Source organism: Ambystoma mexicanum, chromosome 6q (assembly GCF_040938575.1).
Source record: "Ambystoma mexicanum isolate Mex_15411 chromosome 6q, UKY_AmexF1_1, whole genome shotgun sequence".
In the NCBI taxonomy this organism is placed as follows: Eukaryota; Metazoa; Chordata; class Amphibia; order Caudata; family Ambystomatidae; genus Ambystoma; species Ambystoma mexicanum.
The window spans coordinates 579,837,918-580,991,350 of NC_090937.1; positions in this window are offsets into that span (position 1 = coordinate 579,837,918).

A 1,153,433-nucleotide genomic window follows, 5' to 3' on the forward strand; every position below is an offset into this window, starting at 1 on the left:
CAAAAGTGTGATCAGTTAATTATAATATTGCAGTTATTTCTATAGTGTTGTGTCAGAAGCTGCAACTAAAAGACAGGTGGTACGCCTACTTGTGATATGAGTACACGTGCGAGGTGGCATAGGCTGGACGCATTCACAGCAGATTTTCAATTTAAATGGTTTAACACGGGAGCAGTGGGCGTGGTCCAAAGGCATCCCCTTCTCTTTCTATGTGCTATGTGCAAACAAAAGAGAACTGATACAAAACGCTCAGTGTGAAATTATGATGTGTCATAGTTAGCTGAAAACGTTTAGGCTTATTGGTGATGTAAAGACTAATGCACTTATCAGGGCCCACAAGATTCATATCCTAACATTTGACCTTTCCTTATTTAAATATTGAAAAAAAACAAGGGAATTAAAACAAGCTGCAATTAACAGCACACTTAGCTGTCATTGAGCTAATTTTTTGAAAATTAAATTGTGCTTCTATGAAACATAGAATGTTACGCATTTTGTAAGATAGGTGTGAACTCGGAAGTAAAAAATATAACAAATACAAATAAAAATCTTTTGCCTGGGGGTAATGCAACATTGATTAAAACATGCAAAAGACCACTCAGTCGCTACCAGCTAGTTTCGGTGAATAGGCACAGGTCTGGTTTGGCTTGGACCACTGGCATTTATTTATCTGCAGTGCTGGCTCCCTCGTTATCTACCACCTGTGCAGTGTATCACTATCACTACTTCCCTGCTTTGTATGCATGTATTTGTTTGCCTTCCTCTATCTTGTGACACTCGACCACAAAAGGCAAAAGGAACCGATGGGTGTCTTTGCTCCTCAGCCGCCTAGCTTATGTGTCCTCACGCAGTGGCCATCTTGGAGTAAGGTTACTTCTTTTCCTTTGAGCCATTTCCTGCATTCAGAGAAGTACCTAAATCTGTCACTCAGCCCTTCGGTTCAGTTCTAATAGAGGCGACGCACACAGCCGCTGGCAATGCCAGGAATTCGCGTTCCCAAGGCAATAAGTCATCTTCCGAGTCCGTAAGGCATAGCACTGCTTATGGCCTCAGGCATTACTGCTTGTTTAAAGACTTTTGATTTGGGGGTGAGGTGGAGTGATATTTTAGATGGCATCCCAATCAAGAGTGGGATTACCAGACGGTGCAAAAGAAGAGAGTGTGATTTGCCTTGCAAAATCTGCTCGTTCCCCTTTCCCCCATGCACGCTCCACACAACCTTGTTCTTTTTTCATTCCCTCATTTCCACGCCCTCTCTTTTCCCTCTCTCCTTACCCATCTTTTACTCCACTCTTTTCTCTCTTTACTACCTATTCTCATTTGTTTTTCCTGATAAGTTTAGTCCATGCTTGACCTTCCACGGTGCCTTTTACTGCTCGTCTTTTGCATTGTGTCGCTCTCCCTTGTTTTCTTCTGCTATTCTACCCCCTCACTCATCCTTCCTCCCACACTCTCGCTTTATTTCTTACCCTCCCACTCTCAACCCTTCTCGCTCATATTGTCTCTTGCTCATCATGGATGGCACCCTCTCTCAAACATTTCCTCCTTGCTCTATTCTCCTTCCTTTGCATTCTCTTGCACACCTGCGTCCCGTATCGCATCGTCCTTTGATAGGTTGCGCTCTCCTGCTTACACCAGGGTGCCTATAAATTAAAAATGTATAAATGCATCTGCTCCATGTTTAGCACAAGTGCACATGTTAGATAATCTGGATATACTACCCCCAAGCATTTCCCTTTTCACTTTCCACAATTCTCTCACTGCCATTTTGTGGCTCTCATATTGTCCCATTTTCCTCTCCATCAACGCTCTTCTTGACGCCTTTTCTTTTCTTTCCTTTGTCACATTGCAGAATCTTCACGGGTTTCTGACAAAATACACACCACTTTTCTGTTCTGGACAGGTTTGCCGTATTTCTTGCCCCTCTCTCCCTCGGTCTTCCTTTCTCCCGATCACCTCTCTTTTCTTCTTACTCTGCCATTTTCCCACTTGCATCTTGCGTACATGAAACGCTCCACTCACTCTATTTTCTACGGCTTTCACGCTCCTCAATCTATGCCTTTCTCTTCGTATCACTGCTTCCCTTATTCCTTACTTGACTCTCAGAATAGAGCTTGCAATTAGATTTATATTGTAATATCCTTTTAAAAGTGCCTGTCAGTTTAAATGTAATGGAAACATCTAAATCAATTTAATTTTTTCCCTGAAAGACGTGACTGAAGGTTTTATTGTAACTGATGTGAGTTAATTAAGGTAATTCTTTAACTTAATTATATTAATTGTACTAGGTGAATATGTATGAAAGAAAATGAGGCTCTTTAATATCAGATGTTTTCCACCTGAGAAGACATTGAGGAATCTGTTGGCGGTCTCCCAGACAGCACCTCTGCATGATCTCTGCCTTAAGTGCATATGCCTCCTCTCGCATTTTAACACCACAGATCTGCTATTTTACAGAGCCTTTCTCCACTAGAAAAGGCACAACAGCAGCATGTTCTGTGCAAAGAGCAGAGCAATCAAAGCACCCCATATTTAAGATGATCTGCTCTATAGTGCCACCCTTCCCCATTGCACCTTCACCCTTTGATCTGAAATGCCCTTAACCTACTCAAGCAGATTTATTCCCCAGCCGCCCCAGCCCCCATCACTTTTCATTTTAGTTTTTTTCCAATCTCCATTTTTTCCAGTGCCATCGTTATACGCTGTGCATTGTTTTAGATCCGATGTCTGCCCTTTGTCAGTAGATCATCGGGTGCCATCACCTGAGGGCCTTCCACATCAGTTAATGACCCTTCTATGCACGATGCAACGAAAGGCGTGTGCATGTATGCGCAGGAGATCCCAGTAACATCTCTCTCTCTGGGACCCCCATGCAGAATGTAGTTCTTGCATGGAAGTGACATCCGAGCACAGAGAGCTTTCATCTTTGTGGAAGGTTGAAACATGTTTTACATGCGGATTTCCAGCCTGGCTGATAATCGTGGTATTTACCACATGCTGTATATCACATGCATGAGTCACTTCTTGTGATGTACTTGACAACTGCAAAGTCAATGGTTTCATTCTTCATAACTGTGAGGTTATCAGACTCATGATAGCATCTCCCCATGGTCTTCCATTACATGTATAATGGTAACCCAGCTGTCCTGAAATGTCTGTGAGGGGGTGGCAGCTGATATATCTCTATACGTTAACTTTAATCATTTCTAATGCCTACACTGCAAGGTTAGTCAATTCTATCTACAATTATGTATCCACCCATGTATTAGGTTTTGTGTATTGAAACCTTTTTGACCAAGAGGATACAGCAACAGGACACACTATTTTGGATGCAATTAAAAGACTAGTGCATTATAGGGACCATTGGAAGGATACTATCAGAGGGGCTACGGAGGTTACACAGGCAGATTATGCAGGAAAAGGGGGTACAGTTGGACTCAGTCTGGGTTGAAAGGTCCCCAGATAACATCCATAGAGAAACTCTGTGTAGCACAAAGGACACACATCTCTTGTGTGCTCCGCAGAATACTTGATATTAGGCCATCAGAAAGTGTTAAGTGGAGCGGAGTTTTAGCCTGTGGTGCTCTGCCTATAACTGTACTTTCACCAAAAAGCCATAGCAAAAGGAGGTTCACTGAATGAAATGAACCACTAAAAAGGTAGTGTTACGTTTGTCTGCAAGATAACATCTGGCCCGACTCGTCAAACGTTTGTAAATCGAGTACAATAATGTGAACACAGCCCTGGTTAAGCAGGAAGGCACTGTGCTGACCAATAGAGCAGCATTTTTGGTTGTTTTTCAAAGCAAGACGGCATTGAATTCTGAATGCATTGGAGGCACTGAGCCTGGGAAGCAGAGAGTGTTGCACGGACGATATTTGCATAATCCAGCAACCATCTTTGAGTTTATCAACCAGCCCAATGGTTGCATGCTGCTATGCTGGTATTAACCGAGGCACTGTTCAGCACTGCTCACATGCATGCAAATCCCTATTAACAGCAGGCCCGGTGTGGGAATTCTTACCGAGGTCCGCCAAACATTATGCCCATGTGATTAGTACTAGTCTGGCTGCTAGTTTTATACAAAATACAGTATTTATAATGGAAGCAAATATGAAGCCGTCTGTTGTTCATTTTTTAAATTTATTTTTTTAATTGTATTTAGGTAAATTATTAGCTTTTTACAAAAGTAAAACAGATACAATTAAAACATTAAAACAAACAAAATCATTACATGCCAATTACATTAGAACTCAAAATATTTCAAATTCAAATACATAAAGAAGAAAAGGAAGAGAAGTGGACAAAGGAAAGAAGCAAGAGCCCCGATATACAACAGATATCTATTGACCACACACATCCGCTAAGCAGGGAAGCACATTTCAGCAGGTTAATTCCCCCTGTGGTTTATTTATTATTATGACCACAGGAGGCCCGTTCCCAGAAAGCAGAGGGCAGATATCACTCTTTGCCATGAACAAAATGTGAGAGGAATCTAACTGTCACGTCGTTAATTGCTGAGCAATCAGTTACAATATGCCTGAGAGTTTGAACCTTTCCTATGCCACACTTTGGACACAGACCATCCTCTAAACCAGAGTTATCTCTGGCGGCCTTCACCTCACCAGTCCGAATGACGTTAAGGCGGAACCTCAGGAAGTTAGATCTATCACTAGAATCTGGGAATTTGATCATATAGCCTGGAAGAGAACCCCTGGATTTGTCAAGGAACGAGAATGGCTTAGCCAATTTCAAATCTCTGACCTTATCAATTGTTTTAATTCAGTCTTGGTCCAATAGTGCTCTTTTGACACGCTGTGGGTTTCCCACCAAATCCTCAGGGGTTTTATCCAGCTGTGTCAAACAATTCATAGCAATCGCTTTCATTTTCATCAATTTGAGAGACTTTCCCTGGCTGATGTGGGCTGCAACGTCTTCATAGAGCGAACCTCTCTTGGGTGCCATGATAGAGCGAAAAAGTGAGAGTATTCTCTGCTACAACAAGCCCTCAAAGATGGCAGGCCTAGCACATATCTTATACTGGAAACTTGGGAGAGACTGTGGTAAGTTTAACACCCTCTTTCATTTTCTCCCCTCCAGTCTCTCCCAGTTAACCTCCCATGCCTGGAAGTTCAAGTCCAGTCCATACAGCAATTTAGGGATCACTTTCCCCCTATAGTATCTTACGAAGGGGACCAAAGAGAATTTGCAATATTTTGAAAGCTGTATTTTCATCTGACAAATCAGTTGGTCAGTCACTGATTCCAGGCGTGCCGTTACTTTCAGGACTGAGGGGTTAGCAAAAAGGATCAGTCCCAGATATTTAATCTCCATCTTTACTGAAATGTCAAGCCCATTTAACATCCATTTATACTTGGGAATTTTTTCCCCTGCATTTGAAAAGTATACGAAACTCGTCTTTGAGAGATTCATTGTTAAATAATGAATCGCTGCATAGCGCTCAAACCCTCTATCAAACGTTGCAGACCTATTGGGCTGTGATCTACGAGCACCACGTCATCAGCGTATGCCAACCAACTCAAAGGTTGGTTCCCAATCTTAGGGGCTGCAAGGGCACAGAAGATTAACGCTTTGCCCAGATCTGAGATTTACAGAGAGGATAGCTCAGCGGCAACGTGCGTGCCTTGGAAGCAAGACGACACGAAGCAACACAGGTTCGATCCCCTGGTCCGTGCTTAGAAACCTCTGGGTGTTTAAGCGTGTTATAAATACGCAACTAGACAAAAACAATTACGCAACTAAAAAAAAAAACAATTCCTGTAACAGCGCCTCGATGCCCGTGGGCTGTGTGAGCACTTTAAAAATGTAAAATAAAAAATATATAATACAAAGGTTAAATAGGCAGGGAGCCAAAATGCATCCCTGACTAACTCCTCTGCTGCTAAAGACCGGAAATGTTACCATTGGCGTCCAATCTCACTTGAATCTTTGTGGCAACATGAAGATGCCTATTAATAGCCGCCAACATCCCTGGCGGAATGCCCCATGCATCCAATTCAGCCCACAACCTGTTTCTGTTAATTGTGTCAAAAGCCAGGGACAGGTAGATGCAAACTCCATAGAGGACCAGATTGCCCCTGGACCAAGATTTGATCATCAGAGTGTGAACTAATACCCCATTTATGAGGTATAAAGGCCCCTTCCGAACCCTGTTTCACATCCCTCCACCCAAGCTTCCAATTCTGGCAAGATCAATGAAGCAAAAATCTTGCTGTCGGCGTCAAGAAGGGCGATCAGGTGGTAGTTAACTGCTAGCGTCCAGTTGCCCCCCTTGAAAATTGGAATAACAATTGATGAGCTCCACGAAGGGGAAATTTCCTCGTACCTCATGATATTTTCAAAGAGATTATACAGTATGACTGACCAGGCTGGTGCGTTGGATTTCAAAATCGAATTAGAAAGGACAATTGGCCCAGGGGCTCTCGAGGGTGAAGCCCTCACTATCAAGTCTTGGATACATTCCCTCGAGAAGGACACATTCCACCTGTACACTATTGGGCTTGATAAACTTTCCTCTGCAGAGAGCCATATAACTTCTCAAAATGAGAGCACAACACCTCCTCCGAAACCACGTTTCCCTGGAGACTCAATTGGGTTTTCTTACCTTGATTCATAATCTCCCAGAAATGTATCGAGTTATTTTTAGTCAGGGCGCTTAGCCTGGACTCCTGCTCCCTCTGTAATCTTAAAGCCTGTTTGCCTTTGGACCAGTTTTTATAGTCATTCAGGAGAGATTTACGTTTCAGAGCTACAGCCTCCAGATTACCTTTGCAATAATTTAATGCTCGAATTTCTCTTCTGAGTTCTTTTTTTTCTGATGAGTCATTTAATCAAAATCATTCTGATGACAAACACCGGGCTTTATACTCATCATTTGGGGGCTTCTGGCCCCCAAATGATGTTGGTGTAGTGAAACAAATTACTGGCCCTGAATAAATCAGCCGAGTCCGTTTGATCTAGGTAACGATTTAGGCTGAGGTTAAGGGATTCTCCACCTCTTTGGAACTCAACCACCCTATTTCCGTTCTGATTAACTTCCAGGGGTATCTCGTACCTGTCCCGGACCAAAATAGTACTAAGACTAAAGCTACATGTCAGTACATTATGATCACTTCTATCTGTCTCAACAATGTTAAATTCATCGCAGCTATCCCACAGAAACTTGGACAGGAACAGGTGATTCCTCTCCCCCGATACTTCCGTTCACTAGGTACAAATTCCAATCAGACAAAAATTCCACCCATTTCTCACCATTCATCACCGAGTTCTTATTTACATTGCCATTGATCTCAACTGGGAGGCAAAACTAATTCAGGTCCCCCCCAGTATTTTTTTAGTGGGCTGGCCTTCACTCGAGTCCAGAGAAAGCAATGACGATAGGTCATGAAAAAAATCAGACATTGAGACTGCGGGGTTCCAGTAAACGTTGATCACAATTACACAAAGTGTCTGCCCGCTCACCCTAATGAGAGTGCGTGCAGCGCAAATGCCCAGGTTTTTCACCTGAATTTCCTCAACACTCACTACCACTGAATTCCCAATGGCTATCAGCAAACCACAGGATGGGCGGCCCCCATTCCAATGGAGTGTTTTCTGTTCTGCAATGGTAAAGCCATAAAGATTAATGGAAATCAGTAGCCAGGTCTCCTGAAACAATACTATGTCAAAACCTCCAAATATATTTTGTAGCTTAGTAGAATTCTTAAAGGTACTGGAACCCCACGTATTCCAACTCAAGATCTTAGTTCAATTCTTCACTAAAGTCGCTCCTCAGTCAGCCCAAGTAGGTGAAACAATTTGGCGAGAATAATAGGTGGAGTGGCCAAGAGGTTGTCCTTTTTTAGACAGGCTGACAACCTTCGCCGCCCCCCATCCCCGTCTTCTGCAGATTTGGTACTACAATGTTGGTATTAATATTTAAGGGTAAAGAGTTTGCAGCTACAAATCCATGCTTCTCCAAGTCAGCCGCCGCTGCCCAGAGCGCTTCGACCCCCAATCGTGATTTTAAGCCCAGTTTCACCAAATCAGTTCTTGAAGCATAAGGAAAAGATACATAGTCAAAATCATACGTAGAGAGCAGACAAAGCAATGGGATTCTTTTGGTAATGGCCAAGATGGATCTCCTATTCAGAGCCTACCCGGACTGTTTGGATCCTTTAGATCCCAACCAAATTTTGGGAATCCCAAAGGGAAGAGATGCACTTTCATTGGCTACCGAAGCAGGCCGATCACTCACAGAAGGCACTTCTTCTGCAATAACTGATGGTAAAGAGGCATCATTTATCAAGACAGCACTTCTGCTGGAGCCGGTAAAAGAAGAAACTTCTGATTGCTGTATAGATACTGCAGGTGGGATAGTACCAGGAACTAAAGAACCCCTGGTTGGCTTCCTACCCCTGCAGAAGATTGGTGCCAATTTGAGTGTCTTTTCCAGAATCTGAGAAGTGGATATATTCACAGTCGAAGCAGAAAGAGGATGTTCATCTGTCTGTGCTGCAGAATCCACGCGGATTACAACAGCCTGGGAATCTGGCGTATTAGCTCCATAATTTGGCTCCGGACCTTTCCTCAACTCCAACATGCCAGGGACAATTCAAGACATCGGTGACTTTGGCAGCCTTAATCCGCAACATTAAGAATGAGACGATTCCCAGCACTCTTGATTTATTTCCATTTCTGATTCTTTGGTTCCTTCGGATCGAGCCGATTGCCTCCATTTTCCTTATTCACTTTCCGATTAGATTTTTTCTGTTGAATCTCTTCTAAAACAGCTTCCTCATAGGGGGTTAGAGATTGAGCTGAGGATTGATTCTCCTTAGGCACGCTCAAAAACTTAATTCAACAGGATCTATTCCAGGGGGGATTCTGAGCGAGCCTGATGAACTCTTCCATTGTGGAGAGGGAGAGCGATGAGTCATCCATTGGATCAAAAGGAGTTGCTGAGAGAGGAGCAGATTCAATCGACTTCAAGATGGTTAAAAAGACAAACTTTTGATCCGTTTTCTGATTTGAATACATCATTTGCTGGTTCAATGAGAGTACCAATTCCAGGAGAGTAGAAAGAGAAGAAGACTGCACAGCAGCCTCTCTTTTGATTGCAGCAACATTCTCCACTACTACCAAATTCACAGCTTACTTTAATCCAACCATCGAAGATTCGCAGTCCCCCACTTCCTTTGTAAGTTCCATGTGGGTGCTTGCTTGTACATGCACTTCTCCTTTTAGTAGCTCGGAAACTTTCAACAGAAAGGTTAGTACAAAATTAAGAGCCACCAAAGCCGGTTGAGGAGGAAAGGGGATCCGAGTGTACAAAGGAATCAACCATAATTTCAGGAGAATTGACCACCTGTGGGACATTTAAAGTTTCAGAAACCCCAGGGTCTTGCCCGGTCGAAACATTTAATACTGGACTCAGTAGGGGAAGTTCGCTTAAGTCCAGAGAGGCAATTCCCTGGGCCCTGCTTCCATCCTGACGAGGAGGTAAAGGCTCTGAAAACATCCTTGCTGTTGAAGCAATTAAACCCGGGCCCTCTAAGGCTTCATTGTCAAAATGCAAGGGAGGCTGTTCTTGTAAGCGCAGCACTTCAGATTGCAGCACAGTTTTTCCTGGGAGCAAACAGTTGTCAATTTTACTTTTGATAGATGAAGAGGATAAAGTATAGTCCAGGAATTCCCAAAATGACAATTACCTCCATGTTTCGTCAAAGACGGGGAGTAAAGGGAGGAAAGCGATGGACTGGCAGCAGGCAATTCAGCGATTCCTGGAGTAGGCAGCAGAGCATCAGTCAACATAGGTGCTTCAAGTGCATCACGGTCCATCTCTATAGCCAGCCTATCGTCCCTATAAACAACACTTCTGAAATTGTACATGGGCACTTCTAAATATGCCCAATCCAGGTATAAATTAGTTTGGGGAGTGTTTCCAGTCTCACTGCGCCAGCACAAAATGAAATAGACACTGCTTGGGTTGCAGATTTATTTGATTGAAAATAGTACAGCCTGACACGTGTTTCGAGCAGTCCTTGCTCTTCCTCTGAGGCTAGTACAGAAAATGAAAGTAAAGTTCCATAGAGGACAACCATAGTGTTGATCAGTTAATTTATTTGTAATAAATGTAAAGTTAACAGAAAGGAATATAAACAAAAATAAGAAAATATATTTTTCGGTTTGAGTGAAGCATTAGAGATGAAACAGATAATATACACAATCATGACGTCCACAGGGGCATGCGACTGATACAATATGGGTACATGTTGGATGAGAAAAGCAGACATCCAAACTCCTTCCAAATAGGACCCTTACAAACTGGTAGCTATACCAAGTGATAGACCGCTCCTTCTCTGTCATTTGGTGAACACACAACATCAGATTTACAAGCTGGGTTTATTGCCTAATCAAGTAATAGACATTATATTGATAGTCAATTAATTTGTTCTTCATTTAATTATTGATTCGAGTTGGTATTCACACATGTTTTACTCATCAACTTTAGGAAGCCATATTGCTCTTTCAAATATTCTGGGCAATTGGCCCAAAATCGGGTCTCTTTAATTGCCAATTATATATAACATATTAGTTTACATGTAAGGCACATTTTGTACATAATCATATTTTAGCGCAAATCCTATGCCATGTCCCTTCACAATACCCAATGGTGAACAAACACCTTCCAAGATGGCCGATCCAAGGCAGCCGCGGTCGGCCATTACACTTTCAACAATTTCAACCGCTATTAAAATGAAACAGGTTGCTCGGCACATGCGTGGGGAACAGACACGTTCGTTGTGGACCACCAGGGTAAGTAAATCTCCCCGGTCCCATGGTTCTCCTCCAATGCATCGCCGCATGTTATAATTAGTTCATTATAGTGACAGAAGACAAGCAGTCAGTGCACCAGGGTCTAAATGCATTTGTTTACTTTCTTTCCTTCATGCTTCTGTCCCGCCGGAACGCCTATTTGAAAACACAACCTACGTTACATCTCCAGTCAGATAATTAACTTGTTACTTTCCGCAAATGCCAGGATATATAAACAGGTATGCTTCCAACATATGTTAAACTCTTGTAATGGTGATTTGTAAGCAATACAATGCTGTCATTTGTTACGATCACCAGCAAAGACCATTTTCTAACCCAATATTGTACCTTACAGTACAATTCAAGCACGCATGATCTCATGCACCAGAATATATTCAATCCAAGGTATTTCAATTTATCTTACTATTGATCAGTGCATCTCTATGTATAACACAATCACAATACAATCGAATTGCTACTGTGTGACTAACGTTTTATTGCCGGTTTGTCTTTCTCTCTTGCCTTCCTTTCCTTTTCAATTTCCCTCCCCCCTTACATTATATTTCCCTTTTGAACCTTGAATCCACCGCATGGCCCCCAGGGCTCCTTTTGAAACTACTATGTAACACGATCGGTACCATTTTCAATTTAAAATGCTTTTTCTGTGCTAATACTAATCTATGTTATGACATGCAATGAGCTCACATGTACGCGTTTTATCAAACTGATTTACCTGATTTATTCTAACATGTTGGCAAAACATAAATGTGTCTTTACCTAAATTGTGCTACCAATATGGAACCCACCCCTAATCGGGTTGGCATACCGCCCGCATTGCCTCTGTGGACATCATGATTGTGTATATTATCTGTTTCATCTCTAACGCTTCACTCAAACCAAAAAATATCTTTTCCTATTTTTGTTTATATTCCTTTCTGTTAATTTTCAGTTTATTACAAATACTTTAACTCTTTAATTGATCAACACTATGGTTATCATTTATGGAATTTTACTTTAATTTTCTGTACTAGCCTCAGAGGAAGAGCAATGACTGCTAGAAACATGTGTCAGGCTGTATTATCTTCAATCAAATAAATCTGCAACCCAAGCAGTGTCTATTTCATTTTGTGCTGGCGCAGTGAGACTGGAAACACACCCCAAACAACCGTAACCTTACAATGGTGTATTTGGGCAACTTATCCACAACTTCCAGTCACCTGCTGCTTCCCTCTTTCCCTTAGACTTAATGGCCCGCGCAGTGTCCCACTTGGCTTACTTGCCCAGTACCCCCTTGTTTTCTGGTATAAATTAGCACCTTCCAGGTTTGCTCTGATCAAGGAAGAAAAAGCCAGTGGATTTACTCGAAATGCTCCCAGAAACCATCCTTATTCAACTGAGAGACTAGCAACCATCGGAAGCGATGTGTCCAGAAAGCAGAAGTTGAAGTGTTGGATAAGCCCACTAAGGAGCCAAACAGGAGAACTTAAGGTACAAAGGCACTATTTCATGCCAATATGCACTCTATAGTGTTTAAATTGGAAATTGAAAATAAACTCGGACACCAGAGTTTTACCAGGCAACAGGGTCCAAAGGCAACCAGTGCCAGCAGTCACCCCAGTGCCATATATTAAAAGAGAAAGAAACACTGTTCCACACGTAGCAGCCTCACCCAAGACGTAGGGAATTAGAACCAGCAAGACAGCGTTTGTGGAGGAAGAGAGAAGAAGAAGCACTTACTGCAAGTGACACCCTCCCAGGCCTTCCCTACCGCAGACTACCAGAGGCTGCAGGGATCCTCAGCAATGCTTGGTCTACACTAGGACTTACAAAGTTTACCGCCGTACTGCCAAGCAGGGGGATTCTGTCCCAACTTCCAGACCCCAAGACCAGTACGGAGGTCTCCTCAGAGATTTCAGCTCGGCGGGCCAAAGACAAAAAAGACACCAGCGTTAGGCTTTTGCAGAGCACATCTCGTTTCGTCTATCCTCTGCGGTTCTGCTGTTCCTCCTCGAAAAAACTTGAGGAAAGCACCTACACGAGGAAACACGTCAAGACGCACTGTGCATTGTGTACGAGCCTCACACAGCCGCTTCCGACGTTCTCACAGTAATTACGTGTCTGTTGTTCATACTATTTGCACAAACGTGGTGCTATATAGAACGGATACGGTCTCATGTCCTTTTCAGGATGGTAACCACTCAGGGGGCTCTATAACCACATTTGAGCTCACTGTGCCTTTCACAGAGGAGGCATAGCCACCCTCATCTTAGCCTTCTAGCATTATTATCCACCATGGACGGCTAGACATTTAATCTCTCAATAAGAGAACCATGAGAAATGCCAGACACTTATTTCTGCCTTGTTGGGTGTCATCAGTGAAGGGTGACTCGGATACCTTGTGTGTCTAAGTGCAGTGAGCACGGGGTCCACGCCTGAATTACCCTTACTGACTCAAGGTGCTGTTTTGTATACTATGTACAAAACATGGCATGTAAAGAAACACATTTTGCCCAGCATCTTTCACAATGGAAAGGGGAGCAGCATTTGCTTTTTTTCACTGTTGCATAAACAAAAACAAAAAACAAAAATGATATGTGCTCAATTTTCTTTCCTTCATTCAAAATGTTATATAAGGACATATTATTTAACTGTGTAGAAAGCCGTATTTGCACTATTCCTTATCATGTTGGCAGAAAAACTGCCAAAGCTATTTTGATCAATTGCATTTATGCAATATGGCTTGGGGCAAAACCTGTTTGTTTCACTCCGTATTTCACAGGCAGCAAGCATGGTGCTAAGTGCTCTTTCTAAATGTTTAACACCTCTGCACATTAGATAATCCGGCTCCAGTTTAGCTTCTCGATAAATAGGACATTTTGCATTGATAGTCCCAATTTTGCTACTTGTTTAACACAGGATTTTTCATGGATATCCACAGCATGATGGCAGCGAATGGAGGTGATCAGGATTCATTGAAGTTTGTACACTGTAAGGGTAGCAATGTTGAATATCTTGTCCAGTTCATTAAAGCAGTAGGATGAGTCCCAGGAAGAGTCTGAAGTAATAATGCAGCCGGATGGGGGTCAAGGTGTGATTCATATTTTGATGGAGTGAAACACACATGGCCTTCCGCAAGCGTCAAGATGCTACTCTTCATCTAATCACCATCATATGCTCCATATATACCACACTTTCAAAATTACTTGCCTGCCACATATATAGCCTGCGTAAAATTTATAATGCATGCAACTAATCTGTATTCCTCAAAAGGTGTCTCTGATGCCCCATGTAACTAAGCTCATCACGTGTAACAGCGCCTCGATGCCCACGGGCTGTTTGCGTGCTATAACAATCTAAATAAATAAATAAATAAAAACAGATGAAGATGGATTTTTTTAGATTTTGAGGAGGTTTAGCCTTGCAACCGTAGCAGTGGGTGTAATGAAGTGCTGAAGATGTAGGTCTCAGTCAAAGAACAAAAATCAAGAATATCGAGCTTTGGGGCAGCAGTAAAGAATATGAGAGAAGGCATAACAGCATGACATTGGAGTCTGGGGGGATAACTTCAGTTTCAGAGGATTTGAGCATCTAACAGTCCAACGCCTTCCAGTAATAAACAGCAGATAGGCAGTTATTGATGTGAAAGGAAATCTCAAGCGTGAAGGAGTGGAAGGAGAAAAACATTTGTTCCATGTGTTAATATCCCCACAAAAATATTGCCATACAAAAATCTCGCCATATCTTTGCAGCAATATTGATATGATATGATATGATATGATGATTTATTTATATAGCGCCTATACACAATGTGTTTCAAGACATGGAACCTGCCAGTGACACCCCTGCAACCCCCATATTTTTTTTCATGAAGCAGGGGACACCCCCGCAACTCCCGGTCCCAATAACCCCATAAATTATCCCCACTAATAATATTGGTTATGGCCTTACCCCACAACCATATATATGGCGATATTATTGGTGGGGATAATATTACCTGATACCAAAAGATTAGAGTATCATTGACAAATAGATGCTAGGACAATTCAAAGAAGGTGATACGTTTGCTGAGGGGGGTATGTACAGTGTGAATATTAGGGGGCCAAGACTATAACCTTTATTTATTTATTTATTTGTTTATTTGTTTATTGTATTTGTTCGTAGCGCCCAGACCCACAGGTATCCTGGGGCTAAAGTACAGTGTTTGGACTCAACGGTCACAGTAAGGTACCTTATGACACCATCGCCACAAGGGTATGAAAGAACATGCTTCACTTGTCCTGGAAATAAAAAAGATAGTGAACAACCAGGTCAGAGGATACTCAACAAAGGACAGTGCCTTAAATGCCAACATGCGAGAGAGTCTGTACGAGATAGAGATTGTCAACTGTGTCATATATGGCAAAGAGATCAAGAAACATGAGTATAGATGATGACTGAGTGAGGTGAGCCCTAAAGTGGAAGGTAAAGACTTGGGTAAGCATGGTATCTGTGAGGTTTCTGTTGTGGAACAAAGATTGGAGGGGGTAACTGAGTGTGTTGGGCTGCTTAAAGTTAGTGATGTGATTGAAGTCTACAGTTTCAAGAAATTGGAAATTGATTTATTGTCAGCATTGGGTTGCTTGCACATTTGTTTGATGGTGACCTGTCAGTCAAGTCTTAAAGTGAAAACCCTCAGGAACTACGGAAGATAGAGACACTCCTACCCTCAATGGAAGCCCCCCCCTTCACTTATAGACTGATACAAACAGGAGCCCTTCCAAGGAGACAGGAGTGATACTTGACACACCCCCTTCCTCAGAACAATCTAATAAGGGCACAGGAGCTGCAAGAGGGGGACAAAAGGTAAATCTTTAAAGGCAAAAATAATAGGAAATACGAGAGATCTTTACCTGGGCTACTCTGGGCATAGGATTACCTTCAGATAGACTGCAACCAGCCTTGGACCTAGACTGATGAGTAGAAATCGTGGCCTTGATAGGCAGAAGTAAAGGAAATATAGAAACACTAAATATCTAAGGCTAATTACCTAGAGAAACATAATTACAAGCAAGTTTAGAAACCTGGATTCCTTTAACTGAGCTTAAGTATGTAGGAACGTTGAGAGAACAGTGCCTGTAAGAACAGTCGTCTTCTTTATACTGAGGACCTGGGCAGCAGTAATCCAGTGGGATTTGCGCAACACACACCTGTAATTTTATAGGAAAGGACCTCACAGCGTTGGCATGTGTTGCAGTGAATCTGGGCATCCGGGCCCTCCCTGGAAGAGAGAGCCCCACCCCGACAGGGGTACTATGTAACCGTGCACCAATCTCCATGGCAAAGGTGAGTACGGCGGGCGGCGAGTGGGAATCCCATTCGCCATCACTGAATCCTAACAGCATTCTCCCTCAAGAACCCACCCACTCAGTACCTGTAGAACCCGGCTTGGAGGGATATCTGGCGTGAAATAGTTTGACAAGGTGAGGGGCCATAAGGTTCCATACCGAAACCCATGACTGCTCCTCCATGCCAATCCTTTCCAATGAACAAAATACTAGAGGGAGCAGCGATACCAACATGAATAAACAAGACGTTGCACCTCGTATTCATCCTGGGGACCACTGCTGGGGGACCAAGTGATCGAGTCCTGGGATAGAAGAGAGAATTACCAATGGGTTTTAGCAAGGATACATGGAATACAGGGTGACTTCCATAGGATTTGGGTTGTTTAAGCTCCATAGCAGAGGGGTTGATTATCCTCGATGTTTGAAAAGGACCTATTAACCTGGGCTTGAATTTCTGGGTACATAATCATGCTAAGACTTCTTTGATAAGGTTAAAATGTTCTTGGTAAGATTTAGAGAAGATTAGGATATCATCCAGTTATATTACAACAAATATTTCAAGACTAAAGATGTCGTTTAAGAAGTAATGGAAAACAGCAGTGGCATTACAAAGTTCAAAATGCATTAAAAGGTACTCAAAATGACCATATCTGGTTTACAATGAGGTTTTCTGTTCTTTACCAATAGCCAATCGAACCAGATTGTAGGCCCCTTTGAGGTCTAGTTTTGAATTGAAGGCACTGTTACAGGCAAAATACAGTCAAATGGGTATGATCAGGACAATTGGTTTGGGCTACTAATCCTTTGAAATGGGCAATGTTAGTGAGAAGGTCCCGCCAACCTTGTCTGATATCTAACAGTTCAAGTAAGAGCTATCATTTTGAGGTTAAACAAAAGGCAGCACACCTTGGCCTGATCAGTTGTATAGATCTGTGGTCTGTTCAGAAAATGAATCCTGCATTAGGTCATGAAGGACCTGAATTCCCTAGGGTCTCCATTATATTTGGAGGTCATGGGAGGGGTTAGAATGCCTTTTAACACGTTAGGTGGGGTCAAGGTAACAGGAGAGAGAATGGGGTGTGAATCAGAGCAGGTTGGGTTAGTGTTAGTAGGACTAGAATTCCCCAAACTCCAAGGATTACTGGAAGTAAGCTTGGTCTTGGCTAATTGTTATACCGTCCCTTGTAGGGACATCATGGACTTATATAAAATAGCATTTTATTGCAGAGAGGTCACCATCTCTGTTAGGAGTTTAAGCACAGAGGCAGCTAATTCTTTCAGGATTGTTCCCACGGCTCAGGAGGTAGGCTAGGGTCTTTCAATCTATCAGTCAAGACTTAAATGGAAAATCCTCAGGAGCAACAGAAGATAGAGACACTCCTACCCTTAAGGGAAGGCCCACCATTCACTTATAGGCTGATACAAATGAGGAGGGCCTTCCAAGGGGACAGCACTGCTTCTTGACACACACCCTTCCTCAGAAGTTTCAAATAAGGGTACAGGAGCTGCAAAAGGAAGACAAAAGTTAGATCTTTAAAGGCAATAATAATAGGAAGGACATATTTTATGTTTAGGTACAATATTAGTTGAGCTTAGTTACAGATTTAACTCTGAGAGTTCTACAGTATATCCTTAGTAGGAGTAACTCTGCAATCATAGCGAGGCATCCCATATATGGGTTTAGCATCAAATAGTTGCGGCTAATACTTCTTGTTAGTGAGGATGCCCTTACAAGGATGTGTCCATTCGACAGCGTCCTTAATGTAGCCTCACAACAATATGATTGTACCGTTCTAGTTCACTTGTGTGCTCCAAAAAGCATTTGGCACAAATTGCTGTTTTCAATGTGTGTTTTTCTTTGCAAACATGCTTCTCTATGCATTGTGAATATATGATAATCCGTAATTTCTTTGTTTGATATTCTTATAGTGATTGAATTATGAATTATTTTGTTGTTCATTGACATAATCATTAAATGCTGATCTGAAATTATTTTGCCTAGTATCATTTTTGTAGGTAGGATAACCCTTTGTTGTTAATATAGAGTATGTACTGCACAACAGTGGTTACATGTGATTTTAATTAATGAATAAATAAAGAATGCATTTTTTAACAAACCTAAAACAATGAAAAACTATACATTTTTTGTATTTTTTGTTATCTGGGGCCTCTGCTCAGCTCCCGTTTCCCTATGTTTAAAACCCCACCACAACACCTCTCCACCCATTTTAACCAATTGGCCCACCCCCACATATATATTGTTTTTAAGTTTTATAGACAATATTATTTTCTTTGTTTTATGTTCATTAAGAATTGCATTCATTATTTTTAATTCATTTAAATCACTGCCTACCCACAACAGCTTAATCTGAGAGGCTCTCAGGTCCAAATCTATGTTACAGAAACACCTCTTCCAGCATCCGCGTCTCAGTATTCTATGTAGGTGCAGTCTTGCAAACCATGTCGTTCACACAGTTGGGTATAAGGGATCCATCTATCATCTTCGAGCACATCTTTAATATAAAATTGAATACCAATTTGGGCAAAATTATTTTTCTACATTCATTGTAAAGATGGGGTATTGTCATATTGACTCCAATAGGGTTGGATTGGCATTAGAGCCTGCTCTATGTGATATCATACACCACAATCACGTAAGAATTATGTAAGAGGGTTTCTGTTTTGTCTGTTCTTAGACATTATGGTTATCACTGCCTAGTGTTCCAGATGTGTTCTTTGGTTTGATTCAGATTCTGTTCACAGGTCGGCGGTTTGATATCCTATCATCCTGTGTTTATGCCTCACAGAAAATGGCAGGTGATAATTAGAAACGTTCAGTACGTTTATGCCTCCCAATCTCATTGGTCTCTGTACCTTTAAAGTGCTAATCTAGGTGATTTACCATCTCATAGGAATCTTTGCATCAAGGCATCTATTCCTTTGGAAAGATTTTTCGGCATTCTGAGATGGAGCATAGAAAGGATACAATTGATCCTGAGTGTCGCATTCATTTTGATGCAGTTAATCTTACCCATAAAGATAGTTTAAAAGGGAACCTCTGTCTAAGTCTGTCTTCATCTTGGAAAACATTATGAAAACATTTATCTGCTTCAGTTCATCCACCTCTGAGGAGATCCAGATTCCCAGGTATTTCATATTAGTGGGACACCATGCAAAGTCCATTGATCAAACATGTGTTTTCATGCAGGAAGAGGAGACAGACACATTCTCAGATTAATTCCATTTTACTTTATAACACGTGATCTTGAGAAGTCTTCAATCATAATCATTATGTAAGCAATGCTCCATTCAGGATTTTGCAAAACTGCCAAGAGATTGTCTGCATATAGCCAGATCACGTCCGAACCCTCACTGTATCCAACTTCTTGAGTTGAGTTGGCATGAACTGAAAAGAGAGCCTGAAGGTAAATCCTGACTTTGTCTTGGAAGTAAACCACAGCGTAAGGTTTGATTTATTAGTTTGCATTGTAAGGAGGAGGCAGGGTGAGAGTGGAGGAGGCACTGTGAAATATAGACGGTCATGGTCAGAGGATGATTGGTCACGAGAGGTGCAGATAAAATAAGAGAAGAGGCCAAGGAGATAAGGTTGCATCAGATGCCACAATGCAGGTCAGATGGGTAATGGAGGGCAACCTGAAAATGGTAAATAATGTTTAGAGTATCTGGATTGTTTGGGCTTTGCTTTTGGTGTGGAAGTTGAGGTAACCCATCAGTATGTCTAAGACTTCAGTGGGAAGAGATTCAAGGAGGCATTATGATCAAACAAGCAACCTAGGGTGCCAGTGAGCTATGAGAGAAGGATGCTAGAAAGAGGGGTTTTGTGCAAGAACTTAAACAGTAAAATGTTCAAAAGAAGAGGTGAAGGAACAAGAATGGGGTAGTGCTATATGATTGGCTGGCTCTGTTGCTGATGAAGCAAACAATGAGTAAAGCTCACTGTATACAGTCCATTGTGAAAGGCAGCAAAATTGCAAGTATCATGTGGAGTGATCCATGTTTTAGCCATCAGGGTTAATCAAAGTGACCAATAAGAACGTTACAGAGGAATTGGGCATTGCATAGCCCAAGGGTGGGCACAGCAGGGGCATTCTCTGAAATGTATTGCAGAAATAATTTCTAGCAAAGAGTATCAAACTTTCAGCAAGCAGAATCACTGCACTTTGGCTGAAAAGAAGTTGTTAGCTCCATTCACACCGAAGAACACCTGAAGGGTGTTGATGTCACTGTTCATATTCTTAGAAACCATTGTCTTTTTTTGTGCCTTAAATTTCTACTTTATGACAAAAACTCCACCTCAATAGCTGATATGGAAAGTATTTCAGTTGGGCAAATAAGGAACAGTGTTTCTCTCCGATTTAATTTCTAGGAGTTGGTAACTGCTTGTGAACCTTGTGTGCTCAGTGTGAAAGGTTGGATTTCTCCTTTCCAGGGTGTTCCAGAGTTTGTTTGTCACGTTTGTCACTTGAGCAAAACACTTTGAATATTTCCTCACAGGAGGTTTATATTATTGTGATATAATCAACCTTCCATTTAATAAACGCTCAGTTGCACCGAGAGCAGGTTTTCCTTACATTCACAAACAGATTGCTTCAAAATATCTGACAGGTTTTATATGTATCGGTTAAAAAGCAGAAAAGTAAGGAAGAAAAAAAGGATTATGAATCAGAAAATAATCTTTCATCTGACTAAGAACCACACTAGACAACAAAACAAGATATTGGAACTGATTGTAAGATCCAATGAAGCAAGAGAAGAAAGCACACAAATTAAAAACTGTAACTGGAAAACTGATAGGTAATGCAGCTGTGAACTCGCATGCAAGTTCTCAGAGAATGGAGAACTTCCTAAAGCTGTCCACAGTAGACAATTTATTAAATACCAGGATGTTCACAGGAGCACAGTGGTCAAACATCAGCGGCCACAGCCTCCCTCCTACCTCTACTCAAACTCTTTCTCCTTACAACCCTACTGAATCTTGCCCCCCCCCCCCCCCCCAGGTTATAACAATTCTAGAGTTCCCCGAGGCAGGAGGGTTAATGGGCTAAGGGCACACAGTAAGAAGTCTGGAGATATATAGCCACAGTTCAAATTCTAGACCGCGTGTGGGAGGGATGGGTACTAGAACCTCTAGCACTTGCCAGGATTGGGAATATTGCAAGACCCCAGACAATGTGCTAACATGCTGATGCAGCTCTCCAAACCAGACTCTGTGGTGTGTGTTCTGCACACCCCAGAAGAATTGATTTATTGGCACTGTACCCAGTCTCTCCTAACAAAGAGGGAAGAAGAGTAAATGCCTTTGTAAAAAAATAACATTGTGTATTCATGCAAATTGCACAGTGCCTTTTAGTGTGAATGAGTGAGCGAGGGATTTAGGACACCTGTGTAGTGCAAATACACACATAATTGTCTCAGGGTGGTCTGAATGAATACCCCTATAGGAGGGTTCACTCTACTAGTGCGCATCATTGTTTTATTTGAATTTAGAAAGCACAATCGCCAATGCAACTTGCATGATTTAGGAAACAGTTACAAGTAAAGAATACATTTAAATAGCACAAGCGTAGTGATTAAGAGCAGGAAGAAGAAAGTGAATAAGTCCTATTACGGAAACGAAAAGTTGCAAGAGTGGGAGGAGAGCACTGAAGGGGAAGAGCATTCCAGGACGTAATGGGGTAGAAGCTAAAAAAGGACAAACGCCATTCAGCCCAAATAGGAAGAGAAGAAGACTGAAGCGAATATGAAGGACTATAAAGGGCAGCAAGAGAAGATGGGCAGGATGTAGCAAGACATTGGGCAGATTTGAATGCATGAGTATGTTGTGAGAAGGTGTATGTGGTTGGCGGCCGCCGACCTCCTTGAACAGGATTACATGTATCCTTTTGCACAGTGTGCCGTAGCACAAGGACTGGCAGCAGTTTACAATCAAACATTGTGGATTTGTATGTAAATGTAATCTATGCTTAAAGTAGCAAGACATGTATTTGTTGTTGCAATGTTCTCCACTTGCTTGGCTATAATGCCAACATGCACTGTGCGTATGTTCTATCATCAGAGGGGGCATAGCTGTTCTAACTGAGAGCCTCCACTGAGAGACTCCAAAGGGGCCCCATTGTGACCCATGACAAAGCAGAGTTAATGACACCCTCTAGCTTTAGAATTGCCTTTGAATGTCCGATAGTGGTGGAGGCACAGAAGTATCATTAAAAAAAGACAGGACCCCCCCACCCCTTGTACCACTAAGTGTACACATGTTGATAGAAGACAGGTGTCGTCTCTCTACCCTTGCTCTGCACTGCTCAGAAAGCAATTATCAAACTTCAGGCAGACAATGTGTTTGTGGTCCAAGAGGACACTTAACGACCACTCACTTAGCCACCCGCCGCTCCCCAGGAGGAGTGGTAAACTGTACAACAAATCCCTCTCCATGTTATTGATGGTAAATAGAGGGCCCCTATCCAAAGGATTAGCATTACCTTACAAGAAGGGTTTGAATCCTGGAGACATTATGAAATATGTTTCAGTAGTGCAATTCGGATAGCACTCTTAAATTGTACCTTATCGGCCAGGGGAGCCAAAAGCCTTCTAGCCCACACCGCTGCTGGCAGAGTCCTCGGTATGAGATCTTAACATTACCTGGAAGTGGACTTCTGTCCAAGGAGGGGCAGGGTGCAGTCCTGAGACTTTGTCCCACATGCAAATGAGAATTCCACTAGTTGTCCCACCTTGCAGACCATGTTTTCCCTTTTTGGTACTGTCCCTGACTCCCCCACTCTTTAGTATGAGCCCTTAAACTATTGGCAACAGTGGTCTGTTCTGCAAAAAATGCAAAGCATTAGCATCTAAAAGATGCCCAAAATGACACATGCCACTTTTGAACAATCAAAACTGTTGTGGCTCCCCCTAATCCTTTGCTAGCACACCTCCTACCAGCTAGTAAAATGCTGACAACAACCTAGATGTACCTCCAAATCTTGAGTAAGTCATCGCATAAGTTTCTCCTCTCAGCTCTCCTCCGGTCAACTGGGAGTCTTTGAGTAAAATAATGTCACTCAGCCCATATGAATTTCTGCACGGTTGAGTTCCCTATAGATGGACAAAAAGAACACCTGAAAGTCTTCCACTGCATGCATGGGTGTTTTCAAGTATCCCGAGTCATTCAGCAACTTCACAAGCCAAAGCAGCCACCAAAGAAATGTATCTGTGTTCTAGACTGTTTAACATGATTTTGAACATTAGAGCCTAAGCAAACCATCAAAACCCAGTCATCACAGACTCTTGATCACTATTGCCTATAGTCCTCCCTGAATGTGACTGCCACCCAACCCAAAGATGTTTACCTTTATTGGAGCCCAGTTATCCTAGAAGTGTATTTCTAAGGTAGGCTTGGTAATGTCCTTTGAGCTATGCATTTCTGAAAGGGCACACTATTGGCTGTCCTTCTTCCGGTCTGATCAATTGCAAACTTCTCTGCCTTTCTATTTCAAGTCACAACCTGTGACATTTGGAATGCCAGAGGTGTCCTCCCGCTTGCACTGGGTGTCCTCCCGCTTTATATACATCAGCCAACATATGACTCGTATTGCAGATGGTGCACTCAATTGAAACTATGATCTGCCAAGTCCCAGAATGCTTTTATCTAATACCATGTCTCCAGACAATAAACAACTGGGAGACTCTAAACCGTCTATTATTGAACCCAGGCAAGGCTGACTGAAGCCTACTCTATGGCTCACTTTCTACCTTGGCCTGCCTTGATACTGTCTCCTCCCACTTCCCATGCGTTGTAAAACATCTTCCCAGGCCAATAGCAGTCAGGCCTCTTGTTTTTTTACAAGCAAACACTGTGGTTGAGTCCTCCTTTTTCTATCTGAAAATCATGAAGCCCAAATTCTTTCCCTAGATAGTGACCGCTGCCTTAGTCAACATTCTATTGTGACTGGACTACAATCATGTCCCCTCTCTGGCATCCCAAAGCCTATTAGGACAACATGATTAATGCTCCGAAAGAGTACAGGGACGGGTAGTGATTTCTAACCTCCTACTCAGCTGCACAGCTACTAACAAAGCATTTTACATTAATTACATCTACCGAAGGAGCTCAGAAAAAGTTATTGTTTGTCATCTGGACAGTGTGGATGGTGATTGGGGGTCAATGCGTTCAGCTGCCTCAAGTTTAGGCTTCAGCCTAAACAAGGCATTTGAATATTGTTGACCTATCCCTTTAACATTGTGGGAGGTCTGATGGCTCATGGCTAACGAAGTCTCCAATACATACTTTCAGGCACCTAAAGTGGACCAGCCCCCACCAAATGATATAAAGTGCACATTGTTTATATAACCTAGACATTATGTTGTTGTAGTTATTAATTATTCATCTTTTTACAACGTGCTTGATACCAGAGACCAGTCTTTGAGCACAGGACTGGGATTTGAATCCATGTGTCTTGTTTCCAAGACACACCCATTGACCCTGAGCTATCCTGCCAGCCTTGGAGTTATGAAACTGAATATCACAAACATTGAAATTGAATATATCATTGGTTAAGATAAATGTACATTGGAAATGTAATGCAATCATAAAACCTCACAAAATTATAAATAATTAATCATAGCAATATTTGGATTAGATAGCAGAGCAGGGCTCTTCAAATCTAACAACTAAGTTGTATTACAGGGTCATTTTGTATCACATTTTTAAGGTTGAATATGACATGTTGGAGTACGATTTTGGCATGGAGGGTGACATGTTCTTAAATTAGTAAGTTGCAAGCAGGAGGTGTAAGCGATATTCAATCAACACTACAGCTAAGTCAATGCCTAGTCTGGGATGCTGAGGAAAACCCTTATTGATGTATTTTTATATCCAGTTCAGTACTCTGGATGACACCCCTTGTATAACACCCCCCTCTTAGAATCCCCCTGACCCCACTGAGCCAAGAAGTAGGTTTGTTTTGCAAATTAAAAGGTTTATTTGAAAATTTAAACAATATATATGTATATATATCACACTTCTATAAATAAATTGATAATGGATATTACACTTGTGAATATGAGCAGTAGTCAGCAAGAGGTAACTTATGAATAGGAACAGAAGAATAAGGTGGGAAAGAATGCTTTATATGGTTCAAGGAAACGCAAGGTGGAATAAAATGCAGTACAGAAATAACTTATGATTTTAGCAAAAGGTAATATGATCACTTTTTCTTTTGACAATTCACACCCCCCTAGAAGGAGAGCACACAGTCTTCAAGAATCCCCACAAATCACACTTTATAATGCAATACACAGTTCCAGTTCTCCCAGCAAGCTTAGGGAAAACAGGGATGAGTTTTAAACACAGGCGAATTACTTTAATGTGGTTTGCAAGGAAGTGAAAAGGTGCTAAAATTGCTTTTAATTCCCTGTAGAGGTTCAGGGTAGGTGATGGCTACTTTATATTAGTTCAGGCTCACTTTAACAATACTCTATGAATGATTAGCAGATTGCAAACGAATTTTAGCAAAGAGAAGCAAAAAGCTGCTGATTTCTACAGATGAAGAAATTGGGCCAAATCGCAAATCGCGGTAAATTTCGCGAGTGCGTGTCTCGCGATTACGGAACAAGTATAGGGAGTAGGAAGCCGGTTCTAGGTTTGTTGGAAATCTCGTTCCTAGCACAAACTGTTCCAGAGATACAGATGATTTAATAAAGGTAGATTTTCGGATTTAAAGTAAAACTGAAAATGACAGGTGACAGCTTGCAGCTGCAGAATTGCCAGGTGACAGTTGTGCAGCTATAAAAATGACAGATGACACGATTTCTAGGAGGATGTTCTAATTAGGTTAAAATAGCTTGAATTAGATTATTTTAACTAAGAGATTGGGTTCTGCACAGTTCTTGTGGATACTCACTCCTAATTTTGAAATGAATGGGCCTCGTCACGGATCTGGTGTGGAGGGTTTTGACCCATGTGGAATCATTAGACGGGGTAAATATGGGGATTAAGCTGTCGCTGCCCATCATTTTACCCCAGAACAAAAATAAATCATTGGAGTGCGTAAAGATGGGGATGCGCTGTCGCCGCCCATCATTTCATCCCAGAATCCAGGAGAGCTGCGCAGTTGTGCGCACACCAAAATGGTTATCTAACTTGCCACCCACCAGTGTAAAGAAAGGTCTTTGTTAACAAAATCCACTGTTACTGATGTCAAAAAGTTGCTGAAATCGTGACTCATTGGACCACTTTAAAGATTCAACCCTTTTGTGGGGTTCCACATAACCATTTTACTGTAAGGAGCCCCATCAAAACAATGTTAAGCAAGGATTTACTACCATGTAAGAACCATTCCTGTTTAGAATGCATTAATCCAAGAAAATCCCAAAATTGCATGCAGTACCAACAAAATCCTCAAGGGGGCGCTGGCGGTCTAAACTCTGACAGGAGAACTGAGTGCAGTAGCTGACAAAGGGATTTGACTTAGCTGACTTCAAAGGCTGCATTTTAATTAAAAATTAGCCACATGCTGTTCCCAGAGGCCTGAAGCCTGGGAAACCCTCACCTCCAGAGCTTCACACCAGGAGTTAGAATCTCACATGACCTCTTGATTGATAGAAGGCAGACTGGCTGGGAGCTTCCCAGAGACCACACAATGGCCCCTTTCCTCTGAAAGGAATATGTTGATTTTGACTGTTTAATGTCAACAAAGCCCTGCCTGCCCAGAGGACTGACCCACCCAAGTCTTGGAGGCGGACTCCAACACTCTGAGAACTGAATTGAAAGAAAAATATATATTTTACAAAAACACTGATAACTCTTTGTAATCAAATGACAGAAATGTATAACTTTGAGAGCTTTAATTTAAAAAATGTACCTTTAATTCAAGCCCAAACTCCAATTTGTGTGATGTTCTGGGGCAAAACCCCATTGTTTATTAATATTACAGACTCCCTGTTTCAGCTAGACAAACGAAAATGCATTGGTATGTGGGTAGATATGTGAGGAACAGTTGTATAAAATTTAATGAAGATCCAATGTTGTTTAGCACATGAAAAAGTGCTAGAAGTTGCCATTTCTGAATGCAAGCTCTTAGAAACAACAGATTTGGACAGAGACATGGCTAAATTCAGCCACACCATGTATATGTAATTTCAAGCAACTGTGTAACTGTGAAATATGTCTTTTATTATCAAATATAGAATGTGTGCAATCTGACAGAGGAGTGGACTTTCTGCAGGCTGTAAAATGACATCACTCTGACTCACAGTTCATTCCCCAATCAAATGATAAATGGAAGTTTGACCAATTAGAAGCTGAGAGAGAGGTAGGGTCAGTGATGCTAGAACACACCCACATTCTAAACACATAAAAGCAGACAGACAGGACAGATAGAGACCTTCCAAATCCATCTGCAGCGGGACGCTCTGCCGGAAAAATCCATACTTACCTCCATCAACCTCCAGAAAGCCAAACTAGAGACTTCAATCTATCCAGAACTAAGAGACCAGACCAGAGAGAAAGCAGTGCTGTACCCAGAGAGACCCAGACCAGCAGAGAGAGCTGACCCAGATCACTGTGAAGTGCAGAGGCCAGACCAGACCAGAGTCCAGTCTAAAACCCTGACCAGATCCGTGGCGAGGCCCATTTCACTCAAGAATATAGTGTGAGTACCTATAAAACTGTGCAGAACCAATCTCTTAGTTAAAATAATATAATTCAATCTATTTAATCTAAGTAGAACTGCCTCCTAACTGTCACCTGTCATTTGTAAAGCTGTCACTTGTCATTTTCTAGTCGCAAGCTGCACTTGTCTTTTTGAACTTTAAAATTTCAAATCTGAAGAACGACCTTCACAAAATCGCTCATATCTCCGCAACCGTTTGTGCTAGAGACTTGCAATAACTTTTATTTGAAAGCTTAGAATCTTAGCTTTGAATCGCACCTAGAACCGCATTCCTTCACATGTAAAAACTGCTGCTGCTTGCCTTCCAATTGCCAGAAATTCGTTTAACCTGCTAACTATCCCTGCCTCATTGCTAGTGTGAGCCTGGACTAATATTAACTAGATACCACTCACCCTGAACCTCTGAAAGGGAATTAAAAAGCATTTCCAGCATATTTCTCATCCATTGCTAGCACATATCAAAGCATTTGGGCCTGTGTTTTCAAAACTCCTATCTGTGTTTTAAACTTCTGTTGTCTAAGCTTGGGGGGGATTGAACTGAATTACAGTTGATTGCATTTCTGAGAACTGTGTGCTTCCTTCCATTTCCTTGCATTGCATCAAGGGGGGGAGGGGATTGCCAGAGAAAAGTGATTACATTGTTTTGTTGAAATCATATTGAGTATTTTCTATACTGCATTTCATTCATTCAACCTTGCATTTCCTTGAACCCTATAAAGCATTCTCTACCACATTATACTTCTGTACCTATTTACCAGTGTGCTACCTTATCCATTTCATCTCAACTCCTTAGTAATTATAAAGAAGCGTGCTAGTGCCAGATTCTCCGTTGTTGATCTTTATCATATCAGATTAAGTGTGCTATTCAATTATTAATTTATTATAAAGTGTGATATATATATATTTTAAATTATCAAATAAACCTTTTAAACTTGCAAAACAGAACTACTTCTTGGCTCAGTGGGGTCAGAGGGATTCCAAGAGAGGGGTGTTATATAGGGGTAGTCATCCAGAACGCATGAACTGGACCTAAAGATATATCAATAAGGGTTTTCATTCAGTATTCTAGACTAGGCGTTAACTTAGCTGTAGTGCTGAATTGAATCCTCTTACACTGGTCAACTGGACTGGACTTCGGTTCTCTCTGCTCGGCGGGTCAATCAGGCACCGGTTCTGCTCACAGTGGTCTGGATCTCTCTGGATCTCTGGTTTGGTCTCTGGCAATTGTTCTTGGCAAAGAATTCAAACAGCTCGCCCGGTTGTGGAATAGTTTGCAAATGATTTTAAGGATGCTGAGGCCTGCTGAGAAGAGTTCTCAGTTTGTGGGTTAAGGCCCTTGCTTTAAGTTCTGAAGTAAAGTTCTGGTCTTTGGAGATTGATGGATGTGAGGTCTGGAGTCTCCCGGCAGAGCGTCCCGCAGAAAAGGGAATTGAATGTCTCTACCTGTCCCAGCAGTCTCTTTTTATGTGTTTTGGAAGTGTGTGTGTGCGTGGCATAACTGAGCCTGCCCCTCTCTTGATTTGATAGGTCAATAGATTCTTTGGTCCCTGATTTGGGAAGGGATAGTGTATAAGAGTGATGTCATTTTTATGACCTGCAGAAATGACACTCCCCTGGTCAATGTGCACACAAATCTATTCCTGATCCAAATACATATTTCCCAGGTACACAGTTGTTTGACATCACTTACACACATCATATATTACTAAAGATAGTCCCTGTCCCGACTCTGGTGTTTCTAGCAGCTTGCATTCAAAAATGGCAACTTATTTTCGATTTTAGTGGGTTTTGCAATATTGGTTTTTCATCAAAAATTATACAAAGGTACATTTCCCTTCCACATATATCCCAGTAACTTACCATGTCTCTAGCTTAAACACATTGTCTATAATAATCATAATTAGAGGGGTTTTTCCCCAGAACAAGGTACAAATTGGAGTTTGGACTCAAATCGTGAGGGCATTTTTCAAACTAAGACTCTCAAAGTTGTACATTCCTGTCATTTGGTTACAATAAATTATCACTGTTTCTATAAAATATATATTTGTTGCAATTCAACTCCCCAAAGTGTTTGGGTCCGCCTCCAGGAGTCTGGGTGGGTCAGTGATCACATGTCTCTCCTTGCTGGCAGAGGGCTGTTCACAGGAAACACTCAAAATTAACATACCCCATTCAACAGAAAGAGCCTTTTGTGTGGGCTCCAGCAGGCTGCCTGGAAGTCACTCCTCAATCAATCAACAGGGTCATGTGATATCCTGCCTCCTGGTGTGGAATCTCTGAGGTGTTAAGGTTTCCCAGCCTCTTGGCCTCTGGGAACAGCAGGTGGCTAAGATTTCCAATTAACCAACAAACTTTGAAGTCGCTGCCCCTCTTGCAACTCCTAAATACAGTTTCCCTGTCAGAGTTTAGACCGCTAGCGCCACCTTGGGGAATTTGTCAGTACTGCATCCATTTTTGAGTTGTCTTGAATTACTGCATTTCAATAGAGGGGTCTTTTTCTTGATAGTATAGGACCCTTGCTTAACATTGTTTTGATGGCATCCTTACAGTAGAGTGGTGATGTGGAACCCCACACAAGAAGGTTGTATCTTTGGAGTGGTCTCGTGCCAACTGCGCAGTTCTCCTATTCTGTCGTGAATGTGGGCGGCGATAGCTCATCCCCACATCCACCCAGTCTATTGATTCAACATGGGTCAAAACCCTTGACAAATCCCCCCGCCCGACTGCGCTTTGATTCAAGTCGAGGGGAAGTCAGGTGCAAAGGAGGTTTTGAGCCCTTGCGCTGGTATGTCCCCATTATCTTCTTCCAATTCTGTGGATGGCACAGTTCAGCATCTTTTCCTCGACCCAGTTGGATCGATCGGTTCTCCTCGCCAGTCCTGATGGGAATATTGGGCGGTACCACGGGCCCCTCGGGTCTCTGCTCCCAGTCCCCGGATCGTCCTCCTTGGCCAGTCTCCAGGTTTTCTTTCTCCTAGGATGACAATGGAAAGCGGCAATACCTATTCGTAGACATTTCTCCCCCACCATTGATATAGTGGGGTGGCATATACATTTTATAGTCAAAACATTTGGTTCTTATTTTAACAAAAAACAAGATACAATTATAAGACATTTTTTTCTCCCAAATCATAATATTTTAGAGACTATATGTGGGTTATTTTAGGGTTGGAATTGAATTACTCTGGAGCGGTCCCCTCTGGTATTGTAGAGGACTCCTCCAGTTGTTGCAGAGTGTGCCTGGGATAGCAACACTTTAGCTGATTTATATGTACCCACTTGTCTTCCCCCTCTGCTGAACTGCCTTTGGGGGTGCAGATCTTATAGGCAACAGGGGAGATCTTGTCTATAATTTCAAACGGTCCCTTCCATGTAGGCAAGAATTTTCACTGTTTGGTCTGGTTCCTTTGGAAATTGTATAGATAGACCCAATCACCCACCTTATATTCCTTTCGGGTAGTTTTTAAATCATAGTGGGTCTTCATGCTCTCGGCTGATCTTTCTAGATTCCGCTGAGCATAGGCAAAAGCATGCTGAAGGTGTTTCCTTAAATTCTCCACATACTCATGAGTTGTGGAGGCATTTATCAACGTTTGCTCTTGGGTTCTGTAGAGCAAATGCTGGGGAAGCACCATCTTGCGTCCAGTCATCAACTCAAATGGTGACATTTTAGTTGCAGATGAAGGGGTAGATCTGATGGCCATTAGGACCAGAGGTAATCGGATATCCCAACTTGGCCCAGAATCCACCACACACTTTTTTAATATGCTCACAATGGTTCGGTTGTATCTCTCCACTGCTCTAGAAGAAGCTGGCCTGTAAGCAATGTGTAGCTTCCTTTTAACCCCCAGTATCTCCCACATCTTTGTCATTACTTCACTGGTGAAGTGGCTACCTCTGTCTGACTCAATCCTTTGAGGTAGACCAAAATGGGAAAAGATGTGGTTAATCATCAGGGCAGCTGCTGTTTCTGCTTTGCAGTTTGGGGCCGGGAGACATTCCACCCACTTGGTAAACAAGCATGTAACGGTCAACATGTACTTGTTTCCTCTAGACGAGCAAATTACAGGGCCTACAAAGTCGATTTGCAAATCTGACCATGGCAGTGTCATCCCCCTCTTTTGGAGAGGCGCACGGTGTGTGAGGGATGATGGCTGAAATTGTGCACACACAAGACACCCCTTCAAGTATTGGTCGAGGTCCTGCCCCATGTGTGGCCAGTATGCAACCTCTCTTAAGATTTCCAGTGTTGTGTGAAACCCCCTATGACTTGCGGTGGCTGCATCATGGGCGTGACTTAACATCAGGCTTCGGAATGAGGTAGGGACCACCCACTGATCATGGCCAGCTTGGGATTTCCTTACCAACAACCCGTCTTGGATTCGGTACCTTTTTGGACATTTCATCAACACTCTAAGGTGCTCTTTCCCAATGTAATCGGTATCCGTCAGGGGAAAGTTCTCAGGGTCCTCAATGTGTTGGTAAGACTTAGCAATTATTGGATCCCCCTTCTGAGCTGTAATCAAATCAGCATCAGGGGTCTCCTTACTCCATTGTGCAGTTGAAAGATCATTGTGAGCATTTGTCTGGGACCTAGTGATAGCAGTGATCTGGATTTCCCCCAATAGGGACTCTATTTCTATTTGATCAGCTAAGTCATTTCCAGTTTTGTCTGGTCCCTCTACTTTGGAATGACCCTTGATCTTTTTCCAGTAGATGGTCATCCCATTCGATGTGACCGGATCATCTATGTTTTGGATTAACTTCCCATGTTTCAGGGGTTTGTTATTAGCACATAACATGCCTCTGGTTTTCCAATTAACCAGGTGCTCCACGAACCCGTTCCGTACATAATCCGAATCTGTGATTATGACCAGTTTGTGGAGTTGATGTTGGACAGCAGTGAGGATGGCCTGATGCACAGCCATCAATTCTGCCACCTGACTACTTCGGGGACCAATTTTGTATCCAGCGGAGGGTTCTTGTGACTCATTCACCCATGCATTCCCTACGCTGGCCACCAGTTCTTTCTCCCCGTTGTTGTCAACATGGTATGAGCATCCATCCACATAGACAGTGGGAATTCCCTCACACTTGTTTTCTTCAAAGACTTTGTGTGGGGAATTAAGGTATGCCTCCATGTTGTCCTTGATTTTTAGACTTTCGTCCTCGAGACAGTTTTCTCTGGCACAATCATGCAAGTCAGCCAGACCTTGCGCGAGGGGACTCTTCTTGTTTTGGCCATATCTGACCTCCACAGGAAAGCCTTGCATTGACAGAATCCAGGAAGTAATCCATGAATTACTCACATTTCCGGCCCGGATTCTGTCACTTTGGAGATATTGCAGAGGCTGGTGTGGAGTCTCCACTATGATGTGTTCCCCCTGGATAAACGGGCGGTAATTCTTCAATGCCCACACCGTTGCCAGGAGTGCCTTCTCACAATCGTTGAATTTTTCCTCCACAGAGGATAAAGTTTTGCTCGCATAGGAGATTACTTTATTGACCTTGTCATGCTTTTGGTATAATACTGCCGTCAAGCACGTATTAGAGAACCCTGTCTCCAGGAAGAACTCCTTGTTTCTGACAGGGTAAGCTAGGCAAGGCGCTTGTGAGAAGATTCTCTTGAGTTGTCTTACTGCCTCGGATTGTTCTGGACCCCATTCCCACTTGCCCCCCCCCCCTTCAAGAGATGAATCAGGGGTCTAGTGATCTCTGCGTAGCCTTCAATGAACTTTCTGCTGTAATTAGTCAGTCCAGGGAGGCTCCTTAGTTCCCGCAGAGTTGTGGGATCCTTCAGTTTCTGTAGTGCTTCCACTTTCTTTTCCTGGGGACAGAGACCCTGAGGAGTGATCTCATGCCCTAAGAAATTAACACGGATTCTACACCACTGTGCTTTCTGAAAGGAAAGTTTTGCTCCGGCGGCCCTCAACTGTGTCAGAACATAACGGATCTCTGCTATGTGTTCCTCCACAGATGAACTTTTGATGAGGACATCATCTACATAAGCCAGGTTACCCCTCGCACCCAGGTCGGGCATGGCCTTATGTAGGAAAATGTTGAATTAATTGCCGGAGTTGAGGTCTCCGAAGGGAGTCCGGGTCCATGTGTACTGCTGGCCCTCAAAGGTAAAAGCCAGTTTGTATTGGTCCTCCCTACTGACAGGCATGGTCCAGTATCCATTGGTCAGGTCTATTGCTGTGAATACCTGTGACCCCTGAATCTGGGCCAGCCCTTGGTCAATGTAGGGCAGAGGCCATCGAGAAGTATGGACCCGTTTGTTGAGCTCCCTAAGGTCGGCGCAGATTCTCCACTGGCCGTTTGGCTTCAATATTCCCAGCACCGGATTATTGAAGGTGCTGTGTACTGGACGGATTATTCCCCGGGACTCAAGGTTCTTAATTATTTCAGTAAGGGACTCCATGGATGCGAGAGGCAAACAATATCGCTTCACAAACACTGGAGTCATTCCAGGGTCCGTGGGAATTGTTATGGTGTGGATGTCGGTGCGACCACAGTCATATGAGTCTACCGCAAAGAGATCTTGGAAATCCAAGAAAACTTGTTTCAACTTTTGCTTCTGTTCCAGAGTCACACAGGAATCAGCTACGTTGACTCTCGCTTCCACCATCTGCCTGAAGCCTGGAAAGACTTCTAGTTTGGCTATCTCAGCGGCCTACTCCAGCTGGGTGGAGAAGTCCCTGGTCAGAGTGCTGATTTTGACCGGAGGCTTCAGGTGGGAAAGGCAGCCCTCATGGACCTGGAAAATCACCTCATCCCCTCTGCAGTCACAAGTCACATCTTCCTTACCATAAGGGCAAGAAGTGTACACCGGGAAGTTCCCCCCATGCCGGGTGAAAATCCTGTCGGGTGTTGTATTGTCATCACTGTCACTGTCAAAACAGTCCTTGGGGATCGGTCCTAACAGTTCATTTCCTAGATCAATGGAGAAATGTCGGTCATCAACTGCCATTCCAATAATGGTGCCTGCGGCTAGAGTAATACTCTTTAAGTCACTGTTATCCACCTCTACTGGAATGGTGTCATGTTCTATGTTGACTAATGGAGTTGGGTTTACCCCCAACCCTTGCTGTTGGAGAGAAGCATTTAGATGTATGCAAGCAACAGGGTTTTTCAATTTTTGTCCTCTTTTAACTTTCACTTCCAGGGAGAATTGTCGGGTCCTTTCTGGGATGGTGACTTCCTCTTTAATCTGAATTTCAACTGCATAAGGTAGCAGTTGAGCTGACCTAAATGCTTTTTCTGGATCATCAAAGCCCACGGGATTATCCGCTAATCGGGACCAAGCTTTGAAATTTATTAGGTCCAAACTAATGGCAAAGCGATTCAGAATGTCACTGCCTAAGTAAAAGGCGGCAGTGACGTCTCGCACGACCCAACAATTATGGACTATGCTCTTGTTGCCAATGGAGATTTTGAGTATACACCTGCTTGGCAGAAGATGTTTGGAATTAGGTGCTTCCAGGTCTATTTCCCATTTGTCTATCAGTTTGAATGTGGGAATGGCTGGATCTTTTGGGAGTTGGCGGAACATGGCTTCGCTGATGAAGCCCTTACTGTTGTTCACACACACTCGAGCGAGAACAGAGTCCTTCCCATCATTTAACTGAACAGGGATGAACAACTGCTCTCCAATTTTCTGAATATCAGCCAGCCTCTGAGCTGATTTCACATCTTCCTGGACTATAGGAGTGGGAGTTTCTGGTTGTGGATTCGTAAAGAATTTCAGAGTGTTTCCTTCCAGTGTGGAATACCACCTTAAACTGGAAGGAAGGTTGATTTTCAGAAATAGAGAGGACCTCCCATCACCAGTCTGCTGTCCTACTGCTATTACTGTCACGTCTGGAATTTGGTTGTTCTGGAAGTGAAATTCTACTTGGTCAGATTTTTGTTCAACCATGTGGCAAGTGCCGTTTAAACTAACATGGTTGACAATCTGTTTTAATTTTATTGGTCGGCTAGTCTGGGTCCAGAGGACCTTGTTTACGCAATCTATTAGGGGTGACAACCTTCTCAGGAGGTCATTCCCTAGTAAACAAGGGGTGCCCTCTGGAGTCACTACTATGACCGGGTGTTTCACCTTGTGTCGCTCAATTTTGATGTCCAAATCTGCAGTCCCCTCGACAGGAATTTCCTTCCCGTCAAAGTTCTGCAGTTGTCTAGGATGAGAGGTGAGAGGAATACGGTAATTCTCCCCCCTTCCTGTATTTAGTTCCTCAAAGGCCCTTTTGGACAGAAGGGTAGCTTGGGATCCAGTGTCCACCAGTGCCAAAATTGTACCCTGCCCCTGTACTTGTACCGGGGCATAGTATCTTCCCTCCTTCTCCTCAAGGGGGCACAGATAATGCACATTTTTGGACAACTGGTGGGCTAACTTTCTGGTTTTGGACATTGCTAGCGAAGAGATTTGGGCAGAATTCTGTGGAGATCCTTGGGAATCTGAAAGAAAAAGTTGGCAACTGGAGATCAGAGCCATTGTGGGTTCCCCTGGTTCCGGTTCTGGGCAGCCCCCCCCCCCTTTTTGGAGGCAGTCACCAGGGTGGGTTTGAAGCAGGGGATTTTGGTATTGTCGGTTCTGGGATGAGATGATGGGCGGCGGTAGCTCAGTCTCCACATCTCCCCAGTCTGAATTGACATCCCTTGGGACCCATTTTTCCTTGGGAGGAGTTCCCCCATCTCTGAAGGAGAAGATCCTTTTCCCAGGATCTTCTGAGGATCCCTCTCCCTCAAATTGGAAGACCTGTACCTCCTCCACAAAGTGGGTCTGTTTGGGTCCTTTGTTTCTCCTACCCCCCTCTGCTCCTTGGGAGGCAGGCTTTCCGGGTCAAGAGATTTTGTTTCCGGTTCCTGGTTTTCCAGGGGCTGTTTACAAGTTGGGAAGGAAGCTTCCTCCAAGGCTTTACACCCCCCTTCCCCTTGTGCCTCCTCCCTGGGAACCGGTGGGTTATCGGGGTGCTGCCCCCGTCATTATTCTGGAGCACCAGGTCCAGAGTTTGGGGTATTCTGCGGTGGCATGCTCATCTGAGGGTTCTGTTGAGCCCTCAGTATGTGACCCAAATCCCGTGCCATATTTTGGACCTGGCGCTCAAGTTGTGAAACCCGCTCAGGCTGATACGGAGCTCTATTTTCTCCCCTGGGCTGATCCCGGGAAGGGTAGCTATCCCTTCTCTGGTAGTACCCCTGGTTGGGAAGATTTTGGTACCCCTCCACCCTTGGCCTCCCCTCTCCCGGATTAGGTTGTGTGGGCTCAGGGAATTGGGGAAAGAAGGATGGATGATTTTTGGACTGGAAATTGGGTGGATACCTGGGGAAAAAGTTCTGCCCAGGATTTGGTGAATTTCTGCCCTCCTGGGGGAAGTTAGGAGGGAAGTTCCCCGGGTCAGGTGCTTGGCTGGATCCCCCCCCCTTGGGCTGGAGGAGTCCACACTTAACCCAGGATTGGTCGGTTTCCCTTGTAGCGGGGACCTACATAGTCAGGGGGGCGGGGGACCCCATTTGTGGGACTACCTCCTCGACTCCCTGTCTGTGACTGGCCCGAGGGCCTTCTGAACTGTGAATTATTTGGTGCAGGCAGGTTTTTAGGCCCCCCATCTCCAAATCTAAAACGGGGGCAACCCTTACCTCTGCCACCTTGGCAGCAGCAGGGGTGCTGTTGGTTTTGGGGTTTTTCGGCGCATTATTTTTATTTTCGATGGGCTTCTGCACCTCATAGATCCGGGTAGCCTGTTCAATGACCCAGTCTAAAGATCTTTTCTCATGAAAATCTCTCACGAGCTGGGTCATTATGTATTTGGGTAAGGCATGGAAACACGTATTGAGAAATTCTCTGCTATTCGTGCGCACCCTTCTGGTGGTCTGCGCAAAAGCACACTTTAATTCTTGCACAAACTTTTCTGGGGCCTGATCCTCCCCACATTGCAAATTGTAGGCTGCCTTGCGAGCCTCTTGAGGATTTCTGTGCACAGAAAAATGTTTCAAGATGGCCAACCTGTATGTGGACCACCTTGAATGGTTTTGATCCTCCAGCCCCGCAAAGAAACTGGAGTATTCTGGTGAGAAGGTCCACTTTACATATTGAATAAGCTTTGGCTGTCCTTCAAATGGAAAGTGTCCATCATTTGCTCATAGAGCTCCAAGTAGCTGTCTGGTTTTGGGGTGGGAGGCACAGAGTCTCTGGATCTCATTAATCCAGTCTCAAAACTTTCCAAAACCAACAGCACCTAGCCTCTCAATCCTTCAACCAGCAAAGGATAGGTCCAGTTTGCACACTTCTCTCAAGGCGAGGGTGTTACGCATTGCTGCCACATCGGCTGATATGTATGTGAAGACATTTTTCAGGTTGCTTGAGAACGTGTTGCCACTGAAGAAGGGATGCACACCACGTGTTCATATGGAAAGAGAACCACATGACCTGCAAGCCGCCCATTCACACTGGATCCAACAGGAGTGGTCCTCTACTGTTAAAATGTGAGCTGTGCAGCTCCCATCTGTTTGATTCTGATCCATCACACTATTTCCCCACACACTTCCCCACACACCTAGGAGAAGCAGAGGATATTTATTGTCACTGAAAAAAAAGTGTGCTCACTTCCGAGCATGCAACGTTGTGTAGTAAAAGCTTAAAGTCATTGGTAACTAACCCAACATATTTGTTGAACACATAAAACAACACGCCGAGCATGAGATGCATTTGTCCATGAATCACTTAGGCCCCGTGTAAAGGATTATTCATTCTTGTAAATGTCACTCTAACATGAGTTTGCCGGTGGGGGGGGGGCGCAGGGCGGGGGGGTTTCGGGGGAAGTTTATATTTAGATGTTCTTAGCTGACTCGCGTAAAAATGTAAACAAGAGGGCTTTAAGGACAGATGTTTGCCCGTTAAGAAAAACCTCTTTTTCAGGGAGATATGAAGTAAAACATTTATATCTTGAGAAATCGGTAAGAGGCCCACACTGGATCTTTCAAGAAATCCAATATATCTGGCATTCTGAGCATGGCTGAAAGGTGCCAGGTTTCCCTCTCTCGGGGCAGTCTTGGGAAGGACTGCCATATGTGCCTTCTGATCCTGATGACGGAGTGCAATTGATTATTACAAAAACACACATATGCTGAACCGACTGGATCTTTGGCCATTACTATTGCCTCAACCATCTCCTTTCGATTTGCATTTCAGCATAACTGTTTTTCAATGAATTGTTGGTTTAAATTTTCATGGGAAAATGTCCCTTTCCTTATTTTCCATCATTTCTTTCTCCCCATTCGTCTTCATACTTAATTTAAACATCTTCAAATGCCTCTTGTAAGGCATTTTTAAAACATTTCTGTGACAATAAAGCTGGTTGTATGATTGCTTTGATTATATTCTACTGTAAATTGTGTGGTGATATGCATTATCCATAGTGCAGTACTTTCTTTGTTGCTAAACAATATTAACTGTTTTACTTAGTTCTACATTTCAGTCGATACATTGGGGGCCTAAAATTGCTTTTGATATTTAGAAAAATAATTTAATGTTTATTGCGTTTGACTTTATACAATAGTAAAACGAACCAATACCTTCAGATGAAGATAGCATACATAACAAAAATGATTTTAAAAGTTTTCCCTAACAGTTTGTGCAGTTCAATATTTTTCTTTGATGTAGATTGGGTGATGTGAAGGTGACTTTTCCAACTTCCTTTAGCTTTCAGGATATAATTGCCTCACCAGTCTCAATGGTGAGTGGCTAGTGAAGTCACAACAGATGCTGTTAGAGTCGGTGTGGTCACAAAGGAAGCCTAAGGGCCTCATTCCGAGGTTGGAGGTAGCCATGGCGTTATTAGCGCCATGGCTACCCCCTTACCGCATACCAGGTCTGGGTTCCCTGAATGAGGAATTACCGGGCCATTCCAATCTTGGAGGATCCGGTATTTCCCCATTCAGGTACCCCATCCCCATTCCCATTCGAGCCCCCATAGGGCCCAATGGGAATGGGGACATGCTAACAACGGGCCCATTAATAACGGGCCCATTGTTAGCATGTTGGTCCTTTAGCGGCTCCCACTAAGGGTGCCTGGTAAAATCAGCCGCCCTTAGCGGGAACCACTAAAGGACCTCGTAATGCGGCGGTAAGGGGTTAATGACACCGGCACCCTTACCAGCGCTGTTAACCTCTTACCGCCCACCTCGGAATGAGGTTCTAAGAGTATGTAGTGCAAGCTGAAGAGTGCACATTTCAGGTACCAACAAAACATTTCTGAACACTGTGTCAGCCTTCCACAATTCTTGACCTCATAACATGAAACTATTTTACATCTCAGTAACTACTCAAATAACAGTGGTAGCAACCAACAACACTGGTGGACCAGTACTCAATTAGAAGGAGGACTTGGATAGGGGTGCATCTGGAATACTTTGGCTGATTGCTGAGTTTCTGTAAAAGGAAGAAAGCACCAGATGAGCTGTGTGAACGGAGATGTTCCTGCATAAACAGTTCACAGCCAGTGACCGTGTTTCCCCGTTTCACTGACGCTTCATGGGTTTTGTTGCTGTTTTTTCAATTTTTCAGACATTGATCAAGTCCGTTGGAGTCCTTTGCGTCCTTGGGACCCTGCTTGTAAGAGACGAGCTGTGGAGCTGTGAAGGGGTTAACATTTGGATCGAGGCTGGAGGCGGGCTCTGAGGATTTATAATCCCCTGTCAGCGCGGAGCGCGCAGAGTCCGTCGGAGTCCTTTGCGTCCTTGGCGTTCGGCGTGTTGCGTGCGTCGTGTGTGTTGTGGAGGCGTGGAGGAGGATCAGAGCATACTGCCTCCGCGGATATACCCAGGCACTTTCCGTGTTATCCAGTCAGCCAGCCAGCGTGGGACGCCTACCGGCAGTAAGGTACTTTATTTTCTTTGCCGGGCAGCTCGGCAACTCTTAAGGCAACACTCTTAAGGCAACACTTAAGGAACGCTAGAGGGCGGGGGGGGAGTCGGACTTTGGCAGCTCCTCAAGCTGTCGGGCGTTCCCGCCCTCTAGCCTTTGGCCCAGCTTGACTTAGCCTGGCACAGCTTGGCCCTTTGCTGGAACCTGTTGTTGGACTGTTGTTGGACCATTGTTGTCGTACAGTTGTTTTTTTTTTTTTCTCTTTTCCTATGGACATTTGACCTACTTGTGGACACGAACTTCTGCGATATTTAATATCTGATTAACCTGCAATAATTTTAAAATATCCGCATAACCATCACTTTTTTTACTTCTTTTAAACATGTTAATATTTTTTAACACAGTGCTAGCAGGCAAATAGCCAGTCAGTCAGTAAAGTTGAGCAAAGGAGGGGGCTGTGAGGGGGCTGCGAGATATTTCTCTCCCCCTTTCCTCCCCCCAAAAGGTCTCTTCTCTTCTGGAGAGCCATCCACTGTGCCTTGGGCCACCACACTGATGGTGCAGGGTATCTAATTAACAGTTTTATATTGTGAGTCTTCTGCCACGTTTTGTGATTTCCGACCTCCAATTAGTCCTAGCTATTCTGGTCAAGTCGGCCAAGTTGGAGTCTGGGCCTCCAAGTATAACCCCCACAACCCGCATATGGGGAAGAGAAAAGCAGGGGAAACGGGTGGGGGGGTTGCTGGTAAACGGGCGAAGAAACCCAAGAATGCCCTAACTACAAAAACTGCCAAACCCACAAAAACTGTAAAATTATCTCCCAATTCTGGTCCTAAATTAGCTAAACCATCCCCCAATTTATCACAAAGATCCCTGGACTCTTACATGGATGTTATGGCCAACAAAATAGTAAACTGCATGAATGCAGCCGAGGCAGCCTCTAGAGAGGTTATTCCTCGGACAGAGGGATCGGGTATTGAGTGTGTGGGGGAAAAAGACAAAGGTCTTGGCCTCTCGTTGGCTGGCGGTGTTGAACTTGGGGTTAAAAAGGGAGGGAGGATAACCCAGGCGTCACTGCATCCCCAGCATCCCAGGGAGGGGGCGCACGGGATAAATACCTCAGGTCACAAGGTCAGGGAGGCTACGCCATTGAATAGCTCCACGGCCAGTGAGGGGGATAAAGAATGGCTGGAGGCTTTAATGGACGATAAACTGAGACCCCTGCAGCTGCTGCTGACCTCCCTGAGAGGGCTAAAAGAGGGGGTTCTAAACACCCTGGCAATTATGGATGATTCAATTAGGGCAGTCTCCCTTAAAATGTGTGATTTGGTCAGTATTGTTGAGGAAAGGGGAGCAGCTGATAGGCACTGTCAGTGCCCCTCAATTGTATCCCCAACTGGTGGCGATTCCTGTAGTGCTAAGGCCGCTGACACAAAAGACAGTCAAGTTGATGTTGTTGTTTTAGTGGAACAGGAGGTAGTCCCAGTAGAACAAGAGGGGGTGAGTGGGTTTGGAAGGGACACGATGGCAAGTAATCAGACAGAAAGTACACCTGCACAGGGGTTTGGGAGTGGACAGGGGAATGCTATAACCCTGAATTTACCACCGGAAGCGGTCCCCTTTGTGGGGATTATCACCGGAATACCTGGGCTCCCTATGGGGAGTTTTGAATCAACACTTTCCCTGATTAATAAGGCATCCCACTGGATAAATTCAAACTTGATGGGGCCCAAGATAGACCCCAAAATCATCCATATGGCAAGGCGAGTGGGTTGGGTAGGGAATAGGCCCAAGCACCTGAATGGGGATTGCGTGGTGGTAACCTTTTCTGATTCACAGATAACTGACTACCTTTTGAACACCAATTTAGCCCGGGGCCTTAAGCCCAATGGTAATAAATTGATCAGTAAACTTTTACCCCTGGACTACTTTTATGTCCAGAATGTGGGGTAGGGGGCGCGTAACCAGTCAATGGCCAATAGGACTGGTAGGGGTCATGTAGAGAGGAATACTGCCCCAGGTCGGCCGCGTGCAACCAATTTACCATTGGCCGGCTGGAGTACCATCCCCATGAATAAGAGACAGCGCAATGCCACGGAGAGTAACGACGTGGCCTCCCTGCCACTAGACAATCCCTATGAGATCCTAACGTCCTGTGAGGATGTAGATTGACAAGAGGCTATGGTTGAGGGCAGTGCAGCCTTGCAAACGCTATTTGTACCCGGTGGAGACTCCCCAAGTAAGAGCTCAGAGTTCCATCTGCTCTCGTGGAACATTGCGGGGTCAATCAGGAAGATGAACCTGGGGCCAGTCATAGAGCTTTTGCAACCAAACTCAGTGATCCTACTCCAAGAAACCTGGGCCATAGAACCCCCACACCTTGATGGTTTTATTTCTTTTGGCATCCCGGCAAAGAAAAATCTGAGAGGGAGACATTATGGTGGTTTGTGCATTCTGATTAAGGCTTCCATCGAGTGTAGGTTTGAGGTGATTCCGACAGGGCTGGACTTTGTGCAGGCGGTGCTGTTATCAGCTGAAAAGGGGGTAGAAGTATGTATTATCAACTTTTATAATGGCCCCCATATCTCTGATCTTGACAGATTAACCAAGGTCAAGAGGTTCATAGAGGACCTACTGCACAAGGGCATTAATAAACCAATTTCCTATATTTGGGGGGGGGGACTTCAACCTCAAAATGGGTGGGGGAGCAATCAGGGATATTCTGGACCCTCAGGAGGACATGGTGGAGAATATCCCGCCTAGGTGTATGAGGGATGAGAGAACGTGCCAAAAAGGCCTACAGCTTGGCCTATGGTTGTTGGAATGGGGCTTTCGCATAGTTAATGGCCGCTTAGCACCAGATATTCCAGGTTAGGTGACCTTCAATAATCATCAAGGCAGCTCAACAATAGATTATTTTTGCATTTCGGTGAATCTATGGGAATATACTGTAAGCTTTGAGGTGATGGCAGATTTCAATAGTGACCATTTTCCCATCTGTCTGTCACTTAAGGGCTTGTTGGGGGAAGGGGTTTCAAAGGATATAGCCCCTAGCCCATTTCTGGGAGTACCCACTGGCTCGAGAAGAATTAAATGGGGGACAATCCTAGAAGAAGAGCTACACTTTAAAACAATTAGTGAGAACAAGCCCCTCGTGATGGACATTTTGGGTGACCACCTACCTGCAAGGAGTATAGTTGAGAAATTTGTAGAATTGTCAGATGCTTTCTCAACCAAATTCACTATAGCCGTAAGGGTTACGGGGAAGGTATTGAAGAGAGGGTGGTTTGATGAGGCCTGTAAAAGGGCAAAGAAAACTTTGCTGCTGACACTTAAGGATGCTTCGAGCAGCAGATCTGTGATTGCCCTAGCTAGGAAGGCATACAACCACAAGCTAAAGAGAAGGAAACTGGAGATCGAAAGGTCAGCTTGGGAAGGCTTTCTGAGTGCTGCTGTGAGAGGGGACCAGAAGGCCTTTTGGGCCTTTGTAAAAAGTGGGCCGGAGAGCTGTTGGTCCAATGTGGGCAGTGGCACCCACGTGGAAGATGGAGCCTGGTTAACTCATTTTGGGAGCCTGTTTGGGTCAACAAGTATACAGGCCCATATAGACTTTCTTGGGCCTTGCCTGAAATTTGAGGTGGAGGAGATAGAAAAAGCCATTAAGCTTCAAGCACATAATAGAGCCCGGGCCCTGATATGATTCCCTCTGATCTATTTCAACATCCGGTAGATTTGTGGGCCCCACTTTTAACGGTGGTGTTTAACGCTTGCTTACAATCAGGGAAGTATCCTCCCTCTTGGAAAAAGGCTATAATCTTCCCTATCTTCAAAAAGGGGGACATGTCCAGCCCTGGCGCATATAGGCCAATATCTTTGTTGGACTCCTTCTTTGGAAGAATTTTGTTGGCCCGATTAGAAACCTGGATTGGTGAACAGTCTATTCTCTCTGACATTCAATTTGGGTTTCGCCCTGGAGTGGGCACGATGGAACAGAGCCTAAACCTATATCTTCTAGTGGCTAACTCAGTCTTTAGCCGGGGTGAGGCTGTTTATCTGGCCTTCATGGACCCAAGCACAGCTTTTGACAAAGTGGACAGAGCTAAACTCTGGGCTGTGCTCGGGTCCTTAGGCTGCCCTGGGGATATCCTGTGGGTGTTGGTCGACTTACACACAGATAATCAGGCATGTGTGCGTAGTGGTCCAGGGGGGCATTGTACGGCCTGCTTTCTGGTGGCGTGTGGTGTAAGACAGGGCTGTGTGTTGGCCCCCATTTGCTTCTGTCTCTACATCAATGGCCTTTCCCAGGACCTTATCGACATTCTCGCGGATTTATTGGTTCTGAGGGGTAGGGGTTTCCCGGTACCGGCTTACGCGGATGATACAGTCCTCCTTGCGAGAACGCCTAGGGCTCTACAGGCCCTGATTAATGCTTATGCAAATTTTATGAATAATCTGGGCCCAAAAATAAACACTAAGAAATCAGCAGTAATGGCCTGTGTAGGTAGAAAACGCTCAGCCCCCATGAAACCAATGCTCTGTGTTGGGGAAATTATACCCAGAGTTAAGGTTTTTGACTACTTGGGAATTAGTTTCTCAGAAGCACTAAATGGTGGGGCCCACGTGGCCAAACAATCCGCGAAGATGAGCCAACAACTAGGAGGTATTTATAGATTTATGTCCAAGTGCAAGGGACAAACACTAGACGTGATCATTAAGATTTATGGAGTACAAACCGTAGCTACCACTATGTACGGTGCACCCATTTGGGGACTCCAGAATGCAGTTGAGATTCAAAGGAAGGAGACCAAATTTTTCAAAAACTTGCTGGGGCTCCCATCCAGTGCCTCTGGAACAGCAACGCACAGAGGATCAGTGGGCATTGGCTCCACTTTTATTCTGGGTCCGGTTATGAGCCAATGAACATGCCTCTCTTTGCCACTTCATCATTCATGCTGTGTTGGATAGAGTTGGATGGAAAACAATTCCCTGGCTTGCATATGTTTCGAAAACTTTAGGGGAAGTTAACCTAAGCTCCCTCTTCCCGCCAGTTACATGAATTACCAAGAGGGAGGGGGCGCAATATAAATTAGCATTGGGAGGGATTACAGTGAGGAAAAGAATCCTCGAGGAGCATGGCCACAGATCTGGCAAATTTTACACTAGTATCAGTAGACTCACAGGAATACAACCCTACCTGACCTGGAGTCCGCATAAAAAAGACAGGTGGCTGATTACGAGGGCACGGTTTGACTCCCTTTGGCTACAAGGGAACACTTACAAATGGAAAGGTTTTCCAGACTCGGCGGGTTGCCCGATCTGTGGCCACCATCTCGAGGATCTATCCCACCTATTGTTTTTTTTGTGCAGGTTATGCCGGCAATCGTAGAGCGACCCTGATTCCCGCCCTTAAGAAGACAGTGATACGTTCGCACAGGGCAGCTCTCGTGTTTCTTTTGAGTGCCGACACGCCCTACACAGTGTGGGCACTGCTCATGTTTTTGAAGAGAGCGATGTTCTTCAGAAAGGGTATATTAAAATTGCAAGGTGATGCTAGCTAGTACTATGAATGTATAACACCTTTTATCAATCTGCATTTAACGTTTATTCTGTGCTTTTAACTTATGTTGTTCGTGCTGTTATGGGGCCATTGCATATGAAACTACACGAGCAACAATTTTATTGCAGGTTACCCATTTTGAATGTTCATGGTTTTTAATTATCTTGAAGTTTTGAAGAAACTGTAATTTTAAACGTGCATAACAGTGTTTTTGTCGTTGAATGGATTTTTTATTAATCCGAATAAACTTGTTTGACCTTGATAAACATCTCACTCAGGAGGTGGTTCAATATCATTCCTTAGAATACACAAGGGTGACCTAAGTCAACTTTGTTTTTAATGATTGGATTGAATCACCAAAACTAGTTAATTTGGCTCTATGCCTCAATGAAAGACTAAGATATCCCTAGAGGGGTCAAATGCCCTTAGGGGAAGGTGTTGCGCTGCCTATCTCAGATAGATAGGATAAGAGAAAAAACAGTCCCTCCACTTAACTCAAACCTTTCATTCTTTCAAGCATCCTTAAAACATAATCACTAGTGCGTGCTAGTTGTTATCTGCCTCTGTGCTAATATTGCACCAGCTACTTTACCAGTGAGGAAACCCCATCTTCTGTTCGCTTAGTGCCGCCAAACAACGTACCAGACAAACTGACACTCATAATACATCAGTTACAGTAAAAACACACATAAAAGGATTATTGTCGCTGAGTACATCCGTCTGCATTTATGGAGGGGATTTATTCTACATATCCACAGTGTGTGTCAGTACAATGTGTACCCAAGTCAACTGTTCATTGTTCTTGTACAATGAGCAACAATACTTCTAAAAGGGATATTTGATATAGTATTCCTATGGATTGAATAAGAAAAGGGTATCCAAAAGAACAAGGGCTCTCTTAATTCACAATGGAACATTAACCCATCTAATCAAAGCATAGATCACCAATAAAATACCACATTCTCTATTTATGGTTCACATCTAGCTAAACACCTGAAATGGGCCAATGCCAATCACAATGCAATACACCTGAAATGATGCAAATTCTGCATTAATACATTTCAAAGCAATCAACCATGTCAAATGCAAATTGCCTTGAAAAACCTTCCAAGGTCCTACCCCATGCAATCTGCAAATATGTGTCCAACTCAGGCATTGCTAAAAACTGCATTTACAAAGTTTAAATGTTTCAATCAGCAACAATCATATATTTAATAATATAATTTTCCTTTAACACAATTTTTGAGGGCATAGAAATATAAACATCATACTTTCAAGTGATAAATACTTGTCAACATTTCTCACATTTCCAATTGTCTGCGATCATTCACTTTTTTCACCAACCTCTTAAAACATTGGATAATTATGAATATACAGTATTCTGATCATCTTTCTTCCTATGAAACGGAGTCACTGAGATGCCTCTACACCTTATGAGCAAATACTCTTCTACAGGAGGGTGCCTCATATTCATTAATCTAGGAAATATATATAATTCCATTTAGTCATTGATCAATTGGTACTAACTGGTACGAATTCTATACTTATCATAACTGATTATTGTATACCTTAATTCATACCATATACAAATTCATCGTACCTGAACATGCATAAACAACAAGTCATTTACATTGCTTAAAAATGTACGATTCAGTGATAAAAATATATATCACAACATGCTTGGCCTCAAACATTTGTTCATATAGTCAATATATTTCAAATCAAATATAATATTTCATAAAGACACATTTTTCTATCAGGTCTACTATACCTAATAGTTTTAATAAGTCAGGGATACTTCATGTCTGCTTACTTCCCTGTTCCAGAAATCTTTCGTCATTAACCATGACATATCAACCATGACATATCAAGCATTTATTTATTTATTCACATTTGTTTAGCGCACAGGCAGCCCAGAGGGCATCGTGGCGCTTGTTACAGATATGAAAATGACTTGTTGTACATACAGTGAAGTCATTACTTAGTTGCAAGAGAAGAATAGTAGTTACAGGAGAGGAGAAGAGAGGAGAGGAGGAGGAGAGAGTAAACGACACGAAGGAAGAGGAATTAGTTAAACAAGGTGGTTTTCAGTTTTTTTCGGAAGGCAGTGAGAGAGGTTTCTGCTCTGAGCGTGCTAGGTAGTGCGTTCCATAGCTTAGGGGCAATGCATGGGAAGCTTATTCCACCTGCTCTAGCTCGTTTGATGCGTGGGACCCTAAGTTGGTTGGTGTGGCATTGCCTACTTGGTCTGGTGGAGTGAGATCTGGCTAGCGTATCAGACAGGTATGAGGGTGCAGACAGGTTGATACATTTGTGTGCAGTGGTAAGTATTTTGAATGTAATGCGTTCTTTGACAGGTAGCCAGTGTGCTGCCTTTCTGGCTTGCGCGATGTGGTCCCTTTTTGGTATATTGAGAGCTGCTCTTAGTGCATTATTCTGTGTTGTTTGGAGTTTATTGAGATTGGAGTTGGAGGTGCCAGCCAATAGCACATTACAATAATCTAGTTTGGCTCCAATGGTGGCTCTGGCAATAGAGAGGCAATTATCTTTGGTTTGGAAAGGTTTGATGGCATTAATGAGCTTAGTGCTCAGGGCGGAGGCAGAAACAATGGAGTTGACTTGCTTGTCCATGGAGAGTGAGGCGTCAATGTGGACTCCTAGTGTTTTAACAGAAGGTAGAACTGGGATGACACAATTGTCTATGCAGAAGTTGGTGTAGAGTGGGTTGAGGTTCGTGAGAGTGGATTTTTGACCAAGGATGAGAATTTCGGTCTTATCTCCGTTAAGACATATGGCGTTCATGGCCATCCATGCTTGGATGGTGGCGTATATATTCTGGAGGGTGGTTGCGTCCTGATGGTAGAGTCCTGTGAGCGGGAGGAGTACTTGGGTATCGTCAGCGTAGTTGGTGTATGTGATCCCAAGTGCGTCCAGTTTATCAAAGAGAGGTTTGGTAAAACAATTATAGAGGGTAGGAGCCGTACATGAACCCTAGGGACTACATACCTGATGGTAGTAGGCTCTGCAATAGCTATATTGGAAAACACTTTCGTCACTCTTCCTTCGAGGAAGGAGGTGATCCAGTTTGTGGCTTGTTTGGAGAAATGTGCGGCCTGAGTGAGATGGTTCGTGAGGATGGCATGATCGACTAAATCAAATGCCGCCGAGAGGTCTAGGAGGAGCAGAAGGGCCGGCTTGCCTTTATCTAAAATTAGGGTAATTTGGTTCTTCAGATCTAGTAAAGCGGTTTCAGTGCCATGACCTTTGCGGAATCCGGACTGCCTTTTACCTAGGACAGCGTTGTTTTCCAGGTAGGACTGTATCTGCATGTGTGCGGCTTTATCTAACCATGGCATAGTATTCATCGCTTAACAAGGTTTTGTTAGAGCAAATGTAGGCAATTTCTCCTGTAAGGATTACATTCAACCTAAACTGAAGAAATTGTGACGGCCAGTATGGGTTAGGGACTGTAACCAGATCTTTTTGGTAAAAAAGCTAGTGGCTTCACCAAATTATTTTAGCCATAAAGTGATATTTCCAAGTGCATTTATTTATAAGTTATCTGCCACCTTTTGTGGGGCGGATCTGTAACTAAACATAATAAGTCCTTAGTAAGCCACAGTCTAAATATTCTGTAATTGATATACAAACAATATAACAGAACAATGTAACCTGACAGTACAAAGAATTCTCATCACTTGATACAGATTCCCATATATAAAGTGTGAGGTCAATCTTCCAGATGCTACACTTAAGCACATATCGTCTGTGTTCGATCACTTGTAGAAACACACTATGAAAATATGAGTACAGACCTTCTTTCTTCAATCCTGCAATCCAATATAGTAATTAGTTCCTACACTCCTTTCATATCCCTTGTCACTGTTATTAACAATCATGAAGAGAAACTTACTTTAGGAGATCAAAGCGTAGTGCTGTAACAAGTTATTCGTTCAAACATGAACTGTTCTAATGCCCATCCATTTTTAGCACTAAAAGTGTATGGATAAAGGAAAGAAAATGGCAGAAGTACCCATCCTATATGTCAAGGCACACTATAACCACTTCCTTACCCTACCTTCTCATAGGTGGCTGAGGCAAAATCATGAATCGCATGCCTGGCAATAATAGAGAAACATAAACGTCTTGCAGTGCCTGTCTGTTTTACTAAAGCTAACCCATAAACCAGCCATTAAGAAAAGCTCTCAGACCATAAAGGTATGACCAATCAAAGCACACACTTCTGTGAGAGGGACCCCCTGATGCATATCATCAGAACCTGATACTCTGGATTTGCAGTACACCCTGGCAACATGTATGTCCATCTGCAATCAACACCAGCCTTGTTCTGCTGATAAGCAGGGCTTTTATGGAATTCTATCTAATGGGCGTCTATGGTTGTGCTCAAAGCCACTCAGAAATGTAAAGAAAAAACGATGACGCCCCCCAAATAAGCAAATCATGATCTCCTAGCTCCTGCTGTGAGCTTCTCCATAATGTAAATAAAGTTGACAAAATCAAGCCCCTTATACTGCAGCCATTTCACTGTCATCACACATACTTCTAGGTGACTCTATATGAACAAATATGGACTATACCTCAAGAAGATCTGATCAGCATCATTGCAGTCCACATAGCAACATTGACAGAAATGCCACCATATTGGCCACTTTTGTGAAGACAATTGCAGTGAAAATACTAACTCAAAACTTGGACATCATTGCTGCTTTCATCACCCAAGGCAGCTGTTGCATTGAAGACTAGCTTATCACTTTTACTACTTAAGAAATAGAACCCGAGCATCGGGGGCATTACCGTCAGTAATGCCCCAGACGCGAGGGTTCTATTGCTATTAGTACCCTGGCCCGCAAAAATTGCGTGACCGGGTCACTTTTTTTTTTGTTGTTCCGAAACGCTGTGGTGTTTCCGGCGCTGCAGCGTTTCGGAAAAAAAAGAGAAGAAAATGGCCCCTGCCATGGAAAGGGAAAACGGAGTCCGTTTTCCCTTTCCATGGCGGCCATCGGGAGCGGATGCGCTGGGAACGTCCGCTCCCGAAAAAGGATCCAAATGAAGGTAAGTGGGGTTGGGTGGGTGGGAGTGGGACCGGGTGAAGAGGGAAAAAAAATAAAAAAAATAAAACATACCTGCGTCCACGGCAGGGGACGAGGGAAGCCCCCAGCCATGTGGAGGCACACAGCGGGGATGGCCCTGCTCTGAGTCTGCACATGGCTGGAGGCTTCCCTCGTCCCCCGCCGGGAACGCAGGACCAAGAAGGTAAGTTGGGGGGGCGGGTGGGAGGGAGGGAAGGGAATAAAATAAAAAAAAAAAAGACTTACCCGAGTCCCCGGCGGGGGGCAAAGGCAGCCTCTCAGCCACGGGGATGCTCAGAGCGGGGATGGCCCCGCTTCAAGCCTCCTCATTGGCTGAGGGGCTGCCATGCCCCCCGCCGCGGACAAAGGCCGTGCAATCCCGACGGAGGGATTCCCGGTCAGGTAGGGATCTTGCGAGAGCCAATCAGAATGCTTGTTGCATTCAGATTGTCTCTTGCCGGGTTACTAATAAAAAATAAGGACTTTGACCAGATGTCATAATCATCTTTAAATCCACCACTCGGCTTTGCTCAATAAAACAATCATCAAAAATGACCTGCCTCTATTTACACAAGATGATTTAAAAGTACAAACTTCATAGAGGGTATCAGTCCGACTTCAGACAGAGATGCAACAAAAAAACCTCCATTCCAGATCATCAGCCATGCCCTCCACATGATGGACGAGAAGGACTCTTGTGTACTGGTCTTGCTTGACAGCTCGATGCCTCCCACATGGTACACCACCTCATTGACATCCCATGTCCTTGTTTTTAATCTTGCAGGTAAAAATCAGCTTGCCCAAATGGCGAACCCCAGATCACAACACCACTCCATCCCCTGTGGGATACTACATGGCTGCATACTATTGACAGTCATTTCTGATCTCAACAAGGGAGCCACTGTTGGACTCCTAAATGCAGACACAATACACAACTATGCCTAATGATGAACTGTTTGATTCACATAAACAGACTATTTTATTTATTTATGTATTTATTTATTTACATTTATAAAGCGCACAGCGGCCCTGGGGCATCGTGGCGCTGTTACAGAGTTCTTACTTGGTTGTGCAGTTGAATAACATGACATGGTATTAGTGGAACAACAGTGGCAGGAATAAAATTGTGGTTCCGTGGTTACAGTGGAACAAGGTGAAAGCAGAAACATTAGTAGCACGTTACAGGTCAGTGGAGGCTGCACAGTAGGCAGGCTAAATGAAGAGTTTGGTTTTCAGAACTTTCTGGAATACTGAGTATGATGTTTCATTTCTGAGAGCTGAGGGGAGAGCTTTGGAGTTTTTTGGTGCTAGGTGTTGGAAGCTTGCACCCCCTGCTTTGGCTCGTTTGTAGGATGGCACGTAGATCTGGTTGTTGAGGTGTGACCTCGTGGGTCTGTAAGAAGTGACGGGAGTGGCCCTGTTAGATAAGTATGGGGGGGCATTGTGTGAGAGGCATTTGTGTGTGATTGCAAGGGTTTTGAATAAGATGCACTCTTTAACCAACAACCAATGTGCCTCTCTACTGGCCTGAGAAATGTGTTCCCTTTTAGAGATGCTCAGAGCTGCTCAGAGGGTGTTGTTCTGTGTGACTTGTAGCTTTGTAATGCTTTTGGCAGAGGTACCAAAGAAAAGGGCATTGCAGTATTCGAGTTTGATGCCCACTGTGTCCCTGGTAATGTTAAGGAATTTGTTGGTCGATAGGAAAGGTTTAACAGCGTTGATGATTTTAGTGGTGAGTGCAGCCGAAGAGGCAATGGCACTGACCTTGCGTGTCATGGATAGCGAGGATTTGAGGAATACTCCTAGCGTTTTGACTGAAGGTGATACTGCAATAGGTGTGTTGTCAAAATTGAAGGTAGCGTATTGAGGGGAGAGTTTGCTGAGGGTCTCATTGGTGCCTACCAGGAGGATCTCTGTTTTGTCTCCATTAAGACATAGACCATTTTCAGCCCTCCATGTCTGGATGGCTGCATATATGTAAGTTAGGACTTCTGAGTCTTTTTCATAGGATCCTGTGAGTGGGAGAAGGACTTGCATATTGTCAGCATAGTTAGTGTAAGCTATGCTGCGATGATCCAGGTCTTTGAAGAGGGGGAGGGTGAAGATGTTACCTAGTGTTGGTGCTGTGCATGAGCCCTGCGGGACTCCACAGTGAATGGTGGTGGGAGCAGCACATGCAGAGTCTGAGAAGACCCTCATGAGTCTTCCTTTGAGGAAGGACTCAATCCAGACTATGGCTTGAGGCGAGAAGTGGGCAGCATTTTTAAGTTGTTTGCAAAGGATGTCGTGTTTGACAAGATCAAAGACAGACGATAAGTCTAACAGTAGGAGAAGTGCCCGTTTGCCTTTGTCCATAATGTCGCCAAGTTGTATTTTTAGATCCAGTAGCTTAGATTCCATGCCATGGCCCGGGCGGAATCCGGACTGTCTTTTACCTAGGATACAATTATCCTCTGGGAATTACTGGATTTAAGCAACCTTGTCCAGGATTTTGAGCAGGAAAGGGACCATAATGATTGGTCTGTAGTTGTTGGCTATCTCGGGTCTAGCAAGTGTTTTTTCAAGAGTGGGCGTACCCACGCCTCTTTTAGACTAACAGGGACTGAATTGGATTTGAAGGAGGCATTGATGAAGATTTTGAGGAAAGGCACAAGGTTGTCTGCACACTATTTTACCATCTTGGCTGGACAAGCATCGCCTATGCAATTGGAGTTTAATATTCCTCATGATGTCCATTATTTCAGATTCGGTTACTTCTCTGAATGAGAAGAGTTTTATGTCTTTATTGTCTTTGCTTGCAATGTGGGGTTCTGTCTGGATGTGTTTATAGAGGTTGTTGTGGTAGGCATGGATCTTTGAATGCAGGAGTTCAATTTTGTTAATCAAGGCTGTTTGACCATTATTACACTTACCTTCGTCTTTAACTACCTCTTGCGCATTGGTAATGGTAATCTTTGAAGATGGAAAAGAGTTCTCTGGATTCAGAGGTGGCATTGGTAATCCTATCATTATAGGAGAAGGATTTAGCTTTAACTGTAGCTTGCTTGTATTGTTTGGCTGGGTTTTATAAGTGATGAGCGTGGCGTCCTGTGGGGATACTTGCCATTTGTACAAGGCTTTGCACTTTAGGGTACGTAGTTCTTTCAGTTCTGAGGAGAACCATCAGTTGGAGTGTTTTAGTTTCTTAACTTTCGAAAACTTTGGGGGAAGTTAACCTAAGCTCCCTCTTCCCGCCCGTTACATTAATTACCAAGAGGGAGGGGGCACAATATAAATTAGCATTGGGAGGGATTACAGTGAGGAAAAGAATCCTCGAGGAGCATGGCCATAGATCTGGCCAATTTTACACTTGTATCAGTAGACTCACAGGAATACAACCGTACCTGACCTGGAGTCCGCATAAAAAAGACAGGTGGCTGATTACGAGGGCACGGTTTGACTCCCTTCGGCTACAAGGGAACACTTACAAATGGAAAGGTTTTCCGGACTCGGCGGGTTGCCCGATCTGTGGCCACCATCTCGAGTGTCTATCCCACCTATTGTTTTTTTGTGCAGGTTATGCCGGCATTCGTAGAGCGACCCTGATTCCCGCCCTTAAGAAGACAGCGATACGTTCGCACAGGGCAGCTCTCGTGTTTCTTTTGAGTGCCGACACGCCCTACACAGTGTGGGCACTGCTCATGTTTTTGAAGAGAGCGATGTTCTTCAGAAAGGGTATATTAAAATTGCAAGGTGATCCTAGCTAGTACTATGAATGTATAACACCTTTTATCAATCTGCATTTAACGTTTATTCTGTGCTTTTAACTAATGTTGTTCGTGCTGTTATGGGGCCATTACATATGAAACTACACGAGCAACAATTTTATTGCAGGTTACCCATTTTGAATTTTCATGGTTTTTAATTATCTTGAAGTTTTGAAGAAACTGTCATTTTAAACGTGCATAACAGTGTTTTTGTCGTTGAATGGATATTTTATTAATCCAAATAAACTTGTTTGACCTTGATAAACATCTCACTCAGGAGGTGGTTCAATATCATTCCTTAGAATACACAAGGGTGACCTAAGTCAACTTTGTTTTTAATGATTGGATTGAATCACCAAAACTAGTTAATTTGTCTCTAGGCCTCAATGAAAGACTACGATATCCCTTGAGGGGTCAAATGCCCTTAGGGGAAGGTGTTGCGCTGCCTATCTCAGATAGATAGGAAAAGAGAAAAAACAGTCCCTCCACTTAACTCAAACCTTTCATTCTTTCAAGCATCCTTAAAACATAATCACTAGTGCGTGCTAGTTGTTATCTGCCTCTGTGCTAATATTGCACCAGCTGCTTTACCAGTGGGGAAACCCCATCTTCTGTTCGCTTAGTGCCGCCAAACAACGTACCAGGCAAACTGACACTCATAACACATCAGTTACAGTAAAAACACAAATAAAAGGATTATTGTCGCTGAGTACATCCGTCTGCATTTATGGAGGGGATTTATTCTACATATCCACAGTGTGTGTCAGTACAATGTATACCCAAGTCAACTGTTCATTGTTCTTGTGCAATGAGCAACAATACTTCTAAAAGGGATATTTGATATAGTATTCCTATGGATTGAATAAGAAAAGGGTATCCAAAAGAACAAGGGCTCTCTTAATTCACAATGGAACATTAACCCATCTAATCAAAGCATAGATCACCAATAAAATACCACATTCTCTATTTATGGTTCACATCTAGCTAAACACCTGAAATGGGCCAATGCCAATCACAATGCAATACACCTGAAATGATGCAAATTCTGCATTAATACATTTCAAAGCAATCAACCATGTCAAATGCAAATTACCCTGAAAAACCTTCCAAGGTCCTACCCCATGCAATCTGCAAATATGTGTCCAACTCAGGCATTGCTAAAAACTGCATTTACAAAGTTTAAATGTTTCAATCAGCAACAATCATATATTTAATAATATCATAATTTTCCTTTAACACAATTTTTGAGGGCATAGAAATATAAACATCATACTTTCAAGTGATAAATACTTGTCAACATTTCTCACATTTCCAATTGTCTGCGATCATTCACTTTTTTCACCAACCTCTTAAAACATTGGATAATTATGAATATACAGTATTCTGATCATCTTTCTTCCTATGAAACGGAGTCACTGAGATGCCTCTACACCTTATGAGCAAATACTCTTCTCCAGGAGGGTGCCTCATATTCATTAATCTAGGAAATATATATAATTCCATTTAGTCATTGATCAATTGGTACTAATTGGTACGAATTCTATACTTATCATAACTGATTATTGTATACCTTAATTCATACCATATACAAATTCATCGTACCTGAACATGCGTAAACAACAAGTCATTTACATTGCTTAAAAATGTACGATTCAGCGATAAAAATATATATAACAACATGCTTGGCCTCAAACATTTGTTCATATAGTCAATATATTTCAAATCAAATATAATATTTCATAAAGACACTTTTTTCTATCAGGTCTACTATACCTAATAGTTTTAATAAGTCAGGGATACTTCATGTCTGCTTACTTCCCTGTTCCAGAAATCTTTCGTCATTAACCATGACATATCAACCATGACATATCAACCATTTATTTATTTATTCACATTTGTTTAGCGCACAGGCAGCCCAGAGGGCATCGTGGCGCTTGTTACAGATATGAAAATGACTTGTTGTACATACAGTGAAGTCATTACTTAGTTGCAAGAGAAGAATAGTAGTTACAGGAGAGGAGAAGAGAGGAGAGGAGGAGGAGAGAGTAAACGACACGAAGGAAGAGGAATTAGTTAAACAAGGTGGTTTTCAGTTTTTTTCGGAAGGCAGTGAGAGAGGTTTCTGCTCTGAGCGTGCTAGGTAGTGCGTTCCATAGCTTAGGGGCAATGTAAGGGAAGCTTATTCCACCTGCTCTAGCTCGTTTGATTCGTGGGACCCTAAATTGGTTGGTGTGGCATTGCCTAGTTGGTCTGGTGGAGTGAGATCTGGCTAGCGTTGCAGACAGGTATGAGTGTGCAGACAGGTTGATACATTTGTGTGCAGTGGTAAGTATTTTGAATGTAATGCGCTCTTTGACAGGTAGCCAGTGTGCTGCCGTTCTGGCTTGCGCGATGTGGTCCCTTTTTGGTATATTGAGAGCTGCTTTTAGTGCATTATTCTGTGTTGTTTGGAGTTTATTGAGATTGGAGTTGGAGGTGCCAGCCAATAGCACATTACAATAATCTAGTTTGGCTCCAATGGTGGCTCTGGCAATAGAAAGGCAATTATCTTTGGTTAGGAAAGGTTTGATGGCATTAATGAGCTTAGTGCTCAGGGCGGAGGCAGAAACAATGGAGTTGACTTGCTTGTCCATGGAGAGTGAGGCGTCAATGTGGACTCCTAGTGTTTTAACAGAAGGTAGAACTGGGATGACACAATTGTCTATGCAGAAGTTGGTGTAGAGTGGGTCGAGGTTCGTGAGAGTGGATTTTTGACCAAGGATGAGAATTTCGGTCTTATCTCCGTTAAGACATAGGCCGTTCATGCTTGGATGGTGGCGTATATATTCTGGAGGGTGGCTGCGTCCTGATGGTAGAGTCCTGTGAGCGGGAGGAGTACTTGGGTATCGTCAGCGTAGTTGGTGTATGTGATCCCAAGTGCGTCCAGTTTATCAAAGAGAGGTTTGGTAAAACGATTATAGAGGGTAGGAGCCGTACATGAACCCTGAGGGACTCCATACCTGATGGTAGTAGGCTCTGCATTAGCTATATTGGAAAACACTTTCATCACTCTTCCTTCGAGGAAGGAGGTGATCCAGTTTGTGGCTTGTTTGGAGAAATGTGCGGCCTGAGTGAGATGGTTCGTGAGGATGGCATGATCGACTAAATCAAATGCCGCCGAGAGGTCTAGGAGGAGCAGAAGGGCCGGCTTGCCTTTATCTAAAATTAGGGTAATTTGGTTCTTCAGATCTAGTAAAGCGGTTTCAGTGCCATGACCTTTGCGGAATCCGGACTGCCTTTTACCTAGGACAGCGTTGTTTTCCAGGTAGGACTGTATCTGCATGTGTGCGGCTTTATCTAACCATGACATAGTATTCATCGCTTAACAAGGTCTTGTTAGAGCAAATGTAGGCAATTTCTCCTGTAAGGATTACATTCAACCTAAACTGAAGAAATTGTGACGGCCAGTATGGGTTAGGGACTGTAACCAGATCTTTTTGGTAAAAAAGCCAGTGGCTTAACCAAATTATTTTAGCCATAAAGTGAGATTTCCAAGTGCATTTATTTATAAGTTATCTGCCACCTTTTGTGGGGCGGATCTGTAACTAAATATAATAAGTCCTTAGTAAGCCACAGTCTAAATATTCTGTAATTGATATACAAACAATATACCAGAACAATGTAATCTGACAGTACAAAGAATTCACATCACTTGATACAGATTCCCATATATAAAGTGTGAGGTCAATCTTCCAGATACTACACTTAAGCACATATCGTCTGTGTTCGATCACTTGTAGGAACACACTATGAAAATATGAGTACAGATCTTCTTTCTTCAATCCTGCAATCCAATATAGTAATTAGTTCCTACACTCCTTTCATATCCCTTGTCACTGTTATTAACAATCATGAAGAGAAACTTACTTTAGGAGATCAAAGCGTAGTGCTGTAACAAGTTATTCGTTCAAACATGAACTGTTCTAATGCCCATCCATTTTTAGCCCTAAAAGTGTATGGATAAAGGAAAGAAAATGGCAGAAGTACCCATCCTATATGTCAAGGCACACTATAACCACTTGTTTACCCTACCTTCTCATAGGTGGCTGAGGCAAAATCATGAATCGCATGCCTGGCAATAATAGAGAAACATAAACGTCTTGCAGTGCCTGTCTGTTTTACTAAAGCTAACCCATAAACCAGCCATTAGGAAAAGCTCTCAGACCCTAAAGGTATGACCAATCAAAGCACACACTTCTGTGGGAGGGACCCCCTGATGCATATCATCAGAACCTGATACTCTGGATTTGCAGTACACCCTGGCAACATGTATGTCCATCTGCAATCAACACCAGCCTTGTTCTGCTGATAAGCAGGGCTTTTATGGAATTCTATCTAATGGGCGTCTATGGTTGTGCTCAAAGCCACTCAGAAATGTAAAGAAAAAACGATGACGCCCACAAATAAGCAAATCATGATCTCCTAGCTCCTGCTGTGAGCTTCTCCATAATGTAAATAAAGTTGACAAAATCAAGCCCCTTATATACAGCTGCAGCCATTTCACTGTCATCACACATACTTCTAGGTGACTATATATGAACAAATATGGACTATACCTCAAGAAGATCTGATCAGCATCATTGCAGTCCACATAGCAACATTGACAGAAATGCCACCATAATGGCCACTTTTGTGAAGACAATTGCAGTGAAAATACTAACTCAAAACTTGGACATCATTGCTGCTTTCATCACCCAAGGCAGCTGTTGCATTGAAGACTAGCTTATCACTTTTACTACTTAAGAAATAGAACCCGAGCATCGGGGGCATTACCGTCAGTAATGCCCCAGACGCGAGGGTTCTATTGCTATTAGTACCCTGGCCCGCAAAAATTGCATGACCGGGTCACTTTTTTTTTTGTTGTTCCAAAACGCTGTGGCGTTTCGGGCGCTGCAGCGTTTCGGAAAAAAAAAAAAGAAGAAAATGGCCCCTGCCATGGAAAGGGAAAACGGAGTCCGTTTTCCCTTTCCATGGCGGCCATCGGGAGCGGATGCGCTGGGAACGTCCGCCCCCGAAAAAGGATCCAAATGAAGGTAAGTGGGGTTGGGAGGGTGGGAGTGGGACGGGGGGAAGAGGGAAAAAAAATAAAAAAATAAAACATACCTGCGTCCCCGGCGGGGGACGAGGGAAGCCCCCAGCCATGTGGAGGCACACAGCGGGGATGGCCCTGCTCTGAGTCTGCACATGGCTGGAGGCTTCCCTCGTCCCCCGCCGGGAACGCAGGACCAAGAAGGTAAGTTGGGGGGGCGGGTGGGAGGGAGGGAAGGGAATAAAAAAAAAAAAAAAAAAGACTTACCCGAGTCCCCGGCGGGGGGCAAAGGCAGCCTCTCAGCCACGGGGAAGCTCAGAGCGGGGATAGCCCCGCTTCGAGCCTCCTCATTGGCTGAGGTGCTGCCATTCCCCCCGCCGCGGACAAAGGCCGTGCAATCCCAACGGAGGGATTCCCGGTCAGGTAGGGATCTTGCGAGAGCCAATCAGAATGCTTGTTGCATTCAGATTGTCTCTTGCCGGGTTACTAATAAAAAATAAGGACTTTGACCAGATGTCATAATCATCTTTAAATCCACCACTCGGCTTTGCTCAATAAAACAATCATCAAAAATGACCTGCCTCTATTTACACAAGATGATTTAAAAGTACAAACTTCATAGAGGGTATCAGTCCGACTTCAGACAGAGATGTGCAACAAAAAAAACCTCCATTCCAGATCACCAGCCATGCCCTCCACATGATGGACGAGAAGGACTCTTGTGTACTGGTCTTGCTTGACAGCTCGATGCCTCCCACATGGTACACCACCTCATTGACATCCCATGTCCTTGTTTTTAATCTTGCAGGTAAAAATCAGCTTGCCCAAATGGCGAACCCCAGAGCACAACACCACTCCATCCCCTATGGGATGCTACATGGCTGCATACTATTGACAGTCATTTCTGATCTCAACAAGGGAGCCACTGTTGGACTCCTAAATGCAGACACAATACACAACTATGCCTAATGATGAACTGTTTGATTCACATAAACAGACTTTTTTATTTATTTATTTATGTATTTATTTATTTACATTTATAAAGCACACAGCGGCCCTGGGGCATCGTGGCGCTGTTACAGAGTTCTTACTTGGTTGTACAGTTGAATAACATGACATGGTATAAGTGGAACAACAGTGGCAGGAATAAAATTGTGGTTCCGTGGTTACAGTGGAACAAGGTGAAAGCAGAAACATTAGTAGCACGTTACAGGTCAGTGGAGGCTGCACAGTAGGCAGGCTAAATGAAGAGTTTGGTTTTCAGAACTTTCTGGAATACTGAGTATGATGTTTCATTTCTGAGAGCTGAGGGGAGAGCTTTGGACTGTTTTGGTGCTAGGTGTTGGAAGCTTGCACCCCCTGCTTTGGCTCGTTTGTAGGATGGCACATAGATCTGGTTGTTGAAGTGTGACCTCGTGGGTCTGTAAGAAGTGACGGGAGTAGCCCTGTTAGATAAGTATGGGGGGCATTGTGTGAGAGGCATTTGTGTGTGATTGCAAGGGTTTTGAATAAGATGCACTCTTTAACCAACAACCAATGTGCCTCTCTACTGGCCTGAGAAATGTGTTCCCTTTTAGAGATGCTCAGAGCTGCTCAGAGGGTGTTGTTCTCTGTGACTTGTAGCTTTGTAATGCTTTTGGCAGAGGTACCAAAGAAAAGGGCATTGCAGTATTCGAGTTTGATGCCTACTGTGCCCCTGGCAATGTTAAGGAAATTGTTGGTCGATAGGAAAGGTTTAACAGCGTTGATGATTTTAGTGGTGAGTGCAACCGAAGAGGCAATGGCACTGACCTTGCGTTTCATGGATAGCGAGGATTTGAGGAATACTCCTAGCGTTTTGACTGAAGGTGATACTGCAATAGGTGTGTTGTCAAAATTGAAGGTAGCGTATTGAGGGGAGAGTTTGCTGAGGGTCTCATTGGTGCCTACCAGGAGGATCTCTGTTTTGTCTCCATTAAGACATAGACCGTTTTCAGCCCTCCATGTCTGGATGGCTGCATATATGTAAGTTAGGACTTCTGAGTCTTGTTCATAGGATCCTGTGAGTGGGAGAAGGACTTGCATATTGTCAGCATAGTTAGTGTAAGCTATGCTGCGATGATCCAGGTCATTGAAGAGGGGGAGGGTGAAGATGTTACATAGTGTTGGTGCTGTGCATGAGCCCTGCGGGACTCCACAGTGAATGGTGGTGGGAGCAGCACATGCAGAGTCTGAGAAGACCCTCATGAGTCTTCCTTTGAGGAAGGACTCAATCCAGACTATGGCTTGAGGCGAGAAGTGGGCAGCATTTTTAAGTTGTTTGCAAAGGATGTCGTGTTTGACAAGATCAAAGACAGACGATAAGTCTAACAGTAGGAGAAGTGCCCGTTTGCCTTTGTCCATAATGTCGCCAAGTTGTATTTTTAGATCCAGTAGCTTAGATTCCATGCCATGGCCCGGGCGGAATCCGGACTGTCTTTTACCTAGGATACAATTTTCCTCTGGGAATTACTGGATTTGGGTATAAGCAACCTTGTCCAGGATTTTGAGCAGGAAAGGGACCATAATGATTGGTCTGTAGTTGTTGGCTATCTCGGGTCTAGCAAGTGTTTTTTCAAGAGTGGGCGTACCCACGCCTCTTTTAGACTAACAGGGACTGAATTGGATTTGAAGAAGGCATTGATGAAGATTTTGAGGAAGGCAACAAGGTTGTCTGCACACTATTTTACCATCTTGGCTGGAAAAGCATCGCCTATGCAATTGGAGTTTAATATTCCTCATGATGTCCATTATTTCAGATTCGGTTACTGGTAATCTTTGAAGATGGAAAAGAGTTCTCTGGATTCAGAGGTGGCATTGGTAATCCTATCATTATAGGAGAAGGATTTAGCTTTAACTGTAGCTTGCTTGTATTGTTTGGCTGGGGTTTTATAAGTGATGAGCGTTGCGTCCTGTGGGGATCCTTGCCATTTGTACAAGGCTTTGCACTTTAGGGTACGTAGTTCTTTCAGTTCTGAGGAGAACCATCAGTTGGAGTGTTTTAGTTTCTTAGCTTTTTTGCTCTCTAGCGGGGGTGATAGTGTCCACTCCTGTTTTGAGGGTTGTGTTGTAGATGCTAGCCAAGACTGTGGGGCCTGATGAGGCATGATGAGTGACGGCTGGAGTGTCTATGAAGGAGAGAATCCTTTCTTTAGTGAGATTACGTGCAATTCTAGCTAATGCTGGTTGGTCCGAGCTGGAGTTATTAGGGGGGTTTGTGGTGGTGTTCATGAAGAATTGTATGAGGTGGTGGTCGTATCAGGGGGTAGGGGTGTTGGTGCTGATGTCGATATTGCAATTATGGTCTGCTGCCCAATCCAGGGAGCACCCTTTACAGTGAGTGGGGGTGAGGATTTTTTGATGGAAGCCGAGTTCCTGCAGTGCCTTTGATAGGGCTTTGGCTGGTCTATCTTTATGGTAATTGAGGCGGCACGTGAAATCCCCCAAGAGAATGGATTTGGAGGTGGTTTTCAAATTTTCAACAAGGAGGTGGATAAGGTTGTCGTGGAAATCTGCTATGGGTCCTGGAGGGCGGTATGCTATGTGAACTGCAATGGTGGTGGTGGGAGGGATGGCGATCTTGATTGTGAGGAAGTCTACATTCTCACCGAGGGTAGAGGTTATTTGTCTAGCTGCTAGGCTCTCTTTTACTATGAGGGCTACTCCCCCACCTCTGGCTGCAGGTCTATCTTGCCGAAAGATGGTGTAGCCTGGTGTCAGGGCTAGCGATAGGGCTGGGCCTGAGGATTCATGGAGCCAACTCTCCGTAATAGCAAGGACATCCAGGTCAAGATTGGAGATGATGTCAAAGATCTCATTAGCGTGTGCCGGGAGGGATCTAGCATTAATCAGGGCACATTGTAGCAGTGTTATGTTGAGTTTGATGAAGCCTTTGTTGGATTGTGTGGTGGTGTTTACTTTGGTAGCCTTGGATGGAGCATGAGTAGAGTCCATGAGAGAGTCAGGTGAGTGAGTTTCTTGAGTCTTTGCGTGGGGTGTGTGTAGTGGCTTGAGGAGGGTAGATGGTAGATATGGGTGCATGCGCATAACGTGAGCATTGGCCTAGGAGTATATTTCTAGAGCTCACGGATCTATGGCGAAAGATGTGGTTCTGAAGCGATGGTTGTGTTAGGTGATCCTGTTGCCTGATGGGTTGTGGCCGGGCATCCGGGGTTTGCGGAGAGTGGCAGTTGGGTATGTGGGTTTAGAGAAGATGGAGGGTAGGAAAGGGGTAGGCAGGATGCCGGTATGAGGTGGGAGTGCAGGGGGTAACATGATGTGCTCTATGACACTGTCCCTCCCTTATAAAAGCTTATAAAAGCTTGGATGCCAACTGTATACTTAAAAATAAACTCATCCTCTGTGAGAACCACCCCTGTCCAACACAGGCTGTTTGAATGAACCTCAATGGATTACACCATACACTCAATTATTTGGATTCGCTATTGACTGCAAACCTCTTCTTCCAGGCCAACATCCTTGACAAGACATAGCTTTCCTAAAACAAACTCTTACTCCTCTTCACACTCATGTACGGTTTCAGAACGACTGTCTAGGCTTAATGGCATACCCTTCCTCCAGTCTGGCCCCTGTAAAAGCATCACTGGCATATAATATTAAATAGGAATAATCAGGTTATGGGGCTCTGACACTAATATTTGTATTTTCCAAGAATCTCAACCTATGGGTGTGCCCACTACTTCTGTTGACACAATCCTAATTCTTTGCAATTAAAGGGACGACCTTATTAATTTGGAAATGTTCAGAGGCTTGTGTTAAGATGGGTTTCTGAACTCTGACCTGGTTGGCAGAGGTTCAGAAGGCCAGCCCAGATTCTTGGAACAGGGTAACCTTCTGGACAAGCCAGAACAATCAAGGTAGCATTGGCAGTGGTCAAGATTAGGTCTCAGGGGGAGTGAGGGTGATTGTAAACCCACAATGAGCACACACAGCAACGACACTACACATTACTCTCAGTCAGGTGTATATCAAAGGCCTTTTTAATCAAACACAAGCAATGATCAGTAGCAATACATAAACCCACACAACACAACTATAAACATATGTACAGTTACAATTGGCCTAAAGGAATGGCACACAGTAAGGGTCCACAACCTGTAAAGGAAAGGGGTATACAGTGCAAATATCTTTTAGGCAGTCCTTTACTTTATCAACCCTATCTGAGAGGCAGTCCAATCCCTAAGAAGAGTGGAGCATTATGCTCAAATGTAATTTTGGATGCAGATGCATGCGATCGTGCGGTTGGGTAAAAACAGGGTCTCTTGCAGGGGCTGTAGCAGCTCAGGAGGCAGGTGAGGCAGTGGAAAATAAGTTTCCACTAATCAAGTAGGGTCTCCCCAAGAGGGCAGAATAGGTTCAAAGAGTTGGGAACAAAATGGTAACACAGGCTACCTTGAGAAAAGTGAGTTGCCCTCAGGGAACACTCGTGTGTAAAAATTGATGGATGTGCCAAGGGCCACCGGTAAGGGTTGCAAGTACTCAAGCACTCCGGACCAAACTTCAGCAGTCGAGTCCACTTCAGTTGCGGGTTCAAATGCTGCAATTGTGCAGCTCTATGGCTTTCAGCGGCTACGTTCCAGGAATGATTCTGTGGCGGGACAGTAACAATTTCTACTCTCCTGGTGAAGGGATCAACTCGATTTCACTGCAGAAAGTATCAGGGCAAAGGGGGGCACAGCAGCAGCGCATCCTCGAAGTTCGTCACCACGGCTGGGCGACACGGTGACTGCGTGCACTCGGCGTTCAGGCGTACTCTCCTAATTCCAGACCTAGGGTGCCTAGGTGTATGAAACTCAGCAGAAGAATGCCTTGGACCCGTGCTTACGATCTCCAAAGACTCAAGGGTTAACTCGAGATGCTGGCGGTTCCAGAGCAAAGGTCCTGCGCAGGCTGGTCAGATCACTGGTTGGCCCAGGATCACGTCAGAGAAGGCTCACTTGCAGGTTAAGTTGGAGGTGCCGTAAATACATGTTCCCACTATTCAAATGGGTTGAAGCGCCTTTGCAGACCTTCTGAGTTGGATCAGAGGCAGAGGAGTCCTGCGGGAGAACAGCGGGTTTAGGGTGCCAAATATTTCAATGGGTCACCAGTGGTTCCTAGACTCGGCTTCTTGGCTTTAAGATTGACCTGGTATGGGTGTTTGGAGCTTTCTCTTATCCAGAATCTCCTTCATGCCAAAATGAAGATGACTCAATGGGAGACCTGCTCACATACAGGCACACCAGACGTGGACCAATCACGACCATGGTGCTCCCAGTCATTCCCATCACATTAGTCTCTCTGGCACCCGGGATGTGTATTGGAATTAGACAGTCCAACCCACATTCTAGAGGCATACACACAAGGCATGCAGAAGCCTGCGAAAGCTTGGTGTATCGCAGGAGAATGCATGACCGAATAAGGACTGCTCGAGCTGGGGAAGGCAAAGGGGCAAGATTGCCAAAGGACAGGACAAAGAACCTCATGGCATGGCCATTTTGGAGCCAGGCCACCTTCCTGTGCCAACCGAAGTAAACACAGTTTTCCTGTCAAGAAAGAGTTAAAAATATGTGAAAGTAAAAGCTGCCACCAGCCCTGTCTAAGGCACATCTGTACGACTACCAAAAAATCCTTTGAGGGAGTCTATGGCCTCTGTAAAACAAAAGGAAGACCCCACAACACTGTTTTGTAAGGTACGCTGTGCACTTGTAACATGTTGCAGAAAAGTTGCAACATTGGAAACGACTAAGGGAAACAAAGTCTCCCAGTACTGACTGTCTTTAAGGGCATGTCAGTTTCCCCAGAACAAAGTGAGCGAAAACCTAGCGGAGTACAACAGAAGGCTGTGCTCCACTGGCAAAAGTCACACTAGGAAAAAAGTTGGGGGTACACAACTGGAGGGAAAATTACACAGAAATGGAAATCTTTCCTAACAGCTTGTTGGTTAAATATAAAGGGGATCAGTGCAGTCAATGGAATATTGTTAAGTTAAACTAGTGAATGAAGATCGCCCTCCCACCATCACACAAAAAAATCCAAGTCAAGGAAAGCACATTGTCAAACTCACTATAAACCACATGTGAATGAAATACACCCTGCCATGCACAGAACAGAAGGCTGACAGTATTACATGCCTCAACATGCATTGTGCCTCACGGTGTAGATAAACTCCAGGTGGATGATGTGCTAAAATGCACATCCTCTCAATCCTCATGGAACCCGCACACATTCCCACTTTATTTTCCAAGAAAGCACCCTATCAAACTCAGTGCTGGAGACTCTACAGTTTCACAAGACTCTTAAGGTGATGTTCTCCACTTGGACTGACGACCCACTGAGCAGTACACCTGGCTGAATGCGCTCTTTCTCACTCAAGAGATAAGCCCTCAGATGTCTGCATGTCACAGAATGCACTTTTACTCATCAGTAGCAGAAAAGGGTACTTGCAAAATGGTCAAGTGGCATGCAATAAAGCACAATGAGGTCCCTAAAAGATCTATGTGACACTAAATGCATTATCTATCTCAATGCATAGGCACCAAGCAGGGTGCATGTTCCAGAAATCACACTGTCTCCTAAGTCAGAGGTCCCTTTGGATTGCATTTGCAAAAAACAATGAGTCTTAATTGCTGTGGAGTCTATACAGCACTAGTTGTCCCAGAATGGAATAAACCCAAACCCACTCATCAAAGAGGTCTTCGTGGCCCCAAATCTAGTATGCCTCACACAGTAGAACAAATCTCCACATGCCTACATGTCTCTGTAACTACTTATCCAAGAGTGGAGGATTCTGAAGTTCCACTCATGGCCTTCTAGTCATGCCACTCGGTGCAATATCCCTACATCCACAAGAGTGAAGGAGCGATTGGATAAGGGACAGGGCTGTGGACATGACTGCATGTAATCCTTTTCAGCAGGATGTATGCTGAGCTACTTATGAAATGGTTCAGGGCACTGAACCACTGCCACAAATGTTCAGCTCAGATGTGGCAATTGCAGAAACTCATTTGCAAACTATGGCTGCATTTTGCTCAAGCCAATTTGCCGAGGCACGCAGGTCCTTGGTTCAACAACTCTCATTTCAATGATTTCCTGGAATGGTAGGATGAGCACGGGAAGAGCTAGGACATTGCTGTAACCTACCACTTCTGGTGCATTCAGATTGCTAGTGCACAGGATAGGAGCATTGCATCCTTGATCCCTCTTCAGTGAGACACCATGCATTACCATCCCCTCATAGAAAAGCTGCATGATTTGGAGGTGGAAAACATGAGCTGTATGTCATAGGGGACGGGATTATGCACTCATCTCGCATGCAACCGCCCTGAAATTCTGTACACTACCTGTACATATATTGATTACACAGGGCATTTACTATCTAGATATTTGATGACAATAACTTCCCTTTTTTGTTAGTATAAAGGCATATGGTAGGAAGCTGTTTCAAGTGAATGGACCACTTGCCATATGGTAGGAGGAATTGGCACAATGATGGTAATATCTTACACATGGTCTAAGGAGCTGGTTATTTGATGGAAAAGTCTGTCTTATGTTGTGAGAACTTGACCATTTGTTAACATAACCTAGAATATGTCAAAAAAGGTGGACTGCCCATGTGGGTGGGGCAAAGACTGATACGCAAATGGATATTTCCCATTTGTGAAAGGTACAGTCAGCAAAAAGCGTGTGCTGCAAACTCTCATCTCAGAACCGGTTATCATGCCATGTTCTTTCTGGAGAGGAGCGCCAGCTACCTTTTTTGAAATATTTGCGAGGATATTGGGGTTGGTCACCCTGGGTTACCTGGGGCAACCAGACGTGGACTCCCTGCTCACTGTGCTCAGAGAGGCACAGCTCCACCTCACTGATGAGGCCCAACAAGGCTGAAACACGTGTATGGGGTTGCTGTTGATACTCTTGTTCAGAGGCGAATTGCCATAGCATTTCGGTGCTGGACTGCCCAAGTGGGCTGGACAAAGACTGATATGCAAATGGATATTTCGCATCTGTGAAAGGTAGAGTGAGCAAAAAGCGTGTGCTCCAAACTCTCATCTCAGAAAAGGTTATCATGCCATGTTCTTTCTGGAGAGGAGTGCCTGCTACCTTTGGGACTGGGTAGCTGGGGATTGTGTTGCAAAAAATGCGATAAACCTGATATGTCATTACAACATCTTGAAACCACTGCCCCAGTGCTTATAATTGTAGGACCTTGCAATAGACAGGGTACTTTGGGCATGTGATAGTAATGTCCAACATTAGATGTCGCATAGCAATACCAGGCATATTATGGCAATACCTGGCAAATGGTGCATGTACATGGTCATTTGATGACAATGCATGACAACACACATAACATTTTCACTGTACCACAGAAACATTGACATCACCTGCCCTCTGGCTAGGCCCCCAGTTAAAGTGCCTAGGACTGCCTTGATACCTCTCTGTGCATGACATAATATCTGCACATTTTTACATCTAGAAAATCACCTTTCTTTCCTTCAGTTCAGGTGTGTCCCACCACTTTCTGTGGTGGATCACTCCACTGCAGATATCTCTCGACCATTCCTCAGGAAAGAAATAGATTGATTTGACTTTGAAACATCATTGACAATATTCCTGTTCTCACCCACCAATCGCCTCTAGCATGATGCTCTTGCAAATTAAATATCAAGAAGTTCCCCTCAACCAAGGCCACCGAGATCCTGCTTTCACCCCTCCCCTTCAAATTACATGCACAATCTGAAGAACACCTTTAAGAAGCATGTTGTGAAACCCCATAAATCAAACGACAATACAAAAATAGGGACACCACTTAAAAATGAAAATTTGGATTCCATCATTTTGACAAAATAAACCCAGAACCCATTTACTCCTATTTTCTATTTAATTCTCCATATTCAAAAACATTTTTGACACCATTTTGGCATAGTAGAGAGTGCCCAAACCTTCATTGCATGTGCCATGCTTCGTAAGGGAACACAGAACACAGACAAAGTTCCCATGATGGCTGACGTCTCGCCGACCTTTTGTTCAATACATTTTGTTCGCATTTTAATGACAATTTGAGTGTGGTTGATTGAGTGTAAGGATTGATTCAGCCATTATGTGGGATAGGCTCATTCGCATGGATATATAAAGCTTTTGTAGAGTCCTTAACATTCCAGTTTGAAAGTAATGTTCCACCTAATGTTTAATTATATCCATACAAGGTCCTAGACATGTTTTCCTCACTGATTGCTTCATCCACAAGTTGCTTCAAAGTTGTGCTTATCAGTAAGGGCGGGTAAGACAAAGTCCCCTGTCAGACCATTGGGGTGGAGGGTGCGGTAGCCATGGAGTCTGGGTGCTGCTGCTTTCTATGTGATGCTAGGCCCGGGACCAGTATGTGGGGTATCCCTTGCCTGACCGCACAATGCCACAATTTTTAGAAGGGGCTTGTTCAGAAGGAACACAGGAGGTTGTAGTAGTAGAGAACCAAATAGGCGCAGAGAGGAGCAGCCACATACTTTGATTTAGGGTTCTATCAATGAAGGAGAGGAGGCTGAAGTTGGATAAAGACAGGGGTACAAAGCAGGAGGAACAGGAAATACCACCTTAGGTGTGAGGCCATTGCAACCTGTCGAGGAGGTACATGAGAATGGTGTCTAGGGGAATGGAATCAGGTCCCTAAGGTATGGAGGTAGAGAAAACACCCAGACCCAGATTTTAGAGATGCTCACATGGCCTGCTTTCTGTTGGAAATTCTGGGGTGCAACTCGTCACAAACTGGCCCTATCTTCTGCCATTGCCCAGGCCGAATGTTCACACGAGCAAGGAACCTTTATACCCAGACAAAGGGATCTCCCTCAATTCCAGGATGAGAATAAGAGGATGTGAATCTTTGAACAACGAACCAAGAAAAAAGTGTTGGGATACTCAAAACCTGAGAATACGACTGACTGAAAAGTAATGATTTGTTCCGAGATGGTATCCCCAGATTGAGGCTCATGAAGCACAGATACTTTAATCTTTGACCCCCCATAAAAATATATGGTTTTGTTAGGTTATATGTTTATAAGTTGGCCCAGTTGTGTAACAATTCCTAATAAATCAGTATGCTTAGAAACCTAAATTTCATGTTTCGCTTATCTTGACACTTCTCTGCTTCATGACAGCAGATGCAGCCTTGAAATTACCCCTGAAGCAGAGTTTAATTTCCACGGCAAGTCTCTACAACCTCACAGTTCACAGTTTGCCCCCACACCTATTGCACTGCAACACTCACACTGCTTGTGTATCAGCACACTGCTTATGCAGCAATACAGTGTACATACAGCGCATGATGAGCCTGCACATCCACACTCCATGAGCACACTCTCATTACACATCCACACTCATGCTGTACATACCCACACACAATGATAATGCATCCACACGTTGGACACGGGCCCTCACACTTCACATGCCCCCTCAGACTGCACATGCACACTCACACAGCACATACACTCAACCACAGAACATACATGTTTGCATTGCATGTCCACCCTCGTACTATGGATACAGCTAACACTGCACATATATTCACAATACACATACCCTGACACCACACATATATCTGCACAATGCCTATAAAAGAAGCCCAAACAATGTTGACATAATAACCACGAGCACTGGAAGAAAGGACCATATACAATGGAACAAGTCAAACTTTACAAAAGCAAACAGCATAAGAAGGGGGAAGCTTCTGTTACTGGAAGGAAGATTGAGGGAACTGGTACTAAAACTGTGCCACACTTCTCCCTAAAATCCCTGTAGTGGCACGCCCTCACACTGCACGTCTCTCTAACTACACATAATGCAACACACACGCTCTACACTACATGTAGCCACATGCTGCCTATTAGAAAGCGTTATTGCATGTGGGAAGCTCAAAACAATGCTTTATGTAATAACAGAGTGTATGTCAACATATTGCTTCCAATAGATATGTGCTTAATCAAGCTAGAACATGGATTTTCAGATCTGAGATGTTTTTGAGATGATGTCTTGCTATTGAACATTGGCCTTGAGTATCTGCATTATGTCAGTAAGCCATTCATGAGGAACCATGGATGCAAACGGGCTAGTCCGGGTGCAACAATGACCAGGTTATAGCTGCAAAATACGGGATACTTGTACCTGTAAAATCACTTTGAAACTTGGATGCGGAGCTCGTGTGCCGGCGGCAGGGTACCATGACAGTAGCCTTCTCATCGCTTCCCTTCCCACGATTCTCTGTCAAGGGATGCGAATCAATAGCAGCGCATTGATGGAACGCAGCTTGGTTCAGAGCTTTACAGCACATAGTAACCAAGCAGTCAGCTGTGATGTATTTAATTCATGCAGCACTTATTACTTTCAAGCTTTGCTTGTCAACAGGGAAAAATATGGATCCGAAAAGCAATCAAGCAGCTCCGAAAAGAACAGACACATCTTTCAGATTTTGCTTTAGGTCACCTCGGCGTGCCCTTATTCCTCCTTACTGTCCATATAATGCACATTGCAGATAAGCAGCACCTGCTGCTGCCTCATATTCGGAAACATTTTCTCATGCTAATTCGCCGGGGGTTCAAAAACCGGGAGAAACTGTTCTGTTGTTGAATCAATTTTCTCGCTAGGTTCACCTTGGTTCACCTCTACTGCGATTGAGAGGTAGTGCTTCACCATAACATCACGAGCTCACTCTTGAATATTTTCCAACTGTTAAGGTATGTTCAGTAAATAACAGACAACTAATAACAAAACAAATCTGAACATTTAGGGCCTGATTCACACAATTTGGCCCTTCATTTGCACCAGAGAATGATGGCCTGAATTCATAAAGGGCATCCAAATGTACACATCATGAATACAGACATTAAGATTTCCTGTGTGTGTGTGTGTCTCTGTGCAATTGCACAAACCAGTGGCCATTTCTCGGCATTTTAAAGTGTCTGCTGAATTTAGATACGGGATACACTCTAAAATGTTCCAGAAACAGAGGCATTTCCCAGCGCGTGTTTCGAACAAGTGTTGGGTGAAGTGCAATGCATGACACATGGGCCCGATTCATGGATTTGGGCGCAGAAAATGTGTAAGGGCCGCACGCAGCGAAGGACGCTGCGCGAGCCGTGGCACAGAGATATACTTGCACGGCACGTGTATTCATGGATTCCTCGAGGCATCACTAGCCATCACGCAAGTAACAGCAAGCTTTGTGCAGAACGCCCCAACATGCCTCCACGCACACCAAAATGCAAGTGAAATGCCTAACACAGTGCACCCCTCCATGCCAACCTTGGCCCAGCATACAGCACCCCTAGCTAAATTGCGCGGAAACATCCTACTATCCCTGGGCGCACCCCAGAGAAAAAGCGTGCCCTCCCATGCAAGGCCTGCCCCTCCATCAGCCAAATCGCATGCCAACATCTCACAATCCCCGGCCACACCCCAGCGTAATTATGCCAAAACACCCTGTGATACCCGGGCGTACCCCATAAAAAATGTATGCCCTCCCATGCAAGGCCTGACCCTGCACCAGCCAAATCGTGCACCCACACCTCGCAATCCCCACTCGCACCCCAGTGTAATCATACGAAAACACCCCACGATCCCTGGGCACACGCCATAGAAAACGCGTACCCTCCCACGCAAGGCCTGCCCTTCCACCAGCCAAATCGCACGCTGACACCGTGCATTCCTCGGCCACACCCCAACCAAAATGTGCATCTGCACCTCACAATCTGTGGCATGCAGCCCCCTCCGGACGGGACACCCACACCCCAACCCCCAACACTCTTAACCCACCCTTCCGGCAGCCCCCTCTACATGAGATACCCCAGGCCCCCTCACCCGTGACCCCACCCTGCAGGCAGCCCCCTCCAGATTGGACACCACAGTCCCCATTACCCATGACCCCACCCTGCAGGCAGCCCCCTCACATGGGATACCCCAGCCCCCTTCACTCATGACCAAACTCTACAGGCAGCCTCCTCCAGATGGGACACCCCAGCCCTCACCACCCGTGACCACACCCTGCAGGCAGCCCCCTCTAGATGGGACACCCCAGCCCCCTTCACCTGTGACCCCACCCTGCAGGCAGCCCCCTCCACATGGGATACCCCAGCCCCCTTCAGTCATGACCCCACCCTTCAGGCAGCCCCCTCCAGATGGGACACCCCAGCCCCATCACCCGTGATCACACCCTGCAGGCAGCCCCCTCCAGACAGGACACCACAGCCCCCATCACCTGTGACCCCAACCTTCAGGCAGACCCCTCCACATGTGATACCCCAGGTCCCTTCACCCGTGACCCCACCCTACAGGCAGCCACCTCCATACGGGACACCCCACCACCCATCACCCATGACCCCACCCTGCAGGCAGTCCCCTCCACATGGAAAATCATCTGCATGCTGTACCCTGATATAGTGACACATCATCACTCCATTGATTGTGTGTGCACCTTGACTGCTGTGTTGTGACCACAGGAACATGCATCCTGCAAACCAAAATGAATGCATTCATCTGGCCACATCTATGAGTGTGGCATCTGCTCAAATACAATTGCTGTCCGCAACCATCTCCCAACACACAAATGTAACAAGTGAATGTTAAAGTGAGACCCTGCTGGCCATGCGACAATGTCATGTCATCAATCCCCAGGGTCAAATTGTTCACCAATGACAGAATCAAAACCACCCTCAAAGTATGCCACATGAACAAACACGGGCCATGTGTCTCACAGCCTGAGCCTCATTGAGCTGCTATTTCTAGAAGAGATTTCCTACAAAAACACATCACTGGTCAGCCCATGTGTGAAGGACATGGCAATCAGACAGTGCACCATGCTCAGAGACAGCTGCATTGGGCAGCCAATGTGTAAATACAAAGAAATTCCACTAGTGTATTCCAGTGCAAGACGTTGACCAACACCAGCGATAATGATAACTGTAAAAACACATGCTAGTGAATGGGAAAACACTACATGTGTGTTACATAGCATCAAGCAAATCATGTGCCAATATCCTGAACCTGTAACACTCCCAAAGTCATCCCACTCACCACCCTTTCAAACACAGTGAGGGCTAATACACAGTGATGCTGCACATGTGAAAGGAAATGCCATTTGACAGTGCACACCCAAACCCCCACTTCACACACACCATTGGCCAACAAACTCTGGCCATGTGTCTCACAGCCTGAGCCTCATTGAGCTGCTATTTCTAGAAGGGATTTCCTAAAAAAAACACATCGCTGGTCCGCCCATGTGTGAAGGACATGGCAATCAGACAGTGCACCATGCTCAGAGACAGCTGCATTGGGCAGCCAATGTGTAAATACAAAGAAATTCCACTAGTGTATTCCAGTGCAAGAGGTTGACCAACACCAGCGATAATGATAACTGTACAAACACATGCTAGTGAAGGGGAAAACACTACATGTGTGTTACACAGCATCAAGCAAATCATGTGCCAATATCCTGAACCTGTAACACTCCCAAAGTCATCCCACTGACCACCCTCTCAAACACAGTGAGGGCTAATACACAGTGATGCTGCACATGTGAAAGAAAATGCCATTTGACAGTGCACACCCAAACTCCCACTTCACACACACCATTGGCCAGCCACATGTGTATACTCACCCCTCAAATAAACCCCAAACATTACACATGCATGTAAGCAACCACACACATGACTAACAATGGTCAGAATCAGGGCTGCTAAATGGACTACCAAACAGGCCTACTGCAAAGATAACTGTGACAAACAATGACTGTGAGTGAAAGAAATAAATATATTGAACAGTTGTATTATTTGCATAAAGACTGTAAATAAAAGTTTGAAGGATTTCCATGTAAACATTCAAAAAATAAACATTTACATATGCATACAAATATCTACAATAAAAAATAATAATAAATACCAATAAAGCATGGTTAACAGGATCCCTCAAACACACACTAAAAACCAATGTACAAAATAAACATGGAGGACAATCCAAATAGTCCACTCCAAAGAAAAACATAAATAATAAATAAACACTTTATTGTGATGTAATCCAAATTATTAGGATTTTACACAAGTTAACACATAAACACAATATAAACCATATGAACCATATCAAAATTTAAGATAAAATACATAATACATTTACATAAGTAAATAGTTTCTAAAAGTATACATGAGCAATACGATATTAACCACTAAGTAAATCAGAGGGGGAAGGCCAACATATTACAGTCCTGATTCTCCTAGCCAAAGAGACTTTACTTGGGACCATATCCTAAAAAGGGCCAATTGGAGTCCTAGGTCCTCAGAGTTTAAGCAACTAATCCAGAAGTCTTCCTCCATTATGAACTCATAATTGTGGACCCATTTTGCAAAAGCACACATGTACAACGGGCCAAGTTTAGGACAGAGAGTTAAGACATGTCTGGTAGTTTCCAGCACTCTTGCAATCTGGCAGATCCGGCAATTTCTTGCTTCAATCGGAATCTTCAAACGGCCCCCAGTAATGGCTAATACCGGCAGCTGATTAGTCCTAAGTCTCAATGTGAAGTATCTCACATCTGGTGCCAGGCACAGGAGCAAATAAGGCTGAGGTTTTCGGTATCTGTGTGTTACCTGAGCTAGTGCCTCATACCCACTTAGCTTAGCCAGATGGGTGGTATTTTTATTTTTTTTATTTTTTATTTTTTTGATTTAGCTGAAATCAATCAACTTTTCAAACTTACATGTTAATACAAAATGAAATCAATAAACAATTCAAACTTCAATAAACAATTCAAACTTCACATTGGGACCAACAATATTGAAGGACAAAGAGGGACATGAGAGCAACTTAAAATTACATATATGCATAAGATACACAAAAACACATGTGCATATAAAATCTTCTCAGGGGAAACCAAAAAACGATTCATCCATGTTAAATAAAAGCTCATATCAAGTGGGAAACAAACATACATATATGGACTTGTAATATAACAATAACACATTTTAAAAATGAATTTCCGTTGGTAAAATGGTTTCCAAGAAGTGTACCATGGACTTTAAGATCAAGAATCTAGGACTATTTACTAAAATGCTCCATGTCTCACCTTCGTCCCGTGCCAAATGCAAATTTGTTAGATTGGTGAATTGTTTGAAGCGTAAGGCATTTAAATAAGGACATGTTACTATCAAGTGCTGCAGTGTTTCTATGACAGTGGCAGATTCACAAAATCGACAGTATTTTTGATCAGCGGGTATGATTTTTCGCCTCACCAGGACTTCCCTCGTGGGCCATAAATTCAATCTTACACGTAAAAACTGATTCCTAATTTTTGCCGAAGGACACTTTACAAGATAGCCGGCCATTCGCCCCAGACGTTTAGTGCCAAAAATCTTTATATTGAAGTCTCTGTACAGTTTTCATAGTTGTGGATCCACGCCCATTGATAGTATTTAATTTTGGCTCTAGCTGGGTTCTCTATTAAATACTGTAGAGAAATATCAGCTTCTAACAGAGTGTTCAAAACTGAACTACGCCATTTGACGGGAAAGTACAGATTGGAGGAGATCAGATAGCTGGCAACCGTGCTTAATATGTTGTTATTGGTGACCCCAAGCAGACACTTACGAAAGAATGCACACATGCTCCATTTGACTCTGCTGGATAAAGGTTTAATACCTAGTTCGAGACGTAGGAGCAGCATGGGCACACAGTTTGGCAAATGGAGCAACTTTCTCCAAAAAGTCGCCTCTAGCTTGTCCCACATCTGATCATTAATGTATAATTTTGATTCAGCACCATACGTAAGTATGGGAATGACTTTTTGCCCGTAAAACAGGAGCAGATGATTTAGAGAAAATTTGCCGTACTTGTAAACTAGGATTTTGGCCTGAGATGTGAGAGACATAAGTTTTATTCGCAGTTTGTTTGGGTAACATGAATCACCCGCACTATTTTGGATGAACAAACCCAAATACTTGTATTCTGAGACTATGGCCCTCATTAGGACCCAGGCGTTAAGGGGTTTACGGCGCCGTAAACGGCGCCGACCCTTAACGCCTGATTCCAAGGTCCCTTTGCGGGATGGTGATTTTAACGCCTGCTTATTGCAGGCGTTAAAACCCATGCCGCAAAGGGACCTTGGTGCTAATTACGCCACCGTAATTTACGGTGGCGTAATTAGCGCCTTTCCCCATTCCCATTATGCCCTATGGGGCAAAAATGGGAATGGGGAAGGGTAAAATGGGAAATGGGGATTTACCCCCCCACTCACCTAGGAATGGGGCGGTAAATCCACCATCCACCATGGTGTAAACATAGTTTACACCATGGTGGTAAGGGTACGACCCAGGCGGTAATTTAATGAGGCCCTATGTCCATCGGTTTTTGTTGCAGGTGCCATACAGCATTTTGTAATTTGGCTCTCCCTGGGGGCCTACAGACCATAATTTGCGACCTCTCAGTGTTTATAGTTAAATGATTCTCCGAGGCATATTTGGATAGAGCAGATAACAAATTCTGCAGGCCCATAGGGGTTTGAGAAATTAATACCAAGTCGTCAGCGTAAAGCAGCCACGGAATATGCTGACCACCTATTTCAGGGGCGTCTGAAAGTATTTGAAGGAAAGAGAAACCCTTGTCAAAAATAAACAAATTAAACAGAAACGATGCCAAGATGCAACCCCGTTTTAATCCAAGAAAGGTAGTAAATGCTGCAGAGAGAAGACCCTCAATAGAGAGTCTTACACGCATAGAGGTCTCAGTGTGTAGCTGGATAATAATTGCCAACAAGGAGGAGGGACAACCAAGAATCTTTAACTTATGAAATAATAAGTTACGATTTATGGAGTCAAACGCTGAACGGAAATCAATAAAAGCAAAGTATAAGACTTGATTCCTGATAGCATATTTAGACTTAAGCATATTTAGTGTTATGATGTTAGGAAGGGTGCCTAAGCCACTGACAAAGCCTGATTGCAGGGGATCTACTTTGGAGTCTCGGAGTGCCCAATCTTTCAACTTCTTTAATATTATTCGAGAGTAAATCTTCCCAGGCACGTCAAGGAGTGAGATGGGGCGATAGCTTGCTGGATTAGCTCGGTCACCCTTTTTGTAGATGGGAACAACAATCGACTGTTTCCAGGACAAAGGAATCTTCTGTGTGACATTAATGGTTTCAAATACGAGGAAAAGAATGTCTGCCCAAATGTCCGGGAAGCATTTAAGATGTTTGTTCGAAAGACCATCTGGGCCAGGGGCTCCAGACTTACTTGCTTTCGATATACATAGGAGCATGTCATCTCTATCAAATGCAATGTGAAAAGGTAATAAAGGACCAGGGCTAGCTATATCCAACCGATCAGGCGGAGCAGCGAATGAGTATTAGTATTGAATCCACCTGACCTCCGTTACATCATTCATCTGAATAGCCACTTGATGTCCTGTTGTGGCTTGATTTATGATGTTCCATGCCTGCGCAGAGTTCTTAGTAGCCAGTGCTTTCAGCATGTTGTTCCCATCAATTTGGTAAAGCTTGGCTCTTAAACCTCTTACCCAATTTGTGTATTTGGTTTTAATGTTGGTTAGGGCAAGGGTGTGCAAAGATGGTGGAAGCTTGGCAATAATTCTTTTGTCAGCCCGGAATTTGGCTTTTCTTGTTCTTATTTCATGGTCATAAGTGTGAAAGTGAGGAGTCTGCCTGTGCTTATGTGCAGTTGACCCAGGTTGAAAAAGTTGCATTAGATCATAATAGACTAGATTATCATGGCCAAAGCCTGCATTTCTAGTTCTCAACTCGGATTGATAATGATTTCTAAAGGCTGCCAGGGAAGACTCAGTCCATGTCAATCTATTCCAAGTCGAATTTACATTACAGAAGCCCGGAAAGAATACAGAAGTGGACTGATTTGTATCAGAAGTTGAAGTCCAAATCATATGTAGAATATTATGATCACTTACTTCTGTTTGAATGACTTGAAAGGCTGTAACATTATTTAGCATGCGAGCAGTGGCATACATAAAGTCTATGATTCCCATGGACCCGTCTCGATGCCAAGTTGGCCTCGGAGGAACATCCTGTGGCAGAACTCCATTCAGCATAAGCAAACTCCTTGACTTCACAAAGGAAGACCATTTATCAAGTCGAGCCCTTTCAGATTTGCATGGAGGACCCAAACAATGAAGATTTAGGTCACCAGCAACAAGTATTTGTTCCGTGAGTCCTTCAAGTGTGACAATATCAAGGGCCTTAGCCATACAATCCAAAAAGCAGTCATCCAAGATACCCGCGGGGTTCCAATAAACATTTATAATGGCACATGAGAACATTCACCCACAAATTCTTGTCATTTGTAAGAACGGATTAGGAGAATACCATGGTTCAATTTTTAATGCTGAGGACTGCTTAACCGCTGTCAACAAACCCGATGTGGGCCGACCCCACAGACCTTTTACTGCTGGATTTAAAAGAACATCAAAATTGTTCCATGAGGGCACATTAGTGAACCATGTTTCTTGCAACATGATGACATCGTGATCGATCAAACACACATTCTTATTATTTAACAAGTGACTATAACCTCTAGAATTCCAACTAATGCAAGACACAGCCGATTTTCCCAAAACCTTATTCTAACATTGATTTGTTTTGGTATTACACTTACATGTTTTAGGAGTTAATAGTTGGTTTTGTTTTGAAGTATGATTCGAATTAGAAGTCTGGATACAATTTGGTTGAGAGTCTGTGGGGTCCGCCATGGTCTGGAGCTTAAAGCCCAACTCAAACAATTGAGTTTTCACAGCCCATATGGCGTTCACCACTATCCTCAAATTAAACCAAAGATTGACAGATGTGCGGTTTGATTGATTAACAAATTCAACAAGTTCGATGTCAATCGTTCCAATGTCATCTAACTCTGGAATTTCCCCAAAGATTGCGAGGACAGAGGCTCGATTAAGATTGTATTGTTTTGCTGGTGCGGGCAAACAGGTAAGTGTTGTCAAAGCATGAACCGCCGGACGCTTAAATTCTACGGTTGTTTTCTTCTTATTTCCTGTTGGTGGCAAAGATTTAGGGTTTTGTTGATTTTCTGGACAAGCTTTGGTTTGGGAAAAGCCGAAGTTCTCAAAGAACTTAACCAAAGAAGACTGAATCAGCAAATCCATGTCACCCGCAACAACAGGTTCACGAGGGGATGTAGTTGGAATGGTTAGAGAAGGCACTTGTGCGGGCACTTGGGGGTCAGGTTTTCCAGATACAGTGTTCGGGGCATTCTGTGAGACTGTTTGCGGTCGATATACATCAGATGCAGCAGTTTTTGGAGCTGTGGTTATGTCATTTGTGCTAAAGGCCAAGCTTCTAGGAGCTGCTTTAAGTGCCATATACTCATCAATGGCGTGCCTCAATTCCTTGAGTCGTGTTTCTTTGTTCACGCAAGACATCGATGGTGCCGCATTAAGTGGAGATGTGTTGGAAACCTGTTTTTGTTGAACATTTTTAGACATGTCAGAAGCAACACGAATCAAGTCATTTAATGGACTATGATCAGGAGCTGGAGTTGCCGACACCGGGAGGGCACTAGCTTTCCGGCTTTGCGATTGAGAAGAATATTTTTTAGCAATCGCTTTGGCCGCAACTACAGAGTTAACAGCCGGAATGGAAATGTTTTTAACAAAGAGTTTAGTTTGCGAGGGCCGTTTGGCCATAGCTTTGATGTTTTTAGATTTTTTAACAGAAGGAGGCTTTTTGAATCCCGATTTGCTGTTATCCACGGGGTTTGGATTTGAGTCAAACAAGGGATATATAGCTTTTTGAGGATATTCCACAGCAGTGTCAATTGGGCCAAATGAATGATCAGTTATGGGATTCAAGAAACAAGGAATAGTCTGGTAAACGTGTGAAGAAGCAGGAGTTGGAAAATAGATCTGGGATGCTATTGACCTTCTGCTATTCGAAAGAGTATCGGCTTTCGACAAGTTTTCCAATTTGTTGGCAAGTGTGAGATGCTCTCCCAGTAGTTTATTCAATTGAGTGGAATGCAAATCTGCCTTTGCTACTAGAGCCTCAAACAACTTAGCTAAGGCTAAAATGGCCGTGTTCATAGACATGAGGGCAATTCCTGTGTTTACACTAGGAGGATCAATCAGCCCTGCTTCTTTGATGTTCTGGGTGGGGATTTTGCGCGGGGTAGGGGCTATAAAGCACAGATTAGCAACCGACTGAGCCACACTGACATTTGTAAACAAGATAGGAGATTTGGACACATTTTCTGAACGGGTGTAAGAAGAAAAAGCTGTAGCATTATAGTCCAAATCAATGACAGGCACAGCCCGATATTTGGAGTGGAATTTGGACTATGAAATGTTTTTGACTTCGAACAATCGCTTATGGACAAGATAGCAGGCTCAGATGTTTCAACAGGTGGAGCAATGGTGCCTGTCAACACATTTTTTAACAAAATGCTATCTGTGAGGGACACGTTTTCTTTGGCAAAGGTCACAGAGCCAACTGCAACAAAGGCGGCTTCCACCGCCTTTTTTGTTGTGCCTTCCTCCGCTACCATCTTGATTCCAGGTGCCATTGAGTCAATTTTATGATCCAACGAAAGAACAGACATAGGGTCGGGAAACGGGGGTTCGTTGTTAACTTTAACATGTAGTAACAGGGTTGACAATGTTGAGTCACAACAGAAGGGGTGAATGTCCATGCCTGCCAATATCTCCGCTTTTGTTTTAAATTTTGAACTCACGTTACTCACACGAGGAGTGGAACTCAAACATGGTTTCTTGGGTTTTGCGGCTGACAATTTTTCAGCAGGGTTTTCATCATTTGAGAAATGTGAGACTGATGCTGGGGGTATACCTGCTTTCAAGGAAGCAATGCTGCATTTCATTTTAATTCCAAAGTAACAGTGCTAAACAAGATAAATAATCCTCACCGAAATAATCAAATTAAATAATTTCGCCAGACGCTACGACAAGCGCGGCAAAGCGGGTAAGCAGGACTTGACCGGGACTTTGCTCCGGTGCACGCGCGCGGTGCGCGCGCTCAACGTGCTTTATAGCACCGCCCACACAAAGAGAAACAAAGCCTAAAAAAGGAAAGGCGTATTAATTAAAGTCCAAAATATGCTCGTGTATGCTCGTGTTGAAGATGATAGGTTCAGCAGTTATTCACCTTCTGGGCGTTGTAGTATACGCCGTCCGAAATTTGAAAGTTCATCAAGGAAAGTCCAGAGCAATCAGCAAGGAGCTGCGGGTAACGGGACTTGACCGGGACTTTGCTCCGGTGCGGTATTCATTCTCCAGTCCCACCTGTTCAGTTTCTCCTCAAACTATCTTTTTTGGTGGATGTAAGGGAGGTGTGTCTTATTCTCATATGTCCAATCGATCTCCTTGTAGAGGGCCTCGTTTAGTTCTTTAAAATTTAGGCCCCCAGGATGTCTCTCAGCCTCATAGTTTTCCCCAACCAGCCAAAGGAGTCTGCAAGCAGGCTCAGAGCGCGCTTTAAGGTAAAAAACTCCTCTAGCGTGTAGTGCCATACCTCTCAACGATATAAGGCCCAACTCCAGGCATAGGTACTGAATTGATCTAGATGGACCCATCCCCAGGACCGCCCCCCAATAGTGGCCCTCCAATATGTTAAGCCACTTCAGGTCTTGCATGGCCAGAGCCTCCCGGCCATAAAGAATGGCAGGAACAAAGCACTGCTGGTATAGTTTTAATGCTTCTGCGATGCTAAACATTGCCGTTCCCCTACCAAATTTGCATAACTGGAGTGTGATCAATTTAGCTCTGTGTTTTTTAGTTGTGATTATTTCTTCATAATTGGTGGGTGCTTTAAAGTCCAACCCCAAGTAGGGATAGGAGTCTACCACTGCGATGGTCCCCGGTTTTGTATTAATGCCAGTGCGGTTGGGACCTTTGCGGGCTATTACAATTACTTTGGTCTTATCCAGGTTAATGATCAGCCCAAGCTGGAAGGCATAGTCTGCCAGCTCATTTAGCATGTTCTTAATGCCGGATAAAGTCCGATCAAAAAGTATAAGACTGTCGGCATCGAGCATGCCAGTAGTAGGTGTGTCACCTAGCTTTGGGGGGCAATTTGATTTTAAAGCATGCGTTCTAGAAGATCTGTGATGTTGACATTATATAGCATAGGCGCCGTCACACAGCCCTGCTTCACCCCCATATTAATAGGAATCAAAGTGGATAGTTCACCATTATCATTAAGGCTACTTTGGTAGAGATGTCGCTATGGAGTGCAATTAGGATATGTAGGAGCTAAAGCGGGCAATTCATATTTCTGAGTTTTGACCAAAGAGTATCACAAGCCCCCAAGTAAAAAGCACTACTGAAGTCTATGAAGACGATATATAGGGTTCACTCCCGGCTGCTGGAGGTGTTGTTGATCAACTAATCGTGCACCCGAATGTTGTGGGTGGTGCTAGCCCCAGGTCTAAATCCCGTTTGAGCATAATTGAGAATCTGATTTTCAGTGACCCAAGCTTCTACTTCTTTTCAAAACCAGTGTCATAAAGATTTTGCGTGTAGCATCTAATATAGACAATTGTCTATAATTTGTGGGTGAACTCCTGTCGCCCATTTTATGTACAGGAATGTACAGGAATCAATAAAGATTTTTTCCACGAGGATGGGACTAGACGTGACCTGCAAATGGGAGAGTATAAAGTGAGCAGTACCTGGGCCCAGTGGTTAGGATCTTTTTTCAGGACTGCGTTTGCCAGCCCATTCGGGCCCGGAGCATTGGAAGAATTTAATTTCAGAATTGTTTGTTTTATTATGTTGCGGCTAAGTTGAAGTGGCCACATTTTATCACTCACAGGCAACCTAGTGGTTGTCACCCCGTCCTTGTGAAATTTATTAGCAATTAAATTAGTCCAAATATCCCCTGAAATAGGATTGAGTACTTTTAACTTCTGGTCACCACTTGCCTTAGCTAAGAAGTGCCATATATTGTGGGTGTTTCTGCTGCAGAGTATTGCAGTGAATTTTATAGTTTAATAAGGTTAGGTGATAAGCTTGTAACCAGGAGTGGATCTTCGCTTTATCACCAAAATTTGGTCCTTTAATGGACCATAATCGTCCACAGTTGCCATTGGCCTTCTTAGTGCTCGAATAGAGTGGCGCATCTCCTGTTTCTTGTCACGTATATCGACATCAAAGGCAGCGTTTCCTCCCGCCTTCCATCCTATCCCTGGGACAGTGGCTCCCTTAAACAGTGACTGAGTAATTTGCGTTATCCACTGTTCAATCTCCTCTGGGTTTTTTCCCCAGAGCAACTGTTTAATTTCTATTTGAGGCGGGAAAGTAATGGTGTTGATTTTTCCAATTTTGCGCTGGGTCCACCAGATCCTGGTTTTCAGCATGGTTAGGTGTTAGCCCTCGTCAAGCCCCCGCGTATGTGATCTTTGTTCTTCCCTCCATGCTTAGTTTTAAGGTTGCATGGTCACTGTAATTAATCAGGGAGATGTTTAATTGCAAAACAACTCTGTCACTGCCATGTAGTCTAGCACTGAATGCTTTGCCCCAACAGCCCAAGTGCAATTGCTCGGGGAATCACCCAGGGTGCGACCATTAAGCAAATTTAGATCTCCACAAAGTAATACAGGTGCTGGGGCTTTTCTCATGGACCATGAGGTCAGTATTGAGCCTGGGAGATCATACACATTGGCTACCAATATGTCATTGTATCCTCCCCAGCCACCGGTCGGCAATATCTGTATTACCAGTACATTTCCCCCCGGGTAACCCCCATGGATCAGCCTGGGGTTATAAGAGAATTTGACACTAGTCAGTAGGCCACCCCTTGGTCTGCCCATGTCACCCTTTATTGCCAGAGACTGGAAAGTGACATAGCCATCGAATTCCAAGTCAAATATGACCCATGATTCTTGCAATAAAAAAAGTTCTGATGGCAAAAGCCAATCATGAGAGTCCCCCGTGTTTAACCAATGGCTAGAGACCCTAGTGTTCCAACTTGTTACTGTGGAAATTCACCCTCCTTTCCTTTGCGCAAACATTTCTTGAAGCCTCTCCCAGCCTTGTTTATCTGTGAGTTTGGTTCTTTCTCTTCCTGAATTCGGGACAGCTGACGTAGCAACACAGATAGATTTCCGGCATTCTTCTCTGGTTGGGGCTTTAGGAAAAGGTAGATCCTAAGTAGCCCAAAGGACGCCTGGTTTGCCCTTATCATTGATTCAGTTTCCGGCAGGCAGCAATGAATTGTGGTGAATTTTACTCCAGGTATCCGTAGGGGTTCCACAAAGTCGACGTCACTGGATTTAAGTATGTGGAGGGATGGAATTTTGGCAAACAGAGCAAACAAAGTGGGCCGATTCAATTGGGCCCCAAGCTTGCTGCTGTCCCCCGCAAAATTGTCAACTTTCTTATGTCAACATTGCTAACTGACACACCCTGCTCCTCTCTCCCCGCTGATGATTGAGATAAAGTTGAACTGTTCCTCGGGGACTGAGGGTTGCACCACAGCAGATTGCGGTGGTGGACACGGGGTATGGTGAGCTGGAGGTATATGATTAAGTCTCTTGTCCCCCTGCGGCTGGCCCGTGGGTAGTGGGCCTTCTTGATTTGGCTCTTCTAGCAGCCAGCTTGTTAAAGTGCCAACAGTCTGCGCTGACCTTCTCTTTCTCCTAGCTTCCCGCTTGCATTGTTTTTTTGATATGTTGTTTCCCATGGGGCGAGGAGTTGAGTTTTGCGGTGGAAGTGGAGGCACCACCTGCACGCTTTCTTTCAAGCTCGACAGAGTCGACTTTGGTTAGTGCAGCCATTTGTCAGGCGTTTATTCACCAGTCGGGTTTGCTTCCTAGATGCGGCGGGCGCAGCAGTTTTTTCTCCTTTTTCTCCCACTGCCGTTCTCCCTACACCCAGGCTAGGGTTGCACACTTTATCCACAGCTGGTGCGGCTTTTTCGTCTCCATTGCTACTCGTTGGTTTAGTAGGATGTGTATCACTCCTCACGTCAATGATGGGCGGGCTTGTGCTCCTATTTTCCCTTCCCAGATGGGAATAGAGGGTGGCAATCACCCTCCCCTGATCTTTCAGGTCTTCATGGATAGTGCCACATACTTTCAGTAGAATTTTCACCACAAAGCTGAGCACCGCCTGGCTTGTGTACGAGGTGTTATGTGTGCTAAATTCTGTTTGCGTAGAATCATGGGTTGGGTTTGCAGAATCAAATAACATATGTGGGCTTGCAGAGAGCCTAGGTCCCCCAGCAGGGGACAATGTCTGCAGTGACCCATTGTGCAATTCCAATGGGGCCACTTTGGCATATCCTGCTTTCCATTTTTCTCTGCAGGTTGCTCCTCTCCTTGCGTCTTGTCTCCAGGACTAGGTGTGCTCTCCACCTCTCTTATTTGTGGTGGTGGGCATTCTGCTGCAGACATATTGGGTATAGCTTCGTCTTTGTGTACTACTGCTTGCGTGGTCACTCGGTCCTGCAAGGCGTAGCACAATTGTAGGAGGGAGTCGTTATCCAAGTCCAGAGGAGCATAACTACCCTCACCCTCCAGTTGTGGTATACTGCAGTCCTGATTTGCATCAACAGTTTAAATTTCAGGTGTTTTTGCAGGGAAGTAGGCTTCTAATGGGCCTTTTTTTGGTGCCTGGAATCTTTCACCAAGCTCCTTTGCCCCTACATTGTCCTTAGGTGTGGTCTGTTTATTGTTGGATCGCAGGCCATAGGGTTTTTTACCCCGTGTTCTTGCTGTTTTGTTATGGCTTGATGCTTTACCAGGCATAATGAGTCCATGTCCCTACTGAGATATTTTCAGAGAAGGGGCGGGGGAAGCGGGATGGAAAGGGAGGGAGGAATGGGAAATAAGCTAAATTTAGCACGTAATGCGTGTTGAGCTGGAAAATGCAATAAAATGCAAACGCTCTCCCTCCTAGGTTTTTGCCTTTCTACCACTTCTAGACCGTAAGCAGAGGGGGAGTCCACAGCCAAGGTACGCCTTAGCCCGCACTTACACTAGGAAAGGGCCAAATAGGTAGGGAAGGACAGAGGGCTCCTTCTTCAGGGCAGATTCACCCAGTCTCTTTGCCACGTTAGTGGAATGTACCTGTAAATGGAGGGGTCAAGGTTAATCTGGTTGTTCTTTGTTCCTCTGCTCCAACGAGTGACGCACTGTGCACTAAAGTGAAGTGCATACACTGCTAGGTGCAGCCGTGGAGGCAGGTGCCTCACACGAGGCCACACACAGAGCCACACACGGAGCGAAGCTTAGTCAGCTGCTCCGCCGAGTTTGGATATAATACAGATGTCTGCAAAGAAGAGGTGTGGGCCAGGAGCCGCTGACGGGCCTCCGAGTGGAGGAAACCTAAGCAACCAGGGGGGACTAGTGGGTAGGGGGGAGCGTCCTTACCCCTGTCTGTGTGGTTATGGCCGCACTGGTCAGCTCAGGGTCAGCATTCCACGGCTCCTGTAGCTCGCAAGCTCAATCCTCAGGCCTCTCTTGCAGGGGTTGCAGGGCTTGGAGAGCTCACAGGGTTAGAGAAAAGGACCTACACGCTACGATTCAGGAATCAAACTGAGTCAAGCCGCACCTCTCTTTCACATTCAGAGTAGAACGAGGCCGCTTCCGACACCAGGTAATTGTCAGAATGTTACAATTGGGAATCATATTGTATTGAATATGTATTGAATGTATTGAATTGAAACATAAATAAAAGGAAACTTGCACAGAAATAACTATGTATAACTAATGTCCGAAATTCAAGCTCCAAGCTCCAAATAATTAAAAAAAATCAAAGGAAATTTCCATCTACAAACTATATACACAGGCAGCAGGCTAGTCCTTCTTGTCACCAATCTCACTCAATGTTTGCACCAGGGCATCATCAAGCACTGTGTCCACTACCCCCAGGCGGGCCTCCGTTGTCTCCTCAACGGCTTGCAGGGCCACCGGCAGACTCCTCTCCATCCCCTCCACCTCCCTGCAAGTTGCCTCCAGGATGGCAGCCCGCCTCCTTGCCTGATGCAGTGCAACCTCTGCCCTGGTCATTGTGATTCTCGCCTCCTGAGCCCGCTGCCTCTCTGCCCCGATTTTCTACCCATATCGCACGAACACAGAAGACATCCTGGTTCTCAGGTCCACATTTGCAACCTGCCTGATGCCAGATACCTGCTCCATTGAGATGGTATGCCCTGAGTACAATAGCCTCCTCCTCAGAGCCTGCTGCTGTCATAGCGCCCGATGCCTGCTTTGTGTGGACACCCTCCAGGCTGATGACATTACCCAAGGGTATCTTGCCCATGTCCTGCTCCTGGTTTCCTGCTCTCCCTCCAATGCCACAGCTCCTGTCGTAGCCTGGATCGGCATGGTGGCCACCTCAGCTGACCCACTGTCAACTCTCATGCAGGGATGTTTGCTCCAGCAGATGGGCCAACATGGGTGGGATTTGTGCACAGGGGGCCCTGATGGTATCTTGTCCGGAAGGTGCCCAGGAGGATGACTGGAGCACAGAGGAGCAAGACGAGGAGAGGGTCGCAGTAGTGGCCAGCCCATGCAGCACACTTGAGACCAGGAATGCTGCTAGGCAGTTGAGTAGACGCCAGACGGCGTTGTGATGATGTGCAAGCACCTGACTGGAAGCCCGCACCTCATCATGTATGTCGCCGGTACGCCTACCAATACTGACCAGCAGGGGTACCACTTTGTCCCGAATGGCAACACTCACCGGCATTGGGGTGTCGGTCTGGATGGAAGCATCTGACACCTGGGGCTGGGTCGGGAAGAGGCATGCTGACAGGTGCATACAGCTGTAGGCGCTCTTCCAGGGACAGGATTTTGCACAGGTACCTCCACAGTGGCCTGCACAGCCTCTTTCCCCAGGGGCAGGACTACAGTAGTCACTGCCCAACTCACCACCCCCGTCTCACCCCATGAACTGGCTTACTACGGCCATTTCCTCCCCCTCCTCCCCTACCATCCTGGATGCTTCCCAAGCATCTTCTGTACTGGATGGCCCCTGTGTTTTCTCACCTGTCACCCCTGGTGCCAAGGAGTCCATGTCCACCTTCACACTCTTGGACTTGCCCTCAGCAGCTTTGGCCAAAGGTCCAGACGCGGCACCAGCCGCCTCACTCCCCGATGATGTTGTGTCCAGGGAGTGTAGCTGGCCCTTGCGCCTATGCCTGGTGGAAGCATCCCTGTTGCCTTGCTCCACAGCACTGTCTCCACCCTCTTCTTCCAATGCAACTGGATATAAGGAAACAGAACACAAACATCAAGGTATGGCACCAATGTGTGCTTGCCACCAACATTTTTCTCATGATATACACTGCTAAAGGGTACAACCATTATCACCCTCCACAACACACAGGTACATGCAATGTACATACGTACACATACATGTGTGTCCTTCACAACATACAATCACGTCCGGGGACATGGCACTGTCACAACCTATCAATTGCGCATGCTACACACAAATGCATCATGTGCTCATACACATGTCATGCACACACATCACCTGACAGTCCTCAAGCAGTGCACTGAGCAATCACATCAGAGTGCCCTCAACAGCAATCACGCAATATGATTAGGTCACACATTGAAATGCACCTGTTACATCCACCCAGGAGTGATGGTCAGTCACAGAGTCACATATTAGACACATACACATGAACACCATACATGCACATGAGGTTGAAAACACCACCTCATCTGTCACACTTCTCACATGGGCATGTCTCAGACACATGTAACAAACCACATGCACGTTGTGAAATGCTGCAGTACAACACACAATGCAAATATAAGACCATTGAAATCACACATGGTTCACTGAACACATGTCGAGCACTGTCTGGGACATTCACACAGAAATCCGTACAAGAGGCATACTTGCTGTAAGCCCAAGGTGCACACTCCCACTGTACATGAACATGCGAAGGCTCTGTGGAGCCCAGCAAAGCATGGACACTCCACATGGCTGCAAATCACTGACCTGGGTGTGCAGCGCTGGGGAGAACTTCTCCAGGACCCGCATGTCAGTGGTGTTTATCCAGACCCTGAGCCCCCCTCATTTGGCACCAGCCAGGAGGAAGCGCAGGGCCTTGATGTGGGTCCTGAATTTCAGGTCTTCCCAGTGCTTGTGCACATGTCGGAAGTCACGGATGCCACCTCCTCCATGTTGATGGCATCCACAATCCGGTCCCACATCAGCTTCTGTCCTTCCTTGTCGACTTGCATTGGGGCATTGAAGAGGGCATCATAATGCCCCAGGACATGCTACACGAGGATGTCAACTTCCCTGCCAGTGAAGTTGAAAGCCCTCTGCCTCGCTGCCGTGGGGTTGCTATTCACCTCAGATGATGTTGCTTGAGACATGGCAACCCTGGAGGCAGGTGTGGGTGGGCAAGGTGGTCCTGGGGCTGGGCAGTGGAGCGATGGTGATGGAATGGGACGTTGGGAGTCTTCAAATCAGCCGGGGTGGTCACAGGGCAAACACTCAAATTGCAGGGCAGGTGGGCAGTAGGCACGCACAGTGGGCAGGTTGCAGCAGATGGCTTGTAGGAAGCAGCTCAGGGCAGTAGGAGGCAGGTAAAAAGGCTTGTAGGCAGGAGCGTGGGTCTTCCTTGTCACTCACATGGGCAGTCGGAAACAGATTGACGGTTACTCTGTGCGTTCGAAATTAGCACAGGCACGTGAAATCATTGCGTAAGTTACGTGACACACGCTGGGCATGACGTTCAGATTCAGGATAAAGGAGTGCGTAGGAGAAAATTAAACTGCACGCGAATTGGAGTGGACGGACAAGTGCATTGCAGAGATTTTTGGGGTGCCACACAATACGTTCACTACTGTGACAGTGCAAACTTCTTATTTTGGAGGGGGATTTGCCTCCACAAACACGCGCATGTACTTTTCTTTTTCAAAAAGCTAACGGAGAATCGCATACGCATAATTCCTACTCTGGGTGCCCCTGTGTATCATGTACCTCCATTATTACCATTACAGTAGCTTTCCTGGGCTTGACATATGCATTTTTTGTGTTGCTGGGTGCCACAGCGTATCGTGTCCCGCTTATACTTTTTACACAAGCTACCAAAGTGTCACATACACGCATTTTTTTATTTTTTGGGTGCCTGTGCATTAAGTGTCCTCATTTATTTTTCACCAGGGGTAATATTGAGCCTTGCTGGAGGACACAAGTACGTTTTCCATCACATACACTGCCCCCTCACTCCAATTGCCCAGGACAATTGCTTGCTGTGCCTCCCATTGTACAAGTCCATCTGTGCCATGAGTGGGAAGGCCTCAAGAGGGAGAGGAGGCAGGGGTGGCCGGGGTTGGAGACGTGCAGCAGAAGCTGCTGGCACCACCTCAAGGTGCAGGAGATGCGCAGAGAGAGCTGTGGTCACCCCCCAACTGGGTCAGGGAGCTGCAGGCGCAGCTGCTGTCCCCATCACCCGGGGTTATGGACCTGCAGGGGCAGCTGGTGTTGTCCAACCCCAGGTTCATGGACCTGCAAGGTCAAATGCTGTCCTCATCACCCTGGGTCAGGGACCTGCAGGGACATCTGTTGTCCATGCCTCAAAGGGGAAGGGACATCTGGATAAAGCCCCTGTCTCCAGCTCCCATGTTGAGGGACCTCCAGGGGCAGCTGCAGTCCCCAAAACCCAGGGTCAGGGAGCTGCAGCAGCGTCTGTTGTTGCCTCCCTAGTACACGGACACGCAGGGGCAGCTATTGTCCATGCCTCAAAGGGGAAGGGATGTCCGCGTAAAGCCCCTGTCTCCAGCTCCCATGTTGAGGAACCTGCAGGGGCAGAGAGTGACCCAACATCAGTGGGTGATGGCATGGCCCAGGCCACGGGTGGTCCAGCATCTGGTGCCCTGCATGGTCCCAGCCACACAGGATCTGCACCACATTTATTTATTTATTTATGTATTTATATAGTGCTGCAACCCGCAGGCATCAGAGTACTTACACGAAGGACTTAGTGACAGGACGACAGAGATGAAGGTTAAAGTTGGTAGCCTAAGCTAGAAAGTTTGATTTTATTTGAAGAGCTGTGTCATGAGTTTCTTCTGAAAAGCTAGGTAATTTGTTTCAGTTCTTAAGTTCAGGGATAGTTCGTTCCATTTGGTGGTAGCCTTATTTGCAAAAGATCTACCTAGGCAATTTGTTCTTTTTACGGAGTGTAAACATAGGCGTCCTTTATTGCTAGATCTCAGATTACAGGTTGGTTCATACCAGGAGAATTGTTTCTTTAGATATTCAGGAGCCTTGCCGTAGAGACAGCGGTGGAGCAAAGTTAAAGATTTGAAGAGTATTCGCTCTTCTATGGCGAGCCAATGGAGGTCCCTCCTCTCACCTGAAATGTGAAACATGCCAAGAAGCAAAAGTGTGCACACTAGGAAGAGGCTCAATTCCAATGCATGGCACAGGAAACCCGATAGTCAAGGAAGAGGAGCTTCAATGATGATGAACTCCAGATCCTCATGGACTACATGCACAAGCAGCATTGTGACATGTGCATGCATCCAGGGAGCAGAAATACGCCCACAGAGCGTATAGTGCACTGGCAGCGAGTCACAGATGACATCAACGCCTTGGGGAATTAGAGGCACACCCCTGGTCAGGTCATGATGCAGTGGAATGACCTCCACCTTCACACAAAATCCAAGCTGGGTACGAACCTCGCCTCTGCTCTGGCAGCTGGAGGGGGGTCGCCACAGGAGCAGGAGCTCACACCACATGAAGAGGCCACTGTAATTCATGTGGATCAGGTGCAAGGTGTGTGAGGCCTGCCAAATTATGAGGACACGTCCAATGAGTGATTAAACATGTGCAATCAGAAGATGTGTATGTAGATGAAATCAAATTGGTATGATTGTGTGGCACTTCTGTCTGCATTTGTATGACTGCCCTGGGTGAACTATGTCATGGTGTTCTGACTCGTGCTCAGTGTACTGCACAGTGCATACAACACATGTGCTGTACATCTGTTGAACATGGCTTTGGGACAGTAGTCATCACCAACCGTCAGTCAGAAAATGACATTTCCTGCATGCCAACACAACATGCCAACTTGTTATTTGCATCAGTGATGTTACTGACTCAGAGATGCCAGACATGTGCTTGTGCCTGAAGCATTTGCTACACATCATGCACTGCTTTTTGTCCAAAGTCAAGCCACACATGTCCGTAGGCAGTTCAATGCTACCGATGCCTTCCATGAACACTGGCAGCGGGTGTGACAATGTGCCATGAGTGACATTGCATTTTACTACACTGTGCACATCCCCACTGCATCCCTGTTAACCCCCAAACTCAACACACACTACATGGGTCCATGGCCTTGTTCCTCTAATGTGTCACATTTCCCTCTTCCTATCTGCCAGTGCATTTCCTTATTCCCTCCACATCAAACAATGGTGACACCAAACTCAGGCCATCTCCACATTGAGTGCACTCCCTGTGCCAGTGGTACACTGGTGTTACATGTAATTGTAGTGGAGCTGGCTGTGATTATGTGTACACATATTCACTTGTACTGTGATGCCATGTTGCTGATCCATTTGACGAGTCCAAATTAGCAGTTTTTCTGCCAACTATTTGTTGTGTCATGGGACAGAATATGCTTCCAGAGGTCCATGTCTGTTGGCAATGTGTCCTGTGGCTACATGGTCAGGGACATCGGATGTGGTGGCAAGTCTGCATGTGTCATGATCTTGAGGATTTATGTATATAGTGTGTATGCTTTTCATGACATGGTGACATGCATGCCAATGTGTTGCCTGACAGCATTGTGATACCAATGTATGTTGTCGATGCAATTAACACTATTCTTCTTGTCTTTATGTGTCCATTTGCAGGTGATGATGCACTAGATGCAGTGGATGAGGTTGAGGAGGAATGGGAGCCTGAGCCTGAACAAACCACCAGTGGAGGATGTGGTGTGGCAGCCCATGAAAATCCACTGGTGTTCCAGGCCATCCGGGGTATGTCTCAGTATGAATCAAACTCTGATGAAACCAGTAGCTCAGGTGCTGAACCGGATGTCCATTCCTCTATGCTGTCGGAGGTGAGTGCATCAAGTGTTTGAGCTGTTGTAGCCCATGCATCGGCAGGGGGACAGGCCCCCTCACAAGGCTAGTCAGTGTTGTCACATTCGTCTCTGGTGGTTATGGCTGCAAAGCCACGCTCCACACCATTGGCCCCTGGTCCTGGGCCAGATAGCCAAGGGAGGAATGCAGTTCTGGAGCCACAGACAGTGATATCACACCAAGGGTCATGCTCCCCTGGGTCTGGCAGATGTAGGGCCCGCACACATGGTGAACGTGTACCGGCTGGGGAGACAGTGTGGGAGCAGTCCATGTATAATATTGCATGACAACAGGGTACTGCCTGTGAGTTGTTGTCTGAGGGTACGGATACGGTGGCCAATTCCATGATCCCACCAGAAACCCAGGTAGAGCACCAGCTGCAGGCATTGCGGTCCACATGACGCTCACAAAGGCTGCACATGGAGGCCAACAGCAGGAGCCGACATGCTGATCTAATGGCTCTAAAGGCATCCCTGCATACAGAGGTTGTGGCCCACAGGGAAGCCCTGAAGCAAGAGTTTTTGGCCCTCCGAGCTTCAAAGGAAGTGCAAGAGGCGGCCTGCAGTACACAGTACCAACACAAAATGTGACTATTGAGTGGGACTGTCTCTGAGGAAATCTGTGCATCCCGTGAGGTGTTGCATGAGGACCTCTGAGGCATTATGTTGCAGATGCACTCATCTGTGTCCCACCTGGCTGCTGCCAGTGAGGACCAGGCCAGGGCACTACGTGGTCAACCTCCCTTACCATGACCACCTTCTGATTCTACCAAGGAAGGTGGCACAGCATAGACATGCCTCCCAATTCTAGATAGCCATGCGGTCGTGAGCCCATGGAGTTTTATTTTACAGCATCCACCCATGTGGGAGTTGACGTGCACCCTGCCCCTCCCCCCTCATGGGTGGCCCCCACTCATGTGTGGGCCCCCCCAGTTCAAGATGGACATTTGTATTCTTAGTCTTTATTTTTACCTTTGCACCACCTGGCCAGTTGTTGGCATAGCATGTTTTGTTTTGCTATTTCCTGTTGTACTTTTTCATTTTTTGGTTACCTTATTCACCTTGAGGTGTTCCATTAACTCCTCAAGGAATACCCATGTGCTGTGGTGTACATGCAGGAATGCCTAGTGAAGTCTACTGTCATGTTTGCATGGGGGTGCACAGGATGGCATGTGAAGGTAATTATTGGTTCTGTGTTCCGCAGCACGTGTGTGCCTTGGCAAAGTGAAATCACAATGGCTGTTTTATTGTGCCCGCCCATGTCGTTTCAGTAATCCGTGATGTGGTGGTGACTGCTAACCCGGGGGAGAGACCAACAGCATTTGAACTCCATGCTCCCCTCGACTTCCTGTACTAAATTAGGAAACACGTTTCCTGGTGAAGGTGATGTGGGATTAACACCATGCAGGCCCAAAGTGTGGGTAAGGTTTAGCACTCTCCTGCATGTTGAGCATGCATCATTGGTTTGCATGTTTGCTTCATATGTTTGTTCTCTTACATGTCCCCTGCATGCTGGCATGCCTTTATGTTAATTGAAGTACTGCTCATGTCACTGTGTAAGCTACCAAGGTGTGTCCTCTATGTGAGCACACACTGTAATGTGCACCATTTCATTGTACAGCAGAAGAGCAGGCCCTGGAGTCCTATTGCACTGTGTGTTGTATGCACATTTTCTTTCAGTGATCACCTACAATCAGGTATGCGCATGTTGTTTGTGCTGTTACTCTGCATTGTATTTAATTTAGGTGAAGCGTCTCCCAATGGTGTGTGTCGTATGCAAGGCAGGTGAGTTATATGGACAGGTAAGTACATGGAATTTGTAGACACTTCAGCAGTGCTTGCATGGGAGTGTGTCACTGTGTGCTTTCATTTTGGAATTACTTACAATGGGCTCATACACTGTTGCTTGCAGGCTGCATGATTGACACAACAGTGATTTTGATGTTGGATATGATAATGTTCATCCAATGGATTGCTGGGGGCACGGTTCACTGATCATGATCACTGTGCTTTTGAACTGTGGCATGGGATGTGATGGTTGTTTGCAAGTGTGTGGCATGTTCAACATTTTTTGGACTGTGTCAGGTGCAGTAGTTTCAGCTCTTGGTTGCCTCATTGAACTTTAATCATGTCTAATGAGGGACACATCCAAATCCTGGCACGGTTTGTGGGGTTAGGTCTGTTTCTCGCATCTAACATGTCCAAAATATGGTTGAAACATTCAGGTGTGCTACAGAATTGGGAATCCACAAATAAGTTGCTATGTGTGATGTTATGTGGGATACTTGGTGTGATGGCACATCTGATTCAGTGATTTTTGTGCCATGGCCTTCTTTTCTCATGCATGCGGAACCATGGTGGATGCATCTTCTACTTCAACGTGACTGGGTGCATGGTGGTCCTGCATTGGATATGATGCAGTATTACACCAATCATTAGGGGTGACGATGATGTCTGCATTGACCACGGTGGGGTGGTCAACAGTGGACTTTTGGCATTCAGTTGTTGTTGATATTTTTTTTTTCATTTTGATTAGTGCTGTCTGCTTATGTCTTCTAATGAGGATCCATCAGTGTGCCGAAGTACTGTGTGACATCAAGCATGGTTTGGGCAGAGGTGCAAGAGGTGAGTGGCTCAATGGATGGCAATACATCCACTGTATATTCTGCTAGTACTCCTTCATAGTACCTTGTATATGCACTCACAACACATATGTATGGCAGATACACATGACTGCCTGAACTGACTAGTGACAGGGTCTTCAAACCCTCTACCCTCCACCTCACTGAAACACCTAACAACCTCTTCATTATTTATTCTCCTCAGTCACTCATGTTTCACCTAAAGTAGGTGACAGAGTTGAGAAGTCCATGTGGTTGTAATCCCTATTGGTGTACCGCAGCTCGTACAGAACCATCATTGTCGATATCTCCTCTCGTACAAATCCATCATTGTCAATATCTCCTCTCTGTCAAATGGTGTTGGTGATCTTTCCACACTCTCCTTTCCTGGTGTTTAGTTTCCATTCTCCATCAGCCACTCACTTGTGCACAACATCCTTACTATGATATATGCACTGCCTCCGTGACCAACAACATTCTGTGGAATTGCTAAGTATACTTCATGGGAAGGACTGCTAGCCAAGTTGGGCCGCACACAAAGTTATGGCCATAAGGGCATTCTTGGGGATGTACATGGACACCAGTTTGGATTGAAGTTGTTCAGAGCAACACACACTGCTCTACAGGGGTCACATGAATGAAAGGTAGCATCCCTGAATTCATATTGCCATGCAGTCCTCATCATCGTTGATGGCTCATACGCTTTTGACACAGTGATGCACTCCATCCTCACTGTGATGCTCCATGAAAGGACAGTGGACTTGCTTATATCATTGCAACTAGATTCATTCCATGGATAACCCATTATATGTGTCTCTTCCACAAGCCTACTTCATCCGCCACCTGTGGGATCATGCACGTGCCCATTCCTTAGCCATACATCTTTGACAAATATTTGTCCTTGCTGCAATGCATACTTGAACCATTGGCAAACTGATTCATGTGGTATGATGAGGACATAATACTCTTCAGAGGTGTTCGTAGTGACACACTTGCACCCTTGTTCACCATGTTTGTCTCACAGCCATCCAGGACTGGAGCACTACAAATGACCTTGGCATGTGACGCATTAACAAAATTGTGGGTCCCAATTACCTCACTGCAGCCTACGTCTGCCATTGACTCAGTATTTCCTACATGGGCTCAACCCCTGCACACTCATCCCAAGTAGGAATCTTTGACTAATCTCTGACTACCCACACCCCTTACTGTCACAAATTTGTTACATTGTGAAGGAGTCTGAGATGCAGCTCTTAATGCACTCAGTTAATGTACAGTTACACAATATCACGCAGAGGTCCAATGTCACACGTGCTGTGTTTCTCTCCATGCTACAGTACAGCTAGATTCGACACTGGAGTGTTCCTTGTTCTGCACTGCCAACCCTCCATGTTAGCCAGATTGTGTATGAGTGAGTGGCCATTGACTCATGTCCAGGGCCATGGTCTCTGCTGCACTATGAATGCTTCTTAGGATCACAGACCCGGCATGTATTACTTTGTTATTGCGCTATTACACCCATAAAGAGGTATGTGTTCTGGTACTGTCTTCAATGCTTCCTGGTGATTTACTGTCCTTCTGTACTCATGTATTCTTCAGGCTACTTATCCCAGTGTGTGAAGCACTTAGGTATTGTAAGGGATGGTGGTCAGCACATTTTCTATGCGTGATGCCTTTTGTGTAATAGACTCACCCTCACCTGTACATTCGGCAAGTACTCCTTAGTGTCATGATGATAATGTAGTCCTTTCTCCTCTACACTTCTTTCTACAACTGTATTCTGTGCTTCTGATACAGTAGCATGCATCATGTCCATGTGCATTATGTGTCCTCAGTGCCCTGACCATACACATGTATCCTGTGAAGCAGTGTGTATGTGGTGTACTTGTTCACAATCTGCATTGACAAGTGACTATTGACTTCCATTAGTGTGCTCATTTCCTTCCTTTCTTGGCCATGATGGTATACATGCACTAATTGCATTCTTTTGCCTTAACTACATCACCTGTGCACTTGCACATTGTATACAAGTACATGGCATTGTGGCCTTGTCTCCCCTTCCAGTGATTTTCATCATATAGTTGTAGTTCACATTGTCTGAATGATCCGTGTTAGTTGTTAGTGAATGATTGTGTACAATCACCTCTCCCCAACCTGTTGTCCTGTGTGCCATTGCAACTGTTTTTGGATATTGTATGCACGCTTGTGAAATGCACAACACATCTATTAATTGGTCATGTGCTTCCATGACTGTGTGTAGTGCAATGTCCTGATAATACACATGTGATGGTCTGCCTTATCCAGACATTGGTGAAACATGTTTTGGTTTGAGTCCCTTTTTGTCTTATCTGCTATCCTCATGGTTTCATGCAGTATGTGGAGTGCAGTGTGCATTGTGTATGTGACAATGTGTAATGATTGTGGGTGTGTTGTTTACAAATTTGCTGTATGTGATTGATGGTTGCAGGCAGTGTGTGAGGAATTCTGGGGTTTGAGTGTGTGTGTGTATTGTGGGTTTCAATTGCATGCAGTGTACTGATTTGACTGCATGTGTGCAGAGACACATGTTACTGGCTGAATTGGGACTTGTGGTTTGCATGTGATTCAGTTTAATGAAGGGTGTCTGTGTGTATTGCATTATTTAGATGTGTTTATGTGTGACATGTCAATTTATCTTTTATTAAATACTTGTCAGATCCTTACGTCTGCTGATTATGGATATGTAATGTCCCAACAATTAAGGCTACACTGCATGACAAGGGTACAGGTTAGATGTTCCTTTACATTGATTGTTATGTAAGCTTACACTTGTAGACAGCTTTGTCATCATTCAATGCAGCTTGTGTACACTATTGTGTGTATGGTGAACATGTTTCAAGGGTCGGGCAATGTTGTTAACCTCATTACTTTCTGACCACCCATCCCACGTGGACATCTAAAGCATTCACTCTTCTATGGCTAATTGAAACTGTGGCAATGAACAGGGAAGTGAGGTATCCAGCTAGTGATTCAATGTGTACATGGATGCCTTGGCATGTGTGATTAGCACTTTCACCCCTATCTTACAGTGTAATGTGGTTGACACCGGACTTTCTTTCAAGCTACCCTCATCCGCATCCTCTTCATCACTCATATTTGACTGTCAATCCACAATTCAGTCATGGTGTGCTGCAGATACCCTCTGCCGTTACGCCAGCAGGACAGAGATGGTTTGCATTGGGAACCCTGCTCCAGCTTTGACACTTTCACTGTGGCCAGACTCCATTGGCCCTGCAGCGACACCCACATACATCTCTGATATTGGGAGGAAGATCTGTCTCCTCAGCCAGGGCCTACCACTGGGTAGGCATCCCTGCCGCACTCTGTATGTAGTATGATCACCTTGAATTCATGCTTGTCCTCTACGGTTTACTCTTATACTGTTCCTTTCTCTCCCTCTTCCCTGCTAACATATCCCTCAGCTGTATCCATCTCTCCCTCATTTTCTCAATTGAGCTCGATGACTGGCTGCCTAATGTAGCTCAGGGTCTCACGGGTCCATGGCACACAAAGCAGTATTTGGCACACTTGCTTCAGTGACCTGCACTGGCCTCAGCCTCACTGCACTTGAGGAATGGGCCTAGTGAGTAGCATCTCTGTGCATTTCCCCACACCTCCACACACTGGATGCACTTGGAGAACCCCACAAACTCGTTCACACATTCCATGAGCCACTCCCCTGTAAACATCTATGCATTTGCCAGTTCTGATTGCACCATGGCTGTGGACCATCTGTCTGTTTCATCGTGTCCTCGCTACCTGCACTATGGCACATTGAGGCACTTGTGAAAATATGCTGAATCACTGTCCGACCGATTCACTGTTACATCCACTGTTAATAGTATAGTATAGTATGTAATTACTGTTCCTGTCCAGAATATTATGGATCTCTATGAACCAGTGTTATTTATGTACTTGTTCATACATCGTTGAGCGCTTTAAGACACTTGTATTATGTATTGGCCATTTATCAATCTCATTTTTACATCACATACCATATCACAGTCCTGTGATAATTTTACATGACAAATGGGATGGTTTATGTGAGACACAGGCGATTTGATGTCTAGTTTGGCATGCTGGCAGTGGCATACTCCCTCTTCTATGTGTTTCTTTTGGAAACACAAAATGAAATTAGTTTCAATTACAAGGGATGCACACAATGTTGCACTTCCAAAGACACATTCTCCAGGTTGTTTGGTGGGCACAGATGATTGGCCCTTTGTTATCATTGATTGGCACCTGGAATGTGCCAGGGCTGTGTGCACTCCAAAGGGGTTGGATTTTAGGTGACAAATGTAGCCACAAGCTGGGTACGGGAAGCCTCGCCACGTGCCCTTTGACCTGCCATTCGCAAGCAGCGTGCATGTGGTTGGGGATGTGGGGGCACCACCACGTCCACCAGTACGCCACACTGTGTTGCAACATTATGCAGGACACATGCTGCTACAATGATCCTGCACACTACTTGTGGTGCATATAGCAACTCACCACCAGAGTGGTCAAGGGAGCTCCATTATGGCCTGAATTGAAACATGCGCTGTGTTGTATCTTACATGGGGCGGTGTGGCATGGTTCTATATTGGTGTCATTATGTAGGTGCTCAGAGGTTATGCACTGTCCCCTGTAGAGGTGAACATGTTTGTCATTGGTGTGTATTTGCCTGTATGTGACATGCACGCATGTGCAAAGGCATGTATACTCACCAATGAGTCATATGTTTCCATGCCTCCGAGTTTCCAGGGCCCGGTGTAGGGGTGACATTCTGAATATGAAACTATCATGGGTGGACCCTGGATAGTTTGCATATACAGAAGTAATGATGCCCTTGGCATCACATACAACCTGCACGCTGATGGAATGCCAGTGCTTGCAATTGCAATATATGTGCTCTGTAGCCCTAGGTAGACGTAGAGCCACATGGGTGCAATTGATTACACCAAGCACTTTAGGGAAGTGTGCCACCCCATAAAGGTCCTTGACCATTGCCTGCCTTTCTGCAGTGGTTCTGGGCATGTAGGTGTGGCTGCGGACTGAGGGGCGTGCAGTCATTATTGCCAACACCTGGTGTAGGCAGCGTGACTGCATGGGCTCTGAAAGGCCCCCAACAATGGCCGTTGTCTGCTGAAATGACCCAGTGGCCAAATAATGCACTACATTGAGCACATTTTTCAAAGGGCTCAGTGCTTGGGAGCACAGGGTGGTTGATCTTAGGTCATCTTCCCACTCTGCGAACAGGTCTAATATGATATGAGGTGGAAACCTATACCTGACATAGACCTGGTCATCAGGCATCCCTAAAAGGTTGGTCCTAGGTAGAAATATCCAGGCCAGGCTCTGGCCATCCTCCTCCTCCTGCGGTGTCCCATGATCACTGCTGCGAGAAATAGTCCATTAATCGCAGCTGTATACACACGTTTGTTGATCGCACAGGCTTTCTATGCATTTGTTTGTGTGCACGTTGACGTTTACGCCAGCTATTGCATGGCATACGTGTTTCAGGATTTGAACGTATTTTTCCTCGCCCCGCCGTACCCTGTTGAATTATTACGATTATTTGACTGTGGGAATTCCCTCATAACGCCCACATTTTCTATTATTGTTTCCCATTCCACGTGTTCCGCCCCTTTTTTGGGTGACTGTGCAGACCCTTTGCTAGCAGTCTGGCTCAAGGCGTTTGTGGTATCGCAGTCACGTGTTGGACCGGCGCGGATTCCTCGCAAGTCCCTGGTAAGCCCTGCGCATTGTGTTCCATAAATCGATGAACGGCGCTTTCTTGCGATTTTGCACGCAAGTCCCCTATTTTTTGCGCGCATAATTCCATGAATCGTTCTTTTCTGACACTGTGATGCATTTATTTTCAGTCGTTCAGCAGCTGTATGAACCGCTACTGTTCCACCTGCATTTTGATTTAATAATTTAGGGATTGGAATGCTTTTTACTTGTTTCGATCTTCAAAATGGCAGCCCTACAAGGGCTTTCACTGTGACATTTGGCCCCATGAAGGCTGGGAGCCTGTAATACATCAGTATTGGGAGCAAATATTAATTTATGCTAGCTAGCACGTAATTTGCACTGCTGCACCCCCTAGAAATGCAAAGGTCACCTTTGTGTATAAGGTGGTCTGTGCGTTTCTGAAAATTTGGAATTCAAAGGATCCACTGCTGAACTATTTTTAGAATATGACCCTTTACCTCTTATCTTATTAACAAAGAGCAAACTATATTTTAACACTTTTGGGTGCTCTTTAGGAAATTAGAGGTATTTGTTTAAACATTGCCTCAAATGATATTCTCAGTAGCACGGTGGAGTATCTTTCAAATCATGCATGCTGAATTTAAGAAACACCACAATCTGCTTGCAAATGTTTTTCTATCCTTGTTTGATGTGTAAGGAACATCACTAATAGCCAAAAGAAAACATTTCAAAATAGTGACCATTCTCTGCATTGTTGATTCCCATGGGCATAAAAGGTGAGTGCTTGTATCAAATGTGAAAGGGACACTCAAACATCTCCCCTTCACATACGTGACAACATGTTTCCCTGTGAAATGCGGCATCCAGGCCATCTGTGATTGTTAGCCATATCTGGTGTCTAGGCCATCTGTGTTAGTTAGCCATATCTGGAATTTAGGCCCTATATGGCATGTAAGCCACCTGTATTATTAGCCATAACTGGCATTAAGGCCATCTGTGTAAATTAGCCATATCTGCCATTTAGACCATCTGTGTTAGTTTGCCATATCTGACAAATAGGCCAAATGTGTAAGTTAGCCATATGTGGCATTTAGGCCAACAGTGTTTGGTAGCCATATCTGGCATTGGTGTTGTGTTCTCATTCTGGGCTTTCCTCCCACTTGACAGGTGTTATCACTTCTACTGGTGTGTCCTCAATATAGGCCTCACTCACACTTGCCAAGTATCCCAAATCTAGGTGTTACTGCTTTTACTGTTTCATCCTCAAGCTATCCAATTGCACGGGATCGCAAATCTCTCTGTTAGCGCTTTTACTGTTGCAACCTCAATATAGGCCCCTCTCCCACTTGGCAGGTATTCCAAATCTAGGTGTCACCACTTCCACTGTTGTGTCCTCAAGTTACACAATTGTCAGGTATCCTAAATCTAGGTGTAACCTTGTTTACTGTTGTGTCCTCAATATAGGCCTCTCTCCCGCTTGCCAGGTAACCCAAACCTTGGTGCTACCACTTCTATTGATATGTCCTCAATATAGGAGTTTGTGCCACTTGCCAGGTATCCAAAATCTAGGTGTTAACACTTTACTGTTGTATCCTCAAGATACCTAATTGCCAGGTATCCCAAATTTAGGTGCTACTGCTTTAAATGTTGTGTCCTCAATATAGGCCTCTCTCCCACTTACCAGGTATCCCAAATCTAGGTGTTACCACTTTTACTGTTGTGTCCTCAAGCTACCCAATTGCCAGGTATCCCTAATCTAGGTGTTATCATTTTACTGCTTTATCCTCAATATAGGCCACTCTCCCAATTGCTAGTTGTCCCAAATCTAGGTGTTACCATGTTATTGTTGTGTCCTCAACCAAGGCCTCTCTCCCACTTGCCCGGTGTCCCAAATCCAGGTGTTACCGCTTTTATCATTGTGTCCTCTATCTAGGCCGTTTTCCCACTTTTCAGGTGTACCAAATGTAGGTGTTACTGTTTTGTCCCGTATTTAGGCCTTTCTCCCACTTGCCAGGTATACCAAATCTAGGTGTTACCACTTTTACTATTGTGTCCTCAAGCTACCCAATTGCCAGGTATCCCTAATCTGGGTGTTATAATTCAGCACTGCTGTATCCTCAACATAGGCCTCTCTCCCACTTGCCAGGTGTCCAAAATCCAGGTGTTATCTCGTTATTGTTGTGTCCTCAACCTAGTCCTCTCTACTACTTTCCAGGTGTCCCAGATCTAGGTGTTGCCACTTTTATCATTGTGTCCTCTAACTAGGCCTTTCTGCCACTTGCCAGGTGTCCCAAATTGTAGGTATCATAGGTGTTACTGTCGTGTCCTCAATTTACCGACTTGCCAGGTATCCCAAATTTAGGTGTTACCACTTGTATTGTTGTGTCCTCTATCTAGGCCTTTCTCTCACTTGCCAGGTGTCTCAAATCTAGGTGTCACCACTGTTACTGTTGTGTCCTTAATGTACTCACTTGTCAGGTATCCCAAATCTAGGTGGTGGCAATGTTATTGTTTTGTCCTCAATCTAGTCCTTTCTCCTACTTGCCGGGCATCCCAAATCTAGGTGAACACTAGATGCCCCTTTAATCAAGGTAACACATCATACTATGGATGGGACGGAGAAAACATTCTCAAACTAAGCAATAAGACTGGCTCAGGAAGTTGGCAAATAACTCTGTCATATTTTCACTTGTCTAAAACAGGGAGTACAACGGACACCAACGGATGTCGCGCAGCATAATCTCCATGCATTTCATTAAAAAAGCATTCTTATATGGCAAAAATGTGTCATACGCAACGTCATACTACATGGCAAACTAAAAAAACCTACTTGGGTTTGTGGTTAGCTCAAGGGGAACATCTAATTATAGCTTCTATATGGGATAGGATTGTGATTGGATCTCTACGGTCAGGCGGACAACTTAAGCCAGTCTCTAGTGGAAGTCATCCTCAACACTTATTAAGTACACATAATACTATTGGTTCTTTAACTATAAGGCCCTTCATTATATGGCCTTCGACAATTGGTTGGCATGGTTCTACCCTTCTGGAACATTCGATTCTCTTGCAGCACGTAAGCTGGTGCCCCAAGTGCTGGTGGGTGAATTGACTGTGTCTTCCCACCCAATTAGCCCATCATCTCTCATTACTCATGACGTCTGCCATTCACATTGTCTTTGAACTCGGCCTTGTAGTAGCTTCTCATCTCTGGGAATAGAAGAGAGTGTGAGCACTCACTATCTTCAATCTGTTGCACCATGCTCGTCATCTATTTTCACCCTCAGCTCACATGATCAGAGACTGTGAATCGGCCCGTGTTATAGCATTTAATTGTTTTTAATAAAGAAACTTGGCACTAGTGATGTTCTCCCTTTGCAATTTAACAAGGAATGCCTCTGCTTCTCACGTTTACTGTTCTTCGCAGGCTGATATGCAGTTCTTGGCTGCTTCCAGTCTTTGAAATGAAGCCAGACAGCCTCTTTAGTTTTGCTTCAAATTCAAGCCTATTCTTTGCTGCGACACACGCATAGCTCTCAATCCGTCTTCCTTCATAGACTCACTTACTAAAATTGTATCATCGAATGTCCAGAAATCCATAAACATATATGTTGGAGGCACCGCCTACAGTCTATATACTAGAATAGCCAGCCTTATGAATACTTAGTCTACTTTTGTTGCAGTATCTGTACAATTATAAGACAGCTTGTGTTTTCTGCAGTGTTCTTCATATGTGCAAACTTTGGTCCGCACATCAAGTTTTCTTCATTCTTTACTCGCCATCAAATTCCATATCATCTATGCATTCTCTTCTCTGGTCATCCTTTTCAGTACATCACACATTCCTCGTGACGTCACCAGCTTCTTCTTTTCATGTCTTCACACTTCTTCATGTGCTTCCCTCAGAAGACCACCAGTCTTTTGGGGATAATTCATGTAGGGTCTTCTCAACAGATACCTTGTCTCAAGGACTCTTCGTGGTATATGTATCATTACTGGGGTTGCACATGTCACAATTGCCATGGGCGCCAGGCTCATAACAGAAAACTTACCTGATGCAGACCATGCTGCATACCTACCTGATGCAGGCCATGCTGCACGAAGCCACAAGCCAAATGAGGCTTAGAGGGACTATTTTACCTCAGGGACTCCTTTCCTCTAGGGTGGGGCTGTGGAAGAATACTTACCTGGGACTTCTTCCAAGGCTATTTAAGCCACACCCGGACAGCCACACATGCTTCGCGTTATTCTGCGTGCTGCAGCGTAACGCTCACCGTGTCTTCAGCAGCTCCAGTCTTCAGCCACGCCCGCTTCAGCCCTGGAACACCTGGAACAAGAAAAGGAGAAGGAGAAGAGATCAGAACAAAACCCTTACCTGAATCATTGATCCAGCACATCGTCAATCTGGAAGAGAGAAGCCTTCACAGGTGCGTTGCTACGCACCTCGCAGCGCCGCGCTGAACTCACCATCCGGGGCTGCATTCCTTTACTCCATCGCAAACCCAGCATCTCCAGGCCATTCTTCAACACCTGGGGGAGACAAGAACAAATAGGTGAGCAAGGGCAATGCAAACCACCCCCAAAGACTTACCTGATTACCACAGGGGGGTACTCACCTCATCTCGGGTCGGCACAGTCAATCCTGCATCACCGCCGCACCCCGGCACCAAAGGGGAAAACAAGGACAATACAACCTACCCCCAAAGACTTACCTGATTACCACAGGGGGGTACTCACCTCATCTTGGGTCGGCATAGTCAATTCTGCATCACCGCCGCACCCCGGCCCCTAAGGGGAAAACAAGGACAATACAACCTAACCCCAAAGACTTACCTGATTTACCACATGGGGGTACTCACCTCATTTCGGGTCGGCGCAGTTAATTCTGCATCATCGCTGTACCCGGCCCCAAAGGGGAGAACCACAATAGACTTACCAGGATCTTACCAATTGCCACTTGGAACTCTTCTAGTGGTTTAAATCTGCAACCTGCAAGGAATCTGGCAGAGTGAAGATCAGACTTTTGAACTCTTACGAACGATTGGACTTTAGAGTCAATACTGGAACTCGCCAATTCCTCCACACCAGTGAAGTAACTGGTCGTCTACGCGTCCCTGTGCTCGACGCAGGATGGAGAGCTCATCTTTCCAAATCATCAGGTGAGATTAAGAGGGGACTTCAGGAGTGTTCTGTGGGCAGACAAGGGGAGTGGGAAGGCGGGTTAATGCTAAGATTACGGGAGGTTAATTCCCCTTCTCCATTGCACAAAGATATTCGTACGAGTCCAACAAACGAAGCTAAGTGGGTCTGTCCAGTCTGTCATCTCGGCTCTACGTGTTACTCTGGTGGAAGCAACAGCGGGCCAGTCCAGATCGACGCCCCCATGGGAATCAGGTGATCGTAACAGAACATGAAGCCTACCCACAAATACCCACCTGGGCGTCATGGAGACCTCGGAAACTGATCAGTTGGCCCAATTATTAGGGGAACTAAGGGCCGAAGTGCATTCCGCCCGCCAGGAAACCTGTGACCTCAGGAGGGAATTGATAGTATCAAAAGAACGAACAGATGATTTGGCCAGACAGCTATTACAAAGCCAGGCTGGACAAACACCTCTACCTGGACTCGGGGCCAGCCCAGCTCCGGTGCCACCGAGTAACCCGGTGCAGATAAACCTTCCTGGAGCCATTCCCTTGGCTCCGCCTGAACGCTTTGCCAGAGACCCAAAAAGGTTTGCTATATTCATGAATCAATGTCGCTTACACTTTTTATGTAGACCTGGAGCTTTCCCAAACGATCAAGCCAAGGTAGCTTTTGTACTGTCAGATCTCAGCGGCAGTGCAGCGGACTGGTCCATTCCGCTTGTAAATCAGGATGACCCGATTCTTCGAGATTTCCAAGGTTTTCGAACAAGCATGGAAAGACTGTTCGCCCGACATTCCCAAGGACAGGCTTTGTATAACGAACTTTTATCCTTACGGCAAGGTAATCAGGATCTTTTATCTTACATTGCAACTTTCAATAGATTAGTTGTGGAAACCGAATGGCCTAAAGCCAAGCGAATTACATTATTCCATCGAGGGCTTCGGGGAGAACTCAAGGATGTTTTAGCCCAAGTCTTGAACCCGCCTCTAGACTGTGCTGAATATATAGATTTTGTGGTCCAGTTAGATCACAGACTTCAAACCAGAAAGGCTGATCGAACCAAGTTTGAAAACAGGGTCTTGGTTAAAACCTACGTGAGCTCTAAGGGGGTAGATGCCTCAGAACCCATGCAAATCGGGGGGGGGGGGTTAGAGGACCCTTAACCCAAAGGGAAAGAGAAAGAAGACGGCAACAGCAATTATGTCTATATTGCGGAGCTACTGGTCATTTCCTTCGGAACTGCCCTGTAAAACCACCCAAGAAAACTATAGGAGCAGCAGACGAAAACCACTTGAAACCTGACTCGGGAAATGACCACGCCCGGCAAGCGTAGAGGTCAGCTTGCCAAGCTTAAAGAAGGACACTCTGACCTCGCATTTCACCATACCCATGGTCCTTATAGATCCAGAGCAGCCATCACGCATGCACGCGGTAAAAGCGTATGTAGATAGTGGAGCCATAGGAAACTATTTGGACTACGGATTGGCTTCCAGGATGAATCTATATCTCACCCGAAAGACCACTGCCGATGTTGTCACCACTGTAGATGGAACTGAAATTGCCTCTGGGCCCGTAACTCATTCCACTGCAGAGATGACATTGCTGGGTCAGGATGGACACCGAGAGGTGATGGTGTTTGATTTAATCAAGGCTCCACAGTTTCAACTGATACTGGGAATCCCTTGGTTGGAAAAACACAATCCCTGTATTGATTGGCGAGAGAAGAGACTAACCTTCCCAGAATGTGCTAACACCTGTTACCCAAAGAGAACTTTAAATTCAGTACTGGCCCCAATAATCCCAGCTGCCATACAATTACCTGCTGAATACCAAGACTTTCAGGATGTCTTTCAAAAGGAGCAGGGAAACACCTTACCACCGCACAGATCGTATGATTGTCAAATAGATCTCATACCAGGAGCACAACCACCTTGCAGCAGAATCTATGCCCTCACAGAACCTGAAAATCTCCACTTGCGCCAGTACCTAGACCAGTATCTTGCTAATGGCTTCATCCGCCTGACCAAATCCCCTGCATCTTCCGCTTTGTTCTTCGTGCTTAAAAAGGAAGGCGACCTTAGAACATGCATTGACTACCGCGCGCTGAATCAGATAACTATCAAGAATCGATACCCATTGCCTTTGATCCCTGAACTACTAGACCAGGTAAAGAACGCTTGTATATACACAAAACTAGACCTTCAGGGGGCATATCATCTGGTACGCGTCAAAGAGGGTGATGAATGGAAGACTGCTTTTCGCACCAAGTACGGATTATTTGAGTACCAGGTGATGCCTTTCGGACTGTGTAACGCACCAGCCGCCTTCCAGTTCTTCATGAACGATGTCTTCCGAGAGCTCATCGATGTTTGTGTAGTCGTTTACATCGACGATATCTTAGTATACTCCCTATCAGAATCCGATCATGTAAAGCACATCTGAGCAGTCCTAGAGAAGTTACGCCAGTATAAGTTATATGCTAAACTGGAAAAGTGCATCTTTCACACTACAGAAGTAGAGTTCCTTGGATTTATTCTGACCCCGAAAGGAATCCGGATGGATACACGTAAGGTGGACGCAATTCTTAATTGGCCTTCGCCAAGCTCAGTCAAAGGAGTTCAAAGCATGCTCGGCTTTGCCAATTTCTACCGCAGGTTTATCCCGGACTTCTCACACATTGTACATCCCATTACAACACTATTGCGAAAGAATAAACGCTTTGCATGGACAGAAGAAGCCGAGAATGCCTTCCAAGAGTGAAAAAAGAATTTTACGTCCGCTCCTGTATTACGACACCCGCGCCCAGAGCTTCCCTACATAGTGGAAACAGACGCATCCAGTTCAGCTATGGGAGCAGTGCTCGTCCAAAAGGAACCCGAACCTAACCGGCTGCACCCAGTGGCGTTTTGGTCAAGAAAGTTTTCGGCTCCCGAATTAAATTATGCCATAACCGACAAGGAGCTAGCTGTTGGCCATCAAGTCCGCCTTCAAGGCTTGGCGGCACTATCTGCTGGGCACCAGACAAACCATTACGGTCATCACTGATCACCGCAACTTACAATACCTAAAGGTAGCCAAGGCCCAATCTTCACGCCAACTCCGTTGGGCATTGTTCTTCGCCGAGTTTGATTTTGTAATAACATATCGACCAGGTTGTAAAAATGGAAAAGCTGACGCCCTGTCCCGAATTGGAATGGGAGAAACAGAAAGAGCTTTAGAACCTGTACCCATAATTCCCGAACAGAGGATCCTTTGTCTGACATCCATACACTTTCTGGAGGACATTCAAGAAAGGGTCCATCAACTCTTTGATTCCGATGCCTTACAGGGCTGGGCAAGGAAAGGTCCAGAGTATTCTATCACCAACAATCTACCTTATTACCAAGGCCGGCTATTTCTGCCACTAGAGGAACTACAGAAACTTGTCATTTCTCATTACCACGACACCTTGATGGAAGGGCATCCTGGCATTGCAAAAACTGAAGCCAAAATCAAGAAACAGTTTTGGTGGCCCACCTGGCGAAAAGATGTCAAGTTGTTTGTCATGTCTTGTGGCATTTGCGCTCAAAATAAAGGGGAAAAGAAAAAACCTGCTGGATTATTACAACCATTAGACATACCACCTACTCCTTGGCATACCTTGTCATTAGACTTTATCACGGATTTACCCACGTGCAACTGTTATAACACCATTCTAGTTATTGTAGATCTTTTTTCTAAAATGGCCCATTTCATTCCTTTAAATGGAATACCTTCAGCTTCAATCCTGGCCAAGGAGTTCCTTGAAAATGTTGTCCGCCTGCATGGCTTTCCTTCCGTGTTAATTTCAGACCGGGGAAGTCAATTTATTTCACATTTTTGGAGGAAGTGCTGCCAGCTGGCACAAATTGATGTTAGGCTTTCAACCAGCCACCATCCCCAGACCGACGGTCAAACAGAGAGAACCAACCAGACTCTTGAGCAATACCTACGTTGTATGCTACATCAATCTGAGGGGGATTGGAAAGACATTCTTTGGATCACCGAGTATGCATACAATAATTCTGTACACTCAGGAACTAAACAAAGCCATTTTTTTACCATATATGGTCACCATCCTCGAACCTCAGATTTAGATTCTCCCCAGCATTTAGAGATGCCCGCGGTGGACCATCTCCATGCTGTTATCACACAAGCCTTTAAAGAGGCGACTGCACATTTACAAAAGGCTAAGGATAAATACAAGAAGGATGCTGAGCAACACAGGAGTGAAGCACTGCAATACCAAGTAGGGGACTAAGTATGGTTAGCCACCAAGTACTTACCACTCAAGGGAACACAGACTTTTAACCCCAGGTATTTGGGACCTTATTCTATTAAGGCTATAATTAATCCAGTGGCCGTCAAGTTGGACCTGCCTGGTCATATGCGTGTTCATCCTGTTTTTCACGTGTCTCTTTTGAAGCCTGTGCAACCAGGAACTAGGCTAACCACCCCACCTGAACCTATCCTCATAGACGGAGAACCCAAATTCGAAGTCAAGAATATCTTGGACTCTAAAAGGGTGAGATCAAAACTCTTCTATCTCATTGATTGGAAAGGTTATGGTCCGCAAGAAAGATCTTGGGAGCCTAGTGACCATGTGCATGCACCTCAATTAGTGAAAAGGTTCCACCAAGAATTTCCAGACAAACCTAGGCCGAGAGGGAGAAAAGCTTTAGGAGGGGCCTTGAGGGGGAGTGCTGTCACGATGCCTGCCCCCGGAAAGCCAGACCAGGCCCAGCAACCCCGGAAGCAGGCATCATGCCACTTGAAGCATGCCCAAAAACCCCAGTTAGGGGCTATTTGGCTACAGTCCTGGCGCCTATGGCGCCAGGCTCATAAGAATAAAGTCAGTCCTGGCGCCATGGGCGCCAGGCTCATTACAGAAAACTTACCTGATGCAGACCATGCTGCATACCTACCTGATGCAGACCATGCTGCACGAAGCCACAAGCCAAATGAGGCTTAGAGGGACTATTTTACCTCAGGGACTCCTTTCCTCTCGGGTGGGGCTGTGGAAGAATACTTACCTGGGACTTCTTCCAAGGCTATTTAAGCCACACCCGGACAGCCACATGTGCTTCGCGTTATTCTGTGTGCTGCAGCGTAACGCTCACCGTGTCTTCAGCAGCTCCAGTCTTCAGCCATGCCCACTTCAGCCCTGGAACACCTGGAACAAGAAAAGGAGAAGGAGAAGAGATCAGAACAAAACCCTTACCTGAATCCTTGATCCAGCACATAGTCAATCTGGAAGAGAGAAGCCTTCACAGGTGCGTTGCCACGCACCTTGCAGCGTCGCGCTGAACTCACCATCCGGGGCTGCATTCCTTTACTCCATGGCGAACCCAGCATCTCCAGGCCATTCTGCAACACCTGGGGTCGGAGTAGTCAATTCTGCATCACTGCCGAACCCGGCCCCTAAGGGGAAAACAAGGACAATACAACCTAACCCCAAAGACTTACCTGATTTACCACAGGGGGGTACTCACCTCATTTCGGATTGGCGCAGTTAATTCTGCATCATCGCTGTACCCCAGCCCCAAAGGGGAGAACCACAATAGACTTACCAGGATCTTACCAATTGCCACTTGGAACTCTTCTAGTGGTTTAAATCTGCAACCTGCAAGGAATCTGGCAGAGTGAGGATCAGACTTTTGAACTCTTACGAACGATTGGACTTTAGAGTCAATACTGGAACTCGCCAATTCCTCCACGCCAGTGAAGTAACTGGTCGTCTACGCGCCCCTGCGCTCGACGCAGGATGGAGAGCTCATCTTTCCAAATCATCAGGTGAGATTAAGAGGGGACTTCAGGAGTGTTCTGTGGGCAGACAAGGGGAGTGGGAAGGCGGGTTAACGCTCAGATTACGGGAGGTTAATTCCCCTTCTTCATTGCAGAAAGATATTCGTACGAGTCCAACAAACGAAGCTAAGTGGGTCTGTCCAGTCTGTCATCTCGGCTCTACGTGTTACTCTGGTGGAAGCAACAGCGGGCCATTCCAGATCGACGCCCCCTTGGGAATCAGGTGAGCGTAACATTAACATCTATCATGATCTTCATTCCTACTGTTTTCTTTGCTGTCTTCTTGCGCTGTGTAATTATTTTCGTGATTGCACAGATCCAAACATCACCATCACCAATATTGCTCCCAAGAGCTTGAAGATATTCACCATTTATTGTGGAACCCATGAGAAGATGGATGCAAACCAGCTGTCATCTCCAATATGTTCTGTCTCGTCTTCCATTTTGTTGTGCAGGTTTGTCATCATCGCTATGGCCTCCATCAAGGTTCCCTTCTCATTATTATGAGAATGTATGAATGTGAAAATGATTGTCCAATTTTGTCGCAAACACCTCCACCCATTGCTGTGCTCATGTCAAGGACATATATATTCTGGAGAGTCATCAGTCTTATGTCTCTCAATTCTTCCTTGATCACATTGAATCCTTTTATAGTAGTGTCAATTGTCTTCAGGTGTTCCCATCGGGTAATCTGTAGCCATTTAGCATTGGCCATTGTCTGGATCCCTGGCATAAAGATAGTCGTGAACATCGAGGCAATCTTACTGAACAGTCTATGCTCATAAGGAATAGCATCAAAGGCTTCTATCGATTTAGCAGAAAAATAATTCTCCCTCTGTGTCTGGTTAAGGAACTCAAATTATCTTCTTTTCCTCAAATGGGCATCTGCCTTTGGAAATTCTCCACTATTCAGGTCACTTTTCGGAATCACCAATACTGCAATGTGAATAAGCACTACGGACCACATCCGTCCCCAATCCCTGGGCAGCTTCATGTAAGCTCTGGACCCACAGGCCTAGTAGTGATCCATTAGGACTACTGTTCCATCCTTCATTCCTGGTACGTCGAAGATTAAGCCACACTGATGATTTATTCCAACCTTCCTTGTACCATTATTTCTGAAACATAGGGCTGCACTGTCCAGAGGCACGGTCTGCAAAGGTCCTCCATTATCGTTGACCCATGTCAACAGCTTCACAATCTTAGACCAGTGGTGCTTGCATTCATTCTCTGCTGCATCTATAACTGGCTCATAATATCCTGTTATTGCTGCTGCTTTGCACAGAATCAGGCCTTCTGCCCATCCTTTGGAGTCAACACGGTTCTCTTAATTTGTAACTGGCCTCTTTCCTTGCATCTCCTTATCTTTTCCAGGTGTTTACATTGATAATCTAGCATTTGTTTTCTTCTCGTCTGATACCTGCTCCATTTATTTGAAACTTTTCATATTGTATCACTAGAGTTTGTGTTTCTGGCTTTTTTCTAGTCTTCAGATCCTGTACATAGTTGTCTTCTCTTGGAGATATCTTCTCAGTCACCCATATCAAGGATGCTGTTCAACCCTGGAATTGTCATCATGTCTGGCAGAGTGCAAGATGTGTTAGATATGAGCTTTCAATACTACTACTTCTGCAGCTATGAAGATCTTAGAGGTCCACACGGCATATGGTATTAGAGCACAAACATAGCAACTCTCCCATATTTTTCATGTGCTGATACCACATGTTGTTACCCAAATGTGTTGCACTGTCTAAATATGTGTCAATCCCAGTATCATCTTCCTCTGTACTCCTTCTGCATCTTCCCAACAGAATGGTTGCTGCCCATGGAAACAGTTCTAAAGCAGCTCTGCTCTGGGCAGAAAAAATGTGAGACCTAGGTTTGTTAGTAATAGGCAAAACCTACATGAGTTACTGGAGTGGGGAGAATCAAAGGAATCTCTGCTTTCTTTGGATCAATAAAATAACCATCTTATAAGACCCCACCACTTGTGTCATTCTGGAATCTCCTGAATTTGCTCATTCTCTAAAATCGTACCATTTTCAATATTCCTCATTTTGTCCGTAAAACTGCTTTAAGGAAGGAAAAACCCTTTTTAATCAGGGAATTCTGGTAAATCAGGTAACTGCAGGATTTCTTCAACTATTGCCATAAACAGCCTCCTTATCACAGGTCCATTTTTAGGATTGTGCACAAAAGTAAGTATGTCAACATTACGCAACGCAAGAACAGGGTAGGCTTGAAGAATAAATATGAAAACAGTGAGTAAAAGCCTATGGACATTGTTATTTGTCAGAACCAGAGACTCAATCGAACAAATGCTCAATAAGGAATGAATCGGGATACTTCTCCCTTTTCCAGTTATCAAAGTTACATTGACAATCTAGTTCAGGCATTTTGGTGATGCATTAACAATTTTCTAAAGTTCATTTTTAAAGAACTCTGTGGCTCAAGAATTGGATTTGCATGCCTTATATAATATCTATAAGGAGTGTTCAAAAGAGCCACAGTCCAAGTGCAAATTTGCACCCTCAATTAATTTGTTGATCGTCCTTCTTCCTTGTCATCGATCGAGTCTGCACATGCTGAAATTCTTCTTCTTGTTTTGCTTCCTAATCGATCATTAGGGGTGTGTCGGCCTCTCCAATGCAGATTTAAACATTGTTAAGATGGATCAAGGCTCTCGTGCCTTGAACTTTTACTTCATTGGGAGTAATGTCCTCCATGATGTATGATCCAGCAAATCTAGGTTTGTGCAACTTTCTAGTAGGATTGCGAATCAGAACTGTATCTCCAACAAACAATCCAGGTGCTGATAATAATTTAGAACCTCCAGTTGCTGAATGGTTCTCATCTGTGTTCTGAGACTGACCCCCCTGGCGCTTGATTTGATATGAAATGAAAGAGATACTAGCGGTCATACATGTTAAGTAATCATTTAATTCATTTCCTAACAATTTTTCAGTACTCCGGGCATCAGTTCTACTCCTCGATGGAGGAGTTAAAGGCCTTCTCATTCATCTTCATGTCACTAACTTGTGGGGTGTGAGGTGATGGCCCGAACCAGGCTGATTCCATAGGGCATATAATGCTAAGGGAAGGCAGTATAGCCATCCCTTTTTTAGTGTCAATTTGAGCTTGCCAACTCTCTCCTTTAGAAGGCCATTGAGTCCCTCAAATATTCTGTTCATTTGCAGGTGATAAGCTGAAGAAAATGAGTGTTTAATATTTTACTGACCCTAGTTGTTCAAATACTTCATTAACAAAATGAGGCCCATTATCAGATCTCAGCACTTCACACACTCCCAATCTTGAAAAACTTCACATACCAAAAGCTTTGCTGTGCAAGTGGCATCAGCGTGTGTACAAGGACCTGCTTTGATCCACCTGGAGAAGGGACACACCACCACTATCAGATACCTGTATCCATTACATACTTGCAGCATATCAACATAGGCAATATGTAAATGCTGAAATTGACCATTTGGTCGAGGAATTACTCCTCTCATTGACATACAATGCAAATTTACTACATAAAATGCAACGTGTTCTAACAGGATTTGTACAAACCAGTCTTCTGCAATAGCCACAGCAAGACTCTCCCTAGTTACATGCACAGGTTAGTGCAGCTGTTCAAGTGCTACCTTTAATAATGCTACTGGAATCACCAGCTTTCTGGTACTGTACTGCGGCCACTACGCTTCTATGGTGGACAGAGAACACCCCCTTAGTTTACATAATTCTTACTCTTCATGTGTTGTGCTGCTTTGGATTTCCATTAACTTCGATCTGGATAAATGGTTAAATCCTTCATTTACCACCATCATCTTAACCACTTTTTCGTTAACTTCTGGAACATAAAAACTTGAAATATCTGGTGTGTAAGCAACCCTTTTGGCTTTTGCTTCCGCGGCTTTGTTCCTGCAAGAAATAAAGTCATTTTGCTTAGTATGCAATGCGCATTTAACTATCGCTATGGCTACTGGGAGTTTTAATGCCTTAATAAGCCTATCAATAGTGATGCGTGCTGCACTGGAGTGCCATCCTCTCGGAGGTAACCCTTCCTTTTCAATCATGCTAACCCTGCATTCACAGTCAACATCACATAGGCGGACTCACTGTATATATTCACTTCCTGTCTTTTATGTTTTTCAAGCACAGCAATGAGCGCTACCAATTCTGCTGCTTGTGCAGAAAAGTGAGATGTAATCTTGCACTTGCTACAGCCTCAAATTCACTGTTTGCTCTCTGCCCTACTAGAGCTGCGCCAGAATGCCTTTCCCCACTTGTCTGATCTATTTTCAAAGAACCATCAATGAAGAGAATCTCCCTTCCTGACAGTGCATTTTCTTTAACTTGTGGTATGTCATCATAAAACTCCTCATAATTGGTGCAATCATGCACATACTCACCCTCTGCCACTGGCTCAGCTACAAATGTGACAGGGTTTACTATCTTACATCTGACAATTTTAATCGCTGGATTAGAAACAATAACTTCGTACACAGAAGCCCTCTGTGTAATGTCAATGTACCCCTAGGTTTCTCCAAAATGGCAAATAAAGCATGCTCTATGAAAAGTGTCATAGGACAACCCATTACAATACTTGTAGACTTCTCAATTTTGAACGCGGTAGCTGCCAATGACTGTTTACGCAGAAAATGTCCTTTCATAACTGTGTCTAACATCCCACTGTAATATGCCATAGTCTGTACCCTAATGTGGTTCTCTGTGTTAATATTGCTGTCATAACTGTGAAAAATAAGAAAAATTCAAATCCTTCCTCTTTTTCCTCAGTCCATTCTATTTTCTCCTTGTTTACTTGTGCTTTATTTAAAGCCTGCAACAGGTGGTGTTGTGTATGAGCTATAGTCAAATACCCATGCTCTTATATAATTACATAATCCCACGGACCGTTGCATCTGCTTTACTGTGTGCAGTTTTGCAGTTTCCATAATTGCTTCAGCTCATTCAGGTGTCACCTTCTTTCCCTCATGTGAGATCAACTGGCCTATGTACAACACTTCTTCTTGACAATACTGTAACTTCTCTTTATCTAGTTTGTATCCATTGTCTGCAAGGATAGTCATTCATTGAAACAAACCTTGTCTACACTCATCTTCTGTTATGCAACAATTCAGAATGTCATCTATGCACTGTATCACGGGAATGTTCAAATCAATATTGCCAAGGTCTATCTGCAGAACTCTATTAAAGATTGAGGGAGACTCACAATACCCTTGAGACAAACAAGTATGTTTCAGTTGAATTTGGCGAAACATAAAGGAGGTTAAACCTTGTGAGTCTTTTCGCAAAGGAATTGAGAAAACGCATTTTTCAAGGCAATCACCATGAAATATAACACATCTACTGCGATACTACATAGTATTTTTGCTGGGTTTGGAACTAAAGGAAACTCGGGTTAATCGGTCTCATATCTTGTATGAAGCTCCAAGATCCTCTGTTTATTTTTTTCACAGGGTACACCACAGTATTACACAATTACTCTGATGGTACCAGAATACCTTGCTTCATTAATGCTTCATTAATGCTGAGATAGTCTCAAAAATGCCCTCAGTTGCCTCTCGAGACATTGGGTATTGTCTCACTCGTGGTAAAATTGCTCTGGGTTTTAGATTAATTTGAACCTCTCCCACTCCTGTTAATAGGCCTACATCATAAGGGCCTGCAGTCCATAAAACACTTAGCAATTTCTCCAAGTCTTCGTCAAAAAATGCTGGATGCTGTCTCATTATCTTCATACGCTGTGGGATCTCCCTTTCCTCTATTCAGATCCAATACACCATGCTCATAAAGAAAACCACTTCATCATCTAATGGATCATCTCTAAACAATTCATAATCAGGGATGTCAGTCAATCTGCATGTTTCAAAAATGGCTATTACTGTTCTCCATGGCCTACCCTCAACATCTGTTCCTTCGAGCATTGCCATTTTCCCTCGTACAATGGCTGCATTTAATTCTAAGGGGAAAGTCTGTCCCCCCTCTTCGTCCATAGGTACCTGTGGTCTAAACAGAAATTCATCAGGTTTCCTCATAGTCCTTCCCAGTAAGCCAGGTAGCCATGTGACAGAATGTTCACCCCATACAGGAAAGCTTCTGGCTCTTTCTGCACAGCTCGCAGAACCATTTGTCCTGTAAATGCCAATATAAATTCACCCAAATTCATATAGTGTGTCCCAGGTGTGGAGCACACCATACCTTCATCAGTAAAAGAAATCATCATGTTAAGTCTTGTCGTTAAGTCTCTTCCCAAAATATTAACTGGTGTCTGTCGTAAATATAACAAAGGAACAGACATGTCACATTCTCCTATAGAGACTTGGAATTCGTCAGTAAAAGGAACTCAACTTAAAGCTCCAGAGAATCCTTGGGCATTCATGGCATTCCCCACATTGGGTATTTTCCCTCTCGTACACATGAATGAGTTCCCCAAGTGTCAACTGAAAATGAAAAGATTTGTCTCCTATCATCACATCAACCCTTGGTTCCTCTTGGGGGTCTCGTGTCACGGATAGTACTGAACACATCAAGGTGCTCTGTGAACTGTCCTATTGTGGATACATACATACCCCTGTACCTGTGAAAGGATTCCATCCTACCACTTTGACACCGCTTATTCTAGGAGTCAGTAACTGTCCTGTGCATTCTGCTGTATCTGCATGGGGCGCGCTGTGATTGCCCTTGCAGTAGATTCAATTGTGCTTGCTGTGGTTTCTGTGCTTGTTGAACTTGTGATGCTTTTGCCCGATACACTGTCTGATCCTGGATGAATCCTTCCCCAGTTTGTGAACTATATGTTGGAGGATAAGCTGTCCCCCCTCTTAAGTATTGACCATTTTGTATACACCCTTGGCTCCCACATGTGAGCACAATGTGCCCTGTCATTCCACATGTTCAACACATAGGAGGCTTTCGTCTGATTAGCCATCCTTGGTTAAATCCTCCTTGCACATTCTGATTCCCATTCTGTCCATTCTGAAACCCATTTTGAGTGTTTTGAAATCCACCCCTTCCTCTGTAACCCATGCCTCTATCTGGTGGTATAAACCCATCTCCTCCTTGATTCATCGGGTGCTGATTATTCACCTGCGATGTATTCACTGCTTGCTGTACTCCTAGCCCTTCTCCGCTTGTCAATATAGCCCCTTTTATGGCATATTTTGACAGTTTTTTCTGGACTAACTTGGCTTCCTTATTTTTTCTAGCATCATCTTTCATCTTTTGATTCTTCTCCTGTAGCAGCCGACAATTATGCACTATAGTCAACTGCATTTCAGGCCATGGTTTTGCTTCCATTCCCACTAAATTCTTAAATTGTCTTTGTACCAGCTCACTCGGTCCGAGACACAAAATATGGTAAAATACCACCACTGTTTTTCCTGACAGCTCACGCTTTTCAAGAGACCAGCGCTCTTGTATATCTTGAATGTAAGCCATCGGATTGTCTTCTTTTATCTTTCGCTTCATAATCGCACCCATATCTGACATGTTGGGGCATTGTACACTAAGGGCTCTCTAGACATCTGCCCAACAGTTATTAAATGGCGCTCCATCGTGCACTGTAATTTGTGCCGTGACACTTGAATAACCTGCTCTCGTCCAAATGTCATCTGCTCTTTCCCCAAGGACAGCTGCTAGGAGACAATTATTATCCCCTATTGCTAAGCTATTTCCTCCGTTCATTTTCTCTAACTCATAAATTAATTGTCCCGCACCCACCATTAAGCTGGGAAGTTTAGACCTTACCTTATTCTTCTCCATATGTGGCCATGGAATATACTGTGGTCTTGTCCCTTCCTTTTCCAGTAGGGGAAGCCTTGTAAATCCTATTCCGCAATCTGCTCCCATCGTCTGCCTATTCATAGTGGGAACAATAGTTCCTGATCACCTTCATCCTTGCAGGTCCTACCCGGTTTACATATGATGGTGACTCCCGCCCTCGCTATACGATCATCCTTTAGGGTGCTCTGGACATGCTATAGGATCTGCCGTCCTATTCTTAGGTTGTTCTACATCAGACCATCTTACTCCCTTGTCTGCCTGTAAGCCTCCCTCGGGGGCACACACGCTCCTTCCCTCCTCACTGAAGGATTCTCTCTCTTCATCTGATATGTGTAGTCACCAACTAGTATGGCTCGCCTCTCTTTCACCCTTGTCTAAGGTTAGCCTACTTAAAGACAAGGCAATATGCTCAGAATCGAGTGGGTTTCCCTCTTCACCTCATGATTGGGAGATTACAAATCAATCTCCTTTTCCTCAGCTTTCCAATTTACCTCCTTCCCTTAACTAGTGATAGACTTTATCGAACCTATCTCCGATGCTCCCTGTATCAAAATACTAATCTAGTATAACCTTAGATGGCCCTGACGTTGCTCCCTGTAATGGAAGGAACTCTTCTATGTCACTCCATTGTATTCAGAATGCGATCAATCTCGCGTTCCCGCTGTCTCCTTTTCGTTCTAATTCTTCATCTATTTCTCTCGGCTTTCTTGCTTCCTATCTAACTCTTTTCTCTTCCATTCTCATTTCTTCTCTCCTTACCCCGGCTCTCCATTCTTCCTCTTCCTTACCTCTCTGTATACTCTTATCTATTAATTTCTGTGCATCCTCTTCTTCTCTCTTTCTGTCCTGTTTGTCCCATTCTTCCATTGCCCCTGTCTGTTAATCATACTTCCTTTGTTCCTCTGCCCTTTCTTCTTTCTTTTGTTGCTCCTCGTGATACAGCTTTTCTCACCGCTGTCAGCTCTTCCTTTTCTGCTCATCTTCTTTTAATCTTTTTTCCCGTTCCCTGTCTTTCCTATCTTGCTCATCTCGATCTTCCCTTTTCCCAACTTCCTCGATGCTTGCTCCATCTAGTTTAAGGAATATCTGTCTTCCCATCCATTCATTCTGTACGAGCGTTACCTCGTCAGCGTTATCCTTTTCTCCTTTCCATCTCTTAATTTCCCGTTCTATGTCTGTCGATACATTCGATCACTCACTTTTCTCATCCCTATTTTGTAATACCTTAAAGATCTCCTCTTTTCTCTTTGTCTCCTCTGGATTATTGTCAGTGTTATAAGCAGGTAGTTCGTATATTGGATTAATATACCTAGTCGCTGCTTTCAGTTCCTTAATGGATACAATCCTTCTCTTTCTGTACTAACACGTTTTACCTCAAGCAATACAAGGGGAGCAGAAGGTTCCTCACCTTCCTTTTTACACTTTTTAAGCATCCAATCCTCAGGTGGCGGATCCCTTCTCTCTTCTTGGTACATTTTCCAAAGCTCTTAAATAGCTAACCTCTTCTCCAATTTTCTTTCCCATGTATGCAGCATACAATTACGTGGTCATGTGTTGGAATACTGCTTTTGACAAGGATCCCCCTTGTAGCCATGGCATGAATATTTTATCTGCCGTGCCCTTCACCCATTCTGCACTATACTGTTGTGTTATTTTGGCAAAGTGTTGGCAAAGTTTTACACAAAGGCATCAAAGGAGTAACATCTTCCATTGTGACAAGTCTCAACTGACTCTCAACACTTACCAGTGCTTTACAAAAATACTTTATACAACAAATATGAGTGCGCTTCAACAATCGCTGCTCAAAACCTATGTATTCCAATAATCTCAATCTATCTTTAAATCAGTACCATCAACTTCTCTAGATAGATGCTATGTCTTCTCAGCCTTCTCATTATTTTCTATACACAATTGTTGCTCTTCAACACCTTAATACACAGAAATGCACAGACAGACTGGTCGACTCTTCAAATTAGTCCTCAGCACTTTATACCTTATCTCAGCCCATAGATATAGCCTGAATAACAGGATTTAAGTCATCATCTTACAGGGACCTGTCCTCTGCATAGCCTAAATTACATACGACTGAATTGTATGATGACTTCTTCTGAAATCCCTTGGCTCAGGACTTAGCTCCTTATCTCTTATCTACATACTCAAAAAACACCACTCATTACTTTTTATGCACCACTTCCTAGGTCACCCGTTACTTTCTAAACTACCACAATCCCATCCCCTCATGTGATAGGTTGAGACTCTTGCGAGAATACTTGTGTGGTGTCCGTTGATGTCCGTTGTACTCCCTGTTTTAACAAAGTGTAATTAAAACAGTCGTGTTTTTGCCAACTTCCTGAGTCGGTCTGACTCTTGATGTAGGAGTAAGATCTGCATCCAGTCCATCTCAGATACTGTTACCTCATCTTAAAGGGCCCACGGGTTCACTTGGTAGCAGAGGATGGTTCAGATCCGTCAGTTAGTAGGCTTTTAGAATTTTCAGAAAATTGGATGTCCTCCACCATTTAGCCGGAGGATCGTGAGGATTTCTGTAGAGAGCGACCAATATAGAACTCTTGCTAGAAAATTCATACAGGTGGGATGGGTCCCTCTTTCACAAAATCCTTCCTGGTTTCATGAGGTGCTGAACTGACCAAAGACGAAGGTGGCTGGTTGGAGGAGGAGACGATCCCGAGGGTCTGAAGCTGAAAGGCGAATGGTGTGTAGATTGAGGGGACTGGCAAAATAAGGGAATGGGGATTGTGGTAAAAGAATAAAGTAACAGGGGGTTGATTCATGTATGACGAGGAGCGTTAGAGATATATGACAAGGAGCATCAAAAGGAGCCCAGAGTCCTAGCTCAAGGAGCTTTTAGAAGGAGTCATTTCAAAATGGAAGTGGGTACTTAGGCAGCACATAAACAAGGTTTATGATAAGGAATGATTCAAACTCCAGTTGGAGCATTTAAGGGGCTGAGGGAAAAGCAGTGTCATGACGAGGTACATGTAAGGTCGACTTGTCTGTCTGTTTGTGTATTTTGAAGTGGAAGAAAGGTGTCAAGGAGCGACAAAAGTAAGATTTTAAGGTTAAAGAAGAGGGAAAAGTTGTTATCTATATTTTTAGTCATTGTCGGTGCCAACTGAACAGGTAGTTTGAAATAAATTGAGAAGTAGAAGCCCCAACATTGCGTAAAGGGAAATGTAAGGCTCTTCAGCGCTGGTGCTTCCGCAACGAAGCTGGTCTACTCTGGTCCGCGGTGGACATCGGCATATCAGCACACCACTTTATTCACTCTGCTTCCCGTATCAGCACATTCTGGTAAGAAATGGTTTACTTAAGGATGCTACAGCTGTTAGCACATGCAAACCAGATTCACAACCAACGCGTAGTGCAAAGATGTATTCACTCCAAAAGCAACTCGCTCAGCCTACATGCACCAGAGGACACACCCGGTGCGGCAACCGTGACACAGCTCAAACAAAACCCCCTCACGGCTTCCAGCACAGTGCTTATAAAACATCCACACCCAATGGAAAGTATCCAAGATACCTCACCCACCATATCAGTTACAACTGCAAGCGACGTAGGTAGCCAAAAAGTGAGCACAACCTCGCAATCTTTCTCAGACACTGATAATCATCATATACACGCTAAAATCGCACTGCTTAACACAAGATCTCTTAACAAACACGCTCAGGACATCTAAGATTACATCATAGAGGGCAAGTTAGATATGTTATCCCTCACTGAGACTTGGTTACAAGAACCAACAGGACCTACCACCAATACCGCAGTTCCCCCAGATTATAATATCTATTTTGCAAACAGGGAGTCTGGGAAGGGAGGTGGGGTGGCCATAATAGCCAGACATAACCTCAAGCTTTTTCCCTCCACCATCCAATGTACAGGATGTGAGATCCTACACTGAAACATGACTCCCACCCAAAATCACTGTATCAATTAATTGTCATCTATAGGCCCCCATCGATAATGCAAGACTTTAATGATGAGCTCTGTCATATTTTGAACAACCTAAAAGAACCTAATACAGGGACCCTGCTCCTATAGGCAATATAAACATATGGAGAGGAACTGTCTCAGACAAGGAAGCCATGCATTTGGAAAGGGATCTACAAAACATTGACTTTATTGTAGCAAATAAAGTTCCCACCTGCAAATCAGGAAATCAACTGGACCTGATTATAGCAAATAAGGTGGAATGATTAGTGACAAACACCCTACCCTGTATCTGGACAGACCACCACAAAGTTGAAGCTAATCTCTCCCTAACAAAAAGGAATAACACATTCCACAACACTCCTAAAACAATCCAAGGCAGAAATCTAAAAATAAAAATCACATCAGCCATTCTATCACAGGGAATCACCCAAATTATGAATATCACGAGGGATGAAGATCCTTGTGATTTAATCACATCTACCTATAGTAACGATTTTCAAGAAATACTAAACCAACATGCTCCTCTAAAAAAATAAACAAGTTCGCCCCAATCCCACCCATCAAGGCCGGTTTACAGCAGAAACTGCCAAACTTAGAAAAGCCAAAAGAAAACTTGAAAGAAAATGGCACAAAGACCCTTCTGAGACAAACAAAGAAAATGGGAAAGATACTGATTGCATTTACAGAACTAAACTAACTGAACTAAAAAGAAACTAATATAATGACCAGATATCCTCCTCCACAAAGAACACTGGGAAATTATTCCAAATCTTAAAATCTATTGAGAAACCACCCACACTTTCTCCCCTGTTCCAGCCCACCTCTGAAGACTGTGAACATGTGCAAACAGCTTTTCAAAACAAGATTAAAAAAGCCAGAGAAACAATGATAAATTGTATAGTTAAAAATCCACCACGCTCATCCCCAACATTACATGATCCCATCGAGCACAATGAACCGAGGTTCCTATTCTCTTCAATCTCACTGGAACACATGATGATCGTTCTTTCTTCCATAAACTGCACTTCTTGCCCAGAGAACATTTTACCCTCAAAACCCATGCTAGAAAATGCAGAAATATTCGCCCCTTATCTCTGCCATTTAATAAACACCTCTTTTAGGGACTGTAAAGTCGGGTGGAAATAAAGACTGTTACAGTTACCCCTCTAGTATAAAAAACACAGGTTTAGATCAACAGGACCCATCCAATCTCAGATCAATTACAAATTGTAATTGTATACTAAAAATACTTGACAAAATAGCTACAAATCAACTTCAGGACTTCATCAACAAAAACAATCTTCTTCACTCACAACAATCCAGGTTTAGAAGTGCACACAGCACGGAATCGGCACTACTGGATTTGCAAACCAAGATGCTTGCCATCTTGGACAAAGGAAAGACAGGCCTCCTGATCCTTCTGGACCTCTCGGCCGCTTTCGATTTGTTTGACCATCGGAAACTCTGAGAGGCCCTGTATACAGCAGGAAACTGTTCTAAAGAAGCTATTGACTGGGTTGCTTCTTTCCTTGAAAGCAGAAGCTCAAAAATCACCTGGGGAGGACCTCCTCCACATCTAGGCCTGTGGACTGTGGCATTCCACAAGGGGCCAGCTTCTCGCTGCTGCTTTTTAATCTTTATCTTCATTGTCTCTGCTCCCTACTGACAAAACTGGGGCTCTATTTTTTGAACTTTGCAGATGACACACAACTGGTCATGGAACTGTGCGGAAATCACACCATTGATAACGACAGACTTTCAGCCATCTACAACTACATCGAATTATGGATGAAGTCAAACTGGGTGTGCCTGAATGGCTCAAAAACAGAGCTCATGACATTCGGCTCGACTCAAGCCATAAGCAAACTAGACCCTGCATAATCCTCCTTTCTGATAAAAGACTCTGCCATCAAAGTATCAGACAAGGTTAAGACACTCGGGATCTACCCACAATCAATATTAGGAGCAGAAGCCCAAATATCCTATCTTAAGCATAACTGCCAATATTACCAAAGGCTATTGTGCCGCTTCAGGCCCCTGATTAATAAACGGAATAGTGCCATGATAGCTCGGGCTACTATTCTGTCACGTCTCGACTATGGAAACACATTGCTCCTGGGAGCCTGTATGCAATATATTAAACAATGTCAAACAATACAAAACAACGCTGTTAGATCGATTACAGCAAAATCTAGAAGAGAACACATTACGAATGACAGAAAGGACCTCCACTGGTTAGCAATGGAAGAACGCATCACGTTCAAATCTCTGACACTGATCCACCGTTGCCTATATGGAACGGCCCCTGCTTACCTAAAACAGGGATTCGAACTGTACGAACCCAGTCACAGCCTCAGATCAGAAAACTAAGGACTGCTGGAAGTCGGCCCCCCAAAAAAAGCTATGGGCTTAGGCATAGCCTTCTCCCCCAAAGCTATATCAAAATGGAATGAGCTACCTCGCCATCTCAGACTTGAAAGCAACTTCCTAAAATTCAGGAAGCAGCTTAAAACTGCCCTCTTCAAATAGCACTTGATCTTGTGACTCTCTTCTCTTCGTGCATAAGCGTCCTCCATTCTTGTTGTCCGGTGTCCCAATCAGTCCTTGTGTTGTTGTTCGGCCCTGATGCTTATGAGCTTCGGCACCTTATAAATATATATAATTAAAAAATATATATATTTGAGCAGTGAGGATGGTGCACGCTCATATTTGTTATTTTTCTGAAACTAATTCTGTGAAAATCAACGGTAAGTATTAACAGTCCATTTAGACTTGTCACAATGGGGATGTTACAGCACTGATGCACTTGTGCAAAACAATGCCAAAACACGCACCCAAGCTCAAACAGTATAGTGTGCAATGCGTAAAGGGTACAGCAGACAAAATGTTCATGCCATGGCCACAAGGGGGATTGCTGTCAAAAGTGGTTTTTACAAAACATGACCACATACTTGCATACTGCGTACACAGGGAAGACATTGGAGAAAAGATTAGCTAGATTAGAGCTCTGGGACGATGTACCAGGAAGAACGGGAAGATCCGCCTCCTGAGGACTGGATGCTTAATCAGTGTAGGGAGGAATGTGCTGAAGTAAATGGCGATAGTACAACAGATGGAGGATTGTATTCATTAAGGGAATTAAAAGCAGCCACATGATATAGTAATCCAATACATGAACTGCTTGCTTACAGCAGTGATGATAGTTCAGAAAAGGCTAAAGGAAAAGAGGAGATCTTTAAGGTCTTATAAGACAAAGATTAGAAAAGCGAACAACCAAATGTGCTCTTAGATATAGAACGAGAGATTAGAGATGGAAAGGAGAAAAGGATGAAGCTGAGGAGGTAACACTCGAACAGAACAAATGGATGGGTGGACAGATATTGCTCAACCTCGATGGGAAAAGTTTTGAGGAAGTTAGGCAAAGGGAAGATCAATATGAACAGGATAGAAAAGACTGGGAATGAGAGAAATGATTGAAAGAGGATGAACACAAGAGAAAAGATAGACAAAGGCGAGAACAAATATACCAAGTGGATCAGCAAAAGAAAGAAGAAAATGCAGAGGACCAAAGAAAGTATGACAAAAGGCGGGGAGCAATTGAAGAGCGAGATAGGCTAGAAAAGAAAAGAGAAGAGACATTTGGACGAGAGCAGGTTACTCAAGTTTCACGGCACAGAACACAGCTCATGACAGAGCATCATTTAATAATTGCAGAGCAGATGTTTGGAGAGCACTCAGGGTACAGTATCCTGATACGTCAGATATGGGTGCAGTTATGGCACGTAAAATGGAAGATTATGAAGATCTGCTCGCTAACATTCAAAGTGTTTAGGAACACTGGACTTTGGAAACCGGGGAGCCATGGGGGAAATCAGTGCCAGTACTTTACCACATTCTGTGTCAGGGATTGCCAGAGCAGGTAGAGAGACAGCTCAAGAAATTAGTGGGAATGGAAGCAAAGTCATGGGCAGAGATACAGTTTACTATAGTGCATCATTGCTGATTGCTACAAGAGAAAAATAAGATGAAGGAAGATGCTAGGAAACTTGAGGAGGCTAAGTTAGTTCAGAAGGAATTGTGAAAGTATGCCATAGAAGGGGCGGTACTGACAAGCAGAAAAGGGCTGGGAACGCAGCAAGCAGTGGGTACATTGCAGGTGAATAATCATCGTCAGATGGATCAAGGAGGGAATGGGATCAAACCGGAAGGTAGAGGAATGGGATAGAGAGGAATGGGTGGTTTCCAGAATAATCAGGGTGGTTTTCAACATAACCAAGGGCTGGTTTCAGAATGTGCAGAATGATAATCAAAATGTGCAAGGGGGGCTAGTTAGAAGAGCTCCTCCTATATGTTGGACATGTGGAAGCCAAGGGTATGTACAACAGTGACAATTCTCGAGAGGGGAGACAGCTTATCCTCCAGCATATAGCTCACAAAATAAGGATGGGTTTGCCCAAGATCAAATGTTGTATCAAGCACAAGCGCCGCAAATGCAACAGGCATTGCAACCAGAGAAGGCACGATTGAATCCGGAACAAGGGCAGTCACAGCATGCACCCATGCAGATACATTAGAATGCAAACACGGGACAGTTATTGACACCTAGAGTAAGAGGTGTCAGTTTGGTGGGAGGAAGTCCTTTTACAGGGATAAGCATGTATCCACAATAGGACAGCTCACAGGGTGACTTGATATGTTCAGTACTATCGGTGACACCAAACCCCCAAGAGGAATCAATGGTTGATGTTACCATAGGAGGCACATATTTTTCTTTTTTAGTAGACACTGGGGCAACTCGCTCATGTATATGAGAGGGAAAATATCCATTATCGGAAATGCCATGACTGCTCAGGGCTTCTCTGGAGCTACAAGTATAGTTACTTTTACTAATGAATTGCCAGGCTATATAGGAGAGTGTGACAAGCCTGTTCCATTATTGTATTCAAGGCAGACACTAGTTAACAATTTGGGCCGAGATTTAATGACAAAGTTAAATATGATGATTTCTTTTACTGATTAAGGCATAGTGTGTTCCACTTCAGGGATACATTATCTAAACATGGTAGAATTTTAAATGGCATTTACAGGGCAAATAGCTCTGCAAGGGATGCCATTAGAGCCAGAAGTCTATCTTTATGGGGTATGCATTTTGTTGACATGGCTTCCCGGTCTAGTGTGGAAAATGATGAGAATACCTGATGAGTTCTTGTTCAGGCCACAGATACCTATGACAGAAGAGGGGGCAGACTATTCCCCTAGAGTAACATTCTGCCATATTGTGAGGGGAATTGGTCATGCTCGAAGGAACCGATGATGAGGGTAGGCCATGGAGAATGGTAATTGCCATTGCTGACGGGTATAGATTGACGGATGTCACAGACGAAGATATTTTCAGAGATGATCCATCACATGATGAAGTAGTATTTGAGATGAGTATTACATATTGGATCAGAATAGAGATAAGGGAAATTCCACAGCGAATGGTGATAGTGCGGCAGCACCCAGCATTTGTTGATGAGGACATGGAAAAAGTGCCAATCTCTTTAAGGACTACAGTCCCTATGATGAAGGCCTATTGAAGGGAGTGATAGAAGTTAAGATTAAGCTGAAAGCAGGAGCAATTTTACCTGAAGAAGACAGTACTCGATGTCTCGAGAGGCGGATGAGGGTATTTTTAAGACTATATCATCTATGATGGAACAGGGAATATTGGTGACATCAGAGTCACTGTGAAATACTGCTGTGTATCCTGTGAAGAAATCGAAAGGGGGTCGTAGAGACTAATTCAGGATATGAAGCCAATTAACTAGATTGTAGAGGCAGAGTTTCCTTTAGTTCCGAATCCTGCGAAACCTATAGGTATATATACTTTATGTAGTATTCCAAAAGAGGCACAATATTTCATGGTGATTGACTTGAAAAATGTGTTTTTCTCTATCCCATTGCATAAGGACTCCCAAGACCTTACATCTTTAATGTTTTGTCAGACTAAGATGAAGAGCACTTGTTTGCCCCAAATGTACTGTGAATCTCCATTGACCTTTAATAGGGTCCTGCAGATGGGCGTAAGCAATACAAATTTGCAAAGTGATGTGCTGCTGTACGTAGACGACATTTTAGTTTGTAGCACACAGATGAGTGCAGGCAAGATTTGGTTCAGTTATTGAGTATCCTAGCAGACAAGGGATATCAAGTGGACAAGGAGAAATTGCAATATTGCCAGGAAGAGGTGTTGTATATTGGTCAGTTAATCTCACATGAGGAACAGAAAATCATGCCTGAAAGAGCTGAGGCGATGATAAAAACAGCAATACCACACTCGATAAAGTAAATGCAGAACTTTCTAGGATTGTGTAGCTATGTTAGAGCATGGGTATTTGATTATAGCTCAAATACGAGACCCATTTTGCAGGCTCTGAAGAAAGCCCAGGTGAACAAGGAAAAGATAGAATGGACCGAGGAAATGGAGGGTGGGTTTGAGGAATTAAAGGAAGCAATTTGTACAGCTCCAGTTTTAGGTAGTCCCAATTCTTCAGAGTAGTTTTTCTTATTTTCGCACACAAAAAGGGACAGTTATGACAGCAGTACTTACCCAGAGGACTACACTGGGGTGCAAACCTCTGGCATATTATAGTAGGATTCTAGATTCAGTTATGAGAGGACACTTTCCTTACGAACAATCGCTGGCAGCAGCCGCGTTTGCCATTGGGAAGTCTACAAGCATTGTGATGGGGTGTTCCATGAGGTTTGTTGAGCATGCATTGTTTGCTGTTTTGGAGAAATCTAAGGGTACATTGGCATCTCAGAGGGCTTCTGCATATGAGGAAGTTATATTGAATCCAATGATCAAAATAGTCAGGTGTAAAATAGTGAACCCTTCCACGTTCCTAGCAGAACCTGTAACAGAGGATGAGCAAGTGCATGATTGCTCAAACTACGAAGAGTTCTATGCTGCTATTCCAAGAGTGAAGGAGAATGCTCTGGCAGGGGTTGGGGGGTTCTCTATATTGACAGGTCTTCAGAAATAGATCAAACTGATGGGGAAAGGCATTCAAGTTCATCTGTGGTAAGGCACATAGCTAATGGGGAATTTAAAGTGGTAGCAGGTGCAAGACTACCGTCTCACTGTTCAGCACAAGCTGCAGAATTGGTGGCACTTATTGTCAAGCTCAAGAAACACGCTGGGCAGGAAGTAACGGTGTACAGTCTTGCAGCTTATGTGACCTCAACCATGCATGCAGAGATAGCATGTTGGAAAAGGAGGGGCTACCTCCGAGCGGATGAACTCCAGTGCAGCAGGTAGCATTATTGGACAGGCGTATTCAAGCATACAACTCTCACTAGCCATTGCAATAGTTAAAAGTGCAGCACACACCAAGAGAACTGATTTTATCTCACGATGTAATGAAGCTGCAGACAAAGAGGCCAAAAGGGTTGCATATTCACCAAATATATCAGTTTTGATACTCTAGATGTAAAGGAAAAAGTGGTTTTAATTATGATTGTAAATGAAGGGTTTAATCCTTTGTCCAGAACACAGTTAATAAAGGTTAAAGGCAATGCACCGTAGGAAAAGAAAGAGTTATGGACACACAGGGGAAAATCCAACAAACTACACAGCAGCTTTTTCAATGTTAGATCCATAGTAAAACACTCAGTAGAATCCATGACCTTCTAAGCGAAGGAGGCACAAATGTGCTCCTTCTTAGAGAAACATGGTTATCGGACAACTAGAAAGCCATCGTGAACAAAGCCATAGCAGACAACTTTAAATTATGACACACCAACAGAGGAAACAGAAGAGAAGGTAGAATTGTAATCATACACAAAGAACACATCCAAGTGTCTCAACTCATCCCAACCGAAGTAGAAGACTGTGAATCGCTCCTCATGAAGACCGAACTCAACGGCGAAACCAACAAAGTGTTCCTCCAGATCTACAGACCACAATCTTACAACCCCAACTTTGTAACAAAATTAGAGAACACTGTCACCATCTAATCAACCTATAATGACAACCTACTCATACTGGGTAACTACAAAATCTGGTTCGAAAAAAAAAGAAAACACAGCAAACTCACTCTGCACACTCATGGAAATTTTGAATTTCAAGTAAATAGTAAATGGAACCACCCACAACACCGGACACACCATGGACGCAATTATCTGCAGGGAAGGACTATGCACATCCACGCCACCTGCAGCAATGGTATGGAGTGACGATTATTTTATATAATTCTACATCACATTACAAACCCACCTACTGGCCGGAAAGGATGCACTTCATGCAAGCAACAAAATAAACTGGAAGAACCTAGACCTGGGGGCCTTAACAAACCTTCTAGACTTGACCCTTCCAAGCAGAACAGAACCCACTGAAACAACCATAGACAAAGCAGAAAACACTCTCAACAGCTGGATCACAAAGGCCCTAGACCAGCTGGCACCAGCAAAACCTTTCAAAGGGACACCAAAAACGCTGGCAGCAAAATGGTTCACAGAAGAACTGAAAGAACTAAAAAAACTATTCTTAAATAAGCAATGGCAATGCCAACAGTGTTGGCTTTTGTGTAGGCATGGCAAAGGCATTTGCTAGGCACTGGTATAGTGGTATTAACTGGATTGTAGCACCTGCAAAGTTGTCGGAGTACCTGGGCATATAATATCAGTGTCTGGTGAATGCCTAATATTGATACACAAGCTAAAACTGTTGGCTTTGCCGATGCTTATAAATAGAGTGGCTGAAGGCAGTCCTGGCATTTTTATCACCCCAGTAGTTCTTTTACAGTTCCAATTAAGTAAATAACTCTCATAAGACTGCTTTGAGAAAACACTGACAGGCACTTGAGCACACAGCTTGATGGTAAGGCTTGATGAAGCTAGCTCAAAGAGATCCCAGGAGCACATGTTTTGGGTGGAGAGGGGTAGAAAACAGGTGGAAATGGCCATAGGATTAGCATGGCAATTGACAGTCAATGGGTGGGTAAATAACCAAACAAGACCTACTAGCTTTGTGTCCCACATCATATGATATTTCTTTCTGGCTGTACTCTAATGCGATAGTTTCTGCTTATAAGTGGCACATTAGCCACAACTAACAAAAAGGATGAGTTGGTATGAGATCAGTGAGTCATGCTAATGAAACACTGGCAGTGTCACTACAACATGGCAAACTATCAGATGTTAATGATGGCAGAGAAGGTGACATTAGGCAAGGACTGCTGACTGATGGTGAGAGAAGGTGTGGATGAGCGCAGGAAAGCAATGGGGTAAGTCGCAGTGACATATTGGAAATGTATGAATGTGGATGAGAGGCACGTGTGGATGTGGAAGGACAGGAATACAGCTGTCCATACAACTGTGATCTCAACAGTCCATGTGACAGCAGCCTCAAAAGCCCATGAGACTGCAAAATTGGGAGCTCTCTCAACAGCAATCCAAGACAATCAGGGACCCCAATAGCCAGTAAGCCTGATCTCTGGAGCCAATGTGACAGCAATTATAAAAGCCAATGTGACTGCAAGCTCAGGAGCCCATGGGGCAGAAGGGTCATCAATTATGTGACGGAGAGCTAAGTTATCCATCCCTATTATGGCGTGCAGGCTAAGACCCCATGCATGCAGCTAGCTATGAGTTCCATGCAAGGTTCAGCTTCCAGGTCATGGGCAGCAGAACCAACAATGTATTTCAACTGATTACAACACATATACCTTCTTACTGGGGGATAATATTCTAGATATTGTCCCTCTGCTTCATTTACCACGGGCACGTTTAGAAACGCTCATTTCAGAATCACTTCAAATGTCCCCAGCACACAGTGCTTGGCCAGCTCTTCCCTCTTCTTTCTTTAATGTACCTACAGTGGAGATGTTGTGTAAAGTGAACGACACAGATTAACATCCCTGTGTCCTGTTCAGAGACATGACTGTGACCAGATGAGTGTGACATACAGGTCACAGGATGCAGTCCCAGTAAAATAACTCAGTGAGTTAATCAATTTGATGCAGCGGCTGGTCTGGAAAATGAGTATCAAAGGCAGCTGCGGTATGATCATTTGATGAGTTAAGGCACCTGCTGGGTCTAAAATGAAATTCTGTGACTATATGCCAGCAAGGCACCAAACACAGAAATCTCTTTGTGACATGCAAAGCACAGTGTGCTATTCCACAGAGCTACATCGGAGGGTCAATGACGTGCAGCAAAAGAAGTTGATAGAATGCCTACAGTTGGAAAATAGAACCCCCTACCATGGCGCAGTTCAGTAGCGTGTGTTATTTTGCACCACTCATTCCTCTTCATGATACTTGTTGTGCTAGCTAGTTGGCGAATGTGCGCCTGAAGCAGAAATCTACGTTGCAACTCGCAGATTGATAATTGTGCTGACTGGATTTAATTAAAATCTGGAGATTTCGCGACAAGCGCATGTATTTGAAAGTCTGGCAGTGTTGGGGCTGTGTCAGATCTTAATGCTGCTTCATTCCTATGTGATATTATGACCTTCGTCACTAGAGTACCAGCGTGACCCTGCGGTTTTCAGTTGTCTCCCTCCTTCCTTACACTCTGTACAGGTTAGGGCAGCTACAGGTGGTCGTGCGATTTCTGACCTGCCTCTAAGTTTCCCTCACCCCCTGGGGAGTCGGGACCTTGTGCAGAGAGAGCCGACAGATGCTGCTTCCCCCTTTCTCGCTGACAGGACAACTTCCAGTAACTCCAGGAAATCAGGGAACAAAGCATCCCTTCAGCCACAACCTCACACACCCACCGGACACGCACACCCACACTGGTGCCTCTGCACCAAAGTGAAAGTGGCCGGCGGGCTGGATTTCTGCTACAGGATGAGGCTGGTGTCCAGGTGTCTGTGCGTCTGTGGAGGAGGGAGGGCTGAGTGGAGTTATCAGCTGTCAAAGAGGGCCAGGTCAGGTGCTGCCTGTTAGGTGGGACCCTCCTTTGTGTGTGTTGCCCCTTTAAGGGGGGTGTGCTTTCCTCACGTGTATGGCCCCTTTAAGATGGGCCATGACTGTGTCATGGCCCAAGCTAATAAAAGGAGCCCCTGCAGGCACGTGAGACAGAGCGGCTGCAGACTCCCAAAGAGGAACGACTGAGTCCGTGTCTCATTATCCATGTAGGCCCCAGGCCTACACGTGGAGGCGCAGGCCTGCACGCCCAGACACTGAGGGACTCGCCTGCCAGGATGGCAGTCGAGGTCCCCTCGGTCAGAGGCCTGGCAGGCTGTGACCCCACGCCAGGGTACCAGAGGCCCTGGCACCCGGGGCCATGCCGGATGTCCATGGCAGGCCCCCACCCCCACACATAGTGGGACTGCAAGGCGCTAGCATAGATAGCGCCCGGGGCCGCCCGCCGGATGACCATGGCCGGCGACCCCCAACACTGCCCTTCCCCCCTACTTGCTGACACGGGATAGCGTGGCCAGCAGCGGTGAGTAACAAATACTCTTAAAAGATAACACCTTCATTAATTAATACATATTTGTGCTTTATCTAGATTATAGGTGAAAATAAAGGGAAGTGTGACCTATTTACATTTGACAGTATGGAAAACAAAAAATCTATTTGCTAAAAACCAAGGTGGAAGTTCATTTGTAAGTGTTATTTTACCTGCAGTGGAAGAAACTAGAAATCTATCATACCTAAAAAAGCATAAGGATTTCTGTGCATTGTGAAATGACCATGCGCGCTCTAGCCCCAGCGTAGACATTCTTAGGAAAGAGACAAAGGGAGAGAGGGAGATTGAAAGGTGGTTAGTGAAAGACAGAGGGTGAGATCTGAGGGGATGGGAAAGAGAGAAATAGATAAAGCGAGAGAGAGGAGAGGCAGGGAAAGGGAAAGGGGAAGTGGAAGGGAGAGAGAGATTGAAAGGTGGTTAGAGGAAGACAGAGGGGAGACAGAGGGGATAGAGTGGAGGTGGGGTGAGGTGGACAGAATGAGAGTGCATGATTGAGGCAGAGAGGGAGAGAGAGGCAGAGAGAGAGAAAGAGGGACAGATGAGAGGGGAAGATTGAGAGAGCGTGAGAGGGGGGTGATGAGAGAGAGAGAGAGAGAGAGAGAGAGAGAGAGAGAGGGAGAAAGAGGGAAAGATAGAGTGCACCAGCACCGCCAACAAATAACGTGGATCTCACCTACTGACAAAGTCGACACTGAATCTTGGTGTTTTCTCATTTAAACACTCAATGCCACCCTGACCCCCCACCACCTCCCACACACCGTTACATCCCACATACCATCACTACAAGCATTAAGGACTTTGAAGATGACATCAATGGGGTACACTGCCGGTTGGGTCACATAAAGGGGGGCACAGGCAGCTTCATAAACTGTTTTGTTCTACAAGGAAGCAAAGATACTGGAATTGGTTTGAAACCTTGTGCCACCTTTCCCTGGATTTAACCACGTTTTCTTGACAAGCTGTCCACTTCCCATTCCTGCCCCCACTCTACCCTCTTACTCCTTGGCTTCCACCACCAAGGACATCCCACATAGACCCGTTCTGATCATCTCTAGCTATCCTTCCCTATGAGAAGAGGACACGCATTGACTAGGTTTGGGGAGATACACGTGGACCAAGTTGCTGCTTCTAGTGATCCACCTCCCTGGAATCAGTTCTCTCTTAGCCCTCAGAGACGCTCCACATGATATGTTAGAGTTTGAGCAATCATTATCCATTCCAGAATGTCATTCTTCTCCACCGAAGCCAGCCCACACACCTCCCCTCCTTCACACCTGAATATCAGTATGCTGCTGGCAGCTGCCCTTATCGCTGCTCTCCTCGGCCTCGCCACTCGTCATTGTCAGAACAGCACTCAGAGAAGGCCAGTGCAGCGTGGTTGCCCGCTGTCCCTATGCACCAGCCCTGCACCTGGGCAATGTGTCACATGCAGACAGAAAGAGAACATCATGTGATAACACACATGCACCACAGTAGCCTACTGTAGGTCAGGGCACGTACAAATCCCTGGGCAGTGCCCATGCCAAATGTGCAGGCACAAACCTAGCCTGAGCTTTCGTCAGACAGCCCTGTGAGAAAAGAAATGCGCAGCCAAAGCCGACGGCAGCCAATTTGACGTGAACCACCCAGGCTGGCTGGGTGTGGTTGATTGTTTTCATTCCGTATTCTTCCCCTACTCAAAGAGGCCTTATGCCTCAGGGCCTACCGGGGAATGTCCTGGTGGAGTAGTCCAGCCCTGTCCGCAACTGCCAAACAACAGATCCTGAGTGATACACAGACTACAGCAAAACACACCTGCCTAGAACCAATCACAGAAGAAATCTTTACCACGCTGATCAAGGAGACCAACCTTGCATGTCCCCCAAGGGACCCCTGCCCCCCTGACATCTTCAAAGAAATCCTCAACCACAGAACCCTGGCGACTCACTTCCAAAACCTAATGAATCTATCACTCAAATGAGGAATAGTACCGTCCTCCTTCAAATTAGCATACAATGATAAAAAAGAATCAGAATGCACAGAGAGCCCGAGCAACTACAAACCGATATCCAACCTGCCCGACCCAAAAAAGATGCTGGAGAACCATGTGCACAAGATCTGACTTAAATACATCGAAACAAATGGAATACTTTTTCAGAAGTTCGCTTCAGACCAATAAGAGGAACAGAATCAGCACTCCTATCGGTTTGGGACAACCTGAAAATAAAGGCAGACAACGACACCCAATCGGCTCTCATACTACTGGATATATCAGCAGCATTTGACACAATCACCCATGTAACACTAATAAAAAGACTCTTGGAATGCTGTATACCGGAACCCACACTAAAGTGGCTTACCCCATTCCTAACAAACTGAACCAAAAGAACCTACCTACTACTGTTCACCTCAAACACCAAAAATATATCCTGCAGGGTCCCACAGGGATCCAGCCTCTCTCCTCTGCTTTTCAACATCTACATGTGCCCACTGAGAAAAATAATTCAAACACACAGACTAACTGCTTACAACTACGCACACAACACACAACTGATTGTGAAAACAAACACAAAGCAGGAACAAAATAACTGTCTCAACAACTGCCTCCCAGACATCTACAATTGGATGACAATGAACAACCTTAAACTGAACCCAGCAAAAACGGAAATAATGCTCTCACCCGCAGGATTCGACACAGGTAACCCACAACTGGACTGGCCGGCCAGCATGGGAATGCAACCAGAGACTAGTGACATAGTAAATACCCTAGGCATACAAATGGACAATGGACTATCCCTGGAACCGCAAGTCAACGTAATCACCAAAAAATGCTTCTTCCTCCTAAGACTACTCAAAGGATTACCCCCTAACTTTCCTTCACTCACAGAACCCTCACAATCATGTCCCTGATACTCACAAGAATTGACTCTGCAAACAGCCTCTACATAGGAATGCCAGAAAGACTCACCAAGAAACTCCAAATGGTGCAAAATACAGCAGCCATGATCCTAGTAAATCTAAAAAGAAGATACCATATCACTCCAGTACTGAAAAGCCTGCACTGGTTACCAGTAAATAAACCACCCACAAAGCCTTGCACAGACAAGGAGCTGAATTCCTCCAAGACAAGATCAGCTGGTACCGCCCAAGTAGCGACCTCAGATCCAGCAACAACCTACAAATAGAGGCAAAACAGAATGAAAAAAGGAAATTCTGGAGAACAGCATTCGTGTGTCTAATTGCAAACCTCTGAAAGACCATTCCCCAAGAAATTAGAACCACAGAAGACAACATCAACTTCAGGACATGACTCAAAGCCTTGTTATTCAACAGGCATAGACAACCACAAAGGGACACTGCAGCAAAAACATCACAGACAAACAACTAGAGAGGAGGCGGGATGGGCCGACGAACCACAAACAAGGATGTGGGTAGATACCATTAAGCGGCAAACAAAGAGTCACACCAGAGGCTCCAATAAACCAACCGACTTACTAACCCACTTAACCCCTCCTTATCCTCCAACATAACTAATACCACTACACCAGACCCTGGGGTAGCCACACTACACATAATTACACCAAGAATCAATTCTATGTTCACACCCGCCATCTCTGAGATGCTGGAAGCACACCTAGAGTGAACCACCTGTTCCACCAAGACACCAGATAGTCATACAGCAAGTGCCACACACAGCTCTAGATCCCTTACGGACACAATTTAACCAGTGAACACAACCACAACCCACCCCAACATCACACAATACACTAACATCAGCACAAACACTAGCACACACCTGAGGGACTGAGTCTTACTCATACAGTTACAACACACAGGGCCTCCCGCACCAACACCCACATGCAAAGCAACGCTCACAGATGCCAGTTACTCCTGGTTCTGAACCTATCCTCTCATCCTATCCTCACTAATTCCCCACCCCCCCTCTCTTGCAGAGCCACGTGAGCGCCTCGAGACTGCCAGTTGGGTGGTAGTGGTGCACGGTATAACTCAGCATAACATGCCAAAAATATGTATCTCAGAGGAAATGTTATGCAGAATAACCTTTAATTTTTGGGAAGTATTCCAACTCAAAATCATGAAGTATTTGTATTTGTATTTTATTTATTTATATAGAGTGCCTGGCCCAAAGGCATCTGGGCGCATGTCCTAAGATACATGTTACAAAAAGGTAGTTTACATACATGGCATACATGAAAGTACAGTGCAGTAAGGTCGTTTATCAGTTGCATACAAGTGGATCAAGGTAAAGTCCTGATGCGGGTCAGACATAAGAAGCAACATGGTACAGAGACAGAATGTCTGAAATGTCTTGAGCTGTGAGCCACAGTTTTGTTTTGCGCTTGAAAGTGTGGAAAGATGGCTCAGCTCTGATATGGTTAGGTAGGGTATTCCATAGTTTAGTAGCTAGGACTGGGAAGCTCACCCCACCAGCTTTCTGCAGCTCAAATCTAGGAATGGAGAGGCTATAAGCTTGGGCAGATTTAAGAGGACTGGTAGCAGTGTGAGGGGTAAATCGGTTAGCCAAGTAGGGTGGGTCTTGATTAGCTAGGCACTTGTGCATAAGGGCAAGCATTTTCAGTGAGATTCTTTGTGCAACAGAGAGCCAACGCAGGTTGCGTGTATGGTCAGAAATGTGCTGATTTCGAGGAATATTTACCGCGGCTCTAATGGCGTTGTTCTGAATGACTTGTAATTTGTTTAGATTGCACTGGCTGGTCCCTAGATACAGGGTGCTACAGTAGTCAATCTTAGACATGATAAGAGTTCTGGCTAAGGTGATGCAATTTGCCATGGTTAGGAAGGGTCTGCAAGCTGTGATAAGTTTGCAGGTATAGGCAGATGCTGATCTGACAGCATTGGTTTGTCTGGACAGAGATAGCGTAGAATCAAGGTATATCCTACTGTGTTAGTATCCTTGGAGACCTTGATGGTGTTGCCGTCAATGGTAAATGACTTGAAGGATGGGTCAAGTTTGTTGAGATGTTGGTCAGAACCTAAGATGAGGAGTTCCGTCTTGTCATCATTTAGGCATAGTTTGTGTTGCACCATCCATGCTTGAATAACAGTATAGACATCATTCAGAGGTTTGGAATCCACTGTGTGGTCACCGGTGATGGGGATGAGTATCTGGGTGTCGTCCGCGTAGTTAGTGTACGTGAAACCTAGATAGTCAAGGACATCAAAGAGTGGTTTGGTGAACACATTGTAAAGTGTCAGTGACATGCAAGAGCATTGAGAGACACCACAATGGATAGGACAGGGCTCGGCAGAGGCTGACTGGGAGAAAACCCTCATAGATCTGTTATCTAAAAAGGATCTAATCCAGGAAGTGGCAGAGTATGAGAAGTAGGCAGCTGATTTTAGGTGGTTGCAGAGAATTTGGTGGTTCATTTAAATCAAAGGCTGCTGAGAGATCTAATAAGAGTAGCAGGGCCAGTTTCCCGTTATCTTTCATCACCTCAATCTGAGTTTTAAGATCAATGAGGGCAGTTTCAGTCCTGTGCCTCGGTCGGAAACTGGATTGCCTGATGCCAAGGAGTTTATTGACTTCCAGATAGTTCTGAATCTCTAAGTAGGCAGCGCGGTCAAGTATTTTCAGCATAAAAGGGACCATGGTGATGTAATTAGTTGGTATGCTGGGATCGAGTGGCGGTTTTTTTGAGTAAGGGGATGACCCAGGCGTCTTTTAAGTTGTCAGGGACTATGCCCGATTTGAATGATGCGTTTATAAAGGCAGTAATGAATGGAGCTAGCTCGTGGGATGCCTCCGTATTAATAAGGGCTAGGCAAGTGTTGCCTTGATAGTTGGAAGGTTTGAGTTTGTTGATAATGTTTTCAACTTCGGCGATGGTAAGTGGAGAGAAACTGAATGGTTTGTGATTAGGAATGGCACTTGTCGAGGCAGTCGGTTGCCGGTCAGTCTGCAGGCAATTTTGCTTAGCTTTAATTTTCATTTGGAGGGTGCCAAATTTGTCTAGAAGTGCTTTTTGTATGTTAGAGCACCATGTGCTATCTTTTATGCAAGAGTCAGGTGTGTGTGCAGGGGATTCAAGTTCTTTTAAAATCTTGAACAATTCTTTAGTGTTGGAGTCTGCCTGCACAATGTGCATCTTGTAGGTATCTTTTTTTGCTTAGAAAATTGCCTCTCTGTAGTTAAGGAAAGCTAAGAATAGGCTATCCTTGTGAGTGTCAGAATGGTGACTTTTCCATTGAGCTTCAGCAATGCTTTTTTCTTTGCGTAGCAGTCTCAAATGCAGTGTAAACCATGAGTTGAGATGTGCACGTGGTTTAGATTTCCTAAGTGTAATAGGAGCAATGGAGTTCAATGCTGTAAGTATAGTATGGTTATAGGTCTCAATTAGAGTAGTAGTATCAGAGCAAGATACAGAGGCTTTGTTGAGAGAGGGAAGGATAAGTGGAAGTAATTTATCACTAGTGATGTCCTTTTTATTTCTAGTATGTAGCACAGGAGCAGTAACCTGTTTAGGACTTTGGATAGCTTTTATGTTGAAGGTGATAATTTGATGGTCTGACCAGGCGCAGGGTGAATTGGACTGTAGGCTGATGTTACAGTTGGATTCAGCTAATCAGTCAAGTGTTCTCCCCTTAATATGGGTGGGTTTTTGAATGTGTTGAGTGAAGCCCAGGTCTGTTAAGGTGTTGGCAAAGTCAGCTGTGGTGGGGTTGCTAGGGTCTTTCAAACCCAAGTTGAGATCCCCGAGTAAGATCATTTGCGATTTAGTTTTAGATTTGTCTAATAATAAGGATGTAATGTCATCAGTGATGCTAGTGATAGGGCTAGGTGGTCTGTATATAAGGTGCATAGTGGCCGTTTGGTTAGGAGAGATGGGAAGTTTAACTGAGAGTAACTCAGCGGAGGGGATATGTTGGTTAGGCATCGTTCTGAGGCCAAGTGAGTTTTTATGGATAAAAGCGACACCGCTGCCTCTCGATTGAGTGGTGTTACGGTCGCACCTGGAGATGGCATAACCTGAGGGTATGGCGAGGAAGAGAAGTGGGCCAGAGGCTGATTGTAGCTATGTCTCAGATATGGCGAGGAGATCTAGATAGATCTTGAGTGATGATAAGGTCTGCAATGTCCAGCACATGGGCAGGAAGTGACCTAGCATTGACCATGGCGCCTCTAATCACCCTATCTTCAGGTGTGTTGATTGAGCGGTCGGGTGTGGATTTAGAAGAAAGGGTGGTAAGCACATGATGTTTCTGACTAAGTTTAGGTGGAAGTTTTGCAGTGGAGCAAGGTTTCTGTGTGTGGTAGGCTGCGCGAGGATTTCTTGAGCCCAATCTATAGTTTCTTAGGTGCAACGCACAAGGTTGGTTGGGTGTAGATTTCGTGGTGAAGTGTTCCAGCCATAAGGCAGGAGAGTTTAAGTAGGGGTTGGTGAGGGAGGTTGTGGCGCTAGTCAGTGGATTGCTGTTAATATACCTTCCTATGGTGTGGTCTAGGGACACATGTAGCTGGTGTGAAGGGCAGTTACCGGAGGTACTGCTAGCTAGGTTTGACATTATGAGGATAAATATTGCTAAGAAACTCAAGGAGTTGCTAGTACAGTGATGCGGAAAGGTACTATGGTTGACCAGGCAAGTGAGGTTGGTACTATAATTAACATTGGTGTGAGTAGAGCTTGGTGGTACACAGGCATATTATATGAGGCCCAACAAGGCTGAAAACATGTTTATGGGGTTGCTGTTGGTACTCTTGTTCAGAGAGGAATTGCCATAGCATTTCGGTGCTGGAGTGCCCACGTGGGAGGGACAAAGACTGATATGCAAATGGATATTTCCCATCAGTGAAAGGTACAGTGAGCAAAAAGCAGATTGCTGCAAACTCTCAAAGTGGTTAGTAACCACTGAACAGGTTATCATGGCGTGTTCTTTCGAGAGAGGGGCGCCTGCTAGCTTTTTTGCATACACAGGCATATTAGGAGGTGGTATGGTCCGGGATGAGAGAGATGTTGTGGCGTGCTAAGGGGTTGTAGTGAGTCGGTGCCGATCACAATAGGGGTGGGTGGCAAGTGGCTACAAATATAATCAATTATCAAACAACTTACATAAACAATCAACTGTTTGGTGGGTCTAACAGGTTGCTGATACAAAATGTGAGTCAGCCAAAGTAAAAGGCAGCAGTGCTATGCAAAGCATTTCATAATAACATCTGAAACGACAACATAACGCTGATCGTGAATCAATACATGGTAGCGCATTTCATGACGTCAAGTGAGGCAGGCAGAATCAAAGCGATTATAAATACAGTACCTATTCATGCATGTGTTGATAAGACGGGCATAGAGTGCTGCGCGAGATGCAAGGTAACACTAGCAAGGAATTTGCATTAGTTAGCATTAATAATGACAGATCGTAAATAGTCACAGTATCGAGTTACAACTGTTCATATGCATTGTAGGCAGACGATGTGAAGCACAATAGAGTGACTCTCGTGAAGTTACAGCGATGAGACGAAGGCACTGTTGCATGTAGTGAGATGACGAAATTACAGATATTCACAGTAGATTTACAGTGTGTGGTAGGTAGGTGGGTATCGCCTGGAAGACAGTCTGGCTGAGTAAGGCACTTGCAGTTACATGTTGGGCAGACACTGGAGGGGCCCGATTAGTACATGAGAAAGAGGCGGAGAAAGCAGACTCTGATGGTGTCTAATGGGAATGCTGTAGCTAGGGAGGTTGAATTTGTGCGGATGATGATAAAAGGTGGGACAAGTGTAGCATATACAAGTTTGGCGAGCCAGCGTTTAAGTAGCTTACCGGGTGTAGATGTTGGACGGCGGGAGTTGCACGGTTGTGCAGGAGGAGTAAGACCAGATTTTCGGGCTCACGGCTCTTGAGGGGCACAGGACAGGTACGAGGAGCCTTTGTGGAGATGCCTTCGTGGAAATGGCCGGTGTGCGCCTGCTGGCACGGGATTGGGCAATATGAGGGAACGTGTAGCCAATCTGGTGCCTGGAAGCATTGAAAACAAGGAAATTGCTTCCAATTCCTATCTGGTGATCGGGGCAGCCATCTTTGTAGGTGGTTGGCCGCGTGGTATCAAATGGCTGCACTGCAATCAAGTACTTACCAGTATTTAGGTGGTGGACCTATTTTACCTCCACTTATCACGCTACCCGTGGAAGCAGTTCTCACAGTTCTAGTAACAGGGAACGAAAGATATGGAACTGCTGAGCTGAAACCAACTGAACATGTGAGGAATCACTCAAATAGTGTTCTATCTGTATTCTGCACAGTTGTGGAGTGGAGTAGGCAGGTCAGGAATGTTGGTAGCAGTAGAGGGCACTTGACAAAGGGCCAGGTGAAAGCATAAGGAGCCCAATAGTTGTTGGCAGGTGAAAAGTGGAGGTAAATTAGGTCCACCACTGTTGCAAATGGCGTGTTTCCTCATGTGCACCGCCTTCTCTTTGGGATAGTGCTGGTGGTCATTATCCCATCGGCTACTTACATCATTCTCACTGCATTTGTACACACCGTTTTATTGTGCTTGGAATTAACCGATTCAATTGGGGGTACAAAATAAATACAACTCCCAAGGTGAATATTGTCTTCCAGATAAAAGCATGGCAATTCGAAAAAACAGGTATTCTCTGGATTTTGTGCAATCTGCACCTAACACCTCATGCAAATGCAATACTTCATTTCAACCGAACAGTTCTTCTTAAGATGAGGTAGTAACTCTAGTGTCCTTCTTGTGGCACTGCTTTTTTGTTACTAATCCGCCGACCACATTTGCTGAGCTGTGTCAGATGGAGCGGGGCGAGGTGGGGGGAGCAGCTTCAAAGTCACAGTGGTATCCTCTTTCTCATAACATCTATGTGGTTTGTCTGGAGTATATGTCTGTTTTTTAGGCAGTTACATTGATGGGTGCACCACCCAAATTAAATTTACATCAGATTTCTAACGAATGACCTTATGGAAACACCCTTTGTTCACAAACATTGCCTCACAAGAAGAAATGGCGGTTGACACCTCTGAAGACGTGCCACAACTTGAGGAAGGTGGTGGTGGTGGCAGAGGAGAGTGGTACAACTGTGCAAGTTGTAAAATAAGTGGGCAGTGATGATGTGCATGAATACTCCCTGGAAGAGGCTATGACTAAAAAGACCAATAGATGGCAAACCCTTAGATCCCCATGCCCTTGATGACAACGTGTGATATCACCAGGCCCGTTCCAAAGGGTTTTAATGGTTCTGTACCAACCATGAACACAACATAATTGGGGGAAGAAAATGCGTCTACACGAGGTCAGCAACACAACTCAGATGGCATAAATCAGGTACACATTTAAGGAAGGATTGCTGGGCCTCTCGAACAAAGGTAACAGGTGGACCCAAGTACAGAGATTTCCATTCCTGGAACCAGATGAACCATCTATGATAGGATAACAAAAGCAGGCGTGCCATCACTATCTATATGGCAGTAAACAAATGTGCCATAACTCCAGAGAGGGCAGAAACCAGGCGTGTGCAACAGCATAATGTCATGCGGGCACATCCACATGAAGACCCTACAAAATGACGCTACAAAATGACTGGGCTAAAGAAGCCACTAACCAGATTGCATGAGTCCTTGAAGCATGGATTGCTGCACCAATAGCTTTATCAAGTCACATTAGCACATCCAGTGTGGGTCCTGAAGAGTGTGCTGGGCAATTAAATGCTGATATGACACGCAGCTTGTTGACGAAACCTTATAATACCCCAGTGGATCGAAAAGGTGCCTCCCTAGAGTACCTGCTGTATAATGCAACCAGAGAAATGGCATCCTGTTATACATGTAAATTGGCAGTGAACATTAACGTTGATGTTTGTTTAGAACATTGTGAGCTACTGTTTGGTGGTTAGGGAGCACCTATCTAATTTTCATAACACATACAGGATTTAAATTCTTCTTTCAATTATACCTCGAATGCAGATGAACATGCTCCTTTCCTATATGGGCACAGCCCATTACACTGTAATGGCATGTCAAAATCCAGAACTCTCACACAAAACTTGTACTTTGCCGGTGAGGTAGGTCCCAGTAAACTGAATTACCCCCAATGTGTTAATGCATGTACCGCACGCATGACATTTTAGGTGGATTAGCTTGCAACCAGATCTCCCTGAGGCCCACTCTCACATCCCACAGTCAAGCAACATTATCATTTGAGAAAACTGGCTGTGGGCATAGATCACAAGGCAGTTCAATTTGCAGTCCATACTGCAGTGCAATGTTGTGAAGCACGTTGAAGGAAACTCTATTCTTGCACCCCATCACAGGGTCATATAAGTAAACTACCCCAGAATGATCAAGGTATCTGACACAGGTGTCCACTCAACGAATTATTGTCGGTCACGTCCATTATACCATTGCTGCCCTCAGCCTACTTGGTTCCAGAAAGAGTACAACAGATGCCTCCCCATGGTTTTCCCACTGTCATTAGCTGTGGGTGTAGGCTTAAATGTCACAAACATGTTTGGAGACAGAGGTGACAGAAGTATGCATTTTTCACTAACAAAGCAATCAAGTGGCCCAGTTGCAGCGTCCCTCAAATTGGCATGAACGTGGCCAGTGATAGTAGAGACAACTATTGTTCACGATGATGTTGCCAGCATGAAAATATGATCTGGGTATTCAGTGAATTCCAGAACCCCCTTGTTGTGTAAACATGTTTTGTTGCAAGGGTGGTCTGTGTGACACATGGGGGCAACTAGTAGCTCAACCATGTATCAGATGTAACTGCGATGTAATAGAAACTTTGTCGAAGTGCTGTACTTAAATGGGCATATGTGGTATAGAGATGTGTTGTCAGATGAGAGGGTCAAGTTGAGAACCTATTTTAGTGCCTGCAACTGTGCCGTCTGTGATATCCCTGTTTTGATGCCATAGGTCCTCTTCAATTAGCAAGTGGGGAAGAAATGAAAGGCTGCTATGCCCTTCACTAGTGGCGGTACAGAGTGTCCTTGCATGGTAGGAGCAGTCAGCCACTGCCTTCGAGTGTGTTAGCATATCAGGTATTACCTGAAAGGGGGCACCGTGCATAAAGACCTCATCAACTGCCAACTCAAACATTGACACTCACCTCCTGTAGATTATTTTCCTTCACATTAGTCTAGGCAGTAAAACATTGTGCATGACTTTTATTTACCTGCAAGAGGTGCTTCAGTTCACCTTGAGTTTTGCTAACTTAACATTGGCTGGCCTGGCTCCCTGAATGACTCTTCTCTCCTCTGCTTATGTGTTTTGCCTTCCTTCCAGGAAAGGGTTAACTGACTTTACATTAGGGTTTTTTAAGGTACTTACCTGGTTAAGAATAATTGTGTATATACTTGTCTTATTCTGAAACCACATTTGTTTGACACTCCTCTCAAATACATTCTACATGCAACAGTGATATATTAATGTCCACAACACCCTAGCTATTGAAGTCACCTGAGGCTGTAGGTAGAGTCTGTGGGTCATCCCAAATGGGTATTTGCTGATTTAGAAAACTAAGGGCCTCTATTTTTTAAGTGTATTTGTGTTTTGCTTTATATTGCTCCCTTCTGAAGAAGGCTTATTCGAACTGACTGTTAAATAAATGAATAATTGTTTTATCAAGAAATCTTGTGTGCAAGAGTTTATTGGAATACTTGTCACTGTGAAACTCTGTGTAACCCCCCTACATCTCACATTGACCCCTCTTGAGATAGGACTGGCTGCTCGACCACATTATCAAACTGTGTAGTATTGACATATACCAAAGGTTGGGTTCCTATTGCCAGGAGGTCAGGGTTATTGTGGTGCACCCAAAGGGTACTGCATACAATCTTGCCTAACAAGCCTTCCTTCAATGCATGGTGCGGATTGCCTTGAACTGTATTCATAACTCTGCTGGAAGAGGGTAGGGTATATTCAGGGGAGGGTTCACGTGATCCCATCTCCAGAGGATCAGTCATATTTTACCAGCCTGATTTTTTAACCTTTAACTTTTTTTGGTGAATTCCTTTGGTAGCACAGTCTAGAAAATATCAGAGTATTCCAGGCGTGCCATCACTGTGGCTCTCATCTGTTCAACGCGGAGGTCGGCTTGTACAAAAGTGGGGAGTTTTCTGAGCAGGGGAAGTTGGAAGTTGATGCTTTTAGCTAGTGCTTTGATTTGAGGGCTAAAAGATAACGACATAGAGTCTCATTCTGATCCACCTAGTATCAGAATATGTGTTTCACTGCCTTAGAGTAAAAAATTACTTTGAGTGTGCAGGTCTTCTGAATGCATACCTTGGAGAATTTTGTTCATACCTTTGTAGCTCAAATGAAGGATTTCCTGTGCATTTTGTGTGCATCCTTCACTTGTGTGTATAGAACAGTTTTAGAAATCGGGTCCACAATCTGGTATCACAAATTAAGAAGTTGAAACATTTTTGTTCTTATTTTGAATTTACTCGGTTGCAAATGGATTTCAAGGGACCAAAAGGAATTGGCCATTTATGAACTCTCAAAGCAAGGGTTGATCCATGATTCACCACTACTTAGCCCAGTTCAATACCTAAGCCTAAACCATCTTTGCTCTTGTGGGGTGAGGAATCATCTGCACAGTAAAAGCCATGTGATGCCAGTCTTCATCAGCCAGGTGGCGCGGGCAGGAGCCCCCACCTTCAGCTCTTCATCAGCCAGGTGGCGCGGGCAGGAGCCCCCACCTTCAGCTCTTCATCAGCCAGGTGGCGCGGGCAGGAGCCCCCACCTTCAGCTCCTCATCAGCCAGGTGGCGCGGGCAGGAGCCCCCACCTTCCACAGGCCAGCTCATCAGAGCTGCAGCACCGTGCTACAAGGCACGTAGAGGATCGCAGTGCAGCCAGGCCCCCACGAGCCCCCACCTGCACCTTGTGCTGCCCCCCCCTCCCAGAGGAACTTTTCACCCCCCTACCAGCCACCCCTCACCCAGAAGCGGCCCGGGTTGCGCTCCAGCAACACGCCGATTCGGAAAAAAGAAAAAAAAAAAAAAGAAAAACCAAAACAAAATGTCGGGCGCGATGCGGCGCCAGAGCGAGGCTCGGCATCCTGGTTGCTAAGCAACCGTGCTTCTTAGCACTCAACATCCGCCGGCAGGCGGAAGAGCCGGCCACACTCAAAGGCCACTCTAAGGCCCTGTTTGCCCCTCTGCACCCAGTCTTCATCAGCCAGGTGGCGCGGGCAGGAGCCCCCACCTTCAGCTCTTCATCAGCCAGGTGGCGCGGGCAGGAGCCCCCACCTTCAGCTCTTCATCAGCCAGGTGGCACGGGCAGGAGCCCCCCACCTTCCACAGGCCAGCTCATCAGAGCTGCAGCACCGTGCTACGAGGCACGTAGAGGATCGCAGTGCAGCCAGGCCCCCACGAGCCCCCACCTGCACCTTGTGCTGCCCCCCCCTCCCAGAGGAACTTTTCACCCCCCTACCAGCCACCCCTCACCCAGAAGCGGCCCGGGTTGCGCTCCAGCAACACGCCGATTCGGAAAAAAGAAAAAAAAAAAAAAGAAAAACCAAAACAAAATGTCGGGCGCGATGCGGCGCCAGAGCGAGGCTCGGCATCCTGGTTGCTAAGCAACCGTGCTTCTTAGCACTCAACATCCGCCGGCAGGCGGAAGAGCCGGCCACACTCAAAGGCCACTCTAAGGCCCTGTTTGCCCCTGTTCGCCGCTAACGGCGCGTGGCGAGTTCCCCTACTATACACTCACGACCCTCTGATGCCCCATGACAACACATGGGCTTACACCGGGGAACGCAGCGGCTGAGCAGGAGTTCACGACACGGCAGAAGCAGCGGACCTGGCTAGGAAACCCTCCGGGATCAAACACCTGGTAAGCGCGGCCACATTGCGCTACTTTTAACTCTGTTTTTGTGTTGGTCAGCCAGCCTCGAATTTGCTTCACTTGGTATAAAGGCACACAAGTGCTCCGAGTTGCCCCATAAAGGCCTAGGCAACGTGCACATGCATGCGCCTTATACTTGCCTGTAACAATCAAGGCCCGTCAGCCTCTGTATCACTCTCATGCTCATTGCCTTACTCTGCACCCACCTTGCCACCCTCTTGCCCTCCACATCCAGCCTCGTACTCAAATACTTTGACGCACTCCAGCCAACATACAACACTATTGTATTTGAGTTGTGTTGTGCCCTATGGTCGCCCCCAGACTACATTTGAACTGTGTTGTGCCCTATGGTCGCCCCCAGACTACATTTGAACTGTGTTGTGCCCTATGGTCGCCCCCAGACTACATTTGAACTGTGTTGTGCCCTATGGTCGCCCCAGACCACATTTGAACTGTGCTGTGCCCTATGGTCGCCCCAGACTACATTTGAACTATGTTGTGCCCTATGGTCGCCCCAGACTACATTTGAACTATGTTGTGCCCTATGGTCACCCTAGACCATATCTGAACTGTGTTGTGCCCTATGGTCGCCCCAGACTACATCTGAACTGTGTTGTGCCATATGGTCGCCCTAGACCACATTTGATCTGTGTTGTGCCCTATGGTCGCCCCAGACCACATCTGAACTGTGTTGTGCCTTATGGTCGCCCTAGACCACATTTGAACTGTGTTGTGCCTTATGGTCGCCCCAGACTACATTTGAACTGTGTTGTGCCTTATGGTCGCCCCAGACCATATCTGAACTGTGTTGTGCCCTATGGTCGTCCCAGACTACATCTGAACTGTGTTGTGCCTTATGGTCGCCCTAGACCACATTTGATCTGTGTTGTGCCCTATGGTCGCCCCAGACTACATTTGAACTGTGTTGTGCCCTATGTGTTGTGCCCTATGGTCGCCCCAGACCATATCTGAACTGTGTTGTGCCCTATGGTCGCCCCAGACTACATTTGAACTGTGTTGTGCCCTATGGTCGCCCCAGACTACATTTGAACTGTGTTGTGCCTTATGGTCGCCCCAGACCATATCTGAACTGTGTTGTGCCCTATGGTCGCCCCAGACTACATTTGAACTGTGTTGTGCCTTATGGTCGCCCCAGACCACATTTGAACTGTGTTGTGCACTATGGTCGCACCAGACCACATTTGAACTGTGTTATGCCCTATGGTCGCCCCAGACCACACTCAAACTGTGTTGTGCCTTATGGTCGCCCCCAGACCACAGTGCACTTAGCCTGTCCCTGACGGCATTTAACCTGTCTCTGATTGCATCTAGCCTACATATGATTGCTCCGTCTAGCCTAGAGGTACCCGACTCTTGCAAACCAACTGCTCGAGCCTAAAACCAGGCCACAATGATACTAACCTTTATTTACCTGTCAGCCTTTTGGACCACAATGCCTAAAGTAAACTACTATCCGAGGCCCACACTACAGGGCTTACCGCCTGTGGATGAAGGACTCTTAACTCCCCCCCTAGAACCCAGCCATCAACTTTCACACTCACTTATTACCCACCAATCACTAACATACCTTCCCTGTGACATTGCAAATAGAAACGCAAAACTACGTTCAAGACTACCTAAAATTTACGAACCATTAGCTAGACTCAATACCTCTTGCAATAGAAGTAACGCTAACATCCGAAACACTCCTCCTGTAAAAATTGACCTCCATCGCAACAACCGCCTAAATAAGCAGCCCAACGCTAATAATAGCATACCAAAAAAGAAAAGTAATGCCACCCAGGCCACAGCAAAGCCGAACATCCAACTGAAGTGCGCCCTTATTAATGCCAGATCACTAATAGCACACGCTACCGAAATTGCGGATCTCATTCAAATAGGAGACTATGACATCTTCGCCATAACAGAAACTTGGCTGCACCAATCTGCAGGACCTGCCCTAATGCTTGCCTTACCCCATAATTACACCATACTTAGAGAAGACAGAGTCAACTCTCGAGGAGGTGGCCTAGCTATTATTGCTAAAAATAATCTCACCCTAAAAATTGAATCAAGTTCAATGACTAACTCCTGCGAATCATTAACTGCTAAACTCCTCGCATCTCCCTCTCAAACTATTACTATTCACCTTATCTATAGACCACCAGGCCCTATTGGCACATTCGAGGAGGACATTTCCACAATCCTCTCAAACAACCTAAAAACTTCATCCCAAGCTATCCTTCTGGGAGACCTAAACCTAGGCTACAATGACCCTAAAGACCTGCAAGCAACTAATATCACTAATGTCATCTCAGAACTAGGCTTCTCCCAAAAAATCCTACAACCCACACACGAAAAAGGCCGTATACTTGACTGGGTTGCTGACTATAACTGCAATACAACGATTGTCGATATCACCTCACAAATCTGGACTGATCATGCACTGATAACTTTCCTCCTAAATGTTAACCTGGCCCTACCTATTGAAAATGCTCTGGCTCCCCCCTTGCCAACCAGAAACAAAAAACTTATAACCACAGAAAAACTGCTACCACTCATCCTCCCCAGATTAAACTCTCTACCTGACTTATTGGACACCTCATCACTAGTAAATGAATTCAACTCTTCCATGGCTACAGCTCTAGATACTATTGCCCCACTGAAACTGAGAAAGAGCAAGCCCAGAGCCCACCTAAACACCTGGTTTACTCCTCACCTCAAATCTCTAAGACTTGAAAAACGTAAATGCGAATCTGCTTGGCGACTAACCCCAACAGAGACAAATAAAATTACACTCATCAATGCCTCCAAGATTTACAAAAATGAAATAAAGAAAGCAAAAAGAGATAATTTCAACAACAGAATACTGCAGGCCAAATCTGGAACGAAAGAACTATTCCTTATACTAAAGGAACTAGAAAACCCTATTCCTGTCCAAGATAACTGTGACAAAAATAAAATATGGTGCTCGAACATCCAAAAAGCACTAAATGACAAAATTGCCACACTCCAAACAAAAATTGAGACAAAGAAACAGAATATTCCACCCTCAACTAACCCAAGAGGCAAACCACCAATCAGCACTAAACTAGACCATAAATTTAACTTCTCGAAAGTAACTATACTCGAAACTGAAAAGATAATACTTTCACTCAAGCCATCCAATTGCCGAGGCGACCTATGCCCAGCCCAACTAATAAAGGACGCGGCCAGAGACCTCTCCCCATTCATCTCTAAGCTTATTAATGCCTCCTTTGCTTCAGGCACTATACCAGATAACCTCAAGCAATCCTGGGTCCTCCCCTTCCTAAAAAAACAAACAGTGGACCGGTCCATCCCGACTAACTACAGGCCTATCACAATGGTACCCTTCCTGTTAAAAATCCTTGACAGGGTAGCCTACCTGCAGATCCAAAAACATCTGGAGCTGCACCACCTTTTAGGCACAAGACAATCAGGCTTCAGACCCCAGCACGGAACTGAAACCACGCTCATCGATCTTAAAACTCAGGTTGATGAGCTGAGAGACTCTGGAAAGATGGCCCTACTCCTCTTACTGGACCTCTCTGCAGCCTTCGACCTAGTGGATCATGATGTGCTCTGCACCCACCTAGAAACAGCTGCCCATTTCTCCACACATGCCATCGCATGGATCAAATCATTCCTAACCGGTAGAACTATGAGAGTCTTCTCTACTTCTGCTGCTGCTGACCCTGTATCCATCACATGTGGAGTCCCACAAGGTTCTTGTGTCTCCCCCACTATGTACAACATCTTCACGAAGCCCTTGTTCGATGATCTAGATGATCTGGGTGTTACCTACACTAACTATGCGGATGACACTCAGATTCTCATACCACTTTCAGGGGATTATGAACAAGATTTGGCATTGGTGAACAAGACCTATCTCATCATTCAGGCATGGATGGCCACCCACGGGCTATGCCTGAATGATGACAAAACGGAACTTATCATACTGGGGAACAAACAAAACATCAATAGACTAAATGAAGAATACTCCTCCTTCGTCATAGACGGCAACACTATCAAGGTGGCAAAAGAGGTAAAGACATTAGGGTTTTACCTTGATTCCCACCTTTCCCTAACCAAACAGGTGAGCGCAATGGCATCCAGCACCGCATATACCTGCAAGCTGATTAGAGCCGCAAAACCATACCTATCCACTGCCAATTGCCTAACCCTTGCTCGAGCATTAGTGCTGTCGAAATTGGACTATTGCAACGCACTATACTTAGGGGCCAATAAACATACGCTGCAAAAGATTCAAACACTACAGAACAATGCTCTTAGAGCTGCCTTAGGAATTCCAAGAAGGGAGCATATCTCAGAGGCTAGAAGACAATCCAACTGGCTCTCCACAGCGGACAAAATCAAACTCAAGACAGCTTCTCTAACTTTAAAAAAAGTATCAACCATCTAGCACCCAAATACCTAACTGCTAAATTCAACAGAAAAATCTCCACTAGACCCACCAGAGAAGTATACTCCAACCAATTAGTGATACCCCCATTTAAACTAAGTACGGCCGGAGGAAACAGCTTCCCGGTCAAAGCTGCCCAGCTTTGGAACTCCCTCCCACCCGGCCTGAGATCTACCCAATCCTACGCTCTCTTCAGATCTAACTGTATCAACTGGATCAAAGAAAATGACCGATAGTCCCGCCCTACACTAACATAACTACTGTCCTACAGACGTACTATGCACATAATTATATACTCTCTATCTTCCTACTGCATATTTCCTGTACATATTATGTTATATGTTTATTTTATGCACAATGTATATTCTCCCTACTGTCCTGCATTATGTAATTTCTACGATGTATAACCACCACTTGTAAGCATGCGTAACCTGTAAAGTTTAAAGTATCCTTGAACAACGCGCCCGGTTACCCTCGGGTTTGGTGCGCGCTATAAATAATAAACAAACAAACAAACAAACGCCATGTCAAAAGATTGAAGTTACTGTATATGAAGAAAATACACTCAAACCTTCTCTAGATCATGGCTTTTCACTATTTAACATTAGCATCATTACCCCATCCAATGAAGGGGCTTAGAACACTGGCATGAATCACTGGTAAAATCCTGAAAGCCCTTCCCCACTACAGCACCACTACTCCGTTCCCACCATTTTTGCCACCCTAAGCTCCTTTTCCCCTGCTTGCCCCACACCCAGTTAACTCAGGAACCGCTGCATCCCACCTGTTCTCCTCATCATCCGCCCCCTCATTTTCCCAATCTTTCCCCTTGTCCCCTTAGCTTGCCACCTATCAGTGGAAATCAAGTTGAGAAAGATTTCCAAAATTGCCTGTTATTAATATTACATCATCAGCTCAAAAATCATGCAGAAAAAGTCAACCGTCTGCACCCTTCACAGGCATGTGCTTCTTTGCAGTATGGGTACAAATGATGTGGTGACAATTATTAATAATGTTATTATTATTATGTTATTTATTGAGCAGTGGCCTAGCTTTGAGTAGCAACAGAGCACTTTAGTATTCAGAGGGGGAAGGACATTGGTGAGGGAAGCAGAGATAAAAATGGTGGGGACCTAACAATGGGGGCAGGGGGTTGGACAATTAACCAGCAAGGGATTTACAAGCAACCAGTGGAAAAAAAACAAGAAGAAGCAAATCACCCAGTCACAGGATAGGTGTGATGGGGACAGATTGTGGAGCCAGGTGTTTGGGAGGAGCCATTGAGTTAAGAGGATGGCCGTGTGCTTCTTCTTGAAATGTAGAAGTGAGGGAGCGAGTCAGGTGTTGATGGGTAGCAGGATTGGAGTCTGGAGCAGGGCAATACACATATAGAGAAACATATTACCAATCAATACGGTTGGGGCATAATTTAAGCAGGGTTTAAAGAAATTAATTCTCTAGTTTCTGAAAAACCAGTTTGATAGACTGACTGTCGAAAAATTGGTACTTAAACTAACAAAAATTACAGACAATGAACTGTCATCATTCTCACAGATAGTCATGGGTTAGCAAATTCCTTAGAACATGCAATCAGAGACATTTTGGGTGATTTGAATCACCCAGCATTTTACATAATTCAGCCTAAGTGATCTCTCCACAAATGCTTAGGCTAGGGAAGGCCCATACTCTCCAATGGCATGCACGGTTCATCTGTGCTTTTGGACTTTCTCTTGGCATACCCTAAGTTCTAGAATTATTCAAGGATGCACGTATTGATGCACACTCACATGTCCTTGTGTCCTCAAGGGAGGAATTACCCCATGTGTAGAGTCTTTTCCCCAGGTGTCCAGTCTTAACTCTCTGGCTTTTTGGAGTTCAACAGGCTGTTGGTGGGTTTACCTGTTTCATGTCATACTGCATAGAGCTTACTGGCAGTCCTTATTCACGTCCATTATTGAGAATTTGAAGGCATTTACTGTTCTTATAGAAAATGTGTATGTGTGTGTGCGCTTGTGTGCCCATGTGTGTGTGTGTGAGAAACATGGATGTGAGCATATATGGTCATGACCTGATCATTTAGGATTTCTAGTCAGAGGCAGCAAAGGTCAATGCCCCACATTTTCAGTGCTACTTGACCTTTTGGAGCAGAGAGCAAATCTACATTTTGAGTGTTTTCCTTGGGCGGAAGATCAAGGAAGTTGAATGTGGTAACAACTAATGTTTGGTGGCCTGTAAATGTTTTAATGCATGGCATACATGCATTGTGATTGGTATCCCTTATCATTTCACAATTCCACATAAATATGCAAAGTTTCCTAGCTTGTTTGTTTGTTTGTTTGTTTTATTATTTGTAATGCGCGGATGTATGTACACAGGGGTATCAGAGCGCAGCATTTACAAGAATATGCAACGCTTAGTTACAAAATATAAAATGTACATATTGACAATTGGAATATATACAAAGCATAATGAGGGAAACAGGCAATATATATAGTATATACAAGAGTACAAAGTAGGCACACGTGGTTACAATGAGTGCGGATAGCCTGAAGGGATAGCCTTGGCACTTAGCTATCTTGGTGGTCCTTCGATTTCAGCCATGAAACTACCTTGGATCGGAAATTCAGGTAGGGCATGTCTACTCTAAGGTTGGGAGGCAAGGAGTTCCACGGTTTGGCTGCTTTTACTGGGAAGCTGTTACCCCCTATGGTGGCAAGTTTGAAGTTTGGGACAGAGAGGCAGTCTTTGTATGCAGTTCTGAGTGGTCTCAAGGAAGCTTGTCTATGGAATTTGTTAATCAAGTAGATCGGGCGGCATTGTTAAGAGGTTTGCAGGTAAGTGATGCCGTTTTTAGGAGAATTTTGTCTCTAGTGGAGAGCCAATTGTTCTGTTGGCTAAATCCTGAGATTTGCTCTCTTCTGGGGATGCCTAGGCCTGCTCTCAGGGCATTATTCTGGAGGGTTTTTTGCTTGCTGGTGGTAGCCTTTGAGGTTCCCAGGTAAAGGGCGTTACAATGATCAAGGTGGGATAGTATAAGGGCTCTAGCGAGTGTGAGGCAGCTAGTGTCTGACAGAAATGGTTTGACTGCGCGGATTAATTTGCACGTCTATGCAGATGAGGATGCCAGGGAACTCAGTTGTCTTTTGAAGGAAAAGGTAGAGTCCAAGTAGAATCCCAGTGTTTTGACCTCCTGTCCAACTTTGATGTTGTTCCCATCTATCATGAAGGAGTTTTAGGCCGGGCTAAGTTTCTTTAAACTGGAGGTGGTACCCAGGACGATAAGCTCCGTTTTCTCATCATTCAGGCTTGAAGTCATTTGAAAGAACACTTCTGAACTAAAGACAAAATGAGGAATATGACAGCAGGCTTTGAAGATACCTTTGATGGCGAAGATAGTATTGTTATTAGGATGACCCTTCCACCAGACCAAGACCAAGGACCAGTGTTCACTGCTCTAACGTTGGCATAACCATAACCAGCTTTTACAAACGCCTACACCATTGGGACCACAAAGACAGCCCAAGTCAATGTTGCTGCCCTGCTGCTAAGCAAATAATCCAAGTAATTCAACACAATGGCCTGCACTATTGGAAGAACATTCTAACTGGTTATTTGGCCCTGTGACCCCTTGTCCTGTACCCCTGGCACTGGAGATGTGGCTCCACTTGGCGGTGTCAGCCTGTAAGGTTCCCAACCTCACTGAGCAGTTCTCAGAGACTCCTCTACTGTGCTAAGCTTACAGGGTCTTCTTGCAGGACTGCCAATGCCTTCGACTTGAAGGAGGCGTGGAGGAGGGATAGCAGAAGTCCCTGAACTGATGCGAACTGAGCTGAGTGTTTGACAGCTTTGATGGGATACAGTCAAGGACACTTAACTACAAAGTGTTGAACACAGTACATGACAGCTGGATCCAAGGAAAGTTCAAAGTTTCAGACCATGAGAACTGTTTCTATTGCTGTGTTACTTTCAGACTCAAACTCATGTTCTTTTTTCCCAAAATATGGCTTTGGACAGCATATCATCATCATTACACAGGAATTATAGGGAATTGGACTCTTAGTCTGCAGCATACTAGAATCACACAGTAGCTGGAAATCCCAGTCACACTCTTCGCCGAACCTCTCATGTTAAACTAATGCTTTGGAGAACAAGCAGATTCAACCTCGGGAGGATAGCTAAGGGGTAACGTGCTCGCCTTGCAAGCACGACGACACAGAGTAACACAGGTTTGATCCTTGGTCCGTGTTTAGAAACCTCTGGGTATTAAGTATGTTATAAATAACCTATCATATCATATCATAACCTCACACTGTTAATAGGATGCTACATGAGTCCATCTATCTGTATGTCACAGGAACCCATAGGGCTATCCAAAAGAGTAAATAATTTCAACAGTCTCATGTCACACCTTTACCATGGGGAGATGGGAGCTTTCCTTGTAATTTCAAATAAGAGGGAAACAGTAGGCCCCTCCCTGACCGGCTTCAAGAAGCACCAACTGATAGTCCAAGAAAAGGAGTCATCTTCTCCTGCGTACTGACATCTAGGCAGCAGGAAGACAGTCAGACTTCACTTTGTCAGATTTTCCAGATCACCACCAGACTCTGAATATGCACACTGTTGTTTAAGCATGGCGGCAAGTGTACACATGTGCATTCACCTCTCTAAAGTATGATTTACAGAATGTCAGGCAAGGTCAGAGACTGAATCAAGGCTCAAATCACAAAGATGCTTCATATAGGGCTTGTTGTTCCTTCCCAAGGCAATGACAATCTTTCAAACTGGTACTAGAATCAGGGAACACTGTTTTGCGTGTTACGTGGAATACATGGGGCATATGACTGCATTGAGGACAGACATCCATTCCATTCCATAGGCTAGTGGATGTATTGGGGGCAGTTCAATACCTTTGACTTGACTGCAGGGTATTGGCAAGTCACCTCGACTCATGTTCCAAGAGGGAAACTAATTTCCACCTCAAAGGTGTTGTAACAACTCAAAATCACCTTTGGTCTAACGAAGGTCCATACTATGTTGCATGTGCAGATCTATCATGCTCTTATGGGGCTGAATGGCTGTGGTTCATATATTATAGAAATGTGGTAGTATGCTCATGAAGATGCTATAACCATTCAAATGAACAAAGCTGAGCATTTCGACATCCAACTGTCAAGTGGGGCAAGATCTGGCAGGGTTTCTTGTAAACCAAGAGGGTAGCTTCAGCAGGTCAAGATCAAGTTCATGTTTACCTCAGGATCCCCCAGCACCAAGGCACAGGTGAGAGCCTTTGTGTGCCTCAGCAGGATCCTCCAAAGAAAGTTACAGGGACAGTGTTGTGGCAAAAGGATTCAAGAAAGTGAAGTAATTCTCTTTGAAGCTCCAGTTTTGTATGCATCAGACACCAGCAATCATTTAATTGCACAAGCAGCTACACCCGACTGAGTGGCGTGTACTTTTCAGGCAAAATTCTAGAGAAGAAGGAACACCCAATGGTGTTTATCAGCCACCAGTTGCACTGTTGTCCACCTGCTCCTCATCCACTTCAAATGCCACTGGCCTCAGGAGGCACCAAATGCAGCAACACAGAGGCCGTTGAGTCCTCAGGGGCATGCAAGGAAAAACCTCAAAATGTCTCTACCTTAATGGAACCGACAGGCACATAATTCACATAGATCAGTTGACATCCAAATTAACAGTACAAGCCTCAGTATTTCATACATAGGGCCAAGGAAAGAACAGGCATCATTTGGGGAACAGATAATCACAGGAGGTCTTTTTAGAATTGGACTAGAGCCATGCCATTGCTGGCAATCACCTCCACTGATTTCCCCGAATATTAACTGCTGTTCAGACAATGTGCTTGACTGCCTCCCTGAAAAGAAACGTTGCCACACAACTCAATTTGTACAAAATAGCAGTGGTTTGGACAGGGTCCGGAAGGATGGCCAAATCCCACTTTTATTGCCCCGGGACCCAGGATGCAGTTATGATCATAGCAGAGCTATTCAGAGCTTTTCCTGACAGCTGTTCAAGGAGGATTTTTTCCTGTTTAGTGTGAAAACAATGTTTTGGTCTTTTTTGTAGAAATGGAAATGGTATGCATAAACGATGCATGCCTATACCAAGTAATAACTACACGCATGTAACGTTTACCACACAATCTTCTGGGTAGCATTGTGCATTCAAAGTAGTACAGGGTGGGTTCCCAAGTTGTTGCATGCCAGGTGTGAAATAATCAACCAGTCTTGATTTTAGGTGCAAACGTAATTGGATTCTGGTACTTGTACTCCTGAATTTCTAAAACTATAGAGGAATGCAAAATGACAAGTGCTAACAATGACAGGATTCACAAAATATGATTTGAGAGTTCTGCTTCAGCAAAGTTATACAAAACACGATTGTGTGATTGAGGAAGTTTGCACATGCATCAGCATCATTTTACAGAGCAAGAAGGTGAATAAAGCAGTTGGTGTGAGAAAAGGTGTCATGAAATGTCTGCATTAGTAACTATAGACGTTTACACTCAACTGTTATTTACTGCAGATTAGTGTTGTGTTACAGAGTAGGACTACAAAACACAAAAGGACTGTTCGGGGTTACCATCTGTGGGTTGCCCAAATCGGTTGTCACACCAAGAGACCACACAGGTTAATAATGTCCATGTGCTGCCCTTATCTCAAACTTGCCTTTACTAACAAAGTTCTGTTAAGTCCTCGTCAGGAAGTGACGGGACAAACGGAGAAGACTTGCCCTATCAATAGTCATGGACTGCCATGTCTATTGCTAAAAAAAGGATGAATTTTTTTTTGGCTAAAAGGCACATGCAAAACCAAAAAATAGGCATGTGTGTCTGCTATTCAAATGAATTATTTAGAATTTTATTTTGAATTCTATGTCTAGCAGAAGCAGGTTAAAAACAAAAAGAAACAAGACTTGCAAAAAAGTTTTCTAAAAAAGGATGGTAAAAGTCGTCCTCTTATCTGGTGTTAGATGTGACTTTGTGTGTACACCATTGAGGAGGACTCATTGCTGTAAGAATTACTTGCAGTTTATGTGATTTATTTCAATTAATAGAGTAAAGACCCCACTTAACCACCAGGGAATCCTACAGATCGTTAGGTCACTCTGTCTAATGTTCGTGATGTTTCTCCATCAGTTTCTTAGAGAGAGGTGAGAAAGCAACCCTCAGCTGCAATGTTATTTGTATTTCACTAGACTGGGTTGTTTATAAGCCAACCGGTTTCAGTGGACTGATGTCGACGTGACACTTTCTTTAGGGCTATGAAAAGGCACCAGGCTGCATGCCTTATCTTATTTCAATACAGCGTTATCTGTAGTTATTGGTAAAGTGCCCACCGGATCCATGGTTTCACAAGGTTCCTAAGCTTGGAATGGAGTTAGTAGGGGTCATAGTCGTAGGATACCTGGATACTTGACATACCCTGTTACCTGCTGCATTATTATATTCTATATAATAATGGTTGTGCACACAGTAAAAGGAACTGGCGATGTCTTTTTACATATAATTGGCTAACATATTGTGAATACAATATAATGCCTTTGTATGCATGTTAATGAGTGAATGCAAATATAGTGGATCAGATTGCTCTGTGGGTGTGCCATGCTACTTACTGAGGCAATCAATTTGTGTATGCAAGAGTACTGTTTTGTGCTCTGCTTTTCTCTAAATCAGTAGCTAGGATCAGTAGCTTGCGAATACTGCAATGAAGTCTTAGTGTGAGTGAAAAGTCGGCATATGCCTTGGGTTGATCGACCACATGCCCGCCTTTTTCAAAACAGTGAGTGCCACACATTTTCACATCAGAAAATAACACATATCATGATTAGTTACACAGCAATGCTGAGGCTATTAACTCTGCGATTGGGGTGTGTCTCTTTTTGGCAAGTACATTTCGATCTGATCCACTTAGCCCGCGTTGTTCTCTGTGTTGGCAGTAGTAATGCCACAACTCTAGACGATTCACTGTGTTAATGAGAGAACAAACACAACACGTATGAACAGAGATTTGCAGAGATGAGAACTGTATGCTATTGGGGTGTGCTACATGCTTCGCTGATTTGGGATAGAATTTTTCTAGGCACAGGGAAATGGTCTTTACGGCTCTTGGCCTGGTTTTGACCTTCTTATCGTAGAGGCTTGGTCTAAACAAGCAGATCCTTGTTTATGGGCACATATGCCAAATTGAAATCTGAGTTCACAACCATTTGAATACCTGCAGAATATTTGTATTTGACCTAAAAAGAATAAAATATGGATGGGAGCAATATTAAGCACAAACTTATAGGATAGATAAAGCTTGGATGACAATAGAGAATGTGTTGCCCCTGCTTTCTGTAATAATTCACTGACACAGTGTAGACATGGCCTCGTTGAAAAACATTTTCAGGCATACTTTTATTTCACTGACCACTCCTGCCTGCAACTTGTAGCCCATATTTTTGTTCAATTATTACTATACTTTATTTGGTTTGATTAAAAACATTTCAACCTTTTTAAAATAATGACATTGTTCCATTATAAATATACAAGTCATTATATTCCGCTTATAGTCAATCAAATTTAAACCAATATAATACATTTTAAACTCACAAAAGGTTCAAATTATTTAAAAAAAAGACACAGCGGCTATATGTAGGGATATATGTTCTGCACTTAATATCCTAGTCAACATTTCAGCTTGGGAAAATAATTTAAAAATGCCCAAAAATGTATAGACAATATCCTTAAGTTGTAACAGAGCCAGGCATTCGGTAGACAGGTGCTCTAGCGTTTCATTCACCAAAACATGACTAAAAAAGGGTCATATATTATTCTGTTCATGGACCTCTGACCTTATTGCCAGAACTGTCTTAGTAGGCCATAAGTCAGTTGAATTTGTAGCAGGGCGTTCCGGTAATTGGGATCAGGAAACGTCAGGAGATATTTTGGGACTTGTTTCCTTGCATTTAGAGTAAAACAACCAATCTTCATTATTATATAATTTTGGATTGGCGCCCAATTGAGTAATCCATTCTGATTGGTATAGTTTTCTCTTTGCGCCATCTGGATTCTCTAACAATAGTTTTTCCTCAATATCAGGTTTAGACATTATTGATACACAGTGATATTTCCAGAGGCTAAAAAAAAATCTTTCCAGAAGTGATAGCACCTGCTATTATTGGAATAAGAGTGTTTTTGTGATCTTCTTGCAAAAGGCATTGGGCCTCGTTATAAGGTTGCTGGTCCGGGAACTCTGCTCTGCTACCGGCACCCGCGAGCAGAGCATGTCAGATGCACCGGGACTGTTTATAACGGTGCCGGTGCATCCGCTTCCCATTCCCATTGAGCCCTATGGATCTGAAATGGGAATGGGGATGAATATTTTCCGGCGCCCAGAAATGGGCAAATACCGGGTCCGGCAAGGCCGTAATGACCCGGTAAATGCCCACTCCTGGGCACGGAAACAAATATAAATACTGGTGGCCCATTGCCTGTATAGGGACAGTGTCTGCCAACCTACCACTGTTTACAGTGATGATAAGCTAACTTCACACCTGAGCACCTGAATTGTTGTACTCCCTGGAAGACCCAACACAGATTTCAAGAATTTCCCCTCTAAATAGTCCCATTTTTGTTGATCAGATGTCTTTTTAGAGTGCACACCATAGATGACAACTGTTATTACTTTTTGAACATAGAAGATCAACATTGGTTTACATGAGAATTTGCAGTATTCTCAATGTAAGACTTTTGCTTGAGATGTTAAGTTCAGCATCTTATTTAACACATCATTTTTATAAGGTGTTTCTGCCAAAGTGGTGGTAATATTTACTCCCAAATATTTATATTCTTGAACAACTTCCAACTTGCCATTTCCAACCCACCATTTATGGTTTACAAATTGTGTTTTTAAAAAATATTTGGGAATACTATGATGTTTGACTTAGTGGTATTAATTGAAAGTTGATTTTTCGCTGCATAATCTCCTAGATCTACCAGCTGCCTCTGCAACCCTATTGGTGTTTGGTCAATGACCACTAAATCATCAGCAAAAAGTAGGTGTGAGATTTTTATATTGCGTATCTTAGGGGGGCATGAACGTGTAGATTCAAGAACTTTACCTATATCATGGATATAACAGTTGAAAAGCATCGCTCTGAGGGCAGAGCCTTGTTTTAGGCCCCTAGCGGTTGGGTTATCTTCCATCAGCATTCCCTCTTGATTGAGTCTGACTCTAACTGAAGTCTTAGTATGTAGTTGTTGAATCAAGTATAAGAGGGCTGGGGGACAATTTGCACTCTTCAATTTCTGCCATAATACATTTCTAGATATTAGGTCAAATGCCTGACTGAAGTCGACAAATGATAACTAGATCTTCTGGTTGCACTTCAGAGCCGGGCATTTTAATGCTGATAATATTATAAGTTTTACAGCTCTACCCAAACCTGATACAAAACCCAATTGACAGAAGTCCATTACCTCACTATCTTTCAACCATTCTGTCAGTTTTGTCAGGATCAACCGAGTAAATATTTTTCACTGAATGTCAAGAAGGGCAATAGGTCGATAGTTGGTAGGATCATTCCTATTGCTCTTCTTGAACAATGGGATGATGACTGAAGTCATCCATGAAGGAGGGATAAAACCTGTCAAAACTAGCTTGTGAAAGATCAAGCAAACAATCCTTGCCCATTCTTCAGGGTACATTTTTTACGCAAAAGAGGTTAGCCCATCTGGGCCTGGGGCCCTCGATGAGCTAAGTCACTTGATTAGTGTGAGAATATCATTATTATGATCAAAGGTAATTATATTCAAGTTTACATCATCCTTTGCCAACAAAACCCCATTATCATCGCCATCATTTTATGCAAACATCTTCAAAAGGTGGGTTCTCCAGGTAGTTTCATTGATGGTATTCAAGATAGTAGAAGCCGTGGCATCGGAGGGAACTGATTTCAGCAACCTCCATATTTCAGAGTTGTATTTAGTGATTAGAGCCTTCAGTATTTTTTCACCTGCTGCTTGTTTTAATCGCTCTCTATGGGAACGTAGATTATTCTTAAACCTAATGCACAAGTTAATTATCAACTCTCATATTGTCAGGTCTGGTACGCATAATCTTTCTTAGAGCTCTTCTTTTTTCATTTTTTAAGTTTCTAACGATTGGGTCATATCAAGATTTGTCTGTTATCTTTATTCAACTTCCCTTTTTTTGAGTTTGCTCAAATACCTGCAGGGCATCAATATATGTTTGTTGTTGATTTTGAACAGGACTCTGCATATCATCAGTCAGAAGTACATTCAACTTCATCAAATTGAATAGTAAGCATGTGACTCTATTCTTCCGCTGTAGTTCTATGGGATAGTTATAAGACTTGTTCTTTTTGTTTAAAACTAATGACCACGAGATCTCTAACATATTGTGGTCACTAGCTATAGTGGGATGTATCCCAAAATCTTTCACTCTAGGCAACACCTCTTCTGATACAAAGGCATAATCAAGAATTGCTCTTGAGGAGTCTCTCGACCATGTAGGTCTTGGTGGAGTGTCGCTTTCTGTTGAACCATTGGACATTTTAAACCCTCTCATCTTCATTAAATCTAGTCATGATTTAGCCCGGGTTGAAAGACTGGAATTTATAAACCCAATACATTTCAGGTTTAGATCTCCTACAATCAAGGCCATGCCTATATCATTATCCAGAGCTATCCGATCGAGCATATCTATGGCGAGTTGCAGGAAGTTTATATGCAATATCATCGTAGGATTCCAATATATATTTAGAATCGCTATTTGAAATGTTATAATATTTTCTTGATCTCTAAATACTAGTCTTGATAATTGGAAACACAGATGAGGGGAAGCCCAGGCTGTCACCTTGCTGTTCGTATCCAACTTTACCACTGTCAATAGACCTGCTGAGGGTCTTCCCTTTCCATGATAAACTGCTGGGACCCATATTAGTTCATAACCAGGCAGTGTAGGTTCTGTCAGCCACCAGGTTTCTTGTATTGCGAGGATTTTGATATTTTTAAAGGGACTTACATTAGATTTATCAAATAAATGCTTGTGGCGTTGTGTATTCCAACTCACTAGTTTAATGGTACATGCATGATCATGCTTTTGGCATTAATATTTGTTTTGGGTATACATTCTATGAATTGCCTTCACTAACCATATCCAATCCGACTTGTTAGCTAACTGATAACCTGATTCGAAATGTACAGTTCTCGCTAACCGGCCTGATTTCCCACTACAATTTATATATATGTCCTCTCTGTTGTGGTAACTATACTTGCTATTTGGCTTTCACTCTCTCGCCTAGCCACTGATAATTGTTTTACATATAACTGGAATCCTGGTTCTCCTAGACTTTTCTTTTCTTTCCATATTAGTTCCTTGATAATAATAGGTGGAATTGTTAGAAAAACGGTGTCCATAGCTTGGTTCTTTTGGAAACACAGAGTTTCAATATCACAGGATCTAATTAGCTGGAGCTTTGGGAAAGTTTTAAATATAGTCATAGATTGGTTCTGTTTGGGAAAGAATCTCTTCTGTGACGATTGCTCATTGTTACAATCAATAGATCTGAAGGCTTCAAATGGGTATCTCTTGAAGATTTTTCAATAGATTGGTTAGATGACTCAATATTCACTTTCGTTTGTTTTTCTATTGGTTTTGTTGGTTTAGCGACTTTTAATGCTTTCCGTCTCTCTTCTAACGTGAGAAAGTGGGATTCATCATAGTCACTCAATGCATTAAGCCTGAGGTCCTCTAATGCATAGTTATTAATTTCTATCAATTTTCACCAATTTGAGGTGGATAAGACCAGCCGGAGTATGTTGATAAATTCATTAAGGCCTCCTCATCTGGTGTAACACTTGCAAAATGTTCCTGATTTGCTTCATTATTTTTCAGATCCAGCACTTTAATGGATTCAACAAAATGCTGCCCTTACTTGGTTTTGCATTTGTTTTTTTTACTCTGGTGATGTACAGGAGTTGTCAGTTGCTCTATAAATTTTATGGCATTATTTGATTTATTTTGTTTGGTTGCTTGTTGTCTTTCAGTTTGTTTGGGGTATTCAAAGCTCGGCCACTTTAGATGTCTTCCTGCGCCTTTTGTGCATTCTACAAACTTCATACAATGGTTCTTCTCTTTGTGTAGAAGGTGGCGCAATTATATCACTTGAATCCGGTATAATCTCTTCGGATTCAAGTAACACTTGGTGGGTGGTTGAGTTTTGATTCGATTATTGACTCACTTCATCTATTATAGTCATATAGGGACTAATTTGAGATTCCGTCATCATCCATGCTTCATCTGTTTGCATATCCACATCATTTAAGCATTTGGGATAATGTTCCATAGCTCTAGTAGTGTTTATTATGTTTTTTAAATTTAACTTGAGAAGATTTCTATCCTGCTTCATTTCTTGAGCTATTTTATCAATTTTGAAACATAGCAATCGGCAGGTATCTTCTTGTATCAATATTTTGGAGACCAAAGTTTCATATAGCTTTGTTTTTGTGAATAAGCCATTAAGGGTGACCTCCTGAGATAATAAAGTAGGAGGCCTTATCCCAAAGGTTGGCCTTGTGGATTTTGCAAAACATTTTGGCGAGGATGTCAATGTATCTATTGAGGGTTTTCTCTGATTTGGATAAAGAATTGGGGATTGTGAGAGATTTAATTCATTCCTCGTTGGCTGCATTTCAATTTGGGTTTCAAATATTATACTAGTTTAATTTCCTTGATGGATATGGTTTACACTTTCATTTTGTTCGCTAGGTGGATGTGGATCACTAGGCGTTGCCCTCTTTGTTTGGTTATGATTATAATTTTGGGATACTGCCTGCGAGTACAACATGGGGCAATCTGAGGTATCAACGGCGTGAAATATGGCCTTTGTTAAAGAGGGAGTTTAATTCAAGCCAGGTTCTAAGTCCTTGCACATTCCATTTGTTGCTTGTGCCTTCAAGTCCATTAAACCATTACCACAGACTTCTGTTATTATGGAAGCATTATTAGGTCCACTTTGAGAATTCACAGTCAGAAAATCAGAATCAGAAATAGTGGCATTTATAACATGGACCTGGACATTCACAGACACTCCAACAGAATTTTTCACAAGATTCGATGGAGATTCATGTCCACTACTAGCAGCATGACGTATTTGACGCTGTTTTAAAGAAGCATTTACACTCCATAATCGTCTAACGTCCATTGTTAAAGATTCTTTAGTTCATCTAGCTCAGTAATTTAGTGATGTTTCGTTTGGCCAATTCATTAAGTCCACTTGCCACAGGTTTTGTTAATTTTGCTGCATACAGCGGCATAGTGGCTGTCAATTTGTACACTGCCATTCAGGCACTGCAGAACTCCACTGATGGAAGTACAAGTAGGAGTCTTTCTATCCACAGGCTAAAATAATGGCTTCCAGGCATAACACAAGAAGCACTCTCATCTAGGCAGAGTGTGTGCGGTAAGAGGTTATGCTGCTGGCTGTGCCGTGACACCCAACCAGCATATAGTCAGCAGCACTATTCAAGAGCACACACTCACTCCCATGGATATCAAAGAAAGTTGAATACGGCAGTCTTGTGCTTACCAAGCTCACTTTCTTACAAAAGGAAAAGCAAGTGAATCGCAATAACAATAGCAGATGAGGTTCAAAGGCAAATATGCCCACAGTTGCCTCAGCTGTAGGATATCTAGCAGAGAAAATATTTGCTATAATGCTACAACAGCTGAGAAACGAAGAATAGTATCATGCTGTCATAATATCTCTTCACATGTCACACTTCAGCATACCTCAGCATTCCTCAGCTTACTCAATAATTCATAAGCAGCTGATCTTCCAACGTTGCTACTGCTGCTGCAAGAAGCACTGATGGCAGCTAACAGCGACAATCGGCTGCTTACATTGATGGTCACTGGGCCTTGCACCAAGCATCAGGACCGGTGCCGGGATCACCAAACACCATGAAACTCCTGAGGAACACCTTTTTCCACTGACAAACAGAAGCACAGGATGTGGGGGGGGAACCAAACAATGCCACAGCGGCACACCAGCACCTGATCGAGGAAAGGACCTCAAGGTATGAGCGTGTAAATGTGATCAAACCGCACCTACTATCCAGTGTTACAGAGGCAGCTTCTGACAAATGTTTCACTCCTTTTCACGTGTTAGCTTCCTAATAAAACACACATAATTTCGAATGTATTGTAACATTACTGCATAGAAGGTCTAGAGCTATGTAACTCCATTGGATTGTTTTATATAATTTCATTCACTGCCAATAAGTCCATGAACTGTTATTATGTAATTGTGATGAAGTAGTTATTTTTGGGACAGTACCAACATAGTTGAAACTCACACGAAAACATTGCTAATAGCCCAAATTTGCACACGTAATCTTCAACAATCAAATTCTAAATCTTCCTCATCACAGTCATAGACATCACTTCATCCTGTGCCTCCTTGTGCTTTTTAACCTCTTGGTAATTAAACCGGAATTCTCTGTGAGTCTGAGGTCATTATATACCCAGGAGGAGCATAAAAACAATGGGAAGTGAAAAGCTTATTTTAATTGTGGGTTGTGAAACACCTGCCTTCTGGTGAGCACTCACCACATGTGGTAAGTACTCTGATGAGAACAAGAGTTGAGAGGCAATGGATAAGTCAGTTAACATGCTAAAATCTTCTTATCTCACTGTCTAGTACTGTGCTGTCTTCTGCAAAAAGGTCTGTCCACTCACGTGTTGACTGAATTTTTAAAAATTGTACCTTCTTTTTCTTTTCATGTAGGCCGTTTGTGGGGGAGGGGTGTTAAGTAAGGGAAAACCAAGACAATCTAACAGGCCTTGGGCATTTCTACATATTTTACGCAAGCAACCCTTTGCATTGTGTCCATTTTTTTTTATTTTCTTCTGCTCATAACGTTACACAAGCATGTGTGTCAAGTATATTTTAAACTTAGAAGCAATGCTAATATTCAGATTAGATATTTGTAGCTCAAAAAGATATTTGTTTGGGCAGTGTCATACAGTATTTTATTAGATTGACAAGGAGGTACGGATAACATCATTTTCCTTTAACTATGTCTGTGAAAAAAACAATAATATCAACATTGTTTATTACATGATATGTATAGATAACAATTCTAATATAGCATACAGGTAACTATTGAAGTACAGCATTGCCAAATTTCACTGTGAAGTTATAAATGATGGGAGACTAATACGGTCACCTGACCAAAGCTGAAATGCAATATTTACCTCAGAATGATGATGTATTTGAATATCTCAAAATGGTCACTGCCTATGAGTGAAAATGTTACATTGGTAAGCAAATCACGAAGCAATAACCTATGAAGTTGCTTCATATGTATTAGTAACTATGAATGAGCTGCAAACCACAAACTAAGAGGTCCTTAGAACTATTTATTATGAAAATACCAGTTCAAAATCATGTCCCTCTCATGGGGGTTGTCTGTGTGTGTGCTAGAGAGAGAGAGAGAGAGAGAGAGAGAGAGAGAGAGAGAGAGAGAGAGAGAGAGAGAGAGAGAGAGAGAGAGAAAGAGAGAGAAAGAGAGAGAGAGAGAGAGAGAGAGAGAGAGAGAGAGAGAGTGTGTCTGTGATTTCAAAATGATTACTACAAGGTTTCTTGACTCTCAATGGAGTTGAAAGAAGCACCAGTGCACCTTAAGGCTTTTGCCCAAGGGAAGGTGTTTTGAATTTTTGTGATTTACAAGATGTTTGAAGAACAAAGGCATTGAAAACTCTCAATGGCTCTTTTAGCAATGGGAGCAAGCGGGGCTAAAGCCATGCCAGTAAAGCCAGAAATGAAGTAGTCTTCTGGTTTGAACCTGGCGATAGCATCATCAATTTTTCTCTTGCAAATGAATTTGGTAAATACCAGTATTCTATGCCCACTTTTGTTATGTTTCAAGAATAAATTAATGAAATGCAATTAAGTTACTTTTTAAATAGGATTCAGGTGGTAACAGCAGAAATGCATGCAGTGTTCTTCTAATCTCTCGACGGTCAATAGCAGGTGTTGACATTTGTAGTTGCAAGATGTTACATAGGAGAAAAATAGAAGCTCTTTACATCTGAAATGTCCCTAGAATTCCAAATGACATCCTACCTAAATTCGAAAGATGTAAGTGAGGGTAGAACAATTTCATATTAGACTAAACATTTGACAACTAATGCGATTCAGAATAATTTACTTTAGGCAGAAGTGTATGAGAACTAAAACATATTTATTTCAATTCTTTAGTTTTAATCTTGAGTGCCACTGGGCACCAGAGAGGAACTACAGAACAGAAAGGGTACTTGCAAATGCAATTTAGTTTTTTTTTTTATATTGCAAGTATTGACCCACAAGTCCCAGCATTCAATCGTAGAACCAGTACTGGCATGAGGTGTCAACGTTGATACAGGGCTTCCTGTGCAGGTACTAATTAGTCAAAAGTCATGTGCATATTCTGTTATGGAAGTGGAGCGAGCAGAGGTTCTATGCACTAACTGCTCTTGTTATTCTCTTTGACAGATTCTGTCTGCAAACCCGGATGTGCCATGGTTTTACTCTACCGCCCAACGGGTTCTTCAAAAAACATTTGGTGATAATCCTTCCTAATGGCCAACTGCTGCTCGTGATGAAAATGGACCCCCAAATGCCTGTTTGACCACACATAGTTACTGTCATTTACAACAACACAAGTCTAAATCCACTGTGAAATATAGATGAGGAATTGGCCATTGTTAGAAGAAAATGATTGTCACACATATCATCAGAGTTGCAGTACTAAAGAATGAACATATGTTGTCATCCCTTTCTTTTGTAGAAACCCTAATTTTGATCTTGCTACAAAGTTCCACGAAGTGTACCACCATGGCAGCCATATGTCGCTCAGAAACATTGCCACAAACACACCACGGATCATTTTCCAGTTAGACTTTGCTGTCCAGACAGCGTTTTAATAACAGTGATGTATATTTACAATGAAATGTTAATACAAACCCATTAATTAAATCACTGTGTTGACTGCTCTCTATATTTTAGAAATCACATTGAATTGAAGAAAGGCTCAGAAATGAATGGACATTGAAAGGCATTACTATGGTGACTGACTTCGGCATTTGTGTGGCAAAACATGCTTGTGTAAATATGTTTAGAGTTCATTCTTCTCTATTGGGCGCAGGCATCACCATCAGGGGCAATTGCTCTGGTTTGTGCCACCAGAGCAGATGATGTTATCTTGCCAGTGTGTGACTGACTGTTAGTACAAGATGGCCATCGCAAAACAGGGTTTACTTACAGTGGTAAGCACATTGAAATAGAAGTGATGCTCCCTAGAAAACACACTTATAACATATCACTGTGGGGGGATAAGCAACTGTATTTATGATTCATGGAGAAACTGTGCATGGGGGACCATTCCTTTAATGTGGGCGATGTTGATATCACCATCAAAGGTAAATAAATAAGATCTCTGGAAGATATAAGTCGGGCTGTGATGATGCAAATTGGTAACAATATCAGTCAGCACTGAATTCTGCTACCTCTTCTGAAAGTAATGGCAGTTGGGTGGGACACATGGTCATTCATAACCTTCCATGGGTCTACACTGGTGTTTAGCTTACATTTAGGCCACTGCAAACAGCCATTTTCATGAGAACATGGCATAATGCGTGGATTGCTGCAACAACCATTCTTCTAAAGGCAGTGTTGTTTGACAGTCTATGGCCTTAATTGTGGTGTGGGCTGGATTAGTGGTGTGGGCTGGATTTTCCAGTCAATGGCCCTCATTACGACCCTGGCGGAAATCGAAAAACGATGGCGGAAATGCAATACCGCCATCGAATAGCGCTCGGTGCGACTATGACCCGTCACCGCAAAGTACGATGCCATTAGCGACACCGTAGTGAACGCCAACGCTAACTGCACCAAGCACGCGCGCGCGCGCCATGCCAAACCGCAAACACCACCATGGTGCAACGGTACGCCAATTCCGACCCTAGCGGACATGTACCTAACGCCATCAGGCATGGCGGAATGGACCATACCGCCATGGCGAGAAGTACGGCATCGCGAATCAACCGTAAACGGCCCCACTGAGTGCCTGTACACCGCTCCCTGCCCACAAAGTACAACTCCCCGTAGGTGCAATGAAGCCACAATGCAACCATTGAAATGTACAAGTCACCCATGCATGCCAACGAACAAAAGAAACACAACAGGGGCCAATGGGAGCTGCAGGGCACAGATGGCACGAATACACAAGCCATCCCAATGGACATGACCACAGTCCCCCACCAAGAAACGCACGCAAACACAGGCACCTGTGACCAGCAATATACCGAAAACCACATCATTCAACCAGTCCACCTGGCTGACCGGCATCTGTTACACAAAACCCAATCCCCCGCCCCTGAGCATGACAACATTCAAACTGGCATATTGGCAGCCCCCATCCCTGACCTCACTGGGCTTCGTAGGCAAACGCGCACAGCACAGTACCACGCAACTAAACCCCGAAGCTGGAACCCAATGCAGATCTCCTCACAATACATCGCCCCCCAAATAGGCATATGCCACATCACTTGCAAAGAAAAACGCTACACGGGCCAAATCAGAATAGACATTTATGCACATCAAAATCACCAAGCACATACAGCCATCAGGCCATGAAATCCAAAACACCAACCACCATTGTGGGCTGCTTCCGCAAGAAACGACCAGCCACTACCTGTGTGTCGCCCTGTTCCCCCATGGTACACAGAGCCACATTCACGTCCGAAAAGGCAACATGGAAGCGCACAGAACCGCAGGGCCGTCCCAATGGGGAGGCACTAGTCCAGCTGAAAGGCCGAAATGTTGCTCCGAGCCACCAGTACTGCGTAAGGGCATGTGGGCCATTGGCGATCGTCCCATAAGATCGTAATGCTGCTCCACTGATTAACACGAAGCAGCAGGTGTCGGGAGTAAAATCCATCTGCAGGAGTGGCATACAGATGGCAGTGGCAAAAGGGGAGGAGATACCTGTCAACAAAAAGAAAAGAAAAAGAACAGAATGGCCATCAGAACTACATACCAACAACTCACTTCAATGATCACACGAAATCCACAGCCATATGCATGCTAGCCCACTCCAAAGGAACATCACCACCCCAAAACCACTTGCGACTCACAACCATCTATATCGAGGTGCAAACACCATCACAAACGAGTGTCTGAGGGCGCCTCGAGACAGGGAGGGCTCAACGAGGCCAGATGGACGATGGTCCCACTATGGCAGCCCTGCATCACATAGCGTAGGGGAGGCGGATAGATCCCAAGAAGCCCTGTACATGGCAAACTCTGTACCAAATCACCTGCCCATGCATCCATCCATCATTCCCTCATCCCGGGATCAAAATGCCTGAATAATTACTCACATGACATTAGAAACATCCATTGAGTCTGTGCGTTATGCAGCCTGCTAAATCCACAGTGCCCCAGCCCGTAATTCCAGTGTTCTGAAGTAACATGTATTTGGGAACGGACGGCCTCATCGCCCACGTAGCTATTGCGCATCCCAAACTATTCATATCAATCATTGCTCCCTCGCCATGGGCCTTGTCTCAAGGACATAGAACAATAGAACGTTACATTTGCAGTCAGACCTGTGGGCATCTCCTCGCCGCTAGCTGGAAACCGAAAGCGCCGCCCTTCGAATTCCTCATTTGCAACATCACGTCGAAAAGGCATCTGTGGCCGTTTGAAATCACTAATTATCCCATCGAGTGCGGCTGTGTGTGAAAATGGCAACTGCCTTCACTCACAAATGGGACGCCCCGCCCGTCGGTGAAGCTCGGTACAGTGATGCATGAGGGCCCACCGTTAACCGAGTACTACGTCCCACTGACCCCTCACAAGTCTGTTCGCGACTGCACAGATAGTACGTGAAACAATGGGACCACAGCGGAATGAACATATCAACCAATCTTACACGGCCATCGGGTACAAATACATGATTGCAATAGCAAGATGCCATTCCCCGAATTGCAGCGTTGTGCGCGGGACGTGCTCGGCCAAAGGGGAGAGCAGTTTGCACAGGTGGAATTAATCACCACAGGTGGAGGCCATACAGCCTGAAAACACATAAATTGCACAGCCAGTCCCCTCCCACAACCACACCGAAATGCTACCGGCAGGACTCGCGATGTTGGCCCTGGGGGACCTGATAGCACTGCAAGTGCTCCGACTCCAAGAAGTAGACGAACACCAACTACAACCAGCCGCACGGAGGAGGAGGAGGCCAAGGCAGGGCCAGCAAGGCCCACCAGCACAGCCACTACCACCACGCAGGCAGCCCGCAATTCAACGCCTCCGAGCACATCCGTTCAACCTCACTGATGAGCAGATCCACACCCTCTACCGTCTGGACCGGGACACCATAGCCGCCATTGTGGACATGACACAGGCTGACCTTGTCAGCATGATAGACAGCCCAACCGCCATCCCACCCCTACTGAAGGTGGTGTCTGTACTCCACTTCCTGGCCACAGGCACCTACCAGCACACAGTCGGACAGTTGCATGGCATTTCTCAGCCACTGTTCTCACGGACACTATTGCTAGTGCTCGATGCCCTCCTGAAGCACGCAGACGACTACATCTCTCTACCACGCTCGGAGCAGGAAATAACCAACACAAAAGTGGGATTCCATGCACTTGCCGGCATACCGGGTTGCATTGGTGCCATCGACTGCACCCATGTTGAATTGGTCGTCCCACATGCCATGGAGGCCCAGTACCGCAACCGAAAACAATTTCATTCCCTGAATGTACAGATGGTGTGTGACTCCAACAGGATCATTACACATTGTTGTGCCCGATTCCCTGGATCAACCCATGATTCTATGGTCTTGAGGAACTCGACAATACCACGCTACATGGAGCGACACGCAGGGAACAGATCCTGGCTACTCGGTGAGTCTCATTACATGCATGATGATGTGGGGTATGTGAATTGCCAATGACCTGCCAGGAAGGGGGGGGGGGGGTGTGCGTACGTATCAATGGCATTCCACATCATACGTTTCTCGTCCACATACAGGTGATGCTGGATATCCACTGAAGAGATGGCTCCTCACACCAGTCCGGAACCCACGGGACCAGCATGAGGAGGACTACAACCATGCCCACTCACGTACCCGTGTAGTCATTGAACAGGCATTCGGCCTACTGAAGGGTCGTTTCCGCTGCCTCAGCAGGTCTGGCGGGGCACTCCTGTACCGCCATGAGAAGGTTGCAAAGATGGTCATGGCATGTGTCATGCTCCACAACATGTGCGTACGTAGAAATGTGCCCATGCCCCCTGACGCAGAACTGCAAGCACCTGAAGATGGTCATGATGAGGGTGGGGATGTGGCAGCACCTCATGGAGTCTGCGAGGCACCGGAGGGCCGTGACATTCGTCAGCATCTCATTGATGTATGCTTCTAGCACTCACGCCTGGTGGCTGATGCATGGACACGGGACTCGTGGCACTGCGTGTGTCTGGGACATGCACAATATGGACTGTACGCCTATGATGGCCTAGTACACAAAGATCAATGTCCACACTTCTCATTGGTTGATCGTGCACTTTTTATGGCATATGTGATATCATGTTGAACACCCTATCGACCCGCCACCCAAGTGAGCCCAACACACCCCCTCCACCCTCCTACCTCCCCCCCGAACACCAGTGTCCAAAGATGCTCATTGTCAGTGGGCTGTCGCTATTGCATGCCCCCTCTGCGGGTATCAGGGGCACCCCTGCCTGTGGAGCGCAGGTTCCTTCCAGATCTACGTTGGGGGCTGCCCTGGACGGAACTTGCAACGGATGATGTGTCTGCCTGCTCACGTCCATGCATGTCCCTAAGGGTTTGCGAGAGCTCAGTGAGCACACGGCGCACTGCGGCAAGTTCGGCACATACGTCTTTGGACGTCGCATGCAGTTCCCCCCTCAGGCTCTCGGTGCTACTCTCCATTTGGACTCTCAGGCTCTCGGTGCTACTCTCCATTTGGACTCTCAGGCTCTCGGTGCTACTCTCAATTTGTGCCCTTAGCGTCTCTGTACCTCTCTCCATTTCTGCCCTAAGTGTCTCTGTTGATGTTTCTATGTCTGCCTTGGTGCCCCCACATTCATCGGCATGGCCCTTGAGGAGTGTGGCCATTTGCTGCTGTTGGACGATTAACTTGTCGAGGGACTGTTGCCTCTGCTGGGCCATGGCCATTTGCGGTGGTGTCACAGAGGGGCTGTTGTCCTCATGTTGCCTTGCCACAGGGCTTGTGGGGGATGGCCAGTCGTCGTCTTGTGGGTGCCCCTGCGTGGTATCCTCATGTTGTACGGGAGGGGACAGACAGGGGGATTGGGACAGGTCATGGATGGATCTGACCTCGACATCCCCGTCTTCTGTGTCGGAGCATGCTGCCATCAATGGGGTGTCACCTATGGTGCTGCTGCCACCAGAGGCAGTGCCTTCTGTGGCATCCGTTGGGGGGACCTGTGGTGGTGGTGTTGTGGGCATGCTAGCTGCTGGGGTGCCTGTTGATGTTCCCTCCTGTGTGCTGCCACCTGATTTGTGCTGCTGCCGTGTCTTGATGCGTGCAGCTGAGGTGGAGGGTCTCTGGCCGTTGGTCTTGGCCCTCTTTGCAGGTGTGCTGGTAGGGGTGTCCTGTAGCTCGTCGTTTGGATCGGACCCTGTGGTGGAGTAAAGGAGGGCGAGGGTTATTGATGGGTCAGTGGGAATTGGAATGGCATTGTATCACATGCATTGGGGTGGTGCCTGAGGGTGATTTGGGTCGGGGTCTTGGGGGTGGTTTCATTTGTGTGTGGAGTGAGGGTGCAGTTGTTTGGCAGCCTGCAGTTAGGGTGTGCCTGCTGCACGTGTAGTGCGTGTTTTAGGGGTTTTTAATTAATTATGTATTTATTGTGGGTTTTAACGTGCGCTATCAGGCCGATGTGTGTGGACGTTCTCCTGGACATGTGTTTCTGTTGCACTATGGGGACACATGGTACTTCACATGAATGGATTTTGTGGATTTGGCATTGTTTTATCTGGGCCACCTACCTGAATCTTCGGATGTCTGCACTCCTTTCTCCATCCCTCCGACTCCCTCTATGCTCTCCATTCCGATGGTGGAGGCACAGATTTCTTCCCAGGGGGTCAACTTGATGGGTGATTCAGGACCTCCCCCGGTGGCTGTGGCAATGTTGCGGTTGGCAGAGAGTATGCTGCGGACGCGTATCCGCAGGTCGTCCCATCGCTTGCGGCATTGCTGTGGGGTGCGGGGTGCGGTCCCCACCGCACTTACCCGCTGTGCCACCAGAGCCCATATGGCCTTCTTGTTTGCAAGTGCCGTCCTGGTCATTTGCGTGGAGAAGACGACGGCAGCATTCTCCTGGAGGGTCTCTGTTAGCACGGTGAGTTCCTCACGGGAGAAGTGGACCTGCCGCTTGCGGTCGCACGCTTTCTTCGCTGCTTTTCCCATTATTCTTGGTTTCGCTAGGGTGGTTGGCGGGTTGGGGTGTGTTTCGGGGTAGTGATTTTAGTGGTTGTGTGGTTTTAGTGTATTTATAGGTGTACGCCGGGATGTTTCCCGTTCCGGGCCCATGTTTTAGCTTCCGTTTCCGTATATTTCCGGCCACCGTACTTTCCGGTAGGCGCACACTGCGGTGACCGCTAAGAGGGGTGGCGGTATTGCACCTAGGGCGCCGTACGGCGGCGGTGTGGGCCGTTTTGGGGTCATTTCCGCCATCGCGGACTTTGCACTTCCGCCATGCCGTGGTGCTCGTGCCCGATGGGTCGGAATGGGCCGCACTTTGCTCCTTCGTGCAATGGCGGAAACGCTATTTACGCTGTGGCGCTCCGGTCAGTCGCTTTCCGCCAGGGTCGTAATGAGGGCCAATATCTTTCCTAGAGTTCTTTAGGAAAGTAATACAATTGAAGTTATACAGGTTGTGTGATTCCTTGTTAATTAAATCCATCTCTCTGAATTAATACACTATTTCATCATGGTAATTATACTTAGCAAAATATGGTTTAACAAGTAACTCCACAGTGTAAGCATGCCAAATAGAGCACCATTTCATTGAAAAGTGATTAAGAACCGTTGCACTGCAGTTTCTTGGTACTCATGCTGTTTTTCTTCATATGCTGGGCCTGTACAACTGAATCTCTGCTGCCAGTGGCAGTCTCAAGCTACAACACTAAAAATAGAAAATTATCCTTATCGACAAAGTTGTAGTATATGTTTATTGTGTGCATCTACAGAGAATAGAGTCAAAAGATACCGAATATTTCGAAGACAGTTGCAGAATACCGACACAGTTCACTGTTTTTACTCTAGAACATTGTCAGTAATGTACAGTGCAAACATGAGTAGAATACCCGTGCACACTGTGATGTGATGTGTTGGATGGTGCAGAGAAAACAATGGCCGGACTGATTCCCCTTATGGAAAAGAAATAAAATGGTCCTTGAAGAAAAAAAAACAGTACTGTTATGGTCCATGCACATGAATGGTTGGAACACATTCCACTAGCTCTAGACAATACAAGCACCAATATAAATGATATTCTTGCTCTCTGTTGTAACCCCACAGACAGACCTCCCTAATGTAAAAAACAACTGTTAGTGGCATCCTTCCTCTGCATGTGAAGCACACGTGGGTACTCGAAAAGTGCTGTCTGTCCCACGTATCTCCTGTGGCAAAGAAATCAAATGTGGCAAGAGCAAAACACATAGTTATGACACCAGCAAATGCCATGGGGCTTTACATTTCACTTGGTGTAGGCACTACATACAGATAATGATGACATTGCTGCTGGGAGAAGTAAGGCAAAAGACTGTCCTACCAAATGAACATAGGAACAGTAAGTGGCAAACTTGCCACCCTGTGATGTTTTCATGTTGCACAGTAAAAGCACTTGCTGTCGTCTCCCTTCCTGCAGACAAGAAATGCAATGGGCCAAGAGCAAAAGGCACAGTTAAGTCACAATTGAATGAGCTGGAGCAATACATGGCACTCAGACCAAACCCTACACAGGTATTAGTGACCTGCCTGTTCACAGCTGCACCAGACTCAAACAATTAATATTAGGGCATGAAGCAACCATGATAGGCAGACATGCATTGAATACAATATTTCAGAGGGTAGCAAAACAGCACTGGCCAAACTCATATGTTCCTGTCGACAAGGAATTAAATGAGTCATGTGGCAAAGGCAGTGTTATGAAAAAGTTGGTTCCTGGGTTGGGTAACCAGGAAATTAAAAAGGATTGCGTGTGTAAGATCATGTTCAGTTATCTATTCATATTTCATGTACAGTTCAAAAGCATGTTCCATAAAGTTCAACGTTAAAACTTTTCTTATTTGTACAAACATCTCTGATCATCAATGTATAGTCCATAAAAAGGTGTTTATTTCAAAGACACAGGCAGTCATTAATATCCAATGCATTTCGGTCCAAGGACCATCTTCAGTGACCAAATTCTGCATTCTCTGACATATTTTGTACACATTAAAACTTCTCGAATTTCCTGTAAGCCACTGGCTTATTTCTTCGATTGCCAGACCTTCGCAGGCACTTGAACTGACTGCAGCATTTTTCGCATCGCTCCGACGACTGTAAGGCTTATGGTTTTTATTACCGCCTAAGGAACCAACTAGCGTTCGTATATGGGACATCTTCTGTTACTTCAACTAACTACTCATGGCATCCATCCTTTCCTTTGAAGATGTTGAAGATCTTTCAAAAAATTGCCACTACTAGATGACTTAGGCCTCCATTAATTCAGGACTTCTGCTGCATTCGGAGTTAAATACAAACTTTTATACTCAGATACCGCTGCCCATACTTTACACCGAGGTGAAATTGACGTCTCGAAACCCTGCCCTGAAGAATTTCCCCCCACATTTATTTTGGGGATTATTACTACTCACTCTGCCCCAAGGAAGGCGGTTCCTTAACATCAGTGGCCTTACAGGCGGCCTTCCGAAACGTAAATGTGGTCTCTCCTTTTTTTGCTGGAACTCATTTTTGTTCCCAACTACATTATCTCTCTCTGAGACCCTTCCTTTTCAACCTGAATAATGGGAAAAGCTTACGTTGGCAGATCTGTATAAACGTATTTATTTCCGCACAACTAACTGAATAGCTATGGCAAACAGGACAAATTTATCATTGGATATTTTGTTTCACTTGTACTGAAAAGATCTCATTGATGTGTTGTCTTTTCGCATAATCTGTTGTTCATCAAAGAAATTGAATTTTGTTGTTTTCATGTATTTGTTAAAAGCACTTGATTCCATGTATTTGTTAAATGCACCCATCTTTGTGAAATAAAAGTTTGTGAAAAAAACTTTGGAAAAAGGACATTTTTAGTGTGGCTACACACTGCGCTATACTTCTCATGGTCACCTTGGTTTGCTTAAAGTAAGAATAATTAGGATATCCCGCTTTGGATACCATGTTAATTAAAATGATTGTTCAGTAAATTTATTTTCTTACAGCTTTTGAAATTTTGTGCGTGACTATTTGAGACCCCCTCAATAGCTGTACCACGTTTGGGGCAATCCCCTATTATGTATATGTAGTGGCATCCTTCCTCTGCATGTGGTGTACACGTGGATACTCGAAAAGTGCTGTCTGGCCCACGTGTCTCCTGTGGCAAAGAAATCAAATGTGGCAAGAGCAAAACACATAGTTATGACACCAGCAAATGCCATGGGGCTTTACATTTCGCTTGGTGTAGGCACTACATATAGATAATGATGACATTGCTGCTGGGAGAAGTAAGGCAAAAGACCGTCCTACCAAATGAACATAGGAACAGTAAGTGGCAAACTTGCCACCCTGTGATGTTTTTCATGTTGCACAGTAAAAGCACTTGCTGTCGTCTCCCTTCCTGCAGACAAGAAATGCAATGGGCCAAGAGCAAAAGGCACAGTTAAGTCACAATTGAATGAGCTGGAGCAATACATGGCACTCAGACCAAGCCCTACACAGGTATTAGTAAGCTGCCTGTTCACAGCTGCACCAGACTCGAACAATTAATATTAGTGCCTGAAGCAACCATGATAGGCAGACATGCATTGAATACAATATTTCAGAGGGCAGCAAAACAGCACTGGCCAAACTCATATGTTCCTGTCGACAAGGAATTAAATGAGTCATGTGGCAAAGGCAGTGTTATGAAAAAGGTGGTTCCTGGGTTGGGTAACCAGGAAATTAAAAAGGATTGCGTGTGTAAGATCATGTTCAGTTATCTATTCATCTTTCATATGCAGTTCAAAAGCATGTTCCATAAAGTTCAACGTTAAACCCTTTCTTCGTTGTACAAACATCTCTGATCATCAATGTACAGTCCATAAAAAGGTGTTTTTTTCAAAGACACAGGCAGTCATTCATATCAAATGCATTTCGGTCCATGGACCATCTTCAGTAACCAAATTCTGCATTCTCTGACATATTTGGACACATTAAAACTTCTCGAATTTCCTTTAAGCCACTGGCTTATTTCTCAAGGATCTATCTTCAGGACCACAGATACCATTTACATATATAATGTAACCAAATTTCTAAAGACACAGGTGGTGCCCACTCACCCAGGCCACTTGCACACAGTGAAGCGCAAGCAAATGGAATGGGACAAAACATTGTACTCAGCCTAGACACTAAGGGGGTAATTCATAGAATTCAGCGCACAAGTGGCGCACGCGGCTGGCGCACAGTGTGCGCGTGCAAATATCTGCACCAGCCGCGTGCGCTAAAATCCATTTCCGCGCACAGCGTATTCATGGATTCCAGCCACCAAAACCAGCCGTGGCGCACAGTGGTGCAGCGACCCTGCAGCAGCGCCAGTTACGCCCCCAAGAACGCCTCTCGTGCAGGGAAAAGCCATCAATATACCCAATACAGCGCAAAGGGCTGCGCTAACCCTGTACCAGCACGGCAAGCGGGCTACGTGTATCACTGGGGTGCGCGGGAAGTACCTCACGTGATTGGCCCTGTGCGAGCAGGATACGCGTATTTCAGGGGTGCGCGGGAAGTTCCACACGCGATTTCCGCAGGGTACACGTATCTCAGGGGTGCGCGGGAAGTGCCACACACGATTTCAGCACGGTACATGTATTTCAGGGGTGCGCGGGAATTTCCACACGCGATTGGGCCCGTGCGAGCAGGGTACGCGTATCTCAGGGGTGCGCGGGAAGTGCCACACGCGATTTCAGCAGGGTGCGTGTATTTCAGGGGTGCGCGGGAAATTCCACATGCGATTTCATCATGGTACGTGTATATTGGGGTGCGGGGGAAGTTTCACACGCGACATCAGCATGGCACGTGTATTTCAGGGGTGCGCAGGAAGTTCCACACGCGATCTCATAAGGGTACATGTATTCCGTGCTGCGGGGGAAGTTTCACACGCGACATCAGCAGGGTACGTGTATTCCAGGGGTGCGCTGGAAGTTCCACACGCGATTCCATCAGGGTATGAGTATTCCAGGGGTGCGCTGGAAGTTCCACACATGATTGGGCCCGTGCGAGCAGGGTACGCGCATTTCAGGGGTGTGCGGGAAGTTCCACACGCGATTCCATCAGGGTATGTGTATTACAGGCGTGCGCGGGGAGCACCACACGTGAATTGCTCATGTGGGTCCTCCCAGGTGTTCCCTCTACACCCTCCACGGCCCCTGCAGGTGGTTCACACCACAGGGGCCTACCCTGCACATGTCCTGCAGGCACACCATCCACCATGGCCATGACCCCCAGCCAACCCACATGTCAACTTGCACTACTGCCCACCAACGCATGTCCCCCTGCACCCCCAGTCACCAGGGGCACCCTCCACCAGGCCCCCACCCATGTCTCCCAGCACCCCCACCCCCCAGCAGTGCAGGGGCACCCACCACTAGGCCCCCACCCATGTCTCCCAGCACCCCCACCCCCCAGCCACCAGGGGCACCCACCACCAGGCCCCCACCCATGTCTCCCAGCACCCCCACCCCCCAGCAGTGCAGGGGCAGCCTCCACCAGGCCCCCACCCATGTCCAACTCATGTCTCCCACCACCCCCACCCCCCAGCACTGTGGGGCACCTGCCAGCAGGCCCAAACCCATGTCCAACTCATGTTCACCCAGCACTGTGGGGCACCTGCCAGCAGGCCCCCACCCATGTCCAACTCATGTTCCCCACCACCCCCACCCCCCAGCACTGTGGGGCACCTGACAGCAGGCCCCCACCCATGTCCAACTCATGTTCCCCACCACCCCCACCCCCCAGCAGTGCAGGGGCACCCACGACCAGGCCCCCACCCATGTCTCCCACCACCCCCACCCACCGGCCACCAGGGGCACCCACCACCAGGCCCCCACCCATGTCTCCCAACACCCCCACCCCCAGTCACCAGGGGCAGCCTCCACCAGGCCCCCACCCATGTCTCCCAGCACCCCCACCCCGCAGCCACCAGGGGCAGCCTCCACCAGGCCCCCACCCATGTCTCCCACCACCCCCACCCCCCCAGTCACCATCGGCAGCCTCCACCAGGCCCCCACCCATGTCTCCCAGCACCCCCACCCCCCAGCACTGTGGGGCACCCTCCACCAGGCCCCCACCCATGTCTCCCACCACCCCCACCCAGCAGCAGTGCAGGGGCACCCACCACCAGGCCCCCACCCATGTCTCCCACCACCCTAACCCCCCCAGCAGTGCAGGGGCAGCCTCCACCAGGCCCCCACCCATGTCTCCCACCACCCCCACCCCCCAGCCACCAGGGGCAGCCTCCACCAGGCCCCCACCCATGTCTCCCACCACCCCCACCCCCCAGCACTGTGGGGCACCCACCACCAGGCCCCCACCCATGTCTCCCAGCACCCCCACCCCCCCAGCAGTGCAGGGGCACCCACCACCAGGCCCCCACCCATGTCTCCCACCACCCCCACCCCCCCAGTCACCAGGGGCAGCCTCCACCAGGCCCCCACCCATGTCTCCCAGCACCCCCACCCTCCAGCCACCAGGGGCAGCCTCCACCAGGCCCCCACCCATGTCTCCCACCACCCCACCCCCCCAGTCACCAGGGGCAGCCTCCACCAGGCCCCCACCCATGTCTCCAAGCACCCCCACCCCCAAGCACTGTGGGGCAGCCTCCACCAGGCCCCCACCCATGTCTCCCACCACCCCCACCCCCCAGCAGTGCAGGGGCACCCACCACCAGGCCCCCACCCATGTCTCCCACCACCCCCACCCCCCAGCAGTGCAGGGGCAGCCTCCACCAGGCCCCACCCATGTCTCCCAGCACCCCCACCCCCCAGCCACCAGGGGCAGCCTCCACCAGGCCCCCACCCATGTCTCCCACCGCCCCCAGCCCCCCAGTCACCAGGGGCAACCTCCACCAGGCCCCCCACCCATGTCTCCCAGTACCCCCACCCCCCAGCACTGTGGGGCACCCTCAACCAGGCCCCCACCCATGTCTCCCACCACCCCCACCCCCCAGCAGTGCAGGGGCACCCACCACCAGGCCCCCACCCATGTCTCCCACCACCCCCACCCCCAGCAGTGCAGGGGCAGCCTCCACCAGGCCCCCACCCATGTCTCCCAGCACCACCACCCCCCAGCCACCAGGGGCAGCCTCCACCAGGCCCCCACCCATGTCTCCCACCACCCCCACCCCCCAGTCACCAGGGGCAGCCTCCACCAGGCCCCCACCCATGTCTCCCAGCACCCCCACCCCCCAGCCACCAGGGGAAGCCTCCACCAGGCCCCCACCCATGTCTCCCACCACTCCCACCCCCCAGTAGTGCAGGGGCACCCACCACCAGGCCCCCACCCATGTCCAACTCATGTTCACCACCACCCCCACCCCCCAGAACTGTGGGGCACCTGCCAGCAGGCCCCCACCCATGTCCAACTCATGTGCCCCACCACCCCCACCCCCCAGCACTGTGGGGCAGCCTCCACCAGGCCCCCACCCATGTCTCCCACCACCCCCACCCCCCAGCAGTGCAGAGGCACCCACCACCAGGCCCCCACCCATGTCTTCCACCACCCCCACCCCCCAGCAGTGCAGGGGCAGCCTCCACCAGGCCCCCACCCATGCACCCCCACCCCCCAGCCACCAGGGGCAGCCTCCACCAGGCCCCCACCCATGTCTCCCACCACCCCCAGCCCCCAGCAGTGCAGGGGCAGCCTCCACCAGGCCCCCACCCATGTCTCCCAGCACCCCCACCCCCCAGCCACCAGGGGCAGCCTCCACCAGGCCCCCACCCATGTCTCCCACCACCCCCAGCCCCCCAGTCACCAGGGGCAACCTCCACCAGGCCCCCACCCATGTCTCCCAGTACCCCCACCCCCCAGCACTGTGGGGCACCCTCGACCAGGCCCCCACCCATGTCTCCCACCACCCCCACCCCCCAGCAGTGCAGGGGCACCCACCACCAGGCCCCCACCCATGTCTCCCACCACCCCCACCCCCAGCAGTGCAGGGGCAGCCTCCACAAGGCCCCCACCCATGTCTCCCAGCACCCCCACCCCCCAGCCACCAGGGGCAGCCTCCACCAGGCCCCCACCCATGTCTCCCACCCCCCCACCCCCCCCAGTCACCAGGGGCAGCCTCCACCAGGCCCCCACCCATGTCTCCCAGCACCCCCACCCCCCAGCACTGTGGTGCACCCTCCACCAGGCCCCCACCCATGTCTCCCACCACCCTGACCCCCCAGCAGTGCAGGGGCACCCACCACGTCCCCACCCATGTCTCCCACCACCCCCACCCCCCAGCAGTGCAGAGGCAGCCTCCACCAGGCCCCCACCCATGTCTCCCACCACCCCCACCCCCCAGCCACCAGGGGCAGCCTCCACCAGGCCCCCACCCATGACTCCCACCACCCCCACCCCCCCAGCACTGTGGGGCACCCACCACCAGGCCCCCACCCATGTCTCCCAGCACCCCCATCCCCCAGCAGTGCAGGGTCACCCACCACCAGGCCCCCACCCATGTCTCCCACCACCCCCACCCCCCAGTCACCAGGGGCAGCCTCCACCAGGCCCCCACCCATGTCTCCCAGCACCCCCACCCCCCAGCCACCGGGGGCAGCCTCCACCAGGCCCCCACCCATGTCTCCCAGCACCCCCAGACCCCAGCACTGTGGGGCACCCTCCACCAGGCCCCCACCCATGTCTCCCACCACCCCCACCCCCCAGCAGTGCAGGGGCACCCACCACCAGGCCCCCACCCATGTTTCCCACCACCCCCACCACCCAACAGTGTAGGGGCAGCCTCCACCAGGCCCCCACCCATGTCTTCCACCACCCCCACCCCCCAGCCACCAGGGGCAGCCTCCACCAGGCCCCCACCCATGTCTCCCACCACCCCCACCCCCGCAGTCACCAGGGGCAGCCTTCACCAGGCCCCCACCCATGTCTCCCAGCACCCCCACCCCCCAGCCACCAGGGGCAGCCTCCACCAGGCCCCCACCCATGTCTCCCACCACCCCCACCCAGCAGCAGTGCAGGGGCACCCACCACCAGGCCCCCACCCATGTCTCCCACCACCCTAACCCCCCCAGCAGTGCAGGGGCAGCCTCCACCAGGCCCCCACCCATGTCTCCCACCACCCCCACCCCCCAGCCACCAGGGGCAGCCTCCACCAGGCCCCCACCCATGTCTCCCACCACCCCCACCCCCCAGCACTGTGGGGCACCCACCACCAGGCCCCCACCCATGTCTCCCAGCACCCCCACCCCCCCAGCAGTGCAGGGGCACCCACCACCAGGCCCCCACCCATGTCTCCCACCACCCCCACCCCCCAGTCACCAGGGGCAGCCTCCACCAGGCCCCCACCCATGTCTCCCAGCACCCCCACCCTCCAGCCACCAGGGGCAGCCTCCACCAGGCCCCCACCCATGTCTCCCACCACCCCACCCCCCCAGTCACCAGGGGCAGCCTCCACCAGGCCCCCACCCATGTCTCCAAGCACCCCCACCCCCAAGCACTGTGGGGCAGCCTCCACCAGGCCCCCACCCATGTCTCCCACCACCCCCACCCCCCAGCAGTGCAGGGGCACCCACCACCAGGCCCCCACCCATGTCTCCCACCACCCCCACCCCCCAGCAGTGCAGGGGCAGCCTCCACCAGGCCCCCACCCATGTCTCCCAGCACCCCCACCCCCCAGCCACCAGGGGCAGCCTCCACCAGGCCCCCACCCATGTCTCCCACCGCCCCCAGCCCCCCAGTCACCAGGGGCAACCTCCACCAGGCCCCCCACCCATGTCTCCCAGTACCCCCACCCCCCAGCACTGTGGGGCACCCTCAACCAGGCCCCCACCCATGTCTCCCACCACCCCCACCCCCCAGCAGTGCAGGGGCACCCACCACCAGGCCCCCACCCATGTCTCCCACCACCCCCACCCCCAACAGTGCAGGGGCAGCCTCCACCAGGCCCCCACCCATGTCTCCCAGCACCACCACCCCCCAGCCACCAGGGGCAGCCTCCACCAGGCCCCCACCCATGTCTCCCACCACCCCCACCCCCCAGTCACCAGGGGCAGCCTCCACCAGGCCCCCACCCATGTCTCCCAGCACCCCCACCCCCCAGCCACCAGGGGAAGCCTCCACCAGGCCCCCACCCATGTCTCCCACCACTCCCACCCCCCAGTAGTGCAGGGGCACCCACCACCAGGCCCCCACCCATGTCCAACTCATGTTCACCACCACCCCCACCCCCCAGAACTGTGGGCCACCTGCCAGCAGGCCCCCACCCATGTCCAACTCATGTGCCCCACCACCCCCACCCCCCAGCACTGTGGGGCAGCCTCCACCAGGCCCCCACCCATGTCTCCCACCACCCCCACCCCCCAGCAGTGCAGAGGCACCCACCACCAGGCCCCCACCCATGTCTTCCACCACCCCCACCCCCCAGCAGTGCAGGGGCAGCCTCCACCAGGCCCCCACCCATGCACCCCCACCCCCCAGCCACCAGGGGCAGCCTCCACCAGGCCCCCACCCATGTCTCCCACCACCCCCAGCTCCCAGCAGTGCAGGGGCAGCCTCCACCAGGCCCCCACCCATGTCTCCCAGCACCCCCACCCCCCAGCCACCAGGGGCAGCCTCCACCAGGCCCCCACCCATGTCTCCCACCACCCCCAGCCCCCCAGTCACCAGGGGCAACCTCCACCAGGCCCCCACCCATGTCTCCCAGTACCCCCACCCCCCAGCACTGTGGGGCACCCTCGACCAGGCCCCCACCCATGTCTCCCACCACCCCCACCCCCCAGCAGTGCAGGGGCACCCACCACCAGGCCCCCACCCATGTCTCCCACCACCCCCACCCCCAGCAGTGCAGGGGCAGCCTCCACAAGGCCCCCACCCATGTCTCCCAGCACCCCCACCCCCCAGCCACCAGGGGCAGCCTCCACCAGGCCCCCACCCATGTCTCCCACCCCCCCACCCCCCCCAGTCACCAGGGGCAGCCTCCACCAGGCCCCCACCCATGTCTCCCAGCACCCCACCCCCCAGCACTGTGGTGCACCCTCCACCAGGCCCCCACCCATGTCTCCCACCACCCTGACCCCCCAGCAGTGCAGGGGCACCCACCACGTCCCCACCCATGTCTCCCACCACCCCCACCCCCCAGCAGTGCAGAGGCAGCCTCCACCAGGCCCCCACCCATGTCTCCCACCACCCCCACCCCCCAGCCACCAGGGGCAGCCTCCACCAGGCCCCCACCCATGACTCCCACCACCCCCACCCCCCCAGCACTGTGGGGCACCCACCACCAGGCCCCCACCCATGTCTCCCAGCACCCCCATCCCCCAGCAGTGCAGGGTCACCCACCACCAGGCCCCCACCCATGTCTCCCACCACCCCCACCCCCCAGTCACCAGGGGCAGCCTCCACTAGGCCCCCACCCATGTCTCCCAGCACCCCCACCCCCCAGCCACCAGGGGCAGCCTCCACCAGGCCCCCACCCATGTCTCCCAGCACCCCCAGACCCCAGCACTGTGGGGCACCCTCCACCAGGCCCCCACCCATGTCTCCCACCACCCCCACCCCCCAGCAGTGCAGGGGCACCCACCACCAGGCCCCCACCCATGTTTCCCACCACCCCCACCACCCAACAGTGTAGGGGCAGCCTCCACCAGGCCCCCACCCATGTCTCCCACCACCCCCACCCCCCAGCCACCAGGGGCAGCCTCCACCAGGCCCCCACCCATGTCTCCCACCACCCCCACCCCCGCAGTCACCAGGGGCAGCCTTCACCAGGCCCCCACCCATGTCTCCCAGCACCCCCACCCCCCAGCCACCAGGGGCAGCCTCCACCAGGCCCCCACCCATGTCTCCCACCACCCCCACCCCCCAGCAGTGCAGGGGCACCCACCACCAGGCCCCCACCCATGTCCAACTCATGTTCACCACCACCCCCACGCCCCATCACTGTGGGGCACCTGCCAGCAGGCCCCCACCCATGTCCAACTCATGTTCCCCACCACCCCCACCCCCCAGCACTGTGGGGCACCTGCCAGCAGGCCCCCACCCATGTGCAACTCATGTTCCCCAGCCAACATGTCATCACAATCTAGATCCCTGGTCCCTATGGTCAGCCTCCAAATGCAAAACACCCACCCGAGTATTGCATCCACCCACTCATAATTTGCAATTACATCACAGAACACCAATTGCAAGGTCCAAAACAAACACATTTCCCTCACATACACCCAATGGGTGTCAGTGAATCTCAAAACACATATCATGAAATGCATGAAACCAATGAGATACCACACATTGAAGTTCACCAAAAAAAATATGTATTAAAGGAAACATAAATAGAATAAAAAATGAAGAAACAGAAATGTGAATGTACAAAAATTAAAAGAAGCATGTCCGTGAAAAAAAGCAAAACCAAAAATAAAATTCCAAAGTAATGTTGTCCAAAGTCATTGTCCACAAAAGAAAATCCAATGAGAAATAAAAAAGAAAGCCATTGCTCCATGGTTAAAAAGTGAAAAAAAAAATACAATCCAACAGTGAACTATGTACATGGGAACAAGCCAGGGTCCATTATCCCAACAAAATAAAGGAAACCTATCTAACTACACTAACTAATAAAATCAACTATATACAAAAATGTGGCCAATGTCCGAAAGGTCCAAATAAAATCAAAACAAAAATGAAACCTAACACTACCTACATAACTATGTACAAGGGCAGCGGGCTAGTTTCACGGCTCACTTGTTGATGTCCCGGGCCAGGGCATCATCGAACTCCTCCTCAATGTCCCGTTGACGTCCCCACCTCCAAACCCCTGCGGATTGCCTCGAGGCACTCGGCCCGCCTCAGGGTCCTCCGCATGGAGTTCTCCGCCCTGACCATTGTGAGCCGTGCCTCTTCTGCCCGCTGCCGCTCCGCATCTATGGCGTGGCCCAACCGCTGCCCTGGGTCCTCCTGCCCTCCGGCCGATGCCTGCACCTCCGATGTTGAAGGCCCCGAGCCTTCATGGCTCCCACCACGTTGCTGCTGCTGCTGTGCCTCTGCCCGTGCACTGCCTCCTGCTGCCTGCACATCCTCCGCTGGCTGGGGTGCAGTCGTAGATGTGGCCACCCCTGCTGGACGTCCGACTCCCGACTGTGGCAGGGATGCCTCCTCCACCAGCCTGGCCGCACCGTCAGAGGCAGCTCCACAGGGCACCCAGGTGACTGATGGGTGGGAAGATGGCACAGAGGACGACTGGCGAGTAGGGGGGCCAGTTGAGGAGGGGGTCGTAGCAAGCCCCATCAGACGGAGGAATCCGGCCTGGGTGACCTGTTCCAGCAGGCTGACGTGGTCAACGAGCCATTCGAGATGACGTGCAGTCTCTTCATGAAAAGACTGCAGGTCACGTCGCATGGCCCGTTGACGCAACGCCACACCAGCCAGGACAGGCTCAACTCGGACCTGAATAGCCACGTCCGCAGGCAGAGGAAGGCCAATTGACGTGAGCTCATCCCCTGCCTGAAAACGGGTCTGGACGTAGGCATCCCTGCTGGTGCAAGATGATGCAGGGACAGGATCAGGGACAGGATTGCACACAGGCACCTCCGCGTCGGCCTGTGCTGCCTCCTGTCCCTGGTCCTGCACTGCACCACCAGCACCAGTGGGATCCCCACCTCCAGACCCTGTCTCTGGTGCTTGCACGGCCTCCTCCTCCACCAAACCCCCCACCAACCTGGATGACTCCGTGCCATCTTCCTCTGTTGGGCCCTGTGGAGTCCCAGCTGCCCCTTCTGCTGCCGAGGAGTCCAACTCCAACCTCCGCCTCTTGGACCTCCCCCCGGCAGCTGCGGCCTGGGACGCGGCACCGGACTCCTCACTCCCCGACGAGATCACAACATGGGAGGGGAGCTGGGCCTTACGTCTCCGGCTGGCGGTGGGATCCCCGCTGCTGTGCTCCACAGCACCTTCTCCGCCCTCTTCATCAGTTGACGCTGCAGACAGGGAGAAACAAAACACAGGCATCAGGGCACTGTACAATGGACACATACACACATGACAGTTGTACATGAGTGGCATTGGCAAACCTCAGACATGTCATCACAATCCCCAACACACATGTCATTACAACTCGCACGCATGAGCCATACCACAACCATATCGCAACTGCCACCACCATCCATACACATACAACAGCATGAGCAGCCAAAGGTGAGCCAGACATCACATGCAACACAGGAGGTGCACCACACATGTACACACACCACCACACTTGCATGCATGTGTACACCTCTGCCAAGTGTCGCAGTGTTCAGACGGGCATCCATGTCACATCTGCCAATCAGGCTTCCACATACCGCTGTCACATGCATCCATGTTGCATCACTGTTGCACTTTGTCAAATACACACACATGCACATGTACACAGTGCTGATACATGCAGCCAAAAACAACATAAATGCGTGACATCACGGACTTGTCTACTTACATACACATTCATCCAAACATGTGTGCCCACACAACTGCATTTGGCATGCAAGCCTACACACACAAGCACCATCCATGTCTCACACATTCCAGCCCTCGCATGTGTCAGCCCCACGGCCCTGTACACCCCCACCCATACTCGACCCCATACAAACAGATGTGCAACCTGCACACTACTGAATAATCACCACACGCACTGCTCACAATCAGGATGCATGTACACTCACCGCTCGACTCCAGACGGGTCTGCCTCTCATGGACCTGGACGTGGAGCGCTGGGGATATGCGTTCCAGGACCCTCATCTGTTCTTCCGACAAGTGGCCCCTGCGCCCCTTGGCATCCGCTACCTTCAAGAGGCGCCGGGCCTTGTTCAGGGTCCTGGACCTGAAGTCCTCCCAGCGCTTCTTGACATGTTGTAAGTCGCGGACTGCCACCCCCTCCGCGTTGATGGCAGTCACGATGTCAGTCCAGATCCGTGTCCGTCCTTCCTTGTCGGCGCGGGAACTTCCGAAGAGGGCATCATACTGCCCCACGACTTGCTCCACCAGGACACCAACTTCGGTGGCACTGAAGCTGGTGCCCCTCTGCCTCTCTGGCCGGGGGTTGTCAGTGGTCCCAGATGGTGTTTGCCCCGACATTACAACCCCAGAGGCAGGAGTGGGTGGGCAACTGGGTCCTGGGGCTGGGCTGTGGAGCGATGGAATCCCAGTTGGGAGTCTTCGGTTCCAGCAGCCCTGGCTGATGTGCAGGCAGCAAATGGCAGGGCACGTGGGCAGCAGGCAGTCAGGCAGCAGCAGATGGCAGGTGGGAGCGTGCTCGGGGTTCTGGGGGGCAGTAGTTCGGCCTTCTGGGCAGGAGCGTGGTCTTCCATGTGCTTACGCGTGGCCAGCTTGATACGGAGTGATTTGGCACGTGAAAAATCTGCACGTCAGCGTGTAATTTGAGGAAAGGCCCTTAGCGCGTCTGCACGCATACGCATTTTCATTGGACAGAAGGCCCCTCAAGCGCAAGCGCCCCTGTGACATGACGCGTACAGACGTGCATGGGCATTTCAGCGCGCGTGAAAAACTGCACGTCCGCGTGTAATACGAGGAAAGGGCCCCTGCGCGTAAGCGCGCGTGGAAAACTGCACGTCCGCGTGTAATACGAGGAAAGGCCCTTAGCGCGTATGCACGGCAGCACCCATATGCGATTTCATTGGACCAAAGGCCCTTAGCGCGTGAGCGCGTCTGTGAAGTGATGCGCGCGGGTGTTTCCCTCATTGCACGTGATGACAGAACACACGTGGATTTCCACCAATCGCGTCTGAAAGTTCCCGGCACCCCAGAACACACGTACCCAGGCTAATCGCGTGTGGAACTTCCCGCGCACCCCGAAACACACATACCCAGGCCAATCGCGTGTACGCTCACTCCCCTCCGATCACACGCAATGACACTCGGACCTACACTCTTACCACGTATCCGAATACGGGAAACCCGCGCACGGCAAAAGACGTGCACAGGCGTCAACGCGTCCGCCCACACGAAGGCAGGCGGAGGCGTCCCCGCGCACAGCATAAAAGTGCGCGCAAACAACAAATGCATATATACAGCTACGATGAATGCCCCATTTGTCGCTGCACTGATCGTGGGACACCGCAGGAGGAGAAGAATAGCCAGGGCATGCATTTTCGCACCACGGACAAGCCTTTTTGGGATGCCTGACGACCAGGTCTACGGCAGGTATAGGTTTCCACCCCATATCATCCTAGACCTGGTCAGGGAGTGGGAAGATGACCTCACATCCACCACCCTTTGCTCCCAAGCATTGAGCCCCTTGGAGAAGCTGCTCAATGTCCTGCATTTTTTGGCCACTGGGTCATTTCAGCGGACCACTGCCATAGTGGGGGGGGTCTCACAGGCCACGCAGTCACGCTGCCTACACCAGGTACTGGCAATCATGACAGCGCGCCCCTCAGTCTGCAGGCACATATACATGCCCAGAACACCCGAAGAAAGGCAGGCCGTTGTCCTGGATTTTTTCAGGGTGGCACACTTCCCCAAAGTGCTCGGTGCCATAGATTGCACCCATGTGGCCCTACGTCCACCTAGAGCCATTGAGCACATCTACCGAAACCGCAAGCACTGGCATTCCATCAATGTACAGATGGTATGTGATGCAAAGGAAATCATCACCTCTGTCTATGAAAACTACCCTGGCTCCACCCATGACAGTTTCATATACAGAATGTCCGCCCTGTGCCGGGCCCTGGAAGCTGGGCAGCATGGCGACACATGGCTCCTAGGTCAGTACAAATGCCCTTGCACATGCATGCAAGTCACACACAGACAAATATCCAAACCCTAATAATCTCAACTATTATCACCTCCCCAGGGGACAGTGCCTACCCTCTGAGCAACCACATGATGACGCAAATCCGAAACCCCACCACACCACCCCAGGTAAGATACAACGCCGCCCATATTGCAACCAGGGGCATAGTGGAGCGCACATTCGGAGTGCTCAAGTCACGTTTCCGCTTCCTTGACCGCTCTGGTGGGCAACTACTCTATGCACCACCAGTAGTGTGCAGGATCATTGTGGCAGCATGTGTCCTGCACAATGTTGCAACACGGCAGGGCGTCCCGGTGGACATGGTGGTGCCCCCACATCCCCAACCACAGGCACAGGCGCTGCCCATGGGAGGGGACAGGGCACGTGGCGAGGAAGCCCGGACCCCGCTTGTGGCCACATTTTTCACCTAAACTCCCACCCCTGCGGAGTGCACACAGGCCTGGCACATACCAGGTGACAATCGATGATGACAAAGAGACAGTCAACTGTCACAACCCTACCACCCTGAGATAGTTGCCATGGAAGTGCCACATCGTCTGCATCCCTAGCTACTTAAAAACAAGCTATCCTGTGTGACCAAAAGGCACACATATGACATATGACATGATATGGGCCATACACAAGTATTCCAAGGTGCAATGAGGCAGGGAGGGGGGAACAAGGGAACACAGAGAACGGTACTACTAGGCCAGGTGTCATTGAGATCGTGCAAGTGCAGGGGTAGGCGGAATGGGAAAAGTGCAAGGGGAAGGGTGGTGGGGAGTCCAGTACAGGGGAAGTAGCCCAAAAAAATAATACATAGGTCGCCTGGTGGCAACTACAAAGGTAAGTGCAGACAAGTGCTGGGAAGGGAGGGCTGTAGGGATAGAGAGACAGTACTGCAGTGCAGGGGTTGCCAGGGAGGCAGTGCAAGTGGAGAGTGGCTGGGCCAGGGACCGAGGTCGGTGAGAGTGGCCCAGTTGCAGCTCCTGTGCAGTTCCAGTGAAGAATTCTGCAGGGGAGAGGCATAGAGTAAGCAGAAGCAAAGAGGAAGGTCTTGAGGTGCTTCCAGAACTGGAGATGGTTCCCCTCAAGTTCAAGTCAGGCCGGAAGTCTGTTCCAGGGGGAGGGCCCTGCTGCGGAGAGAAATCTACCCCCAGATAGTTGCTCTGAGAAGCGGATGACCTAGACATGCAAGGTGTGCATCACACACACCTGCAAAACAGGCCATGGCCATCACTGTCATGTCACTCAAACCCTCCCAAACATCAACATGACATGGCAAGCAATACCCATACACCAACACAGTAACGATAAGGTACACATTCCCATGTCCTAAATGTACAGTGGCATCGGACACTGCTGCCTGACCCGGAACCAGATGAAATGACAGACCAACAAAATCTCCCACCCAAAATAAGTCATTTCCAAATGCATTACAACAGTCGTAGACGTAACATCACAATGAATGCCTGTCTACATGCACATTATGCATTGCAAAATCAACACTGCAGCTCATGTGTGCAGTGTCCTACTCCTGCATCACACTGCTCAGCGCACAGCACAGTGAACAGCCATTGTGTGTGATGCACACCCTGAACATCACATCTAAGTGACAGACCACGTCAAACATCAAATTAGGCATGTACTGGATCCATAATCGGTCACAGAACATGTGCTGCCGGGACACAGTGGGCACCAGAAGGCAAACAGTGTACACGTGGATATGCAAGGGTGGGAGTACATGTAGTGCATCAGAGTGCAAGTGTGTGGTTCTGCAAGGACACGCACTCCACATATGCATGTGCACTCAAGTGACCATCAGTGTTCCCTACACATCACATGTGAACATCCACCATGTGTACACCCCAGCATGTCAAACCACAACTATCCCCTCGCACCTGAAAGGCAAACACAACACATGAACAGGCATTGATCAGCAGAACACAACATATACATAGGATACCACCATTACTATGTCAGAGTTCCCATCACACTGCAGGGCAAGGCAACTATCAACAACAACCCCCCCTCCCTCACAAATGACTATGACCCACTGAAAACTGCACCTGGGTCATGGAGCCTCCAAACCTCAATTCCACCTGGCCATAGGATCACCTTTACCCTTCGTCACCATCTCCCACCTTGTGTGTAAAAAGATGCCTGAACCCTCAGAATCCACACTCATTTCCAAAATCACAAAATCCAAGGCATAAAAACGAACCCGAACACCCTCCAGTAGATGACTTGACGTAGCAGTATCTCACAAAGGCCAGGTACTACCACAATGATGCAACAACCAAGGTAGCACAGCAAAACAATGTCACGACAGGATGTGAGACATGTGTGGTACATGACATAGGATGATGCACCATGAATGGATGTGTACTGTCACAGGTCCCCTGTACAGGCGCGGGAGTGTCACGAAACAACCACCCCCACCATGTCCCGGGTGTCTGCAAGGTCAAACTCACACAGGCCCCTGAGACCCTGGTGGGGAATGAGGTTCAGGGATATGCAGTCGGGACAGGTGTTGACACACTGGATGACTGGAATGAGTGGCAGGAGAGGGGAGGAGGAATGACACATGAAACTAGGGAATGCACGAAAATGTACAACCTGCATGAACACATACACAATCCAAACAAACGTGGACATCATTGTCATGGCCTTCTGTAGTCCAGGCTCAGGAGTGGTACGAACCAACCACCCCCTCTTGGGTTTTGGCGCCTGCAAGTTCGGGGCTTACACAGGCATCCGCAAATCCAGTGGGGAAAGAGGGTCAGGGAACGTTGCTTGGATAGGCACGGGAAGCAGGAACACCGGGTAGAGGGTACAGGTTTCAAAATTGCATAGGATCATGGGTGATTAGGGAGAAAAAAACATACCAAATTGAACCACACATACATCCATACATCAGTGCACTCCCCAGCAAGCCTATGCAGAGCAGTTCGTAAGAAAAACAACAAGACACTTAGCTCTGGTTTTGAGTGCTGGCCTCCTGCCTGCGCACTCTCAGGTCCGGTTACAGGAGCACTGCAATGCTGCAAAGAGAGCCACAGTCAACAACCTGTACTTGCCAATTACACAAAAACACAACACCAAACATGCCCCATAGTAACAAACTACTCTACAAACAGACAATCTGTGCTCGATGCTTCATACCCATATATAACATCACCCCTGTGACGGGTCATACACAGTCAATGCAGTAAGTCAGCCGCTGGTGGGTGCGTGGCAAATGGAACACCAATGTGTCACAATTCACACAACATGCAATGTTCCCTGGGTAAGCAGACAGACCCATATAGCAAGCCATGACTACAGAGCAAGTTGCGTACCACCATGACCGAAACAAAGTTGGCAGTGCATTTATCATGAAGTACGTGGAAAAGACATGCACTGCACCCGAGTATGTCCCTTGCTGTATGTCCCTGTGAGCTGCCCCTTTCCATGTCTCGGAAGGCTACATGATTGATACAAGTGCCTCAATGGACCTTGGTGTACCGGAGGGTATGTGCCACTGCCCCTGCATGTGTCCCAGACAACCCTACTATCAACAGCCATCAGTCCACAAACACATCTGAGTTGCATTGTGTGCTTCAACACCAATATTTGTCTAAGCTCACCCTCAGTGTTGTGACTAAGCCTGCCTGTGCAACTCGCCTGGTGCAAGCTTTGCTGTGTCGTGGCCCCCCTGTGATGCTCACCTTGCCTGGAGTTCCTTGGAACATGTCAGCAGTTCTAGGATGTGGGTCTGCAATCACTGTGCCTCTGCTTGTGCACACATGTGCATGTGGGCACCAACAAACGGGTCCAGAATTCCGTCATCCAATGGGCCATGTCTGCTGGCAAAAGTGCTCTGGAGGCTCATCCCCCTGCAGAAAGGGCATGAAACACATGATTAATGCTTCAAAGTCATCTGTGTGTGTCTCATCAGGGATCTCATTACTTGACCATGTCAGAGAGTCACATCACGAATCACACCATCAGTCCGTCTTTTACCTCCAAAGTGTGGAACACTATCTACAGCATGAATTGCAACAAGCACATGTACAGGAAAGATATGAAACATACTACACAATGCATAGCAATCAATATCCACATTAATCATGACACACCCCATCTAGCAAAAGCTGAACAGTGGACAATGACACCTAAATCATCCCCACTAGGGGTGTCAACACAAGTCACACAGCACCAGACATGCCACAGATATGACAGTCCAAAGCACTTGTGTAAAATGCTGTAACACCGAGCCATCCTTGCGAGCCCATGGATAAGGGAGGCAGGAGTGGCATATGTGAGTCAAGGACCCCAAGCAGCAAACACATACACAAGACAACCATGAAGGGCCCAGCTGGAACAGACAGTGGATGCCTTCAAAAGCCACAAAGCACCGCACCGTTACATGAAAGCACAATAGACTAGCAATTTTAAACTAACTCAACTATTAACTAATTACACTTACTATGGAAAACCTACATTACCTATTTAAACTAACTATCAAACAGAAACTTAACTAACTAAACTAAAAGAAAAATCAAAAATGGCCACATACGACCCGGGGGGAGGGGAGGCACCCAGGAGGGGGAGGTACGGGGTGCTGCTCAACATCCACATGCGATGATGCTGAGCCAAAAAAAAAATCCTCAATGGGCTCAACGCCTGCACAGCACGACCTATGTGGGAGATAGATGGTCGTCCGAGTCTGGCTCATCTTGGAAAGGAGGACCTGGCACAGTAACCTGGCCACGCCTAGCCGCAGCTTGCCTCTCGTCGGCAGTAAGACTGCCGGATGGGTGAGCCTGGTTCTGTGCGGCGATGTGACGTAGGTCTGCATGCAGAACCTAACGTGATACACGTGCTTCCTCTTGCAAGGTAGCACGTGTAACACGGAGTTCCTCCTGCAAGGCCTGGCTGGACAACCGCTGCACCTCCCGGCAAGCCTGTAGCTAAGCCGAGATGGTACGCTCAAGCTGTGCAAACCTCTCCTCTGCCTGCTGCCTCTGGGACATCATAAGGACACCCAGAGTGGATCTGAGGGAAGCATACTCCTCCCTTAGGGCATCCATGTGTGCCTCTGCGTGAGCAGCAATTGCTTGACCCAGAGACGGCATTTCAGCCTGGCGTGCCCTGTCTGAGGCCGCCATGCCCAGCCTGAGCGAGCGAGCCGTGGACCATGCCGCCTGCTGCTGGAGAAGCACCTGCCTAGCAGGGGGAGCACAGATCGGGCCACACGCTCCATGCTCTCAGCGATGTTCTCCATTGCTGCCCCCTGCCGTTCGGAATTGGCAGTCATGTCCTGCTCCCACTCAGTATACAGCGGTTGCGCGCGGCGACCGCGTTGCCGGGCTTGACCCCTGCGGGACCCAAGGACCGGGGATCCTCGCTGTGTTGGCACCGCCTGCGGCTGCACGACTACATGCCCCCGTCGACGTGATGTCCCAGGCACATCAGTGACTGGTGTGGAGGGTGACCCTGCGTCCCGATCCACCACGGGCGGAGGAACCAAGACTGTCTGATCCCTCAGTGCAGGTGTCGCAGACAGAGGAGTGTCCACATCAGAATCACTCACCCCTGACACATGGACTTGATGCTCATCCAACTCAACATGAACGTCAGAGTCGTCATCAAGGCTGGACTCATAGGCAGCCAGAGACAAGATGGACTGCAGCACTTGGGGGTTTTCGTGGCCTACCACCCCACGACCCCCACTAGTGCCGGGTTGATGTGGTGTTACCAACCCTGTGTCTGGCATGACAACACCATCCTCCGCCTCCATTGCGTCATCACCTGAAAAATAGAGAGAAAAAGTTCAATACACATGTCAGAAGCACACGACACACACACACACCGACAGCAAAGGCATCCGGCAGACATGTGACACACAACATATGACCTGGCATGCATGCTGGGTCTACTTTGAATAGCTTCTGTGATCAGACCTGTTGAAAGGAGGCAGTTTCCATGGAAGTGGGTCTATGCAGTGCAGAAAATGTGTACGCCACTCACTAACTACATGTACAAGCACTACATGGTGTGTGCCAGGAAATGTGAAGGCAGTGCAATGTCAAATTCAGACATCACGTGCATTGTGCATTCAATGTGTACCATGTCTAGAAGCCAAGCACCCCTCCACCCCAGTACCAAAGCAGGGATGCCTAGCATGGTATCAAAAGGCTAACCATACACCTTTGTATTGACAGGCAGTGTTGACTGGCATCAACAGCTTAATGTGATTCAAATTACAACACTGCAAATGATGCTGGGACAGTGGGCAGGACACATGATGAAAACTCCGGAGGCCACCCACGTGTGAAGAAGACACAAGAGTTGGACAGAGTCATTGGCCATTGAACAGGCTGAGGCCTGTGAGCCACACAGATTGTCAGGGCCTAAACATGTGTGCAACGCAGGACTGAGCCACAGTTGACATGGGGAGGCCGATGAGATGGCAGGCAATGTATGTAACCAAGGACTCATATTACAGTGATCAGCCAGTCAAGGACACATAGGGGCATGCGTGCAATGCACATGGAGCATGAATGGACACTCATGTCCCTGCGGGACATCTGACCCATGCACAGTACAAGTGAGATACCCTGCATCGAGTACTAAGGCTGTACCACACGGCATATGTCTGGCAGTTTCTACGCTGGAAGTTAGCATCTACACAGGACACATGAACAAGAAACTACACATTGGCAAGATTGGAGCAGACCAGTGCAATGGTGGAACTGGAGTGCAGAGTGGCGGAGGAGGGGCAAGGGAGCATGCCCACATGGAGTCCCGCATGCAGGCAGAGGAGACATGCATGACGGTAGCATTGCATTACTTACACATCAGAACCATGTACACGTCACATGTAGCAGCAACCAGGCACACTGGCAACATCAGGCACACCGGCTGCAGCAGGCACACCGGAAACATCAGGCACACTGGCTGCATCAGGCACACCAGCAGACAACACCATCCCCATGCAGCCACCCACCCTGGCCCCGGATGATGATTCGCAACCCATCTGCACAGCTGAGGAGGCTGCATCAAGTGATGGGAGTGCCCCGGCCATGCAGGCCAAAGCAGTACAACAGGGTGAGGGGGACAACATGGATAGCCTGTCACCCATCCATGGCCTACAGTTCAGCCCCCCAGAACTGCACAGCCCCATGCGCTCCCCAACTCCATCCATGGCCGAGCTCTGTACACGATTGCAGCACATCGAGCAACAACAGGCCACCCTGAAGCAGCTGGTGGAAAGACAGCTGGAGGAGGCCAGGCTGCAGCGTGAGGAGGCCATGCATCAGCGGTAGGAGGTCAGGCTGCACCGGGAGAGCAATGCCACATCAGTGCGTCAGCTCACCAGGTCGATTGGACGATTTGCGGCCACATTTCTCACTCTGGCAAGCCATGTCGGGAAGGGAACAGTGTGCAGTCCAGCATTGCCGAGTCAATGTTGGTAGCCCAGCAGGCGTTTCAAGGATGCTTGCCCATAGTTACACCGACAGTCACCTCAGCCAGCACCGCCCCATCCAGCTCTGCCACTGGCAGCCCACTGAGGCGTTCAAGTCGGTTGAATGGATCCGCCAGCAAGGAAACACCTGTGCACAATCGCCCCCGCAAATAGTGGCATGTGGGGATGCCAGTCAACATGACATTTGGAGGCACCATGGGTGTTGGAGGGGTGGGAATGTTTGGGTGGTGGCGGTGGTGGGGGTTGCCCATTAGGGGGTTAGTTGTTAGGGGCCTGGTTGGGGGTGGCAACGTTTGGGTGGTTTGGGTGGTGGGTGGGCAAGGGTGTACAGCTTCCCTCCCCAATGCACTTTCTTCTCTGGTTAATTGATAATACAAAACCTTTGAAAACTACCATAATGAGTGGACATCTGTCATTTCATTAGCAGACAAAAATCATTTATTCACCAGCATCGTCATATCCATGCTTTGCTGTCAATGTGCAGTCTCTCAAAAGTAAATGCAAATGAGTGCATCCCGTGGTTGTTGGCCATCTTGCGCACCCCTGGGAGGTTGTGGTGCCACCCCATCCCCATCTCCATACCCATCTTCATCTTCTGCGTCTGGGGGCAGCGGAATGTTCCTGCGCAAGCACAGATTGTGCAGCATGGCACACACAAGCACAATTTTACCCGTCTTCACTGGGTTTAGAGCAGTGAACCTCCAGATCTGCTCAAGCAGCAGAATCTGGCCATCAGTAGGCCAAATGTCCTCTCAATCATGCCACGTGTGCGGACGTGTACCCTGTTGTACACCTCCTCATGCCTGTTCCTTGGCCACCGTACATGTGTCATCAGCCATGGCGTGAGCGCATATCCAACATCACCTACATGAGATGTAAATGTGTGGGAAATGTCAGTGTTTGTGGTTCATCTCACGATCTGATGCAATGCAATATTGTGTCATCATACATTCATCCATATGGGCCTAGCCGTGGTCGGAAGGGCAGGTGATTGCTATCCATGGGTAATTGTTGTAGATGGTGGCATTTGGACATGGTACTATTACTTGCTGTGCATATGAAGTGGACCTTATACACAATAGTGGTTGGTAAGTAAGGCATCGTGCAATGACAAGCACACATGGGGGAGTCATTCCATGGCCTGTGATGATTTGGCTGTTGCAGGATGTCTCATGTGCAGCCGTCATGTGCATTGGGGGGGGGAGTGGTCCTAAGTGTGGGTGGCTGGATTGAGTGGATCAATTTGTATGGCCTGTTTGTAGCATTGGTTGTATGTCTCCTTAGGCAGGGTGTGTAATGTGGCAACCTGTCATGTGTAGATATGTGATGTGTGGGTTATGCTGACCATCCATTACATGGGCCAGGGGGTGATGCATGTGTAGTTGTAGCAGCCCACTTACACAGGTCATTGTCCTGGGCACTCAACACACTTCCACAGGGCCTATGCATTGGCATTGTACTCACCCAATAGCCATGTGCTTTGTCCAGCATAGCGTTTCATGTAGCGTGGCAATGTGGAATTCCGCAGGACCATTGACTCATGTGTTGACCCCGGAAAACGTGCACAGCAATGTGTAATCAGCAGTCCGGCATCACATACCAGCTGTACATTCAGTGAGTGGTACTGTTTCCTATTGCGGTACACCATCTCCATTGCACGTGGTACTGTCAGCTCTATGTGGGTGAAGTCTAATGCACCTATGCAATTTGGCATGGCTGCAAAGGCATGGAATGCCAACTTGGTTGCAATGACCTCTGCAAGTGTACGGGGTAGGGTGATGTGTTCCGACACATGGCGCAGCAGAGCGCCCAGTACCTGTACCAATATTTTTGAAAAACAGGGTTGTGAGAGCCCGTACAGCTCACCAACTGTGTGCTGATAAGTTCCGTTGCCTAGGAAATGCAGTACTGACACCACCTTCAGGAGGGGGGGATTGCGTTCGAGATGGCAATGTGGCTGCTGATGTCGTCCTCAATCATGGTGGTGATGTACATGATTGTTGGACGGTCCAGCCGGTATAATGTGTGGATCTGTCCTGGGGTCAGGTTCCAGGGTAAGGCCCTGATGTGGGGTATTGCAGGCTGCCTGCGGGGTTGTGCCGGCTGCGCAATTGGGTTTAGCATGGGTGCAGGGTTTGCTCACTGACACCTCTGCCTCCTCCGCCTCCGCCTCATCCTCCTCTGCGCCATTGCTGTCACCATGTGCACTGCTGCCTGTAGGTTCAATAGTCCGAGTCCCAATGCTGCTGCTACCTGCATTGTTGGGTCTGGAGTTGGCCTGGGTGGGGTGTGGCCCTTTTGTAGCCTCCCAGAGACCTGCTGGGTCCGGCTGGCCTCATTTGGGGCACCTGTGGCCTGATTCACCTCACCTGGTAATGTTTAACGTCATGTTCGCGGTGGCGTCGATACCGCCTCCGTGCCCACGGGTTTTCCACCATTTTTGTGGCAGTGTATCCATGTCTGTGGTACCCGTGATGCCCATGGTGTTTCGTGTTGCCGGTAACTGGGTGGTTTCGCCACCGTCGCATTCTACGGATCCCTTAACTCCGCTGCAGCAGTTTGTGGTGGTGGTTTTTCCGGGTCCGTGGGTCGTGATTGTACGGTCATGGAAACGACGCCGGTATGGTTTTACTGGTGGCGTTAAGTCTGGGTCGGCGGACTCGTAATGAGGCCCATACGTTTTGCTCTGGCAGTCACAGGTGTCACCCAGAGGTGTCTATGCCAAGGTTTGTACTGTAAGAGCATTCACACCTAACTCGTCCATGTCTGACTTTACATTACCACAAGATAACATGGCAAACAAGGGTGTGTTGCAGTGATACGTGCATTGGAATGTAAGTGCTGCTCTGTAAAATACACATTTATAATATGCACATTGCACAGAGGTGTAGAGTAAGTGTAATGTCAATTCATGGAGAAAACGTGCAAGAGATGACCATTCTTTTAAAGGCTGCTTGCTTCACTCGAGTCACATAATTTGGGTGATGCTCCACTACCAGCAGATTTTGGCCACTGCCAGAGGTTAAATCCCCTTAATATAATCACGTTTCTGTGTTTCTAGGATCCCCTAGAAACAGATCATACTTATAAACCTCGCCTCGTATCGCTTTGTCAGATCATCACCTTCAACAAGTGCATCTGTACTCTTACTTGATACACCATTTCACCCGCATGCGCAACTCATTGGCGTGGCCTTGGGTGGCACGTGCTACCGCCGGAATCTGATTGGCCACTTCAGGTGGCCATTATCCTAAACTACGATCATTATGTGTGTGCATGCCACCCCTGCATAAACCAGTGTCACGCTGGGGCCCCCAAGTCAAAAGAGTCTGGCCACGCCATTCGTACAACCCCAAGTCAAATGTGTAAAAATACAGAATTCCTCATTTCATTGAAATAGAAATATGTTTTTAGACGCGGATTTCTGGATGTTGCCACTAAATGCTTTCAAGTCTACACACCAAACATGAATACCCAGTGTTCAAACATGTCATCAGTGACTGCCTCGCTGGTGCCCATATACAAAACCTAATGTATTCAGGTACCAAGTGACAATTTACTTTTTGATGTGAGCTACATAAACTATCAATATTACTGCCCCAATTCTCAAAGACAGTGCATTCACCAAGCAGACAGTCTCCTCCACTCAGGTGTGTGTATTCACCAGCCACAGTGCTCTCTATAACATTGAAGGCCCGCACTTGAATCCTACTCAGAAAGATCTGTCGCTCTTGTGCCTGGTGAAACGATATGCTTGTTACTGTTACACCTCCAAACAAAATGGCAGAGTTTCATCTCTGGAAGTCTGTTGGACCACTTAGAACCAAAGACTGAATCCACCAAAAGAACTTGCCAACTTCTTCCAAAAAGTGCTTTATTATCCACCCATATAACTGTGATCATACATATTCATCCAAATACTTCTACTCTCTGATCCATCCATCCATAGAACCTTGTGTAGCCATTGATCCAACCACCAATGCTACATATGCACCCGCTCATGTGTGCATCCTTTTATCCATCATATTCACCTTCTCACTGACAAAAGAAGCCAGACATGTTGGCTTTGCCAATGCTTGTTTATATGTTTACACAGCACGTTTTCCTATGAGATTGAGACATTGTAAAACGGGTCTGTGAATCAGGACCTGTGACAAAACAGCTAATGTAATGAGAGAGACAGTGCAAAGTATATGTTAAAGTAATGTTAATGTTAAAGGTCTTTGTAGCGCGCGCTATATAGATATATGCAACATCGAGGGGTCACAGAATAGGAATTATAAGGGGGTTGGGCCTGGTTAGATGAAAGGGTTCGATCTAATAAAAGACCTAGAGGGTGGCCATAGCAACTCACCCGAAGGCGCTTTGGCAAATCGCCTCTCCTCTTTGACCGCATTCAAGGATAATGCTTGCATTCTGCCTAGGAACCATGGCAGCGTCTTTTTTCCCTTTTGGGGAATAGAAGATGTCAAGACTCTCTTTCATAATGGCTCTAATAAATAATGGAGCGTTTATGTCCTGTGGACAACTAGCTGGGAAATGCGCCCTGCCAGGAACACATTTTCACGCTTGTGGACTATTCACGCCTTATGCTCTTATCTTTTGTGCCCCCCTAGGGAGGCAGCAGCATGCTTCGCAAGAATGGGGGGAACACACTTTCGATTAACCTAGTACGTTTCTTAGGAGATGCTAAATTCCGCACTGAGTCGCGCTACAAAAAGACGAGTGTGAAGGAAAGGCAAGCTTGCTGTAAATTGCCCAGCTGACCCTGCACAGTGTGCTGTTCCCGCCTTTTAAAATGAAATAATGCTTCAAACTGTTACTGTGTGCGGGACTCCATCTAAAGCTCAGCCCATGAAATATGCACACCCCCCTGACTCCTGCCCTCATGCGCTGCCTTTTAAAGCTGCCTTTCTTAGCAAAATGGATGTATCCCAGTAGGGCACAATCGTCTGTGAGTGGCGGACTGTATTTTTAGTTCTGGAAAGGGAAACTTGTTTAGAAAAAACGTAGTTGCGCCTTACTGTCGATTGTTTCAGTCTGATAATAAATGGAAGGAGCGATCCTAACTATTCACAACACGATATTTGGAGCTGGTCCTAAACGTGTTGCATGCAGGTTAAGAATGGCTAGTGGTTAAGGAACCTTTGAAAGATGTGTGGCCTATGTAACTAAAGGTGTGGCTTAACAGAAGCTGCCACATTTTCATTCTAGGTATGACAGTAATCAAAATCAATTTAAAAAGGTACATTAGCTAAATTGTAATGATTCAACTATCAAAAAATATCGACTACAATTAAACATTTATATTTAAAAATGAAATCAAAATAGGTCCAAGCAGGTTCTAATCCCTCATGTGTTTTGAAGGAAATATATGACTTGTATGTATTACACAGCCCACGGTAGTGGCTGTTTAGTTATGGTTAAGTTGCTGTTTCCATAGGAAGAGCACTTTTTGGGTGGCCTATAACTCCGCTCTCCCTGGACGAATCCTCACCAAACTTTGTAAAAAAAAAAAGTATATGGGCCACTCTGAATTTTTTTGCAAAGTTTGATGAGGTTTGATTTGGGGGGGGCAAAGTTATAGGGGGAGTCCCAAAATGTATTTTTTTCCCATAGACTGAATAGGGGAAAATCTTTGCTCACGCCTACAGTCCAAACCGCTAGACGGATTTTCACCAAATTGGCGGCAGGGGCAGCAGCTTGGTCCCAAAAGCATGCTTTTGTAAATTTGGTGAAAATCCGCCGAGTAGTTTTTTTAAATGACCAAAAAGTAGGTAAAAAAAAATGTGTGATATGTATGTTCGGCGATGTGTCCGCTGATTGGATGGTGAAGAGCGTGAAGTGCGTCAGATTTCTGGAAACCTGCGGGGACAGCGCAGTGTCAACTGGTGGGGAAGTACAATTTTGGCAAGTGTGTTGGTCTGTAAGATTGTTTGGGGATTGTGGGGGGTAAGAGATGGTTCAAATATTATATCTATTTAGGTGGTAGGCACCGCTGTTGTGTTTGTTGTGTCCGTGGACAGTAGCGCTGTCCTTGATGTCCGCAATCGTCCCATATGGGGATGTTGTAAGGACACTACACCTGTCTGTGCTGCTCGTAGGCAAGTTGAACTGTTCTAAGAATAGACACGGTGTCCGGGATGTCCACAATGAAACGAAAATGGGGGTGTCCTAACAACAGTATACCTGTCTGTATTGTTCGCAGGCAAGTTGAAACTGTTCTAAGAACACACGCCTTGTCCGGGATGTCCGCAAATAAATGAAAATGGAGATGTCCTGAGGACACCTTACCTGTCCGTATTGTTCAGAGGCAAGTTGAAACTGTTCTAAGAACACACGCCGTGTCCGGGATGTCCGCAAATAAATGAAAATGGAGGTGTCCTGAGGACACTTTACCTGTCCGTATTGTTCACAGGCAAGTTGAAACTGTTCTAAGAACACACGCGTGTCCGGGATGTCCGCAAATAAATGAAAATGGAGGTGTCTGGAGGACACTATACCTGTCCGTATTGTTCGCAGGCAAGTTAAAACTGCTCTAAGAACACACGCGGTGTCCGGGATGTCCGCAAATAAATGAAAATGGAGGTGGTCCTGAGGACACTATACCTGTCTGTATTGTTCGCAGGCAAGTAGAAACTGTTCTAAGGACACCCAAGGTGTCCGCAGACATAAAAAATGCCACGAGGCCTAGTTAAAAATGTTTGATTCTATGGGTGTGATCATAATTAAAAATGTTTGATTCTATGGGTGTGATCATAGTTAAAAATGTTTGATGTTTGATGTTCACACATGGGTGTGATGTATGGGTGTGATATGTTTTGGAGTTGTGGCCAGAGTGTACCCAAGACCGAAGTTATAAGTACTGAAGTTACTATGGGTGTGATATGTTGTGGTGGTTGTGGCAGGCTGCATGGGTGAAAGCTGTAGGCTGTAGGCTGGATACTCAATACTCTAGGTCCTGACCACAGCGACTGCACCATATCACAGCCACAGATCACACCTATAGATTTGATTATCTTTCAAATGGTTTCAATTATATTTACTGCATGATTTGTTGACATTCAATACATTTTTTACATGAGTTTGGTACCTGGAGGAAGTATTCTTTTTCAAGTTCTGTGATAAAAGAAAAGAGCATGCTAGTGTATGTATTCCATAAAGAGTTATTACATTTCATAATAGATATTTCAGCTTTTATTTTTACCCTCATATTTGGTTTACAAACCAGTGTACTGTGCATTTTGCTTAGTTTCTGTGTTTGTTTTTGAAATCATTGGGTCTGTGGGAAAATAAAATCCTTGTCAGATTAAAAAAAAACTTTTTTGTTATGCTACAGTCTATTTGTTTGTTTCCTTTCAGTGTTTACTTTTTGTTTTTGGTTAATGTTCTATCAGTTGGATTGTAGCAGATTTCTGAAGCAGTTAGATACCTGTTGGCATATTCTAACTGTCTATTTTTTGTTACAATGTATTGTATTCATTTATCTCTTTGGTTGTTATACAATCTTGGGCTAGTTAGATACCTGTTGGTGTATTCTAACTGTTTATAGTTTTTTCATTGATTTTTTTTAATGTTAAAGTACAGATTAATTATGAAATATTGGTTTTAAGAAGATTAAAAAAAGTGTTTGTAAGATTTGCTGGTAATCTCTGCTTTAGAGTAACCATCCACATTTTTGTTGCAGATTTCTGAAGCAGTTAGATACCTGTTGGTATATTCTAACTGTAATTATTATTATTTTTTTAATTTAGTGATATTCATTTATCTGTTTGGTTGTTGTAGGCCATGCACCCAAGACTCTAGGGCCTGGCTGCAACCACCGCAGCATATCACACCCATAGATCTTGTTGCAGATTTTTGAAGCAGTTACATATCTGTTGGGGAATTCTAACTGTCTATTTTCTGTTATAATTTAGTGGTATTTATTTATCTGTTTGGTTGTTGCAAAATCTTGGGGCAGTTAGATACCTGTTGGCGTATTCTAACTGTCTAGTTTTTGTTATAATGTAGTGGTACTGATTTATTTATTTGGTTGTTGCAAAATCTTGGGGCAGCTAGATACCTGTTGGCGTATTCTAACCGTTTTTTTTTGTTATAATTTAGTGGTATTCATTTATCTGTTTGGTTGTTATAGAATCTTGAGGCAGTAGGATACCTGTTGGCATATTCTAACAGTTTATAGTTTTCTAATTGAAGTTTTGTTAATGTTTAAATTCAGATTAGTTATTAAATTTTGGTTTTAAGAAGATTAAATAAGCGTTTGTAAGATTTGCTGGTAATCTCTGCTTTAGAGTAACCATCCACATTTTTGTTGCAGATTTCTGAAGCAGTTAGATACCTGTTGGTATATTCTAACTGTAATTATTATTATTTTTTTAATTTAGTGATATTCATTTATCTGTTTGGTTGTTGTAGGCCATGCACCCAAGACTCTAGGGCCTGGCTGCAACCACCGCAGCATATCACACCCATAGATCTTGTTGCAGATTTTTGAAGCAGTTACATATCTGTTGGGGAATTCTAACTGTCTATTTTCTGTTATAATTTAGTGGTATTTATTTATCTGTTCGGTTGTTGCAAAATCTTGGGGCAGTTACATACCTGTTGGCGTATTCTAACTGTCTATTTTTTGTTATAATTTAGTGGTACTGATTTATTTATTTGGTTGTTGCAAAATCTTGGGGCAGTTAGATACCTGTTGGCGTATTCTAACAGTTTTTTTTTGTTATAATTTAGTGGTATTCATTTATCTGTTTGGTTGTTATAGAATCTTGGGGCAGTAGGATTCCTGTTGTCGTATTCTAACAGTTGATAGTTTTCTAATTGAAGTTTTGTTAATGTTTAAATTCAGATTAGTTATTAAATTTTGGTTTTAAGAAGATTAAATAAGCGTTTGTAAGATTTGCTGGTAATCTCTGCTTTAGAGTAATGGTACTATCATTACATTCAAACCATCCACATTTCTTTTATACATATGCAGTGTAGTGACATGCATTGGTTGTGGCTCCTGCGTGGTAGATTATACCTATTGTTGTGAAGGTTTTTTTTACCAAGTGATACTTGACTATGTGTGAATCCAGTCAGCCTGCAGTTGTTTTTGGTAACATCTGCATTGTAACATAGGAGCATTAGTATTAAGTATTTACTATGTGTTTGTATTAGTAAGGTGGAGCGATTATCTGAATTGCAGGTAGTATGTGATCTGCCATGGTTTGCATGTTGTACAAGTTGCTGAAATGGAATGGATTCACAATTTGGTATGGATACATACACGATGCGCTCGTTAGGGATTTCTTCTTGTGTCACATTGCAGAGAGAGCGGGTATGTTTCCACATGTATGAAATCTGGAAGATTTCATTTATAGATATATTTTTGTTTTCCAATACTTGTAGTAAGTACATTAGAAATTCTTGTGGATCTTCTTGTGAGGTTATAGTGATTTTCACCATTCCAGCACAGTAGTCCAATTTTTGTCTTATTCCGTGAACACTATACATGTTGTCAGGATTGTTTGTTGCGTTTCTATGAAGGACTAACATTTGCAAACATAATTGGTCTGTACTGTGTAAGTAAATGTTGTCAACAATTGGTGGCAATTGAAATAGTATATTCATTGCTACATTTGCATAACAACTTACACCAGTTACATTTGAAAATTTGAATGGACCAGGTAGTTCTGTGTCCAAGGCATTTTTTTTGGAGTGTATGTTGCCTCTCTGAAGAGTACCTGAGTTACTTTGACTATTTGACGAATAGGTTCTTCTTTAATTATGGTAAATGATGAAGTATTAGCTTCTTTTACTCTATTTCGAGGATTTGCAGTAAGATTCAGTTGTATTTCTGTTTGAATTAGTTTTCTTTTACAACATTTTCTTTTTTGTGGAACAGGATATGCTTTTAGATTGGGGTGTGTAGTGAACGTAGTCTATTGTATTCTAGAATGCAAGGAATATCAGTGTTGACTTTATTTGCATCAAAGTTGATTAGAAATAGACGTCAAATGTACGTAAGCGTGATACTGCTACATAGCTCATGCCTTCTTTAAAGACTGTGTTACCAATATCTATCAATGCTTTGTCTAGGGTAAGACCTTGGGATTTATGAATGGTGACTGCATATGCAAGATTTAGAGAAAATTGTACTCTGCGTACATGCATGTCTTTGAAGAGAAGGAATCGAGCTGTTGAGCGTGCTATCCTTTTTACTTCTGAAAGTGTGTCAAAGAGTATATTGACAAAATGAATGTTGTTGTCATGTTGGTATGTTTGAAAGTCAACAACTGTACCCAGTGCCCCATTAACTAGTCCTTGCTCCAAGTCCCGGTTACGTTTAAGCATTTCTCTACAGTTTAAGGATAATTTTAATATTTTTTTCCAAGCCAGCTGTGTTGGAGAATTTTCTAAGGTATTTAGTCTTGTTGTGGCTTGTTGACACATTGGTAGTGTAATACCATGTATGTCCAGTTTGTCTGTGGATCCAATTTCAATTATGGGTTGCATTTCTTTTTTTAACACTGTTTCTCTGAATTTGGAACAGCTTGCAAGAGTTGGCATTAAGGCCATACAATTGACATTTTTCTGCGCTAATTGTTCCATAACATCAGTAGCACATGAGTTATCGGCATAAAGTGCATGGATGCGCTGGGTTTTTAATATTGTTTGTGCTTCTTGAGATAGTACACCAACTCTAATACTTTTTAAAATGTTGGCGTAGGTGAGGTCTGTAGATTGCTGCATGTTTTCTGTTAATTCTTTGTATTGGAAATGTTGCCAAAGGTTGACATTTCCTATGCTGCCAATAGTTTTACAGCAGAGTTTGTGTCCTAAGGTTTCAAAAATAGGTTCACCTTTCACTGGTGTCAATTGAAGAGGATTTCCGAAAACAATAATGTGTTTTCCTCCAAAGAGTTCTTCGTAGTTTGTTTTAAGTACTTCTTGCAATCTGAGATGAATGAAAGACAACATTAGGTTGGAGACCATGCTCACTTCATCTATTAGTAGCATTTTCATTTGTTTTAACACTCTGCGTAGTTCCATTGCAGCTTCTGTAGAAAGTTTGTAATAATCTAATTTGTTTTGGTGTTCTACTGGAAGGAGTAGTAATCAGTGTAAAGTGACACTGACTATGTTGTAGGCAGCTAAACCTGTGGGGACAGTTACAACAGCTGACAGTTTGTTGTTTGTCAGTTGTTGAAGGAACTTGCTGATGATTTTGATTAAGAATATTTTGCCTGAACCAGCTTCACCACTGACGTATAGTAGTATAGGTTTGTAATTTTGGCAGGTACATTCTTTATTTTCATGTTGTACACCATGTGCAATTTCTTTTGTTACTTATTCAAAAATGGTGCGCTGCTCTTTGTTTAGTTTTGATTGTAGTGCAGTTAAGTCTTCCCTATCTTCTTCATAGTGACACATGGTGTTTTCTACTTCTGTCATAGCTAATTCTGCTTCATTTGCTATTAGTGGCTGTCCCAGTGGTTCTTGGCTTACTGTTACAGAAGGTTGACTACTGTCGGGCGTGTCCTTATCTAGTTGGGCCTGGAGTTCTTCTTCATGTTGCTGTTCATTTTGCAACATTGTTTTGTACTGCATAAAGTTTACATCAGTGATAGTGCTTTCATTTGCTTTGAAATTGTCTTCGTAGCAGTCATAGTTATCTAGTAACTCTTCTTCTTTTCTCCATGGTTTAAAAAGTTGTAAGGGGGACATGTAATATAGTTCTTTCTGTTGAGGAGTTTGTAATGACAATTTGATATGATTAATTAAACTTGGTTTGGTAAGTTTTACTAAGCTTCCTTCACAATCTGTCACTGTATATCTGCCTTTGTTTTCATCGGGTTTTATGTTATTTTTGTATGCAAAGTTTTGGGCTATGTGGTATAGACACATGTTTTCCAAAGTGGTACTCCTGTTCGAGTAGTATGTGTCTAGTAAATTGTTTTTCAAAATGTCTTGGCTCTTTGGATCATTTTTGGCTATTGTTTCTATGTCGTCATATGATTTGAGAACTCTTTTTCTAGATTTAGCAGGACCAAGACTTAGCCATACTATATTTTCAGATTTTCCATACAAAGCAATACTGGTTAAACAATCTGCAGACATATTTTTGGATGAACTGCAAAACAGTGGCATCACCGTCCTGATCAAATTTAGGAGCATCTTTAATCCATAAAAGCATGTGGATATGTGGTGTTCCTCTGGCTTGATATTCTTTTCTCCAAAAGAAGTGTTGCACTTCTCCGAGTGGAGGAACAGTTTTATTACAAATAAAGTTTAGCATTGCAATGAAACGATGATGGAAATATCTTGAAACATTAACAGGATCTAGAGAGCAAAGTTCTCCAGGTGTTAGTATATCTGTTTGTTTTGTTTTTGTTTGATATGCGTAGGAAATCATGCAAATCTTCCCATGCATATTCTGCACAAACACTATTTGTTTGTACCACGCATGTTTGCAAACAGATTTGTAATACTTGATTGTAAAACCTCATCTTTTTCTTGCACTTTTTATATTAATTGCGTAGCTGACATATTTTGAAACTGTGTTCCCGATTTCAATATGTGTGCAACTGCTTAACATAGAGTTGCTAGTTCACTTTCAAAGAGTAGGTGGAATATGTATTCCACATTTTGTCTAAATCTGGGATCTTCAGAATACATTCGTAATGAACGGTATTCTGATGCTGTTATTTGAGTGGGTCTGTCATCGTATCTTCCTCCTTTGCCAGTAGGAAATAGTAGAGGAAAAGCATGTGCTTTTAACTTTTTTCCCATATGCTCATTGGTGATCCTTTGGTTTGTCACATTTGGTACATTTCTAGTGCATCATCTATGCTGTCTCGAGAGTGCAATGGATGAATTGTATAATGGTCTAAAATATTGGATACTGCAGCTGGATCCAGGAGTTCAAATTGACCATTTTCCCATGACTCTTGAATTATTTCAGTTGTTCCCCTTAAGTTTTCTTCAATATGTATTTCTTTGTAGTACTCATTATTGTCTTTTAGATATTGCAAGGCTTTTCTAACTTTATGTAAGTCGATGAGTTGTTGCCACATTTTTTTGTCTTTTGTTGGTACACCATTTACTAAGATAATTAAAGATTGTTCTATTGGACGTTGCACTCCTAGAGTGTGCACATTTTCTATCAGATTTAATGGTAAATAAACTACTTTGCCACGAATGCCTTTCACCAATTCAGAGGGAGGTAATTGTGCTGTTTTTGGTTGAAGATGTATTATTGCTTGTAATGGGTGTACTGTTTGAATTATGTTTTTGTGATAGCACGTGAAGGAGTTTGGTTGTTGTCAAGTTTTGTAGTGCAGTAACTGCAAAGTATTAAAGGGTCAGTTATTTCATATTTCTTTTCTGCTATAAAGTAGAGAGCTAATTCAAACCATTTAGAATCTTCATTGTCGTCTATTTTGTATGCTATGTCAATAGTTTTTGTATTTGTATTATAAAAAGTTCTGTGGCAACACACACACACATGGTTTGGTATTTCAGCGGATGTACTTTTAAATTTTAGTATTTCTTTTTTGTCTGTGTGTAGTAGAAGGTTGCCATGTGTACAATTGTTGCTAGATTGTTATAAAGGTATTGCATTTTGTAAATGGTTTCACTTCCAAAATATTTTTTCTGGATATGGTCAAATTATTCAAGTAGTTCTTTGGCTGTACCATGTAGAAGATTGTTATTTAAATTGGCTAGTGCTAATGCAGGACTTTTAGCATAGTACAGTTTATAGACTAGATTTATTATAGCTGGATGAAGTGTTGATATCATTTTGATATGATGAAAGGTGCTTTTGCAAATTGGTCCTGAAATGCAAGCTAACAAATCTCCTTGTAACCCTGTGTATTTACGCACTGGACAGATATCCATACTTTGCAGCAGTTTCATTTTGATGTTGTCTTTTTTTCGTCTAGTCGAATGGAGAGGTAATTCTGAGTTTTCAGGGGATATTTTTGTAAGCAGTATTTCTTGTTCCATTATGGTATTATTAAGTTTTTCATAACCTCGTCCACTGCTATGTATAGCAATTGTATTTGTTTGCTTTTGTTTGTATGCTTCTTCATTTAAATATGGTTCAGTGTTTGTGGTGTGACTCCATTCAGCTCCACAGATATTTAAGAAGTTATTTTTGTTGACTTTTCCGTTTATTGAGAAGTCTTTTTTGTAATTTACTAATTCGTTTTGTTAGTGGTTTCATTCTTTTTAACACTAAAATAAATAATTTTCTTTTGAGTAGGATGCACTGTCTATCAAAGCTTCTAATATTAATTTTCTATGGTAGGTTTTAAGGGTTGTGTATAATTTCTCTCCTGTTTTTATAAGATTTTGAAGGACTCAGTGGCAGAACATTTTTGCTAAAATATTTTTTTGGTATGTTTACTTGCCATTATATCAAGATTTATAGGAGCAGTTTTAGCAGTAGTGGTAGCTGAATTCTTGATAATCGTTTTCTGTTTCGTTTTACATTTCGATAGAGGAGGCAAAGTTTCTGTACTTGAAGCATTATTTGTTTTGCTAAATGACTGTACTAGCTGTTTTGTTTGAACTTTTTGTACAAATTCTGCTAGAGATGGATGCTTATTTTGGATACTTCTTTTTTCATTTGCTCTACTTCTACGTTGTTTTCTATGGACTTGCTTTTTGGTAGGCATTCTTTGGGGTCTGTAGAAAAAAATAAAGAAGGTATGGGTTGGGTTGTTCTGTGATGCATGTGTGCTGTGTGCATGAGTGTCTGAGTATGATGGTAGAGATGTATGTGATGGTGTGTGATTGTGTATTGGGTAGCTACAACTAGTTGGGAAGGCTATTCTTCTATTTGTGTGTTACTATACTGGGGTTCAGATGACAGTAGAAAGTAAGCTAACGGTGAGGAGAAGCACAAATACCAAATCTAATGGTATAGAATGAAATCAGTTCTTTGTTCTGCAATACTAACATTCTAGAGGCTGAGTTATGTCATTTGTGCGCCGAAAAACGTGGTTTTGTGCGGCACTCTGCCTGCACATCCCTGTTTAACAAATGGGGATTTGTGGGCAGAATGGTGCACTAATCTTTTTTTTGGTGCACAAATACCATGAATAAAGCGCACAGTGTGTTTGAGTAACAGTAAGAATATTGTTGTCGGTACTTCGGATTCTGCTGCTTTTCAGGAGAGTGTCCTTCACTGTAATTGTAAAGGAAAGAAGTTAGTAATTTTGTGTGTATATAGTATGTAGTTTCCTTTAACTATGTGCAGCCTTTATATTTTATTTACATTTTGTTATTTCAACATGCTATGCAAATGAGTAGAATAGAAAGTGTATGAAACACGCTTGGTTTCTTAAGGCTGTGTTATTGGAAGTTAGGAGACAGAAGAAATAATGATATACTTATTTTGAAATTTTTATAAGGTAAATGGCAGATACCGTATAGAAAATCATGGAATGAATGCATTTGTGAAGGTGTGGGTAATAAATCAGAAGGATGTGATTTACAGGGAGTGGTGTTATTGCAGTCGGGAGTTTTTCAATGTTAGTGTCTATCTGTGTGAGTGTATGAAGGTGCATGACCTTATCCTGGCTGTGTGTGATTTTATAATACACTACTTAGTGTTTTTCTACAATTATGTTGTTATTTCTCCCATCTTCTAATATTATAATGTTTTAGATAGCTGTGTGTGTAAAAATTTGTTTAAATAGCAGACCGGTTTGGAAGTGACAGTTGATTATAGCAGACGGGAAAAATGACAGTAAGTTCATTTTATAGGTTATACAGATTAAGTGACAGTTACTCTGTTAATATGCATTCATAAGAGTTGTACTTGTACTGTGCAGAAAATATGCATACCAGTAGTTTGTATTCATGCATGTGGATATGCATGCAGCTTCAAGTAGAAATCTTGGAGACTTGTACAGTAGTTTTTGTAGTAGGTGCTTTCCAATGATATGAGACTTGTACTCAGAGTAATCTACAGTACATTTGAAGTGCTGAACTCTGTTGATGCAGTTAGATGTAGAGGTATTGAATGTGATTGGTGGATGGTTGTGTGACTGTTTAGCTGATTCCAATGAGGGATTGGCACACAGAGTGAAGTGGAAATGGTAGAAGGGCTGTCTAGGTTATGATATGTCCGCGGACATAAAGGAAGTCCGTGGACTCCACATATTACATACAGGGATTTTAGGGTGGAGAGGCATGCAAATGAGAATGAGCAGAGGAATTGATTGGTCAGTAAAGTTTGGTGTGTGTGTTGTGTAAGAAGACAGTTTGTCAGAAGATCTTTTTCCTGAGAGAAGAAGTTAGCTAGATTGTCTGGATTTTGGGAGACTCATGGATACATTGGTTGGAGGTGTATGCACAAAGCTGTGGAGTAGTTGCAGATCTTGGATTCCCTCATGTGGAAGTGCACTGGCATGGAGTGCTCGTTGCAAGGTACAACCTTACGAACGGCCCCACCGTGGAACGACTTTAGGTGACGATTAATAAGTAGTCGTACCAAAGCTGTTCGAACCAAGCCTCCCGTGACTCAGTACCATTTTGCACTCATTGCAGGTGACTTTGTTTGCACGTGCCTTGGATACGTTACCATGAATGTTAAATAACCACCACACCCAAGACTCACGGCGAGTGCTGGTAGTAGGGACTTCCACTACCTCGTCCTCCTCGTCATCCTCTTCCTACTCCTCTGCATCCTCATGCCTGTTCCCCTCTTCAGGCCCTTGAGGAGGTGGTGGTGGTGGAGGGGGTGGGTGTGGTGCTGAGGTAGATGTAGCACAAGGTGGCAGTAGAGGAGCCATAGATGCCATCAGGATTCAGAAGAAAATCTGGAAAATTGGCAGCAAAATGCACCGTGTTCTGTAAGGTAGCCAGAAACACAATGAGGATGAGCTCTGGGGTGTGGCCTTTTATAGGGGTGCTGGTGTGCGGTTTGCGGACAACTGCACTGTCCGCGGATGGGACGAACCCCCCAAAAGTTCTCAAAAAATTCAAAAAATATGTAGAAAGTCAGGGTTATTTTCCGGGACATGTGTTATGGTGCATTTCTAGTATAAAATACTGTGGATTGCCCAAAAAGGTACTTTAAAAATGTTCGGGGACCTGGACAGTGTCTGCAATTCAGGACACATGCTCAGCATGGGTGCGGTCACATGATGGCGTCGCGAACATGTCCGCGAACGGAAGAGGTGTTTGCAGGACATCAAATGCACGGGAACGGTTGTGCGCATGTGAGCGGGTGTTCTACGGACAGTGTTCGGGTCCTGAAATTAATTAAAAGTGCAACACAAGCGACGCGAACACTAACGGACAGGCGCAATGTTCGGAGAACTTACGGGTGCGGTGTGCATGTGCGTAGATGTTCTTTATCCAGTACGGACAGGTATAGTGTCCTTAGAACACCTACATTGTGGTTAATTGGACATCCCGGACACCAAGTGTGTCCTTAGAACAGTTTAAACTTGCCTGCGAACAGTACGGACAGGTATAGTGTGATTAGGACAACTCCATTTTAATTAATTACGGACATCGCGGACACTGAGTGTGTTCTTAGAACAGTTTCAACTTGCCAGCGAACAGTACGGACAGGTATAATGTTCTTAGGACACCTCCATTTTGATTAATTATGGACATCACGGGCACCGAGTGTGTTCTTAGAACAGTTTCAGTTTGCCAGCAAACAGTACGGACAGGTATAGTGTCCTTAGGACACCTCCATTTTGATTAATTACGGACATCGCGGACACCGAGTGTGTTCTTAGAACAGTTTCAACTTGCCAGCGAAAAGTATGGACAGGTATAGTGTCCTTAGGACACCTCCATTTTGATTAATTATGGACATCGCAGGCATCGAGTGTGTTCTTAGAACAGTTTTGACTTGCTTGCGAACATTACGGACAGGCATATTGTTCTTAGAACACCTCCATTTTGGTTAATTGCAGACATCCCGGACACCTTGTGTGTTCTTAGAACAGTTCCAACTTGCCTGTGAACAGTACGGACAGGTATAGTGTCCTTAGGATGCCCCCATTTTCATTTGATTGCGGACATCCCAGACACCGAATTTGTTCTTAGAACAGTTTGGACTTGCTTGCGAACATTATGGACAGGCATAATGTTCTTAGAACATCTCCATTTTGGTTAATTGCAGACATCCTGGACACCTCGTTTGTCCTTAGAACAGTTTCAACTTGCCTGCGAACAGTACGGACAGGTATAGTGTCCTCGGACGCCCCCATTTCTGTTTGATTACGGACATTCTGGACACCCGTGCTGTCCGTGGACACCTCAACTGCTTTTAAAAAAAAAAAAAACAAGAACTTAATTATGACACATATAATAATTTTTCTTTATTATATTTATGAAAGAGAAGGGGAAGCAGAAACTGAGACAAACACAGGAGAATTGGGGGTTTCAAGACGATTGATAGGAGGTGAAGAAGGGATGGAAGTCTCATCAAAACGTTTTTGCTCATGGAGAGGGTTTGGGGTTAATTGACTGGGATATGGAGAGTGGGGACAGGTACATGTAGGACAATGGCATCTATTTTTTCTTTCAAGTGATCCTCCACAGTTTTTCAAATTGTTGAAAAATGCCATGAGCAGGTCCATTTTTTCTTCCACGCGCTCGAGAGTCTTATGCAATATATCTTTTGGTGTACTATTTTCAATGTTTGTATGGTCTGTACAAAAAAAAAAGATGTATATGTTAAGTGTATATAAAGTAATACTTATTAATTGGTTTATATAGAGAAGTGTCTACCATTAGGCTCACTATCTTCAGACATTTCCTCACGTGGGAAATTCTCCTCAAGCCACTCTAAAGTACTGGACATTTCTGTGAGAAAAGAAAATGATATCACTTTTTTTGTATCTAATACAGAAATTTTACAAATATATAATAAAAATGAAGTACACTTACTAACTTCTGGTAAGTTGTGTTCTTACTGGTTTGTAGCTCTGCTGTTGCTCCTAGTTGTGCAGTTTCTGTTCGAAGCCTATCTTTCTTCCTTTGGTATATTCCATTTTAGTGCATATTGTATTTAAATGAATGGTTGATGTGTTACATATATAGGTTACACTTCTTATTTATTACTACATATAATGTGTATGTGTGCTGGTTTGTGAACTTGTGCAGTGTTCATATGGCATGATATAACAATTTAAGATGCCCCCTAACTTTTTGGGTACTGTTGCTGTTGTCCGCTTCTGTGCGCGGACATACGAAGAGTCCACTGACATCAAATTCAGTAGCAGGGGTTCAGTATGTTCCATGTTACATGTATATAAAGTAGTCAAGGATATTATGGTTAAGCTGTGCTACTAAAAACCTATGTAATTCAGTAAAAAAACTTTGTTAAAGGGATGTTATTGTTAAGTTGCGCTACTAAAAACCTATGAAATTCAGTAAAAAAACTTTGTTAAAGGGACGCTATGGTTAAGTTGTGTTAAGTCTGAATTCAAAGTGGTTTGTAATAGTGCATAGAACTGGTGGAAAACTTAGGCGCCAAAACACTACAGGACTGTCTGCCCCAACACTGACATTTCAACTTCTGCAATTTCAGCAAATTGGCAGCCGCTGATCTTAATTGTCCGTACAAAGCAGTTACAAAAAAGGTTGGTCCTTCATGGTGAAATGCTTTGTGTACCGTGCAGACCGAATTGAGAGTTTTTAATACAAACCAAGCCTCTCGCAACAGACCAAATATGATCCCCCCTATTTAACTGGAATACAAATATGGCGGTGGCATTCCGAATTCGTTGAAGATAAGAAAAAAACAAAAAACGTTTTCTTGGGCACGTGACACTGACGTTGGCAGGGACAGAATGTGATACCATATTCTGAAGGCAGACCCAGGGCCCACTATCTATGGGCGGTGGACAAGAGTCCCACAGACAGCAAGGAATGTGGTCCTGTCAGTGAAGTATGTGAAAATGTATTTCTAATAATGCAGCTCAGGAAATATTTAAGTTGTAGAGCATCTTTTTAAAAACACACACAATGAAAGTTGAGGAATATATTATGACAGGCAATAACAAAAATACACCAAAAATAAACAAAATAAACAAGTCTTAAAAAATGAATAAAAATTAAACAGGAGTAAAAAACAAAATTAAATCCAAATGTAATTAATTATACCTATGAATGAAATTATTGGAAAAGCAATGCACAACATACAAAATATATATATATATATATATATATATATATATATATATATATATATATATATATATATATATATATATATATTATTCAGAGAGAAATTGAGAGATTACAATTGAAAAAAAAATGTATTTTGATAAATGAAATAATCACAATGATCCGCATAGCTAGAGTTTCCGTACTAGGAGTGCTCTTCTGAAGAGAACAAACCAATGGGTTCTATTCTGTCAAAAGAGCAAAGTCAGTGGCAAATAAAGCAACATTGGAGGTCTGCCTAACGTCAAATTCACAAATAGCCACTGATTATGATCCTGCCAGAAAGCGGAGTAATGTGCGATCTTCAAAGGGATTCATAATGGAGGAGAGTTGGGGTGTTCATAACATTTTACAGCCTAGTAGTGGTGATCACCATATTTACAAATTACCAGGAGCGAATTGATCCTGCAACAGTAGCGACAATTAAAATAGATCTGGAAATATTTGACATATAACTTCAGCTGGCATGATGCACACATTAGTGTACTGCACCATCAAACATCTCAAAACAGCATTAAGTGTCACAAATATGCAATATTTATGAACAATTTATTTAAGTATTTATTTTGGCATGTGTAGAGCGCCCTACCCCTGAGGCATCTAGGCGCTGATATCTTAGAAAGGTACATACATGGTATCCATAGCAGTTGGAGTAAACCACATGTTATACATAAGCGAAACAGTTTAGGTTACATCTTTGTGGTACAGCCAACGAAAATGCTTAGTTGTTAGGGTATAACTTGGCAATAACGGTTGGCTAAGTGCCTTTATGTTTTGTGGTGCAACAGGTGATAGACCATGCCTATAGGGTGTCAGTAAGCATTACAGGTGGGTTATATGCATAAAGCTGGGGTGGTGTGGTGAGGCATATAAATACTGGGAGCTGATATGTGGTTGGGTTAATTATGTTGCTCTTGAGTAAATAGTTGGGTTTTCAGATTTTTGCGGAAGGTCCCGAAAGAGGATTCGGATCTCAGTGAGGCTGGTAGTGCGTTCCAGAGTTGAGCAGCTATCACTAGGATGTTTGTTATCTCTGGGCAATTACATTTTATAATGGGAAAATAGAGACACCATTGCTTTTCCACATTGAATTATTACCCAGCTGGCTTGTGTGTGGATTGGAATACTATGAATCATTGATAAGGAAAAATGTTCCGTATTTTTGGCAAATTGTATACCGATGGTCATTATCCGGCGTGAGCTGGGCCTCCAAACTTTAAGGAGTAGAGCTACATGGAAGCAATTGTCTCTTTTGCATACATTGTTATGCTCTACAGGGGGCACAATGTATTATTACATTGGTAAAGAGATGATTAAAAAAGATGGGTACTCTAGGGATGATTTCGAAGTCTATTGTATTGAACAGGCTGCCCTAGATTTGACTTTGGACACTCTGGTTCATGATCCATTAAGAGTGAAACGTTCACTCGTCTTGAATGATTGGATTGAAACTAGAGAAATGGTGGGGACATTGTATTCTCAATTCAGCAAGATATATAAAAGAGCTGGGGTGACGGAAGCTTATTTGCTAAAATTTCCTTGTGTGGCTTTTAGAAATGATTTTATGCAATGTTGTTTTAATGTTTTAGAAATTAATTAATGTGTATGCATACATAGCAAATGTCCAAAAGGAATTAGCGTACTGTAGATTTGGCAAACATGTGCTAGTAAAAGAGGGTTTAAAGCACCTTCTTCTAGAATGCCCACAATTATTGACGCTTCGGATAGATTGCTTGCAAAAATGTGTACACAATTTTGCATCGATAGACGAGGAAAATCTTTGGCTAAACATGTAGGGAGGGAAAACAGTCTCTCTAATTCTTGCAGCTGTTCATTTTTTCAGAATATGCCAAATGTGCTAATTTTGCTTTTTTCTTCCTTCCCTTCTTTTATTCTTTTTTCCTTGTATATACCATTGGGCCTTCGAGAGCTTCTATATTTTAAGTAAACCCAGGAGACAGTGTTTTTAGGAGGTCTGTATATTTGTTTTAATAGTCTGATTCATTGAAGTGATTTGTATTTCTTTTGGAGAAATTGTAAGGAATTACAATTACTGGAGAATTACAGGCTGCTGTCAATGCTGGATTTATCACAGAATATCTTTGTGTTCAGGGTCAGACTGGGACAAGAAATAGTCCCTGACACCCAAATAAAAGTGGCCACTATAGCATCACTATTACATCATACCCAGTGGTGGCTGGTGAAATTTGCAACGAGGTGGGGCGTAATTATTTATCCCTGATATGCCATAGCGACCGATTGTAGCGAGGGAGCCCGAACCAATGAAGAGGTGGTTTGGGGGGGGGGAGGGTTCTCCACCTGATAATTATTTTAAAATAATTGGCTTAAATGTTGCATTTTAGAGCATACTTATTATAAGCAGGGCCTGCCTGACCCTATCCACACAAAGTGCCTGACTTGCCCATGCCAGGCGCTTCGCGGCACGAAATCGAGGCTGAACCTCGATTTCACTAGGAAGAACTGCCGGCAGGCGGATCGCCGGCCAGTCCGAAGGCCATACTAAGGCCTGTTGTGTGCCCCAGGTCCCCCACTTCTACCATTCACCTAGAGGGGTGAGGGCAGGAGCCCCCCCAGCCCCCCAGCCCAGCAGAGGATCGAGCTGAGGACCCATGCACGGAGCGTGCTATCGGAGCAGGGTCTGCCTGAACCTGTCCACACAAAGTGCCTGACTTGCCCATGCCGGGCACTTCGCGGCACGAAATCGAGGCTGAACCTCGATTTCACTAGGAAGAACCGCCGGCAGGCAGATCGCCGGCCAGTCCGAAGGCCATACTAAGGCCTGTTGTGCGCCTGTTTGGAGCCACAGGAGCCAGGGGCCAGGAACTCTGCCCGTTCTCCTCCAGGTAAGCCAGTGCTGCCACATGCATAACACCATCTCTTGACTAGAAGCGCCTAATTCACAGCGCATTTCTCACGTTCCTGTCCAATTAACGTTGCCACCCCGCACGGCTGCATACGTCTATGCTGTCCTTGCCTATAACGTGCCACTCGGATACCTCGCATTTCATCTTCCGACTCAGACTGTAATGCCCGCCTAATGCCATGTTGTATCTAGATGACTTTTATACTGTGCCTAGTAAATTGTGTTGCACTGCTGCTGGCTGCCTAATTGTGCCATTTTGAATCTAGATGTCCATGTACTGCGCCTATTGACCTGATTTGCACTGCTGCTGGCTGCCTAATTGTGCCATTTCGCATCTAGATGTCCCTGTAGTGCGCCTATTGACCTTATTTGCACTGCTGCTGGCTGCCTAGTCGTGCCACCTCTACTCCTTTATACCCTTTGTCCTGAACCCATATAATTATATCCTCAGTCCCCTGAGAAATACAAGCTGCGACATGCAGCTAAGAACCTGTGCCAGCATTGACCTTGTACTCATAGTCTTCCTAGGACTATCCGCCTGCACTGCTGCCAGCCAACGTGCAAGTAAAATTAAGACCTTACTTATTCGCCCATCAACCATGCTCTACCATCCCGAGCCTCTATCGAACCCTTACCTCAATGACCCAGCCCTCTGGCTCAAGCACTTTGCTACCAAACCCACTCCAAACATCCCATGTACTCTACAACAAAGGAATAGCAGACTTGGAACTAAACTGCCTAGACCACCTTGTATTTTGCGCAATCGCTCTGCCCTTCCACTGCCCAACTCTACCGCAACGCCTAGTCCTCCACCATCCACCTTACCCATAGCAGCACTCAAAGGAGCCCTTATCAATGCTAGATCCCTCAAGGCGCACGCCCTTGACATCGCTGACCTCATCACGGTCCAGAACCTTGACTTCCTAGCTATCACCGAAACCTGGTTACATGACGCCTCTGGCCCACTCCTCGCTCTATCCCTACCCAAGGGTTATACCATTATCAGAAACGACCGCCATTCCAACTTGTCAAAAGGAGGTGGAGTCGCTTTTATTCACAGCAACAAAATCGTTATGAGAGCTGCTCCCCACATACAACTTAGTTCTGCAGAATCTCTCTCAGTGAAACTATCGCTCTCTCCTACCAATACAGCAACACTCCACCTTATATACAGACCTCCAGGCCCATTGGGTTCATTCTCAGATGAGGTTGCATCCACCTTGTCGACTAACACCAAGCCCAACTCTCAGATACTGCTACTAGGAGACCTCAACCTAGGTCTCTCAGATCCCAAGGACCACATGGCCACTGAAGTAGACACCACCCTCTCCAACCTAGGCTTCCAGCAGCATATTCGTGATCCTACACACATCAAAGGAAGAACGCTCGACTGGCTAGCCGACCTTAACTGTAACACCAATGTCACTTCTAATGATGCATGCGCCTGGTCTGACCATCATGTTATCACCTTCCTCCTGCCAGCCACCAACCCCCAGCCCATACCTACCATAGCCCCCGCTATACCTACCAGAAATAAAAAAGATATCACCAGGGAGAAACTGCTTCCTCTTATCCTCCCTAGCTTGAACACTCTTGCTGCACAGCAGAGGGATAAGGACCCCACTGTCCTAGTAGACACCTATAACAGCCTAATGACCAATGCCATTGAGAGCCTAGCTCCACTAAAAATCCGTAAAGCCAAACAACAATCCCACCTGAACACCTGGTTCACCCCGCAGCTCAACGCGCTGCGCAAAGAAAAGCGCAAGGCTGAAGCCCTTTGGAAAAGCCACCCCAGTGCTGCCAATAAAGCCTCCCTTCTAATCACCTCTCTTAATTACAAGGAGGCCATATTACAAGCCAAAAAGGAGACATACAATACACGAATATCCCAGGCAGAATCGAACACTAGAGAATTATTCAAAATCCTCAAAGAGCGAGAATCTCCCTCACTTGCCCCGGACACGTGCACCAAGGACAGCACCTGGTGCAACAATATACAAAATGCCCTTCTCAACAAAATATCCACCTTGCAATCCAAAATCAACGCCAAACAAAATACCCTCCACACCCCTACATTTAGCAATACCAGGCCACCTAAAATAACAACCCCTGACTCCCCGGTGCCGTGCGGCTTCACACCACTCACCGTTCTGGAGGTTGAAAAAATCATCTGCAATTTAAAACCCTCAAACTGCCAAGGGGACACCTGTCCAGCCCCGATCATTAAGGAGTCGACACATGACCTCGCTCCTTTTATCACCTCTTTTATCAACGCCTCCTTTCAATCGGGAGTGGTCCCCAATAACCTAAAGGATGCTTGGGTTATCCCTCTCCTAAAAAAACCCACCTTAGACCCGGAGGTTCCAACCAATTATAGACCCATCACAACGGTCCCATTTCTGCTAATGATCTTAGATAGAGCAGCCTATCTTCAGATACAGAACTATCTGGAATCAAACAACCTACTAGGCACGAGACAGTCCGGCTTCAGACCAATATATGGCAGAACCCCTGTTAGGGAGAATTCTCATAAATGGTTGATTTCCCTTACCTGCTGAGTCCCTCAGCAGCTTTGCTGGATTTCTAGGATTTTATTTTTTCACCTGGTAAGAGTGTGAGCCTTTCTTCCCACTCTTACATGTCTTTTGCTATGTGTGTTTCTACTTTTTGTGTGATCTTGGGCACTGGAGCCTCACCTACTCCAGGGCTCCAGGGCACCATATTTTTCATGTGTGTTACACAGCACCTTCAGTGCAGTGACACAGGGTTGTATTTTAGACTTCCCACCAACTCCATTTTCAGGGGCTGACTACAGTCCCCCAGAAAAGGGTAAAGTTGCCATTAACTTTACCTTAGTCACTTTAAACCACAGACTCGGTACACCCCCATCTTCCATGGAGTATTGGAAAGGGTTAATTCTTATCCCTTTTTGTCTGTGCCTCTTGGGGCATTGTTTCGCTCCCTTTACATTGAGACTTGGCTGGTGACAGTGGTATCTAATCTAACTTTTCTACAGTGATTATCTTATATAAACGTGGTAATGTTTTAGGCTATTATATTAGCCTCAAGCATAAACCCGCTTGACCAAATACATTTTATTTTGGCTCTGGCTGGGTTTATTCGCCATTTATTTTTGTTAAAGTCTTTCTCATGTTTTACTCTGCGCGCCAAACCAGATTTGGTCCCTTTGTTCTTTGCTTTTTCGCGGGCTTCCACACAGAAGCCCTCCTTTAGGCACCTGAGAGTCTGGGTAGGCAGGCTGTGAGGTAGGGGTTTTAGGACCCCTGCCATGGGTTCCCTTGGTAACCCAAGTCGCACTCCTGTCTGATCGGCTAAGGGGACTGGCCTTGCCGGGCCAGCCACCCTGCTGTGTGATTGACAGCCAGGCTGTATGAATGGTGGAAAACTGCATAAAAAGCAGGTCTCTGGGACTGGAAGAGCAGATTCGCCACTGCAACGAAAGAACCAACGAGGAACTGGAAGTAGAGGACCCCTACAAAAACTGAACTGCCCAGTGAAGCCCTGCTGCAGGTCCGAATCTCCAGAATCCGACGACAGAGAAGATCCTCCAAGAAACTTCTTCCCTTGAGCTGGTGGGACTAACCAGTTCACCCAAACTGCAAGCCAGGACCCCTCCTATGGTTGAATTGTCTGTACAGAGCTACAGTGGGCTGGATAACCAGGAAGGTCAGACCCTGCTTGGGTTTTAATTAGCTCACCTTTTATTGTTTGCTTGCCTCTGCTGCTGGTTTTTACCCTGGGTAGTGCAGGACCCTCCAGTCTTCCTACTTCTGATCAGTCCGACAGACACTTCAGGATCTGTGAGCCTGCAGGAACTACCAGGAACGTCTGCCTCAGCTACAGCTCCCTCTCCATTTTAAGGTACTGTGCAAATCCGGTTGTGCGTTTCGTTCAACCGCGGTGAAAGTGTTTGAAATCTTTCTTCAATCTGAGGGCTTGTCCTTCTCCTCTCTTTGAACTAACTTTTCTCCCAACCAACCTTGTCCTCCAACCGTGCCACGAACTTTACCGCAAACTACCCTGAACTATATTATCTTTAGCAAAAGACTTTTGAACCATTGACCTTTGCCCTAAGCCTTTTGTATCTGATTTTATCATTGTAGTCTCTCTTGTTCACTTGCCCTGAGTACTTACCTGTTGGCGTGGATCCATTTATGTTAACTTTTGTCTTTCCCTCCCTTTTAAATTGCTGGAGTGCCATTTTGCTCCCACTTCATTTTGTGAGCTTAACTTGTCTGGAATTTAAGGGAAGTGGTGAGGTGTATTAAGAGAGGGATTTTTAGACTGCTTATGATAGTGTAATGCTATACAACTGAAGAGTGAAATAAATCTATATTCTTTTACTTGAAAACCTTGAGTCAGTGTTTGCCTGAATCATAGTAATTGCTGTCCTTTGTGTAACTATTTGATACTGCTCACTTACTCGTGAGATAAGTCTGGCTGCACAGCCATCGCTACCATTTTAACTGTGTAGTACAGGATTGTGCCAAAGGTGAAATTGTACTTTCACTTGTAGTCTTAAATGTGTGTCGTGTTCCCAAAGGGTACTGCATATAATTCTGCCTAACAACCCCCACAAAAGAACATACTGCAGTTGGCTTTATATGGAGTAAACAACATTATAAAAGCCATCAAATAAACTATGGCGCGGAACAAAGCAAACCATACTGTTTTAGGGACATCTACAGGGCAAATACGACACTGCTAAGGAAGGTTGTGACAGTGAAGTCCAGCACTGTTTATGCAAGCAGACTACGAAAAGCCATACATTGAATAATTAATCCCAAGCGCACTCCTGGCCAGGCTAGTTGTTTCTTTCAAGGAGCTGTTTCGCAAGCCCAAAATATCACATTCACCATGGAAACCAGACATCTGATCGGTTTGTGCAGACCAGCCTAAGAATGCAATACCATTCCTGCACGTGATTGCTCAATGAAAATGAGTATAAAAATAATACTGCATCAGATGCCTAGAGTTCAAGGATAGAAAGCTCGTGGCAGGCATGCAGTAGCACTCTAGGCAGTAGGGATCACAATGGGGGTTGTGTGACTTTCTGTAAAACTGCCGAAAAATATCCAAACATGTCCATATTCCTTCATTGCTTTTATTTCAATAAGGGCAAAGCAACATGCAGTGCTAAATAAAAAAAACAGATGTGAACAATGTGCTACAGCCCTGAAAGATTCCTAATCAGATAAACAAAACAATCTGGAGGGCTTCTGTTTCAGGAAGTCAAGGCATGGAGCAGTGGGGTGGGTGGGGGGGCACTAGTAGCAATGCCAAGTAGGTAGATGTTACCATTTTGCAGTTTTTTCATATAATGGAGGTCGATAGGTGTGCAGATATTTGTGCATTACAAAGGCCATTCATCAACACCTCTGTTCCCAAGCCTCTTACCCGCCGTCAGGTCTCTTGCCTCTCTACAGCTTGCTCCAGTCCCCCTCTTTGACTGAGTCGGCTCCCACATTGTGTGTGGTGGGAGAGCGATACCCTATGTTATCAGGTCGACGAGGTTAGGAAAGCCTGCCAGAGGGACGGATGAAAGAATCCAAATGAAGGAATCCTTCCTCTTCGTGCAGTAGTAGTAGTACCACGGACCAGCAGGGGCCCCTTCAGGCAAGTCCTCTTTTGACTCCACACCCGAGTCCTGTGAGTGACTGTGTCAGTCCAGTCCAGTCCTGGCTGACTGGACTAGACAGATACAGTCAAAAACACAGAGCATGGCAGCAGACTTGAATGAGAGTCCGGCCAGGCTACAAGACTTCAGTTTGCCAGCAACGCTCTCCATCTGTCTCCCGACCATGACCATGCTGTCACAGGAAAAAGACGGATATATATCGCCACCTCCAAAAACTGGGTCCAGGCAGGGAATGAGTACTCTCTCTCTCTCTGGCTCAAGCTGCTGGGCTGACATGCTACTCCACAACAACTGACTCAGCTAATTGGGAAGGTGGTGCATGCCAGCCCGCCCACCTGTCCCTCATCATAACGAATTTCATTGGCTGACAGCTAATGAAATTCAGTACATTCTGTTGCTATCCTTACACTGCACTGTTTGCACTTACATTAATACTGGACGGGCCATATCATTAGCGCCCCACCAGCCTACTATATAATAATGGATTACGCTAACTGCGTGGAGCCTACGAGCTCCATGCAGTATATACAGTACAAAAACTGTGTAAAATGGGATGCACCCATTTGTGCGTTCCAGCCATGCAACGCAAGATAATAATGTATTTATTTAGTAAATATTGCTGCCACGCCGCTGCGCTTAGCAATATGAATGCACACACACAGAACACTGTTTTCGCTGAACTCCTGGGGGCCCAGGGAGTGGGGGCGGTACCCCTCTGCCCTAAGTAAGCAGTTGCCACTAACATAACATACACTATTACGGGACACTCCAACTGCCCATCAGACCCTGCACACTCGACGGCCCTGTGCTGTGTTGAGCCATTAATACAAACAACCTGAAACAATCCTTCCTGCATGACACCACAGGCCGGTGATTGACTATATATGGACGCCACCAGTGCAACCAGCCCACACCCACTTAAACCGCATTCAAGAGTCCTAGCACACAGTTTCTTATACCAAGAACAGTGGACCACCGGGTGGAAACTCTAGTATGGAAGGGCACAACAGATCAAATTTAAAATAGTGCTGCGTAAGTGCCTGCAGTCAATTTACCTCGCCACCTGCTGCTCTTTACCTGGCACCCCAACACAAAAGCTCCTGCTAACTCAGGTTCACCACCGAGCTGAGATATCTGGAGTCCCACCACCCCGGTTGCAGGCTGGGCTGCCCTGCACTACTCTGCCCTTTGCAGTCGATATGAGAATGAAATAGGCTGCACCGGAGGCTGTGATTTGCCAATGCAGATAAAAAAGAAAATCACGTTTTTTTCAAAAACATTAATTGACAATCTACAAACATGGTCATAATGTGAAAAGCAAAACTAAAGTACCCAGATGCCACAATCACTGCTAGTAGGCTAAACCATCCCTGTTGGAAGGTTCACTCCTGACAGGACACGTGTATTGGCCATGGAGAATCAAAGTGAGCACAATGCTGCATCACGACTGCCTCTGTTTGCATCAATAGACCTAGACCACAATGTCCATACATATGTTGGCTGGCATATTTTTACTAAACAGTGTTAAACTCTATGGCTATTGCTAATGGCTAATATCTTCCACAGCATTTTGAACTGTCCCTGCGATGACCCGGCCCAGCCCCGTGTTTTTTTTTATTTTCTATTTTTACTAACCTGTTTGCACTGCGCTGACTTCACTGAGCATGCCACCACCGACCTGGGCTGTGTCCACTAGTCCTCTCCTCCTCGACTCGGGCCATGCACAGGCTGCCTCCTCCTGCCTGCCCTGCACTGCACTGTCTGGTGGGCAGGAGCCCAGCACCCAGTAGGCAGACAGCTCCAGTCAGCACTCAGCGTTTCAGCGATATGGGTGAATAATAGCCCTGGTTGCACGCATCAGCGCACACGTGTTTTCTTTTGGCCAGGGCACAGGCCAAGAGAGTGGGAGCAGGTCCAAGTCCATGACCGTCCACCTGCTCTGAGGAGTCCTCCTGTGCTGTGTCCTGCCTGATGCCGGTGCAAGGGCCCGCTGCACCCAGACCCAGCAGCCAGGCTCACACACACGTCATCACTAGCCCACCCACCCCAGAACAAATTGTACAAATTGTTGCCACTTGCAAATGCAACGTGTCAATTTCACTACAATTTGAGGAGCGAGCAAGTGTGGACCCGGGGCCGGCTGCCTCTGCCCCACAGACTGCCAGTCGCCACACCGGCGGATGGCTTGGCTGATTTGGCTGTAGGGAAGGGGAAGCTGCCAGGGCCTGGGCACTCTCTGCCAGTCCAGCACAGCCTGCGAGCTGGCTCCTGGAAGGCCACAGCAGCCCAGAGGCAACTCAGCAAGCAATGTTAGTAACTTACGTTACTTAAAGTAATGGAAGTTACAAAAATGAATTTCTACATTTGACATTTGTACACCTCAAAACCAGCCCAAAGTGGGTGGCTTACGAAACCGGCCCGGCCTGTGACCGAATGTTTGATAGCCCAGTCCGCCCCTGTTTGCGTTCCTTTTGTTAAGGGAGTTGCAAGCTTGGGTAGATAAAAGTAACATCTCGTACCCCTTTCAGACCGGCTTTGGAGCCGGCTCCTCCTTGACTCACAACAAGAGTGTTGATGCTTTAATTATACCGGCAGAACAGAGACACAGAATTTCCCTCTACATAACATACGTTGACTTTAGCTCAGCGTTCAATCAGGTCAACCGTGAGATACGGTGGAGGAAACTGAGAAATTGGGGGTAACTGCCTTGGTTACTGCAAATCTTTATATCGCTACATATGAACACAGGGGATAAGGTGCATCTGGACAGCAATGATAAATTGTCTGGGAGTTTATTTGTACATGGGGGAGTTAAACAGGGATGCGTATTGGTTCACCTGCTCTTCAACTTGTACATAGCCGACCTTCCGGTGCGGCTGGAGACAAACGCTAACTGTCCTCCAGAAATAGGAAATACTCAGATCGTAGCAATGTTATACACTGATCATCTAGCCATGTTTGATCAGGTATACACAGGTGTGAAGTCTACGTTGAACGAATTGAAATCATTCATTGGAGAGAACGATCTAACCATCAAATGTTGGGAAAACCAGAATAATGTTAGAAAGTAAATAGACTGGCCATGAACACTGACTTGGGTATGATTGAGTATGTAGATGTTTATTCTTACGTGGGTCTTGATATGTCAAATCGCTCAAATCATGATGCTGTAAAAGACACAAAGTGCCTCATTACGACCCTGGCGCTAATGGGTTAACGGTGCCGTAAAAGGCTGCGGCTCGTTAACCCATTAGCGCCTTACTAGAGGTCCCTTTGCGGGACCCGACCTGAACGGCTAGTCTAGACCAGCCGTTAAAGTAGGGACCCGCAAAGGGACCTTGGTGCTAAGTACGGTACCGCAATTTGCGGTACCGTACTTAGCGCCTTCCCCAGTCCCATTGAGCCCTATGGGGCAAAAATGGGAATGGGGAAGGGCCAATGTTCAATGGGGAATTACCGCCCCGCCAACCTTGGAATGGGATGTTAATTCCCCATTGAACATTGGCAGACTCGTTACGATACCGGCACCAACCATGGTGCTAATAGCGCCATGGTTTAGTGCCAGTATCGTAATGAGGGCCAAAGACCTGAAAAGACAAACAACTGTGGGGTAAAAATGGACCCCAGAGTGACAGAGATGGAGAGGCCATGCTAGGCCCTGTTGTGAGAGTGAAGCTGGCTGATGTTGAGACCCATTGGTAAATGCAGGCCTGTTCAAAACATTGTTTTTTGATATAAGGCCTAGTGAATGAACAAAAATGGGCCTATTTCAACTTTAGTAAAATACAAAGACACTGAGTTGAAGGATAGTGTGCCTTAGAAGTGTACTATTGCTAACTGTGTCCAATGGAGTCAAACAAATAGAAACAGGTGGTGCTGCAGATGTTGACTTTGTGTAAATTGGGAAAAGGCACCTTTGACAAATTTAAAACCGCATCAGTGCACATGGAAAGAAAAGATACATTTTAAATACGGCACATTTGGAAGATAAAAAGGAGGAATGATGCCTGACACTTAATGAATAAAGTCAAGTGACAGATTGCCTTATGAGAGATAAAAAGATGTAATTTTCATCATATAGAATCACAGCATGTAAAAAGAAAGGCCTATTTTGTTTTTGTAAAAGTGAACATTGGTTTCCTATGTTAACTGTGCCCTATCTGTGTGCATAAGATTAAAAATCAATCTACCTCTGTTCTAATATAGTAGTCAAAGAAAGATTGCATTTATGAACAGCAGGCCTAGGTGTAATACAAAATGTTACATGTTTAACACATTGGCCCTGATTCATGGAATATTTGCCCAGTTCAACGTGAATTTGCATTGCTAAAAAGTGACTTTGCACTGCCGACACAAACAGTGAAGAGTGTATTTTTGCAGTGCAAAATCGGGGGAAAGTTAGCGCATATTCATTTTTGCAGTATAAAATGACATTGCCCGGACTTTGCATGGCAAAAATACACTTTGCGCGGTTCCATGAATCAGGGTTTGTGTCGGCAGTACAAAGTCACTTTTCAGCAGTGCAAATTCACTTTGAACCTGGCAAATATTCCATGAATCGGGCCCATTGTGTCAATGTAAAATGGTATTATTTTACAATTATGTATGTAGCTGGAACTGGAAGGTCTGGGCCTCTGAAACTTTGACCTCAACACCTTTAGCTGAAGACCTCTAGGAGAAGAAGGTCTGGTTTTCAGTTTAAATGCTAAAAAATACAAAGGAGTAGATCGGAATTCTGGAGGTGGCAGATAAGCCAGACAGCAGAAGTGACCTTAAGTTTAGGTCTCCCCATTAACTGTGCATTATCTTTGAACAAAAAACCTTTGAAGCCCAGAAGAGGAGGGCATGATCACATGGGCCAGCTAGATGTCCTAATCAGGTCACAGGAGAGAAATGAAACCAAAGAGATGGTGTGGGCTCGTGTGAAACTCGGGGACACTTGGGTTGCCTTGCCATTGACTAACATTGAATACATTTTCTTGAATAAAAAGCACATTGTGTGGTCCACTGAGCTCATGCCGAGCTCATATTAAACAGGATAAGAAGCCCGTCGGACCTAAAATGAATTTTGTGTGATGTATAGAACGTAAGTTATGAAGACAATTATGATTCCAGCTTTCTCATAATTCTAAGGGAATGGGAAGTTGATGTGATGATAGGTTATGGAAGAAAGGTTTGAATCAGGAAGGAGCAGATTTGTGACTATAAGGAGTAAAGTTCAGGAGTAAATTGATAGAAATGGTAGCTCATTAGCTCATTCCAGGAAGGGCATGCTTAGATATGAAAATATAGAACAAAATATATATATATATATATGTATATACATATATATATTCAGTAAAAAAACTTTATTAAAGGGACGTTATGGTTAAGTTGCGCTACTAAAAACCTATGAAATTCAGTAAAAAAAACTTTGTTAAACGGACGTTATGGTTCAAAGTAAAAACGAAAAACCCCTGAAATTCACCAGTTATGGTAAGCTAAGCAACCATAACTCGCGCCACCGTGCACTGCTAACATTAACACCCAGGACATCAAAGATGACATCACAAATGTCATTGATGACATCATATTTTTATTTACTTTTCATGAAAACTATGTTCAAGGGATTCTTATAATGTTGACCAAAAAGTGTCAAGGATCATTGGTATTAATATCATGGGCTAATTAGTGCACTAAGCAATGCATTGATGTAAATAGCATTCTATTATGAAGTTCAATCCATTATACTAAGCTACTCATGTAGAAATATAAGCAGTGTGTGCAGCATACATGATGAAGGTGCAATATTCATAATCTTGCCATGTTGAATAGTGAAATGAATATCTGATTTTTTATTAGAGTTTTGTGTACTGTGAAATATGTAATAAATAGCTAATAAAACCCACTTAATACATAATTGCATTATTACGGACAAAACACAAAGAGACAACAACACATACAAATATGAGTATATGCAGAGCAATGATTGCTCTGTTTCAAAGGTGCTACTTACTGTATGTATGTGTACCACATGATGTGACTGGACTCAAAGGAAAGTAGTGTGAGTACAATGTATACAAATATGGTTATATACAGGAAAGTACAGTATGAGAAAGTGCTGATAATCCTAATGAGTATCTTCATGCACAGAAAGGATTACTTTCTTTCAAACGTGTGTCTTCCGCTATATATATGTTTCATATGATGTGACTTGAACCTAAGGGAATTATTGTAAGAACTTAATTGAAGGATAAGTCTACAAATATAGTATATTTTCAATTTTTAGTTCTTGACTGTTACTGAACAGAACCATGTGGTCTAGATATGTCAGTAAAGGAAAAAAAGGGGGAGCCACATGGATGTCACCAGTGATGTCATCAATGACATTTGTGATGTCATCTTAGATGTCTTGGGTGTTAGTCTTAGCAGTGCACGGTGGTGGTGCGAGTTATGGTTGCTTAGCTTACCATAACTGGCGAATTTCAAGGGTTTTCGGTTTTACTTGGAACCATAACGTCCCTTTAACAAAGTTTTTTCACTGAATTTCATAGGTTTTTAGTAGTGCAACTTAACCATAACGTCCCTTTAACAACGTTTTTTTCACTGAATTTCATAGGTTTTTAGTAGCACAACTTAACCATAATGTCCCTTTAACAAAGTTTTTTCACTGAATTTCATAGTTTTTTAGTAGCACAACTTAACAATAATGACTTTGACTTTATATACATGTCATATGGAACTGACTAGATCTCTTCTTATGAACTTGATGTCCGCGAACTTATTTAATGTTCGCGGACATGTTCGGAGAACAGTACCACTACCTAAAAACTGTGGGGGGGGGGTGGTGGGGTATGTTTGATTGTTATATCATAATATCGGAACATTTAACAAATTCAAAAAGCACCACACAAACACATTATATATAGTAATACATAAGAAATGTAACCCATATGTGTAACAAACTAACCATTCATTTAAATACAATATGTTCTGAAATGGAATATACCACAAGAAGATAAATTGGCTTCCAACATAATTACCTCACAGACACAACAGAACTGAGAACAAGAACAGACCCACTGAATACATAGGACTTATCTTACCAGAAATAGTAAGTGTACTTCATTTTACTCATATATTTATAAACTTTCTGCATTAGATTAAAAAATATATTATCTTTTTTTTTTCTCACAGAAATGTCTAGCACTCTGGAATGGCTAGAGGACAATTTCCCACATGAAGAAATGTCACAAGATAGTGAAACTAATGGTAAACACTTTATAATATAAACCATTTATTTATTATTTTTTTTATATACATTTAACATATATATAATTTTTTTGTACAGAGCATACCAAAATAGAAAAAACTTCAGAAAACCCTGTTATGGATTACAGTCTTCACAATATAGAAGAAAAAATTGACGTATTGTTGGATAATTTTAATAATTTAAAAACTTTTGTAGAAAATCATTTCAAACCAAAAACCTCGTACCATTGCCCCACATGTACTTGTCCCTCCTCACCATATCCCAGTCAATTATCCCCAAACCCTCTCCATAATCCAAAACGTTTTGATGAGATTGCCATCCCTTCTTCACCTAATACCAATCATGTTGAAACCCCAAATTCTCCTGTTTTTGTTTCTGTTTCTGCCTCACCTTCTCTGTCATAAATTATTAATATATGTTAAATAAAGTTTAATTTTTATATTGTATTGTGAATAGTTTCCGTTTTTTTTTTTAAACAATAAAAGTGTCCGCGGACAGTGCGAGTGTTCTGAAATATTCGTACATAAACGAAAATGGAGGTGTCCTGAAGAACACCACACCTGTTCGTACTGTTCGCTAGCAAGTTGAAACTGTTCTAAGAACACACGTGGTGTCCTGAAATGTTCGTAAAGAAACAAAAATTAAAGTGTTCTAAAGAACACTATATCTGTCCGTAATTTTCGCTATCAACTTAAAACTGTCCTAAGAACACAATTGGTGTCCTGAAATGTTCGTAAATAAACGAAAATTATGTGTCCTGAACAACAGTACAACTGTTCGTAGTGTTCGCTAGCAACATGAAACTGTACTAAGAACACACGAGGTGTCCTGAATTGTTCGTAAACAAACAAAAATTAAAGTGTCCTAAAGAACACTATACCTGTCCGGTACTGTTCGCTAGCAAGTTCAAACTGTTCTAAGAACGCTATTGGTGTCCTGAAATGTTCGTACGTAAACGAAAATGGAGGTGTCCTGAAGAACACTATACCTGTTCGTAGTGTTCGCTACCCAATTGAAACTGTTCTAAGAACACAATTGGTGTCCTGAAATGTTCGTACATAAACTAAATTACACGTGTCCTGAAGAACACTATATCTGTCCTTACTGTTCGCTACCAAGTTTAAACTATTCTAAGAACACACGCGGTGTCCTGAAATGTTCGTTTCACGTGTGACGCACTTTTAATTACTTCAGAACCTGAACAGTGTCCGTAGGACATCAATGCGCATGCGCTAACCAATCTCCGTGCACTTGGTGTCCTGCGGACAGGCGCTTCCTTCGCGGACTAGTTCGCGAATGGATCATATGACCGCGCCCACGCTCATCGTGTGTCCTGAAATGCGGACACTGTTCGTGTCCCTGAACAATTTATAAGTACATTTTCAGTTAATCCATAATATTTTTCAATAAAATCTCACCATGGCACAAGTCCCACATAGCAATCTTGAGTTTCTATATACCTTTTGAAACTTTCCGATCCTTTTTTTGTGTTCGATATGTCCGCGGACAGTGCGCATGTCCGCGAACCGCGCACAAGCATCCCTATAAAAGACCACGCCCAAGAGCTTATTCCCATTGTGTTTCTGGCTATTCTTCAGAACACAGTGATTTTTGCTGCCACCTGCAGACTACACCATCATCGAGATGGCATCCTTTGCTGCTGAACTGCCACTTGGTGCTGCACCTGCTTCAGCACCACCCTCACCCCCTCCACCACCTCCCCAAGGGCCTGAAGAGGGGAACAGGAGTGAGGATGCGGAGGAGGAAGAAGAGGATGATGAGAATGAGGTAGAGGAAAACCCTACTACCCGCACTAGGCATGAGTCTTGGGTGTGGCGGTTATTTACCATTCATGGTAATGTTCCTAAGGCTCGTGCGAACCGTGTTACCTGCAATGAGTGCAAAATGATACTCAGTCGTGGGAAGCACGGTAAGTACAGCTTTGGGACCACTACTATGAAGCGACACCTGAGGTCATTTCACTCTGGGGCTATTCGCAGGGTTGTACCTTACAAAGAACGTAGCAGGTTGATTTCCTCTACTTCATCCTCTGTTTCTGATCCTGTCACCACAAGGACCACCTGTGTGGGACAGCGTCTTCCTCAAGCTGCCTCACAGGCCATACAGAATGCTGATGACCCTTACCTTTCGAGGGTCACAGTTGTATGTGTGTACTGTGACACAGTACTCTGCAGGGGGAGCGACTTCGGGGTGCTTTTGAGGCTATCGTCTCAGAGCACGAGAATACCTGCTCACTACCCAAATAAAACCCACTCTAGATCTTCCTCTCTCAGCTCGCCCTTTCTTATCCCTGTGGTTGGTGTCCCCCCTTTACCCTCCTTTACCCTCCTCTCCTAGTGTGTCGTGTCTGAAAAACCAAAAAAAATACAAAATTACAAAAATCAAAAAAAAATAAGGCTCTTTTCAGAGCCGCCTTTCCCAGTTAAAAAATAGAAGTGAAAATAAATGAAGCAGGGCTCTTTTTTTTTTTTAGAAGTCCGTGGACAGTTCGCGGACATTAAAAAAATTGGGTTGCTACTCCATCACAAACATTGTAATTTTCTCTGGAAAGAAGTGGTGGCTCTGAAAAGAGCCTTTGGGTGGTGTTTGTAAGTCAAAAATTGTAAATGCTTAACTTCTACTTCAAAATCGTTGTTGTAATTCCAAAAAAGGTTGCAATGCATTTTGTACATTTCTCAGAAAAATCTGATTGCCAGCATAAGTAAGATGGACTCCATCTCTGCGAAAAATGTATGTACTACAAAACATAATATTTTCATTGTGAAAAGAAGACATGCCAAAATCTAATAGAAAGGCACAAACAGCCTTATTAACATTGCGCCTTGCTTTTTCCATTTGTGGACCAAATGAAGAAGAACAAAGCCACATTTGTCTCTGCGCAATCCGTGAAAATATCACTTGAGAATTAGGAAACATGTCGATAACCTTCCTAAGTCCTTCTTTCATAGCAAATTGCAAAAAAATTCCAGTCACATGTCCTAAACTGTTCCCTCCACAATGAATTACAATTATGTCTGGATGTTGCTCTGTCTCCAAAGTAGCACAGAAGGGTAGCAAGTCCAACCACTTCATTCCACGTACTCCATGCCAGTGTACTTCCACATGTGGGAATACAAGATCTACAGCTACTCCACAGCTTTCTGCATGCACCTTCAACCAATGTATCCACGAATCTCCTAAAATCCAAACAATCTGTTTTCTGAAACACACAGCCATAGCTATCTTTTGTTCTCTCAGCAAAAAGAGTATCTGAGAAAATCTCTCCTGGCACAACACACCCACCAAACTTTTCCTGACCAATCCCTTTCAGTGCTTATTCTCATTTGCATGACTTCTGAACCCAGAAATCCCCGGATGTAACTCCCGATGTCCGCGAACTACCGCCATGTCCGCGGACATATCGTAACATGAACAGCCCTTCTACCATTTCCACTACACTCTCTCTGCCATTCCCTCATTTGATGTACCTCAAAAATCACATGACCATGCACCAATCACATTCAAGACCTCTACATCTAACTGCATCATCATACATCAGCACTGCAAATGTACTCTGAATCTCTCTGAGTACAAGTGTCATATCATTGGCAAGCACCATCTACCAGAAATACTGTACAAGTCTTCAAGATTTCTACTTGCAGCTCCATGCATATCCATATGCATGAACACAAACTTCAGGTATGCATATTTTCTGTATAGTAGATGAACACATTTTCAAACAGACTTTTACCTTGTAAAATCTGTAAAATGAATTTACTGTACTTTTTTCAATTTCCTAAAATCAACTATCACTTATAAACCTTTATATTATTTACTTTCTTTATACACACACACTCAAATCATGTTAAACTAACATTTTTTAAATGAAATATATAGACTACATATATTCAAACAAGCATGCAAACACAATCTATGTTTAAACCTTTATAAAAATACTTATACAATTTCATATTTTTTGTTTTTATTTATTTACTTACTTAATTACTTTAAATTGGACATGACATTGAGGCGCTATTACCTAGAACAGTTTACTTACAGAAATAGTGGTATTCACTAATATATTATAAATTTCACAAGACATAGTAAAGATATTTTATTTTGTTGCTACAGTTAGTCATTCAATACAATTTGTTCATTAAGAACATATCATATGTACTGAACTGATGCAATGTATCTTATGTAAATCAATTAGTTTAATGGTTTTACAGAAGGCACTGAGGATTTCAATTTAAAAAATCAATATCTAAATTAAAAACAGTGCTATGTACAAACAAGGTTACTAATCTGAAGCTTTTACAATTGCAGTGAAGACCAGTTTCCTGAAAAGAAGCAGCCGCATTTAAAGAAGAAAGAAAAACTAAGAAGTTACTTGTTCATTTAAAAAAAAAGTAAGTAAAATATCACCATAATATTTGTATTATTAATCAAATATACTATAACATTAATACAAGCTATTTTGGTTTCTAAAAATAGAGATTTTGTGCCATTTTGTCCAAAAATATCCATGTCTTAAACAGCGGTTTACAGCCAGAATGGCCCACAAATTTCTATTTTTGGACACACAAATTGCCCAACTGAACCACTACAATTTTCATATTATAGAACAAACAACTGTTAATTGTATACATTAGATTTACTATTTGTACTTTTCCACACCACTAGCTTACTTTTTTTTTGTCATCTGAACCCCAGTTTAGTAACACATAAATTCAAGAATACCTACCCCTACTAGTTTTAGTTCCCAATGCACAATCACACACCATTACATACATCTTTATCATCTTACTCAAACACTCATGCACACAGCACACATACATTCCAGAACACCCCAACCCATATCTTCTTTATTTTTTTCAACAGACCCTAAAGAATGCCTACCAAAAGTCAAGTCCGTAGAAAGCAACGCAAAGGTAAAGCAAATGAAAATAAAGGTGTCCAACATAAGCATCCATCTCTAGCAGAATTTGTAAAAAAAGTTGAAACAAAACAGCTAATACAATCATTTAGTGAAACACAAGAAGTTTCAAGTACAACAACTTCGCTTCCTCAATCAAAATGTAAAACAAACCAAAAAACAATTAACAGAAACAGAAAATCAGCTATCAGTACAGATAAAACTACTTCCTCAAATTTTAATATAGTGCAAAGTAAGCATACCAAGAAAAGTATTTTAGTCAAAATATACCGTCACAAAGTCCTTCAAAATCTTATAAAAACAGGAGAGAAATCAGGTTCAAAGCTTAAAACCTATCTTAGGAAATTAATCTTAGAAGCATTGATGGACAGTGCAATTCTTCTCAAAAGAAATGTATTTATTTTACTGTTAATCAAAATGAAACCACTAACAAAACTAATAACTAAATTACAAAAAAGACTTCTCAATAAGCGAAATGTCAACAGAAAGAACTTCTTAAGTATCTGCGGAGGTGAATGGAATCACACTACGAGCACAGAACCATATTTTAATGAAGAAGCGTACAAACAAAAGCAAACAAATACAATTGCCATAAATAGCAGTGGTCGAGGTTATGAAAAAGTGAATAATACCATAATGGAACAAGAAGTACTCCTTACAAAAATATGCCCTGAAAACTTAGAATTACCCCTCCATTCAACTGAATCAGAACGTCTAGTGTACAAATGGCCATGCACGTCAATGTGTAACATTCCCAAACAATGTTTCAAATCTTTACGCCAATTCCTCAATAAATATGTAAAAAGCAAAGACAAAATCAAAATTAAATTACTGCAAAATATAGATACCTGTCCAGTGCGCAAGTACACAGGACTACAAGGACATTCATTGGCCTGCATTACAGGACCTACTTGTAAAACCACTTTCCATGATATCAAAAGGATATCAACACATCATTCAACTATAAGAAATCTAGTCTATAAATTGTACTATGCTAAAAGTCCTGCTTTAGCACTAGCAAAGTTAAATAACATCCTTCTACATGGTACAGCAAAAGACCTACTTGAAGAAATTCACTATATCCAGAAAAAATATTTTGGAAGTGAAAGCCATTTACAGAATGAAATAGCTTTAAACCAATTAAGCAACAATTCTACACATGGCAACCTTTTGCCAAACACATACAAAAAAGAAATACTAAAATTTAAAAGTACATCAGCTGAAGTACCAAACCATGTATGTGTATGTTGCCGTAGAATTTTTTATAAAAGTAACACATAACTGTGGACCTATCATACAAAATAGAAGAAACTGAAGATTCTAAATGGTTTGAATTAGCTCTCTACCTTGTAGCAGAAAACAAATATGAAATAACTGAGCCCTTAATACTTTGCAGTTATTGCACTACAAAACTTGACAACAACCAAACTCCTTCACGTTCTATCACAAATAATTTGGAATTATACCCAGTACCAAAACCTCTACAACAACTTAATTTATGTGAGAGCATCATAATTCAAACAGTACACCCATTTCAAGCAATAATACGCCTTCAACCAAAAACAGCAAAATTACCTCCCTCTGAATTGGTAAAAGGCATTCGTGGAAAAGTAGTTTATTTACCATTAAATCTAAAAGAAAATGTGCATACTCTAGGAGTGCAACGTCCAATGCAGCAATCTTTAATTATATTAGTAACAACTGAAATAATTCAGGAAATACAAGAAGCTGGTCAATTTGAGCTACTAGATCCTGCTACAATATCAAATACTTTAGACCATTATACAATTCATCCTTTGCACTGTAATGACACCGTACAAGATGTACTGGAAACTTACCAAATGCGTCAAACAAAAGGATCGCCAATCAGTATATGGGAAAAAAGTATAGAAGCACGTGCTTTTCCTCTACTCTTTCCTACTGGCAAAGGAGGAAGGTATGATGATAGGCCTATTCAAATATCAGCTTCAGAATACCGCTCATTACGGATGTATTCTGAAGATCCCAGATTTAGCAAAATGTGGAATACATATTCCACCTACTCTTTGAAAGTGAACTAGCAACTTTATGTTACGGAGTTGCACACATATTAAAATCAGGATCACACTTTCAAAATATGACAGCTACACAAATAATAGAGAAAGTGCAACAAAAGGATGAGGTTTTACAATCAAATATTACAAATCTATTAGCAAATATGCGTGGTACTAAAGAGTACTGGTTTCGACGTCATGGAGATGTACGTTGTATGATCATAAACCTTGGCCCACCCACTTGGTTTGTTACATTAAGTTGTGCAGAATATGCATGAGAAGATTTACATGATTTCCTACGCATATCAAATAAAAACAAAACAAACATAGATATTCTAACACCTGGAGAACTTTGTTCTCTAGATCCTGTTAATGTTTCATGATATTTTCATCATCGCTTCATTGCTATGCTATACTTTATTTGTAATAAAACTGTTCCTCCCCTCCCAGAAGTGCAACATTTCTTTTGGAGAAAAGAATACCAAGCCAGAGGAGCACCACATATACACATGCTTTTATGGATTAAAGATGCTCCTGAATTTGGTCAAGACAATGATGCCACTGTGTTACAGTTTATCGAAAAATATGTCACTTGTGAAATTCCATCGGAAGCAACAAATACTGATCTTCATACACACATTTTACAATTTCAAAGACACAAATGTGGCAAATATTGTCATTGCAAATACAAAAACAAAGGGAAATACTACAACCAAATGCTGCTTTGGTTTCCCTAGACAAGTTACAAAAACAGGTCAAGTAAACAACTTCATGTCTTCAGTTAGACATAGTGTTAAGGGTAAATCACCTAATAATACATATTACATAAAAAGAACAGAAGAAGAAAAATATATGGAATGCAAACATAGATGTGCAGTACACTGCAGACAATTTCACTGTAGTTGCACGATATGTTACAGCATACTTAACCAAAGCAGAAAAAACAGAGCTTTAAGACCTTTGGAATGACCTGTCATCAGACAAAACACTGTCTCAGAAATTGTACACCTTGGGCATACAAATGCTCTCCCATAGAGAATGTGGCTCCTATGAAGCAACAGATTGTTTAACCAGTACTGCTTTGTATGGAAAATCTGAAAATAAAGTATGGCTGAGTCTTGGTTCTGCTAAATCTAGAAAAAGAGTTCTCAAATCATACGACGACATAGAAACAGTAGCCAAAAATGATCCCAACAGCCAAGACATTTTGAAAAAACAATTTGCTGGACACATACTACCCAAACAGAAGTACCACTTTGGAAAACATGTGTCTATACCAAATAGCCCAAAACTACACATACAAAAATAATATGAAACCTGAAGAAAACAAAGGTAAATATAGAGTGATAGACTGTGAAGGCAGCTTAGTTAAACTCACTAAACCAAATGTAATTAATCATATCAAATTGTCATTGAAGACTCCTCAACATAAAGAAGTATATTACATGTCCCTGCTAAAACTCTTCAAACCATGGAGAAAAGAAGAACAATTACTAGATAACTATGACTCATATGAGGATGCTTTCAAAGCAAATGAAAGCACTATAACTGATGTAAACTTTACACAGTACAAAACAATGTTGCACAATGAACAGCAACATGAAGAAGAACTCCAAGCCCAACTAGATAAGGATACTCCTGACAGTAGTCAACCTTCTGTAACAGGAAGCCAAGAACCACTGGGAGAACCACTAATATCAAATGAGGCAGAATTAGCTATGATAGAAGTAGAAAACACCATGTGTCAGTATGAAGATAAGGAAGACTTAACTATACTACAATCAAAACTAAACAATGAGCAAAGTAGCATTTTTCAAGAAGTAACAAAACAAATTGCACATGGTGTAAAACATGAAAATAAAGAATGTTCCTGCCATAATTATAAACCTATACTACTGTACGTCAGTGGTGAAGCTGGTTCTGGCAAAACATTCCTAATCAAAATCATTAGTAAGTTCCTTCAACAATTGAAAAACAACAAACTGTCAGCTGTTGTCACTGCCCCCACAGGTTTAGCGGCCTACAACATAGGTGGTGTTACATTACACTGATTACTACTATTACCAGTAGAACACCAGAACAAATTAGACTATTACAAACTTTCTGCAGAAGCTGCAATGGAATTATGCAGAGTATTGAAACAAATGAAAGTGCTACTAATAGATGAAGTGAGCATGGTCTCCAACCTGATGTTAGCTTTGATTCACCTCAGATTACAAGAAGTACTCAAAACAGACTATGAAGAGCTCTTTGCAGGAAAACACATTATTGTTTTTGGAGATCTGCTTCAATTAACACCAGTAAAAGGTGAACCTATTTTTAAAACCTTAGGGCACAAACTCTGCCGTAAAACTGTTGGCAGCATTGGAAATGTCAACCTTTGGCAACATTTCCAATACAGAGAATTAACAGAAAACATGCGCCAATCTGCAGATCTAACTTATCCCCACATTTTAAAAAGTTTGAGAGTTGGTATACTTTCTAAAGAAGCAGAAGCAACATTGAAAACCCGGCACATTAATGCACTTTATGGCAATAATGCATGTGCTACAGATGTTATGGAACAATTAGCCCACAAAAATGTCAATTGTATGGCCTTAATGCCAACTCTTGCAAGCTGTCTCAAATTCAATGAAATAATGTTAAGTAAAGAAATGCAAACAATAATGGAAATTAGCGCCACAGACAAACTAGATGTACATGGTATGACACTACCCATGTGTGACCAAGCCACAACAAGACTAAATAATTTAGAAAAATCAATCTCAAACACAGCAGGCTTAGAAAAGATGTTAAAATTATCCTTAAATTGCAGAGTAATGCTTAAACGTAACCTTGACGTGGACCAAGGACTAGTTAATGGAGCACTGGGTAAAGTTGTTGGCTTTCAAACATACCCACGTGACAACAAAATTCAGTTTGTCAATATACTCTTTGACAAACTTTCAGAAGTAAAACGGATAGGACGCTCAACAGCTAGATTCCTTCTCTTCAAAAATATGTATGTACGCAGAGAACAATTTTCTCTAACTCTTGCATATGCAGTCACGATTCATAAATCACAAGGTCTTACCCTAGACAAAGCGATGATAGATATTGGTAACACAGTCTTTAAAGAAGGCATGAGCTACGTAGCACTATCACGCTTACGTACACTTGACAGTCTATTTCTAATCAACTTTGATGCAAGTAAAGTAAACGCTGATATTCCTTGCAGTTTAGAATATAATAGACTTCGCTAACTATACACTCCCCATCTAAACACATATTCTGTTCCACAAAAACTAAAACGTTATAAAAGAAAACTAAATCAAACAGAAATGCAACAGGACGTCACTGCAAATCCTCCAAAGAGAGTAAAAGAAACTAATACTTCATCAAGTACCACAAACAAAAAAGAATCAATTAGAGAAAGTAAACCAGGTACTTCTTTAAATAAGGAAGACAAACTCCAAAAAAAGCAGTTAGATACAGAACTACCTGGACCATTTAAATTCTCAAATATAGTTGGTGTAAGTTGCTATGCAAATGTAGCAATGAATATTCTATTTCAATTACCACCAATTGTTGACAACATTTACTTACACAGTACAGACCCTTTGTGTTTGCAAATGTTAGTACTTCACAGAAATGCAGCAAACAATCCTGACAACACATGTTTTTGGAATAAGACGACAATTGGACTACTGTGCTGGAATGGTGAAAGTCACTATAAACTCACACAAAGATCCACAAGAATTTCTAATGTACTTACTATTAGTACTGGAAAACAAAAACATACCTATGAATGAAATCTTCCAGATTTCATACATGTGGAAACATACATGCACTCTGTGCAACAATGTGACACAAGAAGAAATTCCCAATGAACGCTTCATATAAATATCAATACCAAATTGTGAATCCATTCCATTTCAGCAACTTGTACAAAATGCAAACCATGGTAGATTATGCTCTACCTTCAATTCAGATAATCGCTTCACATTAGTAATACAAACACATAGTAAATACGTAATACTAATGCTTCTACGTTACAATGCAGATGGTACCAAAAACAACTGCAAGCTGACTGGATTCACACATAGTCAAATATCACTTGGTAAGAAAACCTTCACAACAATAGGTATAATCTACCACGCAGGAGCCACAACCAATTCAGGGCACTACACGGCATATATAAAAAACAAATGTGGATGGTTTGAATGTAATGATAGTACCATTTCTCTAAAGCAGAGATTACCAGCAAATCTTACAAACGCTTATTTGATGTTCTTAAAACCAAAACTTGATAAATAAACTGTATTTAAACCTTTAAGTAAATGTGTGTTAAAAAAATATAAACTGTTAGAATACTCCAAAAGCTATCTAACTGCTCAAAGATTCTACAACAACTAATCAGATAAATGAATACCACTACATTAGACCAAAAAATACACAGTTAGAATACGCCAATTGGTATCTAACTGTCCCAAAATTATAAATTTGTGTTAAAATAATATAAACTGTTAGAATACTCCAAAAGCTATCTAACAGCTCAAAGATTCTACAACAACTAATCAGATAAATGAATACCACTAAATTAGGCCAGAAAAATACACAGTTAGAATACGCCAATTGGTATCTAACTGTCTCAAAATTTAACAATATCCAAATAGATAAATCAAAACCACTAAAATATATTAAAAAAATAGACAGTTAGAATACGCCAATTGGTATCTAACTGCTCCAAAATTTTATAATATCAAAACAAATGAAGAATCTGTTAGTGCTCCAAAAGAAATACAACAAAGCAAAGTATAAAGCATTAGCCAGAAACAAAAAGTGAACATTGAAAACAAACAAACAAATAAACTGTAGCATAACAGAAAAAGGTTTTTTTTTTTAATCCAACATGGATTTTTCTTTTCTCCCACAGACCCAATGATTTTAGCAACAAATACAGAAACTGAGCAAATTGCACAGTACTCTGATTTGTACTCTACTAAATATGAGGGTCGAAAAAAAATAAAAGTATATTGCTTATACAATGTAATAAGTCATTACAAAATACTAATACTAACATGCTATTTTCATTTATCACATAAATGAAGAAGAAAAACATGGACTCCCATTACTAGACCAAACAGTAAGTATACAATAATAAGGACAACCATAGCAGCATATCACATCCATAGTATCTAATACCTTTGTGCTTTATACATTTGTTTTTCACCCAAAGTTGTAAGCAAATATGAATGTGATATGCTGCGGTGGTTGTTGCCAGGGCATAGAGTCTTGGGTGCATGGCCATTTGGCATGCCCATTTGGCATGGCCATGGCCAGGGCATAGAGTCTTGGGTGCATGGCCAAATGGCCATGCACCCAAGACTCTATGCCCTGGCAACAACCACCGCAGCATATCACATCCATAAAGTCAAACATTTCAACTATGATCTATGGGAAACTTTTAATGTCCGCGAACAATGTGAGTGTTCTTAGAACACTTTGAACTTGCCAGCGAACAATACGGACACCGTTTTCAGGACACCCCCTACGAACATTTCAGAACAACGCGATAGTTCTTAGAACACTTTCAATTTAACAACGAACAATACGGACAGCGTCCTAAGGACACCCCCTACGAACATTCTAGGACACCGGGAGTGTTCTCAAAAACGTCTTCAGAACACCCCCATTTTGTTTATTTGCAAACATTTCAGGACACCGCGGGTGTTCTTAGAACACATTCAACTTGACAGAGAACAATACGGACAGCGTCCTCAGGACACCCCCTACGAACACTCCCCGGACACCGCGAGTGTTCTTAGAAGCGTCTTCAGAACACCACCATCTTGTTTATTTGTGAACATTTCAGGACACCGCGAATGTTCTTAGGACACATTCAACTTGACAGAGAACAATACGGACAGCGTCCTCAGGACACCCCCTACGAACATTCCAGGACACCGGGAGTGTTCTTAGAAGCTTCTTCAGAACACCACCATCTTGTTTATTTGCGAATATTTCAGGACACCGCGAGTGTTCTTAGGACACATTCCACTTGACAGAGAACAATACGGACAGCGTCCTCAGGACACCCCCTACGAACACTCCCCGGACACCGCGAGTGTTCTTAGAAGCGTCTTCAGAACAGCCCCATTTTGTTTATTTGCGAACATTTCAGGACACCGCGAGTGTTCTTAGGACCCATTCAACTTGACAGAGAACAATACGGACAGCGTCCTCAGGACACCCCCTACGAACACTCCCCGGACACCGCGAGTGTTCTTAGAAGCGTCTTCAGAACACCCCCATTTTGTTTATTTGCGAACATTTCAGGACACCCCGGGTGTTCTTAGAACACATTCAACTTGACAGAGAACAATACGGACAGCCTCCTCAGGACACCCCCTACTAACATTCCAGGACACCGGGAGTGTTCTTAGAAGCGTCTTCAGAACACCACCATCTTGTTTATTTGCGAACATTTCAGGACACCGCGAGTGTTCTTAGGACACATTCAACTTGACAGAGAACAATACGGACAGCGTCCTCAGGACACCCCCTACGAACACTCCCCGGACACCGCGAGTGTTCTTTGAAGCGTCTTCAGAACACCCCCATTTTGTTTATTTGCGAACATTTCCGGACACTGCTGGTGTTCTTAGAACACATTCAACTTGACAGATAACAATACGGACAGCGTCCTCAGGACACCCCCTAGGAACATTTCAGGACACCGGGAGTGTTCTCAAAAACGTCTTCAGAACACCCCCATTTTGTTTGTTTGCGAACATTTCAGGACACCGCGGGTGTTCTTAGAACACATTCAACTTGACAGAGAACAATACGGACAGCGTCCTCAGGATACCCCCTACGAACACTCCCCGGACATTGCGAGTGTTCTTAGAACAGTTTCACTTTGCTTGCGAACAAAACGGACACATATTGAGTCCTTAGAACACCCCCCAGTCAGTTTATTTAGAACATTTCAGAACACCCGTGATGTCCGCAAACAAATCGAACACAAAAAGAACATCTAACACATAAAAAACACAACTTTCATCCTATCTCATACACTCCCACCCTCCCCAAACACTCCTACACACCAATACACTCTACAAAATACACATTTTGAACAAAGTTTCACCGCGTTGTCCGCGGACATCCGCGAATCCAAGATGGCGGGCGCTACCGAAAAATCTTACGCGCTTCACGCTCCACGCCGTCCAATCAGCGAACACGTTGCATGTCCGCGAACATCACGCAAGACGATTGGCCAATCAGGTCACTGTCCGCGGAGTGAACAGGGAAGTGTGTCCGCGAACCGAACACAGATATCACTAATTTTTTTTACCTACTTTTTGGTCATTTTAAAAAAAACTACTGGACGGATTTTCACCAAATTTGCAAATGCACGCTTTCGGGACCAAGCCGCTGCTCCTGGTCCAAGTTTGGTGGAAATCCGTCCAGCGGTTTGGGCTGTAGGCACGAGCAAAAATGTTTTCCCATTCAGTCTATGGGAAAAAAAAAAGTTTTGGGACCCCCCGTATAACTTTGCTCCCCCTGGACCAATCCTCACCAAACTTTGCAAAACAATTCAGAGTGACCCAAATACTTTTTTTGCAACGTTTGGTGAGGATCCGTCCAGGGAGAGCGAAGTTATAAGCCACCCAAAAAGTGCTCTTCCTATGGAAACAGCAACTTAACCATAACTACATGGCCACTACCGTGGCCATGTAATATATATATATATATATATATTTAACAGACCATACAAACAATGAAAACAATACACAACAAGATACTTTAGAACAAACTCTCCAGCGCATGGAAGTAAAAATGAACAAGCTCATGACAAATTTCCACCTTTTGAAAGATTTTGTGGAGGACCATATAAAAGAAAGAAATTGATACCATTGTGCAACATGTGCCCATCCCCCTTCTCCATATCCCAGACAATTATTCCCAAACCCTCACCACATATAAAAAAGTTTTAATGGGATTCCCATCCCTTCCTATCAATCCTCTTGAAAACCCCATTTCCCCTGTGTTTGTGTCCATTTCTTCTACCCATTCTCTATCATATATTTTACATATATATGATATAATGAAACTTCGTAGGCAGGTTGAAACTGTTCTAAGAACACATCAAATGTCCCGGGATGTTTGTAAATAAACAAAATGGGGGTGTCCTCAGGGCGCTATGCCTGTCCGTATTGTTCGCAAGCGAGTTGAAACTGTTCTAAGAACACACGATGTGTTCTGAAATGTTCATAAATAAACAAAATGGGGGTGTTCTGAGGATGCTATGCCTGTCTGTATTGTTCGCAAGCAAGTTGAAACTGTCCTAAGAACACACGCGGTGTCCTGAAATGTTCGTAAACAAACAAAATGGGGGTGTCCTGAGGACGCTGTCTGTATTGTTCATGGGCAAGTTGAAATTGTTCTAATAACTCATCAAGTGTCCTGGGATGTTCGTACATAAACAAAACGGGGGTGTCCTGAGGACGCTATACCTGTCCGTATTATCCATAGGCAAGTTGAAACTGTTCTAAGACCACACGCAGTGTTCTGAAATATCCGTAAATAAACAAAATGGGGGTGTCCTGAGGACACTATGCCTGTCCGTATTGTTCGAAGGCAAGTTGAAACTGTTCTTAGAACACAGGCGGTGTCCTGAAATGTTCGTAAATAAACAAAATGGGGGTGTCCTGAGGACACAATACATGTCTGTACTTTTCGTAAGCAGGTTGAAACTGTTCTAAGAACACATCAAGTGTCCCGGGATGTTCATAAATAAACAAAATGGGGGTGTCCTGAGGACACTATACCTGTCCGTACTGTTCGTAGGCGGGTTGAAACTGTTCTAAGAACAAACGCCTGTCCGTAACTGTTTGTTTCACTTGTGTCACCCTTTTAATTAGTTTCAGGACCCGAACAGTGTCCGTAGAACACCAACGGGCATGCGCAAAACAGTTTCAGTGCATTTGGTGTCCTGCGGACACCCTTTCCCTTCGTGGACATGTTCGCGATGCCATCATGTGACCGCGCCCATGATGAGCGTGTGTTCTGACTGCGGACACTGTTCGTGCCCCCGAACAATTTAAAACTACCTTTTCAGGCAATCCACAATATTTTATAATAATAAATCACCATAGCACACGTTCCAGACAATAATCCTGACTTTCTACATACTTTTTGGGACTTTCTGAGCCTTTTTTTGGTGTTCGATCTGTCCGCAGACAGCGCGGGTGTCCGCAAAGTGTGCACCAGCACCCCTATAAAAGGCCACACCCCAGAGCTCATCCTCATTGTGTTTCTGGGTACCTGACAGAACACTGTACTTTGGCTGCCAATCTTCCTGATTTTTCAGACACCTGATGGCAACCATGGCTCCTCTGCTTCAACCTGGTGCTACATCTGCCTCAGCACCACCCCCACCCCCTCCACCATCACAACCTCCCCAATGGCCTGAAGAGGGGAACAGGAGAGAGGATGTAGAGGAGGATGAAGAGGATGAAGAGGATGAGGTAGTGGAAGTCCCTACTACCAGCACTCGCCGTGACTCTTGGGTGTGGTGGTTATTTACCATTCATGGTGAACAAAGTCACCTGCAACGGGTGCAAAATGGTGCTCAGTCGCAGGAGGCTTGGTTCATACAGCTTTGGTACGACAACTATGAAGCGACAGCTAAGGTCATACCACGGTCCGGCCATTCTCAAGGTTGTACCTTGCGAATAGCGTAGTAGGTTGAGATCCTCTACTACATCCTCCGTTTCGGATCCTGTCACCACAAGGAACACTCCTGTGGGAGAGCGTATCCCTCCAGCTGCCTCACAGGCCATTCGCAATGCTGATGACCCTTACCTTTTGAGGGTCACAGATGTGTGTATGTACTGTGACACAGTACTCTGCAGGGGGGAGAGACTTCGTAGTGCTTTTGAGACTACGGTCTCAGAGCAAGAGAAGACCTGCCATCTACCTTAGTAAGTCCCACCCTACATCTTCCTCTCTCCACCCACCCTTTCTTATCCTCGTGGTTGCTGTCCCCCTTGCCCTAATTTCCCCTCCTCTCCTTGTGTGTCGTGTGTAAAAAACCAAAAAAAATATACAACAAAAATAAAAAAATAAAGGCTCTTTTCAGAGTCTCCTTTCACAGTTTAAAAATAGAAGTGGCAAATAAATGGAGCAGTTCGCTGCCATCTAAAATTTTGGGGTTCTGCCCTATCATAACCATTGCACTTTTCTCTGGGAGGAAGTGGTGGCTATGAAGAGAGCCTTTTGGTGGTGTTTGTTTGTGTTTTAAAATCTTGAAATGGTCAACACCTACTGCAAAATGGATGGCTGAAATTCCAAAAAAGGTCGCAATGCATTTTGTACATTTCTCAGAAAAATCTGATTGCCAGCATGAGTAAGATGGCCTCCATCTCTGCGAAAAATGTATGTCCTACGAAACATAATATTTTCATTGTGAAAAGAGGACATGCCAACATCTCATAGAAAGGCACAAACAGCCTTATTGACCTTCTGCCTCGCTTTCTCCATTTGTGGACCAAATGAAGAAGAACAGAGCCACATTTGTCTCTGCGCAATCCGAGAAAAAATTACTTGAGAATTCGGAAACATGTCCATGACCTTCCCAAGTCCTTCTTTCATTGCAAATTGCAAAATTGCAAAAAAATTCCAGACACATGTCCTAAACTATTCCCTCCACAATGAATTATCATTATGGCTGGATGAAGCTTTGTCTCCAAAGTAGCACAGAGAGGTAGCAAGTCCAGCCACTTCATTCCACACACTCCATGCCAGTGCACTTCCACATGTGGGAATCCAAGATCTACAGCTACTCTACAGCTTTCTGCATGCACCGTCAACCAATGTATCCATGAGTATCCCAAAATCCAGACAATCTGTTTTCTGAAACACACAGCCATAGCTATCTGTTCTTCTCTCAGAAAAATATTTTCTGACAAACTCTCTCCTGAGACAACACACCCACTAAACTTTACTGACCAATCCCTTGCTCTGCTCATTCTCATTTGCATGCCTCCCCACCCCAAAATTCCTGTATGTAACACGCAATGTCCACGGACTACCGCCATGTCCGCGGACATATCGTAACATGGACATCCCTTCTACCATTTCCACTTCACACTCTGTGTCATTCCCTCATTGGATACAGCTAAGCAGTCACACAACCATCCACCAATCACATCCAAGACCTCTACATCTAACTCCATCATCATAGATCAGCACTTCAAATGTACTGTTAATCACTCTGAGGACAAGTGTCATATCATTGGAAAGCACCTACTACAAGAACTACTGTACAAGTCTCCAAGATTTCTACTTGCAGCTGCATGCATATCCATATGCATGAACACAAACTACAGGTGTGCATATTTTCTATATAGTACATGCAGAATTCTTATAAATGCATATAACCAGATTAACTGTCTTTTAACCTGTATAACCTATAAAATGAATTTACTGTCATTTTTCCCATCTGCTATAATCAACTGTCACTTCCAAACCTATCTGCTATTTAATTTCTTTTTACACACACCTATACAAAGCATGTTAAACTAACTTATTTAAAGTAAAATATAAAGACTGCACATAGTCAAACGAAATTGCATGCACACACTATGTTCAGATATCAAACAAGAATACTTGTACAGAAACATAAAAATCAATGTCTAAATTAACATCAGTGCTATAAACACACAAAATTACTAATTTATTTCCTTTACAATTGCAGTGAAGACCACTCTCCTGAAAAGCAGCAGCAGAATCTGAAGTACAAACTACAACTCAGAAGAAACCTGGTCATTCCATTAAAAAGTAAGTTAAATACCACCATAATATTTTTACTATTACTCAAACACATTGAGGGGTTCATTCATGGTATTTCTGCACCTAAAAACAGAGATTGTGCACCATTCTGTCCACAAATCCCCATTTTTTAAACAGGGATTTGCAGGCAGAATGGCACAAAAAACCCCATTTTTCGGCGCACAAATTACATAACTCAGCCCCTAGATTTTTGATATTATAGAACAAAGAACTGTTTTAATTACATACAATTAGATTTACTTTTTGTGCTTCTCCTCATCACTAGCTTACTTTCTACTGTCATCTGAACCCCAGTTTAGTAGCACATAAATTCAAGAATACCCATCCCAACTAGTTGTAGTTGCCAATGCACAATCACACACCATCACATGCATCTTTATCATCATACTCAAACACTCATGCACACAGCACACATACATTGCAGAACACCCCAACCCATACCTTCTTTATTTCTTTCAACAGACCCTAAAGAATGCCTTCCAAAAATCAAGTCTGGAGAAAGCAATGCAGAAGTAGAGCAAATGAAAATAGAAGTGTCCAAAATAAGCATCCATCTCTAGCAGAATGTGTACCAGAAGTTCAAACAAAACAGCTAATACAGTCATTTAGCGAAACAAAAAAAGCTTCAAGTACAGAAACTTTGCCTCCTCTATCAAAATGTAAAACAAAACAGAAAACGATTAACAAGAATTCAGCTATCACTACTGGTAAAACTGTTCCTATAAATCTTGATATAGTGCCAAGTAAGCATACAAAAAAAAGTATTTTAGTAAAAATGTTCTGCCACAGAGTCCTTCAAAATCTTATAAAAACAGGAGAGAAATCATGCACAACCCTTAAAACCTACCATAGAAAATTAATGTTAGAAGCTTTGATAGACAGTGCAATCCTTCTCAAAAGAAAGTTATTTATTTTAGTGTTAAACAAAATGGAACCACTAACAAAACTAATGACTAAATTACAAAAAGACTTCTCAATAAACTAAATGTCAACAAAAATAACTTCTTAAATATCTGTGGAGGTAAGTGGAGTCACACCACAAGCAGAGAACCATATTTCAATGAAGAAGCATACAAACAAAAGCAAACAAATACAATTGCCATACATAGCAGTGGACGAGGTTATGAAAAAGTTAATAATACCATAATGGATCAAGAAATACTGCTTACAGAAATATCCCAAAAAACCTAAAATTACCTCTCCATTCAACTGAACCAGAATGTCTAGTAAACAAATGGCCATGCACGTCAATGTGTAACATTCCCAAAAAATCTTTCAAGTCTTTATGCCAATTCCTCAATCAATATGTGAAAGGCAAAGACAAAATCAAAATGAAACTACTGCAAAATATGGATACCTGTCCAGTACGCAAGTACACAGGACTACAAGGACATTCATTGGCCTGCATTTCAGGACCTATCTGCAAAACCACCTTCCATCATATCAAAATGATATCAACACATCATTCAACTATAAGAAATCTAGTCTTTAAACTGTACTATGCTAAAAGTCCTGCTTTAGCACAAACCAATTTAAATAACATTCTTCTACATGGTACAGCCAAAGACCTATTTGAAGAAATCAACTATATCCAGAAAAAATATTTTGGAAGTGAAAGCCACTTACAAAATGCAATAGCTGTACAACAGACTAGCAACATTTCTATGCATGGCAATCTTCTACTACACACATACAAAAAAGAAATACTGAAATTTAAAAGTACATCTGCTGAAGTACCAAACCATGTGTGTGTATGTTGCCGCAGAACTTTTTATAAAAGTAACACAGAAACTGTAGACCTAACATACAAAATAGAAGACAATGAAGATTCTAAATGGTTTGAATTAGCTCTCTACCTTATAGCAGAAACTAAATACGAAATAAGTGACCCCTTAATACTTTGCAGTTACTGCACTATAAAACTTGACAACAACCAAACTCCTTCACGTGCTATCACAAATCATTTGGAATTATTCCCACTAACAAAACCCCTACAACAACTCAATTTATATGAGAGCATCATAATTCAAACAGTGCACCCCTTTCAAGCAATAATATGCCTTCAACCAAAAAAAGCAAAATTACCTCCCTCTGAATTGGTGAAAGGCATTTGTGGCAAAGTAGTGTATTTACCATTAGATCTAAAACAAAATGTGCACACTCTGGGAGTGCAACATCCAATGGAGCAATCTTTAATTATCTTAGTAAATGGTGTACCTACAAAAGACAAAAAAATTGGCAACAACTGGTAGACTTACATAAAGTTAGACAAGCCTTGCAATATCTAAAAGACAATAATGAATACTACAAAGAAATGAATATTGAAGAAAACCTGAAGGAAACCACTGAAATAATTCAAGAGTCACCAGAAACTGGTCAATTTGAGCTTCTAGATCCTGCTGCAGTATCCAATACTTTAGACCATTATACAATTCATCCATTGCACTCTAATGACACCGTAGAAGATGCACTAGAAACATACCAAATGTGACAAACAAAAGGATCACCAATCATCATATGGGAAAAAAGTATAGAAGCACATGCTTTTCCTCTACTCTTTCCTACTGGCAAAGGAGGAAGGTACGACAATAGACCTATTCAAATAATAGCTTCAGCATACCGCTCATTACGGATGTATTCAGAAGATCCCAGATTTAGACAAAATGTGGAATTCATATTCCACCTACTCTTTGAAAGTGAACTAGCAACTCTATGTTACGGAGTTACACACACATTAAAATCAGGAACCCACTTTCAAAATATGTCAGCTACACAATTATTACAAAAAGTGCAAGAAAAAGATGAGGTTTTGCAATCAAGCATTACAAATCTATTAGCAAACATGCGTGGTACTAAAGAGTACTGGTTCCGACGTCATGGAGATGTACGTTGTATGATAAGAAACCTTGGCCCACCCACTTGGTTTGTTAAATTAAGTTGTGCAGAATATGCATGGGAAGATTTACATGATTTCCTATACATATGAAACAAAAACAAAACAAACATAGATATACTAACACCTGGAGAACTTTGTTCTCTAGATCCTGTTAATGTTTCATGATATTTTCATCATCGCTTCATTGCTATGCTATACTTTATTTGTAATAAAACTGTTCCTCCCCTCCCAGAAGTGCAACATTTCTTTTGGAGAAAAGAATACCAAGCCAGAGGAGCACCACATATACACATGCTTTTATGGATTAAAGATGCTCCTGAATTTGGTCAAGACAATGATGCCACTGTGTTACAGTTTATCGAAAAATATGTCACTTGTGAAATTCCATCGGAAGCAACAAATACTGATCTTCATACACACATTTTACAATTTCAAAGACACAAATGTGGCAAATATTGTCATTGCAAATACAAAAACAAAGGGAAATACTACAACCAAATGCTGCTTTGGTTTCCCTAGACAAGTTACAAAAACAGGTCAAGTAAACAACTTCATGTCTTCAGTTAGACATAGTGTTAAGGGTAAATCACCTAATAATACATATTACATAAAAAGAACAGAAGAAGAAAAATATATGGAATGCAAACATAGATGTGCAGTACACTGCAGACAATTTCACTGTAGTTGCACGATATGTTACAGCATACTTAACCAAAGCAGAAAAAACAGAGCTTTAAGACCTTTGGAATGACCTGTCATCAGACAAAACACTGTCTCAGAAATTGTACACCTTGGGCATACAAATGCTCTCCCATAGAGAATGTGGCTCCTATGAAGCAACAGATTGTTTAACCAGTACTGCTTTGTATGGAAAATCTGAAAATAAAGTATGGCTGAGTCTTGGTCCTGCTAAATCTAGAAAAAGAGTTCTCAAATCATACGACGACATAGAAACAGTAGCCAAAAATGATCCCAACAGCCAAGACATTTTGAAAAAACAATTTGCTGGACACATACTACCCAAACAGAAGTACCACTTTGGAAACCATGTGTCTATACCACATAGCCCAAAACTTCACATACAAAAAAAATATAAAAAACAGTGAAAAAAAGGTAGATACAGAGTGACAAATTGTGAAGGCAGCTTAGTAAAACTCACCAAACCAAGTTTAAGTAATCATATGAAATTGTCATTAAAGACTCCTCAACATAATGAACTATATTACATGTCCCTGCTACAACTGTTTAAACCATTGAGAAAAGAAGAAGAAATACTAGATAACTATGACTCCTACGAAGATGCTTTCAAAGCAAATGAAAGCACTATAACCGATGTAAACTTTATACACTACAAAACAATATTGTACAATGAACAGCAACATGAAGAAGAAATCCAGGCCCAACTAGATAAGTACACTCCTAACAGTAGTCAACCTTCTGTAACAGGAAGTCAAGAACCACTGGGACAGCCATGTGTAAGTATGAAGATAAAGAAGACTTAACTATATTACAATCAAAACTAAACAATGAGCAGCGTAGCATTTTTCAAGAAGTAACAAAAGAAATTGCACATGGTGTACAACATGAAAATAAAGAATGCACCTGCCAAAATTACAAACTTATACTACTGTACGTCATTGGTGAAGCTGGTTGTGGCAAAACATTCTTAATCAAAATCATCAGCAAATTCCTTCAACAATTGACAAACAACAAACTGTCAGCTGCTGTCACTTCCCATACAGGTTTAGCTGCCTAAAACATAGGCGGTGTCACTTTACACCAATTACTACTCCTGCCAGTAGAGCACCAAAACAAATTAGACTAATACAAACTTTCTACAGAAGCTGTAATGGAACTACGCAGAGTATTAAAACAAATGAAAATGCTACTAATAGATGAAGTGAGCATGGTCTCCAACCTAATGTTGGCTTTGATTCACCTCAGATTACAAGAAGTACTCAAACCAAACTACGAAGAGCTCTTTGGAGGAAAACAAATTATTGTTTTCGGAGATCTTCTTCAATTGACACCAGTGAAAGGTGAGCCTATTTTTAAAACCTTAGGACACAAACTCTGCCGTAAAACTGTTGGCAGCATAGGAAATGTCAACCTTTTGCAACATTTCCAATACAGAGAATTAACAGAAAACATGCAGCAATCTGCAGATCTCACTTATGCCAACATCTTAAAAAGTATTAGAATTGGTATACTCTCTCAAGAAGCACAAAGAATATTGAAAACCCGGCACATTCATGCACTTTATGACGATAATGCATGTGCTACGGATGTTATGGAACAATTAGCACACAAACATATCAATTGTATGGCTTTAATGCCAACTCTTGCAAGCTTTTCCAAATTCAATGAAACAATGTTGAAAAAAGAAATGCAACCAATAATTGAAATTGCGCCACAGACAAACTAGACGTACATGGTATGACACTACCTATGTGTGAGCAAGCCACAACAAGACTAAATAGTTTAGAAAATTCAATCTCCAACTCAGCTGGGTTGGAAAAAATATTAAAATTATCCTTAAACTGCAGAGTAATGCTTAAACATAACCTTGAAGTGGATCAAGGACTAGTTAATGGAGCACTGGGTACAGGTGTTGGCTTTCAGACATACCCACGTGACAACAACATTCAGTTTGTCAATATTCTCTTTGAGAAACTTTCAGAAGTGAAAAGGATAGGACGCTCAACAGCTCGATTCCTTCTCTTCAAAGATATGTATGTACGCAGAGAACAATTTTCTCTAACTCTTGCATACGCAGTCACCATTCATAAATCACAAGGTCTTACCTTAGACAAAGCATTGATAGATATTGGTAACACAGTCTTTAAAGAAGGCATGGGCTACGTAGCACTATCACGCTTACATACACTTGATGGTCTATTTCTAATCAACTTTGATGCAAGTAAAGTAAACGCTGATATTCCTTGTATTTTAGAATACAATAGACTTTGTTCACTATAGACCCCCATCTAAAAACATATCCTGTTCCACAAAAAGTAAAACATTGTAAAAGAAAACCAAATCAAACAGAAATGCAACAGGATGTCACTGCAAATCCTCCAAAGAGGGTAAAAGAAACTAATACTTCATCAATTACTACAACCAAAGAAGAACCTATTACTCAAAGTAACTCAAGTACTTCTTCAAAGAAACAACACACATTCGGAAAAAATGACTTGGACACAGACTTATCTGGGCCATTTAAATTTTCAAATATAACTGGTGTAAGTTGCTACGCAAATGTAGCAATGAATATTCTATTTCAATTACCACCAATTGTTGACAACATTTACTTACACAGTACAGACCAATTGTGTTTGCAAATGTTAGTACTTCATAGAAATGCAACAAAGAATTCCACGTATAGTGTTCATGGAATAAGACAACAATTGGACTACTGTGCTGGAATGGTGAAATTCACTATAAACTCACAGGAAGATCCACAAGATTTTCTAATGTATCTACTACAAGTACTGGAAAACAAAAACATACCTATAAATGAAATCTTCCAGATTTCATACATGTGGACACATACATGCACTCTCTGCAACAATGTGACACAGGAACAAACCCCCAATGAGCGCTTTGTGTATGTATCCATACCCAATTGTGAATCCGTTCTATTTCAGCAACTTGTACAAAACGAAAACCATGGTAGATTAAGTACTACCTGCAATTCGGTTAATCGCTCCACCTTACTAATACAAACACATAGTAAATACGTAATACTAATGCTTCTACGCTACAATGCAGATGGTAACAAAAACAACTGCAAGCTGACTGGATTCACACATGGTGAAGTATCACTTGGTAAGAAAACCTTCATAACAATAGGTATAATCTACCACACAGGAGCCACAACCAATGCAGGTCACTATACTGCATATATTAAAAAAATGTGGATGGTTCGAATGTAATGATAGTACCATTCCTCTAAAGCAGAGATTACCAGCAAATCTTCCAAACTCTTATTTAATCTTCTTAAAACCAAAATTTATTAACTAATCTTTACATAAACATTAACAAAACTTCAATTAAAAAACTATAACTGTTAGAATATGCCAACAAGTATCTAACTGCCCCAAGATTCTTCAACAACTAAACAGATAAATGAATAGCACTAAATTATATAAAACATAAACAGTTAGAATACACCAACTGGTATCTAACTGCCCCAAGATTTTACAATATCCAAACAGATAAATCAATACCACTTTATTATAACAAAGAATAGACTGTTAGAATATGCCAACATGTATCTAATAGCCCCAAGATTTTCAATAACCAAACAGATAAATCAATACTACTTCATTATACCAAACAATACACAGTTAGAATATGCCAACAGGTATCTAACTGCTCCAAAAATCTGCAACAAGCCAATATATAGAACATTAGCCAGAAACAACAAGTGAACACTGAAAACAAACAAACAAATAGACTGTAGCATAATAAAAAAAAGTTTTTTTTTAATCCAACATGGATTTTTTTTTTCCCACAGACCCAATGATTTTAGCAACAAACACAGAAACTGAGCAAATTGCACAGTACACTGGTTTGTAATCTCCTAAATATGAGGGTAAAAAAAATACAAAAATTTCGATTATTCAAAGTTATAAGTCGTTACAAACTACCAATACTATCATGATCTTTTCTTTTATCACAGAAATTAACAAGGAATATATGTACTCCAGTTACTAAAGCAAACAGTAAGTATATTGTAATAAGTACAACCATCGCAGCAAATCACACCCATAGTGGCTGATAACTTCGATGCTTATAAATGTGGTCTTGGCCATGCACCCAAGACTCTAGGCCCTGGCCACAACTACTACAGCATATCACTCCCATAGTGGCTTATAACTTCAGTGCTTATAAATTAAGTCTTGGGTGCATGGCCTTGACTATAGGCCCTGCCCACAACCACCACAGCATATCACACCCATAGACCACACCCATAGAATCAAACATTTTAACTATGCCATATAGGCACTTTTAATGTCTGCGAACAATATGAGTGTTCTTAGAACAATTTCAACTTGCTCACGAACAATACGGACAGCGTCCTCAGGACACCGCCATTTGATTTATTTATGAACATTTCAGGACACTTGATGTGTTCTTAGAACAATTTCAACGTGCCCACGTACAATACGGACAGCGTCCCCAGGACACCCCCATTTTGATTATTTACAAACATTTCAGGACACCGCGTGTGTTCTTAGGACAGTTTCAACTTGCTTGCGAACAATACAGACAGGCACAGCATCCTCAGAACACCCCCATTTTGTTTATTTACGAACATACTTGGACACTTGATGTGTTCTTAGAACAATTTCAACTTGCCCACAGACAATACGGACAGCGTCCTCAGGACACCCCCATTTCGTTTATTTACAAACATTTCAGGACACTGCGTGTGTTCTTAGGACAGTTTCAACTTGCTTGCGAACAATACGGACAGGCATAGCGTCCTCAGAACACACCCATTTTGTTTATTTACGAACATCCCAGGACACTTGATGTGTTCTTTGAATAGTTTCAACGTGCCCATGAACAATACGGACAGCGTCCTCAGGACACCCCCATTTCATTTATTTATTAACATTTCAGGACACCGCGTGTGTTCTTAGGACAGTTTCAACTTGCTTGCAACCAATACGGACAGGCATAGCGCCCTCAGGACACCCACATTTTGTTTATTGACGAACATCCCAGGACACTTGATGTGTTCTTAGAACAGTTTCAACTTGTCTACGAACCATACGGACACACGTAGTGTCCTCAGGACACCCCCATTTTGTTTATTTACGAACATTTCAGGACACCTGTATTGTCCGCGGTCAGAACAAACACAACAGGGGTGCCTGCCACCTAAATTAATACAACATTTAACCAATCTCTTACTCCCTCACCCTCCCCAAACAGTCTTACACGCCAACACACTTGACTAAATAATATTTTTCCACCAGGTTTCACTGCACTGTCTGCGGATGTCTGCGAATACAAGATGGCGGGCGTGCCCAGAAAACCTGATGCACCACACGCTCTCAACCACCCAATCAGCGAACACGACCAATGTCCGTGGACACGACGTGCATCGCCCAGCCAATCGGGACCCTGTCCGTGGAACGAACAGGGAAGTGTGTCCGCGGTCCAAACATAGATATCACTAATTTGTTGTGACCTACTTTTTGATCATTTTAAAATAAACTACTGGACGGATTTTCACCAAATTTGCAAAAGCACACTTTCGGGACCAAGCCACTGCTCCTGGTCCAAATTTGGTGAAAATCCGTCCAGCGGTTTGGGCTGTAAGCGTGAGCAAAGTTTTTTCCACATTCAGTCTATGGGAAAAAAAAAAGTTTTGGAACCCCCCTTATAACTTTGCCCCCCCTGGACCAAACCTCACCAAACAAAAAAATTCAGAGGGACCCATATACTTTTTTTGCAAAGTTTGGTGAGGATTCGTCCAGGGAGAGCGAAGTTATAAGCCACCCAAAAAGGGATCTTCTATGGAAACAGCAACTTCACCATAACAACACGGCCACTGCCGTGGCCGTGTAATATATATGCCTCCAGTTATCTGAAAAATTAGGGTAGCTGCCATGTTGCCAGATTTTAAGGTCACTGAAAAAGTTAAACCCACTTGTCATTTTGGGATGATGAATCTTTCTCCTCTGTCAGCCTCCATCATTCACACCCCCTAACTCCTTAGGCTATTAGCAGGCAGTGGGCATATTGGGGGAGAGAGAGCTGGCTAATCCATAGTGTGGTAAGCTTGATAATAATGAAGTGTCACCAGTCCTATAAGAGATCAGTTTTCCATCTGAGAGGGATCTTTCTTTTACTTTTCGACTCTTGGGACCTTCCATTGGACTTTTGATTTTTCCCTTGACTTTCCCACTCTATTGCTGGGCCTTAAACATTGTGAGTTTATGGCCCTGGAATGTGCATCTTTTACCGGATGGGATTACACCAGAATAATTCTGAGTCCAAATAACCGGACAAACTCAAGAAGATGGCAAATTGCTGTTTTATTAACAATTATCCAAAACAGGGAACTTACAATGAACATCAACGGACGTACGCTCATTCTCTTAATGATTTCCGCAAAAAATACAAGTATAAACTGCTTTATGCATCAGAGTGACGTCTTACTACGTGGCAATAGTGAAAAAACTTATCAAGGGTTGTGATTGGTTAAGGGACACATCTAGATAAACAATCATATAGGAGCAAAGTTTGTTATTGGTTGTCCGATATCAGGTGGACAACTCATGACTACCTCTTTGAACGTGTCATTTTATGACAAATCAGTTACACAGTATTTCATTGGTGTCTCAAGCTACTGGGTGATTCATTATACAGACTCTGCCATGTCTGTAACATTCAGAAAATGTAGTATGTAAACCAAGACCCAGGTGCAAGTAGATAGGATATGAGACTGCCCTATCACCGAATTAGCCCAGAATATCTCATCACCAATGCCTTCTGAATTGTAATTCTCTTTGTAGTTGGCCTTGCAGAATAGTCTTGTCCTGGGAATCTATAGGAGTGATGGCACTCGCTATTGTGTCTGGAACTTCAAGTTCAGACCCTATTTCCATCCTCGACTCATGTGACAAGAGATCATGATTCTGTTCATTCTGCAAGCTTGTAAATGTTTCAATGAATTCAAACTTGGCACCTTCTGTGTTCTTTCCTTCACCTTAACGTGAGAGGATTCATCCTCCGCATACACGTTCTTCTTCAGAGCAGATAACTGACCTCGACTTCACAGTTCTTTACTTCAGGCCAGACAGCCTCTCCACGCAGCTCCAGTAACCTGCTATTCTACTGCAAAACAGCCTCCCATTCTTTCTTAGTGATTTTCTGACTTATTATTTCATGATACCAGTGTCCAGTTTCTATATAATGGTGGCTCTGCCTGCATTCTATGCACTACTTATAACTAGCCTATACGATGACTTTATCTATCCTGCATTTCAGTGTCTGTACATGTAGTAAACTTCTGTTTTCTGCAGCACTTCGTAAGCATGTAATCTTCTTTTATACCTTACTTGATTATTTACTTCGTCATTTGTCCTCTAGGATTCATACATCGTCTTCATTTAGTGTTTCAGGACATTTTGCACACTTTCTTATGACGTTATTATTTTGTTTTCTTAGCCCTTTTTCATCATCCTTCAAGAAATTCCTCCTGTAAGCTGTTATCAATTTGAGGATACATTCGATATGTTTGTCTCAATAGATACTGTCTTCCATATGCTCGCTCCGGCATTGGTTCAGTAGTTGATGTTACACCGGGCACGGTCTCATGGCTCCAATACATGAGAGGCAGGGGGGCAGGGTCTCCTGCAGATACATACGTCTACTCCTCTACAATTGCATGGGAGACAGATTGGGAAATCTAGAAGCTAGCTGGGCCTGCCATTTGAGGAGCAAGAGGAAGTCTGTGTGCTGGGGACTACCCTTGCCCGATGCATTTGACCACATAGACACCCTGGCTCCAGCCTTAGCCGATTTCTGCTATCACTCTTTTGCCACTGGAAACTTCCCCTCCCCCTTAAGCACTTCCTTTTGTAGCCCCTTCTTAAGAAGCCCTCTGCCGATCCTTCCTCTCCCGCTAACTTTTGCCCGATCTCCATCACTCCTTTCCTGGCAAAACTACTAAAAAAGCTGGCTATCTCCCAGCTGAATCTGTGTATTGAATCTGTTGGTTGCCTCCACGACCACCAGTCTTGCTTCAGAGCTGCCAGAAGCATGGAAACAGCTCTCCTGAACACATGTGAAGACTTGCTCCCTAATCTTGACTCTAATCATCCTTCTGTCTTCATTCTCCTCGATCTGTCCTCTGTTTTTGACACTGTCAGTCATGCCGTCATGCTCCATTGCCTCTGTGAATACCTGGGTATCACTGGTCAGGCCTTGTCCTGGTTGACCTCCTTTCCCACTGACTGACCCTTCCAGGTTCAACTGGGGTCTTTCCCCTCTTCTATTTCTTTCTCTACTTGTGGTGTTCCCCAGGGGTCTTACCTTTCTCCCTTTCAACCACTACCTGGCACCTATGGCCCACCGCATCGCTACATTCTCTTCTAACTTTCATTGTTATGCGGATGACACTCAGCTCTCCTTCAGGCTCCCCTCAACCACCTATACCCCTTCTCTCACACCAGACTGTTTTGCCACAATTCAGGAATGGTGTGTTGCCAATAATCTCTGCCTTAATGCGAGTAAGAATGAGATCCTCCTCATTGGGACAATTTGTTAAGGATTTCAATCAGGTGATGCACACCTTAGTCCCAGCCCAGTATGCAGCGCGCAATTGAAATGCTTAGGTTGGATTGGATTCAATATTGAGACGATACATCACTCATATCCCACCCTCTTTTCAAATACCCTGGGTCCCAATGGACCATGAACCAGGCTGGTTGATAAATATAATATTTATTTATTCATTTGAAAATTAAAAGAAATCATATACATTTGTATATGGAGCAGCGATCACCAATGGGGTGATAAGAACAATATGAATGTAAGCAATGCACTTAGTTTAAGCTTCTATTGACACAACTACAAAACACCAGGGAATAGGAGCATTTTTTTATTTTAGGTAAGATAGCACTGGAGTTATAATTTCCCCTTGCAATGTTCCCTCAACCCACAAATAATCAATTTTAAGTCGATAAACAGAATCAGCAGGTAATCAGGAATGACAGACAAGAGACGGAATTTCAATCCGACCTTCCCTCCCCAAACAAGAGAGAAAAACAAATTTGAAACCCTGGCAATGCTAAACCGACACTCGGAAATGGATGAATAAATGAATGAATGGATATAACTCTTGAAACAAAAACAATTATTTAATTGAGCAACACTGGAAAGATACTAGTAATCACAAGCAATGGATCAAGCAAAAGCATACAATTTGAAATTGAATGGAAGATTGAAAACAGTCTATAATCAAAATGACACGCTGTAAAATTAACACACTCCTGAATTTACCAACACGGTTTTTAATAAAAACGGGTGAATAATTGTAAATCGTGATGCATTCAGGCTGGACTACCAGATTGAGACACAGTAAGCTCCAGGGTTGACTCACAAGTTCAACCCTAGCACCTTCGTGCCTGCCCTGGCAGAACCAGTCCGATCACTTGAGAGAGAACTAGGGGCTTAGGATTTCACAAGACAAAATTATTAAATAAAATGGCACTAGCACACGAAATCAAAGCAGGGTAGCAAGAATGAATGTGACAATATTATAAGTAATTGGGGTCAGAATAGGATAGTTTAGGGATTGGAACTAAGGACAAGGCACAAATAAGGTATACTATGTTTCTATGAAAAATGACATCAGGGCTTCTGTCTAAATGTATAACTAAGCAAAGCGAACTACTGACAGCAAAGCAGAAAAAACGATCTACAAATAGCACGCACACAATCGGGTTCTACTATTCAGTATCTCTTATTAGTTTCCCTTTCTGATCAGCCTCAGAACCAGAACCCAAGTGCAGTTGCTTTACAAGTACAACAATCTCTAATATCTTAACATCAATAACTGTTAAAACCTTCAGAGTTCGCCATATGTTGTAAAAAGGCTGTTTTTGGTCTTTCATTTTTCTATTGTAGTATGTGGTAAATGCAAAGACCGTTCGAGTGTTATTTATAGCCATGATTTTGGCCTCAGGAATTATTTGTGAACTTTCCCGCGCACGGAAGCCCCAATGCGAGGTACACAGTGCCTAATGGGAACCCAAAATACATTTTCAGTTAAGGAGTATTTTACAGAATGGATTACAGGCAACATGTGGCCGTCGTGCGGCGTAAAAGGATGACGCAGATATTAATCCTCCTTGAAGAGAATCGGGAATCCCATTTGCTGATGTGGAATGTAGGTGTGCTTGTTTTTAGTTTTTCAGTGGTGCATCTACTCTGTGTTTCTGCGCAGGAGCAGCGGAAGGCCTGCACGATCTGTAACTTTTAAACCGATGGCTTTGCAGAAAAGCACACGGATGCACAGTGATCGCATTTGGCTGCGCTTATCTTCGTGCGCTAATAGGGACAAATAGAGAAAACACGCAACGCAAGGAGGAAACGATGGCGTTTCGAAGACTGCGCCTTTGATAAAGTGGTCGGCGCTGCAAGCATGCTCTATTAAGCAATCAGACAAAACGATGGCTTAGTCATGAAGGATTGCTACCCGCCAGAGGTGAACGAGGTCAACTGTGTGCAGTCATGCAAAAGCACTTGGGACTTTGCACTGTGATTTTTTTGAGTAATCTAATAAACGAGTGCAAAGCAAAGGAATAGCAGCATTTGGCTGGTATAGGTCAATGCGAGCAGATGCCATGTCTAGTAGATCATAGGGGTGGCAGAGGCCCTGAAACACTGACATCTATGTTTTAGTTTATAATTGGCGGCATTACGAGTCTAGTGGTGGGAGTAGAAATATATGGGACTCCATTACAGAAAGTGGGGTATGCTGCTGGTAAATGGTGTCACCCCCACCCCTTTCTCGTCCTTTTCAAAAATGTTCTTTCCTTCCCTGGGCTATGCCCCTATTGTGTAGGGCATACAACTCCACAACTCCCATCATGCCACAGTTACATATTTCCATCAGCTACGGAGTCCAAGAGGGGTGCACAGATGTACAAGTACACCCAACCCAAAACGATTTTAGAAATGGAGGCACAGATGCAAAGCAAGTGTGCCCCTCAATTTCTAAAAATAATTTTGGGTTGTGTGTATTTTTACATCTTTGCACCCCTCTTGGCAAAGGGTGCACAATTTCTAAAAATGTTTTTGGGTTGGATGTATTTGTACATCTGTGCATCCCTCTTGGGAAGAGGGGTGCACAGATGTAGAGGTACACCCAACCCAAAACGATTTTTAGAAATGGAGGCACAGATGCAAAACAAGTGTGTCCCTCAATTTTTAAAAATCTTTTTGTGTTGGATGTATTTGTACATCTGTGCACCCCTCTTGGTAAGAGGGGTGCACAGATTTAGAGGAACACCCCTCTTGCATTGCATCTGCGAATGGACGTGGCAGGGAGCGGGCAAATTAAATTGTTTGCATGTGTCTGAGTGTGTACATGGTGAGGGTGAATGGTATGCTATGGGCGGGCAACGGAGGCGTTGAGGGAGGTAACTCCCCTGAATTCTAAGGAAGGTAACAGCGTGGGAGAGGGTGGGAGTGTGGGGTGAGGTGGGATCCCCTTCTTCGGGGGATTTAGCGGGTTGGGGGGCAGTGGAATGTTATAATTCGGCCTTTTGAAGACCACACAAATTGGCCGAAATAAATCGTCATTTTTGTATTTGTTCTTCAAAATGCAGAATTATCACACAGAACCCAGTATGGACCTTGCCAAACTGTTGACCTTGTTCAGTGTAATAGCATTCAATGGGACAGTACTTGCAGGGCGTAATGGTGCAGAGCTAATGGGCTTCTATACGTTTAAAGAGACAGTAATAGCACTTCTAAGCAGGGCTGTGTAATCTATTTTCTACTAGAGCTGCCATATTTGAAATGGGGCAATGCTGGCACTCCTCAGTTAGCTCGCTAAACAGGGCTTCTATAATTGTAATGCTATGCTTTTGTTGAGGCAATGATGGTTCAATTTAGTGGGGCTGCTATACTTTTGACTGGACAACATCTGCACTTCTCACTTGAGCTGCTACACACTTATTGACAAGGCCCCAGCACTTCTCACCAGATTTATTTATTTTTATTGGTTATTTATAATGTGCGTACAACCCAGAGGTTTCTAAGCGTGGACTGAGGGATCGAACCTGTCTTGCGTGGCCCGAGGGATCAAACCTGTGTTGCGCGGACAGAGGGATCGAACCTGTGTTGCTCTGTGTCGTCTTGCTTCCAAGGCGAGCACGTTGCCCTTGAGCTTTCCTCCAGAGACTCTGAAGATCTGAAGTACATTTAATGATACAGAACCAGAACTATTGAGCAAGTTTAACATCATCTTCCTCATCATCAGAATCACTCAACACTGTTGTGGTTATACAAGAGCTAAAATATTTAAAGGGATGGAATTACTCAGTATGTAGCAGCACTATTCAATAACCCAAAGTGCTTAAGCACAGTTAATGTGAACATACTACACTTCTCACTGTTGGGACAGTACTGCCACTTCTCACAGAGGCTTCTACATCTTTTATGGGGCAGCACTGATCCAGCCCACTGGACAGCTTGGGCCTCATTACGAGGAGGGTGGTAAGGGGCTGGAGCCGTTAACCCCTTACCACCCTATTACGAGATCCGCTCGCGGGACCCGCTCAGGGCACCTGGTTTTACCAGACATCCTTAGCGGGTCCCGCGAGCGGCCCAGCATGCTAACAACGGGCCCGTCATTAACAGGCCAGTTGTTAGCATGTTCCCCTTTCCCATTGAGCCCTATGGGGGCTCAAATGGGGATGGACCAGGTCCGGGTTCCCTGAATGGGGAAATACCGGACCCTCCAAGGTCAGAATGGTCTGGTATTTCCCCATTCAGGGAACACTGACCCGAGTTTGGCGGTAGCCATGCCCTTATTAAGGACATGCCTACCTCCAAACTCGTAATGAGGCCCCTTGACTTTTAATGGCACTTCTCAATAGGGCTGCTATACTTCAACAGGAAATGACCAACACTACCCCGCAGAGAATTGCATACTGTTGATGCCACCGAAGCAGCACTTCCACCCACCACAGCTGCTTTATTTTTAATGGCACAGTGCGTGTACTTCTCAGCCACTCTGATTTACATTTAAACAGACCGAATTGTCATTTCTCAGCAGGACTGCAACACTATACCATTGTGTTCTGTATGTTGAGTGCTTCTTCGCCACTAATGTGGGTTCATGGCACTCTCCCAGTGTCTAAATAGTAGATCTGGCTACATTCAATTGGCAACAGGCATGTCCCGAGCTGCCTGCTGCACATAAGCTGCCGCTCAAAATGTTGGAAGCCGTGATGGGCCATGGGATAGAAGACTCGAGCTTGTAGGATAGCAGAATCAGCAGGGCTTTAAAACCTGCTCACTCATTCTGGAGTGAGGGGCCATGGGGCAGAATGAGCCTGATCCCACATACACGGGGTTATTACTCCTTTATCTCTCCTGAATGAAAGAAAGATCTCTCTCAGACACAAGTTGTCACCCTGCACACACAATGAATGAATATGGTATGGATCTATAGAGCGAGAAAACTTGAGTGAGAATTCTGAGTGTTTTAACAGCAATATAATTGTCTTCCCAGATGGGAGATTGACTCCATTAATATACATGGGGTCACTGAGATGACCAAGAGTGAAACTGTCCATTTAGTTGTGGGATTACCAGCAATGGTTGATACTATGCTCCAAAGAGTGAGGTGCCCACTCAATGTAGCACACTGTTTAAAGGTGTGAGACCCATCCTGAATACTTGCCCAAAGAGCCTTGGCCAGAGTTTCATACTGAAGAAGTGGGCATGTGATCCGGGGTCTGCAGCCCCCACACACGCATGGGATTCCCATGCACCCACCTGTGAGATTTGCTCAAAGGTAGGAGGAACATGCACAGTCTTTGCTCTGATGTTTGACACACTCACAGGATGGGATAGCATTTCTTTCTCCCATCCTAGTTTTGTAGCTCTGCCTTTTGAGGGCTACTACAACCTGGATGATTATAGAGGGGTGGAGCAGGGATAGTGTTGGCCTACTGGAATGCAACTGGAAGGCTTAAACATCCTTCTTACTTGACTTTAGTATATGCAGTACATGCTAGCCAATGTTTCCACTGTTCTGCTCCCACCCCCTCGCACTCCAAGTTGGTGACTACATGCAAATGTGGTCATATAACTGCTGGTGTTGTCACTTCCTATATTTGGGCACCCCCTGGGAAATTCATAAGTTGGCTCCCCTGCTATGGACCCAGACATTCTCATTGGGTGGGAGGAGCAGGTCGCAAGCACTGCGATTACGAAGAGAAGTATTAAGGGTAGTAAAGATTACCAGTAATTAATCTGAGTATTTACTGCCAAAGGTCAAATGCTTTCCACCTTGTCAAAGCAACACCTTCAACATAAAATGTTGGACTTACCTTAAAATGTCTTTGATAAAGTAGCAGCTGAGATTTAAAGCTATTAATAAGCACTTTACAAGATTTCATAAAATTAGCAGACCCATCTAACGTTTCTGAAGTCCAACTGCTATTCTCCAAGCTGTAGGCCTATACACCACTCTAGGGATTGCTAACACCAATGAGGTGAGGGTGTAGTATACCTAATTTAATAAATGGCAGTCTTTCTACTGTGCTTATTACAAGGAGGCGTGCCATTCTACTCAAAACTTCCTCCTTCAGCAAAGCACAGCGAAGTGCTACAAGAGTGTTTACTGTGGCATCACTATTTTCTTCCTGGAAGTCTTTCTACTGTGCTAATTACAATGAGGAGTGCCATTCTACTCAAAATCGCATCTTTCAGCAAATTGCAGAGGTGTGCTACAAGAGTGTTTACTGTGGCATCACTATTTTCTCCCTGGAAGTCTTTCTACTGTGCTAATTACAAGGAGGCATGCCATTCTACTCAAAACTTCCTCCTTCAGCGAAGTGTAGCGGAGTGCTGCAAGAGTGTTTACTGTGGCATCACTATTTTCATCCTGGAAGTCTTTCTACCTTGCTAATTACATGGAGGAGTGCCATTCTACTCAAACCTCCTCCTTCAGCGAAGTGCTGCAAAAGTGTTTACTGTGGCATCAATATTTTCTTCCTGGAAGTCTTTCTACTGTGCTAATTACAAGGAGGCTTGTCATTCTACTCAAAACCTCCTTCATCAGCGAAGCGCAGTGGAGTGTTGCAAGAGTGTTTTCTGTGGCATCACTATTTTCTTCCTGGAAGTCTTGCTACTGTGCTAATTACAAGGAGGCGTGTCATTCTACTGAAAACCTCCTTCATCAGCGAAGCGCAGCAAAGTGCTGCAAGAGTGTTTACTGTGGCATCACTATTTACTTCCTGGAAGTCTTTCTACTGTGCTAATTACAATTGGGCATGTCATTCCACTCAAAACCTCCTCCTTCAGCGAAGCGCAGTGGAGTGTTGCAAAAGTGCTTACTGTGGCATCACTATTTTCTTCCTGGAAGTCTTTCTACTGTGCTAATTACAAGGAGGCGTGTCATTCTACTCAAAACCTCCTCCTTCAGCGAAGTGCAGCAGAGCACTGCAGGTGTGTTTACTGTGTTCACTGTGGAAAATGAACACTGAAAACACCCACTCCTACCGGTATAGAACAAATATACTGCATGGTTTACTGCCTGTATGAGGCTGTCACCACCAACTGCTCAGGTATATTTAACGTTTGTCTGTTCTGTCTGATGTGACTAAACATCGGTGCACTGTGTTTTGCCTGCCAGTAAGCCGCCTCTGCTTATCTAAGCCAGTTTGGTCTTCCCAGGAAAGCCTCCTACTCACATACCCCATTTACCCCAAAAGCCTTCTGTACCCTCTTAGAACTTTGTATGCAGAGTGGTTACATCTTATTGCTCTAAAAGGATTCAGAACTTCTAAACATTTGATCTTCCGACTTAGCACTTACTACTGGTACAGACTTACGATCTTTCCTGTTGTTTTTATAATATGCACTGTATCAGTATTTAAAATTGCATTGGGAAACCTAGGCCTTTTATCCCTCCTTCAGGATTCTCAAACTATGTTTGTTTTCTCTCCTGTCTTATAAATTTGCATTTTGTGAGTTCTACAATCCTGAGTTCGTCGTCCTGTTGTATTACTAAACCTGCTTGCCTCTCGCTGTCTTGTCTGCCTACTCTAGTGTCCTTCTCTAGTGTCTCCACCTCTCCCTTTCCACCTACTCTATGGTGCTCTCTGTCTCCCCTATCTTTTCTAACTGCTTCTCTATTGACTATCCTGCTCCCCTCACTAAATCTGGTAGGAAGAAATTTAAAAATGACATCCTGGTCTCCAACCCAGGCCTCCCTATCGCGGATACCTACACCAGTGCCTCCGCCAAGGAAACTCTCACCGACATCCTCTTTGTCATTCGGTAGCCAGACCTATGGACCCCTCATATGGTCTCTGTGCTCTCTCCTTTCTCCACTTCTCCCATTAATGGTGGGACCCGTTGGGATGCCCTCCTGGCCTCTTTCCACTCCTCCAAGGTCGTCATTAATGTACACTCTAATGGGACCGTCTTGGTCCAAGGTCCTCAGGGCAACCTTCTTCTCCTGCTGTCTGCTCTCCCCTTCCTCTTCTGCCTTGCCTCCCCCTTCTGCCCCTCTGGGGCTACCTTACCTTCTCCCACCCTCTCTGCCCCCTCATGGGCTCCCTCTACACCTCCGAAGGGTGTACCTCTGATCTGTACCCCTCCCCGGAATTCCTTCAAGGATGGCAACCTTCTCCATATTGCCACTCTTAACTCTCGCTCTGCTGTCAAACACTCCTCTGACATCTGCCGCCTTCTGGAAGATCTTGACCTTGATGTCCTCAGTCTCACCGAGACATGGTTCACGGCCAGCTCAGTCACTAGCTTTGGCACACTCCTCCCTGACGGCTACAAGATCCTTTCAGCGCCCAGGTCCAACCGCACTGGAGGGGGTGTAGCTCTGATCTTCCCAGAGTGGATTCCTGCCTCTGTCACCCCTACACAGGCCTACTCCTCTTTTGAATGCCTCGTCTGCAGACTCTCTATCTCCCATAGCCATTCCCTTCCTGTGGCTACTATCTATCGGCCACCTGGTCAGATCTCCTCCTTCCTTTCTGAGTGGGCAGACATCTCCTCCTCACTCCTGGCCTTGACTACTCAACTCCTCCTTCTTGGTGACTTCAACATCCACCTGGATGCCTCCTGTCCTCCCTCTGGACTCTTTCGTGACCTATGCAACTCTCTCTCACTCACTATTCTCCACTCTGGCCCGACTCACTCTGCAGGGCACACTCTGGATGTTCTTATATCCTCTGACCTTCCCCTCTCTGACCCCCTCTCCACTCCGCTCTCCGGAAGTGATCACTTTCTCCTATCCTCCCACCTCACCCTCCCTACCCCCCAGGCCAAGCCACCTCCATCACTGCCACCCACCTTCTCAGTCATCCGTCTCATGAAGCGCATTTCAGTTGAAGCTTTCGCCACCACCTTCTCACCCCCTCTTCCCCCTTTGGCTGACTCTCACCCTGACACAGCCCTCTGCATGCTCCACTCTTCTATATCTGATACTCTTGATATCCTTGCCCCTGTCATGAGAATCCAAATGAAGCCCAAAGCCAAGTGTAACTCCTGGTATGACTCAGATCTCGTCACCCTAAAACGCAAGTGCAGGGTGGTCGAGAGGAAATGGCGTGCTTGATGTTCATCCTCTGACAAACTGGCCTGTGTCCTGCTGCAAAGGCAATACCGGCTCTCCCTCCTCACCAAGAAGAGAGCTCATATCCAAGCCCGCATCTCTGTGGCATCTAACAACTCGGATGAACTCTTTAAAATCTGCAAGGAACTGGCCAATCCTGCCGCAGTCTATACCTCTCCTGTACCTTCCCAGGCCCTCTGCACAGCACTGGCTTCTCACTTAATTTCTAAAACTCAGGACACCCTGTCCTCAATCTCCTCCTATCACCCCCTTCCCTCCATTCCCTGCTCCTCCTCTGGCCCTTCTGCAGCCACCCTCCTTCTCTGCCTTTCCCCTTTTCTCTGCAGACAAGGTTTCTAGACAAGTCTGATCTATGAAATTCTTGTCGAAAAAGGTTCACCCCTGTTCCTCCAAAACTATCAAGGACCACATTGACTCCCTGGCTTCTGCCCTGGCTGATTTCTGTAATCACTCCTTCGCCACTGGAGTCTTCCCATCTCCCCTGAAGCACTCCCTTGTGCACCCTCTTCTTAAGAAACCTGCTGCCGACCCCTCTTGCCCGGCTAACTATCGCCCAATCCAGTGGCGTAACACAAAATGTGGGGGCCCCCCTGCGAGCCATTCTGAGGGGGACCCCCCCCAACTCAGCAACAAATCACAGTTCGTGCTACACACTTGGCAGGCCTAGATTACCACGCTTGCACAATACGCATGAACGTGCTGCTGAAGGGATATGCCACACACTGCACTAGGAGAAAGATATAAATATGTGTTTTAATGCATTATACAGCACACATTCTGAGAAAAATTGGCTAAAAAGCCAGAGTATTTGCAATGGTTTTGGAGGGTAACACCAATCCAATACACGCAAGTCACCAACAATGCACAGGAACATGAATGCTTTGCTATTAAAAATGTCATGCCACATTGAAAACAGGTCCCACTGGCTGCACAATATAGACCAGTGTAGACAAAGTCCTAACACTACAGTAAAGCATGCCAGGCCACATTTAGACATACCTAGACTGGTTGCACAAAAATGCCAGTCGAAGCAATAACGCTCATCAAGAAGAGAGCACACACTGAAGCCCGGATCTCTGCTGCCTCTAACAACATGGCCAAACTCTTTAAAATCTGCACAGAACTGGTCTATCCTGTTGTGGTCTCCATCTCTCCTGTTCCCTCCCAGGCCCTCTGCATGGCTCTGGCCTCTCACTTCTGTGCTAAAACTCAGAACATCCTGTCAACTATCTCCACTCCCTCTTCCTCTCTCGGCCTCCCTTTGGCCATCTCTACCTCTCCTCCTCCTTTCTCCTCTTTCTCTCTGACAACACCTAACAAGGTTTCTAGACAAGTCTGATCCATGAAAGTGTCATCCAAACAGCTGCTCCCCTGCTCCTCCAGAACCATCAAGGACCATATTGACACCCTTGCTGCATCTTGGCTGATTTCTGTAATCAGTTTTTCATCACTGGAACGTTCCCCTCTCCCATTAAGCACTCCCTTGTGCACCCACTCCTCAAGAAGTCATCTGCTGATCCTACCTGTCCGGCAAACTATCGCCCAATCTCCATCACCCCTTTCCTGGGCAAACTCTTGGAAAAAAAGCTGTCCATCTCCCAGCTCACTCTCCACATTGAATCTGTTGGTTGTCTCCATGACCATCAGTCTGGCTTCAGAGCTGCCAGAGGCACAGAAACTTTTCTCCTGAACACTCGTGAATATCTGCTCTCTAACCTTGATTCCAGCCTTCCTTCTGTCCTAATCCTCCTTGATCTTCCCTCTACTTTCGACACAGTCAACCACGCCATCCTGATCAATCCACTATGTGAGAACCTGGATATCAAGGATCAGGCCCTGGAGTGGCTGACCTCCTTCCTCTTAGACTGCCCCTCCCAGGTCCAACTTGGTCCCTTTCTCTCTGCCACCTCTTACTCTGCCTGTGACATTCCCCAGGGCTCTATCCTCTCACCCTGGTTTTTCAACCTCTACTTGGCCCCTTTGGCCCACCTGATCTCTTCCTTCTCCTCTAACTTTCAGTGTTAAGCGGATGGCACTCAGCTTTCCTTCAGACTCCTTTCATCTCTTGCTCATTTCTGACTGTCTATCCCTGATTCAGAATTGGTGCACCTCCAATAATTTCTACCTTAGTGCCATTAAGATGGCGATCCTTCTCATTGGTACCCCTGCCCCTGCGTTCCCTCTCTCACTCTGGCCGCCCACCTTGGGCCCTCTTCCTTCGCCATCCTGCAAAGCCTAAAAAAACCTTTTGTCATCATCGACTCCACTCTGTCTTTCTCTCCTCGCATTTCGGACGTCGCCAAGAAGTCTCGCTACCTACCAGCTGCTCCTCCTCAAAGGGACTTTTCCCTTTCTCACTTTCCCCCAGAAGCTCACTGTCTCCAGAGCCCTGTTTCTCTCTAGGCTGGACTGCTGCAACAGCCTCTTTCTCAAGCTGCCTTCCTCTACTCTCCACCCTCTGCAACAAATCCAGAACAGGACAGCAAGACTTATCCTTCGCCACAAGCCCAGGGATCATATGTCTACAGCCCTGAAATCTCTCCACTGGCTCCCAGTTGCTGCAAGAATCAAGTTCAAGACCCTTTGCATTGTCCACAAGGCTTTCTGGGGTCGGGCCCACACTACATCCAACGCTCTCTTCTAAAATACCATTTTTTTCTAGCCCTTCCCCCGGCTACCTCCAACTCTCTACAGGCTAGACGCTTCTTCAGGCAGAGAGCGGGGGGTAGATCTCTCTCCTCTGCAGATGCCTCCCTCTGGAATGGCCTCCCTGCCCCTCTCAAACTTTAGCAGACCACCTGATGTTCCGGAAGCAGCTCAAAACTTTCCTCTTCTCTGCTTTCGCTCTCTCCCTTACTGGCTGACCTACCTGACCTACCTGTCTGCTGTACTTACTAGTTGCTTGGCGAGTCTCACTGAGTCCAGGCTCTTTCTTGATCAGTCACCCTTGCACTGCCTCCAGCCTACCACGGACTTAGGGCCTGTAACTTTAACCCTAGAGTCCCTTGTTATCCTTGCACTACCCAGAGCCGCACTGTCCTGGCTGCACTTACTAGGAGCCTTGCAGCCCTGTTTCCCCCTCCCTTCTTCCTTGCACTTCCCCCCTCCCTTTCCCCTTGCATTTCTCATTCTCAAACTTGCACGATTTGAATGACACAAGACCTAGTAAGATCATTTGTCTTTTTCACCCTCTATCTTCACTCCATTGCTTTTCACGCCAAGAAATACTTTTATAGAGGCGTGTTATAATAGACTTATCTTGATGGAGCAACCTAAGATAATATAACAAACCTGTAGGACAGCCCAGCACTTCTAGCTTGTTCCAGAGCCTCGCTCTCGGAATAGAATCAAAAGCGATTGGTTTTGTCGGAAGCGGCCTCAGAGACGAGGAAGAGGTGCGGCTTGACACGTCAAAGTGAGAACAGAGTGAGGTCCTTTACTCTAGCACGCTGGGCTAGGCTGTGCCGAGCGGTCGCGAGTGGCCGCGAGTGGCCCGTGAGCACTGTTGGCTTCCCCGGTGCCTTATTGCTGTTTCGAGGAGGTGGGCCGCAAGGAAGCCACATCCACAGTGCTCCACAGCGCTTCTCTGGCGTTCGGTGCGGCGGCCCTGTGAGGCTCCTTGGAGGACGAATGCACCCCCAAGGATAGGCGGAGGAGCGGAAAGCCGACGGTGCAACGGCTGCGCCGGGCTGCACCAAGTGTGGTAGAACGCCGGATTAAACCGGTGGTAAGTAGAGGGGACTCGGGGCACAGGGTTAGGGCACTGCCCTGGCTATCACCCTACAGCTGGCTGGTTTGCTTTGCTTTGCTCAGGTCGCCCCTTGTCGTCTTTTTTCTGGGGCTCCTTACCAAGTAGGGCTTGGAAGCCCAAGGAGCATTGGGAGCTCACCTAAGAGAAGGGTTGGCCAAGGACTAGTCTGTGGCGGACTTGGAGGTCCCTTAAACAGCGAAATTGCCCTGAGTCCTAAGGGAGAAGGTAACTAAGAAGATAATAGACTTATATCATATCATTTTATCACAGATGCTCCAAAAAATATACAATGCTGCAGTACGAAATGGCAAGACTGGCAGCACCCAAATACCAATCTAGCCATGTAATTACACTTAGCAGGACTGCGCAGTAAAAAGAAAAGTCATACCAAACTGAGGGATAACTAGACTGGCTGCACCAAAATGCCTCTCTAGCCACTAATACCACATATCATGCCTGCTTAGCCTGGACATGGACAACTATTATGATTTATCGCACAATCCCACCGCCCACAGATCCCCTCTCCCTTTTATGCCCTACCCCAACCTCCATAATCAGCTGCTTGGCCCATAATTACCTTCATGTCCCTCTTCCTTGTCCCAGAACTCACGTTTGAGGCTCCTTGCCTCATAGGTAAGTACTGGGATGATGAAGCGTGGCATTAGGAGCAATGAAAGTCAGGGATTACCTCCATGTACCTCTACCTCATCCCAGTGCTTGTGGACTGCTTCATACACAAGTACTGCCTCATACACAAGTACAGGGACAAGGAAGAATAGGGCTAGGAGTAATGACGATTACCAATAAGTAATTAAGGCATCAAACACAAGTAGCGGCTTAACAATATTCAGTTGATTGGGCTGCAGCACTCACCCCCAGAAATGTTGGGCTATGTTGACTCAACCTGGCTGACTTTCAGAGAAGTTGCCGGACAGAACAGGAGACAGATGTTAAACGGCACCTGGGTTTCGCTGTTAACAAGGGTCCATCAGTTACTAACGTAAAGCATTTCACTGTTAGTACCTGCATTCAAATGCCAAATTTTTTAGGCAATTGAAATTGTGATGTGGACTTAGCACTTTCATGCCAGGGAAGTGTAGAAAGGGAAAAGGGGACGTTCATTTTCACAACAGTTCATAAGAGGGTGCTTTCACACTTAAAGTAGAGAGTTAACTACTTGTAACATTGAAGCTGCACTAAAATAGTCTAATTAAAATGCGTAAAGAAGTTAGATGCCCCCACATAAATAAGTTTGCCTCCCCACCACCCGTGAAGTTAGCGCCTCTCCCAACATTTGAAGGATCAGCCCCCCGAATTGTAGGTTTTGTTGCGCCCCTGAACACAAGCACAAACACCATTCACCAAATACACGCATGCACACCAAAGCCATCCTTACATTTAAGTGTGCACTCTTTCAACATACAGGCACACCCAGGCAGCCATTCATACATTTAAGTGTGCACCCTTTCTCCCTGCAGGCACACCCAGACAGCCACCCATACATTTAAGTGTGCACCCTTTCACTGTACACGCCCACACGCACACCCAGTTACCCATACATTTGCGTGCACCCTTTCACCATACACTCACACAGGCAGCCACCTCCACATTTAAGTGTTCACTCTTTCCCAATACACTCACACACGTCATGGGGTTGAGGGGAGCCCTATTACTACAAAAAGAAATTGAGCCTCAGTATAAGTTTGTCGGTCCGGTAACAACAGTACCGGTAAGCTTGCCGGTACCATTGTTACCAGACCAGCAAACTACGAGTTCTGCTCGCGGGTGCCTTCCCACCCGCCAGGTCTGATTTGGGGGGCGCACCGGCACCCACGAGCCGAGCATGTTGGATACACCGGCAGCATTCTGAATGGTGCCGGTGCATCCAAGCTCCCCATTCCCATTGGAATATGGGGATCAAATGGGAATGGGGAGCATTTTTTCCTGGTTCCTGTGAATGGGCAATTACCGGGTCCGGTGGAGCCGTAATGACCCGGTAATTGCCCATTCGCGGGTGCTGGAAAAAAGCGCAAGTTCTTTTTGTAGTCATAGGGCTCCCCCACCCCATGACATGGAGGCCTCCAGCCTGGGGTCTTCCATGTCATAGGGCAGGGGGAGCCCAAGGACTTCAAAAAGAATGTTTCTTTTTGTTTCAGAAATAATTTCTTTATGCAGGCAAAGTGATTTAAAAAAGAAATTAAAAAAAAAATGGCTGACCTCTTTCCTCTCCAACTGACCCTCCCAGGTCCAACTCGGGTTCTTCCTCTCCGATATCTTTTTCTCTTCCTGTGGTGTCCCCCAGGGATCTAACCTCTCTCCCTAGCTGTTCAACCAATACCTGGCACTCCTTGCCCACCACATCGCTGCTCTCTGTCCCAACTTTCAGTGCTATGCGGATGATACCCAGCTCATCTTCAGGCTTCCCTTGGCCTCCTCCTCTCCTTACCTCATCTCTGACTGTCTGTCTGCTATCCAGGAGTGGTGTGCTGCAAATGACCTCGGCCTTAATGTGAGTAAGACTGAGATTTTACTCATTGGCAAACCCACTCCCTCCTTCCCTGCAGCTCTCTGGCCTGCCTCTCTTGGCATCTTCCTGCACCCACCTGCAAGGCTAAAAACCTTGGGGTTATCTTCGACTCCACACTCTCCTTCTCTCTTCACATCTCTGATGTCCCTAAGAAGTCACACTACCATCTGCACCTCCTCAGAGGTATTCCTCCTTTCCTCTCCTTCCACCATAAGCTCACCGTCTCCAGAGCCCTGGTTCTCTCTAGGCTGGACTATTGCAACAGCCTCTATCTAAATCTGCCTGCCTCTACTCTCTGCCATCTGCAATTTATCCAGAACAGGACTGCGAGACCTGTCCTTGGCCTCAAGCACAGGGTTTGTATCTCTCCAGGACTGAAATCTCTGCACTGGCTCCCAGTGGCTGCAAGGATTAAGTTCAAAACCCTCTGCATTGTCCTGAAGGCTTTCTGGGGCCTGGGGCCGCAATACCTTCAACTCTCTCTTCCCAAATATCTTCCTTCTCAAGCTCTTTGCTCATTCGCCTCCAACTCCCTTAGGGTCAGTCGCTTCTCCAAGCAACAAGTTGGTGGATGAATCTCTCACCTTGGCTGGGGCCTCCCTCTGGAAGAGCCTCCCTGCCTCCCTGAAACTTGAGGAGAACCATCTCCAGTTCCGGAAGCACCTCAAACCCTTCCTCTTTGCTTCTGCTTTCTCTCCCCCTCTCCCCTGCTGAATTCCGGGCTAAAACTGCACTGGCTACATGGCCACCCTTTGTGACCTTGGGCCCAGGCCCCACCATTTGCACACCTGCACTGCCTCCCTGTCAACCCCGCACCTGGGGACTGTTTTCTGTATCTCTACAGTCCACCACTAGCACTTATGTCGTCTCTTACCATGCACTTGCCACCATCATGCCGTTTATTTATCTTATTTATTCTACTATCCCATGTACTGCACTTTCCCCTCTCCCGTCCCGCTCGCACTTTTTCCTTTCCCCCTTCCCATGCACTGAATGACACTTGGCCTAGTAAGATCATTGCCTGTCTTCCCTCTGTTCCCCCTTCCTTGCCTCGTCGCGCCTCGAAACACTTGTGTATAGGTGCGTTATGAATGCCATATCAAATCATACGATCATCGGACATCACCAGAGCTACGCTGTTGTCTTGTCTCTAAATATTGTTTATCCACTTAATTTTGGTAATAGCTAGACGTTTACAACATTCTTTGACTTATGAACAGGCAATTGTTGTGACTAAAAAAGACCTCGGGAACTCTGTCTCCTTGCCTTTTTAATCCAGTGCACACTACCATTACGGTTTCTATTTTTGCCAGTGACTGTCGAGCTCAACAGCGACTGTTGAGCTGGGAACAGTAAATTGACTATTGGCAGTGCCTTTCTTCTTTTGTTTTGAACTGTGCTTGGTGAGGTGATTGCACAGTCTTTTTGTGCTTGGTATTTTGACCCTGTGATCCTTACAGTCTTTATAGACCCTCAGAATCCAATTTGATGGTGCACGATGCACCATGTTATGTGACTCTTTGTTGCTAAAAGTGAAATAATCCTGCCAGTGACTGAGTGGGGTCTCGTACTCCCTTTGAGCCATGTTTGCTTCATTTTACAACGTGTCAACACCTTGAACTACTCACCTGATACTCTTGTGATTTTAAAGTTTACATCTGTATTGGTGACTGTGGGGTCTATTGTGTTTGCAACCCTGCCCCTTTGAACCATACAGACATCTGTGATACTAACTTGTTGGTGGATGGACCACTGTGTCTGGCGACTGTATGCGGGGGGTCTGATATTCCCTTTGAGATGCGCTTGCTGCATTTTTACAACACTCTAACACCTTTAACTACTCACCTGATCCTCTGTGATTTTTAACGTTTATTTCTGTATTAGTGATGGTGTGGTATTTTCGTGTTTGAAATTCTGACCCTTTGAACTATACAGATTTCACGGGGGAGGGGTGGGGTTGTTATTCCCTTTGAACCATGCTAGGTGCCTTGTGGGGAGCCTTATTGCTCTTCCTTATTTTCCCTTTGTCTCCTTTTAGCATTTTAACATTCCAGGTACTCACGTGTTACTTTGTGATTTCTAAAGCTTGCATCTCTATAGATCTACAATGATGTCTCTTCGCACAGGGCTATGTAGCCAACCCCCAGTGCCCATAATAACGCCACGAGCCTCTCTGTAGAAATTAATACATGCGCAATCCAAATATTGAATGGCTCCTTTGGAACCCAACTGGTGCATGAAATACAAAGGGATGACAATAATGAAGCTGATTTAGTTGCAGAGCTGAACCACAATTTAAGGGTATCCAATCCCTCTGTCTCAGTAAATTCACCCAGAAAAGGTTGCCCTGAAAACCCTAAGCAGAAGGGTCACATCAAACGTGGCCCGATACTCTATTCAGCTGGTCGGGCAGCCACCCCTCCTGCTAGATCTCTATTGGCGACCAATGTATCCTGGACTACTTCCCGAAATTAACTGGACTAGCACTGAAATTAAAATTTTAGTGCCAATTAGGCAAACTGCTATAATTGATCGAACCCAGATGCACAATTTGAATGATCTAAGTAACATCGAATACGCAGATTTTATAAATTCACCCGAAGGTTTGTCAAACGCTGGAAAATGGGACTCAGCAAATTTGCGATGCGTCTCGTATTGGTTCTCCCACAGAACTGACTGATTTCATTTCACAAGAAAAGCACAGAGCACGCTCAATCTCCTCTCCTGATTACTCTACCCAACCCATTGATGGGTGAAATCCATCACACACTTAGAGAAGCTGATGACTGCATTACGCTGTCTTCTCCTAATATCTCTGCTCTTAACATGGTCCTTAGCTCCTTTGTTAAACTTTATGACAACATCTGGGATGAGGTAAAAGTTCACTCTTCCATGCTCACTTCTATTTACACCAAGGTTGAAGATCTTGAAGCATGTGTTGGCCGTTAAGCCTCCCATAATCTACATGTTGACAAGCTATCAAATTTTGGCCTTGAAAAAAAAAGCAATTTGGTTGCCACTGTTACAACTAATTTTCCCATTAGAGATATCTCTGTTGTCCCTGATGCTCCAATTGTACCAACGCATAATGTTACTAAGAATGATCCCTCTGACAGTTCTGTTCTAAAAGCAGACTCTAACAATACCAGGCTGTACAGCAATGGGAAAGGTTGAAACTAATAAGTCAGTAATTGAATGATTGATTGATTGACAGCATATTCTCCCAATAAGATACAGGTCTAGAGTCGTAGGGACCTTTCCTCTAATCCGATGCATGTTTTCTGTCTGTTGCTAGGAGACAGAGGAAATTGAGCCTCAAAACGTCCGTTACGAGTGGGCGTATTAGAGATATACGAGAAACAAGATATATATGCTGTGTTGCAGTAAATATTGCGCCGTTGTGCTTGAGGAGCTGTTAAAATATATAGAGGAACTGTTCATTTATTGATGTGCCGTGTTTGAAAAGGAGTATAAAACGTCCGTAGCAGGATGGGCCCAGTGCGCAACGTCTCTGAGAGGGTGTGTCCGACTCCCGGCATTGGAGAAGATGGGATCCATCAGCTGGGAACCAGCTGAGTTCACACGAACCAATTGGAGCGTAATCAACACCCGGAAGAGGAAGTAGAAGCTCCAACAACAAGGGAAAGGCAGACCCCGAGGAAACCAATCACATGAGGCTGATGCCCACAACGGGAGGAGTCACTAATGAAGGTACGGCCGTGTCAGAAGTATAACGTTGCTCATAAGCGCTGCCTTGAATGGGACGTCCAAGAGTGAATCCACTCTTAGAAACGTAAGTGAATTGCACCCGTTAGCCAGAGAGAACAGTGCACCTATTTGAAAGTATTGGATATTCAGAAAGAAGGACTGAGTTAGCAAAAACGAGTGTAAAAGAGACTTTCACCTCCAAACTATTTGAAGTGTGGGCAATGATTACAGTGGATGAGGTAAACTTTAGGTGAAGTATTTATTAGTATAAATATAACTTATATTAGTTAAATGGGAAAAGGAGATGTTATGCTGAGCCCCACCAACTGGCAGCTGTTGTTACTTGAATGGCTCGCATTCCCCAGTCACGAGCACGTCTCCTGCATTCCAGAGCTGACTCTCGTGCAGCCTCATCCCGTGACTGGCTTGTTGGCCGCACAGAGAAGTATTCACATTTTGTGCAAACTACACATCTCCCCTCCTTAAACTCCTTCGAACAATAAGTAATCTACATTGCAGTCTTTCTGCATGTTCCACGTTCCCACACAAAGTCCTTCATGAGGTGAGGATTGTAAATAATTCTTCCTCTCTTTGATATGCGCGAAGAATCTGATTTGGGTTTTGGCAAGGAAATCTTTGACAAGCTTTTCCCATGCATCACATCTCTGCCACGCTCTTCACCATCTCCAACAGCCTCACCGCTACCCATCTCTTTGGGATCTCCATGACCATGATGTTTTAACATACTCACTCCAAGTGGTTTCACCACACATACTCTCTCCATATTCCAGATTCTTCCATCCTCAACCCTCACTGCATGTCTAAAGACTTCAACCACGCCAACAGGTTTGGACCATTTGCACGGACCATCCCTCAAAACAGTTGGAAGTTTGATCCTCACAAATCCTCCAACTGTTGGTTGTACTCCCTTAACGTTACCATTTGTAGATTTGTCGTAAACTCTATTGTTCTTAAACTGCATTGCCCTAATGTTCTCACAAGCATCCCCAAAATCTTTCTTTACAACAGTCATTCTCTTCATCCACGAAGGAGTTGCGACCTCTGCTCATTTCAAAAGGGGATAACCCTGTTGTGCAATGTGTTGTGAAACGGTGAGCATTTATTTTCTGCTTGACTGCTTCTTCCCATTTCAACCCATTTGCCCATGCCCATCTTATGGCATCTTTCAGTAGACTGTTGAAACGCTCAACCATCCCATTGGTCTGTGGGTGATATATGGCACTTTTCTTATGTATAATAGAATTCTCTGCGCAGAATTTCTGCATTTCCTTTGAACGGAATTGATCCCCATTATCCGTCAATATACTCTTCGGTAAACCTTCCCTTCCACAAATTTCAGATAGAAATTCAACAACCATTTTAGCAGTCATACATGGTTTAATCATAACCTCCATCCACCTTGTTAAAAGATCAATAATTACCAAGCAATAGTGTTGCTTACCATCACTGTAAATCGGACCTAATATATCCATACCAAGATCATCCCATATATTTCCTGGAATATCTGTGACCACCATAGGATATTTCACATTCACACAACCTCTATCACTCTCCTTGCAAAGGATACAATCTCGTATAACTCTCTTGATCTGCAGATCACATCCTGGCCACCAGAATTCGTCATGTATCCGTTGCTTCGTCTTCACTATTCCTTGGTGGCCCTCATGGCCCAATTCGATGATTCTTTGGCGCAGACTTGCAGGTGGAATAATTCTGTCGCTCCTCATAACTCTATTGTTTTCTACTTTGAGTTCATTAGCAACCTTCCAATATTCTGTATGTTCATTCTCCTCATATTTGATCTTCATTAGGGAACTTCCATTCAGAATGAACTGTTTCAAACGTGTTAACATGCAGTCCGACTCTTCTGCTTCCTCCCATTCTTTCTCCGATATGGAAAAGGCATCAATATTCAGCACAACTTCAGACTCTATTTCATCATCATCATCTATCTCGGAGACATTGGTAAGTCGTGAAAGACAGTCAGCAGCTCGATTCCTTGTACCTGGAACATATCTCATTACACAGTTATATTCTTGCAGGAGTATGACCCATCTTTTTATACGATTTGAGACATTATCTAGACCTTTGTTCATAATGACATGGACCAACGGTTTATGGTCCGTACGAAATTCTACTTCCGCACCCCAGATAAAGTTTCGGAACTTCTGTGCGGCCCACTTGATGGCCAATGTCTCTTTTTCGATGGCAGCATATGATTTTTCTGCCCCTTTCAAAAGTCTAGATGCAAAGGCGATCAGCCTCTCGTTGCCATCAATCTCCTGCGTGACTACTGCTCCAAGACCCACATTACTGGCATCTGTCGTGACCACGGTTTTCTCGCCACTCTTGAAATTTCTCAAAGATGGTGCCTTATTCAATTCACGCTTTATCCACATAAATTCTTCTTCACATTCCATGTCCCATGCAAATGTTTTCCTTTTTAACAGTTCCCGTAGGGGAATAGTGTGCGTGGCAAAGTCTTGCATGAATTTTGAGTAATATTCAGCCATGCCAATGAAGGTACGCACTTCTTCTTTAGATTTAGGTCTTGGCATATTCTCTATAGTATCCAGTAGTTGTTTCTTTGGCCGTACACCTTCAGCTGATATTGTATGTCCCAGGTACTCAATTTCACGACAATCAATTTTGCATTTCTCTCTACTTAAAGTCATGCCTGCCGCATATAATTTGCCGCACACATATTGCAGTCTTTCATCATGTGTTCTCTGATCAACGGCATGCACCAAGATGTCATCTTGGAAACAGATGATGCCCTGGTCCCCTTCAAACAACGTATGCATAATCTTCTGAAAGACGGAGGCAGCAGATATAAGTCCAAAAGGTAATCTTTTATATTGGTACAGCCCATCTGGCGTAATGAACGCCGTCATAATCCTAGATTCCTTATGTAACTTCACTTGGTGGTACGCTGAGGTTAAATCGAGGGTGGAGAAATGTTTAGAAGGACCAATAGTAGACACTACCTCCTGGATGTTAGGGAGCGGGTGTCTGTCTGGGATCACACACTTATTGAGCTCCCGCATGTCAACACATATTCTTAATTTCCCAGATTTCTTCCTTAGGACAACTAGAGGAGATACCATTCACTGGCGTCAATACTCTCTATGACACCCCGTTCTTCTAAATTCTTTATCTTCTTTTTTACTTCCTCCCTCATAGAGAGGGAAATATTTCGCAATTTCTGTGCCACTGGAACATATCCAGGTTTCATTTTGATTTTATGTGCAAAACCACGCAGACACCCAATTTCATCCTTGAAAACGCCTTTCATTATTTCCTCGATTTTCTCTGTGCCTTTTTTTTCCATCTGGGGTCTTGTGTTATTACTTTCAATATTCATTACTGACTCATCGGCACTGGCATCCAATTTTACCTTAAGCTTACTTTGATGCGTCCAACTCAACAAAGGAGTCCTTCCAGCTCTCGTGATGTATATTTTACCATTTGCCCTCCTATCTTTGAAGTGCCCCAAAACAGCCGATGACATCTATTTTAACTCCACCATAGGCCCTGGGCCTTATGTCGGGTTCATGTAGGTACTCATGTTTTTTTTTGTCCCACATATTTTGCGTACAAGAGTGTATTTGGCACCTGAGTCAATCATCATGCGTATATTGACTCCATCTACACATACCGTAGCTTTCGGACTCTCCATTTCTTCTTCATGTTCCTCATCAGATATTACAAATACACATTCGTCCTCATCACCATTACTGTGGTTGTCATCGCCAATCCAATTTGCAGAGGTAGTCTTCACTCTACAACATCTGGCGTAGTGTCCCTTGCCCTTGCATTTGCTACATATAATTTTCAAAGCCAGACATTCAGGATTATGCGCCCAATGGTCTGTGCCGTCACACCTAAAGCATCTGCCAGTGTTCCTCCTTCTTGGACTGTTTCTTTGCTTGCGTGGGCTCCTCTTCCTTACATATGTCCTGGGTACTCCTCTGCCTCTCCTGTCTTCAATCCATGTCGATCTGCGAGTTTTCTCCAACTTGTTCTTGCCGCCCATCATATCTGTCACTTGGGCTATTGATTCATTACTCTTGTTTGCATTCATAATGGCGTTGCTTTTCGGGAATTCATGTTTAATTTCAACGGATTTCACTCTGTTCTCCAATTCTTGGACACATTTTTCAGTGTGTTCGACCTCTTTGGCTATCCGCAAGACTGTGTCAAGGGGCGGATCATCCTCTGTCCACAATTTCTCTCTCACCTTGCTGCTCCTGCATTCTAACATGAATTAGTTGCGCAGTCTCTCATCCAACTGTGCATTAAAATTACAGGTTCTGGCCAATTTCCTCAAAACAGTTATGTACTGTTCAACACTCTCGTCTTCTTCCTGAACTCTTTTCCCAAATTTATAACGTTCAAGGATAGTGCTTAGCTTCTTCTCATAATGTTTGCTCATCTTCTTTACTGAGCATTCATATTCATTCAAGTCTGCACTCTCCTCAGGAGATAATTCAGGTAAATCTTCAAATTTCTCTTGCCCGGCTGGGCCAAGACAGTGCAATAAAAGTGATTTTCTCTTTTCCACACTACAATTTTGACCACATACCACTCCTGAATAATGTTCAAAGGCTTTAATCCACCTCTTCCACGGGATAGCTGGCTCCCCCACATCTGACAGGAAAAACATGTGAGGTGGAACGCCACTAAAAGACATGATGGATATGTCGTTGTTGATTTTTATTCACCGTGCCAAAACACTTATGCAGATTGATTTACAATGTGAAGTTATCTGATTCCGCTGGTCACACCCTCATGCATATGTGTGCATTGAAAAGCATTGGTAATGGCATTGAAGATGATGATACGGCACAACAGTCATTAATGTGTGTTAGATTGCTGTGTTTGATTGGCCTGCTGCACTTCCCAGCGTTATTTTCGCTCATACGTTATTATATAGTCCTTGTTAGTGTATGAATATCGCAGCATATTACTCTTTAAAGTGCATGAGTCCTTTCACATTTCAATATATAATTATAATTGCCTCCTCTAAACTGCACGTTCCTGTTGCTGCACATATAATATTATAACATCATTTTTTTTTTTCACTGTTGGAAAGTCTTTCTCCCTTTCCACTTTCAATATGTTATAATTGCCTCCTCTAAATTGCACGTTCCTGTTGCTGCGCATATAATATCATAACATCACTTTTTTTTTCCACTGCTGGAAAGCCTTTCTCCCTTTCCACTGACATACGGTAGACTGTGTGCATCTATACCATATTATACGGTACTCAGGAAGACTGTAATTTGCTGGGGCCGCGGCAAGACTGAAAGCCGGAAGACAGAGTCAACAATAATCAATACGGCTCTGACTTACTTTACTTTACATCCGTTACGGCCGCTGCTACGTTCGCATGAACGGAGCCGCCAGGTGCTCCCAAACCATTGAGGGAACAACTCGGAGCAGAGGAGCAGCGTAAGGTCAGCTTGCCGGAGAACCGATGGAAGGAGCATTAAGGAGGCGGTGGGGCTCGAAACTATACTCGTCTCCTCTTGAAGTGTGGGCAATGATTACAGTGGATGAGGTAAACTTTGGGTGAAGTATTTATTAGTATAAATATAACTTATAAAGTAGTTAAATGGGAAAAGGAGATGTTATGCTGAGCCCCACCAACTGGCAGCTCTTGTTATTTGAATGGCTCGCATTCCCCAGTCACGAGCACGTCTACTGCATTCCAGAGCTGACTCTCGTGCAGCCTCATCCCGTGACTGGCTTGTTGGCAGCACAGCGAAGTATTCACATTTTGTGCATACTACACTATTATAAAGCTCCAAACGAAAATAACGTTCATTGTGTACAAAATATACGGCATTTTTCCTGAAGGCTACACAAATAATTTGTCAGTTCAGCAAGGGATGAGGAAAACAATCACAAGAAAGAGTACAGATAGGATGTGCATCATATAATATAAAGCTTCATTAAAGAAAGAAGACTGTACCGGGAAGATAGACTATATATTAAAAAAGAAAGAGAAAGAAGGAAAACAGAAGACATAAACTCACAACTTAATAATGTTATTTTGGTTGAAAACATGCCACTATTTTAGCATCTTACTCTTATCCTCACCATATAAACAGTGACAATCCCCCAGTCATCATAGAAATCTATGATAGTCCACCACTACAACTTGCCATATCCCACACGCAACAAAGTGCTTTAACTGACTGTCCTCCGGAGGAAAAAAGAAAAGACCTAAGAATCAAAAATTGTTAAAGAGACGGAATACACACACCACACAAACCAAATGTAAAATATTTACCCTGGTGTCTGTGTCTTTATTTCTAGGGACCCTTAGGAGACAAGCATTTTGCCCCTACTAGTTGGGCTCTGTGGGGCCATGGCTACATCTCGAGAGCAGACTCAAAACACACAGAGCCATCTCTTGACAGCAATTTGATGCTGTCTTGCCACTGGATCAATGCAACTTGCATCATCTGGAGCCCAGTTGGGCCACTGAAACATGCCAAGTAGTCCAGGTAAATACTGTTGAGACTCCCAAGACAAGAATACAGTATGTTTGAGGGGCCTTGCCCCTCCCTGGTTCAATTTCTGGGATAAAAGTGAAAAGAATGTGGTACTGCTGAGTGGCCCCGTCCCGCTGGATCACTCTTTTGGGACCTTAGAGACTTGGTCACATCCCTTTTGCACGAGAGTACACGCCTCCCCAGACATGTTTCTGCCTTTTTGGGCCTTGATGAGAGCAAGCATTCTGGGCTGTTCTGCCCCTTTTGGGGTGGGAAGAAGCCCGATTTGCATATGTTCTTTCCCCTTTTGTAATGGCTTGGCAGGTGAAGAATGATTTTCTGGAGGGTTGCTTAGATCAATGCCCGAGCTACAGATTAATTTTAAACCTTCCAGCTATCACCTCTTTTGGTTTACTATTGTCACCCGAGTGGGACGAGTATGTCTAGACGTGGATCACATTCCTGTTAAGCATATAGACCCAAGCGGCTCCTCACTGATAAGGCCCAGTAAGGCCAAAACATAACTGGGAATGCTTGTGGTCCTGTGCAGAAGGGATGTGACCAAGCAGTTTGGGCTGGACTGCCCATTTCAGGGTGAGACCAATCCTGATTTTCATACAGTTTTTCCCTTTTCGTAATGGCTTGGCAGGCAAAGAACGATGGTCTGGAGGATTGCCTAGAGCAATGCCAGAGTCTCAGATGAATTTTAAACCTTCAAGCCATCACCGCTTTTTTTTGCTATAGTCATCCTGAGTGGGACTGGTATTCTGTGAGGAAATGGGGAGTGGGGGTGTATCATGGAGAGTTTTGTGGCAGGAGGCACAATGCACAGGCATTGTGCATTGTGCCCAAGAGACTTCATCATGAGCAGTGTGGAGTGCACGCATGTGCACAGTTCTGATTCCTATAAAACTCCTCCTCGGCCTGTGCTGTGTTTTGGTGATTTTGGCATCTGCAGGCACAGGCCGGACGAGGAGCATAGAGGAGCATTTGGTGGTTTGCTGCTGAGGGAGGAACGAGGTTGGCTTGTTGGCGACACTGCGAGGAATGATGGACGATAAGACTTGACTGTCTATCCCACCCTCGCCATGGCTCCTTTGTTTCTGCTGAGGCCGCAGATTTAGCCTGCTTACAACGCCAATCAATCTATGCCTGGGGTGGTGCCATCCGCCTTCCCCAGGCCTCAGTTAAGTGCCTCAATTGTGGTTTGGGGAAAACAGGAGAACGGAAGGGGGAGAGTGCAGAGGTGCATGGACACTACTGGGGAAGACGTTGCTGGAGGTGCAGAGGCGCATGAATGGTTTTGGGAAAACGTTGCTTGAGTACATGTATTTAGGGCATGCTTATGTTTGTTAGTCGCTGCTTGCTATTTACGCATATATGGTGACAAATAGGCAGCATGCTGTGCTTTTGGGAGGAGTATTGAACTGTGGAAATAACTCCTTTGGCAAGCACATTCAGGATCCATTGGGTCAAGCTTCCCATCAACTATCCATGTGCTAAGTGTCATGCTGAAGTGCTTGTTTCTGTCTGTGCCATTGCTCTATGTCTAGTTTTCTGGATGCCATGTGATTATGTTAGTTGCTTGCAAACTATGGTATGATCTGTTGGATGTAAGAATGTTATGAGGGCATATTTCTAAATAAGAAGGAGTGTGTTCTGCTGAATAAGAGAGTGTGTTCAGGCGTAAGGAACCCAAGGATTAAGAAGAGTATTATTGTTTTTCATGGTTTTATGTTATGTGTGTTTCTTCCCTTTCAAACCCCACTACAATTCCATTTCAAGAACCGTAATCCTCAATCCGGTTTCCCTAACAGGCCTTCCCTATCCACAGCGTCTCCCTAACCCTCTTCCCCCCCACTGGCTGCCTCGAGGTTACCTGTTAGCAAGAATCAGGAACCCATGCCACCCAAGAAGGGAGGGGTCAACTACCATTTGGCTTCCATGATCCAGGGATGTGGCATATACCCAGTCATGGGGCCTGTGCATGCTGGACCTAGTGACCCAAGCTACTCCTCACTGATGAATCCGAACAAGGCTGAAACATGTCTGGGGATGCTTGTGGTACGGTGCAGAAGGGATGTGACCAAGCAGTTCAGGCTGGGCTGCCCTTTCGGAGTGGGACCCAGCCTGATTTGCATTTGGTGTATCCCGTAATTGCTTGGCAGGTGAAAAACTATGGTCTGGAACGTTGAGATGTTCATGCTAGTGTAAAACCAATGATTTCCTACGAAATCCACTTGCTTTTTAAATCATCAAAATCAATGTAAATGGCTTCTGTCACCTCGATACACTTGTCGTTTGCACTCTATAGTGCACATTACGTAAATTACCTAGAGGGGACCTGTTTGAGCATAAATGCAAACATAAACGCCCCCTTACGGGCAATTACGCTCATTTAGAAAATAAACTCCTATGAGGCATTTCCAGTGAAAATCGTGGAAATCAAATTCTTGGAGTATTTTACGCCTTGCACGCATAATTGACTTATTTTACACACACAAAACAAGTGGACAACATTCTACATACATACCACAGAAGATAGCTGCGTATGTGCATCAAATATTTCGGTCCGAAAAAAAGGTGCTCAAAAATGGGTTGTGGGAAGCCTGCAAATCAGCCAATGAACCAATTTCTGAGAACGGAACCCCCGATCATGCCAGGGGATGCAGTGAGCAGCATGTTTGCGGGCTTGCACACATGTGTTAATCCTGCATCATACATAAATGCACACTGGTAGTTTATCTCTGAGTGCTAAATTGTACTTTGTGCGCCCATTTGAGATCATAATAATATAATACAAAAGCTTATCAGTGTGGTGCCATGTAACAAATCGCATACCTTCTTGGCGCATGCATTTCCTGTGAATGTTAGAGAAGTGTAATATTACATCTAACACTTTTGCATTAGGGTTTCATTTGTACATTTCTGTTTTCCCTTTAACATCTGGTAGCATGACCCCGACAGAACATATGTTGGACTGTATACCCACTGAATCAATATAGACGCGTCATTTACTCTCAAGCCACCCTGCCTCCCTTTTGATAGTTTGCTCTTTGCGATGGTTGTAATTCTCCAGTGTTTGAAATCCTAGGCTGAGGCAATGTCCTCGCAGCTTGCTGGCGTCGGTACATGTCAGCAATAATTCTCAAATGGTGATTTCCTCTCCCTCCTATCCCCACCTGCGAGTCTGCGCGGTCACTTATTCATTCTCCACTCTGCCCTGTCTGCGGACTTGCTACACACCAGAACTGTATCTTGTTTTGCAGCAAGGACACAGCTTGCTTTCTTGGCCGGATTTCAAAATCACAGGGCAAGAGCATCCAGGAAAGGGACGTTCAGATTTGTCTTTCCTTGCTCGGGCTGGGGGGAGGACAGTGTTTGGCTGTCTTATCTGCACGTGGTAGCAAGCCTGCGTTGCCCAGTAGTACTATTTTCAAGCTTCATTTCCCACAATATCGACGCTCGATGCTATATTGCGTTAATATATATTTATTTTCAATTACTTTGTAATAAAATTAAAACACTTGAGAGAATCACAATAACATCCACACATTATTCTATTCTAACACAAAATTGCCAGAGAATAAAGAAAAACAAAAACATCTGTTTAGCCTAAAGAGTATCTTTGTCAAAATGTTTGCTTGCACACACACACTCGTGTGCACCCACAAACACACAATGTATAATGTCCTTGTAGACGTATAAAGTGTATGCTCTAGTCATACATACGTAAGTACTCCATGTTAATGATGTAATGTCCTTCTTAACTAAATATTTTAATTAGTTGGTCTTGATGTTATATTATTTTGTGCGTGTTTATACAGCAATGTCCAACTATGGCAAACACATTTAGTATTGTAGTTTGTTGGTGTTAATATTAAACAAGCATTGGCAAAGCCAATAGTTTTGGCGTTTGCTGCTGTTCTTGCTGTAGTGAGTGGGGCAAGATGGGTGGGGTTGAGAGTGGGAGTTTGGTGGATGGGTGTGGGTAGAGAGAGTGGGATACAGTATATGGGGGTATAGAGGGGGTGGTATGGTGGGTTACTCTGGCATAGAGGGTGGGGGTAGGGTGAGTGGACGTAGAGAGAATGGGGATTGGATTTGTGGAGGTAGAGAGGATGGGGTAGTGTGGGTGGGGGTAGAGAGAATGGGGTAGGGTGGGTGGCTGGGTAAAGAGAGGGGGAGTAAGGTGGGTGGGGTAGAAAGTGGGGGTAGGGTGGGCGGTGATTGGGGTAGTAAGAGTGGAGGTAGAGAGGATGGGCTGGATGTGTGCTGGTAGACAGGGTGGGGTTAGGTTGGGTGGTTGGGGGTAGAGAGAGAGTGGGGATTGGGTGGGTGGAGGTAGAGAGGAAGCGGGTGGGGTTGGAGGGTATGGTTAGGGTGGGTGAGCGGGTGGGGATAGAGAGAGTGTGGGTGGTTTGGGTTGTTGATGGAAGTTGGTTGGGGCAAAAACATGGAGACCAGAGCAGTCTTGGGAGGACTTGCCGAAAGTAGCCCAAAATAGCCCAACTTAAAAACCCAACAATAACACGTAACGAGGATGGGGTGGGTAGGGGTAGAGAGTGGGGCAAGATGGGTGGGGGTAGAGAGTGGGGGTATGGTGGATGAGTGGGGGTAGAGAGAGTGGGGTGGACTGGGTGGAGGTAGAGAGGGGGTGGTAGGGTGGGTGTATTGTGGGAGAGAGGGTGGTGGTAGGTTGAGTGGGGATAGAGAGAGTGGGGATTTGATAGGTGGTGGTAGAGAGGGTGTGGGCAGTGTGGGTGGGGTTAGAGAGAATGGGGGCAGGTTGGGTAACTGGGTAGAGAGACGAGGTAGGGTAGGATGGGTGGGGTAGAGTGGGGGTAGGGTGTGTGGGTTGGAGTTGTGAGAGTGGAGATAGAGAGGGTGGGGCTTGATGGGTGGTGGAAGACAGGATGGGGCTATTTTGGGTGATTGGGGTAGAGAGAGAGTGTGGGGATTGGGTGGGTGAGGGTAGAGAGGCTGGGAAAGGGCAGATGGAGGTAGAGAGGGAGGTAGTTGGTTGAGAGTGTGGGGTTAGGGTGGGTGAGTGGGTGGGGATAGAGTGTGGGTGGGTTGGGTTGGTGATGGTAGTTAGTTGGGGGAAAAATGAAGAACATAGCAGTCTTGGGAGGACTTGTCAAACGTAGCCCAAACAAAAAACCCAACCAGCACACGGAATGGGGATGGGGTGGGTAGGTGGGTGGTGGTAGAGAGAGTGGGGTAAAATGGGTGGCGGTAGAGAGTGGGGGTATGGTGGATGGCTGAGGGTAGAGAGAGTGGGGAAGAGTCGGTGGGAGTAGAGAGGGTTGGCAGGGTGGGTGTATTGTGGGAGGAAGGGTGGGTCTAATGAGAGTGGGGGTTGATTGAGAGGGGATTGGATAGGTGGGAGTAGAGAGGGTTGGTAGGGTGGGTGGGGTAGATAGAATTGGGGTAGGGAGAGTGGCTGGGTAGAGAGAGGGGGTAAGGTGGGCGGGGTAGATAGCGGGTGTAGGGTGGGCGGGTTGGGGTAGTGAGAGTGGAGGTAGAGAGGGTGGGGCTTGATGGGTGGTGGAAGACAGGGTGGGGCTATTTTGGGTGATTGGGGTAGAGAGAGAGTGGGGATTGGGTGGGTGAGGGTAGAGAGGCTGGGAAAGGGCAGATGGAGGTAGAGAGGGAGGTAGTTGGGTGAGAGGGTGGGTGAGTGGGTGGGGTTAGAGTGTGGGTGGGTTGGGTTGGTGATGGTAGTTAGTTGGGGGAAACATGAAGAACATAGCAGTCTTGGGAGGCCATGCCAAAAGTAGCCCAAAATAGTCCAAACAAAAATCCCAACCAGCACACGTAATGGGGATGGGATGGGTAGGTGGGTGGTGGTAGAGTGAGTGGAAATGTGGTGGGTGGGTGTAGAGAGAGTGAGGGTGGGGCGTACAGAGAGTTGTTTTGGGTGGGTGGGTTGCTGTAGAAAGGCAGCCTCGGGCGGACAGAAAAACTGATCTGCCATCAAAAGTGCCCCAAATATACCTCCATTTTCAGGAATGGTAGGGTGGTGGCGGTTACTGGGGGTCACTGGGGCCAGAACCATGAAACGTTGTCTAAGAAGCCTTGGCGTTATATCTGTCTGGGGCCCGGACCATGCTTGACAACTACATTTTCCATGGGAAGATGCGAGGCGCATCACATTGCGCACATGCACAGTGCAGGCAGAGAAACTAACACACCGTTAAAAGGCTCTGCCCTCGCCCGTGCTCGATTCTGATAATTAACGGCACGGGCAGGGAAATGGAACAGACTGAAGCAGAGGAGGTTCCAGGGAGATGGTTCTTGCTGCATTGTGACCGAGGCTAATCCGAATGCTGACTTTGAGACAGGAAGGCATCAGGAGACGGCGCTTGCCCATGGACTGTTTGAGCTCACTAATTTCACGAGGGTTGTACTGGAGTATTCCCACTAGCATTGGCATGCTCGAGGAGACCTCATGACGCTCCCCAAGCTTGAGAACAGTAGTCAGGAAAGATTGTCAGGGTAATTCATAGAATTTCGCAGAAAAGTGTCGCAAGCGGCTGGCGCAGAGTGTCCGCGTGCGATTGTCTGCGCCAGGCACGTGCGCTAAAACCGATTTCCGCACACAGCGTATTCATGGATTTTAGGCTCCCAAACCAGCCGTGGCGCAGAGTATCGCAGCGACCCTGCAGCAGCGCCAGTAACGCCCCCAAGAACGCCCTCGCGCAAGGAAAAGCCATCAAAATCGCTAAATCATCGCAAAGGGCTGTGCTAACCCTGGACCAGTCTACAGGGCTGCCAAACAAGGAACGCAAAGCGGGTAACGTGCATATCAGGGGTACGCGTGAAGTTATACACGCGATTAGCCAGGGTACGTGTATTACAGGGGTACGCGTGAAGTTTTACACGCGATTAGCCAGGGCACGTGTATCACAGGGGTACGCAGGAATTATCACACGCGATTTGGCTGGGTATGTGTATTACAGGGGTACACGGGAAGTTCTACACGCGATTCGGCTGGGTACGTGTATTACAGGGGTGCGCGGGAATTCTCACATGCGATTTGGCCAGGTACGTGTATTACAGGGGTGCGCGGGAATTATCACACGCGATTTGGCTTGGTACGTGTATTACAGGGGTGCGTGGGAAGTTCTACACGCGATTGGCCAGGGTACATGTATTACAGGGGTACGTGAGAATTATCACACGCGATTTGGCTGGGTACGTGTATTACAGGGGTACACGGGAAGTTCTACACGCGATTCGGCTGGGTACGTGTATTACAGGGGTGCGCGGGAATTCTTACATGCGATTTGGCCAGGTACGTGTATTACAGGGATGTGCGGGAATTATCACACGCAATTAGGCTGGGTGGGTCCTCACAGGTGTTCCCTGTACACCCTCCACGGCCCCTGCAGGCAGCCCACAAAACAGGGGACTACCCTGCACACCTGCTCATGTCCCCCTGCACCCCCCAGCAGTGCAGGGGCAGCCTCCACCAGGCCCCCACTCATGTCTCCCACCACCCCCACCCCCCAGCATCCAGGGGCACCCTCCACCAGGCCCCCACCCATGTCTCCCACCACCCCCAACCCCCAGCCACCAGGGGCACCCTCCACCAGGCCCCCACTCATGTCTCCCACCACGCCCACCCCCCAGCATCCAGGGGCACCCTCCACCAGGCCCCCACCCATGTCTCCCACCACCCCCACCCCCCAGCATCCAGGGGCACCCTCCACCAGGCTCCCACCCATGTCTCCCACCACCCCCACCCCCCAGCCACCAGGGGCACCCTCCACCAGGCCCCCACTCATGTCTCCCACCACCCCCACCCCCCAGCATCCAGGGGCACCCTCCACCAGGCCCCCACCCATGTCTCCCACCACCCCCACCCCCCAGCCACCAGGGGCACCCTCCACCAGGCCCCCACTCATGTCCCCTATCACCCACACCCCCCCGCCACCAGGGGCACCCTCCACCAGGCCCCCACCCATGTCTCCCACCACCCCCACCCCCCAGCCACCAGGGGCACCCTCCACCAGGCCCCCACTCATGTCTCCCACCACCCCCACCCCCCACCATCCAGGGGCACCCTCCACCAGGCCCCTACCCATGTCTCCCACCACCCCCACCCCCCAGCCACCAGGGGCACCCTCCACCAGGCCCCCACTCATGTCTCCTACCACCCCCACCCCCCAGCGCTGTGGGGCACCTGCCAGCAGGCCCCCACCCATGTCCAACCCATGTCTCCCACCACCCCCACCCCCCAGCCACCAGGGGCATCCTCCACCAGGACACCAACTTCCCTGGCACTGAAGCTGGTGCCCCTCTGCCTCCTTGGCCGGGGGTTGCCACTGGTGCCAGATGTTGTAGTGCCCGACATGGCAACCCCAGAGGCAGGAGTGGGTGGGCAACTGGGTCCTAGGGCTGGGCTGTGGGGCGACGGAAAAGCAGTCGGGAGCCTTTGGTTCCAGCAGGGGTGGTCACAGCAACAGCACCCCTGGCTGATGTGCAGGCAGCAAATGGCAGGGCACGTGGGCAGCAGGCAGTCAGGCAGCAGCAGATGGCAGGTGGGAGCGTGCTCAGGGCTCTGGGGGGCAGTAATTTGGCCTCCTGGGCAGGAGCGTGGTCTTTCGTGTGTGAACGCGTGGACAGCTTGATACGTAGTGAGTGATTTTGCACGTGAAAATCCCACACGTCTGCGTGTAAATCGATGAAAGGCCCTTAGCGCGTAAACGCGTATGCACGTCTATGAAGTCACGTGCACGCGTAGGAAAAAGTTGCGTGACACGTCCGAGTGTCAAAGCGTGTTATTGGTGGAAATAGCCCTACATGCAGAAGTGTCAAAGTGTGTAATTGGTGCAAATGGACATACACGCAGAAGTGACAAAGCGTGTAATTGGTGCAAATGGACCTACACGCAGAAGTGACAAAGCGTGTAATTGGTGGGAATGGGCCTAGCACGTACACGCCGCGTAAGTAACGCTGTACGTGTGGGCCTGCATATAAGGTACGTGTAGAACACCAATTCCTTGTACTGCTTTTCGTGGAGAGCGAGTGGGTGAATTCTGTACTTCTTGTCGTTTCACACGCGATTTACTTCACGGCGTTTCAAGTTCGTACTCCCTGTTACCTCTGACAGCTTTTTCTATTTTTTCTCTTGTACTGGTTTACCTGGGCCTGTTCCCTCAAACAGTGTTCCCTTCTACTGTTGTCCTGTCTCCTCAGACAGCGTACATATCTTCTTTTGGCGGGGGTGTTGCCAACCAAACGCGCTCATTTTTCACGCTCTTTTACCTGGCAGACGGTGAGTCACGCACGTACCTAACATCTGTGCTTGCCCCGTGTGTAGCCTACCCCTTCAGAGGTCATTCTAGGCTGCGTGTGACACGCATACGTTCATTCTTGTGTTACTGGGTGCCACAGCGTAGTGCAGGTTTTTCTTTCTGCACACGTGGTCTAGGAGGGGTTGCGTGCACGTCATCTCCCTTTTTTGGGCCTCCTGTGCGTTGCGTGACCCGTCATCTTTCCCCAGGGGTTACATTCAGCCTTGCTAGAGCACTAGGGTACAATTACCATCTGGTACCCAACCCCTTTGACCCCCAATTGCCCAGGACAATAGTCTACATCCACTCCCATACGCACATTAACATCAGTGCCATGGCTGGGAGGCGAGGATTCCGTAAGGGTGGCAAAGGTGGAAGAGCCACAAGTGGTGGCCGTGGTGGATCCGGTAGGGGACGTGGTCGTAACTTGCAGGGTGAGCCTGTCCCCCCATGTGTGGAGGACCAGTCACGGGCACCCATAATCCCCCCCTCCCCCCCTCCCGTTGAGGCTGATGTGGCTGACACCATCCATGCTCAGCCCTTGTTGGACCAGCCCATTGTGGCACCAGACCTGGCTGACTCCATGGCTGACTTCCAGGTCAGCAGGGCTACGACACGTGCGCTGGTGCACGTTGATGCCATCATGCCACGTGGATCTGGGGCAGCAAGGTCATCTGCTGCACCAAGGAGGCAGGGCGGAGAGGCTGCAGGGGCAGCTGCGGCTCCATCCACCCCAGCCCTCACACACCCAGCCAGGACAGTGTCGGTCCTAGTCCATGCTGCTGACATTCCCCCTGACACCATCACACTAGAGCCAATGCCTGCACCAACTCCCATGCTGAGTGTGCAATCCCACACTCCTGATACAGAGTCCACCAGGGCTCCTGCCCCTAGTGTCCAGAGCGGCGCAGGACACTCAGGATCACCACCACCTTCCAAGCGGAAGAGGAAGAGTGCTCGTCCGGCACAGGCTGATGCCCCAGACACGGCTACACAGTCCGGCCCGTCCAGGAAGCCCAGCTTCACGGATGACGAACTGAATGCACTTGTCGAGTATGTGTCCGGACATGACAACGAGATGGTCATTGTTGCAGGATCCAAGACCACACCTGCACAACGCCAGGCACACTGGCAGACCATTGCGGACATCGTAAGTGCCCTTGGAATCGTGAGGCGCACAGCCAATGATTGCTATAAGCGCTGGAATGACCTAAAGCGCAGGGCAAAGAGTAAGCTGGCCTCAAGTCATGCCGCAACTCTAGTGACTGGAGGTGGGTCTCCAGTAGTAGACATGGAACTCACTCCACATGAGTCAGTCGCTGGGACCTACGTCACGGAGGAACAGATCCAAGGCGTGGGAGATCTGGCTGATTACGAGGCATTGTCCGGTGAGTGCACATGCATGTGTGTGTCATCCATGTGCATGGTGTGTGTGTGAGGGCTTCTGTTTGTGTGCCAGGTAAGAGTGTGTGCGCCTGAGTCGTATGGGTCAGCCATGTGCTTCATGCAATACTTCCTGCGCAGCTGCATTTGGCCATAGCAGTATCCCTTCTGCCAACAGTAGACATCTAGCACAACTGCACGCCAGTTGCCCTTGAAGTGTCACCTTGCCACAACATAGTTGCTTATTTTTCACTGTTCATTCAGTCAGATTGTTTGCATTCCCCCACTTTTACTAGCCATGTCGCTGTCCACTAGTCACATGTCTGACATGGCTATGGTAAAGTGGAGTGACTTTGTTACCTGGATATCATTTGTACACACATGTCCCTGTGCAATTGGACCATTTCAGACTGGCAGCTCCAGGTGAAAAATCTGACCTGTTAGAATTAGAAAAGCAATTACATGCGGGAACTGGACTGAATGAAGAGGTGCTGCCCTCCTCTCCATCTTCACTCAATAGCAATGGTACATGCCATCTGTGTGATGGCATGTGTGTTTCACCTGGCAATCACAGGCCAATGTGTGATGCCACTGCCAGGCAGCATGCAGAAAATGTGTTCATCTTCCATCTTGGTGTCATCAGTGTGTGCCATTTGCCTGCACTTCATACGCAGTGAGGGTGCATGCATGGGAGGGTTTTAGTCATGTGGGACATGTGTCAATCAAGTACTGGTTCTCTTGCTTCTCAGCCCTCATTGTGTGCCATGGTGCTAATGCCTGTTTCCATTTCTTTGTTTACATGTCTTTGCAGGGGAAGACGCACCTGATACTGCTGGGGTTGTGGAGATGGTGCAGACCCAGGAGGGGTCCGAGGGCCGACCAACCACCAGTGAGGGACGTGGTGTGGTGGTGGGGGAGAACCCACAAGTGCTGCAGGTCGTGCTCTCAAGGGGTGTCTCTGGCTGCACCTCCCCCGAGCTGTACTCAGGTGTTGATTCGGATGAGACCTACGTGCCGTCGCAGGTGAGTGTTCCAGGGAGGGATTCTGTTCTGTCTCACCCACCTGCACCAGGGTCAGAACCCTCCATGCGGATGTCAGTGTTGGCAGCTACGCCTTTGGTGGTTACGGATGCAGGGTCACACTCCGCGACATCTGATCCTGTTCCTGGGCCAGCAGATCAGAGGGGGAATGCAGTCCTGCAGCCTCAGGCAGTGCCGGCACAGCAAGGCGCAGTTCGCCTTGCCCCAGACAGGTGTGGTGCCCACCGACGTGGTGGCCGTACGCCACCTGGCAATACCTCATGGGAGCAATCCATTAACGGTATGGCAACCCAACAGGCTGCATCATCCGAGATGATGGCTCAGGCCATGGATAGGGTGGGCACTTCCATTGTCCCCCCAGAAAGGCTGATGGAGCGACTAGAGCAGGCAACCGACTCCATCTGCCAGTCACACAGGGAGGACATGTTGGGGTCCAACAGGGACAGGCGGGCGGCACTGGCGACTCTGCAGGAGGCCATCTCCATTGAGTCCCAGGGCCACAGGGAAGCCCTGAGGCAGGAGCTCCTTCACCTCAGGACGACTCTTGTTGAGCTTGAGGCTTCAACACACCAAAGGACAGAACAGCAGCTGGAGCGTCTCACCCGTACGCTCTCAGCTGAGATGCAGGAAACGAGGGCGGAGGTCCGGGCATCCCGTGAGTTGTTGCATGGGGACCTCCGCACACTCATCCTCCAGAACCAGACCTACCACACCCGCATGCTTGCAGCCATGGAGGAGCAGACTAGGGCCTTGCGTGGGCTGCCTCCCATAGTGCAACCACCTCCGGATGCAGCTGCACAGGGTGATAATAGCGACAGCAGTGATACTCCCACAATAGGGTAGCCGTGTGGGCCATGAGCCCATGGAGGTGTTTTATTTTCCCAGGATCCACGCAGGTGGGTTCTGGTGTGCATCCTGTCCTCGGACCTCCTGGGTGGCCTCCCCAACCCCCCCGGGCCCATCAATGGCCATTTTTGATTGTTTGTTATTTTTATTTTTATTTTTATTTATTTTATTCCCTATTTTTTTGGGACGATTTGTTGGCTTCCGTGGTTCCTGTGGGCATACGCTGCATTGTGGCTGGGCACATGCAGGCTTGTAATGTATTTGGTTCAGATGCTTGGGTTTGAGTCACACACACCCCTCCTGCTTCCCGTTTCCATGGGCTTGCAAAGGGTGTGCCCAAGTGACAGTGAATTACACAGTGACGTTGGACTCCCATGAGCTGTGTGGGCAGTCTGTAGTCAATACTGTGTATACATTCCTAGTGCATATTGCTGTTGTGTTGTACACTGCATGTTGCATTGATGTGTAACTCATCTTCTGTGTCTACCTCCCAATTTGCAGGTCCCTTCCTCATGTCTACACAAGGACCTCTAGTCTGGAGATGGGGTCCATGTTGGCAGCAGTGCACCTACAACTCTACATGGCGCCAACACTGCACAGTTGGTAGTGGTGGGAGTGCAGGCATTTCCAGGTGGTGAGACTACTAATATGTAACATTTGTGATGTCATGTTAATGGTAGTACGTGCTCAAGTATGTTGTTGGTCCGGCATTGCTGTGAGCATTTCAGGTGTTGCAGGTTTCTAATAGGGACACTGTACATAGTGACACTAGTGTCATGTTGTGGGGATTACTTTGTTTACCTGCAAATAGCATGACATGGCACGGTGTGTCGTGTGGCGGTGCTGGGGTTGGGTTGGCTGACATGGCACTGTCCTCTTGTTGCATTTTGCAAGTGGGTATTCTTTTTAGCTGCTTGAATGTGTAACTCCACAAAACTGCATTGGTGGTGTCTGTGTGGGTAGGGATGCACACATTGTGACACTTCCAGGTGAACAATCTCAGGCTGATATGGTATTCACGGTTCATTCTCCAGACATTCAGGATCAGTGTCAGGTTGAGTCATCATTGATTGTCAGATGGAATGTGCCAGGGCAGTGTGCACTCCACAGGGGTGTGATTTCTATGTGAAGTAATTAGCCACTAGCTGTGTACGGGCTGCCTCCCCCCGTGCCCTTTCCCCTCCCATGCGCAGCGGCTGTGCATGTGGTTGGGGATGTGGGGCCACCACCATGTCCACGGCCAGGCCCCGGCATGTTGCAACGTTGTGCAGGACACATGCTGCCACTATGATCCTGCACACTACTGGGGGAGCGTATAACAGCTGGCCGCCAGAACGGTCAAGGGAGCGAAAGCGTGACTTTAGCACTCCGAATGTGCGCTCCACTATGCCCCGGGTCGTAATGTGGGCTGTGTTATATCTTACCTCGGGTGGCGTGGTGGGGTTCCGAATTGGCGTCATCATGTGGGGGCTGAGAGGGTAGGCACTGTCCCCTGTGGAGGTGGTGATTGGTATCATTGGTGGGGTTGTGACCTTGCTCAGTATCCAACATGCATGCATGTGCAGTGGCATACATACTCACCAAGCAGCCATGTATCGCCATGCCGCCCAGCTTCTAGGTCCCGGCTTAGGGTGGACATTCGGTAAATGAAGCTGTCGTGGGTGGACCCGGCATAGTTGGCATATACTGAGGTGATGATTCCCTTGGCATTACATGCTACCTGCACGTTGATGGAATGCCAGTGCTTGCGGTTCCTATAGATGTGCTCAGATGCCCTGGGGGGACGTAGAGCCACATGGGTGCAGTCGATGGCACCTAGCACTTTGGGGAATCGTGCCACACCGTAAAAATCCAGGGCAGCAGCATGCCTTTCTGCAGGTGTTCTGGGCAGGTATATGTGCCTGCGGACTGATGGGCGTGCAGTGATGATGTTCAAGACCTGGTGTAGGCAGCGTGACTGGGTGGCCTGTGACACCCCACCCACTATGGCACTTGTCCGCTGAAATGATCCAGTGGCTAAGAAGTGCAGTACATTGAGGACCTTCTCCAGGGGGCTGAGTGCTTGGGAGCACAGGGTGGGTGATGTGAGGTCATCCTCCCACTCACTCACCAGGTCCAGTATTATGTGTGGTGGAAACCTGTACCTCCCATACACCTGGTCATCAGGCATCCCGAAAAGGCTGGTTCTGGGTGTGAATATTCTGGCCCTGACTATCCTCCTCCTCCTCCTTTGGTAGCCCACTGCCACTGCTGCTAGGAACGGTATGTTCATCCTGGCGTCTGAGCTTGTTACTGTTAAAGTGCGCAAATTTATGCTTTGCGCGTGTTCTAGGCGAGCGTGTGACCCGCGCACCCCTGGAATCCAGTTCCCAGTCCAATAGCGTGTGGAAATTCCCACGCACCACGGGATACAGGTGCGCTGACGTACTTGCGTGTGTAAGTGCCCGCGCACCCATGAAATACACGTACATAGGCCAATCGCGTGTATGCGCACTTTTGTCCAATTACACGCTGACGTGCAGTATTTCCACGTGTGCTCCGTCATCACGTGCTGAGTGGGGAACACCCGTGCGGGTCACGTCACAGACGCGCTTACGCGCTGAGGGACTCTGGTCCAATAGAATCGCGTATGCGTGCTGACGCGCTTACGCGCTGAGGGCCTTTCCCCGGATTTCACGCTGACATGCAGGATTTTCACGTGCCAAATCACTCCGTATCAAGCTGGCCACGCGAAAACACACGGAAGACCACGCTCCTGCCCAGAAGGCTGAGTTACTGCCCCCCAGTGCCCCGAGCAGCCTCCCACGTGCCATCTGCTGCTGCCTGCCTGCCTGCCTGCCTGCTGCCACCGTGCCCTGCCATTTGGTGCCTGCACATCAGCCATCTGCAGGGGTCCAGTTGCTGTGTCCACCCCTGCTGGAACTGAAGACTCCCGACTGGGATTACATCGCTCCACAGCCCAGCCCCAGGACCCAGTTGCCCACCCACACCTGCCTCTGGGGTTGCCAAGTCGGGCACTTCCACATCTGGCACCAGTGGCAACCCCAGGCCAGAGGGGCAGAGGGGCACCAGCTTCACTGCCACCGAAGTTGGTGTCCTGGTGGAGCATGTCCTGGGGCAGTATGATGCCCTCTTTGGATCGTCCCGCGCCAGCAAGGAAGGACGGGAGAGGATCTGGGCCGACTGTGTGGTTGCCATCAACGCGGAGGTGGGTGGCAACCCGCAACGTCCTGAAGATCAAGAAGCGCTGGGAGGACTTGAGGTCCAGGACCCTTGTGAAGGCCCGGCGCCTCGTGGAGGGGGGCCGGGGCCGCATGAGTTCCATCCAGATGAGGGTCCTGGAACGCGTACGCCCAGCGCTCCACGCCCAGATCCTTGAGAGGGAGGCCCGTCTGGAGTTGAGCGGTAAGTGTCCAAGCATTACTGTGTGAGACAGGGCATGTTGCGGTGTGCTGGTTCTATGATACTTGCCTGTATGTGTGCCATAGGCCATGTATGCATGTATGTGTGCAGGGACATCATAGTAATGCATGTGCGACCAGTGATGTGTGACCCACATGGTTGTTGCATGTGTTCAAATGCCGCATGGGGAGCCCTATGCAGATTTTGAACATGAGAGCATGCCAGTCTCTGTACCTGGACATGGGTGGGGGTGAGGGATGGGTGCTGATGCCAGGTACATATATGGTAGCCATGTCTGTGTGCCTGACCTGCGTGTCTGTGACTTGTGCATGCCATGGATGCATGACACATGTGTGTGACAATGCACAGATTCAGTGAAGCAGCCAAATTACCCTTGTATCCGCTGTGTTTGGTGTGTTTGGGGCCAGATGGATGTGACTGAGGTGAAGTGTGTGCATGTGATAGGCATGAGCCATGATGCATGTGAGTTACATATATCATTGAATGTTTCAAGAGTCCATTGGACATGCATGGAAATGTCCATGGCATGCACCATGCCTGTTACTGTGTGTGTTTTGCCTGGACTGACCCATGTGTTGTGGAGGGACATGATGGAAGTGTACTTTGACAGTGGTGCTCATCTGCTATTGCTTCCTGTCTAGGGGACCATTGTACAGTACCCTGATGCTTGTGTTCTTTGTCTCCCTCTACGCAGCGGCTAGTGAAGAAGAGGGCGGAGACGGCACTGTGGAGCAAGGCGGCGGGGATGCCCCCACGGCTGCAGCGGAAGGGGTGGGTGAGCCCCCACAGGGGCCTGCTACGGTGGGAGACGGTGAGGAGCCATCCAGGTTGGTGGTTTGCACAGAGGAGGAGGAGGCCGCCACTGGGGCACACATGGGGCCTGGTGGGGGCATCCCTGCTGGTGCAAGTGGTGCAGTCCAGGGCCAGGGGCAGGAGGCAGCACAGGTCACCGTGGAGGGGCCTGTGCATGTCGCTGTCCCTGACCCTGTGAGTGCACCACCATGCACCAGCAGGGATGCCCCGTCCCAGGCCCGTCCGCAGGTAGAGGGGATGTCCATGTCACCTGACTCCCCTCCACCTGCGGACGTGGGAACCCCTGGCCGTGTGGAGAAGGTCCTGATTGGGGTCGCGATGCGCACGGCTGTGATTCGTGATGCCGTGCATGCTTCCCGGGAGGAGCACGCACGTCATCACGAAGTGCACCGTGCCGACGTGGCCCAATTGGGATCAGCCATGTTCGGGGGTTTGCTGCATGTGTTGGCCAATCTGGCGGCCCTCTCCTCCTCTGTGCAGGCTATACACCAGTCGTTCTGCTTACCGTCTTCCGGCCCAGATGCCACCAGGGCCCCCTGTGGACCTGCCCCGACCAATGCAGCCAGCTCGGTGGGGATCCCATCCCTGCCACAGTTGGGAGTCGGAGGTCCAGCAGGGGTGGACAACACAGCAACTGGACCCCAGCAGATGGAAGATGTGACAGCATCATCGGGCAGGGCACGTGCACGACGGCGTCGGTGGTTTCCATCAGCCTGGATGCCGTCGTGCTGGCAGAGGCAGTGGCGTCGGAGGCAGCAGCAGGCTCGACGTGGGAGGCATCATGGCTCGGGGCCATCAAGATCAGAGGGGCAGGCATCGGCCGGAGGGCAGGGCAACCCTGGGATGGTGGTGTCTTCCGTGTGGGAGCAGTTGGTCCAGCGGATAGGTGCGGAGTGGCAGCGGGCGGAAGAGGAGCGGCTCACCATGGTCAGGGTGGAGATCTCCATGCGTCGGGCGTTGAGGCGGGCTGAGTGCCTCGAGGAAGCTCGCAGGGAGTTTGAGCTGAACATGGGGTTATCCCTGCGAGACCTCGGGGCCAGGACAGAGTCCCGCCTCCAGGACATCGACATGGAGTTCGATGATGCCCTGGCCAGCAACATCACCGAGTGAGCCGCAGGACTTGCCCGCTGCCTTTGTATATAGTTATTTAGTTAGTTAGTGTTATGTTTCCTTTATTCATTTTTATTTTTTTGGACCGCTCGGACAATGGCCACTTTTTTGTAGATATTTTTTTCATTAGGTAGTAGTAGGTTTCATTTATGGTGTTGGGCTAATGGACCCTGGAATATTCGTGTATATAGTTTGCTTTTTGAAGAAACATTTTTTTTATTGATTATTGTGTTCACCATGAGGAAATGGTTTTTCATTATTTTCCTTCCACATGACATTGCTTTGGACAACATTTGTTTTTGGATTACTTTGTTTTTTTTATTTTTACATTTGTTCTCGGACAATGACCATTTATTTTGTTATCCCCATTGCTGTATGTTTGATTTGTTTACTTATTTTTCATCTTTAATAGATGTTTTTTTAACTTTCACATTGGTTTCATACATGTCATGATATGGGTTTTGACATTCACTTGCACCCGTTGTGTATGTGTGTGTGACGGACATGTGTTCATTTACATACTTGCCATTGGGGTTGTATCATGTAATTGCATTCACTATGTGGGTGGATGCAATCCTTGCCTGGGTGTTTGTGCTGGGTATGCTGCCCATTACTGCCATGATTGAGTATCGTCAGGACCTGGGGGCAGGGGGACATGTGTGGGTGCCTGGTGGAGGCTGCCCCTGCACTGCTGGGGGGTGGGGGTGGTGGGAGACAAGGGTGGGGGCCTGGTGGAGGGTGCCTCTGGTGGCGGGGGGGTGGGGGTGATAGGGGACATGAGTGGGGGCCTGGTGGGGGCTGCCCCTGCACTGCTGGGGGGTGGGGGTGGTGGACGACATGGGTGGGGGCCTGGTGGAGGCTGCCCCTGCACTGCTGGGGGGTGGGGGTGGTGGGAGACATGAGTGGGGGCCTGGTGGAGGGTGCCCATGGTGGCAGGGGGGTGGGGGTGGTGGGAGACATGAGTGGGGCCCTGGTGGAGGCTGCCCCTGCACTGCTGGGGGGTGGGGGTGGTGGGAGACATGAGTGGGGGCCTGGTGGAGGCTGCCCCTGCACTGCTGGGGGGTGGGGGTGGTGGGAGACATGGGTGGGGGCCTGGTGGAGGCTGCCCCTGCACTGCTGGGGGGTGGGGGTGGTGGGAGACATGAGTGGAGGCCTGGTGGAGGGTGCCCCTGCACTGCTGGGGGGTGGGGGTGGTGGGAGACATGAGTGGGGGCCTGGTGGAGGCTGCCCCTGCACTGCTGGGGGGTGGGGGTGGTGGGAGATATGAGTGGGGGCCTGGTGGAGGGTGCCCATGGTGGCAGGGGGTGGGGGGGGTGGGAGACATGAGTGGGGGCCTGGTGGAGGCTGCCCCTGGTGACTGGGGGGGTGGGGGTGGGGGTGGTGGGAGACATGAGTGGGGGCCTGGTGGAGGGTGCCCCTGGATGGTGGGGGGTGGGGGTGGTGGGAGACATGAGTGGGGGCCTGGTGGAGGCTGCCCCTGGATGGTGGGGGGTGGGGGTGGTGGGAGACATGAGTGGGGGCCTGGTGGAGGGTGCCCCTGGTGACTGGCGGGGTGGGGGTGGTGGGAGACATGAGTGGGGGCCTGGTGGAGGGTGCCCCTGGTGGCGGGGGGGTGGGGGTGATAGGGGACATGAGTGGGGGTCTGGTGGAGGGTGCCCCTGGTGGCGGGGGGGTGGGGGTGATAGGGGACATGAGTGGGGGCCTGGTGGGGGCTGCCCCTGCACTGCTGGGGGGTGGAGGTGGTGGGAGACATGAGTGGGGGCCTGGTGGAGGGTGCCCATGGTGGCAGGGGGGTGGGGGTGGTGGGAGACATGAGTGGGGGCCTGGTGGAGGCTGCCCCTGGATGGTGGGGGGTGGGGGTGGTGGGAGACATGAGTGGGGGCCTGGTGGAGGGTGCCCATGGTGGCAGGGGGGTGGGGGTGGTGGGAGACATGAGTGGGGGCCTGGTGGAGGCTGCCCCTGGATGGTGGGGAGTGGGGGTGGTGGGAGACATGAGTGGGGGCCTGGTGGAGGCTGCCCCTGGTGACTGGGGGGGTGGGGGTGGTGGGAGACATGGGTGGGGGCCTGGTGGAGGCTGCCCCTGCACTGCTGGGGGGTGGGGGTGGTGGGAGACATGAGTGGGGGGCCTGGTGGAGGCTGCCCCTGCACTGCTGGGGGGTGGGGGTGGTGGGAGACATGGGTGGGGGCCTGGTGGAGGCTGCCCCTGCACTGCTGGGGGTGGGGGTGGTGGGAGACATGGGTGGGGGCCTGGTGGAGGGTGTGCCTGGTGGCGGGGGGTGGGGGTGATAGGGGACATGAGCGGGGGCCTGGTGGGGGCTGCCCCTGCACTGCTGGGGGGTGGGGGTGGTGGGAGACATGGGTGGGGGCCTGGTGGAGGCTGCCCCTGCACTGCTGGGGGGTGGGGGTGGTGGGAGACATGAGTGGGGGCCTGGTGGAGGGTGCCCATGGTGGCAGGGGGTGGGGGTGGTGGGAGACATGAGTGGGGGCCTGGTGGAGGCTGCCCCTGCACTGCTGGGGGGTGGGGGGGTGGGAGACATGAGTGGGGGCCTGGTGGAGGCTGCCCCTGCACTGCTGGGGGGTGGGGGTGGTGGGAGACATGGGTGGGGGCCTGGTGGAGGCTGCCCCTGCACTGCTGGGGGGTGGGGGTGGTGGGAGACATGAGTGGGGGCCTGGTGGAGGGTGCCCCTGCACTGCTGGGGGGTGGGGGTGGTGGGAGACATGAGTGGGGGCCTGGTGGAGGCTGCCCCTGCACTGCTGGGGGGTGGGGGTGGTGGGAGACATGAGTGGGGGCCTGGTGGAGGGTGCCCATGGTGGCAGGGGGGTGGGGGTGGTGGGAGACATGAGTGGGGGCCTGGTGGAGGCTGCCCCTGGTGACTGGGGGGGTGGGGGTGGTGGGAGACATGAGTGGGGGCCTGGTGGAGGGTGCCCCTGGATGGTGGGGGGTGGGGGTGGTGGGAGACATGAGTGGGGGCCTGTTGGAGGCTGCCCCTGGATGGTGGGGGGTGGGGGTGGTGGGAGACATGAGTGGGGGCCTGGTGGAGGGTGCCCCTGGTGACTGGGGGGGTGGGGGTGGTGGGAGACATGAGTGGGGGCCTGGTGGAGGGTGCCCCTGGTGGCGGGGGGGTGGGGGGATAGGGAAAATGAGTGGGGGCCTCGTGGAGGGTGCCCCTGGTGGCGGGGGGGTGGGGGTGATAGGGGACATGAGTGGGGGCCTGGTGGGGGCTGCCCCTGCACTGCTGGGGGGTGGAGGTGGTGGGAGACATGAGTGGGGGCCTGGTGGAGGGTGCCCATTGTGGCAGGGGGGTGGGGGTGGTGGGAGACATGAGTGGGGGCCTGGTGGAGGCTGCCCCTGGATCTTGGGGGGTGGGGGTGGTGGGAGACATGAGTGGGGGCCTGGTGGAGGCTGCCCCTGGTGACTGGGGGGGTGGGGGTGGTGGGAGACATGGGTGGGGGCCTGGTGGAGGCTGCCCCTGCACTGCTGGGGGGTGGGGGTGGTGGGAGACATGAGTGGGGGCCTGGTGGAGGCTGCCCCTGCACTGCTGGGGGGTGGGGGTGGTGGGAGACATGGGTGGGGGCCTGGTGGAGGCTGCTCCTGCACTGCTGGGGGGTGGGGGTGGTGGGAGACATGGGTGGGGGCCTGGTGGAGGGTGCCCCTGGTGGCGGGGGGTGGGGGTGATAGGGGACATGAGTGGGGGCCTGGTGGGGGCTGCCCCTGCACTGCTGGGGGGTAGGGGTGGTGGGAGACATGGGTGGGGGCCTGGTGGAGGCTGCCCCTGCACTGCTGGGCGGTGGGGGTGGTGGGAGACATGAGTGGGGGCCTGGTGGAGGGTGCCCCTGGATGGTGGGGGGTGGGGGGGTGGGAGACATGAGTGGGGGCCTGGTGGAGGGTGCCCCTGGTGACTGGGGGGGTGGGGGTGGTGGGAGACATGAGTGGGGGCCTGGTGGAGGGTGCCCCTGGTGGCGGGGGGGTGGGGGTGATAGGGGACATGAGTGGGGGCCTGGTGGGGGCTGCCCCTGCACTGCTGGGGGGTGGGGGTGGTGGGAGACATGGGTGGGGGCCTGGTGGAGGCTGCCCCTGCACTGCTGGGGGGTGGGGGTGGTGGGAGACATGAGTGGGGGCCTGGTGGAGGGTGCCCATGGTGGCAGGGGGTGGGGGTGGTGGGAGACATGAGTGGGGGCCTGGTGGAGGCTGCCCCTGCACTGCTGGGGGGTGGGGGTGGTGGGAGACATGAGTGGGGGCCTAGTGGAGGCTGCCCCTGCACTGCTGGGGGGTGGGGGTGGTGGGAGACATGGGTGGGGGCCTGGTGGAGGCTGCCCCTGCACTGCTGGGGGGTGGGGGTGGTGGGAGACATGAGTAGGGGCCTGGTGGAGGCTGCCCCTGGTTACTGGGGGGGTGGGGGTGGTGGGAGACATGAGTGGGGGCCTGGTGGAGGGTGCCCCTGGTGGCGGGGGGTGGGGGTGATAGGGGACATGAGTGGGGGCCTGGTGGGGGCTGCCCCTGCACTGCTGGGGGGTGGGGGTGGTGGGAGACATGAGTGGGGGCCTGGTGGAGGGTGCCCATGGTGGCAGGGGGGTGGGGGTGGTGGGAGACATGAGTGGGGGCCTGGTGGAGGGTGCCCCTGGTGGCGGGGGGGTGGGGGTGATAGGGGACATGAGTGGGGGCCTGGTGGGGGCTGCCCCTCCACTGCTGGGGGGTAGGGGTGGTGGGAGACATGATTGGGGGCCTGGTGGAGGGTGCCCATGGTGGCAGGGGGGTGGGGTGGTGGGAGACATGAGTGGGAGCCTGGTGGAGGCTGCCCCTGGATGGTGGGGGGTGGGGGTGGTGGGAGACATGAGTGGGGGCCTGGTGGAGGGTGCCCCTGGTGACTGGGGGGGTGGGGGTGGTGGGAGACATGAGTGGGGGCCTGGTGGAGGGTGCCCCTGGATGGTGGGGGGTGGGGGTGGTGGGAGACATGAGTGGGGGCCTGGTGGAGGGTGCCCCTGGTGACTGGGGGGGTGGGGGTGGTGGGAGACATGAGTGGGGGCCTGGTGGAGGGTGCCCCTGGTGGCGGGGGGGTGGGGGTGATAGGGGACATGAGTGGGGGCCTGGTGGAGGCTGCCCCTGCACTGCTGGGGGGTGGGGGTGGTGGGAGACATGAGTGGGGGCCTGGTGGAGGGTGCCCCTGGATGGTGGGGGGTGGGGGTGGTGGGAGACATGAGTGGGGGCCTGGTGGAGGCTGCACCTGGATGGTGGGGGGTGGGGGTGGTGGGAGACATGAGTGGGGGCCTGGTGGAGGGTGCCCAAGGTGACTGGGGGGGTGGGGGTGGTGGGAGACATGAGTGGGGGCCTGGTGGAGGGTGCCCCTGGATGGTGGGGGGTGGGGGTGGTGGGAGACATGAGTGGGGGCCTGGTGGAGGGTGCCCCTGGTGACTGGGGGGGTGGGGGTGGTGGGAGACATGAGTGGGGGCCTGGTGGAGGGTGCCCCTGGTGGCGGGGGGGTGGGGGTGATAGGGGACATGAGTGGGGGCCTGGTGGGGGCTGCCCCTGCACTGCTGGGGGGTGGGGGTGGTGGGAGACATGGGTGGGGGCCTGGTGGAGGCTGCCCCTGCACTGCTGGGGGGTGGGGGTGGTGGGAGACATGAGTGGGGGCCTGGTGGAGGGTGCCCATGGTGGCAGGGGGTGGGGGTGGTGGGAGACATGAGTGGGGCCCTGGTGGAGGCTGCCCCTGCACTGCTGGGGGGTGGGGGTGGTGGGAGACATGGGTGGGGGCCTGGTGGAGGCTGCCCCTGCACTGCTGGGGGTGGGGGTGGTGGGAGACATGGGTGGGGGCCTGGTGGAGGGTGTGCCTGGTGGCGGGGGGTGGGGGTGATAGGGGACATGAGCGGGGGCCTGGTGGGGGCTGCCCCTGCACTGCTGGGGGGTGGGGGTGGTGGGAGACATGGGTGGGGGCCTGGTGGAGGCTGCCCCTGCACTGCTGGGGGGTGGGGGTGGTGGGAGACATGAGTGGGGGCCTGGTGGAGGGTGCCCATGGTGGCAGGGGGTGGGGGTGGTGGGAGACATGAGTGGGGGCCTGGTGGAGGCTGCCCCTGCACTGCTGGGGGGTGGGGGGGTGGGAGACATGAGTGGGGGCCTGGTGGAGGCTGCCCCTGCACTGCTGGGGGGTGGGGGTGGTGGGAGACATGGGTGGGGGCCTGGTGGAGGCTGCCCCTGCACTGCTGGGGGGTGGGGGTGGTGGGAGACATGAGTGGGGGCCTGGTGGAGGGTGCCCCTGCACTGCTGGGGGGTGGGGGTGGTGGGAGACATGAGTGGGGGCCTGGTGGAGGCTGCCCCTGCACTGCTGGGGGGTGGGGGTGGTGGGAGACATGAGTGGGGGCCTGGTGGAGGGTGCCCATGGTGGCAGGGGGGTGGGGGTGGTGGGAGACATGAGTGGGGGCCTGGTGGAGGCTGCCCCTGGTGACTGGGGGGGTGGGGGTGGTGGGAGACATGAGTGGGGGCCTGGTGGAGGGTGCCCCTGGATGGTGGGGGGTGGGGGTGGTGGGAGACATGAGTGGGGGCCTGTTGGAGGCTGCCCCTGGATGGTGGGGGGTGGGGGTGGTGGGAGACATGAGTGGGGGCCTGGTGGAGGGTGCCCCTGGTGACTGGGGGGGTGGGGGTGGTGGGAGACATGAGTGGGGGCCTGGTGGAGGGTGCCCCTGGTGGCGGGGGGGTGGGGGGATAGGGGAAATGAGTGGGGGCCTCGTGGAGGGTGCCCCTGGTGGCGGGGGGGTGGGGGTGATAGGGGACATGAGTGGGGGCCTGGTGGGGGCTGCCCCTGCACTGCTGGGGGGTGGAGGTGGTGGGAGACATGAGTGGGGGCCTGGTGGAGGGTGCCCATTGTGGCAGGGGGGTGGGGGTGGTGGGAGACATGAGTGGGGGCCTGGTGGAGGCTGCCCCTGGATCTTGGGGGGTGGGGGTGGTGGGAGACATGAGTGGGGGCCTGGTGGAGGCTGCCCCTGGTGACTGGGGGGGTGGGGGTGGTGGGAGACATGGGTGGGGGCCTGGTGGAGGCTGCCCCTGCACTGCTGGGGGGTGGGGGTGGTGGGAGACATGAGTGGGGGCCTGGTGGAGGCTGCCCCTGCACTGCTGGGGGGTGGGGGTGGTGGGAGACATGGGTGGGGGCCTGGTGGAGGCTGCTCCTGCACTGCTGGGGGGTGGGGGTGGTGGGAGACATGGGTGGGGGCCTGGTGGAGGGTGCCCCTGGTGGCGGGGGGTGGGGGTGATAGGGGACATGAGTGGGGGCCTGGTGGGGGCTGCCCCTGCACTGCTGGGGGGTAGGGGTGGTGGGAGACATGGGTGGGGGCCTGGTGGAGGCTGCCCCTGCACTGCTGGGCGGTGGGGGTGGTGGGAGACATGAGTGGGGGCCTGGTGGAGGGTGCCCCTGGATGGTGGGGGGTGGGGGGGGTGGGAGACATGAGTGGGGGCCTGGTGGAGGGTGCCCCTGGTGACTGGGGGGGTGGGGGTGGTGGGAGACATGAGTGGGGGCCTGGTGGAGGGTGCCCCTGGTGGCGGGGGGGTGGGGGTGATAGGGGACATGAGTGGGGGCCTGGTGGGGGCTGCCCCTGCACTGCTGGGGGGTGGGGGTGGTGGGAGACATGGGTGGGGGCCTGGTGGAGGCTGCCCCTGCACTGCTGGGGGGTGGGGGTGGTGGGAGACATGAGTGGGGGCCTGGTGGAGGGTGCCCATGGTGGCAGGGGGTGGGGGTGGTGGGAGACATGAGTGGGGGCCTGGTGGAGGCTGCCCCTGCACTGCTGGGGGGTGGGGGTGGTGGGAGACATGAGTGGGGGCCTGGTGGAGGCTGCCCCTGCACTGCTGGGGGGTGGGGGTGGTGGGAGACATGGGTGGGGGCCTGGTGGAGGCTGCCCCTGCACTGCTGGGGGGTGGGGGTGGTGGGAGACATGAGTAGGGGCCTGGTGGAGGCTGCCCCTGGTTACTGGGGGGGTGGGGGTGGTGGGAGACATGAGTGGGGGCCTGGTGGAGGGTGCCCCTGGTGGCGGGGGGTGGGGGTGATAGGGGACATGAGTGGGGGCCTGGTGGGGGCTGCCCCTGCACTGCTGGGGGGTGGGGGTGGTGGGAGACATGAGTGGGGGCCTGGTGGAGGGTGCCCATGGTGGCAGGGGGGTGGGGGTGGTGGGAGACATGAGTGGGGGCCTGGTGGAGGGTGCTCCTGGTGGCGGGGGGGTGGGGGTGATAGGGGACATGAGTGGGGGCCTGGTGGGGGCTGCCCCTCCACTGCTGGGGGGTAGGGGTGGTGGGAGACATGATTGGGGGCCTGGTGGAGGGTGCCCATGGTGGCAGGGGGGTGGGGTGGTGGGAGACATGAGTGGGAGCCTGGTGGAGGCTGCCCCTGGATGGTGGGGGGTGGGGGTGGTGGGAGACATGAGTGGGGGCCTGGTGGAGGGTGCCCCTGGTGACTGGGGGGGTGGGGGTGGTGGGAGACATGAGTGGGGGCCTGGTGGAGGGTGCCCCTGGATGGTGGGGGGTGGGGGTGGTGGGAGACATGAGTGGGGGCCTGGTGGAGGGTGCCCCTGGTGACTGGGGGGGTGGGGGTGGTGGGAGACATGAGTGGGGGCCTGGTGGAGGGTGCCCCTGGTGGCGGGGGGGTGGGGGTGATAGGGGACATGAGTGGGGGCCTGGTGGAGGCTGCCCCTGCACTGCTGGGGGGTGGGGGTGGTGGGAGACATGAGTGGGGGCCTGGTGGAGGGTGCCCCTGGATGGTGGGGGGTGGGGGTGGTGGGAGACATGAGTGGGGGCCTGGTGGAGGCTGCACCTGGATGGTGGGGGGTGGGGGTGGTGGGAGACATGAGTGGGGGCCTGGTGGAGGGTGCCCCTGGTGGCTGGGGGGGTGGGGGTGGTGGGAGACATGAGTGGGGGCCTGGTGGAGGGTGCCCCTGGATGGTGGGGGGTGGGGGTGGTGGGAGACATGAGTGGGGGCCTGGTGGAGGGTGCCCCTGGTGACTGGGGGGGTGGGGGTGGTGGGAGACATGAGTGGGGGCCTGGTGGAGGGTGCCCCTGGTGGCGGGGGGGTGGGGGTGATAGGGGACATGAGTGGGGGCCTGGTGGGGGCTGCCCCTGCACTGCTGGGGGGTGGGGGTGGTGGGAGACATGGGTGGGGGCCTGGTGGAGGCTGCCCCTGCACTGCTGGGGGGTGGGGGTGGTGGGAGACATGAGTGGGGGCCTGGTGGAGGGTGCCCATGGTGGCAGGGGGTGGGGGTGGTGGGAGACATGAGTGGGGCCCTGGTGGAGGCTGCCCCTGCACTGCTGGGGGGTGGGGGTGGTGGGAGACATGAGTGGGGGCCTGGTGGAGGCTTCCCCTGCACTGCTGGGGGGTGGGGGTGGTGGGAGACATGGGTGGGGGCCTGGTGGAGGCTGCCCCTGCACTGCTGGGGGGTGGGGGTGGTGGGAGACATGAGTGGGGGCCTGGTGGAGGGTGCCCCTGCACTGCTGGGGGGTGGGGGTGGTGGGAGACATGAGTAGGGGCCTGGTGGAGGCTGCCCCTGCACTGCTGGGGGGTGGGGGTGGTGGGAGATATGAGTGGGGGCCTGGTGGAGGGTGCCCATGGTGGCAGGGGGGTGGGGGGGGTGGGAGACATGAGTGGGGGCCTGGTGGAGGCTGCCCCTGGTGACTGGGGGGGTGGGGGTGGTGGGAGACATGAGTGGGGGCCTGGTGGAGGGTGCCCCTGGATGGTGGGGGGTGGGGGTGGTGGGAGACATGAGTGGGGGCCTGGTGGAGGCTGCCCCTGGATGGTGGGGGGTGGGGGTGGTGGGAGACATGAGTGGGGGCCTGGTGGAGGGTGCCCCTGGTGACTGGCGGGGTGGGGGTGGTGGGAGACATGAGTGGGGGCCTGGTGGAGGGTGCCCCTGGTGGCGGGGGGGTGGGGGTGATAGGGGACATGAGTGGGGGCCTGGTGGAGGGTGCCCCTGGTGGCGGGGGGGTGGGGGTGATAGGGGACATGAGTGGGGGCCTGGTGGGGGCTGCCCCTGCACTGCTGGGGGGTGGAGGTGGTGGGAGACATGAGTGGGGGCCTGGTGGAGGGTGCCCATGGTGGCAGGGGGGTGGGGGTGGTGGGAGACATGAGTGGGGGCCTGGTGGAGGCTGCCCCTGGATGGTGGGGGGTGGGGGTGGTGGGAGACATGAGTGGGGGCCTGGTGGAGGGTGCCCATGGTGGCAGGGGGGTGGGGGTGGTGGGAGACATGAGTGGGGGCCTGGTGGAGGCTGCCCCTGGATGGTGGGGAGTGGGGGTGGTGGGAGACATGAGTGGGGGCCTGGTGGAGGCTGCCCCTGGTGACTGGGGGGGTGGGGGTGGTGGGAGACATGCGTGGGGGCCTGGTGGAGGCTGCCCCTGCACTGCTGGGGGGTGGGGGTGGTGGGAGACATGAGTGGGGGGCCTGGTGGAGGCTGCCCCTGCACTGCTGGGGGGTGGGGGTGGTGGGAGACATGGGTGGGGGCCTGGTGGAGGCTGCCCCTGCACTGCTGGGGGTGGGGTGGTGGGAGACATGGGTGGGGGCCTGGTGGAGGGTGTCCCTGGTGGCGGGGGGTGGGGGTGATAGGGGACATGAGTGGGGGCCTGGTGGGGGCTGCCCCTGCACTGCTGGGGGGTGGGGGTGGTGGGAGACATGGGTGGGGGCCTGGTGGAGGCTGCCCCTGCACTGCTGGGGGGTGGGGGTGGTGGGAGACATGAGTGGGGGCCTGGTGGAGGGTGCCCATGGTGGCAGGGGGTGGGGGTGGTGGGAGACATGAGTGGGGGCCTGGTGGAGGCTGCCCCTGCACTGCTGGGGGGTGGGGGGGTGGTCGACATGAGTGGGGGCCTGGTGGAGGCTGCCCCTGCACTGCTGGGGGGTGGGGGTGGTGGGAGACATGGGTGGGGGCCTGGTGGAGGCTGCCCCTGCACTGCTGGGGGGTGGGGGTGGTGGGAGACATGAGTGGGGGCCTGGTGGAGGGTGCCCCTGCACTGCTGGGGGGTGGGGGTGGTGGGAGACATGAGTGGGGGCCTGGTGGAGGCTGCCCCTGCACTGCTGGGGGGTGGGGGTGGTGGGAGACATGAGTGGGGGCCTGGTGGAGGGTGCCCATGGTGGCAGGGGGGTGGGGGTGGTGGGAGACATGAGTGGGGGCCTGTTGGAGGCTGCCCCTGGATGGTGGGGGGTGGGGGTGGTGGGAGACATGAGTGGGGGCCTGGTGGAGGGTGCCCCTGGTGACTGGGGGGGTGGGGGTGGTGGGAGACATGAGTGGGGGCCTGGTGGAGGGTGCCCCTGGTGGCGGGGGGTGGGGGGATAGGGGAAATGAGTGGGGGCCTCGTGGAGGGTGCCCCTGGTGGCGGGGGGGTGGGGGTGATAGGGGACATGAGTGGGGGCCTGGTGGGGGCTGCCCCTGCACTGCTGGGGGGTGGAGGTGGTGGGAGACATGAGTGGGGGCCTGGTGGAGGGTGCCCATGGTGGCAGGGGGGTGGGGGTGGTGGGAGACATGAGTGGGGGCCTGGTGGAGGCTGCCCCTGGATCTTGGGGGGTGGGGGTGGTGGGAGACATGAGTGGGGGCCTGGTGGAGGCTGCCCCTGGTGACTGGGGGGGTGGGGGTGGTGGGAGACATGGGTGGGGGCCTGGTGGAGGCTGCCCCTGCACTGCTTGGGGGTGGGGGTGGTGGGAGACATGAGTGGGGGCCTGGTGGAGGCTGCCCCTGCACTGCTGGGGGGTGGGGGTGGTGGGAGACATGGGTGGGGGCCTGGTGGAGGCTGCCCCTGCACTGCTGGGGGGTGGGGGTGGTGGGAGACATGGGTGGGGGCCTGGTGGAGGGTGCCCCTGGTGGCGGGGGGGTGGGGGTGATAGGGGACATGAGTGGGGGCCTGGTGGGGGCTGCCCCTGCACTGCTGGGGGGTAGGGGTGGTGGGAGACATGGGTGGGGGCCTGGTGGAGGCTGCCCCTGCACTGCTGGGGGGTGGGGGTGGTGGGAGACATGAGTGGGGGCCTGGTGGAGGGTGCCCCTGGATGGTGGGGGGCGGGGGGGGGGTGGGAGACATGAGTGGGGGCCTGGTGGAGGGTGCCCCTGGTGACTGGGGGGGTGGGGGTGGTGGGAGACATGAGTGGGGGCCTGGTGGAGGGTGCCCCTGGTGGCGGGGGGGTGGGGGTGATAGGGGACATGAGTGGGGGCCTGGTGGGGGCTGCCCCTGCACTGCTGGGGGGTGGGGGTGGTGGGAGACATGGGTGGGGGCCTGGTGGAGGCTGCCCCTGCACTGCTGGGGGGTGGGGGTGGTGGGAGACATGAGTGGGGGCCTGGTGGAGGGTGCCCATGGTGGCAGGGGGGTGGGGGTGGTGGGAGACATGAGTGGGGGCCTGGTGGAGGCTGCCCCTGCACTGCTGGGGGGTGGGGGTGGTGGGAGACATGAGTGGGGGCCTGGTGGAGGCTGCCCCTGCACTGCTGGGGGGTGGGGGTGGTGGGAGACATGGGTGGGGGCCTGGTGGAGGCTGCCCCTGCACTGCTGGGGGGTGGGGGTGGTGGGAGACATGAGTAGGGGCCTGGTGGAGGCTGCCCCTGGTGACTGGGGGGGTGGGGGTGGTGGGAGACATGAGTGGGGGCCTGGTGGAGGGTGCCCCTGGTGGCGGGGGGTGGGGGTGATAGGGGACATGAGTGGGGGCCTGGTGGGGGCTGCCCCTGCACTGCTGGGGGGTGGGGGTGGTGGGAGACATGAGTGGGGGCCTGGTGGAGGGTGCCCATGGTGGCAGGGGGGTGGGGGTGGTGGGAGACATGAGTGGGGGCCTGGTGGAGGGTGCCCCTGGTGGCGGGGGGTGGGGGTGATAGGGGACATGAGTGTGGGCCTGGTGGGGGCTGCCCCTGCACTGCTGGGGGGTAGGGGTGGTGGGAGACATGATTGGGGGCCTGGTGGAGGGTGCCCATGGTGGCAGGGGGGTGGGGTGGTGGGAGACATGAGTGGAGCCTGGTGGAGGCTGCCCCTGGATGGTGGGGGGTGGGGGTGGTGGGAGACATGAGTGGGGGCCTGGTGGAGGGTGCCCCTGGTGACTGGGGGGGTGGGGGTGGTGGGAGACATGAGTGGGGGCCTGGTGGAGGGTGCCCCTGGATGGTGTGGGGTGGGGGTGGTGGGAGACACGAGTGGGGGCCTGGTGGAGGGTGCCCCTGGTGACTGGGGGGGTGGGGGTGGTGGGAGACATGAGTGGGGGCCTGGTGGAGGGTGCCCCTGGTGGCGGGGGGGTGGGGGTGATAGGGGACATGAGTGGGGGCCTGGTGGAGGCTGCCCCTGCACTGCTGGGGGGTGGGGGTGGTGGGAGACATGAGTGGGGGCCTGGTGGAGGGTGCCCCTGGATGGTGGGGGGTGGGGGTGGTGGGAGACATGAGTGGGGGCCTGGTGGAGGCTGCACCTGGATGGTGGGGGGTGGGGGTGGTGGGAGACATGAGTGGGGGCCTGGTGGAGGGTGCCCCTGGTGACTGGGGGGGTGGGGGTGGTGGGAGACATGAGTGGGGGCCTGGTGGAGGGTGCCCCTGGATGGTGGGGGGTGGGAGTGGTGGGAGACATGAGTGGGGGCCTGGTGGAGGGTGCCCCTGGTGACTGGGGGGGTGGGGGTGGTGGGAGACATGAGTGGGGGCCTGGTGGAGGGTGCCCCTGGTGGCGGGGGGGTGGGGGTGATAGGGGACATGAGTGGGGGCCTGGTGGAGGCTGCCCCTGCACTGCTGGGGGGTGGGGGTGGTGGGAGACATGAGTGGGGGCCTGGTGGAGGGTGCCCCTGGATGGTGGGGGGTGGGGGTGGTGGGAGACATGAGCAGGTGTGCAGGGTAGTCCCCTGTTTTGTGGGCTGCCTGCAGGGGCCGTCGAGGGTGTACAGGAAACACCTGTGAGGACCCACCCAGCCTAATCGCGTGTATAACTTCCCACGCACCCCTGTAATACATGTACCCTGCTGAAATTGCGTGTTAAACTTCCCGCACACCCCTGAAATACACGCGCCCAGGCTATTCGCGTGTGGAACTTCCCGCGCACCCCTGAAATACACGCGCCCAGACTATTCGCGTGTGGAACTTCCCGCGCACCCCTGAAATACACGTACCCTGCTGTAATCGCGTGTGGGACTTCCCGCGCACCCCTGAAATACACGCGCCCAGGCTATTCGCGTGTGGAACTTCCCGCGCACCCCTGAAATACACGTACCCTGCTGTAATCGCGTGTGGGACTTCCCGCGCACCCCTGAAATACACGCGCCCAGGCTATTCGCGTGTGGAACTTCCCGCGCACCCCTGAAATACACACGCCCAGGCTATTCGCGTGTGGAACTTCCCGCGCACCCCTGAAATACACGCGCCCAGGCTATTCGCGTGTGGAACTTCCCGCGCACCCCTGAAATACACGTACCCTGCTGTAATCGCGTGTGGGACTTCCCGCGCACCCCTGAAATACACGCGCCCAGGCTATTCGCGTGTGGAACTTCCCGCGCACCCCTGAAATACACGCGCCCAGACTATTCGCGTGTGGAACTTCCCGCGCACCCCTGAAATACATGCGCCCAGGCTATTCGCGTGTGGAACTTCCCGCGCACCCCTGAAATACACGCGCCCAGGCTATTCACGTGTGGAACTTCCCGCGCACCCCTGAAATACACGTACCCTGCTGTAATCGCGTGTGGGACTTCCCGCGCACCCCTGAAATACACGCGCCCAGGCTATTCGCGTGTGGAACTTCCCGCGCACCCCTGAAATACACGTACCCTGCTGTAATCGCGTGTGGGACTTCCCGCGCACCCCTGAAATACACGCGCCCAGGCTATTCGCGTGTGGAACTTCCCGCGCACCCCCGAAATACACGCGCCCAGGCTATTCGCGTGTGGAACTTCCCGCGCACCCCTGAAAAACACGCGCCCAGGCTATTCGCGTGTGGAACTTCCCGCGCACCCCTGAAATACACGTACCCTGCTGTAATCGCGTGTGGTACTTCCCGCGCACCCCTGAAATACACGCGCCCAAGCTATTCGCGTGTGGAACTTCCCGCGCACCCCTGAAATACACGTACCCTGCTGTAATCGCGTGTGGGACTTCCCGCGCACCCCTGAAATACACGCGCCCAGGCTATTCGCGTGTGGAACTTCCCGCACACCCCTGAAATACACACGCCCAGGCTATTCGCGTGTGGAACTTCCCGCGCACCCCTGAAATACACGCGCCCAGGCTATTCGCGTGTGGAACTTCCCGCGCACCCCTGAAATACACCTACCCTGATGGAATCGCGTGTGGAACTTCCCGCGCACCCCTGAAATCCACGTACCCGGCCAAATCGCGTGTGAGACTTCCCGCGCACCCCGGTATACACGCACACATATTTTTTGTCAGCGTGTCCGTGTTTGTGGGTACCCCTTTGCACGTCATTTGTCCTGGAGGGCCACAGTATAGGACATTCATCATGGCAGTATATGGGTGCTATTTGTTGGCGCACCTTTTGGCGCACATTTCTTACAGCCGCAGAGACGCTACCGCCTGCTTTCTTGTGGCGGTCGTGTTTGTGCCTGTGCGCTGGTTTGAGCGTGCGCTTTTTTGCCCTATTCTATTCCATGAATACGTGTTGTAGGCGAGCGTGTGGGCGTTCCGCGCACTTGTGCCCTGTACTTCCCCCGTGACGCCCACGTTTTTGCAAGTTGTTCCCCATTCCGAGTGTTACGCCCGTGTTCCGCCTACTTTTGTTGCGTGCGCCGCGCTATGTGCGAATTTCGCTGTGGCCTGTGCGATTTTCGCTGTGACCTGGCGCACGCTGTTAGATGGCCTGTGCGCCAACGTGCGCGGCGCACTTTTTATCGCACATCCGCTGGTTTTCTCGCGCACGGACTTCCATGAATCGACGTGCGCTGCTTTTCGTGCGATTTTCGCACTTGCACTGCGATTTTCGCTATTCCACTGCGAATCGCACGTTTTTGCCCACTTGCGCCGCGCTAATTATTCCATGAATCGGCCTGTGTGTGTTTCTGGCAGTAGGTGTGGATATTCCTGTGAAGTAACAGGGTTAACAACAGCGTGGACTGCGTTACGTTCCTCTGAAGTTCAGAGTCAGGACAGCTATTGTATTTTCTGTTGAGTTAATTGCCATGTTGTCTGTTCTTCACTTGCTTGCTTTGTAATGTAGCTGTCTACAGCATTCACGCAATTCATCTGTGAATGTGGCGTATGTCCTTTAAGTTACACCAAGGGAGAACTGCCAACATTTAACCTGGGGGGAAAGATGCATTTTCTGGCCCATGGTGTAATTGCCCCAACCCACAGTGCAGCTGTCCTAATCTCTAGAAAAAATTTAACTCAACACCAGCCTCCCCCAAACACATTATTAAGTATATATAGAAGACATTATTGACATCGCTTTGCTTTTATGCAACATATTATTCAGTTATGTTTGTGGTTTCTTAGGGACCTGAACCTGGACCTCCAGAAACTCTCCAACTTATGATATGATATGATATGATATGGCATTTGTAACGCGCCTATACACAAGTGTTTCAAGGCGCGACGAGGCAGGGAGGGGGGAAACAAGGGGAAGACAGACAGCGATCCTACTAGGCCAGGTGTCATTCAGATTGCGCAAGTGCAGGGGTAGGGGGAAGGGAAAAGTGCAAGGGGAAGGGGAGGGGGGAAGTGCAGTACAAGTAAGTAGAATAAAATAAATAAATAAATAGGGCCAGCTGGTGGCAAGTGCAGACAAGTGCTGGGAAGGGGGGGGCTGTAGGGATACAGAGACAGTCCCGCAGTGCAGAGGTTTCCAGGGAGGCAGTGCGAGTGGAGAGTGGCTGGGCCCAGGACCGAGGTCGGTGAGAGTGGCCCATTTGCAGATTCAGTGCAGTTTCAGTGAAGGATTTAGCAGGGGAGAGGGAGAGAGAAAGCAGAGGCAAAGAGGAAGGTTTTGAGGTGCTTCCGGAACCGGAGATGTTTCTCCTCAAGTTTCAGGGAGGCAGGAAGGCTGTTCCAGAGGGAGGCCCCTGCCGCGGAGAGAGATCTACCCCCAGCTTGTTGCTTCGAGAAGCGGCTAACCCTGAGGGAGTTGGAGACGGATGAGCGAAGGGCTCGGGAAGGAAGATATTTAGGAAGAGAGAGTTGAAGGTATTTAGGCCCCAGGCCCCAGAAGGCCTTGTGGACAATGCAGAGGGTTTTGAACTTAATCCTCGCAGCCACTGGGAGCCAGTGTAGAGATTTCAGTCCTGGAGAGATACGGTCCCTGGGCTTGAGGCCAAGGACAAGTTTCGCAGTTCTGTTCTGGATGAGTTGCAGAGGGCGGAGAGTGGAAGCAGGCAGATTAAGATAGAGGCTGTTACAGTAGTCCAGCTTCGAGAGAACCAGGGCTCGGGGGACAGTGAGCTTCTGGGGGAAGGAGAGGAAGGGAAGAATACCTCTGAGGAGGTGCAGCTGGTAGTGTGACTTCTTAGAGGCGTCAGATATATGAGGAGAGAAGGAGAGTGTGGAGTCGAAGATGACCCCAAGGTTTTTAGCCTTGCAGGTAGGAGCAGGAAGAGGGCCAAGAGAGGCTGGCCAGAGAGCTGCAGGGAAGGAGGGAGTGGGTGTGCCGATGACTAGAATCTCAGTCTTACTGGCATTAAGGCAGAGGTCATTGGCGGCACACCATTCCTGGATAGCAGATAGACAGAGATGAGGGAAGGAGAGGAGGAGGCCGAGGGTAGCCTGAAAATGAGCTGGGTATCGTCCGCATAGCACTGAAAGTTGGGGCAGAGAGCGGCGATGCGGTGGGCAAGGAGTGCCAGATACTGGTTGAACAGCCAGGGAGAGAGATTAGATCCCTGGAGGACACCACAGGTGGAGAAAAAGATGTCAGAGAGGAAGGACCCCAGTTGGACCTGGGAGGGTCGATTGGAAAGGAAAGAGGTCAGCCATGCCAGAGCCTGACCAGTGATACCCAGGTTATCACGGAGACGGTTGAGCAGTATGGCATGGTTGACAGTGTCAAAGGCAGAAGAGCGATCGAGCAGAATGAGAACACACGGAGTGTTGGAGTCGAGGTGCAAGAGCAGGTCCTCACGGATGTTCAGGAGAGCAGTTTCCATGCTTCTGGCAGCTCTGAAGCCAGATTGATGGTCGTGGAGACTACCAACAGATTCATCATATAGGTTAAGCTGGGAGATGGCCAGTTTCTCCAGGAGCTTGTCCAGGAAGGGAGTGATGGCGATTGGGCTATAGTTAGCCGGGCAGGAGGGGTCGGAAGAGGGTTTCTTAAGAAGAGGGTGCACAAGGAAGTGCTTGAGGGGGGATGGGAAAACTCCAGAGGCGAAGGAGTGGTTGCAAAAGTCAGCCAGGGCAGGAGCCATGGAGTCGATGTGGTCCTTGATAGTTTTGGAGGAACAGGAGTGAACCTGTTTAGACGAGACTTTCATAGATCGGACTTGTCTGGAAACCTTGTCAGCAGAAAAAAGGGGAAAGGCAGAGAAGGAGGGAGGAGGGGTGGCTGCAGAAGGGCCAGAGGAAGAGCCGAGAAGAGAGAGAGGGAGGTGATAGGAGGAGACTGAGGACAGGATGCCTGAGTTTTAGAGATGAAGTGAGAGGCCAGTGCAGTGGAGAGGGCCTGGGAGGGGACAGGAGAGGTAGAGACTGCAGCAGGGTTGGCAAGCTCCTTGTAGATTTTAAAGAGTTCGGCCGAGTTGTTAGATGCCAAACATAGTACAATTATTTCACCAGGATTATACAATTGGTGAAATGGGAGAGCTGGGATTTGAGCCTGAATTTCAATGTGTTACAGTTTGTAATTTGACAGGAGGCAACATCTCCTACCATCCCATCCCATCTTTAGTTTTAGAACAATGTAAATAGATGGCGATGCTGGAGAATTCGTTGTTAGAGCAGAGCCATTGCTGAACCAGGCAGTCTGGGTTTGCTCTCAGAGCTAAGCATGAGCTGGCATTGCAAAATAACCAGGACTGGCTTCTTGCCTCCCCATCCCACAGCACAAAACCCATACCTGCACCCTGGGTAGCCACCCCCACAACATAAGATCCTCACTTGTCATCCTGCGTCCTCACCAATATGCTTAACGTAAATTGTTAAAATTATTATTATTTCATAGAGTAACACTGTAGAGTATAAACCCATATGAGTGATGGTTTCTATACAGATAGTTAAGGAAAATAAGGCACAGTGATGAAAAGGGATTTGATCAGGATCCAACGATGTATGAAGTGTGGAAGGTGGGGATTTAAGCCCTGTATTCCTGGCGCAACAGTTTCCAATTCAGAAAGCAGGTTTGGCTTCATCTTTTCCTTTTTGTATTCGAAACAAAAAAATACTTTCTGCAAAGTTGTTATTGAAGGGCTCAACTAGTATACTGTTCAATAGTCTGGTTTTAAAAGCACCAATGTTTCTACAAAAGGGAAGACTATTAATTGTCTGTACCCTGAGGCAAATATATCCAAGAAACAGACTCAGATTATAGTCATAATGAAAATGTACTATAATTATAATCTTAGTCTGTATAATTGTGCGTACTTTCAAAGCACCAAGTCACATGATAAAGCCACTGGAAAAAATATAACAGAAGTAGTCAGGCCTCCAGATAAGGTGCGTACGAGGCCTTTTTACGCATGAACATTTTGTAAATACGACAGCTTTATTATTTTCCTGTGTACATTTACACACAGGTTTGGAGCAGAGGGCAATGTAAAGGTCAGGTTACTTGACAGAAACCTGAAGGCTTCTTTTGATTTTTATCTACTTGGATGTAATTACAAGCCACCTCTGAAACAGAATGCATTTCTCTGAAGCCTTTCAAAAAATGAAACTGCACACTGATAAAAGGAATGTTTTATTTTCCATTCAGCTTCAGAAGCACTGTCCATATATTCCTAGAATCTTAGGATTGTATAATTGTTAAGATGGAAAACTAAGTTGCAATTGAGAATTCATATTTTGTAACAAATTATGATTTTGTTTCCAGTGAAAGCAAACCATTATTGCACAATTGTATTTTGTTCCAGTGCTGTGTCATAATCATGCAGAGGTACATTCTTTTTACACTTATAATTTAATTTAACATCTAATTATAAAAAACAGTGTATAAAATGATGACTATGCACAATCTAGTTTACATCCATTCAACCTTGCAGTCAATGGGGTACATTACAATAAATGATCAGTGGCAGCAGAGTCTTTGCTCAAGGGTGATTGATTGTCATTTCACCAATCACAGGTGTTATAGCCTCTCAAACCTTCAAGAGTACAATTAAAACATCCAAAATCTGACTCCAGGAAATGCAAGCACTGTTTAAAAGACAAATGAAATTTACATTGGTAATTGAAATAGAAACTCAGCAAAACCTGTCCCTGTGATAATCCAGATAGGTATTTAACTATGTAGCGCTTCAAAAATGGTTTGTCCAACATCTAGGTACTGTGATTATTATACCTCAGTCGATACTCAGTTAACCGACCTCTAAAGGATGTTAGCCAATAAGATAGCTCAGTCGGTTGAGCACTCGTTGCAATCTGTGCATGATCTGTAGGTTGCAGGTTCGAATCCCGGCAAGACCAACTCAGACTTTCACCCTTTCGAGAAAGGAGTACTGACTTTGGTTTGGTGATAATTGTGATAAATATATTCTATGTACAGCGCTTTAACAAAAGCGCTATGTAAATTACCATTTGACCATTAGATTAGATATAGAATTCAGCATGGAGTCCTTGCCTCTCTGCACTGTTGTATGATAACATTGGCATACCATTTGGTAGTAATAGCTCCAGGAAATGAGGACTTTCATTAAACATCAAAAGACAATTCTGCAATTGAACCTCAAAACACACAATACTATTCATGTTTGCTTTATTATGTACTTGCCTAGTTTTTTGTGATTTCAACATTTAAATATATACAGGAGAGATCAAATGGCCAGACCTTAGAGAAATAATGAAAGTTGTTTTCTGCGACAATGCTGAAAGCTGCCCCATAGTAATGATTTCCATAGAGTTTTTGCACATGTTGGCCGGATGTCACATACATTTTACTCTCTTATAAAAGACAAAAGTCATTTTTACTCTCTTAAAATCACATTTACTCTCAAAGTTTAAAAATAGGGAGTAAAATACTCCCACCTCAAAATCTTATCTGGAGCACTTGAAGTAGTAATCAAAACATATGTTCAAAAAGCAAATATGCATCCATTAGTCAGAAAAAATAAAGGATGTTCAGCCAGTCCCACAATCGGGTGCAGTGACTTTCAGGTTGGACATAGATCTCAACAACAGTCAGCCTACTGACCTACTGTTCCAGATGAATACCTCTGTCTCATTTCCCTATTTTCCTTACCCATCAACCTCAGGTGTCTTTCCCTTGCACTACCTTCTCAATGACCCCCTGTTTCTTACTATTTACTTTCACACCTCTGTTCCCCTTCTGCTCCATACTTTAACTATTAACTCAGTCCCCTTCCCTTACCTTGCATGCACCTCCTTCCCCTACCCATATTGATCAGTCACCAATTTCTTGCCACTTACGTCATTAAATTGCCCATCACATCAAGCCCAATACTTCCTCCTCACCACCTTCTGTTGCCCTGGCTGGCAATTAGACTGTAGACCACCTTGATTTGCCAATCAGCTTCTGCCAGGCAGAGCAATGCAGCGGTGAGGATCTTGCTGGCAATTGTGGCTTTGGGGCCTGCTTATGGACAATGCAAAGTGAAAGATGGGGAGGGGGCGTGGGCTTTTTTGTGCTCCCAAGTTGCACTTTCTTGGAAAGTCGGTTGCATATTTCAACTCAAGGAAGCAGAGAAAACTGCTAAGGAAATATGCCTTTGACCTGGTGATGGAGAGGGAGCAAGAGCAGCCTAGCATATTTATATGCATTTTCAAATAAATCAATTTCTCCCTTCACATTGATGCTGAAAGTGACTGACAAAAATGCTAAAAGAAACTTTTTACATTAACTCCACTGGAGGTGGTATTTCTGAAATAGCACTGAAGGTATTCCAGAAATACCACATCTGTTGGTGCTAAACTTTGAGAAGGGCAGATTTTCAGAAATACCACAAGAGGGGCTGGTAACTTTATTACATTACCTCCTTAGTTTGTAGTCTTCTAATATTTAATTCCTTAATATTAGATCTTTCTATGTGTGTTTGTCAATCGTGTCCATAAGTAACTACCACAAACAGTCCAAAGACCATTTCTATAACCACTATATACGTTAAAAAGTATATAAGTAACACCCATGGGTGATATTCAGGGTACTATTAAACTCTTTTGTATGAACACACTGGTGATCAAGAAATTTGTCAGAACAAAGGAGAAACATTCGTACAGAATCAAACCGAGGACGCACTATAATAAAATATGGACCCTTGGTTCCTGGCAAGTATGAGTTGTAATAAACTGCTGTGGATTATAACAGACCAATGGTGTCTGGGGAGCAGTGGTACCAACATGACCATCCATGGTCACATAATATGTTATATAATGCATGCATTTCCACTAGGTGGTATGAACATGCCCCTGCTGCCAAGACTCCCCTTTCTACACTTTGGAGGCCCATGTATGGGGGCCATCCAAGCACCTAGACAACACTGTTGAAATCAAAACAAATGCCTTGCCCCATTTACACATAATTTGATCAGGGTTTGCAGCACTCAAGTCCTTTGTGACAGGGTAGATTCTAAAGTATTTCGTCTTTTTTAATTATGTGTTTACATTTTGGGAGTCTGGCTGTTTGGGCAACAGCCCAGTCAGCGTGGTGGCAATTGTCCCTCTGCCCTCCTTGAGAGTCCGCCCGTGGTGCATGGCAACGTAATCATTAATGGTTGCGTAGAGTGTCCTTTATTTGGTTACTCTTTAACTATTTAAAGTTTTGTACCCCCTAAAAGCAAAATACTTCATAGGAAAGATACACAGAGAAAGTGAGTGCCATTCACAACAGGCAATTAAGCTGAATTCCTCGTATCGATGTAAAATGACTAGAGATAGCCTTACAAGTCAAATCAGATTGAAACAAGTAGGCGGGACATGGAGGCTTTTCTGAACAGGAATGCTTTTAGTGTATTCTTTAATTTCAAGCTCTTTTTTCATGACTAAGATTAGGCAGCAGCCTGGTCATAAATCAGAAATTGTGATGGCAATTGTTTTTCCCGAAGTTCTCTTTCTCTGATTTTAAGACATGCAGGTTGTCCTTCTGTTGAAGTTGTCACTATATTTAAGGCAAAGCCAGTTTGCGTGTTATTAAATAGTTGTCACTGTATTTATCTGCATAGCCAGGTTTTGTGTTATTAACTAGTCCTCTGCAGCGCTGTCGATCATTTGAACAAAGCATACTGTTATTGTATCTCCTCGGTTACTGCAATTTTTCATTTTCTTTTGTTTTCACATTGTGTCCAATTCCATTGAATAATGGTGGTATCACTAATACCATGTCTGCTGAATTATTTATTGAAATGGTATGAACATTTCTCAAACATGAATGGAAGACACCTAACATAGAGAGGGAACCCAAAACATCCTAGTCGGTTTGTTGGGTTCTCCCTATAAGAATGTTTTTAAATGATGGGTTAAAATTGTGCATTGTACTGCACACTTTATTTGAAAAAATGGATACAATTCTACTAGCTTACAATGGGTTTTGCAAGGTAATAAATAAAAAAATCAATGCCGATCAATGCCAAAAATCGTGCAGAGCCTGTTAACGCAGGTTCGAATCCCGGCGGGGCCAAACTCAGCCTTTGTTCCTTCCGAGGTCGATAAATGAGCACCACACACCGTGGGTAATAATAACCAGCGCTCAGATACCTGAGGGTTCGTAGCGCTATATAAATGCCTAATTATTATTATTATTATTATTATTATTATAGATGCCAGGTCATCAATAATACAAAGAGCATTTTAGAACACATTTTCACACTAACTTTATCCCCAATGTATGCCAATATTCGGCCTGTGTAAAAAGCATTTTCATGAAGGCTATGTCCAAACATGTCCATGCGGGCTGCACCAATATGCCAGTATCCCATGTAAGAACATACTCATGTTTGCTTTGCCCACAATGCAAGTCATTATATTATAAAAAACATGTCCAAATCCCTTAATACAATGCCTATGAATCCGTTGTATGTTGAATCCTGGGATACATTGTGGCAGACTTGGGAGGGAGAATTGGGATGTGACATTTCAGATTGGGAATGGGTGCAAAAGGCTGGTTTTAGGAGTAAATTGGATGTAAACTTGAGACTTACCCAAAAGAAGATTTTAAGACGCCTCTATTGGACCCCTGTGCAAATGTATAGGTTGAGTCTGTTGGACGATGATGCGTGTTTGGGTTGTGGTAAGGAGCGGGACACCGTGTTGCACATGTTGTGGCGTTGCTTCAGGGTATGCAAGTTTTGGGAGGGTGTATTGGACAGGAGGGACACAATTATATCTATGAGAATTCCTAGGATGCCTCTGCAAATTCATGTGTTGCCTGCAAGAGGGAGATGTGAGGTTGCTAGACAGTATGGGCTGTTCATAGACACAGCCTTGGTTGTGCTGGTGAAGCACATTTTGGAGGTGTGGAAAACCAGGAAAAAGCAACAAGTAGATAGTTGGTTGAATGATTTTCAGGTTTTCTCTGACTTTGAGAGAGTTATGTTCCGTATGCAGGATCAGGAGGATCTTCATCTGGAACTTTGGGTGACCTTTAACGATTTGTATGATTAGTGTTGACTTCTTTGTATTGTGCTATGTTCAGGTCGTTGGTGGGGGGCCTGGGTATGCTGTATGGATGCGTGTGTGAGTGGATGTGTGTCTGTGGTGTGTTTTATTGCTTTCTGTGTTTGGTTATGTTCAATTTTGGGGAAGGTATGTTTTGAATGACGTATATTATGTTTTTTGCTGTTAGACTGCGTTCTTGATGCTTTAGGGAATGTCGTATAAGTTGGCAGAATATTCTGCTACTGCTGGTGGGGCTTTATCCCTGATGTTACATTGTATTTCGTATGTATTGTTAGGTTTGTGTAAAAGTGTACAATCTGTAAGAGATTTTAAAAAGAAAACATGTTCATGATGTCTGCACCACTGTATGCAAGTATGCCCATGTGCAAACACTGGTCATGTTGGCCTTGCCTGTAATTCCATTAAAACTCCCATTCCACTGTGAGAAAACATGCCCACATTGGCTACACCTATGTAGGCGAGTATACCCACATAAGAACACTTATCATGCTGGCTCTTGCACTCCCCCCCAACCCTGTAGATACGGATTACCGCTTATGGGGTGGTCATAGGAAACTCATCCCTACCCCATTGCTTATACTTACAGCCCCACTGTCCTTAACACTATCAGAAACCACCATAAGAAAAGGTGGTGCCAATGACTCTTAGGGAGACTTGCTCCACTGGGATGAACACACTCACAGAGCCCTTTAAGCTTCATAGCCAGACCAAGATCATTGTCATAGGAATGGGAGCCTCTTCTTTTAATTGACCAGCATTGACACATGTACGGGACCCTGACAGCAAAGAAATACATTCATGTTTCTAGGGCTTACATGTAGGAACCATGTCATTCCACGAACGATGCACACCCTGGCCACGGAAACTCCGCAGGTACTAAGCCATGATTAGACATGGAAAACCTGCTCTGCAGAGAACTCGCAGACCAGAAAACAAACTCATTTCATTCTCCCAGTTACAAACTCTCAAGCCAAGAACAATGAAAGGAAAGAAGTTGAAAAATACCAAACTGCTTACTAGGCTTATCAAGTCCGTCCTCAATGTGAGATTCACATTATAGGAAAGTACAGAGACCCTAACTAATGCAAACAAGGATCGCAAGACAGAGGGAGAGAAAGACTCCACACCTGTCCATAACATTTGTAAAGTCCACAATCATGGTAAGCCCTAATAATCTCAGGCCATCCCCTTCTATGTCACATGACTGCCAAACCCATCAATCAATTACCTAACAGCATGGCCCTCTGTACCCAGGTCTACCCAATAGCACTAAACCCTAACCCCCCCTAAGGGAGGGGAGAAACTGCTATATAAGATAATGAGCCTCATTACGACCCAGGCGCTAATGGGTTAACGGCGCCGTAAAAGGTTGCAGCGCCGTTATCCTATTAGAGCCTAATTACGAGGTCCCTTTGCGGGACCCGACCTTAACGGCTGGTGTAGACCAGCCGTTAAAGTAGGGTGCCGCAAAGGACCTCGGTGCTAATTACGGTGCCGCAATTTGCGGCACCGTACTTAGTGCCTTCCCCATTCCCATTGAGCCCTATCGGGCAAAAATGGGATTGGGGAAGGGCCATGGCGGCATGGGGAATTACCGCCCCGCCAACCTCGGAATGGGGTGGTAATTCCCCATTCCGCCATGGCGGACACCAGAATGGACCATGGTGCTAATGGAACCATGGTCCTCCGCCTGGATCGTAATGAGGCCCAATGTGTTCTGCCTTGCAGAGCAGGGGTTCAAGTATGACCACCTCATAGCCTGAGCAGGTGGGAGTAGAACATGTACCCCTTCTATAGAGAGAAAAAAGGGAGCTTCTGGAAGATCTGTCCAGTTCAAGGCAGAATACAGAATCAGTAGGGGACATGTAAAGGTGAATTCTCACTTGGGGTCAGGTAGTGTATCATATGAGGGGTCTGAGACAGTGTGCCCAGGAACCAAGACCGTAGAGCAGAGAGCAGCCCAATCGATAGGGAAAATCCTGAGCCTGACTGTGAGAACTATGACAAAAAGTCTTCAGTCAAAGTGATACAACTACCAACTCAGACATTTGGTGGCCTTTTTCCAGGCCTTGGACTTGTATGCCACAGAGGCCCTGAGCACCGTACCCAATTGGCAATGATTCAGGAACCCCCAAAACCTGCTACCTGAAGACAAAGATCAGGGTTATGGAATGAACATTCAAGAAAGATCAGCCCAAGGTCAACTACTGGTACTTTTAAGAGACTAGCACCATGGCTGCCTCCAAACCCGTGTCTGGGTCCGGGTAGTCGGAATGGGGACTTACCGGGTCATTCCAACATTGGAGGACCCGGTAATTCCTCCTTGAAGGAACCATTCCCCATTTCCATTTGAGCCCCCATAGGGCTCAATGGGAATGGGGAGGGAGGTAATAACGGGAACATTACAAATGGCCCGTTATTACCTCCCTCTTCCCCTCGCAGGACCAGGAAAGGACGTCTGGTTTTACCAGACATCTGTTCCCGGTCCCGCAAAGGGAACCTCGTAATAAGCGCTCCCGTAATGAAGGGTGCCGGTCCCTTACCGGCACCCTTCATTACAGGACCGCAAGGGTCGTGATGAGGCCCTTTGTCTTTCCCTGAGAGACTGTCACAAATGCCCAATATGTCTCAGAAAGGGGGTCCTACTGAAGCAAGTTTCCAGTTTCTTAGTTTGCCCCTTTTCACTTTTGAGTAATCACTAACACGTACCTTACCTAACATACTATATTCCCTGTAAAAAACTTAATAATTTGACATGAGCTTAGTTGTGCCTTAGCACCCTCTGTGACAACATACACAACGTTTTCTTTTTCCCTTCTGGTACAATGCCTCAGCTCCATTTCAGGATTCCCACTGCAGCCACAAATGCTGCTACAGCTGTGTCCACAGCCCCTGTGCACACTGCAGAGAGGAACCAGGTTGCAGGGGGTTTTGGGGGGGTTTCAACTAAACACCTCTCAATTGCTGGTTCCTGACATGCATGGCAATGACTGAGTGCCTTCAAAAGAATCCCGTCTGAGTACTCCAGTCTGCATGTAAAATGTGACATGCAAGTTCGGCAATCAAAATACCTACAAGTTGTCAATGGCGCTTGGGGATTATGGGATTTGGGTAGACCGATCCAAGAGAAATCCATTTCTCCATTACAAAGCGAACACAGGAGTGGATCCCCATCTGATTAGTGGAGCTGAGAAAGCACTCAGAGGTTTCGCTGGGCTGGCTTGGCTTCTCATATTTAGGGCAGGGTCTGCGCCCCTTGCTCTTTATGGACAGACCAGGGCTGGACTGCACCACTGGGGCACTGGGATATCCCCGGTAGGCCTCGGAATATAGTGGGGGTCATTACAACCCGGGCGCAAAGGGATACCGGGCACCGGTAATGACACCGGTGCCGGTAATCCCTTTGCACCCTATTCCGAGGTCCCTTTGCGGGTCCCTCCTAAACGCCTGTTTTTCGCGGGCGGTAATGGACGGGACCCGCAAACGGATACCGGGGGCAATACCGGTACCATAATTTACGGTACCGTTATTGCCGCCTTCCCATTGAGCCCTATGGGGCTCGAATGGGAATGGAGAATGGCTTTTCAAATGGGGACTTACCGGTCCCGCAATGGTCGGAATAGACTGGTAAGACTCCATACCACCAAATCGGCGGCGGTACTGGTATTGGTGCTAGTCATGGCGCTAATAGCACCATGACTAGCACCAACCTCGGAATGAGGTTTCTCTTTGGTTCATAGCAGAAGGATACAAAAGTTTGGGGGACGAAAATGATTGCGTTGCGAGCCAGCCTGGGAGTTTTGCTTTGAATTGGCTGCCCTCCCTGTAAAGACTGGAGGGGGGGTGTCTGTACTTCCGCTCTCTATATGGTAGAGGAGAGGCACAGAGGACCCCAGCCAAGAGTCTCTATTGTGGTAGCAATGGACAAGCAATCAAGGCCTAGCTTCTCAGGTGGTGATGCAGGCTGGTTCTTAAGTACAGTGTAGTCCTCAAGCACCCACAAAGGAATGTCCGCACACTGTATCAGTTAAAACGCAGTCTTTATATAATTAATATTCAAAGGTATATACAATATCACGATAACGCACTTTGTGCTTGGAAAATCAACAATGGTAAGTATATACAGTCCTAAAGTGGTACCACAACGATTATTAGATCTCATTAAAGTACATCAACTATACGGTCAACATGTCACACAGATCAATAAAGTGGAAACCAGCAGTAGAGAGAGGAAGGAAAACAAGATGGTTGAACAATTGGCAGAATACTGGTCACTACCGTTAAACACAGTTCTGTGTGGAGATCCCCCCACCTGGGCAACCTGTAGAATAAAGATACAAGCCCAGTCCATATATTGTTCCCACTATACTTCCCAATAGTTCTGCAACCCCAAAGTACCTGGCGTTGTAGCATTCCTCGTCGGGGAATCGACGGCCCTTCTTGAGTGCCCTCCCTTTAAGGCAGGAGTCACGGGTCATCGAACGTCCGACGGAGAACAGGTTGAGCTACGACGATGAAGTGGCAGCTTCGTTCCTAGCGGTGCTCATTGAAGGGGAAGCGTAAATGTCCTGCAAAGAAGAGGCGTGCGGGGCACCTCAGTGTCGATAGTTCTGGACCGCAAAGTGTTTGAAGAACTATGGCCCAGCAAGGGCGTCGAGTCTTCAGAGTCTCTGTGGTCTTTGGGTGGCGGGAAACCCACCGGCGGATGCTCCTTGGTGCGTCGACGGTCAGGCCTTCTCCAGCAGGATATAGCGGCGACGATGCGGACGAGAGCGTCCTTGGATTCGAAAGTTCTTAGGCAAACGGGAGCACGGCAGCTCCAGTAGGCGACGGCGGTCCTCGACAGTGGCGGACAACAGTCCGGGCGCTTGTCTTTGTGATTCCGCTGCAGTCCCTGTCTCGGGTCGGCAGCCTGTCGAAGGTCTGTCTACCAGGGGGCTTTGACAAAGATCAGCTGGTGCACGATGGTCCCTCATAGTTCGGGAAGAGGGCGCCTTACCAGGTCCTCTCTGGGTCAGTCCTTGGAGACACAGCAGCTTTTAGATTGTGAAGGAGAGCAACAGCAATTCTTCTCTTCCGGCAGGGCTTCAAGGTCAAGCTTCAGTTATTCCAGTTGCTCATCATAGTGGACTTCAGCTTCTGAACATGATTCCTAGCAGTCAGAGGTCCCCAGACATACTTTTGATCTCCCATTCATTCACCTGGGTCATACTCAAGCCTCCAATCACGGTGAAGGGCATTCATGCAGGCCGTCAGCCAATCAGACACACAGTGCATTCAGGCCATTCACTTCTCTCCAGACACTCACAACAAGTTACGTGTATTGGGACAAGTACCAAGCCATTCAACACTCCACACTGCATTCATACCGGTTTCGTGCATGGCTGTCTCAGTCATTGTGTCAAACACCAGATACTAGACACCCACAACATAGAATGCGTATTTGTCACACACTCCATTCACCCAGGTCCCACCCACAGGCATACCCACAACAGACGGTCGCTGGGAATGCTCCAGCCAGTCTGGTCAGCACTTCCCCACACTACCATACATGGAACTTCCACCCAACAACCAGTCAGGGGCAAGGGACAGAGTCAGGGCTTCCTGGGACTTCAGGAAGATCAAGGTAACAGGCGATGGAAGGCAAGGGGCCATGGGGGCCATTTTGTCTCCATCAGGAATCTACCGATTCCAATGACAGGGCCTGGGCATCCCAAAATGGAGGACGCTCAGGGCACCAGTCAATTCAGCACAGAGCTGCCACCAGCCTATACCCTGCTTTGTGGGCCACACGCAGGTGCCCAAAAACATACACTAAGGCACAGCGTTGTACCCCCACCCATGGGTGCCATAAGGGTACCCCATGGGTCTGTTCACCAAAACCAAAGGAGAGAGCTGCATTGCCAGGAGTCCCACATGAACTCCTGTGCAGAAAACACAACAGAACACACGATAAAAAGCAGTAAAGGACAAGGATACGGAGGCCCTGTCCCTCCGATATATTTCCAGCATCACAGTCGCCCCCCCCCAGACTGAGGTTAGGGTGCCTAATCTCCCACGAGGTAGACACCCTCATCCAGACGGTCAACATACCTTCTGGAAAGGCCATCTGCATTATCGTGACTCTTCCCTGGTCTGTGCTCTTTGGTGAAATCTAGCCCTCGCAGGCTAATGGACCACCTGAGCAGTTTCGGGTTTTCACCCTTCATCTGCATAGGCCACTTCAGGGGCTTATGATCTGTTTGGACCTTGAAGGTAGACCCGGTAAGGTAGGGTCTAAAACGCCTAAGGCTCCAAACTATACTAAAACATTCCTTTTCAACAGTAGCCCACCTTGTCAAAAATGATATAATATTGTTTCGTCCTCATTGTATATGTTGGCCTATGTCCAGTCACTTTGCGATGAAATCCACATCACAAGGTCATGACCTTATGTTAATCAAGCCTCCATTTTAGGTTAAAGCCGCCATTTTGGCTTGTCGTGCAAAGTCACCCTGTGGCCTAAAATGGCCGACCTGTGTTCTCTTGTTCTTACTTTAACCTCTTCAACCTCTGTAGGCGAGTTAATGTCCAACCTGCCTGCAGGCTACATGTTAGGGTCATGTAGACCTTGTCCTTTGTTGACCTTGGGATCAGGGGATTATTTGGATTGACGATGTTAACTTACAAGTATACAAGAACGATAATGCTATTTAAGACATCATACGCGAAACATCTGTTTGACCTGCATTGAAGCAAATGTGTAAATAGTGTAAAGTTAAATCCAGAGAATAATAGGATTTGTTAGCAAATGTATTAAGAAGTAAACCACATGCACGAGATATGTAAATTAGGAATGAACCTGGCGCGAACCCTAGCCCAGTACATGATTAACTCGTAAGAGGCTGGACATCATTACGAAGAAACTGTATAAATATGCTGATGTCCAGCTAGCAATTCCTGTTCACTGCTCACATTGAACCTGCTGGTGGTCTCTGTGAAGTACTGACGGCCAAATAGCTATTTGTGTACTTTGTTTTGTAAACTGCTCAGTTTTGCAATAAAGATTCTGGGAATCTTTACAAGCCTGTGTTGGTGTATTTCTCTTTGGTGTAAAAGCCTTAATATTGTATTTTCTGGTTCCATAGATGGTGCCCGAATAGGGATCCTCAAGATTGACTTTGTCTCGTTGAAGGTTGGCTCAGCTATCGGACCGGGATTGGACGGTGTCGACAAAAAGGCCCCTCTGGACGAGAAGCAAATTCCTCGACAGAACAGCACGATCCGATCCCTGAACGGTGAGCTGTAGCCCGAGACGACGTCTTGACGAGGGTCCATATATCGAGGTGGGTAAATTTGCCGAAATTACCAGACACGTGGGTCCTTAGAATGTCCTTAGTAACCCGATCGGGCGTCCTAGTCCTTTGGTCAGGTGAATCGTGACCCGATTCTTAATTTAACCCTGACAATTTGAATTTGCCGCATTGTACTCGCGAACACAATTATTTGACCAGGTAACACCAGAATTCTGATATGCTTGGGAAATTGTCTGCCTGCTTCAGGGCATTGTTCCGCAGCGACAGACAATCTTTGGAAGTTAGCCGTCCCGCACCACAGGAGGGGTCGCCGGCATGTATTATGTACTGTAAGAAAGGCTTTGGTAGTATAGCATTTAATGATATTGGGCACAGACAGACCAGACATAACTCTAATCTTTGGTGGCCAACCAATGGTAGCTTTGAAATTCCTCGTATAAAATATTTAGAGTCTGTATTGGTAAAGGAAAAGGCTAGACCTGCAGCATTTCATGCATTGCACAGTTGCAAAACAGAAGCTTTGCAGCCACAAAAGAGTAGAGAGAAACATATACGTCGACATATGACGAATGCCGAAAAAGCACTGTTATATGATCAAAATAAACAATTGGAATCAGTTAGGAACACGGACAGAGCGTTTCAATTAAGCATTCAGAAAATGTATCCTTCGGAAGATTTTCATACGTCCGATGAATTGATTAACAAACTTTTGCATGAACGAAAGCCCGATGCCTCTGCGCCACCCCCGTACGTCCCTCCTCCTGGTGCTTTGCCTCTTCCTGTCATTATTCCTCCTCCTATAGTCCCCCGGTCCTTCCTATTGTTCTTCCTGTTGTTCCTCCAGCCGACGCTCCTTTGCCTGCTCCCTTGCCTCCACTTGTTGATATTCAGAATGTGCCTATTCTCCCTCTTCCAAGTGTTTCCGCATCGCTTGTAGTAGACCAGGGAACGGGATCAAGGGTTGTGACTCGTAATACTGTGTCCCCAGATAAAAAGAATGGATTAATTGCTTGGGCTAAACATTGTATGGAGAAAGGTGAACAAGCTGATGTTTTTTCCACACTTGAAAATCTAAAAAGTATTCCTGAGAAAAATGTTTTTATTGAAGGGTTAGGAATTCATTTGAGCATAATGTGGAATAGATTAAACAATATAGATCTCCCACAAGGGTTACGGGATTTGAATACCTTAGCGTTGTCTAGGGATACTGCGGAGAAAGTATTTGAGCATGTCAAGAGGATTTTTGTGTATAGGAAGGAGTTGGAAGAGTTACAGAATGAAGAAACTAATGGTGATAGTTTAGGTACTATATTTTTACAGAAACGGTTTTCTCCTCGCCGTGAATTGATAGGTGAGGAAGCGTGAATTTGTACGAAGGATGCGGTAAGATGGATTTCGGATATGTCGACAACTCCAGACGAAGAATATGACACATATAGTCAGTATACGTTAGAAATGCAAAAGAAAGTGATACAGGTTATGGTAGAATACCTGCAAGATGAGTGTGTAAAAAGAAAGATTTGTTGTCCCGCAGAATTATTGGGTGTTTATAAGAGAGCCTTTTCGATTGATACTTCTTCGACTGCCTTAGCGCTTGATTTGGCTCTGTTGCTTAGTAAGTGGTCAGAGCTACCTACTTCTCAGTTGCCTATGAGAGAGGTCCCTCCGACATTTGTCCCAAAAGTTGAGATTGCGGCCGATGCTGCACGTGGTATAGTCGCTGTGGACATTGCTGCACATTATGTATCGCAGTTTGTTCATGTCCCATTCTCGAGACAGGAAGTGAACACCATAAAGCAATCTATGCCTGATATAAGAAAGAATACGACGACGTTCTATAAAGAAATAGAGTCGGTCTTACAATCATCGGTATTCACCTTAAGTGATATTGATTTATTATTTCCTGTACTCCTGCCAGTTGATTTGTGGAAACAGATTAGGACTGTAGATGATGTACCTGGGTTAGGAGGTACATGGGATAATATGGTTAGGCTCGACAGAGAAAGACCAGCTGGCGAGAGACCGCCTCAAGTGATATTAACTTTGCCTGATAGGATTATTGTAAAATTAAAAACTATACTTCCTGAAAAAAGAATCATTTGGAACTAGCTTACGGCCTGTGTCCAAGGAAAGTCTGAAGGTGTTACCGAGTTCTTCAATCGGTTCGAACAGGTATTTTCAGATTTCAGTGGACAAGACTTAGGCACAGAGTCAGGGAAAAGGCTGTTTGTCGACAAATTTGTGCATGGATTGCTGCCTGACATCCAGTTACAGATTATGTCCTCCAAAAGCGCTTGGCAGGCGATGTCGCAATCTGAAGTACTGCACATGGCTCAGTACTATGAAAATCGTGTGAATAATGAAAAGGAAAAACTTGAGAAAAGAAAGGGTGACCTAAAAACAAAAGTACTATTACAACAGATTGTCAGAAGCCCTAGAGGGGGTAATACGCAATTTAGAGGTCAATACTTTCCACAGGGAAGTATGCCCCTGGCTCCGGTAACCATTAACCAGTGTGCCTATTGTCGACAGGAAGGTCACTGGCGCGCACAATGTCCGACCTTGCAGCAAAGGTCATTTGGGAACATGGGTAGAAGATCCAGAGATCGTTCTGGTGTAGGGGGCCCTGGTAGAGGCCAGTTTGCACCAGAATCACAGCAACCTTCTTCACAGGATAAACAAGTTTCGAGTGTGGATAATAGAAACATTTTTGATCATCCTTCTGCCGCGTACCTCTCTGAAGAACTTCCTTTTGATGATATTTTGTTTCGTTAGGATTGCCCGAAGCAGAATTTGGAACCAACACCTATTCCCGTTCATCAGAAAGGTCCCTACGTTGAGATGACGGTCGGAAACAGGAAGCATCTATTTTTAGTAGATACGGGAGCACAAAAGTGTTCCATTGACCATTCACGGGTTCCAAACATTCCCCTGTCAGGGCAATCCAACGTTTCCGTAGGTTTTTCAGGCACACCTGTAGTTTGTCCAGTCTCTTTGCTGGTACCGATAACAGTGGGTCCCTTCACAGAGCAGTGTCAATTTCTACTTACTACAAACTGTGGGGAGAATTTGCTGGGGTTAAATTTGTTGAAGGAATTGAATGCAGTAATACATTGCTCCTCGGACGGAGTTCGGTTAACAATTTCACCTCAGCAATCACTCGCCTCTCAGTTTTTGACTCAACCTTTACCGCCAGAATTCAGTAACATTCCGGAATGCTTATGGGCAATTGCTGATAATGATGTGGGCATTCTTCAAATTGAACCTGTTAAAATTATTCTGAAACATGGAGTAAAACTGCATCGCATTCCATAATATAAGATCTCAGTTGAAGGCGAACAGGCTTTTAAATGTATAGTTTCTGATTTTGCACATCGTGGACTAATTGAGGAAATTACAGGTAGTTTGTATAACAGCCCGATTTTGCCAGTATACAAAAAAGATGATAATGCGATTCCTTTTCGGTTTATAATTGATTTGCGTGCTATTAACAAAATTGTGGCTCCTCAATTTCCCATTGTACCTGATGTAACAACAATACTAACTATGATTTCGGCTTCTGCCACTCACTTTAGCGTTGTGGACCTCAAAAATGCGTTTTTCAGTATTCCTATACACAAGGATAGTAGGTATTTGTTCGCGTTTACCCTAGGTGGACGCTCGTTCACATTCACTCGTGCACCACAAGGGTACACTGAGAGTCCAAGTATTTATAGTAGAGCATTGAAAGAGCAACTCGATACTCTTGAGTTGCCTACTACTTGCACGTTACTACAGTATGTAGATGATCTCCTCTTGGCTGCTGATTCTGAAAGTGCCTGTAAAGAAGGCACCATGTTGTTACTTTGTCATCTAGCAAAACCTGGCTATAAAGCTTCACTCAAAAAATTCAAATATTGTTGTCAGGAGGTCGCCTATTTAGGCTATCTCCTGTCAAATTAGGGAAGAAGGTTGACACCTGAACGAATACAACTATTTCTGGCATGTCTGTCCCAAATAAGCAGAAGGAAGTTAGAGCCCTGATAGGTATGGCTTCTTACTGTAGATTGTGGATCCCTAACTTTTCGTTAACGATTAAACCAATGCTGGCTTTGACAAAGAAGGGCATTTCTTTGCCATTGCCATGGACTTTGGAACACCAGAGAGCATTTGATTTACTCAAAACCGCTCTGTGTTCGGCGCCGGTTTTAGGAACTCCAAATTATGAAAAGGCCTTTGTGTTGTATGTGCATGAACGTGATGGATGTGCTTTGGCTGTGTTAATGCAGGAACATGGAGGGAAGAATAGGCCATGCGGCTATTTCTCATCCGCCCTTGATCCTGTTGCATGCGCTTTGCCGAGATGTTTGAGAGCTGTCGCTGCTGCTGCTGCGTCTGTAAAACAGAGCTAGGGAATGGTCCTGGGTCATGCGTTAACCCTAATGATACCTCACTCTGTAGGTGTTCTATTAAATAGAACTCAAACGCAACACCTTGCTTCCGCACAATTGACAAGATACGAATTGATCGTGTTTGCTCCCCACATTCAAATTCAGAGGTGTTGTGTATTAAATCCGGCTGAACTTTTACCTGTCTCGCAAGATATTGTTGATAGTGACGAAACATCACACGATTGCCTCTACACTACAGAACAAGAGACTAAAGGTAGAATCGATTTGAAAGATACGCCTTTGAATAGCCCACAAGAAGAGCTATTTTGTGATGGCTCCTGTTTCAAACTTCCGAATGGTACATCCACGGCTGCTTATGCCGTCACTACCTTGAGCACGATTGTAGAAACCAAAAGAATTATGCATAATTCCGCGCAGGCCACAGAAATTATAGCATTACCTCGAGCCTGTGAACTTTCTGAAGGGCTTACAGTAAATATATATACCAACAGTCAGTATGCCTTTGGGGTAGTTCACAACTTCAGTAGACTCTGGAAAGAAAGAGGTTTCTTGACCTCACATGTCACAAAAATACAGCATGGCACTTTAATAATGCGATTACTTTCAGCGCTCGCACTCCCTGTTCAGTTAGCCATTGTAAAATGTACAGCACATCAGAAGGTTACAGATGATATAGGAAAAGGGAATGCTTTCGCTGATCAGATAGCTAAACAAACTGCCACTGATTTTAGTTCAGAAATGTATGCCGTAAGGGAAACTGTAAATGTTTGCACTTTTGGTGAAAGTATTGATTCTGTAAAAGACATTCAAGCAGATGCTACTGTAGAGGAGACCAAGAAATGGGTCGAGGGTGCAGGAGATCGGATGGTGATGGGTGTTGGGTGGACAATGTTGAAGGAAAATGGTTACTCCCTGACGCCTATATTACAATGATGGTCATTATGGCTCATTGTCCGACCCATGTCTGTGTGCATAAATGTTACACAGTGTATGGGCCTATGATAAAATCTTCAAAATTGCGGAGCGCTTTGTCCAAGGGTGCATGGTCTGCTTGCTTCACAATGTAGGAAAAGGTACCTCGACTCCTAGAGGAAGTTTCGCTCCACCTTCTGTTCCGTTTGAGGTCATCCACTTTGATTTTATTGAGATGGAACGTTGCAACAATCTTAAATACGTGTTGGTTGCCATTTGTGCATTTAGTAAGTGGGTTGAGGCCTTCCCTGCTAGAGATGCAACGGCCATAACCACGGCAAAGACTCTGTTGAAAGAGTTCTTTCTTAGGTTCGGGCTGCCGAGAGTCATCTTTTCGGATAATGGGCCACACTTTATCGCTGCTGTAATCCTACAAATATGTGAAGGATTACAGATTGATAAACGGTTCCATTCGGCCAGACATGCCCAAAGTGCCGGATTAGTGGAAAGGCATAACGGCATTATAAAGAACAAGCTCGCTAAGACGTGTGCTGGCACCAAGTTAAAATGGCCGGAAGCCTTACCGATCGTGTTGCTGTCGATGAGAACAACCCCTCAAACTAGGACTGGTCTCTCCCTTCGAGGTGGTGATGGGGAGGCCTGCTAATATTTTGGGTATGCCAAAGAGTCGCTCATTGCGGGATGTAGAGAATGTGCTTCTTTCAGATTACTGTAACCAGTTGACTAAAAATCTATTTTCAATGTATCACCAGGTGCGAGAGGCATTACCTGTACGGTACGAGGGTCCCGGTCACAGTCTACGACCGGGGTACTGGATCCTCACGAAAGTTTTCGAAAGGTTGTCTTGCCTTGCACCTCGGTGGAGGGGTCCCTACCAGGTCCTGCTAGTCACCCAGAGTGGGGTGCGGCTGGCAGGGCGGAAGAACTGGATACACGCAACGCACACCAAACGGATCCCGCCGCCCGTGCCATACGATACAGAAGACACGGAATCCCTTTCCAATGCTGTAACCAACATGCCCGAAACAGCAACAACCGACAAGAGAGTATCAGAGACCGTTCCAGAATTCGTAAGGCCAGACAAAACAGCCATCTTGTCTCTGCACTCTCCAACAGTGGTACTTCCGGATCATCCATTTTCTGATCCTGTTTCCGTTCACTCGCCACCTCCAGTGTGAAGTGACGACATCTTGCTTTCTGATCCTTCAGCACTGGAAATTGTGAAATATAATTTACGTCCTAAAAAATAGACGTACGGCACGGTTTTTCTGTGCGATTGGAGAAATCATTTGAGGGCTTGCCTTTTGGCCCAACTATACGAAAGGATTCTGTTGGCTAAGGGTTGTGGGAAAGACATTAAGAAGACGCGCGACTGGAGTCGCCAGCAAACGAACAATTGGTATTTTTCGATTGAAGACTACGATGCTTGCACCCGCTACCGCTCGTACTGAACTTTTAGATAAATATGTGATTAGCAGAGACAATGAGCAAATGTCTAAGGGGACCCCGAAAACGTATTGTTGCCTTTTTGTAATAATAACTGGGTTTTTAGTAAGTACTGGTTTTGGGTTGTGGTACCTGGAGGAAGCATATCCGCTAGAGGACTTTTTACCTGTTGAAAATGTATCTGTTATACCCACTCCTTCCGTGCAATTGCATACCTTGTCACCTAGAGATTCTTCGCATAGACGGAACTATCGGAATAATACTCTTTTGTTAATAATGAATGCCACTCATGCAATTTTTAATAGGACCAACTGCTTGATCTGCTCGCATTTACCGCAACATGGGGATAAGGGGCTAGCTTGGTACATTCATCCTTTACCTTTGACAACTGCTTGTTATGCTTCTCTTAGAGCACTATTCTTTGGCTGTTGGAATGACAGCATCTCAGGGAACTTTGATGGTACAAATTTGAATAATTTTGAAAAACGTGTTTTGATGCCCCTGGGATGGTCGCTTTTTGCAAATAGGAGTAAGCCAAATGTTGCTTCTGTTAGGCCCTCTGATAGATTGTCTCGTCCTTTTCAGTCTTTGATCTCTTTCAAAATGGCTCCTATAGGCAATAAGGATGCCACACCTCCATTTTATTCTGTTAACCATAGCCCCGATTCAGTTTCCTTCTGCGTACAGAGGAATGGAACACGGTCAATGGGTGATTTTAGAAGTTGCGCCAACGTTGCGAATTTGACTAATGAGAACAGACCTCTGTATGTAGGTGAACCTGTCTATGTTGTTTGCGGTAATGTGGCATTTCCATGGTTGCCTAGGGATTGGCCAGGAACTTGTTATTTAGGGATTCTATTACCTGGGGTATTTATTGCCAGTACTGCAGAAATTTCGAAGACTCGTCCACAACGAGATGTGAAGGGGGATACTCCAGCGCAAACTCTAGGAGACATAATGAAATCCTTTGTGCCATTTTTTGGGCAAATTATGAATTTAGAAGATATCAGGGGACTAGCGAAGGTACTGGAAAGAACCATCAACCGGACCACTGCCATACTCTATATTATGACGTAGATTAGTAGCTCTTCAGAACCGGATGGCATTAGATGTCATTCTGGCTGAGCGTGGAGGAGTATGTAAATTAGTGGGGTCCGCTTGCTGCGTTTACGTACCAGACTCCTCTCCAGCGATCTTTAGAGCGATCCAAAATCTACATGTTCTTAGTTCGGAAGTGTACGTTTCTGAGGGAAACTGGGAACTTAGTGCATGGTTTTGGGACCTCCTACGGTCGTGGGGATGGAAGCTGCTTTCGGCCTTGCTGATTATCTTGGGTAGTTTACTCTTCCTTTGTTGTTGTATACAGTGTCTTCCTGGTATATGTTCGGTATTAGGGGGATGTTGCGCGCAAGCAACAAATGTATTAGGGCATAAAATATACGCCCCAGATAAGGTTTCCAAAGAGTACGTGACGAAAGAAACTCTAGTGTCTGACCTAATGGCAATAGATATGTCTGATAATGATTCGGGGTGTATAGACGTTGAAATGTGGAGTTAGTCGTAAAGTGATTGGAAGTAGTTTAGAGCTTGGCATAGGCCAAAAGGAGGGTTTGTCAAAACTGATATAATATTGTTTCGTCCTCATTGTATATGTTGGCCTATGCCCAGTCGCTTTGCGAGGAAATCCGCATTGCAAGGTCATGAGCTTACGTTAATCAAGCCTCCATTTTAGGTTAAAGCCGCCATTTTGCTTGTCGTGCTAAGTCACCCTGTGGCCTAAAATGGCCGACCTGTGTTCTCTTGTTCTTACTTTAACCTCTTCAACCTCTGTAGGCGAGTTAATGTCCAACCTGCCTGCAGGCTACATGTTAGGGTCATGTAGACCTTGTCCTTTGTTGACCTTGGGATCAGGGGATTATTTGGATCGAAGATGTTATCTTACAAGTATACAAGAACAATAATGCTATTTAAGACATCATACGCGAAACATCTGTTTGACCTGCATTGAAGCAAATGTGTAAATAGTGTAAAGTTAAACCCAAAGAATAATAGTATTTGTTAGTAAATGTATTAAGAAGTAAACCACATGCACGAGATATGTAAATTAGGAATTAACCTGGCGCGAACCCTAGCCCAGTACATGATTAACTCGTAATAGGCTGGACATCATTACGGAGAAACTGTATAAATATGCTGATGTCCAGCTAGCAATTCCTGTTCACTGCTCACATTGAACCTGCTGGTGGTCTCTGTGAAGTACTGACGGTCAAATAGCTATTTGTGTACTTTGTTTTGTAAACTTCTAGTGTTGCAATAAATATTCTGGGAATCTTTACAAGCCTGTGTTGGTGTATTTCTCTTTGCATGGTGTAAAAGCCTTAATATTGTATTTTCTGATTCCACAACCTAAGTTCCCTACCCTTAAGTTGTCTACTGATGAATATGATCGGATGTTCTCTTCCTTTGTCATCTAACTGGGACAAGACAGCTCCAATTCCGGTGTCGCAGGCGTCAGTTTGAACGATAAAGGGCTTGCTGTAGTCAGGTGCACACAACACAGGTGCCCTACACAGACTTTCTTTCAAGCCATCAAAGGCCCTCTGACAGTCTTCAGTCAAATTAACCTTCCTAGGTTGTTTGGGTGAAGTCAGAGCTGTCAGGGGTGCAGCTATGGTTCCATAGTCTGCCATGAAATTGGGATTATACCCAGTGAGGCCCAAAAAGGCTCTCACCTGGGTTTGAGTAGTGGGAGTCTCCCAGTCATGTACATCCTGTACCTTACTGGGGAGAGGTTGGATTTGACCCCCTGCTACCTCATGACCAAGATACGTGACTTTCCCCTGAGCTATCTGGCACTTGGTGGCCTTGATAGTGAGGTTAGCCCTTTTCAAGGACTGCAACACCTTATCCAGGTGTGTCAAATGCTCTTCCAAGGTGGATCTGTAGACGGCAATGTCTTCTAGGTAGGCCACACAAAATACCTCCAGCCCGCTGAGTGCATGATTGCCCAATCTCTGGAAGGTGGCAGGGGCATTCTTCAACCCAAATGGCATGACCCTAAACTGGTAGAGTCCCTCTGGTGTTGAGAACGCCGTCTTTTCCTTGGCATGGTCCGTCAGAGCTATTTGCCAATAGCCTGAGGTAAGGTCAAAGGTGCTCACAAATTTGGCAGCACCTATGGTGTCCACAAGCTCATCAGCCCTGGGCAATGGGTGCGCGTCACTTTTGGTGATGGCATTGACTCCTCGGTAGTCCACACAGGACCTCCAATCCTTGGTACCTGCCTGGGAACTTGCCTTGGGGACAAGGACCACTGGACTGGACCAGGGACTGGTTGAGGGTTCAATAACACCCATATCCAACATCTGGGCAACCTCAGTCTGGATGTGGTTCTTAACTGTATCTGACATACGGTAGCACCTGCTTTTGACAGGCACACTGTCGCCAGTGTCAATCTTGTGCCTACACCACAGTGTAAGGCCTGGTGTCAGTGAGAACAGAGAGGCATACTGCCGGAGCAAAGTCCTGCAGGCCTTCTGCTGCTCTGTTGTCAGATCTGGAGAGAGATGCACTCCCTCCACTGAGCCATCCTGAGGGTTGCTATGCAGCAAATCAGGAAGGGGCTCACTCTCATCCCGTTCTTGCTCTGAAGCTAGCAAGAGACATGAGACTTTGGCTCGCCTGTGGAAAGGTTTGAGCCTGTTAACATGGAATACCTGAGGCGCTACCCCCGAGGCTCCCATGTCAACCAGATAATTGACCTCGCCCATCTTGGAGATTATCCTGAAGGGTCCAGTCCATTTATCTGCCAAAGCCCGAGGCTTGGTAGGCTCCATCACGAGGACCTCCTGTCCCGGAGTCCAATCCACTTGCGATGTTTTAAGGTCATGCCAGTACTTATTCAGTTCCTGGCTGGCCTTGGGATTCGCTGTTGCCTGACCCATCATCTGTGCCATCCTCTGTCTGAGGCCTAACACATAGTCCCCCACTTGCTTGGCAGGACCTGGAGGGGTGGCCTCCAAACCTTCTCTGATAAGGCAAGGGGCCCCCTCATGGGATGTCCAAAGAGTAACTCAAAGGGGCTGAAACCAACACCCTCTTGAGGCACCTCTCTGTAAGCAAACAGCAGGCATGGCAGGAGGAGATCCCATTTCCTCCTTAGGGGCTCTTCCAAAGCGCCTAGCATGCCCTTGAGAGTTTTATTAAATCTCTCAACCAGACCATTGGTCTGGTGATGGTAAGAGGTGGAGAACTTGTAGGTTATCCCGCACTCTTTCCACATGGTTTTCATGTAACTAGACATGAAGTTGGATCCTCTGTCAGAGACAACCTCCTTAGGGAATCCAACATGGGTGAAAATGCCCAGGAGAGCCCTAGCAACCACCTAGGCAGTTACAGCACGAAGGGGTATAGCCTCAGGGTACCGGTGGCATGATCTACCAAGACCAGGATGAACCGATGTCCACCTGAAGTGCGAGGGTCAAGGGGACTGACAATGTCGATGCCCACCCTCTCAAACGGTGTGCCAACCACTGGCAATGGCTGCAGTGGGGCAATGACACTGCCTCCAGTCTTGCCAGACAACTGACAAGTTGGGCAGGTCCTGCAGTGGGACTCCACTTCTACTCCAATCTGGGGCCAATCGAAATGGGCAGAGAGCCTCGGCTTAGTCTGCTTGGTACCAAGATGACCAGCCAAAGGCACCTCATGCGCCAACTGCAGCAGGAACGGCCTGTAAACCTGGGGTACCACCACCCTCTTGAGGGCACCAGGTTCAGGCTTAGTGGGCTCACTAACAAGGAGCTCACCCTCCCAATAAATCCGGAATGTCCTAGGCACTTCTCCTTGTGCCTGGGACAGGGCCTGTCTCCTCAGACCCTCGAGAGAGTGGCACTCTCTCTGTCCCTTACAGAAGTCTGCCTGGGAGGGCCCCCCTTCAGCTAACAAGCATTGAAGGTCGGGATGATCCTCTCCCACAGGACAGTCTTCTGGCATGGATCCCAATGGGTGTTGTCGGAACAGCAGGAAGGGCAAGGGTTCCCTCCACAGAGGTGGCCTTCTTACTCTTCCGTTTCCGTTGCGCCTTGGGTTTCCCCATTGGCAAGGGTAGACAGCAATCCCAACAAGTGCCGGGTACTGGAACCACTGGGACCCTGCTTTGCAGCAGACGGACCACTACTCTTACTCCCACCCAATAGGTTTTTGGGTCTTCGGAGAGGAAGGTTTTGGTTTACCCAACTGTGACTGCTTTTGGGACTCCTCAGCTTTCTGAGAGGCCCCCTTTTCTTTGTCCTTGTGCTTCCCACTGGAGTCCTTAGGGGACACCCAGTCAGAGACCCACTTGTCAGCCAACCTAGCCAGCTTAAAGGGGTCCAAAATGTTCTGGTCAGCAACATACTGACGCAGCTTTGGTGAATAGGTTTCCGAAAAATGCTCAAAAAATAAGAGGTGGGACAATTCAACAAACGTTTTCACTTTGTAACCATCAATCCACCCCATCATGTTCTTGTGCGCAGCACTCACCCAGTCAATCCAAGAAACATTCTCTCGTTTCTTAAAATCCCTGAACCGTTTAAGGTATTGGGTAGGTGTCTTGCCAAACTTGGCAATTTAAGCAGACTTCATGCACTCATACTGACCCCTTTCTTCCACACTCAGTTTCAGAATACAGTCATATCCAGTTTGAGGCACTCTGCTTAACAAACACTTAGCCCAATCTCTCTTGTCAACATCGTGAATTGCACAAGCCATTTCAAACGCTTCAATCCATTGGAGGATATCAGAACCCTCTGCATACACACCAACCAAATCATTCATAAACTTGGTTGCTGGGGACCTGACACTCTCAACTGGTTTCGCTGAAGTCTCCACTCAAGCTTTTTCTAACTGGATTCGCTGACATTCAGTGTCCTTGTCTTTGAGCTCAAGATCCCTATTTTTGAGTTCAAGATCTCGATTCTTGAGCTCTACTTGTTGTGCCAACTCCTCTTTCTTAAGCTCAGCATCTATTTCCAACTTGCAATATTCAAAGGCCAATGTCATCCTTAATATCTCAAGCTCCAAGGAAGTGCTGGGGTTCGGAACAGAGGCCGCAGGAATGGTGGCATTCCAAGAATCAGATTCAGCAACAACCCCCGGGGTAGAGTCCTCATTGGTTGCATCCCCCCGTTCAAGAGTTTCACAATCGATCTGGTAGTCCACCAGGGCAGCTATCAGCTCAGCCCTATGCTTATCCACAAAGTCTAACTCCCTGGCTTCGCAAGCACTCTGGAGAGCCTCTAAGCTCATCCGAGTCAATTTGCCATTCGCAATAGATTTCATTGCTTATAATGCAGTTATCTTGTACACAACTAAACCTTAATTTATCAAAGTGCAGATATCCTTCGTAAGTGGCACGGTTATACACTGATTCTTAAAACCATAATGACACTGTGCCTCCCTTGGCCCACCCATATATATATATATATATATGGGTGGGCCAAGGGAGACTGCAGGCTGGTCCTGCCTGTGGATGAGCACAGTGTCATTATGGTTTTAAGAATCAGTGTATAACCGTGCCACTTACGAAGGATATCTGCACTTTGTTAAATTAAGGTTTAGGTATATATATATATATAACCACAAAAAATCACCTCTGTGGAATGAAAAACATGGCACAGTGCAGGTCCACCTCAAACCATCCATGGCCTCTGCCACTGAAACTCTGCTAGCTCACCTATGGGGCAGCCCATCCTAGCATTAATACAAAACAGGTAGCTTCCAGGCAGCCATCAATAAATGACAGCTTGCAAGCAAGCTATCACCCTGCAACCTAGAGTGACACAACCTTTATAAGACACAGCCCCAGCACAACCCTATCTCTATGCACATAGCATCAGGTCATTACACTATGCCTATCCCAGCTCACACCATTCAGCACCTTTGGCCCAAGGAGAAGCAATAATGTTCCGATGCCAGGAAGGTACCTCTATTGCTTTTGAGGTCAGCATGTATGTGACAGGTCCTGGGCAGTGATATCCCCTGGCCTTACCTCGTGCAGGTAAGGCTGTGAAGGGCGTTTGCAAATACTCTAAATATGTTTAGAATCTGTGCAGCAGCAAAGCTTTTTTTGGTTCTTGAGCCAGAGAAAGTCACTTGCTCCATGGCGCACATTAAAACGTCTTTTTTATTTGTTACTGTCTCGCCACGATAGTTTACAGGACCCAGAAGGTTCTGTAAATAGTAAGGGTAGTTCCATAGTGCCCCTTACTTGTGAGCCTCCACCGAAGAGAGGACTTACTCACAGCTCAAAGCATCCAGACATCTCACCATGGAATCATGTTTACAGTTGGATTACACCACACCCTAGAGCTTAGCTGAAAATACTCATATGTTCACTCTGGGTTGCAATATGGGAGCTGTGTGTAGTGCCTCTGAAAATAGGGTGTGCTGTTACATTCATTTTTGAAAACTCAATGGCATCAGCACACTCATTAGTGCAAAGAGAACATGTATATGGCAGCAGAGCCCAGAAAATAACATGTCATAAAATAACATAACATGGGTATGCTGAAATAAAGATGTCTGCAGTGGCAATGGCCTCTTCCAGTACAATGATGCCCACAGAGGTTGTTAAGAATCCGCAGAAAGCCACTATAAGGGGTGAACTGGGAACCAAAAGAGGCCCTGGACATTATTTTCATAGTGGCCCCATATTACTCATTTTCAGCAAGCCCGACCCTTTTTGGGCAACGTTGCAGGCACCAAGCGAGGAGCGGGGGCGTGCCCCATGGCAGCCTGGCAGGTGAAAGGGGCGAGCAACAGTCCAACAAATTGGGCATTGGCTCCCCCCTCTCTCCCTCTACAGCTACAAGGCGAAAAGCAGTCACAGGCCCGGGAAGAGAAGAAGGAAGGGAAGGGTGTTAAACAACACCTTGCCCTTCCTTCCAAAAGAGGTGCTAGACGGGAAGGAAACAAGCAGGGCTCCAACAAAGGAAGCACCCCGTGGAGCTGAGGCCGTCGGCACCAGCCGGCCGGGGGGGTGCTGGCAGCAAAGCCCCCCATACAGGCACAACAAGGACACAGGGCCAGCCCCCGGGTCCAATATAAGGAGCTGCGTTCAGCAGACAAACCACAATCAGTTTGGGACCCTGCACCAGGACCCAAACCAACGACTTCACTGCGTACACAAAGTCTCACTTTTTCTTTTCCCAAGAAACCCTCCCACCCTAGAAAAAGGGAGAGAAGAAGGAGAAAGAAGACAGGACACCGTACGGGGAGCACACTGTTGTTGGACAAGGAAGGCGGCATGGGCCAGAGGGGGTAATCTCAGGACCCGGTGCCCAAAAGTACAGCATATTATGGTTATGTAATTATCATTATGTTTGTTATGACCATATCTGTACAAATAAAAATTCCACAGCCTTTTTATTTGCCAACACCAAAGCAATATGTTGTGTGCTTCTTGGGGTGGGGGAGAAAGCCCGGGACACCCAAGGTAGGCTTGCGTATGTTATTCTGCCTGCATATGGGTCGACTGGTTACCTCTGAGAACATTTGGAAATAAAATAGGTCACCACACAAAAGAGGCCCAGGGTGCAGAGCCCTACCGGGAAATCTCCAGAGATCCCTATAGGCCAGTCCTCCCCTGGCCATTATATTTCAGTAGTAATTCTTGTAAAAGCATATGCACAGAATGATTGGACTGGCCTCCTGCAGCCTTTGCAAGCACGCTGTGGCAACACGCAGCCCAATGACAAAGCTCCCGGGGCTGCCGGTGTAGCCAACACCTTCCACATGACGGATCTGATACTCTCCTCCCCAAGTGGCAGCTGTCACCACTTGAAGGTCAAGACCACCACATCACTTGACTCAGTTACTTCCTGAAGGGCAACCGAAAATTCCGACGGGCACATCCAACATCATTCCCAAACTCGTGCCTCCTCATTACACAAAAAGTCGATTAATTATTAATGACTTTATCACTCAGTGCACAACATCTGCTCCGCGCGCAGCCTATGTTAATTAAGTGTTGTAAGTGAAATAAATGACATTAGCATTATTTACCTATTTTGTTCAATGCCTCCAACAATTGATCATATATATTTGTAGTTTAACATCTCGTTCGGAAGAGCTTTTAAAAGTCTGTTTTCCTGCCTCTAATTTTTTGCCAGCAATCTTTTTTTTCGGATCCGATTAATTACCTTCATTCTTAATGAGAGCATATTATCTTGGAATTCAATCCATCATGTAAATATAATGATGTATGGATAACTAAGCATTCGAAATGGCCTCATACTGCTCACATTCCTTATTTGGCACTGCACTTAATAAAATTCCACTTTGAATATTTTCATTTACACGCTAATAAGCCGTACCTTTGAAGCACCCTTTTGTTTTATTTCTTTTTTTTACAACGTGTTGGTTTCTGTTATTGTTTGCGGGTGTGACAGGTGAGTTTTCATGTACATATTTTCAGTAAGGATCATATTACTAATTTCGTGCTGAAATACAGATGTGATAGTGAAGCGTCTACAGTTATCATTTTGCTGTGGTAAGTCCACTGAGTGTTTTGCTGTTGGCTCAACACAAAGGTCGTGTTTTCCTGCTGTGCCCACTGGAAACGTGTTATTAGCACACGCCTATGCACACCAGGGTGGCATAACAGAAAGTTTGCACCGGTGGAACCGCAGTTAGCTATTGTGCAAAACACATACTTGTTCCATGCATTCTAAACCAAAGCAATGTTTGCCCTCGCCCTGGTACTTTGCCCGGTCGCAAAAATGCATTCAAAGAATAAGGAGGAGTTTACAGAAATGTTGAAACAATGGAAGTACAATTACGCCTTGTTTTGCACCTCACGTTTATGCCTTACGTTTATGACTCACAAATGCTCCCTGCAAATACACCTCATTCCAAAAAGGAATGAAGCCTCATTTAGCAACAACTTTGGTCCTTCAAATTGCACCTGCTTCAGAGCAGGTACAGGTTGAAGGAGTAGAAGGGCCTCGAGCACAGTGGCCTGCATCACATCAGCAAGCCCTCCCAACATCTACCACAAGGCACACAGGTGAGTGGTGGCAGCACATAATAGGAGAAAAAAATACATAATCAAATATAAAGAGCAGCACGCATGCTGCACAGGCACCGATTGCATGTCTGTAACAAGAGCGGCCAACACCCCCCTCCCCACCCCACTCAAGACAACTCACCAGCCTGTGTTCCCCAGCCCCCACCCCCGTCGAGGAAGCTTATCAGCCAGGGCCCCAGAACTCTTGCAGCAAACTCATCCGCCTGTGCCATAGATCCCCCCCCCCCTCAGCCCCCCATCAGCACCTTGTTCAGGTGCTGCTTTCATGTTCCGTTCAGAGATGGTCTGACTCATAGTGGACATGTTTTGCATGCCCCACAAAATTGCCATCTGCTTGATAATCCTGAAGAACAACCTGACTCTGAAGGTGGTGGTGGTGTTGAGCAACCAACAGGGCCTCATCGTGCTCAGTATTTGGGAGGAAATCATCAACACCTTGTTCCTATAGACGTAAGTACATCTCTATGCACCAGAGCACGGCCCGACTCCCCACTGCTCCTTCCTATGTACCCAAAAGACAAAAGAAAATAACAACTGACATTGCAAACAAACATTTCCTCAGCAGAGATGGGCTTGAAGGATGCTACTGCCCCGTTGGTGTCAGAGTGAAATATCGGAACGAAAATATCCTGACCATTGTCCATCGACGGCAGTATACAGGGAGAGTCCATTCCATGTGTAGTCCATGATGAGAAAGCACACGGAATAGCCGGAGAAATAGGAGACTACGTTGTGGGAAACACCATGCAGGATGCGGTCAATCACGCATCGCCTGGCATGACTAATTGCCCACGGGGCCCTGTTGGATTGGGGAATGTGGTTGATCTATCTACACACATTTGAAGTGGTGTGCCTGAATGGAATGAGTATGGGACTGCTGTACAGAGACAAATGAAGGGGGGAATTGAGGTCAAGGCGAGCAAATATATCTCCCCACCTACTCTTGTATATGGACAAGGTAGTGCTCCTGGTGGGACAGCAGTCTAGTCAAGGCAATTTGTGATTCTGAATGGCACAGGCTGGTCTCCACCCTTTGGCAGCTTCGGGCAATATTGATGTTGGCCATTAGCTGGACAGTAGCATAGAAGGTGCAGACAGCATTGCAAGTGACCTGGTTGTGCTTGGAGGCCTGATTCAAGACAAATCGGGTAACTTCAGCGTCCTGAACACAGGCTGTTTAAGATGCAGCTATTGTCCACGGCTATTGTATAGCCGTGGACATGTTCCATTTAATGCAGCAGGGTGTGGTGAGGTATTGCCATGTGTGGCTTAGCATGCAGTCACGTGGACCCTCCATCATGTCTCAGATGCCAAAACCCTAATTTGTCTTCTTTTCTCAAGGTAATGGGAATCATAGTTGATGTGTAGGTTGCCTGCCTCTGTGACCATGTGATGACATTGCACACGATGAATGGCAGGTACTGAGCATTGCTTCACATGTTTAGTGGGTGTCATACATTACCAGTCTGCCTGAAGTCAGAACATGCTGGGCATGGCATTGCCATCTACCTTTTCCTTGATGCCATGTGTATCTGCCGACATGTTGCAGGAATGCAGATGGGCAATATTTACCTTTCTTTACCTAGCTGCCCACCCAAGCTCTGTGGCATCAACCAGGCTGCTGGTTTGATAGAGTTGAGATGGTTGTGAGGGAATATCTACATCTTGCTGATTGGATAATGGAAAGACACTGCTTGATGATAGTTACTGCGGACTCTGAGTCACAAAAAGGGCATGTATGTGCCAGGTAAGCGATTGCATGCTACTGCATGCAATCAAATGGCCATTCCAAGGGGGGTGCTGTTGCACGCCGGCGAAAATGGCCGCCTAGTCTGAGTGCTCCGCATCCTGCAATCTCCTGAATGTAGAATCATGCAGTATATCTCTTCCGGATGTGGCGTTCTCCCCAGATCTGAGGAGTGGAGACCTGGGGGCACAACTGGGCTGCCCCCCGGTGGTTGAAGCGGCCCCATTCTGCAAAAATCGGCCTGGTGCGGGCGGCCGGCTGCGTCGGTGCTTTTACGACCCACGCTGCTCCATGCACTAGTCGAGCTGTAATACGGAGAGGGAGCACCGCCCGTATTGAACATATCAGCCCCCCTGCGGCCCTTCGGACCGGAACACCAGAGCGGGTGCCGGCAGAACTGGTGCACATCCACTCCTGAAGCTGTCGAGCCCTGACCCGGGTAGAAGCGGGCACTGAAGGCGCACGGAACGAGGGACAAAGAAAGCAACTGTGCAGGCCCGCTCCCCAGCAACTTCAAAGCCGCAGGGCTCTCTAGAGGGCCGCGCAACAAGCAGCTCCACAGCTGCAGCCCTCAAGCGGGACGCACCGGCCCCTTCCAGAAGATACACGCTGGTGTGGGGCTCTGGGGACACACATTCCTCGTGGGGGCGGGCAGCCACCACGACATGCGCCCATAGCCTTCTCCGCTGGACCCGCAGACAATACCCAGCCATAACACGGCCACGCAGGAACTGACAGGCCCGTGCCCCCGAACCCAAACTACTGCTGCGAAAGGAGGGCATCATCCGTAACGTACCAGGCAAGAAGACGACATTCAGACAGCCACACCACACTGCAATAACTTCAAAGCTGCGGGGCCTTCTGGGGGCAAACTCGACAAGCAGCTTCACGACTACAGCCCTCCAGTGGGACGCACCGGTGCCTTCCAGAAGGTACACACTGGTGCAGGGCTCTGGGGACACACCCTCCTGATCTGAGCAGGCAGCCATCACAATCTAAACCTATAGCCTGCACCGCTGGACCTGCTGAACGATACCCGGCCACTACACGGCCACGTAGAAACCAATATGCCCGAACCCCCGGTCCCAAACTGCTGCCACGAAAGGGGGGCACCATTTATACTATACCAGGCAAGTAAGCAACATTCAGACAGCCACATGGCACCTCAACAACTCGCAGCTTTGGCCCCGCACCTCGAGTTGGGGACCCCGCTCCAGCTGTCCACCCTACTGCACAGAGGCAGTACATGTGGGGGAATATGTAAGCAACAAGAGCCCCACTACAGATAAAAAACAGTGACCCTCTACTCAGAACTTCAAACGAGGGGCAGTGCCTACATCACTCAGCCATCACCGATCAGGCCAGCACCAAGACAACAAGTAGAGAGTGCGATCATATATTGGTTCTGAAGACACTGCGGGGCGTCCAGTCGGAAAACCCCCATGATGGGCGGAGGATCCAAAAACAAAAAGAAAGGACCCATGGATACATTTACATCTACCCTCTCCCCGGAACCAACTCAGTCCTTACCCCAAGAGAACCCCCCGATGGAACCACCCGAGCAAAACATGGCCCCATACATGGCGGCGATGGAGAAGGGGTTTGCAGCGATCATCAACAAGCTGGACGATATCGGGGAGAATATAGCTTCCATACGGTGAGACAAACGACAGGTCAACGCCAGAGTCTCGGAGGCGGAGGAAAGAGTGAGTCCCCTGGAAGATGTGACCACCTCACACAACAAAGACATAGAGAACATTCACAAAGACATCAAGATCCTGCAGGCAAAATGCAACGACTTAGAATCGCGATCACAGCGCAATAAGATTTGCATGGTCGGGGTGGCTGAAACGAGACACATTTCCTGGAGGAGTTGCTCCGCACATTGTTTCCATATAACCAGTTCTCAAGTCAATAACTGGTGGAAAGAGCTCACAGGGTGATGTCCACCCCCCCCGAAATCAGGAGCCACACCCAAACCATTATATCATGCTTACTGAATTATAGAGACCCGGACTTGATCCTGAAACTAGCACGAGAAAAAGCCCTGCTGATATATGACTCTACTCCTGTAGACATATACCCAGACTTCTCGACCGCAGTACAATCAGCCAGACGTACCTTCGATGGTGTGAAGAAGGTGTTGAGAGAAAGGAAGATTATCTATGCTATGAATGTATGTGGCAAAAATTTGCATCCAACTTGAAGGCAAGTCCTACTTTTTCAAGACACCAGAAGAAGCCCTGAGATATGTGGAATCGAAGGTCCCCAACACGGCCAAGAACAGCTGAATGCCTTCCTACGCGATGTAGAATCCGCCTCCTGGATAGCCCTTCACAAATACTACACAGGAGGAGCCATACCATAGGGGAGACAACACTTTTGAAGGCTGCGGCTCCGGACCTGGCGATGAAGCATGCAGCCTCCATTGCTGCAGTACTGCAAGTAGTTATAGGGACACGCCGCCCGATTGGGGGGTTGCTGAGGGAGTGGGAAGGAGGAGGGATGGGAAATCTACCCCATGTTGGGGGAAATTTTGAACTATGTTATGTTATATATAAAACCTGGCATGGCGAAACATGAGAGACTTGTATTTGGATGTTGCATACGTTGCACACATTTAACAGGGCAGAAAGAATGGCATTGCAAGATAAGATGGTGAGCACTAGGTTTTTATCCTGGAATATAAAAGGTCTGTCTAACCCAATCAAAGCTAGAAAAGTTATGATTTATGCCACAATACACCATATTGACATCCTGATTTTGCAAGGGACTAATACAACTGAAAAGGTAGTAGCTTCCCTAAACCGCCCCTGTGGTGAACATGTGATCACTACTGACTAATCCTCACAATGCAGAGGGGTGGTGATAATTATTCACCAAAGAACAGGCTTTGTTATAACCAAAACTAAATGTGATCCTGAGGGCAGATATGTAATCATATGGGGAATGCTTCGGGGGCAGGATACAATACTCCTCAACATGTATGGCCCTAACGTTGATACCCGGAGTTCTACCACCAGATACTTTCGTTGATATTGCCTATAGGAGAGGTGAAGGTAATTTGGGGCTGGGACTTCAATACCACCCTAGACCCCGAGATGGACAGAACAACCACATGCAGTGGAAAGGAGACGAATGCGGCTTCAACCGTTAAACATGCCATGCGTTTACTACCATTGGCCGATGCATGGAGGGAACATCACCCGCATCAAAAGGAGTTTACATTTCATTCATACGTTCATGGTTCGAGCTCCCGAATAGACTACTGGCTTTGCTCCACAGAATGTATTTAGGAGACTAAGGAGTGTACCACTCCCCGGTCATACTAGACAGCCAATTAGGCTTTACACCCCGAAGCCCTCGAATGTGGAAGATGCCGCCACAACTCCTGCGTGATGAGGTGCTGGTGGAGTCACTCCACATAGAAGTGACCGACTTTTTTGAACGCAACAAGGGCTCCATGTCATCGTACACCACAAAAAGGGAAACTTTCAAGGTATGGTTGAGAGGGCAGCTGATTGCCATGGTGCATGGTAGACTGCAAGAGATCCACTCTAATTTGACCCAGACAGAAGCCCACATAAAAGAGGCAGATGAAGCGTATACCAGAACGCCTGGGCAAAACACCCTAGGCCCCCTACAGGAAGCCACCGAAACATTCAACACACTGGCAGACCAGGAAGTCCACTATATGATACGACCCATGAGAGCCAAGAGATATGGAGAGGGAAATAAATCAGGAAAGCTCCTGGCCAACCTTGTCAGGTCGGAATAAGGCCAAGGGCAAATCACCAGCATCACGGATGAACAAGGAATAACTCTTACGAATCAGAGAGGGATGAATGAGGTGTTTCTACGATATTACTCTGAGTCATACCAAAACAGGGACCAGAAGTCACCCGAAGAGCTTCAGCAACCCTTAGATTCATGCTCACTTCCAAGGCTCACAGATGAGGACAGGGTCATTTTGGACACCCCGCTATCGGAAGAGCACATAACTCAAGCAATTAAAGACTTAAAGATGGACAAAGCATCAGGGGCTGACAGCATTACAACAGACCTATACAAAGCATTTGTCACAGAGCTGGCCCCTTGACTTCTGAGAGTATGGGAGGAGTCCCTGGAGAGAGGAACCTTACCACCATCTTTACGCAAGGCCATAATCACTGTCTTGTTGAAACCGCATAAACCACCTCACGTCCCCTCCTCTTACAGGCTTCTATCTCTCATCAATGTAGATGCGAAAATCATAGCCAAAGCCATCGCCAATAAACTGAATCCATACATGAATAAACTGACCCATCCGGATCAATCTGGCTTCATACCATCCCGCTCCACAGCCCTAAACCTATGCAGATTTTTTGCAATCTCATCTCAAGTATATCCTGAGAACAAAACTATTGCAGTTACAATGGACGCCGAAAAGGCGTTCGATTCCATCTCTTGGAGGTTCATGCACTCCATCCTCCAAAAGATGAGATTCGGCCCGGGATTCATCAGAAGCATACAGACATTATATCATAACCCCACAGTCAGAGTCAGGACTAACGCGACCATCTCTGCTAGCTTTGGATTTCAAAGAGGTACGAGGCAGGGCTGCCCCCTCTCTCCGCTGATATTTGCGCTCACCATAGACGGAATGGCAGCATTATTACAGACCAAGCATGCATGGAGAGGGATACGCATCATGGGTAGACCTCAAATCATCTCACTCTACACCGACGACACTATGCTGTACATCAGAGACCCAGATATACATCTCCCCCCGATAATGCAAGACATTGCAGAATTTACAAAATATTCCAGGTATAAGATCAACCAACTCAAATCCGAAATAATACCTCTAACCAAAGCTGCCTCCCAATCAGAGTCAACCGCCCAGTTCCGCAGGTCACCTACTTCTGCCAGGGACCTGGGGATTATTCTGGCAACAGACAAGAACATGTTGTATTCCAACAACTATGGCCCATTCCTAACACAGCTGGAAACCAAGCTCAACCTCTGGGTGAAACTACCGCTATCCATGTCTGGCCGGATATCCCTACTAAAAATGGTGATCATCCCCAAATTGTTATACTTCTTCAGCGGCATTCCCATTTGGCCGGGTCATAGATTCTTTGAGACTTTACAGAGCCGTAGCACACATTATGTGTGCGGAAGAAGTACACCCAGGATCAGTTGGACCAAGATGTGCGAACATTACGATACAGGGGGCCTGGTGGTGCCGGACTACTTGTTATATTATTATGTGGCCCAAGCCCAGTTTGCCAGATATTGGTCCCAAGACACGGAACAGTATGCACACATACACGCTGAAGAGTTTGGAGCGGCCCCGAAGGACCTGCGAGGTATGATGTTTAGCAAAGTAAAGGAAGAGAGGGTACACACCCCCTCGACCACCACGATGCGCTCCAAATGGGAAAAAGATCTTAACATTGAAATCGACGAGCAACAATGGATGCACTACTGTAGATACACTAAAACCATCTCTCATAATGCCAATTTCTGCCTCATTCAGTTCAAAATCCTAAATCAGTTGCATATTACTCCAAAAAAGATGGCCAAATTACACTCCTCCAAACAATCAGCGTGTCCCAAATGCGGAACAATTGAGGCAGATGCAGATCATATGTACTGGTACTGCCCACTGATCCGTCAGTTTTGGTAAGACGTGGCAGAGAAGATGAGTGACATACTGGACATCCATATCCCGGCGACCCCGCTCAAATACTTACTAGGGGACATTGGAAAGGCCTCAATAGAAGTCTGTAGACTGTTCGCTGTGGCGGGAGCAGTAGCCAAGAGACATATACTCCTGAAATGGAAGTCTAGATCACCCCCCACAGTCCAAACATGGCTCTGAAACCTGGCTCTCACGCAGGAAAGCGAGGAGATTTATGTGCAGGGTATACAAACCCATTCTAGACCCAAGGACATATGGGCCCCACTGAGAGCACACCTACACGCCCCGACGGTCAGTTCGGATGAAAAAGATAGACGGAGACAATTAGTGATAAACTGTGTGCAACATGAAAAAAATGGTGTAGTTTACACGTTGTAAATGGATAAGAATGCATTTCTCCCTAATGCTTGAAACGACATGTTTGTCTTTTGCCAAATGCCATGCCAGAATTAATTAAAGGTTTTTAAAAAAATGGCAATTCCAAGTGTCAGTTGTGGGTTCAAAGCGCATGCATGCATGAGTTAGGGTTTCTGATGAGAGTGGTACAGTGCCAGCTTACATCACATCCCTTCCATGGACACATGGGAGATACGATTCCAGGTGCGATGGGCAGCACACAGAGGAGTCATTTTAGAAAGAAAAAATGGTAATTGCACGCAGGGGGCCAGCATGTTAGCACTTTCCTAGAACCTGGTCCTCCACATTCATGTTTGCCATCTTCGAAACAGAGTAAAGAAGAGACGGGTGTAACCAGGTCTACTTTTATTTACTCTCCTATGTTATGATCTGTTTTTGCAAATGCAACTACTGCCTGCACAATATAATTTGTAGGCATCATTTGCATTCCTATGCAATCTGCCTGCACTTAGGTGCTACATTGATGTGGATTCCATAGGGGAGCAATTCATTTCACATCTGTTTGACCGCCACGTGCAGGCATACATGCAGGCATACAACATGTGCCCTGCAAGATGAAGGTCAGCATAGCAAGCTTGAGTACACGTCATGGCATTCCTCTGCCATGTCACTGCAGGAAGGGGGGCAGGAAGGGGGGGCTGAGTGTGAAACACATGTAGAGCAAGCCGCCTTGCTCATACATCGATTTCCCACTCTGATACCTGTGAAATGGGGATGCATATCTTCAGTTGCATGCGTTCCCTTTACTCACCTTCAACTCCAGTCTTGAATTCTCCGATTTCCTCCGGGCCAATAAGGTATGATATGATATGATATGATAGGTTATTTATAACGCGCTTAATACCCAGAGGACAGGAGTCAGAGGCTGCCCAGCATGCTGGGTGCAGAAATGAGTGTATGCATAGTATAGTCATGGCAGGTGCAATGAACAGTCATGCCACCAAGGCTGGCAGGAATCAAAATGAATGTAATTTCAGCTACACATTATTGGCCTTCTGGGCCACCTGTGAGTAGTTGTATGCATATTTACCAGTAGATTTCTCCTCGCCATTCAATGAGACAGTGACCATATCTCTTTCTCGCATTTGGTGGGTCTCGGCGGAACCTTTTTTTATTACAAATAGTAGAACACACATGTTCTCCTGCATCCATTCTGATTATTATGGAACACATTTTATGATCTATTCAGAATTGTTAAGCTACATACAGTAACCCTCCCGCCTAATGAACCCTGACATTTGCAAAGCATAAACTGGGGTCTGAGCCCTCGAAGGACCTGATTCTGAACACTGTTCAAAATAAGAAAAGCGTTGTTGGATGGCGGGATGACACGTCACTTATTTTCACATAATTCTGAAATAACTCAAATCTGGTGGGGTTTCCTCAATCCGCCACTTTTATGAAAAGTGCTGTGTCCTTTCCCTATGGTGTGCTTGTTACATTTGTTGCTGGAAACATGCAAGAGTATTGTCCTCATGTCATGCCATTTTGACTTCAATGTATTGATTCACAAAAGTACACCACACTTTCAGGTGTGGAACCGGTGACCACTCGTGATGGGTGCTGCTGTCAGACTCATCATCCTTCTCCTTCCACACCTCATGTGTGGATATGCTGCTCCTAGCAGCTCTGGGTAGTTATCCTCCTACACGTCCACCCACTGCAGCATGATGACTTCTGCCTAATCGATCCTCTACTTAGAAATGTCTCATTATGTTCTGTGATGTAATTTACTGTAACGTCATCTTTTGCAGGGCGCTTCTGTCACTTTTGGTGGCCGTGCTGTGCATAGTCTGGCAGGAAAAAAAAATAGGGGGCAGTGTAAGTGGGATAGAGAGGACAGCAGATACAAAGCTTGTGGTGTTGATGTTCACAATTCAGAAATACCTGATCCTCAATGCAGTTCTAGTTCTATGAACTTGACAATATGTCTATCCGGGGGAGAGGCCAGGTTCTGCTAAATGAAAGAACTCTAGGTATGGGTTAGCTGTTGATGTGGGGGATGAGGTTGACCTAAATTTCCACCATTCCCTGGCCCAAGGTGAGTCGCCCTGCAAGCCCCGGCACCCAGCACCCCATTTTGGGCCCCAAAGGTGTTCGTAGAACACGTGGAGTACTGCTTCCCAGAGCGCCACAGCCGGACTCAGGCTCCTGCCTTATCCCGCCTCCAGGACGTTCCCTGGCCGTAATTGGTGCTCGCAGTCACCCACAACAGTGGGCCTACGGCGCCAATCCCCCTTGCACTCTGCCTCATTTCCACCATTCCCTGGCCTAAGGTGAGTCGCCCTGCAAGCCCCGGCACCCCATTTTGGGCCCCAAAGGTGTTCGTAGAACACGTGGAGCGCGGCCTCCCAGAGCGCCACAGCCAGACTCAGGCTCCTGCCTTATCCCGCCTCCAGGACGTTCCCTGGCCGTGATTGGTGCTCGCAGTCACCCACAACAGTGGGACTACAGCGCCAATCCCCCTTGCACTCTGCCTCATTTCCACCATTCCCTGGCCTAAGGTGAGTCGCCCTGCAAGCCCCGGCACCCAGCACCCCATTTTGGGCCCCAAAGGTGTTCGTAGAACACGTGGAGCACTGCTTCCCAGAGCGCCACAGCCGGACTCAGGCTCCTGCCTTATCCCGCCTCCAGGACGTTCCCTGGCCGTAATTGGTGCTCGCAGTCACCCACAACAGTGGGCCTACGGCGCCAATCCCCCTTGCACTCTGCCTCATTTCCACCATTCCCTGGCCTAAGGTGAGTCGCCCTGCAAGCCCCGGCACCCCATTTTGGGCCCCAAAGGTGTTCGTAGAACACGTGGAGCGCGGCCTCCCAGAGCGCCACAGCCAGACTCAGGCTCCTGCCTTATCCCGCCTCCAGGACGTTCCCTGGCCGTGATTGGTGCTCGCAGTCACCCACAACAGTGGGACTACGGCGCCAATCCCCCTTGCACTCTGCCTCATTTCCACCATTCCCTGGCCTAAGGTGAGTCGCCCTGCAAGCCCCGGCACCCAGCACCCCATTTTGGGCCCCAAAGGTGTTTGTAGAACACGTGGAGCATGGCCTCCCAGAGCGCCACAGCCGGACTCAGGCTCCTGCCTTATCCCACCTCCAGGACGTTCCCTGGCCGTGATTGGTGCTCGCAGTCACCCACAGCAGTGGGCCTACGGCGCCAATCCCCCTTGCACTCTGCCTCATTTCCACCATTCCCTGGGCTAAGGTGAGTCGCCCTGCAAGCCCCGGCACCCAGCACCCCATTTTGGGCCCCAAAGGTGTTCGTAGAACATGTGGAGCGCGGCCTCCCAGAGCGCCACAGCCGGACTCAGGCTCCTGCCTTATCCCGCCTCCAGGATGTTCCCTGGCCGTGATTGGTGCTCGCAGTCACCCACAACAGTGGGCCTACGGCGCCAATCCCCCTTGCACCCTGCCTCATTTCCACCATTCCCTGGCCTAAGGTGAGTCGCCCTGCAAGCCCCGGCACCCAGCACCCCATTTTGGGCCCCAAAGGTGTTCGTAGAACACGTGGAGTGCGGCCTCCCAGAGCGCCACAGCCGGACTCAGGCTCCTGCCTTATCCCTCCTCCAGGACGTTCCCTGGCCTTGATTGGTGCTCGCAGTCACCCACAACAGTGGGCCTACGGCGCCAATCCCCCTTGCACTCTGCCTCATTTCCACCATTCCCTGGCCTAAGGTGAGTCGCCCTGCAAACCCCGGCACCCAGCACCCCAGGTGAGTTAGGCCCCGCACAAGACCTTCCAGGGCTCCTTTATTTACGAACCAGAGGCCCGGTGTGCCTCCTGGTACCGGCGCCCGCATGGCCCCACCTCCCTGTTCCCATCCTCTTCCCCTATTCCTCTCCTCCCGCCTCCCAGACCGCCCCTCACCCTGATTGGCTCATTCTACACCATTAAAGCCATCTCCCCAGGGCAGCCCTCTGCCCGGCAGCCCCCTCGGCGAAGGACCCCGAGGCAAAGGGCGGCTCCTACATTGGCGGCTCCAAGATGTGTCTGCATGTGTCAGCAGGGGACGCCAAGGAAGCCAGCAGCCAACAGACACCAACAAAAACCATGAGTGTGTCATGGGTGGGGAGTAGAGCAATCACTCTACTCCAGAAAACCACTGCCGCTCTATCTTACCTAACAATAACATAGAGTGCCATAATACTAGCATGTCCACACTTAGGTAGAATTGTGAATGTTGACATGTACACACTTGGATGGAGTTGTGAGTGTTAGCATGTCCACACTTAGATAGAATTGTGAATGTTAGCATGTCCACACTTAGATAGAATTGTGAATATTGGCATGTCCACACTTAGATAGAATTATGAATGTTAGCATGTCCACACTTAGATAGAATTGTGATTGTTAGCATGTCCACACTTGCATAGAATTGTGAATGTTGGCATGTCTACACTTAGATAGAATTATGAATGTTAGCATGTCCACACTTGGATAGAATTGTGAATGTTAGCATGTCCACACTTGGATAGAACTATTAATGTTAGCATGTCCACACTTGGATAGAATTGTGAATGTTAGCATGTCCACACTTGGATAGAATTGTGAAGATTGGCCTGCGTCGCATCTAGATGGAATTGTGATTGTTAGCATGTCCACACTTGGATAGAGTTGTGAATGTTAGCATGTCCACGCTTGGATAGAATTGTGAATATTGGCCTGCGTCGCATCTAGATGGAATTGTAATTGTTAGCATGTTCACACTTAGATAGAATTGTGAATGTTAGCATGTCCACACTTAGATAGAATTCTGAAGATTGGCCTGCGTCGCATCTAGATGGAATTGTGATTGTTAGCATGTCCACACTTGGATAGAGTTGTGAATGTTAGCATGTCCACGCTTGGATAGAATTGTGAACATTGGCCTGCGTCGCATCTAGATGGAATTGTAATTGTTAGCATGTTCACACTTAGATAGAATTGTGAATGTTAGCATGTCCACACTTAGATAGAATTCTGAACATTGGCCTGCGTCGCATCTAGATGGAATTGTGATTGTTAGCATACGCCACACTTAGATGGAATCTCAGAATGTGACTGTTAGCATATATGATTCTCAGCACGCACCACACTTAGAATTCTTAACCTAGCTTGTGTTGCATCTGGATAGAAATGTGACTGTTAGTATGTGCCACACTTAGAATTCTTAACCTAACTTGCATCGTAGCATGTGCCACACTTAGAATTATGAACCTAGCTCGTGTCAAATCTAGATAGAAAGATTACTGTCAGCAGGTGCCGCACCTAGATGGAATCCCAAAATTGCAAGGACAGCAATGCCAACCAACCAACCAACTAACAATTCCATCCCTCTGCATACACCTCTCAAACTCTAACCAAACACAACCACAAACCTAAAATGCAGCAATCCGCACAAACTTCACAACAATGCAACAACAAAACAAACTACACATAGACTTGCACAACAGCACACAACGACTACGGACCATATAACACCCCAAGCCCAGCCAACGGACCCACCGGGCTGAGGCTGTCAACAGCACATCACTGCTCTCTTGCACTTTTCCTGCTTCCTCCCACTAACTCAACCTCCCCTCCTCTTTCAGAGCAGCCAGAGCGCCAAGGGACCACTACGGTGGTGAAAGTGCACGGTACAAATGTCCTTTAACATTTAACATTAAAGTGGTATGCTTCAGCATAGCTCCATCAGTTTTGATGTGATAATTGAGAGGCCTGAGGTGGTAATGTGGGGGGATATGTGTGCAGTGTAAGATGGTAGATTTTAGAGGGCATTGTTATTGGATTTCTTGTCAATTTCGTGAAGCTGTGCAAATGACACTGTAACTTTTAACAAATAATAAAAACCAACAAAAAATCAAAGAACAGTACACAAACTAGTCATGCATGTAATGGGGGAAACACTTTGGGTGCCATCTGGAAGTAAGAAAAATTACACCATCAGGGAAATGAGGTGGTATTAATTCAATTACATTTTTGTTTCATTGGATCCAATTCGAATGAGTCCTTTTCTCAATTGTCTTCTTTTTGTAGGCGTTTTCTTGAGGGTCCCTGGTACGTTCACAATATTTTAGGGGCACTTTCCTTTGGGTCCAAATTCCTGTGAGCAGTTATGCGTGCATGTATGGGATTTACAAAGCGTGAATTTAGCTGGAAAGCAACGTAGTGCTGTACACAGGGGATGCACCCCAGGGTTGTGATGGGGTGAAAGTGAATAGATTGTTGAGGTTTTGGTGCTGGCCTTGTAGTAGTGTTAGCTGAATAGGTCTCATGCTATTGTCAATTGAATAGCCAGGTTGTCAGCTGTTTTCTGAAGGTCAGGTGTTTATCGATTGTGTGGAGGTGTTGGGTTGGAGAATTCCAGTATTGGGTTGAAAGGAAGGAGAAGGAAGATGTTCTCTGCCTTTTCTGGATGAAACCTGGCACAGTAACTAATGTATCATCACTGTAAAGAATTGCTCTCAATGATTGGTAGTGGATGAATTCCCCCTTTGTGGACTCAAAACCCTGTCTTTGAGGGCACACTGGGTGATGATCAAAGCTTTGAAGATAATAATCCATTTGATCCGGAGTCAGTAAAGCATTTTGGAGCCGTCTTTGCTGTCTGTTGAGCAGATATTCTGGGAGTCCAAGGTAGAGGCTGTTGGTATAGTCTTCTCTTGGGGAGCTTGTGGGAAAACCTCAATGTCCCTGTGAGAGAAGGTCATGCAGGGCATGATGCATTGAGTGGTACAGAGCTTGAAGAAGTGGTTACTCGTGATGGCTTTAATCTGCGGTTTCAGCGCAAGCCCCCTGCGTGGACTGGCACCCCTATTATCCAACAAGGAGATTGGTGTGGGGTTTGAGGGTTGTCTACCAAAGATATGGGTTTGACTGGATGAGGTTAAGTCTGTTTCTAGTCATACACAAGTCTCTGCATGCAAGGCATGCTCTGATGTCTCGTGTGTTAGTTGTAGTCAATTTGTGAGAGTGTATACGATTTGTAGTTCATCAGTATACTTGAAGTATGTGTGGCAGAGTTGTTAATATGATCCAAAAACGGGGATATCTAGATGTTAACGATTGTAGGTGAGAATCTGGGTACTTGTAAACTTGCGAGGACAATTCCTAAAAGGAGCAATGTGTGTTGTTTAGTCCTCTTGGTCGAGAACAAGGCAACCCAGCACAGGGTGATTCCACTTACTCCAATGTGCTCCAGTCTTTATATGGTATTGCATGACTAATAGTGTCAAAGATGGCAGAAATATCCATCCAAATGAGTGTACTGGGTCTATTGGTATCTGTAATATTTCCGTTTGTCCCATACCAAGCACAGTGTGAATTCTGTTACTCTCATTGGCCTAAATCCTTGCTGTGACTCATGGAGGAGGATTTTCAGCCTCATCACGAGTTTGGCGGTAACCTTTAAATGCGGCGGTAATGCTATTACTGCCGCATTTGAGGGTCTGCCAAATAATGGGTTTGGCTGCATTTACCCCCAGCTCTGAGTTTTTTTCCAGACCACAAGAATTATAATGACCCCCATAGAAGTAGCAGTGTCATATTAGTGGTCGACACAAGAACTAACTTTAGAAGTGAATTAAAACAAGGCCATCACAAATCTACATAACTACTTGGCTGTTAATTATGTGGTTTACCAATTTATTAATGTAGTAGATCATATTGTAATCATCATTACAGAGAAAAGGCGATTTATAATAGTTTACTGAAACAATACTCTATATTTTCATATACTGAATAACGTTGATCACATTCTACATTTGAATACATAAGCATTTATAGAGATTTTGACTTTTCTTTCCATTTGCTTGTCCATAGTAAACTTTACATCACCTCCTGTTCCCTGGTTAAGCAGGGTTGCACCTTGGCGCCCTTATTGTTTATACTATTTATATCTAACTTTGATCCTCCCAGTGCTGGTAGAAAGTTGTATCCGCCAATTCTTAATTAAAGATCTTATGACACACTCCTATATGCTGACAATACTATTATTATAGAAATAACAAGGAAGTGGCTTGAACAGGGTCTCTAATATGCTTACAATTATTTGGTGACAGAGGGCCTCACTAGGACCCTGGTGGCCGCGGAATGAACAGTGCCGATAAGGGACCGGCACCGTTCATTCCGGGCCGCCCTATTACGAGGTCTGCAGCGGGTCCCGCTCTGGAACGCCTGGTCAGACCAGGCATCTTTAGCGGGACCTGCTAGCAGACCAGGATGCTAACAACGGGCCCATCATTAACGGGCACGTTGTTAGCGTCCTCCCCATTCGCATTGAGCCCTATGGGGGCTCAAATGGGAATTGGGATGTACCGGGTCCGGGTCCCGCGAAAGGGATTTACCGGGCCCTCCAAGGTCGGAATGGTCCAGTAAGTCCCTTTTTGCGGGACCCGGACCTGGTACCCGTATTGAGGCCCAGATAGTTTCAAACTTAATAAAAATGAATCCAAAGTGGTAGTCTTTAGCAAGCCAGGTAAACCTACAAGGTAGTCATTGAATGGGGTCCCAATTAAGGAGTTGGACGCTTATTGGTACCTTGTGCTTCTCTTCTGCAGAAATGGATCCTGGGCCAGTTGTATAAAGCAGTTAGTAGAGAGAGCTTTACTTAGAATTAAGGGGATGTATAGATTGTATCATTTGTATGGATCCCAGAGATGAGATAAATGTCTGCAGGTCTTCAAAGCCAACGTTTCTTCTGCAATACTTTACAGCAACGACATCTGGGTATACCATAATTGCTAACAATTTGAGAAGGTTGAGAGTATGTTGGTATGTAAGCTAACAGGGAATCCACTTGGAACCCCATGATGCACCCTTAGAATGAGCTAGGGCTGTCAAAGGAGGAATTCATGACCCAGTCAAGATATGTAAACTATCTTGCAAACATACTTTTAGGGTTCGGATGGGTTATCAGGGGGTGTGTGTCTTTTATTGACCTGAGTTGTTCCATCATATTTTACTGTAGGTCTCCTTTTCAACTTCCACTATAGATATTATCACAAACACACATGACTAGGTAGATGATAAAAGTTCTGAGTCAAGTGATTAGCATTCATTTTGAACTTTGGAGGGTTGTTGAAACATAATTTAGTTATGGAGTTTTTTGCTCAGAGAATGGTGTGGCATGTCTATATTTGAAAATATTATTTTACGGAAAAAGATGCAGCAGAGTTGTGTGGTCACTGTTTATTGTAAAATAGATTCATTGTTTCGAATACTTTTTGAAAGTTCTCTGCTGTGGTCCTTTTATGTCGGAATAATAATTTGAAGCTCATGTTTTTTTTTTATTTCCTTTTTGCTTTTAGGAGGAATGATCTTTAAATATTCAAAGATGTGTCCAATTTTATTTTCAACAGTATCGGGAGCCTACCCTGCTTCTTATAATCTTTCCATAATTCCAAAGAAGCTTTTTTAAATGCATCTTTTGAGCAGTTCTGTTCGAGTCTTAGGTGTTCTCCACATGGTACATCCCTTTGAAATTCACTGGAGGACACTGTTCTCTTGAAAGGCTCAATTCTCTATTGCTGAATTCTTGTATCTGCAGTTTGTATTTCATTGTTCATTGCAGGTATTTCTAAATCTAATGTAAAATCTACAAATGTGATATATACTTCGCTACTGACAACTGTTTGATATGCATTGTGTTGGTACTGGGAAATATGAAGTAATTATGGGGATCTTGTCTTCTTCACCTTAGGAACACCTCTTGCAGTTTGTGGATTTCTTTCGATGAGGCCATGTCACCTAAATGCGGTCCTACATAAAAAGACACTGGAACAGACCTTAATGTACGAAAGACTATTAAATACAATGCTGCCATTGACACGTGAGTTACTCTTAAAGTGCAGGAGCGCTACATGAGAATCCCCTAGATGCTACTTATTATTTGGGCAGAATACATTGTGCACTGCGGTGTGCACCACCCATATCATGCAATTTGCAGAAATTGTGCTAACAAAGAACTATTTTGCAGATACACATCGGTTCTTTCTCTGCACATCGGTTCTTTCCCTGCATTGCAAGTTACCTTTGCTCAGTCCCAGGCCAAACTCTACATTGTCCACCTTTTGCAAAAATCTGTTTATGCAAGTGGCAGTCCATTATATCACAATATAATCAAGTGGGTACTATATATTGATGTTAAATGTGTAATTTAGAGCGCATAAGAAGAGGAATTTTGTACATGTCTTGAATGGTTAAACAAACAGAATTGCTTCTATTGCTTGACTCACATAACGCACTATCTATTCTTTTTGTTGACATTCATATTCATGCAGAATATAACATTCTAACTTTGATTCTATACCGGAAATAGACAGATCCCAACTGACTTCTATTACATGGGCAGCATCGCCCAAAAGCACTGAGAACGGATCTGCCTTTTGGAATGTTTTGAAGGTTCTGAAATAATTGGTTCTCCTTCAAGGAATTAGACAAAGACCCCTGCTCTCGGGCAGCACTTACAAAAGTGAGGCTATTCCCGCAAATTGATTAACTGAACATGGAACATTCCAAGAGAGTCCACATTGAAATACCATGGGATTAAAATTGGAACACATTACCCTGTGTATGTTTATATCTACCTCTGACAGACTAAATCAAAAAGTAAATTAGAAAAATCGGAAACATCCCAAATGTTGGGCAAACACAGCTGAACCCCCTGAGATTTGCATTCACCGAGGCTCGCTGCATCAAAGATAAGCTTGTTAAAACCTTAACCCTGAATGAACCCACCCTCACAAGCTGTGCTATTGAATACTGAAGGCCCAACTGGCCGCACTCCATGTGGAGTGTGCTCAGTATGTCCACCCACATCGAGAACCAAAACTGTTGACTTGCGCCTCCACACTGTCTGGCTATTAAAATAATTCACCACCTGCAATTTGTGAAATGTAATCAATGTGATCAAACGGCCTTGTGAATTGTGTTATATCGCATGACTTGTGAAAAATGTCCTACCTGCGCGTTATTGCACACATTACTAATATTGAAACATAAATGAGAATGCCAAATTTTGCAACCTGAGGTGGTGAGAGAATCCTACTATTCAAAGAGCAGCAATGAGTATATCATTTAAGTACAGACATGAGAAGCCTTACATGAGGTGGCGGAGTGGTATCAGATGATGGTTGGTTAAAAAGATGCAATAATATCAACCACCCTTGTTTGTTGCTAAATTGGAATATTTGTGCATACTTTGATGAACAGCATTCAGATTCTGGCACAGAGTAGTAATCAGCATCAGATCTTGCACAGTAGGGTCGTTATTATCATGTGAGTTGGAGCAATCTGAACTCAGAGGATGGTGGCCCCTCCATTACTTTGCAAGAACTATGCAAAAATATTCCCCACATCCAAGGGGTGGTTGACTAATTCTATCATTTACTGAAGACACATCCTATTATTCAGTACAGCAAATATAAATAACTGCAAATCAATTTATATCAACCCAATCAACATTTTTTCAAAGTATGCATAATTGCATAAATTACACCATTAGACAAGTAAGTGAATTAACAGAAACAGATGTACCCACATCCAAGGTGGCAGCTGTAACTCCCAGCACATAGATTCTCGGCACTGTCTAGCATCGGATGCGCAGCTGAGCATGTGGAGAATGAATACACACAAGATGCTAAAGGCATCAGAAACAGCAATCACCACATGTAGGATGCCTCTGGCAGCGATAATGAGCACACCGTTGGTAGTGACCCACAGGAATGCTAGTTTCATTCTCTATTGCTGTGTCAAAATACCTGTGGCTTATCAGGTCTTTCCAGTGTCCCTGTTCTATTCTTTCATTTGGGAATAAGCGGCATACATCACAATTATTTTCCAGGCATCACAATCAATGATATCTCCACACCAGAGAATATTAAAGATACTTGAGCTAAACACATGCATTTACTGTAACAACTAGACTACAGGGCCACAGTTAACCAGGAAATTAAACATTCAATTACTGAGAATTTGATGGGTTACATGGTCCAACTAATAACGTAGGACAGACTGACTTCTTTTCATTGTATTACTGCCTGCTTAAACAAATTGAATACGGTTATCCATAAAGTCCTGCCCATGCCAGTAATGGCTCAGGTCTAGCTAGTAGAAACACATACCTAGAGAGAGGCACATAAGGCTTGCAGTAATTCTAATTGTATTTTCTCTATTGCAGATCAATAATTTGGAGCGTCGAATTTGACAAGAGATGAAAGTTGCAACCACAAAACAGTGTTTTGCAGACATGAATAATGGCGTGAATAATCAGTTGATCATTCCTTTCTTTATCTCACTACCTCACAGGAGGATGTAAGAACTCCTGGTCAGGCTGACCTTTGGTCCTGAAGAAATCCGTAGTTTGTGAGCCGGCAGAAACCAGTCGACTGCCTTCTAAACTTTAGTGTTGTAACTATGATGCAGTGCTGAAAGTGATGTATGTTATTCAGTGACCTCTCTTTCAAGGAAGGATATTTATATGCAACCATTTTATTCAACTACTAAGGACACAATTACTAAATTGTTGGGGAGCGCTGAGTGACAACATTCTTTAACGTTTTGAAAGTAGGTGCATAATCTACTTGACCATTTTGAATTTGGGTCTAATTGGCTACCTATATAGTCATTTATTATGATTAAGAGATGGATTAGAGGTACCACAGTATAAAAGAACAGAGAGGGCACACCATTGCACTGTACAAAGGCAAAACAGTTTTTCTTCACTAAAAGGGCTAGGTGTAGTTCCCCTTATTGTATTTAAAACTGGACAAGCAACATTATCTACATTGGAATGCTGAAGAATACCCTTTGGGATTGGCAACAAACGAGCGTGAAATATTGAGGGGCTGGTGGGTTGTCAGAAGCATGGCTCCTTTGCTGTCAGTCAGCATGGTTATGTTGCAGAAAGTGAGCCAGTACCTGTGGTGGTGCGACATGTGTGGGGGCTAACAGCATGTAAGGTACGTTTTTAAAAAAAAACGTGATGTGAATGTATATGTATATGTGCATCCATGTATAGGTGGGTGTGTTTGTGTGTATATATCTATGTTGGTGTGTTTGTTTTTAGGAATTTGTGCATGCTAAGAGTTATTTGAATGATGTTTTAATGCACAGGTGAAAGTCGTGTAAGTGTTTCTGTGTGTGTCAGCACCCACCCCTACATTTAGCAGCCCCAATCAGCAGGGCAACTAAATGTAGAGGTGTTAGGGCTACTGGGGGGACCATTATTTTTTGCATTTTCCTTGATGCACAGTTCTGTGCATTATGGATGATGCAAACATGATAAGCGAAGAGTTATGACTGACGTGGCTATAATGACCTACATTGAAGGAAGGCCAATCTAGGGATCTAATATCCATATATCATGTCTGATTTACTCTTGATGCACATTAATTGTAAATCGAGAGTAAAGCGAACATACGTGTTATTACATGGAATGTAGACCAGGCTAGCCATGTATTAAAACTCATCATGTTTGCTTTACCCTTGATTCACAGTTACTGTGCATCAATGATAATGCACACATGATAGATGAAGTGTTATCGCGTGGCTATGTTGGCCTAGATTAGTCATGTCAGTTAGCATTTAGTAACTTAATGTGGCATTACATTTGTACTTGGCATCGGGAATAAAGCAGACATGATAAGTGTTATTACTTGGCTAAACGGGTCTACATTAGTAGTGCCAGTCTGCATTACGTTCTCACTGTGTCATGGCATTTTTTGTATTGCCCTCAATGGTAAAAAAAGCCAATAAGTCTTATTGCATGGCTAGCCAGGCCTTTTGCATCATTGTACATTGACTTTCTTACTGTGGCATGTGTTACATTTTAAATCACATCAAGGGTAAAGCAAACATGATGAGTATTATTGCATAGCTAGACTTGCTTACATTGGTGGCTCCAGTCTGGCCATATATTCATTGTGTGTCATGGTATTTTTGTACTCTGCATCAATGGTAAAATCAAACATAAGTGTGATTATGTTGTAAACTGAACTATGTCGATATAGCTTGTCTGGATAGTCTTTCTTTCTGTGGCATGGCATTCAATTCTGGCCAGGATGGAAAAAATATATTGGTGGGGCCTGTGTGGACATGCATGGGCACAGCCAGCATGAACATGTTTTATATACTGTCATATGTTGCGGGTAAAGGCATCATGAAATATGCTGCTCAAATGGTCCTGGCCACTGTTGGTGACTTGCATCTATTAGTTTATTTTTTCATGTGCTTCCATACAAAACAGACTGCAATTTGTGTGGATATTTTAACCCAATTTTTCACTGGATGTTCGGTAGAATGTGCCCTTTTAACCCATTATTTTTAAATTGTTCCTCCTTGTTTGGGTCAGAATCCTTCACTGCACTCAGTCATTCCTAGATATTACAAGCAAGCGTTTAGACCCCTACAGTTAAACAAATTCCCAGCCCCCACTGGTTGTGAGGTAGTGCATGTGACCACGGGCTGTGTCCTAAGGTGTGACGTAGGTTCCAGAACCATTGGAGCCATTCATCCAGTATCCAGATTGCCTTCTATACAAGTGATAACTAGATGTTTGGACTCAAGGCCCTCAAGGATGTTAAGTCAATGTACTTATCTGAGAAGAGGCATTGTTGAAGACCCTGACCACTAGGTTGTCATGGTGATATCCTCAATGAGTAGGTTTGCAAAACATATAAGAGCCTGGGAGACATCCCTCATTCAGTAAAGCCTGACTCACTGTACACTAATAACATGCCCAATAAATAACAAAGATGTGACAGAGGCACATTTTCAATATGTTTATGAAATTCCGTGTGGCAATGTTACCTGATGTACTTATATTGGAGTTGAAAATAACATTAATAAACACCTTGTCCAAAGTACCTAGATTTCTGAATATTTATAGTGTTCCTTTAAATTGATGATTCCTGAAGTCTCAGACTGTAAGAATCATATTGTAAATAATTTATTTTGAACCATTGATAAGTCTGTGTGGAAGGAGAAAGCATGCACAAGTCCAAGAGCAGAGATGTGCAACCATTAGTTCTCCAGATGTTTTGGACTACAACTGCCATAACTCCTACCCAGCATTGCCAATAGTGAGAGATCAGGGAAGTCACAGTAAGACAACATCTGGAGAGACACAGGTTGCGACCTAAGTCTATTGCTAGATTTTTTCTCAAATAATGTTATCTTTATTTATAGAAAACCGGGGGAGAACCCCTAACCCCCCCCCCCTATCCTCCAACTGACAATACATGTGTCCTAGGCCCCCAAACAGATATTGGCTAACCCCAACTCACCATATACATTTTTGGAGGAAATGTAATCATAAAGATTTGAGACAAAATGATTTGAGCATAAAAAAAAACAATAAATAGACCTACCTCCATCAAGAGGGCATGGGATCCCATCTCAACCTAGATTGGGAGGCCGACCAGCGAGGAAACCGTGAGCCAATCCTACCATAGAAAGGGATGGTGGCAGCTGGGTGGGCCCCCTTTTCTGTTCCCTTCCCAAGTGCCAGCCTATGAATGAGCAGTACCACTTTGCATAATACCATGCCTCGGAAACGAATTGCAGGCCAAATGTTCTCCTTTTTTTCTAGAGCAACCACAGACACGGGAGAAGACCACCTACAAAACCATCAGCACCCCCATGCAAATCCATCTAAAAACCGCAGCATAGAGAGAGAGAGCTAGTGGGAAGAGAGATATAGACCCAACACATCTGTCAAGAACCTTATATGAGTGGCATACATGCACTGCTGGCTGAAGGAAAGCAAGAGAAGAAGGATCCGGTGTGCCTATGTTGCTGTAGCCAACACCGCACACCACATGCCAGCCTCAGCCTACCCGGCAATGAGAACAGGCGAGCCACACTAGGCCACCAGGGCCATAGTGCAAAACCAACCCCACCAAACAGAGACTGAACTCACCTAAGTGGCAGCCAGACCAGTCATGGCAAACTTGGACATGAACCACATGAACCACCATTATGTTCTGTGGGAGCCCTGCACAGAGACTATACGTGTATACAAGTACTATATGAACGATTTCTTGAATTTAACACCTGTAGGGATCCGAAGAGAAGGCAGATTAGCCAAGACAATGGACCAAACAGAAGATAGGCAGGAGGTTAAGAGAAACCACAGGAAAGAGGAAGTCGTGGGTTGTTTGGGTGAGGTCAGAGTGGGAGGGGGGGTGGCCCGCCCAGAGACTTGCAGGAGGAAGTATGGTAGAGTGGAGTGTGTAGGTGGATTTAGGAGCAGGTGAGGTGGTGGTTAGTCAGTGTAATTGGTACTGCATGGTGAGTGTGCATGAAAGACTGACAAGTGTGATTAAGTATGGGAGTGTAGGACGAGGATTTAAAGTGTTTGAGTGTTTGACAAATGGTGGGGAATTTGTAGTAGTAGTGTGGAGGAGGAGTGGTAGTGTTGAGAAGGAGGTAGTCCCTCCCTCCTTCCCTCCATCCCTCCCTTCCTTCCTTCTTTCCTTCCTTCCTTCCTTCCTTCCTTAGGTCTGTAGGGATCCACGTTCATTTAAATTCTTTTATCCAGGATTGTTCATCCCATAAAACACAAAGAGGTACACAATATAAATACATTGATTGTATAACATTTCATAATTTAGCATGTTCACAAAATATTAGTACAATACATTCTAATACTACAGTTCAAAGAGGTCCAAAAAATAGCATTGGTTGTAGGGGTATTACGATTTAGGCCAAGACAATAGAATTTTAGATACATTTATTTTGTAGATCTAGTGGGATTTCCCATTGTCATAGTTTATTTTTAGCAGGCGTAGAAAAGATTTCAGTGACCTAAACATAGTTGCTTTGGCTTAGTGAAGTTTGGAGCTAGATGTTCAGAATACAAGAAACAAGAATATCAGGAATACGTACGAGATGGAAAAGAGACTGGCCCTCATTACAAGGTTGGCACTCCGGTAATAACGGCACTGGTAAGGCAATACCGGCATCCATTACCGGGCTGTCGTATCATGACCCTAGATGCCGGTAGTAGTGGCATCGACAAGGACCCGCTGTGGCCGTGCACCACCGTACCGGCATGCGGACACACATGCGGATGACGTGCCCGTTATATGGGCATCCCGCAACGAAGGGGACACCACGAGTCAACGGACAAGTACATACCGGCATCGAGATGCCAGTACGAAGGGCCACCATGATGCCGGCAATACTGGCATTGCGGACCACCCGTAAACAGCAAACTGCTATGTAACCAAGTGCTACAGGTGCACACAATCAGCACAGGTGGAGGCAATGAAGTCAGGGCCAGCACAAAAGGAGCACACCCACACACCACACCCCCTTCCAAGCCAAAATGCTACCACTTGCACTTTCCATACTGGGGCTGGAGGAAATGCCTGCACTGCTACTCCTTGAGCAGGCAGTACAACAGGAAACACAGAGGAGATGCAGGAGGAGAAGGAGGGTGAGACAGGCCCAGCAAATCCCACCAGTGCAGGTAGTTGTTCCCCGCAGACAGCCATCGATTCCACGTATGAGGGCCAATCCATTTTACTTAACCCCAGCACAGATCCACACCCTGTACCGGCTGGACAGGGACACCATCACCAACATAGTGGAATTAATACAGGAAGACTTGGTCAGCCTGATCAACATCCGCACATCCATCCCCCCTCTGCTGAAGGTGGCATCTGTGCTCCACTTCCTGGCCACAGGCACTTACCAACACACAGTGGGCCAAATGCATGGCATGTCGCAATCATGCTTCTCTGTTGTGTTAAACCAAGTGCTGGATGCATACTGAAGCACGCAAGTGCCTACATATCCCTACCAAGGACACCACAGGAGGCAAATGCCATCAAAATAGCATTCCATGCACTGGCAGACATGCCATGGAGGCGGTGTACCGCAATCGGAAGTTAAACCACTCCATCAATGTGCAGATTGTGTGTGATGCCAGCCAGATAATAACACATTGCTGTGACAGATACCCAGTATCCACGCATGATGCCATGGTGCTGCAGAACTCCTCACTACCCTGCTACATGGAAGGAGACGTCGTACGAAGTGGCTGGCTGTTGGGTGAGTCTGCCCCCTGGGCCATGGGAGGAGAGGGATGGGGGGGCTACATGCATATGCAAGGGGAATGCCCCCTGGGCCATAGCAGGAGAGGGATGGGAGGGCTACATGCATATGCAAGGGAAATGCCCCCTGGGCCATGGGAGGAGAGGGATGGGGGGGGCTACATGCATACGTAAGGGGAATGCCCCCTGGGCCATGGGAGGAGAGGGATGGAAGTATCTTGAGTCATCCGCCGACACACAGCCCTCACATGTGCATACAAAATGCCCCTAGCCAAGATGCATCGGGGGGCCTGGTGGTTTAAATGGCTAGGACCCTGGGTCTTGTATGTCACCCAAGGCTCGCTCCTGGATTGGCATGCACTGTGCAGGGCTGACAGTCATGTGGATGTGGCTGCCATTGACGGGATTGTGCATATGGACTTGAATGATGTACAGGCTGAGCACACATGGCAACTGAGCTTTATCCTTACACATACCTCCTTCTGCTCCCATGTAGGTGATGCTGGATATCCTCTGAAGGTGTGGCTACTCACCCCTGTCAAGAATCTGCAGAACAGGCATGAGGAGGACTTCAATCGTGCACATACACGTACACATGTGGTCATTGAGCAGACGTTTGGTCTTTTGAAGGCACGGTTTCACTGCATCAGCAGGTTGGGAGGGGCACTCATATACGGGCCTGAGAAGGTGGGCAAGATCATCACAGTATGTGCAATGCTGCATAAAATGTGCATCCGGCGGAACGTACCCCTGCCACCTGACGTGGAGCTGCCACCACCTGGTGAAGTAGAAGGAGAGGGAGGAGTAGATGAAGGACATAGGCCAGGACACGATACGTGTGAGGGTCGCGCAGTGCGGCAATTGGTCATAGACCAATCATTCTAATGTACTTGGATGCAGAGGGTGCCATGTATTGGGGACTGTGGGCACTGGGTGTGTGGGAATATGGGCACAGTTCACTATGAAGCAATACATTGACAAACAGCAAATCAGCAATGTCCACTCATGTGATGTTTGCTACACAACAGGTGTATTAGTGAGAATTTTTGTACAACATAATTCAACAATCCACGCTCCCAACACCCCTCCACCTCCCCCCACTCTACTCCCATGCCCCCCAATACCCTCAGTACTACATACTACACCCACCTCCAATCTCCACCCTCCCCTTAACACCCAAAGTCAACAATGGCGCAACATGTGTCTGGATGTATTCCTAAAGAGATTCTGCAAGGTGGCCCTGCTACTGTGGAGCCCCCTTCGGAGGTGGGGGTTGGATTTCTGAGTGCCGTGCACTTCGCAAGGACCTGCGCACAGCGCTTGTCTGCCTTGAAATTGCTGGCGTGGTCGATGCGGATGAGCCAGATGGTTGTGAGCCCAAAGCCGGGGTTTGCCGGTGCTCCATGCTGTCAGCAATCCTGGTGAGGATCTGACCCAAGGCATTGAAGCAATCGCACACATGCTGTGCACTTGAGTTGATAGCCTGGATTACGGCCGCTGTGCTGTCCTGGATGATATGGCGTGTTGGCTCCCATTCAGCAAGGTACTGCTGGACATAGCCTTGCATTGCCTCCTGCCGGGCCTCCATCCTGGAAAGTCATCCCTCAAGGTGCTGTATGGCGGTGTGGGTCATGGTTGGTGGGTGATGTGGTGGCACTGCATGCATTATGTGGCTGTGCATTTGCCGGAGACCACTCACCATGGCTGCCCTGGTCAGATGAGTCCCGCCGAAGTGTGTCCTGTGGGGAACCTGCAGGCTTGGTGTGCAAACTACAGGCTCTGAGTGGACAAGTCCTGCATTGCCCTCATCGTCAGGGTCAGAGAGCGGCAGGGCATCAGTGATGGTAGTGCTTGCATCATGCATGCATTAGTCTTTGAGCAGGTGGCGCCATGTGATCAGTTGCATGCCTGGCTTTGTAGCGGACTGTGTACATGCAAGGTTGGAGGGTGCATTTTGGAATCGTACAGGTGGTCACATGTACACCATGGTGGCTGCTGTTGGGCTTTGATGTGTGTTGGGAGTGTTGTCCTGTGTGACACGTGCAGGTCATCTGTGTGTCGGGTGTGTATTCGTGTATGGGCGCAGCATGCATTGGGATGGGATGGTGGTGGGCCCAGCATGTGTATATGGATATGTGTAGGTGTGCATGATGGGCCATTTATTGGCTGGCATTGCTGCCACATTTGGAGGACAATGAAGTTGATTAGTTGTCGTGTGTTTGTAGGGACACTCACCTTCATCTGCCGATGTTGGCACGCCAAACTCAGCTCCACCGAATCCTTCTATTGACTCCACATCTATGACTGGGCTGCAGGTCTCCTCCCATCTGGCCAATTTCACTTGTGAGTGTGGTCCTCCTCCTGTTGCCAGCTCCTGGCTCCGATTGGGCGACAAGATGTTCCGGACTCTCAGCCTGAGGTCATCCCACCATTTTTACAATTGCATACTGTGCGTGCGATGGTGCCGACTGCACTTACTTTCCAGGCTACTTCTTCCCAGATGGCCTTCTTCTTCAGCTGGGCTGGACGCCTGAGGTCGCTTCAGAACAACACATCAGCATTTGTCACTAGGGTGTCAGCTAACATGTTCAGCTCCTCGTCCGTGAACCATGGTTTGCGCAGGTGGGCAGTGCCTTTCTGGGTGGCCTTCGACATTTTGTCCGTGGTGGGCTAGGAGTTCTGGTGGTGAAGGTCCAGTATGTGGAGGATGGCAATGGATTGTGTTTTTGAAGATGGCCTCCAAGGCATTTCCCTTTCCGGCGCGATGACGTTACTTCCGGGTCCGGTGATAACGGGACCGTTCTTAGCACTATGTTAATACTGGTACCGCTATTTAGGGGTTGCCGAGGGCAGAGGCGTTATGTGTGCATTCGTCGATGGTGCTATCTGGGGGTTTGAGGGTCATTACCGGCATGCCGGTACGGCGTTACCGGCATGCAGGGGTGCGCTGTTTGCGGGTTGGAGCCAAGACGGACAAGTTATCAACGGCATGCCGTTAAGGTCTGATTTTTAGCATCAACCTCGTAATGTGGCCCACTGTGTTGAATACATTTCTTATATTTTAAAGACGGTATTAACATGTTCTTTCTTATATACTTATCAAATCGTCAAAAGAACAAAACATGGGGAAGTGTCTCTATCTAATGTGGACAAAAATAGCACAGGCAAGCTCGATGATTCCTGCCTCCACATTTCAATATTTCAACACTAAATCTGCTGGCAGGAGACAGCCAACCATAATGTCCCATGCCTCTACAAGTCAGCCTCATTAAAAGTATGGCAGTAATGCTACAACGGCGCTGGTATCGGTACCAGACCATTGCTACCGTGCCGCCATACTAGGAGTTCTGCTGGCGGGTGCCCTTGCAGCCACCAGGTCTGACCTGGAGGCCGTACCGGCACCCACGAGCAGAATATGATGGTAGAACGGTACCGTTATTAAGGTGACCGTTGCTACCACCCTCCCCATTCCCATTGAGCCCTATGTGTCTCAAATGGGAATGGGGATGTACCGGACCGGGCACCTGCGAAAGGGCAATTACCGGGTCCGGCTGGGCCGGAATAGCCTGGTAATTGCCCATTTGCGGGTGCCGGACCCGGATGCGAGTTTAGAGGTAGCCTTGCCAGTAAAACTGGCAAGGCTACCTCCAAACTCGTAATGATGCCCATGTTGCGATACTAAGGGCCTCATCACGGCCTTGGCAGTATCCCGGCGGTAAATGCACCGGGATAACGCCAATGCAATTAGTGTTACCGCAACTCGGTACGGCACTATTAGCACCGGATCCTGAGTTGTGGTAAGGCTGTTACTCCCCATTTTTTGTAGAGTTTATAGGACGCTATGGTGTAATAACAGCACTCAAAAATGTGCCGCAAATGGGCAGAAAGGGGAGATTTTCACCTCAAGCAAAAAGCTGGAGGTAAACCTCCCACGTTGCGCCTAAACTCGGGATTGGGTGGAGCGGTAATGTGGTGCAATAGCATTACCGCTGCATATTTGCCACTCCGCCCAACCCCTGATGAGGTCCTAAGTCTGATAGCAGGGTACAAGCAAGCATGATGTTCCATGCCTCAACACGTCAATGGTTTGATACTAAGACTGCTGGCAGGGTACAGGCAACCATGATGTCCCATGACTCTAAAAGTCAATGTTTTTATATTAAGTCTCCGGGCAGGGTACAAACACACGATCAAAGATGTTGTTTTATGCCTCTACTAGTCAATATTTCAATACTAGAATCTGCTTGCACGGTACAGACAGGCATGATGTTCCATGTCTCAACATGTCAAAATGTCCATACTAAAATCTCTGACAGGGTACAGCCAAACATGATGTCCCATGCCACTACAAGTCAATGTTTTGATACTAATGCGGCTGGCAGGGTAAAAAACAAGCATGAGGTTTCATGCCTTTAGATGTTAATATTTCAATACTAAGTCTGCTGGCAGGTTACAGACAGGCATAATGTTCCATGCCTCAATACATCAATGTTGTGATACCAAGTCTGCTTTCAGGGTACAAACAAGCATGATATTCCATGCCTCTACAAGTCAATACTTTGATACTAAGATTGCTGGCTGCCTTTTTATGAGCACAAATATAATGGTTTTATTGTAGGTTTTTTGTTTGGGGAAACACCCTTCAACCTCACTTTCTTTTAACCATTTGTATTCCCAATTTCTCCCTTTTCCTTGTGATTTATTTGTATTGCAAAACAATCAATAACATTACTTTAATTAAGCATTAACACCAAATTCCGGGATGGCGGAGAGGGTGTTAACTCTATTAGTGCCCTGGGTTGCAGATTTGGTACCCCGGGGTGCCGAGAGTGATGTATTTTGTTTGAATGAGTAAGACACAGCGCGTCGTTCCTTTCATTCTCTGGGGTGCATTTACAAGCCCTAACAGAAATCCCTGTCAGCTAAAAATCCCATTTAAATAGTGAGACGAAAGACGGCTGTGCTGTTCTGTCCCTGGCACATGTGTGGCAAGCATTTGAACACTTCACCAAGAACGGCTCTGCATTTGTTTTTCTTCACATGAATAATAAGTTATGCCATGCATTCAGAAGGGCTCTGAGTTTGTTTTTCTACATCTGATTAATAAGAAGTTATGCCCTGCATTCAGAACAGCTCTGCGGTTGCTTTTCTTGCATCTGAATACCAAAAAGTATGCACTATATCCAAAACAGGCTTGTCTTACTGTTAATTTACTTGAGGGGCAAGGATGTCATCATTGCAACCCGATACAGCTTTTGTTTTCCCTTTCATGTGAACCGCAGCGCTCAAAAAAATGCAGATGGAAAAAACAGCTCAGCTTTTCCTTTTTATTCTGTGTCAAATCAAAGAACCATGTGCAGTACCCCTCCGTGTCAATGGACCAGCTCTAAATGCACACCCACTCAAAAGGACAAATCAAAAGAATCCCATGACCTACAGAACCACATTTCAAATGTTAGATGAAAAACAGCTTGCACACATGTTCTAATTGAAGAAAAATGGCTTTTAAAAGCCATCATGAAAGGGAACTTTGCTCGCATAGAAGATGTCAGTGAAATATGCTGTGGGTGGGATGTTGAATAAAGCCATGTACATTATGTTCTCCCCCACAAGACTTCCATCACCTTGAGGCTCAGAATACCAGAAAAAAACAGTTTGTGGGCTCAGGCACAGAACTACATTGACAGCCTTGCCTCCAACTGGAAGTCGCACCAATAAGTGAACCATTCCGCAATGACATGTGATGTGGCTGAGGGCGAGTTCCTCCACCACCCACTACCAAGGATAAACTGACAAACTTCAAAGGGCGTAATAAAAAGTATTTTGTTGCAAGCTGAGCCAGCTGGAGACATTTGGCTGTGGGGGTTGAAGCACCACCCTCCCACATGTGACAGAAACACCAAATTGACATTAAACGATTGATTCCTTTTGGGCATTTCTCCCAGCACTCAGAATAAGAAATCATTTTGTTTTATGATATTTTTCCACGTGATTTCCAGGGGGTTCTGAAGAGAATAAGTGCATGTTCCTAGTGCTCTGTGGACTGAAATGGCCAGTAAAGACTAGTTTTAAAAATGGTAAAAATATGACAGCTGGTGGAAAGATGGAGATGGACATTATTACCATGTTTAATCATTTGCAGAGTTGTCACTTTTATGCATTTCATGAAAAAGACAAACAGGTGCCAAAGGGCAATGCTACCTCGCACAGAGTTGGCGATCAGCTTTCCAAAATCCCTATGACCACCTGAAACTGCCTATCTATTTCTTATGACGGTGTCTAGTAGAAATATGATGTTATGGAACATAACTGGGTTTTATCAAAAAGTGACCTAAGAAATAAAGAACTGTCATGAGTGCCAAATAGGCAGATAGTGCTCCCTCCCCTTGAACCAATGATTCCAGAGGGCAGAGAAAGAAGCGGTAGGCTGTCCTATCCCAAGGTAGGAGTAGTTCTAGAGTATTTTCCCTAGATTGTAAAATGAATGATGTCATTTGGGCTATGTAAGGGGGGACTGTACTAGGTAAAGAAGAGAAACACACAAAAGAATCCGGGGAGACAGGAGAAAGAGGACGGAGGCAGCTGATCCCATCCAAGAGAGTGCAGAGACCAGAACCCTTGCCTAGCTGTCCATGGAGTCCTGGGATCCAGCTGGCAATCCAGAATCCCATCCAGGAGAGTGTAGAGACCAGTCCCCTGTCCTATCTGTCCAGAGAGTCCTGAGCTCCAGCTGACTTTCCAGAATCCCAAACTAAGGCTTATTTTGTAAGTATCAAATTACCCCAGTCCTATATTGCATACGCCTCTCCATTTTGCAACATAACCCCAATGAAAATCCCATTGAAAGTCCCAAATTGCCAATATAATTCCTTCAACTGTCCATAGAAGAATCTGTATTAGCCTGTGTATGCTAGCGTATTTCTTTGATAAAGCTTTCAGTTGTGTGTATAAATCCTCAGTATCATTTTGAAATAAATCAATTAATTCCCTCATTGAAATTCACGTTCAATATTGTTCCCATTCAAAATCAACAATTTTGTTGAGTGTTTTTATTAACAATAGTCATTTTAATTTAAGCCCTGCCACGTAAAGGGCTGCTATCTGTTTGCCTGCTATTTGCTACTTAATGAACTGTGATTTGAACCAGGATACTTTTGTTTCCAGTCGGGAAGAAGAAAGAAACAAAAGGACTTGCCCTTCACTTTCTGTGCCGTTCTGTGCCTTTAACACCCTCCGGTCCCACCCCCTTGCTCGAAGGAGGAAGGAGGAAGTGTGTATAAATCAGGGACCCAGCAGCGCAAGGGCTGCTATCTGTTTGTCTGTTTGTCTGTTTGTCTGTTTGGCTGGATGCTGGACCTGGGTCGTGGAGTCACCTCCAGATATAAAGATCCCGAGGAGTATAAATGACGTGAGTAATCACTTTCATTCTTCCATACGGCCACTGGCCACGCTGAATGCTGAACGATTTATTGGTCACTCAAATGCTCGGTGAGAAAATCTAAAGTGCACTTTACTAATATCTCTGTCCAGCGCTGGCTGGTTGGCTGTCGGTGACTTTAATTTTCATTGGCTACTGACAGTAGACATCAGAACGTCTCCCGACAGGGATGAAGAGAAGTAAAAAACTGCACATGGTTATAGCTAAACCGAACTAAATTCGAAACAGGACGGGATCCTGCCCGGCAACATTTTTTGTTGCTGCATTTCTTTTGGCTTAGTCCGAGGACACCCTGAGACAATGATAATCTATCATGTCAATGAGATATAATCTGAGGTGTGGTCCATTGGTAAAAGACCAAAAGGACTCAGAAAGGGGAGGGTTCCCCTATTCAAAAATGTAATAATGCAACAAGATAGTCCTATCCAAAAACTGCAATTGAGTGTCCCCGCAGGCCAGGTGGTGACCACAAACGTGCAAATACATGACCCTGTACTCTCACATCAGAACGGAAGGGAGGATATTGGTGATACAGCATTCTCACTGGTCTCAAACGTGCAAATACATGACCCTGTACTCTCACATCAGAACGGAAGGGAGGATATTGGTGATACAGCATTCTCACTGGTCTCAATGCTTAAAAGAGGTAAAGATTTTTCTCTTACAACCTCAAATATTAAGGGGACAATAGACCAATATTTCAAGAGGAGAGGCCACAGAAGCCTTGGTGATTGTGAATAGGGTTCACAAACACCCATGTACAGTAAATCAAAAACTGCGGGAAAGATGGGACATGCCACTCTACAAATTGCAAGTTTAGACCTCTGAGAGGGTAGCAAACTGTCTGCAATTTCAATGCACATTGCACCAAATCCTGGTCCCCTCTTCAATTCAACAGGAAATATCAGAAGAGAATCAGGGGATCAATTAGCTCTGAGATTTCAAATAAATGAACATAAACTGCCCCCCTTATCTAGACCTCCAACCGAAGAACACATGGCTAGTGAGATCACTCTAACAGACTTGAATATTGTACTAAATTCTTTGGTTGGGGTTTTTGAGGCAAAGAAAGAGACATTCAAGTACACACTGGAATCTTACTAGAAATGTCCAAAGATATCGAATTGTTCGAGTCCTCGATAGTGGGTCTCACCAATGCCATAAAGAGTGCAATTATAGCATCATTATCAACATTAACAGATGCTTTAACTCTACAGAAAACAGAGCTAGCTGACATTAACACCATGCTCCGTAGTATAAGCATAGAAGGAAAGGAAACTAAATTGATGCTATTAAACTTAATTCATACCCATGGAAACAACAAGGGGCGGGAACAGCTTCCATCTATCGAGCCCACCCAAGAGCGATCCCCCTCCAATTTGGATGATACTCCGTTGTCCCAATCGGTGATGGAAGAATTCTGCCGTTTAGCACAATTGGCTGATGCTGTCCCTCAAGATGAGTTGATCTTTATAGAAGAAGAGCCACCCTCAAAGCAAATTGACATCAGAAAGGGAGAGAGCTCATGGAAGGAAAGTGCAGAACAAACACCATGAAGAAGGAGGAGGATGAGGAAAAAGAAACAGAAAAATGCAAGACAAAATTCTCAACAACCGACTAGACAGGAAAAGAAAACTAAAAATATGAAGAGCAAAACAAGAAAGCAACACCGATACGAACAAATGTATTAATAGCCTTGCCAATCCTTCAAAGAAATCTAAAGAGAAGACAGGTAAAGGAGATAAACTTCCTATAGATCACAAGATGAGTCCCCAGATGTCCCGGCGACAGGAAAGAACAACAAAGAGACAAGGGATAAATCGAGGTTTGAAGCTAAAAACGTGTCTAAAAAAACGGTAGGCATACAGACTGACCAAGTTGTTAGTAACATTTTGGGGCATGCTGCTGTGCCATCTGTGGTCACACTACTCCCAGCAAATGCTGGGAAACTGATAAAGTGGGCACCTAGTTTTATACCAAGAGTGAAACCAGCATCAATTATGTTGCTCCAGCTTGGTGTCCCCTTATAAATAGCTCTGATATTCCTTCAAGGACATAAAAAATCGCTAAAGCATCAGAAGGCCATGAAAATAGAGAAGATGAAACAAGTGGAAGTTCACTAGCAATTTTGGCCCAAAGGGATCTACAAAAATGGTTGCCGTCCAAAGAAGATGTAACAAACGATAATCATGAAGAGCAACCAAAGAGTAAAGAAACTGGAAGCCAACAAGAAGGGGACCAAAAGGAAATTGGCAAAAATGGAATAATCATTTGGAAAAATCAATCCTTTTGCAGCCCCACGACTTTCGTTCCAGGGCCACAAAGACAAAACAAACTGCAAATATCTGAATAGAGGGTCACACTTGGTACTCTTCAAAAAGATACCAGATTTGTACCTTTTTGCATTTAAAGACATTGAGTATATTAAGTTCCCAGAGTGGCAGCTGACCCACTTACTGGAAGTTGGGTTACATCCAAGATAGGGGTGAGGGCAGTGCTGGAAGTGGCAGGCGTTCTGCAGAAACAAGGTCTGACCACTTACGAATCTATGCCCTCACATATGAATGTGGGGGAAAGAAGGGTGGAGGTAGTGAATGGAGGGGGGAAAACAAAAAATGATCAAGCTAAGGGAACGTCAGCTACTGAGCAAGACCAGGTCACCGGGGATAAGACAGCGATTGAGTCGCTGCAGCTAGAGATCATAATATAGGTCTGCCAGAAACTGGGTATGGGTGAGACCCAGCTTTAGTCAGGAGAGTGTCAGGGTGGTAAGCTAGAACACGCGGGGCTCCATTTCATTTAGGAACCTCAAAATGAGATTGGAGGTATTTGGCAAAAATGATCTGATTCTCCTACAAGAGACATGGTTAGTCAACTCGCCAGAGCTAGAGGGCTTCATAATGACCACACAACCAGCGACGACAATTGGGAAAGGAAGTCCAACGGGTGGCTTATTGTTGACCTGCAATGCCACTCTCTTTAAAGCGGTGGTATTGATCCCCAGCAAACAAGAGGCGATCTTGGCAACAAAATGTGTGGTATTAACATCCCAAGGGAAGATGCATATAGCAGTCGTGAATCTATACTGGAACCCTGTGTGTTCAAAGCTTGCCGACTTTTTGGATGATGGGCGTGCTGAGCAAAATAAAATTGGATTATCCGGATGCTCATGTCCTGGTGGCAGGGGATTTGAATTCACAATGTGTGGATAGTGGGCAAACGGGAGTGGCGTTGAAACAAAAGGGTATCTCCTCAAACGGGAACATTTGGTTATCTTTCTTCAATGAATGGGACTTGCAAATGGGAAATGGATCTCTGGAAGGGGACATTCCCCTGCTAGCACATGGTCCCGGGGGTCTTCAGAATCCAGTTCGGATTATATGTTCATGTCATCGAGCATGTTCGATAAATGTGAAAACTTCTTGGTGGGAGAAGGAGGTGCAAGTGACCACACGCATCTATAAATTTCATTTAGATGGCAACACAAAAAGATCATAAAGAGGCGGATGGAGAACAATAAGAAAAACGGTTGGTAAAATACAGGAGGGATGGAAAGCAATTAAATAAAGCTCTGGATAAATTAAATTATGAGCTAAGTGACAGAGACCTGGTAGACATGTGCAACCCTCATACCTTCCATGACTTTCTGTGGTCAGTTGAGGCACCCCAATTTATGGCAGCCCAAAAGAGTATAGCTCATAAACACACATTTGATGAACGCACCTGGCAGAAGAAACGCGAGATACGGTGGCTAATAAAAGCGATAAAGAGAGATGTAATGGATAAGTCCATCAGGCAAGCAAAACATAAAATCATTAAAATAACTACAAACAATGGTCTAAACAACAAATGTCTCGTGCACAGGAGGATGGGGAGTCCATGCTTCAAGCTGTCCTAAATAACAATCTGTGACATTTTTGGTCCTTGATCAATAAATAAGCATTTGATCAAGTCAGTGCCTTGTCAAATACTGTCTTTGAATTAGAGTGGGTACATTTCCTCTAAAAATAAAAATATTCTGGTGTCCTGGAAATCGGGTATCATCATTCCAATATTTAAAAAGGGGGACCGGAAGGACCCTCTAAATTATAAACCTATTACTCTCCTCGACGTGGAAAGCAAGTTGTTTGCTAGTCTACTGTTGAGAGATTTGGAATGTTGGGCTGATTTAAATAACATCCTTCTGAAATAACAGAGCAGATTTCGGAAAGGGCATTCAACGTCCCTGAACGGTATAGTACTTTCCACCCTCCATAAAATCAAAGAAGATGGGAAAAAAACACAACTATATGGCGCCTTCATTGATTTATCAAGTGCTTTCGACTTGGTGAATCGAGACAGATTATGGACTAAACTGAGAGGCAGGAGCATCCGGCCCCGCTTATAGACATACTAGATTCCCTGCATGAAGGAAATACAATGCAAGTAAAACTAAACCTAGATGGGTTCTCATCAAAACACATCTCAGTGAAAAGGGGGGTGAGGCAGGGGTGCATGGTTGCTCCCTTTTTGTTTAACTTCTATCTGGCTGATTTTGGACAGGAGGTCGAGACCGCAGCATTGGGCAGTGCCAAGATTGGCACAAGCGCAATTAAGTGGCCCATGCATGTGGATGATATCGTCCTGCTGGACAAAACACCAGTGGGTCTCCAGAGGTTGCTGAATGTTCTGGATCGATATATGAAGGACACCGATCTCCAGGTAAACCCAGAAAAATCAAAAGTGGTGATCTTTGGGGAGATAGGTGGAAGAGGAGGCAGGTTTTGATAGACGGTGGGGGGGAGCAGCTTATCCCTGTGGTGGATGATGTAATTTACTTGGGTTACACTCTATATGCTACACTGAGAGTTAGCCTTATTACAAAAATGTACCCAATTGACGTCACAACTACAGAAAATGATCAAACAATACTGTAAATTCTCCCTCCTGCCAGCAATCCGGTTTTCTGCAGCTAAGATTATTCCAGTACTCCTATATGGCCTAGAGGCAAAACCATTAGCCTGCACACGACTGGCAGATAATAGAAGGCAGGATTTGGAAAAAAAAGCTTTATGCCTGCCAAATACTCTACTGATAGCTAATTTAAGATTTGAGTTGGGTCTTTCCTCACTTAGGTCGCAGGTTGACTGGAAACTCCTGTCACTCTTTAGCCTGATATCTAATCTGAGGTGAAATATCCTATACTAAGACCTACAAGTCCATCTGAAGTCTGTTTCTGTGGGGGTATTGTGTGATCTAAAGAGAACATCCCAAGAAATTCTGTAGCGACCTGGACACGCTAACTGTAAACCCCATGAAGACTAAGAGGGCGCTACTAACAACAGATTGGATAAAGATAATCGAACACACACGATCTTCCACAGTGGCACCATCTTTCTCTCCAACGGATAAGAAACTTGGATACCTACCAAATCATTTGACGAAATTCCTGGATGCAAATTGGAGGTATAACTTCCTCAGAGTACTTCTGGGTCTGACTCACACAGGATCTGTCCTTGTCCATTGGGGGTGGGGAGCGAGAAGTAGATCTTTATGCCCAGAATGTCAAGACCCAAAAGACCAGACACTTGAACATTTATTAAGATTCTGTCATGGAACATGGATGTTTGAAAGAAATACTTGGGGCACTTTGTCATCTCAATTGATTGGTTGTCATCTGAGGACTTTTGGGTGAGACTGACATCAGGGTATGAAACTGCGTTGACGATAAATGTGGTTAGAATGCTGTAACAGACAGGTTTTATTTTGAATGGTAAATCTCCATCCGCTCCTTTGAATAGTGAAAGTTGAAGATTAGAAATTGGGAAGTAAAATGTTTTCTTTTTATTTTTTTTCTTTGTACATGGCTAATATGTAAAAGGAAAACAAAATGGGCCTCATTACGACCCTGGCGGTAAGGGTTTACGCCAGCGTTAGCTGCGCCGACCCCTTACCGTCAATTACGAGGTCCCCTAGCGCCATGGTGCTTTTAACACCTGCTTTTAGCAGGTGTTAAAATCCATGGCGCTAAGGGACCATGGAGTTAATTACGCCACCGTAATTTACAGTGGCGTAATTCACGCCTTCCCCACTCCCATTATGCCCTATGGGGCAAAAATGGGAATGGGGAAGGGTAAATGGGGATTGGGGACTTACCGCCCCGCCAAGGTCGGAATGGGGCGGTAAGTCCGCCAACCACCATGGCGTAAACATAGTTTACGCCATGGTGGTAAAGTCACGGCCCAGGCGGTAACTTACCGCCTGGGTCGTAATGAGGCCCAATGTGTTTTAAATATGAAATGTAAGATTTGAAAGTTTGCTTCTTGTATTTGTGAAAAAAACAGATTTGGTTATACCACAATAAAAAAAAATATATAACTATAGTCATTAAAGTATAGCCTCCACAGAATTAGTCTCCTTATGACTGAAAACCGGATTTAACTGTGGATTGTGTACATTACCCCACAAAACTCTTAACTTGCCTCTGTCCTGTAAAAACCCCAAACTGTAGTTCCATTGTGAGCAATCCCTTTTGCCTAGAATCCTATCTGTTACGTACCTCGGTCCTTGTCCTTAAAAAACAATTTCCGATTTTGAAAGCTAAGCCCCTTTCCTTAGCTACCTGTCATTGCCAATCCTGTGTAAAACAAATTACCATTTGCTGTGTGTATTTTTCTTTTGCATTTGCTTTCTTCCTTAAAGCGATTGCCTACCTTGTTTCCCCATTGCCCTGGTGTGCTGATTAGTAGTCTCTATGCTTCCCTATCTCCTCAAGTGTAGCAACACGAATTTCCTTTCATTCTGTTCCACCCCAGTTGTAAGTTGCCGTGCGAGTAATAAGCAAAATCCGATTCTGCTGTTTTGCTCAAAAAACAGGTTTTCACTTTATTTTCTGGTGGACTTGATTCCATATCTGACTTTTCTACCTCTATCCTTACTCCTTGCCACTGCCTTCCATTGAAATGGAATTAAGTTAGCTGATGTTTGGGGGTGAGTGTTGCAGGGAGAGTGCTTAACCTTGGTGCTATCACTTGTTTTAAAAGAGTTTTTCCTGTTTTGTCATTAAAAATCCATGTGTACTGTGTTAGGATTTTGAACCAATTGTTCTGTAGGAATCATTGCATTTGTGTTGCCACATATCAGTGGCTGTTGTATTTTAAATATTTTTCCTTTTCCATTAAATCATAAATTAATAAATATCTTATTGATACACACTGGTCTGGTTCCTAGTTCATTGTGACACAGGCTGTTTGTGAAGGTTGGGTGTGAGAAGGGTTGGGGCCTATTCAAGTAAAAGAACTTGTGGTTTATTAAAGATAAAAAGTGTTTTTATTGTGCGCCACATTCATTGTCAGGGGAAGAAGTCCCTAGCTGCAGTGTGCTGCGTTATCAAACTGTAACAAAGTGAGGGCTCGTGCCGTGATTAAGGTTAGAGTTTTCACCCATGACAGTCCAACACAGCAGGCTAATCCATTGAAGGTAGTGTTACTTTTAGTGGCTACAAAACTGTGTTACACTGTAAAGGCACCATCCAAAAACGTGTACCATAGATATCAGGCCTTTGTCTCAAAATAAAATAGTGTAACCCTAAACTAGGCAAGAGCAGGGTAGAGATTTCGTCCTTGCATAGATAACCAAAGGAAGAACACTCTTCATAATGAGCATTGTGGAAATAAACAAGGCTAGGCAGCACCTTCTGTCCAAATTATTCATTAGAGGGAAATGGGCAGAACAAACACATATCTTTATGATGCAACAGGTGACCTCTATAAGTATGGATCTGTGTCAGGACAGTGGATGTTACAAGGTTCTCCCTACTAACCCAAGGAAGTCAATCATACAACAATAGTGGCAAGAAATTTTGAATTGGCACAGGAAAGGTCTATTGACAGACGAGGATAGGAGTTTTCTTTTCATTAAAGAAGCAGTAATGCCAACCATGTACTTTTTACCTAAAGTGCATAAAGAGTACGAAGCAATACCAGAAGGCTGGCCCATCCTAAGTGGCATTGGGTGGGCTACGGAGAATATCTCGCAATACTTAGGTAATATCCTTAGACCAAGAACGAGCAAATTACAATCATACCTGAAGGACACCACTGATGTGATTTTGAAACCAAAAACTATCCGATGGGAGAAAAATTACAAATTGGCAAGCCTAGATGTTAAGGCACTATACACTTTCATTCAACACCACTGGGCGATCAAAATTGTAGATCACACATTTAGAAATGACACTTCATCAATATATCAGCAAGTACAAATGATAAAATAAATGCTCAAACTTAGGTTAGAATGCAATATTTTCAAATTCAACAACTGTTATTACAAGAAAACAAAAGGTGTAGCTATGGGCACAAAATATGCCCCTGCATTATCTAATATCTTTATGGGTTACTTTGGAGACATTGTGATATACCAGAACGAAGCATACTGTTAAGAACTGCTTAAATGGATGCAATACATCGATGATGTTTTAATAATTTGGAGAGGAACAAATTTACAATTCGAAGAATTCACCAATCACATTAACAACAATCAGTTTGGCATCAAGTTTACCTGGATTTGTGATGAGCATTCAATCAAATTCTTAGATTTAACAATCTATGTGGACAATAATAAACTCAACACATGCACTTTCAGGAAACCAACAGAAGCTAACTCCACACTGCATGCTAAGAGTGGTCATCAAAGATCTACCATTCTTAACATACCATCTGGAGAATTTATTCGAGCAAGAAGAAACTGTGAAACCAAATAAACTTTTGAAAAAGAATGCCTACTTGTGAAAACAACATTTTTGGCAAGAGGTTATTCGGAAGACTGTGTCAAACAAGCAATCAACAAAAGCAAAACATTCACTCAAGAACAGACCTTGGTACAAAGCAACAAAATGACAGAACAACCTAAAGTAGGATTCATCACCAAATTTAGTAGTAACTACGAGATTTTCAACAAAATACTGGCAACACATTGGCATCTCTTGAAATTGATGACAATATAAAGAAACATGTTGATGCCAAAGCAAGAATTATTTTCAAATGGCAGAAACCTTAACAAACATACTAAATCCCTCACTGTTACCTGATTTAGAAGAGACAAAAAATACTCACTGGTTACAACCTTCAAATGAGTGTTTCAGAAAATGTGGGAATGCACTATGGGCAAATAAGCCTGTCAAGATGCCTACCCCCGGGGACCCAGACCAAGTCCAGCAACCCCGGAAGCAGGCATCAAGTTACCCCAAGCAAGCCCAACAACCCCCGCTAAGGGCTATTTGGGTGCAGTCCTGGCGCCTATGGCACCAGGTTCATATGGAGAGTCAGTCCTGGCGCCATAGGCGCCAGGCTCATAGATTAAAACTTACCTGATGCAGACCATGCTGCAAGAGCTCCAAGCCAAACGAGTCTTGGAAGGGACTATTTTACCTAGGGACTATTTTTTACTCGGGTGGGGCTGGGGAGGAATACTTACCTGGGACTACTTTGGAGGCTATTTAAACCATGCCCGAAGAGCAGCGTAACGCTCACTGTGCCTGCAAGTCTGCATCCAGTCTTCTGCCACGCCCGCCTCGAGTTTGGAGCTCCTAGAAAAAGGGAGAAAGAAGGAGAAAAGGTTAGAACAAGAGCAATACATTTGATCCTTACCTGAATTCCCGATCCATCGCGCCTTCGATCTGGAAGAAAGAAGTTATTTTATGCGCGTCGCCTCGCCTGCTGCAGCGCCGCGCTGAACTCACCGGCCTTTGCAGCATCTTCACATTTCACTGCATCCTCCTGCATGTTACCGCCGCACTCCGGCACCTAAGGAGAAGACAAGAACAGCAAGGTGAGCCAAGGGAATACACAGAGGAATACCCCCCATAGACTTACCTGATTTTACCACCGGGGGTACTATTCTTCACGGGTCGGCGCAGCTTCCACTGCATCCTAGCCGAACCCCGGCCCCTAAGGGGAAACAAAAGGACAGCAAGGTGAAACAAGGGACTAACAAGGGGAACCCTCCTCATCACAAAAGACTTCCCTGATTTTACTGCCAGAGGCATTATTCCCCGAGACTTCATACTTTCTCTCAGCACCTGAATAAGGGAGAAAGCAACAGGTTACATATGGACATTATTTTATCGAACTGTGTTGGATAATACAAATCCTTACCAGAACATTACCGGTTGCCACGAGGAACTCTTCAGTAGGGTCAAGCTGCAACCTGCAAGGAATCGGACAAGAGTGAAAGTCAGGCATTTGAACTCTTACAAACTACATACTTACGGCATCTTGCCGGGAATATCGGAGTCAATATTGTCCTGGAGCTCACCAATTCCTTCGAGCCAGTGAAGCAACTGGTTATCTACGCGCCCCTGCGCTCAATGCAGGATGGAGAGCTCATCTTTTCAAATCATCAGGTGAGACTATAAGAGGGAACATCCAAGGTGATCAGTGGGGAGAACAGCGGGCTGGGGGGATTTACGCTCAACTCCACGGGTGGTTAATTCTCTTTCTCCACTTGCAGAAGAATATTCCTACGGGCCAAGCAAACGAAGCTAGGTGGGCCAGTCCAGTCCGTCATCTCGGCCCTACGCGTCACATTGGTGGAGACCGCAGCAGTCCAGTCCAGATCAACGCCTCTGTGGGAGCCAGGTGAGCGTAACAAAACGCGAAGCCTACCCACAAATTCCCACCCAGAGGTTATGGATACCTCAGAGACTGACCAATTGGCTCAATTACTAGGGGAACTGAGGGCTAAAGTGCATTCCGCCCGTCAAGAAACCGATGCTCTTAGGAGAGAACTGATTTTGTCAAAGGAGCGAACTGATGATCTTGCTAGGCAACTATTGCAAAGCCAGGCTGGACAAGCACCCCTACCTGGTTCCGGGGGAAATCCAGCTCCTGCGTTATCGAGTAACCCTGTGCAAATAAACCTACCAGGACATATTCCATTAGCCCCACCCACACGCTTTGCTGGAGATCCCAAAAGGTTTGCCGTGTTTATGAACCAATGCCGCTTGCACTTTTTATGCAGACCTGGAGCCTTCCCAAAAGATCAAGCCAAGGTAGCCTTTGTATTGTCAAATCTCAGCGGCAGTGCAGCTGATTGGTCAATTCCACTAGTTACTCAGGATGACCCAATTCTTCGGGATTTTCAGGGCTTTCAAACTAGCATGGAACAGGAATTTTTATCTGGGTGGGCCAGGTTTGTGATCAGGGGGGCCAAACTTTTCTCAGATATGTAATTCGTCAGAAAACGCTTAATGGATCTGAAAAATCCATTTGCCCTTAATTTACCCTTAACTTCTTTAGTCTGTTAGACTGCTTTATAAAGTGCAGACGCCTGGATTTAAACCCAGGTTGCTAGGACCAGGGTTGACATATTTACCCACAAGACTACTTGAATGTCTGATAAAAAATGCTTGTTTGGACTGCACTCCCTGGCAGATTTAAGCCAAATGGATTCTTGGGCAAGGATGACAGATGGTCCCGGGTAGGTGGGGCATTGGTGTGGAGCTTATGGTTGGAATAGTTAATCTCTGTCATGAGTGCAACAAATGTTCCATGTTTTTTAATTTGTCTTTTTCTACTATTGGAGCTGTATGGTTAGGGGTATGACTCTAGCTGAAAACAGCTGTTCACCTGACCAGGTTTTGCTGACATGAGGTGATTTACACAGGTTCACTCAATTTGTTCAAATGGGAAACCTGCTCCCGCCTTCCACCTGATCTCTGTCCTTCCAAAATCACAGGCTCTTCAGTACCCCTTCCACAGTCTTCTGCTCTCTTCTTCCATGTGCTCCTTTGTTTCCTTACTTTGACCTTCCATTGGCTACTCACTTCAGCTTCTATATGCTCCCCATCTCCATATGGAAAACTTTTGCCAAAAATGAAAAATCAATGCTGTATACTGCACTTAACAAGAGTCTGAGAGATTAATCCCAATTATTAATTCCCTATGAAATATGTTTTGTACCTTTTTTCAACATACTGCTATAATTGAGATATAAAAAAACAGTACGGAGCAAAAGAGAAGCAGAAAAAATAGTTTGGCAATATCACCCCCTGTCACCTTCCATCAGCTCTTTCCCTACTACCCAGGCCCGGCTCCAGGAATTTTTATCTGGGTGGGCCAGGTTTGTGATCAAGGGGGCAAAACTTTTCTCAGATATGTAATCCGTCAGAAAACGCTTAATGGATCTGAAAAATCCATTTGCCCGTAATTTACCCTTAACTTCTTTAGTCTGTTAGACTGCTTTATAAAGTGCAGAAGCCTGGATTTAAACCCAGGTTGTTAGGACCAGGGTTGACATATTTACCCACAAGACTACTTGAATGTCTGATAAAAAATGCTTGTTTGGACTGCACTCGCTGGCAGATTTAAGCCAAATGGATTCTTGGGCAAGGATGACAGATGGTTCCGGGTAGGTGGGGCATTGGTGTGGAGCTTATGGTTGGAATAGTTAATCGCTGTCATGAGTGCAACAAATGTTCCATGTTTTTTAATTTGTCTTTTTCTACTATTGGACCTGTATGGTTAGGGGTATGACTCTAGCTGAAAACAGCTGTTCACCTGACCAGGTTTTGCTGACATGAGGTGATTTACACAGGTTCACTCAATTTGTTCAAATGGGAAACCTGCTCTTGCCTTCCACCTGATCTCTGTCCTTCCAAAATCACAGGCTCTTCAGTACCCCTTCCACAGTCTTCTGCTCTCTTCTTCCATGTGCTCCTTTGTTTCCTTCCATAAGCTGCCTCACTACTTTGACCTTCCATTGGTGACTCACTTCAGCTTCTATATGCTCCCCATCTCCATATGGAAAACTTTTGCCAAAAATGAAAAATCAAAGCTGTATACTGCACTTAACAAGAGTCTGAGAGATTAATCCCAATTATTCATTCCCTAAGAAATATGTTTTGTACCTTTTTTCAACATACTGCTATAATTGAGATATAAAAAAACAGTACGGAGCAAAAGAGAAGCAGAAGAAATAGTGTGGCAATATCACCCCCTGTCACCTTCCATCAGATCTTTCCCTGACTACCATTTGCATTTACAATCACTCCCACCTACCCCGCCCTTCCCCCACCATGTCTTCTTGGCTTGGCTGGGGAGAATCGATGATGATGCCACCTCCTCCTCTGCAATAAATATTCAAGCAAGAAATAGGATATTTAGTTTCTTACAAATGACATTTTGAAGCACAACATTGTATTTTTGTTGCAATTTTGCAGCTAATTTTAATTAAGTTGAGGGTGTGTGGGAGTGCTAGCATGCAGGTGAGTGGGATCAGGAGGTAGACAGTGGAGGTTAAAGGTTTTCCGGCCTCCTGGCATCACTCCCAATTGGATGTGGCAGAGAGGAGGGGCCGCTGCTCCCCTGCCAACCCCATACATCATTGTCTGGTACATACTGTTTCCAAACTGTTTATTATATGCAATTGTCCATGATGACATCTTATTTGACATGTTTACTTTGCTATTTTGAATGTCCCAATTTTGATCAATAAATGTGGCCTTGTATTTTCCAAAAAAAGATGTGTGTATGTCTTCTTGGCTGGCCCTGACCACTGCGCTGCCCATCTATGAAACCATACTGCAAACTGGATCAATTCTAGGGGTTCCTAATTTTGGCAGGAAACACACAGTGAGATTAAATGATTTTCCCAGGATTACACACTTTGGTTAAGTGGTAAAGTCAGAATGTCAGCCTAGCCTGAAATTTAGGTACTTGACCACACATCTTCCCAGCTAAAGTTGGTACAAATATGTATTGAAGTTTGGTTTTAAATACCGAAAATATTACAATTCTGGGTCTTTGCACGCAAGTCACCTTTTGTACAGATTTTGCAATGGTACTTATACCCTGCTTACCATAGCTGATACTCTATATATAAAGGAAACTTTAAGTGATAGGGATGATTTATAGGAAAACATGTTTTATTGTCAAGAATTACATACTTTTACACCAATGATTGTAAGCCATGAAAATAACAAAAGTTATTTTGTAAGTTCCCGTATTCGATTTTTCTCTTAACTTTTCTTTTTCCATTTATTTAGTTTCTTTTTCTTATTTTGCTAACTTTATTTGTAAAGGTTTGTAATACGCCATATAGTTCCACCCATCACTTTTGTGCTTACTCTTTGTCTCACTATGTGAGAGAGAGAATGTCCAGACGTGGGTCTCTTGCTAGCTGCGCTATAGGGAACCAAGCTGCACCTCACTGAGGAGGCCCACCAAGGCCGAAACATGTCTGGGGTTGCTTGTGTTTCCGTGCAGAGGAGACCTGGCCTAGCAGTTCGGGCTGGGCTGCTACCATTGGTGGCAGTACCTGACTGATTTGCATATGGCTGGACCCCTTTTGCAATGGCGCAGACGGGCTCGGGCTAAAAAACAGTGGTGTGGAAGGTTGCCCAGAGCAATGCCAGTGGTTCAGATTCATTCAAAACCTTCCACCCATCACTTTTGTGCTTACTGTTTGTCTCACCATATGAGACAGGGTATGCCCAGACGTGGGTCCCTTGCTCGCTGCGCCATAGGGAACCAAGCTGCACCTCACTGAGGAGGCCAAAGAAGGCCGAAACATGTCTGGGGTTGCTTGTGTTTCCGTGCAGAGGGGACCTGGCCTAGCAGTTCGGGCTGGGCTGCTACCATTGGTGTCAGTACCTGACTGATTTGCATATGGCTGGACCCCTTTTGCAATGGCGCAGACGGGCTAAAACACGGTGGTGTGGAAGGTTGCCCAGAGCAATGCCAGTGGTTCAGATTCATTCAAAACCTTCCACCCATCACTTTTGTGCTTACTGTTTGTCTCACTATGTGAGAGACGGTATGCCCAGACGTGGGTCCCTTGCCCGCTGCACCATAGGGAACCAAGCAGCATCTCACTGAGGAGGCCCAACAAGGCCGAAACATGTCTAGGGGTTGCTTGTGTTTCCGTGCAGAGGAGACCTGGCCTAGCAGTTCGGGCTGGGCTGCTACCATTGGTGGCAGTACCTGACTGATTTGCATATGGCTGGACCCCTTTTGTAATGGCGCAGACGGGCTAAAAATCGGTGGTGTGGAAGGTTGCCCAGAGCAATGGCAGTGGTTCAGATTCATTCAAAACCTTCCACCCATCACTTTTGTGCTTACTGTTTCTCTCACTATGTGAGAGAGGGTATGCCCAGACGTGGGCCCCTTGCTCTCTGCGCCATAGGGAACCATGCTGCACCTCACTGAGGAGTCCCAACAAGGCCGAAACATGTCTGGGGTTGCTTGTGTTTCCGTGCAGAGGGGACCTGGTCTAGCAGTTCGGGCTGGACTGCTACCATTGGTGGCAGTACCTGACTGATTTGCATATGGCTGGACCCCTTTTGCAATGGCGCAGACGGGCCAAAAAATGGTGGTGTGGAAGGTTGCCCAGAGCAATGCCAGTGGTTCAGATTCATTCAAAACCTTCCACCCAACACTTTTGTGCTTACTGTTTGTCTCACTACGTGAGAGAGGGTATGCCCAGACGTGGGTCCCTTGCTCCTTGCGCCATAGGGAACCAAGCTGCACCTCACTGAGGAGGCCTAACAAGGCCGAAACATGTCTGGGGTTGCTTGTGTTTCCGTGCAGAGGGGACCTGGCCTAGCAGTTCGGGCTGGGCTGCTACCATTGGTGTCAGTACCTGACTGATTTGCATATGGCTGGACCCCTTTTGCAATGGCGCAGACGGGCTAAAACACGGTGGTGTGGAAGGTTGCCCAGAGCAATGCCAGTGGTTCAGATTCATTCAAAACCTTCCACCCATCACTTTTGTGCTTACTGTTTGTCTCACTATGTGAGAGACGGTATGCCCAGACGTGGGTCCCTTGCCCGCTGCACCATAGGGAACCAAGCAGCATCTCACTGAGGAGGCCCAACAAGGCCGAAACATGTCTAGGGGTTGCTTGTGTTTCCGTGCAGAGGAGACCTGGCCTAGCAGTTCGGGCTGGGCTGCTACCATTGGTGGCAGTACCTGACTGATTTGCATATGGCTGGACCCCTTTTGTAATGGCGCAGACGGGCTAAAAATCGGTGGTGTGGAAGGTTGCCCAGAGCAATGGCAGTGGTTCAGATTCATTCAAAACCTTCCACCCATCACTTTTGTGCTTACTGTTTCTCTCACTATGTGAGAGAGGGTATGCCCAGACGTGGGCCCCTTGCTCTCTGCGCCATAGGGAACCATGCTGCACCTCACTGAGGAGTCCCAACAAGGCCGAAACATGTCTGGGGTTGCTTGTGTTTCCGTGCAGAGGGGACCTGGTCTAGCAGTTCGGGCTGGACTGCTACCATTGGTGGCAGTACCTGACTGATTTGCATATGGCTGGACCCCTTTTGCAATGGCGCAGACGGGCCAAAAAATGGTGGTGTGGAAGGTTGCCCAGAGCAATGCCAGTGGTTCAGATTCATTCAAAACCTTCCACCCAACACTTTTGTGCTTACTGTTTGTCTCACTACGTGAGAGAGGGTATGCCCAGACGTGGGTCCCTTGCTCCTTGCGCCATAGGGAACCAAGCTGCACCTCACTGAGGAGGCCTAACAAGGCCGAAACATGTCTGGGGTTGCTTGTGTTTCCGTGCAGAGGGGACCTGGCCTAGCAGTTCGGGCTGGGCTGCTACCATTGGTGTCAGTACCTGCTGATTTGCACATGGCTGGACCCCTTTTGCAATGGCGCAGACGAGCTAAAACACGGTGGTGTGGAAGGTTGCCCAGAGCAAGGCCAGTGGTTCAGATTCATTCAAAACCTTCCACCCAACACTTTTCTGCTTACTGTTTGTCTCACTATGTGAGAGAGGGTATGCCCAGACGTGGGTCCCTTGCTCGCTACACCATAGGGAACCAAGCTGCATCTCACTGAGGAGGCCCAACAAGGCTGAAACATGTCTAGGGGTTGCTTGTGTTTCCGTGCAGAGGAGACCTGGTCTAGCAGTTCGGGCTGGGCTGCTACCATTGGTGGCAGTACCTGACTGATTTGCATATGGCTGGACCCCTTTTGCAATGGCGCAGACGGGCTAAAAAATGGTGGTGTGGAAGGTTGCCCAGAGCAATGCCAGTGGTTCAGATTCATTCAAAACCTTCCACCCATCACTTTTGTGCTTATTGTAATATGCCATAAACAATAACAAATAATAATAATACTCACTTTAATACAGATTACTTTAAAAATGCACAAGTCACATGATAAACCAACCTGACAATGTGTTCATCATTGTAGAATCGGGTTGAAGAAAGAGAGTATTTGGGCAATTTTTTTTTAAATTCGAAATTACATAGAGGGGACTGCTACTCTTTGCACGTTCTTTGCAAAAGGGCCGCTACAGCCAATTTGAATAGTTTCCACAAAGTACTGGAAAAGTAAATAGTCAAACATAGACAAAATCGCCTTTTCACCTCACTTTTGCCGTATGTTTCTGGAAAAGTATAAATCTCTCCCACAATAAACGATTTGGAATCTGCTTGCTTTTACCAATAAAGTTACAATCGTGGTAATTTTCCAAGTCCTGTGGAGTGGAAAAAGTGGCGGTAAAATGATTTCTGATTGTAGCTTTATTTTCCCCATTCTGAATGGAAGCCTAAAAGGTCTAGAATGCTAATTAATCAGAATTTACAAAAGATCCCATACAGACACAAAGTGAAATGAAATGCATAACAAAGTCATTGTTTCACACAGGTTGTTCTGTACCGCCATCATTTCTAATCACCCAACAGCCACACTTAAATAGCTTATTAAAAACGTATATAATTTAAAGAAAAAAATACCTTTTCCTATCACTAAACCCTTCCTATTTTAAATAATCTGCATCTGAGACATGTTAAAAAGGTATGGCATCACTGGGAGGACCTGTGCAGCGCTGACTGACTTTGAGGGGAGAAAGGCACAGCAGGGGTGCCCCACGGACATGTGTCTATTGTTTGACTGTTAAATCCACATTTGATTGCACTCTGCAGGAAATATTTCAATACCCTTTTTTTTACGTTTAACAGATGTGCACCGTTTATACGTTGCCAGAAACATTAATGCACTTAATTGTGTTATTTTCAAGGTTTCATGATCAATCTTCTAAGAGCCAAATGTTTATTGGGGGAAGTGGGAACAATCCTCCAGTCCCACACCCCCTCCCCCTCTGTCACTGGTGGGATCCCACAGTAAATAACTTCAATTTCTGGCACTGCCTAAACCCCTAGCAGTTATATCATACTTTTCAAACAAGAGCCACAATACACATGATGTATTCAGTTTGCAGACATTGTTAATTTTTACTCCAATAGTATGATGTTATTAAGGCAGTACTCATCTGCCCATTTCATGAAAAGTTCTGGCCAGGCAGCCTAGGCGTCCACAGAGACACATATTCATACTATTTAGGTCATAACCCCACTGGTAAGTATGCATGAGAAGATGATCTGAAGTTGGTCCATACTTGCCATCCTAGCCTTGATATGTTCAGGTAGGTTCCTGTTGGACCAACTCTGTGAGGTGCAGTCTGGGTCCCTAGGCGTTGCAAACAAGGCTCCCACATCAGGGCATATATACTTTCACTTAGGGAAATAAACTGAAACCAACACACATTGGTAAAGCCAATCGTTAGGGCTTTTGAATACACATTGAAAAGGCATTTGTCAGGCACTGCCATAAGGGTACCACCTGGCAATATGGTGGGAACATCTAGCAAATGGTGCGAGTACCTAGGCATATGATGTCATTGTCTGGAAAATGCCTGTGTAATACTTATACACATGTCAAAACCGTTGACTTTGCGATTGGTTGTTTTAAGATTCCAGTGCATGGAACAGATGTGAGGATGCCATGTTGCTTTTAAATATACTGGCTGAGAACACGCCATGTTAAGAGATTTTCTATTACAACAGGAGCTCGTTTACAGAGGCAATTAAGTCATTGAACACTCAAACAAATGCTTAGATATAACACAAACAAGACCAATACAGCACAAAGTGTGATGTTACTTTGTTACAGAGCTAGCTCGAAGAGTACCCAATGGGTATGTTTCAGCAGGGAGGGGGCAGGTAGTTGGTGGGAATACCATAGAGATTAACATGGTAATGGATGGGTAAGCGACCAAACGCATCCATTGAATGTGTATGCCTCCTAACATCCTTTCTCCATCCTAGCCTACTTCAATGCCTTACATCAAATCACTTTGATTTTACTACACTCATCCCTCCAGAATTACATTGTTCTTACTACCAACCTTATTGTTTCACTTGTACTCAAGTAGCTCATGCAGCAGAATATATACTTTGAATGGAATGTGTAAGGGCTCTCAATCTGATTAACCACTGCCTTTGCTTTGGTCAGGCTTCCAAACCGTTATTTACTAATCAGCCTTAGCCTCCCTGCCACTGATGTGAGCAGCCCTGCCCAAACTGCTGGACCACAAGGCCTAAAAGTGCTTGCAGTATCTTGTGTTCTAGTAAATGTAACTTGTCAGGGTCCTCAGCCATTTATGCACCTGGTGTAGAAATCTGTGTCCAAGCATCATCTGACCTGCCATTTATTGTTTTCTACAGTTAACCATCTTATTAGGCATGATTGGAAATACATTTATATTCCCACACATAAAAATCTACATTCAGAAATCTAGTTAATATTGAAACAATAGCTACCTTATAAATAAGAGGTTTGAAATGTAAGTAAGATTAAAAGTGCAGTTAAAAAAGCAACGCATAATCTTGCTAGACAGTTGTAGGCTGACTTCTCAAGCAAGTGTGCTACCTTACTTAGAGGTGTGAATGGACCTCCTTATCCCTGGTCATTTCTGCTTTCATGGCTGTGGGGCATACATTATTGTCCAGAGCAAGCATACAAATCCTGACTGAGCCGTCTTCAGTGCAGCTCCTCAGAATGCTAATCGCAAAATCCCCCCGGCCTGTTTTTACCCCCTTAATCTCCCCGTCCAACCCCCGGGTCCCAGTGGCGGTTAATGTTTATTTTGAGGTTTTATTTGATTGCGTATAGTTAAAATACATTCAACCTTTTGATGAAAAAAGAAAAAAGGAAGAAAACCCTACAGCACTGACAAGGCCTCCTTTCTAGCAGGGCTGGGCTGACCCACCAAGAGACCGGAAGTTTCCCCGGTAGGCCTCGGGCCATAAGGCCTCTTTTCTTGGGGGGAAGGATACATGGGGAATCAACATTTAACAATTAGACGCCATTCCGGAATATGCATCAATACAGGCCAGCCTGGGTGTGGCCATTCGCTGCATGATTTGTTTGCCTGCCAGGCCTGCCCCTGCGCATGGATTTTGGGGCTTGCGCTCTCGCCGCACTAGGGCGTGTGCGCATTGACACTCCACGTGCCCTAGTATGCTCTGTGCTGTCGAGTAGCATGTGCAGGTGTGGCTGGGCCTGTGATTGAACATGCCACTGCCACCTGAGAGACACTGCCGACAGACAGCGCGAGTGCTGTGCTGGTACCGGGCCCATGCCGTGTGCTGTGCCTGTGTTCATGGTGTGCTCTGAAAGATTCACGAAAGACAGCCAACCAACTAGGTGAGGCAGACCACACTGCCTCCATCAGCAGACAGCAGCGGGTGACCCAAGTGAGGCTGTGGCTGGGGCTGAGAGCAGCTGAGGGCAGTAGCCACACCTGAAAGGTAAGGGGATTTGTACGTGCGTGCACCTCTCCCATTCTGCTGAGTGCTTCTGACCCTCACTCAGACCAAACTCAATTGCTAATCCCGTACTGCCACTCACACCCACCTCTACAAATGTACCTTACCATGATCTAAATAATCCCCAACCTCTGTCATTATAGAGGCTGACACACTTTTCTGCTAATGCACCTCCTCCCATCACCACAATTCCAGTACATTAGAGCCATACACCGCTCTGGCAGTGTGCCTCAGCACTGACCTCCATTGACGCCTGCTGTTCCATTACAGCAACTAACGCAAAGCTTGTCTGACTGTCACTACTACTCCACATTACAAGCAGCAACCCCTTTGCTTCTATTACAGCTATACACACAACTCTGCTAATGGACATCAATCCTAGCCAGCAGCAACCCCTGTTGTTCCATTACAGTGGCTCACACACAGATCTGCAATTGGACACTCCACCCTGGCCTGCAACACCTCCCGTTGTTCCATTAAAGTAAGTTGCTCCTTCACACGCAGCTCTACCAGTGTACCTCAACCCTGGCTAGAAGAAACCCCAATTCTTCTATGACACTCTCTCCCACAATGGACAATCCTGGCCAGCCGCTGTCTGATCTTTCCTGGTTGTGGTAGGTGGTGAGGTATGCATGCCCCCGGAGTTGGCCCTGATAACCAGGTCTAAGGACATGCTGTTTCTGGACAGGGAGGAGTTGTGTGCGAGGGGGGTGTTCCAGCACCCCTATCTGCCAACCCTTTATTCGGTTGTATTTTGGGTGCCTTAACATGGCATCTCTGCTTCTGGGCCCCTCTGTCTCTGCAAGAACAATAACACATTCCAGCAATTCCAGACTTTCTTTGGCTGCAGAGGGGGGCTGCAGGGCGTGCCGATGACGGCTCGGCCCGCAGGTGGCACTTAGAAAGGAGCTTACCGCCTTGTGCTGTAACATTCTCAGTGGGGGTGATGTGCTCTCCCATTGCTGTACTCTTCCAGCCACATGCTGTAATATTCTCACTGTCTGCTGCACCATCCACTTCCCGCTGTAACATTGGCCTCTTCTGTTGGTACAGTCGCTCCCTGTTGTGGGCACTTCTCTTCCTACACTTTAACGCACCACCCTGTGTGCTGTAATATATCAGTGTGGTGTGATTTCCCCAAAACACATGCACTTAATCTCTCCCTGCTCATTATGCCCTTCCCACCCCCTTGCTCCACACACTCTGTCTTCCCCTCCACCTCCCCAATCCTCCAGACTCCGATGGTAATTTCATATCTGCCCGGCTGATTCATGGGTGCCTGCCTGCCTATGCTGTTGTCTTCTCGCTGTGCTGAGCACCCCACCCCACAGCTTGTGTAATCCTCCAGCCCGCGACTGCTCAATGGTTCCCCTGGTGTGTAAAACCTCAGCCCCATGCTGTAATATTTCTTCCACATAAGAAAAATCTCATTCCATATTATGTAATCCCTGAGCCCTGCATAAAGCCAGCCCTGTGCTGTAGCATGACCTACCCATGGACTAATATGTATTTGCGCCAAAATCGTCCAGCCCTGTGCTGTAATATTTCACCCTCTGCTTTAACAATCCCATTTGCCATCACACCCTCATGTTGTGGGATTCCTCTGCTGTAATATTCACTACACACTCTCTTATCCTCATTTCTGTGCTGTTTTTTTATTAGTTCTGGTTTTTAGATGGCGCTTGCACCAGCTATAAACCAAAACTATTGCATTAGGGTATAGATGGGGAGAAATCGGGCTTGAGGAGGGACACCCAGCGTGTAGGAGTTGTTTGGTTATTTGGTCACCCATTGACTGCCCATGACAATCCCTATGGCTATTCCCACCCAGTTCCTGTCCCTCCCCGCCAAAAACAGCTCCTTCAGAGAACTCTTTAACTTTGCTTTTATTCAAGCCTTACCATCAAACTTCACACTCAAAGGGCCTGCCAGTGTTTTGTCGAAGCAGCCTTCTGAGAGTTAATGACTTAATTGGAGTTGTAAACCCACTTCTGGTGTAATAAACATTTCTTCACCAGGTCTGCTTTTAGCCATTCGATTTATGAGCACTATGCATGCCATTCATTTAAGTCCTGTCAAAAATAAACATTGGTAAAGCCAATAGTTTTGGCTTGTGTATAAGTATTATGCATTTGCCAGGCACTGCTAATAGGCACCCAGGTACACACACACCGTTTTGCACCTGCTACCATTAATGGCCAGTGAATAGCAATACGGCGGTGCCTGGAAAGTGCTCTTTCCATGCCTACATAAACTGTTGGCATTACCAATGTTTATGATGAATATGATGCTATCGACCAGCCCTATTTTACAATAGTGTTCCTTGGTGCAGTAATATGTTCCTGTGCACTAATATTTTCCAGGGCCTTTTTTGGTTCCCAGTCCATCCCTGCTTTCTAGGGGGGCCAGGAGCTGGCCTTGGGGGGGCCTGGCCCCCCTGGCCCTGCTTCTGGAGCCGGGCCTGGCATGGAAGGACTATTTGCCCGGCACTCCCAAGGACAGGCCCTGGATAACGAACTTTTGTCCCTATGACAGGGTAACCAGGACCTTCTATCCTACATCGCGACCTTTAATAGGTTAATAGTGGAAACTGGATGGCCTGAGGTAAAACGAATCACGTTATTTCATCGAGGGCTTAGAGGAGAACTCAAGGATGTCTTGGCTCAAGTCTTGAACCCACCTCAAGACTGCGCTGAATATATAGACTTAGTGGTCCAGTTAGATCACAGACTTCAGAACAGAAAGGCTGATCGAGCCAAGTTTGAGAATCCGGTGTTGGTCAAAATCCACGCTAACCCCAAAGGAACAGATGCTTCAGAACCCATGCAAATCAGAGGGGTTAAAGGACCCTTAACCCAGAAGGAAAGAGAAAGGAGACGGCAAATGCAATTGTGTCTATATTGTGGAACTTCTGGACATTTTCTATGGAATTGCCCTGTAAAACCACCCAAGAAGGTGGTAGGAGCTGCTGATAAAAGCCATATGGAGTCAGACTCGGGAAACGAACACGCCCGACATGCATAGAGGTCTGCTTGCCAAGCTTGAAGGAGGATACTCAGACCTTGCATTTCATGATACCAATGGTCCTCGTAGATCCAGGGCAGCCATCGCATATGCACGCAGTAAGGGCATACATTGATAGCGGGGCCATAGGAAACTATGTGAACTATGAATTGGCTTCCAGGATGAATCTACCTCTCTGCCGAAAAACCACCTCAGATGTCATCACCACAGTCGATGGAACTGAAATTGCCTCTGGGCCTGTAACTCATTCCACCGCAGAGATGACACTAATGGGTCAGGATGGGCATCGAGAGACTATTGTGTTTGATCTAATCAAAGCCCCACAGTTCCAAATAATACTGGGGATACCTTGGTTGGAAACACATAATCCTTGTATTGATTGGTGAGAGAAGAGAATAACCTTCCCGGATTGTGCACAAACCTGTTACCCAAAGAAAAATCAGAATGTGGGCCTGGCCACAGTAACCACAGCAGTCATGCAACTACCTCCAGAATACCAAGAATTCCAGGATGTCTTTCAAAAGGAACAGGCAAACACCTTACCTCCTCACAGATCGTACGATTGTCAAATCGATCTCATACCCGGTGCACAACCCCCTTGTAGCAGGATCTATGCCCTTATGGAACCTGAGAACCTTCTCCTATGACAATACTTAGACCAGTACCTTGCCAATGGCTTTATTTGCCCATCCAAGTCCCCTGCATCTTCAGCTTTGTTCTTCGTACCCAAAAAGGAAGGTGACCTCAGAACGTGCATAGACTACCGCGCATTGAACCAGATAACTGTTAAGAACCGATACCCGTTGCCTCTGATCCCTGAACTACTAGACCAAGTGAAGGGCGCTTGTATATATACTAAATTAGATCTCCGGGGGGCATACCATCTGGTACGTGTAAAAGAGGGCGACAAATGGAAGACTGCTTTCCACACTAAGTATGGGTTATTCGAATACCAGGTGATGCCTTTCGGGCTGTGCAATGCACCAGCAGCCTTACAATACTTCATGAACGATGTCCTTCGGGAACTCATTGATGTTTGTGTTGTCGTGTATATCGATGATATTCTAGTATACTCCTCTTCAGTATCTGACCATGTGAAGCACATCCGAGCAGTCCTTGAGAAATTGCGCCAGCACAAACTATATGCAAAACTAGAAAAATGCGTTTTTCATGCCACAGAAGTTGAATTCCTTGGGTTTATCCTGACCCCAAAGGGAGTCCGAATGGACTCACGGAAGGTGGATGCAATCCTTAAGGGGCCATCACCAAGTTCAGTTAAAGGAGTACAAAGCATGCTCGGCTTTGCCAATTTCTACCGCAGATTCATCCCAGATTTTTCACATGTCGTACATCCCATCACAGCACTCTTGCGAAAAAATAAACACTTAATGTGGACTGAAGAAGCTGAAAATGCCTTCCAAGAGCTGAAAGCGAAATTCACGTCTGCACCTGTGTTAAAGCACCCGCGCCCTGAACTTCCATACATAGTGGAAAAAGATGCATCCAGTCTAGCCATGCGAGCTGTCCTGTCTCAAAAGGACCCTGAAACTGGCCTGCTTCACCCAGTGGCATTTTTTTCCAGACAGTTTTCGGCACCCGAGTTAAACTATGCGGTTACTGACAAGCAGTTATTTGCCATTAAATCCGCCTTCAAGCCTTGGCGGCACTATCTTCTCGGTGCCAGGCATACCATTACTGTGATCACTGATTACCGGAACTTACATTATTTAAAAACAGCCAAGGCCCAATCGTCACGTCAACTCCGATGGGCATTGTTCTTTGCCGAGTTCGATTTCGTGATAACCTATCGACCAGGTTGTAAGAATGGTATAGCAGACGCCTTATCTCGAATAGGGATGGGAGAGGCAAAAGTGAACCCAGAGCCAGTACCTATAATTTCCGAACAAAGGATTCTTGGCATGACTACTCTACAGACACTAGAGGACATTCAGGTAAAGATCCAGCAACTCTTTGATCCAACAGCCCTGCAGGAATGGGTAAAGAAAGGCCCGGACTACTCTGTCACCAATGATCTGCCTTATTACCAAGGGTGGCTGTTTCTGCCACACAAGGAACTACAAGAGCTAGTCATTTCCCGTTATCATGATACCCTAATGGAGGGGCACCCAGGTATTGCAAAAACTGAAGCTAAGAGTAAAAGACAATTCTGGTGGCCCACCTGGCGAAAGGATATTAAATCATTTGTGATGTCTTGTGGCATTTGCGCCCAAAACAAAAGTCAAAAGAAAAAACCAGCTGGACTCTTACAACCTTTAGACATTCCGCCTACACCATGGCACACCTTATCGTTAGACTTTATTACCGATCTACCTCCTTGTAATGGGTTTAACACCATCCTAGTTATTGTGGATCTTTTTTCCAAGATGGCCCACTTTATTCCTTTAAAAGGACTACCTTCAGCCTCAATCCTGGCCAAAGAATTCCTCAAAAACATTGTTCGCATAAATGGATTTCCGTCCGTGTTGGTCTCTGACCGGGGCAGTAAATTCATTTCACATTTTTGGAAAAAATGCTGTCAATTGGCACAAATCGATGTGATGTTATCGACCAGTCACCACCCCCAGACCGATGGTCAAACGGAGAGGACCAACCAGACACTCGAACAATACCTGTGTTGTATGTTACATCAGACGGAGATTAATTGTAATGACATTCTTTGGATCGCCGAATATGCATACAATAATTCAGTACACTCTGGAACTGGACAAAGCCCCTTTTATACCTTATATGGGCACCATCCTTGAACCTCAGACCTTAACTCACCCCAAGACTTAGAAATGCCCGCAGTGGACCATCTGCACCCTACGATTACACAAGCCTTTAAGGAAGCAACTACACATTTAAAACAGGCGAAAGAAAAATACAAGAAAGATGCTGATCGGCATAGAAGTGATTCTCCACAATACCAAATAGGGGACCAAGTATGGTTAGCCACAAAACATATACCTCTAAAGAGAACACGGACCTTTGACACCAGATATTTGGGACCTTACTCTATTAAGGCCATTATTAACCCGCTGGCTGTCAAGTTGGACTTACCTGCTAATATGCAAATTCATCCCGTCTTTCATGTGTCACTTTTGAAGCCAGTACAACCAGGTACAAGACTAACCAGGCCACCAGACCCCATCCTTCTAGACGGAGAACCCGAATTTGAAGTTAAGAACATCCTGGACTCCAAGCTGATAAAGTCAAAACTGTTTTATTTAATCGACTGGAAAGGTTACGGACCACAGGAAAGGTCATGGGAACCTAGTGACCATGTTCATGCACCCCGATTGGTGAAAAAATTCCACCGAAATTTCCCAGACAAACCGAAACCACAGGGAAGAATGACTTTAGGAGGGGCCTTGAGGGGGAGTGCTGTCATGATGCTACCACCGGGGACCCAGACCAAGTGCAGCTACCCCGGAAGCAGGCATCCAAGCAAGCCCAACAACCCCCGCTAGGGGCTATTTTGTGCAGTTCTGGCGCCTATGGCGCCAGGCTCATATGGAGAGTCAGTCCTGGTGCCATAGGCACCAGGCTCATAGATTAAAACTTACCTGATGCAGACCATGCTGCAAACTTACCTGATGCAGACCATGCTGCAAAAGCTCCAAGCCAAACGAGGCTTGGAAGGGACTATTTTACCTAGGGACTATTTTTTACTCGGGTAGGGCTGGGCAGGAATACTTACCTGGGACTACTTTGGAGGCTATTTAAACCACGCCCGAAGAGCAGCACACGCTTTGCGTTATTCTGCATCCAGCAGCGTAACGCTCACCGTGCCTGCAAGTCTGCATCCAGTCTTCTGCCACGCCCGTCTCGAGTTTGGAGCTCCTAGAAAAAGGGAGAAAGAAGGAGAAAAGGTTAGAACAAGAGCAATACCTTTGATCCTTACCTGAATTCCCGATCCATCGCGCCTTCGAACTGGAAGAAAGAAGTTATTTTATGCGCGTCGCCTCGCCTGCTGCAGCGCCGCCTGAACTCACCGGCCTTCGCAGCATCTTCACATTTCACCACATCCTCCTGCATGTTACCGCCGCACACCGGCACCTAAGGAGAAGACAAGAACAGCAAGGTGAGCCAAGGGAATACACAGAGGAATACCCCTCATAGACTTACCTGATTTTACCACCGGGGGTACTATTTTTCTTCACGGGTCGGCGCAGCTTCCACTGCATCCGAACCCCGGCCCCTAAGGGGAAACAAAAGGACAGCAAGGTGAAACAAGGGACTAACAAGGGGAACCCTCCTCTCCACAAAAGACTTACCTGGTTTTACCGCCGGAGGCATTATTCCCCAAGACTTCATGCTTTCTCTCAGCGCCTGAATAAGGGAGAAAGCAACAGATTACATATGGACATTATTTTATCGAACTGTGTTGGATAATACAAATCCTTACCAGAACATTACCGGTTGCCACGAGGACCTCTTCAGTAGGGTCAAGCTGCAACCTGCAAGGAATCGGACAAGAGTGAAAGTCAGGCATTTGAACACTTACAAACTACATACTTACGGCATCTTGCCGGGAATATCGGAGTCAATATTGTCCTGGAACTCACCAATTCCTTCGAGCCAGTGAAGCAACTGGTTATCTACGCGCCCCTGCGCTCAATGCAGGATGGAGAGCTCATCTTTTCAAATCATCAGGTGAGACTATAAGAGGGAACATCCAAGGTGATCAGTGGGGAGAACAGCGGGGTGGGGGGATTTACGCTCAACTCCACGGGTGGTTAATTCCCTTTCTCCACTTGCAGAAGAATATTCCTACGGGCCAAGCAAATGAAGCTAGGTGGGCCAGTCCAGTCCGTCATCTCGGGCCTACGCGTCACATTGGTGGAAACCGCAGCAGTCCAGTCCAGATCGACACCTCTGTGGGAGCCAGGTGAGAGTAACAATGCCTTAGACAAAACCAATCTATTCAAATACCAATACAACAAAGAGATTAAAATTAAACAGGCAACAACCTGCAAAACAAAATATGTGGTGTATGGCATTGTCTATGTATGCAACTTGGTATACATAGGTAGCACCATTAGAAAACTGAGAACCCGCATCGAGAACACCTGGCAAAGATTGGAAGCCAAGATTTGAGATTACCCTTGGCCAGCCATTGGCAGAAAGAACACCAAATGGCCAACAAAGTTGACATCAGATTTATATGACTACAAAGAATCTCAATGGGCAAAAGAGGAGGAAATAGAGAAAACATTACGCCAGGCATAGGCCAGAATCATTTGCAAACTTAATACCATGGTTCTTCTTTATGTTAAGCCTTACTATTAACATAAGACGCATAATTGTTGACAAAACATGTCTCTCTGCAAACTTGACAAAGTCTGTTAACTATGAACTCATATATATACATAATTCAGTAAAAAAACTTTGTTAAAGGGACGTTATGGTTAAGTTGCGCTACTAAAAACCTATGAAATTCAGTGAAAAAACTTTGTTAAAGGGACGTTATGGTTCAAAGTAAAACCGAAAAACCCCTGAAATTCGGAAGTTATGGTAAGATAAGCAACCATAACTCGCGCCGCCACCGTGCACTCCTAACACTAACACCCAGGACATCAAAGATGACATCACAAATGTCATTGATGACATCACTGATGACATCACATGTGCATTTACCTTTCATGAAAAGTCTGTACAAGGGATTCTTAGTGTAATGTTAATAAAAAAAGTGTCAAAGATTATTGGAATAAATATCAAGTGCTAATCAGTGCATTAAGCTATGCATTGATATAAATAGCATTCTATTATTAACTTCAATCCAGTATACTAAGGTACTCATGTAGAAACATAGGCATTGTGTGCAGCATACATGATGGAGGTGCAATATTCATAAGCTTGCCATGTTCAATATTGAAATGATAACTGTTTTCATATTAGAGTTTTGCGTACAGTGAAACTTGTGATAAGTAGGTAATAAAACCCACTTACTACATAATTGCATTATTACACACAAATCACAAAGAGACAACACCACATACAAATATGAATATATACAAGGGAATTGAAGTAGGAAAAAGAAACAGCAATAGTAGCAGAAAGTGTACATAACCTAACTGATTACCTTTATGGAGAGAAATGATTGCTCTGTTTCAAAGCTGTTACTTACCCTATCTATATATATCACATGATGTGTCTGGACCCTAAGGAAAATAGTGTGAGTACAACATATAAAAATATGAGCATATACAGGGAAAGTACAGTAATAAAAAAACATCAAAAGTATCAGAAAGTGCTGATAAATCTACTGATAATTTTAATGCACAAAAAGGATTGCTGTCTTTCAAGGTTGTGACTTTTCCTATGTATGTGTTTAATATGATATGACTGGACCGTAAGGGAATTATTCTAAGAACATACTTGAAAGATAAGTCTACGAATATAGTAATTTACAATTTTTAGTTCCTGACTGTTACTGAAGAAAATCATGTGGCCTAGATATGTCAGGAAAGGAAAAAAAGGGAGAGCCAGCCACGTGATGTCATCAGTGATGTCATCAATGACATTTGTGATGTCATCTTTGATGTCCTGGGTGTTAGTGTTAGCAGTGCACGGTGGCGGCGCGAGTTATGGTTGCTTATCTTACCATAACTGCCGAATTTCAGGGGGTTTTCGGTTTTACTTTGAACCATAACGTCCGTTTGACAAAGTTTTTTCACTGATTTTCATAGGTTTTTAGTAGCGCCACTTAACCATAACGTCCCTTTAACAAAGTTTTTTTAATGAATTTGATAGGTTTTTAGTAGCGCAACTTAACCATAACGTCCCTTTAACAAAGTTTTTTTACTGAATTTCATAGTTTTTTAGTAGCACAACTTAACAATAATAACTTTGACTTTATGTACATATAATATGGAACATACGGAACCCTTTCTACTCAATTTGACGGTCCGCAGACATGTTTGGACAACAGTACCACCACCTAAAAACTCTGGTGGGGTTTGTGTAATAGTTATATCATAACATAGGAACATTTAACAAATTCACAAAGCAGCACACATACAAAGTATATGTAGTAATACTTAAAAAATGTTACCCATATATGTAACACACTAACCATCCATGTAAATACAATATGTTTTAAAATGGAATATACCAAAAGAAGATAAAGTGGCTTCCACCATAATTACCTCACAGACGCTTCACAACCAACAGCAAGACCAGACGTATATACTACTGATTACATATCTCACCAGACATAGTAAGTGCACTTCTTTTTACTCATATATTTATAAAATTTCTATATTAGAAAAAAAAAACATATTACTTTTTTGTTTTCTCACAGAAATGTGTACTACTCTCGACTGGCTAGAGGAGCATTTCCCACGAGAGGAAATGTTAGAAAATAGTCCACCTAATGGTACACACTTTACTATATAAACAAATTAATAAATATTATTCTGTATACATTTAACATATACATTTTTTTTATTACAGACCAGACAAAAATTCCAAGCATCTCACAACAACAATCAGAGGATATCACTCTACAGCAGATTAATCAAAGAATGGACGACCTTATGCAAAATTTTATGGATTTGAAAAACTTTGTGGAAAATTATGTGAAACCCCCAACAGCATACCATTGTCCAACCTGCACTTGTTCCCCCTCACCCTATCCCACGCAGTTAACCCCAAACCCTGTCTATGGACCAAAGCGTTTCGATGAGCTTTCCTTCCCTTCTTCACCTGATCCCAGTTATCTAGAAATCCCTAATTCTCCTGTTTTTGTTTCCATTTCTGCCCCACCTTCCCAGTCATAATTGTATATATATATGAAATAAAGTTACTTTTCTTATATTGTGTTGTAATTACTTTCAGTTCCTTGTGATAAAACCAATTTAGGTGTCCACGGACACCGCGGTTGTTCGGAAATGTTCGTAAAGAAACGAAAATGTGACTGTCCTGAGGACACTACATCTGTCCGTAATGTTCTCATGCAAGTTGAACATGTTCTAAGAACACTCGTAGTGTCCTGAAATGTTCGTAAATAAACGAAAATGGAGATGTCCTTAAGAACACTATGCCTATTCGTAGTATTCGATAGCAAACAGAAACTGTTCTAAGAACACTCGTGGTGTCCTGAATTGTTGGTAAATAAACGAAAATGGAGCTGTGCTTGAAACTCTATGTTTGTCCGTATTGTTTGCAAATAAATTAAACTGTGCTAAGAACAAACGGCTGTCCGTAACTGTTCGTTTTACATGTGACGCAATTTTAATTAGTTCAGGACCCGAACACTGTCCGCAGAACATCAACACGCATGCGCAAAACAATGTCCGTACATTGGGTGTCCTGCGGACGACCGCTAGCTTAGCCAACATGCTCACAAAACAATCATGTGACCGCGCCCATGCTCATCTCGTGCTCTAAATGCGGGCATTGTTCGTGTCCCTGTCCAATTTAAAAGTACATTTCCAAGTAATCCACAATATATCTCATTAAAAAATCACCATACCACAAATCCCACATACTAATCCTAACTTTCCACATAGTTTTTGTGACTTTTTGAACCTTTTTTGATATTCGATCTGTCTTGCGGACGGTGCGCATGTCCGCGACCCGCGCACAAGCACCCTGATATAAGACCACGCCCTAGAGTGCATTCTCATTGTGTTTCTGATTATTCCACAGAGCACACTGCATTTTGCTGCATACTTTGCAGATTTTGAGATTTCCATCTCCAAGCCTATGACATCCATGGCTTGACTATTACCACATGGTGCTACATCTGCCTCAGCACCACCCCCACCCCCTCCACCACCACCATTTCCCCAAGGGCCTGAAGAGGGGAACAGGAGTGAGAATACAGAGGAGGAAGAAGAGGATGACGAGAATGAGGTAGAGGAAATCCCTACTACCCACCCTCGGCGTGAATCTTGGGTGTGGCGATGTTTTACCATTCATGGAAACGGTCCTAAGTCTCATGGTCACCTGTAATGAGTGCAAAATGGTACTCAGTCGTGGGAAGCATGGTTCGTATAGCTTTGGGACCACTACCATGAAGCGACACCTGTGCTCATTCCACACTGGGGCCATTCGCAAGGTTGTACCTTGCGAGAAGCGTAGTAGGTTGATTGCCTCTACTTCATCCTCCGTTCCTGATCCTGTCACCACAAGGAACACCTCTGTGGGACAGCGTCTTCCTCAAGCTGCCTCACAGGCCATACAGAATTCTGATGACCCTTACCTTTCGAGGGTCACAGTTGTATGTGTGTACTGTGACACAGTACTCTGCAGGGGGGAATGACTTCGGAGTGCTTTTGAGACGATCGTCTCAGAGCACCAGGAGACCTGCTCACTACCCAAATAAAACCCACTCTACATCTTCCTCTCTCAGCTCGCCCTTTCTTATCCCTGTGGTTGGTGTCCCCCTCCCTTTACCCTCCTTTCCCTCCTCTCCTAGTGTGTCGTGTATAAAAAAGAACAAAAAAATACAAAATAACAAAAATCAAAAAAAAAAATAAGGCTCTTTTCAGAGCCGCCTTTCACAGTTAAAAAATATAAGTGAAGATACATAAAGCATAGCCATTTCCATTTCGTGAAAGTCCGCAGACGGTCCACGAACAGAAAAACAATTGCATTGCTACCCTAATGAAACCAATGCATTTTTCTCTAACAGGAAGTGGTGGCTCAGAAAAGAGTCTTTGGGAGGTGTTTGAATGTAAAACATTTTAACTACGTAAGACGTGCTTCAAAACGAATGCTGTATTTCTAAAAAAGGTCGCAATGCATTTTGTACATTTCTCAGAAAAATCTGATTGCCAGCATAAGTAAGATGGACTCCATCTTTGCGAAAAATGTATGTACTACGAAACAAAATATTTTCATTGTTAAAAGAGTACATGCCAAAATCTCTTAGGAAGGCACAAACAGCCTTATTAACATTACGCCTTGCTTTCTCCATTTGTGGACCACATGAGAAAGAACGAAGCCACACTTGTCTCTGCGCAATCCGTGAAAAAAATATTTTAGAGTTTGGAAACATGTCCATTATCTTCTGAAGTCCTTCTTTCATTGCAAATTGCAAAGAAATTCCAGACACATGTCCTAAACTGTTCCCTCCACAATGAATTACAATTATGTCTGGATGTTCCTCTATCTTCAAAGTTACACAGAGAGGTAGTAAGTCCAACCACTTCATTCCACACACTCCATGCCAGTGCACTTCCACATGTGGGAATCCAAGATCTATAGATACTCCACAGCTTTCTGCATGCACCTTCAACCAACGAATCCACGAGTCTCCCAAAATCCATACAATCTGTGTTTTGAAACACTCAGCCATAGCTATCTGTTCTTCTCTCTGCAAAAAACAATATCTGAGAAAACCTCTCCTAGCACAACACACTCACTAAACTTTACTGACCAATTCCTTGCTTCATCCAATCTCATTTCCATACCTCCCCTCCCCAAATTCCCCGGATGTAATACGCGGTGTCCTAGAACTACTGCCATCTCCGCGAACGTATCGTAACATGTACAGCCCTTCTACCATTTCAATTTCACTCTCTGTGCCATTCCCTCATTGGATGTAGCTAAGCAATCACATGACCATCCACCAATCAAATCCAATAACTCTACATGTAACTGCATCATCATAGAGCAGCACTACAAATGTACGGTGTATCTCTCAGAGTACAAGTCTCATACCATTGACAACCACGATCTACGAGAAATACTATACAAATCTCCAATATTTCTACTTGCAGCTTGGTCCATATCCATATACATGAACAGAAAGTACAGGTATGCATATTTTCTACACAGTACATGAACACATTTTCTAACCGACTTTTACCTTCTATAATCTGAAAAATGAATGGACGATCATTGTTTCATTGTCCTAAAATGACCTGTCACTTACAAACCTTCATATCATTTAATTTCTTCATACACACACACACATGCAAATATTATTAAACTAACATGTTCGAAATAAAATATATACACAACATATAATCACACAAAATAACATACACACTGTATGATCAAATCTCAAACAATAATATTTGTACAAACACATAATTGGTTTTAATTTTTTTCGTTTATATAAGTACTTACATACATTTATATAGGACAAGCAGACTATGACATTCACTCACTGTTACGTGCAAAAGCAGGCTATGACAATGACTCACTATTACGTGGAAAAGCTTAGTTACAACAATAGTGGTATACGTTGGTAGATTATGAATTCCACAAACCATAGTAAAGATATTTTCTTTCCTATTCTTAGTCATAATATAGTTTTAATGGTTTTCAGGAAGACGCTGAGCATTTCAATTTAAAAAAATCTATGTCTAAAATGATAACAGTGCTATATAGCAACCAAATTACTAATTTCTTTATTTTACAATTGCAGTGAAGCCCATTCTCCTGAATAGAAGCAGCCGATTTTGATTTACAAAGAACAACTAAGAAGCAAACTACTCATTTTTGAAAAAAAAGTAAGTAGATTGTTACCATAATATTTGATTTATAACTCACACGCACTGTACGGTGCATTCATGGTATTTCTGTGCCTGAAAATGGAGATTCTGCACCATTCTGACCAAAAATCCCCCCCGCCTTAAACAGTGATCTCCTGTCAGAATGGCCCTCAAATTCCTATTTTTCGGCACACAAATTACCCAACTCAGCCGCTAGAATGTAGATGTTGTAGAACAAACAACTGTTTTAATTGTATAGCTTTACCTATATTATTTATTCTTCTCCACACCACCGGCTTACTTTTCTTCTGTCATCTGAACCCCAGTTTAGTAACACATTAATTGAAGAATACCCATCCCTGGTAGTTCAACTTCCCAATTCACAATCACACACCATTACATACATCTTTATCATCTTACTCAAACAATCATGCACACAACACACATGCATTGCAGAAAACCCCAACCCATACCTTCTGCATTTTTCTCAACAGACGCTACAGAATGCCCACCAAAAAGCAACTCCGTAGAAAGGGACGCAGAAGTAGAGCAAATGAAAAGAAAAGTCTCCAACATAAACACCCATCTATAGCAGAATTTGTAAAAAACGTTGAAACACAACAGCTAATACAGTCATGTTGTGAAACAGAAGAAGTTTCTAGTGCAAAAACTTTGCCTCCTCTATCACAAAGTAAAACGACCCAAAAAACTATTAACAGAAAATCAACTATCACTACAAATAAAACGTCTTCTATAAATCTTCATATAGTACAAAGTAAGCACACCAAGAAAAGTATATTAGCCAAAATGTTCCGTCACAAAGTCCTTCAAAATCTGATAAAAACAGGAGAAAAACCGGGTTCAACACTTCAAACCTATCGTAGGAAAGTAATCTTAGAAGCGTTGATAGACAGTGCAATTCTTCTCAAAAGAAACGTATTTATTGTTGTGTTAAACAGAATTAAACCACTAACAAAACTAATAACTAAACTTCAAAAAAGACTTCTCAATAAACGAAATGTGAACAAAAATAACTTCTTAAATATCTGTGGAGGTGAATGGAGTCACACTACAAGCACAGAACCATACTTTAATGAAGAAGCATACAAACAAAAGCAAACAAATACAATTGCCATACATAGCAGTGGTCGAGGTTATGAAAAAGTTAATAATACCATAATGGAACAAGAAGTACTCCTTACAAAAATTTGCCCTGAAAACTTAGATTTACCCCTCCATTCGACTGAATCAGAACATCTAATTTACACATGGCCATGCATGTCAATGTGTAACATTCCCAAAAAAATGTTCCAATCTTCACGTCTATTCCTCTATCAATATGTGAAAAGCAAAGACAAAATCAAAATTAAAATACTGCAAAGTATGGATGCTTGTCCAGTATGCAAGCACACAGGACTGCAAGGACATTCGTTGGCCTGCATATCAGGAGCTACTTGCAAAACAACCTTCCATGATATCAAAAGGATATCAACACATCATGCAAGTATAAGAAATCTAGTTTATAAACTGTATTATGCAAAAAGTCCTGCTTTAGCACTAGCCAATTTAAATAACATTCTTCTACATGGTACACCAAAAGACCTACTAGAAGAAATCGAGTATATACAGAAAAAATATTTTGGAAATGAAACCCACTTACAAGATGAAATAGCTGTCAACCAACTTCGTAACAAATCTGCACATGGCAACCTTTCACTACACACATACAAAAAAGAAATACTAAAATTTCAAAGCACTTCAGCTGAAGTACCAAACCACGTGTGTGTATGTTGCCGCAGAACGTGTTATAAAAGTAACACAAAAAATATAGACCTTTCATACAAAATAGAAGACAATGAAGATTCTAAATGGTTTGAATTAGCTCTCTACCTTATAGCAGAAAACAAATACAAAATAACTGACACCATAATACTTTGCAGTTACTGCACTAAAAAACTTGACAACAACCAAACTCCTTCACGTGCTATCTCAAATAACTTGGAATTACATCCACTACCAAAACTCCTTCAACAACTTAATTTATATGAGAGCATCATAATTCAAACAGTTCATCCATTTCAAGCAATAATACGCCTTCAACCAAAAACTGCAAAATTACCTCCCTCTAAATTAGTGAAAGGTATTCGTGGAAAAGTAGTGTATTTACAATTAGATCTAAAAGAAAATGTGCACAATCTAGGAGTGCAACGTCCAATGCAACAATCTTTAATTATCTTGGTAAATGGAGTACCTACAAAAGACAAAAAGATTTGGCAACAACTGGTAGATTTACATAAAGTTAGAGAAGCCCTGCAATATCTCAAAGAGAATAATGATTATTACAAAGAAATTAATATCGAAGAAAACTTGAAAGATACAACTGAAATAATTCAAGAGACACAAGAAACTGGCCAATTTGAGCTCCTAGATCCTGCTACAATATCAAACACTTTAGACCATTAAACAATTCACCCATTGCACTCTAATGACACCATAGAAGATGCACTGGAAATGTACCAAATGCATCAAACAAAAGGATCACCAATCAGCATATGGGAAAAAAGTATAGAAGCACATGCTTTTCCTCTACTCTTTCCTACTGGCAAAGGAGGAAGATATGATGATAGACCTGTTCAAATATCAGCATCAGAATATCGCTCATTACGAATGTATTTCTGAAGATCCCAGATTTCGACAAAATATGGAATACATATTCCACCTACTCTTTGAAAGTGAACTAGCAACTTTATGTTACAGAGTTGCACACATATTAAAATCAGGATCACACTTTAAAATATGGCAGCCACACAATTATTACAAAAAGTTCAACAAAAAGATGAGGTTTTACAGACAAATCTTACAAATCTATTAGCAAATATGCGAGGTACTAAAGAGTACTGGTTTGGACGCCATGGAGATGTACGTTGTATGATCAGAAACCTTGGCCCACCCACTTGGTTTGTTACATTAAGTTGCGCAGAATATGCATGGGAAGATTTACATGCTTTCCTACGCATATCAAACGAAAACAAAACAAACATGGATATACTAACACCTGGAGAACTTTGTTCTCAGGATCCTGTTAATGTTTCTAGATATTTTCACAATCGCTTCATTGCTATGCTACATTTTATTTGTGATAAAACTGTTCCTCCCCTTGGAGAAGTGCAACGCTTCTTTTGGAGAACAGAATACCAAGCCAGAGGAGCGCCACATTTGGTCAAGACAGTGGGCCTCATTACAACCCAGGTGGTAAGGGGTTAACGGCACCGTAAAAGGTAGCAGTGCCGTTAACCCCTTACCGCCTAATTACGAGGTCCCTTTGCGTGTCCCCAGCCGTTAAGGATTGGACCCGCAAAGGGACCTTGGAGGTAATTACGGTACCACAATTTGCCGTACCGTAATTACCGCCTTCCCCATTCCCATTAAGCCCTATGGGGGCAAAAATGGGAATGGGGAAGGGCCAATGGTGAATGGGTAATTCCAAGGTTGGCGGGGCGGTAATTCCGCCATCCACCATGGCGCAATTGTTAAAATACTGGCGTCAAGCATGGCGCTAATAGCGCCATGGTTAATGCCTGGGTCGTAATGACCCCCAGTGATGCCACTGTTTTACAGTTTATTGAAAAATATGTCACTTGTGAAATTCCATCAGAATCCACAAATAGTGATCTTCATGCAAAAATCTTACAATTCCAAAGACACAAATGTGGCAAATATTGTCGTCGCAAATACAAAACAAAGGGAAATACTACACCAAATGCCGATTTGGTTTCCCTGGACCAGTTACAAATACAGGTCAAGTGAACAACCTCATGTCTTCAGTTAGACATAGTGTTAAAGGTAAGTCACCTAAAAATACATATTGCATAAAAAGAAAAGAAGAAGAAAAATATATCAATGATTACAATGCAATCATTGCCCACTTGTGGAATGCAAACATAGATGTGCAGTACATTGCAGACAATTCTACTGCAGTTGCACGATATGTCACAGCATACTTAACCAAATCAGAAAAGACAGAGCTCCAAGACCTCTGGAATGACCTGTCATCAGATAAAACAGTGTCTCAGAAATTATACAGCTTGGGCATAAAAATGCTGTCCCATAGAGAATGTGGATCCTATGAAGCAGTTGATCGATTAACTGGTACTGCATTGTATGGTAAATCTGCAAATATTGTATGGCTAAGTCTTGTTCCAGCTAAATCTAGAAAAAGAGTTCTAAAATCATACGAAGATATAGAAACAATAGCCAAACATGATCCCAACAGCCAAGACATTTTAAAAAACAATTTATTGGACACATACTACCCAAACAGGAGTACCACTTTGGAAACCATGTGTCTATACCACATAGCCCAAAACTACACATACAAAAATAATATAAAACCTGATGAGCAAAACCGTAAATACAAAGTGACAAACTGTGATGGCAGCTTAGTAAAACTCACCAAACCAAATTTAATTAAGCATATCAAATTGTCATTAAAGACTCCTCAACATAAAGAAATATATTACATGTCCCTGCTACAACTCTTCAAACCATGGAGAAAAGAAGAAGAAATACTAGATACCTATGACTCATATGAAGACGCTTTCAAAGCCAATGAAAGCAGTATAACTGATGTAAACTTTGCACAGTACAAAACAATGTTGCACAATGAACAGCAACACGAAGATGAACTCCAGGCCCAACTAGATAAGGACACTCCTGACAGTAGTCAACCTTCTGTCACAGGAAGCCAAGAACCACTGGGAGAACCACTAATAACAAATGAGGCAGAATTAGCTATGATAGAAGTAGAAAACACCATGTGTCACTATGAAGATAAAGAAGACTTAACTACACTACAATCAAAACTAAACAAAGACCAACGTAGCATTTTTCAAGAAATAACAAAAGAAATTGCACATGGTGTGCAACATGAAAACAAAGAATGCACCTGCCAAAATTACAAACCTATACTATTGTATGTCAGTGGTGAAGCTGGTTCTGGCAAAACATTCCTAATCAAAATCATCAGTAAGTTCCTTCAACAATTGACAAACAACACACTGTCAGCTGTTGTCACTGCCCCCCACAGGTTTAGCTGCCTACAACATAGGTGGTGTCACTTTACACCGATTACTACTCCTGCCAGTAGAACACCAAAACAAGTTAGATTATTTCAAACTTTCTGCAGAAGCTGCAATGGAAGTACGCAGAGTATTGAAACAAATGAAAATGCTACTAATAGATGAAGTGAGCATGGTGTCCAACCTAATGTTGGCTTTGATTCACCTCAGATTACAAGAAGTACTCAAAACAAACTATGAAAAGCTATTTGCAGGAAAACACATCATTGTTTTCGGAGATCTTCTTCAATTGACACCTGTAAAAGGTGAGCCTATTTTTAAAACATTAGGACACAAACTCTGCCGTAAAACTGTTGGCAGCATTGGAAATGTCAACCTTTGGCAACATTTCCAATACAGAGAATTAACAGAAAACATGCGCCAATCTGCTGATCTCACTTATGCCAACATCTTAAAAAGTATCAGAGTTGGTATACTTTCTAGAGAAGCAGAAGCAATATTGAAAACCCGGCACATTCATGCACTTTATGGTGATAATGCATGTGCTACAGATGTTATGGAACAATTAGCCCACAAAAATGTCAATTGTATGGCCTTAATGCCAACTCTTGCAAGCTGTTTCAAATTCAATGAAATAATGTTAAGCAAAGAAATGCAACCAATTATGGAAATTAGCGCCACAGACAAACTAGATGTACATGGAATGACACTACCCATGTGTGACCAAGCCACAGCAAGACTAAATAGTAGAAAAATCAATCTCAAACACAGCAGGCTTGGAAAAGATATTAAAATTATCCTTAAATTGCAGAGTAATGCTTAAACGTAACCTTGACATGGACCAAGGACTAGTTAATGGAGCACTGGGTACAGTTGTTGGCTTTCAAACATACTCACGTGACAACAAAATTCAGTTTGTCAATATTCTCTTTGACAAACTTTCAGAAGTAAAAAGAATAGGACGCTGAACAGCTCGATTCCTTCTCTTCAAAGACATGTATGTAGGCAGTCACCATTCATAAATCACAAGGTCTTACTCTAGACAAAGCAGTGATAGACATTGGTAACACAGTCTTTAAAGAAGGCATGAGCTACGTAGCACTGTCACGCCGACGTACAATTGACGGTCTATTTCTAATAAACTTTGATGCAAGTAAAGTAAACACTGATATTCCTTGTATTTTAGAATACAATAGACTTCGTTCACTATACACCCCCCATCTACAAACATATCCTGTTCCACAAAAAGGAACATTTTCTAAAAGAAAACTAAATCAAACAGAAATGCAACAGGATGTCACTGCAAATCCTCCAAAGAGACTAAAAGAAACTAAAACTTCATCAAGTACCACAAGCAAAAAAGAATCAATTAGGGAAAGTAAACCAGGTACTTCTTTAAAGAAGGAAGACAAACTCCAAAAAAAGCAGTTAGATACAGAACTACCTGGACCATTTAAATTCTCAAATATAGTTGGTGTAAGTTGCTACGCAAATGTAGCAATGAATATTCTATTTCAATTACCACCAATTGTTGACAACATTTACTTATACAGTACAGACCCATTGTGTTTGCAAATGTTAGTACTTCACAGAAATGCAGCAAACAATCCTGACAACACGTATAGAGTTTTTGGAATAAGACGACAATTGGACTACTGTGCTGGAATGGTGAAATTCACTATAAACTCACAGGAAGATCCACAAGAATTTCTAATGTACTTAATATTAGTACTGGAAAACAAAAACATACCTATAAATGAAATCTTCCAGATTTCATACATGTGGAAACATACATGCACTCTCTGCAACAATGTGACACAAAAACAAATCCCCAATGAGCGCTTTGTCTATATATCAATACCTAATTGTGAATCCTTTCCATTTCAGCAACTTGTACAAAATGCAAACCACGGTAGATTATGTTCTACCTGCAATTCGGATTATCGCTCCACGTTACTAATACAAACACATAGTAAATACGTAATACTAATGCTTCTACGTTACAATGCAGATGGTACGAAAAACAACTGCAAGCTGACTGGATTCACACATGGTCAAATTTCACTTGGTAGGAAAACCTTCACAACAATAGGTATAATCTACCACGCAGGAGCCACAACCAACTCAGGGCACTACACTGCATATATAAAAAAAAATGTGGATGGTTTGAATGTAATGATAGTACCGTTACTCTAAAGCAGAGATTACCAGCTAGTCTTACAAACGCGTATTTAGGGGCCGATTCATGGAACAAACGTGCGCCGAAAATCTTCGTGCAAGCAGGCGCAAGCAGGCGCAAGTGCAAAAAAACAGGCGCACGTGCACGCGTGCTATTCATGGAAGTCCCTGCGCGTGTTTACCTCGGGATGTGCGCCAAACCCGTGCATGGCGCACAAGTCACTGCAACATCCCGAAAGGCGTACGCGACGCGCACAGTGAAAGCGCACAACCTCGGCGCATACACCAGAAAGTGGGCGGGACACGGGGCGTAACGCGCGGAATGGGGAACAACACGCGAAAATAAGGGCGTAACTGGGGATGTACTGCAGGGAAGCAGACGGAACGCCCACACGCACTCGAACCACACGTATTCATGGAATCGAATCGGGCAAAGCCAGGCACAGCCAAAGACACGCACAAGCTGAAACATGTCCGCCACACGAAGGCAGGCGGTAGAGTCCCAGCGCATCACAAAAGTGGCAACATACAGCAATTGTGCCTGTGTGAGCGGGGCACGTGTATTGCAGGGGTGCGCGGGAAGTAACACACGCGATCGAGCGGGGTAGGTGTATTTCGGGGGTGCGCGGGATGTTACACATGCGGTTGAGCGGGGTACGTGTATTTCGGGGGTGCGCGGGAAGTTACACACGTGATTGAGCGGGGTACGTGTATTTCGGGGGTGCGTGGGAAGTTACACACGCGATTGAGCGGGGTACGTGTATTTCGGGGGTGCGCGGGAAGTTACACACGCAATTGAGCGGGGTACGTGTATTTCGGGGGTGCGCGGCAAGTTGCACACGCGATTGAGCGGGGTACGTCTATTTTGGGGGTGCGTGGGAAGTTACACACGCGATCACATCAGGGTACGTGTATTTCGGGGGTGTGCGGGTAGTTACACACGCAATCTCATCAGGGTACGTGTATTTCGGGGGTTTGCGGGAAGTTACACAAGCAACATCAGCAGGGTACGTGTATTCCAAGGGTGCGCTGGAAGTTCCACACGCAATTCCATCAGGGTACGTGTATTACAGGGGTGCGCGGGAAGTTCCACACGCAATCTCATCAGGGTACGTGTATTACTGGGGTGCGTGGGGAGCACCACACGTGAATTGCACGTGTGGGTCCTCCCAGGTGTTCCCTCTACACCCTCCACGGCCCCTGCAGGTGGCTCACACCACAGGGGCCTACCCTGCACATGTCCTGCAGGCACCACATCCACCATGGCCATGCCCCCCAGCCAACCCACATGTTAACTTGCACTACTGCCCACCAACGCATGTCCCCCTGCACCCCCAGCCACCAGGGGCACCCTCCACCAGACCCCCAACCCATGTCTCCCACCACATCCAGCAGTGCAGGGGCACCCACCACCAGGCCCCCACCCATGTCTCCCACCACCCCCACCCCCCAACAGTGCAGGGGCACCCTCCACCAGGTCCCCACCCATGTCTCCCACCACCCCTACCCCCCAGCAGTGCAGGGGCAGCCTCCACCAGGCCCCCACCCATGTCTCCCACCCCCCCACCCCCCAGCAGTGCAGGGGCAGCCTCCACCAGGCCCCCACCCATGTCTCCCTCCACCCCCAGTCACCAGGGGCAGCCTCCACCAGGCCCCCACCCATGTCTCCCACCACCCCCACCCCCCAGTCACCAGGGGCAGCCTCCACCAGGACCACACCCATGTCTCCCACCACCCCCACCCCCCAGCACTGTGGGGCACCTACCAGCAGGCCCCCACCCATGTCCAACTCATGTTCCCCACCACCCCCACCCCCCAGCACTGTGGGGCACCTGCCAGCAGGCCCCCACCCATGTCCAACTCATGTTCCCCACCACCCCCACCCCCCAGCACTGTGGGGCACCTGCCAGCAGGCCCCCACCCATGTCCAACTCATGTTCCCCACCACCCCCACCCCCAGCACTGTGGGGCACCTGCCAGCAGTCCCCCACCCATGTCCAACTCATGTTCCCCACCACCCCCACCCCCCAGCACTGTGGGGCACCTGCCAGCAGGCCCCTACCCATGTCCAACTCATGTTCCCCACCAACCCCACCGCCCAGCACTGTGGGGCACCTGCCAGCAGACCCCCACCCATGTCTCCCAGCACCCCCACCCCCCAGCAGTGCAGGGGCACCCACCACCAGGCCCCCACCCATGTCTCCCAGCACCCCCACCCCCCAGCCACCAGGGGCAGCCTCCGCCAGGCCCCCACCCATGTCTCCCACCACCCCCAGCCCCCAGCAGTGCAGGGGCAGCCTCCACCAGGCCCCCACCCATGTCTCCCAGCACCCCCACCCCGCCAGCAGTGCAGGGGCACCCACCACCAGGCCCCCACCCATGTCTCCCACCACCCCCAACCCCAGCCACCAGGGGCAGCCTCCACCAGGCCCCCACCCATGTCTCCCACCACCGCCACCCCTCCAGCAGTGCAGGGGCACCCTCTACCAGGCCACCACCCATGTCTCCCAGCACCCCCACCCCCCCAGCCACCAGGGGCAGCCTCCACCAGGCCCCCACCCATGTCTCCCACCACCCCCACCCCCCAGCACTGTGGGGCACCTGCCAGCAGGCCCCCACCCATGTCCAACTCATGTTCCCCACCACCCCCACCCGCAGCACTGTGGGGCACCTGCCAGCAGGCCCACACCCATGTCCAACTCATGTTCCCCACCACCCCCACCCCCCAGCACTATGGGGCACCTGCCAGCAGGCCCCCACCCATGTCCAACTCATGTTCCCCACCACCCCCACCCCCCAGCCACCAGGGGCACCCACCACCAGGCCCCCACCCATGTCTCCCAGCACCCCCACCCCCCAGCCACCAGGGGCAGCCTCCACCAGGCCCCCACCCATGTCTCCCACCACCCCCACCCCCCAGCCACCAGGAGAAGCCTCCCCAAGGCCCCACCCATGTCTCCCACCACCCCCACCCCCCCAGCAGTGCAGGGGCACCCTCCACCAGGCCCCCACCCATGTCTCCCAGCTCCCCCACCCCCCAGCCACCAGGGGCAGCCTCCACCAGGCCCCCACCCATGTCTCCCAGTACCCCCACCCCGCAGCCACCAGGGGCAGCCTCCACCAGGCCCCCGCCCATGTCTCCCAGCATCCCCACCCCCCAGCCACCAGGGGCAGCCTCCACCAGGCCCCCACCCATGTCTCCCACCACCCCAACCCCCCAGCAGTGCAGGGGCAGCCTCCACCAGGCCCCCACTCATGTCTCCCACCACCCCCACCCCCCAGTCACCAGGGGCAGCCTCCACCAGGCCCCCACCCATGTCTCCCAGCACCCCCACCCCCCAGCACTGTGGGGCACCTGCCAGCAGTCCCCACCCATGTCCAACTCATGTTCCCCACCACCCCCACCCGCAGCACTGTGGGGCACCTGCCAGCAGGCCCACACCCATGTCCAACTCATGTTCCCCACCACCCCCACCCCCAGCACTGTGGGGCACCGGCCAGCAGGCCCCCACCCATGTCCAACTCATGTTCCCCACCGCCCCCACCCCCCAGCCACCAGGGGCACCCACCACCAGGCCCCCACCCATGTCTCCCAGCACCCCCACCCCCCAGCCACCAGGGGCATCCTCCACCAGGCCCCCACCCATGTCTCCCACCACCCCCACCCCCCAGCCACCAGGGGCAGCCTCCACCAGGCCCCCACCCATGTCTCCCACCACCCCCACCCCCCAGCAGTGCAGGGGCACCCTCCACCAGGCCCCCACCCATGTCTCCCAGCTCCCCCACCCCCCAGCCACCAGGGGCAGCCACCACCAGGCCCCCACCCATGTCTCCCAGTACCCCCACCCCCCAGCCACCAGGGGCAGCCTCCACCAGGCCCCCACCCATGTCTACCAGCACCCCCACCCCCCAGCCACCAGGGGCAGCCTCCACCAGGCCCCCACCCATGTCTCCCACCACCCCAACCCCCCAGCAGTGCAGGGGCAGCCTCCACCAGGCCCCACCCATGTCTCCCACCACCCCCACCCCCCAGTCACCAGGGGCAGCCTCCACCAGGCCCCCACCCATGTCTCTCAGCAGCCCCACCCCCCAGCCACCAGGGGCAGCCTCCACCAGGCCCCCACCCATGTCTCCCTCCACCCCCACCCCCCAGCAGTGCAGGGGCACCCTCCACCAGGCCCCCACCCATGTCTCCCAGCACCCCCACCCCCCAGCCACCAGGGGCAGCCTCCACCAGGCCCCCACCCATGTCTGCCAGCACCCCCACCCCCCAGCCACCATGGGCAGCCTCCATCAGGCCCCCACCCATGTCTCCCAGCACCCCCACCCCCCAGCCACCAGGGGCAGCCTCCACCAGGCCCCCACCCATGTCTCCCACCACCCCCACCCCCCAGAAGTGCATGGGCAGCCTCCACCAGGCCGCCACCCATGTCTCCCACCACCCCCACCCCCCAGTCACCAGGGGCAGCCTCCTCCAGGCCCCCACCCATGTCTCCCACCACCCCCACCCCCCCAGCTCTGTGGGGCACCTGCCAGCAGGCCCCCACCAATGTCCAACTCATGTTCCCCACCACCCCCACCCCCCAGCACTGTGGGGCACCTGCCAGCAGGCCCCCACCCATGTCCAACTCATGGTTCCCACCACCCCCACCCCCCAGCACTGTGGGGCACCTGCCAGCAGGCCCCCACCCATGTGCAACTCATGTTCCCCAGCCAACATGTCATCACAATCTAGATCCCTGGTCCCTATGGTCAGCCTCCAAATGCAAAACACCCACCCGAGTATTGCATCCACCCACTCATAATTTGCAATTACATCACAGAACAACAATTGCAAGTTCCGAAACAAACACATTTCCCTCACATACAACCAATGGGTGTCAGTGAATCTCAAAACCCATATCATGAAATGCATGAAACCAATGAGATACCACACATTGAAGTTCACCAAAAAAAATATGTATTAAAGGAAACATAAATAGAATCAAAAATGAAGAAACAGAAATGTGAATGTACAAAAATTAAAAGAAGCATGTCCATGAAAAAAAGCAAAACCAAAAATAAAATTCCAAAGTAATGTTGTCTAAAGTCAATGTCCACAAAACAAAATCCAATGGGAAATAAAAAGAAAGCCATTGCTCCATGGTTAAAATGTGAAAAAAAATACAATCCAACAGTGAACTATGTACATGGGAACAAGCCAGGGTCCATTATCCCAACAAAAGAAAGGAAACCTATCTAACTACACTAACTAATAAAATAAACTATATACAAAAATGTGGCCAATGTCCGAAAGGTCCAAATAAAATCAAAACAAAAATGAAACCTAACACTACATACATAACTATGTACAAGGGCAGCGGGCTAGTTTCACGGCTCACTTGTGGATGTCCCGGCCCAGGGCATCATCGAACTCCTCCTCAATGTCCCGGAGGCGGTTCTCCTCCATGGCCCCGAGGGTCCGCAGGGCCGTCCACGTGTCCACCTCCAAACCCCTTCGTATTGCCTCGAGGCACTCGGCCCGCCTCAGGGCCCTCCGCATGGAGTTCTCCGCCCTGACCATTGTGAGCCGTGCCTCTTCTGCCCGCTGCCGCTCCCCATCTATGGCGTGGCCAAACCGCTGCCACACGGAAGACACTCTCTGTCCTGGGTCCTCCTGCCCTCCGGCCGATGCCTGCCCCTCCGATGTTGAAGGCCCCGAGCCTTCATGGCTCCCACCACGTTGCTGCTGCTGCTGTGCCTCTGCCCGTGCACTGCCTCCTGCTGCCTGCACATCCTCCGCTGCTGGGGTGCAGTCGTAGATGTGGCCACCCCTGCTGGACGTCCGACTCCCGACTGTGGCAGGGATGCCTCCTCCACCAGCCTGGCCGCACCGTCAGAGGCAGCTCCACAGGGCACCCAGGTGACTGATGGGTGGGAAGATGACACGGAGGACAACTGGTGCGTAGGGGGTCCAGTTGAGGAGGGGGTCGTAGCAAGCCCCATCAGATGGAGGAATCCGGCCTGGGTGACCTGTCCAAGCAGGCTGACGTGGTCAACGAGCCATTCGAGATGACGTGCAGTCTCCTCATGAAAAGACTGCTAGTCACCTCGCATGGCCCGTTGACGCAACGCCACACCAGCCAGGACAGGCTCAACCCGGACCCGGATAGCCACGTCTGGAGGCAGAGGAAGGCCAGTTCACGTGAGCTCATCCCCTGCCTGAAAACGGGTCTGGACGTAGGCATCCCTGCTGGTGCAAGATGATGCAGGGACAGGATCAGGGACAGGATTGCACACAGGCACCTCTGCGGCGGCCTGTGCTGCCTCCTGTCCCTGGTCCTGCACTGCACCACTAGCACCAGTGGGATCCCCACCTCCAGACCCCGTCTCTGGTGCTTGCACGGCCTCCTCCTCCACCAAACCCCCCACCAACCTGGATGACTCCGTGCCATCTTCCCCTGTTGGGCCCTTTGGGGTCCCAGCTGCCCCTTCTGCTGCCGAGGAGTCCAACTCCAACCTCCGCCTCTTGGACCTCCCCCCGGCAGCTGCGGCCTGGGACGCGGCACCGGACTCCTCACTCACCGACGAGATCACAACACGGGAGGGTAGCCGGGCCTTGCGTCTCCGGCTGGCGGTGGGAACCCCGCCGCTGTGCTCCACAGCACCTTCTCCGCCCTCTTCATCAGTTGACGCTGCAGACAGGGAGAAACAAAACACAGGCATCAGGGCACTGTACAATGGACACATACACACATGACAGTTGTACATGAGTGGCATTGGCAAACCTCAGACATGTCATCACAATCCCCAACACACATGTCATTTCAACTCGCACACATGAGCCATACCACAGCCATATCGCAACTGCCAGCACCATCCATACACATACAACAGCATGAGCAGCCAAAAGTGAGCCAGACATCACATGCAACACAGGAAGTGCACCACACATGTACACACACCACCACACTTGCATGCATGTGCACACCTCTGCCAAGTGTCGCAGTGTTCAGACGGGCATCCATGTCACATCTGCCAATCAGGCTTCCACATACCGCTGTCACATGCATCCATGTTGCATCACTGTTGCACCCTTGTCAAATACACACACATGCACATGTACACAGTGCTGATACATGCAGCCGAAAACAACATACATGCGTGACATCACGGACATGTCTACTTACATACACATTCATCCAAACATGTGTGCCCACACAACTGCATTTGGCATGCAAGCCTACACACACAAGCACCGTCCATGTCTCACACATTCCAGCCCTCGCATGTGTTAGCCCCACGGCCCTGTACACCCCCACCCATACTCGACCCCATACAAACAGATGTGCAACCTGCACACTACTGAATAATCACCACACGCACTGCTCACAATCAGGATGCATGTACACTTACCGCTCGACTCCAGACGGGTCTGCCTCTCAAGGACCTGGACGTGGAGCGCTGGGGATATGCGTTCCAGGACCCTCATCTGTTCTTCCGACAAGTGGCCCCAGTGCCCCTTGGCATCCGCTGCCTTCAAGAGGCGCCGGGCCTTGTTCAGGGTCCTGGACCTGAAGTCCTCCCAGCGCTTCTTGACATGTTGTAAGTCGCGGACTGCCACCCCCTCCGCGTTGATGGCAGTCACGATGTCAGTCCAGATCCGAGTCCGTCCTTCCTTGTCGGCGCGGGAACTTCCGAAGAGGGCATCATACTGCCCCAGGACTTGCTCCACCAGGACACCAACTTCGGTGGCACTGAAGCTGGTACCCCTCTGCCTCTCTGGCCGGGGGTTGTCAGTGGTCTCAGATGGTGTTTGCCCCGACATGACAACCCCAGAGGCAGGAGTGGGTGGGCAACTGGGTCCTGGGGCTGGGCTGTGGAGCGATGGCATCCCAGTCGGGAGTCTTCGGTTCCAGCAGGGGTGGTCACAGCAACAGCACCCCTGGCTGATGTGCAGGCAGCAAATGGCGGGGCACGTGGGCAGCAGGCAGTCAGGCAGCAGCAGATGGCAGGTGGGAGCGTGCTCGGGGCTCTGGAGGGCAGTATTTCGGCCTTCTGGGCAGGAGCGTGGTCTTCCGTGTGCTTACGCGTGGCCAGCTTGATACGGAGTGATTTGGCACGTGAAAAATCTGCACGTCAGCGTGTAATTCGAGGAAAGGCCCTTAGCGTGTAAGCGCGTCTGCACGCATACCCATTTTCATTGGACAGAAGACCCCTCAAGCGCAAGCGCCCCTGTGACGTGACGCGTACAGACGTGCATGGGCATTTCAGCGCGCGTGAAAAACTGCACATCCGCGTGTAATATGAGGAAAGGGGCCATGCGCGTAAGCGCGCGTGAAAAACTGCACGTCCGCGTGCAATACGAGGAAAGGGCCCATGCGCGCAAGCGCGCGTGGAAAACTGCACGTCCGCGTGTAATACGAGGAAAGGACCTTAGCGCGTATGCACGGCAGCACGCATATACGATTTCATAGGACCAAAGACCCTTAGCGCGTGAACGCGTCTGTGACGTGACGCGCGCGGGTGTTTCCCTCATTGCACGTGATGACAGAACACACGTGGATTTCCACCAATCGTGTGTGAAAGCTCCCGGCACCCCGGAACACACGTACCCAGGCTAATCGCGTGTGGAACTTCCCGCGCACCCCGAAACACACGTACCCAGGCCAATCGGGTGTACGCTCACTCCCCTCCGATCACACGCGATGACACTCGGATGTACAGTCTTACCACGTATCCGATTACGGGAAACCCGCGCACGGCAAAAGACGTGCAAAGGCGTCAAGGCGTCCGCCCACACGAAGGCAGGCGGAGGCGTCCCCGCGCACAGCATAAAAGTGAGCGCAAACAACAAACGTATATATACAGCTACGATGAATGCCCCATTTGTCACTGCACTGATCGTGGGACACCGCAGGAGGAGGAGAATAGCCAGGGCACGCATTTTGGCACCACGGACAAGCCTTTTTGGGATGCCTGATGACCAGGTCTACGGCAGGTATAGGTTTCCACCCCATATCATCCTAGACCTGGTCAGGGAGTGGGAAGATGACCTCACATCCCCCACCCTTTGCTCCCAAGCATTGAGCCCCTTGGAGAAGCTGCTCAATGTCCTGCATTTTTTGGCCACTGGGTCATTTCAGCGGACCACTGCCATAGTGGGGGGGGTCTCACAGGCCACGCAGTCACGCTGCCTACACCAGGTACTGGCAATCATGACAGCGCGCCCCTCAGTCCGCAGGCACATATACATGCCCAGAACACCCGCAGAAAGGCAGGACGTTGTCCTGGATTTTTTCAGGGTGGCACACTTCCTCAAAGTGCTCGGTGCCATAGATTGCACCGATGTGGCCCTACGTCCACCTAGGGCCATTGAGCACATCTACCGAAACCGCAAGCCCTGGCATTCCATCAATGTACAGGTGGTATGTGATGCAAAGGGAATTATCACCTCTGTCTATGCAAACTACCCTGGCTCCACCCATGACAGTTTCATATACAGAATGTCCGCCCTGAGCCGGGCACTGGAAGCTGGGCAGCATGGTGACACATGGCTCCTAGGTCAGTACAAATGCCCTTGCACATGCATGCAAGTCACACACAGACAAATATCCAAACCCTAATAATCTCAACTATTATCACCTCCCCAGGGGACAGTGCCTACCCTCTGAGCAACCACATGATGACGCCAATCCGGAACCCCACCACACCACCCCAGGTAAGATACAACGCCGCCCATATTGCAACCAGGGGCATAGTGGAGCACACATTCGGAGTGCTCAAGTCACGTTTCCGCTCCCTTGACCGCTCTGGTGGGCAACTACTCTATGCACCACCAGTAGTGTGCAGGATCATTGTGGCAGCATGTGTCCTGCACAATGTTGCAACACGGCAGGGCGTCCCGGTGGACATGGTGGTGCCCCCACATCCCCAACCACAGGCACAGGCGCTGCCCATGGGAGGGGACAGGGCACGTGGCGAGGAAGCCCGGACCCAGCTTGTGGCCACATTTTTCACCTAAACTCCCACCCCTGCGGAGTGCACACAGGCCTGGCACATACCAGGTGACAATCGATGATGACAAAAAGACAGTCAACTGTCACAACCCTACCACCCTGAGATAGTTGCCATGGAAGTGCCACATCGTCTGCATCTCTAGCTACTTAAACACAAGCTATCCTGTGTGACCAAAAGGCACACATATGACATATGACATGATATGGGCCATACACAAGTATTTCAAGGCGCAATGAGGCAGGGAGGGGGGAACAAGGGAAGACAGACAACGGTACTACTAGGCCAGGTGTCATTGAGATCGTGCAAGTGCAGGGGTAGGGGGAAGGGAAAAGTGCAAGGGGAAGGGTGGGGGGGAGTCCAGTACAGGGGAAGTAGCCCAAAAAAATAATACATAGGTCGGCTGGTGGCAACTGCAAAGGTAAGTGCAGACAAGTGCTGGGAAGGGAGGGCTGTAGGGATAGAGAGACAGTACTGCAGTGCAGGGGTTGCCAGGGAGGCAGTGCAAGTGGAGAGTGGCCGGGCCAGGGACCGAGGTCGATGAGAGTGGCCCAGTTGCAGCTCCTGTGCAGTTCCAGTGAAGAATTCTGCAAGGGAGAGGCAGAGAGTAAGCAGAAGCAAAGAGGAAGGTCTTGAGGTGCTTCCAGAACTGGAGATGGTTCCCCTCAAGTTCAAGTCAGGCAGGCAGTCTGTTCCAGGGGGAGGGCCCTGCTGCGGAGAGAAATCTACCCCCAGCTAGTTGCTCTGAGAAGCGGATGACCCTGACATGCAAGGTGTGCATCACACACACCTGCAAAACAGGCCATGGCCATTACTGTCATGTCACTCAAACCCTCCCAAACATCAACATGACATGGCAAGCAATACCCATACACCAACACAGTAACGATAAGGTACACATTGCCATGTCCTAAATGTACAGTGGCATCGGATAATGATGCCTGACCCAGAATCAGATGAAATGACAGACCAGCAAAATCTCCCACCCAAAATAAGTCATTTCCAAATGCATTACAACAGTCGTAGACGTAACATAACAATGAATGCCTGTCTACATGCACATCATGCATTTCAAAATCAACACTGCAGCTCATGTGTGCAGTGTCCTACTCCTGCATCACACTGCTCAGCGCACAGCACAGTGAACAGCCATTGTGTGTGATGCACACCCTGAGCATCACATCTAAATGACAGACCACATCAAACATCAAATTAGGCATGTACTGGATCCATTATCGGTCACAGAACATGTGCTGCAGGGACACAGTGGGCATAAGAAGGCAAACAGTGTACATGTGGATATGCAAGGGTGGGAGTACATGTAGTGTGTGGTTCTGCAGGGACATGCACTCCACATATGCATGTACACTCAAGTGACCATCAGTGTTCCCTACACATCACATGTGAACATCCACCATGTGTACACCCCAGCATGTCAAACCACAACTATCCCCTCGCACCTGAAAGGAAAACACAACACATGAACAGGCATTGATCAGCAGAACACAACATGTACATAGGATACCACCATTACTATGTCAGAGTTCCCATCACACTGCAGGGCAAGGCAACTATCAACAACAACCCCCCCTCCCTCACAAATGACCATGACCCACTGACCAACTGCACCTGGGTCATGGAGCCTCCAACCCTCAATTCCAATTGGCCACAGGATCACCTTTACCCTTCGTCACCATCTCCCACCTTGTGTGTAAAAAGATGCCTGAACCCTCAGAATCCACACTCATTTCCAAAATCACAAAATCCAAGGCATAAAAACGAACCCGAACACCCTCCAGTAGATGACTTGACGTAGCAGTACCTCACAAAGGCCAAGTACTACCACAATGATGCAACAACCAAGGTAGCACAGCAAAACAATGTCACAACAGGATGTGAGACATGTGTGGTACATGACATAGGATGATGCACCATGAATGGATGTGTACTGTCACAGGTCCCCTGTACAGGCGTGTGAGTGTCACGAAACAACCACCCCCACCATGTCCCGGGTGCCTGCAAGGTCAACCTCACATAGGCCTCTGAGACCCTGGTGGGGAAGGAGGTTCAGGGATATGCAGTCGGGACAGGTGTTGACACACTGGATGACTGGAATGAGTGGCAGGAGAGGGGAGGAGGAATGACACATGAAACTAGGGAATGCACGAAAATGTACAACCTGCATGAACACATACACAATCCAAACAAACTTGGACATCATTGTCATGGCCTTCTGTAGTCCAGGCTCAGGAGTGGTACGAGCCAACCACCCCTTCTAGGGTTTTGGCGCCTGCAAGTTCGAGGCTTACACAGGCATCCGCAACCCCAGTGGGGAAAGAGGGTCAGGGAACGTTGCTTGGCTAGGTACGGGAAGCAGGAACACCGGGTAGAGGGTACAGGTTTCAAAATTGCAAAGGATCATGGGTGATTAGGGAGAAAAAACATACCAAATTGAACCACACATACATCCATGCATCAGTACACTCCCCAGCAAGCCTATGCAGAGCAGTTCGAAAGAAAAACAACAAGACACTTAGCTCTGGTTTTGAGTGCTGGCCTCCTGCCTGCGCACTCTCAGATCCGGTTACAGGAGCACTGCAATGCTGCAAAGAGAGCCACAGTCAACAACCTGTACGTGCCAATTACACAAAAACACAACACCAAACATGCCCCATAGCAACAAACTACTCTACAAACAGACAATCTGTGGTTGATGCTTCGTACCCATATATAACATCACCCCTGTGACGGGTCATACACAGTCAATGCAGTAAGTCAGCCGCTGGTGGGTGCGTGGCAAATGGAACACCAATGTGTCACAATTCACACAACATGCAATGTTCCCTGGGTAAGCAGACAGACCCATATAGCAAGCCATGACTACAGAGCAAGTTGCGTACCAACATGACCGAAAAAAAGTTGGCAGTGCATTTATCATAAAGTACGTGGAAAAGACATGCACTGCACCCGAGTATGTCCCTTGCTGTATGTCCCTGTGAGCTGCCCCTTTCCATGTCTCGGAAGGCTACATGGTTGATACAAGTGCCTCAATGGACCTTGGTGTACCGGAGGGTATGTGCCACTGCCCCTGCATGTGTCCCAGACAACCCTACTATCAACAGCCATCAGTCCACAAACACATCTGAGCTGCATTGTGTGCTTCAACACCAATATTCGTCTAAGCTCACCCTCAGTGCTGTGACTAAGCCTGCATGTGCAACTCGCCTGGTGCAAGCTTTGCTGTGTCGTGGCCCCCCTGTGATGCTCACCTTGCCTGGAGTTCCTTGGAACATGTCAGCAGTTCTAGGATGTGAGTCTGCAATCACTGTGCCTCTGATTGTGCACACATGTGCATGTGGGCACCAACAAACGGGTCCAGAATTCCGTCATCCAATGGGCCATGTCTGCTGGCAAAGGTGCTCTGGAGGCTCATCCCCCTGCAGAAAGGGCATGAAACACATGATTAATGCTTCAAAGTCATCTGTGTGTGTCTCATCAGGCATCTCATTACTTGACCATGTCAGAGAGTCACATCACAAATCACACCATCAGTCCGTCTTTCACATCCAAAGTGTGGAACACTATCTACTGCATGAATTGCAACAAGCACGTGTACAGGAAAGATATGAAACATACTACACAATTCATAGCAATCAATGTACACATTAATCATGACACACCCCATCTAGCAAAAGCTGAACAGTGGACAATGACACCTAAATCATCCCCACTATGGGTGTCAACACAAGTCACACAGCACCAGACATGCCACAGATATGACAGTCCAAAGCCCTTGTGTAATATTCTGTAACACCGAACCATCCTTGCGAGCCCATGGATAAGGGAGGCAGGAGTGGCATATGTGAGTCAAGGACCCCAAGCAGCAAACACATACACAAGACAACCATGAAGGGCCCAGCTGGAACAGACAGTGGATGCCTTCAAAAGCCACAAAGCACCGCACCGTCACATGAAAGCACAATAGACTAGCAATTTTAAACTAAATCAACTATTAACTAATTACACTAACAATGGAAAACCTACATTACCTATTTAAACTATCAAACAGAAACTTAACTAACTAAAATGAAAGAAAAATCAAAAATGGCCACATACAACCCGGGGGGGAGGGGAGGCACCCAGGAGGGGGGAGGTACAGGGTGCTGCTCAACATCCACATGCGATGATGCTGAGCCAAAAAAAAAATACTCCATGGGCTCAACGCCTGCACAGCCCGACCTATGTGGGAGATAGATGGTCGTCCGAGTCTGGCTCATCCTGTAAAGGAGGACATGGCACAGTAGCCTGGCCACGCCCAGCCGCAGCTTGCCCCTCGTCGGCAGCAAGTCTGCCGGACGGGTGAGCCTGGTTCTGTGTGGCGATGTGACATAGGTCTGCATGCAGAACCTCACGTGATACACGTGCTTCCTCTTGCAAGGTAGCACGTGTAACACGGAGTTCCTCCTGCAAGGCCTGGCTGGACAACCGCTGCACCTCCCGGCAAGCCTGTAGCTCAGCCGAGATGGTACGCTCAAGCTGTGCAAACCTCTCCTCTGCCTGCTGCCTCTGGGACATCATAAGGACACCCACAGTGGATCTGAGGGAAGCATACTCCTCCCTCAGGGCATCCATGTGCGCCTCTGCGTGAGCAGCAATTGCTTGACGCAGAGACGACATTTCAGCCTGGCGTGCCCTGTCTGAGGCCGCCATGCCCAGCCTGAGCGAGCGGGCCGTGGACCGTGCGGCCTGCTGCTGGAAAAGCACCTGCCTAGCAGGGGGGAGCACAGATCGGGCCATACGCTCCATGCTCTCAGCGATGTTCTCCATTGCTGCCCCCTGCCGTTCGGAATTGGCAGTCATGTCTTGCTCCCACTCAGAATACAGTGGTTGCGCACGGCGACCGCGTGCCAGGCTTGACCCCTGCGGGACCCAAGGACCGGGGGTCCTCGTAGTGTTGGCACCACCTACGGCTGCACGACTACATGCCCCCGTCGACGTGTTGTCCCAGGCACATCAGTGACTGGTGTGGAGGGTGACCTTGCGTCCCGATCCACCACGGGCAGAGGAACCAAGACTGTCTGATCCCTCAGGGCAGGTTTCGCAGACAGAGGAGTGTCCACATCAGAATCACTCACCCCTGACACATGGACTTGATGCTCATCCAACTCAACATGGACGTCAGAGTCGTCATCAAGGCTGGACTCATAGGCAGCCAGAGACAAGATGGACTGCAGCACTTGGGGGTTTTCGTGGCCTACCACCCAACGACCCCCACTAGTGCCGGGTTGATGTGGTGTTACCAACCCTGTGTCTGGCATGGCAACACCATCCTCCGCCTCCATTGCGTCATCACCTGAAAAATAGAGAGAAAAAGGTCACTACACATGTCAGAAGCACACGACACACACACACACCAGCAGCAAAGGCATCTGGCAGACATGTGACACACAACATATGACCTGGCATGCATGCTGGGTCTACTTTGAATAGCTTCTGTGATCAGACCTGTTGAAAGGTGGCAGTTTCCATGGAAGTGGGTCTATGCAGTGCAGAAAATGTGTACGCCACTCACTACCTAAATGTACAAGCACTCCATGGTGTGTGCCAGGAAATGTGAAGGCAGTGCAATGTCAAATTCAGACATCACGTGCATTGTGCATTCAATGTGTACCATGTCTAGAAGCCAAGCACCCCTCCACCCCAGTACCAAAGCAGGGATGCCTAGCATGGTATCAAAAGGCTGACCATGCACCTGTGTATTGACAGGCAGTGTTGACTGGCATCAACAGCTTAATGTGATTCAAATTACAACACTGCAAATGATGCTGGGACAGTGGGCAGGACACATGATGAAAACTCCGGAGGCCTCCCACGTGTGAAGAAGACACAACAAGAGTTGGACAGAGTCATTGGCCATTGAACAGGCTGAGGCCTGTGAGCCACACAGATTGTCAGAGCCTAAACATGTGTGCAACGCAGGACTGAGCCACAGTTGACATGGGGAGGCCGATGAGATGGCAGGCAATGCATGTAACCAAGGACTCATATTACAGTGATCATCCAGTCAAGGACACATAGGGGCATGCGTGCAATGCACATGGAGCATGAATGGGCATTCATGTCCCTGCGGGACATCTGACCCATGCACAGTACAAGTGAGATACCCTGCATCGAGTACTAAGGCTGTACCACACGGCATATGTCTGGCAGTTTCTACGCTGGAAGTTAGCATCTACACAGGACACATGAACAAAAAACTACACATTGGCAAGATTGAAGCAGACCAGTGCAAAGGTGGAACTGGGGTGCAGAGTGGCGGAGGAGGGGCAAGGGAGCATGCCCACATGGAGTCCCGCATGCAGGCAGAGGAGACATGCATGACGGAAGCATTGCATTACTTACACATCAGAACCATGTACACGTCACATGTAGCAGCAATCATGCACAACACATCCCACAAGTGAAACACACACGTCCTCAACAAACACGCATCAACACTCACTTGACTGGGCATCAAAGTCCAGCATCTCTCCCACTCCTTTGACCAATTCAGGTGGTATGAACTCCGCAACAAGAGCCTCATGCGGAGTGAGTTCTTCCTCCTCTGGTGCAGGCCCACCGCCAGTCACCAGAGTCAAGTTGTAATTTGAGGCACGCTTAGCCTTAGTGCTGCGCTTGATGTCAATCCAACGCTTTTTTCACTCCTGCGCCGTGCGCACCTCTTGGCCGAATGAACTGACATGTTCCGCAACATGCTTCCAGTGGGTGTCACGTTGGGCAGCCGTAGTCTGACTATTGGCACCCACTAGCATGTCACGGCTCTGGCCCCGCACGAAGTCCACGAGGAAGTCCAGTTCCTGCTTACAGAAAGTCTTCTTCCTCGACGTGCAGGAGGTCGTGGCTGTGTGTGGGGTCCCAGCCTGTGCTGCAGATGCAACCTTCCTCCTCTTGGACTGTGGCGCAGACCCTGGCTGGCTAATGCCGCCCTGACCAGTATGGCCAGTGGGTTCGGTGGATTGAGCCAAGGGAGTGGCAGGTGGAGGGATGACCAAAGGCCTGACTTGTGTCAGTGGCAGCTGGGTGCCCACTAATGGACCCTGCGCAGCAACATCAGCTGTGGCAGGGTCATTGACCGCAACGGTCCTGGTTGGCAGACTCACAACCGGGTGCTGTTGGGTGCATCTGCCCCTGCACTTGCACCCGGCTATTCGGGGCAGCAGATGACATGACTGCCCCAGGGACACGTGTCTTGGTCTGAGCAGCCCGGCGTGCCCCTATGGTTTCCCCCCTGGCCTGTTGGAGATCTACCAAGGGCTCTTCAAGTGCCAACGCAGCCTGCGCTGGCAGACCCTGAGCCTGGGTGGCGGTGTCCACAGCTGCACCTGCAGCTACCACTACCCTTGGGCCCGTGGCAGTCGATGGAACGGACTGCCGGGTCATACGGGTGCCAGTGCCAGATGCAGGAGCTGCATCCCCCGGAACCACAGGGGGTGGTGGCATGGCTGCACCGACACATGGCACAACATTGTGCTCAAGTGGCGCACCCCTGCCTCTTCCCCCTCTGTGGCTGCCCTGGACACCCTGGAGTCCCCCTACTGCCTGGTCACCACGGCCACGTCCCCGACCGTGCCCGCCACGAGGAGGACGCCCAGCTGAGGAGCCCCTCACCTTTGGTGGCCTCCCAACCATGGCACAGATGTAGTAGTGCTGGCACAGATGGAGTGGTGCCAATGGGAGGTGTACACCACAATTGACCTGGGAAATTGGGGTGAATGGGGTGGGAAGCAAGATGTTAACAGCCCCCCTGCACCTGCAAGGCTGTATGTGACCCCGGTGATGTGGTGACGGGTCACGCAACGCTCAGGCACCCCAAAACGGCAGTAAAACCGTGCACGCAACCCTGCAGCCTACGTGCGTGGATTCAACCTCCCGCAGTACGCGGTGGCACCCAGTAACACGAATAACGCGTACGCGTGGGACACGCAGGCTACTATGACATCGAAAATGGGTGCGATACACAGGGGCACCCGCAGTGGGAAAAAGAGCGTGTGCGACTCACCGTCTGACTAGCGCGATGCAGAAAAACACACGTACCCAATACCCCCGCCAAAAGAAGAGATACGTCCTTGATAGCTGTGAAGTTGTGATGGCGCGAGAAACAACAGGAAGCAGCAACACACGTCGGTCTCCACGAATGGCACGTACAGCGAACTGCTGGGCCCGCTCACCTTTATCCCGTGCTGAGGGAAACGCACGCGCGCGTCACGTCACTTACGCGCATGGGCCCTTTCCTCGTATTACACGCGGACGTGCAGTTTTCCACGCGCGCTTACGCGCATGGACCCTTTCCTCGTATTGCACGCGGACGTGCAGTTTTTCACATGCGCTTACGCGCATGGGCCCTTTCCTCGTATTACACGCGGACGTGCAGTTTTTCACGCGTGCTGAAATGCCCATGCACGTCTGTACGCGTCACGTCACAGGGGCGCTTGCGCTTGAGGGGCCTTCTGTCCAATGAAAATGCGTATGCGTGCAGACACGCTTACGCGCTAAGGACCTTTCCTCGAATTACACGCTGACGTGCAGATTTTTCACGTGCCAAATCACTCCGTATCAAGCTGGCCACGCGTAAGCACACGGAAGACCACGCTCAGAAGGCCGAACTACTGCCCCCCAGAGCCCCGAGCACGCTCCCACCTGCCATCTGCTGCTGCCTGACTGCCTGCTGCCCACGTGCCCCGCCATTTGCTGCCTGCACATCAGCCAGGGGTGCTGTTGCTGTGACCACCGCTGCTGGAACCGAAGACTCCCGACTGGGATTCCATCGCTCCACAGCCCAGCCCCAGGACCCAGTTGCTCACCCACTCCTGCCTCTGGGGTTGTCATGTCGGGGCAAACACCATCTGAGACCACTGACAACCCCTGGCCAGAGAGGCAGAGGGGCACCAGCTTCAGTGCCACCGAAGTTGGTGTCCTGGTGGAGCAAGTCCTGGGGCAGTATGATGCCCTCTTCGGAAGTTCCCGCGCCGACAAGGAAGGACGGACTCGGACCTGGACTGACATCGTGACTGCCATCAACGCGGAGGGGGTGGCAGTCCGCGACTTACAACATGTCAAGAAGCGCTGGGAGGACTTCAGGTCCAGGACCCTGAACAAGGCCCGGCGCCTCTTGAAGGCAGCGGATGCCAAGGGGCGCCGGGGCCACTTGTCGGAAGAACAGATGAGGGTCCTGGAACGCATATCCCCAGCGCTCCACGTCCAGGTCCTTGAGAGGCAGACGCGTATGGAGTTGAGGGGTAAGTGTACATGCATCCTGATTGTGAGCAGTGCGTGTGGTGATTATTCAGTAGTGTGCAGGTTGCACATCTGTTTGTATGGGGTCGAGTATGGGTGGGGGTGTACAGGGCCGTGGGGCTAACACATGCGAGGGCTGGAATGTGTGAGACATGGACGGTGCTTGTGTGTGTAGGCTTGCATGCCAAATGCAGTTGTGTGGGCACACATGTTTGGATGAATGTGTATGTAAGTAGACATGTCCGTGATGTCACGCATGTATGTTGTTTTCGGCTGCATGTATCAGCACTGTGTACATGTGCATGTGTGTGTATTTGACAAGGGTGCAACAGTGATGCAACATGGATGCATGTGACAGCGGTATGTGGAAGCCTGATTGGCAGATGTGACATGGATGCCCGTCTGAACACTGCGACACTTGGCAGAGGTGTACACATGCATGCAAGTGTGGTGGTGTGTGTACATGTGTGGTGCACTTCCTGTGTTGCATGTGATGTCTGGCTCACCTTTGGCTGCTCATGCTGTTGTATGTGTATGGATGGTGCTGGCAGTTGCGATATGGCTGTGGTATGGCTCATGTGTGCGAGTTGAAATGACATGTGAGTTGGGGATTGTGATGACATGTCTGAGGTTTGCCAATGCCACTCATGTACAACTGTCATGTGTGTATGTGTCCATTGTACAGTGCCCTGATGCCTGTGTTTTGTTTCTCCCTGTCTGCAGCGTCAACTGATGAAGAGGGCGGAGAAGGTGCTGTGGAGCACAGCGGCGGGGATCCCACCGCCAGCTGGAGACGCAAGGCCCGGCTCCCCTCCCATGTTGTGATCTCGTCGGGGAGTGAGGAGTCCGGTGCCGCGTCCCAGGCCGCAGCTGCCGGGGGGAGGTCCAAGAGGCAGAGGTTGGAGTTGGACTCCTCGGCAGCAGAAGGGGCAGCTGGGACCCCACAGGGCCCAACAGGGGAAGATGGCACGGAGTCATCCAGGTTGGTGGGGGGTTTGGTGGAGGAGGAGGCCGTGCAAGCACCAGAGACGGGGTCTGGAGGTGGGGATCCCACTGGTGCTAGTGGTACAGTGCAGGACCAGGGACAGGAGGCAGCACAGGCCGCCGCGGAGGTGCCTGTGTGCAATCCTGTCCCTGATCCTGTCCCTGCATCATCTTGCACCAGCAGGGATGCCTACGTCCAGACCCGTTTTCAGGCAGGGGATGAGCTCACGTCAAATGGCCTTCCTCTGCCTGCGGATGTGGCTATCCGGGTCCGGGTTGAGCCTGTCCTGGCTGGTGTGGCGTTGCGTCAACGGGCCATGCGAGGTGACCTGCAGTCTTTTCATGAGGAGACTGCATGTCATCTCGAATTGCTCGTTGACCACGTCAGCCTGCTGGGGCAGATCACCCAGGCTGGATTCCTCCGTCTGATGGGGCTTGCTACGACCCCCTCCTCAACTGGATCCCCTACGCGCCTGTCGTCCTCCGTGCCATCTTCCCACCCATCAGTCACCTGGGTGCCCTGTGGAGCTGCCTCTGACGGTGCGGCCAGGCTGGTGGAGGAGGCATCCCTGCCACAGTCGGGAGTCGGACATCCAGCAGGGGTGGCCACATCTACGACTGCACCCCAGCCGGCGGAGGATGTGCAGGCAGCAGGAGGCAGTGCATGGGCAGAGGCACAGCAGCAGCAGCAACGTGGTGGGAGCCATGAAGGCTCGGGGCCTTCAACATCGGAGGGGCAGGCATCGGCCGGAGGGCAGGAGGACCCAGGACAGAGAGTGTCTTCCATGTGGCAGCGGTTGGGCCACGCCATAGATGCGGAGCGGCAGCGGGCGGAAGAGGCACGGATCACAATGGTCAGGGCGGAGAACTCCATGCTGAGGGCCCTGAGGCGGGCCGAGTGCCTCGAGGCAATCCGCAGGGGTTTGGAGGTGGACACGTCAACGGCCCTGCGGACCCTCGGGGCAATGGAGGAGGACCGCCTCCGGGACATTGAGGAGGAGTTCGAATATGCCCTGGCCCGGGACATCCACAAGTGAGCCGTGAAACTAGCCCGCTGCCCTTGTACATAGTTATGTAGGTAGTGTTAGGTTTCATTTTTGTTTTGATTTTATTTGGACCTTTCGGACATTGGCCACATTTTTGTATATAGTTTATTTTATTAGTTAGTGTAGTTAGATAGGTTTCCTTTCTTTTGTTGGGATAATGGACCCTGGCTTGTTCCCATGTACATAGTTCACTGTTGGATTGTATGTTTTTCACAATTTAACCATGGAGCAATGGCTTTCTTTTTTATTTCCCATTGGATTTTGTTTTGTGGACATTGACTTTGGACAACATTAGTTTGGAATTTTATTTTTGGTTTTGCTTTTTTTCACGGACATGCTTCTTTTAATTTTTGTACATTCACATTTCTGTTTCTTCATTTTTGATTCTATTTATGTTTCCTTTAATACATATTTTTTTGGTGAACTTCAATGTGTGGTATCTCATTGGTTTTATGCATTTCATGATATGGGTTTTGAGATTCACTGACACCCATTGGGTGTATGTGAGGGAAATGTGTTTGTTTCGGAACTTGCAATTGTTGTTCTGTGATGTAATTGCAAATTATGAGTGGGTGGATGCAATACTCGGGTGGGTGTTTTGCATTTGGAGGCTGACCATAGGGACCAGGGATCTAGATTGTGATGACATGTTGGCTGGGGATCATGAGTTGCACATGGATGGGGGCCTGCTGGCAGGTGCCCCACAGTGCTGGGGGGTGGGGGTGGTGGGGAACATAAGTTGGACATGGGTGGGGGCCTGCTGGCAGGTGCCCCACAGTGCTGGGGGTTGGGGGTGGTGGGGAACATGAGTTGGACATGGGTGGGGGCCTGCTGGCAGGTGCCCCACAGTGCTGGGGGGGTGGGGGTGGTGGGAGACATGGGTGGGGGCCTGGTGGAGGCTGCCCCTGGTAACTGGGGGGTCGGGGTGGTGGGAGACATGGGTGGGGGCCTGGTGGAGGCTACCCCTGCACTGCTGGGGGGTGGGGGTGGTGGGAGACATGGGTGAGGGCCTGGTGGAGGCTGCCCATGGTGGTTGGGGGGTGGGGGTGCTGGGAGACATGGGTGGGGGCCTGGTGGAGGCTGCCCCTGGTGGCTGGGGGGTGGGGGGTTGGGAGACATGGGTGGGGGCCTGGTGGAGGCTGCCCCTGGTGGCTGGGGGGTGGGGGTGCTGGGAGATATGGGTGGGGGCCTGGTGGAGGCTGCCCCTGCACTGCTGGGGGGTGGGGGAGGTGGGAGACATGGGTGGGGGCCTGGTGGAGGCTGCCCCTGGTGGCTGGGGGGTGGGGGTGCCGGGAGACATATTTGGGGGCCTGGTGGAGGCTACCCCTGGTGGCTGGGGGGTGGGGGTGCTGGGAGACATGGGTGGGGGCCTGGTAGAGGGTGCCCCTGCACTGCTGGGGGGTGGGGGTGGTGGGAGACATGGGTGGGGGCCTGGTGGAGGCTGCCCCTGGTGGCTGGGGGGTGGGGGTGCTGGGAGACATGGGTGGGGGCCTGGTGGTGGGTGCCCCTGCACTGCTGGGGGGTGGGGTTGCTGGGAGACATGGGTGGGGGCCGTCTGGCAGGTGCCCCACAGTGCTGGGGGGTGGGGGTGGTGGGAGACATGGGTGGGGGCCTGGTGGAGGGTGCCCCTGCACTGCTGGGGGGTGGGGGTGGTTGGAGACATGGGTGGGGGCCTGGTGGAGGGTGCCCCTGGTGGCTGGGGGTGCAGGGGGACATGCGTTGGTGGGCAGTAGTGCAAGTTGACATGTGGGTTGGCTGGGGGTCATGGCCATGGTGGATGGTGTGCCTGCAGGACATGTGCAGGGTAGGCCCCTGTGGTGTGAGCCACATGCAGGGGCCGTGGAGGGTGTAGAGGGAACACCTGGGAGGACCCACACGTGCAATTCACGTGTGGTGCTCCCCGCGCACCCCTGTAATACACGTACCCTGATGTAGTCGTGTGTGGAACTTCCCGCGCACCCCTGAAATGCGCGTACCCTGCTTGCACGGGCCCAATCGCGTGTGGAACTTCCCGCGCACCCCTGAAATACACGTACCCTGATGGAATCACGTGTGGAACTTCCCGCGCACCCCTGGAATACACGTACCCTGCTGATGTCACGTGTGAAACTTCCCCGGCACCACGAAATACACGTACCCTGATGAGATTGCGTGTGGAACTTCCCGCGCACCCCTGAAATACACGTGCCCTGCTGATGTCGCGTGTGAAACTTCCCCCGCACCCCAAAATACACGTACCATGATGAAATCGCGTGTGGAAATTCCCGCGCACCCCTGAAATACACATACCCTCCTGAAATCGCGTGTGGCACTTCCCGCGCACCCCTGAGATATGCGTACCCTGCTCGCACGGGCCCAATCGCATGTGGAAATTCCCGTGCACCCCTGAAATACACGTACCCTGCTGAGGTCGCGTGTGAAACTTGCCCCGCACCCCGAAATACACGTACCCTGCTGAAATCGCGTGTGGAAATTCCCGCGCACCCCTGAAATACACGTACCCTGCTGCAATCGCGTGTGGCACTTCCCGCGCACCCCTGAGATACGTGTACCATGCTCGCATGGGCCCAATCGCGTGTGGAATTTCCCGCGCACCCCTGAAATACACGTACCCTGCTGAAATCGCGTGTGGCACTTCCCGCGCACCCCTGAGATACGCGTACCCTGCTCGCACGGGCCCAATCGCGTGTGGAAATTTCCGCGCACCCCTGAAATACACGTACCGTGCTGAGATCGCGTGTGAAACTTGCCCCGCACCCTGAAATACACGTACCCTGCTGAAATCACGTTTGGCACTTCCCGCGCACCCCTGAGATACGCGTACACTGCGGAAAACGCGTGTGGAACTTCCTGCGCACCCCTGAAATACGCGTACCCTGCTCGCACGGGGCCAATCGTGTGAGGTACTTCCCGTGCACCCCAGTGATACACGTAGCCTGCTTGCCGTGCTGGTACAGGGTTAGCACAGCCCTTTGCGCTGGATTGGGTATATTGATGGCTTTTCCCTGCGCGAGAGGCGTTCTTGGGGGCGTAACAGGCGCTGCTGCAGGGTCGCTGCGCCACTGTGCGCCACGGCTGGTTTTGGTGGCTGGAATCCATGAATACGCTGTGCGCGGAAATGGATTTTAGCGCACGCTGCTGGCGTAGGGATTTGCACGCACACAGTGTGCGCCAGCCGCGTGCGCCACTTGTGTGCTGAATTCTATGAATTACCCCCTTAATGTTCTTAAAACCAAAATTTGATAACTGAACTGTACTTAAACCTTAAGTACACTTGTAGTAAAAAATATAAACTGTCACAATATTTCAAAACCTATCTAACTGCCCAAAGATTCTACAACAACTAATCAGATAAATTAATACCACTCAAATAGAGCAAAAAATAGACAGTTAGAATACGCCAATTGGTATCAAACTGTCCCAAAATTTACAAATATGCAAACAGATAAATCAATACCACAAAATTATATCAAAACATAAACAGTTAGAAAACGCCTACTGGTATCTAACTGGGCCAACATTTTACAATATCCAAACAAATACCTAATATCTTAATGCTCACAAAAACTGGAACAATCCAATGCATAAAGCATTAGGCAGAAAGAACAAGTAAACGCGGAAAACAAACAAATAAATAAACTGTAGCATAACAGAAAAAGGGTTTTATTTTAATCCAACATGGATTTTTTTTCTCCCACAGACCCAATGATTTTAGCAACAAACACAGAAACTTTGCACATTGCACAGTACTCTGGTTTGTAATCTACTAAATATGAGGGTCAATAAAAAGAAGAAAATGTTGATTGTACAATGTAATAAGTCATTATAAAATACTAATACTAACATGCTATTTTCTTTTATTACAGAAATGAACAAGAAAAACATGGACTCCCGTTACTAAACCAAATAGTACGTATAACAAGATAAATACAACCATCGCAGCATATCACACCCATACAAGCTTATAACATTGTTCCTTATAAATTAGTTTTTGACCCAAAGTTAAAAGCCACTATGGGTGTGATATGCTGCGGTGGTTGTGGCCAGGGCATACACTCTTGGGTGCATGGCCAAATGGCCATGCGCCCAACATTCTATACCCTAGCCACAACCACCCCAGCATATCACACCCATAGATGCAAACATTGCAACCATTGTTATGTCCGCGGACAGGGGGAAGGTCCTAGGACACATTCAACTTGCCAGAGGACAATACAAACAGCGTCCTCAGGACACCCCCATTTTCTTTATGTACGAACATTTGTGGACACCGCGATTGTTCTTAAAACTTTTTCACCTTGCCAACGAACAATACAGACAACGTCTCCAGGACACCCCCTGCAAACATTCCAAGACCCCACGAGTGTTCTTAGAACACTTTCAAGTTGACACCGAATCCATTCTGTTTATTTACGAACATTCCAGAACAGCCGTGTTGTCCGCAGACAAATCGAACACAACAAATGCGTCTAGCACATAAATAAAATACAACTTTGAACCTATCTCATACTCCCCCATCCTCCCCAAAGACTTCTACACACCTACACACTCTACTAAATACACATTTTGAACAAACTTTCACCGCGCTGTCCGCGGACGTCCGCAAATGCAAGATGGCAGGCGCGACAGAAAATCTGACGCGCATCCACGCACCGCGCCGCCCAATCAGCGAACACGTCGCATGTCCGCGGACATGACGCAAGCCGCTGGGCCAATCGGGGTGCTGTCCGCAGAGCGAACAGGGAAGTCCGTCCGCGAAGCGAACACAGATATCACTAATTTTTTTGCCTTACATTTTGGTCATTTTTAAAAAAACTACTGGATGGATTTACACCAAATTTGCAAAAGCACGCTTTCGGGACCAGGCCGCCGCTCCTGCCGCAAATTTGGTGTAAATCCGTCCAGCGGTTCGGGCTATAGCCGTGCGCAAAGTTTTTTCCCATTCAGTCTATGGACGAATCCTCACCAAACTTTGCAAAAAAAATTCAGAGTGGGCCATATAATTTTTTTGCAAAGTTTGGTGAGGATTCGTCCAAGGGGAGCGAAGTTATAAGCCGCTCAAAAAGTGCTCTTCCTATGGAAACACCAACTTAACCATAAGGAACAATGTTTGTGACCTATTACAGCCCTTAACGCATGTATTTATAGGCATATATAATTTCTTAACATTCTGTCGTCCAACTAAGCGTAGTATATCAAAAAGAGATCACAACTAATAAATATCAAACTGATGCACAGCCCAATGTGGCTAGCAGGGACATTCCCATAACAAATATGAGCATATTATTATTAAACAGAAACACAATTTGTGTTCACACTAAAATATTTTTTCATATTGTGTCCACATGAATTTAAGAATATTTAAACACCATAGTTAGACCCTCGATATGAATATATTATTCTCGGTTTAAATTAAAATTAAAATATGTCTTTATTTTGTGTCCACACACTCTCAAGAATTAATTATTATAGTAGTTAGAGCGGTGATAAACAAATCTACACACTATTTGCAATAGAATACGAACACAAACATTCAACAAACATTCTAAATATATGCTTAATTCAGATTGGGTAATTACAGTTAATCTGCTATGAAAAACTTGACGGTACTATTCCCAAAAGATGGCGCGTAGCTGAACCTAAGGGTGGGTAAAGATAGACAAGGGACACAGTTGTAACTGTTCCCATGGCAACCCACAACAATACTAAATACCGAACATAGACGTCACTCGGCGCCTCATTCAGCAGCCGACACGCATGGAGATACAGACCAGAATAAGAGATACGGTAAGAGAAGCACTCATTGGCTATTAGTCACACACATGCCTTTCTGATTTTATGAGCATAGGATTGAATGTAATGTTCATATCAATCGCAAATACAATTCATAGAAAAATCATTCCTGTCCCAAACCGCATATCAGTTGAAAGGCATACTCGTGCATCATATGTTATCCGTACACGAATGTATACTGATAACGGAACTGACACTGAGTATAGATATACTTATGGTCACCGGTTGCAACCAAAGCAAATGTTGATTAATTCACCATACGATTGAACGTATTGATTACTGTTACAAACCATATTAGAGACGAGAGGCACAGGTTAAGCAATATATGCTACTTGCATATGCCAAAATGTAGAAGACACTAAAAACACTGACCAGCAATACATTTGTTTATTTTACCGTATAGGGATTGAACCCTATTATTGTTCAAGTAACCACTCCACAGCTCAATGGGGACACACATCAGAAGGTAAACCACTTTTAACAAATTTGAATCAACACAGACTTATAAGTCTAATTTATTGGGCTCATACTATCTAGACTAATTATGCTTTTTATTGTTCCCTTTTCTCTTGTTACTTTGTTAAATTTTTTTGTAACCCTATCAATCCTCCCTCTCACCAAGCCTCACTGTCTGTGATTAATAATTGTTTTTTCATTCAACATGAATGCAAATGGATATTTCTTTGCTTTATTTTCATTTTATTTTTTACAATGCGCAATGATGCAAAATAATCAATGTGTAATAAAACGCTTGAAAAAAATGTATTATTTTGTTTCCTTTTATTATTTTTTTTTATTTATTTATGTGCATTCTGTAAAACATTTTGAATCTGTACTTATAATTGTGGATTGATTAATTTTATTTTATTTATTTTATTTATTTGTTTGTAAGGTGCCAAAAGCCCGCAGGCATCAGGGCACCACATAGAGATGTTAACTTACACATAACAGTTTACTAAGTAATGGACAGAAAACGAGACACTTGAGATGCCAAGACACATTGAAGGACAAGTACTACTCAGGGATGTCTAGTTCACTTGAAAAGGAAGGTTTTTAATTGCTTTCGGAATCTGATGAGGTTTGATTCAGATCTCAAGCTCAATGGCAGTTTATTCCATTGCTTAGCTGATAGATTGGGGAAGGCTTTACCTAACCCAGTTGTTTTCCTACCAAGGTTTGTCATAGATTTAAAGATTACATGGTCTTCGACCATGAGCCAGTGCAATTCCTTTCGTGCCTCACTGATTTGGTCACTTTTTGCTTTCTGCTTAATTATCCGGACAGCGTGGTTCTGAATATGCTGGAGTTTTGTCAGGCATTGTTTACTGGCCCCCAGTATTAGGGCATTAGTCCAATCTAGATACAATGGTTGCTCTGGCAATGGTAGCACAGTTATGTTCACTCATTTCAGGTCTGATGTCTTTTAGCAGTCTTAGGTAGTATGAGCAATTTTTGTTGACTTAGGAGGTTTGAGCATCTGAGCATAGGGAGGCTTCTAGTGTCATGCCCAGGGTTTTTACGCTAGTCATTACTTGGATGTGGGAATCTTTTATCATGAAGGCATCATAGCTGGTTGATAGTTTAGCCCTGGCTTGTTTGAACCCGAAAACCATCAGCTCGTTTTTTTTCCCATTCAAACACATCCAGCTATGATCCATCCATTGTTGGATGATGTTCTATAGTTCATTGACCATTTTGTTGTTTTTTACATGGTCTCTGCTCAGTTCCACTACCAGCTGAGTGCCATCAGCATAGTTTGTGAAAAAGGCATTGATGTTATCTAAAACCTCACACAGGAGGTGTATATATAGATTGAAAAGAAGTGGCGAGAGACTGACTCCCTGGGGGACGCCACAAAAGATGTTAGATTTGCTAGAAAATGTGTCGCCCGAGTGGACTCTGGCAATTCTGTCTGCTAAAAATGACAATAGCCAGCCTATTGCTTCAGTAGAGCAGTTGGCGATTTTTTCCAGAGCTTCCTGTAGTAGTTGGTGATCTAGTAAATCAAACGCAGCACTAAGGTCTAGGAGAATCAGCAGATCAGTGTTGCCCCTGTCGATGATACTTAGCATTTTTGTCTGTAGGTCCAGCATCGCAGTTTCGGTGCTGTGTGCAGCACGGAAGCCTGATTGTTGGTGATGTAGTATTTCATTGGTCTCTACATAAGCTTGCAATTGAGCAGTTGCAACTTTATCTATGACTTTAAGAATGAAATTGCAGTTAGTTATGGGTCTTAAGTTTCCAGGTTCTCGTTGGTCTAGGTTGGGCTTTTTGACCAGTGGCGTGATAGTCACCTTTTTTATGTTCTTGGGGACCATTTGGTCCCAGAAGGAGGTATTTACCATTCTAGTAAGAATAGGTGCAAATAGGTCAGCCTTTTCAAGTATAATTTTTGGCGGAAGTATATTTTCTGTGCATGATGAAGGCTTCATCGATGCCAGGGTGTTAAGCATGTCAGCCATCGTAATTTCTTGAAAATGAAATTTATCTAGATGGTCTATTTTCTTTTTCATGTGTGGTTGTTGGTACCTGGCTTTGTTAGATTGGGTACTCGCTATTACTTCTTTTGCTTTTGTGATTTTGCCGGAGTCAGCGATTCAGGTTTGTCGATGGATTTTAGTATCTCAAACAGTTTGGCTGGGGCATTTGTGTATTAAAGAAATTCTTTTTGACTTCTACAAGGTTCCTTTTGTAGGACCTCTCGAGTTCCTTCAGGCTATCCTTGTTGCTAGTGGTTGGTTCTTTTAACCATCTGGCTTCAAGCTTTTTTTTCCTTTTTTTGAGCCACTACGTCTGGGGTATAACATTTCTGATGGTTGTTATTAGGTCTAACTAGTTTTTGGTGTAAGAGAGCTATTTGGTCAATGAGAGAAGTAGTATGTTGTTCATACTTAGATATGATTTTCTCACAGGTATCATCCTCGCTAAGATCTGCAAGGATGTTGTTGACACAAGATAAAAGGTGTGCCCTTTCAATTTTCTTGAAATTTCTACATTTCGTTTTCTTGGGTTTCTTAGGAGTTTTCTCAAGAGGAGAGGACAAGGTCAGTGTGAAAGATATTTTGTTATGGTCGGACCAGATAAATGGAGTAGTTGTGTAGTTACTGGTGGCTAGATTGTTCATGATGATCCAATCTAGCTGGTGACCATTATTCATTGTGGCTTCAGTGTTTTAAACTTGGTAGTCAAGATTGATTAGAGCCTTCTCTAGGTCTATCGCTTTTTTATCCTTGGGATCACCCCGTCAACGATTGAGATCACCTAGGACCAGCGTGGATGAGTTGGGACTTTTTAGAAGATTGAGCTGTCCAGTGAGATCTTCATTGAAATCAGACGTAAAAGATGGTGGTCTGTATATGAGGACGAAATTCGCACAGTTATTGTCGGTGTGGCAATGTTTCAAGTAAAGAGTTTCACAGCCTTGGCATGTAAGGGTAGACAGGAACATAAGTAGTGAGTCTTGCATTATCATTGCTACTCCACCTCCTTTTCCTGTGTCTCTATTGGTGTAATGTATGGTGTAACCTGTGGGGATGGCAGTGGTGCAGGTGGGACCAACCGGGTCTTGTAACCATGTTTTGGTTTGACACATGATGTCAAGGTTCTCCTCTAATAATAGGTTATGTATGTTTTGTGCATGTTGGTTATGGGAACGAGTAAACATACTTTTAGATTTATGTTGGATATTGTTTCACTTTGAGTTGTAGTATTCTTCCTTGATTTGCATTTATGCGCCTGTTTTTTAAGAGGTTTGTTTTTCAGGAGTGTGCAGTGTAAGGTGTTGTAGGGATTATTGTACCCTGTTCCATGACTTGCATAGCATATTGTTGGATTGCCTCCATGCGTTGCATGTCATGTATTTCAACTCAAATATCACCCAAGGCTTTAATTCCCATTCTTACTGAGTACTGAGGTGAAGCTGGAGAGAAAAGAGCAGTGGTCTGGGCTGACGGCGAGGGACGGCGAGGACGGCGCAAGACCGGCTTGTCACTGAAAGTGCCGGCACTGAAAGCACCTGATGTATCTAAATTAAGGGTGCCGGTGCTTCTGGGCCTTGAAGTTCTGTAATTTTCAAAATTGCCTAAATGGGCTGTGGAGAGTACTTTATTTGTGCTAGGTGTGGCATAGGTCGTGGCAAGACCACTGACACTAATTACATGCACAGTTAATCACACACAGTTTAAGCAAAAGCAGACAGCGAAACTCAATACAAATATAGCATGAAGCACGCGCTGCTTTATATAATCACAGCACACGACTTCAATCAGTTACAATGCAGAGAGAAATTGGTTTGTCATCAATAGTTAGTGCTAGTCTTAATTGCAGCAGTGTCCCTGGTGTCCTTGGTAACAAGGTGCAGTTCCAGCAATTCAACAGTGCATTCACCTAAGTATTGGCCCTAAGCAGAATAGAACCACCCACCTGGATCAACCCTTGCTGCAGAGTGAGGCAGGTGAGCTTATAAGGGTGAGGCCGGCTGGACCGACGCAAGACCTGCTATTCACTGAAAGCTCTAGTGCTGAAAGCACCTGACTTATCTAAATGAAGGTGGCCGGTGCTTCTGGGACTTGAAGTCCTGTTATTTTCAAAATTCCCTAAATGGGCTGTGGAGAGTACGTTATCTGTGCTAGGTGCGGCGTATGTTGTGGCAAGACCACTGACACTAATTACATGCACAGTTAATCACACACAGTTTAAGCAAAAGCAGAAAGCGAAACTCAATACAAATATAGCATGAAGCACGCGCTGCTTTATATAATCACAGCACACGACTTCAATCAGTTACAATGCAGAGAGAAATTGGTTTGTCATCAATAGTTAGTGCTAGTCTTAATTGCAGCAGTGTCCCTGGTGTCCTTGGTAACAAGGTGCAGTTCCAGCAATTCAACAGTGCATTCACCTAAGTATTGGCCCTAAGCAGAATAGAACCACCCACCTGGATCAACCCTTGCTGCAGAGTGAGGCAGGTGAGCTTATAAGGGTGAGGCCGGCTGGACCGACGCAAGACCTGCTATTCACTGAAAGCGCTAGTGCTGAAAGCACCTGACTTATCTAAATGAAGGTGGCCGGTGCTTCTGGGACTTGAAGTCCTGTTATTTTCAAAATTCCCTAAATGGGCTGTGGAGAGTACGTTATATGTGCTAGGTGCGGCGTATGTTGTGGCAAGACCACTGACACTAATTACATGCACAGTTAATCACACACAGTTTAAACAAAAGCAGAAAGCGAAACTCAATACAAATATAGAGTGAAACACGTGCTACTTTATATAATCACAGCGCATGACTTCAATCAGTTACAATGCAGAGAGAAATTTGTTTGTCATCAATAGTTAGTGCTAGTCTTAATTGCAGCTATGTCCCTGGTGTCCTTGGTAACACAGTGTATTAAGGCCCTGATTTGATAAAGGCTTTCAAGACAAGCTGAAACACGTGTCATCACCAAGGGAAACTATTCCAAATAAATCTATGTTTTGAACATTAATGTTGGCACTGTCTGATACTTGAGTATCTTTTGCTAATAGATGTTACAAGTGGTTTATTTGGCTTTGTTACCACAAATCAGGAAGACGCGACAAAACATATACCAGTTCAATATATTTGAATAACTTATCTTGCTCAAACTATCTGTGTCGCTGTGGCATACCTGACCCTCGAAGCCAAAACTAATTCTAAACTGTTACATCAAGCACTGACTGAGTTCTATATGAGTCAGAACATCAAATATGAGCAGATTAAGATGGTCCAACTCACTGCATACATGTACGTCCACATGATAGTCATGGAAGAAAAGTACCAAGGAATTGTAACCTCTGTGCAAAATCAGTCTGAGCTTTTAAATAAGACAGGTAGAGGAGAAAATGGGAGAGTGACAAAATTCTGAGTTAGAATTAGGAAACCTCAACAAGCAGCTCAAGGAGGAGTTGGCAGTACAACAACAAAATAATTCAGAGCAGGAGTCACACTTGTCTGCCCTAAAAGAAGAGCGCCAAGAAAGGGTTGAACAAAAATTGATCCAACAAGTGATATGCAATAAAACCTGCTTAGAGGATATGATCGCTTTGCAAAATCAGATTAAGCAATTAAAAGATGAGAATAATAAGTCATTAAAGCAGTTCATTCCCAAACAGAATTTGACCAGGAGTGCCAGAAGGTAGGAGTTATAAAACAACAGAGAGATAACATTAGTGAACTGAATTGCGCACAGTGTCAGGAAAAAGATGCCACTTGCCAGTAAGTGTGCAAATTAAAAACAGAACTGGAGACAAGTGAGTCATGATTTCAGGAACTGACTCACCTAAAAGCAGAGTATGAAAAATTGATGGGACATATGCGGCGAATAGAATTTGATCTATAGCAGGCAACACAGGCCAAAACTGCACAGAGCGAGAAGATTAATCTCCTGCAACAGAAATGGTCTGAGTACTCCCAGACAATAGAAGAAGCACAAAATGAAAATGAGACCCTTGGTGATGAGAACAGGGGACTCCAGAGCCAGGTAGTAGCACAAGGGAAGGTCATAGAAGCCAGTCAAGCCCTGATAGCAGAGCACAAGGCCCAGGCCTTAGCCAACTATCACGAAATAGGGTCTGAGAAATATAAATTGGAGAGTTTAGAAACAGAGTGTGCTAGGTTAAATAAGGACTTGAGGAACCCCGAACAGTTAGATATTGGCCGGGCGACCCCTGAGCACAGTGTGATGCCCTCTGTACCAAGGGCCTAAAGCCAATTTACCACCCTGTATGCGGAAGGCACTACTAGCCTCATGTGTACAGGTTCAAAAGAACCAGAAACCATGAGGCAGGCATACTCAATTAGGCCCAGCATGATTGAGCCAGCAGGCCAGCGTCCATCAGAGATTGATGGGCGTGCATCCCTGTTCAGGTTCAAAAATATTGTGGCCAATGTATCTGACCAGGAAGACTCCTATAAAGAGATAATCAGGGAGTTAGACTGGCAGAAACATCAGCTACAAAGGAACCACTTGGTCCACTTTGCAGATAAAAAGGAGTCTGAGTTTAGGCCCCAAAAGAGAATCCTGAAATCTCCACTCAATCAGGGAGGTGGGGGGAGTTCTCCACTAACACCGGAAGAAGGGAGGAGCCAGATGACTACTCCCCTGTGCAAAAAAGGAGTACAAGGGAAGTGACCCAGAGAACCCACAATACTACAGGGGAGAAGAGACTAGGCCCCGTCATTCTGGGAGAGACTCCCAGGCTCAAAGAAACAGGGAGCGCCTAGAGGATAGGGATGGGACCTCAGATAGCAGCAGATCTGAGTCTGAGGGCAAATGGACTCAGGTGCAACGGAAAAAGAAGACTGCCAAACAAAAGAGAACACAGGCAAAAGACCCCATTAGGCAGATAAAAGCCATTAGAGGTTTCATGACCTTGTATCATATAAATGCCAAGTGCTCAGTCTGGGAGCATCTGGAGCTGTATGACCAGATGATGATATCATTTGGCATTAAAAATGATCAGAATTCTATGGAGTTTGCCAAATGGACTTCTCCCCAGAATACTCTAGCTTCTTTGCTGGGCTGGAGGCTCAAAACCATTCAAGGTGGTCTACCTACAAGGCAGCCATCTTGAAGCACTTCTGCACGCACAGAAACCACCAGGAGGCTCGCAAGGCACCGTACAACCTGCAGTGCGGAGAGGATCAGGCCTCAGAGAATTTGTTCAGGAATTAAAGTGGGCATTAGGACGAAACACTGGCGGTTGCGCACAAATAGTAGGGAGTTCATCACTACCTATTCAATGCACTCCCTAAATACATTACGACACAGTTAGTTAGGGACTTCCACGATGAAAGGACCCTGGACTGGGTAATAGAGCAAGCACTACCCGGATCTATGAGGTCCAAAAACCAGTAGAAAATAAGAACTCCCCAAAAACCCCAAACAAACCAACACCCCCGCTGCTGCCAAGGCGGCAGAGGTGAAGGTTACCCCCATTTTGGACATAGAAATGGGGGGGCCTAAATATACACCTCCCACTAACCAACAAAACCACAGGCAGATATGACCCTCTGACTAGTCTCAGGCATCTGGTAGCCGGCAGGATACCCCGCATATGTGTCACCTGACTCTGCCACGTACATCAGCCCCAGGTACAAGGGGAATACACCCATCTTGGGGTATGTATGGACTCCCCTGACCCGGGGGGTCCATCGGGTGAGTACAGCCCCAGGAAACTTCCCTCCAAACTTCCCTCAGGAGGGCAGTAATCTTCCATCTCTCTGGTTTAAGTTTCTTCCCTGGGTATCCTCAAAACCCCAACATTCAGGACAACCCTCCTTACTCTCCCAGCTTTCAGGAGCCTAAACCACCAAATCAGGGAGAGGGAAGGCCAAGAATGGAGGGTTACCAGGGAAACCTTCTATATCAAGGCTACTCAGGGAGAAGGGACAGTTACCCTTCACGAGAGCAGCAAAGAGTTGACTCCAGACCCATGTATCAGCCAGAAAGGGTGACACAACTGGAACGCCAGGTCCAGAGCTTGACCCAAGACCTGAGTCACCTGTTGAGGGCTCAGCAGAACCCTCAGAAGAACATGGCTGCTCAGACCAGCTCACACCCAGGGTTTGGCAGCCCGGAACAATGACGGGGAGAGAACCCCGACAACCAGCAGATTCCAGAGGAGGAGGCCCGGGTAGAAGGGGGATGCAAAGCCCTAGAGGAAGCTTCCTTCCTCATCCATGAAAAACCCCTAGAAACCTCTGAACCTGAACCCAAATCTCCTACCCCCGAAAAGCTGCAACCTATGGAACAGAGGGTAAGTAGGAGAAGAAAAGAGACAAAGAAGACCCATTTTTTGGAGGAGGTCCCCATCCTCCAGTTTGGATGGGAAGAATACCTGGGTGATTCTGGGAAGAAAGTCTTCTCTTTCAAGATAGGGGGATTCCTCCCAAAGAAAAATGGGTCCCAAAAAACCATAACTCATACTGGGTAGGTTTGGGGGCTGACCTAGAACCACCTCTCCCTGAACCCCAGAAATGTCATCATGAGAACTAGGAAATAACTGAGGGATCCTCCTCACAAACCGGTTCAAGTGACTGTCTCCGGGAAAAGGGAGACAGCACAGAATTAAGGGAAAAAGGAGATTCCAAAACCCCACCAATCTCAGGATGCCAAATATTGTTTACAGATTCCCAAACTCTGACACAGAAAACTGCCCAAGATTCCACAGTGTCTGAGTCCAAAATAAAGAGACTAACTGCTCAGCTGGACCAAAATGCCCATTTCCTTTGCACCTGGAGGAGAAAGAAGGTAGGTTTTATTCCCCCGCCCGGGTGCAAGGGCAGTGTGTAATCTCAGCGCTGGTGGACACTGGATCCCAAGTCACTCTTCTGCCCAAAAGGGCATTTGAGCAACTTAATTCAGGAAGGGGGGAGAGTCACCAAATTCCCCTCAAGCCTTTTCGTGGGCAACTCTAGAACATAAACAGTAATGACAAAATTGGGCGACACAAGTTGAAACACCCGGTTATAGTCGTAACTGCAGAGGGGACCTCCCTGTCTCTCGGGAAATTGCCTCCACTAACAGACTGTGTGAACAAGGTTGTCTGGAGGCATACTAACCGGCCAATAAAATTAAAACAGAGCACCAACAATGCCAGTCTAAATGGCACATGCCAAATTGTTCAGCAGCGATCCGACAACATTGAGTTCCATTTTCAGAACAATCAAGACCCTGACATGACTGACATTACTGTAATTGTTGCAGGACAACAAACTGGTGATGGGAACACTTCTCCATTCCTGAAAACCAACCTTCCTTCCAGTTTCAAGTTTTCCAGTTTCAATTGGCATTCCACACTGGAAGGAAATACCCTGACATTTTATATCGACCCACAATTTGAAAACCCAAGTCCCAGGATAAAAAGTGATGAAAAACCAGCACAAAGCTTGGCCGATATTCAGAAAAAGAAACAGTTGTTCCTCCCCATTCAGGTAAATGAGGGGGGAGCCTGTCCTCGCCTGAATAATGGAAAAAGCTTTTATCAGCGAAGCGTTATTCAGAAAACTACCAAAAGATAAGACCCTTCCCACATTTAAATTGATTGATAAGTGGGAAATGGGCCTGGAAACTCCCAATTCCAAACATCTCCTGCCTAGCAGGTGCTTGCTAAACATGTCCATTGGTGATAAAAGCATAGAGCATAATTGTTGAGCCATGCAAGATGTCCCCTCTGCATTTTACTAAGGCAGTGACATTCTCAATCGGTTCGCAATTAATTTGGACCTCATTAATTGCAAACCCTGGTCCCGACTGGGGGGCAACCCCATGGGCTTTGACAATCCGGAAAAGGCAATTCAGTCAGCTCAATTGTTACCATATGTGGTTGAAATTCAAATTGGAGAGGAGGTCACCATCCCAGGACGGACCTGACAATTCCCAATCTTCCTAAAAATGAAGAGAGGACAGAAACTCCAAAACATGGACGCTTATGTACATTTAAAAACCATCCCCAACAGCAGGGGTTGGGTTTGAACCCGACACCATTAGTTGACTTAGCACGCAATACCATTCCAATAGGGGTGCATAACAGCGACCCTAGGAGTATCACTCTTGGCGCAGAAACCTTTATTGGAATGGCGGTTGATGACTAACATTTCTCCATTGGCTTCGGAAATTAAATCATAGGACTGATCCCCAATGACCACTATGACTGTGATAATGGCATATCACCAGAAAAGATCTTTACCCGGCAAGGGGGGAATTACTTTGTGTACTCGTCCTGCCCTTTCGGGGGGAAGAGGTGAACTGTGACATCAGGAAGGATGAGGTGATAGTCCAGGTCCACAATAACTGCTTCTCGTCCCTGAAACCTCCTGTCCAGGTCAACACCATAACCAGAGATCAATTCACGCAGCTGGAGGATACAGCGGAGAATGCAGAACCCGAGGTCTTCCCAGGCTTCAGACAGATGGTTGAGGAACGGGTGAACCTCGCTGATACCTGTTAGACCGAGAAGCAAAACCAAAAGCTGAACTAGGTGTTTTTAGATTTTCTAGAAATATTTGCTGTGGACTCTTAATACTGTGTTGCACCGACATACATTCTACATCCATTCCCATGGACCCTGAGATGACTCCCGTATTCGTAAAGCAATATCGCTTGCCTCTCGCGTCTATGTAGTCTCTCATGAAAATCATAAAGAACGTAGAGTCCTGTGGGATAATTTGCCCAGTCCACTGTACCTTTAACAATCAGGTATTGGGGATTCTAAAACCTAATGGACAATGGAGACTATGCGCAGAACTTCGGGAGCTGAATAAACTGGTCCACATGTCCGAATGGCCTCATCCCTGAATTGACCAAGGACTGGCCCAGATCCAGGGATCAAAGGTGTACACGGCCATTGACCTGACCAATGGATACTGGACAGTACCCGTATGTGGGGAAGACCAGAACAAGCTGGCCTTCACATTCAGGGGGCAGCAATACAAATGGACCCGAACTCCCTTCAGATATATACATTCCAGCAATGAATTTAACATCTTTCTGCATAAGACCATGCCCAACTTGGGTGAAAGGGGTAACCTGGTCTATGTGGATGATGTCTTAATTAAAAGCTCAACTGTGGAGGAACACATAGTGGAAATATATATATTACGTTCTCACCCAGTTGATGTTTTCCAGAGTGAAACTGTCCTTTCAGAAGGCACAGTGGTGTAGGACCCGTGTGAACTTCTTAGGGCATGAAATCACCCCAAAATACAGTCTCAGTAGAATGAATCATTTTTGTTAACAAAACTGAGTTTGCCTGTGAAGTTGTTTTCATTATAGAATCCGATTTTACTTTCCTATAAAGAAACCCATACTGCCACCCCATAAAAAGCCATCCTTTCACTTTATTATCTTACCTGTTATGTGCATTGGTATCCCATCAGAAAAAACAATTTTTGATTTGACTGTTTAGCTCATTTCTTTAGCTGTTTGCTTGTTTAAATCCATGAAAAAAGAAGAAATTGCAATTCTGCTTTGTGTGATTTTGCTGCATTGCTTTCCTTCCCAAAGTAGATTTTCTTACCTGTATTCATGTTGGTGTAGTTCCCTGCCTAGTAGTTTGTAAGATCTCTTGCCTTTTAGTACAGCCACACCAATTCTTGACCTATCCATTCTACTGCACATGTAAACTGAACTCTAATTATCTAGTGATTTCCGAGTGCCAATTTGCTCATTTTTCAAGTGTTTTTCATGTCATTTTGGCCTCCCATTCTGGGGTGGTAAGTCCAATTTCCAATCCAATGTTTCCCTCTTATTTTTGACTCCTTGACACACCTTTCCACCCACACAAAACCTAGCCAGCAGGTGTTTTGAGGATTGTTGCAGGGCGAGTGCCTAACAGTTGTGCCATCTATAAGTATGTCCAAAAAGTGACTTTGCTTCCATATTCATTAAACTTATGTTTCAAATGTCAGATGGTTAAATTAGGTGTATCATAACATTTGTATATCATCACCCCACAGGTGATTGCTGCCCTAAATTTGATTTGATTGATTTTGAATTTAAATATAAATAAATATTATATTATTACACACCGGCCTGGTTCATGGTCCATTGCGACACGGGATGTCTGTCAAGGCAGAATCCGAAATCAATAAATTAAAAGTGTTTTTATTGCGCGTCACATCCCTCGCCAGTGGAAAGAGTCCTGGTCTAGAGTGTACCGTGTATTTAAACTGGAAAAATCAGCAGAGGGGATGAAAACCCACTACGATTTAAAGACTACAAAAACAGAATATCAAGTAGGAGACAGGGTCTACTTGTACAATTTTCAAAGGAACCAGACCAAGGAGTGGAAATTCCTCCCATCCTAGCACGGCCCCTTTAAAATTGTAGACACAATCTCACCTGTCGCCCATAATATATGCATCCCCAAGGGAGAACAGACAGAAGAAAAACAGATCCACATCAATCAGTTGAAAAGCTGTCATCTCAGACACGCTTTGCAACTGATTGATGAGCCAGATGAAAATCGAGCAGAGGAACCATCCGAAGAATGAAAAGAAAGGAAGAAAAATCAGACGGAAGTATGCAGATATTACACAGCCAAAGTAGTGGCTGTGTAGTTATGGTTAAGTTGCTAATCCCATAGTAAGAGCACTTTTTGGGTGGCTTATAACTTCGCCTCCTCATCAAACTTTGCAAAAAAAAGTATATGGCCCACTCTGAATTTATTTGCAAAGTTTGGTGAGGTTTGGTCCAGGGGGAGCAAAGTTATAGGGGGACCCAAAATTTCTTTTTTTCCCATAGACTGAATGGGGAAAAAACTTTGCTCACGCATACAGCCCAAACCGCTGGATGGATTTTCACCAAATTTGCGGCAGGAACAGCGGCGTACTCCCGAAAGCGTTCTTTTGTAAATTTGGTGAAAATCTGTCCAGTAGTTTTTTAAAAAATGACCAAAAAGTAGGTCACAAAAAATTAGTGATATCTATGTCCGCACCGCGGACAGCGTCCTGATTGGCTAATCGGCTTGCGTCATCTCCGCAGACATGCAACATGTTCGCTGATTGGATGGTGAAGAGCGTTTGTGGACATCTGCCAGTGTCCGCGAACATCGCGGTAAAAACATATTAAAAAACACAACATTGCACTTCTCAAACTTATCAAATAATCTCTGGTGAGGTGAGGAGTCATGAGGATCGGATGGGATATGGCTGCAAGAAGCAAAAAAACAGGTGTTTTTTGCCACAAAAGTCCGCAAACAGTTCGGATGTTCGCAGACAGTCCTGAAAAGTTTACGGACACCTCAGCATTACAGGGTTGGTGAAATGCAGTTCTTGAATGGCTTATAACTTTGGCGCCACTTAATAGAACTGTGTGACATTTTGCATGTATATTTCTGACCTGATTCGGAATGAGTTTACAAAGTTTGGTAGGATTCTGTCATGAGGGGGCGGTCCCAAAATATTGTAAAGGCTTATAAATGTGGTGCTATTTGACAAATCTACACAAAGGTTTGCAAAAAGATTATAGATCTAGATATACATGTTTTCGTAAAGTCTGAATGGATTTTGTCAAGTGGAGGCTAGGTTATATGACGATTGTATGTGCATACATTTGACACTTTTGAAAAAATAAAACATGGGTGGATTTCCAGCAAACATGCGTAAGGAGCATTGGCAAGGACCTACAAGCAAGGTTTTGGAAATATGCCAGTGTTTTATTTTTTGACAAGTGTCATAATGTAGTTCCAAAAAATAGCGGTATACCTTTAGTGACTGAGGGGTAGCCTGTGGCCATGGGCAGTGGCTAGATTGTCTGGGTCATGGAATAAGGTCATGATCCGGACAATCTGGCTACTGGCCATGACCACAAGGGACAAAACATAGGATTAAAGTGGACATGTCCACCTGGGACTGGCTTTGTGGTCAAGTTATTCGAAATTAGGATAGATTTGAAAGGGAAGAAAAGTTTGCTTGTGGTAATATGGTCATAGGGTTCTCTTTTTGCCTTCTGCAGGCTGCCATGGAAAGCGAAGAGGGGCCCTGTATGGAACCCCTGCCTTCCCTTTCCATGGTGGCCATCTTGGAAAAGGATTTTCCTTCCTAGACCGGGACGCCACAGGAAGGAAAATCCTCTTTTTTAGTACCCCGGGTTCCCGCTTTGGGAACCTAGGCTGCTAATGGCCTTCATCCCCCATTTCAGGGGCTGGAATGGGGGGATAATGGTCCAGAGACCTCGTTATCTACCCTCGCTTCGCTTGGGCTGATAATTTGAGCTGCTGGGTCCAGTCCCTGGAACGGAGGATGAACGCCACAATATTTCCATTAGCATAACACAAAATGCAAATGGAAATGTTGGAAAATCTTATTGAGTCTATGTACTTTACTGAGAAATATAAAGTAGATGGAGTCTATACATTTTTTAGTTCTATTTTTTAACTGTGAAAGGTGGTTCCTAAAGGAACATTTATTTTGTTTTTGGATGCATTTTTTTTGGCAGGAGAGCTTAGAACGAAAAGTGGGGAGGGAAATGAGGGACGAGGCACCCAACACTAATATGGAGGGGCAGGTGGACAGGGAAAAATGTTGCGCTTGTGTTATTTCTAAGGTAGGGGGCAGTGTTTCTCATGCTCCTTGATTACAGCAGTGGTGGTGTCTCTTGGGAGGAGGGATGGCATTAGCTGATTCTATTTTAAGATAAATAGCAGTTTTGCTAAAAATATGTACTGTGTTCTAGATTGTTAATGGATGAGTAGGAATAGGTGTTGGAGCTGTGCAAGGGAAATTTTGAAGTTGAAAGTTCCTAGATCAGTAGAAAATGCAGTTCCGAACTGTCTGCGAGGCACAGATCTTATCGTGAAGTGCTTACGGTTCTCGTACACGTCATCATGCCGTGCGCCATCATATGGTCATGTGGCACTCTCCGGAAGGTCTGCAATGAAGTCAGATGTTCATAGACATTATGGTTAAGTTGCACTAATAAAAACCTATGAAATTCAATGAAGAAACTTTGTTAAGGGGACGTTATGGTTAAGTTGCACTAATAAAAACCTATGAAATTCACTGCAAAAACTTTGTTAAATCGACGTTATGGTTAAGTTGGACTCATAAAAACTTATGAAATTCAATGAAAAAACTTTGTTAAGGGGACGTTATGGTTAAGTTGCACTAATAAAAACCAATGAAATTCACTGAAAAAACTTTGTTAAGGGGACGTTATGGTTAAGTTGCACTAATAAAAACCTATGAAATTCAATGAAAAAACTTTGTTAAAGGGATGTTATGTTTAAGATGCGCTACTAAAAACCTATGAAATTCAGTGAACAACTTTGTTAAAGGGACGTTATGGTTCCAAGTAAAACCGAAAAACCCCTGATAAGCCATGCAACCATAACTCACGCCACCGCCGTGCACTGCTAAGACTAACACCCAGGACATCAAAGATGACATCACAAATGTCATTGGTGACATCACTGATTTTTAGTAGCGCAACTTAACCATAACGTCCCTTTAACAAAGTTTTTTCATTGAATATATATATATTTGAAAAACAAACAAAACTTCAATTGAGCAGTTTACAGCAGCACTCCTCCATTTCCAATCCAAGAGCCACGTCACAGACCCATGTTGTCACTGTAGTAATAGTCATTTATTCACTTGTAGGTGGTCAATTGAAAAAACAAACGTGAACACACAATAACGCGTTTCACCCATAACGGGCTTCGTCGGATTGTTGATGACACAATACATAGTTTCTATTTAACCAGTTTCCTGTTTCCATGTAAGTCCCTACCTTTACTCAAAAACACTAGACTTCTCATTCATTGTGCACTGATTGACCATTAATATGTATATATATAAATAACAGGGAGTAATTCTCTTCGTGTTATTGTAAAAATGGAGAAAAAATGAAAAGTGTGTATAAAAAAATGTAGTATAAAAATAAGAAGTGTGGTTGTTGTGAACTCTTTGTAAATATTCCAGGAAAAATGTTTTTAAAAAGTGCTGAAACGTGTCTTTTTTTAAATCTTCTATTAGAGAACTAACATCCGTAAAATTCCAGCCTGGCGAGGACCCCAGGGACCTGGAAAGGAAGGAAGGAAGGGGGTGCCGTGCCACACTCTCCAACACAAAGAAGGAAGAGGAGACTGGAGTACCCACCCCCAAAGGAAGGAAGGAAATAGGGTGCCATCCCATACCCCCAACCCAGAGATGGAAGTGGATACTGGAGTGCCCACTGACTGATGAAGGAAAATTATGCAAAAAGGAAACCCCTCTCTGCCCTACTCTTCCCCAACAAAAAGTCATGGAAGAGCAGGGGGGATCTGTGGGTTTCGTTTAAAGGCCCTAGACTGAAATCCCTTTCACCTGAAAAACCACATTAAAACACTGCATCAAAAACAGCTGTAGTTTCCCTGTCACATGAGTGGCAACCAGTTGAACACTATAATCCAAAAACAGCCCTGCATTGCTTTTGTTTCACCTGAATGACATGAAGTTGAACACTGCATCCAAAAAAACGGCCCTGCATGCTTTTGTTTCACCTGAATGACACAAAGTTATGCACTGCATCCAAAAATGACCCTGTGTTGCTTTTATTTCACCTGAATGACAAACAGTAATGCACTGAATCCAAAAACACCCTTGTTTTACTTTTAATTCACATGACGGGCAAGGATTTCAACATTACAACTTGACACAACTTTTGCATTCCATTTCAGTTGAACAGCAGCCCTTGAAACGCTGCAAACGAAAAATGGCTTGGCTTTTTCTTTTGCCCATGTCAAATCCGAGAACCATGTGGAAGGGGGGCTACCCCTCATTGTCAATGGGCCAACAGCAAATGCAAACCCACTCCCAAAAGAAGAAATTAAAGAATCCCATGACATACAAGACAGGATTTCAAACATTAGACGCAGAAACGGCTTGCACATGCATGAAAAAGAAAAAATGACTTTTAAAAAGCCACCATGAAAAGATAGCACTGCTCGCACAAGAACAATGTCAGAGAAATATGCTGGGGGGTTGACTAAAGAAATGTACATTATTTTTCCACACACAAGACTTCAATCACCTTTAAAGAGGCTCATAATACCAGAAAAAACAGTTTGGGCTAAGGAAGAAAACTTCACAAGTAAAAGCCTCACTTTCCACTGGAACTCACACCTACCAGTGAACCATCCCACAGTCAAATGTGAGGTTACTAAGGGTGTCATAATTCCCTGTCTGCCAGACTTGAAAGCAGGGGCTCATTGATTTCAAAGAAAGCAAGTGTGGCTAAAGTTTGACTAGGGGGTGTGAGCTCCTTTCTGCACCCTCTACAAAGAACAAACGGACAACTTGAAAGGGGGTCATAAAAATCTTTGGTCACCGGCTGAGCCAGGTGAAGACAGTTGGCTGTGGGTGATGAAGCACCACTCCCACAAAGGGGGACAGATCCTCCCAATTGACATTAAAGGACTGATGCATTTCCCTAGGAGTTTGGGGACTAAAATAGCCAGTTAGGATGTTTTTCTCGCTGCTCTAAAATGGGACAAACATGGTAATTGGTGGAAAGACGGAGAATTAAATTATGAACATGCTTGAACATGCTTGAACATTTGCAGAGTTGTAACTGTTATCCATGAACATGCTTGAACATGCTTGAACATTTGCAGAGTTGTAACTGTTATCCATGTTGTGAAAAGGACAAAAATGTGCCACTGTGCCATGCTACATCATATAGAGTTGGCGATTGTCTTGCCTAATTCCCTATGACCAACTAAAACCACATACCTAGTGCATATGTCAGGGGCTGGTAGAATTATGAAGTTATGAGACATAACTGTTTTTTTTCAAAATGTGACCAAGAGAACAAAGAGGGGTATTAAATGCAAAAAGACAGATGGTGCTATCTTCCCTTGAACCAATCATGCCAAGGGGTGGAGATAGGAATGTTAACTGTCCTATCCAAGCAGTAAGGGTAATTACAGAGTACTCCCCTAGATTGTAAAGTGGGTGGTGTCATTTGTGCTTTATAAGGGGAGTGTAGTAGATCAGGGGGCACACACAAAATCCAGGGAGACAGGAGAAGGTGGATGGAGAGGAGGCAGCTGCATCATACTATCTTTGAGAGTGCAAAGACCAGACCCCTTGCCTAGCTGTCCAGAATCCCAAACCAGGGCAGAGTGCAGTGACCAGACCCCTTGCCTAGCTGTCAAGAGTGTCCTGAAATCCAGCTGTCTTTCCACATTTCCAAACCAAGGCTTACTTTATACGTAAACAAATACCCCAGCCCTAAATTGCATAATCCCTTCCTTTTTGTAGCATTAAACCCCATTGAAAACCCCAAATTGCCAGTGTAATTCTGTCACCTCCCATAGAGGAATCCTTGTTAGCCTGTGTCTGTTAGCATTTTCCCTTTGGTGAATCTCTCAGTGTCTGTGTAAATCCTTTGCATATCTTTAAGTATATCAATGAATTCCCCTATTTGAAATTCACGGTTGAAGAGTGTTAAAATTAGAAATTAACCCTATTGTCCCTGGTGTCTTTCTTTCATTATTATAGTCATTAAAGTATTGCCTCAAAATAATTAGTCTCCTTGTAACTGAAAAGCAATCTTGTCCATGCATTGTGTGCATTTCCCCACAAATTCCTATTTGCATTTGTCCTATTAAAACCAAAAAATGTAGTCACATTGAGAGGAATCCATTTTGCCTAAAGGTCTGTCTGTTATGTGCCTCTGTCCTTGTCATTGAAAACCAATGTTCCTATTATAAGAAAAACCCCTTCTCAGAGCTGCATGTCATTGTCAATTCAGTTTTCCTTTCACTCTGTCACCTAGCAGTTGTGAGTAATAATCAAAATCCCATTCTGCCATTTTGCTCCAAAAACGGGTTTTCACTTTCTTTGCTGGCTTCCTGTCTTGGGGTGGTGGGCTTTACCCCAAATTCGATGTTATCTCTCTATTCATACCACTTGCCATGCCTTCCATTCAAAGGAATCAAGTTAGCTGATGTTTGGGGGTGACTGTTGCAGGGCGGAATGATAAACAGTTGGTGTTGTCTCTTTCTAAAATTGCTCTTTTTCTGTGTTGCTACTAAAGATTGTGAGGATTGTAACAGGATATCTTAACCTAATTGTTTTAGAGATTAGTGCAATTGTGTACCACAACATTAGTGGTTGTAAAATGGTTTGATTTTCCTTTTTCAATAATTAATAATTTAATAAATATCTTATTGATACACACCGGCCTGATTCCTGGTCCATTGTGACACGGGGTGTTTGTGGAGGTTGGGTGTGAGATGGGTTGGAGGCCTACTCCATCAGAAAAGAACCTGTGGTTTATTAAAAATAAAACACACTTTAAGGTACACCACATTCGTTGTCGGGGAATGAGTCCCTGGCTGGAGTGTGCCATGTAATAAAACTGTGGCAACTTACATGATTGCCTTTGAATGTAGGGCACTCCAACTGTTTGAGGTGATTGGCCCCCGGGAAGAGGAACTCTAGCTGCTTCCTTCTCCAGTAACCATGATGATATGAGTATGGAAACAGAAGACCAGAGGGGAGGGAGGGAGAGCAATTACCTTTTGCACAAAAAATGAGACTCTCTTGCGGCAGGTTGGGGTATCTATTTGGAACGCGCAGGGCTGTGAGTGTTGCCTGGATAGGAAGCGTGTGGACGGATTGAGGATTTGTATGCCAAAAGATATTTAGTGTTTAGAGAGGAGCATCTGGTTGTACGATTAACTTTTTATAAGTTTGCAAGGTTGATGGTGGAGGTCAGAGGGGATTCTGGTGCGTCCGAATATGCATCTGGTCAATGTCACACGGAGGCACTTGACCAAGAAGGGCAGGTGTGTAATGGAAATCTATTCTGCTGCAATTTTGGCCAGACTGGATGGTGGGACAGGCAAAGACGTCTTTATGGGAGGGCAAAAGGGGCTCTTGCCCAGGGTCCCCACATTAGAGGGGGCCCCCACAAGGTTGCCTGATCTAAAGTAAGATTCCACTCTTTACCAGACTTAAATAGCACACACCAGGAGATTTTATGGCATGCTGCTGAAGTGCTAAACTTATTGCCTGTCTGTGTACATTCTGCCTTTATCAATTAATCATGTCATGGTTTCTGTGTTCACTGTGAAATACATAGATTGTGCGTTTCGTATGGCACAGCTTCTGTGGCATTCTTTCATTCTTGTGGGAATTATGATGATCATGTGCAATAGCCAAAGTTGAAATCCATAATGATTCATTGAGTGCCACAATGGTTCAAAGGTAAGCACAGTGTGTTAAGCACTCATTGCAGAGATATACGTTAAAAAAAAAAAAAGATTAGAAGAGCACTCCATCAAGGCTGGCTTGAAGCTTTCCGATGTCTGAAGTTTTTAAACCTACCTGCATATGTACTTGGTTTTGCAGCATAAGAGGTGCTATTATCAGCAATGTTCCTGCACCAGATAGGGGTTGCTATAAAAACTAACATGCCATTCATATGGTGATGTTCTAGAAATTGGTTTGTTCAGATGGGGCGTTCTAAAAGCTAGGCAATCCCCTCCAAAGATGAGCAAAAACTATTAGTCCAAGAGGTGAATAAAAGACTGTGGAACCAAAGTGTTCATGCTTGTATCCTGGCTTTGCCAGCAGACGATACAGTGATCCTGGTCAAATCATATATCTCTTGCATTACTGTGCTGTCTTCTGTGAGGTTTTCCTTCTTGCATGCTGGTGGCATCGTTTAGCTCATTACTTGATCTTTCTTCTTCTGTAGGTAATTTGAGTGAAAGGGATGGTAGACAGGAGAGAGCGGACCAGATGTTTTAGGCCTTGGACAAGCATATTTTAAGGTCTGCTCGTTTGACACAAAAATCATTTTGCTTTTTGTATAAAAGTCAAAGGTTTTTTATACGTTTATGAATGACAATTTCACAAGCCATTGTTTTGGAAGTATTTCAACCTTAAAGGTACAAAAGACATACCTAGATTAAATCTGTTAAATCACATTGATTGGTAAATCATTCGCATTTTGCGTAACACCCTTCTGTAATATCTTGGTTTTAAAAATTGTCAGGTCTGGAAATGTGATTTGTGTACTTTGCAAGTCAGTGATAAGAGCTGGAAAAGAAAGTGTTCAAATGCAGAAATTTTAGAGTTGGCACAAATCCCAGCTTCACCCCTTAAGCAATGTGTGATCCTGGGCATCTCATTTAATCTTGTATTGCCTAACCTCTCAGAATTGCCAGTCCCTAAACCTTTAAAAATTGTCAGCCCTTCAGAGTGATTTCCTTCTCAGGGTATGATCTTCAAAAAAGCCTCACTCATGGTTTCACTGGCTCTAGGGTGGCTTTCACTATAATAGTGAGCATTGATATACTGCACACCACATGCACTTGTTCCCTTGATCTCTAATGACAACTCTATTTGTAAACCATGTCCCACTTCTAATCTCAGTCTGTCTGGATAGAGACACCTTCCTGGTAGCTTCTAATCTGCATTCACTATCCATGCTATGCTATTTGTAGCTTTCTCCTTCCTTACAAATGGTCTACTCTATCCATGCTTGAAAACTTTTGCATTCTCTGAGGCAGCTAATGTGAGTTATCTTCCTATTCTGGATTACATGTACCTTAGACATACAGTCCTGCATTAATACTACAGGCTGCACACCTTCCCGGATGATATTGATAAGAAGTATCCTGTTTCGATACCAGAAGAGAAGTAACCTCTTCGTAGATTGCTAATGTTGGCCTTCAAATGCTACTTGTTTATCATTCTAATTAGAGCAAGACTGAAGAGGATAAGGGGACTTAAATGGATTAAAGATGCTTATTTTTAATGCTGCGAGGTGGCATATCTACCTATGGGTTATGGCCATGGTGGGGGAGAGAGAGGAGAGGTACCACCAGATATTCTTGATCACTTAATTCCTTTCGTTTGGTGGAGGGGGCCCCAAAGATGTCCATGCCCAGGACCCCAAAAATGCTTAAGATGGCCCTGGTGACAGGGCCACAGAATAGATGGGGAGAAGGCGTGGGTGAACTGCTCACTGATGGTGAATGGGCTAAGATTCTGGCACACGCAAAGCAGGTATCTAGGAATGCCGAATTCCAGTGGATCAAATATAAAAGTGTGATGTGTGCTTATATCACACCTGAGGTTGTTGCCAAAATGGCCTAAGGACTAGACCCTAGTAGCTGGAGATATAGGAGTGAGGTAGGAACCTATTTGCACATGTGATGAGGTTGTGCTGGGGTCCATATATTCTGGGAGCGGGTGATTGGCAAATTGTGCACCTTACTGGATTGCCGGCTCAGGGCATTGTCTGGCTGTGTATACTGGGATTACTCCTCCGTAAAAACAGAGAGGCATAAAATGCTCATTCGAGGGCTGTCCCTAGGGCTGGTTTTTGCGCCGCGTGCCAACGCAATGACATGGAAGGCACCAATACCCCTGGTTTAACAACCGGCTCAGGGATTTTAAGAAGTGAAATAAAGCAGAATTGGTTGTCGCTGATAGGCTGAGAGGAGTTGTGGGGGCGGGTGCAGGTACCTATGGTGTGTAGCATGAGTTGTGGGCTCTGCTGCAAATCTCGTCTGATCTCAGACCCCATGAAGGGATGTATTATTTGACTGTGACCTGGGTTGTGAAAAAAGACCATGGGGTCATTACGAGGTTGGAGGTAGCCATGGTGCTTTAAGCACCATGGCTACCCCCTTACCGCATTCGGGGTTCGGGTTCCCGAAATAGGGACTTACCGGGTCATTCCAACCTTGGAGGACCCGGTAAGTCCCCATTCCGGGAACCATTCCCCATTCCCATTCGAGCCCCCATAGGGCTCAATGGGAATGGGGATGGAGCTAATAACGGTACCGCAATTTGCGGTACCGTTATTTGCTCCGAAGTCCCTTAACGGGTCCCTTCCATAACGCCTGGTAAAACCAGGTGTTAAGGGAGGGACACGCTAAGGGACCTCGGAATAGAGTGGTAAGGGATTACCGCACCGGTGTCCTTACCGGTGCCGGTAATCCCTTACCACCTACCTCGTAATGATCCCCCATGTGTGTCAGGGGATTTATGGGTTATTGCATTTAGGGAATGCACATATATATTGTGAGCCAAACCCCCTACATCAGGGGTGCACAACTGATTTTGACTGAGGGCCAAAAGTACCCTACATGCTGCCTATAGTGGGCCAAAAAGTAAACGTGGGCAGAGTGCTAGGTGTGGCGTGGCAGGAGGCGTATTCAATCCCCCATTTTTATTAAACACATGGAAAAAGAATACATTTTTGAGGTGTAACGGTCTTTATTTGTCAAACTTACATTTTTTACTACACATTTTTCATTGTTATCATTTATTTCTATTCAGTAATTGCATATTGTCTGTTTAATTAAAGTATATATATTTTATTGACCCTTGATTGGACATTCCCTTATTTTGGACTGCTTTACTTTGCTGTTTCGGTTGGCCAAGAAGAGTACGGCCTTCGTTTCCACAAAAATCAAAGGATGTACATCTCCTAACTACCTGTTTTAGCTTTACTATTGGGTTCACTCTTGCGGAGTGCAACACTATGCCTCATGGCTCCCACCCCCCAACCAGACCATATGCCCCATGGCCCCCATCCCTCAACTGAACACTCTTCTCCATGGCCCCACCACCCAACCAAACACTATGCCCCATGGTCCCCACCACCCAACCAAACACTATGCCCCATGGCCCCCACCCCCAACCAAACACTGTGCCCCATGGACCCCACCCCTCAACCAAACACTATGCCCCATGAGCCCCACCCTTCAACAAACACTAAGTCCCATGTGCCCCACACCTCAACAAACACTAATCCCCATGGCTCCCATGCCCCAACCAAACACTATGCCCCATGGGCCCCACCCCTCAACCAAGCACTATGCCCCATGGTACCTACCCCCCAGCCAAACACTATGCCCCATGGGCCCCACCCCTCAACAAACACTAAGCCACATGAGCCCCACCCTTCAACAAACACCAAGTCCCATGTGCCCCACACCTCAACAAACACTAAGCCCCATGGCTCCCATGCCCCAAACGAACACTATGATCCATGGACCCCACCCCCACTCCCAACCCCCATCTCAGCATACGAACTAACAAGCATACACCATGCACACATACAGATCTGAACACCCCACCCCAGCATACAAACTAACAAGCATACACCATGCATGCATACACCCATACCGACCCCAACCCCCAACCCCATCTCAGCATACAAACTAACAAGCATACACCATGCATACATACACTCATACCGACTCCAACCCCACCCCATCTCAGCATACATACCCATAAAGACCCGACACCCCCACCCCTGCATCTCATCATACACTACCCATCCATACAATAAAAAACATTAAAGACAGACCTGACACCCTCTCACGCCCACATCTCAACATGCACTGCACATACAATAACAAACATACAGACAGACCTGAACCCCCCCACCCCATCTCAGCATACACTGCACATCCACACAATAACAAACATACAGACCCGAAACCCCCACCCCCACATCTCAACCTGCACTGCACATCCACACAAATACAAACATACAGACAGACTCAACACCCCCTCACCCACACATCTCAACATACACTGCACATACATACAATAACAAACACACATACAGACCCGAACCACCCCACACCCACATCTCAACATACACTGCACATACACACAAAAACAAACACCCATACTGACCCGAACCCCCCACCCCATCTCAGCATACACTGCCCATCCACACAATAACAAACTTACAGACCCAACACCCCCCACCCCCACATCTCAACATACACTGCCCATACATACAATAACGCCATACAGACCCGAACCCCTCCCACCCCCATCTCAGCATACACTGCCCATATACACACAAAAACAACACACACACAGATCTGACACCCCTGGATCCCCACATCTCAACATACACTGCCCATCCACACAAATACAAACATACAGACAGACAGACCTGACAGACCTGACACCCCCATCTCAACATACACTGCACATACATACTAAAACAAACACCCATTCAGACCCGAAGCCCCCACCACCCCCCCACTCCCCTCCGCTATGTACTTACCAGATGTGCTGGAAGGCAGGCTAGCTGGAATGCTGGCAATGTTTCTGGTACTACGGCTGGCGTGGCAAGGCTGAAATGCCTTCCGGCATCAAGCCTTACTGACCACGCCAGCAGTAGTGCTGGCCCTCCATTGGTGCAGCCCACATGCCCTATGTGGCTCGTAGGAGCAACATGGTGTGTGTGCAATGAGCCAATGAGGGTCATTTTTTGTCCGGCCGAGAAGAATAACAAAGTCTTTTCCTAATGGAGGGCAGCTGGAAAACCTTTGTTGCTGGCGGACCGGACAAAATAGCATGGTGTGCCGCAACTGGCCGACAGGCCCTAAGTTGTGCACCCGTGCCCTACATGGCCATCCGTGTGAAAATGGCGGTGGTCATCTAACGGTGCTTTAACTGATATTCACAATGCGAATTCTTTTGCTTCTTCCTGGATTCATTCATCATATTACTATCCTTTGGACGCTGATCAATAACACTATGGGTGGGTTGTTTGAGGATATGGGGCTGTGTCAGAGGTCAGGTTTTGGATGTGTCTGAAAAAAGTGCTCCATACCGTGTTTGCCTTCTACGAGTTGGGGTACTATGCAATGAGACTCAAAGTTGTGAATAACGTTATAAATAACCAATAATATCTTTCCTCATTTTCTACCTATCTTGCATCTTTGTCCTTCTCTTCGTTTCCTCTAGCAGAACATAACGTGGTTACCAGGTTAGCCCCTACTGGGGCAGGGTGTGGGGTGGAGGGGTCCGGACTATATGCTACCTCCCGGACAAGTCTGGCACTGTATGCCCAATACAGTTGTAATGTGCACAGTGCGAATGCCGATTAACATAACATCACATCACACAATGCCACTTCCATTGATGATTTGTAAAGTGCTCTTCAATGGAATTGCTCGTCTGCAAAATAACACATGTGCATCCCCTCTGCTCAATGCTCCCTCCTCCCCTTCTCTGTAAGCAGAAATATAAGCTTTGCAAGCTAGCTGACAGTGCGAATGAACATCTATATATTTTTTAGTCATGTCAAAACATGTGCAGAGAAGCATTTTGAATGCACCCGTTTCAATGTATATCTTCCTCTAGGGTGATGGGATTGGGAGATGGGCTTCCTAATCTATTGGCAACAGACCTGCCTCTTGGGTCCTGCAACAAAAACATGGCATTGGAGACACCCTCTTGCGAGCTGGCGAAGAAGCATCCGAATTAAAAATGACCTCCTGGTCTCCGATTGCAGGATTGGCTCTATCGATCGGGAGTACCCCCGGAGCCGCAAGCTGGTACTGTAATATCTCGGGGAGACTGCTGACAACATACTATTTAAACATATTGCAGTTGCTCATCACACACCACTAGTCTCAATGCATGTTTCTTTTGCAATGTGTTATTAAAAGTGCCTACATGTAGAAATGAAAAGCCTCTACATGCAGACACGTGTTTATCACGCTCGCCTGTGCAATAAATAGCATATATCCTGTCATGGATATATTGAAAATGCTCTTATGAGCAGAATGAATAAAAGTATCTCTTGCCTACAATGCTTATTGTGAATGTTCTCATTGTTAATCATATGCGTGTGCAAACCGTTACACAAGCACGCTTCACGATATTCCCACCTCATGCACATATGATCAAATCATGTCTGGGTGTTTGTCCTAAAATAAGTGAGACACATGGCATTGTGATTCACTCGAAGAAAGACCTTCTGGCTGACAGATACGTTTCGCGAAGGGACTCACGCACTGCACAGGCACAACACAGCTCATTGCCTTTTTATGAGCTCGGCAATTTGTCATAGGACGTGCTGGGCTAATTGGTTTTTAATTACTGTACAAATCATCGGGATTCAACAATCCATATCTTCAACAAGAATCCATGCTTGGAAGCAATTGGATTGTGCTCTAAGGACGAGGCGGATACTGGAAGCCAGGATCAATCAATAGCCACGTCCACACCTTACAAAAGCAGCAAACTATTCACTTTACTCCCAAACCCACGGATATAACTCTTTGTGCGGATAGTGGCAGCACTATTTTGCATCTCGTCAGCTTGATTTGGAGAAAAAAACGAGTGCACGTTTCATTCATACCCGGTAGGCTATTAGCGCCATGGTTCATGCCGGTAAAACACTGGCACCGCCTTGGTGGAAAGGGGAATTACCGCCCATTCCAAGGTTGGTGGGGCGGTAATTCCCCTTCCACCATTGCCCTTCCCCATTCCCATTTTTTCCCCATAGGGCACAATGGGAATGGGGAAGGCGCTAATTACGGCACCGAAAATTGCGGTACCGTAATTAGCTCCCTGGGTCCCTTTGCGGGTTGGTTTTTAACGCCTGTAAAAAGCAGGCGTTAAATACCCCAACCCGCAAAGGGACCTCGTAGTAAGGCGGTAAGGATTTACCGGTACCGGTAAAATACCGGTACCGGTAAACCCTTACCGCCTACCGTGTAATGAGACCCAGTGTCAATAATCAACAGCGTGTTCTGCTAAACAATGGGCCTCATTACGAGTTGGCTGGTAAAAATACCAAATTACTGGCATACCGGTGCGACCGTGTCCGTGTTGCACTACTGCCGGAATTAACGGTAGATTCCAAGTCAGCAGACACGCGCATACCGACATGCCGTTAACGGCTGCGCTGGCATGCCGGTAAGGCCCTCCAAACCCTTGATAGCGGCATCATCCATGCCGCAGGCAGTGGCACCGGCATCCTAAATGCCGTAAAGAACAGTACCATTGATACCGCCATCGTAAATACTGGCACTGGAAGAGGCAGTACTCGAAGCAACGTCATTGCGCTGGAATGGGAAATGCGCCGGCAGCCATCTTGAAAAACACAACCCATTGCAATCCTCTGCCTACAGGACCTGGATTTGAAAACTCTGTACCCTGCCAGCAAGAAGATGTCTAAGGCTACCCGTAAAAGGCACACCTCAGCTGCATAAGCCCCATTTTAGCTATGATGAGCTAAACATGCTTTTCGACACCCTGGTCGAGCATGCGGATGTCGTGTTCTGCCCAGCCCTGTGCCGTGCCGTCCAAATAAGGAAGAAACACATCTGGGATGAGGTGGCCCAGAAGGTCTCTGCTGTGGGGACTACTCAATGCTGTGTGAAAGACTGCAGAAAACAGTGGGACGATCTGCGGCTGCGTGTTCAAAACATCTTGTCAGTAAACCGCAGCCAGGCCCAGGCAACAGGTGTTGGAGCAACATCACCCATAAAGCTTGCACGGTGGGAGGAAACCTACAGCTCTGTAATGTACATGGAGGCCATAGAGGGAGTCAGGCATTCAGAGATGGGAGTCCCATCATCGGACAATGATGGTGAGTGAACCTTAGTGTAATTCAAAAGTCACCACACACACCTAATACCCCAAGTATGATGTTGGAGTCCAATTGGCAAGTAGATGAGAGCAAATACATGGACCATCACCTCCCATCTAAAGTCAGCATAAACTCAAACCTTTAATCTCTGCCATGAAAACACACTACAAACCCCACTGACACAAACCACATAGTTCCACAATTACAAACACAAGCAACATATGCATGCACACACACATATACATCACTGTTGAGATGCAGGCCTCACCAATGTGCCATTTCAATGCATGGTGCACACATCTCCACTACCGATTGCACACTTGAGACACAACCAAACAGCACATGGCACACAGCACCTGAGGCATGGCTACAGCATGCAGGCCACAACACAGCTGTAGTCCACCAAACAGACACCATGGACATCATGGCTGCATCAGAAGGATGTCCAAACAATACACCCCCACTCCTGCAAGCACCAGAGTCACCCCTCCAACATGCACCTGAAAATGCACATGTCTCGAAATGTACTAACATCGATGTATGTAGGATGTACGTTCACCCTTGACTGATGCCTTGCCTCTCCGTCCCCAACAGGCACGGAATCAGACAGCGATGCGGAACACATCGCAACAACCAACAAAAGACCTGCATGCATGAGCAGAGGGGACAATGATGCCACCAGCGCGTCGACATCAAGGGCTTGTCCAAGGAAAACCACTGCTCCCCAACTGCAGCCCACCAGCCAACAGGGCGTACAGGCCGGAGACCAAGAGGAGCAGCTATCTCCGACACATAGTCAGGAGCCCCAGGCGGACACATTGGTGCCATCAAGGCATGCATTCCAAAAGGCACATCGGCCCCAAAGGTCACAGCCAGGAAAACTTGGGCACCCCAGCAGACACCTCGTGTGGAGGAGAATGCATCACCAGCGGCCAGTGACGTTGAGGGGCCGCAGTCAATGGCCACGAGTTACATGGGTGTGGTGGCACAATCTGCCCAACAAAGTGCGGAGGATGACGAGGAACAGGATGAGGCAGACACATGAGGCTACTGCATGTCGAAGGACATGCAACACACACTGACCATGCTGCACACACCACAGTACTCTATGGGACATGGATATGGTGGACGCAGTTCTGCGAAGGAGATGACCGTAAATGAGAGCAGCCCTGGAAGAAATCACCCACCACCTATCGGGCAACCACCAGCTGGACCAGCCATACGGGACCTTGAGGGGTGGCTGAGCCACATGGAGGAGCGCCAGCAGTCCATGTACGACATGGTTAAGCAATACCTTGCAGACGGGGAAGCCACATGCCGGGCCATGCATGAGAAGACCCAGACAGTTACCCATTCTGTCTACCGTGTGGCCAGGCGGGTATGTGAAGGCATGGCAGCAATGACGCAGGCTGTCAACCAGTTGGTCGCAACCATGGCGCAACATCATAACGGTTTGGGGGCGCGGGTGTGATGGGGTGTGGGGGGATGGGGGCTTGCGGGTAGTTTGTAGCACATCAAAGGATAGAGGTCCACATTTATTCCTGTCCATTGTACATAGTTTTCATTTAATTAATACACGTGGTGTGCATATGAAAAACAAATGACTGGACATTGCTTTTTGAGTGTGTGCCAATTTATTTCTTAACAGTGCACAGTGTCCCCCATTCCCAGTGCCTTGTGTAACCCAGTCCATCAGAAATATTGTGCAATCAAAGATTGGCATATAGCATGTCCCTCATTCACATTGTTCCGTGGCCAATATGCAGCATCTTCTCCATCATCTTCCTCATCTTCCGGTGGAATTTGGTCCATGTCAGGAGGCAGGGGTACGTTGCACCGGATGCACATGCTGTGCAGCATGACACATACCAAAACAATCTTGCCCACCTTCCCAGGCCCTTATATGAGTGCCCCACCCAACCTGCTGAGGCAGCGAACCCGTGCCTTCAACAGCCCAAATGTCTGCTCAATCATGACACGGATGCGTGCATGTGCACAATTGTAGTCCTCTTCGTGCCTGTTGAGTGGATACCTGACCGTGGTGAGGAGCCACGGTTTCAGGGGATACCCAGCATCACCTGCATGGGAGCAATGGAAAGATTGATGGTGCGGATTTCTAACATTCCTTGTGTGGACTGGCTGTATATTGTTCATGGCCTGATGCAAGAGATTCTCACTGTCAGCTATTGCCATTTCATCAGAGTAAGAATCAGGTCAGTGTAGTTGGTGCTCTTCCATGCAGGGGAGCATGGGTAACATTCACGTCTTGTGGACCTTAAGATCCGATACAGCACTCACACATATGAAGTCAGAAGGTCCATGATGTACTCACATGTGAAGGGTGTGTTGCAGATCAAGAATCAGTATGCATGTAGAGCACTGTATGATGCATTTTCCTGATGTACAACATGATACATTTTGTTTTGGAAATTATGCCTCCCACTACTTGATGATGCCATGTACATGTCCGTCAACGCATTCAACCATGTGACCATCGCACAATGTGATTGGTGGTATGGTCCACCAGTGTAGGGAGACGTTTCTGTGATGACGCAGTGTGTCTTCTGGCATGGTGGACATGAGCTGCTGTGTAATATTCCTGCACCACTCACACATCTGTTAGTTGTTTTGGCTACTTGCTGAATTCTATTTTCTCAATCCATGTGCCATTGGATTGTTAAGTGTCCCTTCAGGTGCACAGAATGGCATCGTGGTCTGTGTTGTAACTGTCAGGCAGGGGCAGTGACAGGGGTTTATCTGGATTTTGCTCAGTCATGGCTGCATGACGTGTGATGTACTTTGCTGCGCTCATGTGAATTCTGCATTGTGACTGCAGGTTGGTGCATTGTGGTACCTGTGGCTCAGGTCTGATGATGTACCAGGTGCATGTGCAGGGGTGGGCGCTGTGTTGTAGGTACCATTTACACTTGGCTCTGCGGCCATGGCACGTCTGCATCCATTGTTAGTCTTGTGGGATGTTTTCACCCATGCATCCAAGCCCTATAACATCGCTGGCAGCAGAAACATTAGAGTGGCCACCGGAAAGCATGCTGCTCGCCAAAAATCATCCAAAAATGCACAATAAAAATCTGAAAAATAGGCTGCCACCCACCTTTGCCTAAATTAGTGAGCACAGGAGGTCACTGCCTAAAACCACCATTGGGCTACACACACAGTAGCCTGAAACCACTTGGGAATAGCAATCCTGATTGCCAAAAGCAACCCAGAGCTGTTTGGGAATTCGTTTTCTTGATGGTAAAAATTGCTAAAATCATGGCTCACAAAACCACCAAAAGGATACAACTTCTTGTTGGGTGTTCTACATTACTCTACTGCAAGAATCCACATCAGTACAATGTCAGCAAGAATCATATGTTATTAGGACAAAATCCCTTTTTTTTAAAGACATTTAATTTAAGACACCTGTCAAAAATGGGTACAATACCGGTGCTCGCTACTGACCGGCGCTTGTGATCTAAATTCTGACAGGAGACCTGTACTTTCGAAGCTAAACAGTAACCTGAGTTAGCTGAGACTTCAAAAGGCTTGCTTTTCTATGAAAACTCTTCACACCTAGTCTTCTCAGCAACAAGGCAGGAAATCGCATTGGTCCTGCTAATCAGATGGAGAGTGGCACCCTGGAGTGATGCTCTGCTAGCAGGAACACAAGACAATAGACTCTTTCAATTGAATAGAAAATGCTGATTTTGGGTGTAACTGTCCACACTGCTCTAGGAAAAACAAGGCATGTGACCTCTGAGTCAAGCCAAGCTTCTAGGGGCGGGGACAAACCAATGGGTGTACTGAAGTGAAGGCAAATATATGTTTTATAAGAATACTGATAACTAATTGTAACCAGCTGATAGAAATGTACAATTTTGAGATTCTTAAAATTACATTTTCACTCACAGTCGAAGACTAAGTTGGATGTCGTGGGATGTTCTGAGGCCAAGTACCGTATTTATTAATATTGTAGACACTGTGTTTATACTAGAAAATTGATAACTTACTGTAATATGCCTAGTTAGGGGGTGTACCTCTATGTAAGATTTGGTGCAAAACCAATATTGTGAAACCCACTAAAAGTGTGAATAAGTTGTCATTTCTGAATCCAAGCTCTTAGAAAGAGCAGGGTCGAACAAAGACCTGTCTTAATTAATATTTGATGTGTACATGTATGCTCAAAAACGTGTGCATCTTGGAAGCATGTTTGGTTATGAAAAATTGTTTTTCTAAGTAAATACAAAGGGGAGGGACTTCAGCCAAGCCATAAACATAGCATCACTCTGACTCATTTGACTCACTACTCCTTTCTCCAGTCAGGGGACAGTAAATCCTTTAACCTATCAGGATCCTCAGAGGGTTGGGCATAGAAAGTCAGCATCCACACCCCCCTTGGAAACACATAAAAAGAGACTGCTGAGACCCAGATAGACACCCTCCTTTTTCCACTACTCATCGATTCCTGCGCAGCACTCTGCCCGACAATATTCAGACAATATCCAGACAATATTCAGACAGAGCTTCCAAACTCCAGAACCAAAACTCTAGAACACATCTCTAGAAGCTTGGAGAAGCAGAGACCTAATCCACAAGCTGAACTCTTCTCAGCAGGCCTCAGAATCCAGCAACCTAACTAAACTATTCAACAGCCGGGCGAGCTGTTTTGCTTCTGGCTTGAACCCTGTTCCAGAACCAGACCCAGAAGGCAGAGCTGTATCTAGAACCCGTCAGACCCAGACCAGACCGCTGTGCAGTGCCGATAGAAGACCAGAGAATGTGCTGTGAGCAGAACCTCGAGGGCCTGAGACCGTCCGGTGGCGAGTGAAGTCCAAACCTGACCAGATCGGTGACGAGACCCATTTCCCTTCCAGTCCAAAACTAAGGAATGAGTATCCAGTCTAAGAACTGTACAGAACCAATCTCTTAGTCTAAAGTAATCTTATCCCATCTATTTAAACCTGTCCAGAACTGCATTTAGAATTTTGTGTCCATCTTGTGATTTCTTTTGAACCGCACATCCTAGAAGCTTTAACTGTCATTTTAAAGCTAAGATCCTCAGCTTTCCAACAAAGCTAAAACAACATTCCAACTCCTTATAGTTTTTCCGTAATCGTGATATACGCACGCAGAAAAAGTGCAGTGAATTGAAAATTAGCTCCATTTCACCACATGTTAAGAATTGCTGTCTTTTGCTTGCAACTGCTGAATTTCGTTTTCAATCTGATAATCATCCATGAATCATTGCTAGTGTTGACCTGTACCAATCTAAAGTAACTATCACCTACCCAGAATCTCCTTTAGCGAATTAAAATCATTTTTAGCATATTTTTCACTTCATTGCAATCACATTTAAAAGTATTTTGCCTGTTTAAAATCATACCGGTTTTCTCTAAGCTTGCTGGGGGAACTGGAACTGAACTGCATTTGATTGTATTCTGGAAACCTGTGTGCCCTCCTTTCCATCTCTCCATATTGCACAGGGGGGGAGTGAGTAGTCACAGGAGAAAAAGTGATTATATTATCTTCTGATGGAATTCATATCAAATTTATTTCTGTGTTGCATTCTTTCCCATCTTGCATTTCCTTGAAACCATACAAAGCCTTCTTTGCTACCTTATTCTTTCTAAACCAACTCCTAAGTGATTAAAGAATTGTGCTATTGTAATAGTATCCATTGTTGATCACTATTATATTCATAGGTGTGCTACCAACTATTAATTTACTCATAAAAGTGTGATATATATATTGTTTTATTCCTCAAATAAATCTTTTAATTTGCAAAACAAACTTACTTCTTGGCTCAGTGTGGTCAGGGGGATACAAAGAAAGGGGCGTTATATAAGGGTTTATCATCCAGATTCAAAGAATTTGACATCAAAATATATTAATAAGGGCTTCCATTGGGCATCCCAGACTAGGCATTGACTTAGTTGGATTGCTGGATTGAAGTCACTTACAGAGTGGGGGCTCGTAACAGGACGTCTGGATTAGAACTACCACTTGTGCAGCTTAATACAGTGTGCTAACTGACAGGATACATAAATCCTGTTGGATCACCACGCTGTGTTACGCTGTAAAAGCACCCCTCAAAACAGAACACTCTCAGGAAAAGGTCTGTTTTGCAAAATAAAAAACAACAAAATTCTGTAAGTCAGGAAGGAGATCAATTTCCAGAATGACGCCACTGGTAGACATGAAGATAGCCAGAGAGCACCTCTTACATAAGCTATTTGTGAGAGGCAAATGGACGGAGCAGGACCAGAATGTGTGGTTGCAGGCAATCACCAACAGGTCACCGCAACAGAGTTAGATATCTGGAGAGATCAAGGTCCCTTACATGTGGCCCTGAGTGAGCTATACATGGCCCCTAAGGCCAAAGATGAACACAACAAGATTGTCAGGATAGTGGCATATTTATATTTATATATGGGAGCCATACAGGACAAATGTGCTGAAGGCCAAGATCTGGCAAGTAGGCAGCTGATGGCATTAGAGAAGGCCCAATCTGACCTGGACTCTTCTGAGCAGAAGCTGCACAGAAGCCAGGAGTCAGAAAATGATAGTAGACAGTATATCACTAAAATAAAAGAGGACATGGGTATCCTGCAACAGGAAAGGTCAGACCAGGATACCAGAATTCTGGCCTTGTAGAAGGAGTACCAAGAAGGTTTGGACTCCCTACTGCAGAGCCAGAAAAAGCTGGAGCAACAGCTGGATTTCAATAGGACATGCACAGAGCAGGTTCTCACCCTGCAAAGCCACCTAGATAGAGAAAAGGCAGAGAGCAACAAATTGATTTTGAAAGACCTGGACACCCAGGCAGAATTTGAGGAAGAGCACCAGAAAGCTGGTGCCCTTCAAAGGCAGAGGGACGACCTGGCATCACAGATGCAGGCTCTTACTCAGGAAAGGAATACCTTAGGCCAGGAAGTCTGCCACTTAAAAAAGAAAATGGAAAAAAATCACCTGGCCCATCACGGACTGGGTGACCTCCAAAAAGAGCATCAGAACGTGTTAGAGCACACCAGGAGGGTGGAAGATGCTCTGGCAAGAAAGGAGCAGGCCAGTAGGGATGGGACTCAGGAGGTAACCCTCTTGCTGCAAAGACTGGCCCCGTACTCCAAGACCAACCAGGAAGCACAGAGGGAAAATGAGGCTCTCTGCCAGCACAATGATAGGCTACAGCAACAGGTAGCCATGCAGGAGAGACTGATAGAGTCTAGTAAGGCCTTGATTGAGGAACTGAAAGCACAGGCTCTGGCAGGGCAACAGGGAGCAGGGGCTGATAGAGATGAGGTTCGCTGGGAAAGGGAAACACCTGTGCATAACCACAGGAGCCCTAGTACCAGAGGCCTCCATCTCTCCCAGTCCCTGAACTCTGCCACCCCCAGGTCCCCTGGCACACATGAGCCCAGGCCACGGGGATGGCAGATTACAATCCAGTCAGAAATATGGGGCTCATAGGCCAGTACCCCCCAGGAATGGACGGGCGGGCATCCGGGTATGGAAACCCAAGTACAGCGCTCTTTAGTGGGGAACCCCGGGAGAGTAGTCCCTCTAAGGGCATTCTGAAAACCTCTGCCCAGTTAGGTCAGTGGGGGGGTACCCATCAAATCCGGGCATCAAGGAGGAATCTGAAGACTCCTCTGATCGTCACAGGGCACAGGAGACCAGGTCCCCACATTCTGCCAGCCATTCCCAGGCTCGCAGAATCCAGGAAAACCTGGAAGAGTAGACGGGCACCTCTGGGAGCAGTGCCTCTGAGTCAGAGGATGAATGGACCAGTGTTTCCCGAACCAAGAAGGCCAATAAGGCAAAAAGGGCCTTGCTTAAGGACCCCTTAAAACAGATCAAAGCAATAAGGAGCGTCATCACTCCTTACCATAAGAACTCCAAGTATTCTGTTTGGGAACACTTGGAGCTCTTTCAGCAAATGATGGAGACTTTCCATTTGAAAGACAGCAGTAGCTGCATTCAGTACGTAAAATGGACATTCTCCCCAGAATACTCCAGTTTCTTGGCGGGGCTGAAGGACCAGAATCATTCAGGATGGTCCACATATAGGGCGGCCATCTTGAAACACTTTTCTGTTCACCGAAACCTCCAAGAGGCTCGCAAGGCAGCCTACAATTTGCAATGTGGGGAGGATCAGGCCCCACAAGAATTTGTGCAGGAGTTGAAGCGTGCTTTTGCACAGACTACCAAAAGGGTGCGCATGGACAGTAAAGAGTTTGTAAATATGTTTTTCCATGCCTTGCCCAAATACATCATGACCCAGCTAGTGAGAGATTTTCATGAGAAAAGGTCACTAGACTGGGTCATTAAACAGGCCACCCGCATTTATGAGGTCCAAAAGCCCATAGAAAATAAAAGTAATCCTCAGAAAAACCCCAAACCGACCAGCACCCCTGTTGCTGCTAAGGTGGCAGAGGTAAACGTTGCCCCCATTTTGGATTTGGAGATGGGGGGCCTAAAAACCTGCCTGCAATGAATAATTCCAAGCCCAGAAGGCCCTCGGGCCAGTCACAGACAGGGAGTCAAGGAGGCAGTCCCACAAATGGGGTCCCTCACTCCCCTGACTATGTAAGTCCCTGCAATAAGGGAAACGGACTCATCCTGGGTTTTGTGTGGACTCCTCCAGCCCAAGGGGGGTATCCGGCAAAGCACCTAACCCAGGAACTTCCCTCCTAACTTCCCACAGGAGAGAAGATATTCACCAAATCCTGGGCAGAACTTTTTTCAGAGGTATCCACCCAACTTCCAACCCCAAAATCATCTATCCTTCTTTCCCCAATTCCCTGAGACCAGACCACCTAATCCGTGAGAGGTGAGGCCAAGGGTGGAGGGGTACCCAAATCGTCCCAACCCAGGGTACTACCAGAGAAAGGATAGCTACCCTTCCCGGGATCAGCCCAGGGGAGAAAACAGAGCCCCGTTTCAGCCTGAGCGGGTTTCACAGTTAGAGCGCCGGGTCCAAAATATGGCACAGGATCTGGGTCACATGCTGAGGGCGCAGCAGAACCCTCAGATGGGCATGCCGGAGCAGAATGCCCCAAACTCTGGACCTGGTGCTCCAGAACAATGTCGGGGGCAGCACCCCGATAACTCACCGTTTCCCAGGGAGGAGGCACAAGGGGAAGGGGGGTGTAAAGCCTGGGAGTACGCTTCTTTCCCCACTTGTAAACAGCCCCTAGAAACTCAGGAACCAGGAACAAAATCTCCTACCCCTGAAGGTCTGCCACCCAAGGAGCAGAGAGGAGGTAGGAGAAACAAAGGACACAAACAGACCCACTTTCAGGAGGAGGTACGGATCTTCCAATTTGAGGGAGAGGGATACTCAGAGGATCCTGGGAAAAGGATCTTCTTCTTCAGAGATGGGGGAACTACTCCCAAAGAAAAATGGGTCCCAAGGGATTCACATCCAGACTGGGTAGATCTGGGGACTGAGCTAGCGCCGCCCATCATCTCATCCCAGAACCAACAGCATCAAAATCCCCTGGTTCAAACTCATTCTGGTGACTGCCTCCAAAAAGGGGGGGCAACCCAGAACCGGAACTAGGGGAACCCAAAATTTCTCCTATATCTGGCTGCCAACCTTTTCTTTCAAATTCCCAAGACTCTCCACAGAATTCTGCCCAAACCTCTTCTCTTTGCATGTCCAAAACCAGAAAATTGGCCCACCAGTTGTCCAAAAATGTGCATTATCTGTGCCCCCTTGAGGAGAAGGAGGGAAGATACTATGCCCCGGTACAAGTACAGGGGCAGGGTACAATTCTGGCACTGGTGCACACTGGATCCCAAGCTATCCTTCTGTCCAAAAAGGCTTTCGATGAGCTAAATTCAGGAAGGGGGGAGAACTACCAAATTCCTCTCACCTCTCTTCCTGGACACCTTCAGAACTTTGACGGGAAGGAAATTCCCGTCGAGGGGACTGCGGATTTGGACAGTAAAATTGGGCGACATAAGGTGAAACACCCGGTCATAGTAGTGACTCCAGAGGACACCCCTTGTTTACTTGGGAATGCCCTCCTGAAAAGGTTGTCACCCCTAATAAATTGCGTAAACAAGGTCCTCTGGACCCTGACTAGCCGACCAATACAATTAAAACAGAGTGTTAACCATGTTAGTTTAAAAGGCACATGCCACATGGTTGAACAAAAATCTGACCAAGTAGAATTTCACTTCCAGAACAACCAAACTCCAGACGTGACAGTAATAGGAGTAGGACAACAGACTGGTGATGGGGGGTCCTCTCTATTTCTGCAAATCAACTTTCCTTCCAGTTTAAGGTGATATTCCACACTGGAAGGAAACACTCTGAAATTCTTTACCAATCCAAAATGCAACATTCCCACTCCAATAGTCCAGAAAGAAGTGAAATCAGCTCAGAGCATTGCTGATATTGAGCTGTTCCTCCCTGTTCAGTTAAATGAAGGGAAGGACTCTGTTCTCGCCCGTGTGTGTGTGAGCAACGGTAAGAGCTTCATCAGTGAAGCCATGTTCCGCCAACTCCCAAAAGATCCAGCCATTCCCACATTCAAACTGACAGACAAATAAGAAACGGATCTGGAAACACCCAATTCCAAACACCTCCTGCCAAGCAGGTGTATGCTCAAAATCTCCATTGGCAACAAGAGCATAGTCCATAATTGTTGAGTCGTGCAGGACGTCACTGCCGCCTTTTACTTAGGCAGTGACATCCTCAATTGCTTTGCCATTAGTTTGGACCTAATAAACTTCAAAGCTTGGTCCCGATTAGCGGATAATCCGATGGGCTTTGATGATCCAGAGAAAGCATTTAGGTCAGCTCAATTGCTACCTTATGCAGTTGAATTCAGATTAAAGAGGAAGTCACCATCCCAGAAAGGACTCGACAATTCTCCCTGGAAGTGAAAGTTAAAAGAGGACAAAAATTGAAAAACACTGTTGCTTATATTCATCTAAATGCTTCTCTCCAACAGCAAGGGTTGGGGGTAAACCAAACACCATTAGTCAATGTAGAACATGACACCATTCCAATAGAGGTGGATAACAGCGACTTAAAGAGTATTACTCTAGCCGTAGACACCATTATTGGAATGGCGGTTGATGACCGACATTTTTCCATTGATCTAGGAAATGAACTGTTTGGACCAATTCCCAAGGACTGTTTTGACAGTGACAGTGATGACAATACAACACCAGACAGGATCTTTACCCGGCATGGGGGGAACTTCCTGGTGTACACTTCCTGCCCTTATGGTACGGAAGATGTGACTTGTGACTTCAGAGGGGATGAGGTGATTTTCCAGGTCCATAAGGGCTGCCTTTCTCACCTGAAGCCACCAGTCCAAATCAGCACTCTGACCAGGGACTTCTCCAACCAGTTGGAGGAGGCCGCTGAGATAGCGAAACCAGAAGTCTTTCCAAGCTTCAGGCAGATGGTTAAAGAGAGAGTCAACCTAGCTGATGCCTGTGTGACTCTGGAGCAGAAGCAAAAGTTGAAACAAGTTTTCTTGGATTTTCAAGATCTCTTTGCGGTGGACTGATATGACTGTGGTCGCACCGACATCCACACAACAACAATTACCATGGATCCTGGCATGACTCCAGTGTCTGTGAAGCAATATTGCTTGACTCTCGCATCCATGGAGTCCCTTACTGAAATAAATAAGAACCTTGAGTCCCGGGGGATAATCCGTCCAGTCCACAGCATCTTCAATAATCCGGTGCTGGGAATATTGAAATCAAACAGCCAGTGGAGACTCAGCCCCGACCTTAGGGAGCTCAACAAATGGGTGCATACTTCCCGATGGCCGCTTCCCTAGATTGACCAAGGGCTGGCCCAGATCCAGGGGTCACAGGTATTCTCTGCAGTAGACCTGACCAATGGATACTGGACTGTGCCTGTCAGTAGAGAGGACCAATAGAAGCTGGCTTTTACCTTTGGGGGCCAGCAGTACACATGGACCCGGACGCCCTTCGGATACCTCAACTCCGGCAATGAATTCAACATTTTCCTACACAAGGCCATTCCAGACCTGGGTGTGAGGTGTAACCTGGCTTATGTAGATGATGTCCTCATCAAAAGTTCATCTGTGGAGGAACACTTACGGAGATCCGTTATGTTCTGACACAGTTGAGGGCCGCTGGAGCAAAACTTTCCTTTCAGAAAGCACAGTGGTATAGAACCCGTGTTCATTTCTTGGGGCATGAGATTACTCCTCAGGGTCTCTGTCCCCAGGAAAAGAATGTGGAAGCACTTCAGAAACTGAAAGACCCCATAACTCTGCGGGAAGTAAGGAGCCTCCTTGAACTGACTAATTACAGCAGAAAGTTCATTGAGGTCTACGCAGAGATCACTAAACCCCTGATTCATCGTTTGAAGGCGAGTGAAGTGGGAATGGGGTCCACAACAATCTGAGGCAGTAAGACAGCTCAAAAGAAGCGTCTCACAAGTGCCTTGCCTAGCTTACCCTGTCAGAAACAAGGAGTTTTTCTTGGAGACAGGGTTCTCTACTACATGCTTGACTGCAGTATTATATCAAAAGCATGACAAGGTCAATAAAGTAATCTCCTATGCGAGCAAAACTTTATCCTCTGTGGAGGAAAAATTCAACGATTGTGAGAAGGCACTCCTGGCAACGGTGTGGGCATTGAATAACTACCGCCCGTTTATCCAGGGGTAACACATCATAGTGGAGACTCAGCACCACCCTCTGCAATATCTCCAAAGTCCGGGCCGGAAATGTGAGTAATTCTCGAATTACTTCCTGGATCCTGTCAATGCAAGGCTTTCCTGTGGAGGTCAGATATGGCCAAAACAAGAAGAGTCCCCTCGCGCAAGGTCTCGCTGACTTGCATGATTGTGCCAGAGAAAACTGTCTCAAGGACGAAAGTCTAAAAATCAAGGACAAAATGGAGACATACCTTAATTCCCTACACAAAGCCTTTGAAGAAAACAAGTGTGAGGGAATGCCCACTGTCTATGTGGATGGATGCTCTTACCATGTTGACAATAATGGGGAGAAAGAACTTGTGGCTGGCGTAGGGAATGCATGGGTGAATGAGTCCCCAGAACCTGTTAAGGAAAGCGTCTCGTGGGCGCTGGGTACCTGAATTTCCAGTGGATGGTCGTGGTGAAGTAGCCAGGCTGTCCGACTGATGGTTGCAGAATGTATGACGCGAGGAACCAGCACAACACCCACCCTGAATTCAAACAGGGTCAGTGGTGAACCAGCTCCCAACGCCACGGATGCGCACTTCCCTGATTAGTGTGACGTCGGGACAGTGCAAGCACTGACAGGGAAGGCGGGTCTTGACTGGATTGAAGGTCCACAGCAGATGGTGCAGAGAAGGTGTCGTAGACTCAGAACTCCAAGGAAGGCTAGGCACTGAACCAACAGGCAAGAAGCAGGAGGCAAGGCACTGAACCAACTGGCAAGAGGCAGGAGGGAAGGCACAGAACCAATAGGCAAGAGGCAGGAGGGACTAGGAACCCTGGGACAGAACAAGGGAAAACGCTGGCAGGAAGGAAGGGAGCAGGAAGGAAATGAGGCCCAGGGAACCTACTGGCGAAAAGGGAATAGAGGTAAGAACACCAAGAGGCTGACAAGGAAAGGAAACTACAGCTGGGAAGGACAAGAACAAAGGACTGGGAATACTGACAAGGTGCCACTCGAGAGTAACACGAGCGAGAACGCGATCAGGAAACAAACCGCGTTGAGACGCGGTTTGTTCAAGCAAACTGGCCCTTTATATAGGGCAGGCAGCATCCGGGAGGCTTGGAATGCAATCCGTGATGTCCCCAGGTGCTGACGCGCCCAAAACGAGGCTTGGGAAGCAAGCTTGCAACCTCCCGAGCGCTCTGTGGACGGCGCATGCGCAGAGAGCGAAACACGGCCCTCCGCGTCTGCGCAAAGCACGCGTACGGGAAATTCCGGAGGCGGCTTGAGCCGTAGATGACCAAGGATCCCCCAACCTGTATCGGGGATAGATGCGCCAGGACGGGAATCGCCGGGACCTGTGGATGCGTCCTGCACCCCGGGTAAGTGGCATAACACTATGTCCCCTCCCAGAAAGGCCAGGGGCCCCAGGTTTCCAAGGAAAGCGGAGGTAGAAGTCGCGAACCAGACGGGGAGCATGCACAAAACTGCAAGATTCCCAAGTGCGATCACAGGCCGGGTAACCCTTCCAGTCCACCAAATACTGAAGCACTCCCCGTCGTATGCGCAAATCACAAATCTCCTGCACTTCGAATTCGGGTACACCATGGACAGTAACAGAGGCAGGTCGGGAAAAAGAACGCTGGAAGGTGTCAACCACATAAGGTTTCAAAAGGGAGACATGGAAGACAGGATGAACCCGCCAGGACTGTGGCAACCGTAGGAGATATGCTACAGAGGACAAACGCTTAATAACCTTGAATGGGCCAAAATAACGGGGAGCCAGTTTGGTAGGTAGATTACGCACTGGCAGATTCTTAGAGGACAACCAGACTAAATCTCCCACATGGAAAAGTGGTTCGGGAGTGCGTCCTTTATCAGCCCGCTGCTTCATGCGCCCCTGTGCCTCAACAAGAGTTCTGTGTGCCAACGAGTGTTGCTTTTGGATGGTGACGACCAGACGATCAGCAGATGGAACTGTACTGGGTGGTACTGGATGAAAAGGCACCAATTTAGGATGCTGACCAAAAGAACAGTAAAAAGGACTGAATCCGGTAGCAGAATGTTTTGCATTATTATAGGAGGCTTCAGCAAGAACCAGATGTGTCTTCCAATTGGTCTGAGTGGCGTTAGCAAAACATCGAAGGTAGTGCTCAAAAGTTTGATTGGTTCTTTCCGTCTGACCGTTAGTGTGTGGATGATAACCTGAGCTCAGGGCTCTGTGGATGCCTAGATGACTACACAACTGACGCCAAAAAGAGGACAGAAACTGGGATCCACGATCAGATATGATCTTTTCTGGTAATCCATGTAATCTGTATATTTCCTGGAAGAAGGCTAAAGCCATCTGGGATGCCGTGGGTATTCCGGGAAATGGAATAAAATGGGCAGTCTTAGTGAAACAGTCTACAACTACCATGATGCAGGTATATCCGTCAGATGGAGGAAGATCAACGATGAAATCTGTGGCTATGGTATGCCATGGGTAAGGAGGTATCTCTGTGGGATGAAGTAACCCCGATGGTCTTTTCCTTGGGATTTTGGTCTGGGCGCACACAGGACAACTCTTGACATACTGCTCAATTTCTTCGGCCCAACCTGGCCACCAGAATTGTCTGGATATTAATTCCTGGGTGGCCTTTATGCCACGATGTCCGCCGATTCGGGAATCATGGAACCCGCGAAGTACAAGAGTTCGAAGAAAGACTGAGGGTATGTATAACCTGTTCCGGTAAAACAGTAGCCCATTGTTTTCAGTGATCTGTGGTCGTTTCAAGAGGCTAGCCCGAACTGGATCTGTCATGGTATCCTGTGCAATCTTCTGGAGATGGGGCGAGAGCGTAAGCAGAAAATGCTTCGGAGAGATCAGTGGTTTGTCACTACAGTCGCCCTTAACTTCTCCTTCCAAAGAACGAGATAAGGCATCAGCCTTCAAGTTCTGAGCACAGGGAATGTAAGTAATATGGAAGTCGTAGTGAGAGAAAAAGAAGGCCCATCGGGCTTGGCGAGAGGTACGGCACTGAAGAGAACGTAAATACTGTAAATTGCGATGGTCAGTACGGACTTCCACCGAATGCCGTCCCCCGAGGAGATGATGCCTCCATTCTTCAAATGCTGCTTTTATGGCCAATAACTCCTTCTCAATCACGGCATAGTTCCTTTCACTAGGAGTGAGTTTATGGGAGAAATACGCCACGGGATGTTCCATGTCAGTTTCGGGTTTCTTTTGCAGGAGAACAGCACCAACAGCGAAGTCGGAAGCGTCTGCTTCTACAATGTATGGTATTTCGTCATTGGGGTGACACAGAATGGGTGCTGTGCTGAAGGCCTTTTTCAAGGTGTCAAAGGCCAATGTGGCCTGCGAACCCCAGAGGAAAGGTACCTTGCTGCTGGTTAGTCCAGTTAAAGGAGTCGTTAGCTGTGAAAAGTGAGGTATGAAGTGCCGATAAAAATTGGCAAATCCTAAAAACCGTTGCAGGGACTTCAGATCACGAGGTTGATTCCAGTTCTGAATGGCTTGTACCTTTGCGGGATCCATGAAAATGCCTGATCCGCTGATCACATAGCCCAAAAACTCCATGCTTTCCTTGTGAAAAGAGCACCTCTCAGCTTTTGCGTACAGCTGATTCTGGGATAGCCGTCGAAGTACCTCTCGGACGTGTTTCACATGTTGTTCCTGGGTAACAGAAAAAATGAGGATATCATCCAGATACACCCAGAGGCAGAGGCCGATCAAGTCGCTAAAAAGGTAGTCCATAAAGCGCTGAAAGACGGCCGGGGCATTACCCAAACCGAATGGCATTACCCGATATTCATAATGTCCGAATGGGGTTTTGAAGGCCGTCTTTCATTCATCGCCTTCCTTTATCCGGATCAGATGATAAGCACCACGGAGATCTAGCTTGGTGAAGACTTGAGCTGTTCGAAGGGATTCCATGAAATTCCGGATCAAGGGCAGTGGATATCTGTCCTTTTGCGTGATGTCGTTCAATTGTCGATAGTCTATACAAGGACGTAGTGTACCTTCCTTCTTCTTCACAAAGAATAAAGGAAAACCAGCAGGGGATTTTGAGGTTGTTATGTATCCCTTCTTGGTGCAGTCATCCAAGTATTCCTGTAAGGCCTTTTTCTCGGTTAAGGACAAGGCATACACCTTCCCGTGAGGTATCACCGAACCTGGTATCAAATCAATGGAACAATCGAATGGTCTGTGAGGAGGTAGAGGAATATCCCCTGGTTCGGAGAAGACCTTCCGAAAATCGTCGTACACTTGAGGTATTGGGAACAGTGAGCAAAGACCAGGTGAATTATTGCTTCTAGTAAGAGGCGTAGAGATGACGATGTTCTGAGGCCTGCCAGGCAAGCAACAATTCCGAAGGCAATGAGCGGAAGCAAAAACCAAAGTACGTGCTTCCCAATCGATAGTGGGATTGTGGCATTGCAGCCACGGTAAACCCAGAACTATTGCATACGAAGGTGATTTGATAACGTCCAGAGCGATTCTTTCACCATGTTCATTGATCTGGATGAATAGACCCATGGTGTGTTGACGTATTGGCCCCGAGGATAAAGGAGTCCCATCAATCACCTCCACAGACAGAACATTCTTCCGGGAAAACAAAGGTATACCATGCCTTGCTGCAAAACTTTCGTCGATGTAATTGCCAGATGCTCCACAGTTCAATAAGCCAAGAGCCTTCACCTCTTTGTCTAACCATCTCAATTTGATTTCCAAAACTAACAAAACAGCGGGTTGCATGGGCTGAAACAGAGAGCAAGGACCGGAAAGGACTGAAAGTGAAGTGAGACCTGTCGTTGCCTTTCTTATAGACGACAGGTCACCTAGTTTTCCGACTTCCTTTGAGGACGTAAAGGACAGGTACCCAAGTAATGTCCGGCGGCTCCGCAGTACAAACATAACCTTTGACTTCTTCGGCGTTTCTTTTCTGCTTCTGATAACGGACCCCTCACAGCACCCAACTGCATGGGTTCTGGACCGGAGTCCGAAGACCCAGGAATTCCAGTAGACGTGTTTGTGGGTCTGGAAAACAGCCTCTCAGCTCGACGTCTTTCTCCTCTTCGTTCTGCCAGTCTGTGATCAATCCGCAAGACTTGTTCCACTAGTTGCTGAAGGGTGTCGGGCTCTGGAATGTGTAATAATTCGTCCTTATATTCTTCTCTCAATCCCCGACGAAACAGAGTCTTTTGGGTTACTTCTGGCCACTGGGAATCGGTGGCCAATTGTCGGAAGCGACCAATATAGGCTATTATGTCCATGGCTCCTTGCTTAAGGTCCATCAATTGATTCTGTGCTGCAGAAGCCAAATTGGGTGATTGAAAAACCTCTAAAAATGCCTTTTCGAACGCTGCAAAGTCGTTGAGAATGGGGCTATTGGCAGCCACCAAAGGCGCTGCCCAAGCAAGCGCGTTCCCAGTCAAATTACCCAGAATATATCCAATCTTGGCCTTGTCTGAGTTAAAATAGGAAGACCTGAAGAGGAAATGTATTCTACAATGATTACAAAACTCGACCACACGTCTTGAATCTCCATCGAATTTGATAGGTGCGGTATGAGCCATAGCAGCTTCACCCTGAGGTGTAGCCCCGGTACCTTGTGCCACCAACTGTCTTAGACCAATGTTCTCCTGGTGAAGTGCTGACATCTCGGCTCGAAGGGCCCGCATCTCATCCATCTCGGGATCAGAAGGTAGGCGTCTCAATCTGTTAAGGAAAGCGTCTCGTGGGCGCTGGGTACCTGAATTTCCAGTGGATGGTCGTGGTGAAGTAGCCAGGCTGTCCGACTGATGGTTGCAGAATGTATGACGCGAGGAACCAGCACAACACCCACCCTGAATTCAAACAGGGTCAGTGGTGAACCAGCTCCCAACGCCACAGATGCGCACTTCCCTGATTAGTGTGACTTCGGGACAGTGCAAGCACTGACAGGGAAGGCGGGGCTTGACTGGATTGAAGGTCCACAGCAGATGGTGCAGAGAAGGTGTCGTAGACTCAGAACTCCAAGGAAGGCTAGGCACTGAACCAACAGGCAAGAAGCAGGAGGCAAGGCACTGAACCAACTGGCAAGAGGCAGGAGGGAAGGCACAGAACCAATAGGCAAGAGGCAGGAGGGACTAGGAACCCTGGGACAGAACAAGGGAAAACGCTGGCAGGAAGGAAGGGAGCAGGAAGGAAATGAGGCCCAGGGAACCTACTGGCTAAAAGGGAATAGAGGTAAGAACACCAATAGGCTGACAAGGAAAGGAAACTACAGCTGGGAAGGACAAGAACAAAGGACTGGGAATACTGACAAGGTGCCACTCGAGAGTAACACGAGCGAGAACGCGATCAGGAAACAAACCGCGTTGAGACGCGGTTTGTTCAAGCAAACTGGCCCTTTATATAGGGCAGGCAGCATCCGGGAGGCTTGGAACGCAATCCGTGATGTCCCCGGGTGCTGACGCGCCCAAAACGAGGCTTGGGAAGCAAGCTTGCAACCTCCCGAGCGCTCTGTGGACGGCGCATGCGCGGAGAGCGAAACACAGCCCTCCGCGTCTGCGCAAAGCACACGTATGGGAAATTCCGGAGGCGGCTTAAGCCGTAGATGACCAAGGATCCCCCAACCTGTATCGGGGATAGATGCGCCAGGACGGAAATCGCCGGGACCTGTGGATGCGTCCTGCACCCCGGGTAAGTGGCATAACAGAACCCTCCGCTGGGTACAAGATTGGTCCCCAAAGTAATCAGGTGGCAGAGTTGATGGCTGTGCATCAAGCCATCCTCACTGCTGTCCAACATCAACTCCACAAACTGGTCATAATCACAGATTTGGATTATGTACGGAACGGGTTCGCGGAGCACCTGGTTAATTGTAAAACCAGAGGCATGCTATGTGCTAATAACAAACCCTTGAAACATGGGAAGTTAATCCACCATATTGATGATCTGGTCACCTCGAATGGGATGACCATCTACTGGAAAAAGATCAAGGGTCATTCCAAAGTAGAGGGACCAGACAAAACTGGAAATGACTTAGCTGATCAGCTGGCCAAAACTGGAGCCATCCAAGGGAATCTAATAGAAATTGAGTCCCTGTTGGGGGAAATCCAGGTCACTGCTATCACTAAGCCCCAGACAAATGCTCACAATGATCTTTCAACTGCACAATGGAGTAAGGAGACCCCAGATGCTGATTTGATTATGGCTCAGAAGGGGGATCCAATAATTGGTAAGTTTTACCAACACATTGAGGACCCTGAGAACTTTCTCCTGATGGATACCGATTACATTGGGAAAGAGGACCTCAGAGTGTTGATGAAATGTCCTAATATGTTCCGAATCCAAGACGGTTTGTTTGTTAGGAAATCCCAAGCTGGTCATGATCATTTGGTGGTTCCTACCTCATTCCAAAGCCTGATATTAAGTCAAGCCCAGGATGCGGCCACAGCCGGTCATAGGGGGTTTCAGCCAACACTTGAAATCTTAAGAGAGGTTGCCTACTGACCACACATGGGGCAGTACCTCGACCAATACTTGAAGGGGTGTCTTGTGTGTGCACAATTTCAGCCAACATCCCTCACACACCGTGCACCTCTCCAAAAGAGGGGGAGGACACTGCCATGGTCAGATTTGCAAGTCGACGACATAGGCCCTGTGATTCGCTCCTCAGGGGGAATAAGTACATGTTGATAGTGACATGCTTATTTACTAAATGGGCGGAATGTCTCCCGGCCCAAAACTGCAAGGCAGAAACAGCAGCTGCCCTGATGATCAATCACATCTTTTCACGTTTTGGACTACCCCAAAGGATTGAGTCAGACAGAGGTAGCCATTTCACCAGCGAAGTAATGACAAAGATGTGGGAGATACTGGGGGTTAAAAGGAAGCTACACATTGCTTACCGGCCAGCCTCTTCTGGTGCAGTAGAACGTTATAACAAAACCATTGTGAGCATCTTACAAAAGTTTGTGGCAGATTCTGGGCCAAGTTGGGATATCCGATTATCTCTTGTCCTAATGGCCATCAGATCTACCCCTTCATTTGCAACTAAAATGTCACCGTTTGAGTTGATGACTGGACGCAGGATGGTGCTTCCCCAGCATCTGTTATACAGGACCCAAGAGCAGACATTGATCAATTCCTCCACAACTCATGAGTATGTTGAGAGTTTAAGGAAACACCTTTAACATGCTTTTGCCTATGCTCAGCGAAATCTAGAAAGATCAGCCGATAGCATGAAGACCCACTATGACCTAAAGACCACAAGAAAGGAATACAATGTAGGAGACCGGGTTTATCTGTACAATTTCCAAAGGAACCAGCCCAAACAGCGGAAGTTTCTGCCTACTTGGCAGGGACCTTTTGAAATTGTAGACATGATCTCACCAGTCGCATACAAGATCCGCATCCCCAAAGGCAGTTTGGCGGAGGGGGAAGACAAGTGGGTCCATATTTATCAGCTAACGTGTTGCCATCCCAGGCACACTCTGCAGCAACTGGAGCAGTCCTCTGGAACCCCAGAGGGGGCCGCTTCAGAACAATAAAAATTACAACCCTAAAATATCCCACACATAGTCCATAAAATATTATGATAAGAATCCAAATGTCTCCTGATTTATAAAATGTATATGTTTAACCCACTACATTAATAGTGGTGGGGAAATGTCTACGAATATGTTTTTGCCACTTTGCTTTGTCATCCTAGGAGAGATAAACCATGGAGACTGACCAAGGAGGACGACCCAGGGACCGGAAGCATAGATCCGAGGGGCCCAGAGTACCGCCAATACTCCCATCAGGACCGGCGAGGAGAACCGATCGATCCACCTTGATGGAGGAAAAGATGCTGAACTTTGCCATCTGCAAAATCAGAAGAAGATGTGGCTAACATCCCAGTCTTGTGAGTTCCATTGATGGAAAATCAAGGCCATCAAAGCTAAACAGTAACCTGAGTTAGCTGACACTTCAAAAGGCTCGCTTTTCTATGGGAACTCTTCACACCTAGTCTTCTCAGCAACAAGGCAGGAACTCGCATGGTCCTGCTAATCAGATGGAGAGTGGCACCCTGGACTGATGCTCTGCTAGCAGGAACACAAGACAATACACGTTTTCAATTGAATAGAATATGCTGATTTTGTGTGTAACTGTCCACACTGCTCTAGGAAAAACAAGACATATGACTTCTGAGTCAAGCCAAGCTTCTAGGGGCGTGGACAAACCAATGGGTGTACTGAAGTGAAGGCAAATATATGTTTTATAAGAATACTGATAACTAATTTTAACCAGCTGATAGAAATGTACAATTTTGAGATTCTTAAAATGACACCTTCACTCACAGTTGAAGACTAAGTTGGACGCTGTGGCATGTTCTGAGGCCAAGCCCCATATTTATTAATATTGTAGACACTGTGTTTATACTAGAAAATTGAAAATAATATGCCCAGACAGGGGGTGTACCTCTGTGTAAGATTTGGTGCAAAACCAACATTGTGAAACCCACTAAAATCGCGAATAAGTTGTCATTTATGAACCCAAGCTCTTAGAAAGAGCAGGGTTGAAAAGAGACCTGTCTTAATTAATCTGTGATGTGTACATGTATTCTCAACAACTTTTGCATCTGGGAAGCATGTTTGGTTATGAAAAATTGTTTTTCTAAATAAATGCAAAGGGGAGGGACTTCAGCCAAGCCATAAACATAGCATCACTCTGACTCATTTGATTCACTACTCCTTTCTCCAGTCAGAGGACAGTAAATCTTTTAACCTATCAGGATCCTCAGAGGGTTGGGCATAGAAAGTCAGCATCCACACCCCCTTTGAAAACACATAAAAAGAGACTGCTGAGACCCAGATAGACACACTCCTTTTTCCACTACTCATCGATTCCTGCACAGCACTCCGCCGGACAATATCCAGACAATATCCAGACAATATTCAGACAGAGCTTCCAAACTCCAGAACCAAAACTCTTGAAACCAAACTCTAGAACGTTGGAGAAGCAGAGACCTAATCCACAAGCTGAACTCTTCTCAGCAGGCCTCAGAATCCAGCAACCTAACTAAACTATTCAACAGCGGGGTGAGCTGTTTTGCTTCTGGCTTGAACCCTGTGCCAGAACCAGACCCAGAAAGCAGAGCTGTAGCCAGAACCCGTCAGACCCAGACCAGACCAGGGCGCAGTGCCGATAGCAGACCAGAGAGTGTGCTGTGAGCAGAACCTCGAGGGCCTGAGACCGTCCGGTGGCGAGTGAAGTCCAAACCTGACCAGACCGGTGACGAGGCCCATTTCCCTTCCAGTCCAAAACTAGGAGTGAGTATCCAGTCTAAGAACTGTACAGAACCAATCTCTTAGTCTAAAGTAATCTTATCCCATCTATTTCAACCTGTCCAGAACTGCATTTAGAATTTTGTGTCTATCATGTGATTTCAAATCTGTAAAAGCATCATCTGCCAGCTTTCCAACAAACCTAAAATGACATTCCAACTCATTACAGTTTTTCCGTAATCGTGATATACACACGCGGAAAAAGTGCCGCGAATTGAAAATTAGCTCCATTTCACCACATGATAAAAATTGCTGTCTTTTGCTTGCAACTGCTGAATTTCGTTTTCAATCTGATAATCATTCATGAATCATTGCTAGTGTTGACCTGTACCAATCTAAAGTAACTATCACCTACCCTGAATCTCCTTTAGTGAATTAAAATCATTTTTACCATATGTTTCCCTTCATTGCAATCACATTTAAAAGTATTTTGCCTGTTTAAAATCATACCGGGTTTCTCTAAGCTTGCTGGGGGGAACTGGAACTGAACTGCATTTGATTGTATTCTGGAAACCTGTGTGCCCTCCTTTACATCTCTCCATATTGCATAGGGGGGGGGGTGAGTAGTCACAGGGGAAAAAGTGATTATATTATCTTCTGATTGAATTCATATAAAGTTTATTTCTGTGTTGCATTCTTTCCCATCTTGCATTTCCTTGAAATCATACAAAGCCTTCTTTGCTACCTTATTCTTTCTACACCAACTCCTAAGTAATTAAAGAATTGTGCTATTGTAATATTATCCATTGTTGATCACTATTATATTCATAAGTGTGCTATCAAATATTAATTCATTCATAAAAGTGTGATATATACATATATATTGTTTTATTCCTCAAATACATTTTTTAATTTGCAAAACAAACTTACTTCTTGGCTCAGTGTGGACAGGGGGATTCAAAGAGAGGGGCGTTATATAAGGGTTTATCATCCAGATTCAAAGAATTTGACATCAAAATATATTAATAAGGGCTTCCATTGGGCATCCCAGACTAGGCATTGACTTAGTTGGATTGCTGGATTGAAGTCACTTACAGTCTCACGCATGCTGTTGAAATCATTGGTGTCACAGTGTTTGCCACCCAGGAGGGTGTCCTTCCGCAACAACTCCCCCATGGCCCAGCCAGTAGACACATTGCCTATGCTTGTGGTATCCCCCCAACAACACCCACCATGGGCCTGTGGTTAGACTTACCCAGCAGCGCCATTACATCATGTGTGGATCCAGGGAATCTAGCACAGCAATGCGTAATTATCTTGCTTGCATCACACACCATCTGGATATTCAGGGAGTGGTAGAGCTTCCGGTTGCGGTACGCAACCTCCACAGCATGCCGGACTACCAGCTTCACATGGGTGCAGTCGAGACACCAATTACGTTTGGCATGCCTGCCAGTGCATAGAATGCAATTTTGGTGGCATTCACCTCCTCCGCAGTCCGTGGTAGGGATATGTTGTCCCTTGCGTGTTTCAGGAGTACATCCAGCACCTGGTTCAGCACACAGGAGAAACATGGTTGTGAGATGCAATGCAGCTGCCCAACTGTGTACTGGTAGGTGCCTGTGGCAAGGAAGTGGAGCACAGACACTACCTTCAGCAAAGGGGGATTGGCCATACGGATGTTGTTTAGGCTTACCAGGTCATTGTGAATGAGGTCCAATATTGTGCGTACCATATCCCTGTCCAGGCGGTACAGGGTGTGGATCTGTGCCGGGGTTAAGTCTAATGGACTAGCCCTTAAGCGAGGGATTGGTGGCTGCCTGCAGGGTATCACTGCCTGCACTGGTGGTATGTGCTGGCCCAGTCTCATCCTCCTTCTCCTCCTGCACCTCCTCTGCATTCCCTGGTTTACTGTCTGCTGGAGTAGTAGCAGTGCAGGCATGTCCTCCAGCTCCTGTATAGCAACTGCTAATGGTATCATTTTGGACTTGGAAGGGGTGTGGTGTGTGGGCATGGTCCTTTTGTGCTTTGCCAGACTCCATTGCCTCCACCTGTGCTGATTGTGCGCACCTGTGGCAGGTCTGAACACAGCAGATTGCGCTCATTCCGGGAAGGCGCTACCTGGTCACAACGGGTCCCTGCAGATGCCGGTAGCACTGGCATTGTGGGTCGTAATGCACCAGTCCAGTAAACGATGTCGGTATTTCCTTACCAGTGTCGTTATTACCCGATCAGCAACCTTGTAATGAGGCCCAATGTCTTAAAAGAGGGCACTGTTTTGTTTAGTGGGCGGCCAGTTGAGTTGCATTGAAATGACTGCGGACACCTCACAACAGTGGCCACTGCGAGTGTGTTGAGTAATCCCGCAGCATTTTCACAAAGAGAGGAACTATTACTGGGCAGATGCATTCTGTTCTTCAGGGCAGCTGGAGCCTGCAGTCGTGATGCACCAGAATTTCACTTCGGGGTAGGGGGCGTGCGCCACAAATCCCATCAACAAAAGACGATGTGTGTATCTAATTACAGCGCTTTCTTCTGTGCACAACGGCGACTAGGCAGAAGTTTCCACTGTTATAGGCTATCTTTCCTGCATTGTAGATAACAGATGTAGCTATTACCTAACTCAATGGTACACATTTGATCGGCTCTGTACGTAAAAGGACTCCACCCATGTTTAAATAGCTTTGAAAGTAGTCCCATGTTTAAATTAATACATTCAGATTGAAAAAAGATCACTGGGGATCTATATAAGTTCACTTACCATACGCAAAGAACTATCTAAACTGCAGTAGCCAACACCGGCCCCCCACATTGTTCTCTCTTGGGTCTCCCACCTTTTTTTGTTAAGCATTGCTTGCTAAGTTTGACATGTATAAATCTCATACAGACATATTTTCTCAATTGTATTGTATTGTGCTATACCTTATTACTAGCCTTTCACAACAATAAAAAAAGTAAAAACATACAACACTACGTTTCATATGCCATCAAACGAAAAATAAAACGTAACATTTAAAACACAATACGTATGGCGTGTGTAGCAAATGTACCGCCTTTTCCTAGCGGTTTACGCTTATAAATGATACATTTGAAACTTACTATTACGTACTTGCATACCTAAATAGATAGAGGAATGTTTCCTATTGTTCTGCATAACAGTTATCTGCATATGCAAACTAACTGCTGGGTATTGTAATTCTGAAGTTATTGATGCAGACATTCCATTGATTTGATTTGATTGGTCTTTTATAACGCGGTCGAGATTTGTGGGGTTGGGGTACAATATTTTTTAATACCTTGAGGTTTCTAAGCGCGTACCCGGGGATCGAACCTGTGTTGCACCACTTCGTCTAACTTCCAAGGTGAGCCCTTTGCCCTGAGCTATTCTCCCCAGACGCTGCCTACTCTGCACCAAACTGCTTCATTCACATTCTTCTTTTTGTAAAAAAAGGGTTTTGAAAAAGAGTACTTCAATCATGTTTTTAAAGTGCCTTGCGTGTTAGCACATTCCATATTGCATTCCTGTACATTTTTTAAAAATAGAGTTTTCGCGCCTTGTGTATAAGCTCTTTATTAATGCCATATCATATCATATCAAGTTCCAGAATGCAGAACGATGTGAGTCTAAAACCAAAGTCTAATTGATTATATCACACCTGCCATGGGATCATTTGGGATCCTGCCCAATGGGTTGTACTGCTTTCAAGACTTAGGCACACATCAGAAGAGCCTATGTAATAAGGTAATATGCTTGTGGTAAATATTGGAGTCTGGCATGCAGATGTTGTGATGCATAAGGTGTATAACATTTTCATTTAACCAAACAAAAAAAATAGCAACACATGTTCTTTAACAACTAATAAGTGTATCTGCTCCATCAGTTGCCAGAAACAGGTTTGATCTGGTTTTAGCAGGTTGGGAGCAACAATGAGTGGACCTTGCCCTCCTGCCACATCCTGTCTATGCTACCGCAGCTCAGATATGCATCAATTACTCTGCGGCATTCTAAAATGATTCACATATCACGTGAACCCTTCATATTTCACCTAATCTTGAGCATCAAGCTATACATTTTGATCTCGCACCGATAGAAGGCGAGGAGACTAGAAACCTGGAAACCGTTGGTTGGTGTTTGAAGAGGGAGGAGGAAAACCTCTGTGCTCTGGGTTTTTAGGGCATTTGTGTAGTTAGTGGGTAATAAGGATCGTGTTTTGTCTGGGAATGCGATACTAGTAAATCAATTTTGGGGCATAGGTAGAATTAGGGAATTAGGGTCGAGATTTGTGGAGTTGGGGTGCAATAGTTTTTGGATGGAGGGTGAGCACACTAAACCAGCGACAGCAAGCAGTGTTAGGCACTCATGCATTTTGTAGCTGAAGTTGAACCTTCAAGGCCATGAAGAAGCTAGTAGAACCATGCATGAGTTTTGTAGCAACGGAGCAGTCCAAGGCAGCGAGCACCTTACATGCGTTTCGTAGGTGGAGCAGAATGCCAAGACATTGCTGGGCTCCTAAGCATTTTGAAAATAGGGAAGGCAAAGGGAATGTTAGCACATGTGCATTCTGTATGTTGGGAGGATATCAAAGCAGTGAGTACCCTATATGTTTTTGTTCAACAAAGGAGATTTCTGAAACAGTGGGAGGCATTGCACATTTTTCAGGTCGATCCGGATGCCTCAGTAGGAAGAACTGCATGTGAATGTTATAGGCATAGGACAATGTCAAGGCAAGGAGGTCATGCATGTGTTTCACAGTGGAAGGAACATGTGCATTTTGTAGGTGAAGCAACATTGCAAAGACGTGAGATCCACACATGCATTATGAAGTTGGAGGAGATTTCCAAGGCAGTTTTAGTTACATGTGTATTCTGAGGGTGGAGAGATTGCCAGTGCAGACAGAATCACATGTTGACATTTTTGGCAGAGGAGAATGCTTAAGCAGTGAGAACCCCATGTGCATCTTGCAGGTGAAGGAAAAGGACCGAGCAGTTTTGAGCACACACTCATTTTGTAGGAGAAGAGGACAAACGCTGTGTTAGACACACGTGTTTTCAATGAGGAGTAGGACACCAAAGCAGTACAAGTGTGTTTTGTAGGTGGACTAGAAAACTATGGCAGTGTTTGACAGAAATGAATGTTGTAAGTTATAAGAATGGCATACCAGTGAGCATCACATGTGTGTTTTGTGGTTCTATGTGATATTGCAAGCAAAAAAGACCAATTTATTTGGCCTGATATGGTGCAGCATTCAATATTCCAAAATATCATGCAGGAGGGGGGGTGAGGGGGATGGCGGAGAATGAGTTTCACCTCCAACCACCCTGCAAACCAATCCCCTGCCTGCCGTCATCCTTTAAATAATGGGGGTTCACCCCCTGAACGTTCCTTTCTTCCCCCATGCCTCCACCTTCCTGTCATACACATTCCCAAATCAACCCCTCCCCTCAGAGACACACACAAACAGAAACACACATACATACATGCCCAACCCCTTTCCATGCCGCAATCACTCCTCCTTGACCCACACAAACACATTGACACTTTATCCTGAGCATCCAAGCCTCCAAACTGCAAACATTCCCCCTCTATACACACGCACACACACACGCGCGCGCGCACACACACACACACACACACACACACACACACAACAAGAAAATCAAGATTAGGTAATGAATAGAGACCCCTGTGCAGATTAAAGGTTATCACTTTGTGAAATGTGATGCGCTTAACCCAACATCTTGTCCAGCCTCACAGATAAGGGGTGTATCGGCCACTTTTACTCCCTAAAAATAGGCAAATACAACATAAAAGGGACACTGACATGTAGAGCCATGTCCCCCTGAGTTCACCAGCACAGCACCAGGGATATGCTTGGATCAGTAGGGCACATATTACCACAGGAAGAAACTATTATTATTGCTGCCTGATTGGAAGAAATAAACCTGTTTATTTTGATGTGCATGAATAAATAGGTGCAAACAATAATTATGACAAAAACATTTCTGTTTTTACAGTTAACACCTATTTTTAGTCACTTATAAAATACCTCCACAGGGAATTGGACTTATATTTTTACTCGCATGAAAATCATTGTAACACCAACTGTGGGGTGAAATAGCCCTAAAATGCCAAGACTACAGGCTGAAGTCAGAGGGGGAGATATGCCCCTCAGAAAAAGGCCTCCACTAGAGTACATGCAAAATGAGGCCCTTGCCCAAACACAAAGGACCACATTTATGCATCTAAGCCTAGGGATGCCTGAACATATTCCATGCCGCACAAGAGGGGAGGACTTCATGAAACTGTTGAGAAAGGTCTGGAAAGGATGAGAACCCTTTGCAAAAACAGCGACATCCAGCATGTAAATAAAATGACCAGATTGCGTGCAACTTTGCACTGCAGAATGGAATTCTGTGACCAAATCATTGCCTTCCAAAGCCATTGTCATGTTCAATTAAAGACGGGCCTCATTCCGAGTTCGCCGGACCGGATACGAAGATACCGGCAAGCTTGCTGGTACCATTGTATCTGGACCGGCAAACTTCGAGTTGTGCTTGCAGGTGCCTTTCATTCCTCCAGGTCTGACCTGGCGGAATGAAAGGCACCCTCGAGCACAGCATTTTGGATGCACAGGCACCGATGATAACGGTGCCTGTGCATCCGACTTCCCCATTCCCATTGAGCCCTATGGGGCTCAATGGGAATGGGGAACAATTTTTTCCGGCGGCCAGGAATGGGCAAATAGCAGGTCCGGCAAGGCCAGAATGACCCGGTAATTGCCCATTTCTGGGTGCCGGAAAAAATGCAACTCTGGCAGCAGCCATGCCTGTTTTACAGACACGGCTACCGCCAGGGTTGTAATGAGGCCCATAATCTTCAAAATATATGCATGAATGCCATCAAGGAACTGTAAGTTTTTTCATCATGAATCCATCACAGAGAATCTTTAAGTAACCAGAATCTACAGGGAAATGTGGAATTACAACAGCATGCACGGTTTCATGGCTAAAACTGACCCCAGCAACATTGCAATTGGGTCTTCAAAATCAACACTTTAAGTATTGAAATGTATAGCTAAAGCCTTTAAATATATTATGTTGCCTTCTGTAATCACTGTTTGCAGGGAAGTACTGTTGCAAGGGTTTACATGTTTAGATTGTGTGCATTTACTAAAGTTGGATAAAATGTAAAATGCAGGGAAAAGACAACTCTTAAGTTTCAATTCCTAGCAATGAACCCCATGTGTGAAACCAGCCTTCCCAAGCTGTGTTACTATGGGAATGAGTTGAGGAATTCTGTGGAGCTTCAGGTTTTATGACCAAAAGCACTCAGGCCATCGTAAACATAGCAATTAGCCTTTGAAGCTGTAGACTAACCTGAACAAAAGGGTCCCTCTTGATCTCAGAGATAAGAACCGGATCTCTGCTTACAGAGGGGGAAGTGTGAAGGCAGAGCTTCAAACCCATTGCACACAATAGGAGATATGCAATTTTTGGAATCATTTGGGAAGTATTAATCATACATTTTTCATGTTTGAATTTATGAAAAGCTGTCCGTGAGCTGCTTCTGGTGGGTCCAAAAAGATTTTGGTGACACCAACCTAAAGTTATAAAGCAAAAATTAATTGTGTTCTCTGCATAAATATGACAATCATACACATTAGAGAAAAGGTGTAACAGGTGATAGGTATTCTGCCCACCGAACGCCATATTTTTCAGTAATGTAGTTTAGGCGTAAATGAGAACATACTGTAGCTTCACCCCAACATGTTGCACAGTCATCAAACAAAGTTTATGCGATTCACAGAAAAATGTAATGTCTGAATATCCTGGCATCTGTGGTGTGATCTTATGAGAAAGGGTATTTATCAACATTTGAGATTTCCAGGTACAGAAGCCAGATCCCACCCCCTGCCTCTGTCATATGATTGATGGAGTATCCTCCTCTGTTTGCTCAAATCCCTCCCCTATTTTCAGAACCTACCGGCTAGCAAAGATGGAGGGTACCTTTGACCACTGCCCTTTCAGTTGTGCAAGGAGAATGACACATCTGTGATATCATTTGTCTTATAAATAGGTTACTCCTCCTTAACTGGTGATTCTCTACAAATTCCGTGTGTGCAGCTGACTGAAGATCTGGAGCTATACTTACAGAAATTTCGGCCTAGTCCGGAGTGAAGCAGGGACCTGGAGTAACTAGTTGGGAGGACAGAGTGAGGCATTGATTGAACACTTTGATGGTCTTGGCAGTGGATCCCTGATGCCACTGATGACTAGAGAGTCCCTTTCTTCTGTAATTATAGATCTCCATGGCCGTAGATTAAACAAGTCCTATCTATTTAAGCACTATCCTCTATTCTATCTGTTTGTGAAATTTTGTAATTTTTCTATTGAAAGGTATTTTATTTGTCTGTGTACTTGGATAACTCTCCCCTTGGCAAATACTATGTTCCTCTGTGTATTTAAATCATCCATCCCATGGAACAAAATCATCCCTTGCGTATCTGGTGATTATAGTTCTCTTTCCCCTGAAAAGTCCCTTTTCTGTTTGCATAGTTAAGTAAGTTATTTCCCTAGTATTGTGCTTAGCAAATCAATTAATTCCCCCATTGAAATTCACAGAGCAAGGTTGTTGCAATTCGAAATCAACAATCTTGTGCCCAGCGTTGTTATTTAATTGTTATAGTCATTAAATTGTTGCACCAAAATAATTATTTAAATTATGAGCTAAACCCAAATTAGTCCATGTGTTAAAGTGTGTGTTTAAAAACACATCCCATTTGCATCTGTCATATTAAACCCAAACTGTTTTTCCCACTGTGAGAATCTCTTTGCTCAAAATATACCTGTAATTCGTCCCTGTCAATTTCACTAAAAAGCGTATTTCCCATGTGCCTTCCTCATTGTTGACAGTGTTTGTGTCATTTCCAGCTCCAGCTAAAGTTAAGGGAATTTCTAATTTTGTTTTTCCAAATATTTCATCCTTTAAACAGTGATTTTCCTAGAGCATTCCCCTTCCTCTATCGGATTCTGAGCTCAGATTTAGTATTGCCCTTATTTTATTTTTCAAGGTTTTGAGCTTGCTTGACAGTTCCTGCTCCAGCTACATTTAATGGAATTTGTAATTTTGTTTTTCCAAATATTTCTTTTCATCCTTTAAACATTGATTTTCCTAATGTATTTCCTTTCCTCTATCATGTTCTGAGCTCAGATTTTGCATTGCCTTTCCTTTGTTTTTCATGGTTTAGAGCCAAATTCAATGTGATTTCAATTTTCGTTTTTCTAAAAACTTCTTTTATCCTTTGAAAACATGTTTTTCCTTTTCTATCCTTCATCCTCTATCAGACCCTGCTTACTGATTTTGAATTGCATTCCCTTTATTTTTTGGATTTTCTTTTTCATGTGTTGCCTGTGTTAAATGTGAATTTCCTATGTTTGCTAGCTAGTGGGTTTTAAAGCCCTCTTTGTTCTCTAGTGTAAGCAGCCCACAGTACCCTTGTGTGCTGTCCCATAACAGTAATATTAAATAATTGAACACACAGTTTTCCATTTCCACAGCGTGGCGCACTTAACCTTACTGCAATCAGTTGAGGGAAATTATTTGGCATTGCTTTTCACAACACAAATTTGGTGTGGCATTGAAGTCTATCTTAACCTGGTATGTTCTAGAAACCTGTGCATTGTGTTGCCACAACTTTAGTCGCTGTTGTCATTGTTTTGTTCTGATTGAATATTAAAATAATAAATCAATAAAGTATTCATTGACAACACATCAGCCTGGTTCCAGGTCTATTGTGACAAATGGTGCTGGTGGAGGTTGGGTACGAGACAGGTTGGAGGCCTCCTTAAAAACCATTTGGGGATTGTAAAAATAAAAAGCGGTTTCATTGTGCACACACCCTGTGCAATGGAAAAGGGTCCCTGACTTGCTTGTGCTATATAATATATCGTGACAACTTGGGGGCTCAAGTCCGGTATTAAGCAGTGTTTCCACCTGTAACAGTGTAGCATGGCAGACTAGCCCATTGATGCATTGTTACATTTAGTGCATAGTAAGCTGTGTTCACATTGTGAAGGTGCCAGCCAAACTAGTACCCTAGGTGTCAAGCTGTGTGGCCAACAAAATATTGTAACCATAAACTAGGAAGAAGCAGGGTGGAGATTTTTCCCTTGCATAGATAACCAAAGGAAGAACACTCTTCACAATAAGCACTGCGGAAATTAACATAGATAGACAAAACCTCTTGTCCAAATTGTTCATTAAAGGGGAATGGGCAGAGGAGGGACATGAAGCCTGGCTTAGAATATGATGCAACAGGTGACCTTTATAAATATGGATGTGTGGCAAGACAGTGGCCTGTTACATGAAGACCTGACAGACTTTTATATGACGCAGACCACTAAAAATGAGCAAATTAAGATGGTTCAATTCACTGCATTCATGTACTTCCACATGATAATCATGGAAGAAAAGTACCATGAGAGTGTGACCTCATGGCAGAATCAATCTGAGTTATTGGAGCAAGTAAAAGGGGAGTTAAGGCAGGTAAGTTTGAGAGAGCTAAAATTCTTAGTTAGAGTTAGGAAATACCATTCAGAAGCTAAAGAATGAGTTGTCAGTACAGCAACAAACCAGTTCAGAGCGAGAATCCAAATTATCTGCACTAAAAGAGGAGTGCCAAGAAAGGGTTGATTCCCTGATAGAGAGTCAACTTAAATTGAACCAACAAGTGACATACAATACAGCCTAATTAGAGGACATGTGTGCATATCAAAAGCAGATTAAGAAATTGGAAGAGGAGATTAATCAGTGAGTTATAAAAGAGGTCCTTTCTCAAGCAGAGTTTGACCAGGAATGCCAGAAGTTGGGCGCTATGAAACTGCAGAGAGATCACCTCAGTGAACAGAATAGTAGGCTGTGTCAGGAAAAAGATGCCCTGTGCCAGGAAGTTTGCCAGTTGAAGGCAGACCTGGAGAAAGGAGACTCATGTCTTCAGGAAATGACTGAGATAAAAGTAGAGTATGAAAAATTAATGGGACGTATGAGGCGACTAGAATTTGAACTAGAGCAGACAACACAGACCAAAACTGCACAGAGTGAGGAGATTAGCCTCCTGCAAAAGAAGAGGTCGGAGTATTCCCAGATCCTACAAGAGTTACAGAAAGAAAGTGAGGTCCTAGAAGTCAGTCAAGCCCTGATAGCAGAGCACAAGGCTCAGGCCTCTGCATACTATCAAGAAATAGGGGGTTAGAAAAATAACAGGTTAGATTTAATCAGGACCTGAGGAACCCTGAACAGTTAGAGAGTGGCAGGACAACCCCTGATCACAGAGTAATGCCCTCTGTACCAAGGGACTCAAGCCAATTCACCACCTGGCATGCGCAAGGTGCTGCTAACTTTGTGCCGATGAGATCACAAGAACAAGATAATAGGAGTCAGTTAGACTGAAGTAGGCCTACCATGATTGAACCGGGAGGCCAGCCCCCATCAGAGATTGATGGACGTGCATCACTGCTTCAGTTCAAAAATATTTTGGCAAATATATCTGACTGAGATCAGGGAATTAGACTGGCAGAAACATCATCTACAAAGGGACCAGTTTTCAGATTAAAAGTAGTCTGAGTTTAGGCCTCAGATGAGCATCCTGAAAACCTCCACCCAATCAGGGAGGTGGGGGGAGTTCTGCACCAGCCCCCGATGAAGGGAGGAGTCAGATGAGTACTCCCCTGTGCAAAAGAGGGAGTTCAAGGGAAGTGACACAGACATCCCAAAATAAAATAGGGGAGAAGAAACTAGACCCCTTCATTCTGGGAGAGAATCCCATTCTCAAAGAATCAGGGAGCGCTTAAAGGACAGGGAAAGGACCACAAATCTGACTCCTCCCTTTATCGGGGGCTGGTGCAGAATCTGCTACTGGGCCACCCACCAAACTCGGTCCTTGGCCCAGCCACTCTCCCCCGCACTGCCTCCCTGGCAAACCCTGCACTGTGGGACTGTTTCTGTATCCCTACAGCCCCCCTTCCAAGCACTTGTCAGCACTTACCTTGCACTTGCCACCAGCTGGCCCTTATTATTTATTTTTTGCTATTCTACTAACCATATACTGCACTTCCCCTCTCCCTTTCCCCTTGCACTTTTCCCCTCCCCTCTACCCTTGCACTTGAGCGATCTGAATGACACCTGGCCTAGTAGGATCATTGTCTGTCTCCCCTTGTCCCCCCGCCTCGTCGCGCCTTGAAACACTTGTGTATAGGCGCGTTATAAATGCCATATCATATCATAAATAGCAGCAGCTGTGAGTTTGAGGTCGAATGGACTCAGGTGCAGCTGAAAAAGAAGGCTGCCAAACAAAACAAAACTCAGGTAAAAGACCCCATTCGACAAACAAAAGCCATTAGAAGTTTCATTACTCTTTACCATAATAATGCCAAGTGCTCATTCTTGGAGCTGCTGGAGCTGTATGACCAGATGATAAAGTCATTTGGCACCAAAAATGACCTTAATTCTATGTAGTTTGCCAAGTGGACGTTCTCCCCAGAAAACCCCAGCTTCATTGCTGGGCTGGAGGATCAGAATCATTGAAGGTGGTTTACCTACAAGGCAGCCATCTTGAAGCACTTCTCCATGCACCGGAACCCCCAGGAGGTGCGCAAGGCAGCCTAAAAACCACACTGCAGAGAAAATCAGGCACCGAGAGAACTTGTCCAAGAGTTGAAGCAAGCAATGCACAAACCGCTAGACGGGTGCGTACAAACAGTAGGGAATTCATTAACACCTATTTCCATGCCCTCCCTACGTCCATAATGACACAACTGGTTAGGGACTTCCACGGAGAAAGGACCCTGGACTGGGTAATAGAGCAAGATACCCAGATATATGTGTTCCAAAAGCCTGTGGAAAATAAGAATTCCCCCCAAAATCCCAAACCAACCAACAATCCCACTGCTGCCAAGGTGGCGGAGGTGAAGAATACCCCCATCTTGGACCTAGAAATGGGTGGGCTTCAGAATACATCTCCCACTAACAAACCATACCAGAGGCAGAGGAGGCCCTCTGACCAGTCCCAAGCAGGTGGTAGCCAGGCAGGGTACCCCACAAATGGGTCACCTGACTCTGCTGACAACATTAGCCCAAGGTATAAGGAGAACAGACCCATCTTGGGGTATGTATGGACTCCCTCAGCTCAGAAGGGATCCAATCAGGTTAGTAAAGCCTGAGGAAACTTACCTAAAAACATCCCCGGAAATTCCCACCAAACTTCCCACAGGAGGGCAGTAATATTCCACCCTCCAGTTTAAGTTTCTTCCTCAGGTACCCTCCAAACACCAACAATCAGAACAATCCCCCTCTCTCTCCATGCTTTCAGGATTCTAGACCAGCAAATCAGGGAGAAGGGAGACCAAGAATGAAGGGCTACCAGGGACTCCCTCTATACCAATGCTACTCCATGAGAAGGGACAGTTACCCTTCCTGACAGCAGCAAAGATTTGAACCTAGACCCCCATATCAACCAGAGAGCGTGTCACAACTGGAGCGCATGGTTCAGAGCTTGACCCAAGACCTGAGTCGCATGTTGAGGGCTCAGCAGAACCCTCAAATGAACATGGCTGTTCAGAACAGCTCAAACCCAGGGTCTGGTGCCCCAGAGCAATGATGGGGATTAAACCCAGACAACCAACAGGTTCCAGAGGAGGAGGATCGGGAGGAAGGGGGATGCAAAGCCCTAGAGGAAGCTTCCTTCCTCACCCGTGAAAAGCCCCTAGAAACCTCTGAACCTGAACCCAAATCTCCTACCTCTGAAAAACTGCAACCTAGGGAAAAGAGGGTAAGTAGGAGAAACAAGTGATCAAGAAGACCCATTTTGTGGAGGAGGTCCCCATATTCCAGTTTGAAGGAGAAGAATACCTGGAGGATTTTGGGAAGAAAGTATTCTCATTCAAGGATGGGGGGTTCCTCCCAAAGAGAAGTGGGTCCCAAAAGACCCTAACTTGGAATGGGTAAGTATGGGGACTGTCCCAGAGCCACTAACTCCTGAACACCAGAAATGTCATCCCAAGAACTCAGAAATAATTGAGGGATCCTCCCCCAAACCAGTTTGAGTGACTGTCTCCAGGAAATGGGGGACAGCACAGAATCAAGAGAAAAAGGGGACACGTAAAGACCTGCTCTCCAACCTCGACTCTAACATACCCTCTGTCCTCATCCTACTTGATCTCACCTCTGCGTTCGACAGGGTCAACCATACCACCCTGCCCAATCGTCTCCATGACAACCTGGTTATCACTGATCAGGCTCTGGCCTGGCTGACCAATTTTCTTTCTGATTGACCCTGCCAGGTTCAACTTGGGTCCTTCCTATCTTCTATCTCGCTCTCCACCTGTGGTGTCTGCCAGGGGTCTAACGTCTCACCCTGGCTTTTCAACCAATATCTGGCAACCCTCACCTACTGCATCTTCTTTTTCTGCTCAACTTTCCAGTGCTATGCTGATGACACCAAGCTCATTTTCAGGCTTCCTTCAGCCTCCTCCTCTTCCTCCCTCATCTCTGATTGTCTAATCGCCATTCAAAATTGGTGTGCCGCCAACGATCTTTGTCTAAATGGCAACAAGACTGAGATCCTCCTTTTTTGTACACCATCTCCATCCTTTCCTCTCACTCTCTGGCTGGCCGCCCTTGGCCCTCCTTCTACCCCCACCTGCGTGGCTAAGAACCTCAGGGTTGTCTTTGACTCCACACTTTCCTTCTCCGCACACATCTCTGATGTCTGCAAAAAGTTGAACTTTTTATTGCACCTCCTTAGAGGTACTCTGCCTTTCCTCTCCTTCCCTCAAAAGCACACTGTCTCCCAAGCTCTGGTTCTCTCCAGACTGGATTACTGTAACAGCCTCTTTCTAAATCTACCAGCCTCCACTCTCCCCCTTTGCAATTAATCCAGAACAGGACTGCGAGACTTGTCCCTGGCCTCAAGCCCTGGGATCGTATCTCTCCAGCCCTGAAATCCCTTCATTGGCTCCCAGTGGATGCAAGGATTACATTTAAAACACTCTGCATTGTCCACAAGGTTTTCTGGGGCCTGGGTCCAAAACACCTTCAACTATCCCTCCGTAAATACCTCCCCTCTCGAGCCCTTCGCTCCTCTACTTCTGACTTCCTCAGAGTTAGTCGTTTTGCAAAGACACTAGCTGGCGTAGATCTTTTTTCGGCCGTTGCCTCCCTTTGGAACAGCCCCCTGACCACCCTGAACTTGAGGAAAACCATCTCTGGCTCCGGAAGCACCTCAAGACCTTCCTCCTTGCCTCTGCCTTTGCCCTCTTTCTCCCCTGTTGATCTGTTTCTTCTCCTGGCATCATACACCTGGCCACCCTCTGCAATTTGAGCCCAGGTACCTAATCACCCTCACACCCTCCTGCATTGCCTCCAGGCCACCCTCTGCACTAGGGTTCTGTATCTGTACCCATGCAGTCCCCCTCGCACTTTTCTTCTGCACTATCAGATATACTTATCGACTAACTTTCACCTGCCAATTGCTGGCTGCACTACCATGGTTTATCACCATTATTTATTTATTTTATTAAATATTTATTCTGGTTCTCTCCTGTGGTTCACACTTTCCACTTCCCCCCATCCATGCCCTTGTGCTTTCTTAAATGTCACTGGGCCTAGTAAGATTGTTGTTCTGGTTTTAGTTCTCCCTTTTTTGCCTGGTCGCACTCTGAAACACTTGTGTATGAGCCTGATATAAATAAAATATAATTTCATTTCAGTCCCCAATCCCCCAAATCTCAGGATGCCAATTTTTCTTCACAGATTCCCAAAATCCGACACTGAAAATTGCCCAAGATCACACAGTGTCGAAGTTCAAATAAAGAAGTTAACTGTCCAGCTGGCCCAAAATGCCCATTTCCTTTGCCCCAAGGAGGAGAAAGAAGGGATTTTTATGTCCCTGTCAGGGTGCAAGGCCAGTGTGCATTTTTAGCGCTGGTGGATGCAGTATCCCATGCCACACTTCTATCCAAAGGGGCATTTGATCAACTCAATGCAGGAAGTGGGGAGTGTCATCAAATTCCCCTCACAGGTCTTCCTGGACAACTCCAGAACTTCGACGGGAATGACATTCTCGTCGAGGGGACTGCGGAGCTGGAGATCAAAATTGGGCGACAGAAGGTGAAACATCTGGTTATAGTCAATCCAGAGGGAACACCCTGTCTCCTAGGGAATTACCTCCTTCGGCAGTTGTCACCCCTAATAGACTGTGTGAACAAGGTCCTATGCACCCAGACTAACCGGCCAATAAAATGTAAACAGAGCACCAACTATTTAAGCTTAAATGGCACATGCCATATGGTAGAGCAGCGGTCTGACAAAATTGAGTTCCACTTTAGGAACAATCAAGACCTCGACATAACGGTAATTGCTCTAGGAGAACAAACTGGTGATGGGAACTCTTCTCCATTCCTGAAAATCAACCTTCCTTACAGTTTTAAGTGGCATTTCACACTGGATGGAAATACCCTGAGATTTTATACTGATCCACAATTAGAAGAAAACCCAAACCACATGATAAAAGTTGATGAATATCCAGCTCACAGCTTGGCTGATATTCAGAAAAAGGGTGAACAGCTGTTCCTCTCCATTCAGGTAAATGACGGTGGGAAGCCTGTTCTCGGCAGAGTATGCCTGAATAATGGAAAAAGCTTCATCAGCGAACCGTTATTCAGAAAACACCAGAGAGATCAGACCATTCCCACAATTGAGTGCACTTATAAGTGGGAAAGGTGCCTGGTAACGTTCAATTCCCAACATCTCCTGTCTAGCAGGTGCATGCTAAAAATGTCCATTGATGATAAAAACATAGGGCATAATTGTTGGGTCGTGCAAGATGTCCCTTCTGCCTTCTACTTAGGCAGTGACATTCTCAATCGATTCACAATTAATTTGGACCTCATCAATTACGAAGTCTGGTCCCAACTGGGGGGTAACCATGTGGGCTTTGACAATCCTGAAAAGGCATTCCGGTAAGCTCAATTTCTGCTGTATGCAGTTGCAATTCAAACTGGAGAAGAGGTCACCATCCCATGAATGGCCCGACAATTCACAAATCCCCTAAAAATTAAGAGAGCAGGACTGGTGGCTGATTAAAGAACCCAGTGAGGATAGAGCCCAGGAATCCTCCGAGGAGTAAAGGTAAGAAATTGGAACCTGTATGAAGAAAATCATACATTAACAGGGAGTATAACAACTTTTGTTTTTGGAACATGTAATTGCAATAAGTATGTGAAACTCCAAACTGCATATTTTTGAGGTCTATATAAGGAATATATATGCTTGCTATGTGTATTTTGTATGTATCTCTTATGCTGTTGTGTTATCTATTTTCACATCCCTACCGGGGAAAAACAGTATTGTGTAAAATAGTTAATCTCTTCATTCTTCTTGGCAGATCTATTAACTCCTTGCCTCTACAGTCCAGAGGAGAGCCGCCGTACGGGGAGAGGCCCGGGAATCCCAACCCAATGGAAAAATCCAAATCCGAAGAGAGTTGGTGAGAACCAGTGCACCCCTCCATCAGGACCAGGAATAGAGCAGACACACCCTGAAGGAGAGTCCTTGAATGAACCCAGGAGCAAGCACGCTCTAAAGGAGATCCCTAGGGCAAACCCATGCCATCATGGAGGTAACACCCCACTCTCTCCTAGCTCTTCTCTCTCAATAAAATTATCACAGAGCTAGGAGGGGGGATTTGTGCAGTGAAATAGCCCTAAAATGCCATAACTACAGGCCGGTGTCAGAGGGGGAGATACGCCCCTCAGCAAAAGGCCTGCACTGGAGTACATGTGTGATGACTCTCCTCGTTATTCATAAAGTAATGCCGAATTCCAATATGGCGGTTCTTCCAGACCGCTGCAGTGTCAGCAGCAGTCTAGTGTTTGGCCCCCAGAATGCATCGCTACATTCCCGGATCGTTTCTCCCTCTGTTTATAAGCGCGCAGATCCCAGAAGAAGACACGTTGCTACTCTACAAGGAGCCTGCAAACGCTTCGTGAGTCCGTGTTAGGGAACTCTGTCTCCCACTACCTTGACTTACCTCTTGTTCGTTTATTTGTTTGTACTTTGCAACCTACTTGTCTCATTTGTTTAGAACGCTACGGTGTCATCCGACAACTGTTTCTGACAGAAGCTGAAGAAGTCGCTCGACTCGGAGGATCGTAAGCCCCGCCTTCACCTACGGCTAGTGTTTCTTCCTAGATTCTGTTCGGGTAGGCAGCCATTCATCCTCATTTCATCCTCATTTCATCCTCATTTCTTTGAAAGGGAGTGTTCTTTCTTTAGTGGCTAAAATATAAACTTCTTTTCTGCCTTAACACAACAGATCCAACACTGCCCTTATACACACAACAAGGACGTCTGAGATCACCTTCTTTAGAGCCGGTTCCGGTTGTTTTCAGGTAAACATTTTCTCACAACAGTTCTTTCAGGTAAGTTTTGTATCCGCCCATACTATAAACTGTCAGTTATTGAATCTCTATCTACCTTCCTTTATTCAGTTTATTCAGTACTCCTGTCTGCACCAGTTCCTCCGCTTTAATCAATTCAACATCTCAGTACCATCCTACCCTGTGGTAAGATTCCAAGTCTTGAACTTCCATTTCTCTCACCAACTAGACCCTGAATTAATCACTCTGTTTTCTTCTTTCTTATCAGTCATCTCGACATCGCAGGTCTGGACCCAAGCCACATCCGATCCACACCAGACTACCGGGATAGCATAATCTCCATCTCTGGGACATCACAAGGAGCCTACGCACTCTAGCAGCTCCCCAGGGTTTTATTCCCCGTGAGGGTTTCCCTGAGATCCTCCCGGTGATCAAGCCTCTTTGCTGGGTCGCCTGGGGTTTCTCATGGGGATTTCTAATTCATCTGGAATACGGTCCGAAGCATCAGCCTCCAATCTGAGTATTCAATTACCATTACCAGCCGCCATCCTTCATTCAACCCTCAGGTGAGAGACCTATGTATCTGTGCTTTTCTTACTTGGGACATTAATGATTGTGGAATATAAAGTATTGTACGTTTCCATAACAGATAGCAACACCACAAAAAGGGAAAAGAGTGATAGCAATCATTTGTCCCTGGTAACATTCAGATTCATAGGCAGAAGGATGGATCCACAACAGCAACAGATCCAACAACTGATTGCTGCCGTTCAGTCTCTAACGAACGAGGTTCAGCAGTTAAAACAAGAAAATAACTCCTTGAGACAGCAGCAACAACAGGTATCTCAACAGATTGCACAACAAGCTGCTGTGTCTCGTATTCCCAATTGTTCGGAGGTTTCACCCGGGCCTCTTCCAGGTGGGCAATTTGATGGGAATCCACATAAACTGAAAGAATTTCTTGATGCATGTGCTGTGCAGTTCACATTTAAAACTCATTTCTTTCATACAGACCGGGACCGAGTAGGCTACATGGTATCCCAAATGATAGGACCAGCATTAGCCTGGGCTACTCCTCTGATCACTAACAACAACCCTACATTAGACTCTCACACAGCCTTCTGCAATAGTATTTGTACTATGTTTGGTCGACAGGAAATGAAAGTAGCGTCACAGGAACATCTCTTGGACCTTAAGCAGGGTAATCTAGATATTATAGCCTATATTACAAAATTTAAACAAATGGCAAGCAAGACCACATGGTCTGATGATGCGCAAGTCACAATATTTAGGAGAGGACTATCAGAGAATCTCAAGGACGAATTATCTCGAGTACCACGCCCTTCCACTCCCACAGACTTTATAGCCTTAGTCATGCAAATTGACTACAGGATGAAGGAAAGGATGACAGAAAGGAAGAGAGGAAGGATCACAAGAACATCTTTTGTTCCTTCTACCTCTAAGTCCCAGACCACCGATGAGCCCATGCTTCTCGAGGGCTTCTAAGCCGCGAGGAAAGAAGTCGCAGACGAAACCTGGGATTGTGTATGTATTGCGGCGCCCACACACACTCTGTCCAGGAATGCCCAATCGCACCGATTCGACAGTCAGGAAACGCCAACGCCCGTTCGTAAGGGGAACCAAGATCCGGAAACCCAAATCTGAACAAGGTTCCTCACAAGCATCTCATTCATTCTACTGTACCAATCACTCAACCACCAATATGTTGGTACTTAAAGTTTCCTTTAACATCGGAAGTTGTATCTTACAAGACATTCCAGCTCTGATTGATAGTGGGGCTGCGGGGAATTTGGTGGACGATCACTGGGCCGCTTCTCAGAACATTCCACATTCTTCCAAAAGGGAACCCATTCCTGTTGAAAGTGTTGATGGGAGCCCTTTGATTTCGGGACCCATCAAGGATCAAACTGACTCAATGTCCATTTCATCCCATCAAGAAATCCTAACTCTGGACATTATCCGAGCAGCTCATCATCCTCTAATTCTAGGTTTACCTGGGCTCAAGAAACACAACCCTTTTGTTAACTGGACAGCTGGTTCTTTCTTTCTTGGTTCAGAGTTCTGTCTGGCACATTGCATAGGAAATCACCAGGGGGTATCCAGAGAATCATCACCTTCTCTAATAGATACAAAGGGGGTACATTCTCTCAATCAGATCGCTGGTCTTCCAGAAGTCTATCAAAAATACCAGGATGTATTTTCCACATCCGAATACAATCAGTTGCCCCCACACAGGAGAGATGACTGTGCAATCAAATTGATACTGGATCAGCCTCTGCCCTTTGGACAAATGTATATCCTTTCCAACAACAAAAAAGAAGTTCTTCGTGAACATCTCCGGACCAATTTGATGAACGGTTTGTTAACAGAGTCCACGTCACCAGCTACCGCCTCATTGTTTTTTGTCGCAAAGAAGAATTCTGAAGAACTGCGTCCCTGTATCGACTTCCGTGACCTGAATAAAATTACAATCCCGGACAAGTATCCGATGCCGTTAATCCCAGATATTCTGGAAACTGTAAAAGGGGCCACTATATTTACAAAGTTAGATTTGAAGGGAGCATATCATCTGATACGAATAAGGTCTGAAGACGAGTGGAAGACGGCATTTAGAACGCCATTTGGGCACTATCAGTACATGGTCATGCCTTTTGGGCTATCTAACACCCCAGCGATATTTCAATGGTTCATGGATCATCTCTTTGCGGATCTGCTCTTACACAGTAGGGTTGTCTATCTAGACGACATTCTGGTTTTTTCCTCCTCCGTGCAGGAACATATACAACATGTACAAGAGGTACTTCGACGTCTGCAACAAAATCATTTGTTTTGTAAACCAGAGAAATGTACTTTCCATCAGTCCAAGGTAACTTATGTGGGATACGTTCTATCCGCCAATGGGATAGCAATGGACCCTGAGAAAGTGTCCGCAGTACGGGACTGGCCTACTCCTACGTCGGGAACGGATATTCAATGCTTCATAGGATTTGCAAACTTCTATCAGAGATTCATACCCAAATTCTCAAGGCTTACTCAACCACTTACCAATCTTCTAAAGAAAGGAGCCATCTTTGTCTGGTCTCCAACAATTGATCTAGCATTTTGCAAACTTAAGATGTTATTCACCTCAGCGCCAATTCTTCGAACCCCGAATCAGAACCGTAGTTTCATCATTGAGACTGATGCCTCACAATACGCTCTGGGAGCTGTTCTACTGCAGCAGGATGATCGCGATCAAGAACGACCAGTGGCGTTCCTTTCCAAAACGCTTATGTCCTCTGAGATAAATTATACGGTGTTAGAAAAAGAGCTCCCCACCATCAAATGTGCTTTTGAGGAATGGCAGCATCTACTCATAAGGGCAAAATATCCGGTTGAAGTCCAGACAGACCACCACAACCTTCGGATACTTCAATACGCCTAAACCTGTAACAGCCGTCAGGCACGATGGGCTCAATTCTTTTCATCATTCAAGATCACGTTTTCATTTATTCCCAGAAGGGATAATTTAAGGGCAGAGGCTCTGTCCCTCAAGGAACATCCTACCAACAATCTATTTAGGTCAGAACCCATATTTCGATTGATAGCTATGGGATTAGTTTCAGCCCCAGAGTTCCTGACCCGCCTTAGATCTCACTCAAACCCTGCATCAAAGAAGCTACTTACATGTTCCAACAAATTGGCTCTGATTAAGGAGGATGGTTGTTATTTCTTCGGACATAAAGCTTACATTCCTACTCGACTTCTCCAAAAAGAAGTTTTGGATATGTGCCATAGATCCAAGATGGCAGGACATAGTGGGTTAATCTCCATGTTGGATCTAATTTCCCATTTCTTTTGGTGGCCTACTTTACGAAGGGACACCAAGTAATATGTTGGGTCATGTCCCATTTGTCTTCAGAACAAGGTACCTAGGCAAGCCCCTCTAGGGGAACTGGTTAGGATGCCCTTGCCAACCCGTCTTTGGCAAATAATCTCTACGGACTTCATTGTAGATCTGCCTCAGTATCAGTGCTATTCAACTATTATGGTCACCATTGATACCTTAACAAAATTGGCCCATTTTTTTCCCTTGGTTGGGGTACCATCTGCAGCTCAGATGGCGCGTATTTTCATCAAACATATCTTTACCTTTCATGGATTACCAGAAACAATAATTTCAGACAGAGGCCCACAATACACTTTTCAATATTGGAAACTGGTTTTTCGATTCCTTGGGGTATCTCAAGCCCTTAGTTCCGGCTACCACCCTCAATCCAACGGCCAAACGGAAAGAATGAAACAAACATTAGAAGGATATCTCTGGTGTTACGTATCCGCTGCGCAGGACGATTGGAAGGCCTCTGGCCGAATTCTCATACAATAACTGATACCACTCGGCCATTCACACATCACTTTTTCAGTGCACCTTTGGGTTTAGTCCCACATCTTTCCCCACTATCAAAAAATCTGACACAAAATTCCCGGACCTAAATAATTTAAATGGATCAGATAGGACAAGGACACTGCTCCACGGTAATCACTTTGCAACATTCTCAGAACAGAAGAAAACATTTTGCTGATCGACATCGAACTCCCGCTCCCATAATCAAACCCAGAGATTGGGTATGGCTGTCTTCGCGATTTCTTCCGAGACATCTAATACCTTCTAAACTCTCCCCTCGGTTTTTTGGTCTATTCCGAGTGGTCGCTGCTGTAGGTACAGCTGCTTTCAGACTCTGTTTACCCAACTCCTGGATACGAATACATCCAGTGTTTCAAGTTTCGCAATTAAAACCTGAAAATCGGAGTATGTTCCATCCCACAGCCTCAGATCGACCTGAGCCAGTGTTATCCGATTCAGGACACAGAATTAGAAGTCAAAGAAATATGTGATTCCCGGTACCATCGGGCCCGTCTCCAATACTAGGTTGACTGGAAGGGGTATTCTCCTGCTGATCGCACTTGGGAACCAGTTACTGCTATTCATGAGAACACCTTCTTTAGAGCCGGTTCCGGTTGTTTTCAGGTAAACATTTTCTCACAACAGTTCTTTCAGGTTAGTTTTGTTTCCGCCCATACTATAAACTGTCAGTTATTGAATCTCTATCTACCTTTCTTTATTCAGTACTCCTGTCTGCGCCAGGTCTTCCGCTTTACTCAATTCAACATCTCAGTACCATCCTATCCTGTGGTAAGAGTCCAAGTCTCGAATTTCCATTTCTCTCATCAACTAGACCCTGAATTAATCACTCTTTTTTCCTCTTTATTATCAGTCATCTCGACATCGCAGGTCTGGACCAGACTCTTTAAAGCCACATCCGATCCACACCAGACTCCTGGAATAGCATAATCTCCATCTCTGGGACATCTCAAGGAGCCTACGCACTCTAGCAGCTCCCCAAGGTTTTATTCCCCGTGAGGGTTTCCCTGAGATCTTCCCGGTGATCAAACCTCTTAGCCGGGTCGTCTGGGGTTTCTCATGGGGGATTTCTAATTCATCTGAAATACGGTCCGAAGCATCAGCCTCCAATCTGAGTATTCAATTACCATTACCTGCCGCCATCCATCATTCAACCCTCAGGTGAGAGACCTATGTATCTGTGCTTTTCTTACTTGGGACATTAATGATTGCGGAATAGTAAAATATTGTACATTTCCATAACAACATGCAAAATGAGGCCCTTGCCCAAACACGAAGGAGCAAATGCCACACATGAGGGGAGGACCTCATGATACTGTTGAGAAAGGTCTGGAAAGGATGAGACCTCATTGGCAAAAACGGTGACATCCAACGTGTAAATAAAATGACCAGAGTGTGTGCAAATTTGCACTGCAGAATGGAGTTGTGTACTTTGACCACATCATTGCCTTCCAAAGCATTGTCATTTTCAATTAAAGACATGCTCGTCAAAATATGTGCAGGAATGCCATCATGGAACTCTAAGTTTGTTCATCATGAGCCCATCACAGAGAATCTTTTAAGTAACCAGAATCTGCAGGGAAATGTGAAACTACAACAGCATAAGAGGTTTCACGGCTAAAACTGACCACAGTGACATTGCAATTGGGACTTCAAAATCAACACTTTAAGTATTCAAATGTATAGCTAAAGCCTTTAAATATATTATGTTGCCTTAGGTAATCATTGTTTGCAGGAAAGTACTGTTGCAACGGTTTACATGTTTAGATTGTGTGCATTTGCTAAAGTTGGATTATATGTAAAATTCTGGGAAAAGACAACTCTTAAGTTCCAATTCCTAGCAATGAACCACAGGTGTGAAAACAGCTTCCCAAGCTGTGTTACCATGCTAATGAACAGAGGAATTCTGTGGAGCCTCACGTTTTATGACCAAAAGCACTCAGGCTGTCGTAAACATAGCAATTAGCCTTTGAAGCTGTAGACTAACCTTAACAAAAGGGCCCCTCTTGACATGAGAGCTAAGATCCAGATCTCTGCTTACAGAGGGGGAAGAGTGAAGACGGAGTTTCACACCCATTGCACACAATAGGAGATATGCAATTTTTGGAATAACTTGGGAAGTATTAATCGTACATTTTTCATGTTCGGAGTTATGAAAAGCTGTCAGTGAGCTACTTCTGGTGGATCCAAAACGTTTTTGGTGACACTGTAAGGGATTCAAGCAGGCACACAATCAAGTCTCGCCTAGCATGTAGTAGGCAAATGAAACCCTTATTTGTTTTTGTCTATAAATTCAACATTCTGAATGATACACCACTCACGTCACACCCTTCTCAAAATACCCCCCATCACACTGAACTAGGAATCAGGCTAGTTTTCAACGGTAAATATTTATATATTTAGAATTTAAAATCACAATATATTTTTAATAGGTAACAACCATCACCAAGGGGTGACAAGAACAATGAATAATATCTTTAATGGACTGGGAATCAGGTAATGAACACAAAAAGAATGCAGCAGAGAGAATAATACTTTTGGGTTGGTTTGGAACAGATAGCACTATGGTTAGAAGTTCCCCCTGCAACACCCCTCAACCCACCAATAGGTAATTTAAAGAGATGTGAGGAGAGAGCAGGTACTCAGGAACAATACAGAACAAAAAGAATATCACTCCCACCTTCCCTCCTTAAACACAAGAGAAAAACTGATTTGACTTTTCAACTGTCAGGATGGCTTTGAAACTGTCTGAGCAAAAACACTAAATGTGTCCAAAAATGCTTAAATTATTATACATTTCTACAGGAGCCACTTTGAAATGATGCAAGCAAGCAAAAGCAAAGATTTAATCAAAAGCAAACATTTGGAATCTCAAAGGCAAAATGGGAAATAATTTAAAGACAATTCACACGTGTAAAACTTTTGCAATATGTAAATTTGCGGCAAACTTTTACTATGCAATTTTTGATAAAAACAGATCAACTACACTACTAATGTTCGATGTGGTTTATAGCTGTGGAGATAGCTGAGGATGTTAGGTATCAGTGGGAATTGCAATTTCATTTCTATCTTCAAAACTGAGGGAGTTATGGAGGTTTTAGTGAGAGGTGTTTTTCGGAAATAATGACACAAATTTGGACAAGAACTTCAGTTTAAAATCAGAAATATGGGTTATGCTTTTACTCAAGACTAGAGCATGCAGGCTAGACAACCAGGTTGAGACGAAGTAAGCTCTGAGACTGATTCATGACTTTAGTAACAGATCCCCATCGCCTTCCCCGGCGGAACCAGTCCAAACACTCAAAGTGGGATTTTTGGATGAGATTGACACAGAGAAAAATGACTATGAAAATGACGCTTTAGCAAATAGACAGAATAGGAGAGCAAGCACTTAAGATTTTGACACTGTTACTGGTTATGAAAGTGAGGAAAGTTCAGAGATTAGGGTGGAACAAGATAAGGCAAGGTATACAATAGTTCTCTAGCATCCTGTTAATGCTCACAATCCACTGGGATTTAAGATTTTAGGCCCGTCAAGATTCTGGTCAATGGATCTGGTCCAACAGGGAAAGACAGCACATCAGGCATAGGACTGGATCAGCTAGGCTGGTCACCGGAACTGCACAGAATCTGCCCTTCTTGTTTCTGGATATTTCAGATCAGCAGGATGACGAGTTCATCATGAAAGCATTATGGTAGCAAGCCAGATAGTTTCAGGATGCTTCCCCACACCACAGTGCTCCACTGGGTTATAAGGATTAGTTGAGGATTAATTGAGGATGGAGGCCTAACTGAAAATGGTTCAGCTACTGCTTGGCCTGGTGATGCTGTTGGTACTCTCGTTCAGAGGAGAATTGCCTAGCATTTCAGTGCTGGACTGCCCCAGGGCAGGACAAAGACTGATATGTTTGGGATATTTCTTCTCTGTGAAAGATAGTGAGCTAAAGACTCTGGGCAAGTCTCTCGTAACCAGGACTAATGTCTGGCAGAGGGACTCCCAGGACCCCCTTTGTTAATTTGCATATTTAAGTAACTTTGGGTGTCACCCTAAGTTACTAGGGGAATCCAGACGTGGACCCCTTCCTCACTATTCTTAGAGAGGCACAGCTCCTCCCTACTGATGAGGTCCAACCAGACCGAAACATGTGTCTGGGGATGCTGTTGGTACTCTCGTTCAGAGGAGAATTGCCTAGCATTTCGGTGCTGGACTGCCCCAGGGCAGGACAAAGACTGATATGTTTGGGATATTTCTTCTCTGTGAAAGATAGTGAGCTAAAGATTCTGGGCAAGTCTCTTGTAACCAGGACTAATGTCTGGCAGAGGGACTCCCAGGACCCCCCTTGTTAATTTGCATATTTAAGTAACTTTGGGTCTCACCCTAAGTTACTAGGGGAATCCAGACGTGGACCCCTAGCTCACTATTCTTAGAGAGGCACAGCTCCTCCCTACTGATGAGGTCCAACCAGACCGAAACACGTGTCTGGGGATGCTGTTGGTACTCTCGTTCAGAGGAGAATTGCCTAGCATTTCGGTGCTGAACTGCCCCAGGGCAGGACAAAGACTGATATGTTTGGGATATTTCTTCTCTGTGAAAGATAGTGAGCTAAAGACTCTGGGCAAGTCTCTCGTAACCAGGACTAATGTCTGGCAGAGGGACTCCCAGGACCCCCCTTGTTAATTGGCCTGTTGATTGGCATCTGGATCTGGTAGGATGTCAAAGGCTGGATGTTGAATGTTGGATCAGAGTGCTCGCTGGAATCAGAAGAGAGAGTGACTATGTGTTGTCAGCTGTCTCTATTTACCCTTTCAAATGACATCACAAAAATGGGTGTATGGGCCGGCTTAACTAAACTTGCCCCTGTGAACTGGGATTGGATCAGAGCCTCATCTCCTTCTTGCATCCGAGTGATTGGATCAAAGCCAAATGATGTCAAGTTTATGGTTTGATTTTTACAATTCTTAGAAACCTGCCCTAGCCACTAGTATCAAAATCGAATTTTGTCCTAAATACATATTTATACATTTGTAACCTCTACGAAAATCACATACCAGGATTACATATTTTATGGAGTATCTGTTCATCAAAATCCCACAGCTGTGAGACCTTGTTTCACCTTTCTGCAGCATTTTGTCCATTTTGCCCTGAAAACATTTTCCAAACTTTCTCCAAATTTACACAAATATGCGTGTTTATCATAGGAATATATGTGCAAAGTTGAACAATTCTAGCATAAATACAGTTCCCATAATATCACATATATTGTCATTCCTGTTCAGAATATGCTACACAGTTCCACCACGTTTTGAAATGTAGGGCCAAAAATTTGAGTAACAAATTTGTCCTTTTTAGATTTTTCACCACTTCTGATAGCGAGTTAAAAGTCTCTAATGAATGTTCATTATGTATTCTTAGAAGCAAATGGTCCGCCTTTTGTCTGTCGCTGGAGGCCACCACTTTTAGGATTTCCTTCTGCAGGCCTAGTTTACGACCTTTTCACACGTCCATTTTCTGGCCTGGAAAATCTGCCATTGTTCAGTCCTTGGGAGCAGACACAAGTCTGTCCTACCCCACAATTATCATATGTCAGTGAGAATCTGCCGATAGGCACGCCCTCCCCTTGGGTGGAAATCTGTTTTTCAACTTCCTGCAGGCCCAGCCAGCCTCAGTTCATCTTTAATTTCTTGACTTGAAATCAAGCATAAAACCAACTTGTTGCATCAGATGACATAGATAAATTGCATTCTTGGAGTGAAACCTGTGGGATCAAAACAACTGAGATCTGTGTTACTTTCAGCAACAGTCCTTTTATATTTGCTAATCCGGCATATCTTTAGTTTTAGACAGCTTTAAAGTTTAATCAGGAGAGCCCATTTGACAGGAATTGTCATTCACAGGCAATCCAGTTTTGCTGAGAAAATGTCTTGCTCTTAACATTTCAGGACCTTGTAAATTCACAGTGGTTCATTAGATAAGATTAATTTTAGCGCCAAGCAAGATTTTGAGTGTTGGACAGTGTTTTGTACAGGCATTTTGAAGCTTCAGCAGCAAAGTAAATGTCATTTACAGACAAATCTTTGAGTTTCACTTGCAAAGCGCTGCTACTCCCTCTGCACTCTATGTTTATTTGTCATGGAGCCCACTGGCACTTTTTCTGCATCGTGTGCTCTGTTCCACCACACATGCACCATGGGTGGCAGGTAGCGCAGCCATCTTTTTGTGTGTTGAAAAACGTGGTTTTGGAGGTTTTGGGCGCACACAAGGGTTTTGCCGCCATTTTACTGTTTCTTGCAGCATAGATAGCAGAGTGAGGCTGCATAATATAGCAGAGTGGGTCAATACATCCCACAACACCAATCTATAAAAAGTTATAAAACAAAAAATGTATTGTGTTCTCTGCATAAATATGACAATAACACAAATTTGAGAAAAGGTGTAACAGATGATAGGTATTCTGCCCACCGAATGCCATATTTTTCAGTAATGTAGTTTTGGGGTAAATGAGAAAATACTGTAGCTTCGCCCCAATATGTCAACAGTCATCAAAGTTTATGCGAACGAAAAAAACATGTAATGTCTGAATATGTTGGCATCTGTGGCGTAATCCGATGAGAAAGGGTATTTGTCAACATGTGAGATTTCCAGGTAAAGAAGCCATATCCCACCCCCTGCCTCTGTTATATGATTGATGGGATATCCTCCTCTCTCTGCTCAAATCACTCCCCTATTCTCTGTGCCTACCGGCTTACAGAGAGGGAGGGAACCTTGACCACTGCCCTATCAGTTGTGCGAGAAGGATGACACATCTGGGATGTCTTTTGGCTCATAAATAGGTTACTCCACCTTAACTGGGTATTCTCTCTACAAAATCTGTGTGTGCAGCTGACTGAAGATCTGGAGCTATACTTGCAGAAATTGGGCCTAGTCCTGGAGTGAAGCAGGGACCTGGAGTGACTGGTTGGGAGGACAGAGCGAGGCCTTTATTGACACCTTTGATTGTCCTGGCAACAGAGCCCTGGTGCCAATGATGACTATAGAGTTATTTTCTAATGTAAGTATAGATCTCCACAGCCATAGATGAAACAAGTCCTATCTATTTAAGCACTATCCTAGAAAAATCCTCTATTCTATCTGTTTGTGAAATTTAGTAATTTTTCTATTGAAAAGTATTTTATTTGTCTGTACACTTTGGTAACTTTCGCCTTGACAAATACTGTGTTCCTCTGTGCATTTAAATCATCTTTCCAATGGATTAAAATCATCCCTTGTGTATCTGTTGATTATAGTTCTCTTTCACCAGAAAAGTCCTTTGTTTGTTTGCATAGTTAAGCAAGTTATTTCCCAAGTATTTTGCTTAGTAAAGCAAATCAAAATCAACAATCTTTTGCCCAGTGTTGTTATTTAATTGTTATAGTCATTAACATGTTTCCCCAAAAGAATTATTCCCATTTGGAGCTACAACCGAATCTGTCCATGTGTTAAATTGTGTGTTTAAAAACACATCTGTCAGGATTAGGGGTTGTTCGGGACTGAAGAGACGCCAGAAACTGAACAAATAGGGCAAATACTACAAATCCCATGAGAACTTGTGGAAACTGGTAGTTCTCCGCCGTGCGCGCGTGTGGCCAGCTGAGTTTGATTAGGAACGGTTTATTAAGGCCACGCGGCGTACGGCAGGTGTGGCTTATTGTGGGTGTGTGCAGAGCTCCATGTCGGAGTGAATTTCCATGGAGACGGCGGCGGGCGGTGACCAGGCAGTTTGAGTTGCAAGCAAGGCTGCCACTGTGAAGTGCTGTTTCATCCAGCGTCTGGGACGGCTTCCGAGCCTCCCGGACTTCAGATAAGTGCCTCATGAGTTTTTCTCCATGTTTTTGAGTTCTCTGTACCACAAACATTTGGTTATTGAAAGGTTAGGGTGCGGAGGGGGCGGCCATATACTCCACTGGTCCAGTGCTGAGTCTGAATTACAGCTGCATTGTATACGAACATTATTAGGGACTACGCCCTGGTATGCAAGGCCTTCTCCAGGACATTCAGACACCAATCCTCAGTCAACAGGCCTATATTGTCTGATAAAGAATGACCGTACAAATTATGTCTGGTATATGGAACCAAGTACTCGAAGTCAGTACTACTGTGTACATGTGTTTTCATGTCTTGTTGATCACTATATGTGCTAGCCCAAGTTGGGCCATGTGTTATGTTGTTCATGAGGAGAGTAAGTTTCTCCAGTGTATGTTCCATCCTGCTTGCTTTATGCAGTGTTTTATGTCAATGTGCATTGTGGTACATGTATTAAGATGTGCTGTGGTGTTCTCAAGGAAGTTACAAGTATGTCATGTTCAGGAACTATGCAGGGTTAGTAGTGTAGGGTGTTTTCCTGTTGCTTCCCTTGACCTATCTACACTAGGGTTTCCTTCAACCTCTTCCCGGTTTACCTATATTCCCCACCCTGTCCACAACCTCTTCCTAACCCTCTTCCCCCCACTGGCTGCCACGTGGTGTCCTCTTCACTATACCAGGCACCTGTGCCAACCACGGTGGGAGGGTCGACTTCATTCGGCTTCCGTGGTTCGGGGGAGAGTGTCGACCGCTCTTCCCTATTTTGGTTGTGTATCGTGACAACATCCCATTTGCATCTGTCATATTAAACCCAAACCATTGTCCCACTGTGAGAATCGCTTTGCCCAACACATACCTGTAAGTTGTCCCTGTGAATTTCACAAAATAATGTGGTTCCTATGTGCCTTTCTCATTGTTGACAGCCTGTGCCTCATTTCCAGCTAAAGTTAGGGGGATTTCTAATATCGTTTTTCCAAATATTTCTTTTCATCCTTTAAACAGTGATTTTTCTAAAGTATTTCCTTTCCTCTATCATGTTCTGAGCTCAGATTTTGCATTGTCTTTCCTTTGATTTTCATGGTTTAGGGCTTGCCTGTCATTTCCAGCTCCTGCCAAATTCAATGTGATTTCAATTTTCTTTTTTGTAGGAACTTCTTTTATCCTTTGAAAACTCATTTATCCTATTCTATCATTCTTCCTCTATCAGACCTTGCTCACTGATTTTGAATTGCATTCCCTTTATTTTTTTGGATTCTCTTTCTCGTGTGTTGCCTGCGTTAAATGCAAATGTCCTATGTGTGCTAGCTAGTGGGATTTGAAGCCCTCTTTTTTCTCTATTGTAAGCAGCCCAAAGTAACCTTGTGTGCTGTCCCATATCAGTAATATTAAATAATTGAAAACCCAGGTTTCCATTCTAACAGGCAGGAGTGTGTAACCTTCCTGCAATCAGTTGAGGGAAATTATTTGGAATTACTTTTAACAACACACATTTGGTGTGGCATTGAAGTCTAGCTTAACCTGGGTATGTTCTAGAAACCTGTGCATTGTGTTGCCACACTTTAGCGGCTGCTGTCATCTTTTTGTTCTGATTGAATTTTAAAGTAATAAATCAATAAAGTGTTCATTGACAACACACCAGCCTGCTTCCTGGTCTATATGGACAAAGGGTGCTGGTTGAGGTTGGATGCAAGAAGGGTTGGAGGCCTCCTTTAAAACCATTTCAGGATTGTAAAAATGGGATTGTAAAAATAAAAAGCGGTGTAACTGTGGACACACCCTGTGCAGGGGAAAGGGTCCCTGACTTACTTATGCTGCATAATATATTGTGACACAACTTTAAAAAATAGAGAGTAAAATACTCCCACTTCCAAATCTTATTTGGACCACTGGTCTTGGTGGTCTCCAAGCCACGTAATCAAGAAGAGGCAAGTCTGCTGCACTTATGCCTAATGGTGTTCAGACTCTGAAAGTACATATTTGTCCAAAATGTAATTATATGACTATGTTTCATTTTGGTTCTGCTGTACATTTGTCTCACCTAGCTTATCCCAACCATTCAGATTTGCATTATAATCTCAAATGCACTATCATTACGGTGACAATCGTGCACACAACCCCAAACCTATGAATTGTTGGAATTTCCACACTGCGGACAATATTATTCTTTGATTCAAATTTGTTTGTCTGAAAAACACAAAGGCTGCCAATTAATAAAGGTGGTGCAGAAAAAGAAGGTATACAATTACTTCTCAATTTCCTGCACCACCCAATTTCTCTACCATTATAAATTGGTTAAAGTGATATCACACACAGGATGTATGGAGAAGAGAGCGATAAATATACTTCAGTTAGATGTGTGAATACACTAGAGGTTGGTACTGCTGACCCTAAAAAGAAGCATACCCTATCACTGTCGGGGGTACACTGTCCCTAGGTTCACAGTGTTGTGCGTGCTCGCTATCTAAAAGAAAAAAGGGGAAAAAACTATCCCTCCACTAATGCAAGAAAATATTGGACTGTTACAAAGCACTAGCTGGTCTACAATGAGAAAAAAATATACAAATAAATAATTCAATTTATAAGCTAAGTGAGAACATTTCACAGGTGAATTTCTGTCCTGAAGATGGCTTGATTCACCCACTATGCAGTATCTTCAAGACCAGAAAAGCGGACCAGTTGTGTCTACAAGATAACCTTTGCATGGTGCCTGTAGCATGAGGTAACAGCTCTCGTTTGACCTTACTATTCCCACCACTCATGTAGTTGTACCACATTTTGTCAGTATTGGGGTAAAGCACATCCGTACCAGCATTAAAAATAACTGCATATCAATTTTGGTTTCCTTTATATTATGGACTACTAACACATTTTGTGCTTCATCATTATTATACCCCCTTTAATATGTCCTAACCATATACTTCTTACTACTAAAAAGGAAATAAAAGAAGACATAGACAGAAACATCCCACACACAACACTACACATCCAATATACAGCACTACATTCTTGAAAAAATGTGTTGATCCTGGAGAGTAAGATGACACAATATTGTATTTCTATACCCAAGGACACATTGTGAAAAAGTCTGCAAAACAGTCAACATGAATCACACTAAACTCATCTTTTATGGTTGAGTTGAACCTGTTGTGTGTCCTCAGGCAGTTTATATGTGCCAGTTGCTTTCCTAATGTCATAAAGATGAACCCAGTAGCATGGCTCTTTCACCTTCAATGCAGGCAGAGTCCAATAGACTACACAATAAGGTTCTTGATAGTTGTTCTCATTCCATCTCTTCACAAATGATCTAACATAGGAAATGACAGAGTTGTGGTGGCTTTAAAGATGTTGGGTTGACCATGCCCAGTGGAACTGTGTCTTCTCTCCTTGGTGCAAGCTGTCAAGATATAACTTTAATACATCTGGTGAAATTACACAGATATCCCTGAAACTCCTCACCCAAATATATGATGCAGTGCGTGCAGGTGTGAGCAGTGTGCATAACCTTCTCCCCATCATAATCTTGTACAGGGACAAGTGGTGGTCCTTACCTGGTTGGTTGCTGAGGGTGAAAAGAGCCAGAGGGAGACGGTGCACCCAGTTCCTCCCTAACGTATGACAAAGCTTCAATAACTTTTTATTCATCCGTCCATTATGGTGCCCCACAATCACGCTGGCTGGATGGTGATAAATTGAAAACAAACTTGTGTTTAATCCCTAAAAGGGATGTCCTCTCTCTAAACAATTCATTAAAAAAGTGTCCCATTGTCAGATCTTAGGACATCACAAATTCCCCATCAAGGATATACCTCACAGACTAGAAATGTGGCTGCTGATTTAGCATCAGGTTGGGCACAGAGATGTGCTTCAAGCCAACGAGAGAATGGACACACAACAACAATAAGATAAGGGTAGTTACTGCACCTGTTAACCATATCAACATAGTCAATATGAAGCTCCCTGGAGGGTCCTGAAGGATGGTGCAATGTGCCATGCAAAGCCCTGAGAGTGTGTCCAGTGCTGTAAAGATGATGGGTAGTACTATTTGCTAGGTTGGAGACAAACCAGTCCTCATGGATTTCAGCAGCAATTGTTTTATTACTTAGATGTATGCTTTGGGTATAACAGTTGGGTAATGCAGTTGCTCAAGAGTAACCATAAGCAATTCCAATGGTATAACTACTTTACCGGTGATGTTTTGTCACCAAATCAAATCTGTGGGCAAAAGGGAGCACCCTCGCTTAATGCATAACTCATTATCCTGTTTTGGTGCCTGCCCTTGTAGTTCATTTTAATGAGGGAGAGACGGCCTGTCATGGATACTGGGAGGGTGCGCCACCGTAAGAGCCTGGCCTCAACTAATTGCGCTACAGCTGAGTAATTATTGGCGAGCAGGGTAGATTTGGTTAGGGATATTTGAACGCCCAGATATCTAACACCATCCGGAGACCAACGGAGGGGATATTCGGTGGTAGGTTGTGTGGTGGATTTAGTGAGAGGGAAGATCTCAGACTTCGAGTAGTTAATTGTAAACCCGGAGTGGGTGCCAATGCGAGTGATGTCCCTCAGTATAGGGTCGAGATGGGCCGAGGGATCCCTGATATACAGCAGAACATCGTCAGCGTATAGAGAAATGATTTCAGGATCATCGACCAATCTTATTCCCTTGCGGGCGTGGCGTGAGCGGATATAGTCCGCCATCGGCTCTATCACTAGTGCAAAAAGGATCGGGGAGAAGGGGCAACCCTGTCGGGTGCCCCTGGTAAGTGTGAAAAGGTCAGATGTCAATGAGTTAGCTCTTACTCTTGCAATAGGGGAGGTGTATAACAACTTGATGAACCCAATCATGTTCGGGCCTACGCCCATAGTTTCAAGTACCAGCCACATATAGTTCCAGGAGACCATGTCAAAGGCTTTTTGAGCGTCCAGAGTGACTGCTATGGCCTGGACATCCTGGTCTATACGGGACATGACATTGAACAACCTCCTGATATTGTGAGAGGTAGACCTACCGGGGACGAAGCCCGCCTGGTCCTCGTGAACCAAGTGCGTCATGATGGGCAGAAAGCGGTTCGCTATGATCTTAGCAAAGATCTTTGTGTCGAGGTTCATCAGGGAAAGGGGTCTGTAAGACCCGCATTCATCCTCAGGTTTACCAGGTTTGAGCAGCACCGTGATGACTGCTTCGCGCATGGAGGGGGGAAGGATAGAGACGCACAGTGCCTCGTCCCAAACCTCGAGCAGCCTAGGGGCCAGAATAGTGACATGCTCTTGGAAAAACTCAGTGGTAAGCCCGTCAGGACCGGGGGCCTTACCTTTGGGTAGGTCTGAAATAGCCGTCACTATCTCGTCCAATGTGATCGGTAAGTCCAGTTGGTCCCGGGTGTGAGAGGATATCTCAGTGGTGGGGATCTGGTCAAGGAGCTCGCGCATGTGTTGTTCGGTGTGTTCGGCAGGTTGGGAGTAGAGGGATCTATAAAATTCTGCAAATATGTCTAATATACGTTGGTCCGCCCATTGTGGGCTGCCATGTTGATCTTTGATGGAGGTAATCTGCGTCGGGCCAAGTTCCCTTTTTACCAGTGTTGCCAGTGTTCTCCCGGGTCTGTCCCCCTCCCCATACTTCCTGGCGGCCTGTGGGCGGCTGAAGTATTGGACTTCGTTGGTAGCAAGCGAGTTATATACCTGAAGTTCATCACTGATTTGAGCGAGTGTACCGGGGTCAGCAGCCGTGGAGCATTGCAGCTCTAGTTGTTTCAGCTTCGCTTGAGAGCACCCGAGGGCAGCTCCTATTGCTTTCAGGACCCCCACCTCTCGAGAGATAGACATACCCCTAATGTAAACTTTAAAGGCATCCCATCGCACTGCAGCTGATGTATCTTGAAGAGAGTTGGACTCAAAAAAAGATTCAATGTCGGCTAAAATTTCAGCCTTGAAGACAATGTCTTTGAGGGCCTCAGATTTAAAACGCCAGGTGCTAAACGTCGGGATGGGAATCCCCAATTACACCGAGACTGTGACTGGGGCATGGTCTGATAGTGTGCGAGGCAGGATCCATGAGCCCCCAACTCTACCCATAATTTCCCTTGACACCAGGAACAGGTCTATCCTAGACGAGCTGTCAAGCACAGACGAGTAGAAGGTGTACTCCCGCCGCTGGGGGTGCAGTGTCCTCCAGACGTCACAGATGTTCAATGTTTGTATATGGCCGCGTAACTGACGAGCAGCACTGGACAGGGCTCTAGTAGCAGTTCCGGTTCTGTCCAAGACAGTGTCCAGAATAAGGTTCAGATCGCCTCCCCATATAATTGGTACTCCCGCGAAGCCCAGCAGTACGGTGGCCACAGCGTCAAAGAATTCGGGAGAGTCTATGTTTGGGCAGTAGGTGTTGACTAGAAGATACTCTTTATTAACCAGAGTGCAGTGTAATATAACATACTGTCCCTCAGGATCTATGTAGCTTTTATGCAGTATGAATTTGATTGATTTGTGGATCATAGTAAGTACGCCCCTAGCCTGGGAGGAGTAAGAGGTGAAGAATCTGGCGGTGCCCCATGATGGGGCCATAGTCTGTGGGATGTGACCATTGCAGTGTGTCTCCTGTAGAAATAGTACTCTACAGTTATGCTTATTAGCACAGGCCATAATTTTACGGGCCTTGGTGTGATTACTTAATCCCCGGATGTTCCAGGACATTATAACGGTAGACATCTCATTGGTAAATATCTAATCGCACAATGCACACCTCAGTGAACATCCCATGTCCAGTGACAGTGTGAGCCCAAGGAGTTGGGATTGACAATGCACTTGTTGCCCTTCAGTACGCGCGCCGCGAGACCTCGTGTGCCTTTTTGTAATAACACCCCATTCCCACCCGCCACCCTCACCACCGATCCAAGATTGGTAGTGTGAACATCACCCTCCCCGAACTGTGCGCAGCTGAGCCGTCCCCAACTTGGCTCAGACAGTCCAAAAGCCCAACAGGGGCTAACCCACAACAGAGGTGTAACCAAGAACAATGCAATCGCAGTGGGGTGCGCCGTTGCCGTGCAGGCACGCTTGGAACCAAATGGTTCCGTTACAAGACGAGCAGTGTCGGCGGTCGCGCAATGTATGGTCCCGCCTGTTTAGGTGGGAGACAGGGATCAGTACATGCGTCATAGCAATTCGATTACAATACAAACATTTACAGCAGTCTCGTGGTGGATGGCCTCCTCATCGCCAATGGACACAAGGGCTGTCGCAGAGGCATCAAAGCATTGCAATGTAAGTAATAGGTGGCGATGATTATTAAGGGGCAGGCCGGATCAAAAAATGAGTTGGCCCCATGGAGTGTGTCACCGAGGTGACCATTGTAGTGGGCATACCAGAACTATGTATAATGATGATGAGTAGTGACTCCAGATCAGTAGGGGACTACTGGGTCGGACCCCAGAGCCCAAGGGCGCCCACCCCGGTCAGTCAGGGCCAACGGACGGGGCGGTTTGACAGCCACAGAGTCCAGCAGAAAGGGGTGACTAGCGCCTGCCCCGGGGAGCCAGGCCGCGACAAAAATGCATGCAGTAGCAACTACAAAATCACAGTGAACAGAGTCATGCTGCCAGTAACATACCGCCCATCAAGGATCAGCAAAGTCAGTAAGATCCGTTGGGCCACACAGTGCGTATTCAGATGCCACCAGCTTGGTTGTCCTCCGGATTGTGGGGCGGTATTTGCATCTCGATGAATTTTACCGCCTCCTCTGGAACGGTGAAAAAGTATAATTTGCCATTATGGGTAATTTTAAGCCGTGCGGGAAACAGGATGGCATAAGGGACGTTGCGCTCCCTGAGCAGTTTCTTGACGCCGAGAAATTGACGTCTCTCCTGTTGCACCGCCACGGAGAAGTCCGGGAAGATTCTGATGGTATGGGCCTCCATACGTAGGTTACGCTTCTCCCGCGACAGGCGGAGGATGAGGTCCCTGTCGCGGTAATTGAGAATCTTGGCTATTATGGGCCTAGGACTGTCGCCCGGTTTGGGTCGTAGAGATAGGGCCCGGTGAGCCCGCTCCACCGTGAAATATGGGGAGAGGGCCGGATTGTCCAACAGATCCTTAAGCAATTTCTCCACGGCGTCTTCCATCCGGCCCTTGAGAGCATTCTCGGGGACCCGATGATGCGCAGATTGTTCCTGCGGGAACGTGATTCCAAATCATCGCATTTCACCCTCACACTCCTCATGTCACGCGACAAGGAGGCCACAGTGTCTTGGAGCGTGTGTATGACATATTCATTAGTGGAGATTCTATTTTCGGCCTCCGTGATTCTAGAACCCGCCTGATCCACACGAGTTTTAAGTGAGGCAACGTTTGCATTGATGTCGTCAAGCTTTTCGTGAAATGAGGCAAAGTTTTTGGCCATCGATTCCATTAGAGTGGTAAGATCTGGCGCCCCAGCCCCAGGAATAGTGTCATTATCGAGCTTCTCCCGCGGGGGCGACATGTGGGCTGCTTCACCTCGAGGAATCGCCTTAGCGAATTTATCAATGGTGCCCCCTTTGGCAGACCCTCTGGAGCGGCCCGACATTGCAAGAGATAGGGGCCTGGGTGCTGAGCGGTCGCGCCGCGGGGGGAGATGGCGATGAGGAGGAAGCAAGCCTCTGTACAGTGGAGGGTCCGCAGCAGATGCAACAGTATCAGCAGATTAAACCAGGCGTAATGAGGGCAGCCAGATATTATGTGATATGCAGCTTACCGGCCATCCAGTTGGTTGAATCATGGAGGGGTCCCAACCTCAGGGGGCCCAACTGCACAGCCGCCGGGAGGCCCTCGTTGACGTGAGCAGCTCAATGAGTAACAGCCCCGTGGGGATCGGAGACGTTATCAGGCAGTCCTGGGGGGCTCCTCACCTGTAGGCCGCGGCTCCAAGCGGGAGGAACTCAGCACAGGAGCGCTGGCGTGCAGAGAATGGCCCAGCAGAGTCGGAACGCCCGCACGTGGGGCACCCGCAGGCAGTCAAAGCGGGATCCACGCCACAGGCCCAAAGAGCAAGGGAGGGCCGCACGGGCCTCCGCAGCGACCCGGCACACCCCTCTCAGTCGGCACAGGGTCGGAGCGCCCCACAGGCAGAGCGAGCAGCCGCCACACGCCACACACGAGGAGCGGGAATCCCCGGCAGCCCAGGTCCAGTCGAGAAGGCTGCGGGTGTGAAGCGGGCGAGTTTCCGGATCAAGTGGTGGGTCTGGAAGCACAAGTACCGGGGCATCAAGCGGAGGCATTGGAGCCGCATCTTTGATGGTGGATGGTAAGTAAGGACAAATCAGGGGCCACTCGTTTATGCACTAGGATCATAACTATTGTGGGCCCTACTTCTACATTCCCAGACAAAATGCTGCATTCTACCACAGGACCAGCACAGTCCCCTAAGTTGCGCCCTCATCCCTTTGATTTCATTTCCTCGCCCTCCCTTAAAACTTCCTCTTCCCCTCTGATAACTCCCCATTTCCAGGGCTCATGTTGAGGGTACACGTGAGTGAATGGCATCCCCCACTTTTTCAGATGGCCGACGCTGTCTCATGGCATATTTTAGAGGGTTTTTTCAGAGGGTGATGGCGGCCCCAGCTCTAAGGGCCACCTTCAAAGGGCAGAGGCTGGCCTGTTCTGTCCTTGTTTCCTGCCAGCCTCCGACCAGCAACATCTTGGAAAGGCCCTTGTGGCCTGCAGTATTTTGATTTGCCTGGGCCTTTTCCAACATGGCCGATAGGGCTGCACGTTATGTGTTATGGCTTCCACCAGCCTTCTTCAGATTGTCTGATTGGTCATTTGCTTCTACATACACCAGCATGGCCTGGGAGCTGGCAGATGATGCCGGCCCCAGCTCTAAGGGCCACATTCGAAGGGCAGAAACTTACCCTATCTGGCCCTATATAGGACTGGAGGGGGCCCCTCTCCACATCTGGCAGCCTCAAATACATTTGTTTCATGATCTGACTGACTTTTTAGTTACAGACATTCTGACATTTCCTTAGTTTTATTTAAGGCAGGGAAACCCCTCTTAGAATTTGGATTAGATTGGTTTCTTTCTTTTGGCATAATGGCATAAAATAAAAGTCTTTGTCCAAAAGCTTGCCTCTTGTGTGTCAGTCTCCTCCTTCCATACACTCACAACATGTTAATCACCAATAAATAACATTGTAAATCACACTTATTTACACAACACTGTAGACCCTTCCTCTGTTTCCTTGCCTAAAGATGAGGGAATTTCCCCTCCTCACACTCCGTTTTGCAAGGCAGAGGGATCTCAAGCTCCTTATATAGTGGAACTCTATTCTACTTCCAGCACTTCCTTTCCTATTATAAGAGGACATTTCTCTGACCACTTCTACAAAATCAATAATATCGCCATGTGGTCTTTACTCTCCATACACTCACACTCTCCCACTGTCACACTTTCCCCCTGTTTTTTTCTCTGCAATGTGCACTTTCTGCTATTCGTTCCCTGAGTACCTCCCATCCAGGGTCCCCTTATATCACCTGCAGGGCTGGGCAGAGCACCCTAATGCATGGAACAGGCAGGCATTCTGGAAACATGGCACCTGCAAAACCTTGTCACGTTGTGCACATGGGCCTGGTCACTGCAGATGGGCGCCGCAATCAAGGATGCTCATTGAAGGAATTCCCAGCCTCACAGACATTCATTGATCATGTAGAGGTGGTCACCAAATTTGTAGGTAAAGACCCAAAACCCTGTTGATAAACAAATAACTCTTCAAGGGGTCAAATAGTCGGTACACCAGTTTTGCAAAGAAAACAAGGTTTATTGCATGCAAAATGTGTCACAGTCCTGTAGAACTGAAATGAAATGGAGCTCAACATGCCCAGTCGGGTTCCTTCTATTATAGGGGAGAACCGCTGATGAACATAAACTGTGCATAAAAAGTTACATTATCTCACGGACCCCATTGGCTACCACTGATGCAAAAATCTAAATGTCTCCTATAGTCCATTACCCTATTGGTTAAACTTATCTAAATAATTTCCCCTAAAAATTACCTAACACATCGTCATCAACAGTACTGCAACATTATTGGTTCACCTATAAAAAGAACATCATTACAAAAATGCATGTATCTCATTTTATGGAGGGATCTTGACCCCCACGTGGTGTGCATCTCCTCGACATAGCCCATTCAGAGAGTAGGTGAGAGTACAAGGTCAACCCTGCATGGTAATTTAATAATCTTCTCATTATAATAGACGTGGTAGCGTGCACAATCAGTTCCTCCAATCATGTAACTAAATGTATTGGCCAGAGGCGTTGCTAGGGGGGGCTAAGGTGGCAATAGCCCCTGGTGTTTTGCTTGTAGCCCCGGATAGAATCTCAGGAGCTACAGCCAAAAGGCTAGCTAGCCCCCAGTCCCGACAGTTCCAACATTAGCGTAGCCCCGGGTCTTTTTCAGACCTAGCAACACCCCTGGTATTGGCTTCACCTCTGCTCCTCCCATCTCAAATCACGATACAACCCTAGCATGACCTCTCTTATCATCCTGAAAAGTCAGTTGCCCTTGAAATGGCTTGACAAGGGCACTGCCCTTACGCCAGGATTTTGGTTATTATTTATCTTCATGGCACGGCCATCTGCAGTTCAACCCTTGCTAAACCCCCGGGTGCCGCTGACCAGCATGTCTTGAGCCCATAAAATCATCCTTTAAAGGCACAGGCTATATCTGTTTCACAGACCAAACATTCCAGTCCGATTTACTCAGGGCCCTGCCGCTTGACCCAATCAGCTGTTATCTGCTACACACATCTGCCTGTAGTCCATGCGGCTTAACTACTCTCTGGGCGGGAGGAGGGTTTGTCCTTCACATGAGCACACATGACCAAGGATTCAACAGAGGGCCTTCGTGTTGTGATTCCAAAACACATCTTATAACTTTGCTTGAAATCCAACAATGGAAAGACCCTTGCTACCTCAGCCCACAGCCCTCTCTATAACCATAATACTGTGCTGATTCCATTCCTTGCGGCTACTCATTTCCCACTACCTGCTCGCACCCCCCCAGAGCACATAGGCCCCATACAACTAAACACCTAAACCTTCATTCTATGCATTGCCCTAACTTAAACCTCAGCATCCGTATCATCATGACACTGTTGCTCTTTCTGTAAGGCTTTACAATGCTTCTAATGTGTGCCAAAGCTAACTACAAAACACACGTGCGTCAATTACCGAGCCCAACAGTACAATGCTAACTTGAAATACCTACTAATACAGTTTATACAGTCTGAAACCTTTTCCCTGCTGGAGACGTTGCACTTTCATCCCAACACTATGCATGTCTGCTTTGCTTTCCACCTCTGTCATGAACGAGCCTGTGGTTTTACTGCTGAATGAGACTATCATAGAGATGTGAACTAATGGAATCCAAGGGAATATGCCTTGTAATTGCACGTGCTCAATAGCAGGCGATTTACAGTAGAAACCATCATAAAATGCTGCCTGCAAAGTGCAATTTGCAGGAAGTGTCCCCCCCCACCTCAAAAAGAAGAGGCATTTTTGCTTTGTTTTACACTTCAGTTGTGCACTCGGCTTTTATAACGACAAAAATGTCGCTTACGGGACCCAAGAGCGCTTAAGTGCAAGCATTGGTGGTCCCCTGCATTCAATTATCATGTTATGCAAAATGACTCCCACTTAGTTTGTGGGAGTTCAAAACAAGGCAACATGTGCTAGTGAACATAATCACTGAAACATCATCATCAATGAATCCAATTAAACGCGTGTATAGTTTGCTAGGGTACCCAGGAAGGCAAGTGTGGTAAATGACTGTGAATGTCAAAGCTACATTTTGAAAAATCTCAGCAGCCTATATGAGCAAACACATTTATATTTTTGCTCTAAAAATATGAAATAAATACAAATACAAACACGATGGCTCTGAAGCGGTTAAATCACAATGAACGCGCATGGATTGGCAATGCTGTTCATTGCATAACTGAAGCTATATTATGAGCTAAGGTATTTCATTTATTCAGAGGATAATTTTATTAAATGTGTTTTTATTTGCATACAGTTGATAAATATACAGAAGAAAAATGAGCGTTACTAAGATGTCGCTGGAACCATTCTCACTATTGCATGTGATCGTAATGAATATAATAATGCAACCACATTAGCAAAACAAAATACATTTTCTATGCAGGATCATTACAGTTGTTTTCCTGGTGTGTTCTATTTCCTGCTAGCCCTTAGGCTACCCATGCACGCTCCAAGATCGCATTCTCACACTTAGGAAACGCATATTCTGCACTGTATCAAGACATATCTAGGTATATATGGGCTTATTTATCCAACAGGAGAAAAGTAGAAGTGGGCCCTTCCGAGCTAGCAGGCATCATGCCTATTTACCCTGGTTTTTACCACAAATGATGGTTTCTGGCTACACATTTCTTCTATTCAGGCCTCCAATCTGATGTTTTCTCGCATACTGTCCTAAATATATTTTCCTGGACTTTCTCCCTAAAGTGCAGCGTTCTACCAATAGTGGTAAATGTGTTGGGTTTGGGCAATCCGCGCCATAAGGTCTTATGAGAATAAAATCATCCACAGATGACCTACTTGATGTGATTGAATTGATGGCATACTAATGGACTGTTCACCCAAGTGTTAGGACTGCTGAAACCTAACCCATTTACTGTTTCATGTTTTCATGGTCTTTATGGGTAGACCTTGTGGGATTGGAGACGCAGCTCGTCGCCGCTATTAGTTACAGTGGTCATAGCGCACTCCCAAGGATACGAACCCATACGCAAGTTCACGTATTGTACCAATAGTGGACTTGATTTTTAGGTATCTGAGCAACGGTTCTCGCTGAAAGTTTCTTCATGTTCGTACCCTGTATTGATACCAGCCTGATATGGTCATTGTAGGTAATGAAAAAACCAAGAGAAACTGAGGAAAGACTGTAAAGAAAGGGAAAAGATTAGGCCTTTATTTTAATAAAATGGTTAATTTGCAACTTCAAAATAAGGGTAGTTGCATGAGCTAAACATACATACATAAATAAATACAACAAATCACTTAAAACTAGAGTGGCAAAACCATGGTGACCCACCATCAACGAATAAAAATACCCGTAATAATAGTCTTTAGAGCTCTCTATCATAAACGTCAATACTCTAAATAGAATACTGAATACCAGTTAGCAGGAGGGAGAGCAATGGGTGCACAGGGGACAGAACCACCAAGATAGCATTCATTTTCATTTCATCTCATTATTTGTATAGCTTCTATCACCATATGTATGGTCCCAAAGTGCTTTAGGTTGGACGCCCTCTGTGGGAACAAAGTCCAAAATATGGGAACATTGGGGGTTCTATTATGCGTGGTTGCATAATAGCTAAATAAAGTATTGTGAGGGTGGCCACGTCGCTGGTGAACACCCATGTCTAAATGGAAAGTGTATGGGAGGGAAGGGGTACACAAGAGAATTAAACAGGAGAGTAGTGAATGTGATGTAAGAAGAAAAACAAACAGCGTAGCTGCAGTTCGAATTTGGTCGTGCAATGTAGCTGCATTCTAATAACAGAGGTGATGTGCAAAGTGTTTGAGTTATGTCTGGAAGCAGATGTGTGTAGGAATGGAGCCACGCCTTCGGCTAAGGTTCCGAAGGTGTGGGGTGCGGTAAGGAATAAAAACTGTTAGTTATACATTAAATATTGACCAACCCCTAGATTCAGTTTAGGAGCAAACAATATTAATTCTCTCAATCAATCTAAGTGCAATACAATGCCCCACCCTCAGTGTTCCGCCAGGTGCTCTACATTTCATGGCTTCATGTCCTTCCAAAAGCAGTACATTTCCTATTTTGAGGTGTACAGGTAAGGCGTCAATGCCTAATCCCATATGCATCTGATGTCATGCAATGTCCATCTTCAAGTCATCCAAGTGCAGTTAATTGTTCTTCATCCCATCAGTCCAGTTGCTCATCTTAAAGGTAGTTTTAAGTGCAGTACATTGCCCACGCTCACCGACCTAATCCTAAAGTTGCATTGCGTTTAAGTGCGGCACATTGCCCACCCTCAGCAACCATAGAAAGTGTCCTACCTGGCTCACGTTAACATTTCTATCAAGTGCCACCTGATCAGTGTCCTCTTGGCTACTCTGGGCTTCCAAACCAGGGTGCAGCTCCAGAAAGTGGAGGACGGGGGGGGGGCGGGGCAGTGAGAAGCAGAGGCCGAGCTCAGCAGGTAATTTAAGGGGCATAGGCAATGTAGACGAATGGTGAGAAGGCTGAGGTGTGACCACAGATACGGGTGCTTACCACTGGTCAGCGCGTGTTTGAGAGGGAGGGTCAGGTGGTTTCAGGGTGCAGGAGGAAAGAACCAGGTTTTTAGGGCTTTATGGCCATGATAACAGGAATTAGTGTATCACCTGAACTCGCAGAACAGAAATTCGATAATGCCAGACATCCAGGTCAACATGAAGTCCAACATACTGATAGCATCTGGTTAGCAATCAGCAGTTAGAAATTAGTTCCATGTTGAAGACATTAACACTGGTGCCTGGGTCAACACAGCCCGCATTCTTTTTCTTATATCCAAGTTTATTTACATTAATTAAAACCGAGCAGAAAAATGAAACTCAAATAAACTCCTATCGCAGTCGAAGCTCACAGAAATCTTTCAATTGTCTGTAGGCTACATCACCTATAGGTGGGGAAAGAGTGATATAAGAATCATGGTAGAGGACAGAGCGAGTGGAGAGAGTGCAGAAAAGGGAACAGGAAAAAAGGGCCTGGGAAACACCAAGAGCTAGTGTCCCTGAACAAACAAAAATATACCTAAACCATTTTGAGTAGTTTAACTCGCATACAAGTGCATGAAACTTGACCCGATGATCTTCGTTTCCAATGGATCACTGACCTCCTTTCCAAATTAGCCAGTCTGTCGAGATCTGGTATCCATGTGTTACTTCCGGGCCTTTTCCTCACTTTCACACCCCAAGATCGCCCTTTTTGTACACGTGATTGCCCTCAATCTTTCTAATATCTTCCGTTCTCCAGAATACGAAGTGCAGATGTCACACGGTCACACCTAGGGGTACCAGCAGCAAATCAAGGTGGAGACCAGCACTGTCACCAGAGCTATCCTATCCTAGACATCACCCAACAAATGTGTTACTTTTCTTCAGGTCCAACATACGTGCACAAAGTCGGCCCTACTGAACTAGCATGGTCATTTTCCTTCATTTCAATTTGAACATTTTAGACAGTGCTCAGACACTGAACATTGTTTTCTGCTGAAAGTTGTGGTTGTTAGAATCTTTGGAACACCACCTTATATTCTACAAGACAGTCTGTCATTTTCCTTCCTTCAGAAACCTCAGTACCAGATGAAATTTACTTTTCTGCTTCACCCAGGAGAGGTTCCCCTCCTCCTTCTGTCTTGCCAGTTCTCTGTATATATAGCAATATCAGCCTTTCTGGCTCTGTCTTGTCTATCATTTCACTGGCAGCATGTTTGTACATCAGTTGAACAGGATAGTGTTGACTCCAGTCCAAGATTCTCCAAACCACGTGTTAAAGCATATTCGGGCATGATATACACGCACCAGATCAGTCCATTCCATCAGACCTTCATTGATAAGGTTTTTTTTGCAAGCACTTTAGCCCACCTTGAAGCATGATGAACTCCTGGGACCCAGTCTGCTCAATCATATCTTAGGTTTCTGCCAGGGGAGTGAGAGGTGGTGGGGGTGTATCAGAATGCACACATGGGTATTCCCTGAACAGCCTTTCCAGAAATGTGCATACTCTCTTGAAAAAAGCAAGAAATACAAAAGTGTCCATTGCTTGCACTACTTTGGCTTATGTATACTATCCCCGTTAATTTGATCCCTCCTGCCCTAGACATGTACAGCAAAGCACAACTTGGTGCCTCTCAATCAATTTCCCTTTCCCACTGAATCACCTTCCACAGGATTTAGTGTGATGGTGGAGCTGAAGGTCCAGCAAGTCGAAACCACCCTTACCAGGGGCTGTCACATTTCTCACAGACCATTTCACATCTAGTCTTTTTGCCCCTTTGAACCATTCTCTGCAGTGCTAACTGGCTCTTCCAGTACAGCGTAGGGATCCGGGTTGGATTGCCCTACATTTGTAGTGTATCTTTGGAAACAATACCATCTTAAAGGAATTGGTTTTACCCAACAATAACATGTCAAGCCTTTTCCAATTTCTTTGAAGTGCCTTTTAAGAAGTCCCTACCATATTTTCATAAATAGTAACCCAATAGACAAAGATAAGGACATCACATTTCACCAGGGATCAGCAAATCATCAATTGATTAAATGGCACATTTTGTCCTGTCGTGACCTTTAATTGAGGAGGAATTAATTCATGGAAAAATGAATAACCCATCCCAAACAAGATTTGTGCAATTAATTATTTTAGGTTCTTTTAGTAGACTTGTGTAAGGTCAGTCTAATGGTCTTGCATGCCACAATCTCACTCCCACTACCTGGGGTGAAAAATAACTCATATAAGAATAATTATTTTCATTTGTAATAGATCACATGATAATTTCAGGTGGCCCTTTCTAGAAACAAAGAAAACACACTAGATACACTATTGGCAAAAGCAAACAGAAGAACTCACTATCTCAAAACAATTCAATCTGCCTCATTCTATCTTTCAGTAAACAATTAAGAATGTCGTATCAATGAGTGGTTATTTTTACCGAATAAGACATGATCCCCTTTATATGAAGAAACACAGTTAATATCACAGCATTATTTTCAATCAGTTTGTTAAAAAAAAGGTAAATAACTTTTAAAGTTTTAAGTTTGGGGGTTGCGGGGGTGTCCCCCGCATGTTCCATGCAATAATGTCGCCACAAAAAACGGCCATTTTTCGGCGATATTTTTGCATGGCGAGATTTTTGTGGCAACATTATTACATGGAACCGGTAAAATAGCTACATTTCTGTGTCTTTTCAGTTTATTTCCGGGAAAAAAATAAAGGGGACTATCTAATCCACCTAAAGGTTTGTTTTTGGAATCCTGCTTCTCTTTCACCATCTCCCATTTATCCTGTTTAATGACTAAACCAAATCCCTTTAATCAAGTCATTTTTTAGCGTAATTGAATTTCATAGATGGACAGTCCTAGAATTCTCCATGGAAAATCTGTAATGTCAAAAGCTTTCATAGATCACATACCCAGATATGCCCTTTACACTATAATCAATGTGAACGCTGATGATTTCCGGGAGTGGGGGGATATGATTAATGTGGTAATGACGCCATGAAGGCAACAAGACAACTCTGATCATGGAGGATAATGATCCAATATGGGAGGAGACTGGGAATAGTGGCGGATACCTGTAGTATTGATTGCTTATGTATGTGCCTGAGAGTTTGTTTCTTTTTTTACTATAGTGGACATTGGATAGGGAAATCCCCAACTCACTGGCTTGGGGTAATACCTCTCCCTAAATCTCCTCCCAGTGGACATGCGCTGATGGACTGCTGAAACAGAGCTTTGGCGGCTCTCGGGTGCACTTGGTGAAGGCCACCTGAGTCTCCATTTTGGATTACGCCAGCCTAAACCCACGAAAACAATGGACCCTTATTCTGGACCGTAAGTGCGTCAGGGAGCATTCGCCCACGCCCATCACCTAAGGAGGACTAGCCGGATGTTGTCAGCCCTGAGCGACTGACCTGTAGGAGGAGGATCACATGACGAGAGATGACAGAGATAGAAGACGGATGGTGGATGCAGACAATGAACACTATTGTTTTCCCTGGAGGACGGGAGTGGTCAAATGGAAGTGACGGGTATCATGAGAGGCCAGGCCATTAGGGAATATAAGGTGAAGGCGGGTTGGGTTAATTTTGGGGGGTGGGATTGTAGGGGTATTGTTTGTCTGTTTAGTTTGCAAACCAGCATTAATTGATATCTTGCTTTTTCCATTTCCCATACCCCTCCTGAGTCATTTGTTTATTTTTATATGCATGGATGGTGACCACCTTTGGACTTGTCATGAAACGCTGCAGGCTACATACCCCGAGAGTCTCCATGCAAACACCACGAGCACTTAACTTGCAAATCTCCATATGGGGCTTCCAGAGGAGAAGATTGGGGCTGGTGAGAGTGCATGTGAGGCCACACAGGGAGGCAAGGGTCCCATTCGGGAACAAGGAATGGACACCGTTGGATGTGATGTTTTTAAGGGATATAATGAAATGGGATGGATATTTTGAGCTTGATACAGAGTATTGGTGGTAGACTTTTTCTGTGTTATAACTGTGATTCTGTTAGTCCTGTCATTCTTTTATCCAGATATTAACAATTAACAAGGTTGGGAACCGAGTCTGGTACAACGCACAGACACAGTGTAAAGTAACTGGTTGGGAGTGGCAGGTTAAAGCCCATACATACATAGGGATAGATGACTGTGTGTATGGTGAGAGTCCTTATCCTTGTTAGTACCACTCTGCGCTGTCTATGAATGCAATGGACCCTCTTCTTCTTCGTTATCTCTCAGTATCACAAAAGAGTTGAGTCTTAAGAATGTATGGAACAATGGCACCTGGGTAACGGGGCGAGTGACAAGTGAACGCAGAATTAAACAGGGAAAGGAACATGGGTAAAGGGCATTGGAAGCAGAGAAACCCCCAAAGGGGTCACCTGCCCATTTTATGGTTAGGCAGTTTAACTGTCCGTCTTGTGAGTATTTAGATTCATGGCGTTATTTGACAGGGCATAACAGACAGATGCAATTCCCGATTGAGGGAACATTTAATATGGACAAGTTGAGTGCCCTTAGTAAGGCACTGGAGCAGAAAGGAGCTGAAATACCAGCAGTACCGTGTGGAGTGTTCACCACATGACTATGTGAGGCCACAGCTAGGAGCTGCAACGGGAAAGATAGGGGACCGAGTGAATCCAAAATAGGATTTTAGAGGGGTAGGAGGGCAATGGAAGGGGCACAAATATGCCGTCAGATGCTGGAGATGAAAGGCTGAGGGAGACAGAAAAGGTAGAGGAAGACGAGCTAGGCCATGACAGTGAGACACCGAAAGAATGCTTGAATTTTTCACTAGTATGAGACCACGCACAGGCGAAGGACCAGAAGAGGCAAAACAGGGGGCACTTGTACTACAGATGCTTCACCAAATATTGAAGGCTCCTGGGGCCTCTGGAGCAAAGCAATTTGTATCTGCAGGAATGCAAACACCCAGGGGGCCACCACCATCAAACAACCCCTTAGTAGCAAAGGTCGACAGTATACTGGGTGTATTCTAATACCTTTCAAGCTCCCCTCAGACAAGTACCACACATTCATGAGGATGGAGAACAACAGGCATTAGTTACTGTCCTTGGACACCTGGGGACCTAAGGATGTTAGCTAAAGAATTCCCAAACATAAGGGACGAGCCAAAACTATTTGTGGAGGAACTTCACATGGTAAAGGAGTGTTAAAACCCCTCATGGACAGACATGAATCAACTTATGAGAATAGTGATGCCAGCAGAGATATGAAATTGATTAGTGGAAAGGGCAGCTTGTTCACCTGCTGATTCAGGCACAGGGGATATCCTGGTAAAGGCAAGGTGATGTACAGTGATGGCAGTGGCAGAGGGGTGCCCCAGAAAAACAGATCAGGCAAAGATATTGAACTGCAAACAGAATAAGTGAAACATTCCTGCGTATTACTTAGACTGATTGAAGATGATGTTCACTCAGCACTCTGGAATACAAAGCCGGAGGACATGGTACAGGAATTTATAGCAAACTCGTTATTTTCAGGCTTGCTTCGGAAGTTAAAAATACAATGTAAGGATGTGTGCATAGGCTGGCAGTGCAAGTTGTTAGCAGAACTGGTTGCAGTGGCAAATCATGCGTTGCCTGTCAGGAGCAGAGGAAGGAAACATTTGATCATAATGTAATGATGTTGCAGAATGCAAAGCCTTCAGTGACAGGTGCAGGGACATCCCAAGGAATGGCACAATAGCTGGGGAATATGACCGAAAGGGGAGGCAGACCAAGAGGTAGGGGCAGAGGCGGAGGTCAGATGGATCCACAGTCATATAAAATGCAGCAAGGAGGATATGGGGCAACCACAGGATTCGAGACAGTTGGGACATTTTTATCAACAACAGGCATGATGGGGGCAGGGGCAACAGGTACAGGGCAATTTGAATCATCAACAGGCTCCCGCAGCCATGGTACTGAATCTGTTAACTTGTAATTACTGTACACAGGAGGGGCATTGGAAAAATGAATGCCACGTAGAACACAGAGAAAAAAGCAGCAGGGGAGCACTATGCTAAATAACACACAGATGCCCCAACAGGGAGGGGAGGCCCAGGGACAGACCACTCCCACTGGGCCAATGCCCCTGTTTCTGAACCCAAACACTAATCCTTCCGTCCCCGGAGACCAGCAAGGGCAAGGGAGGGATTCAAATGGATTCTGACAACTAGAAGATGAAGGAAAGATGGAAACACTGATGAACCTGGTTGATCGGAGGGACCTTATGTACAGTGCCAGGTTCAGGGATTACCAACAGCATGTTTGGTGGATACCGGGTCAAACCGCTTAGCTTTGTGAATGAGCAATTTTCCTCATGTCACTAAATTGGAGGACACAGTATGAGTGGTAGGAATATCAAGCACTGCAGCCATACACCAGGTGACAGAGCCCCTTACTGTTACATCAGGGCCCAATACCGATCAGCAAGCTTTTCTAATAAGTCCCACCTCACCTGTACATTTATTGGAAAGAGACTTGTTGTGCAAAATGAGGTGCACTATTTATTGCACCCCTGATGGAGTGTCTTCAAGTGTTCCCTCGAACAATGCCGTAGCAATGATGGCCACATTAAGGGACACACAAGGCAGATTGGTGAAGTTAGATGAGCAATGGTGGGGGGAGATAAAGGAATTGATCTATTCCACACCAGAGTGTCTATGGGCTACTCATGATAACATGTTAGGATATATACACACTTCCAAACCAGTAAAGATAAGAGTAGATCCATTTAGATAATTGCCCCATACACCCCAATACCCCTTGAAGCCTGGAGCAGAGGCAGGGATTGCTCTAATGATTGAATAATTTTTGAGTCAGGGAATAATAGTACAAACCAGCAGCATTTTCAATACTCTGATTTTTCCTGTGAAAAAGCCATGGAAGGAGGTATATAATTTTGATCAGGACCCACAAGCTATCAGTACATGGCGATACTTTCCTTTCCCATGGTGCTGAATCCGGCATCTATACTGTCATGTATCCCACCAGAAGCCACTCACTTTATAGTGGTTGGCTTGTGTTCAGCTTTCTTCTAGGTTCCTATACATAAGGGTAGTCAATAACTTTTTGTATTCTCACATAGAGGGGTCCAGTACACGTGGGCCCATTTCCCCAGAGGTACACTGGGTCCCCAACCCTGTTCTCACAAAAATTAAAGAAAGATTTGGATAATATAACATTTCCAGAGAAATCTGGATTAATACAATATGTCGACAATCTGTTTATCTCCCCTTCATATGAGACTTGTTAAGAAGACTCTAAGATCCTGCTGACAACATTAGCAGAGAAAGGACATAAAGATACAAAGACGACGCTACAGTTATGTACCCCATGTGTGCATTATCAGGGAAATGACATTACGAAAGGATATAAGATAATATCTGCTTCTCAGATAGCAATGTTTTATAAGATACACAAAGCACAGAACAAAACACAAATGAGAGCTTTCCTAGTGGCAGTAGGTTATTGCCAATAATGGAGAAATGGATTTGCAGAAATAGCTAAATCCCTTCAGAACTAGACCTGATTGAACACTACCAAACCATTTCAGTGGACGATAGAAGCAGAAGAAGCCTTCACCAGTATAGCAAGTTTATTAGCAGATGCACCTGCATTGGGTTTACCACATTACAAGAAAGGATTTACTTTGTACTACCACAAGAGGAAAGGGCTGTCGTTACTCGGAAACATGGGACCCATCTTAGACCTGTAGCATATCACAGTAAAAAGTTGGACATGGTGGCGGCAGGACTTCTGCCCTGTTTAAGATCAGTAGCTGTTGCAGCTTTGGCAGTGGAACAGAGTGAAAATATAATACTGGGTTTGCCGTTAGAGGAGGCTGTTCCACATGCCGTGGTATCATTATTATTGAAGACAAAAACTCTGCACATGCCAGTCTCGAGAGCGGACAAGAATGAAATACTTTTACTGAACTCATCGAACATTAGTTTGACCAGATGCTCGATTTGTAACCCAGCATTATTTTTATCCACTTCACAGGCTGGATAGCCACATGATTCTACCACACACAATTTGGTGTCAAAGACAGTCTGGTCATGCCCCGTATGGACCTCTCTGATGCATCACTGCCAGACCCAGTTCTCAAGTACTTGGTTGATGGGTCATATTTTAGAAATTAGAATGGGAAGGTGGCCTCAGTGTACGTGGTGTGCACACCCGGCGAAGTGGTGGAGAGTGGCAAATTGTTCCAGGTAACGTTGGCACAGGTGGCTGAATTAGTGGCCCTTACACGAGTCTGCCAACTGGCTCCTCCGCAATCTGCTAATGATTATACTGAATCACAATATGTATTTGGCGTAGCCCACGACTTTGTCCAACTATTGAAACAGGGAGGCTTCATGCCTATGACCAGTACAGCCATAAAAAACAGCAATATCTATTGGGGCTCTCAGATGCCATAATGTTATGCAAGCGGAGTGCTATCATCAATTGGGATGCCCACTGCCACCAGGCACTAGCTGACTCTAATATTTGTGGAAATTATTTGACTGATCGAACCACCAAATTGGCAGCCACATTGGAGAGCAGTGAGGAGTATATGTTGCCAGTGAAAACAGAGCAATAGGAAACTCTGTACAAACATTGGAAGACATTGTGAAATGCAGGAGAATGTGCCATGTTATGAGAAGTATAAATGGATCTGTAAGAGGTGCCAGTTATTTTAGGACTCTCTTTTCATTAGATGAACAATGTTGGTTAGTGGATCCAAAAATATTAGTGTCAAAAGTAATCATAATGTTTCATGGCCAGCCTCATGTCGGAAGCAGTGGAATAACAATGCCAGTGGGACAGTTCTGGTTTGCACCAAAACCTGCCACAATGGCTCAAGAGTACTGTGAAAGATGTGTGTTATGCTTACAAAATAATGTGGGGAAAGGGTGCCAGTCAGGCAAGGGGCACATTGTCCACAGTATGGCCCATTGATTTTGTCCAACTGCCAAAATACAATCACTGGCAATGCCTGTAAGTGATAGTAGAAATGTTTTCAGAGTGGGTAGAGGCTTACCCTTGTAGTACATCAGATACAATGACTGTCACAAAAATACTGATCCTAGAATTTGTGCCCAGATTTGGAATTCCTGTATGCATTAACAATGATAAAGGAACTCATTTTGTTAAAAATATCATTAACACTGCTGTCCACTCTGAAGGATAAGTATTATTTGCATTGCCCACACCACCCCCAGTCAGCAAGGGCAGTGTAGAGACAAGACAGGGTTTTGAAATACAAATTGGCCACAGTTTGTCAGGAAACAGGGTAAAATTGTCCAGAAGCATTCCCACTGGTTCTGTTTAGCATGGGAAGTACACCTGTCAAGAAAACAGTGTTGAATCCACATGAAATCCTTTATGGGAGACCTATGAGTTTGCCTGGAGCACCAACGGTGAAAGCTGTACGAGATAATTTGCACTTAACTGATGATTGGCTGTTGGAATATGTCAAGACATTAATGAGTTCTGTCAGTCTCATTCACAATCTGGTTCTAGTAGCCCTGGAACCATACACTCCAGGTCATTTCTTACAACTTGGTGACAGTGGCCTGAGAAAGGGCCACCAAAAAAAGACTGCTTTGGCTCACATCTCATCCTAATAACCTCTAACTCAGCTGTAAAGGTTCTGGGGCACCCAACATGGATGCACCTGAGTCACTGCAAATAGGCTGTAACCCCTGCAGTGTAGTTACTAGTGACTGGCTAATATCTTTATTCATCAGCGCATTGGTGTAAGGCGCTTTATAAATTAATAAATCAAATCAAATCAAATAATGGCTTGCGCTAATGTAGTCATGGGAGAACATAATAATAATAATTAGGCATTTATATAGCGCTACGAACCCTCAGGTATCTGAGCGCTGCTTATTATTACCCACGGTGTGTGGTGCTCATTTATCAACCTCGGAAGAATGAAAGGCTGAGTTTGGCCCCGCCGGGATTCGAACCTGCGTTAACAGGCTCTGCACAAATGTCAAAGCGAGCGCTCTACTCGCTGTGCCACTTGACCGGCACGACTCTGTTATACAAACTATACTAACCATGAAAAACGTGGCTATTGTTGTGACATCGGCTGATGTCGGGACCTGGCAGTGGTACAAGAAATGATGGATTGTACATTGGCAAGGGGGACATGTGATCTGAATGGATCTTGGGAATGTGGAGTAGATCTCTGTTTGGGATTTATACCTTGGCAACCGAATTTCCAGTGCAGGTAATACAATCTCCTAGTGAGGCTTTACCGAATTGGATGAGCGAGGAAGATTATTTGAAAGATCTGAACTCTAAATCAGATGATCCCACAGTGGGTCCCCAACCTAACCTTAGAAATAGAGAAACCAGTGCAACTTCTAATATACCTACTACTGTAATGCATAAACCGACTGTACTATATCCAGAACAGTCACACATTTCGATGTAATGTACTATTGTCATTCTGTTCTTTTTACTAGGAGGTGAAACAAAATGGTTTCTAAGATAGTTTATTGGTTAAAGCAGTGGACAGGAACCACAGTGGTGACAACACAAAGAGAACTTGGTGGCAAATGAAGTATGGTTCCAGACTTGGAAAACTTGCCCATGGCTGTGGACAGAGTAGTGTTGCCAGGGCATTGTGAGATGGAAGATCTCAGTGTTGTTTTAGGTAAAGGGAAGGAACAGCCAGTGAGGCTGGAGTGTTATTTACTAACAATAGTGGATGGAAATAACAGTGCAAGAGCAGTGAAGGTGTTTTCAAATTCCACAGATGCCCAGTGCAGTTTTTCACATAGTCTAGAAAATAAAATGTGCACTATGCGTCAGCATTTGCAATAATCAGAAATGGAGATAGGAGATTCTTTTTTTTTAATATACCCAGATGTATACTCAGCAGTTATGGTTTTGTTTACTGTTCCTTTGTCCCCCTTCCAGGTGACTACCCACTACCCTTACTACAGTCACGTGGCAGCCAATCCGATTGGCTTTGTAACAGGAGTTGTTGGATGATCGACAGAAAAGGGAAGTATTAGATACAATGTGGAGTGGGGCTAAAACGGCACTTGAACTATGGGATATATTCAAAGGCATAAATTTGAATGGTCGATTAGATCGATTTGAGAAAGCAACAGTGCTCATATTTGGGGCAGAACTGGAAGGTAGTGAGCCAGTGAACTAAATGGGCCATAAAGAAACTGATGGACAGCGTGTTGGAAGCTGGAAGAAACGTGGAATGGGACATGCCATGCAAAGAGGTGCAAGAGTATCTAAATGCTCAACTATTATTGATTAGAGGTGATATGAAGCAAAGCAGCTGGCCACAGCTGTTGAAGAATGACTCTGGGATACCGGAAGGCCTTTGGTCATGGAGACATTTCTGAAAACACAGTGGCTGGTACTGTGAAGATAAGGAGTGTTCATTCACCACACAGTGGCCAAGAAAAGGACTTTGGACATTGGCCAGCAGATTACTGCCAGGACCATTAGCAGAATGCAATTGGGAATGGATAAATCACCACAATAGTATGGGAAATCAAGTTACCCAATAATGACTCCAGATCCCTGATGTCTGCCCCGGGATGACAAATGATTTGTGTTTCAGTATTGGTTAAAATTGGCAATTATGGCCTTTACAAACCACACTGTTGCAATGCTTGAGTCAATTAAGCGATGGTAAAATAGTTTTGTTCAGAAATAGATTGTTGGTAAGGTGAAGGATCAGGATATAGTTTGGTAGGCAGAAGGTTATTTCGAGAAAAGATCGATGTGTAGAGTTTGTTGATTCAATTTAAAAGGGGGAATCCTGGAGGAACAATAATAGAAATTAGTGTAAATACCTGGCTCCAAACCCTACCTCAACAGTACTGTTCAACAACGAAGAGTCAGGTATCTGGTGATTTATAGCAGTGTCAGTGGAAGTAACTCATTTATGAAACACTGGTGTAAAATAAATCTAATTTATTAGGCAATAACATATAAAGTCTTAAAATTCTAAAAACTCAACTAATTCATGATAGGCGATACAGCACAATACAATAAAAACAACAAAGAGAATCAGTGCAAACCAAATGAATCAATGAACATCTCCTGTTAATCTAGCACAGAATAAATATCTCATAAATCAAAAAGTTGACTAAATAATTTGACTAATACACAAACTGCAATACATCTTCCCCTGCCTAAAATAGGAGGTGGTCAGTCGATGCTGAATTAGTGGTTATGAGTGAAATCTATAACCATATGCTCTACATGCTGAACATTCCTCTGGAGCTGACATACTAAAAAACACATATCAAGGTGTCTATATATTTTTTAAGATAAATGATCCGTGGGTTCTTTCATTTTGCTCTTTTGAAAACGGCACATAAACTTCCTGACACTGAAATAAAAACACACAAAAATAGCTACCAGTGCTATCCAGATGGTGAGAATGTTCCATATTCCTCCCGTATATGTGGTAACAAAAATTTACCTTTTGGGGAGATTTATACAGGTTCACTGATGAGTTCAGTAATTCAATATTTGCTCATCTGGGTAGGTACATTATTCCTACAAAAATACACAAAAGAAGCAGCGAGACACATTCTATTTAAAATGTATGGATGCTTCCTCACCTGGTGTGTTTTCTCTGGAATGGACACACTTTTTTTTTTACAACAGGAATGTATCAAGTCATGTATCTAGACCCTCTTCTTCACTTGAAGAGTGTACTTCTGAAGGTACCTGCAGACAACAAAACAAGGGTATGGTGCCTATTAGGCAGCGCTGCTCAATCTCAAAATGGTACATTTAGAAAAAAGATCCAGCGGCTTACCAAGAGTCTTGCAGCTAATCACACATGGGCTAAGGTCAGAGCAGATATCTCAAACCTTCCATCCCTTTCTTCTTATTTTTTCTAAATGACACAGGGGTCTGCTTGTTTATATGCTCGCATTTCTATAAACACAAACTAGTGAATATACACTCTCCTAAGTCAACTCTGGGTGTGGAGGTGTTTAACTACATAGTTGCTGAATGATCTATTCTTGAGCTAAGTTGCTCTAACCTGTAATATGAGATTGCCACTATATTGACCAGCGTACCTCTGCATGGTTCCATTTCCAATTCTGCCGGTACTCAGAACGTGAGTCAAATTCGTCAGGAGTGCTTAGATCTCTCTCAGCTTGTTATGTGACATCAGCCGGTGTCCTGTGATACTGAGTTCTTGAAGACTAATGATCTTCTGTATAGTACTGTTAGACTCTCATGGCGGCCATATTGGAACATCGTTGTGATGTTGTAAAGAGCCCACAAGTGCTAATATAAAGACCTTAAATGCTCCATTTGCAGAAAAAACACGGCATCATGCATATCGATGATACTCAAAAACACTCTGTCTTTTGCATACCAGTTGTACCAGTCAATTTCAATGGAATCATATTGAAATATTCAAAGGGGGAATATATCTATATCTATATATAAATATATTCAAAGACATCTTATGAAGTGTGATCATAGATACACCCAGTAGTCAGTAATAACAGGTAGCACTAGACTGTAAAAGGTCCAGACAAACCAGTGTCAAGATACTCTAGGTATTGACGGACAATGGTCTGATCACGGAAAAAGGCTGATTCATACAGATGGAGATACACACTATTCCCCCATTTTACATACCTACACTTGAACCAAACCTCAAACATCCATCTTTAAGAGGTGAAACCATTATATATTCTCATGATATTCACTGGCATAGTAATCTAAGTTTGTGCCACTCTACCTCCTCATTTAGGCCTAATGTGTCACTTTTTGATAGAAAAATTAGCTCTTGTTCTCTCTTGAAGAGCTTATCCTCATTTTGCTCTTTTATTGGCACCATGAATCTGTTTACCACTGTACATGAGAACTCTTCGCAGCCATGCTTCTTATCCATGAAATGTTTACGATTGGGGCTTTATCAGTATTTTTCTTGATACAGCTCTGCTGTTCAAATATTTGTGTTTTGATTTTTGCGGTTTGTCTTCCCCAAGTATCTCAAGCCGCATGGGGACACTAGAGTTTGTTGTATCAACATAATCTGATATGCATTTTACTATTAACACAAGTGCCCAGCAGTTCACTGTTTTCTGGATGGCTACAGAGAGAAAGATGGTGAAGGTATATGTGGAATTTTTGAGAGCCTGGCCGAAACACATGCAACAGAGGTTCAGGAATTAAGAGGGAATAGAAGAAGCAGTGAGACATATGAAAGATATGACCAAAGGCATGCAGGTATTAGAGATGGTATATAACAAAGGGGAAAAAAACATCAAACACCCACAATGTGCATTGAGGGAGATGTTTTATGCACTGTGAATAAGGAAGTGTCTGACCAGCCTTTCATTACCACCAGAGTATGTCTCACGACATGTTCTCTTCTACTGGCAGGGGTGATCTGGTGTTGCATGCTGTGTTGCCACCAGTCAGGAGCCATGGATATACAAAACAGAACCTCGAGCGCGCCTCCTCTTTTGTCTGTCTCTCACCTCAGCCCCTCCTTTCTTCTGTTAGAATTGCAACAAGAAAGGGAAGATCTGCAACAGGAGCTGGCCAAATTGTTACAAACATCTGTAAATTATCATGATGATTGTATGCATTGTAAAAGTTGAAGTGAAAAGTTTACCTGCACAAATGAAAACCAGGACTCAACCATAGGTAGTGCAAACAAAGAACAGGTGAATTGGAGTATGTAGAATTGGGGTATAGCAAGATCAGCTAGATAGTTGCTCAATTAGCGCAAAAGGGGGGTCTGCGAACTCTGATGACCCCCGGGGGTATGATTCATGTGGTAATGACATCATAAAGGCAATAGGACAGCTGTGATGGAGAATAATACACTGATATGGAAGATGTCTGGGAATAGTGGTGGATACCTGTAGTGTTGATTGCTTATATATGTGCCCAAGAGTTGTTATTTTTCTTTTTTTATTATAGTGGATGTTGTATAGGGAAATCCCCACTTCACTTGCTTGAGGTAATACTTCTCCCACGAGCTCCTCCGAATGGACATGCGGTGAAGGACTGCTGAAACAGAGCTTTGGAGGCTCTGTGGTGCACTGGGCGATGGCCACCTGAGCCTCCATCTTCAATTACACCAGCCTAAATCAGTGATAACAATAGACCCTCATTCTCGACTAGAAATGTGTCGGGGCATTGGCGCCACACCCCTCCCCTGAGGTGGACTTACACCTGGTATGATCACACCAGAGCAACTGACCCGAAAGAGGAGGATCATGTGACAACGAGAGAGGACATAGATATAGAAGATGGTTTGCTGATGCAGACAATGAACGTTATTATTTTCCCTGAGGGGCGTGGGAGGTCAAACGGAAGTGGCATGTATTATGAGAGGCCAGACCATGAGGAAATATAAGGGGGAGGTGACTGCAAGGCAGGTTGGCTTAGTTACTTTTAAGGTTTCTCGACTTCACAGTGGGCAGCAGGACAGTGCACAGGCTGGTTATGGTCAGTCTACTGCTTATGGTCAATCATAATCGTACGGCTTGTATCAGAAGAGCCTCCAGATATTCTCATGCCTCAACCTCAGCATTGGGCATTTGTGGTTCAGCTGCTAAACTCTGCATCCCCACTGCTTCAGGCCCAGTCTGGAACGCTGCAGTGTTTCAAAACAGAAAAAGAAGGCTATTAGTACCCTGGTATTGCAGGGCTGGGGTACTAATAGCAATAAGCCCCTCGCCACTCGGGCCTGTAGCTATGGGCCCCGGGGTATTACCTAACTCTGTAAGGTCCCCGGGGCTCGGGGCTTATTGCTTAAATGTTCACCTCTGTGGAGCCTAACGATTACATTGTTCTGCTTTCTTCAATACAGCTGTGGCAATAAAACTCATACATGTGTCATCTTGACCTCTGTGCAAGAAAGCAGAGTACTTCATTTTATATTTCACTGCCCTTGATTTGAAAATGAATGCTAATTGACTGAAAATGAATCCATTGAAAACAGAGGTCCTCTTTACAGGCCAAATCCCTTCAGTGTGGAATCAGTCATTTTGACCAACATAGGCTAGATGAATTGCCGCTCTGTTCCCTCGCTTAAAAAAAACACATTTGTCATGCTTGTTATGTATGAACAATTTCCCAGGTCCCATCATGGTAGTTGTGAACATAGGTTTCTACTATTTCTGGATCGTCAATAATTTCTTTTCATAAATGACTTGTCCTTAGAGAGTAGACCTCGAGTTGTCTTGCCTGGAAACTGTGAATAGAGCAATTACCTATGCCAGTATTCACTCGTACTAAGTAGCTCTCTGTCTCACTTCTTCTGGTCGATAACAAAGTTTAACAGTAGTGCGACTAGTGCATTGATTTTTAATTCCTCAGCACTTCATTTTCGTGACTCCCTGTCCAACATGTCATGCTTTTGCAGTGTCAGATATCCATTAGGTCAAGTAGGCACTGGCCTATGGGCCCCACTTCTTTTAGGGGCCTCGCAACAACGGAGCAACAAAAAGCAGTGCAGAAAATTCAAAACATATTAGGAGATCATTTAGGAGAGGGGTGGCAACGTTTCGTCTGCCTAGGGGGTTACACAGGGTTTAATCTGGCACTGTGCTTTTGTTTTAGATGTCTGCCTTTTCTGTGTCATATATTGCACAAATATGTACATATCTAGGTACTGAGACCTTCTGTTGCCTTGCTATTCAATGTTCCTAAAACACGTCTTGGTCTAGTGCAAGAATGGCATATGTCTTAAAAACCATGCTTGTGAAATGCTCCCCATCTTGTCTGCATGCACAGAGGACAGAAAGATGCTCAGTATGTAGTGCAGGGTACTGCTATTTCTATATCCCTGGCATTGAATCAGTACCACTAGAAATCCCTATGATTGACATTCCATTGACCAGAGGGTCCGCTCGGATATCGTCTTTAAAGTTGCTCTACCTCCTTAAACTTTTTAATAGTAATCCTGGGAGCCGCTAGTACCTACATTAGCGTCTCAAAATCATTCATTAAACGGGTTCTCCTAGACCGTATTTGTGCTACATGAAGAATATTCCGGCTCTGGAGATCACATACGAACCCAGATGCTGAACAGTGACTGGAAGCTCTGTTTAGATTGGCAGCTGTTGAAAGAAGATTGCCAATAAAAGAAGACAGACAGGGCAAGTCACAAAGTATTTTAATATACTTTTTTAATGTTTTATGGACCATCATATACTGAAATGTACCGTTCTCAATGTTAAGTGTATACCAAACCTAATCTTCACTTTCTACCACTCGTTTTGCTCCCTTCATCTCTCACCAGACTTCACAAGAATGACATGGATGGGGAGACAGTGATGTATGTGACTGAGTTACTTGCTTTGCTTGTTTGCTAATGTAAACTGTATTTCTAGTTGTATTTGTATTTTCTGTGACAACCATAATAAAGTATAGTTGTTAATGTTTTCATGTCTTACCAGTTAGTATCTGAAATAAATTGGGTGTAGTATCTGGTCAGATGAATTAAGTAGAACTGTTATTTTTCTTTTTCTCTATACAGGGCTACAACTCTAATCCCAGAAAATACCATTTACATTTTATATTGGTACTTAACCGCAGTATTGTCCTGGAAGTTTGTTTTCACCGCAGGAATTCATGGCATTGCAGATAATGCTGAAAACATATGTGTTCCAGCAGTTACCACCATTATTCCAGTGTGTATCAGAATATGACATCTTCTCTGTCGCAGAACACAATGGGCAATGCAATCAGTGTATAATAATGTGTGTTAAGATCTCCACCATAACTTGCATTACTTGCAAACATAAACTGTAGCTTTTCAACAAATAAAGCTGCCTTCTAATCAAGGTAGTTCCTATTTGTATACTTCTTAAATAGCGTTTAAATATTTTAAAGGATCAATATTATATGTTCAAAGATTTTGGACATCATTAAAGAGTCAAGAAACGTATAAAATAATTTCTCAATCACAGAAAATACTTTTAAAGACATGCTACCACAATCTATGTGGCATTTTATTGTTAGCGGTTTTGATACGATTCCTTTTTTATTCGATATGTTAGATCTTTAGGAAAATAGTCCTTTTTATGATATGTAAATGACTGTACATATTTAGTTTTTGTATGTAAGTCTGTCTTTGTTTGTATGTGTTGCAAAAGGTTTACTTTTAACCAAACGCGCTAGTAATTAATAAAAAGACTTATTTTACAACAGAAAAAATCTAGATTGCTGAAAGAGTATTTCCCATGACAAGTTAAGTTTTCCATTATGGCGGGCCATGGCAGAAATAACAAGTTTTTGATAATTAGTGTTTATTACTTACCCTGAGCCCTATGTAATTGAAAGAATCTAGCCGTTTAAGTGTTTTTATATTTTGAAAAGGCACATTTACCTCTAAGGCTACCTCTTCACATGAGTATCTGTATGGAGAATTGGAGAGCAGATTGTGGGGCACAGCACGCAGAATGTATAATAACAGGTTATATTACCACAGCATTCATCTTTTATTTTCTCTTGGCCTCATCTTGCTTTCCCACAGAACCATGTGCACAATCGGAGGACCCTGCTTGCAAAATGAAGCTCCCTGGGCCTACAACACCCAGTAACCTGCCTACATCTTGGCATCAAGTTTGAAAGGCCATCTGGGGCACCCTGGCAGGTTCCCAGATGGTTTGTGATGCACAGCCTTCCTTATTGAGTCTCTTAAGGGTATTCAGCCCAGGCATCTGCATCCAAGGGATAAAAGCCGCAAGGGGCAACTTTGTTTGGGTCTACAGTCTGAATCCGTGCTCAAGCCAGGACTTTGCCAAACTCACAATTTTCCTGACTTCTGGCTTCCATGCATAAGGATCCTTCCACTCATTGACTTTCCATTCACTGCAAAATTACTGTTACCTCACAGGACCAAGGGACCTTACGGTTTTGTGCCTGTTCACTGTCTTTTGATTGCCTATAGCCCTAACTAGTTCAGCTTAGAATTTACACCTGCTTATTCTCAGCCAACCACCCCTCTCGTACCATTATGCTCATCCAACTAGCCACTCTCTCTGTTGGGCTGCATCCGTTTATTCATTCTCTTCACTTGCCTATTTCTTCTATGCTCCATCATGCACCTCAACCTTGCTTCATTACCCCTTGTACTCAACTTCCCTTCCCTTCTCCTTCAGCCTCCACCCTCAACTCACTTCTCAGACTCCCCATCTCCCTCCTTCTGTAAATGCACCAAACCGGTCAGAAATGATTTTCCACTTGTGACAGGATCTCCAACCTCATCTACCCTCATCTCTCCCGCATCTCTACCCCACAACATCTGTTCCTTCCCTCCTCGTCCTCCTGTTATGATTTCTCTTGTCCTCTGGAATGGATAATCCTTCTGCAAAATGTCTTCCTACATCGCTGACTACTTCGACTCTTATCACCCTAAACTTTAACTTGCTGCTGTGACAGAAACCAGAATCTCCCCTCATGACTCAGCTACACTGGTAGGTTTCCACAATGACTCTGCTACCTTCTACCGCTCTACCCAGCCTATTGGGAAGGGTGGCAGTGTGGGGTTTCTTATCAATATGTCTCTCAGTACGTCCACCCTACACCATCTGACATCACCTCTTTCTCTATTGAACATATCACTATTCAACTTGTGCCTCATTCTCCTCTACTCTCTCCATGACCAACCTATTTACTTTGGTGGGAATTCTCTTGACCTTGTATTTCTTTCTAATTCACTCACCTCTGACCTCTCCATTGCCGGATTTCCCTCTGATCACTCCATTCTTACCTTTTAATCTCAGCCCCTTCACAATCTACTCCTCCTCATCTCACTTTAATGACTAAGAGGAAATTCAGGAAGGACTCTCTTTCCACATAAACTGATAATGTGAGGACCTCTCTCCTGTATCTCTTCTCTATGCATGCCACTGACCATGTTTATCTGACTTTCACCTTGCACTTGTGACTCCGTTTGGCCAACACTATCCTACTTGGAAATTCACACCTAACCATCCTCATTTTTATGACTTGATTACCTTTGACATTCAGACCCCCAAAAGAAACATACTCTGTAACCTATGATGCTGGTGCAAATTCTGGACCTCTACCCCACCTCTCATTAACAAAAATTCCCTTTCTGCCCTCACCTCTGCACTGGACTTGACCAAATGATCTGTGATTAATCTGATGATGTCATTTCCTTTCCCTCGGAAGGCCTCTCCTCATTTGGCCAGGGGACGGCAGCGGCTACCTGATCCTGACCCTCGGGTGGCTAATTGAGGGAGGATCATGTGAGGGGAGGAGAACCTCAGGGGATTTACACGACATCAGGTGGAACATGGTATGCGCTTTTTCCTTTAGGTGATAACTATTACCCTGAAATTCCCCAAGTCTCCAAGTAGTGTTACACTAGAAAGTCCCAAGGGTAAAAGTGTATATTATTTTTGTAGTCATTCTTCCCCATCCATTATTTGTGATGCTGAAAATCAGCTTAAATTGGAAAAGTTAGATAACTCTAACCTCTCTTTTGTCACAGAGCTCCAAGACAAGGAGAAGGATGTGACAAAGAAGAGTAGGGCTGACTTGAACAACAACCCAACCTCTATGGAAGCACTGAGACATGGAAGAGCCACGTTCAGTCCGGGCCTAACCATAGCACTGGTAGGAGAAAGAAGGCCGCAGTAACAAAGATTATTAGAGCCAGAAAGACTGCTCTGCTTTCTAGTTTTTGGAAGAGATTGAGTGGTGGCAGGACATTAAAACCCACCACAGCTGTTATAGGAAGAGAAGTGGATAGGAGAGAGATCCGACCCGAAGCCAAGCTGTCAGGAGGACAGGTGAGAAAGGAGGCACAGGAGAACCATGAGACTTTTCAGCCCTGGCTGGGAATCCACAAGCTGGTGAGTGAGGCAGAGAATCAGCATGGAGAAAGGAGTAGGCAGCATCTGAATCAGAGATACATTACCGCTGGCAGGAGAGATGCTGAAATGGAACATGAGTCAAGGAAGGAGCTTTGGACCAGCAATGGAAGCTGGAGCAATGCACTGACAGCCACCAGCTGCAGACATGCACTGCCCGAAGCAGAGAGAGAGAGCAGAAGCAGAGAATAACAGAGCAGGGTCAGAGAAGCCAAGGAAGCCATCCTAAAGATGGTGAGCCCACAGTGGAAGGTAACGGCCCTGGGCGGGAGCTGGAGAATGCAGTACTGAAATGTAAAGGGAGGCACATTTCCTATGACTTACATCACAAACTGATTTCAATAGTCACAGCATTTGGGTAGATACAAATACACCACTGATAAGAAGAGCTTGGGGAAGGCCAATACCGCTGTGTACTCAGTGAAACAGAGAATTGGAATATAAAGTCCTGGCAGGAGAGTATACCAGGTGAAGAGCGGATCTGGGATCCACACCCATAAAGAGTTGTTTTGTACAAAGGTCCTGGCAGGCGAGTATATGGGCATTTGTGTGCTGCAGACATGCACTGCCCGAAGTAGAGAGAGAGAGAGCGGAAGCAGAGAAGAACAGGGCAGGGTCAGAGAAGCCAAGGAAGCCATCCTAAGGATGGTGATCCCACAGTGAAAGGTAGCGGCCCCGGGCAGGAGCTGGAGAATGCATTACCGAAATGTAAAGGGAGGCACATTTCCTATGACTTACATCACAAACTGATTTCAATAGTCACAGCATTTGGGGAGATACAAATACACCACTGATAAGAAGAGCTTGGGGAAGGCCAATACCGCCGTGTACTCAATGAAACAGAGAATTGGAATATAAAGTCACCACAATAGTATGGGAAATCAAATTACCCTATAATGACTCCAGATCTCTGATATCTGCCCCGGGATGACAAATGATTTGTGTTTTAGTATTGGTTAAAATTGGCAATTATGGCCTTTACAAACCACACTGTTGCAATGCTTGAGTCAATTAAGCGATTGTCAAATAGTTTTGTTCAGAAATAGATTGTTGGTAAGGTGAAGGATCAGGATATAGTTTGGTAGGCAGAAGGTTATTTCGAGAAAAGATCGATGTGTAGAGTTTGTTGCTTCAATTTAAAAGGGGGAATCCTGGAGGAACAATAATAGAAATTAGTGTAAATACCTGGCTCCAAACCCTACCTCAACAGTACTGTTCAACAACGAAGAGTCAGGTATCTGGTGATTTATAGCAGTGTCAGTGGAAGTAACTCATTCATGAAACACTGGTGTAAAAAAATCTAATTTATTAGGCAATAACATATAAAGTCTTAAAATTCTAAAAACTCAACTAATTCATGATAGGCGATACAGCACAATACAATAAAAACAACAAAGAGAATCAGTGCAAACCAAATGAATCAATGAAAATCTCCTGTTAATCTAGCACAGAATAAATATCTCATAAATCAAAAAGTTGACTAAATAATTTGACTAATACACAAACTGCAATACATCTTCCCCTGCCTAAAATAGGAGGTGGTCAGTCGATGCTGAATTAGTGGTTTTGAGTGAAATCTATAACCATATGCTCTACATGCTGAACATTCCTCTGGAGCTGACATACTAAAAAACACATATCAAGGTGTCGATATATTTTTTAAGATAAATGATCCGTGGGTTCTTTCATTTTGCTCTTTTGAAAACGGCACATAAACTTCCTGACACTGAAATAAAAACACACAAAAATAGCTACCAGTGCTATCCAGATGGTGAGAATGTTCCACATTCCTCCCGTATATGTGATAACAAAAATGTACTTTTTGGGGAGATTTATACAGGTTCACTGATGTGTTCAGTAATTCAATATTTGCTCATCTGGGTAGGTACATTATTCCTACAAAAATACACAAAAGAAGCAGCGAGACACATTCTATTTAAAATGTATGGAAGCTTCCTCACCTGGTGTGTTTTCTCTGGAATGGACACACTTTTTTTTACAATAGGAATGTATCAAGTCATGTATCTAGACCCTCTTCTTCACTTGAAGAGTGTACTTCTGAAGATACCTGCAGACAACAAAACAAGGGTATGGTGCCTATTAGGCAGGGCTGCTCAATCTCAAAATGGTACATTTAGAAAAAAGATCCAGCGGCTTACCAAGAGTCTTGCAGCTAATCACACATGGGCTAAGGTCAGAGCAGATATCTCAAACCTTCCATGCCTTTCTTCTTATTTTTTCTAAATAACACAGGGGTCTGCTTGTTTATATGCTCGCATTTCTATAAACACAAACTAGTGAATACACACTCTCCTAAGTCAACTCTGGGTGTGGAGGTGTTTAACTACATAGTTGCTGAATGATCTATTCTTGAGCTAAGTTGCTCTAACCTGTAATATGAGGTTGCCACTATATTGACCAGCGTACCTCTGCATGGTTCCATTTCCAATTCTGCCGGTACTCCGAATGCGAGTCAAATTCGTCAGGAGCGCTTAGATCTCTCTCAGCTTGTCATGTGACATCAGCCGGTGTCATGTGATACTGAGTTCTTGAAGACTAATGATCTTCTGTATAGTACTGTTAGACTCTCATGGCGGCCATATTGGAACATCGTTGTGATGTTGTAAAGAGCCCACAAGTGCTAATATAAAGACCTTAAATGCTCCATTTGCAGAAAAAACACGGCATCATGCATATCGATGATACTCAAAAACACTCTGGCCCTCATTACGACCCTGGCGGAAATCGAAAAACGATGGCGGAAATGTAATACCGCCATTGAATAGCGCTCGGTGCGATTATGACCCGTCACCGTAAAGTACGATGCCATTAGCGACACCGTAGTGAACGCCAACGCTAACTGCACCAAGTACGCACACGCGCGCTATGCGAAACCGTAATTACCACCATGGCGCAACGGTACGCGAATTCTGACCCTAGCGGACATTTACCTAACGCCATCAAGCATGGCGGAAAGTACCATTCCGCCATGGTGAGAAGTACGGCATCGCGAACCAACCGTAAATGGCCCTACTGAGTGCCTGTACACCACTCCCTGGCCACATTGCACAACTCCTCGTAGGTGCAATGAAGTCACACAATGCAACCAGTGAAATGTACAAGTCACCCATGCATGCCAACGAACAAATGAATGTAGGGGCTCCAAGTGCCTTGTGAGTGGCCATCCATATTTGCCATGTCACCATTGCCGTACTGATGCAGCACAGGCATGTGAAGGTTCAAGTACAGCAACATGAACTGAAATATGAGACAAAACAACAACAGGCCCCCCATCGCTTGACACCAGTGTAAGGCAACATTCAAAGCAGTATCCTGAGTGAGACTGCACCAGCCCTGTACTCCTGCCAGTAAACAAACCAACCATCAGCATAAGCATGTACCACACAAGTTGGCAGAGTGACTGAGCAGCCAGGCTCATCTCAAGAGGGGCCAATGGGAGCTGCAGGGCACAGATGGCACGAATACAGAAGCTATTCCAATGGACATGACCTCAGTCTCCCTCCAAGAAACGCACGCAAACACAGGCACCTGTGACCAGCCATATTCTGATAATCACATCATTCCACCAATCCACCTGGCTGACCGGCATCTGTTACACAAAAGCTAATCCCCCGCCACTGAGCATGATATCATTAAAACAGTCATAATGGCAGCCCCTATCCCTGACCTCACTGGGCTTTGTAGGCAAACGCGCCCAGTACAGTACCACGCAACTATACTCAGAAGCCGGAACCCAATGCAGATCTTCTCACAATACATCGCTCCACAAATAGGAATATGCTACATTACTTGCAAAGAAGAACGGTACACGGTTAATATCAGAATAGAAATTTAATGCACAACAAAATCACCAAGCCCATACAGCTATTAGGTCATGAACTCCAAAATATATTTCATTATTGCGGGCTGCATCCGCAATAAATGACCAGCTTCTTCTTGTGTGACGCCCTGTACCTTCATGGTACACAGGGGCTACATTCACGTTCAAAAAGGCAACATGGAAGCGCCTAGAACCGCAGGGCCGTCCCATTAGGTAGGCACTAGTCCAGCTGAAAGGTCGATATGTTGCTCCTAGCCACTAGTACTGCGTAAGGGCATGTGGCCCATTGGCGATCGTCCCATAAGATCGTAATGGTGCTCCACTGATTAACACGAAGCAGCAGGTGTCGGGAGTAAAAGCCATCTGCAGGAGTGGCATACAGATGGCAGCGGCAAAAGGGGAGGAGATACCTGTCACCCAAATGAAATGAAAAAGAATAGTATGGCCATCAGAACTTTATTTGAATTACTCACTTCAATGATCACACTAAATCCACAGCCATATGCATGCTAGCCCACTCAAAAGGATTATTCCCACCCAAAAATCACTTGCGAATCATAACTATATAAATCGAGGTGAAAACACTATTACAAACGAGTGTATGTGTGCATGCGTCTGTTAAAACAGAATCCATTAGATGGGATTAGTAACGTGCATAGACACAAGTGTTTGAAGGCGCGTCAAGACAGGGAGGGTTCAACAAGGGCAGATAGACGATGGTCCCACTATGGCAGCCCTGCATCACATAGCGCAGGGGAAGTGGATAGATTCCAAAAAGCCATGTACATGGCAAACTCTCTATTAAATCATCTGTCCATGCATCCATACATCATCCCCTCATCCCGGTATGAAAACGCCTGATTATTTACTCACATAACATGTGAAACTTCCATTGAGTCTGTGCGTAATGCAGTCTGCAAAATCCACTGTGCTCCAGCCCGGAATTCCAGTGTTGTGAAGTAACATGTATTTGGGAACGTCCGGCATTATCGTCCACTACGCTATTGCGCATCCCATACTATTCATATCAATCATTGCATTCTCGCCATGGCCCCTGTCCGAAGGACATTAAACAATAGAACTTTATATCTGCAGTCAGACCTGTGGGCGTCTCCTCGCCGCTAGCTGAAAACCGAAAGCGCTGTCCTTCGAATTCCTCATTTGCAACATCACGTCGAAAAGGCATCTGTGACCGCTCGAAATCACAAATTCATCCATGTAGTGCGGCAGTGTGTGAAAATGGCAACTGGCTTCACTCAGAAATGGGACGCCCCGCCCGTCGGTGAACCTCAGTACAGTGCTGCATGAGGGTCCACCGTTAATCGAGCACTACATTCCACTGACCCTTCACAAGTTTGTTCGCGACTGTAAAGATAGTATGTGAAACAATGGGACCATAGCAGAATGAACATATGAAGCAATATTTCACTGCCATCGGGATTAAATACATGATTGTAATAGCAAGATGCCATGCGTCAAATTGCAGCGTTGTGTGCGGGACGTGCTCGCCCAAAGGGGATTGCAGCTTGCACAGGTGGAATGAATCACCACAGGTGGAGGCTATACTGCCTGAAAACACATAAATTGCACACCCAACCCCCTCCCACAACCACACCCACTCCAAAATGCTACCGGCAGGACTAGCGATGTTGGCCCTGGGGGACTGCAAGTACTCCAACTTCAAGAAGAAGACGAACACCAACTACTACAACAACCGGCCGCACAGAGGAGACGCAGGAGGAGGAGGAGGGCAAGGCAGGGCCAGCAAGGCCCACCAGCACAGCCACTACCACCACGCAGGCACCCCGCAATCCCAGGCCTCCGAGCTCATCCGTTCAACCTCACTGATGAGCAGATCCACACCCTCTACCGTTTGGACCGGGACACCATAACCGCCATTGTGGACATGACACACGCTGACCTTGTCAGCATGATAGATAGCCCAACCGCCATCCCACCCCTACTGAAGGTGGTGTCTGTACTCCACTTCCTGGCCACAGGCACCTACCAGCACACAGTCGGACAGTTGCATGGCATTTCACAGCCACTGTTGTCACGGACACTAATGCAAGTGCTCGATGCCCTCCTGAAGCACGCAGACGACTACATCTCTCTACCACGCTCGGAGCAGGAAATTACGAACACAAAAGTGGGATTCCATGCACTTGCCGGCATACCGGGTTGCATTGGTGCCATCGACTGCACCCATGTGGAATTGGTTGTCCCACATGCCATGGAGGCCCAGTACCGCAACCGGAAACAATATCATTCTCTTAATGTACAAATGGTGTGTGACTCCAACAGGATCTTTACACATTGTTGTGCCCGATTTCCTGGATCAACCCATGATTCTATGGTCTTGAGGAACTCTACAATTCCACGCTACATGGAGCGTCATGCAGGGAACAGATCCTGGCTACTCGGTGAGTCTCATTTCATGCATGATGATGTGGGGTATGTGATGCGCCAATGACCTGGCAGGAATGGGGGGGGGGATGCGTACGTAGCAATGTCATTCCACAAACATCCTTTATTGTCCACATACAGGTGATGCCGGGTATCCACTGAAGAGATGGCTCCTTACACCACTCCGGAACCCACAGAACCAGCATGAGGAGGACTACAACCATGCCCACTCACGTACCCGTGTAGTCATAGAACAGGCATTCGGCCTACTGAAGGCTCGTTTCCGCTGCCTCAGCAGGTCTGGCGGGGCAATCCTGTACCGCCATGAGAAGGTTGCAAAGATGGTCTTGGCATGTGTCATGCTACACAACATGTGCGTACGTAGAAATGTGCCCATGCCCCCTGACGCAGAACTGCAAGCACCTGAAGATGGTCATGATGAGGGTGGGGATGTGGCAGCACCTCAAGGAGTCCGCGAGGCACAGGAGGGCCGTGAAATTCATCAGATTATCATAGATTCATGCTTCTAGCACTCACGCCTGGTGGCTGATACATGGACACGGGACTTGTGGCACTGTGTGTGTCTGGAACATGCACAATATGGACTGTACGCATATAAAGGCCTTGTACACAAAGATCAATGTCCACACATCTCATTGGATGAATGTGAAATGTTTATAGCATATGTGAAATTATGTTACACACCCCATCGACCCGCCACCCAAGTAAGCCCAACACACCCCCTCCACCCTCCTACCTCCCCCCCGAACACCAGTGTCCAAAGATGCTCATTGTCAGTGGGCAGACGCTATTGCAAGCCCCCTCTCAGGGTATCAGGGGCACCCCTGCCTGTGGAGCGCAGGTTCCTCCCAGATGTACGTTGGGGGCTGCCCTGGACGGAACTTGCAACGGATGATGTCTCTGCCTGCTCACGTCCATGCATGTCCCTAAGGGTTTGTGAGAGCTCAGTGAGCACACGGCGCACAGCGGCAAGTTCAGCACATACGTCTTTGGACGTCGCATGCAGTTCCCCCCTCAGGCTCTCGGTGCTTCTCTCCATTTGTACCCTCAGGCTCTCGGTGCTTCTCTCCATTTGTGCCCTTAGTGTCTCTGTACTTCTCTCCATTTCTGCCCTAAGTGTCTCAGTAGATGTTTCTATGGCTGCCTTAGTACCCCCACATTCATCAGCATGCTCCTTGAGGAGCGTGGCCAGTTGCTGCTGTTGCACGATCACCTGGTCGAGGGACTGTTGCCTCTGCTGGGCCATGCCCATTTGCGGTGGTGTCACAGAGGGGCTGATCACCTCATGTTGCCTTGCCACAGGGCTTGTGGGGGATGGCCAGTCGTCGTCTTGTGGGTGCACCTACGTGGTATCCTCATGGTGTACGGGATGAAACAAACAGGGGGATTGAGACAGGTCATGGATGGATCCTACATCGACAGCACCGTTTTCTGTGTCGGAGCATGCTGCCATTAATGCAGTGTCACCTATGGTGCTGCTGCCACCAGAAGCAGTGCCTTCTGTGGCATCCATTGGGGGGACCTGTGGTGCTGCTGTTGTGGGCATGCTGGCTGCTGTGGTGCCTGTTGAAGTCCCCTCCTGTGTGCTGCCACTTGATTTGTGCTGCTGCCGTGTCTTGATCCGTGCAGCTGAGGTGGAGGGTCTTTGGCCGTTGGTCTTGGCCCTCTTTGCAGGTGTGCTGGTAGGGGTGTCCTGGAGTTCGTCGTTTGAATCGGACCCTGTGGTGGAGTAAAGGAGGGCGAGCATTATTAATGGGTCTGTGGAAATTGGAATGGCAATGTATCACATGCATTGGGGTGGTACCTGAGGGTGATTTGGGTCAGGGCCTTGGAGGTGGTTTCATTTTTGTGTGGATTGAGGATGCAGTTGTTTTGCAGCCTGCAGTTAGGGTGTGCATGCTGCACGTGTAGAGGGTGTTTTTAGGATTTTTGATTATTTATGTATTTATTGTGACTTTTAAAGTGCGCTATCAGGCCAATGTATGTGGACGTTTTCCTGGCCATGTGTTTCTCTTGCACTATGTGGACACATGGTACTTCACATGATTGGACATTGTGGATTTAGCATTGTTTTATTTGGCCCACCTACCTGATTCTTCGGATGTCTGCACTCCTTTCTCCATCCCTCCGACTCCCTCTATACTCTCCATTCCAATGGTGGAGGCACAGATTTCTTCCCAGGGGGTCAACTTGATGGGTGATTCCGATCCTCCCCCGGTAGCTGTGGCAATGTTATGGTTGGCGGATAGTATGCTCCGTACGGGTATCCGCAAGTCGTCCCATCGCTTTCTGCATTGCTGTGGGTTGCGGGGTGCGGTCCCCACCGCACTTACCCGCTGTGCCACCAGGGCCCATATGGCCTTCTTGTTCGCAAGTGCCGTCCTGGTCATTTGCGTCGAGAAGACGACGGCAGCATTCTCCTGGAGGGTCTCTGTGAGCATGGTGAGTTCCTCATGGGAGAAGTGGACCTGCCGCTTGCGGTCGCACGCTTTTTTCGCTACTTTTCCCATTTTTGTTGTTTTCACTAGGGTGGATTTCGGGTTGGGATGTGTCTCAGGGTAGGATTTTTTATGGTTGTGTTGGGATTCTGATTTTATAGGTGTACAGCGGGCTGTTTCCCGTTCCGGGACCATGTTTTTACTTCCGTTTCCGTATATTTACGGTCACCGTATTTTCCGATTGCAGCTCATTACGGTGACCGCTATGAGGGGTGCCGGAATTGCACCTAGGGCGCCGTACGACGGCGGTGAGGGGCGTTTTGGGGACATTTCCGCCATCGCGGACTTTGCACTTCCGCCATGGCGTAGTGCTCGTGCCCGATGGGTCGGAATTAGCCGCACTTTACTCCGTCGTGCAATGGCGGAAACGCTATTTACGCTATGGCGGTCAGGTCAGTTACTTTCCGCCAGGGTCGTAATGAGGGCCTCTGTCTTTTGCATACCAGTTGTACCAGTCAATTTCAATGGAATCATACTGAAATATTCAAAGGGGGAATATATCTATATCTATATATAAATATATTCAAAGACATCTTATGAAGTGTGATCATAGATACACCCAGTAGTCAGCAATAACAGGTAGCACTAGACTGTAAAAGGTCCAGACAAACCAGTGTCAAGATACTCTAGGTATTGACGGATAATGGTCTGATCACGGAAAAAGGCTGATTCATACAGATGGAGATACAAACTATTCCCCCATTTTACATACCTACACTTGAACCAAACCTCAAACATCCATCTTTAAGAGGTGAAACCATTATATATTCTCATGATATTCACTGGCATAGTAATCTAAATTTGTGCCACTCTACCTCCTCATTTAGGCCTAATGTGTCACTTTTTGATAGAAAAAATAGCTCTTGGTCTCTCTTGAAGAGCTTATCCTCTTTTGCCCTTTTATTGGCACCATGAATCTGTTTACCACTGTACATGAGAACTCTTCGCAGCCATGCTTCTTATCCATGAAATGTTTACGATTGGGGCTTGATCAATGTTTTTCTTGATACAGCTCTGCTGTTCAAATATTTGTGTTTTGATTTTTGCGGTTTGTCTTCCCCAAGTATCTCAAGCCGCATGGGGACACTAGAGTTTGTTGTATCAACATATTCTGATATGCATTTTACTATTAACACAAGTGCCCAGCAGTTCACTGTTTTCTGGCTGGCTACAGAGAGAAAGATGGTGAAGGTATATGTGGAATTTTTGAGAGCATGGCCGAAACACATGCAACAGAGGTTCAGGAATTAAGAGGGAATAGAAGAAGCAGTGAGACATATGAAAGATATGACCAAAGGCATGCAGGTATTAGAGATGGTATATAACAAAGGGGAAAAAAGCATCAAACACCCACAATGTGCATTGAGGGAGATGTTTTATGCACTGTGAATAAGGAAGTGTCTGACCAGCCTTTCATTACCACCAGAGTATGTCTCACGACATGTTCTCTTCTACTGGCAGGGGTGATCTGGTGTTGTATGCTGTGTTGCCACCAGTCAGGAGCCATGGATATACAAAACAGACCCTCGAGCGCGCCTCCTCTTTTGTCTGTCTCTCACCTCAGCCCCTCCTTTCTTCTGTTAGAATTGCAGCAAGAAAGGGAAGATCTGCAACAGGAGCTGGCCAAATTGTTACAAATATCTGTAAGTTATCATGATGATTGTATGCATTGTAAAAGTTGAAGTGAAAAGTTTACCTGCACAAATGAAAACCAGGACTCAACCATAGGTAGTTGCTGTTAAGAGTAGACTACCCTGTGCAAACAAAGAACAGGTGAATTGGAGTATGTAGAATTGGGGTATAGCAAGATCAGCTAGATAGTTGCTCAATTAGCGCAAAAGGGGGGTCTGCGAACTCTGATGACCCCCGGGGGTATGATTCATGTGGTAATGACATCATAAAGGCAATAGGACAGCTGTGATGGATAATAATATACTGATATGGAAGATGTCTGGGAATAGTGGTGGATACCTGTAGTGTTGATTTCTTATATATGTGCCCAAGAGTTGTTATTTTTCTTTTTTTATTATAGTGGATGTTGTATAGGGAAATCCCCACTTCACTTGCTTGAGGTAATACTTCTCCCACGAGCTCCTCCGAATGGACATGCGGTGAAGGACTGCTGAAACAGAGCTTTGGAGGCTCTGTGGTGCACTGGGTGATGGCCACCTGAGCCTCCATCTTCAATTACACCAGCCTAAATCAGTGATAACAATAGAACCTAATTCTCGACTAGAAGTGTGTCGGGGCATTGGCGCCACTCCCCTCCCCTGAGATTGACTTACACCTGGTATGATCACACCAGAGCAACTGACCCGAAAGAGGAGGATCATGTGACAACGAGAGAGGACATAGATATAGAAGATGGTTGGCTGATTCAGACAATGAACGTTATTGTTTTCCCTGAGGGGCGTGGGAGGTCAAACGGAAGTGGCATGTATTATGAGAGGCCAGACCATGAGGAAATATAAGGGGGAGGTGACTGCAAGGCAGGTTGGCTTAGTTACTTTTAAGGTTTCTTGACTTCACAGTGGGCAGCAGGACAGTGCACAGGCTGGTTATGGTCAGTCTACTGCTTATGGTCAATCATAATCGTACTGCTTGTATCAGAAGAGCCTCCAGATATTCTCATGCCTCAACCTCAGCATTGGACATTTGTGGTTCAGCTGCTAAACTCTGCATCCCCACTGCTTCAGGCCCAGTCTGGAACGCTGCAGTGTTTCAAATCAGAAAAAGAAGGCTATTAGTACCCTGGTATTGCAGGGCTGGGGTACTAATAGCAATAAGCCCCTCGCCACTCGGGCCTGTAGCTATGGGCCCCAGGGTATTACCTAACTCTGTAAGGTCCCCGGGGCTCGGGGCTTATTGCTTAAATGTTCACCTCTGTGGAGCCTAACGATTACATTGTTCTGCTTTCTTCAATACAGCTGTGGCAATAAAACTCATACATGTGTCATCTTGACCTCTGTGCAAGAAAGCAGAGTACTTCATTTTATATTTCACTGCCCTTGATTTGAAAATGAATGCTAATTGACTGAAAATGAATCCATTGAAAACAGAGGTCCTCTTTACAGGCCAAATCCCTTCAGTGTGGAATCAGTCATTTTGACCAACATAGGCTAGATGAATTGCCGCTCTGTTCCCTCGCTTAAAAAAAACACATTTGTCATGCTTGTTATGTATGAACAATTTCCCAGGTCCCATCATGGTAGTTGTGAACATAGGTTTCTACTATTTCTGGATCGTCAATAATTTCTTTTCATAAATGACTTGTCCTTAGAGAGTAGACCTCGAGTTGTCTTGCCTGGAAACTGTGAATAGAGCAATTACCTATGCCAGTATTCACTCGTACTAAGTAGCTCTCTGTCTCACTTCTTCTGGTCGATAACAAAGTTCACCAGTAGTGCGACTCGTGCATTGATTCTTAATTCCTCAGCACTTCATTTTCGTGACTCCCTGTCCAACATGTCATGCTTTTGCAGTGTGAGATATCCATTAGGTCAAGTAGGTACTGGCCTATGGGCCCCACTTCTTTTAGGGGCCTTGCAACAACGGAGCAACATAAAGCAGTGCAGAAAATTCAAAACATATTAGGAGATCATTTAGGAGAGGGGTGGCAACGTTTCGACTGCCTAGGGGGTTACACAGGGTTTAATCTAGCACTGTGCTTTTGTTTTAGATGTCTGCCTTTTCTGTGTCATATATTGCACAAATATGTACATATCTAGGTACTGAGACCTTCTGTTGCCTTGCTATTCAATGTTCCTAAAACACGTCTTGGTCTAGTGCAAGAATGGCATATGTCTTAAAAACCATGCTTGTGAAATGCTCCCCATCTTGTCTGCATGCACAGAGGACAGAAACATGCTCAGTATGTAGTGCAGGGTACTGCTATTTCTATATCCCTGGCATTGAATCAGTACCACTAGAAATCCCTATGATTGACATTCCATTGACCAGAGGGTCCGCTCGGAAATCGTCTTTAAAGTTGCTCTACCTCCTTAAACTTTTTAATAGTAATCCTGGGAGCCGCTAGTACCTACATTAGCGTCTCAAAAGCATTCATTAAACGGGTTCTCCTAGACGTATTTGTGCTACATGAAGAATATTCCGGCTCTGGAGATCACATACGAACCCAGATGCTGAACAGTGACTGGAAGCTCTGTTTAGATTGGCAGCTGTTGAAAGAAGATTGCCAATAAAAGAAGACAGACAGGGCAAGTCACAAAGTATTTTAATATACTTTTTTAATGTTTTATGGACCATCATATACTGAAATGTACCGTTCTCAATGTTAAGTGTATACCAAACCTAATCTTCACTTTCTACCACTCGTTTTGCTCCCTTCATCTCTCACCAGACTTCACAAGAATGACATGGATGGGGAGACAGTGATGTATGTGACTGAGTTACTTGCTTTGCTTGTTTGCTAATGTAAACTGTATTTCTAGTTGTATTTGTATTTTCTGTGACAACCATAATAAAGTATAGTTGTTAATGTTTTCATGTCTTACCAGTTAGTATCTGAAATAAATTGGGTGTAGTGTCTGGTCAGATGAATTAAGTAGAACTGTTATTTTTCTTTTTCTTTATACAGGGCTACAACTCTAATCCCAGAAAATAACATTTACATTTTATATTGGTACTTAACCGCAGTATTGTCCTGGAAGTTTGTTTTCACCGCAGGAATTCATGGCATTGCAGATAATGCTGAAAACATATGTGTTCCAGCAGTTACCACCATTATTCCAGTGTGTATCAGAATATCACATCTTCTCTGTCGCAGAACACAATGGGCAATGCAATCAGTGTATAATAATGTGTGTTAAGATCTCCACCATAACTTGCATTACTTGCAAACATAAACTGTAGCTTTTCAACAAATAAAGCTGCCTTCTAATCAAGGTAGTTCCTATTTGTATACTTCTTAAATAGCGTTTAAATATTTTAAAGGATCAATATTATATGTTCAAAGATTTTGGACATCATTAAAGAGTCAAGAAACGTATAAAATAATTTCTCAATGAAAGAAAAGACTTTTAAAGACATGCTACCACAATCTATGTGGCATTTTATTGTTAGCGGTTTTGAAACGATTCCTTTTTTATTCGATATGTTAGATCTTTAGGAAAATAGTCCTTTTTATGATATGTAAATGACTGTACTTTTTTAGTTTTTGTATGTAAGTCTGCCTTTGTTTGTATGTGTTGCAAAAGGTTTACTTTTAACCAAACGCGCTAGTAATTAATAAAAAGACTTATTTTACAACAGAAAAAATCTAGATTGCTGAAAGAGTATTTCCCATGACAAGTTAAGTTTTCCATTATGGCGGGCCATGGCAGAAATAACAAGTTTTTGATCATTAGTGTTTATTACTTACCCTGAGCCCTATGTAATTAAAAGAATCTAGCCGTTTAAGTGTTTTTATATTTTGAAAAGGCACATTTACCTCTAAGGCTACCTCTTCACATGAGTATCTGTATGGAGAATTGGAGAGCAGATTGTGGGGCACAGCACGCAGAATGTATAATAACAGGTTATATTACCACAGCATTCATCTTTTATTTTCTCTTGGCCTCATCTTGCTTTCCCACAGAACCATGTGCACACTCGGAGGACCCTGCTTGCAAAATGAAGCTCCCTGGGCCTACAACACCCAGTAACCTGCCTACATCTTGGCATCAAGTTTGAAAGGCCATCTGGAGCACTCTGGCAGGTTCCCAGATGGTTTTGTGATGCACAGCCTTCCTTATTGAGTCTCTTAAGGGTATTCAGCCCAGGCATCTGCATCCAAGGGATTAAAGCCGCAAGGGGCAACTTTGTTTCGGTCTACAGTCTGAATCCGTGCTCAAGCCAGGACTTTGCCAAACTCACAATTTTCCTGACTTCTGGCTTCCATGCATAAGGATCCGCCACTCATTGACTTTCCATTCACTGCAAAATTACTGTTACCTCACAGGACCAAGGGACCTTCCGGTTTTGTGCCTGTTCACTGTCTTTTGATTACCTACAGCCCTAACTAGTTCAGCTTAGAATTTACACCTGCTTATTCTCAGCCAACCATCCCTCTCGTACCATTATGCTCATCCAACTAGCCACTCTCTCTGTTGGGCTGCATCCGTTTATTCATTCTCTTCACTTGCCTATTTCTCCTATCCTCCATCATGCACCTCAACCTTGCTTCATTACCCCTTGTACTCACCTTTCCTTCCCTTCTCCTTCAGCCTCCACCCTCAACTCACTTCTCAGACTCCCCATCTCCCTCCTTTCGTAAATGCATCAAACCGGTCAGAAATGATTTTCCACTTCTGACAGGATCTCCAACCTCATCTACCCTCATCTCTCCCCCATCTCTACCCCACAACATCTGTTCCTTCCCTCCTCGTCCTCCTGTTATGATTTCTCTTGTCCTCTGGAATGGATAATCCTTCTGCAAAATGTCTTCCTACATCGCTGACTACTTCGACTCTTATCATCCTAAACTTTAACTTGCTGCTGTGACAGAAACCAGAATCTCCCCTCATGACTCAGCTACACTGGCAGGTTTCCACACTAACTCTGCTACCTTCTACCACTCTACCCAGCCTATTGGGAAGGGTGGCAGTGTGGGGTTTCTTATCAATATGTCTCTCAGTACGTCCACCCTACACCATCTGACATCACCTCTTCCTCTATTGAACATATCACTATTGAACTTGTGCCTCATTCTCCTCTACTCTCTCCATGACCAACCTATATACTTTGGTGGGAATTCTCTTGACCTTGTATTTCTTTCTAATGCACTCACCTCTGACCTCTCCATTGCCGGATTTCCCTCTAATCACTCCATTCTTACCTTTTAATCTCAGCCCCTTCACAATCTACTCCTCCTCATCTCACTTTAATGACTAAGAGGAAATTCAGGAAGGACTCTCTTTCCACATAAACTGATAATGTGAGGACCTCTCTCCGCTGTCTCTTCTCTATGCATGCCACTGACCATGTTTATCTGACTTTCACCTTGCACTTGTGACTCCGTTTGGCCAACACTATCCTACTTGGAAATTCACACCTAACCATCCTCATTTTTATGACTTGATTACCTTTGACATTCAGACCCCCAAAAGAAACATACTCTGTAACCTATGATGCTGGTGCAAATTCTGGACCTCTACCCCACCTCTCATTAACAAAAATTCCCTTTCGGCCCTCACCTCTGCACTGGACTTGACCAAATGATCTGTGATTAATCTGATGATGTCATTTCCTTTCCCTCGGAAGGCCTCTCCTCATTTGGCCAGGGGACGGCAGCGGCTACCTGATCCTGACCCTCGGGTGGCTAATTGAGGGAGGATCATGTGAGGGGAGGAGAACCTCAGGGGATTGACACGGCATCAGGTGGAACATGGTATGCGCTTTTTCCTTTAGGTGATAACTATTACCCTGAAATTCCCCAAGTCTCCAAGTAGTGTTACACTAGAAAGTCCCAAGGGTAAAAGTGTATATTATTTTTGTAGTCATTCTTCCCCATCCATTATTTGTGATGCTGAAAATCAGCTTAAATTGGAAAAGTTAGATAACTCTAACCTCTCTTTTGTCACAGAGCTCCAAGACAAGGAGAAGGATGTGACAAAGAAGAGTAGGGCTGACTTGAACAACAACCCAACCTCTATGGAAGCACTGAGACATGGAAGAGCCACGTTCAGTCCTGGCCTAACCATAGCACTGGTAGGAGAAAGAAGGCCGCAGTAACAAAGATTATTAGAGCCAGAAAGACTGCTCTGCTTTCTAGTTTTTGGAAGAGATTGAGTGGTGGCAGGACATTAAAACCCACCACAGCTGTTATAGGAAGAGAAGTGGATAGGAGAGAGATCCGACCCGAAGCCAAGCTGTCAGGAGGACAGGTGAGAAAGGAGGCACAGGAGAACCATGAGACTTTTCAGCCCTGCTGGGAATCCACAAGCTGGTGAGTGAGGCAGAGAATCAGCATGGAGAAAGGAGTAGGCAGCATCTGAATCAGAGATACATTACCGCTGGCAGGAGAGATGCTGAAATGGAACATGAGTCAAGGAAGGAGCTTTGGACCAGCAATGGAAGCTGGAGCAATGCACTGACAGCCACCAGCTGCAGACATGCACTGCCCGAAGCAGAGAGAGAGAGCAGAAGCAGAGAATAACCGAGCAGGGTCAGAGAAGCCAAGGAAGCCATCCTAAAGATGGTGAGCCCACAGTGGAAGGTAACGGCCCTGGGCGGGAGCTGGAGAATGCAGTACTGAAATGTAAAAGGAGGCACATTTCCTATGACTTACATCACAAACTGATTTCAATAGTCACAGCATTTGGGTAGATACAAATACACCACTGATAAGAAGAGCTTGGGGAAGGCCAATACCGCTGTGTACTCAATGAAACAGAGAATTGGAATATAAAGTCCTGGCAGGAGAGTATACCAGGTGAAGAGCGGATCTGGGATCCACACCCATAAAGAGTTGTTTTGTACAAAGGTCCTGGCAGGCGAGTATATGGGCATTTGTGTGCTGCAGACATGCACTGCCCGAGATAGAGAGAGAGAGAGCGGAAGCAGAGAAGAACAGGGCAGGGTCAGAGAAGCCAAGGAAGCCATCCTAAGGATGGTGATCCCACAGTGAAAGGTAGCGGCCCCGGGCAGGAGCTGGAGAATGCATTACCGAAATGTAAAGGGAGGCACATTTCCTATGACTTACATCACAAACTGATTTCAATAGTCACAGCATTTGGGGAGATACAAATACACCACTGATAAGAAGAGCTTGGGGAAGGCCAATACCGCCGTGTACTCAATGAAACAGAGAATTGGAATATAAAGTCACCACAATAGTATGGGAAATCAAATTACCCTATAATGACTCCAGATCTCTGATATCTGCCCCGGGATGACAAATGATTTGTGTTTTAGTATTGGTTAAAATTGGCAATTATGGCCTTTACAAACCACACTGTTGCAATGCTTGAGTCAATTAAGCGATTGTCAAATAGTTTTGTTCAGAAATAGATTGTTGGTAAGGTGAAGGATCAGGATATAGTTTGGTAGGCAGAAGGTTATTTCGAGAAAAGATCGATGTGTAGAGTTTGTTGCTTCAATTTAAAAGGGGGAATCCTGGAGGAACAATAATAGAAATTAGTGTAAATACCTGGCTCCAAACCCTACCTCAACAGTACTGTTCAACAACGAAGAGTCAGGTATCTGGTGATTTATAGCAGTGTCAGTGGAAGTAACTCATTCATGAAACACTGGTGTAAAAAAATCTAATTTATTAGGCAATAACATATAAAGTCTTAAAATTCTAAAAACTCAACTAATTCATGATAGGCGATACAGCACAATACAATAAAAACAACAAAGAGAATCAGTGCAAACCAAATGAATCAATGAAAATCTCCTGTTAATCTAGCACAGAATAAATATCTCATAAATCAAAAAGTTGACTAAATAATTTGACTAATACACAAACTGCAATACATCTTCCCCTGCCTAAAATAGGAGGTGGTCAGTCGATGCTGAATTAGTGGTTTTGAGTGAAATCTATAACCATATGCTCTACATGCTGAACATTCCTCTGGAGCTGACATACTAAAAAACACATATCAAGGTGTCTATATATTTTTTAAGATAAATGATCCGTGGGTTCTTTCATTTTGCTCTTTTGAAAACGGCACATAAACTTCCTGACACTGAAATAAAAACACACAAAAATAGCTACCAGTGCTATCCAGATGGTGAGAATGTTCCACATTCCTCCCGTATATGTGATAACAAAAATGTACTTTTTGGGGAGATTTATACAGGTTCACTGATGTGTTCAGTAATTCAATATTTGCTCATCTGGGTAGGTACATTATTCCTACAAAAATACACAAAAGAAGCAGCGAGACACATTCTATTTAAAATGTATGGAAGCTTCCTCACCTGGTGTGTTTTCTCTGGAATGGACACACTTTTTTTTACAATAGGAATGTATCAAGTCATGTATCTAGACCCTCTTCTTCACTTGAAGAGTGTACTTCTGAAGATACCTGCAGACAACAAAACAAGGGTATGGTGCCTATTAGGCAGGGCTGCTCAATCTCAAAATGGTACATTTAGAAAAAAGATCCAGCGGCTTACCAAGAGTCTTGCAGCTAATCACACATGGGCTAAGGTCAGAGCAGATATCTCAAACCTTCCATGCCTTTCTTCTTTTTTTTTCTAAATAACACAGGGGTCTGCTTGTTTATATGCTCGCATTTCTATAAACACAAACTAGTGAATACACACTCTCCTAAGTCAACTCTGGGTGTGGAGGTGTTTAACTACATAGTTGCTGAATGATCTATTCTTGAGCTAAGTTGCTCTAACCTGTAATATGAGGTTGCCACTATATTGACCAGCGTACCTCTGCATGGTTCCATTTCCAATTCTGCCGGTACTCCGAATGCGAGTCAAATTCGTCAGGAGCGCTTAGATCTCTCTCAGCTTGTCATGTGACATCAGCCGGTGTCATGTGATACTGAGTTCTTGAAGACTAATGATCTTCTGTATAGTACTGTTAGACTCTCATGGCGGCCATATTGGAACATCGTTGTGATGTTGTAAAGAGCCCACAAGTGCTAATATAAAGACCTTAAATGCTCCATTTGCAGAAAAAACACGGCATCATGCATATCGATGATACTCAAAAACACTCTGGCCCTCATTACGACCCTGGCGGAAATCGAAAAACGATGGCGGAAATGTAATACCGCCATTGAATAGCGCTCGGTGCGATTATGACCCGTCACCGTAAAGTACGATGCCATTAGCGACACCGTAGTGAACGCCAACGCTAACTGCACCAAGTACGCACACGAGCGCTATGCGAAACCGTAATTACCACCATGGCGCAACGGTACGCGAATTCTGACCCTAGCGGACATTTACCTAACGCCATCAAGCATGGCGGAAAGTACCATTCCGCCATGGTGAGAAGTACGGCATCGCGAACCAACCGTAAATGGCCCTACTGAGTGCCTGTACACCACTCCCTGGCCACATTGCACAACTCCTCGTAGGTGCAATGAAGTCACACAATGCAACCAGTGAAATGTACAAGTCACCCATGCATGCCAACGAACAAATGAATGTAGGGGCTCCAAGTGCCTTGTGAGTGGCCATCCATATTTGCCATGTCACCATTGCCGTACTGATGCAGCACAGGCATGTGAAGGTTCAAGTACAGCAACATGAACTGAAATATGAGACAAAACAACAACAGGCCCCCCATCGCTTGACACCAGTGTAAGGCAACATTCAAAGCAGTATCCTGAGTGAGACTGCACCAGCCCTGTACTCCTGCCAGTAAACAAACCAACCATCAGCATAAGCATGTACCACACAAGTTGGCAGAGTGACTGAGCAGCCAGGCTCATCTCAAGAGGGGCCAATGGGAGCTGCAGGGCACAGATGGCACGAATACAGAAGCTATTCCAATGGACATGACCTCAGTCTCCCTCCAAGAAACGCACGCAAACACAGGCACCTGTGACCAGCCATATTCTGATAATCACATCATTCCACCAATCCACCTGGCTGACCGGCATCTGTTACACAAAAGCTAATCCCCCGCCCCTGAGCATGATATCATTAAAACAGTCATAATGGCAGCCCCTATCCCTGACCTCACTGGGCTTCATAGGCAAACGCGCCCAGTACAGTACCACGCAACTATACTCAGAAGCCGGAACCCAATGCAGATCTTCTCACAATACATCGCTCCACAAATAGGAATATGCTACATTACTTGCAAAGAAGAACGGTACACGGTTAATATCAGAATAGAAATTTAATGCACAACAAAATCACCAAGCCCATACAGCTATTAGGTCATGAACTCCAAAATATATTTCATTATTGCGGGCTGCATCCGCAATAAATGACCAGCTTCTTCTTGTGTGACGCCCTGTACCTTCATGGTACACAGGGGCTACATTCACGTTCAAAAAGGCAACATGGAAGCGCCTAGAACCGCAGGGCCGTCCCATTAGGTAGGCACTAGTCCAGCTGAAAGGTCGATATGTTGCTCCTAGCCACTAGTACTGCGTAAGGGCATGTGGCCCATTGGCGATCGTCCCATAAGATCGTAATGGTGCTCCACTGATTAACACGAAGCAGCAGGTGTCGGGAGTAAAAGCCATCTGCAGGAGTGGCATACAGATGGCAGCGGCAAAAGGGGAGGAGATACCTGTCACCCAAATGAAATGAAAAAGAATAGTATGGCCATCAGAACTTTATTTGAATTACTCACTTCAATGATCACACTAAATCCACAGCCATATGCATGCTAGCCCACTCAAAAGGATTATTCCCACCCAAAAATCACTTGCGAATCATAACTATATAAATCGAGGTGAAAACACTATTACAAACGAGTGTATGTGTGCATGCGTCTGTTAAAACAGAATCCATTAGATGGGATTAGTAACGTGCATAGACACAAGTGTTTGAAGGCGCGTCAAGACAGGGAGGGTTCAACAAGGGCAGATAGACGATGGTCCCACTATGGCAGCCCTGCATCACATAGCGCAGGGGAAGTGGATAGATTCCAAAAAGCCATGTACATGGCAAACTCTCTATTAAATCATCTGTCCATGCATCCATACATCATCCCCTCATCCCGGTATGAAAACGCCTGATTATTTACTCACATAACATGTGAAACTTCCATTGAGTCTGTGCGTAATGCAGTCTGCAAAATCCACTGTGCTCCAGCCCGGAATTCCAGTGTTGTGAAGTAACATGTATTTGGGAACGTCCGGCATTATCGTCCACTACGCTATTGCGCATCCCATACTATTCATATCAATCATTGCATTCTCGCCATGGCCCCTGTCCGAAGGACATTAAACAATAGAACTTTATATCTGCAGTCAGACCTGTGGGCGTCTCCTCGCCGCTAGCTGAAAACCGAAAGCGCTGTCCTTCGAATTCCTCATTTGCAACATCACGTCGAAAAGGCATCTGTGACCGCTCGAAATCACAAATTCATCCATGTAGTGCGGCAGTGTGTGAAAATGGCAACTGGCTTCACTCAGAAATGGGAAGCCCCGCCCGTCGGTGAACCTCGGTACAGTGCTGCATGAGGGTCCACCGTTAATCGAGCACTACATTCCACTGACCCTTCACAAGTTTGTTCGCGACTGTAAAGATAGTATGTGAAACAATGGGACCATAGCAGAATGAACATATGAAGCAATATTTCACTGCCATCGGGATTAAATACATGATTGTAATAGCAAGATGCCATGCGTCAAATTGCAGCGTTGTGTGCGGGACGTGCTCGCCCAAAGGGGATTGCAGCTTGCACAGGTGGAATGAATCACCACAGGTGGAGGCTATACTGCCTGAAAACACATAAATTGCACACCCAACCCCCTCCCACAACCACACCCACTCCAAAATGCTACCGGCAGGACTAGCGATGTTGGCCCTGGGGGACTGCAAGTACTCCAACTTCAAGAAGAAGACGAACACCAACTACTACAACAACCGGCCGCACAGAGGAGACGCAGGAGGAGGAGGAGGGCAAGGCAGGGCCAGCAAGGCCCACCAGCACAGCCACTACCACCACGCAGGCACCCCGCAATCCCACGCCTCCGAGCTCATCCGTTCAACCTCACTGATGAGCAGATCCACACCCTCTACCGTTTGGACCGGGACACCATAACCGCCATTGTGGACATGACACACGCTGACCTTGTCAGCATGATAGATAGCCCAACCGCCATCCCACCCCTACTGAAGGTGGTGTCTGTACTCCACTTCCTGGCCACAGGCACCTACCAGCACACAGTCGGACAGTTGCATGGCATTTCACAGCCACTGTTGTCACGGACACTAATGCAAGTGCTCGATGCCCTCCTGAAGCACGCAGACGACTACATCTCTCTACCACGCTCGGAGCAGGAAATTACGAACACAAAAGTGGGATTCCATGCACTTGCCGGCATACCGGGTTGCATTGGTGCCATCGACTGCACCCATGTGGAATTGGTTGTCCCACATGCCATGGAGGCCCAGTACCGCAACCGGAAACAATATCATTCTCTTAATGTACAAATGGTGTGTGACTCCAACAGGATCTTTACACATTGTTGTGCCCGATTTCCTGGATCAACCCATGATTCTATGGTCTTGAGGAACTCTACAATTCCACGCTACATGGAGCGTCACGCAGGGAACAGATCCTGGCTACTCGGTGAGTCTCATTTCATGCATGATGATGTGGGGTATGTGATGCGCCAATGACCTGGCAGGAATGGGGGGGGGGATGCGTACGTAGCAATGTCATTCCACAAACATCCTTTATTGTCCACATACAGGTGATGCCGGGTATCCACTGAAGAGATGGCTCCTTACACCACTCCGGAACCCACAGAACCAGCATGAGGAGGACTACAACCATGCCCACTCACGTACCCGTGTAGTCATAGAACAGGCATTCGGCCTACTGAAGGCTCGTTTCCGCTGCCTCAGCAGGTCTGGCGGGGCACTCCTGTACCGCCATGAGAAGGTTGCAAAGATGGTCTTGGCATGTGTCATGCTACACAACATGTGCGTACGTAGAAATGTGCCCATGCCCCCTGACGCAGAACTGCAAGCACCTGAAGATGGTCATGATGAGGGTGGGGATGTGGCAGCACCTCAAGGAGTCCGCGAGGCACAGGAGGGCCGTGAAATTCATCAGATTATCATAGATTCATGCTTCTAGCACTCACGCCTGGTGGCTGATACATGGACACGGGACTTGTGGCACTGTGTGTGTCTGGAACATGCACAATATGGACTGTACGCATATAAAGGCCTCGTACACAAAGATCAATGTCCACACATCTCATTGGATGAATGTGAAATGTTTATAGCATATGTGAAATTATGTTACACACCCCATCGACCCGCCACCCAAGTAAGCCCAACACACCCCCTCCACCCTCCTACCTCCCCCCCGAACACCAGTGTCCAAAGATGCTCATTGTCAGTGGGCAGACGCTATTGCAAGCCCCCTCTCAGGGTATCAGGGGCACCCCTGCCTGTGGAGCGCAGGTTCCTCCCAGATGTACGTTGGGGGCTGCCCTGGACGGAACTTGCAACGGATGATGTCTCTGCCTGCTCACGTCCATGCATGTCCCTAAGGGTTTGTGAGAGCTCAGTGAGCACACGGCGCACAGCGGCAAGTTCAGCACATACGTCTTTGGACGTCGCATGCAGTTCCCCCCTCAGGCTCTCGGTGCTTCTCTCCATTTGTACCCTCAGGCTCTCGGTGCTTCTCTCCATTTGTGCCCTTAGTGTCTCTGTACTTCTCTCCATTTCTGCCCTAAGTGTCTCAGTAGATGTTTCTATGGCTGCCTTAGTACCCCCACATTCATCAGCATGCTCCTTGAGGAGCGTGGCCAGTTGCTGCTGTTGCACGATCACCTGGTCGAGGGACTGTTGCCTCTGCTGGGCCATGCCCATTTGCGGTGGTGTCACAGAGGGGCTGATCACCTCATGTTGCCTTGCCACAGGGCTTGTGGGGGATGGCCAGTCGTCGTCTTGTGGGTGCACCTGCGTGGTATCCTCATGGTGTACGGGATGAAACAAACAGGGGGATTGAGACAGGTCATGGATGGATCCTACATCGACAGCACCGTTTTCTGTGTCGGAGCATGCTGCCATTAATGCAGTGTCACCTATGGTGCTGCTGCCACCAGAAGCAGTGCCTTCTGTGGCATCCATTGGGGGGACCTGTGGTGCTGCTGTTGTGGGCATGCTGGCTGCTGTGGTGCCTGTTGAAGTCCCCTCCTGTGTGCTGCCACTTGATTTGTGCTGCTGCCGTGTCTTGATCCGTGCAGCTGAGGTGGAGGGTCTTTGGCCGTTGGTCTTGGCCCTCTTTGCAGGTGTGCTGGTAGGGGTGTCCTGGAGTTCGTCGTTTGAATCGGACCCTGTGGTGGAGTAAAGGAGGGCGAGCATTATTAATGGGTCTGTGGAAATTGGAATGGCAATGTATCACATGCATTGGGGTGGTACCTGAGGGTGATTTGGGTCAGGGCCTTGGAGGTGGTTTCATTTTTGTGTGGATTGAGGATGCAGTTGTTTTGCAGCCTGCAGTTAGGGTGTGCATGCTGCACGTGTAGAGGGTGTTTTTAGGATTTTTGATTATTTATGTATTTATTGTGATTTTTAAAGTGCGCTATCAGGCCAATGTATGTGGACGTTCTCCTGGCCATGTGTTTCTCTTGCACTATGTGGACACATGGTACTTCACATGATTGGACATTGTGGATTTAGCATTGTTTTATTTGGCCCACCTACCTGATTCTTCGGATGTCTGCACTCCTTTCTCCATCCCTCCGACTCCCTCTATACTCTCCATTCCAATGGTGGAGGCACAGATTTCTTCCCAGGGGGTCAACTTGATGGGTGATTCCGATCCTCCCCCGGTAGCTGTGGCAATGTTATGGTTGGCGGATAGTATGCTCCGTACGGGTATCCGCAAGTCGTCCCATCGCTTTCTGCATTGCTGTGGGTTGCGGGGTGCGGTCCCCACCGCACTTACCCGCTGTGCCACCAGGGCCCATATGGCCTTCTTGTTCGCAAGTGCCGTCCTGGTCATTTGCGTCGAGAAGACGACGGCAGCATTCTCCTGGAGGGTCTCTGTGAGCATGGTGAGTTCCTCATGGGAGAAGTGGACCTGCCGCTTGCGGTCGCATGCTTTTTTCGCTACTTTTCCCATTTTTGTTGTTTTCACTAGGGTGGATTTCGGGTTGGGATGTGTCTCAGGGTAGGATTTTTTATGGTTGTGTTGGGATTCTGATTTTATAGGTGTACAGCGTGCTGTTTCCCGTTCCGGGACCATGTTTTTACTTCCGTTTCCGTATATTTACGGTCACCGTATTTTCCGATTGCCGCTCATTACGGTGACCGCTATGAGGGGTGGCGGAATTGCACCTAGGGCGCCGTACGACGGCGGTGAGGGGCGTTTTGGGGACATTTCCGCCATCGCGGACTTTGCACTTCCGCCATGGCGTAGTGCTCGTGCCCGATGGGTCGGAATTAGCCGCACTTTACTCCGTCGTGCAATGGCGGAAACGCTATTTACGCTATGGCGGTCAGGTCAGTTACTTTCCGCCAGGGTCGTAATGAGGGCCTCTGTCTTTTGCATACCAGTTGTACCAGTCAATTTCAATGGAATCATACTGAAATATTCAAAGGGGGAATATATCTATATCTATATATAAATATATTCAAAGACATCTTATGAAGTGTGATCATAGATACACCCAGTAGTCAGTAATAACAGGTAGCACTAGACTGTAAAAGGTCCAGACAAACCAGTGTCAAGATACTCTAGGTATTGACGGACAATGGTCTGATCACGGAAAAAGGCTGATTCATACAGATGGAGATACAAACTATTCCCCCATTTTACATACCTACACTTGAACCAAACCTCAAACATCCATCTTTAAGAGGTGAAACCATTATATATTCTCATGATATTCACTGGCATAGTAATCTAAATTTGTGCCACTCTACCTCCTCATTTAGGCCTAATGTGTCACTTTTTGATAGAAAAAATAGCTCTTGGTCTCTCTTGAAGAGCTTATCCTCTTTTGCCCTTTTATTGGCACCATGAATCTGTTTACCACTGTACATGAGAACTCTTCGCAGCCATGCTTCTTATCCATGAAATGTTTATGATTGGGGCTTGATCAATGTTTTTCTTGATACAGCTCTGCTGTTCAAATATTTGTGTTTTGATTTTTGCGGTTTGTCTTCCCCAAGTATCTCAAGCCGCATGGGGACACTAGAGTTTGTTGTATCAACATATTCTGATATGCATTTTACTATTAACACAAGTGCCCAGCAGTTCACTGTTTTCTGGCTGGCTACAGAGAGAAAGATGGTGAAGGTATATGTGGAATTTTTGAGAGCATGGCCGAAACACATGCAACAGAGGTTCAGGAATTAAGAGGGAATAGAAGAAGCAGTGAGACATATGAAAGATATGACCAAAGGCATGCAGGTATTAGAGATGGTATATAACAAAGGGGAAAAAAGCATCAAACACCCACAATGTGCATTGAGGGAGATGTTTTATGCACTGTGAATAAGGAAGTGTCTGACCAGCCTTTCATTACCACCAGAGTATGTCTCACGACATGTTCTCTTCTACTGGCAGGGGTGATCTGGTGTTGTATGCTGTGTTGCCACCAGTCAGGAGCCATGGATATACAAAACAGAACCTCGAGCGCGCCTCCTCTTTTGTCTGTCTCTCACCTCAGCCCCTCCTTTCTTCTGTTAGAATTGCAGCAAGAAAGGGAAGATCTGCAACAGGAGCTGGCCAAATTGTTACAAACATCTGTAAGTTATCATGATGATTGTATGCATTGTAAAAGTTGAAGTGAAAAGTTTACCTGCACAAATGAAAACCAGGACTCAACCATAGGTAGTTGCTGTTAAGAGTAGACTACCCTGTGCAAACAAAGAACAGGTGAATTGGAGTATGTAGAATTGGGGTATAGCAAGATCAGCTAGATAGTTGCTCAATTAGCGCAAAAGGGGGGTCTGCGAACTCTGATGACCCCCGGGGGTATGATTCATGTGGTAATGACATCATAAAGGCAATAGGACAGCTGTGATGGATAATAATATACTGATATGGAAGATGTCTGGGAATAGTGGTGGATACCTGTAGTGTTGATTTCTTATATATGTGCCCAAGAGTTGTTATTTTTCTTTTTTTATTATAGTGGATGTTGTATAGGGAAATCCCCACTTCCACTTGCTTGAGGTAATACTTCTCCCACGAGCTCCTCCGAATGGACATGCGGTGAAGGACTGCTGAAACAGAGCTTTGGAGGCTCTGTGGTGCACAGGGTGATGGCCACCTGAGCCTCCATCTTCAATTACACCAGCCTAAATCAGTGATAACAATAGAACCTAATTCTCGACTAGAAGTGTGTCGGGGCATTGGCGCCACTCCCCTCCCCTGAGATTGACTTACACCTGGTATGATCACACCAGAGCAACTGACCCGAAAGAGGAGGATCATGTGACAACGAGAGAGGACATAGATATAGAAGATGGTTGGCTGATTCAGACAATGAACGTTATTGTTTTCCCTGAGGGGCGTGGGAGGTCAAACGGAAGTGGCATGTATTATGAGAGGCCAGACCATGAGGAAATATAAGGGGGAGGTGACTGCAAGGCAGGTTGGCTTAGTTACTTTTAAGGTTTCTTGACTTCACAGTGGGCAGCAGGACAGTGCACAGGCTGGTTATGGTCAGTCTACTGCTTATGGTCAATCATAATCGTACTGCTTGTATCAGAAGAGCCTCCAGATATTCTCATGCCTCAACCTCAGCATTGGGCATTTGTGGTTCAGCTGCTAAACTCTGCATCCCCACTGCTTCAGGCCCAGTCTGGAATGCTGCAGTGTTTCAAAACAGAAAAAGAAGGCTATTAGTACCCTGGTATTGCAGGGCTGGGGTACTAATAGCAATAAGCCCCTCGCCACTCGGGCCTGTAGCTATGGGCCCCAGGGTATTACCTAACTCTGTAAGGTCCCCGGGGCTCGGGGCTTATTGCTTAAATGTTCACCTCTGTGGAGCCTAACGATTACATTGTTCTGCTTTCTTCAATACAGCTGTGGCAATAAAACTCATACATGTGTCATCTTGACCTCTGTGCAAGAAAGCAGAGTACTTCATTTTATATTTCACTGCCCTTGATTTGAAAATGAATGCTAATTGACTGAAAATGAATCCATTGAAAACAGAGGTCCTCTTTACAGGCCAAATCCCTTCAGTGTGGAATCAGTCATTTTGACCAACATAGGCTAGATGAATTGCCGCTCTGTTCCCTCGCTTAAAAAAAACACATTTGTCATGCTTGTTATGTATGAACAATTTCCCAGGTCCCATCATGGTAGTTGTGAACATAGGTTTCTACTATTTCTGGATCGTCAATAATTTCTTTTCATAAATGACTTGTCCTTAGAGAGTAGACCTCGAGTTGTCTTGCCTGGAAACTGTGAATAGAGCAATTACCTATGCCAGTATTCACTCGTACTAAGTAGCTCTCTGTCTCACTTCTTCTGGTCGATAACAAAGTTCACCAGTAGTGCGACTAGTGCATTGATTCTTAATTCCTCAGCACTTCATTTTCGTGACTCCCTGTCCAACATGTCATGCTTTTGCAGTGTGAGATATCCATTAGGTCAAGTAGGTACTGGCCTATGGGCCCCACTTCTTTTAGGGGCCTTGCAACAACGGAGCAACATAAAGCAGTGCAGAAAATTCAAAACATATTAGGAGATCATTTAGGAGAGGGGTGGCAACGTTTCGACTGCCTAGGGGGTTACACAGGGTTTAATCTAGCACTGTGCTTTTGTTTTAGATGTCTGCCTTTTCTGTGTCATATATTGCACAAATATGTACATATCTAGGTACTGAGACCTTCTGTTGCCTTGCTATTCAATGTTCCTAAAACACGTCTTGGTCTAGTGCAAGAATGGCATATGTCTTAAAAACCATGCTTGTGAAATGCTCCCCATCTTGTCTGCATGCACAGAGGACAGAAAGATGCTCAGTATGTAGTGCAGGGTACTGCTATTTCTATATCCCTGGCATTGAATCAGTACCACTAGAAATCCCTATGATTGACATTCCATTGACCAGAGGGTCCGCTCGGATATCGTCTTTAAAGTTGCTCTACCTCCTTAAACTTTTTAATAGTAATCCTGGGAGCCGCTAGTACCTACATTAGCGTCTCAAAAGCATTCATTAAACGGGTTCTCCTAGACCGTATTTGTGCTACATGAAGAATATTCCGGCTCTGGAGATCACATACGAACCCAGATGCTGAACAGTGACTGGAAGCTCTGTTTAGATTGGCAGCTGTTGAAAGAAGATTGCCAATAAAAGAAGACAGACAGGGCAAGTCACAAAGTATTTTAATATACTTTTTTAATGTTTTATGGACCATCATATACTGAAATGTACCGTTCTCAATGTTAAGTGTATACCAAACCTAATCTTCACTTTCTACCACTCGTTTTGCTCCCTTCATCTCTCACCAGACTTCACAAGAATGACATGGATGGGGAGACAGTGATGTATGTGACTGAGTTACTTGCTTTGCTTGTTTGCTAATGTAAACTGTATTTCTAGTTGTATTTGTATTTTCTGTGACAACCATAATAAAGTATAGTTGTTAATGTTTTCATGTCTTACCAGTTAGTATCTGAAATAAATTGGGTGTAGTGTCTGGTTAGATGAATTAAGTAGAACTGTTATTTTTCTTTTTCTTTATACAGGGCTACAACTCTAATCCCAGAAAATAACATTTACATTTTATATTGGTACTTAACCGCAGTATTGTCCTGGAAGTTTGTTTTCACCGCAGGAATTCATGGCATTGCAGATAATGCTGAAAACATATGTGTTCCAGCAGTTACCACCATTATTCCAGTGTGTATCAGAATATCACATCTTCTCTGTCGCAGAACACAATGGGCAATGCAATCAGTGTATAATAATGTGTGTTAAGATCTCCACCATAACTTGCATTACTTGCAAACATAAACTGTAGCTTTTCAACAAATAAAGCTGCCTTCTAATCAAGGTAGTTCCTATTTGTATACTTCTTAAATAGCGTTTAAATATTTTAAAGGATCAATATTATATGTTCAAAGATTTTGGACATCATTAAAGAGTCAAGAAACGTATAAAATAATTTCTCAATGAAAGAAAAGACTTTTAAAGACATGCTACCACAATCTATGTGGCATTTTATTGTTAGCGGTTTTGAAACGATTCCTTTTTTATTCGATGTGTTAGATCTTTAGGAAAATAGTCCTTTTTATGATATGTAAATGACTGTACTTTTTTAGTTTTTGTATGTAAGTCTGCCTTTGTTTGTATGTGTTGCAAAAGGTTTACTTTTAACCAAACGCGCTAGTAATTAATAAAAAGACTTATTTTACAACAGAAAAAATCTAGATTGCTGAAAGAGTATTTCCCATGACAAGTTAAGTTTTCCATTATGGCGGGCCATGGCAGAAATAACAAGTTTTTGATCATTAGTGTTTATTACTTACCCTGAGCCCTATGTAATTAAAAGAATCTAGCCGTTTAAGTGTTTTTATATTTTGAAAAGGCACATTTACCTCTAAGGCTACCTCTTCACATGAGTATCTGTATGGAGAATTGGAGAGCAGATTGTGGGGCACAGCACGCAGAATGTATAATAACAGGTTATATTACCACAGCATTCATCTTTTATTTTCTCTTGGCCTCATCTTGCTTTCCCACAGAACCATGTGCACACTCGGAGGACCCTGCTTGCAAAATGAAGCTCCCTGGGCCTACAACACCCAGTAACCTGCCTACATCTTGGCATCAAGTTTGAAAGGCCATCTGGAGCACTCTGGCAGGTTCCCAGATGGTTTTGTGATGCACAGCCTTCCTTATTGAGTCTCTTAAGGGTATTCAGCCCAGGCATCTGCATCCAAGGGATTAAAGCCGCAAGGGGCAACTTTGTTTCGGTCTACAGTCTGAATCCGTGCTCAAGCCAGGACTTTGCCAAACTCACAATTTTCCTGACTTCTGGCTTCCATGCATAAGGATCCGCCACTCATTGACTTTCCATTCACTGCAAAATTACTGTTACCTCACAGGACCAAGGGACCTTCCGGTTTTGTGCCTGTTCACTGTCTTTTGATTACCTACAGCCCTAACTAGTTCAGCTTAGAATTTACACCTGCTTATTCTCAGCCAACCATCCCTCTCGTACCATTATGCTCATCCAACTAGCCACTCTCTCTGTTGGGCTGCATCCGTTTATTCATTCTCTTCACTTGCCTATTTCTTCTATCCTCCATCATGCACCTCAACCTTGCTTCATTACCCCTTGTACTCACCTTTCCTTCCCTTCTCCTTCAGCCTCCACCCTCAACTCACTTCTCAGACTCCCCATCTCCCTCCTTTCGTAAATGCATCAAACCGGTCAGAAATGATTTTCCACTTCTGACAGGATCTCCAACCTCATCTACCCTCATCTCTCCCCCATCTCTACCCCACAACATCTGTTCCTTCCCTCCTCGTCCTCCTGTTATGATTTCTCTTGTCCTCTGGAATGGATAATCCTTCTGCAAAATGTCTTCCTACATCGCTGACTACTTCGACTCTTATCATCCTAAACTTTAACTTGCTGCTGTGACAGAAACCAGAATCTCCCCTCATGACTCAGCTACACTGGCAGGTTTCCACACTGACTCTGCTACCTTCTACCACTCTACCCAGCCTATTGGGAAGGGTGGCAGTGTGGGGTTTCTTATCAATATGTCTCTCAGTACGTCCACCCTACACCATCTGACATCACCTCTTCCTCTATTGAACATATCACTATTGAACTTGTGCCTCATTCTCCTCTACTCTCTCCATGACCAACCTATATACTTTGGTGGGAATTCTCTTGACCTTGTATTTCTTTCTAATGCACTCACCTCTGACCTCTCCATTGCCGGATTTCCCTCTAATCACTCCATTCTTACCTTTTAATCTCAGCCCCTTCACAATCTACTCCTCCTCATCTCACTTTAATGACTAAGAGGAAATTCAGGAAGGACTCTCTTTCCACATAAACTGATAATGTGAGGACCTCTCTCCGCTGTCTCTTCTCTATGCATGCCACTGACCATGTTTATCTGACTTTCACCTTGCACTTGTGACTTCGTTTGGCCAACACTATCCTACTTGGAAATTCACACCTACCCATCCTCATCTTTATGACTTGATTACCTTTGACATTCAGACCCCCAAAAGAAACATACTCTGCAACCTATGATGCTGGTGCAAATTCTGGACCTCTACCCCACCTCTCATTAACAAAAATTCCCTTTCTGCCCTCACCTCTGCACTGGACTTGACCAAATGATCTGTGATTAATCTGATGATGTCATTTCCTTTCCCTCGGAAGGACTCTCCTCATTTGGCCAGGGGACGGCAGCGGCTACCTGATCCTGACCCTCGGGTGGCTAATTGAGGGAGGATCATGTGAGGGGAGGAGAACCTCAGGGGATTGACACGACATCAGGTGGAACATGGTATGCGCTTTTTCCTTTAGGTGATAACTATTACCCTGAAATTCCCCAAGTCTCCAAGACCTATTGTAGTGTTACACTAGAAAGTCCCAAGGGTAAAAGTGTATATTATTTTTGTAGTCATTCTTCCCCATCCATTATTTGTGATGCTGATAATCAGCTTAAATTGGAAAATTTAGATAACTCTAACCTCTCTTTCGTCACAGAGCTACAAGACAAGGAGAAGGATGTGACGAAGAAGAGTAGGGCTGACTTGAACAACAACCCAACCTCTGTGGAAGCACTGAGACATGGAAGAGCCACGTTCAGTCCGGGCCTAACCATAGCACTGGTAGGAGAAAGAAGGCTGCAGTAACGAAGATTATTAGAGCCAGAAAGACTGCTCTGCTTTCTAGTTTTTGGAAGAGATTGAGTGGTGGCAGGACATTAAAACCCGCCACAGCTGTTATAGGAAGAGAAGTGGATAGGAGAGAGATCTGACCCGAAGCCAAGCTGTCAGGAGGACAGGTGAGAAAGGAGGCACAGGAGAACCATGGAGTCTTTTCAGCCCTGGCTGGGAATCCACAAGCTGGTGAGTGAGGAAGAGAATCAGCATGGAGAAAGGAGTAGGCAGAATCTGAATCAGGGATACATTCCTTCTGGCAGGAGAGATGCTGAAATGGAACATGAGTCAAAGAAGGAGCTTTTGACCAGCAATGGAAGCTGGAGCAATTCACTGACAGCCACCAGCTGCAGACATGCACTGCCCGAAGCAGAGAGAGAGAGAGCGGAAGCAGAGAAGAACCGAGCAGGGTCAGAGAAGCCAAGGAAGCCATCCTAAAAATGGTGAACCCACAGTGGAAGGTAGCGGCCCGGGCAGGAGCTGGAGAATGCATTACCGAAATGTAAAGGGAGGCACATTTCCTATGACTTACATCACATACTGTTTTCAATAGTCACAGCATTTGGGGATATACAAATACACCACTGATAAGAAGAGCTTGGGGTAGGCCAATACCGCCTTGTATTCAATGAAACAGAGAATTGGAATATAAAGTCCTGGCAGGAGAGTATACCAGTTGAAGAGCGGATCTGGGATCCACACCTATAAAGAGTTGTTTTGTACAAAAGTTCTGGCAGGCGAGTATATGGGCATTTGTGTGCTGCAGACATGCACTGCCCGAAGTAGAGAGAGAGAGAGCGGAAGCAGAGAAGAACCGAGCAGGGTCAGAGAAGCCAAGGAAGCCATCCTAAAGATGGTGAGCCCACAGTGGAAGGTAGCGTCCCCGGGCGGGAGCTGGAGAATGCATTACCGAAATGTAAAGGGAGGCACATTTCCTATGACTTACATCACAAACTGATTTCAATAGTCACAGCATTTGGGGAGATACAAATACACCACTGATAAGAAGAGCTTGGGGAAGGCCAATACCGCCGTGTACTCAATGAAACAGAGAATTGGAATATAAAGTCCTGGCAGGAGAGTATACCAGGTGAAGAGCGGATCTGGGATCCACACCCATAAAGAGTTGTTTTGTACAAAGGTCCTGGCAGACGAGTATATGGGCATTTGTGTGTCCGGGACCCGCACCCAAATTGTGTAAAGTAACTGCAAGAAAGAACTTGTCAGATGAGTATACCAGGTGGCGTATGGGACCTGCACCCAAGTTTTGAACCTTGAATAGAGAATTCCAAGGAAGATTCATCCCCTTAGGATTTTGAATTACATTGAATGTGGAAAAGACCTGAGAAGGGAATCATTTCTCCTGGAGTGGATTGCAAAATCAAGATGAGGGGGTTGTCCTTTTGGGCTACAAAGAACTTGGTTATTCTTTTGAACTATTGTTTTTGTGGAGAGAAACCTGGGAAAAGGGTCATTCACTGGAACTGTGAACATTATCCTTTTGGAACCTATATTGGATGTATAACTTTTGGTTAAACTTGAACATTTGTGTACTTTCCAAGCAAAGTACATTATCCTTAACACCTTCGAATTACTTTTAGAATGAGAGGGCTAGGATAAGATTTCGGACACAGGGTCATTTTTGCTTTGAACATCTTGACACAGGACCAACCCTTAGTTTTTGGTTCAGGTAGGGAAATACATAGATTAAGGACAGTGAGGCATTTTCCAAACCCCTTCATTATTTAATAAAAGTCAATATCAGTTATTATGAGTCTTCTGTGTGCGCATCTCATTCCTGGTTCCTCACAGCTCCTATTTCAAAAACCTAATCTCTACACTTCTCAATCACCCAGCAATCTTTAATCTACTTTCCAACCTTACTCACACCTCCCAAGTGAAAATCCTTGCCTCCTCCTTTTATGCTAATCACTTTGTTCACTACTTTTTCTCTAAAATCTCTAAATTATGTGACACACTCACAGCCTTGCTCTATCTCCCTCCCCAACCCTCTTCTGTCCATCACATCCACCCCTACCTCTTCCACTCTTGTCTCCTTCTCCCCTACATCTGCATTGAAGTAGCACCCCTCATCTGCAGCGCCAACCCATCATGCACTCCTATCAATGTTTTTGCTCCTCAAATGGTCAAAGACTTGGGGCCTAATTCATGGAACGTTTTGTGCGGTGAAAAATTACTTTGTACTGCCAAAAACACGTTGAACCGGGCCCAATTCACAGACCAGTGCAAAGTGTATTTTGGCGGAGCAAAGTCAATTTGTACTGCAAAAGTACTATTCGAACCACACTAAATGGGCCTAATTCACAAAAAAGCAATACGTCCCTGCTACATAGTGTTTTTAGTGAATAGTGAATTAGGCCCAGTTAGCCCAGTGCCAAGAGTACTTTTGCAGTGCAAAGTAACTTTGCTCCGCAAAAATATATGTTGCAACGCTCTGTGAATTAGGCTTGGTTCAAAGTGTTTTTGGCACTGGAAAGTCACTGTGCACTGTACTAAACGTTCCATGAAGTAGGCCCTTAGTCTCAATTACCTGCCCTTAGCTCTCTTTAACCTTCCTCTCTCCACTGGCTATTCTCTGCCTCCTTCAAATCAGCAACTGTACTACCCCTATTAATGAAACCCTCTGCTAACTTAAACATCCCAGCAAACTATTGACCAGTTTCCCTCTGTCCCCATTATTCAAAGGCCCTTTAGTGGGTGGTCTTCAACTGGATTACTGAGTACCTTGTAGATAATGGGCTTGGCGAGCCATTTCAATCTGGCTTCCAAAATAAACACTCCATCGAGACAGCACCCATGTATGTCTCCAACTTTTGATATTATCCTCACCACTCTGAGCTGTCCTTGATATTCATCCTTTTTTTACCTCTTTCCTGCTTTAGAAACTGTTGACCGCTCCTCTCTCCTTTCACTCTTTAGGAACTTGGGTTTTGAAAATCTGCTTTCACTTGGATCACCTCCTACCTGTATGGATGATCCTTTAAAATCTCCTGGAACTTGCTAACCTCTGACCCCACCCCTCCCCCTGTTGCCGTTCCCCAAGCTTCAGTCTTTAGACCTCTGCTCTTCATCCTCTAAACCGCTGCCATAGTAAGAACTATTGCATCCTTTGGCTTTCACTATCACCTTGTTGCTGATAGCACTCGGAGTCAGGGTGCAGAGTCTTTTGGTCTTGACTCTACTTGCTTCCTGAGTTACCTGAGGGACGTGCTGCCTGTACATTTTTGCTGTTGTTTGCTATCAAGCCCTTCAAAAGCTGCAGGACTCCACGGAGCGGCTGCGGTTTCAGGGCGCAGAGTCTTTTGGTCTTGACTCTACCTGCTTCCTGAGTTACCTGAGGGACTTGCTACCAGTCCTCTTTTGCTGTTGTTCATTATCAAGCCTTTCAAAAGCTGCAGGTCTCCACGGAGCAGCCACAGAGTCAGAGCGCAGAGTCTTTTGATCTTGGCTCTACCTGCTTCCTGAGTTACCAGAGGGAAGTGCTACCAGTCCTCTTTTGCTGTTGTTCGCTATCAAGTCCTTCAAAAGCTGCAGGACTCTGCGGAGCGGCTGCGGGTCAGGCCTCAGAGTCTTTTGGTCTTGACTCTACCTGCTTCCTGAGTTACCTGAGAGACGTGCTACCAGTCCTCTTTTGCTTTTGTTCACTATCATGCCCTTCAAAAGCTGCAGAACTTTGGTCTTTCGGGTCTGGGGGCGCGAGGGTATGAAGAACCGCTGACCAAGAACAGTAACACCTTTGAAATAACAGGAATTTGAATAAAGGACTGTGTGAGTGTTTTAGTGTCCAGAGTTGGTTCCCCTATTGTTACAGTGCTTTCTTTCAACATGGCAGACAATATGGTAGCCCCAACTGGTCCACAGACACGACAATGCACTAAGACATTTTTAAACCCTGATACCTCCCTTCCGCCATTTACCATGGCGGAGATGCTTGATGTGGCATCATCCGGACTCAGCGATCTGAGGAACGATCCAGAGAGTGGACAAACTGGACACCTAGCATTGAATGTGAGTGACGGTGCCTCAGTGAGGGATGGGTCTGCCGTGGGGTAGCGGATGGACCAGATTACGCTGGGGGAGGACGCGAGGGAGACTCTGTCCATAGAACCAGAGTCACCGCAAGCTGACTCGCAATATTTTCATCATGAGCAAAAGATCATGCGGGTCACAGAACCCATTGCGACTACACCGAAACAAATGCAAGACAAGCAGAGGTCAAATGGGCTTTCACTGCCATATGATGACAATTGTGGAGTCTTAAATAGAGTCCTTGAAGCTGCGCAAGTGGAAGCCACCACTTTGCAGCATGGCAGAGACGAAATATTGATCTTAGAAGCTGCCAAGCCCAATAACTGGCAGATACAGCAGCATTTGGACGAGCAGCAAGATAATAACGTAGAATCAACCTGCCATACGAGCATAACACAGACCCACATGTCATCCAATAGGAAGGAACAAGACAACAAGTACATTTATCCACGTCCCATTTCAAAGATGGATATGTCGCAAAAATATAAAGCTATTTTGGCGAAACAGTTATGGCAAAAAAATGCACAAATTAAGTCTGAAGAAATCACTTCTTTAAACAACCAGACATCTAATGTTCAGACAGCTCGATTATCATTGGACATTACAGAAATGTAAACACTCATGAGCAATCATGAGAAAAGGAAAGAAGTCTTTGGCGATCTACATGACATAAAGAATATGGAGCAACATACTACCTCAACACTGCGACCCAATTCCGACTACAATGATCGACTTGCAGAACATGTTGATAGCTACGACAACACAAGCAATGATTCCATTTCTGAAATTACAAGAATCCAACATAGAGACCATGAAAGATCAAGATACCCTATTGGCTCTCATCCACTCTAAGCAAATACATTTAGAGGCTTTTATGGTGAGAATTCAAGGTCGGATCAACATAGAAGCTGAAGCAAGTGTGATGTGGCAGACCTGATTATTTGATATTGCTAGGAACGACTGCGCAGAAAAATCCCAGATGACGAGCACGATACTCGCAATGATGATTGCCAATAATATGAACAAAGATCTGTTGACTATAAATACAAGTGTGACTAACATTGGAAATCACCCTATCACTGAGTTGATGGACCATCCTCCAAGCACTCACCACAAGTACTTAGAAATGACTAGCAATGGAAAAAGAAAAGAAAAGCATACACTGCAACCGAACCAAGGAGACCCGACTCACGGAAATACTGAGCAAGGTCATGAGTTCATTCCAAACACAATGGTCCCTCCGCCCTGAGGGAAGGACACACCTTTGGAGAAAATACATATCACTGAGAAATTGTTAAAACAGAAAGAGGCTTTTGACATTTTTGTGCGAAAGAATACTAGCAATATGATAAAACAGAAGAAAGAATCTACCAAAAATAGCAAAAAAAGAAATAATGGCTCAAGAGCCTTTTTGAGAAATGTATCCTTACTACAGACAACTTGAGTGAAAAAACAAATAAAAAAGGGTATTTTCTGAGAGCAAAGAAAGAAAAGAGAAGCCGATCTGCTCTCTAATACTGAAGGTCGTACAAAGGAACAACGAGTAGAAATGACTCAAATGGAGGAACTAATACAACATGAAATGCTCATCAACCTCTCAACACATATAGATGAGGAACAAGAATCTGCCATTGATATTTCAATAAATGTGAACAATTCCTCCCTAATAATCATTGACCAACATGACGAAGGATATTCGTTATGTACTCTAAATGTAGAACTTAAGTGTGAGGATATATCCGATACTAATCTGGATTACTCATACAATAACCAAAATATAGTCATTGATCTAACATCCGATAAGGAGGCAATGACAATGGACCTTACAAATTGTAACAGTGTGCGAAGAAATGGGGAGATAAAAAAGATGAGACAAGCGCGAAGTGAGACTGAATTGAAATTACCCACATTTACAGATCCACAAAGACAGACAACTACAAATAGATTGCAACTGGAAATAATTGAAATACTCAATGATGGGCTTATATTAAACAGAACTAACATTCTACGCCTACTTCATGTAATTCACCAGCTCCAATTCATACGATCTGAAGATGTGAAGTTATTACAGTTTGTAGATGATCAGACTTTGGACGTAGTATGCATTGAAATTTATTCCAGGAAGATAATGGATCACATAATGGAAAAAGAAAAGCAATTATACCAACTAGGATTCATCTGTAGTGAATTCAGAGATAAAAATACTAGAGAAGTCTGGTCACACCAAACCGTTAAACAGGAATGAGAATACACAGAACAACAACCACTACTGAATTCTGGTCAATATACCTCAACACATGTAACATCAGTAGAAAGGCAAAACCATTCCTCAAGCAGTTTTAGAAATGAGAGACCATTTAATATGCCAATATCGAATATCACCAATCATTTCATATGGAGAGACACCGAATATACAAAAGAAGTGATGAACCATCAGAAATAGTGGCAATTGTAACAACCAGCGACACAAGAAAATGATCTGACATCAATATGCTCACGGAATTCGAGAAGTCATTCACACCTATTTCAACATAATATACATGATTTTGACAAATTCCAGATAATTTGTTCGCAAGAGACGCAGTTAGTTCACCAACCCCTCTATGAGGGATACATCACTTTTATGAATCCAGCAATTCAGCGTCATAAAGGAGACCATCATCGGGACAACTGACAATGATCAAAGTGGATGAAAACATCGAAATTGTGGAATCGGGTAATCTGAATCCATGGGCACAATTTACCATTCTACAATAATCACTCCAGGCCCTTGAGAATGGGAATGGTAAGAAGCTCAATACAAGAACAAAAATGCTGGGGATCATGAACTTGTATTGGAATCCTGTTGCAATAAACAATGACATTTCTATAGCTACCGTTTTCTCTGCCATGGACCAGGCATCTCAGAGATTTTGCCAGATCGAATGTATTATATGTGGTGACTTAAATTTCCACCTCTATGACCCCAATGGACTCAGATGCAATACAGCTAGTTTACCATCAAGAGTCCAAAGGTGGACAAAAGAAATAGCTAACAGAAATATGTTTCTTACTGTTAGTCCAATGAATGACAGCAGATGTCTGATGCTGACCTGGTCACGAGGTAAATCAACAGCGATAATAGATTACATCTATATATCGCAAGGAATTGAGGAGAAATTGCAAAAAACAGAAAATACCCACTCAGCTAATAGTGATCACCATATGCTGTCAATATCATGGTCTTCCTTGGGCTCAACAAAAAGCAAACTCAGACTCCCATTTTTGGAAATCAATAGAATATTGAACAGATTGCGAATTACCCAAGAGCAAGTGGGAAAGCTCTCAGACACATTTGCAACAACAAGTCTTAAAGCAAATGAGAAAATGAATTATGACTGGCTACTTCGACCATTCCAGCAATCCACAAAGTACGACATAAAAGAAAGAAAACAACATCTTCATTGTTAAAATTCTCAAATAAGGGAGAAAAAAAAAGGAAGGAACTTCGTAAGAAATTAAGAGCTTTATCAAAAGGGAAAAGTGAAGACAAAGTCAACCTCATGAAATTGGAAAAACAGCGCTATATAAACTGGATGAAAACTACCAGATTGTTGCTAAAGCAACATGATGCCGAAATATGTTAGACGCTTTAAAAAACAGAAACTCCAGAGGCTGAATGGAATCTACTTAATCAGCAAACCTCCAGACAAGACCAATTGATCCCAGAAGTTCCAGAAGTATTATGGATCAAACACTTCACTGAGCTATATAAAGAAAGAACTCCATCGAGTGATAACCCACGATTTAAACAAACAGCGAAATGGTCAGCGGAATGGGAACAAGATGACATCCTGACATTAATGAACAATCTGAACACGTCCCGTGCCTCAGGCCCGGATGGGATGTCTAATGCTATCATAAAATGTAACCCCAATCTCTGGGCTGAACTGCGCACCCAAATATTCAGTTTAATGGCAGAAACTAATAATATACCAAAGACAAGGAAACTAGTGATCCTAATACCGATCTACAAGCAGGGTGATAGTAAGAACCCCAGCAATTATCGGCCTATCGCTCGGCTTGATCCGCAAGGTAATATTTGTGTATCATTTCTGCTTAAAAAACGAACAGCTTGGGCTATAAACACTCAAAGACAAGCCATTAGACAGACAGGGTTTGTAAAAAAGGTTGGTACAAATATCAACTTAATCTTGTTGAATCTGTTCAAACAAGAAGCAACAAGAACAAAAAACCCAAAATATGCAGTATTTATTGACCTACAGTTAGCGTTTGACATGGTTAACAGACAGGCATTGTGGGACAAATTGATATGATGGTGTTGCCCTCAGGATATTGTGGAACCTAGAAAACAACTTTATAGTAACACCAGTATACAAATTCGAATGTCAAAAGATGGAGCAGTAACAGCGCCAATTAAAAGCTGGAATAGACTGAAACAGGGCTGACCTTTGGCGACTACCCTCTTCAATCTATTTACATTAGATTTTGAGGAATGTACTAAAGCATCAATTCATTTTCTTGATATTTTGTTGAATACAAATGAAAAGATTCAAAATAAACAATATCATTTTAGCATTCAATTCTGTATCTCCTTTCCCTCCTTCACCTCAGCCATCTCGGAACAGATTATCAACTGTATCACTGATATTCGTCTCCGCTGCCTCATGGGGAACTCTTCAAAATTGGAAGTCATCTTTTTCCTGGCTTCCAATGCCATCCCTACCCTTCCCTCTACTATTCTGTATTTGGAAAATGCATCAATGTATTACTAACCACTCTAGCAAAATTATAATCCCCACTTACATGCTCAGCAACTTGTCTATTGCTCAAACCTAATCCTTGCCGTTCCTCTCTTCTACTCCCTCTCTCTAAACAAAGTTGTCAACTTTGCTACACACATTCTATATAAACGTCCCTTACTTCTACCTACCAACAGTCTAAAAAGCTATAAATGCTTTTGCTCCTCGGTACATTCCTGATTGTACATTTGATTACTCACCAGGTCGTTCCCTTCACTCATCCTCTGCACAAAACCTCACTGTGCCAAGCCCCCGATGCCTGCTAGGCATTGGCTTTTTTGCCCGTGATCTACAGATCTGGGGCACAAAAGACCAAATACCTTTGTACGCAAGCCCACCAAATCTTCTGGCCTACTCGCAAAGCTTTGCTCCCTCACCACACACCAGTGAACAGAGGGGCTGACAGGCATGTGCGGGCCAGAAGATATAAGTCATGGACAGACCAGGAAAGTGTGTTATTGTGTATGTGTGGGTGTGAGGAGGTGGGGGGGTCATTGGGCGCAATGTTTGTTGCAGGGGTAGGGTGGGGACAGGAGAGCAAAGGGCACTTCAGAGGGTGAAACCCATCTATACAAAAAGGTGGTTGCAGGGGGCCGCTGCAAGAGTGACTCCTACTGCGATTATAGAGGCAAAAGCCCCCAAAATTGTCAAAAACCCGGCTGATGAATAGTGCACAAAATAAGTCCACAAAAACAGCCTACTTTCAGTGCACTCATCAGCAATCAGGATTAGAACATAGAACTGCCTCCTCTAGCTTCCACACTGCCTCACAATCAAAGCCAATCCAAATTGTGTATCTCTTGAAAGCATGGTTTTAAATTCACTTACTAAAGAGGGAGCTACACTGCCCTCTCCCCCATCCACCCTGCCTGACCCCACTGTTGCCTCCAGTGATGCTTATTGATGTAATTGTGTACATTTATAAAATACTCATTTTTAGTTTGAAGTATTTCCTCCTTAGGTTAATGTTACCTTTGCAAGTCACCTGTATCTTATATATATTTATTTTCTGTTTTTGTGTTGTCCTCTCATCTCCTCCTTCTGTAGTCTGAACCTTCTCCTTTAGTTACTTCCTCCCCATTGTCATGCGGGGAGAGTTTAATCTTTCCAAGATCTCAGCAGTCAAAGCCATGAACTTAACTCCTTACTAGCTGACCACTCCCTCTACTCTCTTGTTTCATTTTATCCCAGGTAAATGTCCAACTTGTTTTACACCCTCAAAAACTGGCTCACCACTTGTTCTCATCTGTGTGCTATTTTACAGGTACACTTCGCAAGAATTCCTCTGCCATCCGTTAATGTGTTTTTCTAAGTAATTTCTTATGGCAATTTACATCTTTGTAATCAAATAAATAGAAATAAATAAATAAATGCAATAACAGTGAATCAACAATCCAAAATGAAAGCCTGGCCACAGGTTTCCATGCTGTTAATAGAACAAACACCACACTGTCAATATAATTAAGTAATCCCTTGTGTTTGTTCAGATCAAATATCTTGATTGCCAGTTTTTCATATTTTTTACTTCAAGGGATGTAAATGAGAATTTATAAATTCCTTTTACCCCTTTCTACGAATTCTATCTGTTATTACTCACAGCACAACATCTTACTAGAATTACATAGAGATACCTTCTGTTCAAAGCATTTTCTTTTTTTCCCCTTTGTTTTTATTAATCATTTTGTGAGAAAACACTAGAAAGTATGGTACAAAAACTTGACCCGTAAATAACATACCAAATCATTTTCCTCCCACCCCCTCAAGCCCCCTCACTTAAACACTACCAAGCCCTAAAGACTGTTGGGGACAAGTAACACCAAAGTAATGAGACCAAGTATTTGATGGTGACTGACGTGGTGTGATCGACAAACAATGCCAAAGCGAGTGAATGTTTTAGAAGCTCAGTGAACCAACCGGGTGTTACAGGAGCGGATGATTAAGGTCTCGGAGCACTGTATTCTTTGCTCAAAAGTACCATGTTCCAGTTCAACAAAAAGGAGACCATGTTGTTATGGGTCATTTCTGAAAGTTTCTCGTATGTAAAGAGAGCCCACAACTTAGTAAGCCATTCTGTTCTTGGCTAATCTCCCTGCTCTCAGCATCGCCTCGATCACCTTCGGGAAGGTACTCAATTCCGAGTCGGGTGATGGAGCTCCAAGGAGAAGTTTGATGGGGTGCCGGGAGGGGGCGACTCCCACAATATCTTTGATCCAACTCAAAAGCTCAGACCAGTAAATCTGGATGGACGGACATTCCCACCACATGTGATACCAAGTTCTCCGCTGGCCACACTCACTAGGCCAGAAAGGGGATGTCCCAGTGAACATCTTTGAGAGCCTAGCAGGGGAAAGATGCCAGGCGTGAAGGATCTTAGAATTGTGCTCCATAGCCTAGGTATAAAGTGTACCAGAGAAGAGAACCCTATAGACTGCACCCCAGGTTGTTTCATCCAGTTCCATCCCCAATTTCCCTTCCCAGAAGAGTCTGAAGTGTTGCCTACCCTCTAGATTCGCTGTGATTAGAACTCTATAGATCCTAGACAATGACCCTTGCCTCGCAGGGGATTCTACAATCATTTATTCAAAGGGTTTCAGGGGGCGAGCAAGCTCCGTACACCATTTGAGGTTAGTAAGGATCCTTTTGAGGCAGAGGTATTTAAAGATGTGAGTGCACTCTCCCCCATGACTTCAGCTAATTGGTTGTACTCAATGAAGGCGTTCTGGCGAAATAATTGGGCAGCTCTCTCCAGACCCATGTCCGACCACGACTGTTTGTCATGTAGACCCTTTTTAGCAAGGTCAAAAGGGGGCCCCCATAAGGAGTACAAAGGAGATGGACAGGAGGACAGAATCCCATTCGCATTATCACTCTTCCATCTGGTGCAAAGCATTGATAGAGTCGGATGGGTTTTAAGGTGACATGGGAGGTCTTTAAACAGGGTCCACAGGAGGGCGTGCACTTTCCTAGGGTGTGGTGGGTATCCTCAATATATGTCCAATAGGTGCCCATCTCATCTCTCATGTGCTCCAACATTACCCTGAGCTGGGCTGCCTTGTGGTATTGCCTAAAGTCAGGGAGACCAAACCCTCCAAGGGATTTTGGGAGAGTACAGGTAGCATGTTTAACCCCTTGCCTTTTCCCCTTCCAAATAAATTGTTGGACTAGACTATGCAGGGTCGAAAAAAAGGTGTCCGGATAACAATAGGGAGGGCCGAGAAAAGGTATAGGAGACAGGGGAGAATATTCATTTTGATCGAAACAATGCGTCCAAACCATGAGAGAGTCAGAGGGGCCCAACATAAAAGGTCTACATTTATTTTAGCAAGGATCGGGAGAAGTTCAACAGAAGAGGGCTCCCAGGTCCCTCGGGAGGAGGATTCCCATATACGGGAGGACTTACATTCAATTTTCATTCCCCGAAGTTCGATCCCTGCACCAATTTCCTGGTCCCTTTCCCCCATGGGCATTATACAAAACTTGGAGGGGTTAACCTTTAGACCAGAAAGATACCAAAAGTATGTATCACATCGAGGAGGTTTGGGAGAGAGTTGTGTAACTTGGTTATGTAGGCCAGGATGTTGTTGGCAAAAGGTGAGAGTTTGAAGTCGTGGTCCCCTCAGCAAATTCCTGTGATCGTCTGGTCTAGCCTGATGGCAATGGCTAGGGGCTACATCATCAGGGCATACAAGAGGGGAGAGATGGGGCAGCCTTGTCGCGTTCCTCTTGACGGGAGGAGGGTGGCCAAAATGGAGCTGTTTACTGCTACTCTAGCAGAGAGGCCATTATAAAATGTTGAAATCCACCCACAGAATATTTCGCCCAGGCCCATCCTTTGCAAGACCTTACCCCTATATGGACATTCAACCCAGTCGAAGACATTTTCTGAGTCTAGCAAAAGTAGGTAGGCCTTCACGTTATTACTTGAAGCTTCGTGCATCAAGTCTAGAGTTTTTTTTATATTGTCTGCCCCCTGCCTGCCTGGAATAAATCCAACCTGGTCTCCATGGACCAGCGAGGGGAGGTGTTAGGCTAACCTATTAGCAGGTAAGTTAGATAGGATTTTTACGTCTGTGTTGAGAAGGGAAATGGGGTGGTAGGATTGGCACTGGGTCGGATCGTTGCCCTCCTTAGGTATAAACACAATGAGGGCCAACAGCATGGATTGGGGCAGGGATCCTGTTTCCAGGGCAGTGTTAAATAGTTTGGCCATGAACGGGGCTAGGGTGGAGCAAAAAGACTTATAGAAACGAACAGTGAAGCCATCGTCCCCCGGCATGGTGCCTCCTGTCAGAGTTCTCGTGGTGTCTATTATCTCCTGGGGAGTGATGTGAAGCTCTAGGGGTCAGCCTTATCGAGGGGGATTGGGAGGGAATCAAGAAACCTGCCAGTATCAGTCCCATCTCCATCATATTCCAACTTGTAGAGTCGCTCATTATACTGGCAGAACTGCTCTTCTATCAGGGTGTCGTTTACGCATTTGTCTCCTTCTGGGGAGAGCTGTGCATCTACTCTCCTACTGTTCCAGAGTTCCCTCAGCCTCCAAGCAAGCATCCTGTCTGCCTTCTCCCCCTTCTCCATATATCTTTGGTTTAAGAAGGCTAGTTTCCTTTCCGTCTGTCCTACCAAGAGAGACGCCATTTTGGCATTCAGCTTTTGGAGCTCTGTCCATCAACCCGGGAACATTTGAGACTTTAGTTTACTCCCGGTAGGATAGCCTCTATTTTATCTCTAAGTAGCCTCTCTTCGCTTGCCCGTTCTTTTTTCCTCCTCGTGCCCATCGCTATGAGTGTGCTCTTGATTGTGACTTTAAATGCGTCCCAAACTCCCATAACCCCAACTCCCCATTGTCATTGACTGCAAAATATTCTTTTATGACGACTAGGAGGGTTTGGGCCAATTTCCTTGCAGAAAAAGGTCATTACATGACCAGCGTTACCCGTCAGAAGGCTTCAGGGTCATTCCTAATTGGGCTTTAACCAAGTCATGATCCGACAAAGGGACAAGCTCCACATCGAAGTCGGTTATTCTTTCCCAAAGGGAGACATCAACCAGAATATAGTCTATTCTGGAGAACGTGGTATGAGGTTTAGAGAAGAACGTGAATAGAGGGTCATGCCCTTGCCGTTTCATATGCGAGTCAGTAAGCTCGAGTTCCTGATTGACCCTTTGGAAGGTGGCAGCCATCTAACTCTGTGCGTGTTTGTCTGCACAAGTGTTCCCTGACTTCCTGTCACTCTCACAGTGAAGGACCATGTTGAAATCCCTGCCCACCAGTCAAGATCCTTCTGTGAACGCCATGATCTTGGTTTTCATCTATTTCCATAATTGGTCTTGTGCTTCGTTCGGGCATTAAATAGAGACCACTGTTACCATGTTGCCCATGACTTTCCCCTTAACCATTATTTGGCGACCCTCAGGGTCTGTACGATGGGCCTCAAAAGTAAAGTGAGCCCTGGAAGACACCACAAGTGCTACCCCTCATTTTTTAGCTGTGTACGAGGCGTGGACATCTTGCTGTATGGACTTGGCCCTAAGAGACGGTTCCCTCCCCTTCACCCAGTGAGTTTGCTGGAGGAATAAGAAGTGCAATTTAAGTCTGTTGAATTCTATCACCACCAGAGATCTTTTGTTAGGGGAGTTTAAACCGCGTACATTTAATGATCACAAGGCCAGTGCTTGAATTGTGTCAGCCATCGGGGTATGGAAATTCTCTTAAAATCCCCCTTGGGAAACACATATTAGACATTGGTCAGTGCCTCACACATATTAGACATGTCCCCGTCTGGTCTCAATAGGAATTAATTCCACACAAAAGAAGCGGTCCCCATGAAAAACCGATCACCACCTGGTAGTTGGAAAAAAACGTAGCCCAAAAAGAACCAGAACAAAACCCCCAAGATACCGCCCTTGCCCACCTGAGCTCCTGGACTGCCTGCGACATACCGATCGACGCTGGGCCAGAATACCAATGTCTACCTCCTCCGGGCTTTCAAACACAACACAACGCTCATTCTGAGACACCCACCATGTATTTAAAGCAAAGAATGATGAATTGTCACCCGCCCCTCTTCTCCACCAGAGAGGCCGCTGAACATCTTCATCCCTTTACCAAAGAAACTCTGATCAAGGTCCAAAATCCCACCTCGGGACCTCCGGTGTGGGTTTCAAAATCAGATCTTCCCAAAGCAGCAGACTAACAGAAGTTGGGAAAGGGAATTGGTTAGTCATTGGATGATTAGGGGGAGGGCGGAATCACTCTTCTGAATTTCCTATTGCTGCGAACCCTGCATCTCTCCTTGAACCCATTAGCTTCTTGGGATTCGGTTAACTCTTCCCTTGGTTCCTCTGTTCGCTCTCTGAAGTGGGCTCACCAAGGAGTTCCCAGGACACCCTGCGTATATCGTCCTCAGTGACTAGGGCATAAGGTTTATGGTCTATGAATCAAAAATTATGCATCGAAATTAAAATACATCAAAAGAAATCCATTGAAAATAAATGTATCGAAATGCTTTCTTTTGAATTAAAGCACATATCCATCGAAACTTGTCCATCAAATATAGGAATGGACAAGTTTCAATGGATATGGACTTTTGAATGTAAAAGATAGCATTTTGATGCATTGATTTTTCACGTTATAATGTTACATGGAGCTGTCCAGTCCTGAAATCTTTAAAGTATTTCGCCACTGGCCAGTTTCATGTAACATTTTAGTGCTTATTGTTTATTGGGGGAGTTCCCCCCAAACCCCAAGGTCACCCCTAACCCTAACCCCAACCCAACCCTAACCCTAACTCTAACCCTAACTCTAATCCTAACCTGACCCTAACCCTTACCCCACCGCTAACTCTAGCCCTAACCCTAACCCTAACCCCTAACCCACCCCTAGCTCTAACCCTAACCCTAACCCTTAACTAACCCTTAATCTAACCCTTAATCTAACCCTTGATCTAACCCTAACTGTAACCCTAAATCTTACCGCAAATCGAACCCTAAATCTAACCCTAAATCTAACCCTAACCCTAGCCCTAACCCTAACCCTAAATCTAACCCTAGCCCTAACCCAAACCCTAAATCTAACCCTAGCCCTAATTTTCCATCGAAATTATCCATCGAAATTCATTCAATGAATATGCTTTTCGATGGAAAATCAATTCAATAAATACATTTCAATGGATAAACATTCAATGGATAGTAATTGGATGGAGACCCCAGATACCGGGCATAATTGTAACCCTCATACTCAAACAAGAGGGAAAAAGGGTATCCTCATCTATATCTCACTGCCTTGGATTGGAGAAATTTTGTCAGGGGGCTACACAGGCGTCACCTTGCCAGGGTGAGGGCTGATAGATCCTGGTAAATCGAGATTTGTGCACTTTCCCAATCAATTCGGCCCTTTCTCCGTGCCAGTTCCAAGATCTCACTAGAACAGACCAGGGGCCCCTGATGGATGCCACTGCTCTGTGTGCTCTATCAATCGTCGGTTTGTTGGTGTTGCCCTCGTTGGAAAGTTTCCAGTTCACGGCGTTGAAGGCTCTTATGATGTCTGCCTTCTCGTTCTAGAAAACCCAGGAGTCTCAGGTTACTGCAGCACTCCATGTTCTCCAAATAGTCCAACTTGGGCGTACATTTCTCCTCTCTTCTTTCCAATTCGGAGAGGCACATATCTATCTGGGTCTCCAGAAGCTCTACCAAGGTTTTGTTTACTTCCAGGGCTATCGGATGGCACCGGTACAGGCGCCGGAATGTGACAAAACTTTTGTAGGGTCTCAGCCCAGCTCATGGATAATTTATCAGCACCAGGGATTAATCCGGTTGTTTTATGGGTCTCGTATGGACAGGGGGCTAAGAGCCAGGCTGGGGAGGCAGGGGAGGCAGGAGCACAGCGAAGAGGGTGTCTCACAGAGCTGCAGGTAAGGAAAGGGCTGTGCGGTTGCTGAGAACTTCCAGAGAGGGCCCTCTGCGTTGGCATCCAGTGCCGCCTCTAGTAGTTCCCTCTTCTCTCCCACCCGGAGGGAAGCAGCAAAGGGTCCTCTCAGTTCCCAGGCTCAGGTAGTTGTAGGCTTGAGTACAATTCCCATCCTACCTCTGTGAAAAAGTCCTACAGTGCTCCTGCCACCGGAGAGTGGGCTTGTTACTGGTCTTGGGGCTATGAGGAGCGGGGACTTACTCTCTGCGCTGGTCCGCAATGGGGCAGAGATGTGCTGACAACTCCGCCCAGGCAGGTAGGTGTCAGGTGAGGAGGCACGTGAGTTCACAGTACAGAGTGCAGTGCACTGGTGCGGAGCGGCGGCGTCTGCCGGAAGGGATCTGTCATAGTGGTATAGATGACCCAGCGTCTGGTGGGTGGGAGGCTATGCCACGGGCCGCGGCTCCAGTGATTCAGGATGGTGTGGTAGGAGGCTGCCAGGAGAGTCTCTGGTCGGCTGGGTGGGTTGTCAAAGATGGGGCCCACACAGTTAAGTTTATTGGGGCCCTTGCATGTTCTTAGGCCTGAAGGGGGGAGGCTGTGCCAAGGATGGCAAGAGCATTCGATCTCCGGGGGAGTGCCAGCTTGAAGGAGCCACCCAAGTGAGACTGGGCTTCGTAGAGGCAAAGCCACAAGAGCGACAAAGGAAGTGGAGAATGTTCATAGAGCGGGGCACTCCACCGGAGGGTCTCGGGACCGGGGACCATTACAGGGGCTTGGATGATGAGAGCAGCTCAAGTGTGTTTAGAGGGGGGAAGGCAGTTCCAGGCCCTGCAAACAAGGGGCTAATTCCAGACCAGGGGCCACCTCCACCAAAGTCTTTGGTTTGAATGGGGCACTTGCCCCGTTTGCCCCCTGCAGCCTCCCACTGCAACCACTTATCTGGGTACTGGTGCTGGCCATGGCATGCGGATCCGGCGCGTGGGTAGCATCAGTGCCGCTGCAGCAGATGACCCCTCTCCCCTTTCCACAGCAGGGAGGGGGATGCAAGTTCAGGCAAAAGGAAGCAGGGGCTAAAGAGGGGGGCTCCTGGACACTGCCCTCCTCAACATAGAGATCTCCCTCACTCTCCCTCCACAGCGGGGACCGTGAAGGGTGGAGTTGATGTCTTGGCAGCCCCGGGGATCAGCGGCCGAGCAGGTCGGGCAGCAGATGTTCCACGGCTACTTGCCTCGGTGGGTGAGATGGTCTCTGGCCTCGCCCAATAGGTCTACCTGAGGAAGGGGGCGTAGTGGGTTGGGGCAGACAGGCCTCTCAGAAACCACGGCATGGGAAGAAGATGCAAGAGCTCCACCCACTCTTTCGAAGGCTCGTTTCTCCGGCTATATGTGGAGTAGAAGCGCTGGGGTTCTTTCGTTCAGTGGTCAGAGGGCTCAGATTGCTCCTGGAGGGGTCGGGAACTCACTCCTGGTGGGTTCAATTCCCTTTACTCAGACCTAGTGGAGGAGACCAACGGAGATGTGTTAGCAAATCACAGCGCCACCTGGTGGCTCTGCAAAGCATTTTCAAGTCATTTAACTGTTCATTAGGATCACATCTACAAACACTTACAAAACTAATAATGCTAAACATTGAAAATGTACAATATATAAATGTATATGCACACAAAAAATGCATTGAGATATATTGTTTCAAAATGAATTGACTACATTAATCTTGCAACCTCGTAGTGCCAAACAAAGTAGACCCCAGAAATTGGATGTTCCGACGTCTTTATCTAAAAAGTAGTATTTATAAGTACTGCCACCATATTTGTAGTATCAACATGTCTATGCATGCCACGCATTCTTTAGTCAGGTAGTAGATCAAGACATTTGACAAAAATCACAGTAAACCCAAGAACTATGTGTAAACAAGGTTCTCATGTTTAAATAAGCAAACGCATGGATGGGACTCTTTAAAATTTAATTATGTACGAATGTAAATCACAAATAAATACTTGTCTGAATAACATCAGTTAAATTAGATATTTACTCATTACTCAACATTCCTGAAAATTTGACAAAAACACCTGGACGACAACTATGTGCTACGACCTTTAGGGAGAACATTGGTTACTCTATTTAACCCTCATTAGAGGAAGACCCACTTATCTCAAAGTCACAGGGGATTTGTTTAAATCAAACCCATAAACCGATTAACATATAGGAACATAATAATTATTCCCACTTGACGTTTTTATTTCTGAACACTCCAATACCAAACATAGACAGATTAGAATCAGTTGAGTAGGTATTATAAACTAGGACAATTTAGGAATAAGAAAAGGTGTTTTAATTCAGAGAGAAATTGAAACTGTACTCCACACATTTTCTCTACTCTGGTACTTAGTCAGTTAGGTTCTGCCAGGCGACAGACATGACACCTACCTCTGTATACGTCTTATTGGATAATTGGCAAAGAATAAGTTCAACATCATAAGAAATTGTCAAATTAGTTGATATCTCAGAGATGGTGGGATTTTGCAAATGTATATCGTATCAAAATGTGGGTCTTGTAAGATGGACAATCTTTTGGCCATTTGGACGGGCAATTGTCAGAATGTTTAAATACTCAATACAATTGGAATTTACAGTTAATGTGGGCAGCACCAATATACACCATTGTCTATCTGTTTCCATGAAGAATACTGTTTGCAACAAATTACTACAAGCTAAAAGTACAGATCACAATTACATACTTCATGCCTTGAGTGTCAATCCAACAGGCTCTATTTAAAGTTTGACCTAGACAGAAAATGTGCATGCCTCAAACAGTGCTGTGAGAAACCTGAGGGTATTCTCACTCCTATTCCCCTTAGATTCTCTATGCAGGTGGCGAGGGAAAGGCCATCACTGTTGGATCCTGACACTAAGGTGGACAAGCAAGGGAGCACCAACTAGATGGAGTGTCCTTAGGGATTGGAAGTGAGGTACCTTTAGGCGAGACATGGTATCCCTGTTATCCTCATAATAACCAATCTAACCTCCACCCAACCTTTATGGGCCATTATAAAAGTGTTCCACTTCATCCCCCCTCTAGAATACATGCAAGTACTGAAATGAAAAAGAATCAACTGAGAGTAGTAGAGATTACCTCATCTCACCATGTTAGTATTGAGATGAAGAAGATGCATGAAGGTCAGGTGTGTACTGCTAATGAGAGTCAGGGAACAGTAATTTATGAGGCACACCTGCAATCCATTATTGGACCACAAGTGTATAAAAGGTGGAACTATGAAGCTGTAAAGAGGGTGTTGGAAGAGGAGAGCAGTGGAAGAAGAAGTTGTGCGGGAGCAGGAGAAGTCAAGGCATCAGAATGCCTGCTGAGTCCCTGGGGAGCCTGCCAGAGAAATAGTGCAGGTTGGAGAAGCCCTTGGAGAGAAGGCAAACAGCTGGAGCTGTCAGACTGCGTCTACGAGGCTCAGCAAGATCGCGGAAGGTGCTCCGAGGATCGCCCGACAAGCAGGTTTTCCCGGAAAGGTGGAGAAAACATTTGGAGCAGCAGCAATGCTCAAGAAAATGTCGGGGACACTTTACACACCAGGGAGCTCCAAACATCTGTGAACACAGTAGTGGGATATGAAATCAAATGAATTTATAATATATGGATAAAGAAATTAATGACATGAATGCCAGTTACTCCTATTGAATACTGAATGAAACAAGTGAAAGTAACATCAGTTACTCCTACTGCTTGTGAACTGAGTGAAATAAGTGAAAGTAAATAAGTTACTGCATTGAATGAAACAAGTAAGGTGGCATTTATTTAAGAAATAATATCCCTCATTGAATACCAAAGTGAAAGAAACAAGCAAAGGTATACTTTATTAAGGGAAACCCCCATTTGCAAATGAAAGCAACATCTTTGGCAACCTGAACCACTTATCAGATTGCAAGAAACTTTGAATAATGCAGAATCCAGATTAAGAAACAACATGTGTGATAACGTGGTGAAGCTGTGGCTTATGAAACTGCCTTTTGACCAAACTATTGATCTTTGAAAGAAACCTTTAAGTTTCTGGTTGCCTGACCTGTAGTGGGGTGGACCGTGTGGTCTGAAACTGCACCAAGACCAGAGAACTACCATATGGTGAATCAAGAACTATTGAAAGCAAATTCTAGGTTCCTGGTTTCGTGACCTGTAATGGGTGGACTGTGTGGTCTAAAATGTTGCCAAGACCACGGAACCCCTAGAAGCTAATAAGGAAGTTTTTTGAAGGAAAACAGGCGGTGAACATCAGCCTTGGGGAAGGGAGCCCTGAGTAGTAAAGTCTTGTGCTGCAGATCGAGCTTCAAGATACTTATGTTTTTGTTATATTTAAACATTGAACTTGGGGAAGGAAGTATTGGTCCTTGGGACTGTGTTATCCTGCAACTGTATTGAACTTGGGGAAAGGCGACCTGATCCTTGCAAAAGTGTGGAGCTGTATTTCTTGAAGCCTAAACAAAGGTAAATTGAAAATTGGGGTGAATTTATTGACACTGGGAAACAAGGAGCTGAAGAATAAGCCAGAGCTGGAACATAGCTCAGAACTTTCCTTGAATCACTGCTTAAGTTATGGTTGACATCCCCACACATTGTGTTGTCTTTATTGTGAGGGCAAGAATACATGTTGGACACAGACAGACCTTTCAGTTGAACATTCTGACACAGACGTTCCTTAGTTTCATTAGGTAGGATTAGGTAAGGAAATCCCACCTTAGCTTAGGGAAAGATAGGCCTTACTTAATTCTGACATTTTCTCAATAAAACAATATTGTTAAACTTTGAATCTGTTGTCTGTGTCTCCTTCCATGATTTAACCTCACAGTGCCAAAATGTATGTGAACACATTAGCAAAATTAATAACATAGTTATCGAGATACATTTATAGAAACATCTTTCTGAACTGACATAACTTATGTTCCATTATCGATTCTTACAGTAGAGCCTGTATTGTTTTGAGTTTTTACACAGTGTGGGATCCTCATCAGAACTTAGATCAGAAGAGAATATAAACATATTTAAATTATTGTTCTTGGCTTGTTGTTTGTGCCATGGAGATGCACATGTATCCACAGGAGTACATGATCTCATCTGTTCCTTTAGTGTGGGAGGAACATTCATGGGTTTGCCGCAGAAATCTGGATCATAAACTGTAGTGCATTAAATAAATGTCATGTTTCATATGAGGGGCCCAAAGGATATAATTAAACTGTGAGAATGGCAGAAAAAGCTAACTGAAATGAATGGCAAAGAAAAAAGTCTGAAGGAAAGTACTTTAAAAGGATAGCATGATAAGATACATATAATGCAGAAAAGCCACTATACCTAATCTCACATGCTATAAATAATTGATAATTTAATAGAGATTATTGATTGAGCATTTTTGGATGAGTGGGACTTTTCAATTTTTCAGTTTGTATTTACCATGTCTGGCACTTGTGCTTTAGCCTATGGTTCTGTCCAATTTATAGAGCACATAATCAGGATCACATGTAAAGCAGCATTTTCATTTGAAAATGTCTGCTTCTAAGTTGGCTGCTGATTACATATATTTCCCTCATGACATATGACATTACCTTTTTGAGTAGCTGGTAATAAAATGTCAAACTTGTAATGTTCCTCCTGGATCACTTTGTGTAAGTGTTTACCTCATTCATAAGCAAGCAATGTTTGTTTGTGGAACTAATTTGTCAACAATGAGTCAGACTATATGTTATAGAAATTTTCATGAATAATTGTTTGACAAATATTTAGATACTGTATCAAATGTAAGAATAGATAGTTTAACAGTTCCAAACTAATTCGTTGTGGGGGATTGGCTTTGCTCAATCCACTTGATATTCTCCTTTGTCAGCACGTACCACTGCAGTGTGTTATGCCATGAAAGCCATCTCTGTCCATCCATTGCTATATGGACACTTTTGGTTGTAACAAGGTGATGTGTTTGTTCAAGCCAATGATATAATACATGTAATATTCAACACTGTTGCCAACCTAGTGCACAAGTTAAATATGAACTTGGTCAGTGCCTCATTTGTGAATGACAATAATATATCTAGCCCTGATATACCATATTTGTACTTGGAGATTTTAAAGACTGATAGATCCTTGTGAGGGCCTGTGTGAATAATAATGAATTTAAAATACCAAAGGAAAAAGACCAACACAGCAAAATCAAAAATATGAAAACTGAAGCAAAACGAACAGAGAAGGTAAGATACAACCAGAAAGAAATGTGAAGTAGCAACAAACACACTAGAATAATTATCAGTTTAGATATTCATGCAGATCTCATCTATTTCACTATATGCAATGTAGTTAATGTTAGCCATTAAGACTATCTGGTCTTAAAGGCCCTTTTTTTCTGTATACAGAAGTAATTTCTCCTGGACAGCACTTGATCTCAGACATCACACAATTTATCCTTTTGAATACCAGGAAATTAAAACTCAAAACATTAATGTTTTTTCTTGAGAAAAAGATTTCAGACCCTTAGTGATACAAAGGAAACAATGAGGAAACACACGAGGTGAAAGAAAACAAAGTTTTAATGCAAGTTAGAGCAAAACAGAAAATGGCTGGTAGGTCAGACTTGTAAGACAGGAAGACTGGGAGCCTCTTGTCATGCCTGCATTATATTGCAGTAATTAAGGACGAAAACCGCAAGATTAACATGTAATACAAAATACTGGGTGTGTTACAATTCCCATATCTCCATTGGCTAACACCTATACGAGTACCTAAACACAACAATGAACTGGAATTTCATTGGTTAGTACGATCCTAGTGATGTAGTGAATGCATTCCCCTGCAGATACCCTACTTGCATAGTCAGCAGGAAAATGTCAAATTAGCCCGCTCTAACAACAAACTTGCAACTGTGAGTTTCTCTCCCATGGAACGGTCATCTGTCTTGGCAACCCCTCGTTCTAAGGCCTTATAGTCCCTCAAACCGTAAAACACCTTTGTACCCATATTAGTGTAAAATATCACTGTATATGGCACACAGTCTTCTGGCTAAGGCCTCCTATCTCTTGGGACTCATGTGGCCTCATGAGGTGAGTAGCTAAGGCACCTGTTCCTGAGGAATTCATTCTCATATCTGTGTGTGTTTGGACGCCACCCTACCATGTACCCAGCAGTAATAGACTTGATAGGGGCATCAATTCTATCTGAGGCCTTTGATCTCACTGGAAGAAATGCCCTTCAGTGTTCCTTATGCATGTCTGCGTTTGCGCCAAGGACAGAAACGTTTACTTTGTGTGAGGCTCGATGTTCTGGGAGCAGCTTCGTGAAAGAAACAGTCAGGGTCTAATTCTTAAGACAATAGCTACTGCATGTCCAGCCCCTCTACCACAGCTCTGGGATCATTGCTTTTCTCTGAAAGGAAGCAGAACTGTGATTTCATTTTAGTAAATGACAGAACATTCAGAAATGGGCCTAGCATTATGAATGGTAAAAACATATAACCTTAATGTCATTAACTACTTCTAAAACTGCAAACAGGAAGACCTGTCATTTTCGTTTTAAACATTAGCTTAATGTGACCAAATATAGATCTAATTCCTGAGTTGTAGTCCATGGGAAACTATGGAAAGAGATATTTTGTACATGTAAACTGAGAATTATGAATGGATCTGTATTAGGGGATGCTCCCCCCAGACCTCCTTGTAGATCCAGTAATAAATTTGCTTTACTCGATTACATTACCCTTAGGCCAATCCTGTCTGACCTTTGTGAGGAAATGAGGGTTGTTGAAACTGACTTGCGTGATCATTCCCAGGTAAACATTATAATGAAAGATAAAGTTACCAATGAGATAATACCATGGCTAGCAAATTTGACAGTAAAACAGAGTGGTAATAGAACGTTTCTAAATGTATCAACTCAATATCACAGATTGTAAAAAATAGTACCTTGGAGGAAATAGCAAATTGTATCACTCCCTGTCTATTTCAAGGTTTTATTGATGACTTTAGAAAAATGGCTCATCGTAAGAAGAAGGCTCTACAGCCAGTAACTCACTCCCTCGATTCCATAATTCCAAATGAAAAGAAAGAACTAGGTGAGATAAAGGCTTTGAGGAAATGTGGACATGAAGGAGAGATCTATTTGACCAAAATTAAACACCTAAAACAAAAATGTGAGAAATTGGTCAAGAGCTATACATTTATTCAAACACACAAGGAAGGAGCAAATATGTTACAGATAGTAACTAAGAATGGCACTAGAAATATCTGGGATCTGAAACATCTACTGTATGCTGAAACCTAGGCTTTTTTCCCTCTTCCAGTAATCTCGCATCTAGGTATGTATGTTGTTTCTACTGTGTGTTGAAACCTAGGCATTTTCCCACTTCCAGGGATCTCACATCTACTGTTTATGCTTTTTCTTCTGCTGTATGTTGAAACCTAGTCTTTTTTCCCTCTTCCAGGAATCTCGCATCTAGGTGTTTATGCTTGTTCGGCTATATGTTGAAACCTAGGTTTTTCCCTTTATCCTTGAAGCTAGATGGTAGTATTGCAGTTTCATTGAAGCTGCTTCTTGCTTCTCTCTCATCTGCTCTCAGGCCTCCCTTGGCTGTCCTCTCCCTTCCCTCCTTCTCTCGTCCTCTGTCCCTCATCACCGGCCCGCTCTGTGTGAGTCACATCAAAACAGGTTTTTCCCTTGCTCCTCCAGACCTTTCATGGAACACATTGCTTCCATTATTCCTGCCTTATCAGACTCTGCAATCACTCTTTGCCACTTGCTCCTTCCCCTTCTCCTCAATCACTCACTTGTGCACCCCCTTCTCAAAAGTGCAAGTGAACCCTTCTTTTCCGACCTTCACTTCCACTCCCCCTTCTCCCCTCTTTCTGTTACTGCCCTTTCACGATCCAAATCATCTCACAACCTAGTATGAACATTAATATTGTTCTTCTTACCTGTTCACCCCCTCCCTGCACCCCCCTCTTTTGCTGTCACTGCACTCGCACGCACCGAATTGTCTCACAATCTAGTAGGAATATTAATGTTTGCCTTCTTCCCTGTTTGCCCCTTCCTCACCTGCATTCTTGATACAGCACTTGCATGATCCAAATGTCTCAAGACCTAGTGGGATAGTTATTGTTTTGTTCTCTCCCTCACCCCCCTTGTCTTGATGCACCTTGAAACAATAGTTGGCTGTATAGGTCCATTGTAAATACCCAATAAATAAAAAAATTAAAAAATACCATCACAAAGATGAGAGAATATAAATTGTATAACAACGTATCGCCACTTGTCAAGCCACTGGTACAATCCCTAAATATCTTTACAAATTCCAGAACTGATAATGGGCAGGTCAATTTCTCAGATAGAGGTTCAATCTGCTACCCACCGGTGAGATCTGCCACATTAGATCTTTGATCTCAGAAATGGGTAAAGACTGCTCACTATGTAAAAGTGAAGTTGTCACCCAGAATAGAGAGTTGCAATGGTCACGAGATGCATCAGACTATGTAACCTCTATGTAACCATATTCTTATCCATGTAACACATTGTGTATCAAAGTTGTAACTGAGCTGATTACATGTAACAGCACCACGATGCCTCCGGGCTGTTTGTGCGCTTTATAAATGCAAAAAAATACAAAATAAATAAGAGCACATTATCTTGTTTTGTCCAACCCTCAAAAGAACATAATGGTTAGAACAGTTTGTACATGACTTTGCACTATTGGAATCAGGTCTTTTCTTTACAAGAATGTCAAGTGGCATGAAAACTATCGCCACTATTGCTGTTATTAAACTACTCAAGGAGGCTGTATTGATTAGGTTGAAATGCTAATGTGTCTTCTTGTCCATTTTTCTTTTTTCACAGGATTCTATTGTGATGAGTTAAATGTAGAATCAAATCAAATTAATTATGTTGGAAATGGTTCTATGTAGTCCTTCTTTCCCATATTTTCTCTTTTCTATATAAAAGCCCTCATTACAACCTTGTCGGAGGACCATGGTGCTACTAGCACCATGGTCCATGCCGCTAAGGTTGCAATTCCGCCATGGTGGATGGCGGAATTAGCGCCCCATTCCAAGGTGAGTGGGGCGGTAATTCCCCATTCACCAATGGCCCCTTCCCCATTCCCATTTTTGCCCCATAGGGCATAATGGGAATGGGGAAAGGCGATAATTACGGCACCGTAAATTACGGTGCCGTAATTATCGCCAAGGTCCCTTTGCGGCATGGCTTTTAACGCCTGCAAAAAGCAGGTGTTAAACAGCCATCCCGCAAAGGGAACCTTGTAATCAGGCGTTAAGGGTCGGCGCCGTTTACGGCGCCGTAAACCCCTTAACGCCTGAGTCAGAATGAGGCCCAAAGTCTATTTTAAATTAACTCTATTTTTCTTTTAATTAAATATGTTTGTATCATTGTAAATGAAAATCTTTCGTTTAACTTGTGTAAGGTTGAGTAAGAACAACTAAAATCACAAAATAAAAAATAAATAAAAAATGTGACCAAGTGGTATTCTTTATGATGTCTGAGAATGATAATGAAAACCCACCGCAGGGTGTAGCACAACAAAATGGCCTACCCATGGTCAGCTTGTCAGAGCTCCTCATGTGGGTAATATTCACACAGTCTCTAGTTCCTGTTGCATTTGGCATGTTGATAATGCATACCTATCTCTACATTCACCCCTCCTGTTCAGCCAGTCAGATAGCACAGCGAGTAGAGCACTCTCTTTGACATCTGCAGAGCCTGCTGATGCAGGTTCGAATCCTGGCAGGGCCAAATCAGCCTTTCATCCTTCTGAGGTTGATAAATGAGCACCACACACTGTGGGAAATAAGCAGCACTCAGATACCTGAGGGTTACATTCCTACAATCCCCATTATACTCTTCCGGGCTGCATGTCAAGAAAAAGCAACCCCCCATCTCCTGCACAATCAACGTATGTCTCAATATCATGTGGATGCTCAAAAAGTGTGCCTGGTGACACAATTAGGTGATCTATTCTAGACATGGGAGGCTTGTTGGAGTTGAGGTGACCAGTGCTCCCTGCTAGTGTTTCAACATCCTCCAAGAGAGGTGTATTTTAATAGGCTGCAGTGTGAGTGGCATCATTGACATGACCTTACCAATTGTTGTCTTACAGCATCCTGTGATCAGCTGAAAGCTTCAAAAGAACACAAGCAGCAACACCAGCACAAGTATTAATAATTAAAAGACAGTAGTCATCCAGGAGGGTACCCACTAAAAATAGATGTTAGCCAGTCACTTGCAGTGGCCCTACCCTCCTTTTCAATGGTGGTACGCAATTTGTGCAGTGCATTGATTGCTTGGGTGAGTGACTCTGTGTCAATGTCATTTGGAGGTGTGTAGGTACAACATGATGCACCTATCATGATGCAGACCCTCCATTCCATGGCTGGGATGAGGTCCAAGATGTACCTGTTCTGAAGAGAAACTATTCAAATTGCTCACACCTCTTCTCTAATGGCATTTAGGCCTTTTTTCAGTTTCATTGGCCATCTGTATTAACTCCTCCTAGTGATTTGGAGCCATTTCACATTTGCTGGTACTTGCATTCCTGGTGTAAACAGTGAAGCAAAAATGGCCACAGTTTTGCTGAATAGTTGAGACTTAGCTGGTATCCCTTCTAATTCTTTACTGGAGTCTTCTTTTGGGGCATTGCTTGGACAGTGATATGGCAGGCTCAGGGACCAAAGGGTCGGGTGAGGTATTTTGGGAACTTGTTTTGTCATAGGGTGTTTCCGGATTGCTGTAATGTTCATGTTTGGCACTACCAGCATCGGATATAGGAGGATCACTAGCTAGCACAAACACACCCAAGACAATGGTAACTGCACATAGACCAGTCCTCCACAGACCCAGTAGGTATCCAATAGTGCTGCAGTGTCAGTTTGGTGATCGGGGATGCTAATTGTCTTTCCACAGTTCTTAGTGATCACAAAAATATATTGACACTGCCTCTGAAACACAGGCAGAATAAAAAAAGTTCTATTACTTTAGTGGTTTTGTGCTGGTCAAACCATGTCCAGCTTGTAACATACATATTCCAAATACAAGGGCAAGTTTCATTCATTTCTGATACTATCTCTTTAGGCAGTGCTGCCATCCCTCCTGCTCTACACCCAATCAGGCCTTCTACCCATGTATGCTTAAATAAAAACATTAATTCCATCTGTAACCTAGGTCTGTCACACTGCGACCCCTCCCTACATTATTGGAACACCTGATATTGGTGGTGCTGTAAATACAACCTTGTTCTTTCTGCCCCCCTTTGCCCCAAACTCCACGACCCCGCTTTCTGGAAACTTTAGTATCAGTTTATTTGCAATTACTACCTCAGTCAAACCCTTTATTTTCACTTAGGTGTCCTCCTATATAGAGGTGCCAACTCCCACCCACTGTAAGTTTACTTAGTGTACCAGGATCATTCCTTGCACTATGCATAAGGCCAGGTGCACTAGACATTGCACCTCCAATGATGATATCTCTTGTTGTATAAACAGTCTAGGTGTGGCTATCACAGAGCAAACAAAACAGGGCTCAGTCAATTTCTCCCTTCCCACCACTCTCATGTGCCTGTACCACAAATTATCATCTGCATGGTGATGCACATCACTAGATCTATCTGGTAAAAGATTTGGGTTAGTAATATCCCCTGTCACTCTGATCATAGAGACACTAATATTTGCTGGTATATCTGCAATGTTATTACAAATATACCCTTGTCCCCCGAAAATAAACTATAAATCTCAGCCAAGAAAGAAGAAAAAGAGAAGCGACAAAAGAGTGACAAACATAAGGCATCAATCTGTTAATTATATCTTGATCTTCTTGCCCTCAGATGAACCTCTGTCCTCATGCCGAAATGGATGTATTATGCTCATAGACGTGAAAAGGACCGTACTTCCCTTCACTCACCCCCTGCTTCTGCTGCAGTGTGAGGGAGGCATTGTTCAGGGAGCTGGTGTCCTTCTAGATGTTGTTTAGATGTATCCATGGGCACTGTCCTTCTACCTTGGGGGTCGCATATATTATCTCAAAGGGTCCCTAGAACAAAGTTGCAGACAAAAAGCTGTTTATGCTTTTCTGTGATGAGTCACATTGTGGCCTGTTGCTGCTGTGATGAGGAGACTGGTAGAGGTAGAGGTGGTCCAAGCTTGTGACACTGTGGCTCAACTAGCCAAGATATAAACCTAACAGATTTGTTAAGTTCCATAAAATGTCCCTGAAATTCCTCACCATAAACCTGTGCAGATTGGTGTGCATTGGAGGATGTGCATGCAGGTCATGGGATGAGTGCACAGGATTCCTGCCTGTCACTATCTCATGTGGAGTGAGGTGATGATCCGGGGCTGTTTCACGGTGTAAACAGGCGAGTGGTAAACAATGAAACCATAAGTATTTCAATGTAGCACACAGTTTTTCTAGCTTTTGCTTCAGAAAGCCATTCTGCCTCTCCACAATCCTGTTGGCCTGGACTAGTACACTGAATATAATGTGTGTTTTATACCCAGCAATGATGCTATTTCTCTGAATATGTCATTGCAGAAGTGAGCCCCATTGTTAGATCTGTTGACGTCACATATGCTGCATCGGGGAAACACTTTGCACACCAAATATCTGGCTGCACACTTGGCATCAAGGCTGACACAGGGACCTGCCTCAATCCATTGTGAAAAAAGACAAACTGCAACAATAAGAAAATGTTAGTTACTGCACCTGTTAACCATGTTGACGTAGTGAATGTGGAGGTGTCGGAAAGTTCTGGATGGGTGGGGTACTGTTGCTTTGAGTGTCTTAAGTGCGCGCCCCATGATGTACTGTTGACAAAAAATGCAGTTTGCTATAAAATCGGTAGGTATATCTTGGCGCTTTGGAATTTCCATTCTTCTTGTAACTCTGCAGCAATATATTCTTTGGATGTGTATGCTGGGAAACGCAGTTTGTCACAGGTGATGGTGAGCACTGCTAGGGGAATTACTCGTTTCCCTGATCTATTCTGTTGCAAAATGAGATCAGTAGGAAAAAGCGAACTACCTCATTTAGCCACAATTCCGTTTCTTCCTTAGGTGCTTGCGCTTGTAAGTTGATGAGTTGAGCAATGGAAAGGGTATTTTAAGAGAATGTGTTGTCTACCTGCAGTAGGGACAATTCAGGGAAGGGGTACTCTCTATTATCTGGAGTGTGAAGGTATGCTGCCTCTTTGGTGGCTGAGTCTGCCACACTATTGCCATGAGAAATTAGGTTTGTGGTGCTTGTGAGTGATGTGCATTTGACCACTGCCACGTGGAGTGGTGTATAAGCCTAGATAGTAGATCAGCATGTTGTACCAGTGTGCCATCTGTTTTTTTTGGTACCCCCGTGCCATCTTGAGAGGCCTGAGTGCTCTGTGGATGTGATCTAAGCTAAGTCACAGTAAATGATGGTGGGATAATTCTAATGCAGTGCTTATGGCAACAAGTTCTGCTGCTTGTGCAGAATACCTTGGGGGTAGTGGCACTCATGCCAGCACCATCCACCGCCCTTGCTCCATATCTGCTACAGCTGCCCCAGTTCTTCTGAGACCATCTTTCTGGTAAATTGTTGAGGAAACATCAATGAAAACACTTTTCCTTTCCCTAGTGCATCTTCCTTCATGTGCCCTAGTTCATCAGTGCAGTTCTCGTAAATAGTGCAATCGTGCAATAGATCGTTTGCCTGTACCTGCTCTGCAATGAATGTGGTAGGGTTGACGATGTGACCCCTTACAATGTGAATGGAGGGATTTAATAGGATGACCTCATACCCTGATTCCGTTACACTCACCTGGTATTCACAGGGGCACCACACAATACTGAATGGAGGTCTAAGTGCTATCCCAGAGCCCTCTCTGCTTGGTTATGTGCCAGACATTGGGTAGCACCTATAACAGGAGAATGGAGGGTTAAGATACTGGTTCTGTGATGGGCGGACTCCCACCTCCCTCTAGTCCAAATCCCCTCCCTTAGGGTTATTGCTCACCTAGATGCTTCACTGGTCCGTGTGCCCTTATGTCGGATCTAGACCAGCTGTGACTCTGACTCTGCTTGCTGTCTTCCAGGTGAGTTATAATGTCTTTTCCTTCTTTATTCTGCCTCTTTCTTTCTCTCCATTTTCTCTGTCTTTTCGGCGTCTTGCTCCACTATGCTGTTCCCTAACACTGTCTCTTTTTGTTTTCACAGGGATGGTTGCTATGTTGGAGTTGCCGCGGCAGTGGCAAAGACCACGGTGAGGTATTGATGCACTGTGCTGTTTATTGGTGTTAATTGCTAACCTGTGTTCTCTTCTGTTCTTTGTAGAGGTTGCGGTGATGTTCCGGAGTGATGAGCGATTGAAGTGCTGCTTGCCCAGGTAAGTGCTTTGTTAATGCTGACCTTGTTCCTTCTCCCTTGCAGGTTGCGGTGAAACCCGGAGATGTGCGAGGTAAGAGAAGCGCAGGGTGCTGCCACAACTCACTGCTTGCCCAGGTAAGAATTGTTATTAATGCTGTCCTTCTTTCTTTACCTTTGCAGGTTGTGGCGAACTTCGGAGATGGCCGAGATAAGCGAAGCGCAGGATGTATTCAGGCTGGTTACTTCACAGGTAAGTGTTCTTGCTCACTAATTCTGTTCTTGTTCTTCCAGGTTATTAATGGAATCCAGATATAGGGCTCCAGGATCGGGCTGCCGGAGAAGCAGATGAGTAGGAGCAGGAGCTAGACACGGTGAGTGTTACGCTGCTGTAGTGCAGAATAACATGAAGCATGTTCTGCTGTTCGGGTTTGGTTTAAATAGCCCAGGTAAAGTAGTTCCAGGCCAAGTAGTTCCAAGCCCAGCCACACCCAAAACACTAGACTGCATGGCTTGGTTCTAAAGAACTGAGCTGTGTAATAGGCCTCCATGTGGATTAAGGTCCAAAACTGGTATTACTTTATTCCTAATAATGAACCTGGTGCCAAAGGCACCAGGACTGACCCCATGTATGTTTCCGATGGAGTTTTAAGGTCCTTGGGACCAGTTTGAAGGACTTTAGCCGCACTGCTGTCAGGGGGCTGTTATACCTGAGGGTCAGGGGTATGGATCGTGACAGCACTTCCCCCTAAGGCCCCTCTCAAGGTATTTCTTCTGTCTGGCCCTGGTTTGGTTGGATGGGTCAGATGAAATATTCTTACCAGGCATGGCGCATGGATGTGCTCGCTAGGCTCCCATGTCCTGTCCTGAGGGCCGTATCGCTTCCATTCCACTAAGTAATATAACTTGGACCTGGTGAGTTTAGAATCTAGGATGTCCTTGACTTCAAATTTGGGTTCTCGTTAATCAGTCCTGTATTTGATGGTGTTTTGACCCGAGTTCCAGGCTGAACAGGTTTTAAGATTGACACGTGGAATACGGGATGGAGCTGCATATTTGGTGGTAAAGCTAGTTTTACTGCCACAGGATTTATAATAGCCTTGATGGTATAGGGCCCTAGAAATCTGGGATGAAATGTTTGAGTTCCTCTTATGGGCACATGCTGAGACACCAACCAGACTTCATCTCAGACTTGTTAGTCTGTGGCTTTTCTTCGGTGTTGATCAGAGAATCTTTTCTGTCTTTCTTTGGCTTGGATCAAGTGTTCTGCTGCCTTTTTGAAGGCTTGAGTGATGGTCCTATGTAAAGTCTTCACTGCAGGCATTTCCAAAGCCATGGGGGTATCTATTTCAGAGGTACGTGGGTGCCTTCCATATATGGTATAGAATGGACTCTGTCCGGTACTGGCTTGTAGCGAGTTGTTGTAGGCATATTCGGCTATCCACAGCACATCCTTCCAGCTTTCTTCCACTTGATGTAACATGCACCGTAGGTATTGCTCTAGTGTCTGATTCGTCCGTTCTGTTTGGCCATCAGTTTGGGGTTGGTGACTAGTGGACAGATGAATATCGATTTGGGCAATTGCACAACTCTTCCTCTAGAAGTTAGACACAAACTGATTCCCTCGGTCAGAAATCAGTACGGAGGGGAAACCATGCAATCGTACGATTTGCTCTAAAAACATCTTTGCCAGACTGGATGCGTTTGATAGACTCTTCAGTGGAATTAAATGGGCCATTTTAGAGAATAGGTCAACAACCACTAGGATAGTGTTGAACCCTTGACAGGGAGGCAGATCTGTGATGAAATCGAGAGAGAGTGTGTGCCAAGGTGCAGGTGGAATTTCCAGGGGTTGAAGAAGGCCCGCAGGTCTTTGTTTCTGTGATTTATTCTGTGCACAAATGCCACATGACAGAATAAACTCTGTAATGTCCTTTCGTCAGGTCGGCCACCAATAATTTCTTTTCACCTTGGCTAGGGTCTTGGCAATTCCTGGATGTTCTTCTATCAGGGAGTCGTGATAACCAGAAATGACTTGTTCTTGTAGTGCCTTATTCGGTAGATATAAACTCCCTCTGAAATATGGGAGTTGGTTCTTTGTTGTGTAATGTTCATCTTTAGTGGTCTAGTCTTTTAGAGCCTCTGTGTTCATTAGGAGCCGAATTTCCTTTTGGAGGTCGTCCAGAGATAACGTTGTTGTAAGTCCTAGTATTTTGTCACCTGGAATAATGGCCACCGGGTCTGGGGTTGAATATGTGTTCTCATCAATACCCATGGGGGATAGAGCGTCGTCTTTTCCCTTCTGAACTCCAGGTCGGTACGTGATTATGTAATCATATTCTGCGAAGAATAAAGCCCATCGGAGTTAATGGGATGATTGAGCCTTTTCCGTCTTGAGGTATTGTAGGTTGCGATAGTTGGTGATGACTGTGATGGTATGTCTGGTGCCTAGGAGGTAATGCCACCAAGCCTTAAAGGCTGCCTTGATCACTAGGAGTTCCTTGTCTGTTATTGCATGGTTAAGTTCAGGTGTAGTACATTTTAGCGACCAAAAGGCCACAGGATGTCACTGGACTGTTTCGGGATCCCTTTGGGAAAGAACAGTCCCCATTGCCATGCTGGAGGCATCTGTTTCCACTACATATGGGAGATCTGGGTGGAGGTTTTGTAACACCATGGCTGAGGTAAATCTTTTCTTGAGTTCCTGGAAGTCCTTCTCCGCCTCTTCTGTCCATTGGAACAGTTTGTTGTTTTTTTGTAATAAAGAAGTGATCGGGTGCACAATCTGGGAGAAACCCGGGATGAATCGGCGATAAAACTTTGCAAAGCTGAGCATACTTTGGACACCTTTGACTGAAGATGGTGATGGCCAGGTAAGCATGGCATCTACTTTGTGCATATCCATCCGGACGCCTCTGGGAGTGAGGACAAAACCAAGGAACCTGACTTTGGTGACATGGAAGGAGCATTTTTCAAGTTTAGCGTATAGCTGGTGCTGTCAGAGTTTTGCAAGGACTAAGCAAACGTGCCTGACATGGTCCTGTTTAGAAGAGTAGTACATCAAGATGTCTTCAATGTAAACTAGGGCACATATGTCAATCAATTCCCATAGTACATCGTTCATGAAGTACTGGAATGCGGGGGAAGTGTTGCAAAGCCCAAAGGGCATCACCTGATATTCGTACAGCCCATACTTAGTACGAAAGGCGGTCTTCCATTCGTCTCCTTTCTTTACACTCACTCACAAAATGGTATGCCCCCCTAAGGTCCAATTTGGTATAAATTTGGGCATCCTTGACTTGGTCCAGCGGTTCTGGGATAAGGGGTAGAGGATAACGTTTTTTAACTGTTACCTGGTTTAGTGCACGGTAGTCGATGCATGTTCTCATGTCCCCCTCCTTCTTGGGTATGCAGAATAGGGGTGAGGCTGCCAGGGATTTGATGGGTGGATAAAACCATTTGCCGTTTGCCAGGTATTGGTCCAGATATGATTTCAAGTGGAGATTTTCAGTTTCAGTGAGTGCATACATTCGACTAGACAGGATTTGTGCACCAGGTACGAGGTCGATCTGACAGTCATATGGCCTGTGAGGTGGTATGGTATTGGCCTGTTCTTTTTGGAAAACATCTTGGAAATCGTGGTATTCGCTTGGTAGTGTACTTGTTACACCTAGTACCAACCCCTCTTTATCTTGGACAGGTGTCTCTGGGTAAGACGATGGCAATTTCACTTGGTAGCACACATGAGCACACTCATTGGAGAAGGCTAATTTCTTGGCTCACCAGTCGATGTTAGGATTGTGAACCACCAACCACGGCATCCCTAGAATCACCGGGAACTGAGGGGCCTTGATAAGGTTGAAGCGAAGGCTTCCCGATGTCCATCTTGGCACAGAATGGTCAATTCTGCTGTGCGTTCAGTTACAGGACCAGGAGCTATCTCTGCACCGTCAACAGTGGTGACCTTCTTAGTTGTCGTTTTATGACAGAGGGGAAGCCCTATCCTTGTTGCAAGGCCTTGCTCTATGTAGTTACCAATAGCTCTGTTGTCTATGTATGCCTCCACAGCATGCATCCGAGACGGTTGTTGGTGACTGATCAAAATCACAGGCAGGACAAGGTGTGAGGTCTGTGGTTCTTTTCCTTCACTCGACAAACGGACCTCTACGCTTGCCCGGCCTGGAAGTTTTCTGACTCTTGTTCTCCTCCTACTTTCTCTGTAGCTCCAACTGTTCTGCTAGGGGGTTTTACGGGACATTCTCTGAGGAAGTTACCTGATTTCCCGCAGTACAGAAATAATTGCTTTTGTCTCCTTTTGTCTCTTTCAGCCTTGGTTAATGGGCTCTGTACCCCCCCCCCCCAATTTGCATGGGTTCCGAAGTGTTTTCTGATGAACGTGGACTGTTCTCCTTTGAGCGTATATACACAGTCCGATTCTCCGTTCTGGCTCGATTTGTCCATCTATCTTGCAGCCTGTGGTCTAGCTGCACCACTAGGTTGATGAACTCTGTACAGTCTTTTGGCGGGTTTACCACCTGAGCTAGGACGTCTTTCAATTCTCCCCATAATCCTCGATGGAATAACGTTGTTCGTTTCTCCTCAGGCCACCCAGTTTCAGCGATAAGTCTTTTAAAAGTGGCGATATATGTTAACAAATCTTGGCTGCCTTGGCGGAGGGACAGAAGTTCGTTATCCAGAGCTTGGCCCTGGGTATGTCGGGTGAACAGCTTCTATATCTCTTGTTGAAACCCCCTGAAATCCCACAGGAGTGGGTCTTCCTGGCTTACTAACGGTATGGACCAATCCGCGGCACTGCCACTCAGATATGACAGAATGAAGGCAACCCGCGACTGATCATTAGGAAAGGCTCTAGGTCTACAAAGAAAATGAAGGCGGCACTGGTTCATGAATACTGCATATTTTCTTGGGTCCCCCGTAAAACGTTCCGGTGGGGCCAAAGGAACTGCCCGAGGGAGAGCCACCTGCACTGGATTGGCGGATGTGGCTGGAACCGACGGAATACTTCCTGGCAATGGAGCCTGTGTTTGGAGAAATTGTCTGGCTAATTCATTGGTGCTGTCCTTGGTGACAATCAACTCCCTCTTAAGGGCGTTGGTTTCTTTCAGGGTGGAGTGCACCTCGGCCCGTAATTCTCCCAGTAACTGGGCTAGTTGGTCAGTCTCTGATGTTTCCATGATGCCCAGGTGGATGTTTTAATTGAGGCTTTGCGTTCTGTTACGCTCACCTCGTATCCACGGGGGCGCCACACAATACTGGATGGAGGTCTAAGCGCTATCCCGGACCCCTCTCTGCTTGGTTATGTGCCAGACATTGGGTAGCGCCTATAACAGGAGAATGGAGGGTTAAGATACTGGTTCTGTGATGGGTGGACTCCCACCTCCCTCTGGTCCAAATCCCCTCCCTTGGGGTTATTGCTCACCTTAGGTTTTTGTGCATTGAATTTACCGTCCTGCGTCTCTGTGCAGGGGCGCGTGGTTGGTGCGGGCATTCTGTGGACCTAGTTGCTTCACTGGTCCATGTGCCCTTATGTCGGGCCCAGACCAGCTGTGACTCCAACTCTGCTTGCTGTCTTCCAGGTGAGTTATAATGTCTTTTCCATCTTTATTCTGTCTCTTTCTTTCCCTCCGTTTCTCTGTCATCTCGGCGTCTTGCTCCACTACGCTGTTCCCTAACAATGTCTCTTTTTGTTTTCACAGGGATGGTTGTGATCTCGGAGTTGCCATGCCGATGGCGAAGACCACGGTGAGTTATTGATGCACGGAGTGCTGGGCTGTTTATTGGTGTTAATTGCTAACCTGTGTTATCTTCTCTTCTTTGTACAGGTTGCTGTGATGTTCCGGAGTGATGAGCGATCAAAGTGCTGCTTGCCCAGGTAAGTGCTTTGTTAATGCTGACAATGCTCCTTCTCCCTTGCAGGTTGCAGTGAAACCCGGAGATGGGCGAGGTAAGAGAAGTGCAGGGTGCTGCCAGGACTCGCTGCTTACCCAGGTAAGAATTATTATTAATGCTGTCCTTGTTACATTACCTTTGCAGGTTGCGGCGAACTCCAGAGATGGGTGAGATAAGCGAAGCGCAGGATGGATTCAAGGCCGGGTACTTCACAGGTAAGTGTTCTTGCTCGCTAATGCTGTTCTTGTTCTTCCATTATTAATGGAATGTGGATCTAGGGCTTCAGGATTGGGCTGCCGGAGAAGTAGATGAGCAGGAGCTGGACGCGGTGAGTGTTATGCTGCAGGAGTGCAGAATAATGCAAAGCATGCTCTGTGTTTGAGTGGGGTTTAAATAGCCCTACTGAATCACTATGCTTTGTGTGTGCAAGTTTCCCAGATCCATTAGCAACACTCTATTAGAAATGCTATGGGATTCACAACACCCCTGGGGCAAATGAGTTTGCTGGCACCTACGGTCCCGATAAGTGAACGCTGTGAAGTATTGACAGTCAGGGTATAGTGGGATCGAAAAAGAATGCATTTTTTAGGTCTATTACAGTGAAACACAAAGTGTCTATAGGGATATTTCAAAAAATGGTTGCAGTATTGGCCACAACTGGGAATTCTGCATCTACAATGTTATTCAAGGGGTGTAAATCCTGGACCATCCTCCAAGAGGTCCCTTTTGCTTTTTTCACAGGATAAATAGCAGTGTTACATGGGGATTCTGATAGCTGGATTATGCCTTTTTGCCATAGTGACTCTAGGTTGAAGGAAATGCCTTCATGCACTTCTTTTGACACGGAGGACTGTTTTACTCGGGGCAAAACTGTGGCTGGTTTCAACTTAATGTGAACCACCCCAATGCTTTTGAGTAGTCCAACTTCATGTGGGCCATTGGCCACAACTCTCTGGGAACCCTTGCCAAATCTTCCGGTAAGTGTGATGGTACTACGCTGGCAAGGAGCACGGTGAGAGGCACTACTCTATGTTTTATTACAACATTGAAGGGTATGGACATTTCAAATATCATCTCCCCCTCGTCCTCAGTGTCTTAGAGCAGCGGGTCATCAAACAGGTGTCTCCATGGCTGTGTTGGGTCAATGCATAAACATGTGCACCATTCTAGGTCTTCCTCGTCGAGACCGGACTGCTTGCAAGTATTTTTTTTAAATGGTGCTTCGCGCCCACTCCTGTTGGACAGTTGGTCAAAATAGAAACCCTGCAGGTTTATGTAAAATCCTGTCTTTAATCCCTGGACCCAACCCTAGTACGACAGATACCCCATAGAGGAACAAATCTAAGTGGAGCAGCAAACCTAGCGGTGCGCTTTGGAACAGAGTGCTTGTATTACTATAGCTGCTCTAGTGCGGTACATGCCAGGCATGGATCATACTATGCCTTCCTCCAAATATTAAATGGTCATGTTCAACTAGCTCATTAGGTATCTTCCCAGGAGATTAGCTTCAGAGTCTTGTAAATGTAACAGGGGTGCTGATAGCTCCTGCGTTCCCACAGTGATGGGTAATTATTTGGTTATGGTATCCGAAACAACCCCAAAGAATCATTTTGTGTCCATTATTTTGTTTACATGAGAAACAAGCCCTCCATGATGCAGGATTATTTTGCTACCTTGTCGACCAAAAAAGAAAATGTCCAACCCCCTATCTTCATTTCTACACAGGGTTCCATGTCTGAGTCGGTGGTTAGTGAGAGTACTCAGCACACTAAAGCTTTCTGGAGGAAGCTGATTGACACTAGGAGTGGGAAAGTCTTGCCCCCTAGCACACTCACCCCAGGGTAATGTTACTGTGCCCTGATCTAGGGCGTTCTTGTTCTATGGCTGTGCAAGAGTCCAGGGGTAGTTTGCCACTGGGGGTTGTGCTTCCTGTTGCACGGAGCTTGAAGCACAAGTAACAGCCCCTGTGACCTGTGGGGTAGCTGTTGTTGCACGCTGTATCAGGGCTGTGGGTTGTAGTACTTGCAGCTGCTGGAAAACGGGGCGATAGGCTGGGACATTGTAGTTATAGGACATTGCTAGTCTACTTCTACATTCACATACATAATGACCCATTTTCAATCAGGAACAGCTCTGCTGGCCTGTCCAAGGTCTTGTCCCCCCAAACCCACCTCCAAATCCATCCCCTCTGCTCCTCTGTTAACCAGTACTTCCACTCTGAAAACCTCCCATTTCCCTTCTGATGTATCTGGGTCTTTCTGGCCATCCTTGTGGAGGGCTCTGCTCTGGATGCCCCCAGCCCTGCAGAGGGCTCTGCTCAGGTTGCCCCCTTGCACCGGTGGTGATTACCACCCCTTCTACACTCACCTTTGCCAGTTTTTTCTGTACCAACTTTGCCTCTGCCCTCTGTGCCTGCTCGGGCCTTGTCATTTTCCTGCTTCTGCCTGCAATAATGTACTCTGTGTGCCTGTATTTCTGGCCATCCCTTTGTTTCCAACCCCACAACTTTGTTCAAATCCTTCTTCTGTCTGTCTTTCACATTTCCTGTATCTGCTGTGTGTGCACTGTGGGGTCCTCATCTACCTTCATTGTGTGGGCCATGATGGAATGCATATCAGGCCTGTCGGGGTAAATTGCCCTTAACACTTTCCACATGTGTGTCCTACAGTTATTAAATGGGGCATCATTGTGTGCAGTGTTATTCAATTGTATTCCTGCGTACCCCGCCTTTCTCTAAAGCTCATTCGTTTGCTCCTCTAGCAGGGAGCCGAACATGCTTTTCATGTCCCCCACAGTCAAAGTGAAAATCGCTATGTGTTTCTCAAGGGCGTAAATCCATTTGCCCACACCTGCAGTGAGGGAGGGCAGTGAGTTCATTAAGTTCTGTTGATCCATGTGTGACCATGGTATGTAGTGTGGTCCCCTCAACCGCTTCTGAAACAATGGCAATCGTGTTCCCTGTGACTTGGGTCGGGTGACCAGCTCCCACCTCTTAGTTTTAACTAGGTCTAAGCCTTCACCTGTATGGCATTGTGTCCTCCTCCTCAGATTCCCTCCCCATTTCATTGCCATCTTCTCGCTCCCCATAACCTCTGTCTCTACACTCATCATCCGCATCCTGTGACTATCTATCTATTTATATTTCTGTATAGTTCTTTATACCCAGGGGCCTCTAAGCGCTCACAAGACACAAACATGAAACATGGAGGTAAAAAAAACAGGTGGGCATATTGAGAGAGGTTGAGACTGATTTAATCTGGGCTTGAGTAAAACAGATGTGTCTTCAATTGTTTTTTGAACTGAGCGGTAGGGCTGACAGTAACTGGTTCCAACTATCCTCAATTGCGAAAAATGTCTTTCTCTAAAATAGAGTCTCTTACCACAAACAGAGCTGAAACACTAGCTTTTTCGGAAGAAGAAGCGGCCCGTATATTGAAACTAATTAAGAGTACTACAGGCCAAGATCTTAGCTCCAGGGCCAAACCCGAAGAATTAGTAAACCGACTTGAGAGATTAATACGATGAGAAATCAGTCAAAAACTTCATGCTACGACCTTATCTCAATATTACAGAGCCCAATGCATCCCATGTGGACTAAGAATAGATTTGGAACCAACACTGTGTAAGGAAAATCCTGAGTTTGTTAAAAGGTGGAGGCTCATATTGAACAAATGCTCATTAGACCTTATCATTCTAACCATTGAGGAACTTTCAATGTCTCTCACAGCTATCGAAGTCGATTTAGAAACAACAACAAAAAACTATCATACCTCATAACAAAAGAAGAACTGTCTCTACTACTTGAGGAAATCAACAACAAACTTGACATTTACAAAAAAGAAATTGAGTCTAAAAAGGTAAGAAAATTTAGAAGAGACACTTTGGACTATAAATTAAATATAGTGTACACCGGAAAAGTATATTATTTCCAGAGAGACACCAGAAGAGGGGGAAGACCCACGTTTAACAAGAATAAACGTACACCGAATAAAACACCATTTTCATCTGAAGCTTCAAGTGGAGAAATCGAGAATCCAGAAGTAACGCCCGAAAATGAAACAGAACCAACTAGGGAAACAAGGAATTCCAGTCAATTTTCAAGTACCTCAAAATCAACAACAGATGCACCAGCATCCACTTACTCTTTTTTAGAACGCATCAGAGCAGAAGAGGTAAAAAGAAAAAATCCCAAAAGTAAGGTGAACCTTCCACAAAAGAAAACCTACTAGTGAGTATTTCAAGCTATAAACTTACCAAGTTTGAACGCTTGACATTACAAAGGGTATTTCTTTCGTCCTTCTAAAGAACAGCACCCTATTGAAAGAGAAGATAGATTTTTTCAAATTAATACGGAAAATGAAATTGAAACTCTTTTTTGATTCTATAGAAATGACAGAGAATAGATGTCAGATACCAGAGTTGCCCTCGTAGTGTAGCCGATGAGTTCTTCTTCCCAATGTGCCCCTCTGGTTTTGGTTTAGAAAGAACCAGAGCGATCTATTGGAGAAAAGAATGGATGCCGATGGAAGTCCCGGAGTATCAATGGAACAACTCAGGTCGAGACGCGGGATGCCAAAGGAGGACTGGAGATGAATAATACAACAGGAATTCGAAGCAAAGGTGAGATATAACAACACACCACAGCAGCAAGATTGAGTTGCGTTATACCAAAGATTTACAATGCAAGGCAAAAAGGGAGTTTAAGTAAATGTACCCCACCAGTAATAGTAAGAGAAAGATACACAAGCCACCCCCCTTCTTCCACCCAGGCTTATCAGAAAAGGTTAACCGCTTACCGGTGGTTTCGTACCAGGAGAGGAAATTCACACGTAGGCAAGATCCAAGCAATCCACGTAGTAGCAGTCCAACCTAGCCCGACGGCACGAGGACGCCTAATAACACCCTAACCCGACGGCACGAGGACGGTAGTACACCCAGGGAGTCTCTAGTCCGTGTACCAATTCTAAACTCCAAAGTTCCAGGTAAGCGGGAGAAAACCAGAAGTTCCAAGAACAACAATCCAAAGGTGGAAAAACGTATGCAGACGAGGTCTGGCCTGAAGTAACGTGGCATCCAAGGAGCAGGCAAGAGAAGTCCAGTAGCGGTCCGTGATCAAGATACCAGACGAGGCAATTCAAGGCGAGGCGATAAGAAGGGCAATCCAATAAACAATCCGCGTCGAGGAACCAAGGTGATCATAAACTGTGGGGAAAAAACAGGGAAACCAGGACAGGAACAGAGAGAACCAGATAACTTTAGACAGATTTCGAAACGCCACTAATCCATGATCAGAAGCACCGACCTAGAGGGAGGAGGTGCTAATAAGGAGGCAAGTCACCTGACAACACAGCGCGCTACTCGGCGTGATCCCTGGGAGGAGTAGAGCGGACGCCAGCGTTGCCATGCCAATTTCCAGGCACCAGGTTTCGCGTTTCTTAAAGAGACACGAGCCCGTAGTCTAGAACGGAACGAGTGCCCATACATAACAATAGACCACCATCAAAGTACATTTTCCCCACCTATTCAAAATTCAGTTCTGGAAGCATTTAAGAAACTATTCTTGAAATACCTGCACAAATTACATTTCAGAACAGAACACGGTCCAACCTAACCAAGAGGGAAAAACAAATCTTGCAAAAATTGTGGCAGAATCCAGACATTATCATTAAACCCGCCAATAAAGGGGGAGCATTTGTGATTTGCGCTACCATCAAGTACAGAACCGAGGTTGAAAAACAATTGACTGATCAGGACACCTACCTCGAGATATTCAATGATCCAACTGAACAGGTACGGGAAATAATTAAGAAGACACTGGATGAGGCAGAATCAGTTGAAATCATCACACATAAAACCAAAGCATTTCTTACTAATTATACACCCCATGGTGCCCGTCATCTATATTCTGCCCAAAATCCATAAAAATCTAGAAGAACCACCAGGAAGTCTGATCATTGCAGCAAACAACAGCTTGTTGGAGACATTAGCTCAATACATTGATACGATCATTCAACCACTAATGCATAAGTCTACTACATATATTAAAGATACTAAACAATTCTTGAAAAAGCTGGATTCTTTATCCTTTGAGGAAGACACAGACATCTTGTTCACAATGGATGTCACAAGGCTATACACAAACATCACCCATCAGGCAGGGCTGGAAGCAATGGAGTGGATATTACTCAACACTGAAGAGGCAGTGAAAGGCGACTGTTTATTGATTCTGAAACTTCTGAGCATCGTACTCAATAACAATTTCTTTATGTTTGAGGAGTGCTATTTTGTCCAAATATCTGGAACTTCGATGAGGGGCACAATGGCCCCTAGTTAAGCTAATATCTATAAGTCATACTTGGAGGAGACCCACGTGATAAACAATCCGAGATGGGAATGAAAGTTGAAATGCCCTGTCAGGTACATTGATGACCTTTTTGGTGTTTGGAATGGTACTGGAGAAGAACTGGGCGAGTTTTTTCAATTTATGTATAACCTCGCACCGAGGATCAAATTTACCCATAAATGGAATAGGACATCAATAGAATTTTTAGACGTCCTACTCTACTTGAAATCCAACAAATTAGAGACAACCGTTTTTACCAAATCTATTGATAGGAACAGCCTCCTACTGGCTTTGAGCTTTCACCCCAAAAAAACATAGAAAGTATCCGGCTTAGCCAGTTCCTTAGATACAGGAGAATTATATCTGAGGAAAGAGAATGTGACACGCAGACTACCGAACTTACCAATACATGTCTGAAAAGACAATATGACATGGAGACAGTGCTAAAGCAGGACACCAGAGTAAAAAACACAGCAAGATCAGAGGCCTTGAAACCAAGCATCATGATTTAGAGTGTGTTACCAGCTACTCACAACAAAGTATCAAGATAAAGAAAATAGTTTTAAAAAGTTGGAAAATGCTATCTCTGGATCCTACAGTAGCTAGTTGTTTTTCAACTCCGCCACTGTTTGCTTACAGTAAAAGCAGGTCACTTCATGACCAACTCATCAAATTAGATTTTGGACACAAGAGATCAAAGAAGAAAACCTTCAGTGGGACTAGCCCCTGTAACAATTGCAACTTTTGCCATAATGTAATCAAAGGTAATTACATTAACCACCCACATAAAGGACACAGAATCCCAGTGATGCACACATCGATGTGTGACACTAAGAATGTGATATATGGGATCAAATGCCCATGTGGACTTTATTACGCAGGGCTAATGGGCACAAAGGCAAACATCAGATGAGGAGAACATAAATCAAACATCCAACTACACTCAGTGAAATCACCAGTTGCACAATATTTTAATGAACAGAAACATACAATTGCACTAATACAGTTTGCTATTTTGGAACATGTGACCCTACCGAGAAGGGGAGGGAACCTGACTAGATTACTCCAGCAAAGAGAAATGTATTGGATTGATAAGCTCGATACCATGTACCCACGTGGGATGAATTTTTAATGGGATCTGAACTGATTTCTGTAAATGAGGTCAATTATTAGACCACTGTGACTTTTGCAGATACATATGTATACAATGTTGTTAATGATCATGCTAATTAAAATGGGAACATGGCTTACTCATCCATTTGTTATTTTACTGTCAAATGAGTGAAAATAACATGCAAAAAATGCTGACCATTCAATGATAGGTAACGCCTGTTTGGTATTGGAAATAAAAATTCCAAACAATGTTTTAACCAATTAAGTAGTTCTATCAAAATATGTCTCAGGATGAACAATTTCTATTTTGAAAATTATTTCAAAACATTCAAGGATTTATTCAATCAAGAATATTTGTAATCTTGTAAATGAAACTGAAAATCAAAAATGGGAGTTCAATTCACTCAATAATATCAATTTATACTAATTATGAGCTCTACGCGTTTCAAGAGTGAACCTCTCGTCTTCAGGAGCAATCAACAATCTTTTAAATAAAACATTTTCAACAAAAAATATCTAAACATAAATTTCTGCAATTCATCAATTCAAATGAATACTTTTTTCAAACTTTGTACAAACAGAAAATTTAGTTGATGTAATACCTGGAGGAACCCCTAGTACACCCAAGATGGTGTCCGATCACCGCCAAACTAGAAACCAAAAACAGAGCATAAAAGACAGACTAGCATCGGGGTTGCTCAGCAACACGCCGATGCACAGTCTGTGTGAGATGAATTTGGACGTCCTGAGACGCAGTCAACAATGCAGAACGCTTTGAAAGGTAAGCTCAGATAATAATCTATCTAAGTACAAATTACACAATGAATTTCGTACCATGAGCGGCTCACGTGTGTAATTTATTACTGACAGAAGCGTATATATCCATACAGGGTGAAAGCAACAGATAACCGTACATCCCTTGCTGATCGCTAAGCTCAGAACGCCACTGTGGATGACGCTGCAGCGTTTCCACAGCAACCCAGAAAAAAAGATGTCGGAACATGATGAGTGTTCCACTCTATGAGGTACATATCAATAGACATTTACGATACCCATTATGGGATGAGGTGACACTGTTTAGATTCTTTGTAAATGCAACAACATGGCTCTAACATTTAGAAATATTTATAGAAATTCACAGATACAACACACCCGGCAACCGACTGATCTAATAGAAGTAGCAGCTCATATTACGTGAAGTGGAAAACCATTTAGGTGAATGACTTTGTCCCAACTGATTTAGCATGTCTTAGGTACTTAATCATATTGGTCTTGTATTGGGGCATAGCGCTTACTCAGCGACTTGTCCCACTGGAGACCTGATTGCTCATTAACAAACAGTGCAGTAATGTAGTGTTGTTATCAACAGAATTGACACAAGAATATCCCTGACAAAAGAGAAGATCCACCTTACTCGGCTCTCATATAATGCAAAAGTTAATGCCCTTGAGTCTATAGTACTGATATCCTGTGACTAAGCAAAAATATGAGAACCTAATATAAATAATTAGTGAACGTATCTAAACAGAATTACCTTTATCTGTTTATTTGTAGAAAAGTGCACAAAAGTCCAGATATTTTTACTTGAAGAAGGGCATGAAGGCCCGGAACGCGTAGTAAAGGATAGGAGAAGTCACTCTGAGAGTTCTCAACGCAATCTACACTCCTATCAAGATGGCTGGATGAAATGAATACTCATAACTTGTATTATGTTGTATACCTGATTGTTATGCTGACAATATTTTCTTAATGAGATGCACACTTTAAAAATGAATGTTGGTTGATTGAATAATCTTTGCACCACTCACATCAGAAAAGCCGAAATTTTGAGTACTGTAATGCTTAACAATTACTTGACTTGACCATTTCTAGTATTGAATGTTGGAAGAACTGTTTTATTTGTATATCTTTTGTTTGAAAAACATATATTACAAAAAAATTATAAACATTTGATGAATAACCATAACGGTTGGTATAAGCGTTTGGATATCTAACAATTATATTGCCAAAAGTGTGCTCTTGTTTGCCCCACGCTGTTGTTCGAGAGACCCTTTTATCCAAAGGGAAGGACCCCAGTCATTGAAACATGAGTTTCCCAAATTTTTCAACATGACACAGGGTTGTTGTAGGAGTGTGGCTTTATTTGATTGGAGTGTAAACCGGAAGGGAATTTTGGAAATGCTTGTTGAAAGATAGCGAGGGGCCTTCCCTGTTGGGCAGTTATGAGTAATCATAATGCCTTTGAATCTAATTTGCTGGTTGACAGAGAGCGACTGCACTTTCCTGCGGGAGTTGCTGACATGGGTGCGTCAACTGATACCACAAACCGCTCGCACTGCTCCATTTTGAATCACTTGGAGACTTCTTACATTTGCCTGATATGAGCCAATCAGTAAGCTATTACAATAAAGAAGTTTAGTATTGATAATGGCGGATGCAATCATGGCCTTATTTGCCTCTGAAAGATAGGGGTGGAGTTGCCAAAGAAGATGAATATAGTAGGAACACAAAGATTTGAGATGAAGCACGTGTGGGTCAAAATAGATCCCCAAAGTTTTTACATGATCGAGACCTTAAGTAAATTGTCTGCGATTAAAAAGCTACTGCAGGAAGTGTCAAGCTATTTTAGTTTCATTTGGGTGCCCAAGATGAGAAGCTCTGTTTTCTTGTTGTTCAAGGCTAAAGAATTTCTGGCCATTCAGGATTGAATGCTGTTGAAGATGATGTTAATCATTTCAAAGTCTTTACTGTAGTCAGCCGAAAGTTCAATCACTATCTGGTGTTGTCTGCGTAATTTGCAAAACGTACACCCAGAGGGCAGAGAAGTTCACACAGAGAAGTTATATACACATTGGACAACGGCAGAGAGAGGCAATACCCCTGTGGGACTCCACCGGTGGATGTTGATTTGGAATAATGTGCATTATCCTTGGTGACATAAATATTGTGACGGCCCAAGAAGGATCTAAGCCAGTGTGCTGCAAGAGTTGAGCAACCGCCCACTTGTATTAGTTTGTCGGCCAAGGTGGTATGATTGACGAGATCAAAAGCGGCCGACAGATCTAAAAGAAGCAGGAAATCCTGCCCTCGTCTATCAATGATCCTGATGATGTTAGACTTGAGATCTCGGAGGACAGTTTCATTTCCATGATGATTCAGAAACCAGATTGGGTAGTAGCAAGAATGTTATTTTCCTGCACATATCTTTGGTACTGGTTTGTTGCCAGCTTGTCTAGAATCATTAAGAGGAACGGAACATTAGTTATTGGGTGAACGTTTCCGGGATCATTGGTGTCCAGGTTTTCCTTTTTTAATAGAGGTGAGATGCAGGCATCTTGCTATTTGGAACCTGTCCTTCAGCAAAGGAGTGATTTCCCAATGCAGTTACCCCCTGGTAGAGGCGTGCTCTGAAACTCTTGAAAGAGTGAAGCTGGGAAACTATCTCCTTTGCATGATGTCGGTTTCAGTTTTGATATGACATCTTGGACTTCACTTTCCGACACCTCTCAAAATAAGAAGGAAGGTGTACAGTAGTCCGGGGAGAGGCAGACGGGAGGAATTTCACTTAGAGAAGGTTGCAATAATTTACTATGATCCGAGATGTATTGCAAGTGAGTTTTAATTTTCTGCAATAAGCCATCACGTATGAGTTGGCACCAAGCATTATCTGCAACTGGGAGAGGGTCAACTGGGATTCCCTTAAGTTCAGAGAGCACTTTGAATAATTCCTTCAGTTTAGATTTAGCAGATTCTATTCTAGAATTTAATGTGACCTCTTTAGCCTTCAACAGGAGTGTTTTGTATGTTTTCAAACTAATTCTGTAGGATGCAAGAGAAGTGTCAGAGGGAGATTTACGCACTGGCGTTCTGCTTTTCTCTTTTCGGCTCTAGCAGTTAGAATATACTTGGATAGCTCTTGTTTATGGGACATTTCTTTCCTTGAGATGGCTGTTTCAGGGGAGCTCGGTATTCAAACAAACAGTTAGAAGGATTCCTAAAAGTTGAAGTAACAGTATCCAGAGGGATATCCCTGTCCAAGGGGGGAAGTAAGGGAAGGACAGTGTTACGCTCACCTGGCTCCCACAGGGGTGTTGAGCGGAACTGGACAGCCACGGTCTTCACCAACGTGATGCGTAGTGCAGAGATGACTGACTGGACTGGCCCACCTAGCTTCGTCTGCTTGACCCGTAAAAGAAGTCTCCTAAAGACGGGGAAAGGGAATTAGTCACCCATGGATTTGAGTATTAACACCTCACTGCGTCCTCACTTATCACTTCTGACATTCCCTTTCACAAAGCTCACCTTATAGTTTTGTATGATGAGCTCTCCATCCTGGGAAGAATGCAGGGGCGCGTTGATGGCCAGTTCATTCACTGGCTTGAGGATATTGGAGGAGTTCTGGACAAATCTTGGCTCCAAACCTCCGGGCAAAAGGCCGTAAGTATATAGTTCTAATGAGTTCAAAATGTCCGATTAATCACTCTTGTCCAATTCCTTGTTTCTTTTGCAGCTTAGACCCAAAAGATGATCGTCTTGTGGCAGCTGAAAGCGTTCAGGTAAGAGTCTGTGTTTTGTAACATTGTCTGGTAAATGATGCCAAGGTTTAACTCGCTGCTTTCTCTTTTCTTGCAGGTGCAGCGTAGGAAGATTTGGCGTGCTGGTGGATAATACCTCCTGCGGTAAATCAGGTAACCATATGGTGGCAAGAGATTGTGTTTGTTTGTTCCCTTGGCTCACCTTCTTGTTTTCTTGTCCCCCTTAGGCGCTGGAATGCGGCAACCAGGTGATGGAGACAGCACTGGATCGTAGAGATGCTGCGAGGAACGGTGAGTATGGCGCAGCGCTGCTGCTGGCGATGTGACGCGTTTAAAATTAAGTCTGTTTCTGGTTCGAAGATGCGCTGAATCCGAAATCAGGTAAGAAATCCAGTAAAGTTCTTGTTCTAACCTTTCTTCTTCTTTCCCTTCTTTCTAGGCGCTCTGGACTCGAGGCGGGCGTGGCAGGATGCTGGATGCTGACTGAAGACACGGTGAGCGTTACGCTGCTGGATGCAGAATAACGCAAAGCATGTGCTGCTCTTCGGAGTGGTTTAAATAGCCTTCAAAGTAGTCCCAGGTAAGTATTCCTCCACAGCCACAGCCGAGTAACAAAATAGTCCCTAAGATAAAATAGTCCCTTCAAGCCTCACATGGGCTTGGATGCTTGGATCCCTTGCAGCATGGTCTGCATCAGGTAAGTTTTAACATATGAGCCTGGCGCCATAGGCGCCAGGACTGTACCCAGATAGCCCCTAACAGGGGTTGCTGGGTTTGCTCCAGGTAACTTGATGCCTGCTTCCGGGGTTGATGGACTTGGTCTGGATGCCTGGGGGTAGGCATCATGACAGACAGTGGACATGGAGATGTCTTGTGTAATCCCTACCAGGCGCAGATCTCTTGGTTGACCTAAATGGTTTCATCTTCTCTAGAAAAGAGGAGACTTTGAAGAAGATAGAAAAATGATCGGACAAGGGACATGTCCGATTCTTAAAGTTAGAGAGCAACATGTTATGGGACACTGTCCAATCTAGGGTTTTACCAGCACTATGGCCAGGACCCGTGACTTGGTAGCTGAAACCAAGATTGGATAAGGTGTGACTCCTCAATTGCTGCGTATATACTATCAATATTCTCCATTGGGGGTGGCACCCATTTTCCAATTAATCTTAAAAAAGAATCTATCCTGACTTCCACTGATCAGTGCATATAGGCATGCACTGGCACTACCCTCGTCCCTGCAGGGTACTTTGCGTTTGCACTACTCATGAATGTTCCTTTTCTGCCTTCTGCACTGTCTCCTTTAGCTGTCAGCAAGCTTTATTTTCAATATCGGTAATTATTGAATCCCTGGCTGCTCCCCTCACCTTCCCTGACCCTGCCTTTCACCCCTTAGTGGGAGAGAGAACTGGTGGTTGGTGTACCCTACGGCAGGTCACAAGGGATAGGACCCAGAAGTGGGTGATGGAGTGCAGGGTGATGTGTGCTTGCTTGAATGACCGCTAAGATGGTCCCCTCCCACTTCTATCAGGGGGATTTGCACGCCCATCTTCAACAAACATTTTCCACATACCTAAAATACTTTCCCTTTATAAGTGGACAAGTACATTTCCATATGCTCTCAAATTCTTTTGTCATACGTGCCTTCTTCAGGTCATTTTGTACATATGTTGACCACCTTTCCCTGCACCCACTCTTTGGGATACTTCAGAATCTTTTCCTTGTTCGGTGAGAGCACTTTACATATATGCTCCAATGGCCACACCTTTCACCAAGAGCATCAAGAGTTCTGATCTGGAATACTCACAAACCCAATTTTATCACACTTCTACTAACAACTTCCAACTTTCACAAATGAAAACGTTTGTTTCAATCTCCTCAAAAAATCTGACTCGAAAACCCTTTGTCAGCACATGTGCTAATGCTTCTTGAGAACCAATACCTTGGTGTGCCATTACAACCATCTACTACTGTGAGAGGTGTAGGGGGGAGAACCTACCTTTGCAAGCAAACCCTCTGATAGGTTCATGAAACTTTAAATAACAAATACAAGTGCTTGTGGGTGGAACACTGTTTCAGGTGAACGACAGTCCCTGTCAAATGAAAACTCGCTCCAAATAGAGTTATCAAAAATACATATTTCATTTTTATACCAATGAGTTTAAAGCTTATTAGATTGCTTGGCTACATATAACAGTACATGAAGACAGCTACATACAGTTCCATACAGAAAAAAGTTTATCAAAGCACTCAAATTAATGTGTCAAGTGCTGTGCAAAAGGAAAAGTATGCAGTAAGGGCAAAAGAACCCTCTTTTTTGATGGGGGCCTGACTCTGGAGGGTTTAGGCAAATATATCGAAAAAAAGGAACATGGAGTCAAAGGCTACCCTTGTCAGTGACGCTAAGGTGGTTTGTCTTAAAAGGTGCAGTGGAGCTTTACATACCGTATATCAGTATGCTCTTCCAGAAAAAGTGGAGACAGTTAAGTTCTGCAATTTATTAGTTCACATCTGATAAAAGAATATTTAAAATAATGACATATGCCGGCCTGGGCACAAAGAGGTATTTTATGTAGATCACAATACTTTGTACATGTTTCAGTGGGTTTCAAGTGACTTTGATTTTATGTATTGCTAATAATAAGGCAGTACACAAGCATGGTCGACACACAAACAATTGATGTGTTTCTGGTGCGGTGGATAGGTGGAGAAGACCAAGAGTTGGAGTGGCCGTGACCTGCTGGTAATGGCACCGCACTGTCATCAGGACTGAGGGAAATTGGAGCACAAAGGTGCCGTAAGGAGAATGACGTGCGCCCAAGGTAGTTCAAGCGTCATGACTGTTTGTTGTTGAAGGTGCCGGCGGTTGAGTGCCTGGCGTGTTGATTGTAGTCCGCAAAGTGGATAGGCGATCTCTGTGGTTGCTTGCAGGATCGATCTTGAGTTCAGGTCGAAAAAAGTGGCCGTAGCCGGTGTTTAATGGCTACGTCTAGTGACTGTGAGAGTCCTCTCAGCGAGCTGTATCAGTGGCTTGCGTTGTCGTCTGAACAACGCAAGCCACTGATACATTAAACACCGGCTCCCGCCACTTTTTTCGACCTGAACTCAAGATCAAGGGCAAATTCTCACAACTTACTTGCCCTCTCATCACCTCCTCACCCTCATGTCTGGCATTCAACAGTACTCTACATTATAAAGCTAACTTGAAAATTACACATACCATAGCGTCACTCAAATATATAAATCCTCATAGAACTATGTTTGGCTAAAAGTGTACAATTGTGACCTTATTTCCCCCATCCTGACTGTGAGATGACAAATACCAGAATGCAATTCAGCAAGAGGCAAAAAAAAGGGTCTCCGAGTGCAAAACTTTCAAGGACTGACAGTAGCATGGTTTAAAAAACAAGAATGCAGATGCCGTGTGTAACTAAGAAAACACACAGCATTTGGGACTGTGAACTGTCTCCAATCTATGTAGTAACGTAACCAGGACCGATCCTGCTTTGTTTCAAAGCAAGGAAGGAACCATCCCACTTAGGGCATGTTTCTCTAAGGTGGACTCATTCATTAGCCAACAGGGCAATCCTTCAAGGACTAACATTAGCACGGTTTTAAAATAAACATAGATGCCCATTCGGTCCCTCATCCATGCAGTAACCGGGGCTGCCCCTGCTTGGCTTCAAAGTGGGACTGACCCTGCTTAGCTTCAAAGCAAGGAAAGGGCCAGCCTGTTTTTGACTCATTTATTGGCCAACATGAATTTGAAGCTGGCCCCTTCCTTGCTTTGAAGCTAAGCAGGGTCTGTTCTGGTTACTGCATGGATGGTAGACCTTGATGGTAATTGTGCCACTGACCCTGGACACTGAACTGCACATAGCGTTGGTTATCCGTAATCCTTTACAGCCTCGAATATAGCCACGAATATCGGAAAAAATATATGGAAATAAAAATGCTTTCCTACCACACCAGACACTCATCAAGTACCCCTCATCGTTGCCAGCTCCCCCCACCCCCCATATTGTAACGCTCACCTGATTCTCGCAGAGGCGCCGGTCTTGACTGGGCGACTACCGTATCTTCAAAGGTGATGTGTAGCACCCGGTTGGCTCTTTGGGCTGGACCTCTGTGCACTGTATGCCTGACGTGTAGAGTAAGATGTCTGCAGATAGAAAATATGGGGTTAATGAACTGGGTTTATTGGGGTGTCCCTATCTCTTTCCTCTTCTCCTCTCCTGTAGACCCCCAAAGGTTAACGCTCTCACCTTAGGTAAGTGAATGCCAAGCTCTCCATCTGCCTCGGGGCAGGGTGCTGTAGCCAGTTTCTTCACTGGATAGGTAGCACAGGCCTCTTGACTTCAGAGGACTGCTGTCCGTCGTTTACTGCACGAACGGTAAGTTTTGAGTCATTCAAATGTCTTTTTAAAGTCTTTAGTAATGATGTCTCTTGTTTTGCAGGGTTCCGGCGATGGCGGATGACGGGCTGAAGTGAGTTGAAGATGGAGCCCGTGTGATGAATAGAAGCGCCTGGAAGCACGTGAGTAAGCGCTTGTTGCCTGTTTCACGATGCGCTCTAACTGTCTTTTTATTTTGCAGGTACGAGTTCGGAGCGGCTGCAGGGTGCCGGAATACCCACTGGATTAGATGTGGAAAGGAGTAATGGCACGTGAGTATTAAAGTTCCCCAATGTCTTTAAACGCACCTTGTTTTGTCTTTCAGATGCGGATGCAGCGCCGAAGGCCTCCGGAGCGTGCGAAGAGTTGGTAAGCTTTTGTCTTTCAGATGCCGGAATGCAGTATGAAGACCTCCGGAGCGCACGAAGAGTAGGTAAGCCTTTGCCTTTCAGATGCCGGAATGCTAACCTGTTCTTTCTTGTCTTTATAGCTGTTGCTGAAGACTGGATTCAGGATGGTAAGCCTTTTTCCTTAGGCCCAGGACTGGATGCAGAAGACACGATGAGCGTCCTGCTGCAGAGGGTGCAGAATAACGCAAAGCAAGATTCATCCACCGGGTGTGGTTTAAATAGCCTCCTGTAGTGCTTAGGTGTCTCCTTCCACAGCCACGCCTAAGTAAGAAAAGAGTTCCTGGTAAGAAAAGAGTTCCTGCCTTCCAGAAGAGTTCCAGTGTTCTAAATCTAGGGAGTGGCTCCAGCCCCACCCAACAGGAAAAGTAGTTCCAAACAGAAGAGGATCAGAGGCTCAACTGGCAGGCAAGTAAGCAGCATGGTCTGCTGCAGGTAAGTCCACCCAAGCATTATGAGCCCGGCGCTTCCAGCGCTGGGACTGGGCATATTTATGAGCCTGGTGCCACTGGCGCCAGGACTGGGTCCAAAAGGTCCCAATTGGGACTGGTTGGCACTCGGAACCTGGGTTATGGATCTGCTTCCAAGGGAGTTGGGAAAACCCTGACCTTTTGGAAGCAGAGATCATGACAGTACCACCCCTCAAGGCCCCTCCCAAACCGGGCTTCTCCGGGGGTTTTGGCTTGTCAGGAAATGTTCGGTGAAATCTTTTGATTAGGCGAGGAGCGTGGACATATTCAGCAGGTTCCCAGGATCTCTCTTGGGGGCCGTAGCCTTTCCAGTCAATTAGGTAGAATAGTTTAGATTTGGAGATCTTGGAGTCCAGAATGCTTTTGACTTCAAACTCGAGTTCTCCATCCACTAGGATAGGTTTTGGAGATTTGGTTAGTCGGGTTTGAGGTTGCACGGGTTTTAATAGAGAGACGTGGAAGACCGGATGTATCTTCATGTGCGGGGGCAAGTCCAACTTGACCGCTACTGGGTTTACTATGGTAGTGATGGAATAGGGACCAAGGTATCTTGGGTTGAATGTGTGTGGCCCTTTTAGAGATAGATATTTGGTGGATAACCAGACTTGATCCCCTACTTGATAGTGAGGGGCTTCCTTCCGATGTTGATCTGCTCCTTTCTTGTATTGTTCTTTAGCCCTTTGAAGGTGAGAAACAGCTTCCTTAAAGGCTTGGGTGATTGTAGAATGCAGGTAGTCTACTGCTGGTGTTTCAAGATCTTGGAGGGGATCCAACTCCGAGGTTCGAGGGTGACTGCCGTACAAAAGAAAAAACGGGGTTTTCCCACTTCCCGAATGGACAGAGTTATTGTAGGCATACTCGGCTATCCAAAGGATATCTTTCCAAGTTTTTTCAGTTTGTTGCAGCATGCAGCGTAAATACTGTTCCAGAGTTTGATTGGTCCTCTCGGTTTGTCCGTCGGTCTGACGGTGGTGACTGTTCGATAGTCTCACATCAATTTGAGCCGACCGACAGCAACTTCGCCAAAAATGAGAAATAAATTGACTACCTCGATCCGAAATTAGAACCGAAGGAAAACCGTGCAGTCGGACGATGTTTTCGAGAAATTCTCGGGCCAGAGTTGCTGCTGTTGGCAAGCCTTTGAGCGGAATGAAATGCGCCATCTTGGAGAATAAGTCCACGATTACTAGAATCGTATTGTATCCGGAGCATGGAGGTAGATCGGTGATGAAGTCCATAGAAAGCGTATGCCAAGGGCGAGGTGGGATGTCAATAGGGCGTAAGAGGCCTGCTGGTCTTTCCTTTTGACTCTTGTTTTGGGCGCATACTCCACAGGACATTATAAAGTCTCTGATATCTTTTTTCCAAGACGGCCACCAGAAGTAGCGCTTGATCTTTTCTGAGGTCTTGGCTACACCGGGATGACCTTCCATTAAAGAGTCGTGATAACAAGAGATTACTTTTTTCTGTAAATCTGTGCTGGGTAGGTATAATCGTTCTTGGAAATACAATAAGTTGTCCTTTACTGCAAAGTCCTTTCCCTGCAGATGCCAATTCTGTATATCTGCTGGAGTTACAAGTTGCCTGGCTTTATCCTTAACTTCCTCTATGGATTCTGTGGCGATTACACCCAGAATTCTTTGTTCGGGAATGATTGGTACAGGTTTAGGATTGATCAAGTGTTCTTCCACTCCCATCCGAGAAAGGGCATCGGCTTTACCGTTCTTTGTACCAGGTCGATAGGTAATTATGAAGTCAAACTCGGCAAAGAATAATGCCCAACGGAGTTGTCTAGAGGATTGGGCTTTTGCGGTTTTCAAATATTGCAGATTTCGGTGATCCGTAATCACAGTAACGGTGTGTCGGGCCCCCAGCAGATAATGCCGCCAAGCCTTAAAGGCAGACTTGATGGCCAGAAGTTCCTTGTCAGTAATCGTGTAATTGACTTCAGGAGGCGAGAATTTGCGGGACCAAAATGCCACGGGATGCAACTGATTGGTTACCGGGTCCTTTTGTGATAGAACTGCCCCCATTGCAAGGCTTGAAGCATCAGTTTCCACGATGTAGGGAAGTTCGGGGCGAGGGTGTTTTAAGATTGGTGCAGAGATAAATTTAGTCTTCAAATCCTGGAAAGCTTGTTCCGCCTCGGTAGACCATTCAAAACGTTTGTTTTTCTTTAACAAGGCAGTGATGGGCTGGACTATTCGAGAGAACTCGGGGATAAACCTGCGGTAAAAGTTAGCGAAGCCTAACATGCTTTGCACACCTTTTACAGAGGATGGTGATGGCCATTTGAGAACTGCATCGACCTTCTTTGAATCCATACGCACTCCGCCAGGTGATAATATGAATCCCAAGAATTCAACTTCAGTCACGTTGAAAACACATTTTTCCAACTTAGCGAAAAGTTTGTGTTGACGCAATCTTTCGAGGACCATTTTCACGTGTTTCCGATGTTCAGATTCCGATGAAGAATAAACGAGGATGTCGTCAATGTAAACAACAACACATACATCTATGAGCTCTCTGAGGACATCGTTCATAAAATATTGAAAGGCGGCCGGGGCATTGCAAAGTCCGAAGGGCATGACCTGATATTCAAATAGCCCATACTTGGTGCGGAAGGCCGTCTTCCATTCATCGCCCTCTTTTACTCGTACCAAGTGGTAAGCTCCTCTAAGATCCAGCTTTGTATATATGCATGCTTTTCTGACTTGGTCCAGGAGTTCAGGGATCAAAGGTAACGGATATCTGTTCTTAACGGTGATCTGGTTCAGGGAGCGATAATCGATACAAGTTCTAAGGTCTCCTTCCTTTTTTGGAACGAAGAACAAAGCTGAAGAAGCAGGGGACTTGGAAGGACGAATAAACCCATTTGCCAGGTATTGATCCAGGTATTGTCGAAGGTGAAGGTTCTCAGGCTCGGTGAGGGCATAAATTCTACTACAAGGAGGAGTAGATCCAGGTATCAGGTCTATCTGGCAGTCATAAGACCTATGAGGAGGTAGAGAGTTAGCCTGATCCTTCCGGAAAACATCTTGGTATTCTAGGTATTCGGGAGGTAACTGGGGAGTCTCTGAAGAAATTGCGGCCAGTGCAACACCAGGTGGAGGGTGACAAGTAGAGACACATTCTGGAAACTGGACCGTTCTTGCTCGCCAATCGATCAGAGGATTGTGTTTCTCTAACCAAGGTATTCCTAGAATAATCTGAAACTGAGGGGCCTTGATCACATCGAACACGATCTTCTCATGGTGTCCATCTTGACTTACTAGCGTCACTTCTTGAGTGGTATGCGTTACTGGCCCGGAGGCTATCTCCGTACCATCCACCGTAGTAATGACGTCCTTTACAGCCTTGGGACAAAGAGTTAGATTCATCCTCAAAACCATTTCATGATCCACATAATTGCCGATGGCACCGCTGTCGACGTAAGCTTCAATTGCATGTAATCGATCCGGATTATCAGGGCTAATGAGGACCATATGTATCACAAAATGCGAGGTCACGGAACTGGTTTTTACGCTCGGCAAGAGGACCTCTATTCTTGTCGGGCGAGGTCGTTTCCCTGCTCAGAGTTTGTAACTTTGGTAACTGCAGCTCCTACTGCCTTCTTGGCAGGTTTCACCGGACAGTCTCGAAGAAAGTGCCCTGAGTTTCCGCAATATAGGCATAATTGCAACTGTTTCCTCCTATCCAGCTCCCGTTGTGTTAGAGGACCTTTCAGACCCCCTATTTGCATGGGTTCCCCGGAGTCTACTCCTTTGGAAGGAGTTGGCGGTTTGGAAAATACTCGAGCATCAAACTTGGAACGATCGGCCTTCCTGTTCTGCAGCCTGTGATCTATTTGAACGACCAAGTCTATGTAATCCGAACAGTCTTGTGGGGGATTCACTACTTGGGCTAAAACGTCTTTGAGCTCTCCACGTAGACCTCTATAAAACAGCGTAATCCTTTTGTCCTCAGGCCATTGAGTTTCCACTATTAGTCTATTGAAAGATGCAATATAAGCCAAAAGGTCTTGATTACCCTGTCGCAACGAAAGAAGCTCATTGTCCAAGGCCTGCCCCTGTGAATGTCTTGCGAACAGTTTTTCCATACTAAGCTGAAAGGCTTGAAAATCATGGAGAACCGGATCATCTTGATGAACTAGAGGGATCGACCAGTCTGCCGCATTGCCACTAAGGTACGAAAGTACAAAAGCTACTTTAGCTTGATCAGTTGGAAAGGCTGCTGGCCGGCATAAGAAGTGCAACCGGCACTGATTGATAAATACTGCAAACCTCTTTGGGTCACCAGAAAATCGCTCGGGCGGGGCCAGAGGTACATTCCCAGGTAGGTTGATCTGCACTGGATTCATAGAGGATGTTGAAGGAAGATTTGCCCCTGATGCGGGTAACGGGGTCTGTCCGGCTTGTGACTGTAGCACTTGTCTAGCAAGATTGTCTGTTCTCTCCTTGGAAATAATTAGTTCCCTTCTTAGAGCATTCGTTTCCTGACAAGTTGCATGCACTTCTGCCCTTAGTTCCCCAAGTAACCGGGCTAGGGGGTCAGTATCCGAGGTTTCCATAGCGCCTGGGCGAGAGTTTTGCGGTAGGCTTTGCGTTCTGTAACGCTCACCTGATTCTCGCAGAGGCGCCGGTCTTGACTGGGCGACTACCGTATCTTCAAAGGTGATGTGTAGCACCCGGTTGGCTCTTTGGGCTGGACCTCTGTGCACTGTATGCCTGACGTGTAGAGTAAGATGTCTGCAGATAGAAAATATGGAGTTAATGAACTGGGGTTATTGGGGTGTCCCTATCTCTTTCCTCTTCTCCTCTCCTGTAGACCCCCAAAGGTTAACGCTCTCACCTTAGGTAAGTGAATGCCAAGCTCTCCATCTGCCTCGGGGCAGGGTGCTGTAGCCAGTTTCTTCACTGGATAGGTAGCACAGGCCTCTTGACTTCAGAGGACTGCTGTCCGTCGTTTACTGCACGAACGGTAAGTTTCGAGTCATTCAAATGTCTTTTTAAAGTCTTTAGTAATGATGTCTCTTGTTTTGCAGGGTTCCGGCGATGGCGGATGACGGGCTGAAGTGAGTTGAAGATGGAGCCCGTGTGATGAATAGAAGCGCCTGGAAGCACGTGACTAAGCGCTTGTTGCCTGTTTCACGATGCGCTCTAACTGTCTTTTTATTTTGCAGGTACGAGTTCGGAGCGGCTGCAGGGTGCCGGAATACCCACTGGATTAGATGTGGAAAGGAGTAATGGCACGTGAGTATTAAAGTTCCCCAATGTCTTTAAACGCACCTTGTTTTGTCTTTCAGATGCGGATGCAGCGCCGAAGGCCTCCGGAGCGTGCGAAGAGTTGGTAAGCTTTTGTCTTTCAGATGCCGGAATGCAGTATGAAGACCTCCGGAGCGCACGAAGAGTAGGTAAGCCTTTGCCTTTCAGATGCCGGAATGCTAACCTGTTCTTTCTTGTCTTTATAGGTGTTGCTGAAGACTGGATTCAGGATGGTAAGCCTTTTTCCTTAGGCCCAGGACTGGATGCAGAAGACACGATGAGCGTCCTGCTGCAGAGGGTGCAGAATAACGCAAAGCAAGATTCATCCACCGGGTGTGGTTTAAATAGCCTCCTGTAGTGCTTAGGTGTCTCCTTCCACAGCCACGCCTAAGTAAGAAAAGAGTTCCTGGTAAGAAAAGAGTTCCTGCCTTCCAGAAGAGTTCCAGTGTTCTAAATCTAGGGAGTGGCTCCAGCCCCACCCAACAGGAAAAGTAGTTCCAAACAGAAGAGGATCAGAGGCTCAACTGGCAGGCAAGTAAGCAGCATGGTCTGCTGCAGGTAAGTCCACCCAAGCATTATGAGCCCGGCGCTTCCAGTGCTGGGACTGGGCATATTTATGAGCCTGGTGCCACTGGCGCCAGGACTGGGTCCAAAAGGTCCCAATTGGGACTGGTTGGCACTCGGAACCTGGGTTATGGATCTGCTTCCAAGGGAGTTGGGAAAACCCTGACCTTTTGGAAGCAGAGATCATGACACATATGACCTCCTGCCCTCTCACTTACCCTCCACAACACATGCTATTCCTGTGATGCAGTTTGCTTTGGGATGTCAACTATGAGCGGCTACAACCGATGCTGTGGAATGCTTTGTGTTGCAAACTCAGTCCCTAGACCCCCTCCAACTCCCATATTTCACTTAGTGTCCTCTAGCCACTCCTCCACTTCTAGCCTGGTGGCATTTTCATGTTTTTTGACCTGCACATGGCTTTTTTCCTGTTTTTCATTTTCCGAGATCTTTGGCTATAATCTGGGATATCTCTCACATCGAGAGAAAAACAAGATGACGGCTATTTCATTTCTAAAAACTCCCAGTTTTGGGTAAATCCCTGAAGTATAGCTATCTATTTTTGAGAAGACGGCACCCTCCTCTCCATCGAATATTTAAATAAATACTGCATGGAATAACCCCAAACCAAGCATGGATTGCGGGTGAACGCTTCGTGTGCAGGTTGTTCCGGACCTGGTCCAAATGTGTTCAGAGGTTTTGGCTGTGCGCTTTGGCAAAAATTGCCCTTCTTTGTCTATGGGAAAATGAATGGGAAGTAGGCCGCAACTTTTGAATAATTTTTTGTCTTCTTAATAACTTTCTTATTTTCTAATGTATCTTTACAAAACTTTGCAGTCGGGGGTGAGGAGGGATGTGAGTCCCTAATCACCTTCGTAATTTTGGTCAAATCCGTTAATTGAATCAAAAGTTATTAACAATACAATTTGAAGTGGTTCCTATGGGAGTCCGACACACCTTAAATATAGGGCGGCTATTGCCACCCTATAGTATGCAAAGGAAATGTGTGGCTATATGTGTATGTGTGTCTGTTTGAAATGTTCAACATACTTGCCAACATGCTAGAAGCCTGAAACTTGGCATGTGGGTGGGCTCCATGGTGTAGACAATGAAAAAAGTATAAAATGCTTACCGCTGCCATATGGCTCTTTGCGCTGTAGTTCTGCCGTAGTTCTGCAGTTCTTTGATCCTAAACTTTCCACACTATCAGCATTCTAGCTGACATTAGCGGCACTCACATTTGAAGTCATGTTTGTGACACAAAATGGTGCTTTCATGGTGGGTCACAGGAAATGGTGCATGTCTCTGTAATAGTGTCCACAATGACGTTGTCCGTCACGTTGTGGCAAATCTCTCATGATAATTACGGGAACTTAATTTCCCACAAAAGTTGATGGATGTATGCCACCTCAACAGTACCAAGCTTACATGCTTCAGCCGTACACGTACAGGTTCGGCACTTCAAACGTACACACTTCAACCTTACACGTACAGCACTTATGATGAGGTTGCTGCTGCCTCAACTGTAGATCAGGATACCAATAATGTTTCTGCAAAATCTCAACACTCCAACTCAAAGGAGTTGGAACCAATTTATGGGATTCATGCTTTTCACATGGTCAGCTTTATGTGGCTTGCTCCAGAGTTGAAAACAAAGGCAATTTGTTCACACTATCTCATGCAGGGAAGACTAGCAATATTGTCCACAAAGAAGCATTGGTTTAGTTAATTAAATAAACTTCAATCTAGGACTGAAGTAGGAATTTTCGTGTGAAGCAATGGTACACGTGCTAGTATAAATACAAATGAAAGTCATCATCAAATAAAACCACATTCACTTACACGCTGATTTAGATCCTTCCTCTTTCTACTTGCCTCGAGACGAGAGTACTCAAAACTTCTCTTGAACCTCGGAACTTGGGCATAACCCAACCTTTAAATATATATAGGACTATCATTTAAATCACAACATTGTCTTTCCTCGTTTAAGGGGAGCTCCCTCACAACATTTCTGTCAATACGCATACAACATGCAGATCTTTGGGGAAAGGAGAGAAATAGCAGAACCAAAATAAACCTCGAAATATAGCTCAACTTACTCTGACCCCCCTAGCACAAATAACTCGAGATCAAGCATTACTCTGTAGGCACAGGCGTCCAAACCTTGCCCCCTAACTCTACCACTGGCTGCAGAGCCCCCACACAACAAAGGAGCCATCATTAACGCCAAATCCCTGATGGCCCACACCTTATATATTGCCAACCTCATCTCAGCCAATCACCTCGACTTTCTGGCAGCCATAGAAACATGGCTCCATCCTTCAGCAGGACCATCCCTGATGTTAGCAATCACGAAAGACTTCTGCATCATTAGAATGGACAGGACCACCAGTAGAGGTGGCGGTGTCGCCATTATTGCCAATAACACACTTGGCATCAGAGAAGTTGATAGCCATCCATTTCCATCGGGAGATCTCCTCTCAGTTAAACTCCCACTTTCTTCCACATGCACTATTCTCATCCACCTACTTTATAGACCGCTTGGCCTGATGTCCTCTTTCGAAGATGATATCGCTTATCTCCTTACCCAAAACACAAAGCCTACCTCCCAAATCATGCTACTGGATGACATGAATCTCGGCCTCCAGGACGTCATAGGATCTTCTAAGGTCCGCCCAAACACAATCACATCATCAAGATAGACCAGCACCTCAAGTAGGTTCATGTCTACCACGGTTCGTGCCATCAAAGCAGAAATGTAGCTGGCACTCCCAAGATTCCCTGGGGCATACCAATGGGCAGACAGTGGAGCTTACTCCTGAGTTACTTACTCAGACAGTGGAGCTTACTCCTGAGTGTGAGGTTCTAGTTGTTCCTCTGCTAAAACCGCCTGTGTGTTTCTCGACAAGGCTCAGAATGACGTGGGCTTAATGGCAGAAAATCTGGCAGCCACCTGGCACCTGGCATATTCTTGGTCTTGGTCTTGGTCAGGTGAGTCGAATGGCGATCACTCCCGCAATGATGGCAGAATCTCCACAGTGGCAGAGGTGCAGATTAGGGGATAACATACTCTAGAGGCTCTTGAGCTTGCCTAAATGCCTGCTGTTCTCTTTCACGTGCTGCTGGAAAAACATATCTGCCTCGCTTCTGTTGGGTATTTAGTTTTTCCTTGGGTAGAAGTTGGGTCTGCAGTTTTCTTACCAGTTGTTGCAACTCCTCAATCTGTCTCTGTTGAGCAAGGGTGGAATGGGTAGCTGGGATTTGGCTTTGAACAGGAGGACTCTGGGCATTTTTTTATTATTTATTTGTTTATGGCTTTCCGAACAGAACCTTTACAAAATCGAGTTCTAGAAAGAAGGAGAAAGAGGAGCATTAAAAGCTTAAAAACATGGCCTTGCAAACGGTCAAGAAAAGCTCACCCCTTGTTCGGCACTTTGACCATATTTTGTGAGTATCGAACAGTTTTCTAAAATTTTTACAATTGCCGTGGTGAGCATAACTTCCTGACCAGAGATCAATCTATCCCAGAAAGAATCTTGTGAGAGGGTCTCTTCTCTGGCGACGAATCTTCCCAGCAACTGCCGTCTTGCGGGCCAAGTCCCCTCACACTCTAGCAGCAGGTGTCTCAATGATTGTTGGTTCGGTGGGTCGCAGAACCTACAAAGCTTTATGGTTTTATCGCCCTGCTGTCTTTTGGCCAAAATTTCTCCGGTATGAGCCAGATTTAGTCTGAGTCTTAAAAAGTTGTTTCGAATGTTCTTATCGGGAAATTTTTGGAGATAGCGCGGTAGAGTACCCACTTTTCTCTCCACTGTAAGGAAGAGGTTCGGTGGGTTTAAGAGCCTAACTCCTTCAATCGTACAGATCCAGTCATGTATTTCGAGTTGTTTTTTTATTTTCACAGGATTGACAATCAATAGTTCTGGTGTTAAGTTCAGCCTAAGTAGAATATCCCCCACTTTTCTTTCGAGGGTAAGAAGCTGTTTCGATTTTTCTTTTTTATGATGTCCCATTACATCAAAAAGTAGAGTAGAGGATCTAGCGGCAATAATGTCCCGGTATAACGACAGAAGCTTCCAGTCCGCTCGACAGCCTAAGGAGATCAGACCCAGTTCGAATCGCAGACTACTAAGAGGTGTGCATAACGGCAGATTTAATGCTGCTCTCCATAGTCTACCCTCTATTTTGCTCCAATTGTAGTTCCAAAGCATAGGTTTTACTTCTAGACCATACAGGAGGATTGGCACAGCTTTACCAATGTAGAATTTGAGAAGCGGCAATATCGAAAATTTGCAGAACTTCCCCATCAGGTTCTTCATCTGGGCCGTGATTTTTGCAGTCTTGCCAAGGATGATTGGAAGCATCTTGCTCATGGATGGAGATGCGAAAACTTCATAGCCCAGGTAAGTGAGTTCTTCAACTCTGGGAATTTCCGTTTCTTCGAGAATCCATTTCCTGGATGGTAGGTTTTTTCTCGGATGTTTGAATACCAGGATTCTAGATTTCGAGGGATTAATTATTAGACCATTGATCTTGACATAGTCACTTAGTTTGAGGAGGAGCTGTTGCAACCCGCGGGCCGAGCCGTCCAGGAGGACAATGTCGTCTGCATAGGCCAGCCAATGTAGCCTTCTCCCATTTATCCTCGGTGCTATCATGGAGGCCGATTCAAGGAAATTCCCCAGGTCTGCCAGAAAAAGATTGAAAAATAACGGAGCGCCCAGACAGCCTTGCCGGACTCCCCTAAAAACCTCTATGGCTTCTGATAAGTTGCCGGCATCGTCCAGTCTTACCCTGATGGTGGTATTTCTGTGTAATTCTATGAGCATGGCCAAAAGGGGTGCTGGAATCCCCCAGTTTTGGAGTTTGCGCCAGAGGTGAGCCCTATCCACCAAGTCAAATGCTTTGGATAGATCCACCCATGCACCGAAGAGTGGGGAGCCATCCTTCTCGTTGGAGCCTTCGCTGAGAAGGTTTAGGATAAGGCCATTTAAGCTGGTAGATAGACCTTTCCTAAAGCCCGTTTGGTGCCGGGAGAGAATCTCGTTGGTATCAGCCCAGTGAGTGAGCTCTTTTAGGAGGAGTCGCATGAACAGTTTGCTATCGATATCAAGCAGGGCGATTGGTCGATAACTAGCAGGTTTAAGTCTATCGCCTCCCTTGAAGAATGGGATGATAAGTGTGTTCTTCCAGGACTGTAGAAAGGAGCCTGACTTTACAATTTCCCGAAAGAGATGATATAGTAGCATTGCCCACATTGTGGGGTGATTATTTAGGACTTGATAGGTTAGGCCATTAGGTCCTGCTGCCTTTGATTTAGATGCTGAGAGAATGAGATCAAGAATGTCTTGTTGATTAAATGACAATGACCAAGTTGTTGGGGGTCCAATAAAGTCTCTGGTGCCTGGATGTTCAAAGTTCTTGGTTAAGTAGTCAATCCAGGATTGCTCTGGAACTAGATTACAGAGAGAGCTATTATGGCCTGTCTCTAGTTGGCTGAGTGCGGCCCAGAAGCTTCTGCAATTATTGGCATTAAGTAAGTGGAGCATCTTTTCCCCGTCTTCTTGCTGTGTTTGATGTTTATGGTTACGAGACCAGTTTCTATAAGATTGCTTGGCTTTCTTAATTTTTTGTGAGGTTTCTCGTTGGTCTCCTCCCCCCTTCTTCTTTAGACTACGAATAAGACGGCGAAGAGACCTTTTTTGCTTGTGTGTTTCCTCATCGAAATGGTGAAAGTGTGTTTGCTTCCCTGCCACTTTCATCTCCTGTGGTGGACAAATTGACCAGATGAAGTTTCCGAATTTTTCGGGATGGAATTCCTCTATCCATGACGGTCCCGGTATTGTTTCTAGGAGTTGATTTAATTTTTCCCCACCAGATTTATATTTTGCCACTCTCAATTTGTTCTTAAGTCCGACTAAATCCTGCGGACGTGGTGGGTTGAGGGCTCTCTGTAGTGCCAAGAATCGAAGTTCGAGGCTTGCGTGGTCGCTGCCTCCTTCCCAATTGAGGGTGAGGATCGGACGGTAAGATGCGAGACCTGAGGTTACAAAAATATAATCCAACGTGGATTTCGAAGAACCCCGGCACCAGGTGTGATTTCCTGACATGTTGGCCCCATTTTGATTGGTGATCCTTTCCAAGTCCCAGGAGGAAAAAAAGTCCCCCCATAATTTACCATTTCGTAATGTAGTCGGCTTAAGGTGTAGAGGCCGGCTATTTTTTGGGGAAATATAGTCGGCGTTGAAGTCGCCTGCTATTATAATGTGTGCTCCCTGGAAGTTGGTCTTCACTCCTATTAGAATACTCTGTAGGAGTTCCAGAAAATCTTGCAGCTTTATGATGGCTGGGTTCCAGTATATGTTGATGAGAACTAAATTAACTCTTGTGATGTGTGAGGCCAGCTCTATTTTGCAGGCCTGAATACCTGCGGCATTATTGCAGAGGGAGATGATTTGCTGGATACTTGAGTTTTTGAGGACCATAAAGAGTCCACCTGCCGGTCTCCCTTTAGATTTTTGCGAGGCCCCAAGATTTTTGACTGTGAAACCCTCGATCTCTATGGGGTTTACGAGCCATGTCTCCTGGAAAAGTAGAATATCGAATTCTTTTAGTAGTTTATTCTTTAGTAGCTTTTTTTTTAAAAAGCTAGAGCCTCTTGTATTCCAGGAGACGAGACCGAGACTATTTTGTTTAAAGGCTCATTTGCTCCTCACCAAGATTCAGTAGAACCTGCGATATAATCTCGGGTAATTTTGTGATGAGGTTCTCACTTAGTTTGGGGCCGGAGATAGAGTTCCTTAAAAGTTCAGTCGGTGTGCCTACTGGTCCTCTCAGTCTTGGTGTGTCCTCTTTATTTGTATATGTTCTAGAGTAATTCCTGAAACCATCTTCCTCCTCCTGCTCAAATATCAACAGGCCTGCTCTTGCTAATTCGTTTTTGTTCCCAATTAATGCCTGAAAGGCTCTTTTTGAGCTGAGGCCTACCTCCACATAGAACTTGTCATTAGCAGCTGGGAATTTGACGTATTCAATGTCTTCAGATGAGAAGAGAAACAACTTATAGTTTTTCCTGATTTCTGTTAGGAGGACTGATCTGCAGAGAGACATGTACCCAAATGGTCTTTCCAATCTTAACCAAATCCTTGGAATTGTGAAATCAGCAATTTCCTGCTCTGCCTCCCACTCCGGGGGAGTGTGGTAGGGGCCATCTACCTCCTCTTCCACTGAGCTAATTTGTGGAAAAAACTCTAAGTTTCTCGATTTTCCCAGACCATTCCGACAGTCTGCTTCACAGGCCAAGGACCCAGTTGGAGTATTGTTATTGGTCGAGTGAGGCTCAAGGGATGATGCCAATGGGGTAACCGTCGCAGGTTTTGGAGTGGCTTTTAGGAAGATGGGTGCCAGTCTGATGTTAGTTACACTTGTTTGGAGGGCCGTGCTGCTGGTAGCATTTTTTTTTTGACCCTTTTTTAAAAAAATGGGGGCTATTTTAATGTTCGAGTTAGGCAAAATTAGGTTTGATTTGTTAGAGGCTCCATTCACAGGGACCATAGGCTCAGTTTGCATGCCCGTGTTTGTGGTTTGAAGCGTTGTGTCGCTGTGGCCTTTCCTTAACTTCACAGGGTCCGCTGTGTGACCGTTTGGGCCCTTTCCTCTTTTGATGGGTCTTGAGGCCTTCTGGCTTTTATTCTGAGAGGAACCAGCGACTGGAGATGAATCAACTTCTAAGTTTGAAGACTTTTCCTCAGTTGGGGATAGGTTTTTGATAAAAGCGTTTGTTCCCGATTTGTTTGGGGCTTTTTTTTTTTTTGATTTTTTGTTTTCTTTTGAGTTTGTGAATGGGCCCGAGGCCTCTCTTTCTGCTTCTTTCCTCTTCTTCTTTTCGGATGACTTGGAGTGACCAAATCTAAATTGACTTCATTGTGCGGGGAATATTGAACGTCTACAACTGGAATTTTGTTTGGGCTCTCTGAGATCTCTACCATAGGCTCTATTTCAACGTTCGCAAGTCTGCGAAATTCTTCTAGGACTGAATTTGATAATGGTGTATCATCAAAGCAGTCCACAGGATCCTCTTCTGACTGCGGATGGTTCTTATTTGTAGTGTCTCGAGTTTCCATGGAAAGGTTTCTTGAGGTCTTGTGTTATAAGGTTGTTCCTTGCTTCTTCTTTCAACATGGAGTATATTTGAGTGAGATCCAAACCTTGTTTTACTCCCTCTATTTGTGAGTCTTTTATTGTTGGAATCAAGATCGTGTTCATGATGTTATTGAGTGCCGTTATCGTCGACTCATTCTTTGATACTTCATTTACAAGCTCTAATAGAACGCCTGCTTGTGTTTGGACCTCTGCTTTCAGAAGTTCAAATACAGAGACCAGAGAGTTCAAAACGAAGCTCAATGCTGTCAGCGTGTTCTCGCTGGTTGCGGGCGGCACTTCCTGTGGTTCCTGTTCATCCTGTGAGACTACTGGAACAGGGCCATTTTTGGGATGAGAGAGACAGTCGATGGACGAGGGTAATTGATGGATGACATCACTCTCCTGGGTTGGGCTGGAGGTCTGGCCAGGTGTAGCCCTTGAGTCAGCTAGGTCGTTGGTACTCTTATTTCTTTTTCTTACGAAATGGTCATTAATTCTACTTTGTATTTTTTTAGTTGTTAAAGTGTATTCTAGTCCTCTCTTCCACCCTTCCTGAATGAGTGGAAGGGAGACTTGTGGCTCAGGGGCCGAGTGACAGACCGCATGAGTAATAATTTGACTGGCCTGATTAGGTGAGTGAGATGTTCCTGGAAGGTTAGGGGGCACTGCATCAGATGTGGTTCTGCCCCCCCCCCCCCAGGTATGATCCTTCATGATCCACCATCTCTTCCGATGGCGGTGAGCTTCGGAGCCTCATTTACTAGCTTTCTTTCTTACTTCCTAGTATGATGGTTACAATGTTTGAAGATGTCCCCCCAAGACAAGGAAAATGTAAATTCCGGGTTACCTGTGTTGTGCGCCTCGGCGCCTAACAGCCGCTTAACAGTCAGTCTCCGGACTTTACCCTGCAGGGCTTAACGCCGCAAGGGTACACTATGAGTGCTTTTGTGATCGTCGAGTGTCACGTGACCGATCATGTGAGCGGGCCGAAGCTCCGCCTCCTCCAGGAAGCGAGCGGCCGTGCGGGTGGCGCAAGTTCAGCAAACTCCCAGCGCTGACACACAGCTAGGCACACAACAGTGGGTATGTTCTCCAGATGAACTGCAGCAGTGGCAATGGCGATATCCCAGGACTCTGGGCATTAACATCGCTGGTTTCTTCTTCCAGAGCCCTTATTGACCTAAGTAAATCTTCATTGGGGGAGGGGTGTCTAGTTTCTCACACAATATCTGTTGGAGGATGGGTATGGCAGCATCCTTAGCTCCCCTCAGTATTTGTTCAAACAACACCTGTTCAATTGAGAAGTCTCTACGCCCCCTCTATGGTGTGCAAGGTGCAGAATTTGTTCAATCCTCACAAAGAACTTCAATAGTTTCTCCCCCGACTTCAGGGAGGTGGCCTGAAACCTCATCGCCAAATCTTCCCCTGGCTCAGTAGTACCAACAGCTCCTTACAATGCACCCATCACCTGCAAGGACGTTGGATCAGAGTTAAGATTAAGAGTGCATAGGGACTGTACTGTCTGTAGAGCTGGTTCTCGCAAAGCCTCTATCACTCGCCTCTTCTTTTCTTGATCTGACACTTTCCAGTCATGCAGCATAAATTGAGCGAGGTCAGCACATACTTTGTACCCTTCAACCCTTTGGGCACAGGTTTTTCCCCTGAAAAGGGCCGCAGCCGGGTATATGTTCCATGTTCACAAATCAAAGGAGACTGTGATTGTCGCTCCATTGTTACTTTGACGGCTTCAGCCACTGCAGAAGCAATAACAGTGGCATCCTTAGTACGTGTGGAAGCTTCTGCACGGAGGGGTATGGCCAGGCCAGGCATCTAGCCGCCACACAGGACAGGTAACCATGGTGTCCCCGCTTTGGACCTCCGTGGGCAGGGTCTTGTCTGTAATAGAAACTCCACCATAACAAAGTATATAACATTTGGCATCTTGCCCAGGTATGCGGCCCACACTCTTTATCAGTGATGGGTTCTAATGGACCAGTCATTGCTAATACCTCATCAGTTGAAATGTGTACTGGGGCATCGCCTAGGATGAAACAGGCCTCGGTCTGAGTCCTTCAGCCTCTATCCAGTGTAGTACATATTTGTGTGCCATTTTAGCTATGTGTGAATGCCACTTAACATTTAACCCAATGGCCTACTGGGGTAATACCTCCTTGGATCTCAGCAGTACCTCCAAAAAATGTAAGGTGTTTCCCCCTTGTGTAACAGTTTTAAGTGTCCATATGGGTGGGTTGCAACCTGTATGAGACCTGATCAGAGAGTCAAACAGATCACTGCACACATGTGCATCGTAATATGACTCAAGGGGGACAAATTAATGTTCCCAGTAGAAACCCAAGGATGGTCCCTCGCAGGTAAGCAAGCTAAGACAGTGCTCTGGGTTAAATAAACAAACACAGTCTGGAGTCAAACAGCCACAGTCTCGTTCGAGCCGGCAACAGGAGAACTTCTCTACTACTGTGTTATGCATGCCAATTCATTGCAGGCTGTTTTTTCTTGTGCTGATTCTTGTCAGGCAGCTTTTGACTACTACATGGCCTCCATGAGTTTACCGTGCCACACACTCTGCATGCAATTTACCAATTACAGACTGGCTCTGACGAAGGAAATCTATTTCCGAAATGCATTGGCAATTTTTGTCTGATTGATAAAGCAATTGTGGCAAATTCTTCCTCACTAAGAGAATATTAGTGACTTCTCATTCATGAGATTATTATTTTTGATAAAATTGTTTTGAAAAAACAACTGAAGCTCAATGTTTTTGTCATTTTTCAACTAAAGGCATCTCTTTTTACCTCAAAATGGAACTTTCAGTAATCTTGACTAATCATATACCCAGACTGGGTTCTATAGAGAGCGGCTGTGTGACCCAGTATTTGACTTGGTCTCCTGCTTCACATGTATTTTGAGTTTGGGTGTCTCCAAATTCATCACAGCCAGCTCCTTCATAAATATTTGGATACAAATTGTTTGAATAAGTCGTCTTTTTGTTTACAATTTTGAACACTTGAGATACGTGGATTAATTATCAAGTGGTGCCCACTCACTTCCCTTCTTGCTCAAGACCAAGCTGCTACTCATCGGTTCGCAAACATTGTCTTAATAAACTCAACACCCAGTACACTTCATTTGATATCGATGGAAACAATATTAATGTTGCCAAGAAAGCTAAAACTCTAGAAGTCTTTAGATCGGCCTTAAACATACCTCGCTCCAACCGCATCTTCCAAGTCATGCGGGATGCTAAATGGCTCCTCATCCAAGACAGGAACACTTTCAGGACGTTGATGATCACCCAATAGACAAATTCTCCAGAAAGCAATCCTCCAGACCCACCAGAACCAACTATTCATTGCTGTCTAGCAGATCTAGCTTCCCAGTTTTGGCAGACAAGGCATTGGAATTCGTTACCCCCTGAGCTCAGAATCGAACCCTCCTTCCTCTCCTTCAGAAACAAGGTAAAAACCTGGTTGTTCTCTCAGCTGTTCCAATTTCCTATTATCCTTACTACCCATGCCTCCCTTGAAGGCCAAAAAACTGCCTCACCTTATGAGGACTTTGGCCTAGATCTGTAACACTAGACGAAAGCCCTGGAGACAGCTCACCTCTTGAAGTTATGCATCCTGATCTGTAACACAGGACATCTCACTGTATCCTCGATTGCACTTTTCTTTTCTATTCATGTACAAGCAGCCTCCATGTCGGCACTTCTCTGTACATCTTTTCTAAGCCTCGTTTGTCATTACCGTTAATATGCACTTCTATGTTGTAACCACCTCTGTATTGTCAAGTAACAGCGCCCAGATGCCTTTGGGTTTGGCGTGCTATATAAGCAAATTAACTAAACTAAACAAAACAAAACAAAAAGAAGAGTTGTAAGATCATGGGCACAAAAACAACAGAGAGCACAGTGGTAGTAGATCTGGATTTGAATTTATCAGAGAGGATCTTGACAGACATTGAGCATAAAGTTATGAACAAAGGACTTTCTTTTGTCCCATCGAATAGTGTCAATTGGGTTAATGCTCAGAAAATTACAATACTTAAATAAGAAAAATTAAAAAATGAAGAAGTATTTTTGCCATTGGAAGACTAGGGAATTGCCATCAGGAGAGGAGTCCTCAGATAGTGAGTGGATCATTAAAGATATTTAAAATGTGCAACTTGTACTCTCTTTAAAAGATCAGGAACATATATCTTAATTGGAGGTTTTGAACGATCTAGACATTATACCAAAACACCTCACAAATGTCGAAATTCAAACTGAAGTCCATCTTCATGCCTGTTTTTGGTGGTGAGAATGTTATTGACACCTTCCGTAGAGCTGTAATTTTATACGTACATAAAGCTATAGACAAATGCACGCCACCAATGGGTAGAAATGATGTATCATTGGCTAAAAGACATGCACTTAATTCTTTGAGTAATGACACTAGGATTGTGATCAAGCAAGCTGATAAGGGAGGCAACATTGTGGTTCTTAATAGACAGGAGTATGTAGTGATGGCCACGAAACACTTTGAAACACCCGGCTGGTATGAAAAACGGACTATTAATCCAAGCCATGATATTTGTGTTGGGGCCAAAGAATTGATTTCTAAATGGACCTGTTTTGGTCTACTGACCAATGAAAAAAGCGGATTTCTAACAGTGGAACAGCCAAGATTACCCGTAATTTTCTTCCTCCCCAGAATTCATAAGGAGTTTGATAGAGTACCACAGGGTTGGCCAATTGTTTATGGATAGCTGTTGGAAGGGGCCACTAGCAGTGCAGTTTGACGGCTTTCTCAGTATCACGTTAGACACATGTCTGAAGGTCCTTTCTTCTAAGTTCCTTTGTGAAGATCAGCGAAACCCGGGTTGTGCAGCACTCAGCTGAGCCTCTACCCCTGCTGTCCTGCTACTATTGTGCTGGTCTACCCCCTATCCTTGTTCTACTTGGCCGGTGGTGAGCTGCAGATGGTGTGCCTGGTGCACAGAGGTTGTGAGATTTTCATGGTTACACTATTATCATTGGCTAATTAGTCATTGCAAAATACAGCCCCGTCTGGGCCTGTGGACTGGTGTGTTGGAGGTGGGAAGAAGGACATTGTAATAAAGGGGGCTGAATTTTGGTTGCAATAACTTGGGCGTGGCTGTTTATAATGGCGTCCAGGTCCTTTGCACTAGACACTACAGCCATTGTCGAGTGTGCAAGAGTGTGTAAGAGACCTACCCAGTGCCTGCAAGCTTTTTATCCTTTTGAGCCACAGTAGACTGGCAATATACACATTATACATGCTTGGAAAGTTGGAGTAATATGTGTATTCTACGCACCACTGTGACCTCTTTCTTTGGACAGAGGTGAAGAACTACAATCTTTCCACTGTGCTGCAACGCAACCCTCCTAACATGCAGAGCATAGACATCTGGTACCTAAAGCACTTCCCAATGCGACTTTATCTGTGCAGAATTTTGTCTTGACATCTTAAGTAAATGTTTTGGAATAATTGAAAATTGAAGTGCAGACAAATTCAGGAATTTTACTGGAAGTGACAAAGAACATGGGACTTTGCGAATCAGCTAGGTGGGCTTAAGATCAGGCATTAATACATAATTAGTAAACTCAATTGAGGTACTAAAGTGGGAAGTAAGAAAGCAAGATATAGACCTGATGGAGTTGCAAAAAACAACAATAGAATGTTTCATACGGTTTGAAGGCATCTTAAATGAAAAGCAGGTTCAGGGGTCTTTTATCAGCATACTGAAAGATTCAAAGGGGCGGTGTTAGTTTGACAATCCTCAATAGAACAAATGAACATTTTGATGACACCCAGATATTGGTTTTGGATCAATTCAGAAGTAGCCGAGATTTGGAGTAACCAAATGTACAAATTGTTGAAGTGACAACATCCTGGGAAGAAATAAGCACGGAAGAGTCTGCATCAGTACACTTGGGAGGTGAAGGATGGAAATAGCGAAGAAATAAAAATTAGGTTAAAGCTGAGGATAAAGCCAATGCTGCCCAAACTATGGAGTTGAAATCTCAAAATAAAAAGTCTGAGAAAATAAGGAATTCAAGCAAAACAAGTTTGGTACATGCTTTACACCTTCCAAGCAAGAAAGATGCTTGTTCCATAAAATTGGATGAGGGAAATAAGAAAGCGTTTTTGGAAGACATGACATAGCAAACAATTTCTATGGATTCCGCTGATATGGGTAGAACACAAATGTGCACTGACTCTTCAATGACTCCCTGATCATGCGGAAAGACTTCTATTGGCTTGCAAACAGAGCTAATGTATCCAGTAGCTAAGGAACTTAAGCCAATTTCCTATAGATACACAACATATCGTGCTATAGCTTCTTTAAATGAGAGTCCATCTCGGCAACCCAGCAAATGTAGTGGTTCTCTAAAAGATGCAAGTATTATGAAAGTGACTACTGAAGTCCAAACAGAGAACGTTAATATTACTGTAAAATGTGAGCCAATTTTTTGTTGAGGAAAGAAGTCAATTACAACTCATCCTTCGATGGAGATATCTAATGTTATTTAGGAGACATTGGATATGGTAAAGCAATCTACAAGGGAGAATACTATAGCATTGGAATAGTTTTCTCATCTCAATCCACCAAGAAACTCAAGTCAGCAATCTACGTCGGAAGTGAACGTAGCAACGGCAAGGAGTCCAATGGAAATGCAGTTAGTTAAAACGAGTGGGTCAGTATCCTTATCACAACCTTTTGCAATTCTGAGGGTCCAGTTGCATCTGTTTAAGAGAGGGAAGGACTTCAAGGCGCTCAGTAGGAGTGTTATTTTGACAGCTTTCAGAAGATATCTGACATATATTTTTTTGACCAATGACATTGAGTTTGTTCTCTTTCGGCACCAAAATTACATGTATATTGTTGAGTTGGGACTAAAATCAAGTTTGGGTGCAGAGGAACTATGAGGAGCGGGGAATGCATTGCAGAAAATAGGTCTGGAAGTTTCCATGCAAGAAATTGCAAATCACAAATAGATTACAACTATTAGATGGGAACAATCTGTATCTGAAAGGGTGTCTAATGTAACAACAGCTGCAAATGTACCATCAGACAAAATAAAAATACGCCCTGTGCAGAGGAGGGTAATTTCTGGGAGAGGTTGCCTGAGATAATACGCAAGTTGTTGAGAAGATGAGGGGTAATGAAGAATCTCTCTAGCAAAAATGTAACCTGCAAATTGTGAGTTGGAACACACAGCGTTCTGGTTCCTTCAAAATCAACATAATGAGGAAGGACATTTTTGGTATATATGACATAATTCTGTTCCAGGGGACCTTGTTTTTAAATGATTTGAGGCTTGATGGCTTCATAGCAATTGAACAGCTGGCCATGAGGGGGAGTTGTGGTCGACTAAGGGGTCTTGTTGATTTCTGTTTGTACTTCAGTAGGTATTTCATTGCACATAATACCAACTTCTCGACAAGGCTTGCTAGCAGCCTTCTCAAATTGAAAGGTACTGACCGCACAGTGGAGATTGTTGTTATCAATGTTTACTGAAACCCTGCCTGCACCAACTTAACTCAAGTTTTGGAGTCTTTAGCAGAATTATAGTCGAGAGTCAAGATCATGCATGGATTGGCTGACATAGTGATAGCAGCTGATTTGAACTAACAATGTAGGCTTATAAATCAAGAGGGTGATACCAATTTGTGCAAAAAAACAAAATAAAATGGGTTGAAACTGATAGCTTTTCTAGAAAACTGGAATCTAAAATTGGTAAATGGAAGTGTGAAGGGGGATACTCCTCCTGCTTCCATATGGTCACGTGGTGCCTTAAGATAAACCTTGGATTACTGGGTAAGGGTTTGAGTGATCATAATATGTTGTTTGCAGTGCTTGATCTGAAACTTGATATTAGTGCATTGTGTACAAATTTGAATGTGATTGCAGGGAATGTCAGAAATTGAGTGGTGAGATTTAAGCAAAATGGTAACTTCTTGAAAAGTAATTTGTAGAGACTGGTGAATTCAGCATTAGAAGATGAATATTTTGGATTATGTGATCCTTCAGGTTTCATGACATTTCTATGGGATTTGAATCGACCTACCACAGTAGCCTTCTCTTCATCTAAAAGTCATACTCACAGTTTTGATGAGGAAATTTGGTTGAAGAAGAGGGCACTAAGGAAAGATAGTAGAATCCTCAAACATAAAACAACCACCCAAAAGTGAATTTATGGTAGAGCAGAAATGATTACATAACAACTATAGGAATTGGTCACAAGAACATAAATATCTGCATAATCAAAGGGATGGGGAGATGATGCTAAAGGTTGAAGTTTGATTAATAATCTGAATCTCCCCCAGATTGAATTACAAAGTAATGTGAAAGCAGAAGCAATATGGTGTAATCACTTCAGATCCATTTATAAGCGATTATCACCTGAATATAGGATTGGTAACCCACAGTTCACATGGCAATTGCATTTAACTGAGGAGATTTTGGTAGATCTTATAAAAAAGAATCTTCCTCATCAAGAAAGAGCTTATGGCCCTAATGGGCTGACTAATGCAATTCTAATATCTAATGCAGAATTATGGGCTATTTTCGTAAGGTCCTCGTCCACTCCTTTGTTGTGGAAATCTGTGATCATTGTCCCCATCTACAGAAATAGCGATCAGGTGGATCCAGGGAAGAGAGAGAAAGAGAGAGAGAGAGAGAGAGAGAGAGAGAGAGAGAGAGAGAGTTGCTGAGGTGGTCCTGTTCAAGTTTGAGAGAGGCAGGGAGGCTGTTTCAAAGGGAGGCACCAGCCGAGGAGAGAGATCTACCCTACCACTCTCTGCCTGGAGAAGCGTCTGACCCTCAGAAAGTTGGAGGTGGATGAGTGGAGGGCTCGAGAGGGAAGGTGCTTGGAAAGAGAGTTGGATGTGGTGTGGTCCCCAGCCCTAGAAAGAATTGTGGACAATGCAGAGGAGAGATTGCAGGGCTGGAGAGATACAATCCCTGGGCTTGAAGCCAAGGACAAGTATTGCAGTCCTGTTCTGGATTAGTTGCAGAGGGCAAAGAGTAAAGGCAGGCAGATTTAGAAAGAGGCTGTTGCAGTAGTCTAGCCTACAGAGAACCAGGGCTCTGGAGACGGTGAGCTTCTGGGGGAAATTGAGAAAAGGAAGAATACCTCTGAGGTGGTGCAGCTCATAGTGAAACTTCTTAAAGACGTCTGGGATGGGTGGAGGGAAGGAGAGGGTGGAATCGAAGATGGCACCAAGGATTTTTGCCTCGCAGGAAGGCGCACACTCTGATTATGATCGAGAAATTTGAGAAGATAGGATTCAGGTTTGCCCATGAGTTTCCCATATGGGACTAGATGGTGGTAGATACTAGATGCATGTACGCTCTCCATTGTTTTCTCCCAGACTTTATACTGTAAGAATTGCTTTACTCTGATTGGATTAGACATTAGATTAACATGAGATTGGTCAATATTGTTCAATGCTTTTATACAGTCCATTTGTAAGGTCAATAACCAACGTGACTCTGAGCAACCAATTTTCATTTTGTCCCCTATTTCAGCATAAAGACAATTCTGCTTAGTCATAAACATATTTCTACATAGTGCCATTCTTCTCCATTGCACCATGCACTCCAGCGATAACAGTCCCAGTTTGTAGGCACAGGCATTTAATGGAATACATTTTGGTAGATAGAATATCACTTTTCACCATATTTTACATTCAAGCTTCTGCAAAGACAAGGGAGAATAGGAGGGTACTATTTCAAGACCATATAGCAATTTAGGAACAACTTTAAGCTTGTAAAACCTGAGTAAGGGTGTCAAGGAATATTTGCAATATTTATATGCCACTTTTTTCATTTGAGATATCATGTTAACGGCTCATTCTGAGATGCAATTCCAAATACAAATAGTTTTTACTTGTGTCGAACGCGGGGAAGCCAAGATAGCGCATTGATCTTGTTTTTGCAAGATTATGATTATTTAAACTCCATCTAAAAGAAGGAGTTTTTTTTACGGTTTGTAAGACACATTATGACCGATTTTTTTCCATTTATTGTTAGACCATATTCCTTGGTGTAAGCAGAAACGCAGTTTACGCTGGAGGCCTATTGGAGTTCCATTAATCAACCAAGTAGGGCGATCCAAATGAAAGAGGGAACGTGGGAACAGGGTTCCCAATGAGAAGGATTTCAGTCTTACTGGCATTCAGGCAGAGATTGTTAGAGGCACAACATTCCTGAATTGTGGATGAGCATTTAATTCAGGAATGAGTGAGAGGGGAGAGGAGGCAGAGGGGAACACGAAGGAGAGCTGAGTGCCATCCGCATAACACTAAATGTTACAAGAGGAGGTAGAGGTGCGATGGACCAGAGGTTCCAAATAAAGGTTGAAGAGCCAGGGTGGGTGGTTAGAGCCCTGGGGAACACCACATGTGAAGAGAGAAGTGGCAGAGAGAAAGGACAACAGTTAAACCTGTGAGTGTCGATCAGGGAGGAATGAAGTCAACCAGGCTAATGCCTGATCCTTGATGCCCAGGTTGTCATGGATACAATTGATCAGGATGGCATGGTTGACCGTGTCAAAAGCAGAGGAAAGATCAAGGAGGATGAGGAAAAGGCTAGAGTTGAGATTTGAGAGCAGGTCTTCACAGGTGTTCCGGAGAGCAGCTTCTGTGCTTCTGGCTGCTCTAAACCCAGACTGATGGTCCTGGAGATTCAGTATGGAGAGTAAGTTTGGAGATGGCCAGCTTTTGCAGGAGTTTGCCCAGAAAAGGAGTGATAGAGATCGGGTGGTGATTGCCGGAGAGGAAGGATCAGCAGAAGGATTTTTCATGAGGGGGTGCACAAGGGAGTGATTTATGGGGGAGGGGCATGTTCCAGTGGCAAAAGAGTGATTTCAGAAATTGTCAAAGGCAGGCACAAGGGTGTTGATGTGGTCCTTTATGGTTCTAGAGGAGCAGGGGAGCACCTGCTTGGATGATGCTTTCATAGATTGAACTTGTCAAGAAACTTCATCAGGAGAGAACACGGGGGAAGGAGGAGAATGGAGGAGGAGAGGGAGAGGTGGCTAGGGAAGGAGCGACAGAGGTAGAGGCAGAGGAAGAGGAGAGAGAGGACAGGGTGTCTAGAGTTTTAGTGGTGAAGTGAGAAGCCAGTGCCATGCAGAGTGCCTCGGAGGGTACAGGAGAAGTGGAGACTGTAGAAGGATTGGCCAGTTCCTTGCAGATTTGGAAGATTTCAGCTGTGTTTTAGAGGCCACAGAGATGTAAGCTCTCTTCTTGGACAGGACAGAGAGTCTGTATTGCCTTTGGAGCAGGTAACAGTCCATTTTGTTATAGGATGCGCCTGATGCCCTCCACTTCCTCTCAGCCCCCCTACACTTGGGTTTAAGGGTGGCAAGGTCGTAGTCATACCAAAAGTTACACTTGGGAGTGGACTTCAAACGGATCCTCATGCCAGGGGCAAGGTCATCAAGAGTGTTAGTGAAAGAGAGAGATGAAGGTTAGAGAGGGCTGTGTCAGAGTGTGAGTCAGCTGCAGGAATAGGAGGATGCGAGAAAGTAGCAGCAAAAGCCTCCACTGGCACATGCTTCATGGGCCGGATGACTGAGAAGGTTGTGTCAGTGCTGGGGTCGGATTCACCTGGGGACATAGAGTGTCAGGTGGGAAGAGAGAAGAAAGTGGTCAGTCCAAGAGAGAGGGGTGGTGAGATTATTTGAGAAGGGTATTCCAGAAGAGATGAGAACATCCAGGGTGTGTCTGGCACAGGGTGTCAGGCCAGAGGGTAGAATAGATATAGAAAAAGAGTGTCACAGAGATTGCAAAAGTGCCCCCAGGAGGGGTTAGGAGCATCTAGATGGATGTTGATGTCTCCAAGAAAGAGAAGTTGAGAGATTGAGGTAAGCAGAGAGGAGGAGATGTAGGCCCACTCAGAGAGAAAGGCCTGAAGAGGAAGAGGGCGACCTGGCCCGGTTACCCGTAAATGGTGGCCCTGGTAAGAGAGCCTGCAGACCAGGCATTGAAAGGAGGGGCAGGCCTGCGTTGGAATGACAGAAGCAAGGATCCACTCCAGAAAGATCACAGCTACTCCACTTCCTGGATGGTTGGTTCTGGGTTCAAAGAGGATCTTGTAACCATCAGGGAGGAGAGAGTCAAAACTCGTGACCGAACTAGCCATGAACCATGTCTCTGTGAGACAGAGGACATCCAGATTAAGATCATCGAGGAGTTGACAGTTGTCAGAGGAGTGTTTAATGGCAGAGCGAGAGATGAGAGTAGTGACGTAGAGCAGATTGCCACATTTGAAAGGCTTCCATGGAAGGCAAGTGGTACACTATGCAGAGGTACACTATGCAGAGGTGGTAGAGGGTCTTGAGAGAAGGCAGAGGAGGAAGAAGGTGGCAGAGTGGCCAGAGAAGATTAGGAAGGTGCCCGAGAGGTGGCTTGAGAGGGAGGTGGCGGAGGAGCCAGAGGGGTGTAGCTAGAGTAGCAGGAGAAGGAAGTTGATAAGATGCAGGATTAGGATTACTGTATTGTTATTGCTTTGTAATCTTTTGTTGGTTTGTCTGTTTTTCCTCTCTATTTTTATATTTTTGTGAAAAGTCATAGAATTTACTGTATCACAATAAACAAAATATACAATAGTTAATGAAAGGGGCTGGATCACAGATACATTTTCACAATATATTGATTCAACCATTAATATTGAGGTCATCAAACTTCCAGTGTACCTGAGAAATACCATACATCTACTCCAAATTCCTGAGAATTTTTTTTTTCGGAGGCTGATTATCGCTTTTCGACATTGGATGTCAAAGCATTATACACTTCAATTGCACATCACTTGGGACTTAGAACAATTCTAAGAACAAAATCTAAATGCCAACCACTTTGGGATCAGTTCTACTTGTACCACCCACGTCACACAGATTAATGTCCTTGATGTTCATTTGTAGGTGAAACAAAACAAAATTCTATCAATCACCAAAGGGAACCCTCTGGGTTAATTCTGTTCTACTAACCACCAGTAATCACAGAAGTAATGTAATTAGGAACATAATCCTTGGTGAATTTGTACACACTCATCACAAATGCACCATAAGTGAGACTTTTAACAAGGAATCAGAATTGTTGAATAGAAGGTTTTCGAACCGTGGTTGAAGTGCTACTAACCTGCAAATGAAATGCATACAAATGGATAGGAGTAATGTAATGAGGCCTAAGCAGAGAACACACACGCAGTATAGTGATCTAGTAAGGATGATTACTCAATACTAGTCGGAGAGTAATTTACTGTTTCAACTTTTCAAGAAAAACTGGCACTTGATCTCATTAGATTCAGACCTGAAAGATAACATCAAAGCGGTACCCACCTTTGTTTACACTAAGGCCCTGACCCTTAAAACCTATTTGAGTCCATCCACTCTCAACCTATTAGAGATGCACAGAACAATCTGGCCTTATTCAAACTTGACTGGGATCTACAAATGCGGGACTTGTAGTGTTTTACAGCATGCACTGAACTGTAAAACCTGCCAAATGGGCATTAAGGGACCTTTCAGAATTAACAATGTAATCAATTTTCATTCAAGATTTGTAGCATATGCCATACAATGCGTGCGCAATTTACAAAAGCACCAGAATTAGGGAACACTTGAGGAGTCAAGACCCAAGAAACCCACTGGCGGTTCGCTGGCAAGAAAAGCACCAATTATAAACATTTGGTTCGTGGGATTACAAATTGTGAAGAGAAACCCGAGAAGAGGCTAAAGGGAGAGACACCTAAGTCAAGTGGAAGCAACATTTAATTTGGGAGTACAGGACCGTCTTGTGGGGTTTAAACTCTGAACATGAAATTAGTGTTTTCTTGCAATAATCTTTAAGAACCTGTCTTTCTACTATGTGTGCTGGCAAGCACCCCAGATACAATTGAAATGCTGAGCTAAATCGAATGTGCATTTCAGCAGTTATTTGGCAGCAGTTAAGATACTAATGCTCCAATATCTGAATAGTTGAGTAATCATTCCTTGGAAATGTGGTGGAAATAAACTCAGTTGATGTTTTTTTTCACATCACTAGTCATGGAAATTCTGTTGCAATTGGTCACCCTTGGGGATGGGAACACAGAACAGAGTGTTTTGTTAGAAGTTTAGGAACTTGACCACTTTAGGGTGTGAGTATGTTAGGTTGTACACATCTGTGACAGATATCTAACCTTGGTTGCCCCTGTCAGCACTGACAACATTAATATTTGGGCTATGGGCAAACAGCAATTGGTATATATTGTACTCCTTTTGTAGTAGGTCTTGTTCTCTTTATGTAACTCATATATGATCATGTGGATATGTGAGCAAGGTCTTACCCATTTGGGTAGAACAAGTTTGTCTTCAACTGTGACGGAGACCAATAATTGTTTTGAGAATTGCAGCACCCATCTCTGTCCTTCTTTCTTATCACCAAGAGCACCGTGACACACAAATCACTCTATACCTTCAATACCTAGGCCTTGGTTGTTCTTTGGAATCAATAAGAGCATCACGAGACACAGATCAACGTAGACCTTCATTGCCCAGGCCTGGGTCAACCAATAATTGGTAAGGATGTAAATTATTTTTTAGCAGGCTTTTCTCTTATAAGGGATGTTGAACAGGAAGTGTTAGATATGTGTATATGTTCGGCCCCAGCAGGGTAAGAAGATGAAAAATTTCAATCCTGTTTAACACTTTGGTCTTCTCTACAACAGCGGCAGCTATTGTTAATGGTTTCCCCTTTTTTGAGGTGTACGAGACAATATGTTTTTCAAGAATGTATGACTAACAAGAATCGGATTGACACACGTAGATTGTTTACAATGGAGCATGTTTTACTTTGGTGATGTCACGCATCCGTGCATGATGTCACTTTGCCTACATTATTGTAGCATTAAAAGATGGTGGCCGAATGCATGCACAATGCTGCTTTTTGATGCCAACAGGAACCTACTCTTAAACCACCCGTTTTAGATAAATTTGTTCATAAAATGTCAATTTGATTGATATGTGACTGTTTATGGTAAGAAGCCCAGAAAGGAAGATTTACTTTTTGGTGTTTATGGCTGGCTGTGGGCACCTTATTGACTCCCCATCCCTTTTTTTCTCCCATTTTATCTTTCTCCAAAGGAATTAGCTTTATGGGTAAGGTAATCATGTTTCAGTATTCACATTGACTTACTTCAACCGATTCTCACTGGATATGAATTCCAGAGCCTGATAAGGTACAAACAGGTATTTTTGAGTATCAAACGCTAAACTTTGCTTACATTAGTATTTAGATTTTTCAGCTTGGCTGTGTTTTTGATTCAGGTTCTGGTGTAGGATATTACCATACACTCATTAAGAGCTGAAAAATTGTGTTAAGTAACCTTTTGGTAAGATGTTATTTATTTCAATACACAGTCTGTGATTTTCAACTATTTTATCCATACCATAGTTGTGTACATTGTGAGAACTGAAATCTAGGATGCACCCATGATCGGTCACCTTCTCCTGGAGCTGATTAGTACACTTGTGTTTCTTTTTTCAATTTTTCTTATTTGTTTTGGTTTTCAACAAACGGAAAACCTTTACAAAACAGTTACAAATACAGCGTTTAAAATCATATTATCATAAAATACAATAAAAATAGCAAAGTAAAAGAAAAAGAAGAAAAACAAACATTTCCAGTAATTCAACATTTACAGTAGGTCAAACTGCTCTAAATACTATCAGGTATCAAACCAGTTTAACTAACGAGTTTGAAAACAATTTTAACCATGCAATTACCATACCATTCCCTAACATACTAATAACTGGAAGGTAGTTTTGTTAATTCATTGGTACAAAAATCATTTTCCCTGGCACAGTCACTAACCCGCATACTTCGGCTCAGAATTTGACAGTGGCCTCTTTAATGCCACAGATTTCCCATGTAAAATTTCCCACCAAACGATGTCAACATTGACACACTGTGGATTAGAAACAAACTTGCCGAAGGTGCTCAAACGTTGGGGCTTGATGGCATTGTATTCCAGCAAGAGATGTTTCAAAGTTTCAGTTACAGAAATGCTATTACAAAAGTGACATGGAATGTGTTTGCCTTTCCTCCCTTCTCTGATTTTTAATATTCCCCGGTCAGTAAGACATTGAAACAAAATCTCAGATAAGCAATACGCCAATTATGATCGAGAAATTTGAGAAGATATGATTCAGGATTGCCCATGAGTTTCCCATATGGGACTAGATGGTGGTAGATACTAGATGCATGTACGCCCTCCATTGTTTTCTCCCAGTCTTTATACTGTAAGAATTGCTTTACTCTGATTGGATTAGACATCAGATTAACATGAGATTGGTCAATATTGTTCAATGCTTATATACAGTCCATTTGTAAGGTCAATAACCAACGTGACTCTGAGCAACTAATTTTCATTTTGTCCCCTATTTCAGCATAAAGACAATTCTGCTTAGTCATAAACAGATTTCTACATAGTGCCATTCTTCTCCATTGCACCATGCACTCCAGCGATAACAGTCCCAGTTTGTAGGCACAGGCATTTAATGGAACACATTTCGGTAGATAGAATATCACTTTTCACCATATTTTACATTCAAGCTTCTGCAAAGACAAGGGAGAATAGGAGGGTACTATTTCAAGACCATATAGCAATTTAGGAACAACTTTAAGCTTGTAAAACCTGAGTAAGGGTGTCAAGGAATATTTGCAATATTTATATGCCACTTTTTTCATTTGAGATATCATGTTAACGGCTCTTTCTGAGATGCAATCCCAAATACTAAAAGTTTTTACTTGTGTCGAACGCAGGGAAGCCAAGATAGCGCATTGATCTTGTTTTTGCAAGATTATGATTATTTAAACTCCATCTAAAAGAAGGAGTTTTCTTTACGGTTTGTAAGACACATTATGACCGATTTTTTTCCATTTATTGTTAGACCATATTCCTTGGTGTAAGCAGAAACGCAATAAGTTTACTCTGGAGGCCTATTGGAGTTCCATTAATCAACCAAGTAGGGCTATCCAAATGAAATAGGGAACGTGGGAACAGGGTTCCCAACGAGAAGGATTTCAGTCTTACTGGCATTCAGGCAGAGATTGTTAGAGGCACAACATTCCTGAATCGTGGATGAGCATTTAATTCAGGAATGAGTGAGAGGGGAGAGGAGGCAGAGGGGAACACGAAGGAGAGCTGAGTGCCATCCGCATAATACTAAATGTTACAAAAGGAGGTAGAGGTGCGATGGACCATAGGTTCCAAATAAAGGTTGAAGAGCCAGGGCGGGTGGTTAGAGCCCTGGGGAACACCACATGTGAAGAGAGAAGTGGTAGAGAGAAAGGACAACAGTTAAACCTGTGAGTGTCGATCAGGGAGGAATGAAGTCAACCAGGCTAATGCCTGATCCTTGATGCCCAGGTTGTCATGGATACAATTCATCGGGATGGCATGGTTGACCGTGTCGAAAGCAGAGGAAAGATCAAGGAGGATGAGGAAAAGGCTAGAGTTGACGTTTCAGAGCAGGACTTCACAGGTATTCCGGAGAGCAGCTTCTGTGCTTCTGGCTGCTCTAAAGCCAGACTGATGGTCATGGAGATTCAGTATGGAGAGTAAGTTTGGAGATGGCCAGCTTTTGCAGGAGTTTGCCCAGAAAAGGAGTGATAGAGATCGGGCGGTGATTGCTGGAGAGGAAGGATAAGCAGAAGGATTCTTCATGAGGGGGTGCACAAGGGAGTGCTTTATGGGGGAGGGGCAAGTTCCAGTGGCAAAAGAGTGATTTCAGAAATTGTCAAAGGCAGGCACAAGGGTGTTGATGTGGTCCTTTATGGTTCTAGAGGAGCAGGGGAGCACCTGCTTGGATGATACTTTCATAGATTGGACTTGTCAAAAAACATCGTCAGGAGAGAACACGGGGGAAGGAGGAGAATGGAGGAGGAGAGGGAGAGGTGGCTAGGGAAGGAGCGACAGAGGTAGAGGCAGAGGAAGAGGAGAGAGAGGACAGGGTGTCTAGAGTTTTAGTGGTGAAGTGAGAAGCCAGTGCCGTGCAGAGTGCCTCGGAGGGTACGGGAGAGGTGGAGACTGTAGAAGGATTGGCCAGCTCCTTGCAGATTTGGAAGATTTCAGCTGTGTTTTAGAGGCCACAGAGATGTAAGCTCTCTTCTTGGACAGGACAGAGAGTCTGTATTGCCTTTGGAGCAGGTAACAGTCCATTTTGTTATAGGATGCGCCTGATGCCCTCCACTTCCTCTCAGCCCCCCTACACTTGGGTTTAAGGGTGGCAAGGTCGTAGTCATACCAAAAGTTACACTTGGGAGTGGACTTCAAACTGATCCTCATGCCAGGGGCAAGGTCATCAAGAGTGTTAGTGAAAGAGAGAGATAAAGGTTAGAGAGGGCTGTGTCAGAGTGTGAGTCAGCTGCAGGAATAGGAGGATGCGAGAAAGTAGCAGCAAAAGCCTCCACTGGCACATGCTTCATGGGCCGGATGACTGAGAAGGTGGTGTCAGTGCTGGGGTCGGATTCACCTGGGGACATAGAGTGTCAGGTGGGAAGAGAGAAGAAAGTGGTCAGTCCAAGAGAGAGGGCTGGTGAGATTATTTCAGAAGGGTATTCCAGAAGAGATGAGAACATCCAGGGTGTGTCTGGCGCGGGGTGTCAGGTCAGAGGGTAGAATAGATATAGAAAAAGAGTGTCACAGAGATTGCAAAAGTGCCCCGAGGAGGGGTTAGGAGCATCTAGATGGATGTTGATGTCTCCAAGAAAGAGAAGTTGAGAGATTGAGGCAAGCAGAGAGGAGGCGATGTAGGCCCACTCAGAGAGAAAGGCCTGAAGAGGAAGAGAGCGACCTGGCCCGGTGACCCGTAAATGGTGGCCCTGGTAAGAGAGGGTTGGAATGACAGAAGCAGCGATCCACTCTAGAAAGATCACAGCTACTCCACTCCCTGGATGGTTGGTTCTGGGTTCAAAGAGGATCTTGAAAGCATCAGGGAGGAGAGAGTCAGAATGCGTGACCGAACTAGCCATGAACCATGTCTCTGTGAGACAGAGGACATCCAGATTAAGATCCTCGAGGAGTTGACAGTTGTCAGAGGATTGTTTAATGGCAGAGCGAGAAATGAGAGTAGTGACGTAGAGCAGATTGCCACATTTGAAAGGCTTCCATGAAAGGCAAGAGGTACACTATGCAGAGGTACACTATGCAGAGATGGTAGAGGGTCTTGAGAGAGGGCAGAGGAGGAAGAAGGTGGAGGAGTGGCCAGAGAAGATTAGGAGGGTGCCAGAGAGGTGGCAGGAGAGGGAGGTGGCGGAGGAGCCAGAGGGGTATAGCTAGAGTAGCAGGAGAAGGAAGTTAATAAGATGCAGGATTAGGATTACTGTATCGTAGGCACAAACACGACCGCCACAAGAAAGCAGGCGGTAGCGTCTCTGCGGCTGTAAGAAATGTGCGCCAAAAGGTGCGCCAACAAATAGCACCCATATACTGCCATGATGAATGTCCAATACTGTGGCCCTCCAGGACAAATGACGTGCAAAGGGGTACCCACAAACACGGACACGCTGACAAAAAATATGTGTGCGTGTATACCGGGGTGCGCGGGAAGTCTCACACGCGATTTGGCCGGGTACGTGGATTTCAGGGGTGCGCGGGAAGTTCCACACGCGATTCCATCAGGGTAGGTGTATTTCAGGGGTGCGCCGGAAGTTCCACACGCGATTCCATCAGGGTAGGTGTATTTCAGGGGTGCGCGGGAAGTCCCACACGCGATTACAGCAGGGTACGTGGATTTCAGGGGTGCGCGGGAAGTCTCACACGCGATTTGGCCGGGTACGTGGATTTCAGGGGTGCGCGGGAAGTACCACACGCGATTCCATCAGGGTAGGTGTATTTCAGGGGTGCGCGGGAAGTCCCACACGCGATTACAGCAGGGTACGTGTATTTCAGGGGTGCGCGGGAAGTCTCACACGCGATTTGGCCGGGTGCGTGGATTTCAGGGGTGCGCGCGAAGTTCCACACGCGATTCCATCAGGGTAGGTGTATTTCATGGGTGCGCGGGAAGTTCCACACGCGATTCCATCAGGGTAGGTGTATTTCAGGGGTGCGCGGGAAGTCCCACACGCGATTACAGCAGGGTACGTGTATTTCAGGGGTGCGCGGGAAGTTCCACACGCGAATAGCCTGGGCGCGTGTATTTCAGGGGTGCGCGGGAAGTTCCACACGCGAATAGCCTGGGCGCGTGTATTTCAGGGGTGCGCGGGAAGTTTAACACGCGAATTCAGCAGGTTACGTGTATTTCAGGGGTGCGCGGGAAGTTCCACACGCGAATAACCTGGGCGCGTGTATTTCAGGGGTGCGCGGGAAGTTCCACACGCGAATAGCCTGGCCGCGTGTATTTCAGGGGTGCGCGGGAAGTTCCACACGCGAATAGTCTGGGCGCGTGTATTTCAGGGGTGCGCGGGAAGTTCCACACGCGAATAGCCTGGCCGCGTGTATTTCAGGGGTGCGCGGGAAGTTCCACACGCGAATAGCCTGGCCGCGTGTAATTCAGGGGTGCGCGGGAAGTTCCACACGCGAATAGCCTGGGCGCGTGTATTTCAGGGGTGCGCGGGAATTATCACACGCGATTTGGCTTGGTACGTGTATTACAGGGGTGCGTGGGAAGTTACACACGCGATTATGCTGGGTGGGTCCTCACAGGTGTTCCCTGTACACCCTCGACGGACCCTGCAGGCAGCCCACAAAACAGGGGACTACCCTGCACACCTGCTCATGTCTCCCACCACCCCCCACCATCCAGGGGCACCCTCCACCAGGCCCCCACTCATGTCTCCCACCACCCCCACCCCCCAGCAGTGCAGGGGCATCCTCCACCAGGCCCCCACCCATGTCTCCCACCACCCCCACCCCCCAGCCACCAGGGGCACCCTTCACAAGGCCCCCACCCATGTCTCCCACCACCCCCACCCCCCAGCAGTGCAGGGGCAGCCTCCACCAGGCCCCCACTCATGTCTCCCACCACCCCCACCCCCCACCATCCAGGGTCACCCTCCACCAGGCCCCCACCCATGTCTCCCACCACCCCCACCCCCGAGCAGTGCAGGGGCAGCCTCCACCAGGCCCCCACTCATGTCTCCCACCACCCCCACCCCCCACCATCCAGGGGCACCCTCCACCAGGCCCCCACCCATGTCTCCCACCACCCCACCCCCCAGCAGTGCATGGGCAGCCTCCACCAGGCCCCCACTCATGTCTCCCACCACCCCCACCCCCCAGCAGTGCAGGGGCAGCCTCCACCAGGCCCCCACTCATGTCTCCCACCACCCCCACCACCCACCATCCGGGGCACCCTCCACCAGGCCCCCACCCATGTCTCCCACCACCCCCACCCCCCAGCAGTGCAGGGGCATCCTCCACCAGGCCCCCACCCATGTCTCCCACCACCCCCACCCCCCAGCCACCAGGGGCACCCTCCACCAGGCCCCCACCCATGTCTCCACCCACCCCCACCCCCCAGCCACAAGGGGCACCCTCCACCAGGCCCCCACCCATGTCTCCCACCACCCCCAACCCCCAGCCACCAGGGGCACCCTTCACAAGGCCCCCACCCATGTCTCCCACCACCCCCACCCCCCAGCAGTGCAGGGGCAGCCTCCACCAGGCCCCCACTCATGTCTCCCACCACCCCCACCCCCCACCATCCAGGGGCACCCTCCACCAGGCCCCCACCCATGTCTCCCACCACCCCCACCCCCCATCAGTGCAGGGGCAGCCTCCACCAGGCCCCCACTCATGTCTCCCACCACCCCCACCCCCCACCATCCTGGGGCACCCTCCACCAGGCCCCCACCCATGTCTCCCACCACCCCACCCCCCAGCAGTGCAGGGGCAGCCTCCACCAGGCCCCCACTCATGTCTCCCACCACTCCCACCCCCCAGCAGTGCAGGGGCAGCCTCCACCAGGCCCCCACTCATGTCTCCCACCACCCCCACCCCCCACCATCCAGGGGCACCCTCCACCAGGCCCCCACCCATGTCTCCCACCACCCCCACCCCCCAGCAGTGCAGGGGCATCCTCCACCAGGCCCCCACCCATGTCTCCCACCACCCCCACCCCCCAGCCACCAGGGGCACCCTCCACCAGGCCCCCACCCATGTCTCCCACCACCCCCATCCCCCAGCCACCAGGGGCACCCTCCACCAGGCCCCCACCCATGTCTCCCACCACCCCCACCCCCCAGCAGTGCAGGGGCAGCCTCCACCAGGCCCCCACTCATGTCTCCCACCAACCCCACCCCCCACCATCCAGGGGCACCCTCCACCAGGCCCCCACCCATGTCTCCCACCACCCCACCCCCCAGCAGTGCAGGGGCAGCCTCCACCAGGCCCCCACTCATGTCTCCCACCACCCCCACCCCCCAGCAGTGCAGGGGCAGCCTCCACCAGGCCCCCACTCATGTCTCCCACCACCCCCACCCCCCACCATCCAGGGGCACCCTCCACCAGGCCCCCACCCATGTCTCCCACCACCCCCACCCCCCAGCCACCAGGGGCACCCTCCACCAGGCCCCCACCCATGTCTCCCACCACCCCCACCCCCCAGCAATGCAGGGGCAGCCTCCACCAGGCCCCCACTCATGTCTCCCACCACCCCCAACCCCCACCATCCAGGGGCACCCTCCACCAGGCCCCCACCCATGTCTCCCACCACCCCACCCCCCAGCAGTGCAGGGGCAGCCTCCACCAGGCCCCCACTCATGTCTCCCACCACCCCCACCCCCCAGCAGTGCAGGGGCAGCCTCCACCAGGCCCCCACTCATGTCTCCCACCACCCCCACCCCCCACCATCCAGGGGCACCCTCCACCAGGCCCCCACCCATGTCTCCCACCACCCCCACCCCCCAGCAGTGCAGGGGCATCCTCCACCAGGCCCCCACCCATGTCTCCCACCACCCCCACCCCCCAGCCACCAGGGGCACCCTCCACCAGGCCCCCACCCATGTCCCCCACCACCCCCACCCCCCAGCCACCAGGGGCACCCTCCACCAGGCCCCCACCCATGTCTCCCACCACCCCCAACCCCCAGCCACCAGGGGCACCCTTCACAAGGCCCCCACCCATGTCTCCCACCACCCCCACCCCCCAGCAGTTCAGGGGCAGCCTCCACCAGGCCCCCACTCATGACTCTCACCACCCCCACCCCCCACCATCCAGGGGCACCCTCCACCAGGCCCCCACCCATGTCTCCCACCACCCCCACCCCCCAGCAGTGCAGGGGCAGCCTCCACCAGGCCCCCACTCATGTCTCCCACCACCCCCACCCCCCACCATCCAGGGGCACCCTCCACCAGGCCCCCACCCATGTCTCCCACCACCCCACCCCCCAGCAGTGCAGGGGCAGCCTCCACCAGGCCCCCACTCATGTCTCCCACCACCCCCACCCCCCAGCAGTGCAGGGGCAGCCTCCACCAGGCCCCCACTCATGTCTCCCACCACCCCCACCCCCCACCATCCAGGGGCACCCTCCATCAGGCCCCCACCCATGTCTCCCACCACCCCCACCCCCCAGCAGTGCAGGGGCATCCTCCACCAGGCCCCCACCCATTTCTCCCACCACCCCCACCCCCCAGCCACCAGGGGCACCCTCCACCAGGCCCCCACCCATGTCTCCCACCACCCCCACCCCCCAGCCACCAGGGGCACCCTCCACCAGGCCCCCACCCATGTCTCCCACCACCCCCACCCCCCAGCAGTGCAGGGGCAGCCTCCACCAGGCCCCCACTCATGTCTCCCACCACCCCCAACCCCCACCATCCAGGGGCACCCTCCACCAGGCCCCCACCCATGTCTCCCACCACCCCACCCCCCAGCAGTGCAGGGGCAGCCTCCACCAGGCCCCCACTCATGTCTCCCACCACCCCCACCCCCCAGCAGTGCAGGGGCAGCCTCCACCAGGCCCCCACTCATGTCTCCCACCACCCCCACCCCCCACCATCCAGGGGCACCCTCCACCAGGCCCCCACCCATGTCTCCCACCACCCCCACCCCCCAGCAGTGCAGGGGCATCCTCCACCAGGCCCCCACCCATGTCTCCCACCACCCCCACCCCCCAGCCACCAGGGGCACCCTCCACCAGGCCCCCACCCATGTCTCCCACCACCCCCACCCCCCAGCCACCAGGGGCACCCTCCACCAGGCCCCCACCCATGTCTCCCACCACCCCCAACCCCCAGCCACCAGGGGCACCCTTCACAAGGCCCCCACCCATGTCTCCCACCACCCCCACCCCCCAGCAGTGCAGGGGCAGCCTCCACCAGGCCCCCACTCATGCCTCTCACCACCCCCACCCCCCACCATCCAGGGGCACCCTCCACCAGGCCCCCACCCATGTCTCCCACCACCCCCACCCCCCAGCAGTGCAGGGGCAGCCTCCACCAGGCCCCCACTCATGTCTCCCACCACCCCCACCCCCCACCATCCAGGGGCACCCTCCACCAGGCCCCCACCCATGTCTCCCACCACCCCACCCCCCAGCAGTGCAGGGGCAGCCTCCACCAGGCCCCCACTCATGTCTCCCACCACCCCCACCCCCCAGCAGTGCAGGGGCAGCCTCCACCAGGCCCCCACTCATGTCTCCCACCACCCCCACCCCCCACCATCCAGGGGCACCCTCCATCAGGCCCCCACCCATGTCTCCCACCACCCCCACCCCCAGCAGTGCAGGGGCATCCTCCACCAGGCCCCCACCCATTTCTCCCACCACCCCCACCCCCCAGCCACCAGGGGCACCCTCCACCAGGCCCCCACCCATGTCTCCCACCACCCCCACCCCCCAGCCACCAGGGGCACCCTCCACCAGGCCCCCACCCATGTCTCCCACCACCCCCACCCCCCAGCAGTGCAGGGGCAGCCTCCACCAGGCCCCCACTCATGACTCCCACCACCCCCACCCCCCACCATCCAGGGGCACCCTCCACCAGGCCCCCACCCATGTCTCCCACCACCCCACCCCCCAGCAGTGCAGGGGCAGCCTCCACCAGGCCCCCACTCATGTCTCCCACCACCCCCACCCCCCAGCAGTGCAGGGGCAGCCTCCACCAGGCCCCCACTCATGTCTCCCACCACCCCCACCCCCCACCATCCAGGGGCACCCTCCACCAGGCCCCCACCCATGTCTCCCACCACCCCCACCCCCCAGCAGTGCAGGGGCATCCTCCACCAGGCCCCCACCCATGTCTCCCACCACCCCCACCCCCCAGCCACCAGGGGCACCCTCCACCAGGCCCCCACCCATGTCTCCCACCACCCCCACGCCCCAGCCACCAGGGGCACCCTCCACCAGGCCCCCACCCATGTCTCCCACCACCCCCAACCCCCAGCCACAAGGGGCACCCTTCACAAGGCCCCCACCCATGTCTCCCACCACCCCCACCCCCCAGCAGTGCAGGGGCAGCCTCCACCAGGCCCCCACTCATGCCTCCCACCACCCCCACCCCCCACCATCCAGGGGCACCCTCCACCAGGCCCCCACCCATGTCTCCCACCACCCCCACCCCCCAGCAGTGCAGGGGCAGCCTCCACCAGGCCCCCACTCATGTCTCCCACCGCCCCCACCCCCCACCATCCAGGGGCACCCTCCACCAGGCCCCCACCCATGTCTCCCACCACCCCACCCCCCAGTAGTGCAGGGGCAGCCTCCACCAGGCCCCCACTCATGTCTCCCACCACCCCCACCCCCCAGCAGTGCAGGGGCAACCTCCGCCAGGCCCCCACTCATGTCTCCCACCACCCCCACCCCCCACCATCCAGGGGCACCCTCCACCAGGCCCCCACCCATGTCTCCCACCACCCCCACCCCCCAGCAGTGCAGGGGCATCCTCCACCAGGCCCCCACCCATGTCTCCCACCACCCCCACCCCCAGCCACCAGGGGCACCCTCCACCAGGCCCCCACCCATGTCTCCCACCACCCCCACCCCCCAGCCACCAGGGGCACCCTCCACTAGGCCCCCACCCATGTCTCCCACCACCCCCACCCCCCAGCAGTGCAGGGGCAGCCTCCACCAGGCCCCCACTCATGTCTCCCACCACCCCCACCCCCCACCATCCAGGGGCACCCTCCACCAGGCTCCCACCCATGTCTCCCACCACCCCACCCCCCAGCAGTGCAGGGGCAGCCTCCACCAGGCCCCCACTCATGTCTCCCACCACCCCCACCCCCCAGCAGTGCAGGGGCAGCCTCCACCAGGCCCCCACTCATGTCTCCCACCACCCCCACCCCCCACCATCCAGGGGCACCCTCCACCAGGCCCCCACCCATGTCTCCCACCACCCCCACTCCCCAGCACTGCAGGGGCATCCTCCACCAGGCCCCCACCCATGTCTCCCACCACCCCCACCCCCCAGCCACCAGGGGCACCCTCCACCAGGCCCCCACCCATGTCTTCCACCACCCCCACCCCCCAGCCACCAGGGGCACCCTCCACCAGGCCCCCACCCATGTCTCCCACCACCCCCAACCCCCAGCCACCAGGGGCACCCTTCACAAGGCCCCCACCCCTGTCTCCCACCACCCCCACCCCCCAGCAGTGCAGGGGCAGCCTCCACCAGGCCCCCACTCATGCCTCCCACCACCCCCACCCCCCACCATCCAGGGGCACCCTTCACAAGGCCCCCATCCATGTCTCCCACCACCCCCATCCCCCAGCCACCAGGGGCACCCTCCACCAGGCCCCCACCCATGTCACCCACCACCCCCACCCCCCACCATCCAGGGGCATCCTACACCAGGCCCCCACCCATGTCACCCACCACCCCCACCCCCCAGCAGTGCAGGGGTAGCCTCCACCAGCCACCCACACATGTCCCCCTGCCCCCAGGTCCTGACGATACTCAATCATGGCAGTAATGGGCAGCATACCCAGCACAAACACCCAGGCAAGGATTGCATCCACCCACATAGTGAATGCAATTACATGATACAACCCCAATGGCAAGTCTGTAAATGAACACATGTCCGTCACACACACATACACAACGGGTGCAAGTGAATGTCAAAACCCATATCATGACATGTATGAAACCAATGAGAAAATACCACAAGTGAAAGTTAAAAAAACATGTATTAAAGATGAAAAATAAGTAAACAAATCAAACATACAACAATGGGGATAACTAAATAAATGGTCCATGTCCGAGAACAAATGTAAAAATAAAAAAAACAAAGTAATCCAAAAACAAATGTCGTCCAAAGCAATGTCATGTGGAAGGAAAATAATAAAAAACCATTTCCTCATGGTGAACACAATAATCAATAAAAAAAATGTTTCTTCAAAAAGCAAACTATATACACGAATATTCCAGGGTCCATGAGCCCAACACCATAAATGAAACCTACTACTACCTAATGAAAAATATATATACAAAAAAGTGGCCATTGTCCGAGCGGTCCAAAAAAATAAAAATAAAGAAAGGAAACCTAACACTAACTAACTAAATAACTATATACAAAGGCAGCGGGCAAGTCCTGTGGCTCACTCGGTGATGTTGCTGGCCAGGGCATCATCGAACTCCATGTTGATGTCCTGGAGGCGGGACTCTGTCCTGGCCCCGAGGTCTCGCAGGGATAACCCCATGTTCAGCTCAAACTCCCTGCGAGCTTCCTCGAGGCACTCAGCCCGCCTCAACGCCCGACGCATGGAGAACTCCGCCCTGACCATGGTGAGCCGCTCCTCTTCCGCCCGCTGCCGCTCCGCACCTATCCGCTGGACCAACTGCTCCCACACGGAAGACACCACCATCCCAGGGTTGCCCTGCCCTCCGGCCGATGCCTGCCCCTCTGATCTTGATGGCCCCGAGCCATGATGCCTCCCACGTCGAGCCTGCTGCTGCCTCCGACGCCACTGCCTCTGCCAGCACGACGGCATCCAGGCTGATGGAAACCACCGACGCCGTTGTGCACGTGCCCTGCCCGATGATGCTGTCACATCTTCCATCTGCTGGGGTCCAGTTGCTGTGTTGTCCACCCCTGCTGGACCTCCGACTCCCAACTGTGGCAGGGATGGGATCCCCACCGAGCTGGCTGCATTGGTCGGGGCAGGTCCACAGGGGGCCCTGGTGTCATCTGGGCCGGAAGACGGCAAGGAGAACGACTGGTGTATAGCCTGCACAGAGGAGGAGAGGGCCGCCAGATTGGCCAACACATGCAGCAAACCCCCGAACATGGCCGATCCCAATTGGGCCACGTCGGCACGGTGCACTTCGTGATGACGTGCGTGCTCCTCCCGGGAAGCATGCATGGCATCACGAATCACAGCCGTGCGCATCGCGACCCCAATCAGGACCTTCTCCGCACGGCCAGGGGTTCCCACGTCCGCAGGTGGAGGGGAGTCAGGTGACATGGACATCCCCTCTACCTGCGGACGGGCCTGGGACGGGGCATCCCTGCTGGTGCATGGTGGTGCACTCACAGGGTCAGGGACAGCGACATGCACAGGCCCCTCCACGGTGACCTGTGCTGCCTCCTGCCCCTGGCCCTGGACTGCACCACTTGCACCAGCAGGGATGCCCCCACCAGGCCCCATGTGTGCCCCAGTGGCGGCCTCCTCCTCCTCTGTGCAAACCACCAACCTGGATGGCTCCTCACCGTCTCCCACCGTAGCAGGCCCCTGTGGGGGCTCACCCACCCCTTCCGCTGCAGCCGTGGGGGCATCCCCGCCGCCTTGCTCCACAGCGCCGTCTCCGCCCTCTTCTTCACTAGCCGCTGCGTAGAGGGAGACAAAGAACACAAGCATCAGGGTACTGTACAATGGTCCCCTAGACAGGAAGCAATAGCAGATGAGCACCACTGTCAAAGAACACTTCGATCATGTCCCTCCACAACACATGGGTCAGTCCAGGCAAAACACACACAGTAACAGGCATGGTGCATGCCATGGACATTTCCATGCATGTCCAATGGACTCTTAAAACATTCAATGATATGGAACTCACATGCATCATGGCTCATGCCGATCACATGCACACACTTCACCTCAGTCACATCCATCTGGCCACAAACACACCAAACACAGCGGATACAAGGGTAATTTGGCTGCTTCACTGAATCTGTGCATTGTCACACACATGTGTCATGCATCCATGGCATGCACAAGTCACAGACACGCAGGTCAGGCACACAGACATGGCTACCATATATGTACCTGGCATCAGCACCCATCCCTCACCCCCACCCATGTCCAGGTACAGAGACTGGCATGCTCTCATGTTCAAAATCTGCATAGGGCTCCCCATGCGGCATTTGAACACATGCAACAACCATGTGGGTCACACATCACTGGTCGCACATGCATTACTATGATGTCCCTGCACACATACATGCATACATGGCCTATGGCACACATACAGGCAAGTATCATAGAACCAGCACACCGCAACATGCCCTGTCTCACACAGTAATGCTTGGACACTTACTGCTCAACTCCAGACGGGCCTCCCTCTCAAGGATCTGGGCGTGGAGCGCTGGGCGTACGCGTTCAGGACCCTCATCTGGATGGAACTCATGCGGCCCCGGCCCCCCTCCACGAGGCGCCAGGCCTTCACAAGGGTCCTGGACCTCAAGTCCTCCCAGCGCTTCTTGATCTTCAGGACGTTGCGGGTTGCCACCCCCTCCGCGTTGATGGCAACCACACAGTCGGCCCAGATCCTCTCCCGTCCTTCCTTGCTGGTGCGGGACGATCCAAAGAGGGCATCATACTGCCCCAGGACATGCTCCACCAGGACACCAACTTCGGTGGCAGTGAAGCTGGTGCCCCTCTGCCCCTCTGGCCTGGGGTTGCCACTGGTGCCAGATGTGGAAGTGCCCGACATGGCAACCCCAGAGGCAGGTGTGGGTGGGCAACTGGGTCCTGGGGCTGGGCTGTGGAGCGATGTTATCCCAGTCGGGAGTCTTCAGTTCCAGCAGGGGTGGACACAGCAACTGGACCCCTGCAGATGGCTGATGTGCAGGCACCAAATGGCAGGGCACGGTGGCAGCAGGCAGGCAGGCAGGCAGGCAGCAGCGATGGCACTTTGGAGGCTGCTCGGGGCACTGGGGGGCAGTAACTCGGCCTTCTGGGCAGGAGCGTGGTCTTCCGTGTGTTTTCGCGTGGCCAGCTTGATACGGAGTGATTTGGCACGTGAAAATCCTGCACGTCAGCGTGAAATCCGAGGAAAGGCCCTTAGCGCGTAAGCGCGTCAGCACGCATACGCGATTCTATTGGACCAGAGTCCCTCAGCGCGTAAGCGCGTCTGTGACGTGACCCGCACGGGTGTTCCCCACTCAGCACGTGATGACGGAGCACACGTGGAAATACTGCACGTCAGCGTGTAATTGGACAAAAGTGCGCGTACACGCGATTGGCCTATGTACGTGTATTTCATGGGTGCGCGGGCACTTACACACGCAAGTACGTCAGCGCACCTGTATCCCGTGGTGCGTGGGAATTTCCACACGCTATTGGACTGGGAACTGGATTCCAGGGGTGCGCGGGTCACACGCTCGCCTAGAACACGCGCAAAGCATAAATTTGCGCACTTTGACAATAACAAGCTCAGACGCCAGGATGAACATACCGTTCCTAGCAGGAGTGGCAGTGGGCTACCAAAGGAGGAGGAGGAGGATAGTCAGGGCCAGAATATTCACACCCAGAACCAGCCTTTTCGGGATGCCTGATGACCAGGTGTATGGGAGGTACAGGTTTCCACCACACATAATACTGGACCTGGTGAGTGAGTGGGAGGATGACCTCACATCACCCACCCTGTGCTCCCAAGCACTCAGCCCCCTGGAGAAGGTCCTCAATGTACTGCACTTCTTAGCCACTGGATCATTTCAGCGGACAAGTGCCATAGTGGGTGGGGTGTCACAGGCCACCCAGTCACGCTGCCTACACCAGGTCTTGAACATCATCACTGCACGCCCATCAGTCCGCAGGCACATATACCTGCCCAGAACACCTGCAGAAAGGCATGCTGCCGCCCTGGATTTTTACGGTGTGGCACGATTCCCCAAAGTGCTAGGTGCCATCGACTGCACCCATGTGGCTCTACGTCCCCCCAGGGCATCTGAGCACATCTATAGGAACCGCAAGCACTGGCATTCCATCAACGTGCAGGTAGCATGTAATGCCAAGGGAATCATCACCTCAGTATATGCCAACTATCCCGGGTCCACCCACGACAGCTTCATTTACCGAATGTCCACCCTAAGCCGGGACCTAGAAGCTGGGCGGCATGGCGATACATGGCTGCTTGGTGAGTATGTATGCCACTGCACATGCATGCATGTTGGATACTGAGCAAGGTCACAACCCCACCAATGATACCAATCACCACCTCCACAGGGGACAGTGCCTACCCTCTCAGCCCCCACATGATGACGCCAATTCGGAACCCCACCACGCCACCCGAGGTAAGATATAACAGCCCACATTACGACCCGGGGCATAGTGGAGCGCACATTCGGAGTGCTAAAGTCACGCTTTCGCTCCCTTGACCGTTCTGGCGGCCAGCTGTTACACGCTCCCCCAGTAGTGTGCAGGATCATAGTGGCAGCATGTGTCCTGCACAACGTTGCAACACGCCGGGGCCTGGCCGTGGACATGGTGGTGGCCCCACATCCCCAACCACATGCACAGCCGCTGCGCATGGGAGGGGAAAGGGCACGTGGGGAGGCAGCCCGTACACAGCTAGTGGCTAATTATTTCACATAGCAATCACACCCCTGTGGAGTGCACACTGCCCTGGCACATTCCATCTGACAATCAATGATGACTGAACCTGACACTGATCCTGAATGTCTGGAGAATGAACCGTGAATACCATATCAGCCTGAGATTGTTCACCTGGAAGTGTCACAATGTGTGCATCCCTACCCACACAGACACCACCAATGCAGTTTTGTGGAGTTACACATTCAAGCAGCTAAAAAGAATACCCACTTGCAAAATGCAACAAGAGGACAGTGCCATGTCAGCCAACCCAACCCCAGCACCGCCACACGACACACTGTGCCATGTCATGCTATTTGCAGGTAAACAAAGTAATCCCCACAACATGACACTAGTGTCACTATGTACAGTGTCCCTATTAGAAACCTGCAACACCTGAAATGCTCACAGCAATGCCGGACCAACAACCTACTTGAGCACGTACTACCATTAACATGACATCACAAATGTTACATATTAGTAGTCTCACCACCTGGAAATGCCTGCACTCCCACCACTACCAACTGTGCAGTGTTGGCGCCATGTAGAGTTGTAGGTGCACTGCTGCCAACATGGACCCCATCTCCAGACTAGAGGTCCTTGTGTAGACATGAGGAAGGGACCTGCAAATTGGGAGGTAGACACAGAAGATGAGTTACACATCAATGCAACATGCAGTGTACAACACAACAGCAATATGCACTAGGAATGTATACACAGTATTGACTACAGACTGCCCACACAGCTCATGGGAGTCCAACGTCACTGTGTAATTCACTGTCACTTGGGCACACCCTTTGCAAGCCCATGGAAACGGGAAGCAGGAGGGGTGTGTGTGACTCAAACCCAAGCATCTGAACCAAATACATTACAAGCCTGCATGTGCCCAGCCACAATGCAGCGTATGCCCACAGGAACCACGGAAGCCAACAAATCGTCCCAAAAAAATAGGGAATAAAATAAATAAAAATAAAAATAAAAATAAGAAACAATCAAAAATGGCCATTGATGGGCCCGGGGGGGTTGGGGAGGCCACCCAGGAGGTCCGAGGACAGGATGCACACCAGAACCCACCTGCGTGGATCCTGGGAAAATAAAACACCTCCATGGGCTCATGGCCCACACGGCTACCCTGTTGTGGGAGTATCACTGCTGTCGCTATTATCACCCTGTGCAGCTGCATCCGGAGGTGGTTGCACTATGGGAGGCAGCCCACGCAAGGCCCTAGTCTGCTCCTCCATGGCTGCAAGCATGCGGGTGTGGTAGGTCTGGTTCTGGAGGATGAGTGTGCGGAGGTCCCCATGCAACAACTCACGGGATGCCCGGACCTCCGCCCTCGTTGCCTGCATCTCAGCTGAGAGCGTACGGGTGAGACGCTCCAGCTGCTGTTCTGTCCTTTGGTGTGTTGAAGCCTCAAGCTCAACAAGAGTCGTCCTGAGGTGAAGGAGCTCCTGCCTCAGGGCTTCCCTGTGGCCCTGGGACTCAATGGAGATGGCCTCCTGCAGAGTCGCCAGTGCCGCCCGCCTGTCCCTGTTGGACCCCAACATGTCCTCCCTGTGTGACTGGCAGATGGAGTCGGTTGCCTGCTCTAGTCGCTCCATCAGCCTTTCTGGGGGGACAATGGAAGTGGCCACCCTATCCATGGCCTGAGCCATCATCTCGGATGATGCAGCCTGTTGGCTTGCCATACCGTAAATGGATTGCTCCCATGCGGTATTGCCAGGTGGCGTACGGCCACCACGTCGGCGGGCACCACACCTGTCTGGGGCAAGGCGAACTGAGCCTTGCTGTGCCGGCACTGCCTGAGGCTGCAGGACTGCATTCCCCCTCTGATCTGCTGGCCCAGGAACAGGATCAGATGTCGCGGAGTGTGACCCTGCATCCGTAACCACCAAAGGCGTAGCTGCCAACACTGACATCCCCATGGAGGGTTCTGACCCTGGTGCAGGTGGGTGAGACAGAACAGAATCCCTCCCTGGAACACTCACCTGCGGCGGCACGTAGGTCTCATCCGAATCAACACCTGAGTACAGCTCGGGGGAGGTGCAGCCAGAGACACCCCTTGAGCGCACGACCTGCAGCACTTGTGGGTTCTCCCCCACCACCACACCACGTCCCTCACTGGTGGTTGGTCGGCCCTCGGACCCCTCCTGGGTCTGCACCATCTCCACAACCCCAGCAGTATCAGGTGCGTCTTCCCCTGCAAAGACATAAAAACAAAGAAATGGAAACAGGCATTAGCACCATGGCACACAATGAGGGCTGAGAAGCAAGAGAACCAGTACTTGATTGACACATGTCCCACATGACTAAAACCCTCCCATGCATGCACCCTCACTGCGTATGAAGTGCAGGCAAATGGCACACACTGATGACACCAAGATGGAAGATGAACACATTTTCTGCATGCTGCCTGGCAGTGGCATCACACATTGGCCTGTGATTGCCAGGTGAAACACACATGCCATCACACAGATGGCATGTACCATTGCTATTGAGTGAAGATGGAGAGGAGGGCAGCACCTATTAATTCAGTCCAGTTCCCGCATGTAATTGCTTTTCTAATTCTAACAGGTCAGATTTTTCACCAAGAGCTGCCAGTCTGAAATGGTCCAATTGCACAGGGACATGTGTGTACAAATGATATCCAGGTAACAAAGTCACTCCACTTTACCATAGCCATGTCAGACATGTGACTAGTGGACAGCGACATGGCTAGTAAAAGTGGGGGAATGCAAACAATCTGACTGAATGAACAGTGAAAAATAAGCAACAATGTTGTGGCAAGGTGACACTTCAAGGGCAACTGGCGTGCAGTTGGGCTAGATGTCTACTGTTGGCAGAAGGGATACTGCTATGGCCAAATGCAGCTGCGCAGGAAGTATTGCATGAAGCACATAGCTGACCCATACGACTCAGGCGCACACACTCTCACCTGGCACACAAACAGAAGCCCTCACACACACACCATGCACATGGATGACAGACACATGCATGTGCACTCACCGGACAATGCCTCGTAATCAGCCAGATCTCCCACGCCTTGGATCTGTTCCTCCGTGACGTAGGTCCCAGCGACTGACTCATGTGGAGTGAGTTCCATGTCTACTACTGGAGACCCACCTCCAGTCACTAGAGTTGCGGCATTACTTGAGGCCAGCTTACTCTTTGCCCTGCGCTTTAGGTCATTCCAGCGCTTATAGCAATCATTGGCTGTGCGCCTCACGATTCCAAGGGCACTTACGATGTCCGCAACGGTCTGCCAGTGTGCCTGGCGTTGTGCAGGTGTGGTCTTGGATCCTGCAACAATGACCATCTCGTTGTCATGTCCGGACACATACTCGACAAGTGCATTCAGTTCGTCATCCGTGAAGCTGGGCTTCCTGGACGGGCCGGACTGTGTAGCCGTGTCTGGGGCATCACCCTGTGCCGGACGAGCACTCTTCCTCTTCCGCTTGGAAGGTGGTGGTGATCCTGAGTGTCCTGCGCCGCTCTGGACACTAGGGGCAGGAGCCCTGGTGGACTCTGTATCAGGAGTGTGGGATTGCACACTCAGCATGGGAGTTGGTGCAGGCATTGGCTCTAGTGTGATGGTGTCAGGGGGAATGTCAGCAGCATGGACTAGGACCGACACTGTCCTGGCTGGGTGTGTGAGGGCTGGGGTGGATGGAGCCGCAGCTGCCCCTGCAGCCTCTCCGCCCTGCCTCCTTGGTGCAGCAGATGACCTTGCTGCCCCAGATCCACGTGGCATGATGGCATCAACGTGCACCAGCGCACGTGTCGTAGCCCTGCTGACCTGGAAGTCAGCCATGGAGTCAGCCAGGTCTGGTGCCACAATGGGCTGGTCCAACAAGGGCTGAGCATGGATGGTGTCAGCCACATCAGCCTCAACGGGAGGGGGGAAAGGGGGGGGATTATGGGTGCCCGTGACTGGTCCTCCACACATGGGGGGACAGGCTCACCCTGCAAGTTACGACCACGTCCCCTACCGGATCCACCACGGCCACCACTTGTGGCTCTTCCACCTTTGCCACCCTTACGGAATCCTCGCCTCCCAGCCATGGCACTGATGTTAATGTGCGTATGGGAGTGGATGTAGACTATTGTCCTGGGCAATTGGGGGTCAAAGGGGTTGGGTACCAGATGGTAATTGTACCCTAGTGCTCTAGCAAGGCTGAATGTAACCCCTGGGGAAAGATGACGGGTCACGCAACGCACAGGAGGCCCAAAAAAGGGAGATGACGTGCACGCAACCCCTCCTAGACCACGTGTGCAGAAAGAAAAACCTGCACTACGCTGTGGCACCCAGTAACACAAGAATGAACGTATGCGTGTCACACGCAGCCTAGAATGACCTCTGAAGGGGTAGGCTACACACGGGGCAAGCACAGATGTTAGATACGTGCGTGACTCACCGTCTGCCAGGTAAAAGAGCGTGAAAAATGAGCGCGTTTGGTTGACAACACCCCCGCCAAAAGAAGATATGTACGCTGTCTGAGGAGACAGGACAACAGTAGAAGGGAACACTGTTTGAGGGAACAGGCCCAGGTGAACCAGTACAAGAGAAAAATATAGAAAAAGCTGTCAGAGGTAACATGGAGTACGAACTTGAAACGCCGTGAAGTAAATCGCGTGTGAAACGACAAGAAGTACAGAATTCACCCACTCGCTCTCCACGAAAAGCACGTACAAGGAAATGGTGTTCTACACGTACCTTTTATACAGGCCCACACGTCCAGCGTGACTTACGCGGCGTGTACGCGCTAGGCCCATTCCCACCAATTACACGCTTTGTCACTTCTGCGTGTAGGGCCATTTCCACCAATTACACGCTTTGTCACTTCTGCGTGTAGGGCCATTTCCACCAATCACACGCGATGCGACTCTGACGTGCTGTCCAATTACACGCGATGACACTCTGACGTGCAGTCTTTCCACGTGTGCTCTGTCATCACGTGCTGTGTGGGAAACACCCGTGCGGGTCACGTCACAGACGCGCTTACGTGCTGAGGGCCTTTGGTCCAATAGAATCGCGTATGCGTGCTGACGCGCTTACGCGCTAAGGGCCTTTTCTCGATTTTCATGCTGACGTGCAGGATTTTCACGTGCCAAATCACTCCGTACCAAGCTGGCCACGCGTAAGCACACGGAAGACCACGCTCCTGCCCAGAAGGCCGAACTACTGCCCCCCAGAGCCCCGAGCACGCTCCCACCTACCATCTGCTGCTGCCTGACTGCCTGCTGCCCACCTGCACTGCCATTTGCTGCCTGCACATCAGCCAGGGGTGCTGTTGCTGTGACCACCCCTGCTGGAACCGAAGACTCCCGACTGGGATTCCATCGCTCCACAGCCCAGCCCCAGGACCCAGTTGCCCACCCACTCCTGCCTCTGGGGTTGTCATGTCGGGGCAAACACCATCTGTGACCACTGACAACCCCCGGCCAGAGAGGCAGAGGGGCACCAGCTTCAGTGCCACCGAAGTTGGTGTCCTGGTGGAGCAAGTCCTGGGGCAGTATGATGCCCTCTTCGGAAGTTCCCGCGCCGACAAGGAAGGACGGACTCGGATCTGGACTGACATCGTGACTGCCATCAACGCGGAGGGGGTGGCAGTCCGGGACTTACAACATGTCAGGAAGCGCTGGGAGGACTTCAGGTCCAGGACCCTGAACAAGGCCCGGCGCCTCTTGAAGGCAGCGGATGCCAAGGGGCGCCGGGGCCACTTGTCGGAAGAACAGATGGGGGTCCTGGAACGCATATCCCCAGCGCTCCACGTCCAGGTCCTGGAGAAGCAGACCCGTCTGGAGTCGAGCGGTGAGTGTACATGCATCCTGATTGTGAGCAGTGCGTGTGGTGATTATTCGGTATTGTGCAGGTTGCACATCTGTTTGTATGGGGTCGAGTATGGGTGGGGGTGTACAGGGCCGTGGGGCTGACACATGCGAGGGCTGTAATGTGTGAGACATGGATGGTGCTTGTGTGTGTAGGCTTGCATGGCAAATGCAGTTGTGCGTGCACACATGTTTGTATGTATGTGTATGTAAGTAGACATGTCCGTGATGTCACGCATGTATGTTGTTTTGGGCTGCATGTATGAGCACTGTGTACATGTGCATGTGTGTGTATTTGACAAGGGTGCAACAGTGATGCAATCAGGATGCATGTGACTGCGGTATGTGTAAGCCTGATTGGCAGATGTGACATGGATGCCCGTCTGAACAGTGCGACACTTGGCAGAGGTGTACACATGCATGCAAGTGTGGTGGTGTGTGTACATGTGTGGTGCACTTCCTGTGTTACATGTGATGTCTGGGTCACCTTTGGCTGCTCATGCTGTTGAATGTGTATGGATGGTGGTGGCAGTTGCGATATGGCTGTGGTATGGCTCATGTGTGCGAGTTGCAATGACATGTGTGTTGGGGATTGTGATGACATGTCTGAGGTTTGCCAATGCCACTCATGTGCAACTATCATGTGTGTATGTGTCCATTGTACAGTGCCCTGATGCCTGTGTTTTGTTTCTCCCTGTCTGCAGCGTCAACTGATGAAGAGGGCGGAGAAGGTGCTGTGGAGCACAGCGGCGGGGATCCGACCGCCAGCCGGAGACGCAAGGCCCGGCTCCCCTCCCGTGTTGTCATCTCGTCGGGGAGTGAGGAGTCCGGTGCCGCGTCCCAGGCCGCAGCTGCCGGGGGGAGGTCCAAGAGGCGGAGGTTGGAGTTGGACTCCTCGGCAGCAGAAGGGGCAGCTGGGACCCCACAGGGCCCAACAGGGGAAGATGGCACGGAGTCATCCAGGTTGGTGGGGGGTCTGGTGGAGGAGGAGGCCGTGCAAGCACCAGAGACCGGGTCTGGAGGTGGGGATCCCACTGGTGCTAGTGGTGCAGTCCAGGACCAGGGACAGGAGGCAGCACAGGCCTCCGCGGAGGTGCCTGTGTGCAATCCTGTCCCCGATCCTGTCCCTGCATCATCTTGCACAAGCAGGGATGCCTACGTCCAGACCCGTTTCCAGGCAGGGGATGAGCTGACGTCAACTGGCCTTCCTCTGCCTGCGGACGTGGCTATCCAGGTCCGGGTTGAGCCTGTCCTGGCTGGTGTGGCGTTGCGTCAACGGGCCATGCGAGGTGACCTGCAGTCTTTTCATGGAGAGACTGCACGTCATCTCGAATGGCTCGTTGACCACGTCAGCCTGCTGGGACAGGTCACCCAGACCGGATTCCTCCGTCTGATGGGGCTTGTTCCGACCCCCTCCTCAACTGGACCCCCTACACGCCAGTCGTCCTCTGTGCCATCTTCCCACCCATCAGTCACCTGGGTGCCCTGTGGAGCTGCCTCTGACAGTTCGGCCAGGCTGGTGGAGGAGGCATCCCTGCCACAGTCGGGAGTCGGACATCCAGCAGGGGTGGCCACATCAACAACTGCACCCCAGCCGGCGGAGGATGTGCAGGCAGCAGGAGGCAGTGCACGGGCAGAGGCAGAGCAGCAGCAGCAACATGGTGGGAGCCATGAAGGCTCGGGGCCTTCGACATCCGAGGGGCAGGCATCGGCCGGAGGGAAGGAGGACTCAGGACAGAGAGTGTCTTCCGTGTGGCAGCGGTTGGGCCACGCCATAGGTGCGGAGCGGCGGCGGGCGGAAGAGGCGCGGCTCACAATGGTCAGGGCGGAGAACTCCATGCGGAGGGCCCTGAGGCGGGCCGAGTGCCTCGAGGCAATTCGCAGGGGGTTGGAGGAGGACACGGCGTCGTCCCTGCGGACCCTCGGGCCATGGAACTGGACCGCCTCCGGGACATCGAACAGGAGTTCGATGATGCCCTGGCCCGGAACACCACGGAGTGAGCCGCTGGACTTGCCCGCCGCCTTTGTATATAGTTCTTTAGTTTTAGGTTTCCTTTGTTTTTTCTTATGATTTGGAGTCGACGGACACTGCTCCACTTTTTGTATATAGTTGCTTTTTAGTTAGGTGTTTTTTTTTAAGGTTTCCTTTGTTCAGTTGGGCTCATGGACCCTTTCAAGTTTTTTACATAGTTCTTGATTTGATGGATAATTTTTTTACATTTGACTTTGGAGGAAATTTTTTTGGATCATGATTTGCAGTTCTTTATTTTTATGCGGACATGCAGCTTGATTTTTTTTACTTCCCATTGTAGTTTGTTTCATTTCTTTAGCATTCTTTCTTTTTTTCAATACATTTTTGTTTTCATGCTTCACTGTGTGGTATCATCTCATCGGTTTCATGCATGTCATGTTGGGTGTTTTCCCATTCAATTGCAAACATTGTGTGTGACGGACATGGGTTCATTAGCTTCATGAACATTGGGGGTGTGACATGTAATTTCCATTTCCATGTGGGTGAATGGCTTACTTGGTAGGGCTTTTTGGCTGTGGAGGCTGACCATAACGCACATGATTGGGGATTGTGAGGACCTGGTGGAGGGTGCCCCTGGTGGCTGGGGGGTGGTGGGAGACATGAGTGGGGGCCTTGTGGAAGCTGCCCCTGCACTGCTGGGGGGTGGGGGTGGTGGGAGACATGAGTGGGGCCTGGTGGAGGGTGCCCCTGGTGGCTGGGGGGTGGGGGTGGTGGGAGACATGAGTGGGGGCCTGGTGGTGCTGCCCCTGCACTGCTGGGTGGTGGGGGTGGTGGGAGACATGAGTGGGGGCCTGGTGGAGGCTGCCCCTGGTGGCTGGGGGGTGGGGGTGGTGGGAGACATGAGTGGGGGCCTGGTGGAGGGTGCCCCTGGTGGCTGGGTGGTGGGAGTGGTGGGAGACATGAGTGGGGGCCTGGTGGGGGATGCCCCTGGATGCTGGGGGGTGGGGGTGGTGGGAGACATGAGTGGGGGCCTGGTGGAGGGTGCCCCTGGTGGCTGGGTGGTGGGAGACATGAGTGGGGGCCTGGTGGAGGGTGCCCATGCACTGCTGGGGGGTGGGGGTGGTGGGAGACATGAGTGGGGGCCTGGTGGAGGCTGCCCCTGGTGGCTGGGGGGGGGTGGGAGACATGAGTGGGGGCCTGGTGGAGGCTGCCCCTGCACTGCTGGGGGGTGGGGGTGGTGGGAGACATGAGTGGGGCCTGGTGGAGGGTGCCCCTGCACTGCTGGGTGGTGGGGGTGGTGGGAGACATGAGTGGGGGCCTGGTGGAGGCTGCCCCTAGTGGCTGGGGGGTGGGGGTAGTGGGAGACATGAGTGGGGGCCTGGTGGAGGGTGCCCCTGGTGGCTGGGTGGTGGGAGTGGTGGGAGACATGAGTGGGGGCCTGGTGGAGGCTGCCCCTGGTGGCTGGGGGGTGGGGGTGGTGGGAGACATGAGTGGGGGCCTGGTGGAGGGTGCCCCTTGTGGCTGGGTGGTGGGAGTGGTGGGAGACATGCGTGGGGGCCTGGTGGGGGCTGCCCCTGGATGCTGGGGGGTGGGGGTGGTGGGAGACATGAGTGGGGGCCTGGTGGAGGGTGCCCCTGGTGGCTGGGTGGTGGGGGTGGTGGGAGACATGAGTGGGGGCCTGGTGGAGGGTGCCCATGCACTGCTGGGGGGTGGGGGTGGTGGGAGACATGAGTGGGGGCCTGGTGGAAGCTGCCCCTGGTGGCTGGGGGGTGGTGGGAGACATGAGTGGGGGCCTGGTGGATGCTGCCCCTGCACTGCTGGGGGGTGGGGGTGGTGGGAGACATGAGTGGGGCCTGGTGGAGGGTGCCCCTGGTGGCTGGGGGGTGGGGGTGGTGGGAGACATGAGTGGGGGCCTGGTGGTGCTGCCCCTGCACTGCTGGGTGGTGGGGGTGGTGGGAGACATGAGTGGGGGCCTGGTGGAGGCTGCCCCTAGTGGCTGGGGGGTGGGGGTGGTGGGAGACATGAGTGGGGGCCTGGTGGAGGGTGCCCCTGGTGGCTGGGTGGTGGGAGTGGTGGGAGACATGAGTGGGGGCCTGGTGGAGGCTGCCCCTAGTGGATGGGGGGTGGGGGTGGTGGGAGACATGAGTGGGGGCCTGGTGGAGGGTGCCCCTGGTAGCTGGGTGGTGGGAGTGGTGGGAGACATGAGTGGGGGCCTGGTGGGGGATGCCCCTGGATGCTGGGGGGTGGGGGTGGTGGGAGACATGAGTGGGGGCCTGGTGGAGGGTGCCCCTGGTGGCTGGGTGGTGGGGGTGGTGGGAGACATGAGTGGGGGCCTGGTGGAGGGTGCCCATGCACTGCTGGGGGGTGGGGGTGGTGGGAGACATGAGTGGGGGCCTGGTGGAGGCTGCCCCTGGTGGCTGGGGGGTGGTGGGAGACATGAGTGGGGGCCTGGTGGAGGCTGCCCCTGCACTGCTGGGGGGTGGGGGTGGTGGGAGACATGAGTGGGGCCTGGTGGAGGGTGCCCCTGGTGGCTGGGGGGTGGGGGTGGTGGGAGACATGATTGGGGGCCTGGTGGTGCTGCCCCTGCACTGCTGGGTGGTGGGGGTGGTGGGAGACATGAGTGGGGGCCTGGTGGAGGCTGCCCCTAGTGGCTGGGGGGTGGGGGTAGTGGGAGAAATGAGTGGGGGCCTGGTGGAGGGTGCCCCTGGTGGCTGGGTGGTGGGAGTGGTGGGAGACATGAGTGGGGGCCTGGTGGAGGCTGCCCCTGGTGGCTGGGGGGTGGGGGTGGTGGGAGACATGAGTGGGGGCCTGGTGGAGGGTGCCCCTTGTGGCTGGGTGGTGGGAGTGGTGGGAGACATGAGTGGGGGCCTGGTGGGGGCTGCCCCTGCATGCTGGGGGGCGGGGGTGGTGGGAGACATGAGTGGGGGCCTGGTGGAGGGTGCCCCTGGTGGCTGGGTGGTGGGGGTGGTGGGAGACATGAGTGGGGGCCTGGTGGAGGGTGCCCATGCACTGCTGGGGGGTGGGGGTGGTGGGAGACATGAGTGGGGGCCTGGTGGAGGCTGCCCCTGGTGGCTGGGGGGTGGTGGGAGACATGAGTGGGGGCCTGGTGGAGGCTGCCCCTGCACTGCTGGGGGGTGGGGGTGGTGGGAGACATGAGTGGGGCCTGGTGGAGGGTGCCCCTGGTGGCTGGGGGGTGGGGGTGGTGGGAGACATGAGTGGGGGCCTGGTGGTGCTGCCCCTGCACTGCTGGGTGGTGGGGGTGGTGGGAGACATGAGTGGGGGCCTGGTGGAGGCTGCCCCTAGTGGCTGGGGGGTGGGGGTGGTGGGAGACATGAGTGGGGGCCTGGTGGAGGGTGCCCCTGGTGGCTGGGGGGTGGGGGTGGTGGGAGACATGAGTGGGGGCCTGGTGGTGCTGCCCCTGCACTGCTGGGTGGTGGGGGTGGTGGGAGACATGAGTGGGGGCCTGGTGGAGGCTGCCCCTAGTGGCTGGGGGGTGGGGGTGGTGGGAGACATGAGTGGGGGCCTGGTGGAGGGTGCCCCTGGTGGCTGGGTGGTGGGAGTGGTGGGAGACATGAGTGGGGGCCTGGTGGAGGCTGCCCCTGGTGGATGGGGGGTGGGGGTGGTGGGAGACATGAGTGGGGGCCTGGTGGAGGGTGCCCCTGGTGGCTGGGTGGTGGGAGTGGTGGGAGACATGAGTGGGGGCCTGGTGGGGGCTGCCCCTGGATGCTGGGGGGTGGGGGTGGTGGGAGACATGAGTGGGGGCCTGGTGGAGGGTGCCCCTGGTGGCTGGGTGGTGGGGGTGGTGGGAGACATGAGTGGGGGCCTGGTGGAGGGTGCCCATGCACTGCTGGGGGGTGGGGGTGGTGGGAGACATGAGTGGGGGCCTGGTGGAGGCTGCCCCTGGTGGCTGGGGGGTGGGGGTGGTGGGAGACATGAGTGGGGGCCTGGTGGAGGGTGCCCATGCACTGCTGGGGGTTGGGGGTGGTGGGAGACATGAGTGGGGGCCTGGTGGAGGGTGCCCCTGGTGGCTGGGTGGTGGGAGTGGTGGGAGACATGAGTGGGGGCCTGGTGGAGGGTGCCCATGCACAGCTGGGGGTGGGGGTGGTGGGAGACATGAGTGGGGGCCTGGTGGAGGGTGCCCCTGGATGGTGGCGGGTGGGGGTGGTGGGAGATATGAGTGGGGGCCTGGTGAAGGCTGCCCCTGGTGGCTGGGGGGTGGGGGTGGTGGGAGACATGCATTGTTGATCAGTAGTGCAAGGTGACATGTGGGTTGGCTGGGGGGCATGCCCATGGTGGATGGGCTGCCTGCGGGACATGAGCAGGGGTGCAGGGTAGTCCCCCGTGGTGTGGGCTGCCTGCAGGGGCCGTGGAGGTTGTGGAGCGTACACCTTGGAGGACCCACACGGCCAATTTACGTGTAGTACTCCCCAGAACCCCTGAAATACACAAACCCTGCTGTAATCGCGTGTGGAACTTCCTGCGCACCCCTGAAATACACGTACCCTGCTGAAATCGCGTGTGGGACTTCCCGCGCACCCCTGAAATACACGTACCCTGCTCGCACTGGGCCAATCGCGTGTGGAACTTCCCGCGCACCCCTGGAATTCACATACCCTGCTGAAATCACGTGTGGGACTTCCCACGCACCCCTGAAATACACGTACCCTGCTCGCACTGGGCCAATCGCGTGTGGAACTTCCCGCGCACCCCGGAAATCCACGTACCCTGCTGAAATCACGTGTGGAACTTCCCGCGCACCCCTGGAATTCACATACCCTGCTGAAATCGCGTGTGGAAATTCCCGCGCACCCCTGAAATACACGTACCCTGCTGTAATCGCGTGTGGATTTTCCCGCGCAACCCTGGAATTCACATACCCTGCTGAAATCGCGTGTGGAACTTCCCGCGCACCCCTGAAATACACGTACCCTGCTGAAATCGCGTGTGGAACTTCCCGCGCACCCCTGAAATACACGTACCCTGCTCGCACTGGGCCAATCGTGTGTGGAACTTCCCGCGCACCCCTGGAATTCACATACCCTGCTGAAATCGCGTGTGGAACTTCCCGCGCACCCCTGAAATACACATACCCTGCTCGCACTGGGCCAATCGCGTGTGGAACTTCCTGCGCACCCCTGAAATACACGTACCCTGCTGAAATCGCGTGTGGAACTTCCCGCGCACCCCTGAAATACACGTACCCTGCTCGCACTGGGCCAATCGCGTGTGGAACTTCCCGCCCACCCCTGAAATACACGTACCCTGCTGAAATCGCGTGTGGAACTTCCCGCGCACCCCTGAAATACACGTACCCTGCTCGCACTGGGCCAATCGCGAGTGGAACTTCCCGCGCACCCCTGAAATCCACGTACCCTGCTGAAATCACGTGTGGAACTTCCCGCGCACCCCTGGAATTCACATACCCTGCTGAAATCGTGTGTGGAACTTCCCGCGCACCCCTGAAATACACGTACCCTGCTGTAATCGCGTGTGGGACTTTATGCGCACCCATGGAATACACGTAACCTGCTCGCACTGGGACAATCGCGTGTGGAACTTCCCGCGCACCCCTGAAATACACGTACCCTGATGAACTCGCGTGTGGAACTTCCCGCGCACCCCTGAAATACACGTACCCTGCTTGCACGGGGCCAATCGCGTGTGGAACTTCCCGCGCACCCCTGCAATACACGTTCCCCGCTTGGCGTTTGCTGTTTGCCAGCCCGGTGAACTGGTCCAATGTTAGCGCAGCCCTTTGCGATGATTTAGCGATTTTGATGGCTTTTCCTTGCGCAAGGGCGTTCTTGGGGGCGTTACTGGCGCTGCTGCAGGGTCACTGCGATTCTCTGCGCCACGGCTGATTTGGGAGCCTTAAATCCATGAATACGCTGTGCGCGGAAACCGGTTTTAGCGCACGTGCCTGGCGCAGACAATCGCACGCGGACACTCTGCGCAGCCGCTTGCGACACTTTTCTGCGAAATTCTATGAATTACCCTGTTAATTTGGGAGTAGAGGACCGTCTTGCAGGGTTTAAACTCTGAACATGAAATTAGTGTTTTCTTGCAATAATCTTTAAGAACCTGTCTTTCTACTATGTGTGCTTGCAAGCACCCCAGATACAATTGAAATGCTGAGCTAAATCGAATGTACATTTCAGCAGTTATTTGGCAGCATTTAAGATACTAAAGCTCCAATATCTGAATAGTTGAGTAATCATTCCTTGGAGATGTGGTCGAAATAAACTCAGTTGATGTTTTTTTTCATATCACTAGTCATGGAAATTCTGTTGCAATTGGTCACCCTTGGGGATGGGAACACAGAAGAGAGTGTTTTGTTAGAAGTTTAGGAACTTGACCACTTTAGGGTGTGAGTATGTTAGGTTGTACACATCTGTGACATATATCTAACCTTGGTTGCCCCTGTCAGCACTGACAACATTTATATTTGGGCTATGGGCAAACAGCAATTGGTATATATTGTACTCCTTTTGTATTAGGTCTTGTTCTCTTTATGTAACCCATATATGATCATGTGGATATGTGAGCAAGGTCTTTCCCATTTGGGTAGAACAAGTTTGTCTTCAACTGTGATGGAGACCAATAATTGTTTTGAGAATTGCAGCACCCATCTCTGTCCTTCTTTCTTATCACCAAGAGCACCGTGACACACAAATCACTCTATACCTTCAATACCTAGGCCTTGGTTGTTCTTTGGAATCAATAAGAGCATCACGAGACACAGATCACCGTAGACCTTCATTACCCAGGCCTGGGTCAACCAATAATTGGTAAGGATGTAAATTATTTTTTAGCAGGCTTTTCTCTTATAAGGGATGCTGAACAGGAAGTGTTAGATATGTGTATATGGTCAGCCCCAGCAGGGTAAGAAGATGAAACATTTCAATCATGGTTTACACTTTGGTCTTCTCTACAACAGCGGCAGCTATTGTTAATGGTTTCCCCTTTTTTGAGGTGTACGAGACAATGGGCCTCATTACGACCCAGGCGGTAAGGGGTTAACGGCAGCGTTAACAGCGCCGACCCTTACCACCTGAGTACGAGGTCCCTTAGCGCCATGGCGCTTTTAACACCTGCTTTTAGCAGGTGTTAAAATCCATGGCGCTAAGGGACCATGGAGTTAATTACGCCATCGTAATTTACGGTGGCGTAATTAACGCCTTCCCCACTCCCATTATACCCTATGGGGCAAAAATGGGAATGGGGAAGGGTAAATGGGGATTGGGGACTTACCGCCCCGCCAAGGTCGGAATGGGGCGGTAAGTCCGCCAACCACCATGGCGTAAACGTAGTTTACGCCATGGTGGTAAAGTCACGGCCCAGGCGGTAACTTACCGCCTGGGTCGTAATGAGGCCCAATATGTTTTTCAAGAATGTACGACTAACAAGAATCGGATTGACACACGTAGATTGTTTACAATGGTGCATGTTTTACTTTGGTGATGTCACGCATCCGTGCAGGATGTCAGTTTGCCTACATTATTGTAGCATTCAAAGATGGTGGCCGAATGCATGCACAATGCTGCTTTTTGATTCCAACAGGAACCTACTCTTAAACCACCCGTTTTAGATAAATTTGTTCATAAAATGTCAATTTGACTGATATGTGACTGTTTATGGTAAGAAGCCCAGAAAGGAAGATTTACTTTTTGGTGTTTATGGCTGGCTGTGGGCACCTTATTGACTCCCCATCCCTTTTTTTCTCCCATTTTATCTTTCTCCAAAGGAATTAGCTTTATGGGTAAGGTAATCATGTTTCAGTATTCACATTGACTTACTTCAACCTGATTTCCAGAGCCTGATAAGGTACAACCAGGTATTTTTGAGTATCAAACGCTAAACTTTGCTTACATTAGTATTTAGATTTTTCAGCTTGGCTGTGTTTTTGATTCAGGTTCTGGTGTAGGATATTACCATACACTCATTAAGAGCTGAAAAGTTGTGTGAAGTAACCTTTTGGTAAGATGTTATTTATTTCAACACACAGTCTGTGATTTTCAACTATTTTATCCATACCATAGTGGTGTACATTGTGAGAACTGGAATCTAGGATGCACCCATGATCGGTCACCTTCTCCTGGAGCTGATTAGTACTCTTGTGTTTCTTTTTTCAATTTTTTTAATTTGTTTTGGTTTTCAACAAATGGAAAACCTTTACAAAACAGTTACAAATACAGCGTTTAAAATCATATTATCATAAGATACAATAAAAATAGCAAAGTAAAAGAAAAAGAAGAAAAACAAACATTTCCAGTAATTCAACATTTACAGTAGGTCAAACTGCTCTAAATACTTTCAGGTATCAAACCAGTTTAACTAACGAGTTTGAACACAATTTTAACCATGCAATTACTATACCATTCCCTAACATACCAATAATTGGAAGGTAGTTTTGTTAATTCATTGGTACAAAAATAATTTTTCCCTGGCACAGTCACTAACCCGCATACTTCGGCTCAGAATTTGACAGTGGCCACTTTAATGCGACAGATTTCCCATGTAACATTTCCCACCAAACGATGTCAATATTGACACACTGTGGATTAGAAACAAACTTGCCGAAGGTGCTCAAATGTTGGGGCTTGATGGCATCGTATTCCAGCAAGAGATGTTTCAAAGTTTCAGTTACAGAAATGCTATTACAAAAATTACATTGAATGTGTTTGCCTTTCCTCCCTTCTCTGATTTTTAATATTCCCCGGTCAGTAAGACATTGAAACGAAATCTCAGATAGGCAATACGCCAATTATGATCGAGAAATTTGAGAAGATATGATTCAGGATTGCCCATGAGTTTCCCATATGGGACTAGATGGTGGTAGATACTAGATGCATGTACGCCCTCCATTGTTTTCTCCCAGTCTTTATACTGTAAGAATTGCTTTACTCTGATTGGATTAGACATCAGATTAACATGAGATTGGTCAATATTGTTCAATGCTTATATACAGTCCATTTGTAAGGTCAATAACCAACGTGACTCTGAGCAACTAATTTTCATTTTGTCCCCTATTTCATCATAAAGACAATTCTGCTTAGTCATAAACAGATTTCTACATAGTGCCATTCTTCTCCATTGCACCATGCACTCCAGCGATAACAGTCCCAGTTTGTAGGCACAGGCATTTAATGGAACACATTTCGGTAGATAGAATATCACTTTTCACCATATTTTACATCCATGCTTCTGCAAAGACAAGGGAGAATAAGAGGGTACTATTTCAAGACCATATAGCAATTTAGGAACAACTTTAAGCTTGTAAAACCTGAGTAAGGGTGTCAAGGAATATTTGCAATATTTATATGCCACTTTTTTCATTTGAGATATCATGTTAACGGCTCTTTCTGAGATGTAATTCCAAATACAATTAGTTTTTACTTGTGTCGAACGCGGGGAAGCCAAGATAGCGCATTGATCTTGTTTTTGCAAGATTATGATCATTTAAACTCCATCTAAAAGTAGGAGTTTTTTTACGGTTTGTAAGACACATTATGACCGATTTTTTTCCATTTATTGTTAGACCATATTCCTTGGTGTAAGCAGAAAATGCAATAAGTTTACGCTGGAGGCCTATTGGAGTTCCATTAATCAACAAAAAATCATCAGCATAGGCACACCAGTTTATTTTATTTCCCTCGAGTTTAGGGGAAATTAAGGTGGCTACATCTAGGATCCTCCCTGCATCCGACATATACAAATTAAAAAGTTTTGGGGCAAATATGGACCCATGCTTGAGTCCATTTGTAGTTTTTATCAGGTGGGATAGATTACCTTCTATATTTAGCCGTACCTGTATTAGTGACCCTTCATGCAGATGAATTAGAATTGCTAATATTCCCCGGGGCATCCCGAAATGCAGGAGCTTAGACGAGAGTAACGTTCTATCTACCTTGTCAAAGGCTATTGAGAGGTCGATTGCTGCCGTATAAATCGGGGTGGCTGAATTCGTACATGCTTTTTCTAAAAAGTAAGGTAAATATCAAACCAACAAATTCCATCCCCATACTTTTGCAAAAGCCAAATTGTCTGTTAGATAAGATGTTATTAGGTTCTGCCCATTCTACTACATGTTTTAGGACTAATCCTGTGAATATCTTTGATTCAGCATCAATGAGTGCAATAGGCAGATAGTTTGAAGGCATCCGTCTATCACCTTTCTTGTATATTGCAATGATATATGAGACATTCCATGATGCGGGAATGCTTCGGTTCATCTTTATGTCAGAAAATAACAATGCAATAACAATGCTTGTGCTTTGGCCCAAACGTCAGGGTTTGCCTTTAGACTGACCGTTGCATTCCCTGGGCTGATTTCTGGAAGCCTTCAATTCATCGGAGATTGCACATTTTCCTGCCTATAGGAAGCTAAAATGAGCGACCCAAGTATCCTCCATGAAGCAGTTTGATTGAAATGCCACCTGCGAGGATTCCAAATGGTTTATTAAGCACCAAAATTAACGCCCTGAACTCTGTCTTAAAGCCTTCAGCATAGCTTCCTTATCTGCTTGAAGCATATATGTCTTATATATGTCTTATGGCTCTTTAGCCAATTTTTCAGGGCTTGTTCTGCTGAGCGAACTCTTTTAGACTTTAATTCCCAATCTAATGAACTGTTAAGATTTTTCTGATGTTTCGATTTGACCAATTTTTCTTTTGTCTGACTAAGGGATCAAATACATGTAAACAGGGTGCATAGCGGGAAATCCTACCAGTGTCTTTAATAGAGTATTCAATCAGTGATTTTAGGAATTACGGACAAGAGGGCACCGAAAACAATTGTCGCCTTGTATTCCAGCAATTCATTTGATGCTCGTGGACAAAGGTGACACTTAATTTGTGTAGGTTGCCATTGTGCCATTGCATACGATTACCCGAAGGGTTTACTTCCAAACCAATGTTCATTTTACCACACGCGGGAGGGTTAGATGGCCATGCCATGTCAGCACAACCTCCAGGAATCTATGGTCACTAAGATTAGAGTCTACAATGGAAAACTTCACACAAGCATCAAGCAGTCTTTGGGATAGAAAAATGTGGTCAATACTTGACATTGTTTGGTCCATTAGACCACGTACACATATTGGCGGTGATATCAAATAAAACATTTGCATGAGGAAGACCCCAATTTTCAAATAGGTCATGCCAAATATGGCCTTCAATTAATTTCCTAGATGTTCCACGAGGAGCTCCTGCAATAGTTTGATTGTTTACACTGTTTCGTGTCGTGATTGAACCCATATTGTTCCTCATACTGAGACCATATTTTATCTCTGCATTCAAATCAGCCACAACTACAGCATGCATCATATTAGTCAGACATTCATTTAGTCTTGCTACAATTTCCGACAACTCGCAAATCGGGTTCCAATAGATATTTATAACCAGAAAATGTGAGGGAAGAAAATCAATTGAAGTCTCCAGAACCACAGCCATCGCTCCAATTACAATATGCAGGAATTCAAGAATGTTTATTCCTACATCGTTTTTTACTGCACTGAGTAATCCACCAGAGAGTCTACCTCTGATGCCTCTCCTTGCTAATTGATGTTTACATTCTAAGCCTTCCAGTTGGCGAACAGAGGTCATCCATGATTCCTGGATACATATCATCTCAAATATTTTAAACTTGGCTCATAGCTCTGTAGAGTCAAGGAAATTGGCGGGACCTTTGGAGTTCCAAGGAAGAATATTCCATTGGCAATATGAGTTATGAGGGTTAAAGCTTTTGGTGTAAGGATTTTATTTGGAATATAGACTCCCTGAGGGAAAGAGCAAGCCATCTCCAACCTTGCTCTTCTTCCTCCTGAGCCTGAGATCTCTCAGTACTCTCACCGTTATTTTCTGGTTCAAAGGTTTGTAATCTGGTAATACACTCATCACCTGCCATTGTATACCCTGAGCCATTGCTGAAGATCAGAATATCATATCCCATACGTTTGAATTGCTCCGCTTCCAAGAGAATTGCATCAAATATCTTTCTGGAGTATAAAACAATCCTCACATTATCATATCTTATAGGATGTACAAAGTCTACAAGCTTTATGTCAGCTGAGGAGATTAGTCTCAGGCCTGAAATTTCATTCAACAGGGCCAGGAGGGATGAACGGTGGACAGATGGAGGCCCCTCACATTGCACAGATTATAAAGGAGAATACTGGGTAACCCAGGATATCTTACTTTTCGCCATTTGACATTTCGCAAATCACTGTCATTTATGTGTTGGGAAACTTGCCCACGGAGTCAGCTGAAGCCACCTCTGCCCCAGATACATTCTCACACAATTCGGAGGGGGGTTTCAGTGATCCCAAATTGGGAAACCCTTCTCCCCTTTCCCGGTCTGCTGAGCGATTTCTGTTAATTGACATTGTAGTCTCTGTAAGGTTTTTAAGCACACCTACTTCTAGTGCCGGACCTTAGATGTTATTTCTCACAGATGGGGCACCCAATGCCTCCATATTGCTTAATCTAGGCAATGCTGGAAGCAACTCCAGCACAGTTGACTTTATGAGGTTAACCAGAGCTTTATTATTTTCCCCTTTTTCTTCTGGGTCAAAGCTTTTCGAAATTGAGTTTGAAATAGGCTCCAAATGAACCCCTGATTTTTTTGTATTTTCCTGTGATATTTTCCCAGGAGGGGACTTTTGAGGCAAAGAATCATTACTGGGATCTACAAACTCCAATTTAGCCTTTGCTGCTAAATTTGACTTTTTGATAGCAGATTGTGCCTCGCTCTCTAGTATGTTTAATTGTGCTGAAGTGCTAGGAGTGACAGACTCTGCTGTATGCATTCCTTTAGAGCCTTTCAGCCCAAGCCTTAGATTGGGTTTTTCATCCAGTCGATAGAAGGCAGATAACTGAGATTGTTTAATTTCTTTGGATTCATGTATCTGTTTATCACCTGGTAATGTATTTAAGTTGTTGGAGCACGTAGTTTCACTAAAGGGGATAATTAATTCAACCTGTGGTATTTCGTTTATTACATTGTTTTTCTTGTTAATTTTTTGTTTTTCATCAGAGGGATCGGAAACAGTATCATGGAGTTGGAAAGCCATACTGCTTTCCTCATCTAACTGATCAGGGTATAAAATAGCAACTTCAAATGACATTGCATTTTCATTGTTTTTAATCGAGTTATTTATCTTTTGGTTTTTTAGAGCCCTCCTTTTTCTAGCTTTTTGATCCAATCATTTCTGTCACCGAGATAATTAACATCCCTTTGAGTTCATGTTATTATGACATGTGAGATCCTCACTGACTGTTTCGACTGTCTCCATATTTTTATTATCATTTTCTAATAGATTTGTTAAAGCCGTAGTGCTATCTGGGAATTCATTAGATGAACATTCCTCTCCGTGAGTGAGGCTGCTCCCCTCAGATTTAGAGAATAGAGATATAGTGGCAACAAGATTAGAAAACCCTTTTTCAAGATTCATCATTTTATCCAACATGCTCAACACATATTCCAGTATTTTGGCGAGCTCAGAATCTTTACATGGTTCATTGCATGTTGCAATTGAAATTAATGCATCAGCATAGGAACATTTAAGAGACGGGTCCTGTGTGACCCCTGGTTTCATTGATGAATGAATAGATATCTTCAACATATCACTAGTTTGCAAGCTTTGGGATCTCACTGATGTTTCAGGAGGTGAGAATTCCCTAGGCTCGCACATTTCCAGACCAGTAGCATTTCCAAACAAGAAGCCTTCTAATTTATTTACTTGAATTAATGTATCGGAAGAGATACATTTCAGATCTCTAATTTCCAAATATGTGAGGTCATGTCCCTTTTCTAGAAGATTTAAGATTCAAGAGATCACAGGGACCACGTTTTCAAGATTTTCATTTTCAGCCATACATGGTGAACTATTGAAGGAAGCAATAGGCGAGGCTTCTTGGATAGTGAAAGGCGGCTGTTCTTCTAATACAGAACTCACGCAGCCATCGGATGATTGGACCGGAATGCTATCTTCCTTTGGAATATACAGAGCTTCCAGATAAGAACATTTGAATAATGGAGCAGAGGGCAATGGAATGTTACCAATCACCCCAAACAGCCTGTGAGGCACAAATCTACGTTCTAATGGTTGAGTATTAAAAAGGTGTACATTATCAAAACCATCTCCGGAGGCATTTACAGGGGTCGAAGGGCCCAGAGAAAGTCTGGTACGTTTACCCAGCGGCTCTAACTTGACAGCTGGGGCCATCATAGAAACATCTACTATAGGGTAATTAGCATTTGCAGAACTAGTAACCATCATTGGCAAGTGTGGGATATCTTCACAAACACTAAGAAAGCTATTTTGAATAGGCAGGTCACAATCATGAGTGTCTTTGGGAGGAGGGGGCATAACCTCCTAATCATCGAACCGTGGGGTAGTAATGTGTGCATGTATTTGAGCGTGCATAAGAGAAAACTCTGCCTCCTGAATGATCTCCTCTTTCAGTAATTTCATTTCTGAATAGCTTTCAACCTGATTTTCTGGAAATACAGCTAAATGTGGCTTAGGGTGATTCAAAACTGCCCAGTATCAATGTTTATTGTAGTATGCTTATTTTCTAAAGGCTTGTCTTCGCATGTACTATTTAGTACACGCGCGCATACTTTCCTACTTCTCAAATAAGTTGCCACTAAAGTATTTATAATAAGGTGCAGAGGATTTCTAAAGCAGATGCAATTAAAATGGTGAGAAAAATGTGCATGATAGAAGTTAAAAGCAAAGACAGCAAAGACAGCAACCTTGCCTTTTACCAGTATTGATGGAGCATGAGGATAATCCTACTTTTGCGTAAAGCAAGACTGTTGACTTGAGGTTAGATTTACAATAGAGATCCGCTCCCCCGCTCACCCCACCATCCTAACAACCCAACAGCCACAATTGCAGCCTCACATCCGATGCGCGTGCGCGATGCGCGCGTGCAGTGATAATGAAGGCTGCTGGGGGGAGGTGGGAGGAGGAAAGCCCACAGGGGGTGCGCAGCTGGAAGAAAGAGAAGATGGTAAAGGGTAAGCTTTAACAAGACGCTGAGGACAAGAGTCGTAAATCCAAATAAGTCCAATCAAGTCCAGCAGAAAAGAGTTGGTATTTATTTGCTGGTGCTCTACTGAAACACAGAAGAGTTTCCACATCCAAGACACTTCTTCACGCAGACAGGCAGTGGAACATAGAAGCTTTGTAGATACAAGAGAACAGCCCATAGACCATAAACAGCCCAACAGCCACACTTGCAGCCGCACTTCCGATGCACATGCGCGATGCAGGCGTGCAGGGATAATGAAGGCTGCTGGGAGGAGGTAGGAGGAGGAAAGCTCGCAGGGGTGCATTGTTTGATGGTGCACTACTGAAACACTGAAGAGTTTCCACATCCAAGACACTTCTTCATGCAGACGGGCAGTGGAACATAGAAGCTTTTTTAGATCCGCGAGAAGCAGCCCATAGACCATATACAGCCCAACAGCCACACTTGCAGCTGCACTTCTGATGCGCTTGTGTTTCTCAATGAATCCTTAAAGACCCAGCGGTAACTCCTCATTGATTGTAAAGAAGTGTGCTAGTGTCAGATACATTATAATCATAAGGGTGCTATCAAATATTAATTTATTATAAAAGTGTATATATATATATTATATATCGTTTAATTTTTCCAATAAATCTTTTAAATTGCAAAACAAACCTAGTTCTTGGCTCAGTGAGATCAGGGGGATTCATAGAGAGGGGTGTTATGCAAGGGTTTATCATCAAGGGTATAACTTGCTATAAAAATATATAAATAAGGGCTCCCCTTGAGCAATCCCAGACAAGGCACTGACTTAGTGGGAGTGCTTGATTGGAGTCACTTTACAGATTGGGGGCTCGAGCTGGGATTCTGGATTAGATCTATCACTTGTGCAGATTAATACGGTGTGCTAACTGACATGATACATAATCCTGTTGGATCACCACGCCGTGTTACACTGTAAAAACACCCCTCAAAGGAACGCTCTAAGGAAACGGTCTGTTTTGCAAAATAAAATACAAACTTCTGTAAATCAGGAAGGAAATCAATTTCCAGAATGACGACCTTGGTAGATATCAAAATAGCCGGAGAACACCTCTTATATAAGCTATTTGTGAGAGGTGAGTGGGTTCATCAGGACCAAGCGGTCTGGTTGCAGGCAATCGCACCCCAGATCACTGAAACAGGGTCAGATATATGAAGAGATCAGGGTCCTTTACATGTGGCCCTGAGTGAACTATATATGGCCCCTAAGGCCAAGGATCAGCACAACAAGATTGCCAGGGTAGCGGCATATTTATATTTATATATGGAAGCCATACAGGACAAATGTGCTGAAGGCCAAGATCTGGCAAATAGGCAACTGATGGCATTAGAGAAGCCCAATCTGACCTGGTCTCTTCTGAGCAAAGGCTGCAGAGGAGCCAGAAGTCAGAAAATGATAGTAGGCAGTATATTATTAAAATAAAGGAGGATATGGATATCCTGTAACAGGAAAAGTCTTACCAGGATAACAGATTTCTGGCCTTGCAGAAGGAGTACCAAGAAGGTTTGGACGCCCTACTGCAGAGCCAGAAATAGCTGGAGCAACAACTGGACTTCAATAGGGCATGCGCAGAGCAGGTAGTCACCCTGCAAAGCCACCTAGATAGGGAGAAGACAGAGAGCAATAAACTGATTTTGAAAGACCTGGATACCCAGGCAGAGTTTGATGAAGAACGCCAGAAAGATGGTGCCTTTCAAAGGCAGAGGGACGACCTGGTGGCACAGATGCAGGCTCTTAGTCAGGAGAGGGACACCTTAGGCCAGGAAGTCTGCCAATTAAAAGAAAAAATTGAAGAAAATCACTTGGCCCTCCAGGGACTGGGTGACCTCCAAAAAGAGCACCAGAACTTGTTAAAGCACACCAGGAGGGTGGAGGATGCTCTGGCAAGAAAGGAACAGGCCAGTAGGGATGGGACTCAGGAGGTAACCCTCCTGCAGCAAAGACTGGCCCAGTATTCCAGGACCAACCAGGAAGTGCAGATACAAAATGAGGCTCTCTGTCAGCACAATGATAGGCTCCAGCAACAGGTAGCCATGCAGGAGAGACTGATAGAGTCTAGTAAGGCCTTAACTGAGGAACTGAAAGCGCAGGATCTTGCATTGCAACAGGGAGCAGGGGCTGACAGAGATGAAGTTCGCTGGGAAAGGGAAACACCTGAGCATAACGTCAGGAGCCCTAGTACCAGAGGCCTTCATCTCTCCCAGTCCCTGGACTCTGCCACACCCATGTCCCCTGGTGCACATGATCACAGGGCCAAAGGGATGGCAGATTACTATCCAGCCAAACGTATGGGGCTCATAGGCCAGTACAACCCAGGAATGGATGGGCGGGCATACGGGTATGGGCACCCAAGCACAGTGCAATTTAGTGGGGAACCCCAGGAAAGAAGGCCCACTAAGGGCATCCTAAAAATCTCTGCCCAATTAGGTCAGTGGGGGGGGTACCCATCAAATCCTGGCAGCAAGGAGGGATCTGAAGACTCCTCTGAGCGGCCCAGGGCACAGGAGACTAGGTCCCCACATTCTGCCAGCCATTCCCAGGCTCGCAAAATCCAGGAAAACCTGGAAGATCAGATGGGCACTTCTGGGAGCAGTGCCTCTGAGTCAGAGGATGAGTGGACCAGGGTTACCCAAACCAAAAAGGCCAATAAGGCAAAAAGGGCCTGGCTTAAGGACCCCTTACAGCAGATCAAGGCAATAAGGAGTGTCATCACCCCTTATCACAAGAACACCAAGTATTCTGTTTGGGAACACTTGGAGCTTTATGAGCAAATGATGGAGACTTTCCATTTGAAAGACAGCAGTAGCTGCATTCAGTATGCAAAATGGACATTCTCCCCAGAATACTCCAGTTTCTTTACGGGGCTGGAGGACCAAAATCATTCAAGATGGTCCACCTACAGGGCGGCCATCTTGAAAAAAATTTCTGTTCACAGAAATCCCCAAGAGGCTCGCAAGGCAGCCTACAATTTGCAATGTGGGGAGGATCAGACCTCACAAGAATTTGTGCAGGAGTTAAAGCGTGCTTTTTTGCAGACTACAAAAAGGGTACGCACGGACAGTAAAGAATTTGTTAATACATTTTTCCATGCCTTACCCAAATACATAATGACCCAGCTCGTGAGAGACTTTCAAGAGAAAAGATCTTTAGACTGGGTCATTGAGCAAGCCACCCGCATCTATGAGGTGCAGAAACCAGTGGAAAATAAGAATCAGCCCAAAAACCCCAAAACCAACAGCACCCCTGCTGCTGCCAAGGTGGCAGAAGTAAAGGTTGCCCCCGTTTTAGATTTGGAGATGGGGGGGCCTAAAAACCTGCCTGCACCGAATAATTCTAAGCCCAGAAGGCCCTCGGGCCAGTCACAGACAGGGAGTTAAGGAGGTAGTCCCACAAATGGGGTCCCTCACTCCCCTGACTATGTAAGTCCCCGCTATGAGGGAAACAGTCCAATCCTGGGTTATGTGTGGACTCCTCCGGCCCAAGGGTGGGGATCCAACCAAGCGCCCAACCCAGGGAACTTCCCTCCGCACTTCCCCCAGGAGGGCAGAAATTCACCAAATCCTGGGCAGAACTTGTTCCCCAGGTATCCACCCAACTTCCAGCCCCAAAATCATCCATCCTTCTTTGCCTAATTCCCTTAGCCCAGACAACCGAATCCGGGAGAGGGGAGGTCAAGGGTGGAGGGGTACCCAAATCTTCCCAACCCGGGGTACTACCAGAGAAGGGATAGCTACCCTTCCCGGGATCAGCCCAGGGGAGAAAATAGAACCCTGTATCAGCCTGAGCGGGTTTCACAGTTAGAGCGCCAGGTCCAAAATATGGCACGGGATCTGGGTCACATACTGAGGGCTCAACAGAACCCTCAGATGAGCATGCCACCGAAGAACGCCCCAAAATCTGGGCCTGTTGCTCAAGAACAATGACGGGGGAAGCACTTCGACAACCCACCGGTTCCCAGGGAGGAGGCTCAAGGGGACGGGGGGTGTAAAGCCTTGGAGGAAGCTTCCTTCCCCACTTGTAAACAGCCCCTGGAAACCCAGGAACCTGGAAACAAAATCTCCTACCCCTGAAAGTCTGCCACCCAAGGATCTGAGAGGAGGTAGGAGAAACAAAGGACCCAAACAGACCCACTTTGAGGAGGAGGTACAGATCTTCCAATTTGAGGGAGAGGGATCCCAAGAGGATCCTGGGGAAAGGATATTTTCCTTCAGAGATGGGGGAACTCCTCCCAAGGAAAAATGGGTCCCAAGGGACTCCAATCCAGACTGGGTAGAGGTGGGGATCGAGCTGTCGCCGCCCATCATTCTATCCCAGAACCAACAATACCGAAAACCCCTGGTTCAAACCCATCCTGGTGACTGCCTCCAAAAAGGGGGGGCGGCCCAGAACCGGAACCAGGGAACCCAAAACCTCATCCATAGACTGGGTAGATGTGGGGATTGAGCTGTCACCACCCATCATTCTATCCCAGAACCAACAAGACCGAAAACCCCTGGTTCAAACCCATCCTGGTGACTGCCTCCAAAAAGGGGGGGGCAGCCAGAACCGGAATCAGGGGAACCTAAAACCGAATCAATAGACTGGGTAGATGTGGGGATCGAGCTGTCGCCGCCCATCATCCTATCCCAGAACCAACAATACCGAAAACCCCTGGTTCAAACCCATCCTGGTGACTGCCTCCAAAAAGGGGGGAGCGGCCCAGAACTGGAATCAGGGGAACCTAAAACCGAATCAATAGACTGGGTAGATGTGGGGATCGAGCTGTCGCCGCCCATCATCCTATCCCAGAACCAACAATACCAAAAACCCCTAGTCCAAACCCATCCTGGTGACTGCCTCCAAAAAGGGGGGGCCGCCCAGAACCAGAACCAGGGGAACCCAAAACCATATCCAGTTGCCAACTTTTTCTTTCAGATTCCCGAGACTCTCCACAGAATTATGCCCAGATCTCTTCTCTCTCAATGTCCAAAACCAGAAAATTAGCCCACCAGTTGTCCAAAAATGTGCATTATCTGTGTCCCCTTGAGGAGAAGGAGGGAAGATTCTATGCCCCGGTGCAAGTACAGGAGCAGGGTACAATTTTGGCACTGGTGGACACTGGATCCTAAGCTACTCTTCTGTCCAAAAGGGCCTTTGATGAACTAAATGCAGGAAGGGGGGAGAATTACCAAATTCCTCTCACCTCTCTTCCTGGACAACTCCAGAACTTTGACGGGAAGGAAATTCCCGTCGAGGGGACTGCAGATTTGGACATCAAAATTGGGCGACACAAGGTGAAACACCCGGTCATAGTAGTGACTCCAGAGGGCACCCCTTGTTTATTAGGGAATGACCTCCTGAGAAGGTTGTCTCCCCTAATAGATTGTGTAAACAAGGTCTTCTGGACCCAGACTAGCCAACCAATAAAATTAAAGCAGAGTGTCAACCATGTTAGTTTAAACGGCACGTGCCACATGGTTGAACAAAAATCTGACCAAGTAGAATTTCACTTCCAGAATAACCAAATTCCAGATGTGACAGTAATAGCAGTAGGACAACAGACTGGTGATGGGGGGTCCTCTCTATTTCTGAAAATCAACCTTCCTTCCAGTTTAAGGTGGTATTCCACACTGGAAGGAAACACTAATCCACAATCAGACATTCCCACTCCGATAGTCCAGAAAGATGTGAAATCAGCTCAGAGCCTGGCTGATGTTCAGCAAATTGGAGAGCAGTTGTTCATCCCTGTTCAGTTAAATGATGGGAAGGACTCTGTTCTCGCCCGAGTGTGTGTGAACAACGGTTAGAGCTTCATCAGTGAAGCCATGTTCTGCCAACTCCCAAAAGATCCAGTCATTCCCGCATTCAAACTGATAGACAAATGAGAAATGGACCTGGAAGCACCTAATTCCAAACATCTCCTGCCAAGCAGGTGTATGCTCAAAATCTCCATTGGCAAAAAGAGCATAGTCCATAATTGTTGGGTCATGCGAGACGTCACTGCCGCCTTTTACTTAGGCAGTGACATTCTCAAACGCTTTGCCATTAGTTTGGACCTAATAAACTTCAAAGCTTGGTCCCGATTAGCGGATAATCCCATGGGCTTTGATGATCCAGAAAAAGCATTTAGGTCAGCTCAATTGCTACCTTATGCAGTTGAAATTCAGATTAAAGAGGAAGTCACCATCCCTGAAAGGACCCGACAATTCTCCCTGGGAGTGAAAGTTAAAAGAGGACAAAAATTGAAAAACCCTGATGCTTATATTCATCTAAATTTTTCTCTCCAACAGCAAGGGTTGGGGGTAAACCCAACGCCATTAGTCAACATAGAACATGACACCATTCCAATAGAGGTGGATAACAGCGACTTAAAGAGTATTACTCTAGCCGCAGGCACCATTATTGGAATGGCGGTTGAGGACCGACATTTCTCCATTGATTTAGGAAATGAACTGTTAGGACCAATCCCCAAGGACTGTTTTGACAGTGACAGTGATGTCAATACAACACCAGACAGGATCTTTACCCGCCATGGGGGGAACTTCCTGGTGTACACTTCCTGCCTTTATGGTAAGGAAGATGTGACTTGTGACTTCAGAAGGGATGAGGGGATTTTCCAGGTCCATGAGGGCTGCCTTTCCCATCTGAAGCCACCAGTCCAAATCAGCACTCTGACCAGGGACTTCTCCACCCAGCTGGAGGAGGCCGCTGAGATAGCGAAACCAGAAGTCTTTCCAGGCTTCAGGCAGATGGTGGAAGAGAGAGTCAACCTAGCTGATGCCTGTGTGATTCTGGAACAGAAGCAAAAGTTGAAACAAGTTTTCTTGGATTTCCAAGATCTCTTTGCGGTAGACTCATATGACTGTGGTCTTACCGACATCCACACAACAACAATTCCCACGGACCCTGGCATGACTCCAGTGTTTGTGAAGTAATATTGCTTGCCTCTCGCATCCATGGAGTCCCTTACTGAAATGATTAAGAACCTTGAGTCCCGGGGAATAATCCGTCCAGTCCACAGCACCTTCAATAATCCGGTGCTGGGAATATTGAAGCCAAATGGCCAGTGGGGACTCTGCGCCGACCTTAGGGAGCTCAACAAATGGCCCATACTTCCCGATGGCCACTGCCCTACATTGACCAAGGGCTGTCCCAGATTCAGGGGTCACATGTATTCACTGCAATAGACCTGACCAATGGATACTGGACCGTGCCTGTCAGTAGGGAGGACCAATACAAACTGGCTTTTACCTTTGGGGCCAGCAGTACACATGGACCCGGACTCCCTTCGAATACATCAACTCCGGCAATGAGTTCAACATTTTCCTACACAAGGCCATGCCCGACCTGGGTGCAAGGGGTAACTTGGCTTATGTAGATGATGTCCTCATCAAAAGTTCAACTGTGGAGGAACATATAGCGGAGATCCGTTATGTTCTGACCCAGTTGAGGGCCGCCGGAGAAAAACATTCCTTTCAGAAAGCACAGTGGTGTAGAAACTGTGTTAATTTCTTGGGGCATGAGATTACTCCTCAGGGTCTCTGTCCCCAGGAAAAGAAAGTGGAAGCACTTCAGAAACTGAAAGACCCCACAACTCTGCGGGAACTAAGGAGCCTCCTTGGACTGACTAATTACAGCAGAAAGTTCATTAAGGGCTACGCAGAGATCACTAGACCCCTGATTCATCTTTTGAAGAGGGGGTCAAGTGGGAATGGGGTCCAGAACAATCCGAGGCAGTAAGACAACTCAAAAGAAGCCTCTCACAAGCGCCTTGCCTAGCTTACCCTGTCAGAAACAAGGAGTTCTTCCTGGAGACAGGGTTCTCTAATACGTGCTTGACGGCAGTATTATACCAAAAGAATGACAAGGTCAATCAAGTAATCTCCTATGCGAGCAAAACTTTATCCTCTGTGTAAGAAAAATTCAACGATTGTGAGAAGGCACTCCTGGCAACAGTGTGGGCATTGAAGAATTACCGCCCGTTCATCCAGGGTGAACACATCATACTGGAGACTCCACACCAGCCTCTGCAATATCTCCAAAGTGACCGAATCCGGGCCGGAAACGTGAATAATTCCCGAATCACTTCCTGGATTCTGTCAATGCAAGGCTTTCCTGTGGAGGTCAGATATGGCCAAAACAAGAAGAGTCCCCTCGCGCAAGGTCTGGCTGACTTGCATGATTGTGCCAGAGAAAACTGTCTCGAGGACGAAAGTCTAAAAATCAAGGACAACATGGAGGCATACCTTAATTCCCCACACAAAGTCTTTGAAGAAGACAAGTGTGAGGGAATGCCCACTGTCTATGTGGATGGATGCTCTTACCATGTTGAGAACAACGGGGAAAAAGAACTGGTGGCCGGCGTAGGGAATGCATGGGTGAATGAGTCCCCAGAACCCTCCGCTGGATACAAAATTGGTCCCCGGATTAGTCAGGTGGCAGAGTTGATGGCTGTGCATCAAGCCATCCTCACTGCTGTCCAACATCAACTCCATAAACTGGTCATAATCACAGATTCAGATTATGTACGGAATGGGTTCGTGGAGCACCTGGTTAATTGGAAAACCAGAGGCATGTTATGTGCTAAAACAAACCCTTGAACATGGGAAGTTAATTCAAAACATTGATGATCTGGTCACCTCGAACGGGATGACCATCTACTGGAAAAAGATCAAGGGTCATTCCAAAGTAGAGGGACCAGACAAAACTGGAAATGACTTAGCTGGTCAGCTGGCCAAAACCGGGGCCATCCAAGGGGATCTAATAGAGATTCAGTCCCTGTTGGGGGAAATCCAGGTCACTGCCAATTTTCCCTTTAAGCTGTGCGCATGTGCGCTTGCCCAGCTTCCTTCTGAGTGCTGCTCAGAAGAATTTTAGCAGCGCACACAGACAATTCCCACCTATTCAAATAAGATTTAATTAGGCACACATCACAGCAGGTACCTTATATTTGCTTTCTCTCAAAATTAAGCTAAATTATACTAAATATTCTTGATTTTCTGGTGTAACCTATTGACATTGTCCTACTATGCAAGCTTGACATTGAAAACCTAAAAAATCTAAAAATAGAATACACCCAAACAAGGTTAAAAATGAATATGAAAAATTGGTTCCATGAACAGAACATATAACTAAGATATGCCATCCAGGGTGCTCTTTATGATTCTACCACACATATACCATATCGAACTCCGCACTAGGCCACATTCAAATATTACCAGACAACTTTGACTCTGCCTACCTTAGCTTAGCAAAAGGTTACCGGACTTAGATACAAGTCTTGGTTTATGTTATAATATGAATGGCGTTCGAGCACAAGAATCTCTGTTACTCATGGTGCCTTAGTAAAAGCATTACCCACATTAGGTAACCCGAGCGCAAGCTCAAATATCGGGAACTGACTGAGTAAGCAGGTTACTAGGATATTTAACCTCATCCTATGCTTCTCATGCTTCCTATTCTTTGCACATATGTCACACAAGCACTTTGAAGAGAACCCCTTGCAAGTTAACGCATTTGCCTCTAAGGATTTTGAGTAGGCAAATGTCATGCTAAGCGTCTCCTACTTTAGCATTGTTAACATTACCCTATGAGTGGAGAGCAACATTGCAATAAGATATGATATGTTATTTACAACACATTTAATACCCAGAGGTTTCTAAGTGCGGACCTGGTTATTGAACCTGTGGTGCTCCGTGTCGTCTTGCTTGCAAGGCGAGCATGTTGCCCCTGAGATATCCACCCAAGTATAATTTACTTGGCTTGTAATGGGATATTTGGTAGGGACTCTGCCTGGCATTATTCATATATAAAATTAGGACAACAATATTCAGATAACTAGAATGCTTTTCACACAATCTGCAACCTTGCAAAATGTTCAGAGTTCCATGGGACATAGACCTTAACAAATTATATGTTAACTCTCTGCTATACACATACATGGTTTCACTGAGCACTTGTCAAAACCTACTAAACAATTGAAAGGTGGGGTATGTTGCAAACTATCTTGTATGCACTTCATAGTAATTGTGCATATGCAGATTTATTACATTTTCTTAAATTGCACATATCATAATTATGAGGCTTTAAATTGGATTTCTTGGATTTTCTTGCAAAGTATTTTGGGTATGCAAATATCCCAGTTAGAGTTTTACTTCTACAACTCCTCACTTTTTACAGAGCCCAGCCAACTAATATTGGAGGCTGGCACAGGAGCACGGTAAAGGAACAGGTGGAAGGGAACAGGAGAATACTCCTTTGGGCAAAGAACAAATCAGCAACTTTCAAAAAACAAATCAGATCGTTTGGCAGTACTGTACAGTGAAGGAAAATTGTTTGTTTGCTCAAGGCTAGGAAACTATAGTAATAGCCTAGGAAACTGCATCTTCTGGTTCTTTGCATGCTCAGCTGCTGAGGGCTTTTCAATATATTCATGGGTTTGCATTTATTGCTTCTAGCATGCCCATGCATCTTGTTCAAATGATATCAGTGTATTTCAGAAGAAGGGTCCCTAGTTAAAGAAGAAGGTATTAATAATAATTTAGCATCTGTATAGCGCTACAAACCCTCTGGCATCTGAGCTCTGCCTATTATTACCCATGATGTGTGGTGCACATTTATCGACCTTGGAAGGATAAAAGGCTGACTTTGGCCCTGCCTGGATTCGAACCTGCGTCAGCAGACCATGCACAGATGTCAAAGCGAGCGCTCTACTCGCTATGCTATCGGACTGGCTTGGAACTCAATATGTTGTAACTGTGAGCATTTCTGCTATTGAATTACATGGCAAATATATGTAATTTTTTTCAACAGGGCGCCAGAAGAAACCTTGTTGATTTTTGTCTAGGCTGTGGTGATCAAAGGTTGACAAAACTATAGGCTGTATTATGTGCCCTGTAATTTCACTTCCTATGTCAGGGTTACTTTCAGGGCTCCAATATGATTTTACTCCATACTTGGAATCAAAAGATTTTTCAGGGAGTAAGAAAGTAACTGGCTTTGCAGATAGGGATATTTCATGCTTATTAAAATATGTTTGTTCCCCGTTAAAATTCCTCTTGAGATCGGCAAGTAATATTATTCGAGTACCTACAACTGACACTGCTCTGCTGGTCACTGATTCGAAAATAGATCAGTTGAACTTTGTTGGTAGAAGCATGGGGTACATTCCTATATGATCATGGTTTCCCGCTTTTGTTGGGTACATTGCCCTGTTTTTAGTAAAATGGTACATGCCTACTATTTGTAAGGCTGGTTTTGAGTAAATGTCACAACTTGCAGAACAGTGCTTGCCCTCCAACAGATCTAAACTAAACCCTTGTGTGGTGGCTATGCCTAGGTAGCGCTGATGGCCCGCTTATCCAGGATGAGGGGATAGGTCAAGAAACTGGCCCTATCACTATTATATCATAGTGAATGTTACCATGTACTCTAAAAAACACACGTCTTGATTATAAGATCGTGTGTCATGTGCTTTGCGAATAAAATCTGCTCTACTTTATTATTTTTCTTTGATTAGCATCTAAAAACAACAATCTATTAAACATACCGTGTTTAATCAGTGTACCAACTTGACATTACCAGGGTAAGGTGCTTGGATTCTTCTGATTGTGTTATTAGAAGAAAATACTCATCCTCTAAAAATACCTTTTGACCAACCCAGTGGTCTATTGCTTTGAGAAAAGGTAAAACCAGGCCTGGCTTGACATTTTCTCCAGGACAGGCCTGCTTTGACCCCAAAAGTCAAAATAGTGTGTCCCTGGTACAACTTGCAGAACAACATAAAGCGGATAGTAAGCAGAGGCCCAGAAATTCAGATCATCATATTTTGTGGTACAGTTATTCTGATGTAATTATCATCCTTACATAAATTATGAGAGGGATTTTCTCCTAGCCCTTGAATTATTCCATTAAAGTGGCACATGAACTCCTATTGGCATGTTTTCTGACAACATTCATTTTAGTTGCAATTATCCCATTTGCAAAAAATGCATAATGTCTGAATTTTTTGACATCCGCATCAGTGATTAGCAATACTTGATTTTTGTAATAAATATGTGTTTTTCCCAATGGCATTAATAACTTTCTGCATTGTCTCTGAGCAGTGTTGACAAATGAATAGCCACAACTAAACCTAGTGTTTATCCTGAGCATGCAAAGCTTTTTTATGTATATACGTTTTTCTCTCTGCGCAGGAGTACATCTAGTAGGTGTTATGGCATATCTTGAAGTTTTGGACTGGTTGATGAGCTCTCCTTATAATCACATATAAAATATATGATTTGTTTACCTACAGGTTTGGAAAAAGAGTTGTAAGATGCTCCTTTTACACTGATTTGTAAAGAATTACAGTGGTTGAGAAGCCAAACTCTTCGGTGATGGCATCTCACTAACTACGCATGCTCACAAAGTGGCTAACATGGTTATTCAGTTGCGCACATGGAAAATAATGTGCGCACAAAGGCTAATCATTTCCACACTTAGGGAAAAATAATTAGAGGGAAAATTGGTCACTGCTATCACTAGGTCCCAGACAAATGCTCACAATGATCCTTCAACTGCACAATGGAGTAAGGAGACCCCAGATGCTGATGTGATCACTGCTCAGAAGGGGGATCCAATAATTGGTAACTTTTACCAATGCATTGAGGACCCTGAGCACTTTCCCCTGACGGATGCCGATTACATTGGGAAAGAGGACCTTAGAGTGTTGATGAAATGTCCAAAAATGTTCCGAATCCAAGACGGTTTGTTGGTAAGGAAATCCCAAGCTGGCCATGATCAGTGGGTGGTCCCTACCTCATTCCGAAACCTGATGTTAAGTCACACCCATGATGCGGCCACCGCTGGTCATAGGGGGTTTCATACAACACTTGAGATCTTAAGAGAGGTTGCATACTGGCCACACATGGGGCAGGACCTCAACCAACACTTGAAGGGGTGTCTTGTGTGTGCACAATTTCAGCCAACATCCCTCACACACCGGGCGCCTCTCCAAAAGAGGGGGATGACACTGCCATGGTCAGATTTGCAAATCGACTTCATAGGCCCTGTGATTCGCTCCTCTAGGGGAAACAAGTACATGTTGACGGTCACCTGCTTGTTTACCAAGTGGGTGGAATGTCTCCCGGCCCCAAACTGCAAGGCAGAAACAGCAGCTGCCCTGATGATCAACCACATCTTTTCGCATTTTGGTCTACCCCAAAGGATTGAGCAAGACAGAGATAGCCATTTTACCAGCGAAGTAATGACTAAGATGTGGGAGATACTGGGGGTTAAAAGGAAGCTACATATTGCTTACCGGCCAGCCTCTTCTGGTGCAGTAGAGAGATACAACAGAACCACAGTGAGCATCTTAAAGAAGTTTGTGGCAGATTCTGGGCCAAGTTGGGATATCCGATTACCTCTGGTCCTAATGGCCATCAGATCTACCCCTTCATCTACAACTAAAATGTCACTGTTTGAGCTGATGACTGGACGCAAGATGGTGCTTCCCCAGCATTTGCTCTAAAGGACCCAAGAGCAGACATTGATAAATGCCTCCACAACTCACAAGCATGTGGAGAATTTAAGGAAACACCTTCAACATGCTTTTGCCTATGCTCAGCGGAATCTAGAAAGATCAGCTGATGGCATGAAGACCCATTAAGATTTGAAAACCACCATGAAAGAGTACAATGTAGGAGACCGGGTTTATCTATACAATTTCCAAAGAAACCAGGCCAAACAGCGAAGATTTTTGCCTACATGGAAGGGACCTTTTGAAATTATAGACAAGATCTCCCCAGTTGCCTACAAGATCCGCATCCCCAAAGGTAGTTGGGCAGAAGGGGAAGACAAGTGGGTCCATATAAATCAGTCAAAGTGTTGCCATCCCAGGCACACTCTGCAGCAACTGGAGGAGTCCTCTGCAATACCAGAGGGGGCCGCTCCAGAGTAATTCAGTTCCAACCCTAAAATATCCCACATATAGTCTCTAAAATATTATGATTCTTGAATGAAAATGTCTTCTAATCATATCTTGTTTTTAAAAAAAATAAGAATGCAAATGTCTATTGAATTATAAAATGTATATGCCGCCCCACTATATCAATAGTGGGGGAGAAATGTCTACAAATAGGTATTGCCGCTTTGCTTTGTCATCCTAGGAGAAAGAAAACCCTGAGACTGACCACAGAAGACGACCTTGGGACCAGGAGCAAAGATCCGAGGGGCCCGGGGTACTGCCCAATACTCCCATCAGCACCGGCGAGGAGAACCGATCGACCTACCCTGATGGAGGAAAAAATGCTGAACTTTGTCATCTGCGGAATCGGAAGAAGATGATACGGACATCCCAGCGCGTGGATCAAAACATCCTTTGCACCCAACTCCCCCTCGACTCGAAATCAAAGCGCAGTCGGGTGAGGGGGCGTGTTGGTTGTCCTGACCCACGTTTGGACTATTATGCTGCAACATTTGGTGCTGTGGGCTTAGGAAATCCAAGATGGTGGAAAAGCCCACATTTGCGCCAGAATCCAGGAGAACCGTGCAGTTTTGTGCACACCAAAATGGTCTACTGACCTGCCACCCACCAGTGCAAAGAAAGATGGTTCTGTTCAAAATCCGTTTTTATTAATGTCAAAAATTGCTAGATCATGGGCCCAAAACCACCAAACAAAAATCCAACTATGGTTGAGTGTTTTACTTTACTCTACTGCAGATCCACATCAATGCCATGTCAATCAAGTATCATATACTATCAAGTAAAATCCTTTCTTTTTTAAATGTATTAATTTAAGACAGCTGTCAAAAATAGGTGCAGTACCGGCACTGGACACTGACCGGTGCTGGCGCTCTATAAATCCTGACAGGAGAGCTGTCTTGCAGAACTGTGCAGTGAACAGAAGGGGGTATTATGCAATTAAAAGTTCAAAAGACTTGCTTTTCCTGAGAACCATTAACACCTAAGAGACACACACAACAGCCCAGGATATCACATGGCCCTGTTGATTGAGAGGGAGGAGTTCCTCCTGCAACCTGCAGGACACAACACAATACACCCTTTCAATTGAATTGAAATGCAGATTAGGGTGTAGCTAGCAACAGCTGCCCTGCCAAGAAGGAGAGGCCTGTGATCTCTGACTCACCAAGCTTCTGGGGGTGGGCCAGACTGGATTGTGGTTTCATATTGCAGCAAATATATGGTAAAGTTAAATGCTTCTAAAATCTTGTATTAAGCTCACAGAAATGTACAATTTGGGGGTCCTTAATATGGAAAATGCCCTCACGATCTGAGACCAAACTCCACTTTGTGCGGTGTTCTGGGACCGAACCCTGCTATTTATTAATATTGCCGACACTGTGTTTAGGATAGAGACATAGTAATTTCCAGTAATATGCTCAGAGAAGGGGTGCAGGTCTGTGTAAATTTTGAGGAAAAACCAATATGGCGAAAGTCAGTAAAAAGCACAAAATGTTGCCATTTTTGAACCCAGGCTCTGAGGGGGATCAGAGTTGGGCAAGAATGTACCTTAATTCATCTGCAATGTGTACATGTAATTTCAACACACTGTGTATCTGGGAAATATGTGTTTTGGGTAAAATTGATTTTTCTAAGTTAATGCAAAGGGGAGTGTTCTTTCTGTATGCCATAAAATTAATGCCTGATGACACTCCATTCCTTCCCCCAATCAAGGGAGAGAGGAGGACTTGGCCAATGATAAGTTGTGAGGGGCAGGCTTAGTTATGCCCACACACACACCCACTTGCAGAACACATAAAAAGAAACTGCTTGGACAGGCAAGGGATTAATTTTCCATTTTCTTGCGGAGCATTTTGCCGGACCACACAACATCTAGAAGGAACATCCAGAACATCCAGAACTTAGACTCCAGATAGACTACAGAACTTAAAGCAAAGGCCTAACCCACAAGCTGAGAACTCTTCTCAGCAGGCCTTCAGAATCCAGCAATCCAACCAAACTATTCTACAGCCGGGCGAGCTGCTGGATTCTTTGCCAAGAACTTTTGCCAGAACCAGTAGCAGACCCAGAAAGCAGTGCTGTATCCAGAATCCACTTGATTCAGACCAGCAGAACCACAGACCAGACCGCTGTGAAGTGCCGACAGCAGAACCACAGACCAGACCAGAACCAGAGATCCAGAACCAGAGAACCAGTACCAGAAACCGTCCAGAGTCCAGTCCAAACCTGCTGACTAGACCCTGATGGCCTGTTTCATATTCATAGTACTCAGCCAGAACTGTGCAAAAATAATCTCTTAGTTTAAAATAATCTAATTCAAACTATTTTAACCTATTTATAACTGCATCATAATAAATCGTGTGTCCATTCTGCAAAACTGTCATCCGTCATTCTGAGCTTTACTTTTATTTTGAGAATCTATCTCCATTAAATCGTCCGTATCTCTTGAACCGCGTGTGCTAGGAACGTGGTTTAACTTTCATCTTAAAGCTAAGATTCTAAGCTTATCGTTGCTACTCTTTATAGTCCCTCCGTAATCGCGATCGACGCACTCAGAAAAAAGTGCCACGAATTGACAGTTTGCTTCATTTCAACCACGTGTAAAAATATTTGTCTTTTGCTTCCATTACTGAATCCCGTTTTCAACCTGATAACCATCCCTGAATCATTGGTAGGGCTGAGCTGAACTGATTTAAAGTATCTCTCACTCACCTTGAACCTCTAGAGGGAATTAAAAGCATTTTCAGCATATTTTTCACTTCATTGCCACCACATTTAAAAGGATCTTGCCTGCTTTAAAATCATACCTGTTTTACTCTAAGCTCGCTGGGGGGAATGGGAAATTTGTATTGCATTTTGTATTCCTGAGAATTGTGTGCTCGCCTTCCATCTCCTTATCTTGCATAGGGGGGGAGGGAATTGTCAAAGAAAAAGTGATCATATTATCTTTTGTTGAAATCATATCTAGTTTATTTCTGTGCTGCATTTTTCCCTCATTGCTTTTTCTTGAAACCATAAAAGTATTTTCTGCTACCTTATCCTTCCTATACTAACTCCTCATTGATTGTAAATAAGTGTGCTAGTGTCAGATTATTTATTGTTGATCAATATTATATTCATAAGGATGCTATCAAATATTAATTTATTATAAAATTGTGATATATATATATTGTTTAATGTTTCCAATAAATCTTTTAAATTGCAAAACAAACCTAATTCTTGGCTCAGTGAGATCAGGGGGGATTCATAGAGAGGGGTGTTATACAAGGGTTTATCATCCAGAGTATAACTTGCTATAAAAATATATAAATAGGGGCTTCCCTTGAGCAATCCCAGACAAGGCACTGACTTAGTGGGAGTGCTTGATTGGAGTCACTTAACAGAGGACAGTGCATGTCCAGAGGTGTGGGGAGGCAGAACGTAACATTTCTCACAAGAGGTATTCTGGGAATCATATTCCAGAAATTAATTTAAAATCTAGAAAGCACTGTATACACATAAATGAAATTCACACCAGAAAATCTACATTTGCTATGCTCCTCTGAATGCAATATGTCTTGGGGGTTCTTAAGATGAGCTTGTGAAATAATGAAGGGGAGGTTTATGGAAAGGGTGCAACAGCAGTCAGCCTCCGATAAATGGACAAGATTAGGTCTTGCTTGGTTAAGATGGTGCATGTCCCAAAATGTTGGATGGCAGCACTTCATAATTCTTATTATTGGCATTTTGGGAATCATAATCCAGATAATAATGTTCAGACTGCAACATTCAAGATACACCCAAATGAAAGCGATGACACTACTGAAGTGCACTGGGAGGGTTGGCTCGGGTCATGTGAAGGCAGTGTTGGTTGAGGTTTCTTAGGAAGAGAGAGCGCCTTATTTCCGGGGTGTATCATGTTAATGGATTCAGAATCATTCAGAACTCTCTGGAAGACAAGGGGTGGGATTACATATTCAGAGGTGTGGGAAGGTAGCAGTTTGGATTTCTGAACACCGACTTTTCTCTGCGTTGTAATCCTGAAATTATAATGCAGATTGAAATATTCACAATACACCTAAATGGAGGTGATATCACCAAGTGTATGGGACTGTTTGCCCACACTCGTGTGAAGGAAGATTTGCTTTTGGGTTCATAAAAGGAGAGTGTGAAATAATGAAAGGAGGTTCATGTAAAGTTGTGTGGGACATGGGTTCTGGCTTGAGCGGTTCATGACATTAAATTATCATAACAATGTCATCATGGTCCTTTTTTAAAATTAAATTACGTTTCCTTATCCAACAGATAGACTGAACAGTTGTATGTTCACACCCATATACTGTGCTTACTGATCAGGCAAGGATGTACCTGCAGGACGGTTCTATGTGGAAGGTGCCTCTCCCTTGTTTGTTTGATTTCTATATATGTATGAATGGACTGCAACCTGTAGGAGACCTGAACAATGGAGCCTGACACCTCACTTCACACATGTGCATGCCAGGAGTACCGAGGGGGAAAGGTGGATGGACCCTGGTAAAGGACCAAGGGAAGGTCCACCCACATGGGACATCATAACACAATTAAAGACTATGGAGTTTATTTAGAAGCCAAGAGATTCATCCCCATTAATGACCTACGTTTGTTTCTAAACTCAAGGAATCTCGAATGCCTGTGTGTTGTAGTACCTTTTTGTCAGAAGAACCTCAAAACAGAGTATTTATTAAAGTACAAGACTATGTAAATATGTACCGAAACTTATTTAAAAATTACACAATTTTATGAAGCACTCGTTAAAAACATCATATTTACAATTTTAAAATCAGTTTAAGAAGAATCAAAGAATATAAAGAATTGATCAGTTATTCACACATCGGAATAATAAAGTGCATCACAAACTTTCATATAATTCTATTCCTGAAAAATCTCTCTATTCTGGTATTCTATTTCTATGTCAACTACTTAATTGCTGCAGTCAGGTATATGGAGACGACTCCCTGTATTCAGGCATTAGTCAATATCATTACTCATTTGACTTGTTTCATGAATCCTACTCATTAATACAGCTAGGTTCTTATGTTGCTACTTTGCACAAGTTCTTAAACACTGTTTGTTTTACAGAGTTGTGATACCCAAAATGTTTCGTTCTATATTTTTGATTCTAGATTTCATGAGAATTTCTTCAGGGGGAAACTTGACTCAGCAGTTGATATATTCTAACGTTCTTTTATGTCTTGAAAAATTCCAAAATGTTTAGGATCTTCTTGACCCATAGGAAACACAACACACAAAATATAGCTATTATTAACGCTGTAAAACTAACTACAAGAAGTGCTAGTCTTCTGTTTGTTAGCTTACCATAAGAATAAGTGTTTTTCTGCCATTCTTCGGTTGAGTAGATGTGTCTTCTATGTAGACATCCAACTGTTGAATAACATTGCCATTCAATTAACCAATCCATACATACATACTATTTGCACATTTTAAATTATTTCTGCTATACCATACTGTCGTACGTAATTCGTAACAGATTAGGTACTTTGTTATAATTACCCCAGTTTTATACTATGTATATCATTCAATTTCCAGCTGGTTTGGCATGCTTATCTCCATGATCTGTGTTAACTCAGCCCTGTTATTCTTAAATTGCTCCTTATTAGGAGGAATATATGATCTTATGCTTCTGGTACCTTAATCACCATCTTATGTGTCTATTGGTTAGTTTAATATCTATGATGCAAGAGTATTTATATACATTTATATTAAAGTGGTTTGTATCAGACTTACTTTGTTGTCATTGGGCACTTTGTTAGCTGAAGGAATAACAATCCCTCGTCATGCTCTAGGGAAGTGCATGTGCGTGTTGGTCTGCATGTAGTGGGTATAGAATTATTCTGTGTGGCCTTAATATCATGGACATCTCCGTACTTCACTGGTTCTATCAAGGATAGACAACACTGAGAAAAAAGAGAAAAAACAACACGTTGGTTCCCTTTTTTTAAATTTTAAAGGAATGTATACCAATGTCTTGTATTGCATTACTTTACATTTTCATGGGTCTCTGTTCATCTTTTGTCTTTGCTAGAACTGATGTTAAATGTCACATGGCCATGTATTTTTATTTTATTTTAAAAATAGAGCAGATGTGAACGCTAGTTGCAAGACATTATTCTGCATTACGACTTGCTTAAACGTGAGTACATTCTAACCGGGTGCGGCTCTGTCTACTTTAAGATGTATTGTGGCTGCGTGTTCTTTTACTAGTTAGAAAGCTTTGGGCATCCTGCTTTTAAACTTACCTGATATTGTTTATTTTCTCTCATTACAGAGCATCTGGCGTGCAAAAGAATGGCGTTCTTCTGTCTCTGTACAACTTGCGCTTCCTCAATTTTTTTGAAACAGTGGCTGCATACTGATTGGTTGTTACTCCGTTCTTCGCGTGTTGCGTCTTGCAGACCAGTCTCACATTACAGATCATATTGTAACGATGTTGACAGTACTCTTCGGCATTCGTGTTTACAAATCTCGTTTCTAAAGTGATTTAATATCAACCGTATAGACACAGGGCTCGTTGGCCACATAACCGGTGCTATTTTTCTATTGATTTCTACTTCTTTATTCTTATCTCTAATTCATCAGTAGTACGAATAATAACAGTAATGTAAAGTGGCTCGCTAGCCGCAATCCTCATTTTGCTTAACCATTCGTTTGAGCTTATTTATTCTGAGCGAATGGATCGTTGGTGGGATATGAATCAACATCCTTCGTTCATCATGTTCATGTTTGATAGTGTTTGAATATTCCTGATTTCCGTCATTATCTTAGACTCGTAATGTAGATACATTTTGGAGCTTTTCCTTGATTATTAACATCTTATTCTTTCATATCATGCTGAAAATACTATATTAAGTGTTTACACTTCCCTAAATTACAGTTTTGACTTGTGACTTTATCTTTGTGAAAGGTTGTGCCACTCTACCTGTTCATTTAACCCTGTATTTGCTGTATCACACAGATAGATCAACCATTGCTCTTTAGCATAGAGTCTACTACTTGTAGATTCGCCACATGCAGCTGGTGGGACATGTAACAGTACTGTCCATTTCAGATCTTCACTTGTGTGATCTGCCTTTATAAAGTGGTTGACTAAGGGTGCTAGTAATACTTTGTTCTTGATGTTACTTCTGTGTTCTGAGATTCTAATCTTAATTCTGCACATAGTCATTTCTATATAGATTTTCTTGCATGGACACCAAATAGCTTATACTACGTTACTGGTATTACAATTGGTGACATTTTGTTGTACCCATGGTCTCTGTAGTCCCAGTTCTACTTCTGTACTTCAATTAGTTGAACCACAATTAACGCATTTGCCACATGGTGAATGCCCTGTTAATCTGGGGAAGCCCCATAATTCACAAACACTTTTCTGTTTTTGGGGCGCCTTAGTGATATCATTTTTGGTTAGCAGGTCTTTAAGGTTAGCACCTCTTTTAAATGTGCACAAAGGTGGTTCCAGGGGACATTCGCCGCCTTTTAAAATGTCCCAATGTTTTTTGATCATCTTGTTAATTTGATTGGACATAGGGGTGAAGGTACTTACAAAGACAATTCCTTTTGGGTTTTCTGATTTGTCTCTGTATTCCAATAGTGCTTCCCGATTATTATGCATTGATCTTTTCAGAGCTTTTTTCACTATTTTTTTAGGATAATGCCTTGCTTCTAAATTGGCACTTAATTTTTGTGCTTCTGATAAAAAAATAGTTTTAGTAGAACTATTTATTTTAAGGCGAAAAAATTGTCCTAGTGGAAGGTTTTCTCTGGTATGACATGGGTGGCAACTCTCAAAAATGAGAAGGGATTTGCGAAACCACCCATATGGGAGACAGCTACACCAGTGTCCCTAGTTAAATAAAGACACAGTCTGGTTTCTTGTAACAAGCGAGATCCGCATTCCTTTATATATTTGTATCAGTCAAACCAATCCTTGTTACACATGAGCCATATTACATCACTGAGCTCGTATCTGAGGCTCTCTCAGACAATACAAGAAAGTAACAATGTTCAACAGTTTTCATTTAATCACTTTCAGTATCATTAATTACATATTTTTCTCAGTGGGTCCCGTGGGGCCCTTGGGACCCAATTTATTCCAATTTGTTGTCTAACTATTCATATATGGCACCTGAGAATTTGTGCATACACCTTTGTTCAATTAATCTTCATATACCTCAGAAAGATCCCCTGAGAACGTGCACATTCACCTTGTATAACTAAAAATACACATATTTAACACTGAAGTTACCTGGAAAAAGTGCACATTCACCTTTGGTAAATAAATATTCAAATAAATCATGTAAGTCACATGGTAAAGTACGCATTCACCTTTGGTAAATATTCAAATATATCATGTAGGTCACATGAGAACGTGCGCATTCACATTGGTTGCATAAATATTCGTATACACCAGAGTGGTCACCTGGGAAAGTGTGCAGTAACCTTTGGTAAATAAAAAGTCAAATATATCCTGTAAGTCACATGGGAAAGTGCGCATTAATCTTTAGTAAATTAATCTTCAAATATATCATGTAGGTCACATGAGAACGTGCACATTCACATTGGTTGCCTGCTAAATCTTCGACTTGATCCGACCCCTTCACACAGATAGCTGCAGACTACCACTGGGAGGTACCACACTCATACCACATTGTGTCAAGCTCCCCAGCCAAGGTACCGGGCTGTAGCCGCTCTTCAGCACAGCATTCGGGAATGACCCCTCGGAAAAACCATCTTAGAGGGAATTGTCACGTTCTGCCCCCAGAGCGGGTGAAGTGTACAAAGTACGGGTGTGTCAAATCACGTTACCCCTCAGGGCTAATATGTCACCAGAAACCCAGATCAACCCCCACTATACCAGCATAGGTCTAAGACCGGCCACAAGAGCAATGAGAGGGATCTGTCAATATCAGGGCGGCCCAACCTTCTCGGTGTACCACAGGGCCTTCTTTACAGCATCACCGAAAGTCAGCCAAAACCCCTTTTTTCGGAGTGTAAGTTAACGTACATGCCTCTCAGCGTCCCTCAGGAACAAGAGAGGAGAAAATGATCATCTGTCCGGGCACTCCACGGCCCATGTGTTAGCCGGCAAGCGGCTCTCGCAGGGCTCGGGAGCCCGTTCTTAGTGTTCCCCTTTCCTACCTGACTCAATATTCTTAGACACCACCGAAATTGTGACTGTTGATAAAATGGCGTTATACCAGCAGGACTGTGTGCTGTGACAGACTTTGTAATGTGAGTCACCCCATTGTCTCAAACAGGACTCACCTGAGGTGGATAAAGTCACAGTGAGACTCTTTTGGATCCCACTATGGTGAGTTTAATGGCACTGTCCCCACTCTTTGTCTCACTCTCTAAACTCGCTCTTTGACTTTCTCTTTGCTTTCATCCTTTGCCTGACTCGCTGGTCTCACCATTTGCCCCTCTCTCTACCCTCACCCTTGGCCGTTCCCTATGCACATTTCATTTGCAATTGACCCTACCTGCACCCTTTACCCCTCTGTCTTCCTTTGCCTTTGTCGTTTGCCCCTCTCTCTCCTAAAATCGATGAGCTAGGTGTTTATGGTGATTCCTTTCATAGGTCAGCAGACCCGCCCTGTCAGTGGTAATAGAGAGCCTTGGAAGGGAGCATTGGCAAGCTGCTAATGCAGGTGGATGAGCTAAGAGTGGGGCCAGCATAGGGGGATCAGTGCTAAAAAATGGCTTGCTACCACCATCCTCACAGGCAGCAGAAACTGCAAGCTCAGGCAACAATGTGGCACTACAAGCTGACGGCTCAAACAGCAGGTTTGCAGTGGCAACAGCAGCCCCGGGTATCTGGTTGGTAGCAGGAAGAGGCATGTATCAGGGGGAAAAAGGTCCCCTTCAGGACTGCTGAGAATTGTACTTCTTTTACATCCACGCTTCTATCTCTGTACACGATAACCCAGCATGCCATCATTGTTCAGAGATGGATGCTACCTACTCACAAGGTCTATTCATGTACAGCTACACAGACAGTCATGCAAATACATACACACACACACACACACTTGAATGTAATGTAGTGCACAATATATGGTATTGCTATGGGGCAACCCTCATGCGTTCTGCCAGTCAATTCCGCTCCTTTCAACTTAGTTGTAGCCAGCATTGATGTTCGATTGGACTGAGCATGGCATGCGATTGAAGCTGGGAATTCCAAGCAAGGACACGGCCAAAGTGTCAGATGACCCTTTCGTCCTGTCTGTGACAAATGACTGCCAACAAGTGAGCTCTGCACAGAAATCTACGAACAGAATAAAGAATTTTTCTGGATACAGACATTTAATAAATCACATTCAACGCTATTGCACACAGGAGTGTTGATGACAAGGGAATTGAGTACCAGTCACTTTTCAATAAAATAAAGGAATACAGTTATTTTTTTTTCTAAGAGCAAATCTATTTTACAACCATTTTCAACTCTGTTGAGTTCCTAATAGCAGACATGTTTAATCCACAGCAGTTGGAAACATGTCTTTCAATAATGTACCTCCACCTTTATTTTTCTTATCAAAAGTTGGGGAGCCAGCAATTCCATGGAAAAAAGATGGATCAAATCATTCGGGCATTATGCCGGAGTTGTGTGTGGTCAGAATTGCAGTGTGGAGAAACGAAAATCTTTATTATTACACTGCTTAGGCCCTGCTGGCCAAGAAAAATTTGAAGATTTGCCAGAACTACCTCCTGATGAAGACGTTGACTTGAATGAATACGAACGCTCAGTGAAGAAAATGAGCAAACACTATGAAAAAATGTTAAGTACAATTTTGGAACGCTACAAATTCGGAAAGAGAGTGCAAGAGGAAGGTGAAAGTGTAGAGAAATACATAACTAGTTTAAGGAAATTAGCAAAGACATGCAATTTTAATACACAATTGGAAGAAAGACTGATGGATCAATTCATGTTGGAGTGTAGAAGCAGTAAAGTAAGAGAAAGGTTATGGGTAGAAAATGATCCGACTCTGGACACAGTGTTACGTGTAGCCAAGGAGGTTGAACACACTGAGAAATGTGTCAAAGAATTGGAAAGCACATTACAAAAGGTTGAAATAAAGCATGAAATACCTAAAGACAACGGCACAATAAACAATGCAAATAAGAATAATGAATCTATAGCTCATGTAGCGGGAATTACAAGTAGAAGGAGCAAAGCAGAGGGTGTTTGCAGACCAACTTGGAATGAAGAAAGGAAAAACAAAATAACTACCAAAACAACAGGTTATAGTGTGAGAAGGAAGAGTCCGCGCAGGCGAAGGAATGAATCTAAGAGAATGAACACAGGCAGGTGTTTCAGATGTGATGGCACAGATCATTGGGCGGATAACCCTGATTGTCCTGCTCTCAAGATAATTTGCGGGAAATGCAAAGGTAAAGGACATTATGCCTGATGTTGTAGGATACAAAATGCATCTACAAACTGGATAGGGAGTGATAATTATAGTGATGAAGATGGAGAAGAATGTGTATTCGTCATAACGGACGAAGAAAATGAAGAAGAAATGGAATGTCCCAAGGCAACAGTGTGTGTTGATGGAATTAACATGCATATGATGATTGATTCTGAGCTAAATATACTATTGTACCACAAAATCTGTGGAACAGGCAGAAACATGAATATTTACATGAACTAGACATAAGACCCAGAGCTTATGGAGGAGTTAAAATAGATGTCATTGGATGGTTTTGGGACACGCTTCAGTTTAAGGAGAGGAAAGCAAATGGCAAAATATACATTACCAAAGCAGGAAGAACACCTTTGTTGAGTTGGATTCATCAGAACAAACTTAAAGTGAAATTAGATGCTGCATCCAATGAATCTGTGTTTTCGATTGAAAATGGTGTGGTGGAATCTCAAGAGACCAAAAGGATCACAAATAGTGATGAAGTATTAAAAGGTGTTTTCAGAAATGAGATTGGATGTCTTTGTGGATTTGTCCATGAAATCAAGATGAAACCGGAGCATACTCCTGTAGCACAAAAGTTACACAACATTCCTTTTTCCATGAGAGAAGAAGTAAGGAAGGAGATCAAAATGCTGGAAGACCATGGAATTATTGAAAGAATAGATGCCAGTGGGTGGGTTTCGCCATTAGTTGTCCTCAGAAAAAAATCTGGAAAGCTGAGAATGTGTGTGGACATGAGAGAACTCAATAAGTGCGTGGTCCCTGACAGACATTCACTCCCAAACATACAAGAGATCGTGTCCACCATTGGCCCGTCGACATATTTTTCCACTCTTGATCTTAAGTCAGCATACCATCAAGTGAAATTACATAAAGGATCTAAGAAATTGACAGCGTTCATCACGCCAGAAGGATTGCACCAGTACAAGAGATTACCTTTTGGGTTGATATTGGCAGCCTTAGTTTTTCAAAGGATAATGCACAAACTTTTCAAAGGAGATCAAGGCATCATCTGTTTTCAAGATGACATCTTAGTACATGCTTTTGATCAGAAGGTGCATGATGAAAGACTGCAACATGTCTACAGGAAGTTATATGAGGCAGGAATGACTCTCAGTAGAGAAAAATGTAATATCAACTGTAGTGTAATTGAATATCTTGGGCATACCATTTCTGCTGAAGGTATACTACCAAAGAAAAAATGGGCCGATGCTATGAAAGATATGCCAAGACCCAAGTCTGAGGAAGAGGTACGCACTTTTATTGGAATGGTGGAATACTATTCGAAGTTCATAAGAGATTTTGCTCTTCATACTATTCCGCTTCGTGAACTCTTAAAGAAGAAAACCTTTGAGTGGAATGTGAAATGTGAAGAAGAAATTGAAATGATCAAAATGGAATTAAGTAAGGCACCATCATTAAAGAATTTTAGAAATGGCAAAAAAACTATAATTACTACAGATGCTATTAATTTAGGTCTTGGAGCTGTTGTCACTCAGGAGATTGATGGAAAAGAGAATCTGATTGCTTTTGCGTCGAGATTATTAAAAGGTGCAGAGAAATTGTATGCTGCTAGAGAGAAGGAAATATTGGCCATCAAATGGGCGACGGAAAAATTCAGAAATTTCATTTGGGGAGTGGAGATGGAGATTCGCACTGACCATAAACTGTGAATACATGTCATAATGAATAAAGGACTAGACAATGTTTCCAACTGTATAAAGAGATGGGTCATACTTTTACAGGAGTACAATTAGTACGATATGTGCTAGGGGTAAGAAATCGTGCTGCTGATTGCTTATCACATCTCACCAATATATCTGAGATGGATGAGGGAAATGAGACTGATTCGGAAGTTGTTTTAAATATAGAGACATGGCCATATCCAAGACAGAATAGGAAGAAGCAGAGAAACAAGATGCTCCTATGAAACTTTTAAAACAAATAGTATAACGTAAATAGTCTCTGAAGAAAACAAAATTTGAAGAACTTAATCTCATGGATTATTGGAGAGTTGCAAATGAACTCAACGTGGAGAATGACAGAGTCATGAGAGGTGACCATATGATTCTGCCTACAAGTTTACGACAAAGAATCATCAAATTGGGTCATGAGGGTCATCAAGGGATAATGAAGATTAACCAAAGGATACGTGATGATTTCTGGTGGCCAGGATGTGACCTACATATCGAGAGAGTCATCCGAGACTGTATCCTTTGTAATGAAAGTGATAGAGCATGTGCGAATGTGAATGTGAAGTACCCTATGGTGGTAACAAATATCCCAGGTAACATTTGGGATGATGTGGGGATTGACATACTAGGTCCAATACATAGTGATGGCAAGCAGCAATACTGTCTGGTAGTCAATGCACTTCTGACCAGGTGGGTGGAAGTTCTGATAAAACTGTGCATGACTGCAAAAGTAATCGTTGAATTTTTATCTGAAATTTGTGCTAGAGAGGGTTTTCCGAAAAGTATATTGATGACAATGGTGTGCAATTATGGTCTAACGAGATGCAAAAGTTTTGTGTTGAAAACTCTATCATGCACAGAAAAAGTGCCATATATCACCCACAGACGAATGGGGTGGTTGAGCGCTTTAACAAGACACTCAAAGATGCCATTCGGTGGGCTTGGGCTAACAGACTAAATTGGGAAGATGCGGTTAAGAGGAAGATCATTGCTCACCGTTTCACCCCGCATTGTACAACAGGTTTATCTCCATTTGAATTAAGTAGGGGACGCAGAGCAAACACTAAACTAACCCCGTCCTGGATGGAGAGAGTAACTGTTGTAAGGAAAACTTTTGAAGAAGTGTGTGAGAACATTAGAAATGCACAGCTAAAAAACAAGCTTGCTCACGATAAGTTATTGAATGGGAGAAAGGAGAGAGAGGCACCCACTGTAGGAGGGTTTGTGAGGATTAAACTTCCCCCTGTGTTCAGAGATGGACCTTGCAAATGGTCCAACCCAGTGGGTGTGGTTGAGGTTTTAAACACGCAGTAAAAGTTGAGGACGGAAGAGTCTGGAACATGGAAAGAGTATGTGTGATAAAACCATGTAGGATGAATGTACCTGATGAATCTATGTGTAGGGACCAGGAAAAAATGAACAGTGGTAAGAACACTGGATAGGATGGTAGGTGTATCAGAGTAATTAGAGCAATGAGAGTGATCGATAGGAAGTGATATCAATATGTCCTTGCCAAAAACGAAACCAGATTTCTTGCATGTGTCAAGAACAGGAAGGATCATTTGGAGACCAGGACACATGAATGATTTCGTATTAGAGCATAGAGAATAAGGATATCCCGGCAGTAGACTTTTGAAAGACAATAGGAGGCTAAGGATGGGAGAGGTATAGCATTGCATAAATCCTTTTCTACGCCACGGAGCTTTGCCACGAGCGCAACTCATGGATACTTCAGCTATGAGTGTTGCGTGCTCAGAACACTGACCACATGCTACGGATATGTAACTCTCTGCTGTTTGAAGTACAACAGAAACGTTGGTGGTGCGGTCGGTGGGGCCCCTTATATCTCTGCATACTTATATTCATAATGTACCATGTATAACAGTAATAGCCAATAAAGATACATATAAACATCTTACCGTTTATCTTCCTCATTCCCCATCACTAGACAGGGATGTCATTTAGGGGTCGCCAGAGGTCGCAACTGTGGTCTTCCTTGCGACCTCTGTTAAAAAAATTAAAAAATTAAAAAAATGTTTTTGGTTTTTTTTGTAATGCAGCCTCCTGGGCTGTGGCCAGCACCATGTGGCTCTTTACTTCTGGAGTGACTTGCTTTCTTTTTCAGGCCCCTTAAAAACATGAAAAAAAATAAGAACAGGAGTGCCACAAGTCTAACACTTTCAGCACTGGCCCTAAATAAGAAAAATAGGAATACAAAATAATGTCTCTTTCTGGAATTCTATACAATAATTGCTAGACTCATTGAAGGTTTATTTCAGGCACCCTTCAGGGGGAGAGTCAATGATTTAGTGTGTTCTTAAATGCCTCAACTCAGCCTTTCATCCTTCTGAGGTTGATAAATGAGTACCAACACAGGTTGGGTGAAATTGGGTGTTTTTCTATATAAAGCGCTTAAGCGTAAGTGCTATATAATAACACATCATTATCATTTGGTCATGGACTTCTGCTTGCATTCACAGTAATTTAGTAATATGGGCCTATATACACTGATCTTAATGATACATATGGCGATACATTCTTGTATGAAATGTACATCACATTATAGTGATATCATAACCATACTTTTCGTAGTGTACAATGCTATGTGATGCCACTCCCTGTTTTGTCAACGGGTGAAAGGTGGTGTTCCATAGCTTCCCTCGATATCACTTCGGGGTGGGTCAAATGACATCACTTCCTGTGATGTCATCAGGGGTCAAGGGTCGTGTCATGTCACTTCCGCTACCCCTGGCATTTTGGTGAAATGACGTCCCTGTCACTACAACTGCAAGCCTTGCCATGCATCCATCTAGACATTGAAGACAGCAATCAGATATGCATGAACCATTGCAGGGAGATTCAGTCTTCAAGATGTCCCTCTTTGTAAATGCTGCCATTCTCATAAACCATTACCATTAACCCAATGAATGTAATACCTCCTTAGACTAACTGTTCTGAAAAGACAACCAACATTCTGCTTCATAACGATGCCCTTAAAATGCTATTCACAAATCGCCATGAGTTTTTAGATTATACTGAGCAATAACATAGTGATCGCCTTCCTACTCGTACATAACCAACTCAGTCCTTCCATCTTCTTGCATCTAAATCTTAAAAAACGACAAATGCAGCTGCATTAGCAATACAGTAGCAACACAGTATAAGCCAAATAAATTGGCATTTCCAATGCTTGTTTCTTTTGTTCTTGTGACCTTGCATTAAAACATGTAATTTAGAAGTCTAGATTCTCGACTGCGAAAGTCAGATGATGGATTATGTAATCAGTAACACGTGTAAAGCAGGTTTTAAATTTGAAAATTCTTGGTTGTGACTTGTGCGATAGCAGCTGATTAATTTTCCAAAATCGTATTAAAGGACGTATTACTGCCATATCTTTTAAAATGACTTTTCCCATTAGTTGATAAGAAAGTTTCAACCTTGCCATTTCTCTCGTGAGTCATTTCATATACGTTTTGACCTCTTCTATAAGAATCTGTGAAGTATGTTAATGTCTGATTATAAGTCTTTTAAAATGTTTATATCATGCTTCATATTTTGTCATAATTGGTGGTTTGGTTATTTTCTTGCTTTCTGTCTGTGAAACGCGTGTATTGATTCTTGTTTCAGTCTTGCGTATATTCCATAGAGACCTTTATCATGTATACCACAACAACAAAGGATACACATTTGTTCTGGGACACAAGTCTGCACACTTTTCATAACTAATTTGATGCATTCAACATTTTATTGTTTCGAAAAAAGAATGTCCAAAATAATGTCGTGAGCATTAGTCTGTTAATTTGTCTAATTACAGCATAGATAAACACAATAATCTATGTTTGCAGTCTTTATAAATTTGACAGAGTTGCCAATATTGATGTCATGTTTAAATCATCTATTTCAAACAATTCACCAGGAGCACAGCAGGTTCATATAGCAAATGGCATTTCATATTTTTATATTTTTGGCTATGTACTGCAGAGCAAAAGAAATCACATGATTGCCAAAGAGCATCTCACAGGTAGGCCTAGATTAACTCTCCATAGACAGACCTATGGCGTAGAGGACAAATCCTTTAGTAAAGATTCATCCATACCACGAGAACAAGACAGGGTTTGGTGCTACTAAGTCCCCAAATAACTTGTGGCAGGAATCCGGGTCTCGCACGATTTTTGGTGGTTCAATCAAGAGTGACAGATTTTCATAAAAATAACAATTCCGACATCAATTTGTATCCCCAAAAAACCCACCAGAAAGTATGTTTACGCTTTTCCCTTTGTGTTTGTTCTATACTGTTTTGTATATTATTCTAGTAGTAGTAGTATTGTATCAGTATAGCACTCCGAGTTGTGTTTTAGTTTTTAGCAATAGAATTGTTTGTACTCATGTGTTGCATCACTTGTGGTTGTCTTCGGGTTCTCTCTAGTTCTATTGGTGCTAAACACTTTTGAGTTCTCAGGTTGAGCACACAAGCCCAAATCTCGCTGTTGCCTTTTGCAGCAGTTGTCATGGGATGATGGCCGTAATGCTGAGAGGTGAATAGGTAGAAGGCTCGAGGCAAGAGGAGGATGAGAGGCATTTCTCTTCACAGGAGGAGGAGCCTCATGGTATGAATATCTCAACCCAAAAAGTCCGGGGTGTGTGACTGTTGGCCCTGCCATCATGGAAGACCATGAGGAGGAATGAAGCTGAGGTCTTCTGCACAGTGGAGATCTATGGGAAGAGTGTCAAGAGGGGGCAGAAGGGAATGGTCAATGACTGTGCCTGAGGTACAACAGTGATGTCGAACCACATGCGACAATGGCACAGGAAGATATACCAGGCACATGTATCCACAGATCCTGCTTGTAAGCCTGCTACAACAAGTGCCCCTTCCAGCTTCAACTATGGGTAGAGTGAGAGGGTCCTAGCATCTCCCAAGTCCCAGCATCATCAAGGCAGTGACATTGGCATGCTGTGCCAAATACACTGCAGCTGTACAGCCTACCAAATTGGCACCAGTGGCACCAACAACTGTGGCCATCTGCTGCTGGTGTTGCCCCAAGAAGTGTTTGAGGGTGGTGCTCCACTGGCAACATGCATTTGTGGGCAAGGCCCCCTTAATAACATCAAGTGAAATGGAAGGACCTACTGCCTTTATTGTTGGTACTCCACTATCCCGAGATAGTTTGTCTGTGTAGAGGTGGTGAACAACATGAGTAAGCATTTGGAGATCCACTGCCCTTCTACCTTGTGGTGCATTGTGTGGGGGAACAAGAATGATACAGTCACAGGGGAGGAACTGGCCTCACATAAGACTCCCCCAAATGGGAGATTGGTAGCCATCTGTGGGAGAGTTGGAGAACATTAGGAAATACACTGTAGGAGAGCCTGAGAACGTTAATGGGTTGGTGTGCCCTGTGAAAGAGCTCAACAATGCTAATGGGTTGTTGCGCCCTGTGAAAGGGCCAGATAACTTTAATGACAACATCAGACTTCTACAGTTCAGGAAAGAGCTCAGCACATTCCTCTTCAAGGAATGGTTCCTCCTTATCACCTAGGTCCACACACCCTGCACTCTCCACCCTACCTGAGACTCAGTGATCCGCTCCCCACTGTCTTCCCATGCTGCCAATTGCCCATCCTCCCCTTTTAGTTTCACACTTCTTTTTTATCACCTTCCCTCTCTGTGTTCTTCCTTCTATGATTTTAAAGCTCTCTGTTGCTTCCCGAAGCTAGGTCTGTGTTCAATAAATACTGTAATACTAATAATAATACATAATAATAATAATTCATGGGTGGCAATGGACTATGCAAAGCCAGGGAATCGTAGAGGGTAAAGGTGCCCTGTGAATAAGCCCATGAACTTTAGTGGGTGGCTGCACCCTGCCAAAGTACGTTAGAAACGTAGTGGGTGGCTTTCACCCTGTGGGGGGAATGAGAACCTTCAGGGGTGTCTGTGCCAAGTTAAAGAACCTGAGAACCTTACAGGGCCACTACGCCCTATGAGTGAACCAGAGGATCTTAGTGGGTGGTTGTGCCCAGAGAACAAAATAAATTACAACCTTAAGGTTTGGCTGTGCCCTGTGAAGAACCTGAGAACTTTAAGAGGTGACTACACCCTGTGAGAGAACCTTTGACCCTTAGTGGATGGGTGTGCCCTGTGGAAAAACCTGAGAAGCTTGATGGGTGGCTGCACTCTATGTTGGAGCATGAACACGTTAGTGGGTGACTGTGCCCGGTAGGAGAACATCAAAGAATTTGGCAAGTGTGTTCAGGATTTAAAAAAACATCACTTGCACTGTAGTCTACACAATGGCATGTGTAACTACAGCTGTCTGTTTGCCAACCACATGCAACATGAACCAACCCTACTGCCCTTTTCAGTGTTTGACATTTACCAGGTAACAAATGATGGTATCATCAACAGAGCCGGTCTGATGAATATGGGTTTGTGATTCAAAATTATCTCACAGTACAGAGCTCATTAATTTTCATAGATTAACAATTGTTCAACCTGCAACACTGCAATGCTTCTCCTTTCATTTGAGACAATAGCCCAAGTACAATAGCCATACTAAAAAATAAGTTGGACTGCACACTTGTGGAGGGGAGCTTAGTTCTGCAGCACCTCCGACAAGTGCCACTAGCCAGATGCACTGCTTGCTGCACCAGTACTGCAACAGGTCACCAACCTTCCCTACAAAAAAAGTGTCCAATCAAAAGGCATCAAGCATTGTCTGCTCTATGTTAATGTTGATGAGCTGTCAATTTCAAGATGTCTAAGTCACAGTGGTGGGTGTCTTACAAATACTCCTCACAGTAGGCTACAGTGGCACTGCTCACAATGCTTTCAACAGTTGTTAGTGATGTATTGCCTACCCGCTGTAGTTGGGAAAAATTGGGATGGTTGGTGTTCTTTCTGCTGCTCAAATTTGTTCAATAACTGATGTTGGAAGAACTGCAAGAAATCACCCTTGCACATTTACAGTGTCTCCTCATCCTGATGCTTGATGCGAGTGTGCCTCTCCTGATTCATACAGAAATTCTACTTTGAAACATGGGACTACAAAAGAAGGTGCTCCGTGTTACTTCTAAATCCAATTACCTATGAATCGCCATACAATTGAAGGCAGGTTCCTCGCCAGCTGTGACTCATCGGCATCACCTGACAAAGCACAGGACCTCACAATGTTGGTCAGGTTCATAAAAAGCAGGCACACCAGAGGGAGAACTCACTCAGAGATGCACTGTGACAGATAACAGACTGTGTAGCATCCTTATAGGGATTTACCACATAGCAGACATTAGACAGCAGATGATACTGTATTTGAAATGCCCCCTCTGGAGCTCTGCTTTGAGTGGTGAAGTAATCAGTGATGGTATCACACTTTTATGTAGCCTTTTCAGCATTTACTGAGCGGACTTCCAACGTGTGGCAACTAAGGTCTTTAGATTGAGCAGTGGCAACTTCTGGATCATTTGTAGTCGACAGAGACCATTTCTTTCACAGGATCACAATTTCTGTGTGTAAACATTAGTTGAAGGACATGTGAAAGGCAAGGGACATGCATTATCCTGCTAATTCGTAAGGCAGCAAGGAAAAGTGATCCGTTGTCTGCTGCAAGAGAACTTAAATGCAAACTACAAGGCCTTTGTCAATTTGCTTCCACCTCCTCCACCTTCTGCCACATGTGAAATCCCACATGGCTCCTGCCTTGAAACACATTCACATCCACAAAGTTGCCTGGGGCTAAACTGCACTCACATTCTGCCCCCTTGTATTACTCCTCAACCCCGCTTGGCTGTTGGAGGAAGGAAAGGCCACGCATTGCACATTGACAGCCTTATAGTCAATGCTCTGACGACTGGTCCACAGGTCCATAGTGAAGTGTACTGTTTGCCACACTGAATTCTTTTGTATCTTCCTTTCTGTAGCCATAACCACATTTCACAATTCCGGCATTCAATTTGCAAGAGAAAAATTATTGGCAGGCTTCCCAGCAGTGATCAACTTTTCCTATAAGGTGTCAGAATCCAGGGGTTTCGACAAATGAGTAGAGCAATATATCTGTTTTGAACATTATGGCCAGGTTAGCATCAAGCAAGTACTGACTGTAATGGGCATTGTGATATTTTTGGTCATGTTCCGATGCTTCCATAACACGGCCTTGAATCAATGGGGGACCATTGCTTTATGCTATTCCTGAACAGGAGTTAGAGCTTGGTGTTCCCACTCCCAAGCACTGATACAGCTGTATTGTGCGGACCTGCTGGAGTATTGCTGCTTTTCTGATCATAGGGGGAGCGATGCATCTCTGGCCATTTGACTTCTTGCAATGTCTTTGCATTGTACCGCTGTATATAGGAGCACATACATGGGGTAGCAAATTGGTCCCTGTCTTGCCTCAGCACAATATTTTCTGTCAAAGTGTGCAAGTGGCATATTTGGCTGCTGTTTATTCAATGTGATGTGTTTCACTACTTTTCATTTTGTTAGTGGGCTACCAGAACACAGGCCAGGTTTATGTTGCCATGGCCATGCTCTTTGTGGTGTTCTGGATGCAGAATAATGATGTGATGTGCTTTCTGATCCACGATGGCAAGGCTGTTTCTCAAAGACACTCAGCATGGGTGATGGGCACTCTCTTAATGCTGGAGCCTCTGCATCTGTGCTGTCATTCACTCCCTCAATGTCTCTGCTTTACAATGTGTGCTCCTGTTTGGAATCTGATTGAGCTTGACATATTATTTTTTATCCAGATCAATGCGCTGATATATAAAAGGTAGAACACAATAATGTACTTTATTTTCACTGATATTCAATTTAAATACACTTTCATCCATACTTTCAACAGTTCTTATTTGATACATTACAAATTAAAACATGTAGTACCGTGTATTAGAGAGACACTGGGCCAGATTCTCAAAAACAAAAACATTGGGGAAATGTGAGATGCGTCAGAAATGTGCTAGAAATAGATGTGCCTCATTCACAGAAGTGTGCATATTATGGATTGCAAATTGTGCACAAAAGATGCGCACAAATTAAGTATGAAAAGGGGAGTGATTACAGAAAGTGAGTAAAGATGCACTAACATCCTATTTTGTTTTATTGAATTGATATTTGATTTATATCGTGCTCATACAAGTGTTTCAGAGCGTGACAAGGCAAGGGAGGGGAACAGAGGAGAACAAAACAACGATCTTACTAGGCCCTGTGATATTGAAAACGTGCAAGTGCATGGGAGGAAGAGGGAAAAAGTGCAAGGAAGGGGAGAGAAGTGGAAAGTGCGGAGCAAAAAGAGAATAGAATAAATAATAAATAAATAATAAAAGCAACAAAAGTGGTAGTGCACCAAGCAAGTGGCGAGTGCTGAGTTTAAGGCAGGGTAGGTCAGATAAGTGCAGGAAGAAAAAGAAAAAAAGGGGGGACTGTATTGGTACAGATACAGACCCCAGTGCAAGGGGTGGCCCGTAGGTAGTGCAGGAGGGTGGCAGGGTGAGCAGGAACCTGGGCCAGTAGGAAAGAGGGTGGCCAGGTACACAGTGCCAGGAGAACAGAGCAGCAGGGGAGAGGGGGGCCAAGGCGGAAGCAAAGAGGAAGGTCTTGAGGTACTTCCGGAACCGGGCATGGTTCTCCTCAAGTTTTAGAGTGCAGAGAGGCTGTTCCAGAGGGAGGCCCCAGCCGAAGACAGAGATCTACCCCCAGCTCGTTTGTTAGAAAAAAACTGACCCTGAGCAACCTTGAGTTTCACAAAACCTGACCATTGGATTTGTTCCAAAAAATGCACTTGCGCTTTGTTCCTGTCTCAATGTGGAGCAAATGGCGCAGAAAAGAGTGAAACTGATTTTTCCAAACAAAGAAGTACACAGTGCACCCCAATCATAACCAACAACACAACATAAAAGGCCAGCACAGAGAGACAGGTAAACATTCCCAAAATGGCAAATCCAGTTAGCATCATATTTGAAGTTGGTGATGAAGAGGACATCCAGAGATAATGCTTCCGACACCATAGCATTTAGGAGGTTGTGATGCAGTGAGAAGGGTCCTTACTGCACACACAATGCAAGGCCAAGGCATATTACCACAAGTTAAGGTACTGTCAAGCCTGGATTTCTTTGCCACCGGCTCCTTTCACATCTTCAGTTGCATCATGGTAGTGATTTACCATAAAAAGGATGGTTCCGTGCTCTCCTTTCTTGCTTAAACGTAATATAAATGTAATATAGTTTTTGGAAGAGAGGGGCCAGCAACCAACCAATCCTACAGAGCAAGGGATCAAATATATATACACGAAAGTGGCCAAACTGCTTACGCGGTCTGGACAATTGTTGCACACTGCCCTAAGTGTAGTTCAATGGCAAGTTTTAATACATTGTGCATTACAGTTTTGTAAAATGTTCTAATTTGTTTAATACCACCATTTCTTAACCAATTTATCACATTAAAGATATGCGTTTTCCAATCTTGCATTGCAGGTTCTTCACATAATTTTACAAGCAACAAAAACAGAGCGCAATAGGAATTTCATTATTTAGCGAGGACCAGCATGATCTGTTGTGCTGTCTGTCTGACATGTTTCAAGTTAGAAAAACTGTTCTTCAGATACTGTCTCTAAGTAGCGGATGTATATATAAAACACTCACAATGTTGTACAATTACAGTAAAATAGTAATACAACAATATACTGTACAAAACATTAACAAACAGTGTATTACTACTGGCTGTGGAGGTACACTTTAGGGTAGTGTGCAGCAATTGTCCAGACCACGTAAGCGTCATGATGGTGATATCATAGTCCTCACAGTCACTGCCCTACAGCAAATAGTCTTCAATATGATCCTCACATCTGCCAGTGTATACGTATATATAGGAATGCCTCAATATACATGTACCAGGGCACGAATACTGAGGCCAATGTATGCTGTAGCTTGGTTTTGTACATTTGTGTTGCAAGTTTTGGCACCCATATGGCCCTCATACTCCTGCAGCCATAGGAAATTAGTAGAGGAATGAGAGGACATTAGGAAGCAGAACATTGTCCATGTGGTGTGCTAGGAATCACACCACTAGTTTTTGCACAACTAAATTAATTAAATGCAACATTCTACTCTACATCAGCACAATCGATCTACAACATTCCAGAATTGAATGGCAAAACTACCACCTGAGACATTTAAATGGCATACACGTACTCCACTGGGAAGTGATCCACTTTTAAGAGTAAACTCACCATGCAATTTATTATGCATATTAGACAAAAAGACATAGAGCAATAAACAACTTGCCTGAAATACTTTGCTTGTATTTTTAGGGGAGAAGAGCTCATTGTTGGGGCATCTGATGAGATTAACATGTTTTGGTACAAAGTGATGCTCATGTCAGCACTTGCACATTAGAAAGTGTGCATCTGAACAGATGTGCCAGAAACATGCACATCTCATCAGGTGCGCCATTAAATCCTCACTTATTTGTACCTCTTTTGCACAGAAATGTATGCAACTTTGTTCATTGTGACTTTTTTGTTGTTTTCTTTGTGAATTTACCATCTGCAATCAGATGTGCAATGGCACCAGTGCATCTGTGCACCATCGCACATCTCATTGCGATGTGCATGTGTTTTTGTGAATCTGCCCCACTAAATTCATAGTATACAATTTCCAACAGAAAAATCAGAATCAAGATTTACGTGGTACAATACTAATCATGAACATAGAAATACAACTTGTCTATTTTTTTTTTATGTAGTGATGTGGTTTGTACATAAACCTTACACATAAGAAAACTCGCAACATACTTTTCATAACTATTAACAATGTGGCAACACAGTTTTTTTCAATATTACCATAATATCAATTCCAAATATACAATAAATAATCACTCTTTCCCAGTAAAGGAGGATTTGCATCTATATTTCTAAAAGTCATAATTTGTTTGTGGCTTGGCGAAGCATTATTCCTTTTACAATGGCTCACTGTCTCACCAATCTGTACCACATTTTGCATAGTTACCTGTAAGGACCCCCTGGACATTATTGGCTACATGACATTTGGATACCGCACACCTATCTCCGTATTTCAGCACCTTCACACATGAGGCGGTTCCCTGAAATCGGCGAAACATCAATGTGGTTGTAGAATGCCATGAGGAACAAAACTCGAGGTTCTTATGGGACTTCGAAAACCACATTTCAAGGTCAATGGATGCACAGTGTCCAAGATATTTGCACCACAATTCATTGCAACAAACTGCACCACCACGCCAGGGTAAGGAAACAGGTCGGGCGAGAGCACAGAAGGTCTCAGTATGCAGTACACCAACTCTCCCCTCCCCCCAACGTCTGCTCCGAGTTGTCATACAGTCACACATACCCATTCTCACTCAGAGTGCAAAGAACATCAAGAGAGAAGTGAATTTGAACTGCAACATAGAGGATCATTGATTTTCAACATTTGATGAGAATGTTGTCATGTCTGTCTACAGAACCCATTTGGAGAATGGGTACTATTTGCTAGTTAAAAAAAAACCAAAGTATGGCTAAAACTAGGGAGATTTGCCTCCCTAATAAAAAACAGACACACAGGGATTGAGGATCAATACAATTCCAGGTTGCTATACACTTTTCCAGGTATTTTCCCTTTGTTCATGAAACCATTCACATAGTACAATGAGATGTTCACCTGTCTCTAGACCGTTAACATTCACGCAGAACCTACAACATCGATGCGGCCATGCGATTTTTGACCTTGCTCCTTTCACTGAATTCATTAAGAGTACATTCAACTTCATGTACATAAATACATTCTTCAAACTTCCCTTTAAGAATGTGATTAAACAATGACTGGGTGAATTGTATTTTTTTTTCTTCCCAGAACCCGTTATAAAAAAATGCAAACTATGTCATAGTATCTATAGTGTGACAACAGTCTGAGTTCCATAAGGAGCTCTTTACTAGCTGTGGAGTAAACAATAAAGAGTTAACAGACTGGTAGATATCACTCAAAATCCAGGTGCAGTCTGATACTCAAATATTTAACACAGGACATCTCTTTCTAGTGACCAAGGTCCCGTGGTCCTAAAACAGCAAGACTTCTGAAGGGTCAGTTACTTACATGCGAATAGCACGTTTTTTTCCAATTAAACAACCCAATGAAATTAGACCTAGTTCAAACCTTATGATCCAGATTTAAACACATTTAGACATTCCCCTAAATGAATCCTTCTAATCTTGGCCAAAAGCAATTGTTTAATGGAGGAGCAACGCTCCATAAGTTAAACATGGTAAAACGTATAGCCTTATAATATGTGATAAGTGGTAAAAGTAAAAAGTAACCATATTTCATGTTTATTTTTCTCAATTGTGTAGTAAACATAAACGCTTTAGAACGAAGCCTTCCGTGTTCAATCCAGTTGGGTTTTTATAAAAAAAGAAATGCAAAGTACACTATTTGCTAACAATCTTGACACTTAGATTATTTAAAAGACACTTACACTTGGCTGAGGATTTTCTTTTGGAAAAACATACCACTTTTGATTTGTTAACGTTTAATAATGAGCCATTTTTCGTCATATAAGCTTCAAGTGCCCATAGATTGTGTCTATGGCTGATAGGTCTTTGGTCTAGTATTACCAGATCATCAAATCCAATGCAGAGATACTTTCAAAAAATTGTCTATATCTAAGATGTAGAGTTTGAAGAGGGCCAGGGCAAGGATGCAACCCTGTCTAAGCCCTCGGAAGGTCTCAAACATCCCATAATTAGTACCATGATCATCTAATCTCGCACAGATCTTAGTATATGCGTGTAAATGAATTATCAGATCCAGTTATGGGACAGCGGATCCTGTGAAGAGCTGTCTGAAGCAGCTGTTACCAGTGTGGCTTGACAGCCGTGGACGGTGGGAGGTCTTATCCTCGAATCTGCTGGACAGTAAGCAGAGTAAGCAGAGAGGGAGGCATGCTCTAGTATTGACTGTTCTTGGCAACCTAGGGACCTAGACCCAGAGAGACCTGGAATGATGGCCTGGAATAGAGTACAGCAGAAGGGGGCTCTGGAACAACTCCTGATATTATGCCAGTGTCAAGTGGCAAAGTTCCTAGGTGGTGAGTGCAGTCTACACCCTACTAAGGGTTACCATGGTGGGGACACTATAGGGGGTCACAGGACCTGGGGAGCATGCATTACCTAGCGGAGTGACTTGGGCCTGAGTGAGGTAGTCAACCAGAGGTTTGTGCTTTCCTATATGCCCCCACACAGTGCTCATTTACAGCCAGTACTCCTGGCCTCCTTGAGCAACCACCTAGGACACTGGTGTGCAGAAATCACGGGCTGGTTCCTAGCTCTTGTCACAGTGGAAGGTGTTCTGGGGGCTTACTCCCTATTTACAGAAATGCCAGTGCTTATTTAGTGGCTAATTTCTAGACCCTCAAAACCTGACCACGCCTACACCTACATTATTGCATCTTTTACATCGGCAAGTACGGTCTATTAAGAATTGTAGATAACCACTGATAACCACCAGCAGTAGCGTCATTGCCTCCAGCTCAAGTAAAGCAGAGCACCTGTTTCGTACCCATAATGATCTCAAAGGCCCGGCAAAAGTGGTCAAGGCTGCAAACCTGCACACATCTCTCTGCACCTCTTTAAAATCAGCTACATTGATGCAGTCAACTATTAAATGGGCCTTCAGAAGCAGGATAACTCCTACTGACCAGGCCAACTTCTCCAAGACTTGAAGAGTGTGATATTATTGACCCTAACGCAAGGTACAAAGAGGGACATTTAACTTCAGCTATGCTCTCATTAAGGAGACAAGCTGTGCCAGGTATAGATACGTATGATGGGCCGTGTCTACTGCTGGTAGGACCATCATAGGCACAGTAGGGCATGGGGCCCCCACTCCCTTTAACAATGCATGTGCCCCTGGGACACATTTCAACCCTTTTCACTATCCCTGAAGTCCCATCACTGGCAAATAAGGGGACAGAGATGAGACCTCAAACATTATCTATATGAATGCAAGAGGTTTTTCTTTTTTTTTTGCATTGGGGAAAGACTCTATTGCCCACAAACAGCTACCAGAGGGCCCAGAGATGACTGCTGCACCTAGGTACTGAATGATGGTAATTCAGTTCAGGGGCGAGTCTCGGCCCGATTTAAATCCAACACAACTGTTCCGCCTGATTCTCTTGAAGGCTGGAGACAACTCAATCTGATTTGCACCTGCAAAGGGAAAACTCACAGCAATAAAAATTCAAATAAGCAATCTTAACTCAGCATATCCTCTGATTGCATTTTGTGTGGGGATGTAGCATGCAATTTGGTTTTAACAACCCTTATTTAAGGATGTGCTTGATACAATCTAGAGAGGTACTGGTGGATAATGGCATTGAGGTGTTTTTGGATGTCAGGGCCAGACAGTGTAATTGGCATGATGTCTGGTTTGATGCTGTGACATGTGCCAGTAGGTTCGAACCTATAGGGTTGAAAAGTTGCCCTTCATGACTCATACCTTCAATCTTACAGAAATACGAGTCTCTCCAGGCATGCATGTGATCCTATTTTTAGCTGTGTCAACCATGTTCCCCCATCAAAGGGGTAACCTTAGGAGATTGCCCCGATCATGGTCTGAGTGCTGTATCAGGGAATATTGCTGGCCTGAGAGACAAGTTGCTAGATTGTGATCGGTTAACTTTTATTCGACATTTTGACATCATCTGCCTCCAGGAAATTTGGATGCTGGAGGCCCCTACACTACCCGGCTATACTTTTTTTTTCAGTTCTGGGCAAAACGAATGTTAAGGGCCACTCAAAGCATCGGCTGATAACATGGTTTTGCATATTATCACCCTTTAACATTCTGAGACTCCTGGTAGATCAGGACAATATAATGTCTTTTATACTCAAGGGGTGGTTTTGATCTAAATCTGAAAGTAATTAATATTTATGTTCCACCAAAAATTAGTTCTGCCATTGATCGAGATCTGCTGGACTCACTTGATCATTTATTAATTTTGATTGTAATGGAGCACCCTGTTATAATGCGAGACCTCAATACCAAACTAGAGGCACTGACAGATTTGGTTGGGTACTGAAGTTTTTTTGAGGAAATATGTGGGATTCCAAGATGCCTAACCCTTAAACCTAAATCCAGTGCTTGTGTACAAGCTTTGTGATCCATTTATAGGGACCATGCCTTAACTGAACTGACTGGTAGGTGACTAGTGATCGTCGATCAAGACCCACGTTTAATAGAGGAGGGTCTGTCTCAACTATAGATTACTTCATAGTGGACTGTTATTTATTTTCCAAGATAGTCCGTTTTTGATATTAGATAGGGCTGAGACTGATCATCTGCCACTAACTAGGATGGTGCAGTACCTGTATATGATTATCCCTGCACCAGAATCTACAACAGTGGAAAACAGCATTGAGAAATCGCGAAGATTTAAGAAGGAGGAATTTGGTGAAATTATATACTTTTTCTTGGTTACTAGCATTACAGAGCACATCCTAGTTTAAGCATCTTTAGGCACTGGATTAATATCTTTGTAAGATAAACAGGCATCCTAAGCGCATTTTTAATAGTCGCCAAATATTTCAAAAATTTCAAAATATCAACCAAATTAGGGATGCTCTGTGGTATGAGAGAGTGTAGGTCAATGAAGAGTCACATTCTATTTACTCTAAATAAGGAGAGGAACATACATTTAGAAACTTTACGCAACTTAAAAGGACCTATAAGAAACTGTAAAAAACTGTAAAAAAAGAAAAACTGGAATATGCCGTAAAACAGTGGAATCAATTAGGGTATGCGGTCCAGACTAATAATTTTCAACAGTTTTGGAATCTGGTGGCTAGAGGCTTTGAAGCCTCTGGTGAATATAGGGTTGAGTAAACTTCGGCTGAAAGGTGGCAGTCCCATTTCCAGGGTGTCTTTTATGATGCTGAAAGAAGGCCTTGCCAAGAGCTGTCAACTTGAGTGCCAGGCCAATTGCTCTGATTTTGTGAACCCTACCATCTGGCAAAGTTCCAGGCCCGGATGGGATGCACTCTGATATTATCAAGGGCTTCTTGAATTGGTGGTGCCCGTTTTTATTCAAACTCTTTAATGCAGTGAGCTCCTCTGGGGTATTACCACACTCCTGGTCTCAGTACATTTTAGCCCCCATATTTAAGAAAGGGGACTATAATTATGTGAATTCTTTAAGACAAATCTCACTGCTTGATATACCGGGCAGGGTGTTCTAGGCTAGAGGAATGGGCTGAATTTTTGAAACTGCTTAAACCATTGTAAGCAGGTTTTAGAAAAGAGTACTCCATGGTTGATCATTGCCTGGTGCTAACTACATTGATAAATAAATACTGTTCAGTTAGAGGTGGGAAGTTATATGTGACTTTTATCGACCTGGAAAAGTATTTCGACTCCATTCCAAGGAGCAAGCTATGAGGAAAGTTAGTCATATTAGAAATTCCAGTTGGCCTTTGGAATGTATTACAACTGTGCTACAGAGAAACATATGCTTCTGTGTAAGCATCAACTCATGGACGGCTGACACACCCATTTTGAACCAATAAGGGAGTGAAGCAGGGCTGTGCACCAGCCACAATTCTATTTATCTTATACCTTTCTGATTTTAAACACATAGACACTGGGAGGTAAGGTTAATCCCCCTCCCTTTGGATCACTTTTGTATGCAGATGACACTGTCTTGATTGATCTGACACCTGGATGGCTGCAACACAGCCTTTGCTATTCCAAGGAATATTTCTCTGTTCACAGGCTCAAATTGAATAGGATGAAGACCAAAATATAGTTTTTTGTCAAGGCATGAAATCACTCATCCTGTGCTCTTGATGGGGAAATAAACGAGGTAGTAAAATCATACTGATACCTCATTTTATTTTTCACCAAGAATGGGAAATGGTCAGGGCATGTATCAGCTATTGCTATTGCTGAGAAGGTGACGGCTAGGTTGGCAGACTGACTTAGATTCTATAATATGTTTGGAGGGGGGATGCTATGTATATGCCTTGTGGTGTACAAAACAAAGGTTTGCACCTTGATGACATATGGGAGTGAGAGTTGGGGCTATGCCTATTGAACAATTTTGGAGAAGTGCCAAAAAAGAATTCTGAAAAAATGATTGGATCTTCCCCAAGGTGACCCAAACCGTGCTCTATGACTTCAATTAGGAATCTCAACCAGGCGCAAATTAGATTCACTGCGTGGTCCAATCAATTAACTCCAATTTGAAGATGCTTGTTGGGAGAAATTAAGGGGTCCCTTGCATCGGCAGAATATGTATGGCATAGTGAGCGGTGTAAGCTACTGACTATGTTGAGTATCCTATACGTGGATAATCTTCATCATTCTTCTTTGTCCAGCATTGTGACCATGCTGAAACAGAAAATACTAAGTGGGACCAGTAGAAGAATTGAAGGATCGCAGTATTCTAATTTTTTGTTATCACACTGTACCTTGCCTCATACGATAAATCACGCTTTGGGGAGGTGAAATATGTTTTATTAGATCCAGGGCATGTAGGAGACTAGTACTTATGACTAGGTTGAATTTGATGCCATTAAATGACAGGAAGAGGTTAGATAAAAATGTGATGAACAGGAATTGTCGTTGTCATTTTTTACTGCTTTGTCCCTGTTATTTAGATCTATGCAAGGACATTTAAAATTATTATTTTAAAGTCAACAATATCATATATTATTGAGATGCATTGCGTTTTTGTAATGGTTTGTAGCGATAACACTGTTTGTGCAATTTATTTATTTATGTTTCAAGAGCTCTTTTAATGCAGATTATTGTTTTGCACAGCTCACAAGTATAGCTTTTTGAAAATGTGATAGAGTCATGTGAATTATATTTATTGTTGTTAATAGAGAAATCAGAATTTAATAAAGGAAACAGCACATCAGATCCAATAAATCTGCCGGCAACCCCTAGTCAAACAACTTCCACCACAGCCTTACTCTGTTCACTTGATCAAAGTTTTCTGACAGATCAGTCAAGGCTACATACATATTTTGAACTGAAACAAGTCTCCTGCAAGATGGACAATATGAACCCATTTAGATCTGTCCCAATACCTTTCTGAAAAAAACGTACATAATTCCGTACAGATGACCACTCTGGGCTACTCACATGCACAGATCTGTCGATAGGAGGGTGGAGAACATTTTATTACTCACATCGAGCAGGGCGATGGGATCATAATTCTCTGGATTTTGTCGGGCCCCCTTTTTTAAAAAGTGGGATCAAATGTCACATTTTCCAGGAAGTTGGTATACATTGTTTAGATATAAGGTCCCCAAAAACATACGTAAAATAGATGCCCATCATTTTGGGTCAGACTTAAAATTAAGGTTGTAAAGATCATCGGGACATGCCTCTTGCAATGTTTTTGCTTTGGAAATTGAATATAGTAGATCCTCCTTTTCACACAGAATAGACCACTTTCATGGTTTTATTTGAATTAGTTTAGTCTTGCTGTTAATCGGAGCAAAAAGCTTACTTATAGATGTAGTTCACTTAACCTCAGAAAATAGGTTCAATTGCAACTGAGTCAGGTGCTCTAGGGTATTAGGTTATTGTTGATGATATTCAAGAAACAAAGAGATTTTCTGGTGTTAAGGAATCTAATCGGGCGTAACACACCAGACCAGGACTTTTGCCCCCAGCCTAATATGCAGCGTGCAATTAGAATACTTTTTCTTTATTTCCTATGAATTCGGATTGAGCTGGCACCCAACCCGTCTCACACCTCCTTTTACAAATACCCCGGGCCACAATGGTCAGGAACCAGGCCGGTGGGTGGTAATACAATATTTATTTATTTTAAATTCAAAGGAAATCACACAATTTTAATATTGGCCAGCAATCACCAATGTGGTGATAATTACACTGTACAGTGATAGAGTACACTTAATGTGACCTTCTACTATAACATATCCAACTCACAAATGAACGGGAGTGATTTTACTGTTCGGGTAGATAGACCTGAGTTAAGATTTCCCCCTGCAATGCTCCCTCAAACCCCTGTTAATCAAATTGCACTTTCTTACTTTCACGGGTTTAAATGTCAACACATTTTGAAACATGGGTGAAATAGACAGAATAGGAATGCAGTTTGTATGCTTGGTGACAGATGCACATCACAGGGATCATATGCAAGTGAAAGAGTGACTCTAGCCTAATGACAGGATGAGCTTCTAAAGGGGAAAGTAAATTGGGTTTTAAAAATAAAAGCATTTAACAGAGAAAATCGGTTTGGAACGGAAAGGACAAGTTTCACTTAAACTAGATTTAGTGGCTAGAAAAGAGAAAAGCCACCCGTGAATAGAAAAGTTACACTGCATTTGTAACCCTTCATGCAGTGTGCCTCTTTTTAGGGAGAATTAATTTATTTAATGAAAATATTACTAAGGACTTACAAATGACAGAAATTAGTGGAAGAATCGAGGATATGATGCACAGATAATTCTGACAGTTTTAAACAAGTTATCATGATATTGATGGGATTACTCGGAGAGTGGAACAAAGACAAGATATCAAGATGGGGTAGGCTATGTGTTGCTTTGGGATGGGGTGATACTCACATCAACACTTGGGTTTGGGATTTGGGACAGCCAACCGGGTTTCTGGACACCAAGGCAATATCTGGTCACTGGTCACCGAGGTGGAGCTCTCCTAGAATGAAACAGCTTGGCCTGTCTGGTCACTGGATAGCGAGGGTACTGCTGGCATGCAGGTAGTCGGGCAATGAGCTGGTCTGGTCACAGGATACTCTCAAAAAGGGTACCCCAGCTTTTCCCCTTTCTCCCATAGTTATTGGTATTGTCAGTGGAATTTCTTTTTGGATTAGTGGTTCTGCCTGGATAAGGTCAGCTATGTTCTGGCCTGGCAGTGGGATCTGTAATCTGGCAGGATGAATATGGAATATCAGGATACGCAGGAGCTGGAAAATTCAGAAGAGTGTGTGTCTGTCTCTGTGAGCATCGCCCTTTTATAAGGCGGGTGACATGACAGGATTTATTGTTGGGAAGAACTAAGCTAGACTTACCTCTAAGAATCGGATAGGTCAGCCTATGTTATGTCAACTCCTTCTTAGAAGCAGGTGGGACTGAAGGAGAGGACTCTGTTTTATGGGGTTGTGTTTTTATGAAGTACAGATCCATCCCACAGTCATTTTTGCCAAAAGTCAGTCAGCACATAAATCGCACATTTTTACAGTTGTGGCACTTTTGCAAATCACATAGGCAAATGACATATTCCACACAGAGCATAACATTCCAACTCCCAGGTCTGTATGACATTGTTTCGTCCTTCTAATAATCTTTCACCATTTTTGGCGGGAAATATTTCACCTAAAATTCTATAACTTTATACATGTGTACATATTATCATAGAACATGTCTGCATTATTTTTTAACAATCCACCATGGATACTTTTCCCATGATTTACCTTTTTCTGCTGTTTGCGTCCCCTACATCCTAGGGAAAGCTACAATGCCTTGTTTTAATGCCCACAAAATCATATTTAAACTGTTAAACTCTTGCATTGCTGTGTTATCCGATTGCAGAAATAAAATCCAAAGTGTATTCATTCATAACAGTCGTTTACCCCAAATGGGCTAGTTTTTGTCTTCCATATAAGGACATACTTCCAAATGTTGCTCTGCAGTGGCCTTTGAGGCTCCCCAGTTTAAGTTCAGAGGAGGTGCTACTAACAAATTCACACCTATCTGTCCCAGAATCTATTGCATCAGGTTGAAGCACTGCCACACAGTCTGATGAGCGTGTTACATTCTTCCTCTTGCTCCATTCATAGTTTACAGACCTTTGTCCCCTTGGGGGCAGGCAATATGCTGTTCCCAGGAAGCAAATGTCCTTTGAAGCCAGGCCAGGAACCTGTTCTGTAGCTCCAGCACAGTAAATGCATGTATTTATTTATTTATTATTTTTTTCTTTCTGAAGCAGACCCCAAATCTGTTGGAATTAAATATCCCATATATGTTTACCAACAACCCCCCCCCCCCCACATTCTGTGCAAAGACAGGCCTTAACTCAACATTTAACTTTTAAACAGCATTTTCTTTGTCAAAAACACATTTTACACGTTGGTTAATTCTGCTGGGCTGTCACTTTCAAATGCGGCCTTCTCACATTCATTTTTTGAATCTTTCCAAAGCCCCAGTCATGCTTCCAATGCACAGGCATCCGTCGAAATAAAGATCCCTTGACACTGACATGAGCTAGGAGAGAGAGAGAGCTTTTTATAAAGAATTTTGTTGTGATATTTTGTTGCAAAGTAAAGCGTTTTGCGCACGGCTTAAAGTCAAGTTTCTTTGTTATTTTGCAGATCTTGCCTGACACAGCCTGTCATTCAGTGATAAATGCTTTCTTTTGCTGGAGCCCAACCTGAATATGGCTGGGCATAGCTTGGTCATACTGAAACCAACTGTGTACTGTTGAAAACATGGAAATGAGCATCAGGGCGCAGTCATTTTAAATGTAAAATATTTCCTTTTTCAATGGCAAATTTTGGGCTAGCAGCAAAGCAATGCTGCTTTTCAATTCTTTTCTTTGGTGTACATAAGGAAAACACTGGCAGCCTTTCTTGGGGTGTTCCATGTTCCATCTCGCCCCATAGGTGCTTGGCAAAGACAGCGCAGCCATCCTTTTTGTAACTGCAAAACACAGTTTTGATGCGAGGCAATGGTGCTGAAGGGAGCCAGAGCAGCTATTCTGCTGGTACTGCCGAATTACAGATTGGTGATGGAGGGGAATTATTCTGGGTTGGTAAATGTATCCCACAAATTCCCCCCCGACTCTCTGAGACTTCTTGTTGAGGCAGAGTAGGGCAAAGTGGGGTTCATCAGGTGTTCTTCTTCGATCAGGGAGTGGTACGCCACAATCCTCCCATTGTCTTTCGTTGGAGTGTGGAACAGCGCCCCCAGATTTTCCTTCGGTCTTTCCTTTCCAGGTCCCCAGGGAAATCCTCCTTGGTCTACAAAGGAGCAGAATCAGTACTAATCTAGTGAATAAATAATGACAGGTTACAACATTTTCCCGCTGACTGTCTTCCCGCAAGGTTGACAGCAGTGGGATACACATATATTACATTCATTAAAGTACTCGGACAATAACAACAAATAATTCCTTACAAGACACAGATCACTATCGATATTTGCAACATGATAATGAAGAAAAGTACTCCCTGTTAGATAGATATACCTATGGACCTAACTGTTCCCTCCTAGATCTTCTTGTTCTTGTTCTAATTCTCCAGTTGTCTCCTCTATTTGACTTTCAATTGGCTCCTCAATCAGCTGCAAAGTATGCCGAGAATGACAATTCTTTAACTGATTAATGTGGACCCATTTTTCTTCTGTCAGCTCTCCTTTGGGGATGTGGATTCTGTAGGTGACAGGTGAAATTTTATCTTCAATTTCAAAAGGACCGTGGCAGCTAGGGAGAAATTTCCGTTCCTTGGTCTTGTTTTCTTTCTAAATTCTACAAGTAGACCCTGTCTCCTACTTGGTATTTATTTTTGGTTGTTTTTAAGTCATATTGAGTCTTCATCCCCTCTGCTGACTTTTCCAGATTCCGCTGAGTGTATGAAAAAGCGTGTTGAAGGTGTTTTCTTAGATTCTCAACATATTCATGAGTTGTGGAGGCGTTTATCTGTGTCTGCTCTTGTGTTCTATGGAGCAGATGCTGAGGTAGCACCATCCTTCGTCCAGTCATTAGCTCAAATCAAGACATCTTGGTTGCAGAAGATGGGGTAGATCTGATGGCCATCAGGACAAGCGGTAATCGGATGTCCCAACTTGGCCCAGAATCTGCTACAAACTTTTTTAGAATACTCACAATTGTTTTATTATAGCTATTATCTCCCCCACTAGAGGACAGTGGTATGCAATATGAAGTTTCTTTTTTACCCCAAGTATCTCCCATATCTTGGTCATCACTTTGCTGGTGAAGTGACTTCCTCGGTCTGACTCAATTCTTTGGGGTAGGCCAAAACACAACAAGATGTGGTTGATCATCAGGGCAGCTGCTGTTTCTGCCTTGCAGTTTGGGGCCGAGAGACATTCCACCAATTTGGTAAACAAGCAATGTTTAACATGTACTTGTTCCCCTAGAGGAATGAATGATACCTTCGGGTCTGGCGCGTGCTATAAATAAATAAACAAACAAACAAACAAACAATCACGAGCCCGATGAAATCTACATGTAAATCTGACCAAGGCAGTATCATCTGCCTTTTCTGGAGGGGAGCTTGGTGTGTGAGTGAACATGGCTGAAATTGTGCACACACAAGACTACACTTCAAATATTGGTCAAGGTCGTGCCCCATGTGTGGTTAGTTTGCAACCTCCCACAAGATTTCTAGAGTAGTATGAAACCCCTGATGACTGGCTGTTGCGGTGTCATGGGCATGACTTAGCATCAGGCTTCGGAAGGAGGTAAGTACCACCCACTTGTCACAACCAGAGATGGATCTCCTTACCAACACACCGTCTTGGATTCAGAACATTTTGGGACACTTCATCAACACCCTGAGGTCCTCTTTCCCAATGTAATCAGTATCCATCAGAGGATAGTTCGCAGGATCCTCAATGTGTTGATAAAATTTCCCAATAATTGGATCCCCTTTTTCTGCCGTGATTAAATCTGCATCTGGGGTCTCCTTACTCCATTGGGCAGTTGAGATTTCATTGTGAGCATTTGTATTGGACCTAGTTTCAGCAGTGACCTGGATTTCCCCCAACAGGGACTCGATCTCAAGGAGATACTCTTGGATGGCTCCGGTTTTGGCCAGCTGATCAGCTAGGTTGTTTCCAGTTTTCACTGGCCCGTCTATTCTAGAATGACCCGTAATATTCTTCCAATAGATGGTCATCCCATTACAGGTGACCAGATCATCAATATTTTGTATTAGCTTGCCATGTTTAAGCAGTTTGTTATTAGCACATAGCATGCCTCTGGTTTTCCACTTTACCACGTACTCCACAAACCCATTCCAGACATAATCTGAATCAGTGATTATGACTAGTTCGTGGAGTTGGTGCTGGACGGCAGTGAGGATGGCCTGATGAACTGCCATCAACTCCGCCACCTGACTACTGCGGGGACCGATTTTGTACCCAGTGGAGGTCTCCGGGGCATCATTCACCCAGGCATTCCCAACGCCGGCCACAAGTTCCTTTTCCCCATTGTTGTCAACATTGTAGGAGCACCCGTCTACATAAACTGTGGGCATTCCCTCGCACTTGTCTTCTTCATAGACTTTGTGCGGGGAATCCAGGTATGCCGCCATGTTGTTCTGGGTTTTGAGACTTTTGTTCTCAAGACAGTTTTCTCTGGCACAATCATGCAAGTCAGCCAGAACTTACGCAAGGGGACTCTTCTTGTTTTAGCCATATCTGACCTCCACAGGAAAGCTTTGCATGGACAGAATCCAGGAAGTAATTCTGGAATTGCTCACATTTCAGGCCCGGATTCTGTCGCTTTGGAGGAATTGCAAAGGCTGGTGTGGAGTCTCCTCTATGATGTGCTCCCCCTGGATGAACGGGCAGTCATTTTTCAATGCCCACAGCGATGCCAGGAGTGCCTTCTCACAATCATTGAATTTTTCCTCCACAGAGGATAAAGTCTTGCCTGCATAAGAGATGACTTTATTGACGTTGTCATGCTTTTGATATAATACTGCTGTCAGGTATGTATTAGAGAACCCTGTCTCAAAGAAGAACTATTTTTGACAGGGTGTCAGTATGCACACAATAATGGAGGAGAGGAATCGACACTCTCCCCCGAACCACAGAAGCCGAATGAATTCGACCCTCCACCCGTGGTTGGCACAGGCGCCTGATTATAGACACAGGACACCACGTGGCAGCCAATGGGGGGAAGAGGAGTTAGGAAGAGGTTGTGGATAGGGTAGGGATGTAGGAACACCAGATAGAGGGTTAGGGAACTCCTAACGTGGATAGGAAAGGGGAAGCACAGGGAAAAAACCTCCTTATCTAGTTCTTTTACTAAACCAAATACATAGGGTATGCACTATTAATCTTGCCTCCAACCTACCTCTAAATTGTATAAACACACCTTAATACGTGTGAACATGTAACAAGATAAACATATAGCAAGCATAGATGAACACCAACAATGGAATTAGATTCCATACATGAAATACATGACACATGGCCCGTTGGGCAAGCTGAAGAAACACTGAACACATATAGCCATAATGTACATGCCCAGACAGGGACACAGATCACTGTTGTGCCTAAACAACCCCTAACACTGAATGTCCTGTACTGTATGTTGCTGATTTAACAACCCTAAACATGGTCCGCACTCTGCTGTGTGCCTTTAAACACACACGTATTGAGCATCGAAGTCCTTAACAAGGATTCACTGAAAACACACACTTTGCAGGAAACTCGTAATGTGCCCAGTACTTATCTGAGCTCCGAGCGGCCCCACGGAACCACTCAGAGTCTGAAGAAAATGCCGTAACCACTGTCAGCCAGCCCGCCCGCATTCATCCTGCTCCCAGTATTCACCAGCGTAATGTGCCCATTACTTATCTGAGCTCCGAGCGGCCCCACGGGACCACTCGGATTCTGAAGAAAATGCTGTAACAACTGCCAGCCAGTCCGGCAGCTTCGTCTTGCTCCAAAGTCTTACGGGCTGTAAGGAAAGCTTCGCTCACTTCTTGCTCCGACCGCACCCATCCAGGAACACAAAATAAGCCACACCTGCTGTTGCGAGCTTGTTGGCTTTATGCTGCCCTTCATTACTTGCAGCTGGCAACGCGCGGCAACTTGCGCTGAACGACAGGTTCTCCCCGGAATGCTGGGAAATGTAGTTCTCTTTACCAATGCTTTAATAAGCAAACTTAGTTACTCCCCGGCGGCACCAGCCCTAAATTTCTGATAGAGGGTAAGCTAGACAAGGCACTTGTGAGAGACTTCCTTTGAGTTGTTCTACTGCCTCGGCTTGTTCTGGACCCCACTCCCACTTGACCCCCCCTTCAGCAGATGGATCAGGGGTCATGTGACCTCTGCATAATCCTCAATGAACTTCCTACTGTAATAAGTCAGTCCAAGAAGGCTTCTTAACTCACACTCTTAGCTCACGCAGAGTTGTGGGTTTTTTTAGTTTAAGGAGTGCTTCCAATTTCTTCTCCTGGTAACAGAGACTCTCAGGAGTTATTTCATGTCCCAAGAAGTTGACACGGCTCCTGCACCACTGTGCCTTCTGAAAGGACAGTTTTCCTCCGGCAACCCTCAACTGGGTCAGAACATAATGGATTTCCGCTATGTGTTCCTCCACCATTCAGATTTTTATCAATTCATCATCCACATAGGCCAGGTTACCCCTTTAACCAAAGTAGGGCATGGCCTTGTGTAGAAAGATGTTCAATTTGTTGCCGGAGTTTATGTATCCGAAGGGAGTCCGGGTCCACTTGTACTGTTGCCCCCCGAAGGTAAAGGCCAGCTTGTATTGGTCCTCCCTACTGACGGGCACGGTCCAGTATCCATTTGTCAGGTCAATGGCAGTGTATACCTTTCCCCCCTGGATCTGGGCCAGCCCTTGGTCAATGTAGGGAAGAGGCCATCGGGACATGTTGACCCGTTTCTTCAGCTCCCTATGGTCTGCGCAAAGTCTCCATTGGCCATTTGGTTTTACAATCCACAGCAACGGATTATTAATGATGCTGTGGACTGGACGAATTATCCCATGGGAATCAAGGTTTTTGATAATTTCTGTCAGGGACTGCATAGATACGAGAGGCAAGCGATATTGCTTCACAAATACTGGAGTCATTCCAGGGTCCATGGGAATTGTAGTAGTATATATCTCGGTGCGACCACAGTCGTATGAGTCCACAGCAAAGATATCTTGAAAATCTAAGAACTCCTGTTTCAACTTTTGCTTTTGCTCCTCAGTCTCACAGACTTCAGCTAGGTTGACCCGTTCTTCAACCATTTGCCTGAAGCCTGGAAAGATTTCGGGTTTTGCTATCTCAGCGCCCTCCTCCAATTGTGTGGAGAGGTCTCTGGTTAAAGTGTTGACCTAGACAGAGGGTTCCAGGTAGGAGAGGCAGTCATTGTGGACCTGGAACATCACCTCATCCTGCCTGATGTCACAGGTCACCACTTCCTCTGCTTAAGGGCAGGAAGAGTACACCAGGAAACTCCCCCCTTGCCGGGTGAAGATCCTGTCTGGTGGTATGTCATTGTCATTATCATAACAGTCCTGGGGAATGGGTCCTATCAGTTCATTTCGTAGATCCATGGAAAAATGTCTGTCATCAACCACCATTTCAATAATGGTGCCCTGCGTCAGCAGGCTCTTCCCAGAGTGATACTCCTAGGGTCGCTGTTATCCATCAATATTGGAATGGTGTTGTGTTCTACATTGACTAATCGTGTTGGGTTTGACCCCAACCCCTGCTGTTGGAGATGGGCATTGAGATGTACATAGGCATCAGGATTTTGCAGTTTCTGTCCTCTTTTAATTTTTTATTCAAGTGGGAAAGGTTGGGTCCATCCTGGGATGGTGACCTCCTCTCCAATTTGAACTTCAAATGCATATGGCATCAATTGGGCTGACCGAAATGCTTTTTCAGAATCATCAAAGCACATGGGATTGCCCCCTTGTCGGGACCAGGCCTTGTAATTTATAAGGTCCAAATTAATTGCAAACCGATTGAGAATGTCACTGCCTAAATAGACTGCAGCAGGGACATCTCGCACGACCCAACAATTATGTTCTATGCTTTTGTCACCTATAGAAATTTTGAGCATATGTTTGGAATTGGGAGTTTACAGGCCCATTCCCACTTATCGATCCATTTAAATGTAGAAATTGCTGGATCTTTTGGGAGATTTTTTAACATGGCTTCGCTGATTAAGCTCTTTCCGTTGTTCACGTGCATTCGGGTGAGAACAGACTCCTTCCCCTCATTTAACTGAATAGGGAGGAACACTGTTCCCTAATTTTCTGAATGTCAGCTAAACTTTGAACTGGTTTTTCATCCCTTTTGACTATAGAATTAGGATTTTCAGATTGTGGATTGGTATAAAATTTCAGGAAGGTTGATTTTCAGGAATGGAGAGGAGTTCCCATCACTGTAACGTCAGGTGTTGATTTTGGAAATGAAACACAATATGATCAGACGTTTGTTCAACCATGTGGCATGTGCCATTTAAACTACCATTGTTGACACTCTGTTTATTGGCCGGTTAGTTAGATTCCAGAGGACCTTGTTCATACAGACTATTAGGGGAGACAACCTGCAAAGGATGTCATTCCCTAATAGACAGGGAGTTCCCTCTGGAGTCACGACTATGACCGGGTGTTTCACCTTATGTCACCTTTTGTCGCCCAATTTTTATTTCCAGTTCTGCAGTCCCCTCGACAGGAATTTCATTCCCGTCGAAGTTCTGGAGTTGTCCAGGAAGAAGGGTGAGAGTGATCTGGTGTCTCTCCCCCCTTCCTGAATTTATCTTCTCAAAGGCCCTTTTGGACAGACGAGTGGCTTGGGATCCATTGTTCACCAGTGCTGAAAATGCAAATTGCCCTTGCACTTGAACGGGGGCATAGAATCTCCCCTCCTTCTCCTCAAGTGGGCAAAGGTAATGGGCATTTTGGGCAAGCTGGTTGATCAATTTCTTTATTTTGGACTCCGACATGGTGGGGCATGGACATGGTGGGGCTTTGGACATTTTTCTGTGCCGCAGTCTGGGAATCTGTAACAAAAATTTGGCATCCTGAAATAGGTGGGATTTTGTATTTCCCTGTTTCCCTTAGCTCTATGCTGCCCCCTCTTACCTGGTGGCAGTAACTAGAACCAATTTGTGGGGAGTATTTTCTTCTCAGGATGACAATTCTGGGGTTCAGGGATGGGTGACTCTGAATCAGTCCCCACACCCACCCAGTCTTTGTTCAGATCTCTTGGGACCCATTTTTCTTTGGGAGGAATTCCCCATCCCTGAAGGAGAAGATTCTCTTCTGAGAATCCTCTAAGGATTCTTCCCTTCAAATTGGAGGACACTAACTTCCTCCACAAAATGGCCCTTTTTTATGTCTTTATTTCTTCTACCAAACCTCTGTTCCCTGGGTTGCAGATTTCCAGAGGCAGGAGATTTCAGTTCCGGTTCCGGAGTGTCCAGGGGCTTTTCAGAGGTGAGGAAGAAAGCTTCCTTTAGTGCGTTACACCCACCTTGAATGGTTTTGATCTTCCAGTCCAGCAAAGAAGCTGAAATACTCTGGAGAGAATGTCCATTTGGCATAATCTATGCATTTCTGGCTATCTTTGATGTGAAAAGTGTCCATCATTTGTTCATAGAGTTCCAGATGCTCCCAGACAGAATATTTTGCATTTTTGTGGTACCGTGTTTTGAATTTCCTAATAGCTTTGATCTGCCTAATGGGGTCTTTCACCAGTACTTTATTTGCCTTCTTTTGCCGTGTGACCTGAGTCCACTCGCCCTCAAACTCAGAGCCGCTACTGTTTGAGGTCCCCTCATGATCTTCTAGGAGCCCCCTGATTGTGCAAGCTTGTGAGGGGCTCGCAGAATGGTGGTGCCTAGTTTCTTCTCCGCTGTGGCACACAGGAGAGTTGTCCTCCAACTCCTCCCTGCTTCCAGGAATGGTGGAGGACCCCCCCACTTCCCTGATAGGGTGCAGGTCTTCAGAATGCTCTTTTGGGGCATCATTTCATGCTGTTTTTCTGCAATTTGAACAAAATGGTCCCTTTCGAGATAGTGCTTCTGTAGATCTAATTCCCTGACATTCTCCTCATGAGAGGCTTCCTGGTAGAGACATCAGCCATGATATTTTTGAATCTATACAGGGACACACGCCCATCAATTTCTGAGGGGCGCTGACCTGTCAGCTCCATCATGTTAGGCCTATTTAATTCTGACTGCTTCATGGTTTCTGGCTCATGTGAACCGGTAGACATGAAGTCAGCAGTGCCTTGGGGATACAAATTGGTAAGTGGGTGTAACGCTCACCTGATTCTCGCAGAGGCGCCGGTCTTGACTGGGCGACTACCGTATCTCCAAAGGTGATGTGTAGCACCCGGTTGGCTCTTGGGCTGGACCTCTGTGCACTGTATGCCTGACGTGTAGAGTAAGATGTCTTAGGTAAGTGAATGCCGAGCTCTCCATCTGCCTCGGGGCAGGGTGCTGTAACCAGTTTCTTCACTGGATAGGTAGCGCAGGCCTCTTGACTTCAGAGGACTGCTGTCCGTCGTTTACTGCACGAACGGTAAGTTTCGAGTCATTCAAATGTCTTTAAAGTCTTTAGTAATGATGTCTCTTGTTTTGCAGGGTTCCGGCGATGGCGGATGACGGGCTGAAGTGAGTTGAAGATGGAGCCCGTGTGATGAATAGAAGCGCCTGGAAGCACGTAAGTAAGCGCTTGTTGCCTGCTTCACGATGCGCTCTAACTGTCTTTTTATTTTGCAGGTACGAGTTCGGAGCGGCTGCAGGGTGCCGGAATACCCACTGGATTAGATGTGGAAAGGATTAATGGCACGTGAGTATTAAAGTTCCCCAATGTCTTTAAACGCACCTTGTTTTGTCTTTCAGATGCGGGATGCAGCGCCGAAGGCCTCCGGAGCGTGCAAAGAGTTGGTAAGCTTTTGTCTTTCAGATGCCGGAATGCAGTGTGAAGACCTCCGGAGCGCACGAAGAGTAGGTAAGCCTTTGCCTTTCAGATGCCGGAATGCTAACCTGTTCTTTCTTGTCTTTATAGGTGTTGCTGAAGACTGGATTCAGGATGGTAAGCCTTTGCCTTTCAGATGCCGAAATGCTAACCTGTTCTTTCTTGTCTTTATAGGTGTTGCTGAAGACTGGATTCAGGATGGTAAGCCTTTTTCCTTAGGCCCAGGACCGGATGCAGAAGACACGATGAGCGTTCTGCTGCAGAGGTTGCAGAATAACGCAAAGCAAGATTCATCCACCGGGTGTGGTTTAAATAGCCTCCTGTAGTGCTTCGGTGTCTCCTTCTACAGCCACGCCTAGGTAAGAAAAGAGTTCCTGCTTTCCAGAAGAGTTCCAGTGTTCTGAATCTAGGGAGTGGCTCCAGCCCCACCCAACAGGAAAAGTAGTTCCAAACAGAAGAGGATCAGAGGCTCAACTGGCAGGCAAGTAAGCAGCATGGTCTGCTGCAGGTAAGTCCACCCAAGCATTATGAGCCCGGCGCTTCCAGCGCTGGGACTGGGCATATTTATGAGCCTGGTGCCACTGGCGCCAGGACTGGGTCCAAAAGGTCCCAATTGGGACTGGTTGGCACTCGGAACCTGGGTTATGGATCTGCTTCCAAGGGAGTTGGGAAAACCCTGACCTTTTGGAAGCAGAGATCATGACAGTGGGTTAGTACAGAGGGCATCACACTGTGATCAGGGGTTTTCCTATCCCTCTCTGCTTGTTCAGGGTCCCTCAAGTTTGGATTTAGCCTGTCATACTCTTTCTCCACCCTCCCTAGTTTCTCCTTCTCAGCCCCTACCTCTTGATAGTAGGCAAAGGTCTGAGCCTTTTGCTCGGCGATCAGGGCTTGACTGGCCTCTATGACCAGCTCTTGAGCTGCCACCTGTTTGTCGAGTCCATTGTTCTCCTCACAGAGGGCCTCGTTGTCTTTTTGTGCTGCCTGTATGGTTTGGGAACACTGAGACAATTTTTGTTGCAGGAAATTCACCTCCTGAGTTTGCATATTTTTAGTTTGGGTGTTCTCTTCTAGAGCACCTTCTACTCATTGGGTGTGCTCCAATAATTTTCATATTCTAATTTTAGTTAATTTAGTTTCTGGAGGCCTAGCTCTCTTTTCTGTAGTTCTGTTTTAGGTTGCACACTTCCTGACATAGGACATCTTTCTCCTGATTTAGGGTGCCCCTCTGTTCAGCTACGTCCTCCCTTTGTTGCTTGATAGCATTTCATTTATGGCGTTCTTGATGAAATTCTGCTAGCGAGTGGAGTTCTTTAATAATTAATGTATTACTATCCTCTTCCACTTTCTCAATCTGCTTTTGTAACATAGCTATTTGTTCTGGGCAAACTTTATTCTATTTTAGTTGTTGATTTAGTTTCTGTTGACTCTCTTCTAGAGCGTCAACCTTTTCCTGACACTCCTCCTTTAGTGCCATTAATTGGGCCTCGTGATCTGAATTATTCTGTTGTTGTAGGGCCAAGTCCTCTTTTAGCTGTTATATGTAATTTTCCAATCCAACCCCAGAATCTTGCCTCTTTTGCAATTTTTCTTCCGCTAATTCTAATTCAGTGTGGATTTGGTTTAAGAGCCCAAACTGATTTTGCGCAAGGGTTCTGTTTTCTTCATGTTTTGCCTGCATCACTCCCATATGGAGATATATGTAAGCTGTTATTCTAACAATTTTAATCTATTCCTTTTTAATTTTCGGAGTTATGTACAACTCGCTCAAAACTTGATGCAAAAGGCCACCGTGCAGCCACATATCCATGACCATGGCGGTGGCATGTTGCATCATTTCTTCTAGCCAGACCACCTCATCTTGCTGTGCCATCCCCCCTGACAAATAACTTGTGCATAATAATAATAATTTAATAATTTAGCATCTGACAAATAACTTGTGCATAATAATAATAATTTAATTAATAATAATTTAGCATTTATATAGCACTACGAACCCTCAGGTATCTGAGCGCTGCTTATTATTACCCACGGTGTGTGGTGCTCATTTATCGACTTATAAGGATGAAAGGCTGACTTTGGCCTGCTGGGATTTGAACCTGCGTCAGCAGGCTCTGCACAGATGTCAAAGTGAGCGCTATGCTCGCTGTGCTAACGGACTGGCTAGAAGGTGCTGCCTAGCCATGCCGATCTCTACTGTGGTCATTTTGGAAAGTGTTCTTTCTTTATTCATTTATTTATATAAGGGTAAGCTGTATTCTGTTGCTTTTTATCTAATTTGGGGTTGATTTTGCTTTAGTTTTACAGACAGGCCTGGTACGTAGGGTTTATGTTTTGGGGAGGTGATTTTTACATTGTAACCCAGCTTTCTAGCAACACAAAGTATCACTACATTGAAGGTTAGCCTGCTGTGTTAAGCTGTCACAGGCGGCAACACTTGTCTCAAATCCCAGCATGAGCCACCAATCTGTTAAGGATTCTAATCTGGCGTCACACACCAGACAAGGACTCTTGCCCCCAGCCTAATATGCAGCGTGAAATTAAAATATTTTTTCTTTATTTCCTATGAATTCAGATTGAGCTGGCACCCAACCCATCTCACACCCCCTTTTACAAATACCCCAGGTCACAATGGACTATGAACCAGGCCGGTGGGTGGTTATACAATATTTATTTATTTTAAATTCAAAGGAAATCACACAATTTTAATATTGGGCAGCAATCACCAATGGGGTGATAATTACGGTGTACAATGATAGAATACACTTAATGTGACCTTCCACTATAACATAACCAAAGCACAAATGAATGGGAGCAATTTTACTGTTTGGGTAGATAGCACCCGTGTTACGATATCCCACTGCAATGCTTCCTCAAACTCCTGTTCATCAAATTTAGAGTGGATGGAAAGGAGCAGCAACAGTTGGGCCTGTCTGATCACTGGATAGTGAGGGTACAGCTGGCATGCAGGTAGTGGGGCAATGAGCCAGTCTGGTCACAGGATACTCTCAAAAAGGGTACCCCAGCTTTTCCCCCTTTCTCCCTGAGTTATTGTGATTTTCAGTGGGAATACTTGTTGGATCAGTGGTCCTGCCTGGATATGGTCAGCTATGCTGTGGCCTGGCAGTGGGATCTAATCTGGCAGGATGAATATGGAATATCAGGATATGCAGGAGCTGGAAAATTCAGAAGAGTGTGTGTCCGTCTCTGTGACCTTCCCCCTTTTTTAATGCGGGTGACATCACAGGATTTATTGTTGGGCAGAACTAAGCTAGACCTACCCCTAAGAATCGGGTAGGTCAGCATAAATTATGTCGCCTCCTCCTTAGAAGCAGATGGGACTGAGGGATGGGACTCAGTTTTATGGGGTTGTTTTTTTATGAGGTACAGAGCCATCCCACAGTCATTTTTTCCAAAAATTAGTCCGGACATAAATCGCACATTTTTACAATTGTAGCACTTTTGCAAATCACATAGGCAAATGACATATTCCACACAGAGCATAACATTCCAACTACCAGGTCTGTACGACACTGTTTTGTCCTTCTAATAATCTTTTGCCATTTTTGGTGGGAAATATTTCACCTAAAATTCAATAACTTTATACATGTGTACAAATTATCATAGAGCATGTTTGCATTCATTTTTAACGTTCCACCATGGTACCTTTCCCATGATTTACCTTTCTCTGCTGTTTGCGTCCCCTACATCCTAGGGAAAGCTACGATGTCCTTTTTTAATGCCCCAAAATCAAATTTGAACTGTTAAACTTTTGCATCACTGCGTTGTCCGGTTGCAGAAATAAAAGGCCAAAGTTCATTAATTAAGAGCAGTCTTTCGCCCCAAATGGGCTAGCTTTTGTCTCCCATATAAGGACATACTTCCACATGTTGGTCTGCAGTGGCCTTTGATGCTCCCCAGTTTAAGTTGAGGGGAGGTGTTACAAACAAATTCACACCTATGTCTGCCAGAATCTATTGTATTAGGTTGAAGCACTGCCACAGAGTCTGATGAGCATGTTACATTCTTCCTTAGGTCCATTCGTAGTTTCCAGATGCTGGTCTCCTTGTGGGGAGGCAATATGCTTTTCCGAGGAAGTAAATGTCATTTGAAGCCAGGCCAGGAACCTGTTCTGTGGCTTCAGCACAGTAAAAGCATTTATTTATTTATTTATTATTTTCTTTCTGAACCAGAAAACAAATCTGTTGGAATTAAATATCCCACATATGTTTACCAACAAAACCCCCCTCACATTCTGTGCAAAGACAGGACTTAACTCAACATTTCACTTTTAAACAACATTTTCTTTGTTTGTCAAAAGCACTGTTTACACATGGGTTAATTCTGCTGGGGTGTCACTTTCACATGCAGCCTTCTCTCATTCATTTTCTGAATCTTTCCAAAGCCCCAGTCATGTTTCCAATGCACAGGCATCTGTCCAAATAAAGATCCCTTGAAACTGACATGAGCTATGAGAGAGAGGGAGATTTTTATAAAGAATGCAGTTGCGATATTTTGTTGCAAAGTATAGCATTTTGCACATTGCTTGAAGTGAAGTTTCTTTGTTATTTTGCAGATCGTGCCTGACACAGCCTGTCATTCAGTGATACATGCTTTCTTTTGCTGGAGCCCAACCTGAATATGGCTGGGCATAGCTGGGTCACACTGAAACCAACTGTGTACTGTTGGAAACAGTGGAAAAGAGCATCATGCCGCAGTTATTTTAAATGCAAAATATTTCCTTTTTCAGGGGGAAATTTTGGTCTAGCAGCAAAGCAGCTCTGCTTTTCAATTATTCTCTTTGGTGCACATAAGGAAAACATTGGCAGCCTTTCTCGGGGTGTTCCATGATCCATCTCACCCCATAGGTGCTTGGCAAAGACACAGCAGCCATCATTTTTGTAGCTGAAAAATGCAGTTTTGATGTGAGGCAACTGTGCTCTGCTGCTACTGCTGAATTGCAGCTTGGTGATGGAGGGGAATTATGCTGGGTTGGTAAATGTACCCCATACTGGAAAGCATAACTTTTAACATCAATTCAGTTTCTTTTTGACAGAGCCCATATTTGTATGCCTTAATTCATTTTGTATAATCTTGTATAGCTCTTTTCCTCAAATGATGACATTTGGACGGGGGTATTTCACATATCGTTGCAGCTTTTTATGCAAAACGTCATTCCTTGTCTGGATTGCATTGCCATAACTATATATTTTCGGCAGAAGCCTTTCTCCCTTTTAATACTGATTGAACTACCTTGTGATACCATTAAAAAAAGGTTTGAAAATCAGGTGGTTGAGAAGGAATCTATCCTGTATCTTCCTTTCTGATAAAGAATCAAAAAAGGGTGGTCCATAGCTTATTAAATCTGTTAAGTATTTGGTATCGCAAGATTCTCAATTTCCTGATTGATTCATGCCAATGGAAGACAGGAAAAGAGGCAGAGTGTCAACATTCTTTGAAGAATCTCTAGGTAGATATTAACTTTAAGTGGTCTCTTGCTTCCCCTTGATGAACCATGAATTTTACACAGTTCTCAAATATTTTATGTGTAACAAATGCATAGTCTATAGTTGTTGATGAAGACTGAGATCTGTGCCAGGTTGCACAGCCCTCTATGTCTCCTAAAACCCTGCCATTCAGAGAGAATAACCCCATAACACAATCAAAACACTTGTGTATAGGCGCGTTATGAATGTCATATCATATCATATCATCAATGACACCATACAACCCCAGACTGTGCACTGTGATAAAAACCTGCAATTTTCTTTTTTTGTTAGGTCTGGGGATTGGGAATAATAAGCACTATAATCATATTGTAGGTCCCCAGCGATTATCACATGTGGAGATGCATGAGATTTGAACCAGGAAGCAAGAATTTCCTCAACACATACTAGAATTCTTTCAGAGGTTGCTGCACAATGGTTCCAATAGATATCAATTAACAAAACCACATTATCAAAAAAGGATGTAGAATTACCCTTTGCTAATTCGATAACCAATAGTCCTGGGTGGGCGATTGGCCATTGAATACAACTGATGGCCAAATTATTGTTTATAGTTGTCAATAAACCCCTAATTCGTCATCCCAAAGAGTCTTTTTGAGCTGACTGCAAAAAGACTGTGTAACCATCCCGGCTAGGACATTCCCTATTCCAGACCTCTTGAAACATCAACATATGATAGTTATCTTAGGCGGACCTGAGCAAGCCTGAGATAAATGAATAAAGCCGCTGGTGTTCCATGACAACAATTTCAAACAATGACCCTATGTACATGCTGAATCCACTTTCCTTAAAATGGTATTATTCACATCCTGGCAAGCAGGTGACCATGACCAGTCATGCTCTGCGGATTGCTTACAATCAGTTTTTAGAAAATTCACTGCATGTTTATTAACCCCAAAATAATGCAACTTTGTTTGCACTTGTGAATTCGAATATGGATACAAATCGTAGCTCATTGCTAGTAACAATTCTTTCTCTGCTAATAACATTTCAAAAACAATTCTAGATGAAACGTGCAAAACCACCAAATATATCCTAACAGGATCAATAAACTAAATCAGGTTGATATCCCTCGAAATAATTAATAAGTGCCTTGGAATGTCATGAAGTAGGGCCAAAACATTTAAGTCGTTCAATAAGACTAGCGGGTCCTTTGAGAAATGAATTGCAGATCTTTAAACCCAGTATATAACTGCAGTGGTTCAGGAACATTAGATATAGATTTGGGGGCAGGTGGTTGTGGAGAGTGTTGCTTCCTGTCCGATGTGAAATGTGTAGGCTGTGCGAACTGTAGGTCCAAAATCTTTGCCACCACTCAAAATCTTTTGTAGTGATCCACAGTCATCGATTTTTGTGGACTCTGCCGGCTCTCATCAGTGGTGGTAATATTTAGAAGAAACCAGACAAACGCCCCTGATACTGATGATGGAATTAGAGAGATTAAGATATTGCTACTTAAACCTTTTTTCTATTTCCTGTTTTTTTGTTCATTTAACTGCTATGCTGGTGTTCAAATTTGAGTAGCAACAATGACGTCTTTCAATTAATCAAATTAAACTTTCAAACAACACACTAGGTCAGCACATTTTTCACACTTCAGTGGAACATCTATGCCCACATTGCATGCTCCTTTGGAGTCTTCTTATAAATGTGGGCTCCAGGCCAATAATCTGGCCTTGTCAAAGGGAGGATTGGAACCCTTCTTAGGAGGGTGCTGGAAATATTACCAGGGAGAGATCCAGAGTCAGTAATTCCCATGAGGTGGACAGTGGTAGAAAAGAGGGTCTCAATTCCTGTTCCCCCATTTTTGTGCCAACCCGCCTCTGTGAAGAACTGGGTCTTCTGCAGTGCCTATTCATGAATATGAATGCGAGTGTATTTTTCCCATTTGAGTTGTGCGCATTGAAGAGAGAGGAGAAGAGAAGCCAGGAACCCAAGGATAACCGCCGCATGGAGAAATTCCCAGGTCCGCACAGACCCAATCAATACTGAATTTTGGCGGGCAAGAGAGAGAGAAATTATGAGGAATGCGCTCAAATCAGAACATCACAATCAGGACTGGCAATGCTCACGAGTAACCATGCCATGAACAAACAAAATCCACTAGACCACCTTTGACTTAAAAGGGCAATGTTCCCCTGAACTTACAAATGGGGTCTGCGGAGCGTCAAACCCATGTGGAGAAAGTGGGCTTGGCTAAGCCCCCTTTCAAGATCTTCCACTGCCCATGCAACTCCTAGGAGGGTAAAGAGGAAAGAAGATTGGCTAGGGACAACAGGACAGCCAGCACCAAAGGAGAGATACGTATGCAGGGGACAGAAAACAGGAAGTGTGGGTGCATCTAGTGAGGTCAGAGGAGGAAGTAGGCAGTAAACAAGTGACCATCAGTAGGAAGGAGGAAGCTGTGGCTTGTGGAGAAGAGATTTGGATTGGGTGAGGCACTGTCTTAGGAGTGATAGTGGTCCTGCAGTGAGAGTGAGCATGTGTGTGAGACAAATGTGTTGAAAGGTCAGTGTAAGGTGTGAAAATGACACAGAAGGCACAAAGTGAAAGGCGTATGGTAGAGAAGTGGTGTGGGAGGAGTGGCAGAGTGGGTGGAGAAGTAGTAGTGTGGGTGAAGTAAGTGTAGTGGTGTGGGAGGAGGAATAGTAACAGTGTGGGAGTAGCAGTAGTAGTGTGGATGGAGGAGTAGTATTGGATGAGGAATAGTAGTGTTGGAGGAGAAGTATTATGGAAGCAGGAGTAGTAGTGTATGTGGAAGAGAAGTAAAGGAGGAGGAGTAGAGTAGGAGGAAAAGTGGTGGTAGTAGTATAGTGGGAAAAGAGGGAGAAGAGTTAACATCAAAGGATGGAACAGAATAAAGGGGAAGTGGAATACCTGAGTAACCGAAGGTTGGTGGGGAGTCAAGGAGAGCAGATTGGTAGAATAGAAGAAAGAGATGCCATAGGCATCACCACCAAGAAATCAAAAAAGACCCTTGAACTGTCAGAGGGCCTCATTACAAGGTTTCCGGTCCGGTAACAACAGTGATGGTAAGCTACCGGCACTGTTGTTACCGGACTGGCAAACTACAAGGTCTGCGAGCGGGTGCCTTTCCGCCCACCAGGACTGACCTGGTAGCACCCACTCACAGACCTTGACGGATGCCGCAGCACCATTCATAAATAGTGCCGTTTCATCCGCCCTCCCCATTCCCTTTGAGTCCAATGGGACTCAAATGGGAATGGGCAGTGATATTTTCCGGCACCCGGCAATGAAGAATTACCGGGACTGCCGGGGCTGTGATGCCCCGGTAAGTCCGCATTGCCGGGCGCGGGAAAAAAAATAACTCAGGTGGCAGCCGTGCCATTTTTGCCAGTACGGCTACCGCCGGACTGATAATGAGGATCAGAGTGTTTTCTGCAGCAGCTGTGGCAATACACACTGTTAACACTATTCCATTTAGTCCAATCCAATTCTCATATGTCTTCAACTCAGAAAAAGTTAACAAAGAAATATGTAGTTTTGTCTCCATGTCAAACCAATGAATCGTGTATCCTACAATGAGTTTGATATGATAATCATCTCTTTTTGGCATATGCTTGATAACCTACTTGAAAGAAGGTTGAATGGTGTGGTGGATATAGGCAGCTGGAATTTTCAATTTCCTCCCACTCCTCAAGTACTCCTTGTTATGACTGTCTCTAACCTTCAGTACATACACACCTCCCCGTCATGCCCTTGATACTGTCGGTCTTGGTGGATGTTTATTAACATGTTGCATTAACATGATGGATGATTATCATGGTGCAATAATTGTGATTTGTTTTACACTGGTATGTGTACCAATGAGCGAGCTGTGACCAAGGGTGTGGAATGTGAATTGGATGATTCCTTCAATTAACCATGTGTAATTCTGGACTCCCCTGTGCACACAGCAAGTGCATCTTGTACAGAAATCTAAACTGAAGAGAAGGATGAAGAGAAAAGTGCTGAATTTAAAAACAAAAATGTGGGCTTCAACCTGCACAATGCATCTAATAAAGACACATGTGAGGTAATGTGCCATGTTAGCAGCCCATCTACAACAAGAGTATATGTCCAAAGTAGATGACCGGGCACAAAAATAATTATTGGCATTAACATGAACAAATCCATCATCCTTTTGTTCATTGGGGAACAGTCAATTTAGTTTTCTAAAAGCACAGAATTTTATAGCGAAGTGAAAACACAAATTGGGCCCTGCATTGCACATTTTTTTCATTACAGGACTGAGAATTAGCTTTGTATGAAGAAACACATAGGGATATTAAAGTTGTAAGTCTTTTGATATGAGCTTGATTGCACAAAAGTGCATGATGTTGCCCTGTTTTGTGGAAATGGCAAAGCCAGGGGAAAAGACAATAATCGTAAAAGCTGCCTTTGTGAATCAAAGTAGCCTTGACCCTAGACTGCCAAATGCCATTCCTTCACCCCAGCCACAACAACAAATCTATTGAGGGACATTGCTTGTTTTTCAATGAGAAAAGTGTGGACAATGGCTTTGAAGCAAAACAGATGATCATATGACTTTGTCTGGAGTCGGTTCTCAGGATTCAGGCCTTTCAAACAAAACAAATGCTCCCCATTTAAAATGTCCATATTTATCTGTGCTTAGTCTAAACATCATTGCATATCCAAGAAATAGGCTCACTACAGTAATCCTTCTTCGGCGTAATCTGATCTTTTCATCAGCCAGGCCTTTCCAGAAGGAAACACTTGATACCTTTGGAGACTTGGAGTTGGCCCAAGTGATAGAAAGTGTTTGTAATGACAGAAGGGGGCAGAGCTATAAAAACATGTGGCTATGAGAAACTAAACCCTCTAGCAAGTCTCGCTTTGACATCCGTGTAGAGCCTGCTAACGCAGGTTCGAATCCCGGCGGGGCCAAACTCAGCCTTTCATCCTTCCGAGGTCGATAAATGAGCACAACACACCATGGGTAATAATAAGCAGCGCTCAGATACCTGAGGGTTCGTAGCGCTATATAAGTGCCAAATTATTATTATTAAAGATGTTTCACCGTGACATCCAGCATTCTCAGCAGTCATACATGGTCAAGTTCTCAGATGTAAAGGAGCTATGGCACCAAATGTTCTGTCTTCAGCAGAGGAACTGGAGAGCCATGTAATATTAATAATTTGTTAAAGTGCAAAATAAAAAACCTGCCTTTTTGAATTTGAGATGTGGAAGCATATTTCTGTTCATAACATTTGGACGGAATTTTGTAGCAAGTAAATTGAAAAAGAATGTTCAGGGTGAAAAGCTCAATCAGCTGAATGTACAATTAATTTATTTAATGTTACGGTAATTATGTAAATTAAGCAAATGTATATATTTCATGCAGAAATGGAGCATGTTAGTGATTCATATGTCCAGTGTCCGTGCCAGCGAGCCTATTATTCTGAGATACAAATAATTTTTCCATAAAAGTATCAGGGAGAAAAGGTCAAAATTCTGTCACACAAGTATCATGTTGTTCTGAAATCAGACTAGAATCATTGGATTCACCTGAGTGAGAGAAATCTGAGGAACCGATTACTAACATGATGACTTGTGAGGAATATGATGTTTTAGAATGTTAAAATGGTTTAATGTAGAAATCCCCAAGATGACATAATATCAAATGAGAGGGAAACCGGGTTTAGGAGTCACTCCCATCAGACTGTCCCCTTCATTAATGTGCCAATGAATACAGTGGGGTTGTTTGGGCTGAAGTCCCTTTTGGAACAATGTCCAATCACATAATCTGACCAATTAGATTAGAGAAATGATACGCAACTCTAACAGGAGTGGTTTCTGATCTATAAAAGTTGAAACCCAAAGATTCTGGGCAGACTCATTCTCTCACTCACTGACTTACTGACTGATGAGAAGAAGGAGAAAAGGGAGTATTGACAATAACAGAAAGAACAATGTAATAGTCTGCTTTCTTTTGGACCAATTTTGGATTACAAACGGAGTACTATAAGTGAGGCCTATAGGGAATTCATACCTCAGGCCTTCTCCAGTGGGAGAGACAGCAGACATACCCCATCTTGCTGGCTCATGGCGACTTGTACCTAAAGCGGGAGAATTGAATCAGCCCTTAAAAGGTTCCCATCTGCCTCTGCGATAGCCAAAAGAAATCCCTATGTTTGTATAATATTAATGGTAAATAATTCTGAGGAGGGTGATATTCTAAAAAAGAATAGATTGAGGGGGTGGGTTATACATTACATTCTGAGGAATAAATAAATATTTCAGAAATTAATGTACTTCTGCAATTATAGATTTGATAGAATAGGTTTCATGCTGTGTATACTGGGAAAACCCCTGCCTCTTTCTCACTGTAATGACCAAGCACTGTAAAAAGTATTATGGGAGTGAAAAGGATATCTCACTGTGCACATACCTACAAAATAAGGTAATATAAGGCATTTCCTGGTTATATCGCCAAGCAGAGTTATGTTACTGGTGTTGAACCATTCAAGATAAAAGGGGAAATGACGATTAACCTCTACCCTTTTTCCCATCTTTACGTTATCCATTGAAAATGACAAATGTACATGTTTACACAAGAATGCAATAGAAATACCACTGAAGGGAATCTAGCAAATATACGCATTAAACATACATTTTCCTGTTTTGCAACCAATTTACATGCAAGATGGTTAAGTAGCCTGTCTTTCAAACTGAGTTTACGGAATGCTAATTGAAATGCTTACATGTTTAGTGGGTAGAGGGGAGGTGTTTATCTTTATTCCAAGTAAAGAGAGAGATGTAGGTACGCAGTGCTGTTCAGATTTAATTTTGTTTTTATCAAATGATAGTGCAATCCTCAGCTCTCAAGCATTTTTCAATCCATGGTGGATGCACACTCAGGGTAAAACAAGTGTATATATGGCAATGTGTGTTTACAAAAGTACACTTTCATGTGAACATAGCATAGAAAATTGGTGCGGCCAGTGTACTGATTATTCTTCATTGTAGTTGTCATTTCACATGTGAATATCATACATGTATAATTTGTTCATATTTACATTGATAACATTATTTCGATCTTATTAATATGATAAGGCATTTATAACACGCCTACACACAGGTGTTTCAATAAACAGACCTTCAGTGCAACCGTGCATGTAACTTGTCCCAAAAGATGAGGGAGGTTGTAGAGAATCAATATTGTTAAATTGGGAGTCCCAGATGCATACAAATAACTGTATTCAATAAGAAATGTGGGTGCCTGATTTGGGGTGGGTGGAAATGTCCACCAAACTAGTTGTTGCTCTACACATTGTAGGAGTGAATAGACAACAAGCAGCACATAACCCCTTCCTTTGATTCATTTGGGTACTGACATGTTATTGCAAATGTGTTCAAATATGTGTCACCCATCTCCCCAAATCTCTGCTGCTCTCTCCCAGGAAAATCAGGTGACCTGCCCCTCAAGATGCCATCAGGGTTGCCTGACTACTTCTGCTCCTCCCACCAAAGGTCACCTAATGGCATGTCTTGTTAACTCGCTTGAAGAGACAGACACTTACTGATGTGTCACCCACCTTCCCAAACCTCTGAATTGGCATGTGTGTTGGTGACCCTCTGCAAATCATTGAAAGTATCACTTCATAAGCAACACCAATTCTAAATCTCACTTTCTGGCTGGAACCCTCTCATCCACTACCTCTCTTTGCCTTCTTTATGCGAATACTCTAATTGCACTTCAGTTTATTAAGCCTTCCATAAATAGCTTAAGCCTACCACAGGACTCTAGGAAAGCTGCCTGAAACTGAATGGGAGTTCAGCCATGTGTCCCTTTTAAGCTTTGTGGATGAACTTTGGACGTTTTTTTTAAATGTGTGCTCGAGATTCCTCCTGGATGAATCACCAAAACTTCAATGTATTTGGGTTCATTGTGGCAAAGATTGCCCATGCCCGGCTGCCTTGCCTGACCCAAATCCCACTGACTGACAATACTAATACAGTTCTAAAGCACATTGCACACATGCAAACATAAACTACACTCGTACACATGCTGTGGAATTTGCGAAAGAGAAAATACTCTTTCAGTATGAACAGATATTATGTCCCAACTTATGGAACAGGAGGATGCCATTTGGGATATCCCCGTTCTATTTACTTGCCCCCCCCAAGCGATTCCATAAGTGTGCAATAGATGTTTCACTCATACTGTGCTCCCTGGAGCTCAGAGCATGTAATGGCAGGCACCCAGAGGATAATCCAGCTGCAGCTACATATGCCTCTAGCAGTCACTCCTCCGATAGTGAATATATTGTCATTGCACCTGTGACTGGCTTCATGTTAAGAACTTTTCCGTGATTGATCATATAGAGGGCAACCACAGGCCCTTATTCTTAGAAATTATGGTACATATTCAAGCTATGTAATACGTAATTGCTGCTAGTTGTCTAAGGAATAATACCATCACCATACAGGACAGTGCCAGGTAAACATTACATTGGGAATTCATGGATACAGGCACGCTGATCCCTAAACTGTATAGTTCCATTCTTTGCTTTTTTAATTGTTATTTTCCATCAGTGATATTTCTATGGGGAGAATGTCAGAACTATACATAAGCACTGTTAATGTAGGTCTCCTACTGGTGATAAAACCACATAAACTGGGAGGGGAAACTGATTTGAAACATAATGGGTGGACGAAGAATAGTTTAGGGGCAACGAATTTGTCTTTGAAGCAAGACATTGCAGCACAGCACAAACACGAATTAGAAACCACTCGTAGGTATTAAACGTGTTATAAAAAAAAACAATTATAATGGTATGAAAAGGAATGTCGTTTAGCCAAGTTATCACTGGTTTCTTATCCGAATGGTCAATAAGCTTCAGATAGGATTGTTGTAGACCAATTTAGACAGAATTACAAAAATCTAATTCACACAAAAAATAGATCTTATGATGCAAAAATATGGAACTACCTAATGGAAACCATTATTAAAAAAGATTTCATGAGTTTCTGGAAACTAGTTATAACTGGGGATTCATAGTAATCTCAGTCCAGTTCTACTTAAATATACGTATTTCATTAGCAAATGCTGCTATAGTCCCAAGCACACGAACAAGGGAAGAAATGAGACCCATTAATAAGAAGGGCAGTAGGGACGATGTAGTACATTATAAACCTATATCCCTCTTAGACGCAGCAGCAAAAATATACGCTAGAGTACTCCCCACCCACTTGCTAGTGCGGGTCCAAGAGTTCAAGGCCATTGATCATTAACAGGCTGGCTTTCAGCATTGCCAGAGCAGGTTGGACCAATGTTTTAGATTTCACCTGCTCTTACAAAAATATACTTCCCTAAGAAAGACCAAGTTATGTCTGCTTTATGGATCTTAAAGCCGCCTTCAACAGTATTCTGCGCATATATTCAAATTCCTGTAACAGTGCCTCGATGACCCGGGCTGTGTGAGTGCTTTAAAAATTCACCCAAAAAAAAATGTATTTACATCTGTTTTTATCTTACTGATTATTTTTCCGACATTTTTTAAGTGTTTTTATCTTGACAAATGTATTTTATGTTAGTGATACATTAATTGATTTTACAATATTCTATATATTGATTGTTATATTTTGTATGCTGATTTATGACGAACTTCGACATAAAGCTTTATCAAACAATCAATCAAACACTCTTACTACACATTTCAGTTTTCATTAATTACATTATGCGTGAGGCAATTAAGTTTCCACGTGTGCAATCTACCCAATGTACCATAATAGAAACACATATTTTAGATTTCGAACATGTTTCTTCTTTGAAATAATGAAGGCGGTGATAGCATCCATGTAAGTACTCTTTGTGAAATGTACTTTAACAACTTTCAAAGCTGTTTGTGCACCCTTTGTATAATATTGCATCTGGGGGCCTTTCACTTTGCACCAGCCCACTCGGAAGAGGGTTTTCCAAAGGTTCCATAGGGCCATTACCCATGCAAGTGGTTTGAAGTGGAAGAAAGACCACGTGGGTGCTCCACCCATGGGGATGGTGCAGTCATTGAGACTGGATGGAGGGCTGTACTCATGATTCCGTCACCCCCTAGTTTTCCTCCATACAAATACACCAGCATGCTGGTGCAAATGCTGCGGATTCCCATGGAGTCCGCCCCATTTTTCCATCAGCCAAAAGCAGGCGGACTCCATAGCAATCCATTGTAAACGCTGCCTGCCATGCGTACATTTCAGGCAGTGTTTAATCAATTTGCACAGCGGAGTACAAAGGTATGACGTACGGGCATGTACGCTGCCTTTTTATACTTCCCTTTTGCACTCAGCTGTGCAAATGAGCAAAATTATACAGTGGTGACCTGTGTACTCAAAAGTGCAAACGTAACAGGTACCGATCATGTAATTACTCGGAAATAAGCTCCAGTGTGGTCAATCAGGTCCAACATTGCTTGTACACAGGAAAACACACACTGGGTTTGTCTCTATATACTTTCTTACATCCATGCACCTTTGGCACTGATCAAAAATAAGGTCCATATGGTCTGATTCATAATAGGAAAGCAGCACTTGCACGCACATAATATGTGGAACTTATAATACATGAGTACAGTATTGATAACTGAAGTGCACATTTTCCCTGAACATATGCATCAATCATAAGGTAGGCTCAGCAAAGTTTAGGGAAATGTGCACATTTATTTCATATTTATTTCCAACCTGCTGGCGTGAAGTGCACATGCGTATGGCAAAAACGGTATCCTGTGGTTTCAACGATGGCAATTATTTTGAAGTAATTTACTTCTAAGCGATTACTTCGAATTACTTTGAAAAATGTATATGTAGTTGTGGGTTAAGGGGTAAAAAGGAGGTGGGGAGTGGTTTGGCGTAGGGGTAGCAGTGAAGGGGAAGTGACGGAATAGGGGGACAACCATAAATAAACATAAGTAACAGTTCGAAGTAGTAACTTTGAAGTAAATTGCCGTGAAATCATTTTTTTCCAGCAAATTGACATGGAACCTTAGCTGTTACAGACGAAAAGGACGCAGCCCCTTTAAGAGGGAGGGACTGCAAAAGGAAGAGGGGAGTTGGAGGAGGGAGGGGAAGGGGAGGGGACAAGGGAAGGAGAGGCAGAACGTGTATGAGAAATAAAGAAGTCAGATGTATCCCGCAGTAGTCCCATGTCGTTATTCATACGTGGGCCACTGAGCCACAACATCTGGCGACGAGGCGCCATGAACCACGCCGCCCTGGCTGCAGGGCTGAGGAGGAGACTAGCGGACCAGGAAGGGAACTGCTGATGCCAGTGGAGGTGCCCAGCGCATGAAAGGCGGCAGCAGGCGTGACTGTATGAGGAGGCCAACGCCCGGGAAGAAGACCAAGGAGAAACTGCTGCACACCCACGCAGAGCGAAAAACGTGCTGCAGCCCAGATGAGGTGGCCATCATAAGAGGAGATGAGGCAGGCGAAGTCGATGGCAGGAGCCGGCGCCCAGAGGACCTCGCAACAGGTGGCCCAGCGGAGTGACGGAAGGGCGCTGTGACGGACCAGAAGGAGCGCGGCATGGAGTGCCTACTGCGACGTGCAGAAGATGCGCCCAACACCACCCACTGCACCAGTAAGGAGGACCTACACATGGGGGAAGGAGGAGGTGCAAAAGCAGTGATAAGCAGGACAGGATCTGTGCAACGAGGTTGCGTATTACATGCACCACGTGGCTGCAGCCTGACAACGCCACAAGAGCAAGGGACTTTCATTATTCAACACCATATAGGCTGGGGGGGCAGGAACATATCATTACTCCACCCCATGAGGGCCTGGAGGACTAGGAACTAGGAACTTTCCCATTCACTCCAACTGCATCAGCATCACAAATGAAACTCCCACCATGAGGGCCATACTAAAACAGAAACAGACACTGCATGTTGCTGGAGACACATGCACTAGCCATAAGAAGGGGGAGGGGTTAATCAACACAGAGAAGGCAGTGAAAGCCTAATTATCATGAGAAGGCAGCGAAAGCTCACAGCAGCAAGAGGACACACTCCCCAACCACTATGTGCCTCCCAAATCAACGGCAGAGATTTTCACAAGAGAAACAGAGCCAAAGAAGCAAAGAACCTCACCCACACGAGAGCCCAAGCCAAGGAAAGCCACCCACAGCAACAAAACAAAAACAGACACAGTGCTGCCATTGCCACCACCACACTAGGACCAACGAGATATCACAGCACACTGACTCGTCAAGAAACATGGAACACCAACAGAGAGACAATGCTATCGACGTGGCTTCGAGTTTCCCCATAAGGGCCAATGATCAGCTATCAGACAAATGTGCATGAGATGTGGCCAAGAGAACCATCTCCAAGCCATGTGCTGCGATAAAACGCCATTGCTGCCTGCATACAGACCACCTTCACAGCTAATATCCAACAAGAGATATGATGCACTGAGACCTAACCCGCACCATAACACGAAAGAGACTGCAGGAGATTCACCCAGAACAGGAACAGGGTGACACATACCACCCATCCAGGGTTCATAAGAGATGTAGAAAATATGAACGTCGACCCACTGGGCAGACATCCTGAGACACCAGAATACCTCCCTCAAGCACAAATAAACATGCAGTGGAACAATGATTCGTACAACAATACACCATGGGTGAGCCATACGAAAACCCTCCGGTGGAACAGGAATTCTTGACAATGGAACCTTACGTCTGGCTGATATATGACACCTCAGACAATAGTGATGCGTCGAAAGTGACGGTACAGATGGGAGGACTATACACTCCTTTTCTCATTGATACAGGGGCCACCGTCAATGTCATGAATGAAAGGGCCTACGAAATCATCGCAAGCGCCTACCCGCTACAGCCTTCACAAGCTTGCATCTCCCAATGGGGAGTGACACTTCCACTCCAATTTAAAGGACAGTTCAGCTGTGAGCTGGTACACAGAGGACGATGTATACCCGCCACAATCCATGGAATCCATGACTGGGAGATGCCTCATCAGCTACAAGACAGCCACAGCCTATGCGCTAATAAACATCCAATATTCCAAGTGTCCAAGCCCTGCAGGCACTCTCCTAACAAGAGTTGGATATGGCCGAGTTGAAAGTTATGTTCCCGAACTATTCAAAGGAGTGAGAAATTTCACAACACTCCATATTGAACCCACGGTGAGACCGGTGCCACAATACCCCCGTAGAATAGGATTTCACTTACAAGCCCAAGTGACGCACAAACTACAACTTCTCCTCAAAAACATCATTGAGAGAGTCGATGGACCGATGCCCCGTGGGTGTCCCCCTTAGTAGTGGTGCCCAAGTCTGATGAATGCTTATGCCTCTGCGTAGACATGCAGATTCCCAACACCGCAATTCAGAGGGAGGGAACTCCAGGACCAAACATTACAGATATGCTGGTGAGACTCAACCAGGCCACCCGGTTCTCCAAGCTCAATCTAATTCAAGGCTATCACCAACTGGTCATCAACCCGGCCTCAAGACCAATCACAACATGCATGACGCACAAAGGATTGTTCCGCTATAAATGGCAACATTTTGGGATATCATCCGCGGCCGAGATAGTTCAGGAGACAATACGAAGATTGATTGCACCCGTCACAAACGCCTTGAATTACAGCAATTACATTTTGGTGTTAGGCATCACCCAGGAACAACAGGATGACACCCTAAAATCATTGTGCAACATCCTATATGAAGCCTGCCTCACCCTCAATGGCCCGAAGTGCAGCATCAATAAATGGAGCCTACGGTTCTTCGACCACGTCTTCATCGACCAAGGGATCATGGCCGACCCTGACAAGATAAGCGCCATCGTAAACCTGGAGGCCCCGAACGACGTGGCAGAACTGCGTACCTTCTTAGGAATCAGGGGATACGGCGCCCGCTATCTACCCCAGTATACAACACTCACCAACCCCCTCCGGTAACTCCTGAAAAAGGACTTTGCCTTCGAATGTGATGAACATTGTCAAAGGGTTTTCTCCACCATCAAGCAAGAACTGGCCAATAACCCTCAGCTAGCTTATTTCAACCCCGACTGGGACGCCAAGATCATCGTCGATGCCAGTCCCCTGGGCCTAGGTGCCATACTCGCCCTTAACAGACCTAAACAACAAAACTGGCATGAGGGTAGTTGCCTACACCAATAGAGCACTCTCCACCATCGAACAAGTATACTCCCAGGCTGAATGCAAAAGCCTAGCTGCGTTCTGGGCTTGCAAGAAATTCCTCCATTTTGTCATTGGACAGACGTTTGTCCTCATCACAGACCACCAGGCGCTCCTCTCCCTCTTCGGGAACCCAAGACCAAAATGCCACCACGCATAGAACGGTGGGGCATATGATTACAAGAGTACGATTACACTATCATTCACAAACCTGGAGGTGAGGCCAACCCCGCAGACTATTTGTCAAGGCACCACCAGGGTCTGGCAGAAAACATCATAGACAAGTAATGTAAACTTCCGCCTCATGCTCCATCCCTCAATGCTTTGCCCCCCACCATCACAAAGGACCTCTTCACCAACTAGAGTAGAACCAACCCCACCATCCAGAAGGCAATCCAGCTGACGAACAAAAACAGGTGGCTCCACCTGACGACGGAACACTTTGCGAGCGGGGAGGTGGACAGAAGAGACCTGCAGAGAATGGCTAAGATACAAGGAGAACTTGCCACGAGAGACCAGGGGACACTACTCCGAGGAAACTGCCTAGTGGCCCCAAAGAGCCTCTGGGAAGCCCTGGTGATTAGTGCACATGGAGGCCACAGGGGAGTCACCAATATAAAGAAAATACTGCGAAACCAAGGATGGCTCTCGTATATGGACATGATAGTAGAGGACATGCTAAGGCACTGCACACCGTGCCAAGTGACTGCAGCAAACAGACCCCTGTGCCCGCTCCAAACAGTACCACTATGAGAAGGACCCTGGCAAAGGGTGGCGATGGACTTCTATGCACCCCTAGAAGAAGGAGGTCATTTACTAGTAACCATCACCGAATGCTCACGCTTTCCCCTGGTAAAGCATATCCAATCCACAGCATTCCACCATGTTGTGGGAGTAATAAACAAACTGTTCAGTGTGTGGGTAGTCCCCAACATGATAAAAACAGACAATGGTCTGCCGTTCTAGGGCCAAGACTTCTGGAGTTTCGCAGCACACCTTGGGTTTTACCACCAAAGGATCACGCCACTGTGGCCACAAGCCAACGGCATGGTGGAGCGATTTATGGCTACCATCAAAAGGACATGCCATAAAGCAGCCGCAGACCTGATGTCAATGCCGCAAGCCATCTCATAAATGCTGAGGAGCTATCAGAACATGCTACACAAGACAACTGGAAGGACACCCACAGACCTGATGAGAAAATACAAGCCAATGACTTGGCTACCACAGCTTGAAGACTACACCCCAGCAGAAGATGCAGAGATCAGAGAATGAGAGGCTGAAAAAAGGAGGAAGGCCAAAGAGTGGACAGATCGGAAGACAAAAGGCAGAAGAACACCAACTTCAGGTGGGCAAAGTAGTGCTTGCCAGGCAGAAGCAACAAAGCAAGACAGACGCTAGGTACAGCCCCGAGCTGCTTCTGGTCAATGATGTCAATGGGCCGATGATCAAGGCCCTGGGAGAAGACGGAGAGATAACTAGAAATACCTTATTCTTCTGAAAACTGTTCCAAGTGGACTCTGATTGGGGTTCACACACGATCGAAGAAGGAGAAGATGAAGAAGAAGAACCCAGGATGGAACAGGCAAAGGATCCCCCGCCAAGAGCATCGGAAGGGGAGAGCCGCAAATCACCTGGCCGCCCGCAACAGACCATATGGTGACCCCCGCCTTATTGAATAGATGTAGGCCACAAACTTCCTTGATAAGCAAGGGGGGGTGTTACGGATTAAAAGGATGCAGCCCTTTTAAGAGGTAGGGACTGCAAAGGGAAGAGGGGAGTTGGGGGAGGGAGGGGACAAGGTTTGGAGAGGCAGAACGTGTATGAGAAATAAAGAAGTCCGATGTATCCCACAGTGGTCCTGTGTTGTTATTCATACGTGTGCCACTGAACCACAACATTAGCATGTGACCTAAACACAGAAATTAAACTGCCAGTGTAAAGCCCTTTGTGTATAAAACTGCGAATGCAAAGACCTTTGCAAAGACACAAACATGTTTCACCCTCGGAAATGCTGCAGGAGTAGTGTGTCCAAGAGTTTGTCCTTAATTCTCAAAAAGATGCTGTCTGCGGTGTACTCTCCCTGTAGCAGTTTGCCCCTTTACTTGCCTTCGTCTGTTGCCCTCAAATAATACATTTAAACATGGTATTTCCCGTGATGGTCCCATTAAAGCCTGTTACTGGCAATGCTCACCAAGGCCGCCATGTGGGTGGACAATCATCCGGCATGTGGTCAATACACATGTAATGGTCAGCATGCTCCAAACCCTTATACTTGCATGTTGGGCTGGGTTGGGAGTCTGCTATTCACGTAGATCCACCCTCCTCATGTACACAGTTAGACATTTAGGCCCCAATTCATGGAATTGTTTGCACAGTTCAAAGTGACTTTGCACTGCTGAAAAGTGACTTTGCACTGCTGACACAAACCCTGATCCATGAAAGTGTATTTGTACAGTGCAAAGTCAGTTCACATTTTACTGGCTTTGCACTACAAAAAACATTTTGGACAGTTCCATGAATCAGGGTTTGTGTCGGGATTGAAAAGTCACTTTTCGTCAGTGCAAGGTCATTTTGAACCGTGGTGCAAAATACCATGAATCGGGCCCAGAGAGTTAGGAGACCTGTGTGTAGGAAATGCTGGATTCAAACAAACGCGCACTTCACCTCCCAGAGCCAACATTGTTTTGTGAATCCAACACATTGTTCAAAATGTTCCCTCGTTTTTAGAAAAAACGGGACCAGGGAAGGCAGGGAACTGTAAACACGAGTTTGAAGCAGGACGAGATGTAGTCGACAGAGCTACTTCCCCAGCACAGGTGATGTTCAGTCTAAGCACGCGGACTGCCATTCTAATGTCTGCAAGTGCAATTTATGACTACTGAGGGTGAACGCTCAATCATTGCTGCAACACGTGCAAAAACTTCATGAGAAGGACGAATCAAAGCGATGGCCCACAATTCATAGACCAAAGATCTTCAGGTCTGTTTTGCTTTGAATGTGCAAAGCTTCTGGTGTAAAGTTACATTTAATGCTGGAGGACTGAAGCCTCTTCAAGGTCTGAAGCCCTGGCATTGTCTTTTGTAGATGCTAATTCCATTTTCCGAAGGGAGCCCCCTTTACAATAATAGACCTCCGCTATTAAGACAGCTGATTTCCAATTAAATACAATTGCTCTTAATCCAGTGGCCAATATTATTTATGATTGCCTTGGATCTTCTGCCTTCAAAGACTCTTTTAATAGAAAGGAACTCGTCATAACATAGAGGCACCATACAGTCACAAAAGAAAAGGTGCATATGAGCGAGAACTAAACCTACACATTATATTTAAAACCTGCAAAAGCCAGCTTTATACGTTTGTGAAATGGTCCAATTAGCACTTTGCCATATGACAAACTGTGAATCACTATGGAAAGGTGTAATTTATTTTTTTATATTTTGCACTTCTTTTTTTGGCATCCTCCCGATATCAGTCCTCCACCAAAAGAAACTCTTTAGTATTCAGATTACAATCACTAATAATAATAATTTTGCATTTATATAGCGCTACAAAACCTCAGGTATCTGTGCGCTGCTTATTATTACCCACGGTGTGTGGTGCTCATTTATCGACCTCGGAAGGATGAAAGGCTGAGTTTGGCCGTGCCGGGACCCGAACCTGCATCAGCAGGCTCTGCACGGATGTCAAAGCGAGTGCTCTACTCCTGTGCCGCTTGACCCACCACAGTAATGTTGGGAAATCAACAGGATAAAACAAAAACTTACTACTAGTGTTTAAAATCACTGTGTATGTGGAGGAATCTAGATATAAAGTAATATCATTTTTTTCACATATTACAAGTCCATATATGTGTTCAGTTTGTCATTAGCACACAGCACTTGTTGTGCTCATTCTCCAAAACGTGCATAAGCTTTACAGGTGATCTCATGAAAAACGCATACAAGAAATTGTGGTACACATAGAAATATGCTAGATGCATATGTGGCACAAAACAACGAGAAACATCAAGGTGTAAACACAATACAAAAATCCATACAGTAGATGATCGCCCTTTCCTATGGGTGACATTCCGACTACAAACAACTACAGAAAAGGTGCAGAGAAATGTTTCCCAATCTGCTATCATTTAAACACACATATAGTCGAGCAGTAGTCAATAATCTGGCTGAAACGTAGCGTTGTAGGTGTGTAATTTCAAAACCACTATAAATAGACCAGCCAGTTGGAATATATATATGTGTGTAGAATTGTTATTAATTGTTTTAGTTCAGGTCTCTAAGTAGTGGGCCACTGTACATCTGATATGGCGCAGGCCACTTGCGTATATAAGTCAGAACGCAAGTGTAATACATTTTGCCAGTAGAAGTGATTAAACCGCCTTCCTCAGGACCAGGGTGCTGAACCTGTGTGTTACCCCTCAATTTGTGCATTAGTGATCTCTTTAGTCGCAATTTCGAATGGATGGCAAGCATGGAAAACAGCTTTATTCCGTGTATCCGCATCTATGGGCCAATACCAGGAATAGCAGGGAAGCATCCCAGCTCTGTACCATGTTACCCCAAATAGGGTGAGAATGAGGTTCATACTTAAATGACTGTCCACTTCGGATAACACTAAGTGATATCAAGGATATTAACCGCCTATTCTTCATCTTCTAATGGCGTATTCTGTGAGCCATTCACATTCATCAAGTATCCTTTAATATAACCAGAGTGAGTGAAGTGGCACCCCCCATTGGCCGATTTCTATGTCGTAGAGCCAGTGTGTCTTGCAAAAACATCAAAGTCCCAGAAATTGGCCAATGAGAAGGGGGGCCTCGTGACTCCCACAGTCACCACCCTGTCAGCGTAGCACTCCTGTGATAAGCGACACCATCATGCTGAGAGCCCCGTACCAGACAGGATTCTCATCCCAATGCTTCAATGATGAGAGGGAGTGCTGTGCTGAGAGCCCTGCAGGCAAAAGGGCTCTCTGTGTGGCATTTCTGTGTTGAGAGGGAGCGCTGCACTTACAGCAGTGAGCCTGCGGGGCTCCCAGCACAGCACTCATTCTCATCATGGGAGCACCAGGCTGAAAAGTCCTGCCTCCCACCTGCACCATTAAGTGCACAGTAAATCTTCTGCCAAATGTAAGATGGGCCGCACCTGGCTGATGCCGCCCTACTCCTCCTTTAGCAGCCCCACCATCAGTCACTCGCCTTGCTGGGCAGCAAAGGTGGCCCGGCATCAATCATGTCCCTGCCCCTCCCCCTTTAACATGGGACGTGGTTGCTGGGAACTAGCCAGTTTCCAGCAACCACTCAATGAGGATATTTTATTGACACCTCCCCCTTCATCCCTTCACCCCAGGGGGATAAAATAGCTATATAGAGAAAGCCCTCAGACCTTGGGCCTCATTACGAGTATGGAGGTAGCCATGGTGCTATTAGCTCAATGGCTACCGCCATACTGCTTACCGGGTCCGGGTTCCCCGAAATGGGGACTTACCGGGTCATTCCAACCTTGGAGGACCCGGTATTTCCCCATTCAGGGAACCCATCCCGATTCCCATTCGAGCCCCCATAGGGCTCAATGGGAATGGGGAAGGAGCTAACAACGGGCCCGTTAATAACGGGCCCGTTGTTAGCTCCCTGCTCCTTTAGCGTCTACCGCTAAGGGTGGCTGGTTTTACCAGCCGGCCTTAGCGGGACCCGCTAAGGGACCTCGTAATGCGGCAGTAAGGGGTTAACGGCACCGGCATCCTTACCGGGGCCATTGACCCCTTATCGCCGACCTCATAATGAGGCCCCTTGTCTTGTTAAATGACCATGCTGCACTTCGGGCTCCAGGGCCCATAACTCCTAGCAAGGCCCTCAGCCTGGGTCTATAACGCTTTATTAAATCGTGTATTTACTGTAAAACTCTTCACTTTGCCTTATTACAAGCATGTCCAAACGATAGAAAACGTGATGGACACCTTCACTTTAAATAGCTTTTAGGCAGCCTCAAACTATTCAAATATAATCTTGGAGCTTTTTTAAGAGCCTTAAATAAACGCATTAAACTGCTCAGGGAAATTGACAGAAATGCGATTCCTAAATATGTTATTCCCTTTGCATTCCGGTTAAAGACCCTGCAGTAGCCCCTGGATATGGGGTAAAGGAAACACTATGGACTAGCCCTCAATGTTGTCAGAAGTAAAACAATGTTGCAACAGATATGCATACTCTCTAACCCGCGGTAACAAGGCATGTAACCCTACTTGGCCCCCTGTGGTGCTCTGAGCAAGAGATCTACTTAGACTGCCTCCCTAACTAAGGCAGGGTATTCACAGGTGTGGGTCTCTTGCTTGCTCTCACTGACGAGGCCCAAACTGGCTGAAGCATATCTGGGGTTGCTTATGCCTATGTGCAGAGAGGATGTGCTATAGCTATTTGGACTGGACTACTTCCATTTGTGCCAGGTCAAAAGACAGATTTGCACATAGCTGGTCCTTCTCTCAAACGGCACAAATGGCATATAAAACGATTATGTGGAAGGTTGACCAGAGCAATGAAGTTGGATAAGATTCATTTATACTCTTCCCCTATGACATTTGTTGGTTATACAAAGCAAAAATATGAGGATAGAGGAGTAATGAGTTAAGGAAAGATGGTTCGCTGCTCGGAGATTGAGGATGTGTGCCAGGTAAGGGAGGAACATGGAGAGCCTTTTGTGGTTGTGGGAGGATGTTATACTGTCTGCTGCATAAAGCCACATCAGCCAATGCCTGAGTCAAATATATCTCTGGGGAAGGGCTCAGGAGGAAAAGAGGAAGACAGAAGGTGAAGGAGGAGGCTGAGGAGGCAGAGCCAACGGCATGCAAGCTATGTTTGGAGTCTGTGTGCCAGATGTGATAGAAGGAGATGGCACAGTGCCTGGGAGGCAATAGCTACCATACAACTGCAGGAGAAGGTTGTGGCTGTCACAGATGTGCTTCATGGTCCCCTGGAGAATACCTCTGTGTCGGTGGACCTGGGATGTATGAAAGAACATAGTAAGGACACGGTGAGGAGAGGACTTGGTAGATGTGCTAGTCATCACCGATCAGGGGAACGCAGAGCACCAGATGTGTTCCTCATACATACTGCAGCAGATGTCAAAAGAGGAGAGCGCCCCCAAAAGGCATACATAGGCCTAAAGTAGTCTTGACTGGGAATTCCCCGTGCTGCCAAGTAATCAAGGTTCAAAATGCTTATTGCCAAGACAACAGCAAGGGTGGCATTAAACAGGTGGAAACTTTGGCATCTTTTGGGATATTTATTTGCAGATGAATAAGCTTTGACAACAATGCCTTTGTTCATTGAAGGGGAAATATGTTTTCTGCATTCAATGGATTGTGAAGACACCTGGGACTGGATGTTAATGGGATTGGATTATGGTGCAATGTGGAAAGTGACTGTAAATGAAGGGGGCTGATGGCTCGCAATATTTTTCCAAGCCTGGGAATTATGGTTTTTCAAAAGTTGCCGAAATAGGTCGCAGGTTTCCTCTGCATGCACCTTTTTTCATATGTTGAAGATAACAAGATGACAAGATGCAGCCCTTACTCGTCAAATTTCCTTTTTTGTGTCTCATCAGTGTACTTTGTGGTGACTGCGGGAATATCCAGTAAAGCAATCGGTCTATAGCTGGAGGGTAATTGTCTATTACCTTTTTTAAAAATAGGCACTATTATAGACTTACGCCAGCTAGATGGAATTCGATTTGTGTTACAAACTTTGTGATATATTAGGAACAATATTTGTGCCCATACATCAGGGTGTGCCTTCAGAGTGACATTAGAGAGACCATCGGGTCCCGGGGCCCACGACGTACTCAACTTTGCTATAAAGAATTGTATGTCATATATATCAAAAACCAACAAATCGTTGGTCGATCTGTCATGTGTAGTTGTGTATGGACTTTCATCTTTGGCGGCATATAGCTCTAAAAAATGATTCATCCATACCAACTCTGGTACAGCATTTATCTGAAGGGATGATTGTGACGTTAAAGAGGTTCTGTGCAACAAGTGCCAGATTGCTTGAGAGTTCTTGGGAGCAAGAGCATAGAGCATCATTTCACTATCCTGTTGAAACAAAAGGGCTTTACGAGCTTTAATCCAATGTTGGTAATTACGTTTGAGTGCTTTAATTATAACTATGTGATTATGTGATTTATTGCTTATGAGACTCCTTATTTCCTTTCTTAAAAAAATTTTCCTCGATCTAACCTCAGGGTCATATTGATGTTTATGACGAAAAATAGGTTTATTACTTTTTCTTTTTACCTCAGCAAATAGATATAGTATAGATACATAATCACAGTTTCTGACACCGCTCCTATTTTTACTGGACAAGTTTATTGCCAGCTTTTCGTGGAAACATTGTAATTTGTCGTGATTCCGGATTAAGCGATTACGTCCACTATTAATGTGGAATTGTCCACTCGTGTTATCTGATGTTGGCAAAGTGTTAGATAAGCTCCATTGCCAGGACATGATCAGCTGCTCATGGTCACTTTCATATTGTTTTCGAATACTGAAATTGTTTACACACGAAAACATGTTTTGATCTACATATATATAGTCCAAAATTGCATGTTGTAATTGCCTTCGCCAAGTTGACTGAGCAGGTAGGTCTCCTTCAACTGAACCATTTAGAAGTAACATTTGCCTATCCTCCATGAATTCAGACCATCTATGTTCAGTTTTGTTGTGCGATGATTTTATATTATGCAAATCATGTAGATTAAGATCACCCATAATGAAAACAGATGTAATAGACATATCAGCCACAATCAAATCCATAATTGAATGCTTTGATTCAACAAATAAATCCTCAGTGATTGCCAAATGATTCCAATATATATTTACCAATGCGATGGTATATGATGACACCCCAATTTTAACCAATTGAATAAACGGACTTCGAATTACCCAATTAGTTAAAGTTAGACCACTAGAGTTTTTAACTGCCACAAGTAGTCCAGCCATTGGTCGATCTTTCACAGAACTTATGGCCGGATTGATAAGTATTGAATGGTTGTTCCACACAGGAGGCGTGCCGAACCACGTCTCCTGCAATGCTATTATGTCAAAATCATCCAAACCATTCGTAATGTTATTAAAGAGATGGCTATGTCCTCGGGTATTCCAAGATAAGAGAGATAATGCTATAGTGGAATCTGTTCTTAATGGCTAAGAAGTCTCAATACATCATTGTTGTTGGGGATTCACTCGACTTTGATAGGCTCTAATTGGAGGCTGTACATATCTCTTTTATTAATGTTTCCAATTGAAGGTTGCAGATTTGGTGTCAAAGTTCCTGTGAACTTGTCCACCATGCTGCTATAATTTGCATAAGATTCATAAGTCAATGTGAATCCCAAACTATAGATGTCATCCTTTGCCTGCCATATAAGATTTAAAATAGCCCCCAATCGTATCCATAATCTAGCACTCGTTAAGTCATTTTCATGTAGAAAATCTACCCTATCTATGTCTGTGGTTGATATATCCTGCAAAGAGATGACATCAGTTAAAATATTCAATCCAGAGGTCCTGTTGAGACCATGGTTTAAGTCAGGTCTGCACTTTGTTATTAGTGTATGTGAAGGAGGAGGTTTCGAAGATTGTCGCACATTTTGAATTGATTTGGTGTGCTCAAAGTGGGTTTTTGACTTCTCACGTATAGTGGGTGTGAACTGGTTTCTCTCCAACCCCATTGCATCTTGAAGATGTATACCAGATTGAGCATGCGTAACTGACATGATTGAGTTATCTTTTGATTGGTGAGCAATTCCAGGACCAGAAAAAAAGTGAAGCATTAATGTTTCCATATCAGCAAGCCTTTTTTCCTGTATTTTAGAAGTGTCAATAGCACACTGCTTAGGTAGCACTAATGATTGATTTACAACAAATGAAGCCCCTGCTTCGTTCAGGCCTTTACTTGTAAGAGTCTCATTTGTTTGTATAGCCTCAAGAATTTCATCCAGCGGCTCTCGAGATGTAGGGTCAATGGCTATAGGCAAATTACCTTTTTTAATTTTTTTGCTATTTTTCTTAGTGATGTTCAAGTATTTCTTACTTATGGCAGCACTTGCATCTATCATTTGTTTATTAGGTCGAGATAAACTTTTAATAAATGATTTAGATGCAGTACTAGAGGGCAGAGAGGGATTCTTGAGGTTTTTAGGCTTTTTTGCAGGTATTACGACCTTATTTTCTTTCCGTGTTGTACTAGCAGTTTTAGAAAAAATACCAAAATCCACCACTGCTCCTACTGTCTTTAAGGCTGTAGGAGTATGTACTCTAGTAGTAAACACACTAACACTGGCATTGACATCCGGTAACACATGCTCATTTACAGATTGAGTGCAAATCCAAATCATCGCAGAATCCGAGACCTCAACATGAGAGAGTCCAGGACTCGCAGAGTTTGGTGTCTTCAACTCATTTCCTCTCGGTTTGAGGCTAGCCAAAGTGGAAGGTAATGATACCAACTGTTGGCAGTCCCCAGGGATTGCTTGCAATGTTTGTCATTGTGTAAAGAGCTTATGTAGGATTACATTAGTCTCTCGTTGTTCTTTGGCTATGGTATGGAGTGTGGCTGTATGTGATTTCAACTTCGCATCAATGTGCTCATATAATTTGAGCATCGTAGTAAGCGCCAGATTCATGGCCACTAAAGTAGGCTGTAATATCACATCCACCAATGGTCTTGTCACAGGGGATTTGTTCTTGTCAGATCCTCTTAGTGGTGAATGATCCAAAAATGTAATTGACAAAGGTGAAGAAATAGGAACAGTAGCTGGAAACATAATTGGAAATTGTGAAAGTGAGGAATAATGCGATACATTGATGTCCCCAGTTCCTTCTTTAACATTTCTCTCATTCACTAATGTGTGGTTAGAGTTAGCAGCTGCTACATTTTTTGAAGCTGGTACATTTTTTACAGGACTGCATAATTCACAATCAGATATCGCAATAGGACTTTTGTTTGTTACTGGGGGATCACTCTCAGCCAAATAATCTGTGATAGGACCAATAGAATCCGTAACCGGACCAATAATTGCGGTTTTAAGCGGCAGTGCACCAAAACCTAGACTCACTGCCAGCGCAAATTGCTCCAGTGATGGCAGAGTTTGACTGGAGCCATGTGTTTCCAACACTGGCGTTGGAGACACAGGACCTCCGTTGTGGATGTATGCGTGACTCCCTGCAAAGAGACGTTTGTGTCTGTAGCCGCTACAGTATCCATATCTGCCCCGGCCAAAAGTGCAGTACCCACACATCCTGGATAAAGGGAGCGGATGTCTGAGGATACTTTGGTCAAAGCTCCTCCCGCTGGACTTTTCAGGCTAGCACAAATGTGTTTCTCCTTGAGTGGAGTGCGCTTTAGCCGTTGCACAAGTCTAAGAGTTTCCAATTTCGACGGCATGTTAGACTTTAAAGTGTATAAGTGATGCAGCATGCGAGCACTAATAGATGAAACACAAGACAACAGCTAAACAGCTCAGAAATTGCTTCAGACAATTTCACACAATCAAAGATATGCTAACACCAAACAACTTCAGGAAGCAATGTATCCGATTTAAAAATTAGTTTCAACCACATGTAACACGGGCTCGTGCTCGCCTGCCCACTACAGTCCTAAACAGCCTGAACAGCCCTTAACTCTGCAGGGCTTCTCACAATACATTATCTAGTATAAAAAGAGTTGGGGTCTTACTTTCTGCAGACCTGTACTACCTCTACCATGTGCAGAGGCACTTTAGGAGTGTCCGAAGCTTGCTTTCTGTGCAGATCTTGCCCCTGACAAATCCATTGGTGTGTGCATGCCTGCATCATCTGTGTTATTGTCTCCCTTTCTGTAGTTGCAGAATCCTCCACAAATGTTTCAGAGTTCAGCCCTATTAAAAGAAAAGAACATAATCCTTTTCATGTTATTCACTGTGATTTAATTGCAAGCAACCTAGAGGTGATGAATTAACTGGCTGTTTGTGTTCATCATCTTTGCATGTTCTCTCTGTGGCAAAATTAATGGGACCTTTTCTCCTTCTTGTGACTTTCAAGTTGGAGTCTCAACCTTCTCTTCCACCAGGATGACCGCCCATTTCACCTGATGCAACTGTGACAACCGTGCATCCATGATTATGTTTCTTTCCAATGCACCAGCATCACTTGGTCAGAATTCTTCTAATCTTTGCAGTGAAAAATATCTGCATCTATTGATTGTTTGGTGTTGTTACACAGAAACACATACAAAATGGTATACACCCGTGAATACAGCTTCAGCTGTGCTAGGTGAGGACCTCCCAACATATGAACTCCTTCCAGTCCCATACCCCTACCACATGTGCATGCTCCGCAATCAGACAAGTCAATTTGCTCTCCTCAACATTAATATAACATGTGCCTCATAGTGCTTTCTTGTTTCCCACCAACACAAAAATCACAGTTGCCTCACTGTGATCTGCTGCTCTCCACAAAGCAAACCATTTGCATTTCTCCTCCTCCCAAAAGACAATCACAATTGACTAGTTCTGTTTTGTTGTCCAAATCCATCTCAAAGTCAAAAGTGCTTCTTAGTGGTTTATTTTCCTCCTCCTAAAAAGCATTTGTGTTTCTCATTGATTTGTCGTGCTTCTCTACCTAAACATCTATTCTAGATCTCAGTCATTTGTTCACAGTGAGCTACTCGACTTCTTTATCTAACAAATCAAGTGTTCGTCATAGAAATTCGGTATTCACCTCTTCAGATAAATCGCATATGGCTGCCACTGGTTTCATCATCTTCCGCACCAAAAATAATGTGTGTGTCTATTAGTATTTTGCTGTTCTCTCCCACCAAACACTCAAAGTTGCCTGACTGTGTTTTATTGTTCTCCTCTGCCAAATAATCGTGTGTGTGATTGATCTGTTATTTTCCTCCAACCAAACATCACAGTTGCCTTGCTATGATTTGTTTTCCTCTCCACCTAGAAATAGAGTCTCTCGCACTAGTTGTCTGTTCTGCCCACCTACAATTCATGTGTACATCTCACTGCTTCGTTTTTCCTAAACACTTAAAATCGTGTGTGTGTGTCAGCGATCTCTTATTCTCCCATACCTAAAAGTCATGTGTGTCTCTCAGCCGTTCGTTGTTCTTACCAACCCATACACAGGTCATGTGTCACTCACAATGGTGTGTTGTCCTCATCTACCCAAATAAAACATGTCTCTTGCCGTGGTGTATTGTTCTCCCCATGTGACCTACTTTCCTTTACTAAATTAACTTAATAAATTCCCTACCTTGCATATTCCAAATAATAACCTAGTCTAAAAAGAATTCCTCTAAGTAACCTAACTTATGAACCTAAACTAACTAAGCCAATTCACCTTCCTAATTAACCCGTGCTCTAACCTATCCTTGCTCTCCAAATGTTTTCCAAAGAATGATGCTAAATTTATGTGCACACAAGGTCAAACTTGGTTGAACCTCGTTCACCCCAGTCACAAAGAAAGCTTGGCAGGTAAGATCTAGTCAAACTTGTCGAACCTCATGAGATTTGAGGCTTTCAGATAGATGTACACATCCGTAGTCCCATTTTTTTCAGAACAAGAAATCTATTTTACTATTATTATTCTAAAACTGCACTAATGCCATTCAAACGGAAGTGTAGTTACGATAAGAATGAATGCATTAGCTAAAGACATATTTCAAGTTGAAGACCCTCTGCGTTGTACACAAGGCTTTCTGAAGCCTGGGACCTACCTATCTGGAACGATGCTTACCTAAATACTAAGGTAAGACCCTGAATACTTGTTATTCTGCTATCGGCATTAAACATTGCGACTTTTCCATTTAACAATTCCTGACATGTATAAAACATTAGATCTATATTCTATTCCAGACTAAAATTAATACTAAGAAAATGCACTTCTAACCAGCAGTTCTACTCACACAAAACGCAGCATTCTCATGAATGTAGCCATATACCTTTTTGGCACAACAACAGGTAACTTCCATTAATTAACCCTTTTGGGATGTAAACATGCACACCAGCTGTGTAGATATGATGAACCTACACTATATAACTGATGATATGAATTGTTTTTTATCTCCCCCCCCCTTTTTTCTCCCTGTTTCTCCCTTCCTCTATGTTGTTGATCTGCACTTTGCATCCAAATTGATGAGTAAATCTTATGGACTACAACTAATCTAATTGCTGTTTGTACTATATACCACTCACTTTTTGTTATAACACTGTTAGCGTTATTGGTTTAATTTGAGTTACATCTTTTTACACCCTGAAGACGGCCCAGTTAGGGTTGAAACACGTGTTGGCAGCATGGTTGTTCCTTGTTTCTTGCATTTATTCTTCTTGTTTCTTGCATTTATTCTTTGTATATTGAAACATTAAAAATTACCTATCCTAAGTTTATATTGGTCAATTAGGATTACTTCACAGGCTGTACTTCAATTAACCTCCCATAGGCACAGTGCTTATATTCAACTTTGGTTCATTTACACATTAGCAGGCAGCCCAGATAGTTAGGGGATTTTCAACCATTTATCTCTTGTTTTGAAGGGTTTTCGAGGAATTACCCTTTTGTCCTGACTACTGACGCATACCCTTCACATTTTTGTATATGCACCTATTGTGAATACATGCCCTGTGCGCATCTCCAAAAATAGGATAATTTCTCAAAGCATTGCTTCTATTACCTAAATACTATCCTTGCCAAGCCCTCCGCTCATCTACCTCCAACCTTCTGCGAGTGAGCCGGTTCCCCAAGCAAAAATTTGGAGGGAGATATTTGTCCCAGCAGGGACTTCCCTCTGGAATAACCACCCTGTCTCCCTCCGTCTTGAACCTGATCACCTTAAATTCTGGAAACTCCTTAAGACATTCCTCTTCTCGTCTTCCATCTCTCTCCTTCTACCCTGCTAAAGTCTCTCTCTGCTCTATCCCTCTCTCCCTCCTTTTCCACACAGCTTTCTGACTGGCCGCCGGCTGTACCTCAGAGCCTCACAGGTCCCGTGCAGCCTAGCCAGTCCCCTTGCACTTGCCTCCAGGCCTGCACTTGCCTCATCACTACTGCACTTGGTAATTGACCCATGAGAGTGAAAGCTCTCGGCACTTACTCCAGTTTCTGACTGACTGGGCGCACATGGACTCCCCCCCTCACACTTGTCCTCCTCCCCCTCCCCTCTCCTGTACTTTCTGTGCACTTGCACGGTCTGAATATACCATGCCTTGAAGATCATCTTTTCTACCTTCCCTGTCTCCCCTCCTTGCATGGTGGCGCCTCAGTGCACTTGGAAAAACTGCAGAATCGTCATCAGACCTATTTGCTGTTAACTACACTGTTAATTGTATTATATGCACTTACTCAGACTGGTCAGACTTGTATCGTTCAGAAAGTCAAGGGTTCTGAGTGACTGTTTTTTTCTCCTTGTTCCCTCCCTTCTTGAGTGCTTTGAAACACGTGCCTTGTGTATAGGTGTTTTACAAATAAACATTACCATCCCATATGATACCATTATTAACTGTAGCTATGTTTGCAACATATTACACAAGACTAGTTTTTCACCTAGCACAGAGCACACAGGCTGCTGACCCGTTTACAGACGAGTAAAGCCAACCAATCCTGATGTCAGCAGATCTGTACCCACAATTATACCATTGGCAAGCGTGAATTCTGAAAGCACTTTTGAGTAGGGTTCAGCCCCTTGGGATCAGGCTCGGATTGGCCTATAGGGCAATAGGGCAATGCCTGAACCAAAAATGCAAAATGCTTGTGTGGGCCAGTTACTTCACCATGCAGCTAATAGTTTTGACCAGTGTTACTGAATAAATATGTTTTGAAATGCAACATTTGCATACTCTTTATGATAAACCTCCCCCTTGAGTATTACTCACACAGTGTCACAAAAGGAAAGAATTACCATTTGCAATTGTCGGCCACTTTTTCATTGGTGCAGAGACAAGTGTATGCCCCAGTCCAACCCTGATTGGGAGGTGCAGTATGTAACTGTGGCCATCCAACCCCACGGTGCAAAAGATCATTCTTGGGGATGCGCTGGGGATGCTTGCCACCTCGCGTGTGGCGTAACTGGACACTGCTGGATTGCCTGTCCACAAGCATGAACTTGAGCAATCAGATTCTCAAATGTTCCTGAGGCATGCACGCATGCAAATGAGGAAACGCCAGCTTGAAGGTGTACAGCAAAAGGTTGTGCCTTCCATATAACAAAAGGTCCCAAAAGGAGACACACAAAGTGAACCCTCTGAAGTGTAACGGGCATCATTTGAGGTTCGTGCAAATGACACACCTTCTGTAATGAGACACCTGGGGCAGGACTGGAGCTTTTCACTGTATTAGCAGTAGGGCAAAGTTTGCCGTAGGGCCGGGGTCTGCAAAGTTTGGCTCTCCAGGTGTTTTCGACTACAACTCCCAGCATCCCTAGCCAGCATAGTCAATGGAAAAGTATAATGGGAATTGTAGTACACAACATCTGATGAGCTAAACGTTGCAGACCCCTGCCCCATGTCAAAATCCTATTATTTGAATGCATTCTTGCACCAGGGCAAACGTTACCCTTGTGCGAATATGGAATGGTATTAGTACTAGGGCAAACTTTTGCTTGGTGCAAATCTGCTTTGAAAGCATATTTTTTTACACTAAGGTCAAGTTGTGCTTTAGTGCTAAAGTCATGCAAAATTGCACTTCCTGGCCCTAGCATGCTATGAAAAAGGGCTAAAAAAAGGGCTCCCTGTGGTTTCTTTATCTTCCAAACCAAAAATAATGCGTGTGCCTATCAGTATGTTGGTGTTCTCCCCTGCCAAATGCTCAAAGTTGCCCGACTATGATTTATCGCTCTCCTCGACCTAAACCTCCTCTGCATAACCCACTATTGGGTTTGGCTTCCCCAATTGTTTCCTATATGATGAGGGACGCATCATCAAAAAATGCCAAAAAATAAAATTCATGTGCTATCTGAGAGGCTCAGCAATAACAAGGATACACGTGGAAAAGGGTATTTCAGAACTTTTAGTAATTAAACGAGTTCTTATTTCATGAGATTTGTTCAAGAGCATGCGATAGATACGAGCAAGATTAAAGACTTGCTGAACATGAGCCTTTAGTGTTCTGGGGCAAAGAGAAAATACAACCAATCTCTGGAATAGTTCAAAGGTCAAGGAAAACAGCCAATAGTTGTGCTACGGATCACGGATTAAGGCAGGCATTGTATTTACAGTTCAAGTTTGAATTTGAATGAACAGCTCGAGGTTAAGCTTTCATAGTTTCGGATTTACACCTTATCTCGCTTAAAGAGATAGCGAGGCATTTACAGCCCTTATTAATATAAAAGTCATACGTACAAAAAAGGAGTGACCTGATGCTCAAACTAAGCAGTGTGTATTACTCTACGGTTTAGACAGGTTTGTTTCAGAGGGCAATGAAACCAGAGTTGGCTAGATTATTTAATGTAAGGTCTGCTAAATTAGCTCAGTCAAGCGAACTAGACAGAGACAAAATGTTAATATTGTCGCTTTTCTCTACAGGGGTATCGTCATTGTTGTAGATTCAGTATTTATTTATTTATTTCATTATAAAGTGTAACAAGCCCAGAGGCATATGGGTGCTGGGTACTAACATACAGTGGTACAAGTAGTTGTCAAACATTCATTTCAAACAAGGTTTACATGCAAATGTGAGTAGTCAAGAGGCATTGGCATCGAGTATGGCAGATTAGTGATATTGGTTCAATAGCCATGTTTTGAGACCTGTGTGGAAGGCTCAGAGGGAATGTTCTGATCTTAGTGAAATCGGTAGGGCATTCCATTGTTTGGTCGCTGTGACCAGGAAGGTTCTGCCCAATGCTTTCACCAGTTTGAACCTGGGGATCGTGAGAAGGTTTGAGTAGGCGGTCTGGGTAGGTCTATTCGATTGTGATTTAGTGAATTTTCTAGCCAAGTATGTAGGTGCAGTATTTGACAGGCATTTGTGTGTTAACATAAAAGTTTTGAATAGAATACATTTGCGGATAGGCAGCCAGTGCCTGTTTCGTCTAGCAGAAGATACATTTATAGGAGTGTTCAAGGCAGCTCTTAGTGTATTATTTTGTAAGATCCAGAGTTTTTTGATGTTGTGATTCGTAGAGCCTGCGTTGCAATAGTCTGATCTAGAAAGGTTGAGGACTCTAGCAATGGTGATACAGCTGTCAGTAGACAGGAATGATCTGCAGGTGTTGAAAAGTTTTGATGTGTATGCAGCAGCAAAGGTGACTGAATTTATGTGTCTTGTTAAGAGTTGTGAAGAGTTCAGGTTGACTCCTAATGTTTTTACATCTTTTGAAACTGGAAAGATGTTTCCATCAATTATGAATGAATTGTAGTTGTGGTTGAGTTTCTTTAAGCAAGATCGTGTTCCAATGAGGAGCAACTAGGTTTTCTCGACATTTCGGCAGAGAGTGTAAAGCCATGCAGGCTTGGTATACTTTGCTCAGTGCATTAGTGACAGTCTCGTAGGTACTAGCTACAGGTACCAGATAGAGGTATGATGATCTAGGTATCGTCGGTTCCATGTTATAAAGTTGCTGCAAAAATGTAATGGACACCCCCGCAACCCTGGACCCATTATACTGCACAAAAGGAGTGGGGGAACACCCCCGCAACCCGTGCTCCCCTTGTGTGGTATAAAGGAAACACCTTTACCGGGTCACACCACAGTCTTTTTACCGCAATTGTTTGTAAAAAAACAGCAATTTTTCGGCAACCATATTACTGGATACAGTATCGTCTGCATAGTTAGTATAGGAGATACCCAGAGTGTGAAGAAGATCGAAGAGGGGCTTCATGAAGATATTGTATAGAATTGGGGAGACACCTGAACCTTGAGGGACACCGCAGGTGACTGGGTCTAGAGAAGCAGAGGCGGAGGTGGGGAATACCCTCATAGTTTTATTTGATAGGAAGGACTCAATCCAGGCTTTTACATTGGTGGACAAGTGAGCAGCTGCAGAAAGATTTTGGCAGAGGATATTGTGGTCCGCCAGGCAAAAGGCAGCTGAGAGATCTAGTAGGATGAGGTGGGCCAGTAGAGAGTGACTCTTCATTGGATTCCAGTGGGGCATCTTGCTCATAATTCCATGTGATGGGATTCAGGGATCATTGCCTCACTTATTGAATAATTGGTATGCACCAAATTAGACTCACATGGGCTTCATAATACATGCTTCACATCAGGAGTCTGCTACCATTGCCTCTCCAGCTGTTTAGAACTACAATTCCTATGATATCAGGTTATTGACTATGCTGATTAGAGAGGATGTGAGTTGTAGGCCAAAAGATCTGTAGTGCCAAAGGTTGTAGACATCTCATTTAGATGAACAGCTGCCTTGATTCAGGGTCTAACAAGCTCTATATCAGGGAATCAATAACATGGAAGAGCAGGTACATTGTAGAAGGGCAGTGGGCTGAAATATTTACTCTGTTGGCACCTGAGAGAATACTAATCAAAAGGAAGAGATTTATGTTCAAATGTGATCATATATGGTCTGCACGTCAGTGCTATGCTTAGATGCTTTTACCATGTATTTGGTAAAAAAACAATTAGACCCTGGCCCTCATTACGACCCTGGCGGAAATCAACCGACCGGACCGCCATAGCGTAAATAGCGTTTCCGCCATTGCACGACGGAGCAAAGTGCGGCTCATTCCGACCCATCGGGCACGAGCACCACGCCATGGCGGAAGTGCAAAGTCCGCGATGGCGGAAATGACCCCAAAACGGCCCACACCGCCGCCGTACGGCGCCCTAGGTGCAATTCCGCCACCCCTCTTAGCGGTCACCGCAATGAGCGGCAATCGCAAAGTATGGTGACCGTAAATATACGGAAACGGAAGTAAAAACATGGTCCCGGAACGGGAAACATCACGCCGTACACCTATAAAAACACTATTTCCACACAATCATTAAAAATACTACCCTGAGACACATCCCAACCCGAAATCCACCCTAGTGAAACCAAGAAAAATGGGAAAAGTAGCGAAGAAAGCGTGCGACCGCAAGCGGCAGGTCCACTTCTCCCGTGAGGAACTCACCGTGCTCACAGAGACCCTCCAGGAGAATGCCGCCGTCGTCTTCTCCAAGCAAATGACCAGGACGGCACTTGCGAACAAGAAGGCCATATGGGCCCTGGTGGCACAGCGGGTAAGTGCGGTGGGGACCGCACCCCGCAACCCACAGCAATGCAGAAAACGATGGGACGACCTGCGGATCTGCGTCCGTAGCATACTTTCTGCCAACCGCAACATTGCCACAGCTACCGGGGGAGGATCGGAATCACCCATCAAGCTGACCCCCTGGGAAGAAATCTGTGCCTCCACCATTGGAATGGAGAGTATCGAGGGAGTCGGAGGGATGGAGAAAGGAGTGCAGACATCCGAAGAATCAGGTAGGTGTCCCAAATAAAACAATGCTAAAACCACAATGTCCAATCATGTGAAGTACCACGTGTCCACATTGTGCAACAGTAACACATGTCCAGGAGAACGGCCACATACATAGGCCCGATAGCACACTTTAAAACTCACATTAAATACATAAATAATTAAAAATCCTAAAAACACCCTCTACACCTGCAGCAGGCACACCCTAACTTCAGGCTGCAAAACAACTGCACCCTCACTCCACACAAAAAAGAAACCACCTCCAAGGCCCCAACCCAAATCACCCTCAGGTACCACCCCAATGCATGTGATACATTGCCATTCCAATTCCCACAGACCCATCAATAACGCTCGCCCTCTTCTACTCCACCACAGGGTCCGATTCAAACGACGAGCTCCAGGACACCCCTACCAGCACACCTGCAAAGAGGGCCAAGACCAACGGCCAAAGACCCTCCACCTCAGCTGCACGCATCAAGACACGGCAGCAGGACAAATCAAGTGGCAGCACACAGGAGGGAACTCCAACAGGCACCCCAGCACCCAGCATGCCCACAACAGCACCACCACAGGTCCCCCCAATGGATGCCACAGAAGGCACTGCTCCTGGTGGCAGCAGCACCATAGGTGACACTGCATTATTGGCAGCATGCTCCGACACAGAAAACGGGGATGTCGAAGTCAGATCCATCCATGACCTGTCTCAATCCCCCTGTCTGTTCCATCCCGTACACCATGAGGATACCACGCAGGGGCACCCACAAGACGACGACTGGCCATCCCCCACAAGCCCTGTGGCAAGGCAACATGAGGTGATCAGCCACTCTGTGACACCACCGCAAATGGCCATGGCCCAGCAGAGGCAACAGTCCCTCGACCAGGTAATCGTGCAACAGCAGCAACTGGCCACGCTCCTCAAGGACCATGCCGATGAATGTGGGGGCACTAAGGCAGACATAGAAACATCAACTGAGACACTTAGGGCAGAAATGGAAAGAAGTACAGAGACACTAAGGGCACAAATGGAGAGTAGCACCGAGAGCCTGAGAGTAGAAATGGAGAGAAGCACCGAGAGCCTGAGAGTACAAATGGAGAGAAGCACCGAGAGCCTGAGGGGGGAACTGCATGCGACGTCCAAAGACGTATGTGCCGAACTTGCCGCTGTGCGCCGTGTGCTCACTGAGCTCTCACAAACCCTTAGGGACATGCATGGACGTGAGCAGGCAGAGACATCATCCGTTGCAAGTTCCGTCCAGGGCAGCCCCCAACGTAGATCAGGGAGGAACCTGCGCTCCACAGCCAGGGGTGCCCCTGATACCCGGAGAGGGGGCTTGCAATAGCGACTGCCCACTGACAATGAGCATCTATGGACACTGGTGTTGGGGGGGGAGGTAGGAGGGTGGAGGGGGTGTGTTGGGCTCACTTGGGTGGCGGGTCGATGGGGTGTGTAACATGATTTCACATATGCCATAAACAATGCACGATTATCCAATGAGATGTGTGGACATTGATCTTTGTGTACGAGGCCATTATAGGCGTACAGTCCATATTGTGCATGTACCAGACACACACAGTGCCACAAGTCCCATGTCCATGTATCAGCCACCAGGCGTGAGTGCTAGAAGCATGCATCTATGATATGCTGACGAATGTCACGGCCCTCCTGTGCCTCGGGGACTCCTTGAGGTGCTGCCACATCCCCACCCTCATCATGACCATCTTCAGGTGCTTGCAGTTCTGCGTCAGGGGGCATGGGCACATTTCTACGTACGCACATGTTGTGGAGCATGACACATGCCATGACCATCTTTGCAACCTTCTCATGGCGGTACAGGAGGGCCCCGCCAGACCTGCTGAGGCAGCGGAAACGACCCTTCAGTAGGCCGAATGCCTGTTCTATGACTACACGGGTACGTGAGTGGGCATGGTTGTAGTCCTCCTCACGCTGGTCCCGTGGGTTCCGGAGTGGTGTAAGGAGCCATCTCTTCAGTGGATACCCGGCATCACCTGTATGTGGACAATAAAGGATGTTTGAGGAATGCCATTGCTACGTACGCACCCCCCCCCCTTCCTGCTAGGTCATTGCCGCTTCACATACCCCACATTATCATGCTTGAAATGAGACTCACCGAGTAGCCAGGATCTGTTCCCTGCGTGTCGCTCCATGTAGCGTGGTATTGTAGAGTTCCTCAAGACCATAGAATCATGGGTTGATCCTGGGAATCGGGCACAACAATGTGTAATGATCCTGTTGGAGTCACACACCATTTGTACATTCAGAGAATGAAATTGTTTTCGGTTGCGGTACTGGGCCTCCATGGCATGTGGGACGACCAATTCCACATGGGTGCAGTCGATGGCACCAATGCAACCCGGTATGCCGGCAAGTGCATGGAATCCCACTTTTGTGTTTGTAATTTCCTGCTCCGAGCGTGGTAGAGAGATGTAGTCATCTGCGTGCTGCAGGAGGGCATCGAGCACTTGCAATAGTGTCCGTGAGAACAGTGGCTGTGAAATGCCATGCAACTGTCCGACTGTGTGCTGGTAGGTGCCTGTGGCCAGGAAGTGGAGTACAGACACCACCTTCAGTAGGGGTGGGATGGCGGTTGGGCTATCTATCATGCTGGCAAGGTCAGCCTGTGTCATGTCCACAATGGCGGTTATGGTGTCCCGGTCCAAACGGTAGAGGGTGTGGATCTGCTCATCAGTGAGGTCGAACGGATGTGCTCGGAGGCGTGGGATTGCGGGCTGCCTGCGTGGTGGTAGTGGCTGTGCTGGCGGCCCTTGCTGGCCCTGCCTTGCCCTCCTCCTCCTCCTCCTCCTGCGTCTCCTCCGTGCGGCCGGTTGTAGTCGGTATTCATCTTCTTCTTGAAGTTGGAGTACTTGCAGTGCTATCAGGTCCCCCAGGGCCAACATGGCTAGTCCTGCCGGTAGCATTTCGGAGTGGGTGTGGTTGTGCAATTTATGTGTTTTCAGGCTGTATAGCCTCCACCTGTGGTGATTCATTCCACCTGTGCAAGCTGCTCTCCCCTTTGGGCGAGCACGTCCCGCACACAACGCTGCAATTCGACGAATGGCATCTTGCCATTACAATCATGTATTTGTACCCGATGGCAGTGTAACATTGGTTGATATGTTCATTCTGCTTAGGTCCCATTGTTTCACATACTATCTTTGCAGTCGCGAACAGACTTGTGAAGGGTCAGTGGAACGTAGTACTCGAGTAACGGTGGACCCTCATGCAACACTGCACCGAGGTTCACCGACGGGCGGGGCGTCCCATTTGTGAGTGAAGGCAGTTGCCATTTTCACACACAGCCGCACTAGATGGATGAATTTGTGATTTCAAGCGGCCACAGATGCCTTTTCGACGTGATGTTGCAAATGAGGAATTCGAAGGACGGCGCTTTCGGTTTTCAGCTAGCGGCGAGGAGATGCCCACAGGTCTGACTGCAAATATAACGTTCTATTGTTCAATGTCCTTGGGACAGGGGCCATGGCGAGGATGCAATGATTGATATGAATAGTATGGGATGCGCAATAGCGAAGTGGGCCATAAGGCCGGACGTTCCCAATTACATGTTGCTTCACAACACTGGAATTACGGGCTGGGGCACAGTGGATTTTGCAGGCTGCATTACGCACAGACTCAATGGAAGTTTCACATGTCATGTGAGTATGGAAGCAGGCGTTTGTGATGGTGTTTTCACCTCGATATAGATAGTTATGATTCGCTAGTGGTTTTTGGTTGGTGATGATCCTTTGGAGTGGGCTAGCATGCATATGGCTGTGGATTTGGTGTGATCAGTGAAGTGAGTAATTTAAATGTAGTTCTGATGGCCATACTATTCTTTTTCATTTCGTTTGGGTGACAGGTATCTCCTCCCCTTTTGCCACTGCCATCTGTATGCCACTCCTGCAGATGGATTTTACTCCCGACACCTGCTGCTTCGTGTTAATCAGTGGAGCAGCATTACGATCTTATGGGACGATCGCCAATGGGCCACATGCCCTTACGCAGTACTGGTGGCTAGGAGCAACATTTCGGCCTTTCAGCTGGACTAGTGCCTCCCTATTGGGACGGCCCTGCGGGTCGAGGCGCTTCCATGTTGCCTTTTCGTACGAGAATGTAGCCCCTGTGTGCCATGAGGGTACAGGGCGTCACACGAGAAGTAGCTGGTCATTTCTTGCGGATGCAGCCCACAATGGTGAAATGTATTTTGGAGTTCATGGCCTGATGGCTGTATGGGCTTGGTGAATTTGTTGTGCATTAAATTCCTATTCTGATATGAACTGTGTAGCGTTCTTCTTTGCAGGTGATGTGTCATATTCCTATTTGGGGAGCGATGTATTGTGAGAAGATCTGCATTGGGTTCCAGCTTCGGAGTATAGTTGCGTGGTACTGTGCTGGGCGCGTTTGCCTACGAAGCCCAGTGAGGTCAGGGATGAGGCCTGCCAATGTGACTGTTTTGATGATGTGATGCTCAGGGGCGGGGGAATGGCTTTTGTGTAACAAATGCCGGTCAGCCAGTTGGATTGGTGGAATGATGTGATTATCAGAATATGGCTGGTCACAGGTGCCTGTGTTTGCGTGCGTTTCTTGGAGGGAGACTGAGGTCATGTCCATTTGTGTGGCTTCTGTATTCGTGCCATCTGTGCCCTACAGCTCCCATTGGCCCCTCTTGAGATTCATTTGTTCGTTGGCAGGCATGGATGACTTGTACATTTCACTGGTTGCATTGTGTGACTTCATTGCACCTACGGGGAGTTGTGCAATGTGGCCAGGGAGCGGTGTACAGGCACTCAGTAGGGCCGTTTACGGTTGGTTCGCGATGCCGTACTTCTCGCCATGGCGGAATGGTACTTTCCGCCGTGCTTGATGGCGTTAGGTGCATGTCCGCTGGGGTCAGAATTCGCGTACCGTTGCGCCATGGTGGTAATTGCGGTTTGGCATGGCGCGCGCGCGCGTACTTGGTGCACTTAGCGTTGGCGTTCACTGCGGTGTCGCTAATGGCATCGTACTTTGCGGTGACGGGTCATAATCGCACCGAGCGCTATTCGATGGCGGTGTTGCATTTCCGCCATCGTTTTTCGATTTCCGCCAGGGTCGTAATGAGGGCCCCTGTCTTGTGTCTGTTGCAATTGTAATTGGTTATTTACAACGCGCTTGATACCGAGAGGTTTCTAAGCACGGACCCGGGGATTGAACCTGTGTTGCTCTGCGCTGACTTGCTTCTAAGATGAGCGCTTTGCTCCTAGTTATCCTCCTGGCCCTGTTGAACATGTTTATAAATACTGAAGGAGTCACTGCTTTTCTTTTGTAAATGTTTTGCCTTCATGAATATATCCTTTGCCCCTAGTCATTTCCATGTCCCACCTATCTATATACATCATTTGGTATACTCCAGAGGGTTGAAAGATTGTGAAAGATAGTTCCCTATGGAATATTCAATTGCAGCATATAGATTGTACTGAATCGAGTTAGCACATGTAAAGAAATCCAACTGTCAAAAGTCCGTTTAGTTTATTAAGAAGAATTACTTTTTTAAAATCATTCATCCCATATGATTACATCAGACATACATTTTACCACTGTAATTCATAGAAAGAAGACATATTAAAATTCAAGTAATTAATAGAATATTTACTGAATGAAAACAATATCATTCAAGATATGAAGGAGAGTGGAAAAACAGGTTTTAATTCAATAAAACGGACAAATTGCAGAGCAACAAAATAAATAAGAACAATTTCTACAATAATGCACCCACTATGGAGCTGATGTTGCTCCTTTTTGTAATTTGAAGGCAGGGACCTGGTACGTTTGCACTCAGGCATAGCCAGGACCCCACCACCAAATATTCATAATTTTCCCTGCACTTTTACACTCCACCGTGCATAGTAAGTAAGCGCTGCCTGCCATGGTTGCAGGCCAGACAATGTTAACTTTAGATTGGACATACTGCTGGCCATGCTCACATGGGAGGCAGCGTGTACAATTACTTAAATGCTGCTTGCCATCCGTGCATGGTAAGCAGCCTTCACAGTTACAATAAACCACTTCCGGACATTGGAGCATGTAATGCCGGGAAGTGTTTTCTTGTAATTGTACATGCTGCCGCCTGCCAAGGTGTACAATGAATCCCTATGGAGAGTGCCTTCTTGGTGCATGCAGCCGGCGGACCCCATGGGGATCTCCAGCATTTGCACCAGCATTAAAATACATGCCGGCACAAATGCTGGAGCATTTGTATGGCACAGAGGAAGGAAGCTGGTGGAAACTCAAGTTGCGTTACGTCTTCCATTCACATCATGCCACAATGGAACATGAGCTCCCCTATGTACTTGGAAAGCATAATCGCAAAGTTATTTTAGTGTATTTCAATCTAAGGTATCCAGTCAAGTTGAGCCAATGTTCAGCAACCAAAACAAACTTCGGGTTGGTGTCTCATTTAAAGAAAATGCACCCATTGATGATGCAATCCTATTCAGGGTCATGCAGTGCAAAATGTGATGTTTCCTTAGTTTGGTTTAAGGACACTGAAGAATGTCTTTGATGATGCTATTATAGGTCAGACTCCATTTTGCTGTGAAAGAGGCCAAAGAAATCATATTTATGGGGATGTCTTTCTAAGAATGACCACCCAATTACAATATGGATCAGAACCCCAAGATGATTTGGTTGATATATCCCCCAGTGCAAGAGGGCCTCTCAGTTTTGCAGAAAGAAAATGTCCCACCGTCCATTCATTATGTCAACTTAAAATTTGCCAATGGAGGAGATTCGATTAAAAGCCATGGTAGTCCACATATAAACTAACTCTAGATCAACGAGGAGGGATTTAACATGTACCATTCATTTTCATCTCTGCCTAGAGACAGTTCCTGGATAATCTTTTTATGGAGGCACAAATGTTCCAGGGAATTGAGACAAACCCAATAGAGGAGAGGACGCACAAGTACTTCATATTTTAGTGGAAGGATACCCATTCCTGGATATATGCTTCCAAATGTCAAAACTCCCCAGAGTGACATCACAGCATGAATGTCCACACCAGTCGGCGGCCTCACCGAATACTAGCATCAGCAACATTGAAGTTAGACTTACCCAAAATACTGCTCCAATGTTGTCAGCAGAGCAAGGGATAAGCAGGCCGGTGCCTGGCTCCGGTATGTCAAATGTGTGTGGCATCCATTCACTTTCTCCAGAACACTGTGCAACCCAGCTAGAGTGCACCTCCAGACCTCCCATTTTAACTGAGCAGTCCGCACTTTCCGAAATAAATGAGGCATCATCTGAAAAGACCAACTTCCTTTTTTGACCTCCATCAGTGCAAGCTCAAGTTACCTGGAGACCTGCCCTTAAGACCCGAAGAAAAACCACATAAAGCCTGCCCAGCCAGTCCAAATTCACCTGAATATCTAATATCAATGTTTCCAGAAAACAAAATACACCAACCACCATTACCTTTAACTATCCACACAGTATTAACAGAACCAAAATATTGTTTTCATTATGAAAAGACAGAAAAAATACTAAACTATTTCCACTCTACAGCACATGGTACTCTCATTTATATCACTACAATTACTAATTAAATTCAGTGGAATCTATATACAACATACAATTAAAGATGGGATATATCAACCATGTGGGATCTATTCCAGCATAGGGCTCTGAGTGACATATGTGGCATTGTCTTGAACATGCTATCTTGCTCTACATAATGTCCAGTGTAAGAGGCTGGTCCTCTGGGGCCTGGACCTTTTTTCAACGTAATTTCTATCAGTGCCTGTTTGAGGTTAGGTAGAAGTGGGATTACTAGACATTGAGGCTTTAGGGCAGAATTGATGGAATTTGGGACATTTGAAAACATTTAATGTAAAACATATTTGGGGACTTATTTGATTGAGTGTGTGTGTTGTATTTGGAAGCGAACATTAGCCGCATGAAAATATCAAAGGCCGTGGTGCTAAAATGAAAAGTCCATCCCAGTTATTACTTGCCTCTGTTACAGTGATAAAGATAGTGGTTTTCCTGGAATACCCCCTGTGCCATTCCAGAGCATCCACTTGGTATTGTTATCCTTTTTGGATATTGGAATTCTTATTTGCGACTTGTAGAGAAGGAGCCAAGTACCCCCACCTCAATCATCTCTCCCATATCGCCTCTACGTTGGGAGCCAGAGTGTGAAACACGTGAAGTACCAGTGAAAATACTGATACCAAGGAGAATCATGGATGCAAGGTTCCCATTGAGAAAGCCATACTTGCATACATTACAGTATGATGGCCATTTGAATGAAATCCCAGAAGAAGCAGAACAAATGTCTGGAAGAGCAGAATGGTGACGTCACACGAATCCAGACTAACGTATATAGAAGATATGCTGAGACAAGAGGATGAAGATATTCTATAAGGCATCAAGGAAGTATCAAAGATAAGTGAAACCTTGGGCTCAAGATGAAGAGGCTTATGCTACAGAAACATTAAAGATATCAAGTCATTTTACACATATATATATGCAAAGAAACCCAAGCAGACAAAGTACTCTTGAGGCTAGCTATGGAGTGAATAGCTTGTGGCATGCACCAATGTTTACGTATATAGGAGCAAGTGAAGAATGGATGCTTCCACTACGTGTTATAGCAGAGCTGGACCAGAAAAGGAAGGTATTTTCCAGTGTGTCGTAGTTGAAATGCAATTAAATTACAGGAGTGAATCTTAGAAGGGCGAGGCTGAATGAGCCCCAAGAATCCAAGGTCGTATCGGACTGGAATGAGCAGACATTAGTTACAATTGTGTGAAAGAACGAAACTCCTGTTCAGAAGACGTGGAAGCTAACAAGGAAGATGTCAGAGGTCTAATAAAAAATAGTATATTAAAATACACCAGAGCTTACATTTGTGGTGTTCAGTCATGTGAAGGGATGAAGTTGGACAAACATGATGCGCCACACCTACGCAGGGAGGCAGAGCGTGCCTTTACTCCCCTGAATTCTCCAGAGCAAAGAACATTTCCAAGACCGGGAAAGCTATGGTTAAGACTAGCTCACCAGCACCTGAAAGACCAGTCTGCGTGCTGCTAAAGTATGTGGAAAAGTATTGACGGATGTAAGAGTGCCAACCAATTGTTGGGGGCTGTGTAATTAAGGGCCTTATAGTTTGTGTAACTGATGGGACGTCATGTATTTAGTGATGTTCATAGTGACCTGTTTGAGGGGAGGGCTTAATTGCCCCACCTGATGTTAAGGAGCCTTATCACGTTCTTAGACTAGTATGAAAGGTACACCGAGATGTTCTCTCTTATCCTATCACTTTCTCCAATAGGTTTTTGTAGTTTGACACGTAGGATGACGTTAGCAAATACATAGGTCAACGTCATCAATGACGAGTTTTTACTATAAGTATGTTTTTATGAAAATCATTAAGACTATGCTGTGAGACATCCGTTGTACTCCCTGCTTTAGATAATTGACATTAAAACAGTCAACTTTTGCCAAATTCTTGAGTCGTTTTCCATCATTGATGTTTGAGTAACTTCTGAATCCCCATTCATCTCATAGTATTGCTATCTCATCATAAATGGCTGGGTCGGATGTCCCGGTTCACTTGGTAGCCGAGAGATGATGGTTTAAAAATCCATCGAAATAGTCAGCTTTGGGGTCCCGGCAATATCGGACATCCTCTGCAATTCGGCTGAAAGGATGTGAAGCTCCCTGTAGATAGCCAAAACTGTTTTTAAGATAAGCCTTGCAAGCGTAGGTAAGACGGGTCCGTCGGTTTGTACAAAATCCCCTCCCGACTTCTACAGGAAGCTGAACAGACGGAATGTTGAAGCAAAATTGTGAATGGGCAGTGAGTGGAGAAAGTGATAAGGGGAAAAAAAGTAACGGAGGGAGGTTGGTGTAAAGACAACTCGAAATGATGAGCGTCATGTTATTAAGTAATGTGACTACAGGAGAGGAGCAAAGCAATTAAGAAACTGTGAGATGAAGAATGTCACAGTAGAGCAAGCCTAGTGTCCTGTGTCATAGCACGTAACAGAAGGAGTTGTATCTAGAGTCCCATTAGCGGATGACATAGGCTACAGACTTGTTTAAAAACTTGTCTAAAGAGAACGATTCACATCCCAATCGGGGTATTTTTTAGGGGCGGGGATAAGTCTCGAAAATCGTAGACTGCCATATACATGACCGGTCGAGTATGTTGGTTTGTCTATTTGTTTTATGTGATTATATGTGGTGAAGAAATAATAGAGGTATTACGAGATGTGAAAAGGAAAACACGAGAGTTAAGAGTTAATTAATTATTTGTTGGAATTGAATTGATGGTGTTTAGTGAAATGAGAAGAGTGGATTAAAACATGATCTAAAGGATTTGGAGCTGCGACGATTGGTGCATGCACATATTGTATTATTTTTCTGGAAATGTATTTTTGAAAGTACAAAGTGTAAAGGTGAGTATTGATAGTCAAGTGTAACGAGTCAAAAGGGAGGATATTACTCCACTTACACATCTGTGCAAGCAGTTGCCAAAACACACACCCAAGCTTAAACAGTACAGTACAGTGCATAATGGGTTAAGGGCATGGCAGATAAGATGTTCATGCCATGGTCACAAGGGGATCACTATCAAAGGCAATTTTGCAACACATGATGACATATTTGCATGCAGCATACACAGGAAAAAAGTTAGACAAAAGGCTAGCGAGCCTAGAGCTCTAAAAAATGTATTAGGAGGAAAGAGAATAACCACCTCCTGAGGACTGGATACTTAACATATGCAATTTGGGAGGTGAGGAGCCTTCTGCTGCCCCATACCGCCTGAAATAAATGGTGATAGCAAGGAAAATGACAGGGTGTACCCATTAAGAGAACATAAGGCAGTGGCAGGGTACAGCAATCCGGTATATGAATCGCCTGCGCATAGGAGCGACGAGGGTGCAGAGAAAATTGCTGAAAGAGATGTGATCTCCAAAGTCCCGAGGGACAAGGTGAGAAGTGAAAAAAGAGAGAAGTGACCATATATGAAGATATATGAAGAGAAATAAAGAGATGGAAAGGAGAGAAGGACATGGCTGATGAGGTAGCACTCATATAGAATTAATGGTTAGGTGATCAAATTTTGCTCAAACTTGATGGTAAGAGCATTGAAGAAGTAAGGCAAAGGGAAGATCGAGATGAAAAAGATAAAAAGACAGGGAACGAGAAGAAATATTAAAAGAATATGGGGTGTAAAGGAAGGACAGACAAAGATGGGAACAGTTGTATCAAGACAAACAACTGAAAAAGCAGGAAAGGGCAGAGGAGCAAAGAAAATACAACAACAGACAGAGGGCAATTGAAGAACGAGAAAAACTAGAAAGAAAGGAAGAGGAAGAACAGAAATTAAGTGATAAAAGAATACAAAGACAAAGAGACGAAGAAATAAGAAGGGCAAATGAGAGAAGAGATATGAAAAGAAAGGAAGAAGAAAGGGTGAGAGAAGAAGCAAGGAAGCGAAGAGCGCTTGATGATGAAATAGAACGAAAGAGAAGGCAGAGAGCATGTGATCTTGAGCGTGTAGAAACATATTTAATGGATCCTAATCCAATAGTGGCATGGGAGGATATAGAAGAATTCTTTATATCCCATGAACCAATGCCGGGTCAATCTAGAGCAAATCTAGAGGATGAGTTTGACTCTAGAAGCATTGGGGACGCAATTGATGAAGTCTAATATGATATGAGGACTAAGAAAGAAATGAAAGTAAAGGGTAGAAGTGATCAACTCGAGAGTTTGCAGTTGTACGGCAGAGAGGGAGACTCGTGTAGTTTTGAGACTAAAGAGTTGTCTTTAGATAAACTAACTCTGAATAGAGACAAAGAGGAGAGAAGCCACACAAGTTGGGGTTAGGATATGTCAGTTGAGGACAGATAAACCTTCCATGGGGAGGAGGGAGGTAATGCATATGGTCCTGAAGGATGTTCTCTAATGGCAGATACATAAGATGGTCGGATTTAGACCTACCTAAATCTCGGGCGTCAGTATCTCTGATGCGGCTAGATCCACCCAGAGGTCGATCCCATGGTCAGAGGGGAGACTCGCCAGCTTATGTGAGCAGGTTAAGGTTGCTGCCAGGAAGAAGGCAGTGCAGAACCATTGTCCCTGTTATGGACAGACAGATGATGGGGGATGAATGTGAGTTTGGGATTTCCCTTGTTCGAGAAAGGAGGAACCAGACCACAGTATATACCTTGGCCATAAATGGATAAAGATAATTTAAGGTGTAAACTCCTGAGTGTAACTTCTGGCGCTAAGAAATGGATACATGAGTTAGAAAAAATGACAGGAAGAATCACGTTAGCCATAGGGGGATGTTAAGGTCTCCTAGTCGCTATCCTTGTGGAGAGAGCAGATGACATTTGATCGAGAGCAGGATACTCGAGTGTCACCACGTTGAACACGACTCAGGGTGGCAGTCTAGAAAGCGCTTAGGGTGATGTATCAGGACACGTCAGATATGGGAGCTATAATGACAAAAAAGATGGAGGAAGGGTATGACCCTCTTGTTTAAATTCAGAATTTTCAGGAAGAATGGAGCTTGGCGACTCGCAAGCCTTGGTGGCAAATCTATACCTGTGTTGTACCATATATTATGTCAAGGGTTGCCAGAGCTAGTACAAAAGCAGCTCAAAAAATTGGTGGGCATGGAAGCAAAGCCATGGTCAGAAATTCAGCTGACCATTGCGCATTATTGCAGACTGTTGCAAGAGAAGAATTGAAAGAAAGATGATGCTAGGAAAGGTGAGGAGGCGAAATTAGTGCAGAAAAAATTGTAAAAATTTGCCACTGAAGTGGCGATGTTGACTAGTGGAGAGTGGTCATGTTCACAGAAAGCAGCAGCCATGGCACAGCTGAATAACCAAAGGTACAGGGACGAGAATGTTTCCACAATAGGACAGCTCACTGGGTTTTCGATACTATCAGTGACGCCCAATCCTTAAGAGGAACCAAGTGTTAACATCAATATAGGAGGCACATCTATTTCTTTTTCAGTATAGATGGGTGCAACACGCTCATGTATACAAGAGGGGAATTTACATTATCTGGGAATGCCATGAATACTTTTACAGGAGCTACAAGTAGAGTTCCTTTTACTGAAAAATTGCCAATCTCTATAGGAGAATGTGACATGTCTGTTCCATTATTATATTCGAGACAGACACCTGTTAATATATTAGGTTGAGATTTAATGACAAAATTCAACATGACGATTTCATTTACTGATGAAGGCATAGTGTGTTCAACGCCAGAAATGCATTATTTAAATGCGAGTGAATTTATTATGGCATTTACTGGACAAATGGCCATACAAGGAGTACTGTTAGAAGCAGAAGTTTTTTACTATGGAGTACGCATTCTGTTAACATGGATACCGGGTTTAGTGGGTAAAACTGTGAGAATACCTGATGAATTTTTATTTAGGCCAAAGATACCTATGGATGAAGAGGCAGGACAAGTCTTTCCCTTAGAATTGCAAGCAGCCATAGTACAAGGGGAAATGGCTTTGCTTGATGGAACTGATTATGAAGGCAGACAATAGTGCACAATAATTTCCATTGGGGAAGGTTATAGATTGACTGACATCACTGACGATGATATATACCAGAGGAGAATCATGGAAGCAAGGTTCCCATTGAGAAAGCCATACTTGCATACATGAAAGTATGATGGCCATATGAATGAAATCCCAGAAGAAGCAGAGCAAATGTCTGGGAGAGCAGAATGGTGATGTCACACAAAGCCAGACTGATGTATATAGAAGAGATACAGAGACAAGATAATGAAGATATTCTATAAGGCATCAAGGCAGTATCAAAGATAAGTGACATCTTGGGTTCAAGATGAAGAGGCTTATGCTACAGAAACGATGAAAATATCAAGTCATTTTACATGTGTACATATGCAAAGAAATGCAAGCAGACAAAGTATTCTTGAGTCTAGCTATGTAGTGAATAGATTGCAGCATTCGCCAATGTATACCTATATAGGAGCAAGTGAAGAATGGATGCTCCCACTACGTGTTATAGCAGAGCTGGATCCAAAAAGGAAGGCCAAACCAACAAGCCAAATTGAAACAAATCCTTATCCATCAGAACATGCATCGAGAAATGTCATGGCATTCTTTGGGAGAGTAAAAAAGTACATCTTGCCTCCACTCTCAATGGGCAATTTGGCAGGATACAGCATTGCATATTTAATGCCCCGCTTGTGGAGCCTCTTTTTCACAGCCATAAACGACTTCCTTTCCTGATGCACCGCCACTGAAAAATCAGGGTAAATATGTAGTCTTCTTGAGCCCAGGAAGAGCTTGCCTTTTTACCTTGCAGCCTGTAGGGTGGCATCCCTGTCGCATTAGTTTAGCAGGCGGGCTATTATGGGCTGAGGTAGCACTACAGGTTTCAGTCTAGGTGCTAGGGAGCAATGTGCTCGCTCCACCTTAAACTGAGGTTACAGTTTTGGGGCTTCTAGCAGTGTTAGGAGAGTGTGTTCCACAAAGTCTTCCATGGATTCATTCAAATTGTCTTCCGGAACCCCAATGATCCAGATGTTGTTACATCGAGATGTATATTCAAGATCATCATTTGTCTTACTAACCAAGCGTACCTGCTTTACTAACGAGGCAGCGTCCGTCTTCAGCTTTGAAACCTCATTCTTCATGGTGCCCACTCTTGTCTCCAACTCCATTATACGCAGGTCTGTTTTCTCCATGCATGACTTGATGGAACTGATAATTCAATTCATGTTGTCTAGTTTATTGTGGATGGCTGAGTACCCCTAATGCATGCAGGCCATCATACGCTGCATTTCTGAGGGCACTCCTTGATCTGTTCTTTCTTCTGTGGTACTGCTCACCCCCTCCACCATCTTCAGGGTGGGCTTAGCAAACATGTTGATGTAACTCTGCTTCTTCCCATCCCCCATCGTCATCTCTGTCTTTATATGACTCAGCTAGCACACCTTCGAGTGGGGGCCTCACTGCCGTGCCCAAGGAGTAAGAAGGATATTCAAGGTGTATCAGCACAAGCCACGCTGTCAAGCACTCTAGTACTGGAGTATGCAGGTATTTCGAAGTCCCTCACAGAGAAGTCAGCCCACACACATGGTTCAATGTTAGGTAACACGTCTCAATGCACAGGTAACACGTCTCAATGCACACAGGATAACTAGCAGGTAGGTGTTGGGCCCATAACATGAAGCAATGTCTCATTGGGCCCTTCAGACAGAGTAAAAGGTAGGTAGCATAATGTCAAGGACAAGAAATAAGGAGCTGTCTGGTATCTACTCCCACTTCCTCCTCGTGAGCAGGGAGCAGTTCACCAATGTAGCAGTAGGGACGTTTTGTATTGAAACAGTGCAGCCATAGGTTTGTCAGGAGAATACAAATGTTCTCAAATCTCACTGTCACCCTCCAACCTGCATCTGTGATACTTACTCAGAATGGCATGGGCAAGGGTTCCGAGGCATGTAGTTGCAGTACAGTTAAAGAGCAAAAACTTGGAATTCATGTGCTAGGTCCTACAGCCAGTGAAATCTTTAATGTGTACTCAATTTCTGTATCCGCATCAGACGTGTTGGTATACTTGGGGGCTAAGACTTCACAAGCAGTTCATAGCACATCCGGATGGAGCTGTTAAGGTGCATCCACTCATCATGCTGAGTATATATGGGTTTCCAATATGTAATCAGAGTCCCAGTGTGTGTTCATTCTGTGGTGGCAGGCCCAGCACAGCAGCGACAGCTGCAGCACCCAGGATTCCAGCTCCCAGGACCACGTCAACTGCCAATCTCCCCAAGGTGGCAGCACCGCCAGTGCACACCTACAATCATTGCTCCTCTGACTCAGAGGCTGACGCTCACAGCCCCTCTGCTGTCGAGTTGGGGGTGTGCCACAAACTCTCCAGCCTCCACAATGCAGGCTGCTCTGGCAAGCCCAGCCCGCCTCCAATACTTCCACCCCTCAGCCATGAATATATATCCCTACCGTCGGAAGGCACTGCTTCTGCCAACTCAAATAGCACTAAACGATCAGCGATTGTTCAGGGACCAAGAACCCTCCTCTGGGTGCTGTCTCAGGGTTCTGATGCGGCCATGAAGAGCACCAGGGTTGCGTGAGATCATGGATAAAATCGCCACCTTATGACCTTATGGCACAACAGCACCCCCGATTTGGAACATAGTGTTGGTGGTATAATATTACTGTGAAAACTGTGCTTTCTGGAGTCAGATTGGGAAAACAATGATGATTGCGTTGCATCTTTGCAATCAGTAGGTTGCGGAGAAATGTTCCATTTGTGAATGTAAATGTCGTACCACATTTCTAATGATTAATTAATTTACAGTAAAATATCCATGATCTAATATCACCTGGCACAATACTCTGATTGGATGATCTAGGAATATAAACAGGCTGTTTGTAACATAATATAAACATGTTGTATATAAAACATTAAATCAAGGATGTCACCCAAAATATGTCACATGAATACAGCAGCATGTCCAAAGAATGAGAAATGCAACTTTTCATCTCTCGTCTTGCTATAATTGTCATTCAAATTCACAAACATCCATACATAACAAATATGAAAGACCATACTAGATTATTAAATAATATACTCTGCAGTGTGAACCACCAATTCACATTGATTTTCACGTAAGTCGAATCACACAATCTACAGTATGGAATTAAAGGTGTCGATCTGAAAGCTATCTGAGAGCAATCTCTTCTTGAAATAAAAAAGGGAAGCATTTCTCAAAATAAAATTGAAAACAAAACTATGTATTTGGTTTTCTCTGAAACCATTAACAAGTACTGGCATTATAGAAACGTGTTTGCTCTTCTCTGGTCCTCTGGTTCTTAAGCTTATTCAGATTTAAAATGCTGAACATTATCCGTGACACACTATTGGTTCCTAGCCTGGGCGTGGATACAAAATTGATATCTGTGTAGTTTTTATTTAGTCGCAAAAAATATAAAGGCTTGGGTTCAGAAACTCTACATATTTGAATCACATTGTTGATTATGGAAAACATCAATCAAAGGACTTGTTATTCCACATTTCAACTTCAGATGTCTACAGCTTCCAGAGATCCCAAATGGCAGGAGACAGGCCATAACACAATGTTTCTATTTAAGATTTCAATTTGTATCTATTCCAGGTTCCTTCCATTGTATTTGTGTGTGGGCTCCAATCATTATCAAGCCGTTTTTAAACAAAGGGCCATTTGAACAGTGTGCTTTGATGGAAGAGATGCAGCCTTCATGCCACCTATTGTTCTGGCAGTATCGGAGGTGAGGATCTGTTCATGGCAAGAGCCATGGATTTGGGCTGAGTACCCAATATAAAGCTCACATTTAGTATATTTTCTTTGTTTTTGGAAACACGGCCTTTGTTCCATTAGCCTTTTTAAAGCCGTGATCAAAGTGAATGCAATTTAGTTTGGCAATATAATGTGCCATTTACACCATTTCTATTCATAATGACAATCTGACAATATTTTTCTGTTCATAATTATACTAGATCTCTTGAGTGATTTGTAATAACCTGCTGTGTCTCATTTCCTTGAAGAATAGTACAAATCAAGTTGTATAATTCGGCCTGCTTCCTTTCGCATGACTGCATTAATACAGAAGTGCCTTTGTATTAGATCATTTTGTTTTCAGCGAAGGCTACAACATGGCATGTTTTGTCTGAATATGTGTTTGTGTTATGTTGAACATTAATTACATGACATTTCATTGTAAAGTCATTCTGAGTTTATTCAATAAATGCAAAACATACCAGCACTGCACATTGAGCTGCAAAGCTCAAAGAGAGGCTTTACCAAAGATTCTTCTGGAGACGTTGGAACTGCATGTGTTAACTAATCTTTCCAGTATCACACTTCATTACCAAGAGTTCTTGCCTGTGTTTAAGAAACCTGGAAGCTATGCTTTATTGCACAAATGGAATATGATTGTGACCATTAGAACCTGATGCTGTGCCCAAAAATCTCTTAATTCCAACCATTTGCCTCTCGTACCTACAAACTGCAAGTTCAAGAAGAGATTTGTTCAGGCACCTGTAGGATTAGCTTTTGAGCCAACAAAATGAACACTTGTTGCCAAGTGTTCAGCACCTTCTTCAGTGAAATGAGGTTAATGTTTCACAAATTGGCAATGTTTACCCATAACTATTCCTAGTGTGCTTCAGAAATCTCTCACCTGATGAAGATACAGTGGATTAATGCCATTGACATGTGTTGGAAAGGTCTCTTACCTATTGAAGTGTCTGCATATAATAATGTTGTGAATTCTGCAGCTCTCTTTTGTCTCTATTGTATTTGCATATGCTTTCTTACAGATGTTATTGTTGCCCAGCCATTTTGGCATGAGCTATGGAATACCCAGGACATGGTTGTTGAAACTCAAGTCTAAAAAAGCTCTATAATGATTTGCTAATATTGCTCTAAGGGCTGTTCCTGCTTATTTCGTTTATGACAAGGTTTTGGTGTCTGCACTATTTTGTCTTTATGATTTCATTTGTTAAGCTTTCACCTCATGCTTTCACCACATTATCTCATCCTTTTAGAGTAGATTACTAATTATGTTTCTCCTTATCGGAGTTGTCCTAAGGCTTTAAGATTCTTCTAGTGTTTCACTTGTGTTATGCCCTGAATGTATGGAGACTATGTGAGTGATGGCAGAATGGTATGTTGAGTGGGTGTGAAGGAGGGAATCCCCACTATGTCCTTCACAAGAGAGTTCAATGATAATCAGTTGGAGCTGTTTGTGAAGACCTGAAGAATACAGTATATAGAATAAAGCAATAGTATCTTTCTTTTGTAATCTAGCTTTAGCATGATCATTTCATGGTAGGCACCAGCTTAAACATTTCTCAGGTGATACCAGTAGAACATGATACCTCAATGTCACGTTCCTGTGGAAGTCATTGCAATGTGTCTGAGATCTGTGGTGTTTGACCGTCTGCTGGGAATATGCAGTACTTGGTTCATGGACAGAGGTGTTGCTTTAGGAATAGTTCATGAGAACCAGCTTGAGTTGTTCATATCCCATTGTTTATTTAACAATTCTATGGAATGTTTCCTGACAAACGTGGGGCTTTCAGAAGAGTATATTATAAGTCCTACTGTTAAGTGCTGCAAACCCTATGGTGGACTATGGGGTCAGAGTGGTCTAGTGGCAGTATGCAACAGGTTTTCTGTTGCAAGCATTGGTGCTGGTGTTCTGGTACACGTGTGGTGTGGATCAGTTAGAGCTGGGTGAATAACAGCAGTGTGTGTGTGTGTGGGTGTGAATCTGTGTGCATGTGTGTGTGTGTGTGTGTAGTGTAGTGTTTAATCCATTCCAAGGTTCTGCAAGTTTTTTTTAACCATGCGTATTTTCCAGTCATTTACAGTAATCTGCATTTACAGGCATACATCATTACCCTCTAGTATATCTAAAAAAACTTGGATATGTACTCTCTTCACTCTTTAACAATGCTGTATTGTATGCATGGTCTGCCATTCAAAGGTGTTATACGCTAAGTAGAATACAAATGCGAGCATCCTTCACAGTTAGATTTTGTTTTGTCTTTTTTCAGATAGAAAAGATATTCATGTCTTTTTTGGTAAATCTATGTATTCTATTATCATTTACTGTTCTGTGGACAATTGTTTAAGATGTAGACAACGATTTGATAAACATTGGACAATGCTGTTGTCCTGACCCATAACATCATTACGTTTCTACTGACTTACGCACTGTGAGAAGGTTCGTAGACTGACCCTGTCAGCCTGGAGTGGTAGGCATACCATGGTGGAAGCCAGATCTATTCCTACCAGAGAGGTGGAAAGTGGCACATGGGAGGGACCCTGTTCATATCCCCTCCCTAAGCGCTTATATGTGCTTTGGCAATAGCACTGGTAATCAAATCATACCTCTGTATGAAGATGCAGGCCAGTTTTCTTCTTCTCATTGCAGGCTAATACATTCATCCGAATTCACAGCAGACTGCCCGCGACATGACAATCCTCCAGATACTCCACATAGACAGCTCTAGTCATACTAGGGAGAAAAAAAACCACTATCCAGAGCAGCAGCAACCATACATGACGACAAATACTACAGGCCGCTAGTAGGTAGGCAGCTGCACACACAGAGAGAGAATGGCTGCAGCCTTAACACACACTTTAACACACAATCTAACCATAGAGCAGTTCATTGACATAAGTACAGGAAATACTCAAAAAATAACCTTTAATTCAGCCATAGTGTGGCTCCCTGCATTTTACCCGAGGCTGGTGCGCCATGAGGCAAAAACGAGTGGGTCTTAGCCCATTTGTTATGCATTCTAATGTCTGCAACACCTTACAGGATGGTGGAGACAGGGCAGGATTGGCCTGGGGAATCGGAAGGAGCAGACACAGGGGAGTTGGAGGGGAATGATAAAGCTGGCAAAAGGAAACAAGAAGGAGTGTGTTGTGTAGAGGGACGTGACCCAAAACCAGTACATTAAAAATAGTCAAAAGGCAAAATAACAACTGCACTGCAAGGGAAAACCAGGTTTATTATATGTGAAGGTCTCTGACAGTCCCGCAGAACCAAACTGACATATAGCTCGTCATGCCACAAGAGGTTACAGGATATTTAGCGGAAAACCACACATTGCCATACATAGATAACAAACTCATCCCACCACCCCCATTGGCTACCACCTATATGACATGCCAATACCCCCTTTAGTCTCTAGAATGATTTCCATACCGTGTCTAAGCCCATTCCCCTATGCACGCAGTCCACTACAACAGCACTATTGAATGCTAATACATGCATGTTTTCTAAGTATACACAAATATAATGTAGACTACTGGTGCACACCTATATACAAGGGATATATTCGAAGAAGAGGTAGTCTATGATACATCAAGCTGGGGTGAGGAGAGAGTGGAACAACCCTGCCACAATAAAGACTAATACAATATCAAAAGTAAGAGTACTAGATTTAAGGGCCCTTTCATCCCTGCACACCACTGTACAGAATAAACAGTCAATCATACGTGATAATGTAGATAATTCTTAGGAACAATGTTGTAAGAGACATATGTGTCAAAAACATCAATATTTTTTTAATCCAACAAAAATATTACTATCCGAAGTTGGATTAAGAGCGCTATACCTTTTTGGGATTCCAACCTTTGTCAGGTATTAAACATTGTAATTCCAGAATCTTATAATCATCATCTAAAAAACAAAGAACCTTTTGAGAACAATGTATAGGGCCTCATTACACGGTAGGCGGTAAGGGTTTACTGGTACCGGTATTTTACCCGTACCGGTAAATCCTTACCGCCTTACTACGAGGTCCCTTTGCGGGTTGGGGAATTTAATGCCTGCTTTTTGTTTTGCATGCGTTAAAAATCCAACCCGCAAAGGGACCAGGGTGCTGATTACGGTACCGCAATTTCCGGTACCGTAATTAGCACCTTCCCCATTCCCATTATGCCCTATGGGGAAAAAATGGGAATGGGGAAGGGCAATGGAGGAAGGAGGAATTACCGCTCCGCCAACCTTGGAATAGGGTGGTGATTCCCCTTTCCTCCAAGGCGGTACCGGTAAATTACCGGCATGAGCCATGGCGCTAATAGCGCCATGGTTTACCGCCTACCGTGTAATGAGGCCCATAGTCTTGTGGTCACTCATATACCATACATTTTGCAATAGGTACAACATTGGTTATGATAAGATGACATTCTCCCATAGTAAAGAGTTTTCATTAACCTGGATTATATTAGGTTCAAAGACCAGATTTCTAATGGACTCCTTGTTGCAAGTAAGTATATCATCCACTCACAAAGGATACACGGCCTATGGGTCACACTAGAGAAAACAGAAACAAAATATGAAATCAATATATTAGAATCTATCTTTACATCAAAAGACAAACTCTATTGATCTTCATTTATATAGAAGTAAAAGGCATTGGGCCTTACCTCCTTTTCCAGGAACCAACCGCCACACCGCCGCTAGAAGCCTCTGCTATTGTTATATTATGAACAGTAATCAGAATCCTCATTTGTGATATCAACTTAATCTATCTGTATCATTCAAAGTACAAAAAAGTATCTTGTATTCATTGCCAAAGTAACTCTGGACCCAAAGGCCCCCAAGTAGTAAACCCAGTTCAATCCTATATGTTAGTGGCGCTCACCTCAGACTCAAAGTTAGTCACATACAGTTGGCATCTCGCAACACGGGAACCGGCATATCTAAAATGGCCACCATCTGTAATGCATGCCTCATGACGTCATAACACTGCCATGTATGATGTCAAATGTATAAATGTGGGTTGCAGGGAATCAGGTTTGTCTCTCCAGGTTAACTCACGCTGTGTCCATTTTTTTATTCAGATTCCACCTCTCTGGGGTCTACATACCACCTCTAATATGAAACAGCGAAGTTGGGCTACTGTAAAGTGCCTAGACAGCAGAGATCTAGCATTATGTGTGCGGATGTTACTATTATGTTCATTCCATCTTTCTTTTGCATGCCTAGTGGTTTGATCCACAAATAAGATTCCACACGGGCAACTCAGACCACAGATGACATAGATCGTGTTGCAGGTGGTAAAGTCTCAAAGCTTGATCTTGGCCCCTGATTGTGGGTGTCTCACATAAGTGCCTTTCATGATGTTGTTGCAGTTGTTGTAACTTAGTCACCGGAACGTGTGATGTTTACATTTGTGGAGAATAGGTTGTTTCTGTTTGGTCTGTTTTCCCACTTTTTCAAGTTGTTTGTGTAATGTTATGTCCCTCTTATATGCGATCCTGGGTGGTTTATGAAGAGTTTGTTCAATTAGGTATCGAGCCGAAGAAGTCTCCAATTTTTCTTAAGTAGCCAGGTCACATGATGACTATGGCTGGAATACTTCATAGAGTATAGAAACGGGGTATCCATGTTCTTGAATTTCAGGGTGAAAAGACTCTCACGTTCTTGTTGGTAAGCTTTGTTCCATGCCATCACAACTACTTCAGAGGGTTACCACCTCTCGTCGTATCTCTCAGCCAGTTTATCATATTTAGTCTCAAATGTTGTTCTATCTGAGATTATTCTTGTTAATATTAAAAACAGGCTATAAAAGCAAGTTGTCCCTGAGGTGTCTAGGGTGGTGACAGTATTTGTGGAAACACCATTTCCAACTATTTCAGTCTCCACAACGAGAAAGTGTAGTTTGGGTATTCCAATCTCCATTGTCAATTTCCTCCTTATCACCATTCCTTATTCCAAAAATGTAATCAATGTACCTTTCTCATACAACAAGTCTGGACGACCAGTGTTCCTGCTGTATAACATGTATATTTTCAAGGTAAAACATGAATATGTTGGCAAATTATGGGTCCATGGCTGACACCATGGAGGTACCAGATGCCTGTAGATAAAATTGAGTGTTAAAATGGAAAAAGTTGTAGTGAAAAATAATCTTAGCTTGTTTGAGAACAAAAACTTTAGCATCTTGGCAGCTGCCTTCCAGCAGCAGAGCCCACTCAAGTGCTTCTAGACCTTCCATATGTGGGATCGAAATATATAAACTTTGTACATCAAAGGAGACTATTGGTCAATTATATAGGACTGGACCCAGTTCTCTGATACATTTAAGAAAGTGAGATGTGTCTCATAAGTATGTTGGTGTCTTTTGTACAATGGGTTGGAAAGTGTTATCTAAGTAAATGGCAAGAGGGTTAAAGATACTATCTGTTCCTGTGACTATAGGTCTTAGAACGTTTTCTTTAGATTCTTGTGGATCTTCGGCAGACAATAATAAAACAGGTGTCATTGGGAACTCCATAGCTAGTCTTGGTATTAATCCATTCATTATTAAATGCTTTAACTAATGTGTCCTTAATCAATGTTCCAATCATAGGTGAAGGGTCCAAATCTATCTTAACGTAGGTATCTTTGTCGTCAAGTAAATCCCTACAGCGGGTGTTGTAAAATGATGTGTCCATTATCACCAATGCACCTCCGTTGTCTGCAGGTTTGAGCATGAGAGTGCTATCATCTGCTAGGTTTCTAATACATTTACTTTGCTGTTTTCCAATATTGCAGTGTGTGGTATATTGTTACTTTAATAAGTCTTGACTGTCATGTGATGTGTACCGCTCCGACCTAGGCGCTATCAAATTAAGAATGGCAAGGACAACTCTGCTTTGATAAGACAATGCAATGGGCCTTCTCGTTATACCAGATGCTGCGGCATTGTTCTGGCATCACCTCTGCTCCTCCTTTCCCAAATCACGGTACGATCAAGACACAGCTGCTCCTTATCTCATATAAACCCCAGGTGCCCAATAATGACATGATCAGGGCACCACAGTTGAGTCCGAATTTCAGGGATTTATTTGCTTTGGTTATGCGTCTACTTGTAATTTATATGGGATGACCACTCCTTAGGTGGGGGCAGTAGTGCTCTAACTCTTCACATGGCCTATTGCCATTACAACCTCATGCCCTGTTATCATAAATTTGTCCTTCACAGGGAACATCCCTACCTTCCCTTCCCACGTCTAACATTCTATTCCCAGCACCTTTGAGGTCTGCAAGCTGGATACAACTATTGTTTATTTGTACAACGTGGGTGCCTCTGATCTCGGCTTGTCTCTTGGGGGACGGAAAGGGGATTTGTCTTGGTACTGAGCTGAACAGAACCACAGCTCCACATTAGGGTTTTCACTCTGCTCATTGTGTGCTGGGACTTGTAATCCAATATGGCACCACTTTTGCCATATCACTCTGCTGGCCTCGCTTTTAACTTATCAACTTTCTGACTCCATTTTCTCTCTTCACATACTTCAGCTCCCTTCTCATATCTTACACAAAACATAACATTGTGTACTATTTCTAAACACAGGACCTATAATACACTGCCCTATCTATAACCTCTGCAACCACAACATTAATACATGTTTTGCTCTTTCTGTGTTGCTATATGATATATCTGTTATGTGTCAAAATTAACTACAAGTGATACATGCGTCTTCTGCCTCGCAAAACTCAAACTGCTCACAATGCCGAACTTACTATTAGGTCTTTCTCAGTGTGAACCTTTTTGCCTGGCTGGGACGCTGTAGGTGCATCCCAACAGTTGTTCGAGTGAGGTCAAAGGAGGAAAAGGTGGCAGACCAAGAGACCAGAAGCAGGAAGGATGGAGGTATAAGTGTGAAGACAGAAGTTGAGGTATTGGTTGGTGAGAGCCAGTGGTATTGTGTTTTGTGAGTGTTCATGTAAGGTGGGTGAGTGAGAGTGTTAGTGAAAGAGCAAAGGGTTTGTGGACGGTGACTGAGACAGGGAGAGGAGGCTATACCAAACCACATTTTCAAGGTATCTTTCTTTTGTCAGTAGGGCTGCCGGTGTTGAAAAGTAGGTGTCAGTCACATGCATTGAAAGGTAATTTGCATACAAGGACAATTTTGTACTCTTCATTTTCAAAGTACACAGCATTTTGATGTGTGACAGTTGCGAGTGAACTGCTGTCTTTTGTCTATCAGTCAAAAATGTGTGTTTCCAATTCTCTTCTGCAGTCTGGTTTCATTTTTCACATGTTGCTTGCTTCAGTTGGAGAAGTACATACATTTGAATTCAGTAGGCACATAGGCTGTGTTGAAGTTTTGAGGCTGGCTTTTCATTCTGCCAGGGTGCCTTCCCATGACAAGAACGTATTTCTGCACATGTTGGTCCTAACATGACCTTTCATTTCATTTGATCCCGGGGTTACCATTAAATCCCACAACTTTCTGCATTCTGGAGTTGCTGATTGACACTAGAGACGTCCCATACTTTCAGATACCCATCTAGTAGCTCTGGAACAGTGCTAAATTACTCTAGCAAGCCCTTAACATGACAACGTCTTGAGTAATTCCATTATTCCATTATAGCTTAAAACCAAAGACATTCATGAGGGTGTATTACACTAGATACAGGAATTCAACTTTGCCAAGGTCATAAATCTCATTAAAAAATTGAAAAGATATTGAGTAAAAACCCTAAAAGTTACTGCAGTGAAGCTGAATTGTTGACAGTGATCATTACATTTTTTTACTATTTTAATGTGAATTGGTACCTTATTTTAAATGAACTCTGATCCCACTCCAGTTGTCAGTGAAAGCATTGAGATTGCAGTAACAACAAATGTAATTTGGCAACATAAAAAAAACATATGGCCCTAGGTTCAAGGGGTCCTTGTTAATAATAATAATAATAATAATAATAATAATAATAATAATAATAATTTTATAACACACTTAACACCAGAGATCCGTTTCTAAGCACGAGACCGGGATTCCACCCTGTGTTCCAAGATAAACGCAATGCCACTGAGCTATGCTCTTGATCTATTGCTCCAAGATGAAATGCCATCCTTGTATTACTTATAGGGTCGGAAGAACTTTTTAATACACAGCAGAGCTGAGCGGAGTTCAGCAGTCCTTGCATCCTTGCTTCAAGTCTTTCTACTGTGCTGCTGTGTGTGGAAGGCGGAGCACACTCGCCTCAAAACCCTACTGGGAACGTCGAGCGTTCGCAGAGCTGGGCAGAGGTGAGCAGTCCTTGCATCCTATCCTTGCTTCAAATCTTTCTACTGTGTTGCTGTGTGCGGAAGATGGTGCTTTATCACCTCAAAACCCTGCTCGCAACGTGGCGGGTTTGCAGAGCTGAGCAGAGGTGAGCAGTACTTGCATCCTTGCTTCAAGTCTTTCTACTGTGCTGCTGTGTGTGGAAGGTGGAGCTCTCTCACCTCAAAACCCTGGTTGCAACATGGAGCATTCTCAGAGGTGAGCAGTCCTTGCACCCTTGCTTCAAGTCTTTCTGCTGTGCTGCTGTGTGCAGAAGGCAGAGCTCTCTCACTTCAAAACCCTGCTCCGAACATGGAGGGTTCACAGAGCTGAGCAGAGGTGAGCAGTCCTTGCATCCTATCTTTGCTTCAAGTCTTTCTACTGTTCTGCTGTGTGCAGAAGACAGTGCTCTCTCACCTTAAAACACTGCTCGGTATGTGGAGTTTTCACAGAGCTTAGCAGAGGTGACCAGTCCTTGCATCCTTGCTTCAAGTCTTTCTATTGTGCTCCTGTGTATGGAATGCAGAGCTCTCTCACCTGAAAAACCCTGCTCGGAACACAGAGCGTTTGAGGAGCTGAGCAGAGGTGAGCAGTTGTTGCATCCTTGCTTCAAGTCTTTCTACTGTGCTGTTGTGTGTGGAAGGCGGAGCTTCTTCACCTCAAAACCCTGCTCAGAACACGGAGCGTTCGCAGAGCATTCGTGGAGCGTTCACAAAGCTGAGCTGAGGTATGCATTCCTTGCATCCTTGCTTCAAGTCTTACTACTCTGCTGCTGTGTGTGGAAGGCAGAGCTCTCTCACCTCAAAACCCCGCTTGGAACATGGAGCATTTGTGAAGATGAGCAGCGGTGAGCAGTCCTTGCATCCTTGCTTCAAGTCTTTCGACTGTGCTGCTGTGTGCGGAAGGTAGAGCTCTCGCACCTCGAAACCCTGCTCAGAATGCAGAGCATTCGCAGTGCTGGGCAGAGGTGAGCAGTCCATGCATCCTTGCTTCAAGTCTTTCTACTGTGCTGCTGTGTGTGGAAGGTAGAGCTCTCTCACCTCAAAACCCTGCTCAAAACGTGGAGCATTGGCCGAGGTGAGCCACGGTGAGCAGTCCTTGCATCCTTGCTTCAAGTCTTTCTACTGTGCTGCTGTGTGCGGAAGGTAGAGCTCTATCACCTGAAAACCCTGCTCGGAACATGGAGCAGAGGTGAGCAGCCCTAGCAGTCATTGGCAGGAGTTGGTGGGAGTTTTTGTGCCAAATGAGCTCCACAGAACCCCAAGGGACATCAAATGCTACACAGCCTGAACCAGCGCAGGAGGGCCTGTGCCCACAGCTGCAAAATGTGAGTAGAACAGTAGAGTTGGTGTCATGGGTGAATAGCCGGGGTAGAACACACGGAAGTGTCGCTGGGTGGTGGTTTTTGCCCTCAACCCCCATTTAACATTGCAGTCGAAGTGACAGCATCGACCGACTTATATATGGATGCTCCGATGGGGGGAGCTGCTCCAATTGACTTAAACAGAGCAGCGATTGGGTGTGCAACCGCGATAGCGAGTACTTTTCAAGGTGCTCAGTCTATGCTATCTGGCTTGTCGCTGGCACCAAAGGAAATTTCAATGTCCAGATTGGAACACAAGCTCTATAAAAGCAGTGAGTCGAACAGAAGTGTGGACGGTGCCTCATTGTCAAATAGTATGAAAGCAGACATCCCTTACAAACATTCTGGTGCCATGCTTAAAGACCCCTGCAACTCTTTGCTTGAGCCCAGAATCCACCAAAATTAAAATCTGTTTGGAAGCTGTCGACATTGGGCTCGGATGCTGCCCTTAATAACTGCAGATTTTTCGATCGGAAAACTCATTACATTGAAAATTTGGGTTACAGACTGCTAGCCCAGAAAATGACACAGGAGACCCTGCAAAGGAGTGAGGTCAATGATGAGGACCTGTTGGAAAGTACGATCTCATTGCAAGGCGGTCCTCAGAGCTTACTTGCCCTTCTCTTTCTCTGTTCCCCCTGATATGATATGATATGATATGGCATTTGTAACGCGCCTATACACAAGTGTTTCAAGGCATGACTAGGCAAGGAGGGGGGAACAAAGGGAAGACAGACAAGGATCCTACTAGGCCAGGTGTCATTCAGATCGCAAGGGTAGAGGGGAAGGGAAAAGTGCAAGGGGAAAGGGAGAGGGGAAAGTTCAGTTCAGGGGTAGAAGAATAACAAGATAAATAATAAGGGCCAGCTGGTGGCAAGTGCAAGGTAAGTGCAGACAAGTGCTGAGAAGGGGGGCTGTAGGGATACAGAGACAGTCCCACAATGCAGGGGTTGCCAGGGAGGCAGTGCAAGGGAGAGTGGCTGGGCCAAGGACCGAGATCGGTGAGAGTGGCCCAGTTGCAGAATCAGGGCAGTTTCAGTAAGGAATTTAGCAGGGGAGAGGGGGAGAGAAAGCAGAAGCAAAGCGGAAGGTTTTGAGGTGCTTCCGGAACCGGAGATGGTTCTCCTCAAGTTTCAGGGATGCAGGAAGGCTGTTCCAGAGGGAGGCCCCTGCTGCGGAGAGAGATCTACCCCCAACTCTTTGCTTGGAGAAGCGGCTGATCCTGAGGGAGTTGGAGGTGGATGAGTGAAGAGCTCGAGAAGGAAGATATGGAGAACACTCAAGGCAGGGCTGCAAGTCACAGAGAGTCTGGCAGGGAAGCTCAAGAGATTATTCAATGAATTAACTTAGACATGGAGACACCCATGTTTGAGGTCTTTAACAACACAGGAGAGCGATTATTTAAAAATTGAAACCCTTTGGCCAGAAACACCCACCTAACAGTGGAAGATTCTGAGCAGCCGCCGATGGAGGAGGCTGCTAAAACCAACAAACAGTCCTCAGCTGATGCCACTAATGCCAAGAAAGATTGTGGGGATAGGAACGCAACATGGTTCACCTAGAGAAACAACAACAAAGTAAGTCTTTCATTGAGAAGCTTGGATTTCCCCCTTTTGGGCAAAGCACTAGAACCAAGTCCATGCAGAAAATGCTTTCATCTTCAACCTGATGAAATTCTGGACTTCCAGCCCAGGTCAACTGGGAATGATACCACTTTTGTGGCTGCACTAGCCATGACGTTGGCTCCATTTAACAAATTTATGAGAGCTTAAACGACCAACCTAAGGACCACACCACATTACTGGCAATGCTCCATTCTAAGATGTTGTTTGTGGAGGGGTTTGTAACAGCAGTGCAAGACAACTTGGACAAAAGTTCTGCGCAGACTATGAACATACTGTGCAGCATTCTGGAGCCAATTATTCAGGAGCAGAATGAAAGAAGATTTTCGAGGACCATTTTATCAACAGTCAACCATACAGAGGAAGACGCTTCTATACAACTGAAACATCGTAATGAAGCCTGTACAGTTCTGTCGGAACAGCTGCTATTGCACAGGCAAAAAAAAACTCCCCAAAACAAATGTTTTGTGGGACTCGCTAGGAACCTTATCTGTGGTGACGACAAGGAAGAGTAACTTTAGTATTCAGTTTAAGACAGGGGAGATGGACGTTAACACCTCAGCCGACCAAATAATTGTGGAACCCAATACTTCTGAAACAATGAGTATGCAAGGGCTTGTAGAAAAGCAGCATATAACACCAGAAGAACAGGTGATTTTGGTTATACCATAGGTTGGGGAACAAGTTAAAGTGGCCCAGATGGTGGTGGCGAAACATCCACCAGACCTAAAAGAATATACTATCTTTACAAGAGGGAAAGTTTCTCAGCCAACTCAAAGGACAAGGTCCGCCACGCAGAACAAACCACACAACCATTCACAAGGGAAAACCCAAAAATCCAAATCTGGCACCCAATCAGCGATCTATTGATTTGCGCCAATTTGTAACGAATCTGACGCTATCGGCAAAGCCAACCGAGGCTGCTACTTTGCTAGGCAACTACAATTGTAACTTTAGATGGGGTAGTAAGTGATTCTGACCAACCACAGGAATTCCAACCTGACAGGTCATCCAACAATTTAATGAACATCTCAACATACTCAATATCAGACATAGAAACACCTATTAAAAGGGATTCACTTGAAACACTGAACCCAAGGTGAAGCTTGTGTTAATAACGTACACTCTCCCAGACAAGTGAAGAGAGTGAAAGGGACGCTGAAGAGGAGGCTATAGCGGATGTATCAGATAACAGATTGCCTGTCAAGAGACAGCCACAAGAAGAAGTAGTGCTGGAGAATATTCCTAGGGGTGTCCATTTCTACGTCACCTTACCAAACCAAGGGGAACCAGTTTCTATTGACCTACCCTCACTACCTTCTATAACCTCTATGGAATGCTTTGAGCTTTAGACATGGGTTGCCTTCATGTCGAAACACGGAATTTACCCAAAAGGTGGAAAAGTTCAAGAACATGATGGAGATGCCTCTATTGAGGGCCAGTGGGTCCCAGTTAACAAGAATGGTGGTTTGGAGCACAAAGGATGGAAAGCCTGGGGTGTCAACCTCAAATCGAAGAACACCTCAGTCCATTTTCGCAAAAAGCTGAATATCTGATGACTCTCTTTGGGCTGAACGGCTGAGCTCTGCTTTCTTAACCTTGGAGGAAATATGGAAGGGGCTGGCCAAGAGGGCCTTGGGTAGAAGGGGATCTACGAACCTGGATGAGAGCCCCACTAAAAGGAATCATATCCATTGTAGACCCAAGGCTACACAGCGTCACATGAATTGTGTGCAATTGGAACAAATCCTGCACCTCAACGACAGCCTTACAATAAACCGGGAAAATGTGCTCAGATTACTGCACTACATTAACAATTTGCGGCTGATATCTACTAACGATCTTCAAACGATTGAATTCTTAGAAGAACGACGGCTGCACAAGGCGCTAATCCACCTTGTATCCAGCCAAGTAAGGCAGTCGCTCTTGGAAGAAGTTGATAAACTTTTACGATTGGGGTTTGATTTGACAGAACTGCCAGAAAAATTACACTACTGTAATGTTGATAATCAGGTTGGGCCAATTAATCCATCTAGAGGCATTGAGCCCAGAAGAAAGGAGGTGGTGGTTTCCTTCTCCCACATGGACACAACCAATTGCAATTTTCCAAACAAGCAAAGACTGGTATCCCGATAAAAGCCATCAAAGGACAAAGGAAGAACCATAAGCATAACTGAATCTGCCGGACAAGCCAGAAGTATTTACTTTGGGATGTTGGAACACAAGAAGGCATACAGCGGGACCTGGATTTTAACTTATACAATATAGTATGCGTTCAGCAGATTTGGCTAAGAACAACGCCAGACTTGGACGGTTTTACTGTATACTTGCATAAGGCACCAAAAGGGCCCAAAGGGAGACCCAGTTCAGGATTGCTGACAGCAGTTAAATATGGAAGAAGGCTATCAGTGATTGAAAAGATGTACACAAACACTTAAATTTGGATGTTAATTATTCAGATCAATGGTCCACGACAGAAAATGTTTAATGTTATTGAACTTGTATTGGAATAATAATGTGGAAGTGGAGGCCAACTTTCAGAGCCTAGTCATCGGGTTAATAGACAGGTCCATTGAGGTCTGGCCTTATTTAGCAATAATACTATGTGGGAATTTAAAAATCTACTTCTTTGATTGTAACAACACTTTGATACAAGAGATCCACACTGCCTCTTCCAAGTCGGAATTGAGAGGCCACACTTGGCGAAAAGAGTTGTGGTATAGAAATATTAATGTGTTTAACAGCCAAATTAAGGGCGACATGCCGGCACAAACGACATAGGCCAGTGAGAAAAAGGTATGGGATTATATATTTGCATCTGTGAATATGCTCATAAGAACCCTACACCTGCAAATGTATCACACTAACTCCAGTGATCATAACATTCTGAAACTGACTTGCATAGAATGGGAAAGAGTTGTAACGGAAACATATGCTCAGGCGGTCAAAGTTTCAGGTGGGAGGAGCAGGCTAATCATGAACCACTCAAAAATAAAAACTCTGTCTGATTCAACGATCAGGTGGAGAGAGCTACCAATGATCAGGATGATCTGGTGTTGGACTACACTAAGCTGTTGAAGACTTTGGTTGAATCAAGAAAACTTGGGCAGAAGGCCGCCTTCACATACTTGCATGCCTATGACGTGGAATTGGTGAAGGCCAAGAGGAGTTTAAGGGTACAATTGAATGAGCTTAAGAGCAATAGAAAAGGAGAGAGTGTGGACTCCATTAGAAAATTAAAGCAGAAATATTACAATTGGGTTAAAGCAAGAAGATACATGATGTTGCAGCATGATGGAGAACTAATGCACAACAGTATTGAAATGAAAAGGACAGGTGATATTTGGAAATGTATAAACTCCTTAAATGGGTGCCAAGAGGCACTGTTAACTAATGCCATACCTGCAGAGGTATGGGTTGATAACTTTTCCAAGTTACTCTTGGAAAATGTGGTGGGATGGTCAGCATACGCTGACCCGATGTAAAGGAAATGGTCCCTATCAGCGGACCCGGATGCCATTGCTAACCTGATTAAAAAAGCAAGTAATTCTAGAGCGCCAGGGCTGGATGGCATAACCAACATGATGTTAAAAGAGAACCCAGAGGAATGGGTACTCTTTCTGTTGAAGCTGTTTGGTTACATAGGAAAGGTGGCAAAAATCCCACAATTATGGAAAACATTGGTAGTGGTACAGATATTCAAGCAAGGCGACATGTCGGAGCACAAGAACTACAGACCTATCACCCTTCTTTATGTGGTCAGTTAAATCTTAGCAGCATTGGTGTTGAAGGAGCTTTTTGGGTGAGACTCTCTATCTGGAAACTGGGATCCTCTGCAGACGGGTTTCATAAAAGGGGTGGGCACGTCCCTAAATGTGTTTTTTACAAACATATTGAAATCATGGTCAGAGAGGAGAAAAAGCAAAACGTACCTTGCCTTCATTGATCTGGCCCAAGCCTTTGACATGATTGATCGACAGAGACTTTGGCCAAAATTGAAACATTGGGAGTGCCCAAAGGATATCATGGAGCCACTATAGAGTTTACATTCTGGTACTTCCATACAAGTTCGATTGGACTCGAAGGGGACCCTGTCTGAATCAATTCCTCCAAACGAAAGGGTCTTAAAAAGGGCTGCCGCTGGCACTAGCCCTCTTTAATTTATTAATCTCAGATTTTAATAAAATATTGAAAACTGCAAGAAGCTTTCTGCCTATTGTACGTGGACGACTTGGTCCCAATGGACGAAACCACTGTAGGGCTGCAAAGGCAGTTAAACGCATTGCAGGCCTACATTGAGGAGAATGGCTTGCATATATAAACATTTCCAAATCTAGAGTTCTGATATTCCAGCCACGACAGGGAATGCAAAGTGTAAACATCAGTGGTTCTTGGGAGGGCATAGGTTGCGAAAGGTGAAGAACTCCTTTGTATACTTGGGGATGCATTTGAATACCAGTATAAAAGATGCCCCGAGGGAATTAAATTTACGCACAAAATCTGGCGTCCCAAATGAGTGTTATTTCAAAAAGATATAGAAGATTTTCCCTCTCACCATTATTATCTTATTATCGCTTAAAAGTGATCCCTATTATGACATTCGGTGCAAAGGTTTTTTTTTTTTTCTCTTCATGCCGAAATGTAAGCAGTGCTGGAGAGTTTATTTTGGAAAAAAGTGCTGTCCATTCCAGGGTGTTTCTCAATTCAGGTGATAAGAATGGAACTGGGTCTCACATCTATGTACGCAATGATTGTTTGTATGAGTTTAATGCTATACTGGAAGTATATAGCAATAAAGCCAGTGCGGGGTTTATGTATACTTAAGGAAGGTTTATTGAATGATTGATTCAGAGATGGAAGACCATCTGTGGGGCAATTCTGGCGGATTTGAGTGTATCGGAGGGAGTCTTGATCTTGAACCCAACCTTGGTTAAAAACAAGTTATTTTTAAAAGGTTGAATAGAGACACAGCAGCAAAGGAAGTCTTACAAAATGTACTCACAGTTGGTCCCTGAAACGCGGCATCTTAACTCTTTATCTCAATATTTAGTAACATTTCTTAATAGCTTATATCGAATGCAATACATGAGATTTAGACTAAATCTCTTTCCTACACGAGACATTCTGATCAGACACAGTAGAGGTAAAATGACTGACCAAAAGTGTAGGCTGAACAAACGGTAGAATGAAAAATATATTTTGTAATATTTCATACTGTTTTGTATGGCATTAAAAGAGCTGAGAACGAGGCTATTGGGCAAATGTATTCATGACCGCTGCTCAATGGTGAAGGTTACTTTAGTCCATGGTGAACGATAAACATAGATTTTTAACATTGGTTAATTGTTTCAAAGATATTTATTAAAATAGAAACTCTACCTCTAGAAGCAAGGGAGGGGCACCTGTTGGTTTTTAGCTTTTTAGCTTTTTGCCTTAGGGAAGTTTTTTGATTATAGACTGATATCAACTAATGCATAGGACTAGAATGCACAATGTGGTAGGAATTTATGATGTCTTTAATTGAAATGTTTTTTTTTCTATTCTGTTATTTGTATTGATTCTAATGTTTGAATATTGTAGGACGTTAAGAATTGTAAAAGGTTTCGAAAAGTAAACCAATGCCAACAAAATAAATAATAATTTTAAAAAAATACACATTCCTCCAACTGATCTAACCATATGTTTGTTTGTTTATTAATTTGTAGGGCGCACCGAACCCTTATTTTTTTATTTTATTTTATTACATTTGTTATACGCCCAGACCCGGGGGTATCACGGCGTAGTTACAGACAATGGGACAATGCAATCTTAGAATGAACATAGAGGTGTAAAGGTATAACAATCAAAAATGTACAATAATAGGAATCAATAATATACACTAATATACAAAGCAGTCAGGTAAAATAGTTGATTGGAGGGGATTAGTGCACTGGTTCAGTTAGAACTTGTTGAAGAGCCAAGTCTTCAAAAGGCTTTTGAATTTGGGGAATGAGGTTTCATTCATAATGTGGGTAGGTAGCGCATTCCAATGTCTGGGGGCCAGTGTTTTGAAGCTGCTGCCCCCTGCTTTCTCTCTTTTGTATCTGGGGGTTTCAAGGAATGCATTTTTGTTGGACCTGAGGAGTCTGGTCTGGGGCTTCATCATGAAGGTAATACAAAGACTACTTATAGCTTGGTTACAAAGTAAAGATAGGTGAAGATATATGTATTCAAATGGCCTCTCTTTTCTATTAAAAGCATTGCTGAATTTAAAACCATCAAATGGCGGATATGCGTATGCTGTCAAGGGGCTGCATATGTATTCATTGCTTGTAAACAATTCCGTGCCAATCAATTGCAGCTTAAATCAGAAGTCAATGACCCTAGTGTAGTGTTTTTTCCTGCAAAATAACAATATAAGAATACTTCTTGTCGTTATTTTTTCTCATTTAACTTGTTTTTGAAAAAAACAAACGAGTAAGACACTAATTCAAAAACATATATGCACAACATTGTTTAGCAATGAAACAGCACGTCTGGTGACTTCCACATTCTGTCCAGAACGCCACATGACAGCACTCTTCTTCGAATGACTCTGCATTAGTTCCTATTCTGACAGATTTTGACAGTCTAAATTACCGGGACATACATGACTGCTGACAACGATGGACAGAGGCTCATCCGTTTCTCTACGGCGCGCCAGTAAAACGCGCTCTCTCTCATGGCATGCATTTTAATATGCAAGTGAGCAGGGTGACCAGTGAAGGCTTTATGATTTCAAAGATGTGCCAAATGCTGAAACAGGTGACACGTTCTCTTCTCTTTAAAGCCGAACTAGAAATGAGGGACAGCCTTTCTGTCAGGAGTAATTCTTCCGCGGGAGCCTGCACATTCCAAGGCAGAATTCCAAATGAGCTAGAAATGGCCTTGCTCGTTTATATGCGTTGTACTGTACTGCTGGAATTCACTTCAGGTGTGTACAGGAGTATGGAAGCAGTCACACAATGGCTGATTGTTATTTGGTTTCTAATTCCACAAAGGCGTGCGTGTCTAGTTTACTAGAGGATCAAACGTGCCCCTAATATGACAATGTAAATCCATTTCATAAAAACTAGCTGCAAGGAAGACATATTTGCTGCTTGTCATTTTGTTTCGATTTTTACTCGGTGCTGTGTAGTCAATGATCCATTCAGTAAACTAGGTATCATTTATTTTTTAAATGGCGGACATGTGTGTCTCTTTCTGATCTAAATTACTACATTCTGCCATGGACAATGTGTCTTTTCAGGGATTAGATTTATTACTGTCTGCATGCAATCTTGAAAGACCTCGTCAAGTCTATGACCTTGGAAGATGTACTGGTCTTTTTTTGCTGTGAAAAGTAGCCGAATTATGTGAAAGGAAATTAAAAGCCTTGACTAGCACTTGACATACTGAGTTCATTGACTGTGTGTTACAAAAAAATCATTAAAAACAATGATAATGCTGTAAATACATCATGTATGTTTTTTCTCTATTTAGGGGCGCGCTGTCATATATAACACACAATTCAATCATATCGAAAGCTGAAATTGGATCACTGGAGTGAATAAAAGGAAACAAGCTAACAATGAGGGCCATGCAGCATGTACCGTTATGCTTGTGATGCTGTGCTTGCCTTCACTCCTCATTTGTTACTCCACAGCCAGTGGTCGAAGTGTACGAAAAGAAGTAGTGGAACTATGCTCCCTACTGTCCTACACCGATCCCCACAGCCCCCATCGCCATGCCCCCTCCCATGCACAATACAAACCCCAACACACATGTGCCTGCTGTTTAAGGGAACGTCCAGTGAAGTGCACTGAAAGTGCAAGTTTCATCTTCTTCCTACACTTTTATTTTAAAACAAAACCATTCCGGAATGGTTTCTTTTTAAAATAAAAGTATAGGAAAGGTAAAACTTAATTAACAGAAGTAGAGGAGCACCGCTCCCGACTGCTCCCGCTCACTTCGACCACTGTCCACGGCTGTGCGTTTCTGCAAATAAGTCTGCCTTCCCACCTGAAATTTAAAATGTGCAGGTCGCATGCTGTTAACTGTTGAAAACACTTCTCATTGATACTGCTCCTGAGACGTTGGACCACTGCAATCCTGCTTGCTGTGTTATTGCCATAATATTTATACAAAGAACCTTTCTGATCACAGAAGCAGCGCTCGAGAGAAGCCCTGCCCACTCCAACCCGGACTCTCCATAAATAGTGGGGGCGTGCGCATCGCGGAGTGTACGTCGAGTGCTGTTAGCTGTTGAAAGCACTTCTCATTGATACTGCTCCTGCGACGTTGGACCACTGCAATCCTGATTGCCGTGATATTGCCGTGATATTTCTACAAAGGACTGTTAGGCGGAAACCTGTGCAGTTCCCTCTGGGACCACTGCAAAAGATTTAGGACTACATGTGTTTGGCAGTAAACCCACTTGGTAGCAGTCTGTACCACACTGATTCACTTGGTAGCTGTGGCTGAGCAGTCAGACTTCCCTCAAGAAGAGTTAGACAATATGTGGAGTATACAAAATAGGGCAATTGACACAGTAGAACAAGCAAACACATCTATGAAAAACACACTGGCACTAATACGGCAAACAACTTCAATCACAATTACTATAAGTAAATCAATCCCCCTAACAATAGTTCGACAAGTCTAGGTTTCACGGCACCACTTATTTGCAGACAGAGGTGAATGCTTTAACCTAGATGGCACTCTAGTATTCGTTAGGACGGGAGAGAAAAGGCAGGGTATACAATCAACTCAGTACCAACACTTTTACAAACAAATGCAAGGCAAGTAAGGCAGGGTCTACTGTAGATCGCAAAGTTCAGAGGCCAGGCCCACTCGGAGAGAGGCAAGGCGATATGTCCCAAAAAGTATCACAGTGGGAATGCACTTTGAGTCTTTGTCGCAAATTGTTATAGAAAGATTGGACCAGTTCAGAACAGAAAGTTAAGAAGGCTTGGAGGCGACCCAATGGAGAGGCGAGGATTAAGACACCTCACGCTAACCGTCAAAAAGGGAAGCCAGGCGGACACGGTACCTTGTTTGTGGAGAGACAGCTCCGGCGGGGGCAGTTGTTCCTGGTGGTGGATGCAAGTCGGGGCTTTGCCAAGAGAAGAGATGCTCTCGTCGTCAAAGGAAAGTTGAAGATCGTTGCACCACCAGGGAAGAGACCAGCCGTGGAGTGCTCCGTCACAAGGCACCACCTTTTGGTCGCGGTACGGGTTAGTGGCTATCCGGTTGCCGGGGTGCTCTCCACGGGCGATTCGACCACTACACCCTGGAAGCGAAGAAAAAGTAAAGGGGACTGGTTGTTCCCACCAGTCAGGGGAAGAAGACTCTCCAGCCGGGAGATCTCCTCTGTCGTTGGGAAGTGGTGAGTCGGTTCAGCAGGGCTCCACCGGAGGTGTCGTCGTTGCAGGTCGGCTCAGCTTTCCCCTCGTTGGATTCTTAGGTCCTGTGGCGACTTCTGAAGATCCAGTCCCAAAAGCCGTGCTTTTATGCAGAAAAGCCGCATTCATTCAGCCTAGCTGTCAATCAAAACACGCTAAGTGGTGAGCGGGGTGGCTCACCACTTGGGCCAATCACACCAGAGTGCGACTTGAGTTGGCAAGGCAACTCAGTCCAGGGTGCCTAAACCCCCTCCCACACCCCCTGTGGTAACCAGACAGAATGGCACCACCTTGGAGGACTTCTGTGTAGAAGCCCGCCAAAAGTGGAACAAAGGGCTCGACCTTTGGTTTAGGAGTCACAGAGACGAACACAGACGCCATTTTAAAAAACGATTTCTGGCAGAAAATCCCAACCGATAGATTTATTTAAGATAAATAAACCGGTGGTATGTTAGAGATTAACGAGAAAAAGTATTAACCTCCAACAATTGGAAGAATCCCATAGGGTTATATTCAGGGTTGAATATAACAAGTAGTTTCCACTGCCACCAGCCAAAACTCAACGAGGGGGGACGGGACAGTGCCCCCTCGAATAACAGGCCCAGGAGTAATCGAATTACCCCTACTAGTACGTCCACAATAGGATGGTTTGTACTAGTTCTGTTAGTAAATTTAGGTCTAGTAAAGCCAATGGTGACTTTACATGCCCGGGGAGACAGTAGTCAGACCCCGGGTATGGAGTCTATGGTGGGGATCCTCTAGGACGCCCCAGTGTTACGGCACGGAGGGTGCGGTGTAACACACATAGCAAAACATATGAGACCCTCTGGAGTAAAAGACCCCATAGCCCATAGAACACATTGACATTCAAAGGAATTACACACATTCATGTCCAAGAGTGAGAGATAAAGAGTCTCACTCTTGGCAGGATGGAAAAAAACAAACTCCAGAAATCCAGCAAAGCTGCTGGGGGACTCACTAGGTTAGGTAATTCAGCCTAAACAGAGAATTCTCCCTAACAAGGACCTTTCTGATCACGGAAGCAGTGGTACGCTGTGCTTCCTCACTCTCTGAAGATGCTAGTCTGTTATGTGATAAACCATTCAGAGAAACTCAAACTTTGCTTACTGTTTTCCAGCTCGAGAGAAGCCCCGCCCACTTCAACCCGGACTCTCCATAAAGAGCGGGGCCGCGCGCATCGCAGAGTGCATGTCGAGTGCTGTTAGCTGTTTAAAGCACTTCTCATTAATACTGCTCCTGTGACGTTGGACCACTGCAATCCTGCTTGCCGTGTTATTGCCATGATATTTCTACAAAGGATCTTTCTGATTACAGAAGCAGCAGTACGCCGTGCTCCCTCACTCTCGGAAGACGCTAGTCTGTTATGTGATAAACCATTCAGATAAACTAAAATTTCGCTTACTGCTTTCCAGCTCGAGAGAAGCCCCGCCCACTCCAACCCAGACCCTCGATAAAGAGTGGATCCATGCACATCACATGCGTGCATCGCAGAGTGCACGTCGTGTGCCGTTATCTGTGCAGCTGAAGGCACTCGACATTTAACTCTGGTTATTCACTTCCCAGCTATTTGACTAGCATTCCAGGATGGCTCTCTACATTCTCGAAAAATCAGCATGCCTGAGCTTGGGAGTATGAAGAAGCCCATATATCTCATCCTGCATTACAAGATCAGGAACCCCTGCCTGAAATTCCCTCTGTGAAGGTGAAACATTGTTGAAAAAACGATCCAAATCCATTTCTATGGACATAAGAGCCTTATGGGCCAACCAAAACCAAAGGGAGTTCCCCACATCCCAGTTCATTCCAGTTCACTTGTGTGAACGGGAGAGACGCAATCGAACTCGAGCTGACTCAGCATTTCATAGAGACACCTGTGTATTATCAGCTCTTCCCCTAGCATCTAATGAGGCATTGATACAAGGCTCATTTACCAATCTAAATGCAGCGAACCAGGTGTTAACACATACGGCAACTGCAAATACCAAAGCGCTAACTCATGACGCTGCAAGCAATTCTCACCCAATACTCTACTCCCAGGTTTTAATGAACAAGGAAGGAACATCACCTGGACAAGGTTTAAATGGTCAAATAACTGTGGCGAAACCTACACAATTTACTCCGATTTCTGCAATATCAGTGATCAAATTAACAACCTCTAGGAATATAGCGGAGATAAGAGAAATCTAAACAGAGGAACTAATTGCAGGCAACGTAATGAGAACATCATTACATTTTCCCAGTCGCTGAGACTGTATCCTTAATCAGTGGAATCCACAGCTTCATCACAAATGTAATTTATGAAACCCACTGCGAGACCCTCATTTAGCATCCACTAGACAAATGTGAACGAAGAGGGTGTGCCCTCAGTCTATGAAATTTTTCCAACAATTAAACGAAAAAAGAAAAGAAAAGAGTAATAGGGGTGGGAGCAACATGCCAACCAAAACCGCCCTAACATCAAATAAAAAACTAAAAACTAAAATGACTTAAAAAAGTGACAAAAAGCAAGTCCAAACGATTCGTAGGAAATCTAACTATGCCTATGGAACAGAAACAATCTGCTCCTAGAATCAAGAGAGTCGCAGTGAAGACTCAGGAGAAACAGAGTGGATTGGAAGCGGGTGAACAGCATGGTGATGAGTATATACCCACCACTGAGAAACCTGTAACTACTGCCTCAGAACCTGCCAGTCTGGCTGATGCAGATGATCTATTGAATCTCTTCACTTTCTCAATTACAACCTTACCTGATGATGTAATTATGGTAGACAGATCTACAAACAGGGATGTAATTTCACCAAAATGCCAGGTGTAGCGAAAGTGACATCACACAACCCTTGACCTTTGATGACATCACAGGAAGTGATGTCATTTGACCCTACCCCAAAGTGATATCACAGGAAGTGGAGGAATACGACCTTTCACCCCTTGACAAAACAGGAAGTGGCATAACATAGCATTTTTCCTAAGTACACTACTTAAAATATGGTTACGATATCACAATAATGTGATATACATTTCATACAAGAATGGATGGCCATATGTATCAATAAGATGAGTTTGACTAGGCCCATGTTACCAAATTACTGTGAATGCAAGCAGACTTCCAAGGCCAAATAATAATGATGTGTTCTTATATAGAACTTACGCTTAAGCCCTTTAAATGGAACAAATATACATACAACATCACCCAACCTGTGTTGGTACTTATTTCTTGACCTCAAAAGGATGAACGCTGAGTTGAGGTGGTTAAGAACAGACTAAATCAGTGACTCTCCCCCTGATGTGTGCCTGAAACAAAACTTTAATGAGTCTAGCAATTATTGTATAGAATTCCAGAAAGATACATTATTTGGTATTCCTATTCTTTCTCATTAGGGTCACTGCTGAAAGTTTTAGACTTGTGTAACCCCTGTTTTTTTTCTTTTTTTAGATGCCTGAACAAGAAAGCCAGTCACTCTAGAAGCAAAGAGCCACATGGTGCTGGCCTATAGGCCAGGATCTTGCATTAAAAAAATAAAATAAAAATCTTTTCATGTTTTTTATTTATTATTTAGGGGTAGCAAAGGAGACCACAGGGGTCGCAGTTATGACCCCGGGCCACCCCTAAATGACGTCCCTGCCTACAAGTGGCGATCTGTGGTTGCTTAATGAAATTATTAGCAGTAAGCATAATAACCGTGATGACTGAGATTTCTTAACACTAAAACAAAAAAGATCTTGTCAGGCTGATTGAAATGGAAACAACAAAAGTGCCCACACAAATATTGTGAAAGAAAGCAGAAGGCATGAAAGTATGCAAATGAAAAATGCAAATGCCAAAGAAAACAATCGAAAGACCGGTGTGACTGGTTCTATCATACTAAGAAAAAGCAACAGCAAGTCAAAGAGGAGATAATTATGATTAGGATGGTAGACAGACAACAACAAGATCCTTTCCCAAATAGATCCACTGTGTTTGCAATTTTCAAATTAATACAGAGTCTGGAGTTAATACAATCTTGAGATATACAATGTATTAAAATCACAAATACCGAATTTATGGATACGGTGAAAATATCGATTCCATCCCTAATTATAAAATAAATCATTTGGAACTCCAAAGACAAATTACAGGAGTTCGGACTGATACTTGGGAAAAATATACAAGTAGACCAGAGAGACCAAGACAAAGGATAGGATCCTAAATTGAGTTAGAAATGATTTCTAATAGATCAAAGTTCCAATCCAATTATTTGCTTAGGCAGAAGTGGTCACTTGAACGGGGAAGTGGTAATGAAACCAATTAAGGCAAAAGTAAATAAATCAAAATGGCCTTGCTGATTAACCCCTCAAATGATCCAAGATCACAAAATTAATATTAATGCCAGATTACAACTAAACCTGCAAACATGAGGCTGGCTGTATGGAATACCAGCTGATTTAAACATCTGATGCAAAAGAAATAACTGAAAATCTGGTAAATAATTATGATATACTTATTTTCCAAGAAACCTTTATTATGAATCAACTGACCTGGCCGGGCTATGAGATATGCTGGATCCCGGCTTTGAAACAGCAGACAGGAAGACCTTATGCAAGTATGTTAACGACTATCAAATTGACCACACTTGCAACATTGTCCCCATGGGCTTCTCCTGATCCAGGTATTCAATTGACTAAATCAACCTTGCCAAAGGTGGGAAACTTCCCTGAAATCAAGATAGCCATCCTCCATCTTTATTGAAAGCTGAGTGCCATAACCGATGATGTGTAGATAGGATTAGTCACGGATATACAAGAGCTTATAGCAACTGATGTCACAATTTCAATAATGATTGCTGGAAAATTGAATGTAAAATACATAGATATCAATGAGGTCTGTTATCAGTGTGTGTAAAGTGATGGCTGCTGTTTATGGAATACAGGAACTTTATCATGCTAAATGGCACAATGAAAGCTGATGGGCCAAGGCCACTACGTGGCAGATCGATCAATGATCATTGATTTTGGACTATGTATTTTGTTGCATATGAGCACTTGGATCTAATAGAAAACTTTAAAATAATACAAACATCCCGAGCGATCATAACATTCTAGAGGTGACCTGGAAGATTGAAAATCAAATATCCAGTGACTATTACAAAGACCATATTCAGCTGTCACAAGTTTGTAGCCACATAAAAGCATCAACCACAGTACTTACAAAAGATATCAAAGTACTTTCAAAATGAAATTCACAGTAGAAATACTGATGTAGGATATAATGAGATATTACATTTCTTCCAAGTGGCCTATACCACATCATGAAACTGAGAATAATTCATGAATACCCATATGATGTAGCGATCAAAAACATGAGAACAGCAATGCGAAAAGACTTAAAGAAATATGAGCTAGCATTAGTGAGGTGGGAGAGAGCATGCTTAAAACTACATGCACAAGATATAAAAATCGTATAAAACAATATACATTTCAAAAAACACAAAGAGACGTGGAAGGTATGCTAAAAGCAATTAGATCTAAATCAAGTTCAGAAATATGGAAATGGCTAAAACCCTCTAATCACGACTTAACATCATCTCGCCTGATCAATGTAATAAGTGAAACAACTTGGCTCTCACACTTCTCCATACTAATTGCCAAAGCTGGAAATGTATCTGCTCCTTTTCACAAGACCATTGTCTTGAGAGGCCAATTAGTGTTTGATCACCTAGTCAAAGCAAACCTAATCAAAAAACGAAGTTCCTTGTGGGCACAGGGCCCTGACGTACTAACTAATTCCATCTTGAAGGCCCATCCAAATATCTGGGCACACATTCTTAACACCATATTCCAAAAGATCATTGAGGCAGTAGTAATTCCAAATACCTGGAAAAAATTCAATAATTATCCCGATATTTAAATAGGAAAACAGAGCAGATCCATTGAACTATAGACAGATATCTTTGCTCGACATACCAAGGAAATTATTTGCACGTCTCATCCTCCGTAATTTGCAGTCATGGTTAAGAAAGACCAAACAGGTAGACAAATATCAATCAGGGTTTGTAACAGGAATGGGCACCACGGTTAATTTATTAATCTTGACGGCCATAAAAAATCACGTGCTAGCATCTAACCAACAAGCATATTCTGCATTTATCGACAAAAAATCAAATACCATTGTTATGCCAAAGAGAAAAATGAAGTCTTGTATCCATAAGAGGAACATGAGAGATCTAGCAAATAAAAACGAAATTAAATATAAAACAGAGACCCTAACTTCGCAAGCCAAAATAATATACAGTAAGTATGGCAAATTCACCTGTAAGCCGATCATAATGTTCTACAAACAGAAAGTCATCCCAATAGCGACATATGGTGCTCATGTGAAATCCTTAGAAACCCCGCCAAATTGGAATGTAATTGAGGGAATATTCTGGGAAGCTCTGTTAGGACTATCTAAGAGCTTCCCTATTCAAATAGTTAGATTTGAATTAGGCTTAACATCCATTCAAACAGCAATTGGATGACAGGTGCGTTTTCTGCATATGAAATGTCTTCTAGCTGATAATCAAGCAGATACTTTGCTTTCAGCTTTAGCCAAAGCCCTTACTGCCAAGCATGATACACAATTAAAAGTCTGGAGAGAGCAGTGCCGTCATGAAACAGGCGTATATATATCCAGCCCTCTTAATGGGAAGCCCTCAGTTGGCCCAAAAAAAACTCAGAGAGGACAACTAGATAGTGTAATGGGACAATTGCATGAAGTATAAAGCTTTTAAGGATGGGAATTTGAAAATGAAATTAATGCAGCAGATCCTGACATACATTCAACATTTTCCTGGACAGAAATACAGAGCGCATATCATGTGATCACGCTTTAATTTATGGACAACCAGATATGCAAAGGCTCCTACATATAAACAAGAAAAAAAACATTACCTTCTGTAGATTCTGTATGTTAGCCTCTAAAAATGAAACGCTGGAACATTTCCTAACTAAATGTGGAAAGCCCATAATCTGGCGGAAAACGCATTTTCACAAATGCTTAGGGAAATTTAGAACATTAACCCCAAAAGATATGTGGTGTAAGATATTTAAGGCTAACCAGATTTCACTAAATAGTGCCAAAATTAAGTTCCATTTGAAGTTAAACCTCGAAGGTGACCAACAAGTAAAGACTCTAATGTGGGTTCTGTATAGAGGTATTAGGTGTGAATGTAGGTGATACTCAAACTTAAATGTGAACGTTTATGAACTGATTGAACTGATCTTATGTATTTTAATTAGTGTAAAACTCATGAAATTCAATGGGGTTTTTAAATTGTAATAATTCGCAAGCACTGATTTTGAGGAAAGTCTGTACACCAATTAAAGGACTAGGATTTGTGCAGCCCTTTAAGGCAAGCAATATTTTATCTTATAGTAACAGGCGTAGTTGTTTTAAATATTCCAAACATGTATTTTAAAGATATGATTATAAATGTAAATGTAAAAATGTAACATGCCTTATATGTATTTGCTTGACTCTCATTTGTGTACGTTTATGTAGCAACTAATATCACAATAAAAAAGAAAGTGCTTAAAACCAGTCTCATTGAGCTTTTGTATCGGTCTGTGGCTATCCAGTCTTTGCCCTTAAGTACCCCCACATCCCTCAACTAAGGAGAGGTCTGCGTTTTTGCAAAATATGGGAAAACCGATATTGTCAACGCAGGAGAAGGAACTGATTGTTGAAGAGTTAAGGAAATTGGCTTACCATTTGAATGCTGGAAAGTGCACAAGTCCAGATGGCCTACCAATGGAGTTCTTTAAGATCATGCCAGATTCAGTGCTCAAGCTTTTGAATGATATGTACAACACCTGAAAGGTACTTGGGGAACTTACCCACTCAACGATCCATGTGCTTATTACAGTTATACTGAAGGCGGACACAATTCCCACTTCTCAGCAAGTTACAAACCCATTAGCCTCATTAACACTGACAATAACATTTTGTCACAGATCAGATGCTGGCAACAAGACTGGAAGAGGTCTTGCCAAAACTAATGCTGTAGAATCAAACAGCATTTGTAAGAGGGAGGCACGCAGCCACTAATATGTGAAAGTTACTACAGACACAAGCATCAATCTACAATGTGTATTATTTGCACAAAGCATGCCTATGTTTTGCTGATTTATCAGATGTGGCACAAACCCATCTTGCACATAATCAGAATCAGTGATAATCACCAATTTCTGTCAGTTGGTGGTTTACTGCAGTATGGACAGCTTCATAAATTGCCATTAGCTCTGCCACATTTTGGGACCTATTGTGTAACGAGCAGAGGGTTCAGGAAGATAATTTACCGAGGTGGTCCTAATGTCAACACCCAATGCTTTCTCTGCTTCTTTTGTAATATGGTAGGAACACCCGTCTACATAAGCTGTGGGTATGCCCTGACAAGTGCTTTCTTCATATACCTTGTGTGAGGAAGCCAGGTATGCCCCCATATTACTATTGATGATTAGACTTTCGTTCTCGAGACAGTGTTCTTCAGCACAATCATGTAAGTCTGCTAATTCTTGAGCAAGAAGCTTTGATTATTTTGGCCGTATCTGTCATCCAGAGTAAAGCCCTGCATTTACAGAATCCAAGAAGTGATTCTTGAATTAGAGACATTTGTAGCCTGTCTTGTATATAATGTAACAGTTGGTGCAGTGTCTCTACTATGCTGTGCTCCCCCTATATAAAAGGGTGGTCGTTTTGAAACACCCACACCATTGCCAGAAGTGGTTATTCAGAATGATTGAATTGTATACTATGGAGGATAATGTGCTTGCATAGGCGATTACCTTGTTGACTTTGTCATGTTTTACAACACCAATGTCAAACAGGTATCTGAGAAACCAGTCTAAGAAAAATGATGTATTCTTCATAGGGTATGCAAAAACAAGGAGTTTGTGACAGGAATCTTTTCAATTGTTTCAGTGCCTCAGATTGTGCTTCACCCCACTCCCACTTTACCCCGGCTTTCAGTAAGTGGACCAAAGGTTGAGTGATCTCTGCATAATCATTTCAGTTTTGACTATAATTAGTAAGTCTAAGGAGCCTTCGCAACTCACGCAGAGTTGTGGGGATCTTTAATTTGAGTAAGGACTCAACCTTCTTTTTCTAGGGACATGTCCTGGTTTTGTACCATTGTGTTTTCTAAAAAACATCATTTTGCACCAACTTTTCACAACTTGGTTAGAACATTCTGCCAGACGTTCTTCCATAGTTGAACTTTTTGTCAACAGATCATACACATAGGTCTTGTTTAAGGCATGGCCTTGTGAAGGAAAATATTGAACTCATTTCCTGAATTGATGTAGCCAAAGGGCGCATGGATCCTAGTATATTGTTGCTCCCCAAAAGTAAAATCAAGCTTATACTGATCTTCTCTATTCACGATTACCGTCGGCTAACCTTTTGTCAAGTCGAGGGCTGAGTACACTTTTTATCTTTGGATCTGTGCCAGTCCGTGGTCAATATAGGGAAGAGGCCACCTTGGCATGTGGACCTGTTTATTCAACTCCATCAGGTCAGGACAAAATCTCCATTGTACATTAGGTTTTAGGATCCTCAGTAATGGATTGTTAAAGGTACTGTGGATAGGACGAGTTATGCCATGGTATTCCAGATTTCTGATGATCTCTGTGAGTGATTCCACGGTGGCGAGCAGCAACCAGTATTGTTTTACAGACACAAGAGCTCTTTCCGGGTCCTTTGGTATCGTCATAGAATGGATAGTTGTATGCCCACTATCATGAGAGTAAACTGAAAAGATACTCTGGAAATCCAGAAATGCATGTCTCAGTTGTTGTCGCTGTTCATCACCCTCAGCCAGACTGATCTGTTCCTCGGCCATCTGCCGTAAACCCAGAAATACCTCTGATTTTGACATTTCAGAAGTATCATCCAATTGAATGGAAAGATCTCTGGGATTCGAGATATCTATTGTGAACTCTGAATACTACCTCATCTTCCAAGATGTTACAGGTAACCTCTTCCCCCTGTAAGGGCATGAAGAATGCACCAAAAAATGTCCCCCCTGTTGGGTGTTGATCTTTTTTGGGGATACTGTCCTTCGTGTTGTGGAAGAAAGGTTGGGTATAACCAGGTGAGTATGGGCACTATGCTTGAAAAGTGCTGAAACATCTGCAAGTAAAGGCATAACTTGGCTAACCTGTACCTGGCGTGTTTGCTACAGATAAATGTGGGTGTGCCAAATTCAATACGCTTGTACAAACGTACGTTTCTCCAATAAATTTATGAATGCAGTATAAGTGCCAATTATACAATTTAATTCTTGTAAAACATCATTCACATTGGTGATGAAGTACATTTTATTTGCCGTTGCTATCACGTGTTTCGACCATTGAGGTCTTCTTCAAGGCAATATTATAAGGTAAGCATCTGAGTTTCCCAAAACATTAAAACATAACAAGTTAATTTGGTCCCGACAAAGAAAAAGCAAACAAATAATGATGTTGCCATGCCAAATCCTTTAGGGTACGACACAATCAATAAACCATTGTCACAAAAGAAATTTCAACTATACCGTTTCCGAAACTCTATTAATTCATTGGTAAAACCCAATATTGTGGAATTGAGTCAGCCATTGCTTGGTAAGCAAAAACCTTTATTGAAACAACATGATGCATGCTCAAATATAATGATACGCAATTACAGGATTCTTCCTGATAGTATTCATCGCCATTGGTGGTAGTTTGCTGATCAAAATACTGAGGGTGGACCAGTCTATGCCTGCCGGATCCCAAAGCCATATATCAGCAAACAGTGTCATGGTGAATGTGTAAAAGTTACTCACCCTGTGGAGGACTGGTAGCTGGTAAGCAATGAGGTGTTTGACTCACAACACAGAGGTGGCCAAATCGTATGTCTTCGTGTGGTTAATGCTGCAATAAGCAGATACGCTAAGCATGAAAATTGGGATTACTAACTGCAACATGGGTGACATTTCAATTAACTTGTTTTCAAGCAAAGCTCACCCAATGCAATTCAAAGAAGGTAGCAGGCGCTCCTCTCCAAAAAGAACATGGCAGGATAACCTTTTCTGAGATGAGAGTTTGCAGCACACACTTTTTGCTCACTGTACCTTTCACAGATGGGAAATATTCATTTGCATATCAGTCTTTTTCCCGCCCACATGGGCAGTCCAGCACCGAAATGCTATGGCAATTTCTCTCTGAACAAGAGTACCAAAAGCAACCCCATTCACGTGTTTCAGCCTTGTTGGGCCTCATCAGTGAGGTGAAGCTTTGTCTCTCTAAGCACAGTGAGCAGGGAGTCCACATCTGGTTCCCCCAGGTAACTCAGGGTGACCAACCCCAAGTTAATTACAAACATTTCAAAGAAGGTAGCAGGCGCTCCTCTCCAGAAAGAACATGGCATGATAACCTGTTCTGAGATGAGAGTTTGCAGCACACGCTTTTTGCTCACTGTACCTTTCTCAGATGGGAAATATCCATTTGCATATCAGTCTTTTTCCCGCCCACATGGGCAGTCCAGCACCGAAATGCTATGGCAATTCCTCTCTGAGCAAGAGTACCAAAAGCAACCCCATACACGTGTTTCAGCCTTGTTGGGCCTCATCAGTGAGGTGAAGCTTTGTCTCCCTAAGCACAGTGAGTAGGGAGTCCACGTCTGGTTGCCCCCAGGTAACTCAGGGTGACCAACCCCAAGTTCCTTACAAACATTTCAAAGAAGGTAGCAGGCGCTCCCCTCCAGAAAGAACATGGCATGATAACCTGTTCTGAGATGAGAGTTTGCAGCACACACTTTTTGCTCACTGTACCTTTCACAGATGGGAAATATTCATTTGCATATCAGTCTTTTTCCCGCCCACATGGGCAGTCCAGCACCGAAATCCTATGGCAATTCCTCTCTGAACAAGAGTACCAAAAGCAACCCCATACACGTGTTTCAGCCTTGTTGGGCCTCATCAGTGAGGTGAAGCTTTGTCTCTCTAAGCACAGTGAGCAGGGAGTCCAAATCTGGTTGCCCCCAGGTAACTCAGGGTGACCAACCCCAAGTTAATTACAAACATTTCAAAGAAGGTAGCAGGCGCTCCTCTCCAGAAAGAACATGGCATGATAACCTGTTCTGAGATGAGAGTTTGCAGCACACGCTTTTTGCTCACTGTACCTTTCTCAGGTGGGAAATATCCATTTGCATATCAGTCTTTTTCCCGCCCACATGGGCAGTCCAGCACCGAAATGCTATGGCAATTCCTCTCTGAACAATAGTACCAAATGCAACCCCATACACGTGTTTCAGCCTTGTTGGGCCTCATCAGTGAGGTGAAGCTTTGTCTCTCTAAGCACAGTGAGTAGGGAGTCCACGTCTGGTTGCCCCCAGGTAACTCAGGGTGACCAACCCCAAGTTCCTTACAAACATTTCAAAGAAGGTAGCAGGCGCTCCCCTCCAGAAAGAACATGGCATGATAACCTGTTCTGAGATGAGAGTTTGCAGAACACACTTTTTGCTCACTGTACCTTTCACAGATGGGAAATATTCATTTGCATATCAGTCTTTTTCCCGCCCACACGGGCAGTCCAGCACCGAAATGCTATGGCAATTCATCTCTGAACAAGAGTACCAAAAGCAACCCCATACACGTGTTTCAGCCTTGTTGGGCCTCATCAGTGAGGTGAAGCTTTGTCTCTCTAAGCACAGTGAGTATGGAGTCCACGTCTGGTTGCCCCCAGGTAACTCAGAGTGACCAACCCCAAGTTCCTTACAAACATTTCAAAGAAGGTAGCAGGCGCTCCCCTCCAGAAAGAACATGGCATGATAACCTGTTCTGAGATGAGAGTTTGCAGAACACGCTTTTTGCTCACTGTACCTTTCACAGATGGGAAATATTCATTTGCATATCAGTCTTTTTCCCGCCCACATGGGCAGTCCAGCACCGAAATCCTATGGCAATTCCTCTCTGAACAAGAGTACCAAAAGCAACCCCATACACGTGTTTCAGCCTTGTTGGGCCTCATCAGTGAGGTGAAGCTTTGTCTCTCTAAGCACAGTGAGCAGGGAGTCCAAATCTGGTTGCCCCCAGGTAACTCAGGGTGACCAACCCCAAGTTAATTACAAACATTTCAAAGAAGGTAGCAGGCGCTCCTCTCCAGAAAGAACATGGCATGATAACCTGTTCTGAGATGAGAGTTTGCAGCACACGCTTTTTGCTCACTGTACCTTTCTCAGATGGGAAATAACCATTTGCATATCAGTCTTTTTCCCGCCCACATGGGCAGTCCAGCACCGAAATGCTATGGCAATTCCTCTCTGAACAAGAGTACCAAAAGCAACCCCATACACGTGTTTCAGCCTTGTTGAGCCTCATCAGTGAAGTGAAGCTTTGTCTCTCTAAGCACAGTGAGTAGGGAGTCCACGTCTGGTTGCCCCCAGGTAACTCAGGGTGACCAACCCCAAGTTCCTTACAAACATTTCAAAGAAGGTAGCAGGCGCTCCCCTCCAGAAAGAACATGGCATGATAACCTGTTCTGAGATGAGAGTTTGCAGCACACACTTTTTGCTCACCCAATGCTATGCAGGATCCAGTATCCTTGTGCTTGGTTGTGCGACTCCCCTGGTCCTATGCAGTTGTTGATCAGCATTTCCTGAACTAGTATGTATGTTCCCTTAAGTACAAACAAATATCATGATCCAATGTTGTGCCTATGCGGTCAGTCTTTGTGAAATGGACTTTCTTGTGAAATAACATGTGCCCAGTCATTTAGGGTTCCTACTGTGGTGGGACCCTGCCTCCGTCTTGCATCCGGGTATATTTGAATGCTGGAATAAGCGGATATGCTAAGCATGAGAACTGGGATTACTGTCAGCAATGCGGGTGATGTTACAATTAACTTGTCTTCAAATAAAGCTCACATAATGCAATGCGATGCAGGATCCAATATCCTGGTGCTTGGTTGTGCAACTCCCCTGGTTCTATGCTGTTGTTGATCAGCATTACCTGAAATAGTATGTATGTTCCCTTAAGTACAAACAAATATCATGGACCAATAATGTATCTATGCGGCCGGTCCTTGTGAAGTGGACTTACTTTTTAAATAGCATGTGTCCAGTCATTTCGGGTTCCTACTACGGTGGGACCCTGCCTCCGTCTGGTGTCTGCGTATATTTGAACGCGGATGCCATCTTGGTTTACATTTTTATTGTGATGTGTCGCACATGGACCATGTGGCATGACGTCTATCTTTCATGAATCCAAACCACCGTCAGATTGGAAAGCGTAAAGGGCCTGAGCTGGGTGTGTATCAAACCTGGCCCCTTGCGTGCCTTAAGAAGGGATAAATCGCAAACATTTTATGATGCCTGTGTTAAGCACTTGTCTGTGTCAAGAATAAAAATAGTTTATAGTGGGTGTTCTTTATTTGTGTCCAATTGTTAGCAATAAAGTTCTGCTTTTGCGGTTATTGGTGCATAGCCTCCAGGTGCTTGCAATCACTGTGTGGCTTATTGTAAACACACACCAAATAATGTAAATATGGGTGTTGCAACAATGCTATATTTAAGATTTGTCCCGGATTCAGGTACCGGCTGGGTCAGGCTGGTCCTTCCCCCCCTTTTGTTTACAGAAACCGGGTATGTAAAAGCAAAGTAAAACAATCAATTCACATACTAACGGGTTACTGTCAACATGATAGACATTCCTGGCCATAAAACATGAGTCGATCTGACAGACCATTGCAGGTCACAGTGATGAGGCTTAGGCCAAACGTGTGGATTTCTTGACAATTAGTGTGCAGTTCGTTCAGATACCTAGACATCTGAACATTAACCCCCATCAGACTTTCATTAAAGTTCTTGCTGTTACAAGAAAAGATTCATTTTGTATTCTTTGTTAAGTCCTTGAGTGATACATCAAAGTCTGTAAATCATGCGAGATTCGAGTTGTCTCAGTCAGTGTCATTGATAACCCCTCTCCAGTGCCGATATGCTTTCTGTATACCAATGAAATGGATGTCCTCCTTGTTCCCCATCTGGTGTTCTTGCCAATGTAGTGCTAACTGCAATTTGAGGTCATGGCTGCCTAGGCTGGACAGGTGTTTTCTGATCCGTACCCATAATTCTCGGATGGTTCTTCTGATGTAAACCTTGTAACAGATACAGATAATACAGTACACTAAATACTTGGATTTGCAATTGATAAAGTCTTTGATTTCTGTTTGCATTCTTCCATGACATGCGAACATGGTAGTCAATGAATGAGCAAATTTGCAAATGCTGCATGATCCACATTTGTGGAAACCCGCATGTGTGAGCTTGAGCCAGTTGCTCATGGTCATTGCATCAGTGTTGTGATTGAGGAAAGAGGGACTAAGTTAGTTCTTAAGTGTGGGTTCCCTGGTAAATATTAACTTTGGTTTGGCTTCAATGTATTCTTGAAGATCAGGGTCTAATGTTAACAGATGTGAATGCTTTTTTAAGCATGCCATCAATTCAGTTGCTGTCATGTGAATATTTTGTAATGAAGTTGACTCCCCTGGTTTCAACATTGGTGCCCCTCCTTTTCGGTTGTAATATATCTCCCCTCTGAATAGGTTGGATCTTGGCACATGCACTTGTGACCCGTGTCCCCGTGTACCCTTGTTCCAGAAACCTCTGACTGAGTAAATTGCATTCTTGTTCATGGATCTCCATGGAATTACGATTCCTTTTAGCTCTATAGAATTCCCCAACTGGGATATTGTCGATAGCGGTTTTCCTATGGCAACCTGTTGCAAACAACATTGAATTCACCTCAGTTGCTTTTCTGAAAGTTATTGTTTGTATTTTTCCATTTTCAATATCTAGATCTAAAAAATCAATGGTATTGCTAACAATACTCCCTGTGAATTCTAAACCAAAAGTATTGATGTTGAGATAACCCACACATGTGTCAAAGTTGTCCCTACTGCCATTCCAAATCAGCAGGACCTCATCTATATATCTTTTCAAAAGTTTAATCTCTGCTCAGTATTCCGTGTTGTTGTAAACATAATTAGTTTCAAAGTAGCCCATGAATAGATTGGCGAGTGAAGGGGCGTACGTTGCTCCCATCGCCACCCCTTTGTTCTGAACGTAGTAATCTTCATTGAAAGGAAATTGGTTATGGTCTAAAGTGAATTGTAAAAAGGCTTTAATCATATCAACATGTTTGCTATGGGATGCCAAGAAATTCTGGTATACAAAGTATAGTGTTTGAATTGCCAAAGCATTCTCAATGGAAGTGTGTAGAGCTTTTACATCTAGCTTAGCTAATAGGTATTTAGTTCTCCTTTTAATTCCTGTAAGATAAGCAAGGTTTGTACAGAATCCCTCAAATAGGATGTAAGCAAAGGAACACATCCTTTGATTGCTTTATCAATGTACTCTGAGAGTCCCTCAGCCACCCATCCAAACCCGCTCATAAATGGCTGTTCCTCTGAAAGTTGGTCAAAATGCTTATGGACCTAACAATTGGACACACATAAAGAACAACCAGTATAACACATTTTATTATTGACACAGACAGACAAGTGATATGATATGGTATTGTATTCATATCGCACTCGTACACAAGTGTTTCAGAGCACGATAAGGCAAGGGAGGGGAAAAGGGGAGTACAAAACAGCGATCTTGCTAGGCCCAGTGAAAATGAAAGCGCGCAAGTGCATGGGAAAGGGAAGGGGAATAGTGCATGAAGGGGGGAGAAGTGGAAAGTGTGGAGCAGAGGAGACACAGAAAAATAATAATACATAAATAAAATAAAGTCAGAAGATGGTGGTAGTGCAGCCATCAAGTGGCAAGTGCTGGGTTTGGGGGGGCGCTGTTGTGCACAACGATGATGGCCGCCTGATTTGTGAGCTCCCGCTCCATCTAGAAATCCTGGGACCAGATATCCTTTTTTGAGCCGCCTGTGGTGCTATAAACCATGGCACAGACGGCCTAAGTACCCGACCGCAGCTCTTGAAAATCCTGGACAGCTGCGTTAGAGTGAGCCAAAGTTCTGCCTGTCCTAGTCTGTACCGCCCATGCTGCAGGCGCAATCTGCCTGGAAACCCCATGTAGAAACCACCTGTGGCCGTGGATTCAGGGGGGGGCATGAGGCTGCGGATGGGCGGGTCCTGAACCCACAGCGATGGGCCTTTGTGCGTAGTTTGTGACTGAGACGCGGGACCCGGGCAGACGGAAAAGGCGAGGAGGCATCGCCGATCTGGGCGCTTTCCTGCGGTTGGGCTTTGGTGCCGCCCTGTGTCTTTTGGAGCCCCGGCGGGAGGATCATTCATGGGCCGGCGCACCACCGCAGCGCGCTGGGACCCGACCGGAGGACGGCATACTCCGTCTCAAGTAAGGAGGTCGGGGGTGCGGCAGTGGGGGGGAGGAGTCCATCTGACTAGAAATTTATCCTTGAAGCTGATCTGGGCCCCCCCCCACTGTCTAATGGCCGATCGGGTTCGGCCCAACAATTCTGCAGTTCCCGACCCGCGATACAGGCCTGACCTGCCCGAGGGACTGTGTGCTGCGATGCGGGCCGCTGGGGCCACCCAAACATAAAAATAAGAACTGCACATATCCTGACTCCAAACAATATTAAACCACATATTGTGGACGTCCACCCTGGACACTCCGCGGCAACAACTGCCGCGTTGTCATTGAGGACAAGCTGTAGCGGACTCTGCCTGAGGTACCTAGCTGTCATGACCACTGCTTCCAAGGAGTCAGGACCAACCCAACACCCTTGGAAGCAGGCTCATAACATATACCATCGGCGCCAGCCAGTCCCAATGGGGACCTTTTGGACCCAGTCCTGGCACCGGTGGTGCCAGGCTCATAAAATGGACCAGTCCCGGCACAGGAAGCGCCGGGCTCATAACAAGTGTGAAAGTGCTTGGGTGGACCTACCTGCAGCAGACCATGCTGCTTACTTACCAGCAGAATGATGTTTCATTCTCTTCTGGCAGGGACTACTTTTTCTTCTGGGTGGGGCAGGCACCATTCCCTGGATCATTGATGCTGGAACCCTTCTGGAAGCAGGAACTCTTTTTTCCTGGGCGAGGCTGTGGAAGGAGACACCTAAGCACTCCTGTGGGCTATTTAAACCACACCCGATTGGTGCAACGTGCTTCGCGTTATTCTGCATCTGCAGCAGGACGCTCACCGTGTCAGCTCCAGGGAATCTTCAGCTCTGGATCCTGTGAATAAGAAAATTACCTGCTGGAACCAATCTGCAGTCTTCAGCAACTCCTGCAAAAACAAAAGGCACAGGTTAGGCAAAAGCAAGGTTGGCGCTTCAACTTACCCGATCCATCGGCAGCATCCTAGGCGTTTTTTCTGCATTTCTCGTCCGGCATCGGGCCTGCAAAGACAAAGAACATTGGTTACTAACGTTTGGTTGCAAAACGACTTACCTGCGTTACGCTCGCCCCAACGCTGCTCGCGCCGCATTCCATCACCTGTAAAGACAAAAAGAGACATTAAGGTGCATTCTACAGCCCTAGAGCAGCCTTTCTTCTTACGTGCCATCCTATTCTCCATCTTCTTGCTTCGTTCATTGCCACGAACCGGGAGGGCATCTTCTTTGGCACCGGCAGCAACTGAAAAGGAAAAAGACATAGACATTAAAAGAGAGCAATCTAAAAAGAACTTTAATACTTACAAGTCACGCTCGTGCAGCAAACGGCGGCATCGCTCTCAAATCACCCTCTGCAATCAAGAGGCTGAACTCGAATCCAGTGAAGTAACTGGACCCAGCGCCCCTGCACCAGACGCAGGATGGAGAGCCCGGCATTCACCTATTTAAGGTGAGCGCGACTACAACCCAGTACCACGGGGAGAGAGGGAGAGAGGGGCTTGGAACTTCTCCCAACCTTCCAGCCACTAATACCTAGATTTTCTACTTGCAGACACCTCACCCTTCGGGTCAAATTTTCAGTGAAGAAGGGGCCTAATCCGGGAACCAAACGAATCCGACGCCTAACGCTGAAGACGGTTTCACCGCCCAGTCAAGACCCGCGCCTCCGAGGGAATCAGGTGAGCGTTACACTAGCCTGGAGGTCCTTTGTCGCCAAGCCCCAAGACTCCCCCCATAGAGTGTGCGGCGGCGCCGCATCGCTGTGTTACGCGGAGTGGCAGTATCCTCCTGCAATTGAATAAGAGGGATGGGGAGGGGACAGGGGCCATCTGGGAACTATCTACTCACCGTGGCTGGTGCATCCTCCTCCCCTTGCCACTCTGACGGCTGCTGCAGAGTGCTCCGGACCTACTTGCCCTACTCTACACACACAGCCTTCTTTTCCCAAATGAACTGATAGGCAGGTGGATTGCAAGCACGCCAATCCCGGGATTCAAACCTATAAAGAGCCCACATTGGCCGTCCAGCATGATCTGTGCGCTGGAAGCTCCCTGAAAATCTTGGAGGATTATAATGCCACAAATCTACTTTACACTCATATCCTGTTTACATAATACGTGGGATAACACAGTCAATTAGCAATGGACAGCAACCAATCCCCTGGAGCCTTTTTCTAGCTCCCTCCACGAGAGTGCGGAGCACCCAACAACTTGTCATAAAGGGGAGCAAAGGGGAGAAGAATAAGACTCAAGAACAGTACGTTATCCGACAACATCATGAGCGAACCACAAAAAACTGGGAAGGGAGGCAAGACTTCCAGCAACAAGAAAAAGGCCCAATGGATGCTTACACGGGTGGCCAAATACAGACTACCACTGCAGATGTACATACGAACGTTAAAGAGGCCCTGAGTACAGAGAGTGAGGAGCAGGAGGACAGGCTGACAACGATAGTGCAAAACGGGTTCCGTGCAGTGAACATAAAATTAGACGACATAGTGTCCACCATATGCTCTCTCAAGGCAAGGGTCGAGAAAGAGAGTGCACGTGTCACAGAAACAGAGAGCAGAATAATCACTAACGAACAGGGCCGGTCTTTGCGTCAGGCAGCTCAGGCGGCTGCCTGACGTCAGCCAGCCTCTAGGGGGCGCTCTCCTGAGCCTCAACCCAGTGCAATGCCACTGGGCCAGGTCTCACGCACCAGCCAAAGCGAGCCAGCCTAGGAATACGAACGTAAGTTAACAACACATTCAAATTATGCATCATTAGGCAGCCTAAAACTGCCTAATGATGCATCATTTTAATGTGTTGTTTACTTACCTTCGTATTCCACATTGCAGCGGGTGGCGCCAGCAGGCAGCCTCGTCCCTCAGGCAAGGTAGCAATTGGCAGGCCAATTTGCAACATTTGTTGCTTTATTGACTTTCCGGGGGGCAACGGCGCGTTGGCGCCAGCCAGGCCCAGGGGCGCACGTGCCCTCCTCCAGGCCATGCGCGCGCACACAGAAGTGCCCTGCTACTCTGACACGGATTGGGATTGGGGGCTGCTGGCGTTGGCAACGGTTGAAAACCCCTCTTTTTGCAAAAGAGGAGTGGGTTGTGCAACGTGCGGTGCAACCGTGCGCGCATATAAGTGTTTGGGGCAGGGGGTGGGGCAGGGAGGCGTGAGGGCATGCTGACCTACTTTCCTGGTGCCCGGAGGTCATTAAGTTGAACAGTGGCAGTAGGGAAAGGTAGAAAGCATTGATCGGAGGGGGGTGGACAGTGATTGATGGTCACGGACTGCAGACAACTGCATTTTCGTTCCGACTGTGATTTCCTCTCCGTGACTCCTATTTATTTTCCTTTAAATTCCCTTCTTTTATCTGCTTTACTATCCCCTCCTCCGCTATCTCGCCTGTGGGCTATCTGCACTAGTACATTGTGTAATATCACATACATTTCATTGCTGATGGTGGAGAGGCATTATGCAGTCCTGAAGCATAAGCTATTTTGTACATGTTATATTACATATGATAGCTTATTTATAACACGCTTAAATACCCAGATGTTTCTAAGCACAGACGCGGGGATCGAACCTGTGTCGTTTTGCTTCCAAGGTGAGCACTTTGCCCCTCCTCCCGAGACATAGGCTCTTATTGCATGCATTCTGTGATCAATTGGGGGTCTCCACGCAACATCAGAACGGAGTGCCATGGAAAAAAATAATTTCGCTTTTTGGGCAATATTGTGCTGTTTGTAGTAAATGATATGTATCCAATGTATGGAGAGCTGACCCCCACCTTGAAAACATAACAAGTGATTAGATGTTTGGAAAAACAGACGTGGCCACACTTAATACACAATAAAACGATATAAAGAAATGCCAGTGGGACTGCAGACCAGTCCCTAAGTACATTCAGAAAAGAAAGTGTGTAAGAGCTCAAGAAACAGGTTCAGTCATACTGCACACCAGTCTGGGGTCCTCTGCCCCCTAAAACCTCGTATACTTAGCCCTAGCCCCATCGCGTTGCCCTGCAGATCATGAAGGTTAGTGTCGAAAATTGACTGGCCGACTGGCTTATTAGCACCTCAACACAGTACCAAGTAGTCAACCTGTGGTAAAATCTCCTGAAATTGTCACAGCTTAATTGGTTGCAATGATGACAAGTACAACACGACAACTCTGTCGATAACATTCACAACTCAACTCAATGGGCCTCATTACACAGATTATTTATTTTACCGAGTCCGCCATGGTGAATGGCGGGATTACCGCCCTATTCCAAGGTGTGTGGGGGCGGTCATTCCCCATTCACCATGGCAAATCCCCATTCCCATTTTTGCCTCCATAGGGCTCAATGGGAATGGGGAAGGCGGTAATTATGGTACTGCAAATTGCTGTACCGTAATTACCTCCAAGGTCTCCTTGCGGGTCCTATCCTTAACGGCTGGTAAAACCAGCCGTTAAGGTAGGGTCCCACCGGTACCAGTAAGGGTACTGGCACTGGTACCCTTACTGGTACCGGTAAACCCTTACTGCCATCCGTGTAATGAGGCCCAATGTCATGAATTGTGAAAACAGCAGTGACCCGGCCCTAATATCTCTCAAGTGGTTCCCTGTATGCCAGTCTAGTTCCTCGACAGTATCACTCTGTGGGGACCCTGTGCCTCTCACCGCTGGTGCTATCACCCACCTCACACTACTCTACCCGTGTGATATACTGTAAGTGATTTCAACCCAGCACTTCACCTAAGTCAATGCCTAGCGTGGGATGCACAATTGAAACCCTTAATTATTTATTTATGTCTATTAGTTGTTTTATTTCTGAATGATGTACCCTTATATCACGCCCCTCTCTTTGAACCCCCGCCCTGGTCACACTGAACCAGGAAGGAGGCTGTTTTGCAAAGTTAAAATATTTATTTATGGATTTCACAATATATATAGATCACACTATTTTAATGGTTATACAATGATCACCAATGGGGTGATGTCACAATAAATCTCTTTAATCAGAAGTAGTAATGATAGGAAAAATAATGCAGAATACAATAATACTTTGTGTGGGTTCAATCAAAAGGCAATGTGATTACTCTTTCCCCCTGCACACTACTCAATCCCCCCAATATGCATTATAAAGAGATGGAAGGAGAGAAAACAGTTTTCAGAAATACACACTCATCAAATACAGTATCAATCCCAATTTCCCCCCAGCAAACACAGAGAAAAACAGGAATGATTGCAAACTTGTCAAAATGGTTTTAAAGTTGGCTTTGCATGAATGATAAAAACACTAAAAATGGATTTAGTTCACTAAAATGGTTTCAATACTAGTGGGAGCTGCTTTGTATGGTTTCAGACAAACACTAGCAATGATTATTGAGTAACTAGCAAGTTGAAAACATAATTCTGAGGTCGGATGCAATGAGCAGCTATTTCACATGTGATGGATTTGAGCCAAAAGAAAAATGTGCGGCAAACTTTTCCGCATGATATTGCGGAATAGATATAAAGCTGAGGATGTTAGCTTCAAGCAGACACTTAAATTTCGTTTCTAGCATACACGGTAAAGGAGTTATGAAGGTTTTTGTGGAGGTCGTTTTTTTTCAGAAACATTAAAAATAGCAAATGAAGATGCGCTTTTTAAAATGAACAAACAAGGTTTCTTTACACTAGGGAAGACTATGAAGTTGCAAACTACACGACAGCGTAGCCACCAGCCCAGGATATCACTGGTTGGTTTGGCCTGCCGAGACGCTCGCCTTTCTTCAGAAAATATATTAGCGCAAAGATGATTTTAACACTACTATTACCAAAGGACTATAGGGTCAGAGAAAGAGTTCATGTAAGACAAAAGATTTTTACAATGCAGTTCTGGATATAGGAGAATGGGTTTGGATAGGATTACTTATGGATAATATATTTACTAGTGACAATCCTATGCTATGGGTACTCACTACCACTGTTTGGAATGGACCCGAATGCTGAATTATACTAGGCACACCCCTAGGGATTCTATTGGTTAGGGTATTTCCTCTAACCTGATTTGAGAAGAAAACAGAGTGTCATGATGATGCTGTATTTTATGATCCAGGGAGAGCCTCCCCCTGGTTTCTGCACATGACATCTATTTTTCATACAAGACATATTTAGAATTTGGCAAACTTGTTAGCAATAGCAGATTCATATCACAGATTTGGTGGAGCAAGTATTCATCCCAGCCCCGTCTCGGTGAGAGCTTGGGTCTAGATTTGGACATTTTTCGCACTTTTGGTCTGGTACCCAATTTCAGATTTGTCCACATTTTTACACATATGTGCACATGATATCTGGGCATAATCATATGAAGTTTCATGTTTCTGGCATCACCACAATTGCTACAAAACCACAAATTCTGTAGCCATGTCCCTGAACATAGCACAGAGTTCTGAGTACTTTTTAAACGTGACCAGAAGTTTCATGTTTACAATACTGTCATTTTACAATTCTTACAATTTTGCACAGTTCTGTGTCAGTCCTTTTCATAAATATACTTTCTTGTGTTTTCAGAACATACAACACTGTCAGTCCCAACCCCAAAGTTTTGGTGGGTCAAGAGCAATCCCCGCCTCTTTCCTCTGGCAGGAGTTTCTGTTCACACTTGCATCTGCATATTCTTTTCAATCCAGGAAGCCCTTTGTCTCTCCCCGGTGCAACAGGCCGAAATCTCCTCCCCTCTCCATTAACACCTGCATGGGAGTTCCTGGGGCAGAGAGCAGAAGGAAGGTGCCTTTTGTTTGGGGCACACTGTGGAATTTGCTTTGAAGTTCTTTGGCTTGTATCAGTTTCCTTTAAAACTCAATTTGTTTAAATTTTGATAAAATAAACTTACATTTTCAAAACAGGCAAACAGATCTCTAATTCCAGTCTTTTTAAACATAGAAATTAAATAGTTGCAAGCTATATTGCTTTAATAGCAAGTCACTTAATTTCAACCATTTGATTTTACTGGCACAGTTTAAGCTCACAATGCACTTAATGACAGCTGTCACACAGGCAGCCGGCGGTACTGCGCCCATTTTCTGACAGATTTTTACAGACAAGAACACTTTTTAATGTGGATATTCTTATGAGGAATCTACTTTTCCTGACATTGTGTGCTTATGTGGATTCTTTAAATAAGTGACGGGTAACACCCAGCAAGGATGTAGGATATTTTCTGATGCTTGGAATTATTATTTTGTAATTTCAGCGACCAAGAAAAAACGGATTTCAGTACACTTCTGGGTTTCCTTGCAATGAAGCACTGCCTTTCATGTAGTTTCCATTTTCACTCTGTGGGCAGCCTAATGACAGGTTTTAGCAGTGTGGTCTCCTGTTCGACCACTGACACAGGCAAAGTAGATTGGCAGCCATCTTTCTGGTTTCACAGCACAATTTTCATAGGTTTAGCGCGCATTGGGCTTTTTGCGGCCATTTTTCTGGTTCTGGTGCCACCAGCACACAGTGATGTCGCGGGGCAGAGCCTAGTGGGTCAATACATCCCACAAATCCCCCCACACGATTTGGCTTTCATCGCCCGTCAAGGGGAAGTTGCGAGATTGGGATGATCAGTTTCTTTTCTTTCTGGTTCAAATGGCACAATTCATCAGCTTCACCCATCAGTGGTTGATTGACTGGTTCACCTCGCCGATTCCTGATGAGAGTATGGAGCGATACCCCGGGCCCCTTGGATCTGTCCTTCTGGCCCCTGGGTGGTCCTCCTTGGTTTTAGTCTCCATGGTTTCCAATTCTAGGATGACAAAACAAAAGCATATTTGTAGACATTTCCCCACCACTATTTATGTAGTGGGGCAGACACGGACATTTGGGATATCAGGACATTTTTTTTTTCTATTGCCAATTTATTGATTATATACATGGAATATTTTTTATAGTTGGAATTCTAGGGAGCTGGAGTGACCTCCTCTGGGGTTCCAGAAGAATCCTCTAGTTGCTGCAGACTATGCCAAGGATGGCAACACTTCAGTTGTTTGATATGGACCCACTTAGATGTGCACTGTTTGGCCTGGTTCCTCTGGAAATTGTATAAGTAGACCCGGTCTCCTACATGGTCGTCTTTTCTAGTCATCTTTAAGTCATAGTGGGTCTTCATGCTGTCTGCAGATCTCTCTAGATTTTGCTGAGCATAGGCAGGTGTTTTCTCAGATTTTCAATATACACATGAGTTGTGGAGGCATTGATCAATGTCTGCTCTTGGGTTCGGTCTTGGGTTCTGTAGAGCAGATGCTGGGGAAGTACCATCCTTCATCCAGTCATCACCTCAAACTGTGACATTTTAGCTGCAGATAAAGGGGTAGATCTGATGGCCATCAGGACAAGGGGTAATCGAATATCCCAACTTGGCCCAGAATCTGCCACAAACTTTTTTAATATGCTCACAATTGTATCTCTCAACTGCACCACTAGAGGCTAGCCGGTAGGCAATGTGTAATTTCCTTTTGACCCCAAGTATCTCCCACATCTTTGTCATTACTTCGCTAGTAATGTGGCTATCTCGGTCTAACTCCATCCTTTGGGGTAGTCCAAAACGCAAGAAGATATGGTTGATCATCAGGGCAGCTGCTGTTTCTGCCTTGCAATTTGGAGCCGGGAGACATTCCACCCATTTAGTAAACAAGCTTGTCACAATCAACATGTATTTGTTCCCCCTAGAGGAGCGAATCATGGGACCGATAAAATCGACTTGCAAATCTGACCATGGCAGTGTCATCCCCTCTTTTGGAGAGGCGCACGGTGTGTGAGGGATGTTGGCTAAAATTGTGCACACAAAAGAAACTGTATTGGTCGAGGTCCTGCCCCATGTGTGGCCAGTATGAAACCTCTCTTAAGATCTCAAGTGTTGTATGAAACTCCCTGTCACCGGCAGTGGCCAAGTCATGGCCGTGATTTAGCATCAGGCTTCGGAATGAGGTAGGGACCACCCACTGATCATGGCCAGCTAGGGATCTCCTTACCAACAAACCGTCTTGGATTCGGAACATTTTTGGACATTTCATCAACACTCTGAGGTCCTCTTTCCCTATGTAATCGGTATCCGTCAGGGGAAAGTTCTCAGGGTCCTCAATGTGTTGATAAAAGTTACCAATTATTGGATCCCCTTTTTGAGCCGTAATCAAATCAGCATCTGGGGTCTCCGTACTCCATTCTGCAGTTGAGAGTTCATTGTGAGCATTTGTCTGGGACCTAGTGATAGCAGTTACCTGATTTCCCCCAACAGGGACTTGATCTCAAGTAGATCCCCTTGGATGGCTCCGGTTTTGGCCAGCTGATCTGCTAGGTCATTTCCAGTTTTGTCTGGTCCCTCTACTTTGGAATGACCCTTGATCTTTTTCCAGTAGATGGTTATCCCATTCGAGGTGACCAGATCATCAATGTTTTGAATTAATTTTCCATGTTTCAATGGTTTATTATTAGCACATAGCATGCCTCTGGTTTTCCAGTTAACCAGGTGCTCCACGAACCCATTCCGTACATAATCCAAATCAGTGATTATGACCCGTTTGTGGAGAGGGTTCTGGGGCATCGTTCACCCATGCATTCTCCACGCCGGCCACAAGTTATTTTTCCCCGTTGTTGTCAACATGGTAAGAGCATCCATCCACATAGACAGTGGGCATTCCCTCACACTGGTCTTCTTCAAAGACTTTATGTGGGGAATTAAGGTATGCCTCCATGTTGTCCTTGATTTTAAGACTTTCGTCCTCAAGACAGTTTTCTCTGGCACAATCATGCAAGTCAGCCAGACCTTGCGCGAGGGGACTCTTCTTGTTTTGGCCTTATCTGACCTCCACAGAAAAGCCTTGCAATGACAGAATCCAGGAAGTAATTCGGGAATTACTCACATTTCCGGCCCGAATTCTGTCACTTTGGAGTTATTGCAGAGGCTGGTAGGGAGTCTCCACTATGATGTGTTCCCCCTGGATAAACGGGCGGTAATTCTTCAATGCCCACACCGTTGCCAGGAGTGCCTTCTCACAATCGTTGAATTTTTCGTCCAGAGAGGATAAAGTTTTACTCGCATAGGAGATTACTTTATTGACCTTGTCATGCTTTTGGTATAATACTGCAGTCAAGCATGTATTTGAAAACCCTGTCTCCAAGAAGAACTCCTTGTTTTTGACAGGGTACGCTAGGTAAGGTGCTTGTGAGAGGCTTCTTTTGAGGTGTCTTACTGCCTCGGCTTGTTCTGGACCCCACTCCCACTTGACCCCCCCTTCAAAAGATGAATCAAGGGTCTTGTGATCTCTGCGTAGTCCACAATGAACTTTCTGCTGTAATTAGTCAGTCCAAAGAGGCTCCTTAGTTCCCGCAGAGATGTGGGGTCTTTTAATTTCTGGAGTGCTTCCACTTTCTTTTCCTGGGGACAGAGACCCTGGGGAGTAATCTCATGCACCAAGAAATGTACACGGGTTCTACACCACTGTGCCTTTTGAAAGAAAAGTTTTGCTCCGGCAGCCCTCAACTGGGTCAGAACATAACGGATCTCCGCTATGTATTCCTCCACAGTTGAGCTTTTGATGAGAACAACATCTGCATAGGCCAGGTTACCCCTTTCACCCAGGTCGGGCATGGCCTTATGTAGAAAAATGTTGAATTCATTGCCGGAGTTGATGTATCCGAAGGGAGTCCGGGTCGATGTGTATTGTTGCCCCCCAAAGGTGAAAGCCAGCTTGTATTGGTCCTCCCTACTGACAGGTACAGTCCAGTACCCATTGGTCAGGTCAATGGCAGTGAATACCCTTGACCCCTGGATCTGGGCCAGCCCTTGGTCTATGTAGGGAAGAGGCCATCAGGAAGTATGAACATGTTCGTCAAGCTCCCTAAGGTCAGCGCAGAGTCTCCACTGTCCGTTTGGCTTCAAAATCCCCAGCACCGGATTATTGAAGGTGCTGTGGACTGGACGGACTATCCCACGGGACTCAAGGATCTTAATTATTTCAGTAAGGGACTTCATTGATGCGAGTCATGCCAGGGTCCATGGGAATTGTTGTGTGGATGTCGGTGCAACCACAGTCTTATGAGTCCACCAAAAAGAGATCTTGAAAATCTAAGAAAACTTGTTTCAATTTTTGCCTCTGCTCCAAAGTCTCACAGGCATCAGCCAGGTTGACTCGCTCTTCAATTGTATGCCTGAAGCCTGGAAAGACATCCGGTTTTGATATCTCAGTGGCCTCCTGGGTGGTGAAGTCCCTGGTCAAAGTGCAGATTTGGACTGGTGGCTTCAGGTGGGGAAGTCAGTCCTCGCAGACATGGAAAATCACCTCATCCCTCCTGAAGTCACAAGTCACATCTTCCTTACCATAAGGGCAGGAAGTGTACACCAGGAAATTCCCCCCATGCCAGGTAAAGATCCTGTCTGCTGTTGTGTTGTCATTACTACCACTGTCAAAACAGTCCTTGAGGATTGGTCCTAACAGTTCATTGCCTAGATCTATGGAAAAATGTCGGTCATCAACCGCCATTCCAATAATGGTGCCTGCCGCTAGAGTGATACTCTTTAAGTCTCTATTATCCATCTCTATTGGAATGGTGTCATGTTCTGTGTTGACTAGTGGTGCTGGGTTTACCCCCAACCCTTGTTGTTGGAAATAAGCATTAAGATGAATATAGGTGTCAGGCTTTTTCACTTTCTGTCCTCTTTTAACTTTCACTTCCAGGGAGAATTGTCGGGTCCTTTCTGGGATGGTGACTTCCTCTCCAATCTGAATTTCAACTGCATAAGGCAGCAGTTGAGATGATCTAAATACTTTCTCTGGGTCACCAAAGCCATGGGATTATCCGCTAATCGGGACAAAGCTTTGAAGTTTATTGGGTCCAAACTAATGGCAAAGCGATTGAGAATGTCACTGCCTAAGTAAAAGGCGGCAGTGACACCTCGCACTACCCAACAATTATGGACTATGCTCTTGTTGTCTATGGAGATTTTGAGCATACACCTGCTTGGCAGGAGATGTTTGGAATTGGGTGTTTCCAGGTCCATTTCCCATTTGTCTATCAGTTTAAATGTGGGAATGGCTGGATCTTTTGGGAGTTTGCGGAACATGGCTTCGCTGATGAAGCTCTTACCGTTGTTCACACACACTCGGGCGAGAACAGAGTCCTTCCCTTCATTTAACTGAACAGGGATGAACATCTGCTCTCCAATTTGCTGAATATCAACCAGGCTCTGAGCTGATTTCTCATCTTTCTGGACTATAGGAGTCAGAATTTCTGCTTGTGAATTTGTAAATAATTTCAGAGTGTTTCCTTCCAGTGTGAAATGCCACCTTATACTGGAAGGAAGGTTGATTTTCAGAAATAGAGAGGACACCTCATCACCAGTTTGTTGTCCTACTGCTATTACTGTCACGTCTGGGATTTGATTATTCTGGAAGTGAAATTCTACTTGGTCAGACTTTTGTTCAACCACGTGGCAGGTGCCGTTTAAACTAACATGGTTGACTCTCTGTTTCAATTTTTTTGGTCGGCTAGTCTGGGTCCAGAGGACCTTGCTTACACAATCTATTAGGGGTGACAACCTTAACAGGAGGTCATTCCCTAGTAAACAAGGGGTGCCCTCTGACGTGACAACTATGTCCGGGTGCTTCACCTTGTGTCGCCCAATTTTAATATCCACGTCTGCAGTCCTCACGACGGGAATTTCCTTCCCATTGAAGTTCAGAAGTTGTCTAGGAAGAGGGGTGAGAGGAATTTGGTATTTGTCCCCCCTTCCTGAATTCAGTTCATCAAAGGCCCTTTTTGACAGAAGGGTAGCTTGGGATCCAGTGTCCACCAGTGCCAAAATTGTACACTGCCCTTGTATCTGGATCGGGGCATAGAATCTTCCCTCCTTATCCTCAAGGGGGCACAGATAATGTACATTTTTGGACAACTGGTGGGTTAGCTTCCTAGTTTTGACACTGATAGAGAAGTGATTTGGGCAGGATTCTGTTTGGAGTCTTGGGAATCTGAAAAGAAAAGGAGACAGCTAGATATGGAAAAGGTTTTGGGTTCCCCTGGTTCTGGGATGCCCCCCACCCCCTTTTTGGAGGCAGTCCCCAGGGTGGGTTTGAACCAGGGGATTTTCATGCTGCTGATTCTGGGGTTGGATGATGGGCAGCGCTAGCTCAGTCCCCACATCTACCCAGTCTGGATTTGAATCTTTTGGGACCCATTTGTCTTTGGGAGGAGTTCCCCCATCTCTGAAGGAGAAGATCCTTTTCCCAGGATCCTCTGAGGATCCCTCCCCTTCAAATTGGAAGATTTTTACCTCCTCCTCAAAATGTGTCTTTTTGGCTTCTTGATTTCTCCTACCGCCTCTCTGCTCCTTGGGTGGCCGACTTTCAGGGGCAGGAGATTTTGGTTCCGGTTCCTGGGTTTCCAGGGGCTTTTTACAAGTGGGGAAGGAAGCTTCCTCCCAGGCTTTACACCCCCCTTCCTCTTGTGCCTCCTCACTGGGAACCGGTGGGTTGTCAGGGTTCTTCCCCGTCATTGCTCTGGAGCACCAGGTCTGGAGTTTGAGGCATTCTGCACCGGTATGCTCATCTGAGGGTTCTGTTGAGTCCTCAGCATGCGACACAGATCCTGTGCCATGTTTTGGACCTGGCGCTCTAGTTCTCATTTCTCCCTTGGGCTGATCCCGGGAAGGGTAGCTATCCCTTCTCCCAAAGTACCCCGCGTTAGTGAAGTTTGGGTACCCCTCCACCCTTGGCCTCCCCTCTCCCGGACTAGATTGTCCTGGCTCAGGAAATGGGGGAAAGAAGGATGGATTTTTCTGGGGTTGAACGTTTTGCGGATACCTTGGGAAGAAATTCTGTCCAGTATATGGGGGATTACTGCCCTCCTGTGGGAAGTGAGGAGGGAAGTTTCCTGGGTTAGCTGCTGTTTGGCTGGATCCCCCCCATGGGCTGGAGGAGTCCACACATAACCCAGGATGGGTTTATTCCCCTTGTAGCGGGGGCTGATGTAGTCAGGAGAGTTACAGGTCCCATTTGTGGGATTTCCTCTGTGGCTCCCTGACTGTGATTGGCCTAAGGGCCTTTTTGGCTTGGGGTTGCTTTGATTCTACACAGGCAGGTTTTTAGGTCCCCCCATCTCGAAATCTAAAATGGTGCAACCTTCACCTCTGCCACTTTAGCAGCAGCAGGGTTGTTGGTTGTTTTGGGGCTTTTTGGATTATTTTTGTTTTCCACAGGCTTTTGCACCTCATAAATGCGCATGGCTTGTTCGATGACCCAGTCCAGGGATATTTTCTTGTGAAAGTCTCTCACTAGCTGGGTCATGATGTACTTGGGGGAGCATGGAAGAAAGTATTCACAAACTCTTTGCTATCAGTGCACACCGTTCTGGTGGTCTGTGCAAAGGCACGTTTTAATTCTTGAACAAATTCTTGTGGGACCTGATCTTCCCCACATTGCAAGTTGTAGGCTGCCTTGCGAGCCTCCTGAGTATTCCTGTGCACAGAAAAATGTTTCAAGATGGCCGCTTTTAGGTGGACCATCTAGAATGATTTTTGTCCTCCAGCCCCGCAAAGAAGCTGGAGTATTCTGGAGAGAAGGTCCATTTCACATATTGAATACAACTTTGGCTGTCCTTCAGATGGAAAGTTTCCATCATCTATTTAAAGAGCTCTAGGTGCTCCCAAACTGAATATTTTGCATTCTTATGATAGGGCGTGATGACGCTCCTTATCGCTTTGATTTGTTTTAGGGGATCCTTGAGCAAGGCCCTTTTTAGCTTACTGGCCTTTTTGGTTCGGGTGACCCTGGTCCACTCCTCCTCTGACTGCTCCCAGAGGTGCCCATCTGGTCTTCTAGACTCTCCCGGATTCTGCGAGCCTGGGAATGGCTGGCAGAATGCGGGGGCCTAGTTTCCTGTGTCCTGGGGTGCTCAGAGTAGTCTTCTGATTCCTCCTTGCTCCTAGGATTTGATGAGTACCCCCCCCCCCCACTGTCCTAGCTGGGCAGAGGTTTTCAGGATACCCTTAGTGGACCTACTCTCATGGAGATCCCCACTAAATTTGACAGTACTTGGGAACCCATACCCAGATGCCCGCCTATCCATTCCTGGGAGGTGCTGGTCTATGAGCCCCATATTCCTCATTGGATTGAAGTCTGGCATCCCCGTGGCCCTTGGCTCATGTGCGCCAGTGGACATGGGGGTGGCAGAGTCCAGGGATTGGAAGAGATGAAGGCCTCTGGTACTAGGGTTCCTGAGGTTATGCTCAGGTGTTTCCCTTTCCCAGCGGACGTCATCTCTCTCAGCCTCTGCTCCCTGTTGCCATGCAAGAACCTGAGCGTTCTGTTCCTCTATCAAGGCCTTGCTAGTTTCTATCAATTGCTCTTCCATAGCTACCTGTCTGTGGAGCCTGTCATTTTTCTCACAGAGAGCCTCATTTTTACTCTGTGCTTGCTGTGTCAATTTAGAGTACTGGGTCAGATTTTTGCTGCAGGAGGGTTACCTCCTGAGTCCTGTCCATACTGGCCTGGTCCTTCCTTGCTAGCGCATCTTCCACCCTCCTGGTGTGCTCTAACAATTTTTCATGGTCTTTTTGGAGGTCACCCAGTCCCTGAAGGGCCAGGTGATTATTTTCTTCTATCTTCTCTTTTAAATAACAGACTTCCTGGCCTAAGGTGGCCCTTTCCTGAGCAAGAGTATGCCTCTGTGCAGCCAGGCCGTCCCTCTGTCTTTGGAGCGCACCAGCTTTCTGGCGCTCTTCATCAAATTCTGCCTGGGTGTCCAGGTCTTTCAAAATTAGTTCATTATTCTCTTCTTTCTCTTTGTCTAGGCAGCTATGCAGGGTGACTGACTACCTGCTCTGTGCATGCCCTGTTAAAATGTATTTGCTATTGCAGCTTTTTCTGGCTCTGCAGTAGAGAGTCCAAACTTTCTTGGTACTCCTTCTGCAAGGCCAGCACTCTGGTATCCTGTTCTACCTTCTCCTGGTGCAGGATACTCATGTCTTCTTTTATTTTGGTTAGGTACTGCCTAATTTCATTTTCTGATTCCTGGCTCCTCTGTAGCCTTTGCTCTACAGAGTCCAGATCAGTTTGGGCTTTTTCTAATGCCTGCAGTGGCTTGTTTGCCAGATGTTGACCCTCAGCATATTTGTCCTGTATTGCTCCAATATGGAGGTACAGATATGCCGCTATTTGGGCAATCTTGCTTTGCTCTTACTTTACCTTAGGGGCATATACAGTTCACTCAGGGCCACATGTAATGGACCCTGATCTTGCCATATGTCTAATCCTGTTGCAGTGGTCTGTTCTGTGACTGCCTGCAACCACAAATTCTGATCCCGCTCTGTCCATTCATCCCTTACAAATAATGTATGCAGTAGGTGTTATTTAGCCATATTGATTTCTACCAAAGTCACCATTCTGGAAGTATTAATTTCCTTTCTGATTTACAGGAGTTTATATTATCTTTGCAAAACAGACCAATTCCTTAGAGCATTCCCATTGAGGGGTGCTTTTCACAGTGTAACACAGCGTGGTTGCCCAACAGGGTTGATGTACCCCGTCAGTTAACACACTGAATTAAGCTGTCACAAGTGGTACGTCTAATCCAGAAATCCCAGACGAGCCCCCAATCTTGTAAGTGATTTCAACCAGGCACTTCACCTAAATCAATGCCTAGCATGGGATGCACAATAGAAACCCTTAATTATTTATTTATGTCTATAGGTTCTTTTATTTCTGAATTATGTACCCTTATATCATGCCCCTCTCTTTGAACCCCCCCGGTCACACTGAACCAGGAAGTAGGCTGTTTTGCAAAGTTAAAATATTTATTTATGGATTTCACAAAGATCACACTATTTTAATGGTCATACACTGATCAGCAATGGGATGATGTCACAATAAATCTCTTTAAACAGAAGGAGTAATTATACGAAAAATAATGCAGCATAGAATCAAACTTTGAGTCCGTTCAATCAAAAGGCAATGCGATTACTCTTTCCCCCCTGCACACTATTCAATCCCCCCAATATGCAGTATAAAGAGATGGAAGGTGAGAAAACAGGTTTAAGGAATACACACTCAACAAATAGAGTATCAATCCCAATTTCCCCCCAGCAAAAACAGAGAAAAACAGGAATGATAGCAAACTTGTCAAAATGGTTTTAAAGTTGGCTTTGCATGAATGATAAAAACATTGAAAAATGATTTAATTCACTAAAATGGTTTCAATACTAGTGGGAGCCACTTTGTATTGTTTCAGACAAACACTAGCAATGATTATTGAGTAACTAGCAAGTTGAAAACTTAATTCTGAGGTCGGATGCAATGAACAGCTATTTCACACGTGATGGATTTGAGTCAAACGAAAAATTCACGGCAAACTTTTCCGTGTGCGGTAAGCGCGATTGCGGAATAATGATAAGGAGTGTGGTTTTGGGTTCGTTGGAAAGCTGAGGAGGTTAGTTCAAGTAGACACTTAAATCTTGTTTCTAGCATACACGGTGAAGAAGTTATGAAGGTTTTTGTGGAGGTCGTTTTCTTTCAGAAAGAGTCAAAATAGCAAATGAAGATGCGCTTTTTAAAATGAACAAACAAGATTTCTTTACACTAGGGAAGACTATGAAGATGCAAACTACATGACAGCGCAGCCACCAGCCCAGAATATCACTGGTTGTTTTGGCCTGCCGAGACGCTCGCCTTTCTTCAGAAAATATATATTAGCGCAAAGATGATTTAACACTACTCTTACCAGAGGACTATAGGGTCAGAGAAAGAGTTCAGGTAAGACAAACTATTTTTACAATGCAGTTCTGGATATAGGAGAATGGGTTTGGATAGGATTACTTATGGATAATATATTTGCTAACGACAATCCTATGCTATGGATACTCACTACCACTGTTTGGAATGGACACGTCAGAGATCTGGTCAGGGAGACGTTCTGTACAGGAATTCAGCTAGCACACCGGACTGGACTCAAGGCGCTCTGGTTCTGCACTCAGCACGGCACTCTGGACACTGCACGGCGGGAATGGACTGGATCTGACGGGTTGGCTCTGGTTTGCAGCAATCTGGTCTACTGGGCTGGATCTCTGGATTCTGGCAAGAATTCTTAGCAAGAAAGCAGCAACAGCGCAGCCAGGCTGTTCTTTTGTTCCCCTTAGAGGTCTGGGGTAAAATCTGGTTTCTGGATTTTTAAAGGCCAAGCTGAGAGGGGTTCAGCTTTGGAAATGGACCTTTCTGCTTTCAAAATTCTGGAGTCTGGAGTCTTGGATATGGATTTCTCTTGCGAAGTGCTCCACCAGCAATCGGTTGGTGGGTGATGTGTGTCTCTAGGTCCTAAGCTGTCTCTATTTATGTATTTCCTAAAGGGGTGGGCATGCTGAATTATACTAGGCACACCCCTAGGGATTCTATTGGTTAGGGTATTTCCTCTCCCCTGATTTGAGAAGAAAACAGAGTGTCATGATGACGCTGTATTTTATGATCCAGGGAGAACCTCCCCCTGGTTTCTGCACATGAAATCTATTTTTTATACAAGACATATTTACAATTTTACAAACTTGTTAGCAATAGCATATTCATATCACAGATTTGGTGGAGCAAGTATTCATCCCAGCCTCGTCTCGTTGAGAGCTTGGGTCTAGAGTTGGCAATTTTCCGCACTTTTGGTCTGATACCCAATGTCAGATTTGTCCACATTTTTACACATATGTGTGCATGATATCTGGGCATAATCATATGAAGTTTCATGTTTCTGGCATCACCACAGTTGCTACAAAACCACAAATTGTGTAGTCTTGTCCCTGAACATAGCACATAGCACTGAGTTCTGAGTACTTTTAAAACGTGACCAGAATTTTCATATTAACAATACTGTCATTTTACATTTCTTACAATTTTGCACAGTTCTGTGTCAGTCCTTTTCATAAATATACTTTCTTGTGTTTTCAGAATATACAACACTGTCTGTCCCGCCCTCAAAGTTTTGATGGGTCAAGAGCAAATCCCGCCTCTTTCCTCTGGCAGGAGTTTCTGTTGACACTTGCATCTGCATATTCTTTTCAATCCAGGAAGCCCTTTGTCTCTCCCCGGTGCAACAGGCCAAAATCTCCTCCCCTCTCCATTAACAGCTGAATGGGAGTTCCTGGGGCAGAGAGCACAAGGAAGGTGCCTTTTGTTTGGGGCACACTGTGGAATTTGCTTTGAATTCTTTGGCTTGTATCAGTTTACTTTAAACTCAATTTGTTTAAATTTGTCTTTGATAAAATAAACTTACATTTTCAAAACAGGCAAACAGATCTCTAATTCCAGTCTTTTTAAACATTAAATAGTTGCAACCTATATTGCTTTTGATAGCAAGTCACTTAATTTCAACCATTTGATTTTACTGGCACAAGTTTAAGCGTCCAATGCACTTAATGACATCTGTCACACAGGCAGCCGGCGGTACTGTGCCCATTTTCTGACAGATTTTTACAGACAAGAACACTTTTTAATGTGGATATTCTTATGATGAATCTGCTCTTCCTGACATTGTGTGCTTATGTGGATTCTTTAAATAAGTGATGGGTAACACCCAACAAGGATGTAGGATATTTTCTGATGCTTGGAATCATTATTTTGTAATTTCAGCAACCAAGAAAAAACAGATTTCAGAGCACTTCTGGGTTTCCTTGCAATGAAGCACTGCCTTTCATGTAGTTTCCATTTTCACTCTGTGGGCAGCCCAATGACAGGTTTTAGCAGTGTGGTCTCCTGTTCCACCACTGACACAGGCAAAGTAGATTGGCAGCCATCTTTCTGGTTTCACAGCGCAATTTTCATAGGTATAGCGCGCATAGGGCTTTTTGAGGCCATTTAGCTGGTCTGGTGCCACCAGCACACAGTGTTGTCGCAGGGCAGAGCCTAGTGGGTCAATACATCCCACAATACCAAGCATCGACTCACACTCAACAAACTCAGCCTCCTCTTGATCTTCAGACCTCACACTCGGCCAACATGCTAGTCAACTCCGCTTGATTATGCTCAAACATGAGGGAGCCTTGGGCGGGGGTCTTTGGTAAGGCAGTCTGTGAGGTAACAGTTACTGTAAGGCACTTGGGGGGACATCTGTCTGAGATGCAGCAAAACAGGTGTGAAAGACGCAGATAATTGTATAAAATGTTTTCTACTCTGATTTCTCCAGTTGTTGTTTCTGTTCTGCACCGCACGTTGTTGCATTGTGTTGCTGCTTGCCCAGAATATCATTGGGTTCTCTCTTATTCCACACCCTTGGGCTGTTCTTTCTTTCTTTCTTTCTTTCTTTCTTTCTTTCTTTCTTTCTTTCTTTCTTTCTTTCTTTCTTTCTTTCTTTCTTTCTTTCTTTCTTTCTTTCTTTCTTCCCCCCTCATCCCCCTGTCATGTCCTATTCGTGTTGCTGCTGTACATAGCTGTACATAGCTGGGTTTTAATCGCAGGGGTCAGTGGTAATAGTGGGGTTCTTCTAAGTCACCAACTGTACCCACTCTACAACGAGCCAAGGAAAATAAGACCGCGCAGGCTGGGTTTGGCTGGGATTAAAATGTGTCCGGGCGCCGATGAAAAGTGAGCCACAATTGCAAAATTTCTATTAGATACTTTTGGGGACAGACTTTTGGAGTGCTATTTACCTAGGGGGGCGTTGTGACATATTGTGCATTTTAAACTATATTTAAACTAAACCGTTTTGACCCCCCAAATAACTGCCCAACAGTAAGATGCTAAGCCAGTACTTTTGGGCATTTATTGACCGATAGGCCAATTTGAGTTTGAGCCCCTGAAGACAGGTTTGGCGCCAAAAGTGCTGTACCCACAAGTAGTGGTGCCTACATTGGCCTGTTGATACTGGTCTAGCCAGTGGCCAGCGAGCTCGCAAAGGCAGCCCTTGTCCCCAAGATTTACCCAGATAATAGTGGTGCCCACGGATAGATAGCAGTCGCCCTCAGACCCCGCAATGAGCCAGTACGGACAGTTTGGCCTTCCCTAAGAGCAGGTGACAGAAAAACCATTTACTTGGGCAGCAACAGCTGTGTTTTCACATTAGAATTCTTCTGTAACGTACTTGAATTACAATGTAATGAAACTAGCTTCATTTATATAGCAATTATTTTTTCATATTGAGGAGGGGTTTTGTCGCACAACAGAAGTGTAGTTTGGGAGTGACGTGAGCCAGTCGGGGAGGAGGGGCGCATTCTGATGAATGGGGGTAGGGCGGGCGCCAACGATACTTCTCGTCTGGGGTGCAATCTGGTGTAAGACCGGCCCTGCTAATGAAGATGTCATTGCACACCATAGCCGAGACATCACCCCGCTCAAGGAGGCCATGTCAAAAATGCAGAATAAGTGCGAGGACCTTGAATCGCGATCAAGGCGAAACAACATCCATGTAGTAGGAGTGACAGAATCATTTGGTAAGGGCCAAATGGAAAAGCAGCTTGAAGCACTACTTAAATCTGTATTTGGTCCGGAGGCGTTCTTGGAGCATTTCCTAGTTGAGAGAGCACATCGCACACTGGCCCTAGCCCCTAAACCAGGTGCACCACCACGCACTATAATTGCAAGACTCCTCAATTATAGGGATAGAGACACAATCCTGCGGATGGCGAGGGAGACTGGAGTGCTCCAATACGAAGGGAACCGAATACATATATACCCAGATTTCTCCGCCGGGGTTCAAGCTAGTAGAAGATCCTATGAACCGGTAAAAAGACTCCTCAGAGAACGCCAAATTCCATACACCTTGATGTTCCCGGCAAAGTTGAGGATCCAACACGCATTAAGGGCGCACTTCTTCGAGTCCCCGGCCAAGGCCACACAGTACATTGAGACTTCTATACCTCTTCCTCCCAGAGGGGGCAGACCGGCACAAAATAACAGGCCTAGGCCGGAGGATTAGGACACACCCGATGTTCGAACATCTGTAAGGCCGCTGTGCCACCAAGAATGCAGACTTAAGAAATAATCGTCTAGGCGGCTCCATCCAAGGATATTGCTGGAGTGTTGGAGCCAAATTGGCGGTCATGTGGAGCAGCATGTCCACCCCTGGAATGCTCCATGAGTTAATGGGGGTACATCATCAAGTTGGGAGTGATGATGCTGACCGAATCGCATCGATAGCATTGCTCTGATAGACTAAATGGAGTCATGATTTCCTTTTACAATTCATGGGTGATGTGCTAAAGATAAAACTGTTGACGTGGAACGTACAGGGATTGAATAACCAGATGAAGATCAAGAAAATTGGTAACTATGTCACTAGGCATGGCCCCAACATCCTAATGATACAAGAAACCCATGCAACGGGAAAAAGCAACTTACATATCCTTCCTAAATGGGGGAACTTAAGGTTCCATACTGAATACTCCTCACAATCCAGAGGGGTTATTACTATTATACATCCAAGTCTGGGATTCGGGTTGGAGGGCTATAGGGTTGATCAAGTGGGTAGATATGTCAAGGTATGGGGGAAGATGGCAGGCCAGCAACTGCTCTTGGTTAACACATACAGGCCCAACATAGATGACACCACTTTCTAAATGGATATTTATCAGGTAATCACCTCACTCGATATTTCCAATGTGATTTGGGGGGGGGGACTTTAATGTTGCTCTAGATCCGGTACTTGATAGGTCCTCGAAATTCATCAGAGCCCCAAGCAAGACAGCCCTAGCATTGAATCATATTCTCCCGCAACTTTTATTGGTAGATGTCTGGCGGGAAACAGACCAAGGCAGCAGTAAATACACATATTACTCGTCGGTCCATGACTCTGAGTCCAGAATCGACTATTGGCTAATATCCACGGCCATGACCACAGAAATGAAAACATGTGAGATTCTCCCCCGCACACTTTCCGACCATTCCCCAGTGTCACTGGAGTTGGTGCTCCGGGACGGTCCCAGCCCTTTAAAAAGGTGGAGAATGCCAGGTGACATCCTTGGTGATCCGGGGGTGGCGGTACCTCTTCATGTTGAAATAGTGGAATTTTTCACCAACAATATGGGATCGGTGGAGAGGTGCTCCACAGTGTGGGAATCCTTCAAAGTGTGGGTCAGAGGGGTTCTGATGTCCAAGTCAGTTGGTATGTTGAAAGGTGTCTGGGCTGAATTAACGGTCATAGAAAATAAACGAGATACATTGGAAAAAAAATACACCCGTACGCAGAACAGTGAAATACTGGCTGATATACACACAAATCATTAGGAATTTGATAAGCTGGCCATCAGAGAAGTACGCTATATGGCAGCCCCCAATGCGAGCGTGCAGATACTGGGAGGGCAACAAGGCGGGGAGAACATTGTCTAATTTACTTAAACACGATAATCAGCCCCAACAGATTACCAGTATACAAACTGCACAAGGGGAAGTACTCCTGAAAGACAAAGATATACATGGGGAATTTGCTGAATTTTAGAAAAATCTGTATACAAACAAGGATAAGAAGTCACAAACAGAAATTGAATCATATAGCGATTGACAAAGGATTAGCCAGTAACGACGGAAGAAATAACAGAAGCAATCAAAGCTCTTTCATCAGGTAAAGCACCAGGTTCAGATGGGTTGGGGGCTGATTTTTATAAAGAGTTCCACGTGGAACTGGTTCCGGTATTAATGCAGGTGTGGGAAGAATCCCTTGAAAGCGGCATTCTACCCCCCACTATGAGAGAGGCTGTAATTACGGTGCTTCCTAAGACGCGCCGACCACCACAGGACGTCTCCTCCTATAGGCCCCTTTCCCTCATAAATACAGACGGCAAGATTTTCACAAAGGTGCTGGCTAATCATCTCTTCCTCAAACTAGTACACTGCGATCAGAACGGGTTTATTCCCACAAGATCCACAGCCCTAAATCTCTGCAGGCGTAATGGCACAAATAGACCCAGGTAAAAATGCGGTGGCCATATCCCTAGATGCCGAAAAGGCCTTCGACTCGGTGTCATGCGTATATCTCCTTGCCGTACTGAAGGCATTTGGGGTGGGCCCCAATTTTATTAGATATGTTAAACTATTATATATGGACCCAGGGGCACGGGTGTTGACCAACAGATTAATTTCCGAATTTTTCCTGCTAGGTAGGGGCACTAGGCAGGGCTGCCCATTTTCGCCCCTATTATTCGCATTAACTATAGAACCTATCGCGGCTGCGGTGCGGCTACGACATTCAGACAGGGGGATTAGCATGAAAGGGTTTACTGAGCTGATTTCATTATACGCTGATGATACGCAATTATATGTCCGGCAAACGGAAATAAACCTGGCACCCATCATGGTAGAAATACAGGAATTTGCAGCGTATTCAGGGTACACTGTTTATAGGGCTAAATCAGAAATATTCCCACTTACACCAACTACCAAATACCCCGAAATTACACAAGGTCTTCAGTGATCGAAACAACACATTAGATACCTAGGAGTCCTTGTATCCAGGGAGAAGAGTACATTATATGCAGACAATCATGAAAACGCATTGCAAATGATACATACGAAATTACAGATGTGGGGACACCCCCCAATCTCACTCTATGGCAGAGTGGCCGTCCTCAAGATGGTCATCTTGCCCAAGCTACTCTAACTTTTTGTTAACATCCCCCTATTACCTGGTAGGGCCTTCGTCACCAGACTTCGATCCATGGCGGTGACATTCCTTTGGAATGGGAAGAGAGCAAGGATAGGTTTGGAAAAAATGACAGAGCCATGCGCTTCAGGTGGTTTGGCTGCCCCTGACTTTGAGCTTTACTATTACGTCTCCCAGGCTCAATTTGCAAAGTGCTGGTACAATGGGCCTCATTCCGAGTATGGCGGTAAGGGATACCGGTCACCGTTAACGAGACCGGTGCCGGTAATCCCTTACCGCCACATTCCGAGTTCCCTTTGCGCCCTCGTCCTTAACGCCTAGCAGGCATTAGGGACGAGGGCACAAAGGGGCTTTTTAGCCAATAACGGTGACCGTAAAGTACGGTCACCGTTATTTGCAATTTCCCCATTCCCAGTGAGTCCTATGGGGGCTCATTTGGGAATGGGGAAGAGCCCTGGGGAATGGTCAACTCGGAATAGGGCGGTAATTTCCCATTCCACCAGGGCGGTGCCGGCACGGGTCCGGTGCCGACCAAGGCACTACTACTGCCATTGGTTAGCGCCGGACTCGGAATGAGGCCCAATGTCTCATCCAGAACACCCCATACATGGATAGAGGAACAAACCACACCCCACGAACATACAATCAGTTATCTTCGATTCATGATACAGGGATACCTGTGACTATAACCCTGTGAGTTGTACTGTCAGGGCATGGGAGGCCATTTACAGGAAACTTAAACTTGAGACACACTACAACCCAGAAATTCCCCTCTGGAATTTCCTGGGCATTTCGCCCACCCATGACAGCAGTATGCATGAATCCTGAGATCCACATCACGAGATGAAATTGGGCGATATGTTCATTAATGGGAGGTTTGCAACCCTGGAGGAGCTGGTGCGGGTCGCTAAAAACACTGCAATACTACCGCATGAGAGCTGCGTTTCAAAAGAGATGGCCGCTCTTCCCAGACGAACCCCCCCACACCCATGCATACAGTTGATAACGTCCGAAGGAGGCCTGGGGATCTCCAAGCTGTATGAGGCAGTACAGGCTCACACCCCTACAGTAAATCGCATTAAAGAAAAATGGGAAAGGGACCTACAGATGTCCATAGAAGACGGGAAATGGGCCAGGTACTGTTCCCTTACCAAGAACATTTCGCTTAACGCTGGGCGACGGCTAATTCAATTTAAAATCCTAAATAGGTTACACTACACACCGGCAAAAATTGCACAATTTGCAGCAGAAAGCTCGGATGCCTGCCCCAAGTGCAATGCACCCTGTGCCGGAGCCCTCCATATGTACTGGGAGTGCCTGGTGGTGGCTACATTTTGGAGTGATGTGGCTGCGATGCTGGAAGAGATAGCGCAATTCCTCCCGGAGTTGACTCCACAGAAATACTTGTTTGGTGATATTGGCAAGTGCTCAGAGAAGTTAGAAGGCTGTTCAATATCTCATGTGCGGTGGTCAAAAAGTGCATATTACTGAAATGGAAAGACAAGGGTCCACCCAGCATGGAACAATTTCTTCGAGAATTAACATATGTTAATTGAAACAGAAAAGCAATATGTATTGACACAACCGGCAACATGTAGGCCAAAAGACATATTGGGGCCCGTTCAGGGGATATTTATGCAACATGATTTCGGATGACGAAGAATCTTTGTAATATTTACTGTATGTATGAAACACATAATGTATATTATTGAGTTATTGATTTGCGAGTTGGAAGGGCAATGTGGTTCTCTCTGTGACCACGAATAAAAAGTGGCAAGTGCTGGGTTTAAGGCAGTAGACAGGGTATGTCTGGTAAGTGCAGAAAGGAAAGAAAGGTGGTGGGGGACTGTATGGGTACAGATACATTCCCAGTGCAAGGGGTGGCCCAGAGGCAGTGCAGGAAGGTGGCAGGGTGAGCAGGTACCTGACCCCGGAGGACAGAGGGTGGCCAGGTGCATGGACCCGAGAGAGAAAAGAGATCAGCAAGGGAGAGGGGGGGCGAAGGCAGAAGCAAAAAGGAAGGTCTTGAGGTGCTTCCAGAACCAGAGATGGTTCTCCTCAAGTTTCAGAGTGGCAGGGAGGCCCCAGCCGAAGACAGAGATCTACCCCCACTTTGTTTCTTTGAAAAATGACTGACCCTGAGGGAGTTAGAGGCAGAGGAGCGAAGAGCTTGAGAGGGGAGGTATTTACGGAGGGATGGTTTAAGGTATTTTGGACCCAGGCCCCAGATAGCCTTGTGGACAATGCAGAGGGTTTGAATTTAATACTTGCACCCACTGGGAGCCAATGAAGGGATTTCAGAGCTGGATAGATACGATCCCAGGGCTTGAGGCGAAGGAGAAGTCTTGCAGTTCTGTTCTAGTTGTAGAGGACGGAGAGTAGAGACAGGTAGATTTAGTAAGAGGCTGTTAAAATAGTCCAACCTAGATAAAACCAGAACTTGGGAGAAAATGAGCTTCTGTGGGAAGGCAAGGACAGGCAGAGTACCTCTGACAAGGTGCAGTAGGAAGTTTGACTTTTTAGAGACGTCAGAGATGTGGGTGGAGAAGGAAAGTGTGGAGTCAAATATGACCCAGAGGATCTTAGCCTCGCAGATAGGGGTAGGGGTAGGATGAGGGCCAAGGGAGACAGGCCAGAGAGTGAGGGGAAAGGATGGTGAAGGTGTACCGATGACGAGGATCTCACTCTTGTTGGCATTTAGACAAAGATCATTGGGGGCACACGCCAATCTTGAATGGCAGTTAGGCAATCAGAGATGGGAGAATGAGAGGAGAGGGCTGAGGGCAGCCTGAAAATGTGTTGAATGTCATCAGCGTAGCACCAGAAATTTAAGCAGAAAATGGCAATGCAGTGGGCGAGAGTTGTCAGGTATTGGTTGAAAAGCCAGGGTGGGAGGATAGATCCCTGGGGAACATCGCAGGTAGAGAGTAAGATAGATGATAGGACGGACTCAAGTTGGACCTGTGAGGTCAGCCAGGCCAGAGCCTGGTCAGTGATACCCAGGCTATCACAGAGACAGGTTGAGCAGGATTGTATGGTTCACTGTGTCGAAGGTAGAAGAGAGATCGACTAGGATGAGTACAGAGGGAATGTTAAATCAAGGTTGGAGAGCAGATCTTCATGAATGTTCAGAGAGCAGTTTCCTTGCTTCTGGCAGCTCTGAAGACAGACTGATGGTCATGGAGAGAGCCAACAGAATCAGAATGAAGGTTAAACTGAGAGATGGCTAGATTTTCCAGGAGTTAACCCAGAAAGAGAGTAATGGAAATTGTGGGATAATTAGCCGGACAAGAAGGATCAGCTGTGGGTTTCTTGAGAGGCGGATGCACAAGAGAGTGCTTCAGAGGGGTGGGGAAGGATCATGAGGCAAAGGAGAAGTTGCAAAAATCAGAAAGGGCTAGAGCGAGGGTATCAATGTGGTCCTTGATGTTTTTAAAGGAACAGGGATGAACCTGTTTTGATGAGGCTTTCATAGATCGGACTTGTCTAGCAACCTGATCATTTGAGAAAAGAGAAAAGGATGAGAAAGAATGTGGGGGTGGCTGAAAAAGGGTCAGCAAGTGCAGACAGAGAGGGGAGAGGAGGAGAGGATGAACAGGATGTGCTGGGTTTTTGAGATAAAGTGAGAGACAAGGGCATTGCAAAGAGCCTGGGAGGCAAGTGGAGGGATAGCAACTGCAGCAGGGTTGGCTAGCTCTTTGCAGATTTCGAAGAGTTTGGCCGAGTTGTTAAATGCTGCAGAGATACAGGCTTGAATGAGGACTCTCTACTTGGTGAGGAAAGAGAGTTGGTATTGCCTTTGGAGCAGGTGACAGGCCAGTTTGTCAGAGGATGTACAAGAGGCCCTCCATTTCCTCTCAGCCGTCCTACCATACCAGGAATTGCACTTGACTTTGGACTTCAAACAGATCCTCATGACAGGGGCAAGAGCATCAAGAGTATCAGGAATAGAAGATTAGAACTGGGGCAGGGCTGTGTCAGGGTCAGCCAGAGGTGGAGAAGGGGAGAGAAGATGGCAGCGAAAGCCTCAACTGACACACGCTTCAAGGGCTGGATGTCCGAGAAGGTAGGTGGCAATGTTGGGGTAGGCTTGGCTTGGGGGGAAGAGAGGGAGAGATGAGAGGAGAGTGTGCAGTGGTCAATCAAGGAGAGAGGAGTGGTCAAAGGGATAGAGACGGGGAGGCCAGTGGAGATCAAGACATCAAGTGTGTATCCTGCAGAGTGAGTCGGGCCAGAGGGTAGGAAAGAAAGGGAGAGAGAATCGCAGAGATCGCGAACGAGCACAGATGAGGAACAGGGAGAATCAAGGTGGATATTTAAGTCACCAAGGAGGAGGAGTTGAGTGGTTGAGGCCAGGGGGGAGGAGGAGAGGTCTGTCCAATCAGAGAGAAATTTAGGTGACTTTACAGGGGGCAGGTAAAGGGTAGCAACAGTAAGAAAGTGGCTAGGAGAGAGAAACAGCCTGCAGACAAGGCATTCGAAAGAGGAGTAAATCTGAGTGGGAATGAGGCAGGAATCCACTCAGGAAAGATCAGGGCTGCACCTTCCGGGGAGGGATACAAATCAGAGGTACACGCTGCAGAAGTGTGGAGGGAGCCCGAGGAGGGGCAGAGGAGGAGGGAAGAGAGGGCAAGGTAGCCAAGGGAGGAGAGGAGGGGACAGCAGGAGATGAAAGGAAGTTGATGAGGTGAGGGAACCACCTATCGAAGAGGAGGAGATTGACCTGAGAGCCTTGGACCATAACAGTGCCATTTAGGTAGACATTAATGATGACTCTGAAGGAGTCGAAGGAATCCATGAGGACTTCCCAGCGAGCGCCACCATTAATGAGAGAGAAGGAGACAGGACAGAGCACAGAGAGTTCATATGAGGGGTCCATAGATCTGGTGAAGGAAGGACAAAGAGGATGTCAGTGAGTGAGGGTCTGCTGGAAGAGGCACTGGAATATGTATCAGCGATGGGGAGTCCGGGGTTGGAGGCCAATCTAACCTTTTTAAACGTCTTCTTCCCAGACTTAGTGAGAAGGGAAGGATAGTTGATAGAGAAGCAGTTGGAGTAGGTAGGAGAAATAGAAAGCACCATGGGTGAGTGGAGAGAGGAGGCAGTGGGAGGAGTATGCAAGTACATCAGTATGGAACAGTCATTGTGCTAGCAGGTTACAATCAATGGCCACAGTTCAATGCAAAACACACCCAAATTTGACTTTCAAAGTTCAATGCAAAACACATCCAAATTTGACTTTCAAAGTTCTATGCAAAACACGCCCGCATTTGACTTTCAAGGTTCAATGCAAAACACACCCAAATTTGACTTTCAAAGTTCAATGCAAAACACACCCAAATTTGACTTTCAAAGTTCAATGCAAAACACACTCAGTCCCTTTACGCTTTCCAACCTGACGGTGGTTTGGATTCATGAAAGATAGACGTCATGCTGCAGGGTCCATGCGCAACATGTCAATAAAAATGAAAACCAAGATGGCGTCTGAGTTCAAATATGCCAAATGCCAGATGGAGGCAGGGTCCCACCACCGTGGGAACCCGAAATGACTGGACACATGCTGTTCAAAAAGTAAGTCCACTTCACAAGGACCGACCACATAGACACATTATTGGTCCATGATATTTGTTAGCACTTAAGGGAACATACATACTATTTCAAGCAATGCTGATCAACAACAGCATAGAACCAGGGGAGTCGCACAACTAAGCATCAGGATATTGGATCCTGCAAAGCATTGCATTGGGTGAGATTTACTTGAAAACAAGTTAATTGGAACTTCACCCGCATTGCTGTTAGTAATCCCAATCCTTCTGCTTAGCGCATCTGCTTATTGCAGCATTAACCACAAGAAGACATACGATTTGGCCGCCTTTGAGCAGTGAGTCAAACACCTCATTGCTAAACAGTAATAAGTCCCCCACAGGGTGAGTAACTTTTACACATTCACCATGACACTATTTACTGATATCTGGCTTTGGGATGGGCCGCCCTCAGTATTTTGTTCAGCGAACTACCAATGGTGATGAATCCTATCACAATCCTGAAATTGATTATCTTTATATTTGAGCATACATCAAGCTGTTTCAATAAGAGTTTTTGCTTACCAAGCAATGGTAAAAATGCAGTTAATTGTGAAGAATATTGCAGAATCCTATCAGGAACATCTCTTACATTGTCTTTTCGTATTTGAGCATGCTTTATGGTGTTTCAATAAGAATGAATGAATAGAGTTTTCTGAAACCAAAACGTAGCTAAGTAAAGGTCCAAATCAAAGTCAATTGTGAAGAATATTGATGCTATATTATCGCAACCAATGGATTAATCATATTTTATTTTTGTCCTTTTCTCCTCCCAATCTTCTCACCTTAATCTAACCGCCTCACTTTCGAATTATCCTTCATTGGTGAATTGGTATATTTGAAATTTCGTTTGTGACAATGGTTTATTGATTGTGTCGTACCCCAACAGGTTTGACATGGAAACGTTATTATTTGTTTTCTTTTTCTTTTTTGGGGTCGAATGGACTTATGTTTTAATATTTTGGGAAACTAGTGGAGTCTAGTCAAATAAAAAGGGCCTCTACTAACAAAATGTATTGCCAATCCCTACCGCTATGCTACGAAAGAGTGTGGGATAATGTTCAAAAGAAAAGAAAGAAGTGTTCCCAAAATTATAAGTCTGAATGTTATGCCCGGGGTCGCCCTTCCCCATGTTTTTTGCATGGTACAAGGCAGGTCAGTCAAGCACAGCAGACTCCTGGCTTCTCCGGCACAAGGTTACAGTTCCTTTTCTCAATATCAGGGCCTCTGGACCCAAGTCTTTTTCATTAAAAGTCTCTTGCTTCAGAGGGCCTTATATGCCATTAACAACAAAACAAAAAATCCTTCTGCTAATCTTCATGTCGAGTGATTACTCTTCACCCTTGGATCCCCCTCAGCCGGACTCCAATCCGTCACTCAATGTTGACCTCAATCAGTCGGGCTCAGACCAACCACTCACTGTGGACATTTCTCAGTCAGGTTCACACTTGTCATCACAATGTTCACAGGTGTATTACTGCTCACCCTAATTTGTAGACATCCTTATGCCGGGTTCACGTTTGCTAAAATAATAGTTTACTTAGTTTTCTCACAATGCAGGATTCACTTTCCTTGGCTTTCTCCTGGCATCCCTCTGTCGGGTACCCAAGTCTGGGGGCCTCATTACACAGATTGCGGTAAGGGAATAACGATACCGGTAAGGGAATACCAGTATCGTTAAAAACCCTTCCCAATTACGACCCAGCCAACTGCAATTAGCGGCACCGCTAAGAATGGTGCCACTAATATCGGCTAGTCCACGGGCACGCGACCCCTCATCCTGTAAATAGCGGCATGCCGCTATTAGCACACCATCACAAGCCATGCGGACATGCTAATAGCGGCATGGAACAGCCCCAAAAAGCCCATACCGGCAAGGCGTAAATACTGGCATCGCGAACCACCAGCTAAGAGAAATGAGCAGTGTTCCCACCTGCCACAGGTGGACACAATCAGCACAGGTGGAGGCAATGGAGACTGTGGCAGCACAAAAGGAGCACCCCACACCCCTTCCCACAACCCTTCCCACACCAAGATGGTTCCAATACTAGCAGCATTACATGGGCTGGAGGACATGATTGCATTGCAGCACCAACAACAACAGGCAGCACAGAGGAGACGCAGGAGGAGGAGGAGGAGGGCGAGACAGGTGCAGCAAGCCCCACCAGTGCACCTAGTAATACCAGAGAGGCAGCCAGCAATCCCCAGGATCTGAGCCAGTCCATTCAACCTAACCCCTGAGCAGATACACCCCCTGTACCGTCTGGGCCGGGATACCATCACCAGCATCGTGGACATGATACATGATGACATTGTGAGCCTCATAGACATCCGAACTGCCATCCCCCCTCTACTGAAGGTGGTAACTGTGCTCCACTTCCTGGCCACAGGCACCTAACAGCATACAGTAGGGCAGATGCATGGCATCTCATGACCAGTATTCTCACGCACGCTGACTCAGGTGCTCAATGCCCTCCTCAAGCACACAAGTGAACACATATCCCTGCCACGGACTGCCCAGGAGATCTCCCACACCAAAGTTGGCTTCTATTCACTGGCAGGCATCCTAAGTTGCATCGGGGCCATCGACTGCACCCATGTGGAATTGGTGGTCCCACATTACAATGAAGCAGTCTACCGAAACAGAAAGCAATTCCACTCCATCAAAGTCCAAATAGTATGTGACTCAAACAAGATAATCACACATTGTTGTGCCCGATATCCCGGATCAACCCATGATTCAATGGTCCTGCGGAACTCAACGATACCACGCTACATGGAGCGACAAGCCGGACAACGTTCGTGGCTACTTGGTGAGTAGCAAGGCAAGCACATGGCAGTGTGATGTGGGTTGTGATTGGAGGGGGGAAGAGATGCATACTCCAACTGGGTGTGGACTGTCGTCTGTAGAACAAATGGACATACAGATGTAGGCCAATGTCCACCAAGGCAGGCCACAATTGACCAGAAACAAAACAACATGCAATTTGAAGCAGCACATTGAAAACAATCCAAGATGCCAAACATGACACATCCATCCACATGCACATTGCACATCATACCACACCCCATATGACACAAAACAGCAACATGGCACCAATATGCGATTAGAAAATTTGCGCTGCAGGGGGGGCGCTGTTGCGCACGTTGGAAATGGCCGCCTGATCTAAGAGCTCCCGCTCCACCGAGAAATCCTGAGCTAGTTTATCCGTCCAGCGCTGCCTGTTTCGGCTCGGACGGGCTGGGGGGCTTGCCCAGCCGCCAGTGGGTGACCAGATGAAATCCTGAGGCCCGGGGTCCGGGGTCGCCGGAGATACGGCACGATTCAGATTGACCGGCACGCGCAGTGACAGGTATCCGGAGGCGAGCTCCAGAGCAGTCTACTACAGAGCCGCGGCGCGACCGGAACGGCTGGGCCCAAAAGGGGAGGAGCTTTGTCCCGGCTCTGCCCTGACACTCTTCTGGCGACACGATACGGCTTCTGGGCTGCTGCGGTGTGGATGACTCTCCGGCCCGTACCTGCTCAAGGCCCGACCCGGCCCCGGTGGTGGTTTCCGCAGATGCTTAGCCCCATAGAACTCTTTACAAACCCTACAGGGCGGTGCGGGGCGAGGCACCCGATGTGAATCGCAGTAGTAATACCCACACAGACGACCGGTAAGGAGACGAGGCTGGGCAGAGAGGGGGCCCCGCGGGTTGCCACGGGGTCGGCCAGGTAGCAACTAAATCGGACCCGCCACCACCCTTGTTGAGGCGGTGAGCTCCAGTCTCCGAGTGGACGGGAAACCAAACCCTTACTGGTAACTGGTATACGGTGTGCTGCGCCACCTGGAACGCCATTACTCCTGGGGAAACCACAGAGGCCAGCTAAGGGCACCAAGACTCCGGGGAAGCCGAGGAAGGGCCCCATGGACACCTACACGGGGGGTCAGGGGCAGGCCGCGTCGGCCGACGCCCACTCGGCCAACACCGAGAACCCCCCTGCTGAATTCAGTGAGAATTCGGGCAGCCTAACAGCTATAGTCCAAAACGGGTTTCGCTCAATAAACACAAAGCTGGATGACATAGTCTCTACCATCGGCTCCTTAAAGGCTAGAGTGGAGAAGGAAAGCCTACGCATAAACGGAAACTGAAACCCGTATCAGCACTAATGAAGACGTTATCTCGCAACATAGCCGCGATATAACCCAAATTAAGGAAAGTATGACGAAGCTACAGAGCAAGTGCGAGGACCTAGAATCACGCTCTAGGCGCAATAATATTTGTGTGGTGGCCGTAGCGGAATCTTTTGGAAAGGGCCAAATGGAGACACATCTTGAGACACTGCTTAAAACCCTGTTTGGACCGGCGGCCTTCTCTGAACAATTTTTGGTGGAACGAGCACACCATACGCTGGCCCCTGCACCTAAACCAGGCGCGCCACCACGCACCATAATCGCTCGGCTTCTAAACTATAGAGACAGAGACACAATCCTACGAAAAGCAAGAGAGGCAGGAACCCTCTACTATGAGGAAAGTCGCATACATTTCTATCCTGATTTCTCCTCTGGAGTACAAGCGAGCAGAAGGTCCTATGAGCCAGTCAAGAAGCTCCTAAGGGAGCGCCATATCCCATACGCTTTAATGTTCCTGGCAAAAATGAGGCTTCAACATGCGGGCAGGGCCCATTTCTTCAAGTCCCCAGCGGAGGCCATGCATTATATTGAAACTTCCATACCCCTTCCTCCCAGAGGGGGCAGACCAGCACAAAAAAAACAGGCCCAGACCCGTGGAATGAGAAGCACTTGCGTATTGACCCTGCGTGGGCCCGGGGCCCATATGAGTAACTGATTAAGGTACACCAGGCACTTTGGTTGGTGGAGCTGTTGGACCTGATCGGCGGCCATGTGAAGCAACATGGCCACCCGTGGAATGTTCCATAAGTTGTATGTGCTACATCGTCAAGTTGGGGGTTATGATGAGGGGGGACGGGTGGGACAGGGTGGAGGGGAAGTTACGTTCAGTTGTTAGATGGACTCAAGGGGACATTTTGTTGAGGGTTTTGGCTGCCTTCCGGAGCTACATCTAAAAGGAGGATGGAAGGGGACGGCCTGTTGGTGGAAAAGTAAAGTTTTGGTCGCGGCTTGGCTGGCACTGTCTGTATGGCACGAACACTATGAACTTGTCAGATTTGGAAATGGCTAATGTTGCATCTCGGGTCCCCGGGGATGGGCTGCAGGTCAAGCTGCTGACGTGGAATGTGAGGGGATTGAACAATCCAGTTAAGGTTAGGAAGATATCCAACTACGTCTCCAGGCATAATCCACAAATACTGATGCTGCAGGAGACCCATGCAGTGGGGACAGGTAATTCTCACATCCTGCCGGGGTGGGGTCCCCTGAGGTACCACACGGACTACTCTACCCAGTCCAGAGGGGTTCTCACCCTTATTCACCCAAGCCTTGGGTTTTGGGTTGGTGGGCACAAGGTCGATCCCCAGGGGAGATTTGTCATGGTCTGGGGGGAGGTGGCTAACCAACAGCTTCTCCTGGTTAACACATACGGCCCCAACATTGATGACCCGGCCTTCTACCTGGATATATATCAGATGGTTATATCATTGGATGTCTCGGGTGTCTTGTGGGAGGTGGACTTCAACTTGGCCATTGATCCGGTTCTTGATAGATCCTCTATGGTGATGAGACCCCAAAGCAGGACAGCATTGAACCTTAGACATGTCATTGCACAGCTCTCACTGGTTGATGCGTGGAGGGAGGTTCACCCGGGCAGTAGAAGATACACGTTTTATACCTCGGTACATGATTCCGAGTCCAGGATTGATTACTAGTTGGTCTCCACGCCTATGACGCCCTCAGTTGAGCGATGTGAAATCCTACCCCGCACCCTCTCCGATCACTCCCCAGTACTGTTGGAACTACTATTCCGGAACACCCCGAGTCCCTTCAGGAGGTGGAGAATGTCTGGTGGAATGTTATGTGACCCCGGGGTAGTGGAGTCACTTTATGTTGAAATTTCGGATTTTCTGTCCAATAATATCGGATCGGTCGACCGACTCTCGATAGTGTGGGAATCATTCAAGGTCTGGATGAGGGGTTTGTTGATGTCTAGAACTACGGGTATGTTAAGGGCTGTGAGGACCGAACTATCGTCAGTTGAAGGGAAGTTAGATGCACTCGAGAAAACATATTCAAATACGCAAGACAAGAAAGAACTAGCTGATGTACACACACATCTCCAGGAATTTGACAAGCTTGCTTTGAGGGAGGTCCGATATGTTGCAGCCCCGATTCGGGCACGCAGGTACGGGGAGGGCAACCAGGCTGGCAGGGCGCTCTCCATCCTAATCAAACACGATAAACAACCCACACAGATCACAAGCATACGCACGCAACAGGGGAGGGTTCTCCTTGGGGAAAAAGACATTGATGGGGAATTTATGGAATTCTACAAGAGGTTATACTCTAACCAAGATAAGAAAACACCCGCAGAAATTAAGACCTATCTTGAGGCCCTCTCCCTCCCTGGGCTTCCAGACGAGGTGCAACTGGCAATGGACCAGCCGGTAACGACGGAAGAAATTGGGGAAGCAATCAAGGATCTATCAACAGGCAGGGCACCGGGGTCAGATGGGTTAGGCGCCGAATTTTACAAGGAGTTCCGTGAGGAACTTGTGCCGATACTACTACAAGTGTGGGAGGAGGCGCTCGAATCCGACAGATTGCCCTCAACTATGAGAGAGGCCATAATAGTGGTACGTCACAAGCCCAGGCGACCACCACAGGACGTTTCGTCCTACAGGCCCTTATCACTCATAAACACGGACGCTAAAATCTTTGCAAAAGTCCTGGCGAATCGCCTTCTGCCGGCAGTCCCGACCCTAGTCCACCCCGATCAGAATGGGTTTGTCCCTACTTGATCTACAGCCCTAAACCTCAGACGACTCTTTGGTATCATGGCGCAGATCGACCCCGCGAGGAGCGCAGTGGCCATATCCCTTGAAAAAGCGTTTGACTCAGTATCGTGGGTCTATCTCCTTTCGGTGCTTGAGGCGTTTGGGGTGGTGTCCCACCTTTATACGATACGTAAAACTCCTATATACGGAACCTGGAGCCCGTGTCCTGACAATACAGCCATTTCCGAGATGTTCCTACCGGAGAGGGGGACCAGACAAGGGTGCCCTTTCTCGCCCCTACTATTTGCACTGACCATTGAACCTATGGCGGCCGCGGTCCGTCTTAGACACTCAGACAAAGGGATCACTATGAAGGGCTCCACCCAACTAATTTCGCTTTACGCGGATGACACACTACTATATGTCAGGGAACCTGAGGTTAATATAGCACCCGTCATGACTGAGATACAGGGGTTTGCAGATTATTCCGGGTACACCATAAATATGTCGAAATCAGAAATATTCCCCCTAACACCTGCCACCCGATGCCCTACAGACACAGTGGGACTCAAGTGGTCCGCAGACCACATTAGATACCTGGGAATACTGGTCTCCAGGGACAAGCTCACACTCTACGCAGATAACCATGAGGAATCCCTACAGGCAATAGGCTCCAAGCTTCAGATTTGGGGGCGGCTCCCAATTTCATTAGCCAGCCGTGTTGCCATTCTTAAAATGGTGGCCCTCCCTAAACTTTTATACCTATTTGTTAATATTCCTATATGGCCGGGCAGGGCCTTCTTCTCCAAGCTTAGATCCATGGTGGTAACATTTCTCTGGAACGGTAAGACTGCTAGGATTAGCTGGGAGAAAATGGCAGAGCCCTATTCCTCTGGAGGGATAGCGGCCCCCGATTTCGAACTTTACTATTACGTCTCCCAAGCTCAATTTGCGAAATATTGGTATAATGACGAGAACAATACACCCCATGCATGGATAGAGGAACACACCACACATCCCACGAATATATAGTCAGTTATTTTCGATCCAAAGTATAAAGACACATGTGCATACAATCCGGTTAGCTGTACAGTCAGGGCATGGATGGCGATATTTGAGAGGCTGGGAGTGGAGGTCCCCTACAATCCAAAGGTGCCGCTTTGGGACTTCCCGGGCATACCCCCCACGCATGATGCTAACATGCAGGAGTCCTGGGACCCTAACAGGGAAATGAAACTGGGTGACATGTTTGTGAATGGTGTTTTTGCAGACCGGGGTCTCTTGCTGAGGGCACTGGGGGGTGGTCCCCTGAAAACGTTGCAATACTACCGTATGAGGTCTGCATTCCAAAAGAGGTGGCCTCTCTTCCCGGATGAGCCCCCACCCCATCCATGTGTGCAATTGGTAACATCTAAAAATGGCCTGGGGATTGCTAGGTTGTACACAGCCGTGCAAGCTCATACCCCCACATTAAATCAGATAAAGGAGCAGTGGGAAGCGGATTTGCAGGGGACCATTGAAGAAAAGAAATGGGCCAGCTATTGTGCGTTATCCAAGAAGGTTTCGCTTGATGCTGGTCTAAGGGTGATTCAATTTAAAATCCTGAACAGGCTACATTATACGCCGGCCAGAATCGCAAGGTTTGCACCGGATGCCTCTGACGCCTGTCCTAAATGTAATGCTCCCCAGGCTGGATCCTTTCACATGTACTGGGACTGCCCGGTACTGAGGGGATTCTGGAGGGCGGTGGCTGAGCTCCTGGAAGAATTCACTGAGGTTCCCCCCGATTTGACTCCTCAGAAATACTTGTTTGGGGACATTGGCAAGCAACCAGAGAAAATTAGAAGATTATTTAACATTGCATGCGCTATTGCCAAAAAATGTATTTTACAGAAATGGAAAAGTTCTCTCCCGCCCACCCTAAACCAATTTCTTCAAGAACTGACACATGTCAACGAGTCAGAGGAACAGTTTGTTTTAACCCGACCCTCGGCATGCAGGCCCAAGGACATTTGGGGCCCGTTCAGATCCTATCTATGTAACATGATTGCTGATGCTGACTTGTCTTCATAATATTGTTATGTGAAATGTAACGGATATTCTACCCCTGATGTAACTGTTAAACAGATGTGCTGTGGTGTGACGGCCTATACGTGACCATTAATAAAAAAGAGTTTTAAAAAAAAGAATATTTGCGCTGCACAACATCACTACAGCTATGCGCCCTTGAGTGCATGCGAAGAGATCACCTCTAGCCATTGTACTGAACCACAACCCACACCACTACTGAAGTGACGCTTCACAGCATGGCGACATTGATTTCAGAATGGCAGTACACTAGCAGTGTGGTACCAATTTTGCCTGGGCCCAGGAACACCTAAGAACTGTCCACACCCAGGACATGGCAATTACTGGCAGAGGCATGCATGGTGCATGCCCACTTGCAGGGACTACCTCACCTTCTCACACTGCAGTTACACAGATCGCCTCTATGCATGCTGGGATTTGTGGATGCCAATCACAATACAAACTGGATTGTGTGATATGTACAGGTTGCACTTGAGGTGAACAGTAACAAGTCCCCGTTGTTCCACCCATGCAGGTGATGCTGGCTATCCCCTGAAGAGGTGGCTCCTTACCCCTGTACGGAACCCACAGAACAGGCACGAAGAGGAATACAATCGTGCACATACCCGTACCCGCATCGTGATTGAGCAGACATTTGGCCTTTTGAAGACACGGTTCCAGTGCCTAAGCAGGTCCGGTGGGGCCTTCCTGTAGGGCTATGAGAAGGTGGCCAAAATCACCATGGCATGTGTCATGCTGCACAATATGTGTATCAGACGGAATGTGCCACTGCCTCCTGACGTTGAAATGCAACCACCTGATGAGGATGATGATGGGGATGAGGAGGGAGGGGACAGGCCGCAGGTAATGCAAGAGGCGATGCCCAGGAGCGACGCAATGTGCATCAGCATCTGATCAACCAAATATTCTGAATCACATGGTTCAACTCTGTTGGATGGATGTGGGTATTAGTGCACTGGTGTTTGTGGTGAAGCGCACAATGGGCCCTGTCCCCCAATAAAGTTCACGTACACAATGATGAAGTCCAAGCCTGTGTCTTAACTTGTCACCAGTGTATTAAACATATTTTGTGAAGAAAAAGTGCATGGCCCCGAATATGCAACCACCCTTCCCCTCCTCCCCCCACAACACTCCCAAAACACCCTTTCCCCCTCCCTCCACAACACTCCCAAAACACCCTTTCCCCCTCCCCCCACAACACTCCCAAAACACCCTTTCCCCCCTCCCCCCACAACACTCCCAAAACACCCTTTCCCCCTCCCCCCACAACACCCGCATGTGTGGCTTGCACAACGCTGGTGTCCTGCTGCACATGTGCCAGCTAGATCCTGCTGGCCCTACTTCCCATGCCCATCACCACCATTAGGAGGTTGGGAGGGTGTGCGCCTCATGGTGCCCAAGGAGCGGTGGCGGGGGCTTGTCTACTTTGAACTTGCAGAGGAGGAGGTGCCTGTTTGTTCCTGTGGTGGTGGTGGGTACTGTCGGTCCATCGCGTCCGATATGCGGGTGAGGACCTGCCTCAGTTGTGCCATCTCCTCGCAGAGCCTGTTGGTGCAGGCTTCCATGCCCTCCCTCAACTGCCTAGCATTCTCTGTGAACTCCTTCCTCAGACGGGCTGCCTCATCTACATGCTGGCCAACCAGCGCTGTAATATCCTCCTGGCGCTACCTGATGATGGCCAGGTCATGGCCACTGCGTCCAGCTCGTGGGGTGGCTGCTGCACCCTGGTGTATGTCTCGGCCATCAGGTGAGGGCACCTGTGGCCTCCAGCACCCTGCCATGGTCTCACCGCCAGACTGGCCACGGCTACTGGATCATGGTGTTGGCCGTGGGCTTCCTTCTCTGGATCCTGGAGGACTGGGGGGCTGCATTTGCATGGGCAAGTCACTGGTCTCCTCCACGTCAGACAGCGGCGCAGTGGCTGCTGCCTCACCAGTCGAACTGGTGGCAGCAGAGAGTGGGCCCTCCGTGGGTGTTTCTTGTGTTGGGGGATCACAGCAGTGGGTGCAGCAATTGTTGCAGCCGTAGCTTCAGGTCTTGGTGCAGTGGCTCTCTTGCTGTGTTTGCCCCTCTGCGGGTGCTCACTCCTCCCTGTGCCCCTTGATGTGGTGGTGGTGTTCCCTGTCTCCTGTGCCCTGGCTTGTTTTTTGGCAGGGGGAGCCTGTGTCGCAGTGTCCTGCTCATCGCTGTCGGTCTGTGAGCCTGTGTGTGACAAAGAGGGTGTTGGCATTGGTGATGGTTCAACGTGTTTCATGCAGATTTTGTTCATCATGCTGTTCTGTGCATTGGGACTTCATTAGTGGGCATTCAGGTCATGGGGCTGTTGGGTGGGTCATCCATGCATGGGTCTGTTTGGCACGTGTCTGTGGTGATGCGTGCATGTGTGTGTGTTGGGGTGTGACACTCACATGGGCAGGGTTGTGTGCATGTATGTTTGTGGCCGCATCCATGAGGTGATTCTGGGCTCACATTTGGGGCGTGCCTAACCTTTCACAGTGCATTGTTTCATGTGTACACTCACCTCCATCTGATGTTGTGGGTGCACCACGCTCCACGTCCCCGACTCCCATTATGGATTCTACGCCAATCGTGCTGGCGCAGGTCTCCTCCCACTCCCTGAGTTTGATGGGGGAATCAGCGCCACCTCCTGTGGCCATGGCCAGCTTATGATTTGCAGACAGTATGCTGCGGACCCGGAGGCGGAGATCGTCCCATCGCTTCCTGCAGTCTTTAATGGTGCGGGTGGTGGTGCCCACCGCACTGACTTTCTGGGCCACCTCCGCCCAGATGGCCTTTTTTTTAATCAGGATCTCACGCCGCATGTCAATCGCGAATACAACATCCGCATTTGCAGCAAGGGTCTCCGTCAGCATGATCAGCTCCTCATTTGTGAATTTCTCCTTGCACTGGCGATCTGCTGTTTTCATGATTGCCCTGGGCATTGTGAGGAGATCCTTGATGCTTTGGTATGGCACTGGTGTGGAAACAGGTCCCGGGGGCAGAGGATGGCAATGGATTGTGTTTTTAAAGATGGCCGACGTGCTCTTTCCCGTTCCTGTGCGATGACGCAATTTCCGTTTCTGCAATTTTACGGTGACCGCTAATAGCGGTCACCGCTAATAGCGTGTTGCTGGAGGTCGGAAGTGCTATCAGCGCTTTCGTCGGTGCCGTTAAGGGTCTTTTTGGGGTCCTTAGCGGCATGGCGGTAGGGTCATTACCGGCATGGCGCTGTGCTCGTGTCTGCGTACTCGTAATGGCACGCAATTAGCAGCCTTTTCCAAGGCGGACACGTTAATAGCGCCATGCCGGTAAGGGCAGTATTTTACCGCATTCCATGTAATGAGGCCCTAGGTTTTAGCCCAGAGCCATGCTTTCCTTTAAGCCCCCAGGCAGGCTTTCACTAAAGCCTCCAGTCAGGCTTCAAACAGTTCTATCATCACATTGTTCTCGGGTGTGTTACTGTTCACCCTATTTTGCAAGCATCCCTCAGTCGGGCTCACATTTACCCCATAACACTGTACACTTTGCTTAGCTTTCTCTTGGCATCCCTCAGTTGGGTTCACATTTGCCTCCACAACATGTCAAAGGCTTTCGCATGTACACAGGGTTTGGTTTGACCCTCGTATGACCACTTTGACACCTCAGGCAGGCCTCCCCAAAGCCTCTTGGTACTTGTAGTTTTTACAACAACCAAAGACTTTCGACTTTGCACAGGATTCAACATAACCCACTGCAGAACCACTTAGATTTACCAGTTCAACACATTCTCCTTGTTCGGGAGCGGGGGCCCAGTCAGAGTCCTTTGAATGAGCACCTATGTGGCACCGGATCACTTTAACTCTGATACCAATTTTTCTTACAAAAGACCTTTTTACTTTTGTCTTCTTTATTCCTACAATATTGCTCTTTGTAACCTTGAACCCAACACAGTCCGGTCTATTATCAGCTCTTTTCGACTCACTGGCTATGCCAAACTCTGTTGGCATCTCCTGCCTCTGGAGTCAATGACGGTACCACAATGGCAACTGCTTCTCACTACCCTGGGGAAGGTTTGGCTCAACACCCACCAGTGAAAGCTTTTAGTTGCCATTTATATTGGCCACAGTTTTGGTTTCTGGGTTGAGATGCAAAGTTAATGTGTTATCTGTGTGTCTTAATCTCACATTTTTTTTCCCACAGTAACGTTATCATTATGACTATGCAGGCTTAAAATGTTGGCATTTGTACGTGGCACTTACTGTATTTTTATACAATGTTTATGCTCAATTAGTTCATATGGTATATGTGTGGGGGAAAAGGTGTGTGGTTCATTACTCAGATGTGGTGGTCAAGTTTGGTGTGACATTCAGTGTCAAGTTTAGGGGACTGTGGGCCTTTTGTTTCGGTGTGCTTTGACTCAGGCTTATTACTCAGATTTTTTAGTTGTGTTCTGTTGATATGCAAGGTCAAGATTTGGGTACTGAGGTCCTTTGGTTAGTTGTGTGTGGATACCAGTTTGGAGGGATATGGTCCTGTTATTTTGGCTGTGTTTCGTGCACAGATTATAGGGGAAGTGTGGTTCCAGGTTGTGTGTGCCATTAGAGGTGGCATATGTGGTGTGTCAGGCATGTGTGCCATTAGAGGTGGCATATGCGTGTCAGGCATGTGTGTTAGACATGTGAGTGAGACATTTTGAGGTGCCATTAGAGGTGGCATGTGTGCCATTAGATGTTGCACATGTGTGTCATACATGTGTGTGAAACAGGTGTGTCACACATGATAATCATTGTAGGACCTTTGAAGAATCAATATTGAAATCAGCTATTGGTGCACTATGTATCTTAATCCAACATTTATTTTCTACACGTATAAATCAAGATCGACTCTGCAGGCTGAAACTTCGGGACTTCAATCGGGCTTTACTGTATTTTTTTTTATACCATGTTTAACGCCCTATTCGTTGTTCTGGTTTTGCTGGGGAGACTGGTGTGGGTTGGTATACAGGTGTGTGGTGAGCAGCTTGTTGACTCAAAGAGTTACAACAACTGGAGTGCTCTCTTTGACTGGTTTAGTCTCTTTTTCTTTGCCATGTGTTGTCGAGGTGTGTGATTTGTTACGCGATACTGTACTAGTGAGAATTTTTCTGGTGGTGTGGATATGTTGTGAGATAGATGGTGTGTTGTTGAGAGGATACAAGTGTGGGGGATGGTTCCCTGTGTTGTAGTTAGCGTGGTAATGACCTGCCACTGATGGGTTGTATGTGTTAGTGTGGTAGTAGTCCATTTTGGTTGATGGTTTGGTAATTATGGAGGTGTGCATCTATGCTAACTTCAGGGTGTTAGCTTTGGCTGAGCTCAGGTGGTTGCTCTTGTTTGGGGTATGTGTATGCTTATATTCACGGGTCTGCAATTGGTTATAAGGAGCAAGATGTGTTTAGGTTCTGTCCTTCTTCAATAGTATGTGTGTGTGGCTACTAGTGGAATGTTGGCCTGGAATGTTTATGGGTGATGACATTCCATTTGTTTCAGTTGGGCCTGAGATTGCTGAAGTGTGGACCGGTGGATGTCTTCCTGCCCTAACCCTAATATGTTACCCCAATCTAGTGTACCTACCTGTGACTCCTTAAGAATACTCATTAAAGTACTGAACCTACGATATGTCTCAAGAATACTTCATTGACCAACTCATAAACCTTAAATACAACATTGAGCTGGGAAAAAAACCAAGAACAGGTTTAAATGTTGTACAGGCCCAAAGAAAATTATTGTGATTATTATGTGCACCAACGAGTAAGAGACAGCCTATGAGTAAAATGTGCTGAAAATAGTGAGAAATTACTGTAAGAAAAAAAAAATGTTTTAGCAGCAAGGAGAAAGAGTTTAGGTTAGGAAGAATCTTGACTCCCTTGCCAGTCCCCGAATGACTTTTGAGTATATTTCGATTTTCTACAGAGAAGAGGGATCCCTGCCAGCAATGTCCTCTTCTGCTACAAATGTGCCAAGGAGATGGAGAAGATGATGACATGTCTTTTAAAATATTATTTTTAAAATGTGTTGGTTTGTCATTTGTTATTTTTAGCACCTCTATACCTGAGAAAGTCGATGTAGAGGGTAAATAAAAAAGTCCCCTGAAAGGACGTACAATTTTGTAATTAAAGAACACGCCCACAGAAAGTAAGGGCAAAGATGAGATAGGCAAATGTATTTACTGCCTAAAAACTAGACACAGGTCAATGTGTTTATTGAAAACACACCAGGTCCCTGTATAAGACAGCATATATTAAGAAAAAGTAAAAGAGTATACAAAAGGTAGAGGATCAGTAGCATTGGTATATGTAACTGGTCAAGTGGCACAGCGAGTAGAGCACTTGCTTTGACATCCGTGCAGAGCTTGCTAATGCAGGTTCAAATCCCGGCAGGGCCAAACTCAGTGATAAATGAGCACCATACACTGTGGGTAATAATAAACAGCACTCAGATACCTGAGGGTTTGTAGTGCTATATAAATGCAAAATTATTATTATATAAAGAACCAAATTATGTGATAAAGGTTGTTTTAGGAGGCACAAACCAGGACTGATCTTTATGGATCAACTTCGGTAACAGCAGATACAGCCTCATGGCCAAGACTTTTGCAAACGTTTTCACTTCCACAAGAAATAGGCTGGTCATTCTTCACCGAGGAGGGATCCTGGCTTCTGTTTAACATGTATCATGGTCTGGAAAATTCTTTCATAAAAAATTCTTCCCTGAGTGTTCTCTTCCCCTCCTCTCATTCCTTGGTCAACTTGCCCACTCTTCCCTCCTCTTCTGCCTTTCTTCAGGCTACCTCCACAACTCCACAGGGCGTGCCTCTGATTTGTACCCCTCCCCGGAAGGTCTTTAAGGTCGGCAACCTTCTCCATCAGCCACTCTCAACTCTTGCTCTGCTGTCAAACACTCATCTGACATCTACCACCTCCTTGAAGAACTGGATCTTGATGTCCTTGGTCTTACGGAGACATCGCCAGCTCTGTCACTCTCTCCCTGATGGCTAAAAGATCCTCTCCGCACCCAGATCCACTCGGCCTGGAGGGGCATAGCCCTGATCTTTCCTGAGTGGATTCCTGCCACTATCATTCCAATTCAGACTTACTCCTCTTTCGAATGCCTTGTCTGCAGGCTCTCAATTTCTCCTAGCCACTCTCTTACTGTTGCTACTCTTTACCGGCCCCCTGGGCAAATCACCTCTTTTCTCTCTGAGTGGGCTGACCTCTCCTCCTCCCTTCTGGCCTCGACCACTCAACTCCTCCTCCTTGGTGACTTCAACATCCACCTCGATTCTCCCTGTCCCTAATCTCTGCTCTTGTGTGACCTCTATAATTCCTTCTTCCTCTCTATCCTCCCCTCTGGCCCGACACACTCTGCAGGACACACACTTGATGTCTTGATCTCCTCTGGCCTCCCCCTCTCTATTCCCCAGACCTCTCCTCTCTCCAACAACTGCCTTCTCTCCTCTCATCTCTCACTCTCTTCCCCCCAAGCCAAGCCCACCCCAACACTGCCACCTACGTTCTTGGACATCCGACTTATGAAGCATTTGTCAGTTGAGGCTTTCGCTGCCACCTTCTCTCCCCCGCCCCATCTTCCTCTGGCTGACTCTCACTTTCTCAATTCCTGGTATGACTCTGAACTAGCTACACTTAAACGTAAGTGTAGGGCGGCTGAGAGGAAATGGAGGGGTTCTTGTTAATTCTCTGACAAACTGGCCTGTCGCCTGCACCAAAGACAATACTGACTCTCTGTCCACACCAAGAACAGATTCCACATTCAAGCCCTTGTCTCTGATGCATCTAACAACTCGGCCGAACTCTTTAAAATCTGCAGGGAGCTTGCCAACCGTACTGCAGTCTCTACCCCTCCTCTTGCCTCCCATACTCTCTGCAATGCCCTTGCCTCTCACTTTATCTCAAAAACCCAGGACATCCTGTCCACCCTCTCCTCCCCTTTCCCTCCTATTCCCTCTCACTCTGTGCTTGCTGACCCCCCTTTAACCACTCCCCACCTTCCTTCTCCTCTGTTCCTCTTTTCTCCCCTAATGAGGTCGCTAGACAAGTCTGATCTATGAACGCCTCGTCAAAACAGGTTCATCCCTGTTCCTCGAAAACCATCAAGAAGCACATTGACACCCTTGCTACGACCTTTGCCGATTTTTGCAACCACTCCTTTGCCTCTGGTTCCTTCCCCTCTGAAGCACTCCCTTGTGCATCCTCTTCACAAGAAACCCACAGCTGACCCTTTCTGTCTGGCCAACTATCGCCCAATTTCCATTACTCCCTTTCTGGACAAACCCCTGGAAAAGCTGGCCATCTCTCAGCTTAACCTTCATTCTGATTCTGTTGGCTGTCTCCATGACCACCAGTCTGGCTTCAGAGCGGCCAGAAGCACGGAAACTGCTCTCCTGAACATCCTTGAAGATCTGCTCTCCAACCTTGACTCTAACATTCCCTTTGTCCTCATCCTAGTTGATCTCTCTTCTACCTTCGACACAGTCAACCATACAATCCTGCTCAACCTGTCTCTGTGATAGCCTGGGTATCACTGACCAGGCTCTGGCCTGGCTGACCTCCCAGGTCCAACTTGAGTCCTTCCTATCATCTATCTTACTCCCTACCTGCGGTGTTCCCCAGGGGTCTATCCTCCCGCTCTGGCTTTTCAACCAATACCTGGCAACTCTCGCCCACTGCATTGCCATTTTCTGCTCAGATTTCAAGTGCCACCTCCTCTCCCTCTCTCATCTTTGATTGCCTAACTGCCATTCAAAATTGGTGTGCCGCCAATGATCTTTGTCTGAATGCCAGCAAGACAGAGATCCTCCTCATCGGCACACCTTCACCATCCTTTCCCCTCACTCTCTGGCCGGCCTCCCTTGGCCCTCCTCCTACCCCCACCTGCAAGGCTAAGAACCTCAGGATCATCTTTGACTCCACACTTTCCTTCTCTGCCCACATCTCTCAGGTCTCTAAAAAGTCAAACTTCCTTCTGCACCTCCTCAGTTGCACTTTGCCTTTCCTCACCTCCCCCCAGAAGCTCACTTTCTCCCAAGCTCTGGTTCTCTCTAAGTTGGACTATTGTAACAGCCTCTTTCTAAATCTAACTGCCTCTACTCTCCGCCATCTGCAACTAATCCAGAACAGGACTGCGAGACTTGTTCTCAGCCTCAAGCCCTGGGATCATATCTCTCCAGCTCTGAAATCTCTCCATTGGCTCCGAGTGGATGCAAGGAATAAATTTAAAACCGTCTGCATTGCCCAAAAGGCTTTCTGGAGCCTCGCTCCAAAATACCTTCAGCTATCCCTCCGCAAATCCCTCCCCTCTCGAGCTCTTCGCTCCTCTACCTCTAATTCCCTCAGGGTCAGTCGTTTTCAAAGAAACAAGCTGGGAGTAGATCTCTGTCTTCGGCTGGGGCCTCCCTGCCACTCTAAAACTTGAGGAGAACCATCTCCAGTTCTGGAAGCACCTCAAGACCTTCCTCTTTGCTTGTGCCTTCGCTCACCCTCTCCCCTGCTGATCTGCTCTCTCTTGGCACTGTGCACCTGGCCACCTTCTGTCCCCCGGGCCCAGGTACCTGCTTACCCTGCCACCCTCCTGCATTACCTACTAGCCACCCATTGCACTGGGGACTGTATCTGTACCCATACACCCCCCAAACCCCCATTTTTGTCTTTTTCTGCACTTTTTTAGACTTACCCAGTCTGCTGCCGTAAACACAGCACTTGCCACTTGCTGGCTGCACTACCACTGTTTATTGCCTCTATTATCTATTTATTTTATTTATTATTATGTATCTTTTCTTCGCTACTCCGCACTTTCTACCCCCCATGCACTTTTCCCCTTTCCCATGCACTTGCACGTTCTCAATGTCACTGGGCCTAGTAAGATTGTTGTTTGTTCTCCCCTTCACTGTCGCTCTCTGAAACACTTGTGTACGAGTGCGATACAAATAAAATATCATATCTTATCATATCATATCATATCATTGCGAGTGTAGCCCTGGAATATTTCCACCAGTTTGGGGGCTAGTACGTCTATAAAGTTGCAGAACAATTCTATGGGTAGGCTATCCTGGCCAGGCGCTTTTCCCGATTTTAATTTGGTAATAGCCAATTTAATCTCATTAAGCATGATTTCCCGCCCCAGGCCGACAAACTCAGATGTGGGAGTACTTCCCCTTTTGGGATACGGAGTACTATTCAGATATAGCTCTATTAGTCTAGTTGATGGAGTCAGTTCAGGGTTATATTTTATCTCATAGTATTCAGCAAAGGCATGGGCGATCACCTCAACACTATTTGTAATCTCGTCTTTTAACCTCAGAGCCCCTTTGTTATTGTTTTGGCTCCTGGATATTAGGAATCTAGGCAGTAATTTTGCAGCCTTGTTCGCTCCCCCCAAAATTTGGAATTGGGCATGCCGCTTTATTTAAGCATCACTTATTATATTCAATTTTCTCAATGAATGCCATCAATTTTTCATGGGACGCCAGTGAGAATAGTTAGTCTGCAAGCTCTTAATACTCTGGAGCCACTTGGCCACCTCTTGTTGTGCTTTTGTGTTCTGACCTGCCACAAATCCTATAATGTCACCCTGAAGTGTGGCCTTATAGGCATCCCAAATCAACTCTGGAGACAGGCACCCCAATTTGTTGTGTTGGAAGAACTCCTTGGTGAACCTTTCTATAGAGGTGATGAACTCAGGGGCCTGCAGAAGATCTGTGTTTAGTTTCCATCTCTCACTCCTTCCCTGCTTCCCGGCCGAATCACAGAGTGCATGATCAAAGATTTGGATCAGGAATATGTCCGCCTCATGAACCTGTGCCATCAACCCTTTGCTCATGAACAAATAATCTATACTAGAGAACAAGTTGTGTGGCAGGGAATACAACATAAACTCCTATAAATTTGGGTTACATATCCTGCATACTAGGGATGTAACGGTATAACGGTATACCGTTAAAGATACCATGAACCACTTAATTGAACAATAATAACCGTCACATTGTTTATACCGTTATACCGTTCATACCGTTAAGTGTGCTTTTCAATCTGATTTGGAAAGGCTGCAGTAAGCAAGTGCTGCGCAGACTTGGTCTGTTGGATGTGCCGTCTGCCAAGTAGTTTCAGTTAGAGCAGTTTTTAATGCCATTCCATAAACAACACATGCTTGACACAAAATCAATATGTTAGCAATAGGAAGAATAGATACAGTGCCAAGAAGGAAAAGGGTTTACTTTGGGGTGGCGGTTTTGGGGTTAATATATTTATAATGGATAATGTTCTCTAAACATATGGCAATGGGGGATTTCCCTGGTTCTATCATTGAATTTACATATAATAAGTCACACTGCGAAATTCACTGATCTGTCGGTATTCTCTGCTGCCATACCAAAGGGTAACATGTCCGTGATTACTGAACACCTTTTGGCCCGCAAGTAAACTAAAGGCAGTAACGTAAAGAGAGAGTGCGTGTGTATGCGCACAAGCGTATACTACCATCAGCCTCCATTGATCTGTGGCATGCAGGTTATCAAGATGGCAACATGTTTATCTTCACCAGTAGCCAGTGGGGGAGCAAAAAGCCTAAATGACCTCTTAAGAAAAGCTATTCAGTTTGCTTTGCCAGTTGCAGCAGGCCCACCCCCCCTCTCCACACGTGTGTTTGTGTTTGGTGGAAGCAAGGCATTTCAGTGGAAAGTATGTTGAAAAGCCCAATTCTGGACCTGGGTGCCTGGTTTTGTTTGTGATGATAAATCTGTCAATTTATGACCTTTTAGAAAATAATTGTTAAGATTAGTTAACTCCACCTGCTATAATGCGATAACCATGATATACCGTCATTTGGCAAGAAGGTTATCGTACCGTCAAAAAACTAATACCGTGACACCCCTACTGCATACGTCAACCAGATTATTATGCTGGACCAATCGTTCAAAAGCAGTTTGCATGCTAGTTCTGCAGAAAGGGGATCAAGAATGGCACAACAAAAACCTTGTTTCTTTGCAGGCGTAGTGTGTTCTTTGTAGGTATCAGGTATGGTAATAGCTTGTTATCCAGGATAACGTGGATGGATGGCTTCAGAGAACATGCCCGCTGAGGAAGAAAATGGATTCCAGATCTGATGGTGAAGGTGTGGAAACCAGGAACGGAGCATCCCAAAGCAGCGTCCCCAGGGGAACGAGAGCACGCCCAGTGGGATATAGCGAGAGATAGTATCCGCGTAGAGACGGGCGGCGAGTCTGTGAACTCTGAGGTAAGAAGGGAAAAGGAGAAAACCAAACAGATGGGCAGAATACCCAAAAGTGAGAGCGGATGCAAGAAGGGGAGGCCAGAGATAGGGAGAAAGATAGAAAGGTCGGAAGAGAAAGAGAGAGTTCTCCGGCGTGGTCACGGAGAGAAACCGAACAAACGGGAAGCGCAAGGAAAGCAAGAAGCCACGGAGGAACACAGCAGGAGAACTAAAGCAGGAAGACTCAGCGGAGCACAACAAGGGAAAAACAGCATGTAGACCCAAAAGAGAATTCTAGGCTAAGGGTTGCAATGCGCCAACAACCGGTAGGGCGGGGAATATGAACCTCCCGGTAACGGCTATACTGGAAAAGACTAGACCGCACATGTGGTGTGGAAGGAAACGTGATAGGTTAATCACTGGCGGCGAGAGCGCCAGCGATCCCATATGTGCCAACCTGTGCCGCGCACAACACCCAGCCCTTGTGGCACTGCACCCACCTGCTCTCTGCAATGCAATAGCTGTGACTCCCTTCCAAGATGGCCACTGGGGAGTAGTCCAGGAGAAGGAATAGACATAGAAAAGAGTTTGAGTTGGCAGTGCTTCACTCAATCACTAGTCCATACCTCAATCCCACACACAGGATGCCTTCATGTCCCAGTGACGACTGCACATGCCGACGATAATCCAAGGCCCTTCCCCCTTTTGTCAGACTCCCGAGCCAAAATGGTCTGATCCACGTGGAACAGAGCCATAGTCGCTGGCACCCACTGTTGCTTGGCACCAACACCAGAAGTTCTGCTCACTTAGGAGCCAGCAGCTGCTCAAGAGGCCAAGGCAGGCAGATGCGAGGGAGCACAGCCCACTTAGAAGCCAGCGGCCAACAATGAGGGAGCTGCCTGATCGTTGCATCGCCAGCGCTTACCTTGCATTTCAGCAAACATTCCCCTGACTCATTCAAGGATTCTCGGCCAGGGAAGAAGGTATGTTCCGCAGATGTTTGAAGTTGATGGTTCGGGGGTTCCGAAGATCTAGAAGTTTGCTGCCATCTTGAAGCTTATGGTCATCTTCTAGACGGCTAGCTATGCCCCCACCCACATACATCTATACCATGTGTGAGGGGACTGAAACATGGATGTGAACAGTGTGAACTTAAATATCCACTGAATGATTGACAGTCCAAATGCGGAATCAACATTTCATATTGCATGTCTTTTAGCAAACCACTACAACTTCTGTCAAGTGCCTATTGCAACTTGTTACTGACATAGTAGATCATCCATATCCACTGCCTGGCAGGGCCAGTGAATGGATTATTCTGACAGCATCCACTGCTGAGTGTGATTTCATATGGGCCTAATTTAGCTTTGTGACTGCACTATCAACAAGCATGAAACTGAGTGTGTTCAATGACATGTGTCTTGCAGACGATAGGCACATGTAGGTGTATTGGCTTCACTAAACATTACTGTACTCATTTATGTGTGCCGAGAGATCAATGCAAACCAGAAACATACATCAAGCATTCAACTTCTATGATGCACAACATGTAATGGAACTGACCATGGCTACATTACTGTAGTAATCATGGATGGGAGAGATGGACCCACTAACAACTGTACTGCAACATTTGATTGCATTTCATGTGGTCAGGAAATCATGTATATCGTGCTGCCCATGCCAACATCCTGCTCACTTGTGATGAGGCCACTGGTGACTTCTTCAAATTGAGTTAGATCCTCATCATGTGTTGATCCACCACCAGTAGCCTGGACAGAGGCCACATTGCTGCAGAGTTTCTCCTTGGTCTGCCTAGTGAGGTGACCCATCCTCTTGTGGACCACTCCGCAGTGCACCTCTCCACACCACAGGATTTTATCAGGCCTGGGACCTACTGCCACATCCTCTACCGCTTCGTCACAGGTAGGGTACTTCCAGCCCAAGCGTACCGGTTGACATGGTGTTTATCTCTATAATCCATGAGGATTGTCAGCTCCTCATCAGTGTAGCCCTTCTTTGTTAGTAGTGCCTTCTCCCTAACCTGTGACTGTTCATGGGGTGCTTCCTGTGCCAGCTCTGCAGACTGGTCCCTCTTGGCCCTGGTGGACCTTGGTGGTACTGGGGCACCTGTAGCCTCACCATCATGTTTTGCTGGTGGACCATTCTTCTGCCCTCATCCCCATCCCAGTCCTCTCAGTGGACCCCTCTCACTCATGGTTCACTCATGGTGCAATGCAATGGTTACGTGAAAAAGTTCTCCAAAGCACTATGTAAGCTGGGTTTTTGGCAAGCTACCCCAAATTATTGCTTCATTCCCGCACACCAGGAATTTTTATTTATTTTATTTATTGGGTATTTGTAATGCGCCTATACAGCAAATGGTGTTTCAAGGCACAACAAGACAGATGCAGGGGCAGGAGGTACAGATGACGACAAATCAAAAAATGGCTTCTAGGCCTTGTGACATTCGGATTGTGCAAGCATACAACAGGAAGTGCAGGGGAGTGGGTAGGTGGGGGGATGTGCCGGTCAGAGTAGACATCGCTAGTGCTAAGGAGGGAAAGGAAGTGCAGGTCAAGTGAGAGCGTGCAAATGCTGGGGGGAAGGGCGGATGGGAGGGAGAGGGCCCCTGGGATTGGCGAATGCTAAGGGGAGTCCAGGTGGACAAGTTCCAAGCAATACACAAGTGCAGGGGAGTGAAGAGACACGAGCACAGGGCTGGGAGTGCTTATGGTCATGCAGGCCCATCCAGGCTAGTGCAGGAGAAGGAGCCCAGGAGGGCAAAGTGCAGGTTAAGGGGCGTGGGGTCATGGGAGAATCAAGTGCTGGGGTAGACTGGGTGAGGAAGGCCTGGTGCTCAAGTCTGAGAGGGGCAGGGTGGCCATTCCAGAGGGAGGCTCCAGCAGAGCAGAGAGATCTACCCCCCACACTTTGCTTGGAAAAGCGTCTGATCTGCAGAGAATTGGAGCTAGAAGACAGAAGGGCTCTAGCAGAAGGTTATTTAGGGAGAGATAGGTGGATGTAGTGGCATCCCAGGTCCCAGAAAGCCTTGTGGAGGATGCAGAGGGTCTTGAACTTGATGCTCACAGCAACCAGGAGCCAGTACAGAGATTTTAGGGCTGGAGAGATGTGGTCATCAGGCTTGAGGCGAAGGAAAAGCCTTACAGTCCTATTCTGGATTAGTTGAAGGGGGAAAAGGGAGGAATTAGGAAGATTGAGGTAGAGGCTGTTGCAGTAGTCCAGCCTGGAGAGGACCAGAGCCCTGGATTCATTGAGTTTCTGGCGAGAGCTGAGAAAAGGGAGAATGCCTCTGAGGAGGTGCAGTTGAAAGTGGGCCTTATTGGCAAGGTCTGTGTTGTGAGGAGAGAAGAACAGGGAGCAGTCAAAGATGGCACCACATTTATTTGCCTCACAGAAGGGTCAGGGGAGGGGGCCCATGGATGGTGGCCAGAGAGTAGGAGGGAAGGCGGAAGCTGAGATCCCAATGAGAAGGATCTCAGTTTTACTGGCAATAAAGCACAGATAGTTAGCAGTGCGCCATGCCTGAATAGCAGACAGACAGCCAGGAATGAGAGAGGAAGAAGAGCAGGCAGTGGAGGGAAGGCTGAAGGAGATTTGGGTGTCGTCCACATAACACTGGAAGTTAAGAGACAAGGCAGAGATCAAATGGGCTAGAGGTTCAAGGTAGATGTTGAAGAGCCACAGAGAGGGGATAGAGAGTTGAGGGACACCCCAGGTGGAGAGTGTGATGGAGGAGAGAAAAGGACAGATTTGAACCTGGGAAGGACGGTCACAGATGAAGGTCAGCCAGTCCAGAACCAGGTCTGTAATGCCAAGGGTGTCACAGTGCCTATTTATAAGGTTGTCAGGAATGATGAGAATGGAAGGAGAGTTGGAACGAAGATTAGAGAGTAAGTCTTTACAGGTGTTCAGAAGTGCAGTTTCCATGCCTCTGGCTGCTCTGAAGCCAGACTGGTGGTCGTGAAGACAAACAACAGATTCAGCGTGGTGGATAAGCTGGAAGATGGCCAGGAGTTTGCCCAGGAAGGGGGTAATGGAGAGGGCGGTAGATCAGAACAGGAGGGGGCGGCAGAAGGCTTTTTGAGGAGAGGGTGCAGAAGGGAGTTCTTGAAGAGTAGCAGGATGGTGCCAGTGGCAAAGGAGTGATTGCAGAAATCAGCCAAGGCTGGAGCAAGGCAGGCAATGTTGTACATTATAGTTCTGGAGGAGCAGGGGAGCTCCTGTTTGGATGTGACTTTCATAGAGTGGACTTGTCTAGAGACCTCATCAGATGTTATGTGAGAGAAAGAGGAGAGTAGGAGGGAAAGGGAGGCCTGAGAGCAGCTGAGAAAGCAGTTGTGTAGAGGAGAGCGGGGACAGCATGCCCTGAGTTTTATTAATGACGTGAGAAGCTAGTGAAGTGCAGATGGTCAGGGAAGGCAGAGGAAAGATTGAGACTGTAGTAGGACTGGCGAGTTCCTCACAGATTTTTAACAGTTCAGCTCTGTTGTTAGTGGCCCCAGAGATGCAGGCTTGGATATAGGCCTTCTTCGAGTGGATGAATAGTCTGTATTACCTTTGTATTACCTTTGGAGCAGGCGGCAGACCAGTTCGTCAGAGCATGTGCTTGAAGCCTGCCACTTCTGCTCAGCGGCTCTGCACTTGAATTCCAGAGAGGCTAGGTTGGAGTCATACCATGTGTTGTGTTTGTAGGCAGGCTTCATGCACATCCTCATGACAAGGCCAAGGATGTCCAGTGTGCTGGAGATGGAAAGTGGAAGGCTAGTAAGTGCTGTGTCAGTGTGAGAGTCAGTGGAAGGAGTGGGAGTGGAATGCAGGTTACGGAAAAAGCAGCAACTGACAATTGTGCATGGTAACCCCAAATATCACTGCATCCACACACACCAGGAATTCGGGTTGGTACCCCCAAATATCGCTGCCTCCATGCACGACAGGAAAAGGGCATGCATGGTGGAGGTGCACATGAGCACGCTATTTACACCATTATGCAAGCATGCGCGTGCTACATGTGGCACGGAACCTACGTGCATAGGGCCATTCCTCTAATTTTTTCACTGCTGCCTAATGGATCTAATGGAGACAGCTGTGCCTTGCTGTTCCTCCTGCCTGGAGCCATTCTTTGTCTTCTCCAGAAATATTTTGCCTCCGAACATGTATATTTCCTGCAGCCTGGTAGTGTATCACTGCATGCTGACCACTAGTACTGCCATGGAATGCCTGGTATTCCTCCATAGTTTAGTCTTCTGTGTGTTTCCTGTCAGGGTCTGTGACCACCTCATCTGCTAGATACAGACTTCCAAGCCTTCATATCACCATCAGAGCTCCACAATACAAGTACAGTAGGGCCCAGTTTCACCCCACCAGCCTCAGGTGCATCGTGTCAGCTACATCAATCAGCACACTCAAGGTGGCGAGGCTGAGGATTGTCAACTTCTCTGCTGCTGAAGTTGACATCCTGTGTGAACAGGTCCTGGCCCATTATGATGCCTAAATCAATCCACAGAAGCAGCTTGGGATGTGTGGACATCATAGAATCTGGATCGACATCATGGCTGCCATGAAAATGGAGGGGATAGCAGTCCATACAGTGAACAATGCCAAGAATGCTGGTATAACCTGAAGAGCCAGAGCCAGACAAAGGTGAAGGCTGCCCTTGAGGCAGGTGCTTCCTATGAGTTGCACTCTGCAGGCTGCCATCCAGTGACATTGCTTCACCTCTGGATCTTGGAGAGGATAAACCCAGTGCTTCATGTCCAGGTCCTTGATCTGCAAACCCTTATCCAAGCTGCTGGTGAGTTCTCACAGGGTGAACAGTTCCACATATTTATAATGCCCTGGATGAGTATGCATGAATTGAGAAAGTCTGTGCTTTTCACAGCATGTGTGTTGCACAATTCTTAATTGGCATTCAGCCTCATGCACACACTATAAGTGTGTCATGGCCCACATCTGTGAAGCTGACAGGTGTAAGAGTGAGCTTTGGCAGCTTTGGGTGACAAAGGATACTTTGCATGCAATGTGAGATGCTGACACACGGACTCGGACAGAGATGCAACCCAGATTGAGATTTTGAGCATATGCAGGGTACATTCATGCACACCTGCTCTATGCTTTGTTTGATTAGGGAATGATGATTGCATCATATCCACTCAGCAGGTGCGACTGACACATGTGTTTGGATGTCTGGTCATGTCAATTTAGTGCATTTGACAATCTGCTTCAGCATTGGGACCAGTCGGGCCACAGAATGAGGGGGCATATATGGTATGGGATCATAACTGTTTTTTGTGTTGGGACAGACAGCATTGCTGGTTGATCCTCTGCAAGTGGTCCATGTAGGTGTTGCATGCTTTTATGTTGGACTGTCAGGGGTGCATGTTGCAGGCTCTCTCTGTGTTATTTGAGATTAACGATACACTGATATAGATTTCCTCTGTTTTTTATAGATACCTTGAGACATTGCACATTTGATTGTGTGACATTCTAAAGCCTTACATACATGACCAACTAATACAAAAATAGGGACAAGTCGGTATGGGAGTAAGAATTAAGGCTGGATACGGATTTATGCGCGTCGACACAAGGATGATGGGGATTGTTTAGCAAACTACGAACAGGCTAATTCAAAGTCACCCATGTGTTACTAACATCACAATTTTTTGTTATAAAGCATTATGTGAATGAACACAAGATCCAAATTGCAGATCAAGTGTCTCTTTTATGTGTGTTTTTTATGTATAATGAGTTTTGTAAATGTGACTAAATGGTCTGTTTTATTACAAAATATAATAAATATATGAGATATTTTTGTTATCATTGAGCCTGCCATCTCTTTATATTTGCTAAAAGATTGATGGTTTGTGAATACATGGTTTTGATGTGAGACCCAGTTGTGTTACCTCTGGTGAGGATATTGAAAGGTAGCTTGTTGGTACTCTCTCTGTGTTTCTCTCTGTATTTAGTCCTTTACCAACAAGCCCCTATTCTAAAAAAAGAGGACTCATGCTGTAAAAGCGTGCTCATTGTTTTGTATAAGGTACTGGGATAATGACTTGTGGGTTCAGCCTTAATGTGGGATTTGGGGGCAAAGATTAGTGGAGGTACTGGGATGAGGACAATGCATTGCATCATTATTTTCCTTAAAAAAAGAAGTGATAAATAATGTATACATGATTTCAATCAAACATTCCACAAAGCATAGTGTCTACTGAAAACGAATCACAACATGTTTCTGTGACAAGCTTATCTTTGAAGGGGCATTCTGCAGGAGTTACACTGTGTTCCTCACAATTCTAAGAGGTTTATCCTCATGGGGATACTGATGTTATTCTAGTAGTCCTTTTATCTGTGCATCTGTGGAGCACATGATGGAAACACCTTAATTACTGGTAACTGCTTTATACATTACTTGATAAAAGGATGGTTCTTAATATCTCTTCTTGTACCACTTCATTGGAATTTTCTCCCTCTTACTATCCAATCCTCCTCTACTTACTACCGTGTTCGTACCTGCTTGAAGCCCTACTTCCTTTCCTCGCTATCTGCCTCATGATCAGATGACATTTACTTGCCATAATGTTCATTGATTGTTGTACCGTTCTATCTTTTCATTGGCGAAAACGTGGTATAAAAATGAATTAAATACAAATACAAATATCAACGGAATTTGAAGGTCATTTTAAAAGGTCGAAATCTGAGTAGCAAGACATAAAGTAAAAGCGTAAAGTAGTTCACGCCTCCTTTGCCCCTCCTGGGGATGGGTATTCTTACTTTTAGAAGGCAGAGCACGTGATTTATGGTTTAACGCTAGCATGTATTTTCATGCTGGCTTTAAATTAAATGATTTCAATGAAGCTTACCTGCATTTAGCACCCACTAAAAGCAATGCACATTTCATATGAATACATTGAGAAAATGTCATCTGAAAATCATGATTTGCAGGTAGCATTTACAGTTTTTACAAAACAGAGAATAGAATGAAAAAGTAATGCCAATTTGGTCACCTTTTCCACTCCATTTTGTAAATACATAAAATAGAATGCAGGAGACCCACAGCACATAAGTGCTAATGATGACAATCATCTGCCTACAATTTTCCCTTTTTAATATAATAATCCCTATTTTTTGTAATAAACTATTACCTTACATGGAGGGCACTCCATATCCGATTTTAATGGACCATCTCTGCTTCCAATGAATGTTTTCTGTTTCTGTGTGCAAGATACAGAACAGACGTTGGGTCAGACTAACCTGGATGCTAAATCAAAGATCCGCAAGCACTCACAATTCAACATAAAATATGTGTTGGAAGTTATATAAGCCGAATCACTTACTCCTTGTTGTTGTCATTTATTAGTCCCACTGTTGGAAAACATGTCTGCTCGCAATGGCAGGTATTCCTGACACTCGACTAAATTAATAGCAATGGATTAGCCCCCATTAGAAACCACAGTTCCACTGCAAACATAAAAAGGTCAAAAAGGAAACTACTTAATTTGTATGTATTTTCTATTCACTTGTAAACCTGCACCTTCTCGTTGACTATGCAGTTTGTTGGAAGAGTTTGTAATCCTGTTGCTTTTAATACATATTATGAAAAGAATGATCATATTATTTAAATTTGCTTTCGAGAAGAACGGATGCCAGGAGACTTTTTCAAAATATTCATCCACAAGGTACTACACTTTATCTCAAGTAATTATGTCATTAATGCATTCAGGAAAAGGTTTAATTTCTTCTGGAATGACACATTTTATTTATTTTTGAAATAAGCTAGGGAATGAAGTGTCCACTTACAGTCCTTTTTCTTTCGCAAATCTGATGGCAATAAAATAAGTTATAAGCAAAACAACTGTTTCATCTTATTACACATTGTGTCACTCCACACCAACATTGCTTACCTGTCTGATGTTGAAAAGGCTCTCAACCATGTTTCCAGGGGATTCAAATGGACACTAATTGATATAGTGAAATTTGAAGGCACTTCATGGAATCAAACATTAAACAGTTAACTAAAGTTAAAATGTCTGTAAATGAAGGGGCTATCCCTCAATTTCAGAACACTCTGAACACGCAACAGGAATTCCCATTGCCGCCAGTTCTAAATGTTCTTCTTATGGATCAAATCTGGGGGAATGCTAGACACAATTCTGACATTTATTTTTATGTCAGTCCTGGCCCTACCCAAGATTCAGAGATTGAAAAGGCGGGAGGCAAAGCAAAAGTTGCAAAATGTTCTCAAGATAGTATATAAAGATTAGGAGAGACAAGTGGTAGCAGTGAGGAGGAAGGGCAGAGTTATTTGTTGAAAAACGGGTATGTTTTGAGGCTCCTTCTGAAACATGGTGATTGAGGGTACAGTGTGGCTGGGAAGAGATGGTGAGTTCCATGCCCTGGGTGCCTAGAGGGTAAAGATGTGTGTACATTGTACAGATGTGTGATTCAGAGATTCAGACTTTACTCTGATGATGCTGTGGCAACCCTGACTACTGATGCTTCTAGTCTTGAGATATGGTCCACATTAGAAGCAGGAACATTTAGCCTGGGGAATGGTAATAAACCAAAAAGGGAGACGCCAGTGTCCCTAAACCAAGTCATTTTGAAATATAAGGAACTAATCAAGGAGACCAATACATTGCTAATGAAATGTCATGATGATAATATTTATATGGTTGTTGCGTGTAACAGCATTAAGAACATTGTTCTCTCATAACCTTTGCACGTTTTCAGAACACACAAAGTTCTGATGATGTATGCTTTCTTTGAACACCTTGACTCTTTGATACCAAGCTGTATTTGGAGTCATGGCTAAAATATAGAATAGCTACTAAAAGCTGTATCATGCTTCTAGAGCAGGGACTGCAGTCTATTTCAAACTATTCATAGATTTATTATGCTGCCCTAGTTAACTGCTACCAACTATAAAACTGCTTAACAATCAGGTAAAGGGCCTCTTTGCTACAGATATTGTGGACTTCAAAACTCAAGCTAGATTTTCTTTTTTACAAAATGGGCATACTAATATTTCAAGATGATTACACAGATGGACAATCTGACTCATATAACAATATGAGTCGGCATGAGATGTGAATTCGTTATAGAGAGTGAATTTTAAGCTTGTTATTCATTTGGCTGGTAATTAAAACAAACTGCAAATACCCTATCTGGACTGTAATTCACAAGACAGTCCTGTGAGTTATAAACATGACTAGAAGGGTTGGGAAAATTGCGCTAGTTACCGATTTAAATACATTCCAGTTTCAAAATCTTTTGTATAACAATTTTCTTTTATTATTAATACATATATGCCTTGTGTGTAAATTAAAACATTATGCCAACATTATCCAAATGGCGCACATGCGTGTGTTTCACCTGATCCCGGGCTTTGTCAAGGGATACAACTTGTACCATTTGTGTTAATAATTGATATTATTAGACCTAAGTTCTATTCACCACATTATAACATTATATTTCATGTTATACATTTAAAACCATGTAAGATTAGAATTCATGTTACAGTCTAAAATTCACGTTTCAGCAGTCATGCATGTTGTGATATTTGTATTCATCGTGGAAATGCAATTCAAAATGTCATCTAAATACTTTATAACATTAAACTCCCTATCATAATGTTTGGTTCACTTGTCTACTATTATGTGCCAAAATCATTTGCAATCAATCACATATAATTCTTGTTCCATACATATCCCAAAAACAAATTGGTCCAAACCAACCTCTTCCTGAGATTGTATAATTACTCTCAATTGTTAACTCTAAAATCTATTGATCATCAAATTTCCTGTATGTTTCTTCTGCAGTTTACTGTTTTTCTTTTCCTTGTATTGAACAATACATTATATGTAGCTTCCTTTCAGTCTGCAAAAAGTAATGATAGTTCATCCTATATGGCATCTTAGTGAACTGGTAGGTTCTAGTGTTATCAACCCATCTGGAGTCTGATCTCCATATCTGTGCTTTATATATATTTTTATTCTGTCTTTGATTTCCGTCTCCGATTGAGGCTATATGCCCTTCCATGTGGGTAATGGTCCACTGCCTAAGTTAAGAGCCTGAGCACAGCGAGGGTACCTTAATGAGGGTGGTGGGCCCGTTAGCCACAGTGAGGCCCAACCACAGAAGGGCATGTTGCCTTTAGCACCTGTGTAGCATGCTAGGTGGGTGCTAATGATTGTTTTTAATGTAAAGTATTTTCTTAACATGCAAGATAAAATACTGTACCAACATGGTCGCCATGGAAAAGAAAGGCAGGGCTCCATATCGAGCCCCTCTTCCATTTACATGGCGTCCAGAGCGGGGAAGGGAGCAGTAGCAGTAGCAGCTGCAGCGGCGGGACTCGCCGCCGCAGCCAACAGGTAAGTGAAATTGGGGGGTGGAGTTGCCCAAAATAAAGCAGGGTCGACTGGATGGAAGATGGCGGGTAGGGGGGCGGCCATTAGGCGGCATAGAACGCGGGCTTACACTGGTAGTGTCAGCCCATGGTCTGAGCCACCTGATTGGCAGGCTCCCCCGCCCAGGGTGATAATGTTCTTTATAAGACAGTATTGTGTAGTCACCTTCAATTGGCATGGATGATTATCTTTGCTATCTTTCTCTTTGAGTTTGGAAGCATTCCTTCCAAGACACAGTGTTTTGCATATTTTGTTTTATCAATGCTGAATACATCTAGCCAATTTCATACCAAAATAAAGTGGCCCAATTAACGAGTAGTTTGGTGGCTTCACAATCCTGGTATGTACTTATTCAGGCTTCCTCCACAGGCAATTGATTTACACAATCTGGAATGTGATTTGCCGTCTAATACCACACCATGTATGCATATTAACCACGCCTGACTATAATCATATATTTTTTTACAAACGTGCTCGCTTCCAAATGTCAGTGTCACTGAACAAGGTTATATTCATGTTTGATTCATAACCCTGAATGACTCAGATATTTTGGTACTAACAACATAAAATAATAAAAAAGGGATTATGAAAATTAAAAGTTCCAATAATTAATTTACTTTTTATATTACTGTCTATTTAAAAACGATACTGTTGCTATTTTCAAGGAAATGTGGTCAGCACTATATATTCCCTTCCACTTCTCAATACTCGAAAGTGATTTAAACATTTGTAAACATTTATAAAAAAACTCTCTTTCCTAAATTGGGATAAAGCTGAACATTCTGTACAAAGATGCATTAAAGTTTCTCTTGCTAAAACGTCATTGCAAAAGTGGCATGAATTATTTGGTTCATGATCTTTAGATGTAATTGCTAACACAGTTTTGGTCGGATAGAGATCAAGGCAAATTCGTAAAAGAGCATTCCGATAATCAGGGTCTGGAAACTTTAAAAGATATTTAGGTACTTGTTTTCTCGCCTTAATAGTAAAGCAACCAATTTTCATTAGACAATATCTTTGGCATAGGTCCCATAAATGTATTCATTCAATCTCATATAGCTTCCGTTTAGCAGCATCTGGGTTCTCTATCAGTAATTTTTCTTCTAAATCAGATTTTGTCAGTAAAGATAAACAATGATTTTTCCAGAGATTAAAATAATTTCTGGTATGAATATGGATGGTCGCATTTGGTAATATGGGAATTAAAGTTGTTTTATGGTCCTTCTGTAACAAACATTTTCTATATAAGGACAACGTCTGCCAATTTACCACTGATTGCAATGATGTTAAACCACATTTGTAGCGAATCACTAGATTTGGTATACTTTTAGGCAGACCTAGAACAGACCTCAAAAATGTGCCTTCCAGAAACTCCCAATTTGACTTATCAGATGGTTTTTTCGAGTGGGCGCCGTATGTAAGCACTGGAATTACTATTGGAAATAGAAAATCAAGAGTGGTTTGCAGTAGAATTTTATTCAATGGATATATTTTATATGGAAATTCCCCAGGGCTGCTATTGATACTAACTCCCAAGTACTTATACTCTTGAATAAATGTCTAAACTAACATTATTAATCCACCATTTTTCTTTAACTATTTTCTGTTTATTTTTTACTTTTCAAAATACCAAAATATTTGATTTAGCTACATTGATTGAAAGATTATTTTCTAATGCATAGGTTCCTAGGGCTTCAAACTGCCTCAGTAAACCTATCAGTGTTTGATCAATGATCACTATATCATCAGAAAACAATAAGTGCACAATTTTCCTAGCCCCTATTTTTGGTGGAAATGACCGTGTATTTTCTAGCGATTTGCATATATCATGGATGTAGAAATTGAAAAGAAATGCTTCAAGTGTGCATTCTTGTTTCAGCCCTCTCTGCATCAGTATTTCCTCTGGTAACATTCCCTCTTGATTGAGCTTAACTCTAATTGACATTTTAGTTTGCAGTTGTTGAACTAAGTATAGGAGAGTAGGGGGACAATTTACATCCTTCAACTTTCGCCATAGCACATTTCTAGAGATCAAGTCAAATGCCTGGCGAAAGTCGATAAATGCTAAGTAGATATTCTGATTTCGTTGTAGGGCCTGATATTTTAAAGCTGTCAAAACTATTAAATTTACTGATGTCCCCAAACCCAATACAAACCCTGTTTGGCAAAAGTCCATCATTCCACTAGCTTTGAGCCAAACTACTAATTCGGAAAGGACCATACGTGAAAACATCTTTTCACGGAATGTCGAGAAGGGCAATAGGACGATAGTTGGTAGGTTCGTTCCTATTGCATCTTAAATAGAGGAATAATAATCGAGGTTCGAAATGAGGGAGGTATAACACTCGTCAGGATTATTTTCTGGAAAATTAGGGACAAGATCCTAGCACATTCGTTGGGTTTAGCTTTTAAAACAAAGTTTGTTAGCCTATCTGGGCTGGGGGCCTTCAATGAGCTTAAGTGTTTAATTATATTTACTATGTCTTCATGATCAAAGGTGAATTTGTACAAGTTTGCATCCTCTTTAGACAACAATGTTGAGGCACCATCAGAATCTGCACACACTTTTACAAAGTAAGCTATCCATGTAAGCTATCCAGGTAGTTTCACTGATGGTATTTAAGATGCATCTAGAGAGGTGGATTTTAAAAACCTCCATATTTCCAAAATTGATTTGGCATGTATAGCATTTAAAAAAATGTCCCCCGCTATTTATTTTTTTTTCGCTCTGTAAGAACGAAGATAATTCTTATATTGTGTGCGCAAGTTAGATAACAACTTGAGCCAATTAACAGGCTTTGTGCGCATAATCTTCCTTACAGCTCTTCTCTTTTCAATTTTTAATTTCTGAACTATGGGATCAAATTTAGATGTATGCACCATCTACATTCGTCCTCCTTTTTTGCAGACTTGTTCTAAAATCTGTAAGTTATCAATGTAAGTCCGCTGAGAATCCAAGACCACATTTTGCATGTCGTTGGTTAATAATTTGTTCAATTTTTCCACATTGAACAGGGACTCGCTAATTTTATTTCTTCCATAGGTTTCCAATGGATAGTTATAGATCATGCTGTTATTGTTATAAATACTAGACCATTAAATCTCAAGCTTGTCGTTGTCAGTACTAGGAGCAGGGAGAGGGAGGATTGCAACATCTTTTACTATATATAAAGATTGTTCTGATATGAATGCATAGTCTAGGGTTTCTCTCAAATGATCTCTAGATCATGTATGTTTCTGGGGAGTTTCTTTCACAGATGTACCATTTAGCTTTTTTTATAAGCCTCTTACTTTCATTAGGCTTAAGCATGATCTTGCTCTGTCTGACAATTTAGAAATTGGAATTCCGATGCATTTCAAGTTCAAGTCACCCACTATTAGTGATATATTTATTTTGCTATCTAAAGCTCTTCAAATTAAGCATATCAGTGACTTATTCTACAACTTGTGTATCTGACAGCATCACATGATTTCAATATAAGTTTAGAATTGCCATTTGAGATGTAGTCACATTCTTTGCTTCTTTAAATACTGTTTTTGACAGCTGCAGGCATGGATGAGGAGATGCCCACGCTATCAACTTGCCATTCATATCTAGCTTAATAGCTGTTAAGAGGCCTGCTGATGGTCTTCCCTTTTCATTGTGGACTGCTGATACAGATGTTAGTTCGTAGCCATGAAGAATTGGGACCGACAGAAGCCATGTTCCCTGCAAGGCCATAATATCTGCCTCTGCAAATAAGCCCCCATTGGAAGGATTAAGCAAGGGTCTATGCCCCAGAATATTCCAACTCACCATCTTAAGGGCACCTGGAGTATCTCCGTTTTGGCATTAATCCTTGAGTATTAGTCTCATACATGGCTTTCCTCAACCATGTCTAGTTTGAATAATTTTCAATCCGCTCGTCTGATTCAAAGTGCACAGTTCAAATGAATTTACCAGGGTTGCCCCTACAATTTATATACATACCATCTTTGTTACATTGCCAATCATCATTATGAAGATTATCATTCTCATTCTTTAGCCTAGGTGAAGTGAGTGTATCAACTCTAAGAGAAAGCTTGCTTCACCTAAACTATGCCTCTCTTTCCATATTGAATCTTTGATGATCAATGAAGAAATAGAGCCAATCATTACTTTCTACCTTTTTCATTTGAAGTGTCCTGTAATAGTGTACAATGCTAGCCTCAGTTTCTTCCATGTCAATGTAAGACACTGATTACACTACACAAAAGGGGAAACCATTGCCTCTATAGCCAATACATATTTAAGAACAATATATATTGGTAAGGCATTAGGAAGAAAAATACATTTAGGAATTATGCACATTTTCTCTAAATTGATAAGGTAGTGTCACTAAGGTTAATAATATTATTTTTTACATCTTTCAAAATGACAGTATAGTTTGCTTGAAGTAGTTTTCTCCCCATTTTATGTAATGTTCACTCCTAGATATCCCATCAAATTTTTGGGATATTATCAAATATAGTGTTAGCTTGTTGTCCCCACTCCATTAACTCTCAGAATGAACCACAGCTTTTTTACTTCTCTCTTATGGGCACATAGATCGATCTTCCTGGACCACCCCTTGAAGCTAAATGGCAAGACACAACTTGCATATATGTTCTGAGACAATTGCTCAATAAAAGTATGAAATAAAAAGAGGACCAAGAGACACACTTCCCATTGTTTGCTAAGGCAGAAGCCATACCAGCATATGATTTAATTTATTTTAGCAAAATGGCACATATATCTGTCAGAGGACACACTGTTTCTACCCTGACACACCCTCCACTCCCGACCTTACCTGAGAGTCAGTAATCTGCTTCTCACTGTTTCCTTCCTCTCATGGTTGCTTGCAGATCCCTTGATGCCAATTGCCCAGCCACCCCTGTTGTTAGCTCCCTGTTTTACTCTGCTTTCCTCACTGTGTTCTTCCCTCTATTATTTAATTGTTTATAGCATTTGATTAAACACCCAAACCTTGGGGTGTCACAGCGTAGTTTATAGGAAAATACAGTAGAATCTTTCTGGTTACATGGGTGAAAGTTGTCAGGTGAATGCATCATAGTTGTAAGAGAAGTATTGAATGCCAACAGAGTAGGCTCACAGTAGTACAGTATGACATGCTTATGGATCCATGTTGATTAGTATTTGTCAAATATCCAGGTTTTTAGAAGTTTCTTAAAATGAGTGTGGGAAGACTCATTACTTAAGTTCGGTGGAAGTGAGTTTCAGGGTCTGCGGGCTGCTACAGGGAAGCTGGAACCACCTGGTCTTGAATTCTTGAAGCGAGGGGGGAATAAGTGGGTGCTAGAGTTGGATCTGAGTAATCTTGTTGATATTTTCTGGGTGAGACATTGATTAAGGTAAATGGGGGCATTTTGATGGATGCATTCATGTGTGGTAGTAAGTGTTTTGTGTAATATTCTGGCTGTATAGGCAGCCAATGTACCTCTCTCCTAGTTTGTATCTATGGTCTCTTTTTTTGATCCCGAGAGCTGCTCTTAGTTTCTTGTTTTGCAGTAGTTGCAATTTAGATAGATTTTTCTTGGTGATGCCTAGCAGGAGTATACTACAGTAGTCTAACTTTGACAAGATGAAGGCTCTTGCTAATGTGATGCTGTTATGTGGAGTGAGAAATTGTCGACTAACGGAAATAGGTTTAGCCGTGTATGCGGTGGATGAGGCGAGTGAGTTGATATGTTTATTCATGGTGAGGCCTGAGTCTAGGTATACCCCTAGAGTTTTGACTTGGTTGGAGTTAGGAATAGGAGTACCAGCCATAACAATGGATGTATAGTTCTGGTGTCGTTTTTTTAGTCAGGCAGGAGAGCCTACAATGAGGATATCAGTATTTCTCCATTAGGGCAAAGACTTTTTGTTGCCATCCAATTTTGGATAAGAGTCTAGATTTTATTTATGAGAATAGAGTCTTGTTCTAGATTGCCAGTGATGGGGGTGAGTATCTGTTTATCGTCCATGAAGTTAGTATAAATAACTCCCATAGCATCTAGAGCTGCAAAAAGGAGTTTAGTGTAGGCATTGTAGTGTAGGAATTGATTTTAAAAAGGTGCATCGCTTCCCAAAGCCAGGTCCGCACTCATTAAATACAATTATAAAAATATTAATAAACATAAGTGGCTGTGTTATTCAAACATTTTCGATTATAGTAGATTGAGTTACGTACGTATATTTTATGGATGCATGGAAGAAGAAATGGGAGAGGGTTGCTCTCAACATTTAGGAGAGCTTTGAACTTCAGATGCTGTCTTTCATTTCCATCTGCTAAGGACAAAGTAAAACTGGCTTTATTGTTTTCTTTTGTTCAAATCAGAGGATAGAACGATACCAAAATGTCACCCCCAAAATAACCACTATTTCATTACTGCACCTTTGCGCGGTAATGAAATGTCATCCCCCACTACACCGACTAATGGGAGTGGGGACTGCGGTGGTGTCCCCTGCTCCCTTTTGTCGGTGTAGTGGGGGTCGGGGGTTGCAGGGGTGTCACCCGCTTCCCATAAAGGAAAACAAAAAAAGAAAAAAGGACTCTGCACTGCCAGTTTGGACCCACGTTAGTGGGAGAGAACTGATGCTGCAGGGTCGGGGGAAGAGACGGAGGCTCTCTTCACGGTGTGCCGAAAAGTTAAGTGGGTAGGGGGAGGCGGTAGCGGGGGATGCAGGGCACAGTGATCTATGTGATCACCACGCCATGCCATAATGGGTGTCAGCATTTAATTTTCAACATTATGGGAGGCGCAGTGATCACATAGATTCTCAGGGGGTTCTTTGCAAAAAACACACCTGGATGCTAACATGCTTAAATGACAACCCAAAGTTATTGTTAATGGCCTAAATCAGTAGTCGATAAATATGCAGGCTGCTTATGGCTGGGTAAACTGTTAAATATTCACATAGACTGAAGACAGTACTCCCAATAAGGAAGGTTATTTTGACACTCAAGTAGGTTCAGACATTCTTAACTTTAGATCTTTATCACCTATGTTATCCCCCTGCACAAATGTATGGATCAGATCTGAATGATGATCCAATGTGGCTGATGGGTGGGTGGAGAAAGGATGTGACAAGCTCAATAGCCTAACCTGGTCAGGAGGCAGTGTTAATCCATCTTAGCCTGGGTGGGAGGCCTACCAGGAAATAATCTAGTGTCAATCCTACCCCAGAGGCGGGAGGTGCAGTTAGGAAGGCCCCCCAAGGGCCTGCTTATTCATGAGCAGTATCCATTTGTTTCAAATCACGTCTCCTATACAATATTCTTGCCATGTTCTCTCTCGCCCTTTCAGATCCAGCAACAATCACCCATCAAATGTGAAAAGATGTTTGAGAGGCAGCGGCCCACCAATGCTACAAACCAACAGCACCACAAAACCGGATTCACCAGAGCACCAGAGGTATATGCAGTATGCAGTATGCAGATAGGCAGAGCACAGTAAGAATGCTGCAGAGCTTACACAGAAGTGGAGCTAAGAATCCCCAAAACAAACCTGAACACTTTACTGGCCATCATCATCTGGAGGCACCAACGAGAGCTGGTTCTGTGTGCATGAGAGAGAAGACCAGGACACCGCAGAGGGAGCCGGAAGCACTGGAGCTCTGTAGCTCCGCAACCGGCCCCCGGCAAGAAGAAGGACTGGCGGGCTGGTGGACGAAGGCTCCAGGTAATTTTGAAGCCTGGGTAGAACAACCGCTACCAGGTATATTGGTGTTGCAGAGCCACCGCAGACCAAACGAGGCTCACGCGAGCCACATGGCAGACAGCAGGTGGCTAGGAAACCTCAAGATTACTGCTGACCAAGAGAAAAGGTATGCAGGGGGAGGTTAGGACTCTGGGGCTCCAACCAAATGGTTAAGAGACTGTGAAAAACAACAATGCTGTGAATTTAGGGTCTGGCACCCTGAGAAAGAAGAAGGATAGAGAGGAACATTTGCGGATGGGAAGAACATAAGACATATTCTTCATAGTCACAGTACGTGGCAGGAGAGTACACCAGGTGGACTGTACATAGAAGATAGAAAGTGCTAAACTGGGACCCTCACCCATAAAAGAATTCTCATTGCTCCTCATAGTTCCAGTACCTAACAGGAGAGTACACCAGGTGGACTGTTTACAGAAGATAGAAAGTGCAATCTTGGAACCACACCAAAAGAAGCTTCCGCATCGCTCCTCATAGTCGCAGTACCTGACAGAGAAGTGAGCCAGGTGGGCAGTGAATCCAAGAGAGAGTACGGAGAGGAAAAGCATTACCCTTGACACAGTGTAGTGAATATATTTCTTCATAGTCACAGTATCTGGCAGTGAAGTGAGCAAGGTTGGCTGAATCCAAGTAAGAAAGCAAGGGGAAGGAAATGATTTCCATTGACACAGTGTTGTGAACATTGATCTTCATAGTCACAGTATCTGGCGGAGAAGTGAGCCAGGTTGGCTGTGAATCTAAGGGAGCAAGGGCAAGAAAAGCATTACCCCTGATGCAGAGTTTTGGATATTAATCTTGATAGTCACAGTACCTGGTCAAGTGGTAAGCCAGGTTGCTGCTGAAACCAAGCTAAGAAGAACCAGGAGGAAGGGTATCATTCACTCTGGTAGTTGTGGACATTGTAAAAAGAAGCCAAGAGTAGGGAGTCATTCGCTTGATACTGTGAACAGTCTGAGAAAGACCTGTGCAAGGGAAACACTTCCCCCAGGAGCTGTGAACATTGCATAAGAAGCCACAAGGAGACTCATTTTCTTGGCAGTATAAAGAGCCCAAGAATGGCCAGGCAAAGAAAGTTAATTATCGTGGCATTGGAAACAACACAGAGAAACCTGATGAAGGTTAGGTGAGGAAGTCATCCCCGTAACACTGTGAGTGTACAAGGCTATATTTTCTATGTGTCTTGGCAGAGAGTCATTCGAAGGAAACTTTTTGTTGTGACTTTTAAGTTGTGCATTTGAAGAAGAACACTTCTTTTTTCCTACAGGTGAACTTTGAGATATAGTCCAGAAGAGCAGAGACATTTTTCTGGATCAAGAAGATCATCCTTTTTTCCCTTGGTCAATTTAGAGTGTAAGCAAAGGAAATAGTTTTTGACACAACGGTGGACTATTTGGTTTCGACAGACCTACTGACAGAATCCTTAGTTTGTTTGAGTCAAGGAAACCCCTCTTATAAATAGGGACAGGCAGGGTTTTTATTTTTATTTTGATCTAATACAAGTCTTTAACCAAAGTAAGCAACCTGTGGGCCAGCCTCCTACTTCTGCACCAATACACCCCACACAGAGAAAGGGGGGCAGAGCTTAATCCACTGTTTATGCTTTCCTCTGCTTATAACACCTCCCAGGTGAGCAAAACAAGGCCCGAAGGGTGAGGGCAAGTGATCATATGGAAAGATAAGTAGGGGCATAAAGGGGACAACAGGAAGCAGGATGTTGTGGGTTGCTTGAATGAGGTAAGAGGAGGAGGAGGTCACAGATCTAGGGACCTCTAGCAGGAAGGAAGTAGGTGATTTCTGGAGTAGTTGATGTATCGGTTAGTAACTCTAAAATATATTGCATTGTGAGTGTGTGTGACAGGGTAATAAGTGGGGTTAGGTTGGAAATGTAGGGAGTGAATGTGAATTGCTTGTGTGAGTGAAAGGAAGGTGTCTGTGTATGTTATGGTGTAGAGTTGTATGTGTAGTTTGTTGAGGAGGAAGTATTAATGTGGAGGAGGCAGTAACAGTGTGGCATAGGTAGTAGCGGGAGGTGGGTGTAGTAGTGGTGAGAAAGGTGCAGGCGAGGGAGTAGAAGTGTTTTGTAGAAAGTAGGATTAAGAAATAAGACACATTGGAGGTACAGAGGAGGACGATGCATGGAGTAGAAATTGAGGGGCACGTGGATTTGAAAGGAGGCGAGTAGTGAGAGAAACACATTGGATAGTGAGAGGGATAGGAATATGTGGGCATGATTATGATGAAATGACTTCTGCTCTTCAGGGGTATAGGGATGAGCAGTGAATAAACCACCTACTCAGCCCTCACACGTCTACAAACCAGCAGTGATCCCAATCTTAAATTTAAAACAGGTACATTCAAGAGATATACCTCCTTTGCCTTTTGTGCTAACATGGGCTGAGGTAAGGCTATAATCTTAAGAGGGGTGGGAATGTGATGCAGTAGTGATCCAAACAGCAAAGTATCACAGCTCAAAATAAAGGGAATGACCAATCCAGGTTCTATACAATATATATATATATATATATATATATATATATATATATATATATATATATATATATATATATATATATATATATATATATATATATATGCTTTATACACACCATCTTCTAGAAAACTGAAAAGAAAATCTGTACAAAACCCACCCATGTGGAAAGAACAGAGAATACACAAGAAAAGAGAGGAGGCAGCAATATGGGTAAGAATACAGAGATGATAAGCAATTTCAACAACCACAATGTTTTTTTAAAAAAATATTTCTTGAGTGAAAATGTGCAAATGTGACCTAGCCAGTCTCATGAGCCTAAAATGGACCAAAGGGACAGTTATGGGCCAATAGTACCTTCTCATAGGTTGGACTACAGCAAGCAAGGATGTCTGGTGCTGTTTGTGCGGTTCAATACTGTTTAGATGTGCTGTTTAGTTGTCCTAGATGGAGAGAAGCATTATTGAATGAAAGCTTGTTGTGAATTAAAGGTGATGCTTGAAGGCAAGTTGATCGTGAGGGCCACCAGGGTTGATTCGATGGTTAGTTCCAAGAGGCTGGATACTGGATGCACTGGTCTAGGGGATTGGTTTGATGAAATGCTCAAAGAGTTCCATTTCGTGAGGGCCACACCAATGTTAGTTTGATGATCCAGTAGATGACGAAGACAATGGTGACTGTAGGCACAGGTTTGGTTCAAACCATTCTATGCGGTTTGATGCAGCTTCCTGTGGTCAGGGCTCAAGGATCCACCAGGGTCAGTTAACCTGGCAACGCCAATTGGCAACAAAGATGTTGGCAGGGCAAGTGATGGTTCGAAGTCAGCAGATGCAATAAAGAGCACGTAGTTCGAGCCCAGGCAATGAGGTGCAGAGCCAGTGTGTTGTTGAAGTGAACAGTTGGAAATATGCAGTTCAAGTTAGAATAGAGAGAGTGACAAAGGACGCTATAGATGGTCCTGCTGTTTCAGGATGCACTAACCCCAGTTTTATGAGATTTTTGACTGGTCCGATGCGAGGAAACACAGGCCTCTTGGCTACCTTGGCTCTCATGATGCCGTGAGTCCCACTCTGGGGTCTCAGCACCAACATTGGTCCCTGTTCTCAGGCTCCCAGCAAGGAAGGCAGATGCACACTGACAGGTCCTGGGCAGCAGTGTGACTGGCAGAGATGTATGTCTTGTTCCAGCTGTATTGCTCATCCCATTTGTGCCCTGGGGAAAGGTAGAGAAGAGAGCTGGACTCTGCCATGGACACCTAGTCTTCACCTCACTGGTGGGGGGGCCCTGGAAAGTCCTCTCTCCCAACAGAGGTGAAACAACATTCTTCCTAGGTGAGTGACAGACCCTGTTTTTTAAAGGCAAAAACCCTCAGGTGGTTATGCTAATACTAACCTACTGTAGGGGTCCAATCCTTCTCATTGGAACAGGGGGACCTTGCTTCTGACAACATATCCAAAGTACCTTGTGCTACAGGAAGTAGATGGGACAGGAAGGAAAGGCAAAGGTAGAGAAAAACAATATGGTGGAACCTCCTTCCAGCTGTAATGTGCTCTGTCTATCTACACTAACCCCACCCACTTCCCTTCTCAATAGAATCAAAGGCCTTAAGAAATTCAGTACACTGGTGTGAGGCCACGTATTGTGTACATGGGTGTGCTACTTTGTTTCATGTGCCCAGGACAGCTTCCTGTGGAGTGGATGTCTCTCTGTGGAGGGTGTTATCTACCCTCACAAAGAAAAAAAGGGAGGCAACCCCCAAGACTGCAGTCCTGCTATCAGCCTTGTCTGAGAAGAGTAACCATAACTGTCTCACAGGTTACCTTGTTTCGCAAGATGTCTGATATCAAACTTCTGTGGCATCAATAATTATGAGAGGTACCATCCACCATACCATAACTTGGGTATGGTGTATGTTTAAAGATGTATCTGCCAACAGAATAGTAACTCATAATTGTAGTGTTTGGGTACAGGGGTGCATGTCTTATAAGCCACTCCTGTACTGCAGAAACCTGGCTGTCACCGCAGCAATCAGATGGGAAATTGTGACATCTGAACCTGCTCTGTGCCAGTGGAGAGCAGGTGCTTCAGATCAGGCTACTGATGCAAAGCTTATGAAAGGGAAATTTGATCAGCTGATTCTCCTTTCAGAGATGGAATTACCTGCATCATTAATACAAACCAATACATCCAGGGCTTCTACACCCTTGCCAGATGTGCAATCATTCACATTGATAGAAAGGTGACAGAGTCAACAGAGTGTCGGTAAGGTACATTCCAATATCTGTTGAGATTAATTACTACTGGATAGTGTAGGTACAGTCCAGGAAGCATCTGAGGGAGTTTAGACAGAAAAGATATCCTGACTTAAGGTCTTCACCTTCAGCATTAGGAAGAACATAGCAGAGGACAATAATCAAGAGGCCTGGGTTGGGGAGGGAGTGCTTTGCCAGACAAAAGAGAGAGGGGTGGCCTTATGACCCATTGACTTCCTAATAAAATGCTTTGTACCATCCGTTAGCCTAGGACTATTTCTTTTGCCATCTGTGACTTTAAGTCACATGGCTGTTACATGACAATTTACTTTTCAGTACTGGATTGATTTTCTGTATGTAAATTAGTGCAGTTATTAGAAAGGATAGCAAATCAAAGACAAAGTTATCTTGTTTGGTCTTGGAGTTGAAACTACTCAAAAATGCACTTATGTAAGCTTGTATGCAGGCTAAGCAGCAGGAGAATGTTAGGGAGAATTCTCTGTTTAGGCTGAATTTCCTAACCTAGTGAGTCCCCCAGCAGCTTTGCTGGATTTTTGGGGTTTATTTTTTTCTCCTGCCAAGAGTGAGACTCTTTTACCCTCACTCTTGGACATGATTTGAGTGTGTTCCTTTGACTCTAGATGTGTTTATTGGGCTATGGGGTCTTTTACTCCATAGGGCTTCATGTGTTTTTGTGATGTGTGTTACACAGCACCATCAGTGCAGTAACACAGGGGTGTCATAGTGACCCCCCAGTATAGACTCCATACCCTGGGACTGACTACTGTCTCCCAGGGCATGTAAAGTCACCATTGACTTTACTAGTCTTGAATTCTGAACAGAACGAGTACAAACCATCATATTGTGGATGTACTGGCCGGGGCAATTCGATTGCCCCGGGGTCTGTTTGTCGAGGGGGCACGTCTCCGTCCCCCCTGATCAAGTTTTGGCTGGTGGCAGTGGATACTACTTTTTATATTCAACCGCGAATATTTCTCTCTGGGATTTTCCCGTTGTTCGAGGCTACTATCTTTATTTATTTAATTACGATAGCCTCAAACATACCGCCGGTTTATTTATTTATTATTAATTCTCCGGTTGGTAATTTTTGCCAAAACTCGGTTCTAAAATGGCGTTTGTGTTCTCTTCTGTGACTCCAACCCAAGTTGAGCCCTTTGTTCCACTTTTTGGTGGGCTTCCCCACAGAAGCCCTCCAATGTGGTGCCACTCTGTCTGGGGTACTTAGGAGGGGTGGAGGGGGATTTAGGCACCCTGGACTGAGTTGCCTAGGCAACTCAAGCCGCACTCCGTCCTGATTGGCCCAAGTGGTGAGCCGGCCGGCTCACCACTTAGCACGTTTGAGTGACAGCTAGGCTGAGTGAATGGGGGTTTTCTGGATAAAAGCAGGGCTTTGGGGACTGGAACTTCAGAAGTCGCCACAGGACCTAAGAATCCGACGAAGGAGAAGCTGAGCCGACCTACCATGACGACACCACCGGTGGAGCCCTGCTGAACCATCTCACCACTTTTCCCAATGACAGAGGAGATCACCTGCCGGAGAGTCTTCTTCCTTTGACTGGTGGGGATAACCAGTTTCACCGACTTTTCACCTTCCCGTCGCATCTCATGGCTGCCTTGCCTGTGCCAAGCACCCCGGCAACCGGAACACCACGTTTTATAACAACCGCGAAATAAAGGGTAATACCTTTAACCGGAAAACTCCGCGGCTGGTTTCTTCCCTGGCAGTGCGACGACCTTCATCTTTCCTCCAATTCGAGATCTTCTCTTCCCCTGGACGACACCAAGACTTGCACCCGCTGCCAGGAACAACTGCCACCGCTGGAGGATCCTTCCCACTTAAGGTAACGTGTTTCGCCGGGCTTCCCTTGCCACCGACTGTACGGGGTAGATTTAGCCCCCGGCTTTCGAACCTGTGTTAGCCTGGGACCCCCTGGCTAAACTTTTCTGAGCCTCTCTAAACTCTTTTCGAACTCTCTGCAAGACTTTCAAAGCCTAGTGTAACTGTGTGATCTTGGGCGCATTTGTGCTCTGCTCTCTCTAAGAGTGGGCCCAGCCTATGGACTTTGGCTCACAAGTGACTTTTGCTCTTCTGCCTTGCTAAAAGTGTTCCTAAATCTTAGAGTGGTGTATCTTCACATATTCTGCCTTTTTCCCTCCCTTTTTCATGAATTTATTGGAGTGCCATCTATAGTTAAGCGCTCACCTCTGTCTGCAAATAAGTGGTGTTAACTAAGACTTGTCTGATAAGGAATAAGGGTTGTATATATCATAATAGTAACTGTGTTTAGAGTGTTTTACAAATAAGAGTGCTGGAGTGTTTCAAACCGTGTGTTTTTAAATAAATAATTATATACTTTGATACCAAAGCTCTGGTCAGTGTTTGCTTGTGCTATTGTGTCTGAGTGCCTATTGTGTATACTTTGCATACTGCCTAACTCTTCTTGAGGGAAGTCAGACTGCTCAGCCACAGCTACCAGGTAAATCTGGTTGGTGCAGACTGCTACCAAGTGGGTTTACTGCTAACACCTGTATTCCTAAATCTTTTGCAGTGTTCCCAAAGGGAACTGCACATGTTTCTGCCTAACAGAGAAGGCCCATCAATTTGATTGCAGACGAGAACCATGCTTTATGCTTTGGTCTGAAATTGTTGATTTTACTGGTTGATCACTCTATGCTCTGTTAGGGACAACTATTGCTCATCTCTGTTGCTTGGTCTTCCCGCATCCCATCTTCTTCCTCTCTGTTCTGTTTATAATTCCTCCATTCCTCTCCTCTTCTCTTTGGTCTTCCATAACACCCTTGCTACTTTCGATTTCATTACTCCCTTTTGAATCTCATATTCTTTACCACTTTCTCTCGATTGTTTTCAAAGGTACTCATGAGCTGGCCCCCCTTTATCTCTCCACTTTGCTCTCATTCTACGTCCCCTCTCGCCCCCTAAGATCACAGAACTTATTTCTTCTAACTGTTCCTAAACCTTCCTGAGCTTTTTTTTGTTTCCTTTCTTTTGCTCTCCTGGCTCCCAAACACTGGAATTCCTTTCCCCTTTCACTTTGCTCTGCCTCATCTCTTCATATCTTTCAACCAAACCTCAAAACCCATCTCTTATCATCGCTTGTATCTTAATTCCCTAGCTTCCCCTTCTTCTGATTTTACTTATGTTGATATGTTATCATGCAATGCCAGGTAGCAGCAAAATCACGCTCTTTTCATACTTGGACTTAACACAACATCTGCCAGGACATTATTAGTTAAGCCAGTGGGATCAGCAGTATCAGCAGTGCTGGTAGTTTGTTCATGACAGAGATGTGACACATTCAGATAGTGATTCTGTAGTGCAATGTCCAAGGGCAGGGGAGCCTAGTTGTGCACACCAGTGACAGCAAGCATCCTAATGAAACGCTGAGCAGGGTGTTCATGATTTAGTCGGGGAGAGAACAGTAACATACAGAACCGCAGAAATTGTGAAACAACTAGAATGAACCCACTTAATGATAAGGAGTGCACAAAAAGGTTGTCAACTTGAGTGGGCTTAGAATGAATGTTGGTCCATTCTGTTCTGCAATTTGCTGGAGAGTTCTTCCAACTTGTATAGGTGACTGCTGTACTCTGTTTGCATGAACAATCAGATCCATGTCTATTGCTAAAGGCTGTACACTGCCTCAAGCTTCAATGTAGTGCCATCAGATGGACACCTTTCCAGAGGCATAGACAGTGTGGGACCTGAGCAGGCAAGACCCACTCAAAACCTGGAAATGCCCACTCAGCAGTGCTGTGTGGGCCGTTACAGGTGTTAATTTAACTGTTGTGGCACCTACTAGATTTGCTTCATGCCCAATTCATTAGACAATCCTGGCCACGCCTCTACCCCTTTGCCCCTGGAAACCTTATACAGTCCAAACCTGGAGGAGAGAACACTCCCACAATGGATATTCTCCTAAAAGATGTTTGAGACATGAAAAGAGATTGTATCCAGGACGTTGCTGACTTTGTCAGCCTGAGAAGATAATTGGTGGGAATCTCAGTGAGAGCATCAGAAACTGAGGTGAAACTTCAGATTTAGTGAGTGAGTCAATGGACCGCCTGTCTGTTTATGCTCAACATTTCAGCCAGTTTTAAGCAAAAATAAATCCTAAAATGTACCTGTCAGAAAGATGAAGTATCTTCCCAGGATGGCTATCTCCTTCAACATAACAGAAGTTGGAAACGAGTTGCAGTCTGTGCAGTTGGCACATTACTTTGTCCTACTCTATCGTTGTTTGTCAGCAGAGGAGGGGCCTATTCCACAAAAACTCCAACAGACTGCAGAGCGGAGTTGGAAATGAGTTGCAGTCATGTCTGCCGGGACTGCAGTGACTGCTTTGACTTAGAAGATACCTGCCCCCCCCCCCTCCCAGAGCCTCTTTCAGAACATTTTCTCGGTAGGCACAGAAAAAGAGGCAGGTACTAAGCATGCCTGCATTCTAGACTTTAAATACCTGTGGTGATTTTCCTTTGACTTACGTGTACACTCAAAAACACTTTTTTGTGAGGATCCTTTTCCCCTCATGCCTTCTTGAGCACCCTCCTTCATAGTCAAAGGTGCTCTTCCTCCTTGATGGTAGTTGTGTTAGCTCTGCCAACTCTTATCAATTAAACTGGACCCTTCCATTTGTACGTGTGATCTTGTGAAGGTGCGTGTCCTTCTGCTCCCCCCAGGTGCAGTGACTGCGGGCACCCTGCCTTTGAACTGTGCTGGGTTAGGAGCAGTATCAGAAGAGTTACTCTTTCAATCTGTACGGAGCATAGCACATCAAACACAGTGAGCTCAACTGCATTAAATTTATCAGCTGTATCTTTGCATCTGTGACCGATTTTAGCAGTCACTAAATGAATGCCCCGCTCCTCTACATACAGCTTCTCTCGTGCATCTCTTCAGTGTGCTGCCTATTTCTCCATTCTTGACTCCTCCTAGGTCGGTGACTGCGGGCGACATAGGACTTTGATCCATCCTAGGGTTTGGATCCATGTAGCAGGCAAAGAAGAACAACGAAATAGACAAAGTCTAAAAGCCCATGCACATCCTGACTATGCCTCCTAAACCATGGCACAGATGGAAGGCACCGTTTGACATTTATTTGGAAGGCATTGATGAAAAAAGAATGTCTGCTTCTCGGAAGAAAGACATTTTCCTGCACAATTTAGGTTCCGAGGGTCAAGAGGTGTTCAGGACTCTCCCTCAAGTTTTGAACGCTAATGAGGGTGGCAGTCTCAATGTATATGAGGTAGTTGTGGCCCTATTGGAAAAACAAAACAAAAAACGGACAGCATTGTTTTGGAGAGACACATATTTTATACCAGGGATACTCTTCCTGGCAAATCTATTGATGAATTCTTGGCTGCCCTCAGAGGTTTCGCAGCAAGGTGTCCTTTTGGGCAATTTCTGAATGACATGATAGGTTATTTATAACATGCTTAATACCCAAAGGTTTCCAAGTGCGGAACCGGGGATTGAACCTTTATTGCTGCGTATTGCCTTGCTTCCAAAGCGAGCACGTTGCCCCTGAGCTACCAATGAAGTGCTAAGAGATACATTAATGGTGAACACTAATAATGATCATATCAGCTGAAAAGATTATTGGAAGAGTCAGAACCCTCTCTGGATGAGGGGATACACATAGCCAAAAGCATAGAAAGATCTTCCGAAGACTGTAAGAAGATTGCCAAAGAAAGGACCAGTGATCACACACAAATCTGTGCAATGGATACCAGGAGAGACAAGAAAGGTGAGAATGAAGAAGCACACTAAAAGCAAATCTAGCTGTACATGTTTTAGGTGTGGAATGAATGGTAAAGTTCTGACCTGTCCAGCTTCAGGAAAGGTCTGCAATATATGAGGAAGAATGGGGCATATCGCAAAAGCATGCCGAAATAGGACCTTCAAGAATTCAAACATGAGAGAAAGGAAAGAAGTTGCACTCATAGACGAACCCTCCATGCAACAGGATCAGGAAGGGGTGGGAGAGGGGAAGACTGAAATTGAACATAGAAAGGATCTGTATGAAGACACCACAGAATTTGCCAACATTGTTAGGCCCACCTTTATGATTGACGTTGGAGGGGTGGCAATGGAAATGATGGTAGATTTGGGATTGTTACATCCAAATAACCCACAAATTATGTATGAAGGTGAATTGTCTCAGTAGGATCGCTCAGGGGCAAGGCGCTCGCCTTGGAAACAAGACAATGTGGAGCAACACTGGTTAGATCCCCAGGTCTGCGCTTAGAAACCTCTGGGTATTAAGTGCATTAAAAATAACCAATTATAATAATAGATTACAAGGAAGACATTACTAAAATGTCATGGTGTATTCAAGGCATCAAATAAGTATATTTGAATGGTTTGTGAAGAAATTCAAAGATAGCAAAATTGTCTGAAAGCTGAATGTGGTGGACAAGGTCCACCCATTCTAAGCTGACGACACCAGGCGGAGTTCGGAATGGAGTTGAAGCCATGTGCCTGAGATCAAACACTGGTCATAGAACAAAACTGGATGAAGCAGGACATCAATTCCCTTATGTGTTTTTGGGAGAAAATAGGGATTGTGATTGGGTATCAACACCATATCAGGCTTAAGGAAGAAACACAACCCTTGAAAGTTTGAGTTCGGAAAGTACCCAAGAGACTATTTGGACCCCTATAAGTATTACTTCATGTTATGGTAGGACAAGGGATTATTGAGGAGGAAGGTGGAGAATGGGCAGCACCAATTGCCCTAATGATGAAGCCAGACAACATCATGAGACAATGCATAGATCACAGGGGGCTTAACAATAACATTGTGGTGGAAACACACCCTCTACCAAATATTACAGAAATGATCCATAGTGTGCAAGATGCCACCATCTTTTCAACCATAGATTTGAGAAGTGCCTATCACCAAATTGAGTTAACAAAGGACAGCAAACAATTAACAACGTTCATCACACCTTGTGGCTTCTTTCATTTTAACAGGAAGCCTTTTGGCATGGCCTCTGCAGCTTCTATGTTTCAAACATGTATAGGGTAGCTAATTAAAGGTACTCCAAAGGTAATTTATTTTCAAGTTGACATACTGGTATACAGTAAGGATCAAGAAGAAAACATAAAGAAACTCACAGAAGTGTTAAGAACGCTAAAGGAGTGTGGCCGTAAAGAAGGTAAAATGCAAGTTCTATCAAATGGAAATGGAATATTTGGGGCATAGATTGTCGAAGGAGGGCTGTCAACAAAAGAATAACTAGCAAAGAGCATAATTGCTGTACCCAAACCTAAGGATACAACTAACCTGATGTATTTCTTAGGAATGTGTGAGTTTTGCACTAAATTCATTAACAACTTTGTTGATATTGTGGAACCACTCCGAGAGCTAATATGAAAATGACCCAAGTTTGAGTGAATGGAGGACCAGTAAAACTTGTTTGAAAGGGCAAACGACTGCATATTGAATGCACCCACACTCAAACCATTTAACACAGTAAAGTAAACTATAATTACTGTAGATGCAAACAAGAAAGTATTGGGAGCTCTCCTCACGCAGGAAGATGAATAATTGGGAGAAGTGGCAGTCAGCTTTGCTTCCAGGACATTATCAGGAACTAAAAATAATGATTCTGTCATAGAGACAGAGAGCGAGAGAGAGAACGAGAGAGAGAGAGAGAGAAAGAGAGAGAGAGAGAGAGAGAGAGAGGGAGAGAAAGAGAGAAAGAGAGACTCATTAGCATATGCTTGGGGTGTACAGTGTTACAGGAGATTTATATGGAATGCACCCTTTGTTGTGAAAGCTTTGCCCATATTATTTGGAATAGTGTTAAGGCTGGTAGAATATAACTATGAAATAGAATTTAGAGATGGCCAGTATAATAAAGTAGCAGACTGTCTATCTAGAATACAGCTACCAGAGAAACAATGTGATGATCATGACATGACAGACAATGGAGAATTGTTGATGACTGAAGTATGTGTGTGTTGGCTGGGAATGCCATAGACAAGAAAGTTGGGGGAGTAGCACAAAATGAGGATATGGGACTATAAGACATGTGTAAATTCATAATGGAAGTATGACCACTTCCCAATAATCAGCCAGAATACATAAAACCATTTGGTGTAGTAGGAAGGAGATTGAGAGGGGGAGACAAGGCAAACCCCCCAGGAATATTGGGGCACCAAAATAGATAATACACATATTGGACATTCCGGTATGACTAGCACATAGGTGTTGGTCAGGGAGAATCTTTGGTGGCCAGGAATGGATAGAGAGATTGATAGATATGTCACAAGTGTGTACAAGGCAGTATATGTGACACAATATTAATTACAAGGACGCCATCCTTGATGGTAACAGATGTATAAAAGGAACCCTGAAACAAAGTGGCAGTGGATATAGTAGGGCCAATTCATGGTATAAGGAATAGGAAGAAATATGCTTTAGTGTTGATAGATTACTATACGCAGTGGCTTGAATTGCAGCATTCCAGGCAAGTCACAACAGATACAATTATACAACATTTAAAGGCTGTTTTCAGTATAAAGGGTTTACCTTTTGAAATTGTTATGGACAATGAAATGCAATTTGTGTCAGCGAAGACGAGAACATTTCAGCACATTTCCACACTGTTATAGCAACCAAAGGCCAATGGGTTGGTGGAGCGATTTAATAGTGTGATCAAAGAGACTATTCAATTTAGGAAGGCTGCAGGATTGGACTTGAAGGTAGAGATAACTCACCCTATAGGGAAAAATGGCATGCTTCAAATAACAAATCAATTGATGAGAGGTAGACGTCACAGTGATGCCAGAAGTCCAGGTTGGTTGGAGGACATTTTGAAAGGAAACAAAAGGGAAGTAGATACCTGTGTAGAAGAAAAATTAGTGATATGGAGAAAGAGAAAACATGAAGGACCAATACAACAGGAGGAATGATCTAGGGTATGTAGGCGTGCAAGTGGGTGACCTTATTAGGATAAGGTTACCACATGTGGTCCATAAGGGTGAGGCTAGATAAAAGAACATAAGATGATAATGACCAATGTTAGGACTATGTTTGGACGGTGCTGGAATTTGAGTAAGCTTACTAAATGTATGAGTTTTAATTGAGCAATGTAATGGGGAGGATGTGTTCTGATCTTGTTTCTTTGGAGTTGCCATGAACTATCAGCACATTCTATTCTAGAATGGAATGGACTGAGAGAAAAAGGAGTTGTTTGGGAGAGGAGGAGGACATAGCTGAAGCCACTGCAATGTTGAATGGAATAAAGATCATCTTAACAACTTACCTGTGCCTCACAAGTGATTTGGGCAGAGGCTGTCAATTTCTTCCTTACACAAGGTGGACTTGTTCAAGAGGAGAGCAATTCACTGACGGGCTCATAGGTCAGCGCTCACCTTCTAGAACTTGTAAGACAAGATAGCTGCACCATGTGAGGTCAGGGGGTGCAGGATTCACTTACTCCAACACAACTCAATAATGAGGACTCAGTAAGTTGGCAAAGGGAAGTCCATTTAATGACAAGTACATCAAACAGAGAAACAAATGGAAATCAGCAGCATTGCGATCACCTGTCTAGTTCCGACTTCCTCAAACTTTAGTCGAACAGTCATTGTTATAGGCAAAACTCGTCATCACTGACGTCTAATTCTATAGAAAATCATCATGCAATATAATTGGTTAGGAAAGGTAACTTAAGTATAGGTGTTATATCTGTATATGGTAACAGAGCATGTGGATTGGTTAACTCTTATCGGGTGGGCATTTACGCCCATCCCTCTACATCACGCGTGATGGACGTCACTACAACTATGATGTCCTATTGGTTACAGTATCTATAGGACCCTAGATTACATGGTCCATTGTGATTGGGCAAGTTACACCCCTAAGCATAAATCTCCACTTTAATTAGCAGCATGCAGAATGGACACCCAGGTGCCTAGTGCCCCAGGATTCACCCTGCCTCCTTTCCATCAATCAGTGTTTTAGGGTGATGTGTCAATTAGTTGGCTAAGGATGGCCTCGAAACTGGAGTCTCTTATCGGGAAAAGTTATGGCATCCTCGGGTCCTGGATGACATCAGGCGGTGGTACTTCTTCGCGCCTGGCTGGTCACGTGTTAGTTCACCATGAATCTGCTTCAGTTTCCAGCTTTTAGTGCATTTAATTCTGTTTCAGCCTCGCCACCTGCATGGGCCCCCCTTATCTTGACCTTCATGAGGCAGGCTGATATGCTCTGAAGTTTGAGTCTTGTTAGCTGACGCTCTCTTCCCTTTCTCTGGTTGACCTCGATTTCCTAGGCATGAGCCTCTCTTTGTTGAGTTTCGATTCCGCTCCGTTCTTGCCTTTGGCTGGGTTACAAAACTTGGCCTGTCAGGCCTCTGGCAGCCTGGGTGCATTTCTGCTTTTACAAAATGGAGTCGCACTTGTATAATGTGCCTTATTGAGGTAGATATATGGTTGGCGCTTGCCGCTCTAATCTTCTACTAAGCATTGCAAGCAGTATCGTTTCTTTTGCTTCTTGCGTTCCAAGCCTATTTACACATGTTTTAACAGGTCGGTTGCTTCCATCTTGTCTCGTAGCAACGTTTCCTCATGTTTTAACATCGTCTCTTCTCTGTGTCCATTACATTTATTTTCTTAGTTACTCGCACTGGCATGCTATCTTCGATAGCTGCTTTTGTTCATTCACGAGTCTGTTCGGGCCCTTGAGTCATTTCCACTGGCCTTCCATTAGGGCTCTTTGGGTCTCTTCATGGACCGTCTGTTGGTACTCTTCATTTCGTATCAGCGGCTGGTACGGCTGTCTGATAGGGTACCGTGCTGCCCAGGGTTGTCTGGTTATGGGTGCTTCAACAGGTATGGATCTTCTGATGTACACTGGACAGAGTCCCAGTGCAGCTCTTAGTTGGTTCATTTGCTCCTCATACGTCACATACCTTGGCGAGTACGCTCCTGGTACCTCGAAATGAGGGGAAGGGGTGTAGGCCATGTCTGGGACCTCCTCTACAGACTGCTGGCAAGTGTCACTTTGTGGATGGTCTACTGGACTTTTATGATACAAGTATGGCAAAACTTCACCCATAACACCTCTGCCTTGAGTACTGGTCTTCTTGTCCATTGTCAGGTAAACATTCTTACCCAAAGACTAGTCAAGTGTCATTCCAACAGCTCCAAGAAACATGATCGTATAGGCGTGGCACCGAAGTTCACAGATCAAGTAGTGTCCACTCTTAGCAGTAGTCTATAAGGTCTCGGAGTCATCTACAGCTATATTTGTCCACAAATGTGTAGGGCAGCAAATCTGTTGTCAAAATTACACCAAGGTTGGTTTTGAAGACACACAGGGATCATTACGAGTTTTGAGGTAGCCATGGTTCTATTAGCACCATGGCTGCCTCCAAAGTCGTGTCCGTGTTCTCTGAAGGGGACTTACCGGGTCATTCCAACCTTGGAGGACCCAGTAAGTCCCCGTTCAAAAAACCCTTTCCCATTCCGATTCAAGCCCCCATAGGGCTCAATGGGAATGGGCAGGGAGCTAATAATGGGCCTGTAAATTGCAGACCCGTAATTAGCTCCCTGGTCCCTTAGCAGCACCCGTTAAGGACGGCTGGTTTTAGCAGCCGGCTTTAGTCGGACCTGCAAAAGGGACCTCAGAATGCAGCGGTAAAGGGTTAACGGCACCGGTATCCTTACCGGTGCTGTTAATGCCTTACCGCCACACTTGTAATGACCCCCACAGTTTTTCTTGTCTTCTGTGTTATTTTGTAACACGTTGAAAAGGTGTACTGTCATATTGAAGGGGGATACGTTGTCTGGGTTCCATAAAATCTGAAGGCAATGATGGTGTTCAACTGGGCTTGTTAAAGCCTGCGAATCTGCAGGATGCTCTGATGTTATGCTGCAGGATGGTGGTACAAATACATCCATTGCCTGCTTCAAATAGGAAGGATCTGTCACCGTTTACTTATGTCAAGCATGTGGATTATGCAATTCCTTGTATGCTCACAGGTAAGAGGTGCCCAAATTGGTTCCTGGTTTCCCCAACAAGAACCTTTTACATATATTAAAGTGGCAAGGCGTGCTTGTTGCAATTCTGATGTGAGTATCTCCACAGCACAATTTATTTTGCTTGTTGAGATGAACTTTAATTTGTCGTCGTTGTTGGGAACTGCTCAGTTTACATTGCATTTGAAGCTGTTTGGATGCTGGTGTTATAAATGACAGCAACGATGTATGACTAGCATGTGATTTTCAGGCAATTTCTGGAAACGACTGTGCCCTGGCACATAGGGAGTTTATGAAACTTGCTTTCTATGTAGAGTGCTGGCATTTGACCATGGTATGTGTTTGTCAATGCCTGCACCCTCGCGTTTTGTCTCATTGTCTGCATAACTATCTTCAGTATTATCAAAGAAGAGGTGCCTGTGTCTCCAACTTAGTTATGTTTACTGCAAATATGACCAAATGTCATTTGATATTTTTTATAGCGCATTATGACAAGTTAAATGGATAGACTATAAATGAAATGGCAGAATTCATTGGCGAATGCCTAGAAATACCCAAGGAAGCACAAGAGATAAGACAAATTAATGTGACTATTAAAAGGCAAGACGTTTTGGGATGCCTTGTTTTTACAATCATCTTAAAAATTATACGATATTCATTAGTCTCCAGGTTGTAAATTGTGTCAGGTTGTGGCTCCATTTGGAGACAGTGGGCCTCATTACGACTTTGGAGGCAGCCATGCCCTTAATAAGGGCATGGCTGCCTCCAAAATCGTGTCCTGGTCCGGGTTCCCTGAATGGGGAAATACCGGGCCATTCCGACTTTGAAGGGCCCGGTATTTCCTCCTTCAGGGAACCCGGACCTGGTTCTTCCCCATTCCCATTTCAGCCCCCATAGGGCTCAATGGAAATGGGGAGGGAGCTAACAACGGGCCAGTTAATAACGGGCCCGTTGTAAGCTCCCTGTTCCCCTCGCGGGACCCGCCATGGACGTCTGGTAAAACCTGTAATAGGGCGGAATGGGATTAGTGGCGCCAGCACCCTTACCGGCGCCGTTAATCTCATTCCGCCAGCCTCATTTCGAGGCCCAGTATCTACATTTGTAGATATGCTTATCAAGCTAATAGCTAGGAAGACAGACACATGTTTAAAATACACATTGTTATCACTCTGCTGAAAGGCAGAGGCTTTAATCTTAAACAGTCATACTGCTTACGTTTGATATAGTTGCCTTGTATGCCAACATTTTCACAAACCTAAACATTGGATTCAATAGAAATAGCATTAAATGTGACGGCGATACTACAGGACATTTCTGCAGGTCTCCTTACAGATTTGATAGTATTCGTGCTGGCAAAAAAGTGTCTTGTATGAGGGAAAATAATGGAGCTCATTTTCAATTGAGCTGTAACATCAATGGAAAACTTAAAAGTTGTGTAATGCTTTTGCACATTCCATTGATGCCACAGCTCGTTGTTATTCATTTGTAGGACGGCAAGGAGGGGCGGAACGCAACTTGCATGTGTGCCGCCTCTCTTCCTCTTTGCCATGCAAATGATCCGGCATTTGTGCCGGCATGAAATTTCAAAGTCAGCTTTTGCCCTTTACATTTGCACCTCGCAGTGCAAATGACCAGAATTTGGCGGCGGGGTCCAGTTTACATCACAGTGTAACCGTAATGGGGCCCTGCCGTCAAATTACAGGGAATTCAAAAATTAGCCCCATTATGTGCAAACTACATTACAAATGACTGATTATACAGAGTGAGGGGAAAATATGTGTGTAGCAGGAACCTATGGACTGAAACACACTGTTCAGAGAGTAAGCAAACAAAATTACAAAATAGGGCTTCATTACAAGTCCGGCGGTAACCCAGCCGGTGCTGCCGGCGGGTTGCTGCTGGTCTTGCAATAGTTTCAGGTGCCTGGCTTGCCGGAAACACCGGGGGAATATGACCCCGGTGTTCCTGGCAGTCAGGCGCCGGAAAATCGTTAATCCCCATTCCCATTGATTCCCATAGGACTCAATGGGAATGGGGATGACAGAAGCCCCCACACCGTTAATAACAATGCTGGTGCTTCCATGAAGGTCTGCAGGCGGCTGCCGTCCCGCCCGCCAAGTCAGACCTGGCAGGTGGGACGACAGTCGCCCATAGACTCGGAATGTGCCGGTCCGGTAACAACGGTGCTGGTAGGCTTACCAGCATCGTTGTTACTGGACCGGCACATTCCTAATGAGGGCCATACTGTCCTTAAGGACAGTTTGTAAAAATAAGAAACTGTAACAATGCAGTGGCACCTATGTCAGAGAAGAAAGGTTGTCAAAGATAGCGGTGAAACAGCTAACAGAAAACGAATGTGACACATTTTTCCACAATAAAGAGACTTTGGTTAATATTTAAGCCATGCCTAGGAACATGTGAACAGACGTTATTCTCGTTTAAGAGAGGGAGATATTTGAGTGACTATTTGGCACAGTCTCTCTACAAAAAAGAGACTGTTAATGATATTTGTACAGCCCCAATTGTGGAATACTATGCAAGAATAAAGAATCAAGCAAAGGCATTGCAATGCAACTCCACTAAGAAACCTCAAGGACATTACTTATTACTACTTGTACACTCAAAGTGTGCCTTTGTGGGAAGCCAAATATTAGCAAAAACATAAAACATCCAGACCAGTGAAAAGAGAAAAGGTGATCATTGCTCAAGTATCAGGACCAAAAACTTTACAAATCTCTGGGCACATTACGAGGTAGGAGGTAGCCATGGTGCTATTAGCACCATGGCTACCCCCTTACCTCATTCCGGGTTCCTGAAATAGGGACTTACTGGGTCATTCCAACCTTGGAGGACCCGGTAAGTCCCCATTCCGGGAACCATTCCCCATTCCCATTCGAGCACCCATAGGGCTCAATGGGAATGGGGATGGAGCTAATTGCGGTACCGTTATTAGCTCTGAAGTCCCTTAACGGGTCCCTTCCATAACGCCTGGTAAAACTGGTAAAACCAGGCGTTAAGGACGGGACCCACTAAGGGACCTCGGAATAGGGTGGTAAGGGATTACCGGCACTGGTGTCCTTACCGGTGCCGGTAATCCCTTACCACCTACCTCGTAATGACGCCCATCTTGAAAATAATCAAGCCAAGTCAAGTATCTTTATTCTGATTTGTACATTAAAACACATAGGGCCTCATTACAACTATGGCGGTAGCCGTGCCGGTTAAGCCGGCACGGCTGATGCCGGAGTTGCATTTTTTCCAACACCCGTGAATGGGCAAGAACCGGGTAATGCCGAGTTTGGCGGACCCAGTAATTGCTCATTTGTGGGTGCCGGAAACAAGGGACTCCCCATTCCCATTCGGCCCCATAGGGCTAAATGGGAATGGGGACGTCAGATGCACCAGCGCATACAGAGTGTGGTCGGTGCATTCGACGTGCTGTGCTCGCGGGTGCCGGTGAGCCCGCCAGGAAAAACCTGGCAGGCTGACAGGCACCTGCGAGCACAGCTCGTAGTATGGCAGTCTGGGAACTACGGTACCGGCATGCTTACCGGTACCGTTGTTCCCCGACCGCCATGCTTGTAATGAGGCCCATACAGTAAATACACATATCAATATTAAAATCACAGCATATTACCAAACATCACTTACTACCCAAAATGGGACACTAAAAATCAATGTTAAAATCCATATATTCATACCCATTTGTTCTTTATTCTCTTTGGCTTTTTCCTTAGCCACAAAACAAACGGGTGCATAACACTGCTTTAGCATTCTCATCCACCTACAAAATGCATGGGTGGTTCTACCTGTTTTGTGGTTTTCTGTGCTTTTGTATCCTCCTTTACAATTCATGCATACCTAACATACCCTTGGCAAACTCCTCTTCATACAAAACACATGTCTGTTACTCCCTACTTTGGCATTTTCCTCCCTCCCCATAAATGTGTGGCTCCCACTTCTAAGTTGTTTACCCCACCTACAAAATGTATCTGTGCATAACATTGAGTTGGCATTCTTCCCCACCTACAAACATGCATGTCTAGCTATCCTTGCTTTAGCATTCTCATACCCCCACAAAATGCATTGGGCCTCATTACGACCCAGGCGGATTTCGCGGTGCTAAATGCACCGCGAAGCATGGCGGAAAGCCGCCGATAGCGCCATGGGGGTTGGCGGATTTACCGCCCCATTCCGACCTCGGCGGAGCGGTAAATCCCCAATCCCCATTCTGCCCTTCCCCATTCCCATTTTTGCCCCATAGGGTATAATGGGAGTGGGGAAGGAGTTAATTACGCCACCGTAAAATACGGTGGCGTAATTAACAACGAGGTCCCGTAGCGCCATGGTTTTCTCCGGCTGGTAAAACCAGGCGGAGAAAACCTCCATGGCGCTACGGGAACTCGTAGTATGGCGGAGAGGTACGCCATGCACTACGCTGGCGTAATACCCTCTCCGCCAGGGTCCTAATGAGGCCCATTGTCTGTATAACAAAGACATGCAATTTGGTTTTTCGCTTCCTTGGTGTTCTCCAGGACCATGGGCGTAGGACATGGGGGGGACAGGGAGGACAAATCTCCCCCACAATTTTAAGTGGGGGGATACAATGGCATTTATTCCCCCCAGTTTCCCCATTTTGTGTGTCTCTCTGCTCCAGTTTGTGTGTCTCTCTACAGCGTGCAGAGTCTGCAGCCTGTGCAGTAATGTGTGCAAATTTCAGACTCTGAAGCTTGCACGCAGATCAGCAGCAGTGGGTATTGGTAAAGATTCTTGTTACAACAAGAACTCTGCTGCTCGCAGCACGCTTGTGCATTACCCCTACCCCTCCCCACCCGCGCCTGTGCATTTGGAGTGTCAAGTGCCCAGGCCGGCCAACATACTGCACATTCCCCTGTGACTCGAGTGCTCAGTGCACTGCTGCGCAGCCTCCTCCTCAGCTTCCAGAAGAAGCCACTAGCCAGGCAGCGACGATGCTCCTGAGAGACTGACAGCGTGAGAGACAAGTGTGATGTCTCCGACTGCTGCAACGCCGACTCGACCTCCTGGAGTCCCGAGACTCAACAAGACCTCACTTACTCAGCCTACTAAGGTAAGTCAAAGTGGCCCCTGAGTGTGTGGTCTTATGGCTCGTTGATTGCGCAACGTGGTTTGGTGGCACTGGCAGATGGTTTGCGAGGCTAAACAATGGGTAAGATTCCATTCTGGGGAGATTGCCAGTGTAAGGAAGCTGCTGGGTCATGGTAGATGAATGTGCTTGTGGCAATGCAGGCGAACAGTATGATTCTCTGAGTTTGCGTTGGCAACATTGCATTGCCGTTCGCTATGTGTTTTTTCAACATACATGACTATCGCCTGTGGAGCCATGGGTGTTGGCTGAGCCAGCAGGGCTGGGGCAGAGCCACCGACTCATTTTATTGTGATATTTTATATAGTGCTAAAATGTGGCCCCTATCGCAAGTGTGGTGCTTCCTAGCACTTTTAGAAACTGGGGTATGCTGCACCGCTATGGAGGACCGCTGCAGTAAAGCAAAGGACGATATTAGTGCAACTCCGGGTCTCTGCTGAGACCATCGGCTGTTAGTCCTTGAAAGGAACCACACGCAATGGAGCTCCCTGTTGTATATCTGTCATGTGTATCCCATGTGAGTGTAATTCCCTGTATCTCATTCTCCCCTCACCGATTTTGCCAGCTTGCCGTTGTGGGTCTAGTGGTATTATGGCCGGGGGACAAGGGCCCTCTTGTGCCAAAGCGATGCTCTTCCCGCAATGAAACACATCCACCGCCACGTTCCTTCCTAAACGCCCATGTAGGCTGAAGTTCTCGCCTTGCCCTAAAGAGGGGCAGCAGGGGGCACTTTGGGGAGACGCCTGAATTTGCACATTATAAGAGACAAAATCGGAGAAAGGTAAGAGTTAACAATTAGCCCCTTGTCATCAGCCACCCCAACCCGCATCCTGGCTTTTTAGCCCACATCACTGTGCATGCTGGGATGTGTAGTTCTGTACTTATAACATACTATAACAGGCAATCTAACACATTCATCTAGCAGAAGGCAAAGCGCCATGAGTTAAAATTCTAGGACTGGATACATGTGACTTTAATGGCATGGGGTCGCCCGGTCAGGGCCAGTGGGCAACTGTGGAAGCCTGGCCCGCTCTGCATATTTGCGCCAGAATCTGGCTGCCACTGTTAGTCTCTCCTTTCTATTTATCCAGCAACCCTTTGCATACTATCACTTTAAAAAGAAATCATCGGGATAAGGGAAAAAGTGGAACAGTTGGCCACAGGATCTGATGCAGGGGTGGACTGGCCTATAGGAAACTCTAGAGATTTCCCAGTAGGCCTCTGCACCCTGGGTATCTTTTGTGTGGGAACCTAATGAATTTTCTAATTTGTTCATAGGAAAAGGGTTGAGCCTGCTGATAATGTGCAATATAGGACCACTTTGAAAATTATTTCCAAGGCCTTTTTTGGTTCCCAGTCCACCCCTGATCTGATGTGCTGTTGGGCTGTTCTGGCTGAAGGGGGCACATATGCCCTGGAGGAGCCACATGTCAGCAGTTACGCTTCACAAGCCATGCTGGCCATTCATAGGCACAGGCCTATCTCCCTAAGTAGGCCAGTCGCCCTCTTAGCACATGAAATAAGTGCACGTCACGCCAGTTTAGGGGCATGTACCATTTGGATGGGAACAGTTTGACTAGCAGTTAGTGGAATACAATCAGAGATATCAGTGACCAAGTTAGTTAAAGGATCAGCAGTGGCTGTCTTACATTCTTCATTCTGATTATGCAGGGTTCCATTACAATTATTGGCTACATTTTGCGATCATTTGTTGCGTTGTAAGCCCCCGGAGCACTAACTGTGAATGCAGAAAGGACATGTATGTAACTTCTTTAGCAATGTAATGCCAAGGACGTGACTGAGCCGTCCATAGCACTTGAGGGTTTAACTTTAAGGAGAATACATATTGCAGTAGTGACTTGAAGGAGTGTAGGAGGTCTGAATACAATGCCTACATGAGGTTGTTTATAAGGAGTACAAACAAGGAAGGATGTATTAAGAGTGCATGGAAGTTGCCTCTCCCACCCATCTGGAAATCTTCCAAGAACCCATTCAAATGTATATTACGCACTTGGTGACCCAGCTGGACAAGAGCAATAAGAAAACCATAATGTAACAGGGCTTCTGAAATCTGAGATTCTGATATTCGGCACGCACAAACTCCAGAACATTCTGCTTCCATGGGCAACCTTGACCATACCAGTGAATACTGTGGAATTTGTGGCTAACCTTTTGACTCACAAATGACGTTCTATCCCCATATCCAGTTCAGTTTGAGGAACATCCTCTATGCACTCCATATAACTGGCAAAATCCTGTTTTTTCATGATATCAGCAATACAGCTGAAGTAACCCGAGCAGTATTATTGGCCACATTGGACTACTGCAACATCTTTCTAGGCTTTGCAACCAAAACCAAAAGCTGGAAATCCCTCCAACTAGTACAAAGCAAAGCACCAAGTTTAGTCCTGGGCCTCAAAAGGACCGACCAGATCACATCAAGGCTGGAAACCCTCCACGGGTTCCCAATAGAATGCAGCATGAAGTTCAAGATGCTGTGCACTGTTCACTAGTCTGGGGGACTTGAGACAATGATGCACGTCACACTATAAACCTGGTTCAATATTTTGCTGTCAAGCTAGTACAAACCTTTAAAAGACACTAGGTGACATCTAAAACTGAAAAGGGATGCCTATACCACAAATAGTGTCAGGAAGGGATGACAAAATAAGCGGTTGTCTGGTTCAGATTCTCTGAACTTAAAGGTGCCTGTCCCTCCTGGGGCACCCTACGCTACAACAGAAATATTCATAATGTGGCCAAAGTCTTCAAACCTAGTCTTGAGTCCTTAGCTTCCTGGCCGCCCTAATCTAATAACATAAAAGTTCCAAAGATTAAACAGTGCCTTAATTTTCATTCCTATTCTAATAAAAATACTTGTTCCTTAGTTCTTTCCAGCTTTATCACAGGATCCCCCTGGACCTTGGAATTCGGGCTTCACACCAGGTCTGTTCCCAAACCTTGATTTTAGGTATTAGGATTCACAATAGACCTCTCTCATAGGCCTTGTATTTCAAGATGTACAGAAGGCCTCTGGGTACAGGATTCCCAACAGGCCTACCTCATGGGCCTTGGGGTATCCGGATTCAACCCCACACTACTAGGGACAGACTATCCCTGTCCTCCCCTATGTGGTGTGGCTTCTGGGCTTGGCTTAATTTTAATTGTGATCTATTTGTTTGGCTGAGTCTTTTTCCATAGCTCTCGGTTCCACCCCCAGAGTGCTGCAGCTGAAAAAGTACAATGTAGACTTGCCTGGATGCTGTGGGTGCCGCTAAAATACAAATTTTTAGCATTTACTGTATTAATCATTGCTGCCGATTATTCATTGTCATTGCACAAGTCATGTAACTGTTTAATCTCACTTATCAAATGAAACTCCAGCTCATGGTCTAGACTCTGTTAACATTATGTAAACTGTATAGACCTAAACGATATAAAACACACTATTCACTCGATCCAGCGTCCAACACGTTTTAACTCTTTGCAAGTCTTCCTCCTCTGCTTGTGTTCAATACTCTGTTGCATTATTTTCTTTTGGCGCAGGGGGCGTACGGCTTTTTCTTTTCGACATGTTTCAACCTTCAAACACCCTGGGCCTCATTACGACCCAGGCGGTAAGTTACCGCCTGGGCCGTGACTTTACCACCATGGCGTAAACTATGTTTACGCCATGGTGGTTGGCGGACTTACCGCCCCATTCCGACCTTGGCGGGGCGGTAAGTCCCCAATCCCCATTTACCCTTCCCCATTCCCATTTTTGCCCCATAGGGCATAATGGGAGTGGGGAAGGCGTTAATTACGCCACCGTAAATTACGGTGGCGTAATTAACTCCATGGTCCCTTAGCGCCATGGATTTTAACACCTGGTGTTAAAAGCTCCATGGCGCTAAGGGACCTCGTACTCAGGCGGTAAGGGTCGGCGCTGTTTACGCTGCCGTAAACCCCTTACCGCCTGGGTCGTAATGAGGCCCCCTATGTTTTATGACAGTTTATAAATTAATCTATTGCCTAAAGGGGAGCGGGCCTAAACCAAACATTACTATTTGTGTGTAGTGTGTAGGGTTTCATTTAGTACAAACATACCAACACTACATTGCCTGATGCCCCTCGTTGAGGTGTCCTCAGTCCTCTCCTGAGTCCCCTCCCAGGTGCAGCTTGGAGAACACAAACTACTCCCAAACTCTGATTGAAACCGCTGCCAGCAATAGCAATCCAGTGAATCCTAACCCTCTTTCCTGGGCAGGTTTACGACAACTGAAAACATGACTGCGCACAAATATGACTCCGAAAAGACTCAATCACGTTTGTGTGTGCAATGTACACAAAGATGTAATGGATCTGTGAAAGATGATGAAGTAGGTGGATTCAATTTATGACATCTGTGCGTTATTGACCAGTCAAAAAAAAATGTCAAAGTGTACGTTGGAAATAGAGGTGTATTTGGCAGAGATCACACCTAACCCTCCAACTCATCCACCAGGGTTGGAAAAGTAAAATAAAAGGATTGTGTGTGTGTGGGAAGGTGATTCACGCTCAAACCGTAATTCAGGTACACAGATATAAGTGAATGAAAATGTCACAAAAAATCACAAATACAAAGGATTGTGTAGTTTTAATTCAAGTCACGAACAACCGACACGTGTTTCGATACAAAAGTCGTTTTCAATGCCTGGCTCTTGATTCCAGCAGGAAATTATTCTGAGAGGACGCAAATGTCCCGAAAAGGTGAGGTGCATTGGTTAGTATGCTGGCAAGATCCAGAAATTGAGGAGTTGCAGATTATGAGATAGTTCTGAGACCAAATAGGTAAATGATTCTGGTCCCAGAAAACCGCAAGTTGTTAGAAGAATTATATCCCTTCAAAATGGGTGCAATTGGCAGCAATTGAAGCAAAAATAGCGAGCCGGTAATTGGAGCATCGATTATATAAGGGGTCAAATCCCCATGCTGCCAGAAGGCATTCAATGGATCTGATGGACATACAAACAATAGCAAAACAATTAGTTTTTTTGGACAAATGCTCATAATCTTCCCTCACTACAAAATAATTGACAAATCATTTTACTCTGTGGTTTGTGTCTGCAGCAAAGCCCCCGTTAAGAGGGTTGTAAAGTTGTGAGATTTGTGGACAAGCCAGGAATGGTGGGTTGACACCCAATCTTTTTGGGACAAGCTATGCTCAGGCCATGAAAGCCTTTTGACCTGAGAAGTGGTACCATTTTTACGTGAACTGAACCTTCTGAAGTGGGACGCCAAATAAAAGGATTGTACTCTGAACTGCATTTCTTTTTCTTAATTTTCTTCTGTTTTCTTTTCTTCTTTTCTCTTGTTTTATCCAGTGATGATATATGTGATCAAGGGAGTGATTCATGGAATTATTTGCACCAAAAAACGGGGATTTGTGTGCATTCTGCCTGCAAATCCCGGTTTAATAAATGGGGATTTGCGGGCAGAATGGCGCACAAATCCCCGTTTTTCGGCGCAAATAATTCCATGAATCAGCCCCTTAATACGTACTGCTATTTTAATTTTGTGAAAAGTCGAGTTCTTTGACTAAAACACAATAAATAAATAAAAATGCAAAGTCCCCAAGGTGTTCCCTGTCCTCCCCAGATTTTATGGGTTTCCTACGCCCCTGTCCAGGACTGGAAAATGCAGTCTGCATAACACTGTCTTGGCATTCTCCTCCTTCAAAATGCATGTGTGGTTGCCCCTGCTTTGGCATTCTCACCCAACTAAAACATGCACATGTGCATAATCCTTCTTTTGCTACCTCACCACATCGGTGCCTAACCCTGCCTTAACATTCTACTCTGCCTACAAAATGAATGCAGGATTTTTCTGTGTATCTTTGGATTCATTTTCATCCTTCAATATTATCACAGAACATATACCTTTCCACTATGTGGCTCAGCTATTTATTGACACTGTTTTTGCAATTTATAACATATGCCATTTCATTTAGCCTCTATTCATGATGTTACGTACATTTTATTTTTTATATCACGTTCTTTCTTCAAAGCCTTGGACATATTGCTTTTTGTACATTTTGTTTGATCTTTTTGTTATTTATGCTTTTATAAAAATGTATATTTGTATGTTCACAATTGTCATGAACTATTAAATATTCATGCACTGCATTAAATTTGCTGGCATACATCTTCGGGACGAGTAATGCTATATGAGCCAAGGGAGACCGCTTTTTTGTTAGGGGCTTGTGGGATGTGGTCTATAGTGCAAGAACAAAAGGAAGGGATCCCAAGACAAGCTACCTATTGATGTCACACATCTAGGCTGGAAATTTAAACTGACATGAGGCAACTGTGAGTCAGAATCTTGTGTGAAAGCATATGTCACAAGATATACGCGAAAGCTGGTATTAGAAAAAATACATGTTCAATTTTATTTATCTGATATATTCTAAAACAGCAAGGACAACAACGGGTCCAATTATTAAAACGATAATGTCGGCGCATATAATTCCACAGGGGCTTCTTTATAAAACCATAGATAAATGCCTATGATTGGAAGTCACCTTGTTTTACTAACACCACTTGAAAGTAATAATGGGTTTCAGTGAATTTTGACAATTGCCAACAGATTCATTTGAATGCCCTGAAATACACTGTTTCACTCATTGTTGTTATATGTTGTTAGACATTATCTTTTTAATAATTTGACCCGTTGTTGTCCTTGCTGTTTTAGAATATATCAGATAAATAAAATTGAACATACATTTTTTTTCTAATACCAGCTTTCGCTTATATCTTGTGACATATGCTTTCTCACAAGATTTTGACTCACAGTTGCCTCATGTCAGTTTAAATTTCCCGCCTAGATGTGTGACATACATCTTCGGACTTCATTTGATACAGATTAGGCATTCTCATTTGCATACAAAAAGCATGTTTTTTATTATTTATTATTTATGTATGTATAAAATCACAGGAAAAGAAATACATTTTTAGCACACAAACGCTTACACAATTTACCATTGATAACAGAGCAGAGAGGACATGGCTCCTTTGCAATGGGGTGAGAAAATGTGAATTGAAGATCAGATGTTGCAGGGGAAGGTGGACACAAAAAACAGGGATGAGAGCATGCCTAGAATGATATAGAAATGGGATGGTGGAGGAAGTGTTCCAATAAGTATGGAGGGGTGACAGAAAAGTGCCCTAGGGCTGTCCTTGAAGGGTTGGGACCGACGAAAACAAAGTGATGCAGTAGTGTGGAGTGATAGGAACCAGGTTCTTCAGAAAGAAGGAGGTCTTTGAGGTTGAATTTAAATAGTGGTATTGTTTGAATAGTACAGAGAGCAGTATCATTCCCAAGTAGGGGAGTGAGGAGAGAGGGAGAGCGGAAACAAGAGCGAGCACAGGGGGTTCCAGTGGTGGCAAGGAGGCGATCCGAGGATAATCCAGCAAGCAAAGAGGACAGTAGGGAGTGAGATGAGCAGATAGGTAGGGTGGGGTGAGTCCATGGATAGTTTTGACGATGAGAAGAAGTTTATACTTTACTTTGTTTCATAGCTAGTGAGCCAATCTGACGAAGGGAAGAGGAGGTAGAGGTGAAGTCAAAAAGGTTGAAAAGTGTGCAGACCGCGAAATTGAGGGCTTTGTCCATATGTCAAAAAGCATAGTTGGGAAGGCCATAGAGGGGACTGGCACAGTAGTAAGATCTAGAAAGGACTAAGGAGGAGATAAGCTGTTTAGAAGTATTGAAAATAAAAAGATGACAGATTGTTCTGATATTGAAGAGGGTGAGTCTGGCTACAGTGGCAGATTTGGAAATGAAGAGCGAGAACTTGTGTGATGGGTCAAAGATGACACCAAGGTTGCAAGCGTAAACAGAGTAAGGAAGGTAGTCAGGAAAGAAGAGAAGAAGAGAGGAGGGGAAAAGATAGTCTGTTTGGCTGGGAAGTAGGGCACTTTGGACTTAGTGGATTTGAGCACGAGCAAGTGAGATGCCAGCCAATATTTGATGTTATAGAAACCATTCGAAATTGTTGACAACAGCTTGCTGGATAAGTAGGGAAAGGAGAAGAAGATCTGAGTGAAGAAGAAGAAGATCTGAGTGTCCCTAGAGAAGAGTTGATTATAAGAGGAGGTCAGAGTGCCAAGAGCTGAAGTAAATAGAGTTAAGAGAAGTGGACTAGGGAGAGACCCTTGGGAAACTCCAACAATAAGGTGGGTGAGTGGGGAAGGTAAGGCTGTTCCAGGACACCTGAATGGGTCTGTGACAAGGTATGAAGCAAAGAAAGTGAGGGCCTTATCTCCAATGCCAGGGAAAGATAATGTAGAGAGAAGGTCAGGATGGTCGTCGGTATCGAAGGCAGCAGAGAGGTCGAAAAGAATAGGAATAGATGAAAGGTTTGCATGATGAGCAAAGAGAAGAAGTTGCTGACATTGAGGAGAGCTGTTGCAGTAGAATGAAGAGGTCAGAGGACAGATTCAAGATGGTCCCAAAGGTTGTGAGTATTAAGGAACTCAGTGTGTCGATTGACTACTTTCTCTAGGATTTTGGAAAAGTGTGGTAGAAGAGAGACAGGGTAGAGGTTGGCAGGACAGTTAGTATTTAGACTGGGTTTGCTAAGGAGAGAAATAACAGTAGCTGTCTTATAGGATGGGGGAAAAGTGGCATTCTCAAGAGAGAAGTTGAAGAAGGGAGCTAACTGTGAAACAACAATGGGAGCTACGTGCTTCACAATGTTCTGTGACAGTGAGTCAGTGGGAGCACAAGAAGGGTTAGCCTTAAGGAGTAGGACAAGAATCTCATCAGGGTTGGCGGTGAGAAAGGAAGAGAAAGTAGTAGGAGAGGAGGGTAGGGGTGGTGGAGAAAAGTGTGCAGGAGGGGGATAGAAGGTAAGTAGTGAGGGTATTATGAATGGCAGACATTTTAGAAGCAAAATAGCGAGCAGGATTATTTGTACAAAGAGTAGAAGAGATTGAGGTGGGTTTAGGAGGTGAGAGACTTGAGTTGAGAGATTTTTGGAGGTGCCCAGTTCGGGAGGATTGAGACAAAATGAAAGAGATAAATGCCATGTTTGGCAGAGTGTCAGAAATACGAACTGGGGCAAGCCCAGACGGCTATATCTGAGGAAATGAGTATAAAACCACAGTACCCAGTATGCTTTGGGGGCGAATGTAGTTGTTCCAGACTCCCGCCATTAGCCAGCTGCAGGTAATTGGGGCGTTTACTAAACCGCCGGCCGCCTGTGCACGGGTGCTGATAATTGTTGATTATACAGCACGGGCGGTTATGCCGTTTCGCTCTCGGAGGAAGGATGCAGGAGAGATCGTCATTTTGCTTGGAGTCACGCTGCGGTCCGCGGTAGCAGTTCGAGTGGAGACATGGTTTGTAACCGAACATGCTGAACCCTTGCTACATGGTGTGACGAGTCCCGCACTGGTGGTTTCCTCGGCAGTGGACGTCTCATTCACGGAGGTTGAAGGCGCTACTACTGGAAGTCCGGGTGCGCTCACGAGTTATCCAGACAACAAGATAAGTGCTGTTGTTTTCTGTTACATGTTTATTCCACGAGGGTGTCAAATTCCATTCCTTATTCAAAGTGTTTAAGTTTGGAGTGACGTAGTACATGGACGCTACGCTCACTCTTGGGTCTATGATTGGCAATAGACCTTTGCCTTAAGTGTGATTGTATTCAGATATATATATAATTACCAGGGACTTCACGTTTTCATGCTCGGAGAACTTAAATGACTGTGCAACTAGCCCGGACCATGGGTACCATTCTCTGAATGCAGAGTGCAGAGTTCTGTCCTCATTTGGCTGCGCTTTATGTTGTTATTTTGCTTGCCTGCCCTTCGGGCAATGTGTTCATGTCTATCCCATATGGGAGCAGCTACCTTGTTTGTATCACACCGCTTACTGCTTATATGTGTTCATGTCAAAGCTGATGTACTATGTTAAGCAATTACGTTTATATGCATATTTAGGAGTTCTTGTGAGTCTGTAGTAGGTGGTGTTCAGGATCAGGGATACAGACTGGTGATAAGGTCTACGTAGGAATTGTGAATTGTATGTTATCTCCCCTCCTTTCCTTTGTCAATCCACACCCTTTCCCTAACTCCGTCTTCCCCCCATTGGCTGCGACATGGTTATCTGTTATATTACTATTCAGACGCCCATGCCAACCACGGTGGGAGGGTCAATCTATTCGGCTTCTGTGGTTCGGGAGAGGGGGTCGATCCCCTATCATCCCTTATGGTTTGACAGAATTATCAGCCCCCTATTGGGGTAATTGAACCACCCAGGCCAAATGGATTTGAATCCTCCCTCTTTAGCAGAAGTGCTAAAGGCTTTGCAGGACATTCAAGGGGAACTGGCACATGCAAGACAGGAGTCAGACATTTTGAAAGCTCAGGGGCAAGGTTTGGTATCTCAGAGGACTCCCTTGGAGACTGCCGGTCCATCCAGAGGGAGTAGTGCCAAAAGCACCTCCACAGTGAAAGTACAGCAGCCAAGTAGTGTACCTTTGGTGGCCCCAGAAGGATTTGCTGGTGACCCCAGGAAGTTTATGACATTCTTAACACAATGCAGATTACATTTTTTGTGTAAACCTTCGGCCTTTGAATCCATCCAGGCCAGAACCGCATTTGTAATCTCATATCTAAGAGGGGATGCTGCAGCCTGGGCCATGCCATTAGTACAAAAAGACAACCCATTATTGTATAACTGGGATGGGTTCTTGGCAGAATTTGGACGACTGTTTGATCGTAGAGAGATTTCTTTGGCCCAAGATAAGGAATTACTGGCATTAAACAGGGAACGCGAGATTTGGTATTTTATGTCACTCAATTTAACAGATTAATAATAGAAACAGATTGGCCAGAGAATAAGCAGACTGTATTATTTTATCAGGGATTGAGAGAAGAACTAAAAGATGCTATGGCACAAGTCGAACAACCTGCCTCGTGTACCGCTATGATTGATTTGGCATTGAGATTAGATTACCGTATGAATGAGAGAAAGGGAGACAAGAAGAGACCCGAGGTGGTGCCTTTTGCACAATTAGACAAGGGTAGAGGCATGAGGAGTAACGAAGGAGAGCCGATGCAAATTGGGGGAGTCAGGGGCCCATTGTCAGTGGCAGAAAAAGAACAACGCAAGGCTAATAATCTATGCTTGTATTGCGGACAACCAGGTCATTTTATCAGAACATGTCCCCACACACCCAAGAGAGGAATTAAAAATGAAGGGAACAAGGTGGAGCCGGGATAAGGATTGGGCCGGCCATAGGGGGAACTCTGGTGTCAGGCCCTATTTTCTACAAGTTCTCCAGTTGGCAGCAAATACGATAGCAAAGAATAATTCTCATGTATACTTATTGGTAACATTATTATTTGCTTTTACAAAACAATTGGTGTCAGCAATGGTGGATTCAGGCGCTACAGGGAATTTCGTGGACATCAGTTTGGCCAAGAGGTTGCGTTTACCTTTGAGAGAGAAAGTGCAGGTGGAAGGGGTACAGTCGGTAGATGGGTCTCCCTTGATTTCAGGTCCTATTTGCCAACCAACTGAACCACTTCAAATGCGGTGTGGATAAGGCCATGTAGAAGAGATTGTGTTTGACTTGATAGCAGCCCCTCAGTTTGGACTTATTCTAGGTATGCCCTGGTTGGTAAAGCATAACCCTAGTATTAATTGGGTCACGAGAGAGGTGAAGTTTGAAAAGGCAGTATGTGGAGAACAATTGGAGGAAGAAATTGGTCCAGCTCTGTTTTTAGCAGATCAAGCATTTGACATTCAAAAGGTGGGTTCTGTAGTTGCTGGTATTCCAGAACCATACATGGAGTTTGCCAGGGTGTTTGACAAAGGGAGAGCTGAAAGGTTGCCCCCTCAACGCTCATATGATTGTGTGATTGAATTGGAACCTGGGGCCAAGTTACCATGTAGCCGCATTTATGCATTAACCGAGAAGGAGAATCAACATTTAAGAGAATATTTGGATGATATGTTAAACAAAAGGCTTTATTAGGCCTTCTACTTCTCCTGTCTCATCACCTTTATTTTTTGTGCCCAAGAAAGAGGGTGCACTCAGAACCTGCATTAATTACAGAGCCCTGAACAAAGTAACCATAAAAAATAGGTATCCATTGCTATTGATTTCAGTACTGCTGGATCAGGTAAAATCAGCAGTGGTATATACGAAATTGGATTTGAGAGGTGCATATCATTTAATTCGTGTTAAGGAGGGAGATGAGTGGAAGACTGCTTTCAGGACGAAGTTTGGTTTATTTGAGTATTTGGTTATGCTTTTTGGTTTGTGTAATGCCCCTGCGGCGTTTCAATACTTTATGCAGGAAGTGTTGAGTGAGTTTTTGGACATCTTTGTTATTGTTTATATCGATGATATTCTGATTTATTCATCTTCTGAGGCTCAACATCGAGATCATGTGAGAGCCGTGTTGAAAAAATTGTAGGACTACGAGTTGTGTGTTACATTGGAAAAATGTGAATTCAATACCAAAAAAGTAGAATTCTTGGGATTCATATTAACACCTTTGGGTATTCTAATGGACAAGAAAAAGGTACAAGCAGTTTTGGAGTGGCCAGTACCTAAATGTGTCAAAGACATTCAGTCATTTTTGGGGTTTGCCAATTTTTACAGACGATTCATTGTGAATTTTTCTCAAATGGTTACTCCAATTACTAAATTGTTAAAGAAATCATCAGGGTTCTGTTGGTCTCCGGAAGCAGAGAAGGCGTTCCAAGAATTGAAAGACGCATTCACGTCTGTTCCCGTGTTGAGACATCCAGATTCGGAAAGACCTTATCAAGTGGAGACAAACGCCTCTAATGTTGCACTGGGGGCTGTGTTGTCTCAACAGGATGCGGAAGGCATTTGGCATCCAGTTGCATTTTATTCGAAAAAGGTAACCAGTTGTGAGCAAAACTATTCCATTACTGATAAGGAACTGTTGGCTATTAGAGTGGCATTTTTGGAGTGGAGGCATTATTTGTTGGGATCAAAACATCAAGTGGTTGTCCTGACAGATCATAAACATCTACAATATTTTAAAACAGCACATACCCTCAGCCAGAGACAATTGCGCTGGTCACAATACTTCAATGAATTTGATTTCTTGGTAACTTTTAGGCCAGGAAACAAAAATGGTAAGGCCGATGCATTGTCCAGGCAACAACATTCAGAAAACATGGTGATAGAAGTAGGAACTATCCTGCCAGTGGAAAGAGTGGTAGGAGCCATCACTAATGGGTTGTTGCAGCAACTAAAACAAGATATGAGGAAACCAAAGAGTGGACAATGGGGGAGGAAAGGATCACTAGAAACTGTCAGAGATGGTCTTCCGTATTACGCAGGGAAGTTATAGTTGTTGACTCCTGCATTGCAGACAAAGGCATTACACTGGTGCCATAACTCACCATTGGCTGGACATTCTGGGGGAAAAAAGACACAGGAGATGTTAGAAAGGTATTTTTGGTGGCCCACTTTGAGACGAGATACCATGAAATACATTCAAAGATGTGAGACGTGCATACGTAGTAAGACTGATCATGTAAAGAAAGCAGGATTACTGCAACCACTGCCTACCCCGGAAAAGATTTGGTATCATATTTCAATGGATTTTATAACTGACTTGCCTCCTGATAACAAATATGATACTATTTGGGTAACAGTAGATTATTTATCCAAACAAGCCCATTTTGTACCTTGCCGGGGGATCCCTGGAGCGGGTGAATTGGTGAAATTATTTCTGCAACACCTTGTTAGGTTACATGGATTGCCGCAAAGCATTGTGTCTGACAGAGGTTCGCAGTTTACCTCCAAATGTTGGCTGGCTTTTTATCGATTATTGGGCATAGAGTGTGCATTGTCTACCAGTTACCATCCTCAGACTGATGGGCAAACGGAGAGGGTAAATCAAACTTTGGAGAAGTATTTACGATGTTACTTGCATGAAGGAATAGACTCATGGGTGCAAGCTTTGTGGTTAGCAGAGTTCACTTATAACAATACCGAGCATGCTTCCTTGGGCATGGCCCCTAATGAATGTTTATATGGACAGGTACAAAATATGTTGCCTGAACAGCTACCAGAGGTGGAAACATTGCCAGTATTGCAGGAAAGAAAGGAGTGGCTTATGTCTATTAGAAAAAAGGCTAGAGATAATTTGCAACAAGCAAAAGAGGAATACAAGAGACAAGCAGATTAAAAAAGATGTGAGGCACCTAGCTATAATGTAGGTGACAGAGTTTGGTTATCTACATGCAATTTACCCATGGTGGGGTCTCGTAAATTTGCACCAAGATTTATCGGTCCCTATTAAATTGTAAAATGTGTGTCAACAGTGGCTGTTAAATTGAAATTGCCTGCTACATTAAAGATACATCCTGTGTTTCATGTGTCTCTCCTTAAACCCGCAGTTCCTGGGACACGTGTAAAGAGGCCTCCTGCTATTATTAAGGGAGAACAGACTGAATACGAAGTCAAGAAAATCCTGGATTCCAGACGAAGACACCAAACATTATGGTACCTTATTCAATGGACAGGGTACGGCCTGGAAGACTGTTCATGGGAGCTGGCTAGTTCAGTTCATGCCCCACGTTTGGTAAGACAGTTTCATGCACGTCATCCTGAAAAAGCAGGTCTCGGGAAGAGTCCTGGGAGAGGCCCTGGGAGAGGAGGTACTGTCAGAAATACAAACTGGGGCAAGCCCAGACGGCTATATCTGAGGAAATGAGTATAAAACTACAGTTCCCAGTAGGCTTTGGGGGTGAATGTAGTTGTTCCAGACTCCTGCCATTAGCCAGCTGCAGGTAATTGGGGCGTTTACTAAACCGCCGGCCGCCCGTGCACGGGTGCTGATAATTGTTGATCATACAGCACGGGCGGTCATGGCGTTTCGCTCTCGGAGGAAGGATGCAGGAGAGATCGTCATTTTGCTTGGAGTCACGCTGCGGTCCGCGGTAGCAGTTCGAGTGGAGACATGGTTTGTAACCGAACACGCTGAACCCTTGCTACATGGTGTGACGAGTCCCGCACTGGTGGTTTCCTCGGCAGTGGACGTCTCGTTCACGGAGGTTGAAGGCGCTACTACTGGAAGTCCGGGTGCGCTCACGAGTTATCCAGACAACAAGATAAGTGCTGTTGTTTTCTGTTACATGTTTATTCCACGAGGGTGTCAAATTCCATTCCTTGTTGGAAGTGTTTAAGTTTGGAGTGACGTAGTACATGGACGCTACGCTCATTCATAGGTCTATGATTGGCAATAGACCTTTGCCTTAAGTGTGATTGTATTCAGATATATATATATAATTATCAGAGACTTCACGTTTTCATGCTCGGAGTACCTAAATGACTGTGCAACTAGCCCGGACCATGGGTACCATTCTCTGAATGCAGAGTGCAGAGTTCTGTCCTGCGCTTTATGTTGTTATGTTGCTTGCCTGTCTTTTGGGCAATGTGTTCATGTCTATCCCATATGGGAGCAGTTACCTTGTTTGTGTCACACCGCTTACTGCTTATATGTGTTCATGTCAAAGCTGATGTACTATGTTAAGCAATTACGTTTATATGCATATTCAGGAGTTCTTGTGAGTCTGTAGTAGGTGGTGTTCAGGATCAGGGATACAGACTGGTGAAAAGGTCTACGTAGGAATTGTGAATTGTATGTTATCTCCCCTCCTTTCCTTTGTCAATCCACACCCTTTCCCTAACTCCGTCTTCCCCCCATTGGCTGCCACGTGGTTATCTGTTATATTACTATTCAGACTCCCGTGCCAACCACGGTGGGAGGGTCGATCTATTCGGCTTCTGTGGTTTGGGAGAGGGGGTCGATCCCCTATCATCCCTTACAGTTTGACACAGAGTCAAGAGTAGAAGAATAGTTTTGAATATCAGTGAGTTAGAGTTAGAGATCAGTGAAGTGCAAAGCTTTTTTCACATTGTTTTTTTCAGGGTGCAAATGAGAGATGCAATAGAGGGCCATGAAGGGGAAGATTTAGAAGTGATAGCAGTAAGAGGGTAGTGAGAGGAGAAGAGCACATAAAGAACAGTGTTAACATTTGTGCAGGCCTGTTCAGTGTATGGAAAGTTGATTTCAGTGTAGGAGAGAGAGTGGTGTAGGCCACAGAGGTAGTCAGGGTGTTTGGAGGAGGAACACTTGTGCTTGGTAGTAGTTGTAGTAGGTGTAGTAGATGGAGAAAGTGAGAAAGGAGCAGGAGTGGAGATTGAGATAAAGAAAATAGAGTGATTGGCGGGAGAAGGCGTGGTAGAGATATTAGAGGCAGAGTGTTGAGAGGAGTTGAGGATCAGGTCAAGGGTATTTCTGTTTGAATGGGTGGGCAGAGAGTGGACAGTAGAGAGTGCACGGTTGCACAGAAGAGGTTTTAAGTTAGTGTATAGAGCAGCAGAGAGAGAGGGGAGGTTGTAGTCACCAATGACAATGAGATGGTGATCAGGAGGGAGAGTATCAATTAGTTTGGAGATGTGGTCAGTGAAATCAGCTACCAGACCAGGTAGCTGGTAGAGAGAGGTAATATGTATGGCATAGGAGGCAGCGAGTGTGGAAATAATGTATTCAAATGTATGTTTTATTGCAGAAGGACTGTGCATTACAAAGAGCAGTAGAAAGAGAGTGAGATGTAGACGCACAGTGATGTTGAGTCTGAGAAAACGAGAAGTGCTCGGGGTAGATGTGAGAAGAGGAAGAGTAATGGAAAGTAGGGTTTGAGAAGATTTTGTGAATATTGCCTGATCCTACCTTTGCATTATCATATTTGACAAAACAGACATATGGTACTTCCTACTTTGGCATTCTATGGTGTCTACAAAAGCGTGTGTGCTTCTCCCTGATTTGGCATTCTCCACTGGCTTCAAAATGAACTTGCAGTGTTCCCTGATTTTGCATTCTCCCACCGACAAAATGCACATGTGCTTGACATTGTCTTGGCATTCTCCTCTGCGTACACAATTCATGTGTGGTTCTCCCTGCTTAGATATTCACCACTCCCTGCAAAGTATATGTTTGATTTTACCTACTTTTTTATTTCATACCCATTCAAAATCCAAGTGTGTCTAACGCTGCCTGGGCAGACACCTTAACCTCCAGCTTCACCTGAGGTGACATTCCATCTATAACAATTTGGCTTCATTGTGAATATTTTCATGACTCAGTTGACTCTTTCGCTCCAGGTACCTTGGAATTTAAGCAGTTCTTCTATCCCTGGCAATCTTCTATAAATAGTGCCCTTATTCATAATTAGCCTGTTGGATAAGGAGTTTGGTCGGAAACAAATGTCCTGTTACAGCTTGGGTATGACCGCACACATCTATCAAATCCACCTTTTATACAATGTATCTAGGTTTGCACCATTTCGTAATAACATAACATTCAGGGCTTTACGGTATAGAACTAATAGGCCATTTGAATATAATCTATGCCAATACCGCAGGGCTGTGTGTCTTGCCTCATATACAACCCCTTGAACCCCTAGCTCCAGACAGAGAGGACATGTTGGCGTGCTTGTGGGGAGTTTGAAAAGATATTTAATGAGCTTAGATTTGTTTTTACGGGGCTTGGAGGTTGCACTATCCCCAAGTCTCTGCCCCAAATATTGACGTGCGTTAAGCACATGCTCTGAGAACATCTTAAGTTTCTGGAACTGCTCTGCCTCCATAACGCTTTGAAAGTGAGCATAATGCTGCATCTTGCCTAGATCAGGAAAGCATGCCCTTGATGATTTGTTTCTCCCATAGATCTCTTTCATCAGGTTGAATCCCCAAGTAATCATAATGATCAACTCTTTGTATAAGGGAATCTGGGAGATTTACCAAGGTAGATCCCTGTCCCACCTCAATGCGCAAGTGGCGCACACACTGCCTTTAGCTTATCTTCCACCTACAAAATGCACATATTGTTCTCCCAACCTTGGTGCTATTGTCTGCCTAAAAATGTACATATTGTTCTCCCTGTTATGGCATTCAAACACACCTACAAAATGCAAATGTGCCTAACCCTTTCTTGGGTTTCTTGTCAGCATACACAAATGAAAGTGTGACTAATGCTGTCTTTGTGTTCTCTGCTACAAAATGTACATATGGTTCTCTCTGTCTTGGCGATATCCCCCACTGACAAAATGCAAGCATGCCTTACATTGACTTGACGGTCTTAGCCACTCACAGAATGCATATGTGGTTATCCCTGCTGTGTCATTCTCATTTGCCAACAAAATGCAGAATGCTTAAACAATCTTTGGCCTGGCGCTCAGCCTACAAAATTCATGTGTACCCAACACTGCCATTTTGTTATTCTATGACTACAGAGCACACATATGGTTTTCCCTACCTTGCTGTTCTCCAATGCCTACAAAATGCACATGTGGTTCTCAATGCTTTGGCACTCTCTTCAGCCTACAAAATGAATGCGTGTTTCTCCCTGTGCTGGTGTTCTCCTCGCCTACAAAATGGCACTGTGCCCAACACTGCTTTGGCATTCTCTTGCGTGTCCAAAACACATGTGTAGTTCTCCCTACACATGTGCAGTTCTCTGAAGCTTCCCCTCTGCCTAAAAAACACACATGTGGCTCTCCCTGCTATGGCATTCATGCAGCCTACAAATTGCATGTGTGACAAAAAATACCTTGGTATTCTAGTCAACCTTCAAAATGTGCTTGTGGTTTTCCCTTCCTTAGTGTTCTCCTCCTTCAAAACACATGTGACTAATACAGCTTTTGCTCTCTCCTCATACAAAATGCATTTGTGCCTAATATTGCCATGGCCATCTCCTCCGCCCCCGCCTACAAGATACATATAATAATAATAATTAGGCATTAATATAGCACTACGAACCCTCAGGTATCTGAGCGCTGCTTATTATTACCCACGGTGTGTGGTGCTCATTTATTGACCTCGGAAGGATGAAAGGCTGAGTTCCCGCCGGGATTGAAACTTGCATTAACAGGCTCTGCATGGATGTCAAAGCGAGTGCTCTACTCGCTGTGCCACTTGACCGGCTAATGGGGTTGTCAATTGAGCTGGGTGTTCTCAAACAGCCCTTTAAAATGAGTAGCAATACCCTGGAGATGGATGGGGATGCAGATTTTATTTATAGATCAATAATCAAGACGACACAAATAGCTTGGCAAAGTTTGTCTGTTTTAATGTGAAGTATCTAAAACAGGGAGTACAACGAACATCAGCAATCGCTCGATACTCTGACTCTACTTACTTCATAAAAAAGCTGGGCTTTTGTACTCAAGATTGGTCATCACTGACGTTTTGATCTGCGTCATTACCAACGTCATCCTACGTGGCAAACTGTGAAAACCTACGGGAGGTGGGATTGGTTCTAAGTAAATAACTAAGCATAGGTTCCATATCTGTATATAGTAACGGAAAGAGGTAATTGGATAGTTAACATCAGGTGGGGCAACTAGGCCCTCCCTTCAAAATGGCCACTATGAACGTCACTAAAAGTATGACATCCCATTGGCTACACAAACTATAGGACCCCCAACTATGTGGTCCCCTACAATTGGTTGGCTTCTAACCGCTGTCAGTACTTTTCCACCTACGTTAGCAGCACACAGACTGAACAATCCAGGTGCGGGTGAGCTCGTCTCAGCACCAGCTTCCCACCAATTAGCATATCATTCATTATCACCTCAATGGTCCAGTGTCAATTAGTGCTTTGAAGTTGGCCTTGAATTTGTATTGTTCTCTGAGAATCTTTAAGGAGTATGGGCACCAGCAGGCCTCTGTACGTAGGTGTGATCATCTCGTTCGTCCAACTTCCTTCTATCATGTGACTGGATACCATGAAATTGAGCCATTTTGTGTATTTGATTTTATTCTTCAATTGTAACATCTTTTGTTTTGCTTGACCTCTCTGAACAGGAACTTCTGTTCTTTCACATTAATTGTATCCAATGTCAGCCAATTACAGTTTGATAAGACCATGGCTTTCTTGGCTCAGTGAATTCCTTAGCTGAACTTGTATTCTGTTTAATTCAATTGCTTTTCTTAACTGCAACACTGAAATGAGGCCTTCTTGTTTTGTTCAGTACCGCATATATACGTAGTGGAAACATTCATCCTTTACTTGTCCATATGTTTCTATAGAGGTATATATGTATATATATATATATATATATATATATATATATATATATATATATATATATATATATATATATATATATATATATTTTGCGCTTGCCGCGGTCTAATCTATTTAAAAACATGTGGCTAGCTTCATGATTGCTTTGCTGCTTGTGTTTCATTGCACATGCACACGTTTAAAATAAGATGTCACTCATCCTTGGTACTTCTTTGTGTTTTATAAATCGTTTGCCTCTCTGGTCTGGTTATCTTTCTATATGGGTGTCGATTCAACATTTTATGATGTCACCATTCACCTTTGCCATTAAGTTTCTCTGCTTCTTCAGGAATCTCGTTCAAATGGACATCACATTGTCTTGTATGCAGGTATGATTTCCTCAATGGGTACTTTACCTCCCATATTCTCTTAGGTATAGATATTCTGATGGGTACTGCACAGAGTCCATGCTCGTCTCTTTGCTAGTTTAACTGTGCAATATACATCACATAGTTTGGTTCATGCATCTCAGGTAATGTAGGCAGGGCAGTGGAGTGAGGGTACTTGGCTCCTCCTCTACACTCCCCTCTGGGCAATTTATCCACCACTCTCTCATCATATTTCACATCTAGACATCCTGGTCTGAAGAAATGCTTCTTAGGGATCCATACTTTTATGACTCCCTTCAAGCATCCAGCTGATTTCACATGCTCATCCTTGTTCCATGTCATGAGCATGCAATGTCCACTGTCCACTTGGACTGCAATAGATCCATTTTCCCACATACTTCTTATGGTCCTTTAGATACAGGAACTTTGTTCCCTCAGGCGCATGGATACTGGCCTTCATGAAGTCTCTGATTTCTTCATCAGTCAGATCTTTAGGCTTCTATCCTGGTTCAACATCAATCATAATCTTCATCCCTATGGCTTTCTTTGCTGTCTTCTTGCACTGTGAGATTATTATTTTGATTACACAGAATCCAAGCATCACTAATAATAACAAAGCTCCAAGAAATTTAAACATATCTGCCATCCATTGTGGAACCCACGAGAAGAGGGATCCAAACCAGCTGTCATCCGCAATGTCTTCGACCTCTTCTATCTCTGGCCATGGAGCTTTGTCAACATGTCTATGGCCTCTGTCAAGGTTCCATTCTCATCATCATGAGAAGGTATAAATGTGCAACATGATTTGCCGATTTTGGCACAGACACCTCCATCCTTAACTGTGATCATGTCCAGGACGTACCTGTCCTGGAGAGTCATTAGTCATAGGCTCTCATCTCTTCACTGCTTGCATTGCTCCACATGTGCTCCTTTATAAAATGCAGTTCTTACTGTTAATGAAAGCAGTTTGAGTATGAATACAATGCATGTGTAGATGACATAAAGGTACATTTGCTTCTTGGACAATGTGTGCGTCTGTTCTCGTGGGGCAACACAATATTAATATTGAAATTCCCCATCTCGATCATTTGATGCTAAGGTAGAAAAAACACATTTTAATGGCTCTGCATTTTAGATTGCTTTCTAAAAGCTGCTGTCTTCTTTCAGCATTTGTCCTCGATCAATTATCTGTTTTATAGATACTAAGAAATTACTTTATCTTTCTCTCTGGAACCAGTTATTTCACCAGTCGGGATGCAAATGTTCCTTTATCGTGAAGAAAAACGACCTCTGCAAGCCTCTACAAGCTCTGCTTCATGTATTAGCTCCCAATCGATGCCTTGAATCTGCTTCAGTCTAGATGACTTGTTGATTCCCTGTCAGCATGAACAAAATGTTTTGTCTTTTATGCACTTCCTCGATCTGTCCCTCAGAGGAAAAATGTGTACAAGGCTCGTGATTTCTTTCAGAATAGATGCTCACTTAGAGGATAATACCTTCCAGGATTATATTCAAGTTTGCAGTGTTTCTTGGATCTCTCAGAAAAGTCACCACATCCGTGTGTCTCCCAACAAGATGCGGGTATTCTTCAATTAAACGAAAGAACACCAAACTGAACAGTCTTTGTGCTGCGTCGGTTGATAAGGGCATTTGTGCTTTCCTCACTGTACTCAGGCAACTTCAAGAATTCTTCAGTGATGATTATAAGCAATCTTCTCATGAGTTTCTCATTGTCAGGATCTCGGATGAAAGCTGGAATCCGGCAAGTTCTCCCCACCAGTGGCGGATAAGAACATAACACCAACTCAAAATACATAAGTATGTTCTGGGAAAGGTCATCACTGACTAACACCATGAGTAGAACCAAACAAGAACTCCATTTGGAAGGAATCAGAGTATTGTACCCTCTTCCAATTTCTGTATCCATGATCAGAATCTGGCATAGTTTTATTCTTATCAAGACTTTAAGTATGCCTCATTCTAAAGTCAATAAGCTACTGTGGCTTTAAAAATGCAGATCTTCCTTTAACCCTGCAACTAAGATGCACAGAGTGTTTGAATATGTCCTTTTACCCTTTTATTTATAGCTCAAAGGGGAGTGTCCAAAATCAAGCCACAGTCCAACTAAAGGGTTCTTTACACTTTCCACTTGTCAGGTTATGCGTCCTTCTTCTTCGTCATAGATCTCGTCTGCACGTGCTTTGGTTCTTCCCTGATGATTGTAGGTTCTATGCGGAGGGGTGTAGGCAGAGGGGTTTCTCCAGAGTAGATTTTTATAGCTCCCAAGAATATTGAAGCACGCCTGCCCTGCAATTTGACAGCAGATGGTGTTACGTCCTCAACAACAAAAGGACTGTTGAACCTGGGCTTGTCCCACTTTTTCCTTGTGTGGTTACGAACTAGGACTGCATCTCCGGGGTAAAGTTTGGGAAGTTGAAATTCCCAAGGATGGTTTGTGGAAGCATCTCCTTCTTTTATTCTGTACTGCCCTACACCGTCATCTCTGCAACTGTCCTGAAATTACAGAAAAACTGGAAGTCATACAGTTCAAATAGTTTTGCAATTCCAATCCTAACATTTCTTATATTGGCTGAGCATCACTTCTAACTTGGGATGGAGGCATTAGGGGTGTTCTCATTTGCCTTCTGTCACAATTTCTTGAGGCGTAAGATGGTGGTCAGAACCTGGTTCGTTCCTTAATGCATATAATGCTAGTTGTAGCCAATGCAACCACCCTTTCTTCAGAGTAAGCTTCAACTTGGCTATTCTTTCTTTTAACAGGCCATTGAGCTACACACAGATCCAATTTCCTTGTGGATGATAAGCCGAAGAAAACTTGTGCTTTATACCAAGCAACAAGCTGACCTGCACAAAAACTGTATTAACAAAGTGAGGTCCATTATCCGATCTTATTACCTCGCACACTCCCCATCTAGGAAAGACTTCTCACACTAAAAATATAGCTGTACAGGTAGAGTCTGGGTGTGTGCATGGACCTGCCTCTATCCATCTGGAGAGGGGACACACTACAACAAGTAAGTATCTATATTCATTTAATGCTTGTATCATGTTGACATAGTCGATATGAAAGTGCTGAAAAGGGCCATTAGGTCTTGGAATGACTCCCCTCAATATGCGCAGTGTATTCCCATCTGTAAATTGTTGGAAAACAATATAATTTACCATAAAAAATGCAACATGCTCCATTAGGTTTGGTATGGACCAATCCTCAGCAATAGTTACAGCAAGATCCTCCAAAGTTGTATGTACTGGGTAGTGTAGCTGTTCCAGCGCCACCCTTAATAAGGCTATAGGCATCACTGGTTTACCAGTGCTGTCTTGTCACCACAATGCTTCAGAGGGTTTTAAATAGCACCTTCTTCGCTTCCACTAATTATTTTCCTCTTTGGGTGCCTCCCCTTGGAGCTCCATTATCTGTGTTTTAGGCATGTGATTATATCCTTCAACCACAGTCATTCTTTCATTCACATCAATAGTCTTAATATTCACCATCCCTGTATCTGTATTTGCTATGCACTTGGCTTCAGCGTCTGCTGCTTGATTTCCACACAAGATAAAATGTGTCCCTTTGGTGTGAGCTGTGCATTTAACGACTGCTATGCCCACTGGGTGTTGTAGTGCCTTAATAATCCTGTCCAATAAGGCTGCGTGCTCCACTGGTGTGCCGTCCGCTCTGAGGTAGCCCCTCCTTTTCCAGTGTACTAGTCCTGCATGCCCCGTTGACATCACATAGGCGGAGTCACTGTACACTGTTAATTCCTGGTCTGCGTGACTCTCAATCGCAAGTATCAACACTAATAATTCTGCAGCTTGCGCTGAATAATGAGATGGCAACCGAGTACTAATGAGCATTCGTAAATTCTCCATTTGCCATATGTTTTACCACAGCGGCACTAGTGTATCTTTGTGCATCATTTTGATCGATTCTCGAAGACCCGTCAATGAATACAATCTCTCACCCTGCGAGTGCATTCTCTTTTGCTCTAGGGATCTCATAACAGAACTCTTCATAGTTTGCGCAATCGTGCATGGGCTCTGCTTCTGTGATTGGCTCAGCTATAAACATAGCTGAGTTCACTATTTCACATCAAACTATTTTAATCACTGGATTTGATATAACTACCTCATAGGCAGAAGCCCTTTGAGAAGTCAACGTGCCTTTCGGTTTTTCCAAAATGACAAATAGTGCTTGTTCAACAAATAACGTCATAGAACATCCCATTACTTTGCTTGTAGCCTTTTCTATGGCAAACTCGGCGCCTGCCAAACTTGTTCGCATGGAAAGTGACCTCTCATTACTGGGTCCAAGATTCCACTGTAATATGAAAGGGGCTTGTACCCCAATGTGGTCCTCTTTATGAGTAATGCTGTCATAAAAGTACCATCTGCATGCAAGAATACACAGAATTCCTCTGCATAATTGAGGATCCCTAAAACTGGGTCTGTGCAGATTGCTTTTTTCAATTCATCAAACCCTTCTTCCATTGCCTCAGTCCACACAATTTTTTCTCGCGTTGCCTTTGCTTTCTTCAAGGCCTGTAAGAGAGGCCTTGTATACGAGCTATAGTCAAAGACCCATGCTCTGAAATAATTACATAGTCCTAGAAAATTCTGCATCTGTGTTATCGTGTGTGGCTTTGCTGTTTTCAAAATGGTCTCAGCTCTTTCAGGGGTGACCTTCTTTCCATCATGTGAAATTAATTGGCCTATGTGCAACACTTCTTGTTGACAATATTGTAACATTTTTTTGCCAACCTTATATCCTTTGTCAGCAAGTATAATCATCAGCTGAACAGAATCGCATCTGTACTCTTCCTCTGTGGTGCTGCAAACTAAAATGTGTTCTACGTATTGCAACACAACGCTTTCTAAAGCAATATAGCTCAAGTCCATCACTTAAAAATTGATGGAGACTCACAGTACCCCTGGGGCAGCCTTGTGCTTTTTCATCGCACTTGTCTCAAAGTAAGCAATGTCAAATCTTGTGAGTCTTTGTGCAATGGGATTGAGAAAAATGCATTTTTCAAGTCAATCACCGTGAAATATCATGCATCAACATGTATATCACGTAGCATTGTAGACAGGTTCCGGACTAAAGGGAACTCAGCCTCTACCATTTGGTTTATTGGGCGAAGGTCTTGAATAAAACGCCACAACCCCTCCTAACTTTTTTTCACGGGGTACACTGACGTATTAAATGGTGACTCTAACGTCACTAAGATACCTTCATGCCTTCATCTACTTCTCGAGACATAGTATATTGTTGTGCTTGAGGTAAAATTGCTCCTGTTTTCAATTCAATCTTCACTTCCCCAACCCCTTTCAATAAGCCTACGTCATAGGGGCCAGTGATCCATAATGAAACTGACACTTTCACCATATCTTAATCAAAATATTCAGGTCGCTTCTGTGCTAGCATCATTCTCGGCGGAACTTCTCTTTTGATTGCTTTTACCCAATAAGTAATGTACATTTCAAATATCACAAAATCATCATATAGGTCTTCTCCCAACAATTCCCTATCAGTGACATCTGTCACTCTGCCGCCTTCTTCGATGGAAATTATTGTGCACCATCGTCTACCCTTATAATCAGTTGCATCAAGCGAAGCCATATTTCCTCAGACTATAGCTGCATCTATGTCTATGGGAAAAATGTGCCCCTCCTCTTCATCCCTGGGTATCTGAGCCCTAAATAGAAACTCATCTGGTATACTCGTGGTTCTACCTACTAGACCTGGTAGCCATGTTAACAGAATATGTATCCCATAATGGAACACCTTGGGTTCAAGCGGTATCGCCCTAGGAGCTATCAAACCTGTGAATTCCATGATCATTTCGCACATGTTTAAATAATGCATTCCCGGTGTTGAGCATATTATGCCTTTGTCTGTAAACGAAATGGTCATATTCAATTTTGTCATCAAATCTCGTCCTAATATGTTGACAGATGTTTGCCTCGAATAAAGCAGTGGCTCCTTCATATTGCATTCTCCTATGGAGACTGGTAATTCTTCTGTGAAAGGAACTCGACTTGTTGCTCCTGTAAAGCCCTGAGTATTCATCGCATTGCCCGACATTAAAAATGTGCCCTCACATATACACAAGCGCGTTGCACCCGTGTCCACTAAGAACGAAAAAATGTTGCCGCCTATATTTACATCTATCCTCAGTTCCTCATGAGGATTCGGCATTATAGATATGACTGAACACATCAGGTCTCCCAGTGAGCTGTCCTATTCCAGGTACAGTCTCACTCCATCAATCATGAATGGATTTCCTCCATCAACAGTGACACCTCCTATTCCACAAGTCATTGGCAGTTCTGTGTTTGTGTTCTGCTGAAGTTGCATAGGAGATTGCTGCAAGTTGGTTACCTGACATTTGCTGTGATTGCAAGCCTTGCTGTAGTCTCGGAGCTTGCTGCTGCAGTGTTTGATTTTGCTCAAATCCATTTCGCTCTGCTGCGAATATGCAGGTGGATTTGGCATTCCCTGTCTCGAAAACTGATCATTCTGTACCACCCCTTGGCTTCTACACATACGAACCATGTGCCCTGTCATTCCACACATCCAACATATAGACAGTGATCTCCCCATCTGCCCATATTGCATATTCTGATTACCGTTTTGCAAATTTTGAAAACATCCCTGATTATTCTGCCAATTCCCTTGATTACCTAGCCAACCTCTTCCTTGATAACCCCTTCCTCGAAGAGCATATCCACTATTTGTCTGATGAAACTGTCTTTGGTTATTTACTTGTGGCATGTTTACTGCCTGCTGCGAATTTGATCCGTCTACGCTGGTTAGCATTGCCCCTTCAATGACGTACTTGGACAGTTTTTTCTGGACCAATTTTGCTTCCTCGCCTTTTCGCGAATCGTCTCTTTTGCGATTCTTTTCCTGCAGGAGCTTGCAGTAATCTGCAATTATTAACTGTATTTCCGACCACGGTTTAGCTTCTATACCCACTGATTTTCTGAGCAACTTCTGTACTTGCTCTGGCAGCCCTTGGCATAATATATGATAAAATACAGGTATATTACCCCCAAGCCTCCCTAGTCTCGAGTGTCCAGGTGTCTTGGAAATTTTGAATGTAAACTAACAGATCATCTCCTTCCTTCATCTTTTTTGTCATTATAGCTCCCATATCAGACGTATGCGGATATAGTACTTGTATCGCTTTCCAAATTGCTGATGTGCAGTTACTAAATGGCGCTCCATCATGCGCAGTGTTGACTGTAGTCACACCTGGGTAACCTGCCCGTGTCCATACGTCATCAGCTCTCTCACCAATTATGGCGATTAGAAGAGCTTTAATATCCCCTATATCTAATGTATTCCCTCCCGTCATTTTTTCTAACTCATGTATTCATTTTCCAGGGCCGGAAGTTAAACTCAGGAGTTTGCACTTAAAATTATCTCTGTCCATTTGGGGCCATGGTATGTAGTGCGGCCTGGCCCCTCCCTTTTCTAACAAGGGGAACTGTGATGCTCCAAACTCATTCTCATCTCTCATCATTTGTCTATCTACCGCCAGGGTAATATTCCCACATCGCCGTCTACCTGGCAATGATCTTAACCTGCTTACATAAGGTGGGGACTCCCACCCCTGACCGTGGGGTTGCCCCTTATGTCATTCTGACTGTGTCAGTGGCTCTGATGCCTTAGACATAGGTATTTTTAAATCTGACCATCTGACTCCCTTATGCATAGGCGAATATCCCTCTGGATCACATCACTTTTCTTTTCGCTCTGGAAGATTTCCCTTTCTTCGTCTGATACTTCTTGTACCCAACTCGAGCGACTTCTCTCATCATCATCTCTATTTAATGTTAGTGTGTCTAAAGATAGCTCTTGTGTCTCGCACTACAGCAGGCTTCCTCTGTGTCGTACAACTTAGTGCTTTCGAGGCGATCATTTTTTTCCTTCCCTGTGATTCTTTCTGGGCTTGCATTTCGTGGTATACTTTGTCGATCATTTCCCCAATACTCTGCAAGTCAAAATCATCTTCTAGATTTACTCTAGACGTACCTGGTAATGACTCGGATTTGGGAAAGAATTGTTCAGGACTGGGCAACCGGGGTAAACAGCCTCCCACCTCCCTGTAGGTCTGCAACCCTTCTGGACTTCTCCTCACCTTGTTTTAGATGTTGGCGGGTTCTCCGTCCTGCTGTCTTGGCAGGGGCGCATTGAGCTTGGTGGGCAATGGCGATCGAGTTGCTTCACTGATGCCAGCCCGTCTTGAATCTTTCAAGTAGGTCTTATTGCTGTGAATATTGCTGTTCTTGCATGCCTTTTAAACAATGTCTTTTTCTTCCTAGGTATGCGGAAGCCCAATATGTGGCAAGGCGGAATCTGTGTTTCGCCGGTAAGTATGGGCATTTTTGGAGCGCCTTGATGCGGTGAGTAGGCGCTATGTGCTGCGCTTAAGATACCTTGCCTTCGCTAACCTGTTATCTTTTCCTCTCCACAGGTCGCAGTACTCGACCAGAGTATGGAATTTCCGTCGTGATGCTGAGTGAGGAGCGGCCGGCGATGGTAGCCTTTCGGCACAGTTCGTTAATTGTACAATGTCTAATGCCTTGTTTCTTCTCTTTTACAGGTCCATCGATCCGAGGGAGCGCTGGTACCAGGATGATGGTCAGAAGAGCTGCGGCCCGCTGGCGATGAAGATCAGGTAAACTGCTGCCTTTTTCTCACAATGTCTTCTCCTTTCCTTTGAAGGTGCTGTCCTTACGAGGTTCGTGGCTGAAGCTGAACACGGTGGCTTCAAGAAAGAAGTCCCCGTAAAATAGTCCCCATGGTACCACACCGAAAAACACTACACTGCAAGCCTGGTTTCAAGGAGCCAGGTTATGAGGATGACTCCACATGACTGGCATTAATGAAAAGTAGTTCCCAAGCACAAGTCCATATTCAAACATGAACCTGGCGCCAAAGGCGCCAGGACTGGCCCCAAGAAGGCCTATGCTGCAATTTCTTGGGTTTAGTGGGGGCAGGAATCAAGACTCTCCCTGGCCCATAGGTTGGCCAGGGGGTCTTCAGAGTGTGGGTCGTGACACTCAATGGGAATGGGGAGGGCGCAAATAACGGGCTGGCATATGTCAAGCACGTTATTTGCACCCTGGTCCCTTAATGGGTCCCGTCCACAACGCCAGGTCAGACCAGGCGTTAAAGGAGGGACCCGCTAAGGGACCTCGTAGTAGGGCGGTAAGGGATTACCGGCAACGGTCTCCTTACCGGTGCCCGGTATCCCTTACCGCCCAACTTGTAATGAGGCCCTATATCTTTCTCAGTATCTTTCTCTGTGCCCTCGTCAATACTTTGCATAGGTGACTCATATGATGGATTGCTATATCCCGTTGATGCTTTAAGTTCCCTTGATGGGTACAACCCTTCGTCATTCTTAATTTCGTCTTTTATTTCAGATGGGGTGGGCGGAGCAGAAGGCTCTTCACCCCCCTCTCTGCATATGTCGAATATCCAATCTAAAGGAGGCTCCTCCTCTTTTTCATGTTCATACATTTTCCAAAGTTCTAGACTCGCTAAACGATTTTCTAACTTTTTTCCTGTGTACGCGGCATGCAAATATGCCATCATGTGCTGCAGAACTGCTTTCGATAATGATCCGCCTTGTGGCCATGGCATAAACATTTTATCTGTGGTTCCTTTAACCCACTCTGCACTGTATTGTTTAAGTTTAAGCGCATGTTTTGGTGGCTGTTGGCAGAGATGTACTAATGGAGTAACCTCTTCCATTCTTAACCTTTCACTTTTCTCTTTGCTAACACACGCTTATGCTTGGATTACAGTTTCCACATTATATCTCATTCAAAATACACTTAAGAGTGTGCACCAATTGTTGCACGCTCCTATCCCGTCAAAACACAATTTTTTTATTTTACTTTAATCTTGCTAAAAAACAACCATCAAAGTTTAATTTTAAAACAATGAATTTTCATGTGTAAACTTCACGCTTCTCTGTTACATAAAATATTTTCTTTCAACTCTGACGTCATCACAACTTTCAATCACATAAAAAAAAAACAGACAGACATGACCGGCCACATGTACGATTCACAATCTTTCTCTTAAGACTCATCTTGCCCTCTAAGATTGCTCCGATTGGAACTTAAACCTATCTCTTTCTGGGTCATCTTTAATCGATCACGTCTCCTACGTCATCCACTTTATGGGACTCTAGATAAAAGGTTTCTGCTAGCACTCTTTAAAGTCTAGGAACAGGGCGTATTCTCTTATCGTGGCCTGACTCACGACTTTTATTCTTTATATATTGCTCGGCCACACTCAAGTCAATATCTCATTTCCCATATATATATATTACACTCTTACTCTTGTGTTATATTTTATCCCACCTCCCTACGTTACTCTCTATTATTTACTATACATGCATCCCTTTGTCACACTCTTTGGTCTATTTACTCACCGTTCGCATATTATTCTTCTTCGGACCCTCAGGATCCCCGCCTTCGTTACCGCCTCTTCAAGCCACTTTTCGATCCGCTTCACGTAGATGTGGGAGGGGTTTCTATCTGAAAATAGGGGTCCCGTCAAACCGTACCTTCGAAGGATTTGTCTATTGTAGCCAATATCTCCCGGGAGATCTACGTCCTGTCAGCCAAATGCAAAGGTTGTGCGATATTGCTGGGACTCTAAAGTTACTTATGTCGACGGCTGATGATTATCTTATCAAACCATCTTATCTCTGCTACCAAGTGGGCTGGGTGTTCTCAAACAGCCCTTTAAGATGAGTAGCAATACCCTGGATATGGATGGGGATGCAGATTTTATTAACACATCAATAATCAAGATGACACAAACAGCTTGACAAAGTTTCTCTGCTTTAATGACAAGTATCTAAAACAGGGAGTACAACGAACATCAGCAATCGCTCGATACTCTGACTTTACTTACTTCATAAAAAAGCTGGGCTTTTGTACCCAAAATTGTTCATCACTGACAATTTGACCTGCGTTATTACCAACGTCATCCTACGTGGCAAACTACAAAAACCTAACGGGAGGTGGGATTGGTTCTAAGTGAATAACTAAGCATAGGTTTGTATTTGTATTTGTATTTATTGTTTTATGTAGCGCCTTAATCCAAGGTGCTTTACAGTTAACAACAAGAATACATAAACATGGAACAGTAGAAGCAATCACAGTAAAAAATATTCAAACCAGAAAATTGGCATGTAGAACAATTTGCATGAGAAAAGGGTAAAGGAGAGGAAGGGGTGTGTGGAAGGTGGAAGAGGGAGAGAAAGTAGTGAGTAGAGAGAGTAGTAGGAGGAAGGAGAATTTAGAAAAGAAAGGGAAAGATAAAGAGAACAAAGGTAAGGTTACTAGAGGGAGGGAGAGAAGGGTGAGAGGGAGAAGGAAGTCAGGAAGGGGATTGAAGAAGGAGTGATTTCAAAGAGGAGCGGAAGGAGGAATAGGTGAGGGAGGAGTGGATAGTAAAAGGTAAGGAGTTCCAGTGTAAGGGGTAAGGAGCTGAAAAGAGCAGAAATGAGAGGAGGCACAAGGGCGTGGGGGACCAAGAGTAAGAAAAGATCAGCAGAATGGAGAGAAGAGAGGAGAGGTAAGGAGGAGCAAGGTCGTGAAGAGATTTAAAGACAATACAAAGGAAGTGAAATTTAAGCTGGGAGTGGAAAGGAAGCCAACCTAAGTGTGAAAGGGAATTGGAAATAGAGTTGTGAGGGGAGAGAAGACACAGGGTACGGATGGCGGAGTGGTAGAGGGATTTGAGCGGGGCAGGATGGGAGGCAGGGAGACCTAAGAAGAGAGAAGAGCAACAGAAGAGGCGAGAACAAATGAGGGAGGATATTAAGAGTTTAGTAGCATGAAAGGTGAGAGAGGAACAGATTTTACAGATGTTAAAAAGATGGTAGCAACATGCGCGAGAGGTGAGGGAGATATGATGAGTAAAGGAGAGGGAAGAGTCAAAGTGAATGCCAAGATTACAAGCATGGTTGGAAATAGGAAGATTAGAAGGGGGAAATAGAATAGAAGGAGGTGGAGAGGGAGGAGGAAGTGTGTTAGAAGGAAAGAATAAGACTTCAGTCGTGTCAGTGTTAAGAGAGAGATAGTGAGATAACATCCAGTTTTCAATGGCAGTAAGACAGGAAGAGAGATTGAGGTGTAGATCAGAGGTGAAGGAAGAGAAGGTGAGGAACAGTTGGGTGTCATCAGCGTAGAAATGGTGAGAAATTCCAAAGGAGGAGATGATAGGAGTAAGGAGTGAGGTGTAAAGAGAGAATAAGAAGGGTCCAATAACAGAGCCTTGGGGATCTCCATGCTCAAGGGGGAAGGTAGTAGAGGTTTGTCCGCCCCAAGAAACGGTGAAAGAACGGTGGGAGAGGTAAGAGGAGAAGCAGGTAAGGACAGAGCCTTTGACTCCAAGGGAGGAAAGAGTGTTGAGAAGTAAGGGCCGATCGACAGTGTCATAATGCAGCAGAGAGGTCAAGGAGGATGAGGATAGAGGATTGCTTAGAGTAGCGAGCAGTAAGGAGAGAGTTAAGGACACAGGTAAGAGCAGATTTAGTGAAGTGTTTGGGGCAGAAGCCAGATTGAGAAGGGGGAAGGAGAGAGTGGGTAGTGACAAAGGTTGAGAGCTGAGTGTATAGTAAGCGTTCAAGCATTTTAGAGAGAAAAGGTAGAAGTGAGATTGGGCAAAAGTTACAAGCGAGAAGAGGATTAGCAGAAGGCTTCTTCAAAATAGGGATGATAGTGGCATGCTTGAAGGCAGAAGGGAAGGTGGCCATAGAGAGACAAATATTGAAGAAGGAGGTTAGATAGGGTATGAGAGAGGTCTGGATCTTAGGAATAAGAAGGGTTGGGACAGGAGCGGCGGTGGGGTGAGATTTAGTTAAGAGGAGAGAGACATCGGAAGGCGTGATAGGAGAGAATTTGGACATGCTAGCCGAGGGGGGCTTTATGGAGGGGAGAGGAGAGGAGTAAGGAGGAGAACAGACAATTTTTTGGCGAAGAGCAATAATTTTTTCAGAGAAGAATTTAGCAAAGTCAGAAGGAGAAAGAAGAGAAGTGGAAGAGATGTCAGGAGCGGGATCGGAGAGGAGACGAGAGAGGGTTTGAAAGATACAACGAGGATGAGAGGCTTGGGAGTGAAGGAGGTTAGAAAAGTATGTGCGTTTGGCAGAATTAAGGCAGGAATGATATAGGGAGTGATACGAGAAGTAGGATGTTTGGTTAGTAAGGAGAGGAGATGTGATCCAGCAACACTCAAGGCGACGGAGGAGACGACGCGTGGATAGGAGGTGGGGAGAGAGCCAAGGTTGTGAAGGCTTACGAGTAGGGCGGAAAGAAGAGAGGGGTAGAGTTGATCAAGACTAGTGGAGATAGAGGAGGAAAGGGAGGATAAGGCAAGATCAGCTGCCAGAGAAGAGAAATCAGAAAGGGGAGGAAGAGAAGAAGAGCAGGTATCATGGAATGGTGAAGGTTCCATATCTGTCTAGAGTAACAGAAAGAGGTAATTGGAAAGTTAACATCAGGTGGGGCAACTAAGCCCTCCCTTCAAAATGGCCACTATGAACGTCACTAAAAGTATGATGTCCCATTGGCTACACAAACTATATAACCCCCAACTATCTGGTCCCCTACAATTGGTTGGCTTCTAACCCCCATCGGTACTTTTCCACCTACATTAGCAGAACGCAGACTGAACAATCCAGGTGTGGGTGAGCTCGTATTAGCACCAGCCTCCCACCAATTAGCATATCATCCATCATCACCTCAATAGTCCAGTTTCAATTAGTGCTTGGAAGTTGGCCTTGTGTTTGTACTGTTCTTTGAAACTTTTTAAGGAATCTGGGCCCTAGCCGGCCTCTGTGCGTAGGTGTGATAATCTTGTTTGTCCAACTTCCTTCTATCATGTGACTGGACACCATGAAATTGAGCCTTTTCGTGTATTTGATTTTATTCTTCAATAGTCCTCTGATGTCTTTTGTTTTGCTTGACCTCTCTGAAAAGGAGATTCTGTTCTTTCACGTTAATTGTATCCACTGTCAGCCAATTCCATTTCGATAAGACCTTGGCTTTCTTGGCTCAGTGAACTACTTAGCTGTACTTTTATTCTGTTTAATTCAATTGCTTTTCTTAACTGCGACACTGAAATGAGGCCTTCTTGCTTTGCTCAGTACTGCTTATATACGTAGTGGAAACATTCATCCTTTACTTGTCCATATGTTTCTATAGAGATATAGATGTATATATATATTTGGCACTTGCTGCAGTATAATCTATTTAAAAGCATGTGGCTAGCTTCATGATTGCTTTGCTGTTTGCATTTCATTCCATCTGTACACATTTACACTATCTTCATCAGGTTTGTGGCATACATTTCTTCATCTTGATCCCAAGATGTCACTCATCCTTGGTACTTCTTTGTGTTTTATAAATCATCTGCCTCTCTGGTCTAGTTATCTTTCTATATGGGTGTCGATTCAACTTTGTATGACATCACCATTTATCTTTGCCATTTAGTTTCTCTGCTTCTTCAAGAATCTTGATCAAATCTTGATCAAATCGCCATCATATGGTCTGCATGGTCTGCAGGTATGGTTTCCTCAATGGGTGCTTTACCTCCCATATTCTCTTAGGTATAGGTTTTCTTATGGGTACTGCACAGAGTCCAGTCTCTTCTCTTTGCTGGTTTAACTGTTCAGTATATGTGACATACTTTGGTAGATACTTCTCAGGTAATGTAAGCAGGGCAGTTGGAGTGGGGATACTTGGCTCCTCCTCGCAGTGCTTTATCATTCTCCTCAGCACACAACATGGACATGTGGTTTTATCTGTCTTGGTATTCTCAAATGTGCATCTTTGTCCATCACTTCTATCTTCACGATGTGAATGTGCCTAATACTGCCTTTGCATTCTCTTCAACCTCCAAAATGCATATGTGGTTCTTACTGCTTTTCCAGTTGGTTTTGCTTACAAAATGAATCTGTGGTTGTCACTGCTTTGTTTTCCTTCCACCTACAAAATACACGTATGACTGACACTGCCTTGGCATTTTCTTCCACTTCCAAAACATGTGTTTTGCCCTTTTTTCTCATTCTCTCCTTTGACTACAAAACACACATGTGGTCCTTCATGCCTTGCTGATCTGCCTATAACATGCATGTGTGGTTAGCAATAAATCTAGTGCCCTCCATGCTTTGTGGTCCTCCTTGACTGCATATTCCAAGTGTGCTTAGCACTGCTTTAATATCCGTTGATGCATACAAAACACATCTGTAGTTCTCTATGCTTTGCCATTCCCATCTGCCTACCAATGCAAGTGCCAATCTCCATGCTATGGCATTCTTTCCACCTAGAAAATACATGTGTGTGTGCCTAACACCTCTTTAGGATTGTATTCCACCTGCACAATGCTGGTGTGGTTGAACACTGGTGTGGCATTCTCAGCTATAGAATATACCTGTGCCTAAAAACCCTGGGTCATCTTCTCATTGGTCCAAAAGATGCATGTGTAATTCTCACTGCTTTGACCTTCTTCTCTACACACAAAATGCATTTGTGCCTCACAGTGTATTGGTGTTCATTGCCATCTACAAAAACCACATGTGCTTCCTCCTGTGTTGGCATTTTCCATGCCTTCAGTCAAAACCAAAATGAATGCTCAGAGCGTTTTTTCTAAATCAAACTGTCATGCCCCTGCCACACAAGAGTGCGCGCAGGGGCTGATAGGCGAAGCTGAGCTGGGAAAGAAGACGGAAATAGGAAGTGTATTGGAGTGTGAACGGGATGAACAGGAAGAAGGGGAGGAAGGCCGCCATGAGGAAAAGAAACGAATGCCGTGGAAACACCTCAGTGAGGGGGAAAGACAGATGGAAGGCCCCCGAGAGTGGAAACAGCAATCCCACCTTCCCGGGCTGGACCCAGCATTGATTGGGGCCGAGGAGACGGGCGAGAATAACCCAGCGGTTCCCGTTCCCTTAACACATGGAGCCGAACTTATGCCGGAAAAACACGGTGAGAGCCGGGTGGTCCCTGCTCCTTTCGTTCAAGGCTGGTCGGGCTCCAAGATGAACGCAGATAACGGGGAACCATCACGGGTGAATACAGAGAGTCGTCCAGAGGGTTATGGGTCCTTGCACACTCCCGTCTCCCGTTCAGCCATGGGTCTCATGACCTCCCCCACAACCATACAAATAACAGATGCCGCCACAGTAAACAGGTCCCGATACCTGTTTTCCACGTGTCACTCACCTGCAGATTTGGGAAGCGAAACTCCAGAGGGCTTGTTTGTGTCTTCGTGCAGGGAAGCAGAAGGGCACGCAGGGTTCTGGTGTTGGTGGGTGAAGCTGATGGAAGGTCCGTCGGCAAAGAGGAAGGGGCGGGGCTTGGAGGGATATTTATAGAAAAAGGGCCCAAGGCAGCCCTGATTGGTTCAAACAACCCCAACCTCTATATAAGGCTGAAACTGAGGACGGACTGTGTATGATTTTCGGATTCTCTTTCAGAGCATCGGGAGAGAAGGAGAGAGAACTGCACCTGAGACGCTCTGGGCCTATGAGGACTAGGCGACAACTCTTTGTTGGTCATCCTTATCACCGGAGAAGAAAGAAGACTATTTGAGTACTTGAGCCACCCATTTATTTTATTTATGTTTTATCCTGAATAAAGGCTAATTATTTTCTTCAATCCAGCTGCTGTCTGCATCATCCTTACATGGAGTATTAGGTAATTGTATGTCTGTATCTGCATGTGTGCAGGCGTGTATGTGAGAGTGAGAATGAGAGAGTGAGAGTGAGTGAGCGAGAGAGAGAATGCATATTTTAGAATCTATTTATTTACCATTGTATATGGTGAACTGTGGTGGTTGAGGTGTACATTGGTAAGTATGGTAATGTATCTGTATTGCTAGACTTTGTGTGTGGGTATATACACCAATGCATGTATATGAAAGTATGGATGTGTGCACATTTGGGAATGAGGTAGCTGAGTTTTACAAGAGCAAGGAGGTAATAGGGCTCAGCCAATTAAGTGTAGAATTCATGTAGCACAACAAGCACTTACATATGAAGAGGTACAGTGCAACTTTCAGGAGACAGGAAAGCAAAATTGCAATCACAGTTGCCAGCATGTGACACTCACCCCCTCTTTCATCTCTTTGACATTCTATCCTTTTACCTCCTTGAGGAAGAACAGAGCAGGAAGCCACAGTAGAGACAGGAATGACATTGTCAGTGTAGAAGCAAGATACACATGTGTAGTAACTGTATGTCAGGGAGACAGAGCAACAGGAAATTACACTGGCTTGGTGACATATCAGAGCCAAAAGACTGGAATGTGGAGACAAAGGGGCAGCATAGGAGATCCACTTGTCCTATAAAGCCTTTTATTTCCTTGTAACTCCATTGTTGACCATCATAAGAATCATCATTACCTTTTTTGGAGAATTGCATAGTTTCTCAGAGAAAGATAAACATTTCTACCAAATGGATTTTCAGTGTTAGCAAGGCTGTATGTGCACAGGTAGAGGTACACCACAAACGAGGGTGATGGAGCACAGCCCCTCAGATCAGTGGCAGGCAGCACAGACCACCTCTGTGCTTTATTTGCATGGGGGACTGTGGTACCTGCCTCTGAGCATGAACACGTCCTTTGCTACGTATGTGTTTTTTGGTTCAATTGTATGGAGAGCTTTTCAGCTTCCCAACACATGTAGCACAAAATAATGAGAGGCCAGTGGGGGCGTCGGGAGTCTGACAGAGCCACCTCTCATTATTGATCTAACAGTATAGACATGCTGATTGGCAGGAGAGTTGTTCTATCTCTGTATGTATCTATGTATGTTCACATGTCCTCAGTATGTTGGTGTTTGTTTTTATGAATGTGTGCATGCAAAGAGTGGTTTTAATGATGTTTGAATGCTTGGGTGAAAATGTGTATGCGCTTGTGTGCCAGTCTTGACCTCTAAATATAAGGGTATGGTGTGTTAGGGGCATGACATGAATTTTTGCTTTAACCTTGTTGCACAGTATCATGCATCAAGGGTAGGACAAGCATGATAAATCTTATTACATGGCTGGACTGGGCAACATCTCTAATATGGGCCAGAATGGCCAAGTAATGACACTTATGTTTGATTTACCCTTGGGGCAAAGTAACTTTGCATTAGGGTTAAGCAAACCTAAGTGTCATTACTTGGCCAGTCTTGCTTACTTTAATGATGATTGGCTCCATATGCTTCATTACTTTGGCATGTCATTTTTAACTTGGCATCAAGGGTAAAGCAAACATGGCAAGTGTTATTATGTGGCTAAACCTGCCTATATGAGTAGTGAAAGTCGTAATTTGCTTTCCTAATGCATGACATGTTTTACTTACCATCAGACTTAAAGCAAACATGATACTTGTTATTACGTGGCTAGCATGGCATTTGCTGTCAGTGTGCATTTACTTTCTTACTGTGGAATTGCAGTTTTAATTTTTACCTGTGATCAAGGGTAAAACAAACATGATGAGTGTTATTACATGTCTTGACTGGCTTATATCGGTGGCTCTAGTCTTGCCATATATTCTTTGTGTGCCATGACATGTTTGTACTTTGCATCAAGGGTAAAAACAAACATATGTGTTATTAAGTGGTACACTTGCCTATCTGGGCCATGGCATTTCTGCTGGATGGGAGTCCTGGTCTGGCAATACTGGCATATATTGGTGCAGCCTCTGTAATGAATGTGCTGAATCAGCACCAAGCAGAAGTGCATACCTTCCAACTGCGGTATTAACAGGGGCGAGTGGGGGCACCCCCAAGGGAGGGACACAGGACCATCAAAGGTTGTACCCAGCCTCAGGGACCAGGTCAGGAGCGTAACAAGGGGGGGATACAGTTTATGCGTCACACTATGAACACACCGAGCCCCGAGGCATATGCACAAGGAAGGCCACAGCACAGGTAAGAAAACCATAGATGGAAACCATGGATAGACCTGTCACAGCAAGCTAGATTGAACACACAGTGAAAGGGTGGGCAAGCTGAACTAGGGCAGCACATCTTCAGCAGACTGCTGTCACTGGGAACAGCACCAGACAATGCAATCAAGGTCAGCCAGCCAGTCCCACAGTAACTTGTGGCAGCTGGGGAAATTGACCTTATCCGGGGAAGAGCTTACATGACACCAAGGGCGTTTTCTAACTGCCCTTTGGTTGATGGGAATGAGAACAAGAATATGGAGTAAAGGAGCGCTCAGAGAAGAGCCAATCAGATGGTATGTTTTGGTGTGTCTGAAAGCAACGAATACACAAGTATGTCTGCAACAATGTTTGCGAGGGTTCTCAATGAGCGTGTGCCGTGTGAATGTTCCCATTCCCACTAGATTGAGGTGTCTCGTGTTTCTTTCTCTCTTGGCACTGATCAATGGCAGAAGAATAAAGATCCAGAGTTCTGCGTAATTATGTTACAACTAATTGTAGATCATTTTTGGGGTATAGCAGGAGGCAATGTGGTGCCACACAGAAGGGGCACAAACTGGGAGATTGTAGGTCTGTTTTGCTCCAATCAGGATCAACTAACATATTTCTAGCTATAGGGGAATGATATTGTCTAACCAGTCAGCTTCATAAGTACAGCACAGATGTGAAGTTTGTAGTGCAAATGTTTCTAAGTGTACACACATTGTATTAGCAGTATAAAAAGTATTGTTCGCGGTGAGCCAATTTGTCAGCTCTCATCTACCAGCTCTGTTCCACTGTGCTGTTTGATGTGTGCTTAACCCGATGTAATAAACAGCGCTAATTCTTGCCTGGTGTACGCTTCTTCTTGGAATAGCTCTGGTGACTTATTGATGTAATGCCAGTAGAGGACACCAAATACATTTTTGGAGGGCCCAGCGAGTTCCTCAGTTCCCTCGGGTAGCTGAGGATATTCCGCCCGCTCTCCCTAGTGGCACATGTCCAGCGACTGCAGACCAGTTCCACATGCGACACCACGGCGAATCTGCATCTGCAAAAGTTTCTGAAGATCTGCCTGGTCCTGAGCGCCGCCACCACTCAGGGGAGGAGTGAGCCCACAAGGGAGGCTTGGTGCAGAGAGGACTCCATTTCCAGTACACGCGAGTGAGACCAAGCAAGAAAGCATTGTATCATGGTTGAATGCCCACAGTAGAAGGTGGGATAGTATTTTATGGTGTTTAGTACGCATCCTCAAGGTGGGAGGATGATTGGCCGTAGTAGTAGTAGTAGTAGTAGTAGATTTTAGTACACACCACCCCATAGGGAGTGGGTCTGTGTGGGTGTGGGCACACCTGTGTTAGAGCTGGGGAGGAGCGTAGTGAGAGGTGAACACCATTAGACAGATGTTGCACATAGTACGAGCGAATGTATAGTTGCACCTTTTGGGGAAGAAAGCTGTTTTATTATTGTGTGGACGATTGCCATCAGTGCTGTTTATGTTGTTATGTGGTATTGATCAAGGTGGGAGGTGTGAGATATACATACCCACTCAGCAGTACTTCCTCACATCATCCAGCTGCACTTCAACAGTTAACAGCAAAGTGGATGCGCTAGCTCCTTGAGGCACCATTGCCACACATCAAAACTGTGTTTTACAGTGACAAAAGGATGGCTGCACCATCTTGCCAAACACCTATTGGGCAGGATGGAACAGGGGGGGCACACTGAGAAAGCCTGCCAGTGTGTTTCTTACATGCACCAAGAAGAAAATTGAGAGACAGCACTGCTTTGCTGCTTGATCCACAGTCCCCTTGAAAAGGAAATAGTTGCCTTTATAATGATGGCGGCATGACGCTATTTCCATCTGTTCAATATCACACTGCTTTCATCAATGAGGCCATGCCATGCACAAGCATATCCAGATTGTGCTCCAGCAAAATAGAACATTACCCTTGTATGACAGGCTGTGTCAGCCAAATCTGAGAAATCAAAAGAAGCTTTATTTTCAGTCGCACAGTCGCACAGGAAAACACTTTACTTTTGAGTTACAAAATGTCAAATATCAAAGCTGCATGTGTTAAAATGTGCTTATGTAAATAAGGATAAATGCCTGTAATGTTGAAAGGAGGCCCTGTTTTGGCCTAGAAATGTAAAGGGGGTTTTGCTGGGAAACATATATGGGATGTTTTATTCAAAAGGCTTGCTTCTGATTTAAAACAAAATAAAATAAAATAAGAAATAAAGACATGGGCTGCCTTCTGAAAACTAGCCAAACAGGTTTCTGCTTGGGGGGTTGCTAGCAACAGAAGGAGCCATAATAGATTCTAGGACACATGAGTGATAATTGCTACCTTGGAAAACTTTGAATGGACCAAAAGCATTAAACAGCCTAGGCATCAGACTTTTATCTGGGCTGAGGCCTCTTAAAATGGAGATCCTGGGACACGGACAAGTGAAATAGGAAATCACACGTCCAGGTGACCTCTGCTGGGAGATTCAAAGCCAACTCAAGAGCAGCCTTGGATCTATACCCCTATATCATGAACAATGCTGACCATTTTGGCTCTAAAGGCAATTTTATTAATACACTTTTAAGACTTATCTTTGCAACAGGACTTCACAGGAATGTAAAAAGTTAATAGTTTAAATGCAATTTTGTAGTTTTGAATTTAAGATGTAGTAGCCTTCACTGCCATATTGGGAACATAAATGGCAGATAATTGGACAGTTTGAGGAATGTGTACATAATGCCAGTGTGAAAGTCAATACTTACATGCCTTATGATAATCTAGACCCATGTTTAAAGTATAGAATTTTAGGGCAAATATTTATCACTGAAAAGTGTGAAAAACTATTGTAAAAACTATCATACTGGCGGAACAAAGTCCTACAGACATCAGGGTGGCACTGCCATGCTCTGCGTAAAATATGTAACCTTCCTATGTAATTTGCTAAAATACCACAATTGTACAAATGTGCCATTCATGTCAAAACTGAATTTTAGGTAAAGTAACAGTGCGATGATCCTAGGCATTGTAAAGCCACATCATAGAGCTGATGTCATGTCTCGAAAAGTCCAACGAGCTGACAATCACCCCTGGTCAATCCAGTTGTTAGAGGCATGACCGGCCTAAGCCAGCCCCACCATATAATACTATGATGTCACCATGCCTTATAAATAAGAGTGGCTGACAGAACTCTAGGACACTCTGTTCTGAATTTTCCAGCGCCTGCGTATCCAGATATCCCACCTTCACTTTGCAAGATCAAGACCCCACTGCCAGAAAAGGGATGGTTGACTCAGGCCTTCGTATCCAGGCAGAACTACCCTTCAGCACTAAAACCCCATAACAAAATCCCACTAACTTCATAGAGAAAGGGTAAAGGTGGCTAAGCCTGCTTTGGGATTCTCCAGTGCCACCTGCTTTCCCTGCTTACCCACTTCAGCCAGCTGAGGCATCACTGTGCCGTGACCAGATGTTTTCCCAGCTGTCTTTTGTCAGGAGAGCCTGCTATCCGGTGACCAGAACCTTTTGACCCCAGAACCCGGTTGGCTGTCCTAAATTCCAAACTCAAGTACTGATTGTGAGTATTTCCCTCTTCCATAGTAACACATAGCATACCCCATCTTGACCCCTTTGTCTTAACCTTATTTACTAGGCCATCCTATCCATACCCTGATAACTTATCCAAACTGTTATAATTCTCTGTGGACCCTGTCTGTGTTTTTCTAGTGTTAGCTATTAATTCCCACATAGATCTGAATCAGGGGTGAAAGGGTGAAGTTGCAAATTAACCCGGGATAGTACTGTGTCTTTTTTTAACAATTTAGTCTGAATAATCTAGTTTAAGTAAAACTTGTCCTTTTTTTCTTTCCAAACCAATTTCCTACCTTTAACGGCTTTATTTTACCAAAACTGACCCTGCTTTTATCTTGCAAATCTCATCCAGTTCTTCAGCTGTAACCCTCCTTTCACTTCTATATTGTCCCTGTGATGTGCATCTATCCCCAGTTCAAAAACCACACTCTAATTCAGAGTATTTCACCTATTTTTCTGAAAAGCCGTTTTTGACATTTAAAACTGCAAACTAAAACAAAATAAAACTTTTCCATGTGTGATTTGACTGCACTGGGTTTTCAATTCAACCTGCTTTGTGAACTGTATGCCTTGTGTGAGATCTTACCTTATATTTGCTAGTGATATGACATCCCTGAGACTGTGATAAAACATATGTACATCATTAATTAATTACGCATATAATTAATTATTTGTTAAAATCCGAGTGTCATTTTAGGCCTTATTTTGTGAAGAAGGGCGGATTTTGATTCTGTTTGCTGCCTCATATCCCTGACTACCCGCTGCTTGTTTCTATACACTCAGAATTAGATAATTGTGGTTTGAGGGAACATTTCAGGGGGAAAGCTTATCTAGGGTGCTATCTATCCTGATTGAAAACGTGCTCCTATTTATTTGTGCTTTGGATAGGTTCTTTTAGAAGGTTACCCAAGTGTATTTCAGTAGTTTTCATTGTAATTATCACCCTGTGGTGATTGCTGCCCAATATAAAAATTGTGTGATTTTCTTTGAAATTAAAATAAATAAATATTGTGTTATCACCCACGGGCCCGATTCATGGTCCATTGTGACCCAGGGTATTTGTAAAAGGGGTTGTGAGACAGGTCAGGAATTGGCTCAATTTGAATTTGTTAAAAATTAAAGAAAAAGTATTCTAATCGTGCCCTACATCTAAGGCTGGCGGCGTATGTCCTGGTCCGGTGTGTGACGCCCAATATTTATCTTTCACAGAGGGTCACTGCCGACAGGTACCTACTCTATAATAGCGGACTTGAAATTCTAAAGGTGGGCAACGGCAAGAGGAGTAGAGGTGGTTTGGCGCCTACCATCATTAACATAAGAAGTGGTGAGCCCGTGGAAAGGGCCATTAGATTACTAACCCGGAGTCAGTGGATGGGCCTGGGGAGAAGGCCAGTGTGTCTGCCAAGCCAAGAGTGTGAGGGTGGGCCTGTGGAGAAGGCCAGAGTGGAAGAGAGAGAGAACGGGAGATGGGTGAGAGACAGTGAGTGTGGGTATTTTTTCGCTAAAGGCATAAAAGAGATGGGAAAAAACAGAGCTTGAAAGTTGAGGCCCCGGGTAGCAGGGGATATGAAAGGGATAGCTAAAAAGAAGGAGACAATTGCTTTTTCATATGTGTGAAAAATTGCACCAGTATCACAATCAAATATTGAAATATCATTTCGAGTGGGTCCAGAAGCTTACAGTCAGTGTTTCCATGCAGGGCCCGGGGAGGGAACGTGAGAAAGCAAAATAATAGAAAACATGTTTTCATATCTATTAATTAGATGTAAAAGGTTCCAAACTGAAGAGCAGGCAAATTATATTGGGACTCTGGAGGCTGTATAAGGAGCAGGGGGAGCCTCCAAAGAAAGAAGGAGAAGGGGCTGAAGAAGGGGACCAGCCAAGTGCACCGCCACCCACCTTATGGCACCTATCCAGCATTACGACCTGCAGCTGGGTATACCAACCTGCAGCCGGAATGCCTAGAATGGAAACGGAGAGCGATGGAGAAGAAGAAAGATCAAAACATGTGCAGAGAAGACACACAAAAACGAGAGGAGAAAGGAAATACTTAGTGGACATTGAGAAGAGCACACAACAGCAGGTGGATGCATTATTTAACAAAGCAGAGAGAGTAATTGGACAAGAGGGGTGGAGGATGGACAGACAGAGGGGAAAGGGTGATGGAAAGATGGATTCAATTCAGACTGGATGAGGAAGAGGGAGAGGGGGGGAGCACAAGGGTAGTACATCATCAGAGGAGGAAGTAGGAGAAGATATAAGCAATGGAGAGGATGAGCAGTGGATCCCTGGCAGGGACAAACGAAGGGGAGGAAAGCAAAGGAGACAGGGGATTGCGAGGAGCCACGAAATGACTGGTCAAACCTCCCTTTGTAAAAGGAAGGAGAATGTGAAAATAAGACTGGCACAGGAGACAAAGTAGGGGAAACGGGACCATGGGGGCGATGCTGATGCCATTGTTACAAAAGGGGAGAGGGAATACACACTACATACCATGGCAGAAAATGGATCAGGAAAACCTAATATGCACCCTGCCCTTCTCGCGGCGGAGGCTATCAAGTGGATACATGCACTCGAGAAAGAGACAGCCAAAGTGAAACTGGTGATAGGAGACATGAAAAGCGTATTCACGACCAGAATAGGAGAAAGAGGAGATACAATATGCGAGGGGGTAAAATTGAGTACCAACGCATATGATGGGGATCCATTCATCAACTGCCGAGCACACGTGTGGAAAGTCCTGAGAAGCATGTACCCAAATAGTTTGGATTTAGGGGCAGTCATGGCACACAAGATGAAGCCTGTTCAGGACCCAGCTGAATATATAAAACAGGTCCAAGACCTTTGGTTGTTGGAAACGCAAAACCCCTGGTATGAATGCATAATTCTATTCTGTTCTATTCTATTCTATTCTATTCTATTCTATTCCATTCTATATTAGTAAAAGAATTGCCAGCCGAGGTCCACGGGTCTTTGGGCACGATTGTGGGGATAGAAGCAAACGGATGGCCTGAGATACAGGCGACAATGGTCCACTACTTTAAGAGAACGCAAGAGAGTGAGAGGCTGGCCGCAGAAAAGCTGCAAAGGCTGAAATTTAACTGGTACAAATGAAACTAGCATGATAGACCATGAAAGGGCAGTGCTCGTACCCGACACTGCTGCTTAGCACTCGTTACAACAGTGAGGATTTCCTGTGGAGAACATGTTCCCGCAAGGGGGAAATGTGCCACTATTGAATACACCACAAAGGGGAGCTCCACAACAAGGAAATGACATACCTGGGGGTTTCTTTTCAATGCCTAGAGGGTACCCACAGTGAGCAAGAGGAGGAGGATATAGGGGAGTAGAGTACAGGGTGTTCGAGCCCTGCTTTATATGTGGGGACATAGGGCATTTTGCACACAATTGTCCCTTTGGACAGCAAGCTCAGGCACTGGCAATACAAATGGCACAGCAGCAAGGGTTTGTTGTGGTGCAGCAGGTGCCGACTCGCACAGCGCAAGTGCAGCAGGGGCACCCACCCCTTCCCTAGGTGTTGCAACAGCCCCAAGAGGGCCCAATGGATGGAGAGGTGGTCCTCCCAGGTATAACTTCAAAACAACAGCACTAGCTGTGGGAAATGTAGTAGTTAGGGCAGAATGTGGTGCCCCAATACACTAGGGTCAGCATGGTAGGAGCAAATCTGTTCCCGCAGAACAAACCACAACAATAGGGGGGCCCGCAGGGAGTCCGATTGTGTCCTGTCCTAGCAGTAACTGACAGCCCCAAAGAGGAACACAATGTAGCACTGAAAATAGGACCAAGAGAATTCTCATTCCTCATAGACACAGGAGCCACCAAATCTTCTATAAGTGAGGGGGGATTCCCACTATCGAACACACTGATGGACAGGCACCACTTCCCTGGGTCTCAACATCCTGGGGAGAGACTTGTTGAGCAAGCTGAATGCCACAATATAATTCACAGACAAAGGGATGGTGTGCTCGACATCAGGCTTTTACTACAAGTGAGTGGCCGCGCTCCTATTAGCAGCACACCCCCAAAGAACCCTATGGGGCCAGCCTGTGTACTCAAGCATGTTTTTGTATGGGATCGAGATATTGCTGCATTGGGTCCCGGGGAAACAATGGAAAGTATTTCAGTTGCCATCAGAGTTTTTATTCCGACCGCAGTATCAGAAGGAAGATGCAAAAGATACCACGATAGTACTATAGCTTGAAGAGGTAGTAATCCGCAAGGCCATAGTAATTCTAAATGGGACAGCTAATGATAACATGGAATGGTGTACAGTGCTATACATTGGCCCAACAATGACAATCACAGGAATAATGTACGAGGAGCTGTTCTCTGATGGGAAGGAGGAGGAAGAGATGGTATTACAGTTACAAATAACTTCCCAAGAGGAAGTAGACATACAGACAAAAATCTGAAAAAGGTTGCAGAAGGACTATGGACTAAAGTGCCCCAGGATGTAGGGGCACTAAAAGGGGGAGGAGCAGTAAAGATGAAGTTAAAGGAAGGGGTGCTGCTGCCCCAAGGAAAACAATACCCATTGTCCCGAGAAGCAGATGAGGGGCTATATTCAACACTGTATGCTTTGCCACCATGCAACACGGCTATATACCCAATAAAGAAATCAAAGGGAAGGTAGTGGTTGAAGCAGAATATGCTCAGGTACAAAACCATGCTACAATACTTTGCAATATTTCAATGTAGGCAAGATACTTTATGGTCATTGACCTGAATAATGCCTTTTTTTCCATGTCGCTACATCCAGATTCTAGATATTTGACAGCCTTTACATACCGAGGATCCAGATTCAAACACACTATGTTGCCCCAAGGGTATTTCGAATCACCAACACATTTAACAGAGTGATACAGATGGACCTAAGCAACCTACAAGTGACACACATGGTCATACAATATGTTGATGATTTGCATGTGTCCAGCAAAACTGGGGAACCGTGTAGGAATGATCGGTGCATATATTGACGTTACTATCAGAAAAGAGGTATAAGGTGGACAAGGAGAAATTGCAATACTGCCAGGAGGAAGTTGTCTATTTGGGGCAGATAATATCCTTTGAGGTATGCAAAATGACGCAGGAATGGGTAGAGGCAATTCACATGACTGTGTGCCTGCACACAGTGACAGAGATGCACACATTTGTGGGGTTAAGCATATACTGTAGAGCATGGGGTTTCAATTATTCCACCTTCAGGAGGGCTCTCTTACAGGCCCTTAAAGAAGCCCAAAAGGAGAAAAGGGAAATAAAGTGGACTTCAGAAATGAACGAAAATTTTGCTGAACTAAAAGAAGCAATGGCCCACGCGCCAGTGTTGTCCACTCCTAACTACATAGAAAAATTCTATCTGTTCTCTCACTCAGATGGCTCCGTGATGATGGCTGTCCTCATGCAAAGGAAGCCGCAAGGACACAAGCTACTGACTTACTATAGTGGTGTCCTAGACCCAGTGATGCAGGGGCACTTCCCCTGTGAACAAGCACTTGCGGTTGCAGCATTTGCAATAGAGAAGGCAGCAACAATTACTATGAGGTGCCCAGTAGTATTGTAGGTGGAGCATTTACTATTTGCCATTTTAGAAAAATCAAAGAGTACTCTGATGAGACATAGGGCCTGAGAAAATACTGACAAACACAGCCATAAAGATAGTGAGGTGTTGTGTGGTCAACCCAGGGCCCTTTATAGCAGAACGCGCAGAGCAGGGAGATTATATGCATGATTGTGCAGCCCATATGGGCAGAATTGAAGGGAACAACAGAGTAAAAGAAGACGAAATAGAGTGAGCAGACATGGTCTTAATTGACAGGTCCTCAAGTATAGATCCCCATACTGGGGTGGCAATTGTATGCTACAGAAAGGTGAATATGTAGTTGCATCACAACAGAGGTTACTATCACATTATTCAGCACAGGCAGCAGAGCTAGTGGCCATGATTAGCGCACTGAATATGATGAAAGAACATGCAGCTAATATATTTTAAGACTTTGCTTAGGTCGTGTCGACGATACACACAGGATTAGCGCAATGAGAAAGGAGGGGGTTCAAGAGAAGCGACGGGTCCCCAGTACAGCATGCCGAGTTGCTCGGACAACTGATCGAAACAATGAAATTACCGGTTGATGTGGCCATAATAAAATGTGCCGCCCATACAGGAAAGCATTAAAATATATTATTGGGGAAGCAGCCTATTTACCTAAATGAACAACCAGAGTATACACAGGCATAAATGAAAGAAAAAAAATCATGACGGCCAGGGCAAGGAAGGGCTACGAGCGAGAAAGAGGGAAGAGCTTTAACAAAATACCCATTGTACAAATAATAGAGCTACAAGGAGAAGCTACACATTAGGAAACACATTTGTGGGTACATAGAGGGTGTTGTCTTTCACCAAAAGATCTGATATGGAGACAGAATAAATCAGAGAAAGCAGTGATGCCAAAGAAGTTGTTGGGCATAGTGCTGGAACAGTTGCACTACCCCACCGATGTGTCTGAAGAACACATAGCAGTGGAAATCCGTAAGGGGTGGTATGTTCTGAATTTACAGATGTGAATGGCAAAGTTCACGGGGTACTGTCTGGTGAGTCAATAATTTTTGTCTGATCATACAATGAAGACTGTGAGAGAGACATTACCTCAGCCCTTCCAGCACTTACATATCAACTATGTTGATATGCAAGATAGGTGCACCTCCTATAGGCACATGCTTGTCGTTTTCTGTCCTTTTTCACATTGGGTTGAGGCTGTGCCCTGTGTGAAAAATGACTCAAAGCGTGCTGCAAAGTTCCTGTTGTGGGAGGTGTTTTCAAGATGGGGGTGTGTGACGAGATAAGGTCTGAAAATGGCCAAAATTTCGCCAACAATCTTTTTCACCACCTGGGAATAAAGCATAGGAACAAGACTGTTGAAAGCCTAAACAACTAAATGAACGCTTATCAAAGCTAACCATGTCATTGTGTAAAAACTGCTGCATAGCTCCCATTAGCACTTTTTGCTCTTCTCAAATCACCTGGAGTGTATCACCATTTCACTTTGCACAAAATTGTAATGGATAGGAAGAGGCATGCACCTGTCCCTCCTGCACATTCAATTTCAGATGCTAACACTACAGCATAGGGTTTTGGAGAGGAAATATAAAAATATTTAACTTAAATGACAAATGCCCTCAAATACATCTCCCTCCAGGTTCAACAATCGACAAGTGGGCCGATGCGCGCCGAAGAACAGACAAGTGCACGCAACGAGGGAGAATTCCCACAAGCACAGCACCTCTATCTTGGTGACAAGGTACACATCCGTAATTGTGTCAGGAAGTGGAGGGAACGAAAATTCACTGACCCTCACAAAGTAGTGTATGCAATACCCACAGCAGTAAAGATAAAGGGAAGGAGGGCATGGAATCATGTTTCCGATGTCCACAAACAGACAACAGCAATACCCCCTTGGATGAAGAAGGGAGGGACCCAACTTGATGGGAAGTATTACCCAATTGTCATTAAAATGTTGCTTAGCAACAAGGTTTTACAGAAAGCCCTCGAATACAGATGAAGAGGGGCATGATTTAGCTCTACCATTGTTGTATTCCCGACAGACACCACTAAACATAATGGGGAGAGAGAGACATTATGAGCAAACTCAACATGGCCATCTCATTCACTGACCAAGGGATAGTGTGTTCCACCCTGGGATTCACCTTCTAAATGTGAGGGAAATTATTCAAGCCTACTGCGGATGTACAGTACAGAGGGGTGTGCGAGCAGATGAAGAGCTGTTCCAATATGGAGTTGAAGTGGCTCCCGTGGATTCAGGGAAAATTGTGGCAGCTTCCAAATGAATACATATTTAGACACAAGCTACCATTGGACTAGCCACAGGGTGATCCCACTGTTACTAGAGGCAGTATTAGTGGGGGGAAACAAGATAACAGTGCATGGGACAGATGACACTGGACGAGCATGGAGGACAGTGATTGCAGTGGGAGAAAGGTACAGGTTAACTACTGTGATGGACACAGAACTCTGCAAAGACAACCGTACGGATTATAAGATAGTGTTCAACATCAGCATTACATACTGTCTGGAAATTAACTACAGAGAGGTACCGCAGAGAATGGTAATAATACTACAAGCACCGCCACCATTCTTTGAGGAAGATTTGGCCAAGGTCCCTAGTAACCTATGGATCACAAATCCCTATAAAGTGGGGCTTTTGAAAGGAACAGGAGCAGTGAAGATAAATCTTAAGCCAGGAGCAATTTTACAAAGAGTAAAACAAGACCCTCTATCATGGGAGGCAGATGTGGGCACTTATGAGACCAATGCAGCCCTAGTTAAACAAGGTACTTTAATTGCATCAGAATCGCTGTGCAGCATAGCCGTGTATCCTGTGAAAAAGGCAACAGGAGGGTTGCGGCATTTTATACAGGATGTACGCCCTTTTAACCATATTGTTGAGGCAGAATATCCTTTAGTCAAGAATCCAGCAACAATTTTGTGTAGCATTCCTACGGAAGCTACCCAATTCACGGTTATAGACTTGAAGAATGCCTTCTTCTCTATACCACTCCATCCAGACTCACACAATTAGAATTCATTCCTATATAGAAATAAAATTGGAAGCACACTGGTCTTCCACAGGGTACTGTGAGTCCCCTTCCATATACAACAGGGTACTCCAGATGGATCTATGCAATGTGCAATCGAAAAGTACTGTTATACAGTACGTAGATGACATTGTGATCTGTAGTAAAACAGAAATGCAATGCAGAAGTGTCTCAGTAAATATGTTAACCGTGCTTGCAGAAAAGTGGTACAAGGTAGTCAAAGCCAAATTACAGTATTGCCAGAAAGAGTTAGTATATATTGGGCAACTGATATCACAAGAGGAACGAAAAGTGACACCAGAAAGGGCAGATTCCAAAACCCATGATCATAAGACAAATGCAGCAGTTTTTAGGCCTCGGCAATTGTTGCAGAGCATGGGTATTCGACTACAGCACATACAGAAGGCCCTTGTTAAGTGCACTAAAAGAAGCACGAAGAGGGGACGTCACATTTCGATGGACAGAAGAAATTACCGGGGCATTTGAGGAGCTGAAGATAGCAATATGCACAGCTCCAGTGCTAGGGATCCCAGACTATCAAGACACATTTTACTTATTCTCATGCTCCAACGGAGTAATAATTACCACAGTACTGACAACCATGGGTCACACACCATTGATATGATGTTATAGGTTATTTATAACACACTTAATACCCATAGGTTTCTAAGCACGGACCCAGAGATCAAACCTGTGGTGCTCCGTGTCGTCTTGCTTCCAAGGCGAGCATGTTGCATCTCAGCTATCCTCCCGAGACATTCACTTTCTACAGTGTGAAACTAGACCCATTAATGAGAGGTCACTACTCTTGCGAGCAGGCACAAGCTGCTGCTACATTTGCAATGGAACAATCAGCAAGCATTAACATTAATTTATTTAATTCATTTGTAAAGCATGCATACAACCCGTAGACCTTGAGGCACTGTTGCTGGTACAAAATACTAGACAGGCTAGTGTGGAGCAGGCCTAGTTACATACAGATAGACGGTAAGATATGTATATCTTGATAGTAGTTGTCATACAAACCTACAGAATCATGACTGACTGGAAATAATCCTAAAAAACACAATCTTAGGGCTGCGGGGGGGGGGGAGAAAGTTCATGGTGAAGCAAGCAGCCTGAGGTTGGGAGTTCAGGTTTAGGTGAAACGCTGAGTTTGCATTGCTTTGCGGAAGATCCAGTAGATTTTCTCTGCCCTCAAGGAGGGTGGGAGTTTGTTCCAGAGCTTGGCAGCAAGATAAGGGAAGCTGGAACCTCAGGCTTTTCATCTTTTCACTTTGGGAACAATAAACTTGTCAGTGTAGGGGTCCTAGTGGGTCTAGAGGAGTGGGCTTTGGCAATTCTTTTGGAGAGGTAAGATGGTGCTGTGTTGGAGAGGCATTTGTGGATAATGGATAGTGTTTTGAAGATGACCCGCCTCTGAATGGGGAGCCAGTGTGTGTCTCTGCTAGCACTCGAGATGTGCTCTCTTTTCGGGATATTCAGGGCTGCTCTGAGGGTGTTATTTTGGATGACTTGAAGTTTGAGGATGTTTTTGGAAGAGGATGCATGGAATGTGTGGGATGCAGCACCACTCTTTTTGTGGAACATGGTCTCTTCGCAATACTAGAATGATCCGAAAGTACACTGACTATAAAAAAGGCTTCAGGATATGAGGTGATACTACCAAATCCAGCCATCAAAGTAGTAAGATGTCGACTGGTGAACCCAGTGACATTCATCGCCGAGCCCATAGAGAAGTGAGATTACGACTTCACTACAGATAGAGAAAGCTACAATGATCTGCTGAGAGTGAGAGAGTACACACTTGAGTAGGCAGAAGTACTTTACATTGACAGTTCATCAACTATAGGCCAGACCATGGGGGAGAAACATACTGGGATGGCATTAGTGAGGTTAAAGGAGAATGGAAAAAGTAAGGTGTTTGTAAGTGAAAGCTTACCATCACATTGTTCAGCACAAGCTGCTGAGCTACAACCTCTAATACTTGCACTGAAACAGAGTAAGAACAAGGAAGTGACAGTATATTCAGATTCAGGCTATGTGTCACGCTGGCTAAGGAGGGTCTTCCGACGTGCTGACGGGTCGCCTGTGCAGCGCATGCTCTTATTGGGCTTTCTGATAGAAGTGCTCCAGTTCCCAATAAGCATAGCTGTCACAAAATGCCACGCCCACACCAGGGGGGGGGGAATCCCATCTCCAGGGTCAACAAGGCAGCTGACATGGAAGCAAAACATGTAGCATATTTTAAGGACATCTTAGATATGGACACCTCATCTCAGGCTTGTAATTATGTACGAACAATGGTACTGAAGGAAGGCTATAATACACTACCAGTGAGACAAATAATGGAATTACAGGGAAGTGCGCCAAGAGCATCCTACCCATGTGGGGAAGAATGTACATGCTGCTCACATTGGAGAATATTGGTTCTGTCCAAACCTGGCAGAGCAAGTGGCAGAATATATTACAAACTGCCTTGTCTACAGGCAATTTACAGCAGGCCATACACTAAGGGTAGTGTGAGGAGCCACACCTTGACCACTGTGTCCATTCAAACACCTTCATGTCAATTATGTAGACATGCTCCAAGTATGTCAGCGCTACTCCTATATTATAGTGGCTGTATGCCTGTTCTCCCGATGGATCAAAGCTGGTAACTGTTCCCATCGTGATTCCCTTTGAGTGGCAAAATTCCTGGTTATAGAAATGTTCTCAAGGTGCTGCGTATGTGAGCTCCTGTGGTCTGACAACGGCCCTCATTTTGCCAATGAGTTGTTCCATCACATTACTGCTTTGGTAGTAATTCAACACAAATTCTCCTGTGCATACAACCTGCAGGCAAACGGGATATGCAAGTGTCTCAACAAGCTGCTCAAAGAGTGCATTGCCAAGATAAAAGTCACCTTAAATAAAAGTTGGCTCCACTCTCTGCCTTTAGCCTTATTTGCATTGTGCAACAAACCAGGGTCTGGCCATCACTTAAACCCACAGGAGGTGGTAACCGAGCAGTGCATGCAACTCCCCCTGGCTACTCCCACTAGGGCTTTGACAGATGCAGAAACAATATCTAATTTATTGGGACAGGAAACATATGATTATATCACTGCCTTGTGGGCTAGTGCCTCTTATTTCTTGCCAACTGCAGGCACAACATGAGTGGCCCAAAGGAAAGGAAGAAGGTAATGATACAGAAACAAACAAAGAACAACTCAAACCACCACAACTCTACCCTGGGGATACTGTACTCCTGTGGGACTTCACCAGGACCTGGTTCAAGCGCAGGTTCAAAGGTCCACATGAAATCGAGGAAGTAACAGATCGAGCAGTGAAGATAAAGGTCAAGAAGGTCTAGAATTTACTCAGTGATATCAAGTCCGATCGAGCAGTGGCCTCTTCTAGCAATGACAGCAAAAGGGTTAACATCCCACAAAAAATTAACAAACAGATCAACAAAGAGCTTTACAGCCCAGCAGAGAGCAGCCTATGATTACTCGCTGCCAAGCGAGAGAGATAGGGAAAGGACTTCCTACACATTCATAGTGAGGATACACTGTTTGTTATTTTTATTTTCGCACACTGACAGCATTCATCGTGAAAGCAGGGACTGTGATTTCTCCATTGTACGATGCTTCCACAAGACCCTCACCCCATGACCTTTCTGGTTCAATTTGTCCGTTTCATTACGAGGTCAAACTGTGTAAGAAGGCCTACTCACAGTTTATTATTTCATATTGTCCTGGCTTATTTGTCCCAAACATACCCATAACTTCATCAAGGAAGTCCCTCAGTAATTGAAGTTCTACGTGACCCTAGAATACATATTGTCTGGGAACAATTATTCCTTATTGCAGTAGAACAACATTGTGACCGCGGAGCTTAACTAATATATACTAACACCATATTAACACATTTCTAGTGCACTGTAGGTGGTTCACCAATATCTTCAAAACTACACAAGATACCGAAGTGGAGAAAGTTATGAATGCCATTAATAAAAGTGTGATAATGTTGACTTGTGTCCTTTTGTCACTCTGCATCTTGGCTCTCATTTTTTGGCAAATGTCTTTCGTTGTAGAAAACAAAGCCGTGACCCCTACTTACATAACCACAATTCCTGCAGGTGTGGGTACCATGCCAGGTTGGGAGGTAAGCATTGCTAGACCAGTAAGGAGAGCTAGTTTCAGTGTTATGTAGATATAGGAGGGGTTGATTCCTATGTTACCGACATTGTTAGAGTATACAATAACATGTGGTACAAGCAAATGACTAAAGTAGGCAAACAGACCACTGGAGAGAGCTCATATGTCTGCTCTCTCATCGCCTATGCCATGAGTGCCTCCAGAACATTTGTGGCGACTGAAATAACAGCAGCAAGAGCACAGTGCCGTATGTACTTATAAATGTGTACCTCCCGAGGAAGATTCCGAGGGAAAACAGCAACATTGATGTGGAAGTCCAAGACAACTTTTCCCTATGAAGACAGCTATATAAAAATACTAGACATGATGGACAGCTATAGGAAAAAGAGCCAAGCTATACAATATATCACGGACGGCCTGCAGTAAAAAGAGATAAAACCCATAACATTAAAAGAATTACCTTGTCCCAAGAAAGGACCAGCAGAAATAGGAGTAGAACCCGGATGCTGGGAAAGACCACAAATGCTTGTAGAGAGGCAAGTATACACAACCAAAGGGTGGAAAGAAGGAGTATTAGGGAGCAGGGCACATATGCTCCTAACAATTCCAGTTCAAAGAGTGCAAGAAGAGAATGACAAATGCCTAGAAGAATGGAAAGCAAGTACAAAGCTACTAACATGGGTAGACAATGAGGCTGGGCCCATTCCCATAGTGCCACTCAAAGGAGCAGCATTATGTTTCCAGAATGAAGGATCCAAGGCATACGCGAAACTGCCACTCAACTGCGGAGGAGTATGCTCACTGGTACACATCAACACACCAGCATTAATAGTGCCACAGAAGGACATCAAGATAGAAAAACTCCCTAAAATGGACTCTACCAGAAGAAGGAAGAGGTATGTCGATTTAACTAGAGTGAAAAGAGGAATCTATATATCGGCAGCAATGGGAGACTGTCTAGACATACCGGCCAAGCATTGATTGTTCAGCAGGACAGAAATGTTCTTCGCATCCCTTGTTCCAGCAGTTCAGACATACACAAATGCAAAACGGATCCAGATCACGAGATGGGATCTGATTCAAACAATAAACTTGACCATTAACAGCTTCAACGCCATTAAAGAAGAGCATTGAGCAGTGAGGTTAATGGCCCTTCAGAAAAGATTTGTTCTGGATATCCTCACAGTAATGCAAGGAAGAGTGTGTGCCAAGATCAGATCTTCTTGCTGTACATTCGACCCAGCAAATGATGAAGCCAACTGGACACTCCCTGAGGCAGTTACTGAGTTGTCACAAATGCACGCCAAAATGGAGGAAGACGCAAAGGGTGCCTAGAAAGATGAAGGGTGGCTATCTTACATCTTCTCATGGATACCTACATGCATAGCCAACAGACTGAAGGTGTTGCGGGTAGCATTAGTTCTAGTGCTACTGACACGATGTGTGATCTGAAAATGCAAAACACAATGCTGAAAGCTGACAGAGAAAACTGTAGGATTGAAAATACTGGAAGAAACAACTTCTGACGAAGACAAAATAATAGCAGCTCGAAATCCTCTAAAGGCACAAATGACACGATGTCCATTGTTCCTGACTGGAGTAGTGTTCAAGGACCTAAGCAACTACAAAGAGTATTGGGGAAAATGGGTGTGATGTAACCCTGAAGGAGATTATTGATACGTGACATGGAGTTTAGATGACCATGCAAGATTTTATGGACACTTAGGAGGAGTAACAAAGATTTGGCTGCTGAACATGAAGGTCAATAGGTTTAGAGGAGTGGTCGACAAGTCGACCAGAGGGGGGACTCAAGAGAGGGTCCCTGGAATGGCACTCATGTCCCCTATGTTCATGTCAGCCTGAAGGATAAGAATCTAGATGTTCCAGTCGCTGTTTGGCCAACCACCGGGTGAATTAGTGCATCCCACGTATGGGAACAGATATTCTCTTAGACAATCATTCAAACCATATACAGCTGATGTCTTCACAGAGAAAGGTTCCTCATCACTAGATCATTTTGACTGATAATAAAAACCAGCTGTGCTGATGCAACATAGCAACATTAGTCATGAAGTAAATGCACATGCCTGCACAAGGTTATGCAGATACACATGCACACACAAAGAACATGCTCACACTGTTCTGTAGATGAGGACATACACATATACTTACTATCAAAAGCTTTCCTTTTCACTAGCCAAATCCAGAAGCACAAGACAGCAAAGCATATGTGAAGCTAGCTTGCAATTGCTTCATCGCAACTAACCATAAGGAGAAGCGGAGACACACAAAGAACCTATAATGGATCGATCCATACTAATCATCAATACTAATCTCTAATCTCTAAATAGGAAGTACTACTGCATTTAGGGAAACCATACAAGGACTGTAGTGACTTAGAATTAAGCCATAGGCCTCATAATATGGAAGAAGATATGCAAAATTCCTCAGTTCTGAGGCAGTGAGCCACCTGCGAAAAACAGAATGACATCCTTAATAATAGCAGACCGAAAGACTCATTTACATGGTCCTCGCTCATGTGACCCAGCCGAGCTGAACAATGGCAATATACTCATGGTGGGAAGAGGAGCTGTTCCCAGCATAGCAGAGAAGGCTGATAAATGTGTTGTACACAGAACATTGCAACCTGCAGGCACTCTCCCAAACTAGGTGGCTATATCAATGGCAACAGTGGGGACACACAGTCGTTCCCATTACCTTGAAAAGGTACACTGAGCGCTGTGAACAGAACAGGGTCCCAAGCCTGGGGAGACCTGCTCCAGCCAATCCAGATGCTCCAACCTGGGGTGGTGTATGATGTTGCAGGGGCCAATGGTCATTGTGTGACCATGAAACACAGTAATGATTGTTTTGGGGGAAGTCTTAGGCAAACCCACCTGACTTGGGAAGACCAATAGAATAACTGACATAACTCAAATAACTCACAGAGGGGATTTCCATAGGTTGTATCACCGAATGGATAAAGCCCTTAGGGTTTTTGGATGTGTTGGTGGTTGTGACTTCACTAAGAAACAAAACCAAGTGAAGCAGGCTCAGGATCTGTGATAGCCAAAGACTGTAGTTTCCTGTATGATCCCTGTCTTTTGAAGAATAAAGCAGGTTTATTTGCCTCATGGCTGAGTTCTCTGTTATTGCCGGGGGAAGGGTTCAGATGGGCCCCAAATACTCTGCTAACATATAACATTATTGGTACGAACACCCCCCGTCCTCTGGTGGACCGGTCCAGTGGCATTGGGAGGGAGGTGGCCGCTCTCATCAGTGACACAAGGAGGGATAGAAGGAAAAGCAGAGGAAGGTGTGGTGCATGGGAGGATACAAGGTATTCCTTATGGTTTGGAATGGAGAGGGGTGGCATGATGTAGGTGGAGAAGTGTGGCAGGCACTTGCTTGCTTGGGTGGGAAAGGCAGCCAGGAGGGATGTGGGGTAAGGTATTCATGTGGGTAATGAGAGAGGGCAGCAAGAGGCTAGGTCACATTTCTATTTGTATTGTCTATGCTTCCATATACCTCCCCTCACCACCTATCATACTGCTGGTCCATGGGGACAAAACAACATAAGCAAAGTAAAGGTAGATAACCATCAACAACAGGGATACCCCAGCCCCTAAGGGCCCTGCATGGTCACAACTGGTGCTTCCCTCTTGTTATGTATCAGACAACACTAAGACTCCTTTGATGGACTAGGTCCTTGTTGCTAGTTATATTTCAAAAATGTGATGGGTGGAAGGTTTTGAATAAATCTGAAGCACTGGCACTGTTCTGGGCAACCTTCCACACCACTGTTTATTAGCTCATCTGCGCTATTGCAAAAGGGGTCCAGCCATATGCAAATCAGTCAGGCACTGCCACCAATAGGATCTGCCCAGCCCAAACTGCAAGGCCAAGTCCTCGCTGCATGGAAACACATGTAACTGCAGACATGTTTCGGCCTTGTTGGGACTCATCAGTGAGGTGCAGCTTTGTTCCCTTTTGAGCGGCAAGCAAAGGACCAATGTCTGGGCATCCCTGTTTCTTATAGGGAGTCAAAATATCACCCAAAAAAATGGGCAGAAGGTTTTGTTAACACTGCTCTGGAGATGCTTGGGATGTCATGCAGAAGGGATGTGACCAAGCAGTTTGGGCTGAACTTCCCCTTTTGGGGTGGGACCAATCCAGATTTGCATATGGTCTTCCCCCTTTTGTAATGGCTTGGCAGGAGAGAAGAAGGATGGTCTGGAGGATTGCCCAGAGCAATGCCAGGGGTTAAGATCAATTCCAAACCCTGCAAGCATCACCTCTTTAGGTTTACCTTGTTTTTAGTTATCCACCCATGATTCTCTCTATATTGATGCATTAAGAAAAAAGGCAAAGCCAAGTTACTGATGTCTTTTCCTTGAGGAAATATATTTAATATTGGCTAGCTTTTTGACTTTCACAATTCATGCCTGCCTAAAATCATGCATAAATTATACACGGCAGTCAATCGATCAACCCATTATTGTTTTTTTGGCGACATTGAACATTAAAACAGTTCTTTTTATGGTTTTGGTAGTTAAATGAGGGGGAAGTTCCACACGCGATTTCAGGAGGGTATGTGTATTCCAGGGGTGCGCGGGAAGTTCCACACGCGATTCCAGCAGGGTACGTGTATTTCAGGGGTACGCGGGAAGTTCCACACGCGATTCCAGCAGGGTACGTGTATTTCAGGGGTGCGTGGGAAGTTCCACACGCGATTGGCCCAGTGCGAGCAGGGTACGTGTATTCCATGGGTGCGCGGGAAGTTCCATACGCGATTTCCGCAGGGTATGTGTATTTCAGGGGTTCTGGGGAGTACTACACGTGAATTGGCCGTGTAGGTCCTCCCAGGTGTACGCTCCACAACCTCCACGGCCCCTGCAGGCAGCCCACACCACGGGGGACTACCCTGCACCCCTGCTCATGTCCCGCAGGCAGCCCATCCACCATGGGCAGCCCCCACCAGGCCCCCACTCATGTCCCCCTGCACCCCCACCCCCCAGCAGTGCATGGGCACCCTCCACCAGGCCCCCACTCATGTCCCCCTGCACCCCCACCCCCCAGCAGTGCATGGGCACCCTCCACCAGGCCCCCACTCATGTCTCCCACCACCCCCACCCCCCAGCACTGTGGGGCACCTGCCAGCAGGCCCCCACCCATGTCCAACTCATGTTCCCCACCACCCCCACCCCCCAGCACTGTGGGGCACCTGCCAGCAGGCCCCCACCCATGTCCAACTCATGTTCCCCACCACCCCCACCCCCCAGCACTGTGGGGCACCTGCCAGCAGGCCCCCACCCATGTCCAACTCATGTTCCCCACCACCCCCATCCCCCAGCACTGTGGGCACCTGCCAGCAGGCCCCCAACCATGTCCCCCTGCCCCCAGGCCCTGACGATACACAATCATGGCATTAATGGGCAGCATACCCAGCACAAACACCCAGCCAAGGATTGCATCCACCCAGATAGCAAATGCAATTACATGATACAACCCCAATGGCAAGTATGTAAATGAACACATGTCCGTCACACACACATACACAATGGGTGCAAGTGAATGTCAAAACCCATATCATGACATGCATGAAACCAATGAGAAAATACCACAAAAGAAAGTTATAAAAACATGTATTCTCGAAGAAAATGAAGTAAACTAATCAAACATACAACAATGGGGATAACAAAATAAATAGTCCTTGTCCGATAAGTAATGTAAAAATCAAAAAAACAAAGGAATCCAAAAACTAATGTTGTCCAAAGCAAAATCATGGTGAGAAAAAATAAGGAAAAACCATTGCCTCATGGTGAACACAAATGTAAATCAAAAAAATGTATTTTAAAAAATCCAACTATACACAAGAATATTCCAGGGTCCATGAGCCCAACACTATAAATGAAACCTACTACTACCTAATAAAAAAACTATATACAGAAAAGTGGCCATTGTCCGAGCGGTCCAAAAAAATCTCATAAAATAAAGGAAACCTAACACTAACTAACTAAAGAACTATATACAATGGCAGCGGGCAAGTCCTGCGGCTCACTCTGTGATGTTGCCGGCCAGGGCATCATCGAACTCCATGTCGATGTCCTGGAGGCGGGACTCTGTCCTGGCCCCGAGGTCTCGCAGGGATAACCCCGCTGTCATGATCTCTGCTTCCAAAAGATCAGGACTTGCCCGACTCCCTTGGAAGCAGACCCATAACCCCGGTTCCGAGTGCCAGCCAGTCCCAATTGGGACCTTTTGGACCCTGTCCTGGCGCCAGTGGCACCAGGCTCATAAAGATGCCCAGTCCCAGCGCTGGAAGCGCCGGGCTCATAATGCTTGGGTGGACTTACCTGCAGCAGACCATGCTGCTTACTTACCTGCCAGTTGAACCCCTGATCCTCTTCTGTTTGGGACTACTTTTCCTGTTGGGTGGGACAGGAGCCACTCCCTAGGTTCAGAATACTGGAACTCTTCTGGAAAGCAGGAACTCTTTTCTTACCTAGGCGTGGCTGTGGAAGGAGACACCTAAGCACTACAGGAGGCTATTTAAACCACACCCGATGGATGAATCTTGCTTTGTGTTATTCTGCATTCTCTGCAGCAGTCATCGTGTCTTCTGCTTCTGATCCTGGGCCTAAGGGAACAAAGGCTTACCATCCTGGAATCCAGTCTTCAGCAGCACCTGTAAAGACAAAGAAAGAACAGGTTAGCACTACGGTCTTCAGTGGCAGCGCATCTCTTACCTGGTCCATCGGCTGTCACCAACGCCTCGCGCTGCATTCCGGCATCTGAAAGACAAATGCTTACCTACTCTTCGCATGCTCCGGAGGTCTTCGCACTGCATTCCGGCATCTGAAAGACAAAAGCTTACCAGCTCTTTGCACGCTCCGGAGGCCTTCGGCGCTGCATCCCGCATCTGAAAGACAAAAGAAGGTGCGTTTAAAGACATTGGGCAACTTTATTACTCACGTGCCATTACTCCTTCCCACGCCGAATCCAGTGGGTATTCCAGCACCCTTCAGCTTCTCTAAAGCTCCGAACTTGTACCTGCAAGATAAAAGGGACAGTTAGTGCGCATCGTGAAGCAGGCTACAAGCGCTTACTTACGTGCTTCCAGGCGCTTCTATTCCTCACGCGGGTTCGATCCTCAACTCTCATCAGCCCGCCATCCGCCATCGCCGGAACCCTGCAAAACAAGAGATATCATTACAAAAGACTTTTAAGACATTTGAAGTGCCCAGAACTTACCGTTCGTGCAGTTAACGACGGACAGCAGTCCTCTGAGGTCAAGAGGCCTGCACCCTTATCCAGTGAAGAAACTGGTTACGGCACCCTGCCCCGAGGCAGATGGAGAGCTCGGCGTTCACTTACCTAAGACATCTTACTCTTCGAGTCAGACATACAGTGCACAGAGGTCCAGCCCAAAGAGCCAACCGTGTGTTACAAATCACCTTTGAAGATACGGCATTCACCCAGTCAAGACCGGCGCCTCTGCGGGAATCAGGTGAGCGTTACAGAACACAAAGCCTACCGCAAAACTCCCACCCAGGCGCTATGGAAACCTCGGATACCGACCAGCTAGCCCAGTTACTTGGGGAACTAAGAGCAGAAGTGCATGCAGCCCGTCAGGAGACGAATGCTCTAAGAAGGGAACTGATTATTTCCAAGGAGCGAACAGACGATCTCGCTAGACAATTGCTACAGTCACAAGCCGGACAAACTCCGTTACCCGCATCAGGGGCAAATCTTCCTTCAACATCCTCTACAAACCCAGTGCAGATCAACCTACCTGGGAATGTACCTCTGGCTCCGCCCGAACGATTTTCTGGTGACCCAAAGAGGTTTGCAGTATTTATTAATCAGTGCCAGTTGCACTTCTTATGCCGGCCAGCAGCCTTTCCAACTGATCAAGCTAAGGTAGCTTTCGTGCTTTCGTACCTTAGTGGCAATGCGGCAGACTGGTCGATCCCTCTAGTTAATCAAGATGATCCGGTTCTCCATGATTTTCAAGCTTTTCAGCTCAGTATGGAAAAACTGTTTGCAAGACATTCACAGGGGCAGGCCTTGGACAATGAGCTCCTTTCATTGCGACAGGGTAATCAAGACCTTTTGGCTTATATTGCGTCTTTCAACAGACTGATAGTGGAAACTCGATGGCCTGAGGACAAAAGGATTACGCTGTTTTATAGAGGTCTACGTGGAGAGCTCAAAGATGTGTTAGCCCAAGTAGTGAATCCCCCGCAAGACTGTTCGGACTATATTGACTTAGTCGTTCAAATTGACCACAGACTGCAGAACAGGAAGGCCGATCGTTCCAAGTTTGATGCTCGAGTATTTTCCAAACCACCAACTCCTACCAAAGGAGTAGACTCCGGGGAACCCATGCAAATAGGGGGACTGAAAGGACCACTAACACAAAAGGAGCGGGAAAGGAGAAAACAGCTGCAATTATGCCTCTATTGCGGAAACTCAGGGCACTTTCTTCGAGACTGTCTGGTGAAACCAGCCAAGAAGGCAGTAGGAGCTGCAGTTACCAGGGTCACAAACTCTGAGCAGGGAAACAACCTCGCCCGACAAGAATAGAGGTCCTCTTGCCGAGCGTTAAAACCAGTTCAGGGACCTCGCATTTCGTGATACATATGGTCCTCATTAGCCCTGAACATCCGGATCGATTACATGCGATTGAAGCTTACGTCGACAGCGGTGCCATCTGCAATTATGTGGATCATGAAATGGTTTTGAGGATGAATCTGACTCTTTGTCCAAAGGCTGTAAAGGACGTCATTACTACTGTGGATGGTACGGAGATAGCCTCCAGACCAGTAACGCATACCACCCAAGAAGTGACGCTAGTAAGTCAAGATGGACACCATGAGAAGATTGTGTTCGATGTGATCAAGGCCCCTCAGTTCCAGATTATTCTAGGAATTCCTTGGTTAGAGAAGCACAATCCTCAGATCGATTGGCGAGCAAGAACGGTTCAGTTTCCAGAATGTGTCTCTACTTGTCACCCTCGACCTGGTGTTGCACTGGCAGCAATTTCCTCGGAGGCTCCCCAGTTACCTCCTGAATACCTAGAATTCCAAGATGTTTTCCGGAAGGATCAGGCTAACTCTCTACCTCCTCATAGGTCTTATGACTGCCAGATAGACCTGATACCTGGATCTACTCCTCCTTGTAGTAGAATTTATGCCCTCACCGAGCCTGAGAATCTTCACCTCCGACAATACCTGGATCAATACCTAGCGAATGGGTTTATTCGTCCTTCCAAGTCCCCTGCTTCCTCAGCTTTGTTCTTCGTTCCAAAAAAAGAAGGGGACCTTAGAACTTGTATAGATTATCGCGCCCTGAACCAGATCACCGTTAAGAATAGATATCCGTTACCTTTGATCCCTGAACTCCTGGACCAAGTCAGAAAAGCATGCATATATACAAGCTGGATCTTAGAGGAGCCTACCACTTGGTACGAGTAAAAGAGGGCGAAGAATGGAAGACGGCCTTCCGCACCAAGTATGGGCTATTTGAATATCAGGTCATGCCCTTCGGACTTTGCAATGCCCCGGCCGCCTTTCAATATTTTATGAACGATGTCCTCAGAGAGCTCATAGATGTGTGTGTTGTTGTTTACATTGACGACATCCTCGTTTATTCTTCATCGGAAACTGAACATCGGAAACACGTGAAAATGGTCCTTGAGAGATTGCGTCAACACAAACTTTTCGCTAAGTTGGAAAAATGTGTTTTCAACGTGACTGAAGTTGAATTCTTGGGATTCATATTATCACCTAGCGGAGTGCGTATGGATTCAAAGAAGGTCGATGCAATTCTCAAATGGCCATCGCCATCCTCCGTAAAAGGTGTTCAAAGCATGTTAGGCTTCGCTAACTTTTACCGCATGTTTATCCCCGAATTCTCTCGAATAGTCCAGCCCATCACCGCCTTGTTAAAGAAAAACAAACGTTTTGAATGGTCTACCGAGGCGGAACAAGCTTTCCAGAATTTGAAGACTAGATTTATCTCTGCACCGATCTTAAAACATCCTCGCCCAGAACTCCCCTACATCGTTGAAACTGATGCTTCGAGCCTTGCCATGGGGGCAGTTCTATCACAAAAGGACCCAGTAACCAATCAGTTGCATCCCGTGGCATTTTGGTCCCGCAAATTCTCGCCTCCTGAAATCAATTACACTATTACTGATAAGGAACTTCTAGCTATCAAGTCCGCCTTTAAGGCTTGGCGGCATTATCTTCTGGGGGCCCGACACACCGTTACTGTGATTACAGATCACCGAAACCTGCAATATTTGAAAACCGCAAAAGCTCAATCCTCTAGGCAACTCCGTTGGGCACTATTCTTTGCCGAGTTTGACTTCATAATTACCTATCGACCTCGTACAAAAAACGGTAAAGCTGATGCCCTTTCTCGGATGGGAGTGGAAGAACATTTGATCAATCCTAAACCTGTACCTATCATTCCCGAACAAAGAATTCTAGGTGTAATCGCCACACAATCCATAGAGGAAGTTAAGGATAAAGCCAGGCTACTGGTAACTCCAGCAGACATACAGAATTGGCATCTGCAGGGAAAGGACTTTACAGTGAAGGACAACCTATTATATTTCCAAGAACGGTTATACCTGCCCAGCACAGATTTACAGAAAAAGGTAATCTCTTGTTATCACGATTCTTTAATGGAAGGACATCCCGGTATGACCAAGACCTCGGAAAAGATCAAGCGCTACTTCTGGTGGCCGTCTTGGAAAAAAGATATCAGAGACTTTATAATGTCCTGTGGAGTATGCGCCCAAAACAAGAGTCAAAAGGAAAAACCAGCCGGCCTCTTACGCCCTATTGACATCCCGCCTCGCCCTTGGCATACGCTTTCTATGGACTTCATCACCGATCTACCTCCATGCTCCGGATACAATACGATCCTAGTAATCGTGGACCTATTTTCCAAGATGGCGCCTTTCATTCCACTCAAAGGCTTACCAACAGCAGCAACTCTGGCCTGAGAATTTCTCGAAAACATCGTCCGACTGCACGGTTTTCCTTCAGTTCTAATTTCGGATCGAGGTAGTCAATTTATTTCTCATTTCTGGCGAAGTTGCTGTCGGTCGGCTCAAATTGATGTGAGACTTTCGACCAGCCACCACCCTCAAACCGACGGACAAACCGAGAGGACCAATCAAACTCTGGAACAGTATTTGCGCTGCATGCTACAACAAACTGAAAAAACTTGGAAAGATATCCTTTGGATAGCCGAATATGCCTACAATAACTCTGTCCACTCGGGAACTGGGAAGACCCCGTTTTTTCTTTTATACGGTAGTCACCCTCGAACCTCGGAGTTGGATCCACTCCAAGATCTTGGAACACCAGCAGTAGACCACCTGCATTCTACAATCACCCAAGCCTTTAAGGAAGCCGTTTCTCACCTTCAAAGGGCTAAAGAACAATACAAGAAAGGAGCAGACCAACATCGGAAGGAAGCCCCCCAATATCAAGTAGGAGATCAAGTCTGGTTATCCACCAAATATCTACCTCTAAAAGGACCACGCACATTCAACCCAAGATACCTTGGTCCCTATTCCATCACTACCATAGTAAATCCAGTAGCGGTCAAGTTGGACTTGCCCCCTCACATGAAGATACATCCGGTCTTCCACGTCTCTCTATTAAAACCCCATGCAACCTCAAACCCGACTAACTACATCTCCAAAACCTATTCTAGTTGATGGAGAACTCGAGTTTGAAGTCAAAAGCATCCTGGATTCCAAGATCTCCAAATCTAAACTATTTTACCTGATTGACTGGAAAGGCTACGGTCCCCAAGAAAGATCCTGGGAACCTGCAGAATATGTCCACGCGCCTCGTCTAATCAAAAGATTTCATCTAACATTTCCTAACAAGCCCAAACCCCCGGAGAAGCCCGGTTTGGGAGGAGCCTTGAGGGGGGGTGCTGTCATGATCTCTGCTTCCAAAAGATCAGGACTTGCCCGACTCCCTTGGAAGCAGACCCATAACCCCGGTTCCGAGTGCCAGCCAGTCCCAATTGGGACCTTTTGGACCCTGTCCGGGCGCCAGTGGCACCAGGCTCATAAAGATGCCCAGTCCCAGCGCTGGAAGCGCCGGGCTCATAATGCTTGGGTGGACTTACCTGCAGCAGACCATGCTGCTTACTTACCTGCCAGTTGAACCCCTGATCCTCTTCTGTTTGGGACTACTTTTCCTGTTGGGTGGGGCAGGAGCCACTCCCTAGGTTCAGAATACTGGAACTCTTCTGGAAAGCAGGAACTCTTTTCTTACCTAGGCGTGGCTGTGGAAGGAGAGACCTAAGCACTACAGGAGGCTATTTAAACCACACCCGATGGATGAATCTTGCTTTGTGTTATTCTGCATTCTCTGCAGCAGAACGCTCATCGTGTCTTCTGCTTCTGATCCTGGGCCTAAGGGAACAAAGGCTTACCATCCTGGAATCCAGTCTTCAGCAGCACCTGTAAAGACAAAGAAAGAACAGGTTAGCACTACGGTCTTCAGTGGCAGCGCATCTCTTCCCTGGTCCATCGGCTGTCACCAACGCCTCGCGCTGCATTCCGGCATCTGAAAGACAAAGGCTTACCTACTCTTCGCATGCTCCGGAGGTCTTCGCACTGCATTCCGGCATCTGAAAGACAAAAGCTTACCAGCTCTTCGCACGCTCCGGAGTCCTTCGGCGCTGCATCCCGCATCTGAAAGACAAAAGAAGGTGCGTTTAAAGACATTGGGCAACTTTATTACTCACGTGCCATTACTCCTTCCCACGCCGAATCCAGTGGGTATTCCAGCACCCTTCAGCTTCTCTAAAGCTCCGAACTTGTACCTGCAAGATGAAAGGGACAGTTAGTGCGCATCGTGAAGCAGGCTACAAGCGCTTACTTAAGTGCTTCCAGGCGCTTCTATTCCTCACGCGGGTTCGTTCCTAAACTCTCATCAGCCCGCCATCCGCCATCGCTGGAACCCTGCAAAACAAGAGATATCATTACAAAAGACTTTTAAGACATTTTAAGTGCCCAGAACTTACCGTTCATGCAGTTAACGACGGACAGCAGTCCTCTGAGGTCAAGAGGCCTGCAGCCTTATCCAGTGAAGAAACTGGTTACGGCACCCTGCCCTGAGGCAGATGGAGAGCTCGGCGTTCACTTACCTAAGACATCTTACTCTTCGAGTCAGACATACAGTGCACAGAGGTCCAGCCCAAAGAGCCAACCGTGTGTTACACATCACCTTTGAAGATACGGCATTCACCCAGTCAAGACCGGCGCCTCTGCGGGAATCAGGTGAGCGTTACACCCATGTTCACCTCAAACTCCCTGCAAGCTTCCTTGAGGCACTCAGCCCGCCTCAACGCCCGACGCATGGAGAACTCCGCCCTGACCATGGTGAGCCGCTCCTCTTCTGCCCGCTGCCGCTCCGCACCTATCCGCTGGACCAACTGCTCCCACACGGAAGACACTACCATCCCAGGGTTCTCCTGCCCTCCGGCCGATGCCTGCCCCTCTGATCTTGATGGCCCCGAGCCATGATGCCTCCCACGTCGAGCCTGCTGCTGCCTCCGACGCCACTGCCTCTGCCAGCACGACGGCATCCAGGATGATGGAAACCACCGACGCCGTCGTGCACGTGCCCTGCCCGATGATGCCGTCACATCCTCCATCTGCTGGGGTCCAGTTGCTGTGTTGTCCACCCCTGCTGGACCTCTGACTCCCGACTGTGGCAGGGATGGGATCCCCACCGAGCTGGCTGCATTGGTCAGGGCAGGTCCACAGGGGGCCCTGGGGGCATCTGGGCCGGTAGACGGCAAGGAGAACGACTGGTGTATAGTCTCCACAGAGGAGGAGAGGGCCGCCAGATTGGCCGACACATGCAGGAAACCCCCGAACATGGCCGATCCCAATTGGGCCACGTCGGCACGGTGCTCTTCGTGATGACGTGCGTGCTCCTCCTGGGAAGCACGCACGGCATCACAAATCACAGCCGTGCGCATCGCGACCCCAATCAGGAGCTTCTCCACACGGCCAGGGGTCCCCTCGTCCGCAGGTGGAGGGGAGTCAGATGACATGGACATCCCCTCTACCTGCGGACGGGCCTGGGATGGGGCATCCCTGCTGGTGCAAGGTGGTGCACCCACAGGTTCAGGGACAGCGACATGCACAGGCCCCTCCACGGTGACCTGTTCTGCCTCCTGCCCCTGCCCCTGGACTGCACCACTTGCACCAGCAGGGATGCCCCCACCAGGCCCCATGTGCGCCTCAGTGGCGGCCTCCTCCTCCTCTGTGGAAACCACCAACCTGGATGGCTCCTCGCCGTCTACCGCCGTAGCAGGCCCCTGTGGGGGCTCACCCACCCCTTCCGCTGCAGCCGTGGGGGCATCCCCGCCGCCTTGCTCCACAGCGCCGTCTCCGCCCTCTCCTTCACTAGCCGCTGCGTAGAGGGAGACATAGAACACAAGCATCAGGGTACTGTACAATGGTCCCCTAGACAGGAAGCAATAGCAGATGAGTGCCACTGTCAAAGTACATTTCCATCATGTCACACCACAACACATGTGTCAGTCCAGGCAAAACACACACAGTGACAGTCATGGTGCGTGCCATGGACATTTCAATGCATGTCCAATGGACTCTCGAATCATACAATGTAATGGGACTCACATGCATCATGGGTCATGCCTATCACATGCACACACTTCACCTCAGTCACATCCATCTGGCCCCGTACACCCCAATCACAGTGCATACAAGGATGACTAGGCTGCATCAGTGAATCTGTACATTGTCACAGACATGTGTCATGCATCCATGGCACTCACAAGTCACAGACACGCAGGTCAGGCACACAGACATGGATACCACATATGTATCTGGCATCAGCACCCATCCCTCGCCCCCACCCATGTCCAGGAACAGAGACTGCCATGCTCTCATGTGTGCAATCTGCACAGGGCTCCCCATGTCGCATTCAAACACATGCAACAACCGTGCGGTTCACACATTATAGGTCGCACATGCATTCCCATGATGTCCCTGCACACATACATGCGTACATGGCCTATGTCACACATGCAGGCAAGTATCAGACAACCAGCACACTGCAACATGCCCTGTCTCACACAGCAATGCTTGGCCACTTACCGCTCAACTCCAGACGGGTCTCCCTCTCAAGGACCTGGGCGTGGAGTGCTGGGTGTGCGCGTTCCAGGACCCTCAACTGGATGGAACTCATGCGGCCCCGGCCCCCCTCCACGAGGCGCCGGGCCTTCATGAGGGTCCTGGACCTCAAGTCTTCCCAGCGCTTCTTGACCTTCTGGATGGTGCGGGTTGCCACCCCCTCCGCGTTGATGGCAACCACACAGTCGGCCCAGATCCTGTCCCGTCCTTCCTTGTTGGCGCGGGACGATCCGAAGAGGGCATCATACTGCCCCAGGACTTGCTCCACCAGGACACCAACTTCGGTGGCAGTGAAGCTGGTGCCCCTCTGCCCCTCTGGCTGGGGGTTGCCACTAGTGCCAGATGTTGATGTGCCCGACATGGCAACCCCAGGGGCAGGAGTGGGTGGGCAACTGGGTCCTGGGGCTGGGCTGTGGAGCGATGTTATCCGAGTCGGGAGTCTTCTGTTCCAGCAGGGGTGGACACAGCAACTGGACACCTGCAGATGGCTGATGTGCAGGCACCAAATGGCAGGGCACGGTGGCAGCAGGCAGGCAGGCAGGCAGGCAGGCAGGCAGGTAGCAGCAGATGGCACGTGGGAGGCTGCTCGGGGCACTGGGGGGCAGTAATTCGGCCTTCTGGGCGGAGCGTGGTCTTCCGTGTGTTTTTGCGTGGCCAGCTTGATACAGAGTGATTTGGCACGTGAAAATCCTGCACGTCAGCGTGAAAATCGAGGAAAGGCCCTTAGCGCGTAAGCGCGTCAGCACGCGTACGCGATTTCATTGGACCAAAGGCCCTTACAGCGTAAGCGCATCTGTGACGTTTTGCGCACGGGCGTTGCCCTGGCAGGGCTTGGTGATCCCGTGTGCCTTTATGTTCTGTACGTGCTTTTCGTGCGGTGCGTGTGTTTTCCATCCGTTGGGGTTCACACGCTATTACTTCACAGCGGGTGTTGGCTACGCGTTCTTCTACACGCAAGGTAGACGGTGAGTGGTACCCCGCTCCCCCAGGCCGCCTGCTCCCCCAGGCCCGATCGCATGAAAAACTTCACGCGAACCCCTGTAATACACGTAGCACGCTCCCCCAGGCCCGATCGCGTGAAAAACTTCACGCGAACCCCTGTAATACACGTAGCCCACTCCCCCAGGCCCGATCGCGTGAAAAACTTCACGCGAACCCCTGTAATACACGTAGCATGCTCCCCCAGGCCCGATCGCGTGAAAAACTTCACGCGAACCCCTGTAATACACGTAACACGCTCCCCCAGGCCCGATCGCGTGAAAAACTTCACACGAACCCCTGTAATACACGTACCCTGCTGAAATCGCGTGTGAGATTTCCCGCGCACCCCGGTATACACGCACACGTAATTTTTGTCAGCGGGTGTCCGTGTTTGTGGGTACCCCTTTGCACGTCATTTGTCCTGGAGGGCCACAGTATAGGACATTCATCATGGCAGTATATAGGTGCTATTTGTTGGCGCACCTTTTGGCGCACATTTCTTACAGCCGCAGAGACGCTACCGCCTGCTTTCTTGTGGCGGTCGTGTTTGTGCCTGTGCGCTGGTTTGAGCGTGCGCTTTTTTCCCCTATTCTATTCCATGAATACGTGTTGTAGGCGAGCCTGTGGGCGTTCCGCGCACTTGTGCCCTGTACTTTCCCCCGTGACGCCCACGTTTTGGCAAGTTGTTCCCCATTCCGAGTGTTCCGCCCGTGTTCCGCCTACTTTTGTTGCGTGCGCCGCGCTATGTGCGAATTTCGCTGTGGCCTGTGCGATTTTCGCTGTGACCTGGCGCACGCTGTTAGATGGCCTGTGCGCCAACGTGCGCCGCGCACTTTTTTATCGCACATCCGCTGGTTTGCTCGCGCACGGACTTCCATGAATCGATGTGCGCTGCTTTTCGTGCGATTTTCGCACTTGCACTGCGATTTTCGCTATTCCACTGCGATTCGCACATTTTTGCCCACTTGCGCCGCGCTAATTATTCCATGAATCGGCCTGATAATCTTTCTGGGCACATACACTCAATATGCTTCCTCAAAGGTCACGTGGAGTAGTCAGAAATGTATTCCAGGGATGTAAGGACTGTCTATCCCGAATACCAAAGTCTGGAAACGTCATCATTTATCTTATTTATTTATTTATTTGAATTGTAATAACGTGCGTCATGCCCATGGGCCTCATGCTAGGGAAGGCAAATGTGTACATTCCATATGAAATATGTGAATGACCCAGATGGACAGAACACAGGGAACCAGTGCCAATAAAAAAAAAATATTGATTTTTCGAAGAAATAGAAAGTTTGTAAACTGAGAATTTTCAAAAAGAAATATATACTCACAGTGATGTCCGCAGACCTGAATACCATTACAATCAGTAAGGTATTCGTAGATGTATGTGAGGGAATCTAGCCGTGAGATACATATAGGCCTTCAGATAATATATGGAGAAACTTAACAAATCTGAAAGTCAACACAGATGTTTTGCTCTCATGTCTTATCTGACACTCTCACAGTTGTCGAAAAGGAAATTAGGCTTTCCCTGAATCCTAACAGCCAGAGCGTGAAGTTTGTCGCTCAATTAATTGGAGAACTTTGTGTGCTATTGCCAAACATTTTATGACTGAAATTACTTCACACATTGGGAATGGCTTGGTGAGAATCTTTGTGAAATAAAAACCAAAACTGGCTGCATCTGACACATCATGCGTCAATCTAGCTTTCTCTAGCTCTGTCTATCTATCTCTGCACTCTCTTTCTCTCTGTCTCTGTCTTGCTCGCTCTCTGTAGGCAAGGGTCACACTGACTACATCATGATTAGAGAGGAAACAGAGACAATGTGAGGGGTGGGGAGGTCTGTTATGGTTGAACAGAATGAGTACAACAGTAACAGATGAATCCTTCGTGGTGGGAACCAACCTGGTAGTTGGAGACATACATTGTCATTGCATGGGACCTGCAGTAATGTCACCATCAGACTGAGGGTGCATGTCCTTAAGGGCGGAGGATGAGGGGGGTCGTGGATTGGCTCTGCAGTGGTGCTGAACCTCTGACAGATCTGCTAAGAGGACAAGGCTGTTGGTTCTACAAATGTTTTTTGTTATTATTTGTTAATTATCAGTGTTTTTACAAACTGTAATACGTATACTAATACACATACTGATCCAACAGCACTACCAACAAATCAGTAGGCAGCACACACAATTAAACATTGCCTTTGTGCTCTTTGTAGAAACAGATCATTGGTTTTAATCTTAGTGCAACCCTTCACATGGTGTGCATTCTAGTCAATAGGAAGTACTACAAGAAAAAAAAAAAAGAAAATAATTGCACTGTCTCTTTTATCAATTTTACAATATTAATTTCTCATGATCACTTCCAGTATATATTATAGTTATAATAAGAACAACACGTGTTTTACTGGGCAAAGCACATTATCAAAACTTAGAATAACCATATTCATTATTTTTTACATCAGATGTTCATTCAATGTTCGACAGTCCTATTGAACTCTTTCAAAATATCGCCAACATGGATCACTGACTGCTTTAAAGAGCCATTTTGGAAAAATAAGAGTGCCAAATAGCAAATACGACTGTGATGCCCGTTCCATTGTTCACAGCACTCACCGTAGTATTACAGTGTTTGCAAATATGAACCCTATACACTCATTTGGACAGCCTTAGAAATTGTGAGGTCTGGGGTAAATATTTAAAGGGGAATGACTTGAGAGTGGACGCTGGTGAGATATATATTTATAGGATTATTTTGGTGTTAATGAAATCACTTGTGGATGTATGCTCAGAACTGATGAGTGTGAATTATTACATACAATTGAACATGTTTATTATCAGGATGTGGAGAGTGTAACATACAGGTGTACTTGTAAAACGTGAATTAAGGTGTTCTGGCAGACCATATGGAGAAGTATACAGGAGCTTTTGTACTGCTTAGAAAAGATGATCTTTGTATAGCGAAGCTTTATACGCCCAACATATCCTGATACATTGACCATTTAGCATAAGGAGACATTGTCAAAGGCCATAGCAAAGGGTTTCTAATGAGGACTCTGAGTCTTTGACAACTGGCATAGCAGTAGGCGTTGTGGGTGCTAGCACCTCTGCCAAATTCTCTGGTATTACCATTTTAAGAAGAAACCATGTTTGTACATTGAACGTAACGCGTGCGTCGCATAGACGTCAGACCCTGCTGATGTGTATTTTCATTTCAAAACCAGCATAGGCAGAGGCAAAAGCCAAAGAGGGGCTGAGAAGAGGGAAGACATGTTAACACCTGACGACCGTGAACAATATAAATTGCGATAAGCACTGAGCCCCTTATGTTAAAGCACAATATGGGACTCTTTACAATATGCCCATTTATGTGCCCACAAGCCTGAATTATGGACCTAAGCAATGGAAGGGTACATAAGAAGAATTGAGGGGCACACAAGAGACCATATCGCCCCACAGTCATAGACAATATTAGTATTAGCTTCAGTCTGCAGGGACCAGGTGATACCAGGAGAGTCTGGGGCTTCGAAATACAGAAGAAAACAAAGGAAGAATGTGGTATAGTGTGGGAAATGGCTACCGAGTATCAGGCATTTGGTGGAATAGCAGCTCGAGGCACATTGATATGCCCATTTCATTTATTGAATTTATAAACCGCTTTTTGACAAAAGCACTATTACAAAAATATTAGAAATCAGTACAATGTACATGATAATACAAAAACAAACTATAAACAGAAGGAGGGGGAGTGAAACAAAGTCAAAAAGTAGAAAGGAGGGAGAGAAGATGAGCTATTAGGTAAGATAAAAAAAACAAAGGCGTGAAGAAGAGCCGATAGAGAGAGGGAGAGTATTCCAGTGTTTGGGGGCTAAGAGGGAAAAAGATCAGAAACAGAAAAGAGCACAGGGGAGGTTGGGGACAGTGAGAAGAAGATTCCGTGATCGAAAAGTCCGAGAGGGAAACTAGAATGAGACTAGTGAAGAAAGGTGAGGAATAGCCAAGCCGTGAGTACATTTAAAAACAATAGAATGAAAATGGTAGAGAAGATTTGATTCAAAGGAAAGCAGTGCAATAGTCAGTAAAGAAGATGTCATAGAGGAGCGAAAAAGTAAAGAAAAGACGAACCAAAGAATTGATCGGAGCGGAAGAAGATGTGAGGCAGGACGGCCAAGGAGAAGAGCAGTAGTCATTACAAGAAAACACCAGGCAAGGAATGATAGATAGGGCCGAGCACTTTGGATGTTAAAAAGGGCATAGTGACAGGAGCGAGCAATAGAAGAGATATGAAGTTTGAAGGAAAGCGAGGGATGAAAGATAACCCCCAAATTGCATGCAGAAGAGGAAAGGGGCAGAGAGGAAGGGGGAAAAAGAGAGATGGACGAGGAAGAGTAGACGGAATAGTTGAAGCTGGAAAACACTGAACCTGAGTCTTAGAAGGATTGAGGCATAGAAAATGAGAAGACATCCAGTTTTGGACAGCAGAAAAGCTGATACAGTGAAGTGCAGAATAGAGTCAAAAGAAGAACACGAGAATGATTTGTGCTCAGATGAAAGGAAAGATCAAATGAAGAACTATGAGCAGACAGTGGAACAGTGTAGAGAGAAAAGTAGACAACCAAGTACAGAACCTTGAGGGACACTGTAGGGAAGAGGAAGTAGGGAAGAGGTGTGTCCCGCCCAGGTTACAGAATAGCACTGCTGGGAAAGATAGGAGCGGAACCATTCAAGGACAGACCCAGTAACACTAAAAGAAGAAAGGGAGGAAATAAGAAGAGTGTAATCAACAGTATCAAATGCCACAGGTAGCTCAAGAAGAATAAGTATAGAGGAGAGCTTAGAATGACAAGCAGAGAGAAGAGAGTTGGAGATGTACAAAAGAGCAGACTAAGTAGAATGAGAAGGGCATAATCCAGATTTGAGAGGTTATAGAAGAGAATTAGGATTTAGGAAACTTGCAACAGGACAAGCAGTGTGAAGGCCATTGTCCCTCAACAAGGACAGGGATGTCAAGAGCATGAACAGGGTATGGTGAGCAGAAGCATAACATATGGGATCCAGAGGAGCACTGGTAATTCAGAGGATGGTGAGACATGGGCTGGGGGTGGGAGTGGGTGGAACAGGGGAAAAGGCATGAGCAGAGCTGGCACACATCAAGTGACTTTGAATCCTGACAGGTGTCCACCATGAGTAGACCAATGCATATTGCCTGGGATCGCTGGGTCCTGATTGTCTGTCAGGATTCCAACGTTTCAGCCACAGTGCTAATAATAGAAGTTGCCCATGTCACAAGCAGCCTGATTGTTTACATTTTAATTAATACACTCATTTTAAGATAATGTAACTATGTAAACAGAAGGGCTTTGATAAGGCTAGGGGTTTTGTAAAATAGTGAAATAGATCAGGCACTATGGGCCTCATTACGTGGTTGGCGGTAAGGAATTACCGGCACCGGTAAGGGCACCGGTGCCGGTAATCCCTTACCACCCTATTCCGAGGTCCTTTAGCAGGTCCCTTCCTTAACGCCTGGTTTTACCCCTATGGGGGCTCCAATGGGAATGGGGAAAGGTTCCCGGAATGGGGGCTTACCGGGTCCTGCAAGGCTGGAAAGACCCGGTAAGTCCCTATTTCGGGAACCCGGACCCGGAATGCGGTAAGGGGGTAGGCATGGCGCTAACAGTGCCACGGCTACCGCCTACCGCGTAATGAGGCCCTATGTCCCAGGTACCGAGGCGATGTACTTAATACCTCAAGCACAATACCCCTTAATGTACTAAACTAGCGGTGTTGCTAAAAGTGAAGCAGACTCCTTCACGAAGGTGCACTGTGAATCACAAAAGCACAATCATGAGGTGATGCTATTACATGAACCTCTCATTGAAATACCAAGGTGCAACAATTATGCCGCCTTCATTTTCTGTGCTTTAAGTTAGGGAATGCACCAGAGAAAAGATAATAAATGAATACTTCTGGGTGGCATCAAGGATGATGTATAATAACATATGGAATGGCAAGTCATCCAGGCTCATGCCCTAAGTATAATCCACAGCAGCCACGTGCATCCAGCAAATGCTACCTCAAAATGAGGAAACAAGTGGGGAACGAGCACCTCCATACCCTAAGGGCAAACTGACACTCAAAGCTAGAAAGATACATGCTATTCAACACATAGATCCAGAGGGCACCACCCCACCCTGACATTAAGGGAGAAACTGTGGCATGGTCAGGGTGAAGAGAAGTCTGGCACTGGCAAGAAAGGCTGTGAAACGACACCAGTATTCAGATCATGAACCAACAACGCACTGGGGCAAAGAGGAATAGATGTGCACATGAATGTCACAGGAACACAGGTATTTCCAGACATTCCGGAGGAGCAAACAAGAAAGGAGAAACTGTGTAAGCCAGACATTGAAAAGAGAAATAGTGGGTTACTCATTTGATTTTTAGCAAATAGTCAAAGAAACAGACACAGATGACAGCGTGGAAAATTGAAGGTGAAAGAAAAGATGAAGAATGTTGGAGTTATTATAAAGATGTCTACACAGAAGATACTACAAAATAGAGAAATTTGGAGAAGAAAAGATAGGATTGAGCCAAGATCTTTTTTTCTGATTAATCGCACCTGACCAGGTTGAAGAGCAGGCCAGAGCTAAGTAGCTGGCACTTGACACCTTGACCCCTCAGCCTTTTACATATAGGAAATTAAAGAAGCCCCAAAAGCCAATACTCAAAAGGGCTTTCTGAGAAAGATGGAGGCAGCATTCAACACCTGTTTTGGATTGGCTGACAAGAAATGTCCTCTTCCCATGTATTCCACCACACATGCAAATGAGCAGACCAATGAGGCACAACTAGCCTGAAAAGTGTATTGTGGTGGCAACAATTCACAAAATGCTTATATCCTCACCCCAGAATGTTCACTCTGTGCTCTGTTTTCAAAGGTCTTGCAGCCTTCATATGACGACCAACGTCCATCTGTATTCCCCAATTGCTTTTCACCAATACTAAAGTTAATGCCCCCAGCAATCCTCTGTACTATCCCACAATCTTTCATTTATTTTATTTAATTTATTTATATCATGCCGAAGCCCACAGGCATCAGGGCGTGCAAGATTTAGACATAGACAAACATAGTTAATGGGATACCAGTTTGCTACTTCAATTCCTACTTGTCATATTGATTGAAGATTCTTGTTTTCAGTGCTTTCCTGAAGGTCATGTAAATCTTTTCTTGTCTTAAGTCCATCGGTAACCCATTCCATATCTGAGCCACTTTTACAGGAAAAGATCGTCCTAACCCATTTGATCATTTAGCAGGAAGACATGCAATCTGCCCCAATGCCTCTGATCTTAGAGAGCGACCTGGAGTATAGTGGGATTTCTTTTCCTTCAATTAGGCTTGTGCATGTTCAAATAGGCAATGATGTACCATGGTCATGGTTTTGAAAGTGATCCTTTCCTCCAGTGCTAGCCAGTGAAGGGCTTTCCTATCTGCTGTAATATGTTCCCTCTGGCTTTCTTCCGACCAATTCTAACAGCATTAGTTTGGATGGTTTGGGACCATGCAATGCACCCCCTGCTTGCTCCTATCAGTAGGGCATTTCCATAGTCTAGCCTAGAAGGTATCATGGCCCTTGCAATGGTTGTGCTGTTATTTTCATTCAGGTAAGGTCTGATATGTTTTAGAAGTTGCAGGTAATACTGACAGTTTCTGTTCAAGTTGGTAACATGTGATTCTGCACTCAATGATGCTTCAGGTGTATCCCAAGTGATTTTACTTTTCCTAAGAATTGGATGGGGGAGTCTATGATCTGGAAAGTCTTAAATTCATAGCTTACCTTGGCAAGTGCGTGATGTGACCTGAAGATCATCAGCTCGGTTTTGTTCCCGTTCAAGCACATCCAGTTGGCTTTCATCCAGGCCTCAATGGTGTTATATATCTTTGCCCCCCTGCTGTTATCAGTGTCATAACAGCCACTCAGCAACACCAGCAGCTGAGTATCAACTGCATAGTTTGTAAAGTAGGCTCTGATGTTGTCGAGCACTGTGCAGAAACACCTAAGATAAAGATTAAACAGCAGAGGGGACAAGCTGGCCCCTTGTGGTATACCACAGTTGATTGGTGTTGAGCGGGAACATTTTTCTGCCCAATGGATTTTAGATTTCCATTCCAACAGGAAGGAGACCACCCACCTAATGGCTTCTTCTGAGCAGCTACCCATGTGTTGCAAAAGCCCATTGGAGTTGTTGATGGGCCAGCAAGTCGAACGCAGCAGACAAGTCCAATAACATGAGCATGTCCGCTTTGCCCTTGTGCATAATGCCGAGCATGTGAGTTTGGAGGTCCAGCATTGCTGTTTCGGTGCTGTGGGATGTTGTGAAGCCCGACTGCTGTTTATGAAGAATGCCACTGGCTTCTATGAAAGCTTGACGTTGGGATGCAGCCACCTTGTCCATAATTTTCAACAGAAAATTGCAATTGGTGATGGGGAGGAAATTGCAAGGATCCTTCTGTTCCAAGCCTGTTTTCTTTTACTATGGGTGTGACCGTGACTATCTTAATGGCATCTGGGATCTTATCATCACTGAAAGATGCATTTACTATCCTCATAAGCAAAGGTATGGTATGATATGATATGAAATTATTTGGCATTTATGATGCACCGATACACAAGAGTTTCAAGGCGCGACAAGGCAAGGGAGGGGGAACAGAGGGAAGACAGAGGCAGCGATCTTACTAGGCCAGGTGACATTGAGGTTACGCAAGTGCAGGGGAAGGGGAGAAATGCGGGGGGGTCGGGGGAGGGGGCAATGCAGTACATAGGATTGACAGTAAAATAAATAGAATGAATAAAAGCAATAAATAAAAGTGCAGCCAGCAGGTGGCAAGTGCAAGGGTAAAGATATCCTTGTGTTCTAGTATCATTTTATGTGGCGGTATGGTCTCAGCACATGATGTATGTCTCATTGTTGCCATAAGGGCTCTCATATCCTCTATAGTGTTGGGGCTAAACTCAAATCTTTCTGTCACCTTCTGTATCTGTTGTGGTACCAGTGGGTTTTGTTGATTGGGCAAGACAACTTGTCTTGCTCTTATTGCCTCTCTTGCTTTCTGGACTTTATCACTGAAAGCCTCCTGGACCTTTTCACATTCTTCTTGTGATTGTTGGAATGGGGGGCGGCAGAGCCTTTGGGTTTTCTATGCATTTCAGCATCTCAAAAAATGTACTTGCTGAGTTAGAAACTGTTGTGATCTGTTAATTAAAAACGTTTTTCTTGGCCTCTTTAATGTTTTCTTTATATTGCTTCTCAATGTCCTTCCATTTATTCTCATTGTCCTTCTTTGGTTATTTTAGCCATTTGCCTTCCATTTTTCTCTTCTTCCTCTTTAAGCTGATTTTTCTGGGAATTAAACAATTGTTGGTGATTCATGTTGGCCCTAACTGGTTTACACTTCATTGAGGCCTTCTGGTCTACCAGCTCTCGTACTTTTGTGTTGTATGTTTGTACTAGTTTTCACATGTATCTGCCTCAGTAATACAGGTCATGAAGTTCTTTATACACTGCTCTAGCAGGTCCGGTGTAATTATTTTTTAAAGTTTCTATTTTGGATCCCTTTGTGTTCATTCTTTCTTTTTGGCAGTCATTTTTGCATGGTCACTGCAAATTTCACTTGTAATGAACTTTCTTATCTAAATTCTATGTACCCTCACCGTATATGCACCATCCAGCCTGTGCCATGACAGCCAATACCACTGGCCACTTACTGCACAGGTAGTTCCACTCATCAGCCACATCTCTTTTTGGCCCCTCAACCATATATCCGTCTTCCTTCTTCCATCTCTTACCCTGCTCCCTGTGGGAGCTTTAGCTAAAGATTGTACAACTCCATCCAGCAAATACTCACTACCTATTGAATGCACCTTCAATTCAGCAATCGGTGACATTCAACTCACACTCTAAACTTTTCCCTGATCACACAATACTGGATATCAGAATCAGTTTCAGAAACGACCGCATCCCTACATGGAAGCCTTGGAAAATGTATGTATTAGCACCCAAGCAAATAAGGTATGAAGCTGCTCCTGAAAAAATAAAAGATAGAAAATATGTCCTTGTTTGTGCACATCACTGCTTCTTGAAACCTCGTCATCCATCTCCCAGACTTGCAGCTCTCTTGGATTCTTCATTAAGTTTGCCATTCTTCGGGGCGCCTTTCACCCTCTCGTATACCTAGTCTATCATCAGGGACTACAAAAATATCAAGCAACTGCTAAGCCCTACAAATTCCACATTCTTATCAATTAGATCTTTAAAACTGCCACGCTATGCACCCATTGGCTCAGGAACCAAGTTAACTTGATTTGCTTCACCAAATCTAACGATCACTGCTTCATTTATTAATCATCCTTACACTTGCACCACCCACAATCTTATTGAAACAGCTATAACAGTGCTTTCTTCCCCTGTTTCACCTTCAGCATAATTGCTACAGCTCTACTCCTGCAACACGTGTGAACAGAACTGCACATCAGCAAGCAGATGTACTCTTTCCAACTGCTGTCCTCTCTATCTCATTCCCTTCTTCTCCAAGCCTCATAAAATTTTAATCTTCACTCACCCTCAAGGCTGCACTGAACAACACCTGCTCTAAATCAGAATTCTCCAGGGACAGAAAGTCTCACCAGCCACCTCCCATGTCAATCAGACCTCCATAACTGGATCTATCACACAAACCCCTGAGGCATTAATTCACTAGTGACATTATATAGACTGAGACAGCAGTCAACCCTTCCAGGAATGGCCCACCACCCAAGTCAAGGGTCCAAGTGAAGTGAGCGTGAGTTAATGCAGGTGGTGGTGTCATTACCAGCTGGGCCAGTCCACCGCTGAGGTGAATATCACCATTAGCACTCGAAGAAAGAAAAAAAGAAACAATCCTAGGGGATGAGCCTTCAAGCTGTGCTGAAGTTGAAAAGATTGTCTTTCATGTTGATGACAATAACTGCATCAACATGTCAAAGGGAATTTGGAAGTAAAAAGAGATCTGTGGGGGGTGGGTCAGCTTCTCGGTCATTGCAGCCAAGAATTGGAACGTCTCACCATTGACTTTGAGATCTGAACAATCGTACTGGACTTTCAGGAAACATCTAAAGACTTCTCTCTTCTCCCTGAAGTTGCCAATTGACTAAACTATCCCCTCATGTATCTGTAACTAGCGCCTTGATTCCACTGGGTTTAGTGTGTTCAATAAATGCAAAAATAAATAAATAAGTATTGCGTGGCCAGAGGTTAGATTGGTACCAAGGTGGTTTGGGGTGGAGGCGAAGGGCCAAGGGGATAGAGGTGTCACAGTGTTGTAAGCTGAACTGCACTCAGGTTGCTCAGAATGCAGGCTTGTACTTGTGAATATTGCACATGTTCTAAGCATCCTTACTAGCTAGCACCCCCAGTATGGTTCTGATGCCAGTAGAACTGTGCTCTGATTCGCCAATCATTGCACTGCCAAATGGTATTGTCTTGTGCTGTGCTGTTATTATATGATGTACCATAATGCAGATTCATTACCACAAAGTATTATCATCATTCCCATCATCACCATTACACAAAACTATCTTTGTTTATGCTCTGAACATGCTTCTGTTAAAAATGCTATATCAAGTAAATAAATAGAAAAAGGCTTCCGGAAACTTGCACACTCCATAAAACACGCACGTAACTTTGTCGGTAATGATTGATAATTGGAGCTTTGGGGGTATGGAAGTCTGACATATGTTATTAGTCAGTCAATAAGGAGTGGACTGGGAACCAAATGTGGCCCTGGAAAAGTTCTTCAAAGTGTACCTAGGTTATAACACACACGCAAACCCAACCTCTCTAAGTAGGTTTAGGGGATTCTACCACAAGAAAAGGTAGAAGAAATGGGTCCAATGTTAGTGCATGTTAAAGTGCATTTGTACCTCTATATTGATCAACATGTTGTTAGGGAAGTTGCAAGCATAACAAAAAACGGACATGTAGCATTTGTTAAGAGTAAGGCTTTACTTAATTCTTGACTTCAAAGGGATGTGGGTAATGAAGAGCGATGCATAGGAGAGAGGGACAGAAGAGTAGAACACCAGGGCACACACACAAAAGAAGCCCACGGTGAAGAGGCGCAGATGGAAATCTCCGGAGTTCCCTGTTGGCCGGTCCACCACTGCAGACGTTTCGTTAAATTGATTTCGGAGAGAAACGATGAACACACAGAGCTGCTCGTAGAAGAATGGTCTGTATGTCATTTGCAATTTTGGCGTTGCGAGTCCCTGTATTTTCCAATTATGGATGAAGGGACGTCGAAGATTAAGAATACTGTTTCTGGTTTCTTCTCTAGTGAGCAGTGCAAACTATCATCAGTCCGACTTTCTGTTATTTAAAGTATTCTTTTGAATTAGCTGAAGACTATATATCAAAACGTTAAGTAAATTTGGCGTCATTTTAGGTTTAGCAAGATTACCATTTATATATCGTAAATAGTTCAGTATTTTAATTTAAGAAGGGTTAATGTCATAGTATTGGTACACCTGTGTGAGTTTTTAGAACAAACCTTGGAGATTTTCTCTAAATTTCGCTCATTCTTCTACAATGGGGGCACGCACAGTTTCCAACCACAGATATGCAGTATTCTGAAAAAGGTTACTGCAAATATCATTTGTCAAATTAACTATTTCTGGGTTTACACAAGGTTTGACAGAAAACAATTTGCAATTTCCCAACAGTGCGTTCTGCGTTAAATGTGCTTGTTTTACTTTCAATGAGTTATTAAAGACACTCCTTATTTCTATATTATTACGTCTGGGCTATTGATGGGACGTGCTTGTTTTTGCATGAGATTACATGTCTTACTTTGTTGATCGAATGCAGAAATGTTGAAATGGCACCAATTATTTTCTGTTCGTGAAAAGGATGTCTGGTTTGTTTATGGACAGAAAATGATTTTTTTGTGTTCTTGTGTTGCATTTGGTATTAAAGCCATAATTCTTACAAGAGTTTTTTTTTTTCCTCCCTCCACATAATTCATTTGCTCTGCATATTAGGCTTAGGAGGGCCCTGAAGCGTGGAGTACATTGGGTGGCAGGAGCATTATTCGAATTGTGCGAGTGCGCCATCAGGTGCTGCTATGGACATTGGCAATCATGGTGGCTAGGAATTGTTTTATTTTTCCAATAAGATAGGTCTGTTCTATGCATTGATCAAGTCGTACGATTATTTATTTTGTCCTATTGTTGATGTACATGTACCCGGTATAAATAATTCAATGACTGTATATCAGGTGGTGTGATTCCAGATCAAAATCCGACTATGCGTGACATCATGTTGAACCAATATCAAAACTCGCCACCATTCTCTGCAGTGCCACATGGCAATCTAGATACCGGGCACTAACCATTTCTGTTACCTGACCATAATCTCAATATTAGTACAATATAGGAGAGGCTCATTTCTACAATATTATGTTCAATGGCTGACGCCCCTCCCACCGAAAACACCATTCCTCACTTGGAAAAACCTCATTGATGTTGTTCAACCCTAAGGAGGGCAGCAGCTGCATACAACAATAACAACAGGACAGGTCTGGAAAAGTCACAGTAAAAATGCCAAAAAATGTAAACAAAAAGTAAAGGAATGAAGGGGATGGGGACTAAAAAAGGATCCTTTGGAGGTTACTCTTTGAAAAAGTTAAGGGGTAATAATGAAAACAGGGGGGGGAGAAAGGGAGGGTTGAGGACACAAAAACTCACAGCGAAAAGCTAAAATCAAAAAGGAAATAGGGGACACCGAAACAAAAATTCTGCAAAATACAATCCATGAGAAAACATTGGGCAGGGAGCACCGCCCATGTAAAACTGAACTTTTGGCAAAGGGAATTTGACAAGTGGGTTTCAGGGAGCAAGACATTCTGTGGGAAAATGTCAAGGATACATAGATCGAGGATACTGCAAGATGGAGGAATACCTTCTAGGTCATAAGCATAATTATTCCCTGGAATGTTTAAACATCACATATAACGCCCTATTCTGGGAAATAAAAGAGGATGAGTATGTAAAGACACAGGGCAAATCTTTTCGATTTTAAAGCAAAGTGATAGGCAAATCTGTAATAAGTACTCATGGCAAGGCAGAATAGCCTCTCACGGCTGCAGTGCAAAAAGGAAATGTGTAGAATGATGTAAGTGGAAGAGGGATAACAATTAAGGAGAGGACACAAGACCACAATGAGTAGGATCTGAGGTAGATTTATGATGCAGATAAAAGAAATTATGACTTAGTGAAAGGAGGGTTCAAACTATATATCTGTTCGTTGGTATCTATCAGTATATACCACTTTACAGAGACTTAAGCAGTTTGCTAACCATGTCCGCTCCTCGACCCACTCGTCCATTAACATAGTCAGCAGGATACATCATTTTCATTGCTTGTGATTGTGCTTCAAATATCAAACCTGTTCAGAGTTCAGAGCCTCTTTGGGATTTTCATTTCTACATATTTTCTTGCAGCCAGATTCCTGGAAGGAGTCCACATGGCATCAAAACCACCCCATCATGCCATGTTTAGTGTGATTCAGGTTTCCCATTATCTCCTGGTTGAGGAGTTTCCCTCACACAAAGGTTGGAGAGTAAGGGGCCATAGCGAATATTAGTACCCGGCAAGGGTCAATCAGAATGCAACATGCATTCTGATTGGCTCTCGCCGGATTGTTACCCGGCTGAGAATCCTTCGATTCTCGGCAGGGATTCCAGCCACCTTGTCCTTGGCTGGGGGCATGGCAGCCCATCAGCCAATGAGGAGGCTCGAGGTGGGGCCATCCCCGCTCCGAGCCTCCCCATGGCTGAGAGGCTGCCTTCCCCCCCACCAGGGACTCAGGTGAGGCTTTTTTTAAAAAACAAATGTTCCCCTTTCCTCCCTCCTCCCTGCCCTCCCCACCCCACCCCATTTACCTTCTTGCTCCTTTGTTCCCAGCGGGGGAAGATGGCAGCCTACAGCCTTGTGGAGATTTGGAGCGGGGCAATCCCCTCTCCATGCCTCCACACGGCTCAAGCCTTCCGTCGTCCCACCTGCCGGGGACACAGGTACATATTTTATTTTTCTTCCCCTCCCTCCCAAGCCCACTTACCTTCTGCTCCTTTCTTTTTTGGGGGATCGGACGCGCTGCAAACACTTCTGTTCCCAGTCAGTCCGCTCCCGATGGCCACCATGGAAAGGGAAAACGGACTCCATTTTCCCTTTCCAGGCGGCCATTTTCTTGGTTGTTTCTTTTATATTTTTCTGTCCTGAAACGCTGCAGCATTTTGAGACAGGAAAAAAATGCTTTTAGTGCCCCAGTCACGCAGATATTGCGGGCCGGGGTACTAATAGCAATATGCCCCTCGTGGCAGGGGCATTACCGACTCTGATAATGCCCCAGGGCCTTCGTTAAGGCCCTTGCTTCGCTCGGGCCGATAACTATGGGCCCTGGGGCATTACCTGAGTCGGTAATGCCCCCGCCGCTAAGGGCATATTGCTTAAGGGTTCCTCCATATCTCTCAAAAGGTGAACCAGAACTCAAACGCAACAGCACACAACTGTGGGCATCTCCTCCATATGTGTATGATTTAATCTGTGTCTTCAGGGCACGCACAACACTTTGCTGGGTTAAAGCATATGGCCTCTTTTTATTTAACTCCCTTACACATTGTTGCTTTATAGAGATGCAGCGAGGGCCGTACTGGGCTTTATGGGCACCGAAGATCAAGTTTAACAAGGTATGAGGGACCATAATACCCAGTACGGCGCAAGCTGCAGGTTTATAAAGCTATTAGAACACTCTCAGTGTTTAATTAAAGTAGAATAAATGAGACATGTTTAATTGAAGTACAAAATATTGCAAAATGGTAAATAAATGTTGGGGACATTTATTAACCATTTTACAATTTTTTGTACTTCAATTAAACATGTCTCATTTTTTTATAAGTTGGTGGAATGTGATTCGGTGGGAGGAGTATCATATATAACAGAAATCAGGTGTGGGTATGCCTGCCCAATGTTTCAATTAAGGTAATTTCAGGTGTTTTCTATCCACCCTCCACAAACATACCCTTCCAATTATTGCACACTTACACACAGTAGCACAACATTAACAAGGACACTCTGCATATAATTTACCTTAGCGTGCTATCAACTTTGTATGCTCTGTTTTCCCATTGCCCTTCCAATACTACTGTGCACCAAACATCCAACCAACGTGAGGAGGTGAGAGCAAGGGTCCCTGTGTTTTAATTGTGGGGAAGAATTTAACATGCCACGTTCCATAACAAAAAAAATGCAGCTTTCCTTTCTCAGCAGTTTTACATTTCATGAAACACTTTCCATACGAAGCAAAAGCGAAAAGCGCTCTTTCCGGCTTCCAGTCAGTGGCCGGGGCTGCGTTGCACATGTTGGTCTTGCAAATTTGAATTCAGAACAGAAAGTTAACTCTTTCAGATCCGATATTACACAGAGACCAATGTGGCCTCTCTGCAGGTTTACGTGGGCACCGGCAGTGGGGAAAGGTAAACAATTACACCAGTAATTGTGGGCTGTATTCAATTTGCGGGCTATTCCAGTTTGTATAGCCCGCAGATTGACCAATCACAACCCTCAAACACCCTCTAGGGTGTTCTAATATCTAATATTAAAGCCCAGTCACCTGCCAACTGGTTGATACTTTATAAACTATTCTACAGATCAAAGCCCATCAGCCATCTTTCAAGGATGTCACTGTATCTTTCTACCAGCATTCTCTATATATCTGGTGTGGCTCATTGTTCTATTTAGGTAGTTTCTTGTGAAGAACCAAAATCATCCTCTCCTCTTGGTGAATTGTGCCTCCTGCAATATATGTTCCAAGTGTGTCATTAGCTTGCTCTCACATTACTTTTAAGTCTTTTTTTCAATGCCCAGTGCCACAGTTGGCAGGACTGTAGAATAAAGCGTTCAGTAATATTGTAGCCCGATATACACTTTTAGAAGCTTTTGATGCGATCTTTGTTAAAAACATCACCTTGCTTCCTTCATTACCCAGCCTATAACCTTTGCAAGGCCCCTTTGGAACATAATTATATTGCTTATTGAGTTAATGTTTTGTGACTTAGGTCCATCATTCTTGGAAATCCAGGGTTGCTACCAGGGATAAAAGCCCACCGTGGGCTGCTCACAAAAATTATGACTTTTTTGATTCCTGCACACCGATAGCTCTGAGCTGGAAACCATAATAATAATTACTGAGGAAGCTGAACAAGCCCATTCTCCATTTGTCCTTTCTCCTGTTATGAATTTGCCTACCCATCTTCAGGGTCCTACCCTTCCCTGTAAAGTTCCTTATCTGACTTGGTAGGCAAATAATTTCAAGCTGGATGAATGTGCTACTTAGATCACTCTCGTGTGATTATTGGAATTCTCATATTCTGCTTGTTTCACAATCTTTTTATGTGTGCTCGTCAGTATTACCAATTACTGCAAGGGACAGTAATGGGCACCTCTTTTTGCTCCAGTCTATGGCAATTTTTCATGGGCAGGTGGGAGGAAGAGGTGGTACATTCTACGGATATTAGACTTTACACTGACAAAGCAGTTTTGTTGTGTTGTTACAATGACAACTTATTTATCATATGGTTTGGGACCCCCCTGGAATTATGTAATTCTTAACCATATTGAATGAAATTACAAGAACCTTAAGTTCACGCCATTCTAAAGTCAAAAAGAGATAGTCTACTTAGACGTTAAAATTAGTGTAGAGAACAGTAAGATTCAAAGCAAATTGTACCGGAAAGACACCAGCACTAATTCCATTTTGCATGCCAAGAGTTTGCACCCCAGAAGTTTGAAACATGGCATCCCCCTATTTGTGTCAGGAGGAATTGCTCTGAGGACCCTGATATTTTGCATGCTCTTACGATATGGCCAAGAGGTTTGTGGCCAGACAATACTCTAAAGCGGTAGTGGTTCATGGTCATTCCATCTAATTTTTACCATTGAATGACCATTCCATCTAAAAAAATGCATCGAAAAAATTACCATTGAATGCATGTTTTTTCCTTTTTTTAGAAAATAAATAGTGGGTCCCCTCCCAAACCCCTGGTTTTTACACTTTAAAACTCATTATAAATAACACTAAACCCTTTACCTTGAAAAAGCATGCGTTTGATGCATATTTTTTCGATGCAATTTTGTCGATGGAATGGCATTCGGTGGTAATGCTTTAGATGAAGTGACCAGATACCGCAGTAGTTAATGTGGCTTTTGACCAAGTATGTGAATTGTATTGTAATAATCTCCTTGTAGGAATATCATCTAATAAAAAAGAGGATCCAATTAGATTTATCAAAACAATAACAAAGCCAATGAGGTAAGATGCATCTTATATAAACACTGGCGTATGTTATCGACTGATGTCAATCTTAAGCAGAGCATTGATACACGTGTCCATGACATTCAGAAATTCCCCCTCTTTGTGCACCCTCATTGCTCCCAGCTTTTTTAAGACTCGAGGTAATCTTGATGTAGCCATGTGACTCAGAGAAAAACAAAAAGGCTTTTTCAAATGTCAGAAATGTAAAGCCTGTTTATATGGCACTCATGTTAAAGAATGCATGAATCCAAGAACAGGAAAAATAGTTAAAATCATCAAAAACACCACGTGCATGAGCAAATTTGCCTCATATGTGTTATATTGCACTTGTAAATGGTACATAGGCAGCACGATACACAGAGCTAAGGTACTTGTTCTTCAACACATCAGAGAAATCAAGAACAAGTATTTTAGTCACCCCATGGCCAAACAATTCGATGAAGTGCATGCTGGAGACCTGGCTTTCTTCTCATATTTTGTCATTGATTATATAGAGGAGAAGCCTCGTGGGGTAACTATGAGAAACATCTGAGGCAGATGGAGACCAGTTACACTGTGGAGTATGATACCATTCCCCTAGCGGACACAATAAAGATGAGGATGCACACATACGTGGGGGAATGAGGTACATAGATAACTGGCTGGGGTGATTAGCTTGTGTGTTGCGGCTATGTTCTCCTGTGAGCTATACAGCATCTTCCTGGCTTTTGAGTACACTAAAGCACCCTTCCTGCCATCCGCTGTCGAATGATCTCGTTCATCATTGTTATGATGGTCAGTGACTTTTTGGTAAAGATTGTAACCTTATTTTACTTATTCCTTGTGATGGGAGCTGCACTTTATTGGGTGATGTGTGGTTCCTTCACGTTTTTCCCTTAGATGTGGCCCTGTGTTGTAGACTTTCTTTTTAGAAAAAAGTATAATAAAAGTGGATGTGCTTTAACATCTTTTTAAATTGTTGGTTCCTCTAAGAAGCGGGTTGAACTTTTAAGATTAGATTCTATCCTCCCAAAAATGTTTCTAATGGATTCTTAGTTTACAGAACTTCAGATTATTTTACACCTACATGCATCCTATTAGTGTAGGTGAATCATAGCGATTTCTGCATTGTGCAATGTCATTTTATCAGAAATGTTATGCTTACATGTATTTTATCTTGTGATACTTGTTATTTGCATTGGCTCTTTATGAGGAGCATTGAGCATTATAGTTACATGTGACTAATGCAACATCATTGAACTATGCATCAGCACTTTATTTAGGATGAGATATTTGTATTATATGATGACAATAGTACACTATTCTGGCCTAGCTGCTATATACCTGGCACCTTACGAGAGGTATCATGTTTATATGTGACTGATACAGTATTATTTTACTTTGCATTAGCACTTTATGAGGAATAGTATGTTTACATGTGACCAAGACAGCATTATTGCACTCTGCATTAGCACTGTACATAGGTTGAGAGGTCTGTTTTATATGATGACGAGAGTGCATTATTATGGTTCAGTTGCTGTATACCTGAGATACTTGTAATCTGCATTGGCACTTTGTGAGAGGTATTAGCTTTACATGTAACTAATACCGCTTTATTGCACTATGCATTATAGTATCACTTTATGTAGGTTGTGGTGCATGTATGATAGCGTGATAATCCTCTTCATTGTCCAGCTGCCATATATATGTACTGTAATTGCTCATGTCATTGAATATGTGCACACACATTGATGTCGATGGAGTCACAATATCTTTCGAGAACATTGTACTCGATATCTGACATCCTGATGTGTGCTTAGGTGTTAGTTAGGTGCACATGCATTCAGCGGTGGACAATTGCTCCATGCACTTACATCTTTGAACGTGGACATTCTAAGATGACAAATGCACCCTGGAAATGCTATTTGAAACTCAAATGTATCCAATGATCTTGAACTTTCCTCCCATTATGGCTTAGTTTGTGAGAATTGAAACATGCTTGTTTGTATATGTATAGTTGAGTTTGGCCTTTTTGGATGACTAACAGGTGACTTGATGTTGACAATAAATATGTATTGGTTTCATCTCTAAAGGACTGCAATGCACGAGGGAAACGTATGCTTATTATGTGTTTTTACTTTTTCAGTTTTTCAGTTTATATATGTAGCATTACGCTTACTATTTTAACATGGCTAACCTATTGATAGGAATGAGCATGAGACCCTCATTGCATCAGAAACAATGAAGGGACTTCACAGGTATTATAAGTATGTGGTTTCATGTTTGCTAATTTACTTGGACAAAGCCTGGGTTGGGAGACCTTCCCCTCCAATAAGCTGTGTGATAATAAATTGGGCATTTCACAATTGGAACCCAGAGTGGCATATGGATATATTTTTTCTCATGTTCATATATGCTCATTAGAGGGCGGCCACAGCCACCCTACATTTAAGGTAAGTTCGACTCCCATAGGAACACCTCAACATTCTATTGTTAATAACTTTTGATTCAACAAACAGATTTGAACAAAATTTCGAAAGTGATAAAGGACTCCCTGCTCCCCCAGACCGCAAAGTTTCGTAAAGATTTATTAAAAAATAAAAAGGTTATTAAGAAGATAAAACATTTTTTTTGCCAAAAGTGCAGCCTACTTCCCATTGATTTTCCCATGGACAAACAAGGTAAATTTTTGCTAAAGTGCACAGCCCAAACCGCTGGATGGATTTGTAGCCGGTCCAAAACAACTTGGGCACAAAGCATTGACCTGCAATCCCATGCATGGTTTGGGTGTTATTCTGTGCAGTAGTTATTCAAATATTTGATGCAGAAGGGGGTGTCCCCTTCTCAAAAATAGACAGCTATAGCTCAGGGATTTACCCAAAACCAGGGTTTTTTATAAATGAAATGACCGCCATCTTGTTTTTCTCTCTTTGTGAGAGATAACCGCGGCTATAGCCGAGGATATGGGAAAATTAAACACAGGAAAACAGTTATTTGCAGGTCAAAAAACATGCAAATTACATCAGGCTAGAGGTCGGGGTGGCTAGAGGGCACTAAGTGACATTTGGGAGGGGTATAGGGACTAGTTTACAACACATATCTTTCTGTAGCCTCGAATAGCTGGCATCTCAAAGCAAACTGCATCACAGAAACAGCTTCTGTTGTGGGGGGGAAGGGAGCAAGTAGGGGAGGTGTGGGGAGCACTTGGTGAGGGCCTGGAAAGCCATTTTCTTTGGACCGTTTTTCCAATAGTCACAGCTCTATAGGACTACGGATAGCCAAGGTTATGTGTAGTTCAGTGTCCGCGGTTAAAGGTTTGTATTTTTAAAGATATGTTAACAGCTATAGATGTCAGGGGGAAAAAAATCACCATTGACACAATTGCCATCCAGGTTGTAACAAGGACATACCCTACTTAGCTTCACAGTGAGAAAGGGGCCAGCCTCCTTAGGCCATGTTGCCTGATAAAAGAGCAAAGGTTACAAGACCACTTATAGAAAAGGGCCGGCCCTTTCCCTGATTTTAAGCTAAGCATGGTGAGTCCTGGATATTGCATGGATGGGCAACCAAATGGGCATCCAAATTGTTTTGTTTTTTTTAAACCGTGCTACTGTCAGTCCTTGAAAGTTCTGCACTCAGAGACAATTTTTTGCTTTTTGCTAAATTGCATTCTGGTATTTGTAGTCTCCAAGTCAATAATAAAAAACATAAGAGATATTTTTACAGCAACAGTGTGTTTCCCATCCTGGCAGTAACTTAGACAAACCATGCTTAGCTTCAGATCGAGGAAGGGGTCAGCCCCTTAAGACCATGTTGCCTAATGAATGAGCCCACCTGACAAGACCACATAGAGAAACATGGCCTAATGGGGCTGGATCCTTCCTCACTTTGAAACTAAGCAGGGTCAGTCCTGGTTACTGCATGGATGGGAGACAGTCCACGATCACAAATGCCATGTGTTGTCTTAGTTTTAAATATCCCATAACACACGGCATATGCATATTTTTTTTTAAACTGTGCTACTGTCATACCTTGAAATATTTGCACTCATAGACCATTCGTTAGCCTTTTGCTGAATTGCATTCTTCTAGTTGTAGTCTCACAGTTAAGATGGGGGGAATAATGCCACAATTGAACACCTTTTGCCTAACATAGTTCTATAAGGATTTATATATTTGAGTGACACTATGATATGTGTGCCTTTCAAGTTAACTTTATAAAGCAGAGTATTGCTGAAAACCAGACATGGGGGTCAGGCGGGAGAAATGATGAGAGGGCAAGTAAGTCATGAGAGTTTGCAATCCTGGACACTGGTGCATTTATTTTCCCCTGAGTGTAGCTCCTTTTTAGGGCACCAGCAAAGGACACTTATGGGTGGAGAGCGTAACTTTGTTTCAGAGGGCAGACACAACCCCTTGGATTTTTGAGGTTGGCAAGCTTGCTCAAGTATTTGGCTACCAGGAATTTGCTCAGGTTGTGATGTTCCCAGTGCAGCAGCTTGCTAACAAGATCACAAGCACTTGTTTCGTATTGGGATTTAGTTTTCCTGGGACTATTCCACAACAGATTACTAAGTTTAAAAGGTGAGCACCATTTATACTTTGCCAGCATATTACATATATATATATATGAAAGAAAGAAAGAAAGAAAGAAAGAAAGAAAGAAAGAAAGAAAGAAAGAAAAAAAGAAAGCAAGAAAGAAAGAAAGAAAGAAAGAAAGAAGGAAAGAAAGAAAACCAGCCCAGGGGCGTGGAATAAGAGAGAACCGAACAATATTCTGGGCTAGCAGCAACACAATGCAACAACGTGCAGTGCAGAACAGAAACAACAACTGGAGAAATCAGAGTAGAAAACATTTTATACAATTATCTGCGTCTTTCACACCTGTTTTGCTGCATCTCAGACAGATGTCCCCCCAAGTGCCTTACAGTAACTGTTACCTCACAGACTGCCTTACCACAGACCCCCGCCCAAGGCTCCCTCATGCTTGAGCATAATCAAGCGGAGTTGACTAGCATGTTGGCCGAGTGTGAGGTGTGAAGATCAAGGGGAGGCTGAGTTTGTTGAGTGTGAGTCGATGCTTGGTATACCGCACAGGTAGAGTAGTGTGAGGTGGGTAATAGCGCCAGCGGTGAGAGGCACAGGGTCCCGGCAGAGTAATAGTGTGGAGGAACTAGACTGGCTTACAGGGAACCACTTGAGAGATATTAGCGCCGGATCACTGCTGTTTTCACAATTTATGACATTGAGTTGTGAATGTTATTGACAGAGTTGTCGTTGTTGTACTCGTCATCACTGCAACCAATTAAGCTGTGACAATTTCAGGAGATTTTGCCACAGGTTGAGTACTTGGTATGGTGTTGAGGTGCCAATAAGCCAGTCGGCCAGTCACTCTTTGACACTAACCTTCATGATCTGCGGGGCAACGTGATGGGGCTAGGGCTAAGCATATGAGGTTTTAGGGTGCAGAGGACCCCAGACTGGTGTGCATTATGGCTGATACTGTTTCTCAAGCTCTTACATACTTTCTTTTCTGAATGTACTTAGGGACTCGTCTGCAGTCCCACTGGCATTTCTGTATATCGTTTTATTGCGTATTAAGTGTGGCCACGTCTGGTTTTCCAAAAATCCAATCACAAGTTATGTTTTCAAGGTGGGGGTCAGCTCTCCATACATTGGATACATATCATTTACTACAAACAGCACAATATTGCCCAAAAAGCGCAATCATTTTTTTCCATGGCACTCCGTCTGATGGTGCGCGGAGACCCCCAATTGATCACAGAATGCATCAATAAGAGCCGATGTCTCGGGAGGAGGGGCAAAGTGCTCGCTTTGGAAGCAAAACAACACAGGTTCGATCCCCGCGTCGGTGCTTAGAAACATCTGGGTATTTAAGCGTGTTATAAATAACCTATCGTATGCAATATAACATGTACAAAATAGCTGACCTTTCAGGACTGCGTAACGCCTCTCCACCATCAGCAATGAAATGTATGTGATATTACACAATGCACTAGTGCAGATAGCCCACGGGCGAGAGAGTGGAGGAGGTGATAGTAAAGCGGATAAAAGGAGGGAATTTAAAGGAAAATAAATAGGAGTCGTGGAAATGGAAAAAGAAAATGGGGTGGAGAGGAAATCAGAGTCCGAAAAGAAAATGCGGTTGTCTGCAGTCCGTGACCATCAATCACTGTCCACCCCCCTCTGATCAATGCTTTCTACCTTTCCCTCCTGCCACTGTTCAACTTAATGACCTCTGGCCACCAGGAAAGTAGGTCAGCCTGCCCACTCGCCTCCCTGCCCCACCCCCACCCCAAAAACTTACATGCGCGCACGGTTGCACCGCACGTTGCACAACTCACTCCTCTTTTGCAAAAAGAGGGTTTTTCAACCGCAACGCCGTCGCCAACGCCAACGCCAGCAGCCCCCAATCCCAATCTGTGTCAGAGTATCAGAGTTGCAGTGCACTTCTGTGTGCGCGCACGGCCTGGAGCAGGGCACGTGCGCCCCTGGGCCTGGCTGGCGTCAACACGCCGGTGCCACCCGGAAAGTCAATAAAGGAACAAATGTTGCAAATTGGTCTGCCAATTGCTACCCTGCCTGAGGGATGAGGCTGCCTGCCAGCCCCGCCCACTGCAGTGTGGAATACGAATGTAAGTAAACAACACATTAAAATTATGCATCATTAGGCAGTTTTAGGCTGCCTAATGATGCATAATTTTAATGTGTTGTTAACTTACGCTCGTATTATTAGGCTGGCTGGATTTGGCTGGTGCGTGCAACCTGGCCCAGTGGCTTTGCACTGGCTTGAGGCTCAGGCAAGTGCCCCCTAGAGGCTGGCTGACATCAGGCAGCCGCCTGAGCTGCCTGACGCAAAGACCGGCCCTGCTCAACTGTACTACACTCATTACAGTACTCGCGTTAGCAGCGCTGTAGTTATGGTTAAGTTGCCCAACTCATACAAAGAGCACTTTTGGGGAGGCATATAACTTTACCCCCCTAGGACAAATCCTCACCAAATGTCATCAATAACATTTGTGATGTAATTTTGGATATCCTGGGCGTTAGTCTTAGCAGTGCACTGTGGTGACGCGAGTTATGGTTGCTTAGCTTATTCTATGGCACATCTATGAGATTTTTCAGTTTTACTTGTAACCATAATGTCCCTTTACCAAAGATGTTTCACTGAATTTCATAGATTTTTATTAGTGTAACTTGACCATTCCGACCCTTTAACAACACTTCTTTCTGTGATGAAATAACATATATATCATTCCACCATACTACAAATACTGTATACTATCCCTACAGTACTTATAATAAAAATACACATATTAGTATACTATGTGTTGCCAGTGGCCAGATTTTTGGGGGCATGGTATATGACCATGCCCCCAAGAATCTGGCCACTGTCCACAACTACCACAATATAATTAAACCATATAAGTGCATACAATACACCTTCAAATAGCAAGAATCACCCAGGGCCCCCTGCCATCCAAATGATGTCTGCAGACGCTAAGATTGACTGCATAATCGGCGGCAACTGCACACCTTTTATTACCTATAAAAACAGCTCCATGTCAACTTCATTTCACTCCCCTCACCATTTCCAGACCCTCTTTTGGCCACTAAATAACCCCAAAGGTGTTTTCCAGACTTTTTTCTCACTGCGCTGTTCGCAGTCAGCAGAGATGTCCACAGACTTGGTGGCTCTTGTAAAGCCGTTGTTCACCTATAAAACAGCTACATAGCTACTTTATTTCACTCCCCCACACTTTCCAGCCCTTCTTTCAGCCACCAAATAGCCCCAAATTTGTTTTCCAGACGTTTTAATGGCCGCGCTATCCAGCATGGCAACCATTTAAAACAATATGACGCACCTCACATTTTTCACCACTCAATCAGCGGGTGCATATGATATCTGCAAACAGCACACCGCCCCCTGATTCGCCCAGATGTGTCCGCAGACCCCGAATCAGGAAGTGAGTCCGCGGACCAGACCCAGATATCACAAATTATTTGTTCTACCTAGCTTATGGCCATTTTTTTAAATAAAAACTACTGGACGGATTTACACCAAATTTACAAAAGCACACTTTCGGGAACTAGCATGAATTTGGTGAAAATCCATCCATCGGTTTTGGCTGTAGGTGCGAGGGAAAAAAATTCCATTGAGTCTAAGGATTTCCCAAATTTTGGGACGGCCCTATAAATTTACACTCACCCAGAACCCCCCAAATGAAACTGCACCAAACTTCACAAAATCATTCTATTCTGAGGAGGCCATATACTTTTGTAAACAAAGTTGGGTGAGGTTTCGTCCTGGGGGGCAAAGTTATAAGCCACCCAAAAAGTGTTCTTTCTTTGAGTTTAGCAACTTAACCACAACAACAGGGCCGCTACAAATGTCTCTGTAATATATCGATCTATCTCTATGTTCGAGTATGCAGGAGGAGTAGCTCCTGTAAATACAAAAACAAAAAAGTGTTCCAGGCACCAAAGAGAAAATTAAAATGGTACTTACAGAACGCAGTAACACTCATGCACTTGCCAGGATAAGGTGCAAATAATGTAAAGTTTATTAAATTACTTTCATTTCATCAGACAAAAAGAGTGAAGCAGATAGGACTGCAATCGTGCCAGAAAACAACACCATGTGTTCCACCACTAAAGGGTCTTTGTAAGGCTGTGTATCAACAAAATTCACGTGTGCACATAAAATAAATAAAGTTGCTTTTGAACAATAGTCTGCTTCATGATGACACTGTGGTGAACATTGAAAAGGGATTGTATCTCCAACACATTTCCAAACATCCACCACAGCGGCAGCCATTATTAACTTTGCACCTTATATGTGAATGGGAAAAGCATTGCAATATAATAGATACAAAAATCACAAATACAATGTTCTATTACATGTTCAGCAACTAGGTACAACAATTTAAAAGAATTATTTAGCACTCAAATTGGTCACATATAAACCAATAACATATATTTAGTAAATGCAGCCATAAATGGGCCACATTTCCACACTGGCGAGCAGAAGTGAAGCAAAACGAGGGAAAGGCAGCCGCACAATTGGGCACTCATTATCTTTTCACCATTAGCATGTTCGGTACAATGTTATCTTTTAATGAGGGCACTTTGGAGAAGGTAATCAATGTATGATAACCTAACACATAACAGGTATATGTTTTGTTAATATAGACCAGTGCTTATTGAGGATCTTGTGTATGTTTCTAATTTTTGTTCTATATTGTGCAATTTATCTGTCAAACCCATCTTCCTTATTTCTACGACTTGAGCCATCAAGGGCAATCAGTCGATTGATGAATTTTGCCTTATCAAATGTTGTCTTAATAGCTTTTCTGGGATAAACTTTTGATGAAAAGCGATCTCTCATTCTATTAGATTTGACAATGAAATCACTCTCTTGTGAGCAATTTCTTCTCTCCTGCAAAAATTCTCCAAAAGTAATACTGTTTACTAGTGTGCACGGATGAAAACTCTCCACATGAAATATGCTATTGGTGAAAGTGGGCTTATGATAAAGTTTACTAACCAAATTTCCTACCAACAACTCAAAGTGAGCATCCAAAAAGACTATTTCGGTCTTGCTGTATGTCAATGTTAACTGCAAGTTTAGATCATTGGAATTCAGCAAGGACACATTCTTGAAGTTGATCAGGCGTACATCCCCAATGAAATTTCAGCCATAATATCACATGATCTACAAACACCTCATACATGGGGGACCATGCAATTTCTTCTTTGGCATAGGTCAGAGCCACACACAAACCCATTGTCTTCCTACATGTATGATGTAGATTTGATTCTCAAACAAAAAAGAGTTGTGAGTAAGGAGAAACTCCAAATGGTCAAGAATAATTTCATTTTGCTGCTTATAACTTACTGATCTCATTTACAGGAAGAAGTCACATGCTGTTAAAAAGCCTGATGTTTAATGCTGGTGTATTAAGATACCACATCTATAGACACTAGCCAATAGTGTGACTGCCAATTGAAGCCTTCACATTTTTATAATACTTCTGACATTTTCTTAATATAGGAGTTAGGTCCTACAACACAAGGCTACAGAAATGTATCCAAAAATGTAGAGGGAGATTCGCATAGGGAGCCCAAGGAGGAAACAATAGGCCTAGCAGGGGGGTATGTCAGACTTTTGTGTATTTTGGGCAGTAAATAGAGAATGGGGGTTACCGGATAATGGCATTTTAATGCCTGGTATTCATCATAATCCAGCAAGCCCTGTTGGTGCCACTGCATGCATTGCAGATCAAAAGAATCTTTAGTAGCCTGCAACTCATTTTGATGTGCTAATTCGCAGCTGCTGTTGAAGGGCCTCAGCCAAATGGCCCTCTGGCCATGTAACCACTCCCCCTCCCTTATCAGCAGGTCTAATAACAATGTTAGGATAATTTTTAAGATGTATTAAGGCTTGATGTTGTGCCTTATTTAAAATATGACTCTCATAGTTGTCATGTTTAGGTAATTTACATAGGTCAGTAGTAACTAACTCTTCAAAAAGGTTGGAATTACATTTGAGCAATGCAGGATATAATTAAGATTTGGGACGAGTATCAATAACAGTAGTTGGATCAGTAGAAATTAGAAAACTATCAGTCATTTCCTGACCACTAAGTACATTCTCTGATGGAAAATCCTCATTCAAAGTGTCCAAACAGATTAATGCAGTGACATCATTCACACTTAGAGGATTGACGTCCATAGCATCACAATGCTTGGTTAGATCTGTTGACAACTTGGTATTCAAATCATTTTTCCCTTTAGCTTGTGAATAAACTTAAACAAGTCAAGGCGGGTATTTATATAATCAGATTCGGATGTAGGTGAAAATGAAAGACCCAATTACAAGACAGCGTTTTCATCTACTGTCCAGAGCAGGTGATCCGATTTAACGGGGAACTTGATGCAGATTCTCCTGCCTCTTCTAGTCCATCTTGTCTTTCTCCTTTTCCTCTGCGCGCTTGCCTGATATTGTCCTTTCAATCGGACTTATTTTCCAAATGAAGAAGTCTGAACTCCTCTAAAAAAATTCAACCTGGTAACAGGGTTATCTGAATCAGAGGATTCAACTTCTAAACTGGAAGGTTCTGATGGAATCCCTCCAAGGGGCTTTGTTAGTTGATAGGTTGATCGAAGCATTTCGCAAATGTATAAATATGACCCAACTTTAAATCTGTCTTGTCCCTCTTGAATTTTAGTTGCTTCTTCAGCTGAATTTCCCCTTCATACCTTTCCAGATTCTCGTCAATTCTTGGAACCCATTTTTTGCACTCTTCACCTTCATTGGAGAAAAATAGCTCCTCATCGAGTTGTTCAATATCCTTCACTGATTTCACACGAACAATGCTGGAGAATTTGACAAGTGTCTCTATCATTATGAATGAACATAAATGTGTATGTTCGGTCGATTCAGAAATAAGCAAAGGGTACATTTCTTCATAAGTTCGAATGGTTAGAATGCGCAAACCTCTGGGATTGTGAGTGGGCAGTAATGAGTGGCAGACAACTGCTTGAAGATTTCTCAAAACAGGCAATTTTATTAAAATATAATGAAATAATACCTTCCTAGCCCTACTCTTAAGAGGAATTCCCTACCTAGCGTAACAACTAAGGGAACATTCTTTAGCACAAGTAAACTTGCCCTAATCAACCTGGGTAAACTCCCTTCCTGAAACTTCAAAGTCACTTAAATATGTTCAACCATAGAAAGGAAAGGTTTGAAACAAAAATCCACTGGTAGCCACTCTTTATCCTTGGTTGAAAAGATCCCTTTCCAAGTTCCAAATTCCAAGAAGAAATAAATAGCAACAATGTTAATCCTGGCTATGATGATCACTGGTCTCTGCTTCTAGGTAAATTGCACTGTTCAAACAAAGTGTGATATTTTTCAAATGTCCATAATATTCCATTTTTGACATCTCCTTCAGTTACAACTTCGCATTGGGTATATTTGTCAGGATGTCCTGCTGCTACTTCCAACAACCATGCATTTACTGTTGGTACTATGTGAACTGTCATCTTTTTTCCATAGCACAATACCGCTTCAACCACTTAAATTTGACATCTGATGACAATTAGTACCTGGCCGGGGGGCTGGCAGCCTGCCTCTCAGCCAATGTGGAGGCTTGGAATGGGGGAATTACCAGACAGTAATCCCCCCGCTCCGAGCCCCCTCACAGCTGGAAGCCATCATCTTCCTCCACCGGGAAACGAGGTTAAGGGGTCCCTCCTTTCTCCTCCCTCCATTCCCCATCCACCAAATTCCCTGCCCGCCTGCCTCCTCCCCCACTTACAGTTATCGTCTTTTCTGCCCATTTTTTGGAGCGGACAGACTAGGAACACTTATCTGCCAAGCGCATCTCCTCCTGATCTGCAACATACCATCATGGAAAGGTAGAAGGGACTACGTGTAGTTCCTTCATTTCCATGGTGGCTATTTTGTTTGTTTACTTTTTTATTGTTTTCAATGGCCGTCATGAAAAGGGAAAACAGACTTCTTGTTCCCTTACCCGGTGGCCATTTATTTACTTTTCTTTTCTGTTCTGAAACGTCACATCTCTGGGCTTATTGCTTAATTGTACACTTCACCAGAGTTCAAATGTAACTACTACTGCTGCAGTATTTATGACTTTTTGTGTAGGTTTTAACCAGACACTCAACCTCTTGAGGTAGGCAAGGCACTCTTCCTTTCAATGGCTCTTTTAAAAGGGGCAGCCTCTTTTCCTCTTCAGTTGGTTTAACTACCACAAGAATAACTTGCTTCCGCTCACAGGACTCTTTTCCGTCTAGCTTCAGCAGTCTCTTGAACTACAAGTTGTTACTACTGCTTCAGGAAACTCTTTACATGCATTTCATTCCCCTTCCCCAGCTTGCCATACGCCCTTCCACCAGGTTTCTGCCCAAGTAGATACCCAAAAACCTATCTGGCACTTTTTCAGCTTTAGGTAATGATGGGGTACTTGCTTCCTATGCTACTTAACTGTTTAGAACCTTACAAAACCGTTAGTTGGTTCTGTAATGCTTGGCAAAACAAGTTTGGTGATGCTTATTCTTCTCCCTTACTTCTTAGAATAGTTTGAATTACAATTCTGGATACAATACAGAGCCCATTCTTATACGCAAGTGCCACAACTTCATTGATGGAAAGACTTCCAATACAATGAACAAGGTTTTCTCACTTTAGCTCTAATGCAAGTCAATTAGGAGCTGCTTACAGTTACCGGCAAGGCTTGTGCAGTGCACCTGTATGCCATGCTTCACTCACTGGCTTCAGTAACACTGGTTCTGTGGGTAGCACTGCTTCCCGACTTCCTCCACTTCTTCTGTTACTTCTGGCCGGCTGGGGACCCACATGCCTCTCCAGCATGGGTGTCTTCGGTCTGGTCACTTGCTCTGGGAGTTTCCTTTACTCCAGAGATGCCCTGCTTGCCTTCTGCTTCTTGTCTTAGTCTCCTGCAGCACTTCCACCGCTCTGCATACAAAGCAACACGGCTCATATGGGGAAAACTCAGTATTCTGCATGACTTCTGCTGCACAGCCTCGGAAATTTGGAGGTTGACAGAATCAGACTCTCCCAAAGCTTGCAGGTGAAATCCACTGTCTCCACGCTCCAGTATCTCTTATATTCTAACACTTGCTCGTGAATTTCCAGAATGTGCTTCAATTCCACTATTGCTACTCCAAACAGCCTTCCAGTCCTCGTTCCAGCTTTTTCTACTACTTCTTTCTGGCTAGGGCCTTTTATGCCTCCCAGCTTGCTTAACAGGCTCCAAGTATGAGCCATTAGGTTCAATTGCTTGACTTCTACAGTGGCTGCTAGGCTTGATTGTCTGACAACTACGCCAGCATGCCTCTTCAGTCCTCTTCTTTGTCTCAGTTCCTCTAGGATTCTGGGATTTTCATAAACAAAGTTTGGCTTTTCACCTTCTACATTCTTTTTAAAGGTACATGTTATTCCCTTAAAAGGTTTGACAGAGGGGCTGTAAGTGTTAACTTCCCCAGAGGAAGATGGTGCAGAGAAGACAACATGTCCATCATCTTTTACCTTGTACATTTGGGATTTAGGAGGGTATTTAGATTGGTACCAATAAGGGTCTTGATTTTGATATAGTGTGCTCTGAATGTATAAGTTTAGACTTCACAACCTTAGTTCTCATATCAGGTTGAGAGTCACTAAAATGACAAGCCATTATCTCCTTTGGTACAGTGGTAAGAGTCTATCTATCAGAGGAAAACATTCTGTGTCTCAACCCACGGAATTCCCTCACCAACCTGGGCCCTGTCTCTTCTCAGATGATCCTCCTGCAGTACACCACCCACAGGGCTGGGATCAGGGAGCATCTGTCTTCCCCTGGCCACCTGGGCAGAGACTTTAGGCAGGGTTTCAGTGAGGGATCTATAGGATTCTTCACAGAATACTCTTAACTTCGAGGTATATTTTCAGCGTCATTACCTACCACCATTTACTGATTTCTTTTTTCTTACATCTTTCTAGATTATCAATTATTTGCTGAACCGTAAAACCAACAGGAGTGTTGGAAACTGGTGTGTTTGTGTCATTTTCCATTTGTCTAAACAAAACCCGAGCTGCTGCTCTCCTCTTCATCTCCACTGCCTCTGCCATGACTCATAGAGCTCAATTAACTCGCTCTGAAATGAAGTTATTATAACTAACAAGCACCCGAATCAAAAAGCCCAAAATGGCAAAAAGAAGAAAAAAGGGAATCTTCAAATGCCATACACATTGAATCAGAGCACAAAAAAAAATGATTCAAAACCTGTCCCCGGTCACAATAAGGTTTTCCTCACGGCATAATGCCAGAATAAAGAGCGGCCATTGCATAAGCCGTGGCACCAATTACACTTGTATTCGTTTGCCTGTCAAAGGACAGGCTGCTAAACCTTGAGTTTTTCATGAAATGCTGTGTGCCAAAAAGAAAGAGGACAGCGAGGGAGCTGACCCAGAAGACACAACTTCCGACAAGAGAGGCTCAGACAAAAACACAGGTCGTTCTGCCACAAAGCACAACTGGTGCAACGAGTATGCAGGAGGTGCCACTCCTGTAAATACAAAAATGAAAAGTGTTCCAGGCGCCAAAGAGAAAATAAAAATGGTACTTACGATAGTAACACCTAGTGCACCCGCTAGAATAAGATGCCAAAAATATCATCTTTATTAAATTTCTTTAATTTCATCAGATAAAAAGAGTCAGGCAGACAGGACTGCAATCCTGCCAGACAACAACTCCACGCGTTCTACCCCCGAAGGGGCTTCGTCAGGCTGTGCACCAAAAAAGTCCACGTGTGCACATACAATAAATCGTATTTACACAATAGCCTGCTTCATGATGACGCTTTGGTAAATATTGAAAACGCACTGCATGTCCAACACATTCCCAAACATCTACCAGTGCAGCAGCCATTATTAACGTTGCACCATACATGTGAATGGGAAAAGCATTGCACTACACTAGTTACAAACATCACAAATACAATGTTCTATTACATGTTCAGCAACTAGGTAAACATATTTAAAATAATTATTTAGCACTCAAATTGGTCACTTATAAACCAATTACATATATTGAGTAAATGCAGCCATAAATCGGCCACATTTCCACCCTGGCCAGCAGAAGTGAAGCAAAACAAGGGAGAGGCAGCAGCACAATTGGGCACTCATATGCACACTTTCTAAAATTCGAAATCCATGTCAGTATAATACCCATACTATTTCTGATGATAATTTAGCCCTTAAGGGCATATATAGATGCAAGCGCAATAACATGATGAAAATAATGCAACAAATCCATAAATCAGCATCCTACCGCTCATGATACTGAGTAACTTCAACTGACAACAAAGGTGTGTACTAAATCGATCAAACCCAAAAGTGGATTTGAAAAACGAACACAAAAACAATGTTGCCTGCCATGATTAAACTCATGTCTACCTGATTCTGTATTTGATGAAATTAAAGAAATTTAGTAAACTTGGATACACCATTGGAACACATTCAAGTTATATAACAAGAGAGGAAGAGGGTGCACTCTGAGGGTAACACTGTGGTGAGAGGACATCATTTGCCACACTTTTCCAACTGGATATGCAGTGTTTGGGATTCCGGGTGCAGGAAGTAACAAGACCTGTGTTTAGGTCCTGTAGAAGGACCAGGGTGGAAGATCAGGGCCTGCAGTAGAATAAGGCAGTTCCCCTGTGGGTCTAGATTTGCAGTGTAGCAGCATAACAGACTCTGGTGGAGTGTAATATGCAGCACTGGCATGTCCACCAGGCTCAAAAGAATTGCGAGTTTTTGCAGCCTGAATACAACCTTGTGGCGAGTACTATTTTACAGCTCATGTGATGCTTGGGGCTGCGGAAGTGGGTGCTTTCTCAATGAGGCTGCCCAGTTCATGAGAAATAACTAGATTTAATGAAAGCACCTTAGCAGATTCTGCGCCCAGGTTTGCCTGAGGTTAATCTACATTGACTGTAGTATGAATGGTTCTATCTGGGAGAAGACGTAGCCTGGCTGTACTTCTCCTACAGGTGCTGGGAGTGCCACTTCAAGGGCTCTAGGACAAGGTGGGTTCTCCCCAGTTCTCATACTCCCAGCATAGGGTGTTAAGGTGCCTGGACAACAGCAATGGTCTCCACTAATGTGGCATGGGGGTGCTTAGGGGGCGGTCATTAGCTCTGCATTGGAGCACTCCATTCTTGGCGCAATAGTTGAGTGTTGTGCATACCCATCTTTGCCAAAAGGGCAGTACATCATTTCCTTTGCCAGTGTCTGTCAAAGAGTGAATCAAAGAATGGGTTGAGAAATCCCTCTCTCGGCAAAGTCACACAGGGGTATGAGCTGCAACAAGGGTGCATGAAGGTGTTAAACCCATGGTCCTGAGGAAATTGGTGTTTGCCTTCTAACTCAATGACCATAGTGTCTACTGCTGAAGGAAGTGGATGAGACAGGTAGGTCATAGACATGCCTAGCTAATGAAGATGATGGAACACTTGCAGAGCTTTGTGAAGCTACCTCTATCAGCACCAGCCCATCCCTGTACTACAGACCCAGTAACAGCTGCCCTTTTGCTGTGCAACAACATGGGGATAGTGTGACTTTTGGTATCTGTTACCAGGAGTTTTTTCTGTGTAGTGGCTGCCTCGCTGGAGAGAGGTGAACTAGTACCTCACGAAGTTTGAAATGGAAGACAAACCTGGTCTTCATGTTTGCTGGGAATGGCATAGAGAGCCTGCTTGGTGTGAATACGCATGTGCATATTTGGCTGGGCCACACAGAGTCCACAAAGGCATTGGATCATTAAGATGTGTCCAGCATATGCATAAGCCAATTGGTTACAAATGACATTACTTCAACGTTCACACCACCTGCCAGGGATGTCTCCTCTTCCCCACCTCCAGGGTTGCAGAACCCTTACTTTCCATAATAGGAGGTGGAGCACCAGGGGGCACCATGGACCAAGTCCTGAGCCAGGATAGTGTGGTACATCAACATTCTTGGGGTCTACGAGAGCAACACCAAGGAGGTGAAGAAATGATAGGGTGACTGAGGGCATGCATCAGCCCTGGATACTCTGCAGGATTTTCCTGGAGGATTACCAGAGTGTTGTAGACTCGGAGTTGCCCCAGTCTATGCCTGGTAAGTGGGACATGGCTTGAGAGCCAACATGGCATTGCACAGATGCTCAATGCGTGCCGCCACAGTGTGCTCCTCATGGGTGAAGAGATGCTGCTTGAGTGCAGTGGTGGTGATGGTCAGCAATATGCATGCATGCATCCTGAAATGATGAGGAGCAGGGTTAACTTTGCAGCCTGGGATAGAGTGCAACTGTAGTGCATGATGTGTATGTGAATAATTGTCCATCTTTCTCAGGGCCAGTCCTGCCTTGGGCTCTACTCAGTGATCAAGAGAGCTCCCAATGATCGCAGATGTCTCGGTTGCTGAGTATGGAAATGTGACATGTCAGGGAAATGTTAATGTCTATAGTGACACACACAGTCCACATTCAGTGCATATGTGTGGTGTTGTTCTTTTGTTTGAATTTCCTTGGTATTGGACATATGAGGCAGCTTGCTATGTCTGAACCTCTGGCCACTGTTTGCTTTTTCTCACATGATATGATATGATATGATATGATATGATATGATATTTATAACGCGCCTATACACAAGTGTTACAAGGCGCAACGAGGCAAGGGTGGGGGAACAAAGGGAGGACAGACAATGATCCTACTTGGCCAGATGTCATTCAGATCGCAAAGTGAGTGGGGAGGGAGAAAGGACAGTGCAGTACATGGGAATAGATAATAACAATAAGTAAAAGTAGCGGCCAGCAAGTGGCAAGGGCAGGGTAAGTGCAGGCATCAAGTGTCAAGTGCTGGTAGGGGGACTGTGGGATATAGAGACAGTCCCCAAGTGCAGCTGTTTCCAGGCAGGAAGTGCAGGTGAGTGAGACTGGCGGGGGAGGGACCAGGGCCCGAGATCAGAGGGTATCCAGGTTTCCAGTGCAATTCCGGTTACAACCAGGAGGTCAGCAGGGGAGAGGAGGCGAAAAAGCAGAAGCAAAGAGAAAGGTTTTCAGGTACTTCTGGAACCAGAGATGGATCTCCTCAAGTTTAAAGGAGGCAGGCTTTTCCAGAGGGAGGCCCCAGCCAAAGAAAGAGATCTACCACCAATTTGTTGCTTGGAGAAGTGGCTGACCCGAAGGGAGTTGGAGGCGGATGAGAGAAGAGCTCAAGAAGGAAGATATTTAGGAATAGAGAGTTGAAGGTATTGAGGCCCCATGCCCCAGAAGGCCTTGTGGACGAAGCATATGTCTCAAGGACGATGGTGGGTATGGGATGTTCCAGGTAGATGTCGTATGCCGAGGGACATGTGCATGTGTTGCCATGTCCTGCAGAGCCATTTGCTCCCCATGACGATTGACCAGAAAGACCCACCCTCAGAACATGCCACACATACTCATGCACATTCAGCTTCTCATCTTTATGGGTAGGGGTGTAGATGAGCCACATCATTCACCTATGTATTTCCTGTTGCGTGCACAATAACTGGGTACACATGTCTGGGGTGGCATAGCGCAATTTGTGCACTGGAAAAGATGTGTACAAACCATTATTTTTCCTTCACAGAGAGGCAGAGGATTTTAAATTTGATGTGGCCTGCATTGGCTGAAAGTGTGTGCACCCTGCATGGATGCTAGACCTGTATCACAAGATAGGGTTGCTGTGCGATCCACATGTATGAATGTAACTTGTGTCTGCTTCATGTGTAGGTGGCATACGTTAGCAACTGTGTCCATTGGCAGATGGGTCCCTTTATTCTTTCTTGCAGCCTCTTTAACCAGTGACCCTATGGCCCAGGACCACGCCCATCATGATCTGGGTAGTGTGCCAGGAGATGCTGAAGGATGAGGATGGTGGAGGTGTTGGAGGTGCCAGTGCAGGTGGAGCATGAGAAGACAGCAGAGTGGCAGCAAACACAGTCTGCAGGGCCATGGAACCCCCAAAGGACACTTGTGTCTACTATGTTGCATGTGCCTCCTTCTGCACCACCTGTCTTCCCTTTCTTGTGCCTGTGCCCCTTCCCCCAGCCAGCTGCAAGATGCCACCATGCTTAGTTGGACTGCCTTGTGGCATTTTGCTCCTGTTAATCCTGCCTCCCTTGCAGGCGTTAGGCCAGCAATGGAACCCTGAGTAGTATTCACCTCCTCTTGCCCTGCATGAGAACCTAAGGAGTCAGGACACCAGCGGAAGAAACACCTGCACAGGACATTCCACCACCATTGGTGCTGGCCACAGCTCCTCATCCCATGAAGCCAAGCACGCCCAGTCCAACAAACTCTGCAATTGCACCTACAGGCAACAAGCCTTATGTCACCAGGGCACAGGTCCCACAACTTGAAGGTGCCAGTGAGTACATCTACAAACAGGTGCTGTGGTTCCTGCAGCCCTCTAATGAGGCCAGCAGGATTTTGTTGCAGGAGGTGGCAATGGAGGCAATGGGAACATGGAAGAGACAAGCGGGAAGTTTGGACAGGTTGCTGAGGGAGGAGTTGAAGGTGTGTCAGGGAGAGTATTGCTGGGGTGAACAGTGAGTTGAGTCAGGTGATAGAAGCAGTTTGTGGCATCCAGCAACATCTAACAGGGCCAAAGGCTGCCCCTGCCTCTCACACGTCCCCTTCACTCTTTCTCCTTTTTCTGCCTCTCCAGAGAACTGCAGAATGAGACTGTGCCACTCATGCCAGGCACCTCAATCTTATCCTCCTCCACGCTGTTAAGGCTGAGACCCATACCTTACTAGGTGAAAGAGGAGAATACTGCGGTGTATGTGATGGGAAATATCAACGGCGAGGAGTCAGAGGGTGTCTAGATAGCATTTATTTTCAATCCTCATATGTCCCTCCCCATCAGTTCCAAAGCCAAGAGTGAACCCTATTTTTTCTGTTTTTCTATGTGTATAATTTTCGGTGCCATCTGACTGCCTATAGACATACTTTTTTTGTCATATGCCATTGTGACTGTTGACCTATGCTTCACAGAGAGTGTCTACTGCTGAAGGGAGTGGCTCTCTGTCCGCCACTGTGAAGCAGTCAATGTTAAGTATGGACTCCATCAGATTTACATCATTGTCCCACGCCCGGAAAGGAGGTGGACTCTGTCTTCCTCTCAACTGTCATTGGGGCACGATTTGTCCTGTGTCAATGGTCATTACTGTCTTATCGACAATTTGTAATGTGTGACATGTGGTGTGTGCCACATGTTTGCAGCTGTGGACTGCCTTCAGATACTTGTGGTAGCAGCCAGTTGTGATTCAGTACACATTCACTGTGAGTGATTGTGGTGAAGGGCAAAAGGCCTTCTGTTGTCCATGTGCAGTTCAGTGCTGAGTGACACTGGCATCATATGCTGGTTCTATGTAGGGAAATCTCTTAAAATTCAATTCAATGCATGCCCAATAACTTTCATAAAGAGGAGCATTTCAAATGACAAAACAAGTTCTTCACAAGAAACATTAATACTCCCAATGCGCTGTGCACTTCATATGAGAAAGAAAGTAATTTATTCAGATACACGGCCTGCAGATTAGTGGCATTTAAATGGGACGTGTTAGCTTGCAGCATCGTTATTAAATCACCCTATCACCAGCCTGACTCGAGACACCAGTCCTAATTATTACATCACATCACCCACAGCTTGGAATTTGCCAGGTTATTATCACTCACTGAATTCAACGCTGCGCACTTTTAATGGCTGTTATTGTAGAGTGTACGTTGCTGAACGATATTTCCCTTCAGTATACTTTCCCTAGCATGCCGGCGATATAGAATAAGCATTGGCAAAATCAAATAGCAATGAGTGCTCCATGTCAAGTCCAGTCTCAAAAATCCGAATAACACCATCGTATGCCAGACAAAGTTACTATATGCTGAGGAATAGCATCACTTGTGGAGACGGCAGGGAAGCCTGAAACACCCCAATAATCACACCCTATGCCGCATAGGTCAATGTTTCTGACATTTTCAAACACAGACTTAAATGGCACACACATGTTATTATCAGCCCAGTATCCTCACCGTATGTAAGCTATTGCCCGAAATCCAAATACCAATCTCAATGGATGCACAGACCTACGACACTCACAGAACTGTGTTACTGTTACTCCGCTGCTCTCGACATCAGTCTGCACTTTAAGCAATGAAATACACTTAACGAAAGGCACATTTACCCTTAAAATCCCAAATAATGCCAGGTTAAGCCTGGTGTTGGCTCCCAATTACCCCAGTTTCCTAGAGCTGAAGATGGAATGGATGTCAGCACTGTAAGGAGACGATATGTGTCAAGGGGAGCAATGGTGAGTGTTATGTCTCGAATCCCGTACGAATCGTCGGCGGGGATTAGAGAGAGGTAGTCCCGCGTGGGTGGGCCTCGCTGCGCAGCTCGTGCTGGAGGACAAAACACACGCACAGCGTCATGGAGTTAGCTTGCCCCGGAACTGCCTCCACGGTGCGGGGGCGGGGCCTTCATTGAGCGCCTGCCGTCACCACGTAGCGGGACGCTAGGCGGATATAACATTCCTCCTTTATTCTAACTGAACAACAAACAACTGTGCATTTCTCAGCCACCGGGCTAACCCTTTCGCATCAATTCTCTCATAGGGATTCTTTACCACTCATAGTCTCTGAGTCTGGTTGGAGGCCGGGTGGCGGTTCTTAACTCATATCTTCCACCCCTGGGTATGGCCCCCTGTGTCACCTCGGGTTGCTCACCTTCATTGTCCTGCTCACCCGGTTCTGGCTCATCCCATGGTTCCTCGGCTTTTCGTCCATTCCTTCTCCGTCTGGTGGGCTTGTCTGTGCCTCGTCCACCGACGGGTCCGCAATCGACAGATTGTCTTCTTCTTCTGGGGGGCACTCGCCGTTGGTCCACAAGTTCCTGGGCACTGCCTTCAACCATGACGCATTTCTCGTCACTTGTCTTTGCCCCCTTCTTGCAGTTATCATGGTGCCTTGCCGTCTGCTGATTATCCACAGGGCTGCATCATAGCGAGTGTTCCTCACCAGGAGGAAGGGTTCCTCACCATGACCACATGTTCACCCACTCGGTTATTGGACTGCTTTGGATGCTTTTTGTTGTTTATGTGGGCGTTGGCCCCTGTCCTCCTTGATTCGGTGCGCTCATGGTTGAAAATGTCTGGGCTCCTGCTCGGGTGATGTGGTATGGATGAATTGATGAGTGTGCCATACATCATGTGCGCCAGCGGTATCCCTGTCGTGCTGTGGGGTGTGGCCCTGTAGTTTCGCAGGAATCGGTATAATTCCACCTGTCATGGGCTGGCATTGGTGTGTGACAGGCGCAGTAACTTGTTAATTGTCCGCATGAAGCGTTCCACATCGCCGTTTGCCTGCAACCATCTCGGCATGATGTGGTGATATTGTATGTTGAGTTCCTTAAGGTATTTCTTGAACTCTTCCCCCGTGAAGGGTGGACCATTGCCGCTCCTGATTTTTCTTGGTAGTCCATGCGTCGCAAACATTTTCTCAATCGCGGGAATGACGGCTTCCGCTGCCGTGGAGTTGACGATCTCGACCTCCGGGTACCTGGAGTGGTCGTCAATTGCCACCAGTAGGTCTGTGCCTTCCTTTATTTTGCAAAAGTCTATGCTTATGGCGTCCCATCTGGTGGACACTCGCACAGACGCCTGAATGTGCTCTGGATTTGGCGGGGGCCCTGTTATTTGGCATGGGAGGCATGTGCTGACCAGCCTTTCGACTTTCCCATCGATCTGGGGGAACCACACCCGGTGCCCAATACGGGCTTTGGTCCGTACCACCCCCTGGTGGCCTTTGTGTGCCAAAGCTACGATCTTGTCCTGTAGGCTCAGGGGGGTTATGATGCGGGTTCCTCCTATTATAAGTCCTTCTTCCGTGATGGAGAGGTCCTGTCGGACCGCGAAGATCCCCGTAAGGAATTCTTTAGCTTCTGCTGTTTTGTTGTGTATGTTCCGCAGGAATGACCTCCATTCCCCTGAGATGATCGTGTCCTTTATCCGATCGCAGCATGGGTCTCTTTGCGTGGCCTCTCTTATGTCCTCCAGGCTGACCGCTCGAGGCATCATGGTGTGTACCACCTGGCAGATATGCTCCTCCGTCTCTTCTGCTACATGGATCTCCTTTGGTGTTGCCGCTCTCGAATGTCTTGAGAGGAAGTCTGCCGGGTTGCCGCTGCCTGGCTGGTAGGCCAGCTCGAAGTCATATTGCTGGAGGTGCAATAACCACTTAGCAATCCGGGCAGGGGGGTGAGATGATGTGCCCGTGAAGATGGGGAGCAGCGATTTATGATCTGTGTATGTTTTAAATTTCTGACCGTACAGATATAGGTGGAAGTGGCGGCAGCCCCATAGTACGGCTATCGCCTCTTTTTCGATATGGGAATACCACTGCTCGGTCGGTATTAATGCCCTGGAGGCATAAGCAACTGGCTTTTGCTCTCCCGTGTTCGTCACCTGTATGAGAATGGCCCCTAGGCCCACAGGGCTGGCGTCCACGTACAGTTCAGTGGGGAGTGCTTGGTCGTAATAGGCCATTGTGGTGTCCGCTGACAGTGACGCTTTGATGTGTTCAAACGCCTCTTGGCAGGCGGGTCCCCACTCCCGCTTCATGTTGGCCTTTGTAAGTTCTCGCAGGGGTTCCAAGAGCGTGGCTAGGTTCGGGATAAACCTCCCACAGTAGGTGGCCATGCCTGAGAAACTGCGCACCTCTGTGGGTGTGGTGGGAGGTGTGGCAGCGTGGATGTCAGCCACTTTCTGGGAGTCCGCTGAGATGCCTGTGCCATTGAACGTGTACCCAAAAAATGAGATTTCATCCTTCAGGAATTCACATTTTTCTTTGTGTATTGTCAACCTGCGTTTTCCAACCTGTTGAGTAGCATATGCAGCCTTTTCATGTGTTCTTCTTTGTTGCTGGCATGGATCAGAATGTCATCACTGACATTTAAAACTCCCGGTATGTCTCCGATCACCTCCTGTATTGTTTGCTGGAAGACCACGGCGGCTGAGGAAATTCCTAAAATCAGGCGCTTGTACCTGTGTAGGCCGATGAGGGTTGAAAATGTTGTTATGTACCGGGAAATCCTGGTGCAGATTCAGCTGGTGACAGCCGGCGTCCAGGTCGACCTTAGAGAATATCTTGGACCCGGTGAGGTCTGCCACTATCTCATCCAGGGTCGGGGTGATATGGCGCTCCCGCTTGATAGCTTTGTTTGGTAGGCGCATGTCTATGCATATTCTGACCTTCCCAGGTTGTTTTGGCTTTTTTGTGATGACCATGGGAGAGACCCATGGCGTGGGCCCCATCACTTCCTCGATGATGCCTGCTTTTACCAGTGCCCTTAGTTCCTTTTCCACTTGGTTGCAGATGTGGAATGGCGTCCTTCTGTGTCGTACAGCTCTTGGTTGGACTGACTCATCGATGTGTAATTTGATCGATTTTCTTTTCAGGCACTCTATATCATTTAGTAGGTTAGAGTATTTTTCCAACACCTTCTCGACTTCTTGCGAATCATTCACTTCACTGATGAAGCTTACCAGCCCTAATTCCTCCGCTGCGTCTCCACTCAGGAGGCATTCAATTCCCGCATTCACCAAGTAGATTTTTGATTGCAGTGATCTTTCACCGTGGCTGATGGTGGTTCGGAATCTGCCTACTGTGGGAAGGGGGGTCTTGCATCCATATGCAAACAGTATCGTGTCTGTTGCCTTCAAGTCTGGTGTGGGCATTAATGTCTTCAACATGGTTAGTGGCATCACGTTTACGGAAGCTCCGGTGTCTATGGTCATCAGTATGTTTTGGCCCTGGATCGCTACCTGGCATTTTCGTCATCTCAATTTTCTCTTTGGCGTGGTGTCGCCGTGGTTGAGGGCGGACACCGAGCAAACCTTCCTCCCTTTCTTCCATTGCTCCTTCGCGGAGTCTTGTTGGAGCTGTGCTGCGTCATCTCCTTCCGCCTCAGTGGAAGAGTTTGTGGTTCCGATCCATTGGGCGTTGGCCTGTTTTTTCTTCTTACCCCCACTCCTGTCCTGGGATGCTTGTGATGTCTGTTGTTGCACATCTGATGACCTGCATACCTTGGCATAATGGTCTTTCCTGCCACATGCACCGCATCTTGTTCCCTGAGCTGGGCAGTTGCATCTTCCGTGGTGAGGCCCTCCGCACCACCCACATTCCGTGGGCCCTGGTATTCGGGGCTGCCATCTGGGGTGTGTGTAGTTTCCACTGGTTTCATCCCTCGTGGGTTGGCGATTGGTGATCTGTGCCACAGTGGCCGATGTGAGGGCTGGCTGTAGCTTCTGAAGGGTCGTGCCCAGGTGCGCTGCCCTGGCCAGTTCCCTCTGGCGGCCCAGTTCAAGGATTCGAGTCAAGGAAATGCCCTTCTCGCTCAGTACCATCCTTCTCAGTTTTTCTGACTGGATGCCGTTTATAACTTGCCGACGGATTTCTTTCTCAATGTCTGTGAATTCACATGATATAGCCAACTTCTGGAGTCAGGTGTGGTAGGCATCTAGCATCTCATCTTCTGACTGGATTGTTGTGCAGAATATGAATGTCTCGTAATGTGGGTTGAGTTGGGGAGAAAATGGGCCGTTAGGGTATCCTTTATCTGCTAGTAGACATCAAGGCTTCCGTCGATGGTCAGTGAGTTGAAGATGCGTAATACTTCATCCCCCACATTTAGCAATAGGTGCGACTTCATCTTCCTTGCAGTGGTAATGTCTTTGCATTCCATAGCCATCTCGAATTTTTGTAGCCACAATTGCCATCTTGGGCCAACTGATGATGGGTCAGTGTATGGGTCAAAAGGATAGATAGACACTGAAGAGCCACCTTGTGGGCGGGTTTGTGGCATGGACATCGACAGATTTGCGGCCATTCGGGATGGCATGCCGGGCCTGGGGGTGGATGTGCCTATCGCCATGTTAGAGAGTCACTAGGCCACGTGTGGGGGTCGATGGTTCACCTGGCGTGCCCCTGTGGGAGTCCTCGGCCTTCTTTGCGTGATTCCCCGTGCTGGGCGTGATTGAGTGCTTCTTCCCCTTCCAGCTACCTGCTTCACGGTGAGGATGGCCTCCTGCTCCGCGTGGCTGCATGGCGTGGTCAATCTGGCGCCGTCAGCGGATTTGCGTTGTTATCGGAGGAATGATGTTTGAGAAGCAAAATAGCGAAGACTTTTTTTTTTTTTTGGGTGGGTGGGGGTTTGTGTGCCCCCCACCGTGTTTCCAAAAATGTGGCCGATGAACGAGGCCTTGATCAGCTGTTTGGCGGAGGCATGCGTGCCGTCATGTTCGTGTCCCTCGTCGCCAGTGTTATGTCTCGAATCCCGCCCGAATCGTCGGCGGGGATTAGAGAGAGGTAGGCCCGCGTGGGTGGGCTTCGCTGCGCAGCTCATGCTGGAGGACAAAACACACAGACACCGTCATGGAGTTAGCTTGCCCTGGAACAGCCTCTGCGGCGCGGCGGCGGTGCCTTTATTGAGCGCCTTGCGTCACCGCGTAGCGGGACGCAAGGCGCATATAACAGTGAGTATCAACACCGGCATGAGTCCATTGAAGCGATTGGAATGGGGGGCCCAAGGTAGCAGCAGCAGCTTGGGTTCTCAACCATAGAATGCCATAGTAAATGGATTGTGCTGGGGGACCTGGCTTCTCAACATCCTCCTATGATGCTCCTGCCACATGTTCTGCTCTATATTATCGACCTGCTGCTATTTAACTCTACCAAATGCACTTTCCCTGTTCAACTGAAGGAATGGGTGTGGCTCGGCTTGGATAGACTTTTGAATAACCGGAGATATGTTCTTTTTATTATAGGCGAAGGTGAGCATGAGTGCCCGGCATATGATGTGTTGCCTATCCATATCCAAACAAAGTGCACAGAAAACCTACAACCAAGCACAGACGAGAAACTGAGATCCGATTTGGTGGACTCAATCTGTAGGTTGTGTCTATATTTGGAAGATTAGCTGTAACCAGGTGAGCCTCTGGAAAAAAAGAGCTGCTATTGTATATGTATGACTTATGTTGCATGAAAAACACATTGATGTAACACATGTTATCATTGGTAAAAATAAATAAATTAATGCACAAATAAATACTTAAAGCATCCAGTTCGCCATAGCTGTCCACTGATCTCGGCCAGCAGCATGTATTAATGTCAAAATGTGCACAAAGAACGGAGTCAGTAATACTGAAATGGATGCATCAGAACACAGAAGGTGAGTATTTATACTCAACACGCTATGCTCCATGCAATGTAAACTAAGCCCATCAAATGTCCAAGCCCAATAAGGTATAGCTGCGAGAAAGATACGAGTGATATAAAAATAGGATCTGAAATAGTAAGCATGTTCCTATCAGCCAAGCTTGCTAATCCTCATCTCCCTAGTGACCCATGTGCACCTAGCCATGCTGCTGCCGGATAGAAGTGCTAAGCAGCATACATGTCTACCTCAAAAAACAAATTAATTATGGCTTTAGTTTATGCCTCACATAGATATGCATCTCCTCAGTATGTCATGTTGTCTGAAAACGATTATTCATAGATACAGACAATAAGAATAATACTGAAACAGGCACTTTGGAATATCATCTGCAGCGTTTAGAGCAAAAAGTGGATCAATTAATGACCAATTTCATTATTTTGAAAAACTTTGTAGAGAACCATATCATGGAAAAAAATTAAATATCACGGTCCCACATGTACCTGTACCCCTTCTCCATGTCCGAGCCAACCATCCCCAAACAATCCCCATCATGGAAAACATTATTATGAGACTTCAATCCCTTCATTCCCTAAAATCCAACCTATAGAAACCCCTAATTCCCCTGTATTTGTATCAGTTTCTGCTTCCCCCTCTCTTTCATAATTTTTTATATTTTTATACAATAATACAATATTATGTATGCTGTTAATGGGGGTGTCCTAAGGATACCATACCTGTCCACACTGTTCGCCATCAAAATGGAGATATCCGCAGGACACAAAATCTGTCCACATGTCCGCTATTATTCAAAATAAGGTGACCTAAGAACATCCCCCCTGTTTGCATTGTCCGCAATCAGAATGAATATGTCCGTAGAACACATAGTCTGTCTGCCTGTCCGCAAAGTTGTGACGCACATTTAATTAGTTCAGGGACCTGAACACTGTCCGTAGAACACTCGCATGCCTGCGTATCACACCCTTGGGTCCTACAAACATCGCGCCTGGCCGTAACTGTCCGCTGGACATGTGTCACACTTTTAATTCATTTGGGGACACAAACACTGTCTGTAAAACACCCGCATGCATGTGTACACCCAACCCCGTCCCGTTCGCGAATGTGTCTGCAATGTCATAATGTGCCTGCACCCATGCTAAGCGTGCGCCCTTGTTCGCAAACACAGTCCGGGCCACCAGGCACCAAAAAATTGCTTTTTTGAGCAATTGAAGGTATTTTCCTGTGGAACGTCACCCTTGCACATATCCCAGACCATGTCCCTAGCGATCTGCATACTTTTTGGAACTTTTTTAACCCTTTTTGGAGTTCGAAGTGTTCGTGGACAGCGCGGGTGTCCACGAAGCGCGCTCCTGTACCCCTATAAAAGGCCACACCCCAGTGCTGCTTCTCATTCTGTTTTTGGAGTTCCAGGACAGACAATGCAGAATTTAATTCAGCAAATTGCTGCTTTTGTTTTTGAAGATGGCAACCATAGCTGCTGCTGCTCCTGCTGGTGCTACTTCTGCCTCAGCACCACCCCCAACCCCTCCAACTCCACCACCACCACCTCCCAAAGGGCCTGCAGAGGGGAACAGGCATGAGGATGCAGAGGAGGATGAAGAGGATGACAAGGATGAGGTAATTGAAGTCCCTACTACTAGCAGTCACTGTGAATCTTGGGTGTGGAGGTTGTTTGCCACTCTTGATGGAGTACCGAAAATTTGTGCAAACAAGGTGCGCTGCACTGTGTATCAGTTGGTGCTTAGTCGTGGCAAACCAGGTTTGCACAGCTATGGTACTACCTCAATGAAGTAACACCTAAGCTTGTTCCACTGTGGGGCTATTCGTAGGGTTCTACCCTGCGATAAACGTAGTTGGTTGAATTCCTCTGCAGCATCCTCTGTTTCTGCTCTTGTCACCACAAGAAGCACTCCTGTGGGGCAGCGCATCCCTCCAGCTGCCTTGCAGGCCATACGTGATGCTGTAGACCCTTACCTTTTGAGGGACACAGTATTGTGTATGTACTGGGACACAGTAATCTGCAGGGAGAGACCCTTCAAAGTGCTTTTGAGACTATGGTCGGGGAGCATGAGAACGGCTGCCCACTACCTGTTTAAGGCCCACCCTACATCTTCCTCTCTCCACCTGCCCTTTCTTATCCCCATGGTTGGTGCCCCTTCCTTACCCCCATTCCCTTCCTTTCCTTTTGTGTCTTGTGTAAAAAATAAAAAAAAAATACAAAACAACAAAAAACTAAAAAAAGGCTCTTTTCAGAGGCACCTTTTACAGTTTAAAAATAGAAGTGCCAATGAAATGCTGCAGGGCCATGTGCATTTTTAGAAGTCAGCAGACAGTCCGCAGACATGTACATTTTTGGGGTGCTGTGCTATCAAAACCATTGCCCTCTTCTCCGGGAGGAAGTGGTGGCATTGAAAAAAGCCTTTTTGTGTTTTTTTTTGTGTTTGAAAAACTACAAATTGTTAACACCTACTGGAAAAAGGATTGCTATAATTCCAAAAAGGGTCGCAATGCATTTTGTATATTTCACAGAAAAACCAGATTGCCAGCATACGTAAGATGTACTCCATCTCTGCGAAAAATGTGTGTACTACGAAACATAATATTTTCATTGTGAAAAGAGGACATGCCAACATCTCTCAAAAAGGCACAAACAGCCTTGTTGACATTGCACTTTGCTTTCTCCATTTGTGGACAAAATGAAGAAGAACGCAGCCACATTTGTCTCTGCGCAATACGAGAAAAAAATACTCAGGAGTTTGGAAACATGTCCATGATTTTCCCAAGTCCTTCTTTCATTGCAAATGGCAAAGAGATTCCAGAGACATGTCCTAAACTGTTCCCTCCACAATGAATAATAATAATGTCTGGATGACGCTGTGTCACCAAAGTAGCACAAAGAGTTACCAAATCCAGCTACTTCATTCCACGCACTCCAATCCAGTGCACTTCCACATGAGGGAATCCAAGATGTGCAGCCACTCCACAGCGATCAGCATGCACCTCCAACCAATTTATCAATGAGTCTCCCAGAATACAGGCAATCTGCCTTCTGAAAGACACAGCCATAGCTATCTGCTTTCCTCTCAGGAAAATTACTTTCTGACAAAGTCTCTCCTTACAAATCACACCCAGTAAACCTTATTGACCAATCCCTTGCCCTGCTAAGTCTCATTTGCATGACTCTCAGCCTCAAAATCCCTGTATGTAATAGGCGCTGTCCGCGGACAACCACAGTGTCCACGGACAAATTGTAAAATCTGTGAGAGGGGAATGAAAATGTAAATAGTGTGCCTCACTTCCCCCTTGAGCTTGGCTCTGAAAAGAGGCTTTTTTTGTTGAAAATGCTTCAGAAACACCTTTTATTTTATAGTTGTTTTCTTTTTTTTTTCTTATTTTCCTTCAAATACCTTCACATTAGCTTCTCCAAAGCAATCCTGATATTCCAAAACAGCATGGCATTTCCCATGAAAGATAAAAACATGCCATCTGCTTTAAAGTAAACAACATTGCCAGATTCAATGTTGTCATTATTGCAAAAGACCATCCCAGCTCTAATCATAAAAGCCAATATGCCTTGGTTAACTAAACACCTAGCACCATTTTGCTAAGGACAACAACATAACTATTGTCCCATACTGCCCTAGGTAACAAAGCTGAAAAAATAACCTTGCCATTTGGAAGGACTTTCATGACTGCCTGAACCAGGTTTTGCAGATCTTTCAACAAAGTAGGGGCACTGACATAGCCCAAATGCACAGCATCACAGTGCAGGACAACTACATATGGAATATTGAACCTAGCCATATCCTGAAAGAGTTCATGCACTCCCTGCAAATTAAAACCAGGCACAGTGCACCACACAACCTCCACTCCTTTTATATCAAAATTTTCAGCCACATTCCTGGATTTAGCATACTTCTCCAAACCATTCACAAATATATCTCCAACCACCAACGCCATGACTTTCTCCACCTCTGCCATCTTCACTAAACACAGCCTCTCTCAATACAAAGCAGAAACTCAACACCTGATTGGCTAATCCCCAAAATACACTCCCATTTCATGCTCAGAAGCCCTGGATGGGGCACGCCCTGTCCGCAAACAGCTGCGATGTCCGTGGAGCGCCTAACACTGGGTCAGCCCTTCTTCCCTTTCCACTTCACTCTCTACGCCATTCCCTCATTGGCTACTGTTAAGCAGACATACAACCATCCACCAAATCACATCTAAGAACTCTACATCTAACTCCATCATCTCAGTTCAGCACTTTAGATGTACTGTTGATCACTCTGAGTACAATTCTGCTGTGATTGCAAAGCACCTACAGCAACAATTACTATAAAACTCTACACGATTTCTGCTTGCAGATTCATGCACATCCACATGCATTAACACAAACTACAGGTATGAATATTTTCTGCACAGTACATGTACACCTCTTGTATAAATGCATATAAACAGGGTAACTGCCACTTACCCTGTCTAACCTGTAAAAAAGCTAGCTCACTGTCCTTTCTCCCATCTGCTATGATCAAGTGTCACTTGCAAAGCTGTGTGCTCTCCAAATTTGTATTTACCCACATTGCTAACTGTAATATGCAAACTGTTATTCTCTTCATTCATTCTGTCATTTGTGTAACCACTGCCACCTATTTATACACATTTAAACCATAATAGCATCTTGTGCATTATAGTGCATAGGATGTACATACAATTTCCTTTCTCTATATTCTGGATATTTTACATGCAATCTATCATTTGAACTTCCTTTAGGAATGATTATAATAGTAATCAGACACAACACACACAGCTATCTAACAAAGTGTCATTCATGTTAAAAGATGGGAGAAATAACAATATGATTGTGGGAGAAGGCTTTCAGGGGTGCAGGGAAAAATACATTCACCTAAATGGCAACGTCCACATTGTGGGGTGTTATAAGGTGAGAGGCAGCCAGGATGAGTACATGCATCTTTATTTGTGCACACAGATAGGCAATATCAGTGGAAAGGCTCCGAGCTGAAATAACACCACTGCCTCTACAACTGTTCTTCAAATCTAGACAGCTCTCCCATTCCAGCTGGTTGCCAATTCTGTTCCAGAATTTACAACAGCATTCAACTATACACAGGTGCAGTGATGTCTATCACATCATGTACAACGATGTACACACAGTGTAGTAAACGAACACATATAACATCTCCACCCTTCCCTTCAGTCTGCAACGCAAGCACCAAACCCTCCATTACAACCCTTACTTTATTTCAGACTCTCTCATCTCCAAGCACCAAAGGATCGCCCAGTAGTTTGCTAATCACCAGCAGTCTGGTAAACTTGCTTTGTCTTTTTGGCACTTTTCCAGGTTTTCTTATTTGAACCTTCTCCCCTACAACTATCCTGGAGCATAATAAGCTGCTGAACCCATCAAATCCTTCTGCGTTACTTCCCACACCTTCACAAATACATACATTGCATGCTTTTCACCAGAGTTCCTACCATTTAGCCTGTATAAATAGTAAGAAAAGCATATGGTTATTTCTCCTATCTCCTAACATCAAATAACACTGCCTTAAAAAGCCAAGTGTGCTCTGTGTGCTTGCTATTGTAATCATTTCTAAGGCAAGTTCAACTGACAGATTCTAAGTAAACTATACAGAATGCACATAGACAAAGGAAACTGCATCTACATGCAATGCACAGTTATCAGAAAACATTACTACTGCAAACACAAACAAATGCATGTTTACATTAAGAACAGTACTATTAACACACATATTGACTAACCTCTTTCTTTCACAGTTGCATTGAAGACCACTCTCCTGAAAACCAGCAGCGTCTGAAGTAAGAACCAGAACTCAGAACAAACCTACTCTCTGCATCCAAAAAAGTAAGTGCAATACTGCCATAATGTTCTAAATATTACTCAAACACTGTAGAATTCTAGTATTGTAGAATAAACAATTGTATTAACCCTGCAGCATTAGATTCAGTATTACGGATTGCCCTTCAGCAGGTACACATTTTGTATTGTCATCTGAACACCAGTATAGTAACACACACATACAAGAAAAGCCTTCCCAACCTGAAGTAACAGCCCATTGCACAATCACACACCTCTACATACATGCCTACTATCATACTCAGACACTCATGCACAATGCACACATACATTGCACACCATCCCAACCCACACTTTCTTTTTTCCACCAACAGACCCCAAAGAATGCCTACCAAAAAGCGACTCAGTAGAAAGCAACGCAGAGTAGAGCAAATCAAAATATAAGTGTCCAAAACGAGCATCCATCTCTAGCAGAATTTATACAAAAAGTTCAAAGATAACAGCTAATACAGTCACTAAGCAAAACAAAAGCAGCTTCCAGTAAACAAACTTTGCCTCCTCTTTCAAAATGTAAAACTAAATAGAAAGTTATTAAAAAGACTGCAGCTACCACTATGGCTAACACTGCACCTATAAATCTCGATGTAGCCACAAGTAACGTTACCAAAAATATTATTTTACAAAAAATGTTCTACCACAGCGTCCTTCAGAACCTTATCATAACAAGAGAGAAATCATGTACAACCCTTTACCCTACCGCAGAAAATGTATCCTGGAAGCTCTCATAGACAGTGCAATCCTTCTCAAAAGGAAATTATTTATTTTACTTTCAAACAGAATGAAACCACTAACAAAACTAACTACTAAACTACAAAAAAGACTTCTCAATAAACGGAATATCAACAAAGATAGCTTTGCAAACATCTGTGGAGGTGAATATAGTCACACCACCAGCACAGAACCATATTTCAATGAAGAAGCATACAAACAAAAGCAAAGAAACCCAATTGCCATACAAAACAGTGGACAAGGGTATGAAAAACATAATAATACCATTATGGAACAAGAAACGCTGCTCATAAAAATATCCCCAGAAAACTTAGTATCAACTCTACATTCCACTGAAGGAATGCGTCCAGTCTACAAATGGCCGTGTACATCAATGTGTAACCCAAGCAAAACATCTTTAACATCTTTACTCCAGTTCCTCAATCAGTATGTGAAAGGCAAAGACGAATTGAAAATAAAACTATTACAAAGTATGGACTCTTGTCCAGTGCGAAAATACACAGGACTACAAGGACATTCATTAGCCTGGAGTTCTGGACCTATTTGCAAAAGCACCTTCCACCATATCAAAATGATATCAACACACCATTCAACTATAAGAAATCTGGTTCATAAACTGTACTATGCCAAACATCATGCTTTAGCATTAGCCAATTTAAATAACAATCTTCTATGTGGTACAGCCAAAGAACTACTCAAAGAAATAAAGCATAGCCAGAGAAAATATTTTCAAAGTGATAGCCACTTACAAAATCCAATAGCTTTACAACAGACTAGCAACAACTTTACAGATGGCAACCTTCTACTACACACATACAAAAAAGAAATACTAAGGTTTAAAAGCACATCTGCTGAAGTACCAAACCATGTCTGTGTGTGTTGCCGGAGGACTTTTTATAAGAATAGCACAAAAACTGTAGACATAATGTACAAAATAGAAGACAATGAAGATTCCAAGTGTTCCAATTAGCTCTCTATCTTATAGCAGAAAACAAATATGAAATTACTAATCCCTTGATACTTTGCAGTTACTGCACTGTAAAACTTGACAACAACCAAATACCTTCACATGCTAGCACTAATAACTTAGAATTATTCCCACTACCAAAACCACTGCAACAACTTAACTTGTATGAGAGCATCATAATTCAAACAATGCACCCATTTCAGCAAAAGGACTATTAGGCTGAATAACCCAGTAACACATATTTCAGTAAATGCCAAAAGGTGACATTTGGATATGGAACTCTGATATTTAAAGAACTGTTCCTTTTCAGATTAACATGTATGCACATAGACATAAAACAGCGCAACAGTCATAGGGCACTTGTTTTGTGACTGGTCTACGACAAAAATAAATATGAATGGGCATAGAGATAGGGTAGGTATATCATCTTTCTCTATCTCTTGGCTCTGGGGTCAGTAACCAGTCCTATTAGACCATCACATGCTCTTTCTCAATGCCCAAATTTGAATGTTTAACATTCGCTTTCTAAATACACTGCTGATAATTACCAGACACGAAAAAATGAACTCCATTCCCTTTTTACCTAGTGTTACATGAAATGGCACAATGCAAGTACCTAGGAATTGTTATGACTTGAACAATGCAAGCCAAGGTAAATGTGGACTAAATACCCTTCTCTGTCACTGCCTGGCTACCTCTCCGTGCTACATGGTTGGGTTGCATAGAAGACTTATAGTCATGTTATAATGTTTCTTGAGCTACAAAAACTGAGTACACACTCTCTCAGGTTTCCAGGCCCATTTTTCAAAAACATAATCTAAGCAATGAAGGCTGAATTTGCAGAGAAGACATCAGAAACAAATCTGACGTGTCAATTCATGATGCCTTGGAAGAGCTCTGAGTGACTTTGTCTTACTCCTAACCTAAATAAGATGTAGGCCAATGTTCCTCGAAGTAATTGCTTTTGAGAATCAAATATCTCTCTCCAGGTGTAAATCAACAGGAAGTCAAACTTACTCCTGCCAATTTCTTTGTGAATTGCCAATTTCAATGGAATCTTGGAATGATTGATTCTAGTGGCTCTCTTTCCCCACTGAAGTGCAGATGACTCATAAATAATGGAACCAACTCCTGTCTGAAATACATTATGAGAAGGTGAGACAATCACCAGAGAGTGAGGTCCATGATTCTTTCAGGAACACCTCTAACATTGTAATTCACTACAATGAATGCCAATCTTTCTCTCTCTGGTGGGATGCTCAGTTCCCCAACCCTCAGTTGTGTAAGATTAAATGGTGTGGAGTAATTGTAATTGTAATTGTTTATTTGTAAAGTGCTTATACACAAGTGAAGTGCTTCAAAGGGCTTCAAGGCGGGAAGGGAACAAGGCAATACAAGGGAATGTTTGGTTATCATTTTAGGGCTTGAAGATTCTGAATGACCTTAACAAAAATAACTAGAATACTAGAAGAGAGACATTTCAACTAGTGCAAGTGCATGACAGGAAGGAATGGTAGAATGGGAGAAGGGGAGAAGAGCATACAATCATTTAACTACTGTACATTGCCTAACGACTTGTCAGAGTTGCTGGCGGTATGGGTCTCCTGGTCCTGCAAGGTCCCAGGTTGCAGACAGCATCCTGGGAACTGCTGCCAAAAAAACATCCATCAAACGGGAAAAAGACAGGTTGCTAACTTAGAAGGAAAATGTGACTTGTATAAGCCTGCAGGAAGGGATTATCACACAGCTTAACCTTGTACCATGGCCTGGAAAGGATTGTGCTGCACTGAGGAAAGGGTCTACAGGCAAGCGCTTTGGTGAAGAAAAGGACAGCATGGGCTTAGCTGCGAAGAAAAGGATTCACAGAGTGCAGAGAGGCCAGAGTTAGGGAACTGGAAAAGATCTGAATCAGTGTCCAGTCATAATGTCGAACCAATAATGTCGAATTAAAAAAATGTCGAATCCAAAAAGTCGAAAACAAAAATGTCGAGTTTTTTATTTTTTTATTTATGTATTTTTTTTGGGGCTCCGGGGGTAAAAAAAGGGTTAAAAAAAGGGGGCTTGGGGGAGAACCCCCCCATTTCGAAAAAAAGCAACCAAAAAAAAAAATTCAACATTTTGGTTTTTGACTTTTTGTTTTCGACTTTTTGACTTTCGACATTATTGGATTCGACTTTTTGACTATAAACCATCTGAATCCTGATAATCAAGGGATTAAGGTTATGAGAAAACTTCAAAAGTGCCAGTAGAATGAGGATCACTGCCTAGCATGGTTCTGCCATCAGTGCCTCTTTATGAATGTAAGATGGTTGCCTTGGGCCCAGAAGCAATTCCAGCTTCTTGAGTCTAACTTTAACCATTGGCAACACATTGGAATGTACTAAGCCTTCATAACTATAGATTGATTGCCAGTGTTTCCTGTTTCTAGCCACTATTTCTCAGAGATCCTTCAAGTTTTCAACAATCTCTTGGAACCCCCCTATACACAGATTGTCTCTGCTGCGGAGCCCTTTGGATTTTTTTTTTGGAACCTCCTGATTAATCTCAGAGCATGCACACACCTTGCTGGTTCCCATAAGTGATCATGTGTCCCATATTGCTTTCACTCAGTGGGGTATTGCAGCATCTCTTGCCAATTCTTTCATCGAAGATATTCTGTACCTCAAATTCTGTTTGCCCATCTGTTGCTATAAATGGTGGTGCTTCCCGACCCTTACTTTTGGTTAACTCGGTTTCAAAGAGAAATGTAAAATACATTTTTAACATGCCAATTCTCTGTTAAATTAAATGTAATTGCTATAATCTTTCTCTTTTCTGTAATAGCAAATAGCCCCACAAAATGAGGGGGAACATTGTTCACAAACCCAGGAATGATAAAATATCTTGCGGGAAGCCACACTTTCTGTCCAACTTTATGTTATGGGTCAATTATCCTTCTCCAGTTCGCAAATTCCTCATATCTTACTTTTACTTTTCTGAAATGTAGAATTATGTGTAGAATTACCTTCTGTAATAACTCTTCTAAAACTGTTTAGCTTTGACCCGCTGTCAGAACCTCTGATGTTCTAGGAGGAAACCCATAGTTAGCAATAAATGGAGGAAACTTAGTTGAGTTGTTTCCCAGACTTTTATGTGCAAATTCTGCTAATGGTGTACATTGTGATCAATCATCTTGAAATGGGTCACAAAACACCATTAATAAAAACTGCTCCATGGATTGCTGGAGTCACTTCTTTTCATCACTTCTTTTCAGGCATCTTTTTGTCTTTAGCAGATTATGGTGTCTTTATCTTTAGACATAGGGTTTTAACAGCCATACACTGAGGTTGCTGTTTCATTATTCCATGGACTCTGCAGCGAAGAAGCATCATCACGTGCACCGCATAGGTAGATTCCATCGGGTTCTATTTTGATGCAGACAAATGCAGCTCATATTCTTTGCCGTATTTTGTCGCAAATGTATGTGGTTGGGCAGGTTAGATTAATGATAAACGTGGAGGGTGAAGTTGGGGAGCTGTGGGGGATTCCCGCACATACATTCGCAGCAAAATGTCATAAAAGAAAACAATAAGTTTGATGAAATCATCTGCAACATAAAAACTCGATTGATTCACATAGATCTGCCTACACTGACTGAGCCCCAAATATAAGAGAGAAGCTTCTGAAAACGATGAAGCAGATGCTCCTCAAGAAAGCAATAAAATATCTCAATGTCTCTGAAACCCGTCAACATGATGGGTATATCCAATGTTGACTACTGATACCCCAATAAGGATAAGTAATCTTTTTAAATTTAAAAACAAATGGTCTGCATTCTTTGACTAATAGAACAAAGAGGAAAGGGACATAAAGGAACATAATTTCCTTCCTGTTCTTTTTTCATTATTCCATATATATATTTTTTTTAATTTCGGTAAATTTAATTTTGACACTTTATGGGTTAGGTGTGTTTGGTCATTGTTATGAATCACATACACACAGTGCTTTCAAAGTAGGATTAGCTTCCTTTCTATTCACTTTCTAGATCAGTGGCACACCAGGGCACACTAGGTTTAGCATTCACCTCAGAGTGATAGGTCAGTACTTTTCCAGAAATCTCAGATACTTAAGATATTGGAGAGATGGTTGGCAATGACCAGTAAAGTGATTTTGGCACTTGAAAAGTGCTACTGAGCAAACATTTCATGCACAATTGTTTGAGAATTCCTGTCCGGGCAATCTCATACTAGTAATACATACATTTCCACATATGAGACTAACTAGGTTTTAGGCTAAAATCAAAATACCATTCCACCACCAATTCACAAAGCAAACCTAAAACCAAAACCAACAATACTGTGAATCCAGATGAATCAGCAATCAGAACGCTGAGACTGAGATCTAGAGCCATCCAAGCTCACATCCCTATACCTACCACCATAGCCTCCAACAAGCCTACCAACTTCAAGACTAACAGTAACACCAGTACGTCACATAAGATCAACACTAGCAGGGACTCTCCTCACATCTTGAAAGGCTCTGCGGGCTTCAGCGACTTCACCAAACTCAACATGGTCTTCAAAGGTGCCCTTATCCACCCCAGGTCTCTAACAGTCCATGCCCTAGATGTGGCAGACCTTATCACCACCAATCAATTAGACTTCCTGGCCATCACAGAGACTTGGCTGCATGCTGTGGCAGGCCCCTCCATGGCTTAAGCCATTTCTGACAAATACACAATCATGAGATATGACAGAGAATTCTCCAAAGGTGGTGGGGTAGCCATTATTAGCAAAACCGACCTTGGCTACATAGTCCTCCCCCACCTTCCATTCCCCTCTGCCAAACTCCTCACCATGAAACTCCCTCTATCTGTCTCTCACACCCTTAAGATTCATCGTATCTACAGACCACCAGGCCCCATCTCCTTTGAAGATGATTTGCAACAACTCCTTGCCACAGATACTAAACCGGGATCACAAATCCTACTCCTCAGTGATCTTAACCTTGGCTTCCTTGACCCTAAAGACAGTCAAGCCAAGTCGCTAGCTAACACAATAAAGGAACTAGGATTCTCCCACCATATTAACAAACCCACCCGTAACAAAGGCAGAATCCTCGACTGGATTGCTGACCTCAACTGTGAAACCAACATCCTCCATAACATACCATGCACATGGACTGACTACCATGTTATCGCAATCACCATACAGTCTTGCTCTCCTGCCCCTTCTACCAACCTCCTGCCCTAACCAGAAACAATAAAAACATCACTACAGAAAACTTACTACCTTTATTACAACCTCTCTTAAACTACTCCAACACAAATACAGACCCATCCACCCTTGTGTACTTCTATAACCATACGCTCCTCCACGCCATTGATACTTTAGCTCCTCTGAAATTACGTAAAGCCAAGCCTCAGGCTCACCTCAATAACTGGTTCACCTCCAACCTTAAAATTCTATGTGACGATAAAAGGAAGGCCGAATTGGCTTGGAATAACCAACCTTCAACACTTACCAGAGATGCCTTCTTAAAAACGGCTAAGGCACATAAGACAGCCATTCTACAAACTAAAAGTGAAATCTGTAATAACAGAATCTACAATGCTAAATCAAGCTCTAAAGAACTCATTAAGGTACTCCATGAACTTGAATCGCCCATCTCACCTGCCGAGCCTTGTGCCAAAAACAAGGACTGGTGCACCAAGATTCAAGATGCCTTACGCGATAAAATCTCTAAACTACAATCCAAGATCAAACTGAAAAAACTTAGCATCAACACAGACCCAAGATCTTCTAAAACCCAGAGCCCAGCAGAGATATCTGACAACCTTTTCAAATTCTCTTCACTCACCATCGCTGAAGTGGAAAACATTATCACTAGCCTAAAACCCTCCCACTGCCAAGGCGATATAGGCCATGCAACCGTCTTTAAAGATGCTGCACACTTTTACTTTACTTTTACTTTATAACATTTGTAGAGCGTGGCCATGGACCCTAAGGCGTGAGGGCGCTACAAGACATCAACAACGCATAACAAGCAAGCAGCTAGGAAGACATAATTAAGTACCAGGAAGAGAGACTAGAAGCATCAATAAAAGATTAAAATCTGATTAATTAAAAAGGTGAGTCAACCTTTTCTTAAAAATCTCAATTGACTCAATGCATCTCATATCCAATGGGAGAGAATTCCAAACCTTAGGCCAAATAGGGAAGAAGGCTGAGTTAGCCACCTTTACGGTTCGGCATTTCGGGGCAAATAACAGATGTTGGTTATTTGATCTTGGGGCTCTAATCCTTGTTCTCATGGGGAGAAGTTGTTGTAGGTAGTCGGGCATTTTGCTTTGTATACATTTTTGAATTATGGTTAGAGTCCTAAACAAGATTCTGGACTCCATGGGGAGCCAGTGGAGAGCACCTCTCGTAATCGTAACATGATCTCTTCGTTTGAGTTTCATGACATCTCTGACAACCCCATTTGCTACACTTGCAGTTTATTACAACTATTCTTTTCTAGTCCTATTAGAAGACTTGAGCAGTAATCAATTTTGTACCCTATTATCGCTCTAGTGATGGTCTCTGCATTTTTTTGTGATATGAGGGGCCTTAAGTGAGCTAGTGGTTGTTGGTCAAAAGTCACACCAAGTGTTTTCATCTTTTTTAGAGGAATGATAGTTTCTTCTCCTAGCTGAAAACTATCATAGCTTGGACCAAGTTTATTAAATATGTGTGAGGATCCTATGACAAGAAGCTCAGTCTTTGATTTGTTCAGAGCCAACTTGTTATGGACCATCCACGTTTCAATTATAGTGAAAACCTTTTTTAATAGCCAGTTTATCCAAGCTATGTGAGCCAGACAGCGGGATGACACATGGAGTGTCATCCGCATAGTTAGTGAATATTATGTTCTCATGGTCTAGCATAACGAATAAGGGGGCTGTGAATATATTGTAAAATCATGGGGAGGTGAAGACTCCCTGAGGCACTCCATAGGAAATCGTAATGGGTTCGGACTCTGCCGTGCTGCAAAACACCTTACTGTCACGGTTATTAAGAAATGAGGAGACCCACTGAGATGCAAGGGGGGAAAGGTTTGTGACTTTGTTCAACCTGGTGGTCATGATATCATGATCCACCAGGTCGAACGCAGCAGGGAGATCGAGCAACATGAGTAGCGATGCCTCATTATGGTCCATACAGGACATTAGCTTGGACCTAAGTTCCAGAAGGGCAGTCTCCATTCCAAAACCAACCCGGAACCCAGACTGGTGATCCTTTAGAATGGGATACCTCTTTAGATGGTCTGCGATCTGTATTTAGGCCACACAATCAAGAGTAAAAAAGCAGTGTTAGTGATGGGCCTATAGTTATTTGGCATGTCAACTGAGAGGCCAGGTTTCTTTAGGATGGGCATTACCCAGGCCTTCCTACGATCTTGGGGTACAATGCCAGAGGTTATAGATGCATTAATGAATTTATAGATTGAAGTGATTAGGGTGGGTGCTCATGTTTTGATCAGCATGGTGGTCTGGATGTCATTCTTGCATTTGGTGTGCTTGAGTTGTTTGATAATGATTTATAATTCTACTTCCATAATAGGAGAAAAATTTAAAGTTGGAATAAGCGAGAATCTTTGGAAAGACCACTCTGAGGACTTAATCTAATTAAATCTTAGGTTTTTGCTTTTTTTCCATAATATTTTCCTTAATGGTATGCAATTTTGTATGCATAGCTTGTTGCATTACATTACACCATGTAACATTATCTGTAATGGATCTTTCTGGGGTTGAATGATTGGTGCTTTCTTGTTCTTTCAAAATGCAAAACAGTTCCTTTGTGTCATGTTGGGCATTTTGAATTCTTTTGTTGAAATATTTTCGCTTAGCCTCAATAACAGCCTTTTTATAAGTAGAGGATTTGGCTTTATGTTTACTGAGGAGCAGGGGTGTACCACATGCCTTCCACACGTGGTAGGATTTAAGGGTTAACAACTTCAGTGATTGTAATTCCGGTGCAAACCAAGTATTACGTTTAAAATCAGGCTTTTCTGTCTTCTTCTTAATAGGGGCCAAGTAGTTGGCTGTGATTTCTAAGTTAGAGGAAATCATTCGGGCGAGATTCTACGGGGTGTTTTTTTTTAAGACGGCTAGGTAATGTATTAAATATCGGTTCAATCTTACTAAGAGTAATGTTTTTTAGATTATGATACAATATTTCAATTTTATTTTGATGTTTAAGTTTAATGGGGGGATCCACCGTGATAGCAAAATTCACAAAAAAAGTGGTCCAACCACGGGCAGGGTGATACTAAAATGTCATTAATATTAATTGCAGAACCAGCTACCCAGCCTAGGATATGGCCCATAATATGTGTTGGTTCTTGAATTAATTTTGTGAATCCTAGTTCAAGCAAGACATCTTGTAATTCAAGTGCGTTCTTATCTCTGTTATGGTTGAACCATAAGTTAAGGTCTCCCATAGGTAAGTATTTTGCATTAGCTTTAAGAGAGGAGAGCAAAAAGGTTGAAAGATTTTTCACAAATTCTGCAGTTACATTAGGGGGTTTATAGATAAATAGTATACTCAGAGTACTCTCAGCATGCAGGCTGGTTTTGATACAAAGGGAATCAACACCTTCCATCACAAAGTCCCTACTTTCTCATATATTGAAAGTTAACTTATATATAAGGGCAACGCCTCCTCCCCTACCATCTTTCCTGTCACTTCTGATCATTCCATATCCTGGTGGGATGGCTAAATTAAGGGAGGGCCCTGCTGCTATGTGTGCCCAAGTTTCAGAGATAGCACAAATATTGATATTCTGATCTTCAATGTGTCTATCAATCTCTAAGGCATGTTTAACTAGAGATCTAGTGTTTATGAGAAGGAACTTAATTGTAGTGTGGGGGTGGGAGGCTTATTAAGTTCCAAAGTCAGAGGTGTATCCTTCTTTCATTGAGGTCCTATTATTAATAATTATAAGTTCAGATGTGTGTGAGGCATGAACAGTGGATATATTGACAAGGGCAGGGCTAGCATTTAGGTAAGTGGCTAATTGACTCAGTTGTGAACTGGCGGTGGAGTCAGGAGGAGTCACATGTATGGCTTGGGATCGCTCAATGCACAAATATGATCGCAGGTTTCTTCCATTAGAAACAATTTGTTCATATCAACTAGCGCGTTCTTGAGTAGGTTGGTTTTAATGCGAATGTGGTCTCTCGTATCCTGATGTTTGCTCAATGTACCTTTAGCAGCATCCAGGGCAGCAGGTCATTTCTCTCCCCTACAAGTTACTCTACTATAACCAGAGCACTGGTGCTATCCAAATTTGATTATTGCAACACATTCTACCTCGGAACTAGCAAAAGAAATCTAAACAAACTTCAGATCCTCCAAAACAATGGCATTAGAGCAGCCTTCAACATACCCTGCTCCCACCCCATATCAAAAACAAGACGGAATGCTGGATGGCTTTCCATTAATAACAGAATCTCCCTGAAAATGCTAACCATCCCCTACAAATCCCTTTCAAACCCTGCTCCAAACTACCTGGTCTGCGTATTTACCAAAAACCAATCAACCAGGCCTACCAGATTGGCCGAAATGCACTGCCTTCAAATCAACCGCCAGAAATCTGGTGGCACAAGCTTCCCGGTATTAGCCTCTAAACTGGGAAACTCCACACCTACTGTTTTGAGAACTGCTGCTACTCTCTCCGAATTCAGGACAAGTGCAAAAACATGGGTCGTCACTTGGGAAACTAACCCAATATAATGATTCCACATGCCTCCTCCTTTCTGGTTTGTACTTACTATCTTGCTTTATTGGATTATTTTCCTGCCCATGTAAATGACTATGTTGTAAATTTAGTTTTATGCTTTGCCACCTAATGTCTGTATCATGTAACCATAACTTGCACAAATGTAACTGGAACAATGCGCCCAGATACCTAAGGGTTTGATTCACTATACAAATAAATAAATATGCTCCTTTGCTTGATATCTGAGTTATCCTTTAGGTATCTTTTAGATATCATAAATCTTAGAGGCTCATTCCATAGATAGAAGGAATATTTCTCTAGTTACAAATCTTATAGGCCCAGTCATCAAACAGCAGCGCTACCCTCAGTTTTCAATCATTTCATTTTGCAAGTTTCAAACATTGTCCTCAGATCACAATAATGTCTCCCCATCAGTCAGTGTTAGCAACAATGCTATTAACATGAAGCATTAGCACAAATGGTCCTGGAGTGATTCACAAACACACCTAGGTATAAACATAGCAACATTCAAACACTGGTAGGTCTTTGGTTTCAGTCCATGCACAAAGAGCCATGAAATAATTATAATTGTTCTTTTATAACACTCTTAATACCAGAGACCAATTTCTTAGCATGAGACCAGGATCCAAACCTATATTGCTATGTGTTGTCTTGCTTCCAAGACAAACGCACTGCCCCTGCCCTATCCTCTTGGCCCTGGTCCGGTGTTGGATGACACACAGTGAAGATGTTGTGTTCCTTATCCAAATACCTTCTCTGTTTATTACCTGTCATCACCTCACTTGCCCTATACCCCATTTGTGTCCCAGTGCACGTAACTGGCTCAGCTTTCCTATGAGCACATGGTCAAGAACAAGGAACTGCGCAAGCAAACACACATGTAAAGAGGGTTATGCAGGGGGTGCAGACCTAAAACATACTCTGATGCTGTTGGTTAACTCTTGCCTAGTGGCAGCACTGCAGACAGAAGCATTTAAAGATTAACACCCCACTGCAGCATGTAGCCTAGGAGACCACCCATCCCGAAGCAAAAAAATTAAAACAATGATGTAGACAGAGCACAAGCCCCAGGGATAGTATAAAATGAGCCCTCTGACGAAAACTGCAGCAAACCACTGTGACATTGCCCACCTTCCTGATGTCTAAGTCCAGCCAAAGGGGGAATCCAAGGGCTGTGTCTTCTTCGGCACATAGAAGAAGCAGTTATCAGCATAGCTACTGAGCTGTACTTGGTTGCTTGTTTGCTGATCACAAACCGGTTTATGCAAATATAAACTAGTGACAGAATTCCATCTAGCATGGATGTGAAAGGAGTAGCTTTTTTATTTTGTTTTATTAATATAGCATGATGCAGGTAATTCTGTTTCTGAAAGGGAGGTTTGCTAATCAGACCCCCATTTCAAAATGTCTCTTAGAAAAATTATAATGCACACACAGGCCTTGCTTTCACCAGTCTTGCACCATGACAACACTTGCTCTGACGTGGCATGAGGCAGGTTCAATGGCCATCTTTGGATTCCTGACAGCTGCTGGGACATCAACGTCACTGCGGGATGAGGAAGCATTTTAACTGCTGCCCCTCTGGTCTAAATTATAATAATTGTCTGTTTTAGTTGATCTGATGGCAGATACATATTTGAATATCAGCCATGTCTGTTTATGGCATGGTGATTGATAAAGAATACACAATTATGAAGCCACATCAATTTGATTTAACACCAGGGTCAACTCTGTGAGCAGGGCTTAACCATGACAGGACTGATGTTCATTGGCATCTTAGCTGAATGTCTCCACATCCAATTTGTTAAACAATAGCCAGGATGCTGCCTCCTTTCATTCTCCAGTGGAGAGGGACAAGCCTTGCCCAAGAGCATAGAAACTTCCCACAGGGGGTCGACTGGGAACGGTGCTTCAGAGACAGCAATGACATGACAAAGTTAGCCAGGGTGCTGATCACAGGGAAAGCCTTTGATGCGAACAGGCATGAAAAGGGGTGGAGTAGGCACAGCCACAGCAGGAAGGTAGAACTGGAGAAGTGTCCCATCATCTTGCTTTCTGGTAGGGTTCTCTTCCCTTTCCTGCCTCTTCCATTTCCTGAAAGCAAATCACTCTCGGTGCAAAGCCACAAGGGAGAGGGCACTTGTAACAATGACAGGGTTTGTATCATTTACAGAAGGTTTGCTTTGGACCAATTCTCTGTGGCCTTTTGCCTATGAAGGGAGAGGTGCACGCTCCTTTCTGATTCATCTTTGGACTTCTAACAAAGACAAGGAGGATTCACTGGTTCTTTGTTAGAAGTACTGGCAACTTTAAAGTCGTCTGCCAAGGAGGTGAAGACAGAAGGCATCCAGTCAAAGGCGAGCCCTGAACCCTAACCATGCCCAGTGAACAGTGAGGGTGCTGTTGTACCACTGGAGGTGAAGGAACCCCTCTATGTGCAATACAAGATCCCTGGAGTGGAAGTGCAATAAAAGGGCACACCTTGTTTGGAAGCCCCTGAACTGGGACTCCCAGCAATCACAGAATCAAGGAAGTGACCCCTGGTTTCCTCTACATCTCTGAAATGCCCTAAAACTGGTGTGGGCACATTAATCAAAGTGTCTGCATGGGAGTCTCCAGAGTCCTCTCCGACCTCAATGATGAACTGCTTTCACATCTCTGAGTTTCACACCAAGTCTTCTAGCATCCTCAGCTCTAAGCTGCCGCCTGGTCTTCAGCTTTTTCAAGCTCCAAGCTGACACTGCTACAGAACTGTGATGTGGTGTTGATCCACCCAAACCCATTTGCCACCAAAGGCTATTCTCTGCTTTTCCACACTCAAGGCCACTTAGTCTTCCAGCGCCCTTAACCCAAAATCACCTGCCACACAGTTGTTCCGAGCCTCAAGTCGTTGCCGATGCTGCTCACTGCATCATGTGACCTGGCACCACTGCTCTTCCCCTCAACGCCAGCCCAATGCCAAAAACACCCAGACTACCTGTCTGAACCTAAATGCCTGGTTCAATGCTGTTGAGCCCAAAAGACAAAGAATACATTAGTATGAAGAGTCCCTATCCCCCCCTTGTCCATATTTGATACTTTAGTGGTTTTTAAGCCATTCACCCTCCACATCTCTGCCTTTTTTGGGAAGACGCTGTTGAATATTGACATAGTGCCAATAGAGTGCCTGAACACCTGCATGCATTTATCAAGAGGTTTTTTTTATTGTATTTTTAGTTATTTGCATTTGTATTGTTTCATTTAAAGTGTACATTGTTCTAGAACCTCAGTATAACATTCTTTTATTTTAGACTATTTTAGTTAATTGTGTTTGGGGTCCTAATGCTATCACCTCACACCCCTACTGGAGAGTATAGCCTGCCTCCACCCCACGTCACCACAACAGGCTGTGCATGCTTTACCTTTATGATTGGTTCACTAGTAGTGTTGGGCTGAGTAGGGGATTTAGCCACTGCTCACCCATGTACTCCTTTAGAGCAGTACCATTGTTTCACAACACTAGCAGCTGCAACAGTGTGAGAACCCTCTATTAATCTGGTAATTGCCATCAGTGCCATGAGTTGATTTTTCGAAAGGAACCATACACAGCGCGGTTTTGTTGCAGAAAAGAGCACCTCTGCAAAACTAAGGCTTGAAACACAAGGTTTACACATCAACAATAACTCACACGCACAGTCGATCTTTCGCTTTTGTGTAGCATTTCATCATTCTATAGTATCCATAATAAGCTGTGCCATTTTGTTGGAAATTAAGCAACAGCCTATTCCGTTCATACCAGCTAATTGAAATATCCAGCAGCAGCGAATAACCCACACCAATGACAGCCAGTGGAATATATATACATATCTCAAACAAGCACTGTCGATCAATTTGACATTCGTCCCATCTGCCATCACAATACATGTGAATCTAAAACACATGCAAACGCCCTTTAATGAATGTTGAAATTGATGGGCAGCAGTGCGTTTTTCCTTCTCGCTTCCAACAGAAGCCCAGTGACACGGAGGGCTGCAGAAGCAGGCCTTGGCTGACAGGCGCCGCTGGCCCTTCCACTGAAAGCAAAAACCTGAAATCTTAAATGCAAAATGGCAGACGACGGCGCGGAAGCGGCCGAGATGCAGATGCTGATGATAATGATTAAAGATGACCTTTAAGGTAAGGCCTGTGAAAGTGACGGCTGGCGTGTTTCTAGGTGACTGGATGTGCTGCAGGTTATTTCGAGAAGCTGGAATTACTGATTTTATACAAGCCGTCTTGCCTAATGAATGGCTGAGACTTAACTGTCTGACAGCTTAACATTCTCTTCCCCCTTTTACGGGGCTGCCCAGTGCGGGTACATAATGTTTCTTTTTCCAGTGTGGAAAGCAACCATCAAGCTGTCAAGTATTTCATTTACGCTAATCTCCCACAGCCAGCCAACTGATAAGCAGATGCCGTCTTCCCCACTGGTTTATTGGTCGTTCAGTGGATGATGACATTGGTAGCTTAGGCCCTTCGCGGGTAAACAAACGTGCACGTGTGTACGACAGTGAAAGCTGGCAAAGTGGACGAGACGGCCATCCAAGCTGAGAAGAAAACAGCCCGATGGCTACCAGCGTACGCCCTCATAGCATGTGTCTGAGAATGAAACGAAGCCATCCGTGACGCAGAACAACAATACACGCAGGTAGATTATAAACAATGTCACTCAAGAGTTTAAAGCAGCAGCTTAGCTCTTAATTGAAAGTTCACTCGACGTGTTTATCAGTGGCTGTGCATGTGGCTTGCTGTTTCAAAACAACAGCTTTCGGACAGTGGCGTAACACAAAATGTGGGGGCCCCCCTGCGAGCCATGCTGAGGGGGCCCCCCCCAGCTCGGCAAAAATTCATGGGTCGTGCCACACTTTGGGCCGGCCTAGATTATCACGCTTGCACAATACGCATGGACGTGCTGCTGAAGGGGTATACCGCACACTGTACTAGGAGAAAGATATAAATATGTGTTTTAATGCAATATACAGCACAGTTTCAGAGAAAAATTGGCTAAAAAGCCAGAGTGTTTGCCATTGTTTTGTAGGGTAAAACCAATCCAATACATGCAAATCACGTGTTGCTATTAAAAATGCCATGCCACATTGAAAACATGTCCCACTGGCTGCAAAATGTAGACCAGTGTAGACATATTATAACATTACAGTAAAGGCCACATTTAGACATACCTAGACTGGTTGCGCAAAAATGCCAGTCGAAGCAATAACACTCATCAAGAAGAGAGCACACATTGAAGCCTGGGTCTCTGCTGCCTCTAACAACCCGGCCAAACTCTTTAAAATCTGCATGGAACTGGTCAATCCTGTTGCGGTCTCCAACTCTCCCATTCCCTCCCAGACCCTCTGTATGGCTCTGGCCTCTCACTTCTCTGCTAAAACTCAAGGCATCCTGTCCACTATCTCCTCTTCCTCTCCCTCTCTTGGCCCCCCTTTGGCCATCTCTACCTCTCCTCATCCTTTCTCCTCTTTCTCTCTGACAACACCTGACAAGGTTTCTAGACAAGTCTGATCCATGAAAGTGATGTCCAAAAGGTGCTCCCATGCTCCTCCAGAACCATCAAGGACCATATTGACACCCTCGCTGCACCTTGGCTGATTTCTTTAATCACTCTTTCACCACTGGAACGTTCCATCTCCCTTTAAGCACTCCCTTGTCCACCCACTCCTCAACACGCCGTCTGTCGATCCTACCTGTCAGGCAAACTATCGCCCAATCTCCATCACCCCATTCCTGGGCAAATTCTTGGAAAAAAGCTGGCCATCTCCCAGCTTACTCTCCACATTGAATCTGTTGGTTGTCTCCATGACCCTCAGTCTGGCTTCAGAGCTGCCAGAGGCACCAAAACCTCTCTCCTGAAATCCTGTGAAGATCTGCTCTCTAACCTTGATTCCAGCATTCCTTCTGTCCTAATCCTCCTTGATCTTTCCTCTACTTTCGACACAGTCAACCATGCCATCCTGATAAATCGACTACGTGAGAACCTGGGCATCACGGATCAGGCCGTGGAGTGGCTGACCTCCTTCCTCTTGGACTGCCCCTCCCAGGTCCAACTTGGTCCCTTTCTCTCTGCCACCTCTCTACCTGTGGCATTCCCCAGGGCTCTATCCTCTCACCCTTGTTTTTCTACCTCTACTTGGCCTCTTTGGCCTACCTTCTCCTCTAACGTTCAGTGTTATGGGGATGGCTCTCAGCTTTCCTTCAGGCTCCTCTCATCTCTTGCTCATTCCTGACTGTCTATCTGTGATTCAGGATTGGTGCACCGCCAATGATATCTACCTTAGTGCCATTAAGATGGAGATCCTTCTCATTGGGACCCATGCCCTGCTTTCCCTCTATCACTCTGGCCGCCCACCTAGGGCCCTCTTCCTTCACCTTCCTGCGAGGCAAAAAACCTTTTGTGTCATCTTCGACTCCACTCTCTCTTTCTCTCCTTGCATCTCGGATGTTGCCAAGAAGTCCCACTACCTACCAGCTGCTCCTCCTCAAAGGTACACTTCCCTTTCTCACTTTCCCCCAGAAGCTCACTGTCTCCAGAGCCCTGTTTCTCTCTAGGCTGGACTACTGCAACAGCCTCTTTCTCAAGCTGCCTTCCTCTCTCCGCCCTATGCAACTAATCCAGAACAGGGCAGCAAGACTTATCCTTGGCCACAAGCCCAGGGATCATATCTCTACAGTCCTGAAATCTCTCCACTAGCTCCCGGTGGTTGCAATAATCAAGTTCAAGACCCTTTGCATTGTCCACAAGGCTTTCTGGGGTCAGGCTCACACTACATCCAATTCTCTCTTCCAAAATACCTTTTTTCTCGAGCCCTTCCTCCGGCTACCTCCAACTCTCTAAGGGCTAGACGCTTCTTCAGGCAGAGAGTGGGGGGTAGATCTCTTTCCTCTGCAGATGCCTCTCTGCGCCTCCCAAACTTTAGCGGACCACCTGATGTTCCGAAAGCAGCTCAAAACTTTCCTCTTCTCTGCTTTCGCTCTCTCCCTCCCCTGCTGACCTACCTGACCTCCCCTGCTGACCTACCTGACCAACCTGTCTGCTGTACCGACTGGTTGCTTGGCTACCCTCAGAGTCTCACTGAGTCCAGGCTCTTTCTTGATCTGTCACCCTTGCACTGCCTCCGGCCTACCACACACCTAGGAACTGTAACTGTAACCCTACAGTCCCTTGTCCTCCTTGCACTACCTAGAGCCTCGCTGTCCTGGCTGCACTTACTCAGAGCATTACAGCCCTGTTTTCCCCTCCCTTCTTCCTTGCACTTCCCCATTCCTTTCCCCTTGCATTTCTCATTCTTGCACTTGCACGATTTGAATGACACAAGGCCTAGTACGATAATTTGTCTTGTCCACCCTCTATCTTCACACCATTGCTTGTCGCACCAAGAAACACTTGTGTATAGGCATGTTATAATAGACTTATATCATATCATTTTATCACAGATGCTCAAAAAAATATACGATGCTGCAGTAAGAAATGGCTATACTGGCAGCACCCAAATGACAATCTAGCCAGGTAATTACACTTAGCAGGACTGCTCTATCAGAAATGTGCAGTTAAAAAAAGCTCATAATAAACTGAGGAATAACTAGACTGGGTGCACCAAAATGCCTCTATAGCCACTAATACCACATATCATGCTTGCTGAGCCTGGACATGGACAACCATTATGATTTATCGCACAATCCCACCGCCCACACATCCCCTCTCCCTCCCATGCCCTACCCCAACCTCCAAAATCAGCTCCTTGGCCCAGAATTACCTTCACGTCCCTCTTCCTTGTCCCAGAGCTTACGTTTGAGGATCCTTGCCTCATAGGTAAGTACTGGCATGAGGAAGAGTGGGATTAGGAGTAATGAATATACAGGTAGCCAAGTCAGGCATTACCTCCATTTACCTCTACCTCATCCCGGTGCTTGTGTATGAGGCATGGTGCCTCATACCCAAGTACTGCCTCATACACAAGTACAGGGACAAGGAAGAATAGGGCTAGGACTAATGACGATTACCAATAATTAATTAAGGCATTAAACACAAGTAGGGGCTTAACAATATTCAGTTGACTGGGCTGCAGCACTCACCCCCAGAAAATGTGGGCTATGTTGACTCAACCTGGCTGACCTTCAGAACAGTTACCGGACAGAACAGGACACAGATGTTAAATGGCACCTGGGTTTCGCTGTTAACAAGGGCCCAGCCGTTACTAGCGTAAAGCATTTCACTGTTAGTACCTGCATCCAAATGCCAAATTCTTTAGGCAATTGAAATTTGATGTGGGTTACCCTTCCCTTGATTGGAAGGATAGAAAGGGAACAGGAGACTGTTCATGCTCACAACAGTTCATAAGTGGGTGCTTTTACACTTAAAGGAGAGAGTTAACTGCTCGTAACATTGAAGCTGCACTGGAATAGTCTCATTAAAATGCGTAAAGAAGTTAGATGCCCCCACACAAATAAGTTTGATTCCCCCACCACCCGTGAAGTTAGCGCCTCTTCCAACATTTGAAGAATCAGCCCGCCGAAATGTAGGTTTTGTTGTGCCCCTGAACACAAGCACAAACACCATTCACCATATACATGCATGCACGCCCAGCCATCCTTACATTTAAGTGTGCACTCTTTCACCATACAGGCACACCCAGGCAGCCATTCACACATTTAAGTGTGCACCCTTTCACAATACACGCACACACGCACACCCAGTCACCCATATATTTGTGTGCACCCTTTCACCATACACTCACACAGGTAGCCACCTCCACATTTAAGTGTACACATTTCACAATACACTCACACACCTCATTGGTTTGAGGGTCGCCCTATTACTGAAAAAAGAAACCGTTGTTACCAGACAGGCAAACTACGAGTTCTGCTCCCGGGTGCCTTCCCGCCCACCAGGTCTGACCAGGCGGGCGTACCGCCACCCGCGAGCAGAGCATGTCGGATGCACCGGCACCATTCACTATGGTGCTGGTGCATCCGAGCTCCCCATTCCCATTGAACCCTATGAGGATCAAATGAGAATGTGGAGCATATTTTTCCAGCCCCAGCGAATGGCCAATTACCGGTAACTGCCCATTCACAGGTGCCAGAAAAAAGTGCAAGTTTGGCGGCAGCCTACAGGTTTTACCGGCAAGGCTACCGCCAAACTTGTAATGATGCGGATTGTCTCTTTTTGAAATCACTCTGACTTCATGAAGAAATTATTTCTGTTACGGACCGAACCATAACGGAAATAATTTCTTTATGAAGGCAGAGTGACTTAAAAAATAAACTATTTCTTTATTAATTCAGAGGACTCCCCCAACCCATGACATGGAGGCCTCCAGCCTGGGGTCTTCCAAGTCGTGGGGGTAGAGGGAGACTTCTGACTTCAAAAAGAAGGTTTCTTTTTGTAGTCACTCTGTCTTCATAAAGACATTATTTCTGTTACAGAAATAATTTCTTTATGAAGGCAAAGTGATTTCAAAAAGAAATTTTTAAAAAAAATAATTTGAAAAAATTATTTTTTTTTTCATTTTTTTTTTCAAGTGGGGCCCGCTCCCAGGCATGTGCTAGCGGGCCCCCCCGCACCGCGGGGACTGCGGGGGCCCCTGTTACGCCAGTGCTTTTGGAATGTTTATACAGCCAGTGGCATCCCGCCCAAAACATCGAATGAAAGACCAGCTTCGAGTAGCGGAAATGGAATTATACATCAGGAAGACTGTTACAGATAATTCGCCGTTTTCAGTTTTACAACACTCTAGATCGTTTTTGGTACTGCATTCAAGAAAAAGACGAACATCAAGTTCCCATTGTTATAACATGTGAGGAGGTGAGCGTGTGTGTATCATGGTTTTAAAATCCAGTATTTCATTTTTTTTTTAAATGTTTATTTACATTTTACCAGAACAAGGATACATTGATCACAAAGCAAATACAACATAGTATGAGCGAAGAACAACAATACAAACAATATTTGAATACACAAAGAGAGTAAAAGAGAAAAAAAAACATAAAAAAAACATTATATACATTCCTCTTGCTAATACAGGTTTATACACATTCCTCTTGCCAATACAGATTTACGAATACATCCCACATCTTAGCATGTACCCGCAATTTCCATCTTAGCATGTACCCGCAATTTCCAGTATTTCATGACAAGTGACTTCCCTTTTAAGTGGTGTAACAATAGACAATAGACGTGTTTATTATCCAATATAATGTTCTTACATTTAACAACCTTGGAAAATGGAAATACTTAGTAATCTCTACCGAAATGGAAGCCTTTGACTGCAGGTTGCACAAAGATGAGTGAGGTGAATGCAGTGGTCATTTCCCATGTCACCTGTGATCCCGTGAATGACGTCATGAGCAGTTAATGGGGAGGAGCAGAGTTATGGTTACATTGGAACGGTTATGTCCTGTGTCTCCTTTCTCTGGCCCTGTGTGGATGCATGCCTGACAGAATACCGGATGTAATGCCTATTGGAATATTGGTTGTGGAATGTTGTGGTGTGAGTGCCCTTGTGTGTTCTATGGAGTCAGTTAGAGTGAGCTGCCTGTGAGAGTGGAGGCCAGTGGATGTCTTCTTATGTATCCTTCTTGTACCTTCAACTTACCTACTCATGAACTTACCTCTTGTTTCATCTTGTAACCTGAAACCTAGTAAAGAAGCTTGTTCCCTACTTCTTTCAGCACAAGAGTACATCTTATCAGTGGCGACGAGGATCCTGGAATTCCAGAGAGAGCATTACCTGGAAAGAAGGACAGAAGTGTGAGACACCTGGCAAGGAGACATCCACCGGACCCCCGCCACCCAAAGGTAAGCTGACCCCTGTCCCATGGATCAACAGCTGTTGTAAGGAAGGAAGGTAGCAGCTGGGAGTGGGAAGAGACTGAAGTCAGCAGTTGGAGCTCACGAGTGGCCAACAATGAGTTGTGACATTGCTTTACCTTTATGATTGGTTTAGTAGTAGTGTTGGGCTGAGTAGGGGATTTAGCCACTACTCACCCCTGTGCTCCTGTAAAGCAGTACAATTTGTGGGGCACATCGTTGCAAGTGGTGGGAGCTCTTCCCACTGCGCTGCCTGTAGAGGAATGATGATGTCGGCCAAGGCTGCAACGCCTGCAAAGTCGCCACGCTCCTCGCACGCTGAAGAGGTGCTTTACTCGAATAGTCAGAGCGCTGGCCTCCTTGGGAAAAGGAGGATCAGTGCCGATGGCGTGGCACTAAAGAAGGCTTACCTTGACAATACCATGGAAGAGGGCTCACTATCTGAAAAAAGGAGAAGTTTAGCACTTCGACAGAATTACCTTGACATTGTTTTGGCGGCAGCCCGTATTGGACAATAAGCTGTAATGGAGATGGACACGAGTGTGGAGGGGCAATCAAATGTGCATACCCATGGATTTTGGAAGTTCTGTGACAGGGGCATTGCGCTTTGTGAAGGGTGTGTCTCAGCAATTAATTAATTAGATCCTCACTGGGATGAGACTTGGGGTCATTGTCGCTCTTGTGGAATCTGTTTGGAGAGGAAATGAGCACTTCAATTGCTATGTTGGAGGCATTTCATCTGGTTGTTCAGAGATTTGTCAGTTTACAACAGAGAATACTGACTTGGTTACTATTGTGAGGTGAGACTTGTTGTTGGCTGAAACAATGCAATACTTTGGGCAACCATTATTTGTTCATCGTTAACAAATGTGATGTGAGGCCTGTTATTGGGTGAAATGTTGAAATGTTTGGGCAATCATTATTTGTTCCCTGTTCAGGATTTATGGTTGAGGATGATACCTTAGGGTGGATGCACTAAGGTGAATGTGTCCCCTGTGTGTGATTTTGGAGGATATTTGGCGTGGCCTCTGAGATGAGTTTTACTGTGTGACATGACAGCAATGCAAACATTTAATGGTGAAATGGCTTGTACAAATGTTTCTTCCACAGGACCAACATGCACTTTATGGACTTCTTACACAACATATTAAGAATTTCAGCAATTGATATGGAGTTTATCATGTGTGTGTGCATGAGGGCGATGTGCAGTGGGAGAATGGTGGATGTTTTTGATGGATTTTGGAGTTTGGAGCTCAGCATTGGTGCCATAGATTTTGGGGATTGAAACCCGGCATTGGTGCCGAAGATTTTGCAATTTTGGGGTTTGTCATAGGTGTCATAGGTGCCACTGATTTTGGGGTTTGGAACCTGCCATTGGTGCCACATATTTTGGGGTTTGGTACCCAGCACAAGTGTTGATGGGGGTGTTCTGTCACCTTGCCATTAAAATTGGGGTGTTGGACTTCTGCCTTTGGGGGAGTTTCCTGCTGCACTGTGGAGAGTGGGATCACAAGGGTTTTCTCTTCTGCCAGTTAGTGCAATGGAGTGGGTTCCTGTGCTTTGTGCATCAGTGGTTAATTAGTTATTTTAGGCTTATGTATGTTCAGTGTGGAAGAGTGTGCTGTGCCTCAGTGCACCTTGGTTGTTGGATGATTGTTGGTTTGTGAGTTTTGGTGGAATATGTTGGATGCTGTGTGTTAGGGCTGTTTCCTTAGCTGGAGTGTCTGTTTTGAGCCTGCAACAGATTTTGTTTTTACTGTGTGGCGGTTTGTCTTCCCTGTAGGCCGTTGAAGGGACAAGTATGGTAAGATACATTTTGCAAATTTTTCCGCGTAAAAGTGTGAGGGTGGATTTTGATGGTTGGAGGTTGGTGGTTGGAGCCAGAGTTGGTTTTTGTTTCTTTGGTTGAATTCCCTTGTGGTTTTCCCTTGTGCTCCTTTCCGTGCCCGTTCTTTGGTTTATGTAAAGGGAGGAGATGTGTTACGTCCTGTGTCTCCTTTCTCTGGCCCTGTGTGGCTACTTGCCTGACAGAATGCCTGATGTAATTCCTGGTGGAATGTTGTGGTGTGAGTGCTCTTGTGTGTTCTATGGGAGCCAGTTAGAGTGAGCTGCCTGTGAGAGTGGAGAACGGTGGATGTCTTCTTATGTATCCTTGTACCTTTATTAATTTGCTACCCATGAACTGACCTCTTGTGTCATATTGTAACCTGGTACCTAGTAAAGAAGCGTGTTGCTTACCTGTGGCTCTTCAGTACTTCTTTCAGCACCAGAGTACATCCTATCAGTAACCTTTACTGTGATGCTTTCAGGTTGTGTATTGTAACCATATATTTCTTTTTTTTCTCGATGTGGCATTATATTTTTAGACTGTGTATAAGTATAACCGAAAACAGAACTTCTCAGTGTTTTCAGTAATATTTGTTAATAATATTATAGGGCCTGTGGTAGTGACCCTGTAGTTATGGTTAAATTGCTCAACCCAAATGAAGAGCACTTTTTGGGTGGCTTATAGCTTCACCCCCCAAACGAATGCTCATGAAACTTTGCAAAATATGTATCTAACCCTGTCAGATTGATCCTGCAAAGTTTGGTGAGTTCTTGTGAAGGGGGGCAAAGTTATAGGGGGATCAAAATTATAGGGTTTTCCCATAGACACAATGAAAAAAAAAATGTCTTACACTGTCAGCCCAAACCACTGGACGGATTTTCACCAAATTTCCGAATTTGTGGCAGGAGCAGCAGCTTAGTCCCGAAAGCATGCTTTTTAAGATGTGGAGTAAGTCCTGGCAGTAGTTTTTTTAAAATGACCAAAAAGTAAGTTAAAAAAAATAGTGATATCTGGGCTTGGTCCGCAGACTCACTTTCCTGTTCGATCCGCTGTCGGGCCTCCGATTGGTCCAGAGGCTGATGAGAGGTCCACGGACATCAGACGCACACACAGATTGGATGGTGAAAAGTGTGAAGTGTCAGATTTTTTGAAACACCCATCATGTTGGATATGCAGACAACGCAGTGGGAAAAGGTCTGGAAAACACATTGTGGGTCTTTTGGTCGAGGAAAGAGGGACTGGAATGGGTGGGGGAGTGGAAAAAGATGATAAGGGACTGATTTTGAAGGTGGCAAAAGTCCAGCAGCTGTCATAGTGTTCCGCGGAGGGCACAGCAGTAGTTTGAAGACAGCACAGTGAATAGACAGCTTAGAAAATACATTTGGGGTTATTTGATTGCTGGAAGAGGGCATAGACATGGTAGGAAAGTAGAACAAAGGTAATGTGGAGCTGTTTTTATTGGTAAAAAAAGGGTTTGGAAATGCCGCTGAGTTTGCTGTCAATTTCAGTGTCCACAGACATCATTTCAATTGCAGGGGGGTCAGGGTGAGTTGTATTACTTGACAGTTTATGGTATGTACTTCTTATATAATTAATTGTATTGTGGTGGTTGAGGCCAGTGACCAGATTCTGGGGTGGTGCATAGCCGGACGCCATGGCCCCAAGAATGTGTGCACTGGGCACAACCACCACAGCAGTAATATATGTATAGTAATAATAGGTAATGTAATAGGAATATGGCCAGAATTACATTGGTAGCCATATGTGTATAGTGATTTTAGGTAATTTAGTGGGAGAACAAAGTGTTTGTAATATGGAGGAATGATGTAATTGAACTGTATATGGTACTTATGATTGTAGTACAATTGAGGATAATTGCTGTGGTTCCTGAGTGTTCCAGTGTTATGAAGCTGCAATTTCTGGTTTATTTTCTGTGGAAAAAAAACAGTACAATTGGTTAAGCAGGATAGTTCAAAAGCTGTAGTTGTATACACAATTTAATATACATTTTCTTTTTCAGACCCTCATAAACAGTACATTCAAAGTACTATGTTTTTAAAAACATTAGTGTATGACACACTGCTCTTTTATTGACATTAAATAATCATTGGATCATTAGAAAAAAAATCTGCACATGATTAAGAAAACTTGATTACAGTTCCGTGAGTGTAAGGGTGATAGTATGTTTGTTTGCAGTATGTTGTGCTTAAGGGAATGCTTGAAGTAGTTAGGTACCTGTTGGCATATTCAAACTACATTACAATTTAGAAGATGTTTTGTCGTATAAGAGTCAAGATGGCGTATTTTAAGTGATTTGCAATGAAGGGTGTTTTTCAAGTAGTTAGATACCTGTTGGCGTATTCTAACTAGACTGACTTTGAAAAGGACTATTGTAGTATTATGGATGTAGTTAGATACCTGCTGGCATATTGTCACTGTTAATTTTGCTGTAGTCTAGTGACTAAATGTGGGTTGTAGGAATATTAAGTAGGCATTTGTTAAATTTGTTGGTAACCTATGTTTTGGAGTAACGGAGGTATCGTTATATTCAAACCAACCAATGATTTTTTGGCATATGCAGTAGAGTGCCCTGAAGTATTTGTGGCACCAGTGTGGTATGCTATACCTACTGTTGTGAAAGTTTTCTTTCCAAGAGATACTTGGCCGTTTGTGAAGCCTGTAAGCTTACAGTTATTTTTGGTACCATCTGCGTTGTACCTTACGAGCATTAGTATGACATATTGGCTATGTGAGTTCATTTGTATGGTGGAATTATTGTCTGAATTGCAAAATGGGCATAATATGCATGATTGGCATTCTGCAGAAGCTAGTGAAATGTAATGGATTCAGAATTTGGTATGATTACATATACAAATCGTTCATTATGGATGTGGTCTTGTGAAACATGGTTGCAAAGAGTGCATGTGTGTGTCCACATGAGTGAAATTTGGAATATTTCATTCAAAGGGATGTTTTTGGTTTCTAGTACTTGCGATTAAGTACATTAGGAATTCTTGTGGATCGTTCTGTGTGTTTATGGTAAATTTGACCATTCCTGCCCAGTAGTCCAATTCTTGCCTTGTACCTGAGGAACTGTAAGTGTCATCAAGATCATTTGTGGCATTTCTGTGAAGAACAGTATCACACAAGACAGAGAAAGGGCTGTAATTATTAATGAAAATGTCTTTTGTTGGCAATACTTATGTTGTGTTACCTATTCTGTCCCTGGCCGGAAGAATACCCTCACCCGATAGAGTGATCTCTCCCTAGTATGAGAGTGGAGTACCACCTATCTAAAAGAGGATAGAACAAGAGGGAATCTGACCCTAACCCTACAATGGGTTATTGGTCAGTATTGCCAAGATGTTATCAGGCTTTCCCAAATGAACCGCCTACTAGAGGCCTACAAAAATGAGTGTATGGGGTAACATAGAACAGGGGATTTTCAAGTGTTTTATTCCCCCTCCAGAATGTGTGCTACACCCACCCACCTGTGTGCTCGCATAAAGCAAACAACAAGTAAAAATAAAAGTAATAAAAATAACCAATAAATGTTGTATTCCTGATGTCTCAGCTAAATCTGCATTGTCATCTTTTTGTCAAGAGACATCTTTCAACCTAATTGCAGAAAGTTTTTCATAACATTTGATCTACTGAATAGGAAGTCGTTGTTGCATCATGTAGATCATAGGCATTTAAAAACGAAGGTTGTTCTTGGCCTGTGTCTCTTGTACGTTTGGGACATCCATGTGTTCTGTGGTTGACAGGTTTCGATGATATATGTTTTTCAAATCTTCTTCAGGACCTATTCCTTATCCTTTGAGTCAATCTTGTATCCGTCCGATGTGACGGTAGTCCATATCCCACCTTTGATGTTTCGATATTCACTTTCTCTTAATTCTTTTCATGATGGTCACAGCGATATGGGTAGAAGCCCCCAAGGTATTGTTTTGCACGCTCAGTCGCTGTTCATAATGGATTGCTGCCTTGTATCAATCCACGCATCGTGGCGAGGCTGTAGCTCCGATTCTCGCGTACGCGATGGATGCTTGGATGGATGGATGGATTTCTGTGAAGGACAAGCATTTGCAAACACAACTGTTCCATGCTGTTTAAGTAAATATTGTGAACATTTGGTGGCCATTGAAAGAAAATTAATTGTCACATTAGCATAACAATTTACACCAGTTGTGTTTCTGAATTTCAATGGACCAGTGAGTTCTGATTGTGGATCGTTTGATGGGCCTGAAAATGTTTCTAAAGAAAAGAGATGTGTGTGTTTCTATTATGATGGATCTGCAGATTATTTTGTACTAGACAGTTTTGTGGTTGTATTGTTTGATGCAGGAGTTGGTCATTGTTTTTTATAGAATTATAGTTCGGAAATCTACTATAGTTTCTGTTTCTATTATTTGTCTTTTAAAAGGTTTATATTTTTGAGGTACAGGGTACATATCTAGATGGGGGTGTATAGTGTACGTAGCTTGTTGTATTCCAGGATGCAAGGAATGTCAGCCTTGACTTTGCATCAAAGTTAACTAGGACTAGATCATTGAGTGCATGCAGATGTAAAAGTGCTATGTAACTCATAACTTCTTTAAAGTTTGTGCTGTGAATGTCAATCAATGCTTGGTGTTTTGTGAATAGTGACAGCATATAGAAGAGATAGGGAAAAATCTCTGTGTAAATACATGTCTTTGAAAAAAAGGAACCGTCCTATTGTTCGACCGATCTTTTTAAACTCTGCAACTTTGCCAAAGTGGATGTAGAACTGAATGTGGTTGTCATGTGGATATGTTTGGAAGCCAACAACTGTACTGATTAATTCATTGACTAAACCTCATTCTGCGTCAAGTTTACGTTTTAGAATTACTCTGCAGTTTAGACACAAAGTCGATATGTTCTCCAATCTGTCTGTGTTGGTGATACATTTTTCTAAGCTATTTAGTTATGCTTGTTGACACATTGGAAGTGTAATGCCGTGCACTTCTAGTTTGTCTGTGGAGCTGATATGCAGTATGGGTCACATTTCTATTTTCAACATTGGCCCTCATTACGAGTTGGGTGCAAAGGGAAACCGGGCACCGGTCAGGACACCGGTGCCGGTAATCCCTTTGCGTCCTATTCTGAGTTCCCTTAGCGGGTCCCATCCTTAACACCTGGTTTTACCTGGCGTTATGGACGGGACCCGTTAAGGGACTTTAGAGCTAATAACGGTACCGCAGTTTGCGGTACCGTTATTAGCGCCTTCCCATTGAGCCCTATGGGGGCTCAAATGGGAATGGGGAATGGCTTTTTCAATGGGGATTTACCGGTCCTGCAAAGGTCAGAATAGACCGGTAAGTCCCCATTGAACCAGGGGAGACTCGGTACCGATATGGGAGATAGTCATGGCGCTAATAGTGCCATGATTACCTCCATACTCTGAATGAGGCCCATTGTCTTGTTAAATTGACTGCCGCTTGCAAGAGGTGGCATTAAGGACATACATTTTAGCTTTTGGTGAGTTAATTGTTCCATGACATAAGGAGCAGATGTATTTCATCCATATTGCTCATGGATTAGTTTACTATTTAAGATGGATTGTGCATCTTTAGTAAACAGCCCAGTTCAAATGCTTTTTAAAATGTTAGCATATGTGAGGCATGTAGACTGCCGCATGTTTTGAGTTAGTTCTCTGTAGTGAAAATGTTGCCAGAGATTTAGATTTCCAATGCTACAGAGGGTATTACGGCATTCTTTGCGTCTTAATGTTTTGAAAATAGGTTGCCCTTTCATTAACTGTAGGAGGTCTCCAAAAACAATAATGTGTCTTCTTCCAAACAGTTCTTCGTTGTTGGTTTTTAGGACTTCTTGCATTCTGAGATGAATTAAAGCCAACATGATGTTGGAAACCATGCTTACTTCATCTATCAGGAGCACTTTGGTTTGTTTTAGAATTCTGCATACTTCAGTAGCAGCTTCTGCTGATAATTTGTAGTATTCTAATTTGTTTTGGTGTTCTACGGGGAGGAGTAGTAGTTGGTGTAAAGTTATGTTGTAGGCAGCTAAACCTGTAGGGACTGTTACTACAGCCAAAAGGTTGTTGTGTGTTAAGTTCTCTAGAAATCTGCTGATTATTTTAATTAAGAATGTTTTGCCCGAACCAGCTTCACCACTTATATACAGTAGCAGAGGTTTATAATTCATACAGCTACAGGTTTTAGTTTCATGTTTAAAACCATGTTCAATTTCTTGAGTGACATCTAGATAAATGATGAATTGTTCATCATTTAGATGTGACTCCAGAACTGACAAGTCTTCCTCAGATTTATATTGATGCATGGTATTTTCTACCTCAGTCATGGCTATGTCTGCTTCATTTAGAATGGGTGGTTCTCCAAGTGGGTCTTGGCTTCCTGAAGGTTGACTGCCCTCAGGAGTGTCTTTGTCTAGATGAGCTTCAATTACTTCCTCTTGTCGGCGTTCATTGTCCAACGTGTCTTTGTACTGTTTGAAATTGTCATCTGTTATATTGCTTTCTCTTTGCTTTGAATGCAGCTTCAAATGAGTCATAGTCACCTAATAATTCTTTTTCTTTTTTCCAAGTTTTAAAAAGTTGGAGTAGGGCCATGTAATACAGGTCTCTATGTTGTGGAGATTTAAATAATAACTTTATATGAGTAATTAGACTGGGTTTGGTGAGTTTCACATCCTTCAAAAGTTGAGACAGAATATTTGACAGTTGTCTCATTTGGTGTCACATGGTTTTTGTAGGTGTAGTTGTGGGCAATGCCATACAGTCGCATGTTTTCCAAGGCAGTACTTCTTTTTTGGTAGTGTGTGTCAATTACATTGTTTTTCTTAAATGTCCTTGCTGTTGGGATCATTTGTGGCTATATTTTCTATCTCTTGGTAGGAATTAAGTACTCTATTTCAGGATGAAGCTGGTCCAAGGTTCAGCCAGACAATGTGCTTAGATTTGCCATATCAGGCTGTACCTGTTAAATGGTCTACAACTTCATAGCACCTGCATTCTCTATGGGAGAGCATTTTTATACAGAAGCTGTACAATTTCTGAGATAGTGTTTCATCAGATGATGTGTCATCCCAGAGTTTGTTTAGCTCAATTTTGTCAGCTTTGGTGAGACATATCTTGCAACTGCAGTGAAATTCTCTTCAGTATATTGTATGTCTATGTTTGCATTTCACAAGAGGGCAATGATTGGATTGTAATCATTAATGTAATAGATGCATCATCCCTTTTAATGTTGTATGTATTTTTACGGGATTTACCTTTTTCACTGTATCTAACAGAAGACATCAAGCTATTTACGTGTCCTTTTTTGCAAACTGGCCTAGGGAAGACAAAGCGACGTTCGGGATAGTATTTCCCTTTGTTTTTATATCTATGCCAGAGGTTTTTGCCACATTTATGTTTTTGGAAGCATAACACTTGTGTAAGTAGGTCACTATCTGTGGGTTCTGAAGCGTTGTTGCAGCTAATGTTTTCTCAATAAACTGTAAAACAGTTGTGTCACTATCATGGCCAAACTTTGGAGCATCTTTTATCCACAAAAGTATGTGGATGTGTGGTGCTCCTCTGGATTGATATTCTTTTTCTCCAAAAGAAGTGTTGCCCTTCTCTGAGTCGAGGGGTAGTTTTATTCCAGATAAAATGCAGCATGACAATGAAGCGATGGTGAAAGTACCTTGATACATTTACAGGACCAAGAGAACAGAGTCCTTCTGGTGTTTTTATGTCTATTCCGTCTTTATTTGGGTGGGCCTACGTTGCTTAGTGTACAAAGTACATCAGCATGACGTTGGACCAGTATTCTTCTGTACCACGCATGTTTGTCTAGAGATTTGTGATACAAAACTTCATCTCTGTCTTTTGTTTTTTGAAACAGTTGGGTAGCGGATATGTTTAAAAATTAGAGCCTGTTTTTAATGTGTTTGCAATTCCATAACATAGAGTTGCTAGGTCAATTTTGAAGGGGAGGTGGAAAATGTATTAAACATTTTGTCTGAATCTTGGGTCTTCAGAATACATTCATAAAGAGCGATATTCTGATGCGCTAATTTACGCGGACCTTTCTTCATATCTTCCTCCTTTTCCTGTGGGAAAGAGTAGAGGAAAGGAACGTGTTTCTACACCTTTTTCCCCGATGCTCATTGGGGATCCTTTGGCTTGGTGCATTTGATATGTTTCTAATGCATCGTCAATTGTGTCTTTGGAGTGTAGTGGGTGAATTGTCTACTGGTCTAAAATGTTGGCTGCTGTAACAGGATCTACACATTCAAATTGGCAAGTTTCTGGTGACTCTTGAATAATGTTGGTGGTTTCTCTTAAGTTTTTCTCTATGTTTATATCTTTTTAGTATTGATTGTTTTCTTTTAGATATTGCAGGGCTTGTCGAACTTCGTTTAAGTGGATTAGTGGTTGCCAATTCTTTTTGTCTTTTGCTTGCAAACCATTTACTAGTACAATCAAAGATTAATCTATTGGCCGTTGTACTCCTAGAGTTTGTACATTTTAGTTTCGATCTAATGGTAAATATGTTACTTTACCATGGAGGCCCTTTAGTAACTCGGATAGAGGTAATTTGGCTGATTTTGGTGATGGCGTTTTATAGCTTGAAATGCGTGCACTGTTTGTATTATAATGCTTTCATACAAGTTAAGCTGTTGGAGAGATTTTGGAAGTCGTAATATTTCTAAGTTATTAAGGATATCATTGGCATTTGGTAATTTTCAAGCTTTGTGATGCAATATGTGCACACTCTTGAAGGGTTAGTTATTTTGTATTTAGCTTCTGTTGTTCGATATATAGCTAATTGAAACCATTGGGATTATTCATTGTCTTCTATTTTGCAGGCTAGATCTACTATTTTTTGCTTTTTTTTTATAAAAAGCTCTTCAGCAACCGACACATGTTTGGTCTGGTATTCCAGTAGATGTGTTTTGAAACTTTGCTATTTCTTTTTTGTATATTTTTATTAGGACATTGGTGTTTATGAGGTTTTTACTAATGTTTTATAAAGATAACACATTAATGGGCCTCATTACACGGTAGGCGGTAAGGGTTTACCGGTACCGGTATTTTACCGGTACCGGTAAACCCTTACCGCCTTACTACACGGTCCCTTTGCCGGTTGGTGAATTTAACGCCTGCTTTTTGCAGGCGTTAAAAACCAACCCGCAAAGGGACCAGGGAGCTAATTACGGTACCGCAATTTGCGGCACCGTAATTAGCGCCTTCCCCATTCCCATAGAGCCTTATGGGGCAAAAATGGGAATGGGGAAGGGCAATGGGGGAAAGGGGAATTACCGCCCCGCCAACCTAGGAAAAAGGCGGTAATTCCCCTTTCCACCAAGGCAGTGCCAGTATTTTACCAGCATGGACCAAGGTGCTAATAGCACCTTGGTCCACCGCCATCCGTGTAATGAGGCCCATTTTCTAAGTCACCTTCAGTTCCAAAGTATTTACATTGGATGTGCTGTATTTCTTGAAGGAGTTCTTTGGCTGTTCCATGTAGGAGAATGCTACTTAAATGTAGCAGTTCTAGGACTGGACTTTTTGCAAAGTATAGTCTATGCTCAAGATTCCATATAGTACAATGGTGTGTCACTAACATTTTGATTTGGTTGAAAGTGCTTTTACAAGCAGTTCCTAAAATGCAGGCTAATGAATGTCCTCACAGACCAGTATGGCTGCCCACTGGACAGGAGTCTAAGGTTTGTAAAGTTTTAACTTTACTTTTGTCTTTTAGATTCGAATAGTGATTGATTAATTTTTGTAAAGATTTAAAGGATTATTGGCATACATAACACGTTGGGCTGCATGTCTATTTGAACACTGGATGGTTTGTTTGAGTGATAAGAGCAATAGGAGCATTTGATTCAAAGTTTGTTAGGGACTATTTTTCTATGAGGGATTCTTTTGCCATAATGGTTTGTTCCACCATTTCATACCCTCAACCATTATTGGGCCTCATTACAACCCAGGTGGTAAGTTCCCTACTTTACCACCATGGTGTAAACTCCATTTACACCATGGTGGATGGCGGATTTACCGCCCCATTCCAAGGTGAATGGGGCGGTAAATCCCCATTCCCCCTTTACCCTTCCCCATTCCCATTTTTGCCCCATAGGGCATAATGGGAGTGGGAAAGGCGCTAATTACGGCACCGTAAATTACGGTGCCGTAATTAGCGCCAAGGCGGGTTAGCACCTTGCATTTTAACGCCTGCTAAAAGCAGGCGTTAAAATGGTAATCAGGCGTTAAGGGTTAACGGCGCCGACGGCGCCGTTAAACCCTTAACGCCTGGGTTGTAATGAGGCTCATTGTGTATAGCAATTGTTTTTTGTTCTTCTTGTTATAAGCTTCTTCATTGAAGTATGGTTCTGTGCTGCTTGTGTGAATCCATTCACCATTACAGATATTTGAAAAGGTCTCTGTATTGACACTGGGCATGTTTAGAAGTACTTGTAATTTATTGATCAATTTAGTTAGTGGTTTCACTCGGTTTAAATCAATATAAACAATGTTCTCTTCAGTACAAAAGCGCTGTCAATTAGAGCTTTCAGAATTACTCTCCTGCAGTAGTTTTTAAGGGTAGATCGTGACTTTCCAGATGTTTTTATAATATTGTGAAGAACTACACAGACTTTTTTTGTAGCATAATTTTTTTAAGATTGCTTTACCGTGACTACGTTAACACTAGTAGATAGAGGATTGGGTTTATTAGTAGGTCTGCTTTTTTTTGTACAGACTGTTTTACTTTATGATTTTGCAAGAGGTGTGTTACTTTCTTTAGGTGTGGCTAGTTTAGTTTTCTTCAGTGAGGTTACTAGCTCTTTTGTTTTAATGTTTTCTATAAATTGTTTTAGAGGTGGATAACTATATGGTGTACTTTTAGTCTTATCTGCTCTACTTTTTCTTTCTTTTCTATGTAGTTGCTGTTTAGTAGGCATTTGTTTGTGTCTGTTGGGAAAAGGGAAGGTTGTGTTGGAAAGTTGTGCAATATATATGCATGTATGGTGCATGGGTGTGTGGGTGTGATTGTAGAGATGAATAGAGTGCTGTTTGATTGTGAGGTTGTATATTAGGTGTGTTTGGGAAGGTTGTGAGAATACAGGTGTACAGAGATGTGTTGTGTTGGGTTAGTGAGTAAGCCAGTGGTGGTATGATGGAATCTGTACAGTGATTGTGCTGTTTTGAGCAACATAATGGGTGTTGCAATGGTGGTATGTAGATGGGTATAGTAAGAGTGTGAATGGTGGAATATAATGGGTTAGAATGAAAGAAATGTTAGTTTGAAAGGATGCAGGGTTCATGTTTAGAATGGAAGGTTGAGCGGTGGGGAAAAAGTTAATAAAATTGGCGGACAGTTAAAAATGTTTGCTTTTAGGAGCATTTTCATGAAAGTTAAGAAATGCATAGGTGCATTTGTAGAAGCTCTGTAACATTTTGTGAAATAGAAGAAAAGTTGATGGAAAAGATTTGTAGCACACGTTTAAATGGCAGTTAGTGTTTGGACGTTTAATATGTTAGGAGTATATGAAAACGTGCCAACATTATGCATTTTGATCTGTAGGTGTTTATGTAGTCCTAGATTTTTGGTTTGCATACCAGGAACAGCCTCAGATGAGAACAGTGATGCCGACACACTGGCTGAACATTGCAGTTTTGAACTTCAGATTTCTTGGAACCTCACAGGAATACAGCTTTAAGGTTGGCACCTGTGTTTTATACATTTTAAGTGCTTCCATGTTAGGTGAGCAATTGTTGCAGGAACAGCCTCAGATGAGAACAGTGATGCAGACCCACTCGCTAGAAATTGCAGTTTTGTATTTTGGATGTATTGGAACCTCACAGAAATACTTCTTCAAGGTTGGCTCCTGCATTTTTTATATTTATATATATATTCAGTGAAAAAAACTTTGTTGAAGGGACGTTATGGTTAAGTTGCGCTACTAAAAACCTATGAAATTCAGTAAAAAAAAAATGTTAAAGGGATGTTATGGTTCCAAGTAAAATGGAAAAACCCCTGAAATTCGCCAGTTATGGTAAGCTCAGCAACCATAACTCGTGCCACCACCTTGCACTGCTAAGACTAACACTCAGGACATCAAAGATGACATCACAAATGTCATTGATGACATTACTGATGACATCACATGTCTGGCTCCCTCTTTTTTCCTTTACTGACATATCTAGGCCAGTAACAGTCAGGAACTACAAATTCATATGCTCATAATTCATATTCAAGTACTATATTTGTAGAGTTATAGTTCAAATATGTTCTTACAGTAATTCACTTAGGGTTCACTCACAGCATATGAAACATATACATTGGGGAAAACACAGATTTGGACAACAGTAATGCTTTGTGGGTATAAAGATAATCAGTAAGGTTATCAACACTTTCTTATAGTTCTGCCTTCTTATACTACTTTACTTTCCTGGATATGCTGATATTTGTATACATTCTATGCACACTCCTTAGGGTCCAGTCACATTGTATGATAGTTATACATCGCAAAGTAGTAGCTTTGAAGCAGAGCGATCATTTTGGTGTATAAAGTTAATGAGTTGGGGTATGACGATTGGCTGGTAATACTGTTTACTTCATTTTCCCTGTACATGATCATATTTGTATGTGTTGTCATTGTGTTTTGTTTCGAATAATGCAATTATGTAGTAAATGGGTTTAATTAGCTAGTTATTAAATGTTGCACAGAAGACAAAACTGTAATAAAAAACATTTATCATTTTACTACTCAACATGGTAAGATTAATAATATTGTTCATCCATCATGTATGTTACACACAATGCCTATGTCTCTACATGAGTAGTTTAGTATACTGGAAAGAACCTGATAATAGAATGGTATTCATATCAATGCATTACTTAATGCACTACGTACCTCCTGGTATTTATTCCAATAGTCCTTCACACTTTTTTTTTATCAACATTACTATAAGAATCCCTTGTACAGACTTTTCATGAAAAGTAAATGCACATGTCATGTCATCAGTGATATCATCAATGACATTTGTAACTGGTGAATTTCAGGGAGTTTTCGGTTTTACTTGGAACCATAACGTTCCTTTAACAATGTTTATTCACTGAATTTCATAGATTTTAGTAGCGCAACTTAACCATAACGTCCCTTTAACAAAGACATCCAACACAACCAACACCCCACACAGTACTCTTACTACAACCAAACTAAAAGAAATCCAGAAAACACAACTTCAGTGTGCTCTAATCATCACCCGCTCTCTACCAGCGCATGCCACTGAGATCCACGATATCATCACTGATCTAGATCTAGACATACTCGCCATAACCGAAACTTGGTTACACAAAGCCTCTGGACCAGCCGTCTGCCAAACCCTACCACCAGGATACAACATCCTGCGCCAAGACAGAACATCCAGTAAAGGAGGAGGGGTCACCTTGATCATCAAGGAAACCCTAAATGCTAGGCAGCTAAAGACCAACAAAGCTAACAACTTTGACTCACTATCAGCTAAAATATCTCTTTCACCAAACAACACTATAACAATACACATTGTTTACCACCCCCCAGGCCCTATTCTTGACTTCCAATCTAACATCACCCACATACTAGGAGACAACTTAAAAGCAAACTGAAAAGTTATTCTCCTAGGCGA